The following is a 975,175-nucleotide window of genomic DNA, read 5'->3' as shown; positions in this document are numbered from 1 at the left end:
ACTGTCAGGCATAATGGAGGATGCAAAGTGTTTAGCAGGGCGGGCTCTGGAGTCAGACTTTAGTTCACATCCCAGCTTCATCACTAACCAGTGCTGTGACCTTTGGCTTGTTATTTAGCTTCTCCAGCTGCAGATCCTTTGTGTGAAATAGGATTATTAGAGTTCTTAACTCTTAGGGTCATTGTGAGAATCTAAGGTAATTCCGTAGTCCTTTGTACACAAATCAAAATACATTGCTGTGATTATTTATGTCATGATCTCTCTCAGTAGACAAAGAGCTCCTTTAAGACAGGTCAATTTTGTTTTGTTTTGATTTTTACATTCCAAGTAAATAACAGAACATCTAGTACCCAACCAAGCCCTTAATAATATTAGCTAAGAATGATCAAATCATGTATCTGAGGCTAGGATTTCCGGATATTTTTTTATTTTATTTTATTTATTTATTTGACAAACAGATCACAAGTAGGCAGAGAGGCAGGCAGAGAGAGAGAGAAGCAGGCTCCCTGCTGAGCAGAGAGCCCGATGCGGGACTCGATCCCAGGACCCCGAGATCATGATCTGAGCCGAAGGCAGTGGCTTAACCCACTGAGCCACCCAGGCGCCCCGGATTTCCGGATATTAAGTTGTCAGAGTCCGCAAGAAACCATGAAGACAGCACAACTGCTTTTCCTGCCATTACGTCCTCTCCACCACTGTAGACCCTGAAGCCATCATGCCAGGAAGACTTACCTGATTTGAAGAGGGATTCCTGCTTTTCTGTCTCTGTCTAGACAAAGAATTTTAAGGCTGTATTTAGTTGCCTCCTATTTTTAAGACAGACTTGCCCCACCTCCCCCCACCCCCGCCAGTTATGTGCATTAAGCAGCTTAGCTCTGACAGCTTGTTGTAAACTGAACTGATCTGTTGTGTTTGTCTTCTCGACCCAACCTAACAGATAATTTCACGTCTTGTAGACCAAACAACTGATTGACTCAATAGGGTAAAATTCAGTCAACTGTTTAAAAAACTTCAAACAACTAATGTGGTGACATGTTTCACATTGTTTAATTGTCTCAAATTTGATATTAATTTAGTTGTATTTATTTTGCTTTAAGTCAAAGCCAGTATGGTCTATAAAAATATTAAGGGCTTTTAAAAGGTCGAGACTAGATCCCAACAGTTGTTTTACTACAAATAAAACTGCAATATGAAATTATTGCTTACCAAGTATTTTGTGAGGGTGATGATTATGAGATACATGAACACACTTTTGGAGAATAAGAAGAGTCATTAAATTAAGAAGTGAATAACTTTTCTTTTAACATATTATTTATAAAGACGCATCTACTATTTTTGAAGATATATTTACTCCCTAAAATCTTCTGGAGATATTTTAATGGATTGCTTGGTTTATTCAGTTGGCCTAATCTAAGGCAAAGATCTACAAATCAGTCAGGGGTTCAAGGAAAGATGGAAAGAGGTACCAGGTGCTTTAATGAGAGGCGCAGGAGTTAACATTCTGCTATGTCACATAACTGGAAATGATTTGGCAATTGCACAAGAGAGTTGTCTCTTTTATTAGCACACTCAAACAGCAGCAGAAAAACAACCTTCCATTTGATTCTTACTGAGATTTATTGTTTTTAATAATGCCACTTTTCAGAAGTATAGTCATGTGCTCACTTAGACAGGCTGACAAAGTGAAAACTTGTATGTGATGCAAAGTACCCTTTGGGCATAGATGAAGACATATATAGTGCAGTGACAAGTCAACTCAAACGCCCACAGCAGACAACAAACCCCACTCTCCCTTTCCCACGATCTGGCTCCCATTTTTGCACCATAGAACCCGCAATGGAAATCTGGCAAAACATAGAACACGGATGGCTGCCAACTGACATGAAAAGTAAATTTTATTAAACATGTTTACATACATGAGTTGTTCATTTTAAAAGCACAGGGGAGTGTTAAGACAAGTGGTCAAAATAGAAAGATACTATCCAATTATAATCAGTTGATTGTTGGCCACTAAGACAGAACGGAATCTAGTAGAAGTGCACCAATGCTCCAGTTCTTCCTGCTCAGCATGGTGAGGAGTGGTCAGTCTGTGCCCTGTGGAATGACGGGCAGATAAATCTGGCATGTGTAAATAATAATAAATAATTCACTTGGTGCAGGCAGTATGTCTATGGATTAAAACCTAGTGTGTACACAGTGTCTACATGTGGTACAGCCCCACGGTAGGAATCTACACCAAAATATTAATTAGAAGGAATTTGGTCCATACTACATCACGTTTTCCAGAGGGTAAAAAATAAAGTCCATCTATAGACATTTCACCCCAAACTCACAGACAGAGTCTGGCTAAAATCTGCAAAATGTCTATAACAAAAATGAATGGCTTAGATTTCTTGGTTATTTCATTATAGTAATTAACGAGCAAACTGTACAAGTACATGCAACATACAAGCTGGCCTAATGTGGAACTAACATACATTATTAAATAATCTTTTGTGTTTTTTTTTTCCATTTTTTCTCTTTTTAATTTTTTTAAATTTTATTTTATTTATTTATTTATTTTTTACAAAATGTGCATGCAGCTTTGAACAGTTCCAAGTCATGCTGCTCTATTTGTGTGATCACAAAAATTGAATGACTCATAAAAGGAGGGAGAACATATCAATGCACCTGCAGAGTCTGCAGTTTGTAGCACGTATACAGAATGTCACAAGGGAAATTCAAGGCCAAGAAAAACTCAAATGAAGAAACTACAAGTTGAAATTTGACTTTGTTTTATTCCCCACCCCCAAAGTAAGATACTTTGCATTAAAAAATCAAGCTTTGTGCTTGCATCAATCTCAAAGAAATGTAAACTAAAATTGGATAAAAACATTACTTTAGTGCAGAATATTTCAACTGGAATTTCCAGTGGAATACTGGACAGCTCATACCATGCTCTTTCCAGGGCAGATGGGTGTGTCCACACTGAGACATGGCTGAGAAGCCTGGGCATAGCTGAAAGTGTCTTAGGCTCAAATCTGTTTCTAGTCACCATTCTGGGAAGTCAAAAGTATGATTTAAACATATGAGCATATACTCTTTTGGGGAGATATCAGGAAGAAAAAGTTATTACAAGGAGTGTTTCCCAAAGTACAGTTATGCAGTTAGTTTTAATTCCCAGCATTAGTTGCAGATTGACTTCTTTAAAAGTCTTCCATAAAAGACAATGATAAAAATAAATTAACTTTTTAGAACACAGATTATTTTTCATTTAAGAAGAGTGGTTCTGTGATTATTTGTTTTAGAATATAACTTTTTGTATTCTGGATTTCCACACACAAGACTGAAGGATTCTAAAATGAAAGCCAGCGAAACCCTTCATTGGCCTCATCTTGCCTAGATGTTGAACACTTTGGGGAGATGCCACAGAGACTGTTTCAGCCCTTTTTTGGTGCTTTTCAGGAAAGAAAGGAAGGGTCTTTGTAAGCATCATGAGGCCTGTCATGACATCCAAAAACAAGTGGAAATAACAAATACAGTGAAAAATAAATCAAGAAACCAAAACCCAACAAATAGCACACAAATAAAACACACAGAAGAACAAAACTTCTCAAACACCAGGGAAATAACACTGCTTGTGGTCTGTGCAGAAACATGTAAAATACAACTTTTCAGAGTGAGAGTTTCCAGTTTGTTCAGTTTGGGGTGTGTGCATGCCTCTGTGTGTGTGTGTGTGTGTGTGTGTGTGCGCGCGCGTGTGTGTCTGGATTTGAAGTTTACTCTTTTTCTGTTTGTCAGAAGCATCAGTGACTCTCACTAGCATGTTGACTCTTACTGTAATTTGATAGACTGCCTTGTTCTGTCATATGAAGCCAGGTTTTAAACAACAAGTGGGACATATTATTGAAAAACTACTACAGGCAAAACACAAGTTGATTGTCTGTCTCCAACAATGCTTTTGATCATGAAATATCTGGTTCAGATTATTATCCTGAAAGGTAGAGTTTCACTGGAATGACTCTGGTATGAGTTCACTATGAGCGGATGCAGGGAGGCCCAGTTGAACTTTCCAGAGATGACTGGGAAGCCCGGCGGGTTAGGGGAGTGAGTGTGGGATCCACCAGGGATGATGGTGGGAACAGCTTGTACCATCCGATTACCATACTGGATAGATCGAGTTCTTCCAACAAGATTTGAGCCACACCCATAAAGCATTTATGGTCCATTCTGCCGTAGTCTCCCCAGACTATCACCTGTGAGACAGAAAAACGCAATGAAACTTGAATGTCACTTTCTTTCACATTTGCAGAGTTGAAAGCAACTCTTCTGTCAAAGTGGGCCAGTCAGGGAAGCAGAGGAAATGAATGTAACTGATACCAAGAAGGTAGAACAGACAGAAAGATACTAACAATAAGGTGCTCAAAGAGACACTGCCCAATAACTTAGATTTGATAGAATTCAAGTAATGTTTCCCTAGTCAATGAGGGGTCTTAGCTACATAAACATGTTAAAGAAATAAATATACAAATTCAATACCTTCTTGAGTAACTACTATCTAGTAATGATGTGAAGGCCAGAGAGATATAGAAATTAAAATTTGTGCAAATTAGCCGGGCAAAACAACATATAATTCAATGTCCAGTGGAGTGTGTATACGATGGACTATGTATAAAGAATGAGAATGTGCATTACAGTTCTTTTATATTATGTATTTGGTAGTGAAGGGACAGGTTGAAAAATAATTGTAAGTCATTGCTTTTTGAAAATTTGTGTGACAATCCTGATTTGATCAGATGATTAAGAAGTCAGAGAGTTTACAGGCAGTACAATCTGGGTCAGCTCCTACCGGAGTCAGATGACTTATTCAGTCATCTGAGTCACTGGAGTCAGATTACACTTATTCCTCCTCCTAAATTCTGTTTTCCACTCTTCTGGTCATCTGTGAAGGTTCTCAACTGAACTCGTTCACCCGCTTATACAGGCAGGAGTGGCGAACCATGCCTTTTCAATTTACTGAGTAATTTTGCCAAATTATTTAATCTCTGTGATCCTCATACATAATCTTTCAAATGCGGATTATGATATTTTAGGCACATGATAGTTAAAATGTTTAAAAGAAGTAATGTAATGGAGTGTCCGGGTGGTGCAGTCGGTTGACCATCTGACCCCTGGTCTTGGGGTTATGAGATGGAGCCCTGAGTTGGGCTCTGTGCTCAGCATGTAGTCTTTTTGGGATTCTCTCTCCCTCTGCTCCCCCTCCCCAACCACGTGCTCTCTCTAAAATAAATATATCTTTAAAAAAAGAAGTAATGGGGGCGCCTGGGTGGCTCAGTGGTTAAAGCCTCTGCCTTCGGCTCAAGTCATGATCCCAGGGTCCTGGGATCGAGCCCCTACCTACATCAGGCTCTCTGACAGCGGGGAGCCTGGCTCCCCCTGTCTCTCTGCCTGCCTCTCTGTCTACTTGTGATCTCTCTCTGTCAAATAAATAAATTTAAAAAAAAAAAAGAAAGAAGTAATTAATGTATGCAGTTACTTAACAATGTATCTGACATTCACCAGTCCTGAATATTCGCTTTTTCCTTCCTTCCTTCCTCTTTGTATCCCATGTCCGGCACACAGTAATGCTCAATAAACCATTAGCATCATTGGTCTTGATTATCTACCTATCTACCATCCTACCTACCAACTTACTTATCGAGAAGAGGGGATATGGGAGGCAGGGCAAAAGCAGAAGGAGGTGATGGAGAGAGGACAAAAAAGAAGGGAGAGAAAATAAAAATTATGTCTTCCCTTAGATCCATCAGATATTTTCAATACTACATATTGTTTGTATTGTAAATTAACAATCTATTTTTTTCTACTCAAAGATGTCACATTTCTCCTCCCTGAAATCTATTCTCTTCATGTTTGACCACCTCTTTAGTGTTTATATGAATAATGTGGACATTACTATGTAAACAGTCACACTGTTACTGACCTGAAGAACTTTACCCTGTGGGCTTTCGTCAAACACCAGGGACTGTTGATACAAAGGATCAAGGGTTTTTCGTGCAATTCTTGTCTTCTTCTTGGCTATACAGGCCCCGTTTTCCAAAAGATACACTTTGACGTATGGAGCTGAACAAAGTAATATTTAACATATAAGAAGTTAATCCTTCAAGTGAAATTGATTTGATTAGAGAATGTCTTATTAGAGAATTAGAGATGCTTAGTGAAAAGTTTCCTGTTGACTGTTTAAATCATTTCAAATTTCCGGTGCTCCATAAATTCTCTTTCTTAAGACTCTTAATGTTACCACAACTGGCATTTTCATCATTCCCAGTAAAGTTCTGCCAAGTTAATCTAAGACTGACTGATCTGGGGTACAGCTGGCATCACGATTCAGGTATATAACTGAAAGCTCATTGTTTCCTTTTTATGCTTAAAACTGAAAAAAAAAAATTCCATTTGTAAATGTGGAGAAAAAAAATAACCAACACACGCTAAGAAACAATCATAGCTAAACTTTTCTTAATTTAATAATACTCTTCGGGGTGCCTGGGTGGCTCAGTGGGTTAAAGCCTCTGCCTTCGGCTCAGGTCATGATCTCAGGGTCCTGGGATTGAGCCCCACATCAGGCTCTCTGCTCGGCAGGGATCCTGCTTCCTCCTCTCTCTCTGCCTGCCTCTCTGCCTACTTGTGATCTGTCTCTGCCACAGAAATAAATAAAATCTTTAAAAAATAATAATAATACTCTTCCTTATACTTTCTGACAGAATAATTGTACAAGGAAAACCCAGATCCATTTTTATAGAATCAAAGAATACAGAAAAGCTGCCTTTTTAATCAGTCAGATGATGCAAAATGGAGAACACAGAATTCAAATGCAGCAAATATTTTGATTGTTTTGCTTATGTCAGAGTCTCCTGTCCAAACTCAATACCGCCTTTCCTTACCGGGTGTGGACTTGGACCCAGGTTTTTGCGTGAGACTTCGTGCTCTAATAACTTCAACCTCTAACTGACCCTTTTTATCCTCCATTCCAATTTGAATGTCACCTGCAAGTGGAAAGGAAGCAAATGTCTCAGCTTCTTTGCAGTTACACACAGTTAAAAAAAAAAAAAAATAGAGGTACACGACATTCTCCAGATTGTGATCGTCATGATTTTGATAAAACCCCTCCCATTTAGAGCTCCCTGCTTCTACATTTTTCCCCCTGCCTCCAAATCAGGTTTTGAAATGTTTTCCTTCATTTTTCTGGTACTAATCCATGTTATGAGAGTCCTATATTACTTTATAAATCACTTAATAACAACAAAACTGAAGTATTTTAGTTACTCTTTTAGTCTAGTAGGGTTTCTTATCCTTTATATAATCTAGTGTATAATACTTAGTAAAAGTATAATTATCTGTATTTCTGTTACCTAGAAAAAACCACTATTAATGTTTTGGTGAATATCCCTAGAAACCTCATAAGTACTTTTTCTTTAACTCCTTTTCTCCCTTTATTCCTTCTTATCTATCTTTCTATCTCTCATCTATCTCTATCGTGACCATACATCCTCAATTCATTGACCGTAGGGACCAGTGAATGGTCATGTCATTACCTCAACCAGATCCCTGTTGATGGAAATACAAGTTATCTATGTTGTCGTTACTACAAATAATATTGCAATGAACAGCTTTATACAGAATTTTTGCACAGATTTTAAATTATTGGGTCTAGTTAAATGGACAATCAAAAATTCCATGCATATTGCTATGTACCCTTCAGAAAGCTTGTGCCCATTGGCACTACCACCAGAAGTATCTATCCTTCCATTTTCCACACCCACTAATAGGGGTATTAGGAGTATGTCTAATTTTTACCAATTGGATGGTTAAAAAGTGATAATTTGCATATTAACAGACATATCTCTAAATATTTTCAGTTTGTATCCGTTTACATTTTGCCTGTTCATGTCCTTTGGCCATTTTTACTAAAGTGCTCATCGTTTTCTGATTGATATGATAATTAGTTTCTGAAAATGCTAAATGTAATTATTTCTAATTTTTTTCTTAGTTAAATTCTCTCCATTTTCTCAGTTGTGAATTCTCTTTATTTGACAGGTCAGTTGATCAACTTTGTGGCTCTGGATTGTTCATTAGTTTTATAACTCTGTTTTAGACCTCAGCTCCCAGACTTCTCTTTTGTTTTTATTTTATTTTAGTTAAAAAATAAAACTGTTCTATAAGTCTTCTTATTAGTAAAAAAGAGTCCCATTATCTTTCTCAACTTCTTGCCTTCCAAAGGTCACTGCTTTCAAGATTTTCAATATTTTTATCTGATTTATTTTGTACTATTTGGCATCTACCTCCCTATTTCTAAATACTATACATATAAGGTATTTTTCTATATTTTTCAGTTTTAGATATTATTAATTGACTTCTAACTTCATTTTCTCTCACTGTATTCCTACCGCTGCCATATGCTTGACACTTAACTGTTATCCCAATATTGGACTCTATAATTATGATTATGTAACATTACTTAGAAATGAATGAACTAGAATACTGTGCTTACGTCTCGTTTCTTGGACAGCTCTTCCTTTTTCCTATACTAAATAAGTGTCTTTTTAAAAAGCATCTGCATACATTTTTATGTATATATTCAACCCCTTTTTCTCTCCTGCTTGTTGACCTCTTCCAAAAAATCAAACACATTAGGTATTCTGTAATTTTATTTTATGGATTCTGGCAATTTGGACAAAATTTTATTTAATTAATTAATTTATTTTTATTTTAATTTTACTTAAATTCAATTAGCCAACATATAGTACATCATTAGACTTAGATGTAGAGCTCAACAATTCATCAGCTGTGTACAACACCTAGTGCAAATTGCTTTTGAAGCTTGCTGCAGCTGTTATCTTCAGATTTTTCCTCACTATTGTCTTGGGTATCCCAACCATTTCTCTCTTGTGTTAAAGCATTTATTTACTGGATCTTTTTTTCCTTTTTTAGTTCCTATATTTTTAAGTTCACTTAGTTCATTTTATTGAGGTATATCCTCTAGTCACTTTCTGAGCAATGTTGTGTATGAGGAAAATATTCCGAGACCTTCCTTTGTCAGTATGTTATTTTTTATTCCAGCCTGAAACTTACCTGATAATTCAACTGGCTGTGGTACTCTACGTTGGAAATCAACTGTTACTTGGAATTTTTAAGGTAATACACAGTAGTCGTCTGGATCCCCGTATTATTATTGAGGAATCTGCCTTTTGATGGGAATCTGACTTTTGATAATTCTGTATAGAATTATTTTTCCTCTTAGAAAATAGAGGATTTTCCGATCTCTGGTGTTGTGAGAGTCCATGATGATGTGCCTTTGTGGTGACCTATTTTTATGCATTTTGCTGAGAATTCCATGGAATCTCATGTCCTTCAGGGGAATAGCTATTGTACATGCTACATGTCATTTTCTCCTTTCATCATTTTCCTTTTAACTTAATTTAGGGTGTATCTTGCTAGTAGAAGTTTTCAGTTTATCTATCTTTGGTTTGATCCTTTGAAAGATTTTTCCCCATTCCAAGAGCAAAGAAACATCAAGTATTTTTTAGTATTTTCTAGTGTCTTTCTCCACCCATGTTCTCTTTTATAATTGAGTATAAAATATATTTATAGGTTCTGAAGTAGGGAGGCAATTTCATTAATCTTTTTTGTTTGTTTAGTTTTGCCAACATTCTTTACTGAATAACCCATCATCTTTCTATGCTGTGAAATGCTATCCTCATCTTACATTTGGGTCTGTTGTGGACTCTCTATGTTGACAAAGTTTTCTGACAGTTCAAAGATTTATGACTAACTTTATATTCATTTCACATCATGTCTCAAATTAGAAACATGCATCAGAAATTAGAATAGTCATTTGAAGCCAGCAATACCCTTGCTCAAATGTTGCTTCTTACTTATATTACTATTATGATACTTTAAATGACCTTGTCGGTCATGAAACATCAGTTTTCCTGTGGGAAAAATGGTTCTTACCCATTGCAGGGGTGGCAAGTGTTTGGCGGCCAACAAGCTGAGCTGGTCCCAGTCCATCAAGAAAATCACTGAATTGACTGTCTGCTCCTAGTCGTACTCCAGGAAATATTAAGCTATTAGCAAAAGGATAAAAATAAAAACATTAGATCTCCTAGAATTCCTTTTATTAATTTCCATTTGACTACTAATTCTGATCACGAATCATAAACATGAGGCAGTTTACATAGACTCTTGGCATTCACTGCCTCTGAACCAAGTATGTGAAGTTCAGCACTGACTGAGAAAAGGTCGAAATAAACTCTCAAGTTAAGAGCTGATGTTCTATTCAGGAGGGTGTCTTATAGTTTTTAATATATGAAGTTTTCTGGACATTTACAAATACAAATACCTACATAAATATATTGTTGACATAAAATATGAGATACTAATTTTTATATCATGAATTTTACATAAATAATTGTTCATGAACATTCAGTAACATTAATGCTAAATTCAAAATGTGCCTGATAATGTCTTCAATATATGTTATAGCAAAGTACAAATTCTTATTTACAGGTAAAAATGTTTCATTTATTCATTTTTTAATGAACTACATTTTTATATTATCTGAGATTTTCATTCAGTTCAAATGGGAGAGAATTGATTAGACTATGCCCATTTCTTTTTTCTTCAAAATAAAGCATTTTTTTTTTAAAGACTTTATTTGTTTATGTGAGAGAGAGAGAGCACAAGCAGTGGGAGTGGGAGAGGGAGAAGCAGACTCCCCGACGAGCAGGGAGCCTGATGCGGGGCTCAATCCCAGGACCCAGAGATCACAACCTGAGAAGAAGGTAGGCACTTAACCAGCTGAGCCACCCAGGCGCTGTCCATTTCTTACTCCACCCCAACTGCCTGAACTCCCGGGGCTGGAAGCTCCAGCAGACAGTGAGTGTGCTCTTCTTGTTTACTGATGTATCCTGGGCAACAAGCACCATGCTTGCTATGTAGCGGGACCTCAGTGAGCATTTTTCAATAAACACATTTCTATAGGGATTGTTTCCAATGTGCTTTTTCACGTATTATTTCCTCATAATCAAGGGAATAGATAGGGCACATTTGATTGCATTCGGAGACTATGAAAATCAATCTGTAAGAGCCTAAGTGGCTTATCCACAGTGGAGGTAAATATTATTTATTAGTTTTATATCAGAAAATAATGTCTCCTGTCTTTCATTTGCACATTACATTATAACACTTCATCAAATAGTGGCATTTGTCAGCAAGTTCATCTCTGTAACTTTCATTCCTGCTGATGTTTGCTCTTAGCTATATCTTACTGGGAGCATACATACAAATCATTTGATCAAATAAACACTAGTTTCAGGAATAGGAAAGCATGTCATGAACATTAACTTGGCATAATTTTATTTCATCTTCCGAGCAAAATTTAAAAAATGCCAGTAGAGTAAATATAGTAATAATTTACTATAGTAATAATTTATATTATTAATATAATAATAATAATATAGTAATAATTTATTACTATTAGATTGGTAAATGAGATTTCTGAATGGCAGTAAGTGAATAATTATAGAAAATTTGTACATGATCAATCCCCAAGTAATCCAGTGCAGACTAATAATTTCTTAATTATAAGATCTATCACCTCAGTAAAAGTTTGGTTTTATCAGAAAAATTCTCAAGCGTAGAAAAATGCAGGTATTTTCTTTTTTGCGAGATCTATATGTAAAAGCATGTAAGCAAAACACAAATCTAGTTATATATTTTTAAGATTTTAAGATATATTTTAAGATTAATTAACTAAAACTCTTTAACAAGAAAAGTAATGAGGAAGATAAATTCTGGTTTTTTTTTTTTCCTAAGATAAAAATGAGTGGTGTTTTAAAGACAAAAAAATTATAATTGCTTATTATCAGAGTGTTAGACTTCCAACAACTCAGAAACAAAAAAATAGTTTGGAGAGAAGGAGGAATATGGGAAATCAGTTCTCAATTCTAAATTTCAATTCAGATTTTGGTGACTGGACCAGATAATGAGTTTTCCCACATGAAATAACCCATTAAATGTAGCATTTCTACAGTAAACATCCAGGAAGGGACTATTGTGAGTTTTCTGGATGATGGAGACCGGTTTATTCATGTTAACTCAGCTTTTCTTCATACCTTTGAAAAGTCTGAGTGACCAGGTGCAGCAGAGTGTCCCTGTATACATATCATAATAGGTAAGGCTGTTTAAAACATGGAGGGTTGAACCCCTAGTTAAGTAGAGAAGCTCCACTGAAACCGCTGGCAGCTGTTATTTTTACCTTTGACCACACAACTGGTGGTCTAAAGCCAAACAGAGGTGCTGACATCACTTACTTTCCCTCGGAGCTGTAACTGTTGATGCTGCCGTCAGTAGACTCTCGACTTGGCTGCCTTACCATCTTCCTCATTTCGGCTGCCATTCCTGTTTCTGTGCTTCTCTGGATGGTGCTTTTTAACTTCTTGTGGCCTGACTCTGACAAGAGAGAGGAAAAGAAACTCTAAGTTTTGTTTAGACCATCTCTCCCCAAATACTGACTGATTCTGCAAATAAAACAATGATGCATATAATTAAAAGTTTACTCAGAAAAAGAGAGTCTAAGAGAATGATCTGGTTAGCTACATCTCTTTGCCAACATATGCTTTGGCCAAGAGGGTAGTCGTGGAGGGCAGACCACTGCCCCAGGCCCAGAGACGGCCTGAACCTCAGTGAACCAAAATGAGCTCATTGTAATATTGCTGCTGAAGTGACCACTGCAGTGAAAAGCGGGATTTGGCACTGAACGGCATTATGTGGAAAGACGAGGCCAAAGAACCTAAAAGATCTTTCCTCAGTCTGGAGTGTTCCAAATGTATGGGAACAGACCTAATGATTGGGCCTTGTCCTTTAAAGGAGGAGATGCGCAGGGAACCAGACATGGAAAATAGCACAGTTTTGACCATTTTATCAATAATCCCATAAAGAGAAATGGTAGTATTTCATTTAATGCTTTTTGAAACACTTGACCATACACAGGCTCATTTGAGATGGCACAGAGCATACCTATGCTCCATAGGACAGGTATTATCTTAACTCGAAGCCTTTCGGCTCTCTCATGGCTTGTCACCTCAGCTGCATGACTTCTGACTGGCAGTTTTGGGTGTGAGTCTCTTTTTGCATCTTGAATTATAATGACCGATCATTTTCTTGACAAATTCTAAGTTCAGAGCAACCCTCCTCAAGCCACTTTGAGACACACTAACCGGCATTCTACTCATACCATGGAAATAAAATTCTAAAACACTTATCGGATTAGAACAGTATCAAAGTGTTAGACAAATACTTAGACTTTTAATACCCGCCCCAGTTTTAACATCTACACATTTGATACACATTTCTGATTTTCTTTCAATTTTTCATACAGCAGCCTTTAATACCCATTAATATATGCTCTGTATGCATCTATGTATGTGTATAAACACAGAAAGGCTCCAACCCCCATAAAACTTTTGTGAAGTAGGTGCCCCCAAACATTCCTAGATTAACCATAGGAAAGACTGCTGTTTTTCTCTCCTATTTGGTCACTGCAATCCTTTTGTACTTTGCCTAACTAAAAAAAAAATTGATTATGCTATATGGACTCAGTGATGAATATTCTCTACATAAGAGCCATGGCAGTTCCTTAAAAACATAAATCTGAATATGTCATTCCCTTGCTCAAGATCTTGTGCCGGTTTATCATCAAAACTAAAAGAAAAGCCAAAATTGTTACTATGGCTCGTAAAATGCTCCCGGCCTCCTCTCAGATCTCACGCGCTGCCTGTCTTCCTGTCCTTGCTCTCCCGTTGCATGGTCTTCCTGAATTTTCTCGAACACTCCAAGCATGCTGCTTCAGGGCCTGCCTTCCTGTCTTTCCCTTCTGAATTTCTTGCCTTGTTTCCTCACTTTGTTCAGGTCTCTGTGCAAATGTCACCCCCTCAGAGAGGCTTTTTCTCATCCTTATCATTTTCCATCTCCTTGCCATGCTTGGTATTTCTTTATAGCGCTGCTCTGCATTAAACTTCTATTATTTGTTTCCCCAATTAGAATTTCATCTCTAGGAGGAGAGGAACATTGTGAATATTACTCACTGTTATCCCTAGTGTCTAGAACATTGTTAGAAACTCAGTAACAAGATCACACATTTTCCTCATTCCCTTTAATGTAACTATAATACAAACATGTCTCTATTTTTTTTTAAATGATTGCACCATTAGGTGGTGTCATAATTAAGGCATCTCCATACTGATGAGCACTTGGAATGTTTCCAGTTTACAGGAGAGTTTTTATAGAACAAATGTCTAGAGGTTGCATGCCAGTGAAAGGGTAGGAATCTGTTTTGTCTTAATAGCTCTTCCTAAATTGCCATTTAGAAACATAGTAATTTAAATCACTCCTATCAACATTCATATGGATGTACCCACTTTCCCACCCTTAGATGGGATTCTTTACTCTTCCCCCTTCTAGACTCTATCTTGCCTATTTGACTTGTACACTTACTGAAGGTAGTGACTTCATTTATTGACTTTCTAGTGCTGCTTGATTGATTGACTGATTATGCCTTCTTCTCAAATGCAGCTCCTTTATGAAGTCACTATGGTAGAGCAACATTTCATTCATGCACCCATACTGGCTACAGTCCACTTCGGGGGTAAAAGGCAAGCTCCAGCCCTGTGTTACTGAAGGGAGCTAAGCAGTGTTATGCAAATGTTTCCCCAAAGCTGTGGGAGGCAATAAACCCAGGGTGGGACACCAAATTCTTACTGAGAAAAAGGACTATCATAGCTAGAAAAACGAGAGCAAACTTGAAATCTAAATGGTGTGGTGACTCTGGAAACTGGAGGAGAAACAGTTAAGACAATCAGTAGTGGGGAAGTTTGGTTACTTCTTCATTCAGTTTTTCATGTACCCATCCAACAAATATTAACTAAGCACCTACTATGTTTCACACACGATTCTGGTGCTGGGGATATATTGATGAACGACAAAGTTCCTGCTATCATGGAGCTTACATTCTCATGTGTGTATACAATCAAGGTAATGAACAAATAAACAAATATATGCTTAAATAAGCGCTATGGAAAAAAACCATGAATGATAAGCGGGGAGAGAGAGTGACAGGGTAGAGCGGCAATGATTTTATTATAAAGGGGTCATGGTCTCATTAATCATCAGTCCGGAGCAAGTGAGGATACAGGCTGTGAGGGAACAGGGAAGCAACACGGGTGGCGGGACTGGTCCTGCTGACTGCGTGGGAGGAGGCTTGTGAGTAATGGTGATCCGGAGGGGGCCACTGTCTTCTCAGTCGTGCACAGCTTTCCTCTGCAGTCTTTCCAATGTTGATGTTGACTCTGGCCAAAACGCTCTGTGGCCAGAGATCGCAGGGCTCTGTGTGCACCTGGCAGTGCAGGTGACAGATGCAGAGTGGGCTCATCAAGTAGGCTATCATTTCCTAACACAGGTTTCACAAGGTTGTCACTTAATACATATTTGTTCAAGGAATGAAAAATTAAAAGTGAAGTCTACTAATTTGTTTACATAATTTAATTGGGACATCAAATATACTTAACAAAGGGTATATTTACAGAGTGCCCTAACATTCTTAGAGCAGTTTTAAAACTTAATAGCTTCCAAAATGGAAATGCTACCCACTCTGAGAGAACATCATTTGACAAGCTGGTTATTCAACTTTCTTTTAGAGTTACTTAGTTTTATGAATTTGAATATATTTTTAATTTTAAAGTTTTTGTTTTAGTCCTTTTGAAGACAGCAAATATGGACTGATACCTAGCTTTTGTCTTATTCATATTAATAAATATTCAATGAAAAGAGATTTGATGAACTACACAATTTATAAAGGCCCAGGTAAAAACTGCATAAACAGTTCTAGCTATTAATTTGTCTTCTTTAAATTCACAATAGCTTTAAGACTATTAAGAATGCAAGGGTTGCAAAAACTTTGTTTTGTAGATGTGGAAACTCATTTTGGAGAATTTTAACTCATGCAACAAATACTTGCTCAGCACTTACACTGAGCTTTTTCCAGATCCTGGTGAAACAGCAATGAACGCAGCAGACAAAAATCCCTGCCCTAATGAATCGTACACTCTAGTGAGTATAATGATTTGCTCAAAATTATGACAATGAGCAGCAGAAGCTGGATTGGATCAGTCTTGTGACCATTCCTTTATACCACAATTTAGGAAAACACAGTCTAATCTCATTTTACAAACAGAACAGTGGTTTAGCTACACAGATATTTTCATGTACACATTCTCATATGGGCTTACAAATTCATTTAAAAATTTTGTTAAAAGCACATATAGTCTATACAAGTACAAAGGTATATAATTATCTAAATCTGTCTCTATAAATATGTTGTGATTATAGCATACATATATGTTCCATATATGTAATTTAAAAAATATCAATACCATGCATTAAACTACTAAATGACATCACCATTATTTAACAATTATTTGTATCCATTGAAGAATCATTTACCTGGCTAAGACATGAAGTCTCCTATCAAATCATGATATGAAACCTTTTTTTTTTTTTTTCTAATTTTTTATTTTTGATAAACATATATTTTTATCCCCAGGGGTACAGGTCTGTGAATCACCAGGTTTACACACTTCACAGCACTCACCAAACCTTTGACTTGAAACTATTGTCCCAAATATTATACAAAGAACAAAAGGATTATAAAACTCACCTATTTTAATACTCTGTATTCAGAAACACATGAAAAAAAATTAGTAAAATCCTTATCATTTGGGAACAGTTATTTTCCCCTGCTTTGGAAGAACTTTCCCTTCCAGAATGTCTTCTTTACATATTAATTATTTCTTTCTTTTCATAGTAAGAGATATATGTTACATTTAGAAACACCCCCTTGATGTATGAATTCATTCTGTAAATACTCATTGAGCACCAAGTACCTATAGTCTAATTGGTAGTTTTCTAGATGTTGGAGCTACAACAGTCATAAGACAGGATAGTACACATAACGAGCAATTAAATAAGTTATGGTAATTTTAGAGCTGGTAGTCATCATGAAAAAAAACAAAAACAAAAACAAAAAGAAGAGACTCTCCCAGTGGAGTGAGTTACTTTTGATCCACTGGGCAGAGAAGGCCACTTCTTTTTTTTTTTTTTAAGATTTTATTTATTTATTTGACAGACAGAGATCACAAGCAGGCAGAGAGGCAGGCAGAGAGAGAGGAGGAAGAAGGCTCCCTGCCGGGGAGGGAGCCTGATGCGGGGCTCGATCCCAGGACCCTGAGATCATGACCTGAGCTGAAGGCAGAGGCTTTAACCCACTGAGCCACCCAGGAACCTGGAGAAGGCCACTTCTGAGAACGTAAAATAGGAACCAGCTTTGCAAGGATCTGAAGGAAGTATTATCTAGGCAGAAGGAGCCAGGTGCAAGAGCCTGAAAAGTGATGAACTTTCCTTGGCTCGTCTGAGAAAGCTCTGAAAAGCTGAAGTAAGATGGATGAGGAGAAGATGGGACTGGGAGAGTCTGTAAGACCTGGGGGTGGGGAGGGAGCTGCTGGAAAACAACCTGGGTTTTGTTCTGAGTATAATAGGAAGCCACGGGAGAAGGGTTGTGATCTGATTTACATTTTCAAAGCATTGTTCTAGCTATTGTGTGGAGGATGAATTGTAGGAACTAGAAGTGGAAAGTTACTTTCCGAACTAAGAAGAGATAAATAGTGACTTAGGTTAGGGAAGTAGCAGCAGAGATCAGGGAAGAGCGTAAGCTTCGATTATATTCTGAAGCAGAATGGACAGTACTTGCCCAATTAGATGTCTAAGTGGTTCAGAAAGAAGAACAAATCCATTGACTTTGAGGTTTTTCGTCAGGATAACTAGTTGAATGGTAGTGTCATTTACTGAAAAGGAAGAATTCAGTAAATGGTGGAAATGATGAGTTCCCTTGTAGATGTTTGAGGGGCTTCCCAAATAGCCATGGGGACAGTAAAGGAGGAAGTGTGTGTATGATCAGGACCACCAGGGACAGGTTAGGGTTGGAATTAGGACAAGTGGTACTTAGACACACAGACAGGATATATTGGCATACAGATGGAATTAAAAATCTACAGTACTTATGAGGAGTTTAAGAAACAAGACAGAGGATCTTAGGGGAAGGGAGGGGAAAGATGAAACCAGAGAGGGAGACAAACCGTAAGAGCCTCTTAATCTCAGGAAATAAACTGAGGAAATAAACTGCTGAAGTGGAGGGGTGGGAGAGATGGGGCGACTGAGTGATGGACACTGGAGAGGGTATATGCTGTGGTGAGTGCTGTGAATTGTGTAAGACTGATGAATCACAGACGTGTACCCCTGAAAAAAATAATACAGTATATGTTAATAACAAAAATCAATAGTACTAAATGTAATAGGGAGGAAGTATAGATAGAGATAAAAATAATAGACAAAATAGAGCCCAGGCTATTTTCCATATTTAGAGGTCCTGAAGAACGTCAAGACTGTTAAAGAGCATACAAAGGAAGGCAATTTAAGGCATGGGGGAAAATGGTAAGTGTCATGGTGCAGAAATCGGAAGAATAAAGTGTTATAGGTAAACAAAACAAAACAAAACAAAAGTGTTGTTTACCACTTAGAATTTTAGTAAGAAAGAGACACAGTGTGCCTGGGTGGCTCAGTCAGTTAAGCATCTGCCTTGGGCTCAGGTCATCAAGTCCCTCATCGGGCTCTCAGCTCAGTGGGGAGCCTACTTTTCCTCTACCCTCCACCGAGCTAGTGCTTGAGCATTCTCTCTCTCTCTCTCAAATAAATAAACAAAATCTTAAAAAGAATAAAATAGGCACAGAAGTGATGATAAGGGCCCAGCTCCAGGGAGATCACTGATTTTTTTTTTTTTAAGATTTTATTTATGTATTTGACAGACAGAGATCACAAGTAGGCAGAGGCAGGTGGGGAGGGGGCACAGGCTCCCCACTAAGCAGAGAAACTGATGTGGGGCTGAATCCCAGGAGCCTGAGATCATGACTTGAGCCCCAGGCAGAGGCCCAACCCACTGAGCCACCCAGGCACCCCGGAGATGACTGATTTTAAGCATAGATTTGGTGAAGAAGTAGGGCTGGGACTTTAAAGAAATGGCCAATCAGAAGAGAGAATGAGAAATAAGTAACTACAGGGAGCTCCTATGACTATTTTTTTTTATTGTTATTTTATTTTTTTATTTTTTATAAACATATATTTTTATCCCCAGGGGTACAGGTCTGTGAATCACCAGGTTTTGAAAAGGTTTGTTGTGATTGAGCAGTACTATTTAAAGAGTTGCACAGGATATGTAAAGGTTGTCTATTTTTTTTTTTTTTAAAGATTTTATTTATTTATTTATTTGTCAGAGAGAGAGGGAGAGAGAGCGAGCACAGGCAGAAAGAATGGCAGGCAGAGGCAGAGGGAGAAGCAGGATCCCTGCCGAGCAAGGAGCCTGATGTGGGACTCGATCCCAGGACGCTGGGATCATGACCTGAGCCGAAGGCAGCCGCTCAACCAACTGAGCCACCCAGGCGTCCCAAGGTTGTTTATTTTTTAAGATATGTGACATTAGAGCCTGTTTCTATGTGGATGGGAATGGTTAAATGCATAAGATAAAACATAACATTTTCAGATCTAATATTATTGGTTGGAAAGGTAGATTAAAAATAGATCATGTCGGGGCGCCTGGGTGGCTCAGTGGGTGAGGGTCTCTGCCTTCAGCTCAAGTCATGATCCCGGGGTCCCGGGATCGAGCCCCGCATCGGGCTCTCTGCTCCGCAGGGAGCCTATTTCCTCCTGCCTCTCTGCCTAGTTGTGATTTCTCTCTGTCAAATAAATAATATATATATATATATATATATATATATATATATATATATATATATAACAAAAAATAACATAGATCATGTCTGACAAATCGTCTTTCCATCAAAGTATTCTCTAATGTCCAATGAATAGTCAATTTTGTCAATTAATTGGAAAAAATAAGTAAAAGACTAGCATTTAGTTGATTAAACAATTTGGATCCAAAAGATTAAATGCAGTAATATCCTATTAGCTCATGAAGAAAAACTATAGAGAAGAAGAGTCTTTTGGTTAGTCTGAAAATGAAACTGAGATCAGTGATAAAAATTATTATTTTTTTATGTACAGAGACAAAATTCAGTTGTGTTTTTAAAAAGAAAAGTTGTTATAGTTAATATGTTCTGGTCATTCATTCCCTTGGTTACTTACTCAACAAACTATTCTCTGAGTGCTTTGGCTCCAGGGCAGTATATGGAAGAGTAGAAAGGAAAGAGGCCCTGACCCCAGCCATGTCACTGCCGAACAGGACAGACTGACAAGCCGACGTTTAATTGTGATTCAGTCTAAGTACAACACAGAGGACTTATTTTATATTTATCTAGCCTTAGGTATTTGTCTTATGTATATACTCAGTAATATGGAGAGAGGAAGAGAAAGGGAAGAGAAGGAACAATTTAAACAGCGAGTATGTGTCTGCGCTGGCATTGCCACTAACCGAACATGTAACCTGGTGAGGTCATGAGATGAGAAATGCAAATCTTCTCTTCCTTTACTTTGTTTCAGTTCCTGAAGAGAATCTGGTATTTATGATGATCTCTAAAAGAGGCTTCCTAAAAAAAAAAAAACAAAACCCCAAAACAACCAACCCCTTTATCTGGTGTGCAAACGAAGCAGCAGCAATTACAGACAAACTGACAGTACTGGATACACTGGGAGGCGAGATCAGTATCCCAGGGATTTTGAAGGGGAATTTTAACTCCATGCAAGTGATGAGTGGGGGGTGGGGTGGGATTTGTATTTTAGGTTAAGAGAGCAGCATATTTAAAGGTCCTGACATGATAAAGAACATAGTCCCCTGAGAAAGCTACCTTTCCAGAATGCCCACACTTCTGTGAATGGTGAGAGAGGGTGCCAGGGCAGGCTCACACAGGTCTCTCCTCTAAGGCTCTCAAGATGTACCATTACGTATCATTTGGGTGGCTGTTGTACTGTTATTAATTAATGTTATTAATGTTCTTAATCATCTCAAGGTCTTGGTCTTCCATAATGCCAATATTACCCATATAAAGTTATGTGTGATTTGTATTACATACAACCTGATATAGAGGTAGACTCAAAGGTCTTCAATAATCATTCTTTACCCCTTTGTTTGATGTCCGATGCTCCCAATGTTGTCATAACCATGTAGAAATCTTGGAGGTAATCTGTTTTAATAGTGCCACGGCTTTTCTTTCCAAGTTTTTAAACAAACAAAAATGTTCCTTTTCAGTAATGCCAAAGTTTTTAAAATATATTTTGTCCCAATCCAAATAAGTACAACTTATAAAAACTTCATAGATCTGGAGATTATTTTTAGAAAATTGCATGAGGGCTCTTTGACTTTATGGGTTCCCTCCTTTAACCTCCATGTTAATCCTACAGCCATAAAGTCCACAATTTTCCTTTCTTCTTCTTTTTTCCAGAGACTTAAAATGAAAGAAATACAGTGGTTGAGAAAATAAAATAATAAATAATAATAAAATATAATCATAATTATATATCATATATAATTATATTATATGTAAGTACTTACATATATTATATAAGTCTATATTATATTATATATAAATATAATAAAAATAAATTAAATAAAATTAAAAAATAAAAATAGTATCATTAAGAATTTTCTTGTGAGACAATGGAATAATTCCCTTGATGATATTTTCAGAATACTTCAAAATCTTTGTTAGCTATGTGCCTATCCTTTTTTTATTTCACTGCCATAATCCAAGAGGTAAAATGTTTTCTTTTGCTGCCATACTTTAAGTTCTCTGAAGCTACGACTTTAGAAAAGGGATTCATCTGAACTGAACACTACCCTGTATTTTTCCAGCTCTTCTGTGGCTAATAATTCTCTGGTCAGAGGCCTGGTGTTGCTCTGAGCTGCTGTACGGCCTGCCTGTCATAGCCGCTCACTTCACTCAACCACACTTGATCTTTTCAGCAAAATATCTGCCAAAGTCACAGTGATTTTCCCTCCTGCCTGGCTGGTGAAAATGTCAGCAATAGCAAGTTTGAGATGCTCTTTTAAATAATTTTCATATTGAATTTGATAAGGCTGCCAAAAAATATTTAGATGAAGAGGTTTACCGTCACTGAAACATACCATCTGCACCATATCCTATTTTGGCCAAAGCTGTAAGATGGGAGCAGTCAAATGAGGAACTTCTCACTGCTGCAAACTGATTTTGTAGTCTTGGTGTTTCCACAGTGTTTCAGTGTTATGGACTCCTCCCCTGATCCAATACATAGGTTGAAATTCTAACCCTGAGTATTTCAGGGTTTTTGGAGACGGGGCCTTTACAGAGGTGATTAAGTTAACACTGCTAAGGAGGCCGCAATCCCCACCTTTTTGGTTTTCTTATGAGAAGAAGGCATTAGGACACCGAAAGATAACCCCATGGGAAGAGGGCAGCCATTTGTAAGCCAGAAAGAAAGGCCTCAGAAGAAAGCAAACCTACCCACAACTTGATCATGGACTTCCAGCATTGAGAACTGTGAGAATATAACTATCTGTTATTTTAACCACCCTCTCTCTGGTACTTTGCTATGGTGGCCTTAACAAACTAATACATCTAGGGAGTGGATACTGTTACTTTAATACTCTAAGGCCATCTTGTAATTTAATAAATTGTGATATTTAAGTGTAATTTAAAGCACCTAGGGATATATAATCACCTAAACAGTCTGAGGGTGAGATTAAGCACCAAACACTGGGATTAACTTGTTGGTCTGAAGTGTACCTGGATATACCTATATCATTTATTAACAACCCTTAATGTTCAGAAAATAAGGTCTTAGATTTATTATCTCAGGAGTAGTAAATATATCACGTTTGGATCAATTTTTCTTTTTGTTTTTTAACTCCCCTTTAGTCTAAATTAATATCATAGATGAATCTGAGTTTTATGTATTGATTATAAATCTAGAATATCTCCTTACTATCTACAATCCTGACTGTAAAAATAAAACAATACTTCAGGGTAAACCTTGTTTTAGGGTATATTTTGGGTTTTGTTTTGATTTTTAAATTTTTGTTTAAATTCAAGGTATTACTACTTAGAGAATCTTTCCTCCTATCCAGTTTCAAAAGGAAGACTACCATTCGAAGTGCTGGCTGAATAGGAAGTTGTTAGGCAGTTCTGAAACCTGCATGTTTGGATGCAAGTACCAGCTCTACCACAGCAGCTTCCTTGGCCTGTCTCTATTCCTTACCTTCCTTATCTATGAAAGGAGGAGGATAATAACATCTAGCTCACAGGATGATTTTGTGTAGTAAGTGAGATAATCCATGTAAAGCACTCAGGACAGTGTTCAGCACCTATTTAAGTCATGTAGCATTACACAGTAAGATCTTCAGTATTTTGTACAGATTAAGTCTCCAAGTTGAGTGATGCTAATTCCCCCTTGCTCTACTCAAAACACATGTTTCTGTGCCTCATATTTAACTCAAAATATTATTTTGAATATTATTTAGAATAAAGTATAAATTGTAACATGTCACAGAGACTACTTGTGTTCCCAATACCCATTTTTTTTTGCCCTTTTCTCTTAGAGATCGAACTCCCCCAGCCTACTAGCTAAAGACCAACCACATATCCCTTTCCTTCTCCTCTCTTGATGGCATGGAGGACGTAATGGTGGGAACTGTAGTAACTACTTTGGACCTCAAGATGGAAGCACCTGTTGAAGTTGGCACAGCGTGGATGCCTGACATAATGGACCCACTATAACCCCTGGACTGTTTTGTTTTGTTTTGTTTTGTTTTGTTTTAAAGATTTTTTTTATTTGACAGAGAGAGAGAGAGAGAGAGAGAGAGAGATCATAAGTAGGCAGAGAGGCAGGCAGAACGAGAGGGAGAAGCAGGCTCCCCGCTGAGCAGAGAGCCCAATGTGGGGCTTGATCCCAGGACCCTGAGATCATGACCTAAGCCCAAGGCAGAGGCTTAATCCACTAAGCCACCCAGGTGCCCCCCCCACCTGGACTGTTATATGATACTCTTGATTAAGCCACTGTATCTAAGGGTATCTTGTTACAGCAGCCTATCCTATATCATAGTACATAGTATTCTAAATACTATAAATAAACATTTAAAAAAATAAAATAGTAATTTTATGAACAGTACTGTCAATTCTTTAACTTTAGATATGAAACTTGGGTTATATTGGATTGTTCCTCTATAGTTTTATAGGTGAAAATTAAGGCTCTTCTTCTAACAATAAAGTTAATGGAAATTTTTCTTCCTCTATGAAGTGTCAGAGTATCTAGGGTTAGAAAGGGAGAAACTAGCAATAAATAATGTTCATTAAATATTGTTATTGTAGACAGGACTTCTGGGAAAGATGGTGGAATAGGATGATCATTGGCTCAATTTGTCCCATGGATACACCTAGATAATACCCACATCAATGTAAATAACTAGAAAATGACCCGAACACTGGTAGAACAGACTCTCCACAGCTAAATATAGAGAACAGTCCACACTGAAGAAGGTAGGAAAAGCGAAGATGTGTTGGAAGCCAAATGGATCCATAGGAGTGTCTATGAGAGGGAGGAATACTACAAGACTCTTATGAAGAGAGGAGAAGAGCACCCAGGTATGGGAATCCACATTGGGAAAATGAATTCACATAACATTTGGCTTGGAAAAGCAGAGGGTCCTAACTTTTTGAGTTCTTATAATCAGTGGGGCTTACCACCTAGAACCTTAAAAATCAGTGGGCTTGGCTCTGGGAGAGCTGGAAGGCAAGAGGAAACTGAGTCCTTACCCTTAAAGAGACAGCACAACAAACAGCACCACTGAGATAAAGCATAGAAGTGTAGTTTAAAAAACGCCTAGGATATGCAGGAAGGTGATTTGTTTAATACTTTCAGAGCACATGGTAGAAGGGCAGAGATCATTGGGAGACTTCTGCAAGAAAAAGAGAGCTGGTGGGTGCCATTTTCCCCCTCCATCCCCAAGCCTAGATACACAGACACCTGTGGAAACCAGCACAGCATGAACACTCTCCACCTAGCTTGCTAATAGCAGGCCCCGCCCTTACACACTTCTGTGGATTCACTCTCTCCATCCAGCCGTAGGTATGAGTTTTCCTGCTCTCCCTGAGGAGAGAAAACTCCCTGAGTTTTCCTGCTCTCTCCTCACAACAAATAGGCATGGAACTTGCTGATGGTGAGTCCCACCTGTGCTCTTGTTCACACCTGACCCTTCTAATACATCCTTGGCAGGAGCCCATCCAAGTGGTGCCAGAAGCCCAGCAAGCAAGCAGTCCCAACAGGGGCTGGCACCATTCCAAAGTAACTCCTGCCCCAAGGAGAGGGTAAAATAGCTACATATACCAGGCCAGCTGGCCCCAGCAGTGGGCTGGGAGCAGAATTCTAGTCTGACTGCAAGCCACACCCATCAATGAAAGCTTCTCAGGAACAACAAAGGGAAAATGCCATGTAGTTCAGTGTTACTTCATCTCTGGCAAACTCCTGGTTTGACTCACCCAAGGTGGCCCCAGACTGGTCCACTAACAACACAGGGACCAAACCCTGCCTACAACATGGAAAGAGAGCGACTGCAGATGACTGAAGGCAAAAGCAGCTCAGCCACAATAGTAGGGCACATGCAACATACATAGGAGACACCCCTGAAATGCCAGTTTCTGATGAACAGAGGACATTGCACTGCAGGGCACTGCAGGACCTCTTCTTCATAAGGCCACTACTTTCAAGAGCAGGAGGTGTAGCTGACTTTCCTAAAACATGGAAACAGATAGAGAGCTAGACAAAATGAGACAGAGGAATATATCCCAAATGAAAGAACAGGACGAAGTCACAGCAAGAGAGCTAAATGAAATGGAGATAAGTAATACACCTGATAGAGAATTTAAAATAATGGTCATAAAGATTCTGGACTTGAGAAAAGAGTGGAAGACCTCAGTGAAATCCTCAACAAAGAGAAAGATAACATAAAAAAGAACCAATAAGAGATGAAGAACTCAATAACTGAAATTAAAAATACATTAGATGGAATAAATAATAGACTTGAGGACACAGAAGAACAGATCAGTGACCTGGAAGACGGAGTTATCAAAAGCAATCAAGTCAAACAGGAGAGAGAGAAAATAATAAAAAATGAGAATACACTAAGGGGATTCAGCGACACCATCAAGAGTAATAACATTTACATTATAAGGATCCCAGAAGGAGAAGAGAGAGCAGAAGAGGCAGAAAATTTATTTAAAGAAATAATAGCTTAAAATTTCCTCAGCCTGGGGAAGGAAACAAATCCAGGTTAAGGAGGCACAGAGGGCCCCCAACAAAATCAACTCAGTGAAGGGTCCACACCAAGACACATAATAATTAAAATGGTGAAAAGTAGTGAGAGAGAATTTTTAAAAGCCTCTGAAGAAGACAGTAACATATGAGGGAGGCCCCATAAGGCCATCAGCGGATTTTTCTGTAGAAACTTTGCAGGCCAGAAGACAGTGGCATGATATGTTCAAAATGCTGAATGAAAACAAACAAACAAAAAAAGCAAAAAACACCTACAGCCAAGAATACGCTATCCAGCAAAGCTATCATTTAGAATAGAAGGAGAGATAAAGGGTTTCCCAAACGAACAAATGTTAAAGGAATTCCTGACCACTAAACTAGTCCTACAAGAAATACTGAAGAGGACTCTTTGAGGTGGGAAGGAAAAGACCATAAACAGGAGAAAGAAAAGACAAGTAAGCAGCACAAAACCCATAAAATTAAGTACATCTATAAAAACACTGGTAACCACAAATCAAAAACCAGTAATAGACATGCAAAAAACAGAAAGGAATGCAAATATATCACAAAACAAAGCCAGCAAGAAGAGAAGACCACAAGAAAAGAAACAGAGAAGAACTACATAAACCATAAAACAAGTTAAAACATGAAACATAACTACATAAACAGCCATAAAACAAGTTTAAAAAGTCAATAAATACATACCTATCAATAAATACTTTAAATGTAAATGGACTAAATGTTCCAATCAAAAGACACAAGATGACAGAATGGATAAAAACCAAGACCTAGGGCGCCTGGGTGGCTCAGTGGGTTAAAGCCTCTGCATTTGGCTCAGGTCTTGATCCCAGGGTCCTGGGATCGCGCCCCACATTGGGCTCTCTGCTCCGCAGGGAGCCTGTTTCTTCCCCTCTCTCTCTCTCTCTCTCTCTGCCTGCCTCTCTACCTACTTGTGATTTCTCTCTCTGTGTCAAATAAATAGACTCTTTAAAAAAAAAAACAAAAAACAAAAAAAGCCAAGACCCATTTATGTATTGCCTCTTAAGAGACCCGTCTATACACTACCTATTACAGATACATGCAGACTGAAAGTGAAGGGATAGAAAATAATTCATCATGCAATGAAGTAAAAAGAAATCCAGGGTAGCAATACTTATATCAGACAAAATAGACTTTAAAACAAAGCCTATAACAGGAAACAAATGACATCATATAATCATAAAGGGGACAGACAGTCCAACAAGAAGATACAACAACTATAAATATTTACGCACCCAACATAGGAGCACCCAAATACATGAGGCAGCTGATAACATATAGGGAATAATAGTAACACAATAATGGTAGGGGATTTTAACATCTCACTTACATTAATGGACAGAGGATGCACATAGAAAATCAACAAGGAAACAGAGGTTTTGAATGATACACTGGGCCAGGTAGATTTAATAGATATATTCAGAATATTTCATTCCCTAAAAGCAGAATGCACATTCTTCTTGAGTGCATATGGAACATTCTTCAGAATAGATCACACATTAGGCCACAAGACAAATTTCAACAAATACAAAGAGATAAAACTAGAAATCAACCACTAGAAAAAGTCTGGAAAGAACACAAATACATAGAGGTTAAATAACATGCTACTAAACAACGAATGGGTCAACCAAGAAATCAAAGAGGAAATCAAAATATGCATGGGAACAAATGAAAATGAAAATACAAGAGTCCAAAATCTTTAGGATGCAGCAAAAGCTATTCTAAGAGGAAAGTTTATAGCAATACAAGCCTACCTCAAGAAGCAAGAAAAATCTCAAACAACCTAAATTTATACCTAATGAAGCTAGGTGTAACAAAACCCAAAACCAGTATAAGGAAGGAAATAATAAAGATTAGGATAGAAATAAGTGAAATAGCACTAAAAAAACAAAACACCGTAGAACAGATCAATGAAACCAGGAGTTGCTTCTTTGTAAAGATCAACAAGATCAATAAACTTTCAGTGAGATTCATAAAAAAATAAAAGAGAGAGAGAGAGGACTCAACTAAACAAAATCAGAAATGAAAGAGGAGAAATAACAACTGACACCACAGTTATAGAAATGATTGTAAGAGACTATTATGAAAAATTATATGCCAACAAATTGGACAACCTAGAAGAAATGGGTAAATTCCTAGGAATATAAACCTCCCAAAACTGAATCAGGAAGAAATAGGAAATATGAGCAGACTAATTACCATAGCAGGCAATGAAATTTAATCATCAATCACACACACACAAACAAAACAAACAAACAAATTAAAAATTCCCAATAAACAAAAGTTCAGGATCAGACGGTTTCACAGGTGAATTCTACTAAACATTTGAGGAAGAGCTAGTACCTATTCTTCACAAACTATTCCAAAAAATAGAAGAAGGAAAACTTCCTAATTCATTTTGTGAAGCCAGTATCACCCTGATACCAAAATCAGATAAAAACACTACAAAAAAGAGAAATACAGGTGAGTATCTCTGATGAACAAAGATGCAAAAATCCTCAGCAAAATATTAGCAAACTGAATCCAGCAATACATGAAAAAAATAACTCACCACAATCAAGTGGGGGTTCATTTTGGGGATGCAAAGTTGGTTCAGTATTTGCAAATCAATCAACATGATACATCAATAAGAGAAAGGATAAAAACTATATGATCATCTCAGTACATGCAAAAAAGCATGTGACAAAGTACATCTATTCACAATAAAACTTTCAACAAAGTAGGTTTTTAAAGGGAACATACCTCAACATAATAAACTCCATAAATGAAAAACCCACAGTGAACATCATACTCAATAAGGAAAAACTGAGCTTTTCCCCTAAGATCACAAACAAGACAAGGATGTCCACTCTCACCACTTTTATTCAATACAGTACTGGAAGTCCTAGCCACAGCAATCAGACAATAAAAAGAAATAAAAAGCATCCAAATTGGTAGGGAAGAAGTAAAACTTTCATTATTTGCAGATGGTATACTATATATATAGAAAACTCTGAAGATTCCACCAAAAAATTACTAACGCTCATAAATGAGTTCAGTAAAGTCACAGGGTACAAAATCAATACACAGAAATCCATTGCATTTCTATGCATTAATAATGAAGCAGCAGAAAGAGAAATTAAGAAAACAATCTCATTTATAATTGCATTAAAAATAGTAAGATACCTAGCCATAAACCTAGGAGGTGAAAACCAAGGAGCTAAAAGACCTGCACTCTGAAAACTATAAAATACTGATGAAAGAAACAGAGGATGACACAAACAAATGGAAAGATATTCCATGCTCATGGATTGTGAGAACAAATACTGTGAAAATGTCTATGCTACCCAAAACATTCTACAGATTTATTGCAATCTCTACCAAAATACCAATAGCATTTTTCACAGAACTAGAACAAATAATCCCAACATTTGTACAGAACCAAAAAGACCCTGGATAGCCAAAGCAATCTTGAAAAAGAACAAAACTGGAGGAATCACAATCTCAGATTTCAAGAAATACTACAAAGCTGTAGTAATCAAGATAATATGGTACTGGCACAGAAATACACATAGATCAATAAAGGGAACAGAGAGGCCAGAAATAAACCCATGATTATATGGTCAATTAATCCTTGACAAAGGAGGCAAGACTATATAATGGGAAAAAGACAGTCTCTTCAAACTGGGGAAAATGGACAACTATATGCAAAAGCATCAAACTGTACTACTTTCTTATACCAGACACAAAATAAACTCAAAATGAATTAAGGACCTGTATGTGAGACCTCATGAAACTATAAAAATCCTTGAAGGGAGCACAAGTAATAATTTTTCTGACATCAATTGTAGCAATATTTTTGCAGATGTGTCTCCTGAGGCAAGGGAAACAAAGCAAAAATAAGCTATTGGGACTTTATCAAAATAAAAAGCATCTGCATAGCAAAGGAAAAATAAAAAATGCGAAATGCAAAAATGAAAAAGCAACTTAATAGAAGATATTTGCAAAAGACATATCCTGTAAAGGGCTAGCACCCAAAATTTATAAAGAACTTATACAACTCAACACCAAACCCCCCCCAAATAATCCAATTAAAAGAGAGCAGAAGACATGAACAAACATTTTGCCAAAGACGACATACAGATGGTCAACAGACACATGCAAAGATGCTCAATATCACTCAGCAGCAGGGAAATGCAAGTCACAACCACAGTTAGGTATCACCTCACACCTGTCAGAATGGCTAAAATAAAGAAAACACGAGAAATAAGTGTTGGTGAGGATGTGCAGAAAAAGACACCTCATGCACTACTGGTGGGAATGCAAAGTGGTGCAGCCACTATGGAAAATAAGGTTTCTCAAAAAATTAAAAACAGAACTATCATATGATCCAGAAATTCTGCTACTGTGTATTTACCCGAACAAAACACTAATCTGAAAGGCTATATGCACTCCTATGTTTATTGCAGCATTATTTACAATACTGAAGACATGGAAGCAGTCTTTGGGCAAGTAAGAATCTCTCATGTATAAAACTGTCTCATGCTTCATAATACCACAAATCCCTTTTTTTGATATATTTGAAGAATTATCATTAGGATAAATCTGTTGGGTATTTTTGTATGGAGTTTTGGTCAGACTCTGAAAAACTTGGGATAAATTTTCATGGTAAAAATCCAAGGAAGTCTTACGTGAGTCATAAAATCCTATTCTCTTTGGTAGAGTTTTATCTCCCATCAGTTCAGGAAACTTGGGAGTACAAGAAGAAAGGAGAGGATGTGTAAAATGGCATTCTACTGGGTACATATATCATTTTTTTAAAAAACAGATTTATTTATTTTTAAAAGGTTTTATTTATTTGAAAAAGAGAGAATGAGAGAGACAGTACGAGATGGGGGAAAGTCAGAGGGAGAAGCAGACTCCCCACTGAGCAGGAAGCCCCATTTGGGACTCGATCCCAGGACTCCAGAATCATGACCTGAGCTGAAGGCAGTCGCTTAATCAACTGAGCCACCCAGGCGACCCAGCATGTGTATCTTTGAACCCTCACTGCTCACTTCTCTGCCCCTTGGTTGGTGATTTCCACGTTGGCACACATGGAACTCCAAAGCCATACAGACCTAGACAGACTATCTCTCAAATCTACCAGGTGGGGTAGCAGAGAAAGAGTTTCAGTATAGCGGAGCTTAGACTTCACAGAAGAAGACAGGATGTGCTAGCACATATTGTAATGTCTTGTTTATGATCTTCACATGATTGGGTGTTTGTGCATGTTTAATAGAATGTAAAAGCATTACTTGGTAAGAATTGATTAAAGCAGAGATTCAAAAGAAACTGGGGTACTGAGATCAGTCTCTCTCTCTCTCTCTCTTTTTTTTTTTTAAAGGTTTTATTTATTTGCTGGAGAGAGAGAGTACACACAAGCAGGTAGCGAGGCAGGCAGAGGCAGAGAGAGAAGCAGCCTCCCTGCTGAGCAAGGCGCCCGATGTGGGACTCAATCCCAGGAGGGATCATGACCTGAGCTGAAGGCAGCGGCCCAACCAACTGAGCCACCCAGGCGTCCTGATCAGTCTTTAAAACTATAAAATTGGATGGGGCGCCTGGGTGGCTCAGTGGTTAAGCTGCTGCCTTCGGCTCAGGTCATGATCTCAGGGTCCTGGGATCGAGTCCCACATTGGGCTCTCTGCTCAGCAGGGAGCTTGCTTCCTCCTCTCTCTCTCTCTCTGCCTGCCTCTCTGCCTACTTGTGATTTCTGTCAAATAAATAAATAAAATCTAAAAAAAAAAAAAAAAGAAGACACAAACCCATAAAAAAATAACTATAAAATTGGAAAATCATTTGTACCTTCTTTTAACTTAATTTTTTTGTTGTTTCATGTTTTTATTTAAACTCTAGTTAACATATAGGGTAATATTGGTTTTAGGAGTAAAATTTAGTGATCCATCACTTACATACAATACCCAGTGGTCAGCACAAGAGCCACCCTTAATAGCCATCACTTAAAATCTTTTAAGAATTTTCAGGAGAAAAAAAGGTCAAGTCAGATGCACTAACAGCCATTTCTTTCCTTTTGTATTTATAAAACAAAGAGATAATAAATAAAGGTGCTCAGAGAGACAATTTTACTACTGGTAGCTTTAAAAAAATAATCCAGTTTCCATTTTTATTAGTGAAGATATTCAAATATTCAGTCAGATGGGATACTTTCAACTCAGTAGGTGAGGACTACAGACACGTTAACTAGCAAACTTCCAGGGAGTCAGCAGCCAGAAAATACTGCAGAATCCTATACAGGTGGTATATCAGTTATAAACAACCCTTACTCATTGCCCCCCTTCTGCCCAGACCATGTCCTACCACCTCTGGAGACCTGCATACGGCCATAGGAGATTTTGTGTATTTTGTCATTGTAGAGGAAGAAGCAAAATCAATTGTGAAAAGGTAAAGACTACTCGAGGTGGCTGCACGCTCCCAAACGGAAGTGGAAATGATTCACTTCTGTTTATTATATCATAATTGTCAGTTTACTTGGATTTCTGATTACCAATAACTTCTGGTTGCTACAAATTAGCTTATCGGCTTGTTTTTTCTAACACTCACCTGACATCCTAATCTAGAGGATGGGATTAAAATTTAAAAATAGTTGATACTCTCAATAGATGCAGAAAAAGCATTTGACAAAGTACAGCATCCCTTCCTGATCAAAACTCTTCAAAGTGTAGGGATAGAGGGCACATACCTCAATATCATCAAAGCCATCTATGAAAAACCCACCGCAAATATCATTCTCAATGGAGAAAAACTGAAAGCTTTTCCGCTAAGGTCAGGAACACGGCAGGGATGTCCATTATCACCACTGCTATTCAACATAGTACTAGAGGTCCTAGCCTCAGCAATCAGACAATAAAAGGAAATTAAAGGCATCCAAATCGGCAAAGAAGAAGTCAAATTATCACTCTTCGCAGATGATATGATACTATATGTGGAAAACCCAAAAGACTCCACTCCAAAACTGCTAGAACTTATACAGGAATTCAGTAAAGTGTCAGGATATAAAATCAATGCACAGAAATCAGTTGCATTTCTCTACACCAACAGCAAGACAGAAGAAAGAGAAATTAAGGAGTCAATCCCATTTACAATTGCATCCAAAACCATAAGATACCTAGGAATAAAACTAACCAAAGAGGCACAGAATCTATACTCAGAAAACTATAAAGTATTCATGAAAGAAATTGAGGAAGACACAAAGAAATGGAAAAATGTTCCATGCTCCTGGATTGGAAGAATAAATATTGTGAAAATGTCTATGCTACCTAAAGCAATCTACATATTTAATGCAATTCCTTTCAAAGTACCATCCATCTTTTTCAAAGAAATGGAACAAATAATTCTAAAATTTATATGGAACCAGAAAAGACCTCGAATAGCCAAAGGGATATTGAAAAAGAAAGCCAACGTTGGTGGCATCACAATTCCGGACTTCAAGCTCTATTACAAAGCTGTCATCATCAAGACAGCATGGTACTGGCACAAAAACAGACCCATAGATCAATGGAACAGAATAGAGAGCCCAGAAATAGACCCTCAACTCTATGGTCAACTAATCTTTGACAAAGCAGGAAAGAATGTCCAATGGAAAAAAGACAGCCTCTTCAATAAATGGTGCTGGGAAAATTGGACAGCCACATGCAGAAAAATGAAATTGGACCATTTCCTTACACCACACACAAAAATAGACTCAAAATGGATGAAGGACCTCAATGTGCGAAAGGAATCCATCAAAATCCTTGAGGAGAACACAGGCAGCAACCTCTTCGACCTCAGCCGCAGCAACATCTTCCTAGGAACAACGCCAAAGGCAAGGGAAGCAAGGGAAAAACTGAACTATCGGGATTTCATCAAGATCAAAAGCTTTTGCACAGCAAAGGAAACAGTTAACAAAATCAAAAGACAACTGACAGAATGGGAGAAGATATTTGCAAACGACATATCAGATAAAGGACTAGTGTCCAGAATCTATAAAGAACTGAGCAAACTCAACACCCAGAGAACAAATAATCCAATCAAGAAATGGGCAGAGGACATGAGCAGACATTTCTGCAAAGAAGACATCCAGATGGCCAACAAACACATGAAAAAGTGCTCCATATCACTCGGCATCAGGGAAATACAAATCAAAACCACAATGAGATATCACCTCACACCAGTCAGGCTAAAATCAACAAGTCAGGAAATGACAGATGCTGGCGAGGATGCGGAGAAAGGGGAACCCTCCTCCACTGTTGGTGGGAATGCAAGCTGGTGCAGCCACTCTGGAAAACAGCATGGAGGTTCCTCAAAATGTTGAAAATAGAACCGCCCTATGACCCAGCAATTGCACTAGTGGGTATTTACCCTAAAGATACAAACGTAGTGATCCAAAGGGGCACGTGCACCCGAATGTTTATAGCAGCAATGTCCACAATAGCCAAACTATGGAAAGAACCTAGATGTCCATCAACAGATGAATGGATCAAGAAGATATGGCATATATACACAATGGAATACTATGCAGCCATCAAAAGAAATGAAATCTTGCCATTTGCGACAACATGGATGGAACTAGAGCGTATCATGCTTAGCGAAATAAGTCAAGCAGAGAAAGACAACTATCATATGATCTCCCTGATATGAGGAAGTGGTGATGCAACATGGGGGCTTAAGTGGGTAGGAGAAGAATAAATGAAACAAGATGGGATTGGGAGGGAGACAAACCATAAGTGACTCTTAATCTCACAAAACAAACTGAGGGTTGCTGGGGGGAGGGGGTTTCGGAGAAGGGGGTGGGATTATGGACATTGGGGAGGGTATGTGCTTTAGTGAGTGCTGTGAAGTGTGTAAACCTGGTGATTCACAGACCTGTACCCCTGGGTATAAAATATATGTTTATAAAAAATAAAAAATTAATAATAAAAAAAATTAAAAATAGTTATATCTATTTACTGAGTAATTAGAAAGGTAATTTATGGTTTAAGGTGGGGGTGGGTATCAAGGTTAGCTAGTAGGCAAAAAAGGAGTTAATAAATTCAGGAGAAATTTTTCAGATTCTGAGTGAAGAGGGGAGAATAAATTAAGTGGAGGTGGGGAGAAGGAGAGAGGAAGAGAGACCAATTTTTCTGTGGCAAAACAAAACAAAAAACTGACAAGAGTGAGGGTGGCCATTAGCACAATGTGATTCTGAGCAGCTGGTCCTTGTAGAGCAAAATGCTGTACATACTTCATTCCAGGCTGGCGCTGAGATCAAACCATACCTCAGAATATAATAAGCAGCAAAACTGGCAAATGTAAACTGTGGTAATTTGAGGTCTGGCCACATAGGTCTTGGGAGTAATTTGGGGGTTGGTTGCATGCCGCTGATGAAGAATGATTCCATGACTGGGAAGAATACAACTTACGTACCAAAAGGTGAATTTGAGCCTGTGTGCTTGAGAGATTTGAGAAACTGCTGGCTGCTTCTCTACTGACTGTGAATAGAGGACGTATTAAGTAACAAAATGTAAAGTAACACAACCATAAGAGCAAAAGAAAACCCTTCGGAAATAAAGAGAAAATACTTGGTGGGAAAATTGGTACAACAGAATATTGAAAATTTTATGTCTTGAATTTTTACCCCACTACCTTCCACCTTTAGAAAATCAGGCAGACAAGAACTTGAAGTCTACAATACAATAAAGCCTAACTAGAGACAAAGGCTTACCGATCGCCAGAAGTACATTACCTGTATCTCAGGGAATATAAGGAATTAACTGACCTATGTCAAGCACAGTATTTAAAGATTCTGCAGGCAAAGAACAAATGTGCTTAACGAGATACCTAAGCATTAACAGAAGGACTATCTTAACACAATGGGGCTAGGAATTATGCACATATTATTGATACTAATTTGACATCCTTAGTAAAGTCAATTACTATCAGATATTGCTTATTACTTTCAAGGCACTGTCCTGGCTAACTGAATTATAAAATAGAGATAATCCTGATAGTTTGAAGAGTTAGAGAAGCACTGGGTGTTAATCACAGAGAAATGTTTGATTGTTGTTCAGCTACAGGCTATAGATTGAATGTTTGTGTCTTCCCTAGCTTTCCATATATGGAGCCCAATACCCAATGTGATGGTCTTAGGAGGTGGTGCTTTTGGATTAGGTCTTGAGATTAAAGCCCTCATGAAAGGGATTAGTGCCCTCATACAAGACAGCTTAAATAGTTCCCTTGCCCTTCCCGCAGTATGAGTTTATAGTAAAAAGGATCCGATCTATGTATGAACTAGGAAGCAGGCCCTTACCGGGAACCTGATCATCTTGGACTTCCAAGCCTCCAGAACTATAAGAAATAATTTTTTGTTTGTTTGTTTGTTTGTTTATAAACTGGCTAGTCTATGGCAGCCTGAACAGACAAAGACATTGTACCTTGACAGGTGGGAGGAAATGAACCTGGCCAACATTGTAGGGTTCATACCTTTTTTTCTAGAAGGAACACTGTGATATAACAAAGTTGTAAGTTAAAAAGCAAACCTGACATTCTTTCATTAGAGCAGAAGTAAATTTGTAAGAACATTAAGTCTTATTATATTTTGAGCCTTATCACTATTAAAGCAGTAAACCAATTTCACATTGGCAATATTTATTTTCAGCTCATATCAAATGAGGATTAAAAGGATACTAAAAATAAACATTGAGATGAAATACTGAAATGTATCTGATAAGTAGACCAAACTGATCATTTTAGAAGAGATCTGAAACTTAGCACTGGAAATTTAGAAATAAGTGGTCTCATCTAAACTCTCTAAAAAAACCCAAGGTGCAGTAAGATAAATCCTTAGCTTGTGGTTACACAACTCCCGAATGCCACAGTGAGGTTTAGGGCTTGAATTTTTCTGCTCCAAAGTGTCTCTGTCTGGCCTTTATTGCAAATGAAATGTCAATTCCTATTTTATATATATATATATATATATATATATATATATATATATATATAGTTTCATCATGAAAGCAGTGAATGGAATGTATCCTTTTTTTCTATTTATTTCAGAGAGAACACACATTGTCACATTCCATTTGTTCACACTTTAACAGGCCAAGTCCAGCCTCTAGTGATTTCAGCATTTCTCTACTACAATAAATTGTGATGTAACAGTTGGTGCAGCCTGGAGGCAGCCATTATAGTGTCCTTGCAATGAACAGAAACCCAATCACTGAAGATTAGACACAGTCCAGACAAATCACTATTAGTTCTGCTGTTCTCCCTAGAGACAAGAAGGTTTTGTTTCCAAATCTAATTCTGAAGGACTACAGTAAAAAGCTTTTAGTAATGCTTCTTGATATTGCCCCTAAAAAAGTATAAAAGGAGAAAAGTACTGTATGCCACTGGTTCCCTAAAATTTCAGTAAGTTGATTTCAGCTGTATTTCTCTACAAAATATGTAAGTTCATATTTTTTGAAAGATAATAAGCAGTCAAGTTTTAAACCAGTCTGAGAGGGAAAAGCATGTTTATGGATTTGAAAGCTCCATCTACCATTTGCTAAGTTAAAGGCAAAAAAACATGAAAAAATTTAAAAGATGGAACTCTGGAAGGCACAGGCAAAAATAATTATCTCAGGAATACATTAAACAATTCTGATGAGAGATGACATCTAATTTTGTGAAAGTTAAATACCATGGAAATATGTACCAGCAATTTAATTGAAGATATAACTTTGTAACTTTTAAATTTGGTTTTCAAGAACACTGCAATATAATGTTAATGTGCAAAGTCATTCTCTGGTTCTTGCAACCCACAGGGTAATAGTTATATTCATAAAGGATACCACCATTTGCAAAATAATTTCAGCTTACAGATTTGGGAACCATATTTTGACTTACTTGCATTTGTAATCAGTGCTAAGATAGCATATGGTTGGGGGGAAAATAGAGGTGAAATGTCAATTTGCATAAGAACTACCCATAATAGACCCTCAGATCTCTCTGTCTCTCTCTCTCTCTCTCTCACACAGAGAATAGGAATAGCAGCTTTCATTGTTACAAGCATTTTAAATGCTGCTGACCAAAGTGAAATTAACAAAGTGTAGAAATATCAAGTTTTTCACATTAAGAATCTCTTGTTAGGAGAAGGCACATTTTCTCTCACATCACATCCATTTGTCTTTTATTTTCCTGGGAAGATGTATTTCTCCCATCCTTTCTCCCTCCAAACCTCTCCTTTTCCTTCCTGTATTAGGAAAATGGTATTCTTCTTCCTCCTTGGGATTGTTACCATATACTCGCCCTTCTCTTCTCTATCTTACTGCCTTACATTTTACTCTGTGAACTGCAGAACTCTCAAAAGTTCTCCTTCTATGAACTGTTTATAAACATATAACTTTGGGGGTCCCTCAGTGTCTCAGGTGGTGAAGTGTCCAACTTTTTACTTCAGCTCAGGTCATGGTCTCAGTGTTATAAGATCAAGCCCTGCCTGAGGCTCTACGTTGGGCATGGAACCTGCTTCAGATTTTCTCTCTCCTCCTCCCTCTGCCTGCCCTGCCCCCCATAATAAACATACATAGGTTTGCCTTCTTTACACTGTTTTCTCATATACATGCATACATGGCTATCCTTCCTTTCCCAAATACCTATTGAACACTTAAATAGTATTGTTATGGATGCTATCAATTCAAAATTGAAAGGAATTTACTTACAACCTGGTGGGGGAGGAAAGCATAGAAGCAATTCTATTTCAGCGGGATAAGAAGTGTAAAATATGCCAAAGTGAGTGATGGGACAAGGGATGAAGTTAACATCTCTCTTGGCGTGAGTGAAGGACTTCCTACAGAGGAGGAGATGCTTGAGCCATACCATGGAGGTTAAATGCAAATCTGCTGGACAAATGAGGAAGGGAAAGAGCATTCAAGACTATGGGTTCTAGGGCCCCTGAAAGACCTCTCTATTAACTAATCAGAACCGTTGTACCTTTAATTCCTTGTCATCTTTAATATGTATCTAATTTTTTTATGTCTGAAACACCTGCAATCTGGAGTGTTTCTCATCTGCTCTACTTGTACTTTCCAAAGTTAGAAGTAAAAACAACTGACGTTTTCTCAGTGCAAATTTTGTTTGAAGCAAGATTCCCAAAATACAGGAGGAAAGTAGGGGAACCACAGCAATGCTCCCAGGGTCCACTGGAAATGTCAGGAAACCAGTGAGAAAGTGTAGCAAAGAGAGATAGCCAAGGCTGATGGCTATAGTGGTTCTCTTCTAAGCTCTTTAAGCCTTCTTTCCCTTTATCTTTTAGTTAATTCTTCTTTCTTCTCTCCCATAAAATGCTTTTATCTCCAAAACTCATCTTTGGTACAGAAGTTTACAGGCTTCTCTGGGGGTCTCCCACTGACTGGCATGGATATCATCTCAATGTGGATCATGTCCATCTTGGTCTCTCTAATCTCAATGACTTTCCTGACTTTCAATTCTGAATTTTTGATATATTTCTGGCCATTTTCACCTAAGAAATCCTACCAGCACCTAGGAGTTCATATAGCACTTTGGAGATTTTTAAAGGTTTTATGATGTGTCAACTTGGTTAGTCTACAGTCCCCAGTTAGTCAATCAGACAAATCTAGGTGTCACTGTGAAGGTATTTTGTAGGTGTGATAGAGTCCATAATCAGTAGACTTTAAATAAGGGATACTACTTCAGATAATCTGGATGGACCCAATTCAGTTGGTTGGAGTTTAAGAGCTGAAGTATGGCTTCCCTGATAAATTCCACAGCTTCTGCCAGTACCTGATAGTTCTAGCCTGTCCTTCTCAGGGTCTGATGGATATCTAACGTGTCTCCCCCATAATCACATAAGCCAACAATAACTTGTAATAAATCTCTTCTTAATATACATCTCTTACAGATTCAGATTCTGCTTCTCTGGTTGAGCCAGGACTGGTAGAGGTTTATAATAGACCCAAACTGGCCTTCTCTACTCATTTCCCAATTCTGTTAAAGACACTGCCATTTTTTCATTATCAAACATGGTTATAATTATCATTCTTACTGCTTATCTTCTTTACTTATTCCTTCCTTTTTGTTTCAATTGGTCTCTCCATATTGAGATTCTTGTCATTTCAACTGGATTTGGACCACCACACCAGATAAAGATGTTAGTCTCCTGCCCCAAATTTACTGACCTTCCCACAGCCCAGCATGTCATTTAAAGTGCTCCTATACTGTATTCCACCAACTCTGACATATTTAGTTCTGTACCCCTGATGGCAACCTCCTGTTTCAACCAAGCTTTTTTTTTTTTTTTTTTTTTTTTAACATTCCATTCTCTCTTCATGACTTTATATTTTCTGCCTCCAGACGTTTCCTTATACCATCCCATCTACTTGAGATGTTCTCCTCGCCTGTCTTCTCCCTACCAATGCTTTAAGGCCACCTCAAAGCATCTCTACTTTCAACCTAGTCTGACCAGCCTAAGCTGCAATCATATTGCTCTCTAAACTCCTACATCACTTATTTCCCTATAACTAAATTCGTAATTGACTATGAACTGCTCTATGAAAACTCTTAGATTAATGTGATAGACTTTTACTAAAATTTCACTTACATGTAACTTCATCTAAATATATATGCCTATACCTCTCCCTTCAGCATTCTCCTGTCAGAGTGCTTTGTGGAAGAAGGATGCTTGCAAATGTTTACTCAGTGAGCTGCTGAATGAAGCTTACTAACTAAAGCTTACAGTGTTAACTGTGTATATATCTTCATGGAAGCCCACAGTGGTTCCTAGTCCACTGGGTAAAAAAATATTTGAGACCACACTCATTCTGTAGTATTGGTCTTACATCAGGCTTAGAGTGTATGTGTGTGTGTGGGGGGGGGGGTGAATAAATATTTTAACTTTGGTGGAAAAATAATTTTTTGATGCCCACTGACAATAAGTGCAGATAAGCACAGATAAGAGGCAAGGGGACATTTCACTCAGTTGGTTAAACATGAGGATGGCATAAAACCAAACAGATGTTAATATTCCTTTTAAGATAAATGACTTAAACTAAACTGGGGTTTAGGGGAGGGAAAGATATGAATTACAAATGTAACCCAGCTATCCCAAGTATTTTTATGCCTTCTTTCCATGGATAAGCCCTGCTGCTGAAATTAAATATTAAGTGTTAAAACTAAAAATAAGGAATTAACTTCAAGTATTACTCAGAATATAAAATAAAAATATAAACATAACAAAAGCAATATATAGAATTCTCTTCATTGCTAATGTATAAAGACCTTCATACACAAAATTGTCCTCCACCAGATTATGATTTAGAGTGTTTTTTAGAAAGAAGAAAGGGGGTTATCGATAAGTGTTGATTTTTACCATACAGTTTATATGCTTAGTCTTTGGAGAACGCCTCTGTTTTAAAATATATACCATTAAGACTATCCTTTTCCAGACAGATCTCAGATGGCTTTTGCACAAACTCTAGAAATAACAATACTACATTTTCAGTCTCAGCCAACTGTTGTGACATCAGCATATGAGTGAATTAAAAAAATGAATTAGGCAAAATTCTTTTTTACCAGATTATACGTCTTCCTATAAATTATCTGAAAATATGTTTATTTTTGAAATTTCTTCAAGTTCTTAACATGTATGTTTTTTGCTGATCTAAAGATAATTAAAATGTGTTTATCATTTGAGAATTTTAAGAGTGACTTCTCTGAAATACTTCTGGGAAAGATCTTCATAAATAGGTAGTCTTAGAAAAAAAAGTATAACCTATCCTAAGCAACAGCTGGTGTGAGTCATTGTGAGTTATTCACACACACAAAAGTTACATTTCCCTGATCCTTACCCAAACATACCAAATGAAAGGCAAAATTTTTGGAGCCTAAATAGAAAATATGATTTATAATTTCCAAATGCAAAAAATACACTTTTTAATTTCCAAAGTAAATGTCCATATAAAGTATTTGCATTTAATTGTGTGTAAAACGCTTATATGATAGGCAAGGCAGTTGGTACAATTTTAAATATAAATGAAATTACCTAAAAGAAAACTATAACTTTGTAAGAACATTAAGACGTATGTTTTGGAACTAATGATTCAAAGCACTGCTAGATTTCAAATCAAGCTTTACAGTGCAATAAGTCTAGGTCTAGAGTTAATCATGTTAGACATTACAATTTTATAAATATACCTGCAACATCCTTCTGTAAGTCAGTTATGTACTACATAACAATTTTTTGCATTTTTTTCCTTCTCATTCAATTATTAGTAATCTCAAGTATAACACCACCTTTGAAAATGTTAACACATCACTGAAAGCTTCAGACAAACATAGAAATTCTACTTTTGTTTTTAGTTTTATAAAAAGTTGTAAATGAACTAGCCACCTCCTGTTAGAACTTAGCAAATTCATACATGGAATGTAGACTTACCGTGTTTATCTTGAAAAAGTTAAGAATCAGCATGAAGTTCTCAGAGAAAATGTGAAAGCCAGCGGAGCTTTGACCTGGTTTAAATAAATTGTCCTGTCTCTGGGTAGAATATTGGAGCTCTCTGTAGTCTTTACTTTCTCTCTCCTAATCTCGGTCTCTCTCTTTCTCAGCCTCTCTCTCCTCCCCCCTCAGACTCCCTCCCTTCTCTTTCTAGCTCAAACACACAGTATGATTAAACTGCTCCTGTCAAGAGTGTTTTTTCTTTAGCTTATTATAAGACCATGAAGTGAAAAATCACTCCGTAAATTTGCTATGTATCATCTCATAAATATGAAAGCTGCTAAATAGCCAGCCACAATTGGAAAACTGCCACATCGTCACAAAATCTTAAACTATATAATGGAGACATATTTAAATCCAAAGAAATGAAAATATGTTGCTTACTTTATTAAATACTGTTGTTATGCAAGAGATATCAGAAAAGTGAAGCTCAGGGCTAATACTTGGTTTCCAGGGTAAACCTGTTCCAGGAGCTTGTATGTGGGCGAGTGGAAGGCCCGTATAGATTTCTGGCATCAGACCTACTTGGCCTTTGTAATACACATGCAACCCTCAAGGTGTCAAAATGATCACTTTCAAAATGCACTTATTAGGCACTTACAGAGTTCAGCTGTTTTCACTACACCTCTTCTCATCCCATCCTTCTGCCAGAAGAGGAGCACTAGGGCAAGGGAAATGGTAAAGCAGAACAGGAAACGGGCCCAACTTTTGCTGAGTGCTTTCTATAAACTAAGCCCTAGGCTCAGTGCTTTACACACATTTCCACTAACCGGCACCCTAAGTGGCTGGTATTGGTGTTGCCCTATTTTAAAAGAATGAGAACTGGTTCAAGACTGAAGAAATGATAAGTAGCAAAACTATCGTCCCCTATAGAGTACCCCTCCCCCACCAAAGTAAATTTCAAAGCCCAACATCCTCTGAAACTTATATGATTCTTTAAGCTCTTTTCATGACACTATGTTGAGGAAGGGTTTTTAAATGGCAGCAACAGAACCATTTTACCACGACTGTGTTTTTCCTGTGGTTCCTCCTCACCACAATGGCACCAAAGAATTAGAGTCTAGACTGTTCTGCTTTTTCCTCCTCTTTCCTCCAGTGCTGCGTTAAGAGCATGAATAGGTAAAGGGAAGTAGGGTCTTCGCACTTTCTGGTCAACTCAGGGCAATCATGCCTGATACCTGTTGTACAAGGTATTATTACCAGTGTTCTCTTCTTACTCTCAAACACATGTCCTAATCTTTGGAAGATGATTTATACAGTCAGTGTACATTTAAGGAGTAGAGCAATGCAAGTTAAATGAAAGCTGCCCCAAAACAGTTACCAGGTGTCCTGTGATTCCAATTAGACGGTTATCAGAATTGAAATGGCAAGGAATGGAAACTGACATTAAGTCCAAAGTGTTTGCCTCATGGCACCTGGTAAACAATATATCTTTCTTTTAGAACTTGAAAAAAATTTTTTTTTAAAGATTTTATTTATTTATTAGAGAGAGAGAGGGGGAGAGAGTGAGCACAGGCAGACAGAATGGCAGGTAGAGGTAGAGGGAGAAGCAGGCTCCCTGCTGAGCAAGGAGCCCGATGTGGGACTCGATCCCAGGACACCAGGATCATGACCTGAGCCAAAGGCAGCCGCTTAACCAACTGAGCCACCCAGGCGTCCCTAGAACTTGAAGAATTTAACTGGGTTTCTTGTATCAGGAAACATCTGTGTGTTATGGAGTCACCTTTGTTGGTACAACTAAAGCTAGTTAAATTAGTGCCAGAGTAATTGGTAAAGGTACAAAATTGTAACATAACTTTCTTTTTTTTTTATTTTTAAATTTTATTTATTTATTTTGACAGACAGAGATCACAAGTAGAGAGAGAGGAGGAAGCAGGCTCCCTGCTGAGCAGAAAGCGGGGGTCGATCCCAGAACCCTGGGATCATGACCTGAGCCGAAGGCAGAGGCTTTGACCCTCTGAGCCACCCAGGTGCTTTGTAACATAACTTTCTAATATAAAATAGTACATGGTCCATCTTTCATTACCAGCACATCTCAAGCTGCTATTTTTATTCCTTTGGATGTGCTAAAGAGGGTGACACCTGAAAATCCCACCTTGAGAATTTCATCCCTGGAATAAAATGCAGATCCCCTCAAAGGAATAATAGGAAGCCATCTGAACTTTCAATTTAATATATCAATTTAGAGAATCTCTTTAATAAGATGTATTCCATGTGCTAGCCAAAAATTAATATATAGAAAACCACTTAAAGGGATTTGAAGATAGATATTAACATTACTGGAAATTCACTATGCATCACAGAGTGATGGAGGCTGCTGATGGAGAAAGGCAGCCCTATCTGTGTGGAATGCCCTGAACACAGCTGAAATATCAACAAGGGGTCAAGTCCTGCCAGGGGTCCCTAATGAATGGAAGAATGGAAGGCACCAAGAGAGGAAGCAAAAGAAAAAGTGGAGATAACCTCACAGAACCTGTGACATTGGTACAAGTCGCACACATTGAGCTGTGGTGGTGTTCTAGAGCTCCCTCCTCCCTACCACACCCTCTGGCTGGGTACCTTTGCGTAGAGCCCAGTCTATAAGACTCCGGGTGGAGACCCTGGGTAGTAGGCTGTGGTAGCAGATGTTGTTGGGGCCCAGCCCATACTCCCCGGCACTCACAGCTCCTGTAAGCAAAGATAGCTAGCACAGCAGGCACCTGCAATTCTCTGCTGAGGGAGACTTCCAGTGGTTGCAGTCAGCTGGGTCCACATGGAAAAGAAGCCAAAGAGCCAGGAAGTCAATGATCCTGGAAACAGTCCTCAGCCAGGGACAAATGGAAGTTGTTAGATAAATGCTAATTCCTTTACCCTTGGGGGAGATACCTCTACACTGTCTGCCATTCAGTGGGATCAAGCCATTAGCCAATCAGCCAGGGCACTCATCCACCACATAACACACCTTTTATTGACTTGCTTTCCCTGGCTCATTTCCCTATAATCCAAACTGCTGCTTCCCTGGGAACTATTTGCTCTTAAATCTTTGCCCCAGGGTCGTCTCTTAGGGGCACTCAACCAACACAGTTGCCGAAGAGAAGAGGACTCTATTTTACAAGGCTGGAGAGCTCTGTGGCTTAGCCAATATCTGGGAGATGTAGGACATTTTTCTTACTGAGTCCATTGATTAGAATTTTGTAAATATTAGAGTGATGTGTTTTACTAGACATAAACTATAAAAGACAAACTTTCCATAGAGAACATGTGGGAAATACAAATACAACAAAGCCTTCTTCAGATATTCATTCTTCACAGAATGAAAACTCTTATTTGGCTATCCTCCTTGGCTTTTTTCAAAGGTATGATAATACCTCCATCAACAGAGAAACATATCTCTGTGATATATTTCCTTGTCATCATGTAGCAAGCAGAGGTAGAAGCTCTATCAGAAGGGACACTAGAATGTGGCAAGGTTAGTTAAAGATATGAAAAATCATGAAGAAAACATAAACGATGCCACCGCCAATTTAGGGCAGAAAAATACGGAATCCAAAATTGCCTTCTATCAGTAGGAGTAGGGGAGGGAATTTGGCCAAGGGATAAGCTTGAAAAGGGAGAAGGAAACACATGGAATGGAGAAGTCAATGCCAGAAGACTGGACTGAAGACAAGGTATGCTCCTTGGGAGCTGGTGAGGAACGTACTTCGTGATTCCATGATCAACAACTCCTAGAAGGAGGGTTAAGTCCATAAGAATGGGAGGCTGCCTGTGGATGCCTCTCTTCCCCTCCACCACCAAGTCAGGTAGCGAAAGCTCAGTAAGATGCCAGAAGGATCTCTCCAACTCCTCAATTATCCCCTTCACCATTACCTGAAATGCCTGTATTTAGGAAACTGTTCATTATACATTTAGAAATAAAATGCGAACACCTGGTCAAAGAAAGAGTGTGAATGCGTCTCTCAGCATAAAAGCAACCAATCAGGTGTGCTTTCTACTCTTCTTCTATGTCTTAAGAAGTGCTTAATGAATAACATTTTTAAACATTTTATAAAAGCAGTCATTGTCAATGTGAAGGTACCTACCAGAATCCTTCTGAAGAGAAGGCAGTTAATAACACATCTTTATGTTCCAACTCCAAATACTTCTCTTTATCTTAACTCATACACTTACATCTAATCTTGCCTTTTCCCCCTTCCCGGCCCCATGCTCCAAAACCAACAGAAAAAACTCTAAGTCTTCCTGTCTGATCATTCCACATCTTGGTTCAAAACCCTTCAGTTTTCAGTTTCAGCTACTGCATTGAGATGAAATCAAAATCTTAAGCATGGTCATAAGCCTTCTTAGACCTGGCCTCAACTTGCTCTCAAGAATGTTGCTACATCACTCTTTCCCCTGTATATTCTGACCTTCTTATGGCTAATTAGCCTAATTAGCATTAGCTTTGCCATTTGAGTTCTTTGTTCATAATATTTACCTGGAATCTTCCCCTTTCCTCTGCACTGACTCCCCTGGATTGCTCTATCGCATCCCTCAGACCTTGGAGTAAATCACTACCAGCATCTAGGTTGAGCCACCCTGCAGGGCTCACTTTCACAGGCCCTGGACCTCTTCATAATGTTTAATGCATTTGAGATGACCTTTCTATGTCTTTCCAGGGGCAAGGACCATATCCATCCTGCTTCTTACTCTGAGCCCAGAACAGTGCCTGGTAAACATTAGATTGTTTAATAAATGTTTTGAATGAGTGAATAAACAGGGACTTGATTCAAGGTCTTCTGGCCCCAAATTCCATATTCTTTGTGTCACATCTCCCAGAACACAAGGAATTGAACAATTAAACTGATGGGGGAAAAATGACAAAAATAAAAATGAACAAAGAGTTGGTTTGAAACCAAACTTTGAAGGCATAATTTTGGCAAGGGTTCTACCTATCTATTTTTCATTTACCCAAAACAAATGGAAGTTTAAAAGAGGCATTTTTATCACACAGCTGTTTTATTTGATAAATGGGTAGATTAAACAATTGAGGATAAAATTAGTTTGGGTTAAGTTGGGATATATTTGGTGTCATTTTTTCTCTCACTACAAAAGTATGTGCGTTAGTATCTCCTTTTGCATTTGTAATTTTGTTTGTTCATTTTCCTAAAGGGGGCTTTCCATAAACTTCAGATTGTAAACTTTAAAAAAATCTAAATTGGCCTGTGATAAGTAGAATAAGTGCCCCTCCCACAAATGTTGGTGTCCTAATCTTTAGAGTTTGTGCTTCATTACATGGCAGGGGGAAATTATGGCTGCAGACAGAATTAAGTTTGCTAGCCAACTAACCTTAAAATAATGAGATGATGCTGGATTGTCTGGGTCAGGAGCAGTGTAATCATCAAGTCCTTACAAGAGGAAGAGAGACACAGAAAGATAAGAGTAAGATGTGATAAAAGGAAGACTTAACTAGCCATTTCTGGCTTTGAAGACAGACAAGGGCTGAAGGCCAAGGAATGAGTACAGCCCCCAAAAGCCTGGGAAGGCAAGAAAATGGATTCTCTCCTAGAGCCTCCAAAAGGAAGAACCCTACTGGTATCCTGAGCCATTTAGGAATTCTGACCTCCAGAACTGCAAGATAATTAATTTCCGTTGTTTAAAGCCACTCCATTTGTGGTCATTTATTACAGCAGCAGAACTAATACACTGCTTCTGCATCAGGAGATTACTCACACCTATTACCTTACCAAAGACTTCCTGAAAATTTTCTCTTATTTATAAAACTGATTTCATGATCCAAATCCTAGGATAATTATGGACAGTTTGCAAATAATTTTGAAAAAACTACCATTTATAAGGAAGATTTCTAAGGTCAGGAAACACAATCTATCATAATCCACTTAGCCAAATATTTGTTAAGCACTTTAAAATAACTACACACAGAAATAAAATACTTTTTCTCCTATCCTCAGGTACACACACACACACACACACACACACACACGTTTCCCCTTAAGACATTCCACAAACCTACACTTATCTTTCTTTGTGTGTGTGTGAGTGAAGAATCCATTTTATTTGTTTTTGAAATAATGTTCAATGGTTTATAGTTGCATTTAACACCCAAACCTACATTTAAATGCAACCAGTAACACGGATATAATTTTTGGTAAGTTGTTTACCTTAAGTTTCCCTCTATGTAAAGGTGGAAACAGCTTAGTTTTCTGGAAGGAATAGAAATGATGAAATGTAAAGCACCCAGGGAAGAATAAGACACCTAAAAAGCCAGCAGCTATTATATTAATAAAATGATCACTTTGTGCAGATCTCTACACTGAATAACACTGTACTGCAGACCCTCTCTATTTTCTCACAAATAAGGACCTTTTGACTAGTAACATTTCTGTATATGCTTGAAAGCAATTTGTTAATAGGAAGATAGTTGATAAGATCAAGAAACAGTGCTCTGGTTTTAGAAGCTAGGTAATAAAATATAACACAAGCTAACCTTCTACAAAGGGGAACTTCAAAATTAGCATAGAGTATGATTATTTAAGGGTGTTTATATTCTATTATTTGACACAAATTAAAATATTAGGAAAGCTAGATGCTACTTGTTGCTTTTAAGGAATGTGAAGGCAGGGATACAATGAAGGAAAGCAGCAGAGTAAGAACAAATAATCGTCGGCCCAGGACCTTGGGGTGGCTATAACAAAACATTTGAATCTGGAAGGTGAACAAAACCCTGATGTGTAAATTATTCTGTTTTAGCCTAGGCACTCCAATTAAAGCAAAGGCATCTACCTGATAAAATTTTATACAACGTGTATTTAAAAATTTATGAAAACTGTTGCATATTAAAAGTCTCTTAGTAAAGGCTGACATAGAAGAATATAAGATGCTTCGAGAAAACTAGTAAGACAAATATTTTGCATGTTGGGTCATTTTCATGATTTTTAACAATAATTTTTTCAGATATGTGCTAATGGGAAAACAATTACTTTAAAACACATTAACATATATTTGAAACCCAACCTTGGGAAGCACTTTGGCTTTGTGATTTATATCTTATGAGTATTATTTATTTCATGTGACCCTTGAAGGAAAGTTCTTCTCAAACAGACATGAAACCTTTGTTATTTTACACATTAGTGAAAAGGAATGCATGTGAAAATGTAATTTTCTTGTCATCAGGAGGTTCTGGTGACTCTATGGGCAGTAAATGTTAATTTAATGAGCTTTATTGTTTATGTTACTACCTAAAATGCTCAGTATATTAAGGAGGGCCATTAAAGATGTGCCTAACAGGCACTGTGATATTTGGGAAGGTCATTCTTTGGGGGACAAAAGGTAAATTGCTTACTAATGATGTAACTTACAGTAGAGATGAAGTTTAGAGAGCACAGAAGAATGGGTGGTGGGAGTGACCCTGAGGAGCTTTCTTTCTTTTTTAAGATTTATTCGAGGTGGCGGGGGTGGGGGGCCGGTGCAGAGGGAGAGACAGAGAATCCTCAAGCAGATTCCCTGCTGAGCTCAAAGCCCTATGCAGGACTCCATTCCAGGACCCTGAGATCACCACCTGAGTCGAAATCGAGAGTCCGATGCTCAACTGACTGGATTGCCAGGTGCCCCCTCTGAGGTGCTCTCTAAATGCCGTAGGTGGATATTAGGTTTAAGATGTCTCACCTCATCTGATATTAATGGCTGGGGCTCTGTTACACACCCTTAAGACAGTGTCTTATTTAAAGACCTATCTGTGGGTTTAGGTAGCATACAGGTAGTTAGCTGGAGCCTGATGTACAAGGAGATCATGGAACTTCCACAGTCATCTCTCCTCCTCCTCTCCTGCCACAGTACGAAGGGAGTCTCCCCTCTTATCCGGACACAATACCTCTCCCCCTTACCTTAGCAAGTAACAACCTCTATTGATTACATTCTCTCTCCTTCTTAAAATGTCCCTTTCACTAGAATATAAGTATTTCAAAACCTCTATTCTTTTCTGACCAACTTAATGGGGCTCTTTGTCTGTGTTCATTTCTCAGAGAATTATATTGAAATAAATTTTTTCTGTATTTGTCCCCACATACTCCAAAGTTAAGTTTAATATTTTGTTTGATAAATTCCAGAGACTTTATCAAAGCAGCCTTGGCTAATCAGAAATTCTGGAATGGCAGCATTCTAAATATTTCCTCCAGTCCTCCTACAGACTGAGACCTTTACTTTGCATAAGAAAAAGACCCACTGAAATGTTTTCGAGATAATGATCCTCACACCAATAGTGTAAAGATTCCTCTGTCACGTCTTTACCCCACCTTGTATTAGACAATCTATTTACATTCTTTTGAAGTATACTTTATGATGCCTAGGCTTTTTATCATCAGGATTAGCACTACTGTTTTCTGCTCTTCACTGAGTCCTATGAGAGGCAAACAAGAAGGACATGTTTAGATAACTGTACAAATCCAGCCAGTATTTCGATACTTAGCTGCGCTGGTCCGCCAAGTGGTGACACTGCTGGTTCGCCAAGAGAGTCAACTGTTTTCTGTCGGGGGCAGCCGTGTTGTAGGGAAATCAGTGTAGGATGTGTGAAAGTAGGCTGTGCAGAAGTGAAACTTAAAGGAGCTGAGCATCACCCTTAAATAAAAACTACTAATGGTTTGTTTTCTTGATTTCTCAGTCTCTGTAAGTATTCGGACTCACTATATTTTCGTGCTTAGAAAAAATTAAAAAGTTACACAACCGTTAGCGTTGTAATTGTCAATTACCAATTTCAGAAAAGTGGGCTTATGACTCATTGGGTTATTAGAAAATTCTGCCCCAGGTTTATAGAAATGCTTCAGGCTTATGACTCAGGTAGAGAAAATCTGAACTGAAATCATTGTTACACAGAACAACCTACGGAACCCTAGATTATATGGCAGTTGACACCATGTATATCCCATCCTATTCTGCTGCTGCTGGGAAAACTGGGGCTGCGAACGTGAATTACACTGTGGACAGTCCCATGGCTAGCCAGTGCTAGAGGGAGGCCCTACAACCCAGGCCTGTTGACCCTCGGTTCAGTACGTCTTCAGTAAACATACATGCTTACAGAACAATCCTGTAAGTCTCTTGTTTATACTCAAAACTATTCTACCCATGAAGTACTGCTCTCCCAGCCAGGAAGCTGTGGAGTTCTTCCTGTGTGAGGACCACCTTGCAGCAAAACTGCTCCTTCCTCTGAATGCAAGGAGTGCTGGTCCCCAGGATGCCCTCAGGCTGCTCCCCGAAGCCTTCAGCTCTCAGTGCTCGCCCCACTGGTCCCACAGGGGAGCCTCCAGGAAGTTTAAACATTGAGCCACTTAGAACCAGAAAGGTGAAACACAAGTCCATGGAAAAGAATCTTTGTTCTTTAGGCTCCAAAGCCAATCTGAACTCAATGTGAATTAATGAATAAGTTTAGACAGTTGGAATTTGGTGCTAGATTATCATCTCTGGTTTGATATCTGTGTCCCATTACTTGTGCTTTATTCTATAGTCATGGACTGCACTGAAAATCTCTGCTGTTTAACCCACATGTGTGGACATCTGGCCTTAAGACTCTGGTTTATGTTCCTGTGGGGGAGTTAAGCAGTGTTTTAGAGGATGTTTGAAGATATGCGATAAACATGGAATTTCCAGAAGAACACCCTTTTATATTTACTGGAAGATTTTGGAGAATTTTATAGTAAAGTAAACATTAGGATGTAATAGGTAGACTAAAGGCTCATTAATTTTTAAGATAAAACTCAAGACTTCAAATAATCCTTCTCCTTTGGCTACTGTTTGAGGCTATGCCCTCAGGCCTTCTGGAGATAAGCACTACTTGCCTTTGCCATTAGAAGTGATTCAGTTGAAAAGTTTAAGAAACATGGATCTTTTTGGGGGGGCGGGGAGGGGTCAAGGGAGAGAGAGAGAAGCCTTGCTGGACTTGGAGCCTGACGTGGAGCTCAATCTCACACCCTGAGATCAGGACCTGAGCCGAAATCAAGACTTGGATGCTTAATCGACTGAGCCACCCAGACCCCCTGGGTCATTTCTTTATCTATCCCGGTAGCACATTTTCAAATTCCAGAAGGCAAATGATGGAATTTCAAATCTCTTTGGCGCTCAGTGATTTGGAGTGAAAGTAGTTCTTAGTTCATGAATTCCACAGATAGGAAACAATTATATACTGAAGACAGCATTAAGGTCTGCAATCAGCTTAAAATGGGAATACCTTAGAGATCAATATGTCAATTCACTGGATATAGAATATCAACTCATCTCTGGGGTATCTCAGGATGGCCTGACATATTGGGCTGGGATAATCTTCCAGATTATGTGGAAGAATCATGTCAGTGATGATATCCAATCTCTTCTATGTGTATTGAGACTAAGCCAAAGAACTGTCGAGTACTTATCAATATAATCTTCTGAAACTCAACCAGGAGTCATTATGTGTATGACAAATATGTCAAAGGTGTGTTTGTTTTATTAACAAATCTGAGCTCATGTTCATTATGACTCCATTCTTTTGAGGGGAGAGGATATAAATAACGGGTATAGAACTGAGATCTAAGAAAAGTATAAACCGAAACCCCAAATGCTTTTTAACCAAAGCAATCAACTCCTGGGAAGCCACAGATAGTAGACATATACTATAATTCATTAAAATGCCATGCAGTCTGAGAGGTAGAAATATCCAGTACCTCTTGGTGTGAGTTGCTAACATGAGTAGCTGCTGCACAATTTACCAGTGTGAAAAACTAATTGCTTATTATAATGGTGTTTTTAGTTATCTTTATTCATGTAAAAAAAAAGAATAAAAGGATTAGCTCCTGCATTTATTATTTTTTTAAGATTTTATTTATTTATTTGACACACAGAGATCACAAGTCAGCAGAGAGGCAGGCAGAGAGGAGGAAGGGAAGCAGGCTCCCTGCTGGGCAGAGAGCCCGATGTGGGGCTTGATCCCAGGACCCAGGGATCATGACCTGAGCCGGAGGCAGAGGCTTTAGCCACTGAGCCACCCAGGTGCCCCAGCTCCTGCATTTAAAGGAAAAATGAACAGTCAAGGAACAATAATTTTAAGAATTAAAAAATCTTTTCATTATACTTTATGTATAATGTCATTATAATTTGAGTTATTTTTGCTTTAGGTGCTTGAGCTGTAAATACATATATTCCCTTGTTTTTGAGAATTCAAGGCTTAATAATACCTACATCAAAAAAATCATCTGTGGGGCGCCTGGGTGGCTCAGTGGGTTAAGCCTCTGCCTTCGGCTTGGGTCATGGTCTCGGGGTCCTGGGCTCAAACCCTGCATCGGGCTCTCTGCTCAACAGGGAGCCTGCTTCCCCTCTCTCTCTGCCTGCTGCTCTGCCTGCTTGTGACCTCTCCCTCACTGTCAAATGAATAAATAAAATCTTAAAAAAAAAAAAATAGAACAAAAGCTGATACTGGTAGCTAGAGTCTATGGACAAAGTAACAGCAGCAGGATCTTAGGGGGTGTCTCAACCCTGACTTGTGTGACAAGACATTAAAAAGTCTAAAGAACTACTGGGATGCCTGGGTGGCTCAGTGGGTTAAGCCTCTGCCTTTGGCTCAGGTCATGATCTCAGGGTCCTGGGATCGAGCCCCGCATTGGGCTCTCTGCTCAGCAGGGAGCCTGCTTGGGAGCCTGCTTTCCCCCTCTCTCTGCCTGCCTCTGTGCCTACTTGTGATCTTTCTCTCTCTCAAATAAATGAATAAAATCTTTAAAAAGAAACAAAAGTCTAAAGAACTACTGAAGTTACCACACTTGGGATGTGGCTGTGTGCCTTATGGGTGTACATATACAAGGTATACGAACGAAACTAAGTACCTTTGTCTAAATCATTGTTCAAACCAGCAAAAGAATACTCGGAAAAATTATGAATAACTCTTGTGGTTAAAACAATCAATGGCACCTTGATCACTCTGAACAACGAACCCTGAGCACGGGCTTATGGAGCATCTAAGAAACAAAGTGTAAGTCATTTCCAATGCCATTTTGCATAACACAGTTTAACTTTTTTGTTAAAGTATAAAGCCTTAATTATTTAAACATATAAACATATAAAGCCTTAATTATTTTACAGCAAGTACTTAACAGCTGGATTTAAAAAATAGCTTAATGTCAGAAATAAACTTAATAAAATAGAATTCTACCTTAAAAGCTGGTACCAGAATTTTCCTTAGTGAAGCAGCTTCCCCCATTGAGAGGCAGAACAATTTAGTGGCTAAGAGGATATACTCTGTAGCCCGACAGCCTGGGTTCGAATTCTAGCTCTGCCAGCCTCCACTTCTGCTTCCTCCCAGACAAACAGAAAGAATGATATTAGAACCCACTTCATAGATCTGCTTTAAAGATTAAATAGATATTGATAAGGTGACTTGAAGAATGACACACATGCACTTGTTTGTCATTTAGAGATATTGACAGAATCCAGGAGAAATAACTGAGGAGTGGTGAGAGAGAAAAAAGAGAAAAAGAAATGGCCAAGTACTGTGTGCCCAGCGATTATAACCACTTCCAAACCACCTCCTCCCCTCTCGTCTCCTGCTTGCTCCCCAATACTCTCCTCACCGAAGTCTGTAAGACTCGTGCATGTGGCACGCACAAATTTTGTTTTGTTTTAGAAAGCACAGAAATGGCTTCAGACAGTCGTCTCTGTGGTAGGGGACAGAGGAAGCTGGACTCCAAGAGTCAGAAGAGGCCAGGCAAGTTTTAAACTGAGGAGGGAACAGAAATTGTGAGGAGTCTGGGAATCGGACAGGCTTTGGGACTGCGATAAAGAGGCTCCCAGATTACACTGGTGGGGCACAAGTCTTAAAATAACATGAGAAAGCACCAATATTTTTAGACTCCATTTAAGAAAAACTAATTGAAACTCTCAAATGATTTAATTAATTATAGTGAAGGAAATTTCAAGTCACATGTACAAGAACCAGTCAGTTCCCTTTTGTTGTATAACACTGATACTAAGCCAGCATTGTAGTTCCCAGTCCCCATCCCTACTTTAATGAATAATTTTCTACGTAGGCACAGTCATATGACTCCTGATGTATGGCACATCTAGAGCAAGGCTTTTAAGAAGCAGATGTATGCACTCTCTCTATTCTTCTTTTATCCTTTGGACGCCCTATGGTTTCAGGTAAGAAAGTACAGAATGTAAAAAGCCTGGGTGCCCAAACCTCTGCAGGGAGGAGAGTGGATCGTCAACGATGAAGATCCACCTCAATTGTTAACTGAACGACAGAATTTTATCGAACTTGAGACTATACATTATAAGGTCCATTTCTAGCAGGTAGAATTATTGTAACTACGATGCCAAGTTACTTATGGATGACAGCACAGTATCATGACTAAGAATATAAATGCTAGCACACGGAATCTACCAGTGTTTGGCCATGTGGTCCCGGGAAAATGATTTAATCTTTCTGACCTGAGTTTCCTTATCTAAAAGATGGTTATCACCATGGTACTTATTTTAAAGTGCTAGAATTGTGCCAGTCTGGCTCATAGTATGTATCCAATTAACTCAGACTTTATTAATATCTGTAATTATGCTTATCTTTGTGGATAAATGAATCAACTAGGGAACAGGACAAATAAACTCTACTTTCCTTTTAAGTATAGAGTCACAGTCCTCAAGCTATCAATGCCTTGCTGATAGCATTTTCCCATCTTCTCCCCAACACAACCAACTTGTTCTAGACTTAGCACTGTTGGGGACCCCTGTAGACAACTGCCTCTTACTTTCCTTATACCCATGGTACCTTCTTCCCTGGGACCATTCTTCTACTGGTGTCTCACGACACACAGTCTGGACAATATGGACCAAAGAGAATCTCCCATGTGGATGTGCAGAACAGTCTCTTGACTCTCTTCTTCTTTCGCGTCTCTTTTACTACTCCTTCTCGGCTATCCCAAGAAACCCTTTCCTTCTTTTGGTAACCTCGTCAGTGCTCAGAAAGAAGTGACATGGTGCAGGGGAAAACAAGTACTGTTCTGAACATGACCTCTCCGTTTGAGGGAAGACTATACATTTGAGATACGGTCCGTTCTTTACATACTCTGTTCTCTGCAGAAAAACCTAGGAAAATCTTCCGAACCCAGAGATGCCCAACAGACTCCTTTCTGTCAAATGAACAAGAAATACAATCCAACTGTGTTTGAGCCTTTGCACATTTTACGAGAGCAGGAGGGACCAGTCCACCGAATGGCTGGAGCTGCAATGCAGTATTATGGTGCTGGCACCACACGGCCGGCTGGCTGTCACGACCCAGGCCAGCTCTGAAGCCATGCCCCACTTAGAGCACAGACTCTAGCTCAACTGTTAAGCTTCAGTTCCAGCTCTGCCCTCACTAAGTGTGAACTTGGGCAAGTTAACTCTCCATGTTTCACTTTCCTGACAAGCAAAATAGGACTAAAATATAGTAAAGGCATAGAATTGTAGACAAATAGAGTGGTGCACATTAAGTCAGTCTTAATGTGTTAAATTATGTGAATACACATTTTCTCATTTTCTCCCCATAAAGGAAAATTAAATCCAAATTAAATATTTTCCTAGTTATATAAACTTATATAAAAATGACAAAATGCTAACCACTGATACCGGTTTTTCTGGATATTTATAAATAATTATTCATTTAACTAACTAAGAGCACTTTAAATATACCCAGACCATGTAGTCCAATGGTTAAGGACTCTCAGTCCATTCAGGCTGCCATCACAAAAATACTGTAAACTAGGTGTCTAAACAAGAACACATATTTATCTCTCACAGTTCTGGAGGCTGGAAGGTCCACAATCATGGAGCTGGCAGGTTCAGTGACTGGTGAGGACCCACTTCCTTATAGACAGCTGTCTTCTTACTGTGACTTCACATGGTTGAAAGGGCAGTTAGCTCTCTAGGGTCTCTTTTATAAGGGCAATGATATTCATAAGGCTCTTATGAATATAAGACTAGGTCTTCACATCAGGACTCCCAAACGCCCCACCTCCTAATGCCACCATATTGGCCACTACATTAAATAAATGAATTTTAGGGGACACAAATATAAGATTCTGGGCATAGACAAAAATTCAGATTCTCTCTACCACTTATTAGCTGTTTGACTTTGGGCAGGTGACTTAAGTTCTCTCAGCCTTTGTTTTTTCTTGAAAATCAAGAGCTAATTACTGTATATTATAAACTCTCCCGCAACTTCACAGACTTGTTGAGAGGACTGAATGTGGTAATGCACATTAAGTGCTTTACACAGGACCAGTGACATAGTATGGGCAGAACAAGTATTCACCGTTCTTATTAGTTATTGATCACCACTTGATAAATATTTGTGGAGTAAATGAAATGTTTGACATCACATAAACATTACTGCCAGGACTAGGTGGGAATAACAATGGTAGCCATTTAAGATCCATGGGGGTAACAGTTGTTGGTTTCAGGCACCCCTGACCCAACGAGTTAATGGAGGAAAAAAAAAGGGGAAAGCTTGAAACAAGATGAACAAGACATATTAGTACAGTATCCTACTAAAACAGGTGGTGTTTTTTTTTTTTAAAGATTTCATTTATTACTGCACAGAGAAAGAGATCACAAGGAGGCAGAGAGGCAGGCAGAGAGAGAGAGGAGGAAGCAGGCTCCCCAATGAGCAGAGAGCCCGATGCGGGGCTCAATCCCAGCACCTTGGGATCATGACCTGAGCCGAAGGCAGAGGCTTAACCCACTGAGCCACCCAGGTGCCCCTAAAACAGGTGGTTTTAAAGATTAAAATTCAAGTGATATATAAGCAAGATTTGAACTATCTGGGCTCTTCACAACTGTATTTAATTCTCCCAATTATTTTCTGACTGGAAAGAAAGGAAAATTATTAAGAATATATTAAATTTTGGTGCACTTGGGTGGCTCAGTTGGTTAAGTGACTGCCTTTGGCTCAGGTCATGATCCTGGAGTCCCAAGATCCAGTCCCACATGGGGCTCCCTCCTTGGCAGGGAGTCTGCTTCTCCCTCTGACCCACCTCCTCCTCATGCTCTCTCTCTCTCATTCTTTCTCTCTCTCAAATAATAAAATAAATAAAATCTTTAAAAAACTGCTTAAAGAATATATTAAATTTTGTGGAAACTTTGGGAAATAAAGAACATGTGTTTATATTATGATTAACTCTAACACTAATTTTCCTCAGGAATCCTTCAACAGTTAACGCATTCCTCATCTTTCCTAATACGATCGGGCTTTTAAGAGCTTTAAATAATTTTGCACTCATGAGATGGTAAGCCTGAAAGGCTTTGTAAACTGTAAAGTACTATAAAAAGACAAGCTAGTCCTCTGCCTTTCACTAAATCAAAAATGAGCTTGTAAACAATTCGAGGGCAAGGAAAATGCTTTCTATTTGTGTGTACCATGAAGAATACTCACAGCAGAATTCTAAAGGGCAGAGGCTTTTCTCAAATGCTTGGCTAAAGGGTATGCAACGAGTAACAACCACAAAAATACAAAAGCAGAACAGAAGAACAGACAACTGGCATTACTTTGAGTAACGTCACTGAGCCACTTAAAGAGGAAAAAGGTGTGCACTAAATGGTCAAACTGTGCTATCTGGGCCAGAGAATTCAGGACGTGCTGAACGTGAGTTGAAAAGCACTGGTAGAGACACTGAGGAGACAGCTTCCGCATCCAGCATCATGAGCAGAAAGGAGCCAACAGATCTCAGTTATTATAGAGCCCCTTTGATTTGGGAACGCTCACCGAGGAACCCATAATTCAGGCCACCTACGTTCTGAATATTAAAACCAATATTTGTAACTGTACTTAGACCAAATTCAAGAATATGTAAAAATTTGCTTTTTCATCCTGGTCAATGCATGTAATGCATTACATTAAAATACTTGAATTCAGCTATTCTTCCTTCGTGTTTCTGTATATAAAATTTGGATTAGATTTTCAAAATTAATTACCTGATTTATGAAAGTGGATGGTTTTTTCCCCACAAAAATATAATGCTTTTGAGGCTTTACTTTGAAAGAGATAATAAAGAATGGTCCACGAGAAGACAGTATTTTCCTTAGGCATTATAAAAAGTCAAAGAACTGAACTGGAAGTAAGTTTTTACTTTGAAGATAAAAGTGAGCTTGCTATTCATATCAATCTTCTCGGTAAGTCTCTTAAAACATCAGTTGGCATTTTTTGGTTAATGATTTGCTGACGATCCCAGAAGTCCCACGAAATTTTATGCAATCCTTCCTAAAATGACATCTTTCTCTCTTTCTTTCTTCCTTCCCTCCCTCCTTCCTTTTTGCTCCCTCCCTTTCTTTGCTTTCTCTTTCTCCCCTTCTCTCCCCTCCCCTCCCCTTCCTTCCTCCTCTTCTCTTCCCTTCCTTCCCTTTCTCTCTCTCTCTCTCTCTCTCTCTCTCTCTTCTTTTTAAAAACAACTAGATTATTGGGTAAATTTCCTGAGGTAGAACCTCTAATTGGAACTGGCATTTTTAGTAGCAGGTTGAATCATACAGACTCAGTTAGACATCTCTTGAATTTATTTCCCTGTGGATTTCTGATCAATAGGATTTCCTTTCAAGAACGCTCCCTCATTAGAAGCACTGCATCTCTTTTCGGTTTCCATAATTCAGGTAGACAGATCAAAGATTCTTGCACTTTCAAATTCAGAGTGATAAAAATATTAAATTAAGATATTCATTGATTTTTTCCTAATTAACATACTTTTACTTCATTAGATAATGGCAAAGTTTTACAATGCAACTATATGTTTATTTACATACTACATATAATTTATAATTCCTTTCATTTGAAACTTTCCTAAACATAGTATTATTTACTACTTGACTGTCGGAAGTTTAATAGTTTCAACTTAAAAGCTAAAGAAATGTGCTATTTCAACATACAAAAAACACCTTAGGGTACTGAGTTTGAATCTGGAATACTGACTGTTATTTCTCCTGTAATCCTAGAACATAAAGTCTGTTCAGTGTCACTAAAGCTTTGACTAAACATTGTGTGTACCAAATCCTTTAGTTATAAGAATTCTTAAAATGTAAATGATTACTTTAATAAGTATCACTATGGACTGGCCTGATAACAGAAGTTTTATTTTCCACATAAGAATGTACTAGCTGACTTGCAAAATGGTTATGGTAAGTCCATTATAATAGACATGCTTTGTCTTTATCCCTAAGAAAAGACAGATTTCCAAAAAAATGTAGACATTTTCACTTTTCTTACAGAAGTATTTTCACAAAGCTAATTGATACTTTTATTAAATGAAGTGATATATGTAAGAGGGCACTGAAAACTGTAATATCTTTATTAATTAGCATAATGCAAATTTCATCTTTTAGCAATTTTCTAATAAAATGTGGCTTTGACTTTTACTGTAATGGTAAAGGAGTTACTGTTACAACAATTCATTTACTGTCTCAAAACCTTAAAATGATAATATCTCCTTGCTGTTTATAGAAAGATTAAAACTTAAAAGCAAAAAGATGGACTTATCCAGGGAAATGTAACCAGATTAATTTCCAGGGGTTTTTGAAGTGATTTTTAGAAGGGAAAGAAAGGGAAAAGAAAGCAGAAAAATAATTTAAAAATCACTTGTACTTTTTAAAATTTTTAAAATTGAGATGTGTTGATTACCTAAAAAATAATAAAACCCAAATTAGAAGAAAAATTGCCTTCAAAATTCACCCACTAAAAATGATGTCATAATGTTGAATGAAATGCCATGATGTGGTCAATTAATTACCATCTAAGCATGATACTCTGATTGAGCAAACATCATACCCATCTGGTAGACTTTTTTCGAGAATCTTTTTCATTAAGGCACTGTATAAGACATTGCTCCCCTAGCCTCCCCACCAAAACACAAAAACAACAACAACAAAAAACACCCTGTAGCAGTTACTAGTCTTGTAACTTTGAAATTCATTTTGTGACAAGACCTTTACAGATATTTATGGGGCAGAGAAGTATTTAAACCACACCATATGGGCACCTGGGTGGCTCAGTTGGTTAAGTGACTGCCTTCGGCTCAGGTCATGATCCCAGAGTCCTGGGAACGAGTCCCACATCAGCCTTCCAGCTCCATGGGGGTCTGCTTCTCCTTCTGACCTCCCCTCTCATGCTCTCTCACTCTGTCTCTCTTTCTCTCAAATAAATAAATAAATAATCTTAAAAAAAAAAAAAAACCCACACCATATGAGAACCAAAAAATGTCATAGAGGAGTTCAGAGAATCACTATTAGCCCGGTAGGAAGTTGGAATCTGGATAGGGCTTGAATGAAGAGAAGGATTTTGTCAGGCAAGGTGACAGGTTAAGAACTTTCCAAGTGGAGGGTTTAGCACCTGTTAAGGTACAAAGAAAGAAGCTTTACACTGAAAGAAGTCAAGTCTAGTCAGAGCACTGCCAGAAATGAAGTTACATCTGTGAGAGATGGGAAGTAAATAAGATCATTTACTCATGTCAAATAACAAGTAGACCTTTTTTTTTTTAAACCAGTATTTTCCATTACACATACCTCACTGGTTTCATATGCACAATACCTGTGACCTCATAAGTTAAATTTTATCCAAATCAAACTTATGTCTATGAATTTTCTGTGACTTTAACAAAAGCAATTTGAGGGGCCTGTAAGGGCAAAATTCAGATTATGGTGTGAGGAGGACTGAGTGGCTTGTGAGGAATATACAGAACACAGAAATCTCTTTCAAAAAGTTTCATTTATTCAAGAAAATCTTTGGGTGCCTAGTTCAGGCATTTTGCTAAATTCTGGGGAAGTAATCATGACAGAAATAACAGACACAACTCCTGAGCTCTCAGCCGGGAAAATTAGAGTTGGGGGGAAGTGGTTTCACTACTTTATATAGGCAGCTAAGTCAACGATCAATTTTTAGGGCAAGGCTGAAGAGCTGAAGATTCTTATCTTTGTGGGGGGTAGATAAGCTTCATTCTGAAAAATCATTTTGTCTATTGAGAGATGACACCAATAGGCACATAGTATATAAGTCAATATTGCAGGAAGAAGGGGATGGGAACTGCACGTCCCTGTAGCAGTATAAATCAACTTCTGGATGTGTTTAGGTAACTATAGAAATGATCATTGTTCTATAAAGGCTTTATCTTGTAGGCACCAAGTTCTTGGCCTAGAGCAAAGGTCACGAAAGCTTGTCTTTAAAAGATCAGACACTGAATAATTTGGACTTTGTGGACATAAAGTCTCTGCCTTTGTAGTATGAAAAGAGCCAAGGACTATACAGGAATGAATAAGCATGGCTGTATTTCAGTAAAACTACTAATGGACACCAAAACTGAACTTCATAAATTTTTATGTGCCACAAAATATTATTCTTATTGTGACCTTTCTCAACTATTTGCTAAAAACTGAAAAATCATTCTTAGCTCATGGGCCATAAGAAACAGACTTTGAGCCAGAGTTTGCTGGCCCCTGACCTAGTATAGAAAGGCTGGGTAATAGGGCACAGGGAGGGTTGGCTGGATCACTCTCTTGCAGATGACACCTAACACAGGATAAACAGATGCACAAAAGCCCTTTAAGTGTGTGCACAATGTGGTACATGTGACCAAGAGCAATTTCTTGAGGCCAGGGCTGACAGATTTTAACAGATCTTCAAAGGGAGACTTGACAGGAGGAAGTGTGAGAACCACTGATAGGGAAGAAATGGGGTTAGACCTTAAGAGCTCATATTCCATTAACCTCTTTACACATAGTGAGCAGAGAAAAACACTGGCTGGGTTAACACGCCTCTCAGCACCATTCATGAATGACATCACCAACATCTATTCTCTATCTACTGCCCTTTTATTTGTTTCTCAGAGTTACTATGATTGCTAGTTGGTATTACTGTTGAGCCCTTTCTATATGCCAGGTACTTTGCTAAAGTGTTAACATAAATTTTCATTTAATGCTCACAACAGTCTTCGAGGTGGTTACCAATTATTATCCTATTTTATAGTTGAAGAAACAGGCTCAAAGAGGCCTTTAACTTTTCGTTTTCTTTTGGAGTCTTCTAGATCCTCTGTCCTTACATTCTGCACCTCCTTCCTAAGCACATTCACTCACCCCAATTTCCATTTATATACTGATGATCCTCAGTTGCCTTAATAACCTATCCAATGACTGTCCCAACTTCATCATGGCCAGAAGTAAGAAACAGTATCCCTGCCCAGCAGTCGCTCTCTCAGTAAATGGCAAGATGCACCCTTACCCTGACATTCCTCCCCTCCCTACTCCCCAACAGACGCTTGGATAAGAAAGACCTTAATCACTTTCCTACTCAACCACCTTTTTCCAAATCTAGCCTGGTACAAGCCTTCTGCAATTGTGTCCTAAGAGGTCTTCCTAAACATTTCTTTCTTTCTTTATTTTTTTTTTTAAGTAAAAAATGGTAGTATTACAGAACAAAATGAAATATTATTAATCTATAAATATTTTTTAAAAGCTCCATAATAAAAGCATCTCTCTGTTTTCATGGAATTGAATGGAGTTACAGTGAAGTGGTTAAGAACATAAACTCTACTTCAACTTCTAGAAGATGCACAGCTTCACGCAAGTCATGTAATCATAAAATGGGCATAATAATAGCACCTTATGACTGTGTTTTGAGAACTGGAGAAATTAATACATGGAAAGCAATTAAACACTAGATGGCATTGCCGTAATTAATAAATAATAGCTATCCCTGCTGGGGGCTTTATCAATAACACAAATGCATAAAAAGATTAGCTAATAATATACTAGTATTTTCACAGTGAACTTGCTATTAGTGGTGGCACTGCAGGAGTTTTATTTACCTTCTTTTTGTTTTCCTGTGCTTAAAAATCCGAAAAATAGGGGCACCTGTGTGGCTTAGGCGTTAAGGGTCTGCCTTCGGCTCAGGTCATGAGCCCGGGGTCCTGGGATCAAGCCCCACATCGGGCTCCCTGCTTGGCTTCTCCCTCTCCCACTCCCGCTAATTGTGTTCCCTCTCTTGCTGTCTCTCTCTGTCAAATAAGTAAATAAAGTCTTTTAAAAAGATCTGAAAAATATTATTAAAATAAATGAGCAAAAAGATCTCTATATAAAATCACCATGGGTTAAATGAGAATGTATTGAAACTGGTTATCTGCTGTGAAAACAATCAGACATGTTTCTCATTACATTTGAGCTACCCAAAATATTTTATAATACCCATTCTGAAATTGATCTCATTTTTAAAATTTATTTTAGTATCGTTAACAATAATTATCACCATATATAATTATCTGAGTACTTAGGATTATACTTTGAAGGCCCTTAATAAATGTTAGCTTCCTTTCCTCCTTCATATCCTAAACACAAATTAATTCCACTCAAATAAATGTTTTTTTTTTTCTAACAAATCAACCTAAAAGTATATACACATATTAGCCAAATTCAGAATTTATAGTTCAGAGTGAGGAAAAGAACAAAAATAGAGCAGCTGGCATGTGTTTGAAAATACTACTCCTTATTAGGGCATCTCTTCAGAAGATGAGTTACTACAGCTGAATTGAATCTCTATTAACAGTAGTGAATTCCTAAGCCAGACAGCAACAGTAAATAAAAGAACCCATGCTTACATTCATCTGATGGCTTTGCAGACTTGAGAATCATTTCTGGCACCATGATTTTGCATTCAGGAAACAAAGAACATGAAACATTACGTTCCTCAGAATGTTTTTCTTGTGTTATTAAATGAATCAAATAAATGAGATACAGACAAGGAATCTGGATTTCAGCAAGATTCTGGTAACTATAGCTTTCCATGTCTGAAACTTTTGGGGGGACACCTATTCTTTGTGAGAACTTCTTTGCTTTCATTGTTAATGATCAGCAGAGCCAAGTAAACATTTCTTTCTTTTTATTCTTTTTTTAAGAATTTTTATTTATTTACTTGACAGAGAGAGAGAGAGAGAGAAGGCAAAAACAGGCAGAGCAGCAGGCAGAGGGAGAAGCAGGCTCCCTGATGAGCAACCAGCCAGATGTGAGGCTCGATTCTAGGATCCTGAGATAATGACCTGAGCCAAAGGCAGTTGCTTAACCAACTGAGCCACCCAAATACCCCAAGGAAACATTTCTTAAAATGTTTAAAGAGAACACCTTAGCCTTCCTTCCCTGGAGCTACAACTTATTTTTATAAAGGAAAATACTGAGAATCTTCAGAAAGCAGCACTAAACTTAAAATGCAGGGGCACCTGGGTGGCTCAATAGGTTAAACAGCTGACTTTGGCTCAGGTCAAGATCTGTGGGTCCGGGATTGAGCCCTGTGTCTCGCTTCATGCTCAGCAGGAGTCTGCTTCTCTTCTTCTCCAGCTCCTCCCTGCTCATGCTCTCTCTCTCTCTCAAATCATTAGAAAAAGTAAAATAAAACATAGAAAATATTTTAGTAAACCAGATTGGCTGGAAGGAGACAAAATAAGTCCTATGGCAAAATAAGACATTCATTTTCCCAAGGTAAGTAAATTATGAAGTCCAAGCTGGTGATCACTTGATTTACTTTATGACTTGCTTTACCTGTGTGACTTTTGGGGAGAAAATCAGAAAAGAATAGCAGAAGGGGATTTAATATCTTGGACATTTTCTTGGCATGATTATTGTCTAAGGACCACATGAATTTTAAAATAATGCCTTAGCGGCGCCTGGGTGGCTCAGTTGGTTGGGCAACTGCCTTCTGCTCAGGTCATGATCCTGGAGTCCCAGGATCGGGTCCCGAGTTCCAGGATCGGGTCCGGCTTCCTGCTTGGCGGGGAGTCTGCTGCTCCAGCTGACCTCTCTCCTCTCGTGCTCTTTCTCCTCTCATGTTCTCTCTCTCTCTCTCATTCTCTCTCTCTCAAATAAATAAATAAAATCTTTTAAAAAAATGCCCTAAAGTCATAGGGAAATTAACTTAATGAAGCACTATCCCATTAGGTGTAAGTGAGTTATAGCTACAGTTTAATTCATGTGTATTATTTTCTTGACAATGGTACAAGGGTAATTTTGTTAGTTTCCATCTATATTTCTTCTTGAGAAATCTGTGATATGCCTTGGAAATTCATTAACTCTTATTAAGTTATTTTGAATCAAACATCCATAAATGTACCTGAAACTTAGAATATTTACATTTTTGCCTATATAATCTTTTTAAAATTTTTTTTTAATTTTTTTATAAACATATAATGTATTATTAGCCCCAGGGTTACAGGTCTGTGAAACGTCAGGTTTAGACACTTCACAGCACTCACCATAGCACATACCCTCCCCAATGTCCATAACCTAACCACCCTCTCCATTCCCCCCTTCCTCGGGTCACCATTAGTTTGTTTTGTGAGATTAAGAGTCTCTTACGGTTTGTCTCCCTCCCAATCCCATCTTGTTTCATTTATTTTTTTCCTACCCCCCAAACCTCCCACATTGCATCTCCACTTCCTCGTATCAGGGAGATCATATGATAGTTGTCGTTCTCCGATTGATTTATTTTGCTAAGCATAATACCCTCTAGTTCCATCCATGTCGTCACAAATTGCCTATATAGTCTTGTGGGATAATTCTACTATAAACCTTCTGAAAGGTTTCATTCCCATGATCATAACGAAAGAATTGTTTGAGTTCATTGAGATAAATTGCCGCCCAAAAAAGCCTTCTAACCTGTATTCTGAGTAAGAGTAAGTAAAAGATCTGCTCATTGCCTGAGGAAGAGGTAACTATCAATAGGTAAGAGAGAAGGCAGAGTTTCAATGTTCTCCAGTGAGACAAATCATACTGAGAAGAGTTGAACTAAGTAGTAAATGGCGGCCCAAAACAGGTGAATCTCCAAAATCAATACGATAATCTAGAAATGACCAAATTTTAATCTCAGAATCTTCAAGATGGGTAGTGTGGTTTCAAAGAGTCCTATGATGATCTCAGAAATTCTGGTGGGAACATTGACACTGCACACAGCAGGGGGTGACAGACAGTCTTGAAAAACCATCAAAACTAACATGAAGGAGATTCCTGCAAATTCTGGTAACTGCATTTGAAAGGTATCTCACAGAGATTTTACATTATCCAACTGGGCTGGAATTCCAGGGCTGTGCAGCAGTACTTTTATCCTCACTCTCTCCACTCCCTCTGGCCTCCTGTGCGCAGAGATCAAAGGCCTCTGACTCAGGTTCCTTCAGCCTTCATATTACCATTACAATACTCCTCAGGATCCCAACCATATCCTCTCTTCTGTCAAATTCAGGGAGAGAACCATTTTTCCCTCTCTCCAAGAATAACATCAGTGTCCTTGAATTAGACCCTCTGTTCTCTGGGACTCTGCTCTGTTAATTCAAACATTTTGTATTTGTATCTTTCAATCTCTCCATCCAGATGTACTTTTTCCAAACTTCATCCTGGAAAAATGTACAGATCTCCTTTCTTCTGAGACAGACAGACAGACAGACACACACACACCCCATTTACTCCTGGTACTGTAAGGGCCTATTTAACCAGAGCAGCTCCATCCAGTTAAACAGTGATTTTGTTGTTTATGCAGTAAAACTTAAACTGACCCTGGCGCCCCCCCCCCCCCCCCCGCCCGGGGAACTTGTTTAAAAATAAGTCCTGGAAACCAGTCCCAGGTAACAAAGCCCAAATACAGGGGTGGGTCAGGCCAGGTGGAGGTATCCAATCAGTGGGGACGCATACTGTCTCCCTAGCTACCAAGGAGTATGGGCCCCACCCTTTGGGCACCTTTTGGGTGCCAATTCTGACCAAGCTGATAGGCTAGTTCAAATATCTACTATAGGGTAAACTGTAATTCAATTGATTCAATTGGTCATTTACGTGTGACTTAGCATGACTGTGCAGCTTTCTCTGTGTGTTACAATCTCATTGCCCACCTGTGCGTGGCAGGCCCAACCACATGGCCTTTGCCCTTAAAAGCTAGTCTGTAAGGCAGAGAGAGGTCACCTCTTTGCGAGAGACAGCCCTGGCCAGTCAGTTTGATTCTTGATGTTTGGCACAAAATAAAGCTTTGCTTGACCTTCGCTTTGTATCAGTCTCGCTCCTTTGATTATGGACCCAACACTACTGCCTCCATTATGATGTCTGGTACATAAAAAATATTTTATGAATTTTGAAAGGATGAATGAAAGGATTGCTCATACTGGTTGTTTCCCTTCCTGATGCTAAGCTTTCTGAAGAGAAGGTCAAAATAATTTATTCTATGTATTCATCCTTCCAGCCCAGCCCCATGTGTTTAAATAGGCTTTGGGGCAGTAGGGGCAGCCTCATGCTATCCCAATGTAACCCCTCTTCCTCCATGCCCCTGAGTTCCTACCCAGTCTCTGCTGTTCTAGTTCCTTCCATCCATGACAAGAATCCCATCCCAAATCTGATGGGGAGTAATTAAGTGGGTGTGGATGAGATGACTGTTACAGAGAGAAAGTTGAGATGAATGATGGCATGGAGAGTGGGCTGTGGCCCACGCTGAATCCCATGCCCACCCAAGGCATGCTCTATCCTCCCTCCTAACTCGTAAATCTATTCAAACTTAAGGTCAGGAAGAATGCTTCGGTTCCCCAGTCCAATGGTCTACTCTCACTCCCCAGACCGTTCCATCTTTCTGTAGGATTCACCAGCCTCTCTACAAAGTTCTCTCCTCTCCTGGGGTTCAGTTTCTCTTTGTCTTTACCCTTCACTCTTTTTGGATCCTGGTCCTCCCCTCCCCACTTCTTCACGTTCTCCCTCTTCTCTTAGTAGTTATTCCTGAATCAGGGCGTTTCACCTTGCCTTCTCTTGATTTCATCTTCAGTGCATTCCTTTCTCTGAGTAAGCTCATTTCTTCCATTTCCGCAGCTCTTTCTCTACCTCCCTGCATCATCCTCTGTCATTTCCTCTGTTAGCCCCACACTGCCCTCCTGGCTTTCTCCCTGGTTTTTACACCTGGCTTCCATTTAAACTTCCAGTAGCATAACTTTGTTTCTTCTAGTCTCTTATTTAAAACATCTCCATCAAACTGTGAGCAAAGTCCCTTAAAGGGCTTCTAAAAGACCTGGCCTCATCTTTTTTTTTTCTAAATGTATTGCCCACTGCAACCCTTTCATACACCTTTGCTTTCACCCAACTGTGTCTGTCAGCCGGGACCATTTATTGATAAATAAATAAACGTGTGTGTGTGTGTGTGTATGTTTCTCCCTATTTTTCCTTTCCTCTTTCCACAAAATTATTAGCCTTTTAATAATTTCCACAAAATTATTTTATGCTCCCTTGCTTCAAGGATTTTTGCAAGAATATAGGGCAGCCAGAAGGCAGTTTTGACTCTCGTCGTTTCTAAATGCCTAAACTCTAAAACGGATAATGCTAATTATCTGCAGAGCCAGGAGAAGGCTCTGCAGGGCCTATAGCCCAGGATGGAACCTGCAGGAACCCTGGTCCTGATCCAGGAGCCCTGCTGTGGCACAAAAAGAGAGCAAGAATATGCAAGGAGCGTCATGTAACCAGAAGGCATTTTTTGTACATGTTGAGATTCTTTTTTACTCAGAAGGGGTGTGCGTCCTTTAGAGGTCACAGAAACTTTTGTTTATCCATCTCCATGCGAGATATGTTTCCTTACAAAATACTGGCAATAGTCCCCAAATTTTTGTGTTTGCAGCAAGTTGTCAGTAGTAGAGAGCTTGATCTAACAGGAATTTAGAGAAAAAGATACTGGTAAATGCTGGAGTAACAAGGGACAACTCAAAGAGTTAAAGGGTCTTGAGCAGGGTCCTGAAGGGAAGGATTAGACAGAGAAAAATGAAATTTGGGATGGGGAAAATTTTTAGAAAGGTACAGAGTATCATTAAAAAAACAAATGACGGGCACCTGGGTGGCTCAGTTGGCTGAGCCACTGCCTTTGGCTCAGGTCATGATCCTGAAGTCCCGGGATCAAGTCCCACGTCGGGCTCCCAGCTCTATGGGGAGTCTGCTTCTCCCTCTGACCTTCTCCCCTCTCATGCTCTCTCTCACTCCCTCTCTCATTCTCAAATAAATAAATAAAATCTTTAAAAACAAAAAACAAAAACAAAAAAAAAATGACAAATAGCATGGAGGACAAGGGGAGATGGAGAGGAGAAGGGAGTTGGGGGAAATTGGAAGGGGAGGTGAACCATGAGAGACTATGGACTCTGAAAAACAATCTGAGGGTTTTGAAGGGGCGGGGGGGTGGGAGGTTGGGGGAACCAGGTGGTGGGTATTAGAGAGGGCACAGATTGCATGGAGCACTGGGTGTAGTGCAAAAATAATGAACACTTATGCTGAAAATAAATTTGAAAAATTAAAAAAAATGAATTTTCAGTACATTCTTAGTACATGATAATAGATTCTTAATTGTTTGAAAATTATAAAACTGTCCTACAACATTTTCCATAATTTAATCAATGGTTTAGCCATTAACATATTAATCTAATAAAGTATCTTCAGCTGTTAATGATATAATAAATAATAATTTTATTAAATGGTTAGACCATATTATTTACCAATTCTGCATGTGCTCTCATCCTGAGACACAGCTCTTAGACCAATCTGATTTCCCACTTCTTTTGGTAACGTGCAAAGTGGCTTGAGTTTACTACATTTGGTGCTTGCTTTGTATTTTCTCATTTGGTTCTTTGGTTCATGTTTATTTCAAGTGTGAATAATTTCCTTCTCCTGGGAACGACAATTTTAATTTTGAAATACCTACTATGGCTGGTGTAGTACTAGAGATACAGTTATTCAATAATGTAAGATGGAGTAAATTGAGCAATTTCTAGTCTATGAAGCTGATGTTCTTTTACATTTGTAGATGTTTTCTTCATAAAAGCTAAAAGTTCTAAGCAGAAATCACAGTCTCAGATGCACAGTGTTTATTTGATCTAAAATCTGTCCTAAGGTGATCTGTTTCTCATAGTAAGGTGGACTATCCATTAAAGAAATCTTTTATATGATTTTAGGACGCATGCATTTCCCAGGGGAGTAAGCACTCATCATTTTCAACATTTATCGGTATGCTGATAAGATTCCCTCTATCCTGGAATGGGCTTCCTTGTAAAATATTACTGATTTTTTAAAAAAATATTTTTATTTATTTGTTTGACAGATAGAGAGCAATCACAACTAGGCAGAGCAGCAGGCAGAGAGAGGGGGAAGCAGGCTCCCCGCTGAGCAGAGAGCCCGAGGTGGGGCTCGGCTTAACCTGCTGAGCTACCCAGGCACTCCACTGGTTTATTTTTTAATGCACAGGACTCACCTCTTCAAAGAAGTCTTTCAAGATTTCATGAGAGTGGATCACACTCTCTTCTCCCTCTGTACCACAGTGATAATTGGATAGTTGCTCTTTCTGAACTGGAAGATTTATATGTAACTCACTCTTTTCTATTTTGATATCTTTGAAGGCAGCAACAGGGTTTCATCCATCTCTAATATTCAGCTCCTAGCCCAGTTCTAGCACAGAGTCTATCATACATTAGCAACAGGACTGTGCTTAAATGTTTGTTGAACCTTATTTCAAACTCTTCTTTTTTGCACAGTGGGTTAAGAGCAGAGGCTTTGGTACCTGGAAGCCTGGGCTTACATTCTGCGCCAATCACTTACAATGGGAACTTGAGCAAATTACCTAATCACTGTATGCCTTAGTTTCTCCAGTTTCAAAATGGGAATAAAAGTAATGGTACTTACAAGTTTGTTGTGACCAATAGAGAAGTGAAATTATGTGTACATATACATGCATGTATATAACTGAAGAGTGCATTGAAAAGGCTCTAGAATGTAACTCTATCAATAGGTTTATTCACTTAGACACATTTTTATGATACTAATAATTATACTTGTAGGTAATTGCAAGGGTGTCATTTAGGGATGGTCCCTCACAAATGTATAGATGCTTCTCAAAAATGCCTTTATTTTTAAGTAAGGAGGGGATTACCACTGGGGGAATGTCATATAGTTAGTCTATGAGTGAGGGACCAAATCCTCACAGTACACAGGATGGGCCTCTAAACCTGCATAAGCTAAAATCTATCTTGAGGTCTAAAGCCTAGCATTAAGTTTACTCAGAGTTTCATTCAGTTCCAAAATATTGATAGATCAGGAGCTTTTTCTTATAATTTTCCTTTCTTTCACTACTTCATGTTTTAATCTAATTCAGCTAGTACTTACTGAATAGGTATTTAGCTAGGTATGTGAATCGCCTAAAGACATTTGCCAGAGGTAACACCTAGAGTCATTGGAAATGTCCTGTTTGTGTCACTTTCCTATTAAAAAATACATATTTAAAGAAGTTCTTTTCATTATGAATAAACAGCGTGGTACAGATGATTTAAAAGTATTAATATTATTTATAATTGAAATATCCCATTGGAGTAATTATACATAATTGAAGAGACTAGTAAATTATATATAAGAATAATTATATATATAATTAAAGAGCATAGTAAATACTCTTCATAGTAAATATACCTATGTGAGTATATGTGTGTGTGCATAAAATTTACTATGCTCTTCAATTTGTTGAAAAAAATTTTATTTGATTTCGAAGACACAAATATACTCCTTTGAGCAAGTAAAAGGCTATAAAAGCAAAAACAAAAAAACTGATGTGTTTGTAATCAATCACTCTAAAAAGAGCTGATTAAACTTTACTTCACATTTTCCTTTTTATCTGTTGTGGGTGTGATAGAGGAGAGAGAAATTGTAACCCAGGCTGTCTGGATTAGAGGTTCACCATAAGAGAAGCCCTAGCTTAATCAGTCTTTTTTTTTTTTTTCATATTAAAATAACTAAACATTTACATGAAACATAATACATTTTAGTCCAAAGAATACACAGCTTGTTTTAAACTATGAGTAAGGCTGTTTTCTTCTCCACGGAACAGGGAGAAAAACAAGGCCATGCACAAAGAGGCACGATGACCAAGGTTTGTCACCCTTTGTCATTTGCTTTAGACAGATAGAAGAATGAGAATAGGTTCTCAAATAACAGGTAAAGTTAGGATATAGAAAAAGAGACATAAAACTTTATACCTGGAAAGTTCGTAGGAGGACATCTAGTCCAACCCACCCTGTATATAAGCAAATTGAGTCCTGCAGAGATGAAGTAAAAGTTGATTCACTGAGTCACCTTGGAATAGGATTGTTTTGTTAGCTTGGTTTTGGGACCCTGTGTCTTTTTTTGCTCCCTTACACTGCAACCTAATCCCCTCAAGTAGGTTACTCCATGGAAGTTATTAACAATGCATCTTTTAGGAAGGTAAATATTATTTGAAATACAACAATGACCACAAATGGAATAACATTTAAAGTAATAAAGCAAAGAGGCTAAGTGTTTCCATGACACCCATATGAACCTATCACCTACAAAGCCGTGTAGCAAGTACAGTTCCTGTGTAAAATTACTGCTGTGTTTTATTCTAAGAAAATATAATTCGGGGCGCCTGGGTGGCTCAGTGGGTTAAGCCGCTGCCTTCGGCTCAGGTCATGATCTCGGGGTCCTGGGATCGAGTCCCGCATCGGGCTCTCTGCTTGGCAGGGAGCCTGCTTCCTCCTCTCTCTCTCTGCCTGCCTCTCTGCCTACTTGTGATCTCTCTCTGTCAAATAAATAAAATTTAAAAAAAAAAGAAAAAGAAAATATAATTCTATGTAACTAGTGAATAATAGAGAGGGAACTAACTATAGGGGACAAATAAAAGAAGAGAGACTATGAATAGTTAGATAAAGAAGATAAATTATCCGCTAAACCTCACAGAGGAAGCACAGGTTGATCAAAGAACATTTCCATTTCATCTAAGTGGTGAAGGATTTTCAAATCTGGTGGTGAAAGCCTTATCCACACCCCACACTGTAAACTATCATTACACTGATACCAAAAACCAAGAAGCATCACCATTAAAAATAAGACAAATCAAACAACACAAATGAACAATGCCTCCTACTCCTCAGGAAGAAGTCTGACCCTAGGAAAAGAAAAGATTCTCCTTCGCAATGAACAGCTCATCTCAGTGGGACAGCATAGCAGCTGATCCAATACAGAGACACTTGAGAATCTAGGTTCATCCTGTGATTCTCAGAAAGACAAACCTCTGCTGAAATAGCTGTGCACTCCAGTTCAGTTTTTCAATGGCTCAATTTCCTACCTTGATTGTTAAATATGTACACTAGAATGCACGTTTTAAAATAGACACTCTCCAGAATGCCAAGGTAACTATAAAAAGAATTTCATGAAAGTTTTTTGGCATGAGTAAATTTTGTTACAACAAGACTTGTGCTGCTAGGAAACAAAAATATGGAGCGAATGGTTATAACAGGAGAAAGAAGTGCTGACAATTTAAATCAATCCAATATTTCACTTACCTTTAGTTTTCCACAGTACTGAGCATAGTAATGAATTATCTGGTATGTCTGTTCAAATATTATGTAATTTGGGGCAATTTAAAAAGTATTTCGTAGTACAGAAATAACCATCCTCCTTGCTGTGTTTGCTTTTTTCTATATACCTTGAGGACATGAAGCTTTTAAGGTTATAATATAAGCAGTAGAAAATATCTGAAACTCAAATTTGTATTAAGACATTCTTTGCACAAATCCACTGACCCATTTTTCTAAAGTAAAAATAAGTGCTGGGGTTTTAACTTGCACTGAAAACACAATTACAGTTCAATAATTATGTTCATACAGTACCTTGAAGACTATATTTCAAGTTGCACAACTGACCTTCTTTTCCATAAAAATATAGATAGAACCTAAATTATAGGTAGTTATATTATGGAACATTTTGAAAAGGAGAATCCTGTTGCTTTTCTTGCATATAAATCAATTTGGATCTTTAATACTTCTTTGCATTTCCTTGCATATTTATAAACATGGCTTTACTTTTTTTTTTTTTTAAACTTATGAAAAGTATCTGACCACTTTACAGATCGACAAATGGTACCAAGTTAGACAGCTGTACAGGAAAAAAACATAAATAAACGCACACATGTAACAGATCTTTAGAGACAGAAAAATAAACTTTTGCAGAGAAGAATCCGTACACTCTACCATCACTCACAGGCCATAGCACGAGGATCCATTTTTGTCTCTCCAGCAAGAACTCGAGGTGTCCAAATGGAATTCACTTCACTCACCTGTCTGGCTTAGCTGGGATGTGCTCCTACTCCTTCTAGACACGATGGCAACCACTCTGGCACTCAGGCTGGATCTCCTCTTCTTTCCACCTGCTCCGACTGTACCCACGGCTGTGTCGGACTGACTGCCGTCATTATGCTCCAGTGTATACATCTCCCCACTCACACTGGTGCTCTTCATGATGGCTCTTCCTGAAGTCCCCATCCGTCTGCCTTGCATTTTAGGGGTAAATGAACTATATTTACAAAGTAAAAACATATATGCATCCATAAATTACAGGTCAGCATAACTGAAGCTCGAAACCTAATTTATTTTGAAATAATCCAGGCAATTTTTTTTGGGGGGGGGGTGGGGAGTCAATTGAGTAGTAGTCTTATAGCTATGATTGACTAGATCTGAGCTTAAAACAATAGTAATTCCATACAGGAATCTATGAACTTTTAGTAAGAAGAAATGCAACCAATGTTATTTACAGGGAGGTTAATGTTACTAAGTTTATAGTTACTAATGTTACTTTCAGAGAAAAACAAAAATATTTAAATCAATAAGACCAGTTCATATACACTCCTCAGAAAAAAATATTATTAAAAATGGATATTCTGGATTTGCCATACAAGATGAAAAAATGAAAACAGTTATCTGTTCTAGTTCCAACTAACAGAGAGCTCTTGCTATTTGATATCTCTTGCTTTATGAGTTTGGACAGACTACTAATGAGCCCCCCCCACTGCAAAATCACATTTCCTTCCTTCCTTCCTTGTCCTCTCATGTTGTATCTCTCCCAAATTTCAACTCATTTTTCCCTGTTAGCATTTCAATTTCACATGCTCAGGCTGAGATGTTTCTTTTTTCTTCCCTATCAGAACTTCCTTATCTATGTTCCTGGATTATACTAATTTATCTGAGTAAATTACTGTACGTCTCTCCTAAGTGAGAAAATTACTGTTGAGACTTTCAGACAACATGGAAGGTTGGTGGGGAAAAAAACCGTCTCTAACTTGCCAAAGTAAACGTATGTCTGTGAGTTGGGGAGAGAGGTAGGGCAAACAAGTTGGGAGTCACAGATGTCAGGATTCTTCATATCTTTTAAATTATACTGCATATGCAGTTATATTATCCATCTAAACTGGCCTCTTTTGGTCCAATTAAGACCTGGTTTGCTATATCTGAAATGACCTTCTTTATTTTATGGTTCCTTAAAATATCTGCAAAAATGGCTTACATGACTCTCACCACCACCTTGATTTTCTATTTCTTGTTTTGAAGTACAAAATACATTAATAGAGCATCTTTTAATAGTGATGACATTCAATACTCAAGTTGACATAAATCCTAATATGGTTAGAAATGATGGAACAGAAATTCTTGGGATCACGTAACGTTTTTGTGGTCACATGAGTGTTTCAGTAGAAAGGGAAATTGACACGGGATGAGTTCAGAAAGAGTGAGATTGTGGAAGCCTTAGAAGTTACGGAAAAGAAACAAGACTGTTTGATCCTTAGGATGCTTCCATGAACTGAATTGAAAAATGAGACCCCTATTTGAAAGGAATCATTTGGAATTTTTAACCCCTAGCTGTATTACCTGAATTGGTCCACATCATTAATATTAAAATTTGTATTCTTTCAATTTATTCTAATCAGCTTTCCCTTAACTCAACGTTTGTAAAGCCATGTGCAAACCTGGTAGTTTTGCTATGCACTTTATGCAAACTCTTTTTCGAAACATTAATGAAGATGGTATTACATATAGCTGGTTCAAAACTGATTCCTGTGGGGTTTGTATTCCCAATTCCAGTTGACCTTCTTTTCTGAGAAATATTACAATAGATTTCTTCTGTGTCCTCACAATTTATTTCAATGCATCACCTAAATCTGTCACCTCTCCTTAAGTCCACTCTTACTACCTGCTTTTCCTATGATTTTAGTTGCAGACTTCCACTGGAGGATATGAAGCAATGTCACAATTTGTTCAGTTTTGCAGTGATCATGCCCATCTTCAATCAAATGCTGGTGACTGAGAAGTCAGTAGTTTTTCCCTCTCATCACTCTTTTTAGAACACTTGTGGCAGGGTTTTTGAAAACTTCTTTTCTGATGATTTTATTTTTACCTTAATAAAGTCTGGATAAACTAGAATCTACCTTTTCTCTCCCAATTATTTCCACAAAATTGAATTCTATTATAACTCTCAATTTGTATCTTAAAAGTTATTTCACAAAAATACTACTGTAAAATATTCAGGAATGTTCTTTGGGCTATAGAAAAGTTTAAAAGCATAGGGAAATGTCTTCAATAATACTTCTATTCTGAAAATGTATTTGAGATGAACTAGGAAGATTCAAAATTTTTTTCATGGACATTTAGTCACAGCAATGAAATGTTCCACTATCTGAAAAAATTCTGGAAGGCAGCTATGCTCACCACTATACCACCAACATACTTTGTTGACAAAAATTATGAAAAAATTTAAGGAAATCTGTATAGTGATGGCCATTCATGGAGTTAAGAAGTTATAGTAAAATGATTTTGGGGAATAAATGCTGTAGTTTTTCTTCAAAAAGTAAAATATTTTATTTAGAATTTTAAAAGCATTCTTATACGATATAAAGAATTTGGAATATCATAATGTTCAGTGAGAACATGTGAAGGCATTTTCAGTTCTGTTTACCTAATTGAGGGGAGAGGTTTCTGGAGTGTAATCAGCTTACTTTAATCCAAGTGAAGGTTACTGTTTTAGTACAAATAAGCTTTCTATTCCCCTATTTTGTATCCTTTTATTTGTTCTGCTTCCATTGCCTGGAAAACTATTCCTGTCACTCAGTTTAATTTAGTGCCTGAATACTTCAGGATGTACTTTAATGCTTTCTGCTTTATAAAGTTCCTGAGAGTCTCTCTAGTATCATGACTCCCATTTCCCAGCCCTCTGTTTTCTAGTTTCCATTGGTTGTATTCAGATTTGGATATTTTATATCAGCATGCACCTTATGCATCACTAGATTTGCCATAGCGCCCTCCCATTGCTGAGTGAACTAAAGATTTATGAAAAGGAAGTAAAACAAAAAGTGATGTCATTATAAAAATGGACTATGATATAGTCCATCTTTAAAAATCAATCAAACAAAATAAACCCTACCTTTCTTCTTTGATATTCCCTCTCCCTCCGGCTACTGACTTTGGCTAAAAATCTCCTCAAGCAGTTGACTGTATGTCCTCTCTTCCTATTCTAACCTGAACTAATTTAAATCAGGCTTTGTCCCTATTACTTCACCAAAGTTGCCCCCCCCCCTTTTAAAAATTTTATTTATCTGAGATAGAGAGAGAGAGAGCACACACAAAGGGAAAGGGAGAAGCAGACTTCTGGTTGAGCACAGAGCCCAACGTGGGACTCAGTCCCCCCACCCCCAGCCCTGAGATCATGACCTGAGCTGAAAGGCAGATGCTTAACTGACTTTTTTAAAAGTCACCAGTGACCTTACATGGCAAAATCTTATCACTGCACAGTCCTTACCCTTTTGACCTCTCAATAAATCATGAATGTGGCAAAACATTTGATTCTACGATCAGGGAACACTTGATTCTCATGATCTCACTGTGCCTCACTGAAAAGAACTTTATTTTCTTTCATCACTAAATACTGGAGTTCTTCAGTATTTAGCCCTCTGACCTATATTCCTCCATATGAGACTGACTCCCTAGATGTCTCAGTCTGGTCTTGGGCTTTACATATTATCCATGTGCTGCAAATTCCAGTTGTTTTTCTCCACCTGTACTCAGTCCTGAACTCCAGATTTAGATAGTCAGCTGTCAGTGGACATTGCTGTTTGGATCGGTCTCTCAAAAATAACATGTTCAGGGGCGCCTGGGTGGCTCAGTGGATTAAAGCCTCTGCCTTCAGCTCAGGTCATGATCCCAGGGTCCTGGGATCAAGCCCCACATTAGGCTCTCTGCTCAGCAGGAAGCCTGCTTCCTCCTCTCTCTCTGCCTGACTCTCTGCCTACTTGTGATCTCTGTCTGTTAAATAAATAAAATCTTTAAAAAAAATACATTCAACCCAACAGAAAAACTGCCCTATAGTTTATCTTTCATATCACACTCAAGATACTCCATTTCCCCAATTGCTCAGAGGAATAATTTCACCCTAGAAAAAAATTCTAATGTGGATTTGAGACCACGAAAAAAAAGTACTTTACTTTTTATGCCTTCCTTGAGCATTATCTAACAAGCCCACTTTAAAGGTCATTTGACCTCCAGGGAAATGTAAAATTTTTGACTGTTTACTTGGACAGTATTATGATCCAAACATTTTACAACTCTTTAAAGTGAGATGATAACTTGAATAAAACTGATAAGGAGCAAAGGATTACTATGTAGAAGATAGGGTAACTCCAAAGGTTATGGTTTTATGATCTAGAGAATATTACCTAGTTTTTTTTTTTTTTTTAAAGATTTTATTTATTTATTTGACAGAGAGAAATTACAAGTACACTGAGAGGCAGGCAGAGAGAGAGAGAAGGAAGCAGGCTCCCTGCTGAGCAGAGAGCCCGATGCGGGACTCGATCCCAGGACCCTGAGATCATGACCTGAGCCGAAGGCAGCAGCTTAACCCACTGAGCCACCCAGGCGCCCCTATTACCTAGTTTTGAACCTAAATTCATAATATTATTCTAGCATTCATTCTTTTTTCAATGACTGTTATTTTGTGTGTGTGTATGTGTCTGTGTGTGTGTGTGTGTGTGTGTGTGTCTCTGTGTCTGTGTGTGTGTATACCTGAGTTTCTTGGATCATCTTTACAATCAGTTTATCATCCTGTTGGTTTTCTCACTAACGAGTTAAAATTTCAACATATGCTATCCATTTTTTTATTATTATGTTTTAATGTTGAGAATTATTTTCTGATTGCTTTGGGGAGTCCCATCAAAATGTCTATATGGACACCCTGCTGGATACAATTAAACGATTTTGTTGGAGCAGGGCACCCATGGACTCCTTAAACTCAAGATTGCCTTTAATCAAGTGGCAAATAAACAGGGACTTTCAATTTCTGCTTCTTTTATTCTGACTCTGGTTTTCTATGTTTCTTTATTTTGCTTGTTTGTTTCTGGTTCTTTGTAAATTGGCTCTTATTTTGCTTGTTGAGCAAAGAGCTCATTAGTTCAAAGAGCTAAGAGCACATTCCTCACTAACGGCACCAACAATGAGGAAAACCATCCTTGGAATTAAATCTGTTGGGTGGCAGAAATCAGGATATATTACAAGTTGAGTGGCAAATGATAAAAAATTTGGCTTGTTAGTCTTTTTACATATCTGTCTGCCGGGCACTAAAAGTTCACATCGCTCATGAAAATGTCTTGTGCATACTGAAAAAAGAACTGCTCTTTAAAGTCTGGGTTTGAGTTTTCAGTGTTAATTTTGGTCCTATGGCTAAGTGTAAAACTGAGTTGCTAGTTCTTTTTGAATGCTTAAAAAGTATTTTTGATTGATAATAAAAATCTCTTACTTTCTGTGTACCTTAGGGATAGCTGTCCAGGCAGATAGATTGATTGATCTATACAGATGAGTATGTACTTGTATAATTCTAATATAGGTAACTAAAGATTCCCTAGAAGAAAAAAAGAAACTGAAATTCCGAAACTTTGAATATGAGAACCTTTTAAGAAAAAAAAAAATTTCAAGAAATTGCTAACTCAGAAGAATTTTAATATAAAAATTTAAATCCAACGGGCACCTGGGTGGCTCAGTGGGTTAAGCCTCTGCCTTCGGCTCAGGTCATGATCCCGGGGTCCTGGGATGGAGCCCTGCAGCGGGCTCTCTGCTCAGCGCAGGGCCTGCTTCCCCATCCCCACCCCCACCTGGTTCTCTGCCTGCTTGTGATCTCTCTCTCTCTCTGTCAAATAAATAAAAACAAGAACAAACAAACGAACAAACAAAAAAACCCATTGGTAATTGGTTCTATACTAGAAACAAAAGTGGCATATATTTTAAAATACATGGATAGATATTCAAGGTAATAGCTGTGTCTTTATTTATCAAAGGAAAAGAAGGAAATCATTTCTTACAGTAAAGCAACTGGAAGGTGGATGAAGATAGTAAAAGACAGAACTTGAATGGATACCTTAAAGTGTAGAAGGTTTGAGGGAAAGTGAATTATTTGCCCTGCTTCATTGTGGTTATAAACAATAAGTCTGAAGAGTAAAAATAAATAAATAAATAAATAAAACTTTGACAAACTGGTTTCATTTTATGTAAATCTTCATGATATAATAAGAAAGGTGTGTGAGTCATTTACTGACAAAGTTATATTCATGCAACATTAGAATTAGGTTTTCTGTTAAAATGATTAATTGATCTTAGAATATATAGTTGAGAGCAAATTTCATTTAATCAGAAGCAGCAAGAGGACCATTAAAGAACAAGAGTTCTACTTTACAGGTAGGACCAAAACCTACAAAACCTGCATAGGAAACTGATCTAGTATTTGTTCTATGGCTTACTGGATCCTAGAACTACAGATAATAAAAAAGTTCATATCCTGAACTTAGCAGAATTTTAGAGATCTCATACTGATAGGTACTGCAAATGATGTCTAGTGGTCATGATAGCTTTTGCTCACACTGTAAAAAACACACAGGTCGTGGTGTGATATAATTTACCATAAAATGGCTAAGATGGTAAGATAACCTATACGCATTTGATAAAATCGAAGATGTCATCAATATTAAGATACATTATTAGCCCAAGTATTTTTAAGAAAAAAAAAAGTGCTGCTAATTAAACTATGGCATGCCATCATTGTAAAATACATACCAATTTCATATATGATAAAGTATAAATAAGTGTGAATCAATGAAATTGTGGTAATAGCCAATTTAGAAACTCATTTCAAACAAGAATTTTTTTTTAAAAAGGTTGATAAATGATAAACACTTTATAAATGTTCAGCACACCAAAAGAATCTGCATGTCTACCAAGATTGCATGGTAAGCCTGAAAAGCGACCAGTAATATAAGGCATATTAAAAGACAGCTGTAATATACATAAATTCACAATACTGTTTACCAAAATGCCAAAAGTCAACCCAAATTTTTATCTATTTTAATGAAAGATTTTGTTTTGTAATTTTCCTGTCTTCTAAAGTCTTTATCAAATTTATCAAGGGTAGGCTGACCTCACAAAAAGTTTTAGGAAGTATTTTTATTCTGACTTTTTATTCTCTAGAGTAATTGGTATATGCCTGAGAGCATTTATTCTTTAAATATTTGGAATAATTAACCAGTAAATCCACATGGGTGAGGAGTTTTCCTTGTGGAGAACCTTAAAATAATTACAGAATCATTAAAAAAAAATAGATACATGACTCTTCAAAGTGTTTTTCCTTCTTATGCCATTCTCAGCTAAGTTGTACTTTCCAAGAAATTTGTACATCTCATGTAAGTCAGGGTTAGGCAAGCTTATTTTGTAAAGAGCCAGGTAGTAAATATTTTAGGCTTTGTGGACCAGATTGTCTCTGTTGCAATTACTCAAACTTACTACTATGGTGGGTAAAGAGCTATAGATAATATATAAGCAGATGGGCATAGACGTGCTCCAGTAAACCTTTATCCACAATGGGCCAGCTTTGGCTTGTTGGTCATAGTTTGGCTTGTTGCATAACCACTGCAAAACTTACCAGCGTACAATTGTTTGTGTATCCTACACTGATATCTCCCTTTTTTCATTTCATGACATTGGTTATAAGTATTTAGTCCACTTACTTTTGATGCAATTACTGAGATAGCTGGAATTGACCCCATCACTTGCCATTTATTTTTAATCACCATGTTTCTTCTACTTCTCCATTTTTGCCTAAGTAGATTAATTCTGTATATTTTTCTCCACTATTAGCATCTGTGTTATGTATTCTTCTATTATTGATGAGAATAAATAACAGACACCCTAAGGGTTAAAAAAATACATACCTTGACTTATTAGAAACTTCCTTAGACATTTTTATTTCTTACAGAAGAATGCAAAAACTTTAGAACAGCTTGATTTCCTTTCCTTCCTTTCCATCTTTTATGTAGGTTTTTTAGATATTTTACTTCTATGCCTTCTATTTGAGAGCACGAGAAGGCATGAACCCATGCACCCATACACGCACACATCCGTAGTAGGGAGGGGCAAAGGGAGAGGGAGAGAGAACCTTAGGGAGTTTCCATGCCCAGTGGATCATGAGCGGAGCTGAAATCAAGAGTCAGATGCTTAACTGAGGGAACCACCCAGGTACTCACTTCCACATGTTTCAACTACCACAAGATGTCCTGATCGGCATTAACTCTCTCCAGTGTTCATTCTTTCCTCAAATTTAGTGCTTCCAACTGGGAACATTTTCCTTCAACACGGAATGTGGGTCTACTGGTGATGAATTCTCCTTCCTGTTTTATTCCTTCTTCCCTTTCTCCCTCCCCCCCTTCCTTCCTCCTCCTTCTTGCCTTCCTTCCTTCTTGCCTGTAGGATGTTTTTGCTAAGCATAAAATTTTAGGCTGGGAGATTTCTTTGGTTTGTTTCTTGTTTGTTTGATTTTTTTTCCTACAGCATTCTCCTTTCAGTGAGTCCATAGTTTTTGGGTTTTTTTTCATATTATCTGTTAAAATTTCAGCCAGTCTTATTGCTTCAGTAAACTTCATATTTCTTTCTTTCCCCCGAGATTATGTTAAGAAATGTTTTTTCTTTAGTCTTCAGTACTTTGATCCTGATATTGATAGACTTTTTTTTTTTTTCTCTTTTTACATGCTGGGATTTTTTGAAATATTTTGATTTGTAATATGATGTATTTCATCAGTTTTGGAAAACTCTCAGCCAGTATCTTGGTATTCAAGTATTGTTACTGTCATTTCCTCTCCTTCTGGGATCCAAATTACATGTAGATTAGATCTTTTCATTTGCCCCACATGGCTCTTCTGTCCTCCTCCAATTTACTTCCTTGTTTTCTCTTTGTACATAGATTTATATACTCTTCACTGACCAGCTCAAGAATTCTCTGTTATACTGCTTCTTTTTTTTTTTTTTTTTTTTAAGATTTTATTTATTTATTTGACAGAGAGAAATCACAAGTACACTGAGAGGCAGGCAGAGAGAGAGAGAGAAGGAAGCAGGCTCCCCACCGAGCAGAGAGCCCGATGCGGGACTCGATCCCAGGACCCTGAGATCATGACCTGAGCCGAAGGCAGCGGCTTAACCCACTGAGCCACCCAGGCGCCCTGTTCTATTGCTTCTAATATGCTATTAAATCCACCTATTAAATTTTTGTTTTGTATCTTTTAGTTTTAGAATTGCCATTTAACTCTTAGAATGGATTCCGGGTCTCTGCAGAAGACGTCCAACATCCTATGTTTTCTGGCACATATTAATCATGGATATTTTAAAGCTTTTATATGATAACTCTATTGTTGGTTTTTATTCAGTTGGTCCTTTTTTATTAATTTAATTTTTAAATCATGCCTCACAAACTTTAATTAGATGCCAGACACTGGGAATGTTTGCTTTCTTATTTTCCTTCAATAAGGGTAAAATTTTCTTTTGGTTGGCAGAGAGAAGTTATCTTGTTCCTGTTCAGAGTTGGGTTTAAAGCTTTACCATTATTCACAGAGTGTAATGCATAGCCCCAGAGTTTGGCCTTTCTGGAATTTGTACAAGAAATTGAAGGTATTTTTCAAGCCCCTCTGACTGTGGAACTTGAAAGCAATCTGTGTCTCCCCAGCACTGGGCACCCACTGGAATCTTTGCTCAGCTCTTTAAGAAACCACTTTTTGGTTTCTTGGAGTCTTTCCCTGTGCATGCTCATCTCAGGAGTCAACAAATTAATTTAGGGTAATCTGTGGCAAGTTTTGGAGCCCCCCACGCACAGTTTTTCACTCCTTCCTCTGTCAGTTCCTGACCTGTGATCTGCCTCCTCAGTCCAGTAAGACTCCTGCTTTCTGATTGGACTACACCCCCATGTAACTAAATTAGAAAGTACCTTCAGAGAAAACTGGGTAAATGTGGCACTCATAACATGTTCTTCCCTTCTTTCAAAGATAGAAGCTCTTCAAATTTATTTCTGTTTCACTCCTTCCAAATACCCTCAAACATTTGCTTTTTGTATTCGTTGGTTTGGAGGTGAGAAGTTTAGTCTGATGCAAACCATATTGTCATGCCTGGAACTAGAAGGATTGCGTCATCTTGTTGCTTATTTTTGAATAATTGTAGAATTATCCAGACCAGTGATGTTTTCAAAATCTCTATAAGGTCAGTAATGAAGACTTATGCATTATAATGATGCTATAGCAGTTTATTTCTTTGTGAACTACATCAAATAGCTTTTGCTATATTTATCCCTAAAGTGTCCCCCCAACAGCCTCTCTGCCATAGCCAACCTGTGAGGCTTCTCCTCTAAGATGATGTCAACTGCTACTCTGAAGCATAAAACATTGTTTCAGTGCTTTCCAGTGTTAAAACTGTCCCAAGTTCTCACAGATTCTAGGTGAGAAATTTTTTGATTGGGCTTTCCAACGCTGTGCCATTTATTTTAGAGAGCTCTACCTTCTACTCATGAGGTGAATAAGTCAGTATCTACTCTTGATGCTTCTGATTTTAGACCAGATTTCATTGAATTTGAAAGTTGTTTTCTATCATTTATAATTTAAGGATGTGGGTCTTCTAGGTTCATGCTAGATGAGGTTTTTAGTATCTTACTTAGAAAACTTGGGTAGCTTTCAGCTGGCAATTAGAAATAAAAACCTCTGTTCTCTGTAATCTCCAGTGTATGATCATGGAGTTCTTTGTAGGAAGCAAAATCAGTCAGTCTTGACGACTCAATGGGAGTGATATACTTCCAAATAATAACTGGTTCTTGGTGGAGGTAAGAGGGGTAAACATTTCTCAGATAAAATGGCTTGTGCTCCTCTAAAGAGCCACAGTATATAAACAGATACAGTGTTATCAATGACATTAAAATGTCACGTGGGAAGGACAGGAAAATAACATGTAAAAGGCTCATTAGGGGGTTAGGAATGGTAAAAACATTGAGGAACAAAGCATTAGAAGGAGGACAGGAGAGAGTTAAAATTTAGGGTGGTTTCCAGTTATTTTGATTTGGGAACTAGGTGGATTATGCAGTGGGAGGAATATAATTACTCTGTACAAATACTAAGTAAGCCGATATGTTTTTACATTTCTTTTAAGAAGTATATTAGGTTCTCAATGACTACAAATAGCTAGTTAAAAATATATATCTTCATGTATTTCCAGGCTATTATAAACACAATTAAATAAATATTTGTACACACACACAGTTCAACAAAAGCTGGTGTACAATATTCAGTGAATACTAAAACATTAACAAATAATCTCATATCACACATTTCTTATCTATCAATATGACTGGATGAGAAATATCTTAAATACAATCCTAAACTAAGGTGCGCTTTTCTGGTTTCCTGTACCTGGGACTCTGCCCTGGAATCCGTCTTTTGGAGGGACTGCTGAGACAGAAAACAGGACTCCCGCCTTCCCACTCAATGCCCCCAAAAGATTGGCAGCCGGGCCAAATCCCAAGAGTGGGAGAATCATCCATGTCCCATGAGGCCACTTTAATATCCCATGTCTCATGAGGCCATTTTAATACACTAAAATATAATAATAAACATGTTGCACAGTTATGGCAAAATTATGAAAGTGACAAATGAAATACGTGAAGTTTGGAGAGTACTGGTTCAGAGTAAAAGGATATTATATTCATTCCAAATAATAGGATAATTGACACAGAAATAGGAGTATTTACCCAAAGAGAGGGTATTTAATGTTGATAACCAGAGTTCATGCCTGGTGACCAATAAAACAATTAGCTGCCAGTGAATGAAATACAGCTAGGTTTATAATCCCCACTTGGTTCTCCAATGTGCAAATATAAACATGTAAACACAGTGTGTTAAATAGAAATTGAAGAACCTGTTAGAAATTTTCCATTATATATTTTTTGGCATAAAAATATAGTAACAGGGGCATCTGGGTGGCTCAGTGGGTTAAAGCCTCTGCCTTCGGCTCAGGTCATGATCCCAGGGTCCTGGGATCGAGCCCCATACCGAGCTTTCTGCTTGACGGAGAGCCTGCTTCGCTTCCTCTCTCTCTGCCTGCCTCTCTGCATACTGGTGATTTCTATCGAATAAATTAAAAATATTTTATAAATTTCAAAAAATAATATAGTAACAATTTGTGGTCCTCTCAAAACAGTCTTCCTGCTCTTTGGTAGCTGCTGTAGCACTGAGCTTCCTTAATACAGCTGATTTGTGTGTTAACCACAGCACGTCAAAGACAAAAAGGTGACTTAACTGGCCCTTGATGAAGTCCTCCTGTGCTCTGAAAATTATATAGCATTGAAGCAAAGTTAGCCAACATCGTAGCAACTGGGGGATTTCTTATACCTAAGACTGATCTCTTATAAAAGCAAAATATTCCCATAGTGGCATGAATCCTACTGCTGGACATTGGTCATATTCCCACATTTAATGCACGGTTCTTACCTCTTGTCAATGGCAGAGATCACAACTACAAACAGATCCTGTACAGTGAGGAGGAATTTGAATTTGGGGGATAGGTTTTTCTTTCTTTAAAAAGTATTCCCAGGGAATAAAATGGTTGCATTTGAAAGCTGTTCTAATATTGCCAATTCACCTTAAGATTAATCACTTTTTATTTTCCTTGTACTTAAAAGATGTTTAAACTTTATGCATCTTTTAATAATACGTCATACTGAAGATGTGCTGTTAGCAGCAGGTAAGTTAATTTCTTATATATTGTGGGGAAAATAGGAATCAGCAGGGAGAATGATATTCTTGTCTTATTTAACAACAGAATATTAAATTAAATGCATAACTTCTTTTAGGTTAAATTAGAAAATTACTGGAAAAGACTTACACACAATCATAGACCTGAATAAATTTTTCATACTCTCTTCCAAAGACACAATGACTTATTTTTCTAAAGGAAATTTTTTCTAATTATAATTATCTATAATCTCCACTGAACATGTTCTTTAAAGTATTTTAAATTTAAAAAGAATCTATAATTCACTTTGAACAGAAGAAATTAAACTAGAGGGAAGTAGATTTCTACAAATAGCAACAGGTTACAATGTACTTTTAAAACTCCATCAACAGATGAATGGATAAAGAAGATGTGGTATATATGTAATGAAACACTAGGCAGCCATAAAAAAATAAAATCTTGCCATTTGCAATGATATGGGTGGAACTAGAGGGTATTACACTAAGCAAAATAAGTCAATCACAGAAAGACAATTATTATATGATCTCACTGATATGAGGAATTTGAGAAACAAGACAGAGGATCATAGGGGAAGGAGAGAAAAATGAAACAGGATGAAATCAGAGAAGGAAACAAACCATAAGAGACTCTTAATCTCAGGAAACAAACTGAGGGTTGCTGGGGAGGTGGGGGTGGATAGGGATAGTGTGGTTGGATTATGGGTATTGGGGAGGGTATGTGCTATGGTGAGCGCTGTGGATTGTGTAAGACTGATGAATCATAGACTGTACTCCTGAAACAAATAATACATTATACATTAATATAAAGCCCAACAGGGACAAAAAATATAATAAATTTAAAAATTTAAAAATAAATTAAAAAAAATTCAAGGCCAAAAAAAAAAAAAAACCCCAAACCCCCTCCATGAACAGTGTATATTTACTTTTCCCCCAATGAGTCCCCACTAAGATCTAATTACAATCACTTCTACAAATAACTCCATCTTTATAAGATATTCTGAGTTGCTGTTAACTTTCAAAAAGTTATTATAACTGTCCATTTTCATTGTCTATTGTATACTAAACATTTATCTAATATCCTACTTCATTCCCAGAATTTAACTAAATACACCTTAGTGAATCTGTAATGATCTTGTAGAGTAGAAAGGTAAAAACAAAGCATGCTGGAGGTGTTTCATACAAGACTAGTGCTGCTTTACTTCAAACTGCAGTCTTCAATGGTTTGCAAAGAAGGTCACCAGGAAAACCTACTCCCCTGTCCTAAGAGCTCTGTAGCTTTGCCATTATCAAGACATGTGTCACTTCATTCACAGGGCAAACAGAATTTTATCTATGTTATGAGAATGGCATGGCATAATAATTTAAATATATGGTACACTCGGTCAAATGGTATATTAACAAGTATGGTAGTTTTACCATTCCCCTTTTTAAAGGGCACACAGAATATTCTTTCCTCTCTTTAGACCTTTAACTTGGTCACAGGAAATAAGAGTGGTGACGTGTCATCAACCTTGGACTATTAAAACTAAGATGACGCTGTGAAAGAAGCCACGAGAAGATCACTAAAATATCTTTCCTTTCTCAGATATTCAATATCCATTATCTTTCATTGTGTTCCAGTTCATTCTCTCCCCATCATCAAGTTTCCATGTTACTTTCCCCTCTTTCTTTTCAGTACTTTTGTAGATCTCAACAGACTGCTATTCCATAGTACAATGGGAAAACATGCAAAATTAAGGGTGGATAGCTCCAAGAAAAAAAATTCCCTCTAGATCACTCTTAATATATTCATTGTCAGTAGGCTTAGTAATCCGTTAAGTATAAGGGGTGCCTGGGTGGTGCAGTTGGTTAAGCATCTGACTCTTGGTTTTGGCTCAGCTCATAATCTCAGGGTCCTGGGATCAAGCCCTACGTCAGACCAGGTGCTCAGACCTGAGTCAGCTTGGGATGCTCTCTGCCTCTCTGTTCCTCTCGTTCATCCCACTCACGCTCCCTTCCCCGCTCCTAAAATAAATAAATAAATCATTAAAAAAAATAGCTAGTATATAAAAAGAAAGTTTAATTTGTTGTTCTAAACTATAAATGTAGCAAGTGATTTTGCAGTTAAGTATTTTTCAAATGCCGTCACAAAAAAATCCAAAGATTATTTTTAAAAGCTTTCCTGTATTCCCTTGCTGAATTGAAGAATTGTGAAATAAGATATATCTGAAATTTTCTGCAACATTTTCCAAACATAACTGCAGTGTCAAATTGATTTTCTGGACAATAATAACCTATGCATTTATTTTCTAACACAGTTTAAAATATCAAATAATATAATCTATAATGTTTTAAAACCCCATATAAACATAAATTTATAAATAAATATAAATACATAAAAATAAACATATTTCTGTCAGTACAAGCTTAGTAATTATTATGCCTACTGACTCCAAATGCCAAATTTCAGTAAAATTACAGTTGTAAGATTATTATTTGTATATAGTAGATAATGTTTCTTAAAAATAAAACCTTATGTCATAATGAGTACTTATATAAGTAGGTTTAAAAAATGAATGAATGTATGAATAAAGTCTCTTACCACCTTAAAAGAAAAACCTTTCATCTTTTAAACTATGACCGTAGAAAACAAAGATAATTTTGCTTTTGAAAATATTCTTTGAAAAGGAGATGATAAAAAGGCCCACAATTATTTGCATCAAATTGCTTTTCAAGTTTGTTTATTAAAATCCATCTAGCTCTAGAAAGCCAACCTTGTAGATCCAGGAGAACATATGTTACACATGTGAATGCTGCTGGAAAACAGTTGTTTTTGGCAAAGCTTCTAAAATTGTATAACATCTGAGAACATCTATAAGATTATGCTTGCATTTGCTTTTAAAGCTTTGTTTTGTATAAAACATCTGAAATTTGTCTACCTGGAAAAAAAAAAAAACTGATATATGATAAAGATGGGAAAAAAAAATTCAGAGCTAGACCGAGAAAATTCATCTCCTTTCTGGGATGAACATCTTCTTCGGATGTAAATGTAAACACAGAGAACTAAGAAACTCAGCATATTCTTTCTGACTTCTAGTCTACACATTTTTATTGTCAATTGTGCCATCTCTACTAATACACTGTACAAATTTTGTAGTTGGATGACAAAACATTCTTTGAGGAACATTTAAGCAAATACTAAATTAGAATTGCAAGGCACATGCAGAAAAATCTAAAAAACTAAGAACCTCAATCTTTACTGATGCTTATTATTTTGAAGTATTAAGTTATTTTATACTGTAAGAATCAACCTGACAATTATTTAAGTTTTAAATTGTTATAATTCATGACAATTAAAAAATAACTTTTAATTCACTATATCTACACAAGGTTATTTATCCTAAATACAAACCTCATAGTCTATGTTTTTCCTACTATAGTCCCCCTGCATATGTAAACTCTGAAAACATGAGACATGTTTTGGACTATTTTGAATGAACTATTCAGAATGCTGGAGGAAGGGATACCCTTTCTCAATTCACGCAGAACCATGAAGTTTAGCTAGTGGCATACTTGAGTGGATATTTGGTGCATAATCATCTCAAACATGAAGGATTCAAGTGATGGCCCATGAATCCCTAATACTCTCTGAAAATGATATTTTAGAAATTGTTCATCAAAACGTATTTATACTTCTTAACCTGTAAACATCATATAAGTGTGCAACTCTATCTGTCCTCAAACAGGCTTTGAAGCAACTATATAAAGCATTTTATCTTTAAGGTGGAAAGATGTTAATTACCTAAAAAAGATTTTCCCAAATCGCTTGCAAGACCTATACAGTATATTAATAGATGTCCTTGCCAAAACAAAACAAAACAGCATTGTGCAATGGAGTAAGTTTGGTACATATTGGAATAAGCAAAGACAGGTTGTTTTAAGAGAGAACTTCTCAAGGTCTTAAAAACAATAGCATGTATTGCAAATCATTAATAGGAAAATGTAGTAAGCAGTGTTTGGAAAACTAGAAATTATACAGAAGGCTTTGTAGCCCACTGCTCATTTCAGATGTGTCTATCTCAACATTTTCTTGGTTCATAATATACTTGTATAGAAGAAATCAAAATTTTACTGTACATGGTATTCTGTGTCTATATTACTATTATTTTACATAATGTGGGTAAGATTATGTCATATAATTTCTTCCTACAGTCTTTTGTGGGAATACTAGGTACTTGGTTGACTTTTAGGATACTGAACACTGTCTTTGGAAATGCTATAATGTCTTCTAAATCCTTTTGTTGACTTCCAGAATAAAAGTCATCCAAAGCAACGTAAAACATTTCTTGTGTCATAGGAAAATTTGACACAAATACATATAGAGTGAGAGCAAATATATATATAATGAGAATATAAAAACAAAAATAAATTTAAACTCTTAAATAGTTTATAATTTCCTTGAGTGTGTAACCTAAGTATTATACTTTAAGGTGGTGTAGGAAAATAATGATGTCCTTACACATGATAGGAATTCAAAAGTTTGCTGATTCTTATTGATTCTTATTATGACATATAAGTACTTTCTATCATCATAATTGATTAGACTTGTTCATCTTTTATTCATGAACTTGAATAAATAGAATTTTTAAACCTACACATATGTTAGTTAAAAAAAAAAAAGAAATAAGAAGCAGCATTATGTGGAGAATAATCATTCTTCATAGTGTTACAAGAACAGGGACTATTTAAAGGCTGAAGAGCCTGAACCATTGTTCCAATTAGTGAGATACAGCATTTTTATATTGGTGTCATTTTATTCTTCTTCTTCTTCTTCTTTTTTTTTTTTTTTTTCATTCCACAACCTACTCTCAGGTTTTCACCCCATGGTTGATGACGGAAGCAGGATAACTCTGTGTGCATGTATGAGTGTGCACAGGTGTGCTTGTGTGCCTATGAGGATATTCAGGAGGAAGAATGGATATGAAAAGATAACGAGACTGAATGTCAGAAGAAAGAGCTACGCTTATCCCATATCTCTTTCTTCCTCTCTATTTCCTGCTAGGTATTCTAAGAAATCACATGTGTACCACATACAGAGACTGAATCACTGGCCGAAAGTATGGAACTGCAAGAAAAGTAGTTCTTCACGTTAGCTTAAGGGAAAACTTGTTTAGCCATTATCTTTAGTACCTAAATTTACCTAATCTACTTGCATATATATTAAAAAAAACTTCTGGGATCCTATGTGTTCTAAATTTCAGAGGACTGAAAGGGAAGGTGAAAACAGAAATACCTCTTAAGAACGGAGTTGTCACCAGGAAATTTATTTGTACCCTTTTTAAATCCACCCCTATCCCCACCACCTTCAGTAAGTAAGAAAAGTCATATGAATCAAGGAGCAAAGAATCCTCCAACTTTTGCTGCTTGTCATGATATGGTTATAATTAGTGTTGATTTGTTAAACTGGCATTTCCCCACAAAGTAACACTGGCTCTAATAAACTACCATGTAGTTTCTTCTGAACCCCTTTGTATGAAATCATAGTCTCTTGTCCCACTGCCTAAACGTTTCTGTTCTTTACTTTCTTCCTCAAAAATCACATAGCCAATTTTTTCCAAAAGATCCAAATTTTGAAGAATACTATTCCTAAAATTTCAGGAGAATGAAAATGGACGCACAGATTATTACTGCAGTTGGCTAGTAACATAAATTCTATTTACCAGTAATATTTTTTAGCCAGGGACTCAGAGTGCTTGGCTCTATTGTGAATATAAATAAAAATTACCTCAAGATTTATGGTTTTATAATTGTCTAGTAAGTTGTTTTTACTGATTAAAAGTGAAAAAGTCCTTGTTTAAGTCTTACTAATCAATAATCTTGCTCAGTTGATTAGGTATTGAAACATATTATCTTGTTAATATTTCAAAAAAATAATTAGAATGATTTTTACCCCTTGATATTAGGCAGCTCAATGTGATTAGCTCTTCTTCTATCTTAAATTTTAGCGAACTTTATATTCCATTAGGACCACATGTTAAGAACATCAGAAATAGAGATAAGCATGTTCTATTAAACATCATTATCAGTTGAAATTGCTCATGTAGATTATCTGAATATGACACTGTTAATTAACAGTAAGATAATTACTCTCAATTTGTTTCAACAGGGAAATCTAGGAAGAAGGAATGCTCAAAGATATTTTATTGTACATCATCACAATGCATGACAAAAGGCTTTTCAGAGTATTAGAAAGGTAATTGCTCCTATTCTGAACATCTATATTTCTTGGGCCTCTCCTCAAGCCCCAAATTCCTTCAATGAGACTTCTATTTCTGGTATTTCTGAAAACTAGTTAAGAACAAACATAAAATACGCCTTGTCCGCTTTAGGCAAGATGGCAGTTGGATTCCTGTGATCTTTTCCCTTTCAGCGGGGTAATTGCCTTGTAAAAAGACAAGAGCACAATGGGTGATTTAAACAAACTTCATGCAGATTTCTCACAACTCATGGAATGTAAGCTAGGGATGTGTATTTTGTATCACGACTGCCCAATCCTACTCTGCAAGCAGGCCAACTGCTATGGGACTAAAGAAGAGCTCAGCAAATTACAGCCCATGAGCAAATGGTGCCCACTTCCTGTTTTTACAAATACAATTGTATTGGAATACAGCCATGCTCACTTGTTTGCAAAGCTTTCACACTACAAGGACATCCCCAAGTAAATGCAACAGAGGCTGTCCAGTACAGCCCGAGATATTTACTATCTGGCCCTGCACAGGAAAGAATTTTTAACACTGGACTAAAGGATGCTCTGTGGATTTAATCATATTAGAAGAAACTCCCACAGATGTGACTCTGATCAATCTCTAAAATTATGACCACAGTTATAAACTAGATAATACCGAATAGTGTATAGGCGATATTACATAACAGCAAATAAACACTCGGCCCACTCCCACCCTGGGTTATGTTAGGGAAATGTTTCTGCTGCTTCACCTAAAGTGTGTTTTAGCAAGAACATCAAGAAAGCTAGTTGCATTTGTCTACCATGGATACAGACCCAGTTGATATAAACAGTATTGCCGACTCACCTGATTCTACCCCTGGGATGCTCAGACTGCTCTGACATAAAGCTTGTGCTGCTGAGGCGTGAGGCACTGCTGGTTCGGGAAATGGCGGACACATCACTGACATCACTATCTGATGATTTGGCAGAGACGTTATCACAGCTTCTGTACTGATCTTTATGCATGTTATACTAAAGATTAAAAACAAGAAAGTGTGAGCTCCAACATCAGGTTGTGGGAAAAGAGACATACACGGTGAGGTTAATGACTACTTAGCCCACGCCAAGTAAATGTGCACCTTCATAAAAGCACGTGTGGAATCTAAAACAGTACAAACACTTAGGTAGTATATGATTTCCAATACAAAAATCCTACTTCCTTTGAGTGGTAAAAAATGGTTTATGAAACTTTAAATGCTTGGGTGGAAAATTTGTTCAATAAATTACTGGCATAGACTTGAAACTTCAAAATGTCCTTTTTTTCCCCAGTGTATGGGTTTCTCTATTCTTGCTTTAGCTTTCATTATTGCCCATTGTGTTCACCTCTGCTCTATGCATTGGACAGACTGCTTCTGTCTGTGCTTTTGATTCTTTCCACAACTGTTCAATTTACCGACACATTTTCCCTGTTTTAAAAGACACCACAGTGTCTCAAATTTCTCCCCAAAAATGGATCTGTTCACAAAGAAGGGCTGATATTAGAGTTGAGGGCCTGTGCCAAAGAGGAGTAAAGCGATGGAAGCAAAGACTGGACGCCAGCTCTCTACTGTACTTTAATTAGACATTTTCAGATTTAAACTATCAGAGTCAAAAGTAACAAAAATGGGATTCTTATTAAAATTTGAGTATGTACTATATATTTTCCTTTTAAATTTGTCTTTGGTATTCATTACCTAAGATTTTAGAAACTGTTAGGTAGAAGATTAAAACATGCAAAGTTGTCAGAGCAGTTAATATCCTCTTATTTCTACTTGACCCCACTACAGTGGTATGACACAGCAAGTAGCTTTACATATTATTATTTTATATATGTGTTTTCATTATAATAAATGGTTTCGTTATAAAATAATTACTTAAACTTAATTATATATAGTTTTAAAATACTAATACACCAAGTGATTTCTCTTATTTTTGGTACTGGAAGTTAATATAACTTATTAATATAAGAATGTATGACTAAACATTGGGTATTGAAGTTTCTTAGCAAGTAATTTAATTTTACATTTATGCATTAAGATGTAAAAATATCAAATGTTTATTAAACTTGTAGGAAAACTTATCTACCCTCTGATGCTCCATATCAGATGAGTTTTAATGAATGTAAAATAATCCAAACACTATTTATAAAAATTTTTATAATATTTGTCATTCTAAAGTATACTAAGTAAAATGATGCTAAAACCCTGTATAAGACATGATTTTTTTTTAATCCTAGAAAAGAGAATCATGTTTACTTAATAATTCCTCAGATAAGAGTAGTTCAGGCCTGAGATATTTATGTGAGTTTTAATTCTTCACCTCTCATGTGTATGTACTGGGCAAAGAATTTCACATCAAGTATGGAAACAACTCCAAATTCTAGAGTATCAATGAAATTATCTTTCCAAAGAATTTTTTCATAATTGCATAAATTGTTTATGAAAGCCATGTGTTAAGTTATAATCCAAAAATAGTCAGATATGTGCAGAATTGAGCTACTTACACAACTTCATGCATGATCTGATATTAATATGATCTAACAGAACATGTTTTTTAAAGTAAAGTGATAATGTTTTACCATCAAGTTCTGTTATATCTTATAGCATGATCCTGGTAGAAGGTCAGTCCTGGCATTCAGTCCTGGCATGATTTCAATCAGAGATGTTTTTATTTACAGAGTAGATGTGGTACAATAGCTTTACACAGCTTTACACAGCTATCCTCACATAGCAGGGTCTGAATATAATATTGTTAGTGGGGTCCAAATATAACTCCTATATTACTTGCCTTGGAAACTATTTTGCTAAGTACATATATCGTGTAATTATTATGATGTTTCCAAACATACTGAAATGATAGCTTGTTCATGAGAGGATATGAAAGAATTGGGCTCTAATACAGTAAAAATGCATCCAGCTGTAGGAGATTTTCTGCCACTGTGTTGACAACCAGAACAAATGTTCCCCTTATTGGCAAATGCCCGTAATAAGCAGTGCAGACTATAGCATAAGGATATGTGAGTATACACAATACTATTTCTCCAACTAAAGAAATCTACCTTCTCTATAGGCCATCTCTTCCTCGACATTTTTGTATATAGACTTTTGCTATTTCAGCGAAGACATTAAACAAGGGATTTTAAAAGACTGTGTATCATATTAAATTTTCCTACGCTGGGCTAAAGAACAATGCATCACAGTTTTCTTTGCATTTGGTTATATGAAGGAAATTAATGACTTTTATATTCACTTTTTACTACTATATTTACTTATTTCCAAACTCTGTTAGGAGTTTAAATAATTACTTTGAAATTTCATCAAGCATAATTTGCTAAATTTCCTATTTAACACTTAAACATTTTAATGGAAATGAATTAACTGTATTTTGAGAAATAGAATATCAGTAGGAGGAATTTATACTAACCATACAGGGAAAATAAGTCATTCATGTGAGGGGAGACTCTAATTATAGGGCAGCTATTTTTAAAAATAATAATAAACATTTAGCAGCTACCTACAAAACCCATCACATTAATCTGTTGCTGTTCCTGGGTTACAGAAACATAAACACTTAAATTTTGAGTGCCTAAATGCATACTCACCCTCCAGTTATGAATTTCACCCCATCATTAAGGAATGCAACACTGCATAACATCATTGAAAAAAATAGCCTGGCATCACATTTCAGGGATCCTGAAGCAATCTTGTGTGTTTTCAAAAGGAAAGTTAGTACCAATTCCCTACTCAAGATGGAGTTAGGGAGGTTCCATATTTTAAAGGAGGTGCCAGGTTTGCAACATCTTAGGAATTATAGTACATTTGCCTGATAATTTTTTGCCCTGAAGAAAATCTAGTTCTATTAGTATTTGGTTCTAAATATTTTGAGAATGGTTAACTATTTATTAATTTGGCAGAATTTCAACAAAGGTGTTCAACCAAAATTTCAAATGGATTAAAACACTAAAAAAGAATCAAGAAAGGAATAAAGTCCAAAAGTTAATGAATATTAAATTTATGACAATATTAGTTCTTAATCATGTGATTTTATAAGGTAAATTATAAAATGGTTAGGGGAAAGTACAAAAAATGAGAAAAACTTTTCTCAAGTATATAAGAGATGTTTAACTGAAATGCCTTCTCTTGGAAATGAAACTACTTAAAATGGAAAACTACTTAAATGATTTCCTAATGAAATGGGAACTTTTACTATAAGCATTAGGCCACAATATGGATATTAGAACTGTGGAGGATTTATCTTTAACTTGACATATAAAATAAAAAATAGGCTAACTCTGGGGATAAAAATATATGTTTATAAAAAATAAAAAATTAAAAAAAATAAAAAGAAGAAGAAAAAGAAAAAGAAAAAAAAGGCTAACTATTTGTTATTTTATTTTATATATTTTTGCTATCTTATTATAAGTTCTTAAAGATATCATACCCTTGGTCTCACATTTATTGATACTATATCAAAATTTTATTTAGGTAACATGGTACTATCAATTTATACAATAAGAACAACAGTAATATGTTTGAAAGTAATGGGTTTTTTAATAGCCAAGTGTGATGAGGTAGAAAAAGAAAAAGGTGAAAAGGAGGGAGCAACACAGAATATGGTAATTTAACTGCTTGCAAATTAAGTTATAGAACTTCTGAATCAAACTGGAATGATGTGTACATTTCAATGATGTAATAAGCAGAACAGAGCAATTACCCAAGTTTTAGATAAGGAGATCTAGGGCTCATCACACCATAGAAAGGCTTTACTAATGCTGGGTAAGCCTCAGTTTTCACAAATTTTGTAAATAAGAGAGCTGGAATAGAAGATTAATTTCAGGTATTTTCAGTTCTAAATTTCTATGAGTCAGAGAATATGGACTCTCCCAACTGAGATAAACCTACTTTTGATTTATTATGAATATTAAGTATTGGTGGTTGTTTAGCCTTCTTTTTTAAAAGATTTATTTATTTATCTGAGAGAGAGAGCATGAGCAGGAGGGACAGAGGGCAAGAGAGAATCTCAAGTAGGCTTTGTGCCTGGCCGGATGTGGGGCTCGATTTCATGACCCTGAGATCATGACCTGAGTGGAAACCAAGAGTCTGAAGCTTAAGTGATGCACCACTCAGGTGCCCCTAGTGGATGTTTAGACTTCTAAGGCACTTCATTTTGTAAATTGTTTTGATCAACTGATTGATGATTAGAATCCTACTTCAGAATGATCCAGAATGGCTTTCAATGGAACCCTGATTGCTTACCACTTGTTTCCTATACTGGTCCTAACTTTGACTTGCTGTTCTATTTGGCCTTATCCTTTCACATAATGCTAAGAAATTAACAAGGCATTTCCAGCTTTAATGAAGCAGTCCCAATTTGAAGAGTCTTTCTAAATAACTACATTCAACGATGGAGGAAGAAAACTTAAATTTTCCTGCCTTCTAGTTGCTACTGCATTTATTGTAAAAGAAACAAAAATGATGATGATATTCATAAAGAAGACAGACAAATAAGCTGACTCAGTGATAATTATGAGCCACAGAGAAGACTTGTGGAGCTGGAATCAGCAACTCTATGGCACATCAGGGTATTCTGCTCACTGTTTTGTTTTTTGTTTTAAATAACTTTACCGTTTAAAGTGTTGTTTCAGAGTCCTAGGGTACTGAGCCTCACTGAATCCATGACCTTAGGCATTGTCTTAGTTGGAAATCCTCCTGCAGCTGACTAAGAGTAAAGTGGTAAAATGCATCCAATACATAGGACTCTTTTCGAGTCTGGTGACAAGTTGTATGTTGTGACCACCTCTATTTTTTGTATTAGTCTCTGGATATCTAGCTATTAAAGATCAACCTCTAATATTTACTAATAAGTAGGATTTTCTACATTTATATTTCAAGGTCACAATATTGAATTAGTATAGTTTTTATTTAATTTTGGATTTCTAAAACATCATTACTTCCAAAAGGGCTTCCTGACATCCAATTATAACACGGGTTATTCTATAACGGCTGCTGCCACTTTCGTAATATTAATACATATTACATATAAATAATATAATTGTTTAATATAATTTGTATCTTTATATTAATATAAAGATAAAAATTAAAATATAATATATAAATAAAATATATATTTAAAACAAACCATCTATTAAAAGTTGCTTCACAAGGTAAAAACATTCTACACATATTTTAATTAAAATTATTAGATGCTAATTAGCAGTTTATAAACTCCTAGTGCATCCTTACAAAATAATACTGAAATATAAATTAAATGTTTTATTGCCACTTGAAACTGGATTTCAGTTTCTAAGATTTTGAAATCATTTACTTTTCTTACTAAAGACAGATCAAGAAGAAATTTCACATTGCATAACTTATGTCATTCACTAATAAATCTCAATAGTCAATATCAACCTAAAATAGTATTTAGACTATATATCTATGTATATCTTAGTATTTTAAATGCAATATTAAATGAAATTCAAGCCATAAAACAGCTTCATGTATCTTGCTTATTTATGTGAATTTGACTACTGACCAAAAATCATTAAGTGACCTTAAAATGAAGTATTTACATTTTCTTTTTAGAAAAAACATTAAATCCCAGTTAACTGATATTTTAACAAAGCTATGATCTTGTGAAGATATCAAGAGGACAGAGGTTATGAGGCAACAACGTGAGGTGAATGATAACTTCTCTACCATAACTGACGCTTGCTAGTCCTACGTGCTAGACACACTGTACATTTTCAAAAGGGAAACTATTGGTTGGATACTACTAGTTTTACCTTGGAATATTGCTCGCGATCAAGTTCTTGACTAGAACCAGACCCTGTTGTCTGCTTAAATCGATGCACTTTCATTTTCATCTGTCTTGTTCGCTCCTCCACTACTAAGCTTGCTGCAAAAACACACAATGGAAGCCTATTAACACAGGCGAAGCGGCTTTTGGAACTGAATGGTTTAAGATTTCAATTCTTTTGATATGATTTCAATTAAGTGAAATCTAAAAATAACACATGACTATTATAAACAAAATGCAGAATATACAACGCTAGCCCCTGTTAGTCTAAAGATGAACATGACTCAAATCACACAAAATGGGGAACACAGATGTTAGTAACAAAATATAAGTACTCTATTTCTTCATCTGATAGGAAATATTTTCAATTCCACTCATAAATGACCATGTGAAATCAGATTTAATCGTGAAAATATGCCTTCCATTTAATCAATTGGTTGTTGCATGTACATATATAGAGAAAACAAATAGGCATACTGAACACATCGCACATATATGCACATGCTTAACACGCATGCACACACCCACTTAACAACCTCAGCGAACAGCAGGAAAAACGGCTTTAATTGAAAAGCACCTACTTTTCTGAGGCATTCTTATGAAATCATCAATTTCTACCAGAGTGTTTCATGAATATTTGCCAGTCTTAAAATGGCCTAAGATCAAAAATTAGTTGTCTATATTTGGTGGCCATATCTGATCACATATATGAAATTCTTATGATTTGAAAATATAATATAAAATTTTTAGCGCTTTGATTTATCATAGGAAAAGAAATGCATTACATTTAAATCTTTCTTAATCTCCTAAGTAGCAAGTGTGACTGTTCAGATGGGAAAATTACAGACTTCGATAAAATAAAGTTATTTTAAGTCAGAATCCATCACAAGCAGCTTAGCTTCAAGACCATGCCATTAATTGATATATTTTTACAAATGAAGGGGAAAAGAGAGCTAAGGGCACAGTTGTGTGCAGCATAAACTCTTCAAGACATACACCTGTGTTATGTGAGACCTATGTTTATTTTTTACAATCTTTTGATGACTTCCCAGACTATTCAAGCTCTGCGACCAGTGCTAAGATACATTTTTAAGTTGTGTATATACACATATTTATGAGAAAAAAAAACACTTCCTTGTGTGATTAAAGCATTATGGCTTCTGCCAAGAGGGACTAGTGACTTATAAGGATAATATAAATGTCGATATATGTGACTGACTTGGCTACTGATTTCACCTCTTACGAGTTTATAAGACATTTGCTGGCAAATTTTTCCATTGCAATGATTAAAGACCTATCAGCCTCAGTAAAAGACACTGACACCAATTATAAAAAGCAAGTGAGTATGTAGCTTTTATTGTGTGTTCAAGTACAGACTAATAGCATGAGAGATAAATACCTAGTTTGAAATGTGTGTGTAAATGTTTTAATTACCCTTTTGGCATAAAATTATTAGGTGTCAGGCTTTGCTTAAATTTATTAAATTAGGTAGATGACATCCATCCCTGATATCATAGTTCAGTGAATTAAGCAATGATGCACACCTGGTTTGAAAATGTTGACTTCAGAAACAGTTAATGATGACTATTATGATTAAAAGATGATACAATGGGGATCCTGCGAGAAGTAATAGAAATTTATAAAATACTTGACAATATAGGGGTCGTAATGAGTATTTGAAGTAAAAGGCTACTTGAGATTAATTAGAAATTGAGACAAAATTATTAAGATGACTTGTATTTAAAAAAGCTATGTGGCATACATGAAAATGTACAAATACCTGTTCTTTGCCTTCTGCTTGTGTGTGGGTAACCCTGGATACTTGCTCACTCATCTGCTTTGAGCTTTGAGGAAATCAAATGACCTGTATGTAATCAGTTGTACTCAACCCTTAAAGCTTAAAGCCATCTCTACCTGTTATAAAAGCAAACTTAAGTGGCATTAGCTTAACTTTCTCACAAAATGATAGTAATTTTAAGAAATGTTCCACATTGATTGGCCCATAGCTTTGTAACCTTCACTTTTAGTATAATGAAATTCTTAGGGAAGACAGTTACTTGGCACTGAAAAGAATTTCCTAAGAGCTATTGGTCTGAAGCAATCTGAAATAGTTCTGATGATTTTACCTCCAACAGGACACCTCATTTCTCTAAATACAGAATTATTCAATTTATGACATGGCTGTATTTAAATCATTATTTGGAAAACTCAAAACTAAATCACAAGGAGACAGTGGTAGCCTAACTAAAATGAATCCTAGGATGGTTTTAAATGACCTTATTTTGACCTTCCCAAAATGATTAATACACTATCTTTATTCTTAAAGGGATGAAAGTTGACATCTTTTAATCCATCAAAGAAAGAAAACCCCTAGATTTTGACTCAAAATTGTGAGTAGACTCCCTTGACTAGACAGCAAAAATCTAGTTGCCATCCTATCCTCATGGCTTGCTCTCAGATTCTAAGAACAGAAGCAAAATGCCGATAGCTTATGATTGACATACTCATATCACAAGACCAGATAATTACATAAAATTCACAATTTTTAGTAGTTCTCATTATTTCCTTATGGTATGTACATCAGTGTGTATTCTAAAACAATTATTCATACAAGTGACTGTGTTTTGGTAAAAGTTTTTTTCTCAAACATCTTTGAAGAAGCTTCAGTGTGAATCTGGAGAATTCTTTAACTTTTTTCATAGAGTCTGATTACTAGCATTTTATTTTTAAGCCTACTATTGTCAGATGAAATGACATTACTTCTGAATTACTGGTGTGTCTATCTAAATAAAGAAACAAATATATGAATTAAAATATCACAAATTTGAACCAGAGAACATGATTATTAAGGTACATGATTTATATAGAATAAAAGATACTCAGTAGTGATTAAAAGTAAATTGAATCCTTGGAATACAGTTATCTATTAAGTATCTCAATATAAGTAAAATTAACACCAGCCAGAGTTCAAGTATCTTACTTTGAAAAAAACAATCATTTAAAATTTTTGCATTGACACTTTTAATGCCAACAGCAAAACCAAAATATGAAATACCTTCCAATTCTCCCACAAATCCTAGCACTAAATTCACATTTTAGGAGCATCCTGAATGTTGGTAGCATTGTAAACTAGCAAAATCATTAATATGCCAATTGCTATTCTGCTATAAAAAGAATTTTAAAATTGGGGGACTTCTGGGTCTCAATTTTTTTTTAAATTTCAAAACTGCCACATACTAGAGAGTTTAAAAAAAAACCACCTTATTTTCTACAACAAATTTAATTATCATGTAATTGCATTTAGTCTTTTAATGGACATATAGCTTAGATACAACATAGTCAAAAGAGAAGGATGTTTGCTAAGACTGAGCTTTAGCAATAATTGCAGATAGTGATACAAGTAGACAATTCTCTCCCTCTAAGGTGCAACTAACCCTGTAATTTTATACAAAAATTCTTTACATTGGAATTTTTCACTGTCTTTCTACAAGCTGAATGCTGTGTCTGACACTGAATAAAACTTTTCTAAAAAGCAGGTAGTAACTTAGCTAAAAAACTTGTATTGAATTTTACCTATTTTCTTTAGATTCATTTACACTATTATTTTTAAACTCTGACATTTTTGTACATATGTGAAATTTCAACTTAATATTGTAATTAAGAAAGAATAAAACTAGAATTTTATGGGTTAATTTAAAACCATAGTTAGGAAAACTTTTCTTCGAAACTCAACAAGGATTCTGGAGCATGAAAAGGTGAGAAAAGTAAATACAATTTTAGAAGTCTGTATTATAATTTTCTAATGGGAAGTATTAGATATTATTAAAAAGACTAAAATAATTGCTTCTCTTCTCATGCCCCATATTTGCTCTGAATTCTTACTCTAACAGTATGGATGATCTTCGATGAAACTACAAAGAAGCTGAAATCATTTGCAAATATTGTGTTTGTGCCTACATGCATTTCTTTTAGCTCTATCCCTTTCATAAGATTATTAAAGAAGCTTTGACTTAAAAAATTAAAAAAAAAAAAAACCTTAAGAATCTTTAACAAATCTTCTTCCTTAACCCTCACTGAAAAATTTCTATAGTATCACCTTCTGCAAAGAGAATGTAATTTTTTCTGGGAAATTACTTTGACTTACAGTTATTTGTGATTTGCTTAAAAATATTTTAGATATTATAGTTACATATAGTTAAAGATAATTATAATTTAAGCATTACTACACCTTTTCAAATGTTTAAAATATTATTCATGAATTTACAATTACCTAAAGATAATTTTCTCTGATCCTCAAATCCTTAAATCTTCATTGCTTCCTAAGCATCTATAGATTAACATGAATTTGGAATTTCAAATGTTTGTGTTTCTAGGCAAAAAAGAAAATCCATACAATGTACTGTTAAGCCTTCCAATATTTTCAAGTATTCTAGGTAAAACATGAGTGTAAAGGAGAATAGGAATAATACAAATTTCTATATTCCTAAATATATTAAAGTAAAATCATTGAGTATTTTACTTTGTAACAAGATTAGCTAGTACATCTGTCAATGGTGACAGAGGACAATGTCTGCCCAAGATAATTAAACTTGTCAAGTCAACTACATCAACACCTTGATTAATTAATTAATTAATTAATTAAATTACAGATTAACATGAATTTTGAATTTCAAATGTTTGTGTTTATAGGCAAAAAAGAAAATCCATACAATATATTGTTAAACTTTCCAATACTTTCAAGTATTCTAGGTAAAACATGAGTGTAAAGGAATGAAGATTTAAGGATTTGAGGATCAGAACAAATGTATCTTTAGGTAACTGTAAATTCATGAATAATTTAAACATTTAAGAATGTGTAATGCTTAAATTATAATTATCTTTAACTATATGTAACTATAATATCTAAAATATTTTTAAGCAGATCACAAATGACTGTAAGTCGAAGTAATTTTCCAGAAAAAGTTACATTCTCTTTGCAGGTGATAAAATTAATTAATTAATTATTAATTAATTCGTTAACTTACAAAGTCTTCATGAATAGAGAGACTAATGCCTCTGCTTCCTTGCTGCTTAGTAGCACTATGAGAGCTCAGTAATAATGGAGTCCCACCTTTGTTCCAATGTATGTGTCAGAAGAGCAATGATAAATGGCCACATATTTGGAATTCATCAGGTAGAATAAAATACATAAATGAAAGACCTATGATGCCTCAGTTTAAAAAAGTATCTCTGAAGCACTTAAAAAGTCACTGATAGTGGGAACTCAAACCTAAGAACCAATATCATATGAAACATGGACACTTTATATAAAGTAGTAAAAAATGAAAAAATTTAGCTTACTGACTTTGTAATGATTATAAACTATACACAGCGTGAATAGAAAGATGGGTTGTTATCTAAAAATTCAAAGATGAAATACTAGTTTTTACTAACAGTGTTTTAGGCTTTAGAGCAAAACAAACTGTTAAGATATATAAACATTCTCCATACATCTAAAGCAATGTGGCAAAACGGAAAGACCCCAGGAAGGGGAATGACGAGAAACGGATTATAATCTTGAACTGATTACCATTCACCAGTTCATCAGTGCAGCCTTGATCAATTCCTGACACATCTCTTCTTTAGGGAGTTTTTATTTGTAAAGCGATAAGATGGCTCGGTGTAACTTTCAGTTGTTGTAGTTCATGATTTTGTATTATTTCAATAGGGTATTAGTACTCTGCCCCCATTTTCAAAAAACAGAAAACTATAATATCTTTCTCTTTTGCTCTATTACCTAATTTCCAGCACTTTAAAATTTGTCAACTTGCTGAAACTATAGATGTTAAGGAGGAAAATATCACCAGTGCATTTTATGTTATTATTTATGATTTTGTTTTTTTCCAATTAAAAAATGTATTCCTTGCATGTTCATCCTATTTTTGGTGGCATGCAAGTGTAGTAAGCAACTCTGATGTAATACTTACATGCTCTCTTCCTTCCACACACATATATAGTGTATCTACATGAAGATAAATGTGTACAGTGTTTTTGACTACACATAAATGCCCAAATTCTGGGTCATTTTCCCGGAATAAAATGCATTTCAATTTGCAAGGGCAGAAATGTGTCAAACTGTTTTCCTTTTGCTCTTGTATGATTCTCTCAGACATTAAGGATTGTGCTATCATAGTATAAACAATACAAATAACAGATAACATCTATCCAGCATGAGAAGCAGTAAACACAAGTAAATAACAAATTAAATGAAAACACCACATTTCCTTTATAAAGTTTTAAGGAAAATAACTTGTGTTTTGGTACAGATCATTGAAATGGAATATCAACATAGGCGGGATAGGTCATTTGTACATACAGTCACTCAAATCTCACTGCAGCCAAAGCCACAAGGCCATCTCTTGTTTTAGCATACTGATTTTCACTGAACTGTCGAAAACAAACTCAGGATTACCAACCCCAGACATCACTTTCAGTGTCAAAACTGCCGAGTGCCAGAGTAACACTAAAATACTAGTAAGATACTTGACAGATAAGAACGTTAGCTTACTGAATGAAAGCATCTGTCATTTTACCTTGCCCTGTTGTGTTTCACAGGGGTAGCTTTTAAAATGTATTTCTATTCTGAAAGGGAGCACTGTTTTCCTTATGAGATGCTTCTGAGAATACAGTCATTTTGAAGAGCATCCCATGTAAGTAAGACTTCTCTGGGGGAATGACAAAATCGTTCCTTGAGAGGTCATATTGTTTATTCCAGGTAGGTGACCTCCAATATGTTTATCCATCCTCATTCCAATTACACTGATGGCAACAGTATCTATCTTGAAAGGTTTGATGTAGCATAACTGCTAAATTCAATATCAATTTTTTGGCCGTCTCTTTCCTTTTTCCTGTAAAAAGTGTTTACCAATTTTAAAATTTGTTCAAAAATACAATACTTAAGGGAACTATATGCTACTAAAGGAAAAAAAGTCGAAGAGCTTATGCATGGCTAGACATCAGTCTGACTTTTATTATTTCCTCTACACTTTCTCCACAAATCCCAGGAAGAAAGGATGTTCTCCCTCAACAAGGCATATCTTGTAAGTTGAGCCTTGGATGATATATGTGTTAAACACTTTAAAGTTTGTAAAGTCTATATACTATTATAAATAACCACATGTGAATCAGCAGAATGGGAAAACAGGGTTAAAAGCACGAGTTCTGAACTGTTTTATATGAGCTGCTTCACATGCATGTCTCTAAAGTTTAAAGAGAAGGCTAGGATGACAACTATATTTATGGATTTGTGGCAAAAAAAAAAAAAGAGAAATGGATAAATTAGACACTTTTACTGATGGAGCTCTAAATATTTATGAACAGTTATTCATAAATATTCATAGTGTTCAAGAAAAGCAAAGCCCTAGAAGATAAAGAAGCTTAAACCTTCGAAATCACAACATAATGTAACAACAAGAAATTAATCACCTGGCCTAATATGCACCTACTAAATATGCAGCTAATAAAAGGATATTAAATAAAACTGAAATCCTTTCCTACTTAGTGACAGTTAAAATAGTGCTGCTTCTGAAGAATAGACAAATTAGCTTACTTGTTTTAGCAAAGATTTAAGTTACATGATTTCTTCTTATAATGTGTTTCACAACCATAGTATATTGTTAAAGTAAACGTATAAGTATCATCTATATAATAATTTAGGTAACAGGAAATTATTAAAATCATGTTTTTCAATTTTTTATATGAATTGCACCTAATTAAGGTTAATGCTTAACAGTTCTATAAAAAATGATATTTTGCAAAACTTAGTATTCCAACTGTTTTTGTAAACGTTTAAGGAAAGTACAAGTAATTGACTTGAGCATTTTTTATAGAAACCTTATACTTTAAAATACACTCATCTAGATACAATTCTTACATAGCCCCTATCATCTGGTTGCAATCATTATTATAGATTTTATTGTGAAACAGGAAAACAAAAAAGCAACAAATGCCACTTACTCTTTGTTCCTGTTTAAATCATTCGATAACTTGAACTCAAATTGTTTTTCATTCTCCATGTGTGCAAGTTACACCGTTTTTATAATAAAGACAATTCATATTTGTATAAAAGAGAATGTGATGTATTTTGCTAGGATTCAAAATTGCTTCCAAAACCCCAAAATTCAATGCACTTAAGAAATAGTATCCAAAGGCATATAAATTAGAAATTTATTATGATAGTAACATTTTTTTCTCACCTTGAATTCATTTAATTTCTGGTTCTGTTTTGATCTTCTTATATCATTATTGCGATGCCCCCAAACTACATTCATGGGCTCTTTAAAACTGTCCAAGAAATGTAGCAGAGAGGGAAAGATTGGCTTACTTTTAGAATGAATAATTTAAAATATGCCTATAAAGCAATTTTTGAAGTCTAAAATGTTATGGTCTCTCGGCTTTCAACATAAAAGAGGGAAAAGATAAATAACGTAGTATGAACATTTATAGTTCCTCAGTTAACTTTTCAACCCCAAGAATGTGTTATCATTATTCATACACTGCTTTTATTTTCTCAAATTACATAGTAATTTGAGGGACAAGCCAGGTATTAAAAGTATTAGAAAAATTAGCTGAGTGGTAAAAAACCAGGTCCACGGGGGGAGGTGGGACCCATCAGTGAGCCCCTCTGAGGTGTTGTAGGGGAGATGAGGCAGAGCAACCTGCAGGACTGGAGAGAACATGGGCTGCAGACTCAAAATCTGGTTCTACTGTGGAGGCAGCTCTGTGACCGTTGGCAGTCCGCTCAACCCCCTGCCTCTCTAGGAAACAAGTAATAATCCCTTCCTTACAACTGCACGTGTGGTTACTGTAATCAGGTGGTACTGAAAGCACAGCAGGTGCTCGGTAAGTGCTGTCTGAATGTAGAGCAGAGAACAAGGTCTCTGGAGTAAGGCTCAAGTGTAATTCCTTGTTCTACCACTTACCAGATAGATGATTGATGAAGGGTCAAGTTTTTAATCTTCTCAAAGCCTTAGCTTTCTCAGTTGAAAATTTACGATATTAGTAGTTACCTCTCAGATTGTTTTAAGAATGTGATATAATATATAGCTCTCTTAAGTCAAGTGTGACATAGAGTAAGTGCTCAATAAATTCTATCTAACATAAAAATGTTAGTAGTATTTAGTATCTTTGTTCATGTGCTTTACGAACATCGTATGCTGGAAAATTATATATTGGTCCCCTATAGTTAGGGTGACCAACCATCCCACTTTACCTGGAATTGTCCAAGTTCTAGCACTAAAAATCTTGCATCTGAACCTGATGCAAACCTCTCAGTCCTCCACAAACCGGGACCATTAGTCATCCTACAAGTTTGTTGGCAATCCATTAAAAACAAGCTCTCACGTATCATGCTTAGCGAAAAGAGTCAAGCAGAGAAAGACAACTATCATATGATCTCCCTGATATGAGGAAGTGGTGATGCAACATGGGGGCTTAAGTGGGTAGAAGAATAAATGAAACAAGATGGGATTGGGAGGGAGACAAACTATAAGTGACTCTTAATCTCACAAAACAAACTGAGGGTTGCTGGGGGGAGGGGGTTTGGGAGAAGGGGGTGGGATTATGGACATTGGGGAGGGTATGTGCTTTTTGAATGCTGTGAAGTGTGTAAACCTTGTGATTCACAGACCTGTACCCCTGGGGATAAAAATATATGTATATAAAAAATAAAAAATTTAAATTAAAAAAAAAAAAAAAAAAAAAAACAAGCTCTCACAAGGAGCCCTTTAGCTTATACTGTTGGCTGAGCATAGCTTGTTCCAGTCTTCCTCTAGCAGAGAGGACTCAAAAGGACTTAGTTCTCCAGTACAATCCATCAGAGAAAAGATCAGCTCATAGAAGCAGGGTTTCTATGCAAAATAAAACTGTTTCTTTCTTTTGGGGTATGTGAACCTAGAATTTGACTTGAAAATAAATTTCTTGAATTTGCTTCTATCCTTTCTGGGCTTCTCAAACTTTTTGTGACTGAGCAATAGTGTCAATTCCAGGAGAGCTGCAGCATCCTCTGCTGCCCTCTGCCTGGCTTGCATGCATTTCTGGGATGTGCCTCTTTGGCTGTTTTCAGTCCCATGGTCCATTCTGTGAAGCACATCTGTGTCCTTTGCACAAAGAAGACTTGGCAGAGTGATGACACATCTTAGCCAGAACACAATGACCTTGCAGAAATGTAATAATTGGTCATGCTCTGCAGTGAGGCTGTAAATGTATTCTTCATAGAGACTTCATGTTGGATAACTTATGAATTTTGTTTTGTTTTGATTAGCTAATTATAGCTTTGGGTTAGTAATAAAATATATGGGAGATCTCTCTACATGAGGAATTATTACATTTTTCTTTCTTTTGGCTAAATTAATTAGGTCATGACCTGTTTATAATATAACATTTTGATGTTTTTATCACACTAAAATTTATCATGCAAATCCAACTAAGTGCTTCTGAATCTAAGCACAAATGCATTGGCTGTATTTGAATCACTGGATCTAAAGTTGTGTTTCTGATACCTGAATTACAAATGCAGGATGGCCAGCAATCAGTGCAAAATCTAAGGACCAAGACATCTTGATCTTGCTGAATAACATTTTATTTTTTATTAATATCTACTGATTGGTTAGGGCGTCAGACACTTTGCCAGAATATGCATTTGCCAGAATATAAATTTATTTTTATAAATTCAAATTCAATAAATAATTGACTATGCCTCCCATTTCCATTCTGTGATACTGAGATATATAACATATACCTTAATACACTAGAAATTAGGGATAATATATTTGGGATTTGCGCCTATTAAAATAGGATATACTATAGTAGAAAGAGGTAAAAAAGTGAGATACCTGGGCTTCGTCTACCATTCATCAGCAGTGTATATAAGTATGTTTTATTAATCTCTCTGAATCTGAATTTTATCATTCATAAAAAAAGGGATGATGTTACTCACAGGACGAATTTTTAGGATTACTATATCAAACAAATAAATTCAATCATTAGTCCACAAATACTTAGTAAATGTACATTTATATGCTATATAGCATTATTTAATTTTTAATTATTATTAATAATATTATTTCATTAAGCTAAAAACTCATGTTCAAATATTTAGCTATCAGGCCAACAGTAATACTGAATAGAAAATGATAATGGGCAGCACTTGAAAGCAGGACAAGATATGCGTCTACTTGAAACTCAAGTCCAAAGACCAAAAACCAACTGTGATCCAAAAGATAATAAGGCCGGAGGTCACCACCGTGCCCAGCATAGCAGGCTGAGTGGTTCTCCTCCTCTGTCTCTCAGGAAGACAAAACTGGTGGTTGTTATAATGATATTGAGGCCAAAGAAATGACATTTAGGCTGTTGCTTTCCAGATGCATGACTGCAATGGGGGGCCAAACATTCTGTAATGTTGCTATCAAAAGAGAAAATCCAGAGATTTTCTCTTCCTTTGCAGCAGATACTACCCTGAATAGAAAATCAGAATCGAGGAGGAATGTAAACAAACAAACAAAAACATACAAGAAATATGTTATTTTTCAAAAGGAATTGTCATTGTAGATCAATTTTAAAACAAAAGCACTCTTAATTTTAATATTTTCCTCTTCGATGTGAATAGTACAAAATGCTTAACACCAAATGCCCTACAAAATCATTGCAGGGAGAAAATTACCTTTATAGCAAATAATTTTGCTCATTATTTAATAAATTATATAACATATTATAAAAGAAAAGGAATAATATTAAATGGTTAAAAAGTTACATTAATATTTACCTTTTGTGGAAGAGTTATATTTTTCTTGTTCTTCTATGAATTAAATGCACATAATGATGGAAACAAAAGAAAGAAATCAGCAAATTTATAGTTAGACACGGAAATGTGAATAAGCACAATGGCATGAATAATAGAAATGTACAACATATAATGTGACATGATAAATCGCAATGACAAACCATAAGGAAGTCTCAAATATGATACTAAAATTAATCAAAGAATGAATACAACAATTTAAAGATTTAAAATAAAAACAGAAACACTGAGAAATTAATGTTTGGCATTGAAAAATACATTGTGTGGCATTTTTTCTTGCCTTTTAAGAACTGCAAAATATTTCAGCACCGGTTTTTCCTAAAACATCCTGATTTTAATCCATTATGACTTTTTATTGCTAGTGTATTAAAATACAAATACTCATAACAAACATAATACTCATAACAAACATTTTTATCATTTCAAAAATGACAGCATTTCAGGTAATTTGAAATTTCACATAATTCATGAAAAATGGAATTCCAGTTTTTACTAGGTAGTAGGCATTTTCTTTTCATTGTGAAAATATTCAGTAACATTTTCCACAAGGAATAAGATTATCCTAATTTAAGTAGTCTTTTCTTCCTTCTCCAATTAATTATATTAAAATATCTCAAAGTGAAATTGTTCTTTGGAGAATGTAATTCTTAGAAATTTCATAAAGCTTTATATCTACCTCCTTATTTGTATACTATTTATTGAAAAATAATGGCCTACCTAGATATTTCTAAAGGGGAGTATCATCACAGTTTTAAGTCACAGATAAAATAACAGAACACATAAAATATAGCTGACACACCAAGTGTTAGTTTTCAAGTAATTTTTAAATACTTCTTTAAAAGATATCCAGTTGAGCACACACAAAAAATCACTTGTTTGGTTTCACAAAACCATACAACATTTTTATGCAAACAGTTATGTTGTTTTCAGCTTCACTCTCCATAAGGGCTATGTTGGAATACAACTTTGGAATATAATCAGAGAAATTTCTTAGAAATCTTTGCTCAATTGCCACAAACCATTAATTACCTAAATTGTAAGCCTACTTTTTTGGCTACTTTATCTCAAAGTCTGTCTTGTAATCACTCCTCTTCTTTTCTTGTAAGTCTACTTGAATGTAATCAGATTCCATGTAGCAAACAGGCTAGGATTTCTAATTTTTAAAAGAAACTTTAAACAACTTTTTCAAAAATTAAGTAAAAATGTCTTTTCAAAGGATGTGTTTGCCTTTAAAAGACCATATATCGCTTCTATGGTACAAAGATAGAGTAGTAAAACTGAATTACAGAAAACAAAACAAAACAAAACACACACCCAGTCAAATAATCTAATCATCCTGGCACAAATCCTAAAAACAATCAAGTAGGTCAATGTATCCAGAAAGTGTATGAATAACATTATTTTACAAGTACATCATGAAGTTGCATCACGATCCAGGAATCTAAACCATTTGAAATATTTGCTCTTACCAACAACTACTTATCATCAACTCAGTTCTTTTTTTCAAAAATAAATAAATAAATAAATAAATAAATAAGTAAATAAAACTAACTTTTGTTAAAAATTTTTAAAAATAGCAACAAAAAAGACGACTGGAAAGAAGGAAGCAGAGGCTTAATTGCAAATGAACTGCATTCAGCATTAACTTCATAGAAGATTGAACTGTTTAAAAAATACTATCAAAAGAAAAAAAATCCATAATTTTATAGCCCTACCAAAAACAATGAAATTGTTCATAAATTTAACGTGCTAAATTCTGGCTAATTTATGAATGAAATGAAAAGTTTACTTTTAAAAACATATTTTAGGACACACGAAGATGTCATGTCTGTTCAGTTTGAAACAGATCCATTATATGATGACGGCAGATGCTATTACATTTTCCCAAAGTCCCAGAGCACATAATAAAATCAAAAGTAAACCAGATCTGTTTTAATTATGGAAGAACACTTAGAAATAATAATACATGTTTGTTCTCATATTTTAAAAAGGTTTTATGTACATGACCCTTGAGACCACAAGTTTCAGGAAACTCAAGTAACAAAAAGTGTTGACTAGTGTATTTATATTAAATTTCAAAATAACTCCATCAATTTCATGTTCAGTCATTCCTTTCTTCCCACATCAATTCAATCCTTACAAATTGATGATTTCTCTGAAAGACAACTGTGAATAGGAATATCATAAACAGTAATGTTGATATTAACAATAGAACATAGCCTTTTAAAAAAACCCAAATCCAGCATACAATCCAACTGATTTCATATAAGCAATTCTTATTTCTATGGAAATAACATAACTACAGTCTCACTATAGAAGAGTTATATGGAGTACCCTTACATGCTTTTGAACCTATAGAGTGTTTTAACAATTGGAGGAAATGCAAAGAATTTTAGGAACCCGTGACTTTTTGGATATTGATCTTTAGCAAAATATGGCCACTGAATCTGTAGCAAAATTCCAGAATTTATGGTTCGTTTAGTTGTGCAACAGGAGTTCACGAATGGATAATTGAAATAAACACCAACTTTTATTTAAAGCAGTTTCATCTGGGCTATTGTTAGAGTCTTAAAAACGTTAATTATGAGTTATCTTCTCAAAATGTTCCCAGAAGAGAAAAGAAAGTTTGTGAAACACGCGAATTGAGAATTTCAATGAATTAACTGCTACCTTAGAAAAGAAAGTCAGAGTTTCACATGGCATCATAGATTCCTTATTAATTAAATGAATACTCTTATAACAACCCTGAATATTGAAGCATGACATATTAATGAGACGTATAATTTTTTAAAATAATACACATCCAGACTTTACCATAATAGCATTCCTCTATTAGTAAGTTGGTATTTCTTAAAGTCTATACTAGTTTTTCTAAAACCAAGTATTCTGTTTATATTCTCTGTCATCTCAGTCTTTGAAATAATGTATTTATCTTAGATTATTTCTTGTGATACATTTCTGTGATACACTCAGTAAGTTACTTCAATTAAGTAAGTAAAACACGCATGCAGCTCCCTCAATATAGAATTAAATAGAAGTGTCACATCATCAACAACCAACACTGCTGAAAAAAAATATTCAAAATGTCAACCTTTTAGTTGTTTAATGGGGATGAAGATTTTGAACACATGTTTTAAACAGAAGTCTGCTGTATTTATAAACCCAAATTAAAAATTATTTCAGTACATTACTAAATGGATACCTGATAATACTTGTGTGATAACATATACTGATAAATCTTTTCACCTACTAAGAAATGGGATAGACCTTGGGTCACATGAGGAAAAAAAAACCAGTAACTATTTTAACCCAGTATTGAAATAATCTGGCCCAGATAGTTTAGGGAACCTAATTTCCATTATCAAAACTCTCCTCTCTCTCTGTCTGTGTCTCTCTCACACTCTCTCTCTCTTTTTCTCTTTCATTCTCTCTCTTTTTAGGAAAATAAACACAACATGTATGTGCTTAAATAAGAGAACCTGTAAGTAAGGATGAACTGTTAAAAAGGATAAAACCCCAAATTGCTAAAATGTGTGCTCTAAGTTATTCTTTCTTCATAAAACTTGTATAAAAAACCAGGTTATTGCAAGTAAGTTAAAATAAAAAAAACACCGGTAAAGACTTCAATATGATCAAATGCTTGTTTAAAAACATTTTTAAAATGAGCCTAAATAAACCTTTTTCTAACCCATAAAATGCCATATCTTACTGAGAGTTTAAAAACTGTACTTTCTTTTTTTTTTTCCCCTTTGAAAAAAGGTATTTCTAGGGCTCAATTCATTCTCCCAGTCGATAATCTAAAATTCATTCATTCACTCACTCAGCAAAAAACAGAGTATATGCCATGAACCACTGAAACTTGGTTCTGGGAATAGAATTCTAAGACACAAAATCCTAGGATTCAGTAAACTACATAAATTAAAGTAGTATTCATTTAATAAAAGGTGTCTAAAAAGAGGTGATTCTCAAATCCAAGGTTTTTGGACAATGATCTCTCTTTATTGGATACCTTGTTCTATACTGCCGCTTCTCACTGGCACCTGTGGGAGCTGTCGTCCCCTCCGGTTGCTGAAGGGTGTGTCTGCAGGAGGATGGGTTGGACTTGCTTGTCTGTGCATTCTGTGGGCAAAAAACAAAGGGGGAATGAAATGGTGAAACTCCAAGAGGGCCTGACAAATACCTCTCCCCCCTTCCTGTTACTATTAAAACAGACATAAACCTCCTAACTCAGCCTTTGGAAACAAAATTAAATGCTTTTGATGATATGTATAAAAGAAATACTATTAAAAGGGGCTAAAAGAGACAGGGTAACATCTGTCACACATTTTCTGCATAACAAATTCCTGAATTGAGTAAAATGAGACTTACTTCTTTGAATTAACTTACATATGAAGTTGTGGCTTTCCATTAAGTTATCCATGTTTGGTAGTGCTGAACCAATGTATCTACTAACAGCCTCTGAATCCTAACAATGTAGATAAATTAGTTTAAAAAGGCTGTTGTCTAAATTGCTACTATTAAGTCAATTATCATAAGTAAAATCATTTATAAGTGATTAGAATACTTCTAGCTGTAGACTTTTATAAAAGTTACCATTCACTTGTTGTTTATTTTTAAATTGGAAAAAATTGACAGTACTTAAACAAATAACCTTGGCTATAAAACATACTGGTGCAAGGATCAAAACTACAAATATAAATTTGAGAAGCGTGCAGATACATTACTACTGCACAGGAATAAGCTGACCTCCATCTGCTGGCATTCAATTTTTTAAACTGAAAAACTTTTAAACACTAAGATTTAACTGAACACGTACAAAAGATTTTTGTAAAGAAATTTCTCTTAGACTTTTGAAAGCAAATACACACTTAATTTTCCAGGCAACTGCTCATAAAGAATTTTACATCATTAAAATAGATATAGATATATATGAATATGCCACAAACAGATGGAAGGACATAAAACAGCCAAATTTAATTTTCAATGATAGCTAATTGGCAGGAACTATAGACTATTATCAGCACAGTGAAGATAGATGCAAGTAATAGAGGATGTGGGAGAGGTTGAAGTGCCACAAAGAAAGGATTAAAAATTATGGTGTCATAATGAGTGAAAGCATCAAGTGCTCAGGAAAGTACAACACCACACCAACACCCGGAGGCAGAACATGAATGCTGGGCTGGACACTGAATAGCGACCTTGTCAGAAGTGGAGAAGGTGGCGCCGACCCTCCGGGGGCAAGGTGGTGGGTAGAACACAGTGTTCTGACACTAGAGTGCTCACTCGACCTTGAGCGAGCGGGATGTTTTCCCCTAAGGACTGGCTGATCAGTCGCTCTTAGGGCTGCGTATCCCCTTCTAGAAAGGCATGGTGGGAGAACCCTAAAACATTAGGGCCAAAAAAGATCTTCAGTCAGCAGGTTCACATTAAGTTTGATACCAACACATTTGTCCAAGGAGAAAACCTGGTTACTCTTACAAGGCAGCAACTTTAAAAACCAGAAGAAACCCACCATCATGCAATCACTGAAATGGAATTCAAAGGAAACTGACAAGTTATTGCAAATACATGCCATGTGGTTTTTAGAGGACTAATCCAGATTCCTCCAATGTAACAAACCTCTTGTTAAGTTGTACAAGGGAAGAGACTTCTGTCTCTTGGTTTTTACTGAGCTGCATCTCTAGTGCCTAGAATACAGCCACACAGAGAGCAAGAACTCAATACAGATACCTTGAGTGAATGAATAAATATGATTAGAATAACGAATACAGTGATACTTCAAGCACTTGCCTTCAAGAAGAAATAATGCACTGTAGGACTCTGTGTATACTTTTACAATGCTCATAATTTTAATCTGCAATAGGAAGTTTATTCCAAGTAGGCTGCAAAAGGAAGATGTCTTCGAGGTTAATTTAAGCAGACCAACAAATTAAAATGATGCAATAAGATGGAATATGTTTCCTTATTGAACTGACTAAATACAAATGGCTGATGTATGGATAATAACATATCTTCTAAGATTAAAAAAAGTCTGAAAAGATATTTGTCCATATATTAACAGTACCTTAATATAGGGTTCAAAATTTTTATGAAGCCAATTTATGAACTAAGGATTAAGAATTAAAAACTGATAAGTATCTTGTTTAAAACAGATACATGTTTTTGCCTTTTAAAAAAATCATTTCCAGTATGTATTTTAAATAAGATGGATGTTTAAAATACCCAATATGGATTATTTTTTACAGTGGTAGAAGCAAAGGGATAATACCTCATCCTTTTTAAAACAATGCTATAAATCCACTTATCAAGTGATTTGAAGTGTGAGAGTAAAAAATAACATATTGGTCACCAGAAGTACTTTAATTATTGAGTATTTTATTCAACTTGTATTTATATTGACAATTTTTCTTTTATTTTTTTATTTTTTTTTATTTTTATTTTTTTTTTTTAAGATTTTATTTATTTATTTGTCAGAGAGACAGCGAGCGAGAATGAGCATAGGCAGACAGAGTGGAAGGCAGAGTCAGAGGGAGAAGCAGGCTCCCTGAGGAGCAAGGAGCCCGATGTGGGACTCGATCCCAGGACGCTGGGATCATGACCTGAGCCGAAGGCAGCTGCTTAACCAACTGAGCCACCCAGGCGTCCCGACAATTTTTCTTTTAAATAAAATGATTTTCACAGCTATAATTATTTTAATTCAGGGTATCTCCTCTATTTCAGCACAATAAAATGGGAAAAATATACAACTTAGAACTGTAATAAAGCTGCATTTTTATCTTCTTGACCTATGGATTAATGCTTTATTAGGCCCTAATGCAAATACTGAAACCTGGACTGTTGTCTCAATTTATAAATTAAAAGAAAAAAGAACTAACAATACATATTAAGACTGTTCATTCATTCTCAATTGACTTTTCACATAACTCAACCCTACAGCATTAATTTATATGGAAAGCACTGCATGATCAAGTCCTTTCCTTTGTAAAGAAAGAGTTTTTATCTATTACTCTTCACAAGCTATTACCATGAAAATAAACTTCAAGCCATCCTTGTTTGAAATACACTTTCTAAGTTGGTCTAAAAAGTGAATACGGTTTTCATCCTGGTACTGAGAAATTGCATTTCAATTTCACTAAAATCTTACTTCATTTCTTCATAAGAACTAAAAGGACTACTTAAATGTGACTTGAAATATAAATAAATTAGGCGGACCTTATATGGCACCAAACTGAATGGTAAAGATATAAAAAGCAATTCTGGAGACAAATAAATGGCTTTCTAGGTGAGAAAGCCAATACTCACATATTATTATTTCTATAACAGGTGAGTATTATACAGCCTGAGACTCTGTGACTTAGTGTTCCCATCTCCAAAGTCACAGGTAGGTGGGCAGGGTCTGAGGACACCTTGCACAGTGCTTAAGGTGCATCATTTAGCACCAGATCTGTTTCTTTCTTTGACATGAACTAAAAGTCCCACAATGACAACAGTCCCTGCTGCCAGCTGAACTGTAACAAATACAAAAGCACAGACCGAAGGGGCAGCATCAGAAACCACTCTGTCTGAGGAAGAGAGGAGGGTGGCAGTACGTCAGAATTCCAGGAAGGAAAACTGAGGAGAGTGAAAATGCAAAACATTGAGAAGAGCAAGGTTTTGGAGGTGAGAGATAATGGAACCAATACAGTTCATTTCAGACTAGAGGAAAGGCGAATCAACCAAGAAATTCTGAGGTACAGGAGTGAAATGTTGGGAATCCAGGCTGTTGAGCCTTGATGTTTCAGTGGAATGGGATGGGTTAAGAACGTTAAGGTTGCAAGAATGGAAGAGATGGGGAGCCACCATATTAGAGAATGGAACAGGGAGTGCATGGGAGATAGATAAAATGACAGTCACAACTATTCTCTACAGAGCATTAATATGGAGCCAGGCACTGAATGTCTGTGTGTACGTGCACACATACATGTATGTTCTTTCTTGATATTCTTATAACAACTCTGAGAAATATAATTATTCCTATTTTTTAGACAGAAAAACTGAGGATCATAGAGTGACTTGTACAAAGACAAAGAGCTAAGGTGTGGTAAAAGGACCCACACAGATCTACTGAGTGCCAACACTTGCTTCCTGTGCTACCTGTTGAGATAGGCTCTCTTTCTATATCACAAGATGAAAAATGGCAAATCTTTGGATATATTGTTTATATTGTAAACAAAATCTAAATATATATTCAAATGTCAAATTGTCTGACAAGAGTTAACAGATTTGTCTCCTGAAAGTCTGTAGGAATAAAAGATATGGGAAATGGTATTTAATGAATACTTATTCCATTTTATAGACCTGTAAATAGCCCAAAATTTTTAAAAACAAAATATAAGACTTCTAGAGCAAAATTCTAATGAAAACCCAAGTATATCTGAAGCTAGTTCACCATCTCCAAATGTGTATCTAAGTATTCACTGAGTCCAGTCTATGCCTACTCTCTTCACCCAAGACTAGTGTTTTGACTTGAACTTAAGTAAAACACATTTCTTACCAAAATCTGAAGTTGTTAATTCAGGCATTCCTATTGTTGCAATAGTTAGTGTCTCCTAATGCAGCTTAAAAATATAATTCTTTTTTTATGGCTTGTTAAAGGATGGACATGCACGTGGTATTTAAGGTTAACTGTTCAAAATGGTTCCTTCTGTAATGGCCATTAAGGGCCTACACATTCTCCTTCCAATAGCACCAGCACAACATAAAATGCATATATGTTGGGAAGCTTTCCTTCTTAGAACTGCCTAATCCCAAATACTAGTCCTGACAAAACATCCCCTGGATAGGTTGCAGAGTACAGGTTCCACAACAAGAAAAGTCACTAGAGTAGAAAGGGGAAATGACCTGCTACCAAGCAGGTCATATAGCTGAATTCGTATGAGAGTGAAGAGTCAGACTTTTACTACAGAGCTCCTGAGACATGTAAAGCACTGCTTTAAATGCTAGGCACAAAAGTCAGATACGAGTTCTGCTTATCTTCTGCCTATAACTAGTCACCATATTTGTCAAAATATTTTCTTACAGCACTATTCCCCATAAGGCCAAATTTGTTAAGGCCAAGAAAGGGCCTTCAAAATGATGACCGTTAAATAGTAAATTTTGCCAGAAGCCAAGGGGTGACTGTGTAATATGAATCCTTTGAGTATGTTGTTAACTTCCCAAAGACCTTGAATCAATGTCCAAAGCATTCACACTGTAACCTCAATTCACCTGTAGTTAGATATCAACTCATGGTATCTTCTAAAGTATTAAGAGTGGCACAAACCTAGAAAATCCAGGCCAATTCTTTTGTAACTAGTTATTCAACAACTCACTTAAAAACCAGGCATATCATTTACACTATATTACAAATCAATGGAGAGATTTAATTATAATCAAACAAATCTACACACTTAAAAGGTTTGCATTGTCTATATTAAAACCTGTTAGCAAAGGAAATAAAGTGAGAGTAATATGAGTATGGTCCTTAAGCAGCAAATACCTGACTGGGAAGCAATCAAATTCTTGCTACACTTTTTGCAGGGATGGAGGATTTGTGTTTATCTACAGATAGTTTCAATGTTGTAGAGGAAACACCCAAATATTACTCATTTGTAGTTAAGCACCATTAGTTGATTCTAGAATCATCTAGCATTTTATAAAACAGTATCCAATTGTCAAAAAGACTTGTTCATTGATATATCCTAAATAAAACTGCATATGGTAGTCACTCAACTAGTAACTGTTAAATGAATTAAAGCCTGAATGGAACAAAAAGAATAAGACTTGGAGGAAAAATTTCAATCATGTCGAAGTAATTGAAATTCTGTCTGTCTCTGAGGCAGACGGGCAGTGTATGGTTGAAGCTTAAAAACTTGTCTAAGCAACTCAAGTCATTTATAATTCTAGTAAAGAAAGTGCAGTTAACTGAGTTGGCATTAAAGAATATGTAAAAGGAACATAATACTGTTTCATTACAGGCTATCTATCTATCAATCATCTATCTAAAGTGCTAGAACTTTGTTCTTCATTCCCTTTCTCAAAGCATAGCTCCTTTGTAAAACTGAATTTCTACTGAACACTCTCTGAATTCTCTAAATCCTTGTTCTATTGTAAATTAGAGTCCCTAAACTGTCAATATCTCCATAGATAGTAGCTAAGAGTAAGCTCCATCCTCTCTTTATCCACACTCTTTCACGTAACTAATAGCTACTCATTTTTCTTTTCTTTTTTTTTTTTTTAAAGATTTTATTTATTTACTTGAGAGAGAGACAGTGAGAGAGAGCATGAACGAGGAGAAGGTCAGAGAGAGAAGCAGACTCCCCATGGAGCTGGGAGTCCGATGCGGGACTCGATCCCGGGACTCCAGGATCATGACCTGAGCCGAAGGCAGTCGTCCAACCAACTGAGCCACCCAGGCGTCCCATAGCTACTCATTTTTCTGATCTCAACTCAGAAGTAGTATCTCCTGGGAAGATTCCCTCTTTTGCTGTTCCCTGTTTTATTCCTTGAACTTAGCACATCGCTTTGCACACATCTTTTAAATGACTAACTGAATTGTTCAGAGTTTATTTCAATTAAGTCTACTGCGACAGCCTAGTGGTGACTTGTATCTGCCCTTGGAGCTTCCAATCCACCCTACAAAATGTTGTTACAGTGATCTATAATTTTGGAACTCAAAGCCAGTCACTAGCCTCTCAAGGCCATCAATGGCTCATGGAGGTATAAAGCAGAAGCTGAAATTCTGTTAAACAGTCCACAAGGTCACGTGTGACATAACATCTAACGGATTTCTCCAGCTTTATTTTCAACGCTCTCTCCCATCTCCTGGAAGAACTCGCCCTCTCAAAATATGGATCCCCCAAACCAAGAGTAAAGTTTAAGCCTCGGTGTTTTCTCATTTGTTTTTTTTTCTTTCTCATGGAATATTTTCTTCACATCTACTTTCATATATCTGGATTTCGCTCAGGTTACACCTTTTATGAGATATCTCCTTTCTGCACTATACTCTTTTTCCTGTGTTTTCACTATATCTTGTGCATACCTTTATAGTAATAGCTATAAGACTTCAGTCCATTCTTTCATTTACATCTGTGTCCCCCTGCATGTTCTCAGTGCTTTTTTGGATGAATGAATAATGTGTTAATGGGACATTAGGTGTTTTTTTACAATTATGTAAAATAATGTATTAGTATCTTACACCAAAAAAAAGTAAAAAAAAAAAAATTATAAAGTTAGATGAATTACAAAGAAAGGTCAGTAATTCCTTTAATTTTTATATTAACTCTACAAATATCTTTCATATACAAGTAGAATCTTAGATGTACTTGCAGAAAAGAGATTTAAAGGATGACATCATTCAGATAAATAAGAGACACTCAAAATATTTGCATATTCCAAGTATTATATTCATTAACATTTAAGAATCTCAGAAAATCTCAGAAACAAAATATTAATGTCCTAATATGTAAACAGTAATGAGCACAGATATGGTCCTCTTTAGTAATCAGCGTGATGACTAAGAGACATATCTGAGATTTTTCTTAAACCCTAAGATTTAAGGGCCACCTTCAGATTACCCTCCTCTTGTTTTTTGAGGCTATTCCCATATGGGAGATCTATTTACATGAATGTCTTTAAACATCACAGGCTATGTTTAAAAACTGATCATGTAAAATGAGAGTTTAAGGCACCCTGAATTTATCGGTTGAAAGAGAAGATGGCCACACAGCACAACACCAAGCCTACCTTTCTGCATCAGAGGCAGTGCCTTTCCTAGTCTGTTTTTGGATGCTAGATCTTTCAGACTTTCTGGAGTGCCTGTGGAATGAAATGTTAAAGAAATACAAAATATATGATGAATACAGCTACAGTAGTTTCATACAATGATAAAAACAATAGACATGAAAAATGACAACTATCTTATTTAGATGGTTTTGTCAGTCAGTGCTTTTAAAAATAAAAACAAAAAATAATAAATAAAAATCTGAACTGGAACTGGTGGGAGACACAAGTTGCCCAACAGGAGACCCAAGAAGCGGGGATTCCCTTAGTTTAAAAAGGTTTGTCTGCAGGAATGATTTAGTATGGACCCCCACTGAGCAACTTTGCCTCTCCTAATGAATAAACAAGTCCAGGGGAGAAATGGAGCGAGGACAGATGTGATGACAGCAATGGTTTGGGTGCTGAAACACTACAAAGGGGACGTGTCCTCTGCGCTTATGAGTTGAAACAGGGTGCTGCAAGAATTTGTTGTTTGTTATTCTTCTCCCACAAAATATGAGAAGAAAAATACCACAATGAAATATGCTTCACGTAATCATTTTAAATCAAGTATTAAAATTATATCCTGTTATTATAAACATGCTTTTGAAACCATATAGCATTTTAAAAAGCTGATTACATATCACCAATCAAAGAATCAAGGTCTCAATTTACTCCATGTCCCAGACAGAGATATATATATATAACATTTGGAACTTGAAATGCATTTTCCCAAAGAAATGTTTCTATAGAGAGCTTACCTCCCTAAGCAGCAGCTCATATATACTATTTGACCTAAAATGTGTCTCGCCTACTATGTATTTGAAATAAATATAAAATATTATGGTCAAGAAACTAAAACTATTACTAAAAAGTCCCAGAGAAACATCGAAAGTAACATGCATTTTAATCTTGATAATTTATATTTTTCTCTCAATAGTTGATTCTTTACAATTTATGCTTATTTTTCTTTCCTGATTTCACTTCCTTCCAACGACAAAGAGACAACTGTCATTCCCTACTAATGCCAGATAATCAGTGTCTCATATATGCCAAGCCCTGCTCTCCCCACTAGAAATACACGTCAAAGTATGAAATCCAACGGGTGTACAGACTTCTGGGGCTGCTCCTCTCTCCCCGTATCTTTTGCTATTGCCCAAACTGGGTCCATCCTGTGTTGCCTTTCTAATTCAGGGCTTCAGCTGTGTGTCTTCAGGCTTTCTGTTTCCACGACGTCTCACTTTCATCTCACAACTGATAAAAAAAAAAGTATTGACGCAGAGGAGAGAAACATCTCTTGCTTACCACTGTCCTTGAATTATTGGAAAAAAGGATATATGGAAGGATATCTCGAGGTCAGGTACTGACTTATTAACCTTCATGACAATCCTTTCAGGTATCATCTTTATTTCAAAGATAAGGAAACAGGCTCAGGACAAGCCCACCCAGTAAGAAGTAGACCTGGGATAAGAATGTAGATATGTCTAGCTCCTAACCTGTTTCTGTCATGTACTCTCAGCAGAGAGAAGGGAGGAAGTTGGGTCTGATATATGTCCTTGGGGCTGCACCCTTCCTCAAGAAGGGAAGAAACTATGAAATATGGGGATAGGCCTTGGAAAGCACTAAGAGATTATATGTCATATTAAAGGAATATCTCTGATATTCTTGTTTACTTTGTTATCTTGTGATGAGGAAGGGGCACTGTAGTGTGTAGAAGACTGGAGAAGTGCATGGCACATGCCTGAAATCGATGGGAGGTGGTTGCTGGGAAGGAAAGCCAGTTCCTAAAGCACACAGAACACAGGCATATAGATAGCAGGAGAAGCTGCTGGAGGCCCGGTAGGCATCTGAGCTCAAAAATTTTTTTTTTTTTTTTTTTTTTTTAGCTCAAAATTTAAAAATACCATTATGGGGAGGGAGACAACCATAAGAGACTCTTAATCTCATAAAACAAACTAAGGGTTGCTAGGGGGAGGGGGGTATGGAGAGGTTGGTTGGTTCTGGACATCGGGGAGGGTATGTGCTATGGTGAGTGCTGTGAAGTGTATAAGCCTGATGATTCACAGGCCTGTACCCCTGGGGCTAATAATACATTATATGTTAATAAAAATAATTAATAAAAAAATACCATTATGGGAAACTGATGCTTTTTTAATGACACTTTTAAAGCTCTTCAGACATTATCTTAAACATGTCAAGGTAAAGTTGAACCCCACCAGAGGCCTGTGCTGGTGGTTTTGTTTTGTTTCCATCCTGTAGAGCAGAGGAAGTGACAAGCTAATGTTCACATTACTGGACCACAAGAGTGCCCAAGGACTGAGAGGACAAATGTTTCTTTTCTCATATTCAGCGGAATGAGAGCAGAGTTTTAGGTCAATTCATGAAACTCCTTGTCATAAAGGTTCTCACCCATTTATTCATTCAATAAATATTTGCTGAACATGTACAGAAGCTAGATTGTTCTAAGTGCTTGGTATATGTCTGTAGGGGAAAAAAAAAGCTTTCTGCCTTTAAGCAATTGATTTTATCTGTAGGAGAAAAATAATACACAGCAACAACAAAAAGCCCTCAACATCTTGAGGGCTTATCCCAGATTTATTTCTTACTTAAATTATATAGTATAATCAAAGGTGGCAAATACTAGCAACAACAAAAAGAATACCAGAGCCAGGAGGATCAGAAATGTGTGTGAGGGTACAGTTTGGGGGCAGATGCAGAGTGCCATCTTCAGCAGGGTGATCAGGGAAGGGTTCCCTGAATAGGTGACATACGGTGAGAAGGGGGTTAGCCACCTGTATCTCTCATGGAAAACGTATCTCAGGAAAATGAAACAGCAAGTGCACAGGCCCTAAGGCAGATGTGTGCCTGGTATGTTTGAGCAAAGTAAGGAAACTGGAAAGGGAAGTTCTGAGAGGGAGAAGTCAGATGACAAGTTTGGTGATGGTGGGGGAGGGAGAGGGGAAGAGTGGGGGCGGGGGAGGAAGAGAGACATGTAGAGTCTTAGAGATTCTCGTACAAACTTTCTACTACTGTACAACAAATAGGCTTATGGACATCTTGTAGAACTTGCGTGTCTTTGTTTCTATCCCTACTATTACTCTTTCTAGATTCGATTGAGACTTGACTTCTGTAAAACTTTCAACTCTCCCTCCTCTTCTCATCCTTACAATATAAAACACTCACATGCTAGACTGATTATCCCAATAATCCATAACGAGGGCAATGACAACCACGACAATGCCAATACCAAGGACAGCTAACACTTAACGGAGAACTTGCTGGGTGCTTACATGACGGCTTTACCTGCACTAACTCATCTATAATCTCACCAGTCTTGTGAGGTGGGGACTTCTTTTTTTTCTTATCCCGTTGAAAAATAAAAATATTGAGGCTTAGAGAGATTAAATAACTTCCTCTAATTCACAAAGTCATTACATATGAAACCATGAGGTGAAAGAAGACTCCACAATCTCAACAGCAGTGAACACAGGCATCCACGGCAGAGAAGACGCCGGAGCCCCGTAGTTCAAAGCATGGACTGTGGATTCAGCCCGTCTGGGTTTAACTACTGTTTCTGTCTAGCGAGGTGATTTTAGTCAAGATATTTAACCACTCTGTGCCTCGGTTTTGCATTTTTTGTTCTGACCTGTGAAGTGGAGATAATACTGACCTCTCACAGACTTGCCAATTCTACATCAATATCGCTCAGTACTTGTGTTACAGTTGTGACATTACAGAGAACAAGGGTTTGTAGTAGTTTGGGAATTTTAATTACTCAGAACTAGCAAGTGGTAGTGCTATGAAAGTATTATTTAAACGGATAATAACACATATCTGTTTCTTTTCTTTTTTTTTTTCTTTTAGGCACCAGGAAAAATTATTGGTTTTTTTTTCCTTTTTAGATTTCTTTTATTTATTTATTTATTTATTTTTATAAACATATATTTTTATCCCCAGGGATACAGGTCTGTGAATCACCAGGTTTACACACTTCACAGCACTCACCAAAGCACATACCCTCCCCAACACATATCTGTTTCTTAAAGGTAAAGACTTTTGTCTATAGCAGTGCCAAGCTCAGTCAATATTCTGTAATCAGATGACAATAACTCATGAGAGGTTCATACATCTAAATTTTTATTCATTTATTTATTATTATTTTATTTCTATTTTTAACCCTCTTGTTAAGAATGACCTTTTTTTTTTTTTACCTCTCCAAATGCTATAGAAACTTACATTTACTTACCTAAAGATTTCTATGAAGGATAGGTCTTCATAATTCTTTTTAACCACTTAAAATCTTCAAATTGAGTTACACTTAATTGTAATAATTCAGTGTAAAGCAAGAATACAGAATAGAAAATTCTAACGTCTTTTCCACTCCAAATCCTAAGTTATAGCTTATATTTTTTAAAGATACCTATTTCTTAGAATAGCTGTCTTTAGCTATTTCTTAGAATAGAGGTTTGTGATATGTGAAATAGGAATGATTAGAACAAACAACTTATATTTACATACTACTACACTATTAAAACTACTGATCATATGATCATAAAATGAATCATAGTGAAATGAGCTATATTCTACCTTACATTACTCTTTCTAAGTTCCTTGTGATCAGGAATGGCATCTGTCTTGAGTTAGCACTGTAACATCAATACCTAGCACATGGTTGCTGCTCGTAAGTATTTATTAAATGCATGGTTAAAAAAGTAATTATTTTGAGTATTATCCTGTAATTTGAGAGTTAAAAAAATTACAGTAAGTAAAAAAATAACTATAGTTATAAAGTTCACTTTACATCAAATTAAGTAAATTTAGAAATAGAACTTTTCATTGTTTTCTGGGCTTCAGTAAAATACAAAATATCATAAACAAAAAATGGCATTTAGTTATTGACTTATACATCATGAAGTGTCAGTCATTATTATTGGCCCCTTATATGCTTATCATGTTGCAACAAGGCAGCATAGACACAATTTTATTCTTAAAGGGACACTAGTATTCAGCTAAGCCACCTACAACTACCTAAATTTACAGATGAGGAAACAGAGTCCCATAAGGTTTAAGTGGCTTATCCAAGGTAGTAGTGGCCTTAATTATTTGGTGAGGACACCACCATCACGTCCTCATATACTTTGGTTCTCTGCCCATTCTGCCATCCAGTGACTTGAATGATTTGACTTTACTGGAGGGACCCCTGGAGAGAAGTGAATAAAACAGGGTTATAGCATTTCCATTATGTCTTACTTATTTTGGGTTTTAACATGTTTTGTTCTATTAAAAATTTTTATCATTTTATTATTCATAAAGAATGTTTCTTTGGTCTAGACATGCATGAATCAGAAATACTAAGCTTTCTTTTCTCTTCACAACTTAATCATTATATGGTTTTAGCTTTATGATCCTTAGTTCACAGGGCACAAATAGAATTCTTTAAAAGTTATAAAGCTACATTCAAATGGAGGTATAACAATTATTTTATTATTAAATCAAAGCAAGAGTAAGTAATAATCAGAGAAGTGGGAGTGTTCTTAATTAAATCTAATTTTTTCAAAAATCCATTTTTAATTATTGTTCTATTAATTTAAATGCTAAGACATAAAACGTACTAATGAAGAGAGGTAATTGTTAAAACCTATTTCTGTGCTACTTTCCTTTCCTCTTCAGTAACTAAATTCAATTATAGCAATTCCCTGAAGACATTGATAAATACAGCTTTTCTGAAGGTATTAAAATTCTACTAAGTCTAAAATCAATATGTTAATAAAATAGTAGTATTACTTAAGACTACTTTATTTTAAAGATTTTTTTTTTTTTTGAGAGAGAGCGTTGTGGGGGAAAGGGACCAAGAAAGGGAAAGAGTCTTAAGCACACTGGGTGCTGGGTGGGGCACCCCACACAGGGCTCCATTTCACGACCCCGAGATCCAACCTGAACCCCTGAACTGAGATCAAGAGTCATAAACTTAACCAACTGAGCCACACCCTTATTTAAGATTATTTCATAATAAAATGAAATTACGTTTGTTTGTTTTGTTTTGTTTTTACACCCACAGCATTTTAATTTAATTAGAATTAGCACAGATATCATAAGAAAATATCTGTATATATGCTGGCTAACTACCTAGATGGCTGATTGTGGAATGCAAACGTCTATCATCTTGTCTCTTCATAAGCTTAGTAAGAAAACTTTATATCTGAATAGAATCTACCTAAGTAAGAAATGTCCATATGCAGTGAAGATGGCTGCATATGATTAGGATGTGTGCACCCTTTTTGTACAGTATCGATATTTATGTATATGACAAGAGCTATTAAACAGGCTTAAGTATTTTAGTGGATGAGTATATTTCACTCATTCAAATAAAGAATATTTTTGAAAAGCACAGATAACAAAAGATGTTATCAAGCAAATAAAAATGGTAAGTAGATACTGAATTTGTAAATGGTTCTACATTAACTCTGCATCACTCTGGCAATTGCCATGAACTCTGGAAGTAAAAAAGTAGGTGACCTCTTTATTCCAGATATATTTTTAATGTAGAAAGAATATTCATTCAGTTTGAATCAAAGGAATCCATCTGACACTTTTGGTCAGAGATTCTAATACGCAATTAGCTGCTACTAAGTTACAAGTGTGGAAAACTATACAAATGTGATTATTTACAAAAAAAAAATAGGACCTACTTTAGTGACTCAGGAATTAATCTTTAATACAGTGGGATGTTTTACTTGTGGCAATAATTTATTTGTTGCCAACAATTTAAAGTCCTTGAAAACAGGGTTATTTCATCAAATATTTTTAGTATTTATTTAAGTCACACACCCTAAAGATGTCATGTATAACGATGCAAAGATATTCTCAATCAGACGGAGTTTGCAACTTCAAGCTAATGAAGTGTTAAAATACATCTCAAAAATTATCAAATAAGAATATATTGCATTTTCCTGAAAAAGCATTTATGCCAAGAATATTTTAAAGTAGAAGTAGATAGTAACAATTATGATTACTTATACTAGCCTTTCACATTTAAGAATGATTGATTCAACTGTGAGCACTAAACTCAGAACCTTGATGCTTCAGGGATGTATTAAAATACATTCTTTTCTAACTTGAATACAAAAATATTGATTAATCTGAAGCCACAAGAAGATGAAAATCTTACTAAATTCACAAACAGAATTATGTATACTCAGGTTCATAAGTTACTTTTTACATGTTAAAACAATGCCATTTACAAAGAGGTATTTTGTTATTGGAATGATTATATTTTAAACCATCTTCACATTTTTAGTAATAAAACTGCAGGGAAACTTTCCCTACAATTTTATAGTCAGAATCATCCCCTGGGATTCTAAATTTATGTATTTTTTCCTCATCATTGTTTGTTTTAAATATTCTATAAATTCTAGGAAATCTTCCTAGATCAAGAAAAACCTGCTTCCATGTTAATTCCAAATAAATCTATTACACAAATTGAGATGACATCAAGATTGTTTAAAACTGAAATTAAATTGTGAAAAAATGGTATGTAAAAGTCGTGTGTGTGTGTTAAAAGTCGTGGGTGTGCAGACATAACCTCAAGTATATTTATGCTGTAAGAAATAAGGGGGCAACTAAATGCTTTCCAACTTAACTAGAGAACTGTCTTAAGCAAAATTTTTTGCTTATTTTCAAAATAATCAAATAGGACCTTGATTTAAGACATCCAAAGGCTGATTATATAAACTGTCACTGATTTTAGAATATTTTCCTAGTTGTCAGTGATCTAGGGCAAAAGTCAAATGATTCCCAAATCATCATGAGCTTTCAGTGTCTCCAAATCTGATGTTATCTTCCCTTCTTTCGGAAATTGGCAGAAACTTCTGAAAAAGTAAATAACGCTGATAAGAGGTAAAATGCAAGTGTTAAGTTTTGCCTAGTGGCTGACATGGTTATCTACAAATATAGCATCTGTTGATTTAGCTATTTTTCTGTCATATTTATGGGCACATATTATTTCTATATTTTAGTAAAAGTTTATTGTAAATAACTTTCTGTTCTCTATAGTAATAAATCATAGTATCAAGCCATTTAAAATATATGCTTTTTGGTTGAACATAGATCTTATATGCAAATAAGTCATAATAAAAAATAAAATGTATATTCAGAATTATGTATTAGCAAAACTTCCTTGGTGATCTTATCTAAAATGATCCTTTCTGGGCGCCTGGGTGGCTCAGTGGGTTAAGCCGCTGCCTTCGGCTCAGGTCATGATCTCAGGGTCCTGGGATCGAGTCCCACATCGGACTCTCTGCTCATCAGGGAGCCTGTTTCCTCCTCTCTCTCTCTCTCTGCCTGCCTCTCTGCCTACTTGTGATCTCTCTCTGTCAAATAAATAAATAAAATCTTTAAAAAAAAATAAAATGATCCTTTCTGCTCCTAAAATTTACTCATAAAGTTATGTATACAATCTATGAAATCAAATAACATAATTAATTCATATGTCATTAAATGACAATTAATTTCCATCTCATGTATATAAAAACTGTGAAACTATTATTTGGACTTCCATTTTGCTTAATTTGTGGCCCAACAGACTTACATCTATATTCATTATAAATACTGTTATATTTAATTGTCTTGTACTCAAATAGCATTACATGAGATGAAATTTACTGACTCATTTGTCTGGAATAAAATCAAAGGCTTTCTAGAACTGTGTTTTATAAAAGGAAGTTCTAAGTCCTTGATGGCCAGGCCAGAACCTTGATTTTCTTAAACACTTCTGTGTCTCTAGCCATAGTAAGAGTGCACACTGCAGACCACAATAAATATTTGTTGAATGAATGAGTAGCAATGTGGATGTAAGTTTTGTTTAATTTATATGATTGCTTTATATTTTTATTTGAAAATACTTTAAATTTAGAATAATTTTTAGATTGGAGATTTGCTAACTGTTCTACTCTATGAAATTCTGTCCTAGGAACCAAAAGAAATTAGTTTTAAATTTCAAATACGAAGTCATCTTAAAATGTAAACTTTTTAAAGATTAAAACATGATTAAAATACTCTTAAAGTCTTTATAAGCTACCAGTTTGTAGTCTTTTCCAAAATGGTAAAATGACTTAATTTTCTTTGAGTGACAAGGCTTAGTTTTTCTTCCAAATTGAAATCCTGAAGTTATCTTGATAATTTACAGATAACAGAAAAAAAAATTACATCACTCTTAACTAAGATTGCAATTATTCTGCTATCTATATCCACACATACTGGAAATGAACAAAAGGAACCTTTTGTAAATGCTTTACTAGTTGTTCTGTTTCTGAGCTACCAAATACGCTTCACTTCAATCAATATACCAATATGCTGACTGAATTTCTGCTTCGACTAGAGAAGAAGCACCCCAAACATCCAATAACTTTTTGTGACCAGTCAGAAAAAGATATTTAAAGCCAATGACTATATGTAAGAAGCAAGTAAAATAGGAGAACAGGGTTAGCTACACCTGTGAGAAGGATAACACAGCATTTCTGACATTAAAAGCATGAGGCACGTTCAAAGGACTGATGCTACTTTTAAAGACCTACCTTGTAGATTGACACTAGCCTTCGACAATATTTGATTTAAAAACACCATATACATACAATATATAAGAACCAGTTATTTTACTTCCAATCAGACATTTTTAATGTTCCCCCAAACCTAAGACAACTGAGATTAAACCATCAACCAATATAGCAAAGAAAAGGCTTCCATGACAGATTTTAATATATTTAAAACACCTGAAAATTTTTATTTATTCATGTTTAAACAAAAACCATATTTAAATATGTATCTAGAAAATCAAAACACTGAAACAAATGCTCATTTAAAACAGAACTCTTCCACTGGATCTGACTTTCTTGTGTTTAAACTACGCCATCTGCATGCCATCCTCATTTTAGTAACACGCTGAGGTGCTTTATTAGAGGTGGGATGCATTTAGTGATGGAATCACAACATATCTGGTTCTGGCTCCTGAGAGGAAGCATATAATGACCAACACTTCTCTTGGTTATCCTTCACTTGGTGGCCTATCAACCTGTTGAAGCCACTTGTCTGTGAGGAGGAGTTGGCTAGTACCTGTCATTCTCCGGAGACGCATGCTGGATTTGAATCCTGGGGCTAGGAGGTCGTCTCCTATCTAGGGAGGGGGACCATCTACCCCTGTTTGCCCAATGAACAAGACAGGAAAAAACAGGACATTTAGTAACTCCTAAAATAAAAGAATATATGGAACATTAGGACTGGAAAAGCACCCCAAAAAGGCAAAGTGTCGATTTTTTGCTCCATAATTTACTTTTGATTTTGATAAGCCTTGGGCAGATAGATTATAATATTGTAAGAAAATTAATCTTTTCACCCTATAAGTGAATAGAAAAAATAGAAAAATAATTTGGGAAGATGTTTGAGATCTGTTGTGTGTAATTTTGTTCTTTTGAAATGTGCTTGTGTGTGTGTACACACACACACACTACACAATATATGACTTTAAGTTAAAAAGATGCACCCTTAGAAACTTGGCTTATATTTGAAAAAATAGGTTTAATAAGTTACCAATGCTTTTTTGGTACTAGGCATTGGAATTATTGGATAAAGCAGCAAAGATAAGGTGTATGGATTTATTATAAAGCAGAAACACAGTTTTCTATTTCTATGTTTACAATAATACCTTTTTTGTGATCAACAGCAAAATGAAAGTTTGAATCTTCATTCTTTTATTAAACTACCTTGAGATTCTGTCTGTGTACAACCACAAATTATAAACACCTAGTTGAAAATTCAGAAGAGGCAATAAGGGACTGAACAGGCCAGATTTGGGAATTTTTATATATTAGATATGAACACTTTGAATAGGATGATTTCTCTGGATATTGGCTTCCTTGTATGCAACAAGGGATAACTGATTGTCTCTAAGCACTCATATGGCTGCAAGAGTTATAATTATCCAGACTAGTCCTAACATCTTTGCCATCTTCTTTGCCATTTCACCTAGATGACTGGATTTATTATTTGGACAAAAGCAGCAAAGGGCTGTCAACATGTGACTAGGCTACCTGAGATCGGCAGGTACTTGATTCTGAAAGCCCCCTCAAGTCTGTCTGTGCTTCATCAGTCACCCTTAGAAAGACAAACTTGCCATGATTCAAGTAGGGATTTAAGGAAATTATGAAGCAGATAAAGGTATCAATAGCAGAATTTGGGGAGCAAACTGTGTGACATGTACTCTTCTAAGTGTTACATGTTTGTGAAATTAAAAATACTTTGCATTAATTTAAATTACTCAATAATTTTAGATTATTGAAATGGTTGGTCAGTCCAATCTGATTGCTCTAAAATGTATTTCACTTTATTGGCTTTTGTTCTGCAGAGACAATAAAGAAAAATATTTCTAAAATAACTGAGAACAACCACAACTACAATATCCCTTACATTATGTTGTGCTTAGTTGTGTTAAAACTGACAGAGTTGGGAGTGTTTACAGTATGTGAAAATACAAAAATACAGTTAACGTGGGTTTTTTTGGTGAAGTAGTAAGTCACATTAGCTTGACAAGATCATGAATAACCTTGCTTCTTGAGGCAAAATTCCAGTCCTTGTGTTTAAACAAAAAAGTAAAGGAAATGCTGTAGTTATGGAACATGCAGTGAAAGCTACAAGAGGGAAAGGTGTACATTTGGAAACAGGCAACTGTGAACGCAAGCTATTAAAAAGTAATTTTTGATGAAATATGTAGCATAATACATGTATTATCTGTATACTCAAAGTCCTTCTAAATATGCTGATATATGGTACCAATATAAGAAATCCATTTGCTTTTCCCTCATATATTTAATACGGGAGCAAGATCAATTTACACTCAATTTTTGTCCAAAGACTAGATATTACATAAGTTTGACTATAACATATTTGTGAGTTTCAAATATATTAGTACATCTTATATGCTTTTAAATTATGTGCAATATCTTTCTCTCCTATGATACAGAAGAAAAGGCCAACAGTGGACTTTTTATACCCTTATTCTTGAGCCAAAAACACATGGTTCAGCTTCCATTTTCATCTTGGAAGGTAGCATGGCAGGCTATGTTGGAGTTAATAATCATGAAGTTGAATCAGCTCCTTCTTGATTTCTCTTCCCAATATAGCCTACCTAGAAATTACTGGTTAGTCACAGTATTAGTATTTCAGTATCAGGTATCCCATATTCATTAATTAAAACCCTCTATTTGCTCAGAGCTCATCCCTTTCCCTGTGATCACAGCAGCAGAAGAAATGTCACTCTGATGGTTGAAGGGTTGAATTAACAGGCTATGAGCTCCTTGCATAAGGCACTAGACTATTTGTTTTTGTTTTTAATTTTGACAGTTACAAAAAAAGTAATCAATATATATTTGTGAATGTCCAAGTAGATAATAAATTATCACAAATAAGAGATAATAAGAACCTTAACTAAGAGATTAACAGTGGTGAGGGGGCCCATTGATGAGATACAAAGGAATTAGAACTGACAGGTCTTGATAAGCAATTAAATGGTTCTTATGCCATGTATTTCCACCCCCAGCACTGATACACTGTAAAACATCCATGTGTGTGAGTGTGCAATTAATATTTACACTTGCATATGTACACCTTTCAATGGTGCATATATCTTGGCAGAACATAGCTAAGCAGTTCAATTTTCTAAAAGAGAAATTATATGGAAATTTAAACCATTCACTCCATAAATAGCACAAGTAAGAAACTTGTGAACTACTGTATTACAAGCCAAATCTGAACAAATGAGACAACTCATTATACAGTATGTATGTTTATTGTCTAATCCCACTATTCATTTTAGTCCTTAAAAAATGGGTAATGGGCATTAAAGAGGGCATTTGTGATGAGCACTGGGTGTTATATTTAAGTGGTAAATCACTAAATTCTACTCCTGAAACTAATACTACGGTATATGTTAACTAACTGGAATTTAACTAAAAACTTGAAACAAAGAAAATAATAAGTAAAAAAAGCTCCAATAATTGTTTTAAAGTAAAATTAATATAGATACTTCTACTCTGAGACAAAGTTTATTTTAATTCAATTTACAGTTGTTAAGTTTTAGGTAAATACCTCCTTTCCCCTTAGTCCTTGTGTTTCCATACAGAAGGAAATTCATTCAAGCAATGCTCCTGGTCTCTTTCTATCCTCTACCCCAGGAAAGGAGAACTGGCTTATTCTAAAAATGTTTATCTTTTTTTTAAAGCTTTTACTTATTTATTTGAGAAAGAGACTGCACACATGCAAGGTGAGAGGCAGAGGCAGGGGAGAAGCAGGTTCCCCACTGAGCAGGGAGCCTGAACTGGGGTTGATCCCAGGAGATCATGACCTGAGCCGAAGGCAGAGGCTCAACCAACTGAGCCACCCTGGTGCCCCAGGAGGACTGGCTTATAAGATCGGCGACTTTGTTGAATGAGTAGGCACAGGTGACTTAGTCCTTTCTGGATTACTCCTTCCAAATCAAGCTACCTGCAAACAGCAAACGCTACAGGACATAAACTTACAAAATAGCTCTAAGATGTGAGGCCTGGGACTGAACCTGTCTTGTGGTTCAGTGAATCTGACTGATTCTGGGATGAATTATTAACAAGCCTGTAGACTTAAAGTCATAGCTTCTAAACTTGTCCCCTGTATTTATGGTGATAATTAGATCTCCTACCTTCTAGTTCTGGGTCTAGCTCACAAGTAGACCCAAATTTGAAAACAGGAAATAGGGGGTATTTTTTAAAGACCCCAAATCTCCAAATTGAACATTTACTAAAGAAATAGTAATGTTATCACAAGAAAGGGCAAGGATAAATAAGATACGATCCCTCTCCTCCAGGGATAAAATATAGCAGAAAAAAAAAACCCACACTACTAAATAAAATATAATATTTTAACAGAAATATATAATATTTTGTGGGCCCAGAAAAGTGAATAATTTTAACTGGCCAAAGGTATGGGGGAGCAGGTAATATAAAAAGGTTTAATATAAAAGCTATAGTTATCTGACCTGCACTTTTGAAGAATGAGTTAAAAGCAGACAACAAAGGGAAGATGGTATTTTAATTTTAATGAAGAAAACTTGAAACAAAAAGTAATAAAAACTATAAATAAAGTTTATGAAATAATTAATGGGGCAAGAGTGACAAGGGAAGGGCTTTAATATAATTCAATATAATCAAGGGAAGGGATCTGTTTGGGAATTTCTCAGAAGAGAATTCTCAAAAAAGCAGGAAAAATGTTTCAGAAAATGTGCCTGCTTATATGTCAAAGCCACTCAATAAGAGCAAAATTTAGGAAAACAAAGTATTTTGCTATAAAAGGATGTAAGGGGGGGATAATGAATTTAAATCAGACATTCTGATGTACACAAATGGCAATCATTTAGAAATTCAGACCTAGTGTTCAAGAGAAAGTTCTGGCCAGTCAGTTACAGTGGAGCATTGTCTTAATATGTATTAGAATGGAAACTGTTGATAGAAATACAATTTCATGGGTAGAATGGGTGGGGCCAAGAAAAACTATTGATGGAGCTGGGAAAAACACCTCTCTTTGTGCGGTGGGATAGGAAGAAAGGTCAGCAAGAGGAAACTGTCCTAACAGGCATAAGAAAGAAACTTTGCAGATGGTACCGAGGAGAGGAGAGATTCAAATGACAGGGTGGTTAACGCAAAATGTTACAAGACGCTGCTGGACAACTGGGGAGCCAGTGAAGTTGACAGGAAGTTTAGCACAGTGATGGAGCCGTGGTAAGGAACAGGAGTCAGACTGCAGAATTTATGAGGAGGTAAAAAACTGGAGGCGATGAGTAGACTACCCTTTCATGAACCTTCAATAAGGCTATGATTTCTATGAAAGATCAAAGAAGAAGAAAACACATCCAAGAAAAATAACTCCTCTCCAGTGGATCTAAAAATAAATGTTTCTGAACACTTAAGTAATAATTTTTTTTAAAACCTGGGAAAGAAAAGGTGAATGGCCGGCCTGTAACTTACTCTTTCCCAAACCGGGAACAGGGGCGGGGGGGAGGGTGGGAGGGTACGGGAATGAATGACCTAAAGCAGACCCTGAATAAAGATGGAGGAAAAGTGGATCAGCCTTGATCAGACTTCCTCATAAACATTCAGTGGTATTTGCTACTGAAAACATAAAGAAGAGTCCTCTATTAGACATCTTCAGTAGGAAATAGTCTTCCTAGAACTTTCATTGCAAATAAACCCCAAATTTCTTGATTTATAAAACATGGCTAGATGGAGCAATGGGCTAATCCATACTTATTTTTGTTATTTGTGTAATCAACAGAATATATAATGAAGGCACTCAAAAACTGAAATGGCTTCCTTTGCAAACAGTGCTTCTTCGTGCATGATCTAACCTGGGCCAAACCACCCTAATAAGGGAGGAAAAATGGATCCGGTGGTTTGTGACTCCTTGAAGAAAAGAAAATGTCATCTGTGCCTGGTGCTCCTCTATCTTTGAATCATTAGTGAACCATGGTATTGGATATTGAGTCCACCTTGACAATTTCATCCTTTGCATTGGCACAAAACGTCATTGGTTTTAAAAACTTAGTGAAGATACTTCAGAGAAGGGAAATGAGTTGGTAAAAGAGCATACAGATGTTCATCAAATGGTTCCGAATCAGCAAATTATTTAACTTTCATAGTTCATGAGGCTGTGGAAACACGTTGCCATCTTAAGAATATGAAATTATGTTTAAAAAATTTTCTCTAACATTTTATCTACTATGTATAAATTAGGCATCCACTTAAGAAGCTCTCTGGTCAATCAGAGAAATTAAGTAACCTGGAAGAGCCTCCAAGCCTCCTTCTCCCTACTCTCTGCACATTCTGCCTGGAGATGTTGGGTGCATTTTCCAAAGACAGGAAAGTCACCACTGCTAATAGTGTGATGTTCTGCTTCAGAGTGTGCACAAAAGAGCATTTGAGGTCATTATCTTCCAAACCAATAAGAATCTACAACTTGTGTAATTTTCTTGATGAAAACTTGTTTTATTTTCTTCTTGGCAACAAGGTTGACTGTTATAAATGAAAGATCATCGGTAACATGAATTTCTGCCCCTGTATCCCCTTTCATTTGTTTAACAGAAAACAACTTTTTATTCAACATATAGAGTGAATATAGGTTTCAATGATATTTTTCTTCCATGATAAATATACTCACTGAGACTTCACTATGACAGCGCTGGCTGGCCAGATTGTCTACAGGCTGATCTATTTTAAGAATATTATCTGAGAGGTGAAACTAACCAACACATATATTTGTGAACTCTATGGCTTTAGTATAACAAGGGAACACATACTACATAGGTTTTAGCATAAGAATAAACCTGTGCTGTCCAATAGAGTAGCCACGAGCCACAAGTGGCTATTAGAAATACAAAAACGTAATGCAAAATGATCTACAGTTTTTAACTGATTATATGTCAAAATTATATTTCATCTATATACTGGGTTAAAGTATTAAAATTAACTTCATCTTTTTAATATGGCAACCAGAAAATTAAAAATTATACATGTGGCTTGCATTATATTTCTATTAGCAGCTCTAAAAATGATACCAAAAATGTTACGGTATTGTTTTGTCAGAATATTCTACTGACTTGAGCAATACTATTCTGTTTTAATACTAGACAGAAACACACAAGGAAATAAAAATAAGTATAAAATATAAAAAGGTTTTTCTTGCTACTCTTGTATTTAGTTCTTTTCTTGGGGTGGATAATATATAACAAAAGAGAAAAATAAAACAATTTCAACTGTGATTTTAGAAGGGCCTATAGTCATTTCAACTAAAATTTCTCTTAAAAATATTTAAAAAAACCATAAGTTCGATTCCACTGTTTTCTATTACAAAATATACAAATACAAGAGAAAACTAAATAAAAAAGTAATTTCTTCAGTAGAATCATATGCAGTTAAAAATGGATGTGTCCACCCGTACCTATTATTAAAGTTCAGAGATAAACATCCCATAAATAAATGATCCAAACTAGAAAGATTGTTAAAGAAAAGTTTAAAGCAGCCCCTAAAGAGGAGGGTTACATATTAGCACTGCTAAACGTTTTTCCTCAGGATTTGTAAAGAGGTAGTAAACAAATCTCCAGTTCATGACTTCTAACTGAAAAGAAATAGCAATTACATCTAAGGCTTTCAATTATAACCAAATTTACTGGGATAGAAAGTTCCACTAGCTCCTCAGAATTAGGAGACATTGTAATGCAAAAACTTTGAATACATTTGAATTAAAATCATAATTATTTAATAATCAGTCAATTAAAAGTGTTAAGCAAAATTGTGTGTTTGTTTAAATAATGTGCATTTATTTTTGTAAGGCATCAGAAAATCTAAGATAAACATACCCTTTTTCTGTTGTCAAAGTATAACTTATTTGTCTGTCAAAGAGTAAGCTGACTAAACAATGAATATAAATTCACAAGGGAAGTTCTCTACGTAAACAGAATTTTTATTTTAAGTTTGTGGTAAGTTGCTGTAAAACCCATAAATACTATTTATCATCAGAACTAATAGGAAAGTGATCCTTTCCTTCAGATAACTCCCTGGACCTTACATTATCAGCATACTGAAGGCTCCCTGAGTCCTGTGTAAATGAAACCACTGAACAGCAACGGAAGGGGGAAAGCAGCAGCCAGAAGCAGTTACAAATTACATCACACCATTTGCAACAACATTCATGGAAATATGTGTATGTGTAGCCTGGGGCTTACCCACATACACATATCTCTCCTTACACGTGTATAATAAGGGCGGGGGAGATGGAGACAGTTAGCAAAGTGAACATGAATGAATAAACCTGTGAGACTCACATGAAACAAAACGAAGTGATTGAAAAAAAAAAGAACCACTAGTACAAATGATAGGAAATTAAGAAAGTCTTTATTTTATACCTTTCTCGTTCTGGTGAATGCAAACTAGTATCTGGTCTCAAGCAGTTGGTACTAGCACTCCTAGCCCTGTCAAGGGAGGGCTGCAGTTCACTAGTGCCAGTGCATTGCATCCAGTGGTAGAAGAGAAAGACAAAGAAAACAAAGAAAGGAAGACCATGTTAGAGAGTAAAGCATAAAATAATGTCCCCTTTACATAAAATGCAGAATCACTGTGATTCAGTTCATAAGGGTGTGAGAGAGCTGACAGGATGGCAGTGCAAAATTTTGTTTAGGAAATGAAACTAAACAAAGATTATGCTTGAATTGGTTTGCATAATTTTTTAAGAGGGTCTCAGACTGAAAAAAATGAGACTAGATCACACCTACTTATGAAAAAACTGGATACAGAAAGCACTAAAACAAAATGCCTAAAACTTTGTTACCAAGAACAGATGCCACACCAAAACAAAATGAAGGACATCGGAGGAGAAAAAATTTACAACTCCACTACTTTGGTTCACAACACCAGACGAGGGAAGTGGAAGGCATGACTTCCAAATGGTCTTACCTAACCAATATTTCATCAGTAAATCTCAATACTCTTGAGTGAAAGCATTCATGATGAAGGGGGAAGTCCTGTCTAGTCACTGACTTGGTTTTGGTATGTGCAGGCAGAATTGAGCTTCACACAGTAAAATTATCCAAAAATAAAATAACATAAAATTAACGATCATAATCAAAATCAACAAGTAAAACAACAAGTAAATGACAAGATAACTAGAATTCTGATATTTGAGTAACTAGATTTCATTTAGAGAAATATTCTGGAATTCATAAGTTTTATAATTAAAGTTATTTTTTGGTTTCTTTAATTTAATGTTTCTCTGTGCATAATTATTTTCAAGAAGAAATGTTAGTGCTTTATTAGAATTTAAATTTGTTATTTTTAGTAGGCCAGGGATTCAGGATTAGTTTATAACTGGGACTCACTGTTAGGACTCTTACCTGTAAATATTCCAGTGAGAACAGTTCTCTAATAAAGGCATCTTAGGTGGTAATGTTTTATAGTGCCTACCAAAATGTCTGGAACGTGGCAACACATACATGCAGGAAACAGAAAAATATATATGAAGCAAATACTAGGGCATGGAAAGAAATAGGAGGCCTATAAAGCTACAAACAAAGACAGCTCTTTTGTTTTTTTATCAGAATAACCATAGTAATTATTTGAAGGTAGAATAAGAATTTTTAAAATATGGAATCATAGACATCAGTCTTCATAATTAAGATAAATATGTGAAATTATAATTTCATTGCCTTAATTTGAAAAATATCTTCTAACAAAAATAATATTAATAAATATTAATAAATCAATATTTAAATTTACTCTTTAATCCCTGATTTAATATTATACCTGGTTCTGTGGAAGAAAACAACTTGCAGCTAAATGTCCTAGCCAAATAATTTATCTAATTTTTTTTACAATTTAATAATGTTTCTACAAATTTAATTGCTGATTATAAAACTCACAAGTCTATTTCAGCTTATATTAAAATACAAAAGGTAAGGGAATATACATTTGCTGAGGACAAACTAAACATTCAAACACCCCACTGGTTTACTCATATGTTTACTAACTGTCAAATCAAAAGAAATCTCTTAAAGCTTCAATTTAAAAATATATTAGAGTACTATATTTGAAAACTAACTGAAGACAAATTTTACTGAAACTAAGGATTCTGCTTGCTTCACAGACAATAGTCTCCTTTTCAACTCCCGACCTTAAGCAAGTATCTTCAGCAACTGGTTGTTAAACAACTTTTTAAAGCAATCGGTTCAAAAGTGGTTTGTTGGGACGCCTGGGTGGCTCAGTTGGTTAAGCAGCTGCCTTCGGCTCAGGTCATGATCCCAGCGTCCTGGGATCGAGTCCCACATTGGGCTCCTTGCTCCGCAGGGAGCCTGCTTCTCCCTCTGACTCTGCCTGCCTCTCTGCCTGTGCTCGCTCTTGCTCTCTCTCTCTCTCTGACAAATAAATAAATAAAATCTTTAAAAATAAAATAAAATAAAATAAAAAAAAATTAAAAAAAAGATTATCAAAAGTGGTTTGTTTATTCAGAAATACTCAAACGAGGGTTAGCAAAGTGTGTGAAACAGAATGGAAGATAGCATAACATTTATATATAGTATGAAGGCCTAAATTCCTGCCTTGGCCTTGTCCCTTAATGGCAGTGAACCTGGCTAATTCAGGTCAGGCCTTTCCATACATTTATATAAAAGAGGAAATAACATCCACTTAATAGGGGTGCTCAGAGAATTAGATAACAGATATAAAGTATCCAGGACATAGTAAGGCAGTTATATATAGAATTTTCTGCACAATATTACTTTCTTGGGTCGTGTTTTTATGAAAAAGGGTTTAATGGTTAAGATACGTATTATTTTAAGTATTAAGTTATAATAATTTTAGCTATAATTATAATTGAATATTTTAATTATTAAAATAAATAAGCAGAAAATGGATTAAACAACATGAGACAGATTTCTTGACTCTAACATGCTGTGCACACTAAATCTTCAGGGAGTGACTATAATTTGCAAAGTTTCCAAAATCTGTTTGACTCACAAACTCTTTTATTGGCACCACACCAACTCTTCAGAATCTAATTGTGGAAAAACTAGTTTAGTGGAAAATGTCAATAGACCTGATTTTGAATCCTTGCTCGTTACTTATCAAATTAAACTTTCTCAGCATCTTTCCTCATCTGTAAAGTGAGGGTAATAGCATTCGTATCATATAATTACTGCCAGAGAATTGAGATAAACTACATTAATGTCAACACTATGTTTGGTGTTCAATGAATTTTATTTTCTTTGCTTGTTAGAAAGTAGCAAATCCTCAAATTTTATTCTTAAAATTGCTAGGTGAATATGAAATGATATATTTGAAGACTGTACAAAATGATGACATTACCAGCATATCATATTTTGCATATACTGATATTTCACCTTTATATGTAGAAAATATGGGAAAGAAAAAATATATTTAGCTGTTCTAGTTCCATTCGTCTAAATTTATTTTACTTTTTTTTTTTTTACAGTCATAGTCAAATCAATAGGACTATGAGAAAAAAAAAACTTTTTGAATTTGTAAAAACATTGTTCCTACTGACAAACTATTTGCTAGGAAAAACAACTAATAGTAAGCCTGGGCAGCTGAACATTATTAAGAATCTGAGATAATTTTTATAATATTTATAATTTTATATTTTTCCCCAGTTCACAATCAAAACTAGTATTTCCTCATTTTTTTCCCCTCCCTGTGGCACTACAGGAAGACATGGAGATTGTTATCAATAGGATAATTTTATATATATAAGAAGCTGAAACAATTTTTATTAGCATGATCACGTTAGTATAACTGAGAAGAGCCACACATTCCATGCAGACAAAATATGCTCCCCATTTGTCCAGTCATAGCTCTTTCCTCCTCTTTCCTACTGTCTTCGTATTGGCCAATATATCTGAAAAAGTTTGCCTGGGTTGTCAGTTTGTTTCACTGACTTTCTACTTCCTTACCTTCTATTAACTCTAAATTGACAGTAAGTGTTTGCGGACTGCATCCTATGAGTAATCTGTAGGAGATTTACTAATTAACTTATTTATTTTGATTATGAAATCCAAGACAGAATGAGAGGTAAAGTATCAGATTCTAAACTCCAAATTACAGGAGAATATTACATCTCTTTTTCTTTTCATCTTTAAAGAGGCAGCATATTGTTGCATGCTTATATGAGAAAGTTTGTATTGCAACCCTGCTAAACTAGTGGGGGGATGAAGGCAGGGAGGGTTTAGAAGTTAAAGGTCAAACATTCTCATTCTTCATCAAGAAGGAAGTTGATGCTCAGCTAGTAAGAAGTAACTGCTATAAGATTTTATTAAAAGCAAACAGAATATAAACAATGGCAGATTCCAAAAGGAAATTAAAAAAAGGCTAAAACAAACATAATCATCAAAACAATAACACTGCCATGCACAGATCAGACCTCTTGTGACTAGACAGGTGTGTGTGTGTGTGCTGCCAGGGGCAGGGGTGGGGACGCTCACAGTGAGTATTTTGAATTGTAATTGCGGAAATCGGTTCCTCGGTTTTAGGAATGCATAAACAGTTCCACAGAGGCTCGTCAGTCTCTGGAATTTGAAAAAACATATAGAAAAGCAGTCTGCCTGGATTAGAATTAAAATATATTTGGAACCTTTCCACAACCTCCAATAAAACAAAACAAATTTTGAATACTCGGGAAATTAATTTTACATATTTGTAATAATACCTTTAAGGGCGAGAAGAAAGAATAGTAGAATGGAAAGAGAGTTATCACACACAGTTACCATTACCAAATCCCTGTATTTACCTGGTAGTGTGTAGGCATTCTGCACTTCGTCCTCGTTTTGCTCTGGGCAGCATAAGAAGCTCACTGCACAGACAGGATGGGTGGTGGATGAAACAGATAAATCATGAGGCATTAAATGACATGGATAATGCAAATGGTATGCCGATGAAAACGTGAAAAGGGAAGAAACCAGATTGTCTGCACTAGCATATTTGCTCGAGAGGTTAAACAAAAATAAACATGACAGCATTTCAAAAAATTTAAACAATAAAGTACAAACATCATGGTCAAAGTCCTCACTGTTGTTGATTTGCTATTGTATTTCCAAGTGACTTTCAAGAATATTAAAACAAAACTAAACTAAATCTTCCCCAAATAAGACCAATTCCAGAGACCTGGGTATTTTTTTTTTTTTTTTTTTTTTTTTTTTATAAACATATATTTTTTATATACATATATTTTTATCCCCAGGTCTGTGAATCACCAGGTTTACACACTTCACAGCACTTGGATGGGAGACCTGGGTATTTTTAAAACTTCTGAAAGGCCTACATATCTGGACTTTCTGATGCTCACTGGAACTCAAAGCATGAGTCCTCTTGGCTTTTACGGATACTAAAAATGCAATTATCAATATTTGTTCTTAACCAATCATGAATATACTTGACTAGAATTATTTTATTCTAAAAACTGGTACTTTTTCTGTGCTCAGATTAATTTCACTTCATTAAATGCCCTGGTCAAGAAGTCATTTTTTTTTTCCATCCTCACCTAAATTGAAAGTGACCCAAGTGGATGTTGACAAGTGGCCCTCATTCAACTCAACTCAGGCTGAGCAGTGTAGAATCCCATTCCCCAGATCAGTTCTTATCTCAGTCCCCAATATGATTTCACTCTTCAAGGTCCTGGCACCACTTCCCACAGTAGGATGACAAAAATGGATTAAGCAGCTCTATTGAGTTCTGTGTCCTTGACTACACCACAAAAAGTCAATCATGAAGCACAACTAACATTTCCCTACTCCTTCCCAAAAGTTCCTCCACTTTTAAAAACCCAGAAGAGAATATTCAATAAGGTGGGTGTTCTAAAACCTTAAATCAGATCCGGAGCTTGTGGTCTGGCATATTACACAGGTATGTGGTTCGTTTGCGAAGAAAGTCTATGGGCATGTAGAAAAAAGGAGTTGTCATGTAGATTTTTAGTAATTGTGTCCAAAAAGTACTTATTTATACGAAAAACTCCATCTCATATATTTCATACTTTATAGACATTTTATGGAAATAAGGTATATAAAAATATTATTATTGAAGTTCTCACAGAAACTCTGCAATGTCTTTCAGATGACCTGTATCCAAAATTGTTTAATAACATAAAAAAATAATTATATAATTACAGCAATAACATCCCATATTTGAAAATTGATTATATAGGCTTCCTTCTACAATTTAGAAACAATAAGCTATAGATTTTAAATTGGCTAAACATAAATTTCAATTGTAAAAAAAATGCACATATTATGACAATATAACATTAGCCAAATATTTCCTACAGTTGCATTTCTATTAGAATATCCTAACAGCTATTCCTTAAAAGTTCAGTTTTAAGTGATTAAATACTTTTACATTCTGATGTATAATGTCAAAGATATTTATCATACACTAAAAAAGAGCAAATAAAGAGTTATAATGGTGAGATCACAGTTTGAACAAATACCTGTCTTGTTCTGATAAATACTGACTGTCCACATCTCTGGATCTGTGATCAACCGGACTTCGGGAGGCATCATGGTGTCTAGTTGGAGAACGTGACCTTCTTGTTGGATGAATTTCATCTAAACTCCTAAAATGATTCCAAAAATACAAACGCATCAAAATGTATACTCTTCCCAAATCTAGCAGACAGACTAATGGCGAATATCTATCAGTAACTGGCAGAAGGCTGGCATGGCTTGAAAAGTGTTGTTATCATAATTGAATACATATTTTATCAATTGAGTTAAAGGTATTTATTCTCTAGGAGTGCTTTGCCTGTGCTACATTTCTCCAACCTTCTCTTGCACCTCTGTCAAAAAATGACAATTTTCGTCTGCATACTTAATTTAAGTTTCAGAAGTATATTTTAGGATAAGATAAAATACAGCACTACATTACCTAAGTTGCATGTACTTTTGAAGCACTTAAAGTGTTTCAAAAAGACAATTCTAAATTCTAAAAAATTTTTTTCTAAATTCTAAATTTCTTAAAAACACATTCTGCCTCTTAACCTTTTATTCTTTGCCATTTCTCTCCACAAGTTATCCATTATACAATTTTTCCTAACAGGAGAAAAAACTAGCCAACAGAATACAAGATAGTTATTCAAAAACAGTGCTTGGGACATAAACTTCTTCTACCTCCTGGAAAAAATTTCTCAAGATTCAAGAACAGAATGTAATACAGGTGGAGTAATGGATAAAAAGACATTTTTGCTTACAAATGATTTTGGAAAAAAAAATGACTGATTAAACCATTATTTCATGTCAGTAACAGTCTTGAGGCAGGTTACATTGTATATTAAAATTAAAAAGTACTGTCAGAGACTTGAAGCCCATCTCAAAGCCTACCTCTGTAATGGCACATTTGGTAAACGTGAACGCGGCCTTCCCTGATCATCGCCGCGGTGAGGAGATACTGAACGTGAGCGGTGATGAGTTGTTCTTTGCTGTTCTGGCACAGTTAATGTTGTAGATTTACTTTCTCTAGCACTAGACCTATAACCTACTGGCAAGAGTACACACAAAAAATCTGTCAGTATTCTTCGATAATGTAAACATTAATGTGGAAATATCAAATTCTATCTAAAGCAGCCACTGACCTACTACAACAAATGCCATGCAATCAGTATTATTAGCTTTTCTCTTCAAAACTATTAAGTATACGTACACAGAGTGTAACATATACATGCATAAAAACAGGTTACAGATTTGTTCAAAGGTGCCCATGGAGATACTGCATATGAATAATAAAGCTGATGTCTCAGATGTTAGGATGAGCTGGGATACTATTTTAAATTAAAAAGTGAGTGAGTGAGTGATTTTTCATTGACAGTGAACTATAGTTAACAGATAAGTCAATGCTTAGAAATCTGGGGTCTTTTTAAATGTTATTTGAATTTTTCTTCCGAAGGATAAACTATTTTAGCTGGATTTCAGGTGGCTTTGCAGAAAAAAAAAAAAGAAAAGAAAATGTTATCTTATCAATTTTAGTTAACAAAGAAGAGTACTAGATCTTCACTATTACAAATATTCACTGAATTTTGCAAACTACATATAATACTGTAATTTTCAAATGAATATAGTGTATGGATGGTGATGACTGTGGCAATAATGCAGAGAAAATTAACTCTCCAATCACCAAATCTACCTCAGACATCTGAAACTATTCCACAAATGTGTTGATAACATAATTTAGTTTATGCAGTTAAGATAATTGCAATTAAAAATTAAAAATAAATTCTAAATTCATTCTCCCCTGAAACAAAAAGGTTTATATCATCTCTGATTTAGTTAAGACAAAGCCATAATTCAATCTCAAATTGAAGTAATGGTTTAATTAATTTTTTTTCCCACAAGGATCATTGTTTGCCATTATTGAAAGGAAAATAAAAAATTCTGTGGCCAAAGGAAAAATAACTATATTTACAACTACATAAAAGTACATGAAACATGAAAACATTAAATTTAACTGGGTAGTTTGAACTTTTCTTCATTTATTTACTTAGTAACTCCTACATTATATTAAAATATGCCATGAAACATCATTATTGAAGGCAGAGTAAAATTCTCCAATAGTTTATTTGCTGTGACTGTATATTTTAACTAAGTTTAAAGAAATGTATCTAAACATTTCATAAATGTTTATGAGTGACAATTCAAAATGACAATATCATGATCAGAGATGCCCAACAATTCTGTCATTCTAAGAACATCAGTATAATGACCAAATAATATAACCATAAATGTTATAATTTATAATTTCATATACTTCATTCTATAACAAAAATCATAGCAATTAAGCTGTTATTTTGAATTCCACATAGGAAAGTTTCTTTGTCATTGTTCAGGTGTATAAACTGTATTATAACTTCAATCATACAATAATTATGGAAGGTCAGGATTGAATTGGGAGCACCATTTCAAGATTTCAATGAGAATTCAAGGTATATAAATGACACTTTCATATTTGATATAATTAACTACTAAGAAATAACTTAGAGAATTTAGATATCTTACTGTTAGAAGGGTATAACTGATTTTTCCCATGGGTTCTTTCTATTTACGTAGAGAGTGATATCTAGAGAGTGATATCTTTTTTTTATCTTATCCTAATTCGTATACATAGGTTTTTGACACTTTTCAAAAGAATTTGGTTTTCTTTGTATTATGTTTAATTTACTGCTTACAACACATATTCTTTACCTTCAGAAAAAGGGGGAAGGAAATTGCTAATTTATGCTCATTTCAATGTTTTGGTTAACTCAAAGTTAGAGTGTGTTTATTTGTTTGTTTTTTCATTTTCTGAATTTGTAGTAATGCTCAGAAAGATTGGGGTTACCACCACATGTTTTGCCCATATAAGGGCAATCTGCATATGGTTATTTTTATTCTTCTTTTATTTTTTTAAAAAGATTTTATTTATTTATTTATTTATTTGACAGAGAGAGATAGAGATCACAAGTAGGCAGAGAAGTAGGCAGAGAAGCAAGCGGAGGGGGAGGGGGAAGCATGTTCCCTGCTGAGCAGAGAGCCTGAAGTGGTACTCAATCCCAGGATCCTGAGATCATGACCTAAACCAAAGGCAGAGGCTTTAACCCACTGAGCCACCCAGGCGCCCCTGATTTGTTATATTCTTTTAAAAGTCCTGCCTCATTACTTTTTAAATGCTAAATAAAAATGAATATTACTTGAAATGAAAATTTAGGCACTGCTTCCACATGATAAAAGATTACATATATTTATAAAAATCATAATATTGTTTGTTTCAGTACAGAATGTAAACATTTTTGAAACTCAGTGTTTTTTAGTGGTATCCAAAGATGAATAATTCCAATTGTAGTGGATCCTGTAACTCCCCTTTTGGCCTCTATCTGTGTGATCTCTCAGGAAAATGACAGGAAACTTAACATTTTAGTAATTCAGTATCTATTCAATTGGCCATTTATTCTTTCATCCATTTGCTCTTGCCTCATCATTAAAAAATGTGAAATTCTGGGTGAATAAAACTGGAGAACCACACACAGAAGTAAATTCTGTTTAGATGAGTTGGTAATGACCACATTAAGATTAATGGCCACGATTCTTGTTAGAAAGGCTTGATGACTTTCCTACCATGATTCATCTGATTCCTATTTAAATATGTCAGTGGATTTAATGTACAATCACTCTTCCACTTTCAATTAAAAAAAAAACAAATATTCTGTTGAATGTAATATTAAAGTTTCTGTGAAGAATGTGTCTAATTATTATGATACTTTAAAAAACAAACAAAACAAAATATGAAATTTAATCCACTAATATTTAAAACTCTTGCAGTCTGATATCAGAGTATTATCTAAGAACACAGATATGAACAGCACTAGGCTTATTGTTTTTAAGAATATTTGCTAATGTCATACAGTGATTAAATACAATATTTTCTCTGAATTATACAGGAAGCAAATAAACCTAATTTTAGAGAACTCTCCATAATTTCTCCTAATTTTACAGAAGTTGTTATGTATCTCTTCGAATTGTGAATTTAGTGACTTGTGTGGAATCTGTCCACTGACTTTCCCAAAATCATTGCCCTCAAATTAAGTGCATCTCAGCTGAAAAATCACATAAATTAAGGGGTCATATATCATTAATGTCCTAAAGAAATGCCTTTAATAACTCATATTAATATGTTCCAAGATTGTCTCTTTACTTCTTATTTGAAATTTCCTTACTTCTTAGTATATGGGCTGCCATAGCAAGCACTGATATTTCCTTACTTTTTACTTTTTTCTAGTAAGTCAAGGAAATAGCACAGGATTAGTACCAGGAAAATAAGTCTTTACTACTTGGTTTTACTCACTTTCTGACAAGAGTCAGCTGAGAAACATAGATTTGAATCACACAAGCCACAAAAATTTTACTAACTGGACAGTGACAAAAAGATGTTAACTTAAAACGAATACTGAATCTTTCTAAGGCATTTCCTTACTTCAATACGTACATACACATTCTAGGTATAATAAGTGGTAAACACATCACAAAAGCATTAAAAGGTAAGCCATGCCACATGCAATTTTAAACCCTGCCATGCACCTTTCTCAGTATATTCCATGGAAGGCTACATTATTTTCAGAAAGAGAGGAAGGAAAAATCATAGGCATATAATATAAAACATAGAAAAATGGAATTTTTATTTGAGAAAATGAACCACATCCTTTCAAAATGAAATTTGTATTTATGCTTATGCTTGGAGCATTGTGAAAGAATGATTTCAACCTGGCTAGCCATCTTAGCTTCTAAGAAAAAATCTGGCTGAATTAAATATGTGGGACTATTAATGAATAGTTACTAGTCCATTTTAAACTTTCTTAATAATTTGGAACACAAGTCACCATGGAATAAAAGAATACTGATTTCTCTGTGCTACGAATCTCCAGCTCAGTATCCCAAGTCAGTCTGGAAATTGACAGTGAACACAAGCATGAGAAGCACAGTGAAGCAGGGCCATGCTCTTCACCCACGCACCTGGAGGAACTACTCCAATACCATCATCAACCTCATAATCTGAGATGTCACTATCACTGATTCGCTGAGATCCTGCACAACAGTAAGGCAAACAGATACCTCTGTGTCTTATTGGTTTATGAAATGTAAAGGACATGGTCAAAAAAACTTTTTAAAGGCTAATGACGTTACTACTAAGTACATTTGGGACAAGAATAACACAAAGTAAATGCTAAGCTGATTAAAAAAAAAAAAAAAAAGTTTGTTCTCCAAAGATAACATTTTCTCAGTATTTGCTCTGTTTAATCACTTAAATTTTCATATTTTCTTTAATTAATGCGCTATACACATATAATATATATATAAAAGCCTACAGTGAAGTGTATACAGTTTCCTGCCCAATTCGGTGCCCTCCTCCACTGTTCAGGGAGGGTGGGAGGATGGGGGAAGGGTGAAAGACTTTCTTGGCTGGAAATCTATTGAGCTCATATTATTAAAAAGGACATCATGGCCCTGGATAAAATATTTATGTTTATTCTTCAAAATTAGCCATTATACTGCATGAAACATTAACTTTGAGAAAATGAGTGATCAGAGAGGTACTAACATGAAATATTCAATCATTAGAGCAAAACAATTTGGTTCTAGATTACCAAAATGTAGTTCCCAAGTTTCAGATGATTTTTTAGTCATATCTCAAAATTTAATGGACACATGCAGAAAAGAATACTCTTTTTTCCCCAATCGCCAGATGAGTAACAATAAACATACTTTACAATATTTGTTTAAAAATGTTTCTTATGAATAATAATACTACAAATACCCAGCAACTATAAAGTTATCAAGAACCGTATATTTAGCAACTCATTAATAATAAAAACAACTCAATGGGTATTGGGCAAAGAATGGTAATTCAGAGTTTTTAAACTTTCAGCTCTGGAACCACTCCACTATACCATACATACATTTCATTAGGGAAATAGAGAAAATAGTTTTGCGAAGTCTCTTTAAAGAAATAAATAATTTTCCAATATTTTGATCTCTAATAAACATTTGAAAAATATTTGGAATATCAATCTCTAATTGGATCATTGCAACATAACTAATTCTGGTTAACTAAAAATAACTTTAACCTACTTTGAAGTTTTTTGCTAGAGCTTTCTCCATGAATGTGTCGCCTTGGCATGAAAGGTGATGGCTGAGGCAGAGGTAGTGAAGATTCATCATGTGTCTGAAGTTTATACCAATGGGGCTCATCATCTAAAAGTGCTGTCTCCAATTCTATGAGGATCTGAAAGGGCAGTTCTTAAATTAAATCAAGTGTCTTGACCAAAGCAAATTTTAAAGCAACTGTAATTAGTACATATCACAGAAACTTCAATAAGCATTTGGCTAATCTGTACAGCATACGTCACCTCTCCAAGAAATTCACTCTCTTCTTCTTGTACTCTTGGTTGATCCCACACAGTTATTTCTAACATCCGTTCTCTAAAATCTCTACGATGTACATGTGAATAGACAAATGTTTGATTCCATTTGGGTTCTAGGACTTTCTTTACTGTTTTGGTCCTTCTTTTGCTTTTATCACTGAAAAATAAGTATGTCTTGTAAATGAAACAGCAAAATGAAGTATCTGCTGCCATCTTCTGTAGTGACATGTAGTACTGCTACTGGGATTTTGTTTTTTTTTTTACTATTTTTAATCCACAACTTTTAACCTAAGTCTAAAAAAGACTCTAGAGTTGAACACTATTCTAATTTTACCTATAATGTAAGCGGTAGTTAGGATAATAGGTATATATACACAAAGGTACATTCTAAATGATGTATAGCTATCCAAGGCGAATAGGTGTATAAACAAGTTAATGAAAAATTTTTAAATTGGTAACATTATTTTTTAAAACATATATAAAGCTTGAGGGATTCTTTTTTTCAGGGAGAACATACTTTATTCCCTTACAGAGAATGATTTGCTATATTTTAAAACAGTATCACAGGTGTGCATATGCATATCTTCAAACTCATCAAAATATACACATTAATTATGTGCAATTTTTTGTATAACAATTTTACCTTGATAAGGCTTTAAAACTAAATAAAACTATATCACAGGAGATGCTATTGTACTTTTTCTATTACTAAGAATTTTTGCATATTTTTTCTGAAATTATTCACTACCTTCTATCTGGAAGAAAATACATTTTCACATAGGGATTCCTGGGACGCCCATCTACTCTAGTCGGTAAATCTGTTGCTTGAAGAACATTTACAATCAGCTGGTGTCCCACTTTATCATACCACAACTTCACCTATGATCAATGAAGAAAGGAATTATTGGTAAAATCATGAAGTATTACAATTCTTAAAAAAAATACTAAAACCATTTTTGAAGAACTTTTAAATTACAACTATAAATATTATTTCTGAAAAGAATTCCAAATTGAAAGCATAACTACTTATGACGTGACTTTTCTCTTTATGTATTTTAAACATGACTTACAGTGGGCAAGCCTATAGTGTTATACTCTCTCATATCAGGTTATGAAAATAAAACTGATATAAATTTTATAAAAAAGGAAGAAGGGGATATTAACATAATTATCCTTGTCTTTAAGTGCTAAGTGCCAGTGTTTGGTGATTATAAATGACTTAATGATTATGGTGTAGCTAAATACATTTTGTAGTACCATATGTGTTGAAATGAGGTTTAATGAATAAGCAATTTACACAAGTGATTTGGTAGCAGTCAGGAAACATATTTACTGTGGGCCTCCTTTACACCAGGTACTGCTGTTTTCTGGGTCCCCCCCCCTCATTTAATTTTTATAATTAACCTATAATAGAAAAGAGGAAAAGAACAAGGAAGGCAAGAAAGGGGCATTATATACCTTTGACAAAGTGAAGGCCAAATAATGATATTTCTACTAAGATTCCATAATAGTTTGAATAAAGAAAAAATGGGAAAACTGCACACTAAAATATCAGCAAACTCCTAAAAACCAGAACTTCAGCAGTCAATATAGTATTTGTGCTGGCAGTGATCAATGTTAAGATTACTATTTCTTTAATTTAGAAGTTAGTTTTATGGTTGAGTAAGAACTATGAGCAAAAGTTATCTAAAGGGAATATACTGAACATATTTAAAAGTTATTATAAAAAAATAAACTAATTTAACATGCATGACTGGTCTTTCATAGTATAGGGCAGATTAAAGATTCAAACCTGAATCCATATGAATCCATATCTCTGTTCTCAATTAATAACAGAGATGTGTTTTTCATAAAACTAAAACAGATTTTTATCCCTCCTAAAATACTGGTGGAGTATATAAGAGATTCACACACACACACACACACACGGGGCAGTGCAGATAAAATAAACAGAAAGGACTATAAAAAGGTATTTAATTTACTAAAAATAGAAGTTAAAACCAGGAATGGTTTTAAAAATAACAGCAAGCTTACAGTTACCTTCTTTGTTTAATTAAATGCCAAGAGGAAAGTAGCAAGAACAGATTATAGAAACCCACATGTTACCAAAGGAGAAAAAGTAAACTATTTAGAGAATAGTTTAAAAGCAAGGTTTCTTTTATTTATGAATATAAATGTCCCGTCTTCTACCATAATCTGCATAGATGTGGCATTTTGTAATGGTTTGCCATAGTTTCTTTACTCTGGCTTTCTCCACATCATATATTAAGCAACAGTAAGAAAAACTATAGTTTTTTGGATTGATACCAGAAATGAAGTATTTCACCAAATAACTCAAGAAGTTAAAATAGGTATTTTTAAAAGAATTTTTTTCAGGCTCCAGGCTCATAAGGGTGTTAAGTGAGTGGAACATGACCTTCAGAGTTGATCATGTTGAACCAACTACCTACCTTAGAAACTTTTATACAGCACACAAAACATAATGGGTGTTTTATCTACTTATGTTGTCATTTATCATTGATTGTTTACAACACCTGGGTACATTGCAGGCACTCAACAAATATTTTCAAATAAATATATAAATAAAGACTCATCTAAATTTAATAAATACATGTAAAAATTGGGAATAGACTACGGTGTTAAATATAAGACATATATCTGAAGGACAGACTTCAAATTTGGGGGAACATTTAAAGGACAAATATCCCTTCATTTTTAAGGACAGATTCAGAACAGTGAGCAAAGACTAGTGGTCTCCAACATGTGTGAAAAATACATACAGAAAGTTGTCCTGGCAAGACTTGTGGGGCATCTTTTAGGGCTCCAGGACTTGTTGGAGAAATAACAGAAATGGAAGGCCTTTCCATCTTCTGAGATTCAAAGGAACTTGAACCTAAAATGAGAAAAAAATTAAGTAATTTTTAGTGACCCATTTATAATAAGCATGCGAGAATATTTTTTATGAAATGTTAAATGTACCTGTTATTTGTATAAAACTATAATTCAATACCATCAATAAGAGTAGAATCAACTTTTAATTGGATAGTCACAGAAAATTATCATACGGTCTTCTTTGGTTAATTGCCTATTTTAAAGGATTTAAAAGATGTAATTAAATTTTATATTTTTTTGCTCCAATGTAATATTGGTCTTATATATTTCTGGGGGGTATTTGTACAGTTTAGGTTCTGGCATAACCTCCCATGTAGGTAAAGGCTTCATGCTTTAGTGATTAAGAAAGATGATGCCTGTTATTTTAATTATCTTGGCTAAAGTATCATCTATTATGAACTGTCCTTGCTGAAATTAAAATGAATGCACATATAATTTATGAGCTACATCTAAGCCTAGAATTCATTCCTTTTAAAATAAGATTTACCATCTATCTTAGGTTTTTTTTTTTTTTTTTTTTTAAGATGTATTTATTTACTTTGAGAAAGAGTGTGTGCAGGAGCTGGGGGAGAAGCAGAGGGAGAGGGAGAAAATCTCCAGCAGACTCCCCACTGAGTGGGGAGCCTAACATGGAGCTTGATTCATGACCCTGAGATCATGACCTGAGCCAAAACCAAGAGTAAGACAATTAACCTATGGAACAACCTATGCAACCCCTTGCCCCCATCTATCTCAGTTCTGATCTTAAAAATGAATCTCTTGAATGGCTGAGAATGCTGTCTCCAGTGATTCTCCACAAGAGATCTACTTCACCTTCACACGGAGTATGATCCACACACTTTTTCCTATACACACAAATTAAGTCTAAGTTAAGCCACATACCATCACTCTGTGCTCTCCAAAGCCTTCAAGATAGAATTCTATAAAATTCTTTGTTACTATGTTTCTCTTTTCAAATATCCTTAGAATAATTTTTTTCTTGGGTCCTAGGACAAGAATACTGTTGCTTCTAATAATCAATTTGTTTGTAATATTATAACAGTTTATTTTTAAATAGTATCAGCTATAAATTATGCAACAGGTCCCATTTCCCTCTTTGTATTAGTTATCAGAAAGCTCAAATCCAAATATGGGCTCATCTCCAGCAGGTATGCATACTGGTCTGCATTTGATATGCAGATCCTTGTCTATCCCATTCACATACTTTCTACCTCCTTATAACTATGAACACTTGTTTTCCTCTCAAATCACTTGTATTTTATATCTCCATAAATGGGTTACATAAGAACACTTGCTCATCAAGCCCAAGGTATTGTGAAGTTAATGCCAATCCGTTGCAGAGTAAATATCTGCATCACTTTCACCTCCTTACCTGTCTAGACTTCACTGCACACATTGTCATCTTCCATCACCTGGAATGCCTTTAATGGCTATGTAGATAATGCAACCCTCTAGCCTCACTGTCTCCTGACTCTCTTATGCCCACTGAACTTTACCTCTACTCCACTCACTCATTTCCATGACCCTACCAGACAGTTTAATATTTTTTATTATTTTTATTTTTTAAAATTCTGTTATTATTATTTTAATTTAAATTTTAGGTGGTTAACATCAGTGCATTACTGGTTTCTGGAGTAGAATTCAGTGATTCATCACTCACATACAATACCAGTGTTTATATTATGCTTCTTTTAAAATATCTATTAATGTGCTCATTTCCTAACTAGAAAGTCTAGCTCAGCCTAATTACCAAACAGAATGAATAATCCGGTACCACAATACATTTTTACCTACAGCAAACATAGCTAGTACTGGTTTATTAATTGAGCTCTATGAGGGTCCTGTTATGATGCAGAGGGTACTGCCAGTTAATATTTTTGGATAGCCATAAAAAAAAAAAAATCTTAAAGAAATCTTAAAAAAAAAATCTTAAAGTAGAACTTTGGGTTTTCAATGATTGTCACAGTTGCCACCTTCAGACATCATTGAAGATAACCTTACTATACTAATACCAATTCATTTATATCAAATAACTAAAGCAAATGATAAATCTTTATTCTTCAATTTCATTCAGTACATATGATAACAACAAATAAATCTTATACTCACTGGACTCCAGTGGAGGATGGGAGCTCTCAGGAATCCGTGGAATGTCACTAAAAGAAATAGGGTATGGTGAAAATCCCATTAGCTAAATTACCCTGCCTGAGGCAATCACAACCACATTTTATTTCAGTGGTGTGAACAATCCTTTTGGGTCTTTACAGGTGGGAATGGACAGGAGTCACTATCAAGGCAATTACTAATGTGCATAGATGTCAAATACCACACACACATGCACACACACACACAAACTGTAGTAAAAATAAGTTTTTATATATTTAACAGCAAAACACTTCAACATGACAACAATCAGACTAATATTGTGGCTAAAATGACCACAATATTTTTACTACCAAAACAGCAAGTTTTGGAAATAAAAAAATGTTAAAGGTAATATTTTATTTCAATTCTAGAAAATCAAAATGACACATTTTACAAATCAGTAATATGTTTTACAAACACATCTGAAAGAGTTTACTGAATGAAAGGGATGAAAACATTTCTTGATAATAAAATAATAGGGTGAATATCATGGGCAAAGTTAATAAAATAAAAAGGATGAGCTGCTTTGGAAATTAAAAATGGTTCAAGCTTGCAACAAAAAAGCTAAAATATTTTATATATGTGAATACATAATTCATATACACATATATAGCCCTATATAGAGATTTATATCTCTATACTGAAGTTAGCTAAATATATGGCCATTTACTGTATGATTAGAAAGTGACTTGTGAGAACACCCATTCCTGTCACACTCACAAATTACTCTGAATAAATGTTTACTATAACCTCAGCTTAATCCATTATCCACTGTGACCTTAAGCACCCTGGACCAGCTTGGTTTGGGAAGTGTACTACAAAGAACTACTTTACCTCTGGTTTTTCAAAGATAGTTTAATATCAGTTTAAGGAGATTAATAATATGCAAGTATTAATATGACATATTAAAGCAGACTGGAGTTAGCTAGGACTGACAGAATTATTACAATAATGTTTGAGTATTATTTAAGAATTTCTAACCACTTACCTGTGACCTAACTTCACTTTGACTTTTCTTTGTACTTTTTGGTGGGGGGGAACACAAATAAAAACAAGTTTATTTTCCTGACCTCATTTTCACTTGTTTTGTGCAAAGTAATTTTCATACCTATAATATTATACTTATTTCAAAGATAATACATCCTGTGTTGTGTATTTTATAAATACATTTTATTACAAATTTTTGAACAACTAATGTTTTATATAAAGCATTTCATATGATAATTAAGAAACTAATCTTCAATACGTATGACCCAAGAAACCAACGGTTTATCTTCTGTTACCTTATTCTAAATTCATCCAGGCAAATAAAAGTATATTTTTAAGAAAATCTAGAAAGAATAATTTTTTTTTAAAGATTTTATTTATTTATTTGACAGAGATCACAAGTAGGCAGAGAGGTAGTCAGAGAGAGAGAGGAGGAAGCAGGCTTCCCGCTGAGCAGAGAGCCCAATGTGGGGCTCGATCCCAGGACCCTGAGATCATGACCGGGGCTGAAGGCAGAGGCTTAACCCACTGAGCCACCCAGATGCCCTGAGAAAGAATAATTTTTTAGATAGTACAACTTTTTAAACCAGCCCCGAAGTCAATTATGGAAATTAGAATTTGGAACTCTAAAACCAGGCACAAGCTTTGGATTTTATATGTCTGTGAAAGAAAGATGGAGAAGTTGTAAAAACACACTTTAAGGTGATTTTGAATCAAATTTATTAATGTTAATTACCTCAGTAATATTTTTAGGCATAAATTTATATGTTTACAAACAAGACTTCTTAATTAGTTCTACTCATTCTACTCATAAGTAAGATAATAGAATAGTTCTAATACCAATTATAAGCACAAATGCCAAGACAATTGGTAGGTTGGTAAAATTGGTCAATACTGCAGATGGCTGATGTTTCTTAGACCATGTTGATCAATGTGCACATAGGTTATATTAGGAATGATTTATGGAATTACTATGCCACTAAACTATGAATAAATATTGCTTTCTGTTTTAAATTAGTCACAGAACTATATTAAACATAATTATTAAGTACAGCTAGAATTGTTCTTCTAGGAGTCTAATAATTTCTCTATTAACTGGAAGGTTCATATAAAATTTGATTTTTATTTAAATATAATCTTTGCATTCCATATTTCTTTGAATTCCATAATCCACGACAATTTAGGATTTGGCTATGCAGATTATTACCTTTTAAATTATTTTCATACAAAAGTAAAAATAATGAAATTGTTATTCCAGTCCACCTTAATTGTCTGTTTATTTTTTTAAAGTTACCATGAATCAATATTTTAGCTGATTACTTTTAAACCTCTACATATCTGCAAGTATTTGGCAATGTGTACAATGCTTGATTTTAATTTATTTTTATACTTTGATTAATTTTCCAATTTACTTACCTCTTTTCCAGCCTCATATTTACCTCAGCACTAGAACACATGCCATGTAAAACTAGAATAAATTATATAGTGTTGCTATTTTTAAAAAATCTGCATGGAAATGTACAATACTTTTGCAAATGTCTTCAATGTTTATTATTAATAACCACCACTTAAAATTGTTTATAATCTTGCTTTTATTTTAGAGTTTATATATATTATTCTTTGAAATATATGATAATACAGTTTCAGTCCTTTGAAAATTAGGATAACTATATTTTCTTGTATGTTTTGCATTGACATATATACATGAGGACAACAAAAATTTAAGGCTACTACTTTTTCAACATAAAAAGTCTTGAACTAATGGCTCTACAATATTTTAGAGAATAAGGGAAAGAGGGAATTATTTCCAAAAATATATTTAAACATCAAGCCAACTATAATGAGACAATTTTAAATGCCTTCCAAAAAATGACAGCCCGGCAAAAAGAATATTTGGACTTTGTGGACTATTCAGGAAAAGCTAATGATGTGGAGAACTTTATGTACAAATATAAAAAATATCCCATTGGCTAGAGATAATTATGCTAAAAATTAAAGTTAAAAAAATATTATGCCAATTATTATGACCAACTAAAAGGTTAAAATATTTCACACTTGCTTGATTCTAAATAAAAATTGGCACTACCCATGGGTAAAAATTATAGAAAAAAAATTCTATTCTTAGTAAAATAATAAAAAGTTCATGTAGATATGAAACAATTACTATTTTAAATACCATAAAAAGACAAGTTAGTGACTCTCTTTAAGGAAATACTACTCATGAAGTAAGAGTTACTAAAAATAAACAGTTTTGTCATTAAAAGAAAATAATTTTAGTTTATAGTTCACTTCTGAAAAAAAGTATCAATATTTTTTGATATTACAAGTGTTAAATGTGGAGCTTCTAAAATGTAGTGAAGAAAATTCAGCATTCAAGTTTAAAAAATTAAGAAATTTTAAAAATCTAAAATGTATGCCCATAATTGAAAAAAAAACTATCCATGTTAACATGTACTGTATGAATGTATAAACTTCTTTTTAAAACCCTGCTAATACATGTAATTTACTAAACTTAAGAAGTAAGTTTTTTTAGCCTTACCCAATAGGCCTTGAAACAATAATTTCAACTTGAGGTTCTGATTTTGATTCTAAAATAATGTTGTAAACTTCTTCATTTGTAGCTCCCGGCAGGGGTTTACCATTCCATTCTAGAACTTCATCCCCTTGAATTTAAAAAAAAGGGTATTTTTTTACCTTATATATTCTCTTTCTTTTTTTCTTATCTTTTCTCTTTTTTTTTAACAAAGAAATGCAAAACATATACAAATAGTTTAATTGTCTAGACCCTGCTCTCAAAAGCAAATTGACTGACATATAATGTCAGCTAAATGGTTCTTCTAAACATTTTTTTCTTTTCTTCTTTTTTTTTTTCCCCCTTTTTTCTTTCCTCCATAGAATATTACTGGTCACAGGAAACAGTACATTACAAAACTACCTTTATCTTTTGAAATATACCAGAAATAATATAAAAAATAATCTCATGCTATGGGATGGAATTAGCACAGCCTATTTGGAAACATTAAAAAATAATAATTAGCAGCATGTCCTCCATATAATAAATGCAGGCGGCTCTATATGTGAAAGATTCTTATTGAACTCGGCATAAATCCTGCTTTGTTTTTGGTTGAAATAGCAATTAACATTTATTAGCATGAATTTTCCAATTATGAGTCATGCTTCATTGTCTTTATCAGACACACAACAGAATAAAAATGCATGAAAGGATTTGAGTTCATACCCATAGGGTAACGCAGGTAGCTATGGCAAAGTTACAAAGCAAGCAGATGTAGAACTGTTGCATGACAGTTAACCCACTTCCAGATGTTCATAACACACACATTCTATACATATTATATATTGTGAGCATTAAAATAAAATGAAGAAATATTTTATAATAATAAAAACTATAGTACTTATTAAAATTGGTTAAATATTCTAAGATTGATCAAGGAGAATAATATGATGTTAAAATACATGAGCTAATTTTTGATATTTTAATTAGACATATCACCATAGATCATTTGGGAAAAATTATTTATTTTCATGAATATTTAGAGCAGTTTTAGATCCTAAATAGTTCTCTGAATAGTACCCATCAATTCACAATGGTAGGCTCTACCAAAATATCCCAAACTTAAGGATACTTTGAAGTGTCTTAATTTGTTTTGTTTCTACTCATTTTTTTATTCTCAGTGCCTGTAACATTTCAGTAGGTAAGGAAATGTAGATTGAACTAATGAATCAATATGATTGTTATACATATGAAGCTAATTGTAAGCATGAAAACTTTGTTTTTAGGTCCATCTGTGAAAGGAAGTAGAAAAAAATTGTTTTTTCCCAAATGCTGGCTTACTCAAAAATTTAAAAAAAAAATTTTTTTTTAAGCATATATGATGCTGCTTTGGTTTGTAAGAGTATGCTTAGTATCAACAGTTAAATGACATCTAATAGTTTGTCCTAAGAAGTTATCCAGCAAGGTTTTTTAAATAGGCAATGAATATACTTCATTTTTTAAAAAGAAATAAAATATAATTATAAATTTAAAATATATTCAGTCATTTAAATTTGTTTGACCGAGAAAAGAAATAAAGTTTACATCATGTGAGTATATATATGTATGTGTGTGTGTATACGAAAAAATATTTTCTGAAACAGTACTTACCCTGATATCCCTTATTTTATCATGTTCTATCTCAAATTTTTTAAAAAAATGGATACAAACCATTAAATTAATGTAACTACCCGGTAATGAGCTGCAGTCAACATTTTGCAAAAGCACTGAATTATAAAATTCTCCTCTTTATAGACAGCAACCTGGAAGTATAACTTTTAACACCATATTAACTTAATACATGCGTTTCTTTACAAATCAATACCTCCTAAACTAGAAGGTGGGTGGGTTTTTTTAAACAATATGTATTTTTATGTGGATAATCTCTTCAGGCAGAGACGTAGAATACGATGATGGAAAGATGAAAAGGAGATTTCCTCTGTCCTTACATTTTGTGGGGGAGAAACAGGAATGATTATCTTTACTAAAATGTCATATGCAATGATAGGAGTAAGTAGAAGGTAAGAGCTAGGGAGATAGTAATTAGTTACTGTTCCAGGTGAGGTATCAGGAAACACTTTAGAATTAAGGCAACTTTAGATGCCTTTTGAAGGATGAAAAGGACTTCAACACACACAGCACAGAGCAGAGAAGCAGCCAGGTAGACAAGAAGCATGGACCAGGTCTCAGAGACGGGCAGCTTGCCAACGACATGTAGGCAGACTGCCTTGGCAGAAGGTAAGGTGAATGGATTAATGGCTGGATAGCAGAGAACAGAACTACAGAGCTTTGACTTAAGCAGATGAAGAGGGGGAGACAGTGAAAGGCTTTAATAAGGTGCATGTCAGCGTCAACTTTGTGCTTTTGATGATTAAACAAATTGTGGCACAGTGCATGGATTTAAGGGAAAGAAGCAGTACAGAAAGTTAAGGCAAGATTAAAGCAACAATGCAAATGCGGAGCAAAGGTCACGCTAATAAACACAGCATTGCATAGGCCAATGGTGCTTATATGCAAACAGAAGGAAAACCATCCCTAAATGACAATGTATATCAAACAGAATATATGACTTAATTTATTAAAATACTTTTTTCAAATGCATCAATTGCTTGAAGTGAAAAGTCCACTTGTATGTTTTATACTTATTTAAGCTGAGCTTTAGCATTTAGATTTAAGTTTCTCAGGCTCTAGGCACACTAAGGGTTATTTAAGTGTGCCTAGAAGGGTTTTTCAGAAAAAAAACCCTTTACTGACTCTCTTACATAATCTTTAATTAAAATACAAAGACAAAATCAAAAGCTATATGTTTATGATATGATTTGCACATTCAGATTTCTTCTTCTTCTTTTTTTTTTTTTAAAGATTGTATTTATTATTTGACAGAGACACAGCTAGAGAGGGGAACACAAGCACGGGGAGTGGGAGAGGGAGAAGCAGGCTTCCTGTGAAGCCCGGAACCCAATATGGGGCTTGATCCCAGGAGTCTGGGATCATGACCTGAGCCAAAGGGAGACGCTTAATGACTGAGCCACTCAGGAACCCCAACAAATTCAGATTTCTATAGTAAAATTAGAGCATTACATTGATTTAAGGGATTTATACTTTTTTTTAAAGGGATTTTCACTTTCTAAGGCTGATTTTTCAATCTTTGAACAAGCAAAGACTCAGTTTATTGACATAGTCACTGCTGATTGAGTTATTTTCTAACTAGTTTCATAACTAGTCCCTAATAGTAAACAACAGTGCACTGTACCTCTATACATCTTCAAAGCCATATGTACTGCAGATGGATAAACTCTCTGATTTGATTTTTCTCCCTATACAACACCTGCATAGGAAGTCTCAATCAAAGAAAAAAACCTAAATGATTTTGAACTGATAGCCTGGTAATTGATTACAACAAAAATGTCTTTAACAGTTACAAAACACTTTTCTAGAGGTCTCGGTTATTACAGTCTTAAGTTATAAAAATTGAAATCAGCCAAGAAATGTTCTCTTTATGTGTGTTATGGGTTACTGATCCTCAATTCTACAGTTTAGCTTGTTCTGTTTTCACTGTAATTGTCTTTCAAATGCATAAGCAGACACGCCAACCAAAAGGTTTCTACTAAACTGTGAAGTAAACCAGAAAAAAAAAGTTAATATGATTTTAACTAAAATGAAGAATAAACAAGTTAACCAAAATAGATTTTAAAGTATGTTGCTACTGAATATGGTATATCTGAATATATTAAATGATTTTATTAGATCACGTTAAGGTTACAGAGCAACAGGAGGTAAATTTCCAAATACCAAGAATTAGCACACCTGCATGAGTTCAATACACACCACAATTAAATTAACAAATATTTTATTACATCATCTGTGTAAGAAATGTGATGATGGTTGTATTTTACTAAAAACTACTACTGCAAGTGTTTGGGACCACTGTGAAAACCTTTAGCAATTCTAATAGTTTAAGATATAAACTAAAGAATTAAGTAGTGATACTATTTTTTCTATAAGAGTAAATTGCTTTGGATTTTTGTAGCAACATTATGCAGTCATCTACAAAAACTAGGAATCCTGCAGCATTTGTATCTATTTTTAAACAAATAAAATTTAAAAAAAGATTCCTAAACTTACTCTCTCCAAACTGCTGATGTATCTCCAAACTGATGTATCATTGCTTATTACTGCAATCAGTAAATACCCACATCAGGACAAAAGTCTTTATTCATGCACTAAAATTAGTTATTTGATTCATATGTAACTTACCCCAAATTGAAAACCACCAATTCATGCAAGGAGTACAGACTGTTTAAATATTAAAAAGAAAGTTTACCTGCTCTTAAGTGTCCAACTACATCTGCAAGGCTACCCTTCTTTACTTTGGTGATGAAGGCACCAAGGCGTCCTAAGTCGGTCATTTTTCCTCCAACAACCTAAATAATAATAAACTTATAAGTGCCCAAAACTCATATCAGAACATAAGTTTATTACTTTGAGGAATTACTCTTACAGTCTTTTACAATGTATTTAGGATTGAGTGTAGGTGTATTAATAAACTGAAACATATTTTTTTATAATTTTTAAAAATTTTTAATAAATATACAGTGTATTATTAGCCCCAGGGGGACAGGTCTATGAATCATCAGGTTTACAGACTTCACAGCACTCACCAGAGCGCATGAAACATATTTTTGATTAAACAAGTTGCAGTATGTTTGTTTGTTTTTTGTTTTGGGGTTTGTTGTTGTTTTGGTTTTTTCTAGGTAGCCCCCCAACACAGGGCTTTAACTCATGGTCCTGAGATCAAGACCTGAGCTAAGATCAAGAGACAGATATTTGGGGTGCCTGGGTGGCTCAGATGGTTAAGTGGCTGCCTTGGGCTTAAGCTGTGACCCCAGGGTCCTGGGACCAGTCCTAGATCAAGCTGTGGCAGGTTCCCTCTTCTCCTCACCCTGGTATTGTTCTCTCTCTCTCTCAAATAAATAAATGAAATCTTAAAAAAAAAAAAAAAAAAAAAAAAAAGACATTTAACCAACTGAGCCGTCCAGGCACCCCACAGAGTGGCAGTGTAGTTTTAAAAAGAAAACTCCTCATTGTATTTGAGATGACCATAGGTCCTATCGAAGTTCATATACTAATTACTTATATTGACCTAACAATGCAGGGGGACCATGAGTAACATATATTCTTACAAGAGAAGTGCCAGGTCTTCCCTACTTACTGTGTGACACAGTTTACATTAGGGTTCACTTTCCTTTATCTTCAAAATTCATACCTATCATTTGAATTACAGTTCCATATGCACATGATGCTGCATTGTTACATCAGTTATCTCTTGTGTATAACATTAGTAGAATACAGGTCTAAGACATAAAGACTATGGATTCAAACCAAGAATAGGCTACTTTGGGGAAGCAATTTACTATAATACAATGAGTAATAGCCTAAGTTTATCCCTGCTACAACCATCTGACTGACTTTATCCGAAATATATATGTATTTTATCTAACTCATGAAGTCTGAGTTATATTACTGAATATTTAACACTTTTATGTGGCTTTTTCATTGTAACTAAAATTAAATACATCTAAAAGTTTCTAAGTTTAATTTCTCCCAATGCAGTTGTTAAGTATATGTAATTAAAAGTGCAAGGCATATTCTCAAAGCTTGAGGCTAATCCATAATTCTTTAGGACATGCCCATTAGTGGAGGTGATCAGAATTATCTCACAGCAAGAAAAATTAATGGCAATAACAAATAAGTTGATATTATAATTTTTTATTTTTTATTGACATATAATGTATTATTGGCCCCAGGGATAAAGGTCTGTGAATTGCCAGGTTTACATACTTCACAGAACTCACCATAGCACATACCTCCCCCAATGTCCATAACCCAACCACCCTCTCCCTACCGCCACCCCCGGCAACCCTCAGTTAATAAGGTGATATTATTAAGTGCATTAACTGAAGAGAGGTTTTAGTTAGATTAACAGTCAATAGTTTTGAAGAGGTCAAAATTATATAATTTATAATTATAATACAATTATAATACAATTATAATTATAATACAATATAATACAATAGCTTGGTAAATAATTTTTTTTTTTTTAAGATTTTATTTATTTGAGAGAGAGAGAGCGAGCATGAAAGGGGCAAGGGGCAGAGGGAGAAGCCGGCTCCCCGATGAGCAGAGGGCCTGATGTGGGACTTGATCCTGGGACTCCAGGCAGTTGTTTAACCAACTGAGCCACCCAGGTGCCTGCTTGGTAAATAATTTTAAAGCTCATCTTTGAATGCTTCTCTAAGATCTGAATGCAAACAAAACCATGTGATTTAACATACACATGCACACAAACATAGTAAAATAAAACATGTATGTGTATTTTTTTCCTATAATAAAACATAATCTTTTGTAATTAATTAGTTTTTCATTATATCTGTTGGAAGTCAGTTAATAGTTTTAAAAGATACATTTTACTCTCTTGGTATTACCATAAATTCTATTGTACTTAGGAAACAATCTCTTTAATGATGTTTTATGTTGCTTGTCAAGTTACAATAAAATTATGCAGTTCACATTATCTAACTTTACTACCATCCATTAAAACCTTTTTAATGTAAAAATCGTCCTTGAACTTTATACTCAGATAAAAATTCTTTATTTTCCTCCTTCTTATGGCAGTTTCCTAACACATTAGTATGCCATATTAATACAATGATTTTAAAATATTAACCTAGATAAAAACACTAAATCTACCATAAGATATCAATATATAAACAAATATATTCACTAGGAGGACTGTATTCTAGAGAAGAGAGGAAGATATTTAAAAATCATTGTCAGAAACTTTGTTGAACGCAGCCCACACTGTGCTCCAGTTTTAAGAAACACTTTAAACCAGCATACTTACCTTCAGACCCAGTAATGCACCTGACTCTTTGGGCATGGTTGTTCTCTTGTTAAGAATAACACGTCCAATTAATCTATCCCCCTCTTTAGATGGTTGCCACGTTACAGGATGCTATTAAAACATAAACAGAGTTAAAAAAAAGATAAGTTGTTTTCTTTCCTATAAACACATAATCATTGGTTGTAACATGATGTGATTTCCTCAGTTAAAGGCACTCTCGAGGGAATTCTTTATTCTGGTGGGTTCTACCGTAGGCTTACAACAATTTTGCATTGACAGCTACATTTTATTTGTGGTAGATTCTTAAACTAAATAGTTCAAAAAGTTGTCAGCAACTTAGTAAATCTCTCGACAACTGCTCTGAAATAAATTGAAATTTAAAATGTATCTTCTAGGGGCGCCTGGGTGGTTCAGTGGATTAAGCCGCTGCCTTCGGCTCAGGTCCTGGTCTCAGTGTCCTAGAATCCAGCCCCGCATCAGGCTCTCTGCTCAGCAAGGAGCCTGCTTCCCCTCCTCTCTCTGCCTGACTCTCTGCCTACATGTGATCTCTCTCTGTCAAATAAATAAAGAAAATATTTAAAATAAATAAATAAATAAATAAATGAATTAAATATATCTGCTAATAGAAAGAAAACTGAATCTGTATTATGAGTTGTTAATGTTGATACCTTTAACCAAATAATATCTCATTTATATACACTCATCATTTAATAATTATTTTCTATTTCTCTTCTAAACTGCACTGCCTTAAATTAAATGAACATTTTCTCTCTTAAAACTGAGTAAGATTGCCATCTATCATACATCGAACATAGGACAATACACAGCACATTTTGTTCCTAAGCTCCAAACTTTTGTTCTCCAAAAAGCTTACCGAACTAATAGGTGATGTTTCCCGGCTATGCCACGTGGCAGGATCCAACCAGTAATAATCCAAATCACCTGCACCACAGGAAAAAATGAAAAGTGCAATGATTTAAAGTGGAAAATGCATCATTGTAAGTATGACTTCTTCAGTCTATAAAATAAAGCGTTATAAATATCATAATCTTGACTGTGCACATCCCAGAATGATACACCCTTGCATTGCAAAGGCTGTGACCTGAATCCTTGCAATGAATGTGTGTTACACATGCACTTAATAGTATATACTACTTTTTATTCTCGTAAATCGGTCTAGAAACACACATAAAAAGTGCTGAAAGAGCTGGATTAACCTACTCAACCTTCCCTCAAAAGACGAACCATTCCAAGGCAAAGCCTGCCATCTAGTGATACTGGCAAAAAATATATTCACTGAGCTGAAATAAATACTAAAACTTAATGTCTCTCTTTCTCCTCTTCTGTTATCATATCCTTTCATAATCAGTTTCTGGTCTCTATCCTCTTGCCTTAACAGCTGACAATACGGCATACATTTTTAGCACAGTGTTGAATAAATTAAGTACCATGAATAACTTTTAGCAATAGTACCATACAACAAACAAAAAATTCAATTTTATTAAAGCCATAAAAAAGACTTTAAAAACTTTAAAAATCCTAATTTCATAAGCATGAATTTATGAACCATTAATTTTGATTTTTGTGGCTTAAAAATAAAATACTACAGAAAGCACCTGAGGAAAAAAAGAAAAAAAATAGTGGAAAGCCGCAGTGCTTTGCGTTTAGTATTTGCATAGGAGAAAGGCCAGCATGGGTCAATGTGAGAATAAATGATCTTTTACATTTTAAATACTAAATAGATCAATGAATATTTTTCTCCTGATGGATCTTTAAAAAGAAAAATATTAAGAAAGTGAGTCAGGCATGCCCACTAAGTGAGCTATCTAGCTGAGTGTTGGAAAAAATGCATTTGGGTGGTATCTGTGAAGGTCATAAGTAAAGAACTGTATATATATGAAAGGCATGGCTGATACAGGCACTATAAAAGAAATATGGTAGGAAATGTAAAAATGTTTAAAATCTACAGGCATAAAAAAATCCATGCACCTAAGTTTCTTAGTAGTTGCTTCTCTTTTCCTTTTAGGTAGTATCTTAGAAAAGCTGAAGGAGATTGTTATATATAGTGCAATAAATACTAAAATGTTCTTCAAATATGTCATGGACATGAAAGTATATTCTGGAAAGGTTTGAATATTAGAAACTGCATTAGCAGAAACTATATTCTGTTTCTGTTTCTGTTTTGGACAGAGTCTCTACCCCTTTCAAAATCACATACTTTATAATGTATGCCTTGACTATATATTTCTACTCTTCTTTCTGGATCATCTCACTTAATGGAACATAAGGAAAGTAGTAAAAGAACAGGGTTTTTTTCCCCCTTTTACTTTTACTGTTTGAAAAACTTTACTTTTTAATTAATTTTTTTCTTTGACTATAGCTGACAGGTAATGTTAACATTAGGTTTACACATATAACATATTCAACTTCTCTATACATTGTGCTAGGCTCACCACTAGTGTCGCTACCATCAGTTACCATACAACACTATTATATTATTGATTATAATCCCTATGCTGTATCTCTTGTTCCCATGACTTATTCATTCCATAACTGGAATCCTGTATCTCCCACTCCACTTCACCCATTTTGCCCATCCCCTGCCCACATACTTATTTTTAAAGTTGCTTTGTCCTTACTATTATAACACTGTTCATTTTGAAAGAAAAACTATGTAGCATAAAATAAAACTGTTAAGTACTTTTAAGTAGTAACTACAAATTTCATTCAAAAGATTAAAATAATTCATAAAGCTTTTCCCCTAAATTTTCATATATGTAGGAGTAAGAAAGTCTGATGACTTTTTAAATGCTGACTCATTCTGAAATACTGTGACAGATTAATAGAATCTGGGATTTGTGGGGCTTTAAAGAAGAAAATTAGTCATTAAGTTGATAGCTGAACTGCTCTGAGAAGTCTTTGAGATTTAAAAAAAAATGACAAAATCCATCCCATTTTAAAGATTTCAAGGGAAATTTTTTGTATTCTTCAATAACTTAGCTCTTAAAAACGGAACTTCTTATTGGGATCATTCTCTGGTTCATGTACCAATTCCTTGTATGGTGGGGTTCAACCCTGTGTTTCACTCCCCTTGTCCTAAATAAATCTGGTTATACATATCTGATGAATATCCTCTGTGTAAAAAGTGCTCCTTATATACAAGGGACCCAAAGCTGATGTTTCTGGTACATTTTGGTGATGATACCGAGCACTTTATTATAAAAACAATGCTTTCAAGCAATGGTATCCTACCATCTATAAGCTTTGTATCATAATGATCTCAAATGGAGAGTCTAATTTAAATGGTTTAAGATGGGATAATTTTGTTCATGCATAGTATTGTTGGTACCTACTAAAAATTGCTACTTAAATGTAAATTAAGAGGGGATTCAATATTTTAAAAATACAATAATATTTGTACATATTTTAGTATACAATTATACTTCCTTCACATTCTGAACAGTTCCTAATAGTTTTCTTACCACAAATTTCATTATCATCTATTAAAATCTAATATTTTTAATTAAAGACTTATGAAAAATAAATTCTAAGATCTAAATATGTATTTTTAAACTTATTTTTCTTCTTTCCATGTAATCACTAAATTTTAAAGATATTATTGACTTTTAAAGCCCTGTAATTTATCTTTATAATTCACATTTCTCTATTATTAATGGACTAAGCAACACTGGACAAAACTTTCTTCTAAAATATTCAGAATCTAGTATTTCATTAATATAAATCATTTTCCTTGATTTTTTTCTAACAGGTAATTAAAGGAATTGATTTCCAAGTAGCATGGCTACAAAATGATAAATTCAGGGTATTTTCTTATGGACTTAATACAAAACCATTTTGTTTCTAATATTCAATATAACTATAAAAGAACAAATTTACTATTAGCATTAACTTAGATCCAGGGAATATATCAGATGTCTGAGTCTACTGAAATGGCTCAAGTTCATAAACAGCCAAAGTTCAATGAAGTTTTGTAATTTTGAGTATTATTTTTTGTTAAGACTTTAAAAATAGACATTTATCCTATCCCTTATGAAAAAGTAGTTAATTAAACTTAATGAACAAGCACACAACATTCACTGAATGAATAAAAGTCAGCTAAAGGACCCCTGGGCCTTCTGTAAAGAGAACTAGCTTTTCCTAACCCAGGTCATGGTGACTAGAGAATGTAGCAATGTATAAACATGCACCTTTATGATTTAAAATTTTGTATCCTGTGATATTTAATGTCAAAGCACAATGGATTCCAATAAGACCGAAGTCACTGGAACAAAAATGCTTTCTAAATCATACAGACACATGACTGTGTGTGAGTATGTTAAAACCATAAAGAGAAAACCATAATTCTGATTTCACACAATAAATATCTAACAATACATGATAATTACACTTGACCAAGTGGAATGGCTATCTAATGTGTAAGTAGTAGAGCAAAGGTTATCCACACCAAAGCATTTATGTATTAAACAATTTGAACTTCTTTTCCACTTGCAGAAGAAATACACCGCAGATTTTTAACCTCATTATAATGACTGGTGATAAAAGATGGGACTGAAATGGATTCCAAGATTGACTCCCAGTAACTGTGAGCAATTCCAAATACATATCCATAAGTGTGCTACTTGTCATCTCAAAGAAAACTATTCTTCCTATATAGTATAGATTGTTGATATCCAAAGAACTTATAAAACTCATAGACCAAAAATCAATAGAATCATCTTTACCAGAGGTTTTCTATACCTCTTAAACTGCTTCCCTCTTTTATTTCTGTTTATCCTCTATAGTAGGATGTATGTTGGGACTAAGAAAAATTAAATAAATCCTCATATATTTGATTATAGCATAGTACATAAACAAAATACTCAGTAAAATTATGTTTGTTGAAAAGACATTCATGTTGAATAGACATACATGCGCACACAAAAAACCAATTCAAGTTCTAAGTAGTTTTTAATTTGAGAGAAGGGAGGGTGTTTTTTACACTGAGCACCATGGTCAACACACATGAGTTAGTAAGTATTGCTTTGGTTAAAATGTGATTAAAAACTTTATACATTTTAACTCATTTTAATATTTTACAAGGGCTTTCTTTTCATAGATAAGAATTAAAATCCAAAGTTTAAGAACTGAGAAAAGAAGTTCTTAACTTCTGATTAATATGATAAAAATACCATTTTGAAATAACTTCCTCTTATTTTAGAAGTTTATTTCAAATAGTCCCATGCCTACAAAGGTCAAGTGTGTCTGCCCCCACCCCTAAATTAAAAATTATAGTGGAGCTAACTTTGAAATAAGCCATAATTTGCTATACAGTACAGCGAAGTCCCAGAAAGCCTGATTTTACTTAAGTTAAATTAGCAGTCAGGAATAAGAAACAAATATTATTTGACAGGTCTTAGAATCCAGGCATTAAAATAAAATGGGAAGCTCTACTTGCTAAATTTAATCATGAATCATATAATCAGTGAAATATTAAAGTCATAAATAACTATAAATACTATGTGTATGTAAAATCAATAAATTATCATTCACTACTGAATTACTATCTGTCTAAGTCCCTAGAATAGGGAAAACATTATCCCCCAAACACTTCTTGGTGATTTCATTCAATATATACACTAAGGTTCATTCCATAAGTTGACAGCATATGCTGCATAATTAAGGAATTTGTGTCCCTTGAGGCACGGTTAGAGACATCTCCAAATCAGTAGTCCTCAGCAAGAACCCCTTCAAAAGTTCTAAGTGTTAAAAATTCCAAATTCTGGTTTTGATTGAGAATACACACAAACACAAGGTGCCACTTGATGGAAGAATTACAATATATTCAGCCCGTAGGGATTCACTTGAGTGGCTGTTCTCTAAATGCTTGTTAGAAATTTGACTTTCAAAATTCCCCTTTGTTAGCAATGTGCTCTGCTTCTACGAGAGAACCACCAACAGAACAGAACTGAGAAAAGAAGTTCTCTCTCTCGGGGTAAATGTTCAAGTAAATGCATCCACTATGATTTATTAAGTTAATGAGGTGCCAAGGACTTTTATATTCAGAAATTGCTGATACTCAATAGAACCTCCAGAGCTGAACTACCTCCAAAGAAAGATGTAAGGGCCTGTGATGCCATCTCTGTTTAATACTGCTAGGGCACGAGAACAGAGGCTTGGTAGCTGATCTAGAATTTCATGAACATATTTGTTAGAGCTAGTTCTTTTCTGGCTATTATATGTCCTTTTGGTGAATGTGAGTGCTGATGGAACACCAACCCTATGACCACACAATTCTACAAAGCAGTGATGTGGAATCAAAATCAATCTGACTAACCTCTGAGCTCAGGCATTCAGATTATCCCTCAATGTCACAGGAAACTCCCACAGTATTCCCTTGCTCTTGCAAGAGTAGTCTGAGATAAAGCACATGAGATGCTTTACAAACTGTAGAGTGCCACAGAAATGTAAGTTGTCATTAGAGTGTAAATATATATACTGAAAAGTATTTCCAATTATAATACTGATAAGCACCTCCATCAGTTCTAGTGCCAGATAAAAATTAAGGAATTGCTCCCACAGTTTACTTATTTGAAAATTTGAATAATCAGAGAACCTCACTCTATATTTAATTCCCCTATTAATAACTTTATATTATATCTGAAACTAATAATTATGTTTTCCCTATAAAAAATAAAAGCTAGCTTTTGTATAAAAAGAGCATTTTACTTGACATTAGAGATTTGTGACTCTATCCCTAACTCTGCCATATTCTTGATAAATCTCTATAAACCTTGTCCTCCTCTATAAAAGGGGGTTAATGCCACTTTCTTGCAAAAGTTTCATGAGGATTAAATGAGATATGCCAGCTTTTTAAATTATAAAGGACTTCAGAAACAGATTTTATTTTATATATACACAACTGAAATGAAGAATATGATATCATAGGGGCACCTGGGTGGCTCAGTGGGTTAAGCCTCTGCCTTCGGCTCAGGTCATGATCATAGGGTCCTGGGATCGAGTTCTGCATCGGGCTCTCGCTCAGTGGGGAGCCTGCTTCTCTCTTTCTCTACCTGCCTCTTTGCCAACCGTGATCTTTCTCTCTCTCTGTCAAATAAATAAATAAATAAGTAAATAAAATCTTTATAAAAAATATGAAATCATAGGTGTTAGAGATCACATTAATCGTTAATTAGCTATCATAACTAAAATATATGTAGTATCAGTAATCTCTGCAAAGTATGCTCTGAAATGGGCTTAGAAAAATGTTAAAGTCACTTTGTCTACAGAAATTATTAATTGGCCTGGTGTAAAACCAATGCTCAAGTGTTCAGAATGAATGAGTATTTCTTTAATCCCAATTGCTAAAGGATGAGGGAAAGGGCCATCACATATAAAAAAAAGTAGCATACATTTTTCTGTTAATTTCCATAAAGCCAAGGGGAGCCTAAGGTAATGAGAAAATGGTTGTTTTTATAGTATAGTCAGATGATCTATACATTAGTATCTAGATTAACCCCAACTAAAAATACCTGGACTGTGAAATAATTTTATCAGAATGCACAATGTATCCCCAATGTAAAAATAGGTATTTTGTCATTTCTTCTTTATAGGATCATGTTTTAATGTGGGAGAATAAAATACATCTATCAGCAAAATATCTGTGACTGAATTACTCTATATTATGAAACCAATAGGCTCTTATATCCCTTCATCTTTTTTCCTGATGACTCAAGAAATCCTTGAAAATGTTTCCTTGAAACCGGCTTGTAGTATACCTTAAAAATTATTTGGTATAGATATGAGCTATGGAATACATTTTAATATTTATATCTTAATAGGTTATAAGCATCCTAACTTCCTAAGATTCCTTTTTTTCAGTTTATATTCCTAGCCAAATCATCTAAATAATAACAAGATTGATGGTCTTAAGAAAACAACTAGAAGTTTAAATATATATTAAGTCACCCTAAATTATGGGATTTTGGAAAAGCACAGAAAATTTTATGGATTTACTTTCAGTAAGCTAAAAGACATTGAGAAGTAAAAAGCTATTTGAGATCGTTAACATTGGTCATCAGCTTAATTTTTCCTAGTTTTGAAAAGTATATAAACTTAGATTTTTGAGATGATACAAAGCTTCAGAATTCAGAAACACTTTCAAAACACCATGATGAGTAATTATACCCTTATTCTTTATCTCTGCACTGACCTCATGCTGCAGGCCTCAGAAGAAGATTAATTAAAATTGCTGAAAGTTCTGAACAAAAACAAAAAACCACACATGCATACTCGCACACACACCTTTGTGTCTTAGAATAAATAAGGATGTTCATGGTCTTCAGGACATCTAGACCAAGTTGTATTTATTATCTATATTAAATGACAATAAAAATGTATCTAAAGAAAAGTGTTAAGATCATTGATGATAAGGCAAAAAGATGTCTACACATAATAGCTTAGAGAGAAATACCTTTCATGTGTAAATATGGTCTGAGGCCTAATGATGGAGAAATTTCTTTCCCAGAAGCTAAATATGCAAGAGTAAAGTACCCTGAATAACAAAGCACAAAATTAACAAATTTAGGGAAACTTTTTTCTTTTTTCTAACACAATGATTCTACATAAATAAGAATTTTGGAAGTGCTGCACACAGGAGGGAAATATTTTACTGCAACTTTCCAACTGACCAGGCTTCCACATTGAGACTGAGTATTCCATTCACGTGGGAGAACAGGTTGTCATGTGCAAAGCCTCGGAATAACCAGCCAGGAAACCCTGTGGAAAAAATCGGGGTTTATATGTTTTCATTGTTTGGGGACTGGATGTTAACCACAGGCTTAAGAAATGGTAGTGCTGGTTAAGTTCACAGCAGAGACATTACAAGAAAGCATTCTAGCTGTAAATATCTTTGATAAAGGAAAATGTTAATCCTTATCTAGACCTCACACCTCGGCAACACTAGCAAAACAATATTAATCTGCAATAATAATTCTGAATGTCAAATCAAGTTCTTCCTTTCTCTACATCCCAAAGACATGGAAATGAAAAAATACAGAGACTGATACATTATCACGGTTTTAGGGATATAAATAACAAGAACAATAGATGATGCTGAAGATGAATTCCAAGGGCACACGGAACAAAATGGAAGTACTTATGAGGGACTGATAGTGTTTAGCATTTAAAAGTATGTAGTAAAGTTATAAAAAATAGCAGGAAATAAATATACTCTAGCAAATATTTTTGGTAATATAAATAGATATTTTAAAACCAGAGCTCTAGCAAAGAAAAGTTACGGTAAATATTGGGGTTCCCCCCCTTTTGTTTTGTTTTGTTTTTGCTTGTTTTATTTTATTTAATTCAAACAATTTATAGTTATGTATTAAAAGACTTTTTTTTTTTTAATTGGAAATTCCTGTACTCTCAGTGGGAAATTTTGAGAACATTTTATGCCTCAACATTGTCCTAGAGAAAAATCTGAACAAGTATCCATATTCATAAACTTTCAAATCATAGCCACAGGAAACCAGGTTGCAAAATATTGCATGGTTACTATCTAAATCTCTGTCACAGTGTCAAAGTGGTCAGACTGTATAAGGCTTCTAACTCTACTCAAACTGCACATGATGGAAGATATATCAGGCAAGAGAAAGCACAAAAGGAAGGACCAATACTCACAATGCATTTAGATCACATATACACTTATTTTTATAAAGCAAACCACATTAAGGTTGATCAAAGATTAACTTACTGACTCAAGAAAGGACTTCTCTTCCAGAGTTCCTAAATATTTAAGGGCTGGATAAATGAAAAATATTTGTTTCCAATATAATAATTTCAAAATAGCTTCATCTTAGATAACATTTTCATAACAAAAACTGTTATTTAAAAAAAAATCATAAGTCTCACTGGCCTAGACTTAATGGGCCCAATAGGGTTTCTTGGCTGGGTCACGGGTGCTCTCGAGAGAAGACGGGATGGTCTTCTACTCAGGAATGTAAGGCAATCTCACGGCCAGTGTGCCTGGCTGTTTAAATCCATGATTCCACCATTACCTAGTGGCACTGAACTACTCCCAAGTGCAATTCAGAGAGAATATATTCTGGAATATAACGTTTCTCAATATTTTTTGGAATGCATTATCTTAAAGCATTTAAAGTATTTACAGAGATCTTTGTGAGGGATATGCAGTAGTCAACTTAGATACTCAAAAATCTAACTCTGAATTAAGCCAGAGTATCACACAACCATGCACCTGGTCTACATGACATTTCCAGATAGTCCCTTCCCTCTCCCTGCTTCCACAGTTCTTTTCAGATATTGTTCTGGACTATACGGATCATGGTAATGGTGTTACTCATACAGATCATGCTCTGATGGTGATTATCTTCTCTGTGAAACTATTCAAAAGAAATTTCTCTCTGGTGTCAGTGTCAGGAAAAATTAGTGTGTATTTACCTGGTTTATTTTCATGTTATGGAAGCTGAGGTTTAATGACTAATGGTACTTTTCTCAAAGCACGTGTGTTAGAATGTTCATGGTTAAATCTGCAGCCTAATTTTCTTCCTTTATTTTTCCTTGTCAATCTTTTCTAAACGTTTTAACTTATTTCATATGACCTTAAGTCACGTTTGATATTAAGGTAGACTTTAAAGCAGAAATCAAAATAAAATTAGAAGAATATGCACAAAGCATGTTTCAACGTATTTATTATAACTTCTGTTTTCATTAAAATATGGCATTTTCCATCCTTCAATCTCAAAATACCTTTGATGCAATAAGAAACAACTAAAATGCAATTAATGTACAGGTGTTCACTTATCCATAGATCAAACAGCAGAATTCAGAAAAGAGCAAATTATCTCAGCAAACTATCATTTGGAAATCTTGCCAGAGAATGAAAAGCAAGTGAAAAAAAGGCTTCTAACTTAGCAATAAATAACACCACAAATCTGAGCTCCTAGACTTTATTCTTCCAAAAACCCACTAGATCCTCACTAATTTTACAGTCAAAATCCTGAGTTTTTCTATTACTCAACCCCACAGGACTACTGAAGATGCATTTTGTTGGTATTGGAAAGCATACTGACAGCAGTAAGAATTCACAAGGAAGGGGACAAGGAAATTAAAAACCAAACAAACAAAACTTAAATCAAGAAAATTAGTTAAGGGCATACATGTCCTCAATACTGTGATACTTGAGTAGCACTATGAACATAGCAGTACTAATGGACAACATAATAACTGATGTTAAAACAATACCCAGTACTAATGGGCAACATAATAACTGATGTTAAAACAATACCCATTAGGGAACAACCCCAAAAAATTACTTTGTGACATATGAACTTTTAAGATAACAGAATGAAATCTCCTTCTCAGCTTTCCTGGTTTACTTTAAAACTAAAAATGAAAGCACAATATATAATACTGATGAAAAAGATTTTAATTAAAATAACATAAACAAATAGCATCAATAACCACCAGCTGGCTGGCAAATATTTGGCATTATCAGAAAACTCAGCTATCGAGAAGTAGCAACTTGAAGCTGAGTTTTCACCATTCCAAAATTAAATCATTACTCATAAAAGCAACGAAAAACAGACATGGCAGTAACTTTTCATCCAATACTGCTTTAGATTTATGAGTATTAAAGTAAGGATTCAGTGAATGATAAATAGTAATTCTTATTTTCTCCCTTTGAACACTCCTATTTCTTCACATTTTGTAAATGCAGTACAAAAAAAAAATGGGAAATATAGAGTTATTTGTTCTTTGCAAAATATCCTACACACAGAGTGGATGAAATATCTTCTAAATATTCTCAATCAAAATTAATTCCTTTTTAAAGTAAGAGTAAAGTGAACAAAACTCTTCTAGGAGATTGGTAAAATAACTGAATTAAATTGTGAGATTAACAACTGTTTGGTGAAAAAAATTGAAACAATATTGTTTTCACTGATATTTAAAATTTCCAGTGACATTAAATCTGTCAATTATTCTCTGAACTCTTTTTTTAAATGCTGATGTATTTTACTTTATTATTTTAAATTTAATTTATTTTTTTCAGTGTTCCAAAATTCATTCTATGAAAAAAAATTAAATTGCTATTTCAACAAAGTTAAGAATAATGATTCTTCACGTGTTCTCTAATGCAAATTTCATAAATGTATAACAAACCTTTCCTGATGAAAATATAGTGATTTCACTCACAAAGACGGTAAATATCTTTAAGTAATTTCTCATAATAAATACGAGCACATTTGAGATTGGTTGCAAAATTCTAATGATTTTAACAACAACATAAGATTACACTGCACCTGATTTCGATATATATCAACACAAACTTTAGTTAGAGTGTCTTACTGATCACAGCAAGAATGAGCTGGGAAAATGGAAGAAACCCATGAGAAATATAAAATTATTAGTGCGATTATAATAGTTCCAATATTAAGAAAAAAATAAATTGGGGTGCCTGAGTGGCTCAGTGGGTTAAAGCCTCTGCCTTCGGCTCAGGTCATGATCCTGGGTTCTGGGATCGAGCCCCACATGGGGCTCTCTGCTCCGCGGGGAGCCTGCTTCTTCCCCTCTCTCTCTGCCTGCCTCTCTGCCTACTTGTGATCTCTGTCTGTCAAGTAAATAAATAAAATCTTAAAAAAAAAAGAAAAAATAATTTACCTTAATCTTTCCCAAAATAAAAAGATATTTATTTTATTTTTAAAAATTTTAATTTAAATTTAATTTAGTTAACATACAGTGTATTAATAGTTTTAGGGGGTAGAATTTACTGATTCATCATTGCATATAACACCAAGTTCTCATTATATCCAGTGCCCTCCTTAATGTCCATCACCCAATTATCCCATCCCCTCAACCCATCTCCCCTCCAGTAACCCTCAGTTTGTTTCCTAAGGGTTAATTTAAGTCTCTTAGGGTTTGCCTCCCTCTCTGTTTTTCTTTTGTTTTATTTTTCCTTCCCTTCCCCTATATTCATCTGTTTTGTTTCTTAAATTCCAAATATGAGTGAGATCATATGGTATTTGTCTTTCTCTGACTGAGTTCTTTCACTGAGCATAATACCCTCTAGTTCCATCCATATTGTTGCAAATGGCAAGACTTCATTCTTTTTGATGGCTTAAGGATATATTTATTTTATATATACTTTAACTCAAAGTAAAGGCTTATCTCCATTTAAAAATGAAAGAGTCCATTGACAGGCATCTCCTAAACTCAACCTCATTTTCTTCTATATGGTAAGACTGTGAGTAGCTTTTACTTTTAGGTACAAAACACTATCATGTTTGAAATACACTTTCAAAGAAACTAGATTAAGATAATTGTTGCAACTGTATTTTAATGACTAAATACTTATTTTTCGAATGAGAAACTTTATGACTCTAGCCTGGCTATTTTGCCTTTTTTACTGTTGAAGGGGATAAAAATAATGAAAGACAACTTTCTAGCCTTTAAAATTGCACTTCTTACCAATAATTTCTATAGTTCCATTTGTTTTCCAAAGTGATATACAAATAGTTTTGATGACAAAAAATTACACACATACACACACACACTCCAGATCTTTGGGCCTACTATGGTCTTTGTTCAATGTAATTAACATTGCATCATACTTTAGATCAAACATCCACAAGTTCACAGGCATGAAAACTGTACCCATTTCAATTTAGCCTTATAAGCTAGCCATGGCAAATGTGGAGACTATGTTCAAAGGATGGCAAATTCAAAAGGGACAATTTCAAGCAAAAAGTCCAAAAACAGATCCTTCCCCTCATTATAAGCCATAGGTTTCTTACCAATACTCTAAAGGGTCTAGATATTTTGGGGGCTCTTCTTCTGTACCCAATTTTTTCAGCACCTTCATGTCCACACTGAATAGCTCCAACTATAGCAACATTTCATACTTTCATACACTAAAACAAACCTTAAGAGATCTCTATAAGTAAATGGCTGCTGGAACAAGACTAGCCTCTGATATCAGGGATATTTTTCAAGGAAGCCTAATGTCAGAAAAAGAGCCTAGTGTCTGTTAAGCCATTCTGAACAGAAATAGCCCTAGCTGGCCCTTCACGTGCAGATGAAATAATGTGGGTCCCTATGAAGTACAGTTCCCCATTCCTCTAAATGAAAGCACTATACGTCACATTTGAATTTTCTATCATTTCTAATCTCTTTGCTTATATCAATGTGTCTTATCATTTATATACCCTTTGGAAAGTTAAGCTTGGGGTGGATTTTTTTTCCTATGATGTGGAATAAAAATCTCATGAAAATCTCAAATGAAGTTTTGAAGCAAGAGCATTTTGAAGTGAGTCTTGGGTTTACTCACTAACCACTGAGAAATGGCTTACCTTCATATAGGGCAAGACTTTTTTCTATTGTGGAATGCCAAGTCCTTGTGTTTTGTTTTTGTGACCTTTAAGGCAAACTTTATAACCTGAGTTACGTGAGTCCTTTTACATGACCAATAATTAGAGTTGGGGATTCATATACTGTTTAAAATTGTATGTAAAATTTTGTGCACAGTAAGTATTTTTCTGAGAGTCCATTGCTTCCTTTATTTCTCTAATGGGCCTATCATCACTCTCCAAATTACAAATGGTCACTGGATGAAGGGGTGACTGGGACACTGGTATACTACCTTGGTGTTTTACCTTTAGCTTTTGGAATTATCCTCTCTTGCAGGGCCTCAGCCTCAGCCGTATGCTTTCATTAAGAACCCTATGCTTAGGAAATCAAGAAACCATACCCTGAGAAAATAAGCTTTATGATTACATAGAGAGGGCAAAGAAATTCATCTCAGAAAGCACCTTCATGAGCTATCAGGAGTCTAATGAATCATATTTCTGAAAAGACTTTAATATCAACAGGCAAGAGAAATACTATACACAGATGTGCTAATATCTCTTTCCTGATGAGTCCCTTAAACAATTTCAAAGACATTGATGAAGAAGGAAAATCTAGAAAAAAATAAACTTTATGTAATCTAAGTAGACTATTAGAAAACAAAATCTTGAAATAAAAGTAAAACTTCAGAGTGAATAAAACAATTGTTCCAATGTGGACCTACTTAGAAGTTAGGACTAAGCTTCAAGGGCTAAGCATTCTGTAGAGAGAGAAAAACAAATAAAACAAAAAGCAAAATATTGTAAGGTTAACAGCTTCTTATTACCACAAAAAAGTTCAAAAGCTATTAATAAGTCTATAATATCTGACAGATGTTATACAACTGAAAACATGTTTGCTAGAACCCACATCTGTTACAATCAATATGCCCCCTTTTCTGAAGTCAGCTTAAATTTATTCAATATTGACAATTTGTCAGAATAAGAATTTATCTCCCTGGTCTTTAAAACTCATGCAACTCACATAAAACCTTCTTTAAAATGAGTGATTTATAGTAAGTAGGCATTTACAATTTTTGGCTGCAATTCTGCAACAAACTGACCAACTCATTATATGATTATGAAAAATTACCTTCTTAAAGACGAAAGTCGGCCTACTCGAAGCAGGCTATCCAAAATCTAAATCCATGTCACTAGTCTACCATTTATCAGTGTGAAACTGAATACAGTAAAATAAGATGATTATTAATATTACTATAAGATAAGGAGTAAATCTTCACTGATCTCTATTTTTATAATTAGATATGCTTCTTTTTAATCTTCTTAGAAAACCAAGAAGAAGAAATATTTACTTTATTCATTATTGACTCTCCTCACAGTCACTTTCCTATTATCTCCTAATTGGATCTGGTTTTCCCTGGAGGCCACACCACAGTGGGAAGATGGCATCGTGGAGGGGCCTGCTGTGCTCAGTCTGTCTCAGTGTCAGCATCAGGTCCTCTCTGCCTCTGGCTGCTTTGATCTGCCCTCTGTTAAGAAGACATGCTCTCAGAGGCCACAGGTCACAGAGTTAGTGTAGATATAGGAAGCAGTAGGGACCCTGGAAACCTTCTCTCACCCCACCCCTGATATGCTCCTTCATTGCTATACAGATGCTGTTGTGATTGGAGTTTGTATATTAAAGAATTTTTATATATTTGACTGATCCAAAAATAAAAGCATTTCATCTAGGGGAAAAAATTATTTAAAAGGCATAAAAACTGCCTGCATTGGTCATTTCTTTAGGTCTCAATTTCTTTATTGGGCCTCTATGTACATGTAATTAAATCTTGTTCTTTTCTTTTTCCCCCATGTTATTCTGGTTCATGTCACTTTAATTCTTAAATCAGCTAGAAGAATTCTGAATGGTAAAGAAATTTTCTTCTCCCTAACATGCCAGGATTACCCAGAATATATACTTGCTGTTCACTGAGATTAATTTTGTCTTTGTTTTCCAAATGAATTCCATCATCTAAGAGAATTTTCCTCAGGGCCATTCACGGGCAATAATTCAGAATGAAAATATCTCCCTCTCCTGAAGAGCTTTTCTTTTCTTTTTCTTTTTTTTTTTTTTTTTAAAGATTTTATTTATTTACTTGACAGAGAGAGATCACAAGTAGACAGAGAGGCAGGCAGAGAGAGAGAGAGGGAAGCAGGCTCCCCGCTGAGCAGAGAGCCCGATGCGGGCCTCGATCCCAGGACCCTGAGATCATGATCTGAGCCGAAGGCAGCGGCTTAACCCACTGAGCCACCCAGGCGCCCATCAACCACGTGTTAATAACCAACAATATCACAAACTTCAAAGAGAACTGAGTGGGCGATCTTCTGTATGATAATTGCTTCACTAATGAAGTTACTGCCTTTATACATATATTTGTAGGGACTGTAAACTCAGACTGCTCCCTCAAAGCTAGAGAACAAGAAATCAATCACATTTTCCTCTCACCTCTCAGGTGCAGTGGTATGGGAGCATGAACCATCATTGCTTGAGTCTTCATCTCAAAATAGTGGATGTCTATCATTAAGAAGACATTAAGCGTGACCATGAACACGAGATTCATGATCTTTATTAGCTAGCAACTATAGCCCTCTGCAAGCACATGGCTCAATTCACAATAAAATCCTCTATCCTCTTGAAAGAATGTGTTATTTATCATGAATGTTAACTAGCATTTGATAGACAGCAATCTGATTCATACTTTTATAAGCAGGAGATGGCTGGCTTCTTCTTTTCCTTTTGCCTCTGATCACTTGGATTTTAAGCTTGTCCTCAGCAGAAAGTGGACCTCTTGAAAGTCATTTGCTGGGAAAAGCAGGCAGGCGCTTTCTTCAGCTGCTCTCAGCAGTACTTGCTGTACCTGAGAGGGAGCAAGGAGTAGCCAGGAGAGCTTGTGTCCCTGGCAGGCTTTCAGAGAGGCCCAGAGCCTCTGCATCCAGGACCTTACCCTGCTGCTGCATACCTGGAGATGCTGCTTCTCCCCAAAGGAATACAGTCTAACAGTAAGTGCCCCAGGACACCTCAAACTTGCTCAATGCCAGTCTGGCAAAAGAGTTACAATGAAGCCAAGAGATTTACCAGTTTAATTTAAAAGAGCCATAATCTTCCTTCCAAAAAGCCTCAGCTGCGATAACCCTGCAAAGACAAGACAGGAAGAGCACTATCCCTTCCCTTTATTAAGAAAAATGTATGCTTTTAAAAATTTAATAGTGGGGGTGCCTGGGTGGCTCAGTGGTTTAAGCCTCTGCCTTCAGCTCAGGTCATGATCTCAGGGTCCTGGGATCGAGCCCCACATCGGGCTCTCTGCTCAGCGGGGAGCCTGCTTCCCCCTGCCCCTCTGCCTACTTGTGATCTCTCTCTGTCTATCAAATAAATAAATAAATAAATAAATAATCTTAAAAAAAAATTTAATAGTGTCTTTTTCTACACAGAAATCATCATCAGAGGATCCTGAGGACCTGAAAAACATTATGTCATTCACACTGAGAGTAACAGTCGTCTCTTTTCAAACAGGCAGAATGGAAACAAGAGTCAGGAGGGGTTGGTTACTCTGTTACTCAAGGTCATACACCCAAACCTCTGACCCAAAGACTGCATTTTCTTTTCTTTCTTTCTGTCTGGGCTCTCTATTCATTATATCTGAATAGTTTTCCTTTTAATCCACAGCTGAACATCACAGAAACACAGGCAATTCCATGCTGTGCTCTAAAATCAGGACTGTCGATTAGGAGAAACCAGGCCTTGGCAGCCTTTGTCTAAACACTTCAAAATAACCATCTATGCAGAAACTGGTATCTTTCTCTCTTTAAGAAGATTAAGTTCTGAAGCTTTCTAATTTTAGTGAAATTCAGTAAACAGGGAAAACAACTGTCTTTTGTCCATCAGAAAAGGACAATATATACTTTCTGAATTGTGTACTACACACACACACACACACACATCAAGCTGGAAGTTAAATACTAAATAGCAGACAATTTAATGTACGCTTCAAGTAGTCACTTGAAACATGAAAATAACTTCATAAAATGCAGCTCAATGATCACCACTATATTCTAAAATGATGATATATTTGTGTATTTGCCACATTAAAAGCAAACTATTCCTTATTCTATATTGATAGGCTCTGAATGAAGCACTTTAGTATCTTACTCTTGGGATAATTAAACAATATATTCCATGAATTTTACATTTATGTATAAGATTAATATAGCTTAGTTTACCTGCTCCTGAGTGCAACGTATGAAGTAGGAGAAACTGCAGAAACCCAGCAAACATAACAGCAGCATCGGAGTGGTTAAATAAATGCTACTGGCATCAAAGCACTAAATTCTAGCTAGCAAAGGCAGCAAATCCACAGCACAATAAAAAATCCGCCAAAAATGCAAAAGAACTTTTAAAATTCCTTATGGTCCTTGCATTCTAAATCAAAACCAAAAAAAAAAAAAAAAAGGCTGCAGTGTCCAACATTATACAACGGTGACACTAAGCAAGGCCATAAGTGCTGCTGTCATCAAAACAGATCTCTGCAGTGTACAGATTCTCATTGATTACCGCATTAATCTATAGTGCTCTGTGCTGTACTAAAGAGGTTCCCACTGTAGCAAACACCAAAGCTCTGGTAAGTCTGTAATTAACCATTTCCTGAAACAATGCTCTGAAGATGTTACCTTCCCATAGGCAGAGAAACGAAACGAAACAAAATGAAATGCTGTGGTCCCTTAAAACCAGCACAACAGAAAAGACTCAGGCATATGCTTAAAGAGCTCCTCCTATTATGCCCCCAGTGACACTGCACTGAGATATCCATAAGCTAAGATTACAAAGTCAAGCAGACCCCTGCTGGCTTGTGGACCACAGAAAACTCACCTGAAATGATATGGTCCCATTATCAGTCACTGGCAATGGTTCTGCCAAGCTCTGTGTAACAGACCATTTCCCCTGCAGTTTCCCTGAGAGGTCTTACTCAGCTCAATGACAACAACCGGCACCAGGAGGCATCAACCAGGAGTACAGGAGTGATTGTTGAGAACAAGACAAAAGTGTTCCGGTATAGCCAGCCTAGTGCTAATAGTGGCTCATCTCCAGGGGGCAAAAGGACAGCTCCAAATAGGTTTTGCCAGGGAGTTGGCGGTGGCAGGGGCGGGGGGGGGGTGTGTGTGTGTGTCATATTATATTAAAAGATGCAGTTTTTTGATGATTGTAGAGTCACAAACTCATAGTCTTTTTCACACAGAATCATTCTCTGTTAGGTCACTATATTTATTCTATCAACCCCATATCATGAATTACAGAACAACAGCAACAATAACAACAAATATTAGTTGATGTGAAATTATGTCACTCCTGAAATTTCATTTTTATCATGGTACATCACTCAGGTTCCAGAGACAACAATGAACAATGATTCACTTCTCTAATTACTGGAGAATATTACTGAAAAGTAGAGGCAGACTGTTTCTAGTTTGTTTTAGAAGATTAAATGATCAAATGATAATAGGGGAAGAATTAAGAACCATGTTTCATTTATTTAAACTAAATGCACTGTGTTTAATTAAATTATATATACCTGTCAGAAATAATTATCTGATGAGAAAAAAATTAATATTGAACCATGGATCATCTCACCAACACCAAATCAACTGCAAAATATCAGTCTCACACAAATCAGCAAATCTCAACGTTTTCAACCTCTTAAGGAAACATGTCTTTAGTCTCTATTTAGAATCTTTGCCTTTTCTTTACCCCAAATAAGTATGCCTAAACTGGCTTAAGTTAAAGACTGGCCAAACTGCTGCTTGGAAAAGAGAAAAGAGAAAGAAATATTATTTGAATAATTGTTATGTGCCAAATATTGTGCTGCATTATTTTACTTACTACATGTCATTCTCATAGGTATGGCAAAATCAGTATTACTTAACCCATATTACTAATGAAGGTCAGAATCGCTAATTAACTTGCCCTAAGTCAAATGGTTTATAAGGAGGAGAGCTGGAATTTGGACTTGACTTTGTCTGACTTAAATGTCCATGCAAAGGCTTTTCACTACACTACGGTAAGTAGGAGTTAATTATTTTGATGGATTACCTCAGAGTTGAGGTGCCTGTGACCTGGTGTGGAAAACCATGGTGATGCAGGGGCCTACAGTCATCTACCTCTATTTCCTACATCTGAAGCCAGGGAGGGTTTTCCAGAACAGTTTGTGGGGCTGAACTCTTATCCTTGTTGAGTTTACATTTCTTTCTCTATGGCCCTGTCACAGAGAACACATACACATGTCAAGGTCTAGAAACTGACCCAGCAAGTATACTCAAGATAATCTATGGAAGGAAGTCAAACTTTCAAAAATCAATTCACCAATTTCCCCTAGGTCCAAGTGATACCATACAATTTTGTTTGATTGAAATGTAAGAATCTATGGACTTTATAGACCTATGCAGGCTAAGCCAACTGAAGTAAAATATCTTAATTCACTGCATGGGACTATTATTGTATCTGAGTTTTGAGGTAATTCTTTTTTGTATTTTCTCATATTTCCCTTTTTCTCATTAACTGGTATGAATTTATTTGAGATTATAAAGTCATTCTGAATGCTATTAATCTAATATTTTCCTCTCATTCCATGTCATGAATTTATGTTAATTTGGTAGAATTATCTTGAATTCCCTGAAGTGTCTCCATATGAGGAAATTAATCAAATGGTAACAAATTGTATTTCTAACAAAAGATGTTTGGTAAACCAAATAAGTTCTCTGAAATGGTACACATAGATTTCATAACTAGAGTTAAAATACAGAATCAATATGAGAAGGGGCTAATATCGACCTCATTTTAAAATATCCTTTCACTTATTTCTGGGTACCACATACTCTTGAGATCTTATGCACAGTAACAAGTGTCAGTCACCTAAGACACTGTCCACATATACATAGAAAAAGAAAACCCTTCCATTTTTATCTGGTCAATTCAGAAATTTGTATTTACAATATTTACTTATGTAGAGCATTTCTATCCCTTTGTCCATTTTGAACCACACATATCCCAACTTGGGGTTATATAGTTCATAGCATCTCATAGGCTCTCACTCAGCTGTGACTCCACAGCCTTTCAAAGATCAGCAGACTGATTTCCCTGGGGAGAGAACACATAAAGCCTAACATCAATTGCAATTTTGAGCTTGCTTCACATACGCCATTTGACCTTGTGCTACTATGGTCCAGGTCAAGGCCTGTGTGGAAACGTTTCAGCTCTTTTCAAGAACTGGGATCCATTATTTTGAAAAAGTGACACAAACTTCCTATTTTGGGGCTGAATTATCCACTAATGATGACTCTTATTTGTCCAGTATTTCTTACTTTCCATACTAGCATGAACGAAAGCATGATATCCACTGACTACAAAACAAAACTCATGCACAATTAAACAACTTGCTATTGCTTTTCCTTATTTTCAGAGAATACTGGCGGTCTAATCTTTGTATCTTTTGGGGCTGGCTATTACACAAGAAAATAAATTGTGAATGTGATTAATCATCTTACAATCCCTAGAGCTATATTACAAATCTAGTAATTTCTTTCCAGAGGAAATGAAGATAAAGTTGATAACTAGAAACTTTACTCTGTTGAGAAAATGGAACAAAATCACACCATACCTGACACACATAGAATGGGAATAATTACACTAGAAAAACAGATACAGAGGGAGTGTTAAATAGAGGTTTCTTTTTTTCTTTTCTTTTCTTTTTTTTTTTAATATAGGTTTCTGTCCAACTCTTAAAAATAATGAAGTGGGATTCCCGTGCCCCAAACTCATTGTCGCTTACCAGCACCTGCTCCTCGGGCCTTGACTCTTTCCTCTTCGGAATCAAGGGACCTCACTTCTCCCCACCCTTCTGACGAGATGGGTGTCCCAGGTGCACACATGACAGCAACCTTGTAAAGAAATTCAGCCTAGGGATTTTCAGCCTTGCTTCTAAACAAAGTCAAGATCGTATCTAAGAAGAGCACAAAGTGCTTCCTCCACCACTCCTCTTACATCATTGAACAATAGCACCAACCCGTGGGTCAGGAGCAGCAGAAAATGGAAACTAAAAGAAAATATTGGTGTGAGCTTAGGAAAGTCTCTTTGCATGACTGACTCAGGTCACTGCAGGCACTGTGCAGCTATGCAAAGGACTGCTTGGATAAAATGCCACGCATAAGCCTCAGTAGGCCTGGTGGTGTGGAGACTGGTAGCATTTACTGAGGAGAAGCATATTGGCATCTCTGTTGGGTTTTAACCAGATCCACAGGATTCAGGAAATAAGCTCTCTGCCAGATGACACTCTGCTCCTAGCCATTCCTTCTGTTTACTTATCCTCCAAATTGCTCTAACTAGTGGCCTTTCTCCTGCTGTGAGCTTATTTGTGGAGAGGGCTAAATAAAGGATTTTTATGACAACAAAATGCCATTAGCCCATAGGATGATTTCTTAAAACATAACTCTTCTTTTGTTTAGTACTATTAAAATCAATTAAATGAGAGAGTTTCTTATTATTATATCTTTGATTTGTGAAAAAAAAAAAGATCTGTTTCTTCCTGAAGACATATTTGAAATTAGCTTATCTTTGAACATATGTACTAATTCTTTATATATTATTTTTCTCCTATTTACATAAACTATTAAAGGTAGATTCCCTCTTCTTATTGCTGTATCTTCCTAGTAGAGGCAAATAATTTTAAATATATATATGGATCTTTTTTCCTACTATATGTGATCTGGTGCATTTCTAGACTGTGAAGAGCTGTACCTTCTTTCAGATAGAATGCAAACTCTTAATTTATGGGGGAAAGAAAGGAGTTATACTTTTCCTCTGTCATAATGTAGTCCTTTCATTAAAACAGAAATGTGTATTTTAATTTAAGCATATTACTCTGCAAGTAATCATTACTTTTTGGATTTTAATACAGAGAATGTTGCAAAATGTAAAAATAAGGTATATCATGTATATCACACTTCCTAAGGCATATTCATGTGCTTTAAAACAAATCTGAGAAGTGACCAGGATAAAAGGCATTATAAAATAATCAACCATTTATAGAAACAGACATGAGAGTATACTCCAAGATTGACTTGTCTCGAAACTAAATTCCTAACCCATCAACCTAAATAAAGCTTCTACTTCACCAAATTTTTATTTTCTAATTAAACTTCAGTACTAAGAGAAAAGCCAGAAAGTATAGATAAAACTTATTACAATCAACTGACAGTACCTTTAAGCTTTAAATATTAATTATATACAGTAACCTGGAAATTACGTTTTTTTTTTTCCCTCCACAGTCCTAACCATTGATGCAAAAAAACAAAAAAACCAAACAACAACAACAACAAAAAACAAGAGACTGATTTCAAATCACAAATCTCTTACAAGTACACTTTGAAGTAATAATGCTGTATTGAATTTCTAAGTTTCATATAATACATATTAAGGAGATGGCCCTGAAATGCTATACAGTAAATATATACTTATTTCCTAACTCTCCTCAAATACTTAAAAAGTTAAAAAACGTCTCTGCTCATCTATAGCTGACTCATCTACGTAAACGTCCTCTGCTGGTCACAATCATTATCTTATTAAAAAAATAGGGTATACCTCTACAAAGATAAACATATCAAGTAATTGTACATAACAGGGATGTCTAGGTTATAAAATCTCAGTGGGATGTAAATAAAGCATCTGATTCCCTGTGGGACTACGAACTGAAGACTGTCCACGTGGAAATAACGTGTTGTATCTGCCACTTTGTGAGCCACACTGCATTGTATTAATATTTTGGCATCAAGGGCAGGACAAACTCTGGGGAAACAGGGTAAATATATTGTTTTTCAGTCTATGCATGTGTAAACTCTACACCATCTTAGTAAAAATCACAGTTCTTAATCTTTACAACCAGTAGCAGAATACAGTATTTGTAAAAAGTTATGGCATAAATGCAAGTTCAGTTTCAAGGTACCTCTTCTGAAACATTTTCACTGACTAAACAATCCATGTGGTTCTCTTCATTGTTTATCACTTCTCTTCAGGTCTTAACCGGTGAGTTCCATATTGGACTTTATTCTATTATTTCTCAAAAGTTTCATTGATCCCTGCATGCATTCATAATTTCTTTCACCTAGCAAAAATTCTGAATATTGGATATGCTAAGCACTAGAGTAAAGAGAAAAAAGAGCTACCCCAGTCTCTTCCTTGAAGGTTTGAGTGCTATTATTATTCCCATATGGCAGATGAAGAACCTGAGGCTTAAGTATGATATGTGACATATCTAGTCCATGGCAGAGTAAGAATCTGAATTTAAAAATAACAATAAAAATCAAAGCTAATCTTGGTTTAGGTCACAACATCCTTAAGTATGGGAACTAACTTTTATGTAGCTTCTAGTACAAAACTGTTCTTGGGGGTTCGTGATTGAGGCAAGCAAATCTACACCAGGTAAAATGCATAGGATATTACAAGCTGAGGTCCTTCCCAAGACTTTAGCATGGCGCGCCCTTGCCTTGACCTCAGAACACTAGTTTATAGAGATATTAAGGGATTGTTCAGAATCAAAAGTACCCTGATCAAATGTATTCAGGACACACTGTGTATTGTATTATTTTCTAGAACAATCACAGGGCATATTACCTTTAAAGGTGGTAAGAAGTCCTTACTTATAGAAATTTTGCCCAAAGTTCGCACTGGCCAAACTTGATCACACTCATTTTTGGCAGCACACTTATTAAAACTATTATTGCTTTGCTGAGATGCTAGATGGGAAGGGAGGGAAGTACTGCATTCTGTTTTATAGATTCAGAGTTGATTTTTGAGGACCATGTTGTTTGTTTGGGTAGTTTCTGTAGTAAAAGGCGCTGTTCTGTGTCCTCCTCTGTCACTGTGCTATCTGTGATTCTGCTGTCACAAAGCACCAGCTCCCCTATCTCCTTCCTGACCCACACAGATATGCTTCTGGACCGAGGTCTTCGATTTATTTACTTCTACATAACCATACTAAAGCAACTGTTCTGAAGGATCCTCAGCTAAAACAAAACAAACAAACATAAAACAAAACACAAAGTCCAAATGACATATTCTGGGAAATCCTAATTGTATATATGATGGACATAGAATAGACCAATATTCAAAATACAACTAGGGGACTTTGTGGAGTAACAAAAAAAGGTTAGTCCTAAAGACATGAGAATGAATAAAATACAGGTAGTCCTTGACTTACAATGGTTTCACTTATAATTTTTCAGCTTTAGGATGGTATGAAAGCAATATGCATTCAACACAGACCACAGTCTGAATTTTGAATTTTGATCTTTTCCTGGACTAAAAACACAAGGTATGATAGCCTGTCATCATACTAGACCTTGGCAGTGAACCACAGCTCCCAGTCAGCCACGTGATCACCAGTGTAAACAACAAAATACACTTACAACCATTCTGTGCCCAAGCATTCTGCTTTTTATTTTAGGTACAGTATTCAATCAAGTGGGATATTCAATACTTTATTATAAAATAGGCTTTGCATTAGACGATTTTGCCCAACTATAGGCTAATGTAAGTATTCTGAGCACATTTAAGGTAGACTAGGCGAAGCTATGAAGTTCAGTATGTTAAGTATTAAATGCATCTCAATTTAAGTATTTTCAACTTATGATGGTTTCATCAGGATGCAACCCCATCCTAAGTAAAGGAAGAACTGTATTAGGATTTGGGAGATTAATATATTTAATTAACTTCCCCCCCCCCCCAGGATTGAGAGCTACTTTCATACCTGCAATTTCCTGAGTCATAAGGCTGCAACCTATCTTGTATCAGGATTTATGCTTCCTACAAGGCTGTGTTGGATACTAGAAGACACTCTGGTTATATAATGCCTTGCCTGAGAAAGTTTGAAAGAATAAAAACACTCAAAGAGTTTATTGCTCTGAAATTCTGAAATACAGGTATGGGAATCTCAAGCTGTGGTAACGAAACCATTTGCAATATAAATGAATGCTAGCACCCTGTGAATGTTACTATTCTTTTGTCTCACGGTGTATTAGAGGACAAGAATGCATGAAAAGAATCTTTCACGAAGAACTGGTCAGGGGCGCCTGGGTGGCTGGATCAGTCGTTTAAGCAGCTGCCTTCGGCTCAGGTCATGTTCCCAGGGTCCTGGGATCGAGACCCACACTGGGCTCCCAGCTCAGCGGGGAGTCTGTTTCTCTGCTACTCTCCCTGCTTGTGCTCACTTGCTCTTTCTCCCTCTCTCTGACAAATAAATAAGTAAAATCTATTTTAAAAAATAAAGAAGAAGAAGAAGAAGAAGAAGAAGAAGAAGAAGAAGAAGAAGAAGAACTGGTCAGTAAACCTGCCTTGATCTGCACTATCCTCCAAGCTAGGGAGACTATCTTCTAAGCTAGCTATCTCCCAGACCCTGAAACAACCACATGGAGAAACTGAGTCAAAACTGGGTATCAGAATAGCCCATATGTGGGGGCGTCTGGGTGCTCAGTTGGTGGAGGTCTGCCTTCCACTCAAGTCATGATCCCAGGGTCCTGAGACTGAGCGTGCCTCAGGCTCCTTGCTCAGCAGGGAGCCTGTTTCTCCCTCTCCTACCCACTCATGCTCTCTCTCACTATCTCTGTCCCTCTTTCTCTTTCTCTTTCTCTCTCAGGTAAATGGATAAAATCTTAAAAAAAAAAAAAAAAAAAGAATAGCACATATGCCAAAATGTCAGAGAGTAGAAGGATATCGGCCAGGGTGAGGTAGGGAACACTTCAGAGAGGACCTTTTTAAGGAGAAGAGGGGGAAAGGTGAGTGGGCGATGAAAGGGAGATTAAAGAGAGGAGCAGAAAGTAAAGGCAGGTTGGTATTAAGGATAGCGATTACCCTGTAAACCTGACTCACCAATCCAGAATGTTTCTCCAACTCATACCCTCTGACTGATCCTACACATTTTCTATAGGAGACCTAGCAAAGTAGGACAATATGAAACTGAGTGGTTTTCATGGTGCTGAGATATTTGAAGTATAGTGAAAAATTGACCCCTTCAGCCTAAAGCGTGGTACAAATGCTTTAGCCATTACCGCACTTCTCTGTATAAGATAGAAAAACATGCTAAAAGAAAAGGGAATCCAACTGACAAAGCCAAAATACTGAGTGCCATTTCTGAGCACTTGTGTGTCCTTTGTAACTTAAGTTATTGATTATAGCAAAATGGGAAGGCTTTTCAACTTGAAGCTAGATAGGAAAGGTATTACAGAATGAGGTATCACTGATCAAGGACCAAAGTTAATGTTAATTTCTTGTCCTGGGATTAAATCATAATACAGGCAATATAAATTCAGTCTACAAAATCTACTTAAGGAACACAATGAGGTTTCAATTCCTTACAAGACATTTGTTGATTTTTCACCCAGGGTTCAGACAGAATAAAGTTTCCTCATCTATCCGAGCTGTATAAAATTTAATATTAATCCTTTCTTTGTGGGGGAAGCACTCTGAGGGTGATGGCCTTATGCACAGATGTCAGTTCCAGTTACCTGCTTCTTATAAGGGCAAAATTGCCTCTGGTGGCCCTGTGTTTTTAAACCCAAACCTTGAGACATTACAAGTCTTAATTGAACCAGAGGTGTTGCTGAAGTATCACCCTATATACTTCAGGATTGGCTTTCTCCTTTCTATTCTGACTCCCGAGATTTCTCTTCATGTAAACTCAGGTATACCTTTTTAAATAAACATTATCTTTCATCATTTATAGGTTTTCTTTTAGTGGAAATCAGTTTTGCTTGTTTTCCATTTCTTTAACTTAGGCAGCCATATAATCATAAACAGGAAGTAGTTTCAAATAGTGTGTTGTGTAACTTTTCCCTTTTGATATGTTGGCAGTTTCAAGTCCCATTTATAAGTTCAAAAAGCCATCAAAGGTATATATGTATTTGTCTTTATAGGATATAATTCAAGTACTGCTATCTAGTGAGTAGTAATGACTTTTTTATTATACTGTGGCCCAAACACCTAGCTTCCTACAATCATGGACATTACTTCACTAAGAAAACAACAAATAAAAAGGCTAAGTAGAAACATTAGGCCACATATGACGAGACTTCAAACAGCAAGAAATGAAATCTTGCCATTTGCGAAAACATGGATGGAACTAGAGCGTATCATGCTTAGCGAAATAAGTCAAGCAGAGAAAGACAACTATCCTATGAACTCCCTGATATGAGGAAGTGGTGATTCAACATGGGGGCTTAAGTGGGTTGGAGAAGAATCAATGAAACAAGATGGGATTGGGAGGGAGACAAACCATAAGTGACTCTTAATCTCACAAAACAAACTGAGGGTTGCTGGGGGGAGGGGGTTTGGAAGAAGGGGGTGGGATTATGGACATTGGGGAGGGTATGTGCTTTGGTGAGTGCTGTGAAGTGTGTAATCCTGGTGATTCACAGACCTGTACCCCTGGAGATAAAAATATATGTTTATAAAAAATAAAAAATTAATAATAAAAATAAATAAATAAATAAATAAAAAGAAGACACAAAGTCAAGGAAAGAGAGAGATGATCACTTACATGATGTATAAACTAATTAACTAAATGCTATATAGAAACTTGCATTTCCACTTCATTATTTCTATTTCCCTTTTCTATTTATTTGTATCCATTTGTTGTCTTTATTTGTTGTTGTTTTGTTAGAAGTACTTTTAAAACGTTTCAGGAATGAAACAAATCAGAATGAGTGATTTCCCAGAACAGGAGACTCCCTAAATTCTACCACAATAAAATTTCCAAACAAACCATATAAAAGGGCAGCATTTTTCCCTGGTTTCTACTATGACTAAAGGACCACAGTAGTACTGGTTTGTTTATTCCTTCCTCAATTAATTTTTAAGAAGACCTTCCTAAAAACAGTATGTGTGCTGCATGTCCAAGTAAAACACACATAAAATCCTCCCTCTACTCAAACACAGTCCAATATTTATTCCAAACAATAAATGCTATGCTACAAAGCATAAATAAGACAAGTGTAGAGCTGAAATTTACAGAAACCACAGAGGTGAAGCTGTGGAACCCGCTGACAAGGAGACCAGTGCTGGGTAGAGGCGGCTGCCACCATGATGGCCTGTCCCCCTGACCAACGCTTCCCCAGGTAACACGGCTCAGAGCAACTCCAGTCAGCCTCCCAAGATTGCTGCCTGGAAGGTGAAGCAGAGGAAACCGTGGAAGAGAAAAAGCCTCTGCCGTATATTCAGCTGAACTACCACTCAAGAAATGATAAACTAGTGGTATTTTCCTACTGCTAGACTCTCACAGAAAGAATTAATAAAAGATAAGTTCTAATAAAAAGAAAAATGAAGTCAGAAAAAAAAGGAGATATGGGAAGTAATTATAAACAATGAAGTCAATAAATCATGGTAAACATGTTGGTAAACCTAAGTATTAAATATAAAAATAAAATTAACATTTATTTATTCAAATGTTCAAAAACATGCTAGGCCTGTTCCAGGTAATAGTAATATTGGGGCTAGAAAGAAAACAGTAAATTTTGGAAGAAAGTTAAAGCATACTAAAGTCTTCCTTCATAGAGGGCTCTAAGAACTTTTAGATATTGCTAAAAAACTGTAAAACTAAATACTGCACTGAAAAGCTAAGGTTTGCATTAAAGGATAGAAAAAAAAAAAAAAAAGAGGTACAGTGTCCTAAGATCTAAAATAAATGAATAGGCTCAGAAAATAACTTGACTGAGCCGCCTGGGTGGCTCAGTTGGTTAAGTGTCATGATCTCAGGGTTCTGGGATTGAGCCTCACACCGGGCTCTTGGCTCAATGAGGAGTCTGCATCTCCCTCTCCCCCTGACTTGTACTCTCTTTCTAATAAATAAATAAAATCTTAAAAAGAAAGAAATAAAATAACTTGATCAATATAACAGAAGGCATGAAAGGAGAAAAAGAAAAGCAAAGCAAGAAAGAGTAAATAGAAAACCCAAATTAAATTAGTATAAAGGAATATGTTTATGGTAGGAGTTTTAAAATATAAGGAAGACAAAAAAATGAAGAATATACCTTATTTTATCATTTAGATATAAGTATAATCAACATTTCCTTTCAGTTCCTTCTCTGTGTACATAAATGTTTTTTCAAAAACATATAGTATATATACAATTAGCAATGTCTTTCTCTCAGTCATTACAAATATATTTTTATAAGTAAACATGAGAATACATAATAGAAGTTTTATGGCTACACTGCATTCTTTAAACAGTGCCCTTTAATCAGAAAATTGAGCTAGCTTCCAATTTTTACATTATACATTTATACATTACATAAATAAATATTTATCCATATCCATCATGAAGAGTTTATTCTGCCAAGATACTCTTTGAGATGCAAACATATTTTGTAAACTTAAAACACAAATAGGTCACTTAGAGGTAAGGATCCTGGCTATTAAATAAATTTGACAGTTTACTCATTAATTGGGCTATAATTTCTTATGTGACTTTGATTCCAGCCATCTAGACTGAGTTTGAGAAATTCCAATCAGTATCCCAAGCACCCTAACCCTGAAAAATACCAGGTCTTGGATGATGGTACTTAATGTACCTCACGGTTTCCCAGAGGTTCTTAATCTCTAACCTAATTCATGAACTCCTAGACAAACTATTCTCTCTAATTTATAATTTTTGGGGGGGGGGAGTATATCAATTAAATTCTCAGCTCTGTCCTTTCTGACCACTATTAGTTCTCCTTTAACTGCTTTTGCTTTTCACTACTATTGCTGATGTTATTGATGTTGTCTTACTTATTTTTTAAGTCTAATGGCAATTCCTTACTGTAATTCACACTATAATTTCTCCGTTTCAGATGACTGATTTTTTTTCTTTCGAAGTGTGTAAACCTGGTGATTCACAGACCTGTACCCCTGGGGATAAAAATATATGTTTATAAAAAATAAAAAATTATATATAAAAAAACATACAGTAAGTTAATATCTAGTGGTAGTAATATTGTGGTTTCCTTTTCATAGTTTAAAGAATTAAGTAATGTCCAAATTACTAAAAATAAAGAAATAGAATTCTGAGCACAGAGAAGTAAGCTGTAATCACACAAGAAATAAAGAATTTCTTGCCATTGCATGAATAGGTACTTATTGACTGACGTACTTTTACCAAATGCACAGTCATTAATTCAATAAACTAAAGGGCTACACCAAGAATTAGAAGACAAGAAAAGCTACCCCTTTTCAAACTAAATTATCCTTAACTATACTTTTGGGTATGTCTTTTCTCTCTACTCAAATATACAATTTATTAGCTTCTTACTTTTATAATTAGCTCCACAAATTTAAAAAATGGAGAAAGATCTAGCAGTGCACAACTTAATCCAACAACTACATTCTATGTATGTAAATATAAACTACTACTCTAAGCATAAAGCGCTATATAAACACAGAAACATATTGTCTTTACTTACACTTACAATCAGTTTCCTTCAGGAAAAGACGCAAAATTGCAAACATTAAACATAAAATTGGTTCAAGAGAACAAGAGAGGAACTGAAATTTGGTCTAAGTTTCAAATCATAACTAGAGATAGGAAGGCACTTAAATGCCAAAGAACAGAGATGGAAAAGTATCTGGTAGGCATGAAGGGCAGGGTGTAGATGCTAATCAAGAAGACCACAGGGTGGGGCGCCTGGGTGGCTCAGTGGGTTGAGCCTCTGCCTTCGGCTCAGGTCATGATCCCAGGGTCCTGGGATGGAGCCCCTCATCGGGCTCTCTGCTCATCATGGAGCCTGCTTTCCCTCCTCTCTCTGCCTGCCTGTCTGCCTACTTGTGATCACTGTCAAATAAATAAATAAAATCTTAAAAAAAAAAAGAAGAAGAAGAAGACCACAGGGTTAGAGAAAGTAAGTCTGTGAGAGTAAATTGGTGCTACACTGAGGACTGACAGGCTTGGCTTGGGTTTTGGATTTCATTCTCTATGAAATGACCCAATCTGTAAGAGCTTTACCACTAATGCAACTGGGACAAAGATTAGGAGAGTCACAATTACTCTCATTTGTATAAGAGAATTACTTTCCTATCTATTGTCTCTACCTAGGCATGGCTTCTGGTTTCTGTCCTAGACATTTGCAAGGTCACTCTTCTATTCTTCAATCCCTCTCATTTGTGGGCTCCTAAGCACTACAGTCGCCTACAGAATTCATACCTGTTCGTCTGACACAAAATAAATTTAAAGTACCAGGGTCAGAGTTCTAAAATGTATCTGGATACATACAACTTCTTTTTATTCTGTCCCCAAAACGTAAGTTGAATTATTTCAGATCACAAGTTGTGTCATTTTGGCTGCTTTTCCCATCAAATACGTGTTCATATACATAAGCAACTTTTTAAAATGGGATTCTCACATTATGATACAAAATTAAAATTCTCTTGGAAGAACCAGCACTTCATAATTTATAAAGGGCCAGGGCTGAGATTTGGAAAAGTCCTTGAATGAAAACTGTCAAGATCTGCCATTCATAACCTTGACTACACACTGGAATTAGCATAATAGATCCTTAAGAAACAATTAACGATCCTCAGGCCATAACCCAGAACTATTAAATCAGAATCTGTGTGCTTGGGGCTTAACCACTGGTATCATTTGTAGGAAGCTTCTCAAGTGATTATAAAGTGTATTCAACTAGTCCTGTAGTTCTCAATTTAGTTGCACACATTAAAATAAATCGGGGCATGGCTCCACAATGACTAAGTCAGAATCCTTTCTGGTGCTACTCTGACAATTTTTATAGCATATTCTAAGGTATGTCCAAGGATGAGGATCACGGATATAGTCCATCCCTCTCATTCTAGAGTCCAAGGTAACTCAATTCTTGAACAAACTGGGATTGAAACTGTTCACATGACCTGTAACCTGTAGGCTTTTTTTCTTCCACAAGTCTGTAAGCCTAACGGTTCCCAGAATACTCTGTATGTCTCTCATTTTTCATCCTAGGCTCTCTAACTAGAATGCCACATTGAATCTTCCTGCCCCAATTCTACCCCGGTTCCACCATGAAAACTTAAGCTTTCTGGCTTCCCTCTGATTTTCTGTAGCATGTATTATCTATAGCTCCTATATGGTATCATAGAAATAAAGGTATTTTTTAAAGATTTTTTTTTTTATGTATTTATTTGGGAGAAAGAGAGAGAGAGCAAAAGAGTGGGGGAAGGGAGAAGCAGACACCCGGCTGAGCAGGGAGGCAGGTCCAGGGCCTTCATTACAGGACCCTGGGATGATGACCTGAGTCGAAGGCAGATGCTTAACCAACTGAGCCACCCAGGCCACCAGAAATAAAAGTATTTGTTGAGCCCTTGCTGTGTGTCAGGTACTAGGTATATGGAGCCATATGAAATTATCTAATTTAATCTCAACAACTACTTCATGGGGTATGTACAGTTATTCCCAGTGAAAGAAATGGAGGCTTACAGAGGTTAAGAAATAAGCACACTGTATTTGGTGCCTAAAACTGTGCCTAAAACTGTGTCTTCATCACCTTGGATATCAGTTCTCTTCATAAAGTAGGTACTTGATAAGACTCTTTTTTTAAAAAGATTCATTTATTTACTTTAGAGAGAGAGAGCAGGGTAGGGAGGGGCAGAAGGGGAGAGAATCCCAAAGCAGACTCCCCACTGAGCATGGAGCCCTACACAGGATTAGAGTCCCAAGACCTTGAGATCATGACCCAAGCTGAAACCAAGAGTTAGACCCTTAGCCAACTGAGCCATCCAGGTTCCCCCTCAACAAAATTCGTGATATTCTTATGTTTTTTATGTGTGGAAAACAGTGGAGACAAATGCCAAACATTACTATTTATCATGTATGCACATAAGTATACAGATGACTTGGTTTCTTTCCTACTCTGAATGTTACTGTTATGAACTGAACTGTGCCCTGCCCCCTGCCCAATTCATATGTTAAAGTCCTCAAACCAAGTGAGAATGTAACCATGTTTGGAGACACAGATTTTAAAGGGATAATTAAATTAAAATGAGGTCCTGGTGTGCCTGGATGGCTCAGCAGGTAAGGAGTCCAACTCTTGACCTCAGCTCAGGTCATGATCTCAGGGTGGTGGGACTGAGCACTAAGGTGGGCTCTGAACTCAGCTGGGAGTCTGCTTGTCCTGTTCCCTCTGCCCCCACTCCTGGCTCTCTCTCAAATTAATAAAATCTTAAAAAAAAAAACATTAAAATGAGGTTGTTAGGATAGCCTCTAATCCAATATGGCTGGTATCCTTATAAGAAGAGGAAATCTGGACACACACGGAGGAAAGGCAATGTGAAGACTCAGGGAGGAGATGGTCACCTACAAGCTCTGGAGAAAGTCCTGGAACATATCCGTCTATCATGGATCGTAGAAGAAGCCAACACTGCCAATATCTTGATATTGGAGTTCTAGCCTCCAGAACTATGAGGAAAATAAGTTTCTGTTGTTTGGGCCATCAAGTCGTATCTTTTATGACAGTCTTAGTTAAAGAGTACACTATTATCTCAGCCTCAGAAGAGTTTATTAGGATTAAAATTAATCTGGTCTTTGGCAAGGGACAGGTGCTTAAAGAAAAAAAAAAAAAAAAAAACCCACAAAACACAAAAACAACCTAACTACAGAAGTTCAGCTTGGTAGAACTCAAAGATGGTTACAGGCAATAACAATTAAATCCAGAATAGTAATAAGAACTAGAGATACCAATACCACAATGTATGAAAAAGAATGATGTAGGAGGTAATATCCATATTTCCAGGACGGCAGTTGGCCTCAGGGAAGTCAGTATCTAGACATTCAGTTTCTAATTACTGGACAGGGATTGGTGAGGGCAAGGCAAGGTTGTTCTAGACGGACTTGGGCAGCAGAATTAGATCCAAGAACATAACCAAAACATGGCAAAAATGTAGCGCTTGGGCTCAGGAATCTGTTAGAAGTCAGATTGTTAGGACTGGGTCTAGACTGCAGAAAGAACAAGTAGTTGGACTGCTAAATGCTAATCCTCAGAAGGTCTGGCTGGAGCTAGGGACAAGATGAGTTCCAAGCTCTTCCAGATACAAAGAGAAGATGGCTACAGGGGTTAGGAAATCAGGCAGACCTCAACACCCATAATGTCTCCTTCTCTGTTCATTAGTGTGGGAAAGGAGGGATTTTTTTTTTTCCTCCTGAAGTTTCTCCCGGGTCTAAGATTCTGTTATTCTGTTAAATTGAACTAAAAGTAAGAACAACCTTTTCATTCACTGGATAAAATGGGTCAAAAATACTGCAGTATGATTCTGCATTTTAAAAGGATACTGAGGAACAACTTACTGAGATAAAATAGTGGCACTAAAATCTTCAATATCAAGTCTTTTTCTAAATATACTTTGAAACATAAATGTTTCCCCTTAAAATGACCTTTAGTTATAAATCTTTTAAAATATTCTATGTTAAAATTGTAAGCATATATTATATATAAAGTTTGTGTGATTATTTTTGAAAATGTAGCCCAGATTTTAATTTAGTTTTTCCTGATTCGAGAATAGGAATCTCTTTTAGATGTAACTAAATGACTAATATTTCCAGCTATGGATTATTTTAGGAGAAATATTATTGGGTATAATCATGTTAGACTTACAGACTTCATTTCTTTTCTTTTTATAGAATTTCCTTTTAATCACAGCTCTTGTTTTAGAATCAAGGCGATTTTTTTAGTAGTTATATATTGGGCAAAAATTGTAACTCTGAAAAAGCCAGCTTCTCACCATGATGACTTCCAAAATTTGCTTAACACATATTCTTAGAAATTAGGAATTAGCCTGTTGGCTCAGACCACACACATGCACACACACACACAGAGTTATTTGTGTCCTCTCAATCTCTTCCTAAGATTTATATTGCACAGATGGTTAAAACAGCTAATGTCCATTCCATATCCACTGTAAGAAGAAATTAGTCCTCAGAATCCCTGTAAGGCATATAAACTGTAGCATCTAACAGCCTAAATCATGCCTCTTTCATTAGTTCAAAGGGAGAAAGAAACTCATCTGTCCCTCAGCAACAGCAGATAGTAGTCTCCCTTCTCTTTTGTGATAATTCTCTTTGCTACCCTCTCTAATACCAAAGAAAACCAGGACAGGTAAAACTGTTGGGCTTTGGTACTAAATGTCATCCTGTTCAACTGCTGGCCCTACAGCAATCTCTTTCCTCTGAATAGATTAAGAGGGTAAATTTAAAAAGATGTTAGAGAAAGCATTGGATTGAAAGTTAAGAAGTAGAGGCAGAGGTCTATAGAATTGTGTTTCATCAGCATCTGTGTGAAATGGGTCGACCCGAAGTACCTAAAAGGAAACAGGACAAAAGAAATGAGGTGGGTTCTTCTGAGAGACCCACTAAGGGCAGGGGTTATGTTCTAATCATATAGTCCCAACGCCTGATAAGTGCCTATCATATAGTAGAAACTCAATAAAAGTTAAAAGAGAAGCCAATTCTCTTATAATTCTATGTGGATCTATCGCTGTTTTGAAGTTCTGGAAGCTAAAATGCCATTTATGAAAGGCCCCAGAAGATACCAAAACTGGTTATTTGCAACTTAATAAAGGGGATGTTAAATAGCAGTTTATGTTTTCCTATTCAAATGGGTATCAAATTAATGCATACACAAGATGAAAATTAAATAAAGGCTTGATACATAGCTACAATAATTCATTTCCCCTCACATACCTTCAGCCCACGCTATCAATTCCACTTCTACACTTGATCTTAGCCAAAAGGCCGAGAAGCGATATCAATTCCACTTCTCAAAATTATTTTCAAATATTTATTTTCTTAGTCCTTCAAAGTACTCTATTTTTTTAGAAATAATTTTCTCTATATGTTAGCTGCCTTATTGGAGATATTATCTACTGCTTTCTAATAGTAAGATAATACTTATGGTTAAAACTTAGAGACTATTTTTTTTAAGATTTATTTATTTATTTGACAGAGAAAAAGAGACAGAAGAAGCAGGGGGAGAGGCAGGCAGAAGGAGAAGCAGGCTCCCCTGCTGAGCGGGGAGCCTGATCTGGGACTCAATCCCAGGACCTTGGGATCATGACCCTAGCGGAAGGCAGATGCTTAATTGACTGAGTGACCCAGATGCCCCTCATTAAAGCCCTTAGCTCACTTTATGTCCTTTTGCTTTCAAAAGCCAACAGTTTTATTTCTCCTTTTATACTTCTGTATTTAAATATACATAATCCTGTATTTCTTGTCCTAAAATTTGAACAGGCTATTTTAACTTTTGAACATTTTAGATGAGAATATTCATGTGTTAACTGCACTTCTCCCCTGTCCAAATCCTTTCACCCCCCATGTTGGTCAGTTTTACCTTTATTTTGACATGGACAAAAAAATTTTTTTTAATTTTTTATTTTTTATAAATATATAATATATTTTTATCCCCAGGGGTACAGGTCTGTGAATCGCCAGGTTTACACACTTCACAGCACTTTTTTTTTTAAAGATCTTACTCATTTATTTGACAGAGAGAGAGTGAGAGACACAGTGAGAGAGGGAACACAAGCAGGGGGAATGGGAGAGGGAGAAGCAGGCTTCCTGCTTAGCAAGGAGCCCGATGTGGGACTCCATCCCAGGACCCTGGGATCATGACCTGAGCCAAAAGCAGATGCTTAACAACTGAGCCACCCAGGCACCCCAATGCAGACAGAATATTTATTCAATTATGTAAACATATATAAGTATTCAATGTAGAATGGAGTTTATTCTACAAATTGAAAAACAGTAAGGGGCACTTACCATATTATTACATATAAATACTCCAGAACCAGGTAAAAATAATGTACAGAAGTTTCAATTTCCTTTTTTAGGTATGAACTATCAGTTCAGAGGAATTGTGCCTAGGTTAATACTTGAATGTATCAATTATTTTAATTTAATGTCATATTTTTGTTTGCTTCATATTTGAAACTTTATTTTCCTTAACAGTTTTTTTTTGTTTGTTTACTTTTCTCTTATTCTCAGTCTTTGTTCCTTTTTATTGTTGAAAAAGAGACAGCCTTTTCCTTACCTAGTCAATAACGTCATGTAACTCATCAGTCATTGGATATTTCTTAGAATCCATGACATTATCCTTAATAAAGATTTTCTTTGAGGAGCCTCCTGGAAATGGTCTCTGGTTTTAATTTTTACGGCTCGCTTTCTACACACAATGTCATTCAGAGATTTCTTTGCACTGGATTCCTGGGATAGCTCTGCTATTTCTTGTTTCTAATTTGTCCTACTTTTTTAATTATTATTCTAAGTTTTCTTGAATATCGATACATCTTTAAATAGATGTATCCATTTCTCTGAAGGAAATTGCAAAGTAGGTTTCCTGAGAACCTGGAGGTGACTGATGGTTTGGCTGTGCACAGGATTTTAGTTTCAAAGGGTTTTGATCCATATACCTTAATACAAAGGTATTAAACAGTTCTAGTCTAGAATCTACTGCTGATCGAAGTCTAAGGCCAGTTTAACCCTTCCTGTTGTGTAATTGACCTAGTTTTTTTCTTAACCTCTAAAAGTTTGTATATTTTTTCCCCTTATTCCTTGGCATTTTTAACGGTGTTAAACTTTCTCCTATGTTTCACAATTATAACCTCTGGACTCATCCTCTGAGCTCCTATGTGTTTCCTCATGGGTCAGTTTCAGTTTCACGTTTACTTCTTTTTTTGAACCGAAAGAGGTTTACAGGCTTTGCATCAGCTGTTATTCTAATATCTCAGATCAAGTTATTTCACTTCCTGGCTAGGAGAATCAACTCATACCTGCGGCAAGTTTGGGATCTTCAGTCCGGCTATATAGTCTCATATCTTGTCCAGATGTCCCTGTCCAAGCACGTCAGTGTTAAGGGTTTTGGTACGCAGGGTTTTCCCTTTAAACTTAGTTAATAGGGACGCCTGGGTGGCTCAGTTGGTTAAGCAGCTGCCTTTGGCTCAGGTCATGATCCCGGCATCCTGGGATTGAGTCCCGCATCTGGCTACTTGCTCCGCAGGGGGCCTGCTTCTCCCTCTGACTCTGCCTTCCACTCTGTCTGCCTGTGCTCGCTCTCACTCTCTCTCTCTCTTACAAATAAATAAATAAAATTTTTAAATAAATAAATAAATAAACTTAGTTAATAACTTGAATTTTTCAAAAAATATTTTACACAGAGTATCTGTGTGTTGGGCGAGGAAGCTGCCCTGGGGGTGGGGCATAGGCATTTCGGGATGTGTCAAACTTGACCAGGAATGTGGCATTTCATACTGTTTGGTTTCTAAGCACCCTTCTGCTCCTGCACTAACTTCTTACTTGTAGGGTCTACTTACTCATCTTGATTTTTTTTTTTTTTTAGCTCCTCCTGCTGGCGCTCTTCATAGTTTGTGGCCTTTGTTGTTCAATCATGTTGAAGACTGACTCCTGGCTGGATTTCTGTGTGTAGCTGGTGAGAATTTCCACGTAGGTCTTTTTAGCCACGCTGCTGTAATGGACACTAACAGCATCTCCAGCATCTGTGAATGAATGGAGCTTGGAAGCTGGCAGCCTTCACTTTAGGGTAAACAACATATGGAACTCCGCATTAAGCCATATGGGTGCGGGGGCAACAACTCCAGATTCTCTGGCTTTTGCTCAGGCGGTTCACTGGATTTCTTCTGGATTTATACCTGGGACTTCAGTGAGGGGCTGCTCTTGCTGTCGGGTAGGGGGTAAAGAGGAGGAGGGAATGGTAAGGAGAACAAACAGAGTGATGCAGTTGCTCTGTCAACAAATATTGAATGCATCTGCCAGTCTGAAGCTCTCCTTCTCACTTCCTGCTCCACAGACTCTGGCATCTGGGTCTCAGGTTTTCGTGAGGTGCTTCGTGGCAAATAGTCTTCTTCACTACCACACTCGCGTTCACTTGAAAACCTCTTATGTCTAAAAGTAGGAGCTAGAGTGTATTATGCTAAGGGAAATGAGTCAGTCAGAGGAGGAAATACTGCATAATTTCACTCATATGTGAAATTTAAGAAGCAAAAGAGATGAACATAGGGGAAGGAGAAAAGAGAGGGAGAGAAACAGGGAAGCAAACCAGAAGTGACTCTTAACTATAGGGAACACGCTGAGGGATGCTGGAGGGCAGGTGGGTGAGAGGTCGGGCTAAGTGGGTGATGGGTATTCAGGAGGGCAACTGCTGTGATGAGTACTGGGTGATATATGTAAGTGATGAATTACTAATTCTACACTTGAAGCCAATTTTATCACATATATGTTAACTATTAAATTTAAATAAAAACTTGAAATAAAAAATAAAAAACACAAAATAAATAAAGCTGGGTAGGCTACTTTCTTCTTTCCATTCTAAAAACATCTCATCTGCTCATAGCTCACTTTCTTTTTCTTCATTTTTATGGGATCTCATGGGGTAAGAAAAATCAATGCTTAGGTTTGGGTAGTCATTTGAAGTTGAAGTCTTTTAAATTATTATCGTTTTCAGCTTACAATTTATTTTTAAATGTCTGTAGCCAAATTCTTACCAAAGAACCTGATTTTATCTCTCGATAAAGTCCCCAATAAGAATCCTCTAGATAGCCAATAAAAAAATGTCATGAAGGCAGAAACCATGGCTATATGTGTGTATTTATTTATTTAATCACTGTACCTCTAGAACCTAGCACTGGGTGCCTGGAATGCAATAGGTTTTTATAGATATTTTGTTTAATATCATGTGTATCATCCAATATTCATGTAATATTACATATAAACTAATATATAAATAAATCTGACCAAATTTTTTAATTGCAAGTTAAGTTATAGGTAGAAGGACCAAGACTACCAAAAGGATATAAAATACATTCCTCACTGTCAAAATACACAAGTAACTCAGAAGCTTTTGGTCAGAATCAAAAGTTCTGTCAACGGTAGGCATTGTACTGCTGGAGCACAAAGAAGATACTCCCAATATTTTAATGTTTAATGTTTAAAGTTTAATGATTAAAAAATAACATAAAGAATTACATTTACATTTAAAGAATTTAGTACCCGATTTTTGCAAGGGTTTCCAACTCTTGTTCCTGATTCCCCAATGATTAAGTTGTCAGGTACACAAACTTAATAGTCAATAATTCACAATACCTAAACCCTATACTCTGGCCCATGGAAACAGTCTTTGTATTTAGGGGGAAAGTTCACACCTGGTATTAAAAGTCCATAGTCTTATTTGATACCCTTGCAGGGATCATTTCTTAGAGTAATCCAGATATCACATGCTCCTAAAAGGACTGCTAAACACTGCCTCGCAGTAATAGTTACAAACAAACCAGTTAGCCCTTGTTAGACAGGCTGACCTCAAGCCGTGCACAGAGGACTTTAAAAGGAATAATCAATTTGTGTTGCATTTTCTGAGTTTATTCAAAGTCAGTAAGCGGGAGAGGATAAGAAAGGAAACCCTGTTATCCAATGTCAGGCTCTTCTCCCAACCGGCTCTGTCAGAGGATTTATACTTTAAGTTCCTTGTTAAGTTTAAGTAGCTTACTCCCCTGATCAAGACAGCAAAACTTCCGTGTTTCTTCTCAGAACTGGTGCCATTTCTTTCTCTCCTCTACACTGGCACCATCTTTGTCTCTTTCTTTCTTCTCAGACCTCTCTACTCAATTCCTTGAAGCACAAATCTTTACTAGGCCTTGCCCCAGTGGGTCATATTACACATTTCGTTTATACTCAACTGCTATCTTATAAACAAGAATTAGTTCACTATCTTTTTCTTCAAAAAGAAATTTATGTTTTAACGTTTATAAGCTAAGAGAAAAAAGATGCCCAATTTTCCCCAGATGGCTAAAGCAATATGGCATTCACTTTGAAAACATGTGATAACTGACCTCAATTTTGAGACAAGCCCACTAGAGCTCACTGTTAATCCCTCTGTGTGTGTGTGTGTGGGGTATATGAGTGGAATTATACCATACATAAAAGATTATATTGAATATAAAGGCTGTGTTGCCTTCCAGATGCCATTTGACTAGGTTATTTTTTTGTTGTTGAATTTTAGGACATAGCAAAATTATATCAACACACCTAGAAAAAAATGTTCCTTTGAGGTATTTATTAAACTGCAGAGAAATTAAATACATTTCATGGTGTAGTTTTCTTTGCTTATTTCTCTACAGAATATAAACTCTATGAGGGCACGAAACATATATTTTATCTTTCTTTTTTAAAAAGTATTTAATTTTTTTATTCACATACAACATATTATTAGCCCCAGGAGTACAAATCTGTGAATCGCCAGGTTTACACACTTCATAGCACTCACCATAGCACATACCTTCTCCAATGTCCATAACACCACCACCCTCTCCATATCCCCCATATTTTATCTTTTATAAACATCAGTTTATATATGGAAAGTGTTAAATACATATTTGCTGATAAAAAAATAAACCAACTGCATAATGATAAAATTAGAATAATAATATCAATGACAAAAATGGTATATACACAGTAAGTAGCTACCTTATGCCAGTGATATGGTCTAAATGTTGTGTCCCCCCAAAATTCACATGTTGAAATCCTAAGCCCCAGAGATGATGTATTAGGAGGCAGGGCCTTTAGGATATACTTAGGTAGCAAAGGTGGGCCTTCATAAATGGGATAGTGCTCTTATAAGAAACCCCACAGCCCCTTCAACCAAGTGAGGAAATAGCAAGAAGGTACTAGCTATGAACCAGGTGGAGGGTTTTTAGCAGAACTCGACCAAGTGGGCATATTGACCTTGGACTTCCCAGCCTTTAAAATATAAGATATAAATTTCTGTCATTAATACACTACCTAGTCTGGAGCAAAACAACAACAACAACAACAACAACAACAAAATCAACTTTTTTTTTTTTGGAGCCTGAACAGAATAAGAGAGCCAAGCATTGTGTTTAATGTTTAATTATATGTGTAACTCTTAAAATGAACTAGCAAATGAATGGATGTAAAACTATGCCTTACAACAAATAAGAAATATATATTTGGTCTTAGTGAAGGTTCTAGTAAAGAGCTTCTAAAATCACTGGGGTTTTCTGGGGTGCTTCTGTGGCTCAGTGGGTTAACCATCAGCTTTTGGCTCAGGTCAGGATCCCAGGGTCCTGGAGTCTAGCTCCTTGCTCAGTGGGGAGCCTGCCTCTGCCCCTCTCCCTGCTTATGTTCTCTCTCTCTTTGAAATAAATAAAATCTTTAAAAAAGTTAAAAATAAAAAACTTGGAATTCCCGAAGTAATGAAAGCCATAAAGGTATCTTTTCTTAGGTTAATGAGGTGACTATTAATACATGTGCTTCAGAGGCCAGCACTTACCAAGGTGACTTTTGGACCACACGTAAGGATGGGGACTGGTAGCTTGGAGAACCAATCATGTGATTAGAGGATTGGAACTTCAAGGTTCCAGTCCCCTGACTTCCTGGAAGAAAGGGACTGGAGGTTGAACCAACTGCCAATAGCCAATGAGTTAATCAACTCTGCCTACTAGGTTCTGAGAACTCCCAGGTAGGGAGCACATGGAGGTGCTAGGGGCATGGCATACCTGGAGAGGGCATGAGAGCTCTGTGCCCTTTCCTCAGAACCGGCACTATGCATCTCTTCCACCTGGTCATTCCTAAGTTATATCATTTTATAATAAACTAGTTACCTAGAATCCAAATGGTTTCCTAAATTCTGTGAGCATCTCTAAGAAATTAATCAAACCCATGGAGCGGGTTGTGGGAGCCTCTGATCTACATCTGTCGGTGAGAAGCACAGGTAACAACCTGGGCTTATGACTGGCATCTGAAGTGGGGAGCAGTCTTTTGGGACTGAGCCCTTAACCTGTGGGATTTGAGGCTACCTCTAGGTAGAAAACGTCAGAATTGAATTAAGTTGAATTTACTAGGACATCTTGCTGGTATATGAGAATTGCTTGTTGGTGTGGCAAGTCATTCATTCTCTCTCTCTCTCTCTCTCTCTCTCTCACACACACACACACACACACACACACGGGAACTGAGTCCACAATCCAAAATAATGGGCTATAATTAAAATGCAATTTCAATATGTCTCCCACTACCCTTTAAATTTTATTGTATGGGGATAATCTTCCCTTGACCCTGAAACTCAAAACATGGCATCCACTCTCCTAAGACAGCTCTTCCCAAACCAGTTTTCCTCTTCTTGTTCCATTAATCTTATAGGACATAAAAATAGTTTTTCTTTATGTCTTATACATATGAGTGATTATCTCACACTCATTGTGATATTAGATATTTATGTACAGGTTCCACAAAAAAAATCAAAACAGGAAGAATGTTAATGTAGCATCCTACTTTACATGCATCATCTCATGAAAACCCTCAATAATCTTACCACGTGGATAGTGGACACTCTTGTCTCCATTGAGCCCACCAGCAAACTAGTACTTACAGAGGTTAAGTAACTTGTGCAGAGTTACAGTACACTGTAGATTATCATAGCTGGTTCCCTAGATCGTCCTTTAAGTAGACAATGGTGGGGTTTGGTAATAAAGCCTTTAATCAATATTACAGAGAATGGAATTTCTAATTCATTTTGAAGGAGGAAAATGTCTCTGCTACAGAGACAGAAATACATTTTGTAAACACTGAGTTGGGATCAGTTAAAATATTAGAATAAGGCAACTATTTGATTGGAGTTTATTTTCAAGGCATTTATTGAAAATGAGATTCATTATAAGAGAAAAGAGTTGTTTGAGACAATGGCACATGTGATGCTCCTGCGTTCCCAGAAGAGATTTAAGTCAAATTTCAGAGGTGTGTGTATAGTCACCAGTGTTCCCAGAATGGTAATTCCAAAGGAAGGGAAAGAGGGAGCAAAGGCAGTAAGTTCCTCACATTATACCAGCTCCATCCTTCCAATTACCCATGCCACTTGTCATTTTTTTTCTTTCACAATCTGTCGGTATTGTGAATAGTTGTGAGAATCAATTTGGTCTGATTCTATGCCCACTGTGATTTAAAATACATATTCAGTAAGAACTGATGTAGAGTCCTTACTTTAAGAAATGGGAAAATATACATATATATAAATATACATAGTTATATCCATTAAGAGTTACCTGCACACCAATTAAGCATACCCATTTACACTTTTATTTAATATTTTATTATTTCAGGGGAGAAACATATGTGTTTATAAAACAATGCTAAGGCACAGAAGGCAGCAAGAGTATTGTCACCATGTGATTTTTTAAAGATTTATTTATTTTAGAGCAGGGAGAGATGGGGGTAAGGGCGGTACAGCAGAGGGAGAAGGAGAAGATGACTTCCCACTGAGTGTGGAGCCCCAGTGGGGCTCCATCCCACAACCTTGAGATGACCACCCCAGCTACAACCAAAAGTCAGATCTTCAACCAATGGAGCCACCCAGGTGCCCCACCATGTGACTTTTAAAAAGCTCATACACAATATGCATAAATATATGCACACTGACTTATAAGTCAAACATAAGTCACAGAAGGTATGCTTAAAGAGCCAAATAATCCCCAATACATATAATACTTTAATTTCTGTCTCCCACTGTCCTAACAATTTTATTCCATGGTGACAGTCTTCCCTTGACCCTGAAACTTACAACATGATATCCACATCCTGCTAAGTAATCTCTTCCCATATCACTGTCCCAAAACAGCTATTTTAACTTGAGATGCAGTAATTATGACGGAGTGGACTTTCTTAACTATTCCGAAATACATATATCCATTCACCCATACATCTGTATATACATCCAGCCATCTATCTAGACAGATAAATACCTAGATGGATATATGTTTGTATATATCTATCTATCTATCTATGTAGAGAGAGAGAGAAACTAGACAAAGAGGACACAGCAGTTTGAAAATAGAGAAAATGAGAAAGCAAAGTTACTTTTTTATAAATTTGTAATATTTAATATATAATTTAACAACTCTAAGACAGGCCAGAAATCTCTAAAAATAGTTACTCCACGTTATTACTAAGAAACATTACAACAAAGATGATGACCACCACTACCCAATTTAGGACTGTGGCCAAATTAAATGGGAGTGAATAGCAAAATGAAAGAAATACATAATTTCAACATTAAATTGAAGTATTTTCTAGACCAGTGTTATGTTATCTAAAGGAACTTTCTGTGATGATTGCTCTTGAGCACTGAAATGTGGCTAGTGTAACTGGGGAACTGAATTTTTAAGTTTCTTTAGTTGTAATTAATTTAAATAGCAACATGTGGTCAAGGTATTGCAGATGGCAGAACAAGACCAAAAAAAAAAAAAAAAAAAAAAAAAAAGCCAGCTTATCACACAATGCTTCAAAATGTTTTGTAATGTGATAGGTAAAATAAACTTTGAACTACAAAGTTACTATCCAAACAGTATATAACATCAGCATGGTACACTTTCTTCACAAGCTGTGAAGAAGATTGACCCAAAACTTGAAAAATACAAACTTGAAAAATACTACGTCTCTGGAGTATCACACCACTAAAGTTAAAATAAATAAATAAATAAAAGGGTACATTCCCCCTTTTCAGGAATAGTTTTGGTTTTCTAGAAAAGTGTTTCCCCTAAAATCCACCCCAAAATAATAGCTTAAAAACACAAGACTGCATACTGAACTTCCCAGAATGACAAGAGCCAAAGTCTTTAAGAACTTCTGTAACCCAAATTTGAAGCTTGTGATTATGTTTCAAAATTCTACCAAAAAGAAAGCTAGCAAGCAAAGCAAGCTAAAACCTTCTACTCTGTTCTCTGTGAGGCTGTGTCTGTAAGCATTCCACGCCGCACTGTTTTCCCCACTTCCGTGGAACTATGGAGATGTAAAGGACATACAGCTCCGTATAAATGTTAAGATATACCGCATAATGATCTGACAGCCAAATGAGTACCAAAGTTTCGCTAGCATCCATCTTCCTACCTAGCTAGAATTCGTTTTCCCCCTGGGATGTGAACTTTCCGAATCTACCCTCAGAACTTTCTAACACACCATACTGCAGTGTTAAGTACTATCATCACGTTACACCTTTCGACCCGCACTTCTCCCCCCGCCCACCCCGCACACACGCGCCTCGGATCCCCCTGCGCGCGCACCTCCGAGCTCCGCACACCCGCGCCTGCGGGGCCCCGCACACGCCGCGCGCCTCCGAGCTCGGCCTGGGCGCGCCTCCGAGGCGCAGCCGCGTCCCGGTGCCTGCGGGAGCCGCTGTCCGCCTTACCTTTCTCGCTGACGCTCTCACTCTCGAGCTCCACGTCCTCGCAGCTGGTGTACTCCGGCGTGGACACGCCCTCCTCCTCGGAGCTGCTCACCGACATCTGCCGCTTCTTGCCGCCCCTCTTGGAGCGGTGCGGCTTGGGCGGAGACGGCCGCACGGACTCGGACTGATCAGAGCTCAAGGAGTCGTTCCGCAGCATCGTCTCCACCTTCTCGCGCTTGGACTTCCTGATGAGGACGGCGGAGCTGGGGTCCAGGCGGCTCTGCTTCCTGAGGGGCTCCTGGGCTTTGGGCTCCAGGGCTTCTGCGGGGACTGGCCCATGCCTGGGTGCCGGCGGGCTGTGGTTCGTGAGCTGCTTGGCGCCCGGCGCCCTGGCTTCCGCAGTCCTCTCGGCCGAATAGGCCCGCGGCGACTCCGGCGGCGAGGCCCTGGCGGCGGCCGGGGCGCGCTTGCCGGCCTTGCTCTCGGGCAGCGCGGTGCCCGCCTCCGTGCGCGGGAGAGCCACGTCGCTGTGGCGCCGCTCGTGCCTCGCACGGGACACGCGGGCGTGCATGCGCATCTGCTGCTCCTCCGGCGGCGGCTTCACCGGGTACCGCGCCAGGTTCGGATCGCTGCGGTACCTGGTCTGGTACTCCTCCTCTTTCCTCTGCTTCTCGTCGTCCGCCGCTTTGCGGTCCTCTCGCTTTTCCGGCACGTCCGGGTAGTCTTGTGACCGCCCTTTCTCGAGCCTTCGGCTTTCCCGCCTTTCTTTCCGCTCGCGTTCTTCCACCGCCCCCTCTCCCGGCGGCGCTGAGGACTTGGGCACGCGTTTCCGCTCGCTCCTCGGGGCTCCTTTACCGTTCTGCTCCGAGAGCCCGGGAGTCTTCTTCCTGTGATAATACGGGGACGTGAAGAGGGAAAGCAATGTATAAAGCTACAAATGGAGACCAGATCTAAGAAGCGTCGTTTCTTCGCATTCCATTTAAATCCTTTCAAAGGACTCCCTAGAATTTGACGTCTAATTAAGCCAGTTGATAACCACATTAAACCTGTGTATCTGATTAGCTTTCTAAATAAAGCTCTTTACAGAACAGCATCCCAAGGAACTTTAAAAAGTTTTCACATTTCAGATTCTCCATAAATTAGCTAGATGAATAAAAAGGACCAATAAATTAATAAGTTGTATGCTAAATTCTGCTGTGAATGAAAGACTTAAAATGTTTTAGATGAAATTAATATGGGTAATAACATAGTACCAAAAGATAATACACACGTCAGCTCAATTCTAAATATATACTTGATATATACATAGTGACAATCTATCATAATAGAAACTTTTAAAGAAATGTGAATACAAGTATGTCCATTTCAAAAACTAAATCTAGTGGCACTTCTTTAATAGTAGAACAGAAGTAATTTTAACAAGATCATGTGCACCTAAACAATTTTAAGGGAGTTGGTTAGGAAATAAATGATTGAACCTTAGCCTTCATTTTACCTTCCTTGGGCAAAAATAATAGAAATACTGATATGTTTCTAATTATTATTCATTTTTCCTCCCCCCTTCCTTTCCCTCTCCCCCATTTAAGAACATAATGCAAACACCCCCCCCACACACACACACAACAGTTTTGTGTTCCACTTTTCTCCCCATAAGGTTGAAGGCACTGCAAAGATAAAAGGTTCTGGCAGTCTTTAAGTATTGTAGATATCTCACTCATTTGCCCCTTTCAGCCCATTCTTGTACATTGGAGTGCCCCTAATTTGGGAAAGTTCCAGCAATTATACCAGAAGTTACAAAAAGTAGAGGCCTTGTCCAAAGTGTCCTGACACTACATGATAAACCATGCTATTAAGGTGGGAACAACCTAAGCTTTTCTGTTCTTTTTTATTTTATTTTATTTTGAGGCCCATAAAGGGCTTTCCAAAGGGAACATCTTCTGACTGAAAGTACAAAAGCAGACATTATCCATAAAAATCAAGAAAAAGGGCACCTGGGTGGCTCAGTTGGTTAAGCAACTGCTTTCAGCTCAGGTCATGATCCCGGAGTCCTGGGATCTAGTCCCGTATCAGACTCCCAGCACCACGGTGAGTCTGCTTCTCCCTCGACCTTCTCCCCTTTCATGCTCTCTCTTACTGTCTCTTTCTCTCAAATAAATAAATAAAATCTTTTTAAAAATCAAGAAAAAAATACAAGATGAAGAAAAGGGCAATTTCTATTGCGGGTTACCAAAGTACCTTGGGGTCAGTTTGAGGAGGGTCTAGTAATGGTGGAAAGAAAAGGTGAAGGGTTTCAAACAGCATAAGTAAGCAAAATAGCATGGCAAATTGTGCTGTGGACATTTAGTTCACAATGGTCTTTTGAAGTGAAAGGGATTTTCATCGGAGGGTGTAATTCCAAGGGTGGCTCTGCAGTTTTACAATGTAAGTTAGAGTCTAAAAAGGATCATGTATCAATGATCAAACATTGTTTCCGTAAGAGTGAGAGGATTGTACCACAGACATTTAGTAGCTCATTAAGGCACAGTGGATCTTGTTTGAAGCTTATACTGAATCCATTTACTTTCTTTGAAATGCTGATAAATAATGCTTACCTTGCAAAGCTCATATGAGCATGAGAAAGACCATCTGTGAAAGTGCTTTGTGGAAAACTAGAGTGTCATGAAAATGGAAGGAGTTTGGCAATCTTTCTGATCTTTGCTTCCCTGAGTATGCCTTTCCTCACCCCTCCCTCTAATTATCCCATTTCCATTAACTCTCGATGAATAATTCTTCAACAATCATTGTAAACCAACTAATAACCTTCTTTTGGTCTCACTTATCTCCCCAAAGTTGCCACCCATCTCTTCTTTTCCTTCTATACCCCCAATGACCTCAGTATTTTCTTAAGTATTTATATCATCAGTAAGTAGCTTTTATAATCAGTAACAGCATTTGTCCCTAACAATCTTCTTTAAATTTCATCTAAAATGTTACAAAAACTTGCTTCTCCATCCTTATTCCTGCAATCTTTGCAGTTGTTTTTTTTTAAACCATATATCAAAAACAGGTTTCATATTTTCTTTTTAAAAACTCAACAACTCCAAATTCTTTTATTTACAGGTGTCATTTTCTGATCAATCCCAAAGTGCACTTTTAATATTTTCATTTCTTTTTAACTCACCAGTCTGTCACCAAAAGCTATCCATTATACCTTCACTGAACTCTATCTGGTGTACTCTCCACATAGCTTAGGTGCACTCATTCTCTCTTTCTGAAATGTCCCCTTCTATCCTCTCTACCCTATAACTCCCGGAAATCCTAGAAAGCTTAATTCAGAAGGCACCCCCACTTTCCTGTGGCTTCCAAAGTATTATATGTATTTTCTAGGTTTGATCAAATCAGCCACCATGCAGTTAATTGCCCAGGTGTCTGTCTTCCTCAGGATATTGTGTGTTGTCTTCTCTAGGGTCTGTCAGAAAAGAGATCATGTCATGGTCTTATTTATATTCTGATTCTTGGCACAGTGTTTGCTTATAGTAAACACACATTGGCTACTAGCTTGCAAAATGGCTTCTTTCATTGAATGCCAGCTTCTAAACACATGCTCCCACTTAATCCTTGCCACAGCCCTGCAAGATGGGTTGTTACGGCCTAGTGTGACAGAACCAGGACTGGAAGATCTGCTTAACTTAGATGTTGGGGCGCCTGGGTGGCTCAATGGGTTAAGCCTCTGACTTCGGCTCAGGTCATGATCTCAGGGTCCTGGGATCGAGCCCCACATTGAGCCCCACATCGGGCTCTGTGCTCAGCAGAGAGCCTGATTCCTCCTCTCTCTCTCTCTGCCTGCCTCTCTACATACTTGTGATCTCTGTCAAATAAATAAATAAATAAATAAATAAATATCTTACAAAAACAACAACTACAACAAAGAAGTCCTTGATGCTATTATATGGGCTTTGCTTGAAACGGGGAACCAAAGTCTTCCTTGGCACCTACTCTCCCACACAGTGGGATGCATAAGGATTATAAAAACATAAACAAAACACTTAGTCTAACAATATAAAGGTCCCCCAGACTACCAACCTCATAAATAAGGGCTATATCCTCCTTGTTAACACTGTCTCCCAGTGCATACCCTCCTGTCTGATCATAGATGCATTGTTGAATGAAGGAATGAATCAATTAAAGTAAATTATCTGATCACGTTAGCCCATGATTAAAACCCTCAGTAGCTTTCCATTATTCCTAGGATAAAATCTATAAAATTTAATCTGGCCAGAAGGCCCAGTCTGATTTGGGCCCTGATACCTAACCAGCCACCTGTCCTGGGCTCTCCCCTGCTCTCTGCTACTCATCCTCTTGGCAGTGGGCATCCTTTAGGTTCTCACATGAGAACTTGTTTCCTCAGGCCACATGCCTGTGCCTATAACTGCAGTCCTCATTTCATTCTTCAACTGATTCATTCTTAGTCACTTGTCAGAGCTCAGCATAAAAGAAATGTCCTCAAAGAAGGTACCTGTGTACCTTCCAGTGGGTCAGGTTCCCTCATACTCTCTCAGCACGCCTTCCATTAAAGTGCTAATTCTATAAGTGAATAAATGATTTAAGAGCTCTTCTGTGTTCAAGGCTGTAAGTCAGTATCTCACTCGGGTAACCTGTTTACCTGTGTGCATGTTATGAAAGAAAAGCTTTTCAATAAAAGTCTCCTTGAGGAACAATGCTTTCTAGAGATGAACAAAGCACCTTAGGCCTGTTGCTGCCTTCCCTTTGGGGCCTGAGAAGTACCTCCACATGTTCCTCTTAATAGCAATTAAATTCTTGAAAATAGGTTTACTCTTAATACAAAACCTTGCCTTTTGCTTACAGGGTTAATGAACTATTACCTCTCTCTCGGAGGTTCACTTCTAGACCTGGATGAAATCGGCTTCTGCTCGGGCCCCACGGCTTGCTGTGAGGACTCAGCCTCTTTGCTCCTGTCGGGTTGAGCGCTGGGAGGAGCTGTGTCCTGGGAGGTGGCAGCTGCTGTGCTCAGGGGTGTCTGAGACCGTGACCGCTCTTGGAGCCGTGCTTTCTTTTCTCTTGGTACCTCAGAACCAGCACCTGTAGCTGTGTCACTTAAAGTTCCATCCTGACTTGGCTGCTGAGGACCACTTCCAAAGAACCACGCCCCAGATTTGGTTAAGATTTCTTGTTGCTTTCGACATAAATTGCACACCCACATAACCTATTCAAAGAAGAGAGAACAACATAAATTTTCTATGCCATTGGGAAATAATTTCTCTTTAGCACATTAAAATATCTTTTAAGGAAAAGAAGAATGCTTGGCATCTTACTCCTTATCCTTGCAAATTTCTTATGAAAATGATCCTTGCACAAGTCACAGTCAAGTACATAGAGGCCTAGACTGGCACCCATGTGAAACCACAGTACCTCTAGGTTACCAGAGTAGAGTTGTTTCCTGGTGTTCTAACCCTGTAATTCTGATTTTCCTTTTACCTTGTACCCATCACATTTTGTAAGACTGTATCTGAAGTATCATTTAAAATGTATGTTAGTAAAAATGTTCTGAGCAGGGTTTGATTGATTCGAAAAATGCTGTAAAGAGCCATAGAATTAATATTTATGTACATAAGCCTCAGTGTCTTGAAGGATGTAGAAAATATCTGTCTTCTCAAAACTTATGTATTATTAAAGCCAGTATGAAAAGATATTCATATGGAACAAACAATATAAGGTAGGCAGAAAAGAAAAGGTCAACCTGTATATCTTCTCTAGCTTATTACTGCTACAGTGACCTCAGGTTTATATTGTGCTATAAAAGTTTCCACGCGCATATTTACTAAAGCAATAAATTTGGGGCTGGGTTTATTCATATGAGACCACTCCGATACCATTTCCACTAGAGATGCTACTTTGGAACAGTCGTCCAGAAACACAACCACTGATAAATTAGAAAATGTTTTACCACTTAAAATAAATCTATACATCAGCTCTACTCTTGGTGACATTGAAAATGAATGCAAAAATGAGGACAGTAATGATAACAGAGATGATGAATAGTAATAGCAGCAACACCCAGTAGACAGAGCTAAAACAGGTGCCTGCCGCCCCATGAGACTTTTTTTTTTTTTTTTTAGTTTTATTTATTTATTTGACAGCGAGAGATCACAAGCAGGCAGAGAGGCAGGCAGAGAGAGAGGAAGGGAAGCAGGCTCCCTGCTGAGCAGAGAGCCCGATGTGGGGCTTGATCCCAGGACTCTGGGATCATGACCTGAGACCAAAGCAGAGGCTTTAACCCACTGAGCCACCCAGGTGCCCCCACCCCATGTTCTTCTCAAACAGCTCCATTCCCTCTGCCTTGTGGTATAATTCCACCTCCCTGTCTCAGAGGCTTTGCTCTGAACACAGGTCAGTTTTCCTTCCTACTTCAGAGACAGCATCTGCAGGAAAGGTTGTTCACCAAACTCCAGGCCCTTGTTTTCACAAATACTGACAGTGAACCATTACTCAAAAATATCACAAAAGGATGAATAAATCCCAGCTATATTAAGTGAGAACCAATATTAAGATAGTGAAAGATGAAGCCTTGTTTACTAGCAAAAAGAAGAAAATGTACTACTAAAAACCTTCAGTTGAAGAGGAGAAAAACTATAATGGTAGCTACAAAATAAGATAAAAGATAAAGTGAGAATAAGAAAAAGAGGGAAAAAAGAATATATTTTGGGGGGCGCCTGGATGGCTCAATGGGTTAAAGCCTCTGCCTTCAGCTCAGATCATGATCCCAGTGTTCGGGATCAAGCCCTGCATTGGGCTTTCTGCTCAGCAGGGAGCCTGCTTCCTCTTCTCTCTCTCTCTGCCTGCTTCTCTGCCTACTTGTGATCTCTGTCTGTCAAATAAATAAATAAAATCTTTGAAAAAAAAAAAGAATATATTTTTAACAAGGGAAATTTCATCTGTATGAACTATTAAGAACTGTTGCTTTCCAAGCCAGAAAACTCAAATGAATTCATACTACGGGGACAACTAAGACTCAAGAGATGTTTACTATAAAAAGTTTAAGATGGACACAGCTTATTAATTCATTCCTCTACACTTGCTTGGGTCATAAAATGAAATGAACTAGATTCACAAAAGCAGTTAGTTGAATTCCCACTTGCTAACATGTTGAACAAGGAAAACAGTTCATTTTATAAGCCTATAACAAAATAAAGGAATTATGGAATATATTTGTATTTCAAAATTCTTCTCAAATGAGGCAATATTATGCACAATGTATCATGATCTCTTCATGTCATAAATAAGGTCCCTCAGAAATTCTAATTGATTGAACACAGTCTTATCAAGAATAACATTATAAAGGCAATATCCCCAGGCCAGGACTTCATGTCAATGATCCCAATTATCCTCTGCCCAGACCCTAGCTGGGGCAGGTGATATGCCACCTCATTGGTTGCCTCTTTAGCTGACAAAACAGCAATAAGGTCTGAAATCATGCAATTCAAAGAGATTGGTGAGAATCTTTTGACGATTTTAAATCACTAATTAGACGTTAAATTTGTATTTACTACACTATAAGCAAAATACTATTTATCATCAAAAGTAAGTCCAAATACTATTTATCATCAAAATACTATTTATCATCAAAAGAAAATACTAAAGTATATTTAGGATAAACATAAATTTCCCTTAAAGTCACCCAGAAAACACAATAAAATATACAATTAATAAAAAAATCCCAAAGTGGAGTTAAGTTAAATAAAGAGGCAGAAAGGAACATTAAAATACTGATAAAAAGAAGGGTAAAGGAGACTCTTCTTTATACATCTGAATATTTTCTAGAAAATTGTTAGCATAATCTTATTTAGATTGTTTCATGTTTTTTAAAAAATTTTATTTATTGGGGAGCCTGGGTGGCTCAGTCAGTTAAGTGGCTGCCTTCTGTTCAGTTTGGGATTGAGCCCCACATCAGGCTCATTCCTCAGTGGCTTTTTCCTCTCCTTCTGTCTGCCACTCCACCTGCTTGAGCTCTCTATCTCTGTCAAATAAATAAATAAATATAATATTTAAATAAAAAAATATTATATTTATTTATTTGAGGGAGAGTGTATAGGCATGAGCAGGGGAAATAAGGTCTGGGAGTGAGCTAGAAGTAAGGTCCAATCTTACAACCTTGAGATCATGACCTGAGCTGAAACCAAGAGTTGGATGCTTAACCCCCCGAGCCACCCAGACACTCCAATTTTCATATTTTTTTAAAAAGATTTACTTATTTATTTGACAGAGAGAGAGACACAGCAAGAGGGGGAACACAAAAAGGGGAGTAGGAGAGGGAGAAGCTGGCTTCCCTCTGAGCAGGAAACCCAATGAGGGGCTCTATCCTAGGACCCTGGGATCATGACCTGAGCCAAAGGCAGACGCCCAACAAATGAGCCATGCAGGTGTCCCCCAATTTTCATATTTTTAAGTGTCATAAAGATGGGCCAATGAAAAGTAATTGCCAGATTTGAGCAAGTTTCAAATTTTGAATATGTGCAGAATTGCCACAGGAGTGTTTTATTAAAAGCAAACAAAATATGGTTATCATTAAAATAATATTAAATTACTAAATATCAAAATTCATTTAATTTCATTTCAAATTGATTCAAAAGGTTACAGTCAGTAACTAGAAGCAACTACCTTAATGTTTTTAAAATATTATTTATTCACTTAAGTCTGGATGTTTCATTAATTTTGTTTATTCTTAACACAAGAAAATTTTTTCTGATGCTTTATTTCCTTGAGTATACATTTAAAAATGTATATTTCAAGATTAATCATAAGTGTGGCCAATCTATACTCTAATCTGAAATCAAAATTAACTACAAAAATAAAAAACTTTTTATTAAATAAAATAAAATAAAATCTTTCTCCCAGTCTCTACCATTAGTTATATAAATTACTCTTGCCACAGAGTTTTCAAATAAAGAAGAAACTCTTTATACACATTTTAAGGAAATTAGATGAAAATACAATAGAATATTTGTTGTACCTTTCAACATAGTTCATATCAAACATTTCAGGCATGTATAAAAATGGTCCAAACAATTGCTGAGAAGCAACACAGTTATGTATTTTTACAGATAGTTTTTGAGTTTAGTATCAAGTATTATGCTTGCCTACAACTATAGGTAATCTAAAAAGTGGGATAATAATCCAAAAGTGGGATAGGGAGCCTTTCTTAATTTATTTTTTTAAAAAGGACAAGACACAAATATTTCTACAAAAAAAAATTCAATTTATTTAAAATACACACACACACACACACACACACACACACACCCCTTTTTAAAGACTTCACCGTGCCGGATTATATTCTGATTAAGTACCCTGGGATGTGTTCCAAACTGATCTAAACCAAAACAAGTCTGTGTAATACCTCATCTTAACAATTTACAGATGTTAAGCAACAAACACAAACTTAAACGAAAGATTATTGTGATGAGACATGGCTTCTGAAACTCCATGCCATACATCAGAAATATGAACATGTGAAAATTTTATTCAGAACTTTTGCACTAACAGTATTTTAAATTCCATCTAAGGAATCCTTAAGAAATACAGTAGACCATTTTATGGGAGAAAAATGATATTCAGATGGAAGAAATACTTTATATTTTCCTTTGCATGAAATGTTTACAGATCTAGACACACAGAGCAGAAAAAATGAGCCTTAGATTTACTCTCAATGATATTAAACTAAGGTGATTCATGACAATGAGGTACAGAATTCCTATATTAACCCAAGCATGTTGCTTATAAAAATCCATCTGAAGTATTTAGTTATTATAACATAAAAATAATATAAGCATGAAGATTTTTTTAAAAAAGATCAAGAGTGAAAATATTCACTTGTATTTAATACAGTATTCAAAAATAATTACACTACCATTTTGAAAAACATGAAAAAGAAAACAGGGGATACTCGACTTTATTACAGATGTTGCATTTTCTGAGTACTTATATTCATTTTCCTAACTCTCTCTATTCAGTGAAGGCACTCCTAGCAGAATCTGGGAACAAAATTTTCAAGGTGATATTTCAACTTTTTTGACAATAGTAGATGAGATAGTAGGAAATAATCGGTAACTAAGTAGGTGAAAATGAGAGTTCTCTCTGTACTTGTTTCAGTGTGTGTGTGTTTCTCCCAGTCTTTTGTCATTTTTGTTACTATTTCATGGGTGTATGGTTTCCCTTTTGAAAGTTTATAAAATATACGAGCACAGAAATGACCTGATATATATTAGGTTTTAACAGGGTTCCTTGGTTGCTGTGCTGAGTTAATCATAAAATGTAGGGAAGCAATTGTGGAATTTTTGTGAACTCAATTCTAATATTGCTATTTTTATTCTCTTTTGGCTCATCTTTGACAGATATGTTTCCCTATCCTTAGGTTATCTACTCATCTAATTTTGCTGAAGGCATATTTCTTTCTATATACAGCACAAGACTGAATCGTATTTTTTTTTTTATTCAATCCAAGAATCTTTGTGCTTTAGTAGCATCCAAATACATGCTGATACTTGTTTTCTATGTCCTGACTGACATTACAATATGTTCCTCCATTAGGACATAATACAAGGTATAAGATGTCCCTCCATTCATGGAAAGTAAATGCACACACCTGCACTCTGGATACCAACCCTTCTGCCCAGTGAGGACTTCATTCATTCACTTACCCTTTCATTTTCTTGTGTCTTCAATCTTGCTTTCTCTATTACTCTTTCCATCTTAGCACATAACTATTAAAGCATATAAAATAATCAAAACTTTTCTTTGAACTTATTCTCTCTCTAGTCACTTTTTCTCTATCCTCTTTAAAATCAAGTTACTTGAAAAAAAGAAATATAAGGAAAATAAAATCAAGCTACCTGATGAAGAAACCTAAATAAATATCCTCTCCACTTCCTTATATCCCCTTTATTTCTCAACAATCTGACTCCAGTCCCCACAGCTGTATTTAATTATCTTTCACAGACATTAGTGATCTCTTCATGGTGCTAATTTCACTTATAGACACTGAATACATGAAATTATGACTACCCATCTTTCTTGTTTTCTGCATATTAATGATAATTTTCTGTTCTGGTCTAACCTGATTTGCATTACCTCTTCTCATATTCCTCAGTAAAAATCTTCCTTCTTCACTCTCTTATTAAATGTTAATGTTACACAGAGCTCCATTTTTGCTTCTCTGCGTTTCTTACTTCAATATATTCCATGTATGATGGAAACAGGATTTCTATATTTTTACTACAACCCCTTCCAAAAAATATTTTTTCAGAAGGCTTATATGATAAATGAGTATTTGTTTAATAAATTGTATGATGATTACTACACCAACACAGTATTTCCATTATAAGAAATGTAAAATAGAAACTAAATTAATGAGATTTGAAAAGTAAGTAGCCGTTTAATTTTATTTTGTATCCAAACAGACTATCCTATACTATGAGCTTTAGATTTTAAAGTCATAATTTCTAGCTCAGGCATCTAGTAAAATATCTGAAACTACATATCCTCTTATCTACTACATATGGCCACTTGAATGTAACACAAGAGCCTCAAAATTAAAACATAACAAACAGAAGTGATTATGCTTTCTACAAAACTTACTCTTGTGTTGGGGTTAATGTAAACCATGAAATCAGCCATAATACCTGGCTTGGTAAAATGTAACACAGAAGCCAATGGGGGCAAAGGAAGGTTTTGGAGAAGGATGTAGGTCTTCTGCGGGTGAAGGAAGATATCAGAGAAGGGCATAGGCCTTTGGAATGCTCCAAGGCCAGCGTGACCACTCTGCCATTGGAATGCTGTGGGGAGTTACTTTCCCCAAAGCTTTCTTAGCCCAAACCGTCACCCTGTGATCTAAGAGCTGTATGCATTGTCCCTTAGGCTACATTTAGTAGAACACCCAGATTAGCATATGCTATCAATCCCGCAAACAGATCCTCCTACTTTCAGTAAGACCCCTGGTCACATGTCAAATGCTTAAGAAACAGTGATAAGGAGTTGTCATTATCCCAAAGGACCAATAAATGCGGGAGCAAAGAAGAGCAAAGGGTCTTCATCTCTGAGTGCTGACCCCCTTGACTTCTCCGCTCTTTCACAGGGAAGTTTGGACTAATCTTTCATCCGCTGGTACAGGGATTATGGCCATTCCTGGCACTCTTATTGTGTATTGTTTGTGTATTGTGTATTGTTTGTCTCAGTTAATAGTACCACCACCCACAACTAAACCAAACAATCTGAGAATGATCTAGCTTATCTTCTTCCCTAATGCTTCATCAAATCTTAACTGATTTCTGAATATCATGACTCAAATTTGCTTCCTCCTGTCTGTTCCCATTGTACTGACTTATCCGAGGTCATGATCCCTTCATATCAAGATTTCTATAACTGATATCCTAACAGATTTTCATCCTCCTCCTATTGCCCCTGCAATAAATCTTCCAAACCATTTTCACATCTTCCAAAATTTAAATTCGACATCACTCCCTGTATTCAAGATATAATGATAACTCTTGTTTAGCATACTGTGGTTCTTTCCTACTTTTTTCAACATCATCAGCAGCTGTTTCCCACATATACTCCATTCTCTGGTTTTCTGAATATTGTGTAGTTCCTAGAATTTGTACCAGATGTTTAGCTAAATGACCTTATTTAATGGTTCACCCCATTTCCAAATGGATTATATACATTTGATAACATCTGCATCTTTCAAATCTGATACAATACTTTTTTATATATTCATTGATAATACAAAATTTTCATATGTATTTTATCTCACATAGGAATGTATGATGAAGAAAGGCAACAAAATTATTGTGTGTAGATTCAATGCAATCTCTATCAAAATATTATCAACGTTTTTTACGGAGCTGGAATGAATAATACTAAAATTTGTATGGAACCAGAAAAGTCCCCTAATAATCAAAGGAATGTCAAAAAACAAAACAAAACAAAAGCTGATGTTATCACAATTCTAGACTTTAAGCTATATTACAAAGCTGTAATCATCAAGACAGTATAGTATTGGCACAAAAACAGACTCATAGTTCAATGGAACAGAATAGACAACCCAGAAATGGTCCCTCAATTCTATGGGCAACTAATCTTCCACAAAGCAGGAAAGAATGTCCAATGTCCATTGGACATTGGACAAAAGTCTCTTCAACAAATGGTGCTTGGAAAATTGGACAGCTACATGCAGAAGAATGAAACTGGACCATTTCCTTACACCATACACAAAAATAGACTCAAAATGGATGAAAGACCTAAATGTGAGACAGAAATCTACCAAAATCCTAGAGGAGAACACCGGCAGCAACATCGGTGACCTCGGCTCCAGCAACTTCTGGAAAGGCATGTCTCCAAAGGCAAGGGAAAGAAAGGCAAAAATGAACTATTGGGGGGAGCGCTTTTGGGTGGCTCAGTGGGTTAAGCCACTGCCTTCGGCTCAGGTCATGATCTCAGGGTCCTGGGATCGAGTCCCACATCAGGCTCTCCGCTCAGCAGGGAGCCTGCTTCCCTTCCTCTCTCTCTCTGCCTACTTGTGATATCTCTCTCTCTCTCTGTGTCAAATAAATAAATAAATAAATAAATCTTTAAAAAAAAAAAGAACTACTGGGACTTCATCAAGATAAAAAGTTTTGCACAGTAAAGAAAACAGTCAACAAAACCAAAAGACAATTCATAGAATGGGGGAGGACATTTGCAAATGTCTTATCAGATAAAGGGCTAGTATCCAAAATCTATAGAGGACTTATCAAACTCAACACCCAAAAACCAAATAATGCAGTCAAGAAATGGGCAGAAGACATGAACACACATTTCTCTAAAGAAGACATATAAATGGCTAATAGACACAGAAAATGCTCAACGTCACTTGGCATCAGGGAAATACAAATCAAAACCACATTGAGATACCACCTCACACTGGTTCAGAATGGCTAAAATTAACAAGTCAGAAAACAACAGATGTTGGCAAGGATGTGGAGAAAGGGGAACACTCTTAACACTGTTGGTGGGAATGCAAGCTGGTACAGCTGCTCTGGAAAACAGTATGGGGGTTCCTCAAAAAGTTAAAAATAGAGTTATCTTAAGACCCAGCAAATGCACTAGTGATCTGAAGGGGCACCTGCACCCCAATGTTTATAGCAGCAATGTTCATAGTAGCCAAACTATGGAAAGAGCCCAGATGTCCATCAACGGGTGAATGGATAAAGAAGATATGGTATCTATATACACTGAAATACTACTCAGCCATCAAAAAAAGAAAAGAAAAGAAAAGAAAGAAAGAAAGAAAGAAATCTTGCATTTGCAATGATGTGGATGGAAGTAGAGAGTGTTAGGCTAAATGAAATAGTCAATCAGAGAAAGACGATTGTCATATGAGCTTACTCATATGTGGAATTTAAGAAACAACAGAGGATCAAAGGGAAAGGAAGGAAAAATAAAACAAGATGAAATCATAGAGGCAGACAAACCATAAGAGACTCCTAATCATAAGAAATAAACTGGGATCGAGTCCCACATCGGGCTCCTTGCTCAGCAGGGAGCCTGCTTCTCCCTCTGCCTCTGTCTGCCATTCTGTCTGCCTGTGCTCGCTCTCTCCCTCTCTCTCTCTGATAAATAAATAAAATCTTTAAAAAAAAAAAAAAAGAAATAAACTGAGGCTTGCTCGAAGGGTTGTGAGCAGGGTATGCACTAAAACTGTGATAGGTATTAAGGAGGGCACTTGTAATGAGTACTGGGTGTTTTATTTAAGTGATGAATCACTAAATTCTACTCCTAAAACCAATATTATACTCTATGTTAACTAGAATTTAAATAAAAACTTAAGACATTTTTTTAAAAAGATTAAAAAATACATGTGTAATTCCTATGGTAAAAAATATTTTATTCTGGTGTGTAAGTTTTGTGTGGTACCATACCGGTAACCCATAAATGGGTATAGCTGGATCTTTATGAGTCTTTATCCAAATAGTAAATTGCTTTTGTGCAAGGTAAGACTTTGGAAGGCCTGACAGAGAATAGCTATCGGGATCATGAAGCTGAACAAACATTCTTCTCAAGTCAAAGGGAATACCCACCAAGATAAACCACAGGTTGGCCATTAAAAACAAACAAACAAAAAACTCAATATATTAGAGAACTGATATTACATAGCATATATTCTCTGATCAAAATTAAATAAAATTAGGGGTGACTGGGTGACTCAGTTGACTAAATATCTGCCCTTGGCTCAGATCAGGATCTTGGGGTCCTGGGCCCTGCATCTAGCTCCTTGCTTGTGGGAAGCCTGCTTCTCCCTCTTCTCCCTGCTCATGCTCTCTCTCATTCTCTTTCTCTCTCTCTCTTTCAGACCAAAAAAAAAAATTCCAAACTCAATAAAATTAGAAGATAATAACTTAAAAACTCCAGAAATAGCACTATTTTGGAAATCAAGCAACACATAACCAAAATATGACAAGGTCCCCCCCCAAAAAAATCACAACTTAAAATATGTATTAATCAAGATAATAAAAAAAGATAATCTATCAAAATTTGTAAGATGCACCTAAAACACTTCTTAGACAGAAAATTGTGGAATTAAACATTTTATTGCAAAAGAAACAATTAGGGGCACCTGGGTGGATCAGTTAGCTAAGTGTCTGACTCTTGGTTTCAGCTCAGATGAAGATGTAAGGGTTGTGGGATTAAACCTCATATCAGGCTCCCCACTCAGTAAGGAGGCTGCTTCTCTTTCTCTTTCTCTCTCCCTCTACTTCTCCCTCCCCCTCATGCTCTCTCTCTCTTTCTCTCTAAAATAAAATGAATAAAATCTTTAAAAAAATTACAAAATCAATGATCTAAGTTTCCACCTTAAGAATAAAATTAATGAAATAACAATAATAATTAAATATAGGGTAAAGAAGAAAATAATAAAGATGAGAGTGGCAACTAATAAAGTATTAAATTTAAAAATCAATAACCTAAAGAAAATCAATAAAATAAAAAAATATGGCTCCTGGAAGGGACTAATAAAACTGATTCCTTGATCAAGAAAAAGAATATAAAATGTAATTACCAGAAGAGTGGACATCACTACAAACCCTAGATTAGTTAAAAGATAAACGAAAAAATATTATTAACAATTTTATGCCAACAAAATAATTAACATGGATTTAATAGAGGAAGTCCTTAAAATTTTCAAATTAGCAAAACTAACACAAAAGAAATAGAAAACCTGAATATCCCTATAACTAATAAAGAAATTGAATTCATAATTAAAGGACAACTAAAAATAAACATGCTAGAACGAACTATCTTCACAGGAGAATTATTTGAAATATATTTGAAGAATAAATTATACCAATACAAAAGCTTTTTTTTTTTAATTAAAAAAGAGGAAATAAACCTAATTCCACTTCTGAACTCATTTTGTAAGGTCAACTTAGTCCTAATACTAAACTCCTGGTACAGGAAACCCTGTTATGAGAAATTAAAATTAGAAACCAATAGCCTTCTTCTGAACAATTATATGCCAACAAACTGTACAAGGTAAAATAAAGGAATAAATTCTTAGAAATATGCAACTTGGCAAGACTGAATCATAAAAAATATTAAATCTGAACAAATGAATTAATAGTAAGATTGAATCAATAATCAATACTTCCCAATAGACAGAAGTTTAGGTTCACAAGTCTTCTTCGGTGAAATACACCAAACATTAATACATTAATACCACTTCTTTTCAAACTCTTCCAAAAAAAAAAAAACCAAAACCAAACAAACAAAAAACCCAAAAAAAAAAAAAAGAAGGGAACACTTAAAAATTTTTTTTAAAGATTTATTTATTTATTTACTTATTTTAGAGAAGGGGAGAGAGCAAATGTGGGATGGGGGGCAGAGGGCGAGGGAGAATCTCAAACAGTTTCCCTGCTGAGCATGAAGCCTGACATGTGGCTTGATTTCAATAACCCTGAGATCATGACCTGAGCCAAAATCAAGAGTTGGATGCTCAACTAACTGAGCCACGCAGGTGCTCCAAGAAGGGAACACTTTTCTACTCATTTTACAAGGCTAGCGTTACTCTGATACGAGATAAGGACACCACAAAAAAATAAAATCATAGGCCAATATTCCTGTGAACAGAGATATGAAAATCCTCAACAGAATATTAGTAAACAAATTAAACAATTAACTAAAGAGATCATTTAACATGATTAAGTAAGGCTTATTCTGGGGGTCCAAGGGTGGTTCAATATCCACAAATCAGTTAATATGATATACCACGTTAATATAATTAAAGATAAAAGTCATATGTTATCCCAATAAATGCAGAAAAAGCCTTTGGCAAAATTCATCATCCATTCATGAAAAAAATTCTCAACAAAGTGGGTATAGAGGGAACTTACCTCAGCATTACAAAGACTGTATATGATAAGCCCATAGCTAACGTTATACATAGTGGTGAAAAGTTCAAAAACTTTTCCTCTAAGATCAGGAACAAGACAAGGATGCTTGCTATCCCCACTTTAATTCAATGCACTAGTGGAACTCTTAACAATAGCAGTTAGGCAAGAAAAAGGATTAAAGGCATCCAAATTGGAAAGAAAAAAGTAAAACTGTCACTGTTTGCATATGGCATGATGTAATATTTAGAAAGCCTTAAAGTCTCTACTAAAAAATTGTTAGAATTAATAAAGAAATTCAAAGGAATTGCAAGATAAAAATCAACATACAAAATATAATGTTTCTATACAGTAATAATAAACTATCAGACAGAAAATAAAGACAATAATCCCACAATGATCCCAACTGCATCAAAAAGAATAAAATATCCAGGAATAAACTTAACTAAGAGGGTGAAAGACCAATAAACTGGAGGCATTTTGATCCCTGATTTCAAACTATATTACAAAGCTATAATAATCAGAACAGTATGGCATTGGTATCAGACCTGACACATAGCTCATAGAGTGCCCAGAAATAAACCCATGCTTATATGGTTACTCAATTTATGACAAAGAGGCCAAGAATATACAATGGGGAAAGGAAAATCTCTTCAATAAATGGTGTTGGGGAAATTGGGCAGCACTTGCAAAAAAATGAAACAGGATTTTATCTTACAAGATACACAAATCAACCTGAAGTAAATTAAAGATTTGAATACAAGCTCTAAAACCATAAAACTTTGGTAAAAAAAAAAAATATGGAGAGTAAGCGCCTTGACATATTCTTGGCGATGAGTTTTTGGATTTGACAACAAAAGCAAAGGCAAAGAAGTGAGACTATATCAAACCAAAACCCCTCTGCACAGCAAAGGCAAACATCAACAACACAACAACACAACCTACTGAATAGAAGTAAATATTTGCAAATCATGTTTCTACTTAGGGATTAATATCCAACATATATAAAGAACTCATACAACTCAACAGCAAATAAGTAAATAAGAAAGAAACAAACAAATATATTTTAAACTGAGCAGAGGAACTGAATAGAGATTTTTCCAAAGGGGGGAAATATATATATATATATATATATATATATATATATATATATATATATATCAATAGACATATAACAAAGATGTTAAACATTACTATCATTAGGGAAATGCAAATCAAAATCACAGTGAGATATAATATTTCACCTGTTAAAATGTCTATAATCAAAAAGACAAGAAACAGCAAGTGCCGGCAAGGATATGGAGAAAAAAGGAAACCTTGAGTACTGCTAGTATAGTTACCATGGAAACAGTATAGAAGTTCCTCAAAAAATTAAAAGTAGAACTACCATATGATCTAGCAAGTCTACTTCTGGGTACTTATTTGAGGAAAAGGAAAGCACTAACTTGAAAGACATAAGCACTCCTATGTTTATTGATGCATCATTTACAATAGCCAAAACATGGAAGCAAATTCAATATCCATTAATGGATGAATGGATAAAGAAAAGGGTAATATACACATATGTGTGTGTGTGTGTATACATATAGACATAGACGTGAAATGGAATATCATGCAGCCATAAGGAATAGTGAATTCTTGCCATTTGGACCACATGGGTGGACCTGAATACATCATGCTAAGTGAGATAAGTCAGAGAGAAAAAGACAAGTACCATATAAATTCACTTATATGTAGAATCTAAAACAAAAGCAAATAACAACAAAACAAAACAGAACAAAAACCAGCTTCAGATACAGAGAAAAGACTGGTGGTTGCCATACACAAAGATAAACTGAAATGGATAAAAGACCTCAATGTGAGACAGGAATCCATCAGAATCATAGAGGAGAACATAGGCAGTAACCTCTTCGATATCAGCCACAGCAACTTCTTTCAAGATATGTCTCCAAAGGCAAAGGACACAAAAGTGAAAATGAACTTTTGGGACTTCATCAAGATCAAAAGCTTCTGCACAGCAAAGGAAACAGTCAACAAAACGAAGAGGCAACCCACAGAATGGGAGAAGATATTTGCAAATGACAGTACAGACAAAAGGTTGATATCCAGGATCTATAAAGAACTTCTCAAACTCAACACACACAGAACAGATAATCATGTCGAAAAATGGGCAGAAAATATGAACAGACACTTCTCCAATGAAGACATACAAATGGCTATCAGACACATGAAAAAATGTTCATCATCACTAGCCATTAGGGAGATTCAAATTAAAACCACATTGAGATACCACCTTACACCAGTTAGAATGGCCAAAATTAGCAAGTCAGGAAACAACATGTGTTGGAGAGGATGTGGAAAATGGGGAACCCTCTTACACTGTTGGTGGGAATGCAAGTTGGTGCAGCCACTTTGGAGAACAGTGTGGAGATTCCTCAGGAAATTAAAAATAGAGCTTCCCTATGACCCTACAATTGCACTACTGGGTATTTACCCCAAAGATACAGATGTAGTGAAAAGAAGGGCCATCTGTTTATAGCAGCAATGGCCATGGTCACCAAACTGTGGAAAGAACCAAGATGCCCTTCAATGGACAAATGGATAAGGAAGATGTGGTCCATATACACTATGGAGTATTATGCTTCCATCAGAAAGGATGAATACCCAACTTTTGTAGCAACATGAACGGGACTGGAAGAGATTATGCTGAAATAAGTCAAGCAGAGAGAGTCAATTATCGTATGGTTTCACTTATTTGTGGCACATAACAAATAACATGGAGGACATAGGGAGATGGAGAGGAGAAGGGAGTAGAGGGAAATTGGAAGGGGAGGTGAACCATGAGAGACTATGACTCTGAAAAACAACCTGAGGGTTTTGAAGGGGCAGGGGGTGGGAGGTTGGGGGAGCCAGGTGGTGAGTATTTTTTTTTTTTTAAAGATTATTTATTTATTTATTTGTCAGTGATAGAGGGAGAGAGAGCGAGCAAGCACAGGCAGACAGAGAGGCAGGCAGAGGCAGAGGGAGAAGCAGGCTCCCTGCCGAGCAAGGAGCCCGATGTGGGACTCGATCCCAGGACGCTGGGATCATGACCTGAGCCGAAGGCAGCCGCTTAACCAACTGAGCCACCCAGGCGTCCCACCAGGTGGTGAGTAGTAAGGAGGGCACGTATTGCATGGAGCGCTGGGTGTAGTGCAAAAACAATGAATACTGTTACGCTAAAAAGAAATTAAAAAAAAAAAAAAACTGGTGGTTGCCAGATGCAAAAAGTGGGTAGTGGGCAAAATGGATGAAGAGTACCAAAATGTACTAACTTCTAGTTCTAAAACAAATAATTCATTAGGATATAATGTACGGCACAATCACTAGAATTAATAATAACATATTGCAGAGTACCTAGGTGGCCCAGTTGATTGAGCACCTTACGGTTCTCACTCAGGTAATGGCCTTGGAGTCATGGAATTGAGTCCCAAGTTGGGTTCCACACTCAGAGAGGAGTCTGCTTGAGATTCTCTCTCTCCCTCTCTCTCTGTCCCTCCCCTGACATGTGTGCTCGTTCTCTTTCTAATAGATAAGTAAATCTTCATTTAAATTTTTTAAAATTTATTTGAGAGAGAGAACAAGTGGGTAGGTGGGTCAGAGAGAGAGGGAGAGGTAGACTCTGGTGAGCAGGGAGCCCAATGTGGGCTTGACCTGCTGAGCCACTCAGGTGTCCCAGATAAATAAATCTTTAAAATAATAACAATAATGTATTGCATATTTGAAGGTTAGTAAAAGAGTAAATCTTAAAAGTTCTCATCACAAGAAAAAATTTTGTTACTATATATGTAAAGATATGTTAAATAGACTTATTGTGGTGATCATTTCTCAATATATGGAAATTATATTATACACCCAAAACTAATATTGTATGTCAATTATACCTCAATTAAAAACAAAACAAAACCAAATCTCTCAAAAAAATAGTAAGATATTAAATTCAAACCCAAATATAATGTTACTATGTGGAATATAAACAAATTTACATGTTCCAATTAAGGGGAAAAAATTGCCAAACTTAATTTTGTAAACACCATAACTGAACTATTTGCTATTTAGAAGAGATACTCCTTGAATATTAGGATACAGAGAGATTAAATGGAGAAAAATCAAAAGAAATATCATGCAAACAATAACCAAAAGAAAGCTGGTACAGTTAAAATAATATCAGAAGAAGCAGAGTTGATGCAAGAAGCCTTCCTAAAGACTAACAAAAGGTGCATTTTATTGTGATAATTAATCCACCCCAAAGACACTAAATTCTAACTTTATATCCATTAACAAAATAGTGTTGACATATATAAAGCAGAACTTGACAAATAAAAGGAGGCAAATCACAAGTATAAGGGAGATATAAACACATCTCTAAGTGACTAAAGAATATGAAGAATAAAAGTCAGTAAGGATTTAGAAGATTTGAACAAAATTTGGCCTCAATGATACCTATAAGTAGAACTGTGTTCATTAGCTGCAGAATAACAAACATATGAATGTGTGGTTCTAAAAGTGCTATGTATATTTGATACAATCCTTCCTCAATATACACGAAAAAAAGCCACCAAGTTTTTCTGGAAATGTATAAGGTCATTCTAAAATTATTGTGGGAGTGCTAAATGCCAAGAAGAACAAAGATAATCTTGAAAAAATAATTTCAGAGACTTAGATTGTTTTTATTCCATTATCCCTATATCCAATCAGGCAAATTGCTTTTTTAGGGCCTCAGTTACTAGGCCAATTGCACAGTTATTCCTCTATTATTTAGACAGACGGTTCTTATCTATTCTAAAAAATATACATCCATATAAGATAACTATAGTGTAAGATTTGACAATTCCTTCTTCTCTTTTATAAATTCAGGTGTAATTAACATATAGTGTTATATTAGTCTCAGGTGTGCAATATAATGATTCAACAATTCTATACATCACTTAGTGCTCACTGAAGTAAATGTAGTCATCATCTATCACCAAACAACACTTCTACGATCTTATTGACAATATTCCCTATGCTGTACTTTTCCATCTCCATGACTAATTTATTTTGTAACTGGAAGTTTGTACCCTTGGCGATGCCTGAGTGGCTCAGTTGTTTAAGTGTCTGCCTTTGGCTCAGGTCATGATCTCAGGGTCCTGGGATTGAGCCTCATGTCATGCTTCCTGCTCAGCAGAAATTCTGCTGCTGCCCTCCCACCTCCCTCTTGTGCTCTCTCTCTCCCCCAAATAAGTAAAATCTTAAAAAAAAAAAAAAAGTTTATACCCTTAATTCTTTTTACCTCTTTCACCCATGTATCCCCCACCCTCCCTTTAGTAACCACCTATTTGTTCTATTTAAGAGTTTGGGTTTATTTTGTCTGTTTTCCTTTGTTTCGTTTCTTCAATTCCATGTAGGAGTGAGATCATATGGGATTAACTTAGCATTACACCCTCTAGGTCCATCCATATTGCAAATGGCAAGATTTCATTCTTCTTTATGGTTGGGTAATACTATATTGTATATACATACTACCCCTTCTTTATTCACATTTATTTATTGATGGACACTTGCTTCGATATCTTGGCTATTGTAAATAACTGCCAGTAAACATAGCAGGGCATATTTCTAAATTAAAATAATTATTATTTTTTTTATTTCCTTTGGGTAAATCCCAAGTAGAAGAATTACTGGATCATATGGTATTTCTAGATGTAAATTTTTTTAAGGAATCTCCATACTGTTTTACATTGTGACTACACCAATTTGCATTCCCACCAACTGTGCACAAAGGTTTCTTTTTGTCCACATCCTCACCAACATGTTATGTCTTTTTTATTATAGCCATTCTCACAGGTATAAGACAATATCGTGGTTTTGATTTGCATTTCTCTGATAATGAGTGACGTTGAGCATCTCTTCCTGTATCTTTTGGCCATCTGTATGTTTTTACTGGAAAAATGTCCAATTTTTCAGGTCATTGGCACATTTTTAGCCAGGTTATTGTTTTTCTGATGTTGAGTTACAAAAGTTTTTTTTATAGATTTTTGGATAACCCCTTATCAGATTTATCATTTGAAATATTTTCTTTCATTCAGAAGGCTATTGTATTGTTTATGGTTTCCTTTGTTGTGTAAAAACTTTTTTATTTTGGTGTAGTCCCAATAGTTTAATTTTGCTTTTATTTCCCTTACTTAAAGAGATATATCCAGAAAAATATTTCTGAGGCTGATGTTAAGGAAATTCCCATCTATGCTTTCTTCTAAAAGTTTTGTTCTACAGGTTTCACATTTAGATCTTCAATCCACTTAAAGTGTATTTTTATGTATGATGCATGAAAGTAGTTTAGTTTCATTATTTTGCATGTAGCTGTCTAGTTTTCCTGGCACTATTTATTGAAGAGACTGTCTTTTCCCCATTTTGTGTAGTCTTGACTCCTTTGTCAAAGATTAATTGATAATATATGGATGGGTTTATTTCTGGGCTCCCTATTCTGTTCCATTGATCTACCCATCTATTTTGTGTGTGTGTGTGTGTGTGTGTGAGTACCAAACTGTTTTAATTACTACAGCTCTGTAGTATATCTTTTGAAATCTGGATTTGTTCCTCTTTCTCCAGCTTTGTTCCCCTTTCTCAAGATGGTTTTTGCTATTTGGAGTCTTTTGTTGTTTCACACAAATTCTAGGATTTTTTTTTTTTTTAGTTCTGTGAAAAATGCTGTTGGCATTTTAATAGGGATTACATTAAATCTATAGATTGCTTTGGACAGTAAGGGCATTTTAATAATATTGATTTGTCCAATCCATGTGCATGGAATATTTTCCATCTGTTTATGTTGTCTTCAATTTTATCAATGTCTTATCATTTTGAAGCACATATCTTTTACCACTTTTGTTAAATTTATTCCTGGCATTTTAGTATTTTTGGTGCAATTATAAACGGGGATATTTTCTTAGTTTCTCTTTCTGCTACTTCATTATTAGTGTTTAAATGTCTGTATATTAATTTTGTATCCCAGAACATTACTGAATTCATTTATCAGTTCTAGTGGTTTTTTGTGGAGACTTCAGGGTTTTCTGTATATAGGATCAGGTCATCTACAAATAGTGAGTTTTACTTCTTTCTTACCAATTTGAATGTCTTATTTCTTTTCCTTATCTGATTGCTGGGGCTAGGCCTTCTAGCACTATGTTTAATAAAAAGAGTGAGAGTGGACATTCTTGTCTTGTTCCTGATACTAGAGGAAAAGCTTTCAGTTCTTCACCATGAGTATGATGTTACAGTGAATTTTTCTTATATGGCCTTTATTATGTTGGGGTATGTTCCCTCAAAATCTACTATATTGAGAGGTTTTACCACGAATGGATGTTGTACTTTGTCAAGTGCTTTTTCTGCATTTATTGAGAGGACCATATGGTTTTTATCCTTTCTTTTGTTAATATGATGTATCATATTAACTGATTTGTGAATGCTGAACCATCCTTTTATCTCTGAAATATATGACATTTGATCCTGGTGAATGTTTTGGCATGTGTGTGTGTGTGTGTGTGTGTTTAGTGTATTTTTTAATTCATTTTGCAATATTTTGATGAGGATTTTTACATCTATGTTCATCAGAGATATTGACCTGAAGTTTTCCTTATGTGTAGTGTGTTTGTATGGTTTGGGTATCGGGGTAATGCTGGCCTTATAGAAAGAACTTAGGAGCTATTCTTCCTCTTCTATTTTTTTTTTAAAGATTTTATTTATTTATTTGACAGACAGAGAACACAAGTCGGCAGAGAGGCAGGCAGAGAGAGACGAGGAAGCAGGCTCCCCGCTGAGCGGAAAGCCCGATGTGGGACTCGATCCCAGGACTCTGGGATCATGACCTGAGCCGAAGGCAGAGGCTTTAACCCACTGAGCCACCCAGGCGCCCCATCTTCCTCTTCTATTTTTGGAATTGTTTGAGAAGAAAAAGTATTAACTCTTCTTTAAATGTTTGTTAGAGTCATTGGCAAATATCTACTCCTCTTTGTTTTGTTGACTGTTTCCTTTGCTGTGCAGGAGCTTTTTATCTTAATGAAGTCCCAAAGTTCATTTTCACTTTTGTATCCCTTGCCTTTGGAGAAGTGTTTTGAAGGAAGTTGCTGTGGCCAATGTCGAAGAGGTTGCGGCCCATGTTCTCCTCTAGGATTTTGATGGATTCCTGCCTCACATTGAGACATTTAGAGTCTATCTTCCATTTAGAGTTTTCATTTCATCCATGTCATCCCATTTAGAGTTTATCTTTGATTATGGCATAAGAGAATGGTCCAGTTTCATTCTTCTGCACATAGCTGTCCAATTTCCCCAGCACCATTTACTGAAGAGACTGTCTTTTTTCCACTGTATATTTTTTCCTGCTTTGTAGAAGATTAGTTAACCATAGAGTTGAGGGTCCATATTGGGGTTCTCTATTTTGTTCATTGATCTGTCTTTGTGCCACTACCATGCTTTCTTGCTGATCACAGCTTTGTAATATAGCTTGAAATCAGGTAATGATATGCCCTCAGCTTTGTTTTTCTTTTTTGACATTTCCTTGGAGATTCAGGGTCTTTTCTGGCTCCATACAAATTTTGGGATTGTTTGTTCCAGCTCTTTGAAAAATGTCATTGGCATTTTGATCAGGATGGCATTGAAAGTTTAGATTGCTCTGGGAAGCATAGACATTTTAACAATGTTTATTCTTCTGATCCATGAGCATGGAATGTTTTCCATCTTTTTGTATCTTCTTCAATTTTTTTCATACGTGTTCTGTAGTTTCCAGACTATAGAATATTGTTTACCTCTTTGGTTAAGTTTACTCCAAGGTATCTTATGGTTTTTGGTGCTATTGTAAATGGAATCAATTCCCTAATTTCTCTTTCTACAGTTACATTATTAGTGTATAGAAAAACAACTGATTTCTGTGCACTCGTTTTTTATCCTGCCACATTCTGAATTGCCGTTTGAGTTCTAGTAATTTGGGAGTGGAGTCTTTTGCATTTTCCACATAAAGTATCTTGTGATCTCTGAAGAGAGAGAGTTTGACTTCTTCTTTGCCAATTTGAATACCTTTTATTTATTTTTGCTAATTTATTTTGATTGCTGTTGCTGGTATCCAAGATCTACAAAGAATTTCTCAAACTCAACCCCCCAAAAATAAATAATCAAGTCAAGAAATGGGCAGAAGACCTGAAAGGACACTTCTCCAAAGACATATGAATACTTAAAAGACACATGAAAAAATGTTCAACATCATTAGCCATCAAGGAAATGCAAATCAAAACCACATTGACATATCACCTCACACCAGTCAAAATGGCTAAAATTAACAAGGCAAGAAACAGCAAATTTTGGAGAGGATGTGAGAAAGAGGAACCCTCTTACACTGTTGGTGGGAATGCAAGTTGATATAGCCACTTTGGAAAACTGTGTGGAGGTTCCCCAAGAACTTAAAAATAGAGCTACCCTATGACCCAGCAATTGCACTACTAGGTATTTACCCCAAAGATACAGATGTAGTGAAAAGAAGGGCCATGTTCATTCCATTGTTCATAGCAGCAATGACCATAATAGCCAAACTGTGGAAGAAGCTAAGATGCCCTTCAACAGATGAATGGATAAAGAAGATGTGGTCCATATATACAATGGAATATTACTCAACCATCAGAAAAGATGAATAACCACCATTTTCATCTACATAGATGGAACTAGAGGAGATTATGCTAAGTGAAGTAAATAAAGCAGAGAAAGACAATTATCATATGGCCTCACTTATATGTGGAACATAAGGAACAGCATGGAGGACATTAGGAGAAGGAAGGGAAAAATGAAGAGTGGGATCAGAGGGAGATATGAACTATGAAAGAATATGGACTCTGGGAAACAAACAGGGTTTTAGAGAGGGGGGTAGGTGATGGTATTAAGCCTGGTGATGGTATTAAGGAAGGCACATATTGCCTGGAGCACTGGGTGTTATATGCAAATAATGAATCATGGAACGTTACATAAAAAACTAATAATGTACTGTATAGTGAGTAACTTAACATAATAAAAAATAAATAAATATTAGAATTTACCTGTGATGCTTTCTGGTACTGGACTTTTGTTTGTTGGGACTTTTTAAATTACTGACTAAATTTCATTACTGCAAATTAGTATTTCAAATTTTCTATTTCTTTCTGATTCAGTTTTGAGAGATTTTATAAGAATTTATCTATTTCTTCTAGGTTCCCCAATTTGTTGGCATATAATTTTTTTAAAGATTTTATTTATTTGACAGAGAGAGAGAGATCACAAGTAGGCAGAGCAGCTGGCAGAGAGAGAGGGGGAAGCAGGCACCCTGCTGAGTAGAGAGCCCAATGCAGGGCTTGATCCCAGGACCCTGGGATCATGACCTGAGCAGAAGGCAGAGGCTTTTCCACTGAGCCACCCAGGCGCCCCATCATATAATTTTTCATAATATTCTCTTATAATCCTCTGTACTTCTATTGTGTCAATTCTTATTTCTTCTCTTCCATTTCTAATTTATTTGAGTCCTCTCTTTTTTTCATGATGAGTCTGGCTTAAGGTTTGTCAATTTTGCTTATCTTCTCAATGAACCAGCTCCTGATTTCTTTTGTATTGGCTTTTTAGTCTGTGCTTCATTTGTTCCTGTTTTAATCCTTTTATTTCCTTTTTCCTACTTGCTTTTGGCTTTGTTTTTTTCCTTTTCTGTCTCCTTTGGGGTAAGGTTAGATTGCTTATTTAAGGTTTTTCTTGTTTCTTAAAGTAGGCCTGTATGCTATAAAATTCCATTTTAGATCTGTTCTGATTTTGCTGCATCCCAAAGATTTTGGACCAATACCTTTTCCTTTCTTTTGCCTCCATGTATTTTTATTTCCCTTTTCAATTTTTTGGTTAATCCAGTCATTGTTTAGTAGCCTTCTACTTAGCCTCCAAGTATCTATGTTCTTTCCAGACACTTTTCTTGTAATTGATTTAAAGTTTCATACAACTGGATTTAAAGTTTCCTACAACTGGGGTCAGAAATTTCAGTCTTCTTGAATTTATTGAGACTTGTTTTGTGGCCTAAAATGCAATCTATCTTAAGAATGTTCCATGTGCACTAGAAAGGAATGTGTATTCCAGTTTTTAGGCAGCATATTCTTTATATGTCTGTCAAGGCCATCTGGTCTAATATGCCATTCAAAGCCATTCTTTTCTTATTGATTTTCTGTCTAGATGATCTGTCCATTGATGTAATTGGGATGTTGAAGTCTATTATTGTATCAGTGTTGATTTCTCCCTTTAAGTCAGTTAAGAGTCAATATGGTGCTCCCATATTGAGTGCACAGATATTTATAATGGTTATATTCTCTTGTTAGAGTGATCTCTTTACTATTGTGTGTAGTGTTCTTCTTTTTCTCTTGCTATAATCTTTGTTTTAAGATCCATTTTGTCTGGTGTAAGTATTGCTTCCCCAGCTTTCTTTTCAATTCCACTTGCATGGCATATATCTTTCCATCCCTTTACTTTCAATCTGCATGTTTCTTTAGGTCCGAAGTGAGTCTCTTATAAGCAGCATACAGATAGGTCTTGCTTTTTTATCCATTCAGTTGTCCTGTGTCTTTTTGTTGGAGTATTTAGTTTATTTACATTTAAAGTAATTATTGATAGGTATGTACTTATTATTTTGTTACTTATTTTCTGATTGCTTTTTGTAGTTTTATTCTGTACCTTCCTTCTTTTCTTGCTCTCTCCTCTTTTTGGTTTGATGGTTTTACTTACTGTTATGCTTGAATTCCTTTCTCTTTGTGTGTATATCTATTACAGGTTTTTGAGTTGGGGTTACTATTAAGTTCATATATAACATCTTATGTATATTGTTGTCTATATTATATTGATGGTCACTTAAGTTTGAATCAATTTCAAAAGCACTAACTTTTTCTAACCCCTCCATATTTTCTGTATACTATGTCATTTTACATCACTTTATTTTGTGAATTCCTTGATTGGTTTTTGTAGCTTTAATTGATTTTACTTTTTTTGTTGTTTGTTTTAACTTCCATGCTGGATTTATAAATAATCTGCCATTATCATATGTTTGCATTTAACTGTGAATTTTTTTTTCCTTTCCTAATTTTCTTACCTCTACTAGTGTCCTTTATTGCACTCAAAGAATTTCTTGTAAGGCTAGTTTAGTGGTGAGGAATTCCTTAACTTTTGTTTGCTTAAGAAACTCTTTATTTCTCCTTCTATTCTAAATGATAACCTTACCAGGTACAGTATTCTTGGTTGCAGGTTTTTTCTGTTAGCACTTTGAATATATCATGTCTTTCTCTTCTGGCCTACAAAGTTTCTGCTGAAAAACAGCTGGTAGCCTGTATGGGATTTCTTTTTTATTTAACTATTTTCTTTTCTCTTGCTGTTTTTAAAATTCTCTCATTATTACTACTTTCTAACTACTTTTGCTACTGCTACTACTACTACTTTTTTACTACATCATTACTACTTTTTGCCATTTTAATTATTGTGTGTCTTGGCATGGACTTCTTTGGATTAATTTTTTTGGGAGTGCTTCTTGGATCTGGATGTCTGTTTCCTTCCCAGATTCAGGAAGCTTTCAGCTGTTTTTTCTTCAAATAAATTTTCTTCCCCCTTCTCTCTGCTCTTTTTGGGAAATATAAAATTATCACAATGCAAAAGTTATTGCTCTTATGGATGCCACTGAGTCCTTAACCCATTCTCATTTTTTATTATTCCTTTTTCTCTTTGTTGTTCAGCTTGGTTGGTTTCCATTACCCTGTCTTCCAGATTGGTAATCATTCTTCTGCACTCTTCTGCATAATCTGCTATTGATTCCCTCTAGTGTATTTTTTATTTCAGTTATTTAGTTCTTCATCTCTGGTTTTTTTTTTCTCTTTTTGTTGAAAATCTGAGATCCTCCATTCTTTTCTCATGCTGAGTGAATACCTGTGACCATTACTTTTTATGCTGTACCAGGTTTCTTGCATACCTCCATCTCATTTAACTATTTTGTTATGATTTTGTCTTGTTCTTTCATTTGGGAAATATTCCTATGTCATCATTTTGTCTAACTCTCTGTGTTTGTTTCTATGCATTAGGAAGGGCAGATATGTCTCTTGATTTTTAATGTAGTGGTCCTATAAAGAAGAGGTCCTGTGGTGCCCTGAGCACAGTGCCCCCGTTCATCAGACCCAAGTGCTCTAACGGTGTCTGCTCTGTGTGTGCACGTGGCCTACTATTAGAACTGTGTTTGCCTTCAGTCTAATTAACTGTATCAGCAGAGTTTGGTCCCTGGGCTTTTGAGGGCCTGAGTCCACCTCAGGCTTGAAGTCGGGCAATGTCACCAGTTAGGATCCGTCTGCACTCAGTGTTTGCTGTAGTTGCGTGCACATGCACATGCTCATGCACAGCACTCTTCCTGCACTACGCCCTGAGAGGCTTTCCAGTTAGTGAGCTGGCCCAGTACTCAGACCAGATGTCTGTCCTTGGTAACTCTATTGGGGCTGCAGTCACTCCAAACTGCAGAACACTTTCTTACACTGCCCGCTAAAAGCCTCCAGTGTGCTGGTGCGTGTGGTTATCTACCCCCTTCCTTGGGGAAAGAGTCACTTTGGAGTGGTGCTGGTTCCTGCCAGGTCTGTGTGCAGGGTTTGTCTGGGCGAGAGCTGTTTTAGATGAATGCAGCAGGTCTAAATGGAGCAGGTCTGCATGGGGTATGGGAGCAGGGCATATGGTCCCACCAGATGGGTGGAGAGTGGTCCCCGTGTGTCCAGCTATCTAGGTTAGAGGAGGGGAAGAGAAATGGCACCCTCCAATATTTTTGTTTATAGAGGAGTCGCTTAAAGATCTTGTCATTCCAATTCATGTTTTGAGATTAGAAAATAAATCTTCATATGTACCCTGAGCACTTTCCAAACTGCTACTTCTATGTGTTGGGCAGGTTATTTGTTAGGTTAACTCTTTTAAGAGTAGGAATTCAGTTTCCTATTGCCCTCCAGCTATCTTGGAGGTAAGTCCCATTGATTTCAAAAACTTGATAAGTTAAGTGCCACTGCTTTTCAAAGCAAAATGCTATGGGGTCTTATTTTCCCAATGGGAATCCCCTATGCCTGGAATGGGGTCTGATCCTCTTGCTTCCCATGTTTGCGGTATCCCTCCTTTTTGTGGTTAGTCTCTACAGGGGTTTGTTTCCCAGAAACATCTCGGCCCTGCATACCCTTTTCAATGTGTCTTCCTGTCTACAATTAGGTATAGGTCTGTTCTACCAGTCTTTGGGGCACTTTCAGAATCAGGTGTATGGATGTAGTGGTTATCTTGGTGTGTCCATGGGAGGAGGTTACTCAGGATCTTCTGATTCTGCCATCCTCCTCTATCTCCCCTCCTCTTCCTCCTTCTTCTTCTTCTTCTTCTTCTTCTTCTTCTTCTTCTTCTTCTTCTTCTTCTTCTTTTTTTTTTAAGGCCCAGGGTATTTCTCTAACAGGGATCCCCCCCAAACATAAACTCACATCTCACATTTGGGATATGATTATGTCCAAAAAGCTTTGTATAGACAGCCATGGGGGTTTAGTACACAAGGTGCTGGCATGGGAGTTTTCAGAGGGTTGAGAAAAGGGGACCTTGTTGCTATAAAATTTGTAAGAATGTTTGAATGGAAAGTTTGATAAATTGTCAGAGGGTGATTGTAGAGTAGCATGAGAAATTCCTGGGGGCCACAGTCTACTTTTGTGGAGTTTAATCTAGGAAACCCATCAGGTTCTCATAGTGAAGAGCCAATAAAGAAATCCAGTTTTTCAAGAGAAAAGCTGAACAAACTGAAAACCAACTCTTCCTAGATCCATCAGAGAATTTTTTTTTCTTTTTTTGTAATGCAAGTGCCTCACTTAAGCTTTGATTGCTGAGGCATCCACTTCAAAGAAGCATCCACTTCACAGATGGCGCTAATGAATACATTGTAGCCACAGACTAGATAAAGAGCAACCCCCCCCCCCCCCGCCCCCCAGGCTCCTGCCTCTGAGGTTTGGGTTGATTTGATAACTATTTGGACTGCCTGTTTTTTCCCTTCCTTTGCCTTAAATTCCTGCTGTTACGTTTGAAATACACCAACAAAGAGTGAACCCCAGAACTCTAGGCCCTCATCCTAGACCCCAATAAAAGCAAAATTCCAGGCCTGCATGCTTTCATTCTCACTCTTGTCCTCACCCACCTCCTCCTCCTGACTGGCTGGCTGGTTTGCTCACTCTCAATGTGTGGCCCCAGGTGTGCCATGTAATTTCCAGGACTTAAAAATAATAATTTTTTTTCAAAGTTTCCTGATACTTATTCCTATGGGTATCTTGCAACCAACACAAGGACTGCTCCAGCCACAACACTGGTCATAGATAGGCTAAGATTGGCACGCAATACCTGTAAGAGATTCACGATGACTGTTTGTCTTGGATTTTCTGCTACTCTCATATCGATACAACTTAATTATTTCAGTAAATGTAGATTAATGACAGGTTAATTATATGTAGATACATGATTGTGCATTTGTAAGAATTTTCACATTAACCAATTAACCGGTTTATTTTTCCTTTACATTCTCATAGCATGTTTTTGATACATTTTTGCTTTAATATTAATGTGTAGCTGGTTTTGCAGTTATCCTCCCTGTTTCTGGGCTCCTTGAAAGGAAAGTCTTCATTTTCTTTTGATCCTTTTAATAGACCAACCACCGGATGCTCTAGACAAAACTGATGCTCAATAAATTACTGTTGAATTGTTCATTTCCTTTGCATTTTAGAGTTGTTCAATTAATACATCCATCCGTTGGCCAGTTGTCAGTAAGGATAGCAATATACTGAGCCAAAAACCTCAACCAAAAGAAAAGGGAAACAATTTTGCTTTTTGTAAAATGTGTAACTCTTTCCATATGTAATTATCTTCCCAGCTTGCAAATGTATAGCTGTTTCATCTATATGTATATATATTATTTTCTTTCCAGGAATCAAGTAGTCTGCCAAGCAGAGACAATTCATCTCACAGAACAGCAAAGATTATGAAACAGCATAATCACTTGCATATTCAAGTTTATAATTAATTCTATGCTTTCATTAGGTGAGAGTTATGTTTTCAACAGTGTCTCCTCCTGCATCTTTTTCTTTCCTCCTACATCTTTTATACCTAATAAGCATGCAAATAAATTCTGCCCTTTTATGCCTCGTGTGTTTCAAAATATGAACATTAAAAAAAAAAAAGTTTCTGTACCATTACAACCTCCTTATACAAGCACACAAATGCAAGTGTTATACTCATCTGATTCTCCAAAATAATACATTTAAGGGGACAGCATTACTGTTTGGCAGGCCCCATCCACATACTCCTCAGTAACCTTGTATCAAAATAATTGTCACATCAAATTAAATAATTGCCAATCATATTAGAACTACTTCACCTGGACCTTCCTGAGACTCTTTCTGATTCTGAGAGTTTGCTCCAGAATGGTTTCCCTTGGTACACCAAGTACATCAACCTGATTTTGTTTGACTGCAGGTTGTGTTGCTGCTGCTTCTATGTGATTGATTATATAATATAATAATGCAAATTTTGGTTTTGTTATATAACTTACTGTAGTAAATTTGTAAATCAATTCGGTAATTTAGAGCTAATAGAGATTAGAAAGAGGGCATGTAAAATTTTCATTTATTTTTGTAGTGTATTTTATTATGAGAATAATATACTATTGAAAACTTAGGACTTCATTAACCTTTTGGGATGTAGTTCTTTCAAGTGTCAATGGTCAGCTTGATCTTAAGTAAAAATGTCCTTCCTGGTTACTTTAGAAATAAACATATATCCTGATCCAGATCTAGAATTTAAAGATGTAAAAATCAAAGAGTGCAACTCCCTTTTCTTGTAAATGAGTAAACTGACTCAAAGAAGTTGTGAACTACCCAAGGTATCGCAATGTGTTTAGTCAGTTTTTTTTGGGAGGGTACAGTGGAGTGGGTGTGAGATGTATATATTGTTTGCCTCCTAATTGAAAGTACCATTAGTGCCACTATCTCTATAAATGCTGTCATAATAACAAAACACACAACATGCAAGTAAGCACATGTTCACACCAGGCACATACCCATGCTAGATACATACTGCAAAAGAACCTTAGAAATATCTGTTTTATAAGTCCAAAATTGGGGATAGTACCAGAAACAGAATCACATAAATACAGTAAAGAAATAAGAGAAAAGCATGCAGAATGATGTGGGAAATAAAGGCAAGGGAAAAAATTAAATTTCCTTACTGCCTACAGCCTATTGACAAGTCCTTGAAACAGGTAAAGTGACCTTTCTCTAGGAACTCAGCTGTCTCGATGTTGACACTTGGCTAAGGGTAAAAGGCAATCTTAGGTTAATATTATCCCCATTCCCCCCGGATCCTACAAGTCTACTTTAACATATAAAAATCCTTTTGCAAACTTCCTTTATCTTGACCCCCCCCCCCTTAAGATAGATGTTGTTAATCATCCTCCAAGTATATGGCCCACTGATCTGAAAGGTATCACGACTAGGGTTTTATTAGACAATAATAAGTGACCTTTTCCTAATAAGAACTAGCCCCCTCAAGGTCCTGGAAATCTTGTTTCCAAAATTCCTTGGACACTTAGGCTATCCCTAACGCCCTCTCAACTTGAAAGTGATGGTCACTTGTTACAGCCCTAATGCAGCTCTTTTTGTCCTGTGCTTTAATAAAACCACCAAAAACATATCAAGAATTCTTTATTTCTTTTTTTTTTTAATAGTTCGTTTATTTGTCAGAGAGAGAGAGAGAAAGCGCAAGGAGGGAATGCGGCAGGCAGAGGGAGAAGCAGGCTTCCTGCTGAGCAAGGAGCTGGATGTAGGACTCGATCCCAGGACTCTGGGATCATGACCCCCAACTAAAGGCAGACACTCAATTGACTGAGGCATCCCCAAGACTTCTTTCTTGTTTTTATTTTTTAAATATTATTTACCTATTTTTTTATTATTTATCTATTACTATCTATTATATATCTATTATCTATTATTTGACAGAGTGAGACACAGAAAGAGAGGGAACATAAGCAGGGGGAGTGGGAGAGGGAGAAGCAGGTTTCTCACCTAGCAGGGAGCCTGATGTGGGGCTTGATCCCAGGATGCTGGCATCATGACCTGAGCTGAAGACAGATGCCCAGCGACTGAGCCACCCAGGCACCCTCAAGAATTCTTTCTTGACCATTTGCTCCGAACCCCATTTCCACACCATGGAAGATTGAATGGAGGAGAGGATAGCATAGTGGCTAAGAAACACTTCTGTTATTTGTCAGTAGTTGTGATCCTGGGCAAGCTACCCAACCTCTCTGTGCCTCAGTTTCCTTGCCATAATACAGGCACATGTAGAGAGCAAAATAGAGTGTCTTAAACAATGTGTCAAACAAAGACACAAGCAGTTAAGGTACTGCAGCTAGGAGATATCCCTGGGACCAGCATCAGCAGATGTCCTAGAACCGATAACCAGCAGAACCAGAAGAGGTCTGCAGAGATCCAAGACCAGTTAAATCCCTTTAAAAAGGGGAAGATTTTGGCAGCAAACTGTCAGACTCCTCAGACATGACCCCACCAAATCTGACCACTTAAAAAATGCAACTGCTGCAGAAGGCTCAGCCCAAATGATCCCCAAACAGAACCCAGAGCCTTCCCTGCTTGAACATCAGAAGCAGTAATGCCCAGGGCTGACCCAGACCAGGCTGAGGCCTTATCTCAACTGCGTGCCCACAGACTGACTTCGTTTTTGGTTCCTTAACTTCCTGCACTCTTGTTATGGTGCTTGCTGTGTGGCTTGTTTTCTGTCCTGCTCTGTGTGCTGTGTAAGAAGCCAAGTTTAAACACATGGTGAATTGTCATTGCATTTGGAATCCTGAACCCGCTTTAGAATTGTGATTAAACTTTTCTTTACGACTGAATAAAGCTGATATTGTGGAAACACACAACGCGATTGTGCGTCTTTACAGCATGCTCAGGGCAGCACAATAATGGTTCCTCCACCATAGTTTTCTTGTGAGGGTTCAATGAATGAACATTTGGGAAGTACTTGAAATAATGCGAGACACATAGTGCTATAAAATGTTAGTAAATAAATGAAATGTGGGGCTTAAGAATGAGCATTTCCCACCCAACTCATGCTGTCCTGTCTTTCCTTAAGAAGAAAGTCCTGTCTTTTTTTTTTTTTTTTAAAGATTTTATTTATTTATTTATTTGACAGACAAAGATCACAAGTAGGCAGAGAGGCAGGCAGAGAGAGAGAGAGGGGGAAGCAGGCTCCCTACTGAGCAGAGAGCCCGATGCGGGGCTGTGTCCCAGGACCCTGGGATCATTACCTGAGCTGAAGGCAGAGGCTTTAACCCACTGAGCCACCCAGGTGCCCCAGAAAGTCCTGTCTTACACCTAATGGCACATTATAAGAGAGAGAGACATGGAAAGGGCCGAGGAGACAGAGCGAAGAGAATGCTCTTCTTAGTGACAGTAGAAGAGAGTATTAAAGACAATAAACCCATATTGCAGTGGCAAGAATTAGCCTCTGAGAGAAGGAAGAATCTACTGACAGTAAGGGGTGTCAAACACAATTCAGGTAATAGGGATGACATGTTTTTCTTCCCCATAAAGAAGACTAATCTGAGCAGGTTGTAATGCTCATAAAAAATCAGAAATCTTTAAACCCTGATAACACATATTTCAACTTTTATCCTGATGTTGCTGGTCACTTTTCCCATTAAAAGAGAAGGTATGCCCTTCCAACTTTTTAAGCACTTCCAAAAATCTTAGACTAACATGATTTTCAACTGCATTTAGAACTGCACTATGGTCTACCGCAACCAAATATAACAATAATTCTGGCTGTCATTATTGAGGTTCTAACGATTAAAAGCAGAAAAGGCCTTCAAGTGGCAAAAATATAATCTGGACCTCATGGACCTTCACCTAAGAGCAAATTCCTTTAATTTCAAGACAATATCAAGAATGGGAAACTTGAGGAGTGGAAAGGAAAACAAAAAATCAGACAGGAAAATCATACCTGTAAATAAGGAGTGATGAGCAAACAGAAAGAACAGACAATTACCTCATATTTTTGTTGACTTCAGTTCCTGCAAAACTAGGCTGAAACATTAGGTCACCAGTAAGGCAAACAATTCTAGCTACTCTATCCTGAGGGATTTCTCTACACTAAAATACACTTCTTATTAGTATTAGTAGTATTAGTGAGGGTGCAGAGGTCAAATATGCTTTAATATTTTTACTCATAAACAGGAAGTCTTCATGCCTCAGATTCCAGTGTCTGAATTATTTCATGTCCTGACATTTCAAGAGTCCAGAAAGCACATCCTTTAGACTTACCATGTCAGATTCCTACTCTACCCAGGGAAGAGTTAGTAGACTTTCACTTCTTGTTTACTCCTTGACAGAGAGTATTTTAACTACTTTTCTGAAATTCTGGACCATTGGTACACTGGTGAGAAGTCATTCTGAGGTATATATGGTTTTAAATTAGAGTACCTTATTAATTAGTAACTGATTGAATAGTATTTACTAGATTTATAATGAATAGTCATTTTTGTTGTTGTTGCTATGTCTTACAGGCTTGGATAATGATTTGCTGCTTCAATAAACTCCCACTGCGTCACCTGCTACAGTAGAAGACATCAGGCAGTCACAAATTGTGCCCAGAAAACTGTGGCCCAGGACGCATCTACTTTTAGTTATATTTGGCTTCCTCTTTCTTCATTTTTCCCTATCCTTTCTGTCACCATGTTCAGGATCCTTCTGTTATCCTTTAATTGCCAAAAGATATGGATGGCTCAGAATTTTCATTCAATAGGGGTCTTATCTAGTAATGTGTCATCTGTTGTTGAGTTTCATACTTCTAGCAGAAAAGATGTAGAAATATCATAATGAAGAAGCAGTATTTACTGCCATGGAAAATTAGTTATGTCTCCTTTGTCAACTTAAAAAAATTTTTTTTTCTTAAATATTTTATTCATTTATTTGTCAGAAAGAGAGAGAGAAAATGCACATGCACACACAAGCAGGAGGAACAGCAGGCAGATCCAGAAGATACAAGTCTGGATCCTAGGACCCTGGGATCATGATCTGAGATGCTTAACTGAACCACCCAAGCATTCCATATTTTAATTGTTTTGTTTTGTTTTGTTTTTTTGAGATAGAAAGAGCAAGAGTGTGTGCAAGTAGGGGAAGTAGGGGGAGGGGCAAAGGGAAAGAGAGAGAGAGAACCTTAAGCAAACTCCACGTCCAGCATAGAGCCTGACGGGGAGCTTGGGGCTTGATCTCCTGACTCTGACATCATGACCTGAGCTGAAATCAAGAGCAGGATTCTTAACTGACCAAGCCACCGAGGCACTCCACCAGGGTTTAAACTTAATGTCTTTTTCTCCCTGTCCTCAGAGTCTTAATCTTAAGACTACAGAAATGTGAAATTCTGGGCGCCTGGGTGGCTCAGTGGGTTAAAGCCTCTGCTTTCGGCTCAGGTCATGATCCCAGGGTCCTGGGATCGAGCCCCACATTGGGCTCTCTGCTCAGCAGGGAGCCTGCTTCCCTCCTCTCTGTCTCTCTCTGCCTGCCTCTCTGTCTACTTGTGATCTCTTTCTGTCAAATAAATAAATAAATAAATAAATAAATAAATCTTATGGGACACCTGAGTGGCTCAGTTGGTTGGATGACTGCCTTCGGCTCAGGTCATGATCCTGGAGTCCCGGGATCGAGTCCCGCATCCGGCTCCCAGCTCCGCGGGGAGTCTGCTTCTCTCTCTGACCTTCTCCTTGCTCATGCCCTCTCTCACTGTCTCTCTCTCAAATAAATAAAAATAAAAAATCTTAAAAAAAAATAAATAAATCTTAAAAAAAAAAAAAAGGAAATGTGAAATTCTATACACATTTCTACATTCCATTGTTGGCAGCTTCGACTCCAACTCTCCACCAAGATTTTCTACTGTCTAAAACTGGCCACTCTTCTCAAATACCAGGATGACATGACTGAGACTTTGTCAACTCAGTATTTTGCTTTTGATGCCAGTTCCCATGAAGCAATTGAAATGGGTTATATTTTCCCCAAAACCATGCACTTAAACAACTTACTACTTTGATATGCCTTATTAATTGAAGTCAAAACAGGACCAATTCCACATCCCAGTTTTCTAGAATGTCTTTCTCCAAGAAATCACTACAAATCACATAGCTAAAAAGAAATTATACATCTTTCTGGTCCTAGTCTTGAGAGAAACATCATATTCAAGAGGATTTTATGACTAGCCTGCATATTAGAAAGAAACTGAAACAGTTTTCAATTAAAAAAAAAAAAGGAAAACATAGACACATGCACACCAATAACCATTTGCACTATAATCTGCACATAATTTTATGCACTCCACAGCAACATATTACAACTAAGATACCCATGGTCATTAAAAAAACTGAAAAAATAGCTTGCTTAATAAAACTGTACTATGGAGAAGCCTGTTTGAGTAAGTTCTATTTCTAACAAATTCACATTGGCAAAGTTTTCACTATGTACTTCATCTACTAGGTAATTTTTGATTTGCTCCCTAATTCCATACGTATTATTGCTGGTGGTGATGTTTATCAAAAATCTCATCCATTTTCAAGGTTTTATAAAGTTTTGTAAAATGTTCTGCTGTTTACTACACCTGTTAATGTAATTCCTTCTTTACAATGCTCTGTTTAGTTACCTTGGAAATGATATCATAACATAGCAGAAACACCTGTCATTGCAAGATGATTCCTGCTTAATATTAAGCTGGAGTTAACCTCATTTCTCTATACATAATGGAAAAATGTTATTTGACATAGATTTCACACTGAGGAACGTCTGCAAACCTATTCTTTCTTTATTATTATTTATAATTTGGGGGTAAGTTCTAATAGATTTCAGAAATATGAAAGGTTATATACCTTTGTCAGGAAATGAAAGATGTCATATTGTAGACAAGAATTTTACTATCTAACCTGTTAAAATACATACTGACTTTTTTTTTTTTTAGTGTTCTGCTACTTTCTGTCAGAATCACTTTAAAATGACATCAAAATATCTCATATTTTGTTCCAAGGGATAAAGAACATATTTTCACTTAAAATGATAAAGTGTGGGGAAAGCATAGTCTTTAGAGTTAGGCATAACTTATTTGCTAATTTTTCAAATACCATAAGTTAATTTTGCTTTCTAGGCTTAAGATTTCTCCTTTATAAATTAAGGACAGTGATACTTAACATACATATATATATATATGATGCTAATATATATAAACTAAATAATATATATTAAATATAAATAGATACATGGCTAAAAGAGATGATTTATGTAAAGTAGCTGGCATATACTTGGTATTTAATGAGAGGCTGAATTAAATTCTCTCCCATATACTCAGCTTACAAGTTTTAAAATAGTGATCTCTTAGAAAACATACACAATTTTAAAAGACCCACTAAACTAAGGCAAATGCAGAATTTAATATGTAATAGTTTAAAAAGCATGATATAAAATATTTTTATCAAAAGTATATAAATTTAAATAGTTTTACTACTAGAGTATTATAACTTGAAGGACGTTTATAACCCATCTAATCTAATGCCCATCATTTCCTAGGAAAAGAAACTATTTAGATAAAAAAAAAATTAGGTTATTTGCCCCCAGTGACACATTTAATTAACAGTGCAACTAAGGAGACATCAGACCATTTTAATTCAAGACTAGTGACTTATGCTTTTTTTTTTTTTTTTTAAAGATTTTATTTATTTATTTGACAGACAGAGATCACAAGTAGGCAGAGAGGCAGGCAGAGAGAGAGGAAGGGAAGCAGGCTCCCCGCTGAGCAGAGAGCCCGATGCGGGGCTCGATCTCAGGACCCTGAGATCATGACCTGAGCCGAAGGCAGAGGCCCCAACCCTCTGAGCCACCCAGGCGCCCCTGACTTATGCTTTTTATTACCAGCTTCCTTTGTGCCAATACTACTCTAAGCACATTAAATTCTGAAAAACATATATTTAAGATATAATGCCAGGAATTATTTTTCACTATATTTAAATGTCTATTTAAAAGCTTAAAATGTCAGGATTTACTTTTCCATGGGCTATTTAAATTGTGTAATAAAGTTTAAGTAATTTTATAAAATGTCAAAATATGAGAAAAGATTACTTTGGACCTTCTTCATTCCCCTTTATTTGAAAAAAATGTTTACTCTATCCAGGACTAAGCATATTGGCCACCATTCAACATTATCATTCTCTGAGAAAATATAATTTTTCATGATGTATTTGCCTCTAATTTACCAAACGTGATAATAATGGATCCTAAGACCCATTAGTCAATTGATTTAAATACCATTTGGGGGTAGGGAGAATTGAGAAAAAGAATAACACAGGAAGTTGCTTTGGAGCTATTCTCTATTAACAGCACACTGGTGACCACCAGACACAGCTGACTGGCACTGTATCACTGGTGTAGGACAAGGGTTAGAATTTTACTTCTATAATTCCTGACATCTAACTCTTGACCATATCACTTCTCAGTGAATCTTTATCCAGACTACATAATTGTATTATTTGATAGCTAACTTTTTAACAGTTTCCAATAGTTTGTTAAACTCTCTAATAATGAAAACATTTGTTAAAAATGATCTATTCCTAGAAGATATGCAGAACAGTCTTCAAGATATTGCTGGCAATTTTGGATTTCACACCCACCCCAAAATACAAGATTTAGATAACTTACTGCTCATCAAATGGTGAATTAGTAAATATCAAGTTTTTTCAATCATTTTTAGGAAGGAGAGGGAATACTATCACCCTAAGGAATGTTTCCTTCCTCCTCCTAGGATTGTTCCCAACTTTCTTTTTTGCACCTCAAAACTCTGGTGAGGATTATTCACTTTTACTGAGAAGTATATCTTTTCATCTATAAGACAAAGGGAAAATAGTTATCCTTCATATATTACATAAATGCTGGCAGCTCTTAAGAACAAAGATACAGATATGAACTAAGATGATTCCTTAATCTTTGATAACCTGATGATGGGAAACCTACCTCTGGGTGCCTTAATCCCACATCTCTGGGCTCTGAGAGGTCCAATAGCACTGCCACACGTAGCAGGGATCTGCTTTCGTGTTTGAGAAATGAGGGCCCATTTTCTCACAAACTCAAACAAAATACCAATAGTCATTGTAAGAAGCTTAAGGCATTAAGTTTTAAGTATAATAATCACACCAGGTGGAAATATTGAACCATAATGTATCATACTAGTAATAGGGATATTTGCTCTCTCTGATGCTTTGAAACTTCTGCCAGGCAGCATAATAAAGCATTCTGTAAAAATTCTAAATGTGCTGAAATAACTTAAACTGATTAGCTACCTAGGTATCCTCACCAGACTGCTCTGTCTCCATTTAACTGTTGATGCTACTCATATAACTTCTGATTTTATTCTGTTACTAGTAGACAGGATTACACATAAACTAGAGCAACAGTGTTTCTTGCTGGTAATGGCACATTTAAAAACAGTGATGTAAAATGAAGAAAATAATCTTTTTTTCCTAAGAGAAAAATAAAATAATAATAAAATAGCCCATGATTTTTTTTTAAGTCAAAATGTCACAATAAAGAAAGTCTTTACTGTTTATTACAGATCACTAATTAGGACAGTTTGCTAAATTGATATAACTCCATTTAGTAACTAATCAGATTTCATAAGTATGAGAAACATTTTTCCCCTAGCATAGCATGAACAGATGTTGTCCCAGTTTGCACCTATCCCACAAAAGTAAATACAAATAAATTAACTTGTTTCCTTCATTACTATCTATGTACTACCTTAAATCAATCTTCAAATTTCTTACCTTATTTAAAATGAGGCCTTTATTTTATTTTATTTCTTTTACAGATTTTATTTATTTATTTATTTGACAGAGAAAGATCACAAGTAGGCAGAGAGGCAGGCAGAGAGAGAGGGGAAAGCAGGCTACCTGCTGAGCCTAGAGCCCGATGAGGGGCTTGATCCCAGGACCCTGAGATCATGACCTGAGCCGAAGGCAGGGGCTTAACCCACTGACCTGCCCAGGTGCCCCGAGGCCTTTATTTTAAACTGACTTAAAGTTTAAGTAATTTGAAGAATGTAACTAAAAACATGTAATTAAAAACATGTTTTCTGGATTAATTTGGAAAAAGTTAGATGGATTTGTATATGATCTGTGATTTCTTAAAATAATTTATTAAAGCAGCAATGCACCCATCAGGGAAATGTATTCTTTTTTGGGAAAAAAAAATGAAGATAAATAATTGAAAATAAACATAAAGATTAGAATTGAAGTCTGAAGTTTGCCTTTCTTCCAATATCCAATAACTATTATAATCTAGTTTATTCATTTAATGTTCAACAAATTAAATACCAGGTATTAATCAGGCCATGGGAAGATAAATCCCCATTATCACAAAGCTTAATCTAGTGGAAAGAAGCAGGTATTAAAAAGATATGCTAACAATACATGCTATGTTAGGTACTGCTATAAGAAACATAACTTGGAAAAAGGACCAGGGAGGGGCAGGGGTAAAAGGTGGGAGTGCGTTTTTAGAAGGAGTTTTCCGGAAGGCCATGTCTAATGAGGTACCAATTGCACTAAAGCATAACTGTGTGTCAGACTGATGAACGACGAGCACTCCACGAACAGGAAACTGTAAATGTAGAGGCCTTACTTGGTTTGTGAACAGCAAAGAGGCCAGTGTGTAGAGGGCATTATGTGAAGGGGATTCTAGTAACTTTAGTGAGTGGCGCAGCCATCATAATAAATGAGGATATCAGATCAAGTTGGGAGAGGGTGGTGGAAAGGTCAGTTCTTGCAGGGCTGCATATAGGCCCTGATATGGCCCAGTCTCTCCTCATACGCAGCTTCCAATACTGTATACTCTGTGTGTATGTGTGTGAGTTACACGTACTTACACATGGATGTATGTACATATGTATATGAGTTTTTATTTAGCCATTATAAAGTACAATACTGTTCATATGCAATTTCCCTAGAATTTAAAAATATAAAAGTAGCATTGCCCATGGAAAACTCGTTTTAAATATTGACAGATGCTAAAGAATTCCTTCAAAACAAGCTGGACTGATTCTCACCAGAAAAATATGGAAACAGTCATTTCTCAAAATCCTCAACAACACTGAATGTCATTGGTCTTTTGCATTTTTGTTGGTCTCATGGTGAAATGATACTTTATTGCACTTTATAGTTGATCTTCATTAATGTATTTCTATGCTCTTTGAAATATGTCTTATGTGAATTTTCTGTTTATAAATATATATTTTTGATGGATTATACTTTTGCTTTCAAGAATGTTTATTTGGTTGTTTTTGTTTTGCCTCCCTTGCTCTCATCTCAATCCTGATTTAACCAACGTCAACAGACAGATGTGTATCCCTTTTCAGCTTCCTCCTTGTTCATTAAAAAATATCTGAGCCTATTTTCAAATATATATATATGTATATATATATATATATATACATACATATATAAAATTTGTTTCATTTTCATTTATTTAAATAGCCCAGAAAAGGTAACACATAGGGAAAAAAATAGATTAGTGGTTGCCTGAAGCTGGGGTCAGGAATGGGGATTAATTACAAATGGGCATGAGGCATCTTATTGGGGGAAAGAAAATGTTCTAAAACTGATTTATTATGATGGCTGCGCCACTCACTAAAGTTACTAAGAAACACTGAATTCTACATTTCAAAGCAACGAGTTTTATATGTATATTATACCTCAAGTTGATTTAGAAAAAGAAATATACACATTACTCAGCAACTGTTTTTCAAATAATATATCATTGACATCCCTACCAGTTAGTAGAGTCTCAAAGTCAAACTTTTTTGTATTTTCTATACACACATACACATATATGCACAGACTCACATATAATTTTACATCACTTAGCTCATACATAGACTTTAATTTGGGCACACATCTTTGCAGTTTAATTTTACCACAGGAGAGCAATACAACAAAGCTCTGAAAGCAAAACAAAATCAGTAAACAAAACATAGATTAATAAAAAATATATATTTGCAATGCATTTAACAAATAAAATGCTAATATATTTAATAAACAGAGTGCTTACAAATTGACAAGAAAAAGACAAACCAACAGAAAAATGAATAAAGGATATGAATACGCAATTCTCAGAAAATCAAACCCAAATGGCCCCAAATACATGAAATAATACACAAGCTTAATGAAAATCAAATATAATAAATTAATAATAAAATATTAATATATGCATATGTTGACAAGAATTAACAAGAATGTTAGCATTTATTACTGCTGGATAGATGGGGAAATGTACTATCAAACATTTCTGAATTATTAAAGTGGTTTTGGAAAGTAATTTGGAAAATCTATTATTTGGAATTTATTCCTAATATATAAAACATTAGAAAGTAAAGATATATACACAAGGATACTCAATATAGTGTTGTTCTTAGCATGAAGAAACCTTGAAACAATAAGAATATTGAATAAATTATGGTACATACCAATTGGGTTTTATCACATTTATTTTACATTTAGCACCTTACTAAATTTCTCATTTTCATTTTGGGATACAGTCCTAGTTAGCAATAAGATACTTCTTTTTTCTTTCCACATTTATTCATGTCATTTTATTTTCTTATCTTACTACATTCACCGAAATGCCAAAGACTAAATTAAATAATAGTAACTATCCCTAGCTCTAATATTTATTGATGTGGTTTTAGTGTTTCATCAGTAATAATATTGCTTTTAGATTTTGTTAAATATTCCTGTTCATATTTAGAAGTATTTATTATATTTATAGGTTTCCTACAGTTTAATGAAAAGTGGCTCTCAATTTAATTATATACTTCTGAAGCATTTATTTATTGATAGGATTATATGATTTTTCTCCTCTCTTTGTTTGATGCACTGAATTGTGTTCTTAGATTTCCTGCTATTAAACCATCCTTCCATTCCTATACTAACTGATTATTTATTGCACTAAATCTTGGAGTAATTGTTTCAGAACAAGTTTGTGGAAGGTAAACTTTCTGAATATTTTTACATTCAAATTTTGTTTATTTTGTACCCATAATTAGTAACACAGAAAGTTCTAGATTCAGAAATCTTTTGTTTCAGAACACTGAAGATATTGCTCACTTACCTTCAAGCATTCAGTCCATGATATAAGTCAGATAAAAATCTGATTTTAATTTCTTTGTATATAAACTTTCTCATTTTTTCCCCAAATCCTTTTGGGATTTTTATATCTTCATATATAAAGTAACAAAATTTTCATCAAGGCGGTGTCTTTGTGTAAATCTTTTTTCAATGATTTTTCTTGCTACCTGCCTTACATCCTTTTAATCTCAAGATTCAAGTCTTTCAACAATTTGGGAATATTTTCTTCTAGTTTTGTATTAATGTCCTCCATTTCCCCTTTCTCATTTTCTGCAGCTCCTATTAATTGTAATTAGATTTTATAATGTAAATTTATTAAATAATTTATTAAATAATGTAAATTTATTAAGCATCTATGACTAATTCTAACATACCTTTAATGTGCCTTTTGCCCTTCATTCAGTGAAATATCGTCTGTTTATTTTATGGATCACTGATGCAGTCCTCAGCTCTGTCTGCTCCATTCATCAGTTCTTTTTTTTTTTTTTTTTTTTTTTTTTTTTTTTTTTTTTATTTTTATTTTTTTTTTATTTATTATTATTTTATTTTTTATTTTTTATTTTTTATAAACATATATTTTTTATATACATACATTCATCAGTTCTAATGACTTCTAAAAATTATTTCTGCAAACATGTTTTAATTCCTAACTCATCCTTATCCAGTTGTAGTCCCCTTTCATAACGAAGTGTTTTTATTTAATGTATGCTAATCTTTCTCTGCGTGACATCAAATCTCATTTAATCATCTGTGTTCTTTCTGGCATATGTTTCTTCTGCCATTGTGCAGATCACCAAGGATCCCCAACTTCTAAACAGGAAAGTTCACTGTTCATTTTAAGTGGGGGAGTGCACGGACTGGATGGCTTTGTTTTCCCTTCTTGAGCAGATGATGGGCCTGGAAAATAGCCGTACCCCTCAGCTCTACCCAAATACACAAAAACATTTCTCAGTTTTTCACTTTTCAACACCAAGTTGACTGTTCTGTGATACCGGAATGCTCCTGTGAATTTCCTTCAAATGTAGATGTTTAACTTCTCTTCTCCTATCCATGTCAACTTTATATACTAAGTTACTTCAGGCTCCATTTGATTCCTTCTCAGACCCCGACACCTATACTAAGCACCTTCCTTAAATAAGTAAATTTTCTTAGGAGTACAGTCCTCAAGTATTAGAGTATTAGTCTGGAACTTAAGAGTCAAATATGTTACTGCCTTGTTTTAATTGTACATACATAGAAGTAGAATTGGGAAGTGAGCTGAACTCAAATGTCCTTGACATTGAGTGATGTTTGATTAATTGCACTGATAGTTTTCCCCTTTTATATTTATATTGGCTATCACCAAACATAATAATTAATTCTCTAGCTTTATCTTGGTAATAATTTCTCTGTTGCTTGTGTTTAGGGCCAGCATATTGTTTGCTTTTGTTAATTAAGTGTTTTGGATTTTCTATCTTTCAAGAGTATCTAAAAAGTTAGAGTCTGCTAATCAAACATCTTCTATTCTAGCTTTGTCCTGATTTTGTATTTGATTTTTCTCTTATTTAAAAGAATTTCAGGCAGCTAGAGAGATATTTGTATGTGTGTTCTCTTCAGGATCTTCATCTAGTCTTCCGTATTATATATTCATCATTATAATTTTAATATTTTTTTCCTTGAACTAAATAAACTCATACTAAGTATCACATTCTTGAAAGCCTTCCTTGATCTCCCCAAACTGAGTCAATCAATTCCTTTCTTTCTCTTACTTTAACGTAATCAAAATATGTAGAACATCTATGACACTTACTAGTATTCATTTATCTACCCATTATGTCTTTGAGGCTCGGGACAATGTCAGCAATTTTTTCCTTTTTAGAACAAATTGTTGAAGTCTAAGTGATCTAGTTTTATTATTATCACCACCAAATGTGACAGTGGAATACAAAACAACTAGACAAGACAAGCATTTATTAGGAATTTATAATGTGTATCATGTTAAGCATATTATAAATGCTACTAAGCATCTCAAACACTGAGAATAGGGAATCTCATTCCACTTATGAATGAGAAAGTGAGGCTCAACATGGTTAAGTAGATCATCCTAAGTCACACAATTTACAAGAACAGAAGCCAGGTTTTAAAAAAAAAATTTAAATGATTTTATTTATTTATTTGATAGGGAGAGAGGGGAACACAAGCAGGGGGAGTGGGAGAGGGAGAAGCAGGCTTCCCGCTGAGTGGGAGAGAGAGAAGCAGGCTTCCTGCTGAAAATGGAGCCTGAAGTGAGTCTCAATCCCAGGACCCTGGGATCATGACCTGAGCCAAAGGCAGATGCTTAACCGACTGAGCCACCCAGGTGCCCCTGGAAGCCAGGTTTTAATTCTGCTATACTTCTAAGTTCTGGCTCTTAACTATATTTTTTCTGTATTTTCCCAATAATAACATCAATATTAAAGCATATTAAGATGTCAAAATCCCAACCCCAAATCAATCTGAACAAGCTAATGCTCTAAGAATAATAACATAAAGTTATGTGAAATACTGAAAATGTGGGAAAATTAAAAATATATATATGTATACATACACAAACACATGTATACACATATCACAAGACAAATTCAAAATATTAAAGTATGTATTTGTTTTTCTAAGTGAAGAAGTTAAAATGTAAATATTAATGTATAAAGTAAAACTACAGGGGCACCTGGGTGGTCCAGAATGCTAAGTGTCCAACTCTTGATGTTGGCTTAGGTCATTATCTCAGGGTCCCTGGAATTGAGCTTGTATCGGGCTCCTCGCTCAATGAGCAGAATGCTTGAGATTCTCTCTCTCTCTCAAATAAATAAATCTTAAAAAAAAAAAAAAAAGTGAAGCTGCAAACAACCAGAGCCATAATGAATAAATTATATTAAATTACTAAAAATTTATCCTTTGGATCACATTTGTTTTTGTTAGTTCCATTGTCATTTTTGCCATGTAGAATACAAATCTTTCTGAAGTATATAAATTACTTGTAATACTGTCATAAAAGGAAGATACTGGGAATGACAACTATAATCATTACAATTACTATTTATTGAAGACCTAATATAAGCAAAATGCTATATGTACATTATCAATAATTATTATACTAACCCAGAAAAAAAGGCATCAACTCTGCTTCGTAAATGAGAAAACAGAGGCACTGAGAATTCAAAAGGGCTACCTAAAGGTTTCCAGCTAATGAGTACACAGCCAGCATCTAAGCCCAGGTCTGGTTGACTCCATATCCTACCCTAATTATCCTTAATGTGTTTGGAAGATAGCAAAGACTAGGATTTCTATTATGTACTAGGTATCCTGCAAGGAAACTTGCTCACCTGCTTTTTTTTTTTTTTTTTAAATTATAATTCTTTTTACTTCATTAAGGAGGTGGTTGCTATGATGGCCTCACAGATGAGAAAACTTAGTTGCAGAAAACTTAAGTGCCATCCATAGCCAGTAGTGAAGGAACTGGGATTTGAAACTACTCTGTCTGACTTCAAATTCCATATTCTTTTCTCTCTCTAGCGCTGTCCCTGTAAGGAGCAGATGTATTTGCACATGTTACAACCCCTGAGAACTGTAAATTCTCAAGTCCATTTGAGATGCTCAGGAGGTCAGTTGGATTGTGAATATCACAAACCCAGACTGCTTTAATTTTTAATTCTTGTGTCTGTTTTTCTAGTTTTGACTATCTATTGAAGCTGCCAGATACTTCTTACCAGGATACCTGCTAAACTAGAGTAGCCTCTCTTTTTTCTTCTAATTCAATTTTACAAATCTGAAGACGAGCAATAAAGTCTAGCTTTTTAAAGAGCTAGGAATAACCTAAGAGCACGCTAGGATCTCTTATGAATTAATATTATGGGCTTAATTGTTTAGATGTGGTCAAATTATTTATGAAATTTCACTCATTTTTTTGCCCACTTCCTAGTGTTTACCTGTTTTTCAGAAAGATGAAGTCAGTAGAAGGATGAATGTGGAAACCATTTTTCATGCTTAGGATATAACGTGATAGTATACAACAATTTTTATTACTGTAGCTTGGATCAGTGCTACTTAAAGTGTGGTCTGAATAGGCATCACCTGAGAAGTTCTAGAAATGCAGATTTCTAGGCCACATCCCAAATCTACCAAATCAAAATTCCTGGAAGAAAGGCCCAAAGATCTGCATTTAAATCAGCTCTTCAAGTGGCTTGTTTGCACTGGCCTGGATTTTAAGGTGCCCAGATTTTTCATAACAGACTTTTCCAAATGAAGGATGGAACAAGTCAAGATGACCTTGAGTAATTGCACTGTGACTCAGTTTCCTCATCTGTAACACAAAAATAATAATAAGGCTGTCTAATTAAATAAAAATATATAGACATATAATACACACACATACACACACATACCTGAGAACACTAAAAGCAACAACATTATGTACTTAATAAACATTAACCCCAAAATGTCTGCCTCCACAACGGGTGATATTTTCAAATGATACACTATGCAAATTAACTTTCATTATGATATTATTGTTCTCATTAATGCTAATTTGGTTACATTTAGGCCCTTGCACTACTATTTTAACTTTAGGGATGAACCAAGACATTTTCCATTCTTCTCAGAATAAAAATTATGATTCTAACTGTCTTGAGTTTTGAGAACGAAGACTGATGAACTTCTCCTTGCTAACCACAATTTATATTATCAACAGATGTAGGGGATAGGTCTCTCTTCACTGAAAGAAACCAACAGAGTCAAAAAGATATATTAAGAACACTGTAGGTAATTCATCAATGCCTGAGAAACCAAATTGATCAATTCCTATTTCCCTCTTAGAACACCCTCTCATTTTTAACTTTGTGTTTTCTGAACTGTCAATTTTCTTTGAAAGAACAAGGTGGAAATTTTCACACTTTCCGGAATCTCTCAAAGTTATTTTTTAAATATTTTGACCAATTTTCTTGTTTTGAGAATAAATGTCTGGTCTTTTAAATCTATATTCTGGGCCTATAAATGTCCTTTTCCAGTGCTCTGGTATATTTTACTCAAGATATGTCAAAATTTCATTAACTTTTCACGCAGCCTCCCAAATGATCTGTGGGACAGAATTTTGCCACTACAAGATAGATGATATCAGATATGTGTTACAAAATACTTTTCTAAAAATGTGTAATTTGTGGAAAAATAAATAGTAAAATAATAAAAGCACTAAGATAAAAAAAAGTGTACATTAACAGAATTGTGTTGACGCTGCTGTAAGAGAATTTGGCGGATCCAACTGCACAATATCCCCCAAACAGATGTCTCTAAGAAGATTATCCATCATTATGACCTAGTTCCATAATCAGTCTCCACCTTGATATTTTACTTTAAAAAATGGATGTGGAATATACACAATTTATGCTTAGCTGCTGCAGTAACATTGATAAAATACTGACCTAAAAATAATCAAACCTCACAGCAAAGGAATGAATATATGAATAAAGTAAAATATGTTTTTCTCTGGAAAATAAAGCTGATATACACAATAATAAATTCTGAAAAAAAAGTAGCAAGGAATGGCTTAGATCACATAAAAGTAAATGTCATTCAAACATATTAAATAATAAAGTACCTGAAATAATCACCTAGCCAGAGAGTTTGGGCTGACACAAATAATTGGTACATGCAGAGAAAAAAAATAATTTTAAATTCAAAACAGTTAGCAAGATAAAAAAGAAAAAAAAATCAAATTCTTTTCCAGAATAATTTAAACAAAATTTGCAGAAGTTCTTAGTAACTGAACAGCTGGGTTGAAATAGTTTTTAATTCTTTCTGATTATTTTGCAAGACCCAAAATGGTCTCATCCTGAAGTTATGTGGATAGAAAACTTTTAAAGGAAGAATCATAAAAAAGTCATATATTACAACATCTGAACAGGAATGCTAAGCAACAACCTAGTTTTGTAGCATGAACATCCAGGCCATGTTTTACTTATTACATTTCACTAAAGTAATGGTTTGAGGCATTTTACTACAGATTTCAGAAGCAGAGAATGAACTGTCCACTTTAGCAGTCTATAATGAATTAAAGAATTATAATTAAAAGATATCAACTACATTAAATGAGAAGTGATCATGAATGATTACCCAGTTCTTTCTGTTCTACTTAACACCAAGTCTTATGTAAAAAGAATATGAATAAAAAAGACATACTTGTATAGTTTCTAGTAGAAGTTTCTTATTCTTTTTTTAACTTAACTCTGAGCAGTGGGTCATGTATAATAGTATTTCTAGTATTCCATTTCCCAAGTAGAAAACTAAGTCAAGAGAAGCTGTGATTTTTTTTCCAGGTCATAGGGCTGCAAAGATTATCCAACTCCCACTGTGTCACTGTTACCATCACCCCAAACATAGACATTTCTTATACCTAATGAAAGTCCCAGCTCAGTTACAAATTGAATTCATAGGCCATTTATAAACACTGATTCACATGCTACTGAGGTAGTTATGGAGTACTGTGATACTTCACAGATAATATCTTATAAAAAAAAAAGATGAACCTGCCACCAGTAGGTTTAACTTATCAAAATATTACTTTAGAGCAAGAAGACTAAATATTCATAGGCTTTCTTGAGTTTCAGAGGGGATTAACAGAGAATAATGAAAAAAAATCTGGAGAAATCTCAAACATGAAGGAAATATCTGTAAAATTTTTCAATAGCACTATTAATATCAATTAGTATGCTATGGTACAGACATAATGTATTAATTTAATCTCATAAATTAGGAATTATCACATGCAATATAGGAATATTAAAGATAGAACATTATACTTGAAGGAAATTAAGCGCTCAATAATGTATATGGTGCTAAGGCTATAGAAAAAATATTCACATACATGCACACAAGTCTTCCAATTAATATAATCTGATCAGTTCAGATAACTTCAAAAACTACGTGAGAAATAAAAATAATGATAGTGGTATGGTGGGAAAGTAATTTATTAAGATATTTATCTGTGTTTTTTGTCCCCAGATTTCAGAGCCATATTCAAATCAGGCTACTTATTCTCTATTTTCTTGTCTTAGGGATTTTTAAAAAAGATTTTATTTATTTTGAGAGGGGGGGAAGAACATGCACACACTGTGCACGCATGTGCAAGCGTGGGGAGGGGCAGAGGGAGAGAGAGAATCCCAAGCTCTCAACTGAGCATGGAGCCCAGCATGGGGCTTGATCCCAGAGACCCTGAGATCATGACCTGAGCCAATTAAGAGTTGGATGTTTAACCAACTGTGCCACCAAAGTGTCCTGGGGTTTTTTTTATAAGATAAATTAGCATATTCTGGATTTTATGAAAAGAATCCTGAAAGAATTCCCAGTACCCAAGAGGCTGGAGATTAGCTGTCCTGACAATAGCAGAGACTTCTGCAGGGCCTGGTCATGTCATGGGCAAGTGCCAAAACCTTTAAGGGGATGGCTATGTGCAGGTGCAGGAAGATTGTGGAAGGGAAAATATAAATTAAAAATTAAATTAGGGGTACCTGGGTGGCTCAGTTGGTTAAGCCACTATCTTCGGCTCAGGTCACGATCCCGAAGTCCCGGAATCTAATCCCACATCAGTCTCCCGGCTCCGCAGGGAGTCTGCTTCTCCCTCTGACCTCCTCGTCTCTCACTATCTCTCTTTCTCTCAAATAAATAAATAAAATCTTTTTAAAAATTAAATTAAAAGAGACTCCATTATATCTGTTCAAACTAAGGAAAAAGACTCCTCCAACCCTCTGTCCTTTTTACTCTGGAAAATTTGTAAGTTCTTTCCCTCTTTGAAACTTATGTGTTCTTTTTGTTTTGTTTTGTTTGTTTGTTTGTTTGACAGACAGAGATCACAAGTAGGCAGAGAGGCAGGCAGAGAGAGAGGAAGGGAAGCAGGCTCCCTGCTGAGCAGAGAGCCCAACACGGGGCTCCATCCCAGGACCCTGGGATCATGACCTGAGCTGAAGGCAGAGGCTTTAACCCACTGAACCACCCAGGCGCCCCCGTAAGTGTTTTTAAAAGCAAAATGTCTCTTGTCAACTTTAAGATCCAGGAATGTCTTTTCCAAGGACCTAGAGCCATTTCTTTGTAATACAATCATTAAGGAAGACAGTATTGCTATCTGAGTTTCTTAAGGAAGGTAGGAGGCTAACTTCTTCTGATGCCTGTCTCCAAGTTGCACTATCACTTGCCATAAAAATATGAGAAGTTTTTTTTAACCTTTGCATAAAGCCAATTAGTTAATATAGATGGCCGCCCCATTTATCTGATAAATTTAGGATGAACTGTGTGTGACAAAGGTGCCATCACATCCTCTTGAGTAGATACCTTATTTGAGGATGCATATGCAATCCACCTGGCTACATAAAAGGGTGAGATTTCTTTTTGTCTTTGCAATCTCTTAGTTAGTAGACGAACTGTGGTATGCATCACATTCTAGTCTAATGCCTACTCAATAGTAAAACCGTTTTCTTTCTCTTCTACCTTTGTAGAGAGGTTTTCTGGATTGACAGAAAACTTTGTGTGTGTGTGTGTGTGTTTTAAAGATTTATTTATTTTAGAGAAAAAGAGAAAATACACACATGTGGGGGCAGGGGGTGTTGAGGGAGAGAGAAACCCAAGCAGAATCCATGCAGAGCACAGAGCCCAACATGGGGCACAATCTCAGGACCCTGAGATCCAAGCACTGAAATTACGACCTGAGGCAAAACCAAGAGTTGGATGCTTATGCTACCCAGGCACCCCAGGAAAAAACTTAAATTTTTTTTTTTTTTTTTTCCAAAAACTGGACCAGGGGCACAGAGCCTCTGCTTCATCAAGATTGCCATGCTCCAAGTATGGGACAAAATTTTCCAAGGGTCTCTGTGGTTGCTGATATGGACTTGGAGACTGGAGGAGTTTTTACAATGCTTTGGTAGTACATACATAAGTCACACCTCCGGGGGTTGGGGAGGTACAGGGTTGGGAGAATTAAATTTCAGTGATTAATGAAAGTGAATTTCCTGTTGGCCTCATGGGATGAAATCTCACAAGCAGAATTATGTTAATGACTTTATATACTCACTACACAGTAAATTTGGAAAATAGAACATAGTTCAGTATGTGACACAGTAGACACAAATTAAAGGAAAAGAAAACCCTCACAGCAGGTACCCACATTAGCCTACAGCATGAAAAAATGCAGATCACAGCAGGGAGGGGATATTGAAGCTCATAAATTAAAAACAGCTGGATTTTTTGTTGATGTTAACAAGAAGGCAAATATAAAATATTAACATCAAAAAGTGCCAAAATATATGGAGAAAGAAATTCTGGTAATAGTGCATTATGTATTGGGATGGGTGTTCCCTCTCTGGTAGGAAGGAAGGAAGAAGACATGAGTACAGAGAAGCTGTGAAAAGGAATTTTGGATCTTCATTCTCAAAATTATGCAAACTGGAAAAGCAATCCAGAATCATATTTTTAACAAATAATCAGAATGTTGATTTTAGTAACATGTTATATATAAATGAAACTTAGCAAAGAAAATAAGGAAATCTAAGTATTTATATGCATTTTTAATATTTTTTCACTAGTGAAAAGCAACTCTTTCATATTTAAAAGAGAAAAGGAAGAAGCAAATGTAGGATTTACAGTTTTATCATACTGTGTTAACTATTAAAAGATGATTCTTTCTAAAGGTACCTGAGAATTCTCATCTTTTAAAATTTGTGATATTGTCACAATTTATCAACTTTTTATGAAATTTTAATAATTTAAGAGCAAAAACCAGGGATATGCATAATAATGAGTATATTATCATGGAAATAGGTTTCTGTTTCATTTTATGATAAAATATAGATACTTTACTTCCTGTCACAATAAAAAGTTTATATATGTTGATAATAGATAATAAGAGTTATCATTTAGCAAATGCTAATCATACATTTAGTTTTCAAATTTATACTTTAAGCTTCTTATGATAATTTGTTTTTCTTAAAGGACTTAAGAAAGGGACTTAAGGGACTTAAGAGACTCAAGTTTCTACGGGACTTAAAACAGGGACTCCAGGTAGATGGCATATTTAGGAATCCATGATTTAATAAAAACAATCACAGACACATATATGTACACATACACACACACATATCTATATGTTCTTTTGGTAGTTTATGTAATCATCATATATTAGAAAACTATTTAGTATTATATTATATATCAGTGTTCTATATTGTTACATAAATGTATAACATATAGTTGATTAATGCATATTATATGTCAGAGAGTTTGCTAAATCTTTAACATTCAGCATCTTATTTAATGTTCATGAAACAGTGAAAAATGCATTCTCTTTCTGTCACACACTTTTTAGTAAGTAAGAGATATAATAGATAAAATTAATAATGCAATGAGACAAATTGCTCCTTTTGTTCCACTCAGGGGTTAGCAGGCTACAGCTTATGGACCAAGTCCTGCCTACCCTCTCCTTTTGAATAGCCCAGGAGCTAAGAATAATGAAGATGATCATTAAAAAATATAATAATAATAATATCAATAATAGTAAGAGACCTTAATTAAGGCCCACAAAGCCTAAAATACTTGCGATCCAAAGGAAACAGTCAACAAAAACTAAAAGGCAACCAAGAGAATGGGAGAAAATATTTGCAAATGCCTTATCAGATAAAGGGTGTGTCCAAAATCCATCAAGAACTTATCAAACTCAACACTCAAAAAACAAATAATCCAGTCAAGAAATAGGGATAAGACACAAACAGATATTTCTCCAAAGAAGATATACAAATGGCCAACAGACACATGAAAAAATGCTCAACATTACTCAGCATCAGGGAAAAACAAATCAAAACAATGAGATGCCACCTCACATGAGTCAGGATGGAAAAATTAACAAGTCAAGAAACAACAGATGTTGGCGAGGATGCAGAGAAAGGGGAACCCTCTTATACTGTTGGTGGGAATGCAAGCTGGTGCAGCCAGTTTGGGAAACAGTATGGAGGTTCCTCAAAAAGTTGAAAATAGAACTACCCTAAGACCCAGCTATTGCACTATGAGGTATTTATCCAAAGGATACAAACATAGTGATCCAAAGGGGCACATGCACCCCAATGTTTATAGCAGTAATGTCCATAGTAGCCAAACTATAGAAAGAGCCCCGATGTCCATCCACAGATGAATGGATAAACAAGATGTGTGTGTGTGTGTGTGTGTGTGTGTGTGTATTTTTCCACTATATCTATAGTGGAATATTGCTCAGTCATCAAAAAGAATTCAAGCCTGCCATTTGCTATGATGTGGATGGAACTAGAGGGTATTATCCTAAGCAAATAAGTTAGTCATAAAAACATAAATACTATATGATCTCACCCACATGTCAATTTAAGAAACACAACAGATGAACATAGGAGAAGAGAAGGAAAAAAAAAACAGGATGAAATCAGAGAGGGAGGCAAACCATAAGAGATCTTACCTCTAGAAAACAAATTGGGAGTAGCTGGAAGGGAGGTGGGGGGGGTGTAATTGGGTAATTAAGGAAGGCAGTTGATGGAATGAGCAATGGGTTTTACACACAATTGATGCATCACTGAATTCTACCCCTGAAACTAATAATGCAGTATCTGTCAACTAAATTGAATTATTTATTTATTTTTAAAAAGATTATTAATTAATTTATTTGTAAGAGAGAGAAAGAGAGGCAGAGCACACAAGCAGGTAGAGTGGCAGGCAGAGGTGGAGAGAGAAGCAGGCTCCCTACTGAGGAAGGAGCCGGACTCGGGACTAGATCCCCAGACCCTGGGATCATGACCTGAGCCGAAGGCAGTGGCCCAACCGACTGAGCCACCCAGGCGTCCCACTAAATTGAATTTAAATAAAGAATTAAAAAAAAAAAAAAAAAAGAAAATATTTGCTATCTAGCCTTTTACAGAAAAAGTCTGTTGATCCTGCAGAGTAAAGAAATTCTGAAAACTGAATAACATACTTTTGCTTAGGGATTATATAAATCTCTTTCTATACTTACTTAACATAATTTCTTATGACACTGCCAAGATGACCACTGAGATAGTCTGAACTAGATGCAGCAGGTACATCACTGAAGCTCAGGGTTAGGAGCACAGGTACCCAAATGAAGCAGAGGAGGTGGCCCTTGGCACTCAGTTCTGGGTGATACATCATCAGTAGATCCTGATGGCCGCTCCCAGAGGATGCTGTGAAGACTGAGGCAATTAACTCACAGAGTGTACTTCAGGGGTGCCCAGAGCCAGTATGTGGTGATATAAGTGATCCAGGAAGGCACAGAGCCAAGAGGCAGTGGGTAGGATAATGGCAGGGAGGGTGCAGCTTGCGAACCCACACAGGAGTGGCACCAACCCTGGCTCTATTCCCCCTCTCTGGGCCTGAGTTTTTCATCTGCATCAGTGACAAACCAGCAAAGAACTGGAGCTCAGAGCAGGTGTGCCATGTGGCCATTATTTGAGGGCTTGCTCTAGTTCAGATTGCCTCGGTAGTCATCTCAGTAATGCCACAGAAATTATGTTAAGTAGGAATAGGAGAACATTTTGCAACCCCTAAGCAAAAATATATAGCAATTAGATATTTACATTTTGACATTAAGGATTACTCCTGCTAGCCATATTCTCTAGTTCTCAAATATGTTTAGACATGACATTTATATTTGTTTCTCAATTTGGAATTAAATATTTCAAAGATACTATTTTTAAGGCTTTCTGTGAATGCAAACAAAAAATTAGGTTCAAAAGAAAGCATCTTAATACAAGCAACTAAGGATATGAATAATCTTCCAGCTGCAGTAGTAGGAAGTTATTTGCATTGTATACTATAAATTAAATGACATTAGCCCTAGAGTAGGAGATTAGATATTTGCTGTACTAAGTAGATGAATTAACTTCACAGTTTTAGCCTTCTAAAGTAAAATTTAAGAAGAAGTAACACCTGCAAAAAGCATTAAGAATCATAAAAACCGTTGTAACTTATGGAAGAATACTATATGTTAGCCTATAATATTCTACTATTTAATTTGCTAATACATACCAAAAGTCTAAGTGGGGAGAAACACTTCCGTATGGAGCACTGAGAAGGCTAAATAAAAGCAAGTCCAAATGTTTGTAAGAAATACAATCACTTTGGAAATCCAACTTGATATTGTATATTTTAACTGGCTTATAAGAGATGGAAAAAATACAATGCATTATGTATTTGGGTCACATATTTCCAAAAATAAACTTTCTAATAAAAGAGTGAATTAAAAGAACCCATGAAATCAGTTTCTAATAATACCATACTTTGTCTAGAACATGTTATCTATTTTATGTATGACTAGGAAATCTCAGGACCCTATACATGTTGACTTTCAGCCAAACTCATATGCCTACCAAAGATATAAACTGAAGTAAATTAATTTATTCTAGTTAATAATAAAGAACCAGTCAAGAAGTGTAGGATGAAACAGCATTCATGAAATAGAAAACAGATTGCTTGCAAATCTTATGCAAATGTTCTAAAACACTAAAATCTATCTGATCCCATCTTTCATACAGGCACTACTCACTACTGATGTAGGTTCAGATCTGTACTTGGTTAAGTGGAAAAAGCTTGTGGGGAGCCTCCTTTGATTCTTCTCGACTCAAGTATATCCAGCGCCTTGTCTAAGAAAGAAGGGGACTAAATACCCTCTTATACCATTAATCTGAACAGGGTGGAGATGGCAAAGCTAGAAGTCATTGTTTTGACTAAGACAGCTCCATACAATAGCTAAGTACAGTTCTAATAATTTTGTTTTAGGAAAGAGATATGTTAAAATACAAAATTATACTTTAGAGCTTCAAACTTTGGAATTTCAAAACACTTAAGAAAGAAAAAGGAACAGAGAAATAAATGCCATTCATTCATTCGCTCATTGAAAGTTCACAGAATGCTAAAACAGAAAACAAAAACAAAATTCATAGAGTTCTGACTATTTGCAGCATTGTGGTGATTTCTCAGGAAAACACCAAGACAATTAAAATATGGCCCATGCCATTCAAGCAATTAGAGCAAAGCAAAGGAATTAAAATATGTCCACAAATAAAATAGGAGATTTAATATTCCCTTTAAAATTTGTTGTAAATACCAGAGACTATTTCTATAACATGAGAATTTGTCTTAGAAGAAATTAATCACATGATCTTATTTTATTTTTTTTTTATTTTTTTTTTTTAAAGATTTTATTTATTTATTTGACAGACGGAGATCACAAGTAGGCAGAGAGGCAGGCAGAGAGAGAGAGAGGAGGAAGCAGGCTCCCTGCTGAGCAGAGAGCCTGATGCGGGACTCGATCCCAGGACCCTGAGATCATGACCTGAGCCGAAGGCAGCGGCCTAACCCACTGAGCCACCCAGGCACCCTCACATGATCTTATTTTAAAGCCACAAGCTCTGAGGCAGGTACTCTGGATTTTCAACCACATCTTGCCAACATTTTGATACACAGAAAATCACTAAACTTCTTTGGCCACACTTTTAATCTCTTCCTACAAAGATTTTGCCTATAATAGCTAACATAACTATCAGTGAGGATACAAGTCCATGAAATAATGCAATTTGGAAATTACTTTGCAGAACATTTAAAAAGTGTTCAACTAATTAAAAATAAATTATAAAATTATGGGGTTTTTTTTTGTTCATTTGCACTGAATGAAGTGTACCAAGTCAAATTATAATTCCCTCATTTTTTCTATCACAAAACCTTACTTCACCAGTGGAAAAATTTTTCAGGGATTCCTGGATGGCTTAGTCAGTTAGACATCTACCTCTTGATTTGGGCTCTGAACTGAGGGTGGCTTTCCTTGACATTCTCTCCTTCTCCTTTACAGCCGTCTCTCTGCCCCTTCCCCTGCTTGTTTGTGCTTGCGCTCTCTCTCTAATATAAATACATAAATCTTAAAAAAAAAAAAAGAAAGTTTTTCAGTTCAACAATGAGTTTACGTAATCCAAATGTTTTTCTTTTCAAAATAATTTCAAGATACATTAGAGAACAATTCCTTCAGTTGTTCATTTAATGTTTGATATACTAGGATTTCATAAGTGATTCCATTATAAAACACACTACAGATTACATTATATATATCACCTAGAATCACATAGATTGATATATATTACATACCTACATATATATATGATAAATATATATCTATTCTCTAGAGAAACAGAACCAATATCGATAGATATCCAAAGATACATATATTTATATATTTATACATATATAAATCGTATTTTCTGAGTGCCCATCTGTTGCAGTTGTTATTGGCACTGGGCATACTGCAGAGACTAAAACCCCTCTCTTCACGGAGCTCATAATGAACAAATAGATAGAGGTATGCGTGTGTATATATAGATAGTTTTTTTTTCTTTCAGGGAAAAGTACTATGGAGAAAAATTAATGATGGCAAATGGGGAAGGATATTCTGTGATCGGGAAGAGCCTTCAATTTTTAATGGGGTGATTAGAGAGGGCCTCTTTGAGATGGTAATGTTTGAACAAAGATCAAAGGAGTTTAGGAGTGAGGAATTAGAGTCCTACAGGAGAAGAAACAGCTATACTAAGAACTCTAGGCATGTTTTTGTTTAGTATGAACTAGAGACAGGAAGAAGGCTTAAGCAGAAGACAGTGGGCAGGTGGGAGAGTAATGGGAAAGGATAAGTGTGATGTAGGGTACAGATCACACAGAGTTTGGGTATCACAGCAAAGGTTTTTGCTTTTACTTTGAATGAAATAAGAAGTCCTTGTAAGGTTTTAAGCAGAGATGTGACATGATCTGTTTCACATTTTAAGATAATCATTCTGGCTGTGCTGAGGCTTGGGGAATGGAGTTTTGATGGGAAGAAAAGAGATGCCATTTTGGAAACCAATGTAATAATTCAGACTAAATGGTCTTGTACTAGGTCAGCAAAAGTGGAGGTGGTGAGAAGAGATTGTATTCTGGATATATTTTAAAAACAGAGGCAACAAGATTTCCTTATGGATTGAATATATGATATGACAAGAAAAAAAAAAAAAAGAAGTCAGGAGGACTCCAGGGGTTTTTGATTTGAACTACTTGAATAATAAAGTTGCCTTTTACTCTAGTGGAAAAGATGATAGAACAAGTTAGTTGGGAAGGTAAAACCAGGAGTGGGATTTTGTATGTATTAAGTTTGAGTGCTTTATAAACATTTGCTGAGGTTTCCCTGGCCTCCTTATCCTCTAGGACAATTAGAACTCTGACCTGTCATAGATATTTGGAAGCTCAGAGGCATCTGCTGTGGCTGGATACTCAACAGAATACTTGGAGGAAAAGAAATCCAATCCCTGAATAATATTGAGGATGTTGCCGAAGGAAACCGGAACAGGAGTGTTAGAGTGGCAGAAAGCAAGTGAGAGAACCAAGAAACCCTGCCTTGAATTCCCTGCTGCATGACTCCTTCCCAAAGCATCGTGCTTATCTTTTTGAAAACTGACAGACTGGACTCACAGAAACTGAAGGCTTTCTTTTTTGTCTAAAAGTAAAATTTAAAAAAGGGATCAATCTTAAATTTCAAAAAGAACTGATGAATGACAATTTCATTTGAAAAGAGTGGAACTTTTCTGAGGAATCAAAGTAAATGTTTCTCTAAGAAACAGCATATATATATAGATAGAGATTATATAGATATATAGATATATTTTATATAGATATATAATCTCTATCTCTATATATAGATATATAATCTCTATCTATAGATAGAATCTATATATATTATCTATCTATATATATACATATAATTTTTTTTTTTTTTTTACAAAAATTAGTTGGAGCACTTGGGTGACTTAGCCAGTTGAACGTCTGACTTAGCTCAGTCATAATCTCAGGATCCTGAAATCTTGTTCTACACCAGACTCTGTGCTCAGAGGGAATCTGTTTGTCCCTCTTCCCTTTCCCTCTGTCCCACTTGCTCATTCTCACTCTCTCTCTCAAATAAATAAATAAAATCTTTTAAAAAATCAGAGAAAATTTACTGAAAAAAGGCTCCCAATTCATATTCTGATTCCCTTAATTAAAAAAAAAAAAACACTTGATTGCTAAAAAATGCTAACTGTCACCTGAACTTTCACCTCATGAGTTGTAATCATTGATCACAGGTCACCATAACAAATACAATAGTGAAAATGTTTGAAATATTTCAAGTATTTCAAGGATTACCAAGATGCGACACAGAAATAGTGAGTGAGCAAATGCTGTTGAAAAAATGGTGCTGACAGACTTGTTTGACACAGAGTTGCCACAAACCTTCGATTTGTAAGAAAATGCAGTATCTGTAAAGTGCAGTAAAGTGAAGCACAATAAAATAAGGTATGCCTCTACCTGCCTTTTTAACTTATTTTTTACAATCCCTATTACATTTTTTATGCCATGTCCTGTAATTCCTATTGATATCCCAACTTTTATTATTGACCAAACTAAAAATAAAGCAAAAATAGGGAAAACAGAGAGTCATAGGGTAAAATAAGAGGTATTTACTTGTAGTCAACCCACAAAAAAAAAAAAAAAAAAAAAAAAAAAAACACCAGAATAGTCTTTAATTCTTTAATCTCTAAGAAAAGAGAGAACTCAAAGAAAAATAAGAAAACAAGAACCCTGGCAACCCTGGCAAATAGAAACAAAAGTTGAGTTAAGTGATATTTTTGATACTGTTTATTGAAATAGTTCAATGGTGATGTATGGTCCAAGAAGGATGATTTAAAAACAACTTAACTGGGCTGACACCAACAAATACTAAGGGTGCTGTGGAATCTCTGATGTGAACTGCATAGGAATTAGGCCTTGCTATGCAGTGTTTAAGAAATATATGCCTAATAAATATTCGCTAGTTTCTAGTAAGGATTTCTCACAGCTAAAATTTCATAGACGTGTAAAATGTTAGAGTTGAAGTGAACATATTTGTCATCTCATTTAATTCACATTTGTCCAACAAACATGAACTGGGTGCCTAGTGTGTGTCAAGTACTATGCTCATCATTGAGTATTCAAGGTAGTATGTATTCTTTCCGTACCTAAAAGAAAGTCACTAATCAACAGAATATGTTATAATAAAAGTGTGTAAAAGGTGTAGAAAGAGCTAACTCTAACTCCGCATGAGACACTCAGGGAAGGCTTCATGTGGGGGATGAGATTTGAGTTGCTCTTGACGTTTGGTAAACTACTTTTCATCAGTTGGAAAAGCTGACGAAGATTATTTTGGTATTGAAAGAAACTAAGTAAGGGTATGAAAGTATTAAAAAAAAAACAATATATAGGGAGAGAAATTAATAACATTGTTAACTTCTAAATTAATCCAAACTGCATTTGATGCATTGATAACCTCTACAAAACCCTCAACAAATGGTGCTCTGATATCTTGTAAGAATTTAGGCATATCTAGTAACTGTAAATTTCATAAACCAAAGTATATAGAGTTGAGAAGAGATATTCTTATGACACAGAAACAAAGTAGTTAAAATTAGTAATAATTTTTTTACCTTGTCTAAAAGTGTGGGATAACAACAACAGACAAGGAAAACATCAACTACTTTGAGCAAAACAAGAAACCTCTATGATTACCTATTCCAAACACCAACACGAGGTTTAGCTTACTGCCCTCCCTAAAAACCTCCTGCAACACTGTCCATCAAGTGTACCTACCCCCTGTGATTGTCCTATCTGCTTTAGCTTGTAACAGGAAACATAATTGTATACTCTGTTTAAAGACTGGCATTGTTGGTCTTCTGTGTTTCTTTTTGTTTTTGGTCTTATGTGTTTCTATGTAGATTAAAGTCACATTTTCAAATTCCCAGAAGTAACTGGAGAGAACAAAGGTGTAATATTTTCCCCACAAAAGGTGAATCTTCTATTTTTACTAATGTAATTTGCTGCAATAGCACTATGATGGTCAATAAAAACATCTGACTGCTTTCTATGAAAATTAAATATTTTACAATATTGATGTTTATAGAGTAAATGCACAAAGTTAGTTTTCTATTATTTTAAAGCAATTCAAATGGAATTTTGAAAAAATATTTGCTGTTCAAGTTTATGTGTGTGAAAAGAATCTATTGCATATACATAGTATACAATAACAAAATAAATTACTCAGTCAATACATTTAGTTATTGAATTCTATAGTAAGGGAATATATGAAAAAAAAAAAAGGATTTCTTAAGGTCTAGATGCCTAACTTCAAGTTACAGCTACCAGATTTTGAACATGTTAAAAAAATATTAAGTATCTGTAAAACAACCCTAATAACTTTAAAATATATTTTATAAAGTTTTAAAGATATCTCCAAAACAGATCTAATAAACAGAATATGAATAATGTTCATGATCTTGTGGCTTGTAAGCAAATGGGCACATGATAGTTTTGGCCCTAAAACATTTGAGTAGGGAATGTTGATAGAATAGCCAGATGGTTGTCATCCCATAACACAAAGAGGAAGAAGGAAGCTTTGGGGAGTTCTATTTTATTTAATATAACATTAAATAAAAATTATTATGCATTGACACACACACAGAGTTAGTTTGAACATGAAAATAAGCTCACAGAAGTAAATTTTATATTAAATTAAAGAGAAAGAGTACATCATGGCATCTATCACTATAAAATTGCATTTTTTTAAGTGACTGAGAGTTGATTTTGAAAAAAGTTATAAATAAGTCTGCTCATGGGAGAAAAAAATCTATGAATGAATAAATGAATGGGAAAATGAAAAAATGAGGGCACCTGGGTGGCTCAGTGGGTTAAAGCCTCTGCCTTCGGCTCGGGTCATGATCCCAGGGTCCTGGGATCGACCCCCACTTCGGGCTCTCTGCTCTGCAGGGAGCCTGCTTCCTCCTCTCTCTCTCTCTCTCTCTGCCTGCCTCTCTGCCTACTTGTGATCTCTGTCTGTCAAATAAATAAATAAAATCTTTAAAAAAATGAAAAAATGAATCAGTGAGTAAATAAGCATTAACACAGAACTATCAAGAATCCTCTAGAGTAGTGATATGAGGAGCTCTACAGGTTTCCTCTCTGTAAAAAAACCCAAACTATTAGAAATTACCTTTAAAAAACAGCCATTTGAAGTTTCGGGAAGTTGTCCAAAGGGCAATCTCCATAAGAACAGTAAGAGTCTGTGGCATGTGAGTTACAACCTGCTCCCTTCCTTCTCACCAAACAGCTCAGCAAGACTAAAATTCTAAGTGGATACAGCCAAGAGCATAGGCTTTCTCTCCCACCACCCCAACTTTCCAGGCAAGGGCTATAGTATCTACCCCAAAGGGGAGGGCCACCAGCATTTCTCATCTCCCATTCTGGCTCTATGTTGCAGAAGCTCTATTCCAGGCAAGTGTAATTGAGTGTTCAGGGGTTCCCTCCCTTTATACATTTCCCAACTGTAGCTCTATGCAGGTGTGGCAGGTCCAGATTACCAGACCTCAGTCACCTATGTCCTAGCTTGCTCATAAAACAGAGGCTCTGTTCCAGGAAATGTAAGAGCAAAGTTTGCTGACTTCATCCAGTGCCACACTCATAGAGCAGGAATATCTACATGAGAGAAGCAGGCTTCTGTCCCTACCTCCAGATAAGCAGTAACTCCAGAGTAGTAGTACAGAGATTCTGATAAGGGGAGGAAGACCTCAGTAGCTTTCCCTGAGGGAACTGATTTTATTTGGAACAGATGCTAGAAAAGCTCAAGCAAAGCAGCACTGTTAAAAACAATGGTACTGAGCCACAAGGGGGAGGCTGATAGTTCTATGAGAGCAGCAAGTGAAACAATATACAAACTAGAAGTTTCATAGAAAGAACTAGGGAAACAGAGAGAAAGACCTTGGAATTGGAGCAGGATTTAAAGACTGAATCCAACACAAGCAGAATAGCTGAAAGCTTAACAGGGAGACCAGGACAAGAGAGGAAAAAAGACAGCTGGTTAAAAACACTATTAATCCTGATGGGGAGAAGGTCAGAGTGATGTGTACATTTCCAAAGCTGTGCCCATGTGTGCTAATATAAGAGGTTACACACTTCAGGGGAAACAGGTCTTACTGAAATAGTATTGCCAACTCATTAAACAAATAATGAAAAAAGCAAACAAACGAAAAGCCCAAGGAGTGGGGACAGGGATCACACATGGATTTGCTACAATGTGTTATCAGAAACGACCAGTAATGAACTATAAATTAAGAGACATGCAAAGAAACAGTAATGTGTGACTCATTAACAGATAAAAACAAAACAAAAGCAGGCAACAGAACACTCCTTTGAGAGAGCCCAATTGTTGGAAATACTGAAGACATTAAATGAGCTATTACCAATATGCTCAAAGAATCAAGGGAATTCTAACAATATGTCATCAGATAAAGAAGATATATTAAGACATATAAATTATTAAAAACCAAAATGATTCTGGAATTGAAAAGTATAATAACCAAGAAAAAAAATTCACTACAGGGGCTGAACATTAGATTTAAGGTGGCAGAAAAAAGAACCAATGAACTTAAAGATAGATCAATAGTGATTATGCAATCTGATTAAAAGAGAGAAAAACTTAAAGAAAAATGTTCAGAACCTCAAAGAGATGTGAACTACCATTAGGTGCACCAACATAGGTATAATAGGAGTGGCCATTAAAGGAGGGAAGAGACAGAAAAAAAAAATCAAAACAATAAAGGCTGAAAAACTTTCATGTGGTGGAAAACATTAAATTACAACCACAAACTCAATGAACCAAACTGGGAGGAACACAAAGAGATCCATAACCAGACATATACACATGATAATGAATGTTGAAATCCGGGAAAGATAAATGCTTGAAAGTAGCAAGAGAATAACTGGTCATGTACATGAGATACTTAGTAAGATTAACAACTGACTTCCATTAAGAACAGTGGAGATCTAAGACACTGGGATGATATATCTGAAGTGCTCAAAGAAGTAAAACAAGTTGCCAACCAAGATTCTTACATCTAGCAAAACTAATTTTCAAACACTGAAGGGGAAATAAAGGCATTCCTAGATAAACAAAAGCTGATAGTATTCAGCATTCAGTATAAAGCGAGTATAGAAGACTCGCTTTAAAGAAATACTAAAGGAAATTGTTAAAGCTGGAAGTGACACCAGACAATAATATGAACTCACAGGAAAAAACAAAAAACTGATTAAAAAAAATTATATAGGTAATTATAAAAGTATTATTTCATATTTCTTCCTCTTTATCTTAAGTGATTTAAAAAATAATATAAAACAATATTAATATACTAGTATTGTTAAACCTGCAACATATGGAAATCAAATATACTTGGCAATAAAGCACAAAGGAAGTGGGTGAAAGTTATGTTGCATTGGGCTAAGAAAGGACACCAGATGGTAACTTGAATCCACAGGAAGAAATGAAGAAAATCAAAAATAGTAAATAAGAATATTATATAACAAATCCTATAAATATATACTTGCTCTTATTTCTTTTCTCAGCTTCATTAAAATACATAAGTTTATATAATTATATAAAGTAATAAATTGTAAAAATGAACTACTACATTTTTAACATACATAGACATAAAATTTATTAAAGTAATAGTACAAAAAAGGAGATAGGGGAACTGAGCAATATAGGATTAATATTGATATCTGTTACTGTAATTAAGGTAGTGTGAAAGTAGATTCGTGTAAGTTAATAGGTACTTTAGAAACCCTAGAGCCACTAAGAAAATAACTCAGAAAATATATTGAAAAAAATCACTGAAATAATTAAAACAGGACTAGGAAATACCTGTTTAATGCAGAAGAAAGCAGTAAAGGAGAAATGGAGGAACAAAAAACGAAAATAAGAGACAAATATAATCATGTTGATAATAATATTAAATATGAATGAATTAAAAATCCAAACACAAGGCAGAGATTGTAAGACTGTCTTTGAAATAAATAAATAGGACCTAAATATATGCTATTAATATGAGACACAAGTTAGATTCAAAGATAAAAGTAGGTAAAATTAAAAGAATGTCAAAAGATATACCATGTAAACAGCAACCACAGAGATCTAGAGCAGCTTTACTAATACCAGACAAAAATAGGCTTTGTTTGTGACTAATACTATACTCCTTGCTACTGGTAGCAATAATAGGGAATCTATTTGTTAATGAAATCTGTTGGAAGGCAGACATCAGGGATATAATGAAAGTTGGGTGGCGGATGACGGACAATCTTTTTACTTTGTCTTTATGCCTTTCTGCTTACATGCTACTAAAATCTCACATCAGTCTAGAAAATATCTAGAAAATATCTTGTTCACAAAGAAGAATAGTTCTTTTCATTCTGGGCTTCAGTTTGGCTGTTAATTTTGGACCTATGTCTGAGTAGTAAATCTTCTGAAGCTGCTAGTTCTTTCTGTATATTTAAAAAACAGTCTTTTCAACTGTCAATAAAAAAAAAAAAATCTCTTACTTGTGTATACCCTAGGGATAGTTAGTCTAGACAGATAGATATTAGATCCTAAGGTATCTTAAATTTAACAGTGCTCCTGTTCTGATTCATACGTATTAGTAAATACTTACTTAATTCTAACATTCTAACTTACTTATGCCTAATAAGGGACATAAAGAATCCCTTGAGAAGAAACTGAACTTCTAATACTTGGAATATGCTAGCCATTTAAGGAAAAAACTTTCTCAAGAAATTGCCAACTTGGAAGCATTTTTATGTGAGGATAAAAATCCACATAATCAAAGTAAATCTTTGGAGCTATCAAACCAGTTTAATAATCTTCACTTAAAAACAGTTTCATAAAAATCACAATGAGATAACTACATCACTTCACATGAAACATGATGGCTTAAACAAACAAACAAACAAACAAACAAAAAAACAGAGAATAACCAGTATTGATGAGTGTGGAAAAACTGGAACCCTTACACATTGCTGTGCTGCTGTTAGGGAAAAGTTTGTCAGTTCTTCAAAATGTTAACCACAGAACCATTCAATGACTCAGTAACTCAACTTTTAAGTATATAAACAAGTATATATTTAAGTTTATATATTTAAGTATATAATATATATGTGTATATATACATTATATATATATATTTAAGTATGTACATTAAGTTTATATATTTAAGTATATAGACAAGAAATTTGACAACATGTGTTTACAAAAACTAGGGAGTTTGTCCATGGTTTAGTCTTTAGCTTTCTGAAAATTGTTTCTACCACACCCCTTTCCCTTATAGTACAAGGTACGGTCTTTTTCTATACTCTAGTGGAACTCCCTTTGTCCTACTATGCATCTGTATTTAACATTGATTTGTGAAATTGCAATTTCCTGAAACAAGATTTATAATATATATATTTTATATATATTTATATAATTAATAAAAATATATTTATATATTTATATATTTATGCAGTAAATAATGATTTTGGGATGGAGCAAAGCCAGGACTACAAAATTCCTAATGATTACTGAATATTAGCAAACATTAGTAATGCTAAGTGTAAGAAATTAAGATTCCATGCCCCAAAGGGTGCCCTCATTAGGTTAAGTGTTTGACTTGATCTCAGCTCAGGTCTTGATCTCAGGATTTTGAGTTCAAGCCCCACACTGGGCTCCACACTCACTTTAAAAAAAAAAAAAAATCTGTACCCTTGAAAAATTGTGTAACAGTTTCCTAAAACAAATTTGGAATAAAAAACTTACAACTTTCTGAATTATCTAAGATAACAGTTATTACTTTTTTTAAAAGATTTTATTTATGGGGCATCTGGATGGCTTAGTTAAGTGGTTAAGTGTCTGCCTTTGGCTCAAGTGGTGATTCTAGAGTCTTGGGATCCAGCTCTGCATATGGCTTCCTCTTCAGTGGGCAGCCTGCTTCTCTCTCTCTCTCCCTCTGCTGCTCCTCCTGCTTGTGTACTCACTCACATGTGTTCTCTGTCAAATAAATAAATAAAATCTTTAAATAATAAAATAAAATTTTAAAAAGATTTTATTTATTTATTTATGAGGGACAGAGAGAGGGAGGCAGAGGCAGAGGGAGAAGCAGGCTCCCCAGGGAGCAGGGAGCCTGATGTGGGACTTCATCCCAGGACCCTGGGATCACGGCCTAAGCCAAAGTCAGACGCTTACCCAAGTGAGCCACTCAGGTGCTCCTAACACAACAGTTTTTACAACTTGATATGTTATTCCCCTATAGGATAAGCACAACACCTTAAGAAATACCTTGAGAAATCTAATAAACTAAATTGCTTAATGAAAGCTTTCCTCTTGATACAGGCTAACATTTCCTTATTGATATGTTTGTCTATATGTCTACATTTTAAAATTTTAATTTAGGCCTATGTTATCTTTCTGGGAAGACTCTCTAAGAGAACATTGTTGCAGAAAAAGCCATAAAGAAAGAAAGAAAGAGAGAAAGAAAGAGAAAGAAAGAGAAAGAAAGAAAGAAAAGAAAGAAAGGCAGAGAACAGGAAAGTGAGCCCAGGCAAACTCCAACATTCACTTTTTCAAAAGAGTGAACAAAGGTTGAAACTTATGATCATATGCTTTGTCATGCTATGGACTAAATTTGGAAAACTCTTAGAAGATTTTTTTATGCTAAAAATAAATATTTAATACAATCATGCAAATCATTTTAATACAGTTGATTTTATGAACTTTCTTGTTTTTATCTAACCTCAGTAATAGAAAAAAAAATCATCATTTTGCTATTGAAGATCAGAGTCTGTGAGGGCAAGATTCTTTATGCTATTAAGAATCAATTATCCCGGGCGCCTGGGTGGCTCAGTGGGTTAAGCCGCTGCTTTCGGCTCAGGTCATGATCTCAGAGTCCTGGGATCGAGTCCCGCATCAGGCTCTCAGCAGGGAGCCTGCTTCCCTCTCTCTCTCTCTGCCTGCCTCTCTATCTACTTGTGATTTCTCTCTGTCAAATAAATAAATAAAATCTTTAAAAAAAAAAAAAAAAAAAAAAAAAAAAAAAAAAAAGAATCAATTATCCCAAAGGTAGCACTTGATGATAAGGCCAGCTTCAAACTCTGTTGCGACTGCCCTGTTCTATCCAAACCTTACCTTTTATAAACTTTTTTCTACAAAAACATACTTCTTCACTAACATATCATTTATCATGATTTCTAAACACAAATGCTAATGAAAAGATGTAAGAAACCAGTTTAAAAAATCATGACTCTGTAAACATAGTACCTCGCTAATTATTATCTTAATAGATAAAAGCATTTTTAAAAACATTATGTTTAAAAGGTAGGCATGTGCAGCTTTCAGATTTGGAAAGAATGAGAAAATGATAGGGTCCTGTCTTTCATGCTATTGGTGACATTTACTATAAAACACTCTTAGTTTTTAAAACCTGACATTTTTGGTGAATATAAAGATTAACCAGAAGTGTAGCAAGTTCATTTTTAGTTGCTCTATGTGTAAAACTAATCCCACTCACCCAACCAAAACAGAAATATTGATGAAAATTTATGGGAAATCCCAAAGGAATCTTATTTGGAGGATTCAAGAAAGCTGATTTACCAAGAGCAAAGTGTTCATATTATCAAAGGAGTTACCTAAATTCCATACTCTAGCATGAATTAGAGAGTAGAAAAGAAAATCGAAAGCAATTTAAACAAACTGTGGAGAATTTTGCACTATCCCTATATATTTAGGTATGGAAGAGGGCTTTCAGTGAAATAAATAACTATAATCTTATCTATGAGAGTATGCACTTATACAAAATACTCTCCTATTATAAGCTATTGCATGTGTCAGTTGCAAAGTGATTATGACAGCCATTTTCCTTATAAGCAAGTACACAATCCTTCAAGTAATTATGAGAGGTGATTTAGGCTAAGAATGAAGTTTTAAAATAAAATCCTGTCAACCTGAAAAAATTATGATCATTAATACTTTTTGCTGGACTTAATAAAAGACATATTTATATGTCAGCTATAGCTATCCATAGGTCTTCCTATCATACACATTAGTATTTTAGTCATATTTATTCACCAATTTAACAGACTAAGCAGAATTCATTATATTGATCAAGATGTAGATTGGTTTTAGAAAAGTTTTATTCACCCTTATTCCTCTTCTTTTCCACTCACACCAATTCATACACACCTATAAATTATAATTTCTTTAACAAAACCAAGAGTTCAGAGGAATAAGGAAAAAACCATCAAGCACTTTGTTTGCTATTCAGTTATTCTCTTTAGCACAACTAAAACAAAATCTGGTTTCAGTTTCCTTGGACTAGAAAGGCAATTCTTTGAACAACTTCAGTAAGCTAAAAAAGATTTTAATGAAATTATGACAAAGTATTTAAAAATAAGTGGTAGATCTGAGCATTTCAATTAAAATAAAGAAAATAACTGAAAGTGATTATATTGTATAGGTCTTTCCACTCCATTTTCAGCCTGAGAACCACAAAATGCACCTGAATTCTCATTACACAGCCAGTAATCATAATAAGTACAAATAACCTACCATTATGGGAAGTGCTGCCAAAAAGAGACAATGAGTCTGGCCAGCCCTAGAGGAGCACCTGCAGTCTTATACTACCAGGTCTATAAAGCACCAGCATTATTATTTACTTAAATGTTTATTCTTTAAAGGAATGTAAAATTATCTACATTGAAATGCAGACTCACTCAAAGTAATATTCATGAAACCAGAAGTGTGATATTCTAGTTCTATATTTTTTCTAATACAGTATATTAATGAATTAAAACAGTAGCCCCTAGGATGATCTCATACGCCACCAATGGTACAGGCAAACACATTTAGTGAAAACAAATTATCCTATATAATTTTCAACCTGATTTCTTTCTCCAAGAAAAAAACTGATAAACAAATATTAGCAACAAGATTAAAAAGACAGATTAATGTTCAGTTTTATGTCATACTTTCTATATGTATGCACTTCAGCACATCATTTAAACTTTAAAACAGTTGAACAAAGGCAGCTGAGTTGATATATTGAACCCAAAATATTCATTGCCTCAGTCTCATATTGGGAAATTACCGAGCTTTGAGGAAACTGTAAGTTACACCAAATGAAACCATATAGCTTGTTTACAAAAGACAGATTGACTGAAGGTTCTGCTCGGATCTTATCTTTATAAGTTCAGCCTCAGTGGTACCTACAGCTGATAAGAGAGAAAAGTGACCTTTCCCTACCCTAGGGAGGGATTTCTATGCCTGAGAGAGGGAAAAAGGGGACAAAATGTGGTTCAATAGGACAACTCTGCCACTTGTGTTCTATAGAAAAATCTTTTTATTTTGAGCTTTTGATTATAATTTGATTCATTCTTGCCACTTAATCAGTACATTCAATTCCTTCTGCAATAAAATTTCAAATCACCTGCCTATGCATCTACTGAGTGCTGAGAAAGGTACAACCTATTGGATTCTATTGTCCCACTGAGTTTATTCCTTACTGCAGATGGAATCATCACCAAAACTCAGAAAAATGAGAGGACAAATTGGTTCATAATGATTGAAATTATATTAAAATATCACTGTTCCCATGAACTCAAACTACCCAGATTTACCTATTAATATAAAACTCTGCAATGGTCCTAGATGTTCATTTTATTTATTTATTTTTTTTATGAGGACTAGGAACGACTTTTTCCTAGTATATAATTTCTTTGTGAAATTATAGTGACTAACAAGACTAGGTGAAACATTCACTTAATAAAGTTTACAACATTATAATAACAAATGATAGAAAAGAAAGCATGGATTCTAACCACTTTGTCCTCCTTTGGGAAAGCATCCAAGGAAGCAGAGTAAAAAGAGGAAAAAGAAAAGAGAAAAACAAAAATAAGGCGTATATTAGTAAACAGATTTTAAGAAAAAGATCATATATTATTTTTAAAGTGTTAAAACACAGGTATTTTAAAAAGTAAATGTTTACCTTTCCCCAAAATACTCATTGTTCAAGCTTTCATTGAAAATGCACATATACAGATCCTGCTAGAGCAGAAACAAAAATTGGGCACTGTAACTTCCAAAATTTTCAGAACTTGGATTATTGCATCTATATTTAAAACATTATTCTGAAAGAAATCCTAATTCACTATTATATTTAGTCTTCCTATTATTGAAAAGATATTTTATTAAAATGTATAAAATTATGTGAATAATTTTCTCAAATTACTGTTAAAATATTTATAGTTATAATTTGGAAAACCTAAGAATGGGAAATATCTGTAAGAAATAAAAATGAGAGAAAAAGATGTTAACTGTTAGAGCCAGGAATTATTCCACAAGCAGTATTTATTTGTAAGATACATTTTAACATTTACAATATTATAGGAAAAACCAATACAATCTATTCATATAATATTTTTGACTTATGCCTAATATTAAAGCAGTGCTTTCTTTTATTTTGTTGTTCTGAACATTTTTTCCAAATTGGATGGGTTTCTTAAATCTTGAAGGCACATTAGGCTTGGGAGACTACTCCAAAGTAGAGGTATCTCTTAGCTCAATTATCTTTAAATATGAGTTTCACCCAAGTAATTTTAATATACCAATAGTTAACTGCATTGTCAGTAGCTTACCATAATCATATAAGGGGAAGTTAAAAACATTCAAGAGAAGTGCTGAGTCAGCATTTCTCCTTGGCTGATCTGCACATTAGCACTTACTGCCTGCACCTTTCCAATTGGACAGTACCCCTACACCAAATGGTATGCTAAATATTTTGACTATCATTCCCAGGTCTCATTCATTTCAAAAAATAGTGCATTTAAGAGCAGCAAAGAAGAGAAAACTAACAAATAGGTCTTGTGCACCTTTTTATGTGCCAGATGCTCTTTTAGCCCCAGGTTGTTTTAAAAAGGCTTTAACATCACATATGATAATTTATTAAAGAACTTTTAGCAGGAAAAGAGGAAAACTTATTTGGTCATCATCAAAATGGCACCTAAAGAAAAATTAAATATATGACACAAAGACCTAGATTTTAATTATCATAATAAACATAGACAACAATTATTACAATCCAGTTTCATAGATAAAGAAGCTGTTGTTCAGAAAAGTTAATTATCTTCCAAGGCCACAAAGATAATAGTGGGCTCACCTTAAAATAGAAGATATATCTATTTTACTGAATATCTTAATTCCACTGGAAGAGATTTTTAGAAAACCCTACTTGCAATTCAACTACACCACCAATGAATACAGTGTTAATAGGGAGATTGATTTTGATTTTAACTGTGATTTTCTCAATTAGGAAAATATCAGGAGCACTTATAGCTTCCATGTTATTTTTAAATATAACTTTGTACTATGTTAAATTGCATACATGATTAAATAATACAGGAAATTATTTAGAGAAATACTGGGAATTCTTTAGGTGTATGATAATTTTAACTGTTCTGTATTACACTGCAGACCTGTATCAAAGAAAACTCACCCAAGACATACCCATAAATAATTCTATCATACTAAGATAAGGAATATAATGAAGTACATTAAAATGTATTCCAAACTATTAGAATTTTTCCAGTACTTCATAAATAATCATATTTAGCGTTTTAAATGAGCATCTGAATGCCTCAAAAATTGTATATATTTAAAGCTCTGCATAACACAAGACCAGCTCTTATTTAAGCCAAACAAGGAAACTGCATCGGTGAGACTACATCTCATAGAGAAGAAAATAAGTGCAAAAATCAGCCCAATTTAAAAAAGTGTATTTTGACATATTCTTTAAATATCCAAATAATTTCCATGACAGAAACTTAGTGCTACACTACTTTACCATGACAACAATAGGAAATTACTCTCTAGAAACTAATCATGGCTTTACATATCTTATCTTGGGTTAGATGTAATGCCCCATAGTTTACCTTACATTTTACCTTCATTCAATCTGAAACAAATGTTGCGGAAACTGAAAGGTTTTCTTCCCTTTTTATAAGAAGTACTGGCCATAACAACTTGGAAGAGTTTTGTAACTCATGATACTATATCTACACTTACTACATTCCTCAGAAAATAAATTTACTGCCATAGATAATCATTTTATCGTATTAAAAAAGGTTTTAATAGGAATCTTTTATTAAGATACATCTGAAAGGTATCTTTTTATGAATTATTTTCATCACTACTCCACTACTACCAACTTTATGAAAGACACCGAAAATGGGAAAAGGATACCTTAATCGGTATATTTATGCCCAGGTCTACTTTCTGTGTGTTTTCTGCTGGGGGGGCGCGGGGGGGCGCTGCTGTTTACCCGCATTCAGAGGGCCTCGCACACTCAGGGAACACTCACGTTGTTGGAGCGCAGTGACACACGGCCTCCACACCGGGCACAGAACTTGGTGCGGCAGTAGGAGCAGAGATGGCCACACCCGTCGGCAAACTTGGTTTTATGACAGATTCCGCAAGTCGGAGCATCGTCTTTGTGCTCTCCCTGGTAACGCCGTGCTTCTTCCCCTATTTTTCTCACTTGCTCTTTATAGCTTTCAAATTGTTGATGCAATCTCCTGGGCAAAAGAGAAAATGGTAGCAAACTAAGTAAATGACAGGAGACAAAAAACAAAAACAATTCTTCCTAACTGAATAGCAGTGCAGCTGTTTAAACTAAATCAAAACACACAAAGCATTTTTTCCCACTACTCTTACCTCCAATGGTAAAAAATGTATTTGCATGTATTCCATTAGTCCCAGTTTTGCTTACTAGCAATGAACCATGTATAAATAGATTTTATATAACACCTGTCTCATCCCAACAGTGGGATTCATATATCTACTCCATGCCTCCCCTTCTCTTAGACAAGCAGCTTTCAAAGTATTTGGACTGTGGAACTCAACGCTTTACAATTACACTCATGTAGAATACAACTGAAGCAAAAGTTATATAAAATACTTAGCCTAATTAAAGATGATGTACTCTGGTATATTCTTTTTCATTCTATTTTAAGTTTAATATCGATTACAATTAAAAAAAAAAGTTTGTCACAGTAACTTGATTTCATTGAACATGATGTATAATGGAAAAATACTGTTTTAAACTACAATGCTATGTAATCTGCCTTCCACAAAATATCTTCCTTTACTCCTATTCTTGGAGACTATCTATATATTCAATATCAAGTGTCTGATTTCATATAGTATATAAAATGTTACCTTATATTATAATTGAGCTCACTAATCTTTCCACATCACATGAAAAGTTCTAAACCACACCTTGCAAAATATTCATATTTTACATATCCCAAATTTGCTTGATCTCTCTCAGGTTATATGTATGAGAGTAGTTATCAGTCTTTATTTAATGAGTGCAGCAAAATTTGTTGAGGCAAACCATTTCCCATAAGAATGATCACACTTAATAGGATACAAGTCTCCTCCCCTCCCCATCAGCCCAAATCCCTCAATCTTAAATTGATACAAATAGAAACTGTTTGCTGTTCTGTACAGAACATTGTGACATCCAGTGAATCCCCAGTGAAAGGATGCCTTTGTTTCATACATGAGAACTGAGAAAGTTGTCCCAGGACTACCCAACAGCCATTGGCCCTTACAACAAAGAAGAGACTCCTGGGAAATCATCTGTGTACCTGAGCGAGTGTGACTATGACTGTTCCCTAGGACCCAGAGGACACACACATGCTACTGTTAATGCAGGCAGTTAGCTTGATTCTCTATACCTGAGATAACTGTGGGACCTAGTATTCCCTAGAAACAGAACCAAGTAAGTTAGGTGTTAGGACTCTAGTGTTTGAAGTACTGGGATTTCATTATATTTTTCTTTTAACGTCAACAGCTCCTGAGCAGAATTTCAATGATTACTTTAAAAATTCTGAAATCCCTTTCCTGCTTTGCCAACTGACATTTCTCCTATTTAATTCCCATAATTAAAATGAACATACTTGCACTAGGAAATGAAGTAGTTTAGAATCTGAAGCCCTTCCCAATTTAAAGGCTAGCTAATTTCAGTTCATAGAAAGAAATAGTGATACTTTATTTAATGAATGTAAGAACACCAGATCGACTTAAAGAGTGAAGTTTTTTGGTACCTTAGATTTTTTATGCTCTAAGCACCATCAATCTAGGCTCAAATTGGTAGAAAATAGCTGTGGATATGTATTACTTCAAAAGCGACCTTACAAAAGAGCACTGGAAATCTTAAGTCTTCTATTAAAGAAACTAATTACTAAGGAGTGGGAGCAAGGAAATATCTCTAATCAAAGAAACAGATACAAACTCTAAGCAGAGAGGGAGTGCATGAGTAAATATTTATTGTGAGAACCAGCAAATCAAATTTATTTAAGTAAATATAAATGAGAGAGCTAGGCTAAGGGAAAAGTTTCCCTATAAACTCATTTTGTAATACAGCATGTGATTTAGTATGGGTGTTGGCAAACTTTCCAGTAAAAGGCCAGACTGTAAATACGTTAGACTTTGCGGGCCCTATATTCTATTTTGCAACTACTCAATGCCACGGTAGCATGAAAGTAGCATAGACAATATGTAAATAATAAGCATATTAAGTGTGGCGATGTTCCAATAAAACTTCATCACCAAAACAGAAAGTACCAGATTGGGCCTTTGGACCAGTCGATATTTGATTTAGTATATGCTTTATAATGAGGTATGATTGTTTGAAAATTCATTGTTCTTTAAAAATTCAAACATAAAACACTTTTGTCCATCCTATAGGCCCAGATCAAAAGGGGCCTTTTATACAATACATACGTGCAGGACCCTGACCACTGAGAAGAAAACTTTCTCTGCCACGATCTCATAGCATTTTATTTGGTCACTCAGAGTATATTTGACCATATACTATTAGTACTTCCGAACATGACATCTTTCTTGTGATAAGTGCTTCACCCCACAGCTGGTGAGGTCATTCACACAAGCATCACCCCAAACTCTACAGGGACTCACATCCTCCTCCTAGAAGCTACCCTTCAGTGGCCTCTACACATTTGTATCTTTCTCTCACGTATATTTAAAAATTCCTTCCTGGTTTTGGCAACAGTCCATGTTTACACTACTGGTTTGGACGTGGCCACAGGGGGAGAATTGGGAGGGAAAATCACGCTGGTTCTCAGCCCAGAACTCTCTTACATCTTCAACTCTCTTTCTTTGTAGGCTTCTTCCTCTCCTTACTGGTGGAACTCCCTTGTTCTAACCGGAAAGAGAAAGTCCAACCCAAGTCCCTGTCAACCTCTCTAATTTATTTCCTACTGTGTTCCTTTTTATCAGCAGACACTATAAAAGGAAAAAAGGATGGAATGAAGGCCGGGAAGGAGGAGGGAAGGAGGCAGGTCCGGCATTTATTACTCTCGCTTCTTCAAAATCGACTTTCTCTGTAGCCTTCTGCAGTGCTCTACCAAACTGTCTCTTAAAAATCCACCTTAATGCCCTTTTCTCAATTTGTATTCCCCTTACATTACTCTGATATCTCACTCTGTCAAGATGTTGTCCTTATAATAAATTTTGCTTTTGGAATCAGGATATTGGTAGTGAAACCATAAACAGCATATTTATTTTTTGTATCTGATGCTTTAATGCTTTAATCCATATCAAATATGTGACAGTGTCCTATTATGAATAATAAATGGAAATACATATTTTATTGTACAGTATAATAAATGCCAGTAAATGTCAGTAAATGCAAGTCTGCAAATGTCAAATCTTTTTTGTGAAATTTAATTGTATATTTTAATTTTAGAATTAATACTATATTCTTATTGATTAGTAAGGTTGATAATATATATGATCACAAATCTCAGGTTTAAATTACCTAGATAGAAAATGGAGTGTTAAAAAATATGTAAAATACTATTAAAAAAAGCACCGATACAGAAACCTTGATTTTCTCCCAGGATGTGATATTTCCCCCCACTGTTTCACTATGTAATAATCATTGCATTATTTTAACATCTGTGCACTCAAGAAATACCAAGATTCCAGTTGTAAACAGATTGGGTAATTAATGGCACATATTTGAAGGAAATAAAGATGAATACTTAAAAATCTAAATATTATTCTCTAAATATCTAAAAACATCATTCTATACATGCAAAATAAATTTAAACAGAAAATCACTAATGACATTCTTACCTACTAATAAATATTTGTTAATTACTTACTATAAATAAGGCACACAGCAAGATGCTAAAATGACCAGTAATGGTAGAACACAGAGAAATCTTTGTCACTGGTCCAGTACTTCATTTATTTCTCTTTTGTGTTTTCCCTTCCTCCATCCCCAGAACGGTCAAAGTCTAGACCTTTCAAAGTCTAGGCTATTAAGACTAGGCTATTACTAGACTTTGAAAAGAAGAACCAGGAAGAAAGGTGGAATGTCTTCTAGCTTCTGACCACTTTGGGGATGGAGGAAGGAAAAGCACTAAAGAGAAATAAATGAAGTACTGTGCCGATGACAAAGATTTCTCTGTGTTCTGCCATTACTGGTCATTTTACCATCTTGCTAGATTTGCCTAAAGTAGGAAGGGTTAGGAGCTAGTGCTTTGAGACTTCAAGAGCCTAGATGACAGGAAGGAAGGAAGGGAAGGGCTTCCCCTAAGATGGAGGAGGGCAGAGACGAGGGTAGTTTGCGCACAGCACTCTAAAATGAAGAACAGCTTTGGGATGTGCGGACAGTAGTGAGAAGGCATGGGTACTGAAAATCGGTAAGAATGGCTTATGTGTTCCTTCCCAAACTTGGCACGGGACACACAAAACAGAATACAATAAAGGCCCCAAGAAGTTAGTGGACATGGAGATTAAAGCCAGGAGAGTTTCTGAGAAGCTTAGATTGTCTGAGTGCCTCCAATAGCTCTGGGGGTGTCCAGGAGAAAGACCTGACAATGAATGAAATTAAACATTTTGCTAGCCAATAGGCTGGAGGCTTGCTTTAAAAGATTTTGACCTCACACTGCATTGAAAAAATTCAGACTATCTTCAACTCTAAAGCACAGTTCTTCATTCCAAGGCAGGTACAGTCTATTTAGGAAGTAACTTATAGGTAAACGTAAACTAATAGTTTATGGCAACATATACCAAGTGACAAGGAATGGAACTAAATTGTTCCATAGAGAGTAATAGTTCTGGGTAAAATAATAAGAGAGACCTTTTTTTTGGAGTAGCTAGTCAAAAACATTTATCTAGATGATTAACAACTTGGACTATTTCCTCAATACTAAAAGTATGGTGCAGGGTGATATTAGTAGAACTACTAAAGCAAAGAAATGTAAAGCACGTTAAGATAATAACACAACTGTGAGTGCTTTCAAACTTCTCAAAAATGTAAGCTTAAATTAAATGATCTTTTAGTGTCTTTGCATATCAGAAAATAAACACCCAATTTATATGTTCTAATGAATGATAGCCAAAAATCACACATAAGTGACTGTGAAGACATATGTGAAGTTAAAAAGTGGTTTCTTGGCCCCAAAACACAGTTGTTCCCTTCTTTTTTTTTTTTTTGAGTTTTTAGTATTTATTATCTTCATTTAGAAATAGAGTTAAGCATCAGTTTATATAATTTTTCCCCCCCAAGGGGATTCTGCCAAATATTTATTTTTTTTATTTTTATTTTTTTTTAATATAATTTTTTATTTTTTATAAACATATATTTTTATCCCCAGGGGTACAGGTCTGTGAATCACCAGGTTTACACACTTCACAGCACTCACCAAAACACATACCCTCCCCAATGTCCATAATACCACCCCCTTCTCCCAAACCCCCTCCCCCCAACAACCCTCAGTTTGTTTTGTGAGATTAAGAGTCACTTATGGTTTGTTTCCCTCCCAATCCCATCTTCTTTCATTTATTCTTCTCGTACCCACTTAAGCCCCCATGTTCCCTTCTTAATAAAACTGTCTTTCTGATTCTCCCCTCTAACAGAAGGGCAGTAAAATCCCACTGCATTCTAGTGGTGACTAACTTTTTGTAATGATGCTTGGAAATAATAGTCCATTGTATTAGAGTTGAGCTGGAAATGACATCATAGTCTTTTAGGCAAAAAGATGAAGTTATGGAATTTGGTGCTAGAAGACAGCTAGAAGGGGGATAGAAGTGGGTTCTTAGCCTGGTCTCCAAGAAGGATCCCTAAACAAAAGCATAAACCAGCTGCTCAAAGGTCCTCATTCAGCAAGTCGCAGGATCAGAAAGTCATTGCCCAAATTGTTGGTGTTAGAATCCCACCACATCAGCTGATGCATTCTGATCTGGAAACTATCACCACAGTCATTCTGAGCCTGCTGGAGAGACCAGCATTTTGGTTGCCCTACATGCTGCGCTTGGCCCAGCCCTCCATTCAGCTCAGCTTCAACCTGTCTCACACAAGCACATCTGACTAGTGGAACCTCAACCACATCAGGAATTCTAGGTGCAAGAGAATCTGAATTTAGTTTTGAGATTTCCGACTTCTCCATAAACTCCCTAGGAGAACTCTGGGACAGATGTTGTTCAGCTATAATCCTCTGATTCACATCAAATTTCTTAATTCCTTCCTCTGCGCTGGAAGTGAGCAATACCTGAGTCGAGAATTTCTTATGATATTTTCTCTTGTTCTCTCTCTTTCTCCATATACTGAACACGTACTTAGTGAACACTATGGGAAGCATTTTGCCTCCACTAAGAAATTTTTTTTGATAAATGTAGTCCCTTAAGAAAGTTACATATATATGTAGCTGTCCAGTCTATTGCAACAGCAAATCAATGGAAAACTGAGACTCACATACAAGACACATACACCAAAACAAAACAAAACAAAACAAACAAACAAACAAAAAAAAAAAACAAAAAACTTTTTGTAGGGATTAGATGCAGAGCACAAATCTATCATCTGTGGTGAAGACTCTCATTATTCTTCACTTGGATTATTTTATCAACTTTTTAAACTAGGATCTGGCTGGCGGGTTTCCTCCCTCTAGTTCACCTTTCATATGGTCTGAATGATCTTCCTAACAAAGGGAATGGATTATGTCAATCCATTGTTAAAATAGCACCTGTAAGATATAGTCCAATTCCTCATCCTGGAGTCCTTTTGCCTTTGCTACCATTTACTTATCTAACAGCATCTCTCACAAGCACTTCTCATGGACTGTACATCTACCATTGTGTGAAATACAGGACCTGCTAGGCTTACAAACATCAACTCGACAAACATTTCCTGAGCTCCACCTGCCTGCGTCTCTAGGGGTACAAAGAAAACAACAAACAACAACATAAGAGGATACTGAGTTTTACTTTTTTTCATTACTTTATTCAAGGCTTTTTGATAAATGCCAGAAAATGGTCTTTGTCTTTTGTACATGGGGATCATATAAACACATTAGAGACTGACTTTTTTCTTTTCAAAGCCTAATGTGATTCGATTGTAAACATATAACTTGATTTGTTTTAACAAAAGTTAAACTTCTAGGCCCTGTGTACAAAATTAAGGAAAGTTTATGATTTGCTATTATTAACTAAATAGTTTTTTGTTGCTTAGAGGAACAATCAGTCTTGGTTAAAATGTGTTAATGTATTTTTGTGTTTTTTCAGATTATATTATACATATATCCTTATTTTAATTTTAAAGAGTTATTTAATTATTTAGTTGAGAGAGAGAATGAGAATGAGCACACAAGTGGTTGGGGAGAAGGGTAGGAGCAGAGGGAGAGGGAGAAGCCGGCTCCCCGCTGAGCAGAGAGGCCAACACAGGGTTTGATCCCAGGACCTTGAGATCATGACCTGAGCTGAAGGCAGACCCTTAACCCACTGAACCATCCAGTATATGTAGCCACCCACATATACTCATTTTTTTAAAAATTATACTATTTGTTTCAGGGGTACAGGTCTGTGATTCATCAGTCTTACACAATTCACACACTCACCATAGCACATACCCTCCCCCATGTCCATCACCCCCCCACCCCCCCATCTTATTTTAAATATAAGTTGTTTACAAGTGTTTGACATATACATAAAATATTCTTCAAAAGGTACTGGTTGTAACTGCAAATTTATGTAATACAGGTGAAATTACTTTTACAGTAGTGTTTTCCTTTCAACCTTGAGCTTCCTAATGCAACTTGAAGCCTTACCAAGTTGCAAGTATTATAAAACTTTAATTTACCAATAATTTGTTAATCTAAATTTACATAAGCTAATTTTTCACTTAACATCAATTTGTAGGAATATAACATGCTGTTTCTCATGGAAGTCCATGCGAGTTTCCTTTGACCATGCGAGTTTCCTTTGAAATTTCACTTTTTTTTTTTTAAAGACAAAGATCCCAAGTAGGCAGAGAGGCAGGCAGAGAGAGAGAGAGGAGGAAGCAGGCTCCCTGTTGAGCAGAGAGCCCTATGTGGGACTCGATCCCAGGACCCTGGGATCATGACCTGAACCGAAGACAGAGGCTTTAACCCACCAAGCCACACGGCGCCCCTGGAATTTCAGTTTTGTTTTCTTCTTCCACCCTTGTGAATCCTATCTAAAATTTAAGAAATCAAGTTGTACAAGCTTGAAACCAAAGCCCCCTGCTTCTTTGCTAGGACTTGGGGTTCATAACTTTGGAATCATTCAAACTCCATTCTCAAAACGAGACAAGATAAATGAAAGATTCCAAAACCCAATTTTAAATGGAAATATTTGAAAAAATAAGAGAGGAGGAGGTACTTTGAAAATCATTCTGCACAATATTCTCATCTTATAAGTGAGAAAACTTAGACCCATTGCTTTAAGTTACTTACATAAGGTTGTAAACTGGTTTGTGATAATTAGGTCCTCTATTTTCAAGTTTCCACTACACTTTCCAATTTTCAGAATACTGCCTCATATATGGCTAAATGAATGACAAGTTCATTTGTGAAGGATGTTTCCTTGGTGTTCTTAAACTGCATCAAAATTATCTAAGAGGCTTTGTTAAAATGTATTCTTTCTGAAAATTGTGTTCTACCCTACAGGGCTTCTGATTTAGTAGATATCAGATAAATTTCAGGACCCTGACTTTTTAAAGGTCAATCCAGGTGATTCTAGTGTAGATTATCTCAGGACTATAGTATAGGAGAGGTCCCTACATTAAGGTTAAATTTTAAAATGAAGGCATTTTTTTAATATATCTTTCATCACACTTGATAAATTTAATCTTCATCACATTAATTTTACTCATACAGTTAATATTTGAGGGACAATCTACACAAAAATATGCTGGGAATTTTAAAAATATTATCATGTAATTTGATGTCCATCATTTAAAAAAACTTACAATATTATAAATCACAGATATGTACATACTAGTTTTTGTAGGATTTTGAAATGCTCTTAATAGGAGTTAGGGTGAGGGAGGAATAAATACATGAATAAGGCACAGAAGATTTTTAAAGGCAGTGAAACTACTACATATGATATTACAATGGTAGATACATGCCATTATACATTTGTCCAAACCCATGGAATGTGCAACACCAAGACTGAACCCTAATGTAAACTATGGACTTTGGGTGATAATGACGTGTCAATATCAATTGTAGCAAATGTGCCCTGCTGGTGGGGGATTTGATAATGGGAGAGGCTGTGCATGTGTGGGGGCAGCAGGAATATAGGGAATCTCTGTAATTAGGAGGAAATCTTCCTCTTAATTGTGCTGTGAACCTAAAATTGCTCTAAAAATAAGGTCTATAAAAAATGTTTGCTATAAAAAAAGTTGTAATAATATATATTATATATAAGAAAAGTTATATTTATATATAATATCAAATATTTCCTAAACATTTTGGTAATTCAGAAATTTACCTCAGATATTCCTGCATAATTTTTTAAATTACTGCAGTTGAAAAAGTATTTTTCCATTTGTGTCTAAAACCATTTTTAGTCTATAGTTTAACAGGAGTATACTTTTTACTTATTACAAATGTCCAGCAGATGGCACTAAAGATTTTAATTTTTACACAGTTCTTAAATATTTATTTTTTTAAAAAATATCTAATGTGCTAAATAAAATTGGTTAAGTAACTTATTAGAAAAGAACAAAAAAAATTTATAAGGTGTTGGAATTTCTGTTCTTTTGCAGACGACCCTCATTCTATGTGCCCTTTAAGAAAAATTATACATTAAAGGTTTTGTCAGATAGTTGTCTTTTCTTTTTTTGGTCTTCCATTTAGCGCTGTTAAAGATGCAGTTCATCCAATCAGCACCCAACAGTGTTCTGAAAGCACTGAGAGATGACACTTAGGAAAAATAAGAACATAGCTGATGATTAGCTATTAGTGTTTTATAGCCCTGTTACTTCAGCCAAGCATTTATTTTTAATTCCATTTTCAATTTACCATAGGAGGCCACTCCTGAGTAAGCATTAAGGGAAGACATCTCAGGACACGGAGGCCCACTAGCACACATTTAAATTTTTGCTCTACTTCATCTCCCAAAATGCAACTTCACTGTGCTCCTGGGTGCTGTGAAGGACCAGTCACCTGTGAAGAAGCTTTGTGTGTTAGGCCTCGATAGATGGCTTCAAAATTATGTAAGAATATGCATATGCTATGCAAGAATAGCACTTTCTAATATTCGAGATCTATCAGAGGTCTAAAACTGAAAATCTGGCACAGGAGGGAGTCGTTTTAACACTTTGACAAGCAGGTTATTTTACAGCACAGTTCAAGAGAAGAAAATCAAGTGAAAAGAACAGAAACTGTAAAGTAGCATATCAAGTAGGAATGAAATTTTAGAAAGAAATGAAGTTAGTTTTTAAGAAAATAATCTAAGACTGATGATTCACAGACTGTACCCCTGAAACAAACAATACATTATATGTTAATTTTAAAAAATAACCTAATAGGTAAGGTTGATGCCATCTGCATCATAAATATGAAACTGATCAATATTAAGTATATCTAATGACATTCCACAAGAACTTGTCCAGAATGTGTCATTTGATCATGTTAACTGACTTAACAAAGGGCAATTTCGAAGAAGGTAGTGTCTACACGTGTGATAAAGCCAAAACGCTAAGTACTCGACTCATGCCTGTACTGTAAACCTTATCTTGCTGCATTCTTGACTTATTTTCACCAGACTTACTATGTTTTATTAATGTGGGGAAGGGGAAAGAATAAACCACCTTCACTTCACAACTGCTTTCTAGAAGGCATTAAATATAAAAATTTAAGTGCATGACCATGAGGCTATTATTTAAACTCTATTCTTCAGTTTCCTCATACAAATTGGTGATAATAATAGCAGCTTCATAGGATTTGGGGGAGGGTTAATTGAGATGATCAACGTGAAGTGCTTGATACAGTGTCTAGCACATGGTAAAAGCTCAATAAATGTTAGCTATAATTATACGTACACATAGATAATACATGCGAAAACAAAGTACTCTGCTTTTAAGTCTCCGAGTACACTTAGCTGATAACTTTGGGAGGCAACTATGACTGGCAGAATTTCCTGGCATATAGGTACCAGTATGAGCGCTTAGAACATCTATCATTGACCATTGATAAAGAGCACAATGATCATCTTACACAATGAAAGTCAGGGAGAAAGGCAAGCCTGCTGGCATTGTTTCATGAAAGTCCAGAAGATATACCCAGAGGAGAAAACACACATAATTCTGTCTGAAAAATTTTTCAGCCTTTTTTAATGGTCATTGGTAACTTATATAAAGAGAAAGGGAAAAAAGGGAGACTCTGAAATCTGATGTTTTAAAAAAGACTATTATCATTTAGGCTCCTTTGAACTGAGTAATATAGACTGCCTAAATCATAAGTATTCTCAGTGCTCTGAAATGGTGGATGAATGAATAATATATAGAAAATGTCTAATATGTCAAAAGGTTGTGCTCTGTTTTACTTTTTTTTTTTAAAGATTTATTTAATTTATTTATTTGACAGAGATCACAAGTCGGCGAGAGGCAGGCAGAAAGAGAGGAGGAAGCAGGCTCCCCACAGAGCAGAGAGCCTGATGCGGGGCTCGATCCCAGGACCCTGGGATCATGACCTGAGCTGAAGGCAGCAGCTTAATCCACTGAGCCAGGCACCCCTGTTTTACTTTAATATCTAATAAATTTATGCACAGTGAGTGTATTCCCATTAGTGAGTTAACCAAGTTTTGATATTTTTTTCATTTGAATCATAAAATATAACCCAGGGTGTGATGGCTAAAGGGGAACTTTCAGTGTAACTTGGACAAAGAAGCACTATCTTACATTTGTAATATTTGATCAGAACAATTCCTTTAAAATGTGAACAGTCCCATGGAGTTCTATAAGTTGGTCTTTTCCCAGAAGTCACAGAGCAATAAGGGGGAAATGAAAAGTGTAATGTTCCCTAATTTGCAGGCATCTAATGACTCTGTCTCCATGGACAGATCCTTCAGTTGGTCAAACTCAGTGCTCACCCCTCCTATCTATCAGACTCCCTGTTGGACCACTGGTAACATTCCTGCCTAGTCTGGCCAAAGGCGCTATCTCATCTACTTATTTCTAGAGAGGAGGGTAATGAAGATGTGTCAAACCTCCTCCCTGTGGAGAAAGGAAATGTGTCACCATCTTCTTGCCCTCAGGAACTAAGGGTACTAACACCTTTCTTTGGTTTTGGATTTAATCCACACGTGCAGCAATACCTGAGAAGGCAGCAGAGCCCAAGGGTTCTGAGGCCAAATATCCTTTCCCGAGTTCTTTTACTAGTCGCTTGTGTGGGCTGGCAAGTTACTTAACATTTAACACTCTACTTTTTCATCTGTGAAATAGAGATAATAATACCTACCTACTTCCAGGATTGTTGTGGGGATTAAAATAACTAATATATGTAAAGCACTTAGAGAGGTGTGGATGTTACTAAGAACTCTATAAAACATTAGCTATTTTTTTATAAGGTACAGAGAAAATACTGAAAAAATCAGATAAAGCATCTCTTTTTGCTCTGTGCCATCTAACATTATTTAATGGATTGCAATATGTAAGGAGGATTTAGAATTGTGAAATAAAGTCTCTAGGTTGAGTTCAGATTTTTAAAAGCAGCTCCAGCAAATATCCTACTTTTAAAGCCTGAATTAAATATCTGAGAACTAAGAAATGTATTCCAAAAAGGTTTCCTCTTTTTTCATTTTTTAAAAGCAGAGAAATACAAGCTTCCTGAATTTTACTTGCACGGTATACTGAATTAGTCAGCCATGATTAGGTACAGTATTTTCTAAGCCATTCTGGAGTGCATTTCAAGACAAGTGACAAGATGTAATTTCCTTCCCATTATATTTGCTAACGGTGACATCTGTTTTCATCCTTTAATTAAAATACATTGTTAATATGCATTTAAGACCCAACTATCATCTAAATAATATAACAGGTGTTGTAAATAACTTAAGTTCTTTTATGCCCATGAAAGGGAGATCATAAAGCAGAGAATTCAAATGGTTTTGCAAATGTACAAGCTAAATTTCCATAAAATGTAAGAAAAGTTTTTAATTTATACATATATATTTTCACTCTCTATCTCTTCCATGTGACCCAGAACCCCTACCACTATTTAATCAATTCCAGACAACGTCTTCTACCTTTACCAGCCACTGCCTGAGAATAATCAAATCTATTTTTAAAACTTGCCGTCTTATGTTATATTTAGATACTAAAAAAATGTGTCATAATCAACTTTCACTAATCACGGTGCACACAAAGCAAGAAATTGTCCATTTTACCTTTTCTAATATTGCATTATCTATGAGAAACTTTGAATAATATCAAGGTACTTTAAATATGAACTGCATTTAATTCAACAGATATGTTAAAACCCTGGACAGAAACTGTTGGTGTTTTTGTCACTGTAATGATCTATCGAATTAAGCCCCATCCAATTCTAGCTTGCTAACTTGATCAATTTTGCAGCGATCGGTCAAAAAGGGAATGGTTTGCTATACAGATGGCCCCAGACTTACAATGGTTCCACTTACAATTTTTCAACTTTATAATGGCATAAAAGCAATACGCATTCAGTAGAAGCCATCTTTCAAATTTTGAATTTGTTATCTTTTCCTAGGTGAGCCATGTGCAGTAACATACTTGCTTGTGGTGCTGGGCAGGGGCAGCGAGCCACAGCTCCCAGTCTACTGTGCATTCATGAGGGTAAATAGCTGATACACTTACAATCATTCTGTGCCCAAACAACCATTCTGTTTTTCACTTCCAGTAGAGTATTCAGGAAATTACATGAGGTATTATTCTACCTTATTATAAAATGGACTTTTTGTTAGATTATTTTGCTCAGCTGTAGGCTAATGTAAGTTTCTGAGCATGTTTAGGTAGGCTAGGCTAAGTTATGGCATTCTGTAGGTTAGGTTGTATTTAACGAATTTTTGCCCTAACAATATTTTCAACTGGTGATGGGTTCATTGGGCTCTAAGCCTATTGTAAGCTGAGGAAGATCTCTATTTCACTTAGAAGTAACACCCTCTTTCATATTAAGTTATTGTTGTTATTTTTCTTGAGTATTTGATTAATCTCTTCTGATAGATCATTGTAAACTTAAAACATGGGTCCTATCGTCTCTTACTCAAGTCACTAAGTCCTGCATCTAGCCCTAGAGAACAGGCAATCAATACACATTTAGAGTTTAAGTCAGAGTCTGTTCAGTGGAGTGGCCCAGAAAGACATGTTGTCAGTCCTTACGGAGAATCTCCTCCTTCCCTTCTCGTTAAGTTGTGCTGCACTTTGTTCCACTTAGGGTTGAACCTGGGAGCCTAACTGAAAATACTGTAGCTATGCAGATCGAACTCTGTATTTTACCATCATCTGAGAATTCCGAATGTTAAGTAATGTTACGGTCACTATTGATTTCCATGCTTTTCAAAGCATAAGTGGGGAAGTCAGAGAAGGCCTGACTGAGACGGCGAAATTTGAGCAGAGCTGGTGGAGGTGAGAGAACAAGTCACCAAGAGTAGATTTGGCAGAGGGAACAGCAAAGGTGGAGGCCTGAGGTGGGAGCCTGTCTTGGGGGACGGGGGTGCGTATAAGGACAAGCCAGTTGGCCGGTGTGGCTGGACGGGTCTGAGCACGGGCATAGTTGTGCTGGGGTGGCGGGTGGGGTTGGTAGGTAAGTCTCATAGTCTACGAAAGTATTTGGCTTTTCCTCTGGGTGAACGGAAAGCTGCTGGAAGGGTTTGAATGGAGGAATCCAATGACTAGACTTATATTTTCACAGGATCCCCGTGGTTCCTGTGTTTGTAATAGGAGAAAGAGGGTTTGAAAGCAGAGACCACAGTCAAGAGGCCAGGCAGGAGTCCAGGTTAAAGATGGTAATAGTCTGAACCAGAGCTCAGGGGATGGATGTGGGTAAGAAGTGCTAAATGCTTCTTCTTCCTTCTATCTAGCTTTAAATCTTCACAGAGCATGTGCCGATAGGCATATTTTTATTTTCACGACTATAACGTAGTTTCTTTTAAAACTGTTTCTCAGGGTGCATTTTTTACTTCATGCTGTACATCTTCTCTCCCCATCAAAGACAATTATTGCCCAATCACGCTAAGTGAAGCGTGTTTGTCTTTCTCGGGCTGAGTGACACCAAAGAGAATAGCCTCTAAAGGAATTACCATGTAATCAGGAGATGAAGAAGTATGATGGTATGTTATCTCATAGCTAAAAACACCCATATTTATTTGGTGCTCTGTTGGAATCATGGATGAAGTATCCCCCTAACGCCCACCCAACTTCTAAAATCTGGCACTTCTAAAGCATCCAGGTAGATGAACTGATACGCTTTAAGATGACCAGAAATTTCATTTATTTTATATATTCTATGAACAATATGTAGGCAAGGAATCTCAGGTGTGGAAATCTTATGTTAATAGTGTTCCCTCAGCTCCTTTTCTTTTCTTCTTGCTGTAGTGCCAAGCCCCTGTGGCCACTACTTTTGTGTCCAAGGCACAAACGAAAGTAGAAATTATATTAAATGGTTATTAGGATGCAGGTTCTATGAGGGAAAAAAACAGCTCTAATTTTTAACATTTTTAAAAATATCTTTTCTGTTGTGCTTGTAATACATTAGGTTCCCCTTAGGTACTTCAAGAAACCTAAACTATGGTGTTCTGATAAAATCAACTTCCTTGAATGCATTAAGTGCCTTCTATGTGTGTCTATATGTGTATGTATGCATACAGGTGTATGTTTTAAACCTTGTTAGATGACCCAGGATACAGCAGAGCCTCAAGATCTCCATTTTAATAGCAGTTCTCCTTGTGGAATGCAATAAATGTAACTATAGAAAGAAGGAAAGGGAAATTTGTTCAACTGTTAAGGGAATGCATCTCTGAATAATCTTTACAACAGCTTGTTTTGTTGTGATTGTTCGGTTTGGTTTGGATGTTGGTCTTACTTTGTTTTTACTTTTGCTTCTCCTAAGTCTAGGAGAAAGCTTCTAAGGGGGGTTCTCAGGAAACAGGTACTGGGCTAAAGAAAGGCCTATTAGAGCAAACTATCCTGATTCCTTCTAACTCCCTACCTAGATCCTAGTGAATTGAAACAAATGCCTTTGGCCATCACATAAGGGCAGCCAAGTTCTCAGATGTGGCACGAGGGAAGCAACAGGGCTTCCGCGTAGTGAGCTCCGGGAATGGTTACTGCAGCCACCAACAGTTTGTCAGGACCTTCTTGCCAACAGAACTAGAAGATTTTTCACAGTAAAAGAGCAATCTACAAGACAGACGATATAGGAGATACTAGGAAATGGAACTGAGAAGAAAGAGCAAGAAATAAAGAAGGCTCAGTGTGACTACAGGCAAAGAGAGAGGTAACATTTCATATTAATTACTCACATCTAAAACCTGGTGTGTACAGTATGTCTCCGCCTAAAAATAATTTAAACAGCCTGGCTAGGAGCATCACTAATTTGTCTCTGTGAGCATCCTGCTGCTCACCATTCTATAGAATCTGTGGGAGAAAAGATTGGTTAAAGGCTACTTGAACCATCCCAGTTTCACCAAGTGATCAGACCGCAGGCTTCCTGTATAAATACTCTTGCTTTAATGATAGACAAGTTATAGTCTTTAACAGGTTTCTTAAAAAACCCAGAGGCTTTTGTTTTAGCTTGGAACACCCTGAGTGAATAGAAGTGCAAGGGCACAGGCAAGTTGTCTTATAAATTCTTCTTCTTTTTTTTTTTTTTTAAATATTTATTTGCTTGAGAGAGGGAGTGTACTTGATCCTGTGTGAGTGAGGGATGGGCAGAGGGAGAAGCAGACTCCTGGCTGAGCAGGGAGCCTGATGCGGAACTCGATCCCAGAACCTGGAGATCATCATCTGAGCCGAAGGCAGACACTTAACCGACTGAGCCACCCAAATGCCCTGTCTTATAAATTCTAAAATAACTCTGCTCTTGTCTAAGGCAAGACCACCTCTTCCTTTCACTCCTGAATTCACGACAGTCTAGAGAAATGTTTCATTCAGGGTCCCTGGACAGCATCTTGCAGGTAAGGACGTTCCCACAAAATAACAAATGCTCTGCTGGTGACTTACTGAGCAATATGGACAGGCATTATTCCCCTCAACTGTGAACTGAGTGTAAGAGTTGCTACCTCTTAGGATTGTAGAGGAGGTTACCCAGTGCAATATTCTACACAGATCTGATGTTCCATAAATCTCAGTTCTCTTCCACCACTTTTCCTTTCACAAGGTTTGCTCCTTATTCTGAGCAGGAAAGGGCAGGAGAATATCATGGAGAGACCATTTAAAATAAGAAGATTTGGGCAACACTCCTGGTTTTATCTATCATAGACTAGGGAACTTCAGACATAGCCCTCAGCACCTTTGAGCTGGGTTTCTTTATTCCCAGAAGAATGATAACAATTTGACCCTTTGAAGTCATCATCAGTTTGTAAACTCAACAAAAAAATGATTATCTACTACATATCAGCTGCTGTTTGAGATTACCAGTGATATGAACAGGAATAAATTAAGTCTTTTCACAGGAAACCTGCATTCAACTAAGGGAGGCAGATACTAAAACATATTCACAGAAGAATATCTAATAATGTCAGGTAGTACTATGGGGTTTGATGACATATAAGAGGCTAAAGAATAGAGAGTTGAGGGAAGGGTGAGGGCGTAGTTACACAGGGAGGATGGCCAGGAAAGACTGAGGGAGGAGTGGAGTTCTGAGGGATGTGGAGAAATGGGGCTGCCTCTCTGGAAAAGAGGATTATTTCAGGCAGAAGGAGCAGGGAGTGTAAGCACTGAACAGGAAAGAGCTTGAGTTGGGCCATGTAGGGCAGGGTAGGGGAAGAACTGGAGACAAGGTCATAGTCACATGATTTCAGGAAGCCCTTCAGAACCATGGAGGGGACTTCAAGTTTTCTTCTGAATGGGGAGGGAGGTCACTGCTGGGTTTTCAGAGGCAAACTGAGAGGATGAGGTTGAGAATTGAAAGGATCCCTCCGCTTACTCTGTGGAGAACAGACGCAAAGCAAGGTAGTCTGGGACAGAGGCAAACTGGCTACATGGTTCTTAGATAGCATGCGTGTGGTGAGGATGGTAAAGAAAAGTCAAATTGAAAATATCTTTAAAGCCATCACACCAATGTAAACTACTATTTTTGCAAGTTTCCGGAACTTATTCTATCTTTAACCATTTACTAGCTCCATAACATTAAGCAAATTACTTAACCTCCGTAAACCTTGAGTGTCAGGACTAAACGTTTTTATCTTAGCTTCATATGTCGAAGCCCTAATCCTCAATGTAATGGTACTTGCCAGTAGAACTTTTGGGAGGTAATTAGGTTTAGGTAGGATTCTCATGATTGGGTTAATGTCCTTTCAAAGAGAGGAAGAGAGCCCAAAACCCGATCTCTCTGCCATATGAGGACACAGTCAAAGGCCACCATCTGGAAGTCAGGAAGAGAGACCTTATGGGGGAACCAAGTCAGCCAACACCTGAATCTTGGACTTTCAGCCTCCAGAACTGTGAGCAATAAATTTCTGTTACTTAAACTACCCAGTCTATGGCATTTTGTTATGGCATCCTGAGCTGACTGATGTACTGAATTTCCTCACCTGTAAAATGGAAACACAAATATCACCCACTCCATCGTGTTGTTGTAAGACCAAAATGTCATAAGCTAAGGAAAGCTTCAAATTTTCTCAAGTCATAATGATTAATATAAGGATCAAATCCTAGGAATAACAATTTTAAAAATTCTTGAAGTCTGCCATTGAATATTTAATATTACAAGAAATGTAGGTCACATATAACTACACACAAGCAAACAGGTCACACATTCACCCAAAATTTAGATGAGCAATAGTAAAAACCTATCTGTAGTTACATCACATTTGAGCATAAACAGAATTAATGCCAGTTTTTAGATAATTGGTTGTTTATTTTTCGTAAAGAAATAAAAAATGCTTTATTTTTTTTCTATCTGAGTGGATATTTTAAAAGCCTAGTCTAAAAAGAGTAGCCTTCATGGTAGAATTCTATAAAAATGATCCTTATTAATTAAAAGAAATGCTTATTCAGAGTTGTTAAGACAGATACAGACTTAAAATTTGTTTGGACCTTTGTGCTATTTAGACACCAGCAGAAAGGATTTCCAGAGAACCAATGAGAATTACACATCTGTTCCTCATGAACATCCTGTTTTTATTCCTCCACTGTTAAGCAAAATAATATACTTTCAATTTTATCAAACATGAAATGCCAGGATGTAAGAAAAGATCCTTTTGAAAAGATCCCTCCCCACATCCCTGTCCCTACACACAGAAGCCATTTCCTTTTTAAAACTACTAAAAGGAAGAACTACACGGATACAGTTTCCAGTAAGCGTCAGATCTGGTGTCTGCGATGTCAGAGTGTTTATGTCATTTATGTTGAGAACTCAGATAACACCACTGGAAAGTGATTATTGCTTACAGCCAGTAGCTGTCTACACTGCAGAAACCGTACCCATACTTTCACTACCCTGGCTCGGTCATCTTCGAGATGCTGGCCTCTCCACAGACCCCAGGTTTCACTCTAATGACCATTTTTAACAAGTCATTTTGGTTTTGGTTTTTGCCTAGACTTCGAACAAAAGATACCAACCAAATGAAAATAACTATGAATACCAGCTATGTGATGCAATCTGTTATGTGAGTGAATGTTGCTTTGTAGGCCTTTTTTTTTTTTTTTCCCCCATGAATCTTTTCAATATATTTGGCAAGGATCCTGCCTATCTCTTAAGGGGATGACTTGAGGACCAACAGGACAGTGGGTCAGAGGAAGTGCTGTCCTCCTTTATCAGTTCTGAGCTATTTTTGTATTATGGGCACTTTGGCAGTCTATGAGTCCCTGCTTGGGATTAATGTTTTTAAGCATACATCACAAAATATGTATTACTGTAAAGAGAACCAATTGCACAGAAAAAAATTAACAGAGTATTTAAAAAACAAACCTATAGTGTAGTGACATGTGTGGCCACTTTAAGCTCTTAAACACATAAAGGAGAATGCTTTTTAAAAATAAGCAATGGACTATAATATACTAGTGTTTATTCTATGGCTCAAAGCAACTGCCTGAAGAGTGATATTCACAGACACACAGAGTTAACATATGGGGAAACTGTGGGCCAGAGAAGTCAATTACACAGAAAAAGACAGAAAAACAAAACCCAGGACTCTCAGCACTCACCAGTGGGTAGAATTCTGGGTTCTGTTTGGTGACCAGGCGAGCCACATTTTTTCCCCCCTAGATAGTCATTTGACCTGGATATTGCAGTTAACTTGCTTTCCTTTGTGAAACTTAATATGGCATTTTTCAATAGTGAGAAGCAATCAGATGCTTAATATTAAATTTCATGTGAAGGAAAAATTGCTGAGAAATAAGTCTGATATCTGGCTCTAGATATCGAAATCCATCATTTGGCATGAAAAGTATTTTTATCTCTACTGAGTTTTTGGCTTGTATTTGGAATTCATCTCGGTGGAAAATTCATGTTGCATTCAGTGTTTTTCTCTTTATTCTGCTAAGCAATGAATCTCAGTTTTAACCTTCAAGTATTTGTTCAGATTTCATTGAGATAAGTGTTTAGCTCTAGCAAGGATATGATTTGCATTTTATTTGTATGAAGAGCCAATACTGATTCTCGCACAACAAGAGGCGTTTAGTGTGACAAGAGCTGGGACACAAAGGATGAAATTTCCAGTTTAAATTTTGCAGGTGCTAAAAAACAAAAACAAAAACAAAATGGAATGGATGACAAAAATACAAACGCTGCTCAAGAAAGGAGCATAGGTTTAAAGAGACACTGTTCAGTATCTCACAGCATTTTCTTCACAGACAGGGCTCTAAATATCCTTCTGAAAGCCCAAGAAGATATTTCTTTATTGATCTAGGCCTCTCAAAATCTGTAAAACAATAAATAACATTTAATGTTTCTTGAAGGAACGGGAATAACACAAAATACATTTAGCTTACGTTCTGGGCAGCGGGAGAGCTCTGTCTGTTCTGTTCACTGATCTATCTCCAGCAGCTAGAAGAATGCAGAAGTTCAATAAATATTCATTAAATGATGGTTGGTTAGTTTTTTAAACTGGAGGAAGTTAATCCAAGAAATTTCCAGTAACTCATCTTCCAGCTAAAGCACGCAGGAATTAAGCTACTCTAGAGAGGATGTTGACATTGATTTCCCTATTTCTGGGCTGGGAGTTTCTTAAGGGCAGGAATCATTATTTATCCTTTGTAACCTCTTGAACTGCACTGTGGTTTCCCATAGTAGGTGCTCCTTAAGTGTGAAATGAATAATGAATGAATGTTGTTCGAGTAAGCGTTTCTTTCTCTCTGGCATACGTGTCTTCTACCTTACCCCTCCTTAACTGATCTTTGGTCATGCTGGTCCCATTACCTACACCTTCTGTGTTCTTACCACAGTCTATCCAAATTAAAACCCAATCTTTAAAGCTCTGCTCGAGCCCACTTCCTTCCTGAAGTATTCACTGATCACACCCTCTTTGAACAACAATAGAGTTTCAGTTTATGTATCACTCATCCTGATGTTTAATGTGTTTATGTCTTGTTTGCAAAGTCCCTTTGTCTCCCCAACTCACATCATGGATTCCCTTCGCATCCTTCAAAATTATAAACAGAATGTTCTGCAAATAGTCAATGCCCAATGAATGCGCAAGGAATATAAAAATACATGCATGACTTAATGGATTTATTCTCTGGGACACTTAATGTCGAGAGAGATCATATATACAAATTAATCTAACTTCCCTTCTAATCCTCAAATCCCACCAACAATATCCTAACTCAGAATTCTTCCAGGTTCTTTCCGCACCATCCAGGGTAGCATCTCCTCACAAGGAATCACAATTCCATATTTGAACAATTCATGTATCTATTTATATTAGCCTAATATGCCTACATTCTCTATCTCCATAACTGGCTTTATACCCCTTTGGCTCACACAGAATAAATCTAATCCTTCTCCCACATGATATTCATCCAAATACTTGACAAGTGTTATCTGTTATGTCCCCTCAGAATCTTCTTTTCCTCAGACTAAATAATTTAACATTTGGCACAGTTTTGGATCCCTTCACCATCCTAATAGCTCCCCCTGAAAATACTTCAGATATCTATTCAATTTGAAAATAGGCCACCCCAAAGTGAAATGAATTATTTAGGCATAATCTTACCATTCCTTATTTTATGTGTCATACTTTGTTTATAGGTCCATATAAATTAGATTTTTAGTGGTCATAATCATACAATTGACATCTATTTGAACTTACTGTAAAAAAAAATCCTATGTCATTTTTCCATGCACAAAAGCTAAACTGCTCATAATTGTGTGGTTGTTTTATTTAGGCCAATATGTGGAAACTTACTATCTTACCTACTGTATTTTATCTTGCTAGATTTGGCCCATCTCCCTATAGTGACAAGAACCTTTTTATCCTCTAACTTACTATCTCTCCCAGATTCATATCTTGTGAAATATGTAACGAATATTCTCTTTGTATTACAGGGGTAGGCAAAATTTTCTGTATAGGGCAAGATAGTAAAGATTTAGACTTTGCAGGCCATACAGTCTCTATCTTGATTATTCAACTCTGCTATTGTAGTAGGAAAAGAACCACAAACAACACAAAATGAATGCAGGGAACTGTGAACCAGCATTTTATTTGTACACACTAGATTCTAAATTATATCCAGTTTTCAAGTGGTACAAAGTATTAGTCTTCTTTTGATATTTTTAATCTTTTAAAAATGTAAAAGCCATTCTAGCTTCACAAACCATCCAAAAACAGGCGGTAGGCTGGATTTGGTCCATGGGCCATTGTTGGACTCCTGATCTAAATCATTACTGAAAGTGATGGGAATGACATGGCCTTTACCAAAGCCCCTTGACATGCACCAAGAAACCTCTCTCTAAATCAGTCTTTCCTAACGAGGGTTTAGCAATAAATTGGCTGAAGAACATTTAGAAATACGAAAGTTCGGATCTACCCCTCAAAAATCTGACTCAGTAAGTTGTTCAGAAGACAGGATCACAAACATGTACACTGAAAATGCTCCCCAGATGTTTCTTACGTTTCCCATGTATAACAGAAATTCTAGAACTCTATTGTGTTGTTAACAAAAAAATTCTGATTTTTCTCTTGAAGAACACCTTTCCTATTTTTATGATGTAGCACTGAGAATATAAGGGTAAGCAAAATAGGCATAGTCTTTACTCTTACAGACTTCATTACAGAGTTATCTCTTGTAGAAATCATTTATTATAATGCCTTTCTCCCAATCAACTATAAGTTCCTTAGGGCTGATACCATTATATTATTCATAGTCAGAGATTCATGAGTGCTAAGGAATAGAATTATATGAAAAGTAATTTATATGCTTTTCTATTTTATCTTTTAAAATGGCATATTTTAATTATATAGAATGACCCAGGAACTGCCTATGTATGTAAATTTTTACACATCATTTTGCTTAGCATTGTATTCTCAGTACCCAGAAACTTGCCTAGCACATAGGGATCTTCTACCTCTGGTTGCTTCACATCAGCTCCTTTCAGCATGCCCTTTGGTGCATGCCACCTCATAAATCCATTGCAGGCTTTGCCTCTTCTTATTCATCACTGATAACACTTGCAGATCTGGCCACTTCCTTTCAACTTTTTCACTCCTTCCAACTGTTTCTCTCTCATTTACTGTCCCCCATCCCTTCACTTCTGCCAGCTTCACTGATAATCTGCTTTCTTTCTCACACCTGTCTTCTGTCTTTGAGAAAAATTCTAGCAGTCCCAAAATTAGTACCTAAGAATAAAGGAAAGACTTTATCTACCAGTACTTAAGCATCGTGAATTTTTTTTTAAAGATTTTATTTATTTATTTGACAGACAGAGATCACAAGCAGGCAGAGAGGCAGGCAGAGAGAGAGGGGGAAGCAGATTCCCCGCTGAGCAGAGAGCCCGATGCGGGACTCGATCCCAGGACCCTGAGATCATGACCTGAGCCGAGGGCAGCGGCTTAACCCACTGAGTCACCCATATGCCCCAAGCATCGTGAATTTTTATGAGCAAAATGGTTTCAAATGAGCTTGCATAACAACCACCCATACCATTTAGACTTAAAATGCACATATATGTGTGCATATACACACAGATATATATACCTACAGAGATCAATAGAGAAAAGAGTTGAAGCTGATTTCTTGGCAGTGATTTGGGAAGCAGATGAAACACAGCAGAATAATGCTGGATGTTAAGAACATGTCTGGTTCTACCATGTTAGATACCATGGATCAAAAAAACAGTCCCTTGCCATCTAGGGTGTTTTATCTTCTTCCAGGAATGAACATTATGCAGGTAAAAGAAGAAGCACTTGCCCAGCACTGATACTAGCTAAGTCAACTCTTATTATCAAAAGAATGGTGACCTTTCATTTACATCACCTTCTATTGTATGATAACTGGACATAGAAATAAGAGTTTGAGCCAAATTTGAACTTCTAATGTCATTCTATGCAAGTTATTCATCTGTCTGACCCTCAGTTACCCCATCAGGGAAATGGAAATATTGACTTAGCAGCTTTTATGAGGCGTATATAAGTATGTGTAATGGAGAACATAACAAGTGATTTTTCTAATGCATATCATTAGAAAAGGGTAGAAGGATCACAAATAACATTTATGAAAACTGAGTCTGCACCAGGCTGTAGGTGCCTTCGATTCATTAATTCATTTTTTGACATATCTATATTGAAAGTCTACCATGTGCTAGGTATGTTGTGGTTCCTGAACTCAAGGAGTATACATTTCAGATGGGGGGGAACATATGAACAATCATATCACATGATGAATAACAGGTCCTATGGCTGCTGAGTACTTTAGAGAGTGACTAGGGATGAGGGAGGGACATTTTAGATAAACTGTCCTAAAAACACCTCACCCAGCCCCTCCATGAGAAAATGCATTTGAGCAGAGGTACAAATAATGTGAGGAAGCAAGTCATGCAAATATCTACGAAACAATAGCCTAGGTAGAAGGAAAAGCAAGTACAAAGTCACTGAGGCAGGAATGAGTTTGATCTAACTGAGCAACAGCAACGGGCCAGTAGGCAGAGGAAACAGAAGCAAGGCAGAGGAAGACGAACACATGGCCAGGACCAGATGCTGTAAGATCACATCATCGATGATAAACTGCATGTATTCTATTCTTAGTGGGATGGGAATTGGCTAAGGCAGGGTTTTTTTGGTTTGTTTTTGTTTTTCAATGTTTACATTTTTAAATTTATTGAGAAAAGTTGACAGGTATGATTACATCCATTTATACTGTAGAGTGTTCATCTGATATACCCATTTCATTGTGGAATGATTACTAAGATCAAGAAAATTAATACAGCCATCATATCAGGTAGTTAGCTGTGTTTGGGGGGAGGGGTTCTTTTTTTTTCTTTTTTTCTTTTTTCCAGTGATATGCTTAAGATCTACTCTTAGTTTACTTTCTAGTTTACAGATGTACCTTACTAATTTTAGTCACTATGTCATGAATTAAATTACCAAGATGTATTCTTGTTACACCTGAAAATTTCTGACCTTCATCACCTTATTTATTCCTCCCCCCAGTACCTTGCAATGACCATTCTAGTCTTTCTAGGAAATCATTTTTATTTTTCTATTTTAATTCCAATATAGTTAACATACAGAGTTTTATTAGTTTCAGGTGAGCGATATAGTAATTCCCCACTTCCGTACAACACCCAGTGCTCATCATGACAAGTGCCCTCTTTAATCTCCATCTCCATCACCTATTTCACCCAACCCCCCACCCACCTCCTCTCTGATAACCACCAGTTTGTTCTCTATAGTGGTTTGCCTCTCTCTCTCTCCTTTTTCCTTTGCTCATTTATTTCTTAAATTCCAGATATGAGTGAAATCATACGGTATTTGTCTTTCTCTGACTTATTTCACTTTGTCTAAGATTCTCTAGCTCCATCCCTATCACTGCAATTGGCAAGATTTCATTCTTTTTTATTACTGAATAATATTTCACTATATATATATATCTATGTACATATACATCTGGTGTATGTGTATATATATGGTGTATACCGCATCTTCTTTTTTTTTAAGATTTATTTATTTATTTGACAGAGAGAGAGATTGCAAGTAGAGAGGCAGGCAGAGAGAGAGAGAGAGAGAGAAGCAGGCTCCCTGCTGAGCAGAGAGCCCGATGCGGGGCTCAATCCCAGGACCCTGAGATCATGACCTGAGCCGAAGGCAGCAGCTTAACCCACTGAGCAATCCCAGGCACCCCTATACCGCATCTTCTTTACCCATTCATCAATCAATGGGCACTTGGGTTGTCTCCATAATTTGGCTATTATAAATAATGCTGCTATAAACACTGGGGTGCATGTATCCCCTTGAATTAGCGTTTTTGTATTTTGGGGGAAATACCCAGTATGATTGCTGGATTGCAGTGTAGTTCTGTTTTTATCTTTCTCAGGAACCTCCATACTGTTTTCCACAGTGGTTGCACCAGTTTGCATTCCCATTAAGAGTGCATAGAGTGCATGAGGGTTCTTTTTTTTTTTTTTTTTTTCCTCCCACATCCTTGCCAACACTTGTTTCTTGTGTTTTTGATTTAGGAACTGGTTGGAGAATTTTAAGCAGGGGAGAGATTATCTAATTTAAAGATTTACAGAATCATTCTGGCTGCTGGTGGGGAGGAGAAACTGTGTATCGGATCAGGAGTCGGGGCAGTGAGAGCAATTAGGAAATTATTACAATTGTTCTGGTAAAGAGGGATGGTGGCTTGGATAGGGTGATAGGAGGAAAGATACTGAAAATGGTGATTCAGGACTTATTCTTTTTTTTAAGATTTTATTTATTTATTTGACAGATCTCAAGTAGGCAGAGAGGCAGGCAGAGAGAGGAAGGGAAACAGGCTCCCTACTGAGTAGAGAGGCCAATGTGGGGCTTGATCCCAGGACCCTGGAATCATGACCTGAGCCGAAGGCAGAGGCTTTAACCCACTGAGCCACCCAGGCACCCCAAGACTTATTCTGAAGGTATAGTTCACAGAATCTGCTGAAGGAATGGCTGCAAGGTATGAATTAATACAAAGTTTCAAGGGTGAGTCCTAAGATTATGATCCGAGAAAGTGGGTAAATTACAGACATTAGAAAGTCAGGGAAGGAGCTTATTTGAGGAAAAGACTTCAAGAGCAGTGTCTAGGTCATGTTAAGTTTGAGGTGCCTACTAGATATCTAAGTAAAGATGTTGAATAAGCACTAATTTATGAGTTTTAGATCTCAGGAATGTGCTTTAGGCTACAGATACCAATATACAGTCTTGTTTAATATTCACATAGCTCTGAGGTGTAGGAGCTATTGTTAGCTCCCCTTTATTGAAAACAGGCTGGGAGAAACAACACAGTTTGCTTCTGAGCATGGAGAAAGATTATAATGAAAACAAAAGGGAAGAAGGATCTAAATAGTTATAAACAGCTGGACTCCTATCTGGGTTGGTTGAGCGGATAAATCTAAGTATAGTTAATAGAAAAACTCTGAAAATGCATGATGTCAAAACAAAGCTGGTTACTGGCTGAGATTCAAGTACAGTATTAATTATAATACTGAATGACCTCAAAAAGAAGCTTCTAAGGTTTACAGTCAGTGAAATGCAAGGAGATATTTCATTAAGTCACAGATATATAATGGGCTTAATCTGCCAAGGATATACCTGGAAAGCACTGAATAAAATTAAAGAAGCCAAATATTTTTATCTTGGCTAACTACAGATTTAAAGGGAACACTGAAACCTATAAATATGTAAGAAGATAACGATGGATCACTTATTACACATGTGTCTCTAAACTTTACCTAAATATCTCAAGAAAAAAGGTTGTCTATACCTTTAGTGTAACCCAAGTTCCTCCATGGTTTGTACCTGAAGATATACAACCACCCTTGAGAGCGGGTTGAATGGAACATAAAACTTGCTTCTCTCTGTACATTATCTTGGAGTATTCCCAACATGAGATAAATTCAGTTGTACGATTAGTATTCAACATTCCCTTTCCTCAGCTTCTAATTGCATTGTGCCTCTCTTGACAAAATCTCTGATTCCTTTACAGCAAATAATTATTTAGCAACTATTGTAACTATAGAATGTTTGGTTAAGGCATAGTTTTCAAACAGTTTGGATTTGAATCTCAGCTCTACCACTTTCCAGGTCTGTGATTAGAAGCAAGTCATGTAGGGGCGCCTGGGTGGCTCAGTGGGTTAAAGCCTCTGCCTCCGGCTCAGGTCATGATCTCGGGGTACTGGGATCGAGCCCTGCATTGGGCTGGTCTGCTCGGCAGGGAGCCTGCTTCCCTCTCTCTCTGCCTGCTTCTCTGCCTACTTGTGATCTCTCTCTCTGTCAAATGAATAAATAAAATCTAAAAAAAAAAAAAAAAAAGAAGCAAGTCATATATCATTTCTGTGTCTTACAGAAACTCTCACCTGTAAAATGGAGGTATAAAAGAATCTTCTTCATAGAGTTATTATGGGGATTAAATGAGATAATAGGCAAAAATCTTTGACAAAGAGGATAAGAAATCAATGTTTGTTATTATTATTACTATTATTTTTATGTGTACTAAGAATTTTGTCTCCCTTATGTGGGAGAAGAAGAAACAACAAAAAGATAAATATTTCTAAAAAGTAAAATTACTGACAATAGTCATTTTTAAAGTTTTGACACTAAAAAGGATTTATTTTTTAAAGATTTTATTTATTTGAGAGAGACAGAGAACACAAGCAGGGGGAGCAGCAGGCAGAGGGAGAAGCAGTCTTCCCACCAAGGAACCCAATAGAGGACTCAATCCCAGGACCATGGGGTCATAACCTGAGCCAAAGGCAGATACTTAACTGACTGAACCACCCAGGTATCCTGTAAAAAGATTTATTTTTCAGAAATCTTTTGCAGTTTCCATTAGTAAAATCAGGTAGAGTTATTCTTTCATGTATGTCTTTCAGAGGATCTCAATGAGATATTTAGTTCAACATTACAAAAAATAATTTCTTCAGCCAATTTACCAGTAACCCTGAGTGCAGATGAGAGATGAACTTTGGTAAGAATGTGGTACACATTAAGCACCACAGAATCACTAGCAGACTCAGGTTTGGAGTCAGACCTGTGTAGCTCCAAATGATTCTCTTTCTCCTTCATGTTAATCTACAGAAGACTTCCCTTTTGACTGGGATGTGTTCTTTAATCACAGATGATTAATAACTAATTATATCAGCATAGTTCAGATTAACAATATAAAGAGATGATTTAAACAGATTTCAAAAAAATACCTTCATACCATTTCTCTCTTCTATACACTGAACATGAATAACAATGTTTATGTTCTCCGAGAAGTGACTGTGGTATAAGAAGATATACACCATGTCTTTGTTACATAAGCACATGTCTCCAAAAGGCATACACTGGTACAAACAGAAACATAAAGCAGGTGTTGAATGTCCAAACTACATCTCCAAACCAAATACATCATTTTAACTCTCAAATAGAACCTCACACCTGTATTTATGCAAGAGGCTACTAGGTGGTCCCTTAGAGCTTAGTTCACCATGATCATCTTAAACCCACTCCCAGCTGCTGAAAAAAAAAATTAATTCTGTCATAACAGAGATAAAGAAAATTAAAGTCTAGCTCTTTTATTTGTTAGACAAAGTCCACTGAGGTTAAATTGCTTGAACAAGGTGATACACATGAGTGTGATGAGAACCATATTGTCAAAGCTTAGATTCAAAACTTTCTATCATCTCCTTCCCTCCATGTAAACCTTCTTTTTCTTTTTCTCTCCCTTTTTCTTTCTTTTTTCTTCTCACTCCCTCTCTTCTTGCCTCCTCCTTTCTTTTAACTAATTTATCAACTTTTATGTTCCTAGTTGATAAATCATAAATTTTATAGGCAAATGTCTGGGGGGTCTTTTCTTTCTTAGAGTTTCCTATCTTAGAGAGTGGGAAGAGCATTTAACAAGCTACTTGGAATGGATGATGTGGGCATCATGGGGAAAAGCGGGGTCCCTGAAGAAGTAAGCAAGCCGGACAGACCCTGAGAGAAATATAAGGGAGTCACACAATAGGAAATGCCATGTAGGCATCTGCTGAATGGATGAAAAAACAAAACAAAACAAAACAAAACAAAACAACTAAGAGAAGAGAATGAGTATCCTGGAAAGAGTGATTAGCCTATGCAAGGGCCAAGATGTGAGATAGTTCAGGGAACAGAAAGAAATTGAAGATGGCTAATGTAGGGTCCAAGAGGGACACAGACAGGTAGAGAATTTTGCCTCAGGAAGCATCATACCTGGAGACTCACTCGTACCTGGTTTGGATGAGATTTGGGTGAGATTTTGGACTGACAGTTGACATTGGAATGTCTAAAGACTTTTGAGGCTGTTGGGATGGGGTGAATGTGAAAAGGATATGAATTTTGGGAGGCAGAAGGGCGGATTGTTATGTGCTGAACTGTGCCTCTCAAAAATTCATATGTTGAGGTCCAAACCCCCCAGTGCCTCTGAATGTGGCCATATGTGGAGATACAGTCTTTCCAGAGGTAATGAAGTTAAAGTGCAGCCATGAGGGTTGCAATCCTTACACTACAGGTGTCCTTGTAAGAAGAGGCCGTTTGGCTACAGACATGTACAGAGGGAAGACAAAATAAAGACACAGGGAGAAGACAGACATCTATAAGCCAAGGAAGAAGCCTGGAACAGATTATTTTCTCATGGCCCTCAGAAGGAACCCAAACCTACCAACAGGTTGTTTCATAACTGTGATCCTGGCCTCTATAACTGGGAGAAAATAATTCTGTTGTTTAAACCACCCAGCCTGTAGTACTTTGTTATGGCAGTGCTAGAAAGCTGAAACAGATTTTAGTTCTTATAGATCAAACTAACACAAACTAACACCTACATGAGATTCGAGAAACAGTCAATGGCCAAATCATGTACATAGCGCATTATGAAATGTGGACTTCCACCTAGAGCAAAGGGCAGTCAGCAGCCTCTAATGAGACACTACCACACAGGGAAGGTCCTTCCTCTGATCTATGACATTCAGACTCCCTGCCTGTTTTACCAAGTCTTTGGGTCTTATTGCTTTCTTGGTCAGCTTCTCACTGGCTGACAACACTCAACTGTTCTTTCAGGGCCTAGAAATTTCCCTAACTCTCTCGTTAACATTTGAGACTCCATGGGACACCTGGGTGGCTCAGTTGGTTGAGCAGCTGCCTTCGGCTCAGGTCATGATCCCAGCGTCCTGGGATCGAGTCCCACATCGGGCTCCTTGCTCAGCAGTGAGCCTGCTTCTCCCTCTGCCTCTGCCTGCCATTCTATATGCCTGTGCTCGCTCTCTCTCCCTCTCTCTCTCAAATAAATAAAATCTTTAAAAACAAAACAAAAAAACATTTGAGACTCCAGTTTTTAACTCACTTTGTATTTCCTTAGGACAGAGTAGGTTACATGATTTTTCATTTATTGTTTCAGGTATTGTCACAGACACTGTTGTTGTCCCTCCCATATCTCCTCCTTCTTACTGCCTGCTTCACACCCCAGCCCTTGCATTTCCCTGAGTAAGGGCTCTCTCTGACCCCTGTGGCCTGCTTTGCCTGAAGTGAGGGGAAATGAATAAATACTTCCTGGGGAGGGAGGGAGGAAGCAATAAAAGGGCTATTAGAATACAAGCAGTTTGTTACATGTAAACAGAGATAGCATGAAAAAATAATCAAACAAGCAGGACTACTTTGGAGAAGTCCAGCTCACAGCCATGTCACAGGGACAGAATTGTCTACTCGGTTACCTTATTACTCCTATTTCCTTTTAATAAAATAAAAAGTATTTAGAAATTAACAGAGAAAAACCCAAGTCCTCACTAAAAAGTTTCTGGACATTTTCAAAGAGCCTTATTAGATCCTGCATCAGCTTGAATGCTATTTACTGTTTGTAGGGGACCCCTCCATCGCAGCAGCTCACCGAGAGATTTAAAGAGCCAACACAGAACATTTACTTTTCTACTCTGATTAAAGGTCAAGCACAAGTTATCCCTACAGCTCTTGCTGACATGGCTGTACCGAATAATTATATTTATGCACATTGAAAATGAATACATTTATGAGAATGCAATTGTTTCTCTCTTTAAAAACAATTAAAGATGCCCTCCAGGGGAAAAATTAAAATGTTATTGTGTTGCAAATCTTTTTTAGAATCATTTGCAACAGACTCATAACATCAAAAGGAAACTACTTTTACTTGAACTTTATGGATATGTACAGTTGCCCAACATAGGCAGCTCTTTCTCATTTTGCAGGCTACAATCCTCTCTGAGATGTTGAGCTGGGCTTAGAGGACACCTAGTGGAAGGCCTGGGGACAAGGTGTGGCCCCCTACTCTCCCTCTACCACCCACTAAAAACAAATTAGGAAGAGTAGGGAGATCCCTAGGACAAAGGCTTTGGGGAAATAGAGAAGCAAAGTGAGAAGAGGATCAGAAGTCGGAAAGAAGACAATACACCGCTTCTAAGTGAGTCTGACCATGACTAAAGGAAAAGGAGGAATCAAAGGACACAAAAGTTGTCAATACGCACCTTCTATGTTTAACATATTCTAAATGTAAACACATACTGTTGAATTTGTAACAAAGAGCAATGACTAGTCTAATAAATTGTAGAACCTAGAGGAATATTTTAAAAATGTGTTGTAATATCTTAAAAGACTTCTATGGACTACAAATTCCCAGTCAAGCTTCACATGGAATCCTGCTAACCTAAAATTTAACATCGCATTATAGTTTAGGAACAAGAGTTTTTCTTATAGTTTGAACATGATACTATTATAATGTCAAGAAAGATCATGTTTTTCCATAATTCCTAGGTGAGAGCTATAAAAAACTAAGCTACATAATAGTAATTACTTAAAAAAAAAAGATTAAACAGGAAGGTCAAATATTTGATAACACAAAAGGCTCTAGAGCTCTAAATAATCATATACCTCACAAAAATCAATATTTTAAATACACACATCTATCATCTACCTAATGAAAATGCAAATATAAATCACATCTGTGTCTCAGAGGATGTTACTTACATAAAGAATATTGGAACAAAGAAGAAAATTTTCTCATTCAACAAATAATTACTGAGTGTCAAGTAAGTATAAGTAATTATGCCAAGTATATGTGGGATTCAAACTGAACAAGATTTAGACCCTACCTGGTTGAGGTAAATCTATGATAACTCATAATTTCAACATAAAGTGGTACCCATCCGGGAATTTGGAAGTAAGAGAAATCAGGGTGTTAAGTGTAGAGGGGAGAAGAACCACTATCCCTTGACTGTTCTGGGAAAATATAATGGAGACACAAATTTTTAACTGGGTCTAAAAATATACATGAATATGGATGAGAAGGAGATTGAGGGAGAAGAAAGGCATCAGAAAGGTGAAGAAGTATAGAAGCACAAGGTGCGATCTGGTAGCCCCCACCTGCCCAGAACAATGGGACCTGTTATTCCATTGTTCTGGGTGAACACCTGAATATAAAGTTGAAATGGAAAGGCCTTAAAGTCTGTATCACAGATTCTATGCATGGAGATGGGAAAGGTTTGTAGGGGTGTGTGGCAGATTTACCATAATGCACTTAGAAGTTTGACCCTGAGGCAGAGTAGGATGCACTGGAATAGGAAATATCTAGATCAGGGGTTGCAGACTTAAGTGCATGTCAAGGTCAGGAAGATACTGTAAAAAAATGCAGCCTTGAAGAGGACCTACACATGAGAAATATGGCACGTCCAATTTTCAGGAAAACTGGAAATCCAGATTTTGATGTGAAGTTTTCTTTCTTTCTTTCTTTTTTTAAAGATTTTATTTATTTATTTGACAGACAGAGATCACAAGTAGGCAGAGAGGCAGGCAGGGAGAGAGGGGGAAGCAGGCTCTCTGATGAGCAGAGAGACTGATGCGGGACTCGATTCCAGGACCCTGGGATCATGACCTGAGCCAAAGGCAGAGGCTTAACCCACTGAGCCACCCAGGCACCCCGATGTCAAGTTTTCTAACTCATAGATGTGAAGTAATCTATAAGGAATTTTTTATTGATTAGTTGATTAATGATTGAAAGCTGAATTTAGTCTATGTGCTGGGGACCACCAGTGACAAGCAACTTAGTGTGATCATGGCATGAGTTAATAAGGCCTCAAATTGGATAGTAGCAGGCTTTGTTTAACCATTCTTACAGCGTATTCAATTGATAAACTGGCTTTAATACATAGCAGTTAATAAGTCTAAGGCAACATATTTAGAATTTAGAATCTGACCTGGAGGGGTGCCTGGGTGCCTGAGTCAGTTAAGTGTCCATTTTTGGCTCAGGTCATGATCCCAGGGTCCCAGGACTGAACCCCACATCGGGCTCCCTACTCAGCGGGGAGTCTATTTCTTCTCCCTTTGCCCCCCCACCCCGCTTGTTCTTTCTCTCTCTGTCAAAAAAGTAAATACATACAATCTTAAAAAAATGGAAGCATGTCAGTTACATAACATTATGAAATTTATAGTTGCATGATAAAAAACTAATGGAGTCATATTGTCGTTATATTAAATCATTGAATATATCATGTATATGTCCCCAATAATAATCATAAGTTAAAATTAAAAGCAGTAAGTTTTATGAATAGTAGGTATGTAGTCCTGAATGAAGATGCTGTTTATTATTACTATTAATCTATTAAAATGACTTATTAAATCACTAGTTCTATTGTAATCCTTTAAACATCCAGGCAAGAGGCTGTTCTTCTCCCACAGTTAGTTTCAATAATGCAAATATTTTCAATACATAGTAGATTAAAAAAAGAGGTCATCTGGTACTATTTTAATAATATTTTCAGACCAAAGGTCCTACTTTTATGAATTATATGGAGCAGAATGATCTTCCTGAAACTTTTGTGTCTCCTACACTCATGTTAAGTGTTTAATAAGGTATGCTTGTAGCATGAAGGATACCTTCAACAAAAAGTAAGAGGAAGCTCTGAATGGATCCAGAGTCATGCTGTCACTAATTCAGGGAAGACCCGGGGGGCAACCCGAAGGAAGAGGAGAAGATGGAAGTGGAAGGAGAGGAAGCACTGTTTTCTCTCTGGGCCTCCCCCTTCTCTGCCTAGATTTCCAGGATGGTAGACACCTGGGTAAGTTCTCCTGCAAGGCACAGGTGGAACAAGACAGGCTCAATCAGGGGGATGTGTGCCAAGAATCTGGCAACTGCCCTAGGCCCAGGAGGGCTTCCCAAATAAAGGTAGATTTTATCCTGTAAACTGCATAACCAAGACGCTTGCCACTTTGCATGCATCGTTCATTTGTCATCTCAGAGCCATTTGTAAAATTTTGTTTAAATGATAAAGATGGGGGTCAATACTGAAAAAAGGATACCTGCGGGAAGTCTGCCTTTACAGAGCTTCTCCAAGACCAATCTGGGGATTTCAAAGCTGATGAATCAGAAATCTCCACAGGGAAGGTAACAGGTTGACAGCTGGGAATCAGGGTCAGATCAGGTCACATCATCATGCTTCAAAAATTTTTTCTCTTTATAAACTGTACAAGTTCAGGGTTTGGTTTTTAAATTATTTTTATTTTTATTTTATTTTATTTTGGGAAAGAGAGAGGTTGGGGAGGGGCAGAGAGAGGGATGGAGAAAGGGAGTCTTAAGCAGACTCCATGCCCAGAGTGGAGTCCCAGGCAGGGCTTGATGTCTCAACCCTGAGATCATGACCTGAGTCAAAATCAAGAGTCAGATTCCTAACCCTGATTTTTAATTTTTAAAAAGAGAAAATTGTAGGTTTCTCCAACAAGTTGGTATCCAACTTCAGGGCTATCAAGTAAGTAAGTACTTTAAACATCTGTGAGATTGTTGAAAATAATTTGTAAAAGAATCTTGATTTTTTTTTCTCAGCATCCACGCAATAGTGCTCATACTGAGTCAGTAAACCTCTGCATGGTGACAAAGTATGGTCCCCAACAGTCACAACAACTGCTCTTGAGGCTGGTGTCTAAAACAAATGACTGCTTTTACCCAGGGTGACCACATTCCCAGTTTGTCTGTTACAGGCTCTGTTGACATTTCTTGTCTTGGTATAATTACAATTGATTCTTTTTCCTCTCAAAAGTGTCCCAGTTTGGATAACAAAGTATATAAACAAAGAACTTTTAACTAATAGCTGGTTTATCTGCGTAACAACCACAAGTCAAAGAATCTGAGCCTGAATTTACTGTATCCAAGCACCACTAAAGACTCTCCTTCAATTAAATGATATTTTCAACGATCTTGTTGGCATAGTGATTTCTGTTTTCCTATATTTGGTTTTGCTTATTGGTTCTATGGCTAGAGTGCATAAAGCAGTGAATTTAAAAAATGTTACCTTAGCACCAACCGAAACCCACCATTTTAGGAGGCCATACCTAAATTTGTGTATTTGAAAATTTCTTAGGCATAGCTTTAAAAATATATCTGTAAAAATAATTAAATTAAATTAAATTAAAAAAATAAAAAATATCTGGAGATTACTTTTACTCTGCAGGGCTGTGTTGTTATTAGAAAAGGTAACATAGATTATAAATTATATTTTCCTTGTTTTAGCGGCCATTAAACTGAGAATAATTTTAGACCCTAGCTATATAAATCCACTTTTCTTAAGCATACTTTACTATATAGTCTATATATTTTAGATTATCTATTTGCTTATTTTTCCTTAATTTTCTTATTTTCTGTTAACTCACAAGCCACTTCAACTCCTTTGTAAATTTAAAAACGCCAAATAAATATTAAAATCAAGAATTAAAATAAATATTCTGAGTCCTCCCTTCATTCTAGAAATAATTATTATATTTGTCATTAAAGGACAAATGTTAGCTCAAGGTTGGCATGATAGAATTAAGCTTCTAGGCAAAAATTCATTCATTTTCTAATGTCAAAATATGAAAGGAAAAGAGTCACCTGTCTTTCTAGTTTGGAGGAGAAAAATCACAGCAACTGTTTCCATTCTGCATACTAATACAGAGTATCCCTTCACATTACTTTTGAAAATGACTTTGGGCTACTCGTGCTAATACAAATCACGTGACTTTGGACAAGATAATTCCCTCCCTCCACTCTTAGTTTTTCATCTTTCAGACGGATTAACACTTCCTTCCTGTACTTGTTGTGAAAACTAAATATAATAATATATAAGGAGCACCAAGGAGCGTGCCCTGAATATGGCAGATGCTCAAGACATGCCAATAGTTACTCTTAATTTAAAAAGAAGGAAAAGTAGTTCCTTAACAATCACAAAGACTATAGTTCGGGACCTCTTTGAATTCCCCAGTTCTTAAATGTTTCTCAATAACATTACGCAGAAAATAAAACTTGGGGACTAGTGTTCATAATAACTCATGCTTCACTGCATTTAGAGAATATGGTAAACTTATTCATGTCATGTGTTATTAATCACTGTGGGATCTGATGTCCTACTCTAAGTTTTTTCAAATTTGAGTTTATTTCCTGGTTCAGGAGCATCATTTTCTTATATCTCTTCATGTACTTTCTCCTCTAACAGTAGACATTGGAGTTTGCTTCACTTCTGGGACCATTCTTCACAAGGAATGAAATGTACCTTGCTTTAGGAGGGCAATCACATATGCCTTAATGAGCAAAATTGATAAATTTTCAGTGAGATGCTAAGAAGACTCTAGTTAGATGGCAAGATTCCCTTACTCATTTTAATCTTGACTCCTGTTCTTCTAGTCCAAATTGTGCAAGTGATTCAAATCTGTGCCTGCAAAATAACAAATTACTATAAGAAATGGGCCAGTTGGGTGACTTGTAAGATATTAAATCACAAAAGCAAGAGTCTACTGGTCCTCTCAGTTTTGTTTTTTTGTTTTTTTGTTTTCCCTTAGAAACTTCATAAACACAGAAAGAAAGACAACATAGCTATGACCTGGTATATCAGTTCAGAGAGAATGGTACAAAGATTTCCATGTGAACCAGAGTTATAAGTACGTATGTGGGAGCCATGAAGGAAAGCAGTAGAGTCTTAGACAAGTCTCTGCTGAGGCTGAGGAATGAAGAGATTGGGAACAATTTAGAGAGAGGAACCAGAGTTAGCTAAGGCTGGTTAGGCTTCAAGCTAAATTCTGAAAGAAACTTGCAGAGAGCCCTAGTTCCTGGACCTAATTAAACTCGGATCATTCTTTTTAGGAAGTAGGAGGCTTCTTTCTCTGAAGAAAAGCATCAGATCAGTTTTTTCTGTCTTTCCAGTCAGCCTTCATAAATGGGTTAAATCACAGTCATCCTCTGGTCTAACACAGTAGACTTATTGTAATTGCGGTGGCATTCTCACAGAAACAAAGTTAGTTGATGAAAGCTTGCGGTTTCTCTTTTCATAGTAGGGGTATACATTTATAAACACGTGAGTGAATAAAGTGTCATGCATGACGATGTTTGTGTTACATCATTACTCAAACAACCATTTAATAATGAAGAGAATAACAATTGTTCAAAAAATACAGATGCTTTACAAATGGCATCTTTTTCAGCTTTCACTAAAACCTGGTAAATTGCATATTACTCTTACTCATAAAGAGACTGAGATTAAATTATTCACCCAACATGGCATAAACACCAAGTGGCAAAACTGAAATAAAATTATCTGGGTCAGTCAAATTTCAAAGTCAATGATCTTTCCAATGCACCATGCTTATCCTCCAGAGAAATCTAAATGATAAATATTTTCTACTTTTAATAGATGAAAAGAAAGTTAAAGCGAAGATCAATGAGTGGCCAGCAAAGGAAGTCGGTCTGTAGAGGAAAAGACTAGAAGTGAAAATTTCCAGGTTTCTCTTAGGAACAAGAATCATTATTTCTCCCTGTTATTCTGGTCCTTCATTAATTATCCTTATCCCTGGAATTTGGCAAAACACTCCTGCAGCTCTTAAGCAAGCCCAGATTGGGTTCTCTGACTTAAAATAGGAAACATGCTACTACACACATGGACTACTGAGGCAGCAGCTTCCAACTGGTAGTACAGCTGGATGGAGGAGTTCCATAGGCCTCTAATGCTGCTAGGACCACACTCCCAACCTGAGTAAGACCAACATTTCACTTGAGAAAACGCCGTTGTGCTGGTTTAAATCACTTGAAACTTAATTATGCATACCATTGTCTTACAATAAACAGCTGCAGAATTCTAGGAGATTTACTATGGATTATGACATTTTATCAAAGTATAATATATCATGAAGAGTACATAAAAAGGTTTCATTTGTCTTCCCCTTCATGTATCCACTACTAATGTGTCGACACCGTTTTTTAAAACTTCTTTGGCTATCTAATAAATTTACTGTTGATCACCTCAGGGTGCATTAGGTGAAAAAACAGCTAAGTGGTCACTAAATTATGCAATACTTTGCAAAATAAAGTGTTAATTAGGCTATAAAAGGAGAGTGCTCTAAAAGAATTATAATTTATTTCAATAAGCTTTTTATTTGAGCAGAAAGTAAATTTAAATTTATTAGGATCTTACCATCCCCAGGGTCATCTGCACTACTGTCCTGTAGATGATACTAAGCTTCCTGTGTTACGACTCAGAATTCTCTCTATAAGAGCGTTCCCAGGCTTGTCTTCTAGGACCCACAGCCAGTGTCAAAAGACCCTGCCTCTACAAACCCACAAACCATGGCTAAAAATCACATTTTACAAGCCTTGTGAGACAGAACACAGCCTCTCTTGTCAGACTGCCCAGATTTAAATTCTAGCTCTGACACTGACTAGCTGTGACCTTTGAAAGGTTACTTAACTTTTCTGGGCCTCAGTTTGAAATGAGTTAGTATAGTATGCCCCAACCCCAACCAAACACAGTAAACTTTCAATATGACTCTAAAGATGATGTGAAGTTCTTCTTTCTCTTCCCACCCTACAAAACAGTACAAGATTATTACAAAGATGGTGCTTTGTTGAGAAAAGAAACTAAAATCCCCAGGGCCATGTTCAAAACACATACTATTATTCTTCACACACACAAAGACAAGAGAACCTAAACCGGTTTCTGGCTTTTGTCACAGTGACATAGCAAAGAGGGCTGGGATTAAGGAAGAGGTATCTTTTGGAGGAACCAGTGAGCTGAGTAGTGGTAGCTTTTTCTCTACCCTCTTCACATTTCCTTTCTACAAGCTCCATAAGCCTGATACTTCCCTCCACCAAGGGACTGATGATTGCCTCTTGTCTCAAAGTGAATATGATGCCATTGGCACTAGACAAAGAGGTAGTAGAAAGGGTGCTGGCAGACTGTGCTCCCATTGTTTGGCAAGGAGAGGTAGGGGGAAGAAGGATATATAGAGCCTTATTTGGATGCCCCATACTGGACCACTATATATATACATGCAGGTTTTCTGAGGATCTTCTAAGAGCCCACAAAGCCACATGAAAAGGCAGGCATTTGGATATACACCTCACAGAGGGAAGCCATGGCTGGTCAGTGCATCAGAGAAGTCGGGATGGCTCATCGAGGGAGGTCAGCACGTCTCGGAGGATTGTCTTTTCACTCTCCTACCTCCATGTCTTAGCACTAAAAGCCAGAGCAGAGAAGGCAGCCAGTGTGTGACAGCACAGGCCCCACACCCTAAAGCCCACACTGTCCACTGGAGGTCTGGACCACAAGTGCTCCGTATCAAGGAAAAAGGGAAGAGCATCGTGTGGAAGAAAGGAACTTTAAGTCAAATGTGATATTGAAAAATTAACAAGGATGGATCACCTCACTCCCAACACCAATTTATTCTTATTAAATGAAAGTGACTGAAAAGTGACAGAATTAGATCAAGATGGCCTTAAGAAAGATGGATTCACAGCAGGAAAGAGAAAGTCCCTGAGCCTCAAGGAGGCAGTTTTTACTGAAAGATAAAGAATATGATGCCCACTCCTGTTGAGTTGAGACTCCTCAATCAAAACAAGTTTGTTTGTTTGTTTGTTTAAATTGGAGATTGCAATTTCTGACATAGTCAAGTCACACTGCACAAACTATGCTCAGGATCTGTCCCTTGGCAAAACCTTGGGAAGTTTCTAAAGTCCCTATCACAATGTAAACTTCAGCCTCCTGAACAGTTTTTTCCCCTTTAAGTGATTCTCTAAGTTTTGGGAAGGAGAATCGTTGGATTCCTTTAACATCTCTGAGCAGACCTTCAGCAGGGTTCTTTCCCTGATGCTGAAAAAAATGTACCTTGGCTCAAATAAACAAGGTAAATGTCATGTGAGTAGTACATATTTACTTATTATGTGAATAGATACAAGGTTATATCTATGATATTAAATATGTGCTTTCTCTGAAAAAAAATACTGATGCATTAGATTAATGTAAAAATAGATAGAATTAAAAATGGAAACACTAAGGAATGTTACTTCAGTTACTCTCTTCCCTACGTTATTTTTTACTATTTCTTCTCAAAGCGCAAACATCTACAAAGAAAAAATTGCAACCAAGGTCTTTTTAGAAGTTTGGGGTGAGGCAACAACATGTTTTCTTTTATATTGTTTGCTGACCTTACCTTTTCCCCTCAGTATTAAACAGACCTAAGCAATCTTGGGGACTGTTCTTACTTTGCTGCTTAAGGTAACATGGGGACATTTATTCCTCTGACATTTATTTTTTCCGACTTCCTGACATCACACTAAATGCTCCCTTGTCTTGCTGCTACTGAACTTGGCTTTACTACAATTAGATGAACTAGATTGTATAAACTAAAATTGCAATTCGTGAATTCTGTACAGAAAGTCCCCAAAATTAGGGAAAAAAAAAAAAAGCTCTCAGTCCTCTGCCTTCACCATCAAATGGTCATAAATTATGAGTTCCCTGATTATAGGATCTAAACTCTTATCAGCAAACACAATTAAAAAAAAATCCCCCTAGAGCAAGACAGTAGTTTCTTGGTTTTGATGTCCTTTATGGAACCTCTGCTGCCGTAATTCAGATACTCTTGCTTCCTCAATGGCTTGTCCCCGTTCTTGATCCCTTGTACATGGCTCTAGGTGTTCCCCCATGATCTTGCTCTCTGGGACTGTGTCCTTCTGAGTCTTCACTGCCTGCCTGGTCTACTCTGAACTCAACCCCAGGGTAGCCCTGCTTCCAACCACAACCTCACTCCTCTGTCGCCGCAGGGCTCCATCTGCTTGCTAGCCCCATGTCCCATATTTGCCCAATCTTTGCCTGCAGCCCTACCCTCCTTCCTTGTCTCACTTGCCAACATACTTGGTCACCCTTATATTAGGGCAAGATGGTGACAGCAGGTCAAGGGCTAAAAGTTAATATATGGTGGGGTTTACAGACTACCGAATTTGAATACATGAAAACATCTTTCCCCATGAGACTTCTGATCTGACTTCTCCATTCCTTGACATTTATTAACTTCTAACATACAATTTGCTTGTTTATTTTCTGTTTCTCCCCAGTAGAATCTAAGCTCCATGAGGGAGGGATTTTATCTTATTCTGTCTGTATCCCAAACACCTAGAAAAGTGTCAAACACTCACAGTTATTGACTAAGTTTTGCCAGTAGTAATCATGGATTTGAATCTACCACTACCTGCTTGCTAACCTTGGATATGGAAATAAGAAACATAAAAGCTAACTGGCCAATAAATCCAAACATTTTGTCTAATAGTTCCAAGCAGCATCCAACTGATTTCTGAGATCACGCATAAAGAACAGAAATTTAACAAAGACTTCCTGATTAGTAGAAGATGTTAAAAGCCACCTAATGCAACCATGTCATTAAGACTAACTTGTTTCTTTTAGAAGCTTAGTGTACATTTTATTGAAGGAAAATTTGGATCAACTTTGTATCTTTTCCAATTTACTCTTTTGTACATTACCAGCTTGGTCAGAATAGCTATAAAGTAAACTTTAAACCTCACAGACCTGACAAACTTTTTGAAAGCTATTTTTTGCTTGTTTATCTGTTTCATTAGCCTCCTGTCTTTATCATATATTACGTTCACCTCTCCAACTTTAGAATTATTAGGCACTTAATTCAGGCAGATTAACAAACTGCTGAAGGCTAGTCATTGGAAATTAAAATAAGGTAGCCCACCAACTTCTCACATGATCATCATTTCTAGAATTACTCCATCGCAGAATTCCTCCTTTATAGTATCTACCAGGCCTTCAAAAAAAATTGTGCAACTGAAAATTCCTTGGTTTGCATTTAGATTTAATTTGAAGTCATTGAGTGTCACAATGCTGCTTCAGAGAAATAAAGCTCTAGTAGGTAGTTAAGTCTGATGAGCTTATTCAAAGAATGTTAAAACTGCAATGCACAAACAGAAAATCAATCTCTGCTGTGCTCAGGGTCGCACAAAAAAGCAATAAGCACCTAAAACTAGAAACCTGGAGTTGCTTTAAAAAATATTGCCTGCTCCTTTACACAGGTCACTTCAAATTACAAAGCATATTATTGTAGGCCATATAAAAACAGATTTTTTGGTAACATAATCTTTTATAGTAAGAAGAGATATTTGAGTGATTCATATAATAAATAGTATTTATTTTTCTGAGTTACAGGGCTTTAAAATTTATTCCCTAAATCCAAATTTATTTTATATTTTATAATTTTGATTTTAAAAGTATCTATTTCATGCAAAGACTTAAGTTACAGAAGAGCAGAACATTAGAGTTTACAGTTAAAGAACAGGAAACTATAAATATCATAGCAGAAATTACTTAAATGGTCTAAAATATCTGCTTTTTTAAGGTTTATTGGCCTGAAACAAATATTCAAGGTAAATATTCTACAAAAGAAAAGTATGTTCCCCCAGAATTCCATGTTTGCAAGAACAAAAATCTAAAATTTCAGTTTTCGGTATATATTTCCTAAAGCATTCATTTGCCACCTGTCTCCAGACCTCAATTTATAGCAAATAGCCTTGCTAAAAATAATAAACATAATAGTGTCCTTTGGGTAGGATTCCTCTCAACGTCCTTCTATCCTGTTTGTAAATGCACCTATCCCTGTTCCCATTCTTCTCTCTAGCCTCAGTAACTAATAATCCTTACAATCGAGGCTAATGTTTCTACATATTCTTGGACATGGGTCTGTTCCTGCAGCACTCAGGAATTCTAGTTCATCAGCTGTCCTCCTCCTTTGTATCTTCAAACTTTTCCAGAACTATTGATTCTAGCATCCTATCTCATTCTCCAACCCACACCCTGACTCACACACTCACAAAGGTGGATGAGAATAGCATCACGTAGCACTTCCAAAGAGACCTGATGGTTATGTAAATACAGAACCTGAAACTAAGGTTAATACCCATCCAGAGTGCTCCCTGAAGTTCAACAACCTGTAGAGAGTTCAAAAGAGACACATGACCACTGATCAGTCACTACTGGCTCCACTACTAAACCACTCATCTGTGAAACAAAATATTTCACTTTGATTCCACATTAGCATGATAGAATTTTTTTTAAAAAAGAAAATCATGTCTTTAAAATGATTCCAAAGACATACAAAATTTCTGTTATCCAAACAAAGGAAAATCTCTGTTATCCAAACATTAAAGATGAATGTATTTTTAAAATTTCAAAATTGAAATATATATATATAATATTAAAAAATTTTTATTTTAAAAACATCTTAAAAATCAATAAATAATATAAAGACCCAAGTGTTGGGGGGAAGAGAACAAAGAATGTATATGGAAAATTCAAAATAGAAACACTGTAAATGGCCAATCAACTTTTAGAAAATATTCATATTCACTAGTAGAAAGGAGATGGAAATTAAAATAACAATAAACCTCACACACTTTTTACCTATAAAGCTGAAAAATGTTTAAACAATATACAATGCCCCAGGCAAGAGTGTAAATAGCTATTCTCACAGAGGAGAAATTTGGGCAGCCTTTCTGAAGACATTTGTCAACATATAGCAAAAGCTTTAAATTTTTACAAATTTATTTGAATTTGTTTTGATAAAATAACATTTTAGGTTTTTTAGTTGCAAAAAACTGCAAGTTTTTTAAATAACTTACAAGATATTTATCCATATGATAAAATATTATGGATTTCCCAGGCTTTAAGAGTTAAGTGAAAACTATTTTCCTCAGATCTTTGAGTTTCTAAGATATGAATATACTTTGTAGATCTCCAAGAGGGAGTGAGAGTTCCTCATTTTTTTTTTTTTTCCTTCTAAAAGCCAGGTTGATTGGGACACCTGGGTGGTTCAGTAGGTTGAGAATCTGACTCTTGTGTTTAGCTTAGGTCATGATCTCAGGGTTGTGAGACTGAGTCCTCCACTAGGTATAGAGCCTACTTAAGATTCTTTCTCTCCACCCTTCCCTCCTCCTGAAAAACTTTAAAAAATAATAATAAAAGTCACATTGAAGTACAACTTAGTACAATTCAGCTTGATTCATTTTGACAATCAAGACATAGAACAGTATCATAAACATTACAAGTACCTATAGGTGCCTTTGTACTTAACCCCTGTTCCTCCCCCCAAATCATAGCAACTACTACTCTTTTTCTGATCTTAGGATTGTTGTCTTTTTCTACTATCTCATATAAATGGAATCCTATACAGTATTGCTTTTTGAGTCAGGCTTCTTTTATTTAGCATAATGGCTTTGAGATTGATTCATCCATGTTGTGTGTATCAGTAGTTCCTTTTTATTGCTGAATAGAATTCCAGTGTGTGTGTGTGTGTGTGTGTCTGTGTCTGTGTGTCTGTGTGTCTGTGTTTGTGTGTGTGTATCACAATTTGTTCATTCACTCACCAGCTCATGGACATTTGAAGTTATTTCCAGATTTGGGCTATTGTGAATAGAACAACTATGAATTTGTATATAGGTCTTTGTGAGGACATGAGTTTTTATTTATCTTGGATAAATATCTAGGTGTTTGATTGCTAGGTAATATATAGCATATATATTTAACCTAATAAGAAATTGTCAAACTGTTTTTCCAAAGTGACTTGTCATTTTACATTTCCAACAATAATACATTAGACTCTGACCACACTTGGTATTGTCTATCTTTCAAATTTTGGGGATTCCAGTGAGTGTGAAGAGTATATCATTATAATTTGGATTTGCATTTCTCTGACAATTACAGATACATCATTTTTTTGTATATCTTTTCATGTACTCATTTACCATTTGTTTATATTCTTTGGTAGTGTCTTTTTAAATATTTTGCCCATTATCAGAAGTTGTTTGCCATCTTATTATTTAATTATTTTTGGTGCACATACTTTATTAAAAATGTGTTTTACATTTTTTTCCTCCAAATCTGTGGTTTGGAGTCATTTCTTTTTAACAGCATCTTTGAAAGAAGTTTTAATTTTGAAGAAATCCAATTATCTTTTTTTCTGTTCGGTTTTATGTTTTGGAACCCATTCCAAGAATTCTGTCTAATAAAAGTCACAAATACTTTTTTCTGTGTTTTATCTAATAATTTCCTCATTTTAGCTATCATACTGAGGTCCGTGATACATTTTGAGTTCATTTTTGTATATATGGTGTGGAGTAAAAATCTGCTTGTTTCATTTATGAACATTGATATCCAGTTGTTTCAGCACTATTTGCTGCTTACTGCTGAATTACTTTGGCATCTTTGAAAAACATCCCAGACTTATTTAATGACAAAACCTACTGATTTTTTTCATCATGAATTATTATGTCTACCCTTTTGATAAATGCTTTTAATAAAAGATTATTTAATAATATATTAAAACATTAATGACACATTGTTATGGGGGGGAAGTTAGAAAGGCAAAAGTATATGTACATGATAGGAGTATTATATATCAAAATATACACACAGAAGTTATAAGGTGTTTTGTTTTTTTTTTTTTTAGATTTTATTTCTTTATTTGACAGAGATCACAAGTAGGCAGAGAGGCAGGCAGAGAGAGAGGAGGAAGCAGGCTCCCTGCCGAGCAGAGAGCCTGATTCAGGACTCAATCCCAGGACCCTGAGATCATGACCTGAGCCAAAGGCAGCGGCCCAACCCACTGAGCCACCCAGGTGCCCAAGTTATAAGGTTTTGATTATCTTATGAATACTTTAACTTTTACATGTTTAATACAAGTTTCATTTTTAAATATACATATAATTTATAATAAAATTTTTGAATTTTACTGAATTCATTAATATTTTTGATTCAGTGGTCCCTCAGATTAAGCTAAAAGTAGCAGAAATAATCACATGATAAATGCACTTGAGTGGTATCAGACAGAAAAGGGGAAAAATTCTGGTTAAAAAAAAAAAAGTAATTTAAGATTTTCTAAAAGCAACATCAGATTATATGTGACAATTCTATTGTTAAATTAAATGTTCTCAAAGGAAAGACTCATAACTTTAGTGTTAAACCAAATCTTCTTAACAAAAGACATCCTTAAAAAGAGAAAAATCAATGAATGATTTAGGCAAAAAATTCTATTATGCAATCACACCCAGCTTTAACATTGATCAATTTTAATGTTGACACTCCCTTCACACACAGGTAATCAGGAATTTTCTGCTAATACTGCATAGTGCATGCAAAACATTAAGAGATAATGATTAAATTTTTTCTTTTCAGATTTTTCCTAGATTTTAAGGCAGGAAGATAAAAATGACAACTATCAACACTTCTATTTCTTTATCATTTCTCTTTCTCTTTCTTTTATAAGAGTGATAGTTTTAGCAGAGCGGAACTTGCCTTTTCAGGAATTCTTATTTGCATTCACAATACCAGTGATGCAAATGATCCTGCAAGTGTGCGTGTGTGCTCTATGACTGTGGCATTACACACCACAGTTTCAAAGATAAATTGAAACATGGCAAAAATTATAATTAGTACCAAGTGGGTGTAGTGTAAGAGCTAAAAAAGCAAAGTAGAAAAGTTGAAATTCATTTTCACATTCAATTCAGGTGTTGTGTGAAGCTTCCTTTTGGGTGATTTCTGATTGTTAAAACACTTAAGTTGTCATCATATTTTCCAAATGATTAACAGTGCTTTATAGAACACTCTTGTGCTTCCTCTGTATGCTGAGTTTTTAATTCCCTCTTCCTCAACTTAGGTTAAGGTGCTGTGTTTAGTGATTAAAAATAAATAACAATGTAATCTAACATATCTCAAAGGATATATCTAATGGAGGTTCTTCTCCCTTTCACATTATAAGGTCCTTAATATCTAGGACACAGTAAAATACTTAAAAATGGATTCACAGGATTTGTCCAAGTGGTGTTAGAGTGAGATATAAAGTGATGACCCAAAATACATGGTTCCAAGAATATTCTGTGAGATTTGTATGGGAAAGAAGCAATATTCCTTTAATATTAATACTCAAAAGAAATATGGTTTTAACAATTAGAAATCACCTGAAAATAAGGTTTTGACAATGCCTGAACTGAGTATGAAAATTAATTTCAACTTTTCCACGTTAGTTCTTGGCTCCTTCACTACACCCACTTGGTACTCAAATACCACTTGGAGAAATCTTGTGAACACATTTTTAAGTATTTTAAGCATGTTCTGCATATTAAGTATCCTTATAATGTAAAAGGAAAGACAACTTCATTAGAAGTATTCTTTTTTTTTTTTTTTAAAGATTTTATTTATTTATTTGACAGAGAGAGATCACAAGCAGGCAGAGAGGCAGGCAGAGAGAGAGGAGGAAGCAGGCTCCCTGCTGAGCAGAGAGCCTGATGCGGGGCTAGATTCCAGGACCCTGGGATCATGACCTGAGCCGAAGGCAGCGGCTTAACCCACTGCGCCACCCAGACGCCCCTAGAAGTATTCTTTTAGATCAATCAGATTAGACTAGATTGTTGTTTATTTGTAATCCCTAATTCCCTCAATTTAGAAGGGAAAATCTGCCATACAGAAGAAGCACATGAGTGTTTTACACAGCATGGCTAATAACTTGGAAAAACTGGGGACAACTTCAGTGTCTGCTAATAAACAATTATTGAAATCAACTGCAGCACACCTATACACTGACATAGTCTCTAACTACTGATTATAATGTAGTAGATAGAGGAATATTTATTGACATAAAATATGTTATATATACATTTTTAAGACTTGACTATACGTGGATGGTAAAATTAAGAGTAATCCAATTTCTTTTTATTTGTTTAGAGTTTTAAAAATCTTTTTACATAACATTAGTAGAAACTCATCAGACTCTATTGGAATGATATACTGTAAATATATCATTTTAAAACATATGCTGACATAGTGATTCTCCATAAGAGGGTAGCTCCTGATTTGCAGGATTTCTTGCCCAAATGACTGAGAATTCACAGTGAAAGCTATCCAAAGTTGACCTCTTTCTGTTGTTAAGACTATTTAGCTTATATATATAGTATCTGATTTGAGCTGATAGGATAAAAGTTTAGTAAATTTCTGATGAAACTAATGATGATGTTATAAATATTACCATCTTAAAACATGCTCATTTAGAAAGGATGTTTTTATGATACCAAGAAACACTGTAAATATAGGAAGACAAATTATAATAGAAAGCAACATTTGAGAATCCCAGCCGTAAGTGTTATAAATGAAAATTTCCTACCACGGGTAGGGGAAGTAACATTACAGAGTAGTTTATAGTTGGTCTTTGGAGTTAGGTAAGCCTAGGTGTGAATCCTTTATCTCTCCTTTATCAGTTTTGTTTATTTGGGCAAATTACTTAACCCACTAAGCCTCAGTTTCCTCATCTCTTAAACTGAAATGATAAAGGGGCCTGCCTTCCCGGGTTACTGTGCAGATTAAGTGATGAAAAAAAAGATGTGTGTTTCATGCTTGCATAGCACTTGGTATATGCTCAGAAAGTCATCAAGTCCATCAGTGCTAGGGATCCACACTCCCTGATAATTCATGTATACACTCTACTGATATTTTGGCCAGTGTACGCTTGGGTGTGTAGAAGGGAAACCACCTTGCAGTAGTGCAGGAGTGGGGCTATGTCTTATATAACAAGAAAACATAATAACAGGAATGATATAATTTAAAATGTGTTAGTGAAACAGACATCATGCACATGCCAAGTAAAATAGTTCCTATAAGCTTAAAATTGCAATGTCTCCGGACAAGAAAGAGTTGATTCTCATCCCTGAGTTTTAATAAACATTTTTCCTTTATTTTGGTTCATTAAGACTAAAACCATTACTTTGAAGCCGTGTGTGTGTGTGTGTGTGTGTGTGCTTGAAAATTTGGATATATCTATATCTATACCTATCTACCTATCTATATATATACTCCATATTATAATACTTTCTTATGAAGCCAGATAAATTTTCAAAAGCTCCCTGAATTACTCAAAAATGAATAAAAATCTAGGAAGATAGGTTAAGATAAGTAGGTAAAAGAAAAAAAGAATTAATATGAATCTAAGCATAAAGTTACTCTGAATATAATAAAAAAGTATATTAGATGTCAGCTTGTACTATCTATAAGGTGTATAAGATAATAAAAAATACTTAAAAAGCTCATCAGATAACAGATGGGTTTTCAAGGGGAGGAGGTGTTAAGAATCAAAACAACAACACTATTAATAAAATCAATAATATCTTTTCAACAACTAAAAGGAAACTCAAAAACTAAAGGTAACATTTAAATTAATAAGTTGGTTGGCCATATTATGAGTAAACAAAATTCAGTAGAGATAATAAAATGGTCTCTTACCTAACAATGTATCCATCCAGAGTTGTGAAAAAGCTAAAATGTTTAGGTTCTAAAGCTGCATTATTGGATATATAACAAACTGTTTTGGAAGAGTAATATTAATAGGCTATAAATAAGAACCATAAAATAAGTCAAATTACCTAACTTTAAAAAATATATATAATTGAATTGAAATTATTATTTAATGGGATAAGTGAGTTAATGCAACAATAAAAATAAAGAATGGGTCAGTGGACAAATGGGAATATTTATTAAATTCATTTTAGCTTCCCAGAGTTTGTTTAATGATTAGATGTGTGTATGGCATGAATATTCTTTATGTGGTAGATTTTGCAGATGAAACATCTCATCTCAAAAGAACCCATATACTTCATATAATAGTAATAATAATACATGAAAGAGTACAAATTTCACTTTTTAAATGTTATGTATTTCCTCCAAATATACTAGCCAAGTGCTCTAAATACTAATGATGTACTATAGGTTGGCTAATTGAATTTAAATAAAATTTAAAAAAGAAGAAATTCTCTAAGTTGATTCCAGGTGTAGTTTTCAGGGCTCAGTATTTTTTTTTTAAAGATTTTATTTATTTATATGACAGGGAGAGATCACAAGTAGGCAGAGAGGCAGGCAGAGAAAGAGAGAGAGGAAGGAAGCGGGCTCCCTGCTGAGCAGAGAGCCTTATGCGGGGCTCAATCCAGGACTATGGGATCATGACCTGAGCCAAAGGCAGATGCTTTAACCCAGGCGCTCAGGCTCAGTATTTCTAATCCGCAAAATATGAACATCAGCCTAGATGTTAAGATTCAAAATGCAGACAAATATTTCTAAGCACCATTGTCATATTGCCCAGATAAGTCTATTACTCATTAAGTCTTCTTAGTTCCAAATAACAGATGGCTGGAAACAGGAAGTGGACTCCAGGGTCTATCTTCACTAGTCTTGCTATGGAAAAACCATGTGAAAGGTAAAATGAGGCATGAGAAAAAAAATACAAGTCACAGAACTATATAGATGACCTAGTTCCACTCTTTATTTTCCAGGTGAAGAAATTAAAATTCATAGATGTTAAATACCTTCTCTCCCATACCATGGAACCTATAATTAGAAAATCATAATACTATTTTCAAATATTCCTTCTGTTAGCATTAAAAGCTATGTGCTATGAGCAAAGCTAATTTGTAGTCCTTGTAAGCATAAAACTATCAATGCAGGCTTATGTTCTTTGGTTATATAAAAAAAGTAAAAATTTTGGGGGGGTTTGTATCATAATTTGTATGATCCAGTATTTCTTTCCCCTTCCTTATTAGTGGGTTCATTAAGTTTGCCTACCAAAGAATATCTTACTAGTTAAATGAGTTTTTCAAGATACTGTGAGCAAACGCTTTGAACCATTGTCCTTGTATTAGATCTATTTGACAAAATATACATTGGATTAAAACTTATTTGAGCTATTAAAATTAATAAACCATTGGCATTTCTGAATATAAATTTTAAAATACAAACTAATAACTCTGGTCAAATCACAGAACCAGAGAGAGTCTGATACAAAGATACACTGCCCTAAGCTCCTTCGGATGCCGCATCATAGAGGATTTTACTGCCTGAGAGGCGGGGACTCTGGGACACTAAGTGAAGGGGATCTTTTTCCAAGTGGTAGGGAACTGTTTCAATATTTTAACAATATGGCTCACTTGCAGATGAAGCCATCAGCTCTGCCTGAATACCAAAGATCATTTGAATCCCACTAAAATGTCAACACACTTTGATCAACCCATTTGCAGTTTCTTCATACTGTCAAAATGAATGTCAGGTAGAAAGAAGATCTGCTTTAGAAAAGAATTAGCATTTTCTCTCTGAATTTGTGGATTAAATGTGCCTCATATTCTTTGCTTTTCATCGCTGAAAAATACCTAAGAATCTTAAATTGATTTCTATATCATACAGACTGATAACCATATAATATTTAGCAATGGACATTACTCAAGATATGTTGCTAATACACACCATACTTCTAAAAAATACTGTTATTTCTTCCTTTGGAAAGTACTTCATGAATGGTGATTTCTAAGGAAGAAATGATTACAAACGAGGGGCACAAACTGTAAAAGGCTCTTAGTCTCAAGAAACAAATGGAGGGTTGCTGGAGTGAAGGGGGGTGGGAGGAATAGGGTGGCTGGGTTATGGACATTGGGGAGGGTATGTGCTATGATGAGTGCTGTGAATTGTGTAAGACTGATGATTCACAGACCTGTACCCCTGAAGCAAATAATACATTATGTGTTTAAAAAAAAAAAAAAGGTTTCCTAAACCATGTTGAAACTTAACAGAAGTGTATCAAGATCATTTGTATGTGCAATTCTCAACACATTGAATGTTATTTCAAAATTTTTAGAGGATCACTACCTATCCTTTCAAACTATATAATATAAAATCACTTTATCCTTTCAAGCTATATAATATAAATGTATTAGGAGATACCTAAGAGAAAGATTTCAACATAAGCCTTGCTTAAGAATTCTCTTACAGTCCAACCAGCTCCAGGCAATAGGAAAACACCTCATTATGGTAACTTGAAAAAATCCCAACACAAAGGGCGTCAGAGCCCTCTATCTCTCATTCCCAGGAGGTTCCTGCAAAACCCAGAAGAGCAAGAGATGCCCTCGTTTTTTTCCACTGCACTGATACTCCTGGGAGAAACAAACTTCATAGTTGGGGCTCTCGCCAACACCACTTTCACCACAGAACTAGGATTTGCCATGGAGCTGTCCTCACGTCTTTCCCCTCTCATAGCCCTGATTAATGTGTTTAAATAAATACTCAGTTTACATCTGTGTTTCTTCCATTTCACTGAGAGCTTGTAAATGTACAAATATTTCATTCTGAACTTCTAAATTTAAGGTGTTTAAGCCCCATCATGTCTTTCAAGTAACATGAGAATTTGAAGGACATTCTTATCTTTAAATATTATGCTGAATTCTGAAAAACAATTTTCCAAAGGTTTTGAATACTGTTTTTTTCATGGTTCTGATGTGAGAGCATTTACAAATGACCACAGCTTATCAAAAGCCTATTTGGAAAAGAGTTACTATTCATTTTTGGATATATCTTTGTAGTCCCTTTGTGGTCAGTGTATCAAAGTTTTTCATGTCTCATTTTTTCACCTTCCTTAATGCATATTTCCATGGTGTCTTTTTGGAATTTGGGAGGGGAGAAGCTCATACTTGTTTGTATGTTTGTTCAACAGAACTGAATTAAAAATTTTGTTCTTTCCATGTCCCAAAAAAGGTCGAGATCATGTTGGTTACATAAATCATAGCCTCTTCCATTATGCACCCCAGAATGTCACAATTTCTTAAGAGATAAGCAACTCTGCACAGTTCAGAACGTGAGTGCCACATGATGCCAAGTGCAAAAGATAGTCAGTGCGTGATGTGGCTTCAATCAACATAATTGACACAGCTTTGTTTCATTTGAGGCAATTGAGACCTCTCAGATTGACCAACAACGGAAACACCCAGGTGAAAATGTTTCCCCTCGAAGAAAAGAACATAAAAAGGCCTATCGTTGACCTGCCAAAGCACTGCCTCAAAAATCAAATGATCATGCAGATCATTTCAGACTCTTTCCTAAAACTCTGCACAGAGTGACAAACTAAAATGCTCTGCCTCAGGACATTAGAAGCCCTGGGTTACATTTCTCTGTATGAGAATACCAAAGTGTTTTTAGAATACCCAACTCTTTTTTTATGCCTGCCTATACACGCCCCCAAATGCCACGGAATCCTGACAGTCACTTCCTTCTCCCAATGCCACCTGCTCCCTGAACACCCACCCACGAACTGCTAAAATCCTCCTGTCACCTCAGCCACATGCCAACATAGAATGCTGCCTACCATCCCCACTCCCTAACCTCTAAACCACGTAAGGAATATGGAAACAAATATGGATGTAACTCGGATCCAAAAAGGATTCTGATGGCAGGGGTTATGGGTCAGATAGCTGGAAAGTACTTCGTCATCTTAATATGCCACTTTGTATGACCCACAGTTGTCATTTCTATTCTGTACGGGATTCTTATTCAGAGACACTAGTTGTTCGAAGTTCAGGTTAAAATGTATTTATTGATCTAAAAGCAGACACAAAAGTTATACCATTCCCCTATCTCATCAGAAATCCCCACATTGGCCTCTTTCATTTCCGTCTTGAAGAAAGCTTTTTATATGACTGACAACTTCAGATGATTTCACCCTGTGCGAACCTAAAAGATGCAATGCTTTTCAAAGAATATATGTTGATATCACTCTACTCTTAAAACAACCATTTACTGAGTACATGCTATGCACTGTGCCAGGCCCAGGGGTTATATAGTGCTAAAGATGTAGTCACTGTCCATATTATATGGACATCATAATTTGCCCTGATTCCCACCCATCAGGTGATAAAACTTTCCAAGATTTTACTGGATTTCTTTCAGTGCTAGACTTACAGAACTGAGGCTAGAACTCGACCTGACCATTTTGTAGGCTCTAGTACAAGTTGAAGACGGAGGCCACAAGCTCAGGCAATGTCCTTATTTGTCTTTGTATCTCCAATACTTGGCAGAGTCTGTAGTCCTTAATCCATGTATGATCGATGAAGAGTGCATGGATTAGTTCAGAAATACATAAAGGGATACACATTTGTGAACAAATGAATGGGTAGGATGTTCCACAGCAGACCTTCTTGACATGACCACACATCAAGGAGCTGTTGCCTTTGTTGTTAATTTGACTCCTCTTTAGCAACGACTTTTGAGAAATTAAGGGAATTCTTACCTAAGTTCAACTCTTAGACTGACAACAAGTAAATAAATGTGAACTTGGGATTTTATGAAGTCTGAAACTACCTCCGATGCTCTGGCATGGGTTATGTGCCTCACAGAGGACCAAGAATACACAATACCTCAGTCTTTGCCACAGTTAAGCTAAGAGAACAACATGAAAAAAAATCCATCTGGAACTTGTCATAAACTGTTAGCAGAATTTTGTGCATTTGAGTATTTCAGGAGCACAATGTAAGCTCCTTTGTGCCTTTTGGTGTATTATATCATGTTTGAATCTATAGAATAGTAGCAATCTACTTGTTTAGCTAAATTTAAAGGGGGTGAGGTTTTGCTTTATTTTTTTAAAATGACCTTTTCTACCCAAAAGCATTATTATTATTTAACCAAAAGTGTTACTAAGCTAAATACAATCAGTTTCCCCCATGGCTCTTCTGGGAATTTAACACACCGCAGCCACTAAATTTGGAAACTTATCCCAAACTTTCTGGTTATAGACCTCTACTTAGGATTATCAGAATGGTAGTGGGAAGCTACTCTTCTTCTTCTTCCCATGAGTGAATAATTGAGTCTCTTGGGAAGTCACTGAAGGAAACTGACTGCTTAAAAAAATTTTTTAACCCCTAAATGGATTGCATAACCTCACAAATTCCAATACTAATTTCCTACTGTGGGCACATTTTCCTAATGAATATTGAAAAGAGTAAAAAGAAAATTTGGGCTGAGTCTCAGATGTGGTATCACTAAAGGCATAAGGGGAGGAACTTGGATTTTTGTCTTTGGTTAGTAAAACTGGAGAAGAAGGATTCCGTTGTTTAAGAAAAACGTCCAAAAGCAACAACTTATAAAATGCTGAATGTTATACCCCTGAATCTCCCTCAGAGTCACTAAAAAGCTGTATCTAAATTGAAGCTCTTTAATCATATTCGTTGTCACATTTTAGACACATTTACTCTGGCAAGAGTTGGGAAATTAACCTCACCATTTGTAGGTATCAGATATGTTAACAACACCAAGAACAATGAATGAGATAATAATAGGTAACCCTTATTGGACCCTTACAAGTGTCAGGTATTATTAGAAATTCTTTACAGATATTCTCATATAATTGTTAGCACAGTTATTGATGTAGCTAACATTTCCATAACCGTTGTTTTGACACTGAGGCATAGAGAGGATATTTGGCTAAAGTAACATAGCCAGTTAATGATGGTGAGGCAAGAATTTAAACTAAGCAGTATGACTCTTGGCTCCTAACAACTGGCAATAGATGACTGGTTGAGTTTAGTAGCCAATTAGTGCTATTAGAAGTTGTTAGTTATGGTTGATAATGCCCAAGTCAATGTATTTTAAAAAGATATTGCATTCAATTAACTTTCTTCTTTTCATTAATTAACAGTTATGCATCCTAATTGCCTTATAGAAGAGAAAGCTTACAGCCTCATATTTACATTCTTCATAGCATAGGACCAGGAATTGGAAGACTTGGAATCTGTCTCAGCTTATTAACTTGTTAACTCATTAACTTATTAACATCACTTAACATCAAAGCTATGGCTCTATTCCTTAACAGTAATAAAAACAATTTAAACTAAGTGATCTTTAATATTCCTTGAGCTTCAAATTCCTAGAACTCTGTAGTCTCTTGATATTTGTTCTGTTTGGTAAAGACCCAGATAATGAAGAATAATTTTACAAAGAGAGTTCCACAGTTTCAAAGGAATGTTTTTAAAACTTGAGTAGGAGCAGACACATGTTCAAGGAAAAAGTAATCTCTGAGACCTGACAAAAATATTTCCATCATCACCCATTCTGAAAAACACTGACTCAAAAACCTCAGGTCATGTACTATAAAAATCTCTTTTAATTGCAAATCATCCCTGAAAAAGAGAAATTTAATCTTTATTATGAATAGATTTGCCCAATTAAGCAAATAAATAAAAAGAACACCCAACTAAGTAGGAATTTCAGATAAATAATGAATACTTCTTAGAATGTCCTACTGAGGGGCATGAGTTTTAGTTTAAGCATGTACTTTACTAAAATTTATACAGATGTACTGAAATCTAGGGACATACAAATACATTATTCATTGTTTATCTGAAATTTAAATTAAATGGGACCCCTATATTTTATCTGGCAACTCTACTCAATTGAAGTGAATACATGAAATCAAAAGAAAATTGTTAAAACTTGTGAATCATTAAGTGTGCATCTGAGAAATGCTATCCCAAGGTATCATTCTATTTTTCTCATTTCTCAGACATATTTGAGCCTAATCAATACCAAATGATCATTTATATAAAGATTGAATTATATTTCTGGTTTCTATTCAAACATGCTATAGAAAATAAAATTTTCTAAAAAAATCTTGATCTGGAAATAAGCCCTCACAGAATTGCTATTCTTTTCTGAGAGATTTTCTTTAATGATAAGAATACTAGTAGAAAAAATACTAGTAGAAAGAATACTAGTAGAAAGAAATACTAGTAGAAAGAATACTAGTAGAAAGAAATACAAGTAGAAAAAAACAAAACCAAGACTATCTGGCTATTCTGGAGGTAAGAGACAGCTCATAGAATTTGTAATACAGAGTCCAAAACACCTAAGTATAGAACTGAATAATAGTTAAGAATCCACTCCTATAATTAGGTAATTAACACAAAAATATCATGCCCAGGGCAAGGCAAGCAACGGGGACATTATTTGGTGAGATAAGAGCACAGTATCCATGCAAAACTCCATACTACCCACTGAAGTAAGCATAAAACATATAACTTGTCAGGAGTGTTTAATCTGCAACATTGGTGAACAGATGGAAACTTAGCACAGGTGACCAAAAAGTTGTGAATCCAAGATGGACAAGGGAAAAAGCAACAGGCAGGAAAAAGCAAGAACCAGTTATCAAGGAACAAGAGAGTTAGACAAGCCTGGAATGTCCTTTTTCTTCTTCACTTCTTAGAAAATGTCTGTTTCTTGGAACTGGAATCCTGTGTATCACCTGTGGAAATCTTTCTTAGCTTTTGTCATCCCATCTCCACAAATCCCTGTAGGTCTGGTCCATTGTTTCTTCTTTAGGACTCCTTGGTACCTTTTATTTACCCCACAGTGCACCCTCATAGCTAGTGTCTTATTAGATGGAACTGGAAGTCTGCATGTCTGTTTTCCCCTGAAAGGCAAGGACAATTTGAGAATAGGAACTATGCCACTCGTAAGCATTCCCTAGACCCTTCTGAATGAATGCATGAGAATGTAAGTGGCCATGTGAGAAAGAGGAGGGAAATGATCAGAAACAAAGATCATAGAATTTAATATACAAGATGTTTTATTCAGATTCTACTCTGCTCTGCTGCTTCACATTATGAATTTATTTTACACATTTTATTTTTAAAAATTCTAAGTTTCTTCTTAAGGAGTTGGGGTGAAATATGACTAAAATGCAATAAACCATTTCTATTTACAGAGGATTTATACAAACAGAACTCCTCTTAAACAAACCCTCATGAATAAACATAAATCCATGATGTTCCAGGGGTATCCTATTTTCCTTTCCTAGATGCCATTTCCAGCATTCTAGGACAAGCCAGACTCCAAACCCATATGTATGGTATGATGTGAGTAACTCCAGAGAGAGCTCTAGGAAGCTAGAGTCTTCTGAAGGGGTTTGGATATTCACACACAAAACAAGGAAGTAAGAGCATGAGTAGGTCATAAGGTACTTCTGACTGACAGAGTCAGTTCTATGCTTTACTTTTAGTTCTCACATCTAGTCTGTTCTTTCTGTTTAATTCAGGATGGTCTGTTGTTGATGTTGTTCTTTTAAGATTTTATTTACTTACTTGACAGAGAGAGATCACAAGTAGACAGAGAGGCAGGCAGAGAGAGAGAGAGAGAGAGAGGGAAGCAGGCTCCCTGCTGAGCGAAGAGCCTGATGCGGGACTCGATCCCAGGACCCTGAGATCATGACCTGAGCCGAAGGCAGAGGCTTAACCCACTGAGCCACCCAGGCGCGCCAGGATGATTTGTTGTTTTAAAGACCACACAGAAATACCCTAACACACACTCATACATTTCCATGCACATACCTCCACACAAACACATACTCCATATACACCATCTCCCTCTTCCCACCTCTCTCCTTCTGTGCTTCTGCCATCCTCTAGGCCTTGGATTCTTCCCACTTCCTCTCCTCCCATACACTTGCAACACTGGTCTCCAACAAGACCCTTCACAATAGACTTTCTCAAATATATCCCTCATTGTTTTCCTTTAAAGTCAGTACTTCGGACTGCATTATCAAACATTTGTTTATATATTCTAATTACTGTATACATGCTTACTTTTTTCTGTCTCTATTGTTATAACTTTAAAAGTAAAGGCTTTCTCTTCTACTCTCCGTTTTTCCTCCCATAAAACAGAATATATTGCTTATGTCTATGTGTGTGTGTGTGTGTGTGTGTGTATAGTTAGATGTCTAAGAACAGCTCAAACAATAAACATTCAAGTATTAAATGACTGAATTAAAATAAACAGATGTTGAAGTTTAAAGATTTCAAGACTTCACCGCAAGCGCATCATCCTGACATTCAAAGACGGTTTCACCTCTGCCTGGCAATAACTACTATATACCTTGGAAGCCAGACCATCATGCTGTAGATTTGTTTTTATTGCTTTCTGGATGTTTACCCATATGAAGCTTTTGCCTGTCCAATTATTTCCCCCAGATTTTAGTTTACATCAATTCAAGAGAATCTGAATTCTATAATTACTGTTCCATATTGAGGAACATCTTCTATATTTTTAATCCCAGTTGCAAGAATAACACTTCCTTATTTAGAATCACTGGCAAATTATACTCACATATAGATAAACTGCTATTCTAGGCCATACATGAAAATACTTTGTTGGGGAATAAAGAATAGGGTACAGAAGTATCATTTAATCATTTATATTTTGCTAAATATATCAAGGAAGTGGTGGAACTGAAATTCCCACACTTCTACCCAGACAGAAAATGGGAGGTGATATCTCTCCTTTTAGCACTTCTTTTCATGTAGCCTCAGGCTGTCATCTTGTGGTTTGTTCTTATCACTATTTATGGCCACCTGTGTAATCTTTGGTCACATGGGAGCAATCACCAGTAACCTAAACATTTGCAAGGGAAAGTTCCATGATCATAAGACATAAAGTTGCTAAAATTCTCATGCTGTGACTTGCATTTATTTTATGTATTTGTTTTTATTCCAACAAGCTCTCAAAACCTTTGCATGAGATTTGTTATAATGAGATAGTAAGTACATAATAGACCAAAATAAAAAATCCACAGAAAGTATATTTAAACTGTTTCTGCACCCACTTTGAGTGACTTCTTTCTCAACAACAGAATAGTTAGGGAGAGTTTGAGCTAAATTTCCTTTCTTTCGTCTGTGATATACTTGGGTGAAAATAAGAATGGAAACAGAGGTAACAACTGAATTTTGCTTTTCTGGCTATAATATAGTTGTGTTTAAAAGCTCACATGTATTTTGGATACAAAGGCTTCTTTACATCATTTCAAATGTTAAGAAAAATGAATAAACCAGATTAAAATTTCTATTTGAAAACTAAAGTGACATTTATCGAAATAATTCAAAGTACTTGAGTACTACGTTTTTTAAAATTCAAAATATTTTACAATTATAGAAATGGTGGCCAAATATCTACAAATTATAGCAAAAAAAAACCTTTGAAAAAATGTTATTACAATTATAAGTATTTGAGTAATACAAATAACTTGTACTTCTTCCATTTCATTTTGATACATTAGTTTCAAACATCCATTAGTTCCAAGCATCCATCCATACATTAGTTTCAAACATCATCGGTATGATGTTAGTATGATGTTATGATGTAACATCGTAACAGTTTAAGGAAAAATTAAAAAGTGACAAGTATATTCTGCTGACATTGTAGTTAAAGTCTCTACACTAATAGAGGACAAAGCCTTTTGGGGTAAAGTAAAATAATTTTAGTAATCTAACAGCTCCGTTATCAATTTTCTTCAATGCTACAATGGCATATTTCTATCCATTAGTAAACTACAATCGGTTCTGCTGATTCTAAGAGAAAAATGGACACAGAGAATGTGAACAATACATGGATGTTTCCTAAATCTCCACTTCTACTCTTCTTTCAGAATCCAGATGACTCTTAAGAATCTATATGTTTGGTGAAAGAAATATGTGTTCTGAATACTTTTAATCCCTAAAATATTTTTAGGGATATCCTATTTTAACATATGCGAATTCAACTAAAATAACTGAAAGACATTCATGCTTTCATTTGTCTTGTGAGAAGGGGATTTGGCAAAAAGTTGTGTTGACTCATCACCAATGTGATAATGCAGAAGCTGAGAAAGGAAGCATTTCATTTTCTATCATGTTGAAAATGGTATTGATTTAGGACAAGACTGTCAAACATTACTCAGCTTCCACTGTTGGCCTATATAGAAGATTGTATAGATTCCTAAATTATATATGCAATCCCAAATTACAAATCACATTTTTAACATGCTGTGTAGATACAATATTAAAATAAGACATTTCAAAGAAATCTTGGCATAGTTAAGATATACAATCAACTGACTGCATATGATTTCTTTTTTTTAGGTAAAAATATTCAACAGTTTGACAAACATACTTAAACATTTACTTCTTCTTAAGTGTCCTTTTAGAAATTTTCCAGTAGAAATATTATGGCCAACACATTAAAAGTTACATTGGGCTATAAATTTCTGTTTACGAAGTTAATTTTTTTTTCTTTAAAGATTTTATTTATTTATTTGGCAGACAGAGATCACAAGTAGGGGCTAGATCCCAGGACCTCAAGATCATAACCTGAGCCGAAGGCAGAGGCCTAACCCACTGAGCCACCCAGGTGCCCCCGAAGTTAATTTTACAAGATCAGATCAGACTCATTATTGGTGACTACTTAGATACATTATAATCACTGTACTTTAACACATCCAATCAGAATCTGGAATATCTTCCTCCATTTTATCACAATTTGATAGCCTTGACACCCTAGTGTGTGACTGTTTAACCATTAAACTTTTCTTTAATCTGAATTCAAAAGGTAAGTAATTTTTCATATTGTCCTTACCGAACAAAGACAAATACATATGAAAATCAAAACTGATGTTTCTTACTGCCTCAACAGCACAGCAAAAGATAAAAATCAAGACCACGATTATTGATACTACCTTTAGCATCTATGAAATAAGTATCCCAAAATCTAACTTGTACAAAGTAATTATGATAATCCTTGGGTTTCTAATTTCTTCTAGTCTCATGAAGAAAAAAATACACAAAAATTAAAGTAATTGTCATTGGACTAGTTAAGGCACACGATATAGTCTGATGTGTTAACTTAATGATAGTAAGAAGCTAGCTATCAAAGGTGGCTTTCATTAATGAAGAGGTTAGCAAGTATAAATTTCTGAGCTAAGTACAGAATGATCTTTTTAGTTCATTTCTAATAATTTAAAAGGAGATGAGACTGCAGTCCATGACAAAAGAGGATATTTACATTAGCTTTATTGTCAGGAAATAACAAAACTGCTCTGATTTATATTATTTACGTTCTCTGAGGGCATTCCAAGTGCTTCCTGTTATATGTGTTGTATTATTCTTTAAGAGTTTTGGTGTTAGACATGTGGTCAAATTGATCATTTTATATAACTTACCCTCGTGGTTGCCCCTGCAGAGAAGCAGAGATTGTTTGCCCCGCCACGAGGCCACATGACCTATTTGGCAATATAAGTCTTCCAGGCTAAGGAACCACAAGGTCTCCTGGGCCCAGGCTCTGGGTTCAACCATTTATGCTGTAAAGCAGATTTCATGTAGTAGCCAATAAGCCAACAAAATGCCAATTTGGTCTTAGAATGCATAGAAAATTACGAAGCCACTTTTTACAATAAAAAAAAATGTGCCTATCTAAAGTTGAACAAAGACACATGGATATATTTTAAATCATTCATTTGTATATGTATAATGAAAAACTCATAAATGTATTAATCTTCATTCATTCATCAAACTTAGAGCTTAAACTACAGAGGACAGATGAGAATTATTTTCCTACCTCATTTTCCATATATTCTAAATTTTCTAAGATGAACATATTTTACTGGAAAATAAAAGTTTTGGGAGAATCAAAAATAATTTAGAAATGACTTCTGTTCTCAAAGGACTTAGAAATTTTTTTAAAGAGATAAGACATGAATTCATAAAATGGCAATACCAGCTAGAATGCAAAAAGTGTCTTTAAGTAATAACTAAAAATACTAAACAGGTTTTTTGGGTGATAGGGTGGAGTGAGGGTGGGAATGATCTTTCTGTTGATCAGATCAGATTTTATATAGAAGTCATTTAAACTGCTCCTGGAAGGAAGGAACAGCAAAAATGTAGACCAATTTCTTGGCCAAAAAATGCACATATATTCCTATATACACTATTTTATATAACTCCTGAGATTTGAGGACTTCCTGAAACCGATACTAGACCCCAAACAGGTAGATGATTTCTTAGTTAAAGAGAGTAGTGGAAAATAAAGGGAGAAAAGTAGGTTAAGGACAGAATTTTGGAGAGTTTACAATGTCAAGCTAAGGTGTTCATACTTTGTCCAGTTAGCAATGGAGAACCATAAAAGTTTTGTAAGAGGATCCTATATGAGTATACCTGTGCTCTTTCAGACACAAAGCACTGCCTCTTTGCTCTAGGTAAATAAGAAAATACTACTGTTTTTCTTGAAAAAATGTAGCCAGGCTCCAAGATGCCTACCAATAACCCATGCCTCGGATACTGAGGCCCTAAGCAGTCCTTTTCCACATTAAATCACGGCTAGCTTGGAGATACTGACAAAGATAATGGAAGTCATGGAATTAAAATATTAATGAAAGTAACAAATACTATTTGAGTGGCTTTAGTATGTCAGGCATTTACACTCTTTATTTAATCTTCACAATAACACTATGAGTTCAAGATCAGCATTTCTTTCACAAATGAGAATCCAACACATAACAATTGTGCGCAAACTGGGATAAAACTTGTCTATTGGACTCAGAATCAGGAGTACATCTAACTAAAGAAAACTTCTAGAATAAAGGTAAAACGAATTTGTAGAGAAATCATAGGAAACAGAAGATGGACAAATATTGTAACAAGAAACGAAGTGGAAAAGGGAGAAAGAAAAATCATAAATTTATAAGCAGAAAGAGAGATGGAGTGATAGATATAATTAAGAGTCAAGTTAAGGAAATTCACTTCATAAACATGCCAATACATTTTTAAAGCTGATTAATAAGTAAAAATTATCTTTTGCATCCTGACTTTTGTGATAAATACCTTAGAGAAACCCTAATGATGTATACTGGACACATCAAATCAAGTCATATTTTGCTACAGTAAACACATTATAAGTTTAGATTTTTCAATAACTAATCCTAGTCACATTAAAATAATAACCCAAACCCCCACAGTTATATAATACTATAATAATTTACTGAAGCTATATATGAATTATATAAAACTATAAAATATATGAAAAATTTGATTATGTTAGAAACACACTGTGCTATTTATATACAACACATAAGTATGACACTGTTCTATATTATAAATTAGACCTAAAATTTGTTAGTTATGAACATTAAACATTTAATAAAAATTTCTTACTCTTTTAAATATAAGAGTCTTTTTTCAACATTTTGAGGAACCTCCATGCTGTTTTCCAGAGTGGCTGCACCAGCTTGCATTCCCACCAACAGTGTAGGAGGGTTCCCCTTTCTCCGCATCCTCGCCAGCATCTGTCATTTCCTGACTTGTTGATTTTAGCCATTCTGACTGGTGTGAGGTGATATCTCATTGTGGTTTTGATTTGTATTTCCCTGATGCCGAGTGATATGGAGCACTTTTTCATGTGTCTGTTCGCCATCTGGATGTCTTCTTTGCAGAAATGTCTGTTCATGTCTTCTGCCCATTTCTTGATTGGATTATTTGTTCTTTGGGTGTTGAGTTTGCTAAGTTCTTTATAGATTCTGGACACGAGTCCTTTATCTGATATGTCGTTTGCAAATATCTTCTCCCATTCTGTTGGTTGTCTTTTGATTTTGTTAACTGTTTCCTTTGCTGTGCAAAAGCTTTTGATCTTGATGAAATCCCAGTAGTTCATTTTTTCCCTTGCTTCCCTTGCCTTTTGCGTTGTTCCTAGGAAGATGTTGCTGCGGCAGAGGTCGAAGAGGTTGCTGCCCGTGTTCTCATCAAGGATTTTGATGGATTCCTTTCGTACATTGAGATCCTTCATCCATTTTGAGTCTATTTTTGTGTGTGGTGTAAGGAAATGGTCTAATTTCATTTTTCTGCATGTGGCTGTCCAATTTTCCCAGCACCATTTATTGAAAAGGCTGTCTTTTTTCCATTGGACATTCTTTCCTGCTTTGTCGAAGATTAGTTGACCATAGATTTGAGGGTCTATTTCTGGGCTCTCTATTCTGTTCCATTGATCTATGTGTCTGTTTTTGTGCCAGTACCATGCTGTCTTGATGATGACAGCTTTGTAATAGAGCTTGAAGTCCGGAATTGTGATGCCACCAACGTTGGCTTTCTTTTTCAATATCCCTTTGGCTATTCGAGGTCTTTTCTGGTTCCATATAAATTTTAGAATTATTTGTTCCATTTCTTTGAAAAAGATGGATGGTACTTTGATAGGAATTGCATTATGTGTAGATTGCTTTAGGTAGCATAGACATTTTCACAATATTTATTCTTCCAATCCAGGAGCATGGAACATTTTTCCATTTCTTTGTGTCTTCCTCAATTTCTTTCATGAGTACTTTATAGTTTTCTGAGTATAGATTCTGTGTCTCTTTGGTTAGGTTTATTCCTAGGTATCTTATGGTTTTGGATGCAATTGTAAATGGGATTGACTCCTTAATATCTCTTTCTTCTGTCTTGCTGTTGGTGTAGAGAAATGCAACTGATTTCTGTGCATTGATTTTATATCCTGACACTTTACTGAATTCCTGTATAAGTTCTAGCAGTTTTGGAGTGGAGTCTTTTGGATTTTCCACATATAAGAGTCTTTTAAATGAGTTGGACAAATTAACATTAAAACCCTAAGATTAAGTTCCTGTCTTCTCTTTGTTGTATTTCTCTCTAGAAAGCAAAATAACTCAAAATCTCCAAACAGAGCTGTTCTTTTAAAAAAATAGCCTGCAATTCTCAACTATTCCTCTAGAGGGAGAATTCATGCATAAGTAAGAAGTCAAATTCAAGTGAATGAAGAAACTGAAATTGGTACATTTACAAGTACCTGGATGTGTGTGTGTGTGTGTGTGTGTTTAATGTCACTTAGAAAAATAGCTGTTCGGTATTCCACATTACATTTAGAGTATATATATTTTTTAGAATATTATTTATTTATTTGACAGAGAGAGAGAGATCACAAGTAGGCAGAGAGGCAGGCAGAGAGGAGGAAGCAGGCTCCCTGCTCAGCAGAGAGCCCAATGTGGGGCTTGATCCCAGGACTCTGGGATCATGACCTGAGCCGAAGGCAGAGGCTTTAACCCACTGAGCCACCCAGGTGCCCCTAGAGTATATTATTGAAAACAAAGTCTTTTCTAGTCTGTCTCCTTTCCACTCCATTCTATTTTAGGACTAATGAAAGGTATTCCTCTTTATCCATCAAATATTTTCCTGCAAATGCATTGGACTGTAGATTTTCAGACAAAGTGAGTATGTCTTCTAGTATTTTAAATGGAAAAATATAAGAAAGAATCCCCATCCCTCAAAAAAAACCCAAAGTTACCAAATATAATAAAGCTTTCTTAAACATACAACAAATCCATCAAAAATTCCTGCATAGTATAAAGCATCTAAGAAATGAATTACTTGATTATTTAATGCTTATTCAACTCATTAGTAGGTATTTTGACTGGATTTATCAACAACACACTAAAGCACTGAATATTAAGTTTTTCCTCTATATTGCAATAAATACATGTAATAATGTACATGTATACAATACATTGGAATATGCTAGAAAGACAGATTACCTACTATCCTCATAAGCCTTTCTACTTCCATAAACACTTACATATAATAATTCAGGGAAGATAATAATACTAATGCCCAAAAAGTTTGAACAAGGTAAACATCAGACTCTATCTTATTGGGAGAACATCTAAGATATACTACAACATGCTCCACACTGTTCCATTTTTACTTGCAAAAAACTTAAATGTCTTGTTGTCAATGTTTGAAATTTTGTTGGGTGAGTTTTCAGTTAGTGAATTTTCTGTAATTGCTTTCTGAAAGTCAATATAGCTAAAAAGTTAAAATGTCATACATTGGTAATATTATTTTATTAATAATTTAATTAATAATACTTGATAGCTTCCTCTACACCCACTTCTGTTGGGTTGGGTTTTACGGCAGAATTGCTAGTTGTCCTCCAATACCTATTCGTTTCCTCTTTCACTGTAAGATGACCTATCATTCACCCAAGCACATGATGGTTTGGTATAAAGATTGTATTTGCAAACTCCATTTGCACAAAGGTTTGGCCATGTGGCCACTTTCTGGTCAAGGGGATGAATGCATATATACTATATAAAATTTCTGGGAATTACTTTCAAAAGTGAAGTTGAGTCTGGTATTTTCTTTTTCTTCCTTTCTGATGGCCAGTGCAGATATGATAACTACATGAGCAGCCAGAAGTGACCTTGGGAAAGAAAGCTATACATCCAGGAGCAATAGGATAAGAGAAGCCTGAGCTCCTGACATTGCGAGGCACTGTACACCTCCTAGATTGATTACTGAACTCTTTTTGGACTTGAGAGAGAAATTAAGTTTGATCCTGTCATTTGGGGTATTTTGTTCTTAATACTCTCACAACTTTAATGTCAAATGACACTGTGTCCCTTTCTTTGTATACCAGATATCCTGGGCTTAAGCTTACTGCCTGCTACTGTGATTATCTATTTGTCTGGATAAGTACATCAAGGGCAGGGTCTATGCCACTTTTGTATTTCCTCAAGTACTGGAAAATAGTATAGACTTAATAAATGTTTTAAAAGCCTCATTATGCACTACATTGAGTATATCACTGACAAGTCTTAATCATGAAAATCTGTCAGTTCCAATACTAAAAGTCCTTACAACAGCATTCTTTGAGGTTTTAATATGTATTTATTAAATAAGAATTTCTTTAGGTATACATAATGGAGTGTTTAATTTTCAATAGCAAAAAACAAATTTATTAAGCACTGAATATTAAGGTTTCTTCTACATTGAAATAAATAATTTCATAATGTACATGTACATAATACCCTGGAACATGCTAGAAATGGTCTCACATTTAAAGCTTTCTTGAGGAAAGAATTAAGAGACAATTCCAATCCAAAGTGAGCCAGCTCTTTATGATGTAAGATGGAGCAAGACCATTAACCTTTATATACTTATGGACATGTTTTTACAAGTGAAGCCAAATTAGAGAAGACTAAAGCATGTACCTTATCATATTCTCTACAGTTTTAATTAGAAAATAGATCTGGAACAGCCTGGACTGAAAAGAAAACAACCTCAGTACTTAGAACAGTATCACACTCAATGTGGGCACTCAGCAACAGAAAGAATGGTTATTAACTGAACAGGGTTTACTTTTAGAAAAAGAATGCTTGTGTAGAAAAAAGAAGCTATAATGAGAATCCTGCTAACATTGCTTCTGCTGCTGATTCTGATAACAACAAATGTTATCTACTATTTATTCAGGCTTATCCCATACCAGGTACTATTCTAGGAGCTTTATATAAAATTATCTCACTTAATTTCAACAAGAGCCACGTGGCATATGTGCTGTCATCATGAGATAAAAAAAAAAAAATAAGAGTGTGAGTTTACGTACCTTTGCACAAGTTCATTCTGTTAGTAGTGTGCTTGAGTACTTACTATGTGCCAGGCACTTTTCTAAGGCTTTACATATATTAACTCATTTAAATATTATAATGATAGGCAGTATTATTTTCCTCACTTCATAGAGGAAGTGAGGAAGTGAGGAAATGGAGGCATGGCAAAGGAAAGTGACTTGCCCAACATTAAGATACTATGTGGTACGGCTGGGATTAAAATTAATGCAGTAGTAGAGAGCCAGAGCCCCCTCCTCACCACTGTCATGTTGCCCCTCATGGTAAGTGCTGGAGTAGAAAGTGTAACTGACCAAAAGCGCCATCTTTAGGGCTTTGAAAAAGCCATCACCACTTGTGTGGAGAACACACCTCACATGGGCTCCTCCTAGCCAATCACTGAGCAAGGCAGAGGTACGAAGCCCAACCCATTCCTAGGAGAAAAGGTATCCACCTCACCTCACCACAGATGTGAGCTTAAAAGCAATCTGACAGCCTCTGTTGAACCTTCTGTAGACAACACAGCAATCTAAGACATTTCCACCTAACCCTCTCTACCTCTCTTCTATCATTCACTAAAGGTCAGATTTGCATCTAATGACTCTCCCAGCCTTTTTAAACTTTCTTTTCTCTCACACTAGGCATTTCCCCTAATAAATCTTTGTATCCCATCTTGATATCTGCTCTCAAAAAACTGGACGGACACAATTTTAATGGATTCGTTCTCCTTAGGGTTCTAGTGGAGTAGAATCAGAGTACTTTCCCTGATGAAAAAGGAGAGCACAAATGTCAGTCCTGGGCTCCCTTAAGGAAAAGCTGGGATACTTCAGGACCCTCTGCATTGTGGCTGGCAGAATGCACTAAGAATTTGGGGGTTGGTTCACCACACTAAATGGAAAGAAAAATAGGAACTTTCAAGGGGATTCACCTTCTCCAAGATTTCAATGAGCAGTGTGGACAGCTATTCCCCAGAAAGTCAGTAAGACCCATTTGGCAAGGCCTGATGATAAAAGCACACAGATTCCAGTGTTTAGGGATATAAGGGAGCAGGGGAAGATTTCCATAAGGATGATGGAAGGGAAAGGAAAATATCTGCCTATCTATGCATCCATTTATCACTAGATTATAAGAAAAGAAATCTGAAACCAGTGGTCTTATTATATGGCACTGATTGGGTCCTAGGCACAAAGAATCTTTTATCCTTTATTGCTTTTAGGATTTTTGAATTTGAGCCTCACCTCAGCACAGCGAATAAACACTAAATTTTTCTTATATGGTGAGACGTTATGAGGTCAAACATTCCTAAACTCTCAGTTCTTACGGAGAAGTGGTAAATTGAGACAGAACCCATTCTGAGAGGTCTGGGCATCTTACTTCCACTCTCTTTTTCAGTCTAACCCATCTTCTCCAATTTGCTTCACCAAATACTTCTTTGGGGATACCCAGTACTAGTCCTTAAATGAGACAGCAGTCTTTTCTCATGTGTCATGTGTCATTTGTCATTCCTTGGGAACTTCGTGGGAAGAGGATTCCAGCATTCCTGACTTCTCCACCCATAGGCATGCCATCACACACCCCATATATCATTGAAATGTCAAGTGCACTCTCAAGATGAGAAGGGAAAGAGGAGCAGGAGCTGACCAGTAGATGGAGGCTGGGATGGAAAGTGAGATGGTCCCTAGCAACAGTCAAGATCCTGAAGCAGGAAAAAATTTTGTGGCACATTAAGGCAGCAGAAGGAAGGCTAGGGCTGCTGGAACACAGTACTGAAGAGGCTGAGTGGGTCAAGACCAGGATTTATAGCATGTCCCAGGCTATCCGAAAACTGAATGGTTTTCCCCCAGTTTTAAGCAAGGAAAATTTTGTTTTGTGATTTCAAAGTTTACTCTGGCTTTGGATAGACTTTTTGAAAAGGATTTTGCGATGCGGGCATTTTATTATTTCCAGCACCTCCAAAGAACGTAGGAGAAATGGTCTGCTGAGAGTGCAACTTTTATCATGGAGTGTCATTACATTATTAGTGGTGATTATTAATTATGAATTGATTGCCATATTATATTAATAAGCGTTATATATAGGACTGACTTTGAGATATTATATTGAATAAATATAATGTCATTTTCAAGTAAGAAAACAGGCTCTGAGGGATTGAGAGACTTATCATGAAGGGATGCAGCCAGGATTCCGATCCTAGTTTTGTTCTCTAAAGCTTAAACTCTTCAGGAATGTGTTTTATCAGTTCTCGAATTGATGGATGATCTGGCACAACTCAGCTCAGAGACAAATAGTATACGGAAAAACAAACTTAAATAAGTTGTGCCCCTACCATCAAAAATCTTAGAAGACAGTGGAGAACATTACATTAGGACTAAGGACCTGAGCAATATATGCAAATTAGCATGTCTATATAGTAAAGAACTTCAACAAACCAGATTTCAAAGACTAACTTGATAAAATCCTCTCACTCTCAACCCCCTGCAAAGACATATCACCCATGATCTCTCTCCAGGGAGCCAAGAACACAGAAACCAAAAGAATAGGAAAGGGAAGATAATTTTTTAAAAAACTTTATTTTATAGAGAGCAACAGAAGGAAAGAGCAGGGGGAGGAGAAGAGGGAGAGAGAGAATTTCAAGCTGACTTTCCACTGAGCATAGAGTCTGATGGGGGGCTCCATCTCATGTTCCTGAGATCATGACCTGAGTCAAAAATCAAGAGTTGGATGCCTAAGTGACTGAAACACCCAGGCACCCTGGAAAGGGAAGACATTTCAATTAACTTTCCAGCTTCTTCAGTCAGATTACCAAGGTGGAATAGTTCTCCAGAATATCAGGTCTATACCCGTTCACATTACATTACAAAATTAATAATTAACATTTTGATTATTCACTATTGTATTATCCGTATCACAGATTTCCTCAAACAAAAAAAGTACAAGGGTTTTCTGTAGGAATCAACCTAATATGTGCACAGGTTTTTTCTATTACGAAATAATTTCACATGCTTTTCCTCTTTGAATTTTCTTATCCGATCCATACTTTTTTAGAAAAAGAACATGTCAAGTGAACAAAACAAGTACTAGTGACTTCATTGCTTACCAAGGTTTGTGTTGACTGCAAATCTATCTGGAATCTCCGATATAATAAATAGTTAAATATGTACATCAAAATTTGAATTAAAAGCCAAGAATACTTTTCTGAGAGCATACATGTATGACACAAATACAAACTGGATTCCACTCCAAATTTATATACATATTTCCATTCTGAGAGCTCAAAGGGTTTTCATACCTCAAACACAAAAATGCAAAAAAATAGATTTTTTGGTGTAAAATTGTAATAAGTTTTTACCTCTCACACCAGAACTCAATGGTACAACCACACCATTCATACCATTCACATAGGTGTGAATCCCACTGTCCCCTCTGAATTACTATCTTATCAGATCAGGTACATCACCTAATGAGCCAGCAAAGGACTTCTTGCTCAATGACTGATTGTTAATTCTACTTCAGTACACTTTCTATCATCCTTTAAAATGTTTAGCAGCATTCTGAAATATAGAGTAGAATTCTTTGAAATGATAGACTCCCCATTTTAGGGGAGATTATCTGCCCAAATCAAATACTTATTTCTATATTGCTAAACAAAACGGTCAATTTTCAGTCCTTACCTGCTCACTCTTTTCCTTGAGACACTCATCTCTTGACTTCTAGGACACTACACGCACTGGGTTTCCTCCTATTTCCAGTGTCTAAATGGTATAGTGCCTCAAGACTCACATCTGGGATCACTACCCTTTTCTACCAGGGTATGCTTTCTGTATACTGGTAACTCTCAAAGTACACCTCCAGCTTAGATGTCTCCTTAAACTCTAGATCTGTGTATATAACTGCCTATCCCACCCCTCCATTTATGATATCTAACAGGCATCTCAGATTTAACATGTCCAACATCAGGCTCCTGATATTCCAACCTCCCCACCCACACACAAAATCTGTCCCTTTAAAAGTCTTCCCTATCTTAGTAAGTGGAAATTCCACTTTTATATTTGTTCAAGCCCCCCCCCCCAAAGTTAGTCATCTTTGACTCTTTTTTCTCACACTCTATATTTTATCTGTAAGGACATTGTTTCAGCTCTACTTGCAAAATATATCCAAAATCCAACAAATCTTTAAAACCTAGACCGCTACTACCCTTATCAAGGTCATTTCTCACTGATTTTACTGCAATAGCTCCTAAGTGATGTCCCTATTTCTGCCCTATGCCATGCTCAGCATAGCAGTCAATATGATCTGCTTAAAATGTGCATAAGGTCATGTCACATTTCTGGCCAAACTCTACAGTAGCTCTCCATTTAGCAAAGAACAAAATCCAAAGTCCTTCCAGCGGTCAACAAGGATCTGCCATTCTTGAACTTCTTAGCCTTATCTCCTGCTACCTTTGCCCCCTGATCCTGCCACAGGCACTTAGGCTGCCCTGGTGTTCCTAGATTATTCCAGGCACAGTCCCATTTTGTGGATGATGCATTTGCTGGTCCCTCTGCCTAGAAAATTCTTTCAGATTTTTGCTGAAATGTTACTTTCTTTTTTTTTTTTTTTTTTTCAAGACTTATTTATTTTAGAACGAGAGCAAGTTGGGGGGGGAGAGGAAGAGAATCAAGCAGACTTCCTCCAGGGTGGGGAGCCCCACACGGAATTCCATCTAATGACCCATGAGATCATGACCTGAGCTGAAACCAAGAGTTGGTGGCTAAGTCGTTTGAGGTGCTCCAAAACAGAAGGAGTTTTGAAACGTGCGATAAATTGCAAAGCTCTTTGATACTTTACTCTTTGCACCAAGGTCCCACGAATTTTCTTCAAAGTACTATTTCTAGAATTTTGTTTGTTTGTTTTTGTCATTCTTCAATATGATTGAGGATGTTGGAACCTGGCCCTGGAGGATAGTTTTTTTTTTTTTTTTTAATTTTATTATTTTTTTTAATTTTTTATTTTTTATAAACATATATTTTTATATACATATATTTTTATCCCCAGGTCTGTGAATCACCAGGTTTACACACTTCACAGCACTCACCAAATCACATACCCTCCCCAATGTCCATAATCCCACCCCCTTCTCCCAAACCCCTTCCTCCCAGCAACCCTCAGTTTGTTTTGTGAGATTAAGAGTCACTTATGGTTTGTCTCCCTCCCAATCCCATCTTGTTTCATTTATTCTTCTACCCACTTAAGCCTCCATGTTGCATCACCACTTCCTCATATCAGGGAGATCATATGATAGTTGTCTTTCTTAGTTAACTACTTTCCTGACTATTCTCTATATTATTGCAACACCCCACAGCAATACTCCCTGCAGCCTTTCTTCTTTATTTTTCTCCTTATTATATTTTAAAAATTTAATAAACTATATATTTAACCTATTTATCATGACTCTCCTCCATTGAAAGCAAGCAACAGGAGGGAGGACAGGGATTTTTATCTGTCTCATTCAAAGTTCTATCCCCAGAATCAAGAACAATTCCTGACAGTTGTAAAGTAAGTGCTCCTAAGTATGTTTTCAATAAATGAATTGTAATGTTCTGTGCACATCCACCACACTACTTTTTTACATTACTTTATTTCAACACCTTTTTTCTAGCCTATGTAATATTTTTGATTCTATAAATCACAGAATATTGATTTTTCTTTTCCAATTGGAAAGATGGAAAGAATCACATGTAGAGAAGAACCATATACCATATCAAGAAGCAAAGTGCAGTTTCAGCAGTCCACTATAATGGCAATTGCTCATTACTCAGTCACAAAAACCAAATTATGTCTATCAACATTGCTGTGACTTGAAATACATCTCAGCCTTAACATGCTCCCATTAGAATGAAATTGTGTGAATAACTGAATCAAAATATTTGAATATTAACATAGGCAGGGCTAAAAATGGATAATGAACACTAACAGAAGAAGACGGCAGCTGGCTGTCTTGCTGCAATCCTGGTGAATGCCTTTTGTCTCTAGCCATGTCTATAATACCAGCTACCATCACTACACCCCAAAGTGTGTGTTGGCATATGCACTTTTCACAAAAGGCAATCTTTTAAAGATTTAATGGATTCAGCTCAGTTAATAAAATCAAATATTTTAGTTAAATCTGTGAACACATTAGCATTTCTTCATTAGAGCAAAAATAACCAGGACTCCCACTGTATGACAACTATCAGGGTCCCTTGTCATTGGAACACATCACCAAATGACCATCAAGCATATTTTATTTTCTACATAATAGGCATTTGAGAAGAATTTCAATCATCATCTACATCATAGCATCATCTATTTTGTATCCACATAGATGTAAAACTAATGCCTTTTCAAAATTTTTTGGATTGGTCTTTTTTTTTTTAAGAATTTATTTATTTATTTATTTATTTGACAGAGAGAGAGATCACAAGCAGGCAGAGAGGCAGGCAGAGAGAGAAGGGGAAGCAGGCTCTCTGCTGAGCAGAGCCCAATGTAGGGCTCAATCCCAGGACCCTGAGATCATGACCTGAGCCAAAGGCAGAGGCTTAATCCACAAGGCACCGAAGTGCCCTGGACTGTTCTTCTTTCAAATACAGTCAAATAGACATTACAGGGAGAAGCACTGTTAGACTACAGAATTAGGATCTGCCTTTAAAGCAATGAGAACACTGGCAAAACTTGCCAAAGTCAGTTTTTTCAAAACTCTGGAAATTAACACAGCTTGCAAGAATCCGAGGAGCAATTATAAAAAAAAAAAAAAAAAAAAAAAAAAAGAAGAAAGAAAGAAAAGAAAAGAAAAAGGCTGAATCTTGGTAAGGAAAGTATACTTTGTGGCATTTTTACTGGCTCTATTCCCATTCTTCTCTTCCTAGCTTCACAGTAGCATCAAAACCAGCTTTCCCAGAAGTATCAATGAAAACCAGAAGACAAGGAGTTAGTTTCCAAGTAGAAAAAGAAAACTAAACTGAAAGAAAGCAGAAGGAAGGAAATAATAAAAACAAGAGCAGAAATAAATAAAATAGCAGAAAAACAATATTTCCCTGATCCCAAAAGTAAAGACATGATCCAAAAAGGAAAATAAAAACCAATATTCCTTATGTAAGTGAAAAAATCATCAACAAATTACTAAGAAAATGAATATAGCAACACATAAAAATGATTATGTAGAATCATTTATGTAGATTATGTAGAATCATAAAATGACCAAGTAGAATAGCATGGGAATGCAAGGTTGGTTTACTATCTGAAAGTCAACTGATGTAATTTACCATATTAAAAGAATAAAAACAAAAACCACATGATCACAGAAAATGATACAGATAAGGCAACTGACAAAATCTAATACTTTTCATCACAAAACACATGCAGTAAACTAGAAATAGAGGGAAACTTTCTCAATCTGATAAATGTCATTTATAAAAAACCCACAGCTAACTGGAGAAAGTTTGAGTCCTTCTCCTAAGATATGAACAAGATGAGGATGACTACTCTTATCCCATCTGTTCACAATTGTACTGGAGGATCTAGTCTAGGAAACTAGGCAAGAAAAATAAATAAAAATCATCCATACAGGGTAGAAAGGAATAATGTAAAACTATTTCTATTTGCAGATGACATGATCTTATATGCAAAAAATTCTAAGGAAGCTATAAAAAACTTATTGGAACTAATAAAAGACTCAGCAAGGATTTTAGTATACAAAAATCAATACACAAAAATCAATGTATTTCTATACTCTAGCAATAAAAAATCTGAAGTGACAATAAAAAAAGAAATAACCCAATTTTAAAATGGGCAGAAAATTTTTTTAGAGATTTATTTATTTTAGAGAGAGAGCAGGAGAGGGGGGCATAGGGAGAGGAAGAGAAAAAATCTCAAGCAGACTCCCCACTGAGTGTGGAACCTGATGTAGAGCTCTACCTCATGACCCTGAGATTACGACCCAAGCCCAACTCAAGAGTCAGATGCTCAACCAACTAAGCCACCCAGGTATCCTCAATAAAATGGGCAGAGAATTTGATTAGACATATTTCCAAAGCAAATACATAATGGTGGGGTGCCTGGGTGGCTCAGAGGGTTAAGCCTCTGCCTTCGGCTCAGTTCACAATCTCAGGGTCCTGGGATTGAGCCCCAAACTGGGCTCTCTGCTCAGCAGGGAGCCAGCTTCCCCCTCTCTCTCTGCCTCCCTCTCTGCCTACTTGTGATCTCTGTCAAATAAATAAATAAAATCTTTTTTTAGAAAAAGATACATAATGGCAAATAAGCACACTAAAATACAGTCAATTTCATTATTCACTCAAGATTTTCCCATCAAAACCACAATGATAAAATCCTTCACACCCACTAGAAGAGCTAGAATAAAAATGATAGAGAATAATAAGGCAAGGATGTGGAGAAATTAGAAACCCCATTCTTTGTCCATTTTAATTATTATATACATTCTTTGTCCATATTTGTCCATATTTAATTATTATAAAATGGTGCAAACACTTTGAAAAACAGTTTGCCTGTCTGCAAAATGTTTAACACAGAGTATCATGTGATCTAGTTATTATGTTTTGTTTATATAACCATGAAAATTGGAAATATATGCTCACAGAAAAATTTGTATGTGAATGTTCATATCAACATCATTCATTATAGCCAAAAAGTGTAAACAACTCAAGTTTCCATCAACTGATGAATGGCCAAACAAAAGTGGTATATCCATACAATGGGATACTACCCAGTAATAGAAAGGAATCCTGATATATGCTTCATGCTACACCATGGACAAACCACAAAAAAATTATGTTAAGTGAAAGAAGCCAGTCACAAAAGATCACACATCATATGAGTCCATTTATATTAAGTGCCCAAATTCAGCAAACTTGTAGGGACAGAAAGCAAGTTAATGGTTGCCAGGGGTTGGGTATAGGGGTTCATGGGGAGGTGACTGCTAATAGGTATGGGTTTTCTTTTTTGGGCAATGAAAATATTCTGCATTTACATAATGGTGATAGTTGTGCAACTCCATGAATATACTAAAAATCCACTAAATTATACTAAAACTTGCTGAACTTATTCCATGTAAATTATATCTTAATAACACTGTTATTAAAAAAAAGTACTAGATTGGGCTTTACTGTATCTAACATTTGAAATGAATCTACCAGAAAACTGGTAGATTTAGGTTTATCAATGTCCTTGCCCTCTCCTTAAGCAAACTGCTTGTCTCTCGTTCAGATTCTCAGAGTACTCAGCTCATACTTATATATAAAAATCACATTATATTTTCGTCTTATGTTCCCATGTCTGTCTTCCCTATTACTCTAGGTACTTGTCAGGGTCACATATTCTGTCTTATTCTACCTACATATCCATGGCATTTAGCACAGCTCATACACACATTCAACATTCAATACACAGTTGGTGACTAAAAGGATTAGCTTAGAATAATCAGAATTAAAGCAGAAATATTCTAAATTCTGCACTTATTATAAATCCTGTGCTTAGTGTGAGGTAATATTTATAAATTATCTTGGTTTTTTCCTCAGGCAATAACCAGTATTTGAAGAATGATTGTCTTCAGTAACACTCTACTATTTTCTAGATATTCTCCAGATTGATCTTCTTGGTCATATATATGTGTGTGTATGTGTGTGTGTATATATATATATATATATATATATATATATATATATATATATGTAGTTACAGTGCTTGAAGAGACTAGGAGTTTTGGGGATAAAATTCAGCTTAGTAATGTTTAAGAAAGCAAGGGCTAAAGTGGTGATTTGCACAACATCATCTACTTAGGCATAAGGAGAAGTATAATTGAAACACAGGTATCCTGATTCCCAATCCAGCGTTAGCCTTTGTAAAATATGCCCTAAGACCAAATAACTCTGAATGCATGCTTTTCGTTAAATGTGTGCTTGCAACATGCAATTTAATCTAAACACTTTTTAATGTATTGCATTCACCCATAAAACCAAAATTTAACAAAGCAATCTTTTTTTAGACAATTTGGATGATGTGCACCCTTTGTTAAAAGGTCTCAAAGGGCCTTATATCACATTCCAAATACAATCTGGATTCTTTACCTACACCAAGGAACATTTTATAAATTGTCTGCATGTATCTCTCCAACCTTATAGCCTACTCCTCTTGACCATAATACACTAACAGAGGAGCTTCCGCTCAGGTCCCAGTACACACCAAGCTCTCATCTGTGGCTAAGAACATACAGCCATGTTGCTTCTTTTCCCACATGGCCATGCTTCTGCTCTTTTTTGTTTGTTTAATGGTCAGTTAGTCATCTTTCAAGTCTCAGCATAAATGTTACCTTCTCAAATAGGTACTGCTTGACAATCCTAACTCAGTCTTTCCATTTACTAGATCCTATTTTTGTTTTTTTAACCTTCATTCAACTGAATTTTTAAAAATCCTCATTTACTCATTTTCTTAATTTTTTTTTTTTTTTACTTACCACTAATCAACATGTTCCATGTGAGCAGAGACCAAACCTATCTACCTCATTCACTACTTCATTTCCAGTATGAAGCTCAGAACAGATATTTAATAAACATGTATTACATGAATACTAAGTAAGTAAATGTTGATCAAAAGAGCCTTGGGGGTAAAAAAAAAAAAAAAAAGCCTTGGGATGCCTGGGTGGCTCAGTCGTTTAGGTGCCTGCCTTCAGCTCAGGTCATGATCCTAGGGTCTTGAGATTGAGTCCTGCATCGGGCTCCCTGCCCAGTGGGAGTCTGCTTTTCCCTTGCCCTCTGCTCCTCTCTGTCAACTAATGACTAAAAAATAAAAGTTATTGAAAACAAAAGAGCCTTGCTTACAACACAACAGACCCTGAATTCCAGAGGTCTTAAGTAACAGGGGCAAGAAAAAAGGGGCATTACCCACCGGCTTTTTGGCACCCAAAGATTGTTCTGGTCTATTTACTTGCCTGAATTTAAGGAAAAGAAAGAAGAATGTTCTTAAATGGTAAATGATTAAAAAAAAAAAAAAAAAGCTAGGAGCAATAAGTTGTCTCCTAGCAATTGATTAATCAGCAAAAACTCACTGATTAGCTCTGTGTTTAGTTCCTAAAGGGTAGGGAAAAGAAGGATGAGCTGTGGCTCTATTCTTCAAATTGCTTAAAATCTAATGGCAGAAAGAGAACAACCACTGTGGACAGTTAATTAAAAATACAGGACTATATATAATAAATGGATATCTCTAATTAATATTTGACCCCTTTTTCTAGGTGCATACATTTGGGATATAATCAAATGGTGGTGATAATTTAGGTAGAGAGCCCAGATTTTCATGACATAAACTCACACATTTATACCCACAAGCAAAATGGTATATCTCATCACTTTAGTAAGCTCAAAATTAGGTATCAGTGGAAACAGAAAGAAACGGTCAGGAAGATGGCTGAAATGTTTCATTTATTCACCCATGTATTCATCTCCTCAGGCAGGCGGGCCGGCATTCTGTGATGGACTGTACAGAGTAAAGCATCCATGACGGCTGTCCTTATGGAGCTTACCATATAAGATATTATACATCTTATATAAGCTAGGAAAGGAGATATTTTCAAGAAGTTAAGTTCAGGTAAGGCGGTCAAGCATTGTAGAAATACTAAGGAGAACTAAGGCAATCAAAAGGCTGTAAGATCTGACAGTGAAGAGATCACTGAGCACACTGGGGTGTAGATAGATCATTCTCTCTTCATCCAACCCACCACGCGATCACCCCCATAATCACCTTAGAAGCTATTTTTGCATCCTCCCTCATCTTCCCCTACTTCAGTCACTGAGTCGTGATAATTCTCTTATGATCTGCCCACCCCGTAGGCTGGCTGCTGTGGAAAAAACATAAAAGTAGATGTTTCATTAGGGGTTGGAAAGCACACCCATGACCCTATTCATGCAGAAGAGGGAGGCAGAAGTGAGGAGACTAGCAGCTCCAGGTACATAGGTTCTGCCAGGGACAAGGACAATTACTCCACTGAGTTATTCCCCCTTTATGCGATTTTTGATATGGACTTAGCTTTTTTCTTCCATTGGATGAAAGGGTAAACAGCACTCCAGGTGAGTTCTATTTTTTCCTATACTCAACTTTCAACGTCTTCATCAGCCAACCACTCTTACCCTACCCAATCCTATTTTTATTGCTTCCTGCCTGATGCTGCCCTGGGTTACCTGTTCACCCGGCCCTGTGGGGTCCATAGGCATTTCTAGTGATCTTGTTTCTGAATGCATAAGCTTTTTGCCTCTGCTCCGTGAAATTCAATTCTATCACTGCCACCTCCTCAGGCGGCCACACATGCTTTCCTGCCTGAGATGATGTGCTTATGTGAACGCCACGGCAGCTTCTCGGCACTCCCACCCCATGCAACTTTGGTCTTTTGTTCTCACCAGTCCCACTGAGGTATTTTTAAACATTTTATCTTTAGGATTCTATTTTCAACCTATTTTTTTAAAATTCCCTTCCCAGACTTTGAGGGTATGGTTGCCAAGTTTGACTATAATGGTGCCAGCGGTGCTATATCACCCTTCATATTCTATATGTTTTAGAACTTTTTTCTTGCAAGTACCATTATTTCTTCTTCCTGTTGGAGCCTTAATGACAGCTGCTTTCAGTGGAGTTCAAGCAACTTTTCAAAAGTCTTGAAAATATTTTATCTGTGTTCTTAATCTACTGCCATTTGTGCAAAAGTTTCCAAATTATAACTGAGACAGTATGGAGCATCAGGATGACCCAGCAAAGGTCAGAAAATAGAACATTCGATCTAGTCTTAGAGTCTCTTGCTGACAAACTTTAACAAATGTCTTCCTTACCGTGTCTTTGGCTTTAACTTTTAAAGACCTTTAAAATCATTTGAACGGTTTAGATCATAGGGATGGGAAGATCACAAAATGAGCATTTTGAGCTCTTTTGAGGACTTCCATGTTATCATCAATTCATTTATTTTGTGGAATTTTCTGCACCACATTTTGGCAGAATAAGATCCTTCTACTATGTAGGATATCAGAGGGATGACTTTGGTCATTGACCATCATAAAACCTTAAGAAATGAAATTCATCATGATGTAGCCCTAGGAAACTATACTGGCATGGACAATGATGTCCAGAGTTTGCAACCAAATATATGATAGAAATGTATAGATTAACCAAGGAATTAGATTAAACCCATGCATGAGACTGAATGTTTGCCCTTTTTTCTACCCTTCTTTATTGATTTATTATTATTTAGCCAAACTTTGTTGTTTATGTAACACACTAACACAAGATATTATTCCTGCCCTCAAGGGATTTTAGTGACTCTGGGTGAGGGGATAAGGAGAAACAGGCATAAATCTCAATAAATACAAACGAATGAGTTATAAAATGGCAACACAGACCAAGTACTATGGATCATACAGAAATAAGTGTGTATTACTTGGATGAGACTGTATTTGAACTGCATTCTGACATTTGAGTGTTACCTCTACAGATACAGAAGAATGGAAAATGTATTTCAGGACATGAGAAAAGCAAAGTAAAATGTACAGACATATGAAGAAAGCATCATATTTAAGACCAGAAGACTGTAGTAAGGGTGTAGAATGAAGTCGGGGTGATGGAAGGCCTAGAAATGTAGCAAACGGTCAGACTGTCAAGGGTTTGATAAGGTATGCTCACAGAGATCACATTTCCTCCTTTATAGGATGACTCTGAGACTTGTAGCTTCAGAGAAAAAGTGGCATCGATGTCTAACTCACTTGGGAAATACATGGACTAAAAGCAGAATATCTGAGTTTCACTTGGGTGCTTTCAGTTTATGATGACTGAGGAATACACAAATAGCAATCTTTAGACAGTAGAATGAACAATATAATGTGTCTCTCTCTGTGTATCTGTATGGGTATGCATCACAGTGGTAGTTGAAAATCATTTAAGAAATGGTAGAAGAGGGTTGATGGAAAGAGACCTTGAAGGAAGGATTATTGAGGAGGATCTGGGTAAACTAATATCTGTAAAAATAATGAGAGAAAATACACAACTTTGTAGCAACATGGACAGGACTGGAAGAGATTATGCTGAGTGAAATAAGTCAAGCAGAGAGAGTCAATTATCATATAGTTTCACTTATTTGTGGAGTATAACAAATAACATGGAGGACATGGGGAGATGGAGAGGAGAAGAGAGTTGAGGGAAATTGGAAGGGGAGGTAAATCATGAGAGACTATGGACTCTGAAAAACAGTCTGAGAGTTTTGAAGGGGCGGGGGGTGGGAGGTTGGGGGAGCCAGCTGGTGGGTATTAAGGAGGGCACGGATTGCATGGAGCACTGGGTGTGGTGCAAAAACAATGAATTCTGTTACACTGAAAAGAAATTAAAAAACTTTTTAAGAATGATGAGAGGAAAGAATTTTGTAAAGGAGAGAACTATCAACAGTGCCAAATGCCTAAAGCTGAGTAAGTGGTAAGACAATGGAAATAGATTCGTTGGATTTGGCGACTGGAAATTCATCTGTGGCCCAAGGGGGCAGGTATCAATGTATCAGCAGGGGCAGCAGGCAAAACCCCGTAGCTACAGAAGTAGACACTTCCTCTGATGAAGTTTGGTAGTAAAAAGGAAGAAGAATCCTGAGAGCTGTTTAAGTTGGGTGGATGCACTGGGGAAGGTTTGAGTGTCTGAGGAACAAATTATTTTGGATAGGTAAACTTTAAGTGTGACTATAAGCTGAAGAAAAGAAAGCTATAAAGAAGAGAAAGTGAAACTAAAAGAATGAAGCAGAAACCATTCTACCAAGTGTTCAAGGCAACGAACTTACTGACCATTAGTTTTTCAAACTATATTTAAATAGTGTTACTAATATCTCCCAGATACGCTTGAAGAATGCATATTTATAACTTGAAAATTTTCTGTATCTTAAACTCAATTGATGAAAACTATTTATAAAAAAATGTTTGGATTATTATATCAAATTACTTATCAAAGATTTTTTGTTTGTTTTACTTATGAATCAGGACATTTTTGTTCCTTGACTATTAAGAAGCCATGTCATATATTTATGCCCAAGAAAGACAAGGTAAAAGCACAAGCTTACACTGTCTCCTTTTCACATCCTTCCTGAATTCTCAGACGCTGGTGAAATGAATAAAAAGTACAAATTAGAGAATAAAGTTTATCTATGCTCAAAATAAGAATCATCAACTTAATATCTTAAATTTTGAGAAGTGTCTGTCAGACAAGGAGTATTTCAACCCAAACTCTATTCTGATTCTGAAAACTGACATTCAGCTACCCTTCTTAAGAGCAGTAAAATGAAACAGCTATTTATTTTTTTTTAAATATCACAATATCAATTATGAGAGAGGAAGGTTAAAAATACTAAGAAAGGTAGAAACATTCCACCAAAAACATCTTATCCACTATTGACAGACAATAGTGGTGAGGCTAGCAGAAAATTCAGGCAGTCCTGACCACTTGACACCACACTAGTAAATATCAATGTTTTACTAACATTAATTTAAAAGAGCTGTAGTACTTAAATATGTTAATATAAGTGGAAGAATTTTAAAAGTTACTGAAGCACTACACTATTCCCATAGTCAGGGGGAAATGCTGTAAAACGCACCCTATTAAAAAGAGGGGGAAAAAGGCCACAAAAGTAACTTAACTTGAATTGTAAAGGACATATATTAAAAAATTACAGAGCTAATTCAATAGATATAAAATAATACAAATAAGTGGAATGTTATCCTTCATCTGGAGTTAGAAGAACCAGTATTTAAAGAAGCAAATTCATTTACAAACTTGACATTTATCTAATAGGTAGCTTATTGAATGCTGACAGAATTTTTCTAAAGCTTAACCTGGAAATAAAAATATGAGTCAGGATATATTTGAAGAGTCAGAGTCAGAATATAGTTGAAATAGTAAAGAAATGAAGGACACACTTTGTTTTTTTAAGTATGAAAGTACATTTCAAAGTTATAGTCATTAAAACAATATAGCACAAGCAGAAAAATAGACCTGAAATGAAAAGAGACTCAGAAATACCAACATACAGAAAGCTATGTGATAAACGTAAAATTTCAAGCCAATAGGGAAATACAGATTTGTGTCTTTAGCCTTCCCTTCTGCAAAAATTTGCTGACAAACCATAAGTGACTCTTAATCTCACAAAACAAACTGAGGGTTGCTGGGGGGAGGGGGTTTGGGAGAAGGGGATGGGATTATGGACATTGGGGAGGGTATGTGCTTTGGTGAGTGCTGTGAAGTGTGTAAACCTGGTGATTCACAGACCTGTACCCCTGGGGATAAAAATATATGTTTATAAAAAACAAAAAATTAAAAAAAAAAAATTTGCTGAGTGAAGACAATTTACCAGGCATTATTCTAGGTATGAGGGAGACTGCTGTGAACAGATAGATTTCAGTTCCCCTGCTCTCTTGGAGTTTACCTTCTAATGGAGACAGGCCATAAACCAATCATAAATAGATATACAACTTAGTGAAGGTAGTGATGTGTGTCACAGACAATAATAAAACTGCACGGGGAGGAAGAGCGAGGAAGACTGTTGCCTTAGAGAAAGGCACCAAGAAAGGGCCCACTGAGCAACTGACCTAAACAGAAGACAGTATTAAATAAAAGGCTGGACCACTGATCCAGCCCAGATCACAAGATATTCTAAATATAAAAAACAAAAGTATTAGAAATCTAACTAATGGTCTACTGCCATACCACCCTGAACGCACCCGATCTCTTCTGATCTTGGAAGCTAAGCAGGGCCATGCCTGGTTAGTATTTGGATGGGAGAAATCTAACTAATGTAGGTGAGAGTCTCTAAGTAATACAGTAAAAGAATATTCAAAACATTCACACCAAATTGAAAAAGGGGTTAGGAAACCTACTCATCCTACTGTGAGAGCAGCCTCTCTAAATTCTCTCAGTAATCAGTACATATGTTAATTGTCATATTTCACCCATAATTCTGGACGTGAACAAGTGGCATCTTCTTTCAGTGCTCATACATTTTTAAAAAAGATTTTATTTTATTTATTTGACAGGGCTGGGGGATGGTAGAGGGAGAAGCAGACTTTCTGTTGAGTAGGGAGCCTGATACAGGACTTGATTCCAGGACCCTGGGATCATGACCTGAGCTGAAGGCAGACATTAACTGACTGAGTCACTCAGGTGCCCCAATTCCTATACATTTTTATATTCCACTATTAGAAGCTTCCAAGACAAGCAAGCTATTTCGTTTGTTTTCTGTAGTAGAGTAGCATATTACTAACTACAAAATACTGGTAAAAAAATTTAAAAAGCAACTTAGATATATTTTACTCATTTTGATTTTCTATTGACTTTGATTTAGCATTTAAGAAACTCTGAGTTCCTGAAACAGCAGACTATATTAGCTAGTTTCTCTTAATGCATATTTGTAAGGGTTCTGCTGTCCATTATTATTTTTAAAATTTCCCTCTTCTCTTTTTACCCATCCAAAACAGAAAACATACCTTGATTTCTGTGATAACATAAAATTATTTTCATGTTTGCAGTTCTTATGCAGTAACACCTTCTTCAAAATGCCTTATTCTCCAAAGTGCTATTTAAGTTTTGCAATGATTTTAACATTCAGCCTAATTGTTCAGTCTTTAGAGAAGAAATTAATGAAAGGGACAACGATTTAAAGCACGAGCTTTGTTCACACTTCATTAAATATTTTAAATGGCTATTTTATTTTATAGCTTTTGCATTCCTTTTGAATTATAGGTGGCTTGCTTTTTATAACCAGGAATTTTCAATCTCTCTGCAAAGAAACCTTGCTGCATGTAAGTAACACTTGTTTTATAAACATATTCTTTTTATTTCTACTTTCCATTATTCTGAAATGAATCTAAATTTGAAAACTCATGTAAAGGTTTAATCATTTTAGAAGTCTTCACTAATATGAAACAGTTTATTTTATCTCTTTTCTAAAATTATATGTACGTGACCTCTGTCTCCCTCCAAAAGTAATTAATTTATTTCGGTATTATACTTTCTGTGCAAAGCAGTCATTTGAGAAATGTTTCAGGTAAAATGTTACTGTTCTAAGAAAAATGCAACTGATCAAAACAAATGTAAAATTCCAGGGGTGCTTGGCTGGCTCAGTCAACAGAGCTTTCAACTTCTTGATCTTGGGGTCAGGAGCTCAAGCCCCACTTTGAGCATAGAGTTTAATTTAAAATAAAAATTAGGGGCACCTGGGTGGATCAGTCAGTGAAGCATCTGATTTCCACTCAGGTCATGATCTACCTGTCCTGGGATGGAGCCCTGCACTGGGCTCCCTGCTCAGCAGGGAGTCAGCTTATCCCTTTGCCTCTGCCCCTCCCCTGTTCATGCTTTCTCTCTCTAACAAATTTAAAAAAAACTTCGAAAATGAAAATTAAGAAATTTTAAATAGATTAAAAAATAAAAATCAAATTCCAATAAAACCACACTGAAAGCAAACTGATGTCATTCCATACACAAATTTTACCTTTATGATAGACAAGTCACTACCTCTGATTAGTTGCTACTTAGTAATTATTAGATCTACATGCTAATTTTGTTATTAATTTGGACTTTGTATAATTAAACCCAATGCAGTTTTATTAGGCAGATTATGATGCAGCTTTGCAGTAGTTTCCCTGTTTTTCCTCAGAACTGCCCCTCTGAGACTGGTTTGCACTATTTCTTTCTACCTCTATCCCTGCAGAAGCTGTGCCCGGCAAAGCCCTTGTTCCATACCTCCACAATCCCTCTGTACAAGGACATTAGACATCAGTAGGTGATGGTGACACTATGGGTGGAGGGTAATGTGGGCTCACAGACTGAGTTTGCCATTTTCTGCTGCCTGTATACACACTTGAGGAGAACAAACACCCATTTTAAGATAGAAAAGAAAAAGCACAGATGATGAAGGAAAGCCTCAGGTCCTAATGACAGTTTTTGAGCGACCCCTGAATTCTCCCCAGTATATTCTCTTTTCGTAAGCCATTCTCTTTATTTTTTTTTTTTAAAGATTTTATTTATTTATTTGGCAGACAGAGATCACAAGTAGGCAGAGAGGCAGGCGGGGGCGGGGGGGGGGGGGACAGGCTCCCCGCTGAGCAGAGAGCCAGATGCCCGGCTCAATCCCAGGACCTTTGGACCATGACCTGAGCCGAAAGCAGAGGCTTTAACCCACTGAGCCACCCAGGCGCCCCTCCTAAGCCATTCTAAATTTGATTTTGCTCATTGTAAATTTCAAAAATATAATAATCAAGGTATAGAACCTAAAGATATAAAACATAAGCACTAAGCATTAATTTGGAGGCAAGGTTTTAATATTTTTAGTGTGGTTTTGAACTTGGGTACAGATGCCACTTATAACCAACCTTATAAAATAAAAATGGGATTGGCTTAACATAATAGTATACATTGAAAACAAAATATTAGGTTTCAAGTTGAAGTTGTTACAGAGGAAATATGCCCCCTGAAAATTTATATGTTGAAGCTCTGACTCCCCCTGTCCCCCAGCCATATGGCTTATATTTGGAGATATGGACTCTAAGGAACTAAGGTTTCATGAGGTCATAAGATTGGGGCCCGGCTCCTGTAAGGTCAGTAGCCTTGTAGGAAGAGAAGCCAGAGAGCTTGCTCCTTTTCTTTCTCTGCATACCCACCGAGGAAAGATCATGTGAGGACACGGAGAGAAGATGGTTGTCCTCAAGCCAGGTAAAGAGCTGGATTTTGCACCAGAAATTAAGTGCACGAGGAAAAAGTGCATGCTGAAAACCCTATTCTAGAATTTCCATCCTCCAGAATCATGAGAAAATTAATTTCTGTTGTTAAAGCCACCCAGTCTGTGCTATTTAATACATATCCAGTATACACACACATTCCATATCACATTTCAAAAAAACTGAAAACTGGGATACAGCAGCTTGCCCTAATTCATCTTACATTACTTTACAAGAGGATAGGAGCTTATAATTTAATAATTTCAGATACAGAAGAACAAAGAAATTGTAGTGTGAGGCAGAAATGGTTAAGGACCTAACTAGGCTGATTTCTAAATTTGGAAATAGGCATTTATAAATTAAATGACTTTAATTTTCAGTAGTGCCTTTGAGGTATGAACTCAGTCTTTCAGAGTTCTGTTGCTGATTATAATAAATAATACCCACAGAACAGCTCAATGGACTTCCCCTACATCACACACCCTTTCTTCCCATGAGAGCACAGAACCATGGCGCAGTCCTCATGACAAAAAAAGTATCAGTTCTATACTATGAAAGAAAGTCTATGATCTTAGGCTCATTCTTGATAATATTAATGGATCTAACAGAACTCAGAAAATCTATTTCTTTCTAACAAAGCCTGTATTTAAAAATGATTTCTTTGCTGCTGTATACAATAATAAAAAAAAAATCAGCTTTGAGACACAAAAGCAGAACGATCAAATTTTTGTACTAGGGAGTATCCACATTCTCTTTCCTCAGGTAATAAGAGTCGTGGCTCAGTTTGTAGATAGAAACATGCCAGGCAACATAATTTAAGAGAGAAGTTATAATGTTATCATTTAAATATGCTTAAAATACAGCCTCCTGTCTTTCTACTAGCAAAATTGGGACTGCCTCTCTGATTCATTTTACTTCCCTTTGTTCAAAGAATAGTTGGTAATACGGACAGAGCCTTTTAGCAGTTATCCTGGAAGAGCGGAGAATTAGGAGGCAATGAAGTCCAAAAAATACCATCAGGATAAAGCTTAAGAACAGAGACTCAGTGAGTGAGTGAGGGTATCTGTTAAGCCCATTTCTGGGCCAATTAAAAAAATCTATATTTAGATTATGACAAAATATCTCCATGACAATGTCAAGACTTGTCTAGAGTTCATCAAAATGTTTTATATCAATTCCATGCTGCATCTTCTATCTTATACTTCTGGAAGGCAAGTACTTACTATCAACACATTTATCCTCCCAGTGTCTACCATCCAGCAGTTCCACAGCCATTATTTGCACTATTGATTTATTTGGCATGTCAACAAATGACAGAAGCAATGAGGGTTTCTACTGCAGGTATTTGCTGGAAATGTTTTCTCTTTTTTTCTAACAAAATATTTGACCAAACCCCAAATGGTCTGGGTTTATCCTTTTGAAGATCAAGTTTAATGTATCAACACTGAATTCCCCACATAAATCCTCTATATTAAAAATGACAAGGGAGACAAAAACAAACAAAAGTATCTGGGGGAATTCCAGTTACTGTCTTCTACAAGCAATCTCGAGAAAACAAACCAGAACCATCACGAATCATTCCCCACACTCACTGACTTTGGGTTTAATGCCTTTGAATTACAGTCACTCAAAAACCATTTTAAAATAAAGTATGTCCAAAAATCACAACAGAAATACTATCACTATTTCTCAAATAGTGTTAATCTGATTGATGACAATGTAAAAAAAAGCCAATTTGTAACTACTTCACTAAAGTAATATATGATGTGCATTTTTGAGCCATAAGTTTCAAATGAAATCCAATTTCAAAAACTGTAAGGAAATATCCTCCACTGCACCATTCTATCAATGTTTAGACAGAATTCCCTACATACCAAACTATGTAAACTCAATAATTCAAAGATAATTATAAACTTGAAGAAGAATAATTGTTTATATAGGTTCAACCTGCAGCTTATACAAAGCTTTCACTCTTTAGAGGCTCCAAGTGGGCATGACCACAGGCTAATTTGTAGTTGTTTTGTCCTTATATAACAAAGACAGAAAGAAGAAACAGAGCTCTTTTACACCATGATTGATTTCTACCCAGGAAGTCTTCTCATTTAAAAAATATTCACCAAGAAGTCAAGATGTCAATCACACCAAAATAGCACTGCTCCTGTTTATGTTTCTATTCCGCATGTCATGAACTTGGGGCTTGAGAACAAACAGACGTCAGCACAGACTCCACCTGGAGCATTCCCTCTCTTCATAGCACTGGAAACAATAACAAAAATTTAAATAAAGTCGAAAGAACAAAGAGGCCTTGAGAGACCTTGTGGCAAGTTAATATCTGAGACCCATAGGTGAAACAATCTTTTCTCTTTTTTAGAATGTTGGGGACTGAGCCTCAAAACTTTTCTTTCTAGAGCATTCTGGTAACGTAACCACATGAACTTCAAGAAACAGCTTTACTGGGGCGCCTGGGTGGCTCAGTGGGTTAAGCCTCTGCCTATGGCTCAGGTCATGATCCCGGGGTCCTGGGATCAAGCCCTGCATCATGCTCTCTGCACAGCAGGGAAGCTGCTTCCCTTCCTCTCTCTTTGTCTGCCTCTCTGCCTACTTGTGATCTCTCTCTGTCAAATAAATAAATAAAAATCTTTGAAAAAAAATTTTAAAAAAAGAAACAGCTTTACTGGGGTACCTGGGTGGCTTAGTGGGTTAAAGCCTCTGCCTTAGGCTCAGATTATGATCCCAGGGTTCTGGGATCAAGCCCCCCGCCGGGATCTCTGCTTGGCAGGAAGCCTGCTTCCTCCTCTCTCTCTGCCTACTTGTGATCTCTGTCAAATAAATAAACAAAATCTTTAAAAAAATTATTAAAAAAAAAGAAACAGCTTTACCTGTGACTAATCTACAACTCAACTGATTTTATGAAATCCAGCTTCTCCTGAAGCATCTTCTTGTGTATTTAGACAAGAAGAATCTGATTTTAAAATGCACTTGCTCATTTCCATTCCCATTAGAAGACCATTGAAAATAAAGTGTGATTATTTGAAAAATAAAAAAGACCACAGGTCGGTGAGTGCTGTGAAGTGTGTAAACCTGGTGATTCACAGACCTGGGGATAAAAATATATGTTTATAAAAAAATATATGTTTATAAAAAATAAAAAATTAAAAAAAAATAAAAATAAAAAATAAAAAAATAAAAAAAAAAAAAAAAAAAAAAAAAGACCACAGGACATTCTCTGATAACCCATCACATTCCTGTTGCCAACTGGCACCTCTGTGCCCATGATGGAAGGAAGCATTTATCTCTGCCAGTCACTAAAATCCAGACCACCTGGACTTTACTGTCATCTCCTTGGGTTATGCTGGGCAGGGGTTCTAATCTGACCTCTCCGAACCTCAGGGTTTTCTCTTAAGCAATGGGGCTGGGTTGGATAATCCTTTAAACCCTGTTCAGTTCTAAAATTCTAATTTCTCTATTTGTCATATTTTTAAAAGTAAAAGAGAAAAGGTTAATATACATTTGTATGTGTTTAGGTGGCTAGAAGGAATTTCTCCAGTCTGTAAATTCCCATTATAACTTATTTGTACCTTTCACTCCATCTATGACTTCCCTAAACTCCTACTGTACTTTGTCTTTTTATATGTAACATTTAATAGGCTCATCTTCACTTGTACCAGACTCAAACTCTGCTGCTAAACTCAATATCCTTGAAGATCAGGATCAATCTGTGATCACCTTTGACCCCTTCACATAAGCCAATGCTTTGTATGTGGCAGCATACATATGGTCATGTTTGATGAGGAAATGAATGCAGGATAAATGATACTCAACTTTGGGGATATTTGTAAAAGATACAGTCATATATATGATCTAAAAAATATACAAAATATCTGGGTTTTAGGATGTACTACCTAACAAAGGACCTGGTCAAATAAATGGTACAGTAAATGGTACATTAGACATTTTAAAAATACATTCAGATGTTCTGGGTAATTTGATATAAAATGCTGTTAAAAATTTTAAGGTTTTTTTTAACGTAAAAAGACAAGTGACTCACAGAGTCTTGAGGCAATCTCAAAAATAAAGTCTGTAATTTAAAGGAAGTCATTTATAAAAATAAAGCAGTTACTATATTCTGTTCAGAATGGCTTAGAGAGGAAGAGTCCTAGATAAATCAAATTTAGTTGAGGCTGGTAATTTTGACCCTATAAAAGACCCACTGGTTTTTCTGTATTCATTTCAATTCTTTAAATATTCTTGAAAATCAACAGTATTTTACAATATTTTACACAGAAACACATTTTAAGGTTTCCTAGATGTGCTTTCTTAGATATGACAGCATTCTGTTACTATCTTAAGTGTTCTCAAGTCCATTTCATGAAGCCTTATAAGACTATGGCCTGATATTATCAGTACATGTTATTATTTTGGAATATTGCCATCAAACTGAGAATAAGCCCAGTGCTTATTGTACCCTATCTGACCTAGCCTACATCTGTTCCTCCCACCTCACCTCAGAGCTCTCTAACCCCAGTCAGTACTCCAGGCATGCTGAGCCACAGAACATGATCCTTCCCACTTGGGAGTCTGCTGCCCTTCCTGCTGGAGACATCACTGTCCCAACTTTCATAGCCTTGTCATTTATTAGCTTCCAGGTCTTTCATGGAGGTCATCCCTGGTGTCTGTATAAAAGTCAGTCCCTCCGCCTGGGTGGCTCAGTGGGTTAAGCCTCTGCCTTCGGCTCGGGTCGTGATCTCAGGGTCCTGGGATCGAGTCCCACATCGGGCTCTCTGCTCGGCGGGGAGCCTGCTTCCCTCTCTCTCTCTCTCTCTGCCTGCCTCTCTACCTACCTGTGATCTCTCTCTGTCAAATAAATAAATAAAATCTAAAAAAAATAAAAATAAAAAATAAAAAGTCAGCCCCTCTACAACTCTCTTTCATAGCATTCTATCCATTAGATCCCCAACCTCCCTTAAAACCTTTATTTTATCTATTTATTTATATATACTTATAAATACATATTTATGTGAATTTATATGAGTGTTTCCCCCACTAAAATACAAATTCCATAACAGGACAGGTCTTATGTGTCTCGTTCACTATTGTTCAATAGTGAACAGGGCAGATTTATTCCTAGCGATTGATATGTAGCCAATGTTCAACATCCATCTGTTGAATGAACACATCAGTCAATGATCACCTCCAATGTAATCAAGAACCTGCAGCTCATACATACTTACTCCTCATTTAGAATAAACTGATTGTGTTTATTTACAACATTGTGTTTGTAATTAAATTTTCTGATACTATATGAGGAGGTAAGTTAAACACAAATTGTGACTCTGCCCTAAAAAATACTATGTTCTTGGACCAAAACAAAACTTCCATACAAGTAAAGCCATAGTGAATGAAGTTTCACGCATGCAATGAAGTCTATTATAAATAAACTGTACTCACCCATGTTTCCATGGTTCAAAGGTTAGGGGAAATGATGGGAGAGAGGATTTCTAGGGTTCATGGAAATTGAGGCACTCGTAACAATGATGATAACCACCACCAAACACTGAGTACCTGTTGTGTGCTAGTCATTGTGTTAGGGAAGCATTATTTTTAATTTCAGTCATTTCAGTTGCAGAAGTAATACATGCTTTGACAATTCAAACAAGAGCAGTAGAGCAGTGTTCAGGTAGAAGTCTCCTCCTCCTCCACTCCAGTCCCACCTATCTAATGAACAGTACTTACAATGGTAGGTACATCCTTCCATGACTCTTCCATTGTTGATACCTACCCCTAGGTACAGGGCTTACACTGAGCCGGCTACAAATTGGTAAGCAATCCAGCTGCTCAGAGCCAAGATCTTTTTTGCTAGGCTTGTATCTGTCCTTTATAAGTTGCTTAATAATTGCTTAATAATTGGATCAGTTCTGCTTAGTCAGATACTTATGACATTGCTTTTGTGTTAACAACTGGACTCCACAGGCAATGGCATAACTTATTCAGCCATTCTTTTATTAGTGGATATTAAGGTTTATCCAATTTGTTGTAGTAAAAATCCTTACATACATGGCTATATTTTAGTACCATATTTATGTCAGAAATCCACAAATAGGATTACCAACTCAATGGGTATACACACTTTTTAAACATTTCCTAAGAAAGGGAACTGGGATTTAGGAATTTAGGTCTATGGACGCCAAATAGCTAGAACAGACAAAGTGGAAACCGGATGGAATTTTGAGGAAAGGGCTAAGATAAAGTCATGCCAGCAAGAAACAGCACATGTATCACATGACAATCAGGGACTCAGACCCAGTAAGCCTGGTGGTAATATCTGGGGGTACTTAGATGTGGGGGTGGGCTACTGAAGGCTGGGTAACATGGATCTTGATGTCAACTGGAAGAATTTAGATTTGCTACTCTAGGAAGCAAAGAACCATTTATAATTATTATTGTAACATTTGCAATAACAAGACAAATGATTAAGCAACCTTTCAGAATCAGAAGAAAAAAACCCCAGCAGTCTGCTGACCCACACATATTTGAGCTTGAGCGTGGTGTTCTTTTCCAGACCATATGGACTCTGGCAGTCTCAGTTTCCTCAGGAACTCCTTGAGTAACAGAATGAGAACAACTCACTGTTCAAATGCAAATGCTTTCTCATCAACTCAAAATTGCTCCTATTATCAAGTTTGAGAAATATAACAACAGCAAAAGCCCTCTAAGGACACAATCAATGACACACCACAGGCAACTTCCTATTCCCAGCCCTTTCTTCTCTTGTCACAAACTGAGGCTGGCTGGAGAGGATACTGGGGCAATCAGCTTTGAGCCCTGACTAATAAGTCCACTCTCCTCCCTGTCTAAATACCTTTGTTTTCAGTTTTAGCTGATACTCCTGGAGTGATCATGGTATTCTATATCCTTAGTCAACCAATAGGTCTAACTAAGGGTGGTCTTACTGTAGCCTGAAAGATCAAGCCTCTAAATATCTGTGGCACCTAGTATTTTACAAAGAAGCCCTTTGGTTTATACAACTTTAGTTTAAACAGCAATTACCTCATCAGAAAAAATGTAGAATCTGAAATGGAAGCAAGATAATCCAACAATTCCATCATACAAAAAACCTAACCTAACCCCTCTAGACACACACACACACACACACACACACACACACACACACACACACAGAGGAATATTACTCAGCCATCAAAAAGAAAGAGATCTTACCATTTACATTGACATATATGGAAGTAGAGCAGAAGTTAAGTCAATCAGAGAAAGACAATTATATGGCTTCATTCATGTGCAGAATATAAGGAATAGCACAGAGGATCATAAGGGAAAGGAAGGAAAACTGAATGGGAAGAAATCAGAGAGGGAGACAAACCATGAGAGATTCTTAACTATGGGAAAGGAACTGAAGGTTGTTGAAGGGGAGGTGGGTGGGTTTTGGGGTAACTGGGTGATGGGCACTAGGGAGGGCACATGATATGATGAGAACTGGTGTTATATGCAACTGATGAATTACTAAACTCTACATCTGAAACTAATGATGTACAATATGCTGGCTAATTGAACTTAAAAAAAAACACATAACCACTCTATCTTTGTCTTTTTTACTATTTTTACTTCTTTATATTGTGAAATATTATTATACTCTATGGATCCATCATTTACCTTTTTCTTCAAATACTCTGTAGGTGATCTCATCTACTACCAGAGCATCAACATCATCTTTGAGTCAAGGACTACTAGATCTCCTGATCCAAATTCTCTTCTGAGTTCCAGACCTGTAGTTACAATGCCCTATTGGATATTTTCACTGAACTGAAAGCAGTTTCAGCCAGTAATGCCACTGTATGATTGTTTCTGGCTGTTGTCCATTCTAATTGGTTGGTATCGATATCATATAGTACAGTCCTACTGTACTGGTGGCTAAATATTTTTCATATTATGCTTGATCACAGCACATCAAATTTAACCCATCCCAAACTAAACTCCGCAAATATTCTGTTTTCAATCTGCTATATGCCTTATACTTCTCTCTCAGTTAATAGCACTACCATCAACTCTATTGCCGAAGCAAGAAACTTTGGAGTCATTTCTATGTTCTCCTTATTTAGCATCCATATCCAGTGATCATGTCCAGCTGTTCTCTCTCCAGACTTTTATATATATCCACGCTCTCCTCCCCACTGCAAGCCACTGTCAATTCCTCCGTTTATACACTGTCCTCATTCACCTAGCATACTGCTTTAGCTGTTACCTCTAATTCCACCATGCCCACTGCCCAAACCATTTCTCACATAGCATCTAAAGTCACCTTTATAAAGTACATATTTTCTCACATAATTTCAAATTCCACAAAAATTTTTCCTAATTCCATCCAAAAGAAACGTGTAGGAATACATGTTAGATAAGGAACAAGACAGAATAACGGCTCAGATTTTATTAAAATAAAATGTCCTATTATGAGCCACTCTTTGTGTTAGACACTACGGACACCATGGAAGAAAGACCTGGTACATCTCTAGCAGGAAGAGAAAACAATAAACTAACCCTAGTAGTTAGGGTTACTAGGTAGAATAGAAGACACCCAGTTAAAGTTGAATTTCTGATAAACAATGAATAGTTTTTTAGTATAAGTACACCTCTAATACTTCATGTGATACACTTAACACTAAAAATATAGCTTACCTGAAACTCAAATTTTTATTTCCTAAATTTAGAAACCCTAATGCAATAAATGATGATGTGTGCTAAAATAAAGGTATGCAAATTACAAAGCTACTATAAAAGAGAATAGATTAACTCTGTCTGGAAGGCCTAAAAAAAATCTTCGGAAAGGAGTGACACCAATTAAAGTGATTAAGAGTAGTTGATTGGGTGGATAGTGTGTGTGTGTGTGTGTGTGTGTGTGTGTCCATGTGCAGTAGCAACATGAGAGACATTTCAGGCAGAGTAGAAAACATTTTCAAAGGCAGGAAAGAGAACCAACAGAGTATCCGCAGTGCTGTGCTGATAAATGCACTATTATTTCTCTAAAACAGACAACAGCAAAAGTGTTGATCTATATAGTTTGCCAATTTCCATGGTACAAATACTCTGACCAGGGCAGACTTCAAACAAGAAATGTACTGTCACTTTAATATGGAGTTGGTAAAAGATGTGGGACTGCAGTATTTCTATCACATAGTATTTCTAATGTGTAGACACAATGGATGTGAGTAACTCAAGTGCATAAATAGTCGCATGTAAAAAAATAATTAGGAGGTGGTGATTCTTGCATATTTATTACCTTTGTTTTAATGTAGTTTCCCTAACTGTAAGTTTATACAATTTAATTTTTAATAGTAACACTGTTTAAACAACCAGACTGTAAGGTTTTTGAAAATTTATTTATTTTTTAAAAGATTTTATTTATCTATTTGTCAAAGAGAGAGAGAAACTGCACAAACACGGGGAGCAGCAGGTAGAGAGAGAAGCAGGCTCCTCTCTGAGCAGGGAGCCTCATATGGGGCTCGATCTCAGGACCCTGGAATCACGACCTCAGCCGAAGGCAGATACTTAACCTATTGAACCATCCAGATGTCCAGATTTTTGAAAATTTAACAGTTGGCTCTCATGAGTGAGTATAGGCCACTTTTTTTTTTTTTTTAAGATTTTACTTATTTGTTTATTTGACAGAGATCACAAGTAGGCAGAGAGGCAGGCAGAGAGAGGGGGAAGCAGGATCCCTGCCGATCAGAGAGCCCGATACGGGGCTCAATCCCAAGACCGTGGGATCATGACCTGAACCCAAGGCAGAGGCTTTAACCCACTGAGCCACCCAGGTGCCCCAGTATAGGCCATCCTTAAGTCCGTCACTGTGTGTTGCTGAACTACAAGTCTATATTGGTGAAGTATAAAGTGTTTGTGTGAAAGAGGACATGTGTGGGAACATGAATGAACAGGGCAGGGGAATCTGGGCAGTGGCAGGTATTAGATGTCCCTTTTATACAACCCCCATCAGTCTTACATATGGAAAGATGGATGACAGAGATAGATTAACAATAATAATGATAATGATACTAGTAATAATATATACATACACACATATTGAAGGTTTACCATTTTGACGTACAGGATTCAACTTACAAAGTGACCTACTCATCCCTGTGCAATGAAACGAAAGGAGCAATTAGCATCAGAGGTCTGAGTAAGAACTCCATCATCTACTGGTAACCAAAAAAGTAGAAACTAATGCATTCTTTTGGGGGAGAAAATTAACTAAAGTTTAATGTGGCAAAGGGTCTGTATACCCAAAATTGCCAAATAAAATTCCCAGTTACCATCACTATGAATCCCACATATCTTTTCAGACATGTACATTTGCTGCTTCTGCACAAGGTAGAAACACCTTTATTTCTTAGGATATAAATCCAATGTTACAGATTTTACTTCTTTTTCTCATCCTATTCTTTCAAAGATCACCCTGTTCACATTGGCTTTGATTCCTCTGGGCATGTTTGTAAACATTACCTCCCATTTTCCTTTTTCTGTCTCCCTCTATTTCTTTCAAGAATTACTTAGAGTTTCAGAACAGAGATGTTTCTCAAGCCCTTTTGCCTTCTTCTCTTTCAGAGATAAACATATTGCAAAAATCCAGTGTCTGATTATAAATGCAGTCTCCTTGCTTCTAATAAATTCTAACTATAGCTGTTAAAATGATCAATAATAGCAATTTATAATCAATCAATCAATAAGTAAAAGTTAACATCTTTTATGTGTTTTGACACGTTACTAAAAGCTTGCAGAAATCTGTGAGCAAGAGAAACATAATAGAAATGAATAAAGATGAGGAAATCCCAGGAAATCCAGACATTGGATTTGAGGCTTAACTGGAAAGGCAACAGCAAGCCAAAACACATTTTAAATCAAAAAGTAATACAATAAAAATAGGATTTAAGAAAGAATATCTTAAGAATATATCCAGGATAATTTGTATATAGCCAGCAGCTTCATACCTGAATTAAAATTTATACACAACTCACTGCCCCCCCCCAATTTTTTAAATTGATAAATATAAAATTTGTGCAAGAAAAACAAATAGTTCCTTTGGCCCACATGTCAACATTCAAGAAAGAATCTAGCGGAAAAACACACACACACACACACACACAAAAGACATGGCAAGTGGTCATTTTTCGTGTGTATTTTGCAACATCACTCTTCTGATAATCACATATTTACTTTCAACTGAGAATTGATTAGACTAGCTTTAAAATTTATAATTTTATCAGAAGAAAAACATCACAATTCCTAGCCAATGTAGAAAGAAAAACTACAATAGTTCTTTTGTTCTGATTATTCAATTACGAGCCTTTCCACATATGCCATAACCCCCACATTTAATATTTTCATGAAAGAGACTGAGACAGCAATGGCATACCATGTGGGGTTTCATTTTGGTGCCTTATTCCACTTAAACACGTTTGACCATCTTATGCAAGAATTAGGAAAATTAAAAAAGAACTAAAACAGAGTTCATAAACTCAGCAGATTTAAGACATGTGCATGAATGAAGAGACGGGAAGTGATACGTGCTCTAGGACAGACAGGTGCCCCCAAAGCTCAGAGGAAGTAGAAATCCTGGCAGGGTGATTAGCTGGGTAAGTTTTAGAAAAAATTACATGTAAGCAGGTCAGGTGTGGGTGACAAAATTACATACTAAAATCAATAGGGGCAAAAGGAATGGAGAGCATTTTCAGTGAGGAGGGAATAACATAGTTTTGTAAAACATATGACAGGGAGAAGGTTTTGTAGGTGTGAAGACAGCCAGGCAGTAGACAGTTAGGGCAGGGTGGGTAATTCATTCATGGGCTCTTGGGCTTTGTGCCTCTGAGAGGGCAGCCACTCTGACCACAGCTGGTAGGATGCTTCAGACTGGCCAAAGAACAGGAGGCAAAAAGGCCAATTAGGTTTCCAACTCCAAGTCAAAGAGAAAGGGAATCTGAAATAAGAGGATGGCAGTGAGAAGGGAAAGAAGGAACAGATGTGAGAGACGATTCAGAATTAGAACTGACAGGACATAGTGACTGATTACATGTAGGGAACACAGGAAGGGAAGAGTTGCAAATGACTCAGGGGTTTCCCATCTGGAGGACAGGGAGAATGGAGACCGTGCGTACAAGAGAGAGAAGGTGAAGAAGGATGCCGTGCGTGACTGTGTGTGTGCCGGGGAGTGCGATGTGGAAGAGGATTCAGAATTCGGTTGTTTGACTCAAACCAAGCAACCTGAGTGCCTTTATGTATAAGGTATTGTGTTGGTCACTGGAGAGAGTCCAGTGGCAAATGAGATCCCATTTTGTTGAAAGTAAAACATTAAATGCCTTCTGATCTTAATTGCAAAAAATCCTAAATTTTATTTTGATGCACAGACACATACACACACAGAAATATAACTCAAAGCCATACTTCTTCCAAGCCTGAACTTTTCTCGAAGACTATCCCCTGAGCTACCATAGTAAATGACACTGCAAAAAAAAAAAAAAAAAAAACTAGCCCATGTATTTTAACACTTTTCAGTGCTCCAAAGGGTAACAGATGGTGGAAATAGCTCTTTGGAACTGCATGGAAAGGCAGAGTGTGAAAAAGCAAAGGGACAAATGAAAGAGGAGGCTTTCATTCTCTTCCCTGTTTCTCTATATTCTCTACTCCTTAATGTTTATCATCTCAGTATATTTACAATAAGAGGGATAACAAAATCCACCTTGGAGTCATTTGTCCGTTGGCCCTCATTATTGAAATCAAATCATAGTTTGAATCAAAGAAAGCCATTTGTATCAAGTTCGAATGGTATATCATAATATTACATATTATAGTAGACCAACAACTTTCACAAATTACTGTCTCTACCTTCAAGAAGTAAACACTACAATAGGGAGACAAGATACAAAAAAATGTTTAAAGCTAATAATTTTTTTTTTTTTAAATAACTAAGGCAACTAAAGAAAACATGTCCCAAGACAGTACAAAATTTATGGACAAGTGACTAGTATACTTCTGAAGTATAGCAAGAGCTCATCCTTGAATTATTTATCAACACCCCCTTTTTGCAAGCAAAACAAATTAAGAACCTGCATATTTCATATGTAAGGAAACTTGAATGCAAAAAGTAACTGAAAGCAATTTTGTACATGTTTCTAGGTCTATCGAATTTTATACCCTTCTTTATTATATTATTATTATATTATATTATATATTATATATTACATTATATATAATTATCAAATTATACCAATTTGGGGTGAATATCATGGAGAATGTGATTTACTCACTAATTACATACTATGCCCCACATACTCCCACTTAGAGAGAGTGAATTCTTTGAATCAAGAAACCTATGGCATTCTTATCGTCTTCTAACCTCTCCACAGCATAGCCCAGGATTGAGCAAGAAGAGAACTGATGGCCTGTGGATCCTCACTTAGCTCACTGAAAGGGATCACCAGACTGCCTCTAAAGAAGTCTGAAGTCCAGGCTCAGGAGTCAGACTGCCTGGTTTGGAATTCTGGCTTCACTTTAGTGGATGTAAGTACATAAGCAAGTAATTTACATTTCTATGCCTCAGTTTCCTTATTTGTAAAATGAAGGTAGTAATGGTAATTTATAGAGTTTGTGAGAGTTAAATGCCCATGAAGTACCTAAAACAGAATAGTATTTAATTACAGTTGTTTTTGTCATCTCAGTTTATAGAGAACCAGCAATGGGCTAAAAATAGACACTCTTCCACCCTAACCTTATGCAAAACTGAGGTTGGTGAGCAGTTTTTGAAAATCTAGATATGTGTTCTTTTCCTTTTTGATGTTCCAATATGAAATAGCTCTTATTGGAACAATATGAGTAGTTCTATTGAATAGTTCTTATTGGAACTAACAGAGCCTTCCTTCCGATGGATTCCCCTAAGGAATCAGAAAAGAGGTACAAATTATAGGGAATGTAATTCCCTAAAGCCACATTCCTTTTCAATTCCCTTACTTTTTCATTAGCTTTCCTAAAGGAATCCACAACTCTAATTCTTTCCTCTTTTTACCATCTTTCCTCTTCCTTGTTTCATTCTCTGCTACATTTACTTGTCACCAGAGCCTGCTGCTTTCTCCTTCCAAATGCCTCTCTCATCCATTTTTTCCATAACCATTATCATTACCCTGACTATTATTAACCATTTCTGGTCTATTTTAGTCATCTTCTAATTGGTCTCTTTCTCTCCAGGAATGCCCTATTATCATCCATTATGCAAACTTCTGAAAGATTCATCATCCCAAAGCATTCCTTTCAATCTGGGTAGCTGTGTGTTCAGATACTTTCTTGTCTTCCTTCAGAGTAAAAACCAGTTCCCTGAATCTGGATTTCAAGGTCCCAACCTTCCTTTAGAGGTTTATGGTCCTTGACTCTTTTGCTAACTAGACTTTGGTCATTTACTTGCACTGTAATGTGTCTTTTATATCCGCGTAGCCACAAACTTCTCCATCCATCCTTCCTCCCTCCCTCCTTTCCTCTCTTCTTCCTTCTGCCCACCCATCTCTTATCTTCCACAATTAAATTATAAAGTCCTTAAGAGCAGAACCCATAGCTAACATTATTTTTAGAGACTTTCTTTCATCCTCCAATTTTACACAGTATTTAAAACATAGCTTGTGCTCAATAAATATATTCTTTAAAAATTACAGAAAAATATCAGATAGCATAATTGTTAGCATAAATAGAATAAAATGCCAAGTACTACTGTCTCTAACAACTTTCCTGACGTCCAATTTTGAGTTATATTTCTCTGTGCTTTCATGTCAATCTGTAAATTCTTTCATCGTTTATCATCATAGTTTATTATAATCATCTGTTTGTTGGTTTAACTAAGTTCTAACTTATTAATAGTTTTTATAAGTCTCTGTGTCAAGTGAATGAGTAAAAATGAATAAATCCATGTAAAAATATATGCTACATATATGGGTCATTTGAAAATGATTGAAATCTTATTTAATATTACCCAGAGTTAAATAAGACTTAACGGGTCTGCTTCAGCATGTCATATTCTGAATTTGTCTACTCAATGACCTCAATTATATATTACTAGTGATGCTATCTAAAGTCACTTAAGACAGTCTAGACACATTCACAATGTTGAATATTTGTTATATATCCATAATAGATGAGTGCATTCATTTATCTACCAAAATAATTTTTTACTAAGTAAACATTAATTCACTGCATAGATTGCCCAAGGTCCTGGGCATGATCTTTTCCTTTTATTTAATGCCTTTCTTTTAATACCAATGCAAAAGTAGCCAGTGGGTACAGATTTTCCTTTAGCTATAATCTTGCTGTTTTTCCACAATAATCATCTATTTTCTTGGCACTGGCACACTGTTCTCAATCCGGACAAAAGACTCTGTAGAAGAGCAGAAGAAATAGCAGAGATTCACAGAGTAACCAGTTTGGACCCTGAGGCACAGCGACTTTCTAATAATAATATTGCCAAAATTTATTTCCCTTTGCATTCTCCAACATGAGTTTTGGGAGAGCCAATTCAGGTAGTCATATTAATTTTGATTTTTGGAATTATCACTCATCCCAACTAATCTTCATTTTCACTGAGCATCCCAGTAGTACATACCAGTGGTCCTAAATCATGAGAGTATGTCAGGATAACTTCAGGAAATTTTTTAAATACACATTTCCTGGCCCTCTCTACTCATGCACAGTAGGGAGCATTTGATACATAATGGGCTAGTGTGAGGTACAGTGTATCCCTATAAAAAGTGTCCCAATGTCTTTTTATACCACCACTCTCATTAAGAAACACTAATAAATAAAATATAGTCTATGTTTTAACTGAATTAGCCAAAAAGTTTTTTTTTCAAACTGTGTCAATATGGGCACACTCTAAGAGCTTCACTAATATTTGTTAAATGGACAAAATAATGAATAATGTAGAGATTGTTCACTGCTACTTTAGTAGAATATGTGAATAATATTTATGCAATGCTTTATGCACAACTTTCTTATGTACTTTATCTCATTTCATCCTCAAAACTTGCCAATGAGTAACAAGAAACAATTTTCTTCCTATTTTCAAGATGAGAAAACTAAGATTTAAGAAAGTAAGCTCCTGGGCCAGTGTCACCCAGCAAGTGAGAATCAGAGCAAGGGATAAAAATATTTGGATCAAAACCTGAATGCTAGGGTTTATCCTTTACTTCCTGAAGAATTCCAAAATTCTCCTTAATCATCATGTAAATCATCTGGATATTGTGAATCCATCCTACACTATGAATCCAGATACCTGGATTCTAGACCTAGATCCTTCTCTTTCCTGCTGAGTGACTATGGGGCAGTTCACTACCAAAATTCATGTCTTGTCTGCCATATTGCAGGCGAAGGGTGCAAATCATCAAAGCTCAGCTGTTGCCCACAGCTTGTGACATGAGTTAAGGCTGACACTAAATAAATTCAATAAAAATTCTGCTTTGGCTTCTACAACCTTAGTTTTTAGGAAATTTTCTTAAAATTAATTCTTTGTTTCTTTCTTTCTTTTTTTTTTTTTTTTAAGATTTTATTTATTTGACAGAAAGAGATCACAAGTAGGCAGAGAGAGAGAGAGAGGGAAGCAGGATTCCCGCTGAGCAGAGAGCCCAATGCGGGGCTCAATCCCAGGAACCTGAGATCATGACCTGAGCCGAAGGCAAAGGCTTAACCCACTGATCCACCCAGGCACCTCTAATTCTTTGTTCTGTGGAAAAATTTCATATGGCCTAAGATTGACCCCAAGGATGCTGAAGGGATGGAGATCCATTAAGCTAGCTGCTCGGGTCTGGCCCTAGGCCTAAGGAAAAGGTGACCTTTAGGCTTCCTGATAGAATCAACAAGGTAATAAAGAATAGAATTATACTCAGACACTGCACAGGAGGGGAAAAATTGTTTTTAGCTAAAATAGCATATAAGAGGCAAGGTCCTCCAATGTCAGGATCACCAAAATAGAAACTGTTCAGAGCATCATCAACAGAGGACATAGTTAGTCAACAAGCGTGACTGGTGAAAATAATTTATGATTAATTAAGGTTCATGAAACATAACTGTTACAAATAAAACTACTATGGATCTACTCTTACAGAATTAAATTTTTTTAATACACAAGCAGTTCAAGAAGACATCTTCTTTCTGGGCATTCAAACAGAGATAAAAACAATATTATCTTAAAATAGTTACAGTGGAAAGAAGGGCTTTATAAGACTCTGTGAACTGACACAGAATGATTTGTGTGAACTAGGAAATCCTATAAAAGCCACACAATTTTGAAAAAATTCTGTCACTTCCTAATTTTAACCATAAATTGGAAATGTTAGCATTCCTATTATTTTCTATCTCCAAGTTACTGACTATACTGTCTATATTCTAGAAGACAAAAACATGTTTTTCCTTAGTTGGAACTTTTATTTTTCTAAGGTTACCCTGCGCAATATGATTTCTGCTGCAGGAAGTAATAGAAGTATAGACTGTAATACTGAACAGCTCTTATGGTATATGCAAAAAAAAGTTGACAGCAAAAATATAAAACTCATCATATTTTGATATAAACATGTAGCTAAAAATATTACCGAACAGGCTGCTTGTCTCTGAATAATACTTTCATTCATGATAAAATATATAGCTAAAAGATCCTTTGCATATAGAAACATATTCCCTTTCTTCCTAGCTGAATTTTACTCAAAAAGGAGAGATATCTTTCAAAAAAGGAACAGTATTTTTATCTACTATATATGTTAGAATATTTATTTCTTATAGCATAGAACACCTGCAAAATTATTAAATCTTCTATCCCAACAGAATATCAAAATACAAAAAAAATCACAAAAGAGCAAACATTTAAAACGGCAGTCTAACCATGTTTTAATTTGTACTCGATTTTACTTTTCATCATTTTTTACCTTCAATATTTGACATTCTATACAAACTTACCTAAAATAATACAATTGAGATTTCTAAATTTTTCATTTATATATGCCATTTAAAGTTTGTGTACATAACAGGGTGCTTAATATTTTATGAGAAAACACATTCCTGTACTTTATGCATTCAACGCATTCAACGATTTCACAAATCAGAGATTACGCAAATGACCTGCAGCCTCCTCCCTTCAGTATACACCAGAGTTCCTCTTCTCTTCCTTTTAAATTCTTTTTTTTTTTTTAAGATTTTATTTATTTATTTTGAGAGAAAGAATGCATGAATGTGTTAATGGGGGACATGGTGTATGGGCAGGGCAAAGGGAGAGAGAAAATCTCAAGCAGAGTTCACACAGAGCACAGAGCCTTATGCAGGGCTTGATCTCATGACCCGAGATCATGACCTAAACCAAAATCAAGAGTTGGATGCCCAACTAAATGAGCCACCCAAGTGCCCCTCCCCTTCTCTTTGACTGCTTCCAAAACTTCATTAAATTACAGTAAACTTCACTGAACATCACTAAATTCCACTTACTCCACCTCTACTGCTACCAGCAGATTCCAATCCACTATTAAATTTTGCCTAAACCACTACAACTGCCTCCTAAGCTTCTTTTATCCTCATCCAACTCACTTGCCTACTTCATTGGACCATGATTCTCCCTTCTTTGAACTACTTCAAGGGATTCTCAATAGTCTTAAATAAAATCCAAAGATCTGAGAGGTCTCTAAGTTGGAGCCCTTGTTTATCCCATCATTCTCATCCACGGCCCTCCTCTTCACATTTTTCCACCTTCTTTTAGTTCCCCGACCACGCTACACTGGTTTCCATTTAAGATCCATTGCACATACCATCCTCTCTACCTAGAATTCTCTTCCACTGACCCCTTCACAGGGCTGACTTCTCATCTTTCAAGTCTCTCAAACATCATCTTCTCTCAGAGCTTTCCCTGAACATGTTTTCTAATAGAAGCCCCTGTACAATTCTCAAACACAGTACTCAGTTTAAGCCTTTGTTAAAAATGAAGTTTTATCATCTATGTTTGTTGTTTAGATACTCTCCTAATACACTCTAACTTCTACAAGAATAAGTACTCTGCTTTGCCTGTCCTCATATCTAGTGCCTGGCACTGGGCTCTGCACATAGTACAGACTCCATAAATACTTGTTGAAGGAAGAATGAACAGCCTGACTCATTGGAAAGCAAGCAGTGAACTGCTTCTCCTACTGCACAATCTCTACCAGATGAAGAAATCCACTTCTCTCTTCAATGCTCCCTTCTCATCCAAATTTGATTTAACAGGTTTCCACTGAAGGAGCAGACCACACACCTGAGCTGAGATCAGAATTTAAGATATTTGGAAAACACTGAGTATTAAATCTGCTAAACTTTAGGAGCAGAGACCACCATAGTGCTCAGGAAGTGCAGAGGGGTTAAGATCAGGAAAACTAGGGAAAAGCAGGCTAGATTCCAGCATTCACAGGGCCTCTCTCCCAGATTTTTGAGAGGAATCATTGTACTCATGATGGAGTTTTATCTGAGGTGGTGGTAGTCTGCCAGTGGGTTGCCTAATTTTCTGTTTTACTCGTGGAACTTCTGCCATCCAATGCTACAGGAAGACAGAGTTCTGGGCATTTAGTATACACATCCTAAAATCATGTCTGATATGCAGAGCTTAAAGGTACAGTGACATAGTGACAAGGGCTCTGTCCAACTGCTTACAATTTCAGAGACACACTTCCATTTAATCTGTTATCTATTATAAGATACAATGTTGATGTTAGATGTGATTTCAAATGAGAAACCATACAATCAACCATAAAGATATATGTATATTCCTCATATATTATAGGATAAGTATATATATATTTTTTTCCTCAGTTAAATTTTTGGTTCTCAAGGCTATTTTAAAATTGGGTTAAATATAAGCTATCACATTTACATGATTAAATTCATTCTGTTCCCATACATGTTGGTCCTCAGAAGTCCCTGTGTTTTAATTAATCTGAACAAAGACTGTTGTTGCTGAAAAAAGCCATGCCCTTGAGATCTGAAAAAGTATGCCTATTGAAAGAAACATTTGGATATAGCCTCTCTGTCAATTCAAGGCTGACTCATCTGAAGCTGTGAAGGAAAAAGTATGTGTGACACACATGCCCATGTCAAAAGCTTCAATGCAGATGGTACTTAATGATCCAGTCCAAGATGTGAATTACCACTGCACAGAGAGATCATTTCTAGAAAAGAAGAAATAGAAAAGATAAAGACAGAATGGCAAAGTAAAATCCGGAGACTAATAATAACTTGCATTTTTACCTGGAACCAATAATTTTTTGTTAAATAAATGAAACTGATAATTAATTGTAGGGCTTACAAACATATAACTAATAAAATGTTTAAAAAGTAAAAATAAACACTGTATATCAAAATCAGTTTCTCTTTTTTTCCCCCAAAGGTAATCAGAGAAACCAAAATCAAAAAAATCTCAAAATTATTAAATAATTTATATCTACAAGGAATTTTCTTTCTGATTGGCTCTAACTATACTGAACCCAGACTCAGGTTATACTGATAATGTTTAAATGATGAAATTGGTCACACATGTAAACACATACATGCACACACACAACAGAGTTAAATTTATTTTCTAGGAACTATAAACCACAAGTATCAATAACCCAAAATAATAAATGGTTCAAGAGTTATATGGAACTAACTTTTGGATATGAGCTTTTCTGAAGACATGAGGATTTCACATGCAGTACCCTCACCTAAACATATATACACATTTACACAGAACCATTACAAACATTCAAATAAAACAGAATTTAAGAAATCAAATAGCTTCCCACAAAGAAGCTGATGGCTTCATTGGTAAATTCTACCAAACATCTGAAAAAAAAAATTTATGGTATTCTTCCACAAATTTTTCCTAAATAGAATAGTAGGGAATACTTCCAAGTTCATTCTATGAGACCAATATTACCCTGATACTAAAATCAAAGAAATCACAGGAAAACCACAGACCAATACCGCTTATAAATTTATACACACAAATCCTCAAAAATAATAATAAATCAAATAAAGAAACATATAAAATGAATAACCAAGTGGGATTTGTCCCAGGATTGCAAGAGCGTTTCAACATATGAAAATCAATAAATGCAGTACACCATGTTAATAAAATAAAGGACAGGAACACCTGGTTGGCTCAGTGGGTTAAGCCTCTGCCTTCAGCTCAGGTCATGATCCCAGAATCCTGGGATTGAGCCCCTTGGGCTCTCTGCTCAGCAGGGAGCCTACTCCCCACCCCACCCCACCCCCGTCCTCTCTGCCTGCCTCTCTGCCTACTTGTGATCTCTGTCAAATAAATAAAATCTTTTTAAAAATTTAAATTAAATAAAGGACAAAAAGAGCATTACCATCTCAATAGATGCAGAAAAAGCATTTGAGAAAATCCAACATACTACCATAATATGAACATTAAACATGCTAGAAATGGGAAAAAAAAGTCCTAAACCTGATTAAAAAACAAAACAAAACAAAACAAAAACAACTACTAGAACTAGAAACATAACAAAAACAACTACTAGAACTAACATCATATTTAATGAAGAAAGACTGAAAGCCTCCTTCTACGACATCTGCTGTTACTACTTTCTGACAACTAGATTCCAACATGCAAAAGAAAGAAACTGGACTCCTATCTCACACCATATACACAAAGTAATCCAAAATGGATTAAAGATCTAAATATAAAAGCTAAACCTATAAAACTCTTAGAAGAAAATCTAGGGGTAAATCTTTATGACCTTGGATTTCACAGTAGTTTCTTTCACAATAGTTTTAACCAAAGGAAAACTAGATCACTTGGACCTCATCAAAATTAAAAACTTGTGCTTCAAGGTACGATCAAGAAAATGAAAAGACAACTCACTATATAGGAGAAAATATTTGCAAATCATTTATCTGACAAGGATATAGTATCCATTACATATAAAGAGCTCTTATAACTCAACAATAAAGACAAATAACCCAATTAAAAATGGGAAAAAGATTTTGATCAATATTTCTCCAAAGAAGTCAAATATAAATAACAAATGAACACATGAAAAGAGGTTCAACATCATTATTCATTAGAAAAATCAAATCAAAACCATAATAAGATAGCCATTCGTATACTTCATACCCACGAGAATGGCTATAACAAAAAATACTAACAATCCCAAGTGTTGGTAAGGATGTAGAGAAATTGGAATCCTTTAACATTGTTGGTAGGAATGTAAAATGGTATAGCTGCTTTGAAAGACAGTTTGACAGTTCCTAAACAGTATAAATATACAGTTACTATAATGACCCAGCAATTACATTCATAGGTTTATACTCAAAAGAACTGAAAACATATGTTCACTCAAAAAATGTATATAAATGTTAAAAGCAGTTTTATACACAATAGCTCAAATATTGGAAACAATCCAAATGTCCATTTAACTGATAGATGGATAAACAAAAAAGTGGTATATAAATACAAAAGAGTATTATTTGGCAATAAAAGGGGCACCTGGGTGGCTCAGTGGGTTAAAGCCTCTGCCTTCGGCTCGGGTCATGATCCCAAGGTCCTGAGATGGAGCCCCACATCAGGCTCTCTGCTCCACGGGAAACCTGCTTCTCCATTCTCTCTCTGTGCCTGCCTCTCTGCCTACTTGTGATCTCTCTCTCTGTCAGATAAATAAATAAAATCTTTAAAAAAAGAGTCCATAGTCTCTCATGGTTCACACAATCTGAGGGTTTTGAAGGGGTGGGGGGTGGGAGGTCGGGGTACCAGGTGGTGGGTATTATAGAGGGCACAGATTGCATGGAGCACTGGGTGTGGTGAAAAAATAATGAATACTGTTATGCTGAAAATAAAAAATAAATTTTAAAAAAAGGGGGATAAAGCATTGGTAATGTCAAACATGGATAAATCTTGAAATATTATGATAAATGATGAAACCAGACATAAATAGTCCACATATCAGGTGATTTCATTCATGTAAAATGTCCAGAAGAGGCAAATCCAAACAGAAAAAGTAGTGGTTGCTAAGAACTGGGTTTAAGGAGAATACAGGAATGACTGCTAATGGATAGCAGGTTTCCTTTTGGGGGAGATCAAAATGTTCTGAAGTTACAGAGCAGTGATAGTTGCACAATTTTGTGAGAAACACTTAACTGTACTCCTTAGGAGGTGAATTGTACATATGGCATATGAATTATATGTTCATTTTAAAAAGCAGGCAATCGTCAACAAAAACAAAGCAAAACAAGAAATACTGAATAATGATACATGTACCTCTATGGATTCAATTTATTCCTGATAATGTCACCTTCTACAATAAATACAAACATTGTATAAGCATATTTTTCCTTTGGCTCTACATTCATTTTCTAGATTTTTACTTTCAAATTCCAACTTCACCAGTTCTAGTGTGACCAGCCATCCCAATTTTCCAAGGACTGGGCTGGGGGGTTGGGTTCCCAGGACATGGACTTTCAGTACTAAAGCGTGGATAGTTCCAGGAATACTGGGACACGTTTGTTCTTCCATGATCTTGCATAATTTACTTAATTCCTCTGCTCTTTGTTGCAGTACAGGTGATACCCTCCGCATTGCCTTTTCCAGTTTTTCCTTCTAACTCCATGCTATTTCATTTGTCTTAGTTGTTTTTGCTTTAAAGTAATTGCTCACAAATTAGTATATCTCACTAACCCTCTACTGGGTTTGAGGTATGAATAGCGAGATATCTTCTGGATGCTCCCATGGGTGATTGGTCATTAATACATAAAACTAATGCTAAATCTAAACTTGTTTTTCTGCCTAAATTAACTCTCTTGTTGATTTTATCAATTCACTTAATTTCTTGAGCTAAAGAGAGTTATCTCCCCTCATCTTTGCTTTATTACTATATCTAATGGATCACTACACTCTGGTTATGCTACCTGGGAAATTTTCTCAAATCTCCCCCACCTCCTACCTCTCCTATTTATCCCTGCTAACATGTAAGACTGATATTGATGAATATAAAATCCATACTCGCTTTGAAAAGCTCAAAAACCCATAAAGATGTATCAAATTTCAAAAAACAGTATTAAAGAGAAAACCTAAGACAAGGCACAATTAATTACTTTCTCCAAATTAGACAAATGTCCTATTCTTCAGAGAGTCTGATGCAGCACTTCTTACCTCCTCTTTCACATACAATGCCCACACTGACCCCCACACACATGAACTCCTACCCATGCATGTGACTACACAACATACAAATACACATACACATGTTCTCAGGCCCCAGCAATGAGCATGTTTTAAATTACACCAGCAGAAGCTGATGTTTTGGGCCTCAGGGCAACTGTTCTCTTCTGGAAGACTATACTCCAAAACTGCCTACCTGCTGAACTATTCATCTTTCAAAACTCATGTTAAGTATTGCAGGCTCTGTATATGTGCTGCCGAAGCGAGCACTAGTATTGCAGGCTCTGTAAATCTTTCTTTTGACCACATCAACCCGAATGAATCATTTTTTAACACATTGCACTTATCATGAAATATTATAATTTATTTGATAAAGTAACTGCCACCTCCCACTTGAGAGAGAAGAACTCTTGAGACAGGAATTCTGGGGGTGCCTGGGTGGGTCAGTTGTTAAGCCTCTGCCTTCAGCTCAGGTCATGATCCCAGGGTCCAGAGATTGAGCTCCCTGCTCAGTGGAAAGCCAGCTTCTCCCTGCCCCACTCCCCCTGCTTGTGTTCCCTTTCTCACTGTGTCTCTCCCTGCCAAATAAACAAAATCTTAAAAAAAAAAAAAAGACAAGAATTCTGTCTCATTTATCTATGCACGTAGTACCTGAGGAATAGCAGTCAATTTGCTGAACTCCACCATTATTTTTTTTTCTTTTTTTTATTTTTTATTTTTTGATCCCATAGGTTTACTCTGATCCTGGAACTTTGTCATTTTGACCTTCTCTGCTGATTAAAATATTCTTCATCATCAGCACCTACTGCTCTCCTCTCCTGGTGTTTATTTTTGATGTATTTGTTACTTTGATTAAATGATGACAACTTATGCAGCATGTCAAAAATATGACTAAGTGACATTTTAATAATAACTGCAAAAGAATATTTGGATAGTTTATATACACAGTTATCAAAAATATTAAGTATATTGACATGTGTATCCCTCAATCTAGGCTTGCAAAATAAAATGTACCAAGTAACATAAGCGTAGTCACCCTACTTCCTGTCTACTTACAACTCTCTCTCTTTTCCACGCCTGCAAAAACATTTTTAAAAAGTCATATACAATCACTGTTTCCTTTTCCGGATTCTCATTCCTCCCCACACCTATCGAAATAGAGTATCTCCACCCACTTATGTATTTAAAACTTCTAGGACAAATGCTACCAATGACTTCTGTATAGCCAAATCCAAAGGACATTTTTTATCTCTGAAGTTATTTTTTGATTTTCTGCTGAATTTGATTATTGGAGATTCCCCTTGAGCCCCTCTACTTTGGCTTCTGGTTCTTCTACTTTTTAAATTATTATTTCTCAGCTGAGTCAGGGGATCATTTTCCTTTACCCATTCATTATGCATTGATTTTGCCTAGGATTCTCTCTGTTATCTTTTTCTAACTATATATCTTTTGGTGATGTCATCTACTTTCCCAGTTAACTTTAACTGGGTGTTTCAGGTTCATATATCCAACTATTTCTTGGATAGGTACTATCCAACTATAATGGATAGGTACCACCAAATCTCTGTGTCAAAATCCAAACTCCTCACTGCTTATTTACCTAGATCTAGTTTGCTTCTTTAACCCACTTTTCAGTCAGTGGTCCTTAATTAACAAATAATTATATGATGGTCTCCCTAAACTCTTTCCTTAGAAATCATATTCCATTGACAACCAACCACTGCCAATGTGACTCCTTACTCAGCTTTTGAAATGTTTCCTTCCCACACCTCTGCTGCTCCTATAAGTCAAGATGGTATGTATCATCTTTCTTTGGACTATTATGATAGTCTATTAATTGATTTTCTTGTCCCTAGTTAAGCCCACATCACATTCTTATTCCATCTTCCCAACCTCTGCCAAAGTAATACATCTATGTTATATACCTACACACATATATATAATGCAAATCTAAGCCACTCTCCTAATTAAAACCCATTTGTACATCCTTATAACTAAACATAGAGTTTATTAAATTGTTTAATTTTACCCAGTTGCCATACACAGAAATTCATCCACAATATTAACCTGGGATACATTCTTGTATTTTCAGACCCACTGAAAGGTTGTGACTCACAAATTTAAAAATGCTGACCTACAGGCTAAAGCCTACCCTTAGCCTCCAGCTGCCAATTTATTATTGCCCTTTTCTTATCAACCTAGAAAGGCACATAAGTGGATGTGGAGAACTCAAATTACAAAGACACTATAGAGAATCAGCAAGATAAGGAATGAATTGGAAACGTTAAATACTTCAATTCACCTAAAGAGGGTTTCACTATTTTAACTCAAAAAGTTTATATGAGGAAAGAGGTGGTCAAAATAGTGGCTCCAAAGGAACTACAGCTGCTTTTCTTGGCCACCAGGGAAGTTCTACTAGGTGCAAGATAAATTACAACATATTTCTATAGCTCTTAAGTCTATGGAAAGTAAAAACAAATAAAGGAAAAAGAGTGATCTAAAGTCTTGTTGGGAAGGATGACAAAGGCTGTTCCATATCTAAAAATTCTAATTTAAAATGGACATTAGAATGAGTGGGACCAATTAAAATAGAACCTCAACATGTGGACTATAACATTTTAAAATCAGTATTTATTCCTCAAGGAACTTTCCCAGAAACAGCTGAATCCTTATATAACCCTTATATAAAATAAAATGTTTTATAATGCTTAGAACATAAGATAGGAGGTGGGGATCATAAGTTTTCCATGAATTATGAAAGAAAATTCAATTATCAGGAAAATGGCTTTAGAGCAGGAACATTTACAGAAAAAAATATGGCAACATCATTAAGAGTACTTCTTCCAACTCTGTACTTTTTTCCAATGTAATTATCATTTTTTACTACCTTTAAATCAAAATTATTTTTACTCCTTGAAAAGTACTGATTAAATGTAGAAGATGATATTCAAGTATACTTATTGAGCTAAAATCTATAACCAACCTACTGAGCCTCTGAAAATTTATTTACCAAAATTTTGTTTCCTAAAACATAATTTTTTAAATGATTTGTGACTATCATATATAAAATATAAGGATTTATAAGTTTTGTTTAATTTTGGTCTTTGCCAATAATTATAAAAACTTGCCATAGTAGAAGAATTATGAAAATTCACTTTTTTCTCACTTTTTACAATTTTAACACTTAATTTTGGTTTACTTCAAAGACCTCTCAGTTAAATAAATCGATAGAAAAATCACTCTTAGGACACATTTCTTCAAAGTTGTTTAATAAAAACTTTGGAAGGAGACATTTCCCAGTAGTAATTACTTGGTTGTAATAGGTATGCAGAGTACTGCTGCTACTGAGACATTTTAAAGGAATGTTTAATTTTTCTTAATAAGAGCATAATTCTAGTCAGAAGACTGAGGATATCCTGTTACTCTGCAGAATTTAAAGCTATTGACATTTTATCTCATCAAAATCCACATTCACAACTCAGAATTTACTTATTTGGTTTCTTTTCTACTTCCTGCTTCCCCTTTGTGTTGGTCGTTTAACTCTTCACTAGGATCTACACTGGGGGTTGAAAAATAAAAATGAAACTGCAGGGCAATCGGCTCTTTTGGATTATCCATACCTTTAAGTAATATGGTGAGGGTGGATAATGGGCTACCACTGCATTTCCCTTACTTGCACACTCCCCTCTCTGTACCTTACCTACCTACTTCCCTCAAATCTTGGGCTTCAGCCCACACACATTCCAGATCCAAAAGGTACAGAATTTCTGCCTCTGTAGAGCCCTAAAAATGTGTCCCTTTCCTCTAATTAGTTTTAAGCTTCCAATATGGCATTAGAAACTTCATTTAACAAAGATACTTAATACAGAGTTCATGTTTTCAGATAATTTTATCTGATTCAATAGTAGCCTTGTTATTACATATACCCGAGCAGTCAGAGTACCTACTCCCACATGCAATGTGAATTAATAAATCTGTAACCAGTGATCTGTGTAAGAGACGACATTTTCAGTCAATAAAACTAATGCCATACTCACGGTGAAGGTTGGTGGGGCTGGTTTTCAGCATTTCTTGGTGTTTTGCAGGCAGCAGGCTTCGCCATGTCCCTGACAACACACCTGGGGCGCATGATAGACAGCACAACGCACTATTAATTATAAAAGGGTATAACACATCTGGAAATTAAACATGGTACTGAAAACACAGTCTAATGGAAAATCTATGTAAGCCCCTTCAATCTTAACCTGGAGGCCCTGGAAAAGCCTTTAGAGTTGGATATTTTTTACTTAGAATTCCAAGAGCTCAATTATACCCAAGTAAAATCTGTACTAGCCTCCTTATTTGATTTTCCTTTTAGCAACAATAAAATGATGGTCAGCAGTCATCCCCACAGAAGAAACACTACTGAAGGCTTTGGCCTCGCCATGTGATGACATCTGAAAGCTCAAAAATAAGAACACCTGTTGTGCTGACATGTTAAAAGATGGGCAGGATTTTCTGTGGCTTTGGCTATTTTATTAAAAGATATGGAATCTTGTTTCATGTCATTCATTACCACATGGGTTTTTTCTTTATGCAGAAAGAGATCTAACAGGACTTCAGACATTCTCCATGTTCAAAATCCCCTTCAAGTTAAGAAAAGAAAAAGACTCAGAAAGAAATGTTTATATGTAAAGTGTGTGTGTGTGTGTGTGTGTGTGTGTGAGTGTGTACGTGTGTGTGCGTGTGTGTATAAAATAGAGAAAATACCTCTACAATGTGAAAAAAAAAATAGCAAAAGGTCTTTGTGTCTTAAGTCCTCCATTACAGGTTAAATAAATGTAGAGGATAGATAATACAACAGAGCTCCAAAGGGCAGCAGAAGATCCTCTCACCCTTGTGTCAACAGGGCATATAGAGCATTGAAGAGAATCACTGGCAGAAATTCAAAAGCAGCCCCCTTTAAGGCTGTTTAGATACCCTTTCCCCTCAAAAGCTTTAAAAATACTGCTTTGAATAGGGAAGCCTCAGTTAGAAAGCCAAGACCCCACATCTTAGCCTTTGCTAAATGGAAAAGCCCCTTAGGTCCCAGCATTCTTAACCATGAATCTGGTTCTTAACAGTTCCCATGGAGGCTTCTGGGAGGTTTGACTACACTAATAATATTTAAAGCCAGTCGTGTTATTCCAGAAGTGGATCGCTGGTGAGGCAATGGCGGATAAACTGTTTTCCCAGAGCTAAAAGCTGCATGGCAAAATTCTCCACTTCTGAAAGAAACGATACAGGGAAACGTGGACACAACGCAAAGAAACGTGCACACACACATACTGCTCATTCCAAACAAGGTCAAGTGAGACTTAGAAATCAATATGTAACGTGACAAGAAAAGAAAATGGTACTGTTTTAAAGCCTCAATATACTTCCCTCCTGGATAAAAGTAAAGTAAGGTGGCATCTGTCAAGAACTAATGCTAAACTCTTAATGGACTGGTCAAGAGACAGGAGTCAAAGACATCCACAGGAACCACAAAGCCTTCTCTTCTTGTTCTAGTTTCGTGGGAGTAGAAAGCCACTCAGAGACATCAGGGTTAAGGGAATAATAACCAATCAGGCACTTGTTAGGGAGAAATAATGTCCTGGGATTTCTAAGCTCTGAAATGTTAGTCTAACTAAGACAAAGTACAATGCTCAAGAAGTTACATTTCATAGCACTGGAAAATCTGTAGCAATTCCCACTCAACTAAAAATAGAACATTTAGCATATTTAATCTACATGCATTGGTTCGTTAAACTATCGGAAATATCACCAACTTTGAAAAACATTTTGAAGAGTGATATCTATGAGAAACCATATGCAACCTTCTGTCTTAGTTCACTTTTTCCGCTTAAGTTTCAGGAAGTTATACAAAGCTTTAAAATAAAATAATAAATCAACCATTTTAATTACAGTTTTCCTTAGATATGCTTTTAAGTACCTCTTTTATAATAAATGTGGATTATCAGCCAGCACTAAAGGTAGGATCCAAGGCAAAACTTTTTTTTTTTCTGCCTCGAGTAAATGACCACATCTATGGAGGAAAACCCTTATCTAATCTCAAGTAACCAGTGGTTCTGGTACAAAAGCACAATAGCTAAAATACTGCCTCTGTCTGTATAACTATAGACTCTTTCAAATAAAAACTTGACTTGAATTTCTGAACTTTATATATTGGATAATGAAAAAAATTTACCAACAACCTAAAAGATTAGTATTTACAATTAATTTAGATATAATTTTAGGTGCCTGGGTGGGTCCATCGTTAAGCATCTGCCTTCAGCTCAGGTCATGATCTCAGGGTCCTGGAATTGAGCCCCACATCAGGCTCCCTGCTCGGTGGGGAGCCTGCTTCTCCCTGTCCCTTTGCCCCTACACTCCTGCTCTCTTTCTCACTCATGCTCACTCTGTCTTAAGTAAATAAATAAAATCTTTAATAAAAGAATAAATATAACTTTAAATATACTTAATATATTTAATCCTTAAAAAAAGCAGGTAAGCAACATATTTTTTCATACTAACATATATTCTGACCACAAGACTACAGTGATACAGCTGGCTACTGAATCTATGTTTTCTGGAGAAAATCTTTTTGTTTCAGATTGCTATTATTCAACCAAATTGATGCAGATCTAAACTACGGTAATATATACTCCTACATTTTCTAATTGGACTTCTTTTTAGCTGGAATTTTTCTAGATATAGGAAAGAAAAGATTTTTTAAGAATCCCAATGCTCAGACAGATACATTAAGCTATATAAAAAATACATAATACACTTGAGATTTTTGTTAGCTTGTGTGGATCAACATTTCTTTAAAATCGTAGCTGCATTGTGTTGTATCTGACCTATCAATTTGGAGGGGTAAGCTGTAATAGTTTTAACAGTTCTAATATGCAGAAATTGTTTAGCACCAGTACCCTCTATTATCTCCCATGCATTAAACTTGTATCATAAAGACCCTTCATACTTTAAGAAACACAACAATATTTTGTTATGTTGTAACTATTAAGTGTCTTCCTCTACATATGATTTATTCCTTCAGCCAGATGTAAGGAGGCCATAAACCCTGCCAAAGTGCTGACTTCCCAGAATTACTGTGGATCATGAGACTAGGAGTTCAAAGGGTTTCACCTCTATTCTTTGCAACGTCTTTAATTCCTCAGGGATTTATCAGATGTGGACTCTTAACAGTCTTCTTACTGCAAATGAGCATTCCCTCATCACTCAAGCATCACTGCAGATTCATGCAAATGAGACATTCTGCAACCACCTCAGAGGAATGCTTCTCCTGACTCTGCCCTCAGCACTGCTGGGTTTTATGAATGACTGCAATCAATGCGATGAATGCCTGCCAACTGCCCACTCAACCACTTCTACTCTTCCCTGCACGTACACACGGGAGAAACTCTAACTGCCACAAGCCTGTTGATGAGGTTATGGTAAGACTTTCATCTCTCTAAATAGGAACTAAAAGGGCTTCCCAACAGAGTATGTGAGTGAAAAATACTAACTACCTTCAAAAAACAAAATTACTTTCTCTCTTTTGTGCTTGCATTTTGGTTCCTGTAATAAATACCTATCCCCCTTGACCCACCTGCAAAAAAAAACAAAAAACAAAAACAAAAAAAACCAAAATATTATTTTGTGAAACTTTATCTCAATTTGAACTTTATCTAAATTGTTTTATTTTTCATGATTAATATCAGGAAATAGTTACTGTGCACAAAGTTGTCAAATAGATATGACAATGTTTATGTTTCTGTTCTCAATTTCTTGGCTTTTGAATTTTATTGAGATTTCTCCTACCATCACCAGCGATAAGTATATTCAAACAGAGTCTCAGGAAAAAGTATATTTGTATTTACTCCCCAAGTGTTATTGTACTAGTCTGCATTTGTCCTAAGAAGCTTAGAGACAGTTAAAATAACATAAGATTGAGAAAATGAAAAATTTTTTAAATACACAATCTTCTGATTTGCAGATCACCAGTTAACAAAATATAAAGGGGCACCTGGGTGGCTCAGTTGGTTGAGAATATGACTCTTGATTTTGGCTCAGATTATGATCTCATGGTGGTAAGATCAAGCCCCACATTGGGCTCCTTGCTGAGCTGAAGTCTAGAAAGAAAGATTCTCCTGCAACCATCTCCATTTTGGATGATTGCAAATACATTTCGCTAGCTGTTCAGGCCAATAACTTTAGACTTTACTCCTCTTTTCTTACACCTAGCATCCAATTCATAAAATTGGTCATAATCCCAAAATATGTTCACAGTCTGACCATTTTTTACCTCCTCAATTATTGTCATCCTGTCTTGAGACATCATCACCATTTACCTGGATTCCCACAAGACCTTTACCTGGTTGTCCAGCAATTTACCCTTGCCCTCCTCCTCTAGACTATTCTCAACAGCCAGAGCAACTCTTCCGAAAGATAAATCAGGTCATGACTGCTGTGCTCAAAATTCTGCAATGGCTCCCCAGTTTACTTACACATAAATTGCCAGAGTCCTCAGAACATAATCTGGCCTCCCGTAACTCTGGAGTTCATCGCCTGCTACTCCTTGTTCCCTACTCCCTCGCTCCTTGTTCATTCTGCTCCAGCCACACTGGCTTCCTTCCTGGTTTTCCTCAAATACACGGGGCATGATCTTACTTTGGGTCCCGTAAGGGCCTATTTAGCCAGAGCAGCCCCACCCCGGCTGAACTGCATTTTGCCGTGAAGCTTAAATTGACCTTGTCCCTTCAGAGAAACTTATTTAAAAGCAAGTCCGGGAAAACAGTCCCAGGTAACAAAGTCCAAGTACAGGGTGGGTCAGGCCAGGTGGAGGTATTCAATCAGTGGGTGCATATATTGTCTCCTAGCTACCAAGGAGTATGGGCCCCCACCCTTTGGGAGTCTTTTGGCGCCAATCCTAACCAAGGTGTGATAGGCTGGTTCAAATGTCTACTAGGGTAAATTGTAATTCAGTTGATTGCCTAGCATCACTGTGGAGTTTCCTATGTGGGCGTTACAATCTTATTGGCCACCTGTGTGTGGCCAGGCCCAACCACATGGCCTTTGCTCTACAAAAGTCAGTCTGGAAAGGAGGGAGGGGTCGCCCTCTCTGTAAGAGGTGTGGCCCTGGCTGGCCAGTTTGATTCCTGATGCTTGGCGGGAAATAAAGCTTTGCTTGACCTTCGCTTTGTATCAGTCTCGCTCCTTTAATCACAGACCCATTATTGGGGTACCCAATTTTGGGGGGACCCAACAGATCCCTTTTACTGTAAGGGCCTATTTAGCCAGAGCGATTCCATCCAGTTAAACAGTGATTTTGTTGTTTATACAGTAAAACTTAAACTGTCCCTGCTCCCATCCCCCGCCCAGGGAACTTACTTAAAAACAAGTCCCGGAAATCAGTGCCAGGTAACAAAGCCCAAATAAAAGGGTGGGTCAGGCCAGGTGAAGGTACTCAATCAGTGGGGGTGCATACTGTCTCCCTAGCTACCAAGGAGTATGGGCCCTGCCTTTTGGGCACCAATTCTGACCAAGGTGATAGGCTAGGTGAAATGTCTACTATAGGGTAAATTGTAATTCAATGGATTCAACTGGTCACTTATGTGTGACCTAGCAGGACTGTGTAGCTTTCTCTGTGTGTTACAATCTCATTGGCCACCAGTCTTTAAGGCAGAGAGAGGTTGCCCTCTCTGTAAGAGATGGCCCTGAACAGTCGGTTTGATGGTTGGTTTGAGTCTCGATGCTTGGCGCAAAATAAAGCTTTGCTTGACCTTCGCTTTGTATCAGTCTCACTCCTTTGATCACGGACCCATTATTGGGGGACCTTTCATTTACCAGCCAACTTTTTCTTCTGTCCAGAATGTTCTTTCCTGATATCAGTGCAACTCCCTTACCTCTTTCAAGACTTTTCTCAAATGTCAGTTCTTTCTTGAAGGTTCCCATTCTGATTATTTTACTTACCACTGTAATCTGCTTTCCCATAGCCACCAGACTTCTATATGTCCAATCCCCTTTACCTTGCTCTACTACTTATTAAAGTTTACTGCCTCTCACTGCTCCAATGTGAACTGCTCAAAAGGAGGGATCTCGGTCTCTTCGGTTCACTGACATATGCCAAGAACCTAGAATAGTGCCTGACACGATAGACACTTAATACATATCTGTTAAATGAATGAATAAGATAAAAAGGACAAAAGCTGTGGATTTTAAGCTTGAGTAATTTTAACATGCTAAAACACAGTGATTTAGAATAGATTCTAGGTATGCAGGATTGCAGCATACATCATTTCTAAAAAATACTTACAAAATATAAATGGATCCATGGCCAATAAGTTTTATGACTTAAATAACTTCAGTAAGTGTGTTTTTATATGGTTTGACTAAATTTCATTCTCCTTCTGAACAAGAAAAAAGATATTCCTCCACATATGACTTATATAGTAGAAAAGACTCTCTAATGTCAAGTCATTGGTTGAACGAGTAAGATATATTTAACATACAGTGTACTGGTATTTTATCAAATAAAACTTGGAAATAATTCTATGGGAGGCAGTTCATTAAAGTAAAAAGAGAAAATCACTTTTTCTTCTGATTTTTCTAAACATATAGGAAAATAAGAAGTACTTTTGTTCATTTTACACCTATTCTGTACTAAATGTACACAGCATATCTCTTATTCAAACTTCGAGACACTACTCTGAAAAGAGACATGATTGTCCCATTTGACAGATGAAGAAACTACACATCTAAGAGATTATTTTTCTAATAGTAATGGCAAATATTGATATTTTAAGAAGCCAAGGTTTTTATCAAGGTCTCCTTGGCATCGAAGTTGATATCCTTTCCATCACCTTCAAGCAGCCTCCTGAAATTTACACAAGGCGTCAGGTTGGTTTAATTGGAAATGCAGTGACCTTAAGACCAATGGTGACACTCTGGAAGGTGAAACACAAGACACGCCATCTCTATATAGTAAAAGCCGATACAAGAAAAAAGAATCAAGAAAGCTAAAAAGATTTTTTTTAACACATGTTCAAAACAATACAATTGATAAAAAATCTCCTCAAATACATTTCTCCAAGGAGGGCTTCAAAAGTGATTCATTCCCACTCACAAATACTAAAAGAGAAAAAGCAGAAAAATATTACTTTAAAAAGTGAGTTTTTAAAACTGCATATTCATGTCAATTTAACCGTGAACAAATGAGTATGATGACTATTACCCATAAGATGAAGATGGAATAGTAAAAATTCTACACCAGAAGGAGAGTGAATGTTGATATTTTAAAAATCCAGATGTACTAATCACAAATCATCAGGGCCTGTTATACCTCTGGTGTGCATTCAGGGAACCCTCAGAAGCTACATTAGAGTAATTTTTATTCTAAAAAAGATGTGGAGGACAGGCAAAGTAGGTTCTTAATGATATGCAAAGGGAAGCCAGTTGGCCATTTTTCACAATGACTGATGAGGGTCACTGAACCTCCCCTGAAGAGGTCAGGAAGTTACTCACAAAACCAGACCCAGAAAGGTACAGTATTCTAAAATAAAGGTGATAACTAGATCAAGATTCACTTGAGATTAATAGGAGATTCTAAGTTTTAGAAAACCAGACTTTTCAAAGACTGCTAAAAAGGAAAATGACAGGTAAAAAATCAAGTCCAGGTCTTCTGAATTATTCAAACCTAGCCCTTAATGTCTCCAAAATGCCAATAGGCTAATTTTGTTTCCTAATATTATTTCCAACATTTTGGCAATATGACCAATTAACTCCTTTTTATCTAAGCTACTGTCTTCTGTTGACATAGTTTCTTTTTTTATCCACCAATTCTTGAGATATTATGCATATCTATGAATTTATATCTGCTAACATCCCCACACACACTGTCCCATTTACATTCTATTTACTAGCCTGTGTACATTCTCCAAAAGCCACCTGCTGCCTGCAAAACAACACAACTTTAGAAAACTCAAAAGCACCAGAAATTTCCTACCACTAAACCTGCAAGAGAGAATTTCTGTTCATTCCCCAGAGTGGAGAAATCCCATCTAGTAAGAAGTAAGGAATTTCCAGAGGGAGGAAGCTATTAATATGTCGCTGTAGCAGAGGTATCAAGGATGAGCTCTGAAATCATGTTTTGAACTCTCCAGAAGTACAAAGAGATGGGGCACGAGTGGAATTATGGTGGGTCGATGGGACAAGGGGTGCTGTGAAAGTGGAGGGAGTGCAGTCAATTAGTGCAAATGGAAACAAAAGCTGATTTGAAAAAAGAGGATTAATGAGGGAAGATGGTCTTTTTCATAGTCATGGGTGAGATTCTAAGCAAAGGAATTAACAGGCCCTGGGAAAAGGGAGAAATTCAAGGTACAGGGAAAGAGGTGTGGCAGCAGGGGTGGGGGGAAGGAAGGACAGAATCTGGTTTGAAAGTAACGTTGCTGGGAAGATAGTGAGGGATGACATGAAAAAAAGAGGTAGGGGATTTGTCCCCAAGATGTTACCTTTCATTTGACCCTGGCATTTCCATTTTCTCCAAAAAAGATTCTTGCAGGATAATGTTCAACGAGATTCATTTTGGAAAGGTTTTGGAGAGTGAAAATCCTCTTTCTACCTCTTCTATTTCTAATTCATCTCCTTAGAGGCAGAAAGTTCTGCTTAAAACCTCCCCACTCCTGCCTGTGTCTGGAGTAGGGGAATGTCTGAGGGAGTTCCCTTCTCCCAACCATCAACCACTAAGAGTTTGTTTTCACTAGTGACCAGGATTACCAGGTCTCAAAAAGCAAAAATAAGTGAGCAGTTTCCTCTTTTGCTCATTGAGTGCAAGCACAGAGGGACCTATTTTTGTTTCTTCTTGAGTACCCAGCTTCCCTCAGTAAGCACTCGGAGCAGTTCTGGGTGGGGCAAAATCTGTGACGTTGCTAAGGCTACCTCTTTTTCTCACTAACCCAGCTCTGTGCAAGCTATGTAGGTAAATACATCTGAAGCCTGCTCAGAGGTCTTAGTCTTTCAGATTTACAGTGAATTAAGAAAACAAAAATGAAACGATGACGAAAGCAACAAAAACTCACCTGGGAATGATAACCCACAGCAAATAAGGAGAACATCACAAAAAGTTAAGTAGTATCTAATTTTCTTTAGTGAGGGAAGAAACTGTGGATTAGCAAATTCAGCCTGTTTTGTTCTTCCGGCATTCATGACAGTGCTTCTGTGTGGAACTATCCTCATGGGCTCCAGGTTCACACACCAAAGTCTTTAGTTTCATTTCTTTTCCATGAAAGAAAGCATATTGGTCTAAAACTGAGTAAGAATGACAGTATTGTGGGGGTAACCTTGGAACTATCGTAAAGTTATCGTAAAGAGGAAACTCTTTACAGGTTTTAGATCAATTTCATTAATAAGTAGTTCCCAGTACCCCTAACAGCTAACTTTTGTGCCTGCCAGTCCAACCAAGAACCACTCGTCTGAACTCGTCTCTGCCCCAAACCTGGCTGAGTATAGTCTCTCCATCTTAAGAATCACAGACTTGAATGGGATGAGAGAGACTGTTTAGTCAGCCATAACACCCAGTAAAACAGGAATAGTAGCACTCTCAGAGAGAACATGTAACTAAAAGTTGTCTTAATTCAAAAAAGCAATTCAGCAAAACAAGATGAAATTAAAGATATTTAGATGTGAAAACTATACAATCACAAAACAGAAAAATAATAGTAAATAATATCAGCTAAAATTTCTGAATGCTTGGGGTGCCTGGGTGGCTCAGTGGGTTAAAGCCTCTGCCTTCGGCTCAGGTCATGATCCCAGGGTCCTGGGATCAAGCCCCGCATTGGGCTCTCTGCTCAGCAGGGAGCCTGCTTTCTCCTCTCTGCCTGCCTCTCTGCCTATTTGTGATCTCTGTCTGTCAAATAAATAAATAAAATCTTTAAAAAAATAAAATAAAATCTAAAATTTCTGACTGCTCACAGTGGACTAAGAGCTATGCTAAGAATTTCATATGCTATTAGTCGTGACACCTGGAGCGACCCAAGTTACACATTTACTTGTGAAATACCAATTTCTTCTTAGGAGAGTCAATTCATGTTTTCAAAAATCTATGGTATCTGTGAAGTACTTTGTTTTGAGCAAATAAATTGTTTCACAGTCATTAAAGTTTCAGCAAGAGCTATACAATTATGATCAAGTATTTTAAGCTTTAACCCCTCATACACATCTCCTTGCCACATTTCAGTGTTGTAGAAGAATAACAGATAGTTGTCAGGTAATGGTTATCTATAGTCTACATGCCCAGAGTAAAGAATGCAATTTGGTAGTAGAGAAAGATAAATGGTATTTATAAAGATTATTGCCAGAGCTTGCTTACAACTCACAATTCTTCTGCTCTTTATCTGTAACACAAAACCATAGCTCTTTGGATAATGATTTTGGGGGGTTTGTTCAATGTATCTAAGTATGCCTTTTCTCCAAAAGCATTCATTCTCCTTCCTCATCTGGGAGCCAGATAGCTAAATAAATATCTACTAAGAGGTCCATAACGGTTCCTTGGTGGTATTTAAGTGGATTTTAAATAGATAAAATAAAATGGGAAAATTAAACTTGGAAAAGGATTAATGAAGTATTTCAGGCATTGCTTTCAATTAATCGTAACTATCTTCTCAACTGATTCACCTGCCTAGAAATTAGAGAGAAAACGGAGCCAGATATGAACATATGCTGTACATGGACTATTACTTGTGCAAAATATATACTATTCACTTTTTATTGTAAATATCATTTCTTTACTTTGTCAAGAGGCCACAATACTGATGGAAGGTAAAATATCTGGAAAGATAATACAGTAAGTATGACTTCTTACCTTTCACTGACAAGGGCAAACATTCTCTAAATGCTCTTCTCAGCTCTCTTGACTCGGTAGGACTGCCCTTCTTGTGGTTTCAAGTTGGCTGATGGTTCATGAATTGTCATTTCCAGACTCAACCCCCATTATCTATCAGGTCTTAAATCCATATCTACTTAAATACTTTCCTAACAACTGAGCTTAAGCCAATTGAAATACTGAACTTAATATTTCCCCTTCTCTCAAACTGAAAACCTCCCAAAGTCTATATAGGAGTTAATCAAATCTTCCTACTACTGATGTTCATAATCTTGATGCCAGTATCACCTCTTACTCTCCCTAATGGACAATGAATGATTATTAAGTCCTCTGACTATTCCTTTGAAGACTCTCTTGAAATTGCTTTTTCTTATTTTTGTATACTACTTCCAAATTCATTTTATCTCTTAAATGAAGTGCTAGTTTTCCTTAAATTCCATTTTCTCCTATTCACAGATTCTGTAAAACAGCTCGCATCCCTCTCCCCCATCAAATACATACACAGCTATCCAGTTCTAGGGTATTTCTTCGACAAATGCCCTCATTCACTAATCTCTTCTTCTTAATTCCTGATACAGCCCACTTCCCAAGTCAGGTATATCTATTTCAAATTCTTGGAACATAATTTTGTCATTTTCATCTCTGTCCCACATACCATTTTCTTACTCAAAATTATCTGCTTTCTTTTCCCTCTCCATTAATTTTAGCTCTTTCGAAATCAACTGATTTATATTGAAACATACTAAAGTCCAGGAAAGCTTCTAGGCTAAGGACTCTTCATTCATCCTTCACCAGTATATTCTGTGAAGGGTCCATATATAGGCAAGAGAGATTTTAATAGCTGTAGCTCAACTACTGGGAAGAGGTTCAATAAATGTCTGCTTTAGAAATAGGACATGAAATGGAGGCATATTCCAAAGAGCCAGTTGGAAAGCCCTGATGATTATGTCATCTCTGGGATCAGTGAACAAATAACTTGCAGGGCACTTGCTCTGTGCCATACACTGTGACAAGTACTATGGTCACAACCTGAAATCAAGTCAGTCTGTTCATTAATAATGATAATAACTGATACTTATTGAGCATTACATGAACTTTTTTCAGCTCTTTATATACATTAACTCATGTGATCCTCACAATTCCAGGTGCTAGGCAGAGAAAAGAACCATTAACACAGCATTGACAAAGCCCTGTTATATGTAAGTTGCAACAGTATTAGTTCAACAAACTGAACTCTTATTTGAATACCATTTTATTTCCTTGAAATTGCTTAAATTATCTCTTTTGTAATATAAAAATTATCTTCAAATATAGGTAAAAACAAGATTAAGTGTTGAAATCTAGATTAATAATGCAAGAAAGGATGACTTTCTCCAAAAAATGCTAAACATAAATATTTTTATTTTGAATAATAGTCTATTATCCACTACATGTAAAAGAATGAAACTGGACTACTTTTTAACACCATACACAAAAATAAACACAAAACAGATTAAAAACCTAAATGTGAGACCTGAAACCATAAAAATCCTGGAAGAGAACACAGGCAGTCATTTCTCTGACATCAGCCATAGCAACATTTTTCTAGACACGTCTCCGAAGGCAAGACGACCAAAAGCAAAAATAAAATATTGAGACTACATCAAAATAAAAAGCTTTTTCACAATAAAGGTAACCATCAACAAAACAAAAAAACAACTTACCGAATGAGAGAAGATATTTGGAAATGATATATGTGACAAGAGGTTAATATCCAAAATGCATAAAGAACTTATACACCCCAATGCCCCCCCCCCCAAAAAAAAGAAAAGAAACAAACCAAAACAACAACAACAACAAAAATAGTCAAATTAGAAAATGGGCAGAGGATCTGAATGGATAGTTTTCCAAAGGAAATATACAGTCAACAGACACATGAAAAACGCTCAACATGACTAATTGTCAGGGAAATACAAATCAAAACCACAATGAGATATCACCTCATGCCTAAATGGTTAGAATCAAGAAGATAAGAAACAAGTGTTGGTGAGGATGTCAAAAAAAGAAACCCTTGTGCACCTTTGGAGGGAATGCAAATTGGTATGGCTGCTGTGAAAAATAGTATGGAGGTTCCTCAAAAAATTAAAAATAGAAATACCATACAATCCAATAATTCCACTATTGGGTATTTACCCAAGGAAAATGAAAACACTAACTCGAAGACATATCTGCACTGCTATATTTATTATAGCATTATTTATAATAGCCAAGACATGGAAACAATCTAAGTGTCCATCAATAGATGAATGGATAAGGAAAATGTGGTGTGATTGATATATATATACACACATATGTATGTATATATGTAAGTATGTATACATTATGCTGTGTTCACCACACATATAGCTACTCTCTGTCCCATTACATCATTATTACAATGTCATTGACTGTATTCCTTATGCTCTGCTTTTTATTCCCATGAATTATTTATTCCATAACTGGAGGCTTATATCTCCCTCTTCTCTTGACCCATTTTGCCCAACCCCTCTCCCCTCTGACAACCATCAGTTTGTTCTCTGTATTTATAGTTCTGGCTCTACTTTTTGTTTGCTTATTCATTTTTTAAAGTTCCATTTATAAGTGGAATCATATGGTATTTGTTCTTCTCAGTCTGACTTATTTCACTTAGCATAATATCCCTCTAAGTTAATCCATGTTGTCTCAAATGGCATGATCTCATCCTTTAAATGGTTATATAATATTCTATACCACGTGGAAGCCTCCAGTTATGGAATGAATAGGTCATGGGAATAAAAAGCAGAGCATAAAGAATATAGTCAATGACACTGTGATAATGATATAATGGGACAGAGGGTAGCTATACATATGGTGAACATAACATAATGCAAAAACTTGTCAAATCATTGAGCTGTACACCTGAAACTAATGTAATATTGTGTGACTACACTCAAATAAAAAAATTTAAAAACCTAAAAGTCTATTATACTTTTAATGTACAGGTATTCTATTAATGTCACTTAGTGTTCTCAAAGATTGTAAAATAATTTTAATTTTATTATCATATATAACTAATGCTCATCTCACTCTTCAGCACCACTTCCAGGGTTTCAGCTAGTCACTCCTGGGATTTACTTGATATATACCTCTTATTTACAGATCCATGAATATTAAAAAAAAAAAAAAATAGAGGTTTTCAAACTCTAAGACTGAAATTTGTCACTCCTTCCTTCCAAATCATTAACTTCTTTTTAAAAAATTCATTAATTTGGGGCGCCTAGGTGGCTCAGTGGGTTAAGCCACTGCCTTCGGCTCAGGTCATAATCTCAGGGTCCTGGGATCCAGCCCCGCATCAGGCTCTCTGCTCAGCAGGGAGCCTGCTGCTTCCTCCTCTCTCTCTGCTGCCTCTCTGCCTGCTTATGATCTCTCTCTGTCAAATAAATAAATAAAATCTTAAAAAATAATAATAAAAAAATAAAATTCATTAATTTATTCATTTTATAGAGACACATGAGGAGGGGTAGAGGGGGAGGGAGAGAGTCAATCTCAAGCAGACTCCACACTGAGCATGGAGCCTGATACAGGGCTCAATCCCAGGATTCTGAAGTCATGACCTAGCTGAAACCAAAAGTCAGATGCTTAACTGACTGTGCCACCCAGGTGCCCCCACCAAGTCACTAACTTCTATGGCATTAGTGCTTCTGCTATAGGAAACCTAAAGCCACAGGTAGTTCACTAGCCTTAGGATAGCTAATTCTATTGTTAAGGATTTCTGACTATTGCAGTATTCTTTTTTAAATGTCTACCGAAATTTACCCAGATGTAGCTTCCTAACTGCCCTTGAAAAGCTAAAAGTTGAACAGAACAAGTTTGTTGTCTTTTACAGAGACTGTCTCATCTATTTGAATTGAGTCTTGTGTTCCCTCTACCCTCACTTCACTTCTCTTTCTCATTAACCCCTCAACTGACTCTCATTAGGCATGCACTCTGTAGCTGCATTTCTTTCGCTAAACAGCTCTCTTAAAAGTTAACTCCATTTGTTGTGCAGTGTTACCACTCTAGATCCACAGGAAGAAACACAAACTCTAATGGCCTCTCAGATGCCAGCTCATATTAAAAGGCCAACTGACCAAAGTGATATTCAAGGGAAATCATCAGTGAGTGTCTTCCAAACATGGCCATGTATCAGAATTATCTAAAAGAGGTTTTTAAAAGGAACAAAGTCATAGGGTGCTCGCCCAGACCCTCAGAGCTAGAGTTTGGGCATGGGGATTCTCAAATGATAAGCTTCCCAGGCTGATTCTAATATGTTCATGCAGGTATTTGGGAACTCCTAATGAATGAGCCATTCATTTACTACACAGGACAGCCTGAGTCCTTTCCTTTGAAGAAGCTAAACCATCAGAAATCTCAAATAACTTGGATCGCATTATCATAATCCCTCATGGAATAGCTTTTCCTGACTGCCATTTTAATGTCATGCCTCCAGTTTTTATGGCCAACTGATACAAGAAATAGCTGTATGGAGTCGGTATTTGCCTTTAGTAGAAATTACTGGTGAGGTCACTGTCTATTACATCAGTTTGAGCCCTTTCTATAAAACTCCACATGCAGGGTGCCTGGGTGGCTCAGTAGGTTAAGTGTCCAACTCTTGATTTTGGCTCAGGTCATGATCTCAGGTTTGTGTGTTGAGCCCCAAAGTCCAACATCTTCCTGAGCATGGAGCCTGCTTAAGATTCTCTCTGCCCCTCCCCTGCGCTCATGCTCTCTTGTTCTCTCATACTCACCAGAAAACAAAAACAAAAAAACAAAAAAAAAATTCACATCCATTCCACAATTTTTGTTCTCAAAATTTAGCACCAAGAAAAATGTCATTCTTTGTTTATTACAAATACCTATCATGACTTCTTTTGGTCAAGGTTCCAAGAAAGTTCAGAGAAAAACTCAGAGTTTATCATAATAACAGCTGACATGGTAACCATGTTTATAATCTCACATCTTTCTTGATTATAAGTTTAAATTTCTATTTCACTAATGTTTTATGTTGAAATCCTCTTGAGAAAAACAAAACAATCACAGAAAGAAAAGGTTAAAACTTTATCTCATAAGAAAAAGTTAAAAGAATCAATTTTTCTTAAGCTTAAAAAATCTAATATGCTTTACAGAGTATAGTTTGGCATCTATATATACATATATATACACACACACACACATATATGTATATGTAATTATGACGATAATGACATCTCACTAAAATTGAAATGTTATACAAAATTAACATTTCAGAAAGAATGCTTCACAGAAACATTCCATAGGAATTAAGTAAGTGTTATCACACAGAAAGAAAATGGTTTCATGGTCAAATAAATCTGAGAAACAAATTAAACAGGTTAAGTAGGGTTTTTTACTGAATAGATTTTCAGATCCTCCAAGATGATAGTGTTCATTGTTCACTTCTAAGACAGAAACACACTATGTAGCATTTCCCAAGGAATAGCATTCAGTTTCAGAAATGATGAATTGACACTTAGTAACTGCAACATCAGAAATATTCATTCTCCATGGGATATAATTGATGCTTGGTAAATTATTCCAAATGACAACACAGAATAGCAAATATGGCACTTCACTTCAGTAGGAAATATTTTCAACTGGCCACTTCTTATTCTAAAAGCATAACCACATTTACTTGAACATAAGCAATGACCTCACATTTTGGTCCATTGAACATATCATAGAACTCTTAAGAAAGTTCATCTTCCAAATGACAATACAGTTTCAGGGAACATCTTTTTTCCATTTTCATATATTAATTTCACAGAGAGATGACCCACACGAGGTACTTAATAATTCTTTCATGACTAAGCATCCAATATAAACTCATCAAAGGCATTAAACTAATTTTTTGTGTAAAGCCTAGAGTTTTTATTTGTGGACTGGTTGTTTTTTCACACTGGTAGCAGTCAATATATTTATGTAGACTTAAAGGTAAATAACTAAAAAGGCATGGAAATCCTAATGTACTTCTTTGAAATACCCAAGTTAGATGTATGAGGAATAAAAATGTGATCATTGCAGTAGGTAGACTATATCTGTCATCCTAATAGTGAAGAGGAAATATAAGAAACTCTTAACATTTTCATTGTTCATAAACACAATTTATATAGTCATTTTTTAAGCAAATAATTGTATAGCTTATTTTGCCTGCAGAGAAATTTCAAGGGGTAATGAGACACTTTTTCTAAAACCATGTAGTTACCTTACTGAAAATTTTTCTACTTTTTCTCTTATGTATAAAATTTAGTAAAAAGATGTGACATTGACAAGATTGTCTTTGTCTACTCAAATTAGCCATAATTTTATTGCTCTGTAACTGAAAATGACCCCCTTATTTTGGAAATAGTATTTTAGGATTTGTAACTTTGTAATTAAAACTCACTGATCCTTTATCAATGACAAAAATTTAAATATTTGACTTCAGCAAAAGAGGAAATTCTGTACCCAAAAGACACTATTAAAATCATAAATATACAAATTATACTGACAGAAAACATTTACATTATATATACTACAAATGCCATACATATACGTATGTATATAGGGCTTATACCCAGAATATATAAAGAATTCTTTTTTTTTAAGATTTTTAAAAATTTATTTATTTGACAGAGATCACAAGTAGGCAGAGAGGCAGGCAGAGAGAGAAGGGGGGTGAGATGGGAAGCAGTTTCCCTGCCGAGCAGAGAGACCGATGCGGGGCTCAATCCCAGGACCCTGAGACCATGACCTGAGCCAAAGGCAGAGGCTTAAACCACTGAGCCACCCAGGTACCCAGAATATATAAAGAATTCTTATAAATTAATAAGAAGGCAGCCTATACTATGAACCGGAGATCTATTCCTAGGGATTTATTCAGAGAAATGAAAACTTATGTATACAAAATGACTTTTACAAGAATATTCAGAGTACTCTTATTCATAATCTAAACTGGAAACCCAGGTGTTTGAAAAAAGTCACCGCATATTCATACAATGGAATGTACTTCTGATACATACAGCAGTTATTAGTGAATGAGTGAATCTTATAAATATTCTGTTGATGGGGTGCCTGGGTGACTCAGTTAGTTTTAAGCACCTGCCTTTAGCTCAGATCATGATGCCAGGGTCCTGATATCAAGTCCCTGCATCAGGCTCCCTGCTGAATGAGGGTTCTGTATCTCCCTCTGCCCCTCCCCTGCTTGTGCTCTCTCTCACTCACTCTTACTCGTTCTCTCTCAAATAATAAAATCTTAAAAAAAAATTTTTGTTGAGGAAAGAAACCAGGCATAGAGTTCTTACTGTATGATTCAATTTTTATGAAGTTCAATAAGAGATAAAAAGTAATCAATGGTGACAAAAATCAGAAAGTAGCTGCCTCTAGGTGTGGAGGCAGTTGGAGGCGGGATAATGGAAATGTTTTATACCTTGTTTTAAGATATGGTGACATAGGTATATACAATTGCCAGTATGTATCCAACTGAACTCTTCAGATCTGTACATTTTATTGTATATAAATTGTATCTTTAAAAAAGTAAAAAATAAATAAGAAAAATAACTGATGGCTCAAAGAAGGAAGGCAAAAGTCTCATAATTTAAGGATATGTTCTCTCTTATGCAAATAGAATATAATTTAACTTGCTTCAGAAAACAATGATTCCACTAAACCACTGTGGAAGTCAATTAATACACTTTTTCAAAGTGAACAATTTATTCCTTTATACCTTGTCAGAATCAGAAGGATAATACAAACCACAGTTAAAGTTAAGAAATTTGTTTTGTGTAGGGATGTTTTTCATCAAGTTGAATTATTACATATACACAAAGAACTTAAAGGAGCTTTTAAAATATAGTTCAGGAAAAGGACAAACCATAGTACCGTATGCTTAAAACACTACCTGTCATAAATTATATGTAGATTATTTAAAAAGTAAATTTGCTTCCACTATTTCACACAAAATATTACTTAAGAACAGGACCAGCATTTATAGATAGAAAAAAAGTCCTAAAATTGGTATTTTGAAAGACACTCTACATTTTATGTAGAACTGAAAATATATCTTATGCCATATGCCTTATGACATTTATTTTCTAAGAAATTCTGAACATTAGTTACAAATTCTAAGAGAAAAATTTTATACCAAAATGTTTTAAAAGTTATTTTTATTAGAAAAATACTGAAAAATACAAAAAGTCATGAAAAGCACATCAATTGTTATTTCTTAAAAAAAAATGCATAATTAAGTGAAGGTCAGCCATCACTACTTCCCAAACCTCTTTAGTCTGTATCTTCTATAGGCATAAACAGTTTAAGACTCCAAAAGCAAAATGGTAAAAAGCATATTCCTATCAGTCCATTTGATGAGGTTTGAGAATCTGAAAGAGTCAGCCCAAAGTCCCTAAAGTAAGCTATTTCAATGTATCTTTATTCTAGGAGGTAAGTATATTTTTATATTAAGGGGAAAAAAACTAACTTTGAAAGAAAAAGTAGTAATAGGAGGGTATGAAATAACGGAAAAAATAATGAGAAATAAGTTAGAATGTTAACGTGCTTTCATAGACAATTTTATATCAGTGGACCTACTTTTTTGTCCTTAAGTCCTTTTCTGCTCTGTGGTTGATTAAATTACTATTCAAAAATATTCATTCCATCACTCTTATACCACTTCCCCATTTTCTTTTACGGGGTTGAACTTATACTGCATGCTTTAGCATCACGGAAATTAAAGTGTATTTCCTGCTTAGTTTTGGGCTTCGCAGTAGGATGTTAACAGATTGAGAAGATGTAATGCTTGAAAAGTGCTCATGCATTTGTACATTGAGGCTTGCCCTCTTGAATTGCCATTACCATGAGACATGTGACACAAATCTGGACCCAACCTATAGCTTGAAGCCAACTTCTTGCAAAGCCCAGCCTAGGCTACATTACCTAGCCAATCTGAAGAAGCATCAGTAAACTCAGATGACATTAGCTGGATGCTCCAGCTATCCCACAGGTATCTGAAAGAAGTCTAGATAATATTTAAGCTGATGTGTGCTGATGCACTGAGAGTTTTATGGCTAATTTTTCCTCTTACCTCCAGGATGACTGGTAGGCCCCATGGGAGATACCTGTGTATTCAGTTTCAAGAAGGACTTCTTTTCCAACTACAGCAGGTCCAGTCTCTGCCTAGCATGTTTTCATGATACCCAAGTTCCAGGTGTTCATGTATTTCCTAGTATGCATTTATCCTAGGCCTGTTGCTAAGGATGGGATACCATGTTCCCCCATCAACTATTTATACACTTTGATTTTCCAAGGTCTTCAAAAATTTCCAGATTTGAGCTGAAGCTAATTCATAATAATATTAATGAGAATGATCAAAATCTTTGTGAAGGTCAGGACTTTGCTCATTTTATTCATTGCTGTACCTCTAGTTCCTGGTGCCTGGCATATGATAGGTGCTCAGTATACATTTATTGAATAAATGTGTTGGACATTTTTTCATTATAGATAATCACTACATTGCATAGGAATCTTAAGTATATTCACTAAAAGGACAGAGTTTTTAGATTTCCCACCAACTCCACACAATAGTATGTAACACTATTACATACTATTATCACCACTCAGTTTCAGTCAGGGTCAAGCTTGGACATGAGGGAACTGCCACATGACCACCAGTCTGGACTTTTCATCTGGAAAACATAACAGCTACATACCGAAATCCAATTACCCATTACCCACTTTCATTTTACTAGGAAAGTGTAAACTGTAAACTAAAATGTAAAGTAGGGGCGCCTGGGTGGCTCAGTGGGTTAAGCTGCTGCCTTTGGCTCGGGTCATGATCTCAGGGTCCTGGGATGGAGTCCCATATCGGGCTCTCTGCTCAGCAGGGAGCCTGCTTCCCTCTCTCTCTCTGCCTTCCTCTCTACCTACTTGTGATCTCTCTCTGTCAAATAAATAAATAAAATCTTTAAAAAAAAATAAAATAAAAAAAGTAAAAATAAAATGTAAAGTAAATCATGTCTTAGAATGATGGTAGAGTAGAACAGCAAGGCAAAGAGTCAGAACTGAGTCTGAGGTTTGACCTTCCACTTACTGCCTAGAAAATGTTAGGTAAACAACTTTCTACTTCTTATTATGATCCTACATAGTGAACTTAGTAAATTTCTGGACCTAGTAACTTAGTAACATTTCTTAGTAACATCTTTCTGGACCCTATCTGAGAGAGCTCTTAGCCATAACAAATGAAGTAATGTGTGTAAAATGCACTGAAGACACTCAAGCATTATCGAATTGTACAGTATTGTTTTAACAATGTACTTTTTTACTCCACTTTTAATATTACATTGGAAATAGAGGGATTCCAAAATTGTTTGTTGTATGTAAGAATGTAGTTGAATAAATGTCATCAGCATTACTAACATAGTTACGTGGTGATCAATGACAGGTGGTCCTGAGGGCAAGGAAATAACCAACCTTCTGCAATTAGGAGATATAATAGTCAAGTTAAAGCTGGCTAAGACTTCAGTAGGAAAAAAGTCTCCAGTCACCAAGTTATCAGCCCACTAAAGGAAATGATCTAAAGAATCCATCACAAATCGGTATAGGGAACGAAATACAAAAATTGCATCCTAATCATCATGTATGCTTATTTTGATTTCTCATGTCTTCCAATCTTACCACAGTCACCCAACCAAGAGTATATTTGATTTTTGCATACTAATTTTAAGGAAAAAATTAAATGCCAAGTTTTACAGCTATTTACAGTATGTTTCTGCATTTTAAATATTATCTAGATTTCTGGCTTTCCTTGTAAAGGCAATTCAATAAAATGTAAACATGAAAAACAAGCATGTATAAAAAGTATGCTTCAGGCATCTCTTACTTTTGAATTTTATTTCATTTTTTTTAGAAGGAAGTTGGTGTTATTTCATCACTTTGGATAAAAATGCATCCGACGATAGCACTTAAAACTGGCTTTAAAAGTAGAAGCTATCTTGGTAGAAAAAAATGTTTTTGGAGGAAAGCTTAGATAGCAAGTTTTTTTAAAATAAATCTTCAAACTCTTGGACAAATCATAGTTCTCAAACATTCATATACAAATTATGGAAGAGGCTTCTAAAATTGTTCTAATAAACTTGCAACTGTAGGTTTTCTAAGAAGTTGTTTTTCCATTCACATTTTTACTTAATTCACTATCCTCAAAACTTAATGATAGACTCAAATGTCCAGGTGTCCTCTGTCAGAGAGGCTAAACATTCAAAGTCCAAGTTATTGGTTTCTTTTTTCTCGAATGATTTTTTGGATTACAAAATCTTGACTAGTCTATGATGTTCTTCCTACCTAGAGGTTTCCATCATAACTATTTCCTTAAGTTTTTTTTTTTCATCGAGACACAGTATAAATATAATAAAATTTGCTCATTTAAAATATACACTAGATTAGAGGTGGGGGATGGGTGAAACAGGTGAAGGGGATTAAGAGTACACTTTTCTTGATGAGAACTGCATAATATATAGAATTACTGAATCAGTATATTGTACACCTGAAACTAATATAACAATGTATGTTACCTATACTAAAATTTTTAAGAGATTAAAATTAAAAATAAAATAAAATACAACTATGAATATGTGGCTTATAAACTGTTCCATTTAAATAAAACATTTCAAAATAAAACATTCTTTTTTTTTTTTTTTCTAACAGCAGCAAGGGGTGTGGGGGTTGATCCCCATGAAGCCCATCTGGATTTCTTTTTTTTTTATTTTAAGATTATTTATTTATTTATTTGACAGACAGAGATCACAAGTAGGCAGAGAGGCAGGCAGAAAGAGAGAGAAGCAGGCTCCCTGCTGAGCAGAGAGCCCAACAAGGGGCTCGATCCCAGGACCCTGGGATCAGGACCTTTAACCCACTAAGCCACCCAGGCACCCCTCAAAATAAAACATCTTTAAAAGAAAAAATTAAGTGTACACTTACAGGTGCTTTAACAAGTGTTTTCTTGTAACCATCACCACAGTAAAATATTTCTATCACCCAGAAAGGTTCTCTCCTGTCTTCTACAGTCAATCTCTTTCCCTTTACCCCACTTCGCCTATCCTACCCCATGACAATTGACATGTTTTTTTAATAATTTCTGGGGGTGCCTGGGTGGCTCAGTGGGTTAAAACCTCTGCCTTCGGCTCAGGTCATGATCCCAGGGTCCTGGGATGGAGCCCCACATCGGGCTCTCTGCTGAGCAGAGAGCCTGCTTCCCTTCCTCGCCCTCTGTCTGCCTCTCTGCTTAATTGTGATCTCTGTCTGTCAAATAAATAAATAAAATCTTTAAAAAAATAATTTCTGTAATTTTGCCTTTCCTAGAATGTTAAATACATGGAATCAATAAATATGCAGTGTTTGACTTCTTTCACTTAGGATGGTGTTTTTGAGATTCATTTATATTGTTTTACCTATTGATAGTAGGGTCCTTTTTATAGCTGAGTAATACTCCATTTCTTGGATGTATCACTGTTTGTTTATTCACTCACCAGCTGATGATCATTTTATTGTGTCCAGTTTTTGCCTATATGGATAAAATTTCTATTACTACAGAGGACAGGTCTTTGCAAAGTTATATATCTTTACTTTACCTAGGAGTGGCACTATTGAGTGATATGTTAAATGTATATTTGTTTTATAAGAAATTGCCAAACCATTCTCCAAAGTGACTAACCATTTTATATTCCCACTAGCAGTACAGGAGAGTTCCAATTACTCACTCCTTAACCGTTCGATGGAAACATTATAATTGACCATTTTATATAATAACACATGATGACTTGACAATTCATAGCCATTTAAGTTAGGTTAATTTAACATTATAGAGTTTATGAGTTGGACTATCTTATTTCATCCCTCCTGTATTCCTACAAAGATTTATATCTTTGTAGGAATACAAAGATCTTCACTTTTTAATATCTTCATTTCTTAGATAAGAACACTGGAAGCTTAAGAGTGGCTAATTTGCCCACATGACAAGTGACAAATTTGGAACCTTATCTGAGGCAGTCTGATTCCCAAGGCCACTGCAATGTATAGGAAACAACTGGTGGCTCCCTACAAAAATATACTTAATGATACATGTAAAAAACAGCATGCCATTGTTTTCTCTCATTCTTTTTTTCCCCCAATCTTCAGAGAAAGTAGAAAGCCTTAAGAGGCTTTTCTTATTAAATTTCTGTACCCAGACCCAGGGATCTAGGAGATGACATTCCCAAGTAAGCTTACATCCTAATATAGGATACTGAGATCAAAGTTGCAAGTCATGTCCATTCTTCTATTCCTATTCCATATATACTTTGAATGCACATTAAGATACTGCATATGTATCTTAAAATATGCCTAAAAACACTTAGATGGACAAATTCTCATACTACAAAAATGTCTTCAGCACAGTTTGAAATGCACTTGTCTAATCACCAGGGGCAAGGCAGGTCACTAGGGACCATATGATGGGTGTACTCAGAGATCGGCTAATTGTCCTTTGCCTCTGCTTTGCAGGCCTGAATTAGCTTATGCCCTCACTCTATTTATAGATTTGATGAGCAAACTTAGATTCTTCTAATGTACAAAGACTAAAAATACAAGGGGATATGATTTGGCAAGGTCAGTACTCTAGCAACTTTACATGTCCCCAGGGTATCCCTGCTCTGATAGCCCAAAGGAGTTCCCAGGTCACCTTAACTGCAGTGTTATATTTCCTACCTTCTCCTTTAGGTTGGCACTGTCCATCCCTACTGCCCAACTTTCCCTCATCTCCAACCATGAAAGTGTTATGGACCCTATAATATTACTAGTAATCGTGAAACTCACATGTTGAATACAACAAGTGCATCCAAAAATATCAGAGCATTTGTACTTTCTCTAATTTACAAAGGGGGAAACTGAGTCTTAGACAGCTACACAGCAAACCAAGATGACAGAAGTAACACAGTTGGGTTCAAATCCAAGTAATCTTACTCCAGAGGCTATGCTCTCCACCACACTATACTGTGCCCGCGGGCTCTGGATCTGATCCAAGTGGGTGTGAATAAGTGGCTCTAGGTCAAAGCTTTTTTGTCATTCTGCAAACCTGCCATGACTCAGACTGTTCTTCATCTTACAATGCTTTCTGCCTGAAGACCCTTTAAATTTTCTTCAAGGCCAAATTCTGGTGTGACCTCTTGAATCCTTCCCTAACCCATGTAGAAGTTTCATTCTCCATGTTCCTGTGGTCTCTGACATCTCTCCCTAGCACTCAAATGAACTGTTTTATAAAAATTTGTTTTGAGACTATCTCCTTCATTAAATCATGGGATCTCTGAGAGACAAACTTAATCTCATATACCGTGGCACCATTCCAGATCAGCTGGATTATGCTGCAAGACAAACAGCATCTAAACCTTAGTGGTTTAAAATAACAAAGATGTATTTCCCATTGATTTTGCGAGTTCATCTCAGGTAGATGGGGGCTCTGTCCCACATGTTCTCATTCCAAGCAGCTCTAACATTAATACCATCATGAATTCCCCAGGCAGATGAAGAGAAAGGTAGCAAACTGAACACTGGCTCTTAAGTACTTATACTCAGAAGTATTTAAATGTCATTTCTGTTCATATTTCGTTGGCCAAAGCAAGCTTCATGACCATGACTAAATTAAGAGAGTAGAGAAGTATAATTTTAACAAGTGCATGAAAGAAGGAAAACCAGAAATATCTGATGAACACTAATGATGATCTCAGTTGATATTCTCAGGATTTGGCAATACATATGTGGTCCATTTGATAAATGATGGATAAATAAACTAAGCAGATATTTTTAGCCAGACACCTTTATTTATTTTTTTCACTTTCAAGTATTTATTTTAATGTGTTATCTTAATATTCACTATGTTCTTTTTTTTTTTATTCTATTATGTTAGTATGGAGACTAACTTAAAACAGCCTCTTTTTATTATTTTTTTTATTAACATAAAATGTATTATTTGCCCCAGGAGTACAGGTCTGTGAATCGTCAGGCTTACACACTTCACAACACTAATCATAGCACATAACCTCCCCAATGTCCATAACCCAACCACCCTTTCCACACACCCTCTCCCTCCAGCAACACTCAGTTTGTTTTGTGAGATTAAAAGTCTTTTATGGTTTGTCTCCCTCCTGATCTTAACCTAATATCTTTAAAAAACACAAATTGTGACAAAATGCTAATAATATTTAATGTTTTGTGAAATTAATCCCATTATTTACTATAATATCTTGAATATGTTCACTTATCCATTTTAAATATATTAACTTAAAATCCTTTAACAAGTTTTTAATGAGAACCTACTGTATCAAGATTAGTGTGTCAGGTACTATTTAGGCTCAAGCCATTATAAAATGTAATGCCTACATAATGTCTACTAAGAAATTTAGAGTATTTATACAAACATATATACCATGTATATATAATTAAATAATTAAATTAAATATATATAATACATGCATAATATATGTGCATATACCAAGAATACATGTATTTAATACATGATCATTCCTTTATTCAATGAAATTACTGAGTACCTACCATCTGTAACATACTCGTACAAGAACTAGATGAAAAGGGAGAACAAGATTGACAAGCAAGGTCCTTGCTCTCATGGAGAGAGAGAGAGAAGATAGAAAATAAGCATGAAATATATAAATGAATAAGATAATTCTGGTTATTAAGTGTTAAGAAAAAATAATAAAACTGGGTTTGGGGCACGAGTTACTGGAGCAGTAGGGCTGTGTGCTGGACATCTTTTACCTGTCCCTTCCAATCCACTGTCTATCCCTGTCCACACTGCTCCAGGCCTGGGAGGCTCAGCAATTTGAACCAGACCAGAGGGATTCTTTCCCCTCTGATCTGACTGACTTAGCCATTGGAAGGTACCTGCAGCAGATCAGAAACTAGAGAGTGAACCTGGAGCAGGTATTTATCTCCTCAACACATTCCCAGTCAGACAGCACCTCTGTATCCCTCTCGTGAGAGCCACGAAATCTGTAGCTTTACACATAGCTCTATCCCTGGGTTTCTTCTTATTCCTTCAGGCCCAGAAAGGCACAACCCCTCATTGTTAATGGTTATGAGTTACTTGGCCATCCCTTGCTGCCTGTCCTAAACATTGCCAACATCTTTGTAGTTAGTCCCTTTATTAGTCTCTTTCCAAATTGACCGGTATATCATGCCATCTATTATAGGAGACAATTAGATGGAAGTCTTGAAAATTTACACACACTACATAAAGAAGAACATAGGTGTTAGTTTTTTCTGTAAGGGATCAAACTTCTGCAGGACTCCTCCCCTCTAGGTAGGAACAAGTTCCCATCTGGATAAACCACTAGAAGTCAGTGAAGCATCATTAAAAAATGAGCTTTTTTATGATCTGAGGACCTTAATTCCAGTTTAGACTTTGGAATATTTTAGCTGAATACCTCTAGGCCAGATAGCTCATGATTTCTATGTAGATTAAAAAGATAAAGTCCACATGCAATGTTAGATATAGTTTTTACTGCTATTTTACTGAAGCTTTAGCCTGTTTTTCAGAGACACTTCCCAGCCTTATTTTCCACTTTTTTCTCCACTTTATGACCTTCACACTGGTCTCACTACTCTTCTGCCCCACAATCTTCTAACACCTACTTCATGCCAAATCCACATTTTCTAAAACTATGATGTCATCCAGAACATCTTCTTCAAATCTATCCTCCCTCACATCAAAAGTGAGCAAGGCTTCCCTGGACAGATGGTAGTATGTGCCTGGCCTGAGATACTGGTCATGGAAGAGACTGGGGTAAGGATGAAAGCTAATTTGCCCTCCACCCCACACTGGGCACCAGCTGGCCAGGTGGGAAGCTGAGCCCATAGGAAAAAGGGGTATCTCTTCTTATCTGCACACTTCTATACTTATATATCAATTTCCTAGCAATTTTTTCTTTTTTTTAATTTACTTTTTTAAAAAAATTATAAACATATGATGTATTATTGGCCCAAGGGGTATAGGTCTGTGAATCGCCAGGTTTACACACTTCACAGCATTCACCATAGCATACAACCTCCCCAATGTCCATAAAACTTTCTCTTTTTAAAAAATATGGACTCTGAAAAACAATCTGAGAGTTTTGAAGGGGTGGGGGGTGGGGGATCCAGGTAGTGGGTATTGGAGAAAGCATGGATTGCATGGGGCACTGGGTGTGGTCCAAAAATAACAAATACTGTTATGCTGAAAAAATAAAAAATTTAAAAAAAATGTACACAATATTCCCTTTAAAGTCTTAATGCAGAATTAGCACACACATATAACCTATTCAAAATATTAAATGTTTCAGTAAGTAAATTTTTGTAGTAAGTCCCTTTGCAAATATGAAAATAAACTCATGCCTCTCCAAATTTGTATTAATCACAATAATGTTTTACCAAGTAATATAAGTAATCATTAAAAGATTGACAGGCATCATTTATTTTAGGCATTATATTTTACACAGGTTTGTGTTCCAAGAAAATTAAGAAAAACTTGTGAGTTAAAAATATCTTAAAAGAATTTGCTTTCTTCTATTATACATTAAAACTAGTAACAAAATAATCCATTTATATGTGTTGAGTAATGTAAAATATATTAAGTCTACCAGTTTGCAGTTTCCTATTACTTAGTAGGTTTAATCCATTTAAGAATCTGGATTGGAAATTTTACATTTGAGCACTGCAACTCAAAGAATGGATCAGAACCTTGGTGTTCAAAATACCCCATCAGAAAGTTGATATGTTCAAACAATCTGGGAGGAAAATAACCATGACAACTACAATTTTGACATTTACAATAATTAACTGCTGTTTCTAAGGAGGAAAAATAGCTTATTGCCTATATTATATGGTACATGCTGAACAAAGTTGAACTGCCCTTAAGTAACCAGCTTTCATTATGCCGCATCGACATTAACAGCCAGCCTTTTGATGTGTACAGAATTACTGCAAGATTAGAATTACTGATTATTACAGCAGTGCTAATTTGGAGCACAGGTAAAATTCAGCAAATTAAAGATGAAGATTTGTCCCTATCAAGAATGGCTGGTTCCTAATCTTTGTGAAATATTCTTTTACAGAAAATGTCTTGGAATGATCCTGTAGGAAATGCATAAAATGACCCCTGCTACATGAACACAAATCAATGACATTGTTCCTAAGGGAATCTTATTCTGCTGGTCACAAATATCACAGCTTTCAAATAACTAAGCATAGCCAGAAAATATAGCCAAATCCAAAATTTATAGTTAAAATTTGAAGGTGAAATTTCAATTATAAGTAGTTGAAACTATAAATGAAAAAATTATTTATAACTCAGTGGTCGGTAAAGTTTGGGTTTTTGTTGTTATTGTTGTTTAATAAAGATATCATTACTATTTTAGGAGTAACTACAGTATGTATGTGAGAACTTGTACAAGTAACAAAGATCTTATCTTGACTCTGTCAAATGCTGGTTTATTAATATTTTGAATCGAGATTTAAACTCACCTCTGATCTTTATACATGTCTTTTCCTTTAGTACACATTTTCCATTTTTAACATATTAGTTTTTAAATACCTATGGTTAGCATTAATATTTGCATAAGTTTATATTTGGTACTTGCACACATTTGTTATTTGAAAATAATAGTCCTCTAAATTAGTATAAGTACATTTAGTAATCCATGGATAATTATTAATATTCAAAGATTCAGTAAAAATTATAATTTGTAACAACTAATTTTTTAATTTAGTATTGTTTCTACCTTTCATTCCATGGTATACATCTTTTTCCTTTTTATTTCTCCTTAAAAAAAAAACAAGTAATTTCTTATAATACTGGAATAGATAATATAGGAATAGATTTTTTAAAAAAAAAATCCTTCCAGGGTTCTAAAAAAGCTACCTGTACTTGTTTGTTGTTTGATATATACTATAATTAAATGTAGCACTAAACTATAACTATAAAATATATAACACAATAATATATGTTGCAGGAGAAAAACAAGTATTTTTATACAAGTTTGAATACTTTGACATTAAAATAAAAATCTTAACTGCCAGAATATATGTACAATGTATATAAACTAAGGAAAGTTACATCTATTAACAATTATATGAAATCAAATTCAGAGTGATCAATTTAGGCGTCCTTTACAACCTGCTTATGGAGTCTAGCCAGTCATGGGAGGATTTGAGAGTTTATTTTTAATCCTCACATTAATAACAGAGCAATAAACAGACTACCGAGTTGCCTATCTTACTGAGCTTGGAACAGATGTGGAGCTACCTGTGTTGTCCTTACAGACAGGCAGAGTAGAATATTGCCATGTGCTATAATTACAGCCATGACAAGGAATGCTACAAAGACCTTTATCTTAGAACTCACCCACCCTGTCACGTGGTGGTGTATTCTGTCACTCAGTAGCCTAAAGCATTGTTCCAGAAAACACCTAAAGAAAGGAAGGTAAGATAACTTTACAAATCAGGGCCTACAAATAAATCTACCAAGGATGCACTTTTCAAAGGTAAGGTGTCAGCTGGTTGGAAGAATGGTCTTGTGGAACTGGAATCATATTTAGGAGCATAGTAATGGGAAGTGACTATGAATTTCCTCTCTGCACCTGGGGCTGTTCCAAACCAGGAACCCTGACTTTGCTACAGAATGGGCAGCACCTGGTCAAGAGCGGTGAAGCACAAGATATGAAAAACAATGTAGGGGCACCTGGATGGCTCAGTTGGTTAAGTATCTGCCTTTGGCTCAGGTCATGATCCCAAGGTCCTGGGATGGAGCCCCGCATCGGGCTCCCTTCTCTCTCCCTCTGCCTGCTGCTCTGCCTACTTGTGCTTTCCTCTCTATCTCTCTCGTCAAACAAATAAATAAAACCTTAAAAAAAGAAAAAGAAAAACAATGTAATATCCCCCCAAAACCAAGTAAGAAGTTGTAATCAGAATTCAACCCAAGTTGTAATCAGAATTGGCTGGGCATAGAAGCAGCAATTAGGTACATAGCAAATGGACTCAGAACACACTTCACAATATGAAACAAAAAGGCTCAGATCCAGGGACAGGAGATATTGTGGAGGCAAATCTAGGGGCTGACTTTCTATGTAGCAAGAAATAGAGCAATGAATGAAAGAGCTAAAAAGAGAACTTAAAAAACTGCAGATCAGACAGACCCTCTTCTCCCCACAAAAAAATTCCCATCATTCTTTGTTCCTAACCTGAGCACGTTACCTTAAATTTGGAAGCCTGTAGCCCATAACCTATAGACTATGTGAATACTCTGTAATAAGACCACCAGATAGTATTTTGGAACGTGCAAACTCTGATGTATAAAATATCCTCCCCAGCCCTATATAGATCAACAATAATAGTAGCTACTAACAACAATTTTCTCCTTGACCACACTCCACCCAGGCTCTTTTGAACCCTCTTCTCATTAGACCCTCTTCTCTTTAGACTTCTCATTTTGGACTTCCACGTTCAACTCTGCATTATCAAGTTGTAACCAGAATCCTGTTAAGTCAGTTTAGCCAAAATACCCCATCCTCAATGTGTGATCATCCTTGATACCTAATTCTATTCCCCATCTTCCGCCAAACCCTACGTGGTGTCTGATTACCCCAGCAAACCATCAGCAAGAATCCTAGTAGTTTATCCATAACCTTCTTTACCCGTAGTGTTTTCTCTTAGTAATTTTCCATCAGCTGACCCCCATCCTGCTCCTTGGCTATAAATTCTGACTTTCCCATGCTATATTTGGAGTTTGAGTTCAATCTCTCTTTCCCACTGCAAGACCCCAATTACTGGTCCCTATACCTATCACAACACACTATCCGCCTTAAATGAGGTCATCTTTATTGTGTTTTCACAAATGTCTTGAATAATTTCTTTCCCCCTTAACACTATTTATTAGGAATCTACTATGAACCAGACTCACAATCTCATCTAATGTAGAACATGCTACCATTAAAATGGTCAGAAAGCAGTTGAGGAAAAGTAGGAAAAAATGTATACTCATCAAATGCACAAATTTACATAAAATAATTTACTAAAAATGTTTTTTAAAAATTTAAACTGAGAAGTGATTATGAAGTCACTAAATGTTGACTGAATGCTTCCACTGTTTATAAGACACCTTGCTATATTAATAAGCAGAAATAATGTATAAGACAAGTAAATAAAACACAGAATGTGTAGTAATAATAAAATATTTACAATATATAGTTATGCAAATAACAGGTAATGCTCTATGATTGCAATTTTATTAAAAAAAAACTATATAACTAGAAAAATAAGTGTGTATCTAGAAAAAGATGGGTAAGATATAACCAACAAAATGCAAGCAGTGGTAATCTCTGAGAAATGGCTAAATTTTATTTTGTCTCTCTTGGTTTAGGGGCAACATTTTTCTATAGTAAACATTATTTTTATAATTAGAAGAAGGCAAACACATTTATTAAAAATATATATAGGGCGCATGGGTGGCTCAGGGGGTTAAGCCGCTGCCTTCGGCTCAGGTCATGATCTCAGGGTCCTGGGATCGAGTCCCACATCGGGCTCTCTGCTCAGCAGGGAGCCTGCTTCCCTTCCTCTCTCTGCCTGCCTCTCTGCCTACTTGTGATCTCTCTCTGTCAAATAAATAAATAAAATCTTTACCAAAAAAAAAAAAAATATATATATATATATATAAATGAGCAGTTACTTAAGTTTATTCAGACAATAAAGCACTAGACTCACTGTTCTAGTGAAAAAAAGTACATTGATGAATCATCATGTGAGGAAAAACAATTAGGTTTTTCACAATCACAGACTTGACCAATTCAATTTCAATGTTCCTCTCAATTTGACTAAACCTTAGACAAATTTCTCCCTGAGTGGGCACTCTGACCTCCCTTTTCTTAGAACTTGTACTTTAGGGAACTTGTATTATAAATTCTTTCTTTCCCCCTCTGAGATGTAAATCTTTTCCCAAATTTCTGCCAGTTTTACAACCCAGGAATGTCCTCCTTGAGGACTTGAGAGTCAATCCTTTGAAATGTAATCACACAAAAAAATAAACAAACAAAAGAACAAAACACAAAACAAACAAACAAACAAACAGCAACAACAACAACAAAAAAAAACAGTCCCTGATTGATCTCCTAGTCTTTGTGGGAAGCTAGAGCCTAACTTTCCTAAGAGCCAATCAACAAACACTGATGGCCCAACTACATCCACCAATCTTTCTCCTAAAGTCCTCTAATATTTTGCATTCAGTTCACCCCAGTGTTTAAAATCCCCTTCTCCCTCTGTCTTCTGTTTCAATGGAGTTCAATTCAATCTCTCTCCCCTCCTGCTATAGTACTGAATTCTTAGTCTTGAATAAAGTCTTCCTGACCTGTTTAACATCATGCAATTTTTCTTTTCTTTGACAGACCATACTTATTTTATGGCCCAGTTTACTCAGCTTTTAAAAAGCACTCTCTTTAAAATAAAAAATAAATAAAAAATTAAAAAAAATAAAAAGCACTCTCTTTGCCCCTACTCCATGAGGATAGGTGGTTCAGCCAATATGGATCTTGTTACGCAATTCTCTTCTCCACTCTTCTCTTTATGCTGCCAAACTGATATAGTAAGATCCCAAAGTTTATATGTTCGCAGAGAGTTTAGATTTTTTGGTCTCTGTGTCCTAATACTGTGCTTATCAGAGTTCCCCTACAGGGTATTGGAAGTGGTCCCAGATGGTGATAAAATGAGATTCTGCTTCATTCTTGGGTGGATGTGCCCACGTAAATGTTTATGAAAGGAGCAGGGAAATGAGAAAAATGGAATTCCAGAATCTCAGTTATAATGGTATCCCATAGCTCTGAACACTACTGTACTTCCCTACCTATTACAAATGAAAGCTATAACTTGAGTGTTTATTAAGGAGCAGATACCATACTTCATACAAATGGCCTTGTTTAATTTTCACAGTAACACAGTGAGGTGAATATAGTGATTACCATCATTAAGATGAGGAAACTAAAGATCAGATTAGTTTAGTAACTTGCCCAAGGTCTGTTAGTAGCAGAGATGGTATTTAAATCCAGGACCACTAGCTCCATTTGCCATTATATAGTTATTTTAAAGTCTGCTTATGACAGAAAGCCAAATTATAGTTAGTAGTATTGACCAGTCTGTTTAATTTGGCCTTGCTAAGTGCTTGCTTCCATTAAGCCTGGGCAGGTAAACTGAGACAGAGGAGCCAAGAACCATACTAGCTAACTGAAAAAACACACTCAGACTTCAATCTTCCCTGATATAAGTCATTGGACCTGGTATTGAGACTTACAATAAAGAAATACGTATTTGATCCTTGACAGGATTTCTGACACAGAGCTCTGAAAACCCTTGGAATTTCCTGTGATAAGAGCAATAAAGGTAATTCTTGTTATGTTAATCAGGGGACTTCTGGAACATCTAAAAATGGGAGCTGTCTCATAAGAACCAAGTAATGAGAGAGATGGAACTTTCAAACCTACCCCTCCAACCTTCACAGAGAGGAAAAGGGGCAGGAAGTTGAATAAATCATGCTTATATAATGGAGCATCCATAATCCCCAGTACAGTGTTCAGAGAGTTTCTGGGTTGGTGAACAATGGAGATTTGGGAAGAGAAGTGTGCTCAGAAAGAGCATGGAAGCTCTGTAACCTTTCCCCATACCCTGTGCTAGGCATCTTTTTCATCTGGCTGTTCCTGAGTATATCCTTTCATAATACACAGTAATCTAGTAAGTAAAATGTTTCTCTGAGTTCTGTGAACTGCTCTAGCAAATTAATCAAGCCCGAGGAGGGGGACATGGGACCTTCTGATCTATATCAGCTTGGTTAGAAACCCGGGTGAAATCCTGGACTTGGAATTACTGTCTCAAGTTGGGGAGTGGGGGGGCAGTCTTGTGGGACTGAACCCTTAATCTGTGGGATCTGACACCTTCCCTAGGTAGACAGTGTCAGAATTGAGTTGAACTACAGGACCATCAGCTGGTGTCAGTGCTCTACTTGGATGTGTACAGAAAACTCTCCCACACACTGGAATTGGGAGCAGAATACTTTAGGAGTACATCATCATTCAGACAAAAGGGAACTGGAAAACGGTTTAGGGAGTAACTTCCCATTCTGCTATACACTAATAATTCCTCTTCACCAAAGGTGGGCTCTCAAGGGGTTCCTATTCTGAGTCAGTCTTGTGAAACAGACATAGCCCTGGATTGAAGAGTAGCCACTGGGAGGCATTTTATTCCCCAAAGTCAAAAACACAATTCCAGAGTTTCTCTAATCTACCAGCTAATTCTCTAAATTTAGGTGTTCATGAGCTTCATCCCAACTACAAAATCTAGGTCAGGTTCCAGAGAGGAAACATTAGTTTTCTTCCCAAGACAATTCTGCTCATTGTTCTAGCCTACTATTTCCAAAGGGAAGAACTGAACTGAATATCCTGCTCTGCGTGGGCATTTTATTGCCTTCTTTGTTGATTATTATTGCTTTAGGTGGTGTAGGTAGGCAGTTGTTAATTTGTGTGTGCAGAATTCTTCTACTCATACGTTGTAGTTTTTAGTCCCTTATAACCATGCCTCACAATTTCCTCTCCTTCAAGGTACGACTGTGCTCCACTGGAGCCCAGAGGACACTGTCCCTGGGATTTCTCAGTATTTTCTGAAATATGAACTGGAGGTGTTACTTGGTTGGTCTCCAACATAAACAACCATGATTAATTTTACAACATTTCACACTTCACACTGTGATACCTTGATGCTCACAAAAAAGGATTACTTCAAGAAAAGATTTAAGAGGGAAGGGCATAGACTCATGAGAGGGAGATTTCAACTTAGTGTTCATTGAATCTACTTTGAACTTTTAAAATCGTGACTTTAATAAACTGGAGAAAGTCAAGCCAGTTCCCGCAGCCCCAGGTCACAAGTGGTACTTTTTCACCGTTTGAAGGGTGTTTCAGGCTGGGCCATTCAGAAAGAATGGCTATAGCAATAAACTCAGAGAGATGCCCACCATATGTCCAGAGTACCAACCTGCATGCTGGGTTTTCTCTCTTCCCAGCAAGAGCAAGCTTTTTGCCCCTTGTAGTTCACCCACCTATCATGTATTTTGTCTCAACCAAACCCTATGTTTTTTTTTTTTTCTTTAAAGTTTTAATTCCAATTACAGCTAGTTAACATACCTTGCTATATTAGTTTCAGGTATACAATATCGTGATTCAACAGTTTCATACATTACCCTGTGCTCATGACAAGTGCCCTCCTTAATTCCCATCACCTACTTAACCCATACCCCACCTCCTTCCCCTTTGGTAACCATCAGATTGTTGAGAGAACCTTAGCCTTTTTAAAACAAAAGTTTTCCAGAGGGTAATTATGTGATTACATATTTTTTTCTTCATGTTTTTCTTGTCAAAATGATGACAGGACATATGTGAAAATACATGATATTAAAAAGTACATGATATGGAAAGTAATCCATAGCACTTAAATCAGGTAAAATTATGTTCTGACATTTTTAATTGGTATATAAACTATCTTTTCTGGTTTACAGAATAAGATGTGGAGAAGAAATCCATGTGACTTGGTAAAATATTCATCCTTTACCTCTGCTTGAAGTTTTCAGGATAATACTAAAATCCTGCAAGAGTTTTCAGGATAATACTAAATTAAGTGTTTGTCTGAGAAGTGAGGGGAAAAGGAGAATGCTTTAGGTTATTCTCTTGTCTCATGCAGAACTGAAAGAAAACCACCAGGAAATAACCCATTTGGCAAACTTCTGCTTCTTTCTCCCTGTATATCCCTTTCTTTCTTCTTCCCCCACACTAACTGTTGTTCCTCTGTCTTTTTATTCGTTGTGTTTAGTTTATTATTGGTCTCAATGTTAACAGTGGTTTAATTTGCAGAGGTTTAATTTTGAGTTGCATCTCACCTCTTTTGTTCGCGGCAAACTAGCACACACCTGCCCACACACGTGCATTAATTCTGGAAGGAAAGATGGTCTTTCCACAAATAAAGTTCAGGACCATTGTGGATAGAGATAACAATGACAAAGGTCTTTTAAACTCAAATAACCAGACAAGTGTTCTAGTAAAACGACACAATGTTTGGGAAGTTTAATATTAAGCAGCAGGAATCTGGTGCCATTCAATAGCTATCCCTAGGACTCAGAGTCCAGGATCAAAGTCTGCATTAATTTTTTTGTCTCTCTTCAATTAGTAGTACTATTATAAACAAACTGGTATTGACTTCCCCACCTCCCCACAGTGACTAATCTATAAATCCTAGTCATGCTACCCATACCCGCCCATAATTAGTGTGATCAACAAGGTATTATATTTATCCCAGAAGACAAATATATGGCAATTAAAGGATAATTGATAAGTAAAAAATACTTAAGAATATTAACATTACAACCTAAAAAAACAAACATACGATGTACTAAAAATTTTTAAGGTTAAACGGTTAGGGAAGGTGACAGTATAGTACAGTATTTTTCAGTAGATAATTGTCATATTTGTAAGCTGACAAACCAGGATTCATCACAACCTATGTTCAGTGTTGATATGTTCCTTTTTCATCTCTGGCTTTTATGTTTGGCACCAATAGTTTTCAAGCCACTCTGACTACAAACTTAAAGCAAAGGACAACAGTTACATGTTTTAAATGATTTGCAGAACCAAATACCAGAGGTAATACTGGGTCAGGTTGATACAAAGTTGTTCTAGGGAACTCTTGAAATTTAATTTTAACTGTTTGAACTAAGCACACACTGATGCTCATCCTTTTACTCCCACATCTCAGATCTTCTGTACAGAGTTAGCGAGAACTTAAAACAGTACTTGTCATGGAAACCCGAAGAGGTGGGAGAGTTCTCCAGGCATTAATTTAAGTACATTTTCCCTTGCAATACGCTCGAAGGTATGGATTTCCCTTTAGTACATCTAACAAGGCTCACAAAATGAGAAGTCTGGGTTGGATGGGGTTTTTTTGCCATTGCTGTTTTGCAGATTGTGTTTTTATAAAATTATTAAGTAATTAAAAGAGATATTAAGGTATTCCTAAGATTTGAAAATACTTCCAGTATCTAATAACTTGATGGTAACAGCTCTGGAATGACTATATTCAATTGGAAATTCGCCTGGAAGATAGGCCTATGAAAATGTTTTGAAGTTAAATTCACAAACATTTATTTATTTTTTAAAAATCCAATTGTATTTATTTGCACTTGAGGAAGAACTGATAGACATTATCTGGAGGAAGTGTGGCAGCCAAAATCCTTTCCCTCACAGTATCTCTTTTCCCCTCCACTGGTATTTGGTCTTAAAAAATTCAAAAGTAAAGATATTTTCTTTTTTAATTTATTTTTTTATTTATTTTCGGCATAACAGTATTCATTATTTTTTCACCACACCCAGTGCTCCATGCAATCTGTGCCCTCTATAATACCCACCACCTGGTACCCCAACCTCCCACCCACCCGTCAATTTAAACCCCTCAGATATTTTCAACCATAATTTTTCAGTCAAAAAACTACACTTCAGTTTCTAATATAATCCAGATGGCCAAATACAGTTTCTCCACAACAACTGAATGCTTTATCAGATAACTGCTATTAATAGTCATTAAACAAATACGGTAGAGCACCCATCGTGTACCAGACAACATGGCTGGTTCTGGGATACAAAGATTAATGACTCAAAGCACCTCAAAATCAAGTGGAGAGAAAAGGCAAGAAAACATATGGGGAAATAGAACACAGAGGTGAAAAAAGATATACTATGGTACCTGAGAGAGCACTTCACATGGCAATTGATTTGGAAAAGTTTCCAACTCAATGGAGACAGCCCCAGAATTTGGTCTACTTCTCTTCCACGATTTTCTGCCATTCACCCATCTCTGTTCTATTCCTCCTCCTTCACTCCATCCTTCACCTCCCCCACTATCCCATTCTTTCTAAGTATTCAGAGCACTGTTGATACATGTTTGACAGTAAAAGGTATATATCACTGGAATAGAAGTTCCTTGGGGAAAGGATTATTGTCCATTTGGGTCACTGTTACCTCTTCTAATGCATAGTACAATGCCTGCCACATAAGTATGTGCTCAATAAATATTTGTAAGGAAAAAAAAAAAGGGAACATTAGGGACCTCAGTAAAGAATCTTTAATTTAGGTCCTTTTCCTCTTTTTCATAATTTTTCCAAATGTGTAAGTTGTATCACAGTTATTCCCTCAAATTAACATACTTTCCAATTACACTCTATAAAATTTTATTCTAGATAGCTTCCCATCCAGAAACGATTAAAAAAAAAAAAATCCCAGGCATGTTGTACAACACTTATAATGTCAAGATATGTATCCTAGGCTGACATCCACTAATCATCACTGCTGATAAATTATTCATTATTATTAGATGACAAATTACCTAATTTGCTTGTGAATGGTTATCCTTAAATTCCTTTAAACATGGTAGAGCTTACTCACTGCAAAAAATGATTATGTCTCTTTGGGTCAATCCTTAAGATATTCCTGCCAGACTTTTTTTCTGCTCTTTCTTTTATATTTCATAAGCATATGTAAATTAGACTTTTGATATAAATGCCCTGTATTTAAAAATACAACATTAAGCAAGGATTTCTCCTGAGGTCTTACATGACCCTTTTAGATGTAAACATAGTAACCTTCTGATAAAATTATTCAGAAGTTCCTATTTTTAACTGGAGAGAATTAAGTTCCTTAGGGTCCTTGTATTTGAGTTTGGTGTTTTGAACAGGACTTATACACAAATACATGAAGCTATAAGTGAAAAATCTATCTAAAAGCCAAAAATATTGGTGACAACAGTAATTTATTTTTTTTTTTAAATTTTAATATAATTTTTTATTTTTTATAAACATATATTTTTATCCCCAGGGGTACAGGTCTGTGAATCACCAGGTTTACACACTTCACAGCACTCACCAAAACACATACCCTCCCCAATGTCCATAATACCACCCCCTTCTCCCAAACCCCCTCCCCCCAACAACCCTCAGTTTGTTTTGTGAGATTAAGAGTCACTTATGGTTTGTCTCCCTCCCAATCCCATCTTCTTTCATTTATTCTTCTCGTACCCACTTAAGCCCCCATGTTGCATCACCACTTCCTCATATCAGGGAGATCATATGATAGTTGTCTTTCTCCGCCTGACAACAGTAATTTATTACATAGAGATCTTTTCTTTTTTTTAGTAGCTTCATAATCAAAAAGGGTCAATGTGTGGCCAATCTTTACTTTATATTTTTAGTGGGTTCCAGGCAGTGCTCACATGGGTTTTGCTTTTAATCCATTCTGACTTTTCCAATCCTGACCTTTACTTTAATATAATCTAAATACTTAAACCAGATAGATATCTTGCAGTTTAGGCTGTGCTAACATCATTTCTATTTGACATCTTCAGGCAAGCTTTAAAGTGGGGGAGGATGACAATTTTTATTTTCATAGTGAAAAAGAAATTCTGGGTTTGCTAATGGAAAGGAGGTTTGTAAGGGACAAATACTTGGACCTGATTCACTTAAAAATCAGTAGAAACATGACACAAAAGAGCAGAAGACTAGGAATCAAGGGAGCTTCAATTTTACTCATGGACCATAGCTCTCTAAATAACCACCTGTTGGCTTCAATTTTTCATTTGTAAAACATGGCAGTGGACTTACTGATCTCTAGGGTCTTTCTCCCAGCAATGTAATTCTGATTCTATAAAAGGTTCATAACTCTCAAAATCCAGGAGACAATCATACTGAACATATCAAGTTTCACTTGGTTCAGGTTTTATTATAGTAACTTCTCATATGTTAATCAGTAGTTTATCTTAATTTACAAAACACTCTAAAATAAATTAAGATGGAAGATTTCACATTTAAGTGGTCTTGAAATTTATCCTTGTTATTTCATTTTTTAAAGATTTTATTTATTTATTTGAGACAGAGATAGAGATAGAGAGAGAGAGAGAGAGAGAGAGAGAGAGAGAACCAACAGGGGAAGGAGCAGAGGGAGAGGGATAGGGAGAGGGAGAAGCAGACTCCCCATGGAGCAGGGAGCCGGACACAGGGCTCCATCCCAGGACTCCAGGATCATGATCTAAGCCAAAGGCAGATGCTTAACTGACAGATCCACCCAGCCACCCCTTGAAATATATCTTTAAACAGCAATTAGAAGCTTTCTTAATGCCATCACTTAACATTATTAAAATGCTACTCTTCTCTCCTTAGTAGGCACAGAATAAGAAATAGTATTACCAAATATGAAAATAATAAACTACATACATTTCAACAGACTACCTAGTTTATTTCTTTTTATTAAGACAGTCACGTACAACAAATAGTGTTACCCTTAAATTCTGTTTTACATGTGTTGGCAAGGAAGTGGAGAAAGGGGAACCCTCCTGCACTGTTAGTGGGAATGCAAACTGGAGCAACCACTTTGGGGAACAGTATGGAGGTTCCTCAGAAAGTTGAAAATAGAGTTACCCACTGATCCAGCAATTGTGCTACTAGGTATTTACCCAAAGAATACAGAAATACTAATTCAAGGGGATACATACACCCAGTGCACTATCTACAATAGTCAAATTACAGAAAGAGCCCAAATGTTCACTGACTGATGAATGGATACAGAAGAAGTGGTGTATGTGTGATGGAATATTTCTTAGCCAACAAAGAGAATGAAATCATGCCATTTGCAATGATGTGGATGAAGCTAGAATATAATATGCTAAGCGAAGTAAGAAAAAGACAAATACCATATGATTTCACTCATAGGTAGAATTTAAGAAATAAAGCAGAGCAGCAGGGAGGTAAAAGAGAGAGGGAGGCAAACCAAGAGACTCTTAACTATAGAGAATAAACTGATGGTTACCAGAAGAAGATTCGTGGGGGATGAGTTAAATAGGTGATGGGGATTAAGGAGAGCACTTGCTGTGATGAGTACTGAATCGCTATATTGTACACCTGAAACTAGTATGACACTGTAGGCTAACTAGATGGGGTTTAAATAAACGCTTAAAAGAAAAAAAAAAATTTGTTTTAAAGTGACCACTGAAAACCACAAATGCTGATCCCTTGACCTGTGAGAAAGACATTCTTAGTGAGGCCTATATATATATAAAACACCAGTCACAACTGAAAAAAAAATTGATAACAGAAGTACAATTGAAGATGTTTATAATAAAAAATAATAAACCAGAGAATAAAAACTGAACTGCATAAAAGTGACCTGGTTTTTATGGGGAAAAAGGTCACAGTAAAATATAAAAATAGGCTCATTTTACCAGTACATTTCCTCCAACAACAAATTTGAAACTATTTTGGACGTGTGGACATAAAAGCATAAGAAATAAATACAGGGAATAAATAACATATTGAAGATAATCATAACTGTAAACATGACAAAAATATACCTTCCTTTTCTATATCCATATCTTCATGTATTCACACCTTTATTCCCATACACTTGGGACTTTCCTATTTCTGAATTTACAAAATCAAGTCCATCTTAATTGGACAATATTTGTCATCATCCACATAATGCCTTGACCATTAAATTATTATTCATAATTTCCTCAAATATCAAATAAAAATTTATAAATGTAGGCTGAAATACTCTCCTATTTCTCCAAAAACTGATTTAGATATTTCATACCAAGGTTTTACAGAGTTCTGGAGCATATTAAAATCATCATTTGCAGAGAAAGGGGAATGCTCCTACTGTGTTGGTGGGAATGCAAGCTGGGGCAACCACTCTGGAAAACAGCATGGAGATTCCTCAAAAGTTGAAAATTGAGCTACCCTACAATCCAGCAATTGCACTACTGGGTATTTATCCTAAAGATACAAACGTAGTGATATGAAGGGGCACATGCACCTGAATGTTTATAGTAGCAATGTCTACAATAGCTAAACTATGGAAAGAGCCTAGATGTCCATCAACAGATGAATGGATAAAGAAGATGTGGTATATATATACAATGGAATACTATGCAGCCATCAAAAGAAATCTTGCCATTTGTGATGACATGGATGGAACTAGAGGGTGTATCATGCTTAGCGAAATAAGTCAATCGGAGAAAGACAACTATCATATGATCTCCCTGATACGAGGAAGTGCAGATGCAACATGGAAGCTTAAGGGGGCAGGAGAAGAATAAATGAAGCAAGATGGGATCAGGAGGGAGATAAACCATAAGAGACTCTTAATCTCACAAAACAAACTGAGGGTTGCCAGGGGTAAGGGGTAGGGAGAGGGTGGTTGGGTTATGGACATTGGAGAGAGTATGTGCTATGGTGAGTGCTGTGAAGTGTGTAAACCTGGCGATTCACAGACCTGTACCCCTGGGGCTAATAATACATTATATGTTTATTAAAAAAATTTTAAAAATTACTAAAAATAAATAAATAAAATAAAATAATCTTTATTCTTATCCATGCCATGCCTGTTCTGTTCATTTTAATATTAGATATTAAACATAACTTCCATATCTTTAGCTGTCTCAACTGAACTTTTACAATGTTTTTCTTATAATTTTGTTTCAATACCTTCCTCCAGTGCTGTGCTAATCGTTTTAGATTTCTTTAGATCCCATCTTTGTTTCATGCCAAATCTTTTCCCTTCTGATGGGACCAAGTTTCTGTCGAATCATTTCTTGTTTAAACACAAGACAAGTTTTTAAGCAAAGTATATAATAGTTTTCTACTTTCCTGAAGAATGTACTCACTACCATGTTAATTAAATGTCTCTTTTCTTCCCAATAATCTTCTTTATTATTGTCATTTTCTCACTTTCCCTCATTTGTATATGATGTAAAATCACCTTATCCCAAAATATTTTTCTTTATTTTTAATTTTTTTAATTTTTTAAAAAGTTGACTTTTTATTCAGCAAACATCTATTGATTGAAGCCCTAACCTATCCCATTCCAGATAGTTCTAAGAAAGCAATATAATTTATTGATCTAATTATGTTTATGGAGGATAGAGACTATCCTCTCAATCTAATAAAGTGTCACCTCAATTTTTTTTCTTTTCTTCTTTTTTTTTCCAAAATATTTTTCTTAACTGAAAATCCACTTTTAAGTGAAATACAATCTGATATATCTTCAAGTAAAATGTACTCTGTTCTCAGTTTGGTATACAAGAATTTTAGAAGGGTGAAAACAAAAGCAATCTGCTCCCATGGTAGTCACCTCTGTTCTCTGACTACCTTTTACTCTCCTTTGAAGTACCAGAGTGCTAGTCATCAATTCATGGAGCCAGTATTGATCAAGTGCCAACTATGTCAACACTGCCTGAATCTAGGAGCACAGCCCTAAAATGAAATAGCCTGAAGCCTTGCTTTCAAGGAGAATACCCTCTACCAGGGGAGAGAAGTATAAATTGAAGACTGATGACAATAAATAGAAAATATAAAATGTGACCCAGACAATTGCTATGAAGAAGTACTATGAGCACTTACAGCTGGCAATAGGACCAGTCCTGTGCATGGCAAATGCTGCAGTTTCTCTTTTTACTTACACTAATCAAATTAAGCCAGAAGTGGAGACTTTCAGTCTCTTGCAAAAAATTAGCATGATGTGGACATGTTCTTCACATATATTAAATTCTTTTTTTTTAAAGATTTTATTTATTTATTTGACAGAGAGAGATCACAAGTAGGCAGAGAGGCAGGCAGAGAGAGAGGAGGAAGCAGGCTCCCCGCCGAGCAGAGAGCCCGATGCAGGGCTCGATCCCAGGAGCCTGAGATCATGACCCGAGATGAAGGCAGCGGCTTAACCCACTGAGCCACCCAGGCGCCCCACATATATTAAATTCTTGATGACAGACTGATTCATTGGAATTTTTTTTCTTGCCCTCTTCTCTATTTCTGTCCAGGAAACATCTCATTCAAAACAAGGTACTTTCTTTAGAGTCAGTGGTTTTCAACATTGGTTGCAGACTGGGAACAACTGGAGGGCTTTACAAAGCCTGGGTCCTGTCCCTATAGATTCCAATTTAATTGGAGCATCCTGGGTATCAAGATTTCAAAAATCTAATAGAGACAGAGAAGAATTAAGCAGTGCTTTCTAGAAGTTCAAGTCCTTAAGAAAGGAAATAAGTACATTGGCTGGTTTACTGTATATATGATTGGTTAATAAAGAATTATAGATATAAATGATATTCATGGGTATAGTTTTAGTTTGTACATGTTCTTTCTCCTAGTTCTCTATAATTCAGTGACCCATAACAATTTTAACATATCCTCCACAGGAAAACAGATAAAAGTTGGAGAGAACTCAAATTAAATCACTTTAGGGGGTATATGTTGAAAAGATTTCTTTGAGCATTATTTAAAGTAATGAAGAAAAAAGCTATCAATAAAGAACTGATCAAATAAACAGTTTTACACACATAAAGTGGGATAAGATTAAGAATAATATGATTATAATGAAAAGATGCCCAGGAAACACTGTTAAGTGGCGGGAAAGAAATCAAATTTCAGCACAGTTTGAATGAAATGAATCCTGTATTATAATTGTATGTGTATATAAGAATGCATATGTAAACATCTCTACATTTGTTTATATATACCGAGAATGATAACCTGAAAAGCATCACACCCTGCAGACTGTGGCTGGGGTTAAGAAAAGAATTTCCCTTTTCATTGGACACTCATATACTACTCAGTTTTTTAAAACAATGAGCATGCACTCTTTTACTTGAAAACTTAAGGATTCTGATTTCCTTAATTCCTACAGAACATGCTAACTTGCTAGCTTATGAAGCATATGAAGAGCCATCCATGACTTCAATCATAAAACAACTGTAGGATTTTATATAGGGCTGCATCATTTGAGAAAGAAAACTGGCCACAAGGCAATTTATAAATGCACTTTACTTACCTGACAATTTAAATCTATTATTTTCAAATGCTACAAACTGGTCTCTTATTTTTCTTTTACTATATAAATTTTCATAATAATGATGCCAAGACATTTCACCATTAGCCCCCAAATAAGAAATAACCACTACTTGGTAAATGGCCAGAATATTAGAGTGTAGATTTCTCAAGTAATTGAATCATATCATTCAATACTTCGATTATCCTTCAATAATATATTTCCCTAATACATAATCAGAGAAAAAAATTACTAGCCATTCACAAAGTTCACAGTCATACACTCCATACTGCACCCTCTTAAAAATTTCACTGAATTTTGGGATGCCTGGGTGGCTCAGTCAGTTAAGCATCTGCCTTTGGCATAGGTCATGATCCCAGGGTCCTGGGATCGAGTCCTATATCAGGCTCCTCACTCAGCGAGGTGCCTGCTGCTCTTCTAGATTGTGCTCTCTCTCTGACAAGTAAATAAAAAACTTTTGTTTTAAATTTCACTGAATTTTTGCCTAACCACTCATTAATAACATCTGCCTTTATTCAGTCAAAACTAGCCTTTCAAGTCTAATTCACTGTGACTCCTTATTCAACACAGGATACACTAATACATATTCAACATTGTTTGAGTTTATTATGTTATGCAGTTATCTGTAATAATTTTACAAACCATTGCACAGAACTGCACAATAACAAATAAGAAAACTGTGAGTCAGTGAGGTCTAAATACTGCAAATGTCTTTATCTAATAGAGCAACACTGCTAGATTTATATATAAAGTAGCCATGCTCTGACAGTTTAAAAGACGTGGTTGCTTGAAGGTAAGGGCAGAACAGTACACAAGTGATTGAGGGATATTCTTGTCTTCTCCCCATTTCTCCATCTTAGAGTAAAAATTTTGAAAAAAAGGAAATTACTAATTGCCACTCATTCGTTTTTTAATTTCTTCTGCCTTCTTTCTTCACCTCTAATCAGTTCAGATAAAGTTCACCTTGGAATGGGAGCCATCTTGGAGTGGCAATATGGCAAAATAAACAGAACTGAATCTAAACAGATTTGGGGTATATCTTGGTTTGCCTCTTATTAGGTGTATGAGCTCCACATAGTTCTCTAATATGTGAAATGCATTTAATACCCTACTCAACATATCATTGCATCATACATCCAGGACAATGCTCATGATCTGTGGTGGTCTACATGGCCATTAATGAACGTTAATATACTGCTTTTATAAAGTGATGCCATGGAATGGTATCTATATAGTTAAAGTTCATATCATGGCTAATGTAAAAGTTATCAGGCTGATGTTAACAAGTAGAAGTGGCTGGGATACTATTGTATTTTAAATGCTATAAAAGTTTACACACTTTAGTTGAAAGATATCAACTATTCCCTCAACAAGAAAGAACACTTGATCTTTGATTCCGCTGATGACACGAGAAAATATTCCGGGTTTGTTTGTTCAATACTGAGTAGAGACTAATGTGAGCATCTAAAGACTGCATTAGCTTTATGTATGTGATTCCACAGTTGTGTTTTTAATGGTTGTTATATCCTTTCATACCTGATAATATTGGACCTTTAAATTTATGTGTACATTATTGATGTGAAACAGAAATAGAAGATATTTATATCAATATATATGGAAAAATTCCTTAGACAAGAAAAATTCCTTAGACAAGAACAATCCCAAGTTCATGTCTAAACTGGTTCAATTAACTAAACACTTTACCAATTCTCCCTAAACTGATTAAACACAAAATGGAATCTTTAGTTGCTATAAAGAAACATCAGAAATATCAGTTTTAAAACCACAGAGATGAAACCTGTAAAATAAGTAGTGGGTAAGACAACATGGTTGACCAAGGCATAACTACTCAGACTTACGTTAATTCTTAGCTTTGAGTGCCTTTGCTAAGTCCTAACTTTATTTTGTTGTCTAAAATTTCCCCCATTTCTTCAAATTAAAATATACAAGGAAAGGCAGTTATTATCTCAAAAAGCTGGACTACATTTTGTCTTTGCACCACTCACAAATTCTGTTGTAGAATGTTGTGATCTATAATACCAGCCAACATTGTCATTGAATATTTTATTTAAGTAGTCATTTTTCGAACATCACATCAGATAAATATTCCCACTTAATGGAATACCAATTGTGTATTAAATCATTTTTATCAATTGCATTTATACTTAACTTCCTGCTTCATAGCCTTTTGACAATTCCCAATTCAAACTAAAGAAAAGGAAAATAACATTTATCAGATGCCTGACCCATTTCTGATTTCTTTTCTTATGAAGACTCTGTGATGTCTTATTATAGTCATCTTACAAATAATAAATGGAGTTCTAACTTAGACTTAGATTTCACTACATTAGAGCTAGACAGACAAGGCAAAGGATGGATAAGGTCAAGCAGAGGGATAATTAGTTGTCCAAACTGACAAATCCAGTTGTTTAAAGGTATTGTAATCCAAAAATAAAAGATAACAGACAAACCCCAAAAGTAGAATTAGTAACCTTTCCAAATCATTCCCAACTAACCCTTCAGCATTGTAGAAAACATACTGTATATTATAGTTCAAGCGCTGATGCACTTGAACTATACTTAATGTGCTCATTAAGCATATGCTAGGTTCCTGCATTCTAAACACCAAGAGCATATATTTTTTTCGTTGAGATTCTTACAAAACATTCTTCAAAGGGAGGAAATTTAACATATAAAAATAAGAGGTAGTGTGCCACTGATGAAGGTGATGTTTTCCAAGAGATTTCTAGCAATATTTTCTTGTGTATATAACAAAGGAAGAGGGAAATTCAGAGACAGGAGCAAGCCTTTCTATTTTATTTGAGCTCAGATAAATAAATACTGAATGATAAGCTCATAAACTTTAGGTTCCTAAACCTCTTCATGGGAACTAACCTAAAAATAAATCCCAGAAGATGACATTACCAAAGTGGTTACTGGGTCAGCAAGGCCTGTTTCCCTCAAGGCAAAGACAGAAACTTAGCTTTCTCGATGATAAATGCTCTTTGAGCTCATCTACCAAATGTTTTTTTAGAGGTGAGGACATCAGAAGTGTTTTGTATTCCTCATATTATAAGCCCTAATCTAATTTCCCACTACCAACTACTTGGTTGGTGTAATTTACCCAACAGTAAAATAAAATTACTTCAAGTATGAAATGTCCAAATGTTTAACAGGACAAACCTAAACTCAACAATGTTTCAGAAAGCGAGAGAAAAAAGAATACAATGTTTTTTTTTCCGTTCCATTAATCTACGTGTCTGATTTTATATCAGTACCACACTGCCTTGATCACTACAGATTCATAATATAACTTGAAATGTAGAATTGTGATTCCTCCAGTGTACTTTTTTTTTTAAAGATTTTATTTATTTATTTGATAGATAGAGATCACAAGTAGGCTGAGAGGCAGACAGAGAGAGAGAGGAGGAAGCACGCTCCCTCCTGAGCAGAGAGCCCGATCAGGGCTCCATCCTAGGACCTTGGAATCATGACCGGAGGCAAAGGCAGAGGCTTTAACCCACTGAGCCACCCCGGTGCCACTGCCATGTGCTTTTTTATTTCAAGATTGCTTTGGCTATTCAGAGTCTTCTGTGGTTCCATACAAATTTAGGATTGTTTGTTCCAGCTACATGAAAAATGCTGGTGGTGTATCGACAGGGATTGCATTAAATGTTAGATTGCTTTGGGTAGTATAGACTGTTTTAACAACATTTGTTCTTTCAACCTATGAGGATGGAACATTTTCTCATTCTTTTGTGTTATCTTCAATTTCTTTCATCAGCATTTTAGAGTTTTCAGACTACAAATGTCTTACCTCTTATTCCCAGGCAGCTTACGGGTTTTGCTGCAATTATAAATGGGATTGATTTCCTTGATTTATTTTTCTGTTACTTCACTCATGGTGTATAGAAATGCAACAGATTTCTGTATGTTGATTTTGTATCCTGCAACTTTATTAAATTCGTCTAACAGTTCTAGCAACTTTTTTAGTGGAGTCTTTGGGTTTTCTATATAGAATATCATGTCATCTGCAAATAGTAAAGTTTGGTTTCTTCCTTGCTGATTTGGATGACTTTTATCTATTTGTGTTGTGTGACTGTGAGGCTAGGACTTCTGGTACTGTGTTAAATAATAGTGATGAGAGTGGACATCCCTGTCTTGTTCCTGACCATAGAGGAAAAGCTCTCTGTTTTTCCCTATTGAGGATGATATTACATGTAGGTTTTTCATATATGGCCTTGATGATGTTGAGATATGTTCTCTCTAACCCTACTTTGTTGAGGGCTTTTATCATAAATGGATGTTATACTTTATCAAATTCTTTTTCTGCATCTGTTGAAAGAAACATATGGTTCTTATCCTTTTTTTTATTAATGTGGTGCATCATGTTGATTGATTTGTGGATCCTGAACCACCCTTGCAGCCCAGGAATAAATCCTATTTGATAATGTAAATGACATATCTGATAAAGGTTTAGTATCCAAAGCATATAAAGAACTTATAAAACTCAACACCAAAAAAAAAAATTAAAAAATTAAAAAATAATCCAATTAAAAAGTAGCAAAAGAAAGGTGCCTGGGTGGTTCAGTTGGTTAAGCATCTGCCTTCGGCACAGGTAATGATCCCAGGGTCCAGGGCTGATTCCCACATCAGGCTCCCTGCTCTGTGTGAAGTCTGTTTCTCCTTCTCACCCTCCCTCTGTGCTCTCTTGCTCTCTCTCTTGAATAAATAAAATCTTTTTTAAAAAATGAGAGAATACACGAATAGACATTTTTCCAAAGAAGACAGGCAGATGGCTAACAAACACAAGAAACACACTCAACATCACTCATCATCAGGGAAATACAAATCAAAACTACAGTGAGACATCACCCCATAGCAGTCAGAATGGCTAAAATTAACAACAGAGGAAATAACAGGTGTTGGCAAGGATGCAGAGAAAGGGGAACCCTCTTACACTGCTGGTGGGAATGCAAACTGGTACAGCCACTCTAGAAAATAGCATGGAGGTTCCTCAAAAAATTAAAAATAGAGCTATGCTATGATCCAGCAGCTCAACGAGTAGGTATTTACCCAAGGACACACAAATACCATTTTGAAGGGATACATACACTCTAATAGCAATATTGTCCACAATAGCCAAATTAAGGAAAGAGCCCAAATGTAATCCATTAACTGACAAATGGATAAAAAAAGATGTGGTACATCATATATATATATGTGTGTGTGTGTATGTGTGTGTGTGTGTGTATATAAATGCAACAGATTTCTGTATGTTGTATATATGTATATATATATATATATATATACACATACACATATATACACATATATATATATGATGTACCACATCTTTTTAAATTCTTTTTGATTATTTAAATTCTTTTTAATTTTTTTAATTCTTTTTGATTAATTCTTTTTAATTCTTTAATTCTTTTTAATTCTTTTTGATTAATTCTTTTTGATGGCTGAGCAATATTCCGTATATATATATGCAGAATATTGCTCAGCCATCAAAAAGAATTAATTAAATCTTGCTATCTGCAATGACATGGATAGAGCTGGAGTGTATAATGCTAAGCAGGATAAGTCAGTCAAAGAAAGGTAAATACCATATGATTTCACTCATATACGGAACTTAAGGAACAAAACAAAGGAGCAAAGGGTGAAAAGAGAGAGGCAAACCAGCAAACAGACTCTTAACTACAGAGCAAAAACTAGGGCTGCTGGAGGGGAGGTGGGCTGGGGATGGATTAAATGTCACCCATTAAGTACCAGAGGATATAGGTAAGTGATGAATCATTCTACACCTAAAACTAATATTGCACTGCATGTTACCTAGCTGGTTTTAAATAAAAACTAGGGGGGAAAAGTAATTACTGATTAAAAAAAAAAAGAACACAGTGGCAAGAAAAGTCAGTTTAGGAAGAATATATACAGATGACAAGCTGAGTAAATGTCAAAACTGAAGAGAAAAGTAGAATCAGTCCCCCTTTTCTATGTAGAACACACACATTTCCAAGTAGTATGATGCCCCAAACCCCATTTTGAGCAGTTCTAGAAAGAGGTACAGAATGTAGCAGCTTGTCCTTAGTGTCCTATCCTGGAACTTGCCCTGTGACCATTACAGAACAGAGCTGTCTTTACCACAGGGTAGTAACATGGCCTGAGGAGATTAAGAAAGACTAAGCCCCTATTTTACCACCTTGTACCCTGAGGAAAATCATTACCACATTGGACAGCTGCGAAATCCCAATTCCAACATGAGAATTCTAATTCTTTTGAACTAAATAAAAATAAGAGTATTACATTAATTTTTTTCTTAGTTTTAGATTTATTATTAGCAGTAATGCCATTGCAAATATTTATCACATGGTAGCCTGTTAAGGATAACAGGAAGTTGAATCCTAAAGAAGTGGTGGACAGTTCAGAAACAGACTTACAGATGGGGCCCTGGTTTTGTAGACAGTGTGGGACAATACAAGTACAGCAGAGTGCCTTGAGATCTCAGAGGGTAGAGCAGAAGCTGCTGAGGAAGGCTGAGATGACCTGAGAGTGGAGGGAGAAAAGTCTTAAATATTAATTTCATTTATCTCACAATTTTCCCCAGGGGTAGCACTTAGTTGCTAACAAAGTAACATCAATATTTTTTCATGCTTTTTTTTTTGTGGAGTATTTACTATATTGTGGGCATATTCCCATATTTTATTGCATTTAATTTTCTACCTTCTTCCTCCTCCTCCTCCTTTATTTAAAAAAAAAAATTTAAAGACTTTTTATTTATTTGACAGAGAGAGAGAGACACAATGAGAGAGGGAACATATGCAGGAGAAGTGGAAGAGGGAGAAGCAGGCCTCCTGCTGAACAGGGAGCATGACATGGGGGCCCTGGGATCATGACCTGAGCCAAAGGCAGACGCTTAACGACTGAGCCACTCAGGTGACCCTTCCTCCTTCTTTAAACATTGCTTTTTAAAAAAAGGATTTGAGGGATTATTATTCAGCTATTCTTTAAAAAATGGAATTTTGATACACACTATAACATGGATGGACCTTGAAAACATGATGTTAGTGAAATAAGCCAGACACAAAAGTACAAATAATATATGATTCTATTTACATGAATAGACATCTAAATAGGCAAATTCATAGACACAAAAAATAGCCCAGAAGTTACCAGGGAATGAGAGGAGAAGAGAAGGGAAAATTATTATTTAATGAATAACAGAGTTTTTGTTAGGGATAAAAAAACAGATTTGGATATGGATAGTGGTGAAAATCACATAACATTGTTCATGTATGTATGTATGTATGTTAATTTAATGTATGTAATGCCATTACTTACAAAGAGTTCTCCTTTAGTTACATAACGTATGCTGTTAAGTCTGACATGATGGTTAAAGCAAAGATGCAAGTTTTGTTCTGATTTTCTTAGTAGCCAAAACAAAAATTTTCAATATTCATTAAATAACAAACAAAACAACTGTGGTAAGTACTGTTAGAGAAACTAGAGAAGATTATCACCAGGGATTCTCATAAAGGAAATACCACAGAATGTGGTGGACAGTTTCTTCAAGTGCATTTGTATAATAAAGACCAAACAACCTCCTTTTTTGTTCCTATATGTATAAAATGACTATTTTTTAAAATTTGTGGTTCCCACTAGAGAAAGTATAATATGAAAGCAAACTTTAGATTTTGCACAATTCAATACTTGTATAAGAAAAAAGCCTTCAATAATTTGCCATCTCATTTTCATAGGCGATTTTGGCTCCCATGCTTGATAACACAGTAGGCAAACTTCTTACATGGCCACAATGCAAGTAAATGCATGTGATTCTACAAGAGCTCAAAATTGTAGACTCCATATTTGTAAATCACTATTTACACAAGTCATACCAAAGAGGGGCATGAGGTGGTTGAAATTATCTGGACATGTTAATATATGGGAGTTTGAAACTTTAATTTCCTTTGGCAAGAAAACTCGCTGAAGAATGGAATATATTCAAGACCAGAATTTTTTTTAACAACCTCACTGGCTTCAATGAGGACAGACTTAAGAGGTCATCCTGCCTGACTGCACAGATGTCCTTTTATCCAGAACTTCTGGAAGGATGGCTTTGCTTTTGGTTAATGTGAATTATATATGCAAATCGTCACCCACTAGGCTGAAATATGTTCCAGCAAGTGAATACTTTTTCTGTTGTTGTTGTTACAACACTTTGTAAAAAAGGTTGCATGCCTTTCTCTGGTCTTAAATAATTAGCAAAGAAAAAAACATAAATATGAATTATTTTTATGCAAAAAGACAAAATACAAATGCAAAACTGCAGTCAATTTCATTGTGAAAACAGGTTCACTTGGAGCTGGCTATTTAGGTTATAGATCTAAAAAGTGGAGAAAATAGGAGACGCAAAGTTATTTTATTCAGTATCACACTTTAGTCTCAGAACAATAAGGCCACATATGTATAAAAACACGAGTGGAATGATTTAGTTTTCATAAAATTTTCATTAACTGAAACTTACCTACATAAGCACCAAGAATTTAAATGACTATTTGGGTTGAAAATTTACTTACATGTACCACTGGATTTGTTGGGTCATATTTTTTTTTTTTTTAAACAGCGCACTGTTTTTCTTTTCTAAGGTGTTTTTTTGTTTGTTTGTTTTGTTTTGTTTTACGATTTTATTTATTTATTTGACAGAGAGAAATCACAAGTAGAGGGAGAGGCAGGCAGAGAGAGAGGGAAGCAGGATCCCTGCTGAGCAGAAAGCCCGATGTGGGACTCGATCCCAGGACTCTGAGATCATGACCTGAGCCGAAGGCAGTGGCTTAACCCAGGCGCCCCTGGGTCATATTTTTTAAATAAACTTTTAATTTGACACAATTTTACATTTACAGAAAAGTTGCAAAGATAACAAAGAACTTCCACTACTGTTTTCCCAGTCTCTCCTAGTTTTCCATTGGATATGAAATATTATACTAAAAAATTAACATTGGTACGTGACTACTAACTAAACTATAGAACTTTATTTGTATCTCACCAGTTTTCCCCCTAATATTCTTCTGCTGCTCCAAGATCCAATTCGGGATAGCACAGTGCATTTAATGTCACTAATTTTTTTAAACCAAGTATTTTTAATGCGAAGTGATCATTTCTTAAAACGTGTTTTAATATTATAAATATCAATTAAATAATAACTCCCTGAATCTTTCAGGATTTGCTCAAATGAGTTGTACTTTTTGAATCTTATACTAACTGGCCCCAGTCAGCTATAAATTTGAGTACATTCTTATGTTTATGGTGTTTTTACTCTCTGTTTTTTCCCCCTGGTGGTAAAATACTGCTCTTGTATTGATCATAGTCAAAGTTGAAGAAGCTGTTATGATGGTTGTTACTGTCACTGATGTTTTGCTATCATCCACCAATTGTGATTTCTTAGTTATTACAAAATCTAACAGTATATTTCAGTTCTTGTCCTTAACCTCTTTGGATCCTTTGGTATAATTAAATAGCTCTTTCATTTTTGTTTTTTTTTTTTTTAACTGCTTTTTTTTCTTGGATTCAGTGATATTACAGTCTTGTAGATTTGCTCTGTACCTGACTTCAATAACCCTTATCTGCCTCAGTCTCTGGTTATTTCGTCTCATTATTCACCCTCAATAAATATGTACCACAATGATGTATCATTGACATTATTTACTTCTCTCTCTCTTTTTTTTAAGATTATTTATTTATTTGTCAGAAAGAGAGAGAGAGCACACAAGCAGGCAGAGATGGAGAGAGAAGCAGACTCCCTGCCGAGCAAGGAGCCTGATGTGGGATTCAATCCCAGGACCCTGGGATCATGACCTGAGCCGAAGGCAGCAGCTTAACCCACTGAGCCACCCAGGCTTCCCTATTTACTTGTCTCTTATACCCACTCTTTCTTTGGCATTCTTACCTGGTCTTATGACTTCTACCATCACAGTCTACTGATGATTCCCAAGGGCCAGTCTTATGTTTCTAACTACTTGCTAAATGCTAGTTGGCATCTCAAACTCAAAACTGAACTGATAATCTTCCCATTCATATTTGGTTCTTTTCTTCCTTTGTCCTTTGTGATATCATGTTCCTTCACATCAGCTAAAGTTAAGCCAAGTTTACTTGGCTTTCTTCTCTCCTCTTCTCAATACTATATCCAAATGTTGTCAACATGTATTGACTGAGTTGCTACTAGATTTTATTCGTCCTTACCAATCCTTTCCAATGCCACTATCAGTATTAGTACCAACCACCGTTTGTGTTTACAAGTTGTAAAACAAATATAAATTACTCCCTGCCTGTGTTATTAACTTGTTTCTTTTTCCTAGACTCTTCCTACTCTGTCTGTTGAACATTGAGCTGCACCATTTCTTTTCCTGAAGCTCAAACTGGACTGTGTCACTCTTTTGCTCAAAAACTCTCAGTGTGCCTTTAGGTCTTGCTCCACTCCTTGCTATGGAACAAAAGGCCTTTGTTTGGAATTAGATCCCTTTTCCCTGGTCCCAGTCATACTCCCCAGTTCTCCCTTCTTCAACCTCTTTATGCATCTTAGAAGCAAAAATGGCTGCTTCCCTGTAATTCCTTATTTCCAAGCCTTTGCTTACATTCTTCCCTGTGTGTGAAGTTCCCTCTTCCCTCTTTGTTCAAATCCTTTCCAGCTTCAAAGTCTACCTGAAAGACACCTCTTACAAAAAGCTTCCCTTGGATTCCCCCATCTCAAAGTAGACTCCTCTGCTGAATCTCATTTGTGTCAGCTGTACCTCCATTCTTTCTTGTATCACATTTTACCCTGCTTTTAAATTACTCATGCAGTTTTCTCATCACCCCTAGAGAATGACTTCAAACTCTTTAAGATGGCTATCTTTTGATCTAAGGTACCTGAATATCACAAGTGCTAAAGTCTCTCCTCCCTAGAAAAGTCCCTTAAAAAGTCAAAGTACAGGGATGCCTGGGTGGCTCAGTTGGTTAAGCAGCTGCCTTCGGCTCAGGTCATGATCCCAGCGTCCTGGGATCGAGTCCCACATTAGGCTCCTTGCTCCGCAGGGAGCCTGCTTCTCCCTCTCCCTCTGACTCTGCCTTCCACTCTGTCTGCCTGTGCTCGCTCTCGCTCTCTCTCTGACAAATAAATAAAATCTTTAAAAAAAATAAAATAAAATAAAAAGTCAAAGTACATGCCATGAACCTATATAACTAGCAATCTGCTTCTCCGCTTCCTAGAGACAAACCCCCAGGCACTGAAGATTTTTGCAGTGACTTTCTGTTTTTCTCTTTACCACTATTTCTGTCAGCAGTTGCAAAGGACTGAATGTTTGTGCCTTTTCCCCAAATTCATATGCTAAAACCCTAACCCCCACATGATGGTATTAGGAAGGTAATTAGGTCACGAGAGTGGAACCCTCATGAGGATCAGTCCTTGTATAAAAAGGGAACCCTGAGAGCTCTCTTGTCCTCTCTGCCATGTGAAGATACAACAAAAAGATGGCAGTCCACAACCTAGAAGAGGGCTCTCACCAGAACCAGATTGAGCTGGCACTCTGAGCTTGTGTCCAGCCTTCAGAATTGTGAGAATAAATTCCTGTTGTTAATAAGCCACCCAGTCCATGCATACTTTGTTACAGCAGCCCAAACAAACTAAAACTTCAGTCAGCAATTTCAGTGCACATGTAGATGATTCAACCAACTACTGGACTCTTGGGTACTCGACCTCCCTTCCCTACCCATATGGCTCGCTGCCACAACTCAGTGACCCACTGCCAAAGTCACATGTTGAACCTTGTTATTACCAATTTTCAACTTTAAACACTCCACTCTCTCAACATCACTTTCTCTTCTGTTCACTCAGTCACTCTAGAAACCCCTCTTCACAATTTTTTAGCCAAGAAATACCTACAATTCTTGGACTCTATCCCCTTAACCATTTAGATTTCATGAACCACGATTCACTATTATCACAGTGTAAAACACAGCCTCAGCAAATCTGCCCTTTCACTGAGTGTTCATGGACACTTGCCAAAACTCTAAACCTGGTTAAATCTCACTCTCCACTCACCCCTTGCTTACAAATAAATAGGTGAACACGGCCGGAGAAAAATCACACACTCTGCTAACTGAATTCAAATTAGACTTATGATCTCAAACCTCAAATAAATCCTCATTGCTGGCAATTCTCTATATTTTTTGTTGCAAATTTACTCACCACCGTCTGAAGCCACTATTTCTCCTTTCTTCTCTAGCATCCCCTACTTTCTCATTGCTCCCAGTTGTTCACTGTGTCTCTCCGTGATCAAATGAGAATTTCCACATTTCCCCATCACTTTCACATCTACCACCTTCTGGGTTTGTGCCCATTTAATATATCTCTTCTTAGTTTTAATGGATCAACTGCTCTTGCTTGTAGTTACAGCCTACTCCTCTTCCTTTCTGCTCAGGCTCATCTTTTCTTGCCTTATTCAAGGATTTTAATCCTATAATTATCCCTTCTGTCCTCGACACCATTAAGGTTTTTCTCTTAAACCCTGATGGCTCATTCTTAATAGCACACTGACTTGTAATAGTAACTCCCTTTAAAAAAAGACAAACTTAACCCTGCATCCTCTCCAAATAACACCCCATTTCTTTGCCAATTCTGTATCAACACTCTTCAAGGCAGTTATTCCATTTTGGAGTGTGCCATTCTCTCTTGAATCCACTTAACAAATTATGCCTTGGTCTTAAGTATTCCAAGGTGCTGTTTTTGACAAGGGTACTAGTGACCTCTATATTATCTATTCCAAAGGGCAACTCTCAGCCCTCACTGTTACTCTGTTCCTCGCCAAGTAGGCAGCAAGGCTTTTTCACTTTCCCCTTCTTAAAACTGTTTCTTCACTTGGCCTCTATAATTCCACACTTTCCTAGTCTTCTTCCTATCTCATCTATCATCTCTTTTCTGTCTTCTTTACTGGCTCCACTCCCTCTTCTCCACATCTGAAAATTAGCAATTCCACAGCTCATTCTTCAGCCCTCTTCTCTTCTCTGTCTACTCTTGGTCTTGACAATCAAACCCAAGCTCCATGGTCTTCTAAAAGATCTAGAATCTGACCATTCCAAATTTATAACACGAGCCTCCCATTTGCCTATATTCCAAATGTGAATATTCAACTACCCAATCAGTATTTTCAGCTGTATATCTAATCAGCATCTCAATGTTATCATGTCTCAAACTGAACACTCTGTCCAATTAGACCTCTTTTCTAAATGTGCATCATCTTAGTAAATGGCACCTCAATCATTTGGATGCTCAGGGAAAAAACTGGATCTTTCTTGACTCCTTTATTTTACTCATACCCAATTAAATCAAAGAAATTCTTGTCAACTCCACCTCTGGTGGTATATCTTGTACACAATCCCTATTCACCAACCCCTCTTCACTACTACTCTAGTTCAAGCTATAATCATCTCTTACTTGAATGCCTACTCTTCTTTACCCTGACCCCCTTTTATATCCTTACTTGATACAATAAGCATTATATGTATATTAACTCATTTAATCTTTAAAACAATTCTATGAAGTAATTACTTTTTATTATTCTCTCTACAGATATAGAGAAACAGAAGTACAGAGAGTTTAAAAACTAGGCATGGTCACAAAGTAAGTACCAGGATGATAATGTAACTCCTTACTCAACCACAATACAGATGCTTCCGATTCCATCATATAATATATTTGCTACACTAGAATCTAAGCTCCATGAGGGTAAGGACTTTGCTTGTCACTGTATTGTAATATTCCCTGAACTGTAGGCACTTGGTAAATAAGTACTGAGTGAATGAATAAATGAATGTGTCTGCCTCCAGTCGTTCTTCTTCCCCTCCTAATTGGTAGTAAATGACTAATTAACTACCTTAATTGATTAATTAAGTCATGACCTAAAGAAGTTAGAATAAACATGCTCAGTGTGAGACCACAAAAGGATTGCCTATAAATTACATCTTTGAGATACAATTTGCTGAGTAACATCCATTTTGGATTCTCAAGACATTTTTCATTTTCTTTTTTTTTCCAAGATATCTTTAAAAAATGTAATCCCAGTTCTTCATAAATGACTTGCCAGTCAGTAAATTAATAACATCCTCAGAAATCTAAAGTAACAATAATTTTATAAGGTTCATTTAAAAATCAGTTTATAATCACTCAAAGGCAATTTTAATTCTTACAAATACAAACACTAGTTGATTCAGGTAATTCATTAGCCATCAGAAGAAGACCAGACTGAATTTTTAGAAGGAACATGGAAAAGTAAAATTTCATTGCTCAGTGGGACAACGGGTACAGCTAAAGGGTCTGTTAGAAAATGTTCTGTAATGTGGAGGTGGTTTACAAATTCTTTCTCAAACATGCTAATCCCTGAAATGATTTTTTTGAATGGTAGTTATTGTAGGTGGCTTTTACTGGAAATTACTTGATCTGTCTGTTTGAAAGCTCTCCCTTGTGCTCATTCCCTCTTCTCCAAACACTAACTCAGAACTTCAAAACTCATAGCATTAGAAGTGAGAAATTCCTACTTTACTTCTCAAATACCATTTTTTCTCACCACTGATTTTTGTCCACGTTTATTTTTATTTTTCCTGTAATGAGAGGAGATTGAAACACAGAGCAGTTAAGTGACTAACCCAAATTTTGACATTCTCAGTAACTACACCCAGTTCTCATGCATGAGGAAGAAGAAAAGGCATCTGTGGAGCAAGGGAGAGTGGATATTCTTGCGTGAGAAAGATACCTTGGTGCTCAGGGGAAAAAAAAAAAGCACGTGGACAACTAGAAAATAGCCTGGACCACCTCCACAGAGCAAACATATTCCATGACGCTGGTGTTTTACATTCACAATCGTTGTTTAAAGAAAGGCAAATTACCTCATATGTCACTAGACTGATTTTTTTTCTGGAGCAGCCTGGCCATAGTTGGAGAGAAAGTAAAGGCAAAGATGAAAAGCATATGTGACAGGATTGGGGAAAGATAAATAAGAGCTGGAAAGGGAACCAAAAAAAGTATGTGTGCATATATAACATTAGTCAGGGTATCTTGTAAATAGAAAAGTTGTCCATATATAGGTGGACAGAGGTCTAGAGTGATAGGAAAACACATATAAGAATAAGAAGCCTTGCAACTGTATACATAACTTAGCGATATTTTTGCCTGGTTGCAATTCATATTGTCATTATAAAAATCAAGCTTCTCAAACAGAATTAAGTCAAAGTCATATAAGCTCTTGTATACGTAAATTCAATTGGACAACAAAGATTTTCTATACCTACTGTATTTAAGGTGTTCTTACGGTGTTGCAGGAAGCACAAAGGTTAACGACTTAGGCTGACCCTGACTCTCAGACAACCTAAATCCAGGAAAAGAGGTCCTAAATTTCTAGCATATTTTATATTTCCTAATTTTTGATTTGTTTACATCTGAAAGGCTAGCAATCAGTGAGTTAGTTTTACTCCCTATAGAACAAATAATGAATTATGGTGCTTTAGATCTCAAAGTTGTCTAACAAAATGAGATGGAGACTCTTAACAATTTCTCACTTGATTTTGGTAGTTTCATAGAACAAGAATTCTGTATTTTATAGTCAGTAAATATTAGCTAGCAGTGGTATATGAACAAAGCTATTTAGTTCTTATTTTAAATATAACCATGTAAGAATAAATTGACACCCTTATTATTAAAGTTTCATATTTTAATTCATATCCCACCTTAGTTTTGAGAATTAATTTACCCTAACCTTTTTAGTTAAGGTTGGAAATTTTTCACTGTGTTCTTTGCTCTAAAATCTCTGGCCAAGGCCCTTCTATGCATTCTTAAATGTTTTGTGGCCAATTAGATCTCTAACTTTCTGTATATCAAAAAAAATTTCTAGTTTGGCATTCAAAATTCCCTCTTACAAACTCCTGAATATTTGTACCTGGCAAAAAAAAAAAAAAAAAAAAAAAAAAGCGATGTTTATAGTAGACTTACTTCACCAGGTCTATGGCAAGCCCTAGAGTTCATTATTTTCCTAGTCACAAAGTAATGTGAAAGCCACTCTCACAAATGAAGGGAAAAATATTACACATTCATCCTGAAACAACAGCAACAAAAAACAGAGCACCATAAGACAGGCCTCTCTGTTTCCTGAAACAGGCATGAAAGAACCATGCACAGTTGCCCAGCTAGTCTTACCCTTTCCCCTTCACCCAGAAACTGCTCTTACCTCCTCTTCTGAAGGAGTTGGTAAGCAGAGATATGGATCAAAACTTTAGTTATCATTTTTCTACCACACCTGAGTTCTAGTAAACAGAAGTCTCCCTCTCACCCCAAACTCAGCTGTGTAAACTTATTTTCCCAGGGGAGTCTTCAGGAAAACAGGAGACCAGCATGCTAGAAGGTTCAGGGCTCAATGGGAGGCCCAGAATTTCACAGATTGGGAAATGATTCCTACACCCTAAATACCAGAAACCACATGATACAAACCCATATGTCAAAATTCTTTCTATATATTTTTTCTTTAATTTTTCTCCTTTACTCCTTACAGAGATATCTTGAGTCATTTCTAAGCTCCTATGAATAGTCCCTTAGCAACCATTTTAAATAGGATTAGATGCAACTGTTCTCTATTTAAGGGTGTTATATTACAAAAATCCCAGTATAGACAGAAACAGAGTAGGGAAGGGAGGTGGGGTATATTCTTTAAGCAATTTTAAAAAGATTATAAAATTTATAAAAAGACACATTAATTCCCCCCAAACAATACTGAAGTCTAAAAAATCAGTGTTTGTCAAAATATGCTTGGTTGTTGACCAACTAGCCTCTCCTTTCAGACTTCTAGCCTCTCCTATGAACAACCACATCAATCTGTCCATCTGTCATACTGCTGGATTAGCTAAGCCTAACTATCTCCCAGGTACATCCTACCGTAAGACCCTTGTTTACAAATATTTAGCAATTTCAAATTAATTACTGATTTTTTAAATGTCAAAATATTTCTCACATTGCAAATAAGTATAATAAGTCTTTTAACGTAAAACCTACAACATACAGTTCAGAAATTTGTGGTTGTAGTAAGGCATTAGCACATAGATTTAATAACTGGATCAAAGTAACTTTTGTTTAAATAAAGAAAAAAGTCTCAGTCCATTTCCCTTAAAAGGTTCAAACCATATCTGATTGCAGTCAGTTGTTTTCAGAACAAAGGATAGCGTGTGAAATTCAAGAAGGTTTCACAAGGTCTAGTTTTCACATTTGTTTTTACCTAGGATTTTATAATAAAGGTATTTGTCTTTTGTTTGCAAAATAATACTGAAACATCAAATCCTTCTTTCCTACGCCACTGGGTTCACAGAAGACAGCAAATACTCTTCCCCTTTAAAGTTCTATTTATTTTACTAATAGATTTTTCTGTTGGGGAATATGATTCGGTACCTGACACATAATACTTACTCAATAAATATTTGTTCAATTAAATTGGATGTTTAAGCTTATGCTCATTTCTAAGGGCTAATATTTGCCAAATGTTTCATCAAGACCTCTTGAGCACCTTCTTTACCATTAAAGAGGTTCCTTGTCATTGCAACAAGTCATTGTTTGGGGAAGATTATGGGACCATCCCTGGAACAATGCTATGACATTTTAAACAAGTATGTCAGCATATGAAAGAAGACTCAGTGAGAACAAGAGTCATTAAAAATATATTTATTATAATTTAGTAGAAATTATGATAAGAGCAAGAAAAATGTAGAATATTTAAATTCTTTTCCAATATTTTACACATTGCTGTTTTATATTTGCTCTATTGGAGGCACAATGGTGCAAGACACAAAGAAGCTGAAGAAGGAAGGCATGATGAGATGTGAAGACCTCATTTCAGGATCAGAGATTTTGTTTTCAAATGTTTCAGTAAAACATATGTGGACTAAGCAAAAAAAAGTGTTACTTAAAACAAAAGAATAACTGTCCCTGCCTCTTTGAAACATTCTTACATTTCCTCCTGATATAATTTCATAGACTACAGAAAAGGCAAGGTTGAATGCCAGTTTTTAAGCCTACTTCAATTTCAGATTTTTCTATAACTAATTCCAAAATCTCGTCTGGACTCGAATGACTAGCTTCAGGATATGAACTTGAAGATTTAATAAGAAATCTTATATCTATCTATAGATCTTACATAGAGAGAGCAGCAAAAATTTGAGAACATAAAGCTAGTCTTCTTAACACTGGATACAAGGGTTGTGGCACTGGTAAAGAAAAACGATTTCCTCCTTTCAGTTGAAGACCCATTGACAGGGGTCCACTCCCAAAGGTCTTAAAGGATATGTGATGAGGTCAAATTTAAGAGCTATAAAATGTAAAAGAAATAGCAGGGCCAAAATCAGGTAGAAGCCCTGTAAAGTCCTGGGACATGAATTCTTTACTACATACTGACTCACCAGGGCCAGATGGTGTCTTACACTTGACAAGTATCAACAGATTTTTGACAAATAAGCATCCTTTAATCCTCTACCTTTAGACTGATGTGTATTAAGGAAGCCAAGTTTTCAATAGTTGTGTATGTTTCAAAGCTATGTTAAATAAGATTTTGTGAGAACAAGTCTAGCCTATTTCTATAGATGTAATCCATCTCAAAGAGAGAAATCTTTACCAATGGATATTTTTACTTCCAGTGCTAAATCCATCAAGAAACAGTATGAAGGGGGGAAAAAAAGAAGAGTATGAGGAACTAGGAGATGTTGGCTATTGCCAGCTGACCACAAAAATAGTGCATTTGCATCATACAAGCATTAAACTTATGAGAAGTTAACCATACGATAGAGAGAGAAATAAGAAAATTGTTTAAATAGTGGGCAGGAATCCATTCACCATTTCCAATTCTCTCCATAAGCATTTACTCTGAGTGAGCAGGAGAATCTTCAACACAAGGGCAGTCTCACTTCCTGTCTCTCATCCACAGAATACCTCTAAAGTTGAGTGAGACTATAGTATTCAGTGAATTCAATGACACACAGACACATGTACTTTTTATCCAACACAGACCTGAAAACACAACTACATAATCTCAGTGGCACTCAATGGCTTTATGCAATGCCAGAGGATAGAACAGAGGTGATGGTTTGCCTTTCATGTGGATTCTTCCACAGGGGTTTTTAAAAGTAAAATTTCAACAATCCTCAAATTTCACAGTACCTACTGCACTGCCTACAGAACCTAAATTAGATTTGATTCCACTGTTACCTTCACCCTGGCAGAGCTTTAGTGGAAAATTCTCCCTATGATCTTCTTTCCTTCTTCAATCCAGTCTTCCTTGTGGAGCCAGGCTGACTAACAGACTCATCATCCTATGTAGCTGCTAGTACTCCCCCAAGTTCTTCTTCACCACTTACTAGACAAAAGGATAGTAACAGATTATTTAATTTTTGGCTTGAGCCAAGCTTCAAGCTATCAGAGGACACCTTTCACAGATCTGAAAAATATCCAAATTTACTTAAAACTAACTTCTTTTGTTTTCTGCGTTTTACCTAAGGCACAGAGCATAAGGCAAAAGTACTCCAAAAAAATGATATTGTGTGTAGTATACATCATCAGAAATGTACATGAAGTATCCCTGAGAGCAATCCTGGATCACAAAGTGTTTGTATCTTGGTAAGACCAAGAAAACGAGCAGGAAATAAGTTCAAGTCATAAAACATACACAATAATTCAGAACACCAATAACAGGCATTTAGCTGAATTTTGCCAAGATGGCCTTAATAAATATAAATCTTTCGCTTCACGGTCTTAAAACCGGTTTAAAAAAAAAAAACCACTCTAAGTACATAAAACAATTATAAGCACTGATAACTGCAAATTATCAATACAGAATATGAGACTTCATGTCCAGTTAAATTCTAATAGTGCAAATGGTTCATTGGAACCCTATGATAACCTCTTTGATAAGCATCACGTGGCATGGTATGTATTCATGGACAGGACATTGTGTACTGATGGGCCACAAGTAACTGACTGTGCCACACCCTGTTGTCAGCCCAGACACCTCACAGCCAGCATACAGACTAAAATATGGCCAGTCCAAAAATGCACAATATTTCACTGCATTCCAAAGTTTCCACAGTCAGACAAATACACTGAAACCTTTGTTTTACTTTTCTCTCCATCCCTTTAAAATTATGTATTTTTGAAACATGAAATGTTTGTATTTCCCCTTACTCCTTGAACTGTCAGCTTATCTGATAGTCTACCAAATGGGCAGTTATTTTTAATTTTCTCCTGATCGAGGAAAGAGCATGTACAGAGAAATGCCTCTCTCTCTGATTTTCACAGCCTCCCACCATAGCCTTATTACTAAAAAGTTATTTCCCATCTGTAAATTAACTCTCCTTGGCTCCAATTTACATCTCTAAGCAGAGTCTGAGACAGTCCTGCTGAAATCCTTTGACCATCCAACATATAGAAAATCATTAGTGTTTGAAAGAGATAGGTTGACTCCTCATCTAGGCTGCACTTGTGTTCTATGAAAGGAAGGCAGAAAGCATAACATCTACAATATGTGGAGTGCCACGAATTACATTTCAGAATCCAAATTGCACTTAATAAAAGGTTGAGTCTATACTATTTTTTTTTCTGATCCAAACAGTATAAATTTTATTATCAGCATTACCAATAATTACAAACCACTTCAGATAAATTAAAAACTAGCTCTGACATGAGCATAAAAAACAGAGCTTCCTGAAAGTTTAATAAGCTCTGCAGCAACTTACAGAATCACATAATTGTTGTTAATTTTAGTGTACCTCTGTATTTCCTGATGCAAGCCAGAGCCAAAACATTATTTTAATTAAGCAATTAATTAATTTAAATGAATGAAACATTCTTGAAAACTCAGAGACCCTAGAGGGTCAGATTACAGAAAGTAGAATCAAGACCAGAATCCACGAATTCCTAAGCGATGAAGGATTAGGATGTCAGTTTGCCATTCAAATTTCACCAACTCAGAGTCAACTCTGTGCGTGTCAAAATGCACAACATGAAAAGGAGGCCCCTGAATTCACTCAGTGGTTGTATCCGTCACTTAATGTGAGTAAAAGATGATTTCAGAAACATTTCCAAAGAATGGGAATTATAAAATAAACTGCCCAGACAGTAGGATTGAAATACTAATCCGTGGGGAAATCAAGGAAGTTGAGATTAAATGACTTTTTAACGTTCTCACTTTACACTCTAATCATCTCTTACAGGTTTAAATACACACTCTTTGCAAACAAACATTTTACTCATTGACTTTGGCGCTGGGTCTTAATTTTCTAAACAAAAATATATGGTGGTAGGAGAAACACTGTAAAAAAGTTAATTACCAAATGAAAAGGTTCATTTAGGCTTGAACAAAACATATTGTAACATCATGCTGAAGGGAAAATAATAGGGGGTGCTCAAACTTCACCAATGACTGTGCAGCCGACACAGTATCCTCTTCCTTTCGAAATGTGCTGTTCTGCCTCATCCACAGTTTTGTTTTGTCTACAAGTAAATTAAATACCCTATATGCAGCCTCCAAATAGTTAGAAATGCTGATTTCACCCTGAAGGGCTGACTCTCTGACAAGGAGAGGTCAAAGAAAAGAAGCTCATGGAAGTCGTGCCTCCCTCCTAGCCCCACAGCTCCTCTCCTCCAGAAGGTCTCCCTTCCAGCAGCCCTGAGGGGATGGCACAGAGTTGGATTTACCCAGCAGGGGAGAGCCCAAGGGCCAAACAAGAAAAATCACTCCTCCCCAGAAATGACTGGCATAATAGAGGAATGAATGCTTCATCTCTCTTCTGGGAAAATTCCCCACTGAGGCTCTCATATTTCTGTCTCCTGTAATGAGGAGGAGTAGAGAGCAAAGGGAAGGAAGAAGATAAAGTGCCTAAATTTCTGCCCAAATGACCCATTATTTCTTCCCTAAAGAAATAAAAACAGAAACTAAAAGCCAGAGTGCCCTCTTTGGAGGTGGAGGGGAAAGAACACCAGTCCCACTAGAACCAAGAGACCAGAGGGTAAATGGAATTATAGTTTCCTACCTTTCATATTACCAAGCCCTCTTACCAACCATGTGGTATGAAAGATTTAGTAATGCCTGCTATGACAAAGGCAAATACATCAGCCTCTTAATTTCAAACTTGAAGGGAAAAAAAAAGCCTAAGAACAAATTCTCAGAATTATACTGTCCCTTATAAATCATTGCCAACTTACATATAAAGAAAGCTCTGGAAGGAACTTTATCTTTTAGAAAATTTGCATTAAATGCTATGGAATATATATCCAAATTACCAGAGTTTCACCAAGAAAACACAGGCCATATTACATACACTTGCTTTTCTCATGAGTTTAAAGCAGACATTTTGGTATATATAGCATTATGGAGCTACACAAGCTGTGAGCTAGAACTTGGTAGTGCTGGTTAGATGTTTTTATTATACTATTATAGTTTTAGTATTTTCATTATATCTTAATCTCAGCAAAGGTGCAGAGCTTTGATGTATATGTCCTTTTAAAATACTGGGAAATATCACCATCACCCCTAACTTTGTACGAAAACATTGGCATTATGTCAACTATTCACCAGTGTAAGTCCACACCAACCTTACATTTAAAGAATATTTTTGAAGGTTATTTTTACGTTGTATTCAGCATTTATTATGAGTATTTACTCAAGAATGCCACTGATTCAATGTGATAACCTATTAATTTTTTAAGTAAAGCATTCCTGTACAAAGAGTTAGACTGACCAGTTGGAGGTACTCTTTCATGCCACACACTCAAGACACAGCAATCCTTTCCACTGAATACAAACCATACAAATTATGTATGTAAATCTGTATGCATTCATCTGAGATTATAAACTTAACAGGTGAATCAAAATGCTTCCTCAGGAAAACAACAAATGTGAAGAATTCAATTTGCAGACATAATCCAATGTAAGTCTATTCCAAAGTGCTGCTAAAATAAGGCATATTACCTTCGTTTGACATTAAAAAAAAAAAAAAAAAAAAAAAGCACCCACCTTCTTCTGTGTGTTCCTAAAGCTCAGGTAACTGCATTGTGCTAAAATCACTACAATGAATAGGAGTATTCTGGCTTTGTACAATGGCAGAACCAAAGTTCCAATTGTGATTCAAAATTCCTTTATATAGTATCAACACAGCAAGTACTGTACTTTTGAGCTGGAACAGTGCTCATACAGCATAGCTGTACCTGTCTTTACATTCAAAGAGATGTGAATACTGGGTGTATAGTACTATCTAAATTCATACTATTATAACAGTTATTATCGCCAACAGTTGCTAATGCTGCTCATGTATGAAGAGATATGCCAAGTATTTTATATGACCATTGTTATCTCGTTTACTTCTCTCACCCACCCGTGCTTCAGGGATGAGACAACTGTGGGATAAATGACTTAAGATCACATACTACTGGTAAAGCCCTGGAATCAAACCCAGGCCTCCTTGATTCTCAAATCCAGGTACTCATTCCCCTGCATCCCACAAGAATTACTACTACTGGAGCTACCTGGGACATATAAAGTATAAACTTGAGGAGGACAGGAATCCTGCACCTACAGCCTAAATCAGGACCGGCAACATAGGAAGTGCTCAAAAGTATTGGTTAAATGGATGAATAAACCACCATAACTATAAAAGAAGGGTATTGGCATAGATGAGTAGTTTTCAGGTGTTTCCTTTTGCTGCAGAACTCTTTTTATTTTTTTTTTTCAGTAAGATCCCCAAATCACAAAATATTAAACAGATAAAGGCAATGAGATGGAAACGAAGCAGCAATACACAGCATAGATGCTTAGACCCTACCCAACAATGTTTCTTCCTTGTCCAGTCAACGTTACTCCCCAACACTGTGGGATAGTCCCACCAGACACTGTGGAAACCACTGATTTGGATACTAAAGACCTTTTTGACTCAAATTTCATGAGTCTAAACATTGATTCTATCTTCAACAGACTAATTACTTCTACAGCAAAGAAACTAAACTAGTTCCTTATTGGAAATAAGTAGTTTAATAAAAATTTACTTTTAAATTATTCTAATTTGCTCACCAAATACCCCATGTGCTCATCTACATTTTTCTTCGTCTCTTACAGTTGCCTGGCTCTGGCCAATGGCCCATGAGCTGTAGTAAAGCATGTTAATTCTACCTCCTCCATCCCTCTTATCTGGATGTGGTCACATGTCCAAGATCACTAATTCCACATGGAAGAAGGCCACCCAATCCACATGGAACTGTGCAAATAAGAAATAAAATTTATTATGTTAAGATTTGAAAGTTGTTTATATTAATTTTTTGATGAATATATATTTTAAATTTAATGGAGATATGTAGACTGAGCACTGAATAGGACTAAAATGTACTGCCCTATTTTCCTATATAACAAGGAGCCCTCAGACTTTAATTCCTATGGAAGGCACACACCTCAAGAGATGAGGTAAAGACTGTTTGAGAACAAATACCTAGATGGGAAGAGGGGATTTTCCAAAAACCATATGCCATAGTTGCCCCAAAACTTGTATCATTGAATTAAAATCCCATCATTGCATATTTCCACACTGTCTAAATTTCCAGGTAGATTGTCTTCTTTACAAAAAAATTGGTGGGAGGAAAGAGAACCAAAAGTTTCCTGAAAGCATACCTTTCCAATAAATGTAGAAAAAAACAAATAAATCAGTTCTCAAGTGAAGTCACTGCCCTCCACAAATCTTAGTCATTGCCTCGAAGGCATTTGCAAATATTTCATAGGTATATTTACAATGTAGGATTTGGTGATATTGCCAATCCCCCAAACAGACTTACAATCTGGATGCTACTAAAAACTGATTTAAATACTCAATTTTGTTTATAAATCTTAGGTTTATCCTCATCCTATTAATTGACTTCATATTTAACCTGTGACTTCCTTTAATTTTTAGGCAGTTAAAGAATATTTAATTTCCCCAAATTTCTTATTTTGAATTTCAGCTAAAATTAGGCAGATGCCTTGCCAAGCTGTCCAGATGTACCTTTCAAGATGGTGAGACTCATTCCTCTACATGTTGAGGATGCTTCAGCTATCAACCCTCCCTTCATATCTGAAGAGAGCCACCTCTCCCAAAGCCAGGCCCCATCCCCTTGACAGCATGAATTCGGTGACTCGCCAATGTAAGAATATTATAACCAGGGGCGCCTGGGTGGCCCAGTGGGTTAAGGCCTCTGCCTTCGGCTCGGGTCATGATCCCGGGGTCCTGGGATCGAGCCCCACATCGGGCTCTCTGCTCAGCGGGGAGCCTGCTTTCTCCTCTCTCTCTCTCTGCCTGCCTCTCTGCCTACTTATGATCTCTGTCTGTCAAATAAATAATAAAATCTTGAAAAAGAAAGAATATTATAACCAGTTTCACAGCTCCCAAGGGTCTGAGACCTTCCCACTGCAGCCCAACTTCTCCCAGACTCTCTGCTTCCCTTCCCATACAGATATTAATCCGGAAGGCCCTCCTTAATAAACTTCCTACACAATAATCTTCATCTCAGCATCTGCTTCTGGAGAACTTAACCTACAAGAAATCTAAATTACTCTCCAACCACAGGGATGGGAGGATGGGAACAAAACAAAAACAAAAACCTACAGTGGTCAGGTCTTTTCCTATCACATTGTGTTTCCTAGACTGTCTCTCGTGGTAAAGGATCTGAAGCAAATCATGTCATTCTGGATTCTGTATCCCCAAATGCTTTCAAGTTAAAATAAACTGGGACATCCTGGGAGACAGGGAAGAAACACGAAGTGAAAAGATGTATACGGAAAAGAGGAAGTATAATTAACTTTGATAGTAGTGCACTCCTTAATGGAGATTTCATGTGTTTTTATATGTACACATACATCCACACACACGTACGTGTTTGTTATTCAATTGAAAAATCAAAAATATATTCTCTCTCTGAACATGAAAACCTAAATAAAGATTTGAGAATGTCTTTGTAATTTGTAGGAAAAAAAAAAAAGAACAAATACAAAATCCTAATCAGGGCTCTCTTTTGGTTGGAAGAAATAGAAACCTACTCAAATTAGCTCAGATCAAGGTTACACAGCAATCAAAAAGCAAACAAGTAAACAAAAACCCCAGAGGCCAAAAGGCCTCTCTTACCTGCATGCCTTTGGTAGTATCACCTTCTCTGTTGACCCATCTTGCACATGGCCCAACATGGCTTCTTCTGTAGACTAGCCATTGTCTGTTTTTCTGGTAAACCCACACTCCTGCTTTCCACCCCTGCTATTTCAGACTTTTTCCTCATCCTCAAATCTCCAGTTACCACTACTCTCAGAAGATGACTCAACTCCCACTTCACAGGAAACAGAAAGTATCCGACATTAAGTCCCTTATCTTTCGAGTTACAAACTTATACCTTTTCTCTTTTATTCAAGCCATCTTGTTCACTGCATTCTCTTCATCAACTGTTAAACATTCTTAAATTTACTCTATTTAAATTCCATTTAAAAGAGGCCCACATTGGACCTAACTCTCATTTCCTTCCAGGTATCCCCTCTTTTCTCCCTTCCCAAATATCCCAAAAGACTTTCCTGTGTTAAGTATATAGATTGATTCATGTCTCTCTCACTGTAATCACTACATTCTAGTTCTGGCTCTACCACTTTTCTGAAGTCACCAATGATCTCCTTGTTGAAGCCAACAACTGAATCCTATAGCTATTTATCAGTCCTCATTGTATTTGTTGTCTCAGAATTTCCTTTTCATTAGTTCAGATAAAATTTACATACCATGATAGGCATAGATCTTAAGTGTACAGCTTGATCAATTTCAACTAAGCATGCATATATGTAATACACAGCTCTACAAAATACAGAACATTTCTGTCCCTCCAGAAAATTGCTCATTTCCCTTTCATATCAACTCCTCAGCCCTGCTACCATAAAAGAGAACACAAATCTGGTTTCTAACATCATGGATTAACTTTGCCTATTCCAGAGATTCATGTAAATAGAATCATACGGTCTGCACTATCTCTATTCGGCTTTTTTAAAATTCAGCATGTTGTTTTTGAGATTTACCTTTGTTGTTCATGTAACAGCAATTCACTCTTGTTTATTGCCAGGCAATATTTCACTGGATGAATATATCACAGTTCTAAAATTCATTCTTCTGCTGATGGACACCTGAGCTATTTTTAGTTTAGGGCTATTATGTAGAAGGCTGCGATAAACATTCTCTCATAAACTTTCTCTTATTGTGAATACATGTTTTCACTTTTCTTCTATAAATATCTATGAGTTGAACTACTGAGTTATAATGAAGAGGCATGTTTAGCTTTTTAAAAAAGAACTACCAAACAATTTTCTCAAGTGACTGTACTATACTATGCTTCCTCAAGTGATGCCTAAGAATTCTAGTTCCTCATTACCTTCACCAACATTGGATATTGCAGTCTTTGTTTTGGTCATCCTAGTAAGGTGCCTTTTCTTCCTTGAAATGCTCTGTTCCCTTTTGTTTGCTGTATCAAGAGTCTCCTGGGTCTTATCCTCCCTTTCTTTGTTTTAGGGTCTTTTCCAGGTCATTGTCCCCTTTCAACTTTCAAAAGTGAAACTTTCAAAAGTCATATTTAGGCTTTCTCTTTTTTTGAATCTAATCATTCATTCCCACCTGTAACTTCATGGCTAGATGACTGATAAATTTATATTTCCAACCCATCCTGTCTTCTGAGTTCTTAATCTATAGCCTACAAAAGCTGAATGACCAAGACTAAACATAGGATCTCCATTCCATCCCTCCAAATGCTCGCAAAATGTGGTTGCACAAGTCAGAAGTCCACTTGTATTCAATCCACTAAAAGAAAGTAACTATGGCTTTTTCTTCCCAAAACTCTCTCAAATTTTAACACTTTGCCATCACCATCGAAGTCCTTGCTTCTAACATCTCTCACCATGACTTCTGCAATAGCTTCCCAGCTGGTTTATACAAAGACATGCCCTGGGTCTTCAACCCATCAGTTCTTGATACTATAGCCAGAATATTTTAAAATACTAATAGGATTTGTCATATCTCTCTTCAAAATATTTGGGTTCCTTGGATAAAGATCTGGAGGACTGCATAATAAATTACTGCATACCATGATCTGGAGGACTGACTCCAAAGTGTGAAGCTTCTATTTATCTCTCCAAGAGCCTCTCAAACCATGCCTCTTCTGGCTTTCTCCTCTTCCACAACTGGCTTTCTTCTACTTCTTCAGGTGTACCATTCTACCTTCTACCCGAGACCCTGTGTTCCCCCTGCCTGCTAGGTATTTTACTCCTTATTTGTCTAACTCCCACTCATGCTCAGATTAGCTCAGTCCTCGCTGTCACTTCCATGGAGAGCCATTCCTGGACAGCCTGATATTAATCGAAATTCCTGGTTTACACCATTTTACCAAAATACATCAAATATATACCAAAATATATCATATACTGTCCTGGGTTACATTTATCATAGACCTTAATTTTACATTTATTTTAAAATTTCACTTATATAAAATGTACCTTCTCCTACAAAGGGTAGGGGATAGATGGTTCTATTAATTTTAGTACAATGCCTGGCATATCACAATTGCTCGATCCATTTCTGTTCTAAGAAAAAAATAAATAGATATTATTCATTTTCTTGAACCTCTGATTTCTTTCTTGCTTTCCATTTGAAAGAGAATCTCATTAGTTCTTGGCCAATGAATCATTTGGACTTGGATCAAGTGTCCATTTTTAGTTCAACCAGTCATGGCCAGGGTGGGATCATACTGATACTGAGCTGCTTCTTCCAAAATGCCCAACAGAGCAAAATTTATAGTTACAAAAAATAATACAAGGCATGTCTAGATTGCACAAACTATGTAAGTGAGAGAGAATGAACTTCTTTCAAAAGATTTTGTAGAAAGAATGTTTTTTAAGTTTTCAAGTTTGTGGGTATGAGAGTTTATATGTACAGGTATATGGATGAGCTGAGAGTGTTTGTGGATGCATATGTGAGTTGACATTTCCTTCCCATTCCTCTAATTCTTTCTTTGGGTCACTGACTAACAGTTTAGCTGAAGACAAACTTCCAAATGAGGGGGAACCAAAAAACTCTTTTCACATCAAGCAAAAACCAACTGGCTTTTCTAAATGAAAAACAAACAAACAAACAAACAAACAAAAATATGATTTCAATATATACATAATTCAAAAGTATAGTGGGAAAAGCTATTTGGAACCATAAATAAATTACTGCATATTGAAAACATTGTATCTTTCAGAGAAGTGTTAAAAATTAAAAATAAAGTTAGCACAATGAAGAAGTATTGATAGCTTAAACATAAGCCCAACAAATATCATAGCAAAGGAGATCTTTAAATAAAATATTTCTTAGTCCCTGGCAATGATCCACTTTGAAGAAAACTCAATATGACAAAATTCAAAATCAACAAAGTAATTAAGTGTTCCCATGGAGCTTGCTTTTTCTCTTTCTTTCTTCCTTTCTTTTTCTTTCTTAAATTCTCTCTCTCTCTCTCTCTAAGTTCCCTTAAAATGTCCTATAACAGCATATACTCTTACTGAGCAGGCAAATCAAAACAAAATTAGAAAAAAAAATAATTTTTTTGATTTGATGGTAGTTAAAATAAAATTATGCGGAGAGAGTATGACAGTAGAAAACACACTGGGTCAGAAGATACAAGACACAAAGTCCTATACCTAACCCTCTCACTAATTAATAATGAAAATGTGAAAGAATCGCTGGGCTTTAGTTTTCTCTTCTTAAAAGTGGAGTTGGAATATATCTTCAGCAGCTAAAATGTTTCATCTTGATTGCCAACTATCATCAGTTGATGGCCTGGAGTACTACACTCAGAAATGTTCTGAGACATCTAACATTTATCATTGATGCTTTTTTAGGTTCAGGAAGTCACTTGTACACCGAGTATTTGCCAGCCCTGGACTGGATGTTAAGCTCTCATCCATATCTCAACTCAATCCCATTATATTGTGTCAAAGACCAGTGTTTTTCTGCCATGGGGCATGCAGACTGAGCAATCCAGTTCAACAAGCACTTACTAACGTTCAACCATGTACCAGCCATAGCATTAAGCAATGGAAATGCCAATATGATTAGAAGAAGATACCAGCATTCAAGGAGTTTAAGTCTAGAATATGACTTAAACAAGGGGAATTCTTAATTAAAAATATAATCCAGTACAATACTTTGCTTATGATCTAATTCTAAATACCAAATCAGAGAACATATACTGTGGTTTAAACTGTTACTGAAGTTAGTGATGTTTTAAATCAGAGGAGATATTTCCATTAAACATGCCTGTTTAGAGAATTACGTTTTAAAATGTATTATTTACATCCTCCCACACTGACATGCAAACACTTTAAAAATGCTGTCCTTCAAAAAGCCATTCATGATAAATTAAGAGTACAACAGATCATCTCAAAACTAGATTTCAATTTCACCTTGTAATATCCAACTTCCAGTACATTCTTCTCTAAGTTCTGGCCAACTGTGGTTTTCTCAACAGCCAAAAACATTCAGCTCATTTTTTGCTTTCAGAATTTGCTGATAGAGTACCCATGGTTAGCATAACCTTCCCACTCCATCCACCTACTCATACCCTATTAATCCATCCAGCAGCCTTAGGTGACTCTTCTACTCCACATCCTCTGGATTTATTCATTCATACACACAGTTTAAAAAATTCAGGCACCTAGTACATGCCAGACACTGGCAAATAGAATGTCCTGCTCTCGGGAACATATGCCGTACTGAGCTGGGACTGTGGCGTGAAAATGTTTTAAAAAAGATGGGCACAGAGGAAAAAATACAAAAATTAATCTGGGAAGATACACTATATGAGATGTTCCTTGAACTCATATCAAAGGCTATGTAAAAATTAGGTAGACTGAGAAGGAAATTCCTAACAGAGAGAGAAACACAAGTGGAGTCACCAAGTTGTGAAGCTGTGGTGATTACTTGGAGATCCTGTTCAGTAAGGCTATGGCAGGAAGGTGGGCCTGGGCCAGTGAAAGGAGACAGCAGGCATGGTACAGATTATGAAATTTAATCTTTACACTGAAAGCACAGGGGTTTTACGTATATGTTTTTATTTTTTATTTTATTTTATTTTATTTTATTTTTCAAAGATTTTATTTATTTATCAGAGAGAGAGAAGGGAGAGAGCGAGCACAGGCAGACAGAATGGCAGGCAGAGGCAGAGGGAGAAGCAGGCTCCCCGCTGAGCAAGGAGCCGGATGTGGGACTTGATCCCAGGACGCTGGGATCATGACCTGAGCCGAAGGCAGCTGCTTAACCAACTGAGCCACCCAGGCGTCCCACGTATATGTTTTTAAATGAATGTTAAAACTATTCCTCTGCCACCAGTGTGAAGAGGAGATGGGAGGGGGTTTCTGATCAGTGGCAGGAAAATGGAATTAGGAGGTTATTGCAGGCAACCCGGTGAGTGGTGATGAGAGTCTACATTAAAGTCACAGCAACACAACTGGAAAATAAAGGAGAATTCAAAGGACTCTAAGAAGACTGAATTGGGAAGATCTGACAATGGATTGAATAAGGAGATGCTCTGGAGATGCCATCCAGAAAGGCAAGGGTTTATTTAAATTAAAAAAAAAAAAAAAAAAAGACAGTGTTTAGGCAGAAGGTCAAGACATCACTCTGGATCATAACTGGTTTGAAGTTCCCATGGACATTCAGGTAGAGATCTTTGGCAGGTAGGTTAGGTGCATGCATTCAGAATTTGGTAGAAAATTCTAAGGCAGAAAGATATACTTGGAAATCATCAAAATATAAGTATGACTGAAGTCATGAACGTATTTGAAATTGATCAGAAACTGCATATAAAATGGTAGTAGAAGGTTGAGAGTAGGACCCATGGGAAGAGCAACATTGTATTATCAGTGGAAGATTGATTAGGGACACATCGGAAAGGAGAAGACAAATCAGAAGGAAATGGAGTTACAGAAAGAAGGGCAAGAGAGAGCCTGAAAAAGTCCTCCAGCTCCTATTATAACCACCACTCATTTTGGACTATATTGTATGGCTTATTTAGCATTTTCCCAAAGAACACATTGTATTTTTTTAACATTTGTACTACTTCACCAGGTAAATTATCTGCTGCTTAGCTTGGGATTGTAAATTCTGTTTTTTTCTTTATCTGCATGTGGACCTTTAAGAACTTTAAACTATGTTGCCTTTATGGAAGACAGGGACAGCCACCTGATAGATAGATAGATAGATAGCCACCTGACAGATTATCAGTCATAGATCTACTCAATAATAACATTATAGCCTAGGCCTTCGGAGTTCCAAACACCAGGCAGTCCCATTCAGTGCATGGTGTCTGGAACAAAACTCAGACAATAGTTAATTTTTCAGACTAGTATTAAGTTTTTACTCCAGGTTGCTATAGATTAGGTCATTAGATTTGGCCTAAGGTATGGAGACATCTTTATATTGAAATATCCAGCCTATTTCATAAGAAGACTTTTTTGGGGGCGCCTGGGTGGCTCAGTGGGTTAAGCCGCTACCTTCAGCTCAGGTCATGATCTCAGGGTCCTGGGATCGAGTCCCGCATCGGGCTCTCTGCTCAGCAGGGAGCCTGCTTCCTTCTCTCTCTCTCTGCCTGCCTCTCAGTGTACTTGTAATCTCTCTCTGTCAAATAAATAAATAAAATCTTTAAAAAAAAAAAAAAGAAGACTTTTTTGTATTTTAATTTTTCCAAATTATGTTTTTATGACAATTGTCATGATGGTCAAAGTAAAATCTTTTTACAATTTTACTCTTACCAAAATTTTAATATCCCAAATATATAAGCCAGCTCATTTCAATTTCCCTTTATTTCAGATACTAAGACATCAAGTTTTCCTCCTGAAAAAAGGGGTTGGGAAAGAAGACTTAAGCTCCAATATATTACAAGACAGGATAGCTAAGAAAGACAAATCTGCTAAGCTGTATGAAATATAAAAGGAAAAGCTATTTGGCTACTTTTGTTTTCATCTCTTTCTGCTAATACACTATGTAATCTTTCTGACCTGGATAGAACTTTGAAATGTGAATATATATATACTATCCTATAATAAAGAAACCTGATAAATTGATTTAAACATTCCCTAGATATTTCATATATCATCTGCCCAATGTTTCTAAAGTGTAAAACCCCATAAATTGAAAACAAAACAGCTAGCCACTCAAACGAAGAGCCTCTCATTGCATTTGTTAAGAGCTACATTTAAACATCAAGAACGATAATGTGGCACATGATGCTTGTGCACTGATTACTTACAACTTTAAAATAACCTGGTATTCTTGAGAATATCAGTAATCTCCTAGAATACTGCTCAAAAATCAATCATATTTGAGCACAGGAATGCAACTGAGTAGCTAATCAAACAGACTATACAAAGTGTAAGAAATAGAGCCAGAAAGCCCCATCAATAACTCCTACTATACTAGCTCCCATTTGTGAATATAGGTGAGTCTATTAAAAGAAGGTAAACTGGGCAAGAGAAATTCATACACAGTGCAGATACTTTCATTGGTTTTCAATTCATTTATCTTCCCTATGTAAATATAATGGCATCTTGCAAGCAATAATTACCTGTATAATGATAGGGAACACACACAAAAAAGACTAAATACTATATAAATCACTAGCAAGGTATTACCTGTTATATTACATAAAGATAACTATTTGGCTCATTATAGTTCTTTAGTTCTTAGCTAATATCTAATTAAGCACATTAATTACTTTCAATTTGTATGAAATTACTTTCTATAACATTACCTTATTTAACATGTAAAATTGAGAAGAATTATTAAAATGTTGCATTCTAAAATCTACTTAAATGTCTTCTCTAAATAGCAGGCTGCTCCTTTGCAAGGCCCAAAGGATAACATTCATAAAGAAAGTCCTGCCTGCAGTTGCAATTCATAGCCAGTGTTATATGAAAAATGTTTTGAAATTTTAATTCTTTTTTTGTCATAAAAGGTAGCATTCCACTGAGACTCCATAAAAGATAACACCTCCTTCTCAGCAAAAGCTCTTCCGTTTACCAATGATTTTCAAAATAAAATGTCTATAACCTGCTTGTATTATTTATATAAGATACATTCTATGACTGTTAATTACTTGATTTTCCTAAATTTTAAATGAATAATGGATCAGAGAAGCAAAACTTATAAAGAAGAAGAAATTGTCATTTATTGTCCATGTTGAAACACAGAATTGAGAAAAAGAGGTGCTTTCCATAATCATAGAGGAGATGTAGACATAAATAGATACTGTCCTGAGCAAACCAACATGTATAGTCACTTTCTTTTTAAACAATTCTATTTTTCTCTTTAAACAAACATTCACATGTACAGGAAGTTTTCACAAGATAGCAACGGAGGTAGAAAATCTAAAGTCAGTATACTATACTCCCCTCTTGCCATTCACAGAAAACTCACCTAGATCAAAGTGGATACGAACTTGATGAAAGAGTATGTATGAGAATATGCACACAGAAAACCCAAAGCATCCAGTAGAGAATCTTAAAAAAATCTGAAAAATGTATAATCTATTACATTACCCAACAATAAACTGACATGATAGAGAAACTACTACTTGACAAGTTTACGGCTCCTTATTCAGCCAATTCTGAAAAATGAATAATTTATAAAATCCAGTGGCACTAAAATCATAGGTCTTTTTCTAGTAAAAGATGAAGAAATTACCCTAAACTAATTTCTCTTCCCATTTTTGAATTAGAGTTGCCTTTTAGCTATTTCAGACTTGATCACTTTGCCCACATTGCTTTTTGTACGAAAGACATTTATGAGCTATTTAATGAGAAAAAGAACGTAAAAAAAGGTAAATACCACCTCAGACCAAGCCCTGGACTTATTTTACCTAGCACCTCCTTACCAAATTCTCCAGCTGGTAGCTGCAGCCCTCGCCACACTACTGTTGGCATGACACAATGAGTGGACTGTTCTCTAAGAACTCATCTCCACAGGGCCCCTAGTCGCTGCAGTAACCACAGGAAAAGATAATCTTGAGATTCTTCTGTAGTCTTTTGTACAGCAATTTCAAGTTTAAAGGTGTTTCCACTACCCACTGCCTCCTAAGTTAGCAGGGCAGGCATTATCAATTCTATTTGACACACAAAGAAACTGAGACTTGGATGGGTTACACCTATACACCTATAGAAAGTGGTAGTGTTAAGAACAGCATTTAGTCCACTGCTCTACCCAACTATTTGATGTTCACCTTCCCTTCTGACCATGGCAGTTACAAAATTGTAGTTAACACACCAACATCAAGCTCTCAACAAAGGACTCTCTTTATTCTACCTCAATAGCCCAATGCCTGAAATCAAAATAAAATAAAATGGCCAATGCCCATTTTCAAAGCTTGAAAAAATGGTCTTATTATTGAATTGACTATTGTACAACACTTTGTTCAAAATAGCCTACCTAACAAATAAAACTGAGAACAATCGTGAGGAGAAGAAATAACCTCATGGTGGAGTAGAATGGTGAAAAGATGCTAAGGTATTAACACTATGAGCAAAAGATCCAACAGATCAGAAAAGCCCCTGGTGCAGAGGGTTAAGGAAGAAGCTGTGGCCAGATCTAGAGATTAAAGAGAAATAGACTTGGAAAAGGGCTGAAAATGCCATTGGCCAGAAGAAATTATTCTCTTCCCCCTTTTAGGTTACTTTTCTGGACGCCAGAATCAAATGTCATAAGCAAAGGTAGGTATCGAGCTAGTGCTGGGAATTTCACTAATACTAGAACACAAACAGAATACTGACAGGAAGACCTTCTTATCAAGAGTGAGTTCAGGACAAGTGAAATATGTATCCAGCAAATGCCTGACACATGGAAAAGCACGCAATCAATGTTAGCCCTCCACCAAAGAGAAAAGAGAAACAGACCATAATACCACAGCTTGACACACTTTTATTATTATTATTATTGGCCCAATGTACTTTTAAAAAGATTTACAAGAGGACTACCAACTTGGGAGTCAAGGTACATAGGTTCTGGGTTCTATAACTCAAGTTGTCATGTGCCCTAGGAAAATTTGCCTCAACTTGCAGGACCAGCTCTGAAATATCCAACCCATATCATAGAATAAAATGTAAAAAGTGTTTAAAAGGTGTTTAAAAAATTAAAAAAATATAAAATTGTCCATAAAGGTATATGAAATGCAATAACAATGGACTTTATAATCCATGATACATCAGTCCCATCCACCTGTATGTTCCAGGTGCGGGATAATATTTCAGGACTTCTGATTTGATATCTTTCCAGGAAGCTTACTGCACAGGTTTAAGATAAATCGTTCTCCTCATTTAACAAGTTGAGCAAATAACACTCCCAAGATGTTGTGTTTCTATTCAAGTCAGCAGTAGCACATATAGCCCACACTGGTTTCCATATTCTATTTCAAATTTGGTAATATACTTATTTAAATGATGGTGCCCCCTCACATCTGGTTAAGAAAGAACACATACAAGTTAAAAGAAAGTCAAGACATGTTAGCAAAAATGTGAACTAATGGTTATGTCTCTTTCCCTCCCTTCTCTTTGACAGCTCCTCATGTCTTTCCTTTTTTAAAGCTTCCCTATTCTATATTTTCTCTGAAATATTTGGGAATTCAGTCCTGGGCACATTCACTTACTAAGTTTTGCTGAAAGAAGAAAACTTCAATAGAGTTCAGGATTAACCTTCTCTAAATGTAACCCTATCCATAAATGGATTCAAAGAAGCTAGAGTTCAAGTAAAATGGTGAGTTTTATCCTTCTTCTCTATTGAACACAACATCTCAAAAATGGTACACCACCAGCTCGTGTTTTAGCAGCGGTCCCTCATTACTATTTGCATTCTTTCTTTTCCTTCTTACCCTTCCTTGTCTCCACGACAAGAGAGAATATTTTCAGGCGTAAGAGATGAAAATCTTTGCAAATCCCAATGAAAACATGATACTTGCATCCATGGGGACACCCTCTGCACTCCTCCCCAGCTGCCCTGTCTGCTTTTCCTTCTTTTCCCACTTGCTAATTGTGGCCTTTCATACTGAGTCTTATGGATACATATGAGGTCATAATAGCATAATTGGTTAGAGGGAGAAAAAGGAGAAAGAAAAGCTGAAATTACAAAAGTTCTACTTCTATTTCCTTCTCCGTTCATGAAGGAAGTAGATACTATGGATGTGTGATAAGCTTCCTGTTAAGAAGAGAGTGAGAGTATGTTGGCTAACTGAACATAATAAGGAAAAAAAAATAATTTAAAAGAAAAGAGAGGGAGAAGTCTAAAGTCAACATTTTCTAAAAATTAATTTCACACCATGAATTGCAGAATTTGTAAGTAAAACAGAACCTCACAGAATCCCCATTTAATTGTCTTGCCCACATTTACACAATAAATGCCAGACTTAGAACTAGAACCCCAAAATGCTTGGATCCAAAGTTAATGGCCTCTCCACTATACAATGACGCTTTCTATTTTCTTCAAATTGGAGACAATTCGCTTCTCCTCACTCCATAGGAAAACTCTATTAAGAGTGTGAGTGAAGCTCCAGGCCCTCCTATAATCAGCACCTGATCTACTAAGTCAACCTAATCTTTTGCCAAACCACTTCTCTAAAACTGAGGAAAGGGCACAAACTAATTTAAGGAAAAGGTAGATGAAATGCAAGCTTTTTCTTGGTGGAAAGACAGTGTAGTGTGTGAGAAAATATTCAGACTTAGAATAAAAGGTCTGGGCTTGAATCCTGGTTGGGCCATGTAATGTGAGTCAGCTTAGGGTATTACTGGAATTCTCTGAGTTTAGGATGAAGATTTGAGGATTATGTGACCTGCTTTACCTTCTGCACAGGCTGCTGTGAGAATCCAAATATGCATGTGTTAAAACTTGAGCATAGTTCAACCCTTTGGCATGTGATTCAACAACCACTTAGAATAATGGCCAGAATGAGGTAAATGCTCAATAAATGTTACTAGTTTTATTAATTATTTCAATAAGGTTCTCAATTCCCATCGTCAAATCCCTTTAACTCTCTACTTCTATTTTTTATCTTCCCTTACTATTCTGTGGCTCCTTTCTCTATGAAGCTTTTATAAAAAAAAAAAAAAAAAAGAATAAGATTTTAGATCTAATAAGATCTTCTCTGATTTAGGTCCCAGATAATGCAGTTTTCAACTCATGTAATGTATTGGCTCACAGTGTCTGGTGACAGTTACTTGAAAGAGTATTCATTGAGGAAGCTGGGTTTCAAAAAGCCTTCAGAAAACACACACGCGGGCGCCTGGGTGGCTCAGTGGGTTAAGCCGCTGCCTTCGGCTCAGGTCATGATCTCAGGGTCCTGGGATCGAGTCCCGCATCGGGCTCTCTGCTCAGCAGGGAGCCTGCTTCCTCCTCTCTCTCTCTCTGCCTACTTGTGATTTCTCTCTGTCAAATAAATAAATAAAATCTTTAAAAAAAAAAAAAAAAGAAAAGAAAACACACACGCATGCATGCACTCACCAGAAACCTACGAAGATTAAGAAAAGACCTCTGATTTGCAGATAATTAAATCAGTCATTAAGAATTATTTAAAGGGGTTCAACTATTTCAAGTTAAATGGCAATGGTATTTAAAATTGGTGCACTTTGCCAACGAAATGAATTATTTTTATGACTAAGCACTTAGAATTTTGAGTAAAATTTTTCTGAAATCTTGAGGTAAAAATGAGCTTGATTATTCTTTTCCATTTACACATATCTAAAGATGAATTATCAAGGCCAAATTCAAGTAGTAATTTATAATGACGGCTGATGAAACTATACAAATATATTTTAATGTATATTTTTTAATCTTTCCCATATTCACACATCAGTTTTCTGTCCTCTATAAATGCCTTGCACATTTGTACACACTGTGAAGAGAGAGACAGCGTGCACAGTAGGTAGCTCAAGGTGATGGTTCTGCAGTGATGACAAAAGTGAACTTTAAGTCTAACTGCTGTGACCAGAACTTTCGCTTTGTGGGGCCTGTTGTGAAGGTAATTTCTCAGATATGTGATATGATGGACCAATCATTACCATAAAAACTTATCTCTGATTTAACAAACACTTCAAAGCCTCGTGAAAAGTATCATGTTTTCCACTATTTTTATGCAAAGCTGAGAAAAGACCACCACTTATGACTGTGTCGTTAAGTTCCCACATGTATGTGTCATCTGAATAGCCTCTACAATGACCAGTTTTTAAGACATAAAGTGCCCTCTGGAAAAAAAAAAAAAGTACAGCACTGTTCGACTAAGTGCAGACGGTATGACACGCTTACACAGCAGCAAACCGGGATTCCAAAACACTCACCAATCTGCCACTGCACAAAAGGCCAAGACATTAACAGATGAAGCTGATTGATAAAGTTAATGCAGAGGTCTGGGATGATACAGTGCTGTTGTATAACAGTGTCACATACTGCGATATTTTGTGAATCCTTGCAATAAAGGAACAATATTTGCAAGCTGGGGCAAAGCAGTCACAGGAACAGCAGTGGGAAAGATGTCTCAGACATGAGCAGTTGGACAGTGTTCTTCATTTTTATTTGTCCACAGGAGCCCATACAATCTTGTGCTATCCTTAGGCAGTTAACAGATTTGGAATTCTGTCCTAAAACTCACCCTCTCCCACTTAAATTCTCTCGCTCTCCAGGAGCCTGAAACAGCCAACAGAGAGGCGCGATGGCCACTACTTGCACTGTGCCTTTCCCTTCCTAGTCGGACCCTATCAGCAGCCCATGGGTTCCGCTGGCTGCTGGAGGGGCCTCCATCCACCTGCTGTCTGCAGTGAACACTGAAAGGAACAGGCGCAACCTGTAAATCCCGACCAGCAAAAAGGGTGTCCAGGACAGGTGGCAGGGACTGCAACCAGTGAGGACAGACAGACTGACAACCAGACAGACAAACAGCAGCACCATCAGACACAATCCATTACTTCCAGTCTCAGAAGAGGGGAAGCCTGCAGCACCAGGGATGTTGAGTATTGCACTAGGGACAGGCAGCAGATTAACGAGGGTTCTGCCTCCCTCAAGCCACCAGGCTTAAAGTATTTGTTTTTTGGATGAGAAGGAGCAGGGAATCCAGAAACCTGCTGCTCTTTATAGAACAAGGCCAGCTCTGGCCTTGCAAGTTAATGGACCTTTTCTGAGTCTACAATGAAAGGGCAAGAGGAATGACTGTATTTCTACCCTTGTGCTGGGACCCAGCATCCACAGCAGTTGCCCGATATCCCCCTCTTCCATCTGGGTGGCAGCTACACGGGTGGGGACCTATCAGTCTGTGAATGCAGCCTCCTTCCTTTCCTCTCCTTCCAGGCACTGCTGTACTGAGAGGAAGCAGAAGAAAGCTTCAGTGGCAGCATCTTCTCTAGAGGAGGCAATCCTTCAGGGTTTGGGGGAGGCCCTGATGGGTGTGTTCCATGCGTGGGTGTCACCCATGTTCCCTCCCTGCCCTTCTTGGCTCTCAGCTAACTCCAGATGCAACAGGTTCCCTTTGGCACTTAATGCCAATCCTCTGCCCCCAGATACACCTTCTGGGCTAAACAGGAGACACCAAGGAATTAGTTCCAACCAGGGTCTCCAAATTCCTTTACCCTCAAATTGAAAACTTTCCTGAATACAAGAAGACCTCCCAAGGGAAAGCAGGGTCCAAGTCCCCTTCAGCTCCACTCTGTGGGTGATGCTAAGGAGTAAGGAAAACCCAGTCTGGATGCCAGTACCTTGTAAGCAGTTTCTTCTGAGAATATGATAAGCAGCAGCACAGGCAGTGTCACACACCCCTGCACCACCAGCAAGGAGCCCCATCCCCTCCTCAGACACAGGAAAATGGGGCTCTAGACAGAGAGCCTTTGAAGGGTTGAGGGGCTTTAAGAGGGGATGTGTGCAAATATGTGATCCCCTATTGTACTGCTTCCACCAGGAACTGAGCAGGCCACAGAGGTCTCTTGGAAGGAAACCAGTAAAGAGGAACCTCTATTTTATTCAGGCTGGAGTCCCCATCAGCTTCTCCCCTTATTAAAAACTTTGCATCGCCAATGGCATTGTATATGGGTAAGAGAATGTGTCTTCACATTCTGTGTAGAAGACTGTGACTAAAAGCTTAAAGAGAAGCTGGGTAGGCAGGTTACCAAAGATGGCAACTGCCCAAAAAAAAAAAAAAAAAAAAAAAAAAAAAAGACCCAACCTTGATCTGGAGATGAATGAGTACCAAAATGAACACTACCATAAGCATTTTTCTTACATAAATACTGGCACCCTTCACTGGGGTAACCCCAACCTCCTAAACAACTCCAAGAAGAGAAGAGGAGCTGTTCTCAGCACCTCTCCATCCCACCTCCCGGTTCTCCCACTCACCCCCTCCCCTCAACCTCTTCCCAGCCCAGGGCCCTTCCACCTGGGTGGCACCCGCTCTCCTCAGCTTCTGCATACCCCACCCTCAGGGTGGTCCCCGTCCACCCAATCTTCCTCTGCAACCCAGCCTCAAGCCATCCTCCCCTGGCTCCTGGGCTCCCGCTCGGTGGCATCCCCTCCTTCCTGCTGTCCCCCTAATCTCCCTCCGCCTCAGCCCAGCGCCCCTGGCCCCAAGGCGGGAGCCTCCGCCCCCACCCCCAGCACCCTCGCCCGCCCCTCCCCCACACTCAGCCGAGAGGATTGGGTGAGTGAGTGGTGAATGGACCGATGGAGGCACGGAGGCACGGATGGCGCGGCTGGGGGTGGCTTACTTGAGCATGGCTTCTTCTTTTTCCTCCTCTTCCTTCTGCCGGTCCATCACTGCCATGATAATGTTCCTCTCTTCCTCGGTCAGGTGGCTCAGGTCGGGCAGCTCTTGCATGGGGGGAGGCACCGTGGGTGGGCGAGGACCGCGGGGCCCCACGGCCGAGGACATTTTCGTGGCCTGCCCGCCCCCTCTCCTGGCTCCCTGGCTCTCACCTTTCGGATTCACGCCCAGCAGCTGCGCCCCTGCTTCCCCTCACAGAGGAGCCCTCCTGGCGGCGGCGGGAGGAGGAGGAGCAGCGGCGGCGGCAGCAGCAGAGCCGGGGAGAGAGAGAACCCAGTCTTTCATGGTTGTTTGCATCCACCCAGTCCCGGATGCTCCCTTTGTTTTGGTCGCCCTAGCGAGGCTCGGGGCCGCCCGGCCGCCTCCCGCAGCCCAGCCTCGGCCGGCGGGGGCGGGCAGGCGGAGGCGCGGCGGGCGCGGCGAGGGGGCGAGGGCTCGCGCCAGGCTCGGCCGATCCGGGCGTCGCGCGCTGGGCGCGCGGGGCGGGGGCGGGGCTGGGGCCGGGGCCGCCGCCGCTGGAGCCGCCGCCGCCGCCGCCGCCGCCGCCGCCGAGGCTGCTCGCAGGCTCGGCTGCCTCCAGTTTGGGGCTGCAGGAGGGAGAGGGAGAGTTTTGGGTGTCAGTTAGGCGGAGTCTCGGAGGCTTCGCTCCCGGGTGATGCTGCTGCTCTCGCAGACATAGCTGCCAGCCACTCAGTCCCGGAGCCGCTCCGCCCACGGGCACCCACCCGCCCACTCCCCAGGTCCGAGCCACGCGTGCCCCAGCCTCTCCCCCCACGCTCGCCAACGTGCACGCCACATCGCTCTATCCCCAGGTAGCCCTCACCCGTGAGTCATCCTCCCTTTCCTGGTCTCTCGTCTGTGTCATCCTCCCAGCCCTGTTTTTCCTTGGATTGCATTAATCATCATCATCCTCGCTACCATCTTCATCGCGGAGCGTTAATATTATTTGAGCACCCACGATGTTCTGAACAGCAGGATGGAACACCCTCTGGACGCATTTTTTTTCCCCTGCTACGATATATTTCACATTTACTAGTCAAGTGTTCATAGCAACAATAATGTGATTTTTTTTTTTTTAAGATAATTTTGATAAACACACACACCTCTCCAACAACCTGGATTTTCTGGGTCCATTATATGCAGTGTCTTTCTTGACCCATCCCCAATAGGACTGTTCTGCAATTTATCCTAATCCCACGCCTCTTAAGATTTAAAATGCCCCACAGCCCAGCAACTATTTAATTTGTCATTTGGGGCTCTGGGTAGCCCCATCGCATCGCATAACCGCACTTCTCTGGTACTTGCAAATGGATTATCTACTTGAATTCCTCTAAGGATGCTCACTATCATCACGTACTCACTTCTTAGCCCTGTAGGTACTTCTCAAGAAACACGGATCCCAGATAAGAAAAACACCCAACACATATCGTATTGTGTAGGAAGCTTTTGCTCAATGCCTGGCACAATGATAGGCATGAAGGATGAGTTTCTCTTGCTGATAAACAGACAATCCCTTCAAAACAGGTATTGTTACAGGCTTTGAAACCTGAAGACTGAATATTGTTAATATAATTATAAAGGAATCAATATAGAGAAGAGTTCAAACTGAACAACAGTTTCCTCATGAATATCTCTCTTAGAAATGGTGATGAGAGAATTGATATGTTTCTCCTGGAGAATTTTTTCTTTAGTTCCAGAAAGGATCTAGCACTAATGTATTTTTTCCTCCAAGCCTAACTTTGTTAATGAAGAAAAAGATGGTGATGTTTATGAATCCTAAAAATCCAAAATTTTCAAGTTTAAGGGTTTATGTTTGACTACTTGATCTGCCATGAATGCATCTGTTTGCTTCTACATCGACACACCTATTTGAATACTCTCAGTAATGGAAGGCTCCCTACTTCTTAATTCTATTCCGATGTCTAAATCTCTCTTCTACCTGAAAAGCTTTCAACTATTGGAGATAGCTATCATGTCATATTTAAATTTTTTTCAGAGTAAACTTTGCTGGTTTATCCAGCTAGTAATCATGTAGCATAATATCAAAATCTGATCATTCTGATTATCTTTCTTTGGGTACACTCATGTTTTTAACCTAGCTTTCCTGAATAGCAGTATCAAGCATACACACAAAGAACCAAGAACAGTATCTGGTACTTAGTAAGTGCTTTATAATCATTATTTTTATTTGCACAACTTAATATTGGCCTACCTTGTAGGTAACCATATCAGTTATGATGATGTCACTGAAATAAACAAAATCTACTAAAATTTCCAGGTTATTTTCACAAGTGCTGATGCCTAGCCAGATTTCCTTTTCCTCTAATTAAGGAATTAATGAAAACATTCTAATCATTTTTTCATCATTGTAAAAAAAAATGTACTCATTTTCCTCAGGCTAACATATATTCAAGGGAAAAATGAGTTTGATTTCTGGCTCTACTAGTATTTTATGATTTTGGTAGAATCACTTATCCTCTCTAAACCTTTGTTTTCTCATCTGAAAAGTGGAGTAAAGACATTTGCCTTAAAATAGAAGAGAAATAGTAAATGAAAAGACATATTTGAAGCATTTAGCTATGTGCCTAACAATTTGTAGTTCTCTTGTTCTTATTTCCTGCTCTCTCCAAGAGATCTATTTGGCCATCCCTCAATTATTAATGTACAGAGAGGAGTTAGAGATGGGAATGATGCTCTAGAAGGTACCTATTAGTCAATGCAGAGATAAAACAGACAAAGGCCTTGTCTTCAAGAGGTTTATAGTCAAATCAGTCCTCTTGAAATTCTTCTGAAATTACAAATAGAGGAATTGTAAGCCCTCAGACATCAGAACTGGCTGAATAAAGTTCTGGAAGGCAGGGGCCAAATAAACAATTTATAATGGCTTTTTTTGTTGTCCAGGGCTGCTGTAACAAAACACCACAGACTAGGGGCTTAAACAATAGATATTTATTTTCTCACAGTTCTGGAGGCTAGAAATACAAGATCAAAATGCTGGCAGGATTGATTTTTCCTGAGGCCTCTTCTTGGTTTGTAGATAGGCACTTCCTTACCATCTCCTCGCATGGCCTCTTCTTTGTGAAAGCCCATCCCTGGCTTCTCTCTCTATGCTTATAAGGACATCATTCTTACAGGATGGGGGCCCTACCCTTATAACCTCATTTCATTTTAATAACCTCTTTAAAGGCCTATCTCCAAGTATATTTAGATTCTAAGGTCCTAGGGATTAGGACTTCAACATATGAGTTTTAGGGGGACAATTCAGTACAATACCAGTGATTTTCATTTATTAGAATTACTTTGGGAAATAGTGATTGACATGTATAACCTGGATGACTTAGTGAAAAGCCATCTGGTCTGGATCATCTTTATGTTCATAGCTACTTCCTTGGGCTCCACAATTGTATGTGAAATCAGTGAGTAAATAAATGAGGAAAGGAGTGAATGTGTTGATGAATAAATTAGTAGCTGCCATGGTGCAACCCATCAGTGTCTCTCCTTCTATTGGGAATCTCATCCTTTGTGGAGATGGGGGGAGGTTCAAAACCAGTTTCTTGCAAACACCCAAAGTAGTTGTATAAAAGTTTGTGGCACAGATGATTAGTTCCTGAAGGTACTCTATAAAAAGGCCTAATAAGCTTAGAAAAATATGCACAATACCTCCCTCTTAGAAATTCACAAGGCACCTTAACAAATAAAATGTGCGATGAAGCGATCATTTAGTACAGTAAAGAAATCTGTTTTACTTGGCTTTGCCTGGCATTTCCCAAATGTATTTGGACTGTAAGAGAACTGCATTTTCTCCCCACATGGGGAAAACATGCTTTAGACAAGCTTTGGGGAAAATCCTGACTTACAAGCATGGCATGCAAAGATGTTAACTAGAGAGACCATGAAAATTTCAATGTAATTCTCTTTGCTCAACCAATGATATCTTTGGAAGATGTCTTGAATCTCTATTCTTAACGTCTTAAATCTCTGTGTATCAGATGTGCTGAAGGATAGCACTAACATTATGGTCAGAAAGGATAACTTAGACGAAGCCCCTTTAAGGTAAATTTCTTAGCTTTGCTTTCCACTGAGGTTCTCAAATCATCATTTCTCAAAATAACTCTAAAATTGGATACCAACGTTAACTGTTCATTTAAATTAATAGCTGAGATTATAACCTCAAAGTGGAAAACCATTGAAATGGTGTCAGGTTCAAATCCTTACTCTGTCATTTGATAATTGTAATGGGTTTAATACTGTCTCCCCCACCCCAAAATTCATGTTCATTCAGAACCTCATAATGTACCCTTTTTTGGAAATGGGTCTTTACAGATGAAATTACCTAAAGAGTTCATACTGTATTGGATGAGTCCTAAATCCAATGTCTAGTGTCCTTATGAGAGGAGAGAATGTGCACACGTACAAGGAAGGAGGCCAGATGAAGACACAAAGGGACCCAGAGAGAGGAAGACCATGTGAAGACAGAAGCAGAGAATGGAGTGATGATGCTTCCCCAAGCCAAGGAGTGCCAGGAGCCACCAGCAGCTAGAAGAGGCAAAGATGGATTCTCCTCTAGAGACTTCATAGAAAACATAGCTCTGCTAATACCTTGGTTTTGGATTTCTAGCCTCCACAACTATGGGAGAATAAATTTCTGTTGTTTTAAGCCATGTGTGCTGTGGAATTTTGTTATTGCAGCCCCAGGAGACTAATAACATTATTTACCTGAGTTTAAGTGAATTAGTAAGCCTCACTGAGCTATATCTATAAAATGAAAATAACAATATGTACCTTCCAGGGTTTTGGTAAGGACGAGAGGTTGCAAATGTGTATACTTCCTTTGTGCTAGGCACTGAGGATAAGGGAGGGAATAATGCATATAAGGTCCTGGACCTAGAGAGGATTGGCAACCTGTGGCCTGTGAACCAACGCAGCCAAAAGTCTGTTTTCTGAATGAAGTTTTATTACAACACAGCCATAACCATTGATTCAATATTTTCCATAGCTGCCTTTATACAACAGGGTTAGAGTAGATGTAGAATGGAAGAGCATATGTCCTGCAAAGCCTGAAATATTTACTATCTGTCTCTTTACAGAAACATAAATTTGTTCATCTCTGCCCTAGATGCTTACAATGCACTTTGAGGAGAGGGGAAGGCATAGTAAAATACATAAGAACAATTGAATTATGATAATTGCCCCAGAAAATAATTTACCAGATAGAATGGTCCCATGACCGAGATTTGAAGGGTAAGAAGGCTCCAGACTAAGAAGAACTCAGCACAGACTGTTACAAGCTGAAGAAAGCATTAGAGATAGTGCCCTGAATCAGGAAGGGTCAGAACTCTGGGGGAACACAAAGTAAGCCAGTGAGGTGAGATCATTGTAGGGGAGGAGAAAATGGTGAGCTCATCATGTAGGGCCAGTCAACCATGGCAGAAAGTGCTAGTTTATTCTTGTGCAATGGGAAGCCATTGAAGAGCTCCAACAGGGAGTTAAAAGATATGCTTTACATTTTTTAGATTACTCTGCCTGTGGGTGGCAGAAAAATGGGTGGCAGCAAGGGCTGGCTAATGGCTCAGACTTGTGGTATAGTACCAGTGGAAAAGGTGGACACATTCATATGTGCATTCGGAGTAGCACCTAGAGACCTGCTGACAGATGAGATGTGAGGAATTTGTGAAGAGAAGATATCAGTTATGATTCCTGTGTGGGGCGGAGCAGGAAGTGGGTGGGTGGTGGTTCCACACACAGAGGTGGATAATGTGTGTGTGTGTGTGTGTGTGTGTGTGTGTGTTGTTGTTGTTGTTGTTTTTGTTGGGGAGGGTTAGGTGGTGTGGGAGAGATACGGAAAGTCTTTCATCATTGTTGTGGTCATCATTGTCATCATCAATGTCATCTAAACTCTCAGAAAGAGAAATATATTTGCATTTAATTTGCTAATTGATCCCTCTGGACAAAATGTTTGTTTGTTTTTTTAACTAAAGTTTTAAAAAAGAGAAATCTTTGATAGAAGATTTCCTCTATCAAAGGTTGGCCTAAGGACTGAAGGAGACTTTGTTGCTCTCTCCACTTTGACAAAAGTGAAAAATCTATTAGTGCAAAATCAGCAGAAGTGTGCATACAAAGGCACATTCACATAAGAGCTAAGTACAAAGTACTAGTTAATTTAGACTCCAAGGAATAAGCAAGTAGCATAATTATGATGTCAGGATTCTGTAACTCAAGTTACAATGATTTAAATATTTTTAATTTTTAGAAAATGTTGAGATAAATTAGTTAGGGATATCTTCAACCCCCTATTGAGATATAACCTTAGCTAACTTGGTGCACTATGATCCTAAAATTTTGATTTCAGTTATCACCATATCCTCCTATATACTTTCACTACCATTTTTATGACCACCACCATAATTTAATACATAAGAATGGCATACATAAAAGGTGATCATATGTCCTGGTTTGTCCCGAACCATCTAACTTTGTGTCTATTGTACTGGCATTATTATCAATAACATCTCCTTTCAGTTATCATCCAGATTGGATGATAAATTATATGGTCATCCTATTTATACATAGTTATAGTAATTTGCAAAAATATAGAATTGCTGGCTTCAAAGAACATTTGGCTCTCAAGATATTTCACTGAAAGTATTTGGCTGAAATGGGATATCAGATTTTGGCTCAAATTCAGTCAAATACCTATTTTAATTTGATTTTTGGTAAGGTTCCACTATTGTCATTTATTTCAGGAAGAATTCAATGAATTGGAATGCCTGTCCTTGGACAAGAAGAAGGTATCTTATTCTGTTCCCTTTTGGAGGGTCATACCAGCCTTGGTCATACTTCTTCCAAGCAATTAATTCTTAGCCATTCTTTCTTTGAGTTATTTCCTTTTAATGCTTGTCTACTGATTAAAAATCAGAGTTCATGGCCTCTTTTGCATTCTTCTGAGACTGATCATCTTCTCTTTTAGTAAAACTTAGAATGCTTAATTGGCAATGTTTGAGAATAATTTCTCCACGTTCTTTTCTCTTCCAATTTCCTTCTTTACATTGAATAACTTCTTGAGAATTATTCAGTTTTGATTTTATGTGATATGAAGAATCTCCATCTTAGATGCTTCAATTGTTTATTAGCTTTATTCTTTTGAGAGTGCCTTCTGTGAGTTAAACTGGTTGGATTAAAGCATCAAAGTCTAAAATGCTATCCTCCCACAGCTGTGTGTGTGAGATCGTCCTCTATTTACTATCAATCTCTTTCTTAAAGACTATGACTAGTTGAACTGACTTAAAAAGAAATATCAACTTTTACTTACAAAACCAAAAACATCCTAAGTGGAAAATGGATTTCGATAATAATTTCCAAGACTAGATTATTTTATAAGTGCTAAGAATTTTAGTAAGTTGAAAAACAACTTTACTAGAGTTCGCATTTATTAACTGTATTTTTGTTAAAATGACATTTTATTAGTTGGGGGGGGGGAGACGAAACATGAGAGACTGGACTCTGAGAAACAAACTGAGGGTTTTGGAAGGGAGAGGGGTGGGGGCATGGGTTAGCCTGGTGGTGGTATTAAGGAAGGCACGTATTGCATGGAGCACTGGGTGTGGTGCATAAACAATGAATCCTGGAACACCGAAAAATTTAATTAATTAATTAATTAATTAAAAAGTAATACTGATTCTCAACATGTCAAACACACACACACACACACACACACACACACACACAAAGAGACCTCGATAATCAAATTTAAATAAGCATTCCTTCCTGGAATTCTCTGACTTGAACCGAACCCCTGAGACTGTTTACCAGCAAGTTATTGCCTATTTTCCCATTTTCCACTCCCAGATTTGCGATGAACACCCAATCCCACACAGGGCAGCCTTCAGAAGGCAGTTGCTTCTATCCATTGTGACATAGCCCCGGCAGACAAGTGGGAAAACTGACTTGACTTCCTATTCTAGCACTAATGAGCCCTACAGAACTGAGGAGGTAACTTAATCTTCCTGAGCTCTAATTTCTTCATCTGTTAAATGGAGACAAATATATCTCCTTTATATATCCTAATTATTTTTATAATAGCAATGATATTTGGTGAGCATATTATATGTTCCTGACCCGTGCTAAATGTTCTATGGCATTATATTTACTACTTCCAAAAGTGCATAGGTACTATTAATATTCTTTGGGGCACTATTTAGCATGACCAGTGTAGATCATTGTCCTTCCTCAGCTGTTTGAACAACAGAGGTGGGTGAAGCAAGTAGAGAGATTGACAAAATGCATCATATGTTTAGTGAAGCAGCAAACTGGACTCTGATGTGTAATACAGAATAGTCTGTACTCGGATAATTTATCAACATTTCCATTGTAGTCACTACTGTCTTCAGCTGCATTGACAATTTTTTTAATTTTTATTAACATATAATGTATTATTTGTTTCAAAGGTACAGGTCTGTGAATCATCACTCTTACACATTTCACAGCACTCCCCATAGCACACTCCCCCCAATGTCCATCACCCAGCCATCCTATCCCTCCCTGCCAACCCCTCAGCAACCCTCAGTTTGTTTCCTGAGATTAAGAGTCTCTTATGGTTTGTCTCCCTCCCCAGTCCCATCTTGTTTCAATTTTTCTCTTCCTACCCCCCATGACTTCCCCTACCCTGCCTTCTCAAATTCCTCATGTCAGAGAGATCAAGTGATAATTGTCTTTCTCTGACTGACTTATTTTGCTTAGCATAATAGCCTCTAGTTCCATCCATGTTGTTGCAAAGGGCAAGATTTGGGACTTTTTGATGGCTGCAGAGTATTCCTATGTATCTATGTATCTATCTATCTATATACCACATCATCTTTATCCATTCTTCTGTTGATGGACATCTATGTTCTTTCCATAGTTTGGCTCTTGTGGACATTGCTGCTATAGACATTCTGGTGCACATGCCCCTTTGGATTACTACATTTGGGTCTTTAGGGTAAATACTCAGTAGTGCGATTGCTGGGTCATAGGGTAGCTCTATTTTCAACTTTTTGAGGAACCTCCATACTATTTTCCAGCGTGGCTGCACCAGCTTGCATTGCCACGACACTGTAGAAGGGTTCTACTTTCTCTGTATCCTCGCCAACATCTGTTGTTTCCTGACTTGTTAATTTTAGCCATTCTGACTAGTGTGAGGTGGTATCTCATTGTGGTTTTGATTTATATTTCCCTGATGCTGAGCGATGTGGAACACTTTTTCATGTGTCTGTTGGCCATTTGTATGTCTTTGCAGAAATATCTGTTCATGTCTTCTAACCATTTCTTGATTGAATTATTTGTTCTTTGGATGTTGAGTTTGATAAGTTCTTTCTAGATTTTGGATATGTCCAAAATCTGGTATCTGATTTTATCTTTATCACATCATATCTTTATCTGATATGTCATTTGCAAATATCTTCTCCCATTCTGTCAGTTGTCTTTTGGTTTTATTGACTGTTTCCTTTCTGTGTAAAAGCTTTTGATTTTTATGAAGTCCCATCATCTTGATGAAGGCCCCATTTTTGGTCTTGCCTTTGGTGATATTTCTAGGAAGATGTTGCTGAAGCTGAGGTTGAAGAGGTTGCTGCCTGTGTTCTCCTTAGGGATTTTGATGGATTCCTGAGCATTGACAATTTCTGAAGTCTGCGATTACTTGGCTTCTCTTTGATTCACAATTACTAGGACTGACACTCATCCGACTTCACTATGACCCTTAAATCATTTTTATAGTGACTAATTACCCCTTTTTAATTGTTGAGGCCTGGCATCAAACTCTTGAGTTTTGACAGTGATTTAGGCATATGAGGAAGTTGACTAACCTCCTAAGGCCATATTTGGGAAAAGATCTGTCAAAAGCAAACTTGGGTTGAGTTATGGTTTATTTTGTCCTCTGGCCCCTCATACTCACTTCAGCAGTCACATCCATCAGCCTAGGACCCCTCCCAGGCATTTGGCTTGTACTTAATCCTTGTGTCAGCAATAGCCTGATATTGGCCCTCTCCTGTGGCTAGCCTCCACCCTCCAGGTGTATCCTGTTTTAAGTAACCTCACTATCTTATGTATTCCAGATTAAAGCTTCCATTTTTACATATCTCACCTTTTCTCTGTGATCCACAATTTCCAAAAACATCTACATGGGGTCTCTTGCTCTCTTGTTTTTCTCTTCCTGTTCATCGCTTTTCTTGTCACTTTTTGCCCCAAATTTGAGTATTTCTCTAATTACTAACTTTAATTATAAGTAATGCTATATTTTCCTAAAATAACTACTGGGATATCAGAATCTTTTAGGATAAATTTTTTACCCATATAAATAAGTCTTTAAAAAAATTGTGGGGACACTTGGTTGGCTCAGTCAGTTAGGAATCTGCCTTTGGCTCAGGTCATGATCCAAAGGTCCTGGGATGAACTTCCTCACCAGGCTCCTACTCAGTGGGGAGCCTGCTTCTCCCTCTGCCTGCTGCTCCCCCTGTTTGTGCATGCTCTCTCTCTCTCTGACAATAAAGAAATATATTTTAAAAAACTTATCACCTGAAGTTGAATTATACTTCAATTATAAAAATATATTTTATAGAATATTTATTTATATCAAGGAAAATTCTCAGACTATGTGCCTAGAGTACTAAAAGCTTACTTCTTTGGTCACTCTCACATAGGACTTGATCAAAGTAGAATCATGTGTTGCACACCAAATGTTAATAAATGTGACCATTTTTTACAAAGGTCAAGTTGACCTAATCCAATGAAAATGAAAACAATAACTTGTTCCAGTTGTTCAAGAGGAGAAACTGGGGCCCAAAGTAATGGTGCTATTTCTATTTTACCCTCATTCATCAATAGTCCTTGTCTCAATTTGACCAGCAGAGAGAGAGCCTATTGGGATCACTGCACAGATAATTCGTGGTAGCAGTCAATGGAAAGATTAAATTACACATGGACTTCCTTCCCGTTTCAGTTTTTCAACATAAAGGACTTGAAAGTTGTCACTCCTATCCTCACAACAAGAAAAAAGAGAAAAGCCAGAATGAGCTCAAAGGTAATGTCCTTCCTTAGCTCCATCGGAAAGTTGGAGCCACATAGTAAACTGCCACCCCGAAATCTGCAGAGTCAGGAAATTACAGAGAATCACAGCTGAGATCGGCCTACTGGGGGCACACCAATAACAGGTAGGAATACTTAAATGGTAATCGTTAAAGACAAAACTGTTAAAGACAAATTGCTGTAGGTTGACTGAGCTCTAGTATGAGAATGAGAAAGTCCTGGAAGCTGTAGTCTTAGCGGGACCTCCCATACATGCTTCATCAATTTTATCTTTAGGAGCCCCACCAGGTTCTCACAGAGAAGATCCAAGAAAAGTCCTTTTATGGCTCTAGAAGGGGGTGGAAGAAAGTAACCATTTTGAAATACATCCTGAATATTCTTTATTAGGGCAAAGACTTTACCATAGCCTTATCCCACTTAGGGAGAAGGGTATTAATCCAACTGTAGAAACTTCTAGCCTTGCTGATCTCCGTTAAGGGGATGGGAGAAATCAAGAAACACTTGTGAAGGTTACAACCTACGGGCTCAGTATAAAAAGATTAGATGTAAGATTGTAGAGCATGCCCTTTCCTCCACAATTTACCACCAAATTAGTCATTCTAGTATATGTACAGTGGATGATAGCTGCAAAAGTTGCAAGAAACATACATTATTTCCAAAGGAGTTCCTAGGGGCTCCTTGGTGGCTCAGTTATTTAAGTGTCTGACTCTTGGTTTTTTGGCTCAGGTTGTGATTTCACAGTATTGATATCAGGGTTGTGAGATCAAGCTGTCTCCATCCTTGCATTGGGCTCCACCCTCAGTGGGGACTCTGCTTGAGATTCTCCCTCTCCTTCTGCCCCTGCCCCCACTCACTCTCTCAAGATAAATATAAATCTTTTTTAAAGGAGTTTCTAGGGAAGCCCAAAAACAAAAGAGGAGGCAAAAACAAGGACCCTAAAGGAACCTGAAATCTCTGGTAGTTATAGCTACTAAAAATAATTAAACATAGCTCAACTCTTAGCTAAATTAACAAAATCTCACACTGAAGTTCTTTTACATTGGTTCTTTTAACTCATATGTCACATTTCCTTTAACAAAAAGTTCCAAATCAGGGTAAGGTAAGAAAAAAAATACATCCAGAAGAAACAAGGAAAGTATCAAGGCCAGATTCAGGTATGATACAGACCTTGGAATATTCAATAGGAAATTGAAAATAGCATGATTAAGGAGTCTAGAGGAAAAAGTAGACAACATGCAAAAGCAGATGGGTAACATGAGTAGAGCAATGAAAACTCTAAGAAACAGTCATAAAGGAATGTTAGAAATTAAAAACACTATAATAGACATAAAGAATGTCTGTGATAGGCTTAGCAGTGGACTAGACAGGGCCAATAAAAGAACCAAGGAGATTGAAGATATGCCAATAAAAACTTTACAAAGTGAAATAAAGATAAAAAGAGTGAAATAAAATTAGAACAGAATATTCAAGAACTATGGAATTATTTTAAAAGGTGAAACATATGCATAAATACCAAGGGAGAAGAAAGAGGGCAGAGAAGAAATATTTGAGAAACAATGTCTGAGAACTTTCCAAAATTAATGACCAGATGTCAAACCACAGAAAATGATAAAAACTACATCTAGGCATATCATATTCAAACTATAGAAAACCAAAGACAGAAAGTCTTGAAAAATCCAGTTTGGGGGGAAAAAAGCCACTTTATAAAGGAACAGGAAAAGAAGTTTAATATGTACATCAGAAAATATGTAAACAAGAAGAGAAAGAAGCAAAATATTTAAAGTATTGAAAGAAAATCCCACCAATTTAGTAATTCTATATCCAAATTAGAATTATCCTTTAACAGTGAAGCTTATGATCCAGATATGAAATTATCCCTCAAAAATAAAGGAAAAGAGGAGTCAAGATGGTGGAGAAGTAGCAGGCTGAGACTACTTCAGCTAGCAGGAGATCAGCTAGATAGCTTATCTAAAGATTGCAAACACCTGCAAATCCATCGGCAGATCGAAGAGAAGAACAGCAATTCTGGAAACAGAAAAACAACCACTTTCTGAAAGGTAGGACCGGTGGAGAAGTGAATCCAAAGCGACGGGAAGATAGACCCCGGGGGGGGGGGGGGGAGTGTCAGCTCTCGGCAAGTGGTGGAGCAACGGAGCACAAAATCAGGACTTTTAAAAGTCTGTTCCACTGAGGGACATTGCTCCAGAGGCTAAACGGAGGCAAAGCCCACGCGGGGTCAGCGTGGCCTCAGGTCCCGCAGGGTCACAGAAGGATCGGGGGTGTCTGAGTGTTGCAGAGCTTGCGGGTATTGGAGCGAGAAAACCGGCTACAGAGACAGAGCCGACAGTAAGCTCACAGCTCGGTGTAACCTTGAACTGGTCGCAGGCTCGGTGAGCTCGGAGCACGGCCCGGAGGTCAGGCAGATGGGAGTAACTGGGCGCTGTTCTCTGAGGGCGCACTGAGAGTGGGGCCCCGGGCTCTGGGCTCCTCTGAGCCGGAGACCAGGAGGCCGCCATTTGTATTCCTGTCCTCTGGAACTCTATGGAAAGCGCTCAGGGAACAAAAGCTCCTGAAAGCAAACCTGAGCGGATTACTCAGCACCTGGTAAGGGTGGTGTAATTCCGCCTGGGGAAAAGACACTTGAGAATCACTACACCAGGCCCCTCCCCCAGAAGATCAACAAGAAATCCAGCCAAGACCAAGTTCACCTACCAAGGAGTGCCGTTTCAATACCAAGGAGAGCAGCAGAATTCCAGAGGAGGCGAAAGCAAAGCACAGAACTCATGGCTTTCTCCCTGTAATTTTTTTCATCTTGCAGTTAATTTAATTTTTTCTTTTTCATTTTTTTCTCTTCTTCTGCTAAAATTTTTTTTAACTTTTACCCTTCTCTTTTTTAACGTTTTTTAACTAGTTTATCTAATATATATATTTTTTCTTTTTTATATTTTTCATTATTTGTTTTTTTTTTAATTCTTTTCCTTTCTTTTTTTTTTTTTTTCTTTCTTTCTTTTTGAATGTCATTTTATCCCTTTTCTCCCCCCTCACAATTTGGGATCTCTTCTGATTTGGTTAAAGCATATTTTCCTGGGGTTGTTGCCAACCTTTTAGTATTTTACTTGCTCCTTCATATACTCTTATCTCAACAAAATGACAAGCGATAAAAATTCACCACAAAAAAAAAAAAAAAGAACAAGAGACAGTACGAAGGCTAGGGACCTAATCAATACAGACATTGGTAATATGTCAGATCTAGAGTTCAGAATGACAATTCTCAAGGTTCTAGCTGGGCTTGAAAAAGACATGGAAGATATTAGAGAAACCCTCTCGGGAGATATAAAAGCCCTTTCTGGGGAAATAAAAGAACTAAAATCTAACCAAGTTGAAATCAAAAAAGCTATTAATGAGGTGCAATCAAAAATGGAGGCTCTCACTGCTAGGATAAATGAGGCAGAAGAAAGAATTAGTGATATAGAAGACCAAATGACAGAGAATAAAGAAGCTGAGCAAAAGAGGGACAAACAGCTACTGGACCACGAGGGGAGAATTCGAGAGATAAGTGACACCATAAGATGAAACAACATTAGAATAATTGGGATTCCAGAAGAAGAAGAAAGAGAGAGGGGAGCAGAAGGTATACTGGAGAGAATTAATGGGGAGAATTTCCCCAATATGGCAAAGGGAACGAGCATCAAAATTCAGGAGGTTCAGAGAATGCCCCTCAAAATCAATAAGAATAGGCCCACACCCCATAACCTAATAGTAAAACTTAAAAGTCTTAGTGACAAAGAGAAAATCCTGAAAGCAGCCCAGGAAAAGAAGTCTGTAACATACAATGGTAAAAATATTAGATTGGCAGCTGACTTATCCACAGAGACCTGGCAGGCCAGAAAGAGCTGGCATGATATTTTCAGAGCACTAAAAGAGGAAAACATGCAGCCAAGAATACTATATCCAGCTAGGCTATCATTGAAAATAGAAGGAGAGATTAAAAGCTTCCAGGACAAACAAAAACTGAAAGAATTTGCAAACACCAAACCAGCTCTACAGGAAATATTGAAAGGGGTGCTCAAAGCAAAGAGAGAGCCTACAAGTGGTAGATCAGTAAGGAACAGAGACCATATACAGTAACAGTCACCTTACAGGCAATACAATGGCACTAAATTCATATCTCTCAATAGTTACCCTGAATGTTAATGGGCTAAATGCCCCAATCAAAAGACACAGGGTATCAGAATGGATTAAAAAAAAAAAAAACCATCTATATGTTGCCTCCAAGAAACTCATTTTAAGCCTGAAGACACCTCCAGATTTAAAGTGAGGGGGTGGAAAAGAATTTATCATGCTAATGGACATCAGAAGAAAGCAGGAGTGGCAATCCTTATATCAGATCAATTAGATTTTAAGCCAAAGACTATAATAGGAGATGAGGAAGGACACTATATCAATATTCAAAGGGTCTGACCAACAAGAAGATCTAACAATTTTAAATATCTATGCCCCCAACATGGGAGCAGCCAACTATATAAACCAATTAATAACAAAATCAAAGAAACACATCAACAATAATACAATAATAGTAGGGTGCTTTAACACTCCCCTCACTGAAATGGACAGATCATCCAAGCTAAAGATCAGCAAGGAAATAAAGGCCTTAAATGACACACTGGACCAGATAGATATCACAGATATATTCAGAACATTTCATCCCAAAGCAACAGAATACACATTCTTCTCTAGTGCACATGGAACATTCTCCAGAATAGATCACATCCTTGGTCATAAATCAGGACTCAACCGGTATCAAAAGATTGGGATCATTCCCTGCATATTTTCAGACCACAATGCTCTGAAGCTAGAACTCAACCACAAGAGGAAGTTTGGAAAGAACCCAAATACATGGAGACTAAATGCATCCTTCTAAAGAATGAATGGGTCAACCAGGAAATTAAAGAAGAATTGAAAAAAAAATCATGGAAAAAAATAATGAAAATACAACGGTTCAAAATCTGTGGGACACAACAAAGGCAGTCCTGAGAGGAAAATATATAGCGGTACAAGCCTTTCTCAAGAAACAAGAAAGGTCTCAGGTACACAACCTAACCCTACACCTAAAGGAGCGGGAGAAAGAACAAAAAAGAAGCCCTAAGCCCAGCAGGAGAAGAGAAATCATAAAGATCAGAGCAGAAATCAATGAAATAGAAACCAAAAAAACAATAGGACAAATCAACGAAACTAGGAGCTGGTTCTTTGCAAGAATTAATAAAATTGATAAGACCCTGGCCAGACATATCAAAAAGAAAAGAGAAAGGACCCAAATAAATAAAATCATGAATGAAAGAGGAGAGATCACAACTAACACCAAAGAAATACAAACTATTATAAGAACATACTATGAGCAACTCTACGCCAACAAATTTGACAATCTGGAAGAAATGGATGCATTCCTAGAAACATATAAACTACCACAACTGAACCAGGAAGAAATAGAAAGCCTGAACAGACCCATAGCCAGTAAGGAGATTGAAACAGTCATTAAAAATCTCCAAACAAACAAAAGCCCAGGGCCAGACGGCTTCCCGGGGGAATTCTACCAAACATTTAAAGAAGAACTAATTCCTATTCTCCTGAAACTGTTCCAAAAAATAGAAATGGAAGGAAAACTTCCAAACTCATTTTATGAGGCCAGCATCACCTTGATCCCAAGACCAGACAAGGATCCCATCAAGAAAGAGAGCTATAGACCAATATCCTTGATGAACACAGATGTGAAAATTCTCACCAAAATACTAGCCAATAGGATTCAACAGTACATTAAAAGGATTATTCACCATGACCAAGTGGGATTTATTCCAGGGCTGCAAGGTTGGTTCAACATCCACAAATCAGTCAATGTGATACGACACATCAATAAAAGAAAGAACAGGAACCATATGATACTCTCAATAGATGCTGAAAAAGCATTTGACAAAGTACAGCATCCCTTCCTGATCAAAACTCTTCAAAGTGTAGGGATAGAGGGCACATACCTCAGTATCATCAAAGCCATCTATGAAAAACGCACCACAAGTATCATTCTCAATGGAGAAAAACTAAAAGCTTTTCCGCTAAGGTCAGGAACACGGCAGGGATGTCTATTATCACCACTGCTATTCAACATAGTACTAGAAGTCCTAACTTCAGCAATCAGACAATAAAAGGAAATTAAAGGCATCCAAATCGGCAAAGAAGAAGTCAAATTATCACTCTTCGCAGATGATATGATACTATATGTGGAAAACCCAAAAGACTCCACTCCAAACCTGCTAGAACTTGTACAGGAATTCAGTAAAGTGTCAGGATATAAAATCAATGCACAGAAATCAATTGCATTTCTCTACACCAACAACAAGACAGATGAAAGAGAAATTAAGGAGTCAATCCCATTTACAATTGCACCCCAAACCATAAGATACCTAGGAATAAACCTAACCAAAGAGACACAGAATCTATACTCAGAAAACTATAAAGTACTCATGAAAGAAATTGAGGAAGACACAAAGAAATGGAAAAATGTTCCATGCTCCTGGATTGGAAGAATAAATATTGTGAAAATGTCTATGCTACCTAAAGCAATCTACACATTTAATGCAATTCCTATCAAAGTACCATCCATCTTTTTCAAAGAAATGGAACAAATAATTCTAAAATTTATATGGAACCAGAAAAGACCTCGAATAGCCAAAGGGATATTGAAAAAGAAAGCCAAAGTTGGTGGCATCACATTTCCGGACTTCAAGCTGTCATTATTAAGACAGCATGGTACTGGCACAAAAACAGACACATAGATCAATAGAACAGAATAAAGAGTTCAGAAATAGACCCTCACCTTAATGGTCAACTAATCTTCGACAAAGCAGGACAGAATGTCCAATGGAAAAAAGACAGCCTCTTCAATAAATGGTGTTGGGAAAATTGGACAACCACATGCAGAAAAATGAAATTGGACCATTTCCTTACACCAAACATGAAAATAGACTCAAAATGGATGAAGGACCTCAATGTGCGAAAGGAATCCTTCAAAATCCTTGAGGAGAACACAGGCAGCAACCTCTTCGACCTCAGCTGCAGCAACATCTTCCTAGGAACATTGCCAAAGGCAAGGGAAGCAAGGGCAAAAATGAACTATTGGGATTTCATCAAGATCAAAAGCTTTTGCACAGCAAAGGAAACAGTTAACAAAATCAAGACAACTGACAGAATGGGAGAAGATATTTGCAAACGACATATCAGATAAAGGACTAGTGTCCAAAATCTATAAAGAACTTATCAAACTCAACACCCAAAGAACAAATAATCGAATCAAGAAATGGGCAGAGGACATGAACAGACATTTCTGCAAAGAAGACATCCAGATGGCCAACAGAAACATGAAAAAGTGCTCCATATCACTCGGCATCAGGGAAATACAAATCAAAACCACAATGAGATATCACCTCACACCAGTCAGAATGGCTAAAATCAACAAGTCAGGAAATGACAGATGCTGGTGAGGATGCGGAGAAAGGGGAACCCTCCTACACTGTTGGTGGGAAGGCAAGCTGGTGCAGCCACTCTGGAAAACAGCATGGAGGTTCCTCAAAATGTTGAAAATAGAACTGCCCTATTACCCAGCAATTGCACTACTGGGTATTTACACTAAGGATGCAAACGTAGTGATCGAAAGAGGCATGTGCACCCGAATGTTTATAGCAGCAATGTCAACAATAGCCAAACTATGGAAAGAACCTAGATGCCCATCAACAGATGAATGGATCAAGAAGAGGTGGTATATATACACAATGGAATACTATGCAGCCATCAAAAGAAATGAAATCTTTGCCATTTGCGACAACATGGATGGAACTAGAGTGTATCATGCTTAACGAAATAAGTCAAGCAGAGAAAGACAACTATCATATGATCTCCCTGATATGAGGAAGTGGTGATGCAACATGGGGGCTTAAGTGGGTACGAGAAGAATCAATGAAACAAGATGAGATTGGGAGGGAGACAAACCATAAGTGACTCTTAATCTCACAAAACAAACTGAGGGTTGCTGGGTGGAGGGGATTGGGAGAGGGGGGTGGGGTTATGGACATTGGGGAGGGTATGTGCTTTGGTGAGTGCTGTGAAGTGTGTAAACCTGGCAATTCACAGACCTGTACCCCTGAGGATAAAAATATATGTCTATAAAAAATGAATAAATAAATAAATAAATGAATTAATAACGGAAAAATAAAAGACTTTCTCAGATAACGAAAAATGGATGAAATTAATTTCCAGTAGACCTGTTCTACAAGAAATTTTAAATAAAGCACTTCAAGAAGAAAGAAAGCAATATAAATAAATAATTCAGAACGACATAAAGAAAGAAAATCAAGAATAAATACAATGCAATACAATACAATCAAGAAAAAATACAAGTAAAACCAAATCATTTTAAATATATTAGTTGATCTAAAAGATAACTGTTCGAAGTAATGATAGATTAGTTATATGCATATTGCAATTTCTAGTGTAACCACTTTCCTAATTGAAAAAAAAACACAATTAGTACTCCCAAAAAAGGAAAAAAAAAGACTGAAAATGAAATCATATAAAATTCCCAGCTAAATCCAGGAAAGGCAGGAAAAAGAAGGGAATAAGATAAAAGCAACATTGAACAAGTGCAACTAATAGACAATAGACACAGATATGGTAGGTATTAATCCAACTGTACACAATTTCATTTTAAATATGAATCGTCTCAATACACCAAATAAGGACAGAAGATGGTCAGAGTGAATAAAATAAAAAACAGCATCCAACCATGTTGTCTATAAGAAATTCACTTTATTATTTTTAAAAGATTTTATTTATTTGAGGGTGCCTGGGTGGCTCAGTGGGTTAAGCCGCTGCCTTCGGCTCAGGTCATGATCTCAGGGTCCTGGGATCGAGTCCCGCATCGGGCTCTCTGCTCAGCAGGGAGCCTGCTTCCCTCTCTCTCTCTCTCTCTCTGCCTGCCTCTCCATCTACTTGTGATTTCCCTCTGTCAAATAGATAAATAAAATCTTTCAAAAAAAAAAAGATTTTATTTATTTGAGAGAGAGCAAGAGAGTGAGAGAGCATGAGAGCAGGGGGAAGGGGAAGAAGCAGGAGAACCAGATTCCCCACTGAACAGGGAGTCCAATGAGGGACTGGATCGCAGGACCCTGCGATCATGACCTGAGCCAAAGGTAGATGCTTAACTAACTGAGCCATCCAGCACCCAAGAAACTAATTTTAAATACAGAGTCACATAAGTTAAAAGTAAAAACTGAAAAATATATAAAATGCTGACTATCAATATAACTAATCAAAAGAAGGCTGAAGTAGCCATGTTAATTTCAGACGAAGCAGACTTCAGAGCTGAGAAGTTTCTCAGAGATAAAGAAGGGCATTACATAATGATCAAGGGGTCAATTCTCCAAGCAGACATAACAATTCTTAGACTGCATAAATCTAACATAAGAGCATCAAAATATACTACAAAAAATCATGCTTAGCGAAATAAGTCAAGCAGAGAAAGACAACTATCATATGATCTCCCTTATATGAGGAAGTGGTGATGCAACATGGGGGCTTAAGTGGGTACGAGAAGAATCAATGAAACAAGATGGGATTGGGAGGGAGACAAACCATAAGTGACTCTTAATCTCACAAAACAAACTGAGGGTTGCTGGGGGGAGGGGGTTTGGGAGAAGGGGGTGGGATTATGGACATTGGGGAGGGTATGTGTTTGGGTGAGTGCTGTGAAGTGTGTAAACCTGGTGATTCACAGACCTGTACCCCTGGGGATAAAAATATATGTTTATAAAAAATTAAAAATTAAAAAAAAAAATCTGGGGCGCCTGGGTGGCTCAGTGGGTTGAGCCGCTGCCTTCAGCTCAGGTCATGATCTCGGGGTCCTGGGATCGAGTCCCGCATTGGGCTCTCTGCTCAGCAGGGAGCCTGCTTCCCTCTCTCTCTCTCTCTGCCTGCCTCTCCATCTACTTGTGATTTCTCTCTGTCAAATAAATAAATAAAATCTTTAAAAAATATAAATAAATAAATAAATAAATAAAATCTTTAAAAAAAAATTAAAAAAAAATCAATAGAACTTCAAGGGTAAATAGATCAATCTACTATTCTGGTTGAAGACTTCAACACCCTTTTTTTAGTAACAGATAAAGGAGGCAAAAAATTAGTAAGGATGTAGTTGACCTGAAACAGCACTATCAATCAACTTGATCAAATTGGTATTTGTAGACAACATTCAACAACAGCAGAATGCACATTCATCTCGGGCTCATATGGAAGATTGAATAAAACAGACCATATTCCTGGGCATAGAACACACTTAAAAATTTAAGTGAATGAAATTTGAGTAAAATGAACTTAAGTGAATAGAAATAATATAAAGAATATTCTTAGACAATACTGGGACTAAATGAGAAATCAGTAATAGAGAGCTGGAAAATCCCCAACTTCTTAATTGAATAACCACTTCTTAATAGCACATGGGTCCAAAAAGAAGTCTTAAAAGAAATTAAGAAATATTTTGTTGTAAATGAAAAAGAAAATATAACTTAGAATTTGGGGGATGCAACAACACAATGCTTAGAGGAAAATTTACAGCATTAAATTTAAATATTGTTAAAGAAGAAAGATCTAAAATCAGTCATCTAAGTTTTACTCTATGAAGCTAGAGAAAGAAGAACAATTTAAGCTTAAATCAGGCAGAACAAAAGAAATTAAAAATTAAAGCAAAAATCAGTAAAATAGAAAACAGGAAGAATATTAACAAACTCTAAACCAACAAACTCTAAAAACTGATTCTTAGAAAAGATCATAAAGTTGATAAATCTCTATGCAGGCTAATCAAAAATAAGAAAGGAGAACAAAAAGTCAGAAATGAAAGAATGGTCACCACCACCAAGCTCATGAAGCTTAAAGGAGAGTGAGTACTATGAATAACTCTGTGCTTACAAATTCAAACCTAAATGAAATGGACCAATTCCTTGAAAGTCACAAATGACCAAAGCTCACACAAAGAAAAACAGATAATATGAAATGCCTGTATCAATTAGATAAATTAAATCAATAATAACCTTCCAAAAAAGAAAGCACAAGGCCTGACTGGTTTCACTGGGGAATTCTGTCAAACATTTAAATAAATATATTATATCAATATAATATATCAATATATCAACATAATATATCAAATATATTAAAGAAAATATTATATCAATATCAATTCTTCACAATCTGTTCCAGAAAATAAGAGCTAAGGGCATACTTCCCAATTCAGTGAATCCAGCATTACTCTAATACCAAAAATGGATAAAGGCATCATTACAGAGGAAAACTGCAGACCAATATTTTGTCTGAACATAAAATGCAAAGATCCTTAAGTAAATATTTGTAAATCAAATACAATAATGTCTAAAAAATTATGCCAAGAGGCATTTATTTCAGGTGTGTAAACTGAATAGTCAAAAATCAGATAATGGAATATACCACATCAACAATACAAAGAAGAAAAATGACAGGACTATATCAATTGATGCAGAAAAGTATTTTACATCCTTTTGTCATTTTAAAAACACCAAAAACTTAACCCATGAAAGAAATATTGATAACTAGAATTTTTTAAAAAAATCTTATGATAAAAATTTTCAGCAAACAAGGAAAGAAGGAAACTTCTCAACTTGATAAAGAACATTGACAAAATCCTTACAGCTAACATTCTACTTAGAGAAGCAGGACACCTTCCTCCCCCCTTAGTTTGGCAACAAGGTAAGGATATCCCTTCCCTCCACCATCCAATCTCATATTGACTGTCCTAGCTAGTGGAATAGGTTAGGAAATTAAGTAAAATAAGTAAAATAAAATAAAATAAAAGGCATATAGATAGGGAAGTAAGAAATAAGACTGTGTTTGCTCACAGATAACATGATTGACTATGCAAAGAATCTCAAACAGACCAAAAAAATCTCCTTCAACTAATAAGTGATTATCGTAAACTGATGGGATCTAACTGATTTCTTATATACCAGCAATAAACAACTGCAATTTGAAATATGAAACACAAATACAATTTACAATAGCACTGTAAAAAGAGAAATGTTTTTGTATAAGCCTAACAAAATATGTACAGGATCTACATGCAGGAAACCACAAGATACTGACGAAAGAAATCAATGAAGGTCTAAATAAAAGGAGAGAGATTCTTTGCTCATTAGTAGACTCAATATTGTTAAGATATCAATTCTTCCCAAACTGATCTATAGATTTAAGCCAATTCCAATCAGTAATCCAAGCTCTTTTAGATATCTACAAACTGTTTCTAAAATTTATATGAAAAGAAAGAAGACCTAGAAAAGTCAAAACAATACTTGCTACAACGCTATAGTAATTGAGACAGCATAGTATTGACAAAAGAATAGAAACAGATAAAACAGACAGATTATGGAGTCCAGACCAGATTCGCCGTACAGTCTTTGACACAGGAGCAACATAAATCTTTGGCAAAGGAGCAAAGGCAATTGATAAAGAATAGTCCTATAAGCAAATAGTGCTGGAACATTTGGGCATCGTATCAAAAAAAGATAACTAGACAACAATCTAATACTTTTCACAGATATAAATGACGACATTGGAAGAATGATTAACAGAAGAAAAAACTGATGTTAGTCTTTTAAAATTAAAAACATGTTTTTTGGTGGGTTTTTTTTTTTTTTTGGTTTTTCTTTTTTGTTTGTTTGTTTTTATGAAAGATACTGCTAAAGGAATGAAAGTAAAAGCCACAAGCTGGAGAAAATGTCTGCAAAACACGTAACTGGTAAATGACTTGTATCCAAAATATACAAAGAAATCTTAACACTAAACAATAAGAAAACAACAGATCAATTTAAAAATGAGCAAGATATTTGAGCAAACATTGCACCAAAGAAGATATACGGATGACAAAAAAGCATATGAGAAACACGATTTATCATTGGAAAATTGTAAAACAAAACAACAGTGAAATATACTACAGAGCTATGAAAAGAACTAAAGTAAAACAAAATTAAAAATTTAAAATGAAAAACCCTATAAAACTGAAAATACTGACATGGATGCAGAGCAAAAGGAATTCTTGTTCATTGCTGGTGGAAATACAAAAGGTACAGCCACTTTGAAAGATAGCTTCATAGTTCCTTACAAAACTAAACATGATTTTACCTCATGGTTTAGCATTTACCCTCCTAGATATTTACTTAATTCAGCTGAAAACTTACTTCAAACTTATGAAAAGTTAATATTTATAGCAGCTTATTTCACAATTACCAAAAACTGGGAATCACCAAAACATCCTTCAGTAAGTGAATGGATAATCAATCTGCACTACATATGTACAATTGGGTATTATTTGACAGTATATTGAAGTGAGCTACTAAGCCATGAGAAGACATGGATGAACTTTAAATATATACTGATAAGTGAAAAAGCCAGCCTGACAAGGTGATACAGGACATGATTACAATTATGATATTCTGCTAAAGGCAAAACTATAGAGATAGGAGAAGATCAGTGATGGCCAGTGATAAAGGAGGAGGAGAGGGTTGAGTTGGTAAATCAACAAGGGAATTTATAGTGCAGTGAAAACTATTCTGGATGATTCTGTAATCGTGGAGACATGACATAATGCATTTGTTAAAATCCAGGGAACTGTACATCATATAGCAAATCTTAATGTATTCTAGTTGAAAAAAAGTGAATTAAGAGGTTCAAGGAAGTTCCCAGAGAATAATGCAGATTGGGATAAGAGAATCTAACTGTATTACAAATGCATGAAACAACCTCACTGGGGAGATTAGGGGTAAAATGTGCTGTCGTAAGTAACTGTCAAAATGAGTGGAGTCTGAAAGACTAAAAGCAAAAAGAACTACACATAAGCATTATCCTCTAGTTGATAATATAGTTTCCCATGGGGAAACAAGTTAACAATTCTGATACCATAACTGAACAATTAAGAAATCAAATGGCAGAATATGAGAGCCAGGTTTCTCACTGTTGTAGTGAGAGTTTATAGACAAGCAAGAAGAAGAGGCTAGAAAAATTTGTGTGCTGATGGGTTAGAGTTGGATACCTCAGTTTAGCTTAATATCAATATAGGTGGTTGCATATGGAAATATTTATAGAGATTTGTGTATGCATATCTATATGCAGGCTAGTATGCACAGATATATTTCCTTGGTTTGTCAGCTGAGAAGTCCTGAAATAAATGACTCTTGAATCGCAATGAACACACCAACACCCGGATCTTGGCTCCTAATTCCTTTTTCCAATAAAAGGAACCAGGGATTCTTGGAGGAAAGGCTAAATCCAGAACAGGAAATATACAAAATAAACTTGGAGTATCTAATAGTACCAGAACATACAGAAGTGCTCAAAAACAACACTACAACAAAAACTTACATTAAAAGGGATATATCTGAGGGACACAGTGGTCACTTAAAGAACTTCAAATGGTCAAAGCTGGAACAATTTGAGCAGCAAAACTGTAACCCATATATAAATATGGGATTATAACCCAAAGAATAAAATAAATGGCTATGAGTCCATACTGATATACATAAATGATTGAATCAATAAATAAATGGGGGAGAACACCAAATATCTCATTCAGAAGAATTCCAAATAATGTATGTAGGCACTTCACTCTCAAGAAGTTGGAGTATAACTCCGTGCTCTTTAAGTGTGGGCTACATATCGTATGACTTCTTCCAAGGAGTACAGAATGGAAAGGAGGGGAAAAGAGTAACTTCATAGAGAAGAAACCTGACAAACACTACCTTGGCCAGGTAATCAAGGTCAACATCCACAGTCATACTTTTGTTTATCTTATGTATCCTTAATATGATGTGATGAAAATTGTACTTCACTTTTGTGTCCTTCTTCCCCCAAATTTGTAACTCCTATTTAGTCATGAGAAAAACACCAGATAAACTCTGGTAAAGGGGCATTCAAAATACACCTTCCCAGTATTTCCTCAAACTGTCCAGGTCACCAAAAACAAGGACAGCCTAAGAAACTGTTACAGCCAACAGGAGACTAAAGAAACATGACAACTAAATGAAATACATTATCTTGGATGGGATCCTGGAACAGAAAAAGGACATTGGGTTAAAATCTAAGAGAATTTGAATGAACTGTGGACTTTAGTTAATTACAGTGCATCAATACTGGTTTGTTAATTTTAACAAAAGAATGATACTAATGTAAGTTGCTAGTAATAGGAAAATTTGGATATAGGTATATGGGAATTCTTTACACTAGCTTCTCAATTTTTTTTGTACATCTAAAATTGTTCCAATGAAACAAAACCCTTTAAAATATATTGCCTGGCACTTACCATCTTATTGTGAAGTGGAGCATGGAGTACACAAAGGCTGAAGGTGTAGGGCAGTATGTAGAGAGTGCTATGTCCATGGCAACCCTTTAAGGAATAGAAGGACTGGAAATGGTCAAGGAGAATTTCTAATTGGGAGGACCTGTGAATGCATTGTAGAAGAAAAGAAGTTTGAACAAAATGTTGGAAAGTTAGAAGACTTTTGACAGAACTAAATGAAGGAAGGATCCTGAGCCATTCCAAATGGAAAACAGCATGAACAAAAGTATAGAACTTGAAAAATCCAAATATTTGAGTATTTGAAAAAAACAATTGCAAACTGGCTGGAGGACAAGCTGGTATCATCAAGAGAAGTTGAAATTAAGTCAGTTTGGGACTGAATATAAGTATCCAAGGCTAAGGACTAAGGGCTTTGTTTAAAGAGTGAAGATTTTTGAGTGAGGAAAGGATACTGAGTGGTCCTAAAAGAAGGATCTGGAGACGGCAGCATGAATAGAAAAAGGGAAGGGGTCGTTTATATGACCATTGCCATATGTCCATGGGATGGCAAGAATATGAGAAAGGACGGTGCAGTGGGATGGCAATTGTGGAGGGAGATAAATGAGGAAAAGAAAAATCAAGATGTGCAGGTGAGGGAAAGATAACAGGCTGTGGCAGGCACTGCTTTTTGCTTCCCTAATATTGATTCTCTCTCATCTTCCCTGCTAACTGCAAACCGCGATTTTGTTGAGGGTAACAATGTTTTTAGTTAAAAATACTGCTCACATTCAAATTAAAACCACATTGAGATACCACCTTACACCAGTTAAAATGGCCAAAATTAGCAAGACAGGAAACAACGTGTGTTGGAGAGGATGTGGAGAAAGGGGAACCCTCCTACACTGTTGGTGGGAATGCAAGTTGGTGCAACCACTTTGGAAAACAGTGTGGAGATCCTTTAAGAAATTAAAAATAGAGCTCTCCTATGACCCTGCCATTGCACTACTGGTTATTTACCCCAAAGATACAGATGTAGTGAAAAGAAGGGCCATCTGTACCCCAATGTTCATGGCAGCAATGGCCATGGTCGCCAAACTGTGGAAAGAACCAAGATGCCCTCTAACAGACGAATGGATAAGGAAGATGTGGTCCATATACACTATGGAGTATTATGCCTCCATCAGAAAGGATGAATACCCAACTTTTGTATCAACATGGACGGGATTGGAAGAGATTATGCTGAGTGAAATAAGTCAAACAGAGAGTCAATTATCATATGGTTTCACTTATTTGTGGAGCATAAGAGATAACCCAGAGGACATGGGGAGATGGAGAGGAGAAGTGAGTTGGGGGAAATTGGAGGAGGAGATAAACCATGAGAGACTATGGATTCTGAAAAACAATCTGAGGGTTTCAAAAAGGAGGGGGGTGGGAGGTTGGGGGAGCTGGTGGTGGGTATTTTGGAGGGCACATATTGCATGGAGCACTGGATGTGGTGCATAAACGATGAAATCTGTTACACTGAAAAGAAATTAAATTAAAAAATACTATCTTAAAACAAAACAAAAAATACTGCTCAGACTCCTTTGCGTTTGAGAGTGCCATATGATCCAGTTTTAACGAATGAGATGTAAAAAGAAGTCTAACAGGAGAACATTTGGTTTCCTGATAAAACAAGACATTTGTAAAAACAAACAAACAAAAAAAACCAAGACAGTCTGCTAGCACCTCCCTTTTGTCTCCACCTCCACCTCCCTTAGCTCCTGAAAGGAACATAGATATAATGTCTAGAGTCATAGCAGCCATCCTGTAGACAAGAGGAACAATGCTCCCTACTAAGAAAGGTAGAATGAGATATGTTCTCAATAGCATTGTACAGCTCTTTGGACCTCATTTTACATGACAGGAAAAGAAAATATTTAGAAGGCCAGTGTGGTTGGATTTCTTTTACTACCTTAAACAGTTAAAGATCACCCTAAGAGTTTTAGTTCTAACAAACTGGTAAATAATGTCTTGTTAATTCACAATCCAGGTGACTGGGGTAAGAAGTGCAAGAGGGTTCTACTCCTCGGAGGGAGATCTTCAGGAATAGGTACATCCCAAATGGAGTTGGAGACAGACATTGTGCATCATTAGGCATATTTTCACTCAGGTTGGAAGAGCCTGAAAATGCTTTGTACACTGACATGTGGGGTCCCCTCTTCTCTCTACTATAGAAGTTACCACTTCTCAAATCACTTCAAAATTAAATAAGCTGTCATTCATCCATTTCCATACACTAGTGGTGAAGAAGAGGCAAGACTCCTCTCTAAGAAAGTTGGAGCCTTCTGGTTATAAATGAAGGGGGACGATGAGAAAAGGAATGATCTGCTTGCCTGACTGTTAAATCACTTGGGCTTTACCTCTGCCTGTCACATATGCCATCAGTATGGATTTGCTCCAGGTGTAGACCTTTCAAAGCAAGGACACATAGAATGGCCTATATGAATCTAATTCACTCCATATTTTCTTACACCTGAGCTTCTGGAGCCCAGCAATAAACATTATTCCTCAATTCCTGACTTCAGTCCTCAACATTCCTGGTAGAAAAAGGAGTATTTTCTGATATCAGCCACCAAGCTGTCTCTTACACAAGCTGCAGTAAATACACTGAAAGAGATTTTGACTATTTTGCTGTATTACTTTCATCCATTGGGAAGCAAGCAACATACAAAGTGCACCACAATCATTAATTACCTAATTCAGTAAATATTTATTGAATGCCTACAATTTCCTTGGCACTGTTTGAGGGGCTGGTGACACAGGAGTAAACAAAATATACAAAAACCATGCCTTCATATATATAGATACATGAAATGGAAAATAACCAATAAATAGGTAAAATACATAGTGTGTTAGAAATTATGTCTTTGAGAAAAATACTATGAAGAGTAGAGAGAGTGAATATTGAAAAAAGGAAGAGTGGATAGTGCCATGTTAAATAAAGTGGCTGTTTACATATTCCACATCTTTGAAAGAAAGAAAAGGATGGAAGGAAGGAAGGAAAAGAGAGAGGGAAGGAGGGAAGAAGGAGGAAGGGAGGGAGGAGGGAGGGACACGACAGCAAGGAAGTAGTAAAATAGATATTTGCAAAACTAGATCTGTCTGATAATACCAATTTCAATCATATGAGAAGGCAAAGCAAAAACATAGGATGAAGGCACTTAAATTATATTTTATGTAAGGCCGATACTGAAGGTGAACTGGAAGTAGCCATTTGGGGGTAGTGTGTGTTTGAGGAAGAGAGAGCAGAGAGAGGATGTCTGAGATTCCAAGCTTGGTAAAGAGGACTCGTGAGGCCCATGCTAGAGCATGTTCCCAGGATTGTTTTCAGAAGCTGGCTTAGTTTAGGGTGGACCAGCTTCCCTCCCCTCCCTCACATTTCCCTACCCAAGAGTAGGTCAAACTTCTGTCCCTGTCTCGTTATGGTGAGCCTCTATGTATTAGTTTTCTATTGCTGTTTTAACAAATTACCAAACACTTAGTGGCTCAAAACAGTAGACATATATGCCATTATAGTGCTAAGGGTCAGAAATCCAAGTGAGATGATGGCTAAAAATCCATGTCAGCAATCTGTGTTCCTTCTGGAGGCTCTAGTGGAAAATCTGCTTCTTGCCTCTTCTAGTTTCTAGGGGTCGCCTGCATTCCTTGGACCATGGTTCTCCATGACTCGACATTTGCTTACATCGTCCTATTGTTTCTTACTCTCCTGCCTCTTTCCTTGTCTTATAAGGACCCCTGTGATTATGTTGGCTTTACCCAGATAATCCAGAATAATCTCCTGGTTTCAAGAGCCTTAACTTAATCACATCTGCTAAATTCATTCTGCCATGAAAGTCTGGAGATCAGGATGTTCACATCTTAAGAGGCCTTTATTCTGTCTACCACATTCTTCCTTAGCTGTCTTCTTAGTTTTCAGTTCTGGACATATTTGACATTTTATTTGAAATTGAGTAATACTTCCAAAAAATCATCCCTTCCCCAAACATCTTCAAATACATCCTGGACCAGTCTCCTGTGCCCCTGCTCTTGGTTATGATGTTTTAGTCAAGTGTACTCCAATAACTTTGCCTTTAAGTGCTCTTCACTGATGGCTTTTTAAAGGATGATTTCTCTAAAAAATGTTTGTGTGTTTTTATGTATTACCCTAGAAAAATCAAATCTTGTCTAATCACCAGCAAAATGCCTTTAGTTAGGTTAAAGTGGTAAGTCAAACAAATATATTTTGTGCCATGATCAATCATTATTAGATTTAGCACAATCATATCGTGGCTGAAATATTCATCAAAAATAAAAATGCAGAAAGAAATCATGTGTATTTCAGCTGAAAAGAGCAGAGGAATTCTTCACCCTAAACTGCATCTGGATATTTAAGTAAAGGTCACTAACCACACATTCTAGTGCATAAGAGGTATGTGGGCACTCAGCCAAGATCTGCCATCAACTCTATACCTTTACAATGAGACCTGTCAGATGCTTCCTAGTCAAATTATCTGAAGATGCATGCATATTCTTGATAGGCGAAAGTTCAATGTTGGAATTGGACTTCGTGAGCCCAATGTGGAATGAAATACTCTGATGTATGTGACAACATGGATGAACCTCAGAATCATGCTTAGTGAAAGAAGCCAGTCACAAAAGAACACATATTGTATGATTCTGTTTCTATGAAATGTTTTAAGAAGGCAAATCTATTGAGATATAAAATATATTAGTGTTTGCTAAGGCTAAGGGTGGGAATAGGGAATGAATATAAATGAACACAGGAATGTTTTTTGAAATCACTTTTTGAAGTGATAGAAGTGTTGTAAAATTAGGTTGTGGTGATGGATGCCCCGCAGTTTAAATGTACTAAAAATCATTGCATTGTATACTTAAAATGAGTAAATTTCATAATAAATAATTATACGTCAATAAAGCTGTTAAAACGGAAAAGTTCAATGTGTTGTCTACCCAAGATTTATTTCTAAATACATTTCATAGAAAAACAACATATAATGATGTTTGGGGTGATATATTTTATAATAGAGTTAGAAAGTTATAAGCAGCTTCTTTGTTCAAAGTGGGTATTAATTAAATTATGGTAAAATTATGTGATGGATTTGCTGTATAGAAGTTGATAAAATCATTTTTAGAAGACCAACGAAATGAGAAAAATACTCATGCAATATTGTCAAATGAAAAAAGCAGATACCAAAATCTCTATGCTTTATGACCCCAAGTTTTTATTTATTTATTTATTTGTTTATTTAATTTTTCATTTTGGGGGTCTTTTTAAAATTTAATTGTTGTCAGTTAACATATAGTGCAATATTGGTTTTTGGAGTAGAATTGTGATTCATCACTTACATACAACACCTAGTGCTCTTCACAACAAGTGTCCTCCTGAATCCTGTCACCCACCTAGCCCATCCCCACCCATCCCCCTCCACTAACTCTGTTCTCTTTCCTTAATAGTCACTTATGGATTGTTTCCATGTTTTTAAATGACATAATTATAATAAGTGTGTGTCCACAAAAGAGTGAATTGGTGTTAATGTCTTGGACTGTTCCCATTACTCCTCTCATTGATCTAGACTATAGGAAGAGCCTGTTGTAGTCATTATTACAACTATTTAAACTCTTGACACAAGGGGTCAAAAGAAAACAAACATTCTGCCATTTCCTAGCACAAAGTCATCTAGGTGGCAATAGCAGTGAATAGAACAGATGAAAATGTGGATTATTAATTGCTAGGGTTATTAGCACTGGTTGAGACAAATCACTAGGAGAAACAAATACAGGCCATACGGAGAAGTTCTCTTTCAGGCAGGTCTAGTTTAACCACTTTATACACAATGGAAATCTTCCCCCACCCCAAATCTCTTACTCTGATTGTAGCACAGATTCTTTCAGGCTAGCCAAGATGTTGTCTGCTTCTACTATTTATTTCATTGCAACGGTTTGTTTTGTTTTTATTTTCTCATTAAGCATTTTTATAAGATAACTAGCTCCATTGTTTGAAGCACAGGAGTGGGACATGCATGTTTTAGTCACTACAGACCCTTAATTCTACTCAATTCCTTCAAAGTACGATCTTGGCTCCTCTCTCCTTGTTTCTTGGTAAGTTCTCATTAACCCGTGCATTTCTACTTTAAAGTTACTTACTTCTCTCATGCTATTTCTACCAATTAACCTTCATAGCCTACCCTGCTCCAACGTAGCAGATTTCCCATCTAATTAATAGTACCAACTTATTTGCACAAAAATTACTAGAAATAAATTTTAAAATTTAATAGTGATTACCTCTGGATGGCAGGACTGCAAGTGATTTTTATTTTTTATTTATACTCCTTTGCATATGTCAAATAAATTTTCAATAATGTACAACTTCTAAAACTTTTTCATTTTTAATTTAAAAGGTAATGCCAATTAATTTCTTACCCATATGTCTTTTTTTTTCTTAATATTCAAAAAAATTTTCAAAAGAAATCTACAGTCAATAATGGTCTAGTACATAGTTTCTTAATCTCAATACTATTGAAATTTTGGGCTTTATAATTATTTGTTGTGGGGTTTGTCCTGTGTGTTGTAGACTGTTTAACAGCATCCTTGGCTACTAAATGCCAGCAGCATCCTTCATTTGTGACAATTAAAAATATCTCCAGATATTGCCAAATATTCCCTGGGGACGGACTGGGGAGGGAACAAAAATCACCTCTGGCTCAGAACTGTTGTTCTACTTGTTTCTTCTATGTCCCTTCTAACTGTTTTCATTGCATATTTTTCTTTCTTCAGTTTCACCGTGGATGTAGGATGTGGGATCCTCTGAGAAGAACCTGGATTCCCTAGAATGTAAATGTCCTTATAGGCCCCTTGTTGTGCTCTTCCAGGAGCCTAGGAACCTGCAAACAACTATCTGGGTAAATACTTAGAGCACAGGAAACTTTTATAACTAATTATCTCCTGCAAAAAAATGAGCCACACTTTGTCATTGGTGAGTATTAAATCATATCAATAATGTCAACAATCAGGAATGCAGTTCGTGTTGGAAATTACAATTCACTACATACATTATCTGTGAAATATATGAGCATCTATCTATCTATCTATCTATATATATATATATATATATCAGCCACTGTATATAGTAGTTTTATCAGTCAATTTGGGCTGCTATACCAAAATACCATAAACTGGTTAGCTTATACAAAACAGAAATTTATTTGTCACAGTGCTGGGGGCTGGAAGTCCAAAATCAAGGTGCACATATTTCATCATCTTCTTCCTGTGTCCTCACATGGTGGAGAGGGTGAGGGAGCTCTCTGGGATTTTTTTTTTTTTATAAGGGCACTAATAATCCCACTAATTCCACTCATAAAAGCAGAGTTCTAATGGCCTAATCACCTTTCAAAGGCTCTATCTCCTAATACCATCACCTTGCAGGTTAGGATCTCAACATATGAATTTTGGAGGGACACACACATGTTCAGACTATAGGCAGTGTCCTTGGCTTCTTTTACATAACTGTCTTTCCAATCTTTTTTCATAACAAAAACTGTACCTTAAGGTTCTAAGGTTATTATGAACCTAAAGCAATTGTGGGATAACTTTCCTTTGTTATTTGAACATTTGATTAATAACAACAACCTTTTTTTCTTCCAAATATAAATAACTGGTTTGTACACTCAGATGCATGAATCATAAAAAAAGCTTGTAAATTTAGTTTTATCAGTTTTAACTCAATTGCTTGCTAAATCAATAATTCACAGTACATCTGTAATAATCATTGCATAATGAGCCACAAAAAAATCTGTCTTCAAGTTACGCACTGATTTTAAAAATACTTTCATCATCCAATAATACAAATGTTAGGCTAAATTCACTTCCTTTGTAAATACTGAAATACCAGATGCTTTCTTTAACTAAACAAAAGCATGAAACTTGAATAATTTATCACATGAGGTACCTAATTTTCACAGTTATATTTGAGTATTGCTAAATGATAATGATGACTTCAGATTTACTATTCTCCCTGCCCAACACATCCTTCCCCCTTGTCTCTGCCTAACAAAATCTATTCTCTCTTCAAGACACAGCTTTGTTTCTTCTCTGCCTTTGTGAAATTCTCCATGACTCCCTGGAACAGAGTTAGTGGATCCTTCTGAGTTCCTGTAGGTTTTTGAATCTACAATAACTCTTATTACATTGCATTTATATGGCTTCTTATGTTGCTTTTCCTTCTTTGAACCTACAGTGTATCAGAGGACAGAGATCCTTAATATTTTCATCCTTTAATAAACACTTATTAAAGACCCAATTTGGTATAGGCACCATGCTAGTGGCTAGAGATAGAGAAAAAAAAGTTTCCAGTTCTAAATTGCTTACCATTCAGGAAAGAGATAGAAAAACAATTACAATACAACCAGAAAAGGGCCATGATACAGTGGACAACAGGCTGTATGGGAGTATATATATTGAGCATCTCTTCCCAGACAGGGATTTAGGGAAGGTTTACTGAAAGAAGTAGCATCTGAATTGTGTTTCTACAAAAAGGAGACATCATCTGAACTGAGGGAGAGTGGCTACTAAGAAAAATTAGGGTGGTCTGTGGAATAAGGGCTAAGGGCAGATGCTTTAGGCATGGAGTGCTGGATATGGGGAGCTATGCTTGTGGTTCTGGACCTCTCACTACTTCATCTATGCCTCCTGATTACTTGTATTCTTAAAATTATTAGCCAGCTTTATAAGGGATAAGATCTCTGATTCATGTGACTCTGTTCTGACAATGTGATTGTATTATCTCAGAGTTGAAGACAAGCAGGTAATAATTGGTTTAGAGATTTGGTGCGTGCTGGAGGAAGTTCCCATTTGATAACAGGAGGTGAAGATAATTCTGGAAAGTAATTCATGAAAGGAGAAACGCCATGAAGTTATACAATAACTCTTGTGGGAATGGGAAACAGATTGACTGGAAATATGGACAAGGTTTGGGAAAAGCCTGACTGAAGTTACATACCAAGAGGGTCTGGTGCTCCCCATGTGCACTGAGTTTTGTCCAACACTACTAAGCAGCCTGGATACAGGAACAGAAAAGGTAGATGACTGTGCTGATCTAAGGCTAGAGATGCACTGTGTCAGTGTAGTGTATCTATATTCTGTAAAGGTAAGGGCCAGAACAGTGGGTTCATTAAAAAACATTAAACACCAAAGTCCAATTTATTCTCTCTCTCTCTCTCTCTTTTTTTTTTTTTTTAGGGAGAGAGAGAGGGTGTGCCTGCAGTCGGGGTGGTGGGCCGGAGAGCGGGGGGGGGCAGAGAGAGAGGGAAAGAGAATCTTAACTTGGATCCATGCCCAGCCCAGAGCCCAACTTGGAGCCCAAGGAGGAGCTTGATCTCACAACTCTGAAATCATGAGCTGAGAGACATTTCACTGACAGAGCTGCCCAGGTGCCTCAAGAATGATCTTTTAACCACTTGTGAGATCTTTTTATCACTTTATCACTTTTTATCACTAGCCAATGACCTTCTGCACTGAGAGGAAACAATGACTTCTTAAGGTCACAAGCATGGATGGACTTTCTCATAAATAATAGATGCATGCCTCCCCCCACCGCCATCATGAGCAAACTTGAGTTTTATCAAGAAAACTCAAAACTCTTTTAAGAAAGGCTTTAAGAAACCTATAAAGAAAACCCTTTAATACATCAAAGACACCTGCTGTTGAATACACTCCTATTTGGAAGTCTGAGCCAGAGGTTGGCAAGCATTTTCTGTAAAAATCCAGATAGTAAAGACTTAAGGCTTTCAGGCCCTATTATCTGTTGCAACTACTTAACTCTGCCCTTGTATTAAAAACAAAACAAAATAAAAAACCAGAGACAAAATATAAATGAGTGGGCGTGGTTGTGTTCCAATAAAAGTTTATTTATAAAAACAGGTAGAAAGGTGAATTTTGTCTACAGATGATAGTTTACAAATCCCTGATCTAAGATAATTTTGTCTATTTCTTTTCTGTAAAATAGGTAGTCATGTTCTAATTTATTCCTACATAAATCTTCATGTTGCTTTTTAAAATTAAAACTACCTATATTTTTAAGTAAGTTATTTATCCGAAGTGATTATAAAATTAAAAGAGATGGCATGATTCAGTAAGACATTATGAACAGAAGTGTTCATAGTTAATCATTAGCAAAATGCTTTTTGGAATCCCTAAAATTATATCTGGAAGGCCTATACAATAACAATTAGCAGATATAATAAGTTTGAAATGACTAAGTTTCCAGATGGAGTACTACTTCTTGGATCTAGGGAGAAATGTTTTGTGGAAGCAGCATAATTACAGAGACACAGCATAACAATCCCCCAATTTTTAGGGAAATGGTCCTTAGCATATAATGACAGCTTGAATATGTTCCTTTTCAGAAGAAACTAGAAGTTATTATGCCTTAGAGTTAACTGCCATAGTTTTTGCATCTGATGTAGGAATAATTTAAACAACAGTTCAGTAATAGTTATACAATTATAGTTTATAAAACTTCATGTTTATTAGCATGCTTTATCTTGATTTATTCCATGACATCTTATATTCACAAGAGTAACCAAATGTCAAGGCAGGAGAAGGGAGTATTCCTTCAAGAAAAGACACAGCTCCAATCCTGGCAAGCCTAGTGGTGAATATAGGTGTGAGATCCCTAGAGAGTCTTCTCATAGAGGCAGAGGCAGTGAGAGTCCCAGATCCCTGGAAGCAAAACAGAAGCTCCCTGGGACTACTGCCATCATCAGCACCAGAGAAGATGAGGGCAAGAAAGGAGACTCCTTGGGGAAGGCTTTGAGAGGCAATATTCTCAGAAGAAATTGTACCCAGAGTCAAATGTCTAAACACATGCCCTGAAGTCCTAGCTGAGAGGTTAGTTGTTCTAAGGCACTCTGCTCAGAATTGCCTTAAGGCCAAACTGTCTTCCATTAATTGTATTTTCATGGAATTTAATGTATTAAAATAATTCTCGGACTTCTTTCACATACTGAATTTTTAATCTCAATTATGATCTTTTTTTTCTTATGTGTTATACCTATAAAAAGAGCAGGCATATAGTCATTCTTTAAAAAGAGAAAAGAGATAGAGACACCAAGACCATGTCTTACATGACAGCTGTTTCCTCTCTTTTGCATCTTAGCCTTTTATTTCTTTTATGTCGTGATATACCCATCATAGTCATGCTGGTTAAAAAAAACAACAACCCACTCTTGTGAGATCGTCATGCAGGAAAATTAGCAGGTATTATGCAATACTGCTTGAAATTATGAACTGGTCAATGTATCTGACATCTACACTCTGCTTGTTTTCTGGTCACTGCACTACTGTCAATATAGGTAAAGTGTTTCTCTTTCCACGGAATGGTGCTATTTATGAGGAATCATTGTTTTAACATACTGCAAGCTTGTAAGCTTTAAGAAGCGGGGATACTCTAAAGAAATCATTACTGTGACAATTGGTTTTCAGGGAGATGGAGAGGGAGGTTAAGTCAATTATAAGAAACTAGGTTAGAATAGACTTGTTGCAAAAGAAATCTTAATGTGTTTCCATGGGACAACGAAGGGAAAGAAGACAGGTGGTGGCAAGGGTGGTAGAAATTTGATTTTTTAGTGGAAGACACACTTCAAAGTCCTTTGTAATACTACTGATTAGGCAAAAATAATCATAGGATAAAGAGAATAGTGTAAGAAAATTACAGGGTTTATTTTTAAAGATTGAAATGAATAATTTCAGATACCTAATAAGAACATCTACAAAAAACCTACGGCTAACATCATACTTAATGATAAGAAACTAGAAGCTTTTCCATTAAGGTCAGGAACAAAGCAAGGATGTCTTATCTCACAACTATCTTTCAAACATTGCATAGCCCTACCTGATGCAATAAGATAAGGAAAGGAAGGAAAAGGCATATACATCAGGAAGAAAGCTATAAAGCTGTCTTTGTTTGCAGATGACATGTTTGTCTATGTAGAAAATTTGAAAGAATTTTTTTAAAAAACCCTCCTGCAACTAATAACTAATGAATAAGAAATTATGATAAAGTTCCAGAATACAGTTAATATACAAAAGTCAATTAACTTTCCTATGTACCATCAATGAACAAGTGGAATTTGAAATTAAAAACACAATACTATTTACATTAGCACCTGAAAAAGTGAATGTTTAGGTATAAATCTAACAAAATATGTGTAAGATACACATGAGGAAAATTCATTTACTTCTTGTAGGAATGCAAAATGCTATACTTTGGAACACTAAGTATACTCTTATTATACGATCTAGCGATTGTGCTTAGCAATTTTGCTTTACTCATAGTACTGGAAAATGTATGTCCTCACAGAAACAAGCATGTAAATGTTTTTAGGAACTTTATTCATAACTGCTAAAATTTGGAAGCAACTGGGCTCCTGGGTGGCTTGGTCAGTTGGGATCGGCCTTTGACTCAGGTCATGATCCCAGAGTTCTGAGATCAAGTCCCGAATCTGGCTCTCTGCTTAGTGGGGAGTCTGCTCCTCCCTCCTTCTCCCACCTAAGATGTCCTTCAGGAGGAGAAGGAAAAATAAACCATGCACATCCAAATAATCAGATATTCAGTGCTAAAAGGAAATGAGATATCAAGCCATGAAAATACATGGAGGAACTTAAAATGTTTATTGAGTGAAAAAAAGCCAATCTGAAAAGGTTACATACTAGATGATTCCAACTACATGACATTCTGGAAAAGGCAAAACTATGGAGATAGTAAAAGTATCTGTGGTTGTTGGGGGAAGGGAGAAATGAATAGGCAAAGCACAGAGAACTTTCAGGGCAAAGAAATTATTCTGTTTGATACGGTAATGGTGGATAAATATCATTATACATTTATCAAAATGCATAGAATGTACATCACCAAACACGAGTCATAATGTAAACTGTGGACTTTGAGTGATGATGAAGTGTCAGTGTAGTCTCATTGTTTGTAATATATGTACCACTCTGGTGTGAAGTTTTTGCGAGAGACTGTATATATGTTGGGGGAAGGAGTATCTGGAAAATCTCTGAACCTTCTCTTCAATTTTGTTGTAAACCTAAAATTGCTCTAAATAATAAAGTTTATATTTTTAAATGGGCAAAGGATTTAATAGACATTTCTCCAAAGAAGGTATACAAATAGTTTTTAAGCACACGAAAAGATGCTCAACATCATTAGTCACTAGAAAAATGCAAATCAAAACCAGGAGATAACCACTTCACACCTAACTAGAATGGCCTCACTAAAAACAAAACAAAACAAAAAGTCAAAAATAAATGTTGTCAAGGATGTGAGGAAATTGGAATCTTCACATATTGCTGGCTGGAATGAAAATGGTGCAGATACTGTAGAAAATAGTTTGGCAGTTCCTCAAAGAGTTCAACATAAATTAGTATATGATCCAGCAATTCCACTCCTGGGTGTATATATCAAAGAGTGGAGAGTAGGGACTCAAAACACATAGTTTTACATCAATATTCATTGCAGTATTATTCACAGTAGGCAAAAGGTAGAAAAAAACCCAATTGTCTATGAAAAGACAAATGGAAGAAGAAAATGTAGTGTATATATAGAATGTAATGTTACTCATCTGTAAAAAGGAATGAAGTTCTGATACACGCAACAGTATGGGTGAACATGGAAAGCATTATTGCAAAGTGAAATAATCCAATAATAACTGGACAAATGTTGTATGATTCCATTTAAATGAAATATCTAAAATAAGTAAATTCATAAAGACAGAAACATCAGAGGTTACCAGAGGCTGAGAGCAGAGGGATTATGGCTTAATGGTTACAGAGTTCTGTTTGGAGTGATAAAAAACATTTTGGAAACAGTGGCCATGGTCTTATAACATCGTGGATATACTTAAAACCACAGAATTGTATACTTAGAGTGGTTAAAGTCACAAATTTAGGTATACATATTCTACCACAGTAAAAATTCAAAAAAAAAAAAAAAGAAAGAAAAGAAAAGAATTGTTACTTATGGCCTTTTGAAAAGAGGGGAAACTACTTTTCTCCCTTTCCTAAAAAGGTACATCTTACTTGAAGAAAAGTGAGTCCTTAGAAATGGCTCGAAGAAAAGTTTTCTGAGAGCTACAGAAAAAGACCTAAAAGAGGCCACATCACTTGTCATCAAAACAAAATACAAATACAAGTACAAATCAAAACCACAATGAGATATCACCTTACACCAGTTAGAATGGCCAAGATTAATAAGACAGGGAATAGCAAATGTTGACAAGGATGTGGAGAAAGGGGCACCCTCTTACACTGTTGGTGGGAATGCAAGCTGGTACAGCCACTCTGGAAAACAGTATGGAAGTTCCTCAAGAAGTTAAAAATAGACCTCCTTATGACCCAGCAGTTGTACAACTGGGCAAAGATACGATGTGGTGAAAAGAAGGGACACCTGCACCCCAATGTTCATAGGAGCAATATCCATAATAGCCAAACAGTGGAAGAAGCCGAGATGTCCTTCAACAGATGAATAAAGATAAGATTCCTATATACAATGGAATATTACTCAGCCATCATAAAGGATGAATACCTACCATTTACAACAACATGGATGGAATGCAAGGGTATTATGCTAAGTGAAATAAATCAATCATAGAAAGACAGTTATCATGTGGTTTCACTCATATGTGGGCTATAATAAGAAACAGTGCAAAAGATCATAGGGGAAGTTTGGGAAAACTGAATGGGAAGAAATCAGAGAAGGAGACAAACCATGCAAGACTCGACACTGGGAAACAAACTGAGGGTTGTGGAAGGAGAGGTTTGTGGGGAATGGGGTAAGTGGTTAATAAGCATTAAGGAAGGCACATGATGTGATGAGCACTGGGTGTTATGTGCAACTGATGAATCAATGAACACATCAAAAACTAATGATGTACTGAATGTTGGCTAATTGAATTTAAATTAAAAAAAAAAAGACTTTAAAGATGTTTTCAGTAAAATAAGAAGGGGGAAATTCCCAGTATAGAAAAATATCCTAAATCTTTAAGTAGTTTTGACTCTGAATTGCCTTCCTCTATTTGTAGAACACTTCAGAGTAAAGTTAATCTTAAATTACATGAAATTTATTTTTGAATATGGCTCTGATCTTGTATGTCAATAAGGCTTTATTTATTTAGCCTTATTTATTTAGCACCACTCAAGATGCTATTTTTTAAGAGATCATATGATTGCAAAAATATTTATGAAATTTAAAAAATCACTTAAAAAAATTTTTTTTATTTTTAAATTTCTTTTCAGTGTACCAGAATTCATTGTTTATGCACCATATCCAGTGCTCCATGCAATACATGCCCTCCATTATACCCACCACCAGGCTCACCCAACTTCTTACCCCCCACCCCTTCAAAGCCCTCAGATTGTTTTTCAGAGCCCATAGTCTCTCATGGTTCATCTCCCCTTCCAATTTCCCTCAACTCCCTTCTCCTCTCCATCTCTCCATGTCCTCTGTGTTATTTCTTATGCTCCACAAATAAGTGAAACCATATGATAATTGACTCTCTCTGCCTGACTTATTTCATTCAGCATAATCTCTTCCAGTCCCATCCATGCCGATACAAAAGTTGGGTATTCAAAATGAAACAAGACGGGATCAGGAGGGAGACAAACCATAAGAGACTCTTAATCTTGCAGAACAAACCGAGGGTTGCTGGTGGGAGGGGGGGTTGGGAGAGGGTGGTAGGGTTATGGACATTGAGAAGGAAGTATGTGCTGTGGTGAGTGCTGTGAAGTGTGTAAACCTTCAGGTGATTCACAGACCTGTACCCCAGGGCTAAATAATGTTTATAAACATATAAACATTATATGTTTATAAATTTTTTTTTAAATTTAAAAATCATTTTAAAAAGTTGGGTATTCATCCTTTCTGATGGAGGCATAATACTCCATAGTGTATATGGACCACATCTTCCTTATCCATTCGTCTGTTAGAGGGCATCTTGGTTCTTTCCACAGTTTGGCGACCATGGCCATTGCTGCCATGAACATTGGGGTACAGATGGCCCTTCTTTTCACTACATCTGTATCTTTGGGGTAAATACCCGGTAGTGCAATGGCAGGGTCATAGGGAAGCTCTATTTTTAATTTCTTAAAGAATCTCCACACTGTTTTCCAAAGTGGCTGCACCTACTTGCATTCCCACCAACAGTGTAATAGGATTCCCCTTTCCCCACATCTTCTCCAACACACGCTGTTTACTGTCTTGTTAATTTTGGCCATTCTAACTGGTGTAAGGTGGTAAAATCACCTTTTAATTCCTGTCCAATTTATCTAAAAAGTCACATGCTTGGTACAAAATCACTTAGCAAAGAAAGCAGGAGGACAACTTAATAACCACTCTGAGAAAAAGTCCTTCACTTGAGAAAAGGTAGTTTTAAAAATCAGTTTGGTATCATTTGAGATATTATTGTTTATATTTTTTCCTTTCCCATTTTCCCCCTTTTCCTTCCCAGAAGTAGCCAGCTGTTTATGTCCTCAGGAAGTTCTATGACAGGGTGAAAAGCAGAAACAACCTGTAGTCATTGATTTTTGCTTTCCAAAAGTCTAAGCTCTTAGAAGAACTGAGAACATGTAAAGAGGATAAAAAAGGGAGAAAGGGACTTGCAGACATAGAAGGTGTAAAGAGATAATGGAGAGAAAAGTTTTCAAAGAGTTTCTTCCAGTTTGATAGGTAGAGGTAAGAGAGAGGTCTGTGGGTCTGAAGATGAAAACAAAAAGCCCTTATACCTCCCTTCCAAAGCTGTACTTTCAGTTATGGGGATCCTTGCAGGAGGTCCTTTCACCTCTAGCATACAGACAATCACTGGACCTGAAGAGGAGAGATGCATACAGAGGCTAGAGGATTTACAGCCACCTGCTCGACCTGAGATGGAGGACTAGATACTGTTCCTCAGTCCACTCCCCATCAACATCTTGGTTCTATATGAGACCTAGAACTATCCGCAGAGGGACAGATGTTCAATTTTCTACTAGCTCAGTAAAATGGGTGCTTTGGTTCAGATATGAATTAGAGTTTTGAAAACATAAAAAGTGACTTCCACAGGTCAGTTGGTAGACAATGATTTATGTCCACTTCAAAAGCAAGCACCTACATGCCCTACTTAATTACAAAGCTGAGTAATTGCTTTGGTGGTGAGTCCAATATATTAGATGTCTGCCATGTGCACAGTAATCTTTTCCATAGAAATATACAGCACATGGCAGGAATAATCAGAAATTCTTTACTGGATTTTAGGGCGGTCATGGACTTTGTAATTGTGATGTCACAATCACAACTTATTTCAGAATCATTCAGGGTTTCTAGTAATAAAACATTCTTTCTTTCATTCATTCAGCCAATATTTATTGAGGGCTGCTGTGTAACAAGTAATATTCTAGGTTTGGGAATATCTAGTAAATAAAACAAATATCCCACTCAAGTAGAAGAACAATAATGAATGATAAGTGTAAAAAATAACAAGAAAAATATAGAATTAGATTGTGATGAGTGTTACAGAAATCAGAGGAAGGGGGCTGGGTAGGCTGTAATGTTAAATAGGATGGCAAAGGAAGAGTCATTGAGAAGGAGGTGAAGGAGTTAGTGAAGCATGAATGTGGCACAGAACATCCTTGGAAGAGGGAATAGCTGTAACGGCAGCCCTAACTGAGTTGTCCTAATCCCTGGGAGCTACAAATATGTTATGTTATATGACAAAAGAGAATTAAAGTTGCAGATGGAATTAAGGTCGTTACTCAGCTGATCTTGAGATGGAGAGTGTAAAAGGGATGATCCAGGTGGGCCCAGTGTAATCACAAGGGTTCTTTAAGTGGAAGAGGATACAGAAGGTCAGAGTACCATGATGCGAGAAGGACTCAGTGAAACCTGGCTTGATTAGAACACCGAAGAAGGGGACCATGAGCAGGGAGTGTGGGATACCATTAGCAGCTAGAAGAAGCAAAGAAATAGACGATCCTCTCCAGCTTCTAGAAAGAATGCAGCCCTGCTGATACCTTGATTTTAGCCCAGTGAGACCTATATCAGACTTCTGACCTGAAGAATTCTTACAGTTCTCAGAGTATCTTACACAACGAGTTTGTTATTTTAAACCACTAATTTTGTGGTAGTTTATCACAAAAGCAAATATACTAAGTGAAGGGGGATCACTGAGGTTTTGAACAGAGGACTGATGTATGTGACCTGACAGATTTGTAAAGGATCTTCATGGCTGCTGTGTTGAGACAAGATGTAAGAAGACAAAGTAAAAGCAGGGAGATCTGCTGGAGCTACTGCAATGATTCAAGGAAGATATGAAGGTTGACTCACACCAGGAGGGTAATTTTGAAGTGGTGGGAAATGTTTGGATTCTAGGTAAAGCCAGTGAGGTTTCCTGACAGGTGGGATGTGGGGTTGGGTGGGGGGGATGGGAAAAGCCAAGGATAGCTCCCAAGTGTTTGGTTTGAACCATTAGAAGGAAAGAGAAATGAGATGGGAAGCTTCAAGTGGAGAAGCTCTAGGAGAATGATCAGGATTTCAATCTAGGACATAATCAGTTTGAGATACTTGTTAAGTACTCAGGTGGCAATTTTGAACAAACAGTTGGATACATGTGTAGTTAGAGTTCAGGAGAAAGGTTTATGCTAGATATATAAATGTGGTCATTATAGGCTTATAGATATATTGAGAGTCAAGAGATCAGGTGATATTACCAAAGGACTGGTGTAGACAGAAAAGAGAAGAGGGTCAAGAATTGGGGCTTTTGGTATTGTAGCTATGCCTAGGATTATGAATTTCCAGGATCCTACATGAGAAATTATCATGACAAATAATTCCCTTATTTTATTCACTCTGCATAGGAGTCTGCCTAGTAAAATTTGTGTCAATTATCAGCTTGCTGGGTAGCAAAGGTGAAATGACTAGAGGAAACTAATATAAGCCATGTCAAAAAGTACAGATTTTTCAGACCTCGCCTTCAAATCTGATAAAGGTATGCAGACCATGGTGTGCCTGGGGGGCTCTGTTGGTTAGACATCTGACTTCCACTCAGATCCTGACCTCAGAGTCTTGAGATCCAGCCCCCAGGGCAGCCCCACGTCGGCCTCCACGGTCAGTAAGGAGTCTGCTTCTCCCTCTGCCTCCTGCTCCCTCTGCTTATGTGTGTGCACTCTCTCTTGCAAATAGAGAAATAAAATCTTTTTAAAAAGATAGAGAGGTTAAGTTTTAGGCCTTTGAAAGAAACACTGCTACAAACAGTTAGTCTCAACATAATTATGTCAGGTTCCTGCCCTTTCCCTCACCTCTCTGCCTTTTCCTGTACTCCTCTGCTGGTTCTCAATCCTATATTGATCTACATGTAGCTTGTACCTGATACTTAACACTGACACAGTCCATTTCCCTAACACACACGTACGGAAAGCTTACCTGGAGAAAAATGGACAGGGATGGATAAATTTTCCAATTTTAAGCAAACAATTTCATCTTAATAATGAAATCTTAACATTTGATGGTGAATTAAAATTAAATACAATGTATTTGTTTTAACCTGTGAGGAAGAGAATCAAGTTTTCTGACTGAAGGTTATTATTTTAGCTGCTGAAATATCAAAAATATAAAGTGTTTTTTCTGATATTTTTGTATTATATCATTTATACAACTTGGTAACTTTAAAGTTGATTAAATTCTTAAAAATACAATTCAAGTTGTTCTTTTTAATTGTTACATTTATAGTTATCATATGGAAAAATTTTAATTTGTAAGAAATTATTTTAAGACTGTATTTATTTATTTGACAGACCGAGATCACAAGTAGACAGAGAGGCAGGCAGAGAGAGGAGGAAGCAGACTCTCCACTGAGCAGAGAGCTTGATGCAGGGCTCCATCCCAGGATCCCAGGACCCTGGGATCATGACCTGAGCCGAACACAGAGGCTTTAACCCACTGAGCCACCCAGGCACCCCTATAAGATAAAATTTTAAAGTATGTATAAAGAACTGAGGGTTTTTTACTTAAAATATTCTCCAAAATAAAAGCAATAGTTTATGATTAAAACATAAATGCTGGAATCACAAATTATTACAATTATACCGAACAAAATCTTAATGTTTTTAAGAAGTAGGACATAAAGGAAATTTCTCTCTGTGCCCAGTTATTTTGATAGATATGTAAAGTTTGTTGTGTTAAAATGTGATTGTAGTACTGGTTTTTAAAGGCATTAAAATTTTAAAAAAACCCACAAGTATACCTTAATGAGGCCTTCATCAAATATGTTATACAAAAAGAGAATGCTCTAGAGTAATTTGGAGTGAAGTAGAAGAGTATTTAATGGCAAAGTGTGGTGAATGTATTCCAATAAAAATTTATTTATGGACACCTTAATTTGAATTTCATATAATTTTCAATTTCATGAAATTTTATTTTTTTATTTTTTTCCCTTAATTATTTAAATATGTAAAAGCCATTCTGAGCTCACCAGCCATACAAAAACAGGTGGTGGACTGGATTTGACCACCAAATCCAGTGGGCTGGATTTTGCTGACCCTGATTTCAAACACTAGACCTCAAGTCTTGAACAAATGTCCTATTTTTTAAATCATTTACCAACTCCTTTTCCAGCCACAGGCTGGGTCCCTTAATCAACCTAAACCTGGCAGATTCCTGCCAAGCCAGCACCAACGTGCATTGTCACAAACATTGTTCCTTTCTAAAGAGCAATCCCTTAATATGGACAGACTTATTAGAAGAATAAGCAAAATGAAAAGAAAAAAAGCAATGTTCTCAGCCTGCTTGACAGCGTGAACTTACGATAAGAGCAACGAGTACATAGTTTTTAAGCTCAAAATTAATTGAGGTCTATGCTCTAATTTAGGTCTATGCATGAAATGCAAAATTTTATGTTAGTTAGCTACCATTTTAACTCATTATTTCTATCGTGCTCTTTAAAATTTTTTTTTAATTTTTCCACTTAGCATGTTAACTACCCTCCTAATTCTGTTGTGTCCAGAGGTACTAAGCATGTTGTGTTTATCTTCAATTAAGTTGTTGATGAAATAGTAAAAATGCTGAGCCAAAGACAGAGTTATTTGAACCCTCTAATCAAGACCATGAATCAGCTTCACAATTAATGTCCATATGCCCACAATGTATTTGTGGAGAATCTTCTAAATGCCCCCAAATGCACTGTATTTTTTGGTATTTTTAAAAGGAAATAAAGTTAATTTGGTGAATATAACTTTCTCTTAGAAAATTTGGGATGTGTCCAGTGACCCCTTTATCAGTATTCATAAACTATCTGCCTAATAAACAGTTCTAGTATTTTAGTGAGCATTTATGTTAAACCCACATTCTTTCCAGCCAGAATCTGCTATCTTCCTAAATTTTGAAAATTGAAAGTTTGTTCTTCTTTTATATTCTGCTGCCTCTTCCTTGGTCCACAATTCCATATAATTACTAGAATAGATTATATAATCATATCTGCAAGTATTTTCAGTACCTTGGAATGAAATTCATCAAAGCCAGGAAATCTGAATTTATTTAAAGCAGCTAGGTACATTTTTGTTTTCAATAAAACCAGCTGATACAATCCAAAATTATTCCTGATCTGCCCTTAATTCCTCACTATTTCTTTTCGGTCTCTAGTCAGACTGCCTCTTCTCTTTCTAGTCTCTGCAAAATTGCCTCCTCATTTCCCAGAGTGATTTCAAAATTCACAAGGTCAGAACCTTTAAAGTCTTCAAGAGATAACAAGTGTTGGTGAGGATATGGAGAAAAGAGAATCCGTGGGCACTGTTTGTAGGAATGTAAATTGCTGTAGCCATTAATGGAAAACAGTGTGGAGGGTTTTCAAAAAATTAAAAATAGAACTACCATATGATCCAGCACTTTCACTTCTGGTTATATATCCAAAGAAAATGAAATCATTGTGTCTCAAAGAGGTATCTGCTCTTCTTCCCCCATGCTCTCTGTACCATTATTCGCAATAATAATGGCCAATAGCCATGATATGGAAATAGCTGTCTGTCTGTCAAGGGATGAATGGATAAAGAAAATGTCACACAGATACACACACACACATACACACACACACACAGAAATATTACAACCACAAAAAAGAAGGGAATCTTGTCATTTGTGATAATATAGATGAACCTGGAGGACATTAAGCTAAGTAAAGTAAGCCAAACACAGGAAGACAAATGCTGTGTGACCTTACTTATATGTGGAATCTAAAAAAGTCAAACTCAGAGAACCAGAGAATGGAATGCAACTGCAGAGGGCAAGGGATGGGGTAAATGCTGGCTAAAGTGTACAAAGTTTCACTTACGCAAATTGAAAAAGTTCTGGAGATCTAATTTACAGTATAGTGACTATGGTTAATGATCTGTATTGTCTTCTTGAAATTTGTAGGAAGTAAATCTTAAATGTTCTCATCAAAAAAAATGGTATGCATGTGAGGTGATGGACATGTTAATTAACTTGATTATGTAATCATTTCACAATGTATATACACATTAAGTCAGTACACTGTACAACTTAAAAAAAAAGGTAAAAGTGCCCTTCAACAGACGAATGGATAAGGAAGATGTGGTCCATATACACTATGAAGTATTACGCCTCCATCAGAAAGGATGAATATCCAACTTTTGTAGCAACATGGATGGGACTGGAAAAGATTATGCTGAGTGAAATAAGTCAAGCAGAGAGAGTCAATTATCATATGGTTTCACTTACTTGTGGAGCATAACAAATATCATGGAGGACATGGGGAGTTGGAGAGGAGAAGGGAGCTGGGGGAAATTGGAAGGGGAGGTGAACCATGAGAGACTATGGACTCTGAAAAACAATCTGAGGGGAATGAAGTGGTGGGGGGGTGGGAGGTTGGGGTACCAGGTGGTGGGTATTATAGAGGGCACGGATTGCATGGAGCACTGGGTGTGGTGCAAAAATAATGAATACTGTTATGCTGAAAATAAATAAATTTAATTTAAAAAAAAAGGTAAAAGTAAATAATTAAAATGGCAACTTTCTTTCCTTCTATATACTGTACCAAATATAAAACAGAAGCCAGAAAGAAAATTTCTCATTTCTGTAGAATAGTTTTATTAAAAACTGAACTTGGGGCAAAGTGAGCATAGCAATCTCTGATTCATCTATGAGAGCTCTGTGATAATCTCTCTGAATCCCCGGATATGAAAACATCACTTCTGGGGAGTTTTAAACTCAAAATGTTGGCATGCATTACCTCCTGAAACATCAGCCTTTCTGTTTTTGGGCTACTGTGAGCCTCTGGAGTTCCTGATCTGGCTCCTGACAGACTGTGATTCAAGGAAGTGACCAAAATAGAAACAAGAAAACTTCATAAATTTAGACTAACCTCAATCAACATAATCTCCTAAAGATTTGTGATATTTAAGACCAAGAGGTAGGGTTTTAAATCCACGCTTTTGGGGACAGGATCCACTAAGCAAATTGTTAATATTATGCATAAACAACATTTGGGGAACCTACGTAAATGGCTTAGAACCAACTTTAAAAGCACTCTATAGGCATTCATTTAAGTAGAAAAATATTAATGTTCTAATTAAAAACAATTCTTACTTAATAAGGTAGATCAGTTTGGTTCAATTTGATATATGCACTTATAGTAATGAACTCTGTGTGTGTGTGTGTGTGTGTGTGTGTGTGTGTGTGTGTGTGTATTTATTTATTTATTTATTTCAGAGACAGAGAGAACATAAGCAGGAGGGCCAGAGGGTGGGAGAAAGAATCTCAAGCAGACTTCTGTGCTAACCATGGAGCCAAACGTGGGGCTCAATCTTATGACCCTGAGATCACGATCTGAGCAGAAACCAAGAGTCAGATGCTTAACAGCCTGCACCACCCAGGTGCCTCAGTAATGAACTATATTTTGAAAAGGTATTTCAGGATTTGGGTTTTTGCAAAAATCCCAACTCTCCCCCCCCCTTAATTTACTCCAAATATTGTAAGCTCATCAGTTAGGAACAGCTTTTCAAACACCTGTCAAATGTATCAGACCTAAAAATTATCAATGTTTTCTTTGTACAACTTGCTTTCACCAATAGGTATACGTCAACAATTTATCTTCACTCTCTATTTTCAAAAGCACGTCACTTTGATAGATTAAACCACTGTATTCTTTCTACAAATATATTCCACGCTCATTGACATGATGGTTTCCATTAGCCTTGCAGCCCTTCACTTATTATGCTCTGACCACCCAAAACACAGCTTCTTGGGTAATATAGGTTCAACCATATATCAACATATAGACTCAATTCTGATCATCTTATGCACAAGCCAACCTTACTCTGTCCTTATACTTCCTTTTCTTTCTTATCGAAGCCTGCAGTTATCTATCTGACTAAGTTTTATAGATTATCAGTTTTGTCCACAAGCATGTGAGCACAGAAAAGGCAAAAGTCCATCTTATTCACTATACTATCATCAATGTGCAGAATAGAGCCTAGCACATAGTGGGCATCAAATAAATATTCATTCAGTAACCAAATGATTGAACTGAAGACATACCAGGAAGTCAAATTGGGCCTTCTGTTATGGGTAAAAGATTCCCTGCAGCTAGTCTCTGTTTTAAGTGCTTTGGTTCAGACTATGCCAGGGCAGATAAGATTCAGTAATGGATTTCTAAATCCTGGCCCAACTCATTTCCTCACCAAGTGTGCACTTCTGGAGTCACACTTTAATCAGTCTGGGTCCTTCCAGGGAAGCATGCACTGAAACAATGCCCGTCCCATGACATCCTTGAACAGCAAGACCTTAAAGATCCTCGGCTGTGTAAGTGTGGACTTACAAGATGAAGAAGCCTGCCCTTAGTAAGTGGCTATTCGTGACTTAGATAAAGACACGCTGTCTCCAAGGCTTCCTACTTAAAGAAGCAGCCAGGATTCTGCTTCCACTTATGATATGGAAAACCTCAAGAAAACATTGCTCTTCACCCACCTGCAGAGGTATTGCCTCCTGCTTTTGCATTCTTGGTCTCTGCTGATTTAAAGCATTTTATTTCTAAAGAAGAAACACTTCTTTCCAATAGCAGATACCAAAAAAAGGTCCCAGCAAACAGGACACATATGTAAGACAGCATCAAAACACTTCATTGATGCGATATGATGGGCAAGGGCAATTTCGTGTAAGTAAAATTTCATCTTACTACATTCATTTATTCTCTTGAAAATTAATGATTCGGATTAGTGGTCAAAAAAGTCTGACCTGATGGCCACACTTGCTCCTCTGCATGTTTTTGTAAGGCCACAGCACCATAGACAAGGCTATGGCTATGAATGACAGAGACCACGCCTGGGAGCTTTGCTCTGCGCCACTCCTGGCTCCATTCCTACCACCTGCTCCTTCAGAAGGCAGCCTGCCACACCACCACTGGCAAGTTCTGAGCGGTGGAATCAGTCCAGGAGTCTGCAACTCAGCTAGTCAGCTTGCTATATCAGTCAGTCGCCCAGGTTGAGATAGCTGGGCTCTCACTGTGAAGAGAATGTTTTTACAGAAATTGTTAATTAATTAATTAACTAACTAATTTTAAAAGACTTTATTTATTTATTTGACAGACAGAGACCACAAGCAGGCAGAGAGAAGGGGAAAGCAGGCTCCTCACTGAGCAGAGAGCCCGATGCGGGGCTCGATCCCAGGACCCTCAGATAATGACCTGAGCCGAAGGCAGAGGCTTAACCCACTGATCCACCCAGGCACCCCTAAATTATAAACTTAAATGTGTAACTTGATACTTTGAAATTTATATGAATAAATAAATTAAAAGTTGGTGAATATAGTTCAAAATTAAGTGTTAACAGTTTTTTTGATTTTTCATTAGAGTTTAATTTGAAATTTGTACTTATCTTTATATTGAATTTAAATAGTTATACCTACTCTTTCTTGTGGATAAATATACATACAGTATATAAACAGATAAACAGTGTGTCTGTGCTATTAAAATTTGATGGAGGGGGTGATTAGGAAAAGATGTCTGAAAAGGTTTCTTAGGGGAGCAATAAAAAAAAAAAAAACAGCAGTCCAAAAACTGTTTTGAGGCAACTACTCACAGCAATATCCATAGTAATCAGGAGATGGGGCTTGCCTATTTATTTATCAGGTACTTCCTATTCCATTAGAGGCTGAGACAGTTTTTCCAAGACTAAAAACTCACTAAATAAGTCCCTGGGATTTTTGTATTATGGAGGTTTGGACACCTAAGTTAGGGGGGAAAAGGTTGTAGCTGAGAGGAAGATAGAAGTTCTAAACTTTGAATTTGAATAATTTTGAATTTTCATCTCAAGCTTCTAGAGCTGGACATATTAGTGTCATAAAGTTCTGCTGCTTTTAATTCCATGATATTGCATACATTCTCCCTCTCCTTCAGGATTCAGTGTTCTAACCCACTCATCTCATAGGCAGATTCACATGATGTAGGCTGAATTTCTTCCATTCAAAATTACCCAACTCGGAAACAACTAAATATAGTTAATGTAGACTATCATCAAAGTCTTCCTCTTTGGAGTAACATTGACATTGCTGATCTCATTATTAATTGCTTCTTGATATTGGAATATTTTTACAGGAATGTATTAATTCAAAGTTCGTTTTCAGTGGTCTAGATAGCTGGGTTGTCAAACAATGAAAACCAAATAGAAATTTTGATTGACCTTATAACAGGACTTTAGATAATGGAGTAAAGTTCGTGAACCATATGTGTCCTCTGGGGAGACCAGAAGGCTCATCGGTATGTTGAGAGTCACATTACAAGAACTCAAGTGACACTGACTCATGCATACATGGGTTTTCAGACAGCTATCTTCTCTACAAGTCATCTGTCTTTTTTTTTTTTTAATTTGCTTCCAAATTCCTTGTTTCATCTGAATGTTTCAAACTGGAGTATTACTCCTTGGTAATTGAATGCATCACTACAAATAATTAAGTGTTAAACTGAGCGCTTTAGAATAGAAAATGATCAATGAAAACTTCTTGTGGGGGGGAATCTTTAACACTGTCTTGAAAAACATGCATAATTTGGATAATGGGGAGGGAAGGAAGGCATTTTGTGTGAAAAGTGCAGCATGAACAAAGGCGAAAGGAGAGAAAGCAACAAATTCCAAGTAGTGGACATGAATTAACCTAGGCTGCATATAGGGGGGTTTGCTTTAGAAGGGAATTGTCTGAAACATAAATGATCGAATGGGCGCTGAATATGACAGGTTTTGAATTCCTGCCAATTTCTTTACTGTTCATTTTTTACTTGCTTCTCCCAAATCACAACTGAAGGTATTTTATACTTTTCTCTCTCAATTCTTGATATTTCCTTTCTTTTTGTCATATTTCTTAACATGCTTCTCTCTGATGGCGTAAGATTTCTACTAGTCTTTCCTCTTTAATCAGCTATTTACCTATAATCATATACTGTTCAGTTTTGCATCCTTAACTTTATATAGTGTTTATGCTGAGTTGCTCTTTTAGCTCATTATGTTTGAGATTTGTCAATATTACTGCACATACGTGTAATTCATTAATCTTATAACACTATAGTACATATTGCATGCATACATGACAATTTGTCCATTTTACTTTCAATGGTATTCATGTTGTTTATAGCTTTGTAAAATTTAATACCTTTTTATTATAAAAAAATACTGCTATGAAGATCTGCTCCTGTTTCCAGATGCACAGTCTCAATCATTTCTGTATTATAGGTACATAGGACTAGTACTGCTGGGTTGTAGAATGTTCATCTTCAACTACAGCAGTTATGCTAAGTTATGTTCCAAGGTGGTATTCCACATTATACTTACATGTAGTATATCAGTATACAAGTGCATTAAGCATAGAACCATGTTCTCTTTGCTCTTTATTTTCGGGGAATTTCTTTCCACTTTTTGCTTTATGGATTCTCTCCATTATATATTGATTTCCTATTATGTTAACTTCTACCTTTATCTGCATTATTTACTTTCTTCCTTTGGGTTTATTAAATTTTTCTTTACTAACTTCTTATATTAGGTGTTTAGTTCATTCATTTTTGTCATTTCTTCATTTTAATACGTGTAATATAAATATCTTTCTAAATATCACTTTAGTTGGACACAGGCATTTGTCCACTTAATAGTTTTAAAAGCACTTAAAGTATTTTCTAACTTTCACTAAGATTTCTTCTTTGACCTATGAGTTATTTAAAAGTATATTTTAGGGGACACCTGAGTGGCACAGTTGGTTGAGGTTCTCACTCTTGGTTTCGGTTCAGGTCATGATCTCAGAGTTGTGTGATAAACCCACATGAGGCCTCCTGTTGAGCTCTGTGTGGGGCTCACACTCAGCATGGAATCTGCTTGAGATTCTCTCTCCTTCTTCCTCTGCCTCACCTGCTCATGCTCTCTCTCTCTCTAAAATACATAAATAAATCTTAAAAAAATAAAAGTACATTTCAGAATACCACACATATGATGTTTTTCTAGTTATATTTATCTGACTTATTACTATTATGATTATATGTGGTCAGAGCACATGGTCTGAAAGATATCAATTTTCTGAAATTGGTTGTGACTTTCTTTGGAGCTCAGAAAGTAGAATTTTCTTAAATAATTTATTTCTGTTGAAATGGGATATAGATTATGCAGTTGTTGAAGTCCAAGATTCCTTTATTCTCTTTCTCTCTCTCGGTCCATTTGAAGAAACTTTTAAATGATGCTATTCAGGTCTTTAAATCCTATTTTTTTAATTTAATTAGTCTATCAGTTCCTGAAATGATTATGTTAAAATCTCTACTATGATTGTGGAATTGACTGTTTTTTTCTTGCTTTTCTGTAAATTTACTTTACGCATTTTGGAGCATTTATTAGGTGCATAGAAATACACTTTTCTTGTGTTTTCTTCAAGAATTAAAGTCTTTATTATTATAAGTAATTTTTTAACTGTACTAATTCTTCTTTTTTACTTTAAAGTCCCTTTTTCCTGATCTTAAAATAAATATACTGTATTTCTTTTGTTAGTATATTCATTTTTTATCCTTCAATTTTTTTTAAAGATTTTATTAATTGATTGATTTGAGAGATAGAGAGACACAGCAAGAAAAGGAACACAAAAAGGGGGAGTGGGAAAAGTAGAAGCAGGCTTCCTGCTGGGCAGGGAGCCCTATGCGGGGCTTGATCCCAGGATCCTGGGATCATGACCTGAGCCAAAGGCAGACACCCAATGACGGAGCCACCCAGGCACCCTTCCTTTAACAATTTTTGATCTTCCTGTTTACATATGTAAAGATGTGGATATTCTAAACAATGTATAGTTGGATTTTGGGTTTTTAGTCTATGAAATCTTTTTAAGTAAAGCATTTCTACCTTGTCTTTTTGTTCTTTTTTTTTTTTTTAAGATTTTATTTATTTATTTGACTGAGAGAAATCACAAGTAGGCAGAGAGACAGGCAGAGAGAGAGGGGGAAGCAGGCTCCCTACTGAGGAGAGAGCCTGATGTGGGGCTCGATTCCTGGACCCTGAGATCATGACCTGAGCCGAAGGCAGAGGCTTAACCCACTGAACCACCCAGGCGCCCCTGTCTTTTTGTTCTTTTAATTTGGCCCTCCATATTTGTATTTTGTCTTTCATATCTTGCCTTCCTTTAAAATGTATCACTTCAAAAAATGGGCAGAGACATGAACAGACACTTCTCCAAAAAAGACATACAAATGGCTCCAAAAAAGACATACAAATGAAATAATGTTCATCATCACTACCATCAGGGAGATTCAAATCAAAACCACATTGCGATATCACCTTACACTAATTAGAATGGCCAAAATTAACAAGACAATAAACAACAAGTGTTGGAGAGGATGTGGAGAAAGAGGAAACCTCTTACACTGTTGGTGGGAATGCAAGTTGATGCAGCCACTTTAGAAAACAGTGTGGAGATTCCTTAAGAAATTAAAAATAGAGAGGATCCTGTGTGGCTCAGTGGGTTAAAGCCTCTGCCTTCAGCTCAGGTCATGATCCCAGAGTCCTGGGATCAAGTCCCACATTGGGCTTTCTGCTCAGCGGGAAGCCTGCTTCCTCCTCTCTCTCTCTCTCTATCTGCCTCTCTGCCTACTTGTGATCTCTGTCTGTCAAATAAAAAGAAAAAAATTTTTTTAATAAAAAAAAGGAAATTAAAAAATAGAGCTTTCCTATGACCCTGCAATTGCACTACTGGATATTTATCCCAAAGATACAGAAGTAGTGAAAAGAAGGGCCACTTTTACCCCAATGTTCATAGCAGCAATGGCCACAGTCGCCAAACTGTGGAAAGAGCCAAGATGCCCTTCAGCAGATGAATGGATAAAGAAGAAATGGTCCATATATACAATGGAGTATTACATCTCCATCGGAAAGAATAAATACCCAACTTTAGTGTCAACATGGATAGGACTGGAGGTTATGCTGAGTGAAATAAGTTAAGCAGAGAGAGTCAAGTATCATATGGTTTCACTTACTTATGGAGCATAAGGAATAACACGGAGGACATTGGGAGATGGAGAGAAGTGAGATGGGGGAAATTGGAGGGGGAGATGAACTATGAGAGACTCTGAGAAACAAACAGGTTTTGGGAGGGGAGGGGGATGAGGAGTTGGGTGAGTCTAGTGGTGGGTATTATGGAGGACACATATTGCATGGAGCACTGGGTGTGGTGCATAAACAATGAATCTTGGAACACAAAAAATAAAATAAATTTTTTTTAAAAAGTGAGTAAGAAACAACAACAAAAGTGAGATCACTATCTTGTTGAGATTAGCTGCACATTTAAATGGTTATTGACTGAGCATTTGAACTAGGCCTTAGGTAAAAATGGGCCTTTGAAAATGTGGCTTGAAAACTGAATCCATGCCACTGATTAAATAACACAGTAGAAAATAAAATTAAGGTTTTGCTTGGTCTACTGATTTTTGACCTTCACTTTGTGAGCCACTGATATTTCTGTCCTGAAGTTTTAACAGGGAAATGGATACTCTCCTGCATGTTATTCCTTGTTTATACAAGAACTTCCAATAAAATGTACTTGCTTCCCATAGCAGAATTGGGAATGACTTTCATGTATTTACACAATAACATTATAGATAATGATATGTAATACTAGACAAAATTAGTCAAAAGCAGTTATTTTAAATGAGTTAATCTAATTTCAGGATGTTTCTTAATAAAAGTTATTATAGACTGTTTTAAAAACTGTATCACTTTTCCTTATTCCAGTTCTTTGCTTCTGTCATACAATTTTTTTCACTTTATTCTTTTTTCCAAAAAGTTTTTAAGATTTATACTTCTAAAAGACTAACATTTGTTCACATTTTTACTCTTCTCCAAGTAAAACACTCACCTTCAATACACTTAAAATATAATGACCACTTTCCAACTTGTTTAATATTGTTATTGTATATTTTAATTTAATTTCTCAATCACAGTTTGAGATCGTAATTATAATTATTGTTTATATAATCAGTGTTTCTTTAGATTTAACCATGTGTTACCATATCTTTGTTCATCATTCTTTCTTGCATCTCAGACTTGCTCTCTAGAATCCTTGTCTCTCTCAAATATATCCTTTAGAATTGATTTTAATGTGTGTCTCTTGATGGCAAATTTTGCAGTTTTATTTTGTCTGAAATGTCTTCCGATTACCCATATTCCTGAAAGATAGTCTAAGTATATATAAATCTAATTGACAGTTATACTGTTCTCTCAGCACATGATGCCATTGCCTTCTAACTCTAGATGTTGCTCTTAAGAAGTCAGATAACACTCTAAATGTCTTTTTTGAAAAATAAGATAATCAGATTTTCTTTCCCTTCTGATTTTAAGATATCTTGTCTTTGGTGTTTGGCAGTTCCACAATAATGTTACTTGGTATCGTTTTTGTTTTTGTATTTGTTTTCATTTAGTCTACTTCTAGACTTCATGAATCTAGCTTGGTTTTTTTGTTTTTTCCACAATTGCTTACATAAATGCTCCTACTCCATTTTTCCTCTCTTCAGTTCTGGTTTTAATAAGATATATATTAGAACTTCATATTATTCTTTAAATCTTTACATCTTAGCAGTCTTCCATTGTTCACCTTTCCTCTTTAGATTACACTCACATATGGCTTTGGTATTTCAGTTTGTTAATTCTCTCTTTAGCTCATTAATGGATATGAATTTTATTCAAATATATTTGAACATTTTAATACTATGTTTTTCCTTGTAACTATTTTCAGTTATTCATTTTATTTATTTAAACATATTACATATATTTTCTATATTCTCTTCTTATGCTTTCAAAATATTAAGATTTCATTGGTTTTATTGTGCTGTCAATTCTGCTTGCTCTTGCTTATGTTTCCTTCCTTGCTCTTCTTTCTTGCATTTTTTACTGTGAGCTTATCCTTTTTGGATTTGGATCTGAGAAAATACTTCAAGTCCTTCTTTTAAGTGACTTAGTCTAAAGAAATTTAACATTCACTCCTGCCAATTGCCTAGAAGTCTTATCAACCAACAATGGTTTTAAGCTGAATTCTGGACTTTTTTTTAAACATATGCAAGAAATATTAATTCAATCTTCAACCTTAACTAAGAAACAAATCATGGTTAAAAATCAAAGGAGCATATTTTCCTCCATTCAATCCCAAGACCATAGACAGGTAATTTTTCTTATAGTTTATAACAGGTGTTATTCCTACCTCACTCTTACACAGGGACCATTCTGGATCCCAGATTTTTATGAGAGTATTTTTTTAATTTAAATTCAATAAGCCAGGGGCGCCTGGGTGGCTCAGTCTTTAAGTGTCTGCTTCAGCTCAGGTCATGATCCCAGGGTCCTGGGATTGAGCCCTGCATTGGGCTCCCTGCTCAGTGGAAACCTGCTTCTCCCTCTTCCACTCCCCCTGCCTGTGTTCCCTCTCTTGCTGTGTCTCTCTCTGTCAAATAAATAGATAAGATCTTTAAAAAAATAAATTCAATTAACCAATGTATGGTACAATGATTCTTTAGATGCCTATAACACCCAGTGCATATCATATCAGGTGCCCTCTTTATTCCAATTGCCGAGTTACCCTATACCCCACCCACTTCCCTTTTTGCAACCCTCAGTTTGTTTTCCAGAGTCAAGAGTCTCCCATGGTTTCTCTCCCTCTCTGATTTTCTCCCATCCAGTCTTCCCACCCTTCCCCTATGATCCTCTACACTATTCCTTGTATTCCACACACGAGTGAAACCATATAATTGTCTTTCTCTGACTGACTTATTTCATTTAGCATAATACCCTCCAGTTCCATCCACGTTGATGTAAATGGTAGATACTCATCTTTTCTGATGGCTAATATTCCATTGTATATATGAACCACATCTTTATCCCTTCATCTGTTGAAGGATATCTCAGCTCCTTCCATAGTTTGGCTATTGTGGACGTTGCTGCTATAAACATTGGGGTGCACATGCCCCTTCTTTTCACTACATCTGTATCTTTGGGGTAAATATCCAGTAGTAGAGTTGCTGGGTCATGGGGTAGTTCTATTTTCAACTTCTTGAGGAACCTCAGTACTGTTTTCCAGAATGACTGTACCAGCTTGTGTTCCTACCAACAGTGTAAGAAGGTTACCCTTTTCCACATCCTCGCCAACATTTGTTGCTCCCTGTCTTGTTCATTTTTGCTATTCTAACTGGTATAAGGTGGCATCTCATTGTGGGTTTGATTTGTATTTCCCTGATGCCAAGTGATATGGAGCATTTTTCATGTGTCTGTTAGCTCTTTGTATGTCTTTTTTGAAGAAGTGTCTGGATTATTTGTTTTTTAGTGTTGAGTATGAGAAGTTCTTTATAGATCTTGGATACCAGCCCTTTATCTGTAATGTCACTTGCAAATATCTTCTTTCATTCCATACATTGCTTTTAGTTTTGTTGTTTCCTTTGCTGTGCAGAAGCGTTTTTATCTTGATGAAGTCCCATTAGTTCATTTTTGCTTTTGTTTCCCTTGTCTTTAGAGACATCTCTTGCAAGAACTCACTGTGCCCAAGGTCGAAGAAGTTGCTGCCTGTGTTCTCCTCTAGGATTTTGATGGATTCCTGTCTCACGTTTAAGTCTTTAATCCCTTTTGAGTTTATCTTTGTGTATGGTTTAAGAGACTGGTCCAGTTTCATTCTTCTGCGTATGGCTGTCCCATTTCCCCAGCACCATTTATTGAAGACACTGTCTTTTTTCCACTGGATATTCTTTCCTGATTAGTCGAATTAGTTAACCATAGAGTTGCGGGTCCATATCTGGGCTCTCCACTCTGTTCCATTAGTCTATGTGTCTGCCTTTGTGCCAACCATGCTGTCTTGACGATCACAGCTTTGTAATATAGCTTGAAGTCAGGCATAGTGTTGTCCCCAGGTTTGTTTTTTTGTTTGTTTTCCAACATTTCCATGAAGATTTGAGTTCTTTTTTGGTTCCATTCAAATGTTAGGATTGTTTGTTCCAGCTCTGTGAAAAACGTCAATGGTATTTCGATAGGGATTGCATTGAATGTGTAGATTGCTCTGGGCAGCATAGACATTTTAGCAATGTTTATTCTTCCAATCCAGGAGCATGGAATGCTTTTCCATCTCTCTGTGTCTTCCTCAATTTCTTTCAAAAGTGTTCTGTAGTTTCTAGAGTACAGATGTTTTACCTCTTTAGTTAGATTTATCCCTAGGTACCTTATAGGTTTTGATTCAATTGTAAGTGGAATTGATTTCTTAACTTCTCTTTCTTCGGTCACATTGTTAGTGTATAGAAAGGCCACTGATATCTGTGCACTGATTTTGTATCTTGGCACATTGTTGAATTGCTGTATGAGTTCTAGTAATTTGGGGGTGGAGTTTTTTGGGTTTTCCACGTAAAGTATCATATCATCTGTGAAGAGAGAGAGTTTTACTTCTTTGCCAATTTGAATGCCTTTTATTTCTTTTCATTGTCTGATTGCTGAGACTAGGACTTGTAGTACTATGTTGAACAATAGTGGCGAGTGTGGGCATTCCTGTCATTCCTGATGTTAAGAGAAAAGTTGTTATGAGAGTATTTTTAGTACTTGCCCTGGCCTTTATCTCTCAACTTTGTGCCTCATGGGCCACAAAAAATGATTCCTAAGTTTAGCCCCTGACCTGGCCTATTTATCAGTGACACTCAGTAAATGAGTTCCCTTTCTTTTCCTTCTAATAAGTTTTACTGTGTTTTCTGGAATTATCTTCCTTTTAATTCAGAGTTCAGTAAGTGACTATTTCTTTGTAGCTATATACTCAACCTATCACTATCTAGTATGGTTCTGCCTGAAACAAGTGAGCTTAATAAGTGTAGTTTTGCATTCCTGGGTATTTACCCCAAAGATACAGATGTAGTGAAAAGAAGGGCCATCTGTACCCCAATGTTTACAGCAGCAATGGCCACGGTCGCCAAACTATGGAAAGAACCAAGATGCCCTTCAACGGACGAATGGATAAGGAAGTTGTGGTCCATATACACTATGGAGTATTATGCCTCCATCAGAAAGGACGAATACCCAACTTTTGTAGCAACATGGACGGGACTGGAAGAGATTATGCTGAGTGAAATAAGTCAAGCAGAGAGAGTCAATTATCATATGGTTTCACTTATTTGTGGAGCATAACAAATATCATGGAGGACAAGGGGTGTTAGAGAGGAGAAGGGAGTTGGGGGAAATTGGAAGGGGAGGTGAATCATGAGAGACTATGGACTCTGAAAAACAATCTGAGGGGTTTGAAGTGGCGGGGGAGTGGGAGGTTGGGGTACCAGGTGGTGGGTATTATAGAGGGCACAGATTGCATGGAGCACTGGGTGTGGTGAAAAAATAATGAATACTGTTTTTCTGAAAATAAATAAATTAATTTAAAAAAATGAAAAAAAAAATAAATGTAGTTTTATTGTTAGTCTGTCTGAAAAATCTCAGTACAGAAAGTTTGGCAATTCTCAATACAGAAAGTATGTCATTTCATACTTTTCAAGAATATGCTCAGTATTTCATGTTTAGAATTGAAAATCCATCAAACTGCTGTCATTTTACTTTCCCTCAATGGTATTCAGAAAAATATGTCTTGTTCAATATGTCACATAATTTTGACCTAGTTACTTTGTATAATATTATGGTATTATGCTATTACAAACAAATATACTCATATTTTCAAAAGACCTACTGTTGGAAAATATAAGCAAAACAAAACAAAACAAAAACCAACCCACACACACTAAAATAAAAACCAATGTTATTAGCAAAAGTGACTGAGGTTAGGGAGTAAAAGGGATACAGAAAGAGAATGTTGAAATAATCAGAAAATAAGTCACCTCAAAGAAATATTGCTAAAAAGGTAACATCCTGTAGCTTTAGGGTCTTTCCAGGATTATGTTCACATAAGGTGACAAGTCTTTGGACCAGACTGTGCAGTGTTCTACTCACTTTTTCTGACCCAAATAGATGTTGAAGGCACTGGTATTGAATGGAATTTTTAAAAAGCTGACTACCCAGTCACCACAGTGAACTACATGTTGGAAATGACAAATAAGTAAGCCTTACATATAATGTTATCAAGTATAAAAGGAGAATTGAAGTAATAGTCACATGATATTTTCCTCTTATAGATTTCCTTAGTGCAAAACATTCAATAGTTGAGCCTTGCTGTGCTTTAGACATTAAGAGACACTAAAATTGAATACTATTTTTAATACTGTCAATAATAGTGCATCATATGAAATAAAGAAGTGATATACATACAAATCCAAATCACAAGCCTCATGATATTTCACTATAACCTGTGTATTGCTTTGCAATTAATCAAATTTTTGTTTCACCCATATGAAACTCTGTTGAGTAAGTGTTATTATCTTCTTTTGTACAAATTAGAAAACGGAAGGATTATAGCAATATGTAAATGTCTCAAAGTCTCACAGCTAATAAGTGACAGCAAAAGAAGAATGTTATTTTTGCTTGGGTTTAGACTTGAATATATGGATCCCATGAGTATGGAAGAATTAGCATAAAGGCATAAGCCAAGACTGGGGAAGAGTGAGGTTCTGTGGCTCTGATATCAAAGATGATACAATTGTCCCCTAACAAATTCTGAAAGTGGTTATGATTGAAATATTCAATAAGGCGGGTAGTAACAAATCTGGTTAATAGGTAACAATTAAGAGGTATACATCCGAAGGAAATGAAAATGAGATACTGAAAAGATATTTGGACTCTTATGTTCATGACAGCATTGTTCATAGTAGCCAAGATTTGGAAACAACCTAAGTGATGAATGGATAAAGAAGATGTGATATGTGTGTATATATACCATTCAACCATGAGAAAGAAGAAACTCCTGTCATTTGCAACAACAGGGATGCAGCTTGAGGGCATTATGCTAAGTGAGATAAGTCAAACAGAAAAAAAAATAATGTATGATATATATGTAGAATCTAAAAAGACAAATTTGTAGAAACAAGGAGTAGAATGCTAGTTAACATAGGCTAGGGGGTGAGAGAATTGGGGAGATGTTATTTAGGGTACAAACTTAAAACTAGTAGATAAATAAGTTCCAGAGATCTGATGTACAGCACAGTGATTACAGTCAACATTACTGTATTGTAACTTCAGAGTTGTTAAAAGACCAGATCTTACTTGTTTCTACCACACTGAAAAGTGATAATTATGTGACATGAGGGAAGCATTAGCTAATACTACAGTGGTAATCATAATGCAATATATAAATTTATTGAATTCTACATGTTGAACACCTTAAGCTTAAAGAATGTTATATGTCTGTTTCTGTTTCTCTCTGTCTAAAAATGTTAGATATATCCAACCTCGGATTTGACCTATTTCTTTATATAGCTGGGATCCATGCAAAGTGGTAGGAGATAGAAGAAATCAGCTTCTAGAAGGATATTAGAAACTATAAAGACAAATATCTGAGCTTCAGCTAAGTGAACTTCAAGTTAACTATTGTTCCTGGCCCATAAAGATTTTTTTATTAATTGGAAAGATGGTCAGGTAAGGAATCAGAACAGAATCTGAGACCTGCAGCCTGACAGAAACCAAGGAATGTGGAAATACTGAGACGACACTCAGGTAAGAGGCTTACCCTGGTGCACTGGATCTTCATTTTTGTTGGTTAAAGGTGAGACTTGGTTGGGAGGAAGAACAATCAAGTGGTTCTAGATCTATTCTTAAAACTGGGGTAGTGACTTAACTTCAACTGTTAATTGGGCATACTCTCATCCTTTTATCCTCTGTAAGGTCAGGATTTAAATAGTGTGTTGTTGATAAAAGAATTCCTTTGGTGATTGAGCTACACTTAATCTGATAGCTCATAATTCCAAGAAGCATTCTGGTATTTACTAAGCATGAAGTGAATGTTGTTACAGGATTGAGATTCAACAAGGGTTTCATATAGTTTGGCACAATAAATAGTGGCACTGTCTTCTTACTTTACCTCACTGGTAAAATACTTCCTGAATCAGATAGGTGATTTTCTTCAGCCATGAGGTTTATTTTGTACCTGGATGTTTTTTACTCACTAAAGAGGTCATATGTTGGACCTAACGTAAGAATATCCAATCTTGAAGGTCAAAATTTATTAAAGACCTGGAGAGGAAATTGAAACTTGACAAACTGAAGGGATTTAGCAAAACATATGGGTGGGACACAGTTATTTCCTAAATGTTATATAGGTAATATTCAATATTAATGAATATGAACATAGTCATGGGACTATTGCTGAAGTGCTATATAATCTTTGTGGACCTGGTCAAATTCATGAACAGGGTATTTTCTTGGAAGTCCTGACCCATAACGGGAAGCTCTGTGAGGGCTTACCTCTGCCTAATCCTTACAACTGTTATGGAGGGAGGTAGGATAGACGTGGGCATCCCTCTCCCAACTATAGAAGTCAAGGAAGAATTCCAGATAGAAGGGTATGTACTATAGATGAAGACAATAAAAGGCTTACTACAATGGCTGTGTAATTCATTCCTAAACCAGAACACTTTTGAGATCGAAACAGAATGCTATTCATCATTACCCTGAGATAGCAGGTGTACCCTGGGACTGTCCCTGACATACTGGGAAATATGGTAATTTGAGGCATTCATGATCTTTGACTGGACAAAATTCAGATAACAATTAGAAAAGTTATAGACTAATACCTTAAAATACCCAACACACAATAAGTACTGCTATTGAAGTAAGTAAATATTCCATTTAATCTTCATAATAATCCTATGTTAGGTACAATCATTATAGCAATTTTACAAAGGAAGATACTGTAGCTCATAAAAATGAAACAATTTAAGCAAAGTCAGAGAGCCAAGAACTGGAAGATTCAGGATTAGACCCCAGGCTGCCAGGCTTCAGAGCCCACATTCCTAACCACCATGCTACACGCAGCCTAGATACCATAGGTTGGAGAAAGATGAGGTTGGCTGGAGGGCAGTGGAGGAGATATCCTATTGTTTTGTTTGTTTGCTTACATTTTTCTTTTCTTTTTATAGGGGTTTTTCAGAGAATGAAAGGAAATGAATAGAGTGATACCTAGAATATCCTTAAGCTTAAAAGAAGAATATATATATAGGGAGAGATGAGCATATTTATGTTTTTTTTAAAATTCTTTTATTTTTTATAAACATATGAGCATATTTATGTTTTGAGGTTAAGGATACAGAAAAGAAGCAAAGTTATAAAATTTTAGAGTAAAAGAGATCAAGATCCCGTTTCCACTGATATCCATGACATGGACCAAGTGCCCAGATGGGAGTATTCTTCATTGAACAGAGGATTTTTCACATGCCCTACAGGTACGTATTCCCAATGTAGAAACACTATCAGTAAGTCATTACTTAGGATCATGGTTACATTTATATTATAAGATGTCTTGCCTAGAAAATATGCTTGTCAAATGTTTGTTTAATGAATAAGCTAAAATTAACTTCATGAATTTTCAATGAGGGCTCAGGTTTTAGCCTTTTTCTCTTTTGTATTTGATTATTCTTAATTAAAACACAGTTATCTTTTATATAAAAGAGACATATAAAATAATCCCATTAAGAATTATTATTATAATAGATATTCAGTTAATGAAGTACAGTAAATATATTGAAAATAGATGTATATACCAAAACACAAAGCTATTTAAAAAAATTGAAGGTATTTCATATTTCAAAATTATCAGAAGACTCAATTATAACTCATTATTGCATGTAAGATTTTTTTTACTTACAAACTTCGTTTTCATACAAATTTAAAACTATTTGCTTACCTCTTAATTAACAGTAATAGACATAATATGTTTAATAGTGAGATTCATTCATATATTCATTCAACAAACATTTAATGACTACTGAGTTCCACGTTGTAGCAATATGGCAATTAATCAAAGAGGCCAAGTCCCTGGTCCGCTGGAGCCTATGTTCTTGCAGGCAGTTAGCAGCAATAATAAAATTGGTAGATTTGCAAATATATATCTATACCATCCAGTATTTATTCAATCATGCCTAGTAAAGGGGGAGAAGACTTCTCAATCAGATCATCCATGATATCATGACACAGGAACAGATAACATCTATAATATATTTTATTAAATGCTGTCTAGGCCCTGGTTAGGTTGGTCATTTTTCCTTCTTGATCAGCCAAGTAAGTCCACAACCCCACCCACTCCCCTTATAGGGCTCTCCCACTATAACACACTACACATCCACTCCAATAGCCCAGAGCTAGGTACCAGACAACCAAGGACAGTTCCCATATGCCTGTAGAAATTTTTTGAATGAGCCATTGCTAAACCTGTTTACCCTGCTTCACACTTTACTTCTCACAGAAACTACAATAAAAAAACACCTGCCCACCTTCCCCCTCTCCCGCTGGCTGGTGACCAACATCAATGGCCTGCAATCTGACTGGCTGGCCCTGTATGGCATACTGTGTTTTCCCCAGGGAACTGTGAGTAGCAAAGCTACAACACTCTTTCTGACTTCCTTCTCTTAGTATGCATCTGTCTCACCATACCTCATTCCAGGTAATATGGTTAAAATACCATCTCGTGCTGCATTTTCACATTGCATGGAAGGTCTTTTCCTCTGTTCTATACTGCCCAGATGTAGTCCATATTTGATTGAAGACAATTAGCAACCCATGTAATTAGATTTAAAAATTAGTGCATGAAGAGTTGTGACTTAAAAGAATAGCTACTGGTGTTTAGAAAAATATGTTTAATTTCATTTTTGGCTCAGACACGCCCACAAAAAGGAGTTGGTTTCAATAAAAGTTATGGCCTTAAAACAGAAAAGTATTTTGAAAAGAAAACAAACAATAAAATCAACAAACCCTGTGTAACTTCCCCCCATGGAGTGATGTGAATAGAGACAGAATAACTTTCTATATATCTTCCCTGCTAATCAGTGACCTCACTCTACTTTTGTTCTCATACTCTGTAGTTTCCAGTATCCCAAGGTTACTTTTGAGGAACCTTTGGAGATTTTGGCCCTTTTACAGTTTCTCTGTATTTACCACCTAACCTTGTCCATTTTCCATAAATTCTCTCTCTTATTGTGTACCAAAATAAATACTGTATGATTGGCATTGTTTTGAAATGCATATTATTCAAAATAATATATGGAAAGTTAGCTGAAAACTAACTTTCCGTATATCTGATTTTCAGTCTTCACTTTATCTTCAAGTGTTCCTTTTAATATTTTTCTTACATTCAATTATCCATCTGAAGGATTTATTCCAGGATTAGACTTAGAAACACTACAGATTCAAGGAATTATTGTAATCCAAGCCCATATTGCTCTAATTTAGGAGCTTTAAATCAGTTCTTAATACATGGGAAAGTGGTAAATTAGTGTTAGGACTTTACGGTGAGTAATTCAGATACAGATAAGATAAACTTTGAAATGAATTGAGTGGGATTCATGTTCAAATTTATGGGATATTACACCTAGTATTCTTGGTGGTGGCTGTCCACAAAGAGCTAATCAATAGAACAAATTGAGGAAGAATTCACTGATGCTCCCTAAAACTCCTTCCAATCTACACACCTTTTTCTTTTTGCTTCTGGAAAACTTTCACATCATGAATTGTGGACATAGATGGTCTACAAAGATGAAGGTTATGATGCTGGTGAACACCTCAAGGGTGGTTTGCCACATACTAAATAAAAATAATAAAATAAAGTAATAGTATTTTAAAAATAATAATAAGATAATAATTAAATAATTAAAATAATAAATAAAAATATTAACAAATACAAAATTCATGTTTACTGTACATGAAATGCCAGGAATGTAGTGCTGGTTGCTATGGACGAGCTGCCCAGCCTTTCTCTGTATACTGCACAGACAGTATTATTTTCCAGTCTGTCAGGGCTATTTGAATGGAGGCCAGGACCCATGAGTTCCTTCTAAGATAAGATTCTCTGTTGTGGTCAACTCTTCAAAGGGGCTCAAAGGAGTTCTGCTTTACCGTATTATAATACTAGCCATCCGGTGACTAGTTCCTGGCTTTTGAAAAGAGGTTAAAAAAATATATGTAGCACACACATTTTATCAATAAGTTCATTGTTAGAGAAGTTCAGGTAATTCTTGTTCTTTTGTTGTAAACTCTCTTGGGTAAGGACTATGCCTTTCATTCTTCTGTAACTGTCTTATCTCAGCTTATACTAATACTAATGCTAATACTCTTAGCATCATGTTTTACACACATAAGGTTTTTCAATATGCATTTGTTGAATAAATGATGGCTTCAGAAAATATACTGAATCATTTCAGTAGTGATATTATAGGATATTGAGCCTCTGCTTTGGATTAAAAAATGGTTCAGTTTCTCAACAATTAGTTTTTCACCCTTCTAAAGTCAAATGGTTAAAAAAAAAAAAAAAAAAGACTACCTCCCAATCAATTCCAGTTTTTAAATTTTAACAATTTAACATATAAATTTCAGTTGACAGTTGGTTTATATTTTATATCCTGTTCATTGCTAGCTCTCTAAAAGGTGATATCCAAAAATACAAAATTCAATAAAAGATGTGTGAAAAATAAATGCCACTTGATTTCAGTATTTACTTTGTGATGGAATTCTCACTTTATATTTTTTGAAGCGGATTCTACTTTTCTAAATGCTGCATTCCCAAAATAAACATGTAAACAACAAAATGAAGATGACAAATGTGCAGGCTGAGAATTGGAGGAGGCTGAAAAAATGGGTACTCCAATTTAGACATGAAGATCTCAGTCTTGAGCTTATAGAAGCATGTGTTACTTCCAGGTCCTTGTTTGGAATGCAAGCATCTTCTTACATTAAAGATTTGCATACATTGCATACATTCTTTCAAAATGCTAACTTATTACAACTGTGGTAACAATACATTGGAAATTTGACTGTCTTCAGGTAAAAAACACAAAGCAAAACACACATTCTCTCAAGCTTTACCCTTACAAGAAAGAAGGAGAAAGAGAGTGAGGGAGCGAGAATGCAGACTATTTCTGAGATGCATGAGGACAAGCCCATACAAAAAATATGCATCTCATCTCCTGGCTGTTTCTCTTCCACCCTCTGGCTAAACAGAGTGCCTGAGTCAATATTTTACTTTAACACTACCCTATATATCAAAATTATTCTTCACATCCATTTAAAATATTTGGAAAGAACATGCAAAGGTTTGGCCAGAATATGGGTGAGGTGGAAGTAGAGTTTGAGGCAGCTGGTGGACAGACTGTCGTCATATATATTTCAGTCTTTTGTAATTATCTAGAAGACTCACTTCAGACCCCACGATTTTTCAAAGTTCAAACTAGTATATAAAAACTTAGCTGAAGTAAAACATATATACAAGAGTATTTAGAGCAGTGAGTACTACATAGTAGACAATAAATATTTGTTAAATGAGTAAATATTTATGGAATAGACAAGTGAATAAAAAACACACTTGAATGGAAATGCTTCAGATGGCCCAGAATGATGGTGTTAATACAAACAATGAAGCTCTAATTCCCAAGTCCTCAACACTTGGTGCATGAATTTCATCTCTCTTTTAGAAGCAAATTTTTACGGAATTTGTGACAAATGTCACTAATATTTCATGTGAAAATATTTGAGTCTTTTCCTCCTGATGAAAAACTTAGAATTTTGCAGCTTAAAAGAACTTTATAAATCATGTTGTTCAAACCTTATTTTACCCATCAGGAAACTGAGAACTAAGGACTCAGTGCTTAGTGCTAGAGCTAATACTGGCATGCAATTCTCCTAAGTGAAAGTCTTGACATTTTTTAGTGTTACATTAGGTCAACATGAAAATACACTGGTCAGAATTCAAAGATATATTTAAAGGATAAAGAATACAAAAATGGAATTTTAGAGCTCACTAAGTACATTTTATCACCTACTAAATTTATTCAAGATTTGCAATGAAAATACAAGTCCAGGTTTTGATCAGCAGTAGATCCATTTTAGCAAAGTTGATAGTAAATTAATGCAATCCTGATTTTATATCTATGAATAAATTGCAAGGAAGAAAATGTGTTAACCCAAAGGAACGATGGCATCAGTCACTCACAAATTATACCACACAGTCACCATTAGATGATTTACTCCTAATGTCAATCTTACGCATTCGGGAGTTACAAACATTAAAACTCATTTTTTCAAGTCTGTTCAAATGTTCCCTTTGAACTGGGTGCTGACATGCCCTTCCATCCTTGTATCTTATGAATGATGTAGACATCAGAGCTTATCTAGCCAAGTGCCATAATAGATCCTCAGAAAAAGTTGTGTGAATGAACATAGATAGCAGTGTAAAAGCCAAAAGGATGATTGTTGAAATTCTCCCCTTGCCAGTCAGAACATTCATATTCTATTAGACAGTTTGGAGGAGACAGAGTCAGCCCTAATCCACATGATTCTAAGAGCTTAGGTTTTACCAACTCTGGACTGGGATCATACTTTAAGTACTGGCTTCCTGAGAAAATACGTGATGCCCTGCGTACAATTTGATAACACCAAAAGACATCAGTGAAAGAGCAGGCTTCTGCTAGCTTAGTGTTTCAAAGTATCAGTAGCCTTATGGTACGCTACCCTCTTTCATCTGTTTTTCGTATTGAATTTCCAAGTAAGCATTTACTTAAACAATGAGTCTGTACCAAAAAAGTAAAAAAAGCTTTAGTAAATCTTCTCTCCAATAGACATCAACGAAGAGAAAAAAATATAAATGTGATAAAAATTGCACTCACCTATCACATGCCTCCTTCTAAATATGACCTTGACTGTTGGATAGGACAAGTAGGATATTGATAGTCAGATTGCATCAGGGAGATCCTTCCTGAGTTAGACTTGTCCTTACAAAGCAAAACACATTATTTAAATATCTGTTTTCATAAATCAATAGAAAATGTGTTTTGGGAGTACATAAATACTCATAAGTTACATTTTAAAAATCTCTGTACCTGTATTAAAATTATAATTTATTATTGAGAAAATTGACTTTGTTACAACTTATTTAAAAGTAAAATTCTAACTTGAAAAAATTGCATCACATTTAGAAAATGAGGGCCACTGTCATTTTTGACTAGTGCTCAGCATTTTTTTTTTTTTTAATATAGAGAGAAAGAGCATGCATGAGTCAGGGTGCGGGGGAAATGGGGAGAAAAGGAGAGGGAGAGAGAGAATCTCAAGCAGGCTTCATACTCAGCATGGAGCCTGACACAGGGCTTGACCAGGGGCTCAGTCTCAGGACCCTGAGATTATGACATGAGCCAAAATCAGAAGTAGGATGCTGAATCGACTGAGCCACCCAGGGGCCCCTTTGCATCTTTTTGATTCGGTTATATTGGCTTTAAGAAAAGTGAAAATAAATAAATGCTACAGTAGCGAGAAAAAGTTTGTGTAAAACTACAGTTGACTCTTGAGCAATGCAAGCATTAGGGGTACCCCACCAACATATATACACACACAGTCACAAATCTGCATATAATGTTTGACTCTCCAAAACTTAACTACTAAGAGCCTACTGTTGACTGGAAGCCTTACTGATAATACAAACAGTCAATTAACACATATTTTTGTGTATTATGTGTATTATATACTCGTTCTCACAATAAGCTACAGAAAATAAAATGTTATTAAGAAGATAAGGAAGAGATAGTACATTTACAGTACTATATTGTATTTATTGAAAAAAAATCTGTGTGTAAGTGGTCCCATGCAGTTCAAACCATGTTGTTTAGGGGTCATCCCTACAAAAAAAAAATTGGACAATTTAAAGACTTCCAAGGAAACTTCATGCCAAAATTATTATGGACACAAATACTGTTCTATGAATCAGAAAGCTATTTAACTAGTAAGTTTAAATACAAGGGTAGAGAGAAGTAACGAAAGAGTAAAGTCACACCAATATTTACAAAGCATAAATTGAAACTATTATGTGCTATAAAAACATGCCACAAGCTAAAATGATATACCAGAGAGCAAGTGAGTGGGAGAGAAGAGTAAGTCTTCTTATTATTAAAAATAAAGGATTCAAGTCTTTCACTTCTAGCTAACATAGAGTAAAAAGGGCTGGAGTTACTTTCCTTTCTAAAGTGACCATAACATCAGCCGAAATATCTGAAAAATAGTTTTCTAGATACTAGATATCAACGATTCCTCAGAGATAGGAAGCAAATGAGGTGAGTCCTGCAATTCCTTCAGCTCATTTCCTTGAGAGAGTTTTCAGGATATAGCAAAGGAAGATTAACCCAAACGGAACATGACAGATACTCTAAGTCAAAGACATACAGAGTTGAGAGTTCAGGGTGAGCAATGCAGCTACAGTATGCAGGGTTACTGGAAAGGAGAGGACTGCACACAAAGAAAACTCTGAAGATTTGCAGAGGGTCCCCTTAAATATTCATCTGAGTACTCACCAGTACATGCAAGGAAACTACCTGAGATCGCAAAAAGGACCATCCAAAAAACTCAGTGGAAAGCATACCATGTTCACACAGTGCTGAGAATATTGCCTGTTTTCACCAGCAGAGTGGAAAGCTTCTTAATTCTAGGGGCATTAAGTCAAGTACTCAGAATGGTCTTGTATAGTAGTGGGGAGTCATTTGCTCTAGACTAACCATTAAAATGTTCACATCCAAAAATGTTAGATACACAACATAAAAGGATCCAGCTCTTCGCAAGTAAATTAACTGCATCCAAAAACAAAGTCGAAGAATATTTATAAGCTTACAAAAATGTCCAGCACCTGAGAAAGTAGAAGTCACCCTATCTGGCATTCAATCTAATTAGTAGACACACAAAGAAGCAGGAAAATATGACCCATAATGAGGGGAAAATGCAATCAGTTGAAATTGACTCAGAGCTGGTGTTGGTATTAGAGATAACAGACAAGGACATTGAAAAATAATAATAACTTTAGAGCATTGTGGTCTGAAAATATGCAGGGAATGATCCCAATCTTTTGATACTGGTTGAGTCCTGATTTAGGACCGAGGATGTGATCTATTCTGGAGAATGTTCCATGTGCACTAGAGAAGAATGTGTATTCTGTTGCTTTGGGATGAAATATTCTGAATATATCTGTGATGTCCATCTGGTCCAGTGTGTCATTTAAGGCCTTTATTTCCTTGCTGATCTTTTGCTTGGATGACCTGTCCATTTCAGTGAGGGGAGTGTTAAAGTCCCCTACTATTATTGTATTGTTGTTGATGTGTTTCGTTGATTTTGTTATTAATTGGTTTATATAGTTGGCTGCTCCCACATTGGGGGCATAGATATTTAAAATTGTTAAATCTTCTTGTTGGACAGACCCTTTGAGTATGATATAGTGTCCTTCCTCATCTTTTATTATAGTCTTTGGCTTAAAATCTAATTGATCTGATATAAGGATTGCCACTCCTGCTTTCTTCTGATGTCCATTAGCATGGTAAATTCTTTTCCACCCCCTCACTTTAAATCTGGAGGTGTCTTCGGGCTTAAAATGTGTTTCTTGGAGGCAACATATAGATGGGTTTTGTTTTTTTATCCATTCTGATACCCTGTGTCTTTTGACAGGGGCATTTAGCCCATTCACATTCAGGGTAACTATTGAGAGATATGAATTTAGTGCCATTGTATTGCCTGTAAGGTGACTGTTACTGTATATGGTCTCTGTTCCTTTCTGATCTACCACTTGTAGGCTCTCTCTTTGCTTAGAGGACCCCTTTCAATATTTCCTGTAGAGCTGGTTTGGTATTTGCAAATTCTTTCAGTTGTTGTTTGTCCTGGAAGCTTTTAATCTCTCCTTCTATTTTCAATGATAGCCTAGCTGGATATAGTATTCTTGGCTGCATGTTTTTCTCATTTAGTGCTCTGAAAATATCATGCCAGCTCTTTCTGGCCTGCCAGGTCTCTGTGGATAAGTCAGCTGCCAATCTAATATTTTTACCATTGTATGTTACAGACTTCTTTTCCCGGGCTGCTTTCAGGATTTTCTCTTTGTCATTGAGACTTGTAAATTTTACTATTAGGTGACGGGGTGTGGGCCTATTCTTATTGATTTTGAGGGGCATTCTCTGAACCTCCTGAATTTTGATGCTCGTTCCCTTTGCCATATTGGGGAAATTCTCCCCAATAATTCTCTCCAGTATACCTTCTGCTCCCCTCTCACTTTCTTCTTCTTCTGGAATCCCAATTATTCTAATGTTGTTTCGTCTTATGGTGTCACTTATCTCTCGAATTCTCCCCTCGTGGTCCAGTAGCTGTTTGTCCCTCTTTTGCTCAGCTTCTTTATTCTCTGTCATTTGGTCTTCTATATCACTAATTCTTTCTTCTGCCTCATTTATCCTAGCAGTTAGAGCCTCCATTTTTGATTGCACCTCATTAATAGCTTTTTTGATTTCACCTTGGTTAGATTTTAGTTCTTTTATTTCTCCAGAAAGGGCTTTTATATCTCTCGAGAGGGTTTCTCTCATATCTTCCATGCCTTTTTCGAGCCCGGCTAGAACCTTGAGAATTGTCATTCTGAACTCTAGATCTGACATATTACCGATGTCTGTATTGATTAGGTCCCTAGCCTTCGGTACTGCCTCTTGTTCTTTTTTTTGTGTTGAATTTTTCCGTCTTGTCATTTTGTCCAGATAAGAGTAAATGAAGGGGCAAGTAAAATACTAAAAGGGTGGCAACAACCCCAGGAAAATATGCTTTAACCAAATTAGAAGAGATCCAAAATCGTGAGTGGGGAGAAAGGGGATAAAAAGAGGTTCAAAAAGGAAGAAAGAAAAAAGAAAAAAAAAAAAAAGAAAAGAAAAGAATATTTTTAAAGAAAGAAAACACCTAAGAAAAATGTAAAAAAAAATATATATATATATTAGATAAACTAGTAAAAAATCGTTAAAAAAGAAAAAGGTAACAGTTAAAAAAAAAATTTTACCTGAAGGCGAGAAAAAAAAAAAATGAAAAAGAAAAAATTAAATTAACTGCAAGACTAAAAAAAATCACAGGAAAAAAGCCATGAGTTCCGTGCTTGGCTTTCTCCTCCTCTGGAATTCTGCTGCTCTCCTTGGTATTGAAACCGCACTCCTTGGTAGGTGAACTTGGTCTCGGCTGGATTTCTTGTTGATCTTCTGGGGGAGGGGCCTGTTGTAGTGATTCTCAAGTGCACAAAAGGAAGTTTGGAAAGAACCCAAATACATGGAGACTAAACAGTATCCTTCTAAAGAATGAATGGGTCAACCGGGAAATTAAAGAAGAATTGAAAAAAATCATGGAAACAAATGATAATGAAAATACAACGGTTCAAAATCTGTGGGACACAACAAAGGCAGTCCTGAGAGGAAAATATATAGCGGTACAAGCCTTTCTCAAGAAACAAGAAAGGTCTCAGGTACACAACCTAACCCTACACCTAAAGGAGCTGGAGAAAGAACAAGAAAGAAACCCTAAGCCCAGCAGGAGAAGAGAAATCATAAAGATCAGAGCAGAAATCAATGAAATAGAAACCAAAAAAACAATAGAACAAATCAACGAAACCAGGAGCTGGTTCTTTGAAAGAATTAATAAAATTGATAAACCCCTGGCCCGACTTATCAAAAAGAAAAGAGAAAGGACCCAAATAAATAAAATCATGAATGAAAGAGGAGAGATCACAACTAACACCAAAGAAATACAAACTATTATAAGAACATACTATGAGCAACTCTACGCCAATAAATTTGACAATCTGGAAGAAATGGATGCATTCCTAGAAACATATAAACTACCACAACTGAACCAGGAAGAAATAGAAAGCCTGAACAGACCCATAACCAGTAAGGAGATTGAAACAGTCATTAAAAATCTCCAAACAAACAAAAGCCCAGGGCCAGACGGCTTCCCGGGGGAATTCTACCAAACATTTAAAGAAGAACTAATTCCTATTCTCCTGAAACTGTTCCAAAAAATAGAAATGGAAGGAAAACTTCCAAACTCATTTTATGAAGCCAGCATCACCTTGATCCCAAAACCAGACAAGGATCCCACCAAAAAAGAGAGCTATAGACCGATATCCTTGATGAATACAGATGCGAAAATACTCAACAAAATACTAGCCAATAGGATTCAACAGTACATTAAAAAGATTATTCACCACGACCAAGTGGGATTTATTCCAGGGCTGCAAGGTTGGTTCAACATCCGCAAATCAGTCAATGTGATACAACACATCAATAAAATAAAGAACAAGAACCATATGATACTCTCAATAGATGCTGAAAAAGCATTTGACAAAGTACAACATCCCTTCCTGATCAAAACTCTTCAAACTGTAGGGATAGAGGGCACATACCTCAATATCATCAAAGCCATCTATGAAAAACCCACTGCAAATATCATTCTCAATGGAGAAAAACTGAAAGCTTTTCCGCTAAGGTCAGGAACACGGCAGGGATGTCCATTATCACCACTGCTATTCAACATCGTACTAGAGGTCCTAGCCTCAGCAATCAGACAACAAAAGGAAATTAAAGGCATCCAAATCGGCAAAGAAGAAGTCAAATTATCACTCTTCGCAGATGATATGATACTATATGTGGAAAACCCAAAAGACTCCACTCCAAAACTGCTAGAACTTATACAGGAATTCAGTAAAGTGTCAGGATATAAAATCAATGCACAGAAATCAGTTGCATTTCTCTACACCAACAGCAAGACAGAAGAAAGAGATATTAAGGAGTCAATCCCATTTACAATTGCATCCAAAACCATAAGATACCTAGGAATAAACCTAACCAAAGAGACACAGAATCTATACTCAGAAAACTATAAAGTACTCATGAAAGAAATTGAGGAAGACACAAAGAAATGGAAAAATGTGCCATGCTCCTGGATTGGAAGAATAAATATTGTGAAAATGTCTATGCTACCTAAAGCAATCTACACATTTAATGCAATTCCTATCAAAGTACCATCCATCTTTTTCAAAGAAATGGAACAAATAATGCTAAAATTTATATGGAACCAGAAAAGACCTCGAATAGCCAAAGGGATATTGAAAAAGAAAGCCAACGTTGGTGGCATCACAATTCCGGACTTCAAGCTCTATTACAAAGCTGTCATCATCAAGACAGCATGGTACTGGCACAAAAACAGACACATAGATCAATGGAACAGAATAGAGAGCCCAGAAATAGACCCTCAAATCTATGGTCAACTAATCTTCGACAAAGCAGGAAAGAATGTCCAATGGAAAAAAGACAGCCTTTTCAATAAATGGTGCTGGGAAAATTGGACAGCCACATGCAGAAAAATGAAATTGGACCATTTCCTTACACCACACACAAAAATAGACTCAAAATGGATGAAGGATCTCAATGTGCGAAAGGAATCCATCAAAATCCTTGAGGAGAACACGGGCAGCAACCTCTTCGACCTCTGCCGCAGCAACATCTTCCTAGGAACAACGCAAAAGGCAAGGGAAGCAAGGGAAAAAATGAACTACTGGGATTTCATCAAGATCAAAAGCTTTTGCACAGCAAAGGAAACAGTTAACAAAATCAAAAGACAACTGACAGAATGGGAGAAGATATTTGCAAACGACATATCAGATAAAGGACTAGTGTCCAGAATCTATAAAGAACTTAGCAAACTCAACACCCAAAGAACAAATAATCCAATCAAGAAATGGGTAGAAGACATGAACAGACATTTCTGCAAAGAAGACATCCAGATGGCGAACAGACACATGAAAAAGTGCTCCATATCACTCGGCATCAGGGAAATACAAATCAAAACCACAATGAGATATCACCTCACACCAGTCAGAATGGCTAAAATCAACAAATCAGGAAATGACAGATGCTGGCGAGGATGCGGAGAAAGGGGAACCCTCCTACACTGTTGGTGGGAATGCAAGCTGGTGCAGCCACTCTGGAAAACAGCATGGAGGTTCCTCAAAATGTTGAAAATAGACCTGCCCTATGACCCAGCAATTGCACTATTGGGTATTTACCCTAAAGATACAAATGTAGTGATCCAAAGGGACACATGCACCCGAATGTTTATAGCAGCAATGTCCACAATAGCCAAACTATGGAAAGAACCTAGATGTCCATCAACAGATGAATGGATCAAGAAGATGTGGTATATATACACAATGGAATACTATGCAGCCATCAAAAGAAATGAAATCTTGCCATTTGCAACAACATGGATGGAACTAGAGCGTATCATGCTTAGCGAAATAAGTCAAGCAGAGAAAGACAACTATCATATGATCTCCCTGATATGAGGAAGTGGTGATGCAACATGGAGGCTTAAGTGGGTAGAAGAAGAATAAATGAAACAAGATGGGATTGGGAGGGAGACAAACCATAAGTGACTCTTAATCTCACGAAACAAACTGAGGGTTGCCGGGGGGAGGGGGTTTGGGAGACGGGGGTGGGATTATGGACATTGGGGAGGGTATGTGATTTGGTGAGTGCTGTGAAGTGTGTAAACCTGGTGATTCACAGACCTGTACCCCTGGGGATAAAAATATATGTTTATAAAAAATAAAAAATTAAAAAAAAAAAAAAAGAAAAATAATAATAAATAAAAGACATTGAAACATATTTCATATGTTCAAGAAGTTAAGTAAAGACATGATGATACAAAATGAAAATCAAACATCTAGTTATGAGAAATACGGTGATAAGAGGAAAAGTATACTGGTTTGGATTAATGGCAGATTAGACATAATCTGATAATTAATTAGAAATAATTCATATACTTAAAGACACAGCAATGGACACTATCCAAAAAGAAACATGAAGAGACAAAAAAAAAAAAAAAAAAAAAAGAATTACAACATGAAAAGAGCATCAGTGAGCTGCAGAACAATTTCAGGTAGACTAATATATGTATATAATCTGGAGTCTCCAAAGGGGAAGAGGAGTAAGAGGAAGGGACAGAAAAAATATTTGAAGAAATAATAACCAAAATTTTTCTGATGATGAAAATTTAAATCCATAGATACAAGAAACAGAACAGATGAAAGATGAAAAAGGCTATAACAATACCCATCTAATCAAATTGCTCAAAACCAGTAATAGAGAATTAAGGTTGATAAGACAGTGGAGCAACATATTTAAAATACTGAAAGAAAAAAACAACTGTCAATTTAAAATTCTTGAGGCATCAAGAATATACTAAAAAACAGAGATGAAGACATAAAAACTGAAAAAAAAAATTATCTCCAGAAAGCTGTCATTAAAAGAACTGTTAAAAGAAGTTCTTCATAGGCAGAAGGAAAGCAATACTAGATGAAAATCTGGATCCTGCAAAAAATGAAGATCACTGAAAATGGTAACTCTGTGGGCAAAAGTTCTTATTTAAATATCTTTAAAAGACATCTGTTTGACAAAATGACCAACCATTTATTGTGGTGTTTATAACATGTATAATTAAAATATATGATAACAATATTATAAAAGCTATTTGGGTCAAGTGGTATAATGTCATTTTATGACAAATTGTGATAAATCAAGGATGTATACTATAAACCCCAAAGCAACAACTAAAGTGACAAAATGAAAAAATTATAGCTAATATGCCATAAAAGAGATACAATAAAAATCACTTTAAAAAATCCAAAGGAAGGCAGAAAAGGAGGAAAAGGAAACAGAGTACCAAGGGACAAATAGAAAGCAAATAACAGGATAACAGATGAACATACAACAAAGCAATAAATCACATTAAATATAAAGGTTTTAAGCATCTCAATTAAAATATTGGATTTCTTTAAAAGCAAAATTCATTTATATATTTCATAGAAGAAACACATTTTATTTTTTAAATTTAATTTAATTTAATTTTTTTCAGTGTTCCAAAATTCATTATTTGAAGAAACACATTTTAAATATACACGCACAGATGAATCAAAAGTAAAAGGTGAGATAATATATACCATGCTTATAGTAATAAAAAAGCTTCAGTGGTTATAGCAATTTCAGACAAAGTAGATTTCTGATCAAAAGATATTAAAGGAAAAAGAAGATGATTTCATAATGATAAAGATGTTAATTTATCAAAAAGTCAATCCTAAAATTTTATGCAAATATTAACACAAAGTATCAAAACCCATTCAAGAAGAAAGAGGCAACTTAAAAAACCCATCTAAAGAAATTTAATTTTTTTAATTTAAAACCTTCCCACAAAGAAAATTCTAGGTTTAGATGATTCCACTGGAAAATTCTACGAAGTATTTAGGGATGAAATAATACAAGTTCTACAAAAATTCAATTTAAACAAGTGCAAAGGAGTTCCCTCTCATTCTTTAAGGCCAACATTATCCTGATGTCAGAAACATATAACACTTGCGTAGGAGATAAAGCTAGAAAAATGTTGCTATGGTTGATGTCAGAGAAATTATTACCTGTGTTCTTTTCTAGGATTTTTATGGTTTCAAATCTCACTTTTAGGTCTTAAATCCATCTTGAGTTTATTTTTGTGTATGGTGTTAGAAAGTAGCTCAGTTTCATTTTTTCGCATGTAGTTGTGCAGTTTCCCCAGCACCATTTATTAAAAAGGCTCTCTTTTCCCTGTTGTATATTCTGCCTCCTTTGTCATAGATTAAGTGACTATATAAATGTAAGTTTTATTCCAGAGTGTCCTACTGATCTATGTGTCTACTACTGATCTTTTGTGCCAGTACCATACTGTTTTGATTACTGTAGCTTGTACTATATCTTGAAGTCTGGGACTGTGACCTCTCTAGCTTTGTTCTCCTTTCTCAGGATTGCTTTCATTATTCAGGGTGTTCTGTAGTTCCATACAAACGTTAATGTTATATGTTCTACTTTTGCAATTGTGCACATTTAATTAAATTATTTAACAACTAGAGTAGAAAATCAGAAAAGACAGAGATTGTATTGATTTAGCTTTAGGAATTGACTGGGTAAGTACAGTGGAAACACCAGAATTTTTTATGAATATGGAGATGACACCAGAAATTTATGGATAAAGTTTGAAGGAACAAGGTGGGGGAAGGGAATGGGGTAGAAAATGCGTGTCACAAATGAACTGAGTTCTGTGAAAAGTTCCACACAGTTGGTGGTGGACCCACACACTGGCCAAATCTACTTTATCCCCTACAGTTTTCTCCCAGAGTCATGACAATCTGGCTTCTCTCTTACACCAAGACATTTCACCAACTGTTTCATCAGGGTAACTGATGCTGTCTTTATTTCAGAAACCTTTATCTTCTCTGACCTCAGGAAATCCAGATCCCTCTTGTAAGCCTGAGAGCCATATACAGATTTCATTAAGAACATTTCATCATAAATGTTGAAAATGATGTCAAATTCTGCCAAACTGGACCATTACCCCGCAATTTTAATTTTGGGAAACAGAACCACCATTAACCTGGGCCCACAAGCCAAAAATGTAGGAGATTTTTCCTTATCCTGCACATTCAGCCAGTCTGTTAAAACTCCTAAATATCACTCAGTCTTGTTCTGAAACTGGCTGACATTTCTTTAGTCTTAAATTGATTAGGCACTATTTTTTAAAATTTAATTTAATTTTATTTTTTTCAGTGTTCCAAAATTATAAATTGACTGCACACTATTGACCATTATCCTTAAAAGCAAAATTATTCTTGACTTTTGTTAAAAAAAAAAAAAAAATACTCTTTGGTTTGCCTTTATTCTTGAGCACTTCTTTTTGGATGCTTTTGAGAATACTTTTTTTTTTTAAAATCTGTCTCTTAAATGATGATTGCTAGGCATTTTGTTCATCTCACTTTTATACCTCCATGTCTTCTATTACAATTGGTTCTCAAACATTGATTTAAAAGTTACAGTGGCTTTCTGAACTTCAGACCAACTTCCTGCTGGTCACGTTAGCTTTATCATAGGCCATGGAAATTCAATATTTCCAAAGCTGATAAAATTGTCATGTTCTCCAAACTCATTTCTCTTTCATAATCCATCATTTTACAACCATCTCTTTCCTACCATTCTGCTACAACTTTTCAATTGGTTTCCCTGCCTCTAGTTTTTCCATACTGTAGCTAGAATCACTCTTCTAAATTGCAAATCTGATCTTGTCACTAACCTCCTTAAAAAAGACAAGGGAGGCTTCTTTTTGCATATGGGTTAAAAATCCTAAATTCTTGGGATGCCTGGGTGGCTCAGTTGGTTGGATGACTGCCTTCGGCTCAGGTCATGATCCTGGAGTCGTGGGATCGAGTCCCACATCGGGCTCCCAGCTCCATGGGGAGTCTGCTTCTCCTTCTGACCTTCTCCTCACTCATGCTCTCTCTCACTGCCTCTCTCTCAAATAAATAAATAAAATCTTTAAAAAAAAATCCTAAATTCTTAATGTGGCTTAAGAGGTTATCCATGACCACTCCTGCAATTCACAGCAATATCATCTCTCTCCATTAACCCGTCTCCATTCTGTGCTCTAGGCTGCAGAATCTCATTCAATTACTGGCTCTGTTTCATCTTGTGCCTCTGCACAGTTTGTTCTCTCTTTCCCTTGTCATTTCCTACTTATTCTCCATTGAGTCTCATACAACACATCATAGGATATAAAGGCACCTGTTGCACTTTGTAGAATGAATAAGTGTCTGGATGGTGACCATCTTAACTTGTAAGAGTTTATACTGAGGTAATCCTAGACAAAGAAGGCAGATTACATACATTTCTTTTTTTGTTGTTGTTTTAAAAGATTTTATTTCTTTATTTGAAAGGAGGAGAGAGAGATTGAATGGTGGAGAGGGACAGAAGGAGAGAGAGAGAGAGAAGCAGACTCCTTGCTGAGCAGGAAACCCAATGAGGGGCTCAGTCTCAGGACCCAGAGATCATGACCCAATCTGAAGGCAGACGCTTAACTACCTGAGCCACCCAGGTGTCCCTACATTTATTTCTTTATCTCTTCTCGATAATGATCTCTTCTAAATTGTCACTAGAGGAATAAATAAAGTACAAACCTGCAGAGAAATGAAAATGGCAAATAAAACATCAGCAGATGAAAAACTTCCACCCCTTTTTAGAAGATGAAAAGCAGTCAGAGGAAAGGTAAGTGATACAGAAGAGCAGAGAAGCTTTAACTTACAAGCAGAAAAAAAGGATACAAGAAAAAAACAGAGCTATTCACAGAACTCCAGATTGTCTTAGAAGTTCCACAGGCATTAAAACTGTGGCTGGTAGGAATGGCCAGAGAGCCAGAAACAAAAGAAATGATTGTAATACTGCCCAAGGAACAAGGAGACCACCAAAGCTTTGCCACAGACCTGTCAGATTTCTGCACCAACTCTATAGAAGTCTGGAGATTTTTATCTTAATGTCTAGAGAAATTGAACCTGTAAGATGCTGGACTTAGAGTTAGTAAAAGAGCACAGAGTGGTTGTGAATCAACAAATAGGAGAATTTACTTAGAATAAGCATATGGCAAGACAAAATATCCTACTTCCCCTCCTCTACTTAACTCCCTCAATACCGGTAGCTAGGCTTATACCATCAAACAGGAAATGGTGGCACAAGGCACTTCTCTGGAAAATCTTAATGGCCTGAAACCTGTAGATATAACATTTGAAATTCTGTCAGGAAAAACCAGGTTTCTGTTGACTGTGCTACAGAGGAGCCTAACAACCAAAAGTGTGTCCCATGTACATGGAGCTTCCTTCAGTTCCTCTAGAAGGAACTGAAAGCCAAGAATCCCTTGTCATTGAGAAAAGCCAGAGATCAAAACACAAAAACCAGAAAAGCAAAGATGCACCTAGATTATACAGGAGCAATAATAGGTACATGATATTTTCATCATTCTGAGGCTATTAAACACTATTGCAACCATGGAAAACAAGGAGACGCTACACAAAGAGATTAATGAAATCACAAGGAAACTTCTTGGAAATGCAATCATTCAAGGTATGTAACATTTTTTCTGTGGTAACAACATAGGAGGTCTTGAGATTTAACACAACAAAAGTTTATTTCTTGCTTGTGCAGAGTCTGCTGTTGGCCTGAGTAACTCCAGCACAGTCATACCCTATACAGAGGCTTAGCATCTCTACCACACTGTTCCAAACTTGTGAAACTCCTATTTGAATATGAGGTTTGGGGATCCATCAGGGCAGAGAAAGGGAGCACAGAGAATCACATAGCAGCAATTAAACATTTCTACCCCAAAGTCCGCATATTTCATTAGCTTTGAAGTACAAGGGCACAAGGAATTATAATCATTTCACGTATTCGGCAAGAGGAAGGGAACAATCGATGTTGATGAATTTTAGTAGTGCCTACCCTAGAAGTCTGATTAAGGCAAATCCCAGAAGTAGAACAAAAGGCAGAGATGGAGAGTAGACAGAAGAGAAAATGCAAGAAAATCTCAGGAGAATCCAAAAGATTTAGTCTCTGTATTAATCAGGGTTCTCCTGAAAAACAGAACATCTGAACCAAGAGATTAGGTGAGTGTGTGTGTGTGTGTGTGTGTGTGTGTGTGTGTAGAGAGAGAGAGAGAGAGTGTCATTATGAGGAACTGGCTCATGTGTTTATGGAGGCTGAGAAGTCCCAGTATCCACTGTCTGCAAGCTAGAGACCCAGTGGTGTAATTCTGTCTGAGTCCAAAGCTGAAAACCAGGGGAGTCATGATACGAATTCCAGTCTGAAGGCGAGAAGAGATGTCCCAGCTCAATCCTTGCGGCAGGAAAAAAAGGGTTAATTTCCCACTCCTCTGCTGTTTGTTCTGTTCAGGCCTTCAACAGATTGGATAATACCTAACCACACTGGGGGGCAATCTACTTTACAGAGTCCACTAGTTCAAATATTAATCTCATCCCGACACCCAGAAACAATATTTAATATGGGCGTTCCATGACCAGCCAAGTTGACACACAAAATCAACTATCATAGAATCTAACCAAAAGGACACCCACAAAACAGAAACAGAGATGTGATCAAGAAATAATATAAGACATTTCCTGAACCTGAACACTGTAAATCAGTGGATTAAAATCATCTACCAAGTCCAAGCATGATAAATGGAAAGGAAAGGAAAGAAAAGGAAAAGATACACCAAGACAATAGCCTCATGAATTTCAGAACACCAAGGATAAAGAGATAGTCTCAAAAATCTCCAGAATGGAAACACAGGTTATGTAAAAAGGAATAAAGATTAAAATGACTTCAGTTTTTCAACATCCATACTGAGAAGCAGAAGGCAATATAACAATGCTTTCACAACTATTAGTAAAGTCATTTTCACTCTAGATTACTGTACACAATTAGACAATTAAAGAATGTGGTAGTAGAATGACAACATTTTTAGATTTGCATGACCTCAAAATTTTATCTCCCATGAATCCTTTCTCAGGAATGAAGTCAAGGCTGTGAGCAACCAAAACAAGAAAGCTAACCAAGAAAGAGGAAAAAATGGAATTTGGGTACCAGAAAGTTCCACACAGAACACAAGCAAAGGGAATGCTCTGGATGATAGTGGAGAGAAGTTCCAGGATAAAGCTGTGACCTTACCCGGACAGTCACCTATCCACACTGAACTGGAGAACCCAGACCTTCAAGAAGAAAGTCTCTAGAAAGAATTTGAAAACAGAACATTTGACCTTATGGAAAATTATAATGAGAAGTTACAAGGCTGTGGAAAGAAAATTAATCAAGTCACAAGAGAAGGTAAGTATGTACTTCAGTTAACAACAGTAACCAAAACTGGTACAAGGAGAGAAATCAGAGTGCAATATCTGGCTGAGTAAAAATAACATTTACACAGTTGTAATAATTTAAACACGAATATTGATTTATGCTTACTGGGACAGTGGCCATGCAGGGAACCTGTTAGAAACCTAAATCCTCATCACTCTTCCCATAAGCAGGTGATAGCTAAATTTCACTAATAAATGAACAAAAGAATAATAATGGTAGTAGAAACATGAAAGTAAATGCCAGAGAAACAACTAAGAAAGTTGAACATCATTGTTTCTGAGGATCAAAGTTAGGAAGTAAGTGAGAGAGAGCACAAGACTGCGACTTAGAACACGTTGGCTTTTTAAGCTATATGTAGGTATTAGTTTGGCAAACATTAAATATATATATGTATATATATATATATATATATACATATATATATGGAAGTTATTTTAAAAAGAATAAGATGGAAAATGTGATGCTTAGAAGTAACAGTAAAAATGGAAAATGTGATGCTTAGAAGTAACAGTAAAAATGATAATGAATTCTTTGTTACAGCAACACTTACATCTGCAACTGAATTATTCAGGCCCTTCTCTGCAAGGAGGAATCTCCTTTGGGCCTTTCAATTTGCTTTGACAGCCTTTAAGGTCTTGTTCTGGAAAGAGTCTTTCCTGAACCCTGTAAAAGCACTGAGCTGCTTACCAAGGTCAGAGGCATGCGTGGCAAGGGGCCTTCCAGATTCAGAGAGGGAAAAGCCTTCCAGAATGAATTGGGGACACTAGAAAGGCTGTAGCTCAAAGAAATGAGAAATTGGATTAAAAATTCTTCATTGAATAAGTTAAACCTCTCAGCCATCACACTTTTGTGTCACCTGCTTTAATAAGATCACACTATGTGAGATCAGCCTTGTGAGTGGGAGTTCTGTGTGTGAGAGAAGGGGGGGGCAAAGGAGAGAGAGAAGGAAGAAGCAATTTCTCTGGGACAGATTTCTGTCCTCAGATAAGCCACCTCTTTTTGACTATGCTCAATTAATTCTTTTTTTCCCCCCCATTTCAAACATGTATTACAGAGTCTGCAGGGCTATTGAGAGTTTCCTTTATGGGTATCCAGTGATACTTGATTCAGAATTTTAATTTATTACAATTGGCAAATCAAAGAGCCCACTACTTACAACCCCCCCTGAAGACTTACTCTGAGCAAGCTTGAAGGTCTTTGCTTTTCTAAATAAATAGCAACAAAGCTGCTTGTTTGAATTCTCTGTGGCATGTAATGTAATCCGCACAGGTAGTCTGCACAACAAAGTCAAGGTAAGTCTTCCAGGGACTGGAGTTCACTGGTATAAAGCATGTCCTAGTAGCAAATGTGTATAAATGGTAAAACAGGGTTTGATTATGAATTATTTTGCTTCATAAGCAACCTTGACAGAGATAGAAGGATACCATAAAGATGTTATCATTATGCCAAGTAATGGAGAAATACAGGTTATGAGAGCAAGGGCACAGTGAGGAACTTCAGGATAACTGATATTATAACAGTAATCTTTTAGAGATAGGAATTAACTATTTTGAGCCCTTTGCTTTTCTATTTGAAAAGACAATATTGGGGCAACTGAGTGGCACAGTTGGTTAAGCATCCAGGTCTTGATTTTGGCTCAAGTCATGATCTCAGGATTGTGGGATCGAGCCTGGCCCCCGGCTCTGCTCTGGGTGTGGAGCCTGCTTAAGATTCTCTCCCTCCCTCTGCCCTTCCCTGCTCACTTGCATGTGGGCACATGTGCAATCTCCAAATAAATAAAAAAATAGAATATTTTTGAGTGTGCAAAACACTTGCCTCCTCTCTTTTACATTTGTCTGTCTGAATAGAAGGCCTTACAGAGAAGACAGCCATAGGGAGCTCTTAGTTGTTCTGGAAGGTGACTGGAAAGCCCCTTTGTTTGGCTCAGGATGCATTTGGAAACCACAGGCTCAGTTCAGAATGCTGTCATTGCCATACAATGGCAGCATATTCTTTTCCTTACAAGCATTCTTCCTTGCTCCAGACCATTCGTTTTGAAGTGCTAAGTCAACCTATCACATCCAAGTGTTAATGACAAAAGTTGTTGTCACTTTACTCAGAGGTAGAGTGTTTAATTTAGAACAAGACAGAGGGCCAAGGATGATTGGATTTGTGCGAGTTGTTTTGGGTCTGAAGGTTCCACCCAGTCCCACCAAATCTGAGATTTTTATAGTCTGAGAATGCATATAAATGTAGTTACAAATTTTATACTGTGATGCTTCTCTCATGGTAGACATTTAAAATGTCTTTAAAATTCAAACTTAGTAGAAAGTTTGAATTATAGGTATCCACTGATGCTTGATTTCAAAGATAAAGGGTTATCTCTGAAAAACTAAGAATGCTTCATTGGTAGGGTGGTGTGGCTTTTCTCATCAGCACAGACAAGATTTCTTGAAGAATCAAGTCTAGAGTTTAGAATAAAGTTTAGACATAGGTAAAACTTACTGAAGGAATAGGGAGAAACAAATCTAAGCATAAGGAATATTTTGAGCAAAAATGCAGCAGCATAGGTGACCCATGTAATACAATGACCATATAATACCCAGGGCCAGCATTTTACAACTTCAAAGATGTCATAAATACTAAGAAGTTGGCAGCAAGAGCAGCCCCAAGTGGCCTCTTCAAGGCTACGTGGCTTCAGATCTCCCGTTCTGCTCACTTTCTGCCTCACCCATTCGATTTATAGTCTTCAATAAGTCATTCCTCACCCCTTTCCACCCCTAAATAAGTGGCCCTATGACCTTCTTAGGGGTGGAACCCTAAGTCAGAGAGATGAATAAAAAAAATAACAGAATTAAGTGCATCTCTATAAGTATCAGGTTGATAACTCTATATTCTTAAACTTGACTTACAGTCCTGCAAAGACATTATCATAATTGCCCCCAAATAAAAGAGCACATGAAAGACAAGAAATTCTATTCTTTAGCATGAAGTGAAAACAAAACAGATCTTGTGGTTGTACACGAAAAACTATGCAATAAAAATAAATGATATGACTGTCCTGCAAGCAGCATTGAGACCAGGATCTTATTTAATATATGGATGTCAGCTTTGATGAAGAGGATCATAAAATGAAGACTGCAGATCAGTGTGAGGTGCGATGGGCAATGTATGTCTTTGTCACCAAGAACTTCTCTAATCACCTTTAGAACTAAAGGTAGGAACTGGGTAAAAATAAAATTGAAAGAAAATATAATCTCTATTATCCCTTCTAGAGCTAATACAAGCTCTTAGGGCCCACCTCACTGCGGCAGTCTGCTCCACCTCTTAGACAAAGCAGGAAGCGACCTGCTTCCTGCCTTCTGCCAGTGGCAATGCCATGGAAAAAAAAAAGACTTGATCCACAAAAGCCAGCCAGGTCATCTAAAACCTCCCCTTTCAAAAAGGACACATACAAAGGCTGTTTTATAGTTTCATATATTTTTATAAACAGCAGGATATTTAAACCTGACCCACTTTTTCCCCTGATATAATGGTCAGAAATAGCTATACTAGTAGAAACAAAGTTACTTTTATTCCTTGTGGCATAAGAAAAGAAGTCAAATAATTTGGTCTTTCACTTTCCTTTTGCATTTCGACGCTTCAGGGGTTCACAGATTAGCAGTGTTATTAGTTCTGTTACACAAAATTGAGCCTACAAAATACATATGTATTGACCTTTTTTTGAAGTCAGATTTATATTGGTTCCCAAGTAACAGAAGTTTTCTATTTCCTCAAAAGAAGAGATCATAGCAAAAAGAACATTCAATTCAGCTTCATGTGACCTGAATTCAGAGTCTTAGAATGAAGAGAGATCTTTGAGATAACTTGGTGCCAACAAAATCCCACATTTTACAAATAAGGAAAGTGGAAATCCAGAGATTTAAGTGGGAGAGATGAGCTAGAATCCTGCCTCTCAATTTAGTACTTTCGTCCATGAAGCACCCTGTTTCCCTGGACCAGTCCGTCACCCTGCTTAGACACCTAGCTGTAAGTGGAGGGCTGGGGAGACTAGATTGAGATTCTAGAAGGGGATAAGACACAATGACTTGCATATTGTGTAATATACAAGGCTATGTAAGATCATGAAGAGAAGTGCCCAACCTAAAGAGAATATAATTCAAATTAAAGCAATGCGGCACAAACAATGAACCCATGTGTTGGCATTCTCCCAAGCTTGTCCCTGTCACCCAATGAACATCCACAGACCAATCTTCCTCCTAGAGCCACAGTGCTTCATCTATATTTTTCCAATGTACATTCAAGATCGACACAAATAGCTGATAGGAAATCAGCCAGTTAGGAAAAATTTCCAGTTATGAAAAATGCTGTAATGTTAATAATTCCAAAACACCCTTCTCTGGTTTACATTGTCCCATTTCATTCATTTGTACTTCTCACTTTTTCTCCCCCTTTGGAGTAGAGCAGAAAAACAGAAAAGTAGACAATTTACCATTATAATGTTAAAAGTGAAAACCAAATTAAGCAGATTTTACTGACCTTCCACTCAGTGGCAGATACTGTGTAAAACATGTTTTACACATATGTTCTCAATAAAATCTCATAATAGCTGTGTCAAGTAGGTTCACTATGATGTTTCACGGATGAGTAAACTAACTCAGAATGATAGTGATTTCCTCAAATGCACTTAGCTCAAAAATGAAAAAGCTCAACTTCAAACCCAGATCTTCTGTTTTTCTAGCTCAATGTTTTCTCACTGAGCCATAGTTACAGTGTTTCTAGTAAGAGCAGATAAATAGTATAGCTATAGAAGTAAATGTAATGTAGTGAGTTCTCGACTCTTGCTTATTTCCAGAATGTTGGACATAGATGTAAGATTTAAATTGGGAGAGCAAAAGTACTGGTATTTGTAGGTTTTCCATTCTGTCATCCTGAGTAATATGGATTTAGTAATTTATTACTTGACAATAGGTATGCCAGATGTATTAGTTTCGGAAGTCATACATAATTATTTTTATAATATACTAAGAAATATTCTAAGAATGAGTTTAGTGATTCAGTTTCCTTCCTGATTGTTGACATGAGGGATTCTGACCAGGAAACTTGGGAAGATTTCACTCAGGAAGGAGAAGTTGAGTTGGGAATGAAAGAATATTCAATTACTTGTAGTTCTAGTCTGTTACATTAATTTTTCTGGCCCTTTCCCCAGATAAAGCTTTGTAAACCAGAATTTCACACCAAAACCAAAACCAAAACAAAAAACACCTTTAGTGGCATCAAATAATACATTATTTGCAATAGTAAGATTTTAAATATTTCTTTCACAATTAAAATACTTATTCTCATTTCCACCCTGAAAATACAAATCCTTGCACATTTGCTCTTCCTAAGAAAGTGGGGGGAAAAAAGTGGGGCATGTCTGTATTATTGGAGACTGTAAATATAAATAGGATATTCAGATAAGGAATGAGACACTGAAGCAGAATTTTTTTGTCTATATCGAAGCCATATATCAATTTTGAAGGTACTTCCTTATAATGAGCGGAATATTTATTTAATTATATGTTTAGTTATTTTGTGCTCAAATCATAATTTAATTGGGATTCTTAATAAAAGCTAGTTTGGGCACATGGATTATAGCCTGCAAAACAGAAATAAAAGGGAACTAGTGGTAAAGAGGGATGGCAATGTTAGATTCCACCAAATTTAAAGCCCCTGCAGGATTCTACCTTGATGGTCATCTGATTCTCTGGCCCATCTTGTCTCAATAAGGGCTGAAGCAAATTACCTCTGGTCCTCCATCTCACTCTGAATAAAGCATAAGTCCATTTTTTTCTTTTCTTTTCTTTCACTCCAATTCTCCATCTTGATGTCTCTGAACTCAGGCTGCTAACATGATTTGGACAACGGGTTGCGTCTTTTTAAAGATAGTTTTGATTTCAAGAGTCTTCAAACTTAGCCTGTGCTTAGACTTATTAACTCAACTCCTATGATTCGTTAGAAAATATACCTCTCTTTTTCTGATCGCTCCAACTCAGGTCACTCTCATATTTCTAATCCTAGAAGCAGTCAGGCAAATCTTTACATATTTCCTTTCTTGATTGAAATATATATATGGTTATGAATATGATATAAAGCACAATAGGTATTCAATAAAAACTGGTTAGACTTCTTTTTCAGGAACTTGATGTTTTATTAAAATGCAATAACACTATCATCACCATGATCACTATTTTGGCATTCAATTAAATTATTCTCTAAACATGTTTATTGAATATTGAGGGAAATTTTTTAAAAAATGTGTTTCATTAAACGTTGAACAGAAGGATAGATATAGATATAAAGTACATATGACATGAATTCTGTCTTCAAAGAGTTTAGAGATTGGTGAGGGTAACAGTTGTGAAAACAAATGAATTACGATGTAAAATTAAACAAAAAATGGTAAAAGAAGTGCATCGGAGTGTCATGACTAAGCAGATGAAAACAGAATTAAGTTTAAGAGTTTATGAAGTGTTTAATCAAGGACATGGCATTTGAGTTCAAACTTAGAGAATGAAAATCATGTAACAGTAAGGCAGGAAGATGTTAAAATACAATGTGTGATTTGGTGAGGAGTCATTTGGACTGGAGCAGAGGGCTTTGGGGCTGTAGTAGGAAATGTGTCAGAATTGAATGTCCCCTCTGTTCTGATTCTGGCAGACACAAAGCAACCAGAATGAATGGCCTGCTTTGTGGGGTATATGGCACGCCAGGGAGTATCTATTACAGGGAACCATGCTTTGTCCTTTCCCTGGCATGCCATAAATTGTAGGCACTTGTAGAATGGGGTTGTAACCCAGGAACTCCTTTGAGGCCTCTTTCTTCTTTTTTCAAAAGTGCGTACTTTCCTAACTGACAACAGGATCAGGACTTTGGTGTCAAGTTTTTGGCCTAGGATGTCCCTGAAACACTTTTGCCAGAGTTGTAGTTCCTCCTACATAAGCTGGCTCCCCTGTGGAGACTCTCCCACATGGCATATGGCCCTTAACTAGAGCCATAGAGCATTTGCCGATCAACTCCCCAGCTCCCCCGAGGAACAGAAGACCAGAGAAGAAGGAATGGATGAGAAAATATCTACCTTATTTGCACCATATCCTTTCGATCTCCATTAGATCAATACTCCAGCTGCACAATCACATATAAATATCCTTTTTGGTGGGGTGGAAAAATTTTAGAAAGGAATTTTGATATAATAAAAATTGAGGTAAACATTCTAGTTACTGTAGACTTTCCCTTAAATCTCAAATCCCAAATCTTTTGAAATAATATCAAACCAAGTGAGAAGTCTCAAGAGAACTCTTTAGGGAGATTGAGAAAGGTGCTTGCAAAGTGGGGAGAGTAGTACCTTAGTCCTCAGCCTAGTGGCAAGCTCTGTATTTCACATCCAGAGTGGGTATTTTTTTTTAACATTCCACTTCCTCTATAATAATCATAATATGAAGCAAAAGTATAAGCCAAAAACAAATGCAGACTGTGAAAAATTTTTATTGAGCTTTATCTGCATAATTATGCTAGTAAAAAAAAAATAATATCATAGTACCAAAAAATGAAATGAATTAATACTTCTTAATTAATACATATTTTGAAATAAATCTACATATTGGTCTGTCACAGTAATGACTAATGTTACTGTTTTACATTATTAAGTAACAAAAAGAAAGCAATTTTAAAGGAATAAATTTCAACTTTATAGGTATTAGAAGGCAATAAAGTATTTCATGTGGGAACTAAAATGTGTAGTTATCAAACAAAAAATATTACCTTCTGCAATTTGTACCTGTTTCACTGTTTTATATTTAAAATACAAATACAAACTCCAAATGGTCAAAATGAATGGCACAACTAAAATAACGTGTGACGTTTCTTTGCCATTATGATCATTGTGCTATCATTGTGGTGGTGGTGGTTGTTGCTTTTAGGAGAGCAGTGGGGGGAGAGGGGCAGCGGGAGAGGGAGAGAGAGAATTTTAAGCAGCCTCCACACCCAGCATGGAGCCCTACATGGAGGTCAATCTTATTATCCTGAGATCCTGACTTGAGCCAAAATAAGAGCTGGCCACTTAAAGGACTGAGCCACCCGGACGCTCCTATCATTGGCTTTTTCAATCTGCTATTTAAATGTAGTACCACAAAAGTTGGAGACACAAACCATATTTGAAGTGAGCTCAAAATTGTCCAAACTATTATGAAGTTACTCTCAAAATGAATCAATGTAGCTGACTCTATCTCTGGCAGGGGGCAGCTGTATAAATAGGAATTCCCTAAATTAATGTCCTTATAGAATACAACATTTGCTAAGGGATAAGTAATAACAAAGTGCCATTTTGAAGCCTACCCGTGTATTATTAATTTTCAGAAAGAACTGCAGCAAATTATTTAGAACTTGGACAAAAGATTTTTTTCAAGAGGAAGATTTTATCACTGACATGTTTGGAATTGTCAGAGCCTGGTGATAATTAAGAATCGACTGACTTTTGCCAGTTATATTATTGTTTTAAGATTGCCTATACAAAGCACTCTTCCTTATTGTCTTGCCCTCACTGCTACTGACCTAGCTAAATGGTTGCTGAGCTGCAGAAATGTCAATGTTCTTTCAAGCTGGTCAGAGTAGAGCACAAGGGATATTGGGAGAACTTGAGATAAGCACCCAGGAATAATAAGCCTATATGTGTAGATAGGGACTGAAGTCAGCTTTTCACCCCGGGTGTATGAATTTTCTTGGGTTCAAGTAAATGCCACAACATTGAATTTGACTCAAGTCATTCGGTAGGACTGCAGCTAGGAAAGTGTTTTGTGTGGGAGAGAGAACTCCAGGAGAAGACGTCAAGACGTGTGGCAGATGCAGGAGATTAGGCATTTGGCTAGAGAGGGTGTCATCCGTATTGGAGAAGAATGCAGTGTGGTGATTTTCAGAAGTGATCTTTAGAGGGATACTCTATGGAAGAATCCATATTTGTTTATCTTCCATGATATAGCACTGTCCAAGTTAAGAATCTCAAGGTGCAATGGTTAAATAAAATGATATTACTGCTTTCCTTCATCTTTCTTTTCCTTCCTGGCCCTGCTCCTTCTGCAGAAGTCAGAGAAATGGAAGTAAAAGATGAAGCTTGAAACTGTAACACAACCTCACCTCCTCTTCCTTGTTGCTGTTCCCCAACCCATAGATTAAGTTTGGGTCCTAAGGAGGAGATAATCTTAGAAAGGATTTACACTAGGCTAGATTTTATTGAAAAAGATCTTTTTTTTTTTTTTAAGACCTGAAAGTGACCTACAAATCAGCCAAGTGCCCGTAGATCTGATGGAGCCTGCTTCAAGGCAACGGTAAGGAAAAATAAAGTGGCACGGCTGAGCTCAGCCCATCAACAAACTGGTGGCAGTAAAATCCTCTTCCTAAGCTATACCAGTCTGTTGATGATATAAGAGGTGGACAAGCCTTCTTTGTTCCTCTGGGACCATTATGACATCTTTGCGTTTATTCATAACAGCTGCAGATTTGGGCGGTCTTCCTCCTTTAAATCTCTTGACTTCTGCTCCACCAACACAACCTCTTAAGTCTTTATTTGATGCTTAACTTGCAGTGGTCTTACAATCACACTTGGCGGCAGGTAGATTTGCAGTCTTGTAGCTCTGTACTCCTCTCTTTAGTTACTCTGAAAACCCCAGATGGCAGGCAGAATGGCCTTTGTAGAGGGACAAAGGGAGAACTTCGTTCTCTCCTCTTGCTTGAAATCCTTTCCCAGTCCACCCCAACATGGCTTCATGTGAAACCGACCATCATTTCTGCTTCCCTTTAAGATCAGGTCTCACAGGGAGTCCACACCTTCTGCTCTAGGAGCTTCTGTGCAGCACGGGACTCTGCTCTATCAGGCGGTAACAGCTAAGTATTCAGCCCACTTTTTCTCCCTGCTTACTAATGCTTTGCTTAAGCTCCTCTAATTCCCTTTTCTGCCTCTGCGACACCTGGAGTGTTTTCAATTATCTCAAGGAGTATCGTGTAATTCTCAAAAAATTCTTTAGGCCAAATCAAATTTTAAAGCACTTTAATTTAAATAACAAATCTATGCTTTATGGCATCTTAATGAGGATAGTATACTGCAAAAATAGTTTGAGGGGTGTTATGACACAAGTGTGGATACTGATTTCTTTATATTGTTATCTCTTTCAAATTAAAAAAAAAAAAAAGCTCACATTCTCTGATGAGTACATGAATTTTGCAGGAAGCGGTCTGGATGACATTCCTGTTACTGCAGGGATGAATGATAATGTAGTGAGTACACAATGGAGCCAAAAAGAAGGGAGGGACAGGTAAGACCTTTGTTAAATTATGGGAGCTGTTTTGAGTTGAGATGGAAATTTGCTGCCCTACAAATTTTATCTGCCCCCCCCCTTTTTTTTTTTTAAGATTTATTTATTTATTTTGAGAGCGAGAGAGCATGATTGGGAGAGGCAGAGAGATTCCCAAACAGAATTGGTGCTGAGCAGGGAGCCTGAGGTAAGGTTTGATCTCACAATCCTGAGAGCATGACCTGACTGGGAATCAATGTCCATCCTTTAGCCAACTGTGCCTCTGCCAGGTGCCTCTGCCACACACCTTTTAAAATTTAGTACATTACACTTGTGAAGTACTGTTCTAAGGACTTTGTGTATATTATTTTATTTAATATGTACAATAGCCTTATGATGCATACACGATTATTGTCCCTACTTTACAGATGAGGAAACCAAAGTTTAGTATGCTCATCTGAGGAACAGTTTGCAGACACAAGCAATTCTGAATCGTTCTCCTTCTCCTCTGTGCTGAAGACTTACCCTAGAGATCTTCTATGATACATCCCTGTTTATTTTTAATAGCGAAGTAAAAGTATTTCTGGTAAGCCCATGTTCCATAGTCAGGGGGAGTGGAGGTAATGATGTAGATTTTGCTACCCTTTATTTAGTACTTGCTATATATTAATAACTTTTTAAAAAATATTTTATTTATTTATTTGACAGAGGGAGAGAGAGAGACAGGGAGAGGGGGACACAAGTAGGGGAGTGAGAGAGGGAGAAGCAGGCTTCCCACTGAGCAGGGAGCCTGAGGCAGGACTCAATCTCAGGACTCTGGGATCATGACCTGAGCCGAAGGCAGACGCTTAACGACTGAGCCACCCAGACACCCTATGTAGCAGTAACTTCACTGACATAATTTCTAAACATCTCAACTGTTCTGTAGTTAAAAGAAAGTGTGATGGAGCCAGTTCATACCAGCTCAGGAGAATAAATTGTTAGATTTTCAGGACATTTTATGAGCCAGTTGATTAATATTATTATTATTACTAAAAGTTGAATTATTTATAAATTTATATTATAAATAAATTATATTCAATACAAAGGCAATAAATATTAAAACCCATGACTTTTGAATTATTTTAGTACACTGAACTATAAATTATACTCTTGAGGTTATTTATATTAATTGTGTCCGTCTAGTGGAAACACTGTATAATGGTAAGCCGCTGTGTTTCTCTTCTCTTTCCAACTCTCTGTTAATTGATATCACGTAGAATATTCCAAATTGTCCATGGTGGGAGTATAAATCAGGCTTATTATATACTTGTTGATCATCCAGATCGAATACAGTGATACCATTAATGTAGATTAAACCTAAGTATTGAAAGTACTACTATACGTTATCCTTTACCTAATCTCCATTATAACAGGAAACAGCCAACCATTTCTTGCTTCTGTGAATCTGTTATTGTGTGAATAGGGCAAGAAGTTTAGGAAACAGTCTTCCAATAGTTGAAAACTATCATTGGATGCAGCAAAGGACTTATTCATATCATTGACAAGTGAGTGAAATTTTTTGTTTTTTCTTGCTCATTAACATAATGATATCGACTAACATTTATATTAGGATTACACTTGTTTGTCGAAGATAGGAATGATTACTTTGATGAACTGGATAATAATAAAGCATTTATTCATATTCTGATATTGTGATACTGTTACTGATGTTAGGATTATAAAAATAGTGGATTTTTAAACAAAGTAAGTCATATAGAAATTATTATGGTTGTTTAAAGTTGGCAAAAGGAATATTGTATATCTTGTTATTTATTAGTTATCCATATCAAACATTTATAGTAAACTTATGTGTATAAATCTGTAAGCATTTTCCCCAGAGAGCTCCTATTGGATATTCACCCACATACCCTGGTTGTAAGAATTGCTACCTGTGTTTTATAGATTAGAAGACTGAGATTTAGTTAGCACTGGTCCACTGGTTAGTGATAGAGATCTGACCAACTAGAATTCAGTATTACCCAACTTTAAAATACATTTCCTCAACATTCCGATTCCAGATTGATACTTAAATGTATTCTACTGACTTTGCCTTCACCTTTAGGTTGATATCTGCAAGGCCAGGTGAAATCCTTTTGTGTCTTTCCACATCCCGCCTGTAAGTCTTCAACTTCAGACGAAGGCGATCACCACCTCACACGCATGGGTCTGGATGCTTCACCCTTCTCCCGTGCCCTCTCCCCACTATCACTGCCAGAAGCCAAATGACTATATGAAAAGAGAACAGGTGCAGAAACAAAGAGGGATCAACGTTCAGATCTTAACTGGACCACTTTTTAATGTGTGATTAACACTGAGAGAGTCACTTTGCAAGCTCCACTTTCCCACCTTTTAGGTTTTGGCCAAGATAAAGGAAAAGGAACCAGATTTATATTCTCTCCTGAAACAATCAGGGAAAAAAAAAAAGACAAAATATTTGAAAAACCTGGACCAGAACCTGGACATCAGAAAGTGAAGGACTATGATGCCTAAAAGACAGGATTTAACAAATGAAATAAGCCTTAAATTTGTCTCTGTGTACTCTGTTGAGAGAGTCGGAAGGCAGGGTAATCCCAGAGGATTCTCTGGGCTGGGGAGATGGAGATAAATGTCTGGGGAGACCAACGTGATCAGAGTTCACAGAACGGAGCACCAGAGCACATTACAAGTAAAGAGAACACAAAATTTTAAAAATGATTCAATTTATAATGAGACCAAGAACATCAAATAACTAGGTATAAATCTAAAGAAAAATGTATACTTAATTATTCACTGTAAACTCATATGAACTATTGAGAAAATTTAAAGAATACCCAAATAAATGGGAAGATATACCATATTCATTAATTAGAAGACTCAATATTGTTAACATGTCAAGACGACTTCACTATCACCAGAATGACTAAAAAAAGAAAAATCATCACCTCCAAATGTTGGTGAGAGTGTGAAGCAATGAAAACTCACACATCACTGGTGAGAGATAAATTATTAAATGACTTTGGAAAAGTGTTTGGAAAATCTACTAAATCTGACCATGTTCATGCCTATTATTCAGGAATTATACTCCTAGATATTTAACCAGAAGCTATCATGTGTTCACCAGAAGATATGTATTGCAACATTCTAGGAACTATGCATAAAAACCCAAAACTCAAAACTACACAAATGGATAGAAACAGTAAAACATACAGATAAATTGGAGTATACGTCCATGCTGGAATACTGTACAGCAATAAGAATGACTCATCTAAAACTACATGCACCAGTATGGGTGAATCATAAACACCTAAGGTTGAGGGGCCTGAGTGACTTAGTCAGTTAAGCGTCTGAGTCTTGAGTTTGGCTCAGGTCATAATCTCAGGGTCCTGGGATCGAGCCCTATTTCAGATTTTGCACTCAGCAGGAGTCTGCTTGGGATTCTCTCTCTCCCTCTCCCTCTGCTCCCACCCATAATAAATAAATAAATCTTTTAAGAAAAACACATGATGTTGAATGGCATAAAAGAAAATACAGTATATGATTTCACTTCTTTAAACATATTATTTAAAAATATTTTTTTAATTTTTACAAAATTATTCTGTGTAGTTACTTTGGGTGTAAGTCACTAGAGGAAACATTAAAAAAAAGTCTTCTGGGTGCTGATGTTCTGTTTCATGATTGAAGGGCAGGCTAAGGCTACATGGGTACTTTTTGATTGTAAAAATTAATGGACTTATATGCTTTAAATATGTGCACATTTCTGTGTGTAAGTTACACTTTAATAAAAAGTTTTTAAAATATTTGGCATCTAAAGTTTTAGCTTTATACCCCTCTGCAAAAATACTACATCTCTAAAACCCTAAAATTAGAAAATGTTTCATAACCAGAGAACAAAAATAAAGCTCGCATAGTTCTAAATAACATATTTTAAATTATTTGCTACAATAGTTGGTACATTGACAAATACAATTTCACAAACCTACTTCAGTTTTTTGACAGATCTTTTTCTCTTTTAAAATTGTTTCTTTTCTAATTATAAACATAAAATACTTATTGTAGAAAATTCTAAAAGGTATAGAAAAGTAAAGGGAAGACTATAGAAATAACTTGTAAATAACATACTGTACTAAGTGCAATATCCTAGCATCTATATCATTTCAGATATCTTTCTGTATAATTGTCTAAATTTATAAATATATACAGTTCTGGTTCTTTGCTCCAAATATTAGATGCATACTTTATATCCCATTTTGTGTGCTGCTTTTTCAAAAAAAAATAATTATGGTGTAAGAATATAAATGTAATTCTAACCTTTTCCTAAACACAATTTTAATGGATATATAAGAATTCATCATATGAATACACTAAAATTTAGTTATCAGTTTTAATATCTGGGAGCATTAATTTGATTTCAAGTGTTTTGTTATTATAAAGAACATTTCAGTGAACATATCTGCACATAAATCTTTACTTATACTGTGTACTTAGAATAAATTTATCAAAGATAAATTACTAGGTGTGAGTTTTCCAAACTTCTTCAATAAATACATAAGATGAATTCTGAAGATTTTGGACCAATACTAATTCTTAAAATTGTGTATAAGAATGACAGTTTCCCTAAACCCTTGCCAAAAAAGAGCATTTTTGTTTTTGTGGATTTTGATATTTGCAAAATAATTATGATAGGTAAAAATAGTATCTCACTGTTTTAATTTTTCTTGATCATTGATGAAAGCAAATATATTTTACATGGCTATTAGCCCCTTGTGTTTCTTTTAAGCATTGTGCATTAAGGTGGGATAAATTATTATAATGAGCAAAGAGGTTTCTTTTCTACCCTCACCAGCAGGTATTAGGTTGGTAGGCGGACATCCTCCACATGGTAATCCAGCAACCCAGGCTCCTTTTCTCTGATGGCTCTGCCATCCCCGGAAGCCTTATTGATGAGGCTGGGTCATGCCACACACAGGCTTCATTAGGCAGAATGGGGAGGCGAGCGGGGAGCAGGCATGCTAACTTTCTGAAAAGCCCTGGCCTTAAAGTGGTGTGTCATTTCTACTCCTATCACATCAGCAAACACTTAAAAATGTGGCCATGAGGGGGCGCCTGGGTGGCTCAGTGGGTTAAAGCCTCCGCCTTCAGCTCTGGTCATGATCCCGGGGTCCTGGAATCGAGCCCCGAGTTGGGCTCTCTGCTCAGCAGGGAGCCTGCTACCCTCTCTCTCTGCCTGCCTCTCTGCCTACTTGTCATCTCTGTCTGTCAAATAAGTAAATAAAATCTTTAAAAAAAAAAAAAATGTGGCCATGAGGGAAACTGGGAATGAGTCTAGCCAAGTGCCAGACTAGAATTCTGTCAGTTGTGAAGAAAGGATGGATTTTTGTTGGACAGCTGGCTGTCATGATTTGCTTTGTCCATCATAATTAGAAGATTTAATGAGTATCTCTCACTAAATTTTTATACAAGAACAATTTTAAAAAGTGTTGTACATGTCACAAACATGTTTTCCAATTTATCACATTTTTACCTTTGAGTTGTATGAATGCACAGCACCCTTCATTTTTTATAAAAATAATATAAATTATCTCCTTTGAGTGTCCTTGGATTGCTTTTACATGTAGCATTTAATTTCCTACCATCAAGAGCTGTGCAAGAGTTATCTCCAATGTCTTTTTTTTCCTAACAGCTTTGGTTCTCCCATTAATTTTTTAATATCTTGGAATTAATTTGGATGAAGAAGCACTGGTGAGGACTGATCATTTAACTACATATACATATTTTCCCAGCAGAGTTTATTGAGTAATCTTTCTTCAAATATTTTGTGATGCCATCATTATCGTACACTAAATTCCTATATATGACTTGTCTATTTCTGAGCTATCTAGTCTGATCTCAGAGGGGTTAAGTGTTCTCTCAGAACCACATGTTTCTAAATAAGGCAGCTTTTTATTTTTATATTAATAACAAATTTTTCCCAAAATTTCTTGGCTATTTTGTCAGAACCAACTTGAATTCACCTTCTAAGTTTCCAAAACATATTAATATCTCTATCTATATATCATCTATTTTCTCATTGAGATCCTTATTGAATTGCTTTCAAAATGTAAATTAATGTGAGAACAATAACATTAAGATATTCAATCTCTGCAACTCAGAAATAGAGTATATCTTTCATTTATTCAGGTGTTTAGTGTTTTGTTTTTGTTTTTTAAATACCCCTTGGTAAGGACTCAGTGTTTTTCCTTTTACTTGTATAGGAGGAGAGTTGTTTGCTTGTACCAAGAGTTAATAGCCACAAGTAGCTGGGTAACACACTGAACATGTATTGAGCTCCTATAATGTTTCTGGCACTGTGCTAGTTATTGAGATTACAAAAACTGAAAAGATGTAGTACATTTCCTGAAAGGATTTACAGGTCCAGTGACTGAGGCAAAAATATAAGTGTATTATTATTACATATCAAACATAGGATCACAAAAAAGAAGATGTATTTAGAAAACATTTGTAGACTATCTCTTTATAAACTTTCCTTCCCACTTCTTCCCATACAAACAGAACACCTGCTGAGTGTTCACAGTGTTATATTCCCTCTTTGATCGTCTATAGGAGAGCAGGGGTTATCATGCAACTGACAAACAAATGGACAAGATTAAGATATTGAAGACAAAACTAGCTTCTTTGTAAATGGTATAAATATCTCACCATTGGATAATTACAAATCTATCACAAATATCAATTGGCAAATATTGTATAATTCAAGAGAGAAGCTTAAGGTGATAATTATTCTCCAGATATACTATTTAGCCAATTTTGTTCTTAATCTCCACAGTTTTTTTTTTCAATTACTTTTCTGTGTCTGATGATTTTTGAAATTTAATTCTTAAGTCTTATTCTTACCCAGTCATTTCCCTATTTCCTATAAGCAAGCGCTGATTTTCCCAATTTTGATAAAATTAATAAACCGTGGTAGAGAAAATAAAAGCAGATATTTGAGAGCGTGTAAGGCTGTATTAAAACGATAATAAGAGGGGCGCCTGGGTGGCTCAGTGGTTTAAGCCTCTGCCTTCAGCTCAGGTCATGATCTCAGGGTCCTGGGATCGAGCCCTACATCGGGCTTTCTGTTCAGCGGGGGGCCTGCTTCCCCCTCTCTCTCTGCCTGCCTCTCTGCCTACTTGTGATCTCTCTGTCTATCAAATAAATAAATAAAAATCTTTAAAAAAAAAAAAAAACGATAATAAGAGGCAAAACCCAAAAGCAGAGCCTCTTGCTGCATTGCCCTGCCGGCAGCCTGCTGAGCAGCACTTCCTGTTGCTCACCTGTGTTCATGCCTGATCACAGGGGGTAGTTTTACTCCCCTCCCAGTAGGACTCTTCAATCTTCTGAAACTGTGACTAAAAAGATGTGATTAGGTAAAGTCTCGAGAAACTGAGTTGCTTCCTTTCTGAGATTCCTTCATCATGAGCTTTTTTCAGAGCATGTATTGATAGACACTGGTCATTTCCATAAGTTGTCTCTAAAATGTTGATGACAGCCTCAGAAGACTAGAGCTAATTATTTTATTCAAAGAAGCTGGCGACAGATGGTGACTACACGTATCATGGTGAGCAATGAGTAATGTATAGAGTTGTAAAAATCAGTATGTTGTACACCTGAAACTAATATAACATTTACGTCAACTATACTTCAATTAAAAAAACAGAATGGGAGAAGATATTTGCAAACGACATATCAGATAAAGGACTAGTGTCCAGAATCTATAAAGAACTTAGCAAACTCAACACCCAAAGAACAAATAATCCAATCAAGAAATGGGCAGAGGACATGAACAGACATTTCTGCAAAGAAGACATCCAGATGGCGAACAGACACATGAAAAAGTGCTCCATATCACTCCGCATCAGGGAAATACAAATCAAAACCACAATGAGATATCACCTCACACCAGTCAGAATGGCTAAAATCAACAAGTCAGGAAATGACAGATGCTGGCGAGGATGCGGAGAAAGGGGAACCCTCCTACACTGTTGGTGGGAATGCAAGCTGGTGCAGCCACTCTGGAAAACAGCATGGAGGTTCCTCAAAATGTTGAAAATAGAACTGCCCTATGACCCAGCAATTGCACTATTGGGTATTTACCCTAAAGATACAAATGTAGTGATCCAAAGGGGCACATGCACCCGAATGTTTATAGCAGCAATGTCCACAATAGCCAAACTATGGAAAGAACCTAGATGTCCATCAACAGATGAATGGATCAAGAAGATGTGGTATATATACACAATGGAATACTATGCAGCCATCAAAAGAAATGAAATCTTGCCATTTGCAACAACATGGATGGAACTAGAGCGTATCATGCTTAGCGAAATAAGTCAAGCAGAGAAAGACAACTATCATATGATCTCCCTGATATGAGGAAGTGGTGATGCAACATGGAGGCTTAAGTGGGTAGAAGAAGAATAAATGAAACAAGATGGGATTGGGAGGGAGACAAACCATAAGTGACTCTTAATCTCACGAAACAAACTGAGGGTTGCCGGGGGGAGGGGGTTTGGGAGACGGGGGTGGGATTATGGACATTGGGGAGGGCATGTGATTGGTGAGTGCTGTGAAGTGTGTAAACCTGGTGATTCACAGACCTGTACCCCTGGGGATAAAAATATATGTTTATAAAAAATAAAAAAAAAATAAAAATAAAAATAAAAAAATGAAAAAGGAAACAAAAAAAAAAAAAAAAAAAAAAGATGCTAACCTGGTTAAAACAAGTGTCATTAAAACCTGCACCTCTGTAGGAAAAGTGAACAAAATTCTCCACATTTTAAAAGGAAATAGTATTGTTCACAGCTTTTATTTAGAATTATTAAATTTTTTTAACCTAAAATATTGGAAGTATTTCCCCAAAACTCAGACTGATGCCCAATTTCTCAAATTAATATTATAGTTCTGACAGGGCAGGTCCTGTGCCTTAATAGATTTCTGATCTTGGCACACTAACTCAGGATCTGGAATGCAGTGAGAGCTCAGTAAATGTGGAGTTGCATTTAATTAAACCAAGCCCCTCTCAATCTCTCAAGCTAAAGTTTTCCCTTACAGTTGAAAGTTAACTCTAAACACTAGAGAATAAGGAAACATTTTCAACCTGGTTTCATGTTTGTGCTTTTAAAATTCTTAATAGTCTTACTAGAATTCTAAATTATAATTTTTGGAACTTTAATATAATACACTACCATTCCACCAGTATCTGTATGATGACAAAAGATCTGCAGATAATATATTCTCTAGAGTCTATGATAATAATATAGTCTCTTTAGCCTCTATCAGGGTACATTTAGAATTCCCTCCAGGGAAAAGATGTAGCTGTTTTTGGTTTCCTACTCTGTCTTTCTAAGAACATGCTGGTGCATAATAATGCTGCTGTTAGTACTTGTGATACAGCCATCAGCTCTAAAGGTATTAGTAACCAGGGAAAAGGAGTCTCTAAAGGAGTTATAATCGAGATTACAAACAATAAATTAAAGGGAAGCAAACAAACAGAAACCTTCCACAATAGTATCCAGATGTGGGTAAGTATGATAAGATGTGGATAAGTATGATTATCCAGAGAACTTTCCAAACAAGTCCCGAAAACCCATCTGATGTCGGAAGAGGAGTGGAGGAGACTTGGTGTCCAACAGAGTCTAGGCTGGGTTCACTACATGATTCACGAGCCAGAACCATATATTCTTCTCTTTTGACGACCTCCTCCAAAAGAGCAACAAAATGAAGTCTACCTGGGGATTGTCAATTAAGTCTTTTTCAAATTTAATGTATATGTGTATATAAGGGTAGTATTCGGTGAATACTTGAAAAATGTACAAATTGTTGATCCATACCTGTGCATGAACTGTATTCTTCACAGCAACAGAGCTCAGTTAAATGCAACAGCAAGTAGGTTACTATAAGGTGTTTAAGATAAAATTTTAATTCATTTTTCTCTTTAAATGTTCAGAGTTGGAAGAGAGTAATCAAAAGTGTAAAAAAATATATATAAAGAAATGAGATAGAAGGCAAGTTATACTATGTTTGCAAATTTCAGATCTAAGATAGCATCTTAAGGTGAGGAGTAGAACATGTGTCCTTTTTTTTTTTTTTTAATTTTTTATTTTTTATAAACATATATTTTTATCCCCAGGGGTACAGGTCTATGAATCACCAGGTTTACACACTTCACAGCACTCACCAAATCACATACCCTCCCCAATGTCCATAATCCCACCCCCTTCTCCCAAACCCCCTCCCCCCGGCAACCCTCAGTTTGTTTCGTGAGATTAAGAGTCACTTATGGTTTGTCTCCCTCCCAATCCCATCTTGTTTCATTTATTCTTCTTCTACCCACTTAAGCCTCCATGTTGCATCACCACTTCCTCATATCAGGGAGATCATATGATAGTTGTCTTTCTCTGCTTGACTTATTTCGCTAAGCATGATACGCTCTAGTTCCATCCATGTTGTTGCAAATGGCAAGATTTCATTTCTTTTGATGGCTGCATAGTATTCCATTGTGTATATATACCACATCTTCTTGATCCATTCATCTGTTGATGGACATCTAGGTTCTTTCCATAGTTTGGCTATTGTGGACATTGCTGCTATAAACATTCGGGTGCATGTGCCCCTTTGGATCACTACATTTGTATCTTTAGGGTAAATACCCAATAGTGCAATTGCTGGGTCATAGGGCAGGTCTATTTTCAACATTTTGAGGAACCTCCATGCTGTTTTCCAGAGTGGCTGCACCAGCTTGCATTCCCACCAACAGTGTAGGAGGGTTCCCCTTTCTCCGCATCCTCGCCAGCATCTGTCATTTCCTGATTTGTTTTTAGCCATTCTGACTGGTGTGAGGTGATATCTCATTGTGGTTTTGATTTGTATTTCCCTGATGCCGAGTGATATGGAGCACTTTTTCATGTGTCTGTTCGCCATCTGGATGTCTTCTTTGCAGAAATGTCTGTTCATGTCTTCTGCCCATTTCTTGATTGGATTATTTGTTCTTTGGGTGTTGAGTTTGCTAAGTTCTTTATAGATTCTGGACACTAGTCCTTTATCTGATATGTCGTTTGCAAATATCTTCTCCCATTCTGTCAGTTGTCTTTTGATTTTGTTAACTGTTTCCTTTGCTGTGCAAAAGCTTTTGATCTTGATGAAATCCCAGTAGTTCATTTTTTCCCTTGCTTCCCTTGCCTTTTGCGTTGTTCCTAGGAAGATGTTGCTGCGGCAGAGGTCGAAGAGGTTGCTGCCCGTGTTCTCCTCAAGGATTTTGATGGATTCCTTTCGCACATTGAGATCCTTCATCCATTTTGAGTCTATTTTTGTGTGTGGTGTAAGGAAATGGTCCAATTTCATTTTTCTGCATGTGGCTGTCCAATTTTCCCAGCACCATTTATTGAAAAGGCTGTCTTTTTTCCATTGGACATTCTTTCCTGCTTTGTCGAAGATTAGTTGACCATAGATTTGAGGGTCTATTTCTGGGCTCTCTATTCTGTTCCATTGATCTATGTGTCTGTTTTTGTGCCAGTACCATGCTGTCTTGATGATGACAGCTTTGTAATAGAGCTTGAAGTCCGGAATTGTGATGCCACCAACGTTGGCTTTCTTTTTCAATATCCCTTTGGCTATTCGAGGTCTTTTCTGGTTCCATATAAATTTTAGCATTATTTGTTCCATTTCTTTGAAAAAGATGGATGGTACTTTGATAGGAATTGCATTAAATGTGTAGATTGCTTTAGGTAGCATAGACATTTTCACAATATTTATTCTTCCAATCCAGGAGCATGGCACATTTTTCCATTTCTTTGTGTCTTCCTCAATTTCTTTCATGAGTACTTTATAGTTTTCTGAGTATAGATTCTGTGTCTCTTTGGTTAGGTTTATTCCTAGGTATCTTATGGTTTTGGATGCAATTGTAAATGGGATTGACTCCTTAATATCTCTTTCTTCTGTCTTGCTGTTGGTGTAGAGAAATGCAACTGATTTCTGTGCATTGATTTTATATCCTGACACTTTACTGAATTCCTGTATAAGTTCTAGCAGTTTTGGAGTGGAGTCTTTTGGGTTTTCCACATATAGTATCATATCATCTGCGAAGAGTGATAATTTGACTTCTTCTTTGCCGATTTGGATGCCTTTAATTTCCTTTTGTTGTCTGATTGCTGAGGCTAGGACCTCTAGTACGATGTTGAATAGCAGTGGTGATAATGGACATCCCTGCCGTGTTCCTGACCTTAGCGGAAAAGCTTTCAGTTTTTCTCCATTGAGAATGATATTTGCGGTGGGTTTTTCATAGATGGCTTTGATGATATTGAGGTATGTGCCCTCTATCCCTACACTTTGAAGAGTTTTGATCAGGAAGGGATGTTGTACTTTGTCAAATGCTTTTTCAGCATCTATTGAGAGTATCATATGGTTCTTGTTCTTTATTTTATTGATGTGTTGTATCACATTGACTGATTTGCGGATGTTGAACCAACCTTTCCAAACTCATTTTATGAGGCCAGCATCACCTTGATCCCAAAACCAGACAAGGATCCCACCAAAAAAGAGAGCTATAGACCGATATCCTTGATGAACACAGATGCGAAAATACTCAACAAAATACTAGCCAATCGGATTCAACAGTACATTAAAAAGATTATTCACCACGACCAAGTGGGAACATGTGTCCTTTAAAGGGTAAGGGGGATAAGACAAAATTCATCAGGTTGCAGTAACACTTTCTCTTCTAAGCCAGCCTTCCGCTACTTGTCTTTATTTGCCATCACTCGTTTTTGACTCCTGTACTCTACCTCTCTAGACATGACATTTCCTTTCAGCCACTCTCTCATTGCACCGTAACTTTATCTCCTCCAACAAGCCACTGCTTTCATATGGAATATAGCTAACACTTGGTCACTCTGTTTCCCTTGTTGGCACTTGAACATTTTTCTGGTTTTGTCCTGACATGTCCCCGTGTCACCATGATGATACACAGATGACCCAGCTGTGATGAAGACACATTTAAAGACCAGAGTATTTTGTGTATAATCCTGCCTAAGAAATAAAGAATACTCTTTATTACTTTTTTAATGTCATTCTGCTGAGCAGGGAGCCTGAGGTGGGGCTCAGTCCTAGGACCCTGGGATCATGACCTGAGCCAAAGGTAGAGGCTTAAAAACTGAACCACATAGGTGCCCCAGGAAAGAAAACTTTATCATTGATCTTATTGGAATTGCCAGCTACCTCTATTGAATACTCCCAAGGCAGATCTTTCCCATCTCTTCCATTCTTGGCACTTTACTATTGGGCGACAATTTTTTTTTTTTCTTTTTTGAGAGAGGAAGAGGAGGGAAAGAAGCACAGGGAGAGGGAGAGAGAGAATTTAAGCAGGCTCCCTGTCTAGCCCAGAGCACAATACAGAGTGATTTCATGATCCTGAGATCATGACCTGAGAGGAAATCAGGAGTGGGACGCTTAACTGACTGAGCCAGCCAGGAGCCCCATGGGAGACGATTTTTATGGGTGTCTTGTATTTTTTTGTTCTTGTTGTTGTCGTTGTTTGGTAAGCTGATGCAGCTTATTTGTTCTTTTCTGGGGTGTGCATGTATGTTCTAGACTATCTGAGCCTCAAATCAGGCTCCCATCTTAGCAGGGAGTCTGCTTCTCCCTCTCCCACTCCCCCAGCTTGTGTTCCTGTTCTTGCTGTGTCTCTCTCTGTCAAATAAATAAATAAAATCTTTGAAAAAAAAATTCTTTCTTGAAACAAAACAAAAAATTTTTGCTCTAATCTTACACTTGCTGCCATCACAGTTGAGTGTTGTTTCAATAGTATTTGTGCAATACTCAAATTAGCACATTATTATTTATCTTTAAATAAAAATTGTATATATGTCAAAATTAATTAGGGGAACTTCCAATTAGACAATCAATCTTCCAACACACAGGGAAAAGAGTAATTCTGCAATAGTTCATAATAATTCAAGCTCATTTTGGGTGCAGTTTGGATTTCCAACTCATGAAGGACTATGTATTTCTTGTTTAAACAGTTAATAGCACAATGATTAAAGATGAAGAAACAGAACTTGAGGTACTTCATTCCTGCCATTCTTTGTGATTATTTAAAGTTTTTAATTGTGTCTAAAATGTTTTCCACTGCAGAGACAATTGAAAACTGCTAGAATTAATCCTGAGGAGGGAATGCCAAAAGTTCTGGAATTTATTGTGACATGAAAATCACCATCCTTCACATGTAAGATTTTCCTAATAATTTGTATAGCTGTTGCTTTATGAGAAAGAAATGTTTTCAAATTAAAATTAATAAAAAGTATTCTTTAATGTATAATAAGTAAAGATTGACAAGTCTATCGATACTATTTGTTGGGAATGAATATGCAAAAAAGTCAATTGTCACAAAATTATTGGCAAATTTGTAAAAGATGGGTCTTGAAATACACTTGATCTTAACCAAAAAGCTGAGAAGTGATAATAAGTCTTGAAATAAAAACTGTAATTTTATTATTAGTTGCTGTGACAGGTCATTATGTAGCTCAAGTCCCTATTCCTTTTTCAAAAACAAAATTATTATAATTAAACAATACTAAACATTAGCATTGTCCATTTTCTGTTCTGTACTATTACCATTATTTTCAATTTTAAAATTTTATAGGCATGATTATATACACAAAGTAAAATAAAAGAAAAATGTCACTGTCTATACTTCTTTTCTGACCATCAGCATCATTTGTTCCATTTTATGACTCTTACTGTATAATTTTATTATACAGAGGAGACATATATTTATATATATATGTGTATGTATACATATATATATATATAGACATATATGTATCTTCTCTGGATGTCAAATCACTTGGGCCATCAACAGAAAGCCAGCATAAAGATTATGACCAACCAGTTTTCTAAATAAATATTCTTAAGGGATATTAAGAATTATATTCTTATGAGGAATATAAGGAATTATTATTCCTTATTATACCTTATTATAAGGAATAATAAGAATAATATTCTTATATTCTATAAGGAATATAAATCTAAATATTCTTAAGGAACAAGACTGAAAGCGACTAAAATTCATAGGAGTTGGGTAGGACTGTTGTTAAGAAAGCCACGCTGCAGAGGGAATGTGGAATTCTCTGGCACACATGGGGTACTGGAATGATGAAATTGTTTTTTAAAATAGCTCAAAATAAGTCAGTGTTCCTCATGCTATTAGTTCCATTCTATTTCCCCATCTAAGCTGTCATTTAGGAGTACTATATAACCTAATAATGATCTATTAATAAGTCCTTATTGTATTCTATTTTATTAATTTTTATTAATATGTCCTTTACTTGATTTAGTTGTCACAGATTCAATTATTACACCCATTTTACAGCCCAAATAATTTTATCAAAATCCTCTTTCTGAGTAATTGAAACTGTTATGAAGAGCCCCAGAAAAATGCACTGCAGCCTCTAATCACACATTAAAAGAAACGAGGCAGGATTTGCAGAATTAGTGACTAAAACATGTAAATAATTAAATGGTACATACAACTGGAATATTGTCTGCTTTCACTGGACCTGTATTTATTGTTAGAAAAATGTATATTATAGAAGTAGTGAAATTGCGTTTCCCATACAGATAGGTAAATTATACTTATTATTATACATGTTAGATTTAGAGAAAAAAACAGGATCACACATGGAATAGATTTCTTCTCCAGTTTTCCTAAGAATGATGTCATTTAATTTAATCTTCAGTTTAAAGATATTTTATTGTTTCTTTTGTCACATAAACATTCACATATAGACAACTAAATTTCTATAAGTATGGAAACTTTAAAGATTTTTGTAAATAAATTGAGTAATTATGCTATATCACAGTTAATGAAGCATTGCAATTGTCATCTCTTTGAGGTAGTGTGAAATTTAGTCTAACAAGGCAGAGATGAGAAGGTAAGTTGATTTATTGCCTCCTCCATCCTTTTCTAATAAAAGTAGATATAGGTATTTTTCTTTGAGTAACTGAAAATTATGGAATAAAACATATGAAAACCTGCAAATATTGGTAGGTCCTAAATCTCTCAATATAAATGAGAAAAGAACATTAATAGTGCAATATATCTTCCCAATGGGCAGAAAAATAAAATAAATAAGAACAGAATGGTTCCAAATATTATTCCACTAGATTCCCCTCATATTTTATTTATAATTACATCATTTAATATATAACAATGATTAAAATAAGATGGTAATACAAGGGAAGTAGAAATTAGAAACCTTAATTTTGGGGAGTAAACACTACTGGAACTCTTCAATAAACAAAGAATAGCTATAGATAGAATTGAGGGATTAAAGACATCCTCTGCTTTGTAAGGAATTTATCACTACATTTCAAAGTTCTTGCCTTATTTAATGTGATTTTATCTCTTCATAACGGTATAAAAAATAAGGAATATTAAGAGAGAAATAACTTATGGTCAGTCTTGGAGCTAGACAACCATCAACCTTACATTATCCAGGCATCTCCTAAAACCCTTTAAAAGTTTCTGATCCCTTAGGTAAAGATGTAGATCCCCAAAGGAACTAACTAGAAGAGGAGAAATATAATCATAAGTTTTAATCATATAAGTTTCTTATTCTCATTAACTCCTGCACAGACCAAGCCCTTGTTAGAATACTCCTAGTATTCTTATTTAGAACCTTCTTATTAACCATTTCTCTCCCTCTGGGACACATACATGCACACCCCAGAAAAGACCGATTTGGAGAAAGAAAAGAAGTTAGCTAGATCCATGAAAGTTCAGGCTAAAGAAAGAATGCAGGACTCGAAGTAATTTGTAGACAGTCCCAAGCCATCTCTCCAGACCATGGGAATGCAACTGCCTTTAGAGTGTCTGTTATGGGATGAGTTGTGTCTCCCCTACCAAAAATAATTCATATGTTAAAGTCCTAACCCCCAGATTCTCTAAATATGACCATAGTAGGAGGGTCTCTAAAATGGTGACTGAGTTTAAAATGAGACCATCCGGGTGGCCTTAATCCAGAATGACTGATAATTTTATAAGAATAGGAGGGTAAGACACAGATGTGTATACAGAGAGAAGACCACGAAAAGGCACAGGGAAAAGATGGCCATCTACAAGTCAAGAGAGAAAGGTTTTAGCAGAAACCAACTCTGCTAACACCTCAATCTTTCATTCAACAAATGTTTTTTGAGGCTCTGACACGAACTATGCTGAGTTTCTAGGTTAAATATATGACTATGATAATGAGCCCTTCAGCAATGTCAACTTTCTAAGATTCCATGGGTGAAACATGATATATGCGGATATCAAAAAATCTAGGACTCTGCTTTCAAATAACTAATTCTCCTGGAACTCTGCCTTCCTTCTCCTATATGTTTCAGAGCTTCTTCCCCTAATCCCTTATTTGAATTATCTATAAACCACACCGGCAATCCTGAAAGCCTTCTGACCTTTAAAGAAACATCTGCACATATGTCTCCCCTACTAATAAATAAGGAAATGCAAATTTAAAAAATAGTGAAAAGTAACTTTTTAACCCTTCAGATTTTCATAGTATAGAAGGTATTATGTCTAAATTATCTATAGAAGTATTTTCACAATGTATTAACATTATAGCAGTATTCCTTGAGATATTATAAGTGACACAAAAACAATGAGCTATTTTATTTTGCAAACTGTAGATTAAAGAGAAAAAACAAGTATTTTTTTTTTTTGAGATTTGAAATTCTTTTTTTTTTCTTTTTTTTTTTTTTAATTTTTTATTTTTTATAAACATATATTTTTATCCCCAGGGGTACAGGTCTGTGAATTACCAGGTTTACACACTTCACAGCACTCACCAAAGCACATACCCTCCCCAATGTCCGTAATAACAAGTATTTTTACTGCATTAAATTATGGGGAGTCTTTAATCTCCTAATGTACTTCAAGAATCTCTAAAGCAGTGGGTATCAGTGTTAGCTACACATTAAAATCACCAGGGGATTTTTTAGAAATTCTGATGCTTGAGTCTGACCCAGAGATTCCAACTCAATTGGTATGATGTGTGGCATGGACATCGGGAGTTTTAAAACCCCTCAGGTGGCTTTACTATGCAGCCAAAGTTGAGAACCTTTGTACTCTGCATAGGGAAAGAAATAGAAGATGTAGCATTTCCCAAAAGTAGGTAGCATAGAGCTAGTGTTGTTACTGTTGTTGTTGACGATGATGAATATATTACTGATCACCTAGTAACAAATTTTAAAATACCACTATTGGGGCACCTGGGTGGCTCAGTGGGCCTCTGCCTTTAGCTCAGGTCATGACCTCAGGGTCCTGGGATGGAGCCCTGCATGGAGCTCCCCGTGGGGAGCCTGCTTCCCCCTCTCTCTCTGCCTGCCTCTCTGACTCCTTGTGATCTTTTTCACTGTCAAATAAATAAATCAAATCTTAAAATAAAATACCACTATTTTCATGACATGGGTTAGAAAAAGGTATCTGGTTTGGAAAGATCACTGCTATTTTAAGAGTTGATGACACTCTTTCTAGTGGTCCCCACTGGATACTACTTCTGTCACATTTAGACTTTTCTGGTGCATTTAATATTGCTGATAATAGGATTTTGATAGTTTGATTGTGATCCCTGCATGTCTAAAGCAATGTAACACTCAAAATCTGCAGATGGTCTGGGATTTTTATTGCTTAAGTGACGAAAATGCTTGAGTATAAATCCATTCCACTAAAAGACAGATTGAATTAGCAGCAGGTATCCCCTGACCAGTAAAGCTCAAATATGTAAGTTTACAGAAATAGTAACATGTGGTCATTCCATTATGCACCTCTGTAGCAAATTCAGTGAAATTAAAGAACCCTACTCTATTCCTTCATCCAATGATCCAACATTTTTTGATAACCAGGCAGACCACTAAAGAATAAGGACTTATAAATTCTGCTTAAGAAGACCTTCATGCTAAAAAAAAAAGTCCTTCATGTTCAAGTTTATTTCCTCAAGTCTTGAAATTCCAAGTGTTTTGTGAGAACAGAAACAGAGGTACCACTTCCCTGTCCTTTTATGTTGATAAGGATATCTTTTCCAGTGACATCTACATATTGCAAACTTTTTCCAGTGACATCTACATTTTCCAAACTTTTTCTTCCATCAGTCTTCCCCATCCCTGTTGATAATGCCAATATCTTTTCAGTTTCTCAGGCCAAAGTCATCCTCTACTTCTCTCTCTATATATAATTCCAACATCCAATTTATCACCAAGTGCTCCATTCTCCAATATAACTAAAATGAGCCAAGTTCTCTTTTTCTTCACCACTGTAGCTTTAATCTATGTCACGAGCTTCTCTCAGTTGGACCATGCTCCAGTCTCACAATACTCATTTTGCTTTGAGGTTTTCATACTGCTCACCTACATTGCAGCCATTTTTACTTTTATCTTCCCCTTTAATACATATTTACTTTGCATGTACTATGTGATAGCAATAAGCACTCTTCTAGGTATCAGGGATTTAGTAATGATCAAAACAAAATAAAGCATTAAGAGAACAAAACAAATAAATTCTGCCCTTGAGAGGCTTAAATGCTAGTAGCAGAGCTAGACAATATGCTAGGCAAAAAAGCAATACATACTGTACATTAGTGATAAAAATAAGAAAAATAAATGCAAAAAAAAAAAGGGCGTATGAAATATTGGAAAAGGTGGAGAGAGGTAAGAGTGAAATCTTTGTTAGGGTCTCAAGAAAGTCTCTTTTACAAAGACTAGTGTAATATTTTTGAGAAATAATCTACTTCCTATTATTCCTCTGTTTAAAATCTTTTATTGACTTTCATTTAATATAAAATAAAAGTTAAATACCTCAACTATGGTCTACAAGGCTTTTTATAATATGACTTCTCCCAACTGTCCTAACATCATTTAATGCTCATCCAAGCAAATTAACCTGTTCCTAGTATTCAAATATGCCTAACTTTTCCTATCTTGGTCCCATCATTCAGGTTGTAGTTCAAAAATTCAGTGCTTCATATTAGATAAATTTCCTTATCTACCATCGACTATCATATTTCTACCATAAACTATTCTATTTCAGTATCTTATTATTTATCATTTCCCAAAATTATTTTATTTGGTTGTTTGTTTACATGTTTATTATCTTTATTATTTGAACCAATTATAGAAATAATTATATTATTAGAACCAAATATAAACTCTGTGAATTTACTGAATTCAGGTCCCAACAGACTGTGAAACTCTGAGATTTGCATGCAGAAAGTTAATTGGGGAATGCTCTTTGGAACATGTATGAGGGACCAAGGAAAGCACAATTTGGCAGGTGGAAAATCTGAACTATAATGCCAATGCAAAAGCAAACTTAGATACCAACAATAACTTGCAAGTTGGGGTGACCTTTTAGAGATGGCTCAAATCAAGATAAGGAAACCAAATGTTATATCTGCATTGATCTTTGACGGGATGAATGCTGTCTCCAGGGGCACACACAACCTCAGGTGAGGCCACGGGCAATTCTCATAAAGGAACACAGCCATTGAGAGCCAGTTCAAGATGGCAGCATAGGTCTTAAAACCACCTCCTCCCTTGAACACAACAAATCTATAGTGATATGTGTAACAACTCCTTATGAATTGTTAAATAAATAAATAAATAAAGAGGCCACCTCCAGACAGAGAGGAGAGGCAGAACCATGGTCTCATCACCTCCTCTCCTCTTCCACCTCAGGTGCAACCACCCTGGGGAGGAGTCAGGAGGGATCTTACAAATATCATGTTTCTTCCTTAGCAGCTGGGGGTCTGTGCCCAACTCAGGCACCTCAACCCTTGGGACATGCAAGGGAGATGGGCCCTCAAAACTTCTGGGTTCAAAAACCAACAGTGCTTATTTATCTAGGAGAAACACAGGATTGTAGGGAATAGAGATTCTACTCTTAGAGGGCTCACATGCAGACATCTACTCTGGGTCCCCACGCAAAAGCAGCAGATTGTAAAGTGCCTAGACCACAGGTGAAGGAAATGTATTTGTTAACTTAAGTCATCTGCTGGTAGGCAGAAGTCTGTTAGGCTCTCTTCCCTTGAACACAGGTGCTGTCAGGAGTCATTTTTGGCATTCTCCCTCTACCCTGCTGGTGCCAGTGTGGGTAGGTGCCATCTTTCCATTCCCACTAGCCAGCTTGTGCAGAGAGCCAGAGCTCTGCCCCTCCTTCCCCTCTGGTGGCCCTGCCTGACACTCAGCAGCACCCCACCCCGCCATGCTGTTCTTGCATGCTTGGGAATTAGAAGAATCAATATTGTAAAAATGTCCATGTTACACAAAGCAATTTATATTTTCAGTGCAATTCCTAACAAAATCTCAATGGCATTTTTTCATAGAAATAGAACAAAAAATTCTAAAATTTTTAAGGAACTACAAAAGATTATACAATTCAGTACAAAAATTTAAAAATCCAGTTAAAAATGGGCAGAGGATATGAATAGGTATTTTTCCAAAGAAGACATGTAGATGGCCAATAGGCACATAAAAAGATGCTCAATGTCATTAATCACAACAGAAATGCAAATTCAAAACCACAATGAGATTATCATTTCACACCTGAGAGAATGGTTATTACCAAAAAGACCAGAAAAAAACAAGTGTTGGTGAGGATGTAGATGAAAAGGAACCTTCATGTACTGTTGGTGGGAATGTAAATTGGTGCAACCATTATGGAAAGCAGTGTGAGATACTACAAAAAACTAAAAATAGGATTATTATATAATCCACCTATTCTACCTCTAGGTATTTATTAAAGGAAATGAAAATAGTAACTCAAACAGATATATGCACCCCTAAGTTCATTATGGTATTGTTTTCAATAGCCAAGATATGAAAACAACCTAAATGTCATTGATCCATAAATGAATAAGGAAGATATGGTTTTTATACATATATATGTATATGTATGTATAAATTTAGAGATATATTATATATATATATAATGGAATACTACTCAGCCATAAAAAAGAATGAAATCTTGCCATTTGTGACAACATGGATGGACCTTCAGGGTATTAAGCTAAATGAAATAAGTCAAACAGAGAAAGACAAACATTATATAATTTAACCTACATGTGGAATCTAAAAACCAAAACAAATGAATAAGCAAAACAAAACAAAACTTAAGAGAGAACAGATTGGTGATTGCCAGAAGGGAGGGAGGGTGAGGATGTTCAAAATGGGTGGAGGGAGCAGGAAGTACCAACTTCCAGTTGTAAAATAAATTGTCATGAGTATGTAATATATAATATGATGACTACAGTTAACAGTATTATATTGCCTATTTGAGAGTTAAAGTAGATCTTGAAAGTTTTTATCATATGGAAAAAAGTTTGTAACTCTGTATGAGATGTCTATTCTAGGTTCTCTTTGTCTTTGGCTACTACCACTGCTGCTCTATATGGCTTATCTTGTAGGGTAATCCAGACCTCACCCCAAGGAGTCAGAAGTCAACATGCACTTCATAGGTTCTGGTTGCTACATTTCTCCATTTATCTCTAAAACTGGCCAGAGCTTCATCAGTGAAACACCTGAGTGTCAAACACATCATTCTTTCTCCTCATTGAAAAATAGCGGCCTTAGTTCATCCTAACTATTAAGGTTTATGACCCCTAGCATGATGACAATTCCTTGATTTGACTGCTAGTTTGTTGGTACAAGGAAACTGATGAGATTGAGTGGCACAGATTACCCAACTTGATTATTAAGAGTAATGGCAAGTGTGGCCACTCTCTGTTCCATTCCTTGGATCCCAGACCATGTATTCTACCCACTGGGGACATAGCACCATTAAATATTTAATGATTTAGAGTATGTATTCCATCTTAGAGGATGGAGCCCCATTTTTGCAGGTTATAATCACTAGGCTGAAACTTCAGCCACACCTTCAAAAGCCATTACTCCCTCAGACCAGCAGCTTCTGCAAAAACTAGCTGAGTCACTCTTTTTTGGAGATTGTTTTTGGTATTAATATGTAATACAAAGGTCTTCACACTTGTACACTCTTGTTTATGTACAATAATAAATATAATACTTCTGCATTATGAATGATTGTTGCTAGACCCACCCAGGCTTACAGAACTCATGAGGAGGAGTTATGGCCACCTGATCACTTGTCCTATCCTCAGGCACTCTGTTTCTGTCAGGATGCAACAGCCATGATGCTAAAAGATATTTTTTGAATGGTTTTAGATTTTCTGCTGGAAATGGCATAGCCTTGCTCCAAAACTCTAGGGGTCTATCTTGTGATTTTGCTACGTGGAGCTTACCATCTTTCCCCACTACAGTTACTTCTAATACCACAGGGCCTGCTAGGTCACATGACCCAAGTGACAGGGACACCTAGACTGCAGCCTGTAACTCCTAGAGAATCCTTTCTTCCTCTGGTCCCACTCAAAGTTGTCAACCTTCCCTGTCACTCAATAAATGGATCTAAGCACTATTTCTAAGTAAAAATATGCTCAGTCCAGAATTTGAGAACCCAGGGAACCCTACAGGACATTATGCTACCACTTTAGGTATGGGAAGTGAGAGATATAATAATATGTTCCTTAATTGTAGGGAGATGGATTGGCATGTCACTGAAGACTATAAATTTCACTGCTATCATGGACCCATGACACTTTGAAGACTTCACCTCCAATCCTCTGGAGCAATTAATCTTACCAAAACGTTCAAGATGCTTGCTAGCTCTGGTTCATCTGTTCTGATTAACACGAAGTCATCAATATGGTAGACTGGTACAACATTAAATAAAATATCCAGATGTTCCAGGTGCCACCGAACTATATCACAACAGAAGATGTGTGGAGTAACATAGACTTAGGGCAGGACTGTAGGCATGTACTCTTTTTATCTCATGTGAACTGCTTCTGGACTTCTCTGTTGATAAAGAAGGGAAAAATGCATTCAGTAAATCAGGGTTTCTAATATCAGCATTATTGACATTTTAGACAAGATATTCTTTATTGTGAGCATCTGTCCTGTACCTTGTATGATGTTTAGCAGCATCTTTCTTCTACCAACTAGATGCCCATAACTCTATACTGGTCATGACAATAAAATATGTCACTCCCAGTTGAGAACCACTGCACTAACTCAACAGCCATATTTAAAATGATAGCTGTGTTAATATGTTCTAGCAAAGATGTCATAACTGGAACAGCAAGAGTAAATGGGCTTCTATTTACTTGGTTAAGTTTAAAGTAGTCCACTGCTGGCATCCAGAATTTGTGTGGTTTATACAGGGACAGCCAGATGGTGGATTAAGTGAAGATGTGATGGTAACTGCCCCAGCAGCCTGCATTTTACAGTCCTTAAGGGTTCCACAAATCCCTGTCATTTCCCCCAGGATAAAACATTGTTTTTAATTTATTATCTTAACTAGGGGGTAAGGTGAGGTGGTGCATCTGGTGATCAGAAGTTTCTACTTGGGTTCTATGATAGCTCTCACTCTATAATTCAAGGAACCCAATCTGGATTTCTGGCAACTGTAGTATATGTCCATTCCAGTTATCAAATAAAAGAAATGATCCATGGATGGGTGAGTGTACATAGCCTACCAAGCCAAGATTCCATTCATTACCTATTGCCCATGTACCTCCTACTTTAATAGGAGAACCAGGATTGCAAAATTTGGGTAGGTCTCTGAGAATAAGTGTTCAGTAGCCCTTAAAATGTCTAACAGTATCTATCTTATAATCACTGTGTGGAAACTTGAATACACAGTAGTAGGTGTTTTTGGGAGATGGAAAGCAGGAATAGTTACTGTATACAGTTGTCTTGGAGTTGGAGGGTACTTCCTTCTAGAAACACAGTCACTCCTTCAGTTGTGGTTTCTGTAGCCAGAAACTAACTGGCTCAAGAACAAAAACTGGTCAAGAGATATTATAATATTTTTTTTTATTTAAAGATATTTATTTATTTATTTATTTGACAGACAGAGATCATAAGTGGTCAGAGAGGCAGGCAGAGAGAGAGAGAGGAGGAAGCAGGCTCCCTGCCGAGCAGAGAGCCCAATGTGGGGCTCCATCTCAGGACCCTGGGATCATGACCTGAGCTGAAGGCAGAGCCACTGAGCCACTGAGCCACCCTGGTGCCCCAATATTGTAATATTTTATTGGGTAGCTGACTTGGCCCCTTAAAAATGCACTCTTATTTTCTTTTCATTGTATAAGTCAACGAAAACCTTTACTGGGTTCTCATCTATTTTATTTCTGGGATTATTGTATTTTATTAAATATTCCCATAGCTTTATGCAAGTCATACTTTCTTGGCCAGCATTCTGTCCTTGATGTTTATGACAATAATTGTTACAATAATTGTGCCAACCTTGTTTTTGAATGATAGGAGCCACCGCCTAGAATAGTATTTCGGATACTATTCTTCCCATTGCTATCCGGGAGCCCAGTTCTCCTACTACTGGCCTACAGAAAACAGGAACCCTTGAACTCTTAATGATGCCTCTGCCCCCTCATCAATACTTTATTACCTAGGTGAACAGAGTCATCTGAGCCCTCCTGTACTATATAATCAACTTATAGAGTTTTAGCTCATACAAGATATTTCTTTTCTAAATATGCCCACTTCAATGAGCCTTTTGACTTCTGCCATGGCAATTCTGATATTTCTACCTCAGTCAGCATAGGTCCTTGCTTTCTGTAAGCCTTGTAGATTTCCATCCTAGCAATATGTTAAAACCAACTCTTAAGACCTTTGTTAGAGTGTTAAACTCTAATGGTAGACTGTCTACAGGAAACTCTCCCTCATCCACCTTTCTTTTCTGTGTATTTTAATCTAGGACACTCAAAATCCGGGCCCTATGTACTCTCCAGTTCCTTGCTAATATATGTTGGCTAAGTCGTGGAGTTAATTCAGGATAGAATCCCTTTCCTCTCTTAACAGACTCAGCACTTAACCCAGCTAAGTATATGTTGTAACCTAGTTATTGTTCTGGTAGCTAATAAGGGAAGTGGGAGAATCCTGAGAAAACATGGATATCCTGCAAGGCAGGGATCTTTGTATTGTCAAGAAAGGAAGGAACGCTACCTATTAAAAGGGAGGTGTGGACCACCACCGGAGAATTCAGGAAAATCCCAATGGTTTCAGGGATTTAATATTTTCAAGTGCATCAAGTCAAATGTCCCTTCCATGTCTTAGATCCCCACCTCATTCTAATCAGGGTCTTAATTTTGGTGTAATAGATTTGTCAAATTTGACAGTTCAGCATCTTTTTGATAATTACTATTCTTACAATTAAGCTCTGGGCTTGGTCTCACTCAGCTTTTTTCTGTTTCCAGTCTGCAGTTAGATGAAAATCTCTGTATAGACTGCCAAAGAGGCCCTTAGGTTTCACACTTTGCATTAAATTGGTCATACTTATCCTTTCATTGTCTTCCTCCAGTGTATTTGTTGAACACTAGCAATATATACTTAATTCCATAGTCCTTATAATTGCTATTTTTCCTTTACCTCTTAAACATTTGATAGACTGCTCCTGCAAATCAGTCCCTTCCACTGATATCTTGTCTCAGTTTACCTCTGGAAAAGTTTTTAACTGCGTGCAGGAACTATCCATATGTTATCATGAGTGACGAGATCTTCACTGCCAGTCAGACTGTTGGTTATCCAATTCCAAAATCTGCCTCCTAGATAACTCCTGTTACCAACTGAGAACACTTCTTAAGTCTCCAGGAGACCATTTCAAGATATTTTTTCAGGAGGAGTTTGTGGTGTACTTTATTAAACAATGTTTGGAGGGAGCAAGGGAAGGAGAACTGGGCAGGATAAAATTTGGGCTATGATAGTTATAACATGGTCACAGTTGATCCTACTTGAAACTCTAGGATTGACTAATTGGTCACAGATGTCCTAAATCAAGGCAAAAAGCTCATTCCTTTGCATCTCTTTGTGCCCTTGTACTTACCAGTCATTGGATGTGGAATGCCCTTAGGGAGCAGATGCAACTGTAGGGAAAGCTGCTTCAGCTGAGGGAAAGTTCTAAAGGATACAGTTATAAGCTGTCTATAGCTAACATTCCCAGCAGCTAGAGAAATAAGTTTTCCAGTCCTGAAAAGAATGAGCACACAGTTAATACAAACAGAAGATGTCAAAAGACATGAAGATGTGTGGGCAGACAACACAATATTCCCATTCACTATAGGTAATTTCTCATATCCACTATTGTGTCTCCACCAAGAATAAAAGATGTTATGGTAGAAAGGTCCAAGTGGAAGTCCCTACAAATGCTCCTTCCTACTAGTATATTACACCAAATTATCATGTCTCTGGGAAAACTGCAAATTAGTGTCACCATCAAAGACTCAAAAAATGCAAGAGTAGTGACACTCCTTTAACTCCCTGTTTGGCCCCTGCAGGTGGGTGAATTTTGGAGAGTGACTGTGGGTTATCTATCTATCGATCTATCATCTGTCTATCATCCATCTATCTTTCTATCTACTATTTATTTATTCTATTTAGAGGGGGAAGGGCAGAAGGAGAGGGAGAGACAGAATCCTGAGCAGGCTCCAGACTCATGCTGGGCATGGAGCCTGACATGGGGCTTGATCTCATGACCCCAAGATATGACCTCAGTCGAAATGAAGAGTCAGATGCTTTACCAACTGAGCTACCCAGATGCCCCAGTGACTGTGGATTATTATAAAATTAATCGCTTGGTTACTACAATTACGGTTGGTGTTCCAGATGTAGTATCTTTTCCAGAGCAAATCAACACACACCATGACATACATATATATGCAGGTATGACCTAGAAAATGCTTTTTCCTCCATGCCAATGTTTGGGGAAGATCAGAAGCAGTTTGCTTTACCTGAAAGGCCTGATGTAAGCCATGACAGTGTCACATCAGAACCAACACAGTTCACATAATATAGTTCAAAGAAATCTTGATCATCTTGATATTCTAGTCAATGTTTCACTAGCTCTCTCCATATTAAAATATGCCAATGGACTATGTTAGTTGATGTAACAAGTATGTGAGATGTTTTCATATGATATATTTGAACTAGAATATTGGAGAGAGACCACACAAAGATTCAGGTGTGCCACCTTGACTCATCCCTGAAGTAGCCCATAAGTCTTCCAATTTGGAGTAAAAAGCAGAGCAAGAGAAATTTGCAATAAGTCTCAAATGCAATGCAAGCAATGCACATGGGCCTAATGACCTAGCTGATCAAGTGATATTAAAAATGGAGGACTGTTTTGCTGCATGGTCCTCTGGCAAGCTATAAAAGAATCAGACTACTAAGGATTTTTGATCAAAACCTGGCTCTTTTCTACATATAACCATTCTCTTCCTGAGAAATAGCTTTTACATTACTATTTAGTTCTGGTAGAGACTGAACACCTAATCATGTGACATTGATTGACCAACATAAACTGAATGGTATCTGACCCACTAAGCCTAATGTTGGCTATATAGAGCTGCAATGTATCAAGAAATGGAAATGGTATATATAAGAGGTCAAGCTTGAGCAGGTCCAGAAGACATAAGTACATTGCATAAGCACAAAATTCAGGCTCTTTGGCACTGACTCCTGCTTCATTGAGTCCCCTCCCTTGATCCACATTTATGTTCCTTTGGGGAAGTTCCTTATGACCATTTAACAGAAGAGGAAAAATACTGGGCCTGGTTTCCAGATGGTTCCGTAGGAACTCCTGGCACCAAATAAGAATGGATTGTCAGTATCATTAAAACCCCCTAATAGATGGCCTGAGAGAGCATAGTGGAGGGAAACCTCTCTTTGGTTTTCCACTATGTCTGGAAATAAATGGTCAGAAGTACATATCTTCATTGATTTATAGGTAGTAACTAATGATTTGACTGGATGGCCAGGGATCTGCAAAGAACAGTGTTGAAAGCATGGTGAGGTAATTTGGGAGACAGGCATGTAGATAGACATCTCAGTATTGGCACAGAATGTGAAGGAGGATTTTCATATTCTATACGAAAACCCACCAAAGGGCATCCACTCCAGAAAAGGCTTTCAGTGACAATGTAGACAAATAACACATTTTTGTGTCAGACCCTTTCCCCAAATATGTAATACTTGCCCAATGGGCCCATGTATAAAGTGACCCTCACTAAGTCTGATCTAACTCCCACTGCTCAGAATACTTCGCCAACCAACAACAAAAATGTACATCAAAATCCTAATATGGTACCATGGTCATATGGTACACACCAGCCACTTGATGGCAGGCTGATTACATTGGACCTCTTTCATCAGGGAGGGGGACATGGTCCTTACTGAAATAGTTATCTATGTTAGATATGGTTCTGCCTACCTGTCCATCCCGCAAATGCCAGCACCCACAGTCTGTAGTTTGTAGAATATCTTATTTACCATTATGGCATTTCATATATTACCTCAGATCAACAAACCAGTACAGGAGCCTGGTGACCCTTCTTCAAAGGTCTGGGTCTCAGCCTCACAGAGTTACTCTCTAAGATCAAAGTACCAGCATCAGGCAAGCAGCAACTTCTCTCCAGAGATACAAGTTTCAGCTTTGTGGGACCTTCTTCTGAGTTTCTACGTTTTTGTTATTCTAATCTTTTCCCTTGTTCCTTCAGCCCCAGGAGTTGCTTCCTATACTGCTATTACTGTGGTACTTACAATTCTGTTTTTACCCTTTCAGGTACCTACTTAGTAACTGAATACCTAGTTAATGATTCTTACATCAAATTCTCTGTGTTCACATAACTGATAAGGTTTCTACCTCTTGACTGGGATCTGGTTGTCAGTAAATATTTGTGAATGGATTGGTAAATACATTCCTATTGGGACTCTGCCACAATTCTTTCAGGGAAAATACTTGCACAACCCTTGGTTTGGAAATTCTGATCACCTAGAGTCTCAATTTCATTTTTAGATATAGCTCAATAAGCATAATTTCATGGTTCCAATTGCCCATTGTTCTTTTTTTATTGCCTCTATCTTGAAATTTTATGTTATCCTCTTAACTATAGCTGCTCACCTAAACTAAATGGGAGCTTCTGTTCCACATGAAATCAGCATCCAGAAACTAAAACTGAAAACAAAAATATAATTCTCATCATTACCACACTACTGCTACATCCTGATAGCCTCAATATTTCTCTGTATCAGTGTCCACAAATATAGTAAAAAAATATGTTACTTAGTAGAAACCAAATAGCGTGCTGATAAATAAATTAACTGAGGGAATTTAGTGGTGAAGATGTTTAGAACTTCCACACATCTAAGCATCAGTTCTTTCTCCCTGTTTGTAATCCTCCATTAAGCTATAATGTTGAGAGTAATCCAAGGCCAGCTCTGAACATAAATGTTAATATTACCCAAATGATTTCATTTGTATTCAAGAAAAAAAAATGGGTTCCTAACAATCTGACAACACATAGCCGAATTAAATGTGGCATCTCCTTGGCATATTTACCGGTTTTTAAGTCACAAACTAGAACAAACTGAAATTTAAAGCAGCACAATCCAAATGAAGAGAGTGCCCTACATCCTTCTGATTTCTAACCTGTAAAAAGAGATTAAATAGATGGTGGTATTTATGTAAAACTTAATTGAACTTTAAATTTTCTTCTAAACATCAGATGTAGTCTTTGATATGGGGAAATCTAAGACAGAGGATCAGAGTTAATGCTTCTTAATCCAGGACAAATTGTTCAAAGATGCGGAGGTAGAAAAGTAGCCTGTGATGAAAATACTTCTTCTCCCTCTTTGGAGGTATACAATTTCTTCTAAATAAATGTATCAGTCATCTTAAAGACATCTCCCTGCTTATCTTTCACATAAAATAATTTTCTTTCACTTTGTAGTGTATTTTGCACCAACAGTGAATTGCGACTGGGCTTCTCAATATCATTGACACCTCCTTGATCGGATCTAATGATCAACGTGTAATCGGAGATAAAACAAATAATTGGTGGGTGATTTTAAATAGGGAACCCAGCTCAGAATAATATTATTCCCTCTAAATGCTTCTTATGTTGCTCCATTTTCCATGTCCTATTGCCTAGTGATAGATTTTGCTGAATTTGTAAGTAGGGGTAAGGTGACATAACGAGGGTTAGCTATTTAGATGAGATTGTGTAACTCGAAAGAGGATGTTCATCTCGGAACAAAGAACAGGGTAAAGATTTAGGGAGAACTTTTTCATCACTTGATTATGATGACCATCTTTTCAGAACTTTATTTTTCATCTATTTTGACTCTCTTCTTGCTCACTCTTAGGTTTAATCACTCCTCATGGGTTTGTACCGTAATCTCAGTGGCTTCATACTCATATTTTCTTCTTTCAGCTCTGAGATTCAAGGACAATCTTGGCTTAGAGAAATAACCCAGGACACTCATTCACAGCTGCAGTATAGTGCCAACCCACGGGTGGGCTCCAGTCTTAATATGACTCAAAAGAAGGGGAACTGCAACATTATTTCTCTTGGCTTTTTAGAATTTATTATAGAGCAAGAGGTATAATATTGGCTAAACAGGTCATTTGAAATGATTCTCTAGAGAAAAAGCAGGTGTTTTTGCAGGCCCGTTTCAGAGTTAATGATATAAAAAGCAAGAAACGTTCAAAAATAACAGTGAGGTTTGGGTTCTGCTCAATAAAAACAAGTTAATCCAAATTTAGGTTCTTGCCACGTCATTAGCCAAGCTCCAGTTGTTCCTAGGTATCGCATCACATATGGTCTGCAAGATCACCCACGGCCTTCAGACCCCCTATTAGATGACCAGATGGACTGGCTAAAATCCCAGGGAGCAGGGAGCACTACACAAACATTCCACTGCCCGGCAGTGTAAAGCTTCTTTGCTTCATGCATTTACCAAGGTGTATTTTCTCTAATTATAGTTTTTTTAACCTATAATTTGATTTATTATTTAAAACATTTTAATTTTCAAAATACATTTAAGCTCTTTCCCAGTGCCATTTCTTTGAGTGGCAATAATAACAACATACAGTTGACTAAACACTAGAATAAAGTCTTATAATTCTAGCACTATTGATTGAAGAATTTTAGGCTTGAAAAAACTGTACATTTGTCCAGATTTAAATGTTCAATCAGAGTGTTTGTAAGAATCATTTAAAATTATTTTGCATCTATTAAAAAAATACAACATAAAATTACTCAAATATTTTATTTTTAGTCTTTATAGTATTGACAAAATTATATATATATTACACAAAGGTATATTTATATATTATACAAAGGGGAGATGTATGTACATATATATGTATATTCTGAGTTTATAGGGGAAGAAAGCAGTAAAATGATTTAAGATACTAGTGTGTGCCAGGCTTATGTTTTGCAGTTTTGATATATCATCTCATTTAATCCCTGCAAGATAGCAGAATCAAACACAGAGCAATAAGCACTCAGAGAGTTTAGACTGTATTGCTATCCGTTATGTTTTGATTTGCTTTTTCATCCTTCAAATAATAAATGAGGTTACAAATAATATATGAGGCTCTATAATATATCATGAATTTTATAGTGGTCAAATTGATCTTCAAACAGATCCAATTATACGGAAAGATTGAAGAATGGAAAGAACAGAAGCATTTAAGTCAGATCAGACCAGGATTCTAATCTTGTTGTGCAGTCTTGAACAAATTACTTAATCTTTCTCATCAATAAAATGAATATTAATATCAACCTGATGGGGTTGCCTTTAAGATACTTCAAAGCATTCCTGTGAAGCTTGTGACTCACGATAAGCATTTGCCCAGTATATATGGTCCCTTCCTCTTACTAGTTGTAATACAATTTACATATGCTTTTGGAGAATCAGTTTCTCTCAAGTATAGGATAATTCCTATCCTCCGAGAATCAGAAAATACAACTAAACTAAATTTAATATAATATTTACTAGAGTACACAATAAATTATTTCTTCTGCTGCACAGGAAGGAGTAGTACAAGCATTCTGATATGTTATTGATTCAAAGTCATTGTTATGAATATTCTAGAGTGAACTGGAAACAGTCATTAACTTCCTATCCCGACCTACAGTGCTACCTAGAATGACAAATCTCAGAAGCCTTAAGAAAGGTGAGGCTCTCCTATCAGTAACATTTTTTGATTAAAAAATTGCAAGCACACTGCTGCAAATGGCTATTTAGAGAGACCTTGCACTGTATTAATACCACATGATCATCGACAAGTTGAAATAACCTCCTTCTGTCCCCAGATTCTGGCAAACAACTGCTGCTCTCATAATAGGGTTTGCAGCATTTAATGACAATTTGGATGTGCCGGCAAACAGTAACATTCTCATCCATATACGATTAGATATTCTTCCAAAGTGCACACCTACTGGTTGTCAAGTTTAGTCACGTAATCTCAAGAGATCATGTGTCTTACTCATCTGCTTGTTGCTTGTGCTCTTTCATGGCTGGTGGAATTTGTGACGGGTAGAAATCAAGTCAAGTCTGGCTTTGGCTTGAGCAGAGCTGGGTGGAGCTGCCCTGGGTGACTGAGTGCCTTCTCAACTCTACTGTTTGAGACACTTGAGTCTGCACACTTCCTTTATTCAGTGTCCTGGCCTGGCCATTTACCTTCAGTCTCACTGTTTCCACAAAGGACCTGATAGTTGGCTCTCTACAGCTCAACTCAGCATCCATATCCTATGGGAAATTGAAACAACTTATGCTTTTAATTGCTCACTGTGCCTTTAAGTTGATATTGCCATGCCCTAGATTGCTTAAGAGAAGGTAAAGAGAGTAAGTCTTTCCAGAGTCCAAAACTAAAAGTGCAGGCAAGAGTCACTCCCCACCCCTGCCTATCATGAAACTCTTGCCAACCTTTAGTGAGCTAAACCTGCAGAAAGGAAAACTTGGATATACACAACTGATTAGTTTTCTCCTTTCTGTGCCGTTTCTACTTGTGTCATAATCTCCAGGCTCTTAGAAGAGCCTGAGTTTCCTCGTACTTTACCTGTGTCAAATCTTTCTTCTGTCTGGCTCTAAAGCTAACTTAAACCCTTGATATGTTAAGTGGGAGTGGAAGGAATTTGGAAAATTCCTTTAAGAAAAAATAGCATGGCTTGAAATGATATTGTCCTACTTTGCAGAGTGTTCCAAACTGCATATTACCTATATTTTCTCTTTATATTCATCTTATCTTTATTTCTCAACCTCACCTCCTTCCCCTAAAAGATGGCTCTGGGCCAATTGGGGTGACATTCATAGTCATGAAAGCAGAGTAAAAGAGACATATTAATAATGTCTTGTAGATATTATCACTGGTAAACATGGTAGATGGTGGCTAAATGAGAACCCAGCTTGGAAGCTTTCTTTATTATTATTTTAATCTGGCAAGCAAGATAGAGTTAATAGATCAGACTCCACAGAAATGTATTAATATTAGCTATCATTTCTCTTCCTATTATGAAATAAGAGTAATCATTTCCTTTATAAACACCCTCAAGAATCTACTATGTTCCTGGCATTGTGCTACCTGTTGGTAAGAGATATGAAAGATCCTACCCTCATATTCCAGGAACTTACAGTCTAGGAGGGAGGAGAGGCAACACAATTACAATAAATATAAGTGCTCTTGCAGAATTTTTATGCCAGTGTCCTGTGAGGCATGCTCAGGAAGCATATAGTACATTCTCTTCCTTACCTTTTGTGTCCTCTACTGTACTTACTAAAGCGCTTCAAATTCACTTCTGTTGAAGTTATTTGAATTCTCTCAAGTGTGACCAAGCCAAGAAAGAAAATTTCTCAGAATTGAAAAACAGATTACTAGGAACTTCTCTTATAATTACCAAGAGTTTGAAGTTCTATCTGTGAAAATATGAACAATGTTTCCTTAGGTTTTTCTCTTCACTGTATCATATTAACAAAGTATCCCTACCCTATTTAAAGCATTCAGATAAATTCTTTTTAAAAAATATATGGTTCCTGAATATGTTCACAATAACCTTTCTAAAATTTTTAGATTATAATGATACATTGTTTGTCTTCTACTGAACACACTTGAAGAAAAGAGGATTGGAAGAAATATTTATCTAGAATGAAACGATAAAGGCATCAAAGAGTCTCAGGAAACAAAATCATAGTAAGAAGAATTTACTTTCCAACCAGTAAGTGGAAAACCTACCCTATGATATTAGAAATACACACCCATATTGAAAACAAGCAGAAATCAATTGCGTCCCAATTCTTTTCTATTAGAAAGAGTTTTACAAATTAAGGCACGTTTTTGCAAATTTTCAGCCTCAGAGTCACAAGAATCTTCCTAAATAAGAAATTTGCTTAGGATTCCATTTGTTTTCACACTTTACTAATTGAAAACCTGTCCATGTACTGCAGCTAAATTTAGGTAACAAACACTAATCAGGGGTATTTTAAAGTTTAAATTTTCAGTCTGAGGCTTTTGGATTTTGGTTTTAATATAGGAGGAATTTCTTTGGGGGATTTTATAGAATACAGTATCAAAACATTTTTCTTGTATCAGGGAGGATAAAAAAAACAATAGGCAGCAGCAGGTTCATGTGCAGAAAAGCAAGTCACTGTTGCAAATCTTTTTACTCCCAAATCTTCTGATACAGAGTTTTCATAAGGAATAAAAATGAATCAAAATTGGCAGAACATAAAGTACATAATCATGGAACCTAAGCAGCTCCAGAGGCACGTGAAGAGGCACGTGACTCTTCATGAAAAAATGTAATGAGAGTTTGGCATTTCATACTGCTGCTCCTCTGAGGAGAAGAATGAACAAGCTCAAATGAATCAATTTGAACTAAAACCAGGTGACAGACCTTTGCGTCTGAAGATACATAAGTATAAACAAATATGCTCTTCTTTAAGCTATTAAGTAAATTTCGAACTAGATAACTGACAGTTAAAAGAGGAAAAATAATTAATTTGTTACTGGATAGGTAACCTCGCTTTCCTGAGGTTTTTTCCTTTGCACCACAGACTTTGTAGTATTTTAATAATTCAACTTCTCAAACCTTGTCTACCTTTTATTCATAAATATAAAAGTTAATTTTAAATTCCCCTTTAATATTTTATTGAATTGTTTTGGTCACTAGGTATCCTCTTAAGTATGATTGAATTTGTCCACAGTTCTCACATAGAAATTCCTTTAAAGATTTCACTTTTAGAATTTCTTGACAACATCCTTTTAGTAATAGATAAATATAGGCTCTAAAAAATTGGAAAGACAGCTATGTTACAAGAAGAGTCTCATGTATATTCCCCTCCAAAAGGAATTCGATCAATAAACTATTTTTTTTTTTAAGTTTTACTTATTTACGGTATCTCTACACCCAGTTTGGGGTTTGAACTCATGACCCTGAGATCAACAGTCTTATGCTCCTCAAACTAAGCCAGTCAAGTGCCTTACAACTGGTTATTGCTACAACTGGTCACTACAGACTGATGAGTCTATGAAATGATTGACTGACTAAATCTCAAAATGATTTTAAAAATCGAATTCATTATAACACATTTATTTGTTAGCTCTTAGTTTCTTTAAAGGATCTATTATTTCTTTTAGCAAGTCATTTTTGCACCCTCATTCTAGAATCATGAACAATATTGAGACAGTTTATCCAGTCACCTAAAAATCAAGGACATGGTAAGTTTAAGATTTAAAATATCTACCACCTCAGGCCACTCAAGCATCTTCTGCAATTGTCACTATCTTTCACAGGTTGTGTACATGAAGGAATCTCTCCTGTTCTAAGCTTGTCTCTGGAGATGCCAGCATTTCCCTCCCCCTCATCTCTGATGTCATCTCCAAGGCCTCCAGGGTATGAGAGAGGAATATGAGCTACCCAAGACTTCTGAATAGAAATCAAAGTCACAAAAGCCACAGAGAAAAGAGGCAGCAGAACTTGGAGTTTCTCCCAACTAGGTTGGGGGGAATGTCCAAGAGAAAGAGTCACACTTTTATCTCATAGAGCTCATTCTCTCACTTCCTGATTTTTGTGTTATTAACTTTCCCAGGAGGCTAGTATTATGGAAAGAGTTGGCCATTTTTGCTTTTGAGTCTTACCTCTGGCACACAGGAGAACCTTGACAAACTGATTGATTTTTCTGATTTTCCTTTTTCCTTTTTCATATGGTATGTTGATAAAAATCACTGTTTGCTTGATCTCACTGGGTTTGTATCCAGATACAATAAGCTTAGGTCAAGGTTCAAGTATTTTACAAGTGGAAAGTCCTGGTGGTGGTCCTTAGATTGAGAAGTGAAGCCCATTACCTTGCAGGGCATTTCCCTCTGCTAGGCAAGATTAGTGAAGTTAACAAATTCAAGATCAGAAAATCACTAAATACAACAGCATCAAAACAAAGTAGGGAAGGATGGTTACAAAATGCCAGAGAAATGACCCACCTTACTTAGGAGAGATGTTTCTATTTAACTCAAGAATGGTAAATGGGTTTCTAGAATCAGAACATTCTATTCCTGAATACTGGTGAGTAAGAATTACCAATTCTTATCTTTTGGCAGCAGCTTCTCCTTCTTTTTCTCCTCCTCCTCCTCCTTCTTCTATTACTTCTCCTTCTCCTTCTTCTTCTCAAAGACTCCATATAGATCACTAACTTCCTGGTAGAAAATTACTAACCCAATCCTCTGATTATTATCTGTAACCCAGTTACTATCAGATACTACTAGTAGTCCTCATTAGATATGTAATACTAGTCACATAGTCCAATACAGTTGCAGATAAGTTTCATTATATCTGTTCAAGCGAAACCTCTCTACCTGAAAAATGCATTTAGGTCTGTTAAATAGAAACTTAGAAAAAGTGGCTACCACCACTTAGTAGAATGTGTCCCTTCTGCAAAAGGGTAACCTCATCTATTATGGCCTCCAATTTTGGAGTCACCTTTTTCTGACATTGTTACTAGCTTATTGTGCCCACATGTGCTGATTATTAAAAAGGATTATTAGGCCAATAGAAATGCTAGGGTGGTTGAGGATCCCATGACTTTTGCCACTGCACAAAACAAAGGAATATATGATAGATGCTGCTAATAAAACCCATGTGAGTAAGGCAAGAGATATTTGAGATGACATTAATTAGTAAGCTTCCCAATGTACTGGTAGTTACGTCCTCTTGTAGACCAAAATCCCACATGGCCATCAGCATGGCCACCGTACAGCAGCACTCTAGGTGCTGCTCTGCAATTTTCAAGTTATTTCATAGTTCCCATCTGGTGCCTCCTCTCTTGCAAGTCTCAACATAGGGGCACTTTCAGGGGTGTGGGAATGGGCAGAAAAATAGAGAGAGGCACTCAGTGCCAGTAAAATTCTTTGAGTCTGTCCAATCCCCTATAGATTCACCTGGAGCCAGAGACACAGGATGGCTATGCTGTACTGTTGAGCACCACTCTCCATTTTTGATGCATTGTTTCTCCTTCCAACAATGGCTCCTTTCTACTAGTGTAATGGTTAGACCCCAGCTGAAGCCATGCTTCTTCCCTGAAATCTTTTCCACCTGCTTTCGGTCATCCTGATTGGGTTCTTTCCTTATATCCTTGAGGATATATGATTATATCTTAATTTAGACCATAATCTCTCTATCTGGAAACTTTCTCAGATTATCTATATGCTTCTTCAACTAGACCAAAATAATTTAAATGAGACATCATCTAACTGTGGCACTATTGACATTTGGGGCTAGATAATTCTTTGTTGGGAGGGCATCCTGCACATTGTAGGAGATTTAGGAACATTCTTGGCTTCTACTCAAGAGATGCTAGTAGCATTCCCCCAGTTGTGACAGTCAAAAATGTCTCCAGACATTGCCAAATATCCTGAGAGGGTGGGAGGGGAAAATTGCCCAATCTATCCTGATATTGGAATACTTTTCTTTTATTGAAGTATAATTGACATACAATATCTTATTAGTTTCAGATGTACATCATAGTGACTTGATATTGTTATATATTATAAAATGATCCCCCATGATAATTATACTTGTTATTAAAAACTAAATTTTAGTTGGATACTTTTTTATTGAAGTATAGTTGACACACAGCAATACATATTTTCAGGTGTACAACATAGTGATTTGATAACTCTGTACACTATTCTATGCTCACCACAAGTATAACTACCATCTGTCACCATACAATGCTATTATAATACCATTGACTATATTCCTTATGTTGTACCTTTCATTCCTATCACTTACTCATTCCATAAATAGATTGGACACTTGATACTTTCCATTCTGAAATAGTACAAGCTGGTTATTTGCACATGTCTGTAGATGACTACAGCCTTTTGGGACCCTACAGCCTCTGGGAAAGACACCAGAGGGTTGTGCCTAAATTTCTGGGAAGTGTTCAGTTTCTTCCTTCAGATCATCTCCAGGTAGAAGACTCTTAACAATAAGGAAGGCCAGCCAGAGATGATAAACGACCCTCTTGAAATCCAGAGTAAATGGCTGAGCACCGTGGCTAATGTTGCCTTGGCTTGAATGTCAAATTAAACCTTTGAAACTGTTGGTGCTACAAGCTTCTCCTGCATGTTACTACTGCTGGCCCCGAGGATTCTGTTCTATCATTCTCCTGCTGCAATCCTGTAGACATCTCCTCCTCCCATCCATTAATTCAGAGTACAGCCTCAGCCTTGATCACCAGTGATACAAGGACCTGGAGCACAAGGCCTTGGTATTGCTGATTTTAGGACTCAGGTGGCTGAACCCTCCGGTTATACAATCCAGAATTGAATCAACACAAAACTCAATACTAACTTAAATGGTGTATCGCTCACTGATGAGTTGGTTAATGGCTGAGGCCCAGGAAATTTGTTAGATCTTTTGTGACTACCATATGTCCCTAGTCGATCATTAAGGTCAGAGTCAGCAGGCTGTTTGCTTTATCCCACTCATGAGCTACAGGCTCTTGGAGTCCCAGAATTTCTTTCCAGATTCTATTCATAGTACCCTTCTGTCTGGACACTTAAAACTAAAGACATATCTGTTCATTCCTATTCCTGAACACCCTTAAGAAAGTAGGTCGGCTTGCTGTGTTTTAATTGTAAGGCATCTTTTGAGCCTTTGAAAAAGAAGCCAAGTAAATGCTTGTTGTTGTTAGGATAATTATTTCCTAAAGAATGCACACACTTCGGCTTTGCCAACCAAATCACTCCACAAGACACGTAATTTAAACCTCCATTTTATCTTATTTGTTGAAATTAAGTAACAGGAGGAGAGCTTATTTTAACTGCTTCTTTAAAACAGGCTAGAAAAGAAAGTCCAGAGCTTTTACATATAATTTCTACAAAGGAAAGTTTGCTTTATAATTATATTCATTTCAGAATATTGTTATCATATTAAAATAGATGCATACATGAATATAGAATGCTGCATGATAATATAGAGCATGGTTAGAATATATTTCTTTTAATGTGTTTTACTCATTTACTTTTTAGTGATGACATTGTCTTCTCATAGAAAAAGAGAGATATCCAAAACTAGACTCAAGGAAAAAACACTTCCCAGCTCTGGCTTAACCATATAGTTTCGCTTCTTACTTCTCTGTGGTCATACATGTCCAAGTGAGGAATCATACAGAGCATTCCTTTAAAATAATAGATTGTTTCCCCATGTGGCCTGCTTTAAGTGGGTTCCTTCCAGTGGAGAGTGAATCAGGTGGTGTATTTTATGACATTAGAGGTCGCCATAAAGAATACTGAAGGAATGACAAGGAAAAAGAAAAAGAAGACTGTATCGATTAACTTGATACAAATTATCTGGAGAAAGCTGCTGCCTGGATAGCAATCCACCAAGAAATTGAAAACAGCAGTTAACAGCTTTTAATTTTATGGAAAATCTTGGACTTGTGGAAAAATGTGGTAAGAAAAGATCCTTAAGAACTACCCATCAAGATTTTCTGTTTTTCTTTAGGAAGTGTCTTTTAGGACTTCACATAGCCCAAACTCTAGCTGCCCTAGTCCTGACTTGTGCACACTTGCTCCTTTCTCAGACATTCAGCCACCCTGAATGTCAACTGCTTCTTGCCTAGAAAGGTTCAGGGCAATTCCTGTTGATTGCCCCTTCCATATTGCTCCCACTGTGCAACTAGAAAGTGACCAGATAACCTGTGTCTGGATTGGAAAGAAGCAATTTGGGGCACCTGGATGGCTCAGTCAGTTAAGCATCTACCTTTGGCTCATGTCATGATTCTAGGGTCCTGGGATTGAGCAGTGTCCAGCTTCCTGCTCAGTGGGGAGTCAGCTTTCCCCTCTCTCTCTGCTTTTCCCTCCCCATCTGTCTCTCCCCTGGCTTGTGCTCTCTCTCTCTCTCTAAAAAATAAATAAATAATTTTTTTAAAAAAGTAGCACTTTGTTAAACATGCAAGTCTGGGGTTAATATTCCCCGTAAGTCCATTCCAGTCAATGGGAAGGAATCTCAAATAGCGTTTAGACTATTTCATAATCATCCAGGCTTTGAGGGGAAGCAAACATTTTGCTTTTCATTTCATAAGTATCCTAGCTTATAAAATTAAGCAATAATGATTTTGCTTGACCAGAAGAATTAGTAACTGACTTTTGAGGTTTTCCTTTTTAAGAGTAAAGAGACAAAGATTTGTGGTTTTTCTATTTATTAACAGGTATCAGCAAATGTGATTACTTTTCACTTAATATAACTTCTTTTACAAAAAGATAAGACTGTGCCACCATATATAATGTTTATGTGCTAGAATCTGTTAAGAGTTTTAAGTAAGTATATTAAAACTAGAATCTGTGTTGAAAGAGCTCTCTCTAGAATCGCCAACTAAAACACAGAATGACCAGTGACATTTGGATTTTTTTAATTAATTAATTTATTTTCAACATAACAGTATTCATTATTTTTGCACCACACCCAGTGCTCCATGCAATCCGTGCCCTCTATAATGCCCACCACCTGGTACCCCAACCTCCCACCCACCCCCCGCCACTTCAAACCCCTCAGATTGTTTTTCAGAGTCCATAGTCTCTCGTGATTCATCTCCCCTTTCAATTTACCCCAACTCCCTTCGGATTTTTGATGAACAATGGATACTTATTAGATATATCCTATCATGTACTATTGTACATGACACATACTAAATACTTAAAAAAATTGTTGTTTATCTTAAATTCAAGCTTACCTGGATTTTTTATGTAGTTATTTGCTAAATCTGGCAATTTTAATATTGGGCCTTATAAGATAAATTCATAATATGCTGGAAGTGGGCCCACAGCCTTTTGGAGACAGACACCAGACTTTCCAAGGAAAACAGATATTGGACCTACAGTTCACCATATTAACCAAGTTCATAAAAGTCTTATAGTAGAAAAGCAAATAACATGTCACTGGATACCCATGTTAGGATGATAAGTCTATATAATCTCTATAAACACACTGATACCCCATGTGGTCAAGTAAAATTGGTTTTTAGGCACAGGATCCTCACTGGAATAGTATGAATGCTTTATGCTTTAAGACTGAGATAGGTTGAAGGATTAATCCCCCAATTGTGGGGTTGACAATGGGACCTTAGTATTTTAAAAACTCTGTTAGCTTAAATTCCCTGTTTCCTGAAAGTGCCCAGATGGGTACTATTGATATTTATCTCTGTGGCTCCTTTTCTAAGCTCTCATGGGTTGTCTAGCCCCCTACCTCAGAGTGACACATCCTTTCGTTAGCTGTATTAATAGCTCCAGTCATATTACGTCAACTCCTGCTGCTAGAAGAAGAAATTGTTTTTATCCATTATGTGCTGATTGTGAAGTTAAACTCTCAAAAGGCAATCATATTTCTTTGCTTCCAAATTCTTAAAGAACATCTTACTGTACTACTCATATATTTACTGAACTTACTAGACAGGTAGAATTGTTATAATAGTATTTTCTCTGAATAAGGTCAATGCTGGTAATATTTTGCTTCAAGCTGAGTTTTTGTTGGTATAATCTCATTTAATGCTCCCTAAAATCTTGGAGGAAGATAGCACAGTTATATAGTAAACGAACAAATATCTAAATTTAGGTCTGTCTGATGGACTTTACTACACCACCATAGCACTAAATTCCACTTCCAAGTGGGATGTTCACTATTTAAAGCTATATGAATTCAGCTTCTCCCATGGCCAATGACCACACCAATTATTATAAAGAAATGAGCAAAGGCTTTAGAATAATAAAGACTGATTAGAACCATGCTTCCTTCACTGGGGCAGGGAAAACAATTTAGACATTTTGTAGGATGAATTGTGTGCCCATCCCAAGTTCATATGTTGGGGTCCTAACTTTCAGTACCTTTGAATGTGACTGTATTTGAAGTTAGGGTTTTTAAAGAGGTAATCAAGTAAAAATGAGGTCATTCAGTGACCCTAATCCACTAAGACGGGTGTCCTTATAAGAAGAGGAAATTAGGACACAGACACACACGAAAGGAAGACTAAGTAAAGACAGAGGGGAAAACAGCCACCTGCGAGCCTCAGAAGAAACCAATTGTGCTGACACCTTGATGTCAAACTTGTAGCCTCCAGAGCTATGAGAAAATGAAGTTCTGTTGTTTGAGCCACCTAGTCTATGGTACTTTGTTAGGAAAGCCCTAGCAATACAGACCTGTTTCTTAACAGCTTAGATCCTGATTTTTCATTTTTTTAAAAAAGCAAAATTCCCATGGGTTTGATGTAATCATTAAATAATGAAGTGCCTAGCATGATGCTTTGAAAAATGACGTAGCTTGATAAATATCAAAACCATCTCTTTCACTTAGATTTACAATGTGAAATAGCTTATTCATTAATTATCCTTGGCAAATTCATTAAGGATCTGTTAGGTGCAAACACACAATCAATATCACATTCCCACAGTTTTTCCTCTGACCAAAAATGGGAGGACAGTATTTTGTTAGCCCCAATTGATGTTTTATACATTGTGTTTTGCTGATAGTATACTGCACATTTTAAAATCAACTTTGTTAATGTTGTATAACAGCTTTATATTTACAGAAGAATCATAAAGTAGTACAGAGAGGTCCCATAGATCCCACACCCTGTTGCCTATTAGTAACATCTTACATTAGTGTGAGACTTCAGTTACAATTAATAAACCTATGTTGATTTATTGTTATTAAGTAAAGTTCATAATTTATTCAAATTTCCTTTTTACCTAATATCATTTTTCTTTTTCAGGATCCCATATAGTATACCACATTATATCTTGTCATCATGTCTCCTTCGACTCCTCTTGACTGGTAATTTCTCAGACTTTCTTTGTTTTTCATGACCTTGAGAGTTTTGAGGAGTACTGGTCAGGTTATTGCATGATGTTTTCTGTTGAGATTTGTATATTTTCCTCATGATTAGACTAGCATTATGGGTCTTAGGAAAGAAGGCCACAGAGGTGAAGCACCATTTTTATTACATCACATTAAGGGTACAAACTATCACTATGTTGTTGATGTTGATCTCCAGGGTGAGGTAGTGCTTGGCAGAATTTCTCCACTACAAAGATATATACATATATATATATACAAGTGTGTGTATACACCCACACACAAATATACATATATACATGCATGTATACATGTATGTATAGTGCCTTCTAAAAGGCACTATGTGGAAAGGGGTAAAAATAACATGTATGTATATACATATATACACATGCATGTGTTTCATGTACATGCATACACACATGTATGTATGCATACGCACATGTGTGTGCATGTACACAAAACACACATATATGTATATATGTGTGTACATACATACATATATATATAATTTTATTACCCCTTTCACATAGCGCCTTTTAGAAGGAAGTCACTATGCACAACCCACACTTAAGAAGTGGGATGTTATGTTCCATCTCCTTAAGGGTGGAATATCTACATAAATTATTTGTAATTTTCCTATATGGGAGATTTGTCCATTCCCCCATTTATTTAGTCAATCATTTATATCAGTATAGACTCATGAATTTTTATATTATGCTTTGTGCTATATAACACCACTTTTCTTATTTTTTTGCTCAAATTGTTTTGACTTTGGCTTTTGGGAGTTCTTCAGATGGTTCCTATGTCCCTTTAACATATTCCCATCATCATGGGTTTGTCTGTTTGTTTTCTGAGCAGTTGTCAATCATATGCAGTATTGATTGACAGCATCTCACAGAACAGAGACAAATTTCTGTCTATAAGCGATATTTGAACACCAAGGATTAGTATGAGTTTACATTTCTATTGGTGTAGGTCTCATATTGGATTTTATTCTGTTTGCTTAAGGAAATTCTCAAAATTAAAGACATACCTGAGACAGTTTTTATAAATAATATATACTTCCAGCGAGAAATATGGATTAATTATTCAATACAACTATTTATACATAATCTCCTCTCCCTGTATCTATTTAAGGTAGTACATTTTAAAATTGCTCTAATAAGCATTTTGGTAATATAGAACAAGTTATTATTAGATGTGAAGACATATTGTCTGTGAATGTTTGTATTCCTGTCTTTGGAGGAACATGCTTTAAATTAGGGAAAAGTACTGATAATAGAATTCTGTACGTGAATTATAACTGACTTGATATAGACAGGAATGTTAACTTAGAAGAAAAAAAATCCCATTTCATCCTGTATTTTACAATTATTAGCTAAGAGCTTGGCTCTATGGATGAAACACCAGAGGCATTAGGCAGGAGTCTTCAAACTATTCTGTACCCAAAAATCACCTAGGATGCTTGTCAAAACATCAGATTTAAAAGCAAATCCATATAGCCACTCTGGAAAACAATTTGTCGGTTTCTTATGGAGTTAGACAATACTTCTCCATATTACCCAACCAGACCCATACTTAGATATTTACACTGTGGAGGTGAATACTTCTGTTCTTACAAAAACTGTACACAAGTGTACATAGCAGCTTTATTCATAACTGTCAAAATCTGAAAACAACCCAAATATCCTGAATAGGTGAACAGATAAACGAACCCTGGAACATCTGCCCAGTGGAATACTACTCAGCAATAAAAAAGGGAAGAACTGTGGATACATGCAAGAACTTTTATGAATCTCAAAGGCATTATGAGGAAAAAAAGGAGATAGTCTCAAAATATAGCATTCCATATATTTGCATTTATTCATAATCCTGAGAAAAAAACCCTAAAAGTATAGTAATGGAAAACAGACCAGTGATTATGGGAGATAGCGGTGAGGATGTAACTGCAAAAGGATGACTTGAGGGACATTCTGGGGATTATAGAACTGTTCTGTAGCCTGTTGTGCTTGTGGTTACATGAATCTATACATGTGCTGAAATCCATAGAACCAGAAACCAAAGAAAGAAAGAAAGAAACCAATGCTATTGCACATTAAAAAAATTAAATTCCAGGCTCTCATCCTCAAAGTATCTGACTCAGGAGGTCTGAAGTAGGGCCTAGGAATCTGCATTTAACACATACATACATTCAAGTAGTTCTGGCAAAAGTAATGTATAGTTTAAGAAGCATCATTTTAGCCCAAAATGTAATAGACCAACAGACTGGAGTACAGAATCCTCCCAACTGATAACTGTGACTTTGTATGCTGTTATAAGTTGAATAGTGTCCCCCACAAAACCCCTTCCTCCAAAATTATCTTGTAGTCCAACCCCCCAGTAACTCAGAATGTGATCTTATTTGGAAATTGCGTCTTTATAGAGATGAACAAATTAGAATGAAGTCATTAGGTTGGGTCCTAATCCAAAATGACCAGTGGTTTTTGTTTTGTTTTGTTTTGGTTTGGTTTTGAAGACTTTACTTTTAAGAGAAATCTTGGGCTTACAACAAAATTGAGAGGGAGATCCATAAGTTTCCCATATATCCGCTGCCCCCACACATGCACAGCATCTCCCATTATCAAAATCATTCAACAGAATGGTACATTTTTACCCAGGATAAACCTACACTATAATCTCCCAGAGGAAACAGTTATCTTGAAGTTCACACTAAGTGTTGCACATTCTGTGGATTTAAAAAAACGTATAATGACAAATACGCATCATATGATGACAAATAGTCATCAGGGTCACCATACAGACCCTGAAAGGGTCTCACAGATTCTCAGGGATTCCCAGGGCACACTTTGAGAATGACTCTTAAATACATCATTGATATTTACTTGAAGTTTAGATTGCTGTAATTCTGCAACTAATAAAATTTTAGACATGGAAAAAGTCTAAGTAATGATATCACCTCAAATATCAAGACATTGGGAATTCATTCATTCATGTGTTTATGAAGTACCAACCATTCATGTGCAACACTAGGAAGAGAAAGCAATTCCTCATCTGGTGCCCTTCCCTGTAGTGCAAGTGCTCTGCTGTTTACCAATGGGACCTCCCATCTACTTTATCATTTATTAGTATGTTTTTATTTATTTCCTTGTGGTGGAGCTTTTTAAGAAATAACTGATACCCAATTGTTTATAAAGCCAACGAATTTGGTACCATATGACAAAGAAGCACAATTGACAGTGGTTGTCTTTAAACTACTAGTAGAAATATCTTCTGTCATATGAGCTTTGCTGTGAAACTGGATATTAGGACTTGGGGAACTGTGGCAGAGACATTTACTTTTTATTGAGCCTCCTAGATTCCCAGTTCCCATGAAGTTAGGAAGTCCATGTAGTGAGTGCCACTTCAAACCAAAGCACTTTAGAAGCCAGAGCGCTGGAATAAACCAGCTCTTCCTTCTGCCAAGGCACACATGGAAGCCTCAAAATGAGGTATCGGGACACACCTTATAACGAATGTGCATATCTCAGGGTGGCTGGGGGGCACAGTCGGCTAAGCATCTGACTCTTGGTTTTGGCTCCGGTCATGATCTCAAGGTTGTGAGATGGAGACCTGCATGGAGCGCTCATGGGGTTCTGTGCTCAGCGTGGAGTCTACTTAAGACTTTCTCTCCTTCTCCTTCTGCCACTCTGCCCTCTGCTTACATGTGCACGCTCTCTCTCTCTCTAGTAAGTCAGTCAGTAAATAAGTAAGTAAGTAAATAAATAAATAAATCTGCATTTTTGACTTAATACATTTGGGAACCGGATTAAAGAAGGCTGAGCCATTGAATGAGAAATGGACTTTCCTTGTGTTTAGTCTCTGAGAATTTATTTATTACTACTGCATAGCCTGGCCTTTCCTGACTAATACAAGGATAAATTAAGGAGATTAATTCAATATGATAGTATTCAATAGAAGTAACCAGATGTATTGTTTAATTAAATGTTTTGAGCCTGATAACAGTTCTAATTCCCAGTACAACTGCCTCTTCTTCTCTTCTGGGGGAAGGAGGGTAGTAAGATGAATCATGAAGCAGAAGACTAACTTCTGTAATGAATGAGGTATAACAATAACCCCCACATTGTCTGAAAAATAAATAAAAACTTAAAAGAAAACAGAGTGTATTTAAAACTCCTGTTTCACCTTTTAATAGTCTAATAATTCTAAATTTTCTTTAACTCTCCCAAATTCATGATAAAGAAATAACCAATCATACCAGGAACATACAAGAGACAAATAAGCAAAACCTGCTGATTACCATCAGAGACATAATTTCTCTCAAGAAATTTTTTCCATCACCATCTAACAGAGGAAAAATAAATCCTAAGTTTTTTGGTGAAAGAGGTGTTGTTACTTAACCAAATTACAAATTTGTCCCTGAAACCAGCAGAGAGACAACAAGTATTCATTGAATAAATATGTTTGTATTCATGAGGGAATGCTTAAAGTAGAGAAGTCATTGAAACCTTTCAATCTGAGTTACTGAAATACACAATATTTGAGGCCTTCTTTGTGAAATTCAAATACAACTGAAAATTCTAATTTTGTTAGGTATTAGTTTTTTATTGCTGCCATAGTAAATTACTAGCTTAATATTTTTACTAGCTTAAAAAACCACAAGTTTATTATCTTATAGGCCTGCAGTCTGCCATAGATCTCACTAGGTTAAAATCAAGCTGTCTGTAGGGCTGCATTCCTTCTTGAAGGCTCCAGGGATGATCTGTTCCCTTGCCTTTTTCAGCTTCTAGAGGCCACTGGCATTCCTTGGCTCATGACCCATTTCCTCCATCTTCAAAGCCAGCAATATTGCTGTCTCTCACCCTTCTTCACACCTCCCTCTGACTGCAACTGGGAAAGGTTCTCTGCTTTTAAAGGTTCATGTGAGGAGTGCCTGGGTGGTGCAGTCAGTTGGGCCTCCAACCCTTGCCTTCAGTTCAAGTCATAATCTCAGGGTCATGGGATTAAGCTTTGCAGGAATCTGCTTAAAATTCTCTCTCTCCCTCTGCCCCTCCTGCTCCTGCTCTCACTCTGTCAGAACAAATAAAATATATATATATATATATATATATATATATTATTTATTTATTTATTTTTAAGATTCATGTGATGAGCCTGGGCCCACCAGATAATCCAGAAGAATCTTCCTGTTTCAAGGTCTTTAACTTTCATCACGTCTAAAAAGATCCTTTTGTCATGTAAGGTAACATAGTCACAGGTTCCAGGAATTAGGACATGGACATACTGGTGGTGAGGTGGGGGCACGTACGCTTACTACGTCTTATAAAGTAGCTGGTGCATTCCCAGAAACACTTCATTTGGAAATCAGACATCTCTGCTTTAGACATGCTCTTCCCTTCAGGCCAATTGTAAGCAAATGGCTAATTTTCTGGGCCCTGACTAGACAAAATGTAATAAATACCTCCCCTGGATAAAGGCAAAAATATGAATAGCATAACTAATTTAATGTGGGTTTCTTCTTGGTACAAAACCTGCAATCACATTATTTTAATATGGGGACCCAAGTCTATATCTGGAATATATATATATATATATACACACACATATATATATATATTTAATAATTATATAATTAAATAAATAAATGGAATATATACATATATATACCATATATATACATATTCCATTTAATCATTTATTTATTTCCTTGTTAAATTTCTCGTTGCCTCCTTCTAATTAAGCCTCTAAATTGTGTCCTATAAGCAACACCACTTACCAAACTTCATCTTACCATGTGCCCTTCTCTTAGGGTAGCAGTCTGCATCAACTGAAAGGGGGTAGTGTTAAATTAAGTAACTGAACTAATTTAGCTAATAACTTAAAAACATGTATTATGCCTTAATTATGCAAATAAGAGACCTTGAGAAGTTACCTGGATGTAGGAATCCTAACAGAATGCTGGCCAGCGGTTTAACTGGCCAATGACATATTCTTTAGATCTCAGCAGTTGCTCTGTGGAAGCTTGGCTACATGAATTACAAAGGATGACGTCAGACCGGAGTTTAAATCCCTTCTTTTCCACTTACTAGTTATACTTGGGACAAATTCCTTAACTTTAACCTCTCAGCATTTCAGCTGTATCATTGTAATAATACATTATAATACCTAATTCACAAGGCCGTTGTAAAAATTATATGAGATAATGTATACAAAGAGATTAAATCATACCTAGCATAAAACGACACTCAATAAATAATGACTGTTGTGGATATGTATCTTGCTCCTGTTTTACTGTATGGACGAGACTTCCCAGTGGACTGATGCACTCAGGTTTATCATCTTCCATCTTCGTTCATCAAGAGCGTTGCCCATCACCACTGAGCATCTATTTATTCTGTGCAAGTCACTGAGAACATGCAGATCAAGTGTCATGGAAGTTTTCTAAGTAGGAGTGACAATCAATCCCCCCAAGTTTGTGTGCCTTCCTTTTCGTGCCAGTAGCATCCTGGGTATACCTCTGTCACCTATTACTTGGTCCTGTAAGGATTGCACCAATTACTCAGGCACCATTAGTCTGTGTGAGCTTCTTGAGAACATTTTTGTATCACTAAGCAAGACTCAGTGCCTGCCTAAAGTAATAGCCACCAATGTTCTCTGAATGCATGCTCTCTGTACTTTGCCTGTCCTTTCTGTATCTGAAGGTTTCAATCCCTATTAGAAAAATGTCTTCTATGATGATAACGAGGGTCTTCTCCATATGCTTAATGATTCCATCCTTTCATGAATATAATCAACCTTAACAACAATTAACAACAAATAAAAAATTCTAATTCACAATGGAATACTATGCAGCCATCAAAAGAAATGAAATCTTGCCATTTGCAACAACATGGATGGAACTAGAGCGTATCATGCTTAGCGAAATAAGTCAAGCAGAGAAAGACAACTATCATATGATCTCCCTGATATGAGGAAGTGGTGATGCAACATGGAGGCTTAAGTGGGTAGAAGAAGAATAAATGAAACAAGATGGGATTGGGAGGGAGACAAACCATAAGTGACTCTTAATCTCACAAAACAAACTGAGGGTTGCCGGGGGGAGGGGGTTTGGGAGAAGGGGGTGGGATTATGGACATTGGGGAGGGTATGTGATTTGGTGAGTGCTGTGAAGTGTGTAAACCTGGTGATTCATAGACCTGTACCCCTGGGGATAAAAATATATGTTTATAAAAAATAAAAAATTAAAAAAAAATTCTAATTCAATAATTCAAAGTATTTCCCTTTGGCCCAGGGGGGAGATGATTGAATAGAGTGAAAGGCAGTAGGGAAAAACAAATTTTCCACTTGGTACATGAAATTGGATGGGATGCTGTGCTTCTTCAGGCTGGGAAATGTTGCCCTTATAGTGGAAGAGTAGGGATGACCCTTCTAATGAATGGTCTTACAATTCGCATTAATACATTCCTCTGAATATTGAGAAGAGAAAAGACCCCTTGGAATAAGGGATTCATGGTAAAATCAGGGCAGAAAACTTTGTCTGCATGTAATCCCTTCTACAGAGATCTGCAATGCCTGTTAATGGCTCTGGGAAATCTCAAAGACTCCTGTTTAACTCTGATTGACACACAATTCCCCAGATTTATTTGATCCCACAATACTTTTGATTTTAAATGACACTTTCTAAAGTACCTTAGAACCAGTGTTTTTCGAACATGCGTAGCTGTCACAACAGTGTCAGTGATTGATGAATATGCAGACTCGGGCCAAGACGACACGCAATTTAACAGAAGTAGAGGCTTAACAAATATGGCCACATAACAAGGACACAGCAGCACCGACTTCACGAAGGTAAAAAGGATCAGGTGTCAATAATTCCACCTGATTGGAATGAGGATTCCATTAAGCCCTGAGAAGCTCCCTCCTCAACCCTCTGGACACCAGTTCCATGCCTGCCAGCTTATCAGGTGAGGTGCACAGGACTGGAAACATCTGCAGCTCAGCCTTGAAGGGTCCAGCCCCAGATGCACATTTCTTCTGCCATGCCCGGGGCATCTTTTGCAACCCAGCCACTGTGCGCTAATCAATATCTCACAGTATTCATTCAGCAGGCTCATCTTTCTTTGTCATTGCAAGACATTTCTTACATCCCACCCAGAGTACAACCAATGCTCCTCACTAATGCCGGAGTTACTCATTGGAAGAACAGTATTTCTCTAATTAAAAAATCAAAGTAGTCCACTTTCCTTTAAACAGGATGACTTAACCGCGCCTTTCATCTGGGAGAAGCCAGCTCTCTATTAAATTAACTGATAATAATGAGTCTATAATCTGGCATTCTATAATCTGGAAGGGGGTTTTAGCTCTATTAAATTAACTCCTAATAATGGTCTTCTTGCAACTTATGTCATTTATTCTTTTTCAGCATTATTATGGACTCATGACTTTTCCCAAGCTCAACTGGATCCAATGAACTACATTCACTGTTTTTCTTTAGATACTCAAAGGATTGGCAATAGGAGATTAGCAGCATTCATTCCTTGGACATAATTTTGTGTGTTCTAACACAGCCACAACCTCTCCCTCCATTCCTCTGAAAGCTTCCTGCTTTCTGCTAATAAGACACTAGAGCTCATCTGAAATTCTCTTATCCCAAGACACAGAATCTCTATGAGCCTTGATTTTAAGAAGAGAATGAGATTCTAGACCAAAATCTTCAGCTAGAGGTGAACAAGTAAGCATGTTCACGTGAGCTGGGACAGGGTACAGAGGGGCTGTCAGAACTTTCATGACAAAGCACAGAAGTGACCATTTTCTAAAAAGTGATGGCATGTTGGTGCCTCTGCCATCTCTTTTAGTTTTTTCAGTTTTTATATACTTACAAAAGTATGGCATATGTGTAAGGTATGAAGAATATGTCCACTTTAAGCAATAGAACATTCCAGTGCCTTAAAATCTTATGGGTTCTTTTTTGATCTCAGCCCACTCCCTCCAACAACATCTGAGGCAGTCACTATCCTGAAGATTGTGTTTTTCATACCACTACTTTTTTTTAATATAATTTTTTATTTTTTATAAACATATTTTTATCCCCAGGGGTACAGGTCTGTGAATCACCAGGTTTACACACTTCACAGCACTCACCAAAGCAAAACCACAATGCGATATCACCTCACACCAGTCAGAATGGCTAAAATCAACAAGTCAGGAAATGACAGATGCTGGCGAGGATGCGGAGAAAGGGGAACCCTCCTACACTGTTGGTGGGAATGCAAGCTGGTGCAACCTCTCTGGAAAACAGCATGGAGGTTCCTCAAAATGTTGAAGATAGAACTGCCCTATGACCCAGCAATTGCACTATTGGGTATTTACCCTAAACATACCACTACTTTTTTTTTATAATTTTTTATTTTTTTATAAACATATATTTTTATCCCCAGGGGTACAGGTCTGTGAATCACCAGGCTTACACACTTCACAGCACTCACCAAAGCACATACCCTCCCCAATGTCCATAATCCCACCCCCTTCTCCCAAACCCCCTCCCCCCAGCAACCCTCAGTTTGTTTTGTGAGATTAAGAGTCACTTATGGTTTGTCTCCCTCCCAATCCCATTTTCTTTCATTTATTCTTCTCATACCCACTTAAGCCCCCATACCACTACTTTTTAAAAAATAGTTTTATATCCCTTGCAATGTATTTATAAACAATAGATAGTTTAGCTTTGTCTATTTATAAGTTGAATAGAATATATTCGTTTTCTGAAGTTTGATTTTTTTGCTTAGTATTGTTCTTGAGATTTATCCTCATTGACATGTACAGGTGAAGGTCATTCATTCCCACTGATACTTAGATTTATTATTGTCTGACAATACAATGGTTTATTCTCTGCTGGATGGAAATTTTGGTTCTTACCAATGTTTTATTTTTACAAATGTTGCTGTTACGACTGTTGTACTTATCTCTGGGTATGCATATCAAATGGCTTCTTTAGGGTATATGTCTCAAAAATGCAATTTCTACCATGAAAATATATGCCCATTTTAAACTTTTTTGAATATAACCAAATGCTTTAGAACATGTTTTTAAATTTTACATTCCCACCAGCAAGGTACAAAATGTCTACTTACTTGCTATTTATAGCAATACTAGTCCATCTTTACCATTTTTACCAACTAGATAAATGGGAAATGATATTCTGAATATGGGTGAAGTTGAGCATCTTTTCCTATCCTTCTGACCATTCAGATTTCCTCTTCTGTGAAGCCTTGAAGTCTTGTCAGCCAAGTGCCCCAAGTTTGTTCTTAACTCTTCAGGAATGGCTTTGCTCTTCTATGTGAGTTTTAAAATCAGCTGGTCAAGTTCCACTGCAATGACTTGTTACAGTTTTGAGTGGAGTAATGCTCAGCTTGCTATATTATATAATTATGTATTTTCATCTATAAACGTGGATTTCCACTCATTAGATCTTTTTTGGTATCTTTAAATGAAATGTAAAATGTATAATTTTCTCTTTAAATCCTTTGAATGTTTTAGTTGAATTTTTCTAGGTACTTAATATCTTATTTTTCATCGTATGGTTTTATAAATTATATATATTATATATATATATATATATTTGCAATTATCTTTGATTTTATAACCAGGAACATTGTTAAACCATATTGATACTTCTACTATGTTGCTTATGGATTCTTTTAATTTTTCTACATAGACAATTGTGTTAACTGTGAATGATGATGGTTTTGTTTCTTCTTTCACGATCTTTTTACCTTTGACCTCTTTTCATACCTTACTTTGCTGGTCAGGACATCCAATTCAATGTTGAATAAAAACAGTGATAGCAGTCATTCTTTTATTGTTTCTAATCTAAAATGAAATACTTTAAACACTTCTTTATTAATTTGATGTGTCTGTTGATTTATTTAGAGGTACAGTTTATCTGGTTATAGAAATTTCCTATGCAGAAAAAGACAATTTAGAAAGATTTTACAATGGCCTTTAGACTTAGGAAAAGATGTTCAACCTTGCTCATGATTAGGGAAATGAAAATTAAAATATTTCTTATCTATCAGACTCATGAATATTAAAAATATGGCAACATGATTTGTGCTGAGACTACTGGGCAACAGGAACTGTCATACATGAAGAGCTGCTGGGAATGTGAACACTTTTTGAAGGTGCAATGGGCTGAATGTTTGGGTCTCCCCCAAATTCACATGTTTAAATGCTAACCTATAATGAGATAGGGCCTTTGGAAGGTGATTAGGCCATGAAGGCCTCATGAATGGTATTGATCCCTTATAGGAAAGACCCTGGAGGGTTCCCTCACTCTCTCATCTGGATATGAAAAGGACATGAAAAGCTGACAGTCTGTAATCTGGAAGAGGGTTTTCACTAAAACCTGCTGGTGCTGGCACCTTGGTCTCAGACTTCCAGCCTCGAGAACTGTGAGAAATGTTTGTTGTTTAAGCCATCCAGTTTATGGGAATTTGTTATTGCAACCTGAACTAAGGCCGAAGAGAATTTGGGAATACCACCAACACTATATGCACACTTACCTTTTGACCCAGCTGTCTTAATTTGAGGAATATCCCGAGGATATACTTTCAACAATACAAAAATAGATGGCAGCACTGTTTGAAGTGACAAATTTTTGGTAATAATCAAAACATCCACATATATAAGAATGAATGCATAAACTATAGCATATCCACAAAGTAGAGTTCTATGAACCTGTAAAAAATGAAATGGTCTCTGAATGGATACAGATCTATTTCTAAGACATAGTGTTAATTGAAAAAAAAATAAAGTGCAAAAGATTATCTATCATATGCTACCTTTCATGTAAAAAAGGAAATAAGAAAATGTACATGTATCTGTTCATTTGGGGGGAAAATCATAGAAAAGATAAGTTGGAAACTAGTGAGAAGTATTACTGTGGTGGGCTGCTATTAGCTCCCAAGGATTTCTCTGTATCCTAATTCTCAGAACCTGTGAATGCTACCTTACTTAGAAAAGGGGTATTTGTTTATGTGACTAAGAATCTTGAGGTGAAGAGATTATCCTGGATTTTTCAGGTGGGCACCAAGTGCAATGACAAGTGTGCTCCCAAGAGAGAGACAGAAGGAAGTTTCATACAGACACACAGAGGACAAGACAATGTGAAAACAGGCAAAGACAGGAGTGACATAGCTACAAGCCAAGCAACTCTAAGAATGCTGGACAGACGCCAGAAGCTGACAACAGCAAGAAACAGAGTCTCACCCAGAGCCTTGAGAGAGAGAACAGTCTTGCCCTCACCTTGATTTTGGATGACTGGTGTCCAGAGCAATGAAGGAATGAGCTTAGTCTGGGAATGTTGTGGCCATTTTTTATAGTAGCACAAGAAAACAAATGGCAGTTACCTACACAGGTGGGCTGGAGTAGGTTGGGAAAGGATAGAAAATGGAAATGCGGAAGCAGGGATGAGGGAAAGGGGTATGTCTGTGGGTACCTCTTTTTTTTTTTTTTTTTGATTTTTACAAACAGGTTAATGTTTCACAGACTAAAAAAATAAATATATAATTAGAATCAAGCAGAATTCCGGAGGAACCCCAAATGAAAAATAAACCTTTACAAATGGAATCTAACTCCATTACAAATGAGTAACAACCCATGCTAAAAGGATGGCAAGAAGAGACCTAACCTAAGCGACTCTGGGAGAGTATTTTGACAATATATTTTAAGGCTAACAAAAGAGCTATACAGGAGTATTGTGCTCTGTCTGGTAAATGTGTTGGCAATTCTGAAACTGATTGTTACATGTGCTAGTGTTTAGTAATAAGTAAATACGTGGCGCTAATGAAAACTAGGCTTCTTTGTCAGAGAAAGGAATTTACAAATAAGGAAAAAAGGCGAAAATGAATTATGAGTGGTGTTGAAATAGACGGTATCAGTATGAATTCATTATTTTCATATATACTTAAATATTTATTTATAAATAGATACATATATAAGGTTATTAATATATGAATATTTATATTTTCTAGCTCTGTTTGCTAATGGGAATCTAAAGGAAATAATATCCCAGTGCACTGAGATCTTCACTTTTAAGTAATCATTCAGCAATGAAAGAAAACAGAGCTTCTTGGAGACATGGTTGATTCCGGGACTAGCACAGGGCAAGGACAAGATGAGCATGAAACATATTTTCAGTTCAGAAAATACGAAAATTCTCAAAAAAAAAAAAAAATGCGGACGTTTCAAAAGGACATAGAAACAAGTCAAAGTGACTCCCAAAGGCCACAGCTAGGACAATTTGAGCAACAGGAAAAATAATGAAAGTAACAGAGTAGAACAAATATTCACAAGCTTATAATGATATAAATAAACAACTGAATAAATAAAGGGGGGAAGAGTGATTTTACTCGCAGTACAATTTCAGTTATCAAATATAGGAAGAATCATGCAATTAGATGATCACTATTTTAGCAAACAACACAGAAATAATTTTTGCAGTTAAATGTCATTAATGGGTATAAAATCAGTGTGCAAAAGGATAATGAGAAATATGATATTTATATAATCCCAAAGGATCTTAAAGATACCTATTTATTTACAAAGGGGGAAAAAAACCTATCTTTTCAATGGAAAACCCTAGCAGACACTACTTTAACCAGCAGATTAAAGATAGCATCCCCATTAATGAGCACATCAACATTACATTCACTTTGATATAATGCACAGACATGGCACCATCACTTCAATGGTATTGTGGCCAAAAGCACAAAACCTAGATTTAATCTCTGTGAGTCATAAAACAGGCACAAATTAAGGAGTATGCTCTAAAATAACTGGCTAGTAGTCTTCAAGTGTATCAGTGTCATGGAAGTCAAAACAAACAAAAAAAGTGAAACACTGTCTAAAATTAAAAGAAACTAAGAAAGACATGACCATTAAACCAGAGTCTGATCCTGGATTGAATTTTGGTTTCAGAAAAAGTAAGCTGATGGGACAATTGATGAAATTTGAAAAAATTCTGTAGATTATTAATAATGTTATATTGATGTTAATTTTTAGCTTTGATAGCTGCACTCTTGTTATGTAAGATTTTAACATTTGGGTAAGCTGAGAATGGAATGCAGAAATACTTTGTACTATTTTTGCAAGTTTTTGGTAAGTCTGGACTTGTTTCAGTATAAAAAAAAGAGTTTTTAATTAGAAATTTCCACTTATTCTTTGCTAAAAATTTTTATTAAAATGTTGAATTTTATTCAATGATTCTCTGCATTATGCTGAGAATAGTTTTTTCTTTCATCAAATAATATATTGATCTACATCATTTGATTTTTCTAGTGTGAAATAAAACTTGCACTCAGGATAAAACAGCTTCATCATTAAATATCATCTTTTTAAAGCATTGCTCATTTGGTTTTTCTGTCTTGTTTGGAATTTTTGCATCTGTATTCATTAGTAAGTTTGGCTGTCATTTTCTTTTTCACCTGTTCCTGCTTGTTTTTCAGCTCCAATTTTGTAGTATCTTCATAAAATGAATTAGAAGTTTTCACTTTTCTTAGAGTATAAGTTTGTGTAAATGTTGGGATTTACTATATATAGTAACTATATATGGTTTATTGTTTTATTGATAAATATCTCTCACCTCCCAAGCCCTATGCTTTCTGGAAGTAGTACATTTTCTGATCCCATTGATTTTTGGCTTGGTTGTGTGACTTGATCTGTCTAATGGAATGTGAGTGGATGCTATATCCAAGCAGAAGCCACAGTGTAACTGAATGGTTATGCAGGGTCTTTCTTGCTTCTGTGTCCTCTATGGTGGGGAAGATATGCAGAATAGGGTCAGCTGCTTCAGTCTGAGTCCTGGAATTAAAAGCCATATGTAGAAGACATGATTTTAATGCACAGCTGGAGAAGAGCTACAGAAAAGTTGCAGCAAGAAAAAGAACATAATGTGAACAAGAAATATACATATGCTGTGTATGACATTTCTCCTTTAAGATTGCCTGTACATAATATAATCTTTCAAAATTTCCTAATATTCTATTCCTTAAATATTTTGTAGAACCACCTGATAAAACCAGTTCAGGTAATTTTTTCATGGCAAGATTTTCAATTACTGATTAAATTTCCTTAATGGTATAAGACTATTCAGATTTTTCTATCTTTTTGTAAGTTTGATAAGTGATGGAATTCTTGGAATTTCATCTATATTTTCAGGTTTATTGGTATAATTCTTTTCATACTATCTTCTTATCTTTTTTTTTTAAAGATTTTATTTTTTTATTTGACAGAGAGAGATCACAAGTAGGCAGAGAGGCGGGCAGAGAGAGAGAGAGGAGGAAGCAGGCTCCCTGCTGAGCAGAGAGCCCGATGTGGGACTCGATACTAGGACCCTGAGATCATGACCTGAGCCGAAGGCAGCGGCTTAACCCACTGAGCCACCCAGGCGCCCTATCTTCTTATCTTTTTAATGTCAGCAGAACTTACACCTTTTTTTCTGTTTCTTTATATTACTGATTTGAGCCATCTTTCTTTAATTTTTTCTTTCCTTTTTCAGGGAGAGAGAGGTAAATTTACCTAGACATTTGCAAATATTATTAATTTTTCAAAAAAAATCCCCCAAAAATTTTTCAAAAAAAAATAGCTTTATTGATTTTATTAGGTAGGGCTAGTTTTAGATGACAGAAATAGGGAAACTTCAAATAATAGTGGCTTAATAAATAAAGAGGTTTATCTTTATCTCACATAAAAGTTTGAAGAGGGCTCTCCAGAGGCAGCATAGTTTTATTCATGAGGATTATAAAGAATCAAGGTCTTCCCATTACATCATTTCAACTTTGTCCTCATAGTCCAGAGCAGGGGAAATAATAATCAAGATAAGAGCGAATAGCATCTAGTAGCTCTCTTTTAAGAAAGATACTCTACAGCTGCCACAAAGCACATACACTGACTTACCATTGAACAAAACCTAGTCCCATAACTACACCTGGTTGTAACTGTAGTTATTATTCTGGACCACCATGTGCCCACATGAATAAATTCAGTATATTACTCTGGATAAAGTGAAATCGATAATGGAGAGACATGAATAGTCTCTGCAACACTGATCTTTACCATCACACATGAGTTTCCTGATTCTGCTCTTATTCTCATTATCTTTCTTTCTACAAAAATTGAGGTTATTCTTCTTCCTCGCCTCTTTTAGTTATATAAGTATCTAATTAATATTCAAAATTGGAACATCAATTTGAGATTTTATTTGCATATTATAGTCAAATATATATAATTACTCTCTAACGTCTCTCAGATATGAAAATGAAATAAATGCATAACAATAAACAAAATCATCCTTCATTTTTTCAGGTATTATGGTATGATAATTTGCTAAGCACAGGACAAAAGACTGGTCATTTCTGGAATTTAAGGAATTCTCATTTTCATTCTCCTGCCTTTCTTTTTCATTTTCCAACTTTCAAATCAACTGCATTTTAATCAAGAAAAAAAAATTTAACCAGAAAATAATGAAAATCAGAGATAATTAAAAGGACCAAAGCAGAACAAATAAAATGAACAGGCCAACCAAATAAACATGAACAATATATTGGAAAAACAAGACAAAAATTATTGATAAATACTAGAAAATGTCATGATTAGCTTCACATAATCAAATATACTCAATTCAAAATTCAAAATAACTTGATGCATTAATAAGTAAAGGAAATCAAAATAATAATGATATTACTGACTATCAGACATCAGAACATGTTGAATTGTCTAACATGCCCCTGTTGCTTCCTGATGACCCTGAATTGTGATACATATATCCTATGAAAAGAGACCAGTTGTGGGCCCACACAGCATTTGGAAGTCTATGAGTCATACCAAATCAGTATATCTTAGTCACATGGCTAACAGAAATCCAGAATAGCAGCCACCTCTGAAAGTCTCCTTAGTGTGTTTACTCAGACAGAAAATTAGCAAATCTCATTTACTGAAGTCATTAATATACACTCATCCAACACCTAATCAATGACCATTCTCTCTTCCTATATGAGGTACTACATCTCTTAAGCTAGAATTCTATTTCCTAAAGTACTCTACAACCTTTGTCATTATTGACCAATGTAAACATTTGGTTTTATAGCCTGCAGAACATCCTGGGATCTGCACATAAAAACTTCTAAGAATTTATAAAGAGTTGATGTATTTTCTAGGGAATACTAATCAAATAGCAACTGATTTTTAGAAAAAGTAAAGAGAATCAAACCTGGAAATTATAAAAAATGTGAATTTAATTATATGTCTTGGTAATACTAGGGGAACACTATTAAAATTTGTGAGAGAAGATACTGTAAAAATTAGCCTAATTTTTTAAAATATTCTATTTATTTATTTATTATTTATTCTATTTATTATTTATTTATTATTTATTCTAGTTAGTTATTCTATTATTTATTTATTTATTTGAGAGAGCAAGAGCAGGGAGGAGAGAGCGAAACAGGCTCCCTGCCGAGCCAGAGCCCAATGTGGGACTTGGTCTTAGGATCCTGGAATCACAACCTGGACTGAAGGCAGATACTCAACTGACTGAGCCACCCTGGAGCCCCCAAAGTAGGCTAATTTTATAGCCCCCCAAAGTAGGCTAATTTCTTTTCATATCAGGAAAAATTCTTTCTCAGGACATTGGACCTGTATGCCTTGATATTTGTATTTTTCATACAGACACACGAACTAAAAAAATATATTCTTGCTGGGGCACCTGCGTGGCTCAGTGGGTTAAAGCCTCTGCCGTTGGCTCAGGTCATGATCTCAGGGTCCTGGGATCGAGCCCCGCATTGGGCTCTCTGCTCTGTGGGGAGCCTGCTTCCCCCTGTCTCTCTGCCTGCCTCTCTGCCTACTTATGATCTCTGTCAAATAAGTAAATAAGAAATCTTTAAAAATATATACATTCTTGCCAACCCCCATTGCCTCATGGGGGCCAACATTGTTGTTGCTGTGCCTCCCTGTCATTTCAGCCCATGGTTTTACTGCTAACGTCCTCAGTTTCCTTTGTGATCTCTCATTTAAACTTCCTGAGATAGCCCGGCTAGCTCAGTCGGTAGAGCATGAGACTCTTAAACTTCCTGAGATAGTCCAGGAGTCACATAGCCTCAAAGCTCCTTGCCCAGCCTATATACTGCACTTTCCTTATCCTTATCCATATGGATATCCAATATCCATATCCAGTTGATCATCTGTGAGCAGACCTGAGGTCATGCAGTACCTTTGAGGCAAATTATGAATAAGGACTGGCCCAGAGATGATTCGCTCATTAGAAAATGTGTTGATGGCCTCAGAAGGAAATTGTGAATGTGGTGACCATTTTGAGGTGGGACCTGCATAATGTGTGCATGTGACCAAAGGCCAAGATTCCTTAATGGAGAAGTCATTACGTGATGCAAAGGAAAGTCAAGATGGCAGTTTTCTTGTGCAGAGATCCTCATAAATAGGCACGACTCACTTGAGATAAAAAAAGGACACATATTATTCTGGCCCATAGCTTTTTGGCCTAGGTACTAAGAAGAGGGAGTTTTTAGTGAACTCTGACAAAAGAGTGATATGTGCTTTCTTCCTCTGTCCACAACAGACAGTTTTTTACTCTCAGAATGTGTTGATAGTGTAATGATGAAATATAACAGTTCCTAACATCCATGTTTTTTCTCCTCTGCAGCATTGGAATAGCTTGTGGAGGAGACAAAGCTAATATCAATGAAATAGGACCAAATTTTCTTTCAATTATCTTCTAGATCTAGAATAGCAATATATACATATGTCATATCTTAGACAAGAATAATTGTTTGGTAGTGACTGTCTAATGTCCTGAGCGGAGAAGAACCTTGAGGCCTTAACCAGGTTTAGTGGGTAAAGAGGTGATTATTTTTAGCAAGCATGCTAAACATGCTTAGCATGTTACATGGAGAGAGTGGCAGCATACATGTTTGATTTGACCTCCCTGATCTAGGTAGTTCCTAGTTATCTGAAAAGAGGCAGCAGCAAGTTAGCCAAAGATCATTGGATTTGGAGTCAGAGTTTTGTCTGAATGTTGATGCCATAACTTCATTTTTTTCATAGTTTATATTTTAAAAATATTAAAATATTTACTGTAACAAAATTTTTTCAAATTTAAAATTTTTTCAATATTTAATGAGCAGCTACTACAGATCAGTTATTGTTTAGGTAATGACACAAAATGCTGAGCAAAAGAACACATAGACCCAGCCCAATAATATGAGTAAAACATTAACCAAACAATCATAAAGATAAATATATACTAACCATTAGAAAGGAGAGGTATCCAATGCCATAAAAGTTTATAGCGAGGAGATATAGGCACTTACCAACAGTACGAACTTGGGTAAGTTACTTAACCCCTCTCTGAATCTGTACAAGATAGGGCTAACAATTTGTCATAGGGATTTGTGAAAGTTAACTGACAATATAGCTACTATGTATATAATATATAGATGTATAAGTTATATTATAATGCCAACAAACACACAATTTATAGAATATACATATATCCACTGAGATATCCTATTTAGTAATGGTACATGAAACAGTATAGTAATTCTTGGAAATATATGGAGACATTTCTATTTTTTCTGTTGAATGTACATATTCTATATTACATCATTTAAAATCTATGTTAGTAGTCCAGGTAGACAAAGAGAACAGGTATAGTGCCAAGAAAAATAGAACTTTCACCAAGGAGAGGAAAGAATAAGCAGCACTGATAATCACACAAAATAACTAGGTAGAAAGAGAGTCCAGTAGTGTGTTACAAGATCATGGACTAGCAAAAAATAAGAGAGCGCCTTTCCTCCTGGAAGGTCAGGGCTTTGTTTGACCCTACCATTGACCCATGCTATTTGAATGACATGATTAAAATATGTTATTAATGAAAAAAGTAATCTAAGAAGGGAATCTAGAAATCAAAATTTATAGAACACAGTAAGAACAGGGGTACAATGGGGACGTAGTGGGAAAGGAGTTAAAGGCAGGAGCAAGCCAAGACTCTTCTCATAACCTGGGGAACCTTGCCCATGGGAGCCTAGACTTTGGAGGCAGATATCACAGGTTCTCCTCTTAACTTTGCTAATAGGCATTTGTGTAACTGTGGGGAGATTGTAAATCTCTCTGTACCTCACATTCTCTCTGTATAAACAGGAAACATAATAGTACTTCTCTCATCAGGTTGAAAGAAATAACATAATTAAGCTACTTAGAGCAGTTCTTGGAACCCAGAAATGGTGTTTAAGCACTAGTTGTTATTACTATTATTATTACATTTACAGAAACTTTTAGATGAAAGCACGAAAATGGGAATAAAGGGTGATATTCAGTGAGAGGTCTAAGTTGCTTTTATCTCTGATTTCTGGTCAACAGTTAAAATAAAAATTAGAGCAGTTAGGAATGTTTTCAGCTGGAAGTAACAGCCTCCCAGGAGCAGCATAAGTAACAGTGACCATAGCTTAATTAAAAAAAGATATTTAATTATCTTATATGTATTAAGAATACAAGTGGCAAGGGGTTACTGATTTGATAGAGGAGCTCAAAGTATTACGAAAGACCAAAACTCCTCTTACTCTCTCATCTGCCATCCTCAGATTATTAGCTTTTCCCCTCATGATCACAAGATAGCTGCCACATCTACAAATGTAAAATCCTCTGAGTAAGGGGAATGAAGTTTTCATTGTTGGGAGACAAACAGGCTTCCAGTCTATACAAAATTAAAATTTTGTTAAAAAGGAAGAAGAGGGTATGATTTCTTGCCAGCCAACTAACAATGTCTAACACTTCTCAGCTGTAATTTCAAAGACAATGGAAATCACTACTTCTAGCAAGTTGAAAGTATATAAAATATTTAGAGACAAAGATCTTGAGGTATCTGGATGAAAGAAGACAGAAGAGCTGTCAGTGCTTTGGGCATTTTTCACAGTGAATTTAAGTGTAATTGTGTGCATAAAAAAACATAGATTTATTTTCAGAAATGCAAATGAAACACCTGGAATAACTGAAAATAATATAGCTGTGTTTCTTATATTATCACTCCCCATTGTATGTATTATAAGAATTATCAAAAATGTTTCAAACTGATATTTATTTATTTATTTATTTAGATTTTACTTATTTATTTGACAGAGATCACAAGTAGGCCGAGGCAGGCAGATAGAGAGGAAGGGAAGCAGGCTCCCTTCCGAGCAGAGAGCTCTATGCGGGGCTCAATCCCAGGACCCTGGAATCATGACCTGAGCTGAAGGCAGAGGCTTTAACCCACTGAGCCACCCAGGCGCCCGTTAAAATGATATTTAAACCTAGATCCTCTAAAGAGCTGATCTTATCTTGCTATCTTCTTATAAAGCAAAATTCTGGAAAGAGTTGACTCTACTCATCCTCTGCTCTTTTACTAATGCTGTTCTATCTTGAACAGTCTCCAGTAAGTCTCTTACCAGCATTGCTCCATCTGGTCTCTTCTCATCAAGATCATTAATTCCTCCCATGCTGCCAAGTGGACAGTCACTCAATATCTGACAGAGGCCATCATTTCCACCTTAGATACTTTCTTAAGGTATGCTGGTCCTCTTTTACTAGATCCTTCTCACCTTCCCAGATGTTAAATGTGGAAGAGCCTCCTTAGTACTACATTAAGACCAATCCTTTAGACCCCTTCTCATCTTTAACCACATACATTCTCTTGTTGGCACATCCAGTCTTGTTGGTTTTAAATACCATCTCTGATGCCAAACACTCCAAAAACGAAATCTCCATTCAAAACTGTTCACCCGAATCTGGAGTCATATACACCCAGCAGGCATCTGAAACTTCGTATATCCCAAATTACGTTCCTAATCCCACTCCTCCTACCAAAATTTGCTTCCTTACATGACTTTTCCCTTAGCTCAGCATCTGATCCCACACTTTACTCAGCTGCACAGGCTTCTAAACTTTGAAATTATTCTTGACTCCTCTCATTCTTCACTGTTCCTCAGCCAATCAACTGGCGAGTCCTGCAGGCTTTTTGTTCAAAGTATGTCTTGACTGTGGCCACTTGTCATCACTTTTATCTTGTCATTCTGCTCCAAACCACTGCTTCTAGTTATTGCTACACCTGGTCTCCTCACTTCTACCTTCCTTCCTGTAATCTATTTACACACAAGAGCTAAAATAATTTTTTAAATGTAAGTCAGATCAGATCATCCCTTTGCTCAAAATTTCCAATACCTTTTGTTCTCCCTCTGAGTAAAGCCCAAGCCCTTACAGAGCCTCTACCGCCCTTGAGGACACAGCCCCCCACCTGCTCCCCCATCTCCTTTTCCTCCACTCTGTACCATGCTCACTACATTCCAGTTGCTGGTTCCCTCACACTTTCTGAGTATTGCAGACTGCTCCTGCTCCCTCTGGTTGACGTGTCCTTCCACAAGTTACCACATGACTTGTCTCTCTTTTCCTCCATGTTCCTTTTCAAATACCTCCCATCAGAGAGGTCTTCCTTAACTACCTGTTTAAAGTACTATTTCTTGCTCCATCCTCTCTACTATTCCCCACAGTCACTAAAAGCAATTTATGTATTTGTTTGTTGTCTGTGTCCTCCCACCAGAACGTTTGCAACACAAGATCAGTGACCACGTCTGTTGTGTTCCCTGCAGTGGCCAGAACAAGGAAGTGCCTGAACCCTAGCAGGTGTTCAAGTCTATGTGTTTAAGGTATGAGTGTATCAATGAATGGCTATTTGCTGAGTAATCATTTTATTTTTTTATATCTGTATAAACCTCACATAAATTTTTAGATTGCTTTCAGTCTTATAAATTAATGTTTTCAATAGTTTCCCTTCTTTCAATCAGGTAAGAATAGTAACGTTTTGACTTATTTTTTTAATATGTGTGTATATACATATATATATATATATATATATCTTATATAATCTCATATATATCTTAAATAATATATATATCTTAAAGTATAAAATTTACCTTGTAAATTCCATTACCTTTTTCTGCTGTATTTTTGAGAACATTGTTTCCTATATTAGTGCCTTCGATTAACTATTGACATAAATGTTTTATTTGTTTAAAAAGAACATTGAAATAATGATGCTAAGAAAGAGATCATCTTTGCTATTTGGGCGCCATTTTCTTATAGCTCCATATTTTAATGATCTAATTGAAAATTATCCTAAGATCAAATGCTGTAATTTTTCTGAATATACCAATTAACACTTTGAAAACATAAGGCACTTATTTCTGTTAGGCCTGACACTATTACATAATTTGTTCCTGTTTTTATGTAAAATATTTTGATGAACTTATTTTAGCACAACCTCATTAATATTGGAGCCCTTATACAAATGTTAATAGTTTTAGGAACACACACATAAATGGACATGGTGATGCCTAAATATATTCATTAATAGAGGTCTTTAGAAAATGATGAAAGCATAGTTGCAGACAAAGCTTTTTTTTTCTGGCTACTAATTTCTCACACATACTAATAAAAATCACCAAAGTTAATCAAATGGGAGAGACTTTCAAAATTTTGCTTTGGAATGTCTCTCGTATCTGCCCTCCTCTCCCTACTCCCCCACCAACCTCTATGACCTACATTTTGGCTTGTTAACTATTTTCCAATGAGAATCCTTTTTTTGATCCTAACTGAATGAATTGAAATCATTCCACAAAATGCCTACATTTCTATTTATAGACCACACTCTCCATACATTGGGCATCCTTCTCTCTCCCCTTCTCACTCTGCTCCAGTCCCTTTTTCTTCCTCCTTAATCCTTTGGCTTCCACATTCTTGCTATTACCCAGGATTTAGTGATTACATTCTCTGCTGGGTGTCTTTTCACATATCTCATTATTGTTTGGAAATAATATAATAATGTTTCTTCTTCTCAGTCTCTGTCCTCTGTTACTCTGCATACTTTCTTCTGATGTCACACATCCGTGTGTTAATGTGTTAATGTGTGTTAATGTTAATCACACATTAACGATCATTTGATAGTTAATAGGAAATAACCATAACATTTTGGATCTCAATACTGATTTCATCCTGGTGACTAATGACAAACTGAAATTCAACATCACTGAAAAGATTATGAACGTCATTTTCCCTCTTAAGTCCCCATTCTCATTTTTCTCATCTACATTATTCATTCCCTTCTGTATTCCTCCAATTTACAAGTCTGGTGTAATTCCCTGTTTCTTTTCTCTGTCTTCAAAATTACAAGCCTATAAATTAGTAATGAATAACTGCTTATAAATAATGGAATTTCTTTAAAACTGGTTAATTTTTAGTTACAGATTTTGCTATTGTATTCCAATCAAAACAAAATTATTTAGAAGACCATAACTTCAAATAAAACACTGTAAGTTTGTAAGGAGAAATTAGTCTTATTATTATACAATCAAGGTAGGTCAATCCAAAATAAAAATTTCAAATCCTTTAGATGTCTTTTTCCTTAGCTTTAAGGTCTATGGTTTCCTTTTATCTTATTAACTAAAACTTATTTTCAGATAAACTTTTATAATTACCTGTTACTTGGTTTTTAAGCTTGTTCACTAATTTCCCTCAGTTGTATAGTGTTTAGAGTTTGAAATACATTTTATACCCCTAAAAGTGTTGAATAGCACTAGGAGATAAACAGCATCATTCTCCATGTATAGATGAGTACATGGGGGCTCAGAGAAGTTGATTTTCTTGTTTATATCATGTATCTTAGAAAAGGCACCAGAACTAGAGAGCAGGTGTTCCAACCCCTGGATTTTTGCTAGCTTTGACTATCCCACAGATGTCTCTAGGTGACAGCATTCATAAAAATACACATAAAAACATTCTCTTGGTCATTCAAGGATTAAGTATACAGTAATGTATTTTGTTTCTCTCTCAATATATAAGCATGTATTTGTATAACTCCAATTTACTTTGTGGTATGCGTGATTTGAGTCTGCCTCCCTCAAATGTTTAGTAGCTGTATCTTTATATTTTGGGACAAAGAGATATTAGGGAATGTTTAGAGACCCCATTGTTCAGACTAAAGTTTTTATTCTAATTTGATAATCAGATTGGATTCTATAAATTTAACACAGAAAAAAAGATAAGCTGAAGCACCTTGGGCTAGTCATTTTACCTTGCTAGACCTCAACTTTCAACTATTCTATCTAATAAAAGGAAGGAGATAGACTTATTCATCATCACCTTAATATAAGGATGATAATAAAATCTCTAATGAAATGAGGGCTGAGCACTATGCTAAATCCTTATATTCACTATCTCATTTAATATTGACCAAAATCCCTTGAGGAGAAGACTATTATTATCTACATTTTATAGAGAGTGAAATGAAGTCTCAGAGAGTCAGTGTCCCAAGGTACGTGGTTGGTGAGTGCAGGGGGATTTGGGCCTGGGCCTGTTCTATCCCGAGGTCTGTGCTCACAACTCCCAGGCATCAAGGCCTCTCCCTGCTACAACACCTCCATGATGTCTATGGTCCCCAAGAGCAACATGTTTTATTATTCTTCTATTAAACAGACTTGGAATTATTTCCTGTTTTCTCATTATCCATTGAAACATTTGAAACTTGTTTCCTTAATTATGAATCAATGATTGTTGTTTAACTTAAACAAGTAGGCAAGGAACAAATAAATGGAAAGTCATTGGAAGTTCTTAAATTGATGTTGGATGTTGCTAAATTAAGAAAGCCCATCATTCAAGGAGAGCTTTGTTAATAAAATTTCAATTAAAGCAAAATTGCATAGTTATACTAATAGCAACAATGAAAAATCTACTCCCAAAGGCTTTTTCTCATTTAGAACATAACATTTGAATAACCTTTCAACTATAGATGTTTGTAATGCATGCAATTGCAAGTTCTCAATTTCTCCCCACAAGTGTTTAAAATACACCCATTTATTATTTTCAGTTAAAGAACATTAAAATTATATTAACATGTAATATTAAAGATATCACAAATCAATAAACTAAATCAGACAATTTTTTTAATTTTTTATTTTTTATAAACATATATTTTTATCCCCAGGGGTACAGGTCTGTGAATCACCAGGTTTACACACTTCACAGCACTCACCAAAGCACATACCCTCTCCAATGTCCATAATCCCACCCCCTTCTCCCAAAACCCCTCCCCCCAGCAACCCTCAGTTTGTTTTGTGAGATTAAGAGTCACTTATGGTTTGTCTCCCTCCCATTCTCATCTTGTTTCATTTATTCTTCTCCTACACACTTAAGCCCCCATGTTGCATCACCACTTCCTCATATCAGGGAGATCATATGATAGTTGTCTTTCTCTGCTTGACTTATTTCGCTAAGCATGATACGCTCCAGTTCCATCCATGTTGTCGCAAATGGCAAGATTTCAATTCTTTTGATGGCTGCATAATATTCCATTGTGTATATATACCACATCTTCTTGATCCATTCATCTGTTGATGGACATCTAGGTTCTTTCCATAGTTTGGCTATTGTGGACATTGCTGCTATAAACATTCGGGTGCACGTGCCCCTTTGGATCACTACGTTTGCATCTTTAGGGTAAATACCCAATAGTGCAATTGCTGGGTCATAGGGCAGTTCTATTTTCAACATTTTGAGGAACCTCCATGCTGTTTTCCAGAGTGGCTGCACCAGCTTGCATTCCCACCAACAGTGTAGGAGGGTTCCCCTTTCTCCGCATCCTCACCAGCATCTGTCATTTCCTGACCTGTTGATTTTAGCCATTCTGACTGGTGTGAGGTGATATCTCATTGTGGTTTTGATTTGTATTTCCCTGATGCCGAGTGATATGGAGCACTTTTTCATGTGTCTGTTGGCCATCTGGATGTCTTCTTTGCAGAAATGTCTGTTCATGTACTCTGCCCATTTCTTGATTGGATTATTTGTTCTTTGGGTGTTGAGTTTGCTAAGTTCTTTATAGATTCTGGACACTAGTCCTTTATCTGATATGTCGTTTGCAAATATCTTCTCCCATTCTGTCAGTTGTCTTTTGATTTTGTTAACTATTTCCTTTGCTGTGCAAAAGCTTTTGATCTTGATGAAATCCCAATAGTTCATTTTTGCCCTTGCTTCCCTTGCCTTTGGCGTTGTTCCTAGGAAGATGTTGCTGCGGCAGAGGTCGAAGAGGTTGCTGCCTGTGTTCTCCTCAAGGATTTTGAAGGATTCCTTTCGCACATTGAGGTCCTTCATCCATTTTGAGTCTATTTTTGTGTGAGGTGTAAGGAAATGGTCCAATTTCATTTTTCTGCATGTGGCTGTCCAATTTTCCCAGCACCATTTATTGAAGAGGCTGTCTTTTTTCCATTGGACATTCTTTCCTGCTTTGTCGAAGATTAGTTGACCATAGAGTTGAGGGTCTATTTCTGGGCTCTCTATTCTGTTCCATTGATCTATGTGTCTGTTTTTGCGCCAGTACCATGCTGTCTTGATGATGACAGCTTTGTAATAGAGCTTGAAGTCCGGAATTGTGATGCCACCAACGTTGGCTTTCTTTTTCAATATCCCTTTGACTATTCGAGGTCTTTTCTGGTTCCATATAAATTTTAGAATTATTTGTTCCATTTCTTTGAAAAAGATGGATGGTACTTTGATAGGAATTGCATTAAATGTGTAGATTGCTTTAGGTAGCATAGACATTTTCACAATATTTATTCTTCCAATCCAGGAGCATGGAACATTTTTCCATTTCTTTGTGTCTTCCTCAATTTCTTTCATGAGTACTTTATAGTTTTCTGAGTATAGATTCTGTGTCTCTTTGGTTAGGTTTATTCCTAGGTATCTTATGGTTTCGGGTGCAATTGTAAATGGGATTGATGCCTTAATTCCTCTTTCTTCTGTCTTGCTGTTGGTGTAGAGAAATGCAACTGATTTCTGTGCATTGATTTTATATCCTGACACTTTACTGAATTCCTGTATAAGTTCTAGCAGTTTTGGAGTGGAGTCTTTTGGGTTTTCCACATATAGTATCATATCATCTGCGAAGAGTGATAATTTGACTTCTTCTTTGCCGATTTGGATGCCTTTAATTTCCTTTTGTTGTCTGATTGCTGAGGCTAGGACCTCTAGTACTATGTTGAATAGCAGTGGCGATAATGGACATCCCTGCCGTGTTCCTGACCTTAGCAGAAAAGCTTTCAGTTTTTCTCCATTGAGAATGATATTTGCGGTGGGTTTTTCATAGATGGCTTTGATGATATTGAGGTATGTGCCCTCTATCCCTACACTTTGAAGAGTTTTGATCAGGAAGGGATGCTGTACTTTGTCAAATGCTTTTTCAGCATCTATTGAGAGTATCATATGGTTCTTGTTCTTTCTTTTATTGATGTGTTGTATCACATTGACTGATTTGCGGATGTTGAACCAACCTTGCAGCCCTGGAATAAATCCCACTTGGTCGTGGTGAATAATCCTTTTAATGTACTGTTGAATCCTATTGGCTAGTATTTTGGTGAGTATTTTCGCATCTGTGTTCATCAAGGATATTGGTCTATAGCTCTCTTTTTTGATGGGATCTTTGTCTGGTTTTGGGATCAAGGTGATGCGGCCTCATAAAATGAGTTTGGAAGTTTTCCTTCCATTTCTATTTTTTGGAACAGTTTCAGGAGAATAGGAATTAGTTCTTCTTTAAATGTTTGATAGAATTCCCCCGGGAACCCGTCTGGCCCTGGGCTTTTGTTTGTTTGGAGATTTTTAATGACTGTTTCAATCTCCTTACTGGTTATGGGTCTGTTCAGGCTTTCTATTTCTTCCTGGTTCAGTTGTGGTATTTTATATGTTTCTAGGAATGCATCCATTTCTTCCAGATTGTCAAATTTATTGGCGTAGAGTTGCTTATAGTATGTTCTTATAATAGTTTGTATTTCTTTGGTGTTAGTTGTGATCTCTCCTCTTTCATTCATGATTTTATTTATTTGGGTCCTTTCTCTTTTCTTTTGGTAAGTCGAGCCAGGGGTTTATCAATTTTATTAATTCTTTCAAAGAACCAGCTCCTAGTTTCGTTGATTTGTTCTATTGTCTTTTTGGTTTCTATTTCATTGATTTCTGCTCTGATCTTTATGATTTCTCTTCTCCTGCTGGGCTTAGGGTTTCTTTCTTGTTCTTTCTCCAGCTCCTTTTAGGTGTAGGGTTAGGTTGTGTACCTGAGACCTTTCTTGTTTCTTGAGAAAGGCTTGTACCGCTATATATTTTCCTCTCAGGACTGCCTTTGTTGTGTCCCACAGATTTTGAACCATTGTATTTTCATTATCATTTGTTTCCATGATTTTTTTCAATTCTTCTTTAATTTCCCAGTTGACCCATTCATTCTTTAGGGATGCTGTTTAGTCTCCATGTATTTGGGTTCTTTCCAAACTTCCTTTTGTGGTTGAGTTCTAACTTTAGAGCATTGTGGTCTGAAAATATGCAGGGAATGATCCCAATCTTTTGATACTGGTTGAGTCCTGATTTAGGACCAAGGATGTGATCTATTCTGAAGAATGTTCCATGTGCACTAGAGAAGAATGTGTTTTCTGTTGCTTTGGGATGAAATGTTCTGAATATATCTGTGATGTCCATCTGGTCCAGTGTGTCATTTAAGGCCTTTATTTCCTTGCTGATCTTTTGCTTGGATGATATGTCCATTTCAGTGAGGGGAGTGTTAAAACCCCCTACTATTATTGTATTATTGTTGATGTGTTTATTTGATTTTGTTATTAATTGGTTTATATAGTTGGCTGCTCCCACGTTGGGGGCATAGATATTTAAAATTGTTAAATCTTCTTGTTGGACAGACCCTTTGAGTATGATATAGTGTCCTTCCTCATCTCTTATTATAGTCTTTGGCTTAAAATCTAATTGATCTGATATAAGGATTGCCACTCCTGCTTTCTTCTGATGTCCATTAACATGATAAATTCTTTTCCACTCCCTCACTTTAAATCTGGAGGTGTCTTCGGGCTTAAAATGAGTTTCTTGGAGGCAACATATAGATGGGTTTTGTTTTTTTATCCATTCTGATACCCTGTGTCTTTTGACAGGGGCATTTAGCACATTAACATTCAGGGTAACTATTGAGAGATATGAATTTAGTGCCATTGTATTTCCTGTAAGGTGACTGTTACTGTATATTGTCTCTGTTCCTTTCTGATCTACCACTTGTAGGCTCTCTCTTTGCTTAGAGGACCCCTTTCAATATTTCCTGTAGAGCTGGTTTGGTGTTTGCAAATTCTTTCAGTTTTTGTCTGTCCTGGAAGCTTTTAATCTCTCCTTCTATTTTCAATGATAGCCTAGCTGGATATAGTATTCTTGGCTGCATGTTTTCCTCTTTTAGTGCTCTGAAAATATCATGCCAGCTCTTTCTGGCCTGCCAGGTCTCTGTGGATAAGTCAGCTGCCAATCTAATATTTTTACCACTGTATGTTACAGAATTCTTTTCCCGGGCTGCTTTCAGGATTTTCTCTTTGTCACTGAGACTTGTAAATTTTACTATTAGGTGACGGGGTGTGGGCCTATTCTTATTGATTTTGAGGGGCGTTCTCTGAACCTCCTGAATTTTGATGCTCGTTCCCTTTGCCTTATTGGGGAAATTCTCCCCAATAATTCTCTCCAGTATACCTTCTGCTCCCCTCTCTCTTTCTTCTTCTTCTGGAATCCCAATTATTCTAATGTTGTTTCATCTTATGGTGTCACTTATCTCTCGAATTCTCCCCTCGTAGTCCAGTAGCTGTTTGTCCCTCTTTTGCTCAGCTTCTTTATTCTCTGTCATTTGTTCTTCTATATCACTAATTCTTTCTTCTGCCTCATTTATCCTAGCAGTGAGAGCCTCCATTTTTGATTGCACCTCATTAATAGCTTTTTTGATTTCAACTTGGTTAGATTTTAGTTCTTTTATTTCCCCAGAAAGGGCTTTTATATCTCCTGAGAGGGTTTCTCTAATATCTTCCATGTCTTTTTCGAGCCCAGCTAGAACCTTGAGAATTGTCATTCTGAACTCTAGATCTGACATATTACCAATGTCTGTATTGATTAGGTCCCTAGCCTTCGGTACTGCCTCTTGTTCTTTTTTTTTGTGGTGAATTTTTCTGGCTTGTCATTTTGTCCAGATAAGAGTATATGAAGGAGCAAGGAAAATACTAAAAGGGTGGCAACAACCCCAGGAAAATATGCTTTAACCAAATTAGAAGAGATCTCAAATCGTGAGGGGGGAGAAAGGGGATAAAAAGAGGTTCAACAAGGAAGAAAGAAAAAAAAGAAAAAAGAAATAAAAAGAAAAGAAAAGAATTTTTTAAAAAAGAAAACTAATAAAGAAAAATATAAAAAAGAAAAAATATATATATTAAACTAGTTAAAAAACGTTAAAAAAGAAAAAAGTAAAAGTTAAAAAAAATTTACCAGAAGGCAAGAAAAAAAACAAAAAATGAAAAAGAAAAAAATTAAATTAACTGCAAGACTAAAAAAAATCACAGGGAAAAAGCCATGAGTTCCGTGCTTTGCTTTCTCCTCCTCTGGAATTCTGCTGCTCTCCTTGGTATTGAAACCGCACTCCTTGGTAGGTGAACTTGGTCTCGGCTGGATTTCTTGTTGATCTTCTGGGGGAGGGTCCTGTTGTAGTGATTCTCAAGTGTCTTTGCCCCAGGCGGAATTGCACCGCCCTTACCCAGGGGCCGGGTGAGTAATCCGCTCAGGTTTGCTTTCAGGAGCTTTTGTTCCCTGAGCGCTTTCTGTAGAGTTCTGGAGGACGGGAATACAAATGGCGGCCTCTGGTCTCTGGCCCGGAGGAATCAAGAGCCCGGGGCCCCACTCCTCAGTGCGCCCTCAGAGAACAGCGCCCAGTTACTCCCGTCTGCCTGACCTCCAGCCGCGCTCCGAGCTCACCGAGCCTGCGACCGGTTCAAGGTAACACCGAGCTGCGAGCTGACTGTTGGCTCTGTCTCTGTAGCCAGCTTTCCCGTTCCAATACCCGCAAGCTCTGCGACACTCAGACACCCCTGATCCTTCTGTGACCCTGCGGGACCCGAGGCCACGCTGACCCCGTGTGGGCTTCGCCCCGGTTTAGCCTCTGGAGCGATGTCCCTCAGCGGAAAAGACTTTTAGAAGTCCTGATTTTGTGCGCGGTTGCTCCGCCCCTTGCCGGGAGCCGGCCCCTCCCCCCGGGGTCTATCTTCCCGTCACTTTGGATTCACTTCTCCGCTGGTCCTACCTTTCAGAAAGTGGTTGTTTTTCTGTTTCCAGAATTGCTGTTCTTCTTCTCTTCAATCTGCCGATGGATGTGCAGGTGTTTGCAATCTTTAGATAAGCTATCTAGCTGATCTCCGGCTAGCTGAAGTAGTCTCAGCCTGCTACTTCTCCACCATCTTGACTTCTCTCCCTAAATCAGACAATTTTCAATATGCCTAAACTGTAAGAAAACTATGTTTGCAAAAGTATTTGGGATTGTTATTTTTCTTGATGGAATGGACACAGAGATAATAGTAAACAGAAGTAATACCTTATTGTCCTTTGTTTCTAAATAACTAAAAGATTCAGGGGCCACTAATCCTAGTAATAACTCTGAAGTAATTTCTTATTCTGAATTTAATCTTTATTTTTATATACTTTGATGTATTTACTACTAAAATTCTGCTATGAAAAAAAGGGAAATATATTCAAGGAAATAATTCGATCTGCTTAGATGGACCACTTAAATTTTTGCTTTAAAATAAAATTTGATTATGCATATACATTACAAAAGCAAGGGAAACAGTCGAGAAATGAAAAAAAAACCTAATGCATGTCATAATTAGGGTTTGTAAATTATTTCAACTATTTTAAAACAAAAAAGAGTTAGGTAATTCTGACTAAGAACTTAGAGATTCAGTTTACAAATTAAGAAACATAAAATAGTGAAAATATTAACCAAATCTACCAGGTAATAATTTAGTGTTTAAATTTATTTTTGTTCACAATATCTTTTGAAGACCTTCTGTTGCATTGACATTTTAAGGACAATCCTCAAAAATAAATAGAAAACCACATTGAGATACCACCTTACACCAGTTAGAATGGCCAAAATCAACAAGACAGTAAACAACAAGTGTTGGAGAGGATGTGGAGAAAGGGGAACCCTCTTACACTATTGGTGGGAATGTAAGTTGATGCAGCCACTTCTGAAAACAGTGTGGAGATTCCTTAAGAAAATAAAAAGAGAGCTACCCTATGACCCTGCAATTGCACTAATGGTATTTACCCCAAAGATACAGATGTAGTGAACAGAAGGGCCATCTGTACCCTAATGTTCATAGCAACAATGGCCACAGTTGCCAAACTGTGGAAAGAACCAAGATGCCCCCCAACGGACGAATGGATAAAGAAGATATGGTCCATTTATACAATGGAGTATTATGCCTCCATCAGGAAGGATGAATACCCAACTTTTATATCAACACAGACGGGACTGGAGGAGATTATGCTGAGTGAAATAAGTCAAGCAGAGAGAGTCAATTATCATATGGTTTCACTTATTTGTGGAGCATAAGGAATAACACGGAGGACATGGGGAGATCGGGAGGAGAAGTGGGATGGGGGACATTGGTGTGGGAGATGAACCATGAGACACTGTGGGCTCTGAGAAACAAACCGAGGGTTTGGGAGGGGAGGGCGGTGGGGGGTTGGGTGAGCCTGGTGGTGGGTATTATGGAGGGCGCGTGTTGCATGGAGCACTGGGTGTGGTGCATAAACAATGAATTCTGGAACACTGAAAAGAAACAAAATAAAATGGAAAAAAAGAAGAAAATAATCTGTCCCACAAAATATGTATTTCTCTTAATATATGTATTCATGTCATATGCTCCTTAAACTCAGTGCAAAGTGCTCTTAACATCAGCTGGCTAGAAAAGTAACATAATTATTTATAACGAATATTAGTTATATTCAAGAGAAAAAGATAATTCTCTGTCCAAATATATAGGTCTTTAACAGCTTCCTATTACTGTGAAAGCCCCATCCATTATGTTCTCCAGTCATTGTTAATCACTAACTTAGGCCTGGTTCTAAGTCTCCACATGGTTTCTTGCCTTTTGAAAAAGCCCTCATGTGAATCTCAGCAATCTTTGGCTGCTTTAGTACCAGACTCAAACTAGATGTGAATCTGAAAAGGGTCCTTGCCCCTTGCCCCTTGCCCTAGGGAGCTACTCTAATTACTTTTTCTTTTTGTTAGTACCCCCAAAGTAATGCAAATCCAAGTCATGTCTACAGAGAAGTTCCACCCATATACCCCTGAGCCTATGTACCTTTCCTAAAAGGATGGTTCTCAGGAAAAGATGACAGAAAGGAAATGTGGTTCACCAGTAGAAGAAGGAAAGTTATCCAAGAAACCTGGAGGTTCAATGGCAGCTGACTCAATTCAGAAGCCTTTTGAGAAAGACTCCTCGGGAAAGGCAATGTGAAGGCAAGGGACAATTCAAATCAGGAAGCAAAGGTTATAGACTCCAGGAGAGAATGAGGCAGAGGAGACAAGAGGCTCAGAACAAGAGGAAAGGACCCAATAGAAATTATCAACTGGACTGACGATTCCATTTGGCTTTTGCTGAAGGACTTTCTTAGTTTTCTCTTCCATCTTCCTGACATAACTCAATCCTACTTTCCATAGATTTAATTTTAATATCTAAAATAAGTATGGATCCCAAATAAGAAAGTGTCTCTACACCTGGAAAAAGGTGAATTTTATCTGTGAAATACAGTAGTCTCCCTTTATCTATGGCGGATACATTCCAAACTCCCAGTGGATGCCTTAAAATCACAGATGATACTGAACCTAATACTGTTTTCCCTATACATATGTATATACTTATGATAAAGTCTATTTTTGTAAATTAGACATAGCAATAGATTAACAACAATAACTAATAATAAAATGAATTATTATAATAATATACCATAATAGAAGTTATGTAAATGTCATCTCTGTACTGTATTCACCTTTCTTCTGGTGATGATGTGAGATGATAAAATGTCTATGTGATGAGATGAAGTGAGGTGAATGATATAAGCTTGATGACATAGAGTTAGGCTCCTACTGACCTTCTGATAATTCGTCTGAAGGAGGATCATCTGTTTTTGGACTGCAGTTGACCCCGAGTAACTGAAACCATGGAAAGTGAATCCATGTATAAGGAGGTCTACTGTGTTAGGTAGTGCTTAGTCTAATCAAAAAATGAATAAAATCTTTTGAAAAGAAACCACAGCAACAAACTCTTTTTTTCTTTACAAAAAAAAAAAAAAAGAAAGAAAAGGAATTAATTCCATCAGGCTCAATTCATTAAAACAGATTAAAATGGATCTGCTTTGTCTCTGTTGACCTTCATCTTTGAATGAGGCTTCACAAGCTCTTACAATAAATTTCTCCGGAGATTTCTGGTATCAGTTGTAATTTCCAGGAATTAATAAAAAAAAAAGATAACTTTGATAGATTCATAAACAGAAATTATGAAAGCCCTATTTCCTCTTCTTTCAGGACATCATTGTACAATGAAATAAGCACTGAGAACCAGAATACAGAGGGAAGCATCAAGCCTGCAATTTTCTGGCTATTTGACCCAGGCAAGTCACTTAAGCTTTCTGAATCTCAGCTTCCTTTTCTGGAGGATCAAGAAATGATGCTGGCCAATTATTAAATAATATAAAAACAGTTAATAAACATAAAATATTCAACTTAATTAGTAATCAAATAAATAAAATTAAAAGATTTGTTGAATTTGGCACTCATCTACCACATACTCAGTGTTGGTAAAAGCTAAATGAGACAAGCACTTTCACACTTTGTTGGAAGCAAAATGTCAGCATGTACCAGGAACTTTAAAAATGCTCATGTAATTTGACTCAGCAAATCTCTTTCTAGGAATCTATCTCAAGAACATCATTGAAAAACACAGACGACATGTTATTCACAAAGATGATTATAAAAGGTATTTATAACATTAGAAAGTTTGAATCTTTCTAAATATTTGGAGGAAAACCAACAATAAAAGTGACCATAAATAAGGTGCACATAACAAAGCAACCTTAGAATATATGTATATTGTTAAGTGAATGTGGGTGGGTTATAAATCAGTTGGAAACTATCTTAGGGGCTTCATCAGCTGCCAAATATGAAAGGAACTTATATTTCTTTGTACATTCCAACTATCATAACCCAAGTCCCCATTGATGCATTTGTCAAAGGTTTGCCTTGCTCACAACATTCCTAGCAGCTGTTCAAGGAGTTCCTGTGACCACTGACTCACACATGCTGCAGGTGAACCCCTTGGTTTCTTTCCTTCACAGTTGCCGCCGACTAGTGATCACTACTGAAGTGCCCCCCATGGCCCTGTGGAAGAGACACTGCTTCCCGTGTCTCTCCAACACAATGGAAGTCTCTCTGAAAGCCTGGACACAAGGGAAGTGTAGAAGAGATGTTGCAAGTTCTGCTGCTGGAAGCGGCCAACCTGCGTCTTCCAAACCCAGTTTTAAGGACCTACGAGGCTCCCAAGAGTCCACAATGACAGGATTCTTCATGCCTCAGAAATGAAATGAGGTATAACCCAAGCTCATCACCCACATGCTCTCACTCGTATTGAGAAGATGCTGTCCTTCCTGCCTCAGGCTGGTTGGAAGAAAATCCACCGCATTTTTGGCAATCTTAGTCTCTACCAATGTGGCCTATCTGACTCATAGAGCTAGGACCGAGCTCACAGCCCACTTCTCAAAGTTTGGAGTCCTCAGTCTTGATAGTACCAATAGTCTAGTCTACACAATGCTATGCAAGCTTGTTCCTGTATGATGTTTGGAGAGGCAAATAAAAGATTTAGCATGACTACCCCTCCCACCAGAGTCCAAATCCTGATTTCCAATCAGCAGATTCTTAGACAAAGAGTATGGTGAGCCACAGTCTAAGGCAGGAGTTAGCAAACTAGCTTCACTGGCCAAATCGGTCCAGCTGCTTACTTTGTAAAGCGTTATTGAAACATAACCAGGCCCATCGTTTACATATCATCTGTGGCTGCTTATGTAATACAATGGTAGTGTCAAGAAGTTGCAACAGAGACCAAACAGCCTGCAAAGTCTAAAGGGGACCTGGGAGGCTCAGTCGTTGAGCATCTGAGTCTTGTTCTCAGCTCAGGTCTTGATCTAAGGGTTGTAAGCTCAAGCCCCATGCTGCATGTTGGGCTCCATGATGTGTGTGGGGCTCCACACTAAGCATGGAGCCTACCAAAAACAAACAACAAACAAACAAAAAACTTCAAAAAACAACAAACAAACAAAAAACTTTCACTTTCACTTCCAAATAGCCTTAAAATATTTACTCTATGACCCTTTAAAGGAAACATTTTCCAACAGTTGATCTAAGGTCAGGAAATATAACTAGAGGTTAGAAGCTGGAAAGCTAGTCCTCTGGTTAAAAAAATTCAGGGCAGTTAAACTGAACCTGTACCAAGAATTATAGACCCAATAAGGGGGGAGTCAAGAAAGAGCAATTTAAAAGAAGATGATGCAAGAGGCAGCAGTTCACCCTGTGTATATCCACTAACTGCACAGGGTCACTCAGGGGACAGACTAGTAGACACAAATATCACTGGAAAAGCTTGTGGCATCCTGTTCTGCAAACCTCATTCTGTTCTCTTCCACACTGATAATCAGGATAAAGAAAGGATTTCCAGAACACCACTAACACAAAGCTGTCCTGAGATGGCGGATGATTTGGAGGAAAATCAACTGTCTTGGGCTCAAGAGTGCTTCTTTGATATATGATTCTTGTCTATACCTGGCCTGTATGGTGGCCCTAGTTTAGAGCAGTCCAGAGAGGATATTTTGGTTTTTCTCTCCAGTGACTGCAACAGGCCTCAGGGCATGGGCTCCATGGTGACATCTTAGCAGGCCAGGCACTGTACACAGAGTGGGTGTATACAAAGTATATAGAAATATATTTTTGAGAAAATAGTTTGAATTATATTTTGACACCTCCCTTTGCATTTTCCCTGAGATCGCCTCTGTGTCCACGTAGAGGACCAAGTTGCACATCATCACATTCAAAGTGAAGGGACTACAAAGGCTTAGATCCCCAACTATCGACATGCAAAATTAGCCACTGGGGGGAAGCCACTGGGGGGATAAAAGCTAGCCACTGGATCATCTCCTATTTCTATCTGCAAATTCCATACAAATCAATATCAGCCTGTGCTATTATTCTCAACTCTTAGGCATACATGACTCATTCTGTTCCCCCACCATGTTGGAGCACTAGACATTTTATAAGGTCATCTGGGATCTGTGTCCCTGAACACATCATAGAAACTGTGTTTGGGGGGACTTGTATATCACCAGGGATCTACTAAAAAATCAACCAAAAGAGGGGGCCATAGGTTCCCTCTTCCTCAGAGCTCACTGATCCTTCAGGAGGTTCTGTCCCTACACATACTCCCTAGGGAGAAGGGAACACGGCCTCTTCTTACAGAGCCTCTTCAGATCTCAGAATCCTTAGATTTCCTTCCAAGTAACTTCTCCCTCTCAAAGTCAAAGGAACATAATTTTTCCCCTAAGTTTGGGGGCAGAAAGGCTAGGTCTGACTCATATTTTCTCTAATCTGTTGTTTGCTACTCTTTACCCCTTCTATATCTTGCAGGGCCTGGGCTCTTGAAACTTAAAAGCCAGAAGTAGCTCCTCCTCTGCTGTTTTCGGCCAAAACATCTTTTCCCTTAAGCAATGAGTCCAGGATAACCTCTTACCATGATTGGGCATAGAGGGACAAAGGGGAATAGCAAGAGCCAGAAGATATTGGTTAAAATTTGGTTTATATTTCAAAAACATAATCCCACTGAAACCAATTACTCAAGTTATCCCTCTCTCAGCAATGGAATACGCCATAGATCATAGGGCCAAGAATCCATGTCAGTTACTACCTCCTTATTATGCACACATATAATCCTTCTACCAAAACCACTCAAATACACAGTTAAAACACATGGGGAACATTTTTGACATGTATATAAGAGATCAAAGCTTATCTATCTATATCAAGACATATATCAAAAATTTAGGTATATGAATGCATAAGATTTGTGACAAATTAGTTTTGAAAAAAAAGGAAAGGAAAACACTGGCAGAGGACACAAAGCAGCAATCTACAAAAGAAAGAACACAAGTGGCATATGTAAATGTGTATCAAAAATTAAAATAAACAGAGATAGAACCACCTACGGACATTATTAGGAACATAATTTTCTAGGCCCTACCTTCGTGTACAGGTACAAAATTTTGAAGGATTAGGATGAACTTTAAATTCTCTAAAGTAGGCATCAGTATACCGGTGGAAAGCAAAATCACCATCACATCACCAACAGTAACAACAACAAACAAACAACAACCACATCTAAATGTGGTATCCTACTGAAAGGACATTTCCTTTTCCACCTGTTATCTTCCATCCAAGATTCCAATGTGTTTTCTTGTAGTTGGGGTCCTATAATCTACTTACACTACAATTTTTCCTAACCCTTTTTTTTAAATAAAAATTTATACTGCTACTATTCAGTTTTAAATATTTGCATGCCTGTACAGCCTCTTTATTTTAGAAGATTTCTTTTGCCTTATCTTTGAAAGGGGAGCTAGTCAGTTATTGGTTTTCAGGTCTTTGGCTTGTATACACTGCCTTAATTACTTTATAGAATTCTACTGATAGCACAGAAACCATAGCAGCTGCCTAAATGAACATATGCCTCACATGAAACTCAAATATGTGTTCAGTGGGTCCTGACACTTGGTGCTACCTAGATGCTTTCAAAGTGAGTAACAGTGATAGAATTCCACAGACAAATGTGAGTCAAAACATAATCTAAATGAAAGTGTCTGGAAACAGACCAGTTTAAAGTGGCCGGCTCTGTGGTAACAATTACATTTGCATTTATTAACCAAATGTAAACAAGATATGCTATAAAGGAAAGGAAAATGAGAAACAGTTCTACCATCACAAAATGATAAAATGATCCTATTTAGAACACTGCCATCATCTCTTGGCAGAAATATCTTGTTGGCTTCATTTTGAAGCAGATTGCTTTGAATTGTTTTCAACCATTCCAAAATGTGGGTGCCAGGCTCTATAGCTAGTACATTAATGCCAATGTTTGTTAACTGACCAGAAAACAAAACAAAACAAAATCACATATAGTAAACTATATCCATGTTATTAGATCAGCTCCAACCTCTAAACCATAACTGAAAACCTTTACAAAAGTCTGTAGGAAAGTTCTGGTATGGAAGGTAACAGAATTTGCAGGTACACTCTCTGGCATCTTTTCTAAGCTGCTTTGCAACCAAATAATACTCATTCCTTTTTCCTATGTTTAATTAACACTTTAAAAAAAAAAAAAGATTATTTATTTGAGGTGGGAGGGGCAAACGGAGAGGGGCTCAATCAAGGCTCAATCCCAGACCATGACCTGAACTAGGTGCTTAACCAACTGTGCCAACCAGGAGCCCCACTTAAGTAACATGTTAAAATTCCTCTGTTATTGCACAGGTTGTATTGTATTATAATCATCTATTTAGATGTCTGCCTCAGCTTCTCAATCAGAAGCAACTTAAGGAAAGCCATCTCTGACATTATTACCTCTAACATGATACTGCCTAATAAAAGCTAGCTAAAGTAAATGAGTAATTTCATGACCAAGGAATAATAAAACCATGTTTATATATTTAAGTGTAGCCAGGCTGTGTAAAAATGATGGAACGAACCATCTTATTCAATGTGTAAAATGGACAATGTCAATATAAAATTTAATTAACATTTTAGTGCAAGATCTACATAGTATAGACAGTCATTAAACATTAGCAATTGGTTTGTTTTTCCATTTGCACATAGTCTACACAAAGAATCAGCTTTTATCAAAAAATAGCTGTTAAAAAAATGTGAATTTTTTCCCTAATGATTTTCTCCAGTATGTTTTACTGATAATTTTGAGATGAAATAGAGAGGGTTTAAATCTACATTCCACAACAACCAGCTTGATTAACGTTACATTCTATAATTCTGTTCTTCCCTATATCATTCTCCTTCCACACTACTATCCAGGGTTCCTATCATTTCTCTGACCTTCCACCAGCCCATGGCCTTGACCTCTGCAAACCAGTACCTTCCCAAGGCCTTGCACACAGATCTTTCCTGTCATATGCATAGCCCTATGCCCAGTCTACGCTTAGCCACTTCTCTCTTGTATGACGAGACCACAGTGGACAGGTCATTTTTCAAGTAAATACCGATAGCTCATTATGTCTAAAATTTCTCATGAAATGGAAATTAGTTGAAATGAAGTGGATGATAGGTAGAAAGGAACTCACTTCTGGTATTTGGAGATTCTAAATAAAAATAGTTTTAAAAATTTAGCACAAATCTTCAACAAATTCTAAATATTCAAAAAGGGATTAATACCTGTTTCTTAAGAATTTTTTCTAATTCTAAGAATCTCGTAATTCCTGTCTCAGATTTATAGTACTCTTTTAGACCTCATCCTTAATAGACTGTGGAATAGCTAGTATCACAGGAGGAGATATAGCATGTTACCATTTAATTAATTTATTCAATTCAATTTCATTCTTGACTGCAGTGGTCGGAACAAAAACAAAAGTGACCCCGTGTTCACTGATAATCTTGAGTGGTGCCTGTCTTATTTTGTTTTGTGTCTTCCCTCATTTAAGAATGGTGGGGGGAGTGGCACCTGGGTGACTCAGTCAGTTAAGTGTTGGCCTTCTGCTCAGGTCATGACCCCAGGATCCTGGGATGGAGCAACACATCAGCAACACGTTGGGCTCCCTGCTCAGCGGGCGGTCTGCTTCTCCCTCTCCCACTGCCCCCTGCTTGTGCTCTTTCTTTCTCTTTCTCAAATAAATAAATAAAATGTTTTTTAAAAAGATTTTTTTTCAAAACTCCTTATTTTCTTAACCATTTTGGAGTCAATCAAAGATTCCTTCCACTTACTCATTGTTTTCTTCTGTGACATGCAGTAACTTTCTGCTCATTTATCCTTCAACTCCTCTTTCTTTGACATTCCTTTGCAAACCCTCTCCTTCTTCCTCTGCTTCTCATCTGAGAATAGATCTACTGGAAGTCTCCCTCATGGAAAATCCCCAAAACGGGGACCATCTGTAGGAGCACAGGGCCTGAGGAGGTGAACAGAGCTGGAAGGTAAGAGAAGAGCACTGAAAGCAGCTCAGTTATTTACCTCAGTTGGTTCCCTAACATGTGTGCTTACCTAAAAAGATGCTCTTGTCAAACAGAAGAAAATAACTGACACAAGATGGAAAGGTCTGTTGTCAAGAGTTATCACAGCATGAGGTAAATGTTATAATCAGTAAAAGTCAGAAAGCATGGAATGGCAACCTTCAGGAGAAAAATCCTTGCTTATTACAAAAGTGATCTCTTTAGAGCTCCCTGAGTCTTAGAAGCAAATGACTCCAGAATTTTCAGACTCCCCAGAACTAACAGGGAATTAGGGCCATCCTCCAATGCAACTGAACAGAAGGAAATCTGGGAAGGATGTGCTTTGCCTGTAAGTGATAAAAAGCCTATCACCATATTCTAATATAAGGGCAATCTATTATTACCTCAAAAGTAAAATTTGTAAAGTAAATAAATATCTTTAAATTGAAGACATGTAATACTGATAGTTTCCTAAAAGGATTTTATACATGTTGTTGAGAGAAATTATCTTTTTCTTTCACTGAAACTGTCAAAGCAAAAACTTCATAGACCTAAGTCAATCAGGCAAAGAAGAATTTATTCCAAACTATTGCAATAAGAGAGAGACCAGAGCTCAGTCTGAACTAAATTCTGCTGAAAGGAAGAAATCTCAGAAGTTTTGGGAACTAGGTTGAGGGAATTTAAGCAACCTAGTTCCTAGTTTGTTAACTGGCCTTACCCAAAGGAAAGGTAACCTTCTCATATTTTCATTTCAGGAGGTAGTTGCACCCAGGTAAGTCAGCTCCTGCTTTCCTAGGCTATTAGGAGATACCTGATACCTGATAGTCAAAGTTATAGGCACTATCTTCTTTGATGATTAAATTTCAAAGGTATGGCTCCCCCGTTCTTGAGAAAGACATTCCTGGTGGTAATACTGGCAAAAAGCAGGGAAAAGATTTACATACAATTCAAAAGAAGCAGGGAATTTGCAACTACAAGTTTTCCAAAGTAAATGCTCTAAGAGAAGAGAGGTCAGGGGCCCAGAGTTGAGCTATCTTAGAATATTTAGATTTCTTTGATTCTCACTTTTCAAAGAGTATAATTCAAGCACTGTTTGAAAGGAGGTCATTAGAGTATGCCAACCCTACATCAGAGCCTCCTCTTAATAGTTTTTAAGACTGTTGTAAAAAAAAATCACATTTGGAATTCATTGTCTTCAAGTTAATTAAAAAAAGGACATGTTTGTTTGAAAAAGAACTACTTAACTTCCAACAATATTTAAAAACCTTACAATGGCATTTGTTTTGATTTTGAAACATTCCTAGGATGACAGTGCTGATTAGTGCTGAATACAATGTAATTGTACTAAATAACTTTAAATGAAATTATTCTTATTTGGATATGTCTTTATTCAGTGGTTTAGGGTATTCCTAAGATACCTGAAATAAACCATCAATTTAGAAGGGTGAAAATCCTATTTACTCCTTCAGGCTATATAGTTCTATTTCAACAAATAATTTAAATTTCAATTATAGGCAAAGGATAATACTCCGTGATTTAATAGATTAAAAACTAATAAGGCTAATCTTTGCTCTTAAATTCATACACTAAGAACATTATATAAGTTACCAAGTTAGTCTAATACATGGCAGATTGAAATCAGTGCCATAGAAGTATTTCAATTGCTATGGTGTTACCAAAACAGCAAAAATCAAATACTATTAATTCTCTTTTAATCCATTAGGACTTTAGTCAAGTATCAGAAGATTGCCAAGTAACATAGAACCCCTTGATTTCTTTTAATAAGAATGAAACATTAACAAATATAGATTTATTTCATGAAATCCAAGGCCAGCCCTCAAAAGCAAACAGATCCAGAAAATGGACTTCAAAATTACTCTCTCTGTCTCTCTGGATTGACATGGTCTCTTGCTCCTGCTTATCCCCTTTAAATTTTTCCTTTTTTCTGCCTAATTGCCTTCTCTATTTTGGCTTGCATAAGGCTAAACATTATGACTGGCCCAGATCTTAATTTGCATCCTTTTTCAGTGAAAGAGCTATAAAAGACTGACCCACGTCTCACAGACCCAAATCCAAATAGCCCGCAGAAAGCATTTAAGTGGCCTGATTTGGGCTGGATCCATATCCTTGTCCAAAAGATAGCTAGAGGTTAAGGATATTGACATAGAATGAAGTCCACCAATGGGTGGGGTGAAGAATTCCCAGACAAGGAAAATCTAAGTTAAGACATTAACTCAGAATATGTACAAGACAAGAAGATAGATGCTAGACCAAAGGAGTAATTATCATCTATCATCAATAAACATTCTGGGGAATTACCTCTTAGCAGGGATTTGGTTCTAAAGTCATACACTGAAAAACCACTTAAAGACAAAATTATCTTTGACATATCTTAAATATCCCTAAATTCTTCTATCCATGTGGTTTTATGTATATAACCCTAGTATCTTACATAATGCTTTGGTTACAAATAGCAAATGACCTTGACTCAATTGGCTTAAAGAAAAAGGAAGAAAACTTGTCATCTCACAGACAAATGATCCAGGGTCTGTTAATTGAGTTGTTCAATGACATTATGGCACCAAAGTTCTTTTCATCTGACTGTTTTGCCATTCTTGGCATGTCTGATTATCCCAAGCCAGTACCTTTTGTGTTCACAAATGGCCACAGATGAGGGGCTCAATCCATATAGGAAAATATACAAAGTCTCCTCCTTGTTCACCTAATTTAAGAAGTGATGCAAACTCTTTCCCAAAGCCCCCTATTCTCTGTAGACCTCCCTCAAATCTCAGTCATAAATGAGGCAGAACTCACACTAAACAAACCACTTGCTAGAATAGGCTCATTGTAATAGATTTACAACAATCAGATCTTACTCAGGAGCCAATCTGGGCAAAGCTGGACACAATATAATATTGGGGCTCTTTCAACACGAAGGAAGTAGAAAATGAATAATTCCATGCTCACAAAACTCTTCATAAACATGATTCCAGTCATGTTTATTTTAGGTTTAATTAATACAAAGAAAAGAGTGAAAGTAAACCTCAATCTCATCAAACCCAATGAATTCTAAGATTGACAATGTTGTGTATACTATCTATTGACATTCTGTGACCTGGTGATTTGGAATATTTTTTGTGAACTTCTTACCTAAGCTACATAGGTGAGGCCCTAAAGCCCAAATGATAATTAAAGAAATGAAGTAAAATTAGTATTTTAATCCAAATGGAATTGATATGAATAAATGGGCAACTTGTGAAAAATTTCATTTGGATAATGGTGTGGGAAACAGAGGCAGAAGAAAAATTATTAAATTTCCTTACCCCCTGAGAAGCCCTTAAAACAGGCAGAGTGACATTCCTCCAGGGACTCAACGGCCTTCACCTTAACACTTTGCTGAGGGCAAAGGGCAGTCTTAGCCTGACCTACCTCTACCCCCAACCAATCCTGTAAGTCTACTTTAACAATTCCTTTGAAACCGTTATCTCTAAACCCTCCAAGATCGCACTGACAATCATTCCCAAGCATATGGCCCACTGATAGACATCTAAAGGGTCTCACAAAAAGGTTTTATTATCATTAATGAATAACCTTTTCTCCCCAACAATAGGTAGCTCCTCAAGGTCCTGGAAACCTTGCCTCTAAAATTCCTCAGAGACTTATGCCATCTCTAACCCCCTTCCAACTTACAAGTATATAATGGACCACTCCTCACAACCCTGGGGCAGCAGCTCTTTCTGCCCACAGGTTCTGTCCCCGTGCTTTAATAAACCACCATTTTGCACCAAAGATGTCTCAAGAATTCTTTCCTGGTCATCAGCTCCAGACCTCACCCCACTGAAGCTCACTTATTTTTTAAGATGTCATCAATAAGATCAGAGGATTATTTTCACTGGCCCAGTCATTCTGTTGTTTAACTTTCAGGGATCATGTTGCCCCCAGGCACTGTGGGGTCCCACCTGTGAAGGCTGAGAGTTATGTACCACACTATTTCTCTAGGACATCAACAGGGTCATATTCTAGTTTCCTTGGAAGATCTGACTTTTGGTGTCAATTTGCACTAAACTCCCACTAAGCTCTGAGAAATACTTCTCTATTTTATAGAAATTTGCCTTCAGGTAGCAGAAATAGTTTTTTCTTGAATTTTTGTCCACTTGTTTCATTGTAGATTTGCTGGTTTTTTTTTTTTTTAATTTTTATTTATTTGACAGACAGAGATCACAAGTAGGCAGAGAGGCAGGCAGAGAAAGAGAGAGAGAGGAGGAAGCAGGCTCCCTGCTGAGCAGAGAGCCTGGTGCAGGGCTTGTCCCAGGACCCTGGGATCATGACCTGAGCCTGAAGGCAGAGGCTTTAACCCACTGAGCCACCCAGGCGCCCCTGCTTTTTTTTGAAATTCTTTATTGTGCTTAACTTTAACCTCCCTGAGAGGAAGTCTTTGATAGTCACAACATCAAGTTTGAAGCCTGGGTAACAGTGATCAAAAAATTTCCAGATGAATGAAAGAACACATTTTCTTTCTCTACCCATTTCTGCACCTTTGCCCAAACAACAATATTCTGTCAGTTGCCTTATAAGCTCATAAATATCTCCAGTAACTGAACAGCACAAGCCCCTTAAGAAATGTTGCACAGCAACAAATATGTGTATCAAATGTCTAAATTTAACATTGAACAGAGTGTACAATCAGTCTCAAAAGTGGAGCTGGAGTTCCTAGTTCTTAATTGTGAGCTGCACGCAATGACTTCCTTCCAAACAGTACATTATGGAAGCGTTAAGTGGAGAAACTTGACAAAAACTACCTCAGCCAGGTGATCAAAGTTAACATCAACAATGAAAAGTCATGTATGTGTTAAGAATGGCATGTTACTTTCGTGATCTTTTCCAAAACCATAATTCTGTCCTAGTCATGAGAAAAACACCAGTAAATCCCAACTGAGAGACAGTCTACAAATTACTGGACCAATAATCCTCAAAACCATCAAGATCATCAAAAACAAGAAAAGTCTGAGAAACCATGAGAGCCAAGAGGAGCCGAAGGAGACACAATGACTAAATGTCACATGATATCCTCAGTGGAACAGAAAAAGGACTTTGGGTAAAAAGGAAATATGAATCAAGTATGGACTTTATTTAATAATAGTGTATCAATATTGGTTCATTAATTGTCACAGATGTACCATACTAATACTGCCAGAAGTTAATAATAAGGGAAACTAGGTGTAGGGTATGTGGGAACTCTCTATACTATCATAATTTTTCCGTAAAAATAATTTCTCTGTTCTAAAAATAAAGGATCTTTACCTTACGTTCATCTGGAGTGGAGAGGGGAGAAATGAAATCATCCAACACCAAAGGATGGCCTTTCAATAGAGTTTCCTTCCACCACCTCAGTGGCAAAATGAATCAAAACCCATGATCCATCAAAGTGATAATGCATGCCTTCTTCCTAGGGAGAGTGCATGAAGTGTGCAACTGCTGGCTGGGACAGTTGATGTAGAGAAGGCTGCTGCATGTGGCTGTAAAAGGAGCATTCCCCACCATCAGGTTCCACTCTGCGTTGCCTGTCCTGAAAGCACAAAAATATTGCTGCTTTTTCCAGGTTTCAAGGTATTTTGCCACAGGTTTTAACCCCCTAAAATATTGCACTTTCTTACTTTCAGCAATGACTTTGAACTCAGCTAATTTTTGTACTTTATGTTTCCCTATTCAGAAAGGGTTTGTCCTTGCTCTTGGATTTTTTTTAAATTAACATATAATGTATTACTTGTTTCAGGGGTACAGGTTTGTGAATCATCAGTCTTATACAATTCATAGCACTCACCGTAGCATGTATCCTCCCCAATGTCCATCACCCAGCCTTCTACTCTTAGATTTTTATTTTACACCTCAAATTTTCAAATATTTAGGTTTATATTGTCTAACCTGCTCAAGTTTCTTTTTCCCCAGAATTATTATGCTGTAAGATTTCTTCCTCCTTTATAATGGTCCATCTCTTCTCTGAGTTATCTTTTGTCTTCAATTCTTCCTTGTCTTTGACTAATTTAAATTATGAAACAAATCTACGATATGTCAAAGGAATCTTTTCCCATCAGACAAGATTATTCACCAGCCAAGAAAGCATTGGGGCAACCTTGGGTTACCAATTAAATCTTGATGAAGATCACTGAGATCTAGAATCTGCTTCCTTCTGTTGGGTAACTTATAAATGAAGCAATAATATTGTGTATCTTAAATTCATTACCACTTATGGGCATATTAGATATTTTATTTTGGAATATGTTGCACATCAGTTTACAGAAAAAGAATTTCAAAGCCTGTTATCAAATTCCTCCTCTACGTCACTTGGCAATGAGGCACTAGAAACAATTGCAACAGCTGGATATATCTTGCATTCATGAGCCATATACTTTATATAGAAACTGAGAGTTTCAAAAGTTTGAAGCAGTTAAATCAACCAACTTTTAAATAAGTTAAAAATAAAGAGTTGCTTAAATTGTCAACCAAAAATCACAATTTTGACTAGAAAAGGCAACACAAATAACTTTGATCTGTGACCCTAACTTAAAAGAACCCATCTGTTAATGATATCAATCAAAAGTAGCCCAAACACCATATGATTCCACTCATAAATGGAATTTTAGAAAAAGAATATATAAACAAAAAGCAGAATCATAACTATAAATTCAGAAGACAAATTGGTGCTGGCAGGGGGGCGGGGCTGGGCAAAATGGGGAAAGGGGAAGGCACCTCCAATTATGGAATAAGTAAGTCATGGAAATAAAAAGCAGAGCATGAGGAATACAGTTAATGATGCTGTAATTGTGATTAATGGGACAGATGGTAACTACACTTGTGGTGAACACAGCATAATGTATGAATTTGTCAAATCACTAAGGTGTACACCTGATACTAATGTAACATTGCATATCAACTATATTCAAAGAATGTAATAGTTAGTTGCCAGGTTAACTTGGAAGACAAAGGAACATTGACTAAGTAGATAGAAGCTATCAGGACCAAACATAATGACCGATATGATGAGATCTGCCATCACTGGGGAGGCAATGTTCTAAGTCCAAAGGCAGTGGCTTGCACAGCCAAGTTGGAAAAGGCAACGGCTAACACACTGGCAACCAAACTGGGATAAATGAATGCTGTTGAATTTTCTGTACACAAAATCACAAAAGGTTCTCTTTCAAAAAGTGTCAAAAATACACCTTTTTCCCTTTTGTTTGTGAAAACAGACAAATCGAGATTGCTTATTTGAAATAGATGGGTTTCTAGTAATTCTTTGAAAATTTCTTCTCGTTCAATTTTCAAATATTAGTAACAAAAATGTGTAAGATATATCTTGACAATCTCTAATTTCACGATCTTTGTTTTTGAAAGATTATAAATAATTTACTATTATCAACAGATATATTTATCTATCTATCTATCTATCTATCTATCATCTATCTATAGAAAGAGAGCCTCTTTGAGGGTCTTTTCTACTCTGCCCATTCCTTATCCTCTTAATATAGTGCTTTTTTTCCCCAAGTAGATATTCACTAATTTACATTGAAATATAATATGTGCTAATAATTTCTAAAGGAATCTCCATGCATGGCTGAAAGGAGGAATTTTAACCAAGGTGGCTGTAAGAGAGAGAACTTAAAAGAGGATAATGAGAAAAATATATCATTCTCTTTGCTGATCTCTCATAAGCACAGTGGGGGATGGAAAAAAAAAGACATGATCTGGACTTCAAGTAGTTTATCAATAATTAAAGACATAAGGTATACATATGGGTATACTAGACACTAAGTAGGAAGCAAAAGATATAATAAGTGACAACTGAAACATCTGGGACTTAAAGAGAGGTAGGGATCACTTCCATTAGAGAAAATTCTAAAGACAGCTCATAAATAGACTGATGATAATTAGCATAGCTAAGTTAATAATTACCTAAATGGGTTGAAGCGAAAACAGAGTGGCAGTGATCAAAACTGATTCTCTGGATCCTGTCAGAATCTTACTAAAACTGTGTCAGGAGAACTATAACAGAAAGCCCATGACTAAAAGACACATTGCTTATGTTGCTATGATTTGCAAATTAATCAATCTGCCAATCTGATCACGGTGATTCCCAAGAGTTTTGTATTAGATTCATTTAGCAATTTTATGTTTATAGATTATCATTTTTTTAATTTTTAAAGAACCTCGTTCTCTAAATTATGCAGCCTTTGTGCCAAATTTTTGAAATATTCAGGTTGCTCAGTCACGGCTACAAAACTACCATGAAACAACTACCATGAAATCAAAGGGTCTGCGATAAAATATTTAGCTAGAAATTCAAAAGCCTAGTTAATATTTAACTCAAAAACTTATATAATAAAAATGGTGATAATGAATGTGATTCATGGTAACCATTGGAGTTGTATAAAATTAAATTAATGATGCTTTTAAAACATGAAATGATCATTTAAAGGGAAGAAAATTAGTTTTTTGTGACCATATGCTTCAAATTGAGAATAGATTTGGAAACCATCAAAAAGCTCCAAAATAATACAGAGACAAAATATCTTCTTGTTATATTGACTTTTACCAGTGGAGATTCTCCACTGACTAAGGGTGATCCCCTTCCCACATTTCTCTGCATGGGATACAAGCTGTCCCCAACACTCTTGTCAGTGCTTGCTTTTCTAGTGTCCAACATACTGAATCCCTACTTTAGCAAAGTTCCTTTTTTTTTTTTTTTTCCTTAAAAATTGCAAAAGGTCTTCCCATATCTTGACTTTGGCTGCTAGAGTATAAACCCTTCTCCACATCTCTGGCTGGAATAAGCCCACTGAAGTCCAATGAACATACCACTTCTTTAATGAAGTAAAATAGTCTCAGCTACAACAGCCTTAAACTTAACTAGACATTGCACAAATTAATGGAGAACACTGGGAAGAGTGTGGACAACATTTCAAATCATGGAATACTTCGAAAACATCTACAAGGTATACTTGATCCCTGAAACAATGGAGCAGAAGAAAAGGAAGGAAGATGGAATAAGAAAGAACAGAGAAACTGAGATAGACCAGGGTGTGTGTGTGTGTGTGTGTGTGTCTGTGTGTGTCTGTGTGTGTGTCTGTGTGTGTGCATGCATGGGGGTTGAGGGAGGGCATGGAAGAAGAACAAAGATGCAAGGTGTTCTAGGGAATCTTACTCCCGGATGTTGTAAATTTAGACTTGGTTCCAGTAGAGATCAAGAGATATTTTTTTTAAGCTGCTTATAAGAGTTAAGCAAGATGTGAGGAACAGGCCTTGCTGTCCAGGAAGGATTTCGACACTAAAAAGAATAAACAAAATGCTGGCCTAGTTAACACGGACTAGGCCAATGGAGATGGAGGCAGACGGGTTTCTCCTGACATCCAAAGCAGGAAGCCTCTGGCAATGAAACAAACTACTGACCAACTCAATTTTTCAAGTCTCTTCCCTCCTTATTTTCATGTGATCGACAGTAAAACAAATTAACAGAAAAACAAAGATCAAGAACAACACAGAAGGCTTTTTTTTGATTGTTATAAACTATCAAAACTATTGATGTGATTATCATCATGAGACATACAATTACCTCAGCATAGGACTTTTTCATGAGGCAAGAATAATTTCTCTAATCTGGAGAAGATGTAGGTGTTTTTTTTTTAATAACATCTGTCCATTATTTATATGTTAATAAATGTTTATAACTCTGATTGGGCCAAAAAGATATTCAAAGTTCTTAAGTGAAAATTTGAAATAATGAAAGTATGTATTAACTTACCAGATTACTATTGATTTTAAAAAGGTAGGATACTTACAGTGCTCAGAATGTTTTAATTAATTAATTAATTAATTTTAAAGATTTCATTTATTTGTATGTCAGAGAGAGAGTGAGAATAAACAGGGAAACAACAGACAGAGGGAGAAGCAGTCTTCCTACTGAGAAAGGAGCCTGATGTGGGGCTCAATCTCAGGACCCTGGGATCAGGACCCGAGTTTAAGGCAGATGCTTAACTGACTGAGCCATCCCACTCAGGATGTTTTTATGCATAGTTTACTGTTAATTTGAAAATTGAAATCTTATGAGGTATTCCAAATTTATAATGCTTTTATTTTACTCTACGATATTAGAAACTAAAATCAGTAGCAATTGTTTGGTAAATAAGTGTTTCTTTCCATAAAGTTTTCAATTATCTAATTCAGCAACCCATGTTTTTTCTCTAATGTGAGAAGATCAGGTGTGGAGAAGGGTCTACACCATAGGCAGCTCATGTTAGTCTTCTAATTAATATGTGATATTACATAAACATTTTCAACTAGAGAATTTTTAAAGGCTCTATATGACTAGGTTTATTATTTTAATGAAGCTTATATTGAGATATAATTCATGTCATAAAGCTCACCCCTCTAAATTATCCTATTCAATGACTTTTAGTATATTCATACAGTTGTATAATAATTACCACTCTGCAATTCTAGAACATTTTAATCATCCTAAAATGAAACCATATCTTAATTAGCAGTCACTTCACATCTTTCCTTCCCTAGAGTCCTTGGCAACCATAAATCTACTCTCTGTCTGTATATATTTGCCTATTCTGGACATCTAAAATAAAGGAATTATCTAATTTGGAGCCTTTCATGTATGACTGCTTTGAGTTAGCATAACATTTTATGATTCATCTGCATTGTAGCTTGTATTACTACTTGTATTACATTTCATTTTCATGACCAAATAATATTCCAATGTTTGGGTATATTACATTTTGTTTATCCATCCATTAATTGATGGACATTTGGATTATTTCCACATTTGGCTATCATGTATAATGATACTGTGAACATTTGTGTACAAATTTTTGTGTAGGCATGTTTTTACTTCTCTTGGTAATGTACCTAGAAGTGTAAGTGTTGAGTCTATGGTAACTCTTTTGAAGAACTGCCAAATTATTTTCCAAAGTGGCTCCACCAGTTTACATTCCCACAGATGATGTATGGGGGATTCCAATTTCTCCAAATACTTGTCAATATTTGTATGGTCCATCTTTTTTATTACAGTTTTCTTAGGGAGTGTGAAGTGGTATCTCCTTATGGCTTTTATTTGCTTTTCCCTAAAAACTAATGAGAGTAAGAAATTTCTCATTTGCTTCTACAGTATCTTGTTTGGAGAGAAGTCTATTCAAACACCTTGCCCATTTTTTAGTTGGGTTATTACTATTTCATTGTTGAATAGTGAAAATTCTTTATATATTCTGAATATCAGTCCCTCCACAGATATGACTTACAAATATTTTCTCCAGTTCTGCGGGTTATCTTTTCAAATACTTGATAGAATCATTTGAGTCACAAATTGTTTTAATTTAGATGAATTCCAATATATCTACTTTTTCTTTTGCCATTGTAAATTGATGTAGTGTCTGTGAAACCATTGCCTAATCTAAGATCACAAATCCTATGCTTTCCTCAAATAGCTCATAGCCTGATCTCTCACATTTAGGGCTATGATAAATTTTTCATTTATTTTTATCTATGATGAGGTAGGGGGAAGGCAGGGATCCAAATTCATTCTTTTGCACACATATATTCAGTTGTTTCTGCACCATTTGTTGAAAAGACTATTTTTTCCCCATTTGATTATCTTGACACTTGTTTTGAAAATAAATTGGCTGTAAATGTAAAGGTTTATTTCTGGACTTTAAATTCTGTTCTGTTAATCCTCATTTCTGTATTTATGTTAGTACCATACTGGCTTGATTACTATAGCTTTATAATAGGTTTTGAAATGGAAATTGTGAATCCTTGGACACTATTCTTTTTCAAGATTGTTTCTACTATTCTGGGTCCTTTGTATATTTATATGAATTTTAAGGCTTATGATAAAAATTTAAAAGCTTTTTGTACATTCTTGGTGGTTCTCTGTGTAGATTATCATGCCATCTGAAATAAGAACAATAAGAAAAATTTTATTTCTTTCTTTCTTGTTTGTATGTTTTTTATTTTTATTTTTTTGCCTTACTGCAGTGGTCAGAACTTCCAGTATTATGTTGAATGAGTGTGGTACTATGAACATCTTACCTTCTTCCTAATTTTAGGATGAAAGCATCCTGTCTCACTGTTAAGTATAATGTTAGCTATAGGGTTTTTTTTTAATAGATCTTCCTCATCAAGATAAGGAAATTTTCTGTGCCTTTTTTTAACTGAGAATTTTGTCATGAATATGTGTTGAATTTTGTCAAATGCTTTTACTGGATTGATTGATATGATCGTGTGATTTTTCTTCTGTTAATATGGCAGATTACACTGATTGGTTAATTCTTGAGTAATGAAGCCATCTGCCATTTCTGGGATAAATTCCTCTTGTTTATGGTGAATAATTCTTATTACAAACTATTTTATTAATATTATATAATATATATTATATATTGCTGAATTCTACTTTTAATATTTTAAGAATTTTAAGAAATTTTAAGAACTTTTACTTCTATTTGTAAGGGACATTGATCTGTAGTTTTCTTTTTTTATACCATTTGTCTTGTTTTTATATTAATGTTAGCTTTAAAAGAAGAGTTGGAAGTGTTCTCTTCTCTGTTTTCTGAAACAGATTGTATAGAATTGACTTTAATTACTTTTTAAACATTTGGTAGAATTCACCTTGTGGAACCATCTGGGCCCAGAGATTTCTCTTTTGGGAGTTTAAAAAATTATAAATTCAATTTCCTTAATATTATAGAATTATTATTGCTTCAGTGTTTTTATTTTATTTGTTATTATGGATGTGTATATATATATATTTTTTTAATTTTTTATCTTTTTTTTTTTTTACTTTAAAATAAGAAAGTTCCTGATTTGACTCCATGGTTTCCACCTTCTTCTCTAGGGGGTATGGCAGTGTTCTGGGCCTCTGCTCTGCTTAGCTGTTCAATTTCCTAACCTCTGAAAGTTCTGACACTCTGAGTTGCTGCCTTCACCAATGAATAAACTTCTCCCATTCAACTTTTTATTTTACCCCAAATCACCACTCCCACTACTAGAATGTCTCCTCTCTTCTGAAAGGTATACTCCTATTTCAAGGGTTGGCTTCTGTTGCTCTCGGCTGGTTTTATGTTTTTGGTCAAATATCTTCCCTATTTGTTTAATGAAAAAAGAGAGAAAAAGAGAGAGAGAGAAAGACAGAGAGAGCTCTAACTAGATAATAACTAAGTTTTTTTATAGCTTCCAAATTATGTTATGCAATGTTTCTAAATACAAAACTCACTATTTTTACTTTGGAGTCAACACCTCTCATTCTGTTATGGGCATAATAATCCAAGCTAAAAAACTTTCAGTTGTTTGATATTTTTCCCCATCCTTTTATCCTCTGTATCTAATGTGTCACCACCACTTTCCAATCATTTTTTGAAGGGCTCACTGCTCTCTTTCTTGTGATAGGATGCATCATTTAGTTCCTTCCACTAGTTTCTTTTTTATTTCTTGCTTTTTTTTCTCTATCAGACATACCCTGTCCCTTCCTTCCATTAACCAAGTCCCATTTCTATGGAATCTTATTTGTACCTATGTACAAATATGTACCTACTTTATCATACAAGTATGCACACATTATATAAATATATATACACATTAACATAAATACTGTAAGTATGTATTAAACAGATATACTAGAAGTCATTAGTATTCTTTTTTTCAAATGTTTCACCTTAAAAAATCATACATTTATGGTAAGATAACTCTATATTGGTAATGCCTTTATTGGAATTGTGCTCAGATGGTTGGGTATATGTGTATAATTTTAACATTTTCAGGGTGAGAAATATAATTTCAAGACAGGTAAAAGTTAAGTCAATCAAACTAGCCAATCGTATCTTCATGTTTAAGAAAAAGTGCTACCAAGAAACAGGTATTTTTATGTGGTTTGTAACTCACTAGAAAAGTAAATCCAAACGATAGCATTCTAAAATTATTATGCTGAGGCAGTAGTAACAGACTTAATGGATAGTTTGCCAAAATGGTCCTTTGAATGATGATATACTTTTGAAGGTATAAATTGCATTTTATATTTTAATCACCCCAACCTGCCACATATTTTTCAAAAATAATTATTTTATATGTTGTCTTCTCAAAAATCACAGATTGTAAGCTCTCTGAGGACAGATTTTCTGCCTCACACATTCATATCCTTCACAATGCCTAATAACTGTTTTCTTGATATGATGGCCCAGGTGGACTCCCTGACAGACGTCAGTACAATTTGCACAGTGCTTCAGTGTGTAATTCAGGAATCAGAGAGATGGCCTTCATAAAGGAAATAATTCTTGATTTTGTTACAAGGTTTACATAATGATTTTGCATTATAAAGATAAAACTCCTTTAAAAGACAAAGACAAAACCAATTTTAAAAAATGGTAAACTGCATTTGCAGAATTGCTTTTGGATACTGGGATATACATGAAATGAATTAATGGAAAATACTGAAGTGATACGTTTAATCTTATGGTCCAAAGAGCTGTTATGATACAAGTAAAACTAATCAATTTAGATTATTCAGTTTAGTTATTATTTTCACTTCAGGGGAATTCCTGAATCATTAAACTTGGTAATTTCTATAGCTACTATGGGTCTCTGATTACATCGTTCACCTAATGAAACAGTAAACAGATTACCAAATTAAAAGACCCCAAAGAAGGAAAAGGCTAAAATATTCATCTTTACAAATTTCAAAGTTGTAATTTTTTTTTTAAAGATTTTATTTATTTGAGGGAGAGAGTAAGCGAGCATGAGTTGGGGGTGAGCATAGGGAGAGGGAGAAGCAAACTGCCCCCACCCCCGAGCAGGGAGTCAAATGCAGAGTTCAGATGCCGGGCTCCATGAGGGGCTTGCTGGGCTCTATCGCAGGACTCTGAGATCGTGACCTGGGCCAAAGACAGACATACTCGACCAACCGGGCCACCCAGGCATTCCTCAAATTTCAAATCTTTAATCAGGCAATCCTTAGCTATCTTGGCATAATGAAGTTTTACCATGTAACTAAGTATAGAGTATCAATGTTTTTTTTTAATATTTTATTTTTAAAATTATAACAATAGTTTTATGATATTTAGAAATGAAGGTTTATATGGACATAGGATTTTTATATAAGCATGTATAGAAACAAAGCAAAATTCTTGAAGTTCAAGGAAAAGGCTGAAATGACAATTGTAAAATGAGTGCTTTCCCATTTTTCTATTTATGTTTTGTTTCCTTTGAGTAAGTGTGCTCATGGATCATGAGTTCTTCCCTGGCTGGCAGTCATTCCATGCAACCCCTACTGAAGAATGGGGTTTCCCTTCCCTTAATAAACTGTTTGACAAGGACTGCATCGTGACTCTGGGTAGAAGCTGACCTCATCAAAGTGCTTCCCATTTAAAGCATATCTTTTGAAGTCTGGTGATTGGCTATGTGGTGGGTAAATGTCTATGTATACAAAAACTGACATGATTTTCAAGATAGGTAGGGTGAGAGTAATATCCAATTTGCAAAAGCATATCTAATAATATACTGTTATGATTGGGAAATAAATAATGTGAGCTTGAACTCAGTACAAACTGCAGAAAGTTAAGTTCTATAAAATCTTCCTAGTTGAGTGAGCCAGTGGTTTTAAAAAGGCTGAGAAACATGGGTTACCATTTAGAAAGAAACTCTTTAACTGTAGTAAAGTTTGCTTATTCTTTGATCACACTGACTAACTCTACTTATTTTGTTGTTATTGTTGTTCGCTTTTTAATTTTTTATGGTTTACTCTTCCTGATTTTTTTAGATTTGAGTCTAATTAACATAGTGTTATATTAGTTTCAGGTGTGCAATGTAATGATTCAACAATTCTATATAGTACTCAATGCTCCACACAGTAAGTGCACTCTTAATCCCCTTCACTTAAGTCACCCATCCACCCACCCAACCACCCTCCACCAACCACTAGCTCATCCTCTGTATTTGAGTCTGTTTTTTGTCTCTTTTTTCTGTTTGTTCATTTGTGTTGTTTCTTAAATTCCACATATGAGTGAAATCATAAGGTATTTGTCTTTCTCTGTCTGACTTATTTTACTTAGCATTATAACTTCTAGGTTCATCCATGTCATTGCAGATGGCAAGTTCTCATTCTTTTTAATGGCTGAGAAATACTGCGCTGTGTGTGTGTGTGTGTGTGTGTGTGTGTGTGTGTACCTCATCTTCATCTTCATTACCCATTCATCTATTGATGGGCACTTGCATTTCACATCTTTGCATTTGTAAATAATGCTGCAATAAACATAGGAGTTCATACAGCATTTTGATTTTGTGTTTTCCTTTTCTTTAGCTAAATACCCAGTAGTGGAATTACTGGATCATATAGTAATTCTATTTTTAATTTTTCAAGGAACCTCCAAATTGTTTTTCACTGTGGCTATATAAATTTGCATTCCCACCAACAATGCACGAGGGTTCGTTTTTCTCCACATCCTCATCGATACTTGTTATTTCTTGTCTTTTTTGATTCTAGCCATTCTGACAAGTACAAGGAGATATATCGTGGAAAATGTAATTTTTATTTACATTTCCTTGATGATTAGTGATATGGAACATCTTTTCATGTGTCTATTGGCCATCTGTCTATCTTCTTTATAAAAATATCTGTTTGGGTCCTCTGCCCATTTTTTAATCAGATTATTTGCGGTTTTGGTATAAGTTTTTTATACATTTTGCATACTAACCTCTAATCAATATATCATTTGCAAATATCTTCTCCAATTCTGTAGATTGCCTTATGGTTTTGTTGATGGTTTCCTTCACTGTGAAAAAGCTTTTCAATTTGATGCAGTCCCAATAGTTTATTTTTGCTTTTGTTTCCATTACCTGAGGAGATATATCTAGAAAAATATCTCTTTTGCCAATGTCCAAGAGATTATTGCTTGTCTTCTTCTGGAGTTTTGTGGTTCCAGGTCTCACATTTAGGTTCTTAATCTATTTTGAGTTTGTCTTCCTGTGTGGTGAAAGAAAGTGGTCCAGTCTCATTCTTTTGCACGTAGCTGTCCCCCTTTTCCAGCACCATTTGTTGTAGAGACTATCTTTTCCCCATTGATTTTCTTGCCTCTGTTGAAGATTAATTGACCAAACAAGTGTGGGTTTATTTCTGGGCTCTCATTCTTTTCCATTGGTCTATGTATCTATTTTTGTGCCAGTACCATACTGTTTTGATTGTAACAGCTTTGTAGTAGATAGCTTGAAATCTGGAATTGTGATACTTCCAGTTTTGTTCTTTCTCATGATTTGTTCTTTTAAATTTTCTTAATGCACAAATGTGAAATACCTGTAAGACAATCCATAGATATTTATTTTAGTTTTTTAACATTTGAAAATTTATTCTGAAAATGAAAAAAAATATATATATATATCTTAATTCCTTTCTGCATTAAGGAGTTAGAGTATTCTCCTAAAAAAGAGGATATTATGAATTAGAAGAGTGAATAAAGTCTCCATAAATGTGTAAGAAACACTTTATTCTTGTCATTATCTTTACTTGTGGAGTATACACCACATTCCGTTTGTGTACCACTAAGTATGCACTAAAAACCCAGACTTCCTCCTTGGAGTCCAATCCTGTGACTCAACCACTTTTATTTGACATTAATGTATAAAATAATAAAGTGGCACCCATGTTTTTACTTATTTTTTTATTTTTTTAAAGATTTTATTTATTTGAGAGAGAGAGAGAGAGATGGACAGACAGAGCAAGAGCAGGGTGAAGTGCAGAGATAGAAGGAGAAACAGGCTCCCCACTGATCAAGGAGCCTGACATGGGACTCGATGCCAGGACCCTGGCATCATGACCTGAGCCAAAGGCAGACGTTTAACCAACTGAACCACCTATGTGTCCCAACAGTGGCACATATGTTTTCAAATCACTGAAGCTAAATCTATGACAGAACATAAGACTATTGCCCATGATAAGGCATTTTGAATTATGTATATGCTAATTTCAGGCTCAATTGAATTTTTTTTATTAAATCAATCCTAAAGTTTATTTTCTCTAATCTCGTATAGAAGAAAAGAATTTTAAAAGAACATATCTGAAGCCAACTAAACCATATTGCTTTCAAAGCTTTGTTTTATATGAAGATACATTTTAAGCAGATATTTGACTTTCATTGTTTAACTCCTCCAGAGGACATTAGCATTCACTCCCTGCACCTGGTTTCACAGCAAATATCAGTTTACAAACTAAATCAGGGCTCTCGTTTATGTTATAAACTGCTGAATATGGTCAATTTGGCATACAGTGCATGTTTCACATTATTTGAAGCAAATTCTTGTTTCAAAAACTTTAGCTTGTAACCTTGTCTACTGAAGCCCCATTTTTAAGATAACCAATACTATTTTATTTACCCTGGAGAAATAGGACTCCAAGAAGACCAAGCAGTAAAAGCTCAATAAATAAAGTTGAACTGATTCAAAATTAATTATTATCCCTTTTAGGAAAAGTGGGAATCCAGAAGATTTTTACCTCTTTGAACAAAGGAAAATAAGAATCTAGGTATTAGATCACTCAACCTTTGCCTGATTCTTTGGTGTTTATTAACAGTCTAATACATGCTCTTCAGCAGTACACATTCCCAACGACTCCATAATCTAGACCAAGAGGGGTCAAGTAAACCAAATCACACCTCAGCATACTATGTGCTGCTCAGTCAGGATGATCGGTCAGGGAGGGCTTCTGAGAGTAGGTGACTCTTAAGTTACTGTACTATGGACAACAGAAGTGCAAGTGCAGGATGAATTCACTGAGGGTGGACGTTCCTGTCAGGAACAACAGTTTATACAGCGTCATAGAGACACAGGCAAGGAAGGTTTGCTCAAGGAACTCCAGATAATTCATACGGAGAAAAAAAGATGGGATGGGGAAATAGAGGGGAGCAGTGAAAAGTAAGAATCCGGTTTGCCACTGTAAGGAGTTCGGAATGAAAAATCGTTGAAGGTTTGTAAATGGAGGAACAACATAATCTGATTGGCACAATCTGAGGAGGGCCCCAAATTGTTCCCAGTGTGGAACAGAATGAGAGCAGTGTTAAAACTGCTGAGCCAATGAGGAAGAGGAACAGTTTAGATCTTTGCTGTGAAGTACTAATAACAGGCTTTAAGTATAACAAACTTCTCTCATGTTAAAATCTCTGGTTAAATTTAAATACCATGTCTCTTTGCCGGGGCTAACGTATTCAGCTGCCTTTCACCATGGCCCAAACTCTTGCTCACTGTGCTTCCCTCTATGTGCCGTTTATTAATACGGGGCAGACTGTACTCTCTCCTCTCACAAAGCTGCTAATGAAGAGTGTGAGAAAGTGTTTCCTGGGAGGAAAAGCCCACCTATGATGTCGGGCAATCCTGAAACAGATCTTAGTTCTGTCAGTTTTCATGCAGTGGCCTTGTGGAACCCCTAAAGCCTCGGAGCTGTGCTGTCCTCACCTGAAAACCAAAAACCAAAATAGCTATCTAGCAAGGCCGTGAGAATTGAAGATCATTTGTGAACGGCCTCCAGAAAAGAGTAGCCCTCACTGAGCACTACGCATATTTATTATTGAAGAAGAAATGGCATGAGCAAATTTCCCATTTTCTAGTTGCTCTTTCAAAGACAAACAGACATTGGCGGGAACTCCCAGTAGAGGACTGGGGCGTGGAACTCTCCTGTCACTCTGATTCCAGGTTATTAATACTTCCAGGCAGCTCAGCAGCTGAACTGCTCTAGAAACCTATGCAAAAGAGTATTGGCTTTAACTATGTAATCAACTTGACAGGGCCATGGCAGAAATAGATGTGAACACCGTGGCCAAGTGGCCTTAGGGATTGCGGAGTGCAATTAACCTCCTCACTTCCATTCACAGAATGCTCAGAGAGAGGCCGTTGCCTTGTCACTGGCTGAGCTTGGATCTGGATATTAATTCCAACAGCATTTGTGCTCCCTAAGTGTGGTCCCGATCAGAGCCACTTCCAGAGAATAGAGAACATGAAATGCAGACTGTCTGAGGCACCGATTATCCCGGCAAACCTTTGAGAAATATCAAAGAATGCAAGCAAGCAGAATGGTTTAGGAGAAGGGAAGCTGGCACTTCTCTCCTATTTTCATATGAATATAATGATACAGCCCACACCATTTCTGAATGTAATGAGGATGTAATCCACAGTTTAAGCAGAAAAACCTGGGTAGAGAGCAAATAGGGAAATTTTATCGTGAGCAGTACAGCACAGAAAATTTGGGAGAAGGTATAAACCCAGAGAAGGAAGAATGTCTAAGTAACTAGCTTCCAATTCACATTCATTTAGTACTTTTTTCCCCTTTCTGTCCCCAAAGGCAAGAGAATCGGAAAAATCTTCCCCTCTATAGCTACGGCTGGCATTTTTGCAGTGATCATTAGTAAAACATGTTGGCAGTGGAAAACAGGCTCAGCTTTTCCAGAACTGGCTGTCATTTGTGCCAAAAGCAAATAGGAATAGAAATAGTAACACCGATATTGTTATTACTGTACTGGGAGTCAGCTAGCTCTTCTGTGTCTACAGCTTTCCTAAGTCAAGCCTGGTATCCCCATCATGCCTGAGCTGTCTGCACCAGGATGAATGGTGAAGAGGGGCAGGGGAGGACGTGCAAAACTGTCACTGCGTATAAGCAGCCAGATTGACCTAGCAGCCTAGGACTATTTGCCTCGTTTACTGCAGGAAAACTTGAAAATTAAGCCCATTTTAATGGAATTATTAGTTAGTAGAAAATTTCCGGGAAGCAATTGGCTATATTTATCATTTTGGGCGTTCTTGTCAGTAGTCTTTTTGAAAGTGTCATATATTTGATACAGAACTTAATTTCTAAGAATTTATCCTAAGAAGAAATCATCTAAAATGCACACAATGACTTTGAAGTAGAAAAGTGCTTATTACAGAGAGATTTTAATATAAAGAAAGCATTTGAATAAACAGCAATCAACTGTTGATTACTGTCATTATCCATATTGAATATATTCAACTATTAAAGGAGTTTTATAGAACTTTAAGTAAAAATACATAATATTTAAATGTTATCTTTTCTTACATCAAAGAAAAGAGATCCACATATGAAGTGAAACTAGCATGGAATAAAAAAGCTACTAGGAATTGGGGTGACTTCTGGAAGAGAGATAAAAATCAAAAGTGAGAATGATGGCTGATGACACAACCCTTAGAAAATCAGAATAAATGCCTGCTCTCTCCACTACGACAGAGTATTGTGAGGAGTATTAACCAATGAAATTTAACAAGAGGGGAAAAAGCAAGCAGAATCAATATTGTAAAGTAGGAAACACAATTATTATTATTTAAGAACAATATGATTTTACATTTACAAATTACAGGAAATCATTTAAGAAAGTAACAAAGCAATAAGAGGATTTGGGAAATTAAAAAATTAAAAAATCATCAGAATATATAATAAAAAATCAGAGAAGATAAATTATGTAAGAATAAACATTTGACGAAAGCACAGGAAGTAGATTTTATCAGTGTGAATGGGTACTGATCATACTAGAAGGGAGTGAACTGAGAAGCCAGCCTGGCTTAAAGCTACACCTGAGGAGTTGGGAATGAAGAAGGAAGCTGGAGGCTTAAAATGGAGGCATAACATGTGGGGCTTTGTAAATCATGATTTGTGCTTTTCTCCCCCTCCATTAAAGCAATCAAAAACTTCTGAAGAGTTTGAAAGGAGACGATAAGATAATATTTGCACTATATAAGGATATTCTAGCTGCACATGTGGAAGGCATTTTGAGATGAGCCACATAGATGGGTGTGATATGTTTGGGGTGAAGATATATGAGAATACTATCTATAATAGTAAGAAGTCCAGAGGGGAGATGCTAGTAGTTTAGACTAGGGTGATGGAAGTGAAGACAAAACTAGCATAACCTAGCAATGTTTAAAAAATACGATTGACAGGACTCTAGTGAGTGGAATATGGGGATGAGGTGCTCAGGTGACGTCTGGGTTTCTGAATTGCAGAATTATATAGATGGCACACCATTTGGGTGAAACAGCAAACACTGAAAAAGTATATAACTCAAAAAGCATGAATTCAAAACTCAAAATCTTTCTTTTTGAAACTATTTCTCTAATGTAAGCTTTTTTTTTTTAAAGACTTTTTATTTATTCATTTGACAGAGAGAGAGAGAGCATGCTCAAGTGAGAGCATGAGTAGGGGGAAGGGTCAGAGGGAGAGGGAAAAGCAGACTCCCTGCTGAGCAGAGAGCCCAATGTGGGGCATGAGCACGGGACCCCAGGATCATGACCAGAGGTGAAGGCAGAGTAACCCAGGTGTTCTAACATAAGTTTTAACATGAGTCTATTTGAAACTCAGAAAACTGGGGAATGATTTTTTAATTCTCTTTTTTCTTTTACTCTCTTAAGACATGGGTTAGCATTGTTTGAAGAGGGCTTGTTAAAGGGCAATAAAAAGATTACTATGAATTATAAATGTATTTTTAAGTGTATGAAAATATTATCATGTCAAATATAAAGCTTTTACTTGGTGAAATTATAAGCAGTAATCTAACCATGCCCTGCTCTGGAGAACTACACTGAAAATTGATAAGAAAAACAAATTTCAGGTTTCCTTAAGTATGATTTGAAGGTTTTCTATGATTTTGTGTTTCTGATATAGTAAGAAGAGAAAAAGAAAGATTAAAAAAAGTCATCTGGGGGGACATATGGGTGGTTTAGTTGGTTAAGCATCTGCCTTCAACTCAGGTCATAATCCCAGGGTCCTAGCATTGAGGCCTCCATTGGGCTCCCTGCTTAGCAGGGAGTCTACTTCTCCCTCTCCCTCTGCTCCACCCCCAATGTTCATTCTCTCTCTCTATCTCTCTCAAATAAATAAATAAATATATAAAATCTTAAAAAAAAAAAAAGAAGGAATCCATCAAAATCATTGAGGAAAACACAGGCAGCAACCTCTTTGACCTCAGTGGCAGCAGCTAGGAACATTGCCAAAGGCAAAGGAAGCAAGGGCAAAAATGAACTATTGGGATTTCATCAAGATCAAAAACTTTTGTACAGCAAAGGAAACAGTTAACAAAACCAAAAGACAACTGACAGAATGGGAGAAGATATTTACAAATGACATATCAGATAAAGGGCTAGTATCCAAAATCTATAAAGAACATATCAAACTCAACCCCCAAAACATAAATAATTCAATCAAGAAATAGGCAGAGGACATGACCAGATATTTCTGCAAAGAAGACATCCAGATGGCCAACAGACACATGAAAAAGTGCTCCACATCACTCGGCATCAGGGAAATACAAATCAAAACCACAATGAGATACCACCCCACACCAGTCAGAATGGCTAAAATTAACAAGTCAGGAAATGACAGATGCTGGCGAGGATGTGGAGAAAGGGGAACCCTCCTACACTGTTGGTGGGAATGCAAGCTGGTGCAACCACTCTGAAAAACAGCATGGAGTTTCCTCAAAAAGGTGAAAATAGAGCTGCCTTATGACCCAACAATTGCACTACTGGGTATTTACCCTAAAGATACAAAAGTAGTGATCCGAAGGGGCACGTGCACCCGAATGTTTATAGCAGCAATGTCCACAATAGCCAAACTATGGAAAGAACCTAGATGTCCATCAACAGATGAACAGATAAAGAAGAGGTGGTATATATTTATACAATGGAATACTATGCAGCCATCAAAAGAAATGAAATCTTGCCATTTGTGATGATGTGGATGGAACTAGAGGGTATTAGGCTTAGCAAAATAAATCAGAAAAAGACAACTATCATATGATCTCTCTGATATGAGGAAGTGGAGATGCAACATGGGGGGCTTGGGAGGTAGGAAAAGAATAAAGGAAACAAGATGGGATCAGGAGGGAGACAAACCATAAGAGACTCTTAATCTCACAAAACAAACTGAGGGTTGCGGGGGGGGGGGGAGGGGGATAGGAAGAGGGTGGTAGGGTTATGGACATTGGGGAGGGTATGTGTTATGGTGAGTGCTGTGAAGTGTGTAACAGGTCTGTGTGATTCACAGACCTGTACCCCTGGGACTAATAATACATTATATGTTTATTAAAAAATTTTTTTAAATTATAGAAAAAAATTTTTTAAAGTCATCTGGGAAAAAATAGAAATGTTGCTTTTGTTTCAAATAAAAGGAAGAGAAGGAGGAAATGTCAAATAGTAATCAACTGCTGGTCAGAGGTCAAGCAAGGTAAAGGTCCAGAAAGTGCCTTTTGCCTCTAGAAACATAGAGGTCATCAGTGACCCTGTGGAGGTCAGAGTCAGGGTTGTATGGAGAGCAGCAGGCAGCCACAGCTTGTGAAGTGTCACATGATGAAGTGGAGGAGACTAAAGTGTTTTGACAAACTGTCTTGCAGGTAAAGTAAGAGATAGGTGGTAGCTAAAGAATGATGTGAAGTCTAGAAATGTGTTGTGGTTGTCTATTTTGAATGAGAAAGCTATTGAGACATTACATATTACAATGAAAAGAAAATTATTTAATAATTTAAGAAATAATGTAATGAAATATACCAAAACAAAAAATAATTTTGTATGCCTGCAAGTTGGGATCTGGAGCAATTTTAAAGCAGTTTTAAATGAAACAACAGGAATTTTAAAAATTTACCCTAGTGAACAGAGATTTATTTTATATTCAGAAAAAGAAGGACAGTGAACTTTATTTTATAAAACAAATGAACTCTGATCACCAGAGTACAATTGTCTGGGCATGAGCTGAGATGCCAGAATCTGTCATTTGTGTCGTACCTTGTCCTGGTTGCTCCTTCTGCTCAGGAGTGTGATTGCTGTAAGAACTTCATACCGCATGAAGCTAGAAAACGAAAAGGTTGTAAAATAATGTTTAAATGGAAGATAAATTTTAAAAGATAATGAGGATTTCCAGTTCTAGGTAAGATGGAGTAGACATTTCACCCTATTCCTCTCTGACTCTTACAACTAAAAACCCTGGACGAAATACATGAAATAAAGATCAGAAGTTTCTAAAAGGTGAAAAAAAGAAGGGAGCGTTTATAGGGACCTAGGGATTCAAGGAATGACCTGGCAAATCTTGGGGTTTTTTTTCTGTCTCTTCTGTATCCCATCCTGGGCACTAGAGAATTTTGCAGGTTGGAATGAACAGCAAGTACAGGCAAAAACCATGAGCAAACCAGTGGTTTAAAGCCTCTGCCTTCAGGGCACCTGGGTGGCTCAGTGGGTTAAGCCGCTGCCTTCGGCTCAGGTCATGATCTCAGGGTCCTGGGATCAAGTCCTGCATTGGGCTTTCTGCTCAGCAGGGAGCCTGCTTCCCTCTCTCTCTCTCTCTCTCTGCCTGCCTCTCCATCTACTTGTGATTTCTCTCTGTCAAATAAATACATAAATTCTTTAAAAAAAAAAAAAAAAAGCCTCTGCCTTCAGCTCAGGTCATGATCCCAGGGTCCTGGGATCGAGCCCCGCATCGGGCTCTCTGCTCCATGGGGAGCCTGCTTCCTCCTCTCCCTCTGCCTGCCTCTCTGCCTACTTGTAATCTCTGTCAAATAGATAAATAAAATCTTTAAAGAAAAAAAAAAAGAAAACATGAGCAAACAAATACAACAAAATAAAACGCTTGGCCGGCCTCTTTAGCCAAAGGACCTGGAAGGGAGTGGCCATGTAGGGCATAACCTTTTGGACAACACCAGACACACCCCAGAAAAAATTGTGCCTTCCTTATCCTGTCATTTTGGTAGCGGACATCACGGCTGTGTGAGCAGAGATGAGAGGACCACCATAACCCAGCGGTAATGACACGGCTCCCCCTCGTGGAGGGTACGTGACTGCAGAGACTGTGTGTTTCACGTGCAGAGTCTAGCCTGGCATGATTGATCAACATAATCTAAATATAATAAAAGATAACTTCTTACACCAAGAACTAGGAAAATCTCAAGCTGAATGAGAGGACCCATCTAACAGACACAATACTAAGATGACATAGACACTGGAATTATTTGACCAGGATTTTAAAGCAGCTATTGTTAAAAAAAGCTTCTATGGATAATTACAATCACTCTCAGAAAAAAATGAAAAAGAAACAGAAACTTTCAGCTAAGAAATAGAAGATACAAAGAAGAACCAAATGGGGGTGCCTGGGTGGCTTAGTCGGTTGAATGTCTGCCTTGGGTTCAGGTCATGATCCCAGGGTCTTGGGATTGAGCCCCACATTGGGCTCCCTGCTCAGCAGTGTTCTGCTTCTCCCTCTGCCTCTTCCCCGCCCTCAGCCCCATTTGTGTTCTCTCTCTCTCTTTCTATGCTTCTCTCAAATAAATAAAATCTTTAAAAAATTAATTAATTAGGGCGCCTGGGTGGCTCAGTGGGTTAAACCTCTGCCTTCGGCTCAGGTCATGATCTCAGGGTTCTGGGATTGAGTCCCACATTGGGCTCTCTGCTTGGCAGGGAGCTTGCTTCCTCCTCTCTCTCTCTTTCTGCCTGCCTCTCTGCCTATTTGTGATCTCGCTCTGTCAAAGAAATAAATAAAATCTTTATTAAAAATTAATTAATTAATTAAAATGAGAATAAAGATTTCTTAAGAAAAAGAACCGATATCTCATATAATAAAGAAGTATTTCATTAAACTTAAAAAAAAAAAAGAAAAGAAGAACCAAATGGAAATTTTAAAGATTTTTTTTTTTTTTTTTTTTTTTCAGAGAGAGAGCGAGCGAGAGCGAGCACAGGCAGACAGAGTGGAAGGCAGAGTCAGAGGGAGAAGAAGGCTCCCCGCGGAGCAAGGAGCCCGATGCGGGACTCGATCCCAGGACGCTGGGATCATGACCTGAGCCGAAGGCAGCTGCTTAACCAACTGAGCCACCCAGGCATCCCGGAAATTTTAAAACTAAATATAGAAATATGTAATAAAGATTTCCAATTCCAATTTGGTAGAATATCTGGGGATGACCAAAACACCCACCCAGAACAATTAGAAAAGTTAGACAAAAACACAAAAACATTTATTGGAAGGCATCAGTGAGATACCAAAGGAGATAGAACCTGACAAACTAGAGTTCCAGGGAGGAGAGAAACAACACATTGAGGTAAACATTATGTTCTGTAGCACTTTTCCACTTGAGACATTTGGTGATTTTTTTTTTTTTAAGTTGAAAACAGGAAAGTTGAAAGAGACTTCCAACGTCGGAACCTAAGAGGAGCTATTGGCAGTTTCCCAAGGCTGAGGAGTCAAAACTTGGAGTTCAGGGCTATCGAAGCAGGCAGGACTTGAAGAGAAATTATTCCACAGAGAAACAACACACATGAAGGGAGTCATGCATAGGAGTCTGGGAAGATGAGCAGAGCTCTTGCAAAAATCATAAAACTAGAGAAACAAAAATTGGAGTTCAGGGCCCACAAGGGAAGAGGGGAGTCTCCTCCTGATAAACAGCCAAAATTTCCAGGTGAGACTCCCGATAGTATTATAGGAGTAAGAAGAAATTCAAGTAGATCTCACAAAACTGCCTCACTTGCAGTCCAACATTCCATTCCTGCATTCCAACTGCCTATGAGATAGTAAAGTAAATCCTCCCCAGAAGAATGAAACAGCAGCCAAAGCCCTCATGTTTTTCATCCATATTATTCAACCTTCAATCAAATGCTTTTAGGAATGCCAAGAGACAAGACAAAATGATAACAGCCAAGATAAAAGAAAGGCAATAAAAATAGATGCACAGGTGATCAAGATACTGAAGTTATCAGAGAAGGTCTTTAAGTATAATTAAAATGCTCGGAAAAATAGATGAAAAGATGGAGAATTTCTCCCTGATACTGGCATCTATTACAAAATCCATCAAATATATAAACATATTTCAAATTAATCAGATGCAATCGCTGATTTTTTAGAAACAAATAGATTTAATGGCAAATTACATACAGCAAAAGAGAAGAATGACAAATTATTAGGTAGGTCAATAGAAAGCATCCAGATTAAAGCAAAGTAAAAAATATGAAACAAATAAGAAAACAGCATGAGAAACCTATGAGACACGTAGTTTTAGTAAGTGAACAACTGAAGTCCCAGAAGGAGACTAGACAGAGAATAATGGCAGGAGCAATGTATAAAGATACAGTGATCAAAAAATTTTTCAAAATGAAAAAAAAAAATCAAAATGATGAAATACATCAAACTGCAGAGTCAAGAATCTCTACATATTCTAGGATGGATGGATGGAAGATGGATAGGATGGATGGATAGATAGATTGATTAATTACAACATGTGCACCATAATTGAACTTCTGAAAATCAAAGACAAGAAATCTTTAAGGCAGCCAAAGAGAAATGGCTATTATTTTCAAATGAGCAACAATGATACTGAAAGCTATCTTTTCAACAGACAGGATATCAGCCAGAAGAAAATAGAATTCTATCCTCAAAAGGATTAAAGAAAATAACTGCTTAAAATTCTATGTGCTGCAAAAAAAAAAAAAAAACAAAAAAAACCCACAAAAAACAACAACAAAAAAAAACCCTCAAAAAATAAAAAAAAACCCTGAAAAATAAATAAGAAAATCTGTCTATAGTAGAACTCCTCTAAAGTAAAGACAAAAGCCAACTCTTTATGCAAAAGAAAAATGTACCCGAGTGAAAGCTTGGTTCAATGTAGAAGGGAGCTAAAAGCAATAGAAATGTTAAAGGTGTGGGTAAGTCTAAATCAACATGTTGTCTGTATAGCAATGTTATTAGATCTGTGTGATTTAAACTATATTTAGAATGAAGATGTAGGACAAACAGCCTAAAAGCTGGAAGACAGTTAAAAGAGTTAGAATGATGTAAGATTTTTGCATTGTGTAGAAAGCAATAAAATACCAATTTTATTATACTCTGATAATTTTAATAGTCTCTGAGTAACTATTAAAAGAATATAGAAGAATGTATAACCAACAACTAATTAAATGGAAAAAATGAATAACACAAAATACTTGACTCAAAGAAGATGGAGTAGAAAGAGAAGAATGAGAACAGGAAGAAAAGGAAGGAAACAGAAATAGAAGTGGTGATGGAAAACAAATAGTAAGATAGTAAATTTGAACTCAAATATAACTGATTACATTTAAATTAAGGAGCTAAGTATCCTAAATAAAATACAAAATGTGCCAACCTAAATTTTTTTTAATGAGCATAATGGTAATCATATTTTGAAGGAAAAAATACAAACCCCAAGCAAAAGAAAACTAGCACATCTATATTACTTTCAGCCAAAGTAAGCTTTAAGCCAAGAATCTTTAATAAATATAAAGAAGTATATTTCATGGTGGTAAAATATTCAATCTATAAGGAAGATATGATAATTATAAGTCTGTATGCATATTACAATCTAGTCTCAATATAAATAAGGGAGAAATGACAAAATTCTAAAAGAGAAAAAATAGACAAAATTATAGTTGGAAGATTCAGTATGTCTCTTTTGGTAACTGATAAACCAAGCAAATATAAAAGTGTAAAGACACAGAAAACTTGAACTACAAACTTGGGAAATTTGTCTTTGGATATTCAGACCACTTCCTTCAATATTTGCATTTTTCTCAAATATGCATAATATATTGACTCCCAATCTGACTGTATGTTTGAACCATAGAACAAATTTCAAAAACAATGTCAAAGAATTGCCATCATACAGAGTATGTTTGCACTTGCCATTTTTTCCAAAATTGCATCTGAGGTAATGGTCAGTCCACTAAGGTTTGGAAAAAAAAATGTAAACCCCAAGAATTTTGGAGGGGGAACCTTTTGGAGGGGGAAACCGTATAAAATTGGAGGCAATTTTATTGACATAGAAAATTCAAAAGAATCTTCAAACTATTATAATTAATAAGTAAATTTAGCAACACAGCTAGATACAGTCATTTGTTCCTCTACACACCAGCAACATTTCAAAAATGAAATTAAATAAACAAGATAATGTGAAAATACAAAATTAATCAATGAAAAGGGAGAGATAAAAGTATAATTCTTAAATTAGATATTGAGAAAATGGGTAAAATGTAATCTGAAAACAAAAGTATCATACACAGAAAAACATAAAGATACAAAACTGCCTTTAACAATATAGATATATTATCAGTGAAAAAAGAAATGTTAAATAATAGCAAAACAAACAATTTCTGATAAGGACTAATACCATTTGCTTGCTTTTAATATTTTTTTAATATTCTTTTTGCCTTGTTATTTAAGTCTTATTGTCCTCTTATTTAAGTTTTACTTTATGGTGTATTTTGTTTTACATTTATTATTCTTCTTCCAGTTCTTTCTTTAGTTTTAGCCTTTAAACATCTCAATTTAAATTTTATTTTCTAAAATTTTTTAAAGTTTTCTGTTCTGTCTTAAAATTTATGCATTTTATCCATATCCCATAAGTATTTTTATTATACAATATTATGTATCAACATTTATTCTATAAATTAATACATCTGTAATTTAATTAATGTTTAGCTTCCATTGATGCCATGCTCGATTTTCCCCTGAAACCTTGAAAACTCGGGAAGTATGTGTACCTTAGTTCGTAGAGCCCAGCCTGACAGTACTCTCATTTTGAAAGCTGTTTGGGAACCATGAAAGCCAAAGGAGGATGAAATTTGGTAAGACAAGTCTGATGACAATTTAACCTGAGGAACCCTTTACCTGACTACTTGTTCCAGAAAAGGGATGCGCCTGCAGGCAATTCCTGGGTGCAATAAAGAAATACCAAGTGCCAAAGTGAGGGTGTTGCTGTGGACAGGTTGATATTGTTATATCAAATATGGTTAAGGGCTTCATTAGCACTGGTCACTCCATTCATCTTCTTACTCCTTCGGTTGCTGTCCCTTTGACTAAGTCCCCTAAACTCATCTATTCTTTCAACATAGACATTTCTCCCTATTTCTCTCCACGTTTTCCCACAATTATCTTGCCTCCATGCTGTTAATGCTGCTATCCTGGTGTCTGAAATATCGGGAGGCTCGAACTACTGCAAACTTTAATCCCCAAGGAGATGTGTGCATGACAGTCACTGATTATATGATGAGGTGAGTCAAACGAGTGACAAATGGATACCAGGGGAGGCAACTGGGTGAACCAAAGTACTCCAGAATATACTAAGGTGAAATGATCTCGTACTTTATTTAAGGGATAAGGAAAGTGGAAATCATTCAGTGGAATTATCACAGGTACCACATATTTAATGTAGATGGATGTTATCTATTTGTTCAACCAACTCATTTCCTTATTTACCCTCTGTGTAAGTATATGAAGAAGTACAAGTACATGATTGTTAACCTCCTGCATACACTGGAATACATTATTAGTAAAACATATGAAAATTTTAAAAATGCATTTGTGATTTTAAAAAGTGTTTATTTCTTACTTTATATTTTCTTACAAGATCACTAAAAGTCACTTAGGAAAACATCTATTTTTTGATAAGCCTTTCCCTGGAATCATTGTACTGTGGTCTAATTTTTTTTTTTTTTTTTTTTGATACAGGAAATGAAGTTTCCATTGTAAAAGCAAACTTGATGTTCTACAACCCACAGGCCATGACAGAGTGTTCTGGAAATATATTATATCATTTCCCTTTTTTAAAGCAGTTAATCAATTTCTTCTATCTTACAAATATCATGCAAATATAGTGTTGGTTAAAGAACATACACTGAGAAGAACAAAAATTTTGTATAAAATTCATTTTATGTTCAAGTGTATACATCTCATAAAAGTAAGTAAAGGCAGTCCAGATTTCCTAATTCTGTGAATCCTTGTTTTACTTTTGATTTGTATTTACTCATTATTTGGGGGAGGAGCTCTAAAATAACAAAGACATCAATCCTAGCAAAGAATAACTATGTAACCAATATCAATCTTCAACTCATCTCATTTTCTGTGCTAAGTAGATATAAAGAAAATTTTTTGAAAGAAACTAATAAATGAATCAATTTTCACATATGTGGAATCCAAAATCCAAAAGAATAAAGAAACTGTAAGACGATCCTTGAGCTTTCCTAAATAAAGAAACTCAACTATCATTAGAAAACTGGGTTACTTCATGGCGTTCCAAAAGTTAGCTGTATTCGGGAGCTCCTGAAGGATTCTCTCCACCACAGAGGGCAGTGGTAACTAAACCAAATCAAACAAAACAAACAAACAAACAAAAACTTAATAATCTTGGGCATTTCTCTCTCCTAACTCCCAACTGTCTGTGCCAATAATTTCAATTTGTATTTACTATAAAAATCTTCTGCTTCACTGTAGTTCAAATCCAGAGCTACAGACTCAATGACCTCTCCTCCCACTTTAGATCTAGATTTCTACAAAGAGCAGGTCTCAGATAATAATCATTGCAAAGATCCAAATATTACCCTATTTTTTTTTTTTTATCTTTTGAAATTCAATTCTTGAATTAAACTAACTAGAACTGCCATAATTAATAAAACCTTTGACTACACCAACTGATACTGGTTTCTCCTTTCCCTGGATTATTACATCAACAAAACTGAAGAAATAGATATGTGTTCATGGGGAAAAAGCAGGAGAGAGTAGCCATCAGTTTTAAAAACTCACTTGATTGCTCTGTTCCATAGTTAGCCCATGGAAAAGAAGTTTGCTCACTGCAACTTCACAAAGCAGAAATGAATTTTGAGACACCCCTTAATTGCTGACTCTAGGTTTTGGGTGGAGCCCAGGGATATTTATTCATAAAGCTCTTCAAGTGATTTGGATTCCTACAAACTTTAAGAACAGTTAAAAGTCAGAATGGCTGGATATCTCGGAATTTTTAAAACAGTCTTGAATGAATATATCTCTCTCCTTTGAAATCTTCTATCTGCTTTTTCCTTTCAGCAGCATCTTGAAAGAAAAGTTCTTGTTTGAGCCCTCTGACTCTAACCATGGAAAAAGCTAAGGAAGAACTCCCTGGAAACAGTTATGTCCCAAGATTCTAGCATTTATGGGAGCCTGACAGGCAATGCAGAGCTAAATTATCCTTGGGGTACAAGCTGGAGAAAGAATTCACCAAATTTTCTTTTTTTGGACTATCTTTAAGAATATCACTTTTTATAATAGAATAACTATTATCATTCAGAAAAATACTTAAAACCATCTGCAGAAACTCAGTCTTAGCCCATGAAGCTGAGATTGATCTCTCTCTCTTACTTCTCTGAATCCCGGAAACACTGATCAATAGAAAACAATCTGACATCCCAAATATAGTAGTACAATTTCCTTGTACGATTTTAAATCCAAGGTATATCTATATTTGTCATTTTATGTATGAAAAATATAAGAAAATTAGAACCTTGTCCATGATATTAACTGCTTCGATCCTCTGGTTGTAAATGTAATTGGTTGAATTCTTACTCTATTGTTTGGGGATACCAGGGCTCGCTCTCATAAACAGAAATCTGGTCAAATAAGAGCCTTTGATCCTGTGGTCCAAATATCTAGATGCTATGTCAACTTAGTGTGCCCCATCTGTCAAAATTGATCACTCACTGCCTTGTATCATGTGCTCTCAGCATCGGTCTGGTGAATTCTTCTTTGCTGTTTATTTTCAAAAATACCTTTTTTTTAAAAAATCATTTTTCTGTATTGGGCAGTTCATTTCTCTTCATAGAGATTTTATATTGAATTTTTTCCCCATCATTTGATGGCTTCCACACCCTTATCTGGGGAAGTTGAAATGTATGTCAAGAATCTAAAGCTTGGGGCACCTGGATGACTCAGTCGTTAAGTGTCTCCCTTAGGCTCAGGTCATGATCCCAGGACCCTGGGATCAAGCCCCCGCAGCGAGCCCCGCATGGCGCTCCCTGCTCAGTGGGAAGCCTCCCACTCCCCCTGCTTGTGTTCTCTCTCTCACTGTCTCTCTCTCTGTCAAATAAATAAATAAAATCTTAAAAAAAAAAAAAGAATCTAAAGTCTTAAAGTCTTCAGACCCTATTTATGTAAATAAAACTTTATAATTTTATAAGAAAATTGAATTATGTCCTATTCTTATAGTTTGCTATTGTTATTCATTTTCTTTGCTGTTGTTTCATTCATGAATATATGAATTTCATTGGTCTTTGCTTCCTAGAATAAATTGGCTTAAGGATAATGAAATAAAATACCTCTGGTTTTCTGCTCTTCAATCCATCTTTCACCTATTATCCAGGGTCACCTATCTGAGTACAGATAGAAGGTTGGCATTCTCTTGAATGAGTTCCTCATTGTGTACTTTTACTACCCAATCAGAACTTTGACCCTTCATTTTTGGTCATATTTGTTTCCACTCCTTACCAAGTAATTATGTTTCAGCAAGACACGTACTTGGTTACAGTCAAATAACAAACACACACAAACACATACACAGTGTCCTGCCTCTCCATTTACAGTCCATAGTGATGTTGGCTCCACTATTTGAAATGCTTCCTCAAACTTTAAGACTCAGTTCAAGTCAAGTTCTAAAAAGCCCTTCTTTTTAAAAATTTTATTTTATTTTTCAGTGTTCCAAGATTCACTCTTTATACACCACACTCAGTGCTCCATGCAATATGTCCCCTCCTTAATACCCACCACCCAGCTCACCCATCCCCCCCAACCTCCTCCTCTCCAAAACCCTCAGTTTGTTTCTCAAAGTCCACAGTCTCTCGTGCTTTGTCTCCCCCTCCTAAAAAGTCCTTCTTAATCCTACCTCCTTACAAATTATTTTATTTATTATTTTGGTGCTCCCATAATACTGTGTCTATTTGCTATCAGTGCATTTAATTTCATTGTGTTTTAATTTTCTATTACTGCATCTTCTTGCCCACTGTGAGTGAATTCCTTGAGAACAGGGACTGTGCCTTATTCACCGTTCAGGCTCCTGGCTGGAATCAAGAGATGCTTATACATGTTTGCTGAATTAATAAATAAATAAATTAATTAATTAATTAAAAAACTAGGCAGTTAATGCTGTAGCCTATTGTAGGAAGCATACTTAAGTAAATACAGGTTCCTCTGTTGGCAAATAAGCACAGAAACTTGACATTGAAAGTACTTAAAGACAATTATCTATTGAGTTCTGTAAAAACTTTTTAAGATTATTCTTTAATGATTTCTTTGGTGTTATCCACTTTTTGTTCTTAAAAGCCTAATTATAAAATAATGAATAAAATATTCTGTCTGCTTTTTTTCAGTGGTTGTGTGGAAGGTTTCAGGGAGCATGTGGTGTGTGGGACTAATGCTGGAGGACCTGGATGATGTCCCATCTTTTCACCTACTAGCTGTGAATTTGGTTAGGCCTCTAACTCCTCAAAGAATCAGTTTATTAGCAAAATGTTTATAATAATATTTATCCAAACTACTCAAGAGATTTCAAGGCAGATCAAATGAGATAGCTATGTGAATATATCTATAAAAAGCACTTCTTTTTCCTTCCTAAATAAATCTCTTGGTTCTATGTGGCCTCATGTCAGTATGGAGTTATGTTTATTTATTTATTTTAAGATTATTTATTTATTTATTTGACAGAGAGAGATCACAAGTAGGCAGAGAGGCAGGCAGAGAGAGAGAGAGGAGGAAGCAGGCTCTCTACCGAGCAGAGTGCCCGATGTGGGACTCGATTCCAGAACCCCGAGATCATAACCCAAGCCGAAGGCAGCGGCCCAACCCACTGAGCCACCCAGGCGGAGTTATGTTTAAAGAGATGATCTAACAACGAGAATAATTAAATATTTATTAAAACTATTATCTGTGTTCCTCAGTGAACCTGAATTTGTAATCCACGCCTTCTTAAAATTCCCTCTTCCACCCAAATTCTTCCTGAGCTTGTCTTTTTTCTCATATCTATCCTAAACCTTCTCTCCCCTCACCTCAGTCTCAGCTCTCCACTAAAATCTCTCTTACCCAGCCACTTCAGGTTTTCTCTTCACTCCCAGTTTCCTTATCAATATCTTTTTTCAAAGAAGCAGAAATAAACCTAGCCCAGGAAGACTTATACATATGTGGTTTATGTTCCTGTTTTATCTATGTGATGCTTAAAGCTCTAGAGAAGACATGCACTCGTGCCCCCACAGAGATTACAGCTATCAAGATTCTCTGAGCCTCTACCATCGTGACCCTCATCACATTTAACTATCACATGCTAGCTTTTAGTAGAAGGACTAAGCATAGGCACCCTTCTTGCTAATTCATTCATTCATTCATTCATTCATCCGGTGCTTTTAGACACCAACCTTGTACCAGGCACTACACAAGCAATGGAAATCCTGGCCTGTGATTTCTAAGACTTCAAAATATAGTGGAAAAAAGATACATGAAAGTAATGTATCTGTGACTGTCTGATTAGGAAGATAATTCACTTAATTAATCTTTATTTTTCGCCTTTGTGCTAGGCACTATGCAAAGCTCTGGAATATAATAGTGAAGAGTATAGCTACTAAAGATAGAAACTTAACAAAAAGAACATATTGGGGAGAGATATAGTCTAGCAGACCAAGCAAGGCATCCCTGAAGAAATGATCTTTAAGCTTTTATCTGAAGAATGACAAGGATTTTGCCAGATCTGAGGCAAAGGAATTGACATGTGGGGAGGCCTAGAGGCTAAAGAGAGTTGGCACATAGCAAGAGCTAAGAAAAGTTTATTATCTCAGCCTATACTGAGAGTAGGAAGAGGGATAGACTGGAGAGGTATGCAGGCATAAGCCAGGGGAGGCCTGATAAAAGCAGCAAAGTGTTGAGCTTTCCCCTTAAGGCAGAGGGAAATCACTGAAGAGTTTTAAATAGATCAGATTTGCATTTTTGGAATTTCATCACCCTGACTCAGGATGGATCAAGACTACTTTGAATGCTGGGGTACCAGGGTAGAGGTCTAGGGAGAGAGACTGATAGTGTAGACAGGGTGGTAGCTGTCAAAAAGGGAGAAATTCAATGTACAGACAGATTAAGGAGATAGAATGAAGAGTACTAAAAATTGATTGGATAAAAGGTTTGGGGGAGAATATGAGGTTTCTGGCTCAAATGAGGCCAGTGACACATGGACGCAGGCTACTCCCATGTCCTAGCCCCACCAGCTTCAATAAATGGCCTTGAGCGACAGAGGGTAAGAGAATGAAATGTCGCAGGTGAGAACTTTTTAATGAAGCAAACAGTGGAAGTAGCATTTACCCTTCCAACGATATACAATTGTCCAGCAAATCAAAATGGTCCCCCTAAACTGTAAGAAGTACGGAAACATTTTCCTGCACACCTAGGAGGAAGGAAAGCTTGAAGTTGGTGAGTTTTAGTGTTCGCCTGTATAGCAAGTGGTCTGCTTTAGTGGAATGGGAGCAGAAAGGGGAGGACAGAGCTGAGTTTTAGAACATTTCAAAAGAAGTCAATATTCAATCTGAGCCTCAAAGAAGAATTCACTAGGAAATCAGACTCAGCATTGCAAGCCTCAAGAAGAGATGTCCTGGGCACAGCTTAGCATGCCTCTCTCAGTGATCTTGAGGGTCATGCGGTAAAAGGCTACAAATCAGAAGTAAGGAAGTCAGCTGTATTATCCAAAATATGAAGAGAAGCTACTTTTCAGAATAGCTGTCAGTACACCATCCCAAGGGTATTTCCAGACAAGTCAGCGATCAATCTTTAACATTTGCTCTAAGTGTAAACAATAAAGAGATAAGGGGAAAACTTTGTATACTTTGTTAGTTTCTTCTCCTTTCACCAATGCTTATTCCACTCAACTACATGTAATGAATTTACCATAATCTTACGCATAATCCTGGATCGAATGCATAGAAACACTACTCACAGACTTGTTCTTAAAGTTTGGTTTACTTGCTTATTTTGTTTTTTATCTCTGTTCCCCTGGCCCCAACTGTTTAGTCCTCAATGAGGAGAATATTGGAGAATTTGTCCGTGAATCATCTGAAGTTTTGTTGCCACTTTCTTACCAGAATTCCATAAAACACAATCTTGCTGAAATGTGAATCTCTATTATAACTAATTTAAAAAAATATTTTTCTTGAATAAAAATTTAAAATCTACATAGGTGAAGAAACTGAAAAGGGCACATAAGGACAATGTTTCTTGTTCGTTAAGAAGCAACAACAGAATGTGCTCCGTAATACTAATAGGGATAATTAGAGGTGTAATTATTCTGGAGAATTTTGGATTTAAATTGTCACTTCACTGCATGTGCTATTAAAATACCTGCCAATCTTTCCCTAAAGATGTCAAAATCAATGGCAAAAATAATGCCTGATGAGTTTATTTGAGAAGTTGTATATTTCAAAATTAATATGTGACCCAGTATATCTATAATTTTATTTATGGTTTTTATATAACTCAGCTATTTCCAGAACACATAAAGTTGATTGTGACTAAAAGTGATTAGCCAAGTATTTTAAAAATCATTTTCTATTATTTTTTTTTACTGTATGGCTTTGAGATTCATATTCCTATTTCCAAAATGGAAAGTGATATAAATCTTAATTCTAGCAGATTCAGTAGATGAGTTTCAAACAAATTCAAGATACACAAAATTATTTTTACAAGCATTCCCCATGAATAGAAAGCTTTAAATAAACTATTTAAATGGAATTCACTTAATGGAATTCTATTCATGAATAGAGACAAAAATTTATCAAGGCAAAAAGAATTCCAGACTATAATACACTCACATAAAAAATCTCAATCATTGTTAGTATTTATCTGTTACTTGGAAATCCTCATTCCTAGAATTCCCTGAGCCATCCACAGAGACAAGAAGGCCATTCTGCCTTAGGTTATATCTATTTACACAATATATCTGGAGGAAACACAAAAATTCAGCAATAATTCCAAATATTCTACCACTTACTATAAAGGTACTGCCAAAGAAGAAAGAGCGCCACCTAGTGAATTCCTTCAGGAATCTTTCCTACCAGTCAGTTCAATTCATTGGACAGCCTTTTATGGGACGCCTACTCTGCATTATGCATTGAGTACACATTTCTCTCAAACCACTCACGTTCATATTTTAGCACACTGAAATTCTACCATCAGCCTTTCTACTGTTCTATGCCCCCAAACTCGGTGTTCCAAGTCTGGACAGTCCGTGTCACACTTTCACACCTGTTAAAATTCTCATTCTTCAAGAATATAAACTCCGTAGTTTAAATGGCGCCTCTTCAGTAAGACTTTCTTTTTTTCAAGATTTTATTGATTTATTTGAGAGGGAGAGTGAGAGAGCACAAGGAGGGGAAGAAACCGAAGGAGAAGGAGAAGGAGACATCCCACTGAGCAGGAAGCCTGACAAAGAGGGCTTGATCCCAGGACCCCAGATCATGACCTGAGCCAAAGGCAAATGCTTAACCAACTGAGCCACTAGGGCATCCCACAATAAGACTTTTCTAAATACCTTGCTCCTCACTTGAGTTACTTTCTGTGAGATTCTGTGTTTCTACATTACCTGTTTTCTCCCTCTCTCATATATGTGTACATGTGTCATATATTCTATTACCATTTTTTTAAATGTGCTGGCATATCACACTCAACTATATTTTTTAAGGGCAGAAACATCTGTCAAGTGATCTACACTCAATAACAAAAAAGGTTATGTTCCTTTTTTATGACTATTAACCTTTACCCTCCCTAAGCAGTCCAGATTCCAGAATATGTTTTTTTTTTTTAAAAGATTTTATTTATTTATTTGTCAGAGAGAGAGCGAGTGAGAGCGAGCATAGGCAGACAGAGTGGAAGGCAGAGTCAGAGGGAGAAGCAGGCTCCCTGCAGAGCAAGGAGCCCGATGTGGGACTCGATCCCAGGACGCTGGGATCATGACCTGAGCCGAAGGCAGCTGCTTAACCAACTGAGCCACCCAGGCATCCCCAGAATATGTTTTGATAGTATCAAGGATATTGATGACGACTTCTGCTGTATTTTTTTTATTTGGAAGCATGCCAATTGACTCAGAAAAGATGTTTTTTCATGATGGACTTCTTTGCTTCTAGGTGAAAATGTAATACTATCAACTTCTGATTATTTTATAAAACTAAGCATATACTCACAAGACATTCAATGAACATTTATTAATGAATTAATAAATTGATCTTATGTTAATAACTCTGTCAATGTAAGGTGCTACCTTAGAAGGAAAGGTAACCAGATGGTAATCACAATAGTCCTGAGAAGCCCTCGTTAGATGCTCCACATTCACTGTTCTACAGTGAACTGTAAAACCTCCCCACCTCATTATGCCATAGTATAGAAAGTTCAGTGGCTGGAGGCCAGTGCTCACAGAAGCGCCACAAGTGTGGGATCAAGGTTTGGTCTACAGGGGGGCAGGAAATGGGTGCTGCCTGGGAGGGTCCAAGTCTAAAGAGTGAAGTGAAATCCTACAGCGGAACAAGGCAGTGGGAGGGAAGTCCAAATAGGCAGGTAACAAGATTAGAAAGCTAGGTGACAAGACAAGTGTATTCTTTATCAGAGTTGGGCAAAAAAAATTTATAGACAAGAAGAGGAAAAAGAAAACAAGGAAAAAAATAGTTTAAAACCTCCCCAAAGGCTTTGTTATGGCATGTTCAATCCATCTCATATTTAGAATAGCCTGGACTTCAGGGCAAAGGAAGGGGCAAGTGTGACAATTCTTTATCAGTGTTTCTCAAACTTGGCTGTGACAAAGATTCTCTCAACCAAACTCTAGCCAGGCTCCTTTGAATCCTCTTCTCTAAAAACCTCAAACTTGGCCTACAAAGACTTGAACTAAACCATTAACATGTTTCTAACAGCTTCAGGCCACACCTAGGATGACCTAAGCTCCCTTTAAAGTGCTTGCCCGATGGTACAGCCACTCTGGAAAACAGTATGGGGGTTCCTCAGGATGTTAAAAATAGAGTTACCCTACCACCCAGCAACTACACTGGTAGGTATTTACCCCAAAGATACAAAGGTAATGAAAAGAAGAAGCAACTGCACCACAGTGTTCATAGCAGCAATGTCCATAATGGCTAAACTGAGAAAGGAGCTGAGATGCCCTTCAACAGATGAATGGATAAAGAAGATGTGGTTCATATATACAATGGAGTATTATTCAGCCATCAGAAAGGATGAATACCCACCATTTACACTGACATGGATGGAACTGGAGGGAATTATGCTAAGTGAAACAAGTCAAGCAGAGAAAGACAATTTTCATATGGTTTCATTCAGATGTGAAACATAAGGAATAATACGGAGGACCACAGGGGAGGGGAAGGGAAGGAAAACTGAATGGGAAGAACTCAGACAGGAACAGAAACCACGAGAGACTCTGGACTCAGGGAACCAAAAACTAAGGGTTACAGAAGGGAGGAGGTTGGGGTAGATGAGGTAACCGGGTACTAAGGAGGGCACGTGTTTTGATGAGCATTAGGTGTTATATGCAACTAATGAATCATTGAACCCTACATCAAAAACTAATGATGTGGGCGCCTGGGTGGCTCAGTTGGTTGGACCATTGCCTTCGGCTCAGGTCATGATCCTGGAGTCCCGGGATTGAGTCCCGCATCGGGCTCCCGGCTCTATGGGGAGTCTGCTTCTCCCTCTGACTTTCTCCTCGCTCATGCTCTCTCTCACTGTCTCTCTCTCTCTCAAATCAATAAATAAAACCTTAAAAAAAAAAAAAACTAATGATGTACTATATGTTGGCTAATTGAACATAATAATAAAATAAGATTAACAAAAATAAATAATAAATAAAATAAAGTGCCTATCTGAGAAAACTTAAGGCTGCCAAGCGAATTAACTTTATTGTAGTCCATAGCTAAAGACAGGGCCCCTATCTCCAGGCCTCTCTGGAGGGTAGGAGCCTATGTTCCATAAAAACCAGTTATCAAAGCCAGATAGATTTCACGTAGACCAACCAATGCTTCCCACTTTATATAATTTTTACTTCCTTGACTTTATTAAAACCCCACTCACCCCCTCTACTCATTCATTTGATCTTTAAAATGCTCAGTCACCTTTATACAAATCCAAGTTGAGTTCTGTTCACACTGAACTCTTCAACTGGACCTTACTTGTTTGTCTTTGACATCTGCATACATTTCAGAAATCCCAATATCCAGACTACCCCCCATATCAATTAACTGAGAGAGAATACCTGGCATTGGGCTTCACAACGTTTTAAAAAAAAACATCCTATGTGATTAGAATCACAAGCTAGGGTTGAGAATGGCTGCTCTAGTGTGACAAACAGGAAGAATAAACTTCCTGTGTCATCTCTGAAGGAAACTAAATTCCCAGTCTGTCAACCGGTCCCTGCCTTTAGCCTGTGGATAAGAAGAGGGCCGAAAGAGCCGGGAGGTCCAACATCATGTTGAAAGTACCAGGGTCAAGAAGAGGACACTGGGCTCATGACAAAGGATCTAACCCAGAACAAGCAGGGTAGGAGCAAGCCTGGCCCCTCGGTGCTCTCTGGAAACCAGCAACTAAGGCAACAGCTGTGGATCAGAACTAGGAGAGATGTTCAAGTAGGATCGTGGACATGCAGCAGAGATTAAAACAGGGTAATTGGTGGAGACGTTACATTAAAAATGAGAATTCTTGTGTCCTGTGCATTTTCTGTGCCTTACTGAGTGTCACTAAAAAAAAAAGTCTACAACCAGAAGATCTCTTTCTTCCTATTGTTTTTGTTTAAGCTTAGACCTTCTTGTGGAGGAGTGGAAGGCTGGAGTCACAGACAGATCTAGAGGACAGAGCATATTAATGAAAGAAAAAGTTTCATTGCTGATGAAATATAAGACTTTTGTTTCCTCCAGATTCATATCTGGTTAGTTTAAGGACTATTTAAGGAAACTTTTGAATCAGAAAAATGTAAAATAATTTAAATGATTATAAAATTTGAAAAACTTAAAAATATATCACTCATTCCTCTTCTACCTTTACCATTCCTATTTTTAAAGAATTTATTTTAGAACATGGATATAAGATTTACTTTAATATTTAAATATTTATAATTAATTTTGTTTGGGGTATTTTCCAACCTATTATATATGGCTCATTCAGAATACAAAGCCTCTTTCAAAAAAATACATGAATAAACAGTCCTTTTAAACAAAATAAGTATGCATAACAGGTTATTAAAATTAAGTGTTAACTTATAGTTTTCCAAAATAGAACATAACATTTCTCATCAAAACTGCTATAAATTTACAAACACGTATGGGTACTATCTTTGGCATGATCTGCTTTCACCTTTTACTACTTTCCTGCATCTATTTAAATGGTAGTTTCTTGAGAATCTCTAGTTGAATACATATTTTTTTTTTCTGTGTCAGGAGAGAAAAATCAAACATATCTTTATTTAATACAAAAACAAAGCACGTGACAAAATTCCTTTAAACTATACCACAATGAAAAGAAACGATTTACAAGTCCACGCAACAATGTGGATGAATTTCACAAACATAATAAATGAGAGAAGTCAAACATAAAAGCAGGTATATTGTATGAGTCCATTTATCAGAAAAACAGGCGCAATTTATTTATGCTATTAAACATCAAGATAGTGTTTAGACTCGAGAGTGAGGGTAAGTGGGGAATTCAGGGGTTCCTTGATCTGGGTCCTGATTAACTGGGTATGGTTATTTGTGAAAATTCACTGTAAAGCATACTTTAGCTGGTATCTTTTTGTGTGTAAATTATGCTTTGAGAACACGTTATTTTTAAAGATCCTACTAGAAGTCCTCCACAGGTCTATTTTTCACCATAGTGAGTTAAATCAGAAGCAGTATGGAAGACTGTTTAAGAATTTTGGATTTGGAGTTCAGTGGCCTGTTTTGGAGCCCTACCTCTATTGGTTACCTGCTGTGTGGCCTTGGGAAATGACCCAATCTCTCCAGATCCCAGGTGCCTCACTGGTAAATTGGGAATTATAAAAGCCCAGCATCAGAGAATTATTGGGAAGCATAAATCTAATGATGATTGAAAAGCAGTGTAGTTTGGAGCATGTGGCTTGATAAATGTGAGTTACATCAGAATTGTACATTTCCTGCACTTACAGGGAAACAAAACAGTTCCTAACATCTTCAGCAGTTGTAATATTGCACATCTTTTCTTGGTTTCTATCCTGATCCTTCTCTTCCCTACACTAAAATAAATTCAGTAAGGGCAGGGAGGATGCCTCATCATGGAAGTGGAGAGTTCAAATGATTAAAGGTATCAGGCAAGTAACACGAATGTGTGAATCAGTAGTTGACACAGTGAGGGAGTCCTGAGCCTGGAGGATTCCCTACCCCAGAGGTATCCAAATCAAGTGGAAATATATGTAAACACTCTTACAACCAAACAGAACACTTCTGCAAAGAAGAATTTAGCTCCTGGGTTTCTGACTCCTACCTTAGCACATTCTATCATGGTATTGCAGTCAAATAGCCCCCAGTTGTGTTCAAGCTTCGCCTTTTCTGGTTGTTTCACCTTGGGCAAGTTATCCTAACCTTTTAAGCCCCATTTTATTCATTTATAAAGTGGAAATTATAATATCTTGCATGCTACATTATGAAGATTAAATGGAATTGCTCTGCCCATTCCTGGGATAAAGTTATAGTAGCTAGGATATAATAGTATTCTTTTATATCTCCTAGCCCTTGATTAATGAGCAGCACTAAGAGAGTCAGAGCGCTAAAATAATACAAAAAGCAAAACAAACACACACGCACACACAAATAACCTTGTGATTTGGCTGGTTGATCAATCAAATGATAATAGAGATCTACTCTGTATATTAGAAAAATGATATACAGTTTTTTCAAGTAAAATCCTAATGAAATTTGACTGCTGACTATATGTTGTATATATGACTTATTTCTGGATACATGATTTTGATTTATTTTGCAAGGTCTGTGATTAAGTTTTGCTAATTTGTCCATATTTGTTACCCATTCCAGAATCTGGCTCAGAATGCAAACCCTTGAAATCCCTGGCCTGGGCTACAGTCACAAAACAGTAGTCCATAACCTTGCCTTTCTCAGTATCCATTAATTCAATTTGAACAATACTAAGCATCAAGAATATGTATGTACACTGATAGTCATGAAAGATGATATAAATGTTATTAATACTCAGCTCCTACTGCAAAGAGCCTTGGAGTGTATCTAGAACTAAATATCTAGTTGTATCTAGAACTAAATATCACAAAGCAGACTTGATTTGACCAAGAGCAATCTTTTTAGAGAAAATGCCTTTGAATGTAAAGAGGCAGTAAAGATCTAGGTATGTGGATAGATAGAGAAATACAGTTGACCCTTAAACAACATGGGTTTGAATTACACAGTTTCTCTTATTCGTGGATTTCTTTCAAAACAGTATTGTAAGTGTACTTTAACTTCCTTATGATTTTCTTAATAATATTTTATTTTTGCTACCATATTATGAGAATACAGTATGTAATATATATAGCATGCATTTTATCAGTAAGGCTTCTATCAAGAGTAGGCTATTACTAGTTAAGTTTTGGGGGAGTCAAAAGTTATATGTGGATTTTTGACCACACAGGGGATGGTGTCCCTAACTCCCATGTAGTTCAAGGGTCAACTGTACATGGGAGAGAACTTTGAGGGAAAAATCTATATTTAGGGGGTAGAAAAAGAAAGATGACCCAGAAAGTAGACATAAAAAGAGTGAATTCAGAGATAGGAGGAGAAATCACAAAAAGTAATTCATTCTTTGAAAATCAATGGAAAAGAAAAATTTTAAGAGGAAAACTGGACGGTGTCATCAAATGTTACAGTGAATGGTGAGAATAGAGCACACATCACCAGATTTGGTATGACTTGTTCTTTGGGATCGCTAGCAACCTTTCTGAGAGCAGGCTCTGTGGAATGCTAAAGAAGAGGGGAAGGAGGTAGGAAGAAGTGGGAACTGAGGTTAGTTAGAAGGTGGAACTTTTTCTTTTAAGAAGTTAGGCTATCACAGAAAGGAGACAAGGGTATAGAATTGACAAAGGAGGGGAACTGCAGAGAGAGAGGCCAGAGAGACCATGACCATGAGAGTTTCACATGCATTCTAAGCCCTGGGAAGTGAAATGAGATGCATGGAAGGGAAATCTGATACACGGTCAGACTGTGGTGGGGAAAATCCCATTGGCCGTCCCAGAAAAGAACATATTGGAATTTTGTTTGGTTTGGGGTTTTGGTTTGGTTTATTTATTAATCGTTCAAAATATCCCTCCAAAGGTCATGAAGAAGAACCAGTGTGGTAAGAAAGCAATTGGGTAGAATAAAACAAAAGAGACAAGATCATCAAAGAATCTGATAACAAATCATAGGAAAAGGCTTCTCCTGAGCTATGAGTCAAGAGAGAGGAGAAAATATCAAGAGATTTTGTTTTTGTTTAGTTATGTTATCTTTGTGTAGAAGAAAGAAAGCAAGGGATTGGTGATCTTTACCTACCCATGAGCAAAAGGGACCTTTTCAGAAACATTGAAGCCGAAATGAATCCTTAAGGGGAGTGAGAAGGGCTGAGAGTAGTCACTGTAAGACAAGGATGCTATAGTGAAGTAGAGAGTTGAACTGGCTGGCAGTGAGAAGGGTCATGCATATCTCAGGGCAGGCACTGACTGGCAAGGGGAGAGCCGGGGAGAACAATTCTGGCTGGGCTTTTTTTTTTTTTTGGAACACTCATGAGCACAGCATCAGGGAGATAAGCAGTGAGGGTGAGGTGCACGCAAGGGAGGGGTTTATATGTGGGGGTCAGACAAGTAGCTAAGTCCAATCAGGAGCGAAAATGGCACGTGGAAATAGGAGGTGTCTCCACAAAGAATTATGAAAAGGTGTGATTAGTGGAAAGAAGGGAGTGTGTGGTACAGAAGAGGATTTCTCAATTCCAGCATTTGACCTGAAGTAGTTTTAAGAATAAGAAGGTACCCATCACTTAGCAAGTAGAAGTGAGCCTTTTTTTTTCTCCCCCCAGAAAAGTGAGTCTAGAGGAGAAGAGCTTAGGACAAACACTATGCTGTGAAGAAAAATAAAGTAGCAGCAAAAGAAGGATCAGGATATCCTGAGGGTAGAGTGGGAGGGGGGCTATTTTATATCTGTTGGTCATGGAAGGCACTGATGATGAAGTGACGTTTGAAAAGATAGTAGGATGAAGGCAGAAGCAAAGAGTTGTCTGGAGGAAGAGTGCACTAGGGAAAGGAAATCACCAAGTACAGAGACCCTTGGCTTAGACTGTGCTCAGAGTGTTCAAGATACGGCCAAGAGCCCAGAGTGGCTGGAACAGAATGGAGGAGGGGAAAACTGGAAGGAAATGAGACCAGAGAAGTAGTAAGGATCGAGAGCATCTAAACTCAGAACTTGGGCTTTTCACCTTACAGAAAGCCATTGGACAGATTTGTAATACAGGAGGGCTGTTTATAACTTATATTTTTAAAAGGTCTCTCTGATCAAGTTTCTTATCACTATGGTATTTCAAATAGAGGCTTGGATAAAAGTCACTGGACATGGCATACAGCTATGGTTTTGTTGTGTTTTTTTTTTTTTTTTTCATAGACCTTAAAAAATAAATACAGATTCTTAGTTCCCAAACCCTAGAGATTCTGGCTCAGCAGGTCTATAGTGGGTCCCAGGAATCTATATTTTTTTAGGACCCTTAGGTGATTCTGATACAATTGGTCTGTGGCCTGTAATTTGGGAACTCCTAATATGATAAGACACTGTACTCCACCATCTATATCACCGCTATAACTCCTCTGGACTTTGACAACTAACTTGTCTTAATAGTGTGAAAATACTAAGCAGTTGCTGTTTTTGGCAAGAATCAAAAGCATTCTGTGTGTATTTTATTATTGTCTGGATACTGTGCTATATACATCTTTTCATCAGTAATATTTTTAATAAATACTTTAAATATACATCTCATTGCTTTGTGAAGACCCAATGGACTGTGTAGTGTGTGCATGTGTGTGTGTGTGTGTGTGTGCATGTTGGGTGAAGAGAGGAAGGGCAAAAGCAGGAGACCACTTACAAGGTTATTATAATAATCCAGATGATAGGTAGTAATGTGAAAGTAGTAGTGAAAGTGGTAGGAGTGGTCAGATTGTCAATGTATTTTAAAGGTTTAGCCAAAAAGACTTACTGATCAATCATATGTGGCTTGTGATAAAAAACAGAAGGCAAGGAATGCTCTAAGGGTTTTGGTCTGAACAACTGAAAGAACGGAATCGTTTTTTGCAAAAGTGAGAAGTACTAGAGGAGAAGCAGGTTTCAGCAAGGGAAGGTTGGAATTAAGGATTTGGCTTTGACAACATACGGTTTTAGATTGCTATCAGATATCCAAGTGTAATTACTAATTGTGTATCATTGAAGAGACTGGAGATGTAAAATTAGAAGTCACTGTTAAACAGATGTTATCCTCAGCCAGAGTGCCAGATGTGGTTGACTAGGTAAGAAAAAGAAATATATGAATAGAGCCATGGAGCGCCACAGTTTTGAGAGGTTGGGGCGGGGTGTGAGAAGGAACCAGCACTGGAGTCTACGAATACAGGTAAGAGAAAAACTCAGAAAGCAGTGTGTTGGAAAGCAAGTGAAGAAAACGTTTCAAGGAGGAAGAAGTGATCAACTCTGTCAAATGTTCCTCATAGTTCAAAAGGATATGGATGACTGAGAATCAAGCATTGCATTTGGCAATACGGAGGTCAGCAATGGCCTCAGTGAGAGCTAGTTCTGTGAAGTTGAGAATTACTGTTGTTTTTCTTTAAGATGGGATATGTTGCCAAAAATATTTCCCAGATTATGGGCATAAATAAAAAATGAAAAAAATTGATTATTCAAAAAAAGTATGTCCCTGAAGAAAGCAGAGATAGGGCCTTTTGCACAAGTTAGGGGCACTGGCCTTACTTAGAAACAAGGACAGCTCTTTACTGGGAAGTAAGCAACGTTGACAGGTCAACAGTGTGGAATCTCTGAAAGTTTTCTTCTGGTGGCTTCTATTTTTCTCTGCAAAATAGTAAATAAACTTGATGACTAAGAAGACAGAGAGGAGAAGAGTAGCTGGTTCAGGAGAGAGAAAATATTATCAGTATTACTGGTATAGAAGCTCTTAGCAAATGTTCAGACTTTAAGAATAAGGTGTATCTAATTTTTCTGGCATTTTACAAAAAGGAGTTTCTGGTTCTGTTAGGATCTATTTATATATTATGTTTCGCCTGTAACATTTGTGTTTATAAAATGTGTATATTGGAGGGTTGAAGCGAGTGACAAGAGGAGATGAAAATACAAAAGAAAGACTGAAAAACTGATCCATTGAGGCCCTGAAGGGAATGAGAGGATCTGGGATTTAGAACACAAGTGCACAGATTAGTCTCGGAACAAGTGTAAATGTGCATATAGGGAGGGCTTTTAAACCTGATAGAATCACTTTTCTCCATACCTACAGCTGAGAATAATGAAGTCCATGGGGGAGGGTAGTCAAGCTAAAGAAAACAATGTGAATGAGCAGCTGTGGGAATAGAAGAGTGTGCTGCAAAAGAGAGTGCCAAGGATTGACAAGTGTCCCTCACTATCTAACCGAGCTTGGGTAGTAGATATCTTGGGATTCAACAGCTCACAGGGTTGTATGATTTTCTCCAACATTTCCCTGAGGTTAAAGGATAAATATCTGCTTATATGGAAGTCAGCCCCTTCCCCAAAAAGAAGCACTGGGAGAAGCAAATGTGGCTGTCTAATATCAGTGTAATTCTTGTGGAATATTAAATACATGTTCATTGATTTACTCATTCCACAAAAGGTTACTGAGATCTTCTATATGCTAGGAGCAAAACTAGAGCCTGCAGTCGAATAGAAAACAAGACATTAATAAAATTAGCTCACAAATAAATGGAAAATGGCAAAAGTGAAGCTTGCCACTGGGAAGGCAAGGAGGAAGGAACTATAGCAGCATATAATAGTGATTTTTTTTTTCTCATGGTAGGAGGGAAGACAAGATTATTCAAAGATCTGAAGACCGAGTAGGAGTCCCTTGGAGGAAAAGGATGCGGGAACTGTACCCTGGGCAAAGAAAACAACAAATGCACAACCTTGGAGGATCGGGGAAGCATAGTCCTGAGCACTGGCAAGAGAAAGGTCAAAGTGAGACAATAAATATAAATAGAGTGGGCCTTGAAGTCTGTGTTCAGTATTTTCCCTGTACCCTTACAGTGAAGGAAACCACTGAATTTGCCAGCAGGAGAGTCTGATGGTGGGATGTGCATTTCCCAAAGACCATCTTGGGTGTGAAGGTGGATGTCTGGAGGTTCTGCAGGAGCCCCTATGAGATGGTAGGGCTGAGACTGGTGAGAGAGGGGGCAGTGGCAATGGGGCAGAAGAGTGAATGGATTCAAGAGATCATTGGAGGTCAACACCGTTAGTGCCTTAGGGTAGACTAGATAAAAAAGGTAGAGGAGAGAGAGGGCAGAACACCCGATTTCTGGCTTGTTCAACAGGCTGAGTGGTGCAGCTTTGGGAAATGGGTAGGAAAATAAGTTCCGTTTTTGACATATTCAAATTGACACAATCACAGTAAAAATCCTTACATAATTTGCTTGGTATTAAAATAATAAAAATCAATACAGTTGTTGATGATGCTAAATATAATCTACATTCTAGGATTTGCTTCTGATATTACATATGTGTCCAGATTTTGCCTTTTCTATCATCATTTATGATATATATTAAATGACAGTTCTCTCATCTGCACAGACATGTCAGGGCATGATAAGTTTTCTACTGGGGAACTAAAAGTTAACACCATTTTATGGGTTAGGAAGTTGCAGAGGAAGGAAGAACAGGAGCATTTTACAGAAAAGGGACACTGCAATCCTAAACATCTCAGCAGTTAATAAAGTCAACAGACTCTAGGCCAGTTACTTAGCCGCTCCAAACTTGTTTATTCACTTTTTTTTTTTTAAGATTTTATTTATTTATTTGACAGACACAGAAATTACAAGTAGGCAGAGAGGAAGGCAGAGAGAGAGAGGGGGGAAGAAGCAGGCTTCTGGCTGAGCAGAGAGCCCGATGCGGGACTTGATCCCAGGACACTGGGATCATGACCTGAGCCGAAGGCAGCGGCTTAACCGACTGAGCCACCCAGGCGCCCCTTGTTTATTCACTTTTGAATGCAACACACAAAAGCAAGAATAAATGGATTGAATTCAAAATGTCTTCTAGTTATAAAACTAGAATAAAAAAGAATTACTTGTTAACATAAAGTATACAATAAATCACCCAGGCTTATATTCTGTATTCTTAGATTTCTGAGTTAATATACGAAGTGAGAGCTCTTCCACACTCCCCCACTGAAAAAAGTAAAAAGCAGAAAGACACACGCTCCCAAGTGAATAACTGAAAAGCTTAAAATAAAGGTGAGAAAGTCAAGATACCTAAGAAAGAAGAGGAAAAAATAGTAATTTGTAATTATCAAAAAAAAACATGATTGAAGAACTGAGTTACATACTTTTTAAAAATGCCAAGACTAAGACCACCAAATAAATAGGGACTAAAAGGATATTGAAAAGAAGAAAAAAAACAGTAGAAGAAAGATAAGTATGAGGTATTGATATTGATAACAACAGAAATTTAATAGCTCCTGATATGCTGTATTAAGGCAAAACAGATTTTTCTGAGTGTTATTATAATCTGAACAGTTTATAACATTTATTATTTTTTCCTGAGTGTTTAAATAATGTATATAATTTTTAAAATGTTAAAATTAAATAAAATGTAAAGAAATAACAGTCCTAATTCCACTTGCTCCAGATACTAATTTTTTTTTTTATATTTCCTTTTACTTTTTAAAAACCCTTTTGAGGATCAATAACTTTTATAAATATAAGATTAGAATAATACATAGCACATAAAATTCTGTGCACTGCTCTAAATATTTTTTAAACCTTTATAGTAAACATTTCTATTTCCTAGACATTTTTCAGAATATTATTTTTATGCATAATTAGCAAGTAATAATGAATGCATTTCATAATTTATTAAACTAATATCCTATGTTTGGGAACTTTATAGTTTCTTATTTCTCATTATTTTCTTTAAGATTTTATGTATTTTTGTGAGAAAGAGCAAGCACAAGCAGGAGGCAGAGGCAGAGAGAAAAGGAGAATCAGATTCCCTGCTGAGCAGGGAGCCTGATGTGGGGCTTGATTCCAGGACCCCAAGATGATATCCTGAGCCCACGGCAGACGCTTAACCAACTGAGCCACCCAGGTGCTCCTCTTATTTCTCATTATGATTAATGACATAATGAAAGTCTTTAAATGAATATTTGTTTGCCTCCCAGATTATGTAAATCATATACAAATATGTTGCATCAAAAAACATGAGCTGCTTTAACATTTTTGTATATACTTTATTTTCTTTTTATTCTAATGCAATTGAGGAATAATTAACAAATAGAATTTCATATATTTCTAGCATACAATGTGATGATCTGATGTACATATACATTGAGAAATGACTATCAAGATCAAGATGATTAACACATCCATCACCTCACATTATTAGATGACTGTGTATGTGTGTGTTTTGTAAGAACACTTAAAATTTACTCTAAGCAACTTCCAATATACAATACCATATTATTAACTATTGTCACATGCTTACATTAGATTCTCAGATTTTATTTTCTAGTTGAAAGTTAGAAATAGCCTTTGACTTGTATCTCCTCATTTTCCCCTCACCCTGCCCCTGGCAACCAACATTCTATTTTCTATTCCTATGAAATCAGTTTGGGGTTTTGTTTTTTGTTTTTTGTTTGTTTTTTGTTGTAGTTGTTTTTTTTTTAAGATGCCACATGTAGTTGATACCATACAGTATTTGTCTTTGTCTGGTTTATTTCACTTAGCATAATGCCATCCAGATTCACTCGTGTTCTCACAAACGGCAGAATTTCTTCTATTTTATAGCTGAACAATATTCCTTTGTGTGTGTGTGTGTGTGTGTGTATGTACACACACCTGCACACACTTTCTTTATCCATTCATCTGTCAAAGGACATTTAGGTCATTTCCATATATTGGCTCTTGTGAATAATGCTGCAATGAATCACGGCAGTGCAGATATATTTTTGAGATAACGATTTTATTTTCTTTGGAAATACACCCAAGAATGGGAGTGCTGGATCATATGGTAGCTCTTTTTTTAGTTTTTCAAGGAAACTCCATAGTGGTTTCCATTGTGGCTGCACCACTTTACATTCCCACAACAATGCACAATGGTTCCCTTTCCTTTACATCCTCACCAACTTTGGTTATTTCTTGTCTTTTGATAATAGCTATCCTAACGGGTGTGAGCTGATATCTCAGTGTGATTTTTATTTGAAATTCCCTGATGATTAGTGATGGTAAGCATGTTTTACATGTACCCATTGGCTACTTTTATGTTTTCTATGGGAAAATGTCCATTCAGGTCCTTTGCTTATTTTGTAATTGTATTATTTGCTTTTTTGCTATTGAGATTTACGAGTTGTTAATACATTTCAGACATGAACCTTTTATCAGATATATGGTTTGTAAGTGTTTTCTCCCATTCTGTAGGTTGTCTTTTCAATTACTTGTTTTCTTTGCTGTGCAGAAGCTCTTTACTTTGATGTAGACCCACTCATTTTAGCCTTTGTTGCTTATGCTTTTGGTGCCTGATTCAAAAAAATCATTGCAAAGACCAATGTCAAGGAGCTTACCACCTATGCTTTCTTCTAGGAGTTTTATGGTTTCAGGTCTTATGCTTAACCCATTTTGAGTTAATTTTTGTGAGTGGTATAAGATAGAGGTCCAGTTTCAATCTTTTGCATGTGGATATCTAGTTTTATTGAAAAGACCATCTTTTCCCCACTGTGTATTCTTGGTGCCCTTGTCAAAGATTAATTGACTATGTATGCATGGGTTTATTCTGGGCTTTCTATTCTGTTCCACTGGTTTATGTGTGCCTGTTTTTATGCTAGCACTATACTTTTTTTTTCTTACTACTTTAGCTTTGTAATATAGTTTGAAATCAGGAAGTGTGATGCCCTAGTTTTGTTCTTTCTCAAGATTTCTTTGGCTATTCAGGATCTTTTGTGGTAGCATACGAATTTTAGGATAGATTTTTCTATTTCTGGGGAAAATGCCATCGAAATTTTGGTGGGGATTGCATTATATATCACCTTGGGTATGGATACTTCAACAATATTGTTTCTTCCAATCTAAGAACATGACTTATCTTTCTATTTTCTTATGTCTTCTTCAATTTCTTTCATCAATGTCTGATAGTTTTCAGGTCTTTAACACTCTTGATTAAATATATTCCTAAGTATTTTATTGTTTTTGATGCTACTGTAGATAGAATTGCTTTCTTAATTTCTCTTTCAGATAGTTTCTTGTTAGTGTATAAAAACACAACTGATTTGTGTATGTTGATCTGGTATCCTGCAACTTTACTGAATTTATTTATAGTTGTAACAGTGAAGACTTTAGTGTTTTCCATATACAAGATCATGTCATTTACAAATAGATGGTTACTTCTTCCTTTCCAATTTGGATGCCTTTCATTGTTTTTTTCCTTGCCTAAGTGCTCTGGCTAGACCTTCCAGTACTATGCTGAATAGAGGTGGAGAGAATTTGTTAAGACTTTTTCCATGGCTTAACATATCTTATATAGAGAATGATCCATGTACACTTGAGAAGAATATGTATTTTGGGGCCTGTTGGATGGAATATTCTGATGTCTATTAGGTGCATTTGGTCTAAACTGTAGTTCAACTCCATTGTTTTCTTGTTGATTTTTTATCTGGATAGTCTATCCATTGTTTAAAGTGAGGTACTGATGTCCCCTATTATGATTGCATTGTTGTCTATTTCTACCTTCAGATTTCTTAATAATTGCTGAATATGCTTAGGTCCTCCAATATGGGGTACATACTTATTTAAATTGTTGTATCTTCTTGATGGATTGACTCCTTTACAGTTGTATAATGACCTTCTTTGTCTCTTGTTAGAGCTTTTGACTTAGAGTCCATTTGTCTGATATAAGCATAACTACTCCTTCTCTCTTTTGGTTTCCATTTGCATGAGAAACCTTTTTTTTAATCCTTTCACTTTCAGCCTGTATCTCTAAAGGTTAAGTGAGTCTCTTGTAGTCAGATATAGTTGAGTTTTTAAATCCATTCAGCCATTTATGTCTTTTAGTTGCAGAATTTAAGCCATTCAAATTTAGAGTAATTTTGTTTATTTATTTATTTATTTATGTATTAAAAAAATTTTTTTTCAGTGTTCCAAAATTCATTGTTTATGCACCACACCCAAAGCTCCATGCAATATGTGCCCTCCAAAATACCCACCACCAGGCTCACAGCCCCCCCACCTCCTGCTCCAAAACCCTCAGTTTGTCTCTCAGAGTCCACAGTCTCTCATGGTTTGTCTCTCCCTCCAATTTTCCCCAACTCACTTCTCCTCTCCATCTCCCAGTGTCCTCTGTGTTATTCCTTATGCTCCACAAGTAAGTGAAACTGTATAATTGACTTTCTCTGCTTGACTTACTTCACTCAGCATAATTTCTTCCAGTCCCATCCATCTTGATAAAAAAGTTGGGTATTCATCCTTTCTGATGGAGGCAAAATACTCCATTGTATATATGAACCATATCTTCCTTTATCCATTCATCCTTTGAAGGACATCTTGCTTCTTTCCACAGTTTGGCGACCGTGGCCATTGCTGCTATGAACACTGGGGTACAGGTGGTCCTTCTGTTCACTACATCTGTATCTTTGGGGTAAATATCAGTAGTGAAATTTCAGGGTCATAGTGTTCTATTTTTACTTTATTAAGGAATCTCTACACTGTTTTCCAAAGTGGCTGCACCAACTTGCATTCCCATCAACAGTGTAAGAGTGTTCCCCTTTCTCCACATCGTCTCTAACACTTGTTTACTGTCTTGTTGATTTTGGCCATTCCAGCTGGTGGAAGGTGATATCTCAATGTGGTTTTGATTTGAATCTCCCTGATGGCTTATGATGATGAATATTTTTTCATGTGTCTGTAAGCCACTTGCATGTCTTCTTTGGAGAAGTGTCTGTTTATGTCTTCTGCCCATTTTTTTATGTTATTATCTGTTTTTTGGGTATTGAGTTTCAGGAGTTCTTTATAGATCTTGGATATCAGCCCTTCGTCTGGAGTGTCATTTGCAAGTATCTTCTCCCATTCTGTGGGTTGCCTCTTGTTTTGTGGACAGTTTCCTTTGCTGTGCAGAAGCTTTTGATCTTGATGAAGTCCCAAAAGTTCATTTTCACTTTTGTTTCCTCTGCCTTTGGGACATGTCTTGAAAGAAGTTGCTGTGGCCAATGTCGAAGAGGTTACTGCCTATGTTCTCCTCTAGGATTTTGATAGATTCATTGATAGAGTAATTATTGATGGATAAAGAGTTACTATTGATATTTAGTTCATTGTTTTCTGATTGTTTTATAGTTCCTTTGTTTCTTTCTCTCTCTCTTACTGTCTTTCTATATGAACTGATTTTTTGTTTAGTGTTAGCCTTGATTTTGTCTTTATATTTTGTATTGATTATAGATTTTGCTTTGTGATACCATGAGACTTTCATAATACATCTTATAGTTTAAACAGTCTATATTAAGCTGATAATTTATTTCAATTGTATAACAAAGTTTTTACCCATTTACTTACCAGAGATAAAGGTAGAGAAAGATGATGATGTGTTGATGGGGGGACAGGCCCCCCGACCCTACATTTTGTGGGTTATTCTAGCATTTTGTATTTTTCTTAGTCACCCAGAAACACTCACACAAATGAAAATCCCAATATATAAACCTAGAAAATAATTTTAAAAACAACTACTTTTATTTGCTTTACCTTAAAAGCCTAGGGATTTATATAATATGTCATGCAGAGACCTTTCCAAAAACAACAACAACAAACAAACAAACAAAACAACAACAAAAAAACACTTTAGATACTTGTCTATATCTTTAAAACTTCTCACTTTAAGCAGCTACAAAATTTCTCTCAGTCCCTTTACTGTCTATGTGCTCCATTTTCAGCTCCGCCCCCCTCCTTGGGACCCCACTTCCTACACTCAGCTGTAGCTGTGGAATCTGGTCTACTTTACTGAGGATCGTCCCTTATAGGGAACAGCCTTCCAGAATTCTGAGGAAAAACCTTTCCACTTTGTAAAACACATAACTATTAGTTCAGAATCTAATTTAACTGCTACACCAGAAGCTCCATGTGAACTAGCATTTTGTTTACCCATTATTTTATATCCATCATCTAACATAGTATGGAGCACATAATTAAGCCCAATTAATATCTGTTGAATGAATGAATGCTTGGAGTTTTCTAGTGTACAGTGGAAGGGTAAGGATTATGGCCAGAATAGAAAAGGAAAAAGATAGGGCCAAAGAAAAGGGGAAGGCAAGGGGCCAAGGGTATAGTACTGGAAAACTTAACCAGCATCCTTTAGTTAAGGTGAAGAACCTCCATTTTATGACCTATCCTTTTCTCATCTTTCTGGAGAGCCATTCATCTGCTGAGCTGTGAACATGGCAAGACCAAGAAACCTTCCAGGTTCTCAAATACAAGTAGCTGCTCCCTGCCGGGTGCCCTCCTATCTCTCACTAACTGCTATTGCTGTTGTCTGTCAACATATTCCTATGGAAAAAGATATCTGCAAATGTTAGAGAACATCCTGATAGAGACTGTCCATCTGAAATAACAAGAATTAAAAGGACTTCATATTTCTTTCCTTTTTTTTCCAGATAAAGTCTGTTTTATTAAGTAACTCGTCAATGTAATTACTGGGGCCACTATAAACAGAAAAAAGAAAGGGAGTTTTATTTCTTGGCCTCTTCCTCCTTGGACAGAATCTTGAAAATTTCCTCCTTCTTGCCCTTAAGATGCTCTTCATAGTGTTTGCATGTTTTCTCAGTCTTAGATTTGCATGCCTCAGCTTAGTGAACCAGAAGCTTCTTCTGAACCTTGTCTAATTTCAGTTTGTGGATGTGTTCCAGGAGACTCTGCTTGCTTTTGAATATGTTACCCTTTACTTTCAAGAACAGGCTGTGATACACAGCAGTCAATCTTCTTAGATTCTTGGTATCTTCTGAGCAGTTGGTGCAGAATTCTCATCCTCTTCAACCAGGTTACCTTCTCAGGAATTCAAGACTTGGCAGTACATTTTCTCTTATCAATGTCTATATGCCTGCCCTCTGGTGGGTCAAAGTGTTTTTCTGGCAGCAGTTCCAGGAATGGACAGGCTTCCAGATGATCAGCCCCATCTTTGATCATTTTCTGGATCTGCTGAGAGGAGTTGGCATTGGTGATTTCATTCATCTCATTGGGGTCCAACCAGACCTTTGTTTTGCCATAGTGGAGGACACTAGAGGAAAGCCTATTCTGAAAGCCGAGCATGCTCATGGCTGTGGATGCAGTGGCAAAAGGAAAGCAAAAGGCCTTTGTGTTTCAAGAGAGTCCTTTAGACAAAAAGAGGGCAGATGTCCAAGGCATTTGCGTGTCAAGAACAAATACTTATGGTTTTGTCCATTATTGAAGTCTTTTGAATCTATTTGCATGGAGAAAGAATTCTGAGTTTTTCTTGTTAGAAAACATATAGGAATAACTGATGATATTCAGTGTCATCTAACTGTGAGAAAGAAAAAAATTGGGAATATTCTATGTAGGTAATTCTGTTTTCTGGAAGGCAGGGTTTAGTTTTAGTTTTTGTTTTTAGCTATTGCAAGAAAAGAAAATACAATTTGTTGTGCTTTGACATTTGCTTTGACAAATGTAATAATCTGAATTTAGTTTTCAGTCAATTCCACTAATTTGTATCTTAAAAGTCCTAAGATTGGCTTAGAAAAAGTCATCACCCCCGGTATATCCTCAAATAATAAACACAAACATATGGGAAGGAAAAGATAGCCACCAATAAATTTTTTAAAAAATTATACTCCTTCTTTATCACCAGTAACAATAATAAATAGAACAAAATAACCCAATATAGGACAAAATATTATGGAGTAGTACCCAGTTTGAGTGGAGAGAAGGGGTAGTTCCCTGGCATTCCCAGCTGTCTACATTTCAGAATTGATTAGTAATAATAGAGGTATTCTCATGAATCTAACACATATTTTTAAATCGTTTTTTCTATGTGAGAAACATAGCTTTCTCCCTCTTTAAAACCAGAGCACATAGTCTTAACGCTCAAACGGTGCCAATTATTATGCTCAAAGTAAGCCTCATTTAATTTAAAAAACATTTCTACCTGAATAGGATTAATATGAGGTATGTAAGAGGAAGAAAAAGGGGGAAAACTATGGAATATATGAGAAAATCTTCTACAGCATGTCAGTTTAACACATACAGAAATAATGGGTTATGTTTGAATCTCTGCAGGAACTTGGTGGTTAAACATCTATAGAATGTACCAAGCAGATTAGTCCATGTGTTCACTGACACCAATTCTTCCCAGATATCTTAACATCTCATGCAAGCTCTCAGAAATTCAAGTATATTCTCTAAATTTTAACTAGCCCCAGATATGAATGGAAGGAAGCACCTGCTTGATTGTGTGAGAAAATATTAATTTAGGGTATTTTGCATTGTGTCATTGCCTACTCCTCCTCATACATGAATTCTGCATAAGGATCAGCCTGTTGTAACATGAGACACTTGGCTCTAATGCATAATAGTGAAAAGACTAACTGTTTCCCAAGTGAGGTTCACATAGCATGACTGTTATTACAAGACCTAAGCAAATCATTTTGGTAAGTAATATGCCTTGGAATAAATAACGATTGAAAAAAGATATCTAGGTTTATTAACTGAGCTAATGGAGTAATATATCATAGTGACTTGGGAATCTAAATTTGTTTGTTTGTTTGTTTTAAAAAATTGTAGTGGGCTGAATGGTGGCCACTAAATAGATATGTCTATGTCCCAAACCCTAGAAGCTGTGATATTACCTTATTTGGAGTTTGCAATTTATTTGCTAATGTAATTAAGGATCTTGAGAAGATAATTTTGGATTATGTAGGTGGGTCCTGAATTCAATGACAAGTGTCTTTATAAGAGAGATAAAGGAAAGAAATCAAACACATGGAAGAAAAGGAAGTATGAAGACAGAAGCAGTGATGCAGCCACAAGTCCAAGAATGCAGATGGCCAGCAAAATCTGGAAGAGGCAAAGAACAGTTCTCTTCTAGACCCCCTGAGAAAGCACAGCCCTGCCAGATTTTGAACTTACAGTCTATAGAACTGTAAGAAAATAAGTTTCTGCTGTTTTAAACCACCAGTTTGTGGTGATTTGTTATGGCTGCCCTAGAAAACCAATACAGCCATCTAGATTACTCTGTATTTTAAACTTGTTTGGAGAGCTATTCCAGCTATAGAGAAAACTCCTGGACATGTCCTCAGGATAGATGGCTTCTTATAATACAGGTTCTACCTAGAACTAACTGTGTGACCTTGAACAAGAATCTTAGTCTCCTGTTGATCAATTTCTTTATGTGCAGTTGGACTAGATGATATTAAAGCTTCCTTCCAAATCTAAAATTTACATTTCTGGTAATAACTGACAGTAGAATACTGAAATAGGGACAAAGGACAGATAGCATTTTGTAAACATAAAGTCTCACACATATATACCAGGTCTCAAATACACACACACACACACACACACACACCCCACACCCCCACTCCCCTTCACACACCATACTCCCACCCACACATATTATTACAAAAAAAAAAAAAAAAAACCCTTTTGGGTCTGCGTTATGAGAGAGGGAAGAAGAAACATGATTAGCTATAACTGCTATCATTTATATGCCAAAAGTTGTTTCATGTAATCCTTATGATAAATGTGCTGTTGTAGCAGTCTGGATCCAATCAGGAGACAGAAATGGCACAGTGGTTTAAATAGGGGGAAGCTGATAAAAGAATAACTGTAAGGTCAGAAGAAACCCTGTATAGTATCCCAAGGCTGAGCAAGAGTATCCAAGGAAGGACAAACTTAAAGGAAGGTCAGAACTTGGAGTAGGTGTGTTTTAGTCACAGGAAAGCAGAGAAATTTGCTGATTTGGCCAGGCTGGGGCAGGTCTGGAGCTGCTGGGCAGAGTGCAGGCAGAGAGAACACCTTCCAGAGTGCAGGCAGAGAGAAGGCTCTCAGCAACTGGCCAGGGGATGTAATGGGAGTCTAAGTGCTGGCCAAGGCAGAGGCCTTCTGAGCTTTAGAGATTTAGGAGACCTGCAGAAGGAACACTACCAGCTATGTGATGCTCTGCTTATGGTGGTCCCATGCAGGCTGCATAGAGCTCTGGGTTCCATGTGCAGAGGTCGGCAGAAAGGATATCATCACCCAGAGCTTCAGAATCGCAGAAAGATGGTATTCTGGGCCTGTGCCTGAGGCAGGCTCCACCAGATGTCCTCACATCCACGCTGCTGATCTCTCCAGCCCACACCAGAAATCCCCAGAAACCTCTTCCTCCTCAATGTCCTTCTAATATCTCTATCAAGCAAACTTAACATTGTACCCAATTTAATGCTTAAAGAAATCCCTTTATCACAGAGCATATATTAAAGGATTCATATGGAATTGAGAAACAGTAACTTGATAACTGACACACTTGCAGAATAATTATTATCTCTAATCACACATGGGAACACCAATGCTCAGAGAAGTGAATACAGCCACTAAATTGCAGAGCTAGAAATTATACCCAGAGCCATAAATGGTTGATAATTCCTGAAACTAGGTTCTAACCACACCCCAAGATGAAATTGTGATGAAAATTGCCCACTTAAACTATTTTGTACTTTATTGTACTTCATATGATCATATGGTAAAAACTTCTCTGATGAGACTTTATCTGCACCCATTTTGTTAAGAAAAAGAAATGACAAGATCACTCACCCCTATGTTTTCTACCCTTCCCTTACCCTCCAGCTGGGACAAATGTCTCCTTCCTTTCTTAAATATCCTCCTCTTCTTAGCAAAGACACCCTAGACTTCTTTACAGCAAACACCACACTCTACTGCAATTATCTGCTACCTGTGTGTCCCTTACCCTAAAGCTCCTACCTTCCCAATTGTGGAGACGGAGTTTTAATCATTCGTGTAGATCTGTGCCCTGGCTCATAAAAGATGTTTAATGTAAGAGAACTGAATCACATGAAAGAGAACATATCCATATCAAGGATTTACTCAAAAGGTCATCTCTAGTATATAACTTGGGTTCGAATACCGCTTATCTGGTGGTTAAAGGACACACACCAGTTAGTCCCATGGGATCCTTTATGGCATGGCATATAAGATCTACCATATGAAAAGAAGAAATGAATTTCCAAAGCCATGTCCTGGAGGAAGGCCCAACATATTTGAGAAGACTAGCCCAAATAAGAACAATAATCAAGGGCAAGGAGGAAAGTATCAAAAGAAATGAAACTGGGAACATGTAGTTGAAAGACTTGAAGATTGGAAACCGAGGAGAGATAATTCAGAAGAATTTTGTGAGCAGGTTAGACAGATTAGCCTAGTGTGACACACCTCTGATATCTTTCTTAATACCCTCTCAGTGCACGTTTATGGAGTTGCACTGAGCTGATTTAAAGGTCTGGAATGGCACATTCAGCAAATCCTCCAATATTATAACAATCTGCTTGGCTCACTGCCTCTGAAGAGTCTCACACTAGTGTCTACAGTCATTTACATGTTCAGATTTGAGCCTACTCAAAACTAAGCAGGTCAGGTCGACAGCCTTAGGCAAAGTTCTGGGTGAAATCCTCATCCTTATAGCAAGTAACTCTTTACCCAAGTAATTTCCTAAAATTACTAGGCATTTTTACTCTTTTATTTTAATTGAGATATAACTAACATATAAGTTTCAGGTGTCATATTAATTTTGGGTGTCCATCAATTTTATCTGATGTATGTATATTTTGCTAAATAATCACCACAATATTAGTTAATGTCCATCACCAAGCATAGTTAGCTTTTTTTCCCCTTGTGATGAGAACTTTTAAGATTTACTCTCTTAGCAACTTTTGAATATGTAGAACAGTGACTATAGAATGATAGTCACTATGCTACACAGTATATCCCCAAGACTTATGCATATCATAACTGGAATTCTGCACCTTTTGACCCCCTTCCCCCATTCACACCCCACTCCCCATCTCTGGCAACCAACAAGCTCTGTTTCTATGAATTTGGGTAGGGTTGTTTTTTTTTTTTAGATTCCACATATAAATTAAAGCATACAACTTTTGTCTTTCTCAGTCTGGTTTATTTCCCTTAGCACAATGCCCCTCTGCTACTGCCCCTCAGAACAAGGTGTTACTTAAACTATAGCCCCTGGAGGATTTTACTAGTTACCAAGCACATTTAGATATGGCCTTAAGAAAAACATATACTGGCAACAGGTCTTTGGGGAGAAGGACGATATACGATTGTGAAGCTGGGCAGCTGGGAACACCCGGCCCAGCCAGGGCGGAATGCCACCTACAGCCAGGAACGTCTGGTCAGCTCAGGGTGGAACAAAATATCGCCTGCTTCCCTTTTCCGTTATCGCTCCTTTCTCGTCCCAGAAGTACCCGTTGTTAGTTAGATGAGTCCTTTGAATGTGCTTGGTTAACTATAAACTTTATCCTCTTTCTTGTTTGTTCACGAGGCATGTGACTAATGTTTGACCTTCATCGGTTCTTCTGTTGGCTATTGTTTCTATCTAATAAAAGTGAGACTGTGGAGTTGCTCGGGGCAGCAGTCTTTTCGACTGCTGTCCCCTGCTCTCAGTCTCTTGCAGCTGACTCCTTTGTGCCTAATTCTTCTCCCGTTCGCCGACTGAAAGGGGCACCCCTCCAGGCCCACCCATGTTGTTGCATATTGTAAGATTTCATTATTTTTTAAGGCTGAATAATCTTCCAGTGTGTGTGTGTGTGTGTGTGTGTATCTTCTTCTTTATCCATTCATCCACTGATGGACACTTAGGTTACTTCCATGTCTTAGCATTGTAAATAATCCTGCAATGAACATGGGTACATACATCTTTTTTTTTTAATTTTTTATTTTTTATAAACATATATTTTTATCCCCAGGGGTACACAATGGAATACTATGCAGCCATCAAAAGAAATGAAATCTTGTCATTTGCGACAACATGGATGGAACTGCATACATCTTTTTGAGTTAGATTTTTTGTTTCCTTCAGCTAAATACCCAGAAATGAAATTACTAGATCATATGGATTTTAATTTTCTTGAAGAACTTCCATACTGTTTTCCATAGTGGCTGCACTAATTTACATTCCCACCAACAGTACATGAGGGTTCTCATTTCTCCACATCTTCAACATCACTTATTTCTTGTCTTTTTTATAATAAGCATTCAGATAGGTGTAAGGTTTTGATTCATTCATTATGGTATTGACTTGCACTTCCCTGATGCTGAGCCCTTTTCATATATCCATTGGCCAATTGTATATCTCTTCTAGAAAAATGTCTATTGAGATCCCTGGCCACTGTTTCATTAGATTTTTTTTCTACTGAATTGTATGAGTTCCTTATATATTTTGGGTATTAACTCCCTGATTTTTATCTAGGTTCCCTCCTCTCATTCCCCCAGTTTCTTGAAGAAAAGGGCCTTGCCTGTACCCCCCTACTCCATTTTCCTCAGAGACTAAAGTTCTAATTCCCATGTGTCTATCCAAATGACTTATATCCAGACCTTCCGAAGATCACATTCTTCTAGGATCTGGAATGTTCCTTCATTTACCAAATCTTTTTTTACTCGCAAAACACCAATTACATTCTGTTGGATTCCTAGTTGTCAAATTCCCACTAGCCAGGATCTTTTCTACTGGCTCTCCTGGGACCTTCCCTTGACTATATGCTGGGCTTTATTTAAGAATATGTTTGTGTTCAGTTTTCTAGATAACAGATATCTTTTATTCAATCAGTGCATTGACAGTTGAGCTCCTGTTAAACTATATTGGCTACATCAACAGTAGGACAAATTGGTTATAGATGTTCAACATCATGACCCAAAAATACCACTAGAATCATAGATATATGAGAAATACTAAATTAGACTGAATTTTCCTCTTTTCTTAAAATATTTATTTATTTATTTGAGAGAAAGCGAGAGAGAAAGAGCATGTGCATAGGGTTGGAAGGAACAGAGGAAGAGAAAGAATCTCAACCACTGAGCACAGAGCCCAACACAAGGCTCAATCTCATGATCCTGAGATGATGACCTGAACTGAAATCAAGAGTTGGATGCTTAACTGACTGAGCCACACAGATGTCCCTGAATTTTCTTTATTTATCAAGTAAATAAATAAAATATTAGAAAGACTTTCAACACAAGGCATAGAACAAGATATATCAAATTAATGTTAATTTAACCAAGAATCCAGCTAATCATAAGATCTATTATACCCAAACATTTTAGTGTCATTTATCAGTTAGAACACCATTCAAAACAAAATGTGTACATGTTTGCATGATATAAACATACATATCACCACTGTTGTGGTCCCGATGTAGTTAATAGTTTTTGGTTTGGTTTTTTGTTTCTTTTAGCCCATTTCTCCTTACAAAGATTTGATTGGTAATACAACAGAATTTTGGAATATCAATTTTTGCAATGCAGAGACATAACGAGGACCTAGAAGAGAGCCATGCTCTGCTCAAAGGGCTTACAAAACATCTAAATGATTCCAGATTCACTTTTGAGCATAATGAAATCTCATAATTTACTGTAAGCTCCATAAGTTTTCAGAGTTTCATATTATTTTTTGGCAAATCTAAAATCTGAATAACTGGATTTCTGCTTCCAAAGAAGCCAGGTAAACAGGATGGTTTACAACCAAGAGAGTAAAACAGATTTACTCTCCATCCTTAGACAACTAAAAGACCAGTCTAAATATATGGGACAGCTTTTAGACCTTGAACAACAGATAGCACAAAAAAGTGACCTCTGAGAGATGGGAAAGGAACAAGATGAGCCACAGGATTTCCCCAGCTTACTGACATCAGAGTGTGTCTAGACCACAGTGCAGGAAGTCTGAGGTCCTTCCTGAGCTATGAGACAGAGGTAAGAAATTGAGAAGACACAGTGGATAGAATTTGCAGGGAAAAATACTGGATAGGAAAAAGTTGCACAAAAAGAGAAGACCTGCAGAGAGGGAAAGGGGGAAAGAACGAGGGAGAGAGAGAGGAGAGAGGAGAGAAAGAGGTATCTGGAGATTCACTGAGGGTTTCCCTTGACTTTTTGGCTGGGTGCTGATGGACACCCATGTGTGAAGAGACCACCTGAATCAGAAAGAGAGCCACCAGAAAGAAGCAGGGATAACAATCTCCAGAGTTCACACAGAGATGAAAATAGTTCATTATCTCAACAGCTATAATAGAAAACAAACACACAAACAAACAAAAAAATGACCCATAATGTAAAGGCATTACATAAAGTATTTAGAAAAGTTTCCTCAGTAGTGCGGAATATTCAGCCCTACATTTAAAGTCAACTCTGATCTCACTTAACTAAGCTTAAAGGGAACATCTTAAAAGAAAACTTTTTTAAAGTAATTTAACTGCAACCCAAAGTAAAGGTCAAGAATGTTTAAGAGGAGACAAAATATCGGCACTCAATAACATAAAATTCATGTCTGTCATCCAATTAAAAAAAAAGATACACAAAGTGAGGAAATACAACTCATTCTGAAAGAAAAAAAATCAATCAATAGAAACAGCCTCGAAAATGTCATAAATGATAGGATTCATAGAAAAAGAACATTAAAGCAGTTATTATAACTATATTCCATATGGTCAAAATCTGAATATCTTAATTACTCTTGGCAATAATACTGTTCATAGAGTTTTAAGGTTTAGCTATATGTAAACACCAAAAGCATGCCTACTTTTTTGTTCTTATTACAGAAAATTTCAGAGACTGTAGCACCTAAACAGAAGGAGTCATTTTCCTTTTTGAACAAGAATTTGTTTTTCTGAACTGTGTTGACTAGAAAGTTAGTAAACTATGTTTGTTGCGGTCAAAAGAAAAATTTTATTGTTGCTTGGACTAATTTATCTACTTATTTTATTGATTTATGGAGCTACCAATGTCAAAGCATACTTGAATCTTTGAGAAAAATGAAAAACATGAACCATCCAAAAAGACCATCAGTGTAGTGAGATTTCATTAAAAACTAAGGTGTAAGTGGAATAAGGAAACAAAAAGTCAGATGTCAGATCATATTGTCATAATTAGCAGACAAGAAACATGTTCAAGGTTATGGTATGTGTTCATAAAAATGATGGCATATCTTGAATTATAGCCAGTTCACATAAGTCTTAAGGTAAGCTGATGCATGTTTCAGGAACAAATTACATCCACTCCAGATATCAGCGGTATTATTCACTTGCTTTCTTGATTTACAAAAAAATCTCTTCTCAGCTGGCCAAATTACCCAAACCTCTTAAAGTGCCCACAAATGGGGCCTACTCTAGTTCCTACAGCTATATCAGAAAGAACTCAAGGGAAAAATGAGTAGTGTTGGGCTGAGGGCGGTCTTTGCTGTTCAACTTTTTACATATCCAAAACATGTATCAGTAGAACAGCCAAAAACACAGGGACAGATAAGAAATGGTGATACTTTCTATTGTTGACTTGTCCTCACATTCATCCTCTTCTTCCCACTGATTTCATGAGCTCATCCCAAATCACTCAGAGAACTATAATGAGCTCTGTCACCTTAAAGCAAATCAGAGTTTGTATTTCTTATAATTAAGACCCTGAAATATGTGTCCTGATTCTCTTGTGGAAGTAGTTTAGTCTTAGTAGCCAATCTTTCTCTGTACCGGTCCTTCTCCATTATTCAGTGGTTGTGTGACCTTAGGAACTATGCCTCAGCTTCCTCACCTGTACAATGGAGATGAAAATAGCAGTACCTACTTCACAGGTTTTTGATTAAGAATGAAATGAGATAATTTATGCGGGACACTTAGCTTTGTAAAGACTTTATAAATAATAGCTGTTTTTACCCATTCAAATATATTTACCTGTATTTTATAACAGGAACACTCTCTCTACCAAAAGGACTGCTTCTTATTATAGGCCGCCCTTTAACAACAACAACATACACAAACCCCTCATTCCCATCTCTGCTTTTTCTCATACTTTTCCTTTTCTAAAATGTCTCCTGTGTCACCAGCTGGTTAATCTACCCATTCCTTAAGAGTCATCACAAGTCCCACCCAAATTATTAAATCTTAACAGCTCTAAATCCTCGTTATAGATCTTTTTCAAAATGCATGATTTTACTTTCTAGTAAGACATCTTTTACACATTGATTTTTAACAAAAAAAAAAAACATACTTGATATTTTTCCATGCACTGTATCTTGTCTCCCCAATGATTTTTTTTATAGATAATTATTTGTCCTATAGAGTAGATACTGTACTGCCAGATTCAGGGAACCGTTGCTGACTTATTGATTAAAGTGCTACAAAATTCAAATGATATAAAGTATTCAGTGATTTCTTATGGCAAGAGATTGACTTGAAAATGTTGATGAGATCAAGGAATTGATTTGTCCTAACTGACATACTAAGAAAGAAAGAATTAAGAAATGAAAATATAAGGCACACAAGGGCCAATGCAAGAGGGGGTTGGCATGGAGGCCTGGCAAGGGTGAAGGAACTCCTCAAAGCATTTTGTCAACCAGGCCCAGGCATGTCCATGCTTGTATGGGAAAAACTCCAATGCGCGCCTTCCTCCCTAAAGCCTTGTGGTAGAACAGCTGTTTGACACATTCAGAAGGAAGGATGACAGCTCTACATAGAAACACGATGTGAATGGAGGAGACCTGTCATTATGCAAATAGTAAGGCACTCTGAGCAGACACTAAAAACAGCTCTCATCTCAAAAAACCCAACACTTGTGTCACAGCCTAAGTTAGATGCTGGCAAGCGGCAATTGCTGAATGAAGCCTTCAAGCCAGACAATGACCTCTTTGGACCCATTAACTTGCATTCACAGTCAGATTGGTTCATCTCTCATCCTGAGGCTCCCCAAGACTTTGAACAATTTTCAGTGATCCTTATGGAAAGGCACCCCCTCCAGAGAAATGCAGTATTTATATACAGTGCATTGGATTTCTAGGAAACACGAGAATTATCAGTGAGGAATATACTAAATGGCTCAAGGGTGACTGTGAAGTATCCTTCTACGGCTTGAAAGTAGAACTCCTAGAATTCATTCCTGTCTCTATCAGGAGGTGTTCCCTTAGAGTCAATGATAACACATAAAACCTTCATATTCAAGCAGGGCACATCCCCAAGTACTTAAAAAAGAAGAAACCTGGAGATGCTTTCTTTATTGTGGCAATAACAATGAATGACCTTACCCAAGAGACTCCTGGAATTTTGTCTTTGGACAGGCGTCTTTGGCAGGTGGTATGGGGATATTCAGCTTTGCCGGGTATGGCAGTGACTGCTTATAGCTCATGCTAGGAAGACAAAGTAAACAAGCTGTAGAAAGTATCTGCAAGTGACTATTCAGTTTTTGGTAACTATTATATTCCCGACGTGATGAGTGTTCTGCTGTTTCACTCCTCTAAGACTTTAACCCGTGAGACTGGCACATATTTGAACTTCAACCCTGCCAGTAGCTTGCATGCCTAATGCAAGACTCCAGCCACTTGGAAGAAGCTGACTGGCACCCCCTCAACCTGTGTCTTATCTGTTTAAACAAGCTGCAGTGTACACAGTGCTGGTGAGGCAGACTGATGATCTGTGTACACCCCTGAAGTCAGTACAAACTACAGTCATGAGGATAATGTGAATTTACCAAAACCTGTGGAAACCTTTAGGGAATGGGAAGAGTGGATAATAAAATGCCTTGCTGTTACCCCAAAATAAGGGCCTTCATATAAGAGTACTTAAAAATAAATAATTGCATATTAAAAAAATGAAAACATAGTACATTCAGGTTTTCTCTTCTTCTTCGGAAGTTAGCAAATGAAGTACAGTAACTTCTCACTGCATTTTGGGTTTTATCATTCAGCTTTCATCTAATATTCTCCACTTACCCACAGATGCATGTTTAAGCAGTTCCCTCATTGCCTGGCTCTAGCAGTACATGAGAAACTATAATTAGGAAGCAGTCAACTACCAAAAAATTCCTCTGAATTGAAAGATGAGACGAAGAAAAAGTTTTCCTTTGAAATCTAACAAAAAGTCAACAGATGATGAATGATGTCAACAGGTACCAGTAACTTAAAATGGGAGAGGTTTTGTTAATACTTTTTTTGTAAAGAAACAAAAGAAACCCCTCCTCCCCACATCCATTCAAGAAGACCACAGTGTTTCTTTAATACAACACAACATACATAATTTGAAGCTGGTGTTAGAGAAACATGTTGCCAAGTCAATGATATTGTAATGTAACAGTCAGAGATAAGGTCATGTTAAAATAAGTCCATTGTTTGCACAATTCTAAAACTATGAAGTTATGAAGCAATAAATTATCAAATTTATTCAGTTGTCTCCAGAAAAAGCTGCTTCTTCTCACACTCATGGAACAATATATGTCATTGAGATAGAAATGTTTACAGATTGAAGAAAGAGTGGGTACCTCCACTAATCTAGGCTGTTGGAAATGTCCCCCAAGAATGTCTACGATCTCTGTTCCGTTATGATGCTGACCAGTCAGTATTCTGATCTCTAATCTGATTTCTTAAGGGGATTTGCCCAACACAGCAGGGACTGTAAACACTGTGACCATGTGGTAGGTTGGCCAGATCTTACCATATGTAAGATTCAGTTCTGTGTGTGTTTATAGTATGTTATCTGGCTGAAAATCAGCTTCTTATGAATCTAGTTATTATGTAGCAACCCTGAGACTCAGTTCACCTGTCAAAGATGTAATATAATTGTACCTTGAACTTCAGAGCTTGAGCACAGTTCCAGAATCTAGAATGACCCAACAGGATATGGTCAACCTGCAGAACCCAGCCTCCACCCTGGCAACCACTGTCTCTTTCTTGCTTATTAGCTCTTTAAAGACAGCACTGCCCTATCTAAAGAGACCACTGTTAAAAGCTGTTAGCAAAATAGGGTAATGTTCCCAAAACTGCAGAGCTGCAGCTTTCTTACTAAGCTCCAGCAGTGCTGAACATATGACTGACTTTGTACCCTGAACCACAGTGCTGTTTCTCTCCCTCTGCCAGGAAGACCCTTTCCCTCCTAAATGGCTTGATTGATTTACTCTCACCAACTCCAGAAGGCTTTCTTTGACCTACTTTCTGAACCCATGCCTCTATATACACACACAACCTGTGTTAGGAAATTTAATCTGGCACTTCTTAGAAATATTCTTGTTTCTGTATCTGTACACTGTTTTAAAATGATCCACATATTGGCCTGCTAACTACAATATTCCTTAAGTGGAACTCGGGCTTTTTTCATCTTTAAATTCCTAGCACCTTGCATTGTGCCTAATATCCAGGAAGCCCTCAATACATTTTTTTTTTTAAGATTTTATTTATTCATTTGACAGAGAGAGATCACAGGTAGGTAGAGAGGCTGGCAGAGAGAGAGAGAGAGAGAGAGAGAGAGAAGCAGGCTCCCCGCTGAGCAGAGAGCTCGATGCGGGACTCGATCCTAGGACCCTGAGATCATGACCTGAGCCGAAGGCAGCGGCTTAACCCACTGTGCCACCCAGGCGCCCCGCCCTCAATTCATTTTTGATGAAAAAATGCTTTGTTAGTTTATTGTAGTAGGAGACAAGAAACTTTCCTATGCAAGTGCTTCTACAGATATTTGAATTACATTTCCCAGTAGAGTTCAACCTCCATAACATTTGCATAAAATGACAGTTCCGCACATGGAGTGAACTTCCCAGTAAATATATTTTAAAATGCATATTTTATATGATATTTATATAGTACTTTCTGGATACCAGGAACTATTCTAAGTGCTTTATAAATATTAACTTGAATTATCATCATATTAAACCTATAAAAGAGGTGCTACCACTACTCTCATTTACTGATGGGGAAATAGAGATAGAGAAAAGTTATGTAACTTGGCCAAGGTTGCTCAGCCAGTAAAGGGAAAAACCAGGATTTGACTCCAGTCTACATGGCCTAGAGCCCAAAGCCTTCTCTGCAGGTGTAATAGATTTGCCAGTAAGTCTTCATCCACAAAATGAGTGGATGAAGGATCCTTGATGTGTAAGTCATTTCCTCCCTTTTCTTTTTGTCTAGCCTTCTTAAATAGATGTCTTCTAAACCTCACACTTTAGACAAGTATTTTATTGAATTACTTTCCTCTAAGGAGCCTAGTCTATTTTACAAAAAGGGAAAAATGAAAAACAAAAACAGGAGCTCAGTAATCCTCACAAAATCCATTGAGGAATGTACATTTAAGAAAAGGAAATATTTTTAAATGGATATTTAGCTAGATTCTTACCCTCTTAGGGTAAGGCTGAATAATGATTTCATTCTATCCTGAGATTGAAAAAAATAAAAATGCTCTTGTAAGTCTTGGAAAGGAAACAAAAGGATATAAGGGATCTCTATGAAAATCTTCTATTTCCATTTTTTTGAAGTTCAAATCCTACGATGATTAACTGCAGCTGACCTTGACTCTCTCACTGCTTAGGGAGGGATATGCTATCACAGAAATCAGAAATCAAATGAATTAGGCTCTCTTTTCAGCTCAACACTTTAAATTGCAGCTGGAAGGAACCATCTTTAGGCTAGTCATCCCCAAAAACCTTTGCACAGAGGTATCCTTGCCAGAAGAAGAATGGAGCTTCTTAGCCAGCTCTGCAATCGAGTTACAAAGGAGAAAAGCAGAGAAAAGAAAGGACTGCCAGGACTAATTGAAAACTGTGTGATAAAATGATGGTTATCAATTAAATTGTTGTATTCTTAAAAGGATCACTAGGGGTTAAAGAAAAGATGTTTTGTCACTGTTTAGAAAATTGATCAAGAAAACTCCTCAAGAGATTAACTTAGAAAATTGTGTCTTTAGCAAGCAAATGTGTGAGTACCAAACTATATGACCAAATAGCCTTTTTTTTTTTTTTTTTTTTTTGGTCTCTTGGAAGCTAAGAAAACTTTTATTACAAAAGAACATTGAAAGGAACTTACGCTTTAATTTTAAAAAAAGCAAAATATCGGGGCACCTGGGTGGCTCAGTGGGTTGGGCCTCTGCCTTCGGCTCAGGTCATGATCTCAGGGTCCTGGGATCAAGCCCCACATCGGGCTCCTTGTTAGGCAGGGAGCCTGCTTCTCCCTCTGCCTCTGCCTGCCTCTCTGCCTGCCTGTGTCCTCTCTCTCTCTCTCTCTCTCTCTGACAAACAAATAAATTTTTAAAAAAAAGCAAAATATAAAAAATGTTTTTCAAAAGACTAGACCTTAAGCAACAAAATGCAGTGACCATTGAGAGATAGAAGATAAATGGAGTGAACCTTATAATTACCCTAGTTTACTGCCTTGAAAAAGATTCCAGGACATGAGGTAGAGAGGGGGAATCCAAAGGAGACAGCCAACTTTCTAAGCTGGGGAAACCAAGGTGGTTTTACTTATGAGGAGAGAGTTTTAGAGAGCAGAGAGATAAACAAAGAGAGAATTTCAGATATTTGCAAAAGATGCCCTAGGATATTTAGTTGAGTGCTACTTAGTGCATGAGCATAAGGAAATTACTCTAGGCTAGAGAAAGAATTACCTGAAAGGATTAAAGGGAACAATACATGTGGCTCACATCAGATCAAAAAGTCTTTTCTTATAGCAACCAGATGGGAAATTCTCATAATTCACAGGGTACTGAAACAGTCTTACTTTAGTAGTGGTAAATAACTAGTAACTAGTAAATAACTAGTCTTAGAATAAAATGGTCTTGTTCTGCATAATAAATCTAAAAAGGAAGGCCTGAGAGGATCAAATGGCTCATAAGTAACTTAACTATATCACAGAATAAACCTAAATAATATTTATAAGAATATAAAAATATCTAGCCACCAAAAAGATAAAATTCAAAGCTTGAGAACCAATAAAAAATTATTAGTCATGGAAAGAAGCAAGGAGAGAAGAATCTATGATGAGGAAAAATAATCAATCAAAACTGATCCAGAACTGATATAGATGTTAAAACTGTCAGACAAGAACATTAAAAGTCATTATAACTGCATTCCATAGATTAAAAAGTTAAGAAGAAACATAGATGATATTTTTTTAAAAGACCCAAATCAAACTTCTGGAGAAGAAAACTATAATATGTGAGATGACTAACACACTGAATAGGATTAATGACAGATTAAACATTGCAGAAGAAAAGATTAGTGAACTTGACGATACACCAATAAAAACTAACAAAAATGAAACACAGAACAAATAATTTTTTTAAATGTTCAGAGTATCAGTGAGTATGGGATAATTTCAATTAAAATCCCTGAATGGAAGGAAAGAAGAGGGAAAAGAAAAAGTATTTGAAAAAAATAATGTCTAAAATATTTCCAAATTTGTTAAAAACTATAAATCCACATATCGAAGAAGCTCGATCAACTTTAAGCACAAGAAATATGAAAAAAGCTATACCAAGGCTCACATCATAATCAAATTGCTCAAAGTCAGTAATAAAAGGAAAATCTTAAAAGTAATCAAATAGACACATTACCAAAAGAGTAACAAATGCAAAGATAACATCAACTTCTTATCAGAAACAATTAAAGTACAGCAACATCTTTGAAATGCTAAAATACGGGGAGGAGTCAAGATGGCGGAGAAGTAGCAAGCTGAGACTGCTTCAGCTAGCCGGAGATCAGCTAGATAGCTTATCTAAAGATTGCAAACACCTGAAAATCCATCGGCAGATCGAAGAGAAGAACAGCAATTCTGGAAACAGAAAAACAACCACTTTCTGAAAGGTAGGACCGGCGGAGAAGTGAATCCAAAGCGACGGGAAGATAGACCCCAGGAGGAGGGGCCGGCTCCCGGCAAGCAGCGGAGCAACCGTGCACAAAATCAGGACTTTTAAAAGTCTGTTCCGCTGAGGGACATCACTCCAGAGGCTAAACCGGGGCGAAGCCCACGCGGGGTCAGCGTGGCCTCAGGTCCCGCAGGGTCACAGAAGGATCGGGGGTGTCTGAGTGTCGCAGAGCTTGCGGGTATTGGAACGGGAAAGCCGGCTACAGAGACAGAGCCGACAGTAAGCTCACAGCTCCGTGTTACCTTGAACCGGTCGCAGGCTCGGTGAGCTCGGAGCGCGGCCGGAGGTCAGGCAGACGGGAGTAACTGGGCGCGGTTCTCTGAGCGCGCACTGAGGAGTGCGGCCCTGGGCTCTCGGCTCCTCCGGGCTGGAGACCAGGAGGCCGCCATTTGTATTCCCGTCCTCTAGAACTCTACGGAAAGCGCTCAGGGAACAAAAGCTCCTGAAAGCAAACTGGAGCGGATTACTCACCCCGGCCCCGTGTAAGGCCGGTGTAATTCCGCCTGGGGCAAAGACACTTGAGAATCACTACAACAGGCCCCTCCCCCAGAAGATCAACAAGAAATCCAGCCGAGACCAAGTTCACCTACCAAGGAGTGCGGTTTCAATACCAAGGAGAGCAGCAGAATTCCAGAGGAGGAGAAAGCCAAGCACGGAACTCATGGCTTTTTTCCTGTGATTTTTTTTAGTCTTGCAGTTAATTTAATTTTTTCTTTTTCATTTTTTTTTTTCTCGCCTTCGGGTAAAATTTTTTTTTAACTGTTACCTTTTTCTTTTTTAACGATTTTATACTAGTTTATCTAATATATATATTTTTTCTTTTTTACATTTTTCTTAGGTGTATTCTTTTTTTAAAAATTCTTTTCTTTTCTTTTCTTTTTTTTTTTCTTTTCTTTTTGTTTTTTTTTTTTTCTTTCTTCCTTTTTGAACCTCTTTTTATCCCCTTTCTCCCCACTCACGATTTTGGATCTCTTCTAATTTGGTTAAAGCATATTTTCCTGGGGTTGTTGCCACCCTTTTAGTATTTTACTTGCCCCTTCATTTACTCTTATCTGGACAAAATGACAAGACGTAAAAATTCAACACAAAAAAAAGAACAAGAGGCAGTACCGAAGGCTAGGGACCTAATCAATACAGACATCGGTAATATGTCAGATCTAGAGTTCAGAATGACAATTCTCAAGGTTCTAGCCGGGCTCGAAAAAGGCATGGAAGATATTAGAGAAACCCTCTCGAGAGATATAAAAGCCCTTTCTGGAGAAATAAAAGAACTAAAATCTAACCAAAGTGAAATCAAAAGAGCTATTAATGAGGTGCAATCAAAAATGGAGGCTCTCACTGCTAGGATAAATGAGGCAGAAGAAAGAATTAGTGATATAGAAGACCAAATGACAGAGAATAAAGAAGCTGAGCAAAAGAGGGACAAACAGCTACTGGACCACGAGGGGAGAATTCGAGAGATAAGTGACACCATAAGACGAAACAACATTAGAATAATTGGGATTCCAGAAGAAGAAGAAAGTGAGAGGGGAGCAGAAGGTATACTGGAGAGAATTATTGGGGAGAATTTCCCCAATATGGCAAAGGGAACGAGCATCAAAATTCAGGAGGTTCAGAGAACGCCCCTCAAAATCAATAAGAATAGGCCCACACCCCGTCACCTAATAGTAAAATTTACAAGTCTCAATGACAAAGAGAAAATCCTGAAAGCAGCCCGGGAAAAGAAGTCTGTAACATACAATGGTAAAAATATTAGATTGGCAGCTGACTTATCCACAGAGACCTGGCAGGCCAGAAAGAGCTGGCATGATATTTTCAGAGCACTAAACGAGAAAAACATGCAGCCAAGAATACTATATCCAGCTAGGCTATCATTGAAAATAGAAGGAGAGATTAAAAGCTTCCAGGACAAACAACAACTGAAAGAATTTGCAAATACCAAACCAGCTCTACAGGAAATATTGAAAGGGGTCCTCTAAGCAAAGAGAGAGCCTACAAGTGGTAGATCAGAAAGGAACAGAGACCATATACAATAACAGTCACCTTACAGGCAATACAATGGCACTAAATTCATATCTCTCAATAGTTACCCTGAATGTGAATGGGCTAAATGCCCCTGTCAAAAGACACAGGGTATCAGAATGGATAAAAAAACAAAACCCATCTATATGTTGCCTCCAAGAAACTCATTTTAAGCCCGAAGACACCTCCAGATTTAAAGTGAGGGAGTGGAAAAGAATTTATCATGTTAATGGACATCAGAAGAAAGCAGGAGTGGCAATCCTTATATCAGATCAATTAGATTTTAAGCCAAAGACTATAATAAGAGATGAGGAAGGACACTAGATCATACTCAAAGGGTCTGTCCAACAAGAAGATTTAACAATTTTAAATATCTATGCCCCCAATGTGGGAGCAGCCAACTATATAAACCAATTAATAACAAAATCAAAGAAACACATCAACAATAATACAATAATAGTAGGGGACTTTAACACTCCCCTCACTGAAATGGACAGGTCATCCAAGCAAAAGATCAGCAAGGAAATAAAGGCCTTAAACGACACACTGGACCAGATGGACATCACAGATATATTCAGAATATTTCATCCCAAAGCAACAGAATACACATTCTTCTCTAGTGCACATGGAACATTCTCCAGAATAGATCACATCCTCGGTCCTAAATCAGGACTCAACCGGTATCAAAAGATTGGGATCATTCCCTGCATATTTTCAGACCACAATGCTCTAAAGCTAGAACTCAACCACAAAAGGAAGTTTGGAAAGAACCCAAATACATGGAGACTAAACAGTATCCTTCTAAAGAATGAATGGCTCAACCGGGAAATTAAAGAAGAATTGAAAAAAATCATGGAAACAAATGATAATGAAAATACAATGGTTCAAAATCTGTGGGACACAACAAAGGCAGTCCTGAGAGGAAAATATATAGCGGTACAAGCCTTTCTCAAGAAACAAGAAAGGTCTCAGGTACACAACCTAACCCTACACCTAAAGGAGCTGGAGAAAGAACAAGAAAGAAACCCTAAGCCCAGTAGGAGAAGAGAAATCATAAAGATCAGAGCAGAAATCAATGAAATAGAAACCAAAAAAACAATAGAACAAATCAACGAAACTAGGAGCTGGTTCTTTGAAAGAATTAATAAAATTGATAAACCCCTGGCCCGACTTATCAAAAAGAAAAGAGAAAGGACCCAAATAAATAAAATCATGAATGAAAGAGGAGAGATCACAACTAACACCAAAGAAATACAAACTATTATAAGAACATACTATGAGCAACTCTACGGCAATAAATTTGACAATCTGGAAGAAATGGATGCATTCCTAGAAACATATAAACTACCACAACTGAGCCAGGAAGAAATAGAAAGCCTGAACAGACCCATAACCAGTAAGGAGATTGAAACAGTCATTAAAAATCTCCAAACAAACAAAAGCCCAGGGCCAGACGGCTTCCCGGGGGAATTCTACCAAACATTTAAAGAAGAACTAATTCCTATTCTCCTGAAACTGTTCCAAAAAATAGAAATGGAAGGAAAACTTCCAAACTCATTTTATGAGGCCAGCATCACCTTGATCCCAAAACCAGACAAGGATCCCACCAAAAAAGAGAGCTATAGACCGATATCCTTGATGAACACAGATGCGAAAATACTCAACAAAATACTAGCCAATAGGATTCAACAGTACATTAAAAGGATTATTCACCACGACCAAGTGGGATTTATTCCAGGGCTGCAAGGTTGGTTCAACATCCGCAAATCAGTCAATGTGATACAACACATCAATAAAAGAAAGAACAAGAACCATATGATACTCTCAATAGATGCTGAAAAAGCATTTGACAAAGTACAACATCCCTTCCTGATCAAAACTCTTCAAAGTGTAGGGATAGAGGGCACATACCTCAATATCATCAAAGCCATCTATGAAAAACCCACCGCAAATATCATTCTCAATGGAGAAAAACTGAAAGCTTTTCTGCTAAGGTCAGGAACACGGCAGGGATGTCCATTATCACCACTGCTATTCAACATCGTACTAGAGGTCCTAGCCTCAGCAATCAGACAACAAAAGGAAATTAAAGGCATCCAAATCGGCAAAGAAGAAGTCAAATTATCACTCTTCGCAGATGATATGATACTATATGTGGAAAACCCAAAAGACTCCACTCCAAAACTGCTAGAACTTATACAGGAATTCAGTAAAGTGTCAGGATATAAAATCAATGCACAGAAATCAGTTGCATTTCTCTACACCAACAGCAAGACAGAAGAAAGAGATATTAAGGAGTCAATCCCATTTACAATTGCATCCAAAACCATAAGATACCTAGGAATAAACCTAACCAAAGAGACACAGAATCTATACTCAGAAAACTATAAAGTACTCATGAAAGAAATTGAGGAAGACACAAAGAAATGGAAAAATGTTCCATGCTCCTGGATTGGAAGAATAAATATTGTGAAAATGTCTATGCTACCTAAAGCAATCTACACATTTAATGCAATTCCTATCAAAGTACCATCCATCTTTTTCAAATAAATGGAACAAATAATTCTAAAATTTATATGGAACCAGAAAAGACCTCGAATAGCCAAAGGGATATTGAAAAAGAAAGCCAACGTTGGTGGCATCACAATTCCGGACTTCAGGCTCTATTACAAAGCTGTCATCATCAAGACAGCATGGTACTGGCACAAAAACAGACACATAGATCAATGGAACAGAATAGAGAGCCCAGAAATAGACCCTCAAATCTATGGTCAACTAATCTTCGACAAAGCAGGAAAGAATGTCCAATGGAAAAAAGACAGCCTTTTCAATAAATGGTGCTGGGAAAATTGGACAACCACATGCAGAAAAATGAAATTGGACCATTCCCTTACACCACACACAAAAATAGACTCAAAATGGATGAAGGACCTCAATGTACGAAAGGAATCCATCAAAATTCTTGAGGAGAACACGGGCAGCAACCTCTTCGACCTCTGCCGCAGCAACATCTTCCTAGGAACAACGCAAAAGGCAAGGGAAGCAAGGGAAAAAATGAACTACTGGGATTTCATCAAGATCAAAAGCTTTTGCACAGCAAAGGAAACAGTTAACAAAATCAAAAGACAACTGACAGAATGGGAGAAGATATTTGCAAACGACATATCAGATAAAGGACTAGTGTCCAGAATCTATAAAGAACTTAGCAAACTCAACACCCAAAGAACAAATAATCCAATCAAGAAATGGGCAGAGGACATGAACAGACATTTCTGCAAAGAAGACATCCAGATGGCGAACAGACACATGAAAAAGTGCTCCATATCACTCGGCATCAGGGAAATACAAATCAAAACCACAATGAGATATCACCTCACACCAGTCAGAATGGCTAAAATCAACAAGTCAGGAAATGACAGATGCTGGCGAGGATGCGGAGAAAGGGGAACCCTCCTACACTGTTGGTGGGAATGCAAGCTGGTGCAGCCACTCTGGAAAACAGCATGGAGGTTCCTCAAAATGTTGAAAATAGAACTGCCCTATGACCCAGCAATTGCACTATTGGGTATTTACCCTAAAGATACAAATGTAGTGATCCAAAGGGGCACATGCACCCGAATGTTTATAGCAGCAATGTCCACAATAGCCAAACTATGGAAAGAACCTAGATGTCCATCAACAGATGAATGGATCAAGAAGAAGTGGTATATATACACAATGGAATACTTTGCAGCCATCAAAAGAAATGAAATCTTGCCATTTGCAACAACATGGATGGAACTAGAGCGTATCATGCTTAGCGAAATAAGTCAAGCAGAGAAAGACAACTATCATATGATCTCCCTGATATGAGGAAGTGGTGATACAACATGGAGGCTTAAGTGGGTAGAAGAAGAATAAATGAAAGAAGATGGGATTGGGAGGGAGACAAACCATAAGTGACTCTTAATCTCACAAAACAAACTGAGGGTTGCCGGGGGGAGGGGGTTTGGGAGAAGGGGGTGGGATTATGGACATTGGGGAGGGTATGTGATTTGGTGAGTGCTGTGAAGTGTGTAAACCTGGTGATTCACAGACCTGTACCCCTGGGGATAAAAATATATGTTTATAAAAAATAAAAAATTAAAAAAAAGAAGAAATGCTAAAATACAATAAAAAGTTCTGCTAACCTAGAATCTTATGCCCAGAATGCAACAAGAAGGCAAAATAAAGTCCTCTTCAGACTTTATTTTCAGACTTTATTTTCAGTCCTCTTCAGACTCTTTCAAAAAAGGTAAAAGAATTCATCATTGGCTTCCATTTTAAGAAAATACAAAGAGAAGATCAAGTTAAGCCCAACATAGGCAGAATAAAGGCTTTAATAAATTTAGAGTGAAAAACAATGAAATAGAAAACAAAAGCCAACAGCGAAAAATCAATGAAACCTAAACCTAGATCTTTGAGAAAATCAGTAAAATTAATAAACCTCTAGCCAGAATGATGAGGGTGAAAAAAGACAGTAGACACAATTATCAATATCAGGATCAACAAAGGATTAGTAACAATAGACTCTATAGATACAAAAAGATGATGTGTGAACATTAATATATAAATAATATAAACAACTTTATGGCAATAAAATCTACAACTTAGACAAAATTGACAAATTCTTTGAATGATACTAACCATCAATGATCATCCAAAAGTAAAATATAGCATGAATAATTACTTATCTTTTATTAAAGTAATATCTCCCACAATGAAAACTCCAGGCCCATATAGCATACCAGTGAATATTATTAAGAAGAAATAATATCAATTCTACATAAACAATTTCAGGAAAATTAAAGAAGAGAGATTATTTCCCAACTCATACTACACCCTGCTACCAAAACCAATTATTATAAAAAATAAATATAGACTAACATCCTTCATAAACATAAATAAAAATTTTCTATCAAAATTTTAGCAAGTGGAATCTGACAATATCTAATAAGTATAATACATTATAACCAACTATTTTATCCCAAGAGTGCAAAATTGGATTAACATCTCAAAATCAATCAATATAATCCACTGTATTATCAAAGTAGAAAAAATAGAAACGAAAAGAAAAATCACAATGATCATCTTAATAGATGCAGAAAAAGTATCTGATAAAATTTCAATCATTCCTCACAAAAGCTCTCAGGAAAGTAGAGATGGGAGGGAACTCTTAATCTGATAAAGAACATCAGTGAAAAGCTTATAGCTACGATCATATTAATGATGAAAACTAAGTATTCTCCTTAGATTAAAAACAAGACAAGGATATCAGCTCTAACCACTTTTTTTTTTTAGATATGAATGATATGTATGTATGTATTTATTTATTTATTTTAATTTTTTATTTTTTATAAACATATATTTTTATCCCCAGGGGTACAGGCCTGTAAATCACCAGGTTTACACACTTCACAGCACTCACCAAAGCACATACCCTCCCCAATGTCCATAATCCCACCCCCTTCTCCCAAACCCCCTCCCCCCAGCAACCCTCAGTTTGTTTTGTGAGATTAAGAGTCACTTATGGTTTGTCTCCCTCCCACCACACACAAAAATAGACTCAAAATGGATGAAGGACCTCAATGTGCGAAAGGAATCCATCAAAATCCTTGAGGAGAACACAGGCAGCAACCTCTTCGAGCTCTAACCACTTTTATTCAACATTTTACTGGAAAGTCTAGCCAGTGAAGTAAGGAAATACAAAGAAATAAAAGGCATCCATACTGGAAAGAAATAATTAATATTTCTTTATTCACAGACATGATCAACTATGTAGAAAAATCTCATGAAATCACCAAAAAACTACTAAAACTAATAAGTGATTTTACCTAAATTACAGGACTCAACAGGATACATAAAAATATTACTTACACATTTTAGCACAATCCTATCAGAAATTAATACTTAAAACTCATGTCATTTACAATAGTACCTAAAAATATGAAATTTTTAGGGATAAATCTGACAAAAGATGTGAAAGACTGGTATACTGAAAGCTACAAAACAATGATGAAAGAAATTAAAGACCTAAATAAATGTAGAATATACTATGCTCATTAATCAGAAAACCCAATACGAAACAAATCGTCACCAAATGAATTTATAGATTTCACACAATCCTGATCAAAAATCCCAGAAAACTTGTTAGAAATTGACAAGTTGAGGGGCGCCTGGGTGGCTCAGTGTGTTAAGCCTCTGCCTTTATCTCAGGTCATGATCCCAGGGTCCTGGGATCAAGAGCTCTCTGCTCAGTGGGGAGCCTGCTTCCCCCTCTCTCTACCTGCCTCTCTGCCTACTTGTGATCTCTGTCTGTCAAATAAATGAATAAAAGCTTTTAAAAAAGAAAGAAATTGACAAGTTGAAACTAAAATTTGTATGAAAATGCAAAGGACATAGAATAGCCAAAGCAAATTTGACAAAGAATAATAATATAGGAGGACTTCCATTACCCAATTTCAAAAATTCCTGTACAGCTACAATAAAGCCGTGTGGGGCTAGCATAAAGACAGATAAATAGATCAATAAAACATGATAGACTGTCCAGAAATTCATTCAAACATTTATAGGCAACCGATTTTTAACGTAGGTACAAAAGCAATTAAGTGGAGATAGCACAGATTTTTTTTTCAACAATTAGTGCTGAACAATTGGATTTCCACATGTAAAAAAAACAAAAAACAAAAAAAAGGACTTAAATAAGATTTAAGTGATATTAAATGCAAAAATTAACTCAAAATAGATCACAGATTTACATATAAAACCTAAAGCTATAAGAAGTCTAAGAGGAAACACAAGAAATCATCGATACTCGAGGTTAGGTACAGATTGATTAGAGACAACAAAAGCATAGTTCCCCAAAATGAACATAATAAATTGGACTTCATCAAAATCAACAACTTCTGCTCAATGGTTCTGTTAAGAAAATTAAAGGATAAGCCACTATGTGGGAGAAATTATCAAGTTATGTAACAGATAATCTGTATCCACAATATATAAATAAGTTATTCAGCTCAATAATGAAAACATAAACAGCCCAGTTAAGAAATGGGCAAAGATTTGAATAAATATTTTATAAAAAATATATATATGACTAATAAGTATTGAAAAGATGTTCACTATACAGTCATTACGGAAGTGGAAATTAAAGCACAATGAGCTATAACTACATGTCAACTAGAACTGCTAGAGTTAAAAAGACTGACAAGGCCAAGGTAAGGATGTGGAGAAACCAGGACCCTCAGGTATTGTTGGTAGAAATGTAAATGTACAACCACTTTAGAATACAGGGCAGTTTCTTGAAATATTTTTTTTTAAAGATTTTATTTATTTATTTGATAGACAGAGATCACAAGTAGGCAGAGAGGCAGGCAGAGAGAGGAGGAAGCAGGCTCCCTGCTGAGCAGAGAGCCCGATGCGGGACTCGATCCCAGGACCCTGAGATCATGACCTGAGCCGAAGGCAACGGCTTAACCCACTGAGCCACCCAGGCGCCCCAGTTTCTTGAAATATTAAACATATACTCATCATATATCCTAGTATTTATATTGTTAGATATCTACTTACCTATGAGAAATATCCACAAACGACCTGCACATGAATGTTCACAGCACTGATATTAATATTAGTCAAAAACTAGAAACAATGCAATGTCCAGAAAGTGATGAATGTACCAATAAAATGTGCACATCCATACCATGGAATATTATCAACAATAAAAAGGAGTGAAATATGAATGTATGCTATAACATAGGTGATCCTCTAGCTATATTCTCAAGACTAGAGCATATCACTCTATTCATCTGAAACTTCCATGAAGAATAAATCTTTAAAAACAGTAAGCAAACCCAGTGGTTCTCTTGGCCTGGGGCTTGGAATAAGGAGTAACTGCAAATAGATTTGAGGGATATTTTGGGTGGTGGAAAGTTCTAAAATTGTATGTGACATACATACAAAACATAGGAAAGTGTCAGCTTAGGTAAGTTAGGGACTAGGTGATAAAGTTATTGACTTTATTGATATGACTAAAAATGAGCCTGAAACATACCACATGATATACAATGAACTGTGATTTACAACGACTTTTTATTTTTTTTATTAGCATATAATGTATTATTAGCCCCAGGGGTATAGGTCTGTGAATAGCCAGGTTTACACAGTTCATGGAGCTCACCATAGCACATACCCTCCCCAATGTCCATAACCCCACCACCCTCTCCCTATCCCCCTCCTCCCAGCAACCCTCAGTTTGTTTTGTGAGATTAAGAGTCTCTTATGGTATTTCTCCCTCCCAATCCCATCTTGTTTCATTTATTCTTTTCCTACTCCCAAAGCCCCCCATGTTGCATCTCCCCTTCATCATATCAGGGAGATCATATGATAGTTGTCTTTTTCCAATTGACTTATTTTGCTAAGCCTAATACCCTCTAGTTCTATCAACATCATCACAAATGGCAAGATTTCATTTCTTTTGATGGCTGCATAGTATTCCATTGTGTGTGTGTGTGTGTGTGTGTGTGTGTGTGTGTGTGTGTATACATATACACATACATACCTCTTCTTTATCCATTCATCTGTTGATGGACATCTAGGTTCTTTCCATAGTTTGGCAATTGTGGACATTGCTGCTATAAACATTCTGGTGCACATGCCCCTTTGGATCACTACATTTGTATCTTTAGGGTAAATACGCAGTAGTGCAATTTCTGGGTCATAGGGTAGCTCTATTTTCACCTTTTTGAGGAACCTCCATGCTGTTTTCCAGAGTGGCTGCACCAGCTTGCCTTCCCACCGACAGTGTAGGAGGGTTCCCCTTTCTCCACGTCCTCATCAGCATCTGTCATTTCCTGACTTGTACAACTACTTTTATTATTAGAAAATAATATTGTGACAGCCTATATCACCTTATAAGAATCCAAATTATTAGAAGTTTTAATGCATGAGAGGTTTTATTTTGAACTGTACACTGATAGCAATAGTCCTAGGAATAAACAACATAATCTGAATTATTAGGTTAAGAATAATACCTGCCATTGTTAACATATAGAAAAGCAACATGTTGCAGTGCCATAACACATACACACACACACACACACACACACTTTGAGAAGTCAAAAGACCTACAACAAATCTGGCTCCTATTAGCTGTGTTCAACTTAAGCAACAACTTCACATTGCTTACCTATGACAACAACAGTGTTACAATTCCTGCCACATATGCATCAAGATATAATTGTGATGACAAAACAAGATAGCGGGTATGAAAGCAATTGGGAAACTTAAGTGCTAAACAAAAGTGACAGAGAAACATGGTATTCAATTGTTGGAAATTTGCTTATTCATGTTTATTAAGTTATGTAAGACAATGCATTGACAACCAAAATGTTTGATTCCCTGTAAAACAGCAAGTTTGTTCTATTTTTTCACATCATCAATTTTACAAATAGCTGCCATTATTCAACAGGACAAAGCCCCTGCCTTAAATACTACAATAAGTCTATACCAAGGCAGTGCACGGTAAAACGATTCTTTGCTGGTAATAAGCACTTAATAAATATATGCATTTGGAGAGTTGCTCTCCAACATCCCTAAATTATCATTTGGGAGAAAATTAATTCTATGGCAGCTTTCAAAAATTACCTCTATCTTCATTGATTTTTTATTTAAAATTTAGCATAGTTCTTAATTGGTTCTTTGAATATTGAACACTATGGGGATTCTGAAAAAAGTGAGAAAAATCTAGTAAAAAGTATATATGCACACATGTTTGAAATTCTGCCTACAATATCAGTAGATTCAGAGACCCTGCACCCTAAGAATTGACCTACAATTCACAGACTCCAGGTTAAGAACCTCTATTTATATTGTTATGAAAATTCTCAATTTTGCAATAAGAGTCTATAGAGTAAGTGAAGCATCTCCCTTTTTTGGTTCCTTAAACAACACTTCTTTATATTTGCAAATGTGCAGCTTTTATTCTGACCATAGCGGTGTATGCAGCAAACAAACAAATGCAGTCATTATTCAATATGAAGTAGCAATTGTAAATAGCAATGAGGTGGAAAATTAATTAAATGTGGCTGAAAATTATAAATTATTTAAAGTTACTTCAAAATTCTATCAGTGAATAGAAGCTGCAGGATGGGGTGGGGATAGGGAGTCTCTCTGAAAGCCCTTTTACCTTTTGCAAAAGTATCTCTGGAATTCAAAATAGCAGCCACACAAATGTTCCAGGAATTTAGGTCAAAGCCTTTTACTCCTCTCTTTGGAAATTAGCAATAATGCTAGTTCCAAATAATCCGCATGATTCCAATCTTATGATACGGCGTGAATGAATCTGTTAAGTAAATGAATAAATGTATTGAAGGCCCCAGAGCTCTTTGCCAGGTCCCCTCCAGGAATCTGACTCTCTTACAATAGTGCTAATTAAAATCTTGCCTACAAACAACCAAATTCAGTGAGTACAGGGTTATTTTCCATTAAAGTAAAACCATAATTTTAATATGAAAAAGTGTTTTAATTCTCATTTTAATGCCAGTACAATCACCAGCATAACTGAGACCTCCCCCTGGATTAATCAAGTAACTATCCTACATACACTTTCTTTTGCTTTTGATGACAAAAAAAAAAAAGGAAAACCAGTTAACGTCTCTACCTGAATCAATCTCTTTCATAGTTCTATTCAGCTAAAACAGTTCACAGTTAACCACAATCAGATTTTTATTTTTCATTTGGAAAGAGCTTTTACACATGGCCCACTAGGAAAATCCATTTTGAGCTTAAAATTGATATCTGCTTACATTATAACAGATTGTGTAATCAGAGGATCTAAAATGCTCAGTAGCCTGCCTCTGCTTAGGAAGCAAGTATTCATATTCCACGGGCAGTCTTCTTGTCAGATTTTTCTAGGGAATTAGTCCTCATTTCTACCCTTCCTCATCCTTAAAAAAACAGATTTTTTTTTCCTTGAAAGTAAAATTATTGATTTTTTTTTCTTCTCAGACACCTATGGCCAAAATACATCCTGTATTAACCCTAAAACATTGACCAATAAGGCAAAAATCTAGGACTGTATGTTAAGAAGTACTGTTTTTTATCTTTAGAAAAACCTCTAATTTTAGTGAAAATAAGGAGAAAACTGAACCAGGAATTTGGCAACTAAGGAGATTTCACATCTAAATATTTTTTAAACATTTTAAAATTTGTAATAAAAATATATTCTCTCTCATCTCTTCCATCACCATCTCATTCCTTGATGTCAAATAAACAATTTAGATACTATTTTCAAAATCCTATGGAGGGAAATACTTAGGCTTAAACATTTAGCAAGCAGTACCTTCTCCAAGCAAAAGGGTATTTCTTTTCCTCCAAGCAAAAGAGTAAGTCTCTGAGCTTTGCCTCTTAAAAGTGTATGATATATGTTGTGATACAGTAAGGAAACTTTAGGAAACTGGCAGAAGGAAAATGTGTCTCCCACTCCCACTTGGAATTTAAGCAGCCAGTTCTGAAAAACCAGGTAGCCCTAGAGAGATGTCCAGAAGGGTCTTTTTGGTATCATTTTTTCACTCCTCTCATCTGGCTGATCTTGCCTTCTTGGAAAATCCAGTACCATTCTACACAATAAATATCAGTAAATGACTAGAATATGCATTTGAGGTCGGTAAAGAGGGATGGCAAGGTCTGCTCTGTTCATCTCCATATCCTGGACTCTAGTACCTGACCCTACTCAGAACAGGTGCTCTGTCAATACTGGTGAAGAAATGGATAAATGTTAACTGAAGACAATTTGAAAGTATTCACCCTTCCAAGGGCTCGTGTGATTTAACAAGTGTCAGACCCTCAAGCTAAGTGACAAAGACTAGAAGGTAGATTTCAACGATCAATAAGCCTGATAGCAGAAACATAGGAGTCCCAGAAGACCGAATAAGGCCCAAGGATCACTACATGTCACCTCCAGTTAGGGATGGTTCGGTCTCTTTGGGTTATGTGTGCCCTGTGTGGCTTACAGCCCTTGGTTAAGGGCTGGAAAAAACACTGGACCCATCTCCAATTAATCTCCCCTTCATGTCATAGAGTGAACTAGTTTTGTGCTATAGACTAAATGTCTTCATCTCCCCAAAATTCATAGGTTGAAGCCTAATCCCCAGTGTGATGGTACTTGGATGGGGGGCCTTTAGGCGGTGATTAGGTCCCGAGGGTGGAGCCCTCACGAGTGGGATTAGTGTTCTTACAATAGAGGCCCCAGACAGCTCCTTTGCTCCCTTCCACCATGTGAAGTTACAGTAAGAAGGTAGCCATTTGTGAACTAGGAAGTGGGCTCCCACCAGACACCAAATCTGGACTTCCCAGTGTCCACAACTATGGGAAATAAATGTTTGTTGTCTAAACCACCTAATCAATGGTATTTTTGTTAGAGCAGCCCAACTGGACTAAAACATATGGCAAAGCCTGAGAGGTGACCCGGAGTAAAGAGTGGACTCTGATGAGAGAGCTTCCCAGAGAACCTGAATGAAGTCTGTGTGCTCCTTTCTTCACCACTGGGCACCTCTTCTCTGTTTTCCTTCTGTCTTGTCCACTAATCCAGCGTCTGGATCTAAACATCTCTGGATAGAATAAAGTAAGCTAATGTTTTTGAGCATTTACTATCTGCCCAGTCTTGTTCTAAGTGCCTGTCATTCTTTGACACAACAATTCTAACAATAGGTATTACTTTCCCTCCCTTTCCCCCACTCCATGAATGGATTATGCCCAAAGTAATGTAGCTTATAAGAAGCAGAGCCACAGAAATAAAAGAAGGAATAGTTATGGATAGCTCATTATGCGTCAGGGCTATCTATACAATATTTCATTTACTTCTCACCACAATCTTATGAAATACATACTTCTGTTATTGCCATTTTACAAATGTACAAAATTGGACTTGAAATGGCTTTCAAACTTTTCCATACCCACACAACGAATACATGCCAGCCTAGGAATGCAAAATTCCAAGTTCCTTCCACTTACCCTCCCCAGTCCTCTGTCCTCATTGCACACAAGGTTTCGGGATCATAAACAGGTTAAGATGTATGGAATCCCTACTATGTGTCAGGCATGCTTCTAAGTATTTTACATATATTAATTCATTTGATCCTCTATGAGCCGGGTATTATTATTACTATTACTAATGTCATTTTGCATTTGAAGAAATTGAGGCAAAGAAAGGTTAACCAATTTTCTCAGATGTGTGATGAAAAAATGGCTACACTTGGGCTTAGATGTAGCAGCCTATTTCAGACTCCTAGCTCTGAACAACTGCATCATTATGCCTCTTCTCAATGCTCATATGACTAAATTTAAATAGCATTAATTTAGAGCTCATGTTCATATTCCCACTAGAAGCTGATCTCAAGTCCAAAGCACTTTATCAGATTCCATGTAAATTTTATATAAGAATAGAGTAACTTCCCCCTTTCCTTTATTTTCATGGTAAGGCTGGGTTCGGGGGTGCACTTCAAAAATTTTAAAGGCCCAGACACTTGTTTAGAGACAAGACCGGAGAAGCTGGAATACTTACACCTTTTAGCTCCAGGAAGCTTGGGAAGATATTCCTGCTTTAGCACCCCTCCTGTCGGTGGACCAGGGAGGGGTGGACAGAGCTCTGTGGCCAGCTGGAGAAGTGAGAGAGCGGCACTGAGCTGTGAAGAAACGGCGAGGTGGACTTAATCCTGGTAGGAAGTTCTTTGGAATCCCACAACCTTGGAAGGGGAGCTCCCCAATGCCCACCCCAAAGATGGGGCAGGCCCTGAGACATCTTCAGCTCACCTCCCTTTCAGTGAAAGGGAGGAGAGCTGGAAATTCTAGGCCCTTCCTTCCAATATGGGACACTGGCCGTCCATCTTCTGCCTGTGTCCTTTCATCTTTGGCCACACTTCACTTACACCTTGTTCCCTGGCAGCAAAAGGGACCAGTCATCATATTTCTACACTTTGTATTATTAGTATTATTATGTTGTTGTTGTTGTTAATTGGCTGAATTGATGGAGCACTGACCAAATCAAATTAACAACCTTTTCCATTGGTATGCCCCTATCTCTATAGCAGTTGCACACTTTTAAAGTACTACTCTCTAACCCCCAGTAGAAACTGGGATGGAGGGAGAATTCATATATATATATAATATATATATATATATATATATATATATATATATATATATATATATATTATCTCCATTTAGAAAAGGTATGCGCTGTGTCCTTTATTTCTGACTCTCAGCAGGTTTCACATGATCATGACTCACAGAAGACATAAGGAAAATATGTTAATTAACAAGGTTGTAATTTCCAAGCTGTGCTCTTAGTGTGACTCATGCTGTATACTATTGCAGAGAAAAGGCTAAATGATAAGCAAAACTTTACACTGCATAATAATTGTTACATTTTTGACACTAAATCAAACACACCAATACTCAAAAAGGAGTGCCCCCAGATGCGCTCAAAGAGCCAGCAGTGTTTTTGAGAAATTTTAAGCACCTTGGATTATAGGACCCCATAAATAAGAAGCTGAGTGGTAGGTAGGCAGATTGGGGAAGTTTGACCCCCCCCCAAATATTGTGCAATGGCCCATAATAAAATCTTACTTATTTAGGAGTGGCAACAGTGGGAAAATAATACTGTGGGTTTGAAACAAAAAATTAGTGAACGATAACAATAAAAAGCGATGCCTGTGGCAGGTCTTGAAAATGAGGTTAGAATTTTGTGGAACTGAGCTGTGCTTGTGAGTTAGGAACAAGCTCGCTTCAGGGACAAGAGCACCCTTTTGGCCCCACCCTCGGCAATCTGCCAGGAATCAGTTCTCAGGTCTGCAGTAGAAACTGGAATCTCTCCTGCTGGTATGCCAGCCAGCAGCGAATCCAAGTGGGGTCATGGGCTTTGCCCCTTTTCATCTTCTGCCTTTGGAACTGCCTCTCTGGTGAACCCCAACCCGAGAAGTGCTCCTGGGCCCTGGGTTCCGCTGGTGGATTGCACCAGCAAGGAGAGTGCAGGTTTCTCCGTGAGCCGCCCTCCACCCCAGGGGTGGTGGGGAGCAAAGGGGCGCGCTGGCCTGGGTGCCTCCAGCGTCATGCTGCTGCACCTAGAGTGCAAGGAGGGCACCTGGGCCACAGGTGCACTGGGACAGCAAGTTGGCAGGTGCATAGGTTGATGTGTGCATGGCCACTGTTGTGTTGCAATTGCTGTTTGCTGCCTAAAAAGCCCCTTTTAAAGATGTCGCCAGATTTTCTCCATTCATTTCTTTATTATTACTTGTTTTTAAGGCATCCATTACATAGGCAAATTAATTTTGGCCATCCCTAGGATTGAGAGGAAATAATGGGAAGGGTATAATGTGTTTGAAGATGTGTGGGCTACAATATATACTGCTTACTTGATTGTTTCTTGACACCTTGAATATAGTAATGATCTACATATTACATGAAAATGCACCATATTGAAAAATAAAAAAATACACAAATTGCACAAAAATTCATACAAGCATGATTGCTGTACACAAGTGGGCAAGAACTCTTTAGAAATGGGAAGTTCTATGACTGGAGCAGTTTGCAATGCATAAATGTTTCTGAAATTTTCCCAGAAATTTTGCCTCATGTATTCAGAACCCAGAATGTCCACATTGTGTGTTTTCAAGTGGCCAGCCATTCTCAGCCTTGAGAATCCTGTGATGAAGATCACTAAACTGACTGCTGGCTTCACAGTAGACAAATGACAGAAAACTAGGCATGAAGACATGACAGACTCTCTTGTCTTTCCATACTAAACCTCATGAATGTGAAAATTTATTATCAATTTTAAGAGGAAACATTTTGTAGAGCTGAGCACCAAAAAAACCACTGATTTATGCCTAAACCATATCCAGCCCATTAAAATGGACACAGTAGTTTCAAGCACTAATAAGAGTTATTAGAACATGAGGTAATTAGGCTTCACAAGTTCCTTTGTGACTTGGGTATTGATTTGGCTCCTTCGGCTTCCCTGGCTACTATTAAGACTGTGCTTATAAGAACACACATAGATGATACACACATAGATGATACAGTTTATATAATATAACATTTCATAGTTTTAAAAACATTAAAACTGAAAGGAAAGCAAAGGAAGCAGCAGGCCAGATTAATTCAGAGAGGAAAACCAAAATCAATAGAATCCAATGTGAAGATGATTCCTGGGGGCTCTCTTCCTGGTAGTGTCAGCGGAGAGGAAAGCCTACAAACCCTAAGTCAGTCCTTATAGAAGCAAAGACATGCCTCAGAAATGGAAGCAGGGACTTACATTAAAGTCCTCCTCAAGGTGAATTCTCTACTTGTGGATAGGAATATCCGAAGAGCATACAATCAAGTTCTAAATGTTCTATTTTGGTGTAGGGGCTAGAGGAGGTTTTGTTTTGTTTTGTTTGTTTGTTTTTAAGATTTTATTTATTTATTTGACAGAGAGAGATCACAAGTAGGCAGAGAGGCAGGCAGAGACAAAGACAGGAGGAAGCAGGCTCCCTGCTGAGCAGAGAGCCCAATGCGGGACTGGATCCCAGGACCCTGAGATCATGACCTGAGCTGAATGCAGCGGCTTAACCCACTGAGCCACCCAGGTGCCCCGGGGCTAGAGGAGTTTTAAAGTGAGTCCATTCTCCACTAAGAACCACCACTATCACTCTGACCTACCTCCTTCTTGATGCCTCAGAATTCTCTCTTGGAAACTGGAGGAGAACAGAAGATTCTCTGGGTCCATCCATATCTAAAATTCTATCACACCACAACCATGCACTGGAGCAGTGGAAAGCTATCACAGAAGCCTCACAAGGTGGTTGGGGGACCAGGTGGCAAAGAGCAGCCAAAGTCTGCAAAAAAGGGAAGGGTATAAAGTTTGAGAAGGCCTATTCTTCAGACATGGAAGAGATTCAGCATAAGTCACAAATAAGAGAAATCTGAGAAAGATGATAAGGAAGCCATGCTTTCATTGTATCCATTCAACAAATTTATTAAGTACCTCCTCACCTAGCCAGGTGCTTGGAACACACAGTAGGATACATGTAGGTGGAGTCCGTACTTTTACCTTTCTTACAGTGTAGTAAGATACAGGCAAGCAAATGTGAAACAGATTCAACAAAGTAGATATTGCTGGGTGGTAAGGTCATGGGTGCTGTTTATGAATTCCCTGTGTTATGCAATTTATCTACAACAATAAAATGTATTTTTTGTAATGAAAATAGAGTTTTTTAAAAAGAAGAAAATGGGGGCACCCGGGTGGCTAAGCAGGTTAAGCGACTGCCTTCAGCTCAGGTCATGATCCCAGAGTCCTGGGATCGAGCCCCGCATTGGGCTCCCTGCTCAGTGGGGAGCCTGCTTCTCCCTCTCCCTCTGCTGCTCCACCTGCTTGTGCTCTCTTGCTCTCTCTGTCAAATAAATAAATAAATAAAATATTTTTTAAAAAGAAGAAGATCATATATTTTTAAAATCTACTTCATATAAATACTAGATTTTATGTGTAGCGGAATGGTATTATAAAATCCCTTGAGAGTTAACAGAAGAGATACCTGAAACTCAGGTTAAGTGGCTTATTAAGATCACAGAACTAGAGTGAAAAACTGGAAGAACACAGTGGCATGCACAGAAGTACATCTTACCAAAGTTTTGTTTTTTGTTTTTCTTTTTTAACCAGGAGAGCTAGGATTAAAGCCTAGATCTTCTAAGTCTCCAAATTCCAGGCCTTTCTCCCAGCAGACAGTGCCTACGAATAGCTGAATATGCAATCTGAAGGATCAAGGTAAGAACTGCAATATATTCGGTCATTAAAAAATGAGATGGAAGAAACCTATGTAAGAAAAACATCTTCAAAACTTTGAGTCTCATCATCTTCCTCTCACTCTCCTCTATAACTCTTCCTTTTCTTTTTTTTTTCTATTTATATTAAATACATATTCTTAAATAGTCTTTGGGCAAGAATTAAAGGGGAAAAATTACATACTCCCACTATACTAAAATCACTACTATTGATATTGTGAAATGATTCCTTTTAACTTTTTCCCCTAGATTTAGGGTTTTTAAAAAATTATACAGATACCTGGGCGCTTGGTTGGCTCAGTGGGTTAAGCCACTGCCTTCAGCTCAGGTCATGATCTCAGGGTCCTGGGATCAAGTCCCGCATCAGGCTCTCTGCTCAGCAGGGAGCCTGCTTCCCTCTCTCTCTCTCTTTGCCTGCCTCTCTGCCTACTTGTGATCTCTCTCTGTCAAATAAATAAATAAAATCTTAAAAAAATATTATACAGATACCTAATTATAAGCCTTTGGTGGATTTCTGCTGTAATTACCCGAAGTTAGTATTAAATATTTAGCCAACAGTAAGGGAATAGTCCCAAACTAACAGAATAATAAATATAACAGATAAACAATTTTAGATCAACATTTCCTAAGTATATGCCATAAAACACTAGACATGTGAAACGTTCATTAAGAAAAAGGGTTTGGGGTGCCTGGGTGGCTCACTGGGTTAAAGCCTCTCTCTTCGACTCAGGTAATGATCCCAGGGTCCTGGGATTGAGCCCCACATCAGGCTCCCTGATCAGCAGGGAGCCTGCTTCCCCCTCTCTCTGCCTGCCTCTATGCCCACCTGTGATCTCTGTCTGTCAAATAAATAAATAAAATCTTAAAAAAAAAAAGGTTTAGTGGTAAATAAAGTTTAGGGAACATTTCAGATTCTCATCTCATTTTGGAGATTCACCATGCACTTTGCAAAAATCAGAGAGAAGCAATGTTTAAGAAAAGAAAAACTTCTTTAAATTTTAATTCAACATTTCCTAAATTTATTTGTATATAAAAACTTAAAAATATATATTTTACACTTATTAATGTCTTTTGGAATAGGAACAAACTTTGGGATACACTGCATTAAATTCTCTAGTTATTTCCAGTGCTAGATTTTAAAGGACAACATTATTAGACCTGGCTGCCTTACCAGGCAGGAGGCAATAGGAAACAATACTGGAAGACAAGGAGCTTTCAAGATCAGTTAAGCCAGAAGTGAGAGGGCAAGTAGGGACACCCAGGAACTCGGTACTTAGAAACTACACCTAGAAATGAAGCATTCAGAACTTTGTCCCCTAATATCTTTAAAGTGTCTTTTTAATATAACATTTCAAGATCCTAAATTTTCCCTGTCAGAGATTTCAGCCAATGGAAGAAGCCTAGAGAAATCACTAGCAGAAGGTCAACCACTGACATTATTCACTGATTCTTCTTTCCTCGTGACATTTCCTTGACAACCTAAAAGCATTCTTGTTTTGTTTCACCCTATTCCTATCTCTACATTCAAGTAGATTCTACAAGGAGAATTTTTTTAAGTTTTTTTTTTTCTTCTATACTCCTACTCCTACTCAGTTATTCACTTAATAATTCTCTTTTGGGCACTTACTCCATTCTCAGTAGACATTTACCAGAAACATGATATTTGCCCTGAAGAAGCCCATACCTAGTGGGGGCAGACTCAACCAGGCATTATCATCTCTCACCAATACCACTGTACTAGATCTTTCTTGCTTCAGGCCACTATACTCCAGTACACCCTCTAAAATTCCTATGCTTACCCATTCAAAACCCAAATCTGATCATGTCACCCTCTGTCCTAAAGTCAAATAATAGCTGCCCAATGTTATCGACATACATTTAGGTCAAGTTACATGAAAATGTCAATATTTCTACAGAGATGAAAATTTCATGTGGTTCAACACAATAAAATGAAATTTCCATTTTTCCTCTTGTTAGCTACCACATTATATAAAAATCCTGAGAAGGATCTTTTCCAAATCTGAAAGGCATGTTAGGTATCACCAGACTTAAAATATAGACTATGAGACATACATAAAATCTGCTTTATGGGGGAGGAGCAAGATGGCAGAGGAGTAGAAGACCTAAGAATCATCAGGTCCCAGGAGTTCAGCTAGACAGCTACCAAACCATTCTGAACACCTACTAACTCAATGGGAGATCAAAAGAAGAAGAGCAGCAATTCTAGGGACAGAAAATTGACCACTGCTGGGAAGGTAGGAAGTGCGAAGTGAATCCGAAGCAACAGGAAAAGAGACTGTGTGGGGAGGAGCCAGCTCCTGGAAAGTGGTGGAACAGAGGTGGACAAAATTGGAACTTTTTCTTTTTTTTTTTTTTATTCATTTATTTGACACAGAGAGAGATTACAAGTAGGCAGAGAGATAGGCAGAGGGAGAGGGGGAAGCAGGCTCTCTGCTGAGCAGAGGGCCTGATGTGGGCCTCCATCCCAGGACCCTGAGATCATGACGCAAGCTGAAGGCAGAGGCCTAACCCACTGAGCCACCCAGGCACCCCACAAAATTGGAACTTTTTTAAAAGTCTGCTCCACTGAGGTATGTCGCTCCAGAGACTAAGTAGGGGGTGGAGCAGGGACAGTGTGGTCTTAGGTCTTTATATAGATATAGATATAGATATAGGTATATTAATTTTTTTCCTTTTTTCCTCCTTCCTTCTCTCCCCAGTTTCGAGTCTCTTCCGATTTGGTTAATGTATATCTTTCTGAGGTTGTTGCTACCCTTTTAGTATTTTGTTCTCTCATTCATCTATCCTTATCTGGATATAATGACAAGGCAGAAAAACTCACCACAAAAAAAAAAAAAAAAAAAAAAAAAGAGGCAGTACCAAGGGCTAGGGTACTAATCAACATGGATATTACTGATATGTGAGAACTAGAGTTCAGAATGATGATTATCAAGGTGCTAGCTGGGCTTGAAAAAACATGGAAGATTCTAGAGAATCCCTTTCTGAATAAATAAAATCCCTTTCTGGAGAAATAAAAGAAGTAAAATCTAACCAAGTTGAAATTTAAAAAGCTACTAATGAGGTGTAATAAAAAAACGGAGTCTCCTACTGCTAGGATAAATGAGGAAAAAGAGAGAATTAGTGATATAGAAGGCCAAATGATGGAGAATAAATAAGCTGAGGAAAAGAGAGACAAACAACTACTGACAATGAGGGGAAATTTGTGAGATAAGTGATGCCATAAGACGAAACGTTATTAGAATAATTGGGATCCCAGAAGAAGAAGAAAGAGAGAGAGGCGAGGAAGGTATATTGTAGCAAATTATAGCAGAGAATTTCCCTAATATGGCAAAGGGAACAAGCATCAAAATCCAGACAGCACAGAGAACCCCCCTCAAAAGCAATAAAAATAGGCCCACACACTGATATCTAATAGGAAAACTTACAAGTCAGTGACAAAGAGAAGATCCAGAAAGTGACTCAGGAAAAGAAGTCTGTAACATGCAATGCTAGAAATATTAGATTGGCAGCAGACTTATCCACAGAGACCTGGCAGGCCAGAAAGGACTGGCATGATATATATATTCAGAGCACTAAACGAGAAAAATATGCACCCAAGAATACTATATCCAGCTAGGTTGTCACTGAAAATAGAAGGATAGATAAAAAGCTTCCAGGACATTAAAAAATTAGAAGAATTTCCAAACACCATACCAGGCCTACAGGAAATATTGAAAGGGGTCCTCTAAGCAAAGAGGGAGTCTAAAAGTAACAGACCAGAAAGGACCAGAGACAATATAGAGTAATAGTCATCTTACAGGCAATACAATGGCACTAAATTCATATCTTTCAATAGTTATCCTGAATGTAAATGGGATATATGCCCCAATTAAAAGACCCAGGGTATCAGAATGGGTTAAAAAAATAAGAGCCATCGATATGCCATCTGCAAGAAACTCATTTTAGACCCAAAGACACCTCCAGATTTAAGGTGAGGGGGGTGGAAAACAATTTACCCTGCTAATGGACATCAAAGAAAGCTGGGGTGGCAATCCTTATATCATATAAATTAGATTTTAAGCCAAAGACTATAATAAGAGAAGAGGAAGGACATTAAGTTGTTGGACAGACCCTTTAAGTCTGTCCAACAAACTTAAAGGGTCTGTCCAACAAGAAGATCTAATAACTTTAAATATCTACGCCCCTTACATGGGAGCACCCAATTATATAAACCAATTAATAACAAAAGAAACAAAGAAACGTCAACAATAATACAATAATACTAGGGTAATTTAACACCCCCCCTGCTGAAACGGACAGATCATCTAAGCAAAAGATTAACAAGAAAATAATGGCTTTAAAAGACACACTGGACCAGATAGACATCACAGATATATTTAGGACATTTCATCCCAAAGCAATAGAATACACGTTCTTCTCTAGTGCACAGGGAATATTCTCAAGAATAGATCACATCCTGGGTCACAAATCAGGTCTCAACCAGTACCAAAAGATTGGGATCATTCCCAGCATATTTTCAGACCACAATGCTTTGAAACTAGAACTCAATCACAAAAGGAAAGTTGGAAAGACTCAAATACATGGAGGCTAAAAAGCATCCTACTAAAGAAAAAATGGGCCAACCAGGAAATTAAAGAATTGAAACAATTCATGGAAATAAATAAAAATGAAAACACAACTGTTCAAAATCTTTGGGACACAGCAAAGGCAGTCCTGAGAGGAAAGTATATGGCAATACAAGCCTTTCTCAATAAACAAGAAAGGTCTCAAGTACACAACCTAACCTTACACCTAAAGGGGCTGGAGAAAGAATAGCAAAGAAAGTCTAAACCCAGCAGGAGAGAGAAATAATAAAGATCAGAGCAGAAATCAATGAAATAGAAACCAAAAGAACAGTAGAACAAATCAACGAAACCAGGAGCTGGTTCTTTGAAGGAATTATTCCTGAGTTACAAGGTTGTTTCAACATTTGCAGATCAATCAGTGTCATACACTACATTAATCAAAGAAAGGAGAAGAACCATATGATACTCGCAACAGATGCTTAAAAAGCACTTGACAAAGTACAGCATCCTTTCTTGATCAAACCTCTTCACACTGTAAGGATAGAGGGACATACCCAATATCATCAAAGCCATATATGAAAAACCCACAGCAAATATCAACCTCAATGGGGAAAAACTGAGAGCTTTCCCCCTAAGGTCAGAAACATGCCAAGGCTGTCCACTCTCACCACTGCTATTCAACATACTACTAGAAGTCCTAGCCTCAGCAATCAGACAACAAAAAGAAATAAAAGGCATCCGAATCAGCAAAGAAGAAGTTAAACTCTCATTTTTGCAGATGGTATGATACTTTATCCTATAATCTTTGGTCTTTAGGGTAAAAATTAAAAAAATATATATGCAAAATATTTGTATACAAATATACAAAAAAACTCACAGTGGAATCTTTTGGGTTTTCCCAAACCCAATACTGCTTTTCCAAAACTGCTAGAACTCATATAGGAATCCAGTAAAGTGTTGGGATATAAAATCAATGCACACAAATCAGTTGCATTTCTATACACCAACAGCAAGACAGAAGAAAGAGAAAATAAGGAGTCAATTCCATTTACAATTGCACCCAAAACCATAAGATACCTAGGAATAAACCTAACCAAAGAGGCAAAGAATCTGCACTCAGAAAGCTATAAAGTACGCATGAAAGAAATTGAGGAAGACACAAAGAAATGAAAAATGTTCCATGCTTATGGATTATAAGAACAAATACTGTGAAAATGTCTATGCTACCTAAAGCAATCTACACATTTAATGCAATCCCTATCAAAATACCATCAGTTTTTTTTCAAAGAAATGGAACAAATAACCCTAAAATTTATATGGAACCAGAAAAGACCCCAAATAGCCATAGGAATGTTGAAAAAGAAAACCAAAGTTGGCAGCATCAGAATTCCAGACTTCAAGCTCTATTACAAAGCTGTAATCATCAAGACAGTATTGTACTGGCACAAAACAGACACATAGATCAATGGAACAGAAGAGAGAGCCCAGAAATGGACCCTCAACTCTATGGTCAACTAATCTTCAACAAAGCAGGAAAGAATGTCCAAAGGAAAAAAGACAGTCTCTTCAACAAATGGTGTTGGGAAAATGGTGTTGGGAAAAAGACAGTCTCTTCAACAAATGGTGTGTGGCTTCAACAAAAGCCACATGCAGAAGAATGAAACTGGACATTTCCTTACACCACACACAAACATAGACTCAAAATGGATTCCTCAATGTGAGATAGGACTCCATCAAAATTCTTGAGAACACAGGCAGCAACCTCTTTGACCTCAGGTGCAGCAACTTCTTCCTAGAAACATTGCCAAAGGCAAGGGAAGCAAGGGCAAAAATGAACTATTGGGACTTCATCAAGATCAAAAGCTTTTACACAGCAAAAGAAATAATCAACAAAGCCAAAAGACAACCAACAGAATGGGAGAAGATATTTGCAAATGTCATATCAGATAAAGGGCTAGTATCCAAATTCTATACAGAACTTATCCAACTCAACACCAACTCAACACCCAAAGAACAAATAATCCAGTCAAGAAATGGGCAGAAGATATGAACAGACATTTTTGCAAAGAAGACATCCACATGGCCAACAGACACATGAAAAAGTGCTCCGCATCACTCAGTATCAGGGAAATACAAATCAAAACCACAGTGAGATACCACCTCACACCAGTCAGAATGACTAAAACTAACAAGTCGGGAAATGGCAGATGCTGGCAAGGATGTGGAGAAAGGGGAACCTTCCTACACTGTTGGTGAGAATGCAAGCTGATGCAGCCACTCAAAAACAGTATGGAGACTCCTCAAAAAGTTGAAAATAGAGCTATCCTATGGCCCAGCAATCTCACTACTGGGTATTTACCTTCAAGATACAAATGTAGTGATCCAAAGGGGCACATGCCCCCAAATGTTTATAGCAGCAATGTCCACAATAGCCAAACTATGGAAATACCTAGATGTCCATCAACAGATGAATGGATAAAGAATGTGGTATATATATATATATATAGATATATTATATATATATATATATATATACTATGCAGCCACCAACCCCCCCAACACAAATCTTGCCATTTGCAACAATGTGGATGGAACTAGAAGGTATTATGCTAAGGGAAATAAGTCAATCAGAGAAAGACAATTATCATATGATCTCTCTGATATGAGGAACTTGAGAGGCAGGATGAGGGTTGAGGGGGTAGGGAGGGAAAAAATGAAACAAGATGGGATCTGGAGGGGTAGGTTGCTGGGGGGGGTTGCTGGGGGCCTGGGTTATGGACACTGGGGAGGATATGTGCTATGGTGAATGCTGTGAACTGTGTAAGATTGATGATTCACAGACCTGCACCCCTGAAGCAAATAATACAATATACATTAATTTAAAAAAATCTGTTTTATGAGCCCCAAATCAAAAGCTATATGGCATACTCTCCAACTACTGGCACTGATTTAAAATCTAGATGCTTCTCACATGGGCAATTCTGTGGTTTGTTCTAGGTAAATAACAGCATCAACTCCTGCTAAATGTACTTTAACCAAATAAATTTCCTGCACGTTCCAGCTTTTTTCCTTCATATTCTACTCCCTCATTGGGTTATTGGGAGAATTAAACATAAAAGAAATAATCTATGTAAAGTAGGTGGCAAATTACATTCGTTTAGCAATAGGCCTGCCAAATTCTCAGTTTTGCAAAAAAACCTTTATTTACAACCCTATTGGAAGTAATCACTCCCTCTGCATAGTTCTCCTAGCATTTCCTTTGTATCTCTAATAAAGTGCATACCAGGGTCTATCTTGAGTTAGAATTATTTATGCATGTGTCTATTTTCTACCCTGGATTATGGAACCCTTCTGAGCAGGGATCATATTTTATTCATGGTCTCACCTACATTGGGCAGGGGACCTTGCACTGTGAAAGCAATTTGCCACGCATAAAGCGCTATCAACTTGATAGTGATTTGCATCAAGCATATGCTGAATTGTATTGAATTCTTTCTTAGTGAGGGTCAATAACACTCCTCTCTGGGAACAATGTTCATGAAGTTAGAAGTTAAGAAATTCTTCTTTCAAGGAGAAGGCTTGCCTGGATGGCAGAAATGTAGAGCCCAGTTGCGTCTTCTTACTGTTCTCCTATGAACATTTCCACTTTCCTAAAGGTAGAATTATTTTTCTCGCCTTAGTCATAGTGTAAGCAAATACAAATTAATTTGCCTAATAAGACATCCATTTCCTCTTTTATGGATTCTTAGACAAATGCAGGAATCCATAAGACTCTGAATTATCTAAGTAACTGGGGCAGTGAAGAGTTAAGGAAGTATTCAAGAAAATTCATGGTCTATGACCTCTTTTTCAGTGTTTTGAGAATTCAAAGCTAAGGGCAAATCATAGAAGGTTATTCCTGTGAAAGACTTCCACTCTCTTTCCAAGCCTTCCATTCAGAGAAGTGAAGAAACGTGCTCAAAAGTCTTATGATGAAAGGAAACATTTCTGTCCTGCCATGGGTTAAGGCCAACCTATATGGCAAGCAAGGGGTCAATTTGAGATGGTTTCAGAATCTTCTAATTTTAGATATTGTACCTTTCTAATCCATGGGTTATCTTACCCTTGCTGTCAAAAAAACTGACAGAGGAGAATCCAGAAAAGACAGGAGAATAAAACTGGAACTTTAAATGTTGTACTATGAAATGCTGTTCCTGGTGGTTTCCAGGAAGACAGTAAAGCATTAAAACTGAAGAGACTGATGCGGAGAAGGTCACCTTGAAACTCAAATTTTGAGAACATGATATGCTCTTTAGACCTTAGAAAAGATCATCTTTATTGTTCTATGGAACTTGCAGCTAATAGGACCAACTTTAAGATGCTAGGCAACCTTGACTCAACTGACATGGAACCAGAGAAGTCACAGATATGAAAACATTCATTTTATCTCCTTCCTCTTCATCACACTTACTGTTTACTTACCACGTCAGCTGTGCCTGAATCAAACCTCTTTAATGGTTTAATCAAACCTCACTTCCCCATTTAATTACCTCCCTATCACAATCTTTTGCCCTTTTTTCTGCTTTCATGATCAGGCTTACTATCCTTCCCTACATAAATCTAGCCATATCCAGATAATTTCAACCATACTCCTTACCTGTTCCAAAATACAGAAGGGTAAAGAAAAACTCCTTGACCTCCTAAATCACAGATGGCAGAAAATCACATGTTAAAATTAACTAAGTACAAATTAGCTTTCATCAGAGGCAACAGAATGTTGTGGTTAAGAGGGAAAACTCTGAAGTCTCACAGTGGTTCAAATCCTGGTTCTACTACTCATCACTTACCCTCTGCATACCTCAGTTTACCGAGTGTTAAAGTGAGAATGGTGTTGATACCAATTGCATTAGTTAGGATACTGGAAAAATAACAGCCACTTAAATGAAATAGAAGTTTGGCTCTCTCTGATGGACGACCATATGGCTGATGAGGTGGCTGTGAGACTATGGGATTAGGCTCATCTATCATAGTTTGCTCTCCTTAAAATGTGGCTTCCATCTCATGGACCATGACAGCTACTCCGGCTCCCACCTAGCTAGATGTCCACACTGTAGGCAGCAGGAAAGGAGTAAAAGAAAAAGGAGTAGGCCCTCATTTCCATTAAAAGCATGCTCCAGAATTTCCCCCAAGTCACTTCCACTCACATCCCATTAGCCAGAACCTATTTGATGGCTACATCTAATATCAAGAGATGCTGTATGTCTTTTGCAGAAACTTCTTTTACTATATCAAAACAGAAAAATAAAAACCGGTGAGAAACCCAGTAATTTCTGCACACCAATGCTGTAGAGTTGTGGAGATTAAATGAATTATACATGTGAAGCACTTAAAACAGTTCCTAGAACATAGAAAATCCCTGATGATTATTAGCTATTAAAATAATAATACTAATAGTCCATTATTATGCCTGTTTCTTCTCACTGCTTTTAACAATATTAATTTTTTTAAGATTTTATTTCTTTATTTGACAGAGAGAGAGAGAGAGATCATATGTAGGCCAAGAGAGAGGAGGAAGCAGGCTCCCTGCTGAGCAGAGAGCCCAATGTGGGGTTTGAGACCATGACCTGAGCCAAAGGCAGAGGCTTAACCCACTGAGCCACCCAGGTGCCCCTCTTCTCCCTGCCTTTGGAAAGTTAGAATCAGGGGAAATATTTAGGCTCTTTAAAAATAATTATTAATATAAAATGCATGTTAATTTTTTAAAACTAAAATAAGTGAAACTAAAAAGAACAAAATAAGGGGTGCCTGGGTGGCTCAGTTGGTTAAATGTCTGACTCTTGGTTTCAGCTCAGGTCGTGATCTCACGGTTGTGAGATCAAACCTGGAGTAGGACTCTGCTCAGTGGGGAGTCTGGGTTGCTCTCTCTCTCCCTCTCTCTCTGCCCCTCCCCTGCTTGTATTCTCTCTCTCTCTCTCTAAAATAGGTAAATAAATCTTTTTAAAAAGAACAAAATAAGAACTGCCCATCAAACCATTCAGTATAAAATGCTACATAATTATAATAGGAATAGTTTTGAGCAATAGAATTTTTCTATTATTTTCAGAAAATTTACATGTACACATCAAAGTATTAACAAGGAAATTAGAAAATTGTGGAATTTAGAAAAATCAATGTTTTCTTGGCATATGTTTGAAAGGAACTGAATTTATTAACAAAGAGAGATGACAATTATAGGGCTATTTTCTTTACAAAAGATCAAGGGATTTAATTTGCTGGTCAAAGAGTTGACTAACACTTACTTCTAAGAGAATAAAGAGACTCTCCTAAACAAAGTGTGGAAACAGAAGTAAAACAAATGAAGTCAATCTTCTAAACCAACAAGCGGTGAAACTTGGGCCAATATCAGATGTGTATAAAGTAGAGGCTTTTCTTGTATAAGAACTCAATAAGCTTTTAAGGTTCTCACTAGCTCTTTGGGACAGTACAGAAAGCTGATTTTCATACCCAATTGATGAATTTATACATTTCATATTGTCTATTATGATGAAGTTTTATTATGATATTACAGAGTTAGGTAGAACAGAGTACTGGTTTTGGAGTTAGATCATCTGGGTTTTTACCCTAGCTTTCTTACTGGCTGTATGACCTTGAACAGGTTACTCAACCTCTGCATTTTTTAGATTTGTCATCTGAAAATAGAAACAATAATAACACATGCTCCACAGAGTAATTATGATGATTAATTAAAATAATATGCAAAGGGTTTTTAGAGCAGAAGTATTCAGGAATTGTTGGCCACTTAATTATTAATATTACCCAAGTCTTTTAAATGTTTTAGAGCATTATAGTGATGTCTGGGTGGCTTATCCATTTAAGTGTCTGTCTTTGGTACAGGTCAAGTTCCCAGTGTCCTGCGCTTGAGCCCTATGTCCCCCATGTCAGGCTTCCTGCTCAGTGGGGAGTCTGCTTCTCCCTCTGCCTGCCACACACCCCCTACTTGTGCTCTCCCTGTCAAATAAATAAGTAAAATCTTAGAAGAAAAAAAAAAAAGCTTTACAGCTTTATAGACATTATAGACAGTAACTTCTTATTTTTACACAGCTTTACCAATCAAAAAATTCTGCTACCTCTACTATTTTATTTGATTGTCACTATTTTATCACTACAGTTTCCGATTACAGACATTACCCCCATTTTAAAAGCAAGAAAACTAAAGTTAAGAGAGAGAAATAACTGACCAAGGTTGCCGATCCTCCAAACCAATGGGCTTAAGCGAATGACTTGGTACTCTTGCAGGTTGGTTTACCTCTGCTTTAATCGGAGGAACACTGGTGGTTATGATATATGAGCCTTAGGTGATGTGGTCCAAACAGCTCTTTGCATGGACTATGACACATGGCCATGCCTTCCCTGACACCCCTGTTTAGGCCAGGGAGAGCATATGACTTTAGGGCAGTGTAGAAGCTCAGCCCCAACAAAGATGACAGTCACTTTCTATTCTCTTTTGGAAATTTGAGCATTTCTAGTTCCGACAACTGGTGTTGTAAAGAGCTTCACCCTACCCCATAATCTTCATCACTCGCCTCAATTTCTTTAAATGGACTTCTTCTTAGTAATGAAAACTCCATTTTAAGGCCTCTCTTCAAACCTGATTGTTATTCTTAAGGCCTATCTAAACAGAAATTCTAAAGATGCCACTGAAAGACTTGACAGTTTTTAGCAGAAGCAGAAACTGATAAAACTATGCAGGGAGGCTAGGGGTATCCAGGGGAGGGCATGCTTTTCATGAACACTGCCTATAGTGATGTAGCTATTGCTGGCTAGGACAGTAACAGTTCGAAGAGCAGGGTGAGTTACTAAATCATGGTAAAGGCAAAGATCAACAAAATCTTACTTTCTATGGACAGAAGTTCACTTAATTCTAGATTCTAACTCAGTGCTGAGTCCTGGTTATTTGAAAATCCACAAGTATTCCTTAAGACTCCCTGTGGGTCTCTTTTGTTACTATACGAGTGTCTCAGAGTAACTCAATGGTGTCTCTGTTTCTTGCAACCAAGACAAAGGCAAGAAGATATGCAAATTATCAATTAAGATCTCTGTTAGGATTTTGAAACAAAAACATCTTATATCGTATGTGCTATGGTGAGTGCTGTGAAGTGTGTAAACCTGGTAATTCACAGACGTACCCTGGGGCTAATAAAAATAATTTAAGACAAAAAAAAAAAAAAGAAATAACCTGAATGTAAATGCATATTTGGTGACTGATTTGATAAAATTTTGGTATAAAGAGATACAAAGAAACTATGTTGTGAAATTCAGTACTTTTTACCTACTAGCATCATTTAAAATATTTGTATTTTCTGAATGTTAAGATAATCAGAGGAGAAATAGTGTTTTATTTTCCTTATACAAGTTAAAGATTTTTATTTTCTGAATCAGAAATTTGGAGCAATCGGGCGCCTGGGTGGCTCAGTGGGTTAAGCCGCTGCCTTCGCCTCGGGTCATGATCTCAGGGTCCTGGGATCCAGTCCCGCATTGGGCTCTCTGCTCAGCAGGGAGCCTGCTTCCTCCTCTCTCTCTCTCTCTGCCTGCCTCTTTGCCTACTTGTAATCTCTGTCTGTCAAATAAAATAAATAAAATCTTTAAAAAAAAAAAAAAGAAATTTGGAGCAATCATTGTCAAAGATCTCTCACCCTCTTTGTCACCCAGTATGTTTTCTTTTTTATTATTGATACTATTCAGAGAGGTAATAACTTCTTTGGAGGAATAATGTCACACTTGCTAGTTGTAAAATTAAAATTTCAGTGAATACAGTAAAAAAAACACACTTATATCTTACATAGGAAACTGTATGCACAGAGATGCACAGAAAGCTTGTCTGTAACGAGAGAGAAGAATGAGGCAGAGGCATAGAGAGAACCAGGAAAAGATGCGGAAAGTCAGAATCCCTTATTTCAGCTGTTCCTTACCTTGAGTTTTTTGACACAACCAGTGGCCTTATAGCAAATTTTCCTTTTTTTTTTTTTTTTTTGCAAATTTTCCTTTTTTTCCCCCAAGCCAGCGTTTTCTATAGTCTATAGTCTGCAACCCCCCAAAAAGTTAAAGTCTATATTTCTCATCCCAGAATTCTTTGGAGGAATTCAACTAGATGAACTCTGAATGTGTTATTCAAATATGGTGAAAACACATATATATGACACCAAACAGGCTGTCTTAGAAATTTAGAAAGCATGAGGTCTCACTGAAAACCCAGCATTTAACCTTAACTGCCTAGTTTTAAAAAGGCAGTAACACACACCAGTGATATTCAACTAGGGCAACGTAATTGTTGTTAGAAAATATTCCATGAATATTGTAATGTTTCTGAGCAAAGAGCACTGGCACCTGGGCTACAGTTGAGTAGCAACCCTAAATATAGAGCCCTCCAGACAGCTAGAGAAATTCTTCTCCCAGGAGCTATTTGTTTACATTCCAGGGTGGTGAAGGTAATGAGGTAGAAACCTTCCCCTCTTCAGAGATCTTTTGCTTACATTCCAGAGCAAAGTCCTCTTCACCTCTACTCTGTCTCTTTCTCCTCCCAGAGAGGAGGATGAGAAGACATGCTAGCTGGCCTATATCCCTTATAAGCTGTAAATTTCACAATGTGTTCCTCTGCTGTAGTACCTGTGCAAGTCCACCTGGTTCTCCCAGAGCTGTCATGTGGGGAACTGACACAAGATGCGCTGTGAGGAAATAAGAGATCTATTTTCTGATCCAGCCAGAGATCTTGTGTTTCTACCCATTAGTATGTATACAAGTATATAACTATATGTATATAATTTAATATATAAATATATAACTTGTTAACTCTGCCCAGATTCAGATTTAACACTATGTCCTAGATTGTCCAAGATAATCCTAGTTTACACTTACTATACAGAATAATTATTAATAGACCTCATTTCATTCTCTACTGTCCCTATTTGGGAGATAAATCATGTTCACCCAACATACAACTCACAGAATCTCAAGAAGTACCCTTCAAGAAGTCCAATGTTACCTAATATTTTGTAGTTTTTTGATATTTGGTGAATCACTCCTTTAATTTGCAACTCAGGTTACTTTGCCATTAGGTTATAATGCCAACTTGCCACTGAAATAGTAAAAGTGTCCCTTGAGGCTTCTCCCTCTCTGTTCCTCTAGAACTTGGTACTCGTGTTGAAGCACACATCTTCTGCTTTATCTTGTAGCATATTTTCGTATATTTACTTACTTGTCCACAATTTTTCTTCAAATATGTGTCCATTGACTAGTCCAGAGTTAAACAAAAGAATAAAAATACCTCTTGGATAAGGCAAATAATTATCCCCAGGTTTAACTGCTTAAAGATTCAAATTGTTTTCAGATTTACCAAGAATATGGTTTACCTATGCCCAAGGTGTATGGCAACAGCTCTCATGCGGCAATTTAAACAGGGCTGATATTGGTTTTCCTCCACAAATGGAAGATTGAGACACAGCGTTAAATCATTTATTCCAGGTTAATGGCAAAAGGGAAAACAAAACTATGAAATATAGCTACTGAAACTCCTGTTCCGCATTCTATCCTCAGTATGACTGTGTTTCTTTTTGTGTGTTTACTCTGCAGAGTAATGTATTTTATTGTGCAATGTGTATAATGTTTCTTATTCATTATAAGACAGTGTTCTGAAATATTGGTCCTGCCTTCTAACACAACATTAATAATAATTCATTCTTAAGGACCATGTTTTATTTATAATACTGATTTTGTATGTATTCATATATATGTACATATTAATATTCTGAAACTACATAGATAGGTCCAGAAATAGAAGTTTTTGTTCAAACTTAGGATAGAAATGCATTTAACTATATTAGGAAATTTTCTACCACCGGAAGATGGTATACTCCAGCTTTAAATGATAAAACTAATGTATATTAAACTAAATTTAATTTAAATTACAAAATTTTTTCAACTGGAAAAGATCCTAGTTCAGCCCCCTTAAATTGCAAAAATAGTATTCTCCCTTTGCCATTCATTCCCAAACAAAATCATTTAAATTTAATACCAACCATAGAGGAACCAGTTGCCCATCTGTCTATCTATCTATTTCCTTCCTTCCTTCTTATATTTATGAGAGAAGCCACCTATAGGTAATGGTTGATTTATATTCTTTTACTCTGAATTCCTGCCTTTTTAAAAAAAGATTTTATTTATTTATTTGACACAGAGGGAGAGAGAGATCACAAGTAGGCAGAGCAGCAGGCAGAGAGAGAGGGGGGAAGCAGGCTCCCTGCTGAGCAGAGAGTCCGATGTGGGACTCGATCCCAGGACCCTGAGATCATGACCTGAGCTGAAGGCAGAGGCTTAACCCACTGAGCCACCCAGGTGCCCCTGAATTCCTACTTTTAAATCCAATTCTTAACTACCACCATAATTGCTACCACTCCCTACTCCTCAGTCCTTCCCACACTAGTCTCAGTCTCTTGACATCCTTGCAGGGATGATCCTCTTCTTTATCCTTCATTGGTCTTTCATTCTGCAGGCTCTTGACTACTGCCATCTGCTAGACCCAGTGTCTCCTCCAAAGATCTTTTCCACAACTCTCATGTCCCAGTGTAGGCCTCCAACCAGTCGTATGGACTGCCTCAGAAAATTCAGCATCTTATTACTTTATCCTGCAGAGTAATTTAGTTTCTCTTGGTCTTTGCCTCTTCAACCCAAATTAGTCATAGTGTCTTTTTTAATCATTATTATTTTTATATTAAAAGGAACATGAATCGTCTTCCCAAATAAAAAGGGCAATGACATTGAGGAATAATTTTCAAACTTTTTAGCAGAAGAAAATGACAAAGGAACAAAGCTATCAGAACTGACCATAGAAAGGCTGCAACTCTGAATATGTGTTGCTGAAGCAAGTACAGTGAGGCTTCAACTCTGAGTGACAATCCAGTGGGAGAGGGATTCCTCTGACCTCTTAAAGCAGTGATTCTCAGGTATGGCTGCATATTAGAATCAGGGGAGCTTTTCAAGACCATCAATGATCAGCCCCAACCCCAGTCCAATTGAATTGGAATCACTAAGAAAAGGGGTCCAGTGCTATATGTCTTAGAACCTTTAGATCTCATTTTTTAAAATTGTGAAATGATCATTACAATAAATCGAGTTAATATCCATCACCAAAAATAGTTAACAGAATCTTTTTATTGTGATTAGAAACTCTAAGATCTACTCTCTTGGCCACTTTTTTTTTAAAGGTTTTATTTATTTTTTTTGTCAGAGAGAGAGAGCATAGACAGAGGAAGAGTAGAGGGAGACGCAAGCTCCTTGTTAAGCAAGGAGCCTGATGTGGGACTCAATCCCAGGACCCTGGGATCACGATCTTGGCAACTTGCAAATAACCAATACAGTATGATTAACTATAGTCACCACTTTTGCAGTTGATTTTAATGTGAAGACAGGGCTAATAAACTGCTGGGTTAGGTGAATGAAATATGTAGTCATGACTATTACAGGTCAAACTGTAGCCAGTTTTTGACATGGTTTTTCTTCTGTTCTTCTGAGGCCCAGAGGGGCAAAGTAAATTGACTAAATTCAACACAAGAATTGGTAGCTAAGTAGACAATCTATTTTGATCCTCTGATACCCAGACAAGTCTTCTTCTTTCCACTGCACCAGGCCCCTACAATATAAAATTAGCATGCTGCATAGTACCACATTACATACATATTTTGTTACAGTAGCCACTTGTAATTAGTCACATGACTCTATGTATACTTGTTAACATACTTTCTAGAATGCTCATCAAAGGCAGTTGTTGAGGTTGAAATGGTTATACTCCTAATTGGTCAGGATGTTTAAGATTTAGCATGCAAGGTCTTGCAATAAGTAGGTAGTAGTAGTGTTATTGACATAATTGTCATTACAAACTGATGAAATCAAAGTACAAACAGAGAAGGGGTACAAAGCATAGTGGGAAGTACTTTGTGATTCTGATCTCACTGCAATATCTGAATGCTGACTTGTATCAAGAGGAATCTGTGGGAATGGAAGTGAGCAATATTTACAGCATCTGTATAAGTAGATAGCAGAACTGGTAGCACAGGTTCAGAATGGGTAGAGAAAATCTATGTTCAGTTTGTTCCCGTATTTATAGATGAAGGCAAAACTATGTAATACGTTGAGATGGAGAGCTACAATTAGAAATTGGGTTGCCTGATCATCACTGGAATGCTTTACCAACTCCACTGTGATGTAGCATGGAGTGTCCCTTAACGCATTCCTTACAAAGGAAGGGAGAAGAAGGGAGAGAGAGGGAGAGAGAGAGAGAGAGAGATCATTTATATTTATTGTAATCAATCCATCAAAGTTGTCTCATCCTAATATCTGAATTCAGTTTCAGGTAGTCTGAAAAAAGAACCCAGACTTTTGAACTATCATAAAAAACTACTTCCCCAATAGTATTGAATAATATTAATAATAACTATATATAATTTTAATATGTCAATCTCATAATTATATCATAATATTAATTTGATATGAGGTTTAACCATTGGCCTATCAGGTCTGGAAATATAATCCTTCCAAGATAGTATTTGACCCCTGAACAGCTTTGAATTGTGGGGATCCACTTATATAGAGATTTTTTTTATAGTATAGTATTGTAAATATATCTCCTTTCCTTACGATTTTCTTAATAACATTTTTCTTTTCTCTAGCTTCCTTTATTTAGAAAATACAGGAGATAATATATATACCATACAGAACATATGTTAATCAACTGTGTATGGTATTGGTAAGGCTTCCAGTCAACAGAGGGGTAGTAGAAAAGTCAGGTTATACTCAGATTTTTTACTGTGTTAGGCTCAGCATCCCTAACTCTGCATGTTCAAAGGTCAACTGTATTTAGATAATTGAGACTTTAGGATAAAATAAGGGTGAGAGGAGTTTTTGGAAAGTTTCCTCCTGTTTTCCCAGAGGCATGGAGAGACTTATTCTGTACAAAGTGCCTTGGGCTCCTCGAAGGAGAGCTGCCATAACGATATAAATTTACAATTGTTTTGGACATAAATAGGAACAGGAGTTCTAGTAGACTAGTAACTAATACAATTCTGAATTTTGAGGGTAAAATCCTGTACTCTAGGGGCAACTGGGTGGCTCAGTCAGTTAAGTGTCTGCCTTCAGCTCAGGTCATGATCCCAGAATAAAGCCTCACATCAGGCTCCCAGCATAGCAGGGAGTCTGCTTCTCCCCCTCCTTCCCACTTGTGCTGTCTGTCTCTCTCTCTCTCTCTCTCTCTCTCTCTCAAATAAATAAAATCTTTTTTAAAAATTAATTAATTAATTAAGTCCTAGTTCTTCTTATGTCAGTTCTGGATGTTATAAATACAACCCAATTAAAAAATATTTCATTATAGCAATCTAGCAATCTTGTTTGCCATATACCTAACAGTGTGTGGAGCTTTTCTCTCCCACAAAACAAAGATCTCATAACCAGTAATCACCAATGTTAACAGACCCTTGCTGTAATATTTAATTTATAGGGGAAAAAAAAGAAAGAAAATCCAAACTGCAGCCTTAGGCTGGCACTCTGTGGCTCAGCTTCTCTGCATTTTAACCAGCCTAAAGTATTAAATATTTAGGCTCAAGGGATCTGTGATAGTTTAGACTCAGCTGTAATATTGGTTTAACAGTCAGGAAAAATAACTTTCCACCTCAGAAGCAAAATTAAAGCAACAATCATTAAACTGTATAGCTGAGTGTTGTAACTTTGAACTACGATTCAAATAGAGGTGTACATTTTCCCATTGTTTCAAATTGTCAATAATTAAAGTCATCATTTAATGTAGTTTATGTGGCAACCATTAAATAACCCAAGAATGGGAATGCCTAATAAACTGTATAAATGTATTTTATTGATACACAGTTTTTTACATAACTCTATGTGTACATATAAATACACCTCATTAATCCAGACACCACTAATTTATAGAGTGGATTAATACAGACAACTGGGTATTTTTGAAACAGTTCAGACACAGAATTTCTGTTTGGATTAATGATGAAGCATTTAAATGAGTTGAGAGCTAAAAGGGAAAGAGGAAGAAGCTCATTGTCTTAAAAATTCTTTTAGGTTAGCTTTTTATAACTGGATTATTGTTTTGAAATTAAACTGTTAATTGCAGGTTATGTTGAAAGTCACTGAATGAAAAGTATTTCAGAAGCAGAATAGCATAGCTGTTAGAGTGAACCTACCAGGACTGAATTGTAGCCACGCACGTAGCTGGGTAACCTATATTTAATGAAATACTGCTTTAATGAACCAAAGAGGGAATGTACTAGCAATTTAGGCTGCTCAAAAATCTTGACACATGATTACCACATACACAGACTTACCTAGACTCTGACTCAAGTAGACAATGATTCATTAAATAATAGAACTCAAAAGTATCCATGATACTCAGGCGTTGATTCCACAAATAATCTCCATCACTTGTTCAAAGCTATCCTAAAATAAGGTTGCCTGTGGGGATAAAAAGGTAGGATTTGGGGCCTACAAAGGCTTGAAGAATCATGTAATTTTGGCAAGTCATTGGACATCTCTGAGCTCCATTGTCCTTCATTAGTAAAATGGAGATAATACCAACTCTTATGTTTGTTAGAAGGATTCAATTAAACAAAATAATGCTTTGATAAATAAATAAAACTTTTATTGATAGGAAGGTAATGATATCAGCATAATTTTTAAAACAAACATTTGGTCTAACTAAGAGAAGATGTTTTAGTGGTAATCATTTGAACACAACTAGGGTCTTGAAATTCAGATAATCAACTTTTTTTTAAAGGTGAAAACATCAGGATATATTGACCTATTTTAGGATTATTTATTGGTTGCTAAATAAGCTATATTATTCATAGTCTTTGCAGGTCCAAATTCAAAAAGTAAATAATTTGTTCCAAACCACGTAACTAGGTAACATCCCAATTGTATTAGTGAAGGTTCCCCAGAGAAACAGAACCAATAGGAGATACATACATGTATACATTTGTCATAACATATAGATTCAAGTGATAATTGATCCTGAGAGGTCCTACTATCTGCCCCCTGTGGGCTGGAGACCCAGGAAGGGTGGTGGCCTATTTCAAAACCCTGAGAGCACAAGAGCCAGTGGTATATCCCATCCAAGTTTGAAGACCTGAAAACCAGAGGTGCCAAAAGCAAGAGCAGATTCATGTCCCACCTCAAGCAGTCAGGCAGAGAGTGAATTTAACTTTCCTTTGCCTTTTTAAAATTTTTTTTAACTTTTATTTTTTCAGTGTTCCCAGATTCATTGTTTTTGCACCACATCCAGCACTCCATGCAATATGCCCTCCTTAATACGCTCCACCAGTCTCACTTATCTCCCTATCCCCCTCCCCTCCAAAACCCTCAGTTTGTTTCTCAGAGTCCACAGTCCCTCATGCTTCATCTCCCCCTCCAATTTCCCCCAATTTTCCTTTCCTTCTCCTAATGTCCTCCATGTTATTCCTTATGCTCCACAAGTAAGTGAAACTGTATGATAATTGACTTTCTCTGCTTGATTTATTTCACTCAGCATATTCTCCAGTCCCATCCATGTTGATACCAAAGTTGGGTATTCTTCCTTTCTGATGGAGGCATAATACTCCATTGTATATATGGACCATATCTTTTTTATCCATTCATCTGTTGAAGGGCATCTTGGTTCTTTCCACAGTTTGGCGATTGTGGCCATTGTTGCTATGAACATTGGGGTACAGATGGCCCTTCTTCTCACTACATCTGTATCTTTGGGGTAAATACCCGGTAGTGCAATTGCAGGGCCATAGGGTAGCTCTCTTTTTATTTTCTTAAGGCATTTCCACACAGTTTTCCAAAGTGGCTGCACCAACTTGCATTCCCACCAACAGTGTAAGAGAGTTCCCCTTTCTCCACATTCTCTCCAAAACTTGTTGTTTAGATTTGGGCCATTCTAACTGGTGGAAAGTGACATCTCAAAGTGGTTTTTTTTTTTTTTTTTAAAGATTTTATTTATTTATTTGACAGACAGAGATCACAAGTAGGCAGAGAGGCAGGCAGAGAGAGAGGAAGGGAAGCAGGCTCCCCGCTGAGCAGAGAGCCCGATGCGGGGCTCGATCCCAGGACCCTGAGATCATGACCTGAGCCGAAGGCAGAGGCTTTAACCCACTGAGCCACCCAGGCGCCCCTCAAAGTGGTTTTGATTTGAATCTCCTTGATGGCTAATGACGATGAACATTTTTTCATGTGTCTTTAGCCACTTGTATGTCTTCTTTGGAGAAGCGTCTGTTCATGTCTTCTGCCCATTTTTTGACGTGATTATCTGTTTTCTGGTTATTGAGTTTCAGGAATTCTTTATAGATCTTGGATATCACCCCTTTGTCTGAAGTGTCATTTGCAAATATCTTCTCCCATTCTGTGGGTTGCCTCTTTGTTTTGTGGACTGTTTCTTTTGTTGTGCAGAAGCTTTTGATCTTGATGAAGTCCCAAAAGTTCATGTTCACTTTTGTTTCCTTTGCCTTTGGAGACATGCCTTGAAAGAAGTTGCTCTGGCCAATGTCGAAGAGGTTACTGCCTATATTCTCCTCTAATATTTTGATAGATTCCTGCCTCACATTGAGATCTTTTAAACATTTCGAGTTTATCTTTGTGTATGGTGTAAGAGAATGGTCAAGTTTCATTCTTCTATACATAGCTGTCCAATTTTCCCAGTACCATTTATTGAAGAGAATGTCCTTTTCCCATTCGATACTTTTTCCTGCTTTGTCAAAGATTATTTGACCATAGAGTTGTGGGTCCATATCTGGACTCTCTGTTCCACTGTTCTATGTATCTGTTTTTGTGCCAGTACCATGCTGTCCTGGTGATCACAGCTTTGTAGTAAAGCTTGTAGAAATCAGGCAACATGATGCCCCCAGTTTTTTCTTTTTCAACATTTCCTTAGCAAGTTGGTCCTCTCTATTGATGTAGAAAAAGTATCTGACAAAATACAGCATCCATTCCTGATTAAAACTCTTCAGAGTATAGGAACAGAGGGAACATTCCTCAACTTCATAAAATCTACCCATGAAAAATCCACACCGAATATCATCTTCACTGGAGAAAAGCTGACAGCCTTCCCTTTGAGATCAGGAACAGGACAAGGATGCCCATTGTCACCACTGTTGTTCAATGTAGAACTAGAAGTCCTAGCAACAGCAATCAGACAACAAAAAGAAATAAAAGGTATTCAAATTGGCAAAGAAGAAGTCGAATTCTCTCTCTTCACAGATGACGTGATACTTTCTACAGAAAACCCAAAGAACTCCACCCCCAAACTACTAGAACTCACAGGATACAAAAATGTGGCAGGATACAAAATCAGTGCACAGAAATCAGTTGCTTTCTTATACACTAGCAATGAAAATATAGAAAGGGAAATTAGAGAATCGATTCCACTTACTACAGCACCAAGAACCATAAGATACCTGGGAATAAACCTCACCAAAGAGGTAAAGGATCTGTACATGAGGAACTACAGAATACTCATGAAAGAAATTGAAGACACAAAAAGATGGAAAAGCATTCCCTGCTCATAGATAAGAATAATAAACATTGTTAAAATGTCTATATTGCCCAGAGCAATCTATACTTTCCTCTGTCTTTTTGTTCTATTCCCTTTTTGTTCTATTTCCTCACCAGATCGATACTCACTCACACTGGGGACTGTAACCTGCTTTAGTCAGTCTGTTGATTCAAAAGTTAATCTCTTCCAGCAACACCCTCACATATAACTAAAAATCTTGCTTATCCATCTATCTGGTCATCCCTTGGCGCAGTCAAGTTGACACATAAAACTAACCATAACACCAAGTGTCGTGATTCCCAAGAGTCAAAAATTTGATATGGAATCCCCTAATTTCTCCTCCTTTGGGTTCCCTTTATTTATTCCAATAGCAGAATCATATTTTCAAATGAAATCTTACTATCACAGAAAAGTTGGAAGGGATCTTTTGCTTCTATCAACCCTTTGAGATCTTCTGCCCTTAAGACATCTTTCTGAGGAACCCTCAGGTTCTGTGTAATCAGAATGAAAACCCTTCTGTTCCACATTAATGTAGTTTTACAGTCTATTTGAGAAAATAATTAAAGAATTGAATATTCTTATTCACATTTGAAAGTAATAAATCTATTTGGACATTATACTAAATTTAGCAAGGCTTCTTTTATTATTAATTATTGAAGGAATATCAGACACATGTATTAAACTTACTAAAAGGCTTGCTCTTCATGAAGCTTATATGATAAAATATGACAAAAATCTACCTAATTTAGAAATGAATATATATTTTTCCTGTGACTTTCCAGCACTCTAATACCTTTTATGCCATATTTTATTTCTCCTAAAAAATTCTGATTAGAATATCATAATATGAGAATATATGTATACAGTTATATAAATCTTGCTCTCATATATGTGTAAGAGAGCAAGCAAGAAAGAAAATGACTACCTAGTACAGTGAGGTTAGTACTAAGTCTTTTACATTTATTTTGTCACTTGATTCTCAAGTAACTTGAATATGCCTAGGCCTCAATCATGCATGGATAAGAATGAGGCTATATTAGTACTAATATTCAATCTTGTTCTGTTTTTCACCTATTCAGCACAGAATTCCCAGTCCCATTGATGTTGAGCATTTCTTTTTGTGCTTACCTCCTAGCCATATAGGTTATTTGCTGAAATGTGTGTTCAAGCATTTTGCCAATTGTTTAATTGGTTGTTTTCCTAATATTGACCTTTGAGAGTTCTTTATATAATCTAAATACAAGGCTTTTAGCAGATTTGCAAATATTTTCTCTGTGTCTTTTCCTTTTGATCTCTTAGCAGTGTCTTAGAAAAAGCAGAAATCTTTAATTTTTTTTTTAAGATTTTATTTATTTATTTGTAAGAGAGAGAGAGAGTGAGAGCGAGCACAGGCAGACAGAGTGGAAGGCAGAGTCAGAGGGAGAAGCAGGCTCCCCGCAGAGCAAGGAGCCCGATGTGGGACTCGATCCCAGGATGCCGGGATCATGACCTGAGCCGAAGGCAGCTGCTTAACCAACTGAGCCACCCAGGCGTCCCAGAAATCTTTAATTTTGATGAAATCTAATTTATCATCATTTTGGTGTATTATCTAAAAAATCTATGCCTAACCCTCATTATGGATCATAATTTCATGCTTCTATGCATGCATTGTAATTTTTACTGGATGCAAGATATTTGATTTTTACCCTGTTGAGTGCTGAATATTTTTTTAGATATTTTTAGCTTTATTCTAGGATGCAGTAGAGTTACTTGCAAGCAGTTTGACCCTTTCAAATCTAGCTTTTAAGATTTTTTAGGAAGGACTGGAGCAGTGTTTGGTCCAAGGCTAATTATTCCCAAAACTGAAGGAAGGCCTTTGTGCACTCTACTCAGTGACATACTAATTATGAAATTTTCCATTCTGGCAGGTAGAAACTGATACTATTCCTCGTCCTGTGTAAGTTCAGGCACTATTACCTCAAATCCTTTCAGGAGGTTATTTTCTGGGCCTCAAGTAGTTTGCTCACTTGAAGACACCCAAGGGTCACCTTCTGCAGCTCTTCAGAGTTCTTTCTTTGTACAGACCTTTCCTGTCTAATATTCCACCTGGAAAATTCTAATAACCTTTTCCTGGACTCTTTTCCTCAACCCAGGGGTTCACTAGGTTCTACCTGGGTTTCCCTCCCTGCACTGCAACCTGGAAACATTCTCAAGGCCCTAATATGGGGGTAATCATATAACTCACTTTGTTCATTTGCTCACTCTCTGGGGTTAGTGTGCTTTATTAGCTAATCTTCAGAGTCTTGAAAATCATTGTCTCAATATATTTTGTAAATTTTTGTTGTAGTTTCATGACAGAGAATAAACCTAGTCCCTGATATTATATCTTGGTCAAAAGTATAACTTCCTCCTGATTTTTAATTGGAAGTATGGTTCTTTAAATATGTCAGAATAAGAAGATGACCAAATACAAATACAAACTTTAACAAAGTGCCAATTTTGACAATCCAAGGACACTATGAAGACACAGGGAGAAAGGCAGGAGATAGCACGTTATGAATGGTTCTGAATCAACAGAACACAAAGGTCTTTCCTTTTAAGCCATTGCATTCCACAGTACAAGCAGCATCACAACACGTTATATAAGGCTGACCTACCTTAAAATGCATGAATCAACCTTTATTTAGAATTAATTTTTGATCTTTTGACCTTTTATGAATTCTTAGCATCAAAATGTCAAATGGCTTTGAAAGTTTAATCAAAATGATGTCATTCCTTCTAACGGTCACATCTGCACCGTGCCTTTTGATAGTAACTATGAATATTACAGCTAACCATTTTAACTCTCAGTAACTCTCATATATTTCTTATAAAGGAGAAAATGAGGAGACTAAAAAGTGATTTACACATTGACTAAATTACTACAACATCACGTCTAAACAAACATTGACCTGTAACACCTAAATCATCAATCAAATGATTTTGGAATTGATGGAAATGTGTCTAATTTTTTTTTTTTTTTTGCCCTTCTTTTCTGCCTATACTCTTTGCTTTTACTCAGTTTTGTTCTAAACTTTTCCCTGCAAAGCTTGAGCAAGCAAAAGAACCCAAGAAAGGGGCATCTGCTGTTCACTACTAAGAGTTGTACCAGGAAGATGGCAACAGCAATAGGGTCTCAGTGAACTGGGGCAATGAAGCCCATAAGAGTGAAGATACCTCAAAGTAATTTGTGTTCTAGTTGCCTAATGCAGATCCATCAGTTGGCAACATAAGAACTTGTAGAAAGTAAAGGGATTACCATATGATACAGAAATTAGCAAACCCAGAGAACTTCAGAACTCAAAGGTATTACTCAGACTGCAAGCTCAACAACCACAGCCAAATTTTACGTGAGTTATACTAATGGCAAAAGTAGGAGTTATTAGTGGCTTATCAAGTATCTGGCACTGTAATCACACCTTGAGACATATATCTCAATCAGTCCTCAGACCAATTATGGAAAAGTTGTACTATTGTCCACATTTCACAGATGAGAAAACTGAGGCACTAGTTAACTAATTAACTGGAGTACTATTTGATTCCAGGCCTAATTCAAAAGACTTCTTCCTTATTTTTTATTTATGCATTTTTGAATATATAATTGATGCACATGGTACAGAATTTTACAGGGTAAAAAAATGTTATAAAATAAAATGTAAGTTCCTTTCCTATCTATTCCCCAGATGCACAGTTGCCTTCCCAAGTAACAACCATTTAATTACTTTGTTTATACTTCTATAGATGTTTTACCGACTATAATAGTATACCTGTCCATTTTCCCTCTCAGTTGTGTTAGTAATTGCTTTATATATTTTGATGGTCTGTCATTAGGTTCATAGTAGTTTAGAATCATTATATCATCTTAGAAAATAGACTCCTAGTCCACAATCTTTCATGGTTCATCTCCCCATTTGATTCCCCCCTCCTTCATTTTTCCCTTCCTTCTCCTAATGTCGTCCATGCTATTCTTTATGTTCCACTAGTAAGTGAGACCATATGATAATTGACTTTCTTTGCTTGATTTATTTCACTCAGCATAATTGCCTCCAGTCTCATTCATGTTGATGTGAAAGTTGGGTATTCATCATATCTGATGGCTGAGTAATATTCCATTGCACATATGTACCACATCTATCTGCTGAAGGGCATCTTGGCTCTTTCCACAGTTTGGCTATTGTGGACATTGCTGCTATTTTTTCTTAAGTTCCTAGAGGTTGGCTGATTGATTCTTCTACTGGTCTAGTCTGACATTACTTATGTGGCTGCATTCAACTGGTGAAGAACCTGAGGATGAGCTCGGCTGTGAACCTGAGGATGAGGTAGGTTTGCTGAGCCAACATTTTCATAAGTTTCCACCTGGGCTCCATCAGCAAAGCATTAAAGAGGGCAAGCTTAGCGGAAAGGGCCTCTGCTATATCATGTTTGCTGTTATTCCATTGGCCAGAAGCCATACAGTAAATTTCAGAGCCAACTGGGAGGGAAATATATGTAAGTATCTGAATGTTGGAAGATTTGGCTCCTTCTTTTGGTTCCATGTATTCACATTTTTCCCACATGTAAGATGTACTCACTCCTTTCCAAGAACCCTAAAAATCTCGTCCAATTACCATGTAAGACTTAACGTCAAGAACCCAGTTATTTGCATGAGGTCCTAAAGTAAATGAGACTGCACTGGTGAAATTTCTCAAGTGTACCTCTTTGGGAGCATCTCCTCTTAAACAAGGATACTTGAATTCCAAAAAGAGAGGAACAGAGGCACATAGCAATCACTGATCCATAACAATTACGCAGTCCTGTCCAGGATATGTTGTCTGGCCCACAAGTCTAAGAACCAGGTATGTTCTGGGCACCTGGATGGCTCAATTGCTAAGCATGAGACTCTTGATTTCTGCTCCGGTCATGGTCTCAGGGTCCTGAGATTGAGTCCCATCTCGGGTTCCATGCTCAGCAAAGAGTCTGCTTGAAGATCCTCTCCCTCTCCCCTTCCCCACTCTCTTTCTCAAACAAATAAATGAATCGAAAGAAAGAAAGAAAGAAAGAGGTATTTTCTTAATAGAAACCAGTTCTATCAGTCATTTCCCAATCCTTTATTTTCCTCACCTTTTGTCTTTCATTTTTAGCTATTTTAATGTAACATGAATTTGCCTGAATTTGATAGTCCTTCCTTTGGAGAATTCACTGTTGTTATATCTGTAGATATTCCTTCTGCCTCATCCTCTCCCTTCCCCCTTCTGAAATTTAAATCATGTAAATGTTAGATTTTCTGAGTCTCACACATCTCTTGCATTTTCATTTCTTCTTTAGGACTTGCGATTTCCACATGAAACAGATTAACAATAACAGAGCTGGAGAAAGCACACTCAAGTGAATTGGGAATGAGTAGAATGTCCTTCACTTTTCAAGTGAGTTTGTTGTTTCCTCAGACTATTTGGTCTTGGGATAAAAGGCTAGATTTACTCTTGGGTAACAGCTAATAATATTCTACGGCTGGAGATAGAGAGATTAGGCCAATATAAAAACAGAAGGTCCTTTACTGAAAAACAGGATGGAAAAAGGATGGGGGTAGAGTGCACAGGGTTAAGGTATAGGGCACAGGGAAGGTATAGTGCACAGAATCTGCATTAAGAAAAATACTATTACTTCTCCTATCTTCAATCCAGCACCCTTAGTCCAGACAATTTTTTTCAGGCATTCTAGTTCAGCACAGTATTTATCCATTCTGTTTTTATCACCACCCAATAGAAGAAAGAATAGATGAATAAAGAAATAATGCATATGTGGCACATATTTTCCCTCACCCATTTTATCAGTTTTCAATATTTAAGGGCAGGAGAACTTTCCTAGGATTTTCCAACTCACAAATGCTTTAAAACACACACCCCAAGAATGTGCTGGACTTGCTGCACAGTCTCTTGCCCCCATGATGTATAATTTAAATGAGGATTTTAGTTGGTAAGAGAACGGAGTGAGTGTGCTATAAGCCAGCTATTGATGCTTCCCAAATAGCCACTCTCTGCTTATTAAAAGATGATGAGGTGAACCAGTATCTTAAAGGAGCCAGGTTTGGTAGGAAAGTAAATTGATTCTCTCCTTCACTTGGATGGAAACAAAGGAGTTCTCTTGCATTTACCCAAGAAATAAGACTTTCTTAATACAAAGAGGATATTAAAATTCAAAGATTTAAAATAAATAAAATATATATTTGAGCATTGAACAAACAAAACAACCCTTGAAACCTGGTATAGCCAAAAAGGCACTGCACTTAGGCCCCAAAATCTATCCCAGGTATGTCACTTACTAGTTTTGTGACCTTTGGCAAAATACATAATCACTTCAAGCCTCAAATTGTACAATCTTAAAAGAGAATGGGAGATGCATGCAAACTCTACTTCCATCACTATTTTGTTAGAAGGATAAAACAAGATAATGCACATGAAAGCACTTTGTAACGCCTTGAGCACTGTGCTGATAGAAGACATTATTTTTGTACCGATACCTATTACGAGAAAAATAAAAGATTAATTCAAGACTATGCTGCATGGTTATGAAAAACTCTGTACTTTACAATATTCAGTTATTTTTAAGAATCCCATTGCCATAGGTACGAACATTTAATCAGTCACTGGAAGAAAAAAAAAAAAAAAAAACACCCCCAAAGAGTTTTGCCTAAGAAATGCTAATACAAGAGTCATACCATGCTTCCATCTTAATCTCCCTTCAACATCCTCTCACCTTTCCTGGCTGCATACTTTGCATACTTAGAGTTTTAGGACAGTGTGTGTGTGTGTGTGTGTGTGTGTGTGTGTGTGTGTGTACACATATACATACACATATACACACACATACATATGAATTGCAATGGTGCAACAGAAATAGATGCCATTATCATGGTTGGTAAAAATCTAGCTTCAGGGGCAGTATCTGCAGTCAAATGTGCAGCTAATCCAGTAAAGCTTTGTTTGTTCTGTTATGGAAAAGGCATGCTGAATCTGCATGTAAGTAAAGAACATTTTCTCCCTTAGGACATTATAACTTCTGCTGATACACCTCACTGCTTTTATCATTCCGATAGAATCTTTAAAACGGGAGAATATAGGAAATCATTGGTAGAAAGATAGATAACATGGAGTTACCATAAAAGAGACTTAACTCTGAAGCTATTTCACATTATTGCTAATGTAGGTATGAAACAGAGACACAGACTTTTTTGCTTACTTAGCAATGTCCTATTTTTCTTAGCTATTCTTAAAGACTCAATAAGGACACCTTTTTACATCATCCTTCCAGATTCTAAAAATAGCAGGCAAAAGTAATGTGATAGGGATAATATAAAAATAGCTGCTATTTATTGAGTATCTACTCTGGATGAGGCAGTTTATATAAACTGTCTTATTACATTATTGGTCTTTGGGATCATTACAGGTAGATATCATAATTTTCATTTACAGATAGGGAAACTAAGTCTCAGAAAGGTTAAATATTTGATTACATAACACAACCAGGTAAGTGGCAAAGTGGCAAAAATATTTTGTGGAATGACTTCCCTCATTTGCTAGCAAAATCTGTTAACTTGGTTGTAGGGCATTTGGGAAATGGGAATGCTGCTTTTTAAAAATTTTTCTTGATAACTGATGAATAATCAGGGAATTTGTTATACCACTGACACTGAGTTATCTTTTTTGTCCACTTTTCTGCCTTTTTATATAATGGATACAGCTATTTTAAAACCTTTTTGAAATAAAGACATAGGCTGAGGAGAGAGGCAAAAGGAGTAGGAGGAAAAAAAAAAAAAAAAGAAACCTGAACATAACTGATTTTCCTTTACTAACACAGAGCATCAAGTTGTTGTTTTGTACATAGATTCTAGTTGTAAATGAGTAAGATTCAAAATGATGAGATGATTCTATTATGGAACACTATCAGGACTCTTTCACTTGGAAGAGAAATAAAACTCAAATCAAACCAGCTTAAAAAAAGGTGGAGGGAGGATTTATTTGGCTCCAGTAATAGGGAAATCTAAGGAAAGGGGCTAGATTTTGGGTCATAGCCAGATCTGGAAGTTCAAATAATAACATTTTCCTTCTTTCTGCCCTCTTTGCTTTGTTTTCCTCAGTGATAACTTAATTCTTAGGCAGGTCTCTTCCATGCATCAGAGTAGGTGGCCACCAATAGTATACCCTCATTATAAGCAGCATTCCAGAAAAAAAGGCCACACCCTTCTTTCCACAGTGTCTCTATCAGCCCACCAAATGGATGCTATCTTTTTTTTTTTAAGATATTTTTTATTTATTTGATAGAAAGAGAGAGAGGTCACAAGTAGGCAGAGAGGCAGGCAGAGAGAGAGGAGGAAGCAGACTCCCTGCTGAGCAGGGAGCCCGATGAGGGGCTCGATCCCAGGACCCAGGGATCATGACCCGAGCCGAAGGCAGAGGCTTTAACCCACTGAGCCACCCAGGTGCCCCTGGATGCTATCTTTATTAGAGTTATATACCCACAGTTGGACCAATCTCCATGTCTAGGAGAATGTTCTGATTAGCCAGCTCATGATATCTATCTACCACATGTGGGAAGAGAAGGACAATGGGTGACATCCTCATGCTCTTCTCCAAAAGTAGGAATATATAGGGCAAGAAAAAAGACGTATCCGTTATTTTACTGAAAATCCCTAAATATTTTCACTATTTCTTAATAGTGACATTTCTGACATTTGCCTCCCTTTACCTGAAAGCAGACAACAGGAAAAATAAAAACATAGTTGAAGAGTAACTTCTGCTAACTATATTGAGATTAGTCAGACTTCTGACTACTCATTCTGTTTGTAGCTTCCTAGAGAAAATCAGTTGGATCTTTACTTCTATTAACACGGGGGAGAGAATCCTCTTCTTCCCTTGTCCTTGCCTCTTTGCTTGAATGAGCCACTAGCTGATTGGAGCAGACAACCACTTTCTTATAGCTTAAAGCCTTTGGGTACCAGTAGTTTTCTCATCTGCTCAAAATGTGCAAGGGAAAGAATGACTCTAGAAACAAAGGAGTCATCAACATGCATAATAATTATATTTATAATACTGAAAACCTGGACAAAAGTTTTGACAAAGAAATGTAATGCTACTTCTGTGTCGGGAAACTTTAGCTGAGTGCAATATTGGAAATTTGGTACCTTTCAGTGCTTTATGGGCACAAATATATTGGCAGTTTATAGGATACCATGAAATGTGTCCCTCTCCTCAAAAACTGGAATTCTAAGATCACTCTCAAAAGAAAACAGAAGTAAACAAAATCACCATAACAATTCTAGTTCCTGGTATACCAGCATTGACTGTTGCATATTAAAAGATTTTTCTCTCTATAAAGGAAGAATATGTCAGAAAAGAATTAATCAGCCATGGAAGCAAAATTAGGAAGGAAAATTTTAGCATTATATCTTTAAGAAGTCTCTGGGTAATGGGTATCTTTGAATAGATAATCTGACCTATTGGATTCCCAATTGTTGAGATGATGTTCATACAGTAGAAAGATCATGGGCTTCAGAGTCAGATAAACCATACATAATGCAAATATTTATTTAGCATCTACTGTGTTCCCAACACTTCCAGACACTTATGATGTGTCAATGAAGAAAACACACACAAAGATCCCTGCCCAATGTCACAGGGCAATAAGCATAAACATAATTAAGTAAATCATACAGTATGTTAGAAACCCAGTATATGCTACGAAAAAGAAAACACAAGATAAGATGTAAGGAATTGAGAGGAAGGAAAGGGTATCATATTAATTTGCCTAGTCAGGGAGTCCTCGTTGAGAAGTGATATTTGAGCAATAAACTGAAGGTGATGAGGTAGTTTCCAAGCCAGTATCTGCGAGGAAACCATGTCAGGCAGAGGGAACAGCTAGAGCTGTGGCCAGAAGAGAGAAACATTCCTGACACATCTGAGGAATTTTAAGTGGACCAGGATGGCAGGAGTTAAGTGAACACAAGGAAAAGAGAGATAAGGTCAAAAGGAGACCACCGTAAGCCACCGTAAGGACAACTAGAGCAAGTGTGAGATGAGAGTGGCAGGAGCTGGGATGATAGCAATGAAGGTGGTAAGAAGTCATTCTTTGGAAGGATTCCTGCATTGTTCAGTTGGTTAAGCATCCTTTAGCTCAAGTCATGATCTTAGGATGGAGCCCCATGCCAAGCTCCCTGCTTAGCAGGGAGCCTGCTTCTTCCTCTGCTCCCCTGCCCACCCGCCCCTTGGTTGTGCTTGCTCTCTCTCAATTAAAGAAATAAATAAATACAATATTTAAAAGAAAAGAAGTCATACTTTGAATGTATTCTGAAGGTGAAATAAATAAGTTTTCTTGAAAGACAGGGTGTGGAGTGTGAGAGAGATAACTGTCAAGAAGCACTCCACGGATTTTGGCCTGAACAACTGAATTCAAACCCCACCTCCACCCCCTACTAGTTATGTCTCCTGTGGCCATTTACTTTACTTCTCAGTATCATCCTCTATAAAATGGGGCTCAAATGGTGTCTACTGAACAGGATGATCATGAGACCATTAAGTGAGATACTGTTTGCAAAGCACCTCATAGATGGGAGACAGCAAACAAGTGGCCATTATAAGCCACTTCCCTTTAAATTTTCATTTTTATTTTTTAATTCCAGTGTAGTTAACATAAAGTGTTAGGTTTATAATATAGTGTAGATATACAATATATTGTAGGTGTACAATATAGTGTAGGTGTACAATATAGTGGTTTAACAATTCCATATATTACTCAGTCCTCATCATGATAAGTGTACTCTTAATCCCCTTTACCTATTTCTCCCATACCCACCTTCCCACAGACCTTCCCTCTTAAAGTCATTTATTTTCTATAGTTAGGAGTCTGGTTTTTTGGTTGGTCTCTTTTTATCCCCCCTTCATTCATGTTTTGTCTCTTAAATCCACATATGAGTGAAATCACATGGTATTTGTCTTTCTTTGACTGGCTTATTTCATCTACCTTATACTCTCTAGATTCATCCACGTTGTTGCAAATGGCAAAATTTCACTCATTTTTTATGGCTGAGTAATACTCCATTGTAAATACATACCACCTCTTCTTTATCCATTTGTTTATTGATGAACATGTAAGTTGCTTTCATAATTTAGCTATTGTAAATCATACTGTAGTAAACATATGAGTGCATATATTCTTTCAAATTAGTGTTTTTGTATTCTTCACGTAAATACCCAGTAGTATGATTACTGGATTGAAGGGTAGTTCTATTTTTAATTTTTTGAGGAACTCTCCATTATGTGTTCCACAGTGGCTGCACCAATTTGCATTCTCACCAACAGTGTATGAGGGTTCCTATTTTTCCACATCCTTGCCAATACTTGTTCTTTCTTGTGTTCTAGCCATTCTGACAGGCTAGAGGTGATATCTCATTGTGGTTTTGGTTTGCATTTCCCTGATGATGAGTGATGTTGAGCATCTTTTCATGTGTCTGTTGGCCATCTGTGTGTCTTCTTTGGAGAAATATCTTTTCATGTCTTCTATTTTTAATTGGATTTGTTGTTTTTCAGGTGTTGAGTTGTGTAATTTCTTTATGTATCTTGGATACTAACCCTTTATCAAAATATCATTTGCAAATATCTTCTCCCATTCAGTAGGTTGTTGTTTATATTTGTTGGTTGTTTCCTTAGCTGTGCAGAAGCTTTTTATTTTGATGTGGTCCCAATAGTTTACGTTTGCTTTTGTTTCCCTTGCTTCAGGAGATTTATCTAGAAGAATGTTACAGCCAATATCAGAGAAGTTACTGCCTGTGCTCTCTTCTACAATTTTTATGGCTTCAGGTCTCACATTTGGGTCCTTAATCCATCTTGAGTTTATTTTTGTGTGTGGTGTAAGAAAGTGGTCCATTTTCCTTCTTATGCATGTAACTATCCAGTTTTCCCAATACTATTTGTTGAAGAGATTATCTTTTCCCATTGCATATTCTTGTCTCATTTGTCAAAGATTAACTAAGCCACCTCCCTTTTATGATTCCCTCTCACCAAGCCGACCTCAAAATATGATTTACTGTGCTATCACTTTTACATCCAGAGGAAGACTTCCCCACCTGAAAACCCTCAAGAATCTAGTAATTTAGCCCCCAAGAATCTAGGAATCTAGCCTACCTCCCTAGCCAAAAAGTCCCAAGAATCTAGTAATCTAGCCAATAATTGCACTGTTATTCTAGTTTCATGCTTGAGTCTTTCTGAGCCCTACTATTATGAGTACAGCCCTGAGAGATCTTATCAATTCTTGGTGGTTTACATTTGTACTGTATAGTATCCCACCAAAGTCTGCCACTTCTGAAGCCCTTTGAGTGGACAATTAGTCACTTCTAGGCACATCCTGACTTTACTAAGTTTTCTTTAATAAAATTACATAAATATTTAAAATTAGGACTCACCTAAACATCTTGTAGAGTTTGGCAGCTGCATTACTTTAATTCCAGTAAACTAGATTTAGAGACATTGATTGTGCTCCATAGTGTGAAAATCTAAGAAAGCCTGATTTTTTTTTTCAAGGATTTTTTTTTTAAGATTTTTTTAAAATTATTTTTTTATTTGACAGGGAGAGATCACAAGTAGGCAGAGAGGCAGAGAGAGGGGGAAGCAGGCACCCTGCTGAGCAGAGAGCCCGATGCGGGACTCCATCCCAGGACCCTGAGATCATGACCTGAGCCGAAGGCAGAGGCTTATCCCACTGAGCCACCCAAGTGCCCCATCACTACTTTTAACATATCAAAAGAGAACATTTTGGATTATGACTGTATTAAAATCCTAAAAAAACATACTAGTTATTAAACACAATGTAACAGGCATTGTATTAAACACTTTACATTGTGTAATCTCATTTAGCCCTCAACACAATCCTTCAAAGCACTATTAGTTTAGTTGGGTAGGTGAAGGACCTAGGATCATGGAGGGTCTAAACCCCAGTGCCTACACCTGGTCCGTAAGCAGTGAAACACTTGTGAAGCCAGGTTTTCCCACTGGCCTTAGTGCACTTTTTTGTTGCTATTTCCATATGTTAGCTTTTTTTGGTAGAGAGAAGGTTGCTTCATTTTGTTTTGTTTTGCTTTGACTATTTTTCAGTATCAAGCAATGATGGACCTTGTTTCCTTTAACTTTTTGTTTGCTCACTTGTGTTGTTTACTTATTTATTTTTTTAATTTATTTTTTATTTACAGCATAACAGTATTCATTATTTATTGCACCACACCCAGTGCTCCATGCAATCCGTGCCCTCTCTAATACCCACCTTTGCTCTCAACCAGACTTCCAGGCACTGGGGAGTGGGAAAGATGCTGGAAATAGCAATTCACAAGATATGCTCTGCAGAGCCCTGGATTTACAAGTAGCTATCCTAAAAATGGTTCCTTGGCCAAATAAAGTCTTATAGTAAAGATAGTATCTTAAATCATGTTTAATCTAGTAGTTTCCAAAATTGTTTGACCACATATCCATTTTGTTGGAAAATAAATTTAATACTCTGAGATTAGTTCTGTGGGGCAAATTTTGAGAATAAAGCTGTGGGGATTAGGAACAAAAAAGTCATTTGTCTGCCTTTGCAGGGGGCTCAGGAAAGAGAAGCTGAAGGTTTTCTCATGAAAATAAGGTTATTATAATAGTGAAGAAACAGAAAGAATTTCCATGTTATTTGATTCAAGCTGCTGAAAGTCTTTGCAATCCAAGGCAGAAAAGTGAGTAATGATGCCGTGGATGACAGATCAAGCATTAAATTTAGAATTTGAATTGAAAAGCTGCTTGTGTAGAATACAGGACAGCTTCAGGAATGGACCCTGAAATCCTGTCACACAGATTGGGCCTGCGACATAGTGACAAAGCCCTGACTGAATGCTAGCCTTTGCCTCTTCAACTCTCACCCAAGTCCAGCCTATGTATATTGTCCATAAGAACCAGGTTTCATTTTCAGAAACATAGGAACCAAGAAATAAACAAAACAGGAAATGGTAGCAAGTCTCCCCTCATTGTTACACATCTTCAGGAAGAGCTTGAAATGATTTTAAATTACTGAATTAATGATTTTATGAATTTAATTTAATATTAGCTTAGTTGTTTCTAGGAAGATATTTTATGCTTTGAAAGGAATACCCACCATCATTTTTATTTATTGTTCAACTTATTAAACTTATATTCAATTACCAAAACTATGAAAATTAAATTTTGTTAAACAGGTAAATGTTGATTAAAGTCTTAATTAAAATCTCTTAAATGATGTAAATAGTAGTTATAGTATAGTATAGTATATAGTATAGTATAGTATAGTATATAGTATAGTATATAGCATATATAATATAGTATATATTTACTATGACTACCTCTTTTGAATAAATTCCAAAAACAACAAAATGTGTACAAACCCACTGAGTATAAAATTTGCTTTTTTACTTAAAACCAATTTTGTAGGGATTAAGACCTGGGTTTATTTTTTCTCAGTATTTCTCCATTATTTGTATTTTTCTAATTATTTATATACCTTCTTTTGCTATTGGTTTTTTTTTTTTTTAATCTAACCTACTTCTGTCTTCCTCCAATTAATGCTTCAAATTAGTTGAGGTTCCAAGATTTGGATAAACAACCAATTGATTTTTGGCAGAAGCTAAAGAATCTAATTGCTTCTCCAAAGTGAATTATATGTGAACCAGTAGTCATGTGTCTGAGCTTTATAGTTTTGCATTTTATACTTTAACTTAATTTTTTAGGTTACTAAGAATTTTAACTTCATGCTTTCACCTACATTTTTTGCAACCTGGCATTTTACTCCTTTTTATGGATTCTGAACTCTTGCATGGCCAATGCAACCTATCTTGTTATAACTTATATCATGATGCTGTATAGACTTGGTCTGTTAGCATTATCAGAAACTCATATACACTTTGTTATATCATATTATTAGAGACATTATTGAGGTCTCATCTTCCAAAATAAAAGACATGGAATTTGCTCTATTATTAATTCCCATACATCTTGTTAGTTAATCCATTATCCTAATACCCCCAATGTTTATTCTTTTCTACATGGTAATTACATAACACCCCCCTTCTGATACATGCAAAATCCCATTCTACCAGGTTGCTCAGTATACTCACCATAGAGATGCTTGGTCTTGTGTCTATATTTCCCAAGTGTATTTGGCTTTTTCACTTCCTACTTACACAGAATAAAAGTGCTTATCTAGAGAGGCTGGGAAGATGGCAAAGTAAGAGGACCCTAACCTAACCAGAACTTGTCCCATGGATATAACTAGATACTACTCATATCAGTGTAAATAACCCAGAAAATGACCCCAAAACTGGCAGAACAAACTCCACAACTGAAGGTGGAGAAGAGGTCACATTGAAGAGGGTAGGAAGGGCAGAGACACAACAGGGAGTAGAAGGAAGCTGCAGGCCTGGAGAAGGGCAAGAAACACACTATCACCCAGGAGAGCCTGCATGGGGAAGATGAATTCCCATAAAATTTGGCTTTGAAATGAGATGGGTCAAATATAGTGAGTTCTTACAACCAGAGGGAAATAAAGTCTGGAATTTTAAAAATTTGTAGGCTCAGCTCCAGGAGAGGGCAATAGAAAGCTGAGTCCTACCCTTAAAGAGACAGCACAACAGGCAGGCCACCGAGATACACGACAGAGGCAGCAGTTTGAAAAACACTTGGGCCATATGGGAGGGAGAGCCATTTACTCATCTCAGAGCATGGTCCAAGGGAGATTCTTTTAGGAGCAAAGCTGCTGGCGGGTGCCATTCTCCGACCGCCACCCCAGCATAAATACACAGCCACCTTTGGGAACCTGTGAAGAGCCAACATTCTACCAAAGAGCCAAACTACCAAACTTGCTTATACCAAGCCACACCCACCCACACACCCAGCACTGGCAGATGTGGCATTTCTGATCATGTTTGCCTCAGTCCCTGCACTGTGGATCTCCTCCCCCAGAAGACATGTGTAAACCTTGCCAACACCACATCTACCCAGACACACATTTTGTGGGGCCTTGGTCCTGGTGGCAGCAGTGGTGGCAGGCACTGCAGAAGCTGAGACAAACTTTGTTTAAACAGCATGTTCTGCGTGGTCCTGATCCTGGAGGCTGTGGCAGCAGCAGGTCTCATTTCACAAGCAGACCAGTGGGTCCCTTGTTAAAACTGCACCCCACCCCAGCTGGGGACCAAACACTGCCCACAACAGGCAAAGAGAATCTCTGCACTGGACTGAAGGGAAAAGATGCCAGGCAAAACAGCAGTCACATGTAATACACTTAGGAGACACCCGCTGAAGCACCAGGATTCTGGGAACAGGGAACACTACACAGCATGGCACTATAAGACTTCTTCTTTTTGCTGCTGTTGTTGTTGTTGTTTGGTTTTTTTTATTATTATGTTCAGTTAGCCAGCATATTGTACATTTATAAAGTATATCTATACTTTATAAAGATAAATTTAATGCACACCTATATATGCATAATTAGTATTCCTTGCCTTATTAAAATCAATAAAATAAAAACACACCACTATATTTTCCTTCTTTTTCTTAGAGGTATTGTGCCCTTTATACTAACATTTTTGGAATTTCAAGGATTTTTTAAAAATATATAGATTTCTTCTAATTCTGACCAAGTTGTTACAACTTGGCCAAAAGAAGTTTCATTAAGTTGTCCCTTAGACCAGATCTAAGCACAGGAGTGTGTCACAGTATAGAAATGCACGGCTGCGGGGCACCTGGGTGGCTCAGTGGGTTAAAACCTCTGCCTTTGGCTCAGGTCATGATTCCAGGGTCCTGGGATCAAGCCCCACATTGGGCTTTCTGCTCAGCAGGGAGCCTGCTTCCCTGCCTACTTGTGATCTCTGTCAAATAAATAAATCTTTAAAAATTAAAAAAAAGGAAAGAAATGCACTGCTGCTCGCTCCTTTTAGCCACATTTTATATGGTGCTAGAAAATATATATATATATATATATATATATATATATATATATATATATATTTTAAGATATAAGTTTACTTTAGTTTTTACAATAAAACACCATAAATTGCTGCTTCCTTACATTTCTTAAAGAATGACTTCAAACCAGATTGACATATTCCATATTTTTAAGCCCATGAGAAATTATTTTCCATCAGCCTCTATTCTGCTGTAGTAAATGAGCCTTCTATCTGGGTCAGGCTCATGTGTCCTCCTTCATGGCTAGAACTGCTAAGGTCCCACAGTGCCAAGGCCCATCACTTGTCATCTAATTGTTTGCTACCCATAGCACCACGTGTGTTCATAAATTAAGTCTGAAGTTTCCAGTCATTGAATGATTTCTTCTACCTGCTGAACAATGAAAATGTCCTCATGGAAAAGTCAAGAATTTTCGGACATTTTGCTTTTAGCAGATTATATCTGGCAGATTATTACATTGGCATGTACATTTTCATGTTCCTCTGTAAATAAAAAGTCCTTATTAGTTAAATACCCTTTTAAAAATTAGATGGTTTCTAGGGGCGCCTGGGTGGCTCAGTGGGTTAGGCCGCTGCCTTCGGCTCAGGTCATGATCTCAGGGTCTTGAGATCGAGCCCCGCATCGGGCTCTCTGCTCCGCAGGGAGCCTGCTTCCCTCTCTCTCTCTCTCTCTCTCTCTCTCTCTCTGCTTGCCTCTCTGCCTACTTGTGATCTCTTTGTCTGTCAAATAAATAAATAGAATCTTTAAAAAAAAAAAATAGACGATTTCTCAAGTTATAAAGCTTTAGAGAGATATGGTGGGAAGGACTCTTGTCCAATACTTCCAGATTTTTGAGCAGCATTTCTGAAGGATGCCTGCTAATAAACAAGAACAAGAATGTGGAACCACAAGCAATCCGTTTGGTAAATATAGGTCCCGGAGGGCAGCAGCTATTCTCCTCTTCGTCCCTAGAGGACTTCTACTCCCTTAAAGAAACCCTTTTCCCTGCCATATTCAGAGGCACTTAGTCCTTTCGCAAAACCTGTTTCCTTCTCTGAGGTGTCCTCTGCTGTTCAGTGTCATCCAAATGTTTCCTGGAACAAATAGCCTAGAGATAGTATAGTCATTAGCTTATTAAGCATGTATCATAATTTGAGTGCTATGATCACATATCTTCTCAGTTAATCCTAACAACAACCTATTGTTAATCCTAACAACAATACTATTGCTTTTATTCCATTTCCCAGTTGAGATAACACAAGCTTTGAGTTGAATTAACCCAACTTGGGCAGGACAGTATAAGGATTCCAACTCACAGAACCACCCCTGAGTTTGTATTCTTATTCCTTATCCCTTCTCATCCTTGCTTATATCCCAATTTCACATTTAGAGAATGTGCCCCCCATCACAGATTTTATATTCCATTAGCCTAATCATCACCAATTCAATTTAGATACAATCCTAGCAACAGCCACCATTCCTTATTTTTAAATTGTAATTGACAGTAACCTAGAAACCACATGCTGTTTGCAAACTATGCCCATTAAGTTTATATAACATCAAACATTCAACTTCTCCTGTTGTTCACCTGCAGCTTCCCTTCTGGCTTCTTATCACTGAAATCAATTACAACTTCATGTTCTTGCCTTTCACGTGTTGTCAAATCCATTCTCACACCACACGCTTAGGCTAATTGCATGAATTCCGTTCCCCGGAGTTACTGGCTTTGAAAGGTTGCTGAGCTCTTCCACCTGGTCACCAGCACACACACAATCTTCCTAAGATGATACCTTGGCCTCATTTTGATTAACTCTTTTCTGCTACTCTAGGGGCATTTCTTCTTCTTTCAGTTCCAGTTTTCCTTTCACCAGCAACTTCATACTTGGCACGAAAACTGATTTGTCCAGAGCACGTGAACAGAAAGTGAGTGAAGTTGAAACTTAAAAAAAATTATATGAATCAATGTCTTGGAATACAGATATTTCTTATGCACGAAAGGTAGGAAAGAAGTGCAAAGTTGCAGCAGGAACCAACATCTATATGATATATAATTTGTATTCTCTTGGACTGAGTCTCTCAACATTATGGAGACATCTCCATTGTATTGACATTCGATGGACTTTCATAGTGAATAGCATTAAGAGTCTTTTGTATCTCGCCTGTTTCTCTCCATTTTATTCCTCATGTACGCCTTCAATTTTCATATGTAACATAGTTCTGAGTGTCAAAATTATGACTTTCAAAAAACAATGAAATATCAAAGAATGCCTTCTAAGTAGCATAATGCAATTTGAATGGTACTTAAACAGTCCCAGCATATACAAGAGAATTCTAAATTGGGAAGAGACATAAGAGTCACCTAAAATAATCGCTTCATATTTCACATAAGAAATTTAGGTGTTTGCCTGTAGGAAACAGCTATTAACAAGAATATACTGGACCAATAATAGTATTTCTAAAGTCCCTGATCAAATTCAAAAGCAAATTTTAAACTTCTACATTGGGAAAAGTGAAAATGTCAGAGTCTACTCACTGCATTTCTGAAACAATACTGGCTCCATCTGGTGGTCGAAGTAATGATTTCCAGTTAATAGCATTCGTGTTTATGATTAATAAACAAACTACGCTTCCTTGAACTGTAAATGTCTGATTGCATCCAAGTAACTGAAGAATTTAAAACATAAATGTAGTCTCAAGAGTCTTACCATTTGTACCTGTGATTAGCCTCTTCCAAAGAATATCATGATTAACACATTGTTGTTTAAATTGGAATAGAAGAAGAGGAACAAATTCAGTATAGAAAAATTAAGGTACTTCTCCATCTATCCTTCAAGAGAAATGTGTGTTCAACTGAAAATATATCAATATATCTATCATTTTAAAATATCATTAAAAGCCATTACTTTTTAAATCAAGGTGATATAACTAGTAGCTATTTATTATTTAATATACATTGTCAATTAAGATGTAAAACACACACATAAGTTATTTAATGATTCTAAAAAGCCATGGAAGACTTATACTTTACTGTCTTTTCTATTCCTGTTCTTTGAACTAATAAATTAAAATGTAATAAGAAATTGCTCTAATCCAATTGGAAGGAGAAACTCTTTTTGTGTTTTGTGTAGGGGATATTGCCCAAGGTTCTGTAAAAACAGCCATTTCAAGCTAAATTTTTTGTATTTGTTTACATTCAAGAACAAGAAACCTCAATTTTCTTCAGGTTCTCAGTGTAGTTTCCGGCACCTTAACTGTTTATGAAACCCTGAAAATTAGTTACACAGGTGGGTTCAGTTTATGAAAATTTATCATTTGTGCACTTAACAAGCTTATAAGTTATACTTAAAACACATTTCTTAAAAGTTTATGAACCATTGTTTTCATGTTCCCAAACTAAATATTTAATAATAAACCTTCACCATGTGCTGAGGTAAATATATGGTAAAGGTTATTAATCTTTTGAGGATCGATTTTTCTAATGGCAAAGTACGAATCACTTCCCTTGGATGGTTGAGAAAACTACTGTATAAAATAAAAATTGTCTGAATCTTGTTGCCTGTCTCTGAAAATCACCCTGGCTCCCTCTCACTAGCTCTTCTTTCCCAGCTAGTGGAGGAATGCTTGGAACCATGGATGCACTGCCGGGGGAGTGGGACTACATGTTTTTCTCACTATCCCACAAGAAAAGAAACTTGGAAAGCAAAGAAAACAAAAGATGTGCATACTTTAGATAATGTTATAGCACCAAAGTCAAAATGCGGCTTTGTAGTGCCTCTGGTTTTCGATTTCTTGCCTCTCAGCTCCAGATTCACCTTGTTTTCCTGCTCTCTGGAAATGAATATGCGTCCTTTAAATGGTTTCCTCTGAAAGTTGACCCCGAAGCTTTATGAGAGGCTGCTGGAGAGACGTTTCAGAGAACACGTTTTTCTTCTTGGTTCTGGAAGACTCATTCAGCAGGTTCCCGCTCATGGCTTCTCCTGCCCCAGGCATAGGCTGTGCTCACAACATCTCCAGTGGTCAGTTTCCATAGGACAAGGCAGTCAGTAGCACTTGGCAGCCAGCAGCTTCCTACACCCACTCTCCCCTCCCAGCCAGGGACTCTGCAGCTGAGTGCCTCACTCCTGTAGAACTTGTGGTATCTCTGCTGTCCAGCACCTAAAGTGCATGGTGGTCAGTGGCACCCAAAAGCCAGTTTCTTGCCCCAGTATTCCCCCATGTGGTTTTGCGATTGGGTGCCCATTATGATGAGATAGCTCTTCCTGAACCTATCTGATAAAGAGGGAAACACAGTTCAAAGCAGAACCGAAAGATACAAAAAAAGAGTTTGCTGATAACAGCATCTGATTACCTGGATCTGGTCTCCAGCTGCAACTCTCAGAGGTTTTCAAAAACATGAGACAGTAAATGTCCTAAGTTTGAGTTTGCTTCTGTCCCTTGCCAATATAGCCTGTTATTGCAAATGATTTGTTTACCTGCAGCCCCTAGGTCATAAAGGGCTAATTCGCAGTTTTGCTAGGTTAAAGTCCAGGAAAATTTGGGCAAGTATCTCTTAAGCACTGACTGTGTACACGGCAGTCTATGCTAGATATGCAGATAGGTTTCTCCCATGCACTGACAAAAATAGTGACTACCAGATCCAGGCTTATATCCAACAGTTGAGTAAAACCGGCAGCAAGAGATCTCCTCTTTCCAAAAAATTCCAGAGAAGTTTTGAGGCTCGTACGTATTAGATGGATTTGTGTTTTCATACTAGAGAAAAAGCATTAGAAGGATCAAATCTGAAAAGTGATTGTTGATGTTATTATCAGAGCAGACACTTCTGCTCTTTGATGTTCAGTAACAAAGTTATACTGCTCTGGGTCAGACAATCTGACTTAGAATATTTGGGAAAACACTTGCCAAAATGGCCACTTTTTGATGCTACAGGGTTGTTGTTTTTTTTTAAACGCTTTTCCTATTGTTTCTTGCTCTTTTTCCAGTTGATAACGATTAGGAATACTGAAACAGAAGTAAACTGTAAAAATTCACCTCTGCCTTGAGACTGATCAAAAATGTGCAAGTGTAGCTGATTAAAGGTTAGAGTCTTGGGCTCCACTCTGTCTCCCTAACGGCACCATTAGCATGCTGCCTACACGGACATGTCTCACGTCACCTAATATGACTGATTAAAGGATACATTTTAGAATTTCACCACTGTCTTTGTTTTTATTTTTTATTTTCAAGACTGCCTGTCACCAGCCCCAGATCCGTGAGAGGTTTGGATAAAATATAAAAGCAAATTTTAAAAGAAATACAATGTGTGACACAGTGACAAAAGCCAGAAAATTGTGCGTTCCTACGGGCATGCCACTCTTCCCTCAGGTCTCTGCTTTGTTGTTTTCAGCTGGGAGAGTGACAGGCTGATGGTCTGGTGTTTGTCAGTGGAATGTCACAACCACAATATTTAAACATAGGCCTTTCTGTAGTTCTTTTCTCCCATCCAAAGTCTTTTTGGAAATATGCCAAATATACATTTACTCAAATAAATACAAAAGGTCAAGTTTTCTCCTCTGCTTTCCCATTTAAAGCAAAATATTTTTTTCTTTATTTACTCATGAAAGTGTTAAGTTCATTATTTTTATCATGCCGTAATATGTTGCTGGGTTACAATCTATTACTAATGTCAGTTTTTATCATCTAATCTGTTCTCTGGTGTTGAAATTTTCTCCTAGATGCCTCTTTCTATTTGTCAAACTTAATTTTTTTCCTTATGAACTTAGAGCTCAAAACTCACCACCTTTTATAAGTTTTAGACTTCTTTTTCTTGGTTTTGCTATGAATGCTTTTGGAGAAGGAAACGTGTTTAGAGTAATGGTTACATGGCAATCAGATTAAATTAAAGCTATCTGCTATATAATCTTATTTTTAAAATGTATCACTTTACATAAGTCTATCAAAACATAGATTCATATAAACTTATTCTAGAATACTACTAATTTGTGCTACAGTATACTTTAAGCAGCAAGTTGTCAGAAGTATAGTTTCTAAATGATCCATATTTCTAAATGATCCGTATTTTGGGTGTTGCTTATTGGTACTTTCTCTTAAGAGTTAACATTTGCTTTTTTTCTTAAAATGAACATTAGGCATTATAAAACTAGAACCCATTTTTCAAATACTCTAAAATAAAATAACATCACTCCAAAGTGAACAGATCTAACCTGCTCCCACTCTCTTCTCTCAACAAAAGGTCACTTTGTTGACTGACCAGGTGTAGAACTTTTGACAAGGACACTGAGATTTCCCTACTTTCTAAGGGTATACAATTGACCCAATGAGTGCCTCACCTCAGAAGGCACTAAAAGAAGGATTTAAGCAGAACTCTACTTGCTGGAACTTTTAAACATCTGGAAGTAGTTAAAAATGTAAATATCTAGCAAAATTGAGTTATAGTTGGTCTACAATTATTTACACATTATTATTTAGATCATATTGATTTTTATCCAGATGTCTTCTATTGCCAAAATGAATTGAAGATGTTCACAATAATATATATGCTATTAAAACTATCAGGATAAAATATCATAATCCAAGATTGGAGATATTAAGAGAGTCATAGCAGGGTTTAAAAGGCCAAAAGCAGCTAGTATAAATTTTGCCAGCAAGGCAGAAAACAAAGCACAATATATTATATAATGATAATCCAACTAAAGGAAGTATAACCATTCAAAAGACACAAACATTTCCAAGTACTAATCTCTAGATTGATTGTTTCAACAAAGCTTATGGAAGGAAAAGTTAAATATATTACTATCTATAAAAGTTTTTTTCAAAAATACCAGAAACCTATCACATGACTGGCTTTCACTTGTAAGTATGGATGATAGCCAAGGAATAAATGTTAAGCCTTCCTCTTGTGAAAACATGTTTATGAAACACTAAAGTATATTTTTTAGGTAAATGATTTCAATTGATATGTAGGTCATACATAGAAAAGATCAAGGATAAAATGGCTTGTAGTTCAGTGGTTTCAAACTGTTCTGGGCCAAGCCCTAGAAATTCTGTACTGGCACCTCCAGTCTGAGCTAGTTGAGCTCCTAGAATTCCCTATTCTCACCTTATCCCCCTTTTCAACAAAAACAGCTCCACTTTTATGCATTTTAGGCTTCTGCATGAGATTGCATTTAAGGCACAGTTTTTAAACTAAACAGGAATTATCAAAATGGTTATTTTAGACTGTTCAGATTGGACTTCAGGTAGCCTTTATTCCTCCTGTTTTTTCACTATTATTTAGTAATACTTATGACAACCTTAGAAGGAAGTCATTATTATAGCCATTTTACTGAAAAGAGAAAACTAATACTTAAAAAAAAAAGGCATTCATGAGTGAAGAGGCCAGTTTCCTAAAAGGCCAGGGAACTGGGATTTTTAAACTATCAAGGAATATAAGAGGAGTATGTCTTGGAAAAGGACAATAATCCAGAAGCTATGATCTTCCACAAAGATTTATTTATTTTATTTTATTTTATTTTATTTTATTTTATTTTATTTTTTACAGAGAGAGAGAGACAGAGAGAGAGAAGGAGCAGAGGGAGAGGAAGAGGGAAAGAATCTCAAGCAGTCTTCCTGCTGAGCATAGAGCCTGATGCAGGGCTCCACAAAGGGCTTAGTGCAGATCTCCATCCCATGACCCTGAGATCATGCCTGAGCAGAAATCAAGAGTCAGTCCCTTAACCGACTGAGCCACCTAGGCGCCCCAGAAGCTGTGGTCATTTAAGAAAGGAGGAGAGTAAACCAGAGGTTGATCAATTAAATAGCAGGAGTAGATAGTAGAATATGATGGGAAATTCAGTACTGGGATTTCTCGGAAAGAGAGAGGCCCAGGGGTCTGGAAGTAGCCATAAGAAGCAAGAAGGATACCTAGTATCCCTCCCAGACCCGGCACATGAGGTCTATGAAAGAAAACATGTCCTCAGGGGAGAACCAGGTGCCAGAACAAGAATAAGGGAACATTAAGAAAATAGGTTGGGGATACAGATTTATGGTGATGACTACCCAAGAGTTCCATAGGGCAAGGAGTATGTGTTTTCGGTATTAAGAGGAGGTAGTAGATGAATTTAGAAAAGAGAGGTATAGAGCCAGAGGAGATTCTGGTGGCGGTTGACATAAACAGTGGGATATTGGCCAAGGTAAGATTTTTCTTGATAGTCCCATCAAAACTGTGAGTCTGAAAGGGTCTGAAAGGACAGCCCAGATTATTAGGTCTTTCACTTGACCCCTGCTGACAGAGGCATGGACTCTATAGAGGGAGAGGTTTGTATTGAGTACCTGGGTTCACCTCTAAATTCTACAAATGGGGCCCAAAACCCACGAAGGGACAAGTTCATTCTGATTCTGTACCCACTCCAGTATGTAGGTTTTTCCCACATTGCCAAGCAGTTCTTCAATACCAGCAGGATGTCCTACAATTCAACTCAATTCTGATACTATCTACCTGGAGATAGCATCGAATCCCCCATGGTAAAGGGTTCAGTTTCACAAGATTACTCCCCATACCGCAATACAGACACAAACCACAACGGCAGATTATCACCTGTGCTTCTGACCTACTGCCTATAGATTGGAGGTTCCAATGACCCTCTCTCCTTGGGTTCAATTAATTTACTAGCATGGCCCCTAAAACTCAGAGAAACATTTTACTCACTAGATTAGCTGTTTATTATAAAAACTCAGAAACAGCTAGGTAGAACAGATGCAAAGGACAAGGTATGGGGAAAGGGTACAGATCTTGCATGCCCTGTCTAGGTGTGACATTCTCCCCAAATCTCCACATGTTCACTAACTCAGAAGTTCTCTGAATCCTTTCCTTCTCGTTTTCTATAGAGGCTTCATTACATAGGCACAACTGATTAAATCATTGATGATTCTCCATGATTTAACCTCTAGCTCCTTCCCCTCTGGGAGATTAGGGAATGGGACTGAAGTTCCAACCTTCCAATCATACGGTTGGTGCCCTGGCAACCAGTCACCATCTTTAGGTTCTTTTTAAAAGTTACCTCATTAACATAAATTCAGTTATGGTTAAAAGGGATTTGTTAGGAATGTTGAAACACCTTTATTGCTCTCACCACTTAAGAAATTTCAAGAGTTTTAGAATCTCTGTGCCAGAAATGAGTATGAAAAACATAAATATTTCATATTATAGATCACAATATTACATACCCCAAGTGTATGGGGCTTCTATTTGACCCTTTCTGCAGAGGTATGCCTCCATACCTCCATACCATGGTTTCCACAGAAACCATGGAGTTTCTGTGGAAAAATGAGTGTTTTCTCTTAACAACTGGTAGTACAAGCTGTTTTTGAGCTTACAAGTTATAGATCCAGCTGGCAAGAGAGACCATGTCAACCATATTTTGCTATTCCCTGGAAGCAGATTCTGATTGGTCCAGTTTGAGTCTGAGTCTAATTGTCTGTGACCTGGGCCTGTATGATTATGTCATATAAAATGGGCTACCAACAGTACACCAGTGTGATGGGGGGAGACAGACAAGGGAGTTTTGTGCACTGTGCAGACTCCACAACAGGTGTCCACTAGGAGTATAATAAAAAATAGGGTTTAAAAAGACTTTTAGATTATAGGACCAGAATCTGTCAATAGTAGGTGACAGAAGTAGGTAATATTAAATATCAAGATTTCCATATATGTTGCCCAGTGTAATGCCCTGATTCCTATTTGATTAAGAGGTTTCTAGTTCTGAATGCTCAGGCTCTCTTCCTTTTACATTCTACAGGGAGGGATATTTTATTGCTAAAGAGCAATTTAGACTTTTGTGATACAGAAGTAGGAGAGGAGAGATTAGTATGTGACATAGAGCTGCTGAAGGACTTTTTGAGGAAAGAAATACATGGGTGTAACTGCATGGAGTAGAGGTAAAGTAGATAAGAAGGGGGGGAAATGAGATTTTAAAAAGCAGTTATGTGCAGTGCTACATATTTCATTATGTTTAGTGACCAAAAGAAAATTATTGCAACCATTAGAGGAATACCTTTGACCAGTGAAGTGTGTTTTTGGACTCCTAACACTACACTCAGGCTAGACCACATGGATCATGGCTTCAGTGAATCTCAATGAGTAGGGAGGGAAATTGGAGCTCCTGTAAATGAGGGCATTGTGCAATAACTGGACACCTAAGCAGAGACATCTTGAACAGCAGGAGATATGGAATTAGAGTTCAAATGAGAAGTCAGCCCTGTAGTAATACATTTGGAATTTATATAAAGAGAGTTAAAAGTGAACCTTGAGACTGAATTAGTTATGCACATACAGAGGGAAAAGCAGACTGTGAGGGGCCAGGCCTCATTAAAAAAAAAAAAAAAACCAACAAACAAAAAAACTTAAAATTGCAAAGCACAGAGAAAGAAGACATAAAATGTAGAAATATTAAGAACTATGAAACTTATAATGAAAGAAGCCAGAAAAAATTATTCTAGGAACAAGGACGAAATCACATAAGAGTTTTAAAGAACACAAGAGTTTACCTAGTTCAGTCTCCTGTACTAAAAAGCATCCATTTAAGCATCTTTTGAAGATGTTCTTCTGGCATCAGAATGAAAATTTCCTGCTAGCGGAAGCCCATCTCAAAGGTAGGCATTCCATTGTTGAACCATGCAAGATACAGGGTTATATCTTACATACTCAGTGGGAACAATATTTTCCCCTAACAGAGAAAAATGATTCTTAATGGGGACCCTCAAAATGTGTGTGTCTGTGTGTGTGTGTGTTTATTTTTTTCCTGTGGTATTACAATTTCATTGTTGGGGGGTATGAGCAGTGATTAGAAAAAAATGTCTTCAAGGTCACCTTGATGAAAAATAGTTGAGAAACATGGTTTATATTAATTTGTGGTTAACAAATCCTAGTGGTTTAAAAGAACAAAATGGATATTGCTATAAGTCCTTCTTGGAGAGCAAGGGATGTGATGCTAGTGGTTTCTGGGTGTCTTGCTTACACAGCTATTCTTGGACACTGGCTGACAAGGCTGTGCGGTTTTGTGGCTGGTCCCATTATGGAATATTTCTTTGATGGGGTGGAAAGAAACCTGGGTAATCAAGGGCACTTACTGTCTCACACTGGAAGTCATACCCATCTCTTCTGCTCATATTTCACTGGCCAGAAAAAGATACAAGCACTGTCTAAATTTAAGGGGACAAGGAAATAAAGGGGAGGAGCTGAATATTTGATAAGCACCACAATGTCTGCCACAGAGTTGCCATACGAACCTGAAATCTACCTCTCTATAAAGACCCCATAGAGGTCCTTGTTTCGCATCTTTAAACAACGAATCATCACCTTATTCCTCTTCTACAAAAGAAAAAATTAATTCTCTCTAAATCTTTTCACCATTTCTGCAATGAAAAGATTATCAACACATTTATCAAACTGTCTTCCTCCTCAACACTCTACAATTTGTCAATAATCATATTTTTAAAGCTCTTAATGGGACCACAGTCCTTAGTGCGGTACATGAGGCTGTGGCCTCAGATCTAAGTATGAATTCCTCAATATAGTCAAATGTTTTTTATTTCACCACATCATTCTGTGCACTGATGCTAAGCTTATGGTCAGTAAGAATCCGGATCTATTTTTTACACAGCCTGAAGCAAAGCAAGAAACTGTATGACTTCTTATCAAAGATTAGAAGTGGATGGATAAAATTTATAAATGTGTTATCTAAATAATGCACTTCTAATAATAGACGTATTTATTTGTTTGATCTTTTGTGTAACAGAAGTTGAAAATAACAATAGCAAAGGCAATGGCTGTTCAAAGCCAGTTATAATTTATGATTTAAAATATCAGTTACATAAGCATTGACCTGGGTTTTTGTTGTTATGTTCTGTTTTAAATAAAAATGCCTTCATGGAGCTACCGAGGTTTGCCCCAACCCCAATTGCTAATCAAGTACATAAAAATCAAGTGGCTGAGTTTTTCAGCAGCTTTTATTCTCAAAATAGTGTCCCAAGTTTTCTCTTGATTTTAGTGACAATTATTTAGTGACAATTGTCCTTCCTGTCCCTTTTTATACCTTTTCCCACATCAAAATTTATCTTCTCATTCACTAGATTTACTAGATCAAAAAATACTTATGTGCAAGGCACTTTGCAACTATTAAGAATAAACTTTATGAACAAAATTTTCATCATACAATAAAGTTTCTTATTTCCTTTCTGGCCTTCAAGGATGTTACATACTGAGAGAGAGATGGAGAGAGACAGAGGGGATAGGGTGAGAAAGACAGGGAATGAATAACACAGACAAGCATCAAAATATTTGCAGAAGCAACTCACAGAATTTACATGGACTAGAATGACAGAAAAGAATTCATGAAAGGAGAGAGCCTTTAGCTTTATTTAAAAGAAAGAATATTGTTTGGAAAAGTATGCTGATTTGGGCAAGGAATTCCGTATTTTCCCACATTTGGGATATGTTATGAACAAAGGTAAAGTGGTAATGAGAAGTTGCATAACTCAGGGGACAATGTGCAGAGAAACTCCACACCAAATCTAGAATTTGTACTAAGAGAAATGACAAATTTAAAAAGATGTTTGGGTCATGGGTTATGATCTCAGGGACATGAGATCAAGCCCACCATTGGCTCCATGCTCAGCAAGGAGCCTGCTTGAGGTTCTCTGTCTCTGCACTCCACCCCCACTCTCATGCTCACAATCTCTCTCTCTCTCTCTCTTTCTCTTTCTCTAAAATAAATAATATTTTTTAGAAGATGTTTGAGTCATTTTATGCTAGCAAGACTTTGGAATTGATGTAAAAGAGCCACTAAAGACTTCTGTGGTGAGCAGTGACATGATCAAAGGCAATTTTTTATGACAAATATTATGACAGCAGTATCTAAGATGGATTGAGGTAGAAATACAATGACAACAGAGTGAGGAATTAGAAACTGAATGCAACGATCCAGTGTTATATGAAAAGAGCCCGGACTGGGGACTGTAGGAGAGTAGTAGAAATAAAGATAAATATTTAGATATAGGAAAGATCATAAAAGGATGACTAAGTCAATTTATTAATTAACAGTAACATGGGAAAGAATAAAAAAGAGACTTCAAGTTAATATGGTTGCAGAAGATGCTGAGTGAAGTTCTCCCCTCCCATTTAAACCACTAAGAAATGCCCCAGAACTATAAAACTAGATCCTTAGATGAGCTGAACTAAAAGGTCAGAGTGGTAATAGGGAGGTGAATCTGAAGGCTTAACAAAAGAATTGGATGGATACTAATGCTTGCCCTAGGAAGGTTACTGGGAGCTAGAATTGAACTTGTGATATGCATCCTAGACAGAAAGAGCTGCCCTGTAGGTAAAACATATATAAGAAAACCTGCACACACCAGGCCCTAGGAAAGCACTAGACAAGAACAGTGCTAGACTAGGAAAACAGGGAGACAGCTTGCCAAATTCCCAGAGCCATGGGTAGAAAATATTTATCTGTGGGAAATACAGAAAGCAGGCCTGAGATACATACATGCATAGTCTGAATTAAAGCAAACCAGGCAAAATAGAAACCTGGCTTAAAGACTATCTGGTATCAATGAAAATCCTTTAGTGTATTTCCATACACATTTGCATATACAAATCACTCTCTAGGTTTTCTCATCTAACCCTCACAGAAACTGCCAAAAGTGCTCACAGTGGAAAGGATCACTATGAGAGATAGCAGATGGAAAAAAAGAAACAATGAAAATTTATACCTGTGAAACAGAAGATCATGGATTTCTTAAAAAGGCAGAGTCAACAATAATTAGACAATAAAACTTAACTAGAAAAACAGCTAAAACTCCTACGGAAATATTTTTCATCTTTCTTCCAGGAGAAAAGTCCTCAAAGCAAGAGAGAGCACAAAGAAAACTAAGAAAAGGGAGAGCCAAAGAGGCATAACCTCAAATTCTATGCCTAAGTTCAGCTCAAGTCGGACTGATCTCTGAACTACACATTCATGGAACAAACAGAAAGTAGCTTGCAACTAAGACTGAAGTGATATCTACATTGTCAACCATTATAGGCATGAAAGTATGCAATTTGAGCTTAACCAAGTTAACTGCCTACTAAAACAAAAACTTCGACATACTTAAAGAAAAATAACAGAATCTAGAGTTTGCATACTATAATATTCACAATCAACCATGATATTATATAAAATTATTCACCATATGAGAGAGTAGGACTCCTTTCCAAGGAAAAAGACAATTGAGAAATGTCAACTCAGGGATGACACAGAGGTTGGAGTTATCAGGTAAGAACTGCAAAACAGCTATTATACTGTCATTTGCAAATATCTTCTCCCATTCCGTGGGTTGCCTCTTTGTTTTTTTGACTGTTTCCTTTGCTGTGCAGAAGCTTTTGATTTTGAGGAAGTTCCAAAAGTTTATTTTCGCTTTTGTTTCCTTTGCCTTTGGAGACATATCTTGAAAGAAGTTGCTGTGGCTGATATTGAAGAGATTACTGCCTATGTTCTCCTCTAGGATTCTGATGGATTCCTGTCTCACATTGAGGTCTTTTATCCATTTTGAGTTTATCTTTGTGTACGGTGTAAGAGAATGGTCGAGTTTCATTCTTCTACTTATAGCTGTCCAGTTTTCCCAGCACCATTTACTGACTTTTTTCCACTGTATATTTTTTCCTGTTTTGTCGAAGATTAATTGACCATAGAGTTGAGGGTCCATATCTGGGCTCTCTACTCTGTTCCACTGGTCTATGGGTCTGTTTATATGCCAGTACCATGCTGTCTTGGTGATCACAGCTTTGTAATAAAGCTTGAAATCAGGTAACGTGATGCCCCCAGCTTTATCTTTGTTTTTCAACATTTCCTTAGCGATTCGGGGTCTCTTCTGATTCCATACAAATTTTTGGATTATTTGCTCCAGCTCTTTGAAGACTACTGGTGGAATTTTGAACAGAATGGCATTGATATCCAGGATCCATAATGAACTCCTCAAACTCAACACACACGAAACAGGTAAACACATCAAAAAATGGGCAGAAGATATGAACAGACACTTCTCCAATCAAAACATACAAATGGCTATCAGACACATGAAAAAATGTTCGTCATCACTATCCCTCCGGGAGATTCAAATTAAAACCACATTGAGATATCACCTTACACCAGTTAGAATGGCCAAAACTAACAAGACAGGAAACAACATGTGTTGGAGAGGATGCAGAGAAAAGGGAACCCTCTTCCACTGTTGGTGGGAATGCAAGTTGGTGCAGCCTCTTTGGAGAACAATGTGGAGATTCCTCAAGAAACTAAAAATAGAACTTCCCTATGACCCTGCAATTGCACTACTGGTTATTTACCCCAAAATACAGATGTTGTGAAAAGAAGGGCCATCTGTACCCCAATGTTTATAGCAGCAATGGCCACGGTCGCCAAACTATGGAAAGAACCAAGATGCCCTTCAATGGACAAATGAATAAGGAAGATGTGGTCCATGTACACTATGGAGTATTATGCCTCCATCAGAAAGGATGAATACCCAACTTTTGTATCAACATGGACGGGACTGGCAGAGATGATGCTGAGTGAAATAAGTCAAGCAGAGAGAGTCAATTATCATATGGTTTCACTTATTTGTGGAGCATAACAAATATCATGGAGGACAAGGGGTGTTAGAGAGGATAAGGGAGTTGGGGTAAATTGGAAGGGGAGGTGAATCATGAGAGACTATGGACTCTGAAAAACAATCTGAGGGGTTTGAAGTGGCAGGGGGTGGGAGGTTGGTGTACCAGGTGGGGGGTATTATAGAGGGCACGGATTGCATGGAGCACTGGGTGTGGTGAAAAAATAATGAATACTGTTTTTCTGAAAATAAATAAATTAATTTAAAAAACCAGCTATTATAATTTTGCTCAGTGGGGTAAAGGAACAATTCTCCTAAGTGAAAAGATAGGAAAACTAAATAGAAATTAGAAACAGTAAAAAGATCTAAATGGAAATTTCAAAACTGAAAAACACAACATCTGAAATTTAAAATCTTCTTGGGGAATCTAATGTCAGAATGGAGAAACCAGAGTAAAGAGTCACAGAATATGAAGATAGATCAATAAGAATCACTCAATCAAGAAGGAGGAGGAAGAGAAGGAAGACGAGTAGAAGGAAGAGGAGGATAGAGGTGGTGGAGGAGGAGGAAAAGAAGAGAAGGAAGAGGAGGAGAAGGAGAAAAGAGAAAGGAAAATATATAGACATCAAGATTATACTAAGCAAGAACAGAGCTTTTGGGATCTGTGAGACCATTCCAAAGGTCTACATATGGGTAGTTAGAGGCCCAGATGGAGAAGAGAGAGAGAGAATGGAGCTAGAAAAAAACACTAGAAATAATACCTCAAAGCATTAAAAGAAAATGGTGAAATCCATAAATTTACATATTTATGCAGTTCAGAAAACTCCAAACAGAATCAGACAAAGATAATGTCTAAGCACGTCAGGGTGAGACCACTAAAAACTAAAGATAACAAGAAAATATTGAAAACTGTCAGAGAAAAATGACACATTACATACAGAAAATTATTGATTCGAATGGCCACTACACTTCTCATCAGAAGCCCCAGAGTCTAGAAAACAATAAACAATATCCTTAGTGCATGGAAAGAAAATAAACTGATGATCTAGAATTCTCAATCCACAAAAAATATTCATCAAGAATGAAAGTAGGGACATCTGGTGCCTCTGTTGGTTATGTCTCTGGCTCTTGATTTCAGCTCAGGTCATGCTCTCAGGGTTGCGAGCCTGAGCCCCACATTCAGGCTCCTCATTCGGCAAGGAGTCTGCTTGGGATTCACTCTTTCTCTCCCTCTGCCCCTCCCACCCTCCCTCTCTCAAATAAATAAACAAATACACCTCTAAAAAAAATGACGGTAAAACAAAGACATATTCAGATCTTATCATTGATTTTTTTTAAGTAGGCTCCACCCCCAGAATGGAGCCCAAAACAGGCTTAAACTTACAACTCTGAGATCAAGATCTGAGCTAGGATCAAGAATCTGACACCTCACTGACTGACTACCACTAGAGGCAATCAAGGGAATTGATTGCCTCTAGAGCTGTACTATAAGAAATAGTAAAAGAAATCCATCAGGCTGAAGAGAAATAATGCCAAAGAGAAATTCAGACATAAAATTCATGACAAAAAATGCTATTTAATATAAAGAGAAACATTTTATAATAAGAGAATATTCCATTCATCAGGAAAACATAGCAATCACAAATGTGTGTCACCTAATAACAGAGCCTCAAAAATATATGAAGCAAAAACGAATAGAGTAATAAGGGAGAATTTTATACTCCTATCTGAACAACTTCTAGAAACCCAACTAAAAAATTACAAAGATATAGACTTTGTAAAACACTACCACATTGATCTAATTGATATTTATACATCATCATATTTAGAAAAATCTCTTCATGAATGACACAGAACAGTATATACTGTATGATTACATTTATATAAAATGCAAATAAATCTGTAGTGATAAAACCAAAGCAGAGGATGTTTGGGGCTGAAGATAGAGGGAGGAGTGGAATGCAAAAAAGCATAAGAAATCTTGTAGAGGTGATGAATTGCTCTACCATTTTTTGATGGTTTCATGAAAGTTTACAACTGTCAAAACTCACTGAGCCATGTGTTGAATGAATGTAGTTTATGGTACATAGAATATTCTTCAATAAAACTGATAAGAAAAATAAAAAGTTGAGTACCTTTATTTTAAAAAAGGACAAATAGTATGATCCCATTTTTCTAACATTTTAAAATTTATCTTTCTATTGCTTTAGGCATGGAGAGATTTCCTGTGTGATACTCCTCAAATGTTTATGATGGTGAGTTGAGGGAGGTGGAAGTATGGGAGTGAGATTTTTATCGATGATAGGAAACATAAAGCCTGATATCCATGAAATGATAAAAAGTTCAATGAAAAATTTAAATATTATATTTATAATGTAATAAATGTCACCCAGAAATTTAAGTAAAAGGTGTTTTTTTAATTTAATTTTTTCAGTGTTACAAGATTCATTGTTTATGCACCACACCCAGTACTCCATGCAATACATGCCCTCCTGGTGCCCACCACCAGGCTCACCCATCCCCCCACCCCCTCCCTTCCAAAACCCTCAGTTTGTTTCTCACAGTACACAGGCCCTCATGCTTTATCTCCCCTTTCGATTTCCCCAACTCACTTTTCCTTTCCTTCTCCTAATGTCTTTCATGTCATTCTTTATGCTCCATAAGTAAGTGAAACTGTATGATAATTGACTTTCTCTGCTTGACTTATTTCACTCAGCATAATCTCCTCCAATCCCATCCCTGTTGATACAAAAATTGGGTATTCATCCCTTCTGATGGAGGCATAATACTCCATTGTATATATGGACCATACCTTCCTTATCCATTCATCTGTTGAAGGGCATCTTGACTCTTTCCACAGTTTGGCAATTGTGGCCATTGTTGCTATGAACATTGGGGTACAGATGGCCCTTCTTCTCACTACATCTGTATTGTTGGGGTAAATACTAGTAGTGCAATTGCAGGGTCATAGGTTAGCTCTATCTTTAATTTCTTAAGGAATCTCCACACTGTTTTCCAAAGTGGCTGCACCAACTTGCATTCCCACCAACAGTGTAAGAGGGTTCCCCTTTCTTTACATCCTCTCCAACACTTGTTGTTTACTGTCTTGTTGATTCGGGCCATTCTATCTGGTGTAAGGTGATATCTCAAAGTGGTTTTGATTTGAATCTCCCTGATGGCTAATGATGATGAACATTTTTTCATGTGTCTTTAGCTACTTGCATGTCTTCTTTGGAAAAGTGTCTGTTCATGTCTTCTGCCCATTTTTTTTTTTTTTACATGATTATCTGTCTTTTGGGTGCTGAGCTACAGGAGTTCTTTATAGATCTTGGAGATCAGCCCTTTATCTGTAGTGTCATTTGCAAATATTTTCTCCCATTCCGTAGGTTGCCTCTTCCTCTTTGGACTGTTTCCTTTGCTGTGCAGAAGCTTTTGATCTTGATGAAGTCCGAAAAGTTCATTTTCAATTTTGTTTCCTTTGCCTTTGGAGACACATCTTGAAAGAAGTTGCTGTGGCCAAAGTCAAAGAGGCTACTGCCTAGCTTGTCTAGGATTTTGATAGATTCCTGCCTCACATTGAGGTCTTTTATCCATTTCGATTTATCTTTGTGTATGGTGTAAGAGAATGCTCAAGTTTCATTCTTCTATACATAGCTGTCCAAATTTCCCAGCACCATTTATTGAAGAGACTGTTTTCTTTTTTCCACTGGATACTTTTTCCTCCTTGTTGAAGATTATTTGACCATAAGAAAGCAACTGATTTCTGTGCATTGATTTTGTATCCTGCTACATTACTGAGTTACTGTGTAAGTTCTAGTAGTTTGGGGGTGGAGTCCTTTGGGTTTTCCATATAAAGTATCATGTTACTGTGAAGAGAGAGAGTTTGACTACTTCTTTGCCAATTTGAATACCTTTTATTTCTTTTTGTTGTCTAATTGTTATTGCTAGGACTTCTAGTACTACACTGAACAACAGTGGTGAGAGTGGGCATTCTTGTCGTGTTCCTGATCTCAAAGAAGACTGTCAGGTTTTCCCCAGTGAAGATGATATTCGGTGTGGGTTTTTCAGGGATAGATTTTATGAAGTTGAGGAAATTTCCCCCTATTCCTATACTCTGAAGAGTTTTAATCAGGAATAGATGTTGTATCTTTTCTAATGCTTTTTCTGCATCAATTGAGAGGACCATGTGGTTCTTCTCTCTTCTCTTACTGATTTATTCTATAAGATTGATTAATTTGCAAATTTTGAACCACTATTGTCTCCCAGGGATCAATTCCACTTGGTCATGGTGGATAATCTTTTTAATGTACTGTTGGATCCTATTAGCTAGGATCTTGAGAATCTTGGCATCCATATTCATTAGGGATATTGGTCTGAAATTCTCCTTTTTGATGGGGTCTTTGCCTGGCTTGGGGATCAGGGTAATGCTGGTTCATAGAAAGAGTCTGGAAGTTTTCCTTTGTTTCTATTTTTTGAAACAGCTTCAGGAGAATAGGTATTATTTCTTCTTTGAATGTTTGGTAGAATTCCCCAGGGAATCTGTCAGGTCCTGGGCTTTTATTTTTGGGGATGTTTTTGATCACTGCCTCAATCTTGTTACTAGACATTGGTCTATTCAGGTTGTCAATTTCTTCCTGTTTCAGTCTTGGAAGTTCACAGGTTTCCAGGAATGCATCTGTTTCTTCTAGGTTGCTTAATTCATTGGCATATAACTGTTGATAATAATTTCTGATGACTGTTTCTATTTCCTTGATGTTAGTCATGATCTCTCCCTTTGCATTCATAATTTTATTAATTTGGGTCCTCTCTCTTTTCTTTTGGATTAGTTTGGCCAATGGTTTATCGATCTTATTAATTCTTTCACAGAACCAGCTTCTAGTTTCATTGATGTGCTCTGAGTTTCTAACTCATTGATCCCTGCTCTAATCTTAATTATTTCCCTTCTTGTACATGGGGATGGCTTAATTTGTTGTTGACTTTCCAGTTCTTTAAGGTGTAAAGAGAGTTGGTGTATTCGGGATTTTTCAGTTTTTTTGGGTGAGGCCTGGATGGCTATGTATTTCCCCTTTAAGACTGCCTTTGCCATATCCCATAGGTTTTGAACTGATGTGTCTTCATTCTCATTGCTTTCCATGAATTGTTTGTTCTTTGATTTCCCGGTTGATCCAAACATTCTTGACCGGGATGGTCTTTACCTTCCAAGTGTTTGTATTCCTTCCAATTTTTTTCTTGTGATTGACTTCCAGTTTCAAAGCACTGTGGTCCAAGAATATGCAGGGAATAATCTCAATCTTTTGTTATCAGTTGAGACCTAATTTGTGACCCAATATGTGGTCTGTTCTGGAGAAAGTTCCATGTGTGCTTGAGAAGAATGAGTATTCTGTTGTTTTAGGGTGGAATGTTCTGTATATATCTATGAGGTTCATCTGGTCCAATGTGTCATTCAAAGCTCTTATTTCTCTGTTGATTTTCTAGTCAGATGATCTATTACTGAGAGTGGCATGTTAAGATCTCCTATAATTAATGCATTCATATCAATATGACTCTTTATTTTGATTAACAGTTGGCTTATGTAATCGGCTGCTCCCATGTTAGGGGCATGGGTATTTACAATGGTTAGATCCTCTTGTTAGAAAGACCCTTTAAAGAATGATGTAGTGTCCTTCTGCATCTCTGACTGCATTCTTTAGCTTAAAATCTAATTCATCTGATATGAATCACTACCCCAGCTTTCTTTTGGGGCCAACTGGCATGAAAAGATGGTTCTCCATGCCTTCACTTTCAGTCTGGATGTATCTTTAGGTTCCAAATGTGTCTCTTGTGGACAGCACATGGACAGGTCTTGTTGTTTTGTCCAGTCTGCAACCCTGTGCCATTTTACAGGAGCATTTAGGTCATTCATGTTTAGTGACTATTGAAAGATAAGTTTTTATTGACATTATGTTGCCTGTGAAGTCCTTGTTTCTATAGATTGTCTCTGTAAATTTCTGTTCTATGTCACTCTTGAGTTCTTTATTCTTTTATAGAACCCCCCTCCCTTATTTCTCATAGTGCCTACTTGGTGGCCACATAATCTTTTAAACCTTGTCAGTCTTGGAAGCTCTTTATCTCTCCATCCATTTTGAATGCCAGCCTTGCTGGATAAAATATTCTTGGCTGCATGTTCTTCTCATTTAGTGAAATGTCTTGTCAGCCTTCTCTAGCTTGCCAGGTTTCTGTGGATAGGTCTGACATTATTCTGATGGTCCTTCCTCTGTACACAGGAAACTCTTCTCCCAGCTCCCCTTCAGACCTCCTGTATTAAATTATGATTTGTGAATTTCAAAATTAAGTGTCTGGAAGTCTTTCTAGACCCAATAATCCGGTGGGGTGTCCTTTCTGTCTCTAGGACATGAATGCTTGTCCCATTCCCCAGATTAGTGAAATTTTCATTCAGGATTTGTTCAACTATATCTTCTAGTCTTCTTTCTTCACCCCCTCAGGGATTCCAATAATTCTGACATTGGAACATTTCATGGTGTCATTTATTTCCCTAATTCTGTTTTCATGGCTTCTAAGCTATTTGTTCAAGGCCTCCTCCTGATCCTTCTTTTCTATCAGTTTGTCTTCTAGATCATTAATTTGATCTTCTGCCTTGGTTACCCTAGCTGTTATCACTGATAGCATTTTTTAGTACTGCCATATGAACCTTCACTTCTGCCCTTAGAGATTCTATGTTGCACTGTAGCCAACAATGGATAATTGTTACCCTGAATTCCCTTTCAGACATACTGTTTATGTCCATATTCAATAGTTCTCTGGCAGAGGACACAGTCTCTGAATTTTTACTATAATGGGCATTCCTTCTCCCATTTTGGTGAGACGTGGTTGAGGGAATGTATAGCTGAATATATCAACCACGATCCAGACAAGGTGCTCCCTCTCCACTGATGTTCTTCTTCCCCTGTAGAAATGCAGAAGTGTATAGTCTTACATCTCAGGCTGATTTCATGGGTGTTCAGAGTGTTCTGGTAGACATTTAGCTCACTTCAGGGGACCAGTTAAAACAAGGTCTCCTACTTCTCCGCCATCTGTAAATGGTGTTTTTTTAACTGCATTTTTCCCTAGATTTATCTAGGAATTGGTAAATCTTAAAAGTCCCATAGGTATGTATTTTTGTGCTTTTTCAAAATAATCTATTTTTGTGATATTATTTTTGGCCTAAACTTGAAACAGTTGGTGCTGTTGCCATTAGCAACAAAGAGAAGACATAACTCAAGCAGTATCCATAAGACAAATCTGACAAAATGATGGGTCACACTCATGACCCAGAAATCCTCATTTAAGGTTTAAAGCTGTGAATAACATACCAATTTTAAACCATAGCATAGCTGCTCTAGGCATCTAATAGTAAAGTCTCATAGAAAATAGATAGGTATCTATCTCTAAAAGGAAAGAAAAAAAAGTATAGTTTTGAGTTGTCATAATATAAAGAGATCTTTGGTTGCATAACTAAGAAGTTAAAAAAAAAATCTCCAAAAACCTTGGATCCTACTCCTAGCAATTCTGATTTAATCGTTATGAGATGTATCTGGGCATTAGGATTTCTCAAGACTTTTATATTATTTTAATATGCAGCCAAGTAGGAAAACTCATGAACTGGAATATCTTGAAATCTTCCTGTCCAATAGCTGAGTGACTTTTCTGGCATGAACAATAAGGAAACCTGCTTTATCTAACAATTACATGTAATTTTAACTTTATCCTGAGGTACTTATTCAGCTGGCAAGAAAGAAACAATGATTCAAGTTTGAGGACAAACTGCAAAATCCTATAAGGACTGTAAAGTGAATCAATGAAAAGTTTAAGAAATTACACATTTTCCTTACAAAAATCACAGAAACTTGCCACATCCACCATTCATATTTGACTTGAAAATCTTTAAACTTCAATATTTCAAATTATAATAACAAAAAGTATGTTCCTGAAATCAAAATATGCATATATGTATATAGAATGATAAATATGTATGTATTGATTATTCATATGTTCTATTCTTAGGAAACAACATTTAGAATTCATCCTCAGCTTTTTGAGAAGTAAAGGTTTATCCTAAAGTCTAGTTATACTTATATTTAATATGACAGTAATGTGTGTACATGAAATAAAAATTTTGAAATGATCTAGAACAGTCACAATACATTCTGTTACCATTACTGAATTTTTCAAACATCCAGTGAAGTTCAAAGAATAACTTAAAATTTAACAACCACCCTGACTTAACATTTTTAATTAATATTAAAGTTTTAATTTTTAGAACAGCTTTAGGTTCACAGCAAAACTGAGCAGAAAATAGTTCTCATATACTCCCTGCCACCTCATACACAGAGCTCACCCCACTACCTACAACCTGCACTATAGCGGTATACTTGTTACAATGAGTGAACCTACAATGATGCATCATGTTCCCCCAAGGTCCATAGTTTACACTAGTGTTCAGTCTTGGTATTGTACCTTCTTAACCTACTATTTTGCAACATTTGCTTAGGTTTTATGTTTTTTAGTCTTAAGAAATAAAATATTAATTATCCAGTTAAAGCCCTTTTGTGCCTTCCTATATCACTCTTTTCTTTTCATACACAGATGTGCACTTGCACAAGCACGGATGTACAAACACACACACATTATCACCTATTTCCTTCACAATCTTTGTAGAGAGAGGTAAACAACACTTTAAGTTTGGTGGGTGTCCTTTCATTCCATATTTTAAAAAATAACTTCACTAGGTATGTATTATGTAGTAGAGTATCCTGATTTCTTAAACTTTTAGTTGACCTTCTCAACTAAATGTGTGTGAAGTTGACATGAAGGAAATCATACTGCACACATAATTTTGTAAACTGCCTTTTTTTTTTTAACCTGGACATATTTTCATGATAGATCCATGCTGATAAATGTAAATCTAGTTTGTTTATTTAAGTTGCCATACAAAATTGTATTCTGACTTACCAGGATTTATTGATTTTTCTACTGATGGATATTTAAATTGTACCTTTTTAAAATTTATAAACAATACTACAAATATTGTTACAAGTGCCAAAAATTCACTAGATTATATATATCTAGCCGTAGAATGCTAAGATTTTAAGATATACCTAACTTCAGTTTTTTTTAGGTATAGCCATATTGTTCTCCAATATGGTTACATCAATTTATGTTCTCACCAAGAGCTAGCACTGTTAAACTTTTAGTTTTTGTCTTTCTGATAGCTTGAAGAGTGGATCTTGTTTTAATTTGCTTTTCTCTGATTATGAGTCCAGATGAGCATCTTTTAAAATGATTATTAGTCATTCAGATGTCTTCTTTTAAGAACTGCCCTATCAACATTTGCTCATCTTTCAATTGCATTTTAATAATTTTTTTTTCATTTGATTTTAGGAGTGCAGGAGTTCCTCATAACTTTTCTGTCACATGTTTCAAGTATCTTTTCTAGTCAATGGCTTATTTTTAACTTTGTTTATGGTGTCTTATGCCACACAATTTTTCACTTTAATATATCTCATTTATCAATCTTTTCCATTATGGTTTATATTGTTCGTGTCTACATTTCAGTTTATTTCTATAATATAGAAATGTAATTATTTGGTAAAGATGCCTATGCACATTTTGAAACTCTTAATAAAATGGTCTTATTATTTTTCAAAATTATTGAAGGGTTAATTCATCTACCATCAATGTATGAGGGTAAGTAATTTACTATGTTCTTGTGATGGTTAATTTTATGTGTCAACTCGGCTAGTCCAAGGTACCCAAATATCTTGTCAAACACATTTGGAAGTTACTGTGAGGGTATTTTTTTTTTTTTAACATGAGATTAATATTTATATTAGTAGGCTCCAAGTAAACAAATTACTCTTCATAATGTGGGTGGTCCTCATTCTGTCAGTTAGAAGTTTTAAGAAAAAGACTGATCTTTCCCCAGGAAGAAGAAATTCTTCAGCAGACTGCCGTCAGACTCAAATTGCAACATCAACTTTTCTATGGGTCTCTAGCCTATCAGCTTTCCCTGCAGATTTTGGCTTGCCAGCCTCCACAATCATGTTGAACCAGTTGCTTAAAATAAATCTCTCTCAAAACAGACATTAGTTCTGTTTCTCTAGAGAACTCTGACTAATACAGTTCTGTTACACAAGTTTTATTTTCTATATAAATTAGCTATATACATGGCCCAGTGTCACTCACAGTTAATATGAGATGTCAAGCTTTCTGATTCCAGTTTGCTATTAGGAACATTTTTTTATTTCAAGTTTAGTGGTCTCTTTCTTCTGCTCCTTTTATCACCATATTTGTTTTTGCCTCAACATGCTTGACATTTCCTTAGGATGGACTTTTTATGAAACTGTGTCCCCATTCATCTTGTGCTTGGGAAGTTTATTTCCACCTACCAAATCCCTTATATTACTCTAAATTATCATATCATTGTCATATGCAATCAAATTGCTGAAATACATTTGCATTTTCTAATTTTCCAGTAATTCAGTGATAGTGTTTAAATAAATAGTACCAGGGTGCCTGGGTGGCTCAGTGGGTTAAGCCACCAACTCTTGATTTTGGCACAAGTCATGATCTCAGAATCAGGAGATCAAGCCTTCCAACAGGCAGGGAGCATGAAGCCTACTTAAGGATTCTCTCTTTTCTTCCCTCTCAGACTGCCCTTCTCCCTCCCTTGCACACATGTGCGCTTGCACACTCTCTCTAAAGATAAATGAATGAATGAATGAATAAAATAGTACCCTATGAAAGAAAAAAATAATTTCTAATTAGTTAACTCAATGTGTCTGCTGGAATGTGGTTCAAGGGGAGATTTTTACATCAGAAAGATACAATATATGTTTTAGATATAGGAAATATCTCAAAAAGGTATTTTTAATAACAGCTTCTGTATCATTTGTATATAGCTGTATCTTTAGGAACAGGTAGAACAAAATCCTTCCCTGATCTATATAAACTACTTTCCATTTTAATTTGATGTTTTCTTTAAAATATAGTTTGAAAAGCACTATGAACGTTCAATAAGCACGGACTGAAAATGGGAAACTTGCTATTGTTCCAACTTCCACAGTAACTAAACCAGCCTTATTCACATTCTACATCAATAGCCCAATGCCATTCATAAGACAAAATAATTGCTGATAGCAACAGAAATATTTTTAAACTACCCTCTTCTTATTATTCACATCTGTTCAGTGTTTGAATGAATTTTTGCTTTGTTTTAGAAAATGTGCTTAACTGTGTATTAAGTAGCTAAGATCTATGTGTGTGAATGAGTGAGAGAACAGCTGACAGTGTATAACACAGGACTGTAACATAATATGGCTGCGGTGACCCGTGATGGTCTTTGCCTTGTGGGATAAAGTGTAATAGAACTCTTCATTAGTTCCCCAAACATAAACAGTACATCTCCTTCTGTGCCTTATCATTTTCAAATCATGATGTGTTATTCTTAGAAATAAATGCTGGCATTAAAAATAGATACTTAATAACCAAGTACAGGATTTGATAGTACAACAGTGAAAACTGCCTTTTGATTTTAATATTTATAAGAACCAAATTTCCTATGTGGAACGAATGTAACAATTGAGAAATAAGTTGCCTTTTATCGTTTTCTTCATGAAGCAGTAACTATAACTGATGTTCAGAAAAATCTTAAATGTCTTCATAAACAAAAAGTTAACAGAAAAGACACCCTCTATAATTGCAATCCTAAACACATTTCTTTCTCTGAAGGAAAGAATGCTTTTCTCTCAAGACTATTTTCTCCTTTAAGAAATACGGCTTAATGCTGACCGCTGACTCAACTAGTCTACTGCTACTAGGGATGATGATGTACTTGCACAGACATTTAATAAGGCTTTTCCCCCCATTAGGGACTCCTTCTGAATCATGAGCTCATCCTACCAGGCAGGCTTGTTCCAACATTTGCTGCCTTTCTCAAGCAGAAAAGTTCTTTTGAACTCAAGTGAGGTCATTAGTAGTAAGAATGTCTTGAAGTTGTAAAATGTTGAATACTTTTAAAAGGAATTTCCCATAGAGCGCATTATTTCACAAGGACAGATTCAATTATTGTCTTTCCTTCTGTCCTTTCATCCATCTTTCCTTCCTTCCATCCCCTCTCCCTTGCTCCTTCTTCCTTACTTTTCTTTTTCCTTCCCTTTTCTTTCCTTTCCTTTCCCTTCCCTTCCTTTCTTTTTCTTTTTTTCTCATAAAAAAATTAAGCCAAGGGTGGCTTCTGCACCAAGTCTCACAGCTTGGGCTGCCCCGATTCCACTTTCCCTCACACTCCAAGCCCAATCCATAAGCAAGTCCCATCAGCCTTATTTTCACAATATATCCCCAATCCAACTAGTCCTTCCACTTCCCCCACTGCCACCCTAATTCAAGAGGTAATTTATCCCCCTTTAGTACAACCACAACAGACGCTAACTGGTACATTCCCACCCACAACCATCCAGGTTGTCCACACAATAACCACAAAGATCTTTCCAAAGTGTGAATCAGATCATGGTTCTTCTCTGTTTACATATCCTCCATGGCTTCCCATGACTTTCAAGGCTTTTGGTGACGTGGCCCTGCCTATGTTTCTTGCTTCATCTTCCTCAATTTTCTCCCTAGTGGACTATACTTCAGCCAAACTGACCTTCTTTCTGTCCTTCAAACATGCCAAACTTTTTCCTGACTCAGGGCCTTTGCACCTAATGCTACTTCTTTTTGGGTTTCTTTACCCCCAGATATCCATAGTTGCCTCTTTAAGAATAGTGATGCCTCAACTCAAACATTACTTCCTCAGAGAGGCCTTCTCTTCCCACACTTAGCAAAGCAGCTCCTCCACCATCCTTCTATCATTTGTTATCTTTTCTGATGCTTGAAATGATTTTATTTATTAATTTATGTGTTTATTTTATCACATCCTCTATATTAGTTACCAATTGCTGCATGATAGATTAACCAAAACTCAGCAACTTAATAAACATTTACTATCTCACACAGTTTTTATGAATTACAAATTTGGGAATGGCTTAGCTGGCTGTTGTGACTCAGGGTCTCACATGAGGTTGTAGTTAAATGTCAGCCAGGGCTGCAATCATTGAAAGGTTTGATTGGAGCTGGAAAATCTCATTTCTAAGAGGCTGACACACATAATTGACAGGTTTCTTCTGGTTATCAGGCAGAGGTCTCAATTCCTATAATCAACTTTTCCACAGGACTGATGGAGTCCATACAATATGGTAGATGGATTCTCCAAAAACACTTGATCTGAGAAACTACAATGTGTTTTATGACCTAGCTTTAGAGGTAACACACAGTCACCCAGCAACATCCTATTGATTACATACATAATCAGTATTCAATACGAAAAGGGACTGTACAAGGGCATAAATACCCAGAGGCGAAAAAATCATTAGCAATCCCTCTTGAAGGCAGCTACACCATGGATATCACAGACTTTTCCCTGTTCAGCAATGTGCTCTGCCACCAGGAAAGCTCCTGAAGCTCAATGAATTTTTGATGAATATTAGACCAACTGGCTAGTGGCAGACTTGTGTCTCAGTTTTTGAGTTTGTATTTGTGTACGGGTATATGTAAAATAGCCTAACTGGAAGTCAAGGAACTGGTTTCTTTTCTAGCTTTGGCCCAACTTCATAATATAACCTTGGAAAAATCCTCAACCTCCATGATCTCTAATAGTTTGCTGCAAAATAGAAAGAATACCTATCCTGATTTATTTGCATATTTGTTATAAACATTATGTAACAGAAACTTAATTAGACTGGGGTTTAGGAAACCAAGATCTACATTCAAGTCATGTTTTTAAATTACCTTACATTATTCCTGACCCTCCATTCCTTCTTTTATAGAGAAAACAGGTTAAATTATACTATCTATAATGCTTTTCCAATCCCCAGATTCTGCAGTTTTTACAGCTGCAGCAACAATTACATTATGTTAATCTGAAGGCACTTTAAAGAACAGTATAGTGTGGTTAGCTAAGGAACACCATTTTTGACAAAAGAGTTAAAATACAAGTCAACTTCTTACTAAAGCAGTTGGAAGGTGTTTTGATTGAGGAAGTGGGGCAGGCCAGCATGGAAATGCCACCCATTGTTAGAAAGGGCCCAGGGGACAGTTGGAGGTGAGACTGGCAAATCACCACAACCCTCACTTCAGTCAATTATGCAGCAGTTATGCAGCTATCACTTCTCAGGCCCCATTCCAGCTAAAATTTGCCACTGGCATTTGAGGTTTCTGACTTGAGGACCCAGAGAATTCAAGAAAGTATGAGGTAAACTTTTTTTTACCAAGGCCCAAGAGGGCACCCTTGCTCCTTCATTAGAAATTGAAGAGAAAGTGGTCCAACTACAGGTCAGCCTTAATACACAGTATTGTGCACAGTATAAACACACACCTTTATTTTGGAATTCCAGTCAGCCACCCTCAGTCCCTGCATGTACTCACAAGTCTCAGCCAAGAACATTTTTCTCCCTCAAAATTGTAAGAAATTGTAAGAAGCCACCATATCACTAAATGTTAAGACTCCTAGCTCACAGGATTTCATTTAAAGAGCTCACGGCTTTTGTTTTAAAAATTGTTTCTTATATGTCAGTAGGAACTGTGCATAACACCTACCATATTTGTACTTAAGCCATGCTTGTTTCTTTGATATCATTTTGAAAACTGAGATTTGCAGGTTTTATAAAAGCAATTTGTTGATTTGGCACAGAGACATTTTAAATTGTAGATCTCCCATTTACTGCTTTTCTTACTAAAAACTGCTTCAATTTTGGGCAGTCATAACCCACTTGAGCTTCACAGTAGATCATACAATCAGCAGCCTGGGTTTGAGGGTGAGAGGTTTGGTTTTTTTTTTTTTTTTTTTTGGTTTATATTGTGACACAAATGGAAATGTCTGAAGGAATTTTAATGTTGGTATCTTATAAGAATACCACATTTCCCATGCTTCCAAGAACTCAGAAATGTCTCTCATTTGTGTTTGGGATAAAAGCTAGGGTGTAACATTCTGAATGATGATGTAACTGATATATTTGAACAAACATCTGTAGGCAAGACAAACTGTCATTGATCTGTTTGCGGAACTGGACCATTTAAAATTAAGTATGAAGATCTTAGTTGCTTATTTGTCAGCATTCTTACTAGTTAGTTTATAATAAGCTTAATACATCCAAGCATATTAGCACAGTTCTAAGCCTAGAACCCTAAAGAAAAAAAAAAAAAAATAGGATCCAAAACAATATAAAACAATGCTTCCAATTGTTCTGCATTACACATCTTGAATTTTTGATGCTTAATCCCTCAAAGCCACCTTGAACCATGTGTTGCAGCCACCAAGGGGTGTTGAATGAGAAAAATCTGAAGGGTTTAAGGAGTCATTTCACATTTTCTCAGCTGTTCTGGTTTCCATGAGGAGGGATCTCCCCTAACCCTTCTGTCCTCTTCCCTCCTCTTTACTCCCTTTTCCCTGGGGGAAATAGAGTAATTTTTCAGGTTGGGAATTTAATAATAAATTTGGCATGCGCAGCTCAGTTCCAAACTTAATCATCTTTTGGGGAGACGCCCTCTGCAACTAGATCCCAAAGCCCTACCTGGCAGTCTCCCACAGCTAGGGAGACCCACCTCGCTTCAGCATTACATTTAGTGTGGTAAAGCTCTCTGATGGTCAGTGAATAGGACTACTTATCTCTCATAAAGTATAACCCTTAATTTTCCAATATGTTGGATTTCCATTTGCTATCTTTACCATATTGCTCAAGACTCCAATGGTTTTCAACAAACCAATTAATAACCTAATTAACAGAAATGTCCTGGCAAGTTTCCATACACCTCATATCCCCTATACCAAGCCCATATTCTAAGAATGTAGTCATGGTTAAGAAACGAAAATGCCTTTGATACCATTTTAAGTGAAAAGAGTGATTTCTATATTTTAAACACTGCATTAAGTGTCCATGGAAGTCAGTTTTTGTGCATATCCATGAGTATTTTTATTGACTTTTAAAATATTGTTTATTTTTTTTATACAGAGAGTGCACGCATGCACATGCGTGTGTGCAAGGGAGGTACGCAGAAGGAGAGGGAGAGAAGCTTAAGCAGGCTCCACACCAAGCATGGAATCTGATGCCGGGCTCCATCTCATGACCCTGAGATCATGACATGAGCTGAAATCAAGAGAAGCACACTTAACTGACTGAGCCACCCATGCATCATTTGATTGACTTTTATTAAAAAAAAAAGTAATATTTTAATTAGTTCACTCCCTACTGAGATACCTTGTATCACATTTTCAATCTGATAAGTGTCCTAAAACAAAGATCTCCAGTCTAGCATAAAACTACAGCAATTTTTCTATAAAATATATAGCTCATTTTTATAATTACTTCAAGACTTTTAAATGGAAACTTAGAAGTGAGGTGAAAATTTTATTTATCCCAGGAACCAAATCAGAAAAACAAAGTATTTGTAAACAGCAGAATAGTTGTTTCATAAGCAGAGAATGTACTACCTACGGCTAGGCATTTATTTATTTTATCCAGTAACCTTGAAGGGAATGAACCTGCTGCTAGTCTTTCTTCCTTATCTGTGTTTCTTTCACTTCTTCACTCCACACTTTGTCCTATGCTTTGAAATCAAGGCCAAAAGTTCAACTTCCCTAGTGACAGCCACTTTTAAAGACCCCAACCTGCACTGGACAGCAGTTGGCTTGGGATTACGCAAATCATTGAGGACTTCCTCAATTCAAGCACACAAGTGGGTCTGTCAGAATGTTTTTGTTTTATATTCTCGTGATTGGGTTGGTATCTATATCATGAAGCTACGAGAATCACATATATTTCATTAAGGGTAGACTTGTTCATGGTATTCCACTGAATTGAAAAGACTCATTTTCTGAAGGAAAACTTTATGTGACTAGCCATTTAAGCATTTCTATTAAGGTCCAAATTCATTAATAATTTTACATTTTTATACTGTCCATAGGGTAGTTAGAAATGTCCAAACTCTTTTAGCCCCTATACATCTTGAGTCCCTGTGTGTAAGTGTGTGTGTGTGTAAGTATGGAAAACAGGTGTAAATTTGGAATGTTCTTTTTGTTTTTAATATTTTACTTATTTATTTGACAGACAGAGATCACAAGTAGGCAGAGAGGCAGGCAGAGAGAGAGAGGAGGAAGCAGGCTCCCCGCTGAGCAGAGAGCCCGATTCAGGGCTCCATCCCAGGCCCCTGGAATCATGACCTGAGGAGAAGGCAGAGGCTTTAACCCACTGAGCCACCCAGATGCCCCGAATTTGGAATATTCTAATTCTCACTTACCTTAAATGCCTATATCAGAGCCTTTTCAGCTTCTTCCAAAATCCACCTGGGCATTTAAATCTACTTTCTCAGACTTTGCTTAAAAATCATGAGAGACTGGTCATTCACTTTCAAAGCACTCCTGTCTTTTGAGTTTCTGAGATAATCAACCTGATTCATTCTTTAAAAGTCACTGCAGCTCTCCTCTTAACTTTCCAGGCTATGACAAGGAAGGGTGATAGATCTTCAACTTTGTTTAATTGTCTTCCTCTGAAACTACTTAAGGATTTTGAAATTACAAAAGAGACCAAGAAGAAATTTTTAACATGATTTGTTTCAAGGGGAAATGAACAGGATGTGGCAGGATCTAGCATGAATGGAATGGAAGGGGAAATGAACAAATGGAAGATGTCCTCTGGATTAAGGAGCGAAAATAAAAATGAGGTGATGAAGACCTTTCATCAAGAGAGTTAAATGATTTTTAATTTCCCTAGACTCTAAGGGAAAACACAAACTAGTTATCCATTTGGTTCACTGTGCCAAGATTTTTATGTCTTTCCTTCACTGATTATTATTTATTATGAAAGGATTATTAAAACAACATTAAGGGAATTCTTAAACATGAAAATCACTATTTCCCATTATCCTAACACCCTGCATTTTTGTGTCACTACTGTGAGCCATCATGTTCACCTTTAGGCCAGACCAGATGCCTGTTTAAGGCTCCCTGTGATTGTTTTCACAAATGTAGCCCAGCAGAGCTTAGACATTTTACTTTCAACTTTAAGCTCAGCATTTACCACAGTGTGACACATAGTAGGTATTCAATACATTTCTTAGAAAAACATGAATGTGTAAGTATTCTTCTTATTCATCCTTGAAACCAATACATCTTCAGTTCTCCCGTTTGTAGTTACAAATGACAACATTTAAGTCGCCAAACTGAATCTCAGTGTCAGTACCTCACCTGCTCATGCAGAAGTTCCAGAAACTTCTAGACTAGGTGGGACTAAAGTCCCTCCTAATATTTAAATTCCCAGTTCTCTTCAGTCTCTGCTGATCCAAAGGGCAATTCTTAGCCAATCATACCAGCCCCAAGGTTCTAAATGCCACCAGAGAGGAGAAAAACAGATCCTCTGTCTCCTTTCTTCCTCTCCTCCATCCACAGGAAGACCACTTGAACTCCAAAATGCTACAAGTACACAGTCTACTTCTACCCCATGGTAAATGTGTGTTAGCATACAGAATCAATTATTGAGTTCCGAAGGAGTCAATCAGTGCAGAATCTAGAGGCAAAATGGCATCTTCTAGCCCCACTTTCAGCTTTTTTCACTTTTATACCTATGCATTTAGGAAACCAGTTCACTCAACAGTCTGGTCTTGATAGGGACATACATGACATGCTGGTTTTGGGGGGTGGGTGTTGCTTTATATTTTGTTCTGTTCCTTTCCTATCATTGTATCTAACCCTAATCTATAGAATTTCTCTTTCAAGCCCTTGCTATCACTGGAAAATCCTGAAACTTTCTGGTTCCTTTCAGATATTAGAACAGCATCATTCAATTCTTCTCACTTATAATTCTTCTCTCATATGACTTTCCCTCCCCATAGGTCAGGTTCAGTCCTTGGCCTGTGGGCTGTAGAGTTCCTAAGAGGCATTCTGTTTTTTCACTCCTCCCATCCATCTTCCTATGAGCTATCATGTGGGAAGAAGAAATAGAAAAAAATGGCAGGGGTTCAACATAGCCTGTTGCTCATTAATTGGACTGGGTAACCCTAAAATCTACTCTTTGAAGTCCCCACCAGTATGATGGTCTCTGTAGCTGTTGTGCATGATTTCTTAGGGGTACTCTTCATCTTCACCTTGATCTCCTCTTACTGAGGAACCTTCCAGAAAGGGTCAACCACATCCCCCTTTTGGCTACAGCAGCGATCTTTGTCTCCAAACTCCTCTCTGAATGCAGAATCCTCTTGTCTGACCAGCAGTTGCCTGAACAACTCTATGTCCCTGCCTCTTCTCCAATTTTTATGTACTTTCTTACAGAGCCACAGGAACTCCTAAGATGCATGGGCCCTGTGATGGATGGCAACATTTCCCCATTTTGTTCTCATGTATCCAGAACCAAGGATGCCACACATCCTTGATTCATCTGCTTCAGTGAGGTTTCTGCCTGATGAAATCACCAAGTGAGTAACAGGCACCAGTCTTCACATTCATATTGAGCTTCCTAAGATCTCCCTCACCTTCTGTCTCAGGGGTTGCACCAGGGTGGCTCTGTCAGAACTACACCTCAGTAAAGCATTTAATCAACAATGAAACGCCTGCTGTCTCCTTGTAATTCATAATTTCCTCTTGAAAACTCTCTCCCTCTTGACTTGAAAGAAGGGCTACCAATCTATCAGAATGCATTCTCCTCTCTTTTAGAGTACACATGTATCTCTGGGAGACCAGGACCCAGACAGAGACTGTACTCCACAGCCCCACTTACATATAGGTGAAACTATATAATGACTTGGTTTACCGATGGAATGAGAATGGAGGTCATATATTACTCCAGGCCTAAGCTTTAAGAAACTAGTGATTCTTGCTTTCTCCTTCTCATTTTGTCAGTTAGATACAATAAACTTTGATGCCTTGCAAGATGGTCAAGATATAAAATGCAAGGAGCTTTGTTTCCTAAATGACCGCAGAGGAAAGCCACCCTCTAGCCAATAACACACACAAAGACTTAATGTGTGCCAGAAAAAAACACTATTGGGTTATACTTATTCTGCATCTTGTCATGGTACCCAGAATTATCCTAACCTAAATCCCAATATGTCCATGAGAGAAGATGAAGAGTTTTGTGGTGGTTGCTGGAGCTTGCAAGGCCTGTTCTGCCACCTCTAAATGAGCTCTCGAGATGCCTAAATACTCTGCCTACTCCCATCCCTATCCCCAACTACTATCAGTGTCTAAACAAAGCTTAGGTATCATGGCTCTCTTCATGTTTATGTGGCAAACTTCACAATGGCAATATGCCACCCCCACTCCATGCCCTCCTTATCCTCCCTTGTCTATATTTACTGGGAATCTAAGTGACTGGGACCAACTATAAACTCATGTTCGAACAACGACTCTCTAGGAAAGGTATTCAAATTCTCATGGACATAGAATCCTCAACAGCACCTCCTCCCTTTTCAGTCCACCCTCCAAAATAAATGTTGACTGATCAACCTGAATTCAAAATAGTTGCACAGATAAAGTCTTGACTCTGGAGCTATGGCTGGGATTTTAACTATCAAGTAAAGAAAAGACTGTGCTCTACTCTTTCTTTTGCCATTTTTCATTTTGATTTTCCATGTATCAACATTGTCTATTTATTTCTTATTTTAATAGCTGCATGAGATTACATTATACAAATAAAAATAACATTTAACTATTCTTTTTTTGATGGACATTTATAATTTTCTTTTGTGCAGTTTCGATTTATTTTCACTAAGGAAAAAAATTACTATCATGGTATCATCAAAAAAGGTAAATCATTAAAACATAATTAATCCTAGCCTCTAGAAAAATAAAAATACCTCTATGAAGTAGTAATTTCCTACAGGATCTCAAGAGTATCAGATGGTGATTTCCAAGCCACGAACTCTAACCAAGCCTGTAAAACTATGTGCGGTATGTTAAAAGTTACCTATTTGTTAATAATAAACTTATGAACAAGAATCTTTCAAACTCTGTTCACTTGGGAATTCAGGACCCATGAAAAGTCCAATAGTTGTGAAAATTGCTTAATAATCTAACTATTCCCAGAATTTCCGAAGCGTATTATGGTGTTTATTATTAACCTTACCTTGGGAGAAGAAGGTAATGATGATGGTTTTCACACTCCGTTGCTACTGCCACCTAAGAGTATTGACTCTCTCTCCAACAAGTTGAATGACTGAGGAGCCGAAATAAACACAGCAGGAGACTCCGCAGTGAGAGGCTCTACTGAACGGAAAGACACAGGGCCCTTTAGACTGTGGTTGGAGTCTGGCGGCCTGAGGTGACTGAGGAGAAAAAAGAAAAAGCTGCATCTTCTGTGAATCCCATTTTGAAAACAGTGCTTTAGGGTTCCAAAAGTTGTAGCTGGAAAAGCAATGCTGAGGACAAGGTCCAATGTGAAAGGTGAGGGTGAAAATGGAAATGAAAATGTTTAATGGGATCAGAATTCCAAAGGATGGGGAGTTAGCAGGAAAGAATGTTCAGAAGAAGTTATAAGAAGTAAATTTCAAGTGAGAGCAGCCACTTAAAAGGGTGGGGGCCTGCACTGATAAGAGTAATTACAGGTCAATGAAAATCTATTTACATAGTAACAACCTGAAGAGCATTCTTAGGTCTTAGAAGACCTAAGAATGCTTTCAAATGATCGAAAATATTTCATCCAATCTAAAATGTTAACCTGTGTAAGGCACATTTGAATACTTGAAATAAAATCTTAATATGAAGGAAATGTAAAAACTAAGTATAAAAATAAAAACAGAAGAATACACAGGAGAATATTTGCACAAATTTTGGTCAAGGGAAAGATCTTAAGGCTGATAAGAAACTTAGAAAGAAAATAAAATTATACTTAACGACATTGAAATATACATATAATTTTTTTTCTATAATCCCTAAAAAATACTATATGTTTTGTTTTAATTAGGCCGGGCTAGTTCAAAATAACTACAGACTGACTCTGAAATCAAAGTAGTATAACCCAATAAAGATTCCCCTTTTGCTCGCATCCCAGTCTGACGCGCATGAGGAAGATTCCTCCCACCTGGAGCAGCACCAGCTGTAGCACCAAGCCACCCAGGCCACTGCAGCAGGGAAGAGATGGAAGAGGCCACCTGAGGCCAGTAGCAGTCTTGGCCTGAAGCTATACTGTCTTTTCTGTCCAAAGTCCATTGACAAAGTGGTCATTAGGCCAGCTGAACTGCAAGGGAAGCTAGGGATGTGGGGAATGACAATGGATACTTTTCCACACTGTCTCTGACATAGAAGTAGTTAATCAAAGGACTTTAGTTGGAAAGAAATCCTTCCAAACACCATGTGTGTTTTCATTAGCGTCAAACAGCTGAAGAATTTGACTAACTCTATGATAGACGTCTGTAGTTCAACATTTGCCCAACGAGACTTATCTTTTGAAAAATGAGTAGCACCTTCTTCTACCTTGGTATTTTATAAATGGCACACTCCTCTGTGAAATACCAAATATGATTAATCTAAAACAAACTCATTGGACGTAATTACTGTGGACAAAGTATTTAGAATTCTATGGTAACTGCTATGTACAAGCTTTACTTTAGACCAGAAGCTTTAAAGATTTAGACATAAAGTCCACCAAATAACGGTAAGCTAAGACCAGACCGCTGGATCCCACAGGCCCAGGGGGTGTCATCTGTGTGCCCGGGTGTGTACGGTGTGATGCAGGGTCATTCAAAAAGAAAAAGGAGAATGTACCCTGGAGTATTGCAACACAGCAGCCCTGAGTGGAAATCTGGGAAAATATTCATTTTAATCTTTATTGGAAAACAGTACCTGCCTTAGGAGCTGTTATTAAGGACCTGAAGAAGAGAATGACAGCAAAATAAAATTAGAGAGCATTTTTGTCTAAAACCTTCTGTCTGAAATCAGTAAAAATGAACTAATGAAAGAATTTAGCTGCTGGCCTAAAACTGCGAACAAGCATAGAAATAAATGAAAAACAAGAAAGACTGCACCAGTACTTTGGAAAAGGGCCAGGAAAATAGGGATTTAAAGAGCAGAGAACCTGGACTTCTGGGTGGCTCAGTTGGTTGAGCAGCTATCTTCAGCTCAGGTCAGGATCCCGGCGTCCTGGGATCGAGTCCCACTCCTTGCTTGGCAGGGAGCCTGCTTCTTCCTCTGCCTCTGCCTGCCACTCTGTCTGCCTGTGTTCGCTCTAGCTCCTCTCTCTGACAAATAAATAAAAATCTTAAAAAAATAAATAAATAAAGAGCAGAGAACCATTAGAACTTCTGAGGCTTCACCATAAGACCAGCAGGAGGGCTGGAAGCTCCCTCACTCCTACATTACTTCGACTATTTTTCATTATTCTGCCTTGAGTCTTGTTATAAAGTAGTGATAACTAATTTTTACAAACATGCCAGAATTTATGCATCCAAATAACTGTTGTCTCAGTTAAAGTAGTCACCTTCAAGAGGTTATGAGCTGATCTGATTGGCATTATCTTTGTCCAGATATTTTTGGAAACTCCTCTTTTGGAACTACCTTCAAAGTCATCAAGTTCTTTGAATGGTGACAAATGAAAGTCCTAAGAAGGAAGACTGACTGAAGCCCCCAAATGTCAGTTGAAGTTAACTGCATAAGGCATATTACCAAGCTGGTTAATATCACTTTAAATTTTAAAATACATATGAGGACACATAACTTTAATAGTGAACATAGTTCTACTTTACCCCACACACAGTTCTGAAAGATGCTCTGCTAAAATGTTTTGAGCAAAGGCTGCTAGCATGTTATTGGTACATATTATTCAACAGAAATCTCTGTGAAGTCCACTGTGTTTACTTTAGCAATATACACTCCAGCAGCTATGCAGAGGACCTACTTCACTAGCATTGGATGATGTTTCCTTGTGTGTGTGTGTGTGTGTGTGTGTGTGTGTGTTTGTGATGGGTGAAAAATGTCATCTAATTTTTCAATACTTTGCATTTTCCTGATTTACTAGTGAGGAAGAATATGTTTGCTGTCCATCTTCTTTTCTTTATTTATAACTTTTTTTTTTTAGTAGACATTTGTGTATCAAGAATAGTAATGTATTATCTGTCTTTGGATGATAGTCTTTATTTTTTATAAAGATTTTATGTACTTGAGAAAGAGCATGCACAAGCAGGGGGAAGGGCAAAGGGTGAAAGGGGACAAGGAGCCTCCCTGCTGAGTGGGTAGTTGGACTCAGCCCTGAACCACCCTGAGATCATGACCTGAGCTAAAGTCAGATGCTTAACCAACTGAGCCGCCCAGGTGGCTGTCATTCTAATTGCACATTTTTTCCCCTAATTCATTGTTTTTTATAAGGCATGTATTCAGTATGTATGCATATACATATGTTCAATTGCACACACACACACACACACACACACACACACACCTACCTATATATGCTATATAGATAGATAGTTTAAATCTAACTGTGTTTTCTAAGTTTCCTACCTATTACCTTAAGGTCTTTCCTTTGACCAAAATTATACAAATATTTTCCTAAATATTCTTCTACTTTTATTTTTATATTTAGATTTTATATTTTGTTCACATCAAAGTTTCATTTAAAAACAGGCTTAAAGGGGCATCTGGGTGGCTCAGTGTGTTGAACATCTGCTTTTGGCTTGGGTCATGATCCCAGGGTCCTGAGACTTTGTCCTATACCAGGGCTATCTGCTCAGGAGGGAGTCTGCGTCTCCCTCTCCCTCTGCCACTCCCTGCTTGTGCTCTCTCTCTCTGTCAAATAAATAAATAGAGTCTTTAAAAAAATTTTTTTAAATATTTAAAAAATAAATTAGGAATAAATAAATAAAAACAGTCGTAAGAAAGAACCTCTTGATGCCAATCACCCTTTCAAGTTCTAATAGTTTACATCTTTATGTCTTCCTTTCTTACAGGTCATTTCTTTCTAATTAAAATATATCTACTGTTTTCACTAATATATTTGAAATAACAAACCACTCTTCTTTTATAATAGTGTATACAAAATTTTTCTTAACTTTCCTCCAATTAAGCAAAATAAATTTCATTCAACAAACACTTCCTGTCTATGTTGTCTACTATGTATCCAGTATTGGGGAAAACATTGCTTGGGATACAAACAGGTATGTATGTGACATGATAATTTCCCATAGGGTACTTCTAGACTTATTAGATGCCATGTTACTCTTGAAACCAAAAATCTATACAGTTCATAGAGTTAAACTTTACATTAATGGAAAAATTTTAATATTTTAATCATCATTTAAAATTTCGTAGTGGAAAGGAAATGACAAAGAAGATGTTGTATGTAAAGATGGGGGTTGTCTTTTTTTGTCCTCTTCTGGGAAAAAAAAACAAAAACAAAATAAAATCTAATTTTCACTTCCTTTTCTGTTCTGCTTGTATGTGGCTTAGAGGAAGGAAGTGTTCAGGGGAGAAATCAGTTTCCTAAAGTTTTTAGAACCAAAAGACTTAGGGGATTGGATCTTTCTTTTGCTAAAATAACAACTGCAAACGGATATTTATATAAAGAGTTAGGTCAAACCTAACAACTTAAGAGTTTATTTTTAGATCTCTGCTGGCCAAAGGGGAAATATGGTAAATGAGCCTTATGTTCTTAAATGGGCATGTAGTTGAACTCAAAATATGTCAGAAATCTGACAGAAGTTACTGAAGAACACCAGCTTTCCTAGGCATCATTAGAAATCCCCAAATAATGACAATATGACCACTGTTTTCCTTTCTCCCTTTTTTTTCTAACTTACTCTCAGTTTTAATACTCAAGAGCTCTACATTTTTGAAGATGCCATAACAAAAACAAAAAAGATTACATAAACAGGGAGATATAAATAGAAAGTTTAGCTGAACGTGTAGCAGAGTTGTGTCCTTCAATGTGGAAGACACCAGCCACATGTGGCTATTGAGTGCTTAAAGTAACTAGTCCTAACTGAGATAAACAGAAGAATTAAATACACACTGGATTTCAAGGATGAAGAAAGAAAAAGAGTATATAATATCTCATTCAAAATTTTATACTGATTACATATTGAAATGCTAATATTTTAGACATAAATGGTGAAATAAGGTATATATTAAAATTAATTATACCTGCTTCTTTTTCCTGGTTTTAAATGTGACTGCAAAAAAAATTTTAAATTGCATATGTGATTCACAAAATCTTTCCATTCTACTGTAGTAGAGCAGTGGCATTAAGAGCTATGTTCTGAAGTAACCCACCTGGATTTAAACCAGACACTGACACACCAGCCATATGACTTTAGGCCAGTTATATAGGCAATCTGTGCTTTAGGTTTCCTTACATACACATTGTGAATGATAAAATATTCTCTATTTCATGGGGCCGTGTGAAGATTAAGTACAAGGAGCCTGGTGCAAAGTAAGAGTTCACTCAGGGTTGGTTCTGTTATTCTTACTTCAGAATCCAAAAGAGTGAGGCAAGCCATTTTTCTGCATGAGGAAGCTCTCAAAAGGAAGGGAAAAAATAAGTTAAAATCAGGAGTTTGCTGAGTGAGGCTTTGCCTACCACCCTTCCCCCACCCTACTGCAGCCAATTTACTTGAGTGAGAAGAAATCAAACCATCCTTCTAAAATAGAACATTTTCAAGATTTGTAGAGTCCTGATAGGTATTTCTTACTCTCCATAGCTGGGCCTGATTCTCTGAGGAAGCCAATGCAATTAGACAAAACTGCAGATATTTCCTTTCTTTGGGTATACCTCATAGAGAATAGGGCATGATATATGGATATGACTTAAAAACAAAATTAAAAGCATGTATCTGATGCTGCTGAAGTCATGGGGGCAAGGCTAAAAGTAATAATAATAGTTAATTCTGTTGAGATTTTGCTACTTATTAAGCATTACCCCTGAGGGCTTTATGTTTTTTTCCTCATTTAAATTTACCTAACAGTTAGTTGGAGTAGGTATTATTATTTTCTCCATTTTATGGTGCAATGGTGTCTCAAAAAATGTTCGGTAATTGCCTGAAGTCACAGAGTCAGCAGCAAGCAAGGATTGATCCAAACTCATCTGTGGGCATATATCACTAGGGAGTCTTATTAGTTCTCAAACAACTATCAGTATAGGTCTGCATTGCATAGACCACATCCCTGCAAGAAAAAGGAATATTTTTATTTTGTCTTTTTTTTTAAGATTTCATTTATTTATTTCAGAGAGAGAGAAAGAGAGCATAAGCAGGGGGAGCAGAAGAGGGAGAAGCCAACTCCCTGCTGAGCAGGGAGCCCGGTGTGGGTCTCTATCCCAAGACCCCAGGATCATGACCTGAGCCAAAGGCAGACATTTAACCAACTGAACCACCCAGGTGCCCTAGAATGCTCTTATTTTATAGCAAGGATATCACTTAGTGGAAAAAAAATAAAGTCATGAGGATTATCACATCGTTTCTGCTTGAGCATAACTTCAGAAATTGTTTTCATAATTTCTTGTCGTACACTCAATGTGCTGTTTCTGAGGTAAATGAAACTCCTCATTTCATTTAGCTCTGCTGTTTCTTTTTTTTTTTTTATAATTTTTTTATTTTAATATAACACTGAGCACACAGTTAGTGCCAATTTAATGATTGTTGAATGAGTAGTGTATGAGCAAATATACATGTTAGCCTTTTTCAATCAGGGCTTGTCATCTGAACCACAGAACCCAAAACATTTTGAGTGATTATTTAGTCAATTCTCCCAAGTGTGTACATAACAAATACTATTATAGATTCACAGAAGTTTATTCACTACATACAATGGATGCCTTAGGACATTAGGGCTTAATTCCCTCTTGAAACCCCACAGAGAACCATACTTGGATTAATCTATGCTCTTCATAGGGGGTGACAAATTTGTAGGCAGAGGTGACAAATTTGTCACCAGCCTGGGACAAATGTGACTCATAGCTTGTTTTTGTAAGGCCTTTCAGCTTAGAATACTTATCTTTTTAAAGATTTATTTAAAAAATACAAAAAAGAACAAGCAATGGACCAAAAATGGCTCACAATGCCTAAATTATTTACTATATGACTCTTTGAAGAAAAATTTTAGCCTCTGCTTTAGGAAAAGTGGCTAATATCCAAGTGGTGCAGGGTTAAGTTATGTGATGATATTTGAGGAGCTCTCTAGTACCCATGTTCCCCAAACTCTTCCTTACCAATCTATCTTCAGACATAAATTTCCTATTTGTTTTCTTTTGTATGGGCACCAAAACATCAGCTGTCCCACCTTCATCCTGCACCAAAGGCCCTATATACATGTTCAAGCCCTCCAGCAGCATGGCATAAAAGGTGAGACCTTGAACTTAGAGTGACATGAATTCCAATCTCAGTTCTTATTAGATGAAAAAGCTGAGCATGCTGGAGTTAATTTCCTCATTCATCAGTAATATGTACAATAGACCCCAATCAAGAATACTTTTTCAGTATATAATGTGTATTGGTTATCTATTGCTGTGTAACAAATGACCCCAAAATATAGTAAGAGAGGAGTTTTCTTGGAGTTTGACTAATACACCACAATTGTCATGGGGCAGGAAGTACATAAAGTGGAATCAGATTAGCATGGTCAGACGAGAGAAAAGGCAAAACCTAGCAGAGCATATCAGTGTCTCACGGAGGGCAAATGTTGAGCATCACAGCTCTGGAATAACGTGGAAGTTAACAACTCTCTTATTCTGTGACTTAGAAACTATATATCCTTAGACAAGTTACTTCATGTTTCTGGGACTGTTTGTTCAACTGTAAATTGGAGATAATAATACCCACCTTGCAGAGTAGATGTAAAGATTAAATCAGGTAACATCTCGAGAGTCAGCACAGTATTTGGAATATGGTATATGATCAATAACAAAAATTATTTTCCTTCTCACCTACCTATTAGTGTATCAAACTATCAGTCAATACTTTCCAAATAAAAAAGGTCTTTATAAAGGAAATTACAGCCAGGAATCAGGTTTCTGAGAAAAAAGCCCTGCAGTAAAATAATATCTTATATTACTTTAGCACTTTGCACTTAACAAAGCTTTTTCCACAAGCTTTATTGTACTTAATTGTCACAAGCTCTATAAGGGCAGTTTTTGGCTTATCTAGACTCATATTTATAAATTGGGAACACTAAAAAAACAAAAACAAAAACAAAACCCAGAAAGAGAAGGTTGTATGACTTATCCAAGATTGCACAATAAATCAGTGAACGGTCTCTGAAAAGATAGGGAACGATTCAGGGGAGGTTGGTGGTGTCAGGACCAACAACATGCTGAAACCAGAAGTACCGGTGAGACAAGGACCCACAAGGTCAGGAATCCAAAGGGTTCCACACTCTGAAGGACAGAGCAAACCAGTGACTCAGCAGTTAAAAAACAAGGGGCAGTCAGAGCTTGCCCAGACCAGAGCTCAGAGCAAACGTGTAAGAGATAAAAAAAAAAAAAAAAAGTAGTCAGGGGAAAAGCCACCTCTCAAGTACAGAAGAGCAAGGCAAGAGAAGGCTGAGTGGTGAGGTGGGGGTGGGCGGCAGCTAAAGGAAGAAAAAATAAAGGGGACTTCTCAGCAGAAGCAACATTCAAGGAGCTTTGAGAGCCAAGCAACAGTTAGGAGGGAGCTAGAATGGAGTTCACACAGTGTGGCTCTAGCGTATGAAGAGAGGCATTCCTCCATTGACTGGTTTAGAGAGATTATAATAATGTTAACCTGGAGGAACTAAGGAGCTGGGACTCTTTCCTAATGGTGACCTAGTTCTAAAGCAGACCACTTTTAAGTAGGGGAATGACATGATCAGATTTGTATGTTAGAAAAATCACTTGAAGAAAAGGATGGAATAATGCAGAAAAGATTTCAAATAAAACAATTTATTCCCAGAGAAGTTTCTGAGAAGACCATACCTAATCAAAATCTAAGTTTATGCACATTCCTCCACTGTACTCTATATACCTGATTCCATTTTTAACCCCTTGTTAGTAAGTCTCATTGCAGACTTATTATAGGCTGGAAAACTACTTTAATTGGTGCCCTATTCGGAATGTGAGGTATTGTGATTAACTTCACTTACTCACTAACTTCCTAGAGACATGTGTGCTGGGATTTGATGGCCACTATGTTGGGTTTTTGTTTTGTTTTGTCATTTATAGTTGGGTTTATATTCTATTTCAAAAATGATAACTGAAAAACAGTTTGGTTTTGTGGAAATAATGAGATATAGAGGAATTTTTTACCATTCATTAGTGGCATCTGCCAGTCTGCTTGGCAGTGCATGACAATTAATATCTTTCTTGTTTTATGGAAATGATAATTTTAAATATGACTTCATTGTAAAATGCATCTGGAAGGAAACAAATACATACCATAAATATCACAGACGAAATAAAACACGAGATAGTTACACCTGAGTCTTTTCACAGAGCCTCTTCATAGTTCTTTAGTAGTAAGAAAGAAAAGGTATGGAAATTACCAAATGACACACAATAGTCATCTGATATTCATGGAGCTAAATATGTCATTCATTTTAAGATTTATTTATTTATTTGAGAGAGAGAGAAAGAGCACATGTACCTGAGTTGGGAGAAGGGACAGAGGGAGAGAATCTCAAGCAGACTGCCCGCTGAGTGTAGAGCCCACTACAGAGCCAGTTGTGGGACTCAATCTCATGATCCGTGAGGTCATGACCTGAGCCAAAACCAAGAGTCAGATGCTTAACCAACGGAGCCACCCAGGACCCCCTGAATATGCAATTCAATGGCATTAGGGGATGGGATGGTTGCTTTTCTGTGTATGGAGAGAGAACTAGCAGCACACTGTTTAAAAAATAAAAATACTATTGTGGAACCACAATTTATACTAGAGATGATCCTAAATCTTTGTTGCTACGTATATTCTTAATTTCCAGAACCATCAAATATTGAGGGTTGAAGCTGTGCAGTAATCATTAATACCGTTCACCACAAATTTCTGATTCCCTTCTCAAGCCCATAGTAGAGCAATAGTTCTCTTCCCCTTAAGGTTAAAAGCACCTATGCGACTTGCTTTGGTCAATAAACTATATATAAAAAAAAAAACAACCATAACTAATATGTGTCATATATGAGAAGAGGTCTTATGAAGCAATGGTTCTTTTATCCTTCTGGCATGGTAAGTGGGCATATTCAAGGTGGTGACTGCTCTTAATAGCCTGGGTCACCAAGTGACTACTAGGAGCCCATTGTAGACTTGGTGGACATGAAGCATATGCAAGAAATAAATGCAATTGGGGTGCCTGGGTGGCTCAGTCAGTTAAGTGTCTGACTCTTCATTTTGGATCAGATCATGATCTCAGGGTCGTGAAGTTGAGCCCCCATTCAGGCTCTGTGGTCAGTGGGGAGTCTGCTTGAGATTCTCTCTCCCCACTTCCCTCTGGTCCCCCAACTGTGCTCTCTTTTGCTCTAAAATAAATTAGTCTTTAAAAAAAGAAAGAAAGAAATCTTTATTTTTACTGTAGCAAACCTAGCCTATCTTTAATAATACCAAAATTAGTACCTAAACATTTAAATTAGTAAATAAGCCTGCAATATATGGTAGTGGCCTAAGGCTGGGTAGTGGAGAACAAGTGGAGAACAAGAACAAATACCAAAAGCATTAGGTAAAACTGTTGCCTGTGATAATCTGGATGGCAGAAAATACAGCTCTAGAGGAAAAGATTAGAAAACAGTGCGAATAGCATCTATTGATTATCAATTGGCTATATTTTATATGATACCATAGAAAGAGATGACTTCAGAAACAATCAAGTGGTTTGCAAACATCAGTAAAAGAAAATAGGAAGTGCCTGGAAATTTGGGAACCTTTCCGGTTAGAAGAGGAAACTTTCTCTGACAGGTAAAACTAAGGGCTTTGATGCACAAAAACCAACTGGAATTCTGCCTTTTGACATAGGTCATTTTAAAAAAAATGTTATGGATTGAAATGTGTCTCGCCAAATTCATATGTTGAAGTCCCAACCCCCAGTACCTCAGAATGTAACCCTATTTTGACATAGGGCCTTTAAAGAAGTGATTAGGTTAAAATGAAGCCATAGAGTGGGGCCTAATCCAATAAAACTGGTATCTTTACCTTTACTCAGTAGAGACTGAGAAAGGATGCCTGCACATAGGGAAAAGGACACAGTGAGAAGGTGGCCATCTGCAAGCCAAGGAGAGCTGCATCACTAGAAACTAAACTAACCAACATGTTGATCTTGGGTTTCCAGTCTCCAGAACTGTGAGAAAATAAAGTTCTGTTGTTTAAGCCACTCAGTCTGTGGTGCTTTATTTATGGCAGCCTTAGCAAAACTAAGGACAAAGAGAATGGTCATCGCACTGCTGAATGAAATAAGGTGTTCCAACAAAACAAAACCCAGCAAAAGTTTTCAATTGGATCAGCTATCATAGATCTCAATGTTCTTTCGATTAAGAGAAAGACAGAGGCAGTAAGAAATCAAGAGAGGAGTAAGAAATCAAAGAAACATGGCAAATCTCAGAAATATGTCAAGAAAAGAACTATGGGTGGCTACAGACATATATCACTGCTTAGAATCCAATAGTTAGGAAACTGCATAAGTCAGTTTGGCGGGAAGCAGATGACACACAAAGTACAGTTGAACCCTGAACAATGCAGGGGGCTAGGGGTGCTGACCCCCTGTTCAGTCGAAAATCCACCTGTAACTTTTGGCTCCTACAAAACTTAACTACTAATAGCTTACTGTTGATGACTGAAAGCCTTACCGATTAACATGATTAGTTAATTAACACATATTTTGTATGTTATATGTAATATATATTATATTCTTACAACAAAGTAAGCTAGAGAAAAGGAAATATTAAGAAAATCATAGGAAGAGAAAATACATTTATAGTACCATACTGTATTTAGAAAATAAAATAATAATAAATCTGCATATAAGTAGACCCATGCAGTTCAGACCTATATTGTTCAAAGGTCAATTGTATTTAACAGATAGGAATAATAGAGACAGTTGACAGAAGCATGTCAGAGTTAAGCTATCAATTAAGGATGATGAGGTACTCCTTGAACATTCCTATGTTGAAATCCAAATCCACAAAGCTGATGGTATTAGTAGATGCCGTCTTTGGGAGTTGCTTAATTCATGATGGTGGGACCCTCAGGAATTGGATTAGTGCCTTATAAAAGAGACCCCAGAGAGCTTCCTAACCCTTTTTACCTTGTGAGGATATTAGGACAAGTCTGCAATCCAGAAGAGGGTCTTCACCTGACCATATTGGCACCTCGGTCTTGGACTTCCTAGCTCCAAACTATGAGAAATAAATTTCTGTGTTCATATGCTACCCAGTTGGTGTCATTCTCTTACAGCAGCCTGCACAGAGAAAGGCCCCATGCTTCACAGTCACCAAATGAACAAAATGCCAGAGAGAAGGGAGTTTGGATAATGTAGTCCATAGAGGTCATCCTGGGGCATAAAATAGGACAAAAAGGGAATATATTTGATGAGGAAAACAGAATAAGCAACACAGAAGCTTACCAAAACTTTATGATAGATGTACAGCTGAAGAAAGAACAGCCTTGAAGGAAGATGTGAATGTTTAAAACTAAAAATCATCTTGGGGCCCCCAATATTCTATTAGCCAGAACTAGGAAAACTGTTCAACACGTCTCTTTTTTAAAAATTTTTATTTTTTTATTTGACAAGAGTTCATAAGTAGGCAGAGAGGCAGGCAGAGAGAGAAAGGGGGAAGCAGACTCCCTGCTGAGCAGAGAGCACGATGCGGGGCTCCATCCCAGGACTCTGAGATCATGACCTGAGCTGAAGACAAAGGCTTAACCCCCTGAGCCACCCAGGAACCTCATGCTCATCATGTCTTAATCAAAGAATTTGAGTGCAATCAAGCGCATTTCTCACCACCCAAGGGCCATCACCTCTGTTCAACAGGTTTTTCTAGTCTATGCATCAGTGATTACCTTGTGTCTCCCTTTCTTCTCCTTTCAGTGGCCGGGGTAGACATTAGTGCTATTCTGTTTTTCTTTGCGCTTACCTACTCAATTAAATTTAGAAGGTGACATGACTAACTCTGATCAATAAAATGTGAGCAAGATATGTGTAACTTCTAGATGGAATTCTTCAAAGCTACCACGTTACTCATTACACAATGCCTCTTACTTCTCTCTCAGCCTCTAGCAAGTTCAAGATGGTGTCTGTTCCATATGATTAGGTCCCTGAGGACCTACAATAAGCAGAAGTGATTAATGTATATCATGAGCAAGAAATAAACTCCATTCATTTTAAGTCAGTGAGAGATTTAGGGGTAGTTCATTTTTATTCCGGCCAGTCCCCAATGATAGGCATGGACAGTGAACTATAGTTTAGACTATGTAACAGTAAGTGCTACAGTGGAAAAAAACCTTTAGAATCCTTAATATCAATATTCCCATTGGCATTGTTTAGGACCACATAAGTTGTGAAACAGACCAAATTTGATTCAATTAGCTCCATCCCCCAATACCTCCATACCCAATGGAAAACTTCACTGCTCTATGCTTCCTTAGAGTTTCAGCTTAGTAGTTAGCTATAATCTGAACCGAACTGAATACTAATGGCTAATAACAAGTGCTGGTTTCTCTTTCACCTGTGGTCAGTGAGCCCCCATGGTGTCAGCACATTTCTAGATATCATACAGTGAACAAGACAGATAAGGCCCCTGCTTTCAGGAAAACTACCTTCTAGCAGGAGCAAACCAGTGATGATGTGAGTGACTCAGCCACTTTAGTGGGGGGGATGGAGAAGTCATCTCTGAAGAGGTGATATTTAAAGTATAATCTAAATGAAGAGGAGCCAGCCATGTAAAGACAAGGAAAGAGACACATGTAGAAAGGGAGGACAACTTGTACCAATGCCCTAAAGTAGGAATGCACTTGGAAGATTCAGAGAACAGTCAAAAGACCACAGCTGCCACTGGCAAATAGTGGTCAAAGAGACAAACAATAGGTGAAGACTTTCAAGAAATAGGCAGGTCCAGACCATACGTGGCTTTCTAAGTCAGGGAAGGAGCTTGGGACCTATTCTAAACACGATGGAAAGTCATTGGAAGATTTTAAGAGGAGTGATATATTCTCATAAAATTGCAAAAAGCTCACCCTGACTGATGTGTGGAAAGAATGAAAAGAAGAAGTATTCAAACAGCTAGAAAAATTACAAGGGCACTGCAGCTGCCCAGGTGAGAGATGGTGGTGACGGGGAGAAGAGGGATGTCTTTATATGGATGTGACACTTAGTAATGCTAAATTTGATGCCTATAAAAGGATCAAGAGTAACTAGGATTTTGGCTTCAGCAACTCAGTGGAGATTGGTGCCATTTACCTACATTAGGCTAGATGTCAATTAAGGTGCTTTGATAGTATTTGTATTTAATTGCAGCCTTTAATGCCTTAACCAGGATGGTGAGTATTCAAAGAATTGCAGAACTACTCAGGGAAATATTTTTGAGATGCTGTGGAGAGAATGCTTCATTCTTTAAAAAAAAAAGAAAGGAAGGAAGAGAGGGAAGGGGGGGGAAGGGAGCTGCACAGTCAACCTTGTTTCAGGTAAGAAGACCCAGAGTTGGCTGGGCATTTGGGAACTGGCTGATGGAAATACTGCATTTCTGGTCAAGGGGAACATTTAGAGAGATGAAAGTTACCTAAGTTTTTGGTTTACTGACATGGTATCCTGGACAGGACTGGCTCCATCTTGGACCTAGAAATTTATTTTGAGAAAATGTAGCCACATAACCCTTCTCTTAGATCCTTGGAGCACCTCTTTGACAGAGTGAACATTTAAATGTGACTCTACTAAAGGAAATAAATGAAGGACATGGCATGAAACTTGATTTTCCAGTTTGACAAGACATGACTTACCTTCCTCATCTTGTCCACCACGAGGATCCCTTTTACAATCCTAGTCTGTCTCCAGGAGGCGAGGATGGTGGCATATCTACTATCCAGACAACCACACCAAGACCTCTACTCTCACCTAGTCTACCTGCCCAAATGTTCCCTCTTTTCCTCACATAAGACCTCCTCTTTCCTGGATGACTGACGCCGGGGATGAACCCCTCTCCATCCAGAGGACTGTGATATCTGCCACTTTAAGCTCAAAAGAATCACACGTGAGCTCTACATATATACTTACTAAGACAGGAAGGGAGGGGGCAATCCTTTGCTTACCTCAGCCTCCTGTTATCTCAAATCAGTCTTTGTCAAAGGCTTTCTCTCTTGAAACACCTAATGGTTAAGAGCTCAGACTCTGGGGAGAGGCTACCAGTTTTCAAATCTCAGCCCCATTGTTTACTAAATGAGTGAACTTAAGCAATTACTTAACTTCCCTGAATATCAGTCTTTCATGGTAAGATCAGAGATTATAATAGTATCAACCTCACAGGGTTTGTTGTGAAGTTAAATGAGATAATAATATAGGGTAAAGTGATTAACCCCATGAATGGCACTTATTAAATTCTCAATATACATTAGCTATTTCTATTATCAACATTATTGTCATCATCCCAGCATACTATGAAACTTACAATTTTTTTGTAGTGTCAACCCAAAAACAGAGTGCTTACAGAAATTTCTGGGAGTGAGCACAGATGATCATCAATAAATAAATAAATAACCATCTTTCTGTATTTTCACTGTCACTCAAAATATTTAGCTTTCTCATATACCAAAAATAAAAATTAAATCCATGAGTTCTGAAGCAATGCATTTTAAATGTCAAGGTACCCGTTTGATATTAACTCTCTTTATTTCTCAAATGCTCGGCTAATGCTATGCCTCCACCTTTATTATAACTAAGAATTACCTCTTTCATAGTTGCTGCCATGTAATAACAAGTGAGCACTCTTCTAAGTTCACTATTGAGTAGTTGTTTGCAGATTAGTCTTAATAACAGTGCAATTTTGTTCTGAACCTATGATACATTGACTAAGTTGAGAACTAAAACGCAGAAGATGAGCCATAAATCCTGGTTCTGGTGGGAGAAATAAAAATAGTTGTATTTTTACAATGGATAAAGAGGCAGTCTACACAAGATTTTTCAACTTGGGTTAAAAATAGAAATGTAAATAAAAGCAAAGAAACCACCAAGTAGTTAAGATCTACTTAAGCCAAAAAGAGCTACATCTGAGTTGAGCTGTATGTGTAATAAGGCCCACTGATGACCCCAGTCATTCTAAAATATCCCTTCATTTTCTTCTCTTTTCTCCTTAAAAGACAAAAACCAAACCAAACGAAAGCAAATGAAACCAAACCAAACCAAAACAAAAACACACAAAGGAGACAAGTTATATAATCTACACACTGCTAGACTAACCATTTTTATTTCTTATTGCAATTTGAATTGGAAAGGAACACTCAGTCCTAGAACATGGTAATTCATCTCCTGTTTCTTTGTCCGCAACTACAAGTAGGAGATAGTTCAGAGCCATTGCCAATCAGAAAACACAACAAAGCCCTATTAGCTTCTCATTTGTTTACTGGCAGATCACAGGCCACTTCCCTCGAGTCTCAGACATCCTGTTAGCTCTTAGAGACCCCATCCAGGCATACCTAGAGTACTTGGGAATAGAGAGGGCATCTGAAAACGCTCTTCTTTTTGTCTGTGAGCATGCCATAGTTGAGTTGAGTTTTTAAAATATTCTCCACCCTTGTTTGTTTCTTAATGCAGTTCCAAGATGTAATTTGTATGGAAGCCAAAGTGAAGACATGCTGAATATGTGAATGCTGAGGAAGTGGTTTCCTTAGCAATAACAGGCATGTGAAAGTCAAAACTTCCTTTCCTTCTCATGTGACCTTTTTTTTTTTTTTTTTCCAAAGCAATTCAGATAGAGGACAATAAAATTGAATTCCAAGCACCCACAGTGTTCATGAATTGCTAAGCAATGATTCACCAAGCACCCAAATTACCCTAGACTGCTTGAGCATTTTATTAGAGGAATTGCTTTGTATTTAAATTTTCCTTCCTCACTCTGCACATCAGTTTTACTCATTCTTCCGGGCCACTTTTCCATCACTCTGACGAAATGTAGATATGTGCACAGAGGTCCGAAACAGTGATTAATATAAGGACTTTAAAATGTTAGAAGTAGAACATTACATACAATATTCATAACTATTTGTTCCCATTGGATACATTGGATACTTACCAAAAAGTTTGTTTGATAATTGAAGTCCATTATTTATTCAGAAAAAGTAATATAATTTTTTGCCAACTCCTTAAACAATATTTTAGAAACACTGAAACTTTTATTCATTTCCATTACCGGTTTATTTTGACTGACTTATCCTTAAAAAAAAAAAAAATGCTACATTTGGCTTACAAATTACATGTCCCAGTTAGTCCTCAAAGGTTAAATGGTGGTAACTTCTTTAACAATATACTTAATACACCTTAAGGTATCATGTTCTTTTGCCTTTAATTAAATTGCAGTGTTCTTGAGGAACAAAGACAAGGCCATCCTAGAACACTTTATAGCCTCTGAATTGTGAAGCTCAAAGTCCCTACCATTATCCAACTTCTTACCATCATAATTCTGTGAAATGACTTGGAAGGGAGTCCATCAGACAGTCAGACAGACACAATACATGGGGAGCTGGGTGACCTTTCCCCTGTGATCCTTATGTGTCATAGGGATAAGAGTGACTTTCTAACTGGCTTATTATAGTCATAAAATAAGTAAAGAGAGGAGCTAGCAGAGCAAGTGTTACACAGTAGCTGCTTAAGTATTAGTTTTGCCTCTTGTTTTTCATGTCCTCTCCATCCTGATATCTTATATTCCATTTATGCTGATCTACTCCTAATTTAATGCCTCTTCTGGACTCAGAAGTGGTCCAACATAGAACCTTCATGTTCAAGTGGACCCCAACCATTATTTCTTAATAGTAAATAAAGGATGAATACCAACAAAACTGGAAACATCTCCAGTAAATTCACTCTGGCCACTTTCTACAATGTTTATGAGCTTGTTTCACCAAGACAATCTGAGTTTCCCAACCAGCAGGGTAATTTTCCATACCTTCAAAGACAGTGGATATATAAAATTCGCAATGTTCTCATTTGCCTAGCGCACACTGCACTTTGGTAGTGAAAGAGATCAGCCTTTGGGGATCCCTTTCTCAACCTGGATGTGTATCCCAGTGTGTGTACACTAGGTACCCTCAGTGAAAACTGGTTCTTCTTGTTAGCGCCATCAGTGCTTTGAACATCCCCTTCTTTTCTACTCAAGGCTAAGTTCTAGAAGGTGGACACTGGCTCACATGGCTGATCTGACTAGTCCTGCTGCCACTAGAACTGAAATCACTAGGAAAGTACTTGCCTGTCTTTTGGAGTAGAATGAAAGAATAGGGGAAGACAGTGGGGAAAATATATAACAGAGTGATAAGTAATTGCTTGCTGTAATGTTTTTAGTGTTTATTTGTGGTTGACTCAGCTGACCAGAGAAAGGTGACTCTGGAAGTTAATAGGGACCTTGGCTAAGTCACTTTATCTCTCTAGGCTCTGGAACCTTGGATTACATTTCAAACTTTGTTCCCTGGCGCCTTAGAGTTCTGCTGTGCTGGGGGCTAGGGAGAGTTGATAAAAGAGACACTTAAGCAAGTAGGATCCTGCAAGTCTGGGCTCAGAGAAGCTCTGCTCTTTTTTATTTTTACACACTGATTTAACTTGTTAAAAGGGTTCTTTGGCAAAAAACAAAACAGAAAAGTTAAAGATATGGACTAGATATTTTCTGATTTCCTTCGAACCTTGACACTCTAGAGCTGCAGGAATACAGATTCATAGATTATAATTCATATAAGAACCGATTAGCAAATACAAAACAACCACAAAAACATGAATCACAAACTCTTTCAAGACCAGTCTATTCTAATCTTAGGGCCTTATAAATGCCTGTGTTTGTCCACCAGGCATTGAGAAAGATGTCACAGATAATTCACAGTAAATCTGTAGTGATAGTAGACGGAAACAACAGAAAATGCAGCATAAGCCTGAGGTTAACACGTTTATAAATCAATATGGTTCTCCCTATTACTTGTGGGGAAAGAGGTCCCCAATACCAGTGATGCCTTTGGGGCCATCTCACACTAACCTATTTTACTAATTCTTTTTCACATTTGAAAATGTCATAGGCACCATTGGATGTTCAAAGTGAAGACCTTAAAAGCAGATAATATTTCATCTACATCATCAGACATTAGGAAGAATCAGCCACAAAGGGATGGGAGGAACCCTCTTTCTAAGTGGTTCTCTTAGTAACAGACTTGGGATCATCTCTGTGCAGCCTATTTTTAAGAGGAGAATTTTTGATACCTGTTCCCTATTATCCAATGTCTTCAGAAAAGGCTGGAGGTAAAGCAGCCAGTCTTCTTGGCATGGTTTCACCCCCTATTAAAAAGGCTATTATTGAACTGTTCAAATTGGGATGCTTTGATTGTTAGCACGTTCAGCAGGCTGTGATTACAGTAATTACAGACCTGTGAAGGTCAAATTGACAAAACTGAATATAAACTGGAACTGAATATAAACTGGGACAACCCACTGCACTAGTTCTTTCTACACACCTTGAGATTTTCTGTTGTTGTTGTTGTTGTTGTAACTGTTGCCAAGTGGTAAATCTATAATAAAAAATAAAAATGAAAGTCATTGATTTCACAATTTGGCTTTGATCACTTAGTCTCACTATTCGATGAACTGAAGTGAATGCTACATTGTACTTTCGGGTTCAGATATATTTTTGGCTCTATGACCTTCCTCCCTAGTCATGGCCTTGAGTTTGTATGATGTAGCTAGGTACTTCTAAAGCACATCATGAGTCTTCAATACCCCCCTCCCTTATCTGTCTCTTTGCAAGAGTATGATGCTGAATAAAAAATGGACAGATACATTTTTTATTTGTACATGTGTGGTATTTTGGAATATTTAACAGAAACAGCTCTCGAGGAAAGAAAACCCACAGAATTATATGAAAAGAAATGAAATAATCTTCTTATAGTTACCTTTTGAAAAGCCAGAATAAAAATTATTTCTCAGGTACACTAAATATAAATGTCTTTATTTTCCTTTGTCCTTACTGATGGCTTCAAGCAATAGTTTAAGTAATAATTAAGCAAAAATAGAGTCTATTATCATGCATACAATGTGAAGGAGCAGAGAAAGGTAGAAGAAAAAAATGCTTTCTACACAACAGAGAGGGATGTTTGTAGAGTGTTAGGAAAAGGTATGGGGTCAGGCTGTGTCTGAATAAAGCCAAAACAGGAGAGGTGGATGGAAATTAATCAATTCACAAAAATCCAGATGTTTTATCTATTCAGAGCCAAGTATCTGAATTTGGCTGCCTGAAATGTTCATGTTTCCTCCAGATGTTTGCTTTCAGGTAGACATAGTCATAATTTCACATGCCTGATTTCATTATAATTTACCATATTGTTCAAAATTTAAAGTGTCTTATGACAAGAATAAGGATAGGATAGTATAAGCCATTTTTCATGTTTCGGTAGAAATGGCATTGTTAAAGCGTTATTTTTGAAGGATGAAATTATGCCTCTCATATAAATATAAAATGAGTATGTATCACACATCTTACTTAACTCATCGATGAATGACAAAAAAAGTAAAATGTTACAACTGGTTCAAAGGAAAATTCTAAGAACCCTGTGTGTGTGTGTGTGTTCTGTCTGTGTGTGTGTGTCTGTGTGTGTAAAGAATTTTGAGGAGAAATTATAAAGAAATGCAAAGTTGGTCTATCCAAAGGACAACAGTCAATTGTATTTTGCCAGACACAATTATTATTTTTTATTTCTGCGAATAAGAGTCACTACATTATTATCGATTTTCTGCAACTTACTAAAATGCTCAAAGACAATGAAAGGCAGAAATAACCCAGAACAGTGCACCAAACAGGACGTATGCCAGTCATTTTTATTCCAATTTCAAAGTCTTTATTATAATTTTTCATAAAAGACTTTGTTTATTAAATTAAAATTAAATATACAAATATTTCTGAGCTCCTACCATGTTTTTACTATCACCTAATCAACCACCTTTTTAGACATCCTCAATTACATTATTGATTCTTGTGTATGTCTTGCCTTGTAAGCATCTCTTTGTTTTAATTGTCTCCTATTCACCCTGTTGGTGATGGAGGGATTCCTGCCCCAGGGTTTTGAGGATGACTAAATACACCTGACACTGGACAGGTGCATGCCATGCAGCTTCTCAGTCATATACATTCACAGCTCAGGGGAGGAGGACACCATGCCTGTACTTAGGAAAGAGTAAACAACCAGGGTTGTGGGAGGCAGGCACTGTACTATCAAAAGAATAAGGTGCTGGTGCCCAGACTCTTGGCATGTCTTCCCTTCTAGAGAAAGTCAATAAATAAAAAAGTAAAATACTCAGCATGACAAAGAGTAAAGAGGGCAATAAAGAAATAATAAGTAGGAGATAGAAAAAGAAAGTGCAGAATGATGAGGGTGGAAGCACTTTGTTGACATTTTAAACATGGTAATGGGGAGGCCTCACTAAGATGACATTGACATAGGAAATAAAGCAGAGTGCCATGAGGACATCTGGTGAAAGAGTGTGCAGATGGAGAGACCAGCCAGTGCCATTGATGTGCAGCAGAAGAGTGGCCTCATGTTCAAGAGAAGCAAAGGATCCAGTACAGCTAGAGTGGACTGAGCTAGGGAAGAAGCAGAAAGAGATAGAGTCCCATACTGTGGTTGGTGTAGAAGCTGTGCAGGGATTTCTAGTCTTTGATTATTTTTAAAGATTTTGTTTATTTATTTGAGTGTGAGAGAGAGGAGAGCAGGGAGAACAGCAGAGGGAGAGGGAGAAGTAGACTCCGCACTAAGCAGGGTGGCTGGCACTGGACTGGATCACAGGACTCTGGGATCATGACCTGAGCCGAAGGCAGACGCTTAACCAACCAAGTCACCCAGGCACCCCTCCAGTCTTTGATTTTTCCTGAAAGAGTTGGGAACACATTGTAGGGATTTGGACAGAAGAATGGCCCATCATTTGATCGATTTTTCTCTTTTATCTCTTAGAGGACCTACCAAAGTACAAAGAATACAAAGGCTACTCAATATATAGCAGTTAATTATAAAAGGGACAGACCCTTCCTTTACGGTTTTCTAGCTTTCTACCATGATAACAATTATATGTTGAAGCTTCTCACCTAAAGGACACTCTCATGCAGAGAAATGGGGGCTCAGAAAATCCAACTTCTATGTAGCTGTTTCTGAGGGAATACATTTTTCTTCCCTGGTCACATCCCCTAAAAGATATGGTATCCCTTACATACATACAAAACATGGCAGGGATAGGAAAAACTAACACCCTTCCAGGCAGTGGGGGGATATAGACTTTTCCTGCCCATGGAAATTCTAGAATTTTCTGTAGCCCTCTACCATAGGACAAGGAACATTTGAGCTTTAATACATTAACCATATTTCAACTAGCTTTTCTTTATAAATTTAGCTTACACAATGGAAATATATTTCAAGAAGTATAGTAGTTATAAATTTATACGGAATGGACTCTTAAAATTTTTCCTTCTATGACCAAGTTCAAATATCAAAACAGCATGTGTTATAAATTCTGAGATCAGCAACTTGACTATATTTTGTGCAGTCTGACAGACAGGACTCATAATTAAGTCCAGTCATGCCTTTACTGCGTAAATATAGATCTATCACTGACATGATTATGCTGTCTTCCTTTTCCCCCACCTTGATTCTGGATTTGATGTTTTTAACCATTAGCATTTAGAGACAGTGGAACATGTAATACATTAAAGATCTGGCTGTAGAAAGAAAAAGTTAGAGGAATCACTTTATATGCTGCAGGAATGTGCCATTCTGAACCCTGAAGCTGATTGTTTGCTTTGAATGAGGTATAGTTTCTTATATTTTATATTATTTTCAAAATACTAAAGGCTGTCATGGGAAAGAATCCCCAAAACAGGATGAGGAGAGAAAGTTGTCTGACGGAATTAGAGAGGGGCTCTCATGCATCCTTTTTCACACTCTTCAGTTCAGACACTTCTGAAAACCCAACACCACCACTCCCAACTCTGTCCTCCAACACTCATCATCAAGATTCAACTCAGGCATGACCCACTCGATGAAGAACTTTCTTCCTCCGCTCCCCTGCTCATCCCTTCCAGAATTGACCATGCACTCATTGTATCCTATATGCATTTTTATTACTGTGTACAAGGCCACCATGTATTTCTTTTGGTCTGTTTCTCCTATTAGACTGGAAGCAATTTAAAGGCAGTGCCCATGTTTTCTATGTTTTTATCCCAAACACCAAGCCCAATGCCTAGTACATACAGGATTTAAAAATAACAGTTCGATCTTGTCATACTCACTAGGGAAGACATTATACTGCCCAAGAACAAAGCCTAACCCAGCTTTATGATTTGGGAAAGGCCATCCTTCTTTCTTCGAGGCAGCATCATTATGTAACAGAGCCACCACTCATGGCAGCCGAGTTTGGTTTATAGAGAGAAATGGGATCCCTAGCCTTTAAATAATTCTCTGTTTCAGCATTATGTTACAAGGTATTTATTTAATAGAGATTTTCTCATATTGCTGCCTGTGCATTGTCACTGAAAAAACCCACTTGCTTTGTGTGAGAGATACCACTTTGCTGAGCCTTGTTTAGTCATGGGTATGTAATGAATGCACCTAACCTCTGTTCTCAGAGAACCCCTGACTTGTGAAACATCCAAATGCCCACAATTTGGAACTGAATTTACATATACTACATTCTTTTATTTATTTATTTATTTTTAATCATCAGTTGCCTCCTTGGAAGACAGCATGACACTGCTGGGATTATTATCAAATTCTGTAACAGTTTTTGCTTCCTCTTACAGGCCCAGAGATGGGGTTGGGGCTCTATGTTCTAGGAGGAGAGGGCCTAAGAAAGGAAGTATGGGCCAGGGCACCGTAAGTGCCAGTTATCAGAGGCAAGAAGGGGGAGAAACCAAAGAGATCCTTTGAAAGGAAGCACATAGACTCTGACAGTGATTGTTTAAAAGCGTTTTCCACTCTGTATTTTAAATCCCCTCTTGTACCCTATGAATCTTCATTAATCCTGTCAAACACAATAGCTTTGGGTTGGGGAAATACGGGGATGGTGGCAGCGGCCTGGACAAGAATAATGAGATAGTTGGTGGAGTGTGGTGTGGGAGCAGTGGTCCCCAGTAAGAAGTGACAAGCAGAAGCTAGAATAGCTGTATGCAGCATTGAGACATTCACAAGGGATTCTCAGAAATGTTCAAGAACAGCCCTGGACTTGCTTCAGTCAGGCAGGCTGAGAGCTCAGCTCACAGTTGTTTGACTCTCCAAAGAAAGAAGGAGCTTTGAAAAACTGGCAAAACTAGGGGCACCAGTATTACAAACAGATGGCTTTTCTCAAAGTATAAGGTAAGACTAAGATAGGCATACATTATAATAAGTCTCCCCTGAGGAGCAAAGGGTTCCCAGTGAAAATTCCGTACCCTTTCTGTCTTTACTCCTACACTTAATAAAAGGCATCCTAGATTGAAAAAGCCCTAGGTCTAGTCAGAAGAGGAGGCCAATGAGGAAGGACGGGGACAGGGAGACAAAGGAGGAGGAAGAGATCAGAGAGGGAAATGTGGTAAGTTTCCCCGGGGGTGAAAGAATTCTGGGAGCTCTCAGTGGCTTGGATTAGAACAAAGGCGACAGTCACAGAGAATAGGTAGCATGGCACCAGCACTCCCCAAACAGGACAAAGAACCAATCAAAACAGACCAAGTGGCAAGCAGGCAGGAAGGCCTGGCCATGCATGCTGGCCGACTGTCAGCAATGAGTCCTACAGACCAATCATCTCCAGCGGTCCTGACCAACTGGCCCAGATGCCAGCTCCCTAATCAGAGGGACGGCCTGGTAATAAAAAGTATCCTGTCTGTGGCGAAGAATTTTTCTGAAGGTGGATGTGTGCATGATGGGTAAGGAATGCTACCATTTGGTCAGTCTCCTTCCCCCATGTGCCCTTTTTCCCTCCCTACTTCTTTGCTAGGCTCAAGTAGGAGCTATTTTTCCTCTCCTCCTACTTTGTCTGTGTGTTCTGCAGCATGCACTCAGCTCTTTGGAATTCTGTGGGTGGCAGGGGTTTTCTCCTCCATTTCTTGTGCTCAGTGATGTGGAAAGGGAAGAAGTATGAACTCTGACACTTTCTTTTTGTGAACATTTTGATGACAGGACAAGTGATAGTCACAAATCTTAAAGTGGGTGGCAGAGATCTGGAAGACACCTTATTTATTACCAGCAGCAGGTCCTTTCTCAGATCATCCCCAAAATGCTGGCAGGTTCCCAACAGCCCAATTTGGAGAGAAGCCCATTTTATTCAAGCCCCAAATGGAATAAGCTATGCAATGGTTCATTGCATAAATACTCATTCTCTCCCTTCTCTAAGCTTTAGGTCTGTCCCTCTTGCACCCTAGTCATCTTTGCTATTTCTCTTTCATTAAATTCCTTTGAAGTGGTGGATTATTTTTTCTGTCTTTGAAAATTCCTTCTGGCTAGTGGATTTCAGAAGCGCAAGTGCTTTAAACTTTTCCCTCCTCTTTTGAATTAATACTGTACTCCACATTTTTTCTTTCCATTTTTGGGGACCAACTACTGTGTTGTTTTATATTGCATTTTCATTTCAGAACTGTTTGAAAATGGAACTCATGCCATGCACGTGAATATTTTGCCTCCTCTTAGCCGATTTAATCAGCATGGATACCATTATTCATACAATTGCATGAATAATTTATTTCACTGTTGTAAAAGTTTAATAAAAGTTTTCTTGTCTTTATCAAATTCCATGTTACCCTTTGTTCATTTTATGGCAGCAACATAATCAGAATATAAAGCAGCTCATATCAAAAAGCAGCAAATGGCATGGACTACATTAAAACTCCTGTGTATATTTTATTGCCATTTTATCTATGATTAAATTAGAATTTATACATGGGGAAAATATAGTAGCTATATAGATCTTAGCACAACCACCACTAACCCATTGGTGCCACTTGTAGATTAGAAAAAAATTAGAATTATATTATTACAACAGAGAGGCCCAGCCTCATTTGTACCACTTAACAAAACACACGGTTCTTATCCATGTGCACATGTGCTTATGTGTGTGATCTCCCACTCACAGTGTAATCCTATACTAATGATGAATTCCTAATGCAGGATGATGGTTTTTTCTCACACAGAGGCACTAGAAACAAATATTTGTTCACAGTTAATTTTTCTGTTAAACTCCCAAATTGGCTACTTTCACCCTGTGAAATTACTCTATAGGTTAAAAGTATATCAATATTTACATACTTTCCTTTAATGCTAGCATGGTAGACTTTATGAATAAGAGCCATCAATATTTATATCTACTGTTAGCAAAGTCATATTATTATCAACTATGGTTGTTGAAATTGCAATTATGCTCTTTTCATATAGTTAGGTACAAATTTCTTGAAAGTTATAAATAAATTCAAGACGGTCACAAAAAATCCAAAAAGGCATTTACCCAATAAAGGATGAAAGCATCTATAACTACAGAGAAAAAAAGATTGGTCGCAGTCCAGAAAATGCTCCTTTGCTGACACAAGTCCACAATCTCTTATCTTAAATTCCTGGAGCCAGGATGTGTTTTAGAAATCAGAATTTGAGGGATTTTAGAAAGGTGATATAGTACATATATACCGCATCATGTAACATCACCTGGGGAGCCTAGAGCAGCACCCTACAATAAAATGTTTAATATATCCTAAGCTAAACTTATAAATGTTCATTCTGTGTAGGTTAATTAATAACTACATGCTTTTGTGTCAGTTCAGATCAGGTTTTCTTGTCAAGTGAGTTCAGATCAGGTCAGGTTTGCTACAAATTAGTCACTTTGGCTTTTTCAGATTGTGGATTTTTGTCTACATATTAATAAAACATTTAGAAGCATCAGCATGGTCTGTGCTAGATGTTGTACCTAAAATTAAATATGACAAAGTCACTTCTCCCAAAAAGTATACACTCTAATTGATGAGACACTTAAGCAAACCAATATTTACATGTTTGCATTGGATGATAAGGAAACAAAGAAAAAGAGCATCTAGATGACACTGAGAATCAGGGAAAGTTCTTAAAGAAGTTTCCATCTCTAATCTAATAAGAAATATTTTTCAGGAATAAACATATATAAATATTTTAAACACTTCCAGAAAAACTGTACTTCCATACTTGTTTTAGACACAAAGCCATAAACAGTACATAATTCTAACCCCCCAAAATTCTCCATTGGTAAACTTTTACCAGATTATGCCACCATAAGAAACAACTTCTATATTTCTATGGTTTACAACAAAAATTGTTTATTTCTTATTCATGTTACATATATATTGCTCTATGTATCTTCTTTGTTCTGGGGTATAGGCTGAAGGATCAGTCATTACCTGGGATATTGCTACTCTTAGAGCAGAGGGAAGAGAATAATGGCATTACTGGGGCACTTGGGTGGCTCAGTCAATTAACCATCGGTCTCTTGATTTTGGCTCAGGTCGTGATCTCAGGATTGAAAGATACAGCCCCGTGCTGGACTCTGCCCTCTGGGACTCTAGGAAGTCTGCTTGGGATGCTCTCTCTCCTTCTGCCCCTCTCCAGCTCTGTCTCCTTCTCTCTCTCTCACATAAATAAATCTTTAAAAAGAAGAAGAAGAAGAATGGCAATGGCTCTCAGTGAATCTGCCCAGAACTGGAACATGACATTGCTATTCATATTTAATTGGACAAAGAAAGCTACATGGTAAAACCTGATAAGCATAATCTTCCCACAGGGATGGCTCATAGTAGTGCCCCATAAGGAGCAGACAGGTAATTTGGACATTAATACACTTGGTTTCTTTATTCTATGGTCTATGTCCTTCTTTGACAAAAAGATAGGACAAGGTGCCCTATTTCTTTGAGGCAGTAGCAAAGTCTATCTCTATATTTGAACAAGTGGTAATCAACTTTCTCAAGTAGTAAAAGGACCATTCGCCTCAAATGAAATATGCATTTCATGTAGAGAAAATGGAAGTCTGGCATGATAGAGATTGATGAATGGATAGAGTATAAGAATGAGGAGCTTTAGAAAATACACTGGTAAATAATAAATAATTGGGCCCTTGGCAATGGGCAGAAAGGTTTACCACCATTGGGTAATAGGTCAACAACAATAACCAAAAAAAAAAAGAAACCATTCAAATATTTCTGAAACAATTCCAATAATTCAACTAAAACCTAAAATATTTCTGCATATAGCTGTTTTGAATATCTTCTTTAAGAAATGAAATGTGCTGCGATCACTTAGAAAAATTAAAGTTAGAAAATTCATACACATATTTGATAACCTAGAAACATTTGTTTATAATCATGTGTCCACAGAATAAGGAGTATAAAATAAAATGCAAATATATAATATAGAAGATTAATTATCTATTTGCAAAATCAACACATGATCATTTAATGCCATTTTGTCTGTGGAACATACAATGATCTTTGAAAGAAATAGGAACAGTTTTCTAAAAAATAATAAAACTAGTCCATACATTGTTCCCACTTGTGTAAATACAATATCTAATTTTAGTTTTCCTATGATCATAGAATTATAAGAAATTGTAGTGGTCCCAGAAAAGAAGCAGGAAAAAATGATTAATGAAATCAAAATGTCTAAATACAAAATATTACATATTATATAAACTAATATATGTAATAAGTTAAAGGGTTATTAAGCCTGAGGCTATATAGAAAGATTATATTCATGTATTTATGAGGAAGGCTATCTTTAACTTATATTTTTTAAAAATACTTGTTTCAGAACAGAAATAGAATGGAATTTTATTGAATTAAAATATTTAAGACCATGAGGAAGTATTAGTCATATTCATATATATTTGGCTATAGTAATTTCCAAAAATAATTATTTGACTATTACCTGAGATTAAATAATTTAATAAATTAATTTATGTGATTGTGATTAAATTACTTTATTTCTCTTAATACATGATGAGTAATACCAATTCTGGTCCTTGTTTGCAAACATCAAAAATAACTGACTAATTAAAGCAGAAAAGGAATTTATTATAAGGATACAGGTGCTTCTGGTCAGGATGTATAACATCATGAGACCACTTCTCCCACCCTAACAAAGAGAACAAGGCAGACAAATTATAAAATTATGGATTTTTTTTCCACTAGAGAGCTGAAGATAAAAAGATACATAGTTGGATCAAAGTACCAAAAAGAAATAACCTTCCTTAGGAGAGAAGAAACCCAAATCCATGGCCACAGGAGGAGGAGCAAACTCACTGTAAACATAAGTAAAGGAGAAACTAGCTAAATTTTCAATAAACGCTTTATAGCCTCATGTGGCTGTCATGAAGGGGGTCCCAGGAGAGTGTGCTCAATCACCAATTTTATCAGAGCTTTCAATGAACACATGTATAGCTAACTGAAGAATAGAAGCTGAGCAGAGAGCAGGGAGATCTTCCTGCACTTGAAGTCTTACAGAGTGCACATGGTGGTGCTCTAAAGCTTGCAGAGAGGGAAAGAAGATAGAGATTTCCTGAAAAGGTGGATCAAGTACACAGCAACTGAAACCTGGGTGCATGACAGGATAGCTGAGAAACATCATCCTCTAAGTCACACATGGCCCTTACCTGAGTGCAAGGCAGTAGCATGTCAAAAGCTAAGAGCACAGCAACAATGGAGAAATAGAGAAGCTCCAAAAGTCAGAAGCCTGGCTGAAGAGAGCCGAGAGAACACCATGGGAACCAAACAAAATCTAGGTGGCATGGAAAGATGGCTACTGGGCTGTAAGAAATAATGAATTACACTGGTTCTCAGATAAACTAGTCCCAATCCTTCTCATAAAACATTTGAAACCTGTTGTGAACTACTGATCTAACTAAAGCTAGCACAAGCCTCAGAGCCAGTTCAACAACAGATCAGACTGCTCCAGCTTCATTATTTGCAGACTGTCATAGGCATGGCACTTCTTATTTTTCAGTAAATAATATTTACAGTCCTTTTACACACAATTTTTAGCATAAAATTAAAAATTATGTGGTATTTGAAAAAGCAGGGTGATGCCATCCATCAATATAACCAATCAATATAATCAACAGTCAATAGAAGTAAACCCAAATATGATCAAAATGTTGGAATTAGTAAATAAAATTTTTAATATAAATATATATTTTTTAAATTTTTTGATTTATTTATTTGAGAGAGAGAAAGAGCACAGTGGGAGAGGGAGAAGCAGACTCCCTGCTTAGCAGAGAGCCTGAAGCGGGGCTCAATCCCAGGACCCTGGGATCATGACGTGAGCTGAAGGCAGACATTTAACTGACTGAACCACCCAGGCAGCCCTATAAATACATTTTTAAAACTAATGGAAAAAGTGGTCAACATATGGATATAATGCAGAACTTCATTCCAGTAGAGCACAGTAATTAAAAAAAGAGGAAATTTTAGGATTTAAAAATATAATAAGTGTAGATTTATTTTATTTTACAGTAGCCTAAAAAGCCAGAAGAAAGGATATGTGAATTCCAAGTCAAATTAATTAAAATTATCCAAACTAAAATAAAAGGAGAAAAAAAATTTTTTAAAAACTGAGAAAAGCATCCAAAACCTGTGATCAAATGTACATGTACTAGATTCCAAGTAGAAGAGGAAGAAAATGTAGCCAAAGAAATATTTGAGGAGATGAATGTCAAGAGAAGTCCAAATTAATGAAAGATAGAATCCACAAATCCCAGACTCAAAAAAAAAAAAAAAATGTAGTGGATGTCAAATAGGATAAATATATAGTCAAACATCTGAAAACCAAAGATAGAGATAAAAGCAGATTCCTTCACTCTTATTCCCACTCCCACACACAAACACATGCTACATTCAGGGAAAAAAGCAAGAATACTGATGGCAGACTTCTCATTAGAATCAAGGAAAGGTATAATGACAATGGCATGACATCTTTAAAATGCTGAAGGAAAAAGATAAGCAGTTTCAAGAGAGTGTAGTGCAAATTATTTACATAAGTATTAGGACTCCTCTATTTTATTGGTTCTAAAATCATCTTTCTCAAGCTTCACCAGCCAAGCCCTGTACTTGGTTATCTAGGATTTAATATACCATGTAGCATATCCATCCCAATGATATCTTTAAAAATTCTACAGACTGCTCAAATCACATTTCAATTTTTGAGGTTAAATTTAAGTTTAAAGTAATTAAATAAGCACTCATTCAATAGAAACAAGTCACAGAGTTACCACCTAAATAAATAAAATGTATATTTAATTTGCTTCAGTAAAAAAAAAAAAATAAAAATAGAATTCCATTACTGATATATAGCTTGTTTTCAGTTGTTGTAAGAATTCATAAGGGTGGTTATGTGGAAATTACTTTCATGAATATGAGGCATTTTTTTTCTTTTTTCCTTTGACATACATGAATTAGAACAGTAGAAAATCATACATCCTCAAGCTAAAATCACACATAAGTATTCCCCCTTGCGAGAGGTGTGAGATGGTAGCTAATCCTCCAGCACTGTACTAGTTTAGGTAACACTAGCTACAGTAACAGATAAACCATCAAATCTTAGTGGTGCAACAAAAGTTTATTTCTCACTCACCTACCAGTCCATGTAAACATTTCTAGTCTGATAGAGACCCAGAAACTCAGCCTCCTTTCATTTTGTGGTTCTTCAACATATGATGTTCAGAGTTCATCTGGAAACCAAAAAGGTTGTATGAGGTAATCAAACCTAATCTAAAGAAAAATGGTTTATCACTTCTTTTGTTTCTTTAGTCACTAGGCAATAAGCTAATAGTGGGCATTAATCACTAGGGTTCTAAAATTAGACATTTTGGATAAATTGAAAAACTATTCATGATTACTGGTAGCATAATTCATGAGTAAGTTTACTCTTTGTTCACGTAATTGCCTCTGACATTTTTCCTTGATGAAAAACATACAGCTCTACTAAATAACAGATTTTATCTTTCTCTCATCATTTTCAAATGCATAAGAATTAAGATTCTCTATTAAAATTAAATGTTATGGTGTTCTATGAAAATGGTTCTTTTCTGCTGATTCTAAAGATATTCTTTACTTTAACAATTCCATTTGAAATTTATGGCTCAAAATGTGATGTATCCCATGCCCAATGTAACTTGAATTTATTTCATCATATAGTGGCTTCATCCCAGTTACTTAGGTAACTTCATTTGGACTGAATGCTTATGATTTTAATTACAAAGTAAACAGATACCATGATATCATCACACAAAAATATATAATGGAGATATTTGGTCAAGATAGTACCATAGTTTGTGCTCTGACATACCCCTTTGCTCCAAATACATGTTACTAGTATTTTTTAAAAAGTTGTTTTAAAGAAAGCCAGAAAGTAACACCTAGGTTTAAAAATATGATAAACAAGTCTGTGGTTCAGAAATAGGATAAATACAAAGAGGTGAGCAGGAATAAGCTATAGGCCTGGGTATTTCCTAGTTTAGAAGCACGCAACATTAAGTAGGAGTTTGCTTCTTAATGGTATCAGGGATTTGAACTAGGCATCAAATGGCAATGGTGGGTCTGCCTTCTTCTCTGATAAAGAAGGCTCAAAACACAATACTACTGATCTTTACCTGTAGCTAAGGGTTATAGCAAGCTATAAATCTGGAGAGTCTGAAAGAAGGGAAAACTTTGTGACAAGACATACCCCTTGTTGGATAACTGGATCCATAAGATTTCCACAGTTACCAAGAAGGAGGAAGAAAATATCATCAACTGAAACTAATATCCTAAGACCAATTTCTGTACTGCAGTGCTGAGACCAATGGCGGGAGTCACAAAAGATATAAGGAAGGGGAGACACTGGAAGAGAGAAAGGATAAGAACATAATTAATAAACAAAACATTTTCACTCAAAATTAGCCTGTAATCCAAAGTTCTAGAATATATGAAGAAATACAATTCTAAGAAAGATAGCCCTCCAGATGAAATTAGTATTATAAAACAGTCTAACAAAGACTTCTAATAAAAAGTATGTTAAAGATGATCAAAAGAAAAAAATAAATAAACACCTGTCACTCACTTAAAGCAGGAGTCTGCAAACTAACTTTTGTAAAGTGCCAGGTAGTAAATATTTTTTAGCTTTACTGGTCAAATCTCCTGCTATAGCAGAAAAGCGGACATACATAATACATAAATGAATGGATTTAACTATTTCAATAAAATTTATTTATATAAAAATAACAGTGAACCAGATAATGGCTATGAAACATAGTTGCATATACCTCATTTAAATAAATGTGAAATTATTTAAAAATGGGTAGAAATGTAATAGGAATTGGTATGTATGCAAAAGAAATAAACTAGAAATCTTGAAATTAAAAAATATGATCATTGATATAAAACAATGTTCGAAAAGAAGAATTGATAAATTGCTTTTTAAAACAAAGCAAAAAAAATTACGTATTTAAAACTCATTAAGGTCGTTGCAAAATTTGGGTAAAAAAAATAAAATATTACATAAATTTTAAACTTTTTAAGGAAATAAGCATAATTAAGTAGGAATAGTAAAAACATTTAATAATAATCATTAAAATAATAATAAATGTTTTATAGCTTCCAACCCAGCAGAGGAGGATAAAGGTTAAAGAGTCAATTGGACCATATACAAACATCCTATTCTATCTAGACACATGAAAGCACTGCATTTCCCTTCCCATTTGAAATCAGATATGTCCAAGTAACTTCTTTTGGTCAATGACATGGGAGTGGGAGTGGCCTATGTCACTTGTAGATGACAGCTTAAGAGCTAAGTGGATGTTTGGCATATTTTCCTTTCTCTGCTTCTCTTAGGAAGCATGTATTGAGGTGGAGCCTGCATCAGTTTGGGTTTCTGAGTGACTAAATAAGTCAACACACAATGACCATGTAGAATGAGTTGAGAAATAATCTTGATTTGAAACCACCAAAAATTTAGGCTTTGTTATTCTAGTATTCCAGTATCCCAAGCTTTTCCTGACAGGTAGCCTCTAGCTCTTAAATTGAAACCATGAAATGGGAAAATTAAAGATGAAGAAAGAAGGCTGGCAAACAGAAAATAATGCAATCATAAATATATTATAAATCACAATAAAGGTAAATAGATTAAGTCTGTCCATTAAAAGATTTGTTGGAATAGATTAAAAATTATATGCTTTTAAAAGATACACTTTAAAAGCACACACAATCACAGCATACTAGTTCAAGTTTTCCAAGAAAGACACTAAGACAGTATTAAATGTGTAGGAAATTTTTTGGAGAAAATGTCTGTGAGGACAAAAGGAAAAGGTGGGAACAAAGTAGGAGCCTTCTGACTGTGATGTAGGTCTGAACCCTATGAAGGACAGAGGAAAGGAAGGATGGAGTAGGAAGAGTCTTGAACTGAGCAGTTCCAGTAAATTTTTTGACACTCTAATCTGGAGTCCTTGAGTCAAAGTCACCTGGTTGAGGAATCTATGTATCCCAGAAATGGGCCTGCATTAGTTATCTTGATATGCTCAGTCTTTGACTGAGGAAAGTGTTGCCTCCTCATGAATATGGTATTGAATTCAGAAGACCAGAAGCCAGGGCACCTGCTTCCTGATGAGGAAATCTGAGATATGCATTTTTATGGCTACTTCAGGCAGACAGTTATATATAAAGTAATGAGAAATTCCTATTAAGCTAAACCTAAAACAAAAGAAAGCAGCATAAGAACAGTTATATCAGACAAAATAGCAGCTAAAAGCATTTAAAGGAATAAAGTAAGTAAGAATAAAAAGTCTGTGGTGGCCTGCAGAAGGATGCAGGGGTGGGGTGCAGGGTTTTAGCAAGTTAGTTTGAGAGTGTCAATCCAGCTAAATTGGAACTAGGCTTCCCAGAATTCCCTTCCTTGTATATTTCCAGATTACAGTTGACCTCAGTAGAAATTTGCATAACAGTTGGAACTCAGAAGTTAAGTAATAGCTACTTTTGTGCTCTGCAGCTCAGCTGTTGCAGTGCCTGGCAGTTCCCAGAGCTCCTCTGACTCCTGCTGGGTCTCCTCCTGAGGGTTCTTCAACTGCTATGTCTTTATACACAGTTCTGTGGCCAAAGGCCGCTAGCTTCTCCTACATGTCACCTACATCACCAAACATCAAGGCCAAGGCAGTGAAATACAAACATGGGTTCCAGTTTGTTCACTAGGTTTCCAGCTTGTCCTCCCTGTTCTGTATTGTTCTTGCTCTTCCAACTTCATGTCCACTTGTCCTTCTTAGATGTTCTCTTGTTGCCATCATGTCCAGCATCAGATAAGAGCCACACCAGTGTAAATAACCCAGAAACAACCTGAAGACTGGCAGAAGGGACCCTTCACATCTAATAGAGATGAGGTCACATCAAAGAGGGTAAGAAGGGCAGAGATACTATCAGGAGCTAAAGAGACCCATGGGATGGCCACAGAAGGAAGGGATGCTGTGGATCCAGAGAGGGGAAGGAAAACAGATCCTGGGCCATGGGGACCTGGCACAGGGAAGATGAATCCCTATAACATTTCACTTTGAAAACCAGAGGGGCATAATTTCCAGAGTTCTTACAATCAATGGGGTTTTAACACCTGGAACTTTAAAAATCAGCAGGCTTTGTTCTGGGGACCCTGGAGGACAAGAGTAAACTGAGTCTGTGCCCTTAAAGAGAGAGCACAACAAATAGCCCTGCTGAGATATAGCAGAGAAGCAGCAGTTTGAAAATCACATGGTGTATATAGTAAGGAAATTTATTTACTAATCTCAGAGCATGTGTTGGAGGGGTAGGGATAGTAGAGAGACTTCTCCAGGAACAAAGGAGGTGGTGGGCATCAATTCTCTCCCCCAACTCCCCTACCCTTGACACAAGGAGACCTGTAAGAACCAGCACAGTGTCAACACTCTCAAACTAACTTGCTAAAACCCTGCACCCCACCCCTGCATCCTTCTGCAGGCCTGCCCCCTCCAATATGCCCTTGGTTAGAGCCATCCAAACTGGTATCACAAGGCTGGCAGTGTGCAGACAGCCTCAACAAGTACCAGACCACTCCAAAGTGACTTCTGCCCTGGTGAGAGGGGAAGAGAACCACACACACCAGTCCAACTGCAGCCCCAGCAGCAGGCTGGAAACAAACATCAATTCTGACTGTAGGCCCCACCCACCAACAAAAGCTTCTCAGGGTACAAGACAGAGAAAGTACCCTGAAGTTCAGTGTTATTTCATCTCTTGCAAATGCCTGGTCTGACTTAACTCAAGTGCAAGGTGGCCCCAGACTGGGGCCCACTAACAACGTAGGAACCAAATTCTGCCCACAACAGGTGAAGAGAGCCACTGAGGATGAGTGAACAACAGGCAAAAAAACTCAGCCACAACAGTAGGGTACATGCAACACACACAGAAGAGACTACTGAAGTGCCATGTTCTGGTGAATAGGGGACATTACAATGCGGGGCACTACATGACCTCTTCTTCCTAAAGCCACTGCTTTCAAGAACAGATGACATAGCTGGCTTTCAAAACACAGAGAAACATACAAAGACAGAGAAAATGAGGAGACATGTGAATATGTCCCAGATAAAAGAATGGGGAAAAAATCAAAGTAAGAGACCTAAATAAAATGAAGATATGTAATACACCTGATAGAGAATTTAAACTAGTGGTCATAAAGATACTCACTGGACTTGAGAAAAGAGTGGAGGACCTCAGTGAGTCCCTTAACAAAGAGATAGAAAGCATAAAAAAGAACCAATCAGAAATGAAGAATTCAATAACTGAAATTAAAAATAAACTAGATGGAGGGATGCCTGGGTGGCTCAGTCAGTTAAGCTTCTGACTCATGCTTTCAGCCCAGGTCATGATCTCATGAAACATGAGATCAAGCCCTAAGTCAGGTCTTGCAATCAGCTTGGAGTCTGCTTGAGATTCTCTGTCTCTGCTTCCCCCTGCCCTCTCTCTTGAATAAATAAATAAAATATTTTTTAAAAATTAGAAAATTAAACTAGATGGAATAAAACTAGAAGAAGGAAAAGAATGGGTCAGTGACCTGAAGAGAGTAATGGAAAGCAATCAAGCTTAAGAGGACAGAGAAAAAAAACAATAAAAAATTAAAATAGGCTTAGGCAATCAGCAACATCATTAAGCATAATAACATTCACATTATAGGGATCCCAAAGGAAGAGAGAGACGAGGGGACAGAAAAAAGTATTTGAAGAAATAATAGATGAAACTTCCCAAGTTTGGTGAAGAAAACAGAAGTCCAGATCAGGAAGGCACAGAGAGGCCCCAACAAAATCAACCCAAGAAGGTCCACCCCAAGGCACACAGTAATAAAAATGGCAAAAAGTAGTAATAAGGAGAGAATTTTAAAAGCCAGACAACCAAAAGAAATAAAAGGCATCTAAATTTGTAGAGAAGCAAACCTTTTACTATGTGCAGATGACATGAATGTCTACATAGAAAACTCCAAAGACCTCATCAAAAAACTCAGACCTCATCAATAAATGAACTCAGTAATGTCACAGGATATAAAACCAATACATAATAATCCACTGAATTTCTATACACTAATATGAAGTTACAGAAAGAGGAATTAGGAAATCAATCCCATTTCCAATGACATCAAAGGTAATAAAACACCTAGTAATAAATTAACCCAAGGTGGTGAAAGACCTATACTCTGAACACTATAAAACACTGATGAAAGAAATTAAAGAAGACACCAAGAAATGGAAAGACATTCCAAGCTCATGGACTGGAAGGACAAACATTGCTAAAATATCCATACTACCCAAAACAATCTACAGATTAAATGCAATCCCACCAAGATACAAACATAATTTTTCATAGAACTAGAAAAAATAATTTTAAAATTTGTATGGAATCACAAAAGACTCCAAATAGCCAAAGTAGTCTTGAAAAACAACAAAACTGGGGGTACTACAATCCCAGGTTTCATTATTTAGATATATATACACACACACACTATAGAGCTATCATAGTCAAAACAGTACTGGCACAAAAATGGACACATAGGTCAATGGCATAGAATAGAGATAGAGATCCCAGAAATAAACCCATAATTACAAAAATTTCATACATATATCTATATGATATATATGTGATCTATGATATGATATATATGACATGAGATATATATAGATATCTACAGATATGCATATATATATAAAACTTTAAAAAGTCAAGATGAAATGGAAAACCACAATAAGGAAAGGAAGTTTATAGAAATTGGATTATTAATAGCTATATTATTATAAGATTTCACAAAGGACCTAAGCCCAGATGATTTTTTAAGGCAACCTTGATTCCAAAGAAAAAAATTATTATTGCTTTATATAAATTGCTCCAGAGAACCACAAGAACAACAACTACAAAGCAACAATCAATACCATAAAGAAACATATGAGAAAAGTAATCTCACATATAAATGTAAAAATACTAAATAAAATATAAGGAAGTGTAATTATACTATTATAAAAAAATATGCCAGGAACAAGGAAAGTTTACCCTAGGTGTCAAGATGGTTCAACATCAGAAAATCTGTTAGTTATAGACTTACAGTAACAAGTAAAGGGAACAATTATACAATCATATAAGTAGATGCTGAAAATATAAATAAGTTGTTAAAAATTACATTTACAATAAAACATTTTAGTAAACTCAAAAGATAAGGCTATGTCCTTACCTTGATAAAGAATATCTATGAAGGGGCACCCTGGGTGGCTTAGTAGGTTAAGCATCTGTCTTCAGCTCATGTCATGATCCCAGGTTCCTAGAATTGAGTCCCACATGCGGATCCTTGCTCAGAGGGAAGCCTGCTCCTACCTCTCCCACTCGCCCTGCTTGAGCTTGCTCTCTTTCTCTCTGTCAAATAAATAAATAAAACTTTTTTTAAAAAAGCAATGTCTATGAAAAAGCTAAAGTAAGTGTTATCCTTAAATGTGAAACTTTGGAGCATTATTTTAAATCAGAAATAAGATAAATATGATCACCACCACCATTTTATTTAAGATTTTATTGGTAGTCTTAATTACTGTGATAAATAAAAGAAATAAATGATGTAAGATTTAGAAAGACATAACTATCTTTATTTGCAGATGACCTAGTTGCATGTACATGTACAAATAACTTAAAATACCGGCAAGTCAAGAAAGTTTGTTGGTTGTGAGATTAGCATTCAAAATAAATTGCAGCTGAATACCATAACAATAACCACTAAAAATAATATAAAAGAAAACCAGATTCTATTCAAAATAGCATCAAAACCTATAGATGTTAAGGTTCCGCCTAACAAAATGTAGATAAGACTCAAGTGTATGAAGTTTCAATTTCCCCCAAATTCATCTAAAAATCTGACATGATTACAGCCAAAATTCTAGCACATTTTTAAGAAGTTTGACATAGTTCTAAAATGTATTTGGAAAATTAAACAGCCAGGAATAGCTACTATAATTCTGAAGATGAGCATCAAGCAGAGACTTGTCCCATCAGATAGAACTTTCTATATTTATTGTGATTAAGACAGTGATGTAGAAGGCCAAGAATAGGCAAACTAACAAAAGATACAGAACACAAAAATCAGAAATAGACCCAGACATCTATTAAAAATGAATATGCAATATAAGAATCATTACATATTAGTAAAACAATGAATTATCCAATAAATGGTACAAGGATGACAGGTTTTCCTTATGGGAGAAAAATCAGATATCTACTCCTACCACACACAAAAATAAATTTCAGATCTGGAGGAAGCAAGATGATAGAGGAGTAGGAGACTGAAGTATCATTAGGTCCCAGGAGTTCAGCTAAATAGTTATCAAACCATTCTGAACAACTACAGACTCAACAGAAGATAGAAGAGAAGTAGAGCAGCAATTCTAGGAACAGAAAATCGACCACTTTTGGGAAGGTAGGACATGCAGAGAAGTGAGTCTGAAGCAATGGGAAGATAAACTGCTGGGGAAGGGGCTGGCTCCCGCCAAGCAGTGGAGCAGCAGAGCACAAAATTGGAAATTTTAGAAGTCTGTTTCACTGACAGATGTTCCTCCAGAGGCTAAGCGGGAGTGGAGCCTTCATGGGGACAGGGTGCTCAGGACCCAAGGGGTCAGAGAAATACTGGAGGTGTCTGAGTATGGCAGAGTTGCCAGGTATCAGAGTGGGGAAGCTGGCTACAGAGACAGAGATGAGGTGGGGGCTCTCAGCTTGGAGTTACCTTAAACTGTGATCCAAGGCACAGTCGGACTACTGCTCTTTGAGCAGGGACCCCCACAAGTGGCAAGATCCAGAGAGACACGACCCCTTCCTCCTCCGGGAGAAGTGGCGTGACAGCGCACGGCAGGAATCTGTACAGTTTGCAGACTCCAAATGGGGCCATGCACCATAGATAGAAACACTCAGTCACAGGCCAGGTGACCACAGAGTGCAGCCAGAGACCAGGAAGATGGGAAGGATTGACTGCTTTTCTCCGAGGCACACTAAGGAGTGGGCCCCAAGCTCTCGGCTCCTCTGGACCAGAGATTGGGAGGCCGCCATTTTCATTCTCGTCCTCCAGAGCTCTACAGAAAGCATTGAGGAAACAAACACTACTGAGAACAAACCGAGCAGATTATTTAGCCTGGCCCATGGCAAGGGCGGTGAAATTCCGCCTCGGGCAAAGACATTTGAGAATCACTGCAGGCCACTCCTCCAGAAGATCAGCAAGAACATCTAGCCAAGACCAAGTTTACCAATCAACAAGAACTGCGGAACTCCAGAGCTAGGGGAAAGCAACACACAGAATTCATGGCTTTTCCCCATGATCCTTTAGTCTTGCAAAGTTAAATATTTTAATTTTTTTCCTTATTCTATGTTTTGTGACTTCTCCTCTTTCCTCTTTTTACCTTTTTTTAACTATTTCATCTTATCAATAACTTTTTTTAAAAAATCTTTTCAAATTTTCATTGTTATAGTCATATTTTATCCCTTCATGTATTTAACCTTATTTTTTGTATATATAGTGGTTTTTTTCTTTAAAATTTTGGGATATGATTTCTTCTAATAGAACAACATATACCCTAAATCAAGCTCTACCCTGATCACATTCTCTCCTCTTTTTTTTTCTTTCTCCAAACAACTTATCAATTCATTTTTTAGAATCTCTTTTTTAATTTTCATCTTTACAGTCATATTCCATCCCTTCATCATGTTTACCCTTATTTTTGAAAATATATATGTTTTTTTATTTCTTTAAAATTTTGGAAGGTAATTTCTTCTAAGAGACCAGAATACATCCAAAATCAAGTGTGTGGCTTAGTTCTATTCACCAAATACACATATAGATATAGATATAGATATAGATATAGATATAGATATCCATATGTATATGTATATATAGAGATAAATAGATATAATATCTACATATATATCTATTTATCTCTATATATACATATTTCTTTTTTATTTTTTTAATTTTTTAAATTTTTTCCCCCTTTCTTCTCCACCCAGTTTGTCTCTGATTTGGTTAGCGTATATTTTTCTGGGGTCTTTGCCACCCTTTAAGTATTTTATTCTCTCATTCATACATTCTTATCTGGATAAAAATGACAAGGCAGAAAAACTCACCACAAAAAGAGAATAAGAGGCAGTACCAAGGGCTAGGGACCTAATCAATATGGACATTGATAATACATCAGAACTCGAGTTCAGAATGACGATTATCAAAGTGCTAGCTGGGCTCAAAAAAGGCATCGAAGCTATTAAAGAATCCCTCTCTGGAGAAATAAAATCCCTTTCTGGAGAAATAAAAGAACTAAAATTTAACCAAGCTGCAATCAAAAAAGCTATTAATGAGGTGCAATTAAAATGGAGGCTCTTACTGATAGGATAAATGAGGCAGAAGAGAGAATTAGTAATATAGAAGACCAAATGACAGAGAATAAAGAACCTGAGCAAAAGAGAGTCAAACAACTACTGAACCACAAGGGGAGAATTTAAGAGATAAGTGATACCATAAGATGAAACAATATTAGTGATAAATATATTGGAGCAAATTATAGCAGAGAATTTCCCTAATATGTAAAGGGAACAAGCATTAAAATCCAGATGGCACAGAGAACCCCTATCAATATCAATAAAATAGGTCCACACTCCATCATCTAATAGTAAAACTTACTAGTCTTAGAGACAAAGATAAAATCCTGAAAGTGGCTTGGGACAAGAGGTCTATAACATACAATGATAGAAATATTAGACTGGCAGCAGACTTATCCACAGAGCCCTGGCAAGCCAGAAAGGACTGGCATGATATATTCAGAGCATTAAATGAAAAAATATGCATCCAAGAATACTATATCCAGCTAGGCTGTCATTGAAAATAAAAGGAGAGATAAAAAGCTTCCAGGACAAACTAAATTTAAAAGAATTTGCAAACACCAAACCAGCCCTACAGGAAATATTAAAAGGGGTCCTCTAAGCAAAGAGAGACTCTAAAAGTAGTAGACCAGAAAGGAACGGAGACTATATAGAGTAACAGACACCTTACAGGCAATACAATGGCACTAAATTAATATCCTTCAATAGTTATCCTGAATGTAAATGGGCTAAATTTCCCCAATCAAAAGACACAGGGTATCAGAATGGATAAAAAAAAAAAAAAAGAGCCATCAATATGCTATCTGCAAGAAACTCATTTTAGACCCAAAGTCACTTCCAGATTTAAGGTGAGGGGGTGGGAAACTATTTACCATGCTAATGGACATCAAAGAAAGTTGGAATGACAATCCTTATATTAGATAAATTAGATTTTAAGCCAAAGACTATAATAAGAGGAAGGACACTATCATACTTAAAGGGTCTGTCCAACAAGAAGATTTAATAACTTTAAATATCTATGCCCCTAACATCAGAACACCCAATTACACAAACCAATTAATAATAAAATCAAAGAAACATGTCAACAATAATACAATAATACTAGGGGACTTTAACACCCACCTCGCTGAAACAGATCATCTAAGCAAAAGATTAACAAGGAAATAACCGCTTTAAAAAACACACTGGACCAGATAGACATCACAGATATATTTAGAACATTCCATTCCAAAGCAACAGAATACACATTCCCTCTAGAGCATACGGAATATTCTCAAGAATAGATCACATCCCAGGTCACAAATCAGGTCTCAACCAGTACCAAAAGACTGGGATCATTCCCAGCACATTTTCAGACCACAATGCTTTGAAACTAGATCTCAATCACAAGAGGAATGTTAGAAAGAACTCAAATACATGGAGGCTAAAGAGCATCCTACTAAAGAAAAACTGGGCCAACCAGGAAATTAAAGAATTGAAAAAATTCATGGAAACAAATAAAAATGGAAACACAACTGTTCAAAATCTTTGGGACACAACAAAGGCAGTCCTGGGAGGAAAGTATATGGCAATACAAACCTTTCTCAAGAAACAAAAAAGGTCTCAAGTAATCAACCTAACCCTACACCTAAAGGAGCTGGAGAATGAACAACAAAGAAAGCCTAAACCCAGCAGGAGAAGAAAAATAATCAAGATCAGAGCAGAACTCAATGAAATAGAAGCCAAAAGAACAGTAGAACAAATCAACGAAACTAGGAGCTGGTTCTTTGACAGAATTAATAAGACTGATAAACCCTTGGCCAGACTTACCAAAAAGAAAAGAGAAATGACCCTAATTTATTAATTAATTTTATTAAATCATGAGTGAAAGAGGAGAGATCAAAACCAACACCCAAGAAATACAAACAATTAGAAGAACATGTTATGAGCAACTATACACCAGCAAATTGGACAATATGGAAGAAATGGATGCATTTCTAGAGACATATAAACTACCACAACTGAACCAGGATGAAATAGAAAAACCTGAACAGACACATAACCAGGAAGGAGATTGAAGCAGTCATCAAAAATCTCCCAACAAATAAGAGCCCAGGGGCCAGACAGCATCCCAAGGAAATTCAACCAAACATTTAAAGAAGAATTAATACCTATTCTCCTGAAACCATTCCAAAAAATAGAAATGGAAGGGAAACTTCCAAACTCATTTTATGAGGCCAGCAGCACCTTGATCCCAAAACCAGACAAGGATCCCATCAAAAAAGAATTACAGACCAATATCCTTGATGAACACAGATGCAAAAATTCTCACCAAAATATTAGCCATTGGGATCCAACAGTACATTAAAAGGATTATTCACCATGACCAAGTGGAATTTATTCCAGGGCTGCAAGGTTGGTTCAACATCCACAAATCAATCAATGTGATACAATACATTAATAAAAGAAAGAACAAGAACCATATTATACTCTCAATAGATGCTGAAAAAGCATTTGACAAAAGTACAGCATCCCCTCCTGATCAAAACTCTTCAAAGTGTAGGGATACAGGGCACATACCTCAATATCATCAAAGCCATCTATGAAAAACCCACTGCAAATATCATTCTCAATGGAGAAAAACTGAGAGCTTGGGGCACCCAGGTGGCTCAGTTGGTTTAGCAGCTGCCTTCAGCTCAGGTCATGATTCCAGGGTCCTGGGATCGAGCCCCACATTGGGCTCCCTGCTCAGCGGAGAGCCTGCTTCTCTCTCTCCCCCTCTCCCTGACGCTCTGCTTACTTGTGCTCTCTCTCTAACTCTCTGTCAAATAAATAAAATATTTAAAAAAGACATTAAAAAAAAAAAACAATTGAGAGCTTTCCCACTAAGGTCAGGAACACAGAGGGATGTCCATTATCACCACTGCTATTCAACATAGTACTAGAAACTATAGCATCAGCAGACAACAAAAATTAAAAACATCCAAATCAGGAAAAAAGTCAAAATCTTACTCTTTGTAGATGATATGATACTTTATGTGGGAAACCCAAAAGACTCCTCTCCAAAAGTGCTAGAACGTATACAGAAATTCAGTAAATTGTCAGGATATAAAATCAATGCACAGTAATCAGTTGCATTTCTATACACCAAAAGCAAGACAGAAGAAAGAGAAATTAAGGAGTCAATCCCATTTACAATTGCACCTAAAACTGTAAGATACCCAGGAATAAACATAACCAAAGAGGCAAAGGACCTGTGCTCAGAAAACTGCAGTACTCATGAAAGAAACTGAGGAAGACACAAAGAAATGGAAAAACATTCCATGCCCATGATTGGAAGAACAAATATTGTGAAAATGTCTATGCTACTCAAAGCAATCTACACCTTTAATGCAATCCCTATCAAAATACCATCAAAGTTTTTCAAATAAATGGAATAAATAATCCTAAAGTTTATATGGAATCAGAAAAGATCCCAAAGAGCCAGAGGAATGTTGAAAAGAAAGTCAAAGTTGGTGGCATCACAGTTCCAGACTTCAAGCTCTATCATAAAGCTATAATCATCAAGACAGTATGGTACTGGCACAAAAACAGGCACATAGATCAATGGAACAGAATAGAGAGCCCAGAAATGGAACCTCAACTCTATGGTCAACTAATCTTCAATGAAGCAGGAAAGAATATCCAATGGAAAAAAGACAGTCTCTTCAACAAATGGTGTTGGGAAATTTGGACAGCCACATGCAGAAGAGTGAAACTAGACCATTTCCTTATACCACACACAAAAATAGACTCAAAATGGCTGAAAGACCTCAATGAGAAAGGAATCCATAAAAATCTCTGAGGAGAACACAGGCAGCAACCTCTTCAACCTCAGCCACAGCAACTTCTTCCTAGAAACATCACCAAAGGCAAGGGAAGCAAGGGCAAAAATGAACTATTGGGACTTCATCAAGGTCAAAATCTTTTGCACAGCAAAGGAAACAGTCAACAAAACCAAAAGACAACTGAAAGAATGGGAGAAGATATCTGCAAATGATATATCAGATAAATGGCTAGTATCCAAAATCTATACAGAACTATCTAACTCAACACTCAAAAAACAAATAATTCAATCAAGAAATGGGCAGAAGATATGAACAGACATTTCTGCAAAGAAGACATCCAAACAGCCAACAGACACATGAAAAAGTGCTCCACATCCCTCAGCATCAGGGAAATACAAATCAAAATCACAGTGAGATACCACCTTGCACCAGTCAGAATGGCTAAAAGTAACGAGTCAGGAAACAGCAGATGTTGGCAAGGATGTGGAGAAAGGGGAACCCTCCTACACTTTGGTGGGAATGCAAGCTGGTGAAGCCACTCTGGAAAACAGCATGGAGTTGAAAATAGAGCTACCCTATTACCCAGCAATCTCACTACTGGGTATTTACCCTAAGGATACAAATGTAGTGTTCCAAAGGGGCACATGCACCCGAATGTTTATAGTAGCTATGTCCACAATATCCAAACTATGGAAAGAACCTAGATGTCCATCAACAAATGAATGGGTAAAGAAGATGTGGTATGTATATGATGGAATACTATGCAGCCATCAAAAAATGAAATCTTGCCATTTGCAATGATGTGGATAGAACTAGAGGGTATTATGCTGAGTGAAATAAGTCAATCAGAGAAAGGCAACTATATGAACTCCCTAATAGGAGAAATTTGAGAGGCAAGGCAGGGGATTGGAGGGGATAGGGAGGGAAAAATGAAACAAAATGGGTTTGAGAGGGACACAAATCATAAGAGACACTTAATTTCACAAAACAAACTGAGGTTTGCTGGGGGGGCAGGGGGTAGGGATAGAGTGGTTAGGTTATGGACATTGGGGAGGGTATGTGTTATGGTGCATACTATGAAATGTGTAAGCCTGATGATTCACAGACCTGTACCCCTTGGGCAAATAATACATTATATGATAATAAAAATAATTTTTAAAAATAAATAAATAAACTTCAAGTTTAATAAATGCCTAAAAGTGAAAACTATAATTTTTAGAATAAAAACATGTAAAAAAAGAACTTTATGAATTCAAAATAGGTGAGAATTCCTTAAATGACACTCAATGAACCAAACTCCCTAAAAGAAAGGTTTGATAAATGTAACAACATTAAAATTAAAATTAAAAATAAAAACATTACTTATGCTCAAAGATATCATGGACACAATGAAAAACAAAGTACACATTGGAATATGAAAATTGCAAAACTTGAGTTGTGCTTTTAGTTTACAAGAAATCAATTCATATCGTATCTGATCTTTTTAATTTAAATGAATAGCTGTACTTGACCCATGGAAATGACATCTCTGCATGACTATTTCCTAATTTTTCTAGTGTCTAAGTCTGTCAAACTTTTATTTCATATATATTTTTAAAAGAACTCTTAAAATCTTCTTAGTTTTATGTCAAAAATATTTGTCATTCTTCCACTGTTGAAAGATTTGTATAGTGTTACCCCGAATAACAACTGTCACTTCTAAAGCATTCAGTAACTGTAAATCAAATAAAATATAATCTACAGGCTTAGCCCTTATGTTAACAACAATGAGTAATGTATCATTGGTAACCTGGGAGCTCTTTGTTGCGCCAGAATTAAGTCAAACAAAGAGAACTTTCACAAGATTTCAGTCTGTTTCTGTGAACTACCATCTTGAGTTGTATTCTCAGACCCAGGCTCACTTCATCAGAAGTGCACCTTACACTTTCCCTCCTAGCCCTTCTCCTTAATTATTTGGCAGAGATAATTTTTACAGGCCAGTAGTAAGGACTTTTTTTCTTAATTAGCTAGGGAATGGTATAGCGTTAGGAGCACAGGGAGTCTAAATTACTAGCACTGTTACATTCCCATTTCTAGTACCATATGGTTAAAATATGCTGAAGGGAAAAGCAACATATGGTTTATCTCTTTCACTAGAAATTTCGATTTAATAGTGACATACTTGATAACAGTTTGAAATGGAGGGATAGCATTTGAAGAAGCTTGAGAGAAGTTGTCCTATTAAGTTCCATTGACATACCAGTGCAAAAAGGGTCTCATCAAGTGCCCCCCTACTGTCATCATGAGAAGAAATATAGTGTCAGAGAAACTGGGGCATTGGAGACAAGGGAATCCTTCAGAATGCGGTGATTTCTAGCACCCAATGGCATTTATAAAGATGGAGTAACTGAAAGGAACCACCAACCATAACATCTCTAAACTTCCACTGTGCTTCAATTACAACCTGAGTCCGTGGATTAACTATATTCAGTAAATGATTATAAGAATAAACCATGTTCCGTACAATTCAGAATACCCTTTTGTTGCATCTTTGATTGCCTATATAATTATTATAGCACCTGTATGCTTTTTTATGCTAATAGTGGTTTTGGATTAGGACTGAAGGAAAGAAATTGCTATTTGTAGGTGTGTGTGCATGCGTGTGTGTGTGTGTGTTCATTCATCTGACATTCATCTGTCTGTCTGTAGAGATAGGACCAAGCAGATTTTGAAATCCGACAAACCTAGGTTGAATCCTGCTTCTTCTACTTATTTTTATGACCTGTACAAGTTACTTAGTGAACCCTGGTTTTCTCTTCTGTAAAACAGAATTTATGATGCATGCCAGCAGTAGTAAAAAGAACCAAGTATTGCTTTAGTGTGTAAAGTATAATTAAATGATATAATAATAACAAACTGGTAATGGATTATCAATTTTTCAGTATTTTCAGTATTCTTACAGGTCTTTTAAATTTTTGGCAGTGCCATTATCTGAAAGAACTAAAATATTTCTTTCTACAATTGCATATATACTCTCTTGAAAGAAAATTCCTTAAAATATAATGAACTATTTTGTTTGTTCTCATTATACTTAAAATTTGTGCTCATAATTAAAATGTATTGAAGCTATAAGTAGGTTTAAGGGCTGTTTATATGAATTTTAACCTAGATGTATCCACATCCATCAACAAGAACATAAGATCATAAGGATTTTATGAAATATTGAGCACAATCTTGATTGAAAATCTAGAATCCAGAAAACAGTGGGTTTCAAGTTTAACTTTCTGATAACTTAATCAAAGATGCACACATAATAGATTAGAATGTAAGGTCTTCATCAACAGATTCAAAACTGTTTTAGATGAACTTTATATCATTCATTCAATTAAAAAAAAAGAATAATCAAGATCCAACCAAATTTTAATTACTCCTCTATTTGATCACCAAAGAAAGAAGGCGCTCAGAAGCCAAGAGTCTTCCATCTCCAAATCTTCCCATCACTCCACTGCCTTTCTCCATTTAAGCCTCTTCTGAATTATCAATTCCTCCAAGAACTCAAATCTCTACACAGAAGTAGCAAACTCTCCCTGTCACCCCCTTCTTTAATCACACAGCACTTGGGAATCCCTAAAGTCATTCTTAAATAGACAGATACTTCACTGAACATATTAGCAAATTGTCTAATCACCAGAATAACTCACCAACTAATTAAATATCTTCTGGGTATCTTGTTATTTGCATTGATAACAATGATATTTATTTATTTATATATAAACTATATTTTTAAAAGAAAGAGTACCAATTAACTTGCTCATTATAAGATAAACAATGGTGCTACATGAAAGTTACTTAGTTGTGTTTCAAATAACTAATAACTCCTTAACTGTATTTCTTTCTCTGTTGAAGGCAATAGTAATTATAAAAACTTAGAAAATCTGTTGACTGGACATAAGGATTACTGTGCAAAAGGGCTCCCAAGCCAGCAAGATCAGAAAGGGAAGGCAGTTTCGGGAGAAAAGAAAGATGTAACTGTGAGCAGTAGGAGATGGGAATGAAGGTGCTGAGTGGGGAGAGGGGAATAAAGTAGAAGAAAGTCTTGACAGCATGACACCTTCCCTGGTGCTATTTTATTACTAGAACTTAAGTAAAAGTAAAATATTCAAAGGAAGTAAAAGTGATACAAATTTAAGATGGCCACAAAAGAGTAAAAGGAAATTCTTAGAGAGTCAACTGTAGGTTTTGTTATAATTCAGCAGCCAAAGGCTTGCAAACCCTTGTTTGGTTGGTTCTACCCACTAGCAGGTCTCCATCTGCATACTCCAAAGATTGTACTGATTACTTTTTTTAATTACCTTCCTGGTTGATAAATTAATCGATGATCACGTGATAACTCATTGTTATAATAAGTTCTACTTTTATTTCACTATCACATCATTTTAGAAACTTTTTATTGAGGTATAATATTCATACAAAAAGCACATATATCATAAGCATACTACTTGATGAATGTTCACAAAATAAACACACCTGTGTAACCAGAACCCAGGCTAAGAAACTATACGTTACCAGCACCCCAGAAGCCCTCCTGTACACAAGGGTCTCAATTATGTTGACTTTGAATAGCATGGATTAGCTTTGCCAATTTTTATGCTTTATATAAATGCACTGATACAGTATGCATTCCTTGAGTGTCTGGCTTTTTTCACTTAATATAAAGTTTGTGAGATTCATCTATACTGTGGTACGTAATAATAGGTCTTTTCATTGCTGTATAGCATGCTGTTATGTGAATATACCAAAATCAATCTTTCTATTTCAATGTTAGGAGCATTTGAGTTTTCATTTGGGGGCTACTATGACAGTATTACTGTGAACATTACATGCCTGTAAAATTACAATGAACTACCACATAAAACAATGTTCCTTGGGAAATAGTATGTTCACATTTTCAACTTAATAAATGTTTATGTGTTATTTTCTATGTACTAGCCTATATTCTCAGTACTTTATAGGTATTTATTTATTTTATTACCCTCTTGACCATCCTATGAGGTAATAATAAATTACTATTCCAATTTAACTGAAGAAATGGAAGCACAAGATAACATAGCTAGTAAATGGCAGAAGCAGAATTTAAGTCCAGGTAGTCTAGCACTACATTCTGTGATTGACTTTTAAAAATCTTTCTAACATGCACTAGTAGATATTGAATATTAGTTCCCTTCATTCCTTGGCACTTGGGCAATGGTGTTTGCTGTGATGGGTGCTTAGAGCTATGGTGCCCAGGGCGCCCTCTGTGAGGGAGACTCTTGGATATTTCTGCCATCAGAACCCTATATTTTTCTTTCCATGGATCCTATATATTGACTTAAACGTTTTCCTTTCCACAGAAACTATTCTGGAACTTCTGAGAAGTTTCAGATAGTTTCTGCTCCCTGCCCTAAGAAACGCCGCACAGTTTCACAATTTCTCCCTGCATTTCCATAGGCTTTGGGAAACTGTGCTAACAGAATTAGGAGACATACACATGCATCCTTCTCAGGCTAGCCCATCCACAACGGTTTTTCCTTCTCAGGGCAAACTAAGAAACACAGAAGTATATTCTCCTAGTATTTTTCATTCTTTATCCATACCAAAAATTTATTTAGCACATACTAAGGAACTAGAAAGTATTAGGTATCACAGTAAATATAAAACAGACTACAAAAGATTCAGAGATCTTAAAAAGCATACAGGCGAGGAGAAGAAACGAATAGGATTTCATTCTTTAAAGTAAGGCATATGAAGTACATGTACCTTACTTTAAAGAATGAAATCCTATACATTCTTTGGTGCTATTTAGAAGATTTAACACTTACCAAGATATAAACATTAGCCAATCAGAAAGTAAGTCATGCAGAGACAATGGCATGGCCATGTGCAGCTTCTGAATAGCAGCCTGGCATGTCAGAGGGACAGGACTGGACAGAAGGCTGTAGCCAGAGCATGGAACACTTCGAATGCCAAGTGACGTGCCTTGACTCTATTCTCTAAGCCCCACAGATGCCACCGAGCCATTCTGAGCATGGTTATGATACAACAGGGCTATGTTTATGGACCTGTTTCTCAGTCCTTTAGCCTACTGGAGACCCAAGGGCACAGAATACAGATTGCTCTTTCTTATTTTGTGACTTTATTTCTCAACAACCCATGACCCAAGCACCGGCATATAATTTTTTCACTCACTATAGCTTTCCCAAAGTCCACAAAGACCAGATATGGTTAGTTGTGTTTGGACATTTGGAATATTGCAGAGTTGTCATCCATCAAGAAGCAGACAGCCAGCTGAGCTTTTGACTTGTGTGTGCCAGAGAACAAATGAAATGAAAAGCTCACAAGGGGATGTACAATATGACTGGAATTTCCCTCTGCCAGCTGGCTGCTCTGACACTTGTGCTTCTTTTCATAATCTTTCCCACTTTTGAAGCTACTAAGTAAGGAAGCAAAGGTTACTCTGGGGGCTAGGCAAATCCCTGTGAGTGAAACAAATGAAGGAATGTGAAAAGATGTCTAAAAGAGACACTTTTTTTGAATTAAATTCCATAAGAAGGTTCTCCTCAGCACCTATTTTTTCTTAAGTTTACCCTTTTGGGACATAGTTTGCTAATTTCTCCCATATGAACTAAGCCCTGTTTCATCCACCAAGGATTCGTTGGCTAAACTTATCAACTTGGCTTATAAAACAGGGTTGAAAAATCTCTTGGCACACAATCTGGAGGGAGGATGGCATGGGGGGGAAGAGTGTGAGCACTGGTCCGAGATTGCTTGGGTGTAACTTTTGGCTCTGCAATATGCTGTAAGGTCTCAGAAGGGTGTTTTGTTTTGTTTTGTTTTGTTTTGTTTTGTTTTGTTTTGTTTTTGTAAGATTGTATTTATTTATTTGACAGAGAGAGAGAGCACTAGAAGGGGGAGTAGCAGGCAGAGGGAGAGGGAGAAGCAGGCTCCTCATTGAGGAGGGGAGCCCAATGCAGGGCTCAGTCCTGGCACTGTGGGATCATGACCTGAGCCAAAGGCAGATGCTTAACTGACTGAGCCACCCAGGCACCCCTCAGAAGGGTTTCTTATTGCCATTTTTCTCAACTGCAAAATACCTCATATGTGGTAGTGGAGGTTAAATGACTGTCAGTGTATGGAGAAAAGAACCTGACACATAGTAAGCACACACACATGCAAATGTGAGTTGTTTCATAATTATCATAAATTATTGTAATTACCTTGTGTTTTCCTGTGCCTCTTTCCATTTTTTAATACACTTTTGTTAATGAAGCCTAAGTATCTATAAGCCACAAACTACTAAAGATTCATGTATCTCTCCAAAGCATAAGTCATTAAAACAAACAAACAAAAAACACCTAAAACATATAGAAATGTAACAGAAAGATTTTTGCACATTTTGCACATTTTTTCCTAAAAAATGACAAGTCTCCATTAAGACCTAATTTTCTGGATAAGCCAGGCTGTTCTGAATGCAAACACATAATAATTCTCTAATCAAAGATATGATAAGATCACTAAAATACATGCTAGCTTATTGAGTAAAAGTATTTAATCAATATTATTGATTATCCCTAAAGCAGTAAATGTGAGGGTTTCACATTTAGCTGAACAAGTAACCCTTTCTTCCTCAATGGTCCTCAAGGTGTACTTGTAAAAGTGTTCTGTGCAAAGAGAACCAACTTCCCAGAGGGGGGTGCTGGCCAGTGATGGACTTCATAAACAATATACCCATTATAAAAGGGAAGGTTGCTCAGATGCTAAGGAATGGGAAAACCCATCTATCTGGAAATCACGTGATTTGGATCACAATATTGATTTTTGAGTGACTTTCTTTTGATTATAGTATAACTTCCCTGCTTTTTGCTTTACATTGGTCATCTGTAAGATGGTAAGGATTGAAATGATTTTTCTTTACAATGACCCTGATGTATTTCTAAAGAGTAAAAACAAAATAAAACCGTGAAGTGCTTTGAGTTCCACAAAGCAATCAAGGACTGGTACTAGAGAGTGTATCATGCACATCGACAGATGGCACTCTTTGTTAGATTCAGTAAGATCTGCACAACCAGCTAATTGTTGTGTTATTTAATAAGGAAGTAGGTCAGCAGAAAGCAACAAGCTGGAAAAAAAAAAAAGAAGAAGAAGAAGAAAAAATAGAATGTGTGTGATGATCAATTCTTTGAATTATTCATTTTCATCACTGATTGCTTAATTGGGTAATATGGATACAAAATTCCAAAGTACCCTCCAGAACTCAAGATATTAAGACAACAGTAAGTCTCTCTAGTCTCTCTGGCTTGGAAGGATCCGTCTAAGATAGATAAAGAGTTCTGTCTTAAAAGAAAACCTGACTAGAAGCCCCTGATGAAACTTTTCCTAACCTCTCACTCATTCATTTGAAGTTAAGAAAAATGTGAAAATACAATGCAAGGAGACTAACAGTCTTACGCAAACCAACATCAGGATCTGGGAGGCATCTCCAGCAATCTCAAACAATTGGAAAAGACAGGAAGGTCCCTGAAAGCAGGGTACACTGGGAATTTTAGTTTTCATGCACTACAACTTCAGATGGGCAGAAAAATCTGGAATTGAGGCTTAGGTTTAGGAAGAATTCTGTCATAGGCCAACAAAATTGTCAACTACAACTTATGGTAAGAATTGTGCTAAGAACTGGCATAGCCTAACAGTGGAGAAATGGTGGTACTAAGATCCACTGACATACCACTTGCATAGAAAAAAAGATTGTCTTTTTAAGTGTCTATCTAAGTGAGAGTAGACCAAAAAACAAACAAACAAACAAACAAAAAATCCACAACAAATTGAAAATGGTGCAATTGAAGGAAAAGGGAAAAGGAACATAATTCTCAATTCCTATATTAAAAAGCATAATTTTGAAAGTTACTTTATCCACTTTAGAAAGATGTTTGTCATCCTTTATAAGATGCAAGAAAACATTTTCTTTATGAAATAGAAATTGAAAATTAAATAGAGAATGAAAGAAAAAAATGATAAAAGTATGAGACATGACTGATAAGAAAAAGACATACAAAACAATTAAAAACACAAATGTTACTCAGAAATTCCACTCACAGACATGTACCTAACCCTGAAGAGATTCTTTTCTCGCTTATATCTTATAACTGTATTAGGAGTTATATATCTGAATGTTTATCATGTAGTTATTTATAATAGCCAAAATCTAACCATAAATGAATGTCCATCAGCAAAACAAGAGATAAAGAAGTACATTCTTGAATATTTAAAATATCAGTAATTCAATTATATCCACAAAAAAAGCAATATACTCCAGAATTTGCATGAAAGGATCTTAAAGAACAAACTTGAATAGTTTTCTTAGAAAGCAGAAGAAAATAATGAAAAGATGAAAATCCTAAGAAAGGAGATAATAATCATTGAAGACAGAGAACCAAAACTCAAACTGAGAGTTACAGATAATTTCAAGAAAAAGAAAAAACAATCTATTAAAGTAGATGTGATCATAAAAGATATCCCAGAGTAGGGGGAAAAATCAATATTTTACAAGAATACCACCACTAAAACACTTTAGTATTAAAAAGTGTTTACCACACTCAAGGAAGAAATTCATTAAACAGGAAAATGAAATAGAATCACATTGAATTATGTCCCGGAAAAAACCTTAAATTCAATAATTAAGAAAGTTTATTTTAAGCATTCAGGAAGGAAAAGAATTAATGGCTTCTAATAAAATTTAACCACATGCTATTTTAAGACTTTATTTTCCACAAACAAAATTATGTAAATCCATTCAGCAATATCTCTGAATGGAAAAACTGTGAGGGCAAAAGTTGCAAGAGTTATGGTCCTAGAGAATGTGACCTTCAGATAAGAAGGAAACAGAAAGATAGTCTCAGGTTTGCAAGACCTCAGGAAATGAGTGGTCCTCAAAAAGGTTAAAGTTGTGCTCCTACTGACCAAGAGATGAACCTAATGAAGACCTCAAGCACAGAAGTCATGATATACATCAACCAGTACAATAGAAAGGCAATCTCAAGAACTATTGCTAATATTGCTGCAAAACAAAAGGCAAACATAGCAAGGAAAAAATGAATTTAGTGATAATTATATCAATCAAAACTCTTGGATTATAGTAAGGGAAAACAGATGTGAGGAAAAGACAAAGCAAAAATAAATAAAACAACTAAATTCCTCATTTTGTATGGAGTCAAATCTATCTTTTCTTTTATAATACTGATAATTAAAAATATAAATTAATAAGTATAATTTTGAAAAAGCCAAAAGAATTTTTTACACAACTAAAAAACAAATACTAGAGAGTGTAGAAGCTTATGACATAAGTAAAGTTACCAAAAAACTGAAGAAAATCACAAATCAAGATAAAAGAAATGTGAGTAAACATATTAGTTATAATAATAATTTCAGTGATTGAAAATTCCCTAATAGAAGGCAAAAAAACCTCAAATCCAGTTTAAAAACACTGAACTTCATGATATTTGTAAGAGACTCTGAAACAAACTGATACTGAGTGGTTAAAAATAAAGAATGAGCAAATATGCATCAGGCATTCACAAAAGAAAACAGGAAATACTAATTTCAAAAAGGACAAAAGATATTTCTTTTTAAGATTTTATTTATTTAACAGAGAGAGACACAGCAATAGAGAAAACACAAGCAGAGGGAGTGGGAGAGGGAGAAGCAGGCTTCCTGCAGAGCAGGGAGCCAGATGCAGAGCTCCAAGGGGGCCTCGATCCCTGGACCCTGGGATCATGACCTGAGCCAAAGGTCGCTGCTTAACAACTGAGCCACCCAGGTGCCCCCAAAAGGACAAAAGATATTAATGGTGACCAAAGGGTCATTACATATTTATAAAGATACCTATCATAAGGAAAACAATAGTCATTCAACTTTACAAGCAGACTAAGATAAGGTCAATACATATAAAGCAAGGATGTTAGAAAGATTAGAAAAGTGAAAAGAAAAGCATTTTGTTCCAGGACACTTTAACGCATCCTTCCTAGGCCCTGACAAACATACATCTTTTTTAAATACTTTATTTATTTATTCATGAGAGACAGAGAGAGAAAGAGAGAGAGGCAGAGGGAGAAGCAGGCTCCCTGCAGAGTAGGGAGTCTAATGCAGGACTAGATCCTAGAACCTTGGGATTATGACCTGAGCCAAAGGCAGACACTTAATCAACTGAGCCACCCAGGCACCCATTTTTTTTTTTTAAAGATTTTATCTATTTGTTAATGAGAGACAGAGAGACAAGCAGGGGCAGAGAACCTATATTTGATAAATACTTATAATTAGTAACTTTCAATCTACTGATATATTGACTTTTCTATCCTAAGAAAAAACATATATATACTAGGACACTATTTTCAAGATTAATATAACTTTTCATGAAAATTCAACAAATACTGTCACAAAGAAAATGTCCAAAAGTTATCCAAATCAGAAAGGCTACATTCTCTGACTGCAGTATAATAAAAAGGTATTTTGTTAAGTTTAATTAAAAACTCAAAAACTTTTTGCAAGTTATAAATGCACTCCCTAAATTACTATCTAGGAGAAATAAAAATAAAATTAAAATCTCCAACTTATTTTAAAATAATGAAAACAGGACTATGACTTATTACACTTTACAGAATGTGTGCAAATGTAGACACATGGCCTGAACTACTTTTTGTTCCAATTAAAAATGTAACCTAAAAAAATAAAACTGAGGGGCGCCTGGGTGGCTCAGTGGGTGAAAGCCTCTATTTTCATCTCAGATCATGGTCCCAGGGTCCTGGGATCAAGCCCCACATAGGGCTCTCTCCTTGGCGGGGAGCCTGTTTCCTCCTCTCTCTCTCTGCCTGCCTCTCTGCCTACTTGTGATCTCTGCCTGTCAAATAAATAAATAAAATCTTTAAAAATAAATAAATAAATAAATAGATGTAACTTCAAGAAATTCAAACAGAACAAAGAATCTAAACAAAAGAAGAAAATATTTTAAAAAACATATACATTAATGTATGAGAAAAGAGAAAAACAGTAAAATTGGTCAACTATGACTTCCCAAAGAACAAGAACAGAAGAGTCACATCACCAAGATGGCAACACAGGTTGTTTCTGATTTCACTCTCCCTCACAAGAATAACTAACAACTACTGAAGAACAAGATGCCACTGAGAGAATCCTAGAACATGAGGGTAGGGTAGACATAGTCCCTGCATCAAACAGACCTAGACAGATTGCATTAGAAGGGTACAAGTAGAGGCTACATGTTGACCACATTGCCCCACCCCCAGGCCAGCATAGCACCATGCAAAGAAGTCTCCCCTGAGCCTCCAGTTCCTTTATTAGGAAAAAAAGATCCCAAGGGGCATAACATCCAGCCTCCCTCAGCATTGTGAGTTGATTTGTGGGAACTCCTACTCTGATCTTGCACCATGGGACTGCAGGGGAATCTATAGCTCTCAAACACTGGTAATCTGCCCATGATGGAGAATGAGGGAGGAACTTGTAACGGCCAGCACTTGGATCTTGACAGCCTGGGTTTATTCCTGCAGTGCCAAGTAGTAATCCAACCAGCAGTTTTGCTTATCTGCAGATCAAGTCAGGGGCATACTCTGCTCCCAGGAACTTGGTGGGGGTACAGATCTCCTTGAACCAGGTCCTCAGATGAGGAGTTTTGCCAGCCCTGGAGACTGGTTTGCCTATGCCCAGGCAAGGAGTTGCAACACGGCCCCACCCATTGTGGAAAGTATCTTCTGGCTCCATATGATCAGAATGTCTGGAGTCAAGACTTGGAAGCTATGTGGTCAGCGGCACTCAAGCTGAGAGACAGGCAGGCAGATCTGATAGTTTGCAAAACAAAGCTGCCCTGTTCCATCAGAGAACATGGGGTGCAGGTCAGCTTGAGTTAAGACAATAAATAAAAAGCTTTGCCAGATTTAGAGCTGCTTCTCTTACTAAGCCTGGGCAGGGAATATAATTTGTAACCCCACTTATCACTGAATACAGCCTCTCCAACAAAGGAACCTAACCAGAACACATGGAAAGCTGTGTAGCACATTCAGCATACAATGGCACTTGAATAGGAACCACAGCCCAAGGTTTCCTCTGTCTGCAGAGAAAAACTGGTGGACTCACCTAGCCAGGCAATATTTTACACACTCTAGACTGATTCAGTACTCAGTCCTGAACACCTAGCAAGCCTGACCTATTCTACAGTCTTGGGTAAGGAAAAAAGCCAGCAGTCCTATCCAGCTGTTCTCAGCTAGTGGCACACCCTCCCTATCCCTATCCTCAGAGCTTGAACAGTTGCCTCACCCCAAAATAGGCCATAATAGCAGGCCCCACCTACCCAAGAACATCATCAGCAGACACACCCAGAAACCCAAACTAAACTTACTGGCACAGAACTTTCTCTGCCAAAGCAAACCTGTAAAATCTAGAAGAGGAGCCTTACTACTCAAATGCACAGATACTAATATCAGGAAGTAAAGATCACAAAAAAATCAGGTAACTATGACAACACAAAACTACAAAAGCTCCAATAATTTACCATAAAGAAATGGAGATCTATGAACTGTTAAAAAAAAAAAAAAAAGAAAAGACTTCAGAACAAGCCTTTTAAGGACATTTGGTTAACTACAAGAAAACATATACAGATGACTAAACAAAAGTAGGAAAATAGGGTATGAACAAAATGAAAAGTTCAACAAGGATGTGGAAAGCATAAAAAAGAACAAAAACAAAAACAAAAAACAAAACCCAAATAGGAATAGAAATCCTAGACTGAAAAATGCACTAATCCAACTGAAGAACTCAATAGAGAATTTCAAAAGTAGACTCAACCATGCAGAAGAAAGAATCAGCAACTTGCAGGACAGGACATTGGAAATGTCCTGATCAAAGAAGCAAAAAGAAAAGAGAATGAAAAATAGGTAAAGAAGCCTATAGGAATGATGGTACACATGAGAAGAAATAATTATGGGAATTCCAAAAGGAGAGGAGAAAGAGAAAGGGACAAAAAGTATATTTAGAGTAAAAATGGCTGAAAATTTCCCAAACCTGGGGAGAGAAATGGACATCCAGATCCATGAGGCCCAAAGTACCCCAAGGGGTTGAACCCAAATAGGACTGTAGGAAGACACATTACAATTAAATGACCAGAAGTCAAGGACTGAAAGCACTTTAAGAGCAATAAGAGAAAATAGAGCAGTTACATAGAAGGGACCTCTTCCCCATAAAGCTAGAGGTGAATTTCTCAACAGAAACTTTTCAGGTCAGGAGAGAATGGGACGGCATTCAAAATATTGAAAGAAATTAACAGTCAGCCAAGAATTCTATATCTGTTGAAGCTGTCCTTCAGAAAAAAGGAGGGATAAAGACTTCCCTACACAAAAGCTGAGAGTTCATTACTACCAGACCTACCTTAAAAGAAACCTGGTGATTCACAGACCTGTACCCCTGGGGATAAAAATATATGTTTATAAAAAATAAAAAATTTAAAAAAAAAAAAAAGAAAGAAATGCTAAAGAGAGTTCTTTGAGTGGAAGTAAAATAATACCAAATAATATCATAAAAACATAAAAGGTAGTAAATCTCACTGGTAATGGTAAATACACAGTCATAGTTAGATTCTACAACATGGTAGAGTGGTGCATGATCCACTTATAACTCTAGTTTAAAAGTTTAAACAAAACTAATGTAGTAAAAATTACCATAACTATAATAATCTGTTATTAGTTACACAATTTAAAAACCTAACCTAAAATGTTGAGGATGGGGAAGTAAAACTGGAGTTTATGAATTCTAGCAAAGATAAATTTCTAAGGAAAGACAGAACAAGTTTTCTAAGAAAAGAGAAAACAAAATTATACCTTTGGGAGAAAGAAGAAAGCAGGCGTCTTCACACTTACTGGTTTCAATCGATAGTATAAAACTATAGTCATCAGTCTGCTATTGGCACAAAAACAGACAAATAGACCAACAGAACAGATTCGAGAGCCCAGAATTAAACCCAAGCATATATCGTCAAATAATATATGACAAAGGAACCAATACTGAAAGGTGAAAAGTCTTTTCAATAAATGGTGCTGGCATAATTGGATGTTCATATGTGAAAGAATGAAACTGAACCCACATCTTACACAACTCACAAAAAATTAACTCAAAATTTGACTCAAAAGTTAACTCAAAATGGATTATATCTTAAATATAAGACCTGAAAACACAGAACTCCTAGAAGAATATACAGGAATAAAGCTCCTTTCCCTGGGTCTTGATAATGATATTTCAGATGTGACATCTAAAGCACAAACAACAAAATTAAAAATAAACAAGTGGGACTATATCAACCTAGAAAGCTTCTGCACAGCAAAAGAAACCATTAAAGAGTGAAAAGAAAATCTAGAATGGCAAAAAGTATTTGCACACCATTTATCTGATACAAGAGGTTAACATACAAAATATATAAAGAACTTATACAATTCAATAGCAAAAAAACCCCAAAACCTAATTTAAAAAATGGGCAAAGGATGTGAATACTCTTTCAATGAAGATATACAAAAGGCCAACAGGTACTTGGAGGGATGTTCAATATCACTAGCCATTAGGGAAATGCAAATTAAAACCACAATGAGATATGACCTCAAGTCTAGTCAGAATGGCCATAACCAAAAAGACAAGAAATCTCAAATGATGGCAAGGATGTGGAGAAAAGGGAGCCCTTGTGCACAGTCCCTTAGTGGGATTGTAAACTGGTGCAGCCACTATGGAAAACATTATGAAGGATACTCAAAAAATTAAAAATAGAACTACCATATGATCCAGAAATTTTACTTCAGAGAATATATCCAAAGGAAATTAAAACAGTAGTTCGAAAAGATATCCGCACTCCCGTGTTCATAGTGGTATTATCTACAATAGCTAAGACATGGAAACAATCTAGGTGTCTATCAACGAAGGAATGGATAAAGAAGTTGCGAGATATATGTATTATTTAGCCATAAAAAATGAAGAAATACTACCATTTGTGACAATATGGATGGACCCTAAATGCCTTATTCTAAGTGAAATAAGTCAACAGAGAAAGACGAATATTGCATGATCTATTTATATGTGGAATCTAAAACAAACAAACAAACTCATAGAAAGAGATCAGACTTGTGGTTACCAGAGGCAGAGGGTGGAAGAAGGTGGTCAAAAGGTACAAACTTTTCAATTATAAGTTAAATAAGTACTAGGGACTTACCGAACAATGCGATGATTATAGCTAACACTACTTTAGATAAATAGGAAAATAGTTAAGAATGTAAATCATATAAGTTCTCCTCACAAGGAAAAAAATTCTTCTTTATCCTGTCCTTTTACTGTATCTATGTAAGAAGACAGATGTTAGCTGAACTATTGTGGCAATCATTTCACAATACATGTACATCAAACCCTCATGCTGTATGCTTTAAACTTACATAGTGACACTTGACATACTCAGATGTCAATTATTTTGACAAAAATAGTATATTTTATACTAAAAAAGTATATATATATATATATATATTTCATATATATAACAGGAAAATCATCTAAAAGTCCTGGAAAATCTAATCAAGGAAAAAAGAGTAAATAAATAAAATTTGTAGAAATAATATATAATCCTAAAAGGATTTAGGGCAATTTGTTAAGTGACCGACTCTTGACTTCTACTCAGGTCATGATCTCTGGGTCAGACTCTGTGCTCAGCCCGGAGTTTGCTTGAGATTCTCTCTCCTCTCCCTTTCCCTCGATCCCTCCTACTAGTGCACTCTCTCTCTCTCTCTCTCTCTCTAACATAAATAAATAATAAATATTTAAAAGAAAAGAAAAAGGATTTAATAACAGACTTATGGATGATTTTAAATATGATTTTTTTTTCTTTGTGTATTTTCACTGAAATTCTAGTTAGTTAACATACAGTGTAATATTAGTTTCAGGTGTACAATATAGTGATTCAACACTTCCATACATCATCCAGGCTCATCACAAGAACTCTCCTTAACCCATCACCCACTTAACCCATCCCCTCCACCCACCTCACCTGTGGTAACCATCAGTTTATTCTCTATAGTTGGGAATTGGCTCGTAGACTTTCCTCTACTTTTTTTTTTTTTTTAAAACCTTTGTTCATTTGTTTCTTAAATTCCAGATATGAGTGAAATCATATGGTATTTGTCTTTCTCTCACTGACTTATTTATTTTAGGATAATACTTTCCAGCTCCATCTTTGTTGTTGCACATGGCAAGATTTTATTCCTTTTTTTTTCCTCTGAGTATTATTCCATTGCGCGTATATAGTAAATCTTCTTTTAAAGTATTAACATAAATAAGTTAGCTTAATAAATTTGAAAATCTTAATAAAGAGCATTCAAAGATAATGAAGAAAAATATTTGTGGGCCAAAATTTAAAAGATCATTATCAACGGAAGAATTGAAACTGAAAAAGTTTTCAATAACTACCTTCAAGACAACTGCAGAGTCATGAGTTTTATCAATGAGTGCTTTAGTTTCAGAAATAAATCATTCCTGTGATATATAGTCTGCCTGTGCATGGGGGAAAAAAATACGAAAAATGTTCCAATACACTTTAGAAAGCCTGGGTGACCCTCATAGTAAAACCTAAAAATGCTTAGTATAGATGCAAAAGTTTGAATTACAAATTAGCATATTTGATTCAGATTATAGTAAAATAATAATTTATTCTGAATAACTCAATATTACCCTAAAAATTCAGATATATAATTCCTAATGAACAAAAATCACACCAATAGACTGCAAGATACATAAATGTCTCAATAGATGTAGAAAATAATTTGATAAAGTTTAATGAACCCTCTCTGGGTTTTAAAACTTGCTTAATAAGTTCAGAATAAAATGATAATTCATTGGCATAATAAGGAATATTTATCTTTAACATACAGCCAACATCATATTTTATAACAATACACTGGCAAATCACAAACTAGTCAAGAACGTCTATTCTTAGGAGCACCTGGGTGGCTCAGTGGGTTAAGCCTCTGCCTTCGACTCAGGTTATGATCTCAGCGTCCTGAGATCGAGCCCTGCATCAGGCTCTCTGCTCAGTGTGGAGCCTGCTTCCTTCTCTCTCTGCCTGCCTCTCTGCCTACATGTGATCTCTCTGTCAGATAAATAAATAAAATCTTAAAAAAAAAAAGAATGTCTATTCTTAACACTATCATTTCCACCTGTTCTAGAAGTGATAGCCAAAACAAACAAAAGAACCCCAGAAACATAAGGTGTATTTGTTAATTTAAAAAATTAATTGGGGACAGATACAATTTTATTTATAGATAACATGATGTTTTTACCTAAGTAATCTAAAAGAATTAACTGAAAAAAGTATTAGATATAATAACATAGGTCAGTAAAGTAACCAAGTACAAAATAAATATATATAAATCAGATTTGTGATACTAATAATATATAAGCAAAATATAATGAAAAGGAAACAGTCAACAAAATCAAAAGACAACTGACAGAATGGGAGAAGATATTTGCAAACGACATATCAGATAAAGGACTAGTGTCCAGAATCTATAAAGAACTTAGCAAACTCAACACCCGAAGAACAAATAATCCAATCAAGAAATGGGCAGAGGACATGAACAGACATTTCTGCAAAGAAGACATCCAGATGGCCAACAGACACATGAAAAAGTGCTCCATATCACTCGGCATCAGGGAAATACAAATCAAAACCACAATGAGATATCACCTCACACCAGTCAGAATGGCTAAAATAAACAAGTCAGGAAATGACAGATGCTGGCGAGGATGCGGAGAAAGGGGAACCCTCCTACACTGTTTATGGGAATGCAAGCTGGTGCAGCCACTCTGGAAAACAGCATGGAGGTTCCTCAAAATGTTGAAAATAGAACTGCCCTATGACCCAGCAATTGCACTATTGGGTATTTACCCTAAAGATGCAAACGTAGTGATCCGAAGGGGTACATGCACCCGAATGTTAATAGCAGCAATGTCCACAATAGCCAAACTATGGAAAGAACCTAGATGTCCATCAACAGATGAATGGATCAAGAAGAAGTGGTATATATACACAATGGAATACTATGCAGCCATCAAAAGAAATGAAGTCTTGCCATTTGCGACAACATGGATGGAACTGGAGCGTATCATGCTTAGCGAAATAAGTCAAGCAGAGAAAGACAACTATCATATGATCTCCCTGATATGAGGAAGTGGTGATGCAACATGGGGGCTTAAGTGGGTAGGAGAAGAATCAATGAAACAAGATGGGATTGGGAGGGAAACAAACCATAAGTGACTCTTAATCTCACAAAACAAACTGAGGGTTGCTGGGGGGAGGGGGTTTGGGAAAAAGGGGTGGGATTATGGACATTGGGGAGGGTATGTGCTTTGGTGAGTGCTGTGAAATGTGTAAACCTGGTGATTCACAGACCTGTACCCCTGGGGATAAAAATATGTTTATAAAAAATAAAAAATTTAAAAAATATATATAATGAAAATATCCAATTAATAATAAATCAAACATCATAAGAAACAATTCCTAGAATAATCTTTAAGACTTGTGTGAGACCTATAGAATGACAATAACAAGTACTTGGCTGTAAGAAGAATAAAGAAACTTTCATGAATAGAAGAACACACTTTGAGGCTGAATAGGGAGAAAATAAGTTAATTTAATCCACCAAAATTCTAACAAGCATTCTTGGAGTACTAGTGCAATGCTAAGACATCTTTTCAAAGCAATTCCCAAAGTTTATCAAGAATAAATAGGAAAAAACAAACAAAAAAATTAAAAATTTAATGGAGAAAGTGTCTCACCAAATGTAGTGGGTTGTGAAAACAGACAACAAACCAATTCTAGTAGATTAAAAAAAAAAAAAAACAAAACAATGACAGGAATTAGAAAGCTCTGTGTGAGATAAAGGTGACATCATAAATCAGTGAGGACATAAAAGAAAATTCATTAATGGTGTGAGGCAATTATTTAACAAATGGAAATAAAATTAAGTTAGTTCCTCACTTTTTTATTTTTTAAAAAAATTTTATTTATTTATTTGACAGAGAGAAACACAGTGAGAGAGGGAAAACAAGCAGAGAGAAAGGGAGAAGCAGGCTTCCCACAGAGCACACAGCCTGATGCAGGGCTTGATTCCATGACCTGAGCTGAAGTCAGATGCTTAACAACTGAGCCACCCAGGCACCCAGCTCCTCACTTTTTACCATAAAATTAACTGTAGAATGATTAAACTATTCTAATCTTAAAAGCTGAAAACACACACACATACTCCAGGAAGAAGATATGAGCACTTAACAGATCTCAGGATGTGCAATAGCTTTCTAACTATAACAGCATTGAAAGAAATCATGCAAGAAATAGTATAAATTTGACTACAGAAAACAAAATTTGAAATCTCCCTATAAGAGCATCAAAAACTGAAATTAAAACTTCATCATCATGAAAAAATAAATATAATCTAAAAAATATACAATTGGGAAAAATACTTGATGGGTTTACTACAAAAAAGTTTCATATCATTAATATACAAAGAGCATATGTAAATCTTAAAAGTGCAATAGAAAAAAATGGCAAAGAATATGAAGTATTTACTTCAGGACAGAAAATAGAAAGAAGGAAGGAAGAAAGAAAGTGATGGGAGGAAAAACCAAGGAAAGTAAGGAAAAAAGAAAAAACTAAACATGAAGGGAAAAATCAAATTACTCAATTCCAAATATTTTTGTTTTAAAGGCTATCTTTTTCACATATCAAATTAGCTGAACTTAACTCTAAAGCCCAGTATTGTGAATGTGAGATTAGAAATTGGAATGACTTTTCTGGAGAGTAAGTTCAATGATCTACATCAAGAATTAATGCTCTTAGATTGAATAACTCTACTTTGAGCCATTCATCTTATGGCAATAATTAGGGAACATTTGAGGGCAGGAACATTCATTGTCACGTTATACCTGTATTAGCTGAATTTATCATTAATCACCAGAGCTATGTCACAAAATATCCAACATCATTGGTGAGGGGTATCACAAGTAATTCATTTCTATTAATAGTATATGTGGTAAACTAAACATTATTTAGTAAAATAGAGTGCAGTCAAGGTTATCTCTGTAATATTATTCTTACTCCTATTGCAATATAATTCATGAGTGGGAAGAAAAGGAACAGAGCAGTGGCAAATGCCCAGAGAAATCTGCATAAACCAGAGCCTTTTTAATCTATGTGTACATGAGAACTCACTGGCTTGTGAATAACATACATCCACATGTGTTACAGAGGAGAAAAAAAAACTAGAAACACTTAGAATTGCAGTCATTTAAGATAAGCAATACAGATACTTTAAATTTGTTTTGGAAGAAGTCTGATAAAACGGGTAAATGTTCACTATATGGTGGAAGCAAAAAGAAGGCTTGGGCACACAGTGACACCTGTTTTATAAAAGAGCCAGTGGAAGTTTACCTGTGTTGGAAGCAGTTGTCTCTGGGAATTATTTTTCTCTGTATGCTTTCCTGAATTTTCTAAATATTATGTAGCAAGCAGATATTATTTTATGGCCAGAAAGAAATTATTAGTGAAAAATACTGTACAATTATAAAGAAGTACAGAATGTTTACAAAGTAATCCTGTAATCCTCTTTCCTTCCTGATCCAATTAAAAATATATTATAAATATTTACAGAAGAGGGTTTATGCCTTTCTGATTAACCTCATAGAATTAATTCTGTCATATACTAAAAGGAAAATCTCTGACAGCACAAAGTAACAGTGATCTTCAACATGTAATCAGCTAACCTGCCAAAGACAATTCTGTAACTCTTTAAGCATTACACACTTAATTAGAAACTAAAACAAAATATAATCATGACATATCATTTTATCCTTCATGAAAACATACCCTGTTCTTGGAGGAAAGGAGTAATAAAGACCAAATGGGTAAACTTTAGTTAACAGTCTTCATTCTTATTTACAAGGAACTAAATTAATACCCTCTCTAGGGAGAAAAATTAAAAAGCATGCAGTGACCTTCATTGAACTTCATGCGCTAATCAACTGAAAACATACTTTTCAATGCCCTGAAAAACATGGTTCAGGGTTATGGGGTTAACACAATACAAAATGCTGCCAAACTTCCTGTTATTGTTGTTATTGTTGTTTTCTTAACCCAGGAATCTTCCTATGAGAACACAAGTTTCACACTGGGGTGACAGAGAGGAGGACTTCTGTCCTGTATCCAGGCATCTTGCCCCAGAACAGCCTTTCTAATAACTCATGATTCTGAAGGGCACAGAAAAAAATAGTAGTAAGTGCATTTTGTGTTTTCATTTATTTCTTGGGAGAATAGCAGTCATTATTAATGTATGTTCTTGACATATCATTGGATTCACATTCCCAACTGTTTTGAATTACTACCTAAAATAGTCTTTTGAGGAATGTTAAATTTAAAAAAAAAAAAAAGCCATTCTCAACTAGGTTGCTGAAGCACAGTTGCTTTCTGTGAGTTTCACTATTCCAATTCTCCTTTGTTAAACACGGTGATTAGCTACCTTAGGTTTCTCAATTTTTAAAAATTATTTTATAACACAAAAATGTACTAGAATAGCTCTTTTATTTTTACTTTTGGGGGAAATACACTTTTATACTTCATTGCTTGAAAGAAAACATAAATAAGGACTGATTTCTTTAGGTTTTGAAGTTGATGGTACCATTTCATTTATTTGCAAATTAAAACAGGGTTTCTCAGCCTGTGCACTATTGACATTTTTGGCTAAATAATTATTGGGCGGGGGGGTTGTCCAGTACATTGTAGCACGTATAGCAACATCCCTGGTCTCTACACACTGGATTCCAGTAGCACCCTGTCCACTCCACTCCCCTGTAACAACCATAAATATCTCCAGACACTGCCTGTAGTCCCCTGGTGGCGGGGGGGGGCTGCAAAATCTCCCCGATGAAGAACTCCTGTCTAAGTCATATCACTCACAGTGAGCCATGTGAGTCTTCAAAAAGTGAAATTCCTGGTTTTCAAATGTTGAGACTACGTGCTAGTCTATTACTTTACTAGTCCTTAACTATTCTACCTAAAGTAAACTAATAAGAAACTAAAATTTCCCACATCTTTAAAAAAAAAAAAAAACTGATCAAAAAACTAGAATTTAGAGGTTGGAGATAACTGTCACGTTGAAAATTCATTTCACTTCTCTTGACATTATCTCCTAATTTTTACTTGGTCATAAAAGGCATCTAAATTATTTTATCACAATGAATATTCAAACTTTTAGTTCAAAAGTCCAAATAAAGAGATTTTCAGTAAGAAGCAGATAACTTCATATAATTCATAAAATGCATAAACATTTTTATTCATAAGCTTTATAACTAATGTAGCAATGATGGAAAACAGAATTTTTCTGTCAGTTATATACCTTTTTACTATTTTAATTTTAACATGTTCATTGGAAAATTATCAGAAAAGTATGTAGATTACCATAATCCTACTACACAGAGATAACCACATTTGGCTGTTGATCTTTCTATTCTATTCATCTATTATCTATTCTATTCCATTCATATAAATACATCCTATACTAAACCCTTAACAAATCACGATTGATACTCCACTCTGTGAATTAAACATGTTTATTAGACTATAAGGGCAAAATTTGTAATAATAAATATTCTTGGCTTTCTCAAACAAATATTTTTTACGGCACTAAAGCACACAATGTTGGGTACCTATTTTCAGCACTAACCTCTACATGCTACAATTTTTCTGTTTCTCTAACCCATAGGCTTTAGCATAACAAGAGAGATGTGAACCTGCAGATACATTCAAGGTTGCTTTTTTTTTTTTAACTCTACTCTATGTGTCATCTAGATATAGATGTCCAAAGTCCTAATTTTTTGGAAAATTCTAGGTGAAGGAAGAGAAGGTCTTATAAGGTCACTCCTTACTTTCCTTTGTTCCACATGGATCCACTGAAACAAAACAAATAACAACAACCCCCCAAAAAATCCCTCCCACAAGGCCATTTATCTGTTTAGAAAGTGTCACTGAACATTTCCCCTTGAATATTAGAAATCCTCTCTCCATGTCTCTTCTACTCCCACGTTCAGGAAATCTTCAGGAACTGTTTCATCCTTTGTAGTTCTTAACTTGTAACACCTCCTTGGTTCTTTGTGCCCTTCTCTTCTCTCTGGAGCAAGAGAAATTCTTTTCTACAGAGCTCTTCACCTCCACCTTGGTTGCATACAAGCCCTTCTAGGTCAGTGGAGAGCCTTAAGAGAGCTGATGAACCAAATTCTTGATTATTGTACAATTTCCAGTCAAAGAGCCCTGGTAACCAATTAGTCTAACGATTCAATCCAAAAAAGAAACTGAGGAAACCAGCTGACTATTCTAATTTTATATTTATTGACACAGCTCAAAGCATGGATCAAAGTAAGGGAATGAACACTTGCGAATAATTAGAAGACCTGGGGGTCTGGGGCCAGGGATCTAACCTATGTAGCTGGGTAACAGAGGACTCATCTCAATCATTGTGACTCCTTTCCATTCTCTGTAAAATAGGAATAGCACCTAAGCTACTAAGAACAATGGTGACCCACATAATGGTCCACAAAGCATGTTCAAACAGACTGGCTGCTTCTGCCCTCAGAACAACACAGCAAAAGAGATACAGCATCTATAATTATTATCATCCTCATTTATAGGCCCAGAGGAATTAGTGGCCTGGTTGAATCCCACTGAAGTAGCAGAGCTGAAATCTGTCTTTGAATTGAAATACGACGCCAAGTGCCTTCTCTCTCTCTCTGGAGGGAAATTTGTGAAGATCTAATGACATTGCATATTATAAAGGTTCTTTCCAAATGGAGAAAAAAAAAAGTTAATGAAAACCCAACACTTATTGCTGTATTTATTTTCAGATAACTTTGGTAAGACGCAACCATATAAGAATGCTTTCATGAGAGTTCAGGTATTTTCCACACACATTTTTTGCAAATGGCACAGTACATTATAAAATAAAACTTAACATATTAGGATTAAAGCATTGCACTATGGGGCACCTGGGTGGCTCAGTGGTTATGTGTCTGCCTTTGGCTCAGGTCATGATCCCAGGATCCTGGGATCGAGTTCCCGCATCGGGAAGTCTGCTTTGCCCTTTCCCACTCTCCCTGTTTGTGTTCCCTCTGTTGCTGTGTCTCTCTCTGTCAAATAAATAAATAAAACCTTTTAAAAAATTACATTGTGACCGTAGTTTTTACTTCTATGATGACTCTTTAATTTTTCTTGACTTGCATTTTAGATTTATCCTGCTCCTTATCAACTGGCAGGTGATCCAAACATATACTTAGCCTTACCTCTTACACACGAGCATGCTTGCTTGTGCACATGTGCATACACACACCTCTTTTTTTTAAGATTTTATTTATTTATTTGACAGATAGAGATAGATCACAAGTAGGCAGAGAGGCAGGCAGAGAGAGAGAAGGGGAAGCGGACTCCCTGCTGAGCAGAGAGCCCAATTCGAGGCTTGATCTCAGGACCCTGGGAGCATGACCTGAGCTGAAGGCAGAGGCTTTAACCCACTGAGCCAACCAGGCGCACCCACACACCTCTTCTATCTCCATGGTTTCTGTTGATTGTTTTCCCGTTGGCTTTGACTATTTACAACACAGACTGCAAGTCCCACAGATTGATTTCCCAAGATGAACTAATTCTAAGAGTCTCCCAGGAGCATTTGACAGTGGCCCCCATATTCTCCTTCACTCTTCACTGGCACAGAAAATTAACAATGCATTGTATCTGAAAAATTTGAAACCCCCAAAGCTCAAAAATGTCAACTCTTCAAATATTCCAACTTTTAAATTTCTAATTCCTTTTGTAACTTTCCATCTTTTTCCATAATTTTCATTCATTTCTCAAAGCTATGAAGTTCACAATTGAACACATTTTCTATTGAATTTTCGTGTATGCTGAGTCAAACAGTTTCAAAGGATACAATTACTTCATCAAAAAACAAACAAGCATTTAACAAACTCTCTTTCCATATCCAGTCTGTACTAGAATCTGTGGGATCCAAAGGCACAGTTGTTCTCAAGTACAAAAAAGAAAATCTATTACATTATGAGTTGCTTTTGAAGGAAATAAAATAACTTCACTATATATACATTATATTATATTTTATTTCTTAAAAACTACCACATATATTCCTGTTAATGTTTGTATGTCAGTATACTGGGATCCCAAACATTGTATCCTACCCTAATTACCTTATAATTGTGGTTTAATTTATATATTGATACCCTAAATTTATTTTTTAATGAATTTCATGTTAAGACTTTTTTGCAATATGAAAAATTTCATAAAAACAATACTCACTTGGTTTTTAAAAAAACAGACAACAATCCTCACACACAACTGAAATACTTTCAAAAAGGAAAAGTCTTTTAACTATGTCTACTTTTAGAAAACTAAATAATAAACTTCGTTGAAAAATATAAAATTTGGATAATGGAAAAACGAGTATATCTTGCTATCTACCACATAGAGATGTGCTTGACTCTAATCTATGTAAAGTGAGGTTTTAGTTCTTCTACTGTAGCACTTTTCAAAGTACCTCTGTAATTTTGATTATCATATTATTATTTTACATTTTGTTGGTTGTAAGTTGGAAATCTCTAGTTATACTTCTGTTTCTTGTCCAATAAATTTTAGCCAGTTTCTTGACACCACTCTAGGTGGAATAAGACTATTAATGCCTCTACTCATCCCTCAATTTTTGCTACCGTCTTTCACCTTCCAACTCTGTCAGTTAGCTATACATTTACTTTTACTTTGTTAAGGCTGTAAAGTGAACCGTTAAGTATTTGAGCTAATAAAAAAATGTTTTTTATGGGTGCCTAGGTGGTTCAGTTGGCTAAGTATCTGCCTTCAGCTCATGATCCCAGGGTCCTGGGATCCAGCCCTGAGTCATTGTTGTGAGGCAGGGGTAAGGGAGAGGTAGGCTGGGGGGGCGGGGAGAGAAGGGTTTCCTGCTCAGCAGGGAGTCTGCTTCACCCTGCTTATGCTCTCTCTCTGTCTCTCAAATAAATAAATCAAATCTTTAAACAAAAAGAATGTTTTTATAATTAAGTTAAATTGAGTTGAGCTTTCTACCACAACAGAAACCCTCTTAACTTCACTGAGTACCTCCTACCTGCTTACCTGCTTGTCAGGAAAAGAGATGCTACAACCTACTTTGTGTAAATAAAACTATCTTATTTTTTTTTAAAGATTTTATTTATTTATTTGACAGAGCGAGAGATCACAAGTAGGCAGAGAGAGAGGCAGACAGAGAGGAAGGGAAGCAGGCTCCTCGCCTAGCAGAGAGCCCGATGTGGCGCTCGATCCTAGGGATCATCGACCCCGGGATCATGACCTGAGCTGAAGGGGCAGAGGCTTTAAACCACTGAGCCCAGGCGCCCCTAAATGACACTATCTTAAAAGGACATGATTTTATAATACATCAGTTATATTTAATTAAAATACATCTTATAAAACAAAACAAAATGATAGGATGAAGCTCTGCAATAGTCTAAGACAATATCTTTCTCAGGAAAAGTCTTTCAAAAATAAAGCCATTGTAGAATATTATTTGAAAACAGGGGGATACATTGTTTATTTTCTGAAAGAGACACTAAAATTGAAGGAAATGGTGTATAGTGATCCTAGTGAAAAGATTTATTGCATTTGAAACATATTCTAGAGGTTATTGTCTTAAGTATAAAAGCTACTGAAGGGCAAAATGGGAAGTGACCATGACTTAAGTATAATTTATAATATGAATTTCAGTTTATATTTAAGTCAAATATTCTTTTTTTTTCCAGTGAGACCTCTGAGTTTGCAGAAAATATCCACAAATAAATTCTTCTAATAACTTTAACTTTAAAAAACAAGTATAAGGGGCGCCTGGGTGGCTCAGTGGTTTGGGCTGCTGCCTTCCGCTCGGGTCATGATCTCAGGGTCCTGGGATCAAGTCCCGCATCGGGCTCTCTGCTCCACAGGAAGCCTGCTTCCCTCTTTCTCTCTCTCTCTCTCTCTGCCTGCCTCTCTGCCTACTTGTGATCTCTGTCTGTCAAATAAATAAATAAAATCTTAAAAAAAAAAGTATAATAAAGCTTCCCTATACTGTACTATACTTTTCTATACCTTTCTGCCTCTCTGAAAAAGGTCTTGAGATGCTATGCCTAGTGAATCAGATTCCTCTTCCTTTGTGAACAAAAACCATAGCAATCTTCTTCATGTTGTCCTCATTACACATTCTGCTTAAGGTATGCTCAGCTCAACCCCTCATAAACTAGGGTTTATAGATGGTTTAAAATATGTTATTCATGCATATAATAATTCACCTGAGAAAGTATTTTAGGTAGCTTAAATAAAATATATGCATACAAAAGCTAGTAATACATAGGTGAAAAATAATAAGCCAAATACAATGTTTATTTTTTTTAAAAAAATCACAATGAAGCAGGCCATAATACCTTCCTAAATTGAGATGTAAATTTAGTTCTGAGCTTCCTGATAGTTGAAATAAAAAGGAGAAGTAACAAAATTTCAATTCAGGGGAAACCAAACTTCTGCTAATACTAAACTCTAAAGGAAATTTCCCTTAGGGACTATGTCCCAAAAGACGAGGAGGGAAGACTAGTGTGCCCGTCACCAGTGTTTTCTGGAATTTTCTCCCTGTTCCTCCCTATGTATATGAAAGTGTCTTGCCATAAATACATCCCACATTGAAGAGTCTGCATGGTTAGATTCAAGAAATCAGAAAAACTACAAGTTTTGTAAAAGAGTTAGAGGGATCTGATGTTGTAGTTCACAAAAGGAATTTTCCCTCATCTATGTCAGTATCAGAAAGAAAAATGAGTGAACTGTTTTTCTATTTCCTCTATGTAGATACTATTCACTATTCCTAATAACATCATTTTCAAATGAATAAATTGGATTCAGTGAATTAGAGAGAAGTCAAATGGAAGTCTGATTTATCCAAGACACTTAGAAATTCAGAGGCATATCAGTGACCTGAATCTGAAAGATATGAATCAAGTTATTCATTATACTCATTGATAAAGCAATCTTATACAACAGCATTTAAATGTAAAAACACAGAAAAAATCATATTAGTCATATTACCACAGATCATGTGATACAGATTATAAAAGACATTATGTCTCTGTATTTTAAAAAAATGATCTTTACTAATGCTAAAACTACCCCCAAAGTCACAGCTTCTGTAGTAAACATTTAAATGTATGTTAAAACTGGCAGCTCTCTAAGAGTGACAGCTCTCTTGCTCCATATTGAACAACTGATGAAGAAATCATTGATGAAAAACTTTGAAAATATCATTTAGTGAATGAAATATCATGTTGAGGTCAGGAATATTACCTTATTGATAAAATATTCATTTCCTGTAATAAATGGGTTTGGAGTCATCAATTATCAGGAAACTATCAAACACTGGTTTTGACTTAAATATATTTAATAAGTCATGTTTATTGGATTCATATTGATCGATTCTTCCACAATTTTCACACAGAAAATGAAATCTGTGCAGTTAATTAGTTGAAAATAACAACTGCTGGTTCAATTAAATTTAGCAAATTTCACATTCTAGTTTTACCATATGTACATTTGTTTGAAGTAATAATTCAACTTCTGTACTAGATTGCATATTTTGGAACAAAGTGAACAAATTACATTATGACATGGAAATATCTCTAAAAATACACATTTGATTTCCTCTTGGAAAATTAAGCACAAATGGCTTAAGTGAATCCCTAATAAACGACCACAAAAATTACTTGATTACATGGGTATAAATTTGACTTAGCCATTAATAACTTTTGCATAAAACTACGCACATTGGCAGTCATAGGATATATTAAATTTCTCTCCTAAAACATTACCCATTTAAAAAAGGATGAAGAAGAAGAGAGAGGGAGAGAGACAGAAAAGAAAAAAAGAAAGGAAAAGCTTGGGAGTGCTGCTTTGCTCTAGAATTAAGAAGCCAGAGTTTTATTCATATCTAAGTTATGGGAAAACTGATGAGATCAAAAAATATTTCAAGTTGGAAGAATGTGCAGTCAGAGGAAATACCGCTGGGCGGCTAGTAAGTAGTTACCTTCGTCCTTGCCTGTAGAAAAGCAGAGAAGAAGTATATACACATTTAAGGCTGCTGTGCACTTGGCACAACGTCTCACAAAATCTTAACAAATGCTATCTTGGTTGGGTCTCATTGCGCTTTGATGACCCATGCAGAGTTGGGGATATTGTCTTTTCACAAGAGAGTTAGTCATTATGAGATGTGCTCAAGGTCAATCCACAATCTGGACCTTCTGACAGAATTTAGGCAGGTAGTCTATGCCTAAAACATGACAGCTATTTGAAATACAAATAAGTATGATTTGACGTTAATTAATGCAAATATGTGTTACTACAAACTGTTTCAGTCATGGTGTAGTCCGCTTTCAATAAAGAGCTCAATAAAGTGTATGTGACCGGCAATACCAACAGCTAACTAACCCTATTCATATCAAATAAACAACTCTAGAGCGACTACTACTTGCAAAGTTCTGTGATTAACAGCTAGTCATGGATAGCAGGTGGTTTCCTGAGGTCCTTTCTCTTTCTCCCCCTATATGTATGTATATAATTTTCTATTCAACTAGTTTACCCAACCTTCACTGAAGATAACGTGTGACTTTATTACAGAAATAAAGTTCACAATTCAGAGGATTTGTATCTAAAACTACCTTTCCACTTTTGAACGCAATTTTCTTTTAGAAAGGAAAAAAAAAAAAAAAAAAGTTGGCAGTGCCATGACCACCCGCGTTTTAGAGCAGGAGACCTCTATGCCAGATACCCGGTGTTCTGGCAAACTTATTTATACAAATGCATCAACCTCCGTGCTGTCTGGATAGACACCTTAAAGCAATGTTCTAAAAGTAAGGGCCTTCATTTGCACCGTAGATAGTGCTACAACGTGTTTGTGCAGTTTTCCTTCACATAGAGGAACTTTCGCCACAAAAGGAGTTTAAAAGTTCAGGGTAGGGATTTTGGTGACCTACAAAAGCCGTACGTCCAGCGTCCCCATTTTCCTCAGCACCTTATAGTATTATACAGTAATTTAAGCACCAGACCTGCCTTGATAGCGGCTCACTTTGTGACACAGCTCCAGCCGGACTTGACTTGCTCTGGGCGCCAGGATCAGGGTCGCACCGCAACGCTCAGAGAGGTTTGTTCCTAGTGGATCAGGGCGGGTGTGTTGCCGGAGTCGTGTTCCATTGGCTACACTCTCGGGGACTGGCCGGGTTTTCCGACACTTGATTGGATGGAACTTCCCCCTATAGGCCAAGATCATTGGAGGGTGCGGGAGCCAGGGGGCGGGGCGGGTTCCCCAGGATTCTTGACCGAGCGCGCTCAGCTGCGGAGCAGGGCGCCGGGCGCCGTCCTGGAGCTGGTTGGGAGGGCAGACCCGGAGGGAGGACGGAAGGGTCCCGGCGCGGAAGAGGTCTGGAAGAGCTAGAGCGGGGCCGGGGCTGGTCGCCGGCCGCCCGGAGGGCAGTCCTAGGTTCCCCGCGGCGGCGGCCGCTCCAAGACAGTATCTGTCAACGCTCTTCCTCAGTCCTCCTCCTTTGGCCGGGCCGGGCTCCGCTGGCGGCGGCTGGGAAGACGCGGGACCCACCGTGACGAGCCCATCAGCTGTCAGGCGAGCGGCGAAGCGACCCGAGGGCGGCGAGAGACACACAAAGAACGCGGTGAGCGGCGGCGGCGAAAGGGGGCGGCAGATTCGGGACGGCAACTCCCGGCCGCGCCCGCTCGTGCCGCCGCCGCCGGAGCTGGGTCCGAGGCCGCGGAGACAATGCGGCCGGGCTTCGGCCCCGCGCGCCTCGAGTGCGGGCGCCTGCGCTCCCCTGGCCCCTATTTGACCGTCCTCGCCTCGCCCAGCCCCCTCCCGGCCGGCTGGGCCCCCGCCCGGGGAAGGGGCGCCCCCTCGCTCCCGCAGCGGGGAAGGAAGTCCGTCCGCGGCCGCCGAGCCCGGCAACTTGCGAACGGGGAAAAGTTTGCGGCGCCTCCGCAGGGCGGCGCGGCGCCGCCCGCCCCTGGCGTTAGCGGTCACAGCCGGTGACTTTCTGGACTAGTCGTCAGTCCGGGCCGCGGCGCGCTAGGCGGCGACTGCGGGGAGGGCCAGAGTCCGTCCGAGGGCGCCCGCGCCCGGGGCTGCGGGTGAGTTGGCTTTTGGGGCACGATGGGTTTAAGCTGTCTGGGGCACCTAGGTTTGGGGAAAAAGCAGGGGGAGTGCCTTTAATACTTTTTGGAGCAGGCGGGGAGAGCAAATGTAAGTGCGATTGCTTAAGAGTCGCTGACATGCCGCTGGCTCGTGAACCGTATCGGTGGGAACCTTTTAGGAGCTGGGGCTACTGAGGGCCTGTGCAGGGTGGGGGTTGGGAGGTGGAAAGATAAGAAGGTCGCGCACCAGCCTTGCCAGTAACTGGCTCTGCGTGACCTTGGACAAGGGACTTAATCACTTAGCTCTCCTCATCCGTGATACAGGAGGCTAGAGCTACGTGATGTCTGGTGTCTTACGTTTTTAAATACATCTCGGTTTGAGATTTTCCTTGGGCCTCAACGTGGTACAGGAGTTATGAACCAGTAGGCCAGGATATATTTACAGGCGCCTGGAGTCACCTTTCAGCCTACGGAGAAGTAACTTCTAAGTCTGATGCTTTCAAACAGTAAATATTGGAAGGTTTGGAAGGGTTTTTTTGTTTTTTTGTTTTTTTTTTTCAGTGAAAAATAACTACCCATTGTTTAAAAACACTTCTTTAAACTGATCTACTTGGCTGCAGCGTTTGGAGTAGTAGCAGCCAGGCTGGGGACAGAGAACCAAGCTTGAGGGTGAAGTGGCAGGTGCCTCCAGCGATCCCTTCATCCCTTCTGGATTCCGTTTAGGGGGAGAACAAGGCTTTTATTATACATAGGAGAGAGTAAACAGGGCAGGTGTTTTGTTGTAAGTTTTCTGTATTGCTTCTTTCTTCCGAAAACTTTTGTGTGGAGGGCAGTGGGGGAATGGCCTCTAACTTTTGACGAAGGGAAAGAAAATGACACTTATTACCAAAGTAAGTCTTAAACTAATGTAAATCTTCCTTACAGGAACAGTAACACATAATGCAAGTACATCTTGATCTAATTTTAATGAAGGATTGAAAATAGCTGCTGTGTTCAGTATCACTGACGCCAAGATGGCTCACTTACATAATCTTCTTTGTTGGGATGTGTTAGTGACATGTATAATTTGGATAATTTATTAATGTTAAAGGTTTGGTCTGGGAATGGTTTTGGAATATTTTCATCACAGGTTGTGTTGCAACACAATGGAGTGTTAACTTTTAGTTATGATAATAACCTGCATTTTTTTTTCACTGAAAAGTGAAATCAAGCATTTTCCCTAACCAAAACTCTTTCAACTATTAAATGTTTATTCATCTGTACTGAATACAGGATAAATTATTTTGTTCTCTCAATGATAAATTTTCCCAGTTTTTTCACTATTCATGAGCATGAAGAGTCAGGTGCTCCACTGGGATTTCTCTTCTCATGGAGCTTATAATAACAAAAGCTGATTTCTTTTAATGTAAGTGCATACATATACTCAGTAAATATTCGGTGGATAAAATACCCAGTGCTTAGATAAGAAATAATTTAAAATTCTTTTTACCCATCCTTAAAGAGAATTATCATGCTTTAGGGGGAAGAAAGAAGGTGTCAAAACTGGCAGAAAAACTGAGTTGAATTCCAGTATCTATCCTGAAAGTTTATATTTTAAAATTAGGGATACAGATTTGGAAAGAAACAAAGATAACTAATAGGGTTCTAGGAGAAAGATAGCAATATAGATTTAACATAATACATTTTATGACCTAGCTTTCTTTGAGGAACACAAGCTTTTGAAAAGGTAGGTTTCTTAAATTATCAGTAGCTATTTGCATTGTGATTGAATGTCTAATTATAACCTAATCATAACCATTATATTTCACTTGAGTGATATCTGATTCTTAAACTCATTGTTAAAATAACATGAAGTAAAACTTTCAGAGCAGTTGCGTGAAGGAAAGTATACCTTTTGAAATCAACTAAATCTGCAGTGAGAAAATTACCTCTAATCTTACACCAAATATAAAATAAGCACTGGAAATAGCATCTTTCCAAGAAAGTCTTCACTCTAGACAAATGCTATGTGTGCAGAGGGATACTATGTGGACTACATCATATTTAAGATACTCTGGTTTTCCTAAGGGGTCTGTGTAATAGTCTATTTATTGACAAGGAAAGTAATCCCCAACATTTGTAAGCTTGGAAACTTGTGGAAAGCCTCTTGGCCTTATTTAAAAGTGACTACTCAACCTAAAACATAGCACTGATATTTGAACAATGAGCTCCCAGTAGAATGTACATTCTCCTTATAGCAGGTTTTCTGGCTGGGCAGCTTTGCAGGGGGTTAGAACCCTGAATCTGAGAATGTGGTCTTTAGACCACTTGTATCAGAATCTTCTGTAGCACCTGCAAAACTTCAGACCTCTGGATAACTTTCTACACTTGAAGAATCAGAATGTCCGTGAGCAGAATTTAGAGTCTGTATTCTTAACAAGCTCCTCCCAAAGTGAGACTCACACTAAATTTCGAGAATTAGTGTTAAGAGTTTTCTTGCCAGTGGTTAATGGCAACCATTGCTTCCCCCAGGAACATTTGAAAAGTATCTCTCTCCCCCCCCCCGTACCCCATTCTTACTGCTCTGATCATTTCCCCTCTGACACCAGAATTGGTGGCTTCATCTCTTAACTTTGGCCAAGGAGCCCCTCACAAACTGCTTCTACAAGCAAACCAAAATACCATCTATAAGCAGAGTTAAGGCAGCTCTGGAACACAGGGCCAAGAGACCCCTTCTTCTATGAGGTACTTCCACCACCCTCTCCTCCAGCTACTTCCTCATCAAGGAAGGAGATGAGGTTTCAGGAAGATAATTGGGAAAACACCCCAAGGGAAAAAACAGAACTAGAATGCTGGATGGAAAGCTATCCCCTCAACATAGTTTAACATTCATATTTGATGATTTGAGTTCTAAAGCTGATAATTTGGCACTCAAGTGTGAGGCATAATCCAGGCCCCTTCCTGTATATTGGTAAAACTTTCATCTACAAAACTGTATAATGTTCCTGTTATCTCTGTATCCATAAAATCCCCAGCATTTCAGTATTTTCATGTTTATTGAAGAAAAAGGGAAGAGTTTAGGAGAGAAGTTCAAAGCATAGTCTAAGGAGTCAGCACACCTGATTTAATTCCTGGCTTAGCCCCTTACTACCTAGGTGACTTTTAGCTGCAACCTTGACCCTGTAAGCTTCAGTTTCCTTCCTTGGAAAATGAGAATAATAGTACCTGCCTCACAGGAGTTGTTTTGAGAATTATATAATACACAAATTAGTGATAGATAATAATTATCGGTCTCTATATACTCCATATCTGTACTTTTAATTTATTATAGTAACTTTTTAATTTCTTTTTTAGCCCTGGAGAGTTGCTGTAGAAGAGGGATAAGAGAGGAAGACAACGCAGGAGGAGATAAGTCACTCTGGACACAGGGAAGGTCACACCACTAAATAATAATTGTTGAGCAGAGGGGAAAGGGACAAGGGAAGGATGCAGACTGCGGCCCTTCTAATAGCCTAGGCTTCCTCATGTGTCACCCTGGTTCAGGCGCTATCTTCTCTACCCTCCTCCCTTTTCATACCACTTGATATACTATTTTTTGATTCACTTTGAGAAACACTGATTAATTAGTCTGCCTCAAAATGTTAATCCTGGTTTTGGATTTTAGTATCTGGAGCCTCAGCTTTGTGGTAGCTTAGGGCTGGCAGTTTTCTCTCCTCTTGACATCTAGCTTTTGGAGTTATTGAAGAGAAGAGATTTCTGTCTCTAACCCCAAAGAAATCCAGAATCTAACTCCAAATTTGCCTTTTCGGAGAAGTGTATGCCATCCAGATATGGCGATGTGATGAGAGAGGCCACTGCCCTCTGACTTTGAAAAATACCTTTACTTTCCAGAGCTCTTATACTTTTCAAAGTACTTTGTCTCTTATTAGCTCACTTTTCCCTTACAGTCCTATAAAATATCAACATTAGTAGACAGACCCCTATGAGGCCTGTCAAATCTTTCTCTTCTCCCTACCTCCATTCTCTTGCAAACCTATTGCAAGGCTAGTCTTTGCTATCTTCACAACATTTTTCTTGAAATCAAAAGACTTCCATCACTTTCTATGTGTCCCCATGTCATATTGAACCTCCTCTGCCTGGTTTCTATGGTGGCCTTAAAAATAGTGTCCCATCCTACTCTAAATACATTCTTTCCATAACTTCTGCAGTATGGCCTACTTACTTACCACTGGGCCTAAGCCCATATTGCTTGCCTTATCAGAAGAGAGACATCAGTGATGCCTCCTTTTGAACCACCTAGATTCTAACCATTCTTCAATTTCCAACTTCTCCTCAGAGCCATCCCAGATCATCAGTTCCTTAAAATTCCACCTTGCTCCTAACTCCAGTGGTAGCCATGGCTATTTGGTCAATTAGAACCTGGTCTTAAAGTCCTAAGGGAGAAAAAGTATGGCATAAATCTGATACAGAAAGAAAGTACTAGACTAAAAAGTTTTATTAAAGACCTGATGTCTACTAAGAGCCGTGGGAGGAAAGCCAACTTGCTCTACCTTTGTGGTTCTACATTTTCTGAGCTGTGAACGTAGAAAGGTTTGGGTCAGATGATGATGGTGGTCCCTTCTCATTCTGAGGTTCTGAGACAACTGGCCTTCCCTGTGTGGGATGGGATTCCTACTGAGCTCTTAGATGAAAATGTCAGGAATGGACACTCAGTGTCTTCGGGACTTGTTCTGTCCCACAGATCTGTAATGCTAAACTTTGCAGTTTTTGAATGCTGTGTACCTTTTTTACCTTGCCTTTTAACCGTAAGCATTCACAGAAGGCTAGTAGGAGTGAATTAGGTAGCAGGATGATGCATTACAGATAATAGTTATCTTGTGATTGACTTCCTATGATGGAATAAATAGTGTCCGCAATTAGATAATCCTTAAAGCATAGCATTTAAAATTTTGCATGTTATCTTCATTGGATAGTGCTATATGTTAAATCAAGTTATATTTTCTTTTAATCATTTCATAAATGGAAACACATTAAAACAGTCAAATTCTAGGATAGACAGTAGATGACTTTCCATAGTAATCGGGTTAGTGACATATAAACTTGTGTCTGTATGTATATATATCACATGCGATTTATACTTAAATTAAGAAGGGTATCCCTAAATTTTGAGGTGCTATTATACATTGACCAGATTTAAGAAGAATATCTCTTTAAAATGTGTTGACATTTAATTGACCTTTGAAAGTTCATTCTGTTAATCATACTCAAAGTGCTAAAGCTATGGTTGACTGCTCTGGTGTTTTTACATTCAGTCGTGCTTAGCATATAAATTCTTCAGCATAATTGCTACTTATTTAGCAAGAGTTTCCTTTCTTCTCTGAAAATATGAGTTGTGTTTTATTTTTGCATCTTTTTTTTTTTAACTTTGCTTCAGGCTGGATGGTGTTAGAGGTTTGAATTGAAACGCTTTCCTGTCATTAGTTGTATGGGGTGTGGCTTCTTAATATAGGAGTAATGGAAATTTCTTGCTTAGTGGAAGTCTACTTCTGGCAAAAGTTCGAGGTATGCTGCTAAAATTTAGAGTCACTTAACACCTCAACACTATGTATTTTTAATTTAATAAACTTCTGAAAATCTTTCAGTTCCATTTGTGTAGATGAAAACTATCAATACTAGTACTTCTTATTAAATAAGGATTCAAAGGATTTGTTTTCATAGCAAACTCTAATTTTATTCCTTGGTTGCTATGAGTGGAATTTAATTTTTCTATAAATGATGTACATGTTTTTAAAAAGTCAAATCTGTTTCTTTTTTAAAGCTTAACATTTTATTACTATCATCTAGAGAACATCTGCTGAATTGTTTAAAAATTTCTGGATATTCAACTTATGAAATCAGTCTATGGAAATAATTTTTAATATGGTTAGCTGTCTTACAGTCTTCTAAATTAATATTCCCGGCGATCATAGAAAACTAGCTAGCTTTTGCTAAATGTCAATAGAAAAATAAAAGCATATAATTTCTGATTTTTTGCTAATTTATCTTTGAGACTCCAGGCATATTTTTTCAAAATATTTTTATCTTAAAAGCAGTTTTTATAGAGAGAAGATAAAGTTTAAACCAGAGTTTCTTATTTTTATGAGGTCATTTTTTACCTTTCACATATGTAGCTCCATGTTTGCAGTATATCTTGTTCCCTGGTTGGAATAAGTTTTAATCTTGTTGTATCTTTTATTTATTCACATATTATAAGCATGTTAAACCGTCTCATCTCATGAAACTGACCTTATTTTCTCATTATTGTCTCTTCTTCCATATTGTGCTTTTTTTCTGCCTTTTTCTGTTTCGAGTTTTACAACTTACAGCTGTCCTTTTCATCTCATTATACCCCCACCTCCAAGGGAAAATAAGTTCTTTTGCCTTAGTCCAAACATTTAACTTGAAACTTTGTCCTTTTTTACAATATACAGTGAAGCCTCTTAAATAATATTATCTAAATAATACATAAAAATTTCAAATGATTACAGTGCTGAATAGTCAGATACGGGATATCCTAGAGTAAGAGTGAACTCTCACACTTCCATTTTGTAAACTGGTTTCAACACATAGATTTATTTCTTCCTTGATAATATAAGTATCTCAAGACCAGGCTAGAATTGCCTCAGTACAAAATGTTTAGATAAAGCCTGGTTCCTTGGGTAAGCTCTCTCAGTAATTCAACTGGATTGATGACACATACAAAATCAAGACATTTGTTCTTTTCTGTTTGAAGTCTGTTTTACCATCATAAAAAATTTTTTGTCATTTGAATCCATATATATGTATTCACAGAGAATTTCTTTTCATTTTATTTAATAAATTTTTATATCATTCTTTCATTTACCACTGTTCTAAACACTTTACAAGTATTAGTTTCTTTAATTATCTTGACTCTATAGTTATGGTTATACTACATAATTAGAGTCATTATCATTGTGCAATTAAGAGAAGAGTTTTATTTTGTGGTAGGCCTTAAGTGAGGGGAGACTGATGAGTATAGGCAGAGTGGATAACTTAAAAGTAGTGCAAAGAATCAACAAAAAAAAGTGCAAGAGTTTTGGGAAGATGAGTCTACATGGAAAGGGTCAGCCAAAATTAGAGGAGACCCTCCACAGTCCTGGGAAGTGATCATTGCATCAGAAGTGACCATTGCTATGGGTTTCAGCTGCATGGTGAGGTGGGCTGTACTGCCTCATTGTGATTCGTGTGGACCTTTATGCCTTTCCTCACCCTAGCATTTATCAGGACAAGTTTCTTTTTTCCTACAGTTTGGCTTGTCTCTTAGCTCTAAGTTTAGGCATTGCAAATACAAACGAATGTTTTGTTTTTGTGTTGTGTTTTTTTTTTTCCCCCAGCCTTAACCCCAGCCCAGTCCATTTACTCTTCTGGCCCTAATTTGTGCATTACTTTGAAAATACTATTCAGTAGTGTTTACGTATGTGTGTGTTGTATGAAGTTTAGGGACTGATGTTAAGTAGTGAGATAAAAGGACAAAGTTATCTTTTCTGTTGAAATTGGAGATGGAAGAAGAGGAGAGAACATCATGGAAAAGAAGAGATATGTGGAGGAAAAAAAGATGGTGAAAAAATGAATAAAGAGAATTACTGATTTGCTTTACACCCACACCTCCTCCCCAACTTCACAGTAACAGAGGCAGTTTCTCTCTCTTTTGCCTGACATGAGGTTCACCAGGAAGTTATGCGCCGTGGGAGTGGAAAATTTCTCCCTTTTGCATTTTGAGACTTGGGTGTGCTGCTTTGAGATGTCACTGGTATCTAAGTAATATTTGTTTATACTGGATATTTTTCTCTGTAGCCTTTGTGGATAGGGCTTAGAATACAAACAATACTGTTAGCAGAACTGTAGGTACTCGATTGCTGTGTTTATTTTATTAGTTAAAAAACTGCCAGAGCCCTAGGACTTCTGAGCACATTTAAAAAAATACCAGAGACAATTTCAAGAAGTGCTTTGGAAAGAAAAAATAAGAAAAGTTAGGAGTTTCAGGCTCTAAAATGCCAACCAGTGTTGGTAGGTTTCTTTTAAATTAATGTCTTCAAAATGTCTAAGCTAGGATAGTTTCATTAATTATTTTTTAAAGTGAGTTAAAATTACTCTTCTGTATATAAATCTTTTCTTGGTAGATAGAATGGGTGAAAAAAAGTGTGGCACTTTTGTTGCACAGAATATAAAACTAATGTTAATTCTTCAGGGAATTTAGGATTTTCTGGATGCTGCTTAAATCATCTCTTATGATTGGTTAGATGACAGGTCCAAAAGTATCTCTTACTGATTTATAATTGTATTGGGACAGAATCACTGAAATTGTGATGTTCCCAGAAAATCTAAAATATGGTCACTTTTATCCTTAAATTTTCTGAAGATTCAATTTATGGTCCCCTGAAGTCTCTTTCTTTATCCTGTTCTCAGTAGAAAGTTAATATTGTTTAGTAGCATTTATTAAAAACACCCAGTTTAAAAACTATTGAACAAATCAAATGATAAAAGTATTGATTTGAAGAAATTAAATTATTTTTAAATGGTTATTCATGTCTCAGGTAGAGGGCTCTGATCTTAATAGGTTTGATTCGATCCCCGTTGGTAAAACAAAGTCAAGATTCTTTTTTTTTCCCCTCAGCCATTGCATGGCAGTAACGTATTATTTAGACATTTCAAGAATCACTAACAAATTACCCTTTTGGAATAGAAATAGTGAAAGGGGACTCTTCTTTCTCATTTATTCTTTTTCATTTTATCCTTTCCTATTCATGGAAATTTTTACTTTATTCCACTGTTCATCAAAAGTTTCCCATTTGAACATCCTAGATTACTACCATACTAAGTTTCCCTAAAACTAGGCAGAAACAGAACCTGGCCCTTTAGACACTAATGGAAACCATCCCATGTTTTCTCAGATTCTCCTCCCCAGATGCAAGAGGAACAAAACAGTAGTGTGTGGTTTGTCATTGTTGCTTCTGTGGCTGTCCTGTTTGGTTGACCTAAGCTTTTTTGCCTCCATTCTTAATGCTGAAATCTACAAATGAAATTAGGGCCAGTCACACTGTATTTCCCTCATCAGCTATCCCTAGTGGTTCAAATTTAGCACACATCTACTGTGAGCACATATTAATTAGGCTAATAGAATAGGATGAAATGATAACTTGAGTTTTTCAATAACTATATTTTGAGTTGAAGTGTGGTTTTACGAGTTTGTAGCTATTTTGTTGGAAATCTAGAAAATCCTCATGTGAGCAGCTAAAGCTACTGATAGCCCCAAACAATATAAGTTAAACATTAATTTGCTGTAAACTGCTGAAAGTGTCTTTGATTTTGAGATGCAGTGAGCTATTTCAAATTAAGTTGCCATTTCTAAGTGGAATGGTGTGGAGGTCTTGCAGCCTGATTTCAAAGTTAGACTCTGAATAAGAATTTTTTTTGTTCCTGTTTTCTATACTGTGTCACTGTCACAGGCATAAGGTAGATGAGCCCCTATTCATTTGCTCTTTATAACCAATTCCCATGCCAGACAGTATTGGAGATAATTAAGTTCTTCTATAGAAAACTTCATAAGTCAGCTACTGACTACTGTGTCTGTAAATATACTCTCAAACTGTTTTGTAGTCCTATTTTTAAAAAAATGTGTGGGTGTGGGAAGTGATGGTGAATGAAGTCAGGGTAATTGGTGCTGCTTTGTATTAAGAAAAATCACACTAGTTAAAGGAAGTCGGCTTCCATGATTTGTATATGCTTAATTTTTAAAAATTCTTCTAACCCTTTCCCATTTTGGTTCCTACCCCTACCTCATAAATTAAAGCAATGAAAGAATTAGAGTCATTGGATTTTACAGCTGGAAGGATTTTAGAGAGAATCTGATTAACTCTCTTATTACACTTGAGGAAATTGATGTTCAGTGAGGTCAAATGAGATCATGTAGCTGTTTAAAAGCCCAAATGACATTAGTAGTTTATTTCCATTAGTAAACCCTGTTCTGATTAATCTCCCTTAACATGTTCATAATCAGAAAGAAATAATAAGGAAAAATAACTAACTTGTACATGGTACTTTCTCAAACATATCTGTCACTTATCAGAAGAGCTCTTAAGGTATAGGTACTTTAGTTCCCATCCACAGAGCAAAAGGGCTTAGCAGTGTTCAGAGATCTGTCCATGCCAGTCTCTATTCAAGGGCCCAGAGCTCCCTGTCTTCCCACCTTGGTGGAAGCCTCAGCTGGTCTCAAGATAGTTCTCATATCTTTGTACAATAGCTTTGACTCTAAAGTTGCTCTAATTATTAACTTTTGTCTATTTGATCACTTTTAAAGAGGAAAAAATTTTTAAAGAGCTATCAGCTTATAAATTTGCAAAAGAAGAATGCTGGATAATTGTAAATAAGGTGTGTTTTAATAATCTCTTTGTCAACATTTTAAAAATACAGCCAATATATTTTGAGTACCTTACTACCTATAAAGCAAGTGATGGGCTGCTGCAGTAGACACAATAGTGATTGAGACAGAATGATGGCTTTCAGGGAAGAGGCTCATGCAATTGTCTCTCCTTTCAAAGATATACCTGGATCGAGAACTATGCTTGAGGAATGTCTGATACTGTCTTTATTACTCTTGAGATAAGAAAGCTGCTACAGTTGACCCTAGAACAATGTGGGAGTCTGGGCACCAATCCCCTGCACAGTCAGAACTCTGTGTACAACCTGTGACTCTCCAATAGCCTGTTGATCGCAAGTCTTTACTGATAATACAAACAGGTAGTTGACACATATTTTACTTGTATTATATACTGTATTCTTACAATAAAGTAAGCTAGAGGAGAAAATTATTAAGAAAATCATAAAGAAAATACATTTTTAATACTGTGCTGTATTTATCAAAAATAGTCATATGTAAGTGGACTCTTGCTGCTCATACCTGTGTTATTTAAGGGTCAGCTGTAATTCTTATGTCTAAAATGGGTCAATTTCTTGTGATTATTTGTATTTAAGTATTCACATTCAAGAAAACTTGTAAAATACAGAAAAGTAGAAAAAAATCATATGTATATTCTGCATCTTACCATGGTAATATTTGTATCATACATACAGGTTTTTTTTATTTTATTTTACCTGATGGTCATATCATTGCATAGCTTTGTAAAAATGTTTTAATGATTACATAATTTCAGAAAGAGTCAGTTTCTATGTATGTCAGTAATATGGCTATTCTATGGCAATTACAGATAGCTACTATTTTACAAAATGGTTAATCAAAGTCTTTAACCTGGGCTACTACTCAGAAATACTTTCTAAAACTATTTGGAAAAAATAAGGAACCAAGTAACAGATTATTTTCACTTCTTTCTTTAAGAGCATCAGAATCATTCTGTTTGCTTAACATGTCCATTGTGCAGTTGACCTACATGAGAAATTGATTTTTTCAAATTGTGAAATTTATGAACAGAAATATTTTTAAGATGCAGTTTCCATTATAGAATTTTGTTCCTCTGAAATAATTTCTCATTACTGTGAAGGTATAGTACTAATCATGTTTGAATTTTTGCCATCTGGGCAATTTAATCTGACAGCTTTGATTAAAAAAAGAAAAAAACAAAGACTTCTGAATTCTGCCGTGGGATTATTACAGTGAAATTTATATTAAATTCACCTAATGGCCCTCTCGAAATATGATCTTATATTTCAATAGGGCTAGGAGGGTATTCCTAGGTGAGAGTTGCTCTTTGTGAAGAATCTAATGGAACCCTGAAGTGGGGAAGAGCTGAGCCAGCAGGTTGTCAGAGGGATGCAGCCTGGGAACTGCTGACAGTTATGTGCCTGAGGGAAGGGAAGGAGATGAGAGGAGAGGAGTTGGACGGAAAGTCCCTTATTAGCCTGAAGGCTAGGATGCCCTGACCCTTGGAATCCCCCTCCCTGGTGGGAAAGCCAGCCAGAGTGGGAGGGGAAAGGCTGGGGCAGATGAGGGAGTAGGCTACTAACAACCCGAAAACTCTGATAAGCTTAGAGAGTTCCTTTCTGGGGAATCCTGGCCTAGATTGTAAATCAGTATTATTTTAAGGAAGAGTTTGGCTAATGAGTAAATACATCTCAGTTGATATGGATGACTTAATGAATTGTCTTATCACCAAACAGTCTGGATATTTGTTTTTACTCTTAAAAGTTTTTTCATTTAATTTTTTATATCCAATTTATCATTTGAACACAATTTTTATTGAATTTTCATTAACTATCTCATATTTATTCAAACCAACGCCTTCCCCAATACCACAAATGATTCAGAAGAGCTCACAGTACAAAAAACATCAGAATAGGAAAGTGAGTATATGATTCCAGCTCTTCAAGCCTAGTGTTCCTATCTGCATGATGATGATGATGATAGTAAATGTTTCATCATACCATGGCAGGAATAAGATGAGATCAGTGCATAAACATTGCTTGGCATACAAAAAAAAAAAAAAGATAACATTAAAGTTAAGGCTATAAACTTGATACACACAATTTATCAGGCTAATTCTCTATTTCTCACTACCATTTTATTAGAGAATGTTAATTGAACAAAAAATGCTTATTTTAATTTCTAAAGTAGAAGATTTTAGTTTTGTAAGTCTCAGTTCTTTACTATACAAGAAAATGCCTTTCTTCCTAGAATTTGAGTTTCTTAATCTTCCACATACACACAATCCATGGGAAAATGTTCCTAGTAAATTTCTGCAGCCTTCATCCCTTTTCAATAGGCAACAAACAGGACTATATTTTTTTTAAGATTTTATTTATTAGAGAGAGATCACAAGTGGGGGGGACAGTAGGGAGAGGGAGAAGTAGACTCCCTGCTGAGCAGGGATCCTGATGTGGTGCTTGATCCCAAAACCCTGGGATCATGACATGAGCTAAAGGCAGATGCTTAACCAACTGAGCCACCCAGGTGCCCCTGTATTTCTATTAATTTCCAAAAAAAAGCAAGGAAAAGTTCATCATCATTGTCATTAGTAAGAAATATAATGAGAATTAGAAATCTTTGAATTAGGCTAACAACAGTGTGAATCACTAAGTGTAAAGTATAAATAAAAGAAGGTGAAGATGAATTTTGAAGGGCAGAATTTTGTTTGTGCATTTATTTTACTTCCAGTCCAGAATCACTTCTATGTATATGCTTTCTACAAAAGGAAACAGAAACTGCTTGTTTCTTGTCTTAGATGGGTTTTCTGAAGGAAGGGACAGAGTCCAAATAACAATACTGTTGATGCAGCCTGGGACCTTTGCCCCCAGAGAAATGGTAGATGGAAGGATGCAGAGCAGAGCCTGGCCACGAGGCCCTGTGCTGACCTGAAGCACCCATTCCTTGGGTGCTGCTGTAAACATTTGGAGACCAGAACAGGTGGAGGTTAGGTGAAGGAGAAAGGTGGAACCAGAGAGAGAAGCCTCACTCTAGTGAGGTAGGGTCAACTACATGTACCTTTGCATTTCCGTGGCCAAGGGAGAGTTCTAGTATAAATAAATAAGTTGATAAGTAAAGTAATTGTAACTCCCACCACCTGTTGATAAGTGCCTAAAACCTCAATATTCAAGAATGGGCCATTTAATTTAAAAAGTCTGATATCTTAAAATCCAGAGAATTGTGTGTATAAGTGGGAGGAGGTGAGAGAGCTTGAGTAGCTATAATATTTTAACCTGTTTTTAGTTACACATTGTTTAGGAAAATACATGATTATACAATTAATAAGAGGATTCAAGACTGAATGGTTCAGGGTAGCTAAGAAAAAATTTTAAACTTTAATTGAGACCAGTCCTCAACTGTCCACCACCAGAAGGAATTAATCATTCAAAGAGTTAAAACCAATATAAGGAAGATTATAAAAAGTGATAAGGATATAGACCTCCAGAGCTACACTTTTGGGTGGAGAGAATTTTGCGAACCGTATCTAACAGGGCTCAAACAGCAAGCATTTCTATGGTTTTTGAATTAACAAAGTTTTTTACAAATATATCCAGGGTTATATAAGACAATATATATAGGATCTGATGTATTGGGCACAAATTAGTCTTATTCTGCCATACTTGGGTTGGTTTTTTTTGTTTGTTTGTTTATAATTTTTTTATTTTTTTATAAACATATAATGTATTACTAGCCCCAGGGATACAGATCTGTGAATCGCCAGGTTTACAGACTTCACAGCATGCCATATTTGTTTTTAATTCATGATTTTTTAAATGGATTTACTGGTGCTATTTCTCAAATAGTGGCAAGAATTTTTAGTCTCAAGCAAATTTATTTGGTTTTATCTTTCTAGATTAGTAGTTATCTGCCAGGAACATATAGCAAAATCATTTGATAGATTTTGCAAAATGCACACACTCAGTACCCTCCCCTTCTGAATAAGAATTACAAAATGGATGGGGCAAGAGGCAACCTAAGTATGTGGGGTTAAAAGAAACTGTCTTGATAATTCCGTTACCACCTTCTCGTTTTGAGAATTGCTGTTCTAAATGGAACCGATATTGCTCAATTACCAGGAAACAAGCAAATAGTTTCAATAATATTGAGTCCACTTAAACTGGCAAAATTGTTCAGCAACTTTTTGGGGTAAATCTGCTTCACCTTCCACACAGATTTCATCTAGCTTGGCTAAAAAGGAAGCCTGTATATACAGGCAGTGACGTGTACTATATTGATGCTTGTTAAATACCCTGACATTGATGCACCCTTGTAACTAAGATTTTTGCAGATTTTTTATGTTTATTCATAGAACTGAGCAAAAGGCTGGATATTCAAAGCTGTGCTAAGGCTTAAGACTTCTTTCACATGTTCATTCAGTTGTTACTTGAGGTTGTTTGCCCAATTTGTACCAGTCACTTACTGTTTTTAATTTTAAGTGGTAAGATTCCAAGACAAGTAGGGGATCTGTCACTTTAAGAAAAATTTATGGAGGTAAAAATATTTTCTTTTGGTAAATAGTTACTGCTATATAATGTCTTCACGGGGTGTAAGACTTGGTATTTAAATGTTTTAATTACAGAGTACCGTGCCTATATGTGACTAACTTAAAAGAAGTGGGTGTCTTGGTGAGAAGTTCACAAGGTTTAGCTGTCGCTGAGTTTGGTGAACTGACTGGAGCTCTAGTCAGCAATGGTATATGAGAATGCTAAGTACTAAGAATGTCAGGAATGTAGAATTGCACAGCGCTGATAAAGTTTGCTTTGTTCCACTATGTGACTTGACCCATTGAGAAAACGTGGTTCCCTAGGAAGTTTTAATAGTTCTGAGTCCTTAGTTAATAAAGGAAAAGGCCTCAGCATAATTCAGCTTGTTTTCACCTGCTGCCTCAAAGATTAACGTTCTTAACCTTAATGGGATAGAGTTACCCTTTGCTTTGAAAAAGTAATTTAGGGAGCTCTTCACATTTGTTAGTTTCAGTAAACATGACACTGTTTGTGTGGATTTGGTTTTGGTTTTGGGTTTGGTGTCACAAACTGCTAAACTTGTGCAACCTGAGAACCTTATGGTTACTTCTTCTGAAAAGTCTTGGGGAAAGGCACACCCAGTGTTCTGTATCAACTTAATCTTTCCCTAGACTAGGAAGCATTCTAAATTCCTTCTGGAGAGTAGTGACTGATAGAGCTTAGCCTTCAGCTTTCCTCATTTATTTTCGTAAGAGAATGGGAGTGGAATTCAAAACATTCAAATTTGGAGTTAATGTGCGTCACTCTGTTACAAGTGATAGGTTCTGTGTTTTTCCAGTGGGGAACTTTGATCCACACACTGATGTATGCCTGTTATAGACCTCGTTATTTCTTTCTGTTTTTCCCCTGGTTGTTGAATATGCTTTCAAAAACCATCTGACGATACAAGTTGTCTCTGGGAGCAGATTTCAGAGCAAAAGTGGTATTATGAAAGCACGTAAGTCTTTTTTGTCAGAGTTTATAATGTTTGAAATAGACCTTTTATATTTTCATTGAGAGTCTAAGTTCACTTAAATTTAGTATTTAATGTTAATGTGCGCTTTATGTTATTAACATTATTTAATTTCTGTGTTTGGTCCTTTTCACTCAAAGAATAATTTTAATTGCATAATACATATCGGAGCCCTATTAAGTAATCCTGCCTTGTTTGTTTCTTAGCTAACAGTAATGGATGAAAGCAATTTGCATACATTGTCTTAGCCTATCACAAAATTCTACAGGAACTTAGTAAATGAATAACAGACATGAGCTTTTTGTTTTGATTTTTTGAGACATTTTTTAGAATATTTCTGTGTTAGAATGAGAATTTTGTAATGTACAAAATTTCTGCTTGTACATCTTAGAAACACCTTCTAGGGACCAGTCTTTAGGTGAACCAAGCAGAAAGAAGGTATATCCCTTCTGACAGTGAGCGACTGTAAACATCCTCGACTGGAAGCTGTGAAGCCACAGATGGGCTTTCAGTCGGATGTTTGCAGCTGCCTACTGCCTCAGACTTCAAGGAGCTACTTTAGGAGCAATTATCTTGTTAACTAAAACTGAATACCTCGCTTTTCCCTTTGACTCATTTTCACAAAGCTTGGGTTAAAATGATATAAGTTAAATGACTTTTAAACCCTCTCTTTGCATCTCTAGAGGACTACAGGAGGGCAGGAGGAGAGGTGCTCTGTGTGTGTATAGAATTTGCTCTATCAAAAAAGAAAGAAAGAAGAGAAAAGAAAAGAAGGCAAAGTATCCCCTGAGAGAAGTGAGGAAACGTATTACAGTCTTTTTGTTCTAAAAAATAAAGTGTACTAGGGTAATATTTCACAAATCACTCTAAAATTGATTTGTCCTACTTTTATATTTATCTGTAATTTCAAAATATGTGCCTTTTAGATCGATTCACAACCATTTTATGGATGAAGTCTAAGTTACTTGAAAATGGAAAAAAAAAGTAAAGGCCAGAATGAAGAGTTAATTCACTTTCACATTATTAAATAAACTTTTTATTTCCTTATAGGTTCAGTCTTTAAGTAATGAAGTTGTTGTCAATTTATTAAAGTGCCTGAGAAAACCAATATTTGAAAAATCTACTTGTTCTTGTTTTAGCTGATGAAAATATTTTAGGCCATTATTGATACTGTCTCCATTCAGTTGAACTGTTAACTTTGCTCTGTGCACATATCTCTTTAAAATGATGCATGCATCAGGGCGCCTGGGTGGCTCAGTGGGTTAAGCCGCTGCCTTCGGCTCAGGTCATGATCTCAGGGTCCTGGGATCGAGTCCCGCATCGGGATCTCTGCTCAGCAGGGAGCCTGCTTCCTTCTCTCTCTCTCTCTCTCTCTCTGCCTGCCTCTCAGTGTACTTGTAATTTCTCTCTGTCAAATAAATAAATAAAATCTTTAAAAAAAAAAAAAAAATGATGCATGCATCAAATGCTACCCTAAGTATATGAAGGCAACCTAATACTTTTAAAAGAATTCTGTTGTGGACTTCTGTGAAGGATCTAATAACTTGTATTTTTCATAAATATCTGTGTTTGTCTTATGGCAGATTTGTTTAACATGAGACACTTAAATAGTAGAAATGAGACATCAAAAGGAGAGGAAAATGGCATCCTTTGTCCTCTAAAACATGGTATTTTCTAAACATGCAGTATTGTCATTAACATAGAATTTATAGTTTCTGTTTCCTATTTAATACCCAGTGATAATGTCAGTAAGAGGTGATGCTGAAACGGTGTGACCACTATTTAAATTTTGACCACTATTTAAAATTTGACCAATTTACAGTTGAACATTCTAATTAGCTGGGATGGAAGGAGATGTGTATAGAACTGCCTTTAAACTTCTCTCCTGCTTAAAGCCATCAAGTGAAAAACCTCAATTAGTCATGCTGGGCCGTGAGAGGTTAGTACACTGCCCCTGAAACAGGGATGGGAGAGATGGAGGCTTTCCATCTGCCAGGCCCCGGGGTCTGGAATGGAGAATGCGTCTTGTTTTTTAATAGGTAAACTTAAAACACTTAGAGGAAATAACTCAGCTGTGTCCCACGGAACTTAACCACATTTCCTAGGTAAATATAGGTCTGGAGAAATGGCTAAACTTTTCCTGTTCTTTGACCCTCACTTTCTTTAGGTTCTCCTCCTATGTTATTTCATATCCCCTTCCTCGCCTCACTGCCCTCTAAGTGTTCCCTTTCCCACCAATTTAGTTATTTCCTTCATTTAAGTGATTACTTATTAGAATATTTTAATTTGCAAAAATTACAACTTTCTCAAATGTTCCTAAACAGAGAAATACAAACCTCCGGAAAACATGCTGGAATAGTTTTGAAAGTAATACTTGTAATTTATTATGCCTTGGGCCCCATATTTCACTAGAAAATCTAAAATGCTGCTCTAAGATAACATCAAAAATATGCTGTTTATATTTGGGATAAGCTCTAGATGCAATTTTTTTTACTTCACAAAAATATCCAACTTTTAAAATTTACAGTTTTACATATCTACAACTATATAGACAAAATGATTGTTCATTTAAGTAGGATAAGTTAATATTTAGCATAAATTAGAAACTCTTGCTAATTGCTTTCATGTGGTTTTTCCCTCTTTACAAATATTTTTCTCTTTACAAAATTTTTTTGAAATGTTCATTTCGGCATAATAAAATATCATATATGATTAGAACATAAAATTCTTGAAATGGGCCACAGTAGATCAGTTACTGAAACTAAAACTTTGTTAAATGTGTGCTAGATAAATGTTACATGACTCTTGCTATAATCATCATAACTGTTGTATGTTTAGTTTTTATTTGTGATTTGCAAAAATAAAAATGGGTACATCCCTAAAAAGGATAATTCTTTAGGAAGTTTAAGAGGTCTAAAAGTGGCAGTGGTAACTCATTTAAAGGATATAAATTTTCCTGACCATAAAACTCTAATTTGAACCTGAACTCCATTTTGTAGTGATGCTATCCATAATATTATACCTGTGTGAAATCTTTCCTCCAGGAAAGAATAAAACCAGAGGACAATGAGAGCAAAGGAACCTGAGTAAGAATATGCTTCTGCATGGAATTAGTTGCTATACCTGTGAAACACATCCTCACCCAAACAGATGTTATTAGAATTGCCTTGTGTTCCTTAGCTAAAATTGTAGCTATTACAGTTGGGAGGAGGGGATCTTTCTTTAATGGTGTCATTTCATGGTGGCTTAAAAATAATAATGTAAAGATGCCAGTTTTTCTGTTTCAGAAGTGGAACTGGAAGTTATTTCTCTTAATTTTTTAAATGACTTACTGAATTCTTAAAGGTGGTTCTTAGTGAACTGTCTCAGCAGTATCATTACAAGAATGAACAAGACTTTCTTTGTATGGTATTATATCAGAATAACTATTTTAAATAGATACAGAAGATATGGTTGATAGTATGTACTATAGTTGTTTGTGTGTGCTAAGCTATTAAATCATTTAAGAGATTGGGGCCTTTATGATTATTGTTTTTCCCCTTCATTTTTTCTCTTAATGGCAAAAAGCCAGTAAATAAAATTTTTTAAAAAGTCTCATCCTCTGAATGTGCTTATTATTAGAAATAATAGTCAGTGATTTAAGTATTTTTAATAGGCTTCTTCAGTTGTGCACAGATAAGTATCTCTCACTAGTATACACTCTTCAACTCTTCAGTGTGAAGGTGGTGGGCAAGTTAATGTTGCCAAGTGATACTTAATCTGCCTTTCCTAATTTGTATATCTAATTATTATATAAACTTAATGATGCAGTACTTTGAGAGTAGAGGCTTTTTAATGCAAATTAAAACAAAGTAGATTGGGAATTCATTCAGCATAACCACTAAATGTGAACTTACTGTCCCCAAAGGCTCCAGTGCCCTACATGGTTAGAGAAATTAATGAATGAACTCCTTCAGGCACCTTAACAACTGAGTAAAATCAGAATCTCTCCGCAGCTCTCATTTCAAAAATGACACCAAGGAGATCTCACATGTGAGATACCTTACTAGAAAGAGTGTTAGAAAATATAAAATGTTATACAGTGGGATAATACAAGCTCATTATTCTCAATGTCCTTCCTTGCAGAGACTGAACTACCATTTCCGAATTTTGGATTTTGGTGTTTTTCAATTAAAGAGTTAAACTCTTGAAGAGAATAAATGTTTATTATACCAATGATGAAAAATTTACTTAAAAAATGCCTTATGCCATAAAAGAGTAGCGCTTGCAGTGAAGATTTCCACAGTAGAAATACATTTGCGAGATGTATGATGTTAATGAATAGAAATGGTTGTCCTGTTTAAATGATTTATTTGCACTGAGTGTTAAGTATGTTGTAATGAGTGAGAGAATTGGTAAAATTTGCAAATCCAGATATTCAGCCTTGAGTATTGATGTTTTACACGTAATAGATCTCTTAAGTGCATATTAAGGAAATTATTTTGCTCCAGCCTTACTCCTTAATTATTGTGTTAGATTAAAATTATCTTTGGAATTATAATCTTTCAACTATGGAATGCGCATCTGGAGAATTTGATTTTGAAACATTTATTCTTTTTCATATACTTTCAGTAGCTTTCTTGGCCATATCAGATATATAGTTTTCTTTTTCTAATTTTCATTCAACTCTCTTACCACAGTAAATCTGTATTTTGCTTAAAATAAGTTCTGACAGTCAGACATTGAATAAGAAATTAGGAAATTTGCACATTGTTTGTTCATAGGAAGAATAATGTTCAGTTGTATCATGAACCAATCATCTAACCTTTTCTACACTTTAGCTTCAGTGTTCGGGCTGATTGTCTCCACTTCTTGTAACTTATTCCTAAATCTCTTGAGTAGTTGAAATAAATTATCATGAATTATTAGTAATTCCAAAAATGGAAGGCTAACTTAATAGCATAAATTCAACTTGTCAAAATTCAGTTTACTGAAATATAATTTTTTGTGTTTAGAAAAGAATCTATTCAGATTGTTGGTACAAATTCAATGTGTGTGATATGCTAATAGCTAATTAAAACCAGCTTTAAAAATGGTTTCAGTTTCCCACCTGAGATAACCCCAGAACTAGAACTAGGAGAAGTTATGGTTATGCTTAGGGTTAGAAAACAAGCTCCCGAAGGGCTGATGAGATATCCCATCCACTGAATCTTGGTTGTGGTAGCTCATTTTTCCTAAAGGAAATGTAAAAATCCTAGGGGTGACTGATACCTAGTATTACTAATTATTTTTAAGTTAGGAAAGAATAGGGGAATACCTGTAAAGGTTTTTTTCTTATGAAGATTTTTTTAGAAAGATTTTTTTTTCTTACAAAGAATGGTTAGTCTGTATCTTAAATTAAGAGAGTACATGAGGGCCATGTGCATAAATGCCCTACTACATCTCTTTTGCAGCCTCCTCTGAAAGAGCCCTTTGTGATTCGGCTTATGGCCCATCTTCTGCTGTCTTGAGCTTTTTTTTTTTTAAGATTTTATTTATTTTTTTAACAGCCAGAGATCACAAGGAGGCAAAGAGGTAGGCAGAGAGAGAGGAGGTAGCAGGCTCCCTGCTGAGCAGAGAGCCTGATGCGGGGCTTGATCCCAGCCCTTGAGATCATGACCTGAGCCAAAGGCAGAGGCTTAACCCACTGAGCCACCCAGGCGCCCCTGTCTTGGGCTTTTTGACCTGAAGCCACATTGACTTTCAGTTCTGCAAATAACCTTGCTCTATTGTTCTGCATTCCAGGCCTTTGCCTTACTTACTTCTTCCCTCTGCATAGATGGAATACTCTTATTATCTTACCCACCTCTATCCCGAAACACATACAGCCATGCACACATATACGCATGTACACTCAGACTTCAGGTATCATCCTTCATGTCATTTCTTCAGGGGAAGTGTTACTCCCTTTTCTTCAGGCTATGGGATCCTTCTTTGTCCTGAGATAAGAATCAAAAGAAGCAGTTCATCGTGTGAAACTCTGGGGGAAAAGTATTTCAAGCAGAAGGAACAGCAAGTGCAGAGGAGCAAAAGTTGGATCAGGCAAAAATTATAAAGTATTCTGGTTCAGAGTGAGCACAAGATAGGATCAGAGAAGTAAACAAGGGATGGGCATTATAGTGCCTTATAGGTCACAGTGATGAATCTGAATTTACACCAAATTTTAGTACTTGTTATTGTGAAAAGTTCTTTAATTTTGAATTCAGTTTAATTAAATGATAGGACCTCAGTCATAGTGACTGACCCTACCAGAATGTGGCTAATATTGTTTTAAAGATGAGTTCAATAAATATTGAACTTGCTTCAATAAATATTGAAGGCCCACTTGTATAAACAATAGTGAATGGTAGGGGCTAAAGGATACAAAGTTGAAAAAGACTTGGTCCCTGTAATTGCTAATAAGGGTGGAGTGAGATAATGTCATGTGGACCAGAAACCCAGGATTACCAAAATTCTACCTGAGATTAGCCACCCCTTCCTGAAGAGGTCTCACAGGAAATACATGCTAAGGAAAGAAAAAAGGAAACAGTAATAGCACTAAGTAGAGCATCCTCTTCAGCCCCAGTAGGGAATACTAGTGAAGCAGGCTGCACTAGGGAATTGTTTATTTCACACTCTTTTAGTCTAGAGCCCCCATACTGGGCAGTTCTCTTTACAAGTGATCTTGAAGAAGAGTGAGAAGGTGAAAGAGAAAAACAAGGACCTATCCCAGAACATACCTCAACACTTATTCTTGGAAGAACAGCCACGAGAAAGTTTGTCCAAATGGGATAAAGACTATGCCCATGCCTTCATGAACCTTCAACTGATCACCCCCCCCCCACCCCGATGTCAGCAACATTCCCTATCATAGCAATAGTCCTCCTCTTTGTGTTATGTATCTGAGGCGGGAGCAGGGGAGGAAGAGGGAAGCGGGCATGAAAGGGTGCTAATATGTACCCATATTTTCCCTAGATGCCAATAGTTGCCATCAAACAATTTTTGTTTAGGTGGAGTTGGCAAAATACATGTGGAATAACTAATAGTGGTGTATCATGTCCTAAGTAGTGTAATAATAGTGAAGTACAGGCTGATGTTTATTGAAGGGGTGCTATTACCAGGCATTGTTCTAGATGCTTCGTTTTAACTCACAGTTTAATCTGTACAATAGCCCTGTGAAGCGGGTGCTGTCATAATTTTACAGATAAAAAACCTGAAGCACAGAAAGGCTAAGTGACTGGCTCAAGGTCACTCTGTAAGTGCAGAGAACCTAAAATAAAAAATAAGAGATGCTGAAGGATTGTGGCAAGTATTTGAACTATACTGTGTTCAAGTTGAGGACATGAAGTATGGGGTGTGTTCAGAGAGAGAAATGTTTGAGTGCAGGGAGTGTGCATGCTGGAGAGGTGCCTGGACTGGCCAGATTGTTGTTCATTTGGCCCCTTAGCAGGTCATAGGGAACCCGGAAGCCACAAAGGCAGAAATTGTGCTGGGATATTATCGAGGTTTAGAATATGTGACACAAAAAAAATATCTCTTTAAGCTTACAGCAAGCTACACTTTTAAATAGTGTTGAATTATAGGATAAAGTTATTATGCAGAAATGTTTTGTTTCCCTTGAAAGCTAGAAAACAAGGAATGGTTCTCCCTGCATCTGTAAATAGGCTGCTGTTTTTCTTTCTTTTTGTAGTTGTAAAGAATCATTCATGCCAGCGCAGTTAATGAGCTTCTGCAGCTGTTAAATGAAATTATATATTCTGTTCAACTAGGGCCTTCTAATGCTGCCATTGTCTCCTGGCCGTCTTGGTATCTTCTCTAGCACCAGGATACTTCTAAATCACAATGGCGTGAGTTGTTCTTAGTCCAGGAGATTCTGAGGTCTGGGTCAGATAAGCCTGCAGAAAGAGGCTATTTTAGCAAAGGTAGCCATAATAGAATGTTATTTTTCTGTATCACAGCTGCCCTCTTCAGCAAGCACTGTGACAACTGCTAGAGAGGAACTATTCACAATTGTCTAAAGAGATTTTTTAAAGCAAAATTGTTATCCATCAAATTATACACAGACACTAACTTTCAATCTTCCAAGTAGGGCACTTAACCAACTACATAGACAGCTGTGGCTGAGGGACTCGACTCCAACTTGCTTCTCTTCCTTCATGATGGTTCTTTGTTCCACATAGGTCAGAATTGGAGCTTCCAGGTCAGGTCTTTTAGTATATGTTTGAAGATTTTCCAATCTCCCAGTCTATTATTGTTCTAAATTCAGACTTTCACTTCTAGTCTTCCTCAACTGTTTCTCCGAAATGCTCACTTTCCTCTTGTGCACTCAAAAAAAGAAAAGAAAAGAAAAAAATGTCATCTCCCCACAAGCTACCAGGAAGTCATTTCTCATTGTGGTGCCACCAGGCTCCAATCTGGGTCTCTGATATGCAGTCTGCTGACTTCTTCTGCACTGTACTGTCTCTGGGGATCTGCCCTCTGCTGTGGTAGTGGGACTGGTTACACCAGACACATTTTGGAGAAAGGAAGGAACTCCAGATTGGGACTAACTCTGTAAATCTCTGTCATTGCACAGGAGTTACAAAACTCTCTTGCTATTTCACATATGCCCCCTTTTTACAAACACCTAATTCTCTCTCCTCCTCCATTGAAAGAATATTTAAATTCTTTCCACAAACATTTCTGCCATATATTTACCGTAGGAAAAAAATATTTGCTAGACAGTATTTGATAATCTGCTACTTGAAAAATCAAGTCTATGGCTACCAGGTACCAAGAGTTAATCTTGGTGAAGTATTAATTTAGCCAATTAAATGATATTTAAGAACAAAAGAGAACCAGTGAGTAAGCATAAGAAACAAAGATACTTATATGAGTAGATGTATGCAGACATATGGTAGCTCTGTGTACTTTCCATTTCTTTGCATTCCTGGCTCCCATATGTCCCTTCCATAGGTGGCCAGTTGTTTGTTCTTTACAAACATTTGGGCCGTTTGCATAATGAATGTTATTGATCTAATTGTGTTAGTATGATCATCAATTACATCTTCCTGTTCTTAATACTATAGCAATATATACACTCTCTTAAAAGCTCTTCACTTCTGCATCTCTTCACCTTTGAAGAGGAAATTAATTTCAATTAAAAGTGATGAGGAAGATATTTTTGAAGAGGAAAACCATTGCTAAATAAAGAAGAGAAAGCCACAAGAGCTTTTCATGTCTTGGCCTCTGTTTATATTACTAAGGAGATGTTAAAAATGTAATCTGGAACCTAGCATATATTCTGTTACTAGAGCATGGCTATTTGCTGCCACGTAGGCCACTTCTGAAATATTGCTTAATAACACACTTTCAAATAAACTGATGGCATCTCTGCCAAATTAATCCCTGAACTAATGAGAGTCCTTTCTGGGCTTTGCAGATCTGCTCAGAGATATGTAATAAAAGTTTTATATTCAAGGACTGCTGCAGTGATGGTGTTTACGCAGCTTGGCTAGTAACATTCGCCCTCTCAACATGGTGGGTGTTTAAGATGAAGACTGTCCCTGGCATTGTGCAGCACAGTAGGAACGTTGGCCTGCTGACTAAACAAATATGATTGCCAAAGTGAATTATTAAATTCCAACTGTCCTCACTTGGTAGAGAATTTCACTCCTTTCTCTCCCACACAGCTTCCTACTTTTTATTAGATGAATAGTTTTGAGCCCTTGCAAATAATTGCTGTATTTTGCTAGTCATTACTACAGCAGTTTCCCACTGTTTATATTTTGAAACTAGCACTTGGAAGAGTCCCGTTGAAGCAGAACAAATAAATATGTGTGTGCATCTGTGCAAATATTTATCTTAAATTTCATTATTAAAAGTCCCAGTGAACTTTCAGTCTAACGGCTGTGCCTTGTATCACTTCTGAAACAATCACATCATCAGGCTACTGTTACTTTACTAAACATGGGTGACTTCATTCCAGTGTTTCCTTTAGAGGACTATTTGGGAGACTCCCTTCCAATAGAGGAAGTGGGTTGATGAGGGCCAGTGTTCTCATTCCAGATCCTTCACATCTCTGAAAAGCTGCATCCTTTGTAGAAAATAGATCTGTATGTGTGCCAAAGTGTAACCCTGATGTTCATCAGGGGAGAGAGAGGAGGTCACATTTTCCTTGTCTGTTTCAGCAGTAATCCTCCCATTTGGCAGGAGTTTGAGAGGAAGTATTTAACAATGGGATTTTATAAAATTCAATGTAGTAAAGAATGTTTTTATATTTGAATGGATCTAAGGAAGTTTTCTTTTTCTCCCCCCGATAAGCGGAGGGTATTTAAGGGTAATGGTATCTGTGGATTTGTTGGGAGGATTTGGCTCTTTTATTGAACTTTGTGGAATAATTATCTTTCCATTTTATCATTTCCATGAAAGGTAATCCTCAGAATAAAAAGCTGTAGCCTCTTCATACTGATCTTAAATATTTTGCTTAGGGGGAATTAGTGAGGAAATAACAGTCTCTCAGGAAGGTTTAAAAATGTGATTTTATTCAACAACCAGAGCTCTTGTAATGTCTCTGACCATGCCAGAAACTATGAAGTTTTTTTCTTTTGCATACTCACCATAAGACTGGGTATTTTAAAAAGCCTTAAACATAAAGAAGCTTTATGTTAAAAATTTAAACACACATGGGCTCACACACACACACACACACACACACACACACAGCAGAGGAAGTGATGTTCTTGTTATGATCTCCTGTTTGCTTCCAACCATGTGAGGTCTCCAGGGGCTAACCACAAGTTTCCTAGGTCTGGAGTACCTATCGGATAGGGTCAAGTGGCTAGTTAGTAGTTATAGTAGAAAGAGGTCTTCTGCTGAGGAACAAAGATAGACCTCTTTCCTCTAGGACCTACTAGGTTTATAAGTCTAGGATACAAAAATGGTTTAGGTCTTCATTAGCCAGTAACCCATGCCACCATAACCCCGAACAAAAGTTACCCAAAAGTGTTTCAGTTAGTGTCTGCTACGAGGGGGGCGGGCAAAATAATCACTGATGTACCTTTCAATTTACTGTACAGTCTATTTAGACTGTTAATATCTAGTCTTTTTTTTTTTTTTTTAAGTAACTTTAAGTAGATTTACTTGGTACAGGATCATCAGAATGTCGTAAACTCTTCTCACTTGGGCCACATCCCTGTCAAATGGCAGCTCCCCAGTGGGTCATCCAGACTATATTTCATTGTCTCCTGATCTCCAGCATCCCATTTCACGCATACAGAATTCATCCATTCATGTGATAGGTGTTTATTGAGCCCTTCACACAGAGATACAGCAGAGAACACTGCAGCCTCATTTCAAGGAGTTGGCAACTTAAAAGTTGATAAGAACATGAGAATCATTGATGGAATGAAAGAACCTATGGTAGAAGTCCTGTTGAGAGTTTTAGGGGGAAGGAGTGTACAGAGAAGAATCAGGAAACAGTTAAAAAACTTTTTGAACATCTTGAGGGACAAGCAGACCCTGGGCAAGTGGATGATTTGAGCAGATACACTGGAAAGATAAAGAGCCTTACAGAGGATGGAAGTGTAGAGAGCAGAGCCTACTCAGGAAGAGCAACTGGTGGGTCATGCTGCCCAAGTAAATGAGAGGAGGACTATGAACATAATTAAGGAACTGAGAGGAGGAAGATGCCAGAAAAGGAGCGGGGAGAGGAGAAGGGATATGGAACTACAGGGGTAACGGGAGTAAATAATTCAAGGAAGGAGAAGTCAGCGGTATCAATAGCTTCACAGAGATGAAGGAATTTTAGTCTTGAACGGGAGAGGTATATCTTCCTGTGAAAAAGAAATGATAGATGGACACAGAACAGATTTGAGCTGGGACACAGTAATGTACTTTATGACAGAATGTACCATATGAAAGAGGGAGTGAGGGAGGTCACACCTGAGAGGGATGAAGAGGGTAGAGGAGGAGGTTGGAGAAGCTGCTGTGAGCATAGAAAAGAAAATTGTGTGTGGAAGCTATACTGTGCTTCGCTGAGAGTCAGCTGAGATTAGAGGCCATACATGTGGAGAGGCATGTATCTACTTGTTGGTGTCACTTTTTTCCAGCCTTAAATTCAGTGTCCAGGGGTACCTGGGTGTCTCAGATGACTAAACATCTGCCTTCTGCTCATGCCATGATCTCAGGGTCCCGGGATCAAGCCCCGAACCAGGCTCCCTGCTCAGCGTATTTCTCCCTACCCCACTGCCTCTCCCCCTGCATGTGCTCTCACTCTCTGTCAAATAAATAAAATCTTAAAAAAAGAAAATTCAAAGTCCAAATATAGGCACAAAGGATGGAGGGTCTCATGTACTGGAAGTCCATCTAAGAAGAAAATGTGCCATGGGTTTGGTGTGGAGTGCACTATCGCTGTAAAGGGAGCATGATGTGTGCAACTTTTGGCTATTTTGGTAAATTATATGTTGGACCTACGTGGAAGCAGCTATTTTTCCCCTGTCCTCCTGTTAGCACCCCAAGTCGCTAGTTGTGCCATGACCTCCAAGTGCTGAAAGCCCACAGATCTGGCTTGGCTCGATAGAGTTTGGAGTGGAATGCTTCATTTCTATAACTTCTCATGCTTATTTCCCTCCTTTCTTAAGCATTACAAATTGGCCTGTATACTTCAGTGCTTCACTGTGTGCAGTAGTACCTGATTTATTGACCCCATTCAGGGATGAGCTGATCCTCATAATTGAATTTTCTAGATAAGTGAATTATATCCCATTTAAAATTAAAACAACTAAACAAACAAAAAAAAAAAACAACTTCTGAGATGTATTTCTATCAGTCTATACACAGATTTTAGCCCATGGTTATAAATATCAATTAATGGACCTATGTGTGCCTGTGAAGTGTATTCAGGCCTCTGGGCTTTTTTGTTGTTGTTTTCAGTTTTGGTTTTGTGTGTTTAGGAGTTTTGAGGGGCCATTTCCTTGATACTGAGTCTGTCAAATCACATATCTTACATTGTTTTCTGACTGCTAATCTTCTGACTAGAATGTCAGAAGCAAGGATTTCGTGCCTGATATGTCTCTATCCCACATAGCACCTAGAACAATGCAAGTAGAAGCTCCATAAATACTTGGTTGATTTCTAAAGAAAGCACAGTTCTCTTAATGTTGGCTAAAATCACATTAGCTTTTTAGGGGCAGTCATCAGTATTACTCAAGTTGGGCTTAATGTCATTTAACTCATTCCTTTTTCACATGAATTGCTCTTTTGCCCCAGTTGGTAATTGTTTGGCTCATTACCTGAATTTAAAGTAGGTATTTACATTAATCCATAAGACATCCCACGAGCTGCAGTTACATCACCTTCATTCTGTAAGAAATTTCTTAGAAATGCTCCTAATTGTTAGAATCAGTCCATCGCACTTATCTGTCAAAGGCCTTTTGGATCCTGACTTAGTTACCCAACAGAATTTTATGTAGAAAGCCAGTTAAGCTAGAGAAGCTTAACTGAAGATAGTTGATAAAGATTTAAATCATTGCACAGGAAACGTACATGCAAGGACAGCACCATAACCCTGGCTCTCAGTGCTCTCCTCCAGGTTGATCTCTAGCCCATCCTCAGTTCCTCTGGGCACAGTTGTTCAGCAGTTGTGAACCTTCCTGGTTATATTAGGATCCAGACTACATTTCTCCACAAGGACATGAGAGACTTGGTCAAATACAGTTTGCCCGACATATTTTCTCTGTATGCCTGTTCAGTATGCCTGTCGAAAGGGGAGGAAATAAAAATCAACAGTCACATTGTACTAATAACACATGCCCACCTTCTCTCCCAGGTCCTTCTCAGAAAAGGTAAAAGATCATCGTTGATCTCAGACAGAAGACTTCAGACATTGGTTCATTCATTTAGCAATTATTTATTAAGGAGCTATTCTAAATTGAACCATGTGCTAAGAGTTTAGGAGACAGCTATAAACAAGTCAGACATGGTCCCTGCCCTCCCCAGAAATGTCCATTATTGCCTGGCTGCTCTCAGAGAGGCTGAGGGTAGGGCTGGAGTGTAAAGCAGCTGTTCTAAATAGGAGACGGACCAAAGCTGGGACATAGCATGTGCAGAAGCAGAAGCATTTCAAGTTACTGAAATTATAACAAAATATGGTGTCAAGGTCTAGAGATATTGGGAAACTGGCTGAACTATGTAACAAATAAACCCTAAAAAGCTGACATTTGGAGCAGCTTATTTTCTAAAACATTTGGTGTTAATGGACTTCACTCCAGTAATTCAAGTGCATACTAGTGATAACTTGCACACACACTGGTTAGCATGCTATTAAAATAGCACTGTCATTGAAGACAGTGTCTTTGAACTTAGAACTGCCATGTGAGAATTTCAGTTCTTTTGCCACAGAGGGAAAAAAGACCTAGCAGAACAATGAATCAATTTTTTAACTATATTGCCTAAGTCTAGTATTCTTTGGAGAGTTTTCAGAGAATTGCTTACGCAACATCCATCTCTCCCACTGTTTCTCCAAAGGGCTGTATTAACCATTTTCTGAAAGTCCTTCTTTGTTTAGGTGTGGGTTACACCTGAACTGACTGTTATACAGAGTTCAAAGTTAATCATACCCCTTGCACAGATCTTAAAAGGACCATAGGTGTAGATGGAGAAGTATAAGACAATCAGCCTAAGACCCCTTGGTTTACCCTAGCTTGGTTCCTTTTCCCACATGCCAGTGCAGCGTATTCCTGAGTCTAAATTTTAGTAGCCCCACTAGGAAAAAACTGCATAAAAGTAATATTCATTCTTCTTTTGGTGCCTTTCAAGAACCTACTTGTCCAGCTTTCTCACCACTTTAGAGATCCTGTAGGCCAGTGTGTTTATGCTCAAACCAAGAAGCTGCAAATGAGACAGAGGGGAAAGCAATGTTTTCTTTTCTCTCTATTGCTGTTTTCTTCCCCTCTTCTTTTATACATGTTTCTGCCATTCTATACTTCCCAGGCCTTTCACACCCCTATTTCTCTATATAGTAGCTTCCAGTAATGTTTGCAATACTCAGTTGTTACACACGAAATTCAATAGACAAGTGATGCCAGACATACACACAACCTGCCCCCTTGCTTTATTTAGTCTTGTTTCATTTAGTTTCAGTAAGAAAGGCCTTACCTGACCCCCACCTTCATTTAAATAGCACTCCTTCCCAACTGATCACTTAACCAGCTGTACTTTCCCTTGAAGTGTTTATCATACCTGTCAGATTGTATGTTAATTTCTTAATTGATTTTGTCTCTTAATGGATACCATGAGATGAGGGACTCAGTGCTAGTTACATCCCTAGAGTCTAGAACAGTCCCTAGTACATAATAAACCCTCAAATTTCTTTTAAAGGCAGAAGTCCCTATTAAATTTTGACAATTAAGAACCTTGCGGTTCATCTTAATGAGGAAGTTGCTGTTATCATCATGTGTTTTAAAGCTTATTATATTGAAGTTAAGAGCTTGCCCAAGATCACACAAGTGGTAAGTGGAACCAACATCCAAACTCAGACCTGCTGACTCTTTATGTATTCGTATGACCCTATAAAATGTCTCAAGTAGAGATAAATTAATTTTATAAATATTTATTGGTATGTCTTTATAGAAAAATCATAGGGAACATAAAGGGCAGTGCATTAAACTTTATCACAAGTAACTGCTTATCATATGTCAACTTCTTATCAGAATAAGGCCAGAATATTGATTATAATTAATCTGAAGGTTGTACATCAATCAAGTGCTCGAGTTTTTCTCCATATTTATGAAAAAAAAATGGTCAATTCAATTTTATTTTTCATTCCTTTTGTCCAATTCTAAGGTAACTTTTCATTCCTCAACATCTAACTTGTGTTGCTTTATTTTTCTCACCTTTGGAGAGAGGGGTGACATAGTGGGGAAATACATCTTTCATGTTTATAAATTAGTCTCCTTCCAAAACCACAGATATCTCTTGCTTCCCGAGAGACATTTGGGCACTGATGGTTAAGCAACTAGATTTGAAGGCAGCCAGATTTCTTTTTTCTTTTTTTTTTTTTTTTAAAAGCATCTGAACTTTTTCTTGCTTCCCTTGCAAACTCCCCAGCCTTTAGATGGGTTGGAAAGGTATGTATAGCTCTCAGATGAATTTTCAGATATTAGAGTTAGTTTCTTTCTTTCTTTCTTTCTTTCTTTCTTTCTTTCTTTCTTTTTCAAAGATTTTCTTGGTGGGGAGGAGACAGAGTGGACTGGGCCAAAAGCTTTGATTTTGCAAAGGTAACAGGATTACATATTCCTTTATCATAATATTTTTTTACTGAATTATAACTGACCTACCATTTTATGTTAGTTTCAGGGTCACAAGATAGTGATAGGACATTTTTATGCATTATGAAATGATCACCATGATAGGTCTAGTTACCATCTGTCACCATACAAAGTTATTATAATATTATTGACTATATTCCCTATATTGTCTATTATGCTCCATGATTTTCATAAGATTTTTATCATCATTTATGTTTTTCATCTGAAACATACTTTTAATATAATGGAAAATATGGATATCTGTAATTAATCTGTCTGTATAAACACAATTAGAAAGACATAGAGATTAAGTACTACTGTAACAAAGTCCTGAAATATTTTACTACAGTTTGCTTTTAAAAATTTAGCACATTTTCTTCTTCGCTTGAGTTTGCTGGGTTCTGTTTTGTATCACAAGAAAACATTCTGTCATGTCAATATACAATAGCAAAAAACTGCACAAGAATACCACCCTCAGTGCTGCTGGAAAGAAATCATTTTCAAAAGTTTTCTTAAAATATATGGAGTCACCTGCTATTCAAGTTTCACTAAATATAATCAGCCACCTGAGACCTTTTTTATATTTTTGTTACTATTTTAAAAGCACAGTCAATTGCTGTGTGGTGAGCAAACATCTCTTATTTGAACAACCTAAAAAGAACATTACATCATTTGTCTAAATTTCATCATTTTGAAGCTATGTGTTCTCATGTCTTTGTTTTCTTAAAAAATGTTGAAACATTGAGAAAATAGTAACCAAAAGTTCCCCCCCCCAAAATGATTCATTTCATACTCTTATTATTTGCAACCAAATAGTTTAGTTTTTGCTTATTAATATACAGTGTCTCCCATTAAAAAAAAATTTACTTAAATACAATTTAATTAATGTATAGTATTTTATTAGTTTCAGGGGCAGAATTTAGTGATTCATCAGCTGCATAAAACAACCAGTGCTCATTATATCAAGTTGCCTCCTTAATGCCCATCACCCAGTTACCCCATTCCCCCCAGTTCCCCTCCCGCAACCCTCAGTTTGTTTCCGAAATAGTTAAGCATCTCCTAAGGTTTGCTACCCTCTTTGTTTTTATCTTATCTTATTTATCTTCCCATTCCCCTATGTTCACCTGTTTTGTCTCTTAAATTCCACATATGAGTGAAATCATGTGGTATTTGTCTTTCTCTGACTGACTTATTCCATTAGTATAATACCTTTTTGATAGCTAATACTATCGCTTCTCGGCCTTTTGGCTAAGATCAAGTGTTGATAGCTAATACTAATACTCTTTTTGATAGCTAAGTAATATTCCTGTGTGTGTGTGTGTGTGTGTGTACCATGTTTTCTTTATCCACTTACCTGTTGAAGGACATCTGGGCATTTTCCATCTTTTGGCTATTGTGAAGTGTCTGCTACTTTTGTTTACAGATGCAGTCATATGATACATTGAAAGTAGTGTCATGCCTTTTTAAAATATTATATTATACTTAAATATATTAATCACTTAAATGACTATATCATGATATACCACATTATATCAAATTACTGTACTATTAAAATTGTTTTCATTTTGATGACAAATATTTCCATCTTATTTTTATTCTATCCCTTATTTTTTATGGTAAATTAAGCAATATTACCAAGTCAAAAGCAGATTTTTTAGCTACACATAAATATAACTGATTTGCTGCAGCCATACCTGTGTGGTGTGTATGTTTAAATGTTGCTAATTTAGCAGTTGCAACATGCTGATAACAAAAATTCATTTACTTGAATTTTTTAATTACAAAAAAGCAGTGCTCTTTGTATGTTATTTGTATTTATTCTTTTGGGAGTTACATATTCATATCTCTGGAAGCAAGCATTTTTTGACTTCATTATTGTATATTGAAACATTGATAGTCAAGGAAAAATAATGATATTGCACAATCCCCAGAGAATTAACTTGAAATTTTATATAGTATCCCATGAAGTTATAAGAGCCTATAAAGTATCCAGATAAATCTGATCCTCTTGTACTTTTCTAGTAGCAATAGATAGTAATATGAAGCTTTTAGAACAAGAATATATTTCCATTCTTTCATACTTTCTCTGTTTAGGGTGTGCATATTTACACAGATGCTGAGAGAAGTAAACCTGAGTTTAGATCTTAACCCCTGCATGATTTTGAGCAAGTTTAAGCCTCAATTCCCTCATCTATGTGGGTTTATTTACAGCATTACAGTAATTAGCATTTGGCATGGGGCTTGGAACATGAAAAGCACTCAAAAATGTTAGCAATTATTATTAAAATCTGATCAGTCTCAATAACCCAGAACTGTTAAGTGCTTTATTCAGGTAATTCAGTGGAATTAATTTTATTCAATGCATTTTCCTTTTCTGATTAGGGAATTTATAATATTCAATGTTAACAGTTATTGATGCATTAGTTTCAAACATACTGTACCAGATGTGTTTCCCGAAGCAAAGTGAAAGCATGCTCTCTTCATCATGAGGTGCGTCTTGCCTCTGCCTATCCACATGAACAAATTGTTCAGCAGTTAGTATAATGTAGCAAACATGAGGGCTGCCTATTTTGACTTCATAAGGTAAAAGGCAACACCATGACAGGAATAGAGACAGTTGCTTTGTCTTTCATAAGTTGACAATGAATAAATCATAACAGACTTCATTTAGTAAGAAACAAACTGTTATAATGGGAAATAAGCTAAAGAGATTAAAGTTTAAGCAAAAGGAAATAGAGGAGCCATAGTTGGACCACAGGTTGAGGAGTAATAAAAAATTCAGGCATCCTGCTGTATAGTAGGAGTATAAGCTTTAATATCAGGCAGACCCAAATCTGAACTTCTCTATCATTTACCTGCCTGTTACTCTGGATATCCTCACTGAATCTCAGAAGAAGGAAAAAAAGCTTTCTCACTTAAGAACACTCTTTGTGGCCCAGTAGGCATATAGTAAATACTTCTTTTCTTCTTATCTTCCTCTATTATTCACAAAGGTAATGTGAAATACATCCCAGCCAAAAAATTTTTGAAAACTGGCAGTGACTCCTTCAACATCTTCATCTAGTAGAATATAAGAGAACTGGAGTTATTAAATTTGGAAGCCCATTAACAGAAATTAATTTTCTTCTTTTCTCACATAGGCATTTCTAATATTAGCATATACATTTCCTTCTAAGCATGTCTTAACTGCATCCCACAAATTTTGGTGTTGTGTTTTCATTTTCATTCAGTTCAAAATAATTTCTTATTCCCCTTGTAATTTATTTTATGACTCATGTGTTCTTTACACATATATTATATAATGTCCAAATATTTGGGGATTATATAGATTCCTTTTTATTATTTTAACTTATTTGCCAAGAAAATCTCCTGTATAAATCCAGTCCTTTTAACCGTATTGAGGTTTGTCTTATGGTTGAACACATAATCTATTTTGATTAATGTTCTGTGTGTACTTGAACAGAATATGTGTTCTGCTGTTGTTTGGTGGAGTGCTCTAAAAATATCAATGCAACCAATCTGTTTCATAGTTTTGTATAGCTCTGTCATTACTGATTTTCTATGTGTTCTCTTCATTACTGGAAGAAGCATATTTAAATAATCAACTTAACTGTAATAGTAATTGTTTATTTCTCCTTTGAAGTCTGACAGTTTTTTTGCTTCACGTATTTTTTAGCTCTATCATTGGATACATATATACTGAAAATTTTTATAAATCCCTGATATATTGAGTCTTTTATCAATATGAAATGTTTTTGACTCTCATAATACTTCTTTAAGTCTATTTTACCTGTTCCTGATATAGCCACTGAAGTTTACTTATGCATACTGTATATCTTCCTAAACTTTTACTTTTCAACTTCTTCTTCTTCTTCTTCTTCTTATTCTTATTCTTATTCTTATTATTATTATTTTTAATTTAAAGTGTTCCCTTACAGATAGCATATAGTTGAGTCTGGCTTTTTTATACAGCTTGGCCCAATAATGTATACCTTTGATTTGAATATTTAATCCATTTACATTTAATGTAACAAGTGATATAGTTGAATTTAGGTATGCCCCTGTGCTATTTGTTTTCCATTTGTGTTGTGTATTTCTTGTTCCTTTCCTACCTTCTTTCATGTTAAACAAACATTTTCTAGTGTATCTTTTTAATTCTGTTGACTTTTTATAGCCATAGTTCTTTGCATTATTCTTCTAATGGTTACTGTAGGGATTACAGTATGCTTCTTTATCATGACCAACTTAAAATTATTATTGAATTCATTTTGGGTATATATATGTGTATATACACACACACACACACACACACATATATATATATATATATATATCTCCTACAACTGTGTAGTTTCATTTACCTCCCCTCCACCTTTTGTGCTATTATTGCCATATATATTACAGCTATATATTTTAAAACCCAAAAACATAGTGTTATACCTTTTGCTTTAAGCAGTGTTATATCTTCAAGAAATGAAGGGTTGAAAAGAATAAAAGTGATGTTAAAATCTATGGGTAGTTATTAAAATGAATTATGTCTCTAAAATCTTATAAATCATAATTTTATCGCATATGAGAATTTCCAACTGGTTTTTTTTTTTTGTTACTTTAAGATGCATACCAAATATCCAGTGAAAAATAAGAACAGTCAACTAGATTCACTTGTTCTCTGATAAAATCTTCGTCAAATGATACATCATTATTATCATGGTCTTCAGGTTTGCCTCCCAGAAGGCAAAACTGAAAATACAAAATCCTTGACCTCCAAAGATCTACTGCATTTTAAATCATTTAGCATTCATTAAGTTTTTCTTTTTTTAATGAAGGCTTGTAGTGATCCATTTATTCAGAATTTAGTAACTGTAGTTTAGTAACTATGATAATATCAATAAACAACATGGAAAGCCTTGTAAGATAGTATTTGCTTGTAATGTACATTTCTTCCCAGCTGAATGGAGGAACGACCAACATTGCTTTAGGTTACAGTGACACCTGGTGGTACTGTTTTTTTAGAATATTTTCTGATTTGATCTGTTTTGTCTGGAACTTTTTTAAAGTAATGGTTTTTATCAGCTAGGATGTGCCTTAAGAGGCTGTCCCTTCCCAGCCCTACACTGTTTTCTGTGGCAGGGATTCTTGAGCCGGAAGCCCCACTGACAAGAGCAGCCAGTATCCATTACATTTCCACATTGGGCTGAAGAAAGAGATCCCTGCCCTTATACAGGAGAAAACTAATTAAGGCAGAAAGAATAGACATTGTTTCATGCTAAACATGAAATACTTAGACTACTATTAAGATTAATAACATGTCATGAAGTGTTATTTTATCATTCTATACATGGAAAAGCTGAGGCTCAGAGAGAGTTCTAGAGAGTACCCAAAGCTACAGTTAATTAATTTGATTAAATCTTTAAAGAGGCCAGAACTCCAGTTGAACCCTATGTAATTTTTTTTAGAGAATTTTAATTGTAATTTAAAATTAAATCTGTATATACATAGATTTTACAGATATATACAGACATAATTTCATATATATGTATAATATATATTATTTAGATAGAACTGTGAGTACATTGTCTTTTTAAAAAAAATTTTTATTGCCAATAAAGTTGAAATTTTCTTTGATACCTAGCCCTAGTTCCCTTCTCCTTTCCCCAGATGTCACTACTGCTGTCACTGTAAGTGTAGCTTTCCTAAAACACCCTCCACACACATACATACAGGCAATTTGTTTTAAAAATAGGGATGAGTTATGTATTTTATACATAAAAAAATAGCATCTGGCCAGAGTAACTGTACGTTGGCAAACCTCTTTAGTAGAGAGATAAACCTCATCAAAATATGAACTCATGCCACTAAGTAATATAATATTTTGATACTCTACAGCACTGACTGTTACTTCTAAAGTTAATCAGATGTCTGTAGTAAATGCTTAGGACTTAACTAAAATCTTGGCAGGCCCACCATTTGAGTTTTATAATGAATGTTAGTGTCGCAACACTGCCAGAACACCTTTTCTTTTGTCAGTGTGACACTCCCATCACTATGGATGGAGCCAAAATTAGCAGACTTTTAAACACAGGAACCATAATTATTTATCATGGCTGAAGTTGTCAGAATAATATGTAATTTATAACATCGCTCACAGAATACACGAGGAGAGGACTCCAAAAATTGCTGTTTAAAAAGTGCTTTTGAACCCAGTTTTTCTACCACTTTCACTGAAAATCCACATATTTTTTTCTAACCTTTAGCCCCCGTAACATTAAAAGAAACACACAACTTTGAAACTGCATCCTTCATAGGAAGCTAATTGTATTGGTAGATAGTAAAACATATTAATTCATCCATTTTCTTTTTTCTCTTCTGGGTACAAAAAAATGAAATAGTAAGTGTAAAGGAAAAAATAACTAGAGAAATTAAGAGCCCCCCAATATTTTAAGGCAAGTGTAATTGAACAGGTTACATCACACTGACTAAATCTGTTCATGGCATTCTACACAAAGATGACACAAATTTTTTGCTATTCCTCACAGCTATAGAAGTTTTTAGATTTTAGATTCAAGCCGCAGTGAGAACCTGAGACAGAATGACTTCCGGCACAGATTCAAAGGACAGCAATTTAGGGATGGGGGGAAGAGCTTTTTCTCCAGGATAAATGTGAAAGGTTAATTAAAGAAGGAGTAGATTTTCTCAAAGCAAATGATTGGAAAATAAAACCATGGAATTTCTGAGTTGGATAAATCTCCAATTCATAAAATCTCAATTTTATGAAGATATTCTGCACTTCTATTTTAAAGTCACTTTTTATCATTGATTATTCATGTATTATAGTGGTAGTAACATGGTCTGTACTTGCAGTTTTCCTTTAGGATCTCAGATAAAAACAAACCAGAGTAAGTTAGAGTAAAGTTACTATACATGAAGGAGGCTCAAAACAGAGTGCATGTCATCACATTTTAATTGTGATTTTCTCATAGTTGTTTCCTGGAAATTTCTATATAGTCTGTTATTCATTGAGGATATGTTTGTCACACTTGGATTTAGTTTCCAGCTGAAAGGGGTGATGGTTTCCTATTAAATTTTCATCTCACAAAATGGGCAAAATGAAAGTGGCATAGGAGGTGAAATGGCAAGTGGATGGCCTGGGTGAGAGAAGAGAGCAGGCAGTAAGTGGCTTGTGGAGATAGGCCCATGGAAGAAGATATAGTGGACATCCTCACCAGGGAATTTGCAACAGTTTAAGTGGTAGGTGACCTGGTGCCTTGCAA

General features: G+C 36.5%; 2 protein-coding genes and 3 pseudogenes across 51 annotated transcripts; 1 reads left to right on the top strand and 4 right to left on the bottom strand.

Moving 5' to 3' along the window:
- Window positions 1-1,540: 1,540 nt before the first annotated feature.
- RIMS1 (regulating synaptic membrane exocytosis 1) lies at window positions 1,541-502,814 on the bottom strand. 50 transcript variants are annotated; one of them, XM_059178404.1, is made up of 32 exons: window positions 502,362-502,805; window positions 414,675-414,755; window positions 297,056-297,269; window positions 294,519-294,530; window positions 223,913-224,253; window positions 219,072-219,937; window positions 172,301-172,368; window positions 171,427-171,537; window positions 168,847-168,946; window positions 164,511-164,634; window positions 160,949-160,995; window positions 158,728-158,840; window positions 156,696-156,826; window positions 155,933-156,104; window positions 155,655-155,808; window positions 154,539-154,610; window positions 150,384-150,540; window positions 149,495-149,620; window positions 147,803-147,865; window positions 143,415-143,504; window positions 135,548-135,631; window positions 125,426-125,497; window positions 118,861-119,043; window positions 117,672-117,781; window positions 101,813-101,925; window positions 95,855-96,021; window positions 75,984-76,219; window positions 12,348-12,486; window positions 9,988-10,100; window positions 6,918-7,019; window positions 5,960-6,099; window positions 1,541-4,235 (listed from the first exon to the last, which is right to left on the bottom strand). In XM_059178404.1, exons 1-32 carry the CDS (start codon window positions 502,523-502,525, stop codon window positions 4,017-4,019), a joined length of 4,884 nt encoding a protein of 1,627 aa, XP_059034387.1. In that variant the 5' UTR covers window positions 502,526-502,805; the 3' UTR covers window positions 1,541-4,016. The 50 variants fall into 50 exon arrangements, with proteins under 50 accessions (XP_059034387.1, XP_059034391.1, XP_059034388.1 ...); XM_059178408.1 differs by having other exon boundaries at window positions 75,984-76,192; XM_059178405.1 differs by having other exon boundaries at window positions 150,384-150,537.
- On the bottom strand, window positions 208,449-208,615 carry LOC131835020 (U2 spliceosomal RNA; annotated as a pseudogene).
- Window positions 502,815-699,671: 196,857 nt separating the features above from the next.
- On the bottom strand, window positions 699,672-936,396 carry LOC131834657 (uncharacterized). The gene is made up of 4 exons (XM_059179336.1): window positions 936,304-936,396; window positions 934,604-935,601; window positions 857,673-857,871; window positions 699,672-703,270 (listed from the first exon to the last, which is right to left on the bottom strand). The coding sequence occupies exons 1-3, from the start codon at window positions 936,394-936,396 to the stop codon at window positions 857,703-857,705; spliced, it is 1,260 nt and encodes a 419-aa protein (XP_059035319.1). The 3' UTR covers window positions 699,672-703,270; window positions 857,673-857,702.
- Window positions 738,193-744,969, bottom strand: LOC131834166 (large ribosomal subunit protein eL19-like; annotated as a pseudogene).
- LOC131834165 (archaemetzincin-2-like) lies at window positions 754,758-755,803 on the top strand (annotated as a pseudogene).
- Window positions 936,397-975,175: the final 38,779 nt, after the last annotated feature.

This window comes from Mustela lutreola, chromosome 6 (assembly GCF_030435805.1).
Source record: "Mustela lutreola isolate mMusLut2 chromosome 6, mMusLut2.pri, whole genome shotgun sequence".
In the NCBI taxonomy this organism is placed as follows: Eukaryota; Metazoa; Chordata; class Mammalia; order Carnivora; family Mustelidae; genus Mustela; species Mustela lutreola.
Note: the sequence above shows the minus strand (reverse complement) of the source record. Positions and strands in the feature narration are given on the sequence as shown.

What these genes read in the sequence shown, in the direction of transcription:
- RIMS1 (XM_059178404.1), bottom strand. Translation starts at nt 502,525, where the DNA reads ATGTCCTCGGCCGTGGGGCCCCGCGGTCCTCGCCCACCCACGGTGCCT. An exon ending in GTGCATTACTGGGTCTGAAG is followed by an intron (nt 168,947 to 171,426) that starts GTAAGTATGCTG and finishes ATTATTATTTAG; the next exon opens with GTTGTTGGAGGAAAAATGAC. An exon ending in TCTTGCCAGGACAACTTTCT is followed by an intron (nt 156,827 to 158,727) that starts GTATGTATTTTT and finishes CATTGATCATAG; the next exon opens with GTGAAGTTGTGGTATGATAA.
- LOC131834657 (XM_059179336.1), bottom strand. Translation starts at nt 936,396, where the DNA reads ATGAAGGGATCGCTGGAGGCACCTGCCACTTCACCCTCAAGCTTGGTT. An exon ending in ACTCCAAACGCTGCAGCCAA is followed by an intron (nt 935,602 to 936,303) that starts GTAGATCAGTTT and finishes ACTGACGACTAG; the next exon opens with TCCAGAAAGTCACCGGCTGT. An exon ending in GTGAGCCGCTATCAAGGCAG is followed by an intron (nt 857,872 to 934,603) that starts GTCTGGTGCTTA and finishes TTTTCTCCTCAG; the next exon opens with TCACCTCAGGCCGCCAGACT.